The following is a 1153433-nucleotide window of genomic DNA, read 5'->3' as shown; positions in this document are numbered from 1 at the left end:
GGACCCCACATAGTCAGAATGATCGGTAAGCATAAGACAAGGACAGGGCACGAGATGAGGCTTACCGCACAAATAGGAGACTATGAAATGCACCTAGTTATTTTGGATTTGGGGTATGATGTGAACGTATTGCCTAAATAGACCTGGGAGAGAATGGGGATACCTGCACTGCAGTGGTATCTGATTCAACTGAGGATGGTGAACCAGCAGAAGATTATCCCCATGGGACGATTGCTAGGAGTTACCGTAGATATAGAAGGTGCGAATGCACTAGATGATTTTGAAGTGGTAGAAATTTTTGATGACAACAATCCATACCCTGCACTCCTTGGAATAGATTGGGCTATTGATATGAATGGGGTCATCAACTTGAAGAAGTAGACGATGTCATTTGAAAGAAAATCACTCAAAGTTGTAGTACCATTGGACCCTACAGAAGGACCGCGCTATACTGAATCAGTCTGCGACTATGAGGAAAATGATGATGATTTGGATCAAATCTACAAAATTACGGCGCGAGACCAAGACTGGGTGATCCAGGTGGATATTAGTTGCCACCTGCCAAGTCCACTTGGACCGCCACCATTGTTTCTTTCAACTTTTCAGTTTCCTTAATTGTAGCACAGTTTACTATTTTTAGCAGTTTTTTGGGTCCTGAACTTTCGGAGCTGTTTTGAGGCCCTAAATGACATTTTTTGGGAAAACTCGAAGCAACATGGGCCCATCAATTGATGTTTATCTTACAAAAGTTGTAGTTCTTGGATAGATCTTTCTAACAAGATACTGTGCGCGTCAAATGGAGATCGCTTGCCAAAGTTATGACCCCGGGAAGTTGATGTACCAATTTACCCAAACAGGGCCCACATTTTAGCGTTTCATCTTCTAGGGTTAGGTTTTTGGATGTTTAGGGTTTTCCATTGTTTCTCAACAATAAATAGGCCTTTGAGCCTCATTGTAACATAGTTTAGAGGCATGTAGCTACCACATCCCTTCTCAGAGATAAGCTACCATCGCCCTAGCTGGTTTATTTCCATTTTTGTTTGTAAGAATATTTTAGTATTTTACATTAATGAAATGAAGTATTATTTCCGCTGTATCTTTGTGTATATGGTTATCTCTATATTTTGTTGCATTCCTATTTAAATCTAGATCAGTGGTATTAGAGCAGTCTGCTTTTTTTCTCTGTTTTTCTTTGCATGTACCCAATGAGGTCGGGATATAAGGAGCTAGGGCTTCAACTGGTCGAACCTTTGCAACACCAGCCTCGCAAATCCTGACGGCCTCCCATGGTAGATGAAAAGAAAGACGAGAGGGCAGGAGATCCTATCAAAATATTGCTCGAAGAAGCCCTCGAGCGACAAAGGAATGCGATGATGGACAACTTTGCCCAGATCCTTCAGCGGCTACCCAGGGGTGACACATCGACTTCCAATAGCTACTCTGGAAATGCCACACCATTTAAGCTACAATTTAATTTTGATATCCCCATATTCGAGTGCTAGATAGACATAGATGCCATCGATAAATGGTTAAATCTGCTAGAGGGTTATTTTCTGTTCATGATTTTTCCAGTCAGGAAAAGATTATTTTCGCTCTTCTCAAAACATCCCCCCACGTCAAGGACTAGTGGGAAACCTAATACGAGCATAAGGATGAAAGTATAGGCTCACTATTTTCGGCTGCACCCACTTGGAATTCATTTCGGGATGCCATCAAGGAGTAGTACTACCCTATCAGAAGCTGTGAGGATTAATACATAAAGTGGACCATGCTGCGGCAGGGAAGGGACCAAGACGTGCCAGAGTTCACCAATATTTTCCATACCCTTCACAAGGATTCGGAGTAGCATTTGGTACTCAAATACCGTGGTTGTCTACACAAGTACATCCAGGAAGAAATAGAATTCATAAACATCTCCTCGCTCGGCACTGCATACCAATATGCCATCAAGGTCAAGCAAAAGTTTAAACATAAGAAGTGAGACTTTGGATCTGCGAATCCAAAGCAAGGGAAAGGTGTCCCCAAAATGTATAGAAAAGGACAAATCCAAGGCGGGGTGGCCCAAGACAACCCGCCAAAACTGCAAGCAAAGAACAACACCTCGAAGCCGAAAAAGGACACGGGAAAGTGGTGTGAGTTCCATAAGAGCTCCACTCACAACACAAGTGAGTGTCGGGCCAAGCAGTCATTGGTGGTTGAGCTAAAGGTTTCAGAATCAGATGCAGGTTCCGACTTTGAGTTAGAACCCAACAAGGGGAATGATAAAGGGAAGAAGATTATTGATGCAGAGCCCAATTCCACTATTGCCACCACGAAGATCCAGAAGGAGGAACCCAAAGATCCAGAGGAGGAGGAGTGTCTCTTCCAATCCTAGATGAGGGTAAAGGGCTCCCCGCTATAGTTCATTGTTGACAGCAGGAGCCAAAAGAACCTCATTTCAGAAGAGGTCGTGAAGCGGTTGGGCTTACCGACCACAACACATCCACAGCCGCACACCATCGGGTGGCTTCACCATGGACGGGATCTTCGCGTGAGCCAGCAATGTCACCTTCCATACAACAACAAGCCCTTCACAGATGAGGTATTGTGTGACATTTCTCCCCTTGAAGTTTGTGATGTATTACTAGGAAAACCATCCTTATGGAAGTGACATGCTGTGTATGAATCAAGGCCCTGTGCTGTTATTGTTACTTTGGGAACTAAGTTGTACAAGATACCAGAGGTAGCACCACCTACCACCATCTCTTTGATTACTGCAAAACAATGTAGTAAGCTCATTTCCAAAACTGGGAAATTTGTTTTAATGATGATACGCCCTCAAGGAAAGAAGAATATGGTGACCACGACCTCCAAACAAGGCTCCTCTGCACGACAACTACAGATGGACAAGGTCGTGGAGGAGTATGAGGACATCTTCACCTCCCCCGCAGGGGTTCCTCTGCACTGTTAGGTCAAGCACTCCATCAATTTGACCCCAGGTACGGCGGTGCCCAATGGACCAATCTATCAGCGCTCTGTTCTAGAGAATGATGAAATCAAGAGGTAGATTCAGGAGCTATTGCAAAAAGGTCACATCCGTCCAAGTTCATCGCCCTGTGGGAGCCCGATCCTGTTGGTACAGAAGAAGGATGGGACTTGGAGACTCTGTATTGACTATCGGGCGCTGAACAAGATCACTGTCCATAATGGGTACCCAATCCCACGGATTGATGACCTCTTATACCAACTGAAGGGGGGAAAATATTTTAGCAAGATTTATTTTAAGTCAGGATATCACCAGGTACCAATCGAACCCTCCGATGTGTGGAAGATTTCCTTCAAAGCCAAGGAGGGCCTATTCGAATGGTTGGTGATGCCTTTTGGATTGACGTATGCTCCTGAAACCTTCATGAGGCTAATGGATGACATCTTGCGAACATTCACCAACTCATTTGTAGTGGTATACTTGGATGACATCCTGATCTTCAGCCAGAGTTGGGAAGAGCACCTCCACCACATCTGACAAGTTCTCCAAACACTACGGCAACACAAGTTATGTGCCAATTTGGAGAAATGCACTTTTGGCATGATCGAGGTTCAGTATCTGGGATACATTATTGATGAATAGGGGGTTCATGTGGATCCATCCAAGATCCAAGTCATTCGAGATTGGCCATCTCCAACCACTTTGACAGAGCTCCGCATCTTTCTAGGTCTTGCCAACTTCTATCGCAGGTTCATGTTGGGATTTTCCCATATCACTTGGCCCTTGAGTCAAGTCACCAAGGGAGGAGTGAAAGCAAAATTCTTTTGGTCTGAATCTCAACAGAGGGCATTCACAGGGTTGAAATATCGCCTCTACATGACACCCGTGCTCGCATTACCAGACTTGCAACAACCATTTGAGGTCGAGATAGATGCCTTTGACTATGTTATTGGGACAGTCCTTACTCAACACAGGCATCTAGTGGCATATCACAGTGAGACACTTTCAGACACAGTTCAGAAGTATCCCACTTATGACAAAGAGATGTATTCCATTATGCAGGCCTGCCAAGAATGGAAGCATTACATTTTGGGGAAGGAAATAGTCAACCACAAATATCATCGACCCTTGCAGTTCATACATACCCAAGGGAAATTGGAGAATGATCGCCATCAGAAGTGGTCCACATACCTACAACAGTTCCATTTGAATATCAAGTATAAGAAGGGTAGCACCAATAATGTTGTAGATTGCCTCAGTCGACCACCAATCATAGCGTTAACCATTATGCTCAACTCTTGCGGGCACGAGACTTCTGATTGGCCACTTCTCTACAAAAGCGGCCCAAAATTCAGCTACACATACCAGACACTCTTGGAGGGTCAGCATGTTCCAAATTTTCACCTCCAGGATGCCTTGTTATGCCACCTGGGTCACCTTTGTGTTCCTTCAAGCAAGCATGGCAAGATGATTTGGGAAGCACACTACAATTGGGTTACTAGAAATTTTGGGGTTGAGAAAATGGTGGCAGTACTGTAGAAGTAATTCTATTGGCCGAATCTTCGACATGATGTCAGGAAGTACATCAAATCATGCACTACTGCACCATTGCCAAACCAACCATCAAGAAGTAAGGCCTCTATACCCTGCTACCTACCCCCAGTCGACCTTGGGAATCCATCTCCATGGATTACATGTCAGGGCTTCCTTCCACTAAGCATGGAAATGACTATGTTTTTGTGGTCATTGACAGGTTCTCGAAGATGGCCATTATGGCTGCCTACAAGAAGAATATCATAGCAGAAGCCAATACTAAACTCTTCTTTGAACGAGTGTGGGTACACTTTGGGATCCCACAGTCTATCATCTCAGATCGGGATTACAGGTTCCTCAGCACATTTTGGTCCAATCTCTGATCGATGCTCGACACCAAACTCACTAAGTCCATAGATAGAGGTTGCCAACAGGATGATCGTACACATTCTACACATGTACAACTCAAAGCATCCACGCACATGGGACAAGAGCCTCCCCTATTTTCAACACAGCTACAACTGGGCTCTCCACAGCTTGACTGGCCACAGCCCTTTTCAGGTGGGCTTGGGATTCCATCCACTATGTCCCATTGATGTGGCCATGCTAGTTGCAGCTACTCACATAGATTCGGCTCATGTCCAGTCTGAAAAAAATAAGGCAAACAACTTCATTGAGCACATCTAACATATTCGCGAGCAGGTCCATGACATTCTAGAGAAATCAAATGCCAAGTACAAGCAGCGACATGATCAACATCGGGTGCCACACAAGTTTCAGGTGGGTGACAAAGTCTGGTTGCATTTGCAAAAGGAATGCCTTACCGGAGCCTATCGGAAATTCAGACTACTCTGATATGGTCCTTACACCATTAACAAGGCTGTGGGAGACAATGCATTTGAGCTCAGCATTCCCCCATTCCTTGGTGTGCAGCCAATGTTCAATGTGGACCGCCTTCAGCCATACATTCCACCATTACTAGACACATCTGACATTGCAGAACAGCTCACACCCACAGAGTTAAATCCAGATTGCATGGAACAAGCTACAACTAATCGAATCATGGACACATAGATCAAGCACACTCGCCAAAAGAATATTCAATTGTATCGAGTTGTCAAAGCAGGGCAACTCCTTCACCAGGGCAAGTGGCTGACCAGGGACCAAGTTCAGCAGAAGTTTCCTCATCTCATGGAGGAACTCAATGAAATGGGGATTATTTCTTCCTAAGGGGGGAGGAATGATCTAGGTGTATATTGGTGGCCACCTACCAAGTCCACTTGAACCCCCACCATTGTTTCTTTCAGCTTTTCAGTTTCCTTAATTGTAACATAGTTTACTATTTTTAGCAGTTTTTCGGCACCTGAACTTCCAAAGTTGTTTTGAGGCCCTAAACGATGTTTTTTGGGAAAACTGGGAGCAGCATGGGTCCATGGACTGATGTTTCTCTTCCCAAATTTTTAGTTCTCAGATAAATCTTTCTAACGAGATACTATGTGCGTCAAATGGAGATCATATGCCAAAGTTACGACCCCAGGAAGTTGATGTACCAATTTACCCAAACGGGGCCTATAGTTTGGTGTTTCATCTTCTAGGGTTAGGTTTTTGGATGTTTATGGCTTTCCATTGTTTCTCAACAATAAATAGGCCTTTGAGCCTCATTGTAACACAGTTCAGAGGCTTGTAGTCGCCACATCTCTTCTCAGAGATAAGCTACCATCACCCTAGCTGGTTTATTTCCATTTCTGTTTGTAAGCATATTTCAGTATTTTACATTAATGAAATGAAGTATTATTTCCGATGCATCTTTGTGTATATGGTTATATCTATATTTTGTTGCATTGTTATTTAAATTCGAATCACTGGGTTAATCCAATGGCAGATGGACAGATTGCATGGGACCGCGAAAGTTCTTGTACCTTGGATTCAAATGAAGAGTTGGAACATTGGCAAAACAGGTTACATGAATTATCCACACTACGCTGCAACATGATGACCAAATCATTGCGCTGTGTGTCATCGGAGGTAATAAATTTACCTTATTACGATGGTTTAACTGATGTAGATAAGTTTTTGGATTCTTTTGAAAGAGAATTTCCAGGGGATTACTGCTTTTGGGCATTGGATTTGGCACTACACGCTATGCCCGCTCGATGGTGGGGTACGCACAAAGATAGCTTTGATGAGTGGCGCGATTACAGGAGGATGATGAGGATGCAATTTGGTCATCCTAAAGTATGGTTAAATGAGAAATATGATGGGAGGAATGATCTGCGCGATCATTTGGCAAAATGGACTAAAGTGTATGGAATGGAGCCGCAACCAGAATGGGTGCATTTATTCTATCACACTCTGGATATAATCCCTATGAATTGGTATTTTGAAATGGAGCTCCACCATAGCACCACAGAGTGGGACATATTAAGAGAAGGATTCTTCATGACACTCAGCTTTGAAGATGGGTTTGAAAGCATTACTAAAGCGCTGCAGGAGGTTAAGGCAACGTATTCCAAATTCCACAGGATCCTTTGGAATTGGTTCAACTAGATTGGAGCACCCAGCTGCACCATGCGCTAGAATACTATAACATGACTGCTGAAAGGGAGGATGAGGATCCACAAAATATCAATATCCCAGAAGCAGAAGGCCACCACGAGGTTGAAGGTCCATAGATAGAGAACCCGAATATCACCGCGCCGTTGAAAATTAGGGGGGTAAACATTGGTAATGAAGTGGAGCCTAAATTCAGGAAGATCAGAAATTATTAGGATGATGCCATAGTGGATAAAGTTGCCGAGTTACTCTGCGAGTGCCGGGATCTTTTTCCTACAAATGTTTCGAACTTAAAATGCATCATAGGCGATTTGGGAGTGATGAAAATAACCTTGAAATAGGACATGAAGCCCATTAAGCAAATGCCATATTGCCTTAATCCCAAATACAAGGAAAAGGTCCTCTTGGAATTGGACAAGATGCTTGAGGTAGGTATTATTGAACTAGTGGAGGAATCTAATTGGGTGAGCCCAATGGTAGTTTAGGAAAAGAAGCAGAAGGGAGAGATAAGGCTTTGCGTGGATCTGAGAAATCTCAACGATGCCTGCGTCCATGATCCTTTACCGACACCGTTTACTAATGAGGTACTGGACAATGTTGGAGTGCAGGAGTCCTACTCATTTACCGATGGGTTCTCTAGATACCATCAGATGAAGATCGTGCCAGAAGACAGGAGTAAAACAACTTTCGCGATGGAATGGGAGTGTTTTCAGTATACTGTGATGCCCTTTGGACTCAAGAATGTGTCGATGATATTCTCTCGTGTAGTCATTGTGGTATTCAAAGAGTGTATTCACAAATTCTTTGAGGTATATTTTGATGACTGGATAGTGTTTGGGTTGGTAAAGTGACTTGTAGATAGTCTGTGATTAATGTTGGATACTTGCCAAAGATATCATATCGTGTTGAACCTAAAGAAGTGCTTTTTTTATGTCCCCTTTTGGATTTTTCTGGTTCATGTGGTATGCAAGAAAGGACTAATGGTGGGCCCTGCCAAGATCATGATAATAATCAATTTGGAAGCCCCATAGAGTGTCAAACAGTTGCACACAATGCTGGGCCATACTGGATATTATCGAAAGTTCATCAAAGCTTACACTGAGATTATCATGCCCATGGAGAAGTTGTTGAAGAAGGATGCTACATTCTATTGGGATGAAGAATGTTAGTGCAGTTTGGATGTCTTGAAGGAAAAGATGGTCACCAGGCCGATCTTAGTCTTCCCGGACTAGAAGAAAGAATTCCATGTGCACGTTGATAACTCATGTATTAAGCTGGGAGCAGTACTAACACAGGCTGGCGAAGGAGAGATGGATCACCCTATATCTTTTTGCAAGTAGTAAATTATCAAAGGTTGAGAAGAACTACTCAACGACAGAGTGAAAGGGATTGGCTATGGTATATGCACTCCAAAAATTTTGACACTATCTGTTGGGCAGACATTTCAAGATGTACACAGACCACTCCGCCTTGAAGCACTTAGTCGATAAGCCTATGTTGGGGGGGGGGGGAAGATATGTAGATGGTTTTTGTTGTTTCAAGAATATTACTTTGAGGTAATTTCCAAGCTAGGAAGGTTGAATGCAGGACCTGACCATTTGTCACAAATTGAAACGGGGGAGGAGCCTACTAATTTGGAGGAAGGGATGCCTGACGTGCAACTCTTCGCGGTGTGTGTAGCGGACAACAACTTTGCAGATATTATCCATTTTTTGACCACAAAGATAGCTCCAGAAGGCTACACTAGTTAGAAAAATAAAGAATTGGTAGTAGGTGGGGCTGATTTCTTGTTAATTGCAGGACATTTATACAAGATGGGTTCAGACAAAAACACAAACAGTATGTGCCTGATTTCGAAAGAAACAACATCCTTGCAGAGGCTCATGGAGGGGTTGTAGGAGGGAATTATGCAGGAAAGGAAACAACACAGAAGGTTTTGCAAGCTGGGTTGTTGTGGCCTACACTGCATAAAGATTCTAAAGCATATTATAGGGTGTGTGATGCATGTTAAAGAACGGGAAGGCCATTGCGAAGGGATGAGATGCCTCTAAATCCTCAGGTGTCATTACAACCATTTGAGAAATGGGATATTGATTTTGTAGGACCAATCCAACCCCTAAGTAAGAAAACAGGTGCGTACTATATCATCACCACGATAGAATATCTGACCCGATGGGTGGAGGCACAACCTGTGAAGGATTGTACAAGAGCGACAACTGCTAAATTCTTATTTGAATATGTGTTGAATAGGTTTGGATGCCCACAAGTGTTGATGAGTGATCGTGGTACACACTTCCTCAATGAAATGATCAGCGTGCTGAAAAAATAATTTCAAGTTTACCATCAGAAGAGTATGCCATATCACCCCCAGGCTAATGGAATAGTGGAGGCCTTCAATAAGATATTGGAGAATGCACTGACAAAGATTTGCAACGCACAATAGAATGATTGGGACATGCACATACTGAGAGTATTATGGACATACAGGACTACTTGCAAAAAACTAATAGGCCAGACACTTTTCTGATTGGTCTATGGCGTAGAAGTTGTGATGCCTATGGAATATATCATGCCTAGTCTATGCATAACAGCCTTCACAGGGATGGCAAACCGTGGAGCCTTAGAAGAATGGCTTGCGCAATTGATGAATCTCGAAGAGAATAGATTCTTGGCTGGATTTCATCAAGAAGTACAAAAGGAACATGAAAATGCATGGCACGATTGACACATCAAACTGCGCACATTCAAGGTAAACAACTTGGTTTCATTATATGATAGTAAGTTCACTAAATTTCCAAGAAAGTTTCAGATGCACCGGTTGGGACCCATTAGGGGAGTTTTGAGGTCTAAAAATGGGCCTCCTAAGGAAATTATAAAATAATAGTGGAAATAATAAAATAATATTAGGTTACATCATTAGGGAAAAAAGAATAAACTATTTTTTCAACTCATATTTTCAACTTATCTCCCTATGGGTTTACTCAAATTTCAAGTGGAAACACTCGCTAGATGCAAAATTTGATTCCTCACCCAAGGAGTACCCATGTTTCATACTTCTGATGGACCCTACTATATGAAAAATGAGAAATACATCAAAAACGTGATTGCAATCACGTTTTTTCATGTATTTCTCATTTTTGATGTAGCAGGGTCCATCGAAAAAAAGAAACATGGGTGCTCCTTGGATGAGGAATTAAATTTTTCATCCAATGAGTACTCTCTCTTGAAAATTGAGTAAAACCTTAGGGATATAAGTTGAAAATACGTGTTGAAAAAGTAGTTTTATTATTTTTAGACATAGTTAGCGGAGAATCCACAGTAAAACTTCTCCAAAAATGGTGAATCATCCCCCATGGTTGACATCATCATCTTGAATCCTATTGGTTCTTATAAAGTTTATTTTGTTTGTACATTTTTCTTAGGAGACCCATTTTAGACCTCAAAATTCCCCTAATGATATTTCATCAAAGAAATCATAGATGGGGGCGCAGTTCAGCTCGCAAAGTTGAACGGAGAACCTTTCCCAGGAAAAGTGAATGGGAGCTAGTTGAAGTCATATCTAGGGAATCTGGCTCAATGACTACATTATGGAAGGACATTCTTAGTGCTCCATGCAGTTGCAAGGGAGCGTAGGACTATAAACTATACTGCCCAGTTTTTGGAACTATGCGACAAAGGGGCTGCACGAAAAAGGGTGATATCACAGTTCCAGAAGTGGCATGAAGGGAGCTGCACTATGGATGGAGATGCCGTGCAGCGCAGCCAGCAAGTGACCATTACAATCACTGTTCATGATTTAACAGCCAGGAAACATTAAGAGGAGTAGGTGGTGTTGGGCATGGATTCCCCCACAGCATGTTTTGGGGCTCAAAGCCCAAGTTTTGAGTAATATTATTGTAAAGCTCCGCGAATTGCGAGCGCGAATTGTATGTTAGAGTCATAGGGTTTTCTGCCCTAAGTTTTGAATGTAATTTTGGCCTACCCATGGTCCGTGGACCATGGCATTGTATAAATAGAGTGAGGCTCTAAGTTGTAAAGAAAACAAATGAAAGGAATGTAATATGATGGATAGAATAAGATAGCGAGCATAGAGAAAGAGTCTAAGTATCTTGGGTCATAGTAGTAGGAAGAGGCTCTACAGCTGAGTGTGCAGGGTGGAGTTGAGTCTGTAACCGAGGAGGAAGAATAATAAAGAGAAGTTTTATCTAAATTTTGTGTATATGTTCTTGTGTTATTACATGTGTGATATCATTTGCAATTACACTGTTTAGTTATTGCGTGCATTTGTATGAATGGTGAATATTGTTAAGTATAACTGAAAGCATATAGATAAACTAAGTTAATCAACTAATATTGGGTTACTAATAAGGACTTTGGTAATAACACTGTTTGGTCCCTGAGTAGGGCTGTGCGAAGGCAGTATCTCAGGTTGCTAGGTACTGATTAGTGCACATAGTGATGTGCACGCATGATCAAACCGCGGACCACTTGGAACCCATCAGAGATCCCCAGGGTGTGGAAACCTAGTTCTAGCACCCTCCCATACTACTTTGGGTGAGACCTCAATCTGTGCTCCGCAGACTATTGCCGAAAGGGCCAGTAGTACTAGGATTTGTTTGGCTAAATCATCTCCAAACTTGGGTCAGGCCCCAACAAGTCACCAGAGGTAAGGGATCTACCTATGTATGGTGGGTTGACAGTAGTGGATGAATTCTTGAAAAAATTTGAAAGCACAGTACCAAAACAGCAGCAGTTCGATGCTCTAAAATGGGCACTGCACACTGTGCCCGCAAGGTGGTGGGGTACGCATCATAGGAGCTTTGACGACTGACACGAATGTAGAAGGATGATGTGCCTACGATTTGGGAAACTGCAGATGTGGCTAGCAGACAAGTATATGGATGGGATGATCCATGTACACACCTCGCGAAATGGACCAAGGTCTACAGGGAAGAGCCACAACTTGAATGGGTGCATTTGTTCTATCATACCCTAGATGTCATACCCAAGAACTAGTATATTAAGACCGAGCTCCACCATGGTACGAGAAAATGAAATATCTTGCACGAAGGGTTCCTGCTAACCTTCACATTTGAATATCGTTGGTGGGATACTAATGATGATGCACTACAAGTAGTAAAAGAAAATATCTTCAAAATACCCCAGGAGCCAATGGAAGTGCTTCAGCTAGAATGGGTGACATAACTGAGCTGCGCACTGGAGTGTTATAATGTAAATGTTGAGGAGGATGATGAGGACCCATGAAATATTAACATTCCAGAAACAGAATGTTGTCGTGAGGTTCGAGGACCATTGATTGAGGATCCTGACATCACCATGCTGCTAAAAAAGAAGTAGGTAAACATTGGAACGGAGGTGGAGCCAAAGTATGCAATGCTTGGAGACTATTGGGATGATGCCACAGTGGATAAGGCCACTTAGTTACTCCGTGAATACCAATACTTGTTCTCGACCAAAATTACGGATTTAAAAGGGATTGTTGGCAACTTAGGGATGATGAAGATCACCCTAAAACCCAACGTGAAGCCGGTTAAGCAGAGGCCTTACTGCTTGAATCCAAAGTATAAGGAAAAGGTCTACAAAGAATTAGACAAAATGCTCGCAGCCAGAATTATTGAACCAGTGGAAGAATCCGACTGGGTGAGTCCTATGGTAGTGTAGGATAAAAAGCAAAAGGGTGAAATAAGAATATGCGTGGACCTCAGGACGCTGAATGACACCTATGTACAGACCCATTCCCGACACCGTTCATAGATGAGGTATTGGAAAATGTTGGCGGCTAGGAAGCATACTCGTTCATGGATGGGTTCTCAGGATACCATCAGATCAAGATTGCACTGGAAGACAGGAGAAAAATGACCTTTGCAACAGAATGGGCCTGCTTTCAATACACCGTTATGCCGTTTGGATTGAAGAACGCGCCAGCCATATTTTTTCACATCATTGTTGCTGCATTCAAAGAATACATCCACAAGTTCTTGGAGGTCTATTTGGATGATTGGACTATCTTTGGATTAGTTAAGCACCATGTAGCAAGCTTGCGCTTGATGCTGGATACTTGTCGACAACACCAGATTGCGTTGAACATTAAGAAGTGCACATTCTTCGTTCCCTTTGGAAACCTACTGGGACATGTGGTCTGCAAATAAGGACTAATGGTGGACCCTGCAAAGATTGTCGTTATTCTAAATTTGGAAGCACTGCGAAGTGTTAAAAAACTACGCGCTACCTTGGAACACACCAGATACTACAGAAAGCTTATCAAAAGCTATGCCCAAATCACCGCACTGATGGACAAATTATTGAAAGAGGATGTTACATTTTGCTGGAATGACGATTGTATGAAAATTTTGGACGTCCTAAAGGGGAAATTAGGCTTTGCTCCAATCTTGGTCTTCCCAAAATGGGTTGTGGATTTTCATGTCCATGTCGATGCGTCATGTATTGTGCTGGGAGCAGTGTTCACACAGGAGGGCGGGGAAGGCTTGGATCACCCTATTGTATTTTCAAGTTGGAGGTTGTCCAAAGCAGAGAAGAACTATTCCACCACCGAGCATGAGGGGTTGGCGATGGTGTACGCACTCCAAAAATACCGACATTATTTACTCGGAGGACATTTCAAGATGTATACCGACCATTCCGCACTGAAATACCTTGTCAAAAAGCTTGTGTTGGGGGGGCGCATATGCACGTGGCTCTTATTGTTCCAAGAATATGATTTTGAGGTCATAGTAAAGCCAGGGCACCTGAATGGATGACCAGATCACTTGTCATGAATTGAGATGGGAAAGGAACCCACTAATTTGGAGGATGGACTACCTGATGCATAGCTCTTTGCAGTGCACGTCATGAATGGGCACTTCGAAGATATAATACATTTTCTAACAACAGGGACTGTGCCGAAGGAATACTCCATCCAATAGAAGAAGGAATTGGTGGTGCGTGCAATAGACTTTTCTATCATCACGGGGCACCTATACAAAATGGGAAATGATGAGATATTGCGAAGATATGTACCTAAGTTTGAATGAGGTCAGATCCTCACGAAAGCACATGGGGGCACTGCAGGAGGACACTATGTAGGACACACGACCGCACAAAAGATTCTTCATGTAGGGTTATGGTGGCCAACCCTGCACCAGGATATGAAAGCGCCCTGTAAGGCTTGCGAAATATGTCAAAGGATTGGAAAACCATCGCGAAGGGACGAGATGTCATTAAATCCACAAATGACACTACAGTCGTTCGAAAAATGGGCAATCAACTTTGTGGGACCAATCAAACCTCAGGGAAATATAGGCGCATGCTACATCATCACCGTGACGGAGTACTTGACACGATGGGCGGAAGCACAGCTGGTCAAGGACTGCATGACCTCTACAGTTGTGAAGTTTTTGTTCGAAAATGTGTTGACCCGATTTGGCTGTCCAAAAATCTTAATGAGTGATCATGGAACACATTTCCTGAATGAAACAATAAGTGCGCTCATAGAAGAGTTCTAGGTGTACCATCATAAAAGTACACCATACCACCCAAAAGCTAATGGGATAGTAGAGGTATTCAACAAAATACTGGAGACTGTGCTGACCAAAGTGGCAATGCGCAGCGAAATGATTGGGACCTGTGCGTACCTACCTTGCTATGGGCTTACAGGACAACGTGCAAGAAACTGATAGGACAAACACCTTTCTGGTTAGTTTATGGCACAGAATTTGTCATACCGATGGAATATATCGTGCCTAGTCTGTGAATAGCAACATTCACAGGGATGATGGACCACGAAGCTTTGGAGGAAAGGATCACACAAGTGGAAGAACTTGAGGAGGAACAATTTTTGTTGGGATTTCATCAGCATGTACAAAAGTAGTGTGAAAAAGCCTAGCACGACTGCCATATCAAGTTGCGCACCTTCAAGGTAAACAACATAGTGCTGCTGTATGACATTAAGTTTGAAAAATTTCTGGAAAAATTCAAAATTCACTGGCTGGGACCATCCATGGTTAAGGAGGTCACAGACGGAGGTGTGGTCTAGCTAGTCAAACTAAATTGAGAACCCTTCCCAGGCAAAGTAAACGGCAGCCACTTGAAGCCCTACATGGGAGGGCCGACTATCTAACTAACCAGAAAAAGCACAGTCTTCGCAACTCGAGGAGTTGGACAAGTGCGCAGGACTATAAACATATGCAGCAGATGTTGGTACAGATGTAAGGATAGAATTCTGACATGGAGGTCTCAGAATAACGCATGCAGCAGGTTCAGCAAGCAGCAACTCAGTGTGTTGCAGACATCAACACCATATGGGACCAGTTGGAGGGACTCTATGCCAAGATCACCATGCCAACAGAGTGACTCGAGGGCGAGTCACAATGTTTGTGTTGGGGGCTTGTTGGGCATGGAATTCGCCCACAACATTTTTTGGGGCTCAAAGCCCAAGTTTTCAGTAATATTATTGTAAAGCTCTGTGAATTGCAGCCGCGAATTGTATGTTAGAGTCATAGGGCTATCCGCCCTAAGTTTTGAATGTAATTTTGGCCTACCCATGGCCCGCAGACCATGGGATTGTATAAATAGAGTGAGGCTCTAAGTTGTAAAGAAAACAAATGAAAGGAATGTAATCTGATGGATAGAATAAGATAGCAAGCATAGAGCAAGAGTCTAAGTATCTTGGGTCGTAGTAGTAGGAAGAGGCTCTGCAGCTGAGTGCACAGAGGCCTAGTAGAGTTTACAGCTGAGTGCACAGGGTGGAGTCGAGTTTGTAACTGAGGAGGAAGAATAATAAAGAGAAGTTTTATTTGAATTCTGTGTATCTGTTCTTGTGTTATTACATGTGTGATATCATTTGCAATTATACTATTTAGTTACTGCACGCATTTGTATGAATGTTGAATATTGTTAAGTATAACTGAAAGCATACAGATAAACTAAGTTAATTAAATAATATCGGGTTACTAATAAAGACTTGGGTAATAACACTATTCGGTCCCCGAGTAGGGTTGCGCAAAGGAAGTATCTTAGGCTGCGAGGTACTAATAAGTGCGTGTAGCGATGTGTGCACATGATCAAACCGTGGACCACTTGGAACCCATCAGACATCCCCAGGGTGCAGAAACCTGGTTCTAGCATCCTACCATACTACTTTGGGTGAGACCTCAATCCGCACTTTGCGGACTGTTGCCAAAAGGGCTAGTAGTACCGGGATTTTTTGGCTAAATCATCTCCGAACCTGGGTCAGGCCCCAACAAGCCAACAGGTATATGTTGCCATGGATGGATTTTGGGGGGAATGGTTGGATTTGAATTCAAATTCTCCTATAAATTATGTGTGTCGGTCCAGCAGAGAACAATTTTCATCCTTAGAGTTTTCGAGTTGTGTTGTCTGTTGCTCAAGTATCCTCTATTTTTTGAAGATTTGATTGCAAGCTCCATGTTTGATACTCTACTTGAGGAGACCCAGCAATTCATTCGCAGCACTATGTTAGCACCAGGTGAGGCTGCAAGCACTGGAGGAACTGTTGCCTCTGAAGGAGCGGCTCTAGAAGTTGTGAGCATGGAGGCTCCGGCTTCTATGCCTATGGCGCCAAGGTCACCTAGGCCAAAGCCTACACCAATGCGTGAGTCTCGTAAGCCGAATAAAGACAAGAAAAAGAGGTCGGTGCGAGTGCGTGAGTCACCTAGAAAGCACTCTGCTACCCAGGCACAAAAGAAGGACAAGCAACCTGAGAAGGTTGTAGATTTGGGGGCTAAAGAGGGCACTGAAGATATAGACACTGAGGCTGTGGAGCCCATCTCCATGTTGCAGGAGTATATACCTCCATGCAAAGGAATGGTGAAGGTCACCAAGGACCCAGACACAGAGAAATTCGACATTCACATGCCCCTACTACCAGAAAATATAACCTTTGAAGGTTCACGCCTGGAAAGTGTTCCCCTTTTAAAGATGGAGGACTGGGACCTAGATAACAATGAGAGGTTCCCCCACCTCGCGATGGAGAATTACATGAAATGGGTGTTTTTCAAAGAATCTAGTGTTGTTGCATTGGATTCAGTTGAGTGGATTCACAAAGTAAATCAATTGGGGTTGTTGAACCTACTGTGGGTGCCCCACTATCATCGCTCCAACATCAATATAATCTGTATAAAGCAAATAATAAATTTTGTGCATGATGGTTGTTTATGTCTTGGCAGCCTATCCCCATGATGAACATGCTTATCCACTGGATCATGCTCCTGCCAACAAAAGGCTTGAATCTAGCCAAGGAGTTTGGTGGAAAGACAAGCGATCGAGACTTGGCAGAGAAGATGAAGAAGAAATTTGAGCTTGTCAAGAAGCCACACGGTTACTCCATAACATCCATCATCAACCCCACGGTGAAAATTTCCATGCAAATACTAGCTGATAAGGTCATGAGGAAGTGTCACACAGATGAGGTTTCGGTGCCCATGATCGCGTTAGTTGCACAATGCACGGAGGGTGTGTAGTTTAACTAGTCGCATTATCTATGTAGCGAGTTCCTTGCGAATTATCGCGAGGCTCATGACAAGAGAAAGACCTTCCACTATGTGTGGTTGTTGCTCTCTATTGTGTTGGTTTCTTGGGATCTACCAGAGGACAGTCAGCCCCCCCCATTGGAGGCAGGGTTGCCGGAGGCTGCATAGTTTGCCTCCCTTTGGGCCATGAAGGACCCCGTGGGGGTCATAGAAACAAAAATCTGCTGGGTTTTGATGGAGTCAAGTATTTGCATGGCCATCGACTAGTGGCCATGATTGTCCCCAACCATGTATGAGCAGTTTTAAGAGTACATAGAGTTCAGGGCAGAGTTCCACTGCGTGTATATTTGGGCGTGGAAGGATCCAAAGCAAAACTGGTTCGATCTACCATATCTTACCATAGATGATGTGATTCAGGAATTCATCAAGTGGTGGCCAGCAGATTGGCACTCTCTGTCTGACCTGGCCGTGGGTACCAGAAAAGGCATGAGGAGTTCCGCGGAGAAGAACAAGAAGGAGGCAGTGAAACAAGTGGTCCAAAAGTTGGTCACATAGCAAAGCAAGGAGGCTGAAGAGAAGGCTCAATTAGAAAAAGGTCGTGCTACAAAGTAGCAAGATGAACAAGAGCAACGCGAATCTGACTGAAGTGGTACATCTCCTTCGCCCCAGACTAAGGAAGAAGAGTAGTCAACGCAAGGCAGTCACGGTGATTAAGGACATAGCACTCCATTCCGAGTCAAGAGGTACAGAGAACAACAGACAGAGGGGCCTTGAAAGAAGTCAAAGGCGACTAAGCCACTGCTAGATCCCATTACGCTGATAGAGGGCAACCTCAACGAGATCAAGGATAAAGTGCATGACACCACCATTGAATGATTGCATCAATTTGAACAACAACACCTACAGTCATTAGGTACTATTCAGAAGGATATGCACAAACTGCAGATCTAGAACAGCAAGATACAAGTGGGAGTAGGTCAGGTGGATGTTGCATAGACGAGCTTGGCTCCAGGGACAAGTCAGGCTATAGAAATTGTCAGGTTAGTGGACCTCAAGACAATCACACTACCAGAAGGATCCCTGAGTGTGGAATTGGCTGATGAAAAGGTCATCGTGAGCACTTTGAAGAAAATTGGCCTCAATATCGCAGCGCTCCCCAAAGAATATCTTCACGCACTGTAGACAGGTGTGACGATAGAATTAGGGTGCCAGAGTAGTGTGTTCTCAACTTAATAAGCGAGTAAAAGGTGAATAATGAGCAAATGTTCGCCTAAAAGACAAGGGTCCTGAAGGCAAAGGAAATGATCCAGGCATAGAATGTTAGGTCCCTATACTACTAGTGTAACCCCTTATTGTTATTAGTACAACCCCCTTATTATATTGTTGTGCCCATGCAGTTCCCATATTGTTATTGTTGTGCCCCATAGAAGCCGACTATTGTTTTTTTTTTTGGCTAATGCAAGAGTCATGCCTTCTATTCAGAATAACCAAAAGGAATTACTTACATAAATTACAACCAACCAAAGGCTAAACCATTTAGCCTAAGGTATTTCCCCTAACAAAAGGTTAATCCCAAAACCTAAGCTTTATAATCCATTACAACAGAGCGAAAGAAAACCCCACAAGAAGGAACTGTAACCGGACCTGAAAAGGAATTAAACCCCCAGCTAATCAGATTTCAGTTTCGCAAAAATGGAATAAACAATGCGTATGTTGCCTGCCACGAAGCTAGTCATGCATGGACGATAACAGAGAGACATGCCTTAGACCTGAACCCACCAACCTACATGACCCACCAACTTGCATGATGCATTTGGGCCCTTGATCCACCTGGCTAGATCCAACGGTTGAGGACCATATCAGATGGAAAAGAAACCCAGAGAATACCCGCCCTATGAGGGTGGTATTCTCTCTCCAATGATATCCACGTGTTGCATGTTGAGTGGCACTGGGCTATCAGTGAAACCACTCTCGGTATAGAGGGCTTCCGATAAACTGTAAACCACCTTGACAATGGTATTGACACCGTAGGTTGTTATGAGGAAAGTTTTGAGTCCGCTAAGTAAGGACTCTAGCCTGAACCCATCAAACTGCAATTTGACTCTCCACCCTTGAACCTCAGACGCTTAATCCAATAGATGAGAGGAGTCTTCTTAAGAAGAAAACAAGGAGGGATTCCCGCCTTCCAAGCACCCGAAACCCTATAGACCAACCATGCCGGTTCACTGTAACGATTGCCACCAGTTATGTACCTAAGGTGGGACTCTACTGTATCGTCTAATTGAATGCTCTTAATCCCCTCTTTCCACTGAGAAAAATTGAGATGATCTATGTTAAGAGAAGGTTTAGCAAAAAACCACAAGTTGTCAAACAACTTCCACCCAAGAACCCTGTGTTTGAGTTGTACTGGGCTGAAAAAGCTAGCAAAGGCCTGCGTACCATTTGCAAAATTACCTCTATAAAACCATTTCATATTAAATGTGTATCTACTAGACCCAGCCTCTGCAACTATTGACAATATCTGTTCTGATATATCGCTCAGTCCTCATTCACCGGGTTGAGACAATCCTCCCTCAATCTGCCCTGTGGCACCTCTTGCCATCTATACTTGTTGCTGCTTTTAGTGCAGAGAGCCCCTTTATTAGCAAGAATGTCTATGAGTTTATTAGCCATCCTTCACACATGTGTGAAACTTAAGGTTCTCAAGTGCTGAAGGTGGAGATGAATTATTTGATAAACCTAAAGCAGCCTCCAGTGTCTCGAGACCTTTTTCGAAGCCGAACCACAACAGATTCTCTTGACCAAGTTGATGATCAGCTCTGAATCAGCTTCAATTATGATATTTTGAATATTTTTGTGCTTCAGTATTTCTAAACATTGCTCAAGTGCCATTAGCTCCACCATATTGTTTGTGGCTCTTCCCAAATAGAAATGAAAAATGGAATGTATGCAACCCTTTTCATCCCTTAACACCCCACCATAACCAACTATACCTGGATTTCATTTTGAGGCCCCATCTATGTTACATTTCATAAATCCCTGAGGAGGAGGATGCCAAAAGTCTTTATCAGTGACAGGTTTCTTTACCATCCTGATCTTGCCCTGAGGAATAAGCCCCTACATACCCAACTAAAGTATCTGCATATCAACATTTTAAGGGGGATTTTTAGGGGAAGTTTGCACTAAAGTCCTAATCGTCTCCTTAAGCTGTCTTAAGATCTATGCCATGATGCTCTGGGAGGAACTTTTTTTATTTTTCAAGATTCTATTGTTGCACTCTTTCCAGACATTCCATATTAGGAAGCTTGGAGTTAAAGCCCAAGCTTTTCTTATCATTTCATAATCAGAGAAGTTTCTTCTCTAGTTGCTAAGGGTATTGGTAATGCTTCCTCTGTCCCTGTCTATCTGTCTGAAAATTAAGGCAATGCCATCCCACAATGTGGAGGTGAATATGCAGGTATTGAGGAGGTGCTCCATTGTCTCCTCTTGTGACTCACAAAGCTGGCATCTGGATGGGCCCAAAACACCCCTCTTCCGGATGTTCTCCCAAGTCAGAATTTTCTTATGATGTACCAGCCACATGAACAATTTGGTTTTCATCCATCCTTGGTTCTTCCATAGATTCTTCCAAACCCAATATGGTTCTTTAGAATCAAGCTCCAGGACTAAGCACTTTGCCTCTTTAAGGTCAAAGGTTCCTTCATTATTATTGCCCCATCTAAGTTGGTCATGATCAGCTGATGTCAGAATTTTTCTTTGGTCCAACATTGTTAGAAGAGCATCAGCCTTTTCTTTCAAGGGGCTATCATCCCTGTATTCCATTTTCTTCCAGGTTCTCCATTTTCCTTCACTATTTGTCTCGTCCCAGAAATATTTTACCCTTACTAACCATTTGGTGTTAGTATCATTCTTGAGATCCACAAAGTCCTCTCTTAACAGTTTAGGTTCTTGTTTCCATTTATCCTCCCAAAACCATGCTAGGTCTCCCGCTCTAATTTCCTAGAAGCTATTCTTTTGAACTATGCCTCTATTCTCCCATGCTTTATTCCAGATGTGGGAGCCTTTTATGGTGCTAGACATCCTTATGTGGTCATTGTTTTGCCAATTACTAGCATATTTCTCTTTCCAAATACGAGCCCATGGAGCATCAGAATCTTTTACCCATCTCCGCCATAATTTTTCCCCTAAAACTTTGTTTAGCACTTCAGGATCATCCAGTCCAAGACCTCTGTGGTTTTTAGGTTTGAAAATAGTTTCCCAGGCCACCAAGGCCTATTTCTTCCTCTCCTCCCCTTTACCCCAAAGAAAGTCTCTTTGAATATTTCTACATTGTTGCATAACTCCTTTTGGAGCTGGAAGGGCTGAAAACATGAACATGGGGATTGTTTAAAGGAGAGCTTTTGTAAGCACCAGTCGGCTCGCCAAGTTTAGAGATCCGATTGTCCATTTTTGGGCCTTGTCTTGCAGCTTATTAATCACTGGCTCCCAAACAATCTTGTTCAGAGGTTTATTTGTAAGCGGTACTCCAAAATATTTGGAAGGTAGCATATCTCTTTGAAAGCCTAGAATTCTAGAGATCTTCCGCTGAATAGCCATGTTAGTATTAAAAAAGAAAATCCTAGATTTGGAGAGGCTTACCTCTGTACCCGCTGCCATAGCAAAGTCACTCAATATTTGTTTATAAGCTAGTGCTTCTTTGACCGTGGGGATGCCTTGTAGCATGGTATCATCTAAAAATTGTTGATCGTCAAAGCCTGCCCATTCTCGGAGAGTTTGAGGCCCTGGATCTTACCTACTTCTTTAGCGTGCTTTATGGTTCATCCAAGTCCTTCCATCATGAGGATAAAGAGAAAGGGGGAGAGAGGATATCCCTGCGTGAGGCCTCTTGAAGGTTTAAAAGTCTTAGATGGAGAACCATTAACCATAATTGAAAAACTTGATGAAGTCACTAGGGCCATTACCCACCTTACCCAGTTGTGGTCAAATCCAAAGGCTAGAAGGACCTTCCTAATATAGGTCCAATTTAACTTATCATAAGGTTTTTCTAGGTTCAATTGCATGATCATACCCGCCTTCCTATTACTCATCAATGAATGAACCACCTCATGTGCTTGAATGATATTATTGAGAGTTTGTTTGCCTTCCACATATCCTGTTTGCTCCATAGAAACCAGAGTAGGAAGAAGGGGTTTAAGTCTGTTGGAAATTATTTTGGATATTATCTTATACACCACATTGCACAAAGCTATAGGTCTAAATCTATCTGGAGTCATATCATTGTCTTGTTTGGGAATCAAGGAGATGAAGGATGTATTGAGCACCTTCAATATGGTTTTATTATTCTGGGAGTCCTCCACTACATTCAGAATATCTTGCTTGACAATGTTCCAGCATGCATTAAAGAAATCTACATTGAAACCATCAAGGCTTGGCACTTTTCCATTCTGCATTTGTTTGATGACATCACTAACTTCCTCTTCATTCACCGGCCTATTAAGATTGTAATTATCTTCTCTTATTACTAGCTTAGGAATGTGCTTTGTGAAGTCCCTAATAAATTGTGTTCTATCTAAGATGGGTTCCGCTGCTATGCTTTGAAAATGTTGAACCAACACAACCTCTATATCTTTATGGGTGTTGAGTAGTTGTCCTCTGGAGTCCTTGATCGTTGAGATCCTATTGTGAGACCTGTTCTCTATTGTAGATATGTGGAAAAGCCTTGTGTTTCTCTCCCTGTCTTTTAGCCATTGAACTCTTGATTTTTTCCTCCAAAATATTTCCTCTTGTTTACATAAGTCCTCCCAATCCTGTTGATGCGGGATGGCTTGTTCATTTCTTGCCCCATCAAAGCCATCTGTGATAAGGGCTTAATTGAGTTCCTGCATTTTACCTTCAACAACTTTTTTCACTTCAAAAATATTACCAAGCTCATTCTAATTCCAATCTTTGAGCTTGAGCTTGATGTGTTTCAATATTTTGTGTAATAGAAACATTCTCATTCCCTGGATCTGCAAATCTTCTATCCACCATTTTTCAATGTTGCTAATAAATTTTGGATGGGTGAGCCAATATTCTCAAATCTAAAAGGTTTGCTATTTGGAGTTCCAATGCCATTAACCTCAAATTGAATAGGCCAATGGTTCGAGCCTCTAAAGGGGAGAATTCTCACTGTCATATCAAGGCCTGTGAGCATAATGTCCTTGAGATTATGAACCTGTCTAACTTTGAGGCTACTTGAGACTCTCCTCCTCTTTTGTTGTTCTAGGTAAATAGGCCACTACTTGTATCTGTGTCAACTAGCTTCATGTTGTCTATAAAATTCTGAAATGCTATAGAGTCTCTGCTTATAGTTCTGGTCCCACCTTTCTTTTTTTGACAAGGATTTGATCATGTTAAAGTCCTCGCCCAGAATCCATGGTATTCCTAAATGTCTATCTCTTAAATCCTCAAGAGAAGCAAGAAACCTGAGTTTATCATCAGGTCTCTGAGGGCCATAAACATTTGTGATTAAATAAATCTTCTTGTCTCCCACAGGCTGAATAACCACTAATAAATAATTCCTAGATGCCTCTGCATCTACTATGCCAATCTTTTGGGGGTTCCAAAGTGTAAGAATGCCTCCTGTTGTTTTGTCTGCCTTGACTTCCAGAAAATCATATCTATTGAGCCATTTACTATATATTTCTCTTATTTTTTGAATGGAACATTTAGTTTCCTAGATAAATATCATATCAAGAGTTTCTTGTTTCATTCTGTTGTTAAGAATCCTTTGTTTCCTTTTACTTCCTAGACCTCTGATGTGCCAAGATGTGAACTTCATTATGAAAGATTTGTAAAGGAGTAGCTGGTTAGATCTTTCATCTTACCTGAGTCTATCATCAGTTTTCCACATTCCATCAATAGCTCATTTTGTTTTTTCCTACCGGTTTTTCTTCCTGGGTTTCTAGGAGTGAGTCCTAGTGTGGTTTTCATGGTTTTCACCCCTTCATTGTCCTACCTTTCAAGGTTCCTTTTCCCTCTGAGCCCTTTAGCCTGAGTTCTCCATAGGAACAGCTATTATACTCTATTAAACTCCTCTTGAGGTAGTGAGTCCACTCCTCCCATGGTCCCCTGTTTCAAGAATCCTTCCAGATCTAGGTGTTCTCTTTCAAGAATATCCTGCAGTTCATGATCCTCTGTTTCAACCTCACTCGGGGTCATTTCTTGGTCCATTTCCAGTTCCATGTTGCTCAAAATAGTCCCATTTTTTTGGTTAATTTCTTGTGTCTTTTCACTATTTTCTTCCTTTTCCTTCTCCCCAAGGCCGCCCTCCATGACTTGATCTACCTTTGTTGCCTCTTCCTCTTCTTATAGTACTTGGTACCTATTCAGACTTGCCTATTGGCCCTTTGTGTGGTTTTTCTTTTGTAACCTTTTACCCCCCTTTCCTCTATATCCCACTTTATGAAAGCTCTCAGTGTCTTCCACTGAGGTAACTTTACTTTTTCTCTCTATTTTATTGAGAGGGAAATCTCTGAATAGATGCCCATGTTCATGGCACTTGCGACATCTAAAAGGAATATGTTCATAATCCACTGTTTGCATCCATTCTTCATCGAAAACTTCCAGGATTACCTCATCTGATAGAGCTCCAGAGAGATCCATTTCCAAACATATACGGGTGAAGGAGGCATACTTTCCCCTTCTGGTTGCCTCAAATGTTTTAACAAAATGCCCTAATTTATTTCCTATTGCAGATAAAGATTCTAGTTACCAGTAATCTAGAGGTAAGGAGTAGAGTCATACTCAGACCAGGATTGAAGTGAAAGTCTCATGCTCCGGGAAAAAAATCATCATCCAAGGCCGCATATAGAGACCTGCAACTGCATAGAAGTAGGGCCCTCCTTCAAACGCCCTCTCTTTATCCTCGATATTAGTAAAGACTACAGTGAAGAAACCCTTTGACCCAAGATGTAGGTCTATATCCCCTTTAGGCTTCTAGTGATATTTAATCCACGCCTGTAGTGCCTTCTCTGTGGGCCATAACCCCATGAATTTACAAATGCTAGAATAAGTCCTCATGTGATCGCTATGCGCTTGCAGTGCAAGATCATTTAATACCACTCTGGGTGTGACTGCAGTCTTAGGCTTACATGGACCATTTTGCTTTTTGTTTTCTACTTCCTGTTTCTTGTCATCTTCCTCTTTTTCTTTTAATCTGTCTTCCTCTCTTTTATTGGTATGTTCCTGTGCATCATCAATGTTCCTTTTCCCTCTTCTTGAAAGACCTCTTTCAACCTCCAGTGGTTTCTTGCCTTGGCTGGATACTACTTGACTGTAGGAGGGAGTGGAGCTCCCCCCTTTGTGCCCCTCCATGGTTTTCAACTCCTAAATAATTTTTGTAAGCCCTAGCTCTTACCAGTGCTAGCTCTTCCAATGCCCTAGAAGGCCACTATTGTTATTATTATGCCCTTACATTATTATTTTTATGTCGTATCTCATTATATTATGACCCCTTAGATCCTATATATAGAAAGGAGGTCTTGTCATTTGTATCATACAAGAATTGTTCATTTGTGTAATGTAAAGGAGGTTTCCCCCTCTAAGAGGCTTATTTATAAGGCGTTTATCTATCTTTTCTATCTTTTTGTGAGCTGGTTTCATGACATTTGGTATCATAGCTTTGGATTCTAGGGTTTCGCTACTCCAAACAAGTCATTGTGGCTTTTTTGCTATAAAAATTGTTCTGCGATTTTTTAGAAGAAAAAAAAAAAACATTTGAGACACAATTGCACTGAACCTCGGGTCCTAAGTTCAGAGCTTGTCTCGCTATATTTGCGGAGATATTGTATGAGGAATTTATGGTTTTTGCAAGCTCCATAATTTCATCTAAAACAGGTCATCATGGAATTTTCGCTATAACGTTTTTGTTACAAAGTTTCAAAAGCTAAAACAAACCATTTGAGAAGAAATTGGTATGAACCTAGGGTCCAAATTTCAGATCTTGGATCTCTATATTTTCGGACATATGATCTGAGGAAGTTAGGGTTTGTGCAAACTCCCGAATTACATCCTAAACATGTGATCTTGGGAAAATCATCATAACATTCTCTCTGAGCATCAGATTGAAATTTTGTAAGAAGTTACAAAAATAGGATGGACTATATTTTTTTGGGTATAATTTTCAAAACCTAAGGTTGAAACAGTGACACGTGGCACGTCGTACAAGCTTGCTCTACTGAACTAGTCTATAATCATGTCATCGTGGGAGATTTGACATAACTCTTCCTTGTAGAATCCAATCTTGATCAAAATTGCAGGGTTAGAAAGAGGACTCAGAGGGATAATATAGAATGCAATTTTAGAACTTGGAGATCTGAAATTATAAATTTATAGTCATTTCAAGATCGAGCTCCTAAAATCAAGAAAATGTGATATGAGGAAGTTTGATGGAAAGGATCTGGTAAACTAGATACTGCAAATGGAGCAATATTTTGATCTACATGAGGTGCAACTATTACAAAAGGTACGTATTACATCTTCATATTTATAACCGGATCAATTTTTATGGTATAAAGGGCTTTTTTCTCATAAACCACTTGTTACGTGGTCAATTTTCACAGAGGAAATGATAGAATATTATGAGGATACAAAGAGAAAAAACTTGTTTAGCCAATTGATTAATCTCAAACAAAAGTGTTCGATGGAAGAGCACATTGAGGGCTTTCAAAAATTGAATATAAGGGAAAATGATATTCCATAGAAGCAGATGATTGATGTCTCCATAGGGACTTTAAAGGATAACATTCAACATGAGGTTTGTCTTTGGGAACCTGATTCATTGGAGAATGCATTCCGGTTGGCAAGAAAAGTGGAAAGAAAATTATGGCAACAAGTAAGTCTACTCCTCACAACTATAAATATGGAAGTGTTGTTTCTCCTAGTCTTCCACAACCTACAAGGTTGACACCAGAACAATTGAAAGAAAAAATAAAAGAAGGGCTTTGTTACAATTGTGATAAGAAATACATTAAAGGTCACAAGTGTGCTGAGAAGAAATTATTTTACATTGATTGTGAAGAGGAGGAAGAAAAGGATCAAGAAACATCAAAAGAATAGGATATACACCACAAACCAACCCCAGAGAAAGAAGAAATGAATCCGACCATATCTTGTAAAGCATTGACAAGAGTCACCACTCCTCAAACTCTTAATATAGAAGGACATATCAAGAAGAAAAATGTTCAAGAAGTGAAATATCACATCGATCATCAAGAAATGAATCTGACCATATCTTGTAAAGCATTGGCAAGAATTACCACTCCTCAAACTCTCAATATAGAAGGACATATCAAGAAGAAAAAGGTTCAAGAAGTGAAAGATCACATCGAGAAAGAAGAAATGAAGCCGACCATATCTTGTAATGCATTGGCCGGAATTACCACTCCTCAAACTATGAAGATAGAAGGACATATCAAGAAGAAAAATGCTTAAGAAGTGAAAGATCACATCAAGCATCAAGAAATGAATCCGACCATATCTTATAATGCATTGGAAGAAATTACCACTCCTCAAATTCTCAAGATAGAAGTACATATCAAGAAGAAAATATTCAAGCAGTGAAAGATCACATCGAGCATCAACAACAAGTTCTCCAACTTTTAAAGGATAACACCACTTTCGTACAGAATCAAATGAAACAACGGGAAAATCAACATCACAGTGAAAGAATTTTTCATGTAGGCGATTGGGTATTTTTACGGCTACATCTCAAGAAAGATATTTATGAGAAGGAAATGTTGGCAATACTACATGCACTTAAGAAATGGCGACCTTACCTAATGGGAAGACACTTCAAGGTAAAAATAGATCATGATAGTCTTAAATACTTTTTAGAACAAATATTATCTTTAGAAGAACATAAAAAATGGGTCACAAATATGTTGGGTTATGACTTTGAAATCATCTGCAAAAAAGGGAAGCAAAATGTTGTTGTAGATGCACTCTCAAGAAAGGATTAGGATGTGGAAGCATTATTTTGTGCTATTTCTATTATCCAACCAGATTGGATAAACAAAGCAAGGGATGAATGGAAGAAGGACGAAGAAGTGTGGCCACTCATTCAAAAGTTGTAGAAGATCCCAATTCAAAAAATATTGCTAGAACTTGACGAGGAAGGAAAAATCATATTGGAACCTGGAGCAGTCACAGAAACAACAACTCGACAGCTACATAATCAATCAATTTTAGAGTATGTCATCAAGTGGAAGAAATTACCCGCTGAAGATTCCACATGGGAGGACAAGAATTTTATATGAAAGCATCAAGAACTACCCCTATACTACTAGTGTAACCCCTTATTGTTATTAGTACAACCCCCTTATTATATTGTTGTGCCCATGTAGTTCCCATATTGTTATTATTCTGCCCTTACATTATTATTGTTATGTCGGCTCTAATTATATTATGACCCCTTAGACTCCTATATATAGAAAGGAGGTCTTGTCATTTGTATCATCCAAGAATTGTTCATTTGTGTAATGTAAAGGAGGTTTCCCCCTCAAAGAGGCTTATTTATAAGGCATTTATCTATCTTTTCTATATTTTTGTGAGCTGATTTTATAATAGCTCATAGAAGGGTCCCTGAGTGTGAAATCGACTGATGAAAAGGTCATTGTGAGCACTCAACATCGGCCTCAATATCACAGCGCTCCCCAATGAATATCTTCACGCACTGCAGATAGGTGTGACGATGGAATTGAGGGTGCGGGAGCAGCACATTCTCAACTTAATAAGCGAGTATAGGGTGAATAATGAGATAATGTTTGTTGCAAAGACAAAGGCCCTGAAGGCAAAGGAAATGATCCAGGCGCAGAATGCCCAGCTGGCAACCACGATTGCAGAGGCATGTAGGATAGTGCCGGAGTTGCACATACTTGAGGAGGCACTGCTCGAGGTCAATATCCGAAAAATTACTACCATCTTTCGTGATGCTAAGGCAGAGGTGGCCATAGTTCATTTCAAGCTTAATATGAAAATCACAGAACTGGAGCTTAAGTCACAACCTTCAACTCTGCCAGAAGTTAGGGAACAACGCGAAGTTGTTGTCAAGGAAGGGATAGATACTATGGATGATGCAGTTGTTAACTACATGAATTTATTCGAACAGGCCATGGAAGTGGTGACGGCCCTACAGGAAGATCCCACTGTGCAGATTTTGAATACAGAGATCTGCGAACTCCAGCAACAGTACGATGAGGTTAGGGCAACAATGTGCACCATTGCTACAATGCAACACCTCACCAAGTTAAAGGAGGCAAAGAAACTCCTTGCACAGGTGGAAGCAGCGTAGAAAAAGGAAGTAGTCCTTAAGGCCAGGTTGTGTCCTTGGTTGGATGAAGCCTACCTGGTCTCAGCCAACGTAGACGAAAAGTTGGCGAACTTGCAACTTAGATAGCAGAAGATCAAGCAAGCTAGTGAAGGACCAACCACAGAGCAGTTGGTGGAACAAATGAAGCAGGAAACCACACAGAGCACATCTGAAGTAGCAGTTGTGCAAGTAGAGTTGGGGGATCTTCGAAGCAAGATCAACGCTCTAATTGAGTGACTCGAGGGCGAGTCACGACCTTTGTATTGGGGGCCTATTGGGATGGGGTCCACTAGGGTCAGTTTTGGGGGAAAAGCCTAAGTTTTGGGGCAAAAGCCCAAGTTTTGGGGCAAAATCCCAAGTTTTGATGTAAAAAGATGAAAAGTCTCCGAAAATTGTGGTCGCGGAGCACATAGCTAGTTAAGAGTCAATAACGGTTTTTTACCCTCCTTCATGTAAACTTGAGTCAATTTTTGAAGATCTACCCATGGCCTGCGGACCATGGGATTTTATAAATAGGTGTGTCTTAAAGATTCTAAGACAAGTAGAAGATGTTTGTCTATGGGTACGAGCGAAGAATTTTAGAGCAGAGAGAGAGGTTGTAGAGGAGGGAAAGCCTCTGCAGCTGAGTGTGCAAAGGCCCAGAGTATTTTTCGTAGATGAGTGCATTGACCCCTGCAGCTGAGTGTGCAGGGAAGTATTGAGTCTATAAACCTATATTGAAGATCAATAAAGAAGATTATCGCAAAAATTCTTGTGTTTTATCTCTTTACTTATGTTATGTATGATTGCAATATATGTTGTGATGAATGATGTCTTTATAAAATAATGATGCATTGATGCGTGACTTTACTTGATCAGTATAACTAACTAAACGTAATTAATGTTAAGTGATTACGTGAAGGTCCTAAAGATTTATGTTAAATTCATCGAACACTTAGGCAGATCTGAGCAAATACTAATCTAAGAGTAATCTATGGTGCACGTAAGTAGCTAATTCGCATGTTCAGAGTCTGCAAAAGCCAATCATAGACCTTCGCAGAGGTCTAGAGGCCGATTAAAGGAAGTTATAACAGTAAGTCGTAAGGGCTTGGAGATCCGCACAAAGGTAGATATAAGTCATAAGAGGACATCACATTGATCTCTAGGTGCAGAAACTTGGTTCCAGCATCCCCCCATACTGCTTTTGGTGAGACTTCAGTCTGCACACCGTGGATTGATGCCAAAAGGGCTAGTAGTGTAAGTATTTGTTTGGCGCACTTAACTCTGAACCTGGGTCAGGTCCCCTAGGCCAAAAATTACCCAGAGTTGCATTGAGTTGCATGATCTCCTCATATAGACTGTAGCAGCTTCTGAAGGGAAGCTCCACAAGCTGGAAGCTCTGGTAAAGGAGTCCAAAGCGAAGGTTGAATGAGTAAAGTCTGAAATGTAGATGCAGGTCAGCTTCAGATGAAGTTATAGCCAATAACACCTCCAGAAGTTTGAGAGCAACGCGAGGCTACTATTAAGGCAGACGTGGACGTACTAGAAGCTGTAGTTAAGGATTGCAGCCAGATTTTTTAGAACACCATGGAGATGTGGGCCTCACTACAGGAGGACCCACATGTATAAAATATTGAAGCTGACATACAAGAAAAACAACTACTATTCAATGAAATCAGGGCCACATCACGGACCTTAGCACTTGTGCAACAGTTCGCCAGACTCCAGGAGTGGAAGGCTATTCAAACTCAGATAGAAGACCTATGACTCAAAACATCCATCATTTCACCAAGAACACAACCTTGGGCTGACGAAGCTAGTCAAATCTCTCAAGTTGTAGAGAGTAAACTAAAAGGTATGAAACAGATGCAGAGGACCATTGGCTTAGTAGTAGAGGGGCCAACTACTGAGAAGTTGGTCAAGGAGGTTCAGTAGGCCGCCATGCATTGCACACCAAAGGTTCAAGCATTGAAGACAAAGTTCAGCGACCTCAAAGAACGCATCGAGGACGTACTGATAGAGTGATTCAGGATGAATCATGTCTTTATGTTGGGGGCTTGTTGGGATGAGGACCCCCAACTCTAATTTTTCTCTAAATTTTGAATCAATTTTAATGTAATATTATTAGTGAGATCGGAAGTTGCATGAGTTTGTAGCTCAGAAAAATAAAAATCCATATTGGTCAAAAGAAAGGAGGTTACAGAGGTATATCTGTACAGAAGAACACGAGATATTTTCAAATCATTCGTTAACGAATTGCACAAGTGGTTTTCAAAGTTAGCGAACAACGACCCTACCAAAAAACATGACGAACATCTGATGTGGACTTCTGAACTGATCAAGCATCTTAAAGAGTCTGATTATAAGGTTGCAAGGGTTTTCAACTATTGGATCAATAGTATTTTGGGTGGTTTTATCACTGAATTTATAATTGACGCATTTGTATCTTATAGCGAAGCTGAACACCGATTCTTTAAGGGTCTGAGAGGTAAGTACCTGAAATCGCTAAAACCTTGGATTAAAATGTTGTTGTGTGAAAGGGGTTTTACGCCTATGAATTGATGTTTAAAATAGGTCATACTGGATCTACATGAAGAAAAAAAAGATTCAGAACTGATCAGGATAGATATATTGAGGGTGAGTATAGTCCATTATTGGGTGAATCAAATATCGTGAAGAAAGGACCAACCCTAACCCACCTAAAGGTGCACCGTAGATAGAAGGTAAGGGAACTTTTGGGATTCCACATCCATCCACTCCACCTTCACCTCCACCACCACTTTATACACCTACATCTATGCCTACGACTCCACCTCCACATCTGCCTTCATTCTTGAGTATGACAAAGATGATGAAAATGGTTTTATTCAAGGGTCAGGGATCATAGGATCCTGATCAGTTTTGGTTTGTAGCAGAAGCTATGTGGAAGGCACAACATATCAATGATGACGAGATGAAGAAAGCATAACTAGTTACAGTGCTACAGGATAGAGCACTTACATGGTATATTAAATATAGTACAACCAATTTGAATGCTACGTTGGTTGAGACAAAGACTATGCTGAACGAAGAATTTAGAAAGCCAAAATCACAAGCTCAGTGTGTTACTGAAATAAAGGATATCAAGAAGATGGCTAATGAGTCTGTGTGGGATATAGATCATAGGTTGAAGTGCTTACTGAGACAAGCTAATCTTCATATTTCAGACAAATAACATAAGGAATGGTACATAGCTACATTATTTCCACACTTAAGATTTCCTTTGTCTCAACAAAAGATCAGATCTCAAGCCAAAGCATTAGAGATCGCGATGAAACTAGAGGCTTCGCTGATCTAGGACACGGATGTAGGAGTCTAACAGATCCAATCACAGTTAGCAGGCTTGAATATGTAGTTGCAGGATCTGAAGAAGGGAAAGAAGGTTCAATCGGGACTACACCCTAAAGTTTGGTGCGCAAAGTGCAAATATGTAGGCCACTATAAAGACCAATGCCCTATGTACTTGGACTATATAGCTACAGGAGGTCCCAACCCACTGAAACCAAAGTCTCCAGCTGGATCAAGCGTCGGTTCAAGTGTTTGGTGTAGTATCTGCCAAGTGTCAAGACTACATCCAATAAACAATTGTTATCTACTACAAAAGTTTGTACAGTCACCAAAGTAACTATTTTGCAAATTTTGTGAATTGGTTGGCCATGATGAAAGAGATTATCGAAGCTACGACTTGATGATAGACAAAATCCCAATGTATAGGATACAGGTTGAAATCCATGCGTAGAACGATCAAGGCTCACCTGCAGCTCGTGGAGGATTCCAAGGATGGGGAAGAGGATGAGGAGGAGGCACTGGAAGAGGTCGGGGCTAGATCATCTGCTACAACTATGGAGAACTAGGACATTTTGCGTGTGACTGTCAAAATCCAACCCATCCTTCTTGTCAATATTGTAAGCAATTTGATCATGTTATAGAAGATTGTCCTGTATTAATATAAAATATGCAGGAAAAGAAGAACCAATAGCTGACGCAGAAAATTCATATGATGAGATATGATTTGTGCGAAGACAATCCTAGTGTCAATATAGTCACATGAAGTGGTATAGTCACTAGGGAAGACAAGGTAGAAGGTAAGCAGCTAGTGTCGGATACATGGGTTCATAGGGCTGGCGAGAAGAATGTTGGATTTGACTTACAAATATAAAAGGAGATGTTTATGGAGGCAATGATTTTTTTATGGATCCAAGTGCTTCTACATCTAAAAATTAGATACAAATAGTCCCACAAAAGGAGAAATATGAAGAAATTACTGCGATGGAGGACTCTATTCCCATGGTGTTGAAGTCATTTTTGTAGAAATTCATGAAGTTGTTGAGGGATCATAAGGTAGCTAAAGGACTACAAGAACTAATAGATAACTTCACTAGCAAGGACAAGTTGTTACCAGAACAACGTACATTAAATAAGGTGAACCAAAGCAAGAAGAGGACTCATAGGGAGATGTGGTTGACAACACAAATTGGTGATTTTGACATGGACCAGATAATTATAGACTTAGGATCTGACGCTAGTGTACTGCCAAAAAATACTTGGGAACGTACATGGAAACCTAAGTTGCAGTGGTCACCAATCCATCTAAGCATGGCTAACAACCAAAAGATAATTCTGATGGGTCACCTACATGGAGTGACTATAGATATTGAAGGAGCCAGCGTACTTGTAGATTTTGAAGTTATTGAAATCGTAGATGATAGTGATCCATACCCAACATTTCTCAGGATTTATTGGGCTTTCAACATGAATTATATTATTAATTTAAAGAAGAAGCATAGTTAACACCAAAAAATTGATCATCTAGCCTAATTTACTAGATGGATCGAAGTACACCATGTAAAGCCAATTTTACCATAGTAAAATTGCTTTCACTGTGAGAAATTACTTAATAAACCACATTTGTTAAGTAATTTATAGTTAAACCCATGAAGAATAATTAAATAAATCACTATTTATTTGATTTTCTTCTAGGAATAATTAATTAAACCATTGTTCAATTATTATTCCTTGTCATATTTGACCCAATCATGAAAAATAAACAGATAAATCATTAATTATCTTATTTTTCTATAAGAATAATTAATTAATCACTAATTAATTATTATTCTTTGTCAAATTTGACTAAATCCTGTTGTAGCAGCTACAACTACCCTCCAAAATTTTGGCATGCACCAATTTCAGAGCCTCCCTTAAAGAGTTTCACTTAATGGCTACACACACTCAAGTTTTCTCCGTGAGCTCATTTGAGTCGTTACATCCGCCTTGCTTATTCATTGCATTCAAGTTTCTGCACGTTGATGTCTAAGTCAAGCTTGCGACGATGTTCTGGTTATGCTCAAAGTCATCCCTTCGTATGTGCTTGTTGTTTTCACTATGAAAGCATCTAATGCACTCACACATGGAGTCACATTCATTGTCACCTAAGCGTCATCTCGATCAATGAACATTTAATCATGAGTGTCACACTTGTCACTTGCATCATCGATCATTCATGTTGAACATGTGTGTCTGGATGGTTTGGGTTGTTTCCTCATCAAGTAATGTGAGTGTGTGTTTGTATGATCACCTATGCATCTTTCGATGGTTCACACACTTAGTCATTTTTGTTGAAGTTCTAATGACCAGAATCCCCTCTAATAGCTGGACCCTCACCCCACTTTCGATTCGGTCTACTGTCAACCAGAATAGCGTTAAAGCACCAAGCTAGTCTTTTAAAGTTGCACTGCCTGCAAGCAATCAAATCAAATTCCATGTTGACCACCTAGATAGTCGGACCTAGAAGTCACCTTGGAACTGACTCCCTTAAAAATTTCACAGACGCCACAAACCTCACTCGCTCAAATGACTGAGGAAATTATGCAGACAGGCTAGATAGACACCCTGCATCCTTCAGAAAATTGTGCAGTTTTCCTAGTCATTTATTGGGCTACTCATCCAAGAAATTGCGCATTTTTCATGAGCAGGCCCTTTTTTGTCCAGCAATCTGCTTAGCTCAGAAATTGCGTAGAGATGATTAGTAGGCTGACTTCCCAACTTCACTGCAATTTCCCCACTAGTAACTCCTAGTAGCAGATTTCTAATTCCCTCTAGGAATTATGCACTTTCTGTTGCCAGTGACTGAGCAGCCAACTGCCAGTTCCCTCTAGGAATTGCGCAGTTTTGGCTGCCAGTGATTGAACAGCCAACTGCCAATGACTGAGCATCCAACTGCTAGTTCCCTCTAGGAATTGTGTAGTTTTGGCTGCCAGTGACCCCATAATCCATTGCCAGTTCCCTCTTGAAATTGCATAGTTTTGGTTGCCCGTCTCCCAGGCAGTTCCTCCAAAAAATTATGCAATTTCTGCCTGTTGACCCTTCATGCAGCTTGGACCATTCCTCTGGAAAATTGCACAAATCTGGCAGTCCAACCCCACTGCTCGTTCGTTCCGAAAAATGTATAGAGCATGCCTACCTTTCCATCCTACAGCCTAGAGTGTCCCTCCCAAAATTTGCACAATTTTGCTTCCCAGTTGAGCCAGATCTCACAGACAATCATTGTCTATTAGGGTCCAACCCTAACCCATTTATTTATGTAATAGGGTTGAGTCATAGTTATAGTTAGTTAAAGAGTCAATAAAGCCCATATTTATAATTGTAAGTGGTTGACCCGCATTTAAGAAAGGGACCACAGTTAGTTGCAAACGGGCCATGGTATTAGATAGATGGTAATGAGAGAACCACGGTAATGACCCATGGTATTGTATGTATGAATACTATATAAAGGATAGAGACTCCCCATTGTGGAATGTCATGTCTTATTTTGTAATCGAGCTCTCCTCTACGGGAGTTTTCCCCCTCGAAGAGGCAAGTGAACACTGCTTTCATCTCTAAATAATAGAATACTTGTTTTTTTTCTCATTTTGTTTTATGTTCTGGGTTGTATTTTGTGCATATTTGGTATTCTGGAATCTTCTAATAGGTCAAGAGCATAAAAAGTGGTATCATAACGCTTTCCAGGGCTGGTGGTACCTCCATTTTTTGCAGAATTTTTTTTAGGCTAGAGATGTGTTCCGGCGTCTTTAAACCACGGGATTTGTCGTTGAGCGCATAAACCTGCAGATTTGGGGAGGCATGCACATAGGAAATACAAGAGGTGGTAATGCTTGTTGGACTCCCTTGTAACCCATGTGGGTACCCCTTCGAGTAGTAGCACATTAGACAAAACCGCACATGGACTGCCTTCCACATATTCTAGGTTCACTTGAAACCTCGCCTTAGCTAAACCGTCAGCTGTCTTGCTACTACAGTAGAGCGATAACAACACTCGAGGAGATTAGTCACATGTACAATAGGGTAGTCGGGTAGTACAGCTAAGGCTACGGTTGATCCTCCTTAGTTAGTGCCCTAAAAGATTGGGCCGAGTTCTATTGTTGGACCCTTATGTACATTGTGATCTATAGCACCTGACACTCCTTTTGAGACCATAGTTCCCTTAACTCTCTAAAGATCACCCATTATCTTATTCGCTAGATAAGATCTAGTAGTTGGGGTTTTGTCACCGCAACAACAATCAGATCCACCAGTTGAGGTTCTACCACCACATTACCTAGCAGTTGGGGTTCTGTCGTCGCCGCAGTGCAACACACATTCAATAGTTGGGGGTTTCGCAGGTAGATCTAACCATTTGTGCAGTGAGGCTTGTGGCTCCTATAGCCTGGGGCGATTCTCGCAAGACATTGGGTAGGATCAAGTTTTCTGGAATTTGGCCACTGCAGTGTTGAAAAGTGAGGAGTAAAACTTAGCCCATAAGAATCAGGATGACAAGCTGATCGCAGTGGTACCATTCACTTGTCAGCTTCAATTTTCGGGTGGTCCCAAATTTTTTCAAAGTGACGACAAGTGACCAAGATCTGTATATGGTAGAACCCAAAGCTCAATTCATGGCCAATGAGAAGATCGAGTGCCTTGAACATAGGTTGGATACATTCCAAGGCCTAATAGACCATACGCATAAATTCATGGACCAATTAAAACCGAGTGCGTTGGGGTTGCATTGGGAGGCACATGGTAGTGATGACGACCTGGAAGGAGAGTCTAGCCATCATATTCACTTCCATAGAAATAACCAACATTCCCACCCTCAGCCACCCAATTTGGACATGTATAAATTTGATGGCTCTAATCCGGAAGTATGGCTAGCACAAATGGAACAATATTTCATTCTGAATGATATCCAAGATGATCAAACTAAACTACATGTGGGAGCCCTTTACCTAGACCAAGAGAGATGGAAATGGTGGCATTGGCATCAGAAATGTTATCCCAGGAACATAACTTGGCAGGTGTTCACAAAATCTCTTTGTAACTGCTTTGAAAAAGAATCTAATTTTTTGGGTCGTCTTACTAAAATCCCACGGACAGGCATAGTAAAGGAATACATTGCAGCCTTTGAGACATTAGCCTTCCGCACAGACAGTCTAGGAGATGAATTATACCTAGAATGTTTTATAAGTGGCCTCAAAGAAGCCATCCAAGCACATGTCTGGATGCACCACCCTCCTACATGGATCGATTCTTTCAACAAGGCTATTGAAGTGGAGCGTGCTTTAGCTGCTCAGTATCCTCGTCCAAATTTCATAGCCAAGGGACACCCCACCTAGGCTCAGGGCCCTACCCAAACACTTAAGGTTCAAAAGGTGTCTCCAGCAGAAATGGCTAAAAGAAGAAAACAAGGATTGTGCTACTACTACGATGACAAATACTCTCCGATTCATAAATGCAAGGAACCCAAATTCTTTCAAAATGATGTTACTAATCACAGCTCTTCTGAGGAAGCCCCACCCCTTAAGGGACTAGATGGCGAAGTTGAGGAAACCCAGTAGGACAATGAACTCCTAGAGGAACTAGTTATCTCGATACATGCGTTGGCGGGCACTTCTGCGCACCAAACTCTCAAAATCAGAGGATTTATTAAACATCACCTTGTAGTAGTATTGATTGATAGTGGCAACACTCATAACTTTATCCATCATTGAATCGCGGAAGCTGTTCATTGCTTTGTCAGGTAAGTCTCTAATTTCTAGGTCCAGATTGTTGATGGGGGGACAATGAAATGTGAAGGCCGTTGTGAAAATATCAAACTTCATATGGGAGATTACCACCTAAAGACCCACATGTTTGCAATTAACATGGGTGGTTGTGACATTGTCTTGGGTGCTGAATGGCTTCGTACACTAGGCCCAATCACCATAGACTTCTAGGAGTTATATATGAGCTTTAAGTAGAATGAGCACATGCATACCCTTCATGGACTCTAGGCAGGTGCTCCTTCTATCATCAACTCTCACTGCATGGAAAAGTTGTTGAAAAAGGGCCATCATGGAGTTATCACCCAGTTTATTGCCATGCAGGCCATCGAGCCCACTACTCTTCATATTCATCCTGACATGCAACAGGTCTTGAATTGACACTAGTAGGTATTTGAAAAACCTAAAGAGCTTCCACCCTTTAGAGGGGAACATGATCATAGCATCACTTTGGTCCAAGTGGAAAAACCGCTGAATGTGTGGCCATATCGATATCCCTTTGCCCAAAAGAATGAAGTTTAAAAAATCATCAAGGAACTCCTTCTTTGTCATTCATCCTAGCATCAGTCCTTATATGTCACCTGTGGTCATGGTGCTCCAGAAAGATGGGGAATGGTGCATGTGTCCAAACTTCAAGGCCCTCAACAAGTTCAGGGTCAAAGACAAATTCCCTATCTCGGTTGTTGATGATCTGTTGGATGAACTACATGGCGCTCAATTCTTTACTAAAATAGATCTTCACTCTCATTATCACCAAATACACATGAAAGAAGTAGACGTTCCCAAGACTGCTTTTTGAACTCATGAAGGCCATTGTGAATTCTTGGTCATGCTATTTGGTCTCTGTAATGCCCCATCCAATTTTCAAAGCCTCATGAATTACCTGTTGAAACCATATCTCCAAAAATTTGTCCTCATTTTCTTTGATGACATTATCATCTACAGTCTCACCTGGGAAAAACATCTTCAGCATGTAGACTTGCTCTTGCAGCTGCTCCGGAATCATAAATTATTTGTGAAATTGTCCAAGTGTTGTTTTGGCATGGAAGAAGTTGAGTATGTGGGCCACATTGTAGGTCGTGAAGGTGTCTAGGTGGATCCCAAAAAGATGAAGGCAATGCAAGATTGGCCCCAACCAAAAACCTTGAAGAGTTTAAGGGGATTCTTGGGTATCATCGGCTACTATCACAAATTTGTCCGCAATTATGGCTGCATTGCTAGACCCCTCACTAATCCTCTTAAGAAAAAATCATTCCTCTGGAGTGATGGAGCACAATAGGTTTTTATGGCTCTCAAACAGGCCACGTGTTCCACTCTGGTATTGGCACTGCCAGACTTCACCAAATATTTTGTGATTGAATGTGATGCTTCAAGTACTGGTATTGGTGTTGTCTTAATGTAGGAAGGTCGACCCTTGGATTTCACCATCCAACAACTGAGTGGGAAACATTTGGGACAATCTACCTATGAGACAGAGATGATGGCCATCTTACATGCATTCAATACCTGGCAACCATACTTATTGGGGTGGCGTTTCCAAATCCACAAAGACCATCAAAGCCACAAATATATTTTGGAGCAAAGTCTATCCTCGCCCCAACAAAATAAATGGCTGGCAAAATGCTGGGATATGATTATGAGATAATTTGCAAGAAAGGGTGTGACAATGTAGTAGCAGATGCTTTATCACGCCAATTTGATGATGAAAGTACCCTTCTATCAATTGAAGAAGCCCGCAAGGAATGGTTTTCACATCCCTCTATCTCCCAACTCATTAATAACTTGAGAGAAGATCCTCATTCCTCAGTTGACTACTCTTGGAAGGATGAAATTCTTCGCTACAAGGATAAAGTAGTTATATTTTTGACATCCACCCCCAAAACACACATTTTGGCAAAGTTGCACTCGTCTAACACTATAGGTTATGCAGGCTTTTAGAAGGCTTATGCTCACACTCGTTGTTATTTCTTTTGGACTTGCATGAAAAATGAAATTCTTACTTTTGTAGTTGTATGTGATGTGTGTCAACGCCACAAAGGAGAAACAGTCAGGTCACCAGGCACCTTACAACCATTGCCCATCCCTACTTCAATCTGGATGGATGTTTCTATGGATTTCATTACTGGTCTTCCAAAATCAGGCAACAAGTCAGTCATCATGGTGGTTGTGGACAAACTTTCTAAATATGCTCATTTTTGTGCTACAACCCACACATTTACCCCCACTTTGGTGGCTCAAGCTATCATGGACCAAATCTTCGAACTACATGGCATGCCCACTTCCATTATATATGATCGTGACCCAACTTTCACTAGTAACTTTTGGCAAGAAATTTTCAAGCTACAAGGCACCCAACTCCAACTAATCACTTCCTATCATCCCCAAACTGATGGTCAAATTGAAGCAGTCAACAAATGCTTGGAGACATACCTAAGGTGCTTCAATTCAGAAAAGCAACATCAATGGGTACAGTGGCTACCTCTAGCTGAATGGTGGTATAATACTAACTATCATGCAACCACCAAGATGACTCCATATGAAGAAATGTATGGTCAACTCCCACCTTCACCTACTTCTTATATCCCTGGATGCTCTAAGGTGCAAGCAGTGGATCAACTCCTACAGAACCGTGCAACCATGCTAGCCCGTCTTCAAGATAATCTCCATCAAGCTCATAATCGCATGAAGAAATAGGAAGACCAACAACATTTAGAGTGCGCATTTCAAGAAGGGGATCAAGTATTCCTGTGGCTACACCATATAAGAAAAAATCACTCAAAGAAAAGAGCTACCAAAAATTAGCTTCAAATTTCTACGAACCTTATCAAATACTTCAGTGCATTGGAGCAGTCGCCTACAAGCTAGCATTGCCACCAACTTCAAAAATCGATCCAATCTTCCATGTATCGTGCCTCAATAAAGTTGTGGGGAACAATTACAGAATTTAAACCAGTCTACCTGAATTGGATGAAGAAGGTTCATTCTGGCTCCAACCTGAATAGGTCCTCGATACACAAGAATGAAATTTGCGCAGCTGCATGATCAAGGAAGTCCTCGTCAAGTGAAAAGACATCTCTCCAGAAGATACGACCTGGGAACCAACCACTATTCTTCAAGAGTTTCCGCAGCTTTAGCCTTGAGGACAAGGCTGCTTTTTATGTGGGAGGGCATGTTAGGGTCCAACCCTAACCCCTTTATTTAGTAATAGGGTTGAGTCATAGTTATAGTTAGTTAAAGAGTCAATAAAGCACATATTAATAATTGTAAGTGGTTGACCTGCATTTAAGAAAGGGACCATAGTTAGTGTTATGTACCTGGGGGGGTAATATCTTGTTGTAGATCTGACCCAAAGATATATGATAATAGAAATAACCCAAGAATAACAAGATCAAAATAGATAGAAATTCTTCTTTATTATCAAAACCCTTATGGTAGGGCAACACCATAGATTCACTCCTTAAGGAAGGAGAACACTCCACAAGCCGTATGCCTGTTCATACAATAATTATTCACTTCATGTCCCTCCATGTGGAGTCTCTAACCTCTATATAGGCCTCATACATACAATACCATGCATCATTACCATGGTTTCCTCATACCATCAACTAATACCATGGGCCCATTACATTATTATTAACTACTTGTGGTCCCTTACATGACATGGGTTAACCACCTTATTTATTACTATGGCCCATCCCATTATTACATTATTACCTTGGGTACCTCCCTTGGTACCCCATATTACCCCCCCAGGTACATAACATTCCACCCCCCTAAGCATGTTTCATCCCCGAAACATGGGAAGAACATAAATAATAAGATCTACTCAAAAGAGTAATCCACTGATACCATGCACGTGCATCTAGCCATCCAAGAGAAAGGTGAACCCTCGATCTCGTTGGTGCCTCGCTCGCTTGAGATGGAAGTTGACCGTGGCAGCTTTTCTGTGTTGATGTGTAGTAGGTGGATCTTCTCTCCTTGCTATCCTTCATGTGACTACTTGGTTTCCATCTTGATGGTTGTCTTGCGGGGTGATGTGGGTGATGATATGTTGAACTTTTAATCCACGATGGCTTTTTCTTGACTTCACCCTGCTGTGGTGCCTGTTGTGGTGTCTTCGTTTTCAATATGACTTCAACCACTGAGCCCTCCTCTGATGTATCATCACCTGTAACCTTTTCTTCTGCACCCTCTGTTTGTGTTTGATTGTCGATCATCAAGGGCTCATCATCTGATATGTCAGTCCGGTGAACATCTTCTGCTTCAGCCTCCATGTGCTCTACCTGTTTATGGATGGAAATATCCTGTAATGTAATTTTCTTCTTTTTATACCATAGCTTCAGGAATTTCTTCTGCACATTAATATTGATGGTACCCACGGATTCCATCCAAGGATATCCCAAAACAACATCCATATTATCCATATCTGAAGCATAAAAATCACCATGAAACACATACTTATCCATCGAAATCTTCAAATCCTTGTACACTTGAACATCCTCATTATCAACTTGCGCAATTTTTGCTGGAACTTGCAATCTTTTTGCCAAATTAATACTGATAAGATTTTGCTTGCAACTAGGATTTATAGACACAATGATTTTCTCCTTCTGAAGCAATCCATGAACCTGCAATAAGGATATACCAGTAGGAAATAACCCTTTAGGTTCCATGGTTTCCTTCTTTTCTGTAAAAATAAAATCTTTGTTAGGCAATGTGTCTGTCTGTGTGAGCTTATCAACAAGAATAGTTTTTCGGCCAAAGAGGTTCATAATAGCTTCTGTGAACATGTCCCAAGTCCAAAACCTTCTATTGGCACATTGATGGTCTTGCCACCATTGTTTTCTTTCAGTGTCCAAGTACATGCTTCCCACCATAAGTTGAGTCTCATTATCATAGATGTGATTCCGACTGAAACACTACTCCATTTGCACTATCCATCTAGCTGGATGAGAGCCATCAAATTTATACAGGTCCCTCAAACTCCGATCTAGGCCCGCCATCACAAAAATATTGGTGAAAAATTGAAATGGTCACAGATCCATCAATATTGCTCAGAATCCCTATTATAATATGTTTCTAGAAATGGAAAAACCACTCTGCATCTGCCCATGTGATAGAAATCCTGATCCAGGCACTAGAATTCCATATCTGCGCTGCTACTCTCCCGCCGTCACCAAAATTTCTGCAAAAAGAGCTGATTTTAAATCAGCTATATCTCCCTCATCCGGACTCCGATTCGACTGATTTTTTTTTTGAAATTATGTGTTTTTTCACAAAGATTCCAGATCTGCAATTAGATCTTGCAGATCTTGCACCAAGACATCTAGATCTGCGCCGAAAACTCACTGCCCTGAAAAATTGTCTGCAACCCCACTGATTTTTAGATCAGCGATATCTCCTTCATCCGGACTCCGATTCAACTGATTTTTTTTTTGAATTTGGGTATTTTTTCACAAGGAATACAGATCTGCAATTAGATTCTACATATCTGGCACCAAAACGTACAGATCTGATCTGCAAATTCGCCGCCCCAGAAACCCTACAAAAATGAAAAAAAAATCTCCACTTTTGTGCCCAAGAAAGTGCTCTGATACCACTTGTTGTAGATCTGATACCAATTGTTGTAAATCTGATCCAAAGATATATGATAATAGAATAACCCAAGAATAAAAAGATAGAAATAGATAGAAATGATTCTCTTTATTATCAAAACCCTTATGGTAGGGCAACACCATACATTCACTCCTTAAGGAAGGAGAACACTCCACAAGCCATATGCCTGTTCATACAATAATACTTCTCTTCATCTTCATATCCTCCATGTGGAGACTCTAGCCTTTATATAGGCCTCATACATACAATACCATGTATCATTACCATGGTTTCCTCATACCATCAACTAATACCATGGGCCATTACATTATTATTAACTACTTGTGGTCCCTTACATGACATGGGTTAACCACCTTATTTATTACTATGGCCCATCCCATTATTACATTATTACCTTGGGTACCTCCCTTGGTACCCCATATTATCCCCCCTAGGTATATAACAGTTAGTAGAAATGGGCCATGGTATTAAATAGATGGTATTGATAGAACCATGGTATTGTATGTGTGAATCCTATATAAAGGATAGAGATTCCCCATTGTGGAATGTCATGTCTTATTTTGTAATTGAGCTCTACTCTGCTAGAGGTTGCCCCCTTGAAGAGGCAAGTGAACATTGCTTTCATCTATGAATAATAGAATACTTGTTGTTTTTCTCATTTTGTTATGTGTTATGGGTTGTATTTTACGCATATTTTGTATTTTGGAATCTTCTCACAGGTCAAGAGAATAACATTGTCGACTCAGATTGCCCATCTTCATCACTTAGTGACTCTTTCACAGTTTTCATCAACAATGCCCAGAGCCATCATCCTGCTTCACAACCTTGCTACCTCTCCCGATCACCCGCATCCAAAATGATCATGTGTCATGGTAGACTAGGAGGTTTTCGATTTGATGTCATCTCGTCATGAGTGACTGCAAGTACAAGTACACCAACAAACATGGCAAGATAACGAATGGGATGAACAAAGGGAGCACATGCAGTAGGACAGGTTCACCAATGGATGAATGAACGATACATGTGAAATGAACAAACGTGACAAACATGCACCTTCGCAAACAGATGAGCCTATCAATCCTTCCAACATGCAAGCAAGGAATAACATGTTAAAGCTTAATCAAGTGAACCAAGGACCATTGAAGACTCCATGCACTTCACCATGCGAAGGTGAAGCTATGAATACACCGTGAAGACATCCATCACCCAGTAGAACTCTAGCTCGACATGCACTCCAACAGTAGCACAAATGTACCAGCACTATCATGTCAAGTCATGTTGAGTCACGTCATGAGTCATGTCGCCCACATATCCACTATGGGCTTGTTGGCAATCAATGTGATGTAACGTGGAAGACCAAGAGACCCACTTGTTGCACAAAGAGTCATGTAAGTCAAAAAGTCATGGAAGTCAAATGGTCATAAGGGTAGTTGAACAACCACAAGGGTTAGTTTCACCCTTGGCTATAAATACCCCCTCATTTGTACATGTAAAGGACTTTTCACCTCATCTCCTCCCACATAGCCAAGAGAGTTTGTAATCTTTTCTTTGAGGAGTAAGTAGTGGCTCTAGTGCCTCGCACTTGGGGTTAGTGATGTATGGTGTAATGATGTGTCTTGGAACTTTCACTTAATTCAGAAGCCTGCTAATAGGTCAGCACATTTTCACACATGTATTGTATCTGTTGTAAGACTGATCTTTAAAACTTGTAATGCATATTGCTTTAACCTATGTTCTACATCTGAACTATTTCATTTGTTGTAATGCATAATCTATTAATGGAAATGTGTTGTATATGTTGTTAACACTATCTCACCCATGTAGACTACTCTCGTGGACATCAGACAAGCCTTTCACATAAAGCTTGTTGTAACGACTATTGCACTTGTTCATATTGATCCATTGAGTGTTGTATGTCTTATCTTACGTTGTATGTTCTGATTGTCGTATCCATGTGGACTGCTCTTCCAGAAGTTGTGCATGTCATGTTGTGTTGTGTGTTCCTAGCAGTGTTGGGATTGATCTCAATCGCCTTGGAACTCACTCTCACCCTCTCCCTCGACATTAAAAGAACCATTGACACAAGTGACACTTACACTCACTAGGCACACGAAACTCACTTCTCGAAGACAAAGCAAACCACTCTCCTGTGCTGATAAGAAAGAGTTGAGGCAGATCTTTAAGTTAATGACAACAGGGCCATCATATCGGATGGGACTCCTACACCAAATGGTGTGAAGTATAGTTGCGACTTCATACCAAGGAGATCCCCTGAATGTTGGTAGGTCCAGCACCGCCAACATTTCTAGTGCTAGAAAGAGGGCAGCTAGTTGTACATTGCTGAAATTTCCCTCACACTCACTCATCAATCATCTCGTCAAGGAAGCAACTCGCACTCCCTCTCACGCGACTCTACAGTTGGTTACTCCTCACCTCCCTGAATTGAACACAAGATTTCATATCAATACCTTCGCTCCATCCTTCCCATCACCTGCCAGTTCGCGAAAGCAGACAGACTGATCCCAAGTGTACAACATCTTGAGACCCTTAATATTGACGAGGCAAGTGAGGGTCTTAATATTGAGACCCTCACATTCCTCTTCAAGAACTTGACCACCGAAATGTTCAAACTCATGCAACGGAAAATGGACACATTTGCAAGCAGTCATCTGCCCAAATAGAGACAAGCAAGCAGCTCATCAACCAACTCATCAAGCAACAATCGGTTCACTTCCAAAATTGTATAGAATCCTGTGTTCCAACTCAATCAATGAGTTGATCCTAATTTATGTTCCTTCCACGAAGAGTTCCACCCTGAGAACTCTTGTTTGGATTGGAAGTGAGTCATTATCATTGTTTGCAGTCATACACTCGATGCGGAAGGCAATATGCAGGAGCAGCCACAATACATTGATGATGACGAAGAGGTTGCGCCTGAGGAAATACCTAGTTATGGGCATGTGGTTAACGCATAACAATTCTCACAGTAATATCTAAGGTGAGCACTATCAAGAAGCACCAAAATAAAAATGATCGTTACAATATTAGGAGTAAAGGGGCTCCCCCTACACTTCCATGTTGACCACCCGGATAGTCGGACCCGACAGTCACCTCGGGACTGAATCCATTCAAAATTGCACAAAGGCCACTAACCTAACTCACTCAAATGACTGAGGAAATTGCGAAGATAGGCCAGACAGACACCAAGTGCCCATCCTTATCGCCTTCATAAAATTGCACAGTTTTCCCAGTTAGTCATACAGACAGTCGATTGACTTCTCATCCAAGAAATTGAGCAGTTTTCATGAGCAAGTCTTCTGCTGTCCAATAGTCTTCTCAGCTCAAAAATTTTGCAGAGATGATCAGCAGGTCAGCTTCGCAGCTTCAGTGTAATTTCCCTGCCAGCAGATCCTAACAGCAGACTGCCAGTTCCCTCCAGGAATTGTGCAATTTCTGCTACCAGTGACTAACCAACCACCTGCCAGTTCCCTCTAGGAATTGTGCAATTTTGTCTACCAGTGATTGAGCAACCAACTGCTAGTTCCCTCTATAAATTGTGTAGTTTTGGCTTCCAATCTCCAAGGAAGTTCCTCCCAAAAACTGCGCAATTCCTGCCTGCTGACCCTTCATGCAACCCAACCCATTTCTTTGGAATATTTCACAAATTTGGCAGTCCAACCCTGTTTCCTATTCGTTTCAGAAAATGCACAAAGCATGCCTATCTTACCTTTCTGCAGCCCTGACTGTCCCTCCCAAAAGTTGCACAATTTTGCCTCCCAACCGAGGCAGATCTCGCAGACAGTCACTATCGACACAGATTGCCCATCTTCATCATTCAGTGACTCTTGCACAATTTTCATCAGTAGCGACTGGAGCCATCATCCCGCTTCACAACCTTGCTGCCTCTCCCAATCACCTACATCTGAAATGATCATGTGTCATGATAGACTAGGAGGTTTTGAATTTGATGCCGTCTCGTCATGAGTGACTGCAGGTATGGGTACACTAATAAACATGGAAAATGATGAACATGATGAACAAAGGGAGAACATGCAGAAGGACAGGTTCACCAACGGACTAAAAAATGATACATGTGAAACAGATGAACATGACGAACATGCACCTCCGTGAATAGATGAGCCTGTCAAGCCTTCCAACATGTAAGCAAGGAACAACATGTTAAAGCTTCATCAAGCGAACCAAGGACCATCGAAGGCTCTGTGCACTTCACCATGTAGAGGCGAAGCTGTGAATACACCATGAAGACATCCATCACCTAGTAGCACTGTAGCTTGACATGCACTCAAGCAGAAGCACAAATGTACCAAGCTTTCATGTCAAATAATGTCGAGTCACGTCATGATTCATGTTGCCCACATCTCCACTATGGGCTTGTTGTCAATCAATGTGATGTAACATGGAAGTCCAAGAGACCCACTTGTTGAAAAAAGAGTCATGTAAGTCAAAAATTCATGGAAGTCAAATGGTCATGAGGGTAGCTGAACAACCACAAGGGTCAGTTTCACCCTTGGCTATAAATACCCCCTCATTTGTACATGTAAAAGATTGTTTACCTCAGCTCCTTCCACATAGCCAAGAGAGTCTGTAATATTTTCTTTGAGGAGTAAGTAGTGGATCCAATGCCCCACACTTGGGGTTAGTAATGTATGGTGTAACGATGTGTCTTGGAACTTTCACTTAACTCAGAAGCTTACTAATAGGCCAACACATTTTCACACATGTATTGTATCTGTTGTAAGACTGATCTTTAACACTTGTAATGCATGTTTCTTTAAGCTGTGTTCTACATATGAACTATTTCATTTATTGTAATGCATAATCTATTAATGGAAATTTGTTGTATATGTTGTTAACATTGTCTCACCCGTGTAGACTACTCTCTTGGCCATTAGACAGACCTTTAACATGAAGCTTTTTGTAACAACCGTTGCACTCCTTAGAACTGATCCATTGAGTGTAGTATGTGTTATCTTACCTTATATGTTGTGACTGCAGCATTTATGTGGACTGCTCCTCTAGAAGCTGTGCATGTTCTGTTGTGTTGTGTGTTCCTAGTAGTGTTAGGACTTCTCCCAATCAATCTAGAAGTCACTCTCACCCTCTCCCTTGACAAGGAAAGAACCATTGACACAAGTGACACTTACACTAACCACACATGCGAACCTCACTTCTCAAAGAAAAAGCAAACCACTCTCTTGTGTTGGCAAGTAAGAGTTGAGGTAGATCTTTAAGATAATGACAACCAAGCCATTGTATTGGATGGGACTCCTACACCAAAAGGTGTGAGGTCTAGCTGGGACTTCATACCGGGGAGATCCCCTGAATGTGGTAGGGTCTAGCACCATCAACATTTCTGGCACTAGAAGGAGGGCAACCAGTTGTACATGGCTAAAATTCTGTCACACTCACTCATCAATCATTTGGTCAAGGTAGTAACTCACACTCCCTCTCACGCAACTTTGCAGTTGGTTACTCTTCACCTCCCAGAATTGAACATGATATTTCATATCAACACCTTCGCTCCATCCGTACCATCACCTGCTAGTTCACGAAAGTAGTCAGACTAAGCCCAGGCATGCAACATCTTCCACACACATCTAGGAAGCCAAAAGCCACTCCCACAAGAGTTGTTGTGTCATCAGTGAAAGAAGTAGTCCTTGCCCCACTTGAAGGTCTAGAAGAAGTTATTAAAGATGGAGAGGAGCGTCCAATCTTCCTTGAAGATGAACATGGAAACCTTTTTATGTTAGTATCAAAGTCTGGTATAGGAGGCGGAGGGGAAGGCATCGGAGGAGGTGGAGGTAGAGATGAACCAACAGACTCATATCCGAAACCATCAGACTTTGAAGGAGAGGAAGAGGGCAAAGAATATGAAGAGGATGAAGAAGACAAAGATATGGCTAACCCAAATTTTGAATGGATGACTCAGGGACCATTGGCTCTCCTAGTTTTTCTGCACAAGATTTCAAAGTGAGCGGAGAGAATGAACATAAAGTTCAACCCTGACAACACGATGAAGGCATAAGACAACTTAGACAACTTCTACCTAGAGCTGCAGACCCTTGAGGTAAGTTATGACAATGTAGCATGTAGATTGTTCCCATGTACCTTGGACGGCCGTGCAATTGCTTGGTATCACAACCTTCCACCTAACGCCATAAAAAATTGGGGTTCTTTCAAACGTATGTTCCTTGAAACATTTTCTGATGACAAGAACCCAACCATGCTACTAAAAAAATTGGGAAGCCTTAATATGGAGGGAAAAGAGAGAGTGAAAGACTTCAATCAGAGGTTTATGTGTATTTTGAACAAATTTGCACTAGACACTAAACCTCATGACTCCATCATTTTTGACTATTACATGTCTGCACTGCCAACCACCATTGCACAGTTCTTCAAGTGAGCTACGAAGCTGACACTTTTGGAAAGTTGTGAAGAGGTTATTTTTGTTGAAAAGGACTTGCATGCAATCAGAGTCATCAAGGATGATGAATCAATGAAAGACTCCAAGGATGCGAGCAGAAATCCCGAAGGAATGACGAGCAAGGGTAGAGACAAGGAAGCAACTGATATTGATACCCTCACTCACCTCATCAAGAACTTGACAACCGAAATGTCTAAACTCATGCAATGGAAAACGGACACATTCGCAAGCAGTCATATACCCAGATAGAGACAGGCAAGCAGTTCATTAACCATCTCATTAAGAAACAACCGGTTCGCTTCCAAAATTGTGCAGAAGCATGTGTTCCAAATCAATGAGTGCACTGATCCTAATTTATGTTCCTTCCATGAAGAGTTCCACCCTGAGAACTCTTGTTTGGATTGGAAGCAAGTTGTTAACTCTGTATGTAGTCATACACTCAATGCGGAAATGCAGGAACATCTGCAAGACACTGATGATGATGAAGAGGTTTTACTTGATGAAACACCAAGTTCTGAGCATGTGGTTAACACATATCAATGATCACAATTAATATCAAAGGTGAACACAGAGAAGTAGCCCCAAAAGAAAAATGATCGTTACACTCTTAGGATAAAAGGGGCTCCCCCTACACTTGGGGAAATGCAAAAGAAGGTGAGGTAGCTGATAAAGAAGGCTGATCCACTGACCGCCTCAAAGCAACAAACACAAAGAAAGTCCGAGAAGACAGTGGTGGATAAGAGTACATCCATGAGCAGCAAGTTACTAAACACTTCGGCGAACAGCACGAACATCCGTTCCACCCGGACACCTCGGTGAGTCTACTACCTCTGGACTACAACATAGTTGATGACATGAAGAAAACTCGAGCGAACATTAGTTTGTTCGATTTAGAAAAAGTCCAAAGTCAGTGAGATATCCTTCTACGTGTGTTGGGATAGACGGAAATAGACAGTGCAACCTCTACCAGCAAGGGAGCATGCACACCTCGCAGATCATTATCCACTATTCTCAATACACTCCGAATGGAAGAAGCAAACTCAGGTTGCCCCATGTTCCTACTTTAATTTAAAGTTTTCAACTACAATGTTCACAACTTCTTGGTTTATTTTGGCATGGAAACCAGCATCATGTCGCTCTCCATTGCTAAGAAGATCAATGCAAAATGGAGTGAAACATTCGTGGGAATCATCCAACATGATCGAACATCAGTACTAGCCATTGGTGAAATTTGAGACATGATCATCTGACTATCTCATGACAGTCGAGTCCACCAATGCATCAACATAGTTGTTGTGGACATACCCATAGCATATGGCCAGATACTCAGCAGATACTGGTCCAGCAAGCTAGACGGATATTTTGCTATAGACTGTTCTCATATGTGGCTTCCATACAAGGGTATATGCAACCAAATATGGGTGTTATCACAGAGGTATATGAAACAAAATGTCACTTGCCTTCATGATGAGAATGAACTGTTGGCCTTCGTAGAACTCATGTTTGGCAACTACCTCCTGGAAACAACATTGGAGTGTTATACTGCATGACCATCTCTAACCTCATCAGACAAGCAGTTGGGACTCCTTCCTTGCCCAACTGATGGTAATAAAACTTGTACATATTATTTTTCTGATAGTAGCAGTAGTAACAGCAACAACAAAAGTAGTAGTATTAGCATGCCAAATGGTCCATGTACAAATGAGTTGTTGGCCATGAGTCTTGATGAATCTAAAACACATGATGGCTCAAGGACCGAGTGTATCTCATTCGTTCGAAACAACAAACAATGCATGATTTTGAGTTGTTTGAAGTTCAAATTCACAAACAACGATGCTGAGTATGAAGCTATCATGCTGAACATACAAAGGACCATCACTACGAATAAAGAAAACATCTTTGGAACCTATCATGGTCCAAAGATGGCCAATGTTGATGCAAACTACACACCGTGGTAGCAACAAATCTTTGGCTGCTTGACCAAATAGTACCAGGATGGGTCTGCATGGGTAGATGATGACTTGAGTACACACTACACATGAGAAATCCAACATGAGATTCTAGGTAAAGGAGGAGACAAGCCATCACAACAAAGACCAGGTAACACATACATGTTTTTTGCACTCCTTTTATAGAAAAAATTGACTAACATTTAAAGTGATTGGACTACTTCCAAGTTCGTCATCATATTTGGTTTTCTAATTTAAATCTCACACGTAAGAAATATGGTAAAATCCACTTATGCATTGACTTCAGAAACTTGAACCCCTCCTAGAATAAAAACAACTACCCCGTGCCATAATCGAGCCCATGTTGCACACAGTACCTGAAATAGTGGTGTTGTCTTCACTTGAAGGTCTTCTGGAATGCCACCATGTACTAGTAGCGGAACCCGGTGGACTTGCACTGGTCCACGAGAAGCTTGGCCCACACACATATCATTTGCAGTCACTGGGCAGGAGGATGGACAACCTTCCTTCCAACGACCGAGATCTCAAACATTATTTTTAGTAGGCCTGGCCACACCCATTGATGATCCTAGGTACTGCAACAAGAATGTTGCAACTCTCAGGGCTACCAGCTTTACTTATCAACACGGGTTCGTACAAACTTGGAGCTGATAGTGCTATATGCACAAGTCAAAGTGAAGGTACTACCTGTTGTCACTACTCATCTGGCACAAGACCCCACGGGTTCCAAGCCAGACTTCTATAGGGTCAGAAGAAGCTTAACTCTTTGATGGAAGAAGAGAAAATATATCCTAAGTGAGAGTTACTTCTACTACAGTATTGAAGAAAACCACATGTAATTATAAACCATGCCATACCCTAATTAACCAATTAAATAGCTATGATAAGCAGATTTTCTAAATTAATCACTAACCTAATGTTTCTATTTAAGTTACAGAAGAAAAGAGCATTAAACTATACTAAGGTGTAGCAAAGAAACTTAGGCTAAATCGGGTTTCAAGTGGAAAAAGCAGTGGGAGATCAAAATTGGTGAAAGGAGGACGTAAGGACGCAGTAACGTATAGGGACCATTAGATTGAATAATGAACAGAAGATGGACGGTGGAGACCTTATCATGGGGCTTTAAGCAAATAAATGGATGAACAGGGTTAATTAATAGGATGAATGGTGGAGATTGTATCATGAAGAATTAAGTGAATGGATGCACGAACAAGGTAACGAAGCAGATGAACGATGGAGATCGTATCACGAGGGATTAAGTGAATGGATGAATGAACAAGGTTAACAGGAGATGAATGGCCGAGATCTAAACACAGAGATTAAGTCAAGAGATGGATAGATGAGGTTAACAAGAGTGATGAACAGCTGAGATCTTATCACGCGGATGAAGTAAAGAGATGGATGACAGAGATCGTGTCGCGAGAAAAAGAAATGTATGGAAATGATGGAGTGGGTTTCTAAGGCGGTAAGCAGTTTCTCGCGTTCCCTCAAGGCAGTAAGCAGAATTATGAAATTTCATGTGATTAGCCTTACTGCGCGACACGTAGCACGATAAAACCACTTTTCTCATGTGATCTCGAGTAGATAACGTCCGTGCACTAATCTGCACGAGATTGTGCGATAGCTGTTGGATTAGGCGGGGCTGATCAACAGTGGAGATCGCCCAGGCTAGTTGGTAATCGAGTGAAACGATAGCCATCGGATCAAGTGAGGCAGATCGATGGGGAGGGTTTTAAAGTGCATGAAGTGCTGAGGTGATGCGATAGCAATCAAATCAGGTGAGGCAGATCGATGGTGGGGACTTAAAATGCAAAAAGTAAGTGGAAGACTTCACGTGAGGCAACAATTAGAAAAAATAATGAATCAGACAGTGATTGTGAAGGTTTTTTGTGGATTGGACGACGAGGAAGTGATGCATGAAGAACGTGCTAAAGGTGGTTTTTAAATGGAAACGATAGAAAAACCATTGCGGGTGAACAAATAACTGCATCAAACAGTGAACTCCATAGCTCATGCGAGAACTAGAAACCTCTGTTTTTGGGGTTGCTAAAGGGTCTCTTCCTCAAGTCATGGTCCCAGAGGGAGGATATGAGGCCGAGACACTTGCGCACAACCTGATAGTGATATTTTTCACCTAGATAACCTGTAAACTAAAAGAAGGCGCAAATGGAAGTAAACCATAGTAAATGCAGCTATTGAAGCAAATGAACTAAAAAACATGAATAATCTACATTGTACTACTGTAATGAAAATGAAGCTACTTAAGCAAATAAAACAGAAAACCATGAATCTACTTAAGGAAATGAACAAAATCAAAAATCTATGCTAGCATAAATGTACAGTAAAGAGGAGCTTTAACTGCTCGGGTTGGCCCATAACCCAAGAGCTTCAGCCCTCTGAGTTAACTCAGAGTTGGCTTAAACAGAACTCATTCTCATTGTGAAAACCATGGATTACAGAAAAAGTGTCACAAGTCTCTTGTAGCTCGTAAATAAAGTAGAGCTTTACAATAGATGTCTGAATCCTACTAAGGTCCTAAACCTCTCTATTTATACATCTGAAGTTCTTAACAACTTCCTTCCCATTAGGGAGGATTGGCCACTAACTCAAGAAAAACTGGTTTCTATCCTTTTCACTTGCTCAGCTATCTTCTAGTATTCAAAGTGATGGTTGTTTGCACTCCGAGCTGGTGGAGGAATATTCGAATGGAGGGGTAGTAAATGAGGAGGATTTACCTCCTATAATTACTCTTCCTTGTCCCATTCTAGTTTTACCAAGGTCTTTTCCATAGTGCCTTGATTTTATCCTTTATACCTACATTTTCCTTGCTTTTATCCTTTATTCCTGCATTACATGCACATTAGACCACAAAGCCAAATATCCAACTCTAACTCATTTCATAAACAAAATAGAATCAAAAGTATGCAATAAGTTGTTAGAATAGTTGGTTTGACTAAGCTAGGAGGTGAATTACGACCAATGAAGGCCCATATAATTACTCAATGATGAGGCTCATCATCACACCCCTACTAAAAGTGTTGCTCATCCTATGAGCAACTTACTCAATGTCCATGTCCTTCATGGCTCTGGTAGCCTCTCTGACATCCCATGCTTCTTTTGTGGTCTCTTCTTCCTGTTTATAGAAGTCTGCTTTCCTTTCTACTTCTTCCCATTGCCTCTTTTCCTCTTCTTCTTTTCTCCCTTTTAGCATCCCCAGGAGTAGTGATGGAATGAGTTTTAGGCCTATTCAATTGACCTTGAACCTTTGCACTGATTGCTTATACATAGGTGTCCTATTGAGTGCCTCTCTCAAACTTTGAGGGAAGTGATATTCTCTGATCTTCAATATGTGTGGAAGTGTGTCCCATCTCCTTTAGTAGGCATGTATATTATCATCTCTTAGGAGCCTAAACATATCCTCAAAATGTGAAATTGCTTACTCTTGGGCAGCAAGATATCTGGGTGTTAGCTGAGGATCATTTGCAATTAGATTATGGGTGTTGATTAGGGCCATCAGATTTGATTGTTTAGCTCTGATGAAAGAAGGTTCATTTTTCTCTCTGTCCAATATTCTTTCCATCTCTGTAGCCCTTGACTTTTCATGGTTCCTCCATGATGCCAAAGCCATTAATTGTCGATCTCCTAGCTTTGCAATAGGATCAAATATTCATGTCTGTGAGGGCCATGTTATGTAAGTAAAACTTAGCCATTTTGGCCCTATCCTCTAGTACACTTTGATCACAAAGATCAATAAACTGCTTGCAGTCCTGAAATCCCATGGTGCCCCTTTGCGCTAGTGTTTTAATCAGAAATTGCAGCCATTGTTCTCTGAGTTAAAGAGCATAGGATTTAGTTGTAATCTTACACTGGATGGCCTCCAAGGAGAGGTTGACCATACATGCTAGCTAGTTTTCCTTGTCCTGCAGTTGTCCTCTCTGTTTTTCTTATCTTCTTCCTTCTACTACTCTTTCTCATCTCCATCAGTTTCTTCCTCTATTTCAACATCCTCCTCCTTGTGTTCTATAAGTTCCTCTGTATTAGTTTCTTCTTCATCCATCTCATCCTTATCTAGCTCTGTATCTTCTTCTTATTGTTTTTCCTCCTCCTTACTGATAGAAGGATTAACATTATAGGTGAGGGTTTTGATGTCATCCTCTGCTGGTAAGTCTCTGAAGACTGACCATTTTATAGGGATCCTGAGGTTTTAGAGGGCATCCTTAATGAGGATTCTGATCAACACATGGTGGGCCAACTGTTGGGAATTCCCTTCCTTTGCTTTGCTACTAGAGTCTATGAGTGATTGCTTCAACAAATAGGGTATGCTGCATCTTTGGTGAACTGGTGTTTCTACCCCAAATCTTAATTCTTCAAGCATTCTCAAATGGTCACCATAACAATATTGTATCTGTGGACCCTTGCATTCTCTTTTGACTTATTAAAGAATTTCCTTTTTGCCACCTTTTCACTTATAAACCAACTACCTCTTAACCTTTACAACTTTTGATCAAATGATGCATATGAGTGAGTGAGTGGGATACTTCCCTGTGGTCTTGATGCCATGCTGCAGTTTTCAAAGATCAAAGGTGATGTTGATGGCCATTCTTCTTCCTCCTATGCAATCTGTTGATGGTTTATTAGCTTTTGCAAGTGTCAGTGACTGAAGATCTGATGTTTCTGCTGCCATTGTGGAGCTCCTAGATCTGATGCTGCTGCTGTGGAGCTCCTGGATCACAACTTGGCAATGTTCGGTGTCTCCCTTAGAATTTCTTGATCATGTTGTTGGCTGGTGCTATGAGGATGCTGTAATGAATGGACAGAGGGCTTAGGAGTGTGTGTGGATGTAAGGATGATGGTAATTATTGAGATGATTCTAGTAGAAAACACAATTTTCACCTGAATTGAAGCAATGAAGTGAAAAACAATGGGATTGATGGAGGGATGCATGGTAAGGAGTGGAGGAGATGAATATGTGTGAGGTGGGGTTCCCTTTGGATCTTTTCTTTGCTCCTTTCTTGTCTTTCTCACCCACCTGCAAATAACAATTATGTTTTTACTTCTTTTATTATTATTATATATATATATATATATATATATATATATATATATATATATATATATATATATATATATATGTATATATATATATATTTAAAAAAAACACCTAGGCTGCCTCAGAGAGGTTTTCACCCAAGGATCTTCCTATCATTTTCATTTTTGTCATCCTTGAGCCGTCTCATGAGGTTTTCAACCTAAATATGGGACTCATGTGCCTCAGTGACCTGATGAGGGATGAGCTGGAACTTGCTCCACCATCATCACTATCTTATTGATATTGTCAATGAACTCTTGTTTTGATAAAGGCCTATTGTACATTTTCAATCAAAGTCCATTAACTAGAAATGGAATGGCTTCTTCATCAATAGTTCTGATTTGCACTAAACCATTGTCATGGCATCTTTCCACCACATAAGTTTCGAGCCATCTTGTACTTAGCTTTCCCTTGAAGTCTTTATACATAGAATCATATAACAATGCCCAGTCTCCCTCTTGAAATTGCTTCTCCTTGATGTGCTTGTCATACCAGATCTTCCTCTGAAGTTGAACTATCTTTGTATGTAGGAGGGCTTGCATTCTGAATTCATCCAAGCCATTCAAATGGAACAATCTTTCTTTCTGTACATGAATCAGATCCAAATCTAGTTGGGCTGCCATCATCAATGTGTTATATTCAAAATCAATGGACAACAAAGCCTTTTTCCCATAGACCAACTCATAGGGTGTAAATCCAATGGTGGTCTTCCATGTTGTATTATAGGCCTAGGTGGCCTCAACTAGTCTCTCTGCCCAATCCTTCCTGTTGTTTCTCACCACCTTGGTTAAGATGTTCTCCAGTGACCTGTTGGTCACCTCCACTTGCCCATTAGCTTGTGGATGATAAAGAGTGGAGGTCCTATGCTTGATTTTGTGATGGCTGAGCAGTTCTTCAATCATGCTAGAGGTAAACTAGCTGCCTTGGTCTATGACTAGCTCTCTAGGGTACCCAAATTTGTAGAATACATTCTCCCTTAGGAACTAAGCCACGTTCTCTTCTGTTGCTGCCTTAATTGCCTTGGTTTCAGCCCACTTAGTCAAATAATCAGTGCACACAATGATGTGTTTTTTTTGCTTTGAAGGAGGGGTGATAGGCCTAATGAAGTCCATGCCCCACTTATCAAATGACTCGAAAGTCACTTGAGGTTGTAGGGGAATTTCATCTCTTGGAGTAGGATTTCTCATCCTCTGGCACCGATCACACTGACTAATGTATTTTTTTACATCCTGATGAAGAGTAGGCCAATAATAGCTTGATTATAACACTTTGAATGTTTTCCTCTTTGCTGCAAAGTGACCTCCACAAGGCCCATCATGATAGGTTAGAAGGATATCAAAGACTTCCTCTTCCCTTACACACCTTCTCAAGATTTGATTTGGTGGGAACTGTGCTGATACCAAATAGTTTTCTATATTAGCAAACCATGGGGAGAGAACTGAAATAGAAAAAAAATGCTCATCTGGTAACTGGTCATCCACCATTCCTTCTTCACCTACAGGCAGATTCATTCTAGATAGAAAGTCAGCAACAACATTTTCGTTACCAGTCTTATCAACAATAGTTAGATCAAACTGTAAAAAAATTTTCTACAAATCATCTAGCTCTGATACCATGTAGAAATTTTGAATAATTTAACACATATTCAATGGAGATTATCCTGATCATGTACTAATGCGGAAAACATACACAATACATAAGTTCCTCTACGTTGATCAAGAATATAGCAGCATCAATAACAATAAAACATCAAGAGCATTCACACATTAACACAGTATGTATCACGGGGAAAGCATCTCGCTAAAAACCCCACACTATCTGTATATTAATGATTGAGTCATGTAACATTACACAGCATAATACTTCTCACAAGTATCTCCACCTCTGTTACACACAATACAGCTCAGATCTGATCTCCAAATCTCTTCCACTGCTTGCCTGCCTCCACTGCTCAATACCTGCTCAAGAACTGATGAGAATTGCTTCCCAAACTCGATTTTCACCTGCAAAATAGTCACTCACTCTTTGTGGACGTGAGCAAAGGCTAAAATGCGGGCCAAATACGTGAGCAAACTCATTGGCATACTCAATCCTTTGATTGTGCAAGATCTGGTGCACAACTATAGTCACAACTGATAGCAATCTGATTCTCTACCACCTGTCCCTGTTGAACTGAACATGCACTGACATGCAACTGAGTTAACTGATGTATTCTTTAGTTGTATTATGAGTTAATAATTAGTTTAACAACTCATCATTAGTCTATCTGCAGTTAGACTAACTACAACCAGTTTAACTAAGTTAAACTGAACACAACTCCATCAACTGTACCTCCAGTCCACTAAACTCAACTCACTTGAGTTCTAACTAAAGTCATGCATGCAACAACTCAACTGACTCATAAGAAAAACGAATTTCCTTATGACAACTGCATGTGCCACTTCCGTAGCTCAAACTAAAGTGCTCCAAGAGAATAAGATTAAGTTTATAGTCCAAATATTATTGTGAGATAATAATATTTGACTTTTCTATTTTTGACAGCCAGTCTAAAAATAGACTTGATCACTCACACTTTCATCAAAAATAGAAGTCCATCTATTTTCCCAACTTGATCAATCATCCATAAACATAGACATGATCCATATGTCTAAAAATAGACATAGTCTAAAAATAGACTTGCGCCAAAAATAGCCTGCGGGCCCACTTAGTGAAGGCGACTCTTTTCACTAAGCTCCATCATCTTGTTGCAATCTCAACACTCCCTCTCGACAAGATATGGATTATCAGCAACCCCTATCCTGCCTCGGTGGTACTCGAATTTGCTCCTGGTGAGAGCCTTCGTCAGAATATCAGCATCCTGATCCTCCGTTGGAATGTACGAAAGTAACATGATCCTCCGCTGCACACAATCTCTGATATGATGGTACCTGATGTCAATATGTTTAGATCTATCATGAAATACAGGATTAGCCGAGAGTTTAATGCAACTCTGGTTATCACAGTAAATCACAGTAGGATCCAAATGAGAACCGAACAAACCAACCAGGATCTTCCTCATCCATATAGCCTCACATGCAGCCAAACTTGCTGCCATATACTCGGCCTCCGCTGAACTGAGTGCCACAGATCTCTGCTTCCTGCTGTACCAAGAAACTGTTGTCAATCCGATACTGAAGACCCCTCCTGATGTGCTCTTTCTGTCTGTTGGGCTCCCTGCCCAATCTGCATCCGTGAAGCCACATAGCTTCACCTCATCCTCCTGTCTGTACCACAAACCATATCCCGATGTGCCTCTCAAGTAGCGCAATACATGCTTGCCCGCCTTCCAGAAGAGCTTGGTAGGCTTAACCATAGCTTGTGAAAGCTGGTTAACTGCATAGCATATATCAGGTCGTGTATTGACAAAATACATCAGCGACCCCACCAACTGTCGATAAACAATGGCATCCACTTCTTCTCCCGAAGTGGCATCCTCCTTCCTCCAACCTCCAGGAAGAGGAGTATCAACAGGCTTGCAGCCATGCATGTTGAACTTCTCCAGTATCTCCCGAGCATACTTTCCCTGAGAAACAAACAGTCCACCACTGCGCTGCCATATTTCCAATCCTAGGAAATAGTGAAGGAGGCCCAAATCCTTCATCTCAAACTCTGTAGCAAGATCCTTCTTGCATGACAGTATCAACAGCTCATCACCCGTTAGAATCAAATCATCAACATACAGTACAATGATAAGCAACTTACCCTCCACCACAATCTGGTATAGGTTCGGATCCGCCTCGCTCTTGGAGAATCCAAGTCCTGTGAAATAGCTGTCTATCCGTGTGTACCAAGCACGTGGTGCTTGCTTCAACCCATACAGCGCTCTCTTGAGCCTGCACACATGCGACTCGCTGCTGAAGACTTCAAAGCCTTTGGGTTGCTCAATGTACACCTCCTCCTCAATGACTCCGTTGAGGAACGCAGTCTTCACATCCATCTGATGAATGTGCCATCCCATCTGCGCTGAGAGAGCAAGAATCGTCCGTATGGAAGAATACCTTGCGACAGGTGCAAAGGTCTCCTCATAATCGATCCCCTCAATCTGTGAAAAGCCTCGGGCAACAAATCTTGCCTTGTACTTCTCCACACTCCCGTCAGCTGCCTGCTTAACTTTGTAGATCCATCTCGAACCCACCACTGATTTCCCTTCCGGTCTAGGAACAATCTCCCATGCACTGTTTCTGACAATAGAATCATACTCTTCCACCATGGCGTCTACCCATGCGGGATCCTCCACAGCTTCCTCGAAAGAGGATGGCTCAGTCACAACACACTTGCTCATAAGAGCCATGTATCCAGTGTATCGATCAGGTGACTGTCTCTGCCTGCGTTGGGCTGTAGGTGGTCCTACAACTTTCTCTGCATCTTGAGCCAGTCGCTCAGCTTCTGTCAAGCGCTTTCGCCCTCTGATGGTTGGCGCTGCATGAGTGGTCTCTTCCACTCCATGAACCTCGTCCTGTGGCTGATCCACGTCTTGAAGCTCATCCTTAGGAACTAATAGCTCCTCATCTGCATGCAAGTGTAGCTCCCTCTCAAGCGAACACTTCATGGCTTTCTCCTCCTGAAATTTTATATCCCGTCGCACAACAGTTTTACCACTGTCTGGCAAATACACACGATAGTTGTGGGGCGTATCAGTGTACCCCACAAATATCCCAACCTCTGCAGTCGGTTCCAACTTCTTTCTGGCATCCTTCGTCACATGCATGTAAACGTTAGCACCAAAAATCCTCAAATGAGAAAGATCAGGCTTCTTACCAGAATAAGCCTCCTCGGGTGTACTCATGCCAAGTATCCTATGAGGACAACGGTTTTGCACATAAACTGTTGTATTGCATGCTTCCGCCCACAAGTGAAGGGGTAGGCCCTGATCATGCAACATTGCTCGTGCAGCACCCACAATCGTTCTGTTCTTCCGCTCAGCTACCCCGTTCTGCTGTGGGTTATGGGGAGCTATGAGCTCTCTACGAATCCCTTCTGCCTTGCAGAAATCCTTGAACTCGTCCGAGATGTATTCACCACCATTATCGCTCCTAAGAGCCTTCACCTTCTTCCCCGACTCCTTCTCGACCAGTGCTTTGAATTCACAGAACTTTGAATATGTCTCGCTCTTCTTCTGCATGAAGAAGATCCAGCACTTACGAGAGAAATCATCAACAAAAATCACATAATACCTGTGTTTTGCTGTCGAAGCAACTGAGAAAGGTCCACACACGTCTGTGTGAATTCTCTCAAGGATCGTCGTGGCGCGACTATCCTTCTCGTGAAAGGTGGCTTTCACAAACTTCCCCAAAGTACACCCCTTGCATTGATCTGACTGCACAAGTGTGCCTTTAGGAAGCCCTGTAGTGATCTGCTGTAGTATCTTCAAGGCTCCATGGTGAAGGTGACCCAATCTCCTGTGCCACAACTCGCCATCATCCCGGCTCACCAATCCTTCTGCCTTGCCTGCCATTGCTGCGCATCCATCTACATGCAACTGATAAAGGTTCCTCACTCGAACCCCTATCTTCCGGGTCTCACCAGTTGTCTTGCTGCGCAGGAAGGCCTTTCCCTCGCTGAAAACAACATCATACCCCTTGTCTTCTAACATCGCCACTGAGATGAGATTCTTCTTCAATCCTGGAACATGCATGACTTCCTTCAATACAAAGGGTTTACCAGATTCCCTCTCAAAGGAAATGGTACCGATACCGATCGCACTGTATCTACCATCATCGCCCATCTCGATGTGCACTCCAAGATCTTTGTCCTCCAGATCAGAGAACAAATCTCTATCTCCCGTCATGTGAAAAGACGCACCACTGTCCAGGAACCACACTGATCCCATCACACTTGAAACCAAGCATGCGATCAATGAAAAATCAAGCTCAAACTGAGAAGCTAAAACCTCTCCCCCTGCAGATCCAGCAGCTTGCTTGTTCTTCTTCTTCTGCGGACAATTTGTGGCATAGTGTCCATGCTGGTGACAGTGAAAACACTTCACTTTGGACATATCCTGCTTCTTGCCTTTCGCACCAGACTGAGAAGCTTTCTCGTTCTTCCCTTTCTTTGCTTTGGCAGCCAAAGCGCAATTCTCTTCATCAGATACCTTTGATGAAGATCCATTCTCACCTTTATTGTTACTGAGTTTATCCTTGAGCGCCAAGTCGCTCTTGCTTTGGAATAACATTTGCAATCCGTTGAAAGACATTTTCAACAACACTGCTGCAAATTCGAATTCCACCAGCAACCAACTCAACTGCTTCCGATCAACCCTCGCTTGATATCCTGTAAAAATCTCTTCTACAAATCAAGCTGCTCCGATACCATGTAGAAATTTTTTCTACAAATCATCTAGCTCTGATACCATGTAGAAATTTTGAATAATTTAACACATATTCAATGGAGATTATCCTGATCATGTACTAATGCAGAAAACATACACAATACATAAGCTCCTCTACGTTGATCAAGAATATAGCAGCATCAATAACAATAAAACATCAAGAGCATTCACACATTAACACAGTATGTATCACGGGGAAAGCATCTCGCTAAAAACCCCACACTATCTGTATATTAATTATTGAGTCATGTAACATTACACAGCATAATACTTCTCACAAGTCTCTCCACCTCTGTTACACACAATACAGCTCAGATCTGATCTCCAAATCTCTTCCACTGCTTGCCTGCCTCCACTGCTCAATACCTGCTCAAGAACTGATGAGAATTGCTTCCCAAACTCGATTTTCACCTGCAAAATAGTCACTCACTCTTTGTGGACGTGAGCAAAGGCTAAAATGCGGGCCAAATACGTGAGCAAACTCATTGGCATACTCAATCCTTTGATTGTGCAAGATCTGGTGCACAACTATAGTCACAACTGATAGCAATCTGATTCTCTACCACCTGTCCCTGTTGAACTGAACATGCACTGACATGCAACTGAGTTAACTGATGTATTCTTTAGTTGTATTATGAGTTAATAATTAGTTTAACAACTCATCATTAGTCTATCTGCAGTTAGACTAACTACAACCAGTTTAACTAAGTTAAACTGAACACAACTCCATCAACTGTACCTCCAGTCCACTAAACTCAACTCACTTGAGTTCTAACTGAAGTCATGCATGCAACAACTCAACTGACTCATAAGAAAAACGAATTTCCTTCTGACAGCTGCATGTGCCACTTCCGTAGCTCAAACTGAAGTGCTCCAAGAGAATAAGATTAAGTTTATAGTCCAAATATTATTGTGAGATAATAATATTTGACTTTTCTATTTTTGACAGCCAGTCTAAAAATAGACTTGATCACTCACACTGTGATCACTCACACTTTCATCAAAAATAGAAGTCCATCTATTTTCCCAACTTGATCAATCATCCATAAACATAGACATGATCCATATGTCTAAAAATAGACTTGCGCCAAAAATAGCCTGCGGGCCCACTTAGTGAAGGCGACTCTTTTCACTAAGCTCCATCATCTTGTTGCAATCTCAACACAAACTGTTGTAATAAAAGCAACCATATTATAATTCTAGTATTTAGATCTGGCTTGTTCATTAAATATTTGATTACATCATGATCAGTATGCATAAATGTTTTATAGCCTGTAATGTAATGCCTAAATTTATTTAATGAATGCACAATAGCTAGGAGTTCCTTTTCGGTCACAATATAGTTTAGCTCAGTATTTGACAGGTTCTTACAGATAAAATAGATGGCATAGGGCAATTTCTTCTCTTCTTGACCTAAGGCTACTCCTATGGCTTTGTGTGAGACATCAACATGAATATGAAAAGGGAAGGCCTAGTTTGGGCCTCTAAGGATTGGTGTAGTGGTTAACTTACCCTTTAGAATGTCTAAGGCCTCTTGACAACTCTTTGAAAATATAAACTCAGAATCTTTGGCCAAAAGCCCAAACAAAGGAGAGGCCAACTTGCTGAAGTCCTTTATGAGCTTTTGGTAGTATCCAGCTAACCCTAAGAAACTCCTGATATCTCTTTTCTTTTGTGGAGGTGGGGCCCTTTGGATGATTGCTATTTTGTTTGGGTCCACCTGCAGTCCTTACTGAGATATTAAATGACCTAGCACAGTCCCTTCGATCATTAATAATTCACATTTTTTTGGACTAAGAGACAGATTCATTTCAATGCATTTGTGTAATAGTTTGCCTAGGTTAGTCAGGGCTTCTTGAAAATCACATCCATAAGGTGTAAAGTCATCTATATAGATTTCCACAACATCATGTACTAATTAAGAAAAAATACTCAAGACTTCTCTCTGGAAAGTGGCATGAGCATTGCATAGGCCAAAAGGAAGGACCCTATAGGAAAAAACTGTACCCCAAGGACAAGTGAATGTGGTATTATCCTGGTCTTTTGGGAAAATTTGGATTTGGTTGTACCCACTGAATCCACCTAGGAATGAAAAAATCTTCTTCCCTGCCAAGCCATCTAGCACTTGGTCAATGAAGGGTAGGGAGCAATGATCCTTCTTTGTGCCTTTGTTCAACTCCCTATAATCAACACAAATCCCCCACTTACCATTTTTATTGGGAACTTACACTAAAGGAGAGACCTACTCACTGTCTGAGATAGGGTAAATGAATCCTACATCTAGTAGTTTCTGCAGTTCTTCTTTGACTATGTCTTTAAGAGCTGGATTCATCCTCCTTTGTGGTTTCCTAACTGGCTTGCAACCTTATTTGATGTATATGTGGTGAGTACACACTGAGGGGTGTACTCCCTTCATTTCATTATAACTCCAAGTGAAGGCTTCTAGGTTTTCTCTCAACATGTTGCATAACTTGTCCTCTTCCAAAGCAGAAAGAGATGTATTAATTTTCAAAGTTTTCGCTAGGCCAAATTAAATGATTTTGACTGGAGTGGGTTGGAATTGGCCAAGCATAACTCAGTTGGATGATGGTTCTGGGTTTCCCTTACTTCTTCTTCTAATGGTAGTGAACTAGGAGTTGGACTTTGGAGCAATTGTTCAATTAAGTCAACATCATCTTGCTATCCTCCTCCTATGGTTGGTTCCAAAACATAAAGTTGGGTAGAATAAGCCTAATCTTCTTCCTCCACCTCCAACCATAAAGGTAAATCATGCTCTAGAGAAGGTTGAGTAGGAGGGTATAGGACTAACTATTTGGAAATATGCCCATTCTTGATGGTCATATTCCCAGCTCTGCAGCTAATGTAAGCATCAGTTGTGGCCAACCATGGCCTCCCAAGGATGAGAGGGTAACCAATAAGCTTAGGCTTACGCTGGAGAACTAGGAAATCTATAGGGTACTCCCAGGAGTCAATGGAGACCATCACATCCTCCACAATTCCCTCAGGGGTGAATGTGGAATGGTCTGCAAGTTGCAGAGCTATTGTGGTCTTCCTCAATGACCCTTGGAGGTTGAGATTGAGCATGGTGTCCTTGGTCATCACATTAATGGCAGCCCCAAGGTCAGTCAGTGTGTGGGACAATAGTGCCATTGATGTGCACATCTACTACAGGGTACCAAAGGTCCAAATATTTTGGACATATTACCTACCCCAGCATTAAGTCAGACAGTTGCCCAATGATATTAATGGCATGGGAATCCCTTTTTCTTCTTCCTAGATGCTTGAAGCATTTCTCCTTAATCAACTTATTGTAAATAGGAACATCTTTGATTGCCTAGAGAAGGGGGATCTTTACACATAGATTTTTCAATTCTCCCAAAAGTTTAGTTTCTTCTGGGGTAGGTTGGATTGGTTGGGTTAATCTCTTAGGAAAGGGTGGATTTACTTTAAGGTTGTTTTCCTCTCTTTCTTCCTCAACCTACCTATGTGGAGATGGAGGTTGGTTGTCTAGGAGAATCCTCCCAGATCTTAGGTTGATCTCCTTGATTTCTATAGCATAAGCTGGGTATGATGTCTCTCCACTATATGCTTGTTGAGTCTGCCTATTGTTTGGGTTTGGATTTGGTTGGGCAAGCATCTAGGATTTTTTGGGTGGAGCAGTGTGTAGGAGTTGTGGTTGGGTAGGTGGTGGAGGCAATAGGGCTAGAACATTGTTGAGTTAGGGTCTCCACCCTTGGATTAGAGTGGTGTATTCCATTGATGTTGTGGTTGAACATAAGATTGAAATGACTAGTTGGCTGGCTGGGATTGATACTGAGATGCATAGGACCAAGGAGGGGGTGTAGACCAGGAAGGATGAGAAGGGGGTCCCCAAGAAGGTATAGTTGTGGTTTGGTTGGGGTTGTAATATGCATGGGATGAACCTTGCATACCCTGCTGGTATGGTCTAGGCATAGGAGTTCTCCTTTGGTTGATGTAGCAAAGTTGATCAGTGACCCCTTTAGCTCCTTGATATTTGAGTCTGGGTAAAGAATGGCACTTGTCTATGGAGTGTTTTGCTTCACAGACTGAGCAAATCTTAATACAGTTTAATGGACATTCTTTCCTAGGATGCCCCCTAGTGCATCTAGGACAAAAGATGGCCAAGGATCTCTCTGCTTCCTCTTGCTTCCTTTTGATGTTCATGGTGTCCAATTGCAAGGCAAGGGTTTGCAGCATATCACTTTTGAAATCTTACAACATATTTCTAATTTCACCCTTGATGGATAAGTTGGAGGATGATGTACTGGCCATAGTTTGACTACCCCTACCCTTTTTCCTGGCTGCCCTAGAACACTTTCTAAAGACATATTAATATCCTCATAGGGTAATTGGTATAAATATCCTCCTACTATCATATGTAAGGTATCCAAAAGATCCTCCCTTACTCCTCTAAGCAAGACTAGCTTGAGTGACTCAGGGTCAAGTGTGCACCTGGCCCTTTTATAATTGAGCTATAATCTTTCTTCATAGTCTTCTAAGGATTCATCCTGGCCTATGGTCATCCTAAAAATCTCTTCTTTAGTATCCTTTAACCTACAATAGTCCCTATATTTGTTGTTGAAAGTCTGTTGCGTCTGTGCCCAAGTTGTGATGTTATTTCTAGGTAAACCCATGAACCAGCGCAATGTTGCATCCTTGAGGGTAGATGGAAACAATTTTAACTTTTGTCTTATCATCTGCATAGTCATAGGTTCAACATATAACAACAAACTCAAATAGGAAAGTGTTAGGGTCCTCTGTGGTTAGGACATGGAAATGAGGTAGAGCAGAGGGTCTTATATTCTTCATCTTATGTCCCCATTGGTTTCCCTAATGGGGAAGGTACTCTCAATTCTATCTCTATCTCCCCTGTCATTTTGGTTTCCATCCATTGGTTCAGTAGGAATTGGTTCTTCCTCTTCTTCTTCTCTTGTAGGTTCTTCAAATATGTAGGGTTTCTCACCTAAAGGTTCTTCCACTTCACAGTCACCGAAGAAGAGAGAAGGTTGACTGTTGGATGCAGTGGGGGTATTTGTCAAGAATTTCCCTAAATTGTCCCTATTCCTACAAGGCATGAAAGGAAATGCTTTTGGGTTGGTTTTTGTAAGATTTTCTTTAAATCTAGAAAGTACTTACAGAATGGAAAGGAAAGCAGCTAATGACAAACAAAAGAAAGGAAGCTACTAGATTACTTTTGTAGAAATAAACTAATGGAAGAAAATTGAAGACTAGAAGTAGAAAAAAAGAAATTTGGAGACTAGAAAATAGAAGAAAGAAGTAATTACTTCTACTTAGACACCTCCCCGAAAAAGGCGCCAAAAAGTGATGAGCCTAGGTATTCCAACAAGAATGCTGCAACTCCTAGGGCTACCGGCTTTACTTATCAACCCAGGGTTCGTACAAACTTAGAGGTGACAGTGCTATATGCACAAGTAAAAGTGAAGGTACTACCTATTGTCACTGCTTATCTGGCAAGAGACCCCAGGGATTCCAAGCCAGAATTATATAGGGTCAGAAGAAGATTAACTCTTTGAGGGAAGAAGAGCAAATTTATCCTAAGGGAGAGCTACTACTACTGTAGTATTGAAGAAAACTGCATGTAATGATAAACCATACCATACCCTAATTAATCAATTAAACATCTATGTTAAGTAGAATTGCTAAATTAATCACTAACCCAATGTTGCTATCTAAGTTACAGAAGTAAAGAGCATTAAGCTAAACGAAGGTGTAGCAAAGAAACTTAGGCTAAATTTGGTTTCAAGCAGAAAAGGCAGTCGAAGATTGAAATTGGTGAAAGGAGGAAATAAGGATGCAGTAGTGCATAGGGACCATTTGATTGATCAAAGAATAGAAGATGGATGGTGGAGATCTTATCATGGGGCTTTAAGAGAATAAACGGATGAACGAGGTTAATGAACAGGATGAATGGTGGAGCTCATATAGCAAAGAATTAAGTGAATAGATGGACAAACAAGGTAACGAAGCATATGAACGACAGAGATCATATCGTGAGAGATTAAGTGAATGGATGGATGAACAAGGTTAACATGAAATGAATAGTCGAGATATAATCGCGGAGATTAAGTCATGAGATGGATGAACGAGGTTAACACGAGTGATGAATGGCTGAGATCTTATCGCGCAAATGAAGTCAAGAGATGGACGGCGGAGATCATGTCATGGGAAAAATAAACGTGCAAAAATGATGGAGTAGGTTTCTAAGGCGATAAGTAGTTTCTCGCGTGCCCTCAAGGCAGTAAGAGGAATTCTAAAATATCACGCAATTAGCCTTACTGCGCGACACGTAGCACAAGAAAACCCTGTTATCACATTCTCTCGGGCGGATAAAATTCGTGCACTAATCTGCGCAAGATTATGCAATAGCCATTGGATCAGGCAGGGATGATCAATGGTGGAGATTTGCCAAGCTAGTTGGCGATCGGGTGAAGTGATAGTTGTCGAATCAAGTGAGGCAGATTGACAGTGCGGGTTTTAAAGCACATGAAGTGCTAAGGTGACGCAATAGCCATCGGATCAGGTGAGGCAAATCGATGGTGGGTTCTTTAAATGCATAAAGTAAGTGGAAGACTTCACGCGACACAACAATTAGAGAAAATAATGAATCGGGCGGTGATTTTGAAGGTCTGTTATGGATTGGACGACGAGGAAGTGATGCATCAAGAATGTGCTGAAGGCAGTTTTTAAATGAAAACGATAGAAAAACCAGTGCGAGTGAACAAATAACTGCATCAAACAACGAACTCCATAGCTCATGCGAGAACCAAAAACCTCTGTTTTTGGGGTTGATGAAGGGTCCCTTCCTCAAGTCATGGTCCTCAAGTGAGGAGATGAGGTCGAGACACCTGCGCACAACTTGATAGTGATCTTTTTCACCTAGCTAATTTGTAAACTGAAAGAAGACGCAAATGGAAGTAAATTGCAATAAATGTAGCTACTGAAGCAAATGAACATAAAAACCATGAATAATCTACGCTATACTGTTGTAATGAAAATGAAGCTACTTAAGCAAATAAAATAGAAAACCATGAATCTACTTAAGCAAATGAACAAAACAAAAAATCTATGCTAGCATACATGTACAATAAAGAGGAGCTTTGGCTGCTCAGGTTGGGCCCTAACCCAAGAACTTCAACCCTCTGATTTAACTCAGAGCTGGCTTAAACATAACTCATTCTCATTATGAAAACCATGGATTACCGAACATTGTCACAAGTCTTGCAGCTCAACAATAAAGTGGAGTTTTTACAATAGAAGTCTGAATCCTACTGAGGTCCTAAACCTCTCTATTTATACATCTGAAGTCTCTAACAACTTCCTTCCCATTAGGGAGGCTTGGCCTCTAACTCAAGAAAAACTGGTTTCTATCCTTTTCACTTGCTTGGTTGTCTTCTAGTCTTCAAAGTGATGGTTGTTTGCACTTCGAGCTGGTGGAGGAATATTCGAATGGAGGGGTAGTAAATGAGGAGGATTTACCTCCTATAATTACTCTCCCTTGTCCCATTCTAGTTTTACCAAGGTCTTTGCCATAGTTCCTTGATTTTATCCTTTATACCTGCATTTTTCCTTGCTTTTATCCTTTATTCCTGCATTACATGCACATTAGACCACAAAGCCAAATATCCAACTCTAACTCATTTCATAAACAAAATATAATCAAAATTATGAAATAAGTTGTGAGAATAGTTGGTTTGACTAAGCTAGGAGGTGAATTAATGCCAATTAAGGCCCATAGAATTACTCAATGATGAGGCTCATCACCCATGCCTTGAACATAGTCTGCTTGCTGTTTGTTGTTTTCATCATGTTTGCTTTGCTTATTATATTTGTTTTTTCTTTGCTTGATTTTGCTTACTATTTTTGTTCACGTTCATTTTGTTTGTTTAATATATTACTATTTTTGTTTCCAGAAACAAATGTTTTCAACTACTACGTTCTCGATTTTGAATAGAGAATGTGGTTGAAATTGGAAGAAACTTGTGACACTGCAGCACTTGGCCAGTCTTGTGTCCACCTTCTCTTTACTTGGTTGTAACTTTCAGCTGATGAAGTATTGATGGAAAATATAAACCATCTGCAAGGGAATTTTTGGTCCAATCATGAACCTGTGTCCACACTGGGAAGCATCATGCTTGTACTTAGCCTTCTGCTCTGTGTGTTCAAGCTCATCCAACTGGTAGAAATGGAGAAGGGGAAAATTTAATGAGCAAACCTATTTCAAAGGTCTTACATGCTTCTTTGAAGGAAAAACCTATTCTGCTCTCAATAAGTTGGGATCCCTCTTCCACCCCAATAATATATAAGTGCCTATGCGCAGTCCTCTTGAAAAATAGAAAGGTGAAAGAAGAGAAAGGCTTCCTATAGAAAGAGGTGAAGCATGCAACTTCACCGGGGTACTGACCAGGCTAGATGGCAGTGGAGCAATGTGTGTGTTCCTACGTGACTCTATCGAGGAACTGTCCAAGCCTACGAGCAGCGGAGCAACACCAGAGATGAAAACTTATACTCCAAAAATCTTCAACTCATGAGTTAAACTACCCTTCCCGGATTTGAAACACTGAGATATAAGCTGAACTTTTCATTATGTCTATCTGAGTTGGCAAAGGGTGAACCACGTATGTCCATAGGGTAAGTAGGCAAATTGAAGTAACCCACACATCAATTCAATACTCCCTGAAAGACCAAAGTCTTGTGCTAGAAATGAACCAAAACAAAGACGCTGAAGTTCTAACAGTGTGTCGCCAAGTGTTGTAGCAGCTACAACCACCCTCCAAAATTTTGGCCTGCACCAATTTCGGAGCCTCCCTTGAAGAGTTTCACTTGATCACTGCACACACTCGGGTTCACTCTGTGAGCATGTGTGAGTATTTACATCCTCCTTGCTTATTAATTTCATTCAAGTTTTTGCATGATGATGTCTAAGTTATGCTTTCGACCATGTTCTGGTTATGCTCAAAGTCCTTACTTCGTATGTGCTTGTTGTGTTCACTATGAAAGCATCTGATGCACTCACACACAGAGTTACATTTGGTGTAGCGCAAGCGTCATGTCAATAAATGAATTCTTAATCATGAGTGTCGCACTTGTCACTTGCATCATCGGTCAGTCATGTTGAACATGTGTGTTTGGATGGTTTGGGTCATTTCATCATCAAGTTATGTGAGTGTGTGTTTGTATGATCACCTATGCATATTTTGATCATTCACACACTTAGTCATTTTTTATGAAGTTCTGATGACTAGAATCCCCTCTAACATCTGGACCCTCACCCCACTTTTGAATCGATCAACTTTCAGCCAGAATAGTGCGAAAGCACCAAGCTAGTCTTTTCAAACTGTGCTGTCTGCAAGAAATCAAATCAACTTCCATGATGACCACCCGAAAAGTCAGACCTGACAGTCACCCCGGGACTAACTCCCTTCAAAATTGCACAAAGGCCACTGACCTCACTCACTCAAATGACTAAGGAAATTGTGCAAACAAGTTGGACAGACACCAAGTTCCTGTCCCTATCTCCTTCAGAAAATTGCACAGTTTTCCCAGTCAGTCATCCGAACAGTTGACCAACTGCTCATCCAAGAAATTGCGTAGTTTTCATGAGAAGGCCTTCTTCTTTCTAGAAGTCCACTCAGCTCAAAAATTGCATAGAGATGATCAGCAGGCAAACTTCCCAGCTTCAGTGAAATTTCCCAACTAGCAGATCCTAGCAGCAGACTGTCAGTTCCCTCTAGGAATATTGTATTTTATGCTGCCAATAACTGAGCAGCCAACTACCAGTTACCTCTGTGAATTGCGTAGTTTTGGCTGCGAGTGATTAAGTAGCCAATTTCTAGTACCCTCTGGGAATTGCATCGTTTTCATTGCAAGTGACCCTAGCAGCCAACTGCCATTTCCCTCTAGGAATTGCGCAGTTTTGGCTGCCAGTTTCCTGGGCAGTTCCTCACAAAAACTGTGCAATTCCTACCTGCTGACCCTTCATGCAACCTGGCCCATTCCTCTGGAAAATTGCACAAATATTGTAGTCCAACCCTGCTTCCCGTTCATTCCAAAAAATGTGCAGAGCATTCCTTCCTTTCCTTGCTGCAACCCAGACTGTCTCTCCCAAAATTTTCATAATTTTGCCTCCCAGCTGAGCCAGATCTCGTAGACAGTCACTATCAACTCAGATTTCCCGTGTTCTTCAATTAGTGACTCTGGTGTAGTTTTTATCAGTAGCGCATGGAGCCATCATCCCACTTCACAACCTTGCTACCTCTCCTGGTCACCTGCATCTGAAATGATCATGTGTCATGATAGACTAAGAGGTTTTGTATTTGATGTCATCTCATCATGAGTGACTGCAGGTACAGGTACATCAACGAACATGGAAAGATGATGAATGATATGAATGAAGGGAGCACATGCAGAAGGAAAGATTCACCAATAGATGAACAAACGATACATTTGAAATGGATGAAAGTGATGAACATGCCTCTTCATGAACAGATGAGCCTATCAAGCCTTCCAACATGAAAGCAAGGAACAACATGTTAAAGCTTCATGAAGCAAACCGAGGAACATCAAAGACTCCACGCACTTCACCATGCAGAGGTGAGGCTATGAATGCACCATGAAGACATCCATCACCCAGTAGCATTGTAGCTTGACATGCACTCCAGCAGTAGTACGAATGTACCAACATTGTCATGTCCAGTAATGTCGAGTCATGTCATGAGTCATATCACCCACATCTCTACTATGGGCTTGTTGTCAATCAATGTGATGTAACGTGGAAGTCCAAGAGACCCACTTGTTGAACAAAGAGTCATGTAAATTGAAAAGTCATGGAAGTCAAAAGGTCATGAGGGTAGTTTAACAACCACAAGGGTTAGTTTCACCCTTGGCTATAAATACGCCCACATTTGTAAATTTAAAGGACTTTTCACCTTAGCTCCTCCCACATAGCCAAGATAGTCTGTAATATTTTCTTTGAGGAATAAGCAGTGGCTCCAACACCCTGCACTCAGGGTTAGTGATGTATGGTGTAACAATGTGTCTTGGAACTTTCTCTAAATTCATAAGACTATTAATAGGCCAACACATTTTCACACATGTATTGTATATGTTGTAATACTGATCTTTAACACTTGTAATGCATGTTTCTTTAACCTGTGTTCTACATCTAAACTCTTTCATTTGTTGTAATGCATAATCTATTAATGGAAATGTGTTGTATACATTGTTAACGTTGTCTCACCCGTCTAGATTTCTCTCCTAGACATCAAACAAACCTTTCACATGAAGCTTGTTGTAACAACCGTTGCACTCATTTGTACTAATCCTTTGAGTGTTGTACATGTTATCTTACCTTGTATGTTGTGATTTTCGCATCCATGTGGACTGCTCCTCTGGAAGTTGTGCATGTCTTGTTGTGTTGTGTGTTCCTAGCAGTGTCGGGACTGCTCCAAATCGACATGGAACTCACTCTCACCCTCTCCCTAGACAGTGAAAAAACCATTGAAACAAGTGACACTTACACTCACTAGGCATGCAAACCTCACTTCTCGAAGACAAAGAAAACCACTCTCCTGTGCTGACAAGTAAGAGTTAAGGTAGATGTTTAAGAGAATGGCAACCGGGCCATCATACCAGATGGGACTCCTACACCAAACGATATGAGGTATAGTTGGGACTTCATATTGGGGAGATCCCATGAATGTTGGTGGGTACAGCACCATCAACATTTCTGGTGCTAGAACGAGGGTAGCCAGTTGTACATGGCTGAAATTCCCCTCACACTCACTCATCAATCATCTAGTCAAGGCAGTAACTTGCACTCCCTCTCATGCAAATCTGTATTTGGTTACTCCTCACCTCCCATAATTGAACACGAGATTTCATATCAACACCTTCGCTCTGTCCGTCCCATCACCTGCCAGTTCCCGAAAGTAGTCGAACTGATCCCAGGTGTACAACATCTTCCACACACATCTAGGAAGCCAAAATCCACTCCCACAGGAGTTGTTGTGTCATCAGTGGAAGAATCAGTCCTTGCCACACTTGAAGGTTTAGAAGAAGCTATTGAAGACAAAGAGGAACCTCGAATTTTCCTTGAAGATGAAAAAGGTACCCTTGTGATGTTGGGATCAAACTTTGGTATAGGAGGCGGAGGGGAAGATAGCGGAGTAGGTGGAGGTGGAGATGAATCGACAGACTCAGATCCAAAACCATCAAACTTCGAAGAAGAGGAAGAGGATGATGAGGATGAAGAAGATGAAGAGGATTAAGAGGACGAAGAAGATGAAGAGATGGATGACCCAAATCTTGAATGGATGACTGAGGGACCATTGGCTCTCCTGGATGTTCTGCACAAGATGCTGACCTGAGCGGAGAGAATGAACATCAAGTTCAACCATGAAAACATGGTGAAGGCAAAGACCACTTAGAAAACTTCTACCTACAACTGCAGACCTTTGAGGTACATTATGACGACGTAGCATGTAGATTGTTCCCATGTACCTTGGACGGCCGGGAAACTACTTAGTATCACAACCTTCCACCTAACTCCATATAGAACTGGGGTTCTTTCAAATGTATGTTCCTTGAAAATTTTGTTGATGACAAGACCCCAGCCATGCTATTCAAAGAATTGGGAAGCCTCAAGATGGAGGGAAAATATAAAGTGAAAGACTTCAATCAAAGGTTTATGTGTATTTTGAATAAATTTGCAGTAGAAACTAAACATCCTGACTCCATCACTGTTGATTATCACACGTCTGCACTGCCAACCACCATTGTGCAGTTCGTCAAGCGAGCTATGAAGCTAGCACTTTTGGAAAGTTTTGAAGAGGCTATTGTTGTTGAAAAGGACTTGCACATAATCGGAGTCATCAAGGATGAAAAATTTACAGAAGACTCCAAGGATGCAAGCAGAAATCCCCAAGAAACGGCAAGCAAGGGTAGAGACAAGGAAGCAACTCATATTGAGATCCTCACTCACCTCGTCAAGAACATGACCACTGAAATTTCTAAACTCATGTAATGGAAAACAGATACATTCACAAGCAGTCATCCGCCCAAGCAGAGTTATGCAAGCAGCTCATCAACCAGCTCATCAAGCAACAATTGGTTCACTTCCAAAATTTCACTAAAGCCTATTTTCCAACTCGATCAATGCGTTGATCCTAATTTATGTTCCTTCCATGAAGAGTTCCACCTTGAGAACTCTTGTTCGGATTGGAAGTGAGTCATTAGCTATGTCTACAGTCATACACTCGATGCAGAAGGCAATATGCAGGAGCAGCCGCAAGACACTCATGATGACGAAGAGGTTGCACCTGATGAAACACCAAGTTCTGGGCATGTGGTTAATGTATATCAATGCTCGCAAGTAATCTCGAAGGTGAACACTGAGAAGCTGCCCCAAAATAAAAATAATCGTTACAATATTAGGAGTAAAGGGGCTCCCCCTACACTTGGGAAAATGTAAGAGAAGGTGAGGTAGCTGATAAAGAAGGCCGATCCACTGGTTGCCTCAAAGAAACAAACACAAAGCAAGTCTGAGAAGATAGCAATAGATAAGAGTACATCCATGAGCATCAAGTTACAAAACACTTCACTGGACAGCACGAACATCCGTTCTACCCTGGACACATCGACGACTCTACCACCTCTAGACTACAACATAGTTGATGACACGAAGAAAACTTTAGCGAACATTAGTTTGTTTGAGATAGCCAAAGTCCAAATTCAGTGAGATATCCTGCTGCATGCGTTGGGACATACGGAAATATACAACACAACCTCTACCAGCAAGGGAGCATGCACACCTCTTAGATCATTATCCACACTACTCAATACACTCTCGATGGAAGAAGAAAAATCAGGTTGCCCCCCATTCCTGCTTTCATTTGAATTTTTCAACTACAATGTTCACAACTTCTTAGTTGATTCGGGTGTGGCAACCAACGTCATGCTACTCTTCATTGCTAAGAAGATCAATGCATAATGGAGCGAAACATTTGCAAGAATCATCCAACCTGATCGAACATCAGTACCAACCATTGGTGAACTGCAAGACATGATCATCTGACTCTCTCATGACAATCGAGCCCACCAATGCATCAACATAGTTGTTGTGGACATACCAAAAGCATATGGCCTGCTACTTAGTAGAGACTGGTCCAGCAAGCTAGATGGGTATTTTTCTATAGACTGGTCTCACATGAGGCCTCCATACAAGGGCATATGCAACCAAATCCAGGTGTTATCTGAGAGGTATATGAAACACAATGTCACTCCCTTAACGACAAGAATGAACCATTGGCCTTCACAAACTCATGTTGGCAACTGCCTCCTGGAAACAACATTGGAGTGTTATCCTACATGGCTAGCTCTAACTTCATTAGACAAGTAGTTGGGACTCCTTCCTTCCCAACTAATGGTAATGAAACTTGTACAGTTTATTTTTCCAATAGTCGCAGTAACAGTAGCAACAACGGAAGTAGTAGTACTAGCACGCTAAACGTTCCATGTACAGACGAGATGTGGGCAATGAGTCTTGATGAATCTGAAACACATAATGGCTCAAGGACCAAGTGTATCTCAGTTATCCGAAACGACAGGCAATGCATGATTTCGAGTTGTTTGAAGTTTGGATGCACAAACAATGATGAGGAGTATGAATCTATCATGCTGAACATACAAACGACCATCTCTATGAATAAACAAATCTTCTTACGAACCTATCATGGTCTGGAGATGGCCAATCTTGATGAAAATACACACCACAACAGAAAATCTTTGGCCACTTAACCAAACATTACCAAGGTGGGTCTACATGGGTAGATGATGACCTGAGTACACACTACCCATGAGCAATCCAACATGAGATTCTAGGTAGAGGAGGATACAAGCCATTACATCAAAGACCAGGTAACACATACATGTAGTTTGCACACCTTTTATAGAAAAAATTGACTAACATTTTAAGTGATTGGACTACTTGCAAGTTTCATCATCATACTTGGTTTTCTAATTTAAATCCCGCATGTAAGAAATCTGGGAAAATCCGCTTACGCAAATAACTAACTTGTGCCATCATATGAGCCCATGTTGCAAGTAGTACCTAAAACAGTGGTGTTGTCTTCACTTGAAGGTCTTTTGGAATGCCACGAGGTCCCAGTAGTGGAAACCGGTGGACTTGCACTGGTCCACAAGAAGCTTGGACCACACATATATCATTTGCAGTCATTGGGTAAGAGGATTGACAACCTTCTTTCCAACAATCAAGATCTCAAACATTATTTTTAGTAGGTCAGGTTGCGCCTGTGCCTTGTACACAGTCTACTTGTTGTTTTTTGTTTTCATCATGTTTGCTTTTCTTATTATCTTTGTTTTTTCTTTGTTTGATTCTACTTACTATTTTTGTTCATGTTCATTTTCTTTGTCGGGATCCCTCTTCCACCCCAAAAATAAATAAGTGCCTATGCATAGTCCTCTTGTAAAATACAAATGCGAAAGAAGAGAAAGGCTTGCTTTGCAGAGAGGTGAAGCATGCAAATCCACCAGGGCACTGACCAGGTTCGCTGGCAGTGGAGCAATGTGTGTGTTCCTGCGTGACTCCACCAGGGTACTGTCTAGGCCTGCTAACAATAGAGCAACACTAGAGATGAAAACTTATACTCCGAAAATCTTCAACTCGCAAACTAAATTACCCTTCATGAATTCGAAAGACTGAGATCTAATCTGAACTTTTGATTGTGTCTGACTGAGTTGGAAAAGGGTGAACCAGTATGTCCATGGGGTAAGTGGGGAACCTGAAGTAACCCGCATAGTGATTTAATACTCCCTGAAAGACCAAGGCCCTATGCTAGAAATGAACCGAAACAGAGAAGTTGGACTTCTGCCAGTGTGTCGCCAAGTGTTGTAGTGGCTACAACCACCCTTCAAAATTTTGGCCTGTACCAATTTCGGAGCCTCCCTTTAATATTTTCACTTGATGACTACACACACTGAGGTTTTCTCCGTGATCTCGTGTGAGTCTTTACATCCGCCTTGCTTATTCATTGCATTCAAGTTTTTTCTTGTTGATGTCTAAGTCATGCTTGTGACCATGTTTTGGTTATGCTCAAAGTCCTTGCTTCGTATGTGCTTGTTGTGTTCCCTATGAAAGCATATGACACACTCACACACAAAGTCACATTCTCTATCGCGCAAGCGTCATCTCGATCAATGAACGATTAATCACGAGTGTTGCGCTTGTCACTTGCACTATCGGTTAGTCATGTTGAACATGTGTGTCTAGATGGTTTGGGTCATTTCGTCATCAAGTAATGTGAGTGTGTGTTTGTATGATCACCTATGCATCCTTTGATCATTTACACACTTAGTTATGATTGCTAAATTTCTAACGACCAGTCTCCCCTCTGACAGTTGGACCCTCACCCGACAGTCACCCTGGGACTAACTCCCTTCAAAATTGCACAGAGGCCGCTAACCTCACTCGGTCAAATGACAGAGGAAATTGTGCAGACATGCTAGACATACACCAAGTGCCCATCCTAGTCTCCTTCAGAAAATTATGCAGTTTTCCCAGTCAGTCATCCAGACAGTCGACCGACTACTCACCCAAGAAATTGTGCAGTTTTCATGAGCAGGCCTTCTACTGTCCAGCAGTCCGCTCAACTCAGAAATTTTGCAGAGATGATCAACAGGCTAACTTCCCAACTTCAGTGCAATTTTTCCACCAGCAACTCCTAGCAGTAGACCTCCAGTTCCCTCCAGGAATTGCGTAGTTTCTGCTGCCAGTGACTGAGCAGCCAACTACCAGTTCCTTCTGGGAATTTTACAGTTTTGGATACTAGTGACTAAGAAACAAATTGTCAATTACCTCTGGGAATTGCGTAGTTTTGGCCGCTAGTGACCCTAGTAGCCAACTACAAGTTCCCTCTGGGAATTGCATAGTTTTGGATGCTAGTCTCCCGAGCAGTTCCTCCCAAAAACTATGCAACTCCTACCTGCTGACCCTTCATGCAGCCCGACCTATTCCTCTGGAAAATTACACAAATCTGGCAGTCAAACTCACTACCTGTTTGTTCCAAAAAATGTGTAGAGGATGCCTTCCTTGCCTTCCTGTAGCCCGGACTATCCCTCCCAAAATTTTCATAATTTTTCCTCCCAGCCGAGCCAGATCTCACAGACAGTCAATGTCGACTCCAATTGCCCATCTTCATCACTCAGTGACTCTTGCGCAATTTTCATCAGTAGTGCTTGGAGCCATCATCCCGCTTCACAACCTTACTTCCCGTCCTAGTCACCTGCATATTAAATGATCATGTGTCATGGTAGACTAGGAGGTTTTGGATTTGATGACGTCTCGTCATGAGTGACTGTAGGTATAGGTACACCAAAAAACATGGGAAGATGAATAATGGGATGAATGAAGGGAGAACATGCAAAATGAAAGGTTCACCAACGGACGAACAAACGATACATGTGAAATAGACGAACATGACGAACATGCACCTTCGCAAACAAATGAGCCTGTCAAGCCTTCCAACATGCAATCAAGGAACAACATGTTAAAGCTTCATCAAGTGAACCAAGGACCATCAAAGACTCTGCACACTTTGCCATGCGAAGCTGAAGCTATGAATACACCATGGAGACATCCATCACCCAATGGCACTGTAGTCAACATGCACTCCAGTAGCAGCACGAATGTACCAACACTGTCATGTCAAGTCATGTCAAGTCACGTCATGAGTAATAATAGAGTTAAGGCTTCTGTGATCCATATCAAGTTAGAGAGATTTTTTTTTTCGGCGAAAATCACAAGAAATATCATTTATCGATGTGTTTCGAACCAACTAGTGTGGTTCATCGTCATGAGTAATGTCGCACACATGTCCACTATGGGCTTGTTTTCAATCAATGTGATGTAACATGTAAGTCCAAGAGACCCACTTGTTGAACAAAGAGTCATGTAAGTCGAAACGTCATGGAAGTCAAATGATCATGAGGGTAGTTGAACAACCACAAGGGTCAGTTTCACCCTTGGCTATAAATACCCCCTCATTTGTACATGTAAAGAACTTTTCACCTCAGCTCCTCCCACATAGCCAAGAGAGTTTATAATATTTTCTTTGAGTAGTAAGTAGTGGCTCCAATGCCTCGCACTTGACGTTAGTAAATTATGGTGTAATGATGTGTCTTGGAACTTTCGCTTAATTTAGAAGCCTGCTAACAGGCCAGCATGTTTTCACACATGTATTGTATCTGTTGTAAGACTGATATTTAACACTTGTAATGCATGTTGCTTTAACTTGTGTTCTACATATGAACTATTTCATTTTTTGTAATGCATAATATACTAATGGAAATGTGTTTTATATGTAGTTAATGTTGTCTCACCCATGTAGACTAATATCCTGGACATCAGACAGACTTTTCACATGAAGCTTGTTGTAGCAACCGTTGCACTCGTTCGGATTGATCCATTGAGTGTTGTACATGTTATCTTACCTTGTATGTTGTGACTGTTGCATCTGTGTGGATTGCTCCTCCGGAAGCTGTGCATGTCCTGTTGTGTTGTGTGTTCCTAGCAGCGTTGGGACTACTCCCAGTCGACTTGGGACTCACTCTCACCTTCTCCCTCGATAGTGAAAGAACCATTGACACAAGTGACACTTACACTCACCAGGCACGCAAACCTCACTTCTCGAAGACAAAGCAAACTTTCTCTTGTGTTGACAAGCAAGAGTTGAGGCAAATCTTTAAGATAATGGAAACCAGGTCATCGTACCGGAAGGGACTTCTACATCAAATAGTGTGAGGTCTAGTAGGGACTTCATACAGAGGAGATCCCCTAAATGTTGACGGGTCTAGAACCATCAACAATCCCTTAGGAATAATTAAATAAATCATTATTTTTTTATTATTCCTTAACTAATTCCTTGATATGATAAATAAATCATTTATTTATTTATTATTTCTAAATAAAAGTTTAAATACTTTTTCCCTCCTAACCAAATATAATAAAATATTCCAAGTGGTTATTCCAAGAATGGGGTTAATAATATTTTATTATTGCTCATTATTTGAGGATAACTCAATATTTTGTTATAAATAGAAGGGTTTCCCATTCATTATTCACTTTTGATTATTTTCATCATTTCACTCACGGTTGTAACTCAGACTATTTTCATTGTCACACACCATATTTTTGTTGGGTTTACACATTATAAAGGAGAGAGACTCTACATAAGTTGAAGGCGTTTGAGGATAGCCAAGAACCCATCCCATAGAGGGGGACTAGTAACATTTATTTTCTCCCTTCACAGGTGTTATAATAAAAGTATTCTTTGTAAATCTGGTTTCCATTAGATGATTGGATTTATTACTATTTATTTTTGTTGTTTAACTATGATTGTGGCATAGATTAGAATTTTGGCAGGTTTTGTTTCTATCAATTTCTGCAGATCTACAATGTTTAGTAGCCATTTATATTGTTGATATTTTTTGTCATCCACAATCTTAAGTGGGTTCTTTTTGTATATATTTGAGAATAAAACACTACAAAAAGCATGGTGTTTGAAAAGAATGGCCTTAGAGTGGTTGTTCGATTGGATCCAGCTTAAGGTGCGCGATAGACAGAGCTATATCGTGAGGAATATGATTACAAAGAAATTGATCGCATATATAAGCTCATTGCATGAGACAAAGACTGGATTAATCCCACTATGGATGGATAGATCAGTTGGGAGAAGGATAGTTCATGCAAATCAGACTTAGATGAAGAATTAGAAAATTGGCAGAATCGGTTAAATGAGGTCTCTACACTACGATGCAATAGGCTTACAAATTCTCTCCATTTTATATCAATTGAGGTACATAAATTACCTTATTATGATGGGCTAGATGTTGTCAATATTTTTATTGACCATTTTGAAAGAGACATACGAGAGGAGCACAAGTTCTAGGCTCTATATATGGCTTTAAGAGCTATGCCTACATGATGGTGGGGAACCCACAAGGATAATATTTATTATTGGAAGGAAGATCATAGACTGATGAGATTAATATTTGGCTCTGTAAAAATGCAACTCAGTGAAAATTATACAGGTAAGGATGACCTGCGTGAACATCCGGCTCGATGGACTAAATCTTGGTGTGAGGTACCTCAACTAGAGTGGGTACATATCTTTATTCATACCTTGGACGTTGTACCAATGAACTGGTATTTGGAGACAACGCTGCGACACAAGACTGCTAATTGGGATGAAATTAAGGAGAGTTTCCTACTGACATTCAGCTGTGACTATGGGTTTGAATGCATTGATGGGGTGCTTCAAGATATTAAGGCAATGATCTTCTAAACACCATTAGAACCTATAGCTTGGATGCAAACTCGTTGGAATACGTAGCTACAACATGCTTTGGAATGCTACGATGTTACTACGGAATAAGGTGATGAGGATCTGCAAAATATCAATATTCCTGAGTCTAAGGGATTGCGTGAAGTTGCAGGACCTGATGTGGAGATCCATGAAATATCATGGCTGGTAAAAACAAAAAAAAAGTAAATATTGGCTCAGATGTAGAACCAAAGTTCACACATATTGGTGACTATTGGAACGAATATCAGGATTTATTTTCAACAAAGTTCTTTGAATTGAAGGTATAGTAGGTGATTTGGGTATGATGAAGATCAATTTACAGCCAGATGTGAAGCTGGTTAAGCCATGCCCATATCAATTGAAACCCAAGTACAAGTAAAAGGTAAGACAAGAACTGGATAAAATTCTCACGGTGGATATAAATGAGCCAATAGAGGAGTCAGAATGGGTTAGTCAGATGGTGGTCCAAAAAAAGAAAACAAAGGGTGATATAAGGATCTGTGTAGATCTACAGAAATTAAATGATGCATGTGTGTGTTATCACAAAATATGACCCTGATAGGCTGCTGATCAAGTAGACTCTAAGTAACTCTTTCAAACCAATATTTTGGTTGAGGCTTAGCCTCCTCAACCTGAGAGGGTTCTCTCAAAAGGTTTAATATTTTTGATTAATGATTAGATGGATAACTCTAGGAACAAAATGGACAAATGTAAAACTAGTTGACTAGTTGAATCAAAGATAAGCAAACATCTATTGGGCTATGGAGTCAAGATAGTCTTCAACAAAACAACATGATCAACAAAACATGGAAGTCAAGGCACTTAGAGTTTAGGTTTATAAATGAAACAATAACATAGTGAATCAACACAGTTTACAAGCATGTGAAGGAAATTAGAGCATTTTCCAATGAATTCTAAGTATCACAAGCTCATACCACTGCAAATAATTAATTGAAAAGGGCCATAAGAACATCAAACACATAAACTCCTTGTGAATCTTAAGTAGTCAAACTGATTTCTGTATTAAGTTTGAAAAAACCACGGTTTCTTACAATAACACAGCTTTATTTTTGCTAATGAAATTACCAAACTTGAGGAATTCGGTTCTCAATTTTTATATTGATTTTTACAACCTTGGATACTATGATCCATCTTTAGAGGAGTTTGAATTCCTAACACTAACACCTATCTATTCATAAAACAAACTACTTAATTACAACTTGATAGCTAGCTCTCTTTAAGAGTCCTAATACAAATAGGAGTGAAACTCCTAAAACATGCTTTCAACAACCTTATCTATGAATTCAATACATTCTTTAATCAGCTGCCAATCCATGTCTTCGAGCTTGATGATGTTCCCAGTGCTATTGCAAACCCTGCTGAGTCATGACCTAACTGTCCTGAAAACAAGGAGACAAATGTCCTTCTTTTAAGGCCCTCAATCCTTTATGCTTATCTTCGAGCAGTTTTGTTGGTGTACATGTGGCATGTATTAATATTCCATTAAAACTTCATTTTCCACTTGCGCCGAAAGGGAAGCTTGAACATATGTAGGAAAGGATGAAACATGACTGTGCTATGAAAATACTTTGTTTTTGTAGCACAACTTTTATATCACTTATGAAATACTTCTTGGAACTTTGCTTTCTACACCACTGCCATCTGAAACTTCATATATGATCCCATGTCTACCAAAAACCTCAAAACTTGGAATTAATCAGACCTTACCTCCAAAATGCATCTATAAAGTGCTAAATGGTCATCCTCAGTAGTTTTGTAGTGCGCTACGAAACTGTTGTGTATGCTCTTTTTCAACACAGCCTTCAAAAATCTGTAGTTTGGGAGTTTTTCAAAATTCCATGAAGACTGATATGATCAACCAAAAATCAAAACCACTTACCCTTATAAGATGTTCTTCTTCACAACTGTCCTTCTTTTTATATGCCAAAACTATTTTAAGATATATCCTTCACTGCCCTTTTTCATCACCCTGTTTCATTATTGTTGTAGCCTTTTTTCCAGATTTTGTTAACTGTATTTCTAGGTCTTCAATCTGTCTCTTCAATCTCCTATTAGTAGCTCTCAGTTGAGCATTAATCCTCCTTACAAATCTGGCTTCTTTGATTGCAGGAACAGTCCAGGTAAAGTACTGAGTTTCACTGTTGACTATTTCTGGTTTGGAAACATTTTCAACTTCCCAGAGAGCCTTTATCCTTTTGAAATCTATCCTTTCAGCAACATGCCTTCTTGCTCTCACTCTTAGTCTAGCAATTTCATTATTAGCAGCTTTAACCTTTCTTCCATTTCTTCGTAACTGGCTTTTTCTATTTGAGTGGAAAGAACTTTGTTTTTGTCACCTTCAGGTCTTGGAGATGGAAAGTCTATCAACTCTTCTTGAATAGCAGAGGCTTCTTCTATTCTCCCTAACTCAATAATGGACTCTTGCATCTTTTTGGATTGCTTAGTTAAGGGCTTTCTCGGTTTGAAAAAAAATGCTGTAACATCATCCTCAAATTCCAAATTCTTGGAGGGTTTCATTTTCTTCGATTTTCCTTGACCAAATTTTATGACATCTGCCTGCACCAAAGGGGATTCTGCAATATCAATGGCTTTTAAAATATCATTTAAATCACCCTTCAAGCTTGAACCTTCTCCCGAGATTACTAACTTTTCTTTTTGCTTTGCAATTTGACTTCTAGTCAATCTCCTTTGAACTGGTTTGTTAGTTGATTGTTCTTGTGTCATTCCCTTAACCTCAGATATCTTTACCTTTGTAGATTTAGGAGTTTCAAGAATAACTACTGGTGTTTTTCTTACTTTCTCTTTCACCTGCTTCCTAGGTTTCAACTTAACAAATATTTTTGCCCTGGACATTACAGACTTGCTGGTTTCTGCTGATGGAGTTCCTTTAACCCTAGGGCTAATGTCTACACCTTGATTTTCTGCTCCAAAGTCACATAAAAACAAAAACGAAGACCATTCTTTGTTGATCCTTTTGAGTTCATGTAGAACTATCAGTTTAATTAGACCATGATGAAACAGGGAAGTTTCACATCCTTGAGATTTCAACTATACTTTATCTGCCATCTTAGCTACACTTCGATATAAGAAGTAAGGCAAATCTAAAGAAATCATACCAATAAAATGTAACAGGAATTTAAGATGAAATGAATAAACCTTTTGATATCTGCCTTCATAGGTAAAATAACGTTGAATGTTGAAGAGCAAGTTGGCATAGCTGTCCTTGATGTAGTTTCTGGGAACTACCTTGGTTAAGTCTGTTTCTACAAACTATGGCTTTAGAAACACCTTACACGGTTTGTTGTTGGGAAAAGTATCTATTCAGAATGCCCCTATCCCACTCTAAGGTGTGACAGTGCCTTAGCAACAAACAAGGAAAAACTACTTGTGTATTCTTCTTTATGAAATGTAAACGAAGAAGAAGGATAAACTAACCTGTGTCTTGTGCTAGTTTGTTGATCCAATTTCTCTCCTCTTTGTTGGCTTCCAACTACCTGCTCCCTTACCGGCCCAGCTTCACCAAGTTCCTGCAAGATCACACAAGAGAGAAACTACACGAAGATATAGATTTACATTCATAAAAAGCTTAGGATCAGATTAAGCTAAACATGCAAATATAACAAAACATCACTGATACACAAGCATGTAGAAGAAACTCAAATAGTTTTATTAATGCAATAAGAAGATCCAAGAGGAGATACAACCAAGTGAGTCCTGATCCAACATCTACCTCCCAGCAAAGGAATCCCTTCCTCACCTCCAACAAAGCATAAATCACCCAATGCACTAATCTCAATCTCAAACCAATAGCAATTCTCTGCAAAGTACAAAATTCCAGCCTCTGGATCTCTGGGATGAGGGATCCATATATAGATGTAAGCAGAGAGGATGAGTCAGCTTATGTTTTGACTTGTGGCTTCTCTCTATCAGTTCTTGCTTCCACTTGGAGGCTGAGAGCCTCTTACTCATCCTTGGTCGAACTCAGTGAGGCAAGTGTCATTGAGGAAGATTCCGAAAGATTCCATGGTCTGTCCACCTCGCGGAATGACACTGCCATTTGGCATTTCCTACTCAGCGCACCCTGGTAGTGCATTTAGGTGCGTTGCAACGCACCTAGCTAGTGTACTTGGGTGCTATGCAATGCAGGTAGCTAGTGGAGCAGCTGAAATGATCCTGATTTGACTGATTCTGAGTAGTTTCTGGTGGAGAACTTCTGGGAGAAGCTGTAATTGGTTGACCTTGTTCCTCTAGGGGTAGGAACAACACTTTTAGGGACTTTGGATCCCTTGGATTATGGAAATTTCATGCTTAGAGCTGTAAGGCACAAAAATGTCTATAACAGTTGCCCCCTAAAGTATGAGGCCGTTTATCGGGTGAAATGCTTTATTAGGAGGATCTGAAGTTCTTTCAATGCTGGGAGGAGACCTGTAATAAGATACAATACAATACATTATTTTCATACTGTTTTCATGATCTAGCTGAGGCGGGCATTCCCATGCTCAGCTTTATAAATTCATTCTTATGTACATAGGACAGACAATCATCTGATGGCAGACTGATGATTCTGATGAAATCATCATCCTTTTGGTAGGATGATCATCTGTGCTACAATGTTGTACATGTCAATGTTTTTATTTTTCCTGAATATATATCACAGCCCGGATGGATGAAACTAGATCCGGGGTCTTCAATCTCGTCTGATCTTCACTCGAAGTACAAGTCGATCCATGTGAGAAATGTTTTGAAGTCGAACATGGAAAGACATCGCTTGATTACCAGTCAATGATGTAAACTGTTAGCAAGCGCGAGAGGAATCACCGATAAGGATGATGACCCTCAAGGTACTGCAGTACAATTCACGTGGTGTGAATAAAGGACTTGGCGTCGAACACCACGTAAAATCTTTCGGTCGAAGGTCATTGATGTATACCTGTCGCCGGAAGTGAGAAACTTGCCATTGAGGCATGCAAGCTTCAAAGTACTGAATGGGGCGTCCCTAGATCAACTTCTTGGATAATGAGCTGATGTCGACAAGAAGCGATCCATCAAAGGAGGGCCTTGATGAATCCCACATCAATGACATGGAATGGAGAAAATGATTTTGATGGAGGTGAAAACGATCTGATGATATATGGTTCAGGATGGCGGTCATGAAGGAATGAAGTATAATGTATGGTAGTGGATGGAACACGGGTGACTTCTCTGGATGACTTCTCTTGAACATGTCGGCGACACTTATGTGATGGATCGGTAGCATTTACCCCAAATGTGGATGGTATGGCATGACCATGGTGATGTGACCGGTGAATGAAACAACCCAACCCGACTCAGGCACGGAGTGGAAGTGTCATGTTCAAGAGCGACTTGCTACCAGTAAAGATTCTTTGAGTTTCTTCCCAATTTTTCCCCAATCATTGCTGACCAGTACCTCTTTATTTTTGTCAAGCTTGAGGAGGATAACATATGCTTGTTCTATAATTTTCCCTTCGGGCAAACCCATCGCTATGTTTTAACGAGCCTAGTGATAGTGAAACTCGTTCTCGTCTAAAGACAAGTTTGTCGCTATTAATGTTTTTAACGAGTTTAACGACAAAGATAACTCGGTCCTTTTCATTTTTAGAGTCTGAAAAGGTACGTAAAGGTAACTCCGGAATTCCTTTTTCGTCATCTAATCCCTTAAGTCTGAAAAAGTATAAAACAATACAGAAGGGATGAATTTTCGATAGTTTTAACGAGCCGAACAAAACAAGCACTCGATCTTTTTGTGCAATAATACCTCAGGTCCAAAAAGATTAAAATCTAGAGGAGGGATAGCACTTCCAGTCGCTTTAACGAGCTGGAAGGCCAAGACTCAGCAATCTTTTCATATTTTACGAGTCAGATGAAAAGAGCTTAAAGAAGACTCGTCTTTTGAGGAACGAGTGATAAAATGGGTAGCAGCTAATTCCAGGTAAGGGTTGGAATTTTCCAATCACGGCAGTGTCAGAAGGATGGCTAGTGAAATCACTCTTCGCAGCTATTCCTCAAAATGGGTAAACAATCAAATGGAGGTGAATGATCGGCCAATGGAAAAGTGGAGGTGACGGTGCAAACATGACCAAGGCTTTAATGGCTGATAATGTTACATTCACGGTGGTTATTTACCGGAGGATAGTTCATTTTTTAACAAGCTTAAACGGGGATTGAAACACTTGCTCGGTCTTATGTTTATTTTTTAACAAGCATGAACTATGTGCTAAAATTGCTCGATGCAGGTTTATTTTTTAACGAGCTTGAACCCTACAGTAACATTGCTCGTGATAAGTTTGCATGCCCACAGCATAATAACGCAAATCAAGGTGCATGCCCCCCAAGCTTCATTGTATTCAAATTGGTGGTTGGAATGAAGGTTTACCTTTGAGAAAGGGGATTTGTTTCATTTTTTGATGAGGTTGACACAGTAAAAGAACCATCCTCAAGACTCCTTGTTTCATTTTTTAACGAGGTCAACACGAGATAAGAACCGTCCTCGGAGTCCAAATCCATTAGATATAGAAGGTTTCATATTCCACTGTGGCCACTTCTGCCAGATTACTCGGAGGCGGTAGGGCAAAAGTACCCATTAAGGCAGGGTCTTTTAGGAGACCTACTCTGATATTTTGGAGCGAATGATTGCTTCCATGGATCATTGGAATGCTTCCAGTAACTTGAGAACCACTGGGGAGGAAGTTTTGCTGATCGACGATTGTAATCTCTCCTTGAAAGGGAAATGCAATATTTCTGAAATAGGTCGACACAACAGCTACCATGGCATATATCCATGGTCTTCCTAGTAGGATGTTGTAATCAAGATTCCCATCTATGACTTCAACATCTATTTCTATTGTTTTCCCTCCTAGTTCAACTTTCAAGTTATTTAGGATACCATATAGGGTATATGTCCTTCTGTCGAATGCTTTTAACGTCGTCGCAGACCGCGACAAGGTTGGAGATCCTAAAGTTTTCCAGCAACTCATCGACATAATACATGTAGACGCCCCCTCATTAATAATTTTTCGATGAACAGTTTTGTTGAGGGCTTTCACTTGAATAAGGAAAGCTAGTTGAGCTGGTAACTGAGGGTCATATCCTTTATGATTAAAGGCCAGAAGATTGGAATCCATTGGGTCAATCCCACCTATTGCTGATAATAAAGCTTGATCTTGGGAGAGGCAATTTTGTGGTACCTCAAGTGTCGACATAGCAGACGGCGATTGCGCCAGGTCCTCTATTATATTATAATTCTGTGCTATTTTTGCACGAGGATTAAATGTCGATTTGTGCACTACTCCCTTTGGCGACTTTATCATTTGTTCAGGAATGATGGGTGGCACAACTTTGGTCAAAGTTGTTGTCGAACTACTAGGTTGTTCATTAGCCTTGTTATTTGACACCTGTGGATTCCCATAATCTTTATTCCTTGCCAAAGCATCATTTTGCTGCTTTGAGATAGACAACATAAGCACTTGGGATCGGGAAGAATTTTGATTAGCAACCAGTTTGGTTCCCGGGCTTGGAAACGGATCAGTCAATACTGCTGAGGTTTTTGAACTCTTAAAGAGTTTCTTAACTTCAGCTTTATGTGGAAAATCTCTCGTCTGATGATCCTCATCGCATATATGACACCCTGCAGGGGGTTTCCTTTGCCTAGAAGGGTTTGTAGAAGGCTTTTCAGGAGATGACTCATCCTGCTTCCTTTTTCTCCCTTTCTTTTTCTTCTTGCCCCCTGGTTGCTTCAGTTGTTTTCCCTTGTCAGTCAACACGGCATTTACTTCCGAGGCAAGAAGTTCCTCATTTTCATTTTGACTAGAAATCTTACAGGCCTTTTTAGATGTAGCCTTTGTTGATTTCGTGTCTGTCGCACCAATCATGCCATCGATGGCATGAGAGTCATTTTTTGATTTAGGAGGAGGAGGAACTAAGAATTCCGGTCTAGGGGCGTCAGGTATTTTATCGTAGAGCATGCCGGATTGAGTGTAAATCAAGTCCAAATATTGCGCACGAGCGATAACTTGCTCTTCTGTGACGACTCCCCCTTTTGCCACATCTTCCCTGATGGAAGGCAGTAATGACTTAATAAACCATTCAGCTAAAAGCTAATCGGGAACATATGTTTTCACCATTCTACGACAACGTCGCCATTCATGTATATGATTAGATATGTGAGTGGCCGTCATTTGTTTGAAGTTGGTAAGAAGTTCGGTTCCCGTTTCGTACCTTATCGGTAACTGAAAATGGGTTAAAAAGGTTGTGACTAGGGTACTGAAGTTGTCGAATGAAGCTCTAGGCAATTCGATATACCATTTTGCTGCCAGACCAGTTAACGTCCTCTGAAAAAGGCGAAGCCTAATCGAATCATCGTTTAGGGTGTTTGATGAACACCACAGATGAAATGTCATCACATGATTCGACGGATCTTCACCCGGATTTCCATTAAATTTAGGAATATCTGACGGAAGTTTATGCGGAATCGCTGGACAGCAAGGGGCATAAGCAATTGGATCATTCGTCAACCGGTTTAGATCTGGTAATTCTAGAGTTGCTACAAAGGGCAACTGTTGATTCAGGTTAGGCGAAGCATACCCAGGATAAGATGGAATCGCCTGAGCAGTGGGTCTTTGCATACCAGCATAATGTATTTGATGCTGGCAACTTTGACAAGGTTGATGGGCATAACCATTATAGTATGGTTGTTGATAACCGCTTTGGAAATGCAGTTGCCCATTACTTACAAAGACTTGTTGCTCAGGTCCTTGATATGATTGCTGGAATTGCGGTTGTTGAGATTGAACCAGCCCTGGTTGTTGGACCATTTGCTGTTGTCCAATACTGGATGATTGACCAAGATGAGGAGTCATAGTACTTGTTTGAGCCTGAGTCGCTCCAGATAAGGAGGCACTAACCTGAGGTTGTGATTGAGTTGTCGAGACAAGAGGTTGTTGTATTGCAACCTGAGAAACTTGGGGTTGACATACAACAGGTAGCGCTTGTACTTGCGACACAATCACCATACCAGGTATAGTGGGAATATTCGACACAGGGTGGACTGGTTGCATTGAATATGCAACCCTTGGTTGCTGAGGCAGTATTGGTACCCAACCACTGGATGTAATTCCAGTTTGACCTCAACTTTGTTGTAAACTCCCATATGGTTGTTCTCCGGGAGGGAACAATGAAAAGGCATACTGCCCTCCATATGGTGGAAATCCAGTACTTAAAGGGTAGATTGGCCTTTGAAGACACATTGGATCAACTTGTTGAGTTTCAACATAAGAAATACCAGATGATAATCCGGATGAAGAAATAGGAACTGACCATGTCGTCGAAACAGTCCACGATTGGACTCCGGCTTATTGTTGATAGCTTGCCGGGACAGATGATATACCATCGAACATCGTTGGAGTAGCAGCAGGAGGCTCTGCTGCTGCTGCGTCGGATGACACAGTCCTGGATGTCGATGGTTGTTCAGACATATCTAGTCTATCCAAAAGATTTTCTAGCGATTCTACAAGAACTTGCGATAAAAAGAGACTAACTTCGAAGACCAACGAGGGAATGGTGATGATTATTCCATTTAAAATAAATTTTAGACACTTTGACACAACTTGTTATTTCAGTTTTTAAGAGTCGAGAAAAAATAAAAGATGACTCTAGTCTCCTTCGATTTTTAATGAGCCTGAAGTGACAAGTGCTCAGATGGACCTTTTCTATTAAGGAGTCTGAAAAGGAACGAAAGGGACTGCTCTGGAAATCTAGGTAGAGGGTGTGCCAAACCAATCACAAAATTGCAGAATACGTTTTACGGAACGGCAGTCAATCTTCCCGAATGCTGTGTTCGGTGCATTGCAATCAGTAGGGCGGCCGACACGGCTTCTTACGGATAAAAGGTTTTAAGCCTATAGGGGTCTCCCAATATATACTCGACGGTACGTGGGAGCACAATCCGTACTGGCACTTATCGTCTCACAGTGGAGGAATCACCCAACCATCAGTGAGGACAACAGTTGCCAGGCTTTACGACGCCGGAACACGTCTCCAGCCTAGACCTCTATGTTGTAATTTATTTTAAGTTGATCTTTCTTAGAATTTTTCCTTTTTGGATCACCACAAGATGTAGATATAATTCCTAAATGCAATCTAAAGATGATAAGCAAGCATTTATCTCTTCTCAACAATGAAAATCCTAGCTACAAGGGGAAAAGAAAGACACAATCTTTTCTCAGAGAACAAAGAGCACACTGTAAATGCACTTTTCCTAAATCAAACCATACAAACTATCAATATGCAAATGCACAAATGCATGTATTTGTTTTCACTTTCTTAATATTGATGCCTAAAAAGAAAGTTGATGTACAAATTTGAATTTGCTTTCAAGTGAAAAACACAAACAAGCTTCTTTTTTGAAATCAAAAAGGTAGAGAAGATTACGACACTTTATGATTTTGAAGTAAACACTCGTTTCGACACTAGAAAGAGACAAATTCAAACCGAAGCAAAAGTAAAAAGTATAATCAACTGTCAACAGCAAAGAAACTTTCTCCTAAGATCAAAATCGACACTTACGACAGATCTAAATCTAAGGACGACAGTATGACTATTTTATTTTTCAATGGAAAACTGTAAATGATGTAACAAATACACAAAGAACACCTACAGTCTTTTTGTACAAAGGAGGCAGAATTAAGGCAAATAAAAGGGGTTTTCAGATAGGTACACACTGATAACAAGCTGCAAAAATCAGAGATCAAACTGAACAAAATGAAGCAAAGAACCTCAGCTGCACAGGGCAAGGGCTGATCAGCACACTTGTTGCACAGAGAAACTGAATTGCAGCTTAGGTAGCCCTCTCGGGACCTGCGTTGAAATGCAGAACCTCTTCACAGAGCCTGCGTTGGGGCAGAAACGAGACTTCTATCTGGGTTCTGGGTCATGGTTTGCAGTTTAATCTATGGATTTTGGCCGAGTAAAAGCTATCAGTAAGGTACAATTAGAGGGATGATTTAAAGGAGGACTAAGAGCTATCACAAAGGGAAATTACAGCATTTGTGGATCAGCTGTTCAAATCATAAACAAATCCAATGGGAGGATTGAAGCAGCAGCTACTTTGCATTTGATAATGCCAAATGCAGTTCGATTGCTACTTCTGTGTTTATGAAGCAAACAACAAGAGAAACACAAACAAACTAACTAGACATGATCCCCAGCGGAGTCGCCGTTTTGTTGTTGGGAAAAGTATCTATTCAGAACGCCCCTATCCCACTCTAAGGTGTGATAGTGCCTTAGCAACAAACAAGGAAAAACTACTTGTGTATTCTTCTTTATGAAATGTAAACGAAGAGGAAGGATAAACTAACCTGTGTCTTGCACTAGTTTGTTGATCCAATCACTCTCCTCTTTGTTGGCTTCCAACTACCTGCTCCCTTACCGGCCCAGCTTCACCAAGTTCCTGTAAGATCACAGAAGAGAGAAACTACACGAAGATATAGATTTACATTCATAAAAAGCTTAGGATCAGATTAAGCTAAACATGCAAATATAACAAAACATCACTGATACACAAGCATGTAGAAGAAACTCAAATAGTTTTATTAATGCAATAAGAAGATCCAAGAGGAGATACAACCAAGTGAGTCCCGATCCAGCATCTACCTCCCAGCAAAGGAATCCCTTCCTCACCTCCAACAAAGCATAAATCACCCAATGCACTAATCTCAATCTCAAACCAACAGCAATTCTCTGCAAAGTACAAAACTCCAGCCTCTGGATCTCTGGATGAGGGATCCATATATAGATGTAAGCAGAGAGGATGAGTCAGCTTATGTTTTGACTTGTGGCTTCTCTCTATCAGTTCTTGCTTCCACTTGGAGGCTGAGAGCCTCTTACTCATCCTTGGTCGAACTCAGTGAGGCAAGTGTCATTGAGGAATATTCCGGAAGCTTCCATGGTCTGTCCACCTCACGGAATGACACTGCCATTTGGCATTTCCCGCTCAGCGCACCCTGGTAGTGCATTTAGGTGCGTTGCAATGCACCTAGCTAGTGTACTTGGGTGCTATGCAACGCAGGTAGCTAGTGGAGCAGCTGAAATGATCCTGATTTGACTGATTCCGAGTAGTTTCTGGTGGAGAAATTCTGGGAGAAGCTGTAATTGGTTGACCTTGTTCCTCTAGGGGTAGGAACAACACTTTTAGTGACTTTGGATCCCTTGGATTATGGACATTTCATGCTTAGAGCTGTAAGGCACAAAAATGTCTATAACACGGTTCCATGTCGAATCTGGAGTTTTTGAACCATATATATTGCCCCTAGGAATCTCTGTCACCAAAGCTATGACCTCTGGAGAAATTTTCAAGTTCAAGATTTCGACCTTTGTGCTTGAGCCAGTGAAATGTAGTGCAAACTCCTTTGTCACTTGAGTATGTCTTCCCTGAAATGTTTTACAAAACTTCCAGCATCCTGCTTTCTTGAAGGCTTCTACAACTGATTTATCTCTAACTAAGTCCTTGGTGATTTTAGGCTCTATTCTTAAACAATGACCAGACCTATGACTTTTCTTCTCCTCTGTCATCTTTCCTTCTGAATTCCTGTAACAAACTGGCCTCGCTTGAAATTATTTTGATCAGCCTCACTTGCCTATGGTGGTCAACCTCGCCTGAATTATGGATGACGAAAATATTTGTGAAAAATTACCAAAGCTTACCATTCGAAAAACAATTCTATTTGAGGGTTTGCATGCATACTACAATGGGAGACTAGCCAACCCTTTCGAATTTGAAATTACCTTTCATGATGAGCCCTAAATTAAAAATGATGAGTTTGGATGGTGGCATGCTTAAGGACTGACTCCTAACTGACACCTAATAATGAAAATTTTAATGGAATATTAACAGATTGATGTTTGACAAGACTGTTCTACGAATCCATGCTTTCATAGCACATAGGGAAAAGGCGCTATGAAAAGAGCAGCATTTTCATAGCACAAAATAGAGATTTTACATTGTCTGCACTACGAAAATGTGGTTTCGTGGCTAATTCCAAAAATTTTCAAAATGGCTTAATCTATGAGTTTCTAAAAGGAATTCCAGACTCATGAAATGTGGAATAAGGATGTTAGATTTTATTTGGATATGAAAAATGAAACCTTTGAGACTCCTAACCTATCACCTACCCATTAAAACATAGGGTGATTTGACACTTATCTAATACCATTACTAGGAACAATGTAAAACCCTATTTTGGTGATAACAGTGTGCATGACCCCTTTCTTACACATTTTACAGATGAACTTATAAAAAACATTGGTAGACAAGAGGCTTATTCATTCATAGATGGATTTTTGGGATATCACCAAATTAAGATCGTGCTGGAGGATAGAAGCAGGATTGCCTTCAACACAAAGTGGGCTTCTTCCAATATAAAGTTATGCCTTTCAAACTGAAAAATTCTCCTGCAATATTTTCAAGAGTGGTAGTCACAGCATTCAAGGAATTTATTCACAAGTTTCTAGAGGTCTAATTCAACGATTGGACAATACTTTGGCTAGTTAAGAAACATGTTTCTAGTCTGTGCCTAATGTTGGATACATGTAGGAAGTATAGGATTTCCTTGAATTTGAAACAATGTATTTTTTGTCATATGCAAGTAGAGATTGATGGTAGATCCTGCCAAGATCAATGTAATTATCAATTTGGATACACCCAGGAATGTAAAGCAGCTACGCGCAACTTTGGATGATATAGGGTATTATATGAAGTTTATAAAGACATATGCGTAGATTATTGTGCCAATGGAGAAGTTATTGAAAAAGGATGCTACATTTTACTGAGATGATAACTGTAAGAAGAGCTTGGATGTTCTTAATGAGAATATGGTTACTACGCCAATCCTAGTATTCCCTGATTGGAAGAAATAATTTCATGTGCATGTGGATGCATCTTGCATAGCATTGGGAATTGTTTTAACTCAACCAGATGAAGGAGATATTGAACATCTGATTGCCTTTGCAAATAGGAAACTATATAAGGTGGAGAGAAACTATTCAACTGTAAAATGAGAGAGTAAACTAAAAGGTATGTAATAGACACAGAGGACCATTGTCTTAGTAGTAGAGGGGCCAACTACTGATAAGTTGGTTGAGGAGGTTTGACAGGCCGTCACGCAATGCACAACAGAGATTAATTCATTGAAGATAGAGTTTAGTGGCCTCAAAGCACGTGTTGAGGATGTATCGATAGAGTGACTCAAGATGTGTCATGTCTTTATGTTGGGGGCCTGTTGGGATGGGGACCCCCAGGTCTAATTTTGTCTAAAGTTTGAATCAATTTTAATGTAATATTTTAAAGTATCCGCATTTTGAGTTGCGGTGCGCAAATAAAGCAGAACGTTAAGAGTCAAAGGGGATTTTACGTAGGTCAAGGCCCTTATTTTAAAAAGGAATGGGTTGTTTTGATTAAGTAATGAGCTCCACCCATGGTTCACAGACCATGGTAATATAATGTAAAAGCTATAAAAGGAAGTCATCTAGGAGTCATTAGGCAGATTTTGGGAAGAGCATGAGTGAGATCTTGAGTCTATTTTTTCTGTAATTTTGTATTCTAATGAAGGAGAAGGCTCCTGTAGCTGAGTGTGTGGAGACCTTGGTATGTATGCAGCTAACTGCGTGGGCCCCTATAGCTGTGTGCGTAGGGCCAGAAGAAGTGTATTCATTGAAGATCTGAAGTAATAAAGCTTATTTGAAGCAATTATGTGTGTTCTATGTATATTAAATTGCTTCGATGCTTATGCTCAATTATGATTTGATTCATAATAATATTATTTTAATTGCATAGTGTATGGCTAGATCTACTTTTGTGTAATAACTTATGCATGTTAGAACATTTAGGTGAAGCTCATAGATCTATTTAAGTACAAATCACTTTAAGTCTGTAATTATGAAGATAAGGGTTCACGAAGGCCAAATCAAGCCTTATATTGAGGAAATGCCTTGCTGCTACATCACATAGCCTTCTGGATGTAGAAACCTAGTTCTAGCATCCCCCAACCCTACCTCGAGTGATACTACAGTCTATGCTAAGTGGAATGTTTTTGAAAGGGCCGATAGTGTAGGGTTTTGTTGATTAGCGTAGCTAACCATAAACTTGGATCCAAGCCCCCTCAAGCCAACATTCATCAAACACATGAATGTAGATGGAGCATTAGTTAAGCCAAATGGAATAACAAACTCATAATTCCCATACCTAGTCCTGAACGCAGTCTTGAAGTTATCCTCTTCCTTGATGTGTACCTGATGGTATCCCGATCTCAAGTCAGTCTTAGAGAAAAATCTTGCTCCCTTTAGCTGATCAAACAAATCATCAATCCTTGGAAAAGGGTATCTGTTCTTGATCGTTACTGTGTTCAACTACCTATAATCAATGGATAATATAAGAGTACCATCTTTCTTCTTTACAAGCAACACTGGTGCTCCCCAAGATGATACATTGGGTCTGATGTATCCTTTGTCCAGCATTTCCTTTAGCTGCAACTTAAACTCTACCAAATTAGGTGTGATCATCCTGTAAGGTTCTTTCGATGTTGGAGTACCAACTCAATAGAAAAGTCTACCTCCTTGTGAGGTGGAAACTCCAAAATTTCCTCAGAAAATACATCCCAAAACAGCTACAATACTAGGTACCTACTCAACACATATGCTTCCTCAACCTCCTAACCCTTTTCACTAGAAATGTGTACTATAAACATCACACAACCTTTTCTACAACTACTCTTAGTCTACATAGGAGTAACCATCCTCACTGATGTATGCTTCTTATTTCCATACAAGGTCCTCTTTTCCCCACTATCATCCACACACTCAATGGCCTTGTCGAAGCAATCCACTTTGGTTCTGTGAAGGTATAGCCAATCCATACCCAAAATCATACTATACGATCCCAATGGTAATGCATTCAAATGAACTGGTGTAGGAATACCATTTAACTCAAATGCACAAGATCTTACTCAATGGTGAACTCACTTCTTTGTACTAGTAGCCAGTTGTACCAACCAAGATTCTACATGCACTTCTTTTCTCAAACCACACTTATCCACTAGGTTAGGATTAATATAACTATAATTAGATCCAAGATCAATCAAAATAGAAAAAATTTGATCACAAAGCTTACTGTCCATCTCAATGATTGATGCTTGATGATCTTCTTGCTTCTTGTCCACAGCTACATAAATCTGAGGAATGTTATAAACAACATTACCAACTATATGTGCCTCCACAGCATTGTAGATATGGGGTCTACCACCACTCTGATACTATATATAATCCCCCTTATGATGATCCTTACCACATATCCAACATTGTAATGGTTCCTTACCACCGCCTCTAGTATGTTGCTCTCCATGTCCCTTTGCAGCTGTATTGAATTTCTTGTAAGGAGCTACATTATCTTTCTCACTTTCATCTTGAGGTATTCCTTGCTTTGGTGGCCATTTTCCTTTATCTTTGTCATTTCCTTTCAAGTCATTTTTAGGCTCAACTTTGCACTTTGACTTCTCATAACAATGTTTCAACTTTCGGATGCCCTCCTCCAACGATCTAGGCTCATCGAACTCAATCTGGTTTATGTATTCAACTAGTAATCCATTAATGAATCTATTAAACTTATCCTTCTCCTCTCTAAGGTAAGGAACATATCTCAATAGTTCCAAAAATCTGATAGTATACTCCTCATTTTTCATAGAACCCATCCGCAACTCATAAAACTCAGTTTTGTCATCATAATATGTCTTAGACAAGTACTTCTTCTTAAAGAGCCTTTCGAATGCATGTCAAGTCAAGTCATCCTCATGTATTTCCTTGGAATTCTTCACGTCTTCCCACCAAATATCCACTTTACCTTTGAGACTGAAAAGGGTTATCCTTGTTTTCATGTTTTCTAAGTAATCATGCAATCTAAAAAATTTCCGCATGCCAACCAACCAAGCATCTGCATCCTCCAATTTCTTCATCTCTCCCTCAAAGGTAGGTAGCTTTTCCATCTTAATCTCATCCAGATAATATCCACTATCATTCCTCATGTACGGATGATAATGATGATGATCATGATGTCTATTAGAACAAGAACTAGAGTAATACCTGTGTCCAGTACCTCTCCTATCTGGAGTGTCCAACAACCTTCCATCTTTGATAGTTTCATATCTATTTGACCTATGTCTACTATGAGACTTGTTTTCATATGCCCCATTAGTTCTATCCTCATTTCCATGCATGATCCGAAGAGCTCCATATCACTGCAAGTCTTACAAACTCTAAAGTAATATCGCATTCACCTTTGCTTGTTTCTCTTGTGCCTACAATATTTTTTCATTGTCTACATTCCTACTCTTTATTTCTTCTTTCAGGCTTCTCAAAGTGTCTGCTAAATCAGAAGAGTTCCCCACACCAAACTGCCCATTTGATTCATAGGGAGATTCTATGTAGTTTACCACCTTGCTAGCCATCTGATCTCTTTCTTGCAAGGCATACTATGTCAGCTAGATGAAATCACCATAAATCAACGTACGTTAGCATACTTGAGGAGCATACCTTGTCTGCAAGATCATCAAATCAGTGTCATGCATGTACAACATAACCATAATAACATACATACATTTATCAATAAGTGCATCAATGGATAACCATCATACTAGTTAGGTCCAATCATCATTGCAAGGTCATATCAACAATGCATGCTATGACCTCATGCATGACAATAATCCATAATCCAGTATACACATTGCCTCATCCAACTATCCATCTGCATAAGAAATGCCTAATCAACTACACATACACATAATCACATGTAGTCAAGCATAAAAATCAATTCTTGTAATCAACCTACGAGACTAATGCATGTAATCAAATAACCAAGAATGAAACCCAACATACAAGAATGTAATCAAGCTGCATATAATTGTATAACCAGTCATATACTCATGACAAGGCATTCCATAAAATAGACATCAAGTTACTCATGATAACCTTACCTCTACCATGATCAATATGATGCAGTGCAACAAGCGCATGGAACACAAGTGTAAGAGCCACACACGCAACTGACACACATGCACGACCAACACATTCACACATATATGTAGCACCAAATATGACTTGAACAGAGTGTAACCATGCTCTAATACCAATTTGTAACACCCCCTCCCAGGTGTACCCAATGTAACCATGCCAACCGGGTAAACATGAGGAGAGATGCTACTACAATCAGATTCAACCTTCTAAGTCAACTTAAGGAAATGGTATCGACAGAACATCACATACAGTCATCTAACATCATCAACAAACCCCTCAAGAGATAATCCAACCACTCAAATAGCATGTCCTTGGGTCCCACTGCTCTTCTGCATCTTTTAGGCCATAATCGCTCTCATTCTATGGGAAAGGGAGCGACCAACAACCTAAAGTCACTCTAACAGGCCTATCTGCTAGCGACGATGGTCTAGAATTTCCATTTCTATTCCAACGACCCCAGGATTTGAGCCACTTTTCTGGCCCAGAATCATAGCCTCTACCCATAACCTTTTGTAACTTTTAGAGATCATTAAAAACATGATAACAATGTTGGTCAATCAAAATCACCCTCATGACTAGGCCCGAGCATCCCCAGCTGAGACTAACATTTTGTCAAACACTAGGAATCAATGCAACCTATAGGTCTAGGATACAAGACTGAGCATAAATGACTGAAACAACTTATGAAACATAACCAGAAGGATCACCTCTTTCTCCATTGAACTACTACATCATCAATTGGGTCTTTCATCCATCCATTTAATAGTTACAAGTAAATATATGAAATAACCATGACATGAACCAACCATTCAACCATGCTTATAACTATCATAAAAACCATATAAATATTATAGATATGACAGCCATTAAATCCACATATAGATTAGTGCAAAAGTAAGAGCACTTAGCTTTTATTAATCATAGGCAAATCTGACCAAGTTCGAGACTTCCATGTACCACTCGACCATCGACATGGCTAAACCAAATCTCTCTGTTAGCCAGTCACTCCTATTCCACATTCCAAGCATGAATGTGCGATCTCATAGAACAACCAATCCATGCACAATCAAGGGAATCCAGAGGTTAAACCACCTCCACCCTCATCCAACCATGATCACACCAAAACCGGTGCTCCAATCACAACCAAACAGAACTGGGAATGCCATATGGAATCCATCACTATCCTTGAGAAATTTTCCATCTCCTTGTCTCTTAGGCCTTACCAAAATCCAAACTCAGATCACTAGCCCTAAACCTACACTACTCCCTCAGTATTTACCATATATCCCACCAAAACCGGTCAAGGGATTCCTAGGCCTTTGGGAATGAACCTTGAGACCACCTCCACACTAGATTCTGAAATTCATCTGGAAATTCTAGAGTTGCAAAACCGAAATAAATATCCCAACATACCATGGCATCTAGAAAAAGGCTAGGCTAGGCTAAAAACCATTGTCATAAACTGGCAAAACCATGCCACTGACAACAAGAGAACCATACACTAACATGCAAAGCCATGCATGTCCAAACAAGCTAGGAAATGACACATGCAAAAGTTTACCTGCAAGTATTCCTTCTAAAGCTATTTGATCCTGCTTTCCTTTCCTTGTTCCTTGCTTGCTTTTCCTTCCCTTTCCTTTACTCCAAACTAGAGTGCTCTAAGGAAACTCTAAGTGACCAAAGAGAGAATAATGAGATAACTCCAAACTTGAACTTGAAAAATGTCATGAACTGATCCTCAGAAGCCTTTTTATGCATGAGGCCTCTAATTTGTTCATTTTGCATTTATTTTCCTTCAATTTCCTCCTCACATGCAAACTATGACCTTTTACCTTCCTTTTCTCCTAATTTCCTTTATTTTCATAAATAAATGTGCAAAAAATTCATTTTTTCCTTTTAATGCATTTGCCTTAGCCTTTGCCAATTTTCCTTAGACAAAACACACATCCAGTGATGCCCAGTAGGTATATTTTCCCAACATTCAACTTGAAATAAGTGTCCCTTAACCGTGGTCTTATTTTGTCTTTATTAACTTTTATTACATGAAATTTTCGCGAAGGTTGTTATAGCTCCTTTCTGTGTATGTTATTGACCTTATCTTTGCAATTAGGCCTAGTAATTATGCCCAGATTTTTTGTTCTTATTGCCTTCACAATTTCATACTAAGGAAATCACTCTTATTGAGATGACATGGTGCCAATTTGATCTTCCTGTGTTCTCTCACTTCAAAACCTAGCTCTACTACCATGTTGAGAAATCTAGGGTAGATATTTACTTTAAATATTAACTTGATTTCTCTTTAATCTTTCACACCTTCTTGAGATTTAGATCCTTCCATGGCTTTAGTTACATATCAATGTGATGGGTCGTTCATAGATTTATAGCCCAATACAATCATCGTGGATTCATAGTTGATCCATCTTGTTTAGCATAGATAAGTCGGTAGATCATCACTTTGGTCCATACAGATAGAGAGATGGGCCGTGTTAGGCTATACACTAGGGACATGTTATCCCACCTAGGCTTGCTAACCCCCGTTCACTAACATCAAATACAAAGTGGGTGTAGAATATCATATATTTGATAAATTCATTGTTAGTGTGAAATTTCTTGGAAGGTGTACCAAAAACAATTCACTTAATTCACTAACTGACATGTGACCATAACAACAATTTGTGGTTGCTTATGCTTCATATCTATGATAAAACATGGAAAACCTACAACGAAACAACATATACGAGCCAAAAAAATAAACAACATATATATATATATATATATATATATATATATATATAGATAGATAGATAGATAGATAGATAGATATATGTGTGTGTGCGTGTGTGTGTGTGTACCAAAAACACTTCACTTATGTCACTAGGTGACATGTGACCATAACAACAATTTGTGGTTGCTTACACTTCATATCTCTGATAAAACATGGAAAACCTACAACAAAACAACATCTACGATCCAAAAAACAAACAACAATATATATATATCTATAGAGAGAGAGAGAGAGAGAGAGAGAGAGAGAGAGAGAGAGAGAGATTTAAACAAAAGGACTAGGGCTCTAGATCTCTGTAATGGCAATGGCTTTGCTTCGCCTTACCTGTGTCTGCCAATCTTTCGGTGACTCCGTAAGCCAGAAGCCTGAATCCACACGACTGGTACTGGTCATCTTTGCGCGGTCGAGAGTAAGGGTTTCATGCTATTTGCTGCAGTTAGGGGTTATAAGAAGATTCAAGGTGCAAACCCGGCCAGATCTGCTGCACACAGTGGTTTCACAGGCGGCACACAAAGCTGATAAACCCCCAATCAGTTCTAATGGGTTGGATATGCTTATGAAACACCCGCAAATTGGGCACCAGACAATTTTCCCTATGGTAGTAACTGACGAAAATGGAAACACCGGCCTTTTGGGGATAGAGAAGCTACCAGAGAACTTTGTAGAAAAATACCCTGTGCTGATTACTAGTTTTTTCTCTATTTATGGGTTTCTAGAACAGAGATGGGCGCTGCCATAGCACTAATATTGAAACGGGTGATTTAGAAGGTGCGGCACATAGATCTGATGCAAGGCCAGAACCGGGAGCTTACCAACCAGCCGAACATAAGCGCAAAGGCAAGAGATCAGCTATCGTGCTGGAAGGGGACGAGATTGATTGGACACAGGACGAGTGGCCTGCTCACAAATAGCCTCCATTTGACCATGGAGCGTAGTATGCAGCACAGATTTGGGGACATGAAACTTCCAAAATACCCCTTTGGTCTGAGCTTCAGTTCAAATGTGTTGTAGAAGACCAGATCAACAAAAATCTACAACAAACTCAAATCTAGATGCCTAATAACAAAAAGGCTTCTCACAGATCTGGATCACAGTCTCAGATCATATATCAGAGCAGGGAACAGAGAGATGGGATGATTATGATGGATCAGCAAAAGATCCAAACAACACCCATATTGGATATGCTCGAAGGAATAAAAAGTACTCTCTTTATCAGATCCATGGAAGGGAATACAATATGCATCAGGATAGGGAAATGGGAGGCGAAAAAAACACTCAAACAGAAGATACATGAAAGCACTGGAATCCCACCATGCAAGAAACTCCTTCTCTACATAGGAAAAGTATTGCAGGAGGAGTGCAAGCTAATAGAATATGGTATAGGAAATGACTCAACAATCTATCTTAGCACAAGACTCCGTAGAGGTTGTTCCGGCACAAGCTCAAAAGGACCTGCGTCCTTCAAAGATGCAGTAAAAGGGAAGATGGAACCACAAACGAAAACAGAACAGCAAGCTACAACACCAGGGTCCTACATTGTTGAGCAGACAACACAGAACCCTGCACTAACAATCGCCATACCAGAGGTAAATGAAATACATGCTAATTATTTAACTAAAGCAGTGATATGCAGGTTTAATGGTTTTTGGCCCAAACCGGAAGCCCTTCTTCAATGGATTTACTCCATATGGATAGAAAATTGTGATATCCATCTCTGTTCAAAGGGATTCTTTATTGTCAAATTTGACACCATAAAGGACAAGGAATATGCATTGAACAAAGGACCATGGTTCTGGGGAAATGCAGGCCTTTTTGTGAAATCTTGGTTCCCAGATTTCGATCCAAACAGCATGGTAGTCTCCAAAATGCTAGTATGGGTAAAATTATTTAACTTACCTATCCACTTTTGGCATTACAAAGTATTGGAAGAAATCGGCAACACCTTGGGGACTTTCTTAAAAGTGGACAATGAGCGCCTATCCAAGGATATCTACACTTTTGCTAGGATCTGTGTGGAGGTTGATCTCAGTCAAGGCTTACCAGATCACATTCTCTTACTCCATAATGGAAAGCAATGGGCACAGCCACTAGATCATGAAAACAGTGACTTTCGCTGCCGTATATGTAAACAAATTGGTCATCTTCAGAGTGCATGCCCACAAAATAAAAAATATAGGAAAAGAAGACAACCACCAAAGCCAAAAGGATGGCAGTTTACAGCCACATGGGTAGAGGATATAGAAGAGGAAAAGAATGCAGAAACCACCAGTATACCTCAAGAAGCTGAAGATGGAAGAAATAACCCAGAAATCAGCAAAGAAAGCATTCCACAACACCTACAGATTAATGAAAATCTGATTGAATATGCAACAGATCCAAATGCAAGTAACCCACAGCAGCAATATGAGAACCCAGGGCAGGAAATTGGAGGCAGCAAGCGAGCATACTCTACAACAAGCTCAGATTCTGAAAAAGAAATCGTGGCTGCCACAAACGAAGTACAAATGACTATTGTAACAGCCATGCCGAACAATGAAGGTTGGCGGAAAGTGGAAGAAAAGAAAGGTAGGAAAGCATAGGTAGATAGCTACATATTTTTTAGATCATGTTCTTAGCAGGACAAGTTTTGTTACAGCATATGCTATTACAACATCTACAACATGTAATTTTACTCAATATTTGAATAAAATTACGATTTTTCCAGGGGAGAAAATATATATATAAGAACCCAAATGGAAATACTTTTAAAATGAATAAATCTTTTATTGATAACACCTGGTGAAGGAGATCTACAAAAAGGGTCTGCAAATCCCCCTCTGTGGGATGGGTCCTTTGATGTCCTTGATGCTTTAGTAATCGATTCTCTCTCTCAATGTGTGAAAAACCCAAAACAATGTGGAGAACTCAAATGGGAGCTCAAGTGAAAAGAGATGATAATGGTGATGATGATAATGATCATGGTGAAGAATGAATGAAAAACCCTCCTATTTATAACAAAGTATTGAGTTAATCTCGAAAATGGAGAATAATAAAATAATATTGACCAAATCAAGATCTAACTGTTAGGAATACTTTATTATATTTTTTGGAGAGGGAAAAGATATTCAAAATATATTTATTTAGAAATAATTAACAAATAAAATGATTTATTAATTATTTCGTGAGGATTAAGAATGGTGTGAAATTGAAATAATTATTAAATAGTGATTTAACAATTATTCCAATAATAGAAATAAGGAATAATAAATAAATATTGATTTATTTAATTATTCCTATGGGATTTTGTCAAATGTGACAAGGAATAGTTATCAAAAAATTATTTAATAATTATTCCAAGAGAAAATTTAATAAAAATGGTTTACTGGATTATTTCCCATAGTAAAAGTGATTTTACTATGGTAAAATTAATCCTACATTTTGTATTTCAATCCACCTAGTTAGAAATGTCTAGGTGATCATTTTTTGGTATAACAGATTGCCCCCAAATGTATGAGTGTTAGGAGAAAATTGTATGACTAAAATATGTTGTAGGTTATAGTTCCATGAGACACAAAAAGAGAGTCAGAGAGAGAAAAAAAAAATTGAAGCAATGCAAGGAAGGACAAAAATGGATGGGGTGAGACCTGCTAAATTGATAGAAGTATCCTTTTATGTCGGAGTACATGATCTCAAATGAGGCGGGGGAGGCATAACCATAACCATTGAGATAACTGCGTACAAAGAATAATGGTGAGCCTAGAGATGTGGGACTGAGCTACAAAGTACATGATACATGATATTTTGGCATCAATGGACCAAACAACAATACAAAGGATCCCATATACATAATCCGCCTAGAAAGACATAGGCTAGGAATGAATACAGTAACATCTGAGTATATGAGACATAATGCCCCTAAAGATACCATAGTGAGGGGGGATCACAACCAAAGAATTCCTTTTGAACAGAGAAGGGATTTGAAGATTTGAATGGATCGTCTAAACGAGACATGCATGTTGTGGGCACTGCAAGCAGTGGAAACTGAACCCATCAGATCTACGAAACTGCATCTGAGGCTGGATCAATATCGGGAGACAATAGGGCATGTGGGGGGATACCTGAAGAGCCACCCCTTCATGAGGTTTGGAACATCTCACACACCCAAGAATCACTAGGACAATCTCTTGGATCACAGAACCATCAAGTGTATAATTCTCAATCCTGCGATAAGGATTTGGTGTCAAGCACATGAGAAACAATCAATTCAAAGGACAATGATGACTACATTTTCTTGATCTAAGGAACCGAAAAATGATGAAGGTTGGAACCAAGGTACACCACCCTCTAGACCACACTTCTAGAATAAATGTGTTGAAGTCTATAGAAGAGGGCCTGCCACAGTTAAGGTAATAAGAAATCCTTAACAAAGGCACGAGGAATCATAGAAGAGTGACTGATGAACTGACACTAGGGATGATGACTTCCCTTGTCATAACATGATATATATGGTTGACTTGACAACGAATGACTCGATTCTGAAGGTGATGGTCAATGAATCAAATGGGGGGTTTGCAAAGATGGAGTAGTAGAGATGGAGGCCAAATATGAATATAATGGCTTCGATGTGACACAATGATGTATGGAATACTGCAACTGGACTCAAGGGACTCAGGACAGACTCCATAGATATAAGGGAGACTCATCTTGGATGCTCTGAACAATGGTGACTCTATGATTTTTCCACATGGGGGAGATCGGGAGGGGACCATAAAAATATGAGTAAATTATGGTTACTCATGACAAAAATTGACATGGGAGCCAACCAATGCATGGGTAAAGTGGTAACAGAGTACAGGTCTCTCACATGAAATTTGATTTTAATAGGTGATAAAGTGAGACCTCATGTAAAAATGGTTTCCTAGTGACATTTCAAATTACCAAAAATAAAGGGAGACCCATTAGATAACTTAGTGAGAGCCTTCCAATGGTACTGACGGTTCATCAAACAGAGCTACGGTTTGGTCGCAATGGGAAATGGAAAAATTAGTGTTTTTCATATAAAATGGCTTCGAGTCCCCAAATCCAATTCATTTGCATAGTGAGTTGTTTGAGAATTTAGAGAGGAGGAGAAGGACCTAAATCTTGAGGAGAACATAGCAAACAAAAAGATTGTTAGAATTTGGATCTGCGACTTTCAAGTAGGTGACCTTATTGGTCTAAAGATGGACTTAATGCTTCTTGGAAGGATGGTTCCTGGTGAAGAATAAAGGTAATGAATATAGGAATGAACTATTAGAGAAGGTCTAGGATCATCCCTTCCCACCAAGTTGAACATGGGGACTGAGTGGTAATTGTGGTATCACATAGAGCAGAATATTTAAAGAGATGGTATCAAACATCTACGATATGCGATGAGTATATGGCTTGTCGAAGAGGTTAATAGGACAAAATATCCAAGGAATGAAAGGATAATTGACCATACCTAGGTCATTGGGGTCTAGGCTGAGACTTATGTTAATCAACTGAGAAGGTGTCCATAGATCAGCATTCCACCAAGCATGAGATACTGCCTCTAAGCATATGTGATGGAGGGGATTGATCTGGTATGAAAAGGTGGGAATGATGCATATAGCTAGAGGAGTTTGTGGAGCACGATTATGTTCCAAGTGATCAAACAAGGGATTCAAGTAGTTAGCCCCGATGGCATGAGATCCTCCAGATAATGATGTGGACATATAGGGGCATATGTGCCCCCCACTTTTCTATGGATAGATGCAATATGCTATGGGAATACCTGATGTATTTAAAGTAGTGAACTCAAAACACATTTTTATGATGTGGTTCACCATTTGTTTGTGTTATGGATGTCTTCCTATGGAAAGAGTGGATAAATGCAGATAAAGAAAGGAAATGGTGGATTACCAATTCCGTTTTGCACTGCATATATGAATCAAATGGATTGAATTTCTGGGTTCGCATAAATGGTGCCACTATATAAAAGATTGGCTTCAGATATAGTGAAATGGTGGTAACCTAAATGACATTATGGTTGACCAGAAACAATGTCTAGGGGACTAGGTTGCTGATGTAATATAGAGGAATGATTAAGTGGATCATCCCTAAAGTGATTAGAAGTGATAGGATACCCTAGAGGTTCTTCTGAATGGGGAAGAAAAATGGTACTAGATTCAACACTATAAGGTGCACTAGGAGGGTTGGGGAGAATTCATTCTCCTAGACTCTAAAAAATCGATGCCCCTTAGCTAAACATCGAGTGGAAATATAATGCCCACATGGTGTATGTGGTTTCAATTCATGGGTTTGAAGTAAGGGGTTATTGAACCAATCAACCTCACCATGGATGAAAGTTTTGGACTCTACAACATATTGATCATGGGTTTGTTGTGGAAGGAAGTATGCATGATGGTGCATATCATCCCAAGGATAATAAGGGGTCATCATGGCTTCCATGATGTCTTCATTAAGAATGAAATATGGGAGGATTGGAGGGAGAGAGACCACATGATAAAGAGGATATACCTGAGGCATCTTCATGAGAAACAAGGTTCACATGCACATCAACAATGCTAGGAGACAGATGACTCGTAGATGTGACATCTAGTGATGTTCAGACCGAAGTGTTCATTGAATAAGGTTCAACAGAATCATAATACGATACATCTAGGGAGCCTCAATACATCAATCTCATGGATGACGATAGGTAGAGAATAGAAGTGGTAATATTCGTCATCTCGACATTAGGGGGAGGGATTATGATGGGTGGTTGAGAAACCTCTTGCTTTGGTGTAGAAATGGGACTAGAACCTAAAGGTAGAGGAGAGGTGGATTCACTACGAGCAACCAATAATTCATGAATAACTTGAAGTGTGTCATGAAAGTCTTCAAGACAAGGACAATAATGAGAATAATGGCCATAATTGTCTCACAAAGCACAGGGGTGATTCGTGTGTAATGATCTTTTCTTCTTAGATGACTCAAGTAAGGTGACATGGACCTCAGGAATGTTAGAATTAGGGAAGGTATTAGAGACCACATTCTTGATATGAGGGAGTTCAGGACAATTATTGGTGGCATGACCAACAACATCACATAAAGCACATGGAGGAATAGGCTTTGGCAGCTTAGGAGGAGTTGGAGTTGTTGGGGGTGCCTTGTCTTTGGTTCCCTTTTTCTAGGATTTCCCCCACTCACCAGATGCTTTCGATATAGGGGTAGGTTCATGTTCAGGTTGTTGTGGAACTAAAGCAAAGAAAGGGTTAGGAAAAACTAGTTGAATGGGGTCAAAGCAGTGTAAGGTTTAAGTTGATTTGGGGGAGTGTTTGCGGGAGGATCAATGTACCAAATTGGGATCTATAATGTAATGTTAGGTAAACTCAATGTAGCCATAACGAGTGTAGAATAAAATATCGGGGGTGGCAATAAGAATGGTATCTAACCAGAAGGGTAATGGTCGGGGGGGACTTCTCCAAGATGGTTAAGACCTAGGGGAATGGTTTGGGGCTAAAAAGGACTAGGAGAAATACCAACAGTGTTAGGTCCCTATAATACTAGTGTATTCCCTCATTTTTATTATTATTGTAGCCCCTTATTGTTATTATTGTGCCCATGTTGTCCCCATATTGTTATTATTTTTCCCCATAGGAGCCCATTATTGTTATTTTTGTGTCCTTACATTATTATGATTATGTCAGCTCTTATTATATTGTGACCCCTTAGACTGTTATGTATAGAAAGGAGGTTTTGTCATTTGTATCATTCAAGAATTGTTCATTTATGTAATTTAAAGGAGGTTTTCCCCTTAAAGAGGCTAATTTTAGAGTTGATGATCTATCTATTCTTCTATTTTGTGAGATGGTTACATAACATTTGGTATTAGAGCTTTGGATTCTAGGGTTTCAGTGCTTCATATAGGTCATGGTGGTAATTTTACTATAACATTTTTTCTATGAAGTTTCAAAATCTGAAATTAAAAACAATTTGAGTTGAAATATTGATGAACCTTTTGTCAAAATTTTAGATCTTTTTCACTATATTTTTGGAGATATGATCCAATAAAGTTGGGATTTTTGCAGGCTCCTGAATTCCATCCCAAACAAGTGACCTTGGGAAAATTGTCATAAGTTTCTCTCTGAGCATCAGATTTAAATTGTGTAAAAAGTGACAAGAATAATATGAACTATAGTTTTTTTGGTATCATTTTGAGGGTTAAAGGTCGAAATAGTGACACATGGAACTTCGTACAATTTCGCTCTACTGAACTAGTCTATAATCAGGTCATTGTGGGAGATTTGGAAAAACCCTTTCTTTGAAAATCAAATCTCGATAAGACTTGTGGGGTTAGAAATAGGACTTAGAGGGCTACCACAGAACAAAATTTTAGACCTTGGAGATCTGAAATTACAAAGATACAATAGATTTAATATCTAGCTCCTACAAAGCGAAAAAAAAAGGTGTGTATTTTTTTAAATTTTGCATAAGTTTTTTTTTTTAATAGTTTGAAGTGATTCAAAGGGAATGGTGAAGCATAATAATCATTAATTGATGCCCCAAAGAAAGAAAATGGAAACAACTAGTAAGCAACCCTAAATATCTACTATGACACATGAAGAAGAAGAAGAAATGCAACATGATATATCAAAAATGTGAGACCAAGTGCAAAACATTTCGTTCTCACAAAGAGTAACCAAAATGAAATGGAAGCTAAGATGGATGGTATGAAGAATAGCTTAAAATTGGAAATGGAAGGTTTGTAGAATGGCATGAAAACTAATATGGATGGCATGAAATATAATATGGAAGATTTTAAGAATTGTTTAAAAGCAAACATGGATGATTACAAGGAAGGTTTGACAAGGTTGCTACAAGAAATGATTCCTAATTGCGAAAAGGTATTAGATGAAATTGATGATGAGAACAAAAGAAATGTTAATCATGATTTCATATACTCTAACATCAGATCGAAGACCCACCATATTCCAAAGATCGATATGATATAGTTTGATGGCAAGGATCCAGTAACATGGATACTACAAATGGATCAATATTTTGATCTTCATAATGTGCAACACATACAAAAGGTATGCATTGCAAATTTATATTGAGAACCAAATCAATTTATATAAAATCCATGACTTTTTTCTCGTAAACCACTTGTTACTTGGTCAATTTTTACAGAGGAAATGATAGAACATTATGAGGATACAAAGAGCAACACCTTCTTTAGCCAATTGGTAAATCTCAAACAAAAGGGTTAAATGGGTGTTGGGAACGGGTTCCCCCAAGAGCAGTTTTGGGGCTAAAAGCCCATGTTTTGGGATAATTTTGTAATAAAGTTGTGAATTCTCTGCATTTTATGGTCACGGAGCATGAAGGTGTCAAGATTCATAAAGGGTTGTCTGCCCTTAGTTTGTAAAGTGTCAAGTCGGCTATAAAGATCTACTCATGGTCTGCAGACCATGGGATTGTATAAAAGGGAGCTAAGTAAGTAAGCTCTAAGTAGTGAGTAGTGAAGAGTTAGGCATTGGAGTTTTTGTAGAGAAGTCTAAGTGTTTCAGGTCGTAGCACAGGTAGAGACTCTACAGCTGAGTGTGCAGAGGCCTAGGGTGGAAGTCCACAATTGAGTGCATGAACCCCTGCAGCTGTGTGTGCAGGGCAGAGAGAGTCTATATTAAACTGGAAGATATCAATAAAGAAAAGTATTATAAAAATTATGTGTATTTAGTTCCTATTAATGCATATGATTATATTGTGTTTTGGGTTTAATTTACAATGTTTATGTGATGCGCAAATATATGTTATTGTATTGTTTAATTGAATGCAAGTAAGGATATCATCTTATGCGGCGCTAACTATGAGTGATTAGTAAGATAAGTAAAACACTTAATATAACGTGGGAAGTTATACAATACATTATCATAGCTGTGCGAAAGTACCTAGACCATAGTTTAGGGCTGTGCAAAGGTCAATTTCACACCTTCGCGGAGGTACTGAAGGGCAGAATAAAGGTTAGAATAACAGAACCCTAAGGCTTAACAACCTGCGTGAAAGTAGGGGAAGAGGGTATAAACTCACATCACGACCATCTCAGGGTGTGGAAACTTGGCTCTAGCATCCCCCCATACTGCTTTGGGTGAGACTTCGGTCCGCACTCTGCAGGCTGATGCCTAAAGGGCCAATAGTATAGGGATTTTTTTGGCTAACTAACATTGAACCTGGTTTAGGCCCCACAAAGCCAACAAATGGTTCCGTTGCTAGGACCGGAATCTGCATGAGAGATGTGTGATGTCGTATCACTGGAATCCAACTAAGAAAGAGGTCGAAGACTTGTTGGGCAGGAAGATCCATGAATTCATGGCATAGGAGAATAGAAACCTATGGCTAACAAAGGGATAGTGGCTGGACAGGTACCTATATATAGAAATCCATGAGATCTTTTTCTGTTCCTTTCTAGTTGAGTTATACGAGTGGATCGCGAAGCTAACGGATAGCCAAACTGGAGGCTTGACGGTCCTATTGTCTGGACCCCGAAGCTGGTACAAAGACTGGAAGCTTCTGGGGATAAGATAGAACGCATTGTTGATCATTAGCTAAATCATATCATAGCGGGGTTTATGACAGGATTCACAGTCGATACCTGAGTCAGTTACAACGATGTGGAGAGGCACTTTTTCAAAGGTCCACAAGGTAAGTACTTGAAGTCTTTAAATACTTGGATTAAGATGTTATTGTGTGAAAAAATGGTTATGCAGTAGCTAAATTGGTGTTCGAAGCTATGCAAAGTGGAAAGACTTATAGGAATGAAGGAAGAAAGGGTCCTGAATATAGCCCACTGATTTCACCTCCTTTGAGTGACGAAGAGGGAGCAGCGTAGGCTTCTTCGCAAAGTGCAATTTAGTTAATAAAACGAGGGTTCTCACGACTACCACCTCCACCTACACCACCTCCAACTTCACCACCATCGCCCCCTGCGACTTTGCCCACACCACCACCACCTCCACCACAATTCAACCTAGAGAATTTAGTGAAGCTACCTCTGTTTAAGGGCTTTGGAAATGACAACCCAGACTAGTTCTAGTTCGTCGGAAAATCTGTATGGGAAGCCCAAGGCATCACAGACGATCACATGAAAAAGGCAATTTTGGTTAGTGTTTTACAGGATCATGCACTAACTTGGTACATCAAGTAATCTAATGTTAACCCAAATGCTGGGTTGGCAGATATCCTTGGTTGGAAATTGATTGTGGTGTTCAAAGAAATCGCGATGTAACCAGGTGAGACACCTTGGGAATTGGATCAGAGATTGAAGTGTAAAATCCACAAAGCTAATATGAACTTAATAGACAGACAACACCGCGAATGGTTTGTGGCTTCGCTCCTACCTCACCTAAGGCTTGCACTATCACGACAGAAGATTACAACTCAGGCAGAAGCCTTGGAGATTGCAATAAGACTACATGAAACACTGATGCAAGATCTAAATCTGAGGGTTTAGTAAATCCATACGTAGTTGCAAAATCTTTGCCTCGAAATGTAAAGTTTGAAGCAGGACAGAACAATTCGACCAGAGGCACGCGAAGAGATATGGTGCTTGAAATGTAAAGGTCAGGGGCATGACAAAGAGCACCTCCCAGTCTTTGTGAACTATATTAGAGGAGGAGGATCGATGCCTTTGAGGTTGGAAGCCCAAGTAGGACCAAGCGCGGGGTCTACGTTATGTTAGGTAGTAGGGAAACATACAACTGATAACTGTCATTTGCTACAAAAGTTTGTACAAACATTGAAACAACTGTTCTGCAACTTTTGTAGGTCGGTAGGGCATGATGAGCGCAAATACTGAAGTTATGAATTGATGATGGACAAAACACCCACCTATAGAGTTTAGGCAAAAACGTGGCCTCCTGACTAGACTACTGAGATGGCACGAACAGGTTTTTAGGGGCGCGGACGAGGTCGAGGTAGAGGAGGACTTAGCAGAGGTCGGGGACAGCTGATCTGTTACAATTGTGGAGGACCAGGACACTATGCCCGTGAATGCACCAACCCAACGCATCCATCGTTCAAATATTGTACTCATATTGATCATGAGACAGAGGACTGTCCTGCACTGATAGCAAGGATATGCGATAAAGGGGTGCTACCACTACAACTGACTCAAACCTACAGATGATGAGGGTTGAGCCTCACGAAGAGGATCCGAATGTGAATATAGTTCTCTGAAGTGGAATTGCAACGGGCGACAATAAGGGGAAACAACCTAAACACAGCATATGGGTTCACAAAGCTTTGATGAAGGAGGTTGAATTTGATTTGGAGTGTGCACGCGAAACATTCATGGAAGCAAAGACAAGTTTCACTAGGGCCTCTACCTCAGGGAGTTGGGATAAGCCTGTTCAGGAAATGGACCCTTCTATGCTTAGGAACTTTCTAGAGACCTGCATGAAGTTGCTGCATGATAGCAAGGTTGTGAAGGAGTTACAGGAAATTATAAATAGATGTGTCGAAAATGCTCCAAGTGAACCAAGCATGGTATGAAAGATTGGTAAGCATAAATCAAGGACAGGGTCTGAGATGAGACTCACCGCACAGATAGGAGAATATGAAATGGATCAGGTTATTCTGGATCTAGGGTCAAATGCAAATGTTTTTCCAAAGAAAACTTGGGAACAAATGGGGAGACTCACACTATAGTGGTCTTCGATTCAGTTAAGGATGACCAATCAGCAGAATATCATCCCCATGGGACGACTGCAAGGAGTAACTATAGATATTGAAGGTGTGAGCGCATTGGCTGGTTTTGAAGTAATAGAAATTGTGGATGATAGCAACCCCTACCCTGCGCTCCTTGGCATTGATTGGGATACTTACATGAAAAAGGTAATCAAAGAAGCGAAAGAAGATATTTGAAAAGAAATCACTTCCTGTAATAGTACCCATAGATCTTGCTGAAGGATCTCACTATACTGAACCAGTCAGCGATTAAGAGAGCGATGATGATTTGGATTACATATACAAGATAATAGAGCGATACCAAGATTGGGTGAATTCGACAGTGGATGGATGAATTACATGGGATCACGAGAGTTCTTGTAACTCAGACTCAGATGAATAATTAGAGCGCTGGCAGAATCGACTACATGAAGTAACTACCCAGAGCTGTAACATGATGACTCGGTCGTTTTGATGTGTGTCGTCAGAGGTAAGAAATATACCCACTTATGATGGCTTGAATGATGTGTATGTGTTTTTGGATGCATTTGAGAGGGAAGTACTAGAGAAGCAGCGCTTCGAGGCTTTGGACTGGGCACTGTGCGCTACGCCTGCGAGATGGTGGGGTACGCACAAGGGTAGTTTTGAGCATTGGCATGAGTGAAGGAGGATGATGAGAACACACTTTGGGAAGCTGAAGGTACGAGTGACAAACAAGTATGATGGGAAGGATTACCCATGCGAAGACTTGGCCAAATGGGCTAAGGTCTATGGCGCGAAGCTCCAACCTGCATGGGTGCACTTGTTCTGTCACACCCTAGATGTCATCCCAATGAATTAGTACTTGGAGACAGAGCTTCGCCATGGTATAGGTGAATGGGATATTCTACACGAAAGGTTAATAATGACATTTATCTCTGAAGATGTGTTTGAATGTATTGACAAAGTGCTACAAGAAGTTAAAGCAACAATCTTTAGGATACCGCAGGATCCTTTGGATCTGATTCAACTCGATTGGACTACTCAGCTGAGCCACATGCTAGAATTCTATAACGTGACTACTGAGGAAGAAGATGAGGACCCATGAAAGATTAATATACCTAAAACTGAGGGTCAATGCGAGCTCGAGGGATCATAGATAGAGAATCCTGATATAACCGTGCCACTGAAAACAAAACTGGTAAATATAGGCACGGAGGCGGAGCCCAAATTCGCGAAGATTGGAGATTACTGGGATGATGTGACGGTAGATAAGGTCACCGAATTGTTCCGTGAATACCAGGATTTGTTCCCTACCAATTTTACGGAGTTAAAGGGGATAATAGGAGACCTGGGCATTATGAAGATCACGTTAAAACCTGACGCAAAGCCCGTTAAGAAGAGACCTTACCATCTCAATCTGACGTATAAGGAGAAGGTCTGCTTCGAGTTGGACAAGATGCTCACGGTAGGAATCATTAAGCCCATAGAAGAAAGTGTAAAGAGACATCATCAAAGGAAGAAGGAAATCAATCCATGAAGTAGTGAGTCAAAGTATAGAGTTGGGTCATTGGGTTGTAGAGTAGGAGAAGGCTCTGCAGCTGAGTGTGCAAAGGCCTAGTAATCTGCAACTGAGTGCATAGACCCCTATAACTGAGTGCGTGGGGTAGGTCAAGTTTGTAATGGTTAGAAGCATTAATAAAGAGAAGTTTTACCATATTTCTATATCTTTTCCTGTTTTATGCATTGAAGTATACTGGGTATGAACTGCAAGTTTACTGTTTATTTACCATGCAAACTTATATAAATGTGTTGAGTAACTGAATATAATATAAGGTATTTGTTTATGCGAAGATAACTAACTGTTATAAGAAGATAAGTAAGATCCACGGTGTGACTTAGGGAAATAGTGCAGATCGCTGCTCCAGCAGCACAAAAGCGCCACATCCCCTAGTTACGGCTACGCGAAGTTGAATATAACAGGGCACGAAGGCCTTGTAGGCCAGGGAAGTATACGAATTAACCTATGTGAAGGTATTCACAGTTGGACTAAATCAACCCCTCAGAAATCTCAAGGGTGTGGAAACCTACTTCCAGCATCCCCCCTATACTGCTTCGGGTGAGACCTCAGTATACACTCTGCGGACTGTTGCCGAAAGGGCCAGTAGTACAGGGATTTGTTTGGCTAATTAACTCCAAATCTGGGTCAGGCCCCAACAAGCCAACAAATGGTTCCGCTGCTGGGACCAGAATATGCATAAATATGTCTGATGTCATATCATTAGAATCCAACTAAGAAATAAGTTGAAGGTTGGTTGGATAGAAGAATTCACGAGTTCGCGGCACAGGAGAACAGGAATCTGTGGCTATCAAAAGAAGAGTGGTTAGACTGCTACCTGTACATAGAGATTCATGAAATTTTCTTCGCATATTTCCCTAATGAGCTGTACGAGTGGATCACGAAGTTAGCAGATAGCCAAGGAAGGTGCAAGCTCGACAGTCCTATTGTGTGGACCCTAGAGCTGGTGTGCAGATTGGAAGCATCAGAGGATAAGATCGCGCACAATGTTGATCACTCGCTCGATCAAATTATAGGAGGATTCATTACTAAGTTTGCGGTAGATACTTCAGTGAGCTATAGTGAGGCAGAGCGATGCTTCCTTAAAGGACAGCGAGGTAAGTATGTTAAGTCTCTGAACATTTGGATTAAAATGTTATTGTGTGGAAAGAGGATTATGCGAATACATTGATTTTCAAGGCTACGCGAAGTGGGAGAATTTATAGAAACGAAGGTAGTGCAGAACTAGAAACTAGCCCCTTGATTTCACCTTGGTGAGGGGACGAGGAAGAGCTCGCAATGGTCTCACCAAGAAGTGTGATCAATTTGATAAGGGAGAGGATTCTATGCATACCACCTCACCCATGCCACCACCAGTTTCATGACCTTCACCCCCATCTTCGCTTGTACCACCTCTGCCACCACTGCGAATCAATATGGCAAGCGCGATAAAGTTTCCGGTGTTCAAGGGAGTAGGAAATGAAGATCCAAACTAGTTTTGGTTCATGATAAAAGCTGTATGGGAAGTGCAAGGAGTTATAGATGAAAATATAAAAAAATTGACATTGGTCAGCGCTCTGCAGGATCGCACGGTGACTTGGTATATTAAGCATTCTAATGACAATCAGAATGTGGGGATCAGAGATATCCAAATTGCATTCAATAGATAATTTAGTAGGCCGAAGTTAGAGGCGCAGTCGATCATTGGGTTCAAGGATATCACGATGCTACCAGGTGAGATCCCCTAGGAATTAGATCAAATACTAAAGTGGAGGATTCACAAAGCTAATATGACTTTGATGGATGGACAACACCGTGAATGGTATGGAGCATCGCTAACACCGTATTCAAAGAACACGCTATCACAACAAAGGTTAACAACTCAGGCAGAGGACTTAGAGATCGCGATGAGTCTGTATGAGACCTCAATACAGGAGCCTAAACTAGGAGTTCAGAAGATCCACATGCAATTGAAAAACTTGTGCTTTGAGATGTAGTGTCTGAAACAGGACAGGACAGCTCGCACAAAAGTGCGCAACGAGGTATGGTGTGTTAAATGTAAGGGTCAAGGTCATGACAAGGACCACTATCCAGTGTTCGCAAATTACCTACAGGAGGAGGACCGATGCCGTTAAGACCAGAGGCACAAGAAGGACCTAGCGCACGCCTGCTTTGTGGTGCGTGATTTGTCAAATAGGAGGAAAGAATGTTACGGACAACTGCCATTTGTTGCAAAAGTACACACAGAATTTGCAACAGTTGTTCTATAATTTTGTAGATCAATAGTACATGATGAGTGCACCTGTAGAAGCTATGAGCTGATGATGGATAGGACTCCCACCTATAGAGTTCAGGCCAAAACACGACCCCTTGACCAGAATGCAGGAATGACGCAAACCGAATTTCAGCGGCGCAGACAAGGCCGAGGTGGAGGACGAACTGGAAGAGGTCATAGACAGTTGATATTTTACAATTACGAGGGGCTAGGACATTATGCCCATGATTGTATGAATCCAGCACACCCATCATGCTTGTATTGTACATTATTTGATCATGAGACAGAGGATTGTCCCACAGTAATAGTGAGGCTGCGCGACAAGGGATCGCTCCAACCTCCCTTGACTCAGAACCTGCAAATGATGAGGTCTGAGCTGCACGAGGAAGACCCTAACATGAACATTGTGCTCCGAAGTGGAATTACAACAAGGGATGATAAAGGAAAGTAGCTTGAAGATAGTACTTGGGTTCGCAAGGCTCCAATGAAAGAACCAGAGTTTGATTTGGAGCGCACTAAGGAAACCTTCATGGAAGCTAGGAGGAGCTTCACTAATGCCTCCACTTCAGGAAGCAAAGACAGACCAAAGCCAAAAATGAACCCATAAATTCTCACGACATTCCTAGAAACATGCATGAAGCTACTACGTGACAGTAAGGTTGTAAAGGGATTGTAGGAACTCATTAATAGATGTGCTGAGACCGTGCTAGGAGAACCGCACGTAGATCGGAAGATTGGAAAGCATGCGACAAGGACGGGAAGAGAAATGAGATTGACTATGCAGATTGGAGAATATGAGATGGACCAAGTGATTCTAAACCTAGGATCGGATGTGAACATTCTGCCAAAGCAGAAATGGGAGTGCATGGGAAGGCCTAAACTGCAATGGTCTCCTATCCAGCTGCGAATGGCGAACCAACAAAATATCATACCAATGGGGAGATTGCAGGGGATCGCCTTGGATATTGAAGGAGCAAGCACGTTAGCAGAATTTGAAGTGATATATATTGCTGATAACAACAATCCCTACCCCGTGCTATTAGGAATCGATTGGGCCACTGACATGAACAGGGTGATAAATCTGAAGAAGCGCAAGATAATTTTTGAGAAAAAGTCTTTGTGCATAGTTGTACCTTTGGACCTTGGAGAAGGATTGTGCTATACGGAGCCAGTGCATGACTATGAAAGTGATGACGAATTAGACTGCATCTACAAGATAACCACGTGAGAGAAATATTGGGTAAACCCTACCACGGATGGACGAATCTCATGGGAGCACGAAAGCTCCTATACGTTGGATTTTGATGAAGAGATAGAGCGATGGCAGAACCGATTACGTGAGGTAACCACACTGAACTCAAACATGATGAAAAGATCATTGCGCTGCATATCAATAGAAGTAAGGGATCTGCCTACTTATGATGGGTTAAGTGAGGTATGTTGGGCATGGAATCTCCCTACAGTAGGTTTTGGGGCTCAAAGCCCAAGTTTTGGTCAAAGGTGTTGTAAAAATCTGCAAATTATGGGTGCGGAACGTGAATTAGAGGTTAAGTCATAGGGATGTCCACCCTAAAATAATGTAATGTAATGTAAAGTCATGTCGGCCTACCCATGGCCCGTGGACCATGGGATTGTATAAATAGAGCGAGGCTCTAAGTTGTAAAGGTAGTAGAGGATAGAGTGAGTAGCAAAGGAATGGTTCAAGCTTAGAGTAGAATTCTAAGTGTCTTGGGTTGTAGTAGTAGGAAGAGGCTCTGCAGCTGAGTGCACAGAGGCCTAGTAGAGTTTGCAGCTAAGTGCGCGGACCCCTATAGCTGAGTGCATAGGGTGGAGTCGAGTCTATAATCAGGATAGAAAGCTAATAAAGAGAAGCTTATCATAATTCTCTACATCTAATCTTGAATCGTTATTCTTTTGTTATGCATTACTTTTACTTTGTTTATTTACTACGTGCAGTTGAGTAAATGCTTGTATGGTTCAGAATATATATATATGAAAATAATCTAAGTAATCAACTAACAATGCATAATTAGGAAAGACTTGGGTATATAACAAGGATCACGCTGTGAATAGGACTACGTGAAGAGAGCATCACAGGCTGCGAGGTGCCCACTGATGCACGTAGCATAGTGAGCACGAACGTTGGACCACGTACCAATCCCAACATATCAAACATCCCTAGGGTGCAGAAACCTAGCTCTAGCACCCTCCCATACTACTTCAGGTTAGACCTCAGTCTGCGCTTTGCAGATTGTTGCTGAAAGGGCCAGTAGTACCAAGATTTGCTTGGCTAAATCACCTATGAACCTGGGTCAAGCCCCACTAAGCCAACAAATGGCTCCGTTGCTGAGAATGGGATCTACATAGAGGATGTATGATGTTGTGCCATTGGAATCCTACAAAGAAAGAAATTGAAGAGTGGTTGGACAAGAAGATTCACAAATTTGTCGTGCAGGAAAGTAGAAATTTGCGAGTATCTAAGGAACAATGGTTGGATTACTACTTGTACACTGAAATCCACGAAATTTTCTTTGCATCTTTTCCATCTGAGCTGTATGAGTGGATCGCAGAGCTAGCAGACAGCCAGGGAAGGTGTAGGCTCGACAAACCAATAGTGTGGACTCTGGAACTAGTGCGTAGACTAGAAGCATCGGAAGATAACATAGAGCGAGCTATGGACCATTGGCTCGATTGAGTAATAGGAGGATTTATCATTGAGTTCATGCTAGACACAACCGTCAGCTATAGTGAGGCCGAGAAACGTTTTCTCAAGGGAATGCAAGGTAAGTATGTTAAATCTTTGAACATTTGGATTAATATGCTATTGTGTGAAAAGTGGGTTATGTGAACAAATTAATGATTGGGACTACGTGAAGCGGAAAGATCTACAAAAGCTGAAGTAGTGAAGAATTAGAAAATAGTCCCTTAATTTCACCCTCGCAGGAGATCGAGGACGAGCTCGCGAAGGTTTCTCCGAGAAGCATGGTTAGTTTGATAAGGTAGCGAATTCTGCGTTTACCACCTCCACCCACACCACCACCCACTTCACCCCCCTCACCTCCATCTCCACCCTCTCCACCTCTGCAACCTCCACAGTTTAGTATGGCTAGCGCAATCAAACTACCAGTATTCAGACGAGTAGGGAATGAAGATCCGGACCAATTCTGGTTCATAGTAAGAGCAGTATGGGAAGCACAGGGAATTGTGGATGATAATATTAAAAAGGCTATGCTGGTGAGCATGCCACAGGATCGCGCATTAACATGGTATATCAAGCATTCTAATGACCACCCGAATGCAGGAATTACAGAGATCCAGACTGAGTTTAACAGGGAATTTAGCAAGCCAAAATTAGAGACCCAATCAATCATCGGGTTTAAGGAGATCACGATGCTCCCGGGCGAGATACCCTGGGATCTAGACCAAAGGCTAAAGAGTACGATCCACGAAGCCAATATGACGTTAACAGATGCAAAACATCGTGCATGGTTTGTGGCCTCACTTATGCCACACTTAAGGATGACATTGTCACAACAAAAACTTTCCACCCAGGCCAAAGCATTGGAGATGGAAATGAGATTGCATGAGACCCCTATACAAGACCCTAGGTTGGGAGTCCAACAAATCCACGTGCAACTACAGAATCTGTGTCTTGAGATGCAGATTTTGAGATAGGACACGAAAACTTGGTTGGAGGTGCGTGAGGAAGTATGGTTAATAAAATGAAAAGGCCAAGGGCATGACAAGGACCACTGTCTAGTGTTTATGAACTACTTGGCAGGGGGAGGGCCAATTCCATTAAGACCAGAGGCACAGGCGGGGCTGAGCCTGACATTTGCATTATGGTGGGTAATCTACCATATAGGAGGAAAACATATCATGGATAATTGTCATCTATTGCAGAAGTATACACAGACGTCCCAGCAATTGTTTTGTAATTTCTGCAGGACGATAGGCCATGACGAATGCACCAAAGCTATGAACTAATGATGGATCGAACTCCTACCTACAGGGTGCAAACCGAAATAGGAGCCCTCAACCCAAATGCAGGAATGGTGTGCGCTAGGTTTCAAGGGTGCGGTCGGGGTCGAGGTGGAATGGGACCAGGAAGGGGTTGCGGTCAGATAATTCATTACAATTGTGGAGGGCCATGGCATTATGCCCACGATTGTACAAACCTAACTAGGATATCATGTTGGTACTGTAATCAGTATGATCATGAGGTAGAAGATTGACCTTTGTTGATAGCGAAGATGCGTGAAAAGGGGGTACTCTAGCCCCCTCCGACCCAGAATTTACAAATGATGAGGTCTGAACTGCACGAAGAAGACCCAAATGTAAACATGATGCTCAGGAGTGGTATGACAATGGGAGGTGATCAAGGGAAGTAGCCAAAAGAAAGCGCGTGGGTTCGCAAGGCTCCTACAAAGGAACCTGAGTTTGATTTAGAACGTGTGAAGGAGACATTCATGGAGGCTAAGAAGAGCTTCATGGAGGCCTCCACTTCAGATAGTAAGGATAAACTAGAACCAGGGATGGATCCTTCCATGCTCACTACCTTTCTGGAGACATGCATGAAATTGTTGCACGACAGCAAGGTAGTCAAAGGGCTACAGGAACATATCACTAGGTGTGTAGGGTTAGGAGAATCGCTCGTGGTCCGAAAACTTGGAAAGTATGCATTGTGCACAGGAAGGGAGATGAGGTTGACCACACAAATAGGTGAGTACGAAATGGATCAGGTAATCCTAGATCTGGGTTCGCATGCGAATGTACTACCAAAGAAAACATGGGAATGCATGGGCAGACCCACGTTGCAATGGTCTGCTATTCAGTTACGAATGGTGAACCAACAAAAGATTTTTCCCATGGGAAGATTACAAGGGGTAACAGTCGATATTGAAGGCGTGAGTGCGCAGGCGGATTTTGAAGTGATATAGATTATTGATGATAGAAATCCCTATCCCGCGCTACTAGGAATAGACTAGGCTATCGATAATGGAGTCATAAATCTGAAGAAGCACAAAATGACCTTTGAGAAAAAGTCACTACACGTAGTAGTAACACTGGACCCAACCGAGGGAGCGCGATACACTGAACCGGTGTGTGATGCCGATAATGATGATGATCTCAACTTTATCTATAAGATAACTCCATAAGGCAAGTATTAGGTGAATCTAACTACAGATGGAAGGATTTCGTGGGAGCGTGAAAGCTCCTGCACTTCGGATTCAGAGGAAGAGACAGAGTGTGGCATAATCGGCTGCACGAAGTGACAACATTAAGCTGCAACATGATGATCAGATCATTGTGTTGTGTAACAACAGAGGCAAGGGAGCTGCTGACATATGATGGATTGACAGCGGTGGATGAATTTCTAAGAAAATTTGAATATGCAGTACCAAAGCAACAACGGTTTGATGCGCTGAAGTGGGCACTGCACGCAACACCTGCACAATGGTGGGGTATGCATTAGGGAACTTTTGAAGACTGGCATAGATACAGAAGGATGATGTGCCTACGTTTTGGAAAACCCTAGCTTCAAATGAAAGCCAATCAATTGGGCGGAACAACTTGTGTGCCCACCTTTCCTGATGGGTACAGACATATGATCTACAGTCCGCACAAGCACACACCACCCCCAGCCTAGAGAATCGGCACAAACCACAACAGCAGGAAGGGAAACACACATTACTGTAGTGCCCTACTCTAGTTGATTGATAGTGATATGACACTAACATTTATTTAGCCCTAAGGCCCACACATTATTCTTTGAGGATCTCAGGTTAAGGATCTAGGTACATGAATCTATTATTATTGATTAAGATATTAATGGTGTTGATGTTTATGTATGTTCTCCATTGATATTATGATGAAGATAGCATTAATGGTTAGGCTTGTTCTCTATTGATATTATGATGATTGGAGCATAAATGGTTAAGTTTGGTCTCTACTGCATTTATGATGATGATGGTAGTAAAGGATATGCATGCTCTCTATTAAAATCACGATGATGGTAAATTGATGGATAGGTATATTTCTATTGATGTTACGATGTTGATAGATTGATGGATATGTATGTTTCTATTGACGTTTTGATGATGATAGCCATGATGGAGGTGTCCCCTATACTATTTACTTGCATTAGTTTTGGTTCACAATGAACAATGATGCAAATGACTAGGTGATGTTAATGAGGCTATTATGACAATGAATAACACTAAGAAACCTTGTTACTGATGATTATTGAGTATGGAAGGAAACCACAATAGGCACTCACAGGTGACAAGTTGATGACAACTGGTTTGATGAAAAATTACATTATTTTATCTTTGAAATTCAAAGTCAATTTTGAAACCTACTATATATATGTTTATCTATATTCTAATGAGATGTTAGTGGTTGCAGGCACATATTAGTTGCTTGGCTGAATGACTCACATAAGGGTGATGGGGTTGTACAAATTGGATGGAACTACATGGGAGGGGTGGGACAATGTCCCTGATCTCACCCACTAGCACTCCCACCGTGACTTGGGTTGGAAAGGTTTAAACACCTTCACCGTGAAGATCACGATGTCATGAGGGCAGGTCCCAAATTTGGGTCACTCATGAGGATTTTACCGAGGGGCACACATCAAGGCATATTCCTTGAGCCCCAACACCATTAGTCTCACTATAGCTAGCAACATAAGAGATAATAGTGGTCTCTGTCGTTGCACCTATACTTTCCCCTCGTAGCCACTAAATGCTTGAAAGGCAAGTGGCGTGGTACCCTTGGAACTTCAAGGGAATTTCTTGAAGGGCACAACCAACTTGGCACCCTTGGCATCACAAATAAACTATTAGGTGTCGCACCCTTGGAACTTCAAGGGAAGTTCTTGAAGGGCACGACCAAAAACTTGGAACCCTAGGAATCAATAAAAATAAATAAACTAATAAATATAATCAAGATATGAAAACCATGTAAATTCACATCAAATGGTAAATGATGAGTAGAAACGAGGCAATTAAATCAAGAATAAAACTTGGGTTAAGGGAATAATAGGAAGAAATAAAATATTTTACCTTAAAAACTATACTCTAGCCTTAATCTTAAATTAGTTAAAACTAATTAAGAGAAGAGGATGGTGAATTAAAATAGGATTAATAAATTAAATTCTAGAGAAATTTAGAGAACCTCCATGTGGCAAGAACCAACAAAATGATATCCATCTAAGAGATAACTTGAGTTAGATTAGGGAGTATATAGGGGATCAAATCTTGACTTATCAATTGACTTTAGTAATGAACAAAAATTAAGGAGTAAAAAGGAGCGATCAAGAGGAAACTAGGAGAAGAAATAGGAATCTTGTTGAGGTGAGGAAAATATTAGTTTTAAATTAAAATTTAAGTAAATAATTTTGGAGACCCTTGATGAGAGAGTGACACATGGGTGGGTGAATAATCAAACTATTGAATTATAAAAAATAATTAATTATGCATGACATGCCAAGTGTCACCTATGAGGACTCCTATAAAAGAAGGGGCAAGCCATGGGAGAAGGGACTTTTTGGGACCCTATTGTTGGATGGATGAGACTATGTCAGAGTAGTGACTACGAACTATAGTGAGTTTGGTGAGGTAGAGGACTTTAGAGAGGGGACTCTTGAGCCAAGGAGTGCTCTCCTCTACCAGCTATTACATTCCTCCATTGTACAACCCCATTGTAGCTTGGGGGTCCGCGGGGAAGAAGAGTACCCAAGGAGTAGGCTGGGTGGTCAACCGGTGGGTCATTGCATTTAGATCAAGTACGTTGTCATTCACACTTGGAGGTGACCGAAAATGAGGGAAGACAAGTAACAGAAAATCAAGTGGAGTCTCATCTTCTGGTGAATGGTACATATGTGTTACAATATTCTTTTGTATGATTTCTTTAAGGCTTTAGTTAAATATAAGTAATTTTATGATATGTTCAATGAAATGAAATTCAGGGATGTGTTAGATAGTGATGAATAGATTTGAATTCCCAATGTTTTTCTCTTCTGGTTGTATTTAAAAATAAATAAAAATATAGGGTTGGTCCCTACACTTGATATTAGAGCTAAGTTGAACCCTTGAGAGCTATAGGCCCATGCATGCATGACTAGTTTTGTTAAACATGATTGTTGATTTTTCTACTAGTTTTGTTAAACATGATTGTTGATTTTTTTTTTTGCTATAAGGAATGCGTAATGATTTCCTATTGTTTTCTTTTGGTTGGCACTGGAGTCTGAGATTTATATGTGAAGGACTTCACCTGTTCATTTGTAAGTAAGTTCTAAATAAATTAAATGTCATGGAGAAATGATTAGTAGATATTTGTGTATTACCAGCCAGACAATACGCTGCATCTACTGTTAGTATCTAAGCTAGCAACGATAGGACTTATTGTTGACTATACTATAAGCTACGTATCTAAACATTTCTACATTTGATGGTACACATAATAATGTTGTACGCAAACCAAACAGTGCTTTGTGTTGTAAAAAGAGCTTTCGACGAATATACAACAATTAGTAACGTTAAATATCCACAAATATTAGAATGAAAATCAACTACATGCAGAAACTTTAACTACTCCTAAAATAAAGTGAAGTAGATTACAGGATGAAGAAAATTGAATTAACAAAAAGGATTGCAAAATAATGTCAAAACAAATACATAGATAACCAGAAGATGACATTGACCAGATCAAAATCATTGTGATAAACATAATTATATGACAGATAAACAATTAATCTTACCATCTTATCATAAATATATCTAGTAAAAAGATAACAATGGTAATGCTTCATCTACTGTTAGGTGAAGATGATCCACAGAGAATATGTGAATGTTGATCCTTAACTAAAACTGGAGACCAGTAAGTATCCATATCTTCATAAGGATATATGGATCTATCTTTCACCAGAACATCAGATCCGGGTTAGTAGCTTTTTACAACACGTAGCTAAGACTTGAGTCAACAAAGTATCCACGTCATTAGTTAATTACACCAACTCTAGCATATCCTCATACGACAAAGTGGATACGTCACACGTCATCTATCACACCTCATCGATTATCTGTATGAACTAAGCATCTGGTTGTTTTTCACCCAGCCTACTGTATTATGTGATATTTCGGGGTTGTTATTTCTGCCTGAAATGTATTATTCTGTGTTGGGTAGTTGTTAAATATCTATGAAAACATTTCCCATAAAAGCATTGGATTCAAACCCACTTCTGCGTATCTCTTCGTGGATTTCCATCCCCTGTTGCAGAGCTGCCATGTTGGCTCAAGCAGTAAGAACACGACAAATGCCTGGATGTCCGGTTTCACACCTGCACACTGCATTGCTTGAAAATTCTTCAGGGCTTCCTCACTGTGCCCATTCTGTGCATATCTTGAGATCATGGCAGTCCAGGAAACAACATTTGGTTTTGGTATTTTTCGAAAAAGATTTTGGGCTTCGTCCACACGCCCATTCTACACATAGCCTGTAATTATAGCATTCCATGAAACCAAATCTCTCTTGGAAATTTCCTGGAAAAGATTGAAAGCTTTATCAACAAGTCCCTTCTTTCCATACGCAGCTATCATGATGTTCCACAAGACTGTCTCGTTTAGACATTCTGTCAAACAATTCTCGAGCCTTGTCTATTCTCCCACACTTTGCATACAAATCCACTAGGGCACTCTCTACAAAACCATCAATCTGGCACTGGCTTCTAACTATTTCTTGGTGAATCTCGATGCCCTGTTCTAGAGCTCCCAGCTTGGCACAAACCGAGAGAACGCTGGCATAAGTGAAGTGGTCAAGCCGGAAAATCGATCTTTGCATCTGGTGAAAGAGTTTCAACACTTCTTCTGTAGGCCCATGGGGAGAATATGATGTGATTAGCGTATTCCTAGAGCAGACATCTCGATGAAGCATTTCGTTGAACAATTTATGTGCATCTGCCAAGCTCCCCAACTTCGCATACATGTTCATAAGGGTGTTGGTCAGAAATTTGATTAGCACAATTCCATTTTTATTCACATGGGCATGGATTGATTTACCTTAAAATCGCAAAGCCTCTCTAATTTGGCCCTGATTACATAGTTTTTCATGATCTCGGGAATGCCATTAGAAGCAATGGCTCCTCTGGTCACAACGCAACTGTTTTGGTTAGCAGCTCCTCCTTGAAGCTGAAGTGATGGCAATAGCCTCGCTTTGCTCTTGCTTGCATCTTCTGATGGAAAATCAAGCAAAGCGAATGGAAATGGCTAGCCATCACCAAGGCCATTACAATGAGAATTTTATATATCTCATCTTTTTTTTTTTTTTGTAGCCACCATCAAGGGTTTGAAATTTCGTTTTGGTTTCTACTACCCTCCATAATCTTTGTATCTACGCATTAATGAAACTTTAGTTGGAATTGAACGAGGGGCATGTCCATGTCTTCAATTACAGATCCAACTAAGAATCATTTCTTCATTGTTCAGTGTGTTAACACAAGTCATAAGACAACAAGCCTCTCCACGTGTGTCCGTTTGTTATAAAAACAAAAAAAACAAAAATAGAAACAAATACATAAACACAAACATGTGAAGATTTTAAAAGATAGAGTCATGATCCCATCTCAGTCATTTGGTGCAACTAGGAATGCCATTGGAACACGTCCCCGCTATCAACATCATCAAGTTTATTAACTAAAAGTTTAGTGAATAAATAATAATGGCTCATTTTGGCAACATAGCTATAAAATCAATCCTACAATTTATTTTTATTTTTGTGACTCCTAAAAGACACGACAATGATAAAATAGGAAAATTTGGAACTGGGTGTGTAACATAGGAGATCCCTGTTACGCCGCACAAATCGTTGATGGTGTTGTCGAATCTGGTATTAGATCTTATATACTCCATGCTTTTATTATTTAATGAGATTTCCATTTGTAATAAATTATTTAATTATTTAACACACCAATAAAATAATATGAATCAAAAAGTATCATCATGCTTAACGAGATTAATTTTCCATATTAAGATATTTAACATGATTATTAGGGGTAGATTTTCTTGGAAAGAATTTATTCATTCACTTAATAATTCACAGTGAAAAAAAAAAATTGTAACAAATGCATCACCACATTATTGAATTGGGTTTAAAATTATGGTAAGATTAACTAGACTTGAGTCATAAATTTGGTCAAAAATCCATAGCAATAGTCTTCGGTGCATTAACTACATATGCGCTTTTAAAGCTCCACCACTTTCTTGAAGATCATCCTCCACATTCTGATGAGATCTTCCTCCACATAATTCTTTTTATGTGAATTTTTTTGACTCTTAATATTTTTCAAGTAATTTTTTTTAACTTTTAAGATCCTAAAGTCCAGTGAAACCAAACTCAAGAAACCCATCCAACGTTTTTGAATGAATGATGAATGTGAAAAACGAAAAGCATTTTTGGTTTTGGTTTGAATTTAAAGCAGATCATATATAAAAATTTCGACTTTTTGTGACGTGTTTAAAGTTGAAAAATGATGTTGAGTCTAAAAGTTTTTAAAGAATCTATTTTTACTAAATTTTTAATTATGGTCATTCACAAATTATAATATATTGAATTTGAGATATTACAATACGGTAATAATATTTTTTCAGTTATAAAAATATTTTATACTAATGTACAATTTGGTCATACAACAAGATTCTTTTAAATACAACATCAATATTTTTATGATCTAAAATTACTCAACAACTTGCATAAATTTTGGTGGGCATTAACCATAGTAAATGCACTTATTGACATTTTTACTCAAAGTTAAATTATGCAAAAAAAAAAAAATGCATAAATAATGGTGGGCAACAACTCTTGGTAGATATGTTTTTTTTACCTAAATATAAATAATATCTCAATTAACTCTTGCACAATTCTAGTCATTTACTCTTCATGGTTGTGCTATTTTAACATTATCAAAATCATTACATTCTTTTAAAACTTATTCTCTCTCTTTTTACTAAAGACATTCTCATTTTATGTCATGATAATGCTACCAACCACCTCTATCATTTACATGACATAATATAGTCTAAGTCTACTACACTGAGTCAAATTGATTGTATCCGTATGATCAAATCTTATAGGAAGGTTTGAATTGATAGGTGAATTATATCATCAAAAACTTATAAATGCATAAATTTTTCAATTGGAAGTATATAATAATAACAATAAATTATAGAACCACTCACGTGATTATGACTTTTATTTGATTGGTTTTTATCTTATAAGGAAAAATCGTATTAAATTGTGGTAGGTGAACCATGGTTAGAAGAGGTACAAGAAGAAGTGGGGCAACAAAAGGGCCCAACATGGCACCACCACAACAGCCAACTCCAACCATCCCACCCAATGATAGGGAAACCATCTCAACACAAGAACAAATACTAGCTAGAGAAGTGTTGAACTTAATGGGATCATTCCAACACATGTCTAAGGCATTAATATACTATTTGGAACAGGAGCATGGAGGACCTGTCATACAAAACGAAGAACCCCAAAACACGACAAGAAATGATGTATGTCGAGATTTGGAAAAGGTAAAACTTCCAGAGTTTTGGGGGTCCATAGATGGTCAATCTAAAGAGGCATGGTTAGAAAGCATGGCTATGTTCTTTACCCTAAGAGATTACACCTCAAATATGAAGGCCAAGATGGGTATATTCCAGCTAAAGGGAAATGCACTACTTTGGTGGAAGACATTATTAACCAAATTGGGGATGGATATATCAGAAGTAACTTGGGAGCTATTTGAAGACAAATTTAGAGAATGTTACCTTTCAAAGGAGTTCCTTAAGAGGCAACTAATTGAGTTCAATGCATTAAAGCAAGGGAGTTTCTCACTACAATAGTATGAGGCACGTTTCATGGAGTTACTCCGTTATGCCCCTCACTTAAACACAGAAAAGTTCAAGGTGAACAAATTTGTGTATGGATTAAATGTTAACATTAGGAACAAGGTTAGAATCTTGATGCCTTGCACCTTGCATGAGGTAGTTCAGTGGGCAATTATTGCAGAGGAGGAGAACATGAGCAGTGAACCTAGTAAGTCAACAAGGCCCCCAAGATCAGGAGTACCAAGTGGAAACAATATAGAATGTAGAAATTTGCAAGGGGGTCCTGTGCTCAATCATAAAAGGTGGTTAGAAAGAAATCAAAGAACACCATATAGGCATCCAGCTCAGCATTAGCACAGGGTACCTCAACAAACTCATCAACCGCACTGGCCTATGCAACAGAACCAAGTCACACCACCTCAACACCGATCCTCTTTCCAGCAGAGTTCCAGACCAACTCCTGGTTCAGTTGGTAGTAGGAGCCAAGCCCCTAAGATGGGGTGTTGGACTTGTGGAGGTCCTCACTACAAGAGGGATTGCCCTCAAAAGACAGGTAATACCAAATCAAATAAGAATGCAACTACAATGGGGGATCTGGGGAAGGCTCATCGCATCCATGCAACGGTGAACAATCGCTAGGTCGAACACCAGTCCACTGTGTTGGAAACCTCAGGTAATATTGACGGTATGAATTTTGTCATTTTAATAGATCCTGGGGCTACTGATTCATTTATTTCTCTAAATGCATTATCAATGATTAAACATAAGGCAACTGCACAATATGAATTTAGACATGTAGAAATGGCATGGGGTATGAAAAGAAATGTAGGACGAATGGTAAAGGATTGTGAGGTGGACCTGGGTGTATGTAAGACCAAGGTATCCTTGTACTCTACAATTATAGGAGTCTATGACATAGTTATAGGAATGGATTGGTTGGAGCGACATGAGGCACTCCTAGACTACAAAGACAAGATTCTACATTTCACCGATGATGACGGCCAAAGAAAATCATTAAGGGGAAAGAACCGAGGGGTGTCCCTGAGGTTCATCTCCTCCATGCAACTAATGAAATTTAGGCGAAAGGGATGTCAAATGTTCTCGGTGGTAGCTCTAAATGATAAGGGTGACTCTGAAAACCTTGATAAACATCCATTCCTTGTTGAATTTAAGGATGTATTTCTCGAAGAACTACTCGGGCTACCCCCAAAAAGGGAAATTGATTTCACCATCAACCTTAAACCAAGCATTGAGCCTATTGCAAAGGCACCCTATCATATGTCGGCTCCAGATCTAAAGGAACTACAGATCCAATTAAACGAATTGTTGGAATTGGGTTTCATATGACCTAGCATATCTCCATGGGGAGCCCCTGTAATTTTTGTTAAGAAAAAGGATGGGTCTTGGTGACTGTGCATTGATTACCGCCAGTTGAATAAAGTGACAATAAAAAATCATTACCCTTTGCCAAGGATAGATGACTTATTTGCTCAAATGATGGGGGCGACTGTGTTTTCAAAAATATATCTAAGATCAAGATATCATCAGTTGAGAATCAAAGAAGAAGATATTTCGAAGACAGCCTTTAAAAAAAGGTTTGGCCATTATGAATTTGTAGTTTACCCTTTGGACTAACAAATGCCCCAGGTTTTTTGATGAGTTTGATGAACGAAATATTGGGATTACTTAGACAAGTTTGTACAAGTCTTTATCGATGACATTTTGATCTACTCAAAGACCCCAAAAGAGCATGACAAACACTTGAGGATAGTACTACAATGTCTTAGAGAAAACCAATTATACGAGAAGTTATCAAAGTGTTCCTTTTACCCAACCAAGATTCATTATCTTGGACACATTATTTCTAGGGATGGTATCACAGTAGACCCGGTAAAGATTGAGGCCGTCATGGAATGGCCAACACAAACCAATGTTCATGAAATACAGAGTTTCATGGGCATGGAAGGGTATTATCGTAGATTTGTCGAAGGGTTTTCAAAGATAACAAACCCCATTACCGAGCTCCAAAGAAATAATAAGAAATTCATTTGTATTGAAAAATGTGCAAAGGCATTCCAAAGGTTAAAGATGTTATTAATGATAGCACCAATTTTGAAGGTGTCAGATATGGAATAAGAATTTTTGGTTTGCACTGATGCCTCCAAGGAAGGGTTGGGTTGTATGTTGATGCAAGAAGGAAGAGTAATAGCTTATGCATCAAGGAAACTTAGAACCCACGATGAAAACAACGAAACCCATGATTTAGAAATGGCAAGCAATTGTCTATGCACTAAAGATTTGGAGACACTACCTTCTAGGAAGGAAGTTTGATCTTAGGACTGACGATTGTGGGCTACAACACATATTCACTCAAGATCACTTAAATGCAAGACAAAGACGATGGTCTGAAGCTAATTAGTCAATATGATTTTGATATCACTTACATTAAAGGAATGGTAAATAGTGTGGCTGATGCTGTAAGTAGGAGGCCGCAGATATTTTCAGTGATTCCCTTAAAGACAAATTTGAGGGAGAAACTGCTTGAATTACAATTTATAGACACCTAGTATAAGGAGGTTAGCAAAAGTCTAAGGGAGGATGAAATGAGGGTCCAAAAATATGAGGAATACTCCCTTGATAATGATGGGCTACTATGATTTTGGGGAAGGATATATGTGCCACTGAATGAAGATATATGCCAATTAATCTTAAATGAAGCACATCGTGCAGTATACATGGCACACCCTGGTGTTAAGAAGATGAGTGCGGACCTGAAACCACTCTTCTTTTGGAAAGGGATGAAGAAGGACATCGTGAACTTGGTAGCAAGATGCTTAGAGTGTCAGTGAGTAAAAGCTGAACACAGACATCCAGCAGGTTTATTGCAACCCCATGAGATACCAAAATCTAAATGGGAAGTTATATCAATGGACTTCATTGTGGGACTACCAATGACCTCAAGAAGACATGATTCCATATTTGTAGTGGTGGACACGTTGACCAAGAGCGCCCATTTCATACCAATTAAGACTACATATAAGGCACTAGAAATAGCCAATCTTTTTATTAATGAGATTATGAGATTGCATGGAGTGCCTAGGAAGATCATATCTGATAGGGGAGTAGTGTTTACAGGAATATTTTGGACTGGTTTCCAAGACGCTTTTGGAACCCAGTTGAACTTTAGCACTGCTTATCACTCGAAGATAGATGGGCTAATAGAGAGGACTAACCAAATCCTTGAGGACATGCTTTAGATGTATGTGATGGACCAACAAAAGAGATGTGAGGAGTTTTTACCACTTGTGGAATTTTCTTACAATAATAGTTATCAGAGTTCCATCAAGATGGCGCCATTTGAGTTCTTATATGGAAGACCTTGCAGAACACCTCTCAGTTGGGACCGACTAGAGGACCGAGTATTAATAGGACTATAAGTGGTGCAAGAGATGGAAGACCAAATGACTATGATTAGGAGTAGGCTAAAAGAAGCACAAGATCGACAAAAGAGCTATGCTGATGCTCATCGAGTAGACTGAAGTTATGAAGTGGGGGATAGGGTGTTCTTGAGAGTAAGGCCCCAAAAAGGCTCTATAAAATTTGGAAAGGGAGAAAAAATTTCTCCACGATTTGTGGGACCTTTTGAAATCTTAGAAAGGAAAGGGTCGGTGGCATATAGGCTTGCCTTACCTCCATCTTTAGCACGTATGCATGATGTGTTTCATGTTTCTGTTTTACGTCATTATATTTCAAATCCTTCGCATGTTATTGACTTTGGTCATTTGCAGGTTTCGAACGAGGGATAAATGATGACTGAACCAGTTTGCATACTAGACCAGAGAACTTTGCAGCTTAGATGAAGGTTATTGGACTAGGTTAAGGTCCAATGGGACAATTATAGTCCCAGTTTAGCTACTTGGGAGGACGCCGAGGAGATGCGTCACTGTTTTCCTTACCTATTCCAAGGACTTTGAGACGAAGTCTATTATTAAGAGGGGGTGTATGTAGTGCCCCGCTCTATTTGACTAACAGTGATATGACACTAACATTTATTTAGCCCTAAGGCCCACACATTATTATATGAGGACCTCAGGTTGAGGATTCGGGCACATGACTCTATTATCAATGATTGAGATATTAATGGTTGTGATGTTTATGTATGTTCTCCATTGATATTATGACGAAGATAGCATTAATGGTTATGTATGTTATCTATTGGTATTAGGATTGTAACATTAATGGTTAGGCATGTTCTCTATTGATATTATGATGATTGGAGCATAAATGGTTAAGTTTGGTCTCTATTGAATTTATGATGAAGATGGCAGTAAAGGATATGTATGCTCTCTATGAAAATCATGATGATGATAAATTTGATGGATAGGTATATTTCTATTGATGTTACGATTTTGATAGCTTAATGGATATGTATGTTTCCATTGATATTCTGATGATGATAGCCATGATGGAGGTATCCCCTATATTATCTACTTGCATTAGTTCTGGTTCACAATGAACAATGATGTGAACGACTAGGTGATGTTAATGAGGGTATTATGACAATGAATAACACTAAGAAACCTTGTTACTGATGATTATTGAGTATGGAAGGAAACCACCAGAGGCACTCACAGGTGACGAGTTGATGACAACTGGTTTGATGAGAAATTATATTATTTTATCTCTGAAATTCAAAGTCAATTTTGAAACCTACTATATATATGTTTATCTATATTCTGATGAGATGTTAGTGGTTGCAGGCACAGATTAGTTGCTTGGCCGAATGAATCACATAAGGGTTATGGGGTTGTACAAATTGGATGGAACTGCATGGGAGGAGTGGGATAGTGTCCCTGATCTCACCCACTAGCACTCCCACCGTGACTTGGGTTGGAAAGGTTGAAACACCTTGGCCTTGAAGATCACGATGTCATGAGGGCAGGTCCCAAATTTGGGTCGCTCATGAGGATTTTATGGGGGGCCGTGCATCAAGGAAAATTCTTTGATCCCCGACACGATTAGTCTCACTATAGCTAGCAACATATGAGATAATAGTGGTCTCTGTCGTTGCACCTATACTTTCCCCTCGTAGCCACTGAATGATTGAAGGGCAAGTGGCGTGGCACCCTTGGAACTTCAAGGGAATTTCTTGAAGGGCATGACCAAATTGCCACCCTTGGCATCACAAATAAACTATTAGGCATGACACCGTTGGAACTTCAAGGGAAGTTCTTGAAGGCCACAACCAAAAACTTGGCACCCTGGGAATCAATAAAAATAAATAAATAAATAAATATAATCAAGATATGAAAACCATGTAAATTCACATCAAATGGTAAATAATGAGTAGAACCGAGGCAATTAAATCAAGAATAAAACTTGGGTTAAGGGAATCATAGGAAGAAATAAAATATTTTACCTTAAAAACTCTACCCTAACCTTAATCTTAAATTAGTTAAAACTAATTAAGAGAAGAGGATGGTGAATTAAAATAGGATTAATAAATTAAATTCTAGAGAAATTTAGAGAACCTCCATGTGGCAACAACCAACAAAATGATATCCATCTAAGAGATAACTTGAGTTAAATTAGGGAGTAGATAGGGGATCAAATCTTGACTTATCAATTGACTTTAGTAATGAACACAAATTAAGGAGTAAAAAGGGGGGATCAAGAGGCAACTAGGAGAAGAAATAGGAATCTTGTTGAGGTGAGGAAAATATTAGTTTTAAATTAAAATTTAAGTAAATAATTTTGGAGACCCTTGATGAGAGAGTGACACATGGGTGGGTGAATAATCAGACTATTGAATTATCAAAAATAATTAATTATGCATGACATGCGAAGTGTCACCTATGAGGACTCCTATAAAAGAAGAGGCAAGCCATGGGAGAAGGGAATTTTTCAGACCCTATTGTTGGATGGATGAGACTATGTCAGAGTAGTGACTATGAACTATAGTGAGTTTGGTGAGGTAGAGGACTTTAGAGAGGGGACTCTTGAGCCAAGGAGTGCTCCCCTCTACCAGCTATTACATTCCTCCATTGTACAACCCCATTGCATCTCGAGGGTCCACAGGGAAGAAGAGTACCCAAGGAGTAGGTTGGGTGGTCAACCGGTGGGTCATTGCATTCAGATCAAGTACGTCATCATTCACACTCGGAGGTGACCGACAATAAGGGAAGACAAGTAACAACAAATCAAGTGGAATCTCATCTTCTAGTGAACGGTACATATGTGTTACAATATTCTTTTATATGATTTCTTTATGGCTTTAGTTAAATATATGTAATTTTATGATATGTTCAGTGAAATGAAATTCAGGTATGTGTTAGATAGTGCTGAATAGGTTTTAATTTCCAATGTTTTTCTCTTCTAGTTGCATTTTAAAAAAAAATATAGGGTTGGTCACTACAATTACCAATTCTCCACGATGAGGCATTTGATAGGGTGCACAAAGTACTGAACAAGGTTCACCAGACAAGGTGAACTAATTGAGACCTGCGCGTGCCAGCGGTTCGATGGGCCTATAGGACCATGTGCAAAAACCTGAGCGCGGAGATGATTCCAAAGGTGCGAAACAGAGTAGAAACCAAGATTTCTTAAGGGAATACTAAAAGGAATCCACACGTAATAGCTCATGTAGTTATGGAAGCGCGCGAAGACTAGGACGAAGGAATCATACAACGACGACCATATAAGGATTCGAGAAGCCATTCAACGAGGGAACCTTAGACTTCGCGAACTTGAAGAAGATCGGGTACAATTAAGGAACAAAAGAATGTTGATGGACGCTGAGATCAAAAGACTAGAAAACAGGGTCACGCAAGCATGTCCCATTACTAAACCAAGGATGATAAGGCAAGATATGGATGGTCATACCACTGCATTAGAAGATTGTCACCGAGAATTTATGACTCTGCTACCATGGCTAAGACCACACCTTACCAAATGCAATAACAAGGGGAGTGCACCACATAAGGTAGAACACGCGGCCTCCTATGTCACGAGGGCAAGTGAAGGGTGTCCACGGGCTATGGTAGAAGGCGAGTTGAAGTTTTGCACAGGTGATACAACCACCTAACTAGCTGTAGGGAGCACAGTCTCAATGCTCTAGAGAGTTGAAAGAGAGCACAAGACTCTAAAAGAGTCTGTTTGGGAACTGCACGATGAGGGATGTGCGTGAAGAATCAGAATGACACAAGGTTCACACCCATGCACGGTGGGCTGCGTTGCCGCGTGGGTAAATTGGGAGGTAACCGTTGGTGTCACTTTTCATGATAAGATATCCACTTTAAGGCAAAAGGGAGTGGGCAGCAGGAAATTAAGACACTAATTAAGAGCTAGATTTGGGACGATCTGCTGCCAAGAATGCATTAATAACTTGGAAGTGGGGGGAACAGCCAAATTCAAATTCAAAATATGCTATAAAACTCCCAAGGCTAGCCACAAGACAACACTTGTTCGTTTGAGATTTGAGCTATTACGGAGAGCATAGAGTGTTGAGTGCCAAGCAGTATTTGAGCCCCTAAGTTCGCGAACAACCATAGAGAGTTCGAACAAGATGAAAACTACCAAGAGAGGTGTGGGTTTTGTAGAGAGTACCACTGAGGAAGTCATGCAAAACCCTATGGTGCAGGTGGGGGATGCGCCGGAAATTCTGAAATCACCTCGGATGCTGAGGCCCAAGAAGGATAAATAGGCAGCAGGACCAGTCCACATGTCCCCGTAAAATCTGCGGTTTGGTAAACTTTCCATGGAAGAAAAGGGAAAGGATGTCAACCTTGAGATAGATGATGAGGATGAGGACCTCCAAGCTCTTGTAGATGAGATAGAGGTGGAGGAAGAAATGGAAGAAGACATCCAGATGGTGCTTGTTGTAGCAAAACTGCTGGAGTATGTTCCTTCGCAAAAAGGGAAAGCTAAGGTACCCAAGGATTTCGATGACGCTAAGAGTGCATTCCAAACCCGAGTCCTCCTAGATGGAATTCTGTTTGAGGGCTTGGCCCTGGGCCGTGTGCCCACATTGTGTATAAATTTTGAATAATGAACACATATTCAACAGATATTATCCCGATCATGCACTATTGCGGAATACATGCATAATACATAAGCTCCTCTACACTAATCAACAATTTAGCAGCATCAAAAACAATAAAACATCAATAGCATGCACACATTAACATAGTATGTAACTCGAGGAAAGCTTATAGCTGAAAACCCCACACTATCTGTATATTAATGATTGAGAACATGTAACATTACAATAGTCAATACTCCTCACAAGTATCCAGCACTATCTCCACCTGTTACACACAAACCAACTCAGACCCAAACAAGTCACAAGTTCAAATCTTCTCCACTGCTTTGCCTCCCTCTATTGCATAAACCTACTGAGAATCACTCACACTAGAAATCACGTGAGCACAGGCTATTCTACTGGGAAAATCAATGCAATACTCATTGGCATACTCAATACATTGCTTGTGCAAATCCTCATGCACAACTATAGTCACAACTGATAGCAATCTCAACCTCTAACACCTGTCCCTGTTGAACTGTACATGCACTGACATGCAAATGAGTTAAATGATGTATTCTTTAGTTGCTTTATGAGTTAATAATTAGTTTAACAACTCATCATTAGTCTATTTACAGTTAGACTAATTACAACTAGTTTAACCAAGTCAAACTGAACACAACTCCATCAACTCCACAATCAACTCCACCAAACTCAACTGCTTGAGTTCTAACTGAAGTCCTGCATGCAACAACTCAACTGACCCACAAGGAAAGCGTATTTCCTTCTGATAGCTGCATGTGGCACATCTGTAGCTCAAACTGAAGTACTCCAAGAGGATAAGATAAAGTTTATAGTCCAAATATTATTATGAGACAATAATATTAGACTTTTCTATTTTTAGCATAGCGTCTAAAAATAGACTTTGATCACTCCTGCTGTGAACCAGAAAATAGAAGTCCATCTATTTTTCCCAACATGACCAATCATCCATAAACAACATTCTGCAGCTCATAGACATGATCCATATGTCTAAAAATAGACATAGTCTAAAAATAGACTTTGCGCCATAATTTTCCTGTGGGCCCACTTAGGGAAGGCGACTACTTTCCACTAAGCTCCATCATCTTGTTGCATTCTCAACATAATGAAATTTGAAGATTCTAACCTCATAGACAGCAAAAATTTCCCACATTTATAGATTGAGAACCTCATGAAACAGAGCAAGGAGGGGTCAGTTACAACGTTAGAGCCGCAGAAATGGTTGCGCGGTGTGGAGAAGACTGGGCTACTCCACCTACTATGGATTCTACATTTTCACCATGCACCTATCACGATATTTATCATCAGGAAGATGCTTTTCCTGGTGCATGATGGGTACTTATGGCTAGAGGAGCTTATTCCCATCACAGTGGAGCTTATCCACAGGATTTCTCGGCTTCCCTGTAAGGGAAAGGACCCTGCGGAGATCACTGGCAAAAGTAGATATTTGGTGCTTGCAGAGACCATGAAGAAGAAGTACAAATTGGAAAATAAGAAGAGAGGCTACATAATTAGCAGCATTAAAGACAAAGGGGTGTGCATAGCCACCCAACTGCTGGCTGAGAAGGTGATGAGAAAATGCCACGAAGACGAGGTACTGGTGCCGGTCATTGCACTGGCAGAACAATGCGCAAAGGGGGTCCAATTTAACTGGGCTGAATTCCTCTATGAAAAATTCCTAACCAACTGCAAGGAAGCTCAGGAGCAGGGCAAGACCTTCCACTATGCATGGTTTCTCTTGTCTATCTTACTGGTGACAGGGGAACTACCTGAGGACAGTCAGTTCCCTCATATTGAATAGGACTTGCCAGAGGCTGCAAAATATGCATCTCTTTGGGCTATGAAGGTCACCACGCAGATCCACGGGACTAAGATCTTCTGGGTGCTCATGGAGGTGAGTGTCCAAATGTGGATTAACAGAAGGCCGCGCCTATCCCCCATAGTGTATAGCAGTCTACGGAGCTTTGTAGACTTCAAGGCGGATATGCACAATGTGTATATCAAGGCACGTAAGGATCCGGTGCAGAATTGGACCAAGCTTCCTTTCATTGCAATTGATGATGCCATATTCTACGTGCTCGACTCATGGCCTCCCGAGTGGCGTGCCCCAGATCTAGCGAAGCATGATAGAACAATGTCACAAAAGCAGAAGGATGCCACCAAGCTGCGAATCAACTAGTTGTCCCAAGAGAACCGCAACGAATAGTTGCCAGTGGAGGTAAGAGATGCCCGTGAGGCAGGGAAAGTAGTCGCAAAGCAAGCCAAGGCCGCCGAAAAAGCAGCAGCAGCATGGGAAACAGGGGCCACCACGACGCAGGAGGAAGGGGGCCTGAACTTGACCACAGGACACAGCAGAAGGCACAGACACAAGCACAACATCTACACAGTTGAAACGATCGCGCGGTACAAAAAGAGCAGGCCCATGAAAGAAGACCAAGGCTTCCAAACTAGACAGTGAACCAATTACATTGACAGAGGGTGACCTCTACAACATCAGCGACATAGTTTGCGAGGTCACCAGGGAAGCACTCCGGGAAGCTATGATGGAGCAACAGAATGTGTTGGGGGCCCGAGGGCGCAGCTGCGGGAACTTTAGGTCTGGCCCCAACAGGAAGGAACAGTAGCCACCTACGGTGCCCTAGGTACATCAACAATGGAGTAGCTGCTGCGTGAAAAAATGGCCAACACCATAGTACTGTTGGAAGGAGTGCTAATAGTGGAAAGTGAGGAGGATAGAGCTGCGGTGGGTAGGATCAAGGGACTTGGCCTAAACTTGGCTGCCCTTTCGCGGGATACATTATATCAGCTGCAGGACGGAGAGACAACAGAACTTTGTGCTAGGGAAGGACGTGCAGTACAGATGCTCAGCTAATAGAGAATCAACATTGAGCAACTTAGTCTACAATGTGATGAAGTTCTTACACAGAATCAATAACTAGAGCAAATGGTAGAGGAAGCATGTCGTCGTGTTCCAAAGCTAGAAATCGAGATAGACCTACCATTTGGAGTGTGAATCCACAAATTAGCCAGTGGATTCCACAAGGCAAAGGAGGAAGCAATGAGGGTACAGATGGACCTCAACCTTCAGATTACTGAGCTGCGATTAAAGGCACAATACTCTATGCCCATGGAAGTTACGGAACAATGCATTGGCGCTATTAAAAAAGTGTTGGAGGAAATAGGACAGGCAGTACAGAATTGCACCGCTATGTTAGAAGAATCCTTCGCAGTCCTCACTTCATTACAGGTGTACCCTAACATACAGCACCAGGAAACAGAGGCACGAGAACTTCAGGTGCAGTATGACTACAATCGTCACAAAGTTACATGCATGTTCATAAAAAATAACTAACTATCAAAGTAGGAGAAGTAGATTACCTCAAGCCTCCGTGTAGATTTGCTAGAGAGCACAATGCAACTAGGCGGAAGTCCCCTGAGCCAGCTCCAGATCAAGTCCTGCACATAGAAGAGACAACCATATTCATAGCATACAACTCTGATAACTAATACATGAATACATAAAAGAACATTTAATTACACATAACTAAGCTACTCATGCTAAAAGGTATTGGACAAACAACTGAATGAATGATAGTACCAACACCATGGAGTAGATAGTACAACTACAGTTCTATATTAATGTTGGAAGAGTGATTACAACCATCTTTTGTATCAGCCTTCCCTTACCCCTCTAGCTTCTCTCTCTCTCTCCCTTCTTACCAACTTCTTAATATTTGAGACAATGCTCAACAATCAAGTATGCTATCCTTTCAAATGCTCTGACCTCTATCACCATAGCCCTAGCTTTGCTTATGTAGAAATTGAGTTAGGGTTGCCAAGTTCCTTCTTGAGTTCCCTAGGGTAAAAGCAATGAAGTTACCATGCTTTTCAGCTCTTCCCCATTTTCCTCCTTCATTCTGATTAGAAATCCTCCAAATAGGTCGAATCTGGATGTTTCCTTGCTTTTCTTGAGTGATTTTAGGAACAAATATCTAGATATTTATGGGTCAATTCGTTCATTTGACCATTATAACTTCACTAGGATCCACTAACGCTATTCCCTAACTAGCAACTTGAGTTAGTTGGGTCACTAACGCACCCTTAGGCTTGCAGAGAAGCTTTATAAAGCAGGTTGTCAGTGCATAGCCAGCGTTAGTGTGGAAACAAGGCATGTGATCTTGGTCTTTGCTTCAGCTATCATGTCTTTCCCCTCTGAGTTGATGAGGAGGTCAATTTGTTGTATAACAATGATAGTGTGTGTGGAACAGTGTAGACAATTTTCCTGACCCAACGGCTTGTGAAGCTACAACAGGAAAAGGCGTTGAAGGAACAGGTGGATGACGCGCGACAAAAAGAGGTAGTCCTTAAAGCATGCATCTAGCCTTAGATTGATGAGGCCTTCCTCATCACTGCAAACATCAAAGGATATCTCACACAGATGAAGGCAATGCATGCCTTAAGACAGGGATTTTCCCCTGACAGTGACTCTTTGGCCAAAAGAGTGGAGCAGATCCAGCAAACTGTAGAACAGTGTGCTGCGGACCTTCGCACAACGTAGGATCGGTTGGAAGGGCTCTATGCCAAGATCGCCACACCAGCAGAGTGACTCGGGATGAGTCACAATGATTTTTTTGGGGACCTATTAGGCATGGAATCCCCCCACAGCAGGTTTTGGGGCTCAAAGCCCAAGTTTTGGTCAAAGGCGTTGTAAAACTCCGCAAATTGTGGGCACGGAGCGCGAAGCAAAGGTTAAGTCATAGGGCTGTCCACCCTAAAATAATGTAATGTAATGTAAATTCATGTTGGCCTACCCATGGTCCGTGGACCATGGGATTGTATAAATAGAGTGAGGCTCTAAGTTGTAAAGATAGTATAGGATAGAGTGAGTAGCGAAGGAATGGTTCAAGCTTAGAGTAGAATTCTGAGCGTCTTGGGTTGTAGTAGTAGGAAGAGACTCTATAGCTGAGTGTGCAGAGGCCTAGTAGAGTCCACAACTGAGTGCGCGGACCCCTACAGCTAACTGTGTAGGGTGGAGTCGAGTCTGTAATCGGAACAGAAAGCTAATAAAGAGAAGTTTATCCTAATTTTGTGCATCTAATCTTGAATCGTTATTTTGTTGTTATGCATTACTTTTACTCTGTTTATTTACTGCGTGCAGTTGAGTAAATGCTTGTATGGTTCAGAATACTTATATATGAAAATAATCTAAGTAATTAGCTAACAGTGCATAATTAGGAAAGACTTGGGCAAATAACAAGGATCGCGCTGCGAATAGGACTATGCGAAGACAACATCATAGGCCACGAGGTCCCCACTGGTGCGCGTAGAATAGTGAGCATGAAGGTTGAACTGCGTACCAATCCCAACATATCAAACATCCTCGTGGTGCGGAAACCTAGTTCTAGCACCCTCTCATACTACTTCGAGTGGGACCTTAGTCCCTGCTCCACGAACTGTTGCTGAAAGGGCCAGTAGTACCAGGATTTGCTTGGCTAAATCACATCTGAAGCTGGGTCAGGCCCCACTAAGCCAACAAGGTAGATGATTTCCAGAATAGTTTTGAAAGAGAGGTGCCAGAACAACAACGTTTCGAGGCTTTGAAATGGGTACTACGCGCTACGCCCGTGAGGTCATGGGGTACGCACCAAGGAAGCTTTTAGGACTAGCGCGAATGTAGGACAATTATCCACATGCATTCTGGGAATCCTCAAATGTGTCTAAAAGACAAGTATGATGGGCAGAATGATTCGCACACACATCTGTCCAAATGGGTACAAGCATATGCTAAACAACCTGTGCAGATGCACATGGATGTTTCATTCGGGAACATGGTTAATAAGAAAGTGTTAGCAAGGAAATTTTGTGAATGGTCCCTCCAATTGGGACAACGAAGTCTGGAAATAAAGTGTGTGCAGAAGGTTACCCATGCAGAAGCCTTCAACGAAGTGTGTGAAGCACTAAACGGGGTATATAATGTGCAGTGGAGTGATTGGGACTTGCATGTACCAACAATTCTATGGGCTTATAGGACAATGTGCAAGAAAATAATGGGGCAGATGCCTTCTATGGTGCCCTATGGAGCAAACACTATAGTTCCAATAGATCACAGTATGCCTAGTCCACGCATAGCAGCACCAATAGATATGACGGTTTGCAGAGCCTTCGAAGAAGGGATCGTGCAACTGAACAGAACAGAATGCTTGGGACCTGAGGAAGAAATCTGACATGGTGATATTAGGTTCCAAGAACTCATGAAAGAAAGGATGTGATTAAGGGAGAAAAGTGTTGTGGTGGAAGTGGAAGTCAAGAAGCTTCAGGAAGAAATAAAGAAGGATTTTCTCGATAAGAAAACTAGGATGATAAAATAGGGTGTGCACGACTATGGTGACGAATTTGGGGACTACTACCGAAAGTTCATCAGCCTGTTGCCTTGGATGGGACCACATATTACTAAAGGGATCACCCATGGTGGCGCACTGTAGATGGTAATGTGTGCGACGCAGCCAGTAAAAATAAAAGATGGATTTTTTCCAGGGAAAGTGATGGATGACCGGTTGAAACCCTATATAGGTGGTGTGACCACTTGACTAGTCATGTGAAGTATAGTCTTAGCGCTCCCGGCAGTTGAAAGGAGGCACAGGGCTATAAACTAATCTGCCCTAGAGCTACATGATTTCGAGGGTTCATGCAGGAGAAAAGTGTCACAAGGTCCGCGATCACGAAGGGGGGTTGCACTGCCACACGGGTTGGCTCGAAAGTGACCATTGTAGTCACTATTCACGATGTGATTCTTGACTTGAGACCAAATGGAGTAGGTGGCAGGCATTTAAGACGAGATTTATGGGCAAGAATTGGCAAAATATGCCACCAAGGGAGAATTAATGGACCGCATTTAGGGGGAACAGTCGAATTCAAATTCAAAAGGTGCTACAAAATACAAAGGGTTACCCAGCAAACAACACTTGGTCATTTACGAATTGAGTTGTTGTGCACCCGATTATTCCGAACTGAGACCTATTTTTCCTATGGAGAGCATTGGTTGAGCCCCTAGTTGAACGGTTGAGTGTTTTCTAGATGAACAAGATGGCAATGTCTGAAGAAGCTAGGGAAATCGTAGAGATGACCGTCGAAGAAGCCGCGCAGGCCATGACCATAGAAGATGCCCCTGAGAACACCGAGATTGTTCCGGAAATCCCTAAATCACTGCACACGCCGAGACTGAAGAAAGATAAACATCTAATGATTCTAGTGTGTGTGTCCCCCCGAAACCTGCTGCAAACCAGATTAACAATGGAGGAAAAATGGAAAGGGGTTAACATGGAAACCGATGAGGAGGAAGAAGACTTGGAGGATATCATAATTGAATAGGACAAGGATGAGCACATGGAGGAAGAAACCGAGGGTGCGATCCCTCTAGCTAAGTTGCCCACGTATGTCCCTCTACGGAAGGGGAAGGCAAAGGTGCCCAAGGACCTTGATGAGAGCAAGAGCTCTTTGCAGACTCTGCTCCTTCCAGACGATATCATATTTGGAGGAACACACTTGGGAAGGGTGCCAAGCATAAAATTCAAATATTGGGATCTTTCTGACCACGAGAAATACCCTCACTTGGTGACCGCGCACCTCATGAAGCCAAAGAAACACACCATGGCAGGATTCATAGAGCTAGAGATGTGCAAGTGGTTATGTGGTGTCGAAAAGACAGGATTGTTGAACATGCTCTGGGTGTCACATTACCATCGTGCCCCAGTGACTATCTTCGTCATCAAGCAGCCACTTTACCTAGTGCATGGCAGGTGTTTGTGGTTGGAGGAGCCCATCCCCATCACGGACCACCTAATCCATTGAGTTACCTAACTTCCTTGTAAAGGTGAAGACCCCGTAGACATTTTGGAGGGGAAGAGTAGTGATTTGGCCATCGCAGAGGCCATGAAAAAGAAATACAAGCTAGAGAAGAAAAAGAGGGGCTACACGATCTCCAGTATGAAAAACAAAGCAGTTAGAGTGGCAACTCAAATGCTGGTGGGTAAGGTCATGTGGAAGTGCCATGCAGACGAAGTACTGGCGCTGGTGGTGGCACTTGCTGAATAGTGCAGAGAAGGGGTCTAGTTTAACTGATCTGAGTTCTTGTGCAAGGAATTCCTGGAGAATTGCTGCGAGGCACAGGAACAAGGAAAAACTTTCCACTATGCATGGCTTCTATTGTCCATAGTGCTAGTGGATGGGGAATTGCTGGAGGACAGACTGTTCCCCACAATTGCAAGGGATCTCCCAGAGGCCACAAAGAATGCTTCGGTGTGGGCCACTAAGGATGCAAATCGGATCCATGACAGTAAAATATTCTAGGTGTTCATGGAGATGAACATTAGAATGGGGATTAACCGCAAGCTGCGGTTATCACCCACTGCCTACAACAACCTGAAAAGTTTCACAGAGTTTAAAGAAGAAATTCATCACATCTACCTCAGAGTGCACAAAGACCCTGCCACGAAGTGGAACGAACTACCTTATATAGCCACAGATGATGTGATCTTTGACGTACTTAAGATGTGGCTACTGGAGTGGCATGCTCCAGACATCTCTATGCTGGAAAAGCCTGCTGCGTAGAAAAAGAAGGAGGCAGAAAAACTGTGCATGGCACAGTTGGCAGAAAAGAGAAGGAAGGAGGCAGCAATAGCAAAGGTGCAAGAGGCACGGGATGCTATGCAGATAACAACAGAACAAAAAAAGGTCACAGTAGTAGTATAGAAGGCAGTAGAGAAGTAGCATGAGGGCTAGAAGTCACCTTCGCCGGAGCAGGAGAAAGAGATGGAAACAAAGATAGAGAAGGGCAGTGCGGACCCACAGACAGCGTCGACACTATTAAAGCGCCAGTGGCTGAGAGAGTAGATGGGGTCGCATAAGAAGGTGAAAGCATCTAAGCTGTCTATCAACTCGATCACCCTTACTGAGGGGGATCTGCATGATATAGGTGATATGATATGTGATGTCACCATAGAGGCCCTCTAGAACTTTGCGGAGGAGAATTAGATTGTGTTTGGGGGCCTTAGAGCACAGATTCAGGAGTCGCAGGCGCATGCTCCTTAAGATGGTACCCTCTCGACCATCCTCGCAGTAGGAACAGCCATAGCCGAGGAAATGTTGCACATTCGTACAAACAACACAATAGTGCTACTAGAAGGGGCACTGGTTACAGAAAATGAGGTTGACCAGCCTACAGTTAGTACACTGAAGGGGATAGGGACCAACATGGTTGTGCTCCCTCGGGAGACACTCTATGTTCTGCAGGATCGGATTACTGTAGAACTATGGGCTAGGGAGAGCCACACACTACAAGCATTGAGTGAATAGAAGATCAACATGGAGTAGTTGAGCTTGCAGTGCGACGAGGTCATGTCTTAGAATAGGCAGATTGTGTAGGTACTGGAAGAAGCCTACCAGATGGTCCCTGAGCTGGCCATCCCAGCAGAGGCACAAGTAGAGGCACACATCTAGATATTAGTAGTAGGGGTGCGTGAGGCACGAGAAGAAATGGCAAAGGTTCATATGGAGCTAAACCTTCAGATCGCAGAGCTGTAGTTGAAGGTGCAGCCTTCAACTCCTCCAGAGGTAAGGAAATAGCACACCAATGCCAATAAATCATGACTGGAGGAGATCAGTAGTGTAGTAAGGGACTTCACCAAAATGTTGGAAGAATCATTCGAGGTCATCACAAATCTGCAAGAGGACCTAAACATATAGTGCTTAGAAACAGAGGCACGTGAGCTACAACAGTAGTATGACAATGTGAAAGGGACCACACAGATGGTGGCCCTCACTCAAAGGTTCGCGTGAATGCAACAGGCCAAAGCACTTAAAGAGCGAGTAGATGCAGCATGACACAAAGAAGTAGTTTTGAAGTCGCGTGTTAAGCCTTGGATCGATGAGGCCTTCGTAATAACAACAAAAATTGAAGGTAAGCTCGTGTAGATGAAGGGGACACAAGAACAGATGCAGGGGAGCAGTTCTGACACTGTGGTCTCAAAACAATGAGTACGGGAGATTCAGCAGGCAGCCTCTTAGTGCGCCGCCGACATTGCAGCCATCTGAGCAGATTTGGGAGGTCTCCACGTGAAGATCTCCGCACCAACAAAATGTCTCAAGGGTGAGTCACGATGTTCATTTTGGGGGCCTGTTGGGTGTGGGATCACCCCAAGCCAAGTATTGGGGCTTAAAGCCCAAGTTTTGACTAAGTCCATTGTAAAGACTCCATGGTTTGTGGGCGTGAAGAGTGAAGTTGTAATATAGTCACAGGGTTGTCCACCCTTACTTTTGTAAATGTAGTGCCGGTTTGAGAGATCTACCCATGGTCCACGGACCATGGGATTATATAAATAGAGTGACACTCTAAGTGTAAAGAGACATCATTGAAGGAAGAAGGAAATCAATCCATGAAGTAGTGAGTCGAAGTATAGAGTTGGCTTGTTGGGTTGTAGAGTAGGAGAAGGTTCTGCAACTGAGTGCACAGAGGCCTAGTAGTCTGCAGCTTAGTGCGTGGACCCCTGTAGCTAAGTGCACAGGGTAGGTCGAGTCTGTAACTGTTGGATGCATTAATAAAGAGAAGTTTTACCATATTTCTGTATCTTTTCCTATTTTATGCATTGAAGTATACTGGGTATGAACTGCAAGTTTACTGTTTATTTACTACACGAACCTATATAAATGTGTTAAGCAAGTGAATCTAATATAAGGTATCTATTTATGCAAAGATAACTAACTGTTATAAATAGATAAGTAAGATCCAAAGTGTGACTTAGGGAAATAGTGCAGATCGTTATTCCAGCAGCACAAAAGCCCCACAACCCCAGGTTAGGGCTACGCAAAGGTGAATATAATAGGGTGCGATTCCCTCATAGGCCAATGAAGTACGCGAAGTAACCTACGTGAAGGTATTCATAGTTGGACTAAATCAACCCCTCATACATATGAAGGGTGTAGAAACCTAGTTCCAACATCCCCCCATATTACTTCGGGTGAGACCTCAGTCCACGCTTCGTGGACTGTTGTCGAAAGGGCCAGTAGTATATGGATTTGTTTGTCTAATTAACTCCGAACCTGGGTCAGGCCCCAACAAGCTAACACATAAGTTTCTGGAGGTGTACTTTGATTACTGGACTGTGTTTGGGCTGGTAAAATACCATGTAGCAAGTTTTCACTTAATGCTCGATACTTGTCAAAGGTACTAGATTGCACTCAATCTAAAGAAATGTCTGTTTTGTGTCCCTTTTGGGACTTTGTTGGGTCATGTGATATGCAGACAAGGATTGATGGTAGATCCCATGAAGATCGCAGTAATACTTAACTTGGAGGTGCCAAGGAGTGTGAAATAGCTGCATGCAACCTTGGGACATACTAGGTACTACAAGAAGTTTATCAAGGGCTACACCTAGATCACCACACCTATGGAGAAGTTGTTGAAGAAGGATGTCACTTTCTATTGGAATGAGGACTGTCAGAAAAGCCAGGATGTATTGAAAGGAAAAATGGTCACTGCTAATTTTAGTCTTCCTGGATTGGAAAAAGGAGTTACATGTACATGTAGACGCGTCATGTATAGCGCTAGGAGTAGTACTGACACAGGTCGGTGGAGGAGAATTGGACCATCCTATAGCATTTGCAAGCAAGAGGTTATCCAAGGCTGAGAAGAACTATTCCACCACCGAGCACAAAGTATTAGCCATGGTATACGCGCTCCAGAAGTTTAGACACTATTTGCTGGGTGAACATTTTAAGATGTATACGGATCATTCTACATTGAAATACCTGGTCAATAAGCCCATGTTGGGGGGGAGAATATATAGGTGGTTATTACTATTCCAACAGTATGATTTTGAAGTTATTGTGAAGTCTAGATGACTGAATGTGGGATTAGACCATATGTTGCGCATTGAAATAGGGGAAGAGCCCACTAATCTGGAGGAGGGATTGCCTGATGCGTAGCTATTTGCAGTGCACATCGCGGATGGTCACTTCGAAGACATCATACACTTCCTAACGATAGGAACTGCCCCAGAAGGCTACATTGTCTAGCAAAAAAAGAAGCTAGTGGTGCACGTGGCAGACTTTTCTGTCATTGCCAAACATCTGTACAAAATGGGGTCTGATGAAGTATTACAATGATATGTACTGGATTTTGAAAGGAGAAGTATCCTCACGGATGCTCATGGGGGCACCATGGGAGGGAATTATGTAGGAAGGGTGACGACACAGAAGATTCTATGTGTAGGATTGTGGTGGCCAACCCTCCATCAAGATTCAAAATCTTATTGCAAGGCGTGTGATGTGTGTCAAAGGATTGGCAGGCCATTGCGAAGCGATGAGCTCCCTCTGAACCCGTTGATGATGTTACAACCTTTTGAGAAATGGGGGATATATTTTGTGGGACCCATTCAGTCCCAAGGAAGAAGATGGGAGCATGGCACATTATCACCACAACTAAGTATTTAACTCGATGGGCAGAGGTGCAGCCTATGAAGGACTACACAGGTGTGACTGTTGTGAAGTTTCTCTTTGAGTATGTATTGATGCGATTTGGGTGTCCAAATATTTTTATGAGTGATCATGGTACGCACTTTCTGAATGAAACAATTAGCGCGTTGATGGAGGAATTTTGGGTGTATCACCAGAAAATCACGCCTTACCACCCACAGGCTAATGGGATGGTGGAATCTTTCAATAAGGTGCTGGAGAATGTGCTGACCAAGGTTTGCAACACTCAACGAAGTGATTGGGACCTACACATACCCGATGTACTATGGGCCTATCGAACAACATGAAAAAAGTTGACTCGATAGAAACCCTTTAGGTTCGTATATGGTGTTGAAGCAGTGATGCCCATGGAATACATTGTGCCTAGTCTATGCATAGTGGCACTCATGGGTATGACAAATCATGGAGCCCTAGAAGAGAGGCTTGCGCAGCTTGCTGAGCTTGAGGAAGAAATATTTATGGCTAGATTTCACCAACAAGTCCAAAAGCAACGCGAAAAATCATGGCATGATCAACACATTAAGTTGCGCACCTTTAAGGTAAATGATCTGGTTTTGTTAAATGACAACAAGTTTGATAAATTTCCAGGGAAATTCAAAATGCACTGGCTAGGGCCCTATGTCATTAAAGAGATTACTAATGGTGGAGCAGTTTAGTTTGTTAAATTGAACAGAGATCCCTTCTGACGAAAGGTGAATGGCAGCCGATTGAAGCCATACACTAGTGATTCGCCCAAGTGACTATATGAGGGTAGCATAGTCTTAGCACTCCAAGCAGCTGAAAGGAGGCACAAGACTATAAACTACACTTCCCGGGTTGGGGGACTGCACGATTGGAGGATTGTGTGGAATGAGGAAATGTCACAGATTTCGTGACAACGTGAAGAGAGTTGTGCTACCTAGGGAAAAATTGCGTAGGTCAGTTGGAATGTGACCGTTAATGTCACTCTACATGATTTGACGATAAGAATGCGACCAAATGGAGTTGGCGACCAGCATTTAAGACAGAATTTATGGGTAAGATCCTTGGAAATTTTCTGTCAATCTGACAATAATGAATCGAATGTGGGGGAAACGGTTGGATTTGAATTCAAAATGGCCTATAAATTACATGTGGAGGCCCAACAAAAAACACTTGGCATTTTGAACATCAAGTTGGTGAGCTCTCATACGTGCATGATCCACTCATTCCTTGAAGCATTGCTTGGCTACCCAGTGTTTGATTAGTTTCCAAATTCCAACCGCAATTTCATCCGTGATTTTATCCCAGGATCCAAAGGTATGGACGTCGAGGCAGTGACAGCCGAGGGGGCTATGCCGGAGGTTGTTATGGAGGCAAAGGGAGCTACTCCAAAGGTTTCAGATGTATTAGCTGAATTCCCCAAGTCACCACGGATGCCCAAACCAAAGCCTACCCCGACCAAGGAGAGTACAAAGGATAAGAAGGGAAAGCAGGCTGCATTACAGGTGCTCATGTCACCTAGAAGAAACCCACAGAAGGACAAGCCCACCACACAGGAAAAGGCTAAAACCATTAACTAAGTTGCCTGAGTACGTCCCTCTGTGCAAGGGCAAGACCAAGGTGCCAAAGGACATTGACGAAAGAAAGGTCACCCTACGCATACCTCTACTACTGGACAATATTGTCTTTGAAGGACTGCACCTGGGGTGGGTTCTGTTGATGAAATTGGAAGATTGGGACTTAGCTGACCACGAGAAGTCCCCACACTTGGCGACAGAATAGCTAATGCACCGCCTTGTTCATACAACCATCGGGATGATTGTATTGGAACTGTGGAAGTGGCTCAGGGGAGTAGACAAGGCAAGTCTGCTCAACCTGCTATGGGTGTCGCACTACAATCGCACACCCATTACAGTATTGGTCATCAAGCAGTTACTATGCTTGGTGCACAATGGTTGTCTATGGTTGGAGGAGCTAATACCCATCACTGACATGTTGATCCATAGTGTTGTGGAGGTAAATCCTCTCTGCGGACAGAGACGATCCCTACTAGCCCAGACCGGGTCTAGCAACAATCACACAATGCTACCACGCAAGTTCCTAATTGCAAATAAAAAAATATATGGTGAGAACCTACTTGGATTCCAACGCTAGTGTTCGTCGAAGAGATTTCGCCTTCATTCCTTTGCTTTGGCCAGTCACGATCCACACGATCTTCGTGATTAGATACCTGCACAGGCAAAGAACAACACGGAAGCAAGCGTAAAATCTAGTAGATGCAATTATATATCAGTCAGAAAAGATATAACTCAACATCAAACATGAAAAAATGAGAGTGGAACCATAATGATAGTCATCTATTATTGATAAATAACAGAGAAGAGTACAACCAAAGTTTTGACGTCGAATCCTTCTCAAGAGGGTCCAGCCAGCAAGTCTCTTAAGCATTCACCCTTGGAGGTAGATCTCCCAAGACAAAAAACTCTCTCTCACACAAGTTTACACAAGAAAGAAACACTTCACAACCTTCCTTAAGCTCTCTAGCAATCCCACACTTGTCACACCAACTACCTATCAAGTTCACACACTAGCAGCAACACTCTAAGCACTATCAATTCCAAAAACTATCAAAACTAGCTGCTCATGGCAATGGTAGAGGCTTAAATAGGAGAAGGAGTCCCCACAAATGGTGGGAGGATGAGCTTATCTCCAAGGAAGGTGGCTCAAATGACGAAACAAACATGCCAGAGAAGGGAGGGTGACATTTACAAGGCCAACAACTAGGTCTGGAGTCATCTGGAAGGTCGGCTGTTAGAACAAACTCTCCCAAACTGGATCAGCGCGGGTCCATAACTGCACCGGAGCGCTGACATCTCAGCTGAATAACAAAGAAGGTCATGTAAGCGCGACCAGGTATGAATAACAGACGCGCTGGCACATGAAATTCGACCAGTGCGGGAAACCCGTGTGCTTCCGCGCTGGCAGCGCATTCCGTCTGTTATGGAGCGCCCATCAGCGCGTTTATCTTGACAACAGTCGCGCTGATAGCAAAAATTTTGGCAAAGTGGGTAACATTAGAGAGCATGAGCATGATTAACTTCGACTCATGACATAGTAGGAAGACTAACAGGGAGACAGTGACAAATTACTGTGTAACAGATGCCCCCTAAAGCATGAAGCCCGAGAGAGTGGGAGGGGTGAAATGCTTTACGAAACTGGCTGAACTGGGACACCACCGGGAAGAACCTGCACATATGTATGTCTGATAGCTCTGATAATCGATCACATGTAGTCCAGGCATGGGCACAGCCATCCAAAAGACATACAAAGGAGGTCTTTGGTATGGACGCAGCCACCCAGCTAAAAAGACCATGATGATAATAAAGGTATGGTCACAGCCATCCATGAAGACTCAGGTATGGGTGCAGCCATCCATCAATGAGTCATGTAATGATTATGATAATCCACAAAATTGCAACCTGGATTGCAATAGGCAAAATCCAAGGTCTTGCGCTCCATCTAGACCCGAACAAAAGTACAAGTCCAAGCATGTGAATATGGGAGTTGAAGTCGAACATGCAAGAACATCGTCTGATTACCAGTCAATGATGAAAATTGTTAACAGACGCGAGAGGGACCACCAATAATGACAATGGTCCTCAAGGTACTATAGGTACAATCCACGGTGTGCGAATCAATGAGCTGGCGTCGAACACCCGCAGAATCATTCGATCGGAGGCCAATGATGAAAACCTCACGTCGAACACGAAGAACTTGCCATTGAGGCATGCAGGCTCTAAGGCACCGAAGGGAGTCTCTAGATCAGCTTCCTGGATAATGAGCTGAAGTCGGCAAGAAGCGACCTTGATCGAAGCTGGGCCATAATGTTTCCCACATCATCGACACGAGACAGAGAAGGATAAGATATTTTGTGTGAGGTATCAGAGGAGGGTTGTAAGCTTGCAGAGGTCAATTTCTCTTGAACATATCGGCGGCACGACAGTGGACTTGGCAGTATTTGACACCAACGGATCAAAGGTCATGGTGACGAGGCAATGAGTAGATGAGAGGTCAAACAGGATAACCCAAACCCATGGAGGCTAGTGTAGAAACAATATGAGATGTCCCCACCCATACACGAATGCAGACAAGTGCCATGTTCAAGAGTGACATACTGCCAAAACGACAATGATTATGATTCCATTTTCCCCACCATTGCTGGCGAGTACCCCAGTTATTTTGAACAAGCTTGACGGGGATAGCATATGCTTGTAAGGCATCATTGCGACAGAATCCGATGTCATTAAGTTTTAACGAGTCTGACAAAGGAAGAACTCAACGTCTTTTCCTGTTTAGAGAGTCTGAAAAGATAGCAAAAAAGTGAACTCCAGGGGGGTCCTTTTTCGTAAAGTTGTGTCTCTCGAGCCTGAAAAAGCATAAAAAAATGCTCGAAAGAACCGCCCGACCAGTATGATCGAGGAGTACTTTTCATTTATAGTGACATCGATCCGAAAAAGTAAAAAAACGTGATCAACATCACGTCGTTTCGTAACCCTTAACGAACCTAAAACGACAAGGGTCCGATGATCTTTTCATTTTTACACTGTCGAAAAAGGGTTTAAAGACGACTGCCTCTTATTTACGTTTAACGAGTCAAGAGGGAAAACTCGGCAATCTTTTTGTCTTTAAACGGTCGGAAAAGAGCTGAAAGTAGACCTCCATTTTTATTCTCTTTAACGAGTCAAAAAGGGAAAAATACTCGGCAATCTTTTCATATGTTACGAGTCAAAAAAGAGCTTAAAGGAGACTCATCCTAGAGGAACGAGTGGTATAAAGGGTAGCAACTGGTTCCGGCAATGGTGGAACTGCTCAAAACATGTAATGGTCAAGAGGATGGCTAATAAAACCACTCATCGCTGTGGTTCCTCAGGAAAGGATAAACAACCAAGTGAGAGCATATGATCGGCCAAAGAGATGGTGGCGATGGAATGAAAAAACCAAGGTTCATCTAACAGAATTTAGCAGATAAAAGGCAATCACGAGATGTAAATCAGGTATGGGTTCATTTTTACACAAGCTTGAACCATGGAGAACTCTGCTTTGATTCGGTTTCTTGTTTACACAAGCTTGAAACGAAAAACTATGCTTGTTATCAGTTCGCATGCCCCCAGCCTAATAACGCAAATCGAGGTACATGCCCCCCAAGCTTCATTGCATTCAACAAAGTGGATGGAATGAAGGTTCACTCTCGAGATCTATGAAAGGGAGTTGTTTCATTTTTTAATGAGGTTGACACAGTAAAAGAACTATCCTCATAACCCTTGTTTCATTTTTTAACGAGCTTGACACAAGATCAGGAACTATGCTCCAACCAGACCTAGTTTCATTTTTTAAGGAGCTTGACACAGGAAAAGAACTATGCTCCACCAAACCTTCATCATAATGAATAGAAAGTTGGGGCTTCCAAGATTGCCACTCCCGGTGGAAGGGAAACATCTTGGAAGTCAGGGCCCAATGCCCCCAGGACACTATGCACGATGGAGGCATCACTGGATCCAGGCATGGGATAGGTGGCCACGTAGTTGATCTGTGGTGGGGTAGATGCAACTGGTGGATGAAAACTAGGAGGGGATGACAACGGCGCAGGAGGCATTGGGGGACTAACGAATGACACTTGATAGATAGCCACAATTCTTCCATCGTGCGGAAAGAAAACCACACGGAAAAGCGAAGAAACGAGGGCCCCCATGGCGTAAACATAGTCGCGACCAAGGAGAAGACTAAAGTCTAAAACACCTTGGGTAACCAAGACGTCTATATAGACTGTTTTGCCTCCCAAAGTAATAGGGAACTCCGGGAGAACTCCTAGAGATGGACAGGCTCCTCCGTCGAAGGCCAACAGATTCTGAGTGACTGGCACAAGCTGCGGGGAACCTAAGGCTTGCCAAGTAGTGTACGACATAAGACTGACAGACGCCCCTTCATCCAAAACAGTGCCAAGGAATGCCTTAGCACAGGCATGTACCGTGATCTAGAAAGGCATATGGGATGGAAGGCGACCGACGATCAGGTGATTCCAATCAAAGGAAGCAACCAGACTACTTGGTGGGGGAATCGTATGATTGCCCCCATGTGCTAAAGGAACCGAAGGAGAACCTTCGGGAGCAGCTGGGTTAGGAGAGTCATTTCGGGGCTCAGGAGAATCTGAAGAGACGAGAAGAACATGGGCTGGATTCTCTTCCGAAACAGAGTGAGCGAGCGGCGGACTCGAGTCGACACTCTTTCCGACCAATGGTTGGTCTGCAACAGGCTGGGGACAGCCGGGTTCGGGAAGAGGGGCCTGGACAAGAGAAGAATTTGAAGCAATCTCTTTGTCAGCAGGGGGACGATCTGCAGCTGCAGAGAGACGTTGATAACTAGCAGGAAGTTGGGGTGAAGGAGCTGTAAGACTTTCCAAGACAACAGAGGCTTTATCCATGAGTGGACAAAGGTTAAGGGGATGATTGCCTTCACAAAGTCTACAGTGGATTCGAATCTTCCCTTTTCCCTTACCATTCCTGACTGATAAGGTAGCATCACTGTGAGCTTTAGAGGATGATGAGGGGTGGGCCGGATCGCGAGACCATACTTCTAGTACCCTGGGAATTCCAGGACAATCGCGAAGAAGATGGTCCTACTTGCATAATCGACAAGGGAACTTGACCTTCCGCGGAGGAGCGGAAGGGGGCCCGACTTCAGGTATACTTGAGGGGGTAGCTGTACTTGTAACCTCTCCCTTAGGAGCCTTCTTCTTCTTCATCTTCTTCTTCTTCTTAGCCACCTGGTTACTTGAATCGAGACTTTCACCAGGTGAAGTGGAAGATGAGGATGTAGAAGTGGGCGTAGAAGGGGAGAGATCCACCTTAGAATCAACATGATGTTGTTCAGGTGGAGGGACGGATTGACTAGACAGTGGGACGACAGGGACCAAGGAGGTTGAGAACAACCAAACCGGCAACCCAACAGTTAACCCTGGGAGGGACAACATTGCCATATAGGGAGCACCAACATTCCCGAGAGGAGGGAAATGGCCAAGATTCCTGTCAGGAGGGATACTTGGGTTGGTGAACCCCAGAAAAGTTGTCATCGAGAACGAAAAGAAGCCTATGCAAGCTAACACAAACAAGATCTAACCGGGTAATGTTAATCACGGCCAAATAAATTTTAAGACGCAAAGACACAACTTGACCTTTTCATGTTTTAAGAGTCGAGAAAAGGACGAAAAGGTGACTCTAGTCACCTTCGAATGTTTTGTGAGCCCGAAGTGACAAACTGCTCAAGTGAGCCTTTTCTTTTAAGGAGTTCAAAAAGGATCAAAAGTGACTACTCTGGATAGAATAGGCAAAGGGTTTACCAAACAAATCCGTAAAACTACATATACACCTTGGCAATCATATGAAAACCAAGGACTTCCCGTATGGCAGTCAATCTTCCCGAATGTTGTGTTCGGTGCGTTACGGCTTGTAAGGCGGTAGACACGGCTTCTTGTGGATAAAGGATGATAACCTAGTGGGGTCTCCCCTATATACGCGACAGTACGTGGGAGCTCAAATTCATGCTAGACCACTATCGAGTCACAAAAGGAGGAATCACCCAACCGTAGTGTGAAACAACAGTGACTAGGTTTAACGACATCGGAGCACATCTCTAGCCTAGACCTCTAATTAGTGAGCGTTATGTTCCAATGCGTTTTTAAGTTCATTCAGTTCATTTTATGGTTGATCTTCGCTTAAGTTTCAATTTCCAGGTCCTACCGTATGTAATCTCTCACAATTTCTTGAATGCAAACTATATGCCAAAGAATATCATTTCGTTCAATGAATACTAACTACGAGAGAGTTAAGGATTTTTCAAACAAACTGACCACAAACAAACAAGAGCTACTCTAATGTAGCTAATGACAAATAAACGAAACTTTTCTTTGTTTTAAATCGCTTAATCAATGAAAAGCTTCTAATTTCAATTAACTAATTCAACACAAAAGATATTGTTCGTTTTCCTTTCAATGGCAAAGTGCACTAAACAAACTTTTGAGAAATAATAACAAACAAATGTGAAAAGAACCGGTTGACCCCAAACAACTGTAATCCGTGTCCAGGTAGTGAGAATTAATCGAAACAATACAAAGACTGGTTCAATAACAATCACCTAGACAACCAAGAAAAGCAAGCAAAGAGGAAGGTTTTCGCAAAACCAAAAGGCAAGCAGTAAACGAATCTTTGTGAACGAGTAACCAAACAAAACCAATCCAACGAAATTGGGATGATAAAACCAGGTCACAAGACACAAAAACAAGATCCGCCCAACAAGACTTCCCAAGAAAGTGCTTCAATCTTCAGACAATAGAAATCAAGTCATAAACCAAGTGAAAAGAGCAGGGGATAGCAAAACCAACAGGCTCAGGAGGCAGAATTGAAGAAATTCAATTCTACAGGTGTCAGCGCGGGTGATACACAACAACAAAGCGCTGATCAGAAACCACGCGTAGCAACAAAGCATTGTCAGCGCGGAAGTACACGGCTTAACCGCGCTGGTTCGATTTTCAGAACCGTCGCGACTGTTCAGTGTATAAACGCGATGATCACGAAGTCAAAGAAACAGCTATGCGATGGCAGCGCGACTGTTTTATTATAAACTATGCTAAAGCTTAAAAATAGGAACAATCAAGCAAAAAAATCCCAAACTAAGGCAATCAGTCTTTAAACAATCAAGGCACTTCCCAGACTGTGCCAAGAAATCCAAAAACAGAGAACTAATCCCCAACCTTTGAAAAGAGAGAAAAAATCAAACTCAAGGACAAAACATGAACACAAAAAGACAAAAGCCAGCTCCAAGCTGTTCAGTTTGTAAACCAAACCAGAGATGGACTGATGTGGCTTTGATCTACTTCGCTAATGCAGAGAAATAGCGTTTCGAAGGCTACCTGGCCGTGCTTCAGACTCCGTCCAAAGTTTACAAATCAAACAACAAGGTAAAGAAAATCCCCAGCGGAGTCGCCAAATTGTTGTGGAGGTAAATCCTCTCTGCGGACAGAGACGATCCCTACTAGCCCAGACCGGGTCTAGCAACAATCACACAATGCTACCACGCAAGTTCCTAATTGCAAATAAAAAATAGATGGTGAGAACCTACTTGGATTCCAACGCTAGTGTTCGTCGAAGAGATGTCGCCTTCGTTCCTTTGCTTTGGTCGGTCATGATCCACACGATCTCCGTGATTAGATACCTGCACATGCAAAGAACAACACGAAAACAAGCGTAAAATCTAGTAGATGCAATTATATATCAGTAAGAAAAGATATAACTCAACATCAAACATGAAACAATGAGAGTGGAACCATAATGATAGTCATCTATTATTGATAAATAACAGAGAAGAGTACCTGACGTCGAATCCTTCTCAAGAGGGTCCAGCCAGCAAGTCTCTTAAGCATTCACCCTTGGAGGTAGATCTCCCAAGACAAAAATCTCTCTCTCACACAAGTTTGCACAAGAAAGAAACACTTCACAACCTTCCTTAAGCTCTCTAGCAATCCCACACTTGTCACACCAACTACCTATCAAGTTCACACACTAGCAGCAACACTCTAAGCACTATCAATTCCAAAAACTATCAAAACTAGCTGCTCATGGCAATGGTAGAGGCTTAAATAGGAGAAGGAGTCTCCACAAATGGTGGGAGGATGAGCTTATCTCCAAGGAAGGTGGCTCAAAGGACAAAACAGACATGCCAGAGAAGGGAGGGTGACATTTACAAGGCCAACAACCAGGTCTGGAGTCATCTGGAAGGCCGGCTGTTAGAACAAACTCGCCCAAACTGGATCAGCGCGGGTCCATAACTGCACTGGAGCGCTGAAATCGCAGCTGAATAACAAAGAAGGTCATGTCAGCGCGACCAGGTATGAATAACAGACGCACTGGCACCTGAAATTCGACCAGCGCGGGAAACCCGTGTGCTTCCGCGCTGGCAGCGCATTCTGTCTGTTATGGAGCGCCCGTCAGCGCGTTTATCTTGACAACAGTCGCGTTGATAGCAAAAAATTTGGCAAAGTGGGTCATTTGGCAACATTAGAGAGCATGAGCATGATTAACTTGGACTCATGACATAGTAGGAAGACTGACAGGGAGACAGTGACAAATTACTGTGTAACACATAGGATCACACGGCTGCCTTATACAGGGGAGAATCTAGCCATGATGTTTAGTGGAAAAGGTGCTGAATAGGCCCTCGCGGAGGCCATGAAGGAGAAATTCAAGCTCGTGAAGAAGCTACGAGGCTATGCCATCTTGAGTATTTGTGACCCTACCATCAAGGTGGCCACGTAGATCCTGGTTGGAAAAATTATGCAGAAGTGTGGCGTAGATGAAGTGTTAGCTCTCATCATTGCTCTTGTAGCCCAATGCACCGAAGGAGTCCAGTTTAATTGGGCATGCTATCTCTGCCGTGAGATCCTTGTGAACTACCATGATGTACAAGAGCTCAACAAGACCTTCCACTATGCGTGGCTCTTGTTGTTCATTGTGTTGGTAGCCTAGGAGATGCCAGAAGACAATCAATTCCCCTCGATCGTGCCAGACCTTCCATAAAAAACAAAGTACGCTTCGCTGTGGGTGACCAAGGATGCTCAGCGCATCAAGGATAGCAATATCTTCTGGATCTTGATGGAAATGAACATACGCATGGCTATCAATCGCAAACTGCGATTGTCACCTACTATGTTTGCCAAACTGTAAGAGTACACGGAGTTCAAGGCAGACTTTCAGCACATATCAATCAAGGCATGGAAGGACCCGGAGCATAAGTGGCATGACTTGCCTTACTTGGTGACGGATGACGCGATTGGCGTAGTTATTGATTGTTGGCCAACAGAGTGGCACACTGCCTCAGACTTGGGGGTGGGGTCGAGCAAGTCCACCGCATAGCGCAAAAAGGAGGAGGCCAAGCTCAAGATGGCACAACTGGCTGAGAAGAGGAAGAAGGAGGCTGATAACAAGGCCCAGGCAGAGTGTGATGCTGCCAAGCAGGCAGAAAAGTAGACAAGCGAAATATAGCGTGGCTCTGAAAAAGGCACGAGGTCACCTTCGCCCGCAATGGAGGAAGAAATGGACAAGCAAATACAGCAGCATGGAGCAGACCCACAGACACGTCGTACCACATTAAATGTAAAAGGGAACAAGAAAAAGTGGGGCTGCAAAAGAAATCTAAGGCCAGTAAGGCGTCGCCAGACCCAATCACCCTCACAGAGGGGGGTTTGAATGATATTGGAGACATGATGCGAGATGTCACCACGGAGGTACTACAACAATTCGAGCAGCAGAAATAGAAACTATTGGGGGCCATCCATATGGGTCAACATGAGTTGTAGATCTGCGTATCGTAGGCTAGCATGGTGTCTACTAGCCTCATTTTCAGTACTTCAGAAGCTATGAAGATGCTACGTGCGAAGGACTCCCGAGTGATAGTGTTGCCTGATGGAGCACTGACCACAGAAAATGAAGCTGACAAGCCCACTATCAGTGCCCTCAAGGGAGTGGGGTTGAACTTGGCAGCACTTCCTGGTGAGGCACTCCACCTACTGCAAGACGGAGTGATTGCGGAGGTAAGGGCCGGTGAATAACGCGCTGTGTAGGTGATCAGTGAATAGCAGATCAATAATGTACAGTTGGCCCTACAACAAGACTCTGCCATCATCGTCGTGACCAAGGTAACCGACCAAAAGAAGCACATATCTCAGGTCATGGAGGAGGCATGCTGAAGGGTCCCAAGATTGGCCATTCTTGAGGGAGAACTAGTCAAGGTGCACATTCGCAAGCTTGCTACAGGGGTGCGCGACACTCACAAAGAGTTGGTGAAGGTTCAGCTAGAGCTAAACATATAGATTGCAGATTTGTAGTTGAAGGCCTAGCCTTCAACTTAGCCAGAAGTAAAGGAGTAGCATGCAACCGCTGTGCCAGAGGCGATAGCAGCAGTAGACAATGCAGTAGCAAACTGCACATGGATTTTTGAACAGTCATTTGAGGTCTTGACGAGCCTGCAGGAGGATCCTAATGTACAGTGGCTGGAGATAGAGGCACAAGAACCATAGTGGCGCTATGACAAAGTAAAAGGTACAACACGCACTGTTGCTCTCACACAGAGTTTGGCAAAGTTGTTGGAGGCCAAAACATTGAAGGAATAGGTAGATGCAGCGCAACATAAAGAGGTAGTGATGAAGGCATGCTTGAAGCCCTGGTTGGACAAATCTTATTCAGTCATGACCTCTATTGAAGTCAAGCTTGCTAATCTGCAAGCGACTCAACAGAAGCTTCAGGCTGACAACTCAAGACTGGCGACAAAGCAATTGATTGAAGAAGTGAAACAGGCAGCCACACAGTGCACTGCTAAGGTTGCCGTCATACAGGTCGAGCTGGGAGGTCTTCGCACCAAAATCTCCATGCTTGTAGAGTGACTTAAGGATGAGTCACCATGTTTGTGTTGGGGGCTTGTTGGGAACGGGTTCCCCCAAGAGCAGTTTTGGGGCTAAAAGCCCATGTTTTGGGATAATTTTGTAATAAAGTTGTAAATTTTCTGCATTTTGTGGTTGTGGAGTGCGAAGGTGTCAAGAGTCATAAAGGGTTGTCCGCCCTTAGTTTGTAAAGTTTCAAGTCGGCTGTAAAGATCTACCCATGGTCCACAAATCATGGGATTGTATAAAAAGGAGCTAAGTAAGTAAGCTCTAAGTAGTGAGTAGTGAAGAGTTAAGCATTGGAGTTTTGTTAGAGAATTCTAAGTGTTTCGGTCATAGAATAAGTAGAGGCTCTACAGCTGAGTGTGCAGATACCTAGGGTGGAAGTCCGCTGCTGAGTGTGCGGACCCCTGCAACTGTGTGCACATGGCGGGTAGTGTCTGTATTAAACTGGAAGATATCAATAAAGAAAAGTATTCTGCAAATTATGTGTATTTAGTTCCTGTTAATGCATCTGATTATATTGCATTTTGGGTTTAATTTACAATGTTTATGTGATGCATGAATATATGTGATTATATTGTTTAATTGAACGCAAGTAAGGATATCGGCTTGTGCGGCGCTAACTGTGAGTGATTAGTAAGATAAGTAAGACACTTAAGATAACGTGGGAACCTATACAATACATTATCATAGCTGCATGAAAGTACCTGGACCATGGGTTAGGGTTGCACGAAGGTTAATCGTACACCTTCGTGGAGGTACTGAAAGGTGGAATAAAGGGTATATTAACATAGCCCAAAGGCTTAACAACCTGTGCAAAAGTACAGGCAGAGGGTATAAACCGACATCACGACCATCTCAGGGTGCGGAAACTTAGTTCCAACATCATCCCCCCATACTACTTTGAGTGAGACTTCAGTCCGTGCTCCACGGGTTGATGCTGAAAGGACCAGTAGTTTAGGGATTTGTTTGGCTAACTAATGTTGAACCTGGGTTAGGCCCCACAAAGCCAACAATGGTGGAGCACATTGAGGACTTCCAAAAATTCAAAATAAGGGTAAATGATATTCTAGAGGAGCATAGGATTGATGTGTTCATATGAAAATTAAAGGATAACACCCAACATGAGGTTTTCCTTTTGGAACCTGATTCATTGGATAAGGCATTCAGGTTAGCAAGAAAAATTGAAAGAAAAATTATGGCAACAAGGAAGCCTACCACTCACAACTATAAAGATGGAAGTGTTGCTACCCATAGCCTTCCAGAAGCTACAAGGTTGACACCACAACAATTGGAAGAAAAAAGAGCAAAAGGACTTTGTTACAATTGTGATAGAAAATACACTAAATGTCATAAGTGTTTTGAGAAGAAATTATTTTACATATATTGTGAAGAGGAGGAAGAAAATGAACAAGAAACGTCAAAAGAAGAGGATATACACCAAGAACCAACCCGATAGAAAGAAGAAATGAATCTGACCATATCTTGTAATGCATTGGTAGGAATTACCACTCCTCAAACTCTCAAGATAGAAGGACATACCAAGAAGAAAAAGGTAATAGTGTTGATTGATTCGGGTAGTACCCATAATTGTATTCATTGTAAGATAGCCAAGGAATTGAATTTCTTCCTATATCGAACACCAGAGTGTCAAGTGATGGTTGCAAATGGAGGAACCATAAATTGCTCTATAAAGTACCATAATATCAAGCTATCCATGGGAGAATATGTAGTGAATGTTCCAATGTTTTCCATTCCAATGGGTGGTGATGATGTTGTACTAGGAGTCCAATGGCTACAATATTTTGGTACAATAGAATTTAATTTTCAAGAACTTTTCTTGAACTTTTTTTTGGGAAGGAAAGGAAGTTGAATTAAGGGGTATCATAGGGAAACTGGGAAAGATAATAAGCTCTAATGGCATGTCAAATATTCTAAAGAAATAACAACGCGGCGTAATTGCACAATTATGTTCACTAGAGGTTCCCACATTGAAATCATTTTTTCTCCAGATCTCCAAAAAGTCTTGGACAATAATTCCAAGGTATTTGAGACTGCCAAAGGCCTCCCACTTATTTGATATCATGATCATTCTATTCACTTGATTCCATGAAGTGTTCCTCCAAACATTAGGCCTTACATATATTCGTATGCCCAAAAGAGTGAAATTGAACGTATGGTTGCAGAAATGCTAGAGGCCGGTATAATTCAACCTAGACATAATTTGTTCTCTGCTCCAATAGTATTGGTGCACAAGAAGGATGGATCATGGTGCATTTTTTCAAATTATAGGGAGCTCAACAAGCTCACTATTAAAGATAAATTTCCCATTCCTATCATTGATGAATTATTGGATGAATTACATGGAGAAATTTACTTCACCAAGTTGGATCTTCGTTCAGGATATCATCAAATCAGAATGAAGACTCAAGACATTCAGAAAAAAATATTTAGAACTCATGAGGGTTATTATGAATTTTTGGTCATGCCTTTTGGCCTTATCAATACAGCTTCTACATTTCAAGGTTTGATGAATTCCATTTTTAAACCTTTCCTTAGAAAATTTGTGTTAGTATTTTTTGATGATATACTAATCTACAACAAGTCTTGGAAGGATCATGTTCAACATGTTGACAGGGTGCTCAAACTATTGGAGGAGAAACAATTATATGAAAGAAACTCCAAATGTTTCTTTGGATTCCAGGAGGTGGAATATCTGGGTCATATTGTATCTCATGAAGATGTTAAGGTAGACGCTACAAAAATTAAAACCATTAAGGAATGGAAAATCCCCACATCCATAAAGCATTTGTGAGGATTTCTCTGATTCATAGGGTATTATCGCAAGTTTGTTAATAATTATAGGAGAATAGAAACACTCTAACAACATTACTGAAGAAATATGCATTTTCTTGGACTCCATAAGCAACAAAGGCCTTTGAACATCTTAAAGAGACAATGTGCCAAGCACCAGTCTTAGCTATGCCAAACATCACAAAATCCTTTATTGTGGAATATGATGCCTCATGAAATGGAATTGGTGTTGTTTTAATGCAAGAAGGAAAAATCATTGCTTTTGAAATTCGTCTATTCAAAGGGAAGTATTTACAAAAAGCTATTTATGAGAAGGAAATGTTGGAAATACTACATTCACTTAAGAAATCACGACCTTACCTAATGGGAAGACACTTCAAGGTAAAAAAATACCATGAAAGTCTTAAATACATTTTATAACAAATATTATATTCAAAAGAGAAGAAAAAATGGGTCACAAAGATGTTGGATTATGACTTTGAAATCATCTACAAAAAAAGGAAGCAAAATGTTGTTGCGAATGCAATCTCAAGAAAGGATGAGGATGTGGAAGCATTGCTTTGTGTCATTTCTAATATCCAAATAGATTCAATAAATAAAGCAAGGGGTGAATGGAAGAATCATGAAGAAGTGTGGACGCTCATTCAAAATTTGCAACAAGATCCCATTACATCTAATACATTTAGCTGGAAAAATGATTTGTTATGGTACAAATATCACTTAAACCTTTGTAACAATTCCCAACTCAAACAAAGTATTCTTCTGGAATTGCAAACCTCTCCCTTAGGAGGGCATTAAAGATTTTTAAAAACTTACCACACGGTTAAGAAGAATTATTTTTGGGATGGCCTTAAATTTGATATTCAAAAGTTTTGGATGGAATTATTTTCTTGTCTAAGTACTTTGTTAGCTCATAGCTCATCTTATCATCCTCAATCTTATGGGAAAACTAAGATAGTAAACAAATGTTTGGAAGGATATTTTCGTTGCTTTGTATTTGATAAACAGACACAATGGGTCAAGTTCTTGCCTCTGGCTAAATGGTGGTATAACACTTCCTTCCATACTACAACAAAAATGACCCCATTTATGGCACTTTATGGACATCATCCACCATCCATCACATCATCTTTAAGAGAAAATTCTAAGGTTCAAGCAGTGGAAGATCACATCGAGCATCAACAACAAGTTCTCCAACTCTTAAAAGATAACCTCACTTTGGCGCATAATACAATGAAACAACAGGCAGATCAACATCATAGTGAAATAAGTTTTGATGTAGGCGACTAGGTATTTCTACGACTACAACCATATAAACAAATGTCCCTCGAGCAAGCTAAGAAGGATAATAAATTATCACCAAATTATTATGGTCCGTACAAGGTGTTCAAAAAAATTGCTACTATGGCATACAAATTGGAGCTTCCTACATCTTCCCAAGTGCACCCACTTTTCCATGTTTCATGCTTAAAGAAGGTTATAAGTGAAAAGATCCCAGTTCAAATAATATTACCAGAGCTTGAAGACGAAGGAAAAACCATATTGGAACCTAAAGCAGTCACAAAAACAAGAATTCAATAGCTACAAAATTGATCATTTTCAGAGTATCTCATCAAGTGGAAGAACTTACTTGCTAAAGATTCCACATGGGAGTATGATAATTTTATAAAGAAGCATCTAGGACTACTCAAGCATTGAAGAAAACACTTTTTTGAAGGAGAGGGGCATGTTAGGTCCCTATAATACTAGTGTATTCCATCATTGTTATTTTCATTGTAGTCCCTTATTATTGTTGTTGTGCCCATGTTGTCCCCATATTGTCATTATTGTGCCCCATAGGAGCTCACTGTTGTTTTTTTTTCCTAGGAAAAAAGCGTAATTTAATTAGTGAAAACAAAATTACATGTTTCATTTGCTAAGAACGAGAGCCCACTATTGTTATTATTGTGCCGTTACATTATTATGATTATGTCAGCTCTGTTTATATTATGACCCCTTAGACTCCTATATATAGAAAGGAGGTTTTGTCATTTGTACCATCCAAGAATTGTTCATTTGTGTAATTTGAAGGAGGTTGCCCCCTCGAAGAGGCTAATTTTGAAGTCATTGATATATCTATTCTTCTATTTTGTGAGTTGGTTGCATAACAAGAATAAGGGAGGGGATCTTGAGGAGTAGGATCGAAAGGATGAGTTGAGTTAGGAACAATAGGTTGTGGAGGTGCCAGTTATTGTGAAGGCATGCCATACTATTTGTAAGCAGTTTGTGATGCTTGGAGCATGCAAACACTGGATGATCTAGCTCATAAGGAGTAGGTGGTGGACCATAATAAGCACCAAGCAAGGTGGAATATTTGTAGACTCCAGGAGAGACATTAATGAGGGACGAGATAGTCTTATTGTCCCTCACTAATGAGATACTGGACTAAGTTGAAGTCTGAGATTTGGGATCATAGTACGTCAGCTGATCAATAGTGACGATCTTTCCATTATGAGGGAAGCACATCTTACGGTGAACGCAGATGCGACAACTAACATAGCATAGGTATAACTACGACCAAAAATGATTTTGTAATGTAATGGGGATTTGATGACTTTAATGTCAATTGAGAAAGTCTTGTCAACAATAGTGATATGGGAGTTGCGATATAAGCCAAGGGGTTGTGAGGGATGATCATCCCAAGCATAGAGAGTGATGGTGGAAGGAGACAGGTCAAGTGAACCAAGTTGCTTCCAAACACTAGCAGCCATCACACAAGTGGAGGAACCTTCATCTATGATATATCGCTAAAAAGTGGTGTTTCTTATGGAGACTGGTATTTGAAATACAATGGATGAAGGTAGTGGAGGATATTACGACTTGTCAATGTGAAAGACAATCCTATGAACGTCATGGGGATCCACAATGCCCAAAGTATATAGTAGAGCTTTCCGTTGGGATGGGCATGTCTGCAGGACTTCTAGCATTGACATGCCAATAGGAGACTATGCTGAGTCATCTATTATGCTATAGGTATGGGTAGCTTTATTAGAAGCATCATTTCTATGTATTGGACATTTGGGGATCTGTTAGGTCCCTATACTACTAGTGTAGCCCCTTATTGTTATTTATTTAGAAGATTTGTCATGTTGTTAGAGCTAATTATATTTCTCGATTTCCCTACGATACCCCTTAATTCAACCTCTTTTCCCTCCCAAAAAAAATTCAAGAAAACTTCTTGAAAATTAAAACCTATCATACCCAACGATTGTATCCCTTGAACTCCTAGTACAACATCCACACTACCCATTAGAATGGAAAGCATTGAACTATTCAAGACATAGTCTCCCATGGATAGTTTGATATTTTGACACTTTCTAGGGCAATTTATGGTTCCTCCATTTGCAACCATTACTTGACACTCTAGTGCTGCATATAGCAAGCAATTCAATTCCTTGGCTATCTTACAATGAATAAAATTATGGGTACTAACCGAATCAATCAACACTGTTACCTTTTTCTTCTTGATATGCCCTTCTATATTGAGTGTTTGAGGAGTGGTAATTCCTATCAATGCATTACAAGATATGGTCATATTTATTTGTTCTTTCTCTGGGATTGGTTCCTCATGTATATACTCTTCTTATGAAACCAGCTCACAAAAAGATAGAAAAGATAGATCAACGACTTAGAAATCAGCCTCTTTGAGGGGGCAACCTCCTTTACATTACACAAATGAGCACTTATTGGATGATACAAATGACAAGACCTCCTTTCTATATATAGGAGTCTAAGGGGTCCCAATATAATTAGAGCCTACATAACAATAATATTGTAGGGGCACAACAATAATAGTAGTGGGCTTCTATGGGGCATAATAATAACAACATGGGGACGACATGGGCACAAAATACCATAAGGGGGTTGAACTAATAACAATAAGGGGCTACACTAGTAGTATAGGGACCTAACATGCCCCTCTCCTTCAAAAAGTGTTGTCCTTAATGCTTGAGTAGTTTTGGATGATTTTGTATAAACTTCTCGTCCTTCCATGTGGAATCTTCAGGGGGTAAGTTCTTCCACTTGGTAAGATAATCTAACATTGATCAATTTCATAGCTGTCGGGTTCTTGTTTCCGTGAGTGCTTCAGTTTCAAATATGATTTTTCCTTCCTCGTCAAGTTCTGATAATATTGTTTAAACTAGGACCTTGTCACCTATATCCTTCTTTAAGCATGAAACATGGAAAACTGGAGGCACTCAGGAAGATATAGGAAGCTCCAATTTGTATGCCATAGTACCAATATTTTGCATCACTTTATAAGGACCATAGTAATTTGGTGATAATTTATTATCCTTCTTAGATTTCTTGAAGTACATTTGTTTGTATGGTTGTAGTTGTAAAAATACCCAGTCGCCTATGTCAAAACTTCTTTCGTTGTGATGTTGATATGCCTATTGTTTCATTTGATTCTACGTGAAAGTGAGGTTATCTTTTTCCTCTTGGTATGTCCTTCTATCTTGAGAGTTTGAGGAGTGGTAATTCCTACCAATGCATTACAAGATATGGTCAAATTAATTTCTTCTTTCTCTAGGGTTGGTTCCTAGTGTATGTCCTCTTCTTTTGACGTTTCTTGTTCCTTTTCTTCCTCCTTTTCACAATCAATGTAAAATAATTTCTTCTCACCACACCTATGACCTTTAGTGTATTTTCTAACACAACTGTAACAAAGGTCATTTTCTCCTTTTTCTTCCAATTGTTGTGGTGTCAACCTTGTAGGTTGTTGAAGACTAGGAGCAACAACACTTCCATCTTTATATTTGTGAGTAATAGGATTTATTGTTGCCATAATTGTGCTTTCAATTTTTCTTTCCAACCTGAATGCCTTCTCCAATGAATAAGGTTCCCAAAGTCGAACCTCATGTTGAATGTTATCCTTTAAAGTCCCTATGAAGACATCAATCCTCTGCTTCTCTAGAATATCATTTACCCTTATATTCAATTTTTGGAAGTCCTCAATGTGCTCTGCCATTCAACCGTTTTGTTTGAGATTTATCAATTGTCTAAAGAAGGTGTTGCTCTTTGTATCCTCATAATGTGTTATCATTTCCTCCGTGAAAATTGACCAAGTGACAAGTGGTTTACGAGAACAAATCCCATTATACCATAAAAATTGATTTGGTTCTAAATATAAAGATGCAATACATACCTTTTGTAAAGTTGCACATCATGTAGATCAAAATATTTCTCAATCTATAGTATCCATTTTATGGGATCCTTGCCATCAAACTTCCTCATATCAATGTTTAGAATATGGTGGGTCTTTAATCCAATGTTAGATTCTATGAAGTCATGATTAACATTTATTTTTTTCTCATCGTGGGTTTCCTCTACTACATTTTCATCATAAGGAGGCTTTTCTTGTAGCATCTTTGTCACACCTTCCTTCAAACCTTCCATGTCTTTCTTCAAATATTCTATGCCTTTCTTCAAATCTTCTTTCATGGCACATATAAAACTATTTATCTTAGCTGCGATCGCATTATTCAAATCATCCATCCAATTTTTCTTACTAGGTGTTTCTATTTTCTTGATTTGAGTCATTATTTTTATTGATTTTAAGATCTCGATCTTGAATCTATTATATCTTTGAAATTTTGGATCTCCAAGGTCTAAAATTGTGACCTGAGTTAGATATCTACATCCTCTTTCCAATGGCATCAGTCTGAGCAATATTGGATTCTTCAATAAAGAGTTATACCAAATCTCCTACGATGACCTCATTATATACTGATTCAGTAGAGAAAACTTGTACGACCTACCACATGTCACTGTTTCGACCTTCAGACCTAAAAAAATAAACAGAAAATTATAGTCCATCCTATTTTTGTAACTTTTAATGAAATTTCAATCTAATGCTCAGAGAGAAAGTTATGACGATTTTCCCAAGGTCTCATGTTTGGAATGTAATTCGGGAGTCTACAAAAACCATGAATGTCTTGGACCATATCTCCGAAAATATAGTGAAACAAGATCTAAAATTTGGGCATGAGCTTCACAAAGATTTCAGCTCAAATGGGTTTTAATTTCAGAGTCTAAACCTTGGTAGAAAACCAATTATAGTGAAAATTCCATGATGACCTGTTTGAGATGGAATTTTGGAGCTTGCAAAAACCTTAAATTCCATAGATCATATCTCCGAGAATACAACGAGCCAAGATCTGAAATTTAGACCTGAGGTTCAAAATGACTTTGGTTCAAATGGATGTTTTTTTTAGCTTCTAAAACTTCATAGAGAAAAAGTTATAGCCAACATTTCATGATGACCTGTTTGGAGCAGTGAAACCATAGAATCGAAATCTCTGATACCAAATGTTATGAAACCAGCTCACAGAAAGATAGAAAAGATATATCGACGAATTAAAAAACAACCTCTTCAAGGGGGAAACCTCCATTACATTTACACAAATGAAAAATTCTTCAATGATATAAATGACAAGACCACCTTTCTATATATAGGAGTCTAAGGGGTCATAATATAATTAGAGTCGACATAAACATAATAATGTAAGGGCACAACAATAACAATAATGGGCTTCTATGGGGCATAATAATAACAACATGGGGACTAAATGGGCACAACAATACCATAAGGGGGTTGAACTAATAACAATAAGGGGTTACACTAGTAGTATAGGGACCTAACATGATCTTGGGAATAACCTCTACCTTAGATGGAGGGATCTCTAAGGTGCCATTGGATGCCGACAGAGGCTCAGTGGACACTTAGGGTTGGGACTTAGTCTCTTTGACTTAGCGGGTGGCTTGTCATATTGCTATGATCAAGTCTAGAGGTTGACTTGTGTAGTATTGACCTGATCAGAATTCATCATAATAATCTGATAATCATGGTGACCAGATGGTGGAGTTTTTGGAGCCACCTGACCTTGTGTAGGTTGAGCAACAAGATATCCTTGGTGAGGAAAAGTATTGGTAAGCACATCCAATTGAGATGAAGAAGGAGGGGAAGGAGGAGCTATGGGTTGTGGTCCTTTGGAAGCAATTGCTTGAGCTTCCCATACTTGACACATCTGAGGTAAAAGGCAACACTCATGAGTTTAATGTTCATATACACCACAACAGGCACAAGGTTTGTTCATATGAAGACCCTTGTTTTTCTTGGGTTGTGTGCTCGGTTGCTGGGTTGTAGGATTAGGTTGGTGTCCCTTAGGTGCATTGGGTGGTGGACCCTCACTACCTTAATTACCTTTAGATTGCTAGTTCCAGTTACCTTTCCCCTTGTTCCTTTTTTTTGGGTTGGGGGAATTGGATGGTCTCTGCTAAGCATAAAATTGACCTTATGGAGGAGGTTGCTATTGCGACAGAGGTGGAGTAGGCATGGGCATATGGCACACTAGTGTCAGAGGGGATAAAGTGGTAGGTGGTGTATACGAATAATAAGGAGATGGGGCAACATTGGGATAAATAGGTGGAGCAATATTTGGCCCTGGAATTTGTTAATGTAGATGGGGACATGCATATGACGCGCTGGGACTTGGATAAGAGTTTCCATGTGGAATATGGGGGGAGGGATAGGTGTAAGAGGAATTGGTCCCTTCCTGAGGTTGACCATAACTCTTTAGAGGTGGAGAAAATGGGTAAATGGGAGGGTGTGAAATGGTTCCAAGAATACCATTAGCGGCATGAGATGCCCCCGTTGCATTAACAACACCAAGTTGAGGTAGATCAGGGATGAAAGTATAAATATAACTTGAAAGGGCATAGATCAAATCAAATTTCAAGGCTACCTGGAGCACATCTTCCTTAGACTAGGGGAATTATGAAGCAACATCTTTAGCAATGGGGGCCAAAATCAATCTAAATAACCAATCCATATAGATTCAATATTTGAATTCAGGGGCTCTACAAACGCTCCTCCTTCTACGCCATTCCTGAACATGGTGGAATAGGCAAGTGGCAGAAGTTTGATGGAAAGAAGTCAATAGTTTGGTATAAGTGTCATAACAGAGAGGTAACTAGAAATAGGTAAGAAAATTTTTGGCAAGAGTTGCAAAAGTGGAATGAGTGGCTCTGGGTTGATCGACATACCACTTAGTAGCAACTCTAGTAAGAGCACATTGGAATAGACGAAGATGGATGGAGTATTCAGTGCTAGAATAGGATGAACACCGTATATGGAATGAGAGAACATGATTTGTGGGATCTTCTAGAGGATTACCTTCACACTTTGGGATGTTAGAAGGAAGTTTAGTAGGCATAGCTAACTAATTGGGATCATGGAAAAGAGGATCGTTGATGAGTTGCCTGAAATTAGGGAGACTCAAACCAGCCATGAAAGGAAGTAATGGAGGAGGAGTGACCATATCAGTGGAGGTTTTTCTTATGGGGTTAACCTGGTTGGTACCTAGGTTACCACCTTAGTTTCCTACACCCACATTGGTGCTTGACATGGTGACGGTACAGGGTTGAGATGACACAGAATCAATGGAAGAATTGGAAGAATCAGTCGAACTAGAATCAGAATGATGGCTCAATGGAGGACTGGGAGGATGCACTCTGACTTAATGAGGAGGAGTAATATGTCCTAACAGAAAATGAGGGAAAAGGCCTCTAATTCTCTGTGGGAAACACCTAGGCGGCACAATGATGTCAAGAAAATAATGACTCTAATGATGAAAAGGTGATGATAGGATTAAAAGAGAAACAAACAACAAGCAAACACCTAGTGTAGTGGTACACAATGTAAACTAACTATATTAATGGTGTTACTCTAATACAAGAAAACAAATTCTATCAAAGAAAAATATATCTAGCCTATAGGTGGTCTAAATTCATAAAAAATCCTAAATCTACTATTTCAGATGGATTTCCAAAGAACTCCTTATTTAATGGAATCCCATCCCCGCAAGCAGAGTTATTCAGAGAAAGGTAGGATAGAGAACAAATTGCTTCCCACAGCCAGTCGTATAGGGTGTTTTCTTGTTGGGCCATTCGTTTTTATTTTAAAATATTTTGATATTTTGGCTTCCCATAGAACAAAGAGGAAACGGGTGGTGAAAACAACGATTAGGTTGCGGTGAAGACAACTGGGGCAGAAGGCAGGAACAAGCAGTTGCGGGATGGTTGCAGCAAAGTGTCAGCAGAAGGAAGAGGTAGCCTAGAGGAAAAGATGAATGAGAGGCATCCAAGGGAAGGAATAGATGTGCAAGAACTGGCAGTGCAAGCGGCAGAAGGAATACAAAATAAGAAACCCGTAAGGAGAAAGGGGTTGGTTGGTTGTGGTGTGATAGAGCAGGAGCGTCTAGATGCGGACGAGCAGGACCTCTGGGTTGAAGATTGAACCTTTGAGTCTTTCATAGGTAGTTAGAACCTGTAATTGGATATTTCTTGCAGTTACCTATGGCTAAGGCGAATGTATTATGTATTTCTCTTTTGTTGACTTAAGATGAATCAAGATCCAGACTGATTTCTTAGTACGACGTATGTGTTTTCTTATGATGTATGTACCCACTTAAATTTTAAATATACTACAAGTCTATGTATGTGGTAGCCTCATAGTGTTGAATGATCTGTTGTTGTCCCAAATGTGTGTATGATGTTGTTTACATATTGATGGTTGACATACCCTTGACCCCATGACGAACCCTTCTTATTTATAGTTTCATCACGCCTCAGGTGAGACTCCTTACCCTTTAGGTAAGGTGAAAATGTCAACATTTTCCTAGACTACAAAGAGCCATTATTAGCCCTCCACACCTGAACACAAGGTCTCCCCCCTGATGACACTTTTGTGCCAACAGATGGTTCCATTGCCGGGACCTGAAGTTACAAGAACTGGTTTGGAACATGGTGTCGAGGATATTCAAGAAAGAGATTAAATATTGGTGGAATAACATAGTATATCAATATATAGTAGAACAAGATATTCAAAGAGGTTAAACGATTGCCAAAGTTAGCGAAGAGACTCTATATGCTGAGGGTGCTAGTGACCAATACAAGATATTTTGGTGCAAGTTACTAGAAGACTTGTATAATTGGTTAAGAAGGCTGAAACTGCAAAATCGATCGGGGGGAATGACGTCAGCTCATCGCGGCTAGATTTCCTTGGACCTTGTATCACTACAGCAGTTTGAAAGCGATCTGACTAGGGTAGTCAACTTTTGGGTAAAGACTATAGTGGAGGGGTATATAGTTGAGTTTTCCGCAGAAAGTTATCAATCTTTCTCTAGGGCGGAAGCAGTTCTTGGGTCCAGGTTAACAGAAAGGTTGGTGAGGGAAGTGTCATTGTGGATTAAAATGTTCATGGTAGAAGAAGGGCTACTTCCCTCACCTACCATGGATATGGTAGCGTAAACCCCAGTATTGGGGGAAGGACCTAAGGGGATAATTCTATCGGTTGGGGGATAGAGATGTTGCTGAAGGAATGGATGTAGAAGGGTTGCAGAAATCCAAAGACGTTAGGGCACAAATGAGAGAACTATTAGCTAACAAGTGGCAAGAAAGAGTGGCTCAAACTCTAAAGAAAAGGAAAATGGCACCCCACCAAGTAGGAGTGGTGTCAGGAAACCCCCAAGAGGAGGTGAGAGTAAAAGAAGATGCAGGACAAGGCAAGATTGGTGATTGGAAAGATAGGAACCAAAATGATAAAGAGGATCCTTCCTTACAGGTTGCGGGGAGGATAGCAGAGGAACAAATGGCAAGTAGTTGTCAAGAGGAAAGGGAAGAGGAAATGGGAAATGTCATGAGAAGGTTATTTGTTGAAGGAGAAGCATCCATAAGAAGTCAACAGAAATATCCCCAAGGTACAGATAGTATTCCTCCCAACCTTCCCCTGGTGCCTTACTATAATCCGAAGAATTTTTTTATTAAATTAGTGCTATGGGGTAAAATGCACGGGATGAAAACTACCCTCGAAAGTCTTCTTGGGACTTCTAACAGACCGTAAGGTTATCTGCAAAAGGTACCTGTTACACACATGTTCATCTATCTGACATATATTGACAAGATATGGAGAACGGATCACCTTTGGTTCTTTCTAGATTCGCTTGGGGATCTCCGTGCGATAAGAAGAACTCCTCCTGATGGATCCAAGACGATTCTTGCACAAAAGAACAAAGCAAACCAATCACAGCATATAGTTCTGACAATTAATGAAAAAATCCGTAACAAGCATGTATAAATGTGTAACTTATCTACTCAACATAACAAGCATCAAAATGGACAAATAAATGCACAATATCATCGACACTTTGAGTAGTGGAACATGATCACAGTCCCATATTCAGAACAGAAGAGTGATTACAACAACCCTATTGCATCAGTCTTCCTTATCCCTTCTTCCTCTCTCTCTCCTTCTTTCAGCTATCTCCTTCAAGAATATGACAATATCACAACAGCACCATGTACTATCCTTCTAAATGCTCTGACCATTGTGCAATGGCCCTCTCGTTGCTTAAATAGCAATTGAATTAGGGCTTCCCAACTCCACCTGTAGTTCATTTGGGTAAAAACCATGAACCTGCCTCTTTTACCAGCTTTTTCCCATTTGCCTCTGTTTCTGGAATAGAATTTCTCCAAATATCTTGATTTTTGGAGTTTCCCTACTTTTCTTGCACAAATTTAGGGAAATGATATCTAGATATTTTATGGCAGATTCATTGGCATAACCACTTGAGCATCACTAAAGTTCACTAATGCTCCCTCTGGTCTAACAACATGAGTTAGCAGCTTGACTAATGCTCCTTTATGCTTGTAAACAAGCTTTATAAAGCAGGTTATCAATGTACAGAGAGTGTTAGTGTGGATTCTGGGCCTGCAACTGTGGTCAATCTTTCAGTCATCTTGTCCTTCTCCTCTGAGCTGATTATGAGGTCAATTTTTCCTATAACAATTAGCTAAAGAAATATGGGTACACAACGTACACGAGACATATAAGGCCAGTTTCAATACAGTAAATAAAAGGGGAATTAGTGGTATTAGTAATTTGGGACTGCAAGGATCTCAGTAGCCCGTAACCAAGGGATTTTTGTTATTGGCGCATACTCAAATAAACATGGCGGTATCTTTTACCAGATACCTAGAGTTTGTGGGTAGAGGAAGTGAAGATGTAGAAAAACACTGGTATATCTGCGAAGCTATATGGCGAGCACGATAGACACCAGACAATATCAAAATAGTTGAGTTCCAGACCATGCTAAGGGAGAGAGCTTTGTGTTGGTTTATAAAATGGGCGGAACAAAACCAGAATCCCATAGTAGATGAGATCAAGAGGGGGTTCATGCAGGAATTCAAAGTACCTCAAACTGACCAGCAAGGGCTATCGGAGCTATGGGAAATCAAGAAGAAGGAAGGAAAAACTACTTGGGAACTAATGCAAAGATTTAAGGACACCATTGCTAAGTTGAGTTACACCTTAGATCCTAATCACCAGAGAGACTAGTTCATCAAGGCTCTCTTTCCCCTTACAAGGACACCACTGACACAACAGAAGACCAGAACTCTCCAAGATTCTTTAGAGTAAGTGTCAAGTATAGAGGCTATGGCGGGTTATCCTCATGAATATCTGGAAGAATGGGATTCCAGGATCTGTCAATTATGGGCCTTCAAAATCAAATTGCATCTTTAACGGAGAAATTGAAGGATCTCCAACTAGTTTGGTCAGTCAGACCAAATGTATGGTGCACACAGTGCATGGTGGAGGGACATGTCGTGACAGAATGTCCAAGATTGTGAGGGATTAACCACTCAGGGGGGATTGGAGGATCACTAGGAACCCCACCAACTACAAGAATTGCAGCAGTAGGAGCATAAGGAGTTTTCCTGAGACGAAACAATCAAGAATATTGTGAAATATGTAGGTTGTATGGACATCTGCCACAGATGTGCCCAATACTACAGAAGTACTCAAACATTCCTAATAATAGCAATTGTGAGTTTTGTGCATCCACAAGGCATCACACTAACCAGTTCAGGGCATTGGATGTTTTAGTAGAATGGCTAGACAGGTCGACGTTCGGCATCAATGAGTCCAACCAGGGAGGAAGAGGAGGAAATGGGAGACGATGAAGAATCAGAGGAAGAGGTCCCATAAGATGTTACAACTGTGACCAAGAGGGGCACGTCGCTAGGGAATGCATACTCCCTAGGAGACCGTGGTGTCACAATGCAGAATTGATACACATGCCACGGAGGACTGCCTAGAACTGATCATAAAATGGGAAGAAAGGACTAGATAGAGAGGGGCTAACCTTGTTAATGCCAAACCTCGTACAGATGATGGTATTCATGTAACCAATATAAATATAATTACAATAGGAGAAAGAATACAAGGGAAGATGAAGGTATGGTGGACCTACCCTTGATCATTACGGCAACAACCCTAAAGAATTCATACTAGCCTAAGTGACAAAAATAGTATTACCATGAGGTTGTTAAATTGTCTGAAGGGATGACCAAGTTAAGGGAAATCATACACAGAATAACCACGTGCTCAACAATGTTCATCCGATAGAAGAATGGTTTAAGTTGTTCCTGTAGATCGTTGAGGATGAATACATGTTAAAGGAGTTACGCAAGAGTTTAAAAGAGACATTTCCAAAGGAGGAAGGGGAAGCGAAATGACCATTTTCCAACTTATCAGAAAAACATACCAGAAGAGTGCGGTCAAATAAGAAGAGAAGCAGAAAGGAATTCTAAATCAATGCTTAGGTTGTAGGATTCCAAATCAAGGACACAATGCTAGACCTGGGATCAGATGCAAACATCCTTCCTAGGAAAACATGGGAGGCGATGGGGAAGTCGCAACTGAAATATTCGTTGATACAATTGAGAATGGTGAATCAATACTACATCCTACCCATTGGAAGGCTAAAAAACATAGAATTGGATGTGGCGGGAGTAAAGATGTACACTAAATTTGAAGTAATTGACATAATGGGTGATAAGGACCCATATCCAGTACTTCTTGGGATCGACTAGGACTATGAGAACTATGTCATCATCGACCTAAAGAAATAATTAATGATCTTCAAAGCATAAGGAATGAGGGTGATACAACCCTTGGACCCCTATCAAGGACCCAGGTTCACGGAACCTATATATGGCAGGGACGAGCTAGGAATGCTAGACCAGCTATACACACTAACAATAGGTAAAAGAGAAGATTACATAAATCATACAGTAGGAGGATCTATTAGCTGGAGGAGCATTCAAATCTTGGACGCTGATTCAGAAGCTGTGTGGGATGCATGGCAGCAAGGCGGATATGAACTCGATACCAGACCTTGTGCAAAGATAGGCAAGATAAATTGGATAGGGGCTGAGGTAAGAAAATATATGAAATTCCATGGCATTAAACGAGTGGACATCTTCTTGAACAAAGTAGACAGAGAAGTAAGGGACAAAGTCCCCTTTCTAGATATCATGCTCCTTGCCACACCAGTAAGGCGGTGGAGAATGCACCACAACACGTTCCAGGAATGGAGAGCCATAAAGTAAGCCATGAGGGAGAGGTTTAGCCAGGAGGAAGACCACCCTTAAGATAATATGGAATACAAAGGTAATTCGGATCCTAAGAAGCACTTAGAAGCCTACATAAGAAGTTGGGAAAAGGAAAGGATTCTGAAATAATTTTGGGTACATGCATTCATAGATACCCTAGGTACCATTCCCCAAGCTTGGTACGTACAAGAGCAACTCCGTAAATAAACGACGAACTGGGGTACCATGGTGGCTCAGTTCATTAGTAGCTTCTCATTCAGGTATGATGATATATGCATGACTAAGACACTACATGCAATTAAAAGAATCCTGTGCACCCCAAGACAGATGGTTGAAGGTTGCGTTGATGAATATTTCTTACAGTATCCTTATGACACAGGTTCTCCAAAATATGCAACATGCAACAAAGTGGATGCAGAGCTAGACGAGGATGGGTTAGAAGGATTAATACATCTGACCTTTGAGGAAACCGAAGGAGAAAGGGAAATTCAAGAAATTGCCGTAGGAGAAGCCGCACACCTTCTACCAATGAAATTAAGGAAGAAAAATGTTGGAATAGGGGATAAACCCAAGACGGTGTCTATGGGGGATTATTAAGATAAACCCAGGGTGAAGGAAAAGGTTAAGAGGGAGATCGACAAAATTTTGGAAGCAGGGATTATATTTCTAGTAGATGAAGCGGAGTGGATAAGTCTGATTTTCATATAGAACAAGAAGGACGGGACAGAAATCAAGGTCTACATTGATTATATAAGTCTGAACAATGCATGTGTGCACGATCCCTTTCCGACACCCTTCCGTGATGAATTCCTGGAAAATGTAGTGGGCAATGAAGCATATTCATTCACAGATGGATTCTCACGCTACCATCAAGTCTGAATAGCCGAAGAGGACAAAAGGAAGACAACGTTCACCACTGAATGGCAATCATATGCATACAATGTAATGTCATTCGGGTTGAAGAACACACCTGCGGTCTTCTCAAAGATTTTATAGCTACATTCTGAGACTACATTCACAAGTTTCTAGAAGTGCACATGGATGGCTGGAAAGTATATATCCTACTGAAGAAGTAAACAAGCTTACTAAGGGTCATGTTCGAAAGGTGTTGACAATTGAAAATTTCCTTAAACCTAAAGAAGTGCATTTTTTTGGTTCCATTTGGAACACTGTTGGGCCACATTGTCTATAAAGATGGGGTATGCATAGATCTAGCAAAGATTGCAATAATTGTCAACATGGAACCTCAACACAACGTAAAGCAACCGAGGTCCACTATGTGCCATACAAGGTAATACTGGCACTTCTTCCAGAATTATGTATCAACCACAGCCCCGATCGAGAAGTTACTGAAGAGGATGGAAGTATTCACTTAGATGGACGACTGTCAAGCAGCATTGGATAAATTGAAAGAGAAACTGGTAAGCGCTCTGATCCTTGTCTATCCAGGTTAGAACAAGATCTTTCATGTACATATTGATGTGTCAGGATCACGCTAGGAGCAGTCTTAGCGTAGCCAGGGGAGAGAAATATGGATCACCTGATGTACTATGCCAGCAGAAAGTTGTCCACTGCAGAAAGGAACTATACGACAACAAAGAGGGAGGCGTTGGCCATGGTCTACTCTCTGTAGAAATTTAGGCATTACTTGTTGGGGGCACCATTCAAGTTATTCATAAATCATTCAGCACTAAATTATTTAGTGAACAAACCAGTGTTAGAAGGCAGGATATGTTGATGGTTATTACTCTTCCAAGAAATCACTTTCGAGGTGGTCATCGAACCCGGAAGATTGAATGTGGGGCTGAATCATTTGTCACGACTGGAGACTGGAGAGAATGAAGGGGAATTGGATGATCAACTACCTGATGTTGACCCTTTCAGAATAGAAGCAATCTTGGATTACTTAGAAGAGATTGTTGGGCTATTGATAACAGGGCACTGCCCAAAGGGGTACACACCAACAGAGAAGAAGCACTTAGTGGTAAGGGCAGCAGACTGCCAACTAATTACAGGACATCTCTATAAGATGGGCCTAGATCAAGTACTAAGGCATTGCATACTTCAACACTAAAGAGAAGATGTGCTATGAGAATGTCATGCTGGGGTTGTGAGAGGCCACGTAGGAGGAAAAGCCACCGTGAGGAAGAGATTGCATGCAGGATTGTCGTGGCCAACTATCCACAAAGATTCTAAATAATATGCTAAGAATCTTGAAGTTTTTCAGAGGGTTGGAAATCCTTCCCAACGGGATGAACTTCCCTTAAATCCCATTCATACATTACAAATCTTCGAGAAGTGGGCAATAGATTTCATCGGACCCATAACACCACCAGCAAGACATTCACATGCAAGATACATAATAACCACCACTAAATATCTCGCTAGATTATCAGAAGCAACACTTGTTAAAGACTATACGACCGACACTACTACAAGGTTCATTTTCAAGAATATAAATTCAAGATTTGGATGCCTAAAAAGCTTGACAAGTAATCAAGGAACATATTTTATAAATGAAACCGTTGAGTCTCTTCTCAAGAATTTTATGCTTTAGCATCATAAAAGTAGTCCATACCATCCACAGGCCAATGGGTCTATCAAGGCATTCAACAAAATACTAGAAAAGGGTCTCACGAAATTTATATCAGCTAACAAGGATGACTGAGATGAGCGGGTACCAACAACTATATGGGCATATAGAACAATGAAGAAAAGAATTCATAAAAAAACCCCATTTCAACTAGTATATGGGAAGCAAGAAGTGGTGCCAACAAATTTCATAGTACCCAGCATGCTTATTTCTAAGGCAACAAGAATGACAGACAGTGTAGCATTGAGAGAAATAATGAGTCAACTAATAGAACTTGATGAATCCAGGTTCTTGGCAAAATTTCACCAATCAGTAGAGAAGAGGAGGAAAAAGCTTGGCATGACAGGGATATTAGGAGGAAGAATTTCAAGGTTGGAGATCACGTATTATCATAGGACAGCAAGTTCCAAAATTTCCCAGGTAAACTTCAGATTCACTGGCTGGGCCCATTCATAGTTGCGTAAATTAGATATTCTAGAGTGGTAAGGTTGGCACAACTGGATGGATGCATGCTACAAGGTTGGGTAAACAGTGCAAGCCTGAAGCCCTTCCACATGCCAACAAACATCATCTCAAGTTAAGGGGGTCTCATAAACGAGCCCGCAAGTAGGTAGGAGTTAATAAAGGGTAGCCAAGTCATTTCAGCATTCATTTCAAGTTTATGTCTTTTACATCCTTTGAACAAGAATAAGAAGAAGTGTTGATAAGGTTGCAACAACATTGTCATAGTACCGCAACCCATTTGTGGTCGAGGGAGAATAGGTAGAGTTGACAATCACTCGTGGGTGCATGCATTTCCAGCTCTTAAGTTACACATAGGCAGATGCTTTTTCAGTCTTTATGGTCACACGTTGTATCCATCCTTTTCGTCGTACCAGTAGTCATTTCCATAATAAGTAACTGATAATGAAACTATCAAGTGGAAGCTGTAAAATATTTTCTGTTGGGAACAAATTTAGTTAATAAATACCCTCCATCATGACAAAATTAATAAGCCATGCAGCCCACTCTCTCCTTTCCTAGTCCATGTCAGAAATGTCAGGTCTAGGTCAACCGATAGTGACAAATCATGGTTAGGATACATGGGGAAATTTGTCGTAGTAATTAGTTTCCAAAGTCCAGTCAGGAAACTATTGTGTGTGGAGCATAATTTTTTAGAGGTCTTTGTTTCAGCCGGATGTATACCCCAGGAAGTTTGTACACCCCTCCAGGCGGGGGGGGGTGCGAGGGGGATTATCCCCCCCGCGAGGGTCCGAGGGGCCCGATCCCCCCTGGCTGGGGGGTCCGGGGGCCAGTGGTCCCCCAGTGGGGGCTCGGGGGCAGCGCCCCCAAAGCTAAAAATAGATGTAAAATTGCTTTGTAAAAGTCTAGTAATTTCTAGTCAATTTGGGCCATTCATTAGGTGGATGATCTGATGGTAGAACTTATGTTTAGTTTAAGGTTTTTTTTCCCTAGAAGGAACCCCTCTCTTTGTATGAGGGCATTGTATTTGAGGCTGTGTAATAGATGTGTATTTTGTGAGAGAGAAACAGAGACGCTAGACTGTGAGAGAAAACAGAGGATATTACAGCAGATCTACTGTAGGTTGTGTCTATTCATTTTGCTGGATAATAGAAAGGAAGGACTAGTTGTTCGGGGTGGATGTAGCCCAAACTGGGTGAACCACGTATATCTGTGTCTCTCTTGTCTTATGCATTTTTTGTGTTTATTTTTCTGCAATATTTTATGTGTTTCATTGCTCCGTAATATATAATTTTATAACAGAAATGTCATGTCAAGCCCAACTACTTAATTTGCAAAAAAATCCAAGTCTGCTCTGAAGAACACTAGCAGAAACATAGGGGTGTGAAGCCGCAGGTGAGAATTTTTTGTCAGAGAGGCAGAGAAATGGCGAAAGGAATTCTCTTAGTTCCATAGGATAAGCTAGATGAAATAATTGAGATGTTGGAGAATCTATATGGAAAATATGATAAGTTGATCTTAGTCGACAATGACCTTACTAATGGCTTCCATTTTTCGATGCTAAATAGGGAGGTATACACAAAAGAAATTGAGAAGGAAGATGGCACCAGAATAGCCAAAGTCAAGGAGAATTTCAGAGGATTGCAAAGGTCGACGCTAATCAATTTGAGAAGTTTACCAGTCTTCGGCACTCAACTGGCTGCAATGCAGTGTACCAAATTACTGGCCTGTAGAATGCATGGGGGTTCCTTGTGGCTTAACAAGGAGTACCTAATTCACATAGATGATATTCATCATCGTACATGACTATCAGCTGGAAGAAATGTGATAAACACAGCATTCCAAGAAGGTGCCAAAAGACCAAAGAAGTAGGGAGAAGAGAATTATTATGCAAAATATGGAATGGAGTGAGGTGGAAAGGGAGAAAAAATTAATATGATCAGAAAAATTGACATCATTTTTTATTACTACATTATAGCAGGAAAGAACATGAGACACTTCGTCGGAATGAATGCACTCTAGATGAAATTTCGGTTGTGGAGCACTACTGCAATGGAGAAGTACTCAATTGGTTTTCTTTCGTCTTGAACGAGCTCTTCAAAGCATGTGAAGATATTTATAGGCGAAGTACAAATTTCATGTTTGGCTACATAATGACGTCTCTAGCGATGTGGAAATGGCGGACACCCAGACGGAAGGAGATGATGCCTATTGTTGAAGGAAAACCATTAGCACTCTAGTGTGAGCCATGGAGAGCTTCGAGGGATCCAAGTAGTAAAGAGATTAATGAGGTAGCTTTCAAACAATGGTATGAAATGATGTTAATTACAATCAAGTCGACGGAGAGGATACCCAAACCACTGCTCGATGAGTTCTCTGAGAAAATATGGTTTAGAGCCTCGCATGGGCATAATTACCTTCGACCACGGTGTGTCAATCTTGACACTTTCAAGATGAGGCCACAAAAATTTGTTTTGACTGAAGAAGCACTCCATAGTGAGATTGGATCATGGTCGGGGGTCACCTACAAAATTATTGAGGGTAAGTACCATTATCTATTTGGGGGCTTGGAACCATAGTTGCAAGTAGGAGAAGTAGAGGAAAGTAGCAGAAAGAGGCCAGCTGAAGATGATCTTCACTCGATGGTGCTGCGAATGGAAGAGAAAATGTTTGTGATAAGGCAGACGATTGCAAGATTTGACGAGCACTCAATTGAGGCTAACCAACCCTTGCAATTTCAAGGTTCCATTATGTTTTCACCAATTATTACAACTTCGTTGGCTATGGAAATCCCCACTGGGGGCACTCGCACCCCATCCCAGCCAACAGTTCCGAAACCTGAAAAGAAAAGAGTCATTCGGAACTTGATCGTTAAGAAGCCAAGAACTACCCTAGAAATTTAGATTGTCGACCTTACTGATGAGGTTAGACAATTAGTCTTTGCATCCCCAATAGTTGAAGAAATCCCCCCCACTACCTCGAATATCCTACCTTAGTCGTGGGAATCTCCCCCCCAAATGGCCTCCACTTCCGCAACCCTATCGAAAACTCTCCCCTTCGGCACATGACAAGCAACTGTAGAGATAGAAGTTTAGTCAACATAGTGGTTTAGAGGGGCCACCTCTACCAGTGGCACCCATCAGACGTCACTAGTGTCTCTACTTTTTGGGTCAGACCCACTCTAGGAGAAAGGACCAACTATAATTCTTTTGTAGGAAGGGGGGGAGAACCGTACCAGTCACTTTTCCCTATAAGTTTCCTGTTGATACCTAACCCTAATATCATTCCTCCCACTCCCCAGTTCACTCCACAATCATAGCCCATTCATTCGTCCACCTCCCATTCCGAGAAATCAATAGCCAGCGACCCACCAATTCAGCAGAATTTTCCGGAACTAAGCACAATGCAAGTCGACACCCTGAAGCACTAGTCTTTGGCACAATTATTTGCATTTATTCAATAAGTGGGGTAAAGTGCCGAGAAGATACATGATGATCTAGCCAAAGAGCACGAGCAACAAAAACAACACCTACAGGAGGTGAAAGAGGAGAGAGATGAACTGCGACAAGCAAATACATATTTGCAAGCATGGGTTGATCAGGTAACGGATAAGTTTCAGTCATTATGGCTGACGATCACAGATGCCAAAACAAATGATCCAAAGGATATTACATCATGCACACTAGTGAGCTATTGCGACCATATCCAAGCAGCATGTTCAAATATGGTAATAACCAATGCCAATATGAGGAAGAAACTAGACACAGGAAGATCAATGCTACCAAACTCAGTCGAAATATATGTGAGAACAATTGAAATCAATCTCAGTGAGGTAGAAGCCAAGAAGCAAGCACTCCCTGATGAACTAACAAATGGGTATGCCTCAATAGACAGAGTTCACGACTGGCCAGGAAACCTGGCATTGAAAAATAATTTATTTTACCCTATGAGAGAGCAGATACAGGTATTGTTTTTTAGTAGCAGAGACTACATGGATTCCAACTAACTCCAACATATTAATGAGATGATCACTTTCATTCAAGCACAGGTTGATAAGATTTAAGAAGAATCAGCGAGAACTAAAAATATGATCAGAGAACTGCACCCACCGGTCCGTCTATAGGTTATGGCTCTGAAGGAAGTTTGCAACAACAATGGAGAATAATGGGACCATCTGTGAAGTAAAAAAACAACTGGATTAACGTCTAATACGACCAAAGACTTCACTCAACAGGCTGATGCGATCATTGCCAGATGGGAGGCTACCCTACAGAAGTATAATGAATTTAGGTAGCAAATGACCACCGTTGTTCCAGAGTTGGAGCCCTTGTTTGAAAAGGAAGGGTGATAGATAGAGGAAGGTGTAATGAGAGTAGCAACCACCCCAAAAATAATGGTCGAGAGAATGGGAGCATCAACCCATCAGTAGGTAGAACCAAAGAAGCCACCGACAGGAGTACCCACTGAGACACCAAGAGGACTGGCAGAGATCGAAATGAATTCACTCGAGGAAGAGTCAAAGAATTGTGGCTGGGGCTTGCTAGGGCCTTCATTTTTATTTTAAAATATTTTGATTATTTTGGCTTCCCATAGAATGAAGAGGAAACGGGTGGTGGCAACAATGATCAGGTTGTGGTGAAGACAGCAGGGGCGGAAGGTAGGAACAGGCAGTTGCAGGATGGTTGCGACAAAGTGTCAGCAGAAGGTAGAGGCAACCGAGTGCACAAGACGAATGAGAGGTAGCCAAGGGAAGGAACAACTGAGTGGGAACTGGCAGTGCAAGCGGTAGAAGGAATACAAAATAAGAAACCCGTAAGGAGAAAGGGGTTGGTTGGTTGCAGTGTGATAGAGCAAGATCGCTTAGATGCGGATGAGTAGGACCTTTGGGTTGAAGATTGAACCTCTGAGTCTGCCATAGGCAATTAGAACTTGTAATTAGGTATTTCTTGTGGTTACATGTGGCTAAGGTCGATGTATTATGTATTCTTTTTCTATTGACTTAAGATGAATTAAGATCTGGACTAGTTTCTTGGTACGATGTAAACTTGTTTGCTTATGATGTATGGACCCACTTAAATTTTAAATATACTGCAAGTATATGTATGTGGTAGCTTCATAGTGTTGAACAATATGCTGTTGTCCCAAATTTGTATATGATGTTGTTTACATATTGATGGTTAACATACCCTTTAACCCCATGAAAAACCCTTCTTATTTCTGGTTTCGACACACCTCAGGTGAGACTCCTTACCCTTTGGGTAATGTCAAAATGTCAGTGTTGTCCTAGACTACAATGAACCATTGTTGACCCTTTGTCCTGAACCAAGGTCTCCCTAAGAATGGTCACTACAGTTACCTTCGTCTCATGGGGGTGGTCAAGTCTTGAGCTTCCTTGTGATCATCCAACGCACGAGATTCCCTACCACAGGTTAAGTAGTCTCAAGGGGAATCGCTCACGCACTAACCTAGCCTAACCCCCTCTGAATCGGGTTTATGATGCACTATGACTTTGGACCATGGGATGGTGAAGGATTTTAAGCTCCCTGATATGTCAACTTCTATGTCTCAATGTAAGCTATCGATGGGTGCTTTTGAAAACCTATCCCACCGATCCTACACCTAAACTACAAAGATTGTTTGGCCCCTGTGCCCAAGTGGGCTTAATCTATGTAGGTTGAGTTATTAAGGTGATCCAGATTTAAACAGGAATGTAACAAATTAAAGAGAACCATAAATACAGAGATGCAACAGAAATAATACTTCATTTCATTAATGTAAAATACTGAAATATGGTTACAAGCAGAAATGGAAATAAACTAGCTAGGGCGATGATAGCTTATCTATGAGAAGAGATGTGGCGGCTACATGCCTCTAAATTGTGTTACAATGAGGCTCAAAGGCCTATTTATTATTTATAAACAATGGAAAACTCTAAACATCCAAAAACCTAACCGTAGGAGATGAAGCCCCAAACTATGGGCCCTGTTTGGGTAAATTGGTACGTCAACTTCATGGGGTCGTAACTTTGGCATATGATCTCCATTTGATGCGCACAATACCTCGTTAGAAAGATATATCAAAGGACTACAACTTTTGCATGACCAACATCAATCTATAACCCATATTTGTCCCATTTTTCCCCAAAAAACGTCGTTTAGGGCCTCAAAATGTTTTCGGAAGTTCAAGACCCGAAAATTGCCAAAAATAGTAAATTGTGCAACAGTTAAGGAAAGTGAAAAACTCAAGGAGACAGTTTTAGGGGTCCAAGTGGGATAGGCAGGTGGCCACCAACATCCACCTGGATTGTAAGGTGTAGTGTTTCAAATCTTGGCTTGACGGTGTTAATCAATCTCACGTTCGCTTAGGGTGTGAGTGTGTGAAGATGATGTGTCAAGGGTATGACTTAATTGAGAATGTTTTATGATGCCATGTGCTGCTGAAAATAAAGCATTGAAATACTATAAATAATTTTGAAAATGACAGAAAAATAAACAACCAATCAAGCACACAAAACCCCACCGAAAAAGGCTAGCAAGCAACTAAGGAAGAGAAGGAAAACAAGCTACTCAAAGACATATAAAATGCCTAAAATACCTAAAATACCTAATGTTAGAGGAACTGAGATCTAGAGGCACTAACATGCTATAAATGGTGTAGACAACCAACAAAAACTAGAGGTGAAAAATGCTGCAAAGGATAGGTATGAAGCTCTAAAACCTAGGATGCTCAAGGGGATCCTAAGGGGGAAAGGAAAAACCAAAACTCTCAACGGATAAAGGTAAAATAAACCTATCCAAAAGTGTTGTAAAGTAATGGATCAGACATGCAAATCAGTGGCTGAAAATGTTGAAACCCTAGACTCCTCACCTAGCCAATCTCTTCCTAACAATGTCGAGGTGTACTCTAAAACCTAGGGGGGGTTTTCCTTCCTCAAAGAGAAAAAATAAGAGAATTTAGGCCTAAGGGAGGCTGAAACGGAGATACAAAACCCTTCCTAGTCTACACACAACACTCTTGGAAAATTTAAAAAATTCTCAAGAAAATTTTAAAATGCAAGTACTGACCTGGAACAGTGGAAAACACAGTTTTTGGGCCAAAAAGTGCTCTCTGGAATGCAGATATGTGGTTGAAAAGTGTGCTTTTCTCTTGGGACTCTTGGTCGGCAGATCTCACACAGATTTTGGTATATCTTGCTCGGTTGGTACTTGTGACCTGCAGAAAGAACCAGAAAACCACTAGAATCTGAAAATTTAACAAAAAAGAAAATAATACTATAAACAGAAATTGATAGGGTATAAATAGTTGAAGAAAACCTTGAAATTTACTGAAACTTCAATCAACCAATAACTAAATTATCACACCAATGGATTCCCCATTTTTTAGTTCGAAATTTCTTGAAAGGTGTACCTAAAACACTTCACTTAAGTAACTAGGTGACACGTGACCCTAACAACAATGTAGGGCTACTTATGCTTCAGATCTATGATAAAAATTGGAAAACCTACAACAAAACAACATGTACGATCCAAAACAACACACAATATATATATATATATATATATATATCCAATGTAATAAACCCCAAAACAATATGGAGAACTCAAATGGGAGCTCAAGTGAAAAGATACGATAATGGTGACGATGGAAATGATCATGGTGAAAAATGAATGAAAAACCCTCCTATTTATAGCAAAATATTGAGTTAATGTTGAAAATGGAGAATAATGAAATAATATTGACCAAATCGAGATCTAACTATTAGGAATACTTTATTATATTTTTTGGAGAGGGAAAAGATATTCAAAATGGTCAAATATCTTTATTTAGAAATAATTAACAAATAAAATGATTTATTAATTATTTCACGAGGATTAAGAATAGTGTGAAATTGAAATAATTATTAAATAGTAATTTAACAATTATTCCAATAATAGAAATAAGGAATAATAAATAAATAGTGATTTATTTGATTACTCCTATGGAATTTAGTCAAATGTGACAATGAATAATTATCAAACAATTATTTAATAGTTATTCCTAGAGAAAATTATATAAATAATGATTTATTCAATTATTCTCGCAGGGTTTTTTTTATATTTTAATAAGAAAATTATTTGATAAAAATGGTTTACTAAATTATTTCCCATGGTGAAAGTAATTTTAGTATGGTAAAATTAATCCTACATGGTGTATTTTGATCCACCTAGTTAGAAATAGCTAGGTGATCATTTTTTGGTGATAACATTCGTGGTAAAAGTCAATTAATTATGTTAGGAACACCAAGATCCTATAATCAGATTCTCATGTTAAACTAAGCCTTTACACAATCTGTAGCCATGATAAGTCAACCATCTACTACTTTTTATGTTAGGTCCCTATAATACTAGTGTATCCCCCTTATTGTTAGTGTTAGTGTAGCCCCATATTTTTATTGTTGTACCCATATATCCCCCATGTTGTTATTGTTGTGCCCCATAGAAGCCCATTATTGTTATTGTTGTTCCTTTGCATTATTATTGTTATGTAGGCTATGATTATATTTTGACCCCTTAAACTCCTATATATACTAAGGAGGTCTTATCATTTGTATCATACAAGAATTGTTGATTTATGTAATGTAAAGGAGGCCCCCCCATGAAGAGGATAATTTTTAAGTTGTTGATCTATCTTTTCTTCTACTTTGTGAGTTGGTTGCATAACATTTGGTATCAAAGCTTTGAATTCTAGGGTTTCGCTGCTGCAAACAGGTCATCTTGGAATTTTTGCTATAATTGTTTTTATACAAAGGTTCAGAAGTTAAAATTAGAAACATGTGGAGTTGAAATCATGATGAACTTCATGTAAAAATTTTAGATCTTGGTTCACTATATTTTTTGAGATATGATCCGAAGAAGTTAGGGTTTTTGCATGCTCCAAAATTGACAATCTCAAATAAGTGACCTTGGGAAAATTATTAAAACCTCCTCTATGAGCATCAAGTTTGAATTTTCTAAAAAATGATTGAAATTTCACGGATTGTAGTTTTTTTTGTATCATTTTCAGGGTCAAAGTTTGAAACAGTGATACGTGGAATTCCTTACAAGTTCGCTCTACTAAACTAATCCATAATCAAGTCATCATGGGATATTGGGAATAACATTATCTTGAAGAAGAAATTTTTGTCTAAATTGTGGCATTGGAAAGAAGACTCAAAGGGATATCATAAGACAAAATTTTAGACCTCGGATATCCAAAAGTACAAAGTTACAATAGTTTGAATATCAAGCTCCTAAAAAGCAAAAAAAAGGTGTGTATTTTTAAATTTTGCATAACTTTTGTTTGAAAAATTAGTTTGAAGTGATTCAAAGGGCATAGTTCCCAAATGCCTAGAAACAAAAAAATGGACACACCTAGTAAGAAACCAGAAATCTCTTCTATGACGCATGAAGAAGAGTAAGAAATGCAACATGATATATCAAAATTACGAGACCAAGTGCAACAATTTTTTCTCTCGCAAAAAGTAAAAAAATAAATGAATTGGAAGCCATGAAAAATGTTAAGATAGATGGTATAAAAAGGGAAATGGGAGTTTTTAATGATGGTTTAAAATTAAACATGGAAGCTGTTATCTCAAAATCAAGCCCTGGAAGGCTGCAACCCAGGAAGACTTCAAGAAACTATTTCACACCAATCTTTTGACTAAGGATTAGCCTCCCTAGCCTGAGAGGGTTCTCTCAAAAGGTTATTGATTTTGACTATTGATAAGATGGCTAACTCTTGTAAGGTGAATTTAACAAACATGCTGGCTGGACAGACATTACAAAGACTTCCATTGGGCTTATGGAGTTAATCATACTTCAGTAAACTATAACACTACTCATACATAGAAGTCAGGGCATGTGATGTTTAAATACTCAAAACACATCTCATAGAAAACCTCAGCTTACAAATACACACAGGAAATCAGAGCAGCATAAGTGAATTCTGAGTGATTGTGTATTTATACAACTGTAAAAACATTAAGGATAAAGCAAAACCACATATCTTGAGCATTGAAACACTGTATGAATCCTGAGAAGAAAAGCAGCAAATTGTATTACTGAAACTGAGTTTTTACACAAGCCAAAACAATACTCTGTTTTCTCAAATATCCAACCCCCATTACATCAAAGTTTCATCTATATATAGAAACATATCTTTAACTACTTTGAGCTTCCTCCTCCAGCATGAGGGGAGCTCGATGACTGCTACTAATTACCTCTATCTGCTATTTAACTGACTCATTAAATACAATAAGTGCTAAACTGGAATTTTAAAGAGTCCTAATTAAACTAAAACTCTAATTCTATCCTCCTCGTAGAATGATTCTTTCTTGCTCCTTGACACCTGTCTCCTTTCAGTTTGGCCGAGATAGCTGAGAAGAGGATTCAATGTTCCAGGCTAGCTTTGGATGCTGAATGCGTTGATGGTTCAATAATATTAGGATAAAACCCCTATTTTTCCGGTTCCAGTCTTCCACTACCTCTTCGAAAATGTAGCAGCATGTCTCCAGCTCTTTAATATCCCAAGAATATAGAGCATCACCACGTTCCTGACGTGCTGGAGGCTTCTTTGATGAACAGGTGTGCCAACCATAACTCCCCGTATGCAGCTCCTTCCAAACCCTAATGACCGATAATAAAGTGCCTTTACAAGCAAAACTTGAACTTGAACCAAAACATTACACTTTTACAAAGGTACACCTGTCATCATTTGAATGGATATGCTATCTTCATTCGGTCTCCTAAATGTCCCTCAGATGTTTCTTTTGAAAATTTCTGATTATTCCATCGAACTGTTTGCCTGTATTAAAAACAACACCTACAGTAGTTTCGCAGTTTCGTAGTGCGCTACGAAACTGCGAAACTGTTTAAACAGTTTATCTTTTCCTTGAGATTTTCACTGCTCGGACCTTTAAATTTTTAAACCTTCTTTACATGTGGCAGAGATCTATATGTCTTCAAAATAATGGAACTAAACAAAATTTTACAAAACTTAGAACAAGACCTTTCTCACCATCAATGAGCAGCTAATTGACCTAGCTGTGCTTTTAAGTCTGCAACCTCCCTCCTTAGTGCTTTGTTTTCAGCTCTTAGATTCATGTTTATTTTTCTGATGAATTTAGCTTGTTTGAGAGCTAGAACTGTCCATGTATAAACATCAGCTACTGAATCCACCTGACCTACTAGGTTTTCACTTCCTTTTAACACAGCTCTTCGATAATTTGCGTACCTGACTGCAAACTCCCTAGTGGCATTTTCCACCTTAGCAATTTCATTTTTTGCTGCCTCCAACTGGTTCTTTATGGCTATAATATTACCTCCTTGGGAAATAATGACTGTTCTATTCTTGCCTTTTTGCTTAATTCTCTCTGCCTCCTCTGTTCTGGACAATTCTTCTGCTACCTCTGTTCTGGGCAATTTTTCAACTTCCTCTGCTCTAGGCAGTTTCTCAGCTTCCCTTACTTGTTTTCTTGTAACAGGTCTTCTTGGTTTGAAGATAAATTCCTCACCTGGTTCATCAAACCTCAGTCTTTTTGAAGCTTTAGATTTTTTAGTGCTTTCTGGTGAGGATTGAGTCAAATAAATGTGCATTGGTTCAATATGCACCGGTTCAACCTGCTCAAACTCAATGGCCTCAAGCAAATCACTCAAGTTGGCCTTAGATATCGGGCTTTCCTCAACAGCTAATGCTTTGCCTTTTTCTTTGCTTATTTGACTCCTTGTTCTAACTCTTGACACTGTTTCAGATCCACTTGGTCCAGGTGCATCTTTCTTATGCTTAGTTTCTTCTTTTGATAATGGCTGAGGATGCTCTTTAATAACCAAGGGCTTCACTGATTTTCTCAACTGTGACTTGGCCTTCTTTTTATCTGCCTCCTTTCGAAGCTCAGCTATCGTGGGTTCCTCAACTGATTGTTCTTTCTCTCTAACCGGCTGTGGAGTAAGACCTGTTTTACTCTGGAAACCAGCCATGAAGATGAAAGAGTTCCACTCTCTACCAATTTTCTGAAGACCATCCAGCACTAACAGTTTAACCAAACCATGGTGAAATAATGATGTTTCACAATCATCCTTCCTTAATTGCACTTTGTCACACATTTTGCTGAGACTGCGAAACAAGTAAAATGGAATATCTATAGATGCTTTACCCGTAAAATGCAACAGCAACTTAAAGTGATAGGAGTAGACCTTATTATATCTTCCCTCACAGGTTAAGTACTTTTGAATACAGGTGAGAAGAAGGGCATAGTGCTCCTTAACATAGTTTCTAGGCACAGCTTTTGTTAGGTCTTCATTCACATATGCCTCTTTTAAAAACTCTTTGCAGGGGTTCATATCAAATTTAAAGTTCTTAAACCATTCTTGCCCCCCTCTTGGAATCTCAGTTACAGTAGCAATTGCCTCTGGAGACACTTGAACTTCTAACATAGATATTTTAGAATTCAAACCCGTAAAGTTTAAGGCAAAATCCTTTGTTACCTGAGCATGGCCACCCTGCAGCTTCTTACAGAAATTCCAACAGCCAGCATCCTTGAAGGCCTTCTTCACACCTTCATCTCTTAATGCAAGGTCCAAACCTTCAGGCTCTGTTCTCTGACATTTCCCAGACCTATGTTCTTTCCTCTCCATTTCGCTTTTGAAATTTTCGCACAAAGAATGGCCAACAGCTTCAACTCAAATGGTAATTCAATTCCTTTGAACGCGGGCTCGCTTGCAATCAGGCTCACTTGAAAAACTCGGGCTCGCTTGCAAATTCAAATACCTCATCACACATGCTGGTTACTTATGCATCATTTACGATCATCATAAAGAATCTATGCACGGTAAAACCCATTTGAATAATATTTATGTGCATGCCTGGAAATCTATTGGTGGAGTGATGGTTAATGAGTGTTTGGGAGGTACGTCCACTGACATGAACGAACGGAAGTGATGACTCATCAACAGACTTGACCCTTTTAGGAATATACAGGGTACATACAGAGGCGTCTTGTGAAAGCTATGGAGGATATCATAAGTTTAATTTGAAGTATAACCCCTGTGGACAAAGTAGACTCAGAGGAATTTTCCTAAAGCAAGACAATCTCATTCAAGGTCGTTTTCTTGCTGATCTAGAGGCAAGTAAATACCTCAGGGCAAAGACAAGCGGTTTAAACAATTCAGCAGTTTCGTAGTGCGCTACGAAACTGCTGTAGGTGGTGATTTACATCAAACACCTTTAAAACTTCAACCCTAAGTAAGAAACATAGGACAAAAACCATTTGACACCAACTTTTTGACATTAAACTTGGACAAAGGATTATATACATATGTTTATAGTTCCAAGTGATAACAGAAGCAATGATGAATGTCAAGATAGAAGGGTTGAAGGAAGGTTTGGCAAAGTTGCTAGAAGAAAGGCTTCCTAGTGGTGACAAGGTACTCCATGACAATCATGATGAGGACAAAAGTAATTTGAATTATCATTTTAGAGACTCTAATGTTGAGTTTAAGAACTGCCACATTCCAAATATTGATATGAGGAATTTTGATGCTAAGGATCTGGTAACATGGATACTATAGATGGAGCAATATTTTGATCTCCATGATGTGCAAAACACACAAAAGGTACGCATTGCATCTTTATATTTAGAAACCAATCAGTTTGTATGGTATCGATGGATTTTACTGTCATAAACCACTTGTAACTTGGTCATTTTATATGGAGGAAATGATAGCGCATTATGAGGATACAAAGAGAAACACCTTCTTTAGCCAATTGATAAATCTCAAACAAAAGGGTTCAATGGTGTAGCACATTGAGGACTTCCAAAAATTGAATATCATGGTAACTGAAATTCAAGAGGAGCATAGGATTGATGATTCATATGGACTTTAAAGGATAACATCAAAAATTAGGTTTGTCTTTGGGAACCCTATTCATTGGATAAGGCATTAAGTGTGGAAAGAAAAGTTCAAAGAAAAATTATGGCAACAAGAAAGTCTACCACTCACAACTATAAAGATGGAAGTGTTGCTACTCCTAGCCTTCCACAACCTACAAGGTTGACACCACAAAAATTGGAGGAAAAAAGAGAAAAAGGGATTTGTTACAATTATGATAACAAGTACACTAAAGGTCATAAGTGTGTTGAGATTAAATTATTCTACATAGATTGTGAAGTGGAAGAAGAAAAGCAACAAGAAACATCAAAAGAGGAGGACATACACTAGGAACCAACCCCAAAGAAAGAAGAAATGAATCTGACCATATCTTGTAATGCATTGGCAGGAATTACCACTCCTCAAACTCTTAAGATAGAAGTATATATCAAGAAGAAAAGGGTAATAGTGTTGATTGATTCCGGTAGTAGCCATAATTTTATTCATTGTAAGATATCTAAGGAATTAAATTGCTTACTATATCCAACACCAAAGCATCAAGTGATGGTTGCAAATGGAGGAACTATAAACTTCTCTGGAAAGTGCCATAATATAAAGCTAACCATGGAGGAATATGTATTGAATAGTCCAATTCTTTTCATTCCAATGGGTGGTGTTGATGTCATACTAGGAGTCCAATGGTTACAATATTTGGGGACGATAGCTTTTTCAAGAACATTTCTTCAAATTTTTTTGGGAAGGACAGGAAGTTAAATTAAGAGTATCACATGGAAACCAAGAATGATAATTAGTTGTAATTGCATGAAAAAGTTTCTAAGGAAATAAAAATGGAGCGTAATCTCACAATTCAGCCTAGTCAAATTTCTTTATCTACTCTAGTAGTATTGGTGCACAAGAAGGATGGATCATGGTGTATCTGTTTGGATTATAGGGAGATCAACAAGCTCACTATTAAAGATAATTTCCCATTCATAATTTCCCATTGATGTCATTGATAATTTTTTGGATGAATTACATGGAGCAACTTACTTCACCAAGCTGGACCTTCATTCAAGATATCAACAAATTAGAATGAAGATTGAAGACATTATGAAAACAACATTCAGAACTCATGAGGGTCATTATGAATTTTTGGTCATGCCTTTTGGCCTTACTAATGCACCTTCCACATTTCAAGGTTTGATAAATTCCATTGTCAAATCCTTCCTTAGAAAAAATGTGTTAGTATTTTTTGATGATATACTAATCTACAACGAGTCTTAGAAGGACCATGTTCAACATGTTTGTAGGGTACTCAAACTATTGGAGGAGAAACAATTATCTCTAAAAACCTCCAAATGTTACTTTGAAGTACAGGAGGTGGAATATTTAGGTCATATTATATCCCATTAGGGTGTTAAGGTAGACCCTAAAAAAATTAAATCCATTAAGAAATGGAAAATCCCCACATCCATAAAGAATCTTCGAGGATTTCTCATGTTGAAAGGGTATTATTTCAAGTTTGTTAAGAATTATGGGAGAATCTAAGCACCTCCAACAATATTATTGAATAACGATGCATTTCTTAGACTCGAGAAGCAACTAATGCCTTTTAACATATTAAAGAGGAAATGTGCCAAACACCAGTCTTATTGGTGTTGTTTTAATGCAAGAAGAAAGACCCATTGCTTTTGAAAATCATCCAATCAAGGGAAAGTTTTTACACAAACCTATTTATGAGAAGGAAATGTTGGAAATACTACATGCACTAAAGAAATGGTGACCTTACCTAATGGTAAGGCACTTCAAGGTAAAAATGAATCATGATAGTCTTAAATAATTTTTGGAACAAACATTATCTTCAAAAGAGAAACAAAAATTGGTCACAAAGATGTTGGGTTATGGATTTGAAATCATCTACAAAAAGAGGGAAGAAAAATGATGTTGCAGATGCACTCTCAAGAAAGGATGAGAATGTGGAAGCATTTATTTCTATAATTTCTTTTATGCAACCCAATTGGATAACTAAAGCAAGGGATAAATGGAAGAATGACAAAGAGTTATGGGCACTCATTCAAATGTTGCGGCAAGATCTTAATACATATGATACATTTAGCTGGAAAAATGATTCATTATGGTACAAATATCGCTTATATCTTTGTAAGAATTCCCAACTCAAGAAAAATATTCGTTTGGTATTGCAACCTCCCCCTTAAGAGGGCACTCAGAATTTTTAAAAACTTACCATGAGATCAAGAAGGAATTTTTTTTAGATGGCCTTAAATTTGATATTCAAAATTTTGTGGTAGAATGTTTAGTTTTCCAACAAAATAAATTTGAGACAATTAAGACCCCAGCTATTTTACAAGCTTTAGCCATTTCAAGTGAACATTGAGAGGATATATCAATGGATTTTATCACAAGTTCACCCAAGTCAAAAGGAAATATTGTCATCATGGTGGAAATTGATAGAAATACCAAGTATGCACACTTTTTTGCATTATCTCATCCTTTAAAGCTTGTACATTTGCTATTGCATTTATGGAAACAATTCAAAAGCTACATGGAAATCCAAATATTATCGTAAGTGACAGAGATCCCCTTTTCACTAGAAATTTTTCGACAAAATTATTTTCTTGTCTTGGTACTCAATTAGCTCATATATCATCTTATCATCCTCAATATGATGGGAAAACTAAGATAGTGAACAAATGTTTGGAAGGATATCTTTGTTACTTTGTATCTGATAAACAAACAGAATGGATCAAGTGGTTACCTCTAGCTAAATGGTGGTATAACTCCTTCCATACTGCAACAAAAGTGACCGTATTTATGACACTTTATGGATATCATCCACTATCCATCACATCATCTTTAAGAGAAATTCTAAGGTTCAAGTAGTGGAAGATCACATCGAGCATCAACAACAAGTTCTCCAACTCTTAAAGGATAACCTCACTATGGCACAAAATCGAATGAAACAATAGGTAGATCAACATCATAGTGAAAGAAGTTTTGATGTAGGCAACTCGGTATTTTTATGGCTACAGCCATACAAAAAAATGTCCCCCAAGAAAGCTAAGACGATAATATATTATCATCAAAGTACCATGGTGCTTACAATGTGTTGAAAAATATTGGTACTATGGCATACAAATTGGATTTGCCTACATCTTCCTGAGTACACCCAGTTTTCCATGTTTCATGCTTAAATAAGGTTATCGATGACAAGCTCCTAGTTCAAACAGTGTTTCCAGAGCTTAACGAAGAAGGAAAAATCATATTTGAGCCTGAAACAGTCACGAAAATAAGAACCTAACAACTACATAATAGATTAATTTTAGAGTATCTCATTAAGTGGAAGAACTTACCCATTGAAGATTCCACATAGGAGGATGAGAAGTTTATACAGAAGCATCCGGAAATACTCAAGTGTTGAGGACAACACTTTTTGAAGGAGAGGGGCATGTTAGGTCCCTATAATACTAGTGTATCCCCCTTATTATTATTAGTGTAGCCCCATATTGTTATTGTTGTGCCCATGTATCCCCATGTTTTTATTGTTGTGCCCCATATAATCCCACTATTATTATTGTTGTGCCCTTACATTATTATTGTTATGTAGGCTCTAATTATATTATGACCCCTTAGACTCCTATATATACAAAGGAGGTATTATCATTCTTATAATCCAAGAATTGTTAATTTATGTAATATAAAGGAGATTTTCCCCTCCAAGAGGATCATTTTTAAGTCATTGATCTATATTTTATTCTACTTTGTGAGCTAGTTGCATAACATTGTATCCCTATCCCACTCCATTATACACTACCGCACTCCTAATTTAGGTGCTAGCTACTCCCGCTTCAATGCCTAATCACAAAAATTTGTGATTATGATGGAAATTTAAGTACATAAGTTTGTAATGTCTGTGATGGGACGTATGAATTGTCCTCCCCAAATTTCCCATCAATGATTACAACCTTAAATGGGCTAGCACTGGTCTACCTCATCATCTCAAACTGACTAGCAGATGAAAATTTACAATTTATGTCATCATCACTTCACATTATCTCATGTATGACCTTTTGTATAGATTATATGCATGAATTTATGGAAGGCCATCTCCACTACCTATCTTATGATTGATTGTGACATCAAGTGAATAAAGGATATTTGATGGATCTTTGTTGCAAGATCCTCTATGTGTAAATTGCACTTTGTTCACATGTTCTCACAATCAATCATAGGCTAGGTAGAGGGGATGGTTTGCGAGAAATTCATGCATATAATATATATAAGGGGTCATCTATGAGACAGTGTGAAGTGATGATGACAAATATGGTAAATTTTCATCTACCGGATCATTTTGAGATGGTTAGGATACACCAGTGCTAGCCCATTTGGGGTTATAATCATTGATGGGCAACGTGCAGAGGACAATTCATACATCTCATCATGGACATTACACTCATATGTACTTATATTGTCATCATAATCACTAAAAATTATGAATTGAAAGCTAATATATGTTAGAATTTTGTTAGACTAATATAGATTAGAAAATTCAACCAATATATAGATTAGCTACAATAAATATAGTAGAAAATATAATAGTCATTCCAACAGTGTCGATTAGTGCACAAGGTAAAGAAAACTCTAATGTTATTTTTATTAATGAATAATAACAAAAAAATATCAATTTAACATTTCTTTCTTGTTACAGTTGATGATCCACCTCTCTTGCAGTAGCCTCGACAATATCATAAGTACACGACCAGGCCATCAAAACAAAGAAAAAGAAAAAGAAACGTTTGTACTAGTTATATCATTAGAAACATCACATACCATATTATGAAAACACATTTTTGATAATAATTTTTTTTTAGATGAAGTTTTTTATGTTTATGATTAATGAATGAATGAATGAATGTTATATGTTAACGAATAATTTATATATGTCTCTTTATGTACATGACCTTGTTTCATATTATGTGAACATATTTTTTGTGATAAAATTTATTGATATGAAATATTTTGTGGATTTACGAATGAATGAATGAATGTTTTCTATTTGTTTTTTTATGTATATTAATGTCTTTCTTTCAACTATTTCTTACATAGTATATAGATTGGGTACTGGGGAATTGAGAGTTATGTGGGGGGGGGGGGAAGGGGTCATGAGAGCTTCCACCTTCACATGGTTGGCTATGTTTAGTAGAGAATAAAATATGATTTGAATCATATTGAAGCAAAACACCCCCAATCCAACAGAGCAACAACCAATTCAATGTTGAATTTGATGTTGCTTCATTGAGTGGAGGGAGGTTTTCTCCAAGATTAAACTACTCCAACAATTTATTCTCAAAACCAAGAGGAGCTCATTCAGGTATTCATGCATGCAATTCATTTTGATTATTATTTATTCATGCAATTAAATTTAATATTTGGTCAAATTTAATCTAAGTTTGCCTCATTGGTCTCATGAATATGTGTAGGACAACTAGTATTAATTCGGATGTTTAAGTGGAACAAGTATCTAAAGAAAATAGCTTAAAATGGTAAGGATTTAGGTGAGACACCAATTTTTTTTTTATATTTGTGTTGCATGTCTTTGTCGAGTGGGAGTTACATAAAGGTTTATAATAAATAACAAACTTTTCCATGAAAAAAAATCATTTAGTATATGTATTTCTTTGACCATTGTGTTTGTATTTGAGTGAAATACCATAAACTATAATTTTTCATGTAGGGCAGTAGGAAAAACTCTTACTCTATTAATTGGGCATAAGGCAAGGGTAAGATTTTTATTCTATTTTGTTATTTAGTTATCGCATATAACTTCTCGTTCTTGCTTTTTTGTGGGTACTTTCATTTGCATATCTGGATTTGAAAAATTAAGTAGGATTGGAATCATATACGCGAGAAAAACTCATTGAAGTATTGCTCAACTTTAGCCCACCAATCGCTTGGCTACTAGGTGTGTGATTTATTTTTTCATTTCATTTGATTTCAATCACTTTTTTTTCTACATTGCAAATCTTCCAAAACCATAGATGGTGAGAAAAATAGGGAAAATAGAATTAGGGTTTCTTTTATATTGTTTTCTCTTGTTATAATGACAATTCTTGTGATATAATGTTAGTTCATCATCATCATTATTATTTTGTGTTCATCATAAAGACAATGAAAATAAATAAGATCAAAATGAAAACAAGAACAATAGAAATAGGCTCCACACCAGGGTAAAACCCCTCCACAAGGAAAAAACCCAAAAACTTCTCTTCTTATAGAAATTCAAGGAATAATTCCAAGATCTTTGATCAAGACAACTCACCAAGTGATAGGACAACCACCCAAAAAACAATGATTCTCTCTATAACTCGGTCTGCTTCTCTTCTCTAGCTCGAAATTTAAACAAAGATAGTTTTATTCCCATATGTGCAAGCTTGCCAAACAAAGAATTGATGCACAATCTAAACAAATTTATCTTCTTGCTTTCCTAATTATCCTTCTCCTCTTTCGCATTCTTAATTTGCCTTAGACTTCTTGAAGAGAGGGAATTACTTATGTGACTCAAATGAGGTTGAATACCTCTCCTTTATATAGTCTTTTGGTGGGGTTCAAGTTCCTCTTATGGAGCCGACTTAATGGGCTAGCTGACCACACTCAGGGAAAACATTTTTCCCTTAATAGCACTAAGTTATGTGGGATCAACAAAGAAATAGAATAAAAACAACAATAGAATATGAATATAATATGTTTTAGTAGATGGTTTTTCTCACATACTGTACTTTTCATCCTTTGACAAGGGAGTTTAGTTTGAATTACTCAACCTCCATCTAGAGCTAACTAACATAGTGACTCAAAATTCACTATGCTTTAATATAATTTCAATAGTATTTATATATAATTGTATTTCCCAATCCAAAAAAATCCCATGGAGGTCTCATATATATGTAAAATATATAAGTCTAGCAATCTAACCCCTGAGAAAAAATTAAAATAATAAATAATAAATAAATATATATATATATATATATATATATATATATATATATATATATATATATATATATACATGCTATATATACATGCTAATTTTCGAAAATTAGTCATTAGTAACCACCTATGTGGCATCCTTTCCTTTTCTTCAATGTAATTTTTGTAAAAAGGATTACTCAACATCCCTATGTGTCACATTTTGGATATTTCCAAATAAATATTCCTCCTAATTACCAAATTAAAATAATACTATGTTAATTTTCACTCCAAAGAAGGTAATTTTTAAGTGAATTAATATCAACAAGCTCACTTACATTTTTATTAGTTTAAGTAGAATTTGGAAGGATTAGTGTTGGGGAATAAGGATTACACCCATTAATGCATGCCCTATATCATAACTATTAAATAAGGACTCCATCCCCTTACTCCCATTATTCCCAAGGTGGAGGTATTCAACTCACATATTTTACAAAGTGGGACTCCTTTTGTTTTTCAATGCATCCTAATTATGTTCCACACCCATATATTGTCAAGCTATCAAGGCTTTTCCCTATGCCTTGCACATGCATGCACCCACACATATCAAATAGATCGAGGCATAACATATCATCTTTACACTTCAATTTCTTCGGATCACAAATTATGCTTCATGGATATTGTGATCATACTCCCACCTTGGGGTTCTCCCCAACAATTCTAATCACATGATTGGTTCTTGCATCATAAATATTAGTGTAGTTGTATAATAACACTAGTATGTATAAATCATGTACCTCATCAACATGTCATCAAATAAGACTATGGTTATTTAATCATGATTCCACACTATGTATTTAGGCTTCCACAATCTTCCCCTTTATGCAATTAGCTCCACCAAGGAGTTTTATAGGTCTCCTCAACTTGCCATAGCTCACACTTGCTTAACATAATTAGTAATTAGTTCTCACCATGTGATTAAAATGACACCATCTAAGTATCCAAGTCATAAATCGTTAATTCATAAAGTAAAAAATATTGTCATCATCATTACATCGAAATACTTAACTCAATAAGTAGGAATACAAAATACTTCTCATTAACAAATAACATTCCTTGTCATATGTATAGATAAAAAATTAATATGATGACCATAGAACTTATAAACCAACCTTAGATTAACCTCCTAATCTGTTACACTAAAATTTGTCACCATGACTATTTGCAGTTAGTATGGCTCCATCAACTGTCATACTATCCTCCTTGGAAAGCCTCATACCTCTGCTCTCCATGTCAAACTTCAAGAAAGAGAGAAAGTCATTAAAAATCTATATATCTTTGGGTACGCAGTTTCTCTTAGCCTTACCTGCGTGTACGCACTCCAAGTTCACAATACCTGTGTACTTGTACGCTCTATATGTAAAGCAATGGGTGCGTACTCCTGTAAAGGTCAAAAGGCGCAAGTTTCACTCCAAAAAAGTTACTTGTGGTCATTTCTAGAGCCTTCTAGAAGCTTTTTTGACGTGTATGGAGCGCCTCTAGATGGTTCATGTATCCCTACCAAAGAGGAACTTATCCCATCAAGAGGGGAGCTATCCCATCCAAAGAGGGGCTTATCCCATTGATAGTGGACCTGAATAACTTCCTCTAGAGCACTATAAATACAGGCATTGGGCCAAAGGGAGGGAGGTTGAAAGCTGAACATTCCTAAGGGTAGATGCTGCTGGAATTAGGACTCCCTTGTAAAGCTTGAGAGGAGAGATTCCCATCCTTTCCTAGCCTTATTTGAGAGTGGGTGAGCTGATCAAAGTAAAGGAAAACTCTTGCTGGACCCTAGGAGGGACTTGCACAACACCAAGGCTCAGGTTGTAATGGTTCCTTTTGTTACCTTTTAATGCAAATGAGCTTATTTTTCTCAACAGATTGTTATTCATGGTTTGTTTCATATACTCCTTGGTCTATATGATAGATATGTATTGTTTTATGTGTTTATCAGGTGCTATTTAATCTTTTGGCTTGTTAGTGAATGCAGGTTTCGAAGAGAAGGAGGAGCTCATCTGGATCGGCAAGGCTGGACTACTACAAAGCGTTGGACTAGAGGTATGTTAAAGATCCCCAGTGGAGTCGCCATTTTGTCATGCGAAAAGAGTCGTTAGTGCGGACACAACCGACCTCCCTAGAAGCAAAATCTTTCTAGTGACAAACAAGACAAATAAAGCTACTTTTCTCTAAACATGCATTGCAAAAACTGTCTTCAAAGGCGAGAAACCTGCCATTGATGCATGCAGACTTCAAGGTACTGACGATTCCTAGGTCATCTTTCTAGATAATGTGCTGATGTTGATAGAAAGTGACCCGTTACAGGCAAACCCACAACACGAAAACATAGATCAAGTTGAAGAAATGTAGCTGTAAGGACTGACTCAGGGATGGTCAAAATGGATGACGAGTATTTTGCAGATGAACGTTTATTGCAGAGACCTCTTGAACACATAATGACACGACAGATGGCTGCATCCCTACTGTGTCTACAAAAGTCTATGATTATGATGTACTGCAGAATCATTCCTATATCAGAGTAGTAGATAGTCAATTAGTTAAAGTTTTCAATCTGAGTATGGGAATGCCTACCTCAGCGATGATATGATCTTATATATGTATTTTGTGTTGAATACTTGCAGGTTCCGACTGGGCTCTCCACAAGATAATCCTTGAAATGATAAAGTACTTCACCCTTCCTAGATGATATGAAACCCTAATCTACTACAGGCTTCGCACTTTAGGGGCAATCTGTTACACTAAAATTTGTCACCATGACTATTTGCATTTAGTATGGCTCCATCAACTGTCATACTATCCTCCTTGGCAAGCCTCATACCTCTGCTCTCCATGTCAAACTTCAAGAAAGAGAGAAATTCATTAAGAATCTATATATCTCTGGGTACGCAGTTTCTCTTAGCCTTACCTGCGTGTCCGCACTCCAAGTTCACAATACATGCGTACTTGTACGCTCTGTATGTAAAGCAATGGGTGCGTACTCCTGTAAAGGTCAAAAGGCACAAATTTCACTCCAAAAAAGTTACTTGTGGTCATTTCTAGAGCCTTCTAAAAGCTTGTTTGACGTGTATGGAGCGCCTCCAGATGGTTCATGTATCCCTACCAAAGAGGAACTTATCCCATCAAGAGGGGAGCTATCCCATCCAAAGAGGGGCTTATCCCATTGATGGTGGACTTGAATAACTTCCTCTAGAGCACTATAAATACAGGCATTGGGCCAAAGGGAGGGAGGTTGAAAGCTGAACATTCCTAAGGGTAGATGCTGCTGGAATTAGGACTCCCTTGTAAAGCTTGAGAGGAGAGATTCCCATCCTTTCCTAGCCTTATTTGAGAGTGGGTGAGCTGATCAAAGTAAAGGAAAACTCTTGCTGGACCCTAGGAGGGACTTGCACAACACCAAGGCTCAGGTTGTAATGGTTCCTTTTGTTACCTTTTAATGCAAATGAACTTATTTTTCTCAACAGATTGTTATTCATGGTTTGTTTCATATACTTCTTGGTCTATATGATAGATATGTATTGTTTTATGAGTTTATCAGGTGCTATTTAATCTTTTGGCTTGTTAGTGAATGCAGGTTTCGAAGAGAAGGAGGAGCTCATCCGGATCGGCGAGGCTGGACTACTACAAAGCGTTGGACTAGAGGTATGTTAAAGATCCCCTGATTACTTGTATTTGCAATGCATGTTTAGAAAAAAATAGCTTTATTTGTCTTGTTTGTCACTAGAAAGCTTTTGCTTCTAGGGAGGTCGGTTGTGTCCGCACTAACGACTCTTTCCGCATGACATAATCCAATAAAAAAAATACTTAAACAAGAAGAGGCATTATATATATAGTCCAAATGTATGATACATCCAATGACAATATCAACTCCATGTGTCTATGTTGTGTGTGTTGTGGTGTATGTGCATAATAGAAAGCCCTTAGTTATTTGATGAGATAAGGTAGACAAAGAGTGGGTAAAAAAATATTTATGTAGTTATTCCTTTCTCCTTGGCATGTATACTAACTAAATACTAATTGAAACATAAATTCAAATGAAAAAACAACTCAATTGTGTGTGTGTGAGGGGGGGAGGGAAGAAGTTCTTTATTTACCAATGGAAATACAAGAGAATAAAAAATATATCACTCAAGGGGAGTCTTAGAAAAGTGGTCTCTAATATCTCTCTATGGGAGAGTGATTTTCTTCCTCCAATGGGTTCTCTTTGATTTTATAGCAATCCAACAACATCTCCCATTCTAAAAAGAAAACTTGAGGGGAAAATTGGGCATCATGAGACTAAGGTAACTCAAATATGGTAAATGGTGTTAAAATTCCTAGTGGTATTTTGACAAATTTATTCTTCAACAATTCACCATATTGAAAAAAGGTTTATCCCACATGTATCATGGTATTTCCTTTCCTTTCACTCTCTAATATATAATAGAGGTGAAGGAGATTCTATCGTGTGTGTAAGAGTGCAATGTAATGATCTCTAATACTTATGTGGGGGTATAGCCTTTTATGGTTGGGAGTTTACCTAGAGATAAAGAAGCTACTTCTGTGGATGTTTCCCCACTCTGGGGTTTTACCACATGTATTTCACATAGGAGATTAGGCCATGTAGATCTATTATATGTTTATGCATATTTATAAAATCTAACATGGTATCAAAGAAAATTATTGAGCTCTAGCTCCTTGAATAAGTTTGTTATTGAACTTTTTGCATCATACTTTAGTAGATATATGTTTTTTGGCTTCCCCCTCTTATAGATTTGCATTCAAATCTAAACAACCACATAAGTTTTCATTGGATTTGAGAATATTTTTCTATTTTAGGGAATTTTAGCTTTATTGTTGGCATCGAAATAGGGAAATCAAACAAGATCAACTATTCACTCACTAAATTTGTCTTCCATTTGACCAAAATTTAATTAATTTTCCTAGCCTAGCATAGGCACCTTTTTTTAATCCTAACATTTTTTGCACATATTTAGGTTTGGTAATTAACAAGCCTTTTTTTACTAGGTCTATATTTTATTTTGAAACTGTTATAGTGGCTACAACCACCCTCCAAATTTTGCCTATGCTTTGATTTCAGAGCCTTCCTTACTAACCACAACAACTCGTATCGCATTGATCCAAGTATTCATGCTTCAACTGAGACTTATATTTTCATTCTTTCTTGTGTTTGTTCACTTAGCTGATTCATCTAAGTCACAGGTTGATCTCCCAACTTGGTCTCATAGAAGTTCTTGGCTTACCTCCAGAAACTACACAATCCTTGAAAGAAAGAAGCCTTGATGATGGGAATTGCATAGTCCTCACTGCTAGTGAGCCTTGAGCTCAGAAACTGCGCAGTCATGGCAGGAAACTAAATAATGAGCCTAGAAATTTTGCAACCCATATTGAGCTTAGAAATTGCGGAGTGCACTGAGCCGGAAAGTTGTTGAGTTCCCCAGAACTGTGTATTCTTTCCTGGCAATGTTCATGGAAATTTTCCCAAGAAAGAGCAAAAAAAAAAGCAAAAAAAGAGTTAAAAAACGTCCCTAAAAAATAGGGATTTATTTTTAGTATCCCCAAGGAGGCACATGCACTATTTTTAGAAACTTCTGCCAAGTGTCAATTTTTCCTTGATTTTAGGCATGCGCGTCATAAACTCTAGTTTGTCCAAATCTATTTAATCGAAGCTTCTAGATCTCATTTTCACATTCAATCTTGGATCTCTAGCATTCCCAAGGAGATCAAGAAACCTTCAGTGTGATCATTGACACTTTTCTGGGTGAGTTTTGATTTTGTCATCTTTTGCCGCTTTTTATGTCATTTTTTTGTTGTTTGTCTTATGTGAGTAATGTTTCACTTGTTTCTCTTCATGATTGCTTGTGTTTTTACTTGTTTTCACTTGTAGAGGTGTTGTTTTAAATTTTAGATTTCCTTTCCCAAGTGTCGCATTAGTTCTCTTGTTTTTTAACCTATGGCCATTGTTGCGGCGACTCTCCTCACCGACTTGATTATCTTCATATTCATTTAGATTTTTCACTTGATCTATCATGATTCATTCAAATTTAGTTAGATCTGCACTTAATCTTACACCATCGCTTAGTTCTTCTTGTTTTTCACACTTCCCTGGGGTAGATCTGCACTTTCCTCAGTTAGTTTTACCTTTCCCAGCTAGGCCCTGCATAATCTTAACGTTCAAGTGACAAGCTTAGCCTTTGGAACTATGCAATGCACAATATAGGTTTGCTTCCAACTATAGATTTCACAGTTTCAGGGGTCATCATGTCGCCTTGGCCACTGAGACTGCGCAATGCGCAGTCTCTCCCAGTCTCTACCCAAGTTGGGACTTCACATTGCACAATCCAAAGACTCAAGCTTCATCCTTGGTTGCTGGGACTATGCAGTGTGTAGTCCCCATAGGAATCCAATCCCTCTTACCAATAAAAGTTATGCAATCCTTTCCATCAAATGCCCGGTTTTCTTGATCATGCCTTGAAATTTGATTTGTTGAAGCTAATGTTTTTTTTCCGTGAGTGTCCTTTTTGTCCCACAGGTACCACACTTATGGAGCACTTCTTTCCAGTAGTAATTGTTACCATGGCACAAAAGAGAGCTACTTCAAGAGAGACCACTGAAAGAAGTACTGGGGAAGTAGTTGAGGAAGTTCCAATTAAATTTCCAATATGCGAACACTCAACTATTTATAGAAAAGGAGTCAACACTAACATGGCAGCAATTCCAGCAGTAGTAGCAGAAGGGAACAATCTAGTATAAGATTAGGAAAATAGAAAGGTTGTTGACAGAATAAATGGAGAGTAAAGTTGAAGAGTGAAAGCAGATTCAATCATTATGCAAGCATCTTTGGTGGAGGAAGCAAAGGAGACAGATAGCAAGGCAGAGGAAGAGAGAAAGTAGATCTTGCAACAAGAAGAACTAAGGGTGCATAAAGTAGAACAAGAATTGATGAAAGAATGGGAAAAAAAGGAGGAAATAATGGGAGGAGAACAAGAATCAAGAATAAGAAGAAAGGCAAGGTGCAATATCAGGAGAAACAACATCGATTCAAGTTGAAGAGAAAGGAAAGAACCAACCAGCAGCAAAGGGGGAGAGTGAACAGATGCAGGATCGGGAACTTGCACAACAAATTGAAGACTTGGTTGAAATTGCAGACATGGAGTTGGAACCAAAAATGTAGGATGAAGATGTTGACCTAATGACTAGTGCACCATTGGTCAATGTTCAGTCTCCACCACCTCGAGTCGTAGATTTAGCCCTGGGTGAGGAAGAGGACATAGTTCCTCTTAATGATGATCCAATAATGGATGTGTATAATCTGTCATATAATGAACTTCATAAGAGGATTGTACAAGTGTGGAGAGATCATTTTCTGGATGTTCATGCATCACTTGTGTTATGAAACCAACTCAGAAAAAGATAGAAAAGATAGATCAACGACTTAAAAATCAACCTCTTCGAGGGGGAAATCTCCTTTACATTACACAAATGAACAATTCTTCGATGATACAAATGACAAGACCTCCTTTCTATATATACCAGCTCAGAAAAAGATAGAAAAGATAGATCAATGACTTAAAAATCAACCTCTTCGAGGGGGGAACCTTCCTTTACATTGCACAAATGAACAATTCTTCGATGATACAAATGACAAGACCTCCTTTCTATATATAGGAGTCTAAGGGGTCCCAATACAATCAGAGCCTACATAACAATAATATTGTAGGGGTACAACAATAACAATAGTGGGCTTCTATGGGGCATAATAATAACAACATGGGGACTATATGGGCACAATAATACAATAAGGGGGTTGCACTAATAACAATAAGGGGTTACACTAGTAGTATAGGGACCTAACATCCCCCTCTCCTTCAAAAAGTGTTGTCCTCAACACTTGAGTAGTTATGGTTGTTTCTGTATAAAATTCTCATCCTCCCATGTGGAATATTCACTGGGTAAGTTCTTCCACTTGATGAGATACTCTGAAATTGATCGCTTTTGTAACTGTCAATTTCTTTTTTTTGTGATTGCTTTAGGTTCAAATATGATTTTTCCTTTCTTGTCAAGTTCTAGCCATATTGTTTGAACTAGGATCTTCTGACCCATAATCTTGTTTAAGCATGAAACATGGAAAACTGGGTGCACTAGGGAAGATGCAGGAAGCTCCAATCTGTATGCCATAGTACCAATATTTTGTAACACCTTGTACAAACCATAACACTTTGGTGACAATTTATTATCCTTCTTAGCTTTATTGAGGGACATTTTTTTGTATGGTTGTAGTCGTAGAAATGCCCAGTCACCTACATCAAAACTTCTTTCGCTGCGATGTTGATCTGCCTATTGTTTCATTCTATTATGCTCAAAAGTGAGGTTATCCTTTAAGAGTTTGAGAACTTGTTGTTGATGCTTGATGTGATCCTCCATTGCTTGAAATTACAATTTTCTTTTAAATATGATGTGATGGATGGTGGATGATATCCATAAAGTGCCATAAATGGGGTCATTTTGGATGCAGTAAGGAAGGAAGTGTTATACCACCATTCAGCTAGAGGAAAACACTTGACCCATTGTGTCTGTTTATCAGATACAAAGAAAGATATCCTTCCAAACATTTGTTCACTATCGCAGTTTTCCCATTAGATTCAAGATGATAAGATGAGCTATGAGCTAACTGAGTACGCAAATATTCCACCTTTTGTACTCCAAAGAAACAATTGGAGATTTTTGCATATAATTGTTTCACCTCCAATAGTTTGAGCACCATGTCAACATGTTGAACATGACCCTTCCAAGACTTGAAGTAGATTAGTATATCATCAAAAAATACTAACACAAATTTTCTAAGTAAGGGTTTTAAAATGGAATTCATCAAACCTTGAAATGTAGAAGGTGCATTGGTAAGGCCAAAAGGCATGACCAAAAATTCATAATGGCCCTCATGAGTTATAAATGTCTTTTTTGGAATGTCTTCAATCTTCATTCTGATTTGATGATATCCTGAATGAAGATCCAACTTGGTGAAGTAAATTGCTCCATGGAATTCATCCAATAGTTCATCAATGATAGGAATGGGAAATTTATCTTTAACAGTAAGCTTTTTGAGCTCCCTATAATCCGGACACATGTGCCATGATCCATCCTTCTTGTTTACCAATACCACTGGAGCAGAGAAAGAACTTTGACTAGGTTGAATTATAGCAACCTCTAGCATATCTGGAACCATACGTTCAATTTCACTCTTTTGGGCATATCGATATATGGCCTGACGTTTGGGGGAACACTTCCTGGAATCAAATGAATAACATGATCATGATCACGAATAGGTGGGAGGGCTTTGGGAGTCTCAAATACCTTGGAATGATTTTCCAAAATTTTTTGGAGATCTGGAGAAATAAATTCTGCAATTTCGCCCCATTGTTCTTTCTTTAGAAGCTTTGCCATGCTGTTAGAGTTGATTATATTTCCCAACTTCCCCGTGATACCCCTTAATTCAACCTCCTTTCCTTCGCAAAAAAAATTCAAGAAAAGTTCTTGAAAATTTAAAGCTATTGTACCCAAAGATTGTAGCCATTTAACTCCTATTACAACATCCACACCACCCATTTGAATGGAAATAATTGGACTATTAAAGACATATTCTCCCATGGATAGATTGATATTATGACACTTTCCAGAGCAATTTATGGTTCCTCTATTTGCAACCATTACTTGACACTTTGGTGCTGGATATAAGAAGCAATTCAATTCCTTGGCTATCTTACAATGAATAAAATTATGGGTACTACCCGAATCAATCAACACTGCTACCTTTTTCTTCTTGATATGCCCTTCTATCTTGAGAGTTTAAGGAGTGGCAATTCTTTTCAATGAATTACAATGTATGGTCAGATTCATTTCTTCTTTCTCTGGGATTGGTTCCTGGTGTATATCCTCTTCTTTTGACATTTCTTGTTCCTTTTCTTGCTCCTCTTCCCCATCTATGTAAATTAATTTCTTCTCAGCATACTTATGACCTTTAGTGTATTTTCTATCACAATTGTAACAAAACCCTTTTTCTCTTTTTCTTCCAGTTATTGTGGTCTCAATCTTTTAGGTGGTGAAAGGCTAGGAGTAACAACACTTCCATCTTTATAGTTATGAGTGGTAGGCTTCCTTGTTTCCATAATTTTTGCTTTCAAATTTTCTTGCCAACCTGTATGCCTTCTCTAATGAATCAGGTTCCCAAAGGTGAACCTCATGTTGAATTTTATCCTTTAAAGTCCCTATGAAGACATCAATCCTCTGCGTCTCTAGAATATCATTTAAGCTTATATTCAATTTTTGGAAGTCCTCAATGTGTTCTTCCATTGAACCCTTTTGTTTTAGATTTATCAATTGGCTAAAGAAGGTGTTTCTCTTTGTATCCTCATAATGTGCTATCATTTCCTTTGTGAAAATTGACTAGGTGACAAGGGTTTTACAAGAAAAAATCCATTTATACCACAAAAATTGATTCAGTTATAAATATAAAGGTGCAATACGTACCTTTTGTAACAGTTGCACATCACGTATATCAAAATATTTCTCCATCTATAGTATCCATGTTATGGGATCCTTGCCATAAAACCTCCTCATATCAATATTTGGAATATGGTGGGTCTTCAATCCAATGTTAGATTCTATGAAATCATGATTAAAATTTTTTTTTTCTCATCATGAGTTTCCTCTACTATTTTTTCTTCATTAGGAGGTCTTTCTTGTAGCAGCTTTGTCCCACCTTCCTTCAAACCTTCCATGTCTTTCTTTAAATCTTCCATTCCTTTCTTTACTTCCCTACCATCGATATTAGCTTCCATGGCACATATAAAACTATTTATCTTAGTTTTGATTGCATTCTTCAAATCATCCAACCAATTTTTCTTACTAGGTGTTTCTATTTTCTTGATTTGAGTCATTCTTTTTCTTGCTTTTAGCAGCTCGATCTTGAATTTGTTGTATCTATGAAATTTTGGATTTCCAAGGTATGAAATTATAACCTGCAGTAGCCCTATACGTCCTCTTTCGAATGCCACCGGTCTTATTGAAATTGGATTCTCCAAGAAATAGTTATGCCCAATTTCCCCAGATGACCTGATTATATACTCTTTTAGTCGAGCGAACTTGTACGAAGTGCCACGTGTCATTGTTTTGACCTTTGAACTTAAAAAATACACAGAAAATTGAAGTTCATCCTTTTTCTATAAATTCTTACGAAATTTCAATCTGATTCTCAGAGAGAAAGTTTTGACAATTTTCCCCAGATCACCTATTCGTGATGTAATTCAAGAGCTTGCAAAAACCCTAAATGTCTTGGACCATATCTACGAAAATATAGTGAAACAAGATCTGAACTTTTGGTGCAAGCTTCACCATGATTTCGGCTCAAATGGTTTTTAATTTCAAAGTTTAAACCTTCATATAAAAAACATTATAGAAAAAATTCCATGATGACCTATTTGAGATGGAATTCTAGAGCTTTCACAAACTCTATATTCCTCAGATCATATCTCCAAAAATATAGTGAAACAAGATCTGAACTTTGGATCCAAGGTTCAGAAATATTTCGGCTCAAATGGGTTTTTGTTTTAGATTCTGGAACTTTGTAGTGAAACATTTATAGATAAAATGCCACGATGGCCTATTTGGAGCAGCAAACCCTTAGAATCCAAAGCTCTGATACCAAATGTTATGAAACCAGCTCACAAAAAGATAAAAAAAGATAGATCAACGACTTAAAATTAGCCTCTTCGAGGGGGAAACCTCCTTTACATTTCACAATTGAACAATTCTTCAATGATACAAATGAAAAGACCTCCTTTCTATATATAGGAGTCTAATGGGTCCCAATACAATCAGAGCCTACATAACAATAATATTGTAGGGACACAACAATAACAATAGTGGGCTTCTATGGGGCATAATAATAACAACATGGGGACTATATGGGCACAATAATACAATAAGGGGGATGCACTAATAACAATAAGGGGTTACACTAGTAGTATAGGGACCTAACAACTTGCATTCATTAGAGAAAAGGTGATAGTGGCGGACACTAGCAGGAATCCAAATTCCATTGTTGAAGACAACTTGGCCTTTGTTGGTGTGATGAAATAAAACACTCAATATTTGACAGTCAGGAGTAAGAAATTGGTAAAAAATCTATAGGTTATTTGACAAGAGATTGAATGGCTCTGGGAAGTAGCACAAAACACAGTCTCCGCACAGGTCTACTTGGGGCAAATGAGAGCAGTGATACTTGGTGAAGTACCAACACTTGGAGAGACCATGCGGGACCTCTATGAGGAGCTCATGACCATACATAAGGTAATTTTCTGCTTGAATAGCTTGCAACAGTAGAGAAAGGAATTTTCCAAGACTCATAGGAATGTACAAACTACCATCACCGTCGTGCAAGAATGGACAATGTGATACAAAGGGGCACCACTTACTTTGGTAAATAAGATGAAGTCGCAGGAAGAGTTGGAGAAAGAAAGGATTTGAATGTTCATTCGGATCAACAAGTAGCTCGCCTCGTTCATTGAAACATTCAGGCCTCATATGTTTGGTTGTACAACAATTTGGAATCCATGGTGAGGACCCACAAAATCTCCATCAATCAGCTCTCTCACCGAAGCTAAACAGAAACACCAAGTCAGGAAGGAGATTAAAGAGTACTTGGAGCAGTCAAGACAGGTTGCCACTAAGGAAGATTTAGAGCTAAAAAGACAAAACATGGAGAACTACATCAGTGGTCCTGTCTAGGTCAGAACCATGTTGCTCCTACTCGAGAAAGAAGTTAAGCCTAGTTCCAAATCATTGCACTTAGATGCTATGGAGGCTAGAGTCTACTTTCAACCTAATACCATCATGTAGTTTGGGGATGTCATCACACAATACTAAACTTGGAAGCAATACGTGACTGAGAAGCATCAAGTGGAATTTGTCGAGCTAGAGTGTTCCCAAACTCAAGCATCGTAATGTCTTGTCTTGTTAGGTTGTCAAGTTGTCTCTACCCTATTTTTTCCTATATGGTTATGAGTGTAAAATGTTATATTATCTGTACTTATGTTGTAAGTGAAATTCCAAGTGCCAAAATTATAATATGAAGAGTCATGATGTAATGTAATGTGCCATTTTGTAAAGAAGTTGAAGAGTCATGAGGGTAGTCCAAAGGTCACAAAGGGAAGTTGAAGATTCACCCCCTCTTATTATAAATAGAACCTCATAACTCATGTAACTACCATTTGGGAGGCAAGCTTTTGACTAGGCTTAGCCTTAGAAAGATATTGGGAGACTTCGCTTCTCTGTAACATAGAGCAAGTATACTTCTTTGGAGGAGCATGTGTTCTTGACTGTGATGTTCCACTATTGGGGCTAGTTGCCATCAATGGTGTATGTATGAATGGAACTTTCACTTATAATAATAAAATCAGAATCAACGCACTTTCATGCATATGTTTTTAATATGGTAGGACTATTCTTGTTGTAATGGCAATGTATGTTATTTTACTTATTCATATGCTTATGAACTATTTTGTTTGCATTTGTATGAATATCGTTAAATGTGTGTTGTTGTATTAACTCATCACTTTAACTTGTGGAATATTCTTCATCTTAGCTTGTGATGTCATTTCGCTCATGTGTTCCTTTCATGTTGTGTACTATTAAAGGCTTCCAAGGGGCACACTTCCTTCTCCCTTCATGTGTTGGAACCTTCATGCATCGCACTTGACTCTCCACAAGGTCACACATTTTCTCTCAACCAAAGTTATCATACTTCCCTCTGCGCATTTTTGTAGTTGAGGCATAATATTACCACCCACTACACAGACTCCTACTCCAAATGGTGTGAGGTCTAGTTGGGACTTCATATCGGGAAGATCCCCTAAATGTTGGCCGGTCCAACACCATCAACATTTTTGGTGCTAGAAGGAGGGCCAGATGACAAGCTAAGCCCTTAAATTCTATTTTGAGGTTATGTAGTCATCTGATGACTTCTCACCAAATCATAACTCCGACGTGTTTTTCCAGAAAAGAAAACATGAAAGTGTCAGTGAGAATTATTGATGACTTGTCCAATCTTAAATTTAATGGCGAGGGTGAAACGACCTTGTTTGACCACACCGAACAGTTTCTTGATTTATGCACAAAGCACAAAATCCACTGTGAGGATGTTGGTTGTAGGTTGTTCATTCTCATGCTCGAAGGGTGTGTGCGAGACTTTGTAACACATTTCCTAATGACTCTATACACTCTTTCAAACAACTTGTCATAGATTCATGTCATGTTTTCGATATCTATGATCATAAATCTCTTAATAACAAAATTTTGAAATTTTGAAAAGCACTTGATGAATCCATTCAAGATTTTCACAATCATTTTATCCATTACTACTTTGAATTTCCTGAATATGAAGTTTATTGGTCTTTCTTGGTAGACAAATTTCTATATCTTGTTCACATTTCAGAAAAGTCACATGAGTTAGAATATTTTGAACCTCTTCCAACATACCTCAGTATTAGAGCTTCTAAATCTATGACAAACAAGGTTGTTGTTCCAGGTGACACTCTAGCACCCTATCATGAAACAGATCTAGTTCTGCAGGTCAAGGTGGGCAAAGTTGAGAATTAATTTGTTGATCTACCACCATCTCCTCCTACCCCACTTACTCAAAATTTCAACACATATTTCAATTATGACTTTGATGGTTGTGATGAAGTGTTATCTCTCTGTCCTCCATCCTTTGGTCCCTTTGATCCTTCGTATCTTGATGTGTTGTGTTCACCGATTTCAAATTTCTCTTGTGATGTTCACAAGGATCAAGTTCTGGATGGAATTGGTGTTGAACAACCAACTTGTGATTTCATTTTTGATGAGTATGTTTGGGAGTCTGAACAAGAATCTATGGTGAAGGATGACCTCCTTCCGTTTGCATGTCTTCTGCATTATCTTGACATCTTCCACAATTCTTTCATTTCTCTTCAATCTTGTGAAAATTCAATTTCGGATGTTACTATTTTCAATCATTCGTAGAAGCATGCTAGTTTTTCATTTGAATGCGAAGAGGACAAATATTTTCTACCTTATCCTCCCAATATCTCATCTTATCTTTCTGAGAACATAGAGGGTGTTCTCCATCATCCCCTCTTTATGATTCGTCAGATCATGAGGATGCCACTATTTGTAATCTTGAACTTTCTAATCATGGTTGTCATGATATTTTTATTGATTCATTTGACCACGATTCTGACATTTCCACTGTCGATATTTCCAAGCCACCGGTATTCGATGACACATCTTATGGTGAATTGGAGCCTACCCAAGATGTCAAGGCACTTCAGCCTGAGCTTATGGTTATTTAAGATTATCGTAGCCTTGAGGTTAGTTCCACTTTTGATCAGAAATGTGTTGAGTCTTTCCAGGCTCCTCATCACTGTATTATGCACATTGAAAATGTAGTGCCCCTCTCCAATTGATTGACCTTGATATGACATGAGATTAATAGTGATTTAGCCTCAAGGCTCACACATTATTCTTTGGGGACCTCAGGTTGGGGATCCAAACACTTAACTCTACTATTAATGGATGTGATGGATGTGTTTTTTTCCTATTTGATATTATGATGATGATATCTTTGATGTGTATGTATTATTTCTACTGATGTTATTTTGATGATACCTATGATGGACGTGCTCCTTATGTTGGCTACTTATATTAGTTCTAGTTCACCATGAAAAATGATGTGAATGACTAGGAGTTGTTAATGATGCTATTATGATAATGACTAATGTTGAGAAACCTTGTTACTGATGATTATTGAGTATGGCAAGAAACCATCAGAGGCACTCGCATATGACGAGTTGATGACACCTGGTTTGATGAAAATTCATATTACTTTATCTTTGAAATTCTAAGTTGATTTTGAAACCTGCCATATATGTTTAACTATATTCTGATGATATGTTAATGGTTGCAGGCACAGATTAGTTGCTCGACCGAATGACTCACATATGGGTGATGGGGTTGTACAGGTGGATGGAACTACATGGGAGGGGTGGGACATTGTCCCTGATCTCACCCACTAGCACTACCGCCATGACTTGGGGTGGAAGGGTTGAAACACCTTCGCCTTGAAGATCACGATGCCATGAGGGCAGGCCCCAAAGTTGGGTCGCTCATGAGGATTTTACCGAGGGGAATGCATCAAGGCGGATTCCTTGATCCCTGACACCATTAGTCTCACTATAGTAGGAAACATAAGAGATGATAGTGGTCTGTTACGTTGCATCTATACTTTTCCCTCATAGTCACTGAATTCTTGAAGGGAAAGTGGTGTGGCACCCTTGGAACTTCAAGGTAATTTCTTGAAGGGCACGAACAACTTGGCACCCTTGGTATCACAAATAAATTAAATAATAAATATAATCAAGGAATGAAAACTAGGTAAATTTACATCAAGGGTAAATGATGTTAGAAACCGAGGTAATTAAATCAAAAATAAAACTTGGGTTAAGAGGATCATAGGAAGAAATAAAATAGATTACCTTAAAAACTCTACCCTTCCCATGTTGGAAAATACTATGTAGATTATGTGGTTTAATTAGGTAAAAGGGGGAATAGGGACATAATTGTAAGGATAAAGATTAATCCTAAACTAATGAAACCTAATTAAGAAAAGAGGAAGGTGAATTAAAATAAGAATAATAAATTAAATTTAGAGAAATGTAGAGAACCTCCATGTGGAAACAACCAACATAAGAATATCCAACTAAGAGATAACCTGAGTTAAATTAGGGAGTAGATAGGGGATCAAATCTTGACTCATTAATTGACTTTAAGTAATGAACACAAATTAAGGAATAAAAATGGGGGGGATAAAGAGGCAACTAGGAGAAGAAATACGAATCTTGTTGAGGTGAGGAAAATATTAGTTCTAAATAAAAATTAAGTAAATAATTTTGGGAGACCCTTGATGAGAGAGTGACACATGGGTGAGTGAATAATCAAGCTATTGAATTATAAAAAAATAATTAATTATGCATGACATGCCAAGTGTCACCTATGAGGACTCCTATAAAAGAAGGGGCAAGCCATGGGAGAAGGGACTTTTTGGGGAACCCTATTGTTGGATAGATGAGGTTATGTCAGAGCAGTGACTAAAAAACTATAGTGAGTTTGGTGAGGTAGAGGAATTTAGAGAGGGGACTCTTGAGCCAAGGAGTGCTCTCTTCTACCAGCTAGTGCATTCTTCCGTTGTACAACCCCATTGCAGCTCAGGGGTCCGCAGGAAGAAGAGTACCCAAGGAGTAGGTTGGGAGGTTAACCGGTGGGTCTTCGCATTGAGATCAAGTACATCATCATTCACTTGCAAAGGTGACCGGAAACAAGGGAATACCAGTAATAGCAAGGCAAGCAGAGTCTCGCCTTCTGGTGAACGGTACATATGTGTTTCAATGCTATTGATCTTAGTTAAATGTATGTAAATGTTATGATGTGTTTTCTAAAATGGGTTTCAGGAAAGTGTTAGACAGTGCTGAATAAATTTGAATTTCCAATGTGTTTCTCTTCTGGTTGTATTTTGTTGTGATATATATATATATATATATATATATACTGGAAGATTATGGACCTTACACTTGGTATCAGATCCAATTTCAACCTCTAGGACCTATGGACCTTACCTATGGTGCTTGATTACCTCTAAAACTAGTTGCGTCTACATCACTGATTACATATACAGCTGTATGTTGTGATGGTGATCCCACAATCTGCTTTCTAGCATCTCGCTTGCGTGACAATTTTAAGAATGCCCATGGAGAAATTAGAGGCCTTGGCTCATTTGCCTCATCATATGAAGATTCTGCTGCATCTCTGCCTCGCGTATTCACTTTAAATCCTATGAATGCATTTATCATTTTCTCTGTTGCTCTCTATGCAAAAGCTGTAATGGATTTGCTCATTAGAAACCTCATATTCCCCAATACTATTTAGAGCTTCCAACCAGGATTTGCATTTTTTATTTTTGTGCATTGAAATTCAGTCCTAACGTAAAATTTTAATCATAGTGATTCTTAAGATTAATCAATAAATAGCTTCTGCTGAAATATCTTCTTGATTGAAAGAAAAAATTTGGTTAGGCTTTCATGGAGATCCCTTGTTGTGCTTCTTCTTCCTTTCCTTCTTTACTTCGCATGAGAAATCATCTCCTATTTCGGAAAGAATTATGTTGAAGACTTGTGTACTAGCATTGACTATATTCAGGTTGGCTTCAAGCACATTTCTCAAATCCTCTGTCAGAGAATCATCTGTGTCAGAGAATGAAGCCTCAGGATCTCTTTTGTTTTCTACCATGAAATCCATAATGATAGAATGGACTGTGTCCTTTTCCGCATCGTCACTGTAAGCATACTTCAAAGCTGATTCATCATTTTGCTTCCAATCAGCAAACAGGATTTCCTTTCTAAAATCACAATGGGCATGAGAAAGTTCATCCCTTGTCAAATTACTAGATTCATAATATGGCACACCAACCAAGTTCTTATACAGCAATCCTCTTACTTCTAAATTACCTTGCTTTGACATTCTGATCATTGATATGACGAAGTTAGATTGCTCGGATCCACTCCTGCTACTTCTAACAGACACTTCTGAGTAGATCCTCATTATCTAAAGACACCCAATACTAACTTGCCAATAAAATCAGTGGACGGAGAAGAAATTGCTGAAACATCCATTAGTCTTCGGTGAATTAAAAGCTTTTGAAGGCAATCTAACATCTGTTCAAGATTTTCAATGCGTATTAACCGTTTATCATCCTTTTGGGAAGACAATTGTTCAATGGTTTTATAAAACATGTTGAGAACAAAGGATTTAGGTGATTAGCTGGTAGCTTTACGCTTTTCCTGGTAAATTCAAATTCCATTTTAGAAACAGTTAACTAATTTTAAGAGGGAAGAGGGCACAAATGTACTGAAGCAATTAGGTAATTACAAATGCCATCTATATGTGCATTCATCTTTTTAATTCCACTTTCAAGGATACATAGGGTGCAACCCCTACCATGTAACAATTCCTTCTCAACCCATAATAATCGAAAATTGAAATTTCTGAATATAAATAAAGATGAATCTAGTGCAAAAATCCAAATCACTATCAACCTGGATCATCGCAAATTGGAATCAAAAAATACATAAATAAAATAAAATAAATACTTAACCTGAGAAATTAACAGTGGAGAAACTTCAAAAACCCCAAAGCTCAAATCTGATGCACTGAAAAATATAAAATGCAACATTTTGTCAATCATTTATTTAACCCTTTGATAATTAATAGATATTTTGTCAAATATATATTTATCCCTCTGTTATTTCATAGATTCTTTGTCAAGTATTTACTGTGTTGGAAGTCATTTTTCTGGGGTTATAAAGGGTTTTTCCTAGTTGAAGGGTTATGAGGAATCAATACCATAAAGATAACCGGTTCCACTTTTCCCAATGTTTCATATGATGACAGGACGAAGCCCTCACACTGGTAGAGTACACAAGCATTTTCTGCAGAGGTTCCTGGTTCGAATCCCACAACATGCAGACATAATTAAAAACAAATCTTGCATCAAATTGTGAGTGAAAGCATGGATTGCAAGGATGGATGCACACTCCAATATGTCAATCCAGATTTGGAACTAGTTGAAGTTGAATTCACTGATTTGATAGTTGATTCTTTGCAATTATAGCATAGATCCATTGCCACGTTTCGATGGGTAAAAATAACAATAAATAGTGGAAGTCTTCAACTCCAGATTTCACAACTTGCACACTGGAGGATAACACCAAATGGCATAATTACAGCAAATAATGGTAGTGAGTGTCTATAATGAAATGTATACGTCTTACACTGAATGTGATACCTTACAACTGGAAACAACCATAAATACATGGAATCCTCCACAATAATTTCTAATTAAGAAAGCAGCGTTCCACCGGAAACTACGAACTAGTAGAATAACAACATGTACAATAATAACGTGTACTCATCTAGTTGATTTTAATGAAAGATTGAATGTTTATGAAACTCTAATTTTCTTGGGATAGTTTAATTCTAAAAATGATTTTTGAACTCAATTTTTCTTCATAAAATTTAAACTAAATAATTTGGTGAAAACTAAAGACCATACATATCGAAACCAAACAAAACAATCATCTCTGAAACATGGCCTGAAATAATAATAACATGACCACCTTTACCCAAACATTATCTGTCTTTATATTTAGTTACTTCCAAAAATATAAATCATGTCGTATACTCCATCAATTTTCTCCCTAAGGTGATAGAAATTGGGTGGTGCACATTTTGCAACCAGACACATTTTGTCCAATTGAATCAGTCTCAATCTCAGCCACAACCATTTTCTCGTCTTGTTGATAGAAACTAGGTGGTGCACATTTTCTGAGTAACTGTATTTTATCGGATTGAATCAATTTCAATTTCAGCCACAACAGTCTATTTTCTTTGTTCGAAAGGTGTTGTTTTTCTGGTCATTTTTATCTAGATTACAGATTTTGAAATTATTTGGAAATATGAACCAGAATAAAATCAATTATTTTAATTTTATTTTGTCATTCACCACATTTCTGGAGTATTTAGGAATGTATAATTAATTTGATTTTGGGTTAATTTTAAAGGATGAAATTTTATATTACTTGATTTTAATGGAACAAAAAAGTTGAATAACCATATAATTAGGCTAATAAGCATAGCTTATATCATAATAGAGTTTCTAAATTTTTTATTTAAAAATAAACAAATAATTATGAATAGTCTAGAAATGTATTCTTAAGTATGTTTTAGTAAGTGAAAGTTAGCCAAAAAAAAAATGGACTTCAAACATTCAATCAAATATGATTTAATATGACAAAATTCAACTGGAAATGTAAAATGATTGACTGTCTAAAACCTTTAACATTTTTGAAATCTTCTATGTAGCAAAAACCCTTGGCAGCCTCTCACTTTGATCTCTCCCGTGATATTTTTAACAACTTTAAAAACACCAGACCTACGTTAACCTTAATAGTAATAGTAGTAACATATACTTTCTTAATTCCAATTTATCTGAATAGGTATTAATGAGGCAATGACAATGGATTTTTAATTTATAACACAGTATCATGCTCTTTCTTTTCTGGAGAAATAGCGTGTTGTTCTTAAAAACAGAACACCGCTAAAAAAAAAAAAAAACTTAAAGACTGGTGGAGTAACACCTCATATTAGCTTTCAAGTTCAAGTGATGAATAGAGCTTTGATTATAAGTGGAGTTGAATTGGATTCTAGAGAATTCGAATCCCCAGACAATGCATTGGTGGCTCTAACAGAACAAATTGAAGGAGTGATTGTAAACAAGCTTAATATCCTCAACAATGAGATTTTAACGCATAACATCAAACCCAATTCTAATAAAGGACCCTCTCTCCACCAAAACGCTTAAGGTTTGAGATTATTTTCCTACGGATATCAATAATTGGTTAAAACATACCATGAACCATTAATATTCAAAACCTATAATATAGCTATTGACATCACTCGAGGAATAGGTTATAACTGGAGTTCACCAAACCTTTATGCCATTGTATTAATTGTATAACAAGTCACCCTAATACCAAATGGACTCAAGATTTTCACTCGGAGAGCTTTGAAAGCCCTAACGGTAACTTGTATAGTGATGACTAAACCAATCAAGCAATTTTCTTCCCCTACTCATCTAGTAGTTTCTCCACGTGGTGAGTGAAATATTAGTCAATCTAGCCGTGCAAACTTAACTTATCTGTGTTAACTCTTTTGAATAATGGTGTTTCACTTACGATGGTAAATTGCAATCCCCTATATTCCCTCCATTCATTACGGAGTTAGGGTAAGTAATTTACAGAATACCACCTCCAAAGCGGTGATTAATCTAGAGCATCCATTTGCTTGCATCACGAGGGTTCTAGGTACAATAGAAGAGAAATTCACCATGTAATTTGATATTTAATTCATTATGATTTGTTATTTACATACACGAAATGACACTAATAATTTTGCTTTATATGGATATAAATTACTAATTGCACATTTTAAGAATTATAATAATTCTCTCAAAATAATTATAATTCATAATCTTTTATGAATTATGAGATGCCCATCATTTTAATATGGGTGATGTCATTCAGTCGAACAAAAATAATTTGTCGATACACACAAATTTGTATTGTTAAGAAGGAAAACCTTGCAATCCAACTTAGTGATGGGAGGCATAAAAATATTTTGAAAATGAAGAGGAACAAGACAAATATCATCCGATCATTATTTTATTTTGAAATGGCTAAACTTTCAAAAATAACGACTAATTAAAAGGGACAGTAAAAAGATAGTTTGTAAAAGGAGAGTAAAAAGGAAACTGCACAACTTCAAGAATATGCAAGGCCACGTTATATAGATACAAGTAAAATATATAGATACAACTTTTTATATAATTTAACTTTATATAGATACAAGTTACTAATTGTACATTTAAGAATTATAATAAAATTATTAAAGTAAAAGGTTAACAAATAACTATTAATATAATTTTTATAGATATATTGGATATATATTATGTGTCTGTTTAATTAGTGAAATTTAAAGAAAAAAAAAATCTAATGGAAACCATAATTATATGCGTAAATAAATAATATATTTGCATCCCATATATATTAACATGTTAGTATCACATTCATACTCTATGTTTTGCTGAGTTGAACAAATAAGTTCGTTAGTATCACATCTGTACTCTATGTTTTACCGAATTGAATAAATAAGTTTGTTAATACGATTATAAGAAAGAAAAAAAAAGTTGCGGTGTTGTATTATATATTAATAAGAATGGTTTGGGTGAGGGAATGAATAACTTTGTAGAGCTCATTACACTTCGTCATTTATGCATTTTTCATTGGGTCATAACTGCTGGCATTAAACATATATGGTGACTCAAAAATCATAGTAAATTGGTTCAATAATATTACTGTTTGTCACTCACACACACTCAGTAATATTCTGGATGAAGTGAATTTGTTCAAGGATCAGTTTAACACTATTTCATGCAATCACATTTACAGGGAACATAACAACTGTGCTGACAGGCTTTCCAAGGAGGCCACGACACTTCCCCGAGGAAAGTGGATGATACAGGAACAGCGAGGCTCCAACAAATATCGATACTATCATCGGCCCTACAATGATCAAAACTACCACAGGGCAGAGAGCCCTTAGATTACAGTTTTTTTGGCAAATTTTGATGTATATGCTTGGCTCATCCATTGTATATATTGTTCACAGGCTATATATTTAGTGTATTTAAGCTAAGACTTTCAACAAAGACATCACCCTGCGTGGTGTATGTGGATTTCTACTGTAGATGACATACATATTTATAGCTCTTTATTTTACTATTTATTATAGCAGACAGTGACTGAGCACCCTGCGTGGTGATGAATGCACAAAGAACTCAAAGTTTTTGACAAACTGAAACATTTTTGGAAATGTCCATAGTAGCAAAGAATGATACAGCATATGCTGAAAGCATCTACAATATGTAATTTTTCAAATCATAATGAAAGATTACGATTTTTCCAGTGGAAATATATATATATATATATATATATATATATATATATATATATAGATATAGATATAGATATAGATATAGATATAGATATAGATATAGATATAGATATAGATATATATATATATATATATATATATATATATATATATATATATATATATATATATATATATATATATATATATATATATATATATATATATATATATATATATAAGAATGGTATATGTATTATACATATTGAGACACTTAATGTGTTGTGGTAATTTGATAGTAAATAATTTACATTTATTTATAATTTTGAACTTTAATTTAAAGAATTATTTGAAAATAATGTATTACACACAATGTAAGATTGATTGTTGTACAAGAAGGAATGGTAGGCTCCTCATATTTAAAAATAGGTATAGAAATGTATGATCTGTGTATATAGAATTTTGGAATGCTACAAGGTCTTTATACATTAATTACCTAATATCTAATTAAAAAAAAAAACAAATAAATAAAGTAATATGTTATATGTAACTTAAATAAATCCTCTTGTTATATTCACCACTACCTAAGATAAAAATGTAAACTAATACATTGGCATTCAATAAGAGAAATATTAGTCTATAGATTAATATTTGACTAAATTTGAAAGATGGAAGAAAAACATATGATAAAAAATTTACTTTTAGCGAGTGGATAGATGGAATTAATAATTGATTATGGAATGACATAAAATTCTTTCAAATGAATACATAATTTCAGTAATAAATTGAATTAGTAAAACTAGTATTGCCTTTGAGTTGTTTCTTTTACAATCAGCCTTGTTAGCATTATATGGCTAGATTAAACATTATGTGGCTATATTAAACATTACTTGTATAATTGAATGCCATGTTTCTTCTCATGCAATTATGCAATTCCTCGGGAAATAGGTTTATCAAACATTAGTGATGGTATATCACTTATTTTATGACTATGCATAGTAAGAATATCATTTGCTCATGAAATTGGTTGTTGAATTTACTTATTAAGAAAATGAAAATTATTGACTATTAATTCTAAATAATTTGTTAGTAAATTGCCAAGACATATGAGCCACATAAGACATTTTGGCTATTAGTACATTTAAATTAATAAAATATTTACCACCATTTACTACCCACCAAAATGTATATATAAATTTAGGTTGGAGTAAAAATGTCTAAATATAGGTAACAAAAAAAGAAAAGGGGGTAAATATGTTGACTTACCATCATGAGAGCCCATTAAAAATATATGCCAAGCATATTGAATGTATTGGCATAAGACTGTAAGATATGATCAATTTTGATAATTAATTTAGATGTGGCATTATTAGGACCATAATAATGTAAAAAAAAAAGGTCCACGGGGATGGTTATAGTCCTAATATAGCCACTTGGGAGGACAAGGAGGAGATGCATCACCATTATCGTTTTATGTTCTAATTACTTTGGGACAAAGTCCATTATTAAGAGGGGGTGTATGTAGTGCCCCTCTCTAGTTGATTGACCTTGATACGACATGACATTAACAGTGATTTAGCCTCAAGGCTCACACATTATTCTTTGGGGACCTCAGGTTGGGGATCCAAACACTTAACTCTACTATTAGTGGATGTGATGGACGTGTTTATTTCCTATTCGATATTATGATGATGATATCTTTGATGTATATGTATTATTTGTACTGATGTTATGTTGATGATACCTATGATGGATATGCTCCTTATGTTGGCTACATATATTAGTTCTAGTTCACCATGAACAATGATGTGAATGACTAGGAGTTGTTAATGATGCTATTATGACAATGACTAACGTTGAGAAACCTTGTTACTGATGATTATTGTGTATGGTAGGAAACCATCAGAGACACCCACATATGATGAGTTAATGACACCTAGTTTGATGAAAATTCATATTATTTTATCTTTGAAATTCTAAGTCAATTTTGAAACCTGCCATATATGTTTAACTATATTTTGATGATATGTTAATGGTTGCAGGCACAGATTAGTTTCTTGACCGAATGACTCACATATGGGTGATGGGGTTGTACAAGTGGATGGAACTACATTGGAGGGGTGGGACAGTGTCCCTGATATCACCCACTAGCACTCCCGCTGTGACTTGGGCTGGAAGGGTTGAGACACCTTCGCCTTGAAGATCACAATGCCATGAGGGCAGGTCCCAAAGTTGGGTCGCTCATGAGGATTTTACTGTGGGGCATGCATTAAGGTGGATTCCTTGATCCCTGACACCATTAGTCTCACTATAGCAGGCAACATAAGAGATGATAGTGGTCTATGACATTGCATCTATACTTTCCCATCATAGTCACTGAATGCTTGAAGGGCAAGTGATGTGGCACCCTTGGAACTTCAAAGGAATTTCTTGAAGGGTAGGACCAACTTGGCACCCTTGGCATCACAAATAAATTAAATAATAAATATAATCAAGGAATGAAAACTAGGTAATTTTACATCAAGGGTAAATGATGTTAGAAATAGAAGTAATTAAATAAAAAATAAAACTTGGGTTAAGAGGATCATAGGAAGAAATAAAATAGATTACCTTAAAAACTCTACCCTTCCCATGTTGGAAAATACTAGGTAGATTATGTGGTTTAATTAGGTAAAAGGGGAAAGAGGGACATAATTGTAAGGTTAAAGATTAATCCTAAACTAATTAAACCTAATTAAGAAAAGATGAAGGTGAATTAAAATAAGAATAATAAATTAAATGTAGGGAAATGTAGAGAACCTCCATGTGGCAACAACCAACATAAGAATATTCATCTAAGAGGTAACCTGAGTTAAATTAGGGAGTAGATAGGGGATCAAATCTTGACTCATTAATTGAAATTAAGTAATGAACACAAATTAAGGAATAAAAAGGGGGGGATAGGAGAAGAAATAGGAATCTTGTTGAGGTGAGGAAAATATTAGTTTTAAATAAAAATTAAGTAAATAATTTTGGGAGACCCTTGATGAGAGAGTGACACATGAGTGGGTGAATAATAAATCTATTGAATTATAAAAAAAATAACTAATTATGCATGACATGCCAAGTGTCACCTATAAGGACTCCTATAAAAGAAGGGGCAAGCCATGGGAGGAGGACTTTTTGGGGAACCCTATTGTTGGATGGATGAGGTTATGTCAAACCAATGATTACAAAACTATAGTGAATTTGGTGAGGTAGAGGAATTTAGAGAGGGGACTCTTGAGCCAAGGAGTGCTCTCTTCTACCAGCTAGTGCATTCTTCCATTGTACAACCCCATTGCAGCTCGGGGGTCCGCAGGGAAGAAGAGTACCCAAGGAGTAGGCTGGGAGGTTAACTGGTGGGTATTCGCATTCGGATCAAGTATGTCGTCATTCACTCGCGGAGGTGACCAGCAACAAGGGAATAACAATAACATCAAGGCAAGCAATGTCTCACCTTCTGGTGAATGGTACATATGTGTTTCAATACTATTGATCTTAGTTAAATGTATGTAAATGTTATGATATGTTTTCTGAAATGAGTTTCAAGAAAGTGTTAGATAGTGCTAAATAAATTTGAATTTCCAATGTGTTTCTCTTCTGGTTGTATTTTGTTGTGATATATATATATATATATATATATATATATATATATATATATATATATATATATATATATATATATATATATATATATATATATGTACACACACTAGAAGATTATGGACCTTACAGAAAATCAACCTATCTTATAATATTCTCATCGTCCATATGTATAACACAATCCTATCACTCAGCCATTAGAGGAGTCATACATAGTAAGCATTGTTGAAAAATCAAAAACTTCTTTTTTCTTCATGTTTTCTCATTTTTCAAGTTCAAAAGTGTGTACCTACTTATCGTCGACTCATAATCTGTTTGGACACCATGGTACATTCGTAGAGTTCCTTTCATGTTCTTTTTGTTTTTACTTTTCTACAGGTGCATTCAAGCTTTGAACATTCTAGTTTGTATTGTCTTATCTTTCTTATTTATTGATTTTATATATATATTTGTTGACATGCATGCCCTTGTCTACACAAGCCAGCTAATGCGCCAATGGTTGCATTGGAAGTATCACTTTACGTAAGTAGGCCTATGTTCTACTTAGGTTAGGAGTAGGATTAGTTGTTGTATTTTATTTTTTGTTTCCTTGATTTTATTTCATTCGCCTTTACCCTACTTATTTCCTTTAGGTTTTTTTTTCTTTTCAGTGGTAGGTTAGTTTCCGCATGAAACTCTGTTTGGCTTCTAGGCAAGCTAGCCAAGCCCAAGAGGAAGTTGAAATGCTATGAATACATGGTTATCTATCTATTCCCTCTCTTTATGTGAATCTTTCATTTCTTCTATTCGATGATACCTTGATGGAAAATATGTTCCTTTTGGACAAATTCATGGTGAAATAACGATGCTTGCATTTTTAACTAGTACCACCTACTCTAATCGGTCTTCTATTTTTGGTTAACCGTTATCAACTAAGTCAAGTAGAGTAAGAAAGGGGGAAAACCTTAACAAGTATGTCAGAGGTATATATAAATATCCTTCTCTGAAGGGACAACCTCTTCTGCTCTCAATAAGTCGAGATACCTCTTCTGCTCCATGAAATAAATAAGTGCCATGCACAGTTGTTTTAACAAATAAAAGTAAATCTGCCAGAGAGGTGAAGAAAGTAAATCTGCCAGGGTACTTTCCAGGCTCGCTAGCAGCAGAGAAATGCTTGTGTTCCTGAAGTGACTCTGTAGGAGTACTGTCCAGGCCTACTAGCAGCAGAGAAACACTAGAGATGAAACTAAAAATATGACAATCTATTTTACTTGTGCATCTATATACTCCTCATCCCTAATCGAAACAACTTATTTTGACTTGGCTTGGTATGTGTGCTTCCGATGAAGAGAATGGTAGGGACTATATCTTTAACTCAAGCTAAGTGAAGAAGTTATGATGATCAACGAACTGAACAATACTTCCAGAAGAGTTAGACCTGCTTTGCATGAGACAAGGTCCATACAAAGAGTTGGAGTTCGACCAGTGTGTTGCCAATGTTGTAGTGGCTATAACCACCCTCCAAAATTTTTCCTATGCTTCGATTTTAGAGCCTTCCTTACTAATCACAACAACATATCTCACACTGATCCAAGTATTCATGCTTCAATTGAGGCATATCTTTTCATTTTTTCTTGTGTTTTTTCACTTAGATGATTCTTCTAAGTCACAAGTTGATCTCCCAACTTGGTCTCACAGCAGTTCTTGGTGTCCCTCCATATGCTGCACAATCCTTGAGGGTAAGCAGTCTTGATGATGGGAATTGCGTAGTCCTGAATTCCAATGAGCCTTGAGCTAATAAAACATGCAGTCATGGGAGGCATCCCAGCAATGAGCCCAAAAATTTTGTAACCCTCACTAAGCTCAGAAACTACGCAATGCACTGAGCGAGAAAGTTTCCTAGTTACCCAGAACTGTGTAGTCTTTCCCAGTAGTGTGCATGGCAAGTTTTCCTAGAAAAAGAAAAAAAAAAAAAAAAAAAATCCCTAAAAAATAGGGATCTATTTTTAGTATCCTGAAGGAGGCAATTGCGTTATTTTTAGAAACTTCTGCCAAGTGTCACTTTTTCCTTGATTTTAGGCATGTGTGTCATAAAACCTAATTTGTCCAAATATATTTAATTGATGCTTCTAGAGCTCATTTTCACATTTTATCTTGGAGCTCTAGCATTCTCGAGGAGATCAAGGAACCTTCAGTGCGATCGTTGGCACTTTTCTGGGTGAGTTTTTCTTTTTTCATTTTTTGCCACTTTTTATGTCGCTTTTTGTTGTTTGGTTTATGTGAGCATTGTTTCACTTATTTCTCTTCATGTTGCTCAAATTTTTACTTGTTTAACTTGTATAAGTTTTTTTTTTAAGTTTTAGATTTCCTTTCCCAAGTATCGCATAACTTCTCATGTTTTTGCATTGATGGTCATTGTTGCAACTCTCCTCACTGATTTGATTCTCTTCCCATTCCTTTAGTTTCTGCACTTGACCTATCATGATTCATTCACACTTAGTGAGATATTCACTCAAGCTTACACCATCACTTATATATTCTCATTTTTCACACTTCCAAGGGGTAGATCTGCACTTTCCTCGGTCGGTTTTACCTAGCCCACCTAAGCATTGTGTAATCCTATGGTTCAAGCCACAAGCTTGGCCTATAGAAATGCACAGTGTGCAATACATGCTAGCTCCAACTAGTTACTACACACTATGCAGTTCTAGGGTTAAACTTGTCACCATGGACATTGAGTCTGCATAATGCACAATCTCTCCTAGTCTTTTCCTAGGCTAGGACTTCACATTGCGCAGTCCCAAGCTTCAAGCTTCATCCTTAGCTATTAGAACTGCGGAGTGCGTAGTTCCCACATGTAGCCAATCCCTCTTACCAATGAAAATTGTACAATCCTTCCCATCAAATGGTCAGTTTTCTACTTGATCATGGCTTGAAATTTGATTTGCTGAAGCTAATGTTTGCTTGCCATGAGTATACTTTTTGTCCCACAAGTACCACATTTGTGTAGCAGTTCTCTCAAGTAGTCATTGTTCCCATGGCACCAAAGACAAATTCTTCAAGAGAGACCACTGAAATAAGAATTGGGAAGTAGTTGATAAAGTGCTAGTTAACTTTCCAATTGTGGACACTCAATTTCTTATAGAAAAGGAGTCAGCACTAGCATGGCAACAAGTCCAATAGCAATAATAGAAGGAATAAATCCAGTACAAGATCAGGGAAAGAGAAAGGTTACTGAAATAATAGAGGGAGAAAAAAGTTGCAAAGTGAAAGTGGATTCAATCCTCATGCAGGCAGCTTTGGTAGAGGAAGCAGAGGAGACAGAGACCAGAGTGGGGGAAGGGAGAAAACAAGAGATTGTAGGAAGTAGAATGAGTGCACAAAAAGAAGAATAAGAACTGAGGGAAGAATAGGAACAATGGAGGAAATAATAGAAGGAGAAGAAAAGGTAGGAAGAATAAGAAAGGCAATGCGCAACTTCAAGGGAAACAACATCGATTCAATTTGAAGAGAAAGGACAGAACCAATCAGCCGGAGAGGGGGAGAGTGAGTAGATGTAGGATTGGGAGCTTTCTTATCAAATTGAAGACTTGATTGAAGTTTCAGACATGGAGTTGGAACCAGAACTGCAGGATGAAGACGTTGACTTGATGCCCAATGCACCGCAGGTCACCGTTCAGTATCCACCACCTCTAGCTGCAGAGTTAGCCCCAAGCAAGGAAGAGGACATAGTTCCTCTTAATGATGCTCTGGTAACGGATGTGTACTATCTGTCATATAATGAACTTTAAAAAAGGACTGTACAAGCATGAAGAGAGAATTTTCTGGATGGTCATGCATCACCTTCATTCATTAGAGAAAGGATGATTGTGGCGGACACCAGCAAGAATCCAAATGTCGTTTCCAAAGCCAACTTGGCCTTTGAATGTGCAACAAAATCAAACGCTCAGTATTTGATGGCTAAGAGTAAGCAATTGGTACAAAATCTACAGGTTGCCTGACAAGAGAGGGAACAACTCCATGGAATAGCACAGAACACAGTCTCCACACTGGTCTACTTGGGGGAAATGAGAGCAATGATACTTGGTGAAGTATCAACACTTGGAGAGACCATGTGAGACCTCTATGAGGAGCTCATGACCATACATAAGGCAGTTGTCCAATTTCATAGCTTGTAGTATTAGAGCAAGGAATTTGTCAAGACTCTTAGGAATGTGCAAACTGCCATCATTGCCATGCAAGAATGGAGAATGTGATACAAAGGGGCATCGCTTACTTTAGTAAAGAAGATGAAGTCGCATGCAAAGTTGGAGAAATCAAGAGTTTGAATGTTCATTTGGAATACAATGCAAGTCACCTCATTCATTAGAAACATTCAGGCCTCATATGTACGATTGTACAATAGCTTGGACTTCATGGTGAGAACCCACAAAATCCCTTCAATTACCTCACTCACCGAAGCTAAACGCAAACACCAAGTCAGGAAGGAGATTGAAGAGTACTTAGAGCAACTGAGACAAGTTTCCACCAAGGAGGATTTAGATCTGAACAGACAAAATGTGTAAAAGTACATCGGTGGTCCCATCCTGATCAGAACCATCTTTCTCTTACTCGAGAAAGAAGTTAAGGCTGGTTCCAAATCATTGCACCCATATGCTATGTAGTCTAGAGTCCACTTCCATCCTGACACCATCATGTAATTTGGGGATGTCATCACACAATACCAATCTTAGCATCGATATGTGACCAAGAAGCATCAAGTGGAAGTTATCAAGCTAGAGTGCTCCCAAACTCAAGCATCATAGTGTCTTGTTTTGTTAGGCTATCAAGTTGTATCTACCCTATTTTTGTCTATATTTCTACAAGTGTAGAATGTAATATTATTTGTAATTATGTTGTAAGTGAAATTCCAAGTGCCAATATTGGAATATGAAGATTCACATGTAATGTAATGTGTCATTTTTTAAAGAAGTTGAAGAGTCATGAGGGTAGTTCAAAGGTCACAAAGGGGAGTTGACAGGTCACCCCTTCTTCTTATAAGTAGAACCTCATAATTCATGTAGCAGGATTTTGGGAGCCAAGCTTTTGGTTAGGCTTAGGCTTAGAAAGAGCTTGGGAGTATTGTGAAGAGCCTTGGCTTCTCCATAGCATAGAACGAGTATACGTTTTTGGAGGAGCATGTGTTCTTGACTATAATGTTCTGCTATTGGGACTAGTGGTCATCAATAGCATATGTATGAATGGAACTTAGACTTATAATAATAAAATCAGAGCCAACACACTTTGATTTATATGTTGTTAATATAGTAGGACTATTCTTGTTGTATTGGTAATGTATGTTATTTAACTTACGCATATGCTTATGAACTATTTCATTTGCATTTGTATGAATCTTGTTGAATGTGTGTTGTTGTATTAACTCATCACTTTAACTTGTGGACTTGTTGTAGCAGCTACAACCACCCTCCAAAATTTTGCCTACACTTCGTTTTGGAGACTCCCTATTAAAATCCCAACAGCTTATCTCACAATGACCCAAGTACTTCTACTTTCATTTTTTTTTTTCTTTTTCTTTATAGTTTGTGTTTGCTTACTTTCTTTATTGTCTAACCACAAGTTGACCTCTTGAGTTGGTTGCAATCTGATTCTAGGCTTGCCTTAGTGAGTTACATAATCCTAGAGTACAATGAGCCTTTCTCTTGGAAATTGTGCAGTTCAAGCCAAAAATGAGCTCCAACTCCAGAATTTCACAGACTCAGTTGGGAAACTACACAGAGAATGAGAGGCAACTAGAGCCACTCAGCCTAGGAATTGCACAAAAGAATTCCCTCAACATTTGCCTGATGCATGTGCCAGTGAGTTACATAGTTCTCCCCAAAACCGTGTGATCTCTCTGAGCATGCATGACAACCTTTCCCGAAAAAGAAAAAAAATCAAAAAGAGAAAACATATCTAAAGAATAGGGATCTACTTTTAGCAATTGGAGTTACAATTGAGTTATTTTTGGAAACTGTTGCCATATGTCGCTTTTTCCTAAATTTTTGGACTTCACGTCATTAACCCTAAATAAACCAAATATATTTAATGTATGCCACCAGAGCACATTTGTACATTCGATCTTAGAGCTCTGGCATTCCCGAGGAGATATAGGAACCTTTGGCACAGTTGTCACAACTATTAGGGTAAGTCTTGTTTTTCTTGTCTCTTGCTCCTTTTTATGTTGCTTTTGTTTCCTTTGCTTGTGAGAGTGATGTTTGGCCCATTTTATTGAATGACCTCTGGCATTTTTTATTTTTTTTAACTTGTAGAGTGTTGTTTTAAGTTTTGCATTGCCTTTCCCAAGTGTCACATGCATAACCTATTTTTTCCACTAACGGTCGTCGTTGTGGCGACTCTCTCCACAAGCTTCATTGTTCTTCAATTTGATCGATTCCTGCACTTATTTTGATTGCATGCATCATCATCCACTTAGATCTGCACCAAACATCACTTACGCTTTCATATTTTATCGTTTTTACGTTTCCCTTAGGTAGACCTGGGATTCCTTGGCCCAAATCTAGCTCTTCTCGACATGCACTGCGAATTTTTGGACCTCAAGGCTTTGCCTTGGCTCTAGGAATTGCACAAAGTCTTCCAAGGCCTAGCTCAACCTGTGCACTGCACAGTTCTAGGAGCTAATTCCAAAGCCTTGGCCACTCGGATTGTGCAATGCATAGACCCAGCCAGCTCAAGCTAGACTGAACTACACATTGTGCAATTCCAATCGACATCACCTCCCCACTGGTAGTTGGGACTATGCAGTGCACAGATCCAACTGACAGTCAGTCACCCCTGAGAGCCAAAATTTCACAATCCTTCCTAGTTTTTTGCTTTGTCTATTCTTGACGTGATTTTGATTTCAAGCTAACACTTGCATGCTATGAGTGTCCTCTCTATCTCCAAGTACAACATTTTTTTAGCATCTCTTTAGCAGTAAAGGTAACATGGCTTCTAAGAAAGATGCATCAAAGGATATTATCGAGAGAAGCACTTGGGATGTAGCTAAATAGGTGTCAGTGAAATTGCCAGTTGATGCAGACACACAGTTGTTCATAGAGAAGGGCATCAAGATAACATGGTTGGAAATCAAGGATATCTTTGTAGGGAACTTCAAGGAAGATCTAAAGGATCGACAGGTCTATGTCAACATCCACTGGTTAGGCTTATATAAGGTTGCATCTAGGTACCCCACCTTCCCATGTGTGGAAATCATTCACTGGATTGTCTCACATACTGATCCCGAGACGATGACATTGAGTAGTGCCACTGGAACACAACTTTCTACCTTCATGATGAAAAACTATCATCAGATGTATCACTTACCATAGTCAGTGAACCACATGGATGCACTTTTCTATGCCACCCACAACAATGTGAACACTAGAGACATCATAAAGCACTGTGTGAAAGAGATGTCAAAGTTTAGATCGACACCCAATCATGTTTACAAGACTAAATCACTCAGAAAGACCTACCAACTCTTGATCACCTTTGCATGTCAATTGTACAGTCAAGAGAGCACGAAGACCTTTCTGCAGAATTGGTTGGTTGTGTTGGTCTAGTTGGCGAATGATGGAAGGCCATTCTACTGGTCAAATACATTGGCTCTTCAGCTGAAAATGCATGTGACTAATGCCCAAAATCTACCCAAGGATGAGCAAAGAAGAGTCTATATGTCTGTGTACCTACTTGATGCAATATATGCCCAACATCAGTTTCCTGGCATGGGTTGGACATGGACACCATCGGAGACTATCGTGAATATTTATTGCAAGTTTCTTTCTGAGTGCAACTACCAAGGAGTCATGGTGAGGCTATTTTACCATTTCATCATCCCAGTTTACAAGTTGATCTTTGAGCAGGATCCACCTTGCATGTCCCAAGAAGTGACGGAGCCATTACTTAACATTGTAGATTGATATGCCTCACTTGGTGGCACCTTCATCGAGATTTTTGGTAGAGAGAAACCTCCGCATGTGCTACCAAGCTTTGCCATGGATAAGTTGTTCATGCAAGAGGTTTCATATCACATCTCCACATGGTTATTAGCAAGGCAACATAGGAGGAAGAAGGAACCATGGCCTACGCTTCCTTTGCAGATTGGATTGTATGAGATCAGGAGTTTGAAGGATGCGGATGCCCAGGCCAAGGACTAGGAAAAGTTTGAGTTCGACACCAAATACTACAATCCATATGATCCCCACTATATTTTCAAGTGTTTGGATGGGGTTCTCAGTGGTAGAATTGAGTTAAATTAGTCATTTTTTTAAAGAATTTTGTAAAAGACGTAAAGTCTCCGCGAAATGTGGATGTGGAGCGCGCAGCTAGATAGGAGTCAAAGGGTTTTAGCCCCTTGTTTTGGTCGGTTTTGAAGACTCACCCATGAGCGGGGGCTATGGTATCATATTAGAAAAGCTATAAATAGTTGAGTCATAGCGAGTCTTGGAAGTAACTTGGGATAGAGAATTGGGTACATTGAAGAGTTTTAGTTGTCTTGAGCAAGTGCTAAGGCAGGAAGGCTCTGCTTCATGTGCTTAGGTAGAGAAGGGAAGGCTCCTACAACTAAGTGCACAGGAGGCTTGGATAGAGTCCACAACTGATTTCGCAGACAACTGCAGTTGTGTGCATATGCTAGAAGAGTCTGTAATCGATGCATTGAAGATCAATAAAGACAGGTTTTTGAAGAATCACTGAGTATTTCCATTGAATCTGTTTATTTTATATGTTGTCGATTAATGATATGTTTTCTCAAATATTGAGTGAATGCTACGCGAATTCACTAAATATGTCTTAATAATATATGAAATGAATGGTTATCCACTTCCACGAAGTTGGAAGTTATTTCTCTTCTGTTTTCTGACGAATTAAGTAGATCTATGCGATCTCCAATCTATGGTTTCTTTTTGATGCGCAAAAGTAGGTAAATCAACCATTTAAGGTCCGCAAGGACTGATCATGGACCTTCACAAAGCTCTAGAAGCAGCTTTAACTTGGTTATAGTAAAGTCCCCTAGGATTCTATCAATCTGCATAGAAGTAGATCTAAGATGCTGAAAGACATCACACTAGTCTCTGGATGCAGAAACTTGGTTCTTGCATCCCCCACTACTACTTCAATTTAGAATACAGCTTGTGCTACGTGGGTTGTTGCCCAAAGGGCCAATAGTGTAGGGTTTTGTTGGTAATAGGATCCCCCAAGGATAGTTTGGGGCTAAAAGCCCATGTTTTGGAGAAGATAATGTGTCATATTATTGATACAACCACCAGGATGACTGCATTGGAGCCAAGAAACTGGATTAGGGGATTAGACAAGGCAGGTCTGCTCAACCTGCTATGGGTGTCACACTACAACCACACCTTGATTATAGTATTGGTCAGCAGCTGCTATGCTTGGTGCATGATGGGTGTCTGTGGCTAGAGGAGCCAATACCCATCACCGACAGATTTATCCACAAGATCACATGACTGCCCTACACAGGTGAAAATCTGGCCATGATGTTTGGCGGAAAAGGTGGCGAGTAGGCCCTTACGGAGGCCATGAAGGAAAAATTTAAGCTTTTGAAGAAGCCACGAGGCTATGCCATCTCAAGTATCAATAACCATGCAGTCAAGGTGGCCACACAGATCTTGCCTGGAAAGGTGATGAGGAAGTGTCGTGCAGATGAGGTGCCCAAACCTGTCGTCGCGCTAGCAGCCAAGTGTGCCGAAGGAGTCCAGTTCACTTTGGCACACTATCTCTGGGATGAGTTCCTTGCGAACTGCTCCGAGGCATAAGAGCTCAGCAAGATGTTCCACTACACATGGCTCTTTCTATCTATTATGCTAGTAGCATGGGAGCTACCAAAGGACAGTCACTTCCACTCAGTCGCGCCGGACTTACCAGAAGCCACGAAGTAGGCTTCACTATGGGTGACCAAGGATGCGCAGCGAATCAAGGACAGCAAGATCTTATGGATCTCGATGGAGATGAACATCTGCATGGCTATCAATCGCAAACTGCGATTGTCGCCTACTATACTATTTGCCAACCTGCAAGGCTATGTGGAGTTCAAGGCAGATTTTCACCATGTGTCGATCAGGGCGTGGAAGGACCCTGTACAAACATGGTATGACTTGCCTTACTTGGTAATGGATAATGCAATTGATACATTGCTTGATCGTTGGCCGAAAGAATGGCACACTACATTAGACCTTGCGATGGGAGCGAGATGTCCAACGTGTAGCGCAAGAAGGAGGAGGCCAAGCTTAAGATGGCACAACTGGCCAAGAAGAGGAAGAAGGAGGCCGCTAACAAGGCCTAGGCAGAGCATGATGTCGCTCAGCAGACGGAGAAGCAAACAGGTGGAACAGAGCGGGCCTTTGAAAAAGGCACGAGGTCATCTTCGCCTGAGAGAGAGGAAAATATGGATGAGAAAATAGAGCAGCACGACGCGGACCTGCAGGCGACGTATGACCGCATCAAGCGTCTAAGGGAGAAAGAGAAAGGAGGGTCGAGGAAGAAATCCAAGGCCACTAAGACATCACTGGACCCAATCACCCTCACAGAGGGTGACTTGCACGACATTGGAGACACAGTGCTGGATGTCACTGCAGAGGCCCTACAGCAGTTTGAGTAGTAGCAACAACTAATCTTGGGGGCCATCCAGAGAGGTCTGCAGGAGCTGCATACCTGTGCATCACAGGCTGGTACAGTGTCCACTAGCCTTGCTATTGGCACTTCAGAAGTTGCCGAGATGCTACACGTGAAGGTCTCCAGCTTGATAGTGTTGCCGATGGAGTACTGACCATGGAGAATGAAGTAGACAGGCCCACTGTCAGCACACTCAAGAGAGTGGGGCCAAATCTAACAGCGCTACCTGGTGAGGTGCTCCACCTATTTCAAGATGGATTGATCACAGAGCTGAGGGCCCGCGAGCACCATGCCTTACAGGTGATCAGCAAGCAGAGTATTAATAATGAACAGATGGCCCTACAGAGAGACCCTGCCATCGTTGCTGTGACCAAGGTAACTAACGAGAACAAGTGTATAATTTAGGTCATGGAGGAGGCATGCCGAATGGTCCCAAATTTGGCCATTCTGGAGGAAGAACCAGTCGAGGTGCGCATCCGAAAGCTGGCTATAGGGGTGCACAACGATCTCATAGAGATGGCTAGGGTTCAGCTAGAGTTGAACCTACAGATCACCGAACTAGTGTTGAAGGCTCTGCCTTCAACACTGCCAAAAGTAAAGGAGCAGCATGCAACCACTGTCACAGAAGTAATAGCGGCAGTCTACAGTGTAGTAGTAGACTGCACACAATTGTTTGAACAGAAGCGCGAGAATTGCAGTAGCGCTATGACGAGGTCAAAGGCACAGCGTGAATCATCGTGCTCACACAGATATTGGCAAAGCTTCAAGAGTCCAAGTAGTTGAAAGAACTGGTAGATGCAACACAACATAAGGAGGCAGTGCCGAAGGTGCGACTAAAGCACTAGTTGGATGAGGCTTATGTGGTTACGACCTCTATTTAAGGAAATCTTGTGACCCTACAAGAAACTCAGCAAAAGCTTTAGGCCAACAGTTCAGGATCAGTGACCAAGCAGATGGTTGAAGAAGCGAAGCAGGCGGCCACACAATGCACTCCTGAGGTTGCGGTTATATAGGTTGAGATGGGAGGTCTTCACGCTAAGATCTTAGTGACCGCAGAGTGACTCAAGGGTGAGTCACGATGTTTGTGTTGGGGGTCTGTTGGGAACGGGATCCCCCAAGGATAGTCTGGGACTAAAAGCCCATGTTTTGGGTCAAATTTTGTAATAAAGTTGTAAAGTCTTCGCATTTTATGGTTGCAAAGCGCGAAGGTGTCATGAGTCATAAAGGGTTGTCCACCCTTATTTTGTAAAGTCGGCTATAAAGATCTACCTATGGTCCACAAACCATGGGATTGTATAAAAAGAGCTAAGTAAGTAAGCTCTAAGTTGAAGAAGTCATAAGTTTTTGGGAGTAGAAGATAAGGCTTGGAGTCTTGGTAGAGAAGTCTAAGTTTTGTGTCTTAGCGTATGTAGAGGCTCTACAGCTGAGTGCGTAGAGGCCTAGGGTAGAAGTCCACAGCTAAGTGTGTTGACCCCTACAACTGTTTGTGCAGGGCAAATAGAGTCTATAATAATCTGAAGATATCAATAAAGAGAAGTATTCCGTAATTCCTATGTATTTATTTCCTGTTAATGCATCTTGTGATATTGTGTACGGATTTTATTTACAATGCTTATGTGATGCGAAAATGTATGTAATTATGTTGGTTAATTGAATGCAAGTGAGAATCTTAGTTTTATGCAATGTAACTATGATTATTTAGTAAGATAAGTAAAACACTTAACATAACTTGGGAACCTGTACAATACGCTATCATAGTAGATCGAAAGTACCTGGACCACAGGTTATGGTTGCGCGAAGGTCAATCGTACTCCTTTGTGGAGGTACTAAAGGATGAAATAAAGGGCTAGACTAAGAGAGCCCGAGAGATTAGCGACCTATGCGAAAGCAGGAACAGAGGGTATAAACCGACATCACGACCATCTCAGGGTGGAGAAACTTGGTTCCAGCATCCCCCCATACTGCTTTAGGTGAGACTTTAATCTGCGCTCCACGGGCTGATACCGAAAGGGCCAGTAGTGTAGGTATTTGTTTGGCTAACTAATGCTAAAGCTAGGTTAGGCCCCACGCAGCCAACAAATGGTTCTGTTGCTAGGAACGAAATCTGCATAAGAGATGTGTGATGTCGTATCACTGGAATCCAACTAAGAAAGGGATCGAAGATTGGTTGGACAGGAAGATCCATGAATTCGCAGCGCAGGGGAACAGAAATTCTCGACTAGCAAAGGAACAATGGTTGGATAGGTACATATATATATAAATTCATGAGATCTTTTCATGTTCCCTCTTGGTTGAGTTATACAAGTGGATTGCGAAGCTAGTGGATAGCCAAGGAAGGTGGAGACTTTATGGTCCTATTTTCTGGACCCTGGAGTTAGTACAGAGACTGGAAGCCTCTGAGATTAAGATCATCCGTGTTGTTGATCATTGGCTCGATCACATCATAGGAGGATTTGTGACTGAATTCATAGTCGATACTTCAGTTAGCTAGAGCAAGGCGGAGCGACACTTTTTCAAATGCCTGCGAGGTAAGTACTTGAAGTCTTTGAATACCTAGATTAAGATGTTATTGTGTGAAAAACAGGTTATGCAACTACCTTGATGTTCAGAGCTACACGAAGTGGAAAGGCTTATAGGAATGACGGAAGAAAGAGTCCTGAATATAGTCCATTGATTTCAAATCCATTTGGTGACAAAGAGGGAGTAGCGCAGGCTTCTCCACAAAGTGCAATTCAGTTGATAAGATAGGGATTCATGCGACTGCCACCTCCACCTACACCACCTCCAACTTCACCACCATCACTTGTGACTTCACCCATACCACCACCACCTCCACCGCAATTGAGCATGGCAAATTCAATGAAGCTGCCTTTGTTTAAAGGCCTGGGAAATGAGGACCCGAACCAGTTTTTGTTCGTTGTGAAAGCTATATGGGAAGCTCAGGACATTACAGATGATCACATGAAGAAGGAAACATTGGTTAGTGCTCTGTAGGATCGCACGCTAATGTGGTACATCAAGTACTCTAATGATAACCCAAACGCTGCAGTGGCAGACATTCAGACCGCGCTGAATAAGGAATTTAGTAGGCCTAAATATGAGGCAAAATCAATTGTGGGGTTTAAGGAAATCGTGACAAAACTAGGCGAGACACCATGGGAATTGGATCAGATGTTGAAGTGTAAAATCCGTGAAGCTAATATGAACTTAACAAATGGACAGCACCATGAGTGGTTCGTGGCTTTGTTCCTACCACACCTAAGGGTTGCGCTGTCACAATAGAAGATAACGACTCAGGAAAAGGCCTTGGAGAGTGCACTGAGACTGCATCAAACACTGATGCAAGATCCGAATCTGGGGGTTCAATAGATCCATGTTCAATTGAAAAATCTTTGCCTTAAAATGAAAAGTCTGAAGCAGGAAAAAACAGTTCGACCGGAGGTGCGCGAAGAGGTATGGTGCCTGAAATGTAAAGGTTAGGGGTGTTAGTATCCTATAATTATAGGTATCTTGATTCTTCAGGTATTTATTTTCCATTGCTCCTATGATGAAGACATCTGCCTTGATTGGGCTCGATTGATTTCATTTTGCCTAATCCTTCATCGCCTTGTTGCACCCTTCATGCCCTACCCTCCATCATTTTCATCCATTACACATAAATAAGCTTAGGATTAAAAAAAAAAAATAGGTTAAAAATGTTTAGAGGCATTTTTAACCTTAATTGGAATAAATTAGTATAGCTATATTAATAGAACTAGGTTAGAGTTGTTAATAATAAATTAATTAATAATTAATTAAGTTAGTAATTAGGTTAGAATTAAAAAAATAAAAAATAAAATGAGAAACATTAAAGGAAAAATAATAATACAATTATATATACATATATAAACTTACCATTCTCCCTCTCTTCATTTCGGACCCCACCCTGTCTTCATCACTCAAGCCATGGGGGGTGCGAAATAGGTGGTTTTGAGGAGGAGCCCCCCCCCACATGGCACAGCTTCAACAATTCGGACCCCCCCTCCAATACCACTTACCACTCTGGGGGGGGGGGGAATTACCATTTACCCCTTAAAAAACCATTTTTCAGCAGTTTTACCAGTCTGTTTCCGAGAGATATTCCAGGAAAAAAGTAATGAATTTTGAAAAACCGAAAGAGGTTTTTGTTAACCACAGTCTAAAGAAAAATAACCTCTCCCATAATTTACACAGGTATCACAATTTTGGAGAATCGAAGCCATCTTTGAGCCAGATTTTTCAGGTTTCTTGTTCTTCCTATTTTGGTCATGATGTTGCGACAGAGATTTTGGTGAGCTGGAGATGAATAAGAAAAACTGAAAGAGGATTTTGTTTAGCATAGGATGGGGAAATAAATATCCCAAAATTTACACAGGTATCTTCAGTTGGGAGAATCAAATCTCTGAGTTTACCCCTATTTTCAGTAGTTCGGCCCGTTTTTTGTGGCAATCAGTCCAAGATTTTCAGGGATTTGTGTCTATCTTTGGTTGAGGTAGTTGAATTCGACCTCTTGATCCTAGGAGAGGATCTATTCTATATATTGTAAGAATTATAATTATAAAGGTGGAGGCGGAATTCACAAGAGGGAAGAGTCACATTCTTTAATGGTTCTCATTGTGTTTCAAGTGACAGTTTGAAAAGGAATAAAAGATTAACTGTTCAGGATTCAAGAGGTGTACCAAATGGTGAATTTTTATCCTATTGTTATGTGTTTGTTGACTATATTTATTTCTCTGTATTCCTGAATCCTCAATTGTAAAACAAAAAGTGTAGATTAATATTTTCTATTTGAGCACCTTATTTCTGGCTATGTTACAATTTACATGTTTTCTACTGATGCCAAATTCAGGAATTCTTAATTGCTCCTGGGTTTCTACTGACTTTTTTTCTCCTCCTATTTCCTCAATCCATTTTATTCTTAGAGATCCACGCAGTGCACCTATCTTGCCATGTTTCACTCCCATTTGTTGTTTCCGCAAGATGATCACCCTAAGCCTTTAACTCCATTGCCAATGGCCCTCTCCCTTGCTTTCCCCATCAAACCCATTTAAAAAAAAACCTATGCTCATTAACTAGCCTAATATTCATTCAGCCAACAAAGCTAAATCACAAAGAGAGATCCCTCTCTGAAGCTGGCAGGGCTAGATCCCAGCTCCAAAAGCGGTTTTGATGTTACCTCAGTGATTTTGTTTTCAGCCTCGAAATTACAGAGTGCTAACATAGTGGCGACCATACTGGGGAACGAATTAGTTTTATGTTCTTCAGTGACAACTATCAAGTTCAAATCTGGTTGTTGATGGTGGACAAGTAGTCAGACACAAGAAGGTTGAAATCATCCACCTGGTGACTCCACACAGTTCAGTTGATCTAAAGACTCCACTGGTAAAAGAATCCAAAATTGATTCTACTATTGATTGTTTTCAAGATGAATTCAAGAGTACAATGTAGGTATGCTCCTATGGACAGATCAAAGATTCCAGGTTTTCCAAATCCCATGCCCAACATTGATTGGTTAAAATATCTTCCAGTGTTTAAAGATGAAAAAGGAGATGATGCTGCTTTACATTTATTGAGGTTTCATATGCACATCCGAAAGTTTAAAGTCAAATTCCATGAATATTGTCTTATGAAAATACTTATGGCAACTTTGGAGGAAAATGATAGATCTTCGTATGAAAATTTACCAGCCTCTAGCATATGTTCTGTAAAGCATTTTCATACTGTATTTCATGATAAATACAATGAAAGTTATTCATCTCTGTTCCTGATTCAAAACTGTTGTGACAATTGTGAAAGTTTTATTCAATATATGGAAGATTACTATGATGATGATCAGTGCATGGATGATGAAATATTAGAGGCTTTAGAAGAAAATTCTTTTCAAAAAGTAGAATCCTTGCTTGAATTATCTTCTCCTCGGGACGAAAAAGATGATGTATGTTGTTTATAGGTCCATGAAGTTTCATCATAGGAAACAATTCTTGCAGCACAACAAACTAATCGGCCAATGGGTAAAGAAGAAATTTAGCTTCTTGAACTTGCTCAAGTAGAGGACAGCAATGAAAATCAACAGCAGTCCGGTGATCTGGAAATAGAGGCGGTAGAGCTTAAAAGTATTGATCCACAAGAGCATCTTCAACAAGTAGTGGTTTCTTCAAAAATTAAAGACCAGTCAAATTTATTTGATGAAAACCATCTCTCAAATTTTCTCTCCTTGGATGTAAATAAAATAAGACAACATACTTTTATAGATCATGTTCCTTCATCTGAAATTAATGAGAGTTTGCAGCTCCCTTGCAAGCTTCTATGTGACAAAGAGAATGATAAGGACTTCCCTGTTGTATATGATATGGTTGTTATATTTGATGAAGATCAAGAGCATTCAGAGCACTTGGTTACAATGGATAACAAGGAGGAGAAACAATTTGCTTCCTTTCTATTTCAAGAGAATCACTTAAATCAAGCAGTAGTTTGGAATGAGGTTTGTTTTCCTATTACAAATCATCCAGAAGATCTCATGTGGTAGGATTACCATGATCCTTTGGTCAATATATTGCAGTCATCAGTAGAAGAAGAATTTTCCAAGTTCATCAATAGAGCTATTGAATCTAGTGGAAAAGTTAAGATGCCATTTTCTGAATTTACTTTTCTACCTAGAGAAGTAGAATGCAAACTTCTGTTAAGTATCCATTTACTTGACTGGTTGCATTGGAAATTTGTTATTACTTGATATGGCAGTCTTTTTATCAGACTAGAGTAGGTAGATGAGTGAAAATAAGCTCAATACTCTGAGCATCTTTCCAGTTTCAGTTTCAGATTGCTTTTCAGTTTTCAGTTCAAGTATGTTTCAGGCTTCAGTTTGCAGAGAATTCTGATTTCAGCTTCAATATTTTCAGCCACAGATTAGGTTGCAGATTTGGGACCAGCCCAATGGATCAGGCTACTAGTCTATGGTGTTCTTGACACCTAAAGGAGAGTGCCATCCATAATTGGAGCCACTGTTAGTGTCCTATAATTATAGGTAGCTTGATTCTTCAGCCGTTTATTTGGCATTGCTCCTATGATGAAGACATTTGGCTTGATTGGGCTCGGTTGATTTCATTTTGCCTAATCCTTTATCACCCTGCTGCATCCTTCATGCCCTGCCCTCCATTTTTTTACCCCTCCATCATTTTCATCCATTACACACATAAACAAGCTTAGGATTATATATATATATATATATATATATATATATATAGATATAGATATATATATATATATATATATATATATATATATATATATATAGATAGATAGATATTAGGTTTAAAATGTTTAGAGACATTTTTAACCTTAATTAGAATAAATTAGTGTAGTTATATTAATAGAACTAGGTTGGAGTTGTTAATAATAAATTAATTATTTATTAATAGATAATTAATTAAGTTAGTAATTATGTTAGTGTTTAGGTTATAATTTAAAAAATAAATTAAAATGAGAAACATTAAAAGCAAAATAATAATACAATTAAAATATATATATATAAAAACATTATAAAAAAAAAAATTACCATGCTTCCTCTCTTCATTTCGGACCCACCTCCCCCCCTCTTCATCACTCAAGCCATGGGGGGGTGTGAAATATGTGGTTTTGAGGAGGAAGACCCCCACGTGGCACAACCTCAGCAATTCGGACCCACCCCCCCCCCCCAATACCACTTACCACTCTGGGGGGGGGAGGGGGGCGAATTACAATTTACCCCTTAAAAAACCATTTTTCTGCAGTTTTACCAGTTTGTTTCCGAGAGATATTCCAGGCAAAAAATAATGAATTTTGAAAAATGGAAAGAGGTTTTTGTTTATCACAAGCTAAAGAACAATAACCTCTCCCATAATTTACATAGGTGTCATAAGTTGCGAGAATAGAAGCCATATTTGATCCCGATTTTTCAGGTTTCCCATTCTTCCTATTTTGGTCATGATTTTGTGGTTGATATTTTGGCAAGCTGGAGATGAATTAAGAAAAACTGAAAGAGTATTTTGTTCAAAACGGGCTGAGGAACAAAAACTTCTCCCACAATTTACACAAGTTTCTTCATTTGGGAGAATCAAATCTCTGAGTTTACCCCTGTTTTTAGCAATTCAGTCCGATTTTTGTGGCAATCAGTCCAAGATTTTCAAGGATTTGTGTTTATCTTTGGCTGAGGTAGTTGAATTCGAACTCTTGATCCTGGGAGAGGATCTCTTCTATATATTGTAAGAATTATAACTATAAAGGCGGGGGGATTCATAAGATGGAAGAGTCCCATTTTGTAATGGTTCTCACTGTGGTTCAAGTGACGGATTGAAAAGGAATAAAAGATTAATTGTTCAGGATTCAAGAGTTGTACCAAATGGTGAAGTTTTCTCCTATTGTTATGTGTTTATCCACTATATTTATTTCTTTGTATTTCTGGATCCTCAATTGTAAAACAGAAAGTGTAGATTAAGATTTTCTATTTGAGCACCTTATTTTTGGCTGTGTCACAATTTACATGTTTTCTACTAATGCCAAATCGAGGAATTCTTAATTGCTCCTAGGTTTCTGTGGACTTTCTCTCTCCTCCTATTTCCACAAACCATTTTATTCTCAGAGATCCATGTAGTGCACCTAGCTTTCCCTGTTTCACTCCCATTTATTGTTTTTGCAAGCTGATCACCCCAAGCCTTTGACTTCATTGCCCAATGGCCCTCTCCCTTGCTTTCCCCACCAAACCCATTTAAAAAACCAAATCTGTGCTCATTAACTAGCCTAATATTCATTCAGCCAACAAAGCTAAATCTCAAAGAGAGATCCCTCTTTTAAGTTGGCAGGGCTAGATCCTAACTCCAAAAGCGGTTTTGATGTTACCTTAGTGATTTTGTTTTCAGCCTCGTACAGAGTGCTAACAAGGGGCATGAAAAAGACCATTGACCGGTCTTTGTGAACTATATTGCAGGAGGAGGACTAATGCCTTTGAGGCTGGAGGCCCAAGCAGGACCAAGTACAGGGCCTGTGTTGTGGTGTGCTATATTTCAAGTAGCAGGAAAACATACGACGAATAACTGTCATTTGCTGCAGAAGTTGGTACAAACACCACAACAACTGTTTTGCAACTTCTGCAGGTCGGTAGGGCATGATGAGCGCAACTGCAAAAGTTATGAATTGATGATGGAAAAAACACCCACCTATAGGGTTCAAGAAAAAATGTGGCCCCCTGACCAATGCACAGGGATGGCACGAACAGGCTTCCAAGGGCGCGGACGAGGCCAAGGCGGAGGAGGACCTGGAAGAGGTTGGGAACAGCTAATATGCTACAACTGTGGATGTCTAGGACACTATGCCTGTGATTGGACTAACCCAATGTGTCTATCGTGCAAGTATTGCACTCTATTTGATCATGAAATGGAGGACCTTCCTATGCTGATAGTGAGGATACACGACAAAGGGGTGCTACCACCGCAACCGACTCAGAACTTGCGGATGATAAGGTCTGAGCCTCACAAAGAGGATTTGAATGTGAATATAGCTCTTCGAAGTGGAATTGATAAAGGGAAACAACCCGAAGACAAGGCATGGTTTTGCAAAGCTTCGGTGAAGGAGGTTGAATTTGATTTGGAGCGCACATGCGAAACGTTCATGGAAGCAAAGAAGAGCTTCGTTGAGGCCTCCACCTCAAGAAGAAAAGGTAAGCCTGATCAGAAAATTGACCCTTCTATTCTTACGACCTTTCTAGAGACCTACATGACACTGCTGTGCGATAGCAAGCTTATGAAGGGATTATAGGAGCTTATATATAGATGTGCCGGAAAAGCTCAGGGTGAACTACGCGTGGTATGGAAGATTGGTAAGCATAAAGCAAGGATAGGATGAGAGATGAGACTGACCGCGCCGATAGGAGAATATGAACTGGATCAAGTTATTTTGGATATGGGATCAGACATGAACATTCTACCAAAGCAGACTTGGGAGTGGATGGGAAGACCCACGCTGTAGTGGTCTCCAATTCAGTTAAGGATGGAAAATTAGCAAAAGATCATCCTCATGGGATGGCTGAAAGGGGTGACTATAGATATTAAAGGCATGAGCACGTTGGCTGACTTTGAAGTAATAGAAATTGTTGATGACAACAACCCCTACCTTGCGCTCCTTGGCATTGATTGGGCTACTGACATGAACGGGGTAATCAACCAAAAGAAGGAGAAGATGATATTTGAGAAGAAATCGCTTCGCATAATAGTACCCCTAGATCCTGCTGAAGGATCACGCTATATTGAACCAGTCCGCGATTATGAGAGCAATGACGATTTGGACTGCATATACAAGATAAATGCGCGAGACCAAGATTGGGTGAATCCAAAAGTGGATGGATGAATTACATGGGATCGCGAGAGTTCTTGTAACTCAGACTCTGATGAAGGATTAGAGCATTGGCAGAATTGGCTACATGAAGTAACCATGCTAAGTTGTAACATGATGACCCAATCGTTGTGCTGCGTGTCGTCAGAGGTAAGAGATCTGCCCACTTATGATGGCTTGAATGATGTAGATGTATTTTTGGATGCATTTGAGAGGGAGGTACCAGAAAAGAAGCGCTTCCAGGCTTTGGACTGGGCACTGCGTGCTATGCCCGCAAGATGGTGGGGTACGCACAAGGGTAGCTTTGATGATTGGTGTGAGTGTAGGAGGATGATGAGAACATGCTTTGGGAAGCCAAAGGTACAAATGACAGACAAGTATGATAGGAAGGATGATCTGCGCGCACACTTGGCCAAATGGGTTTAGGCTTATGGAGAGAAGCCCCAACCGAAATGGGTGCACTTGTTTTGTCATACCCTAGATGTCAACCCGATGAACTATTACTTGGAAACCGAGCCCCACCATGGTACATGTGAATTGGATATTTTGTGTGAAGGATTCATAATGACGTTTAGCTTTGAAGATGGGTTTGAATGTATTGACAAAGCGCTACAAGAGGTGAAATCAGCAATCTTTAGGATACTGCAAGATCCTTTGGACCTGATTCAACCTGATTTGACCACTCAGCTAAGCCATGTGCTGGAATGCTATAGTGTGATCACTGAGGAAGAAGATTACGATCCGAGAAATATTAACATCCCTAAAACAGAGGGTCTCCGCGAGGTTGAGGGATCGCAGATTGAGAATCCTGATATAACCACACCACTGAAAACGAAGTAGGTGAATATTAGTACAGATGCGGAGCCCAAATTCGCAAAGATTAGAGATTACTGGGATGACACGATGGTGGATAAGGTCACTGAATTGCTCCGTGAATGCTAGGATTTGTTCCCTGCCAAGTTTATAGAGCTAAAAGGGATAATAGGAGACCTGGGCATTATGAATATCACATTAAAACCTGATGTGAATCTAGTTAAGCAAAGACCTTACTGCCTCAATACGAAGTACAAGGAGAAGATCCTCTTAGAGCTAGACAAGATGCTCGCGCCATGCATCATTGAGCCCGTACAAGAATCTGATTGGGTAAACCTAATGGTGGTATTGGAAAAGAAGAAGAAGGATGAAATAAGTATATGCGTAGATCTTAGGAATTTGAATGATGCTTGCGTACATGATCCTTTCCCAACTCCATTCACTGATGAGGTATTGGATAATGTAGGTGGCTAGGAAGTGTATTCCTTCTTTAACATGTTCTCTAGTTACCATCAGGTCAAAATTGTGTCAGAGGATAGAAGCAAGATGACCTTCGCGACTAAGTGGGGATGTTTTTGGTACATTGTAATGCCTTTCGGATTGAATAATGTGCCTGTGATTTTTTCGTGCATAGTCATTGCTACATTCAAGGAATTTATTCATAAGTTTCTGGAGGTGTACTTTGATTACTGGACTATGTTTGGGCTGGTGAAATGCCATGTGGAAAGTTTCTGCCTGATGCTAGATACCTGTCGAAGGTACCAGATCGCGCTAAATCTAAAGAAGTGCTTGTTTTATGTTCCTTTTGGGACTCTGTTGGGTCATGTGGTTTGTAGACAGGGACTAATGGTAGATCTCGTGAAGATTGTGGTGATACTTAACTTGGAAGCGCTAAGGAGTGTGAAACAGTTGCGCACAACCTTAGGACATACTGGGTATTACAGGAAATTTATCAAGGGCTATGCCCAGATCACCACGCCTATGGAGAAGTTGTTGAAAAAGGATGTCACGTTCTGTTGGAACGAGGATTGTAAGAAAAGCTTGGATGTATTGAAAGGAAAGATGGTCACTGCACCAATTTTAGTCTTCCTGGATTGGAAGAAGGAGTTTCATGTACATGTCGACAGGTCATGTATAGTGCTAGGAGTAGCGCTGACACAGGTTGACGGAGGAGAATTGGATCATCCTATAGTGTTCGCAAGTAGAAGGTGTTGGATACCTATACCAATAGGTTTCATATTTCATGATTGGCAAGGGAAAGTCCAAATATGCTCTGCTTTGATATCACAAAGATCCCATATTTCCTAGAGAACAAGAGGTGTGTAAAGTGTTTCTATGTTGATGATCTTATTTCAATTTTGGTGGATGATCCAACAGTTTAACCTGGATCATGCCATGTTTTCAATTTTCAGTTATAGAATAGAGAAAGAAGTATGTCCAAACTGCTTAATCTTGGCAGACAACTAGTTCAGGTAGAGAAGAAAAGGCTCCCAACAGCTTAATCTGGGACCTTGGAAGAGATAAGGGTAGAAGTAGATAGAAAAAGCAAAAGAAAAAAGCCAAAGAAAAGAAAAGGCAAGTAAGGGTTTGCAAGTCCAAGTGCACCCTCCAAGAAGAAATAAAAATGCTAGGCAAGTAGCTGGGTAAGTAGTTGGGGTTGCAGAAAGGTTATCCCTACCATTGCGGAGATGGTAACTGTGGGTATCAAAGCAAAGTCAATTAATGGACAAAGGTGTTCTTTTCATGGAATTGCAGCAGGAAGCATGACTAATTTCCCTCATTCCCCTCCAATTTCATTTCTAACACTCCCCCACTAGCTAAGATTCATGGAAAAGACTAAGCTTTCATGATGGTTCTTAATCTTTGGAAGCCACATTTCTTGTCTAAAAATCTTTTCATTTTGATCTACTCTCAAAACCAAGTTTGTTTCACATAAACTTAAATGGTTTTCCCTCCACTCACCCTCTCATCCATATTAACTCTAATTCTACTATGTAAATCCCCTATATTACCTTTTCCCCTATTATTACTAACACCATGGTGTATAAACCCCAAGCATTATATAAATACCCACCCCTTGGTATTATAGCCAATAATTCTTGAGTCAGGGATCGAATGACACCTGGTCATGTTGATGAACCTAGGCCAAGTACCTCTTCCCCTTCATGAGCTAATTCCTTCATTTTGACCCCTTTTGCACATAAAAACCCCTAAAAAGCCTAATTTCTACCCTCACCCGCTTCAAATGGCCAAAAATCATAAAAAACCGACATATTATCTTTATGCTAAGTCTAAAGGGCGGAGCTATTTTCAAAACGAAACGTGAAAACCCACTTTTGCATAGTCTCCGCCATCGCGCAAATTCCCAGAAAAAGCATTATTTTAATCCTCCCTTTCCCCGTACTTGGTTGTCACTTTACTTGTCCCGACAACCGTCCGATCAAATACCTCCCGTTCCAACGGCCCTGATCGCGTCGGACTCCTTCCGACGTCCGTAAATTAAGTACGCTATCTCCCTGTCACATCAGTATTTCGATCACCGTCCGATTTGGCTCCTCCAGATCTGACGGCCACCATAGCGTCGGAGCTCATCCGATGCCCGAAGGTTACCTCCCGACGGCCGTATAAAGGTTACGTCACGCTGTATCCACGCGTCAGCTCCACAATCCGTCGGAGGTACTACTGCTGCAAACCGCCATCGTACCGTAAGCGGTGCGATATCAAACCGCCACGGTTTCTGGTTTTGCCGTTCCCGCCTATGTGACCTCAGCAACCCGTCATCGCTCCGTCACCCAGGTACGCCGTCTTGTCATTCCCTTGCCCAGCCATTGGTCCACCTGTCCTGCCATCTCACTGCCCCAGTGGACCAACCAGACCCCGCCACCTGGCCCGATGACGTCCTGCTGACGTCATCCGGCCCTGACCCCACTCATGACGTCATGATGACGTCAGCACGAATTCGCGCCAAAATCACCAAAAAGTCTATTTTGGCCGAAAATTCGTGTTTTTTGCCATTTTGAGCGCATTCATCGTCGTTTATCCTGCATGCATAATTACGACCAAACCTGCACCAGCCGCGGAAAAGTGTTTCCTGACCACCAGAACGTCCATTTCTTCAGCGCCAGCAAGCTCTAACCGGTCCAAATCTACAGGTATTCCTCATTTGAGCTCTGAAACTCCATTTTCACTGCATTTCGCGTATCAATAGGTAACAGACCTTAAGACCCGAAATTCACCGTTAAATGCCACTGAATTGACATTTAGACTGAACCAGAGCCGTCACCACACTTCTGTCGAACCACTGTGGGTAATTTGAAAGAAAATTGTCGCTGGTTCGCGCAATCGTGAACCCTTCACCTGCAGGAAACAAATCCACCACAAGAAGCATACTCTGAGCATTTCTGCCACCCACCTAATCACTCAAAGGCAGTATTTCAAACTGCTGCAGCCTTTACCTTCACCCTTCACTCATAAAACCATCATTGTCTGCAAAGAAACTTTGTCAGTGTTACTCTGCATAGTAACAGCAGTCTTCAAAGAGAACCACATCCCAAGAAGAGTCATGGATCCCCCTGTAGCTCCTATAGCCCTAAATGTAGCTCCCCTGAATGCCCCTAATAGAACATTGGACACAAGAGCATTAGCAGACCTGGACTACAAGATATCAGAGGAAATGTTCAGCAAAAGCAGGTTCCATTTACAAATCCTAAATGAAATAAAGATCAAACATGAAAGGGGGACAGACATCCTGGGAATTTGGGATTCATTTCTCCCAATATTCAAGCTTCCTCAGGTTAATCAATTCCCTGAGCTTATCCACTTAGTTGCTGACTACTATGATGCATCCCAGAGGGCAGTGCTGGACTCTTCAGGCTCAATTCTGTTCCTCATTACCCCTGAAGCCATCAGGGAGATGTTGCAGTTCAAGACAGATCAAAAGTTGGTCCCTCTATCATTAGTTGATTTGATAGTACAGGGAGCTGGGATAACAGAGGCACAAATCACAAAGCTTAATCAGATTTTCATCAAAGCTGATACTCTGCAAGCTCCTCCCATCCATTTTGCCTACCTCAACCAGTTGGGCTTAGACCTTGTTGACATGATCAGTCCCATCTTGGGATATGATTCAGTGGAGTATGTGGATGAAACTGCTCTACAAATGATGCTTATGTTTTCCCCAGGAAAGAAACCAATCTACTATGATTATGCCACATACATATCAGATAAGATGCATGAGCAGTTGATGAATCTGTCAAGAGAAAGGGTATTTAAATACACCTCTTACCTATATCATCTGCTCCTATACTTCCAGCATGATAAGTTCTCCTTCCCAAAGAAGAGAGTAGATGCACAGGGCAATCTGAGATCAGTAGTGTATTGGACATCCGTTTTTCACATAGTAAGCTGTTCTCCATACACCTACTGCGAATTTATTGATCTTTTCATCCATCCAGCCTTGACTCTACTGTTGGGTTCACCTCCTCCCAGATTGACAGACGAAATGCAAAGACTCCTGCATTTATCAAAAGCATACAGTATTGGGGATTGGTATTTCTACCAACACCACACCGTTATCAGACTATATGGGTGTGAGTTGCCCCCATTTAAACTACCTAAATTTGTGCCTATGAGGCTACTTGCCTTGGAATACTTCAGGCAGTTTGGTTATGTGGATATGCTCCACTTTTCAGGAAAAGGTAAGAAGGCACAGTTAAAAGTCAGAAATCAACTTGGCCATTTCCTTCTCAATGAAAGGGATGAAGGGTGGAGAGAGGCAGATAGAATGCTTGTGGACCTTGGTCTCAAATACAGCTTCATATGGAAACCCTATGACCCCAACAACTTCATTACAATGAGGAGGCTCAAATACAAATTATCTGCTTATGGTCATTATAGCCTTCCTCACTTAGAAAAATATGCCAACCAAAGCAAGTGGAGAAGAGGAACTTTAGAAGAAAATGTGACCCAAGAAGAGCTTAATCAAAGAGCTCTAAGAAACCTTAAGAAGATGGCTGACCTTGAGTTTTATTCACAGGTCACCTCACTGCCAAGCACAAAAATTGGAGCAGCAGCGTCCTCCTCAACTGCCCAACATCAAGCTACAAGAACAGGTGAAAACATCTCAGAAAAAGGCAAAGGCAAAGAGATGGAGCAGGAACAGCAACAAAAACAACAGCAGCAAGCAGAAGGGCTGCAGCAAGAGCAGCAAGAAGAATCAGAACAGCAAGAGCGACAACATCAAGAAGAACAAAGGCAGGAGCAGTCCGCCCAGCAAAAGGAAACAGTGGAGACTCCTCAGACCACTGAGAGAACGGTGCCTACAAGACAAGACACTACCTTTGATGCCTCGGTCCTCCAAACCCCCCAAAAGGAGGATACATTTGTCTTTAGAAAAAGGGACAGAGAAACTCCCCTAACATCCTCTATAAACCAGGGAGAGAAAAGGCAGAGACTAAATGATTTTCCAGAGGAGGATATAGCAATAAGAGAGGCATTGGGCATAGGCCCACCCAGCAGAGAAGCTTCAACAAGTTCCTTCCAGCAAGAACAGGACAGGACCATGGGAGGGGAGGTCAGCTCCTCCAGCCAGCAGAAAGAAGGACAAGTAAGCATCAAGCAGCAATTTATAGACATCAAGAGGAGGAGTGATCCTATCAAAGTACAACTGTACAATCACCTGCTAAACATGGCTCCTTCCAATCAGCAAAGACTTATGTCTGCTTTTGATGTAAGTGAAGGAAAAATGATAATGAGTCACTTTATGCCTACGGCACTCCAGCCACAATCCACTGCTGACTATCTTAGGACTAACCTGGAGGTCCTCGCCAAGGACATACACCCTATGGACAAAATTGAGCTGCATAAGCAAACTGGCGAAATGGTGTATGCTTCATTGGCCGACAAGACTTTGGAGAATTACAAATTAACAAGCAGTCTGAATGCCATAGCTTCCCAGCTAGAACTGGAGAGGGCCTCTTCTCAGGCCAAAGACAACAGGATAAGATCCCTGGAGGAAATCATTGTAGAAATTGGGCACAATCCCAATGACATCAAAGGGATACAAGAGATCCTGAAACTTAGAGATGCTGACATGGCTGCACTAAGAAAGAAGATCAAAATTCCAGCCACTATCCATCCACAGACTGATGAGGTAGCAAAGCAAAGGTATGAGCAGGATTCTACTGCCCTGCTAGTTTCCATTTACAAAGAGCTTGTGAAGGCACAAGAAAAATTGGGGCAATATGAAGCTACACAAGCACCTCTACAAGCATCATTAAAACAAGCACAAGAAGGGCAGACATCTTAGCCCCCTCCTCAAGTCATCAATCTTGAGGAGACTATTCCTACTACTGTGCCTCCACCTCAGCAGGCTGAACAAACAGCCACATCTACTTCAGCAGCACCCATCAGCACAGATCAGAGCCTAGATATGCAGAAGCTAAAGAATGAAATACAAATTTTGGAAGCCCAGATGACAGAGCTGAATGAAACTAAGGAAAAGCTGGCCAAGGTAAATGAAAGGCATGATAAGACAAAAAAAGAGGTGGGAGAAAAGGCCAGGGAAATCAAAGCCCTTAAAGACAGGATCAAGGAGCTTGAGAATGAGCTCAAGCTAAATAAAATCATATCTGAGATCAGAGCAATGATATGGTCCAATATTGGTCAATCCATCAACAACCAATGGCCATATATCGAGACAATCCATGAGCAACTAGAGCTCATCCCAAAGGCACAGAAGGAAATCCGAACATCAAGGGCCTTATTAGGAAATATGCCTGAAGTTGCTACAAGAATGATCAATGTGCTTAACCACAAAACAAGTTCTCAGTTAGCCACCATTGGAATCACAAATAGAACTGAGACCATTCAAATGATCAAAAGGGTTCTTACTCTTAGAAATCTGGTGCAGACATTGGACAGAAGAACCCAGGATATGCAGACAGAGGTAAATAGGTTCATGGAGAAGTTTCAGGTGTTGCAGAGTAGAGGACTCCCTAGCTTACTGAACAGCGGAGGGAAATTATTCACCCATGAACAGTATGCTAAAAGAGTAAATGTTTTTGCCTCAGCACAGGTCAATGAGAAGGCCAGCACTTCAGAAGACACAGGGCCTATTACAGGACAGATTTTCTATAGTAAGATAGAAAATCTACTTTTTATAATGAATGAAATTAATCACTTGTTTGATGTAGCCCCAAATTTTTTCAAATATACAGAAGCTGAAGAGACAATGGAGGCCATCCTCAAGCATCAGCTCCCTACACAGGAATGGTGGACAGATGCAATACACAGAATTTTGTAATCAGTAAGGCATTCACCAAATTTCTGTTTTATTACAAATTTTTATAAAAAACACAGTTCAGAAAAGTCAGCATGCAGCATAAATCAAAGCTAAGCCAACTCAGCGGATGTAGCGGCCAACAAAGCAGAAAAAGAGAACCACAGCTGGCAAACCCAAGAATGCACTGCGCAGCCAAAAGTAAATGCGTATCTCCAGAATTAAAACAGAGTAATGCAACCGACTCAGTGACTCTCAAAAGTCAAAACAATCCTCTGACAGACATAAAGGGCATTTACCCTGCATTTAAAGTTGTAATAACTCCTTGCCTACTTTCTGAACGTAATAATGTAGATATTTTCTCTCTCAGATGACTCAATGCCTGAGATATTTTGTATACGCATTTCTATAAAGTCCCCTTCGCATAAGATTGCAAGGGTTGTTGTTGATTTCTCCTGAAGAAGTTCTTATGCTGTAATCCTTTTCAGAAGTTAATAGAGCAAAGCAATGGAATTTCTTGGATTTCTGAGGTGTTGGATGCGTTCTGGTGTCTGTTGATAACTACTGGATCCCTGTGTATTTCATCATACAATAAGTCTCTGTATCTCTCTCTGTTAATTAGCTGTTTTTTGTTAAAATCCGTATATGTTATCTGTTTTCAATACTAAGCAACAAGGAAAAAGAATAGCTTTCAGGATTTATTCACTGAGTAACCTGAGTTCAATCTGCGTTGTTTATCAATGTTTTCTTCAGCTGTAATCTAGTTAAGTGTAATTCTTAAATGCTGCACTTTCAGAATACATCTATCACAGTGACCTTTGTCACAGGAATTCAAAGTTTTGCTCCTGTGCAGTGTGCTCACCTTCACCCACCAGCTCAATAGGAAATTCTTAATTGCTTTTCGTTGATCAACATACATCACCATTTGATCTAGTTTGTCTGTTTAAAACACACAATAGGCCCTGCAGTTAGAACAACACCAAACCAGCATATCAGATCATTTCACAACTCCAGACTCCATTGCCCAATGGTATTATACTATCTAAACACTGCCTCATAAGACCTGAAAGAAATCCTTCAACCAAAACACAAAACAAAACCTGAGCACAATAGCTAGCCTAAAACACCATCATAACAGAGACAAATCATAAAGAGAGAGCCCTCTCTGGTTGCAGTTAGGCTAGGAACTGTAACCCAAAGATTGGTTAGTGGTTACCCCGGCCGTATTCCCTTGGGAGTCACAGGGAACAACCTGGGTGTTAACAGAAGGTTATCTAAGGTTGAGAAGAACTATTTAGTCACCGAGCGTGAGGGGTTAGCCATGGTATACGTGCTCCAGAAGTTTAGACACTATTTGTTGGGTGGACATTTTAAGATGTACATGGATCATTCCACGCTGAAATACCTAGTCAATAAGCTTGTGTTGGGGGAGATAATCTGCAGGTGGTTGTTAATGTTCCAGGAGTATGATTTTTAAGTTATTGTGAAGCCTAAATGACTGAACACGGGACCAGACCATCTGTCGCACATCAAAACAAGGGAAGAGCCCAATAATTTGGAGGAGTGATTGCCTGACGTGTAGCTATTTTCTATGCGCATCACAGACGGTCATTTTTAAGATATCACACACTTCCTAACGACAGGAACTGCCCCAGAAGGTTACACCATCCAGCAAAAGGAGGAGTTAGTGGTGCATGCTGCAGAATTTTTTGTCATTGTTGGGCATCTGTAAAAAATCAGGTTTGATGAAATATTGCGACGATATGTACCAGAGTTTGAAAGGAATAGTATCCTCGTGGATGCTCATGGGGGCACCGTGGGAGGTCATTATGTAGGAAGAGTGACCGCGCAGAAGATTCTACATGCAGGGTTTTGGTTTCCAACCCTCCATCAGGATTCAAAAGCTTATTGCAAGGTGTGCGATGTGTGTCAAAGGATGGGCAGGTCATCATGGAGTGATGAGCTGCCTCTGAATCCGCAGATGACATTACAACCCTTTGAGAAATGGGTGATAGATTTTGTGGGACCCATTTAGCCCCAATGGAAGAAGATGGGAACACGATACATTATCACCGCGACTGAGTATTTGACTTGATGGGTAGAGGCACAGCCTATGAAGGATTTCATAGGCATGACTATTGCGAAGTTCCTCTTTGAGTATGTACTGAAGCGATTTGGGTGTCGAAAGATTCTAATGAGTGATCATGGTATGCACTTTCTAAATGAGACGATCAACGCGCTGACAAAGGAATTTCAGGTATATCACTAGAAGAGAATGCCTTATCATCCATAAGCTAATGGGATGGTGGAAGTATGCAATAAGGTGCTGAAAAATGTGTTGATCAAGGTTTGCAATGCTTAGTGAAATGACTTGTACCTACGCATACCCGCAATGCTATGGGCCTATTGGACGACATGCAAAAATTTGATTGGATAGACACCCTTCAGGCTTGTATCCAGTGTTGAAGTAATAATGCCCATGGAATACGTTGTGCCTAGTCTATGCATAGTGGCACTAACGGGTATGACGAATCATGGAGCCATGGCAGAGAGGCTCGCTTAGTTGGCTGAGCTTTGAGGAAGAAAGATTTCTAGCTAGATTTCACCAATAGCTTTATGATGTAGGAAAGTTCCCTCTGAGGACAGAGACAACCCCTCTAGCCCTAAAGTGGGTCTAGTTATAGTAAGAAAAAGACAATAGCTAATCCCTTAAACAGTTATCACTGAAGAGGCCTACCTTATACCAGTGTTTGATGAAGTTTTTGTCATGTCGCTTCAGCTATCGCCTTCTTCTCCTTAATGAATGATTCACCTAAAACAACATATGAAAACGAAAAAACACATAATAGGGCACAACAGCGAACTATCCACTTATAGAGTCAAGGAACCATAAGATATCAACATACATTTCATACATGATATAGGAAATAACCATTGATTGTATTAATATAAACAACAGTAAATCTTACAACCATGCCTTGACATCACAAGCTTCCTTGAAGGGTCTGATCAGTATGTCTCCATAAGCATTCACTCTCAAAGGTCTCCCAAAAGGACTGATGACTCTCTCTCTCACCCAAAAGCACAAGTATGAAACTAAGGCAATCACAACAAGGCTTCCTTCTTATAAAACCATTTCACACTATCAATCCACAACATGAAAGGCTATTCTCATATCTCACAAGCTATTGCTAGGCTACCAGCAATCCAAACTGTAAGCTATCAATCCAACAAACCAAGAACTAGCTAATTTTCTAACTATCAAGAACTTGCTAAGAACTCCAAACCAGCTAATCATAGTCATGGAGGATGCTTTTATAAGAGGAGGAACCTCCATAAATGAGGGGAGAGGAAGCTTATCTTCAAGGGAGGTTACTTAAAAGGTGAAACCACCATCTCAAATGACGAGAAATGAACTTCTTTGACCGAACAACTAGTTGCAGAACCACCCAGAAGCATTATGTTTGAACTAATTTGCCATATCTAGGTCATCGCAGGTCAAACACTGAGACTCAGAGACGACGTCACAACGCATTAGTGCATTCTGGGCTATTGTCGCAGGTAGGATACTAATGACCTACAATGATCCCTAAAATCCGACCATCGCAGAGAACCTGTGTACTCTTGTGATGGTGTTGCGAGGTTCTTGTAAACGTTGGTCCATCGTTGCAGACAAGATATTGATGTCCTGCGACGATCTTGAAACACAGGTAGAAAGAGTCAAATTCAGGATTAATGAGCATGGTTAATCTTCTTGAGTGATATGGAAGATGTGGACACATATTTTGATGTATGACAAAGAGCAAATTCCATTCAGGGACCAACTCTACCTAGGATCAGGGGATGTGGGGTCGGTGACAAAATACTTTGTAACAGATGCCCCCTAAAGCATAAAGGCCAAGAATGGGAGAGGTGAAATGCTTTACGAAACCATAACCGAACTAGAACACCATCGTGGAAAACCTGCAAACGAAAGTACAATTGATATATCTGATAGTGAGAGAAATACATCTAGTCAAGCTATGGGCGCAGCCATCCAAAAGTCAAATAGAACTGGTCTGTGGTATGGACGCAGCCATCCAATCAAAAATACCATATGAAAACATAGGTATGGACGCAGCCATCTAGAAAGACTCAGGTATGGTCGTAGCCATCCAATCAAAAGAGTCATGTATAAATAATCCACGCAACCTAGACTTGTGTGATCTAAGCCCAGGGTCTTGAATCCTGACCTGTCCATTGTATAATTTCTAATATGCAAATAAATGTGCTGAAGTCGAGCATAATAGAAAATCACTTCATTACCGGCTAATGATGTGAACTGTTAACAAGTAGGAGAGGAACCACAATTAATGTCAATGGTTCTCAAGGTACTTCTAGTATAATCCATAAAGTGTGAAGAATGATCTGGAGTCGAACACTTGTGAAATCACTCGATCAAAGACCAGTGATGCAAGCCCGTCGTCGAGTGTGAAGAACTTGCCATTGAGGCATGCAAGATCCAAGGTACCAGAAAAGAGTCTCTAGATCAGTTTCCTAGATAATGAGTTGATGTCGACAGGAAGCGATCCATCGCAGGAGGGCCATAATGTTTCCCACATCAATGACGTGAGACAAAGGAACAAGATGTAGATGGATGAAACAGAGAATCAGAGGAGAATGTAAGGGTGAAAACTGTAGAAGGATTAAGCTCTTGAACATATCAGTGACACGACTCCGGAATGTGGCAGCATTTTGGTACCAAGGGATCGAAGGTCATGCGGAGACAACAGGGATCGAATGGAATGAGGCAAAATGAAGGACCCAAACCCCGGAAGGCCAATGACAAAGTGAGGATATCCCAAACCCGGCGAGAAGCAACAAAGTGTTGATGTTCAAGAGCGACAAGTTGTCGTAGGTAATCAATAGAATATTTCCAAATTTTTCCCCCACCATTGTTGGCGAGTACCCCAATTATTTTTGAAACACAAGCTTGAAGGGAATAGCATATGCTTGCAATATAAGTGTGTCCTTCAAAAAAATCCAACCTAGTGAAATTTTAACAAGCCCTAGGGAGGAGAAGCTCGGGTCTCATCATGGCGATGAGTCCAATGTCTTCAGGGTTATCAAGTGCGACATAGGTAAAACTCATAGTCTTTTTCATATTTAGAGAGTTTGAAAAAAGCACAGAAAAGAAAACTCCAAATGGTCTGTTTTCATATGATCGTGTCTCTCGAGACCGAAAAGGTAGAAAACGATATTGGAGAGAACCGCTTAACCATTTCAGTCAAGGAGTACTTTTCATAAATAGTGCCTCCAGCCTGAAAAAGTAAAAAACTTACTAGGGACATGACGTTTCATAACCGTTAACGAGCTCGAAACAATAAGGGCTTGGAAATCTTTTCACGTTTCAAGAGTTAGAAAAGAGCTTAAAGTTGACTCGAAAAGGATTTTTTCGGTATTGACTGAGTATATAATTCATGCATCGACCATTGCCAGTGCTCGAAACACATGTTGCTACACAAGAAAACACAAGCATAAGATCTGTTTCACAAAAACACGCATATCGGTCAAAACCCTAATTTCAAACCTTAAGAAAAACCCCAAATTTTTTGAAAAAAAGATTACAAAAGAGACATTATGGTGAAAAGCCATTTTACTTGTGTTTTTTATTGTGGTAAAAAACTTCAAACATTGCGTACCTTGTGAAACTAGGCGATCGATTCTGGGAAACTCAATGGTCCATTGCCTCTCGTGCTTCCTCCAGGTAAATACTCTATCCCTACCTTTGTTTTTCCACCAAAATTAAATGCATTTTCATGTTTTAGACCAAGGTTTAAGGGAATTTTTTGTTCAAAAATTTTTCCTCGGTCGTTGCAAGTTTCCCCCTCGGGGTTGCAATGACCGAGGAATTTACAAAGGCTAAAAACAAGATCGTCGCAGGAAAGTGATGTACACTTACGACGACCTGTGAATTTGTGAACTATGCAAATCAGCTCATCGCGGTTGTTTTAAGAACAACTGCGACGAGCACCGGAATCCAAATATCCTCATTTATAATCAGTTCTAAACGGTGAAAATGGTTGGATAGCTTCTAACAACAGGATGTTTATGCATGCAGGGATAAACAATGGCATAGGTATAGCAAGAATGTACCCATGATCATGATAATGAGATGGTAATGGCGGATGCTCAGTGCGTGAACATCTTGTGGAACTGTGGGTTACTACAGTTCTTCCTGACACCACTGCTAAGAGCACAGTTGGATCTCCTAGAGTATCTAATCCGAGCATGGAATCCAAATGAAGGCAAGTTCATATTTCAAGGGTAAGAGATAGAATTTGATGCCACAAACATCTATTTCTTGATTGGGTTGTCAAGCAGAGGAGAGATGCCCCACATGGTGGGAAATCAAGTTACTGGAGACTCGATGGATACACTTATTGCTAGAGTGTGCCCCCCAGAAGCACTAAAATCATCAACAAGTGCCAAGCTGCAAATTGTCACTGTTAATGATTTGTCCCTATGGGTGTTGCTTTTTAACATAACCAGAGCAGCTGGCTCCCAAGCCCAGCATGAGGCAACCAAGACCCAATTACGATTAGCCCAAGATTGCTTGAACCCTACTATGTTTAACTGGGCAGAGGCCGTGTCTCTCAACATGAAGAGACAACTGACAAAGTGCCATCGAGGTGAGGAAAAACAGTTTGGATATGGTTCTACCTTGATACCGCTCATGCTGGAGTGAGTACCAATATTGCAGAGACAGGATGTGACGTTGGGGTGGCCAGGACCACGACAGACATGGATAACTCAATGGGCACTCGTGATGCCATGAGGAGACGGTCACCAGCCTACATCATGGGGTCCAGAATTTGTTGACTGGATGAACCGCCAACAGGTCGTAGTTGAGGATTGGCCGTACACCGTTATGGACTTCAGGGGCAACCCAGACATGCTGCTTCCTCCTAGTGAACAGTGGGATGAGAGAGGTAAAATACTCAGCTTGACCAACAAACTTTTTGTGATTTTTTGTTTTTTTTTTTTTTTTCAATATACATGCCCTAATTATTATGTTCGATTCTTTGCAGATGTTGGACCTGAGAGACTAGTAGATCTCGCTCCTACTGCCCGGAGGGCTGCTAGAGAGATTGACTTACCACCTCCGGGTGGAGATGCTGAGGAGGAGATAGCCCGTAACCTAGAGGGCTTGACTGAGGGGATCCCAGACTACAGAGGATTCGAGGAGATTCCCAGGCAGTACCAGTGACACACTGCGGGTGTGTCGAACAGGATACACCGACTGCTTCGACGTGTGGTTCAAGCAGTAGTCTACTATAGAGAGCATAATGCCTAGTAGACTTCTAGGATTCTTTTTCTGCAGATTTTTGAGAGACATGTGTCTCACGATGTAACCGAACACACATATTTTTTGGACATATATATATATATATATATATATATATATATATATATATATATATATATATATATATCTTAGTGCCACGGTGCACAACACACGATATAGATCTATCTATGTTTTACTATCTCTGCTTATTATGTCTGAATGCTTGTCTATGATTTATAATTTGAGAAAATGTCTACCTAATACATAATTCACTAATGCATCAGTCAATATATTTAACATCTGCATAAAAGACAAAAAGACACAATAAGCAAGAAATCGCTTGACACACCAAACCAAAAAGGGTACATCGGTGCACAAGTTCATTTTTACACAAGCTCGAACCATGAAGAACTATGCTTGGATTCAGTTTCATTGTTTACACAAGCTTGAAATGAAAAACTATGCTTGAATAAGGTTTGCATGCCCCCAACATAATGATCCAATCGAGGTACATGCCCCCCAAGCTTCATTGCATTCAACTGGGTGGATGGAATGAAGGTTCACTCTCAAGATTCAGAAAAGACTCGATTGGGATTTTACGAGATCTTAATTGAAGACTCAGTTTGGAAAAGGGAGTTGTTTCATTTTTAATGAGGTTGACAGAAGGAAAGAACTATCGTCAAGACATTTATTTAATTTTCTAACGAGGTTGACACAAGATCGAGAACTTTCCTCAAAACGCCTTGATTCATTTTTTAACGAGCTTGACACAAGACAAGAAACTATGCTCCATGGCGCTCGTTTCATTTTTAAGACACAAGAGCAAGAACTATCCTCATAACCCTTGTTTCATTTTTTAATGAGGTCAACACAAGAAAAGAACTATCCTTGGCAGAAATTGTTCATGGGCCATAGGAGAACATGACTCCCTAGAGGTCTTCACTAGATGGAAGAACCATGCTCTGGGAGGAATACACGTCATGGGGCACCAACGATAGATTGGGTTCTAATGCCCCCAGTATATGATGTACGAGACCATCTGCATGATCATCAACAGATGTGGAGACGGAATGGGTAGCCACATAATTGACCTATGGCGGGGAAGTTACTACTGGCAAACAAGAGCAATAGGGGATGATGGTTGCATAGGAGGTACCTAGTGACCAAAGAATGACAATTGACCTATAGTCACAATTCTTCCATCATGTGGAAAACAAAACACAAAGAAAAGCAAAAAAAAGAGCCCTGATGACATAAATATAGTCGTGGCCAAGGAGAAGACTGAAATCTAATGCACCTTGGATGACCATCACATCTATATAGACCATTTTACCCCCCAAGGTAATAGGAAACTTTGAAAGGATCCCTAAGGGTTGATTGGTTCCTCCATCGAAAGCCAACATATTATGGGTGATAGGCACAAGCTATGGGGAGACCAAAGCTTGCCAAGTAGTGGAAGACATAAGGCTAACAGATGCACCCTCATCCAATAAAGTGCTAGGTACTACCATATTATAGGTGTACATGGTGATCTGGAAAGGAACATAACATGGGAGGCGGAAAGTAGTCAAGTGACTCCAATCGAAGGAAACAACATAAGTACTTGGTAGGGGTATCATATGATTGCCCCCATGCTCTGTAGGAATCGAAGAAGGACTCTCTTGATCAGCTGGGACAGGAGGGTCATTCTTTGATTCAGGAGAATATGATGAGATGAGAAGAACATGAGCAGTATGATCATGACTCTCTTCTGGAAAAGAGTGAGGAACCGAAGATGGAGCCAAGTCGACACTCGTTTTGACCAATGGTTGGTCGGGAATAGTCATGAGAGAGTCTCACTCAGAGAGAGTAGGACAAGCAAGAGATGAATCCAAGTCAATCTCTTTGTCAACCGAGAGAGGTTCAGAAGAAAGCCTTTGATAACCAACCAGAAGTTGGGGTTGAGGAGCTGTAAGATTTTCCAAAACAATGGAAGCTTTATCCATGAGCAGATAAAGGTGAAGAAGATGTTTACCTTCACATAACCTATACGGTAATCTAATCTTCCCTTTCTTCTTACCACTACTAGTTGAGGGTGTAACATCGACATGATCTTTAGAGGGCGATGAGGATTGATGAGTTAGATCTTGAGACCATAGTTCTAAAATCTTAGGAATACCAGGACAATCATGAAGAAAATGGTCACCCTTGCACAACTTACAAGGAAATTTAACCTTCCATGGATGATCAGAAGGTTTTCCTACCAGAGGTGTACATAGATCAATAGTTGCACAGGTGGCCTCTCACTTATCTAACTTCTTCTTCTTCACCTTCCTCTTCTTCTTCTTAGCCTCCTGGTTACTGGATTTAGAACTTTCACCAGGTGAAGTAGAAGGGGAGGATGAAGAAATAGGGGAAGAAGGTAAAGGCTCAACCCTAGAATCATCATGTTGTGATTCAAATGAAGGAAATGGCAGAATAGGAGTCATGACACTCAGGACCACGGAGGTTGAAAACAACCAAACAGGTAAACCGATGGTTAACCTAGGCAAGGACAACATCTCCCTATACGGAGCACCAGCGTTTCCAAAAGAGGGAAAAGGAACAGGATTCCCATCCAGGGGGAGACCTTGAATGGTAGACTCTTGAAATGTTGCCATGGAATCGACCTTGAAAGGAATGCTAACTTTAACTAGGAATACTTCGTGTGCAGTTAATTTTATGACATTGAAACAAAATTGTGCCTTTTCATATTTTAAGAGTCGAGAAGAGGACAAAAGGTGACTCTATCTCTTTCAAGGTTTAATGAGCCTGAAATGACAAGTGCTCAGATGATCCTTTTCTTTTAAAGAGTCAAAAAGGAATGAAAGTGACTGCTCTGGAAACTATAGATAAGAGGGTTTACCAGAAAAATCGTAAAACTACAATATACACCTAAGTGATAAATGAAAGAGAAATGACCAAGGACTTTCCGTACGGCAGTTAATCTTCCTGAATGCTATGTTCGGTACGTTACGATCTATAAGGTAGCAGAATCATCTTTCTAGGGATAAAAGGATTTCAACCTAATGGGGTCTCCCACCATATACTCGACGGTACAAGGAGCTCAAGTCCGTACTAGCACTTATCGAATCACAGAGGAGGAATCACCCAACCTTAGTGAAAACAACAACCACTAGGTTTAATGACGCTGAAACACGTCTCTAGCCTAGACCTCTAAATATGTGAGCATTAGGTTCCAATGTGTTTTTAAGTCCATTCAATAGATTTTAATAGTTAATCCTGAATTAAGTTTCGATTTCAAGGACTTACTGGATGTATCTTCAACACTCCTAGAATGAAACTAGATGAGCAAAAACCATTCCTTTCAATGAACGACTACCTAAATGAGAGTAAGGAGTTCATTTCCAAGTGAACGAAGACAATAACAAGCAAATGTAAGAACAGCAGTGCAAGAAAGTAATCCAATCAATAGGGAACACAATGCATCGATTTCTGCTTATCTCCCAACTACTATGACGAAAAATGAAAGATTTAAATTTCACTTTTCAATTCCTAATAATAAAGAATCTACTAATGCAAACATGCTTTCATTTTCATATACTATATGAGTGCAATTGTTTTTTATTTTTGGAATAAATAACAAACAAGCTAATGCACAGCCCAACTGATCAAAAGGAAAATGTAATCTATGCTTCAATAGTGAACGGAAATCAAATCAACACAACAAGCGAGTTTGATGACCAATCACTACAGATCAACCAGGAAGATGGGCAAGTGGCAAGAGAATAGCTTCAAACAAGTCAACAAGACTGTTGTGGATGTAGTTTAGAATCTTGAAAGGACAAGCAACCCAAAACCCATGAATTCTTGACGGAACCCTAAAAGACCAAGGTCACACAATCCAAAAAGCCAAATTTCATACAAACGAAACTAAGAAGGATATGCCTTAGCAAACACAATCAAATCAGGCTTAATAAGATGTAAGAGACAACAAAGGACAAGCTACACTGGTCTATTCAAGAGGTAGGACTATAAAAACAACCCTACAGGAATCGTCGCAAGGGTAAGACTGACAACCTGAGACGATCGCGAAATCATCACAAGCACTACACTAGCAACTGAGCGACATCGTCGCAAAGGTACACCTACTCTCAGCAAAATTCTAATTTCAGGAATCGTCGCAGATGTATGACGGGATATCCATGACATACAGCTTGGGTAAAGAGGACAGGAGCGATTCGTCACAGCTGTTAGGAATTAAACAATGACGATCTCAACAGAGAGGGAAAATAAGGCAAATACAACTGAAAGACACCAGGCTTATCACTCAGACAGTGAGGTGGACTACTAGATCTACTCAAGTGATCCAAAACATTGATGGTTCAGTCCCAAACAAGGAGACACTATGTAATTCAATCAAAAACAAATCAAGAGCAAAAACAAGAGACAAAACAAAAATGATCCCCAGCGAAGTCACAAACTTGTGATGTAGGAAAGTTCCCTCTGCAGACAGAGATAACCCCTCTAGCCCTAAAGTGGGTCTAGTCACAGCAAGACAAAGACAATAGCTAATCCCTTAAATAGTTATCGTTGAAGAGGCCTACCTTATACCGGTGTTTGATGAAGTTTTCGTTACGTCACTTCGTCTATCGCTTTCTTCTCCTTAATGAATGATTCACCTGAAACAACATATGAAAACGAAAAAACACATAATAGAGCACATAAATGAACTATCCACTTATAGATTCAAGGAACCATAAGATATCAACATACATTTCATACATGATATAGGAAATAACCATTGATTGTATTAATATAAACAATAGTAAAGCTTACAACCATGCCTTGACGTCGCAAGCTTCCTTGAAGGGTCTGATCAATATGTCTCCATAAGCATTCACTCTCAAAGGTCTCCCAAAAGGACTAATGACTCTCTCTCTCACCCAAAATCACAAGTATGAAACTAAGGCAATCACAACAAGGCTTCCTTCTTATAAAACCATTTCACACTATCAATCCACAACATGAAAGGTTATTCTCATATCTCACAAGCTATTGTTAGGCTACCATCAATCCAAACTGTAAGCTATCAATCCAACAAACCAAGAACTAGCTAATTTGCTAACTATCAAGAACTTGCTAAGAACTCTGAACCAGCTAATCATAGTCATGGAGGATGCTTTGATAAGAGGAGAAGCCTCCATAAATAAGGGGAGAGGAAGCATATCTTCAAGGGAGGTTACTAAAAAGGTAGAACCACCATCTCAAATGAGGAGAGGTGAACTTCCTTGACCCAACAACTAGCTCCAGAACCACCTAGAAGCATTATGTTTGAACTAATTCGCCATATCTGGGTCATCGTAGGTCAAACACTAAGACTCAGAGACGACATCGTAAGGCGTTAGTTCATTCTGGGCTATTGTCGCAGGCAGGATACTGATGACCTGTGACGATCCCTAAAATCTGACCGTCATAGAGAACAGATGTACTCTTGTGATGGTGTCGCAAGGTTCTTGTTCACGTTGGTCCATCATTGCAGACATGATACTGATGTCCTGCGACGATCTTGAAACATAAGTAGAAAGAGTCAATTTCAGGATTAATGAGCATGGTTAATCTTCTTGAGTGATATGGAAGATGTGGACACATATTTTGATGTATGACACAGAGCAGATGCCATTCAGGGACCGACTCTACTTGGGATCAGGGGATGCGGGGTCAATGAAAAAATACTGTGTAACAAGCTCCAAAAGCAGCACGAAAAAGCATGGCATGATCAGCACATTAAGTTGCGCACCTTTAAGGTAAATGACCTAGTTTTGTTATATGACAACAAGTTTGATAAATTTCAAGGGAAATTTAGAATGCACTGGTTAGGGCCAGATGTCATTAAGGATATTATCGAAAATGGAGCAGTTTAGTTGGTTAAATTGAATGGAGATCCCTTCCCAAGAAAGGTAAATGGTAGCCGATTGAAGCCATACATCGGTGGTCCGACCATGTGACTATATGAGGGTAGCACAGTCTTAGCGCTCCAGGTAGCTGAAAGGAGGCACGAGACTATAAACTACACTACCCAGGTTAGGAGCTGCACAATTGGAGGATTGTTAGAAGCAAGGAAGTATCACAGGGTTTTTGATGACGTGAAGGGAGCTGTGCTACCTAGGGAGAAATTGTGCCACCAATCCAGCATTAATGAACCAAATGTGGGGGGGGGGGGGGGGGGGGATGGTCGGATTTGAATTCAAAATGCCCTATAAATTACAGGTGGCTTCCTAGTGAAAAACACTTGCCATTTTGAGAATTGAGTTGTTGAGCTCTCAGGCACACATGAACCGAGAATTCTTCGAAGCTCTAATAGCAAGTTTGGCATTTGAGCAATTACGAGGGGTGACACGAGAACTGTTGAATACCGTTATGTCGACACTTGCCGAAGATATGGACATCGAAGGATTGACAGCCGAAGATGCTATGCCGGAAGTTGTTATGGAGGCAGAAGAAGCTGCTCCAGAGGTTGCCGAAATAATAGAAGAAGTTCCCAAATCGCCACAGATGGTGAGACCAAAACCAACTCCAACCAGGGAGAGTGCGAAGGATAAGAAAGGCAAGAAGCCTGCAATACTAGTGTGTGCCTCGCTGAGAAGAAACCCACCAAAGGACAAGCCCACCGCACAAGAAAAGGGTAAAGCCATCAATCTGGAACTGAAAGAGGAAGAAATTGAAGACATCCCGATGGACAATGAGGATGTGGGGATAGAAGTGAAGGAAGTTGAACTCGAGGGTGCTGACCCTATCACTCGATTTTCTGAGTATGTCCCTCCATGCAAGCGTAAGACCAAGGTGCCAAAAGATATCGATGAAAGCAAGGTCCCCTTGCAAACCCCTCTGCTGTCGGATGAGATTGTTTTTGAAGGACTGTGCTTGGGCCAGGTTCCTCTGTTAAAGATCGAAGATTTGGACTTAGCTGAACATGAGAAGTTTCCACACCCGGAGACCAAGCAGCTAATGCATCGATTTATTGATACAACCACCAAGATGACCACATTGGAGCCGTAGGAGTGGCTCAGGGGATTAGACAAAGCAAGTCTGCTCAACTTAGCATGGGTGACGCATTACAACAGCATCCTGATTACAGTATTGGTCATCAAGAAGCTTCTATTCTTGGTGCATGATGGGTGTCTGTGGCTGGAGGAGCCAATACCCATCACCGACAGATTGATCCACAGGATCACATGGCTGCCCTACACATGTGAAAATTCAGCCATGACGTTTGGCAGAAAAGGTGGTGAGCAGGCCCTTGTTTGGTCAATTTAGTGTCCTAAATTGCTCTACATAAATTATCAATCCGGGTATCATAAACTAATGAAGTGTAGTGCACTATCTGTTCTAGATAACCCTTCTTGCTTCGTTGTTTTTGTGTTTTATGTTGTTTTGGGGGTTTTTGGTCTTTTAATTCCTAATGATTTACAATGTAATTATAAAAAACATAAATCTAACTTTTGTAAAGACTGCTCAAACTCTAAAAATGAAAACAGTGCTTAAGAAAGAAATGAAAACAGATCTAAGAAAGACTTGGAAGCAAAGCTTGAGCAAGAAATGAAAACAAAGTTTCTATTCCTATTTTACCATTATTTTCAAATCATGAATTAAAACTGAAAGTGAAATTTGCAACTGATGTCTAACTCATTACAAAAATAAAACTAAATGAAATACTTAGTTACTCTGCCTCTCAATTGTGGGAGAAAGTCTCCTTGGGATGACATTTGAGGAATTTTGTACTTCATTAATCTAAGAGAAAACAAATATAGAGATGCAGCAAAAACTCATTGCATAAATGAAATGTTCAACCACTTAGTTAAGGATGAATTATTAACTTGAAGGGTTTTTCATAAATATTCATTAACACCATCATTCAATAAACTAAAAATAAAATGGAAAGACAGTAAATGGAACTGATCAGTATAATTAAGAAATTAAACTAGCAAAACAGTGAATGAAGTAAACTAGATTACATTACTGAGTTTCATCTTCTAACTACTGATAAAAACTAAAAAGAGATCAAGAAAATGGAAGCTACTCTAAATTATGAACACTATTAATAATAAAATGATGGAAATTGCATTATAAACATTGTTAGTAAGAAAATGATTATAAACACTGTGAAATAAAATGATGAATTTACAGTTAACAGGAAGAAAAATAAAATGAAATGAAACCTTCTTCAATGTAGGGGCCCTCTGCAACTGATTAGGCTATGCTTTCTCAATCAACTCCAAGAAAACTCCTTCAGATTTCCATAAAAAATGTGGTCTTCATATTAAAAACAAGGACACAAAATGCCTAGGAATTACAGAGTTTAAAACTTCGATTTCACAATAAAACTATCACTATTACTACTAACTTCTTTGGTCCTTTACACAGGTATTTATAAGAAAAACCATACAACTGTTTGTGGAGAAAAACATGCTACAACCAAACACATAGAAGACAAATATGCGGAATTTCTTCCTTGGCTGCTGGAGACATAAATCCAAGACATGGTGGTTGTTGGATTCGGTTGTACAAGTGGCTGTTGGAGTCCGTAGGTATAGGTAGTTGTTCCAGATAATGCTTCCCATCACTATGAAACATGTTAATTAACCACGAAACAGAGTCTTGTTACCTTTGGTCTCTGCGTTTGACTTATCCATTGACCGTAGTCTTATGCCATCTTCTTTGTTGACCTAGGCTAAGTGAATAGGACAGGGTCCATGTCACAATGATTTCCAAGCTGCCCATGTAGCTAGTTTCTCCTTTTGACACCTGGAACCTGTTAGAGCATGAAGGTAGCTGCGGAACAGTCAATTAGCTGCAGAATAGGCTACGTTCCGTAGCTAATATACAAAAATTTATTCAAACAGAAAAACATAAAAGCATAACATGTAAATCACTAAATGTCCTCCTCAAGACAATATATACTAGTCATTGGTGATGAGAATGCATCTTTCTTATGGAAAAACAAAGAAAAGGAATGAGAAGATTTGCTAGGGAAAGAGTAATTTTGAGGCTCAACATAACCCCACTACAAAATCATTGCATGTCCCCATGCAATTTTGCCAAAACTGTGAACTCTTTTTTTCTATTGCATCTGCTCAGATACCTCTACCAATACATCTAACTTTCTTCTTTTGCTCTTCTTTGAAGTGACAACCATCCTTGGTTTCTTCATGAGAAGTCTGTATTTAAGGTTGATCACTGTCTTGTTCAAGTTTCTATTCTTCCTCTTCAACTTCCTATTTTTCTTGTACCATAAGCCTAGGTATAGTATGATACTGTCATGAATGGCTTTATCCAATTTTCTTTGTTCCTTTAGGGCTTCATTTTCTTTCTTAATATGCTTGTTCAATATCTCCAACTCATAGATTTTTTGTTTGAATGAGTCAGTCAGAGGTTATTGTGGATTGACAGGTTATTCTGGATTGGCTGAGGAACCTGGATCCCTTGAGGCATTTTTATTTTCTAGTGATTCTATGTAATCATAAATTTGTTGTTGTATTGGATCTATGCCTGGGGATCCTCTACTGGGGCTGCCTTCAAAATACTGTCTAGGAGAGTTTTGAGGACTGTATGTAAATGGAATATTTTCAGGAGATGATACTGGGGTTTCTCCTTCCAGATTGATGAACTCTGTTTCCTTTGATGATACCTTCTTTACCATTCCTCTGAGCCTAGAGCTTCTTCTAAGGGGTTTTATGTTCTCCTCCTTTGCACCCTTTTTCTCTTTTCCTATCTTTTCCTTCCCCTTGATTTGTCTCTTAATCTCTGTCAATTTTTCAGAGATTGGTTGTTCATCATCTGGTTGTAATGGAGATTCAGGTGTGTTCTCAGTAATTCCACCAGCTTTCTGTTTTATCTTCTTCCTCTACTTGATTTTCTTTCTGATCTCTGTTAATTTTTTAGAGATTGGTTCTTCTTCATCATTTTTCTGTACTGAAGGCTCAAGGTTGCTTTCAATGGTGAGATTATTCTTCTTTCTCCTACTCTTTCTGACACTATCTTTTCCAGGGGATTCTGGTGTCTCTTGGAAATGGTTTCTTATTAGAAAGTTTTCCCAGGTGTCCCCTATTTTCTTTAGATGATATTCAACCAGGATTTTGACCAATCTGTGGTGGTACATGGTTGTTTCCAGAGATTCTATTTTCTTCTGTACATTTGAATCCATTCTCCTTAAACTGTTTAGAAGGAAGAAAGGGAGGTTGATGTTTCCATTGTCTAGAAAGTTCATCAATAAATGTATATGATAAACATACATACATCTGAATCTTCCCTCACAGGTAATAAATTTTTGTAATATCAAAAGCATGCTTCTCCATTTATTTTTGAGTGCTGAAATAAGGATTCCTTTCCTAAACACAGTGACATCCATACCTGGGTTCTTGAAGAATACCTTCCATGATTCACTGTGAAATTATTTGTTTTTTAACCACCTCTAACCAAGTCTTGGCAATTCTGTGGCCTCTGCTATGTAAGATTCTGTTGTAGCAAAATTGATGTCCACAATCTCCACTTATGTACCATCAAATGATCTAGCGAAAGATTTTGTGATCTCCTTGTGATATCCATCAAATTTTTCAATGAACTTGAGCCATCTAGTCTTCTGCAACATCTCCTTGAGTTAGGGGTACCCTTCCATAAATTTTTCCCCTACGGGCTCTGCCCTGACGATGAGTCCCATGGTCTCTGTTTTATGGAATTTACTAACCTCAAAATTACTCTCATTATCTATAAAACGAGTGCTATTTAGGAAATGGAATGACTGTGTATATAGAAAATGGAAAGACTATGTATATGAAATGGCTGCATGAATATGAGAGAAAAACTTAAGAGTTGGTATGTAATAAATAAACAGTAAGGGTTTAGAGAGTCATAGATAGGTAGGTCACATTGTTATCTTGACCGTTAACAGGTGTAGTTGTGGAGGACTGTTTGAGTACAGGTTATGGAGTTTGAAGCAGAGATTTGTTATGAAAGAATCATTGAGACTGTTTGTCATTAAAGATGGAAGATATGGTGGACACATCGTGGCGGTCAAATCAAATGATGGTTGATTAAGGAGACATGTCATTATATATACTATATAAACTTATGTTTTAAAATTGCTTTTTGAAATAAATTTTTGCATTTACCTTTGGAACCTTTACCTTTCGCTTACTAATTTTTTTTTATGTTGATCCACACGTACCTTAAGCATGATTGGTAATTCCCTGCATACATGATTTTATTATGAACTGTACACTTGTGCCTGAACTGATAAACAAATTGTAGTTGCAGAATTAGATTAGCTGCAGAACAGAATCAGCTATAGAATGTGAAACAAAAAGTGAAATATGGCTTATGGATCATGAATGAAATGGAAATGGCTATGTAAGTGAAATGAAATGAGATGTAAGACAAGATGATAAATGAAATGAAGATGGAATGAATACTAAAAAAGGAAAAATTTATTGATGAAATATGACAATGGGATGAAGTGAAACTGTAAAAATAAAATGGAGTGAGGTGAGATGAGATGATGAATTTTGCAAAATCTAAACTAGATAGTGACTATGGCTTTTTGTCACTACTTATTACAGAAAGAAAATGGAAAATATAGGGTATCAGAAACCTCTTATTTTCACCCTATATTTTCTGTAAAATTATGCCAATCAATGATTGGTTTTCAACCTTATACAATTTATTATTATTATTATTATTATTTTTAGGAAAAATAAAGACTAAGTTAGTGGAGAAGAAGAATTCTTCTTCACTAACTTCATTTCAGAATTGTCTTGGAAAATCATGATGAACTCCTAATTTGAAATTGGTTTCTGATATATCTTTAATCTATTACCATTCACAAGAATAGGAGCTTTACTTTCATCTATTGTTCTAACCTTACTGCTCCATTACTAAAGACTTTTTCAATCTCATAAGGGCCAAACCAATGAGTTTGAAACTTCCCGTGAAAATCTTTAAATTTTGTATCAAATAAAAACGCCCAGTATCCCACTTGAAACCTCTTGTCCTTGATATATTTTTCATTCCATTTAGCCCTCTGTTGTTGGACTATACCAGTCCTTTGAACTGCCTCTTTCCTGATTTCATCAAGTTCATTTAATTGCTCCAGCCTATGCTTTTGTGCCTCTGATAAATGTAGTCCCAGTTGGACTACCATCTTGAAAGTTTTGATTTGGAACTCTATAGGGAACAAGACTTGTTTCCCATAAACAAGTTCATACGGTGTACGTCCCGTTGTGTTCCTCCATGTAGTCCTATAGGCCCATAAGCCTTCAGGAAGCCTTTCTGCCCAATCTCTTCTATGTAGATGTATAGTCTTGGTGAGGATTCCTTCAATCACTTTATTTGTAGATTCCACTTGATCATTTTCTTGTGGATGATAGGGAGTAGATTTCCTATGTTTGATCTTGTATCCTTCCACAAGCCCTTCTACCATGTTAGATGTGAATTGAGATCCTTGATCTGTCACAATTTCTCTTGGAACACCAAAATGAGTGAAGATGTCCGCAAAAAAAAAATTAACTACAGATTTTTCATTAGTAAAAGGTAATGCTTTGGCTTCTACCCATTTGGTGACATAATCACTGCATACCAATATATACTTTTTCTGCTTAGGTGGAGGACTAATTGGTCCAACAAAATCTAAGGCCCACTTTTCAAAAGGTTCGATGAGTACCTAAGTTTGTAATGACATTTCATTTGAGGGAGCAGGTTTCCATACCCTTTGGCAGCTGTCACATCTCCTGACATATTCTTTAGCATCTTTGATTATGGATGGCCAATAATATCCTAAAGAAAGGATTTTATAGGTTGTCCTCTTATCAGCAAAGTGTCCACCACATGGCTCATCATGACATGCCTTAAGGATCTCAGGCATTTCATCTTCCCTTACACACCTTCTGATCATAAGATCTGGCCCTGGTTTATACAATTCGTTAGTGATCCATGAATATATTGCAATTTCTTGAATAATTTTTCTTTTCTCTCTAGGAAACAAATGTGAAGGTAACTTTCCTATGACCAAGTAGTTAGCAATATCTGCAAACCAAGGAGTTTGAGTAGTTACTGCAAAAATATATTCATCAGGAAACTCATCTTCAACCAAAGAATCTTCTTTGATATTCCGAATCCTGGACAAGAAATCAGCAACTGTGTTTTGTTTTCCAGGTCTATCGAGCATAGTAATGTTGAATTCTTGCAAAAGTAAAAGCCATCTTGTAACTCTGCCATTAGTAATAGGTTTATTCATCAAATATCTAATAGCATAGTGCTCTGTATGAACAAAGGTTTCATAGCCTATTATATAGTGTCTGAACTTGTTAATTGCATGAACAACAGCTAAAAATTCCTTTTTAGTCAAAGTATAATTCAACTTAGTGGGAGTCAAATTCTTACTTGTATAGTAAATGGAATAAGGAGTCAAACCTTTTTGTCCCAATACAGCTCCCAGAGCTATATCTGAAGCATCTGTTGAAATGTGGAAAGGGAGTTTCCAATTTGGACCTCTTAAAATGGGTGTTTCAGAAATTTTTGTTTTTAAGGTTTCAAATGCCAATTGGCAATCAGAATTCCAATTGAATTCACAATCTTTGGTAAGAAATTTGAAGAGTGGGGATGTTATTTTAGTGAAATTTTCTATAAACCTCCTATAGTATCCTGTAAATCCTAGAAAACTTCTAAAATCCTTTTGGCAATTTGGAATTGATAATTTAGAGATGACTTCAACTTTAGGTTTGACAACTTTAATCCCATCTCCTGAAATGTGATGTCCTCAAACAATACCTTCTGTAAACATCATAAAACATTTTTCATGGCTTAGTGAAAGGTTTGATTCCTTACATCTTTTAAGAACTTTTTCCAAATTTTCCAAAGCTTCTTCAAATGTATTTCCATAGATTGTAAAATCATCCATATATACCTCTACACAATCATGTATCAGATCAAAAACAATTCCTAGTATTGTTCTTTGAAATGTTGCAGGTAAATTACATAATCCAAAAGGAAGTACTTGGTAGGCATAAGTTCCCCATGGACAAGTAAATGTGGTCTTATCCTAATATTCAGGTGCTACCTGAATTTGATTATAACCACTAAAACCATCCAAGAATGAGAAATACTTCTTACCTGCTAATGTATCTAACACTTGATCTATAAAATGCAAAGGAAAATGATCTTTAAGGGTTGCTTTATTCAATTCTCGGTAAGCAATGCACACCCTCCATTTACCATTCTTTATAGGCATAATTACCAAAGGAGAAACCCATCGGCTATCTAAAATTGGGTAAATGAAGTTTACATTTAGTAATTTTGGAGCTCTTCTTTCACAATCTCTCTAAGATTTGGATTCATCCTTCTCTGAGGTTGTCTGATAGGTTTACAATTTTCCTCAATATAGATGTGATGGATACAAATCTTAGGATCAATGCCTTTCATGTCGGTGTATTCCCATGCAAATGCAGCAGAATGCGTTTGTAATGTTTTGATTAGCTCTTCTTGTTGTAGTTTCTCCAAGTTTTTGTTTATGTTCAATGTCCTACCTAGAAAAATTTCAATTTTAGAGCTGCCAAACTCCTCCATAGAATAGAGAGACATTTGCCTAGATGACAAATATTCAACATTAGATTTTTCTTGAAACTGCTCCTGGTTATATTCTGAAGATGATTCAAATTTTCCAATGTATTCAAAATTTGACTATCTTCACTAATTTCTAAAATAGTAAAGAGAGGTTGAATATCATCTTCATCATCAATCCATTCTTTGTCATCTATTTTTGTGATTGCTTTTGCTGGAGGATATAGAGTAAATTTCTTTGTTGAATTACCATCAAAAATATACATGTCACCAAATCTACAGCTAATAAAAGCATCAGTTATGGCCAGCCAAGGTCTTCCTAATATGAGTGGATGTCCTCCTAGGTTTTTCTTGGGAGTTAAGATCATGAAATCAACAGGATATTCCCAAGAATCTAAGGATACTGAAATATCTTCTAGCACACCATTTGGTTTGATTACTTATCTATCTGCTAGCTGCAGTAAGGTAGGTGTGTAGAGAAGGTTAGGAAGTTTAAGTTGCTCCATAGTTTTTTTACTCATGATGTTTATTGCTGCCCCTAAGTCAATCAATGTATTTGGAATTTCAATTCCATTGATATGTGTTTTGCAATTGGACTATCTGGATCCACATATTTTTGTATGGCAATTTTTCCCATCATTATGTCTACTATTTTTCCTGCCAGGTGAATTTTTTTTGTTTCTTTTTCTTGTCTTCCTGGTTTTTTTATGTTCAACTCCTTTATTGTTTTGGCTAGAATTGGAATTTCTCTAATGGCTTGTAGCAAAGGAATTTTGATACAGACATTCTTGAATTCATCTAGAAAATCATAGTTGGGCAACAAGATTTGTTTTTCTACCCCTCTATCAATTTGTAGTCTTTCAGGAAAAGGAGGTGTAGAAGTAGATGTTGGTTTCTCAATCATTGGAGTTGTGTTCACTGATTCTTTTTGTTTTTCTTTTCCAATGTTTTGGTTTTGGAGGGATGTTCCCTCAAAACTTTTATTGACTTTTAGAAAATCTTCCTCAGAACTGTCTTATTCCTGAATAACTACAAAAGGTATTTCCTTTTCTAATATCCTTCCAGATCTTAGTTGAACATCATTAAGATTTAGAGGAGTAATCATGTAAGTTGGAAATTGTTGTCCTTCTACCATGAAAGCATTCTGAGGGTTTTTACTGTTGGGGTTTGGTAATGGTTGGGCAGGTAGTTGATTTGGTTTCTGTTGAAATGGTAGTAAGAGTTGAGGACTTTGGTTTTGTTGTGGAGGTTTTTGTGGAAATTGCAATGAGAGTTGAGGGTTCTAATTTTGAAGTTGTGGCTGCTGATTTTGTTGCTGAATGTGTGGGGGAGGATAATTCTAATATGATGGAGGATATTGGTAATATTGAGAAGATCTCCCATAAGGATTTTGTACTCCTTGTGCCCATGGTTAAGATTGAGATTGAGGTTGAGACCAAGGTTGCTGCCAAGAATTCCAGTTTGGTGGGGGCTGAAGATACATTTGATTGTTAAATCCCTGATTTTGTGGCCCTTGCCAAGGTCTTCTAGCAACAAAACAAAGAGGTTCTGCAGAATTTGGGACTGTTTCCTCTTGAAAGATAACCTTAAGACCTAGGATTGAAGGACAACCCTTGGTCTCATGGCTTTTTGAGCAAATTATACAAGTTTCTACAATTTTTGCATCTAAAGGGAATTCCCTTAGAGCATGTTTCTTTTACATTTTGGACAAAAAATGGCTAAAGCATCAGCCTCGATTTTCTACTTGTTTTGTATTTTAAGGGTGTCTAATTGCTCACTAAGGCTCCCTAGAATGTTAGTTTTAAATTCATCAAGCATATTACCAATTTCTGCCCTACTTATAGATCTTGTTGCATATTTGTTTACTCTAACAAGAGAAGGATCTCTTGGCCCCTTCCCTGTTTTAGATTTCCCTCTTGAGAGATGAACACACAATTCTCCTATATCATTTAATGGAAGTTGAGAGATATCTCCCTTCCCCATCATGTTAAGGATATCAATCCACTCATCTCTAATGGCTTTTAATAAAATAGCTTTCAAGGTTTCTTCATCTAAATTGTTCATCTTTGCTCTTTTCAAATTATAGTTGAATCTCTCAATCAAATCTTCTAAGTTTTCATCCTCTCTTTGCATCATTTTAAACACTTCGTCCTTGTGATTGGTAGGCATGCAATAATCCAAGTACCTATCCAAAAATGCTTTTTTCATGTCATTCCATGTTCTAATGGACTAAGTGACTAACCCCATGAACCATTTCAAAACAGCGCCTTTCAGTGTTGAAGGAAACATTTTAAGTTTTTGAGAGTCTTCTAGATAGTCATAAGTTCTGCATAAGACTTCAAACTCAAACAAAAATGTTTCAGGATCCTCACTTTTCAACCCATAGAAGTTTGGGAGGACAGAAGGTGAGATATTTTTCATTGTGGCATTTGTTTCCTCATCCACTATAGGGAATGGAAAAGAATTACCTATTTCCCTATTTCCTCTACCTCCTCCATTATTCCTCTACCTTCTCCATTATTTCCTCTACCTCCTCCATTATTTCCTCTAATTCTCCCTCTACCCCCTCCTCCAAACAGTGAGAATTTTCCATCGTGTTCTTCTTCTGCCATTATAGTTTCTTCAGAGTCAATGTAAGGTTCAACCTGCAAGGTTACTTCCTCCTCCTTTGGTTCTTCTATTAATGGAATATGGGAGAGAGGTTCTACTTCTTCCTCCTCACCAGGTATTTCTAATTCTTCAACTACAATGTGCTCTCCTGTGGAGGTGAAAAAGCTTATTCCTGATGTTGGAGATTCAAAATTTTTCTCCCCTAAGACTGACTTGGTAGATGAAGTAGGAGATTCTTTTGATTGGATTTCTACCCCTAGAATTCCAGGAGTCCTATGGCTGGAGTATGAGTTTGGGATGTAGGTGTGTCTTTTCTTGTTCTTGGTGGAGTAGGTGTTGGTGTAGGAATTGAACTTCTGCCCCTAGCTATAAATCTACCCCTAGAGTCTCTTTCTCTATGCATGTCATTTTTTTCTTTTTTCTTTTTTTTTGAATGTAATAGATAAGGCTAACTAGTTACACTTCCCCAGCAATGGCGCCAAAATGCTTGGTCAATTTAGTGTCCTAAATTGCTCTACATAAATTATCAATCCAGGTATCGTAAATTGATGAAGTGTAGTGCACTGTTTGTGTTAGATAACCCTTCTTACTTCGTTGTTTTTGTGTTTTATGTTGTTTTGGGGGTTTTTGGTCTTTTAATTCCTAATGATTTACAATGTAATTATCAAAAACTTAAATCTAACTTTCATAAAGACTGCTCAAAATCTAAAAATGAAAACAGAGCTTAAGAAAGAAATGAAAACAGAGATAATAAAGACTTGGAATCAAAGTTTGAGCAAGAAATGAAAACAAAGTTTCTATTCCTGTTTTACCATTATTTCCAAATCATGAATTAAAACTAAAAGTGAAATTTGCAACTGATGTCTAACTAATTACAGAAATAAAACTAAATGAAATACTTAGTTACTCTGCCTCTCAATTTTGGGATAAAGTCTCCTTGGGATGACATTTGAGTAATTTTGTACTTCATTAATCTAAGAGAAAACAAATACAAAGATGCAACAAAAACTCATTGCATAAATGAAATGTTCAACCACTTAGTTAAGGATGAATTATCAACTTGAAGATTTTTTCATATTGATTCATTAACACCATGAGTCAATAAACTAAAAATAAATGGCAAAGACAGTAAATGGCACTGATCAGTCTAATTGAGAATTTAAACTAGAAAAACAGTGAATGAAGTAAACTAGATTACATTACTAAGTTTCATCTTCTAACTACTGATAAAAACTAAAAAGAGATCAAGCAAATGGAAGCTACTCTAAATTATGAACACTATTAATAAGAAAATGATGGAAGTTGCAATATAAACATTGTTAGTAAGAAAGTGATTATAAACACTGTGAAAGAAAATGATGAATTTACAGTTAACAGGAAGAAGAAAAATAAAATGAAATGAAACCTTCTTCAGTGCAAGGGCCCTCTGCAACTAATTAGGATATTCTTGCTCAATCAACTCCAAGAAAACTCCTTCAGATTTCCATAAGACATGCGGTCTTCATATTAAAAACAAGGACACAAAATGCCCAGGAATTACAAAGTTTAAAACTTCGATTTCATAATAAAACTATCACTATTACTACTAAATTCTTTGGTCCTTTACAAAGGTATTTATAAGAAAAACCATACAATTGTTTGTGGAGAAAAACATCTATAGCCAAACATGTAGAAGACAGCTATGCGAAATTTTTTCCTCGGCTGCTGGAGACATAAATCCAAGACATGGTGGTTGTTTGATTTGGTTGTATAGGTTGCTGTTGGAGTCCGTAGGTATAGGTAGCTATTCTGGATAATGCTTTCCATCACTGTGAAACGTGTTAATTAACCACGAAATAGAGTCTTGTTACCTTTGGTCTCTGCGTTTGACTTATCCATTGACCGTAGTCTTATGCCATCTTCTTTCTTGACCTGGGCTAAGTGAATAGGACAGGGTATATGTCACGATGATTTCCAAGCTACCCATGTAGCTAGTTTCTCCTTTTGACACATGGAACCTATTAGAGCATGAAGGTAGTTTCAGAATAGCCAATTAGCTACAGATAGGCTACATTCCGTAGCTAATATACAAAAATTTATTCAAACAGCAAAACATAAAAGCATAACATGTAAATCACTAAATGTCCTCCTCAAGACAGTATATACTGGTCACTGGTGATGAGAATGCATCTTTCTTATGGAAAAAAGAAAGAAAATGAATGAGAAGAGTTGTTAGGGAAAGAGTAATTTTGAGGCTCAACAGCCCTCGCGGAGGCCATGAAGGAAAAATTTAAGCTTGTGAAGAAGTCGTGGGGCTATGCCATCTCAAGTATCATTGACCCTACAGTCAAGGTGGCTATGCAAGTTTTGGCCAGAAAGGTGATGAGGAAGTGTCATGCAGATGAGGTGCCCACACCTCTCGTTGCACTAGCAACCCAGTGCACCAAAGGAGTCCAGTTCAATTGGACATGTTAGAGTCGATCTTGTCAGTCCTCTGTCAAAGATAAAAACTCTTTCTGCATTTCATTTTTAGGTGTCTCACTCCATTCACTCAGCTGCATTCCGCTAGGGGCATGCCATAACCTGATGGAAGGGCCTTACCTTTCACTCCCCTCATGTCTTGTACCTGCTGGCTCAGGTCTTTTCATCAATGTGTATTAAAGTCCATGACAGTCAATGTTTGATCTTTTAGTGGACGAGAGTCATTTTAGCCATTAAGTCTAGGGATTAGTCATTAGGTATTCAAACAATGTCCAATAAAGCTAGCAAGGCTAGAGGGAGGCTCTTATGAAGTTGTGATTCAAAGACTTTCATCGTCATGTTGATAGAATACCATTGTTCTTCAAAACTCTGTTTTGAAGAAAAGTCAACAGTTTGTCATTTGTAAAAAATTTCAAAAGTTTCTCAGTGGATTTATCCAAGCGCAGCCCTGGTCTCCTTAGCCAAATTCCATGTCGGCTAACCCTACAAAAAATCGCCAAAAAAGTCATCATTTTAGTCAAAGAAATCAAAAGGAAGTGTGAAAAGTAGAGTTGTATTAATTATGAAAATGTGTCAAAGTGAAAACATTACAAAATGGGTTTTGGAGGAAGAAAAAATCAAATCCAACTCTTGCAACATATTTCTCCAAGTTATATAAATCATTTTTTTCAAGTTACATTCAAGAAATCTTATTGCAAAGTCGAATTTGGAGGTTGGAGAGCAAACTGTCGTTCGGAAAGGCCGTGACTGTGTTAAGAATTGGAGCGCAGCACACAGGTGGAGTAGCGTGGCACACAGGTGGAGTAGCGCGGTGCACATAGAGCGCGCGGTGCATTGTGGATATCCACCCAGTGTTAATTTGAACGGGCACGATGCACACAGAGAGCGCGGCATACTGGTTTCTTGGTGCGGCGCATATACACAGAAGCCCGATTTTTCTCAGAATTTGCAACCAATCGCCTTCAATCCATTGAATTTTCCAGGTGGGTTCAATCTCTCTGTGTTTCATCCATTTTTATGTTAGTATGATGATAGTAAATGGCGGCTTATGGTTGAACAAAAACTCTTAAACCCTACCACTTAAAATCATCAAAGCAAATGTTGTTAGGGTTACAAAGTCATTGTGTTGGTGCCAAGGTTCTTCCCCCATTTCATTTTTCCTTCTTGCCCTCATTCCCTTCTTCCCTATTCCAATTTTTCCATTTCTCCCTATCCTAAAATGCTACTAAAATCCTATTCCATATCCCCTCCGCACATTTGTCAAAGGTAAAACTCTTAAACCCTACCCCATATAAATTTTCCTAACACCCCAAACCCTACCCTATATAAAATATCCTAAACTCCCTACTCCCTAAATAAAATTCCTCCTCATAGTCCCTAATCCCTTCATATTATTCCCCTTCCTAACAGTCCCTTGTTGCATTTTCCCCTTGGTGGCAGATTTCAACACCTCAAAAAGAGAAGTTCAAGCACAGTTCATACACAGCAATCATCTTGTCTTCAGGGTATTTTGTATATCGGTCATGGGATCTGAGCATTCATCGGACTATGAGGTGGAAACCCAAAGTGAATCTCCCTTGGAAGAACAGGCACCTCGGAGGCCTCATAAAAGTGGCAGACATGTGAGAAAGGAACCAACCACCCTTACAGAATTGCAGACCTGTCCTCTTGCTATGTCATGTTTTCAGCATTAGTCATGTTATGAGTTTTGTCAAAAGGTAGCTAGTGTCCAATTTCATCATGAGTTGGCTCATCTTTTTGTGCTGCACCTGCACGGAGATCAAGCTATCTTGGCTGGTGTCACCTTCACACTTACACCAGAATATGTCTCATTAGCAACCGGTATACTGAACATTGGCGAACCATGGCACAAGAAACAGAAGATTGACTGGCAGCATTATGAGCCATACATCAAAACTAGTTTCTTAAGGCATCTTAAGGGAGTGTTCCCGTTCAGATATCTAAAGGATGAATATGCTCCACTAATGAGATTGATCATGAAATATTTCAACTGTGAAGGATGGTTCTCTCGTCTTTATGCTTACCACATCAGGTTGCTCATGCATTTCACCAGGGTATGGATGATGAACATTCCGGATTTCATTTGCCAGAACATAGAGAGTGTCGCGCGGAATGAGTCGATCTTGCGGACAAGATAGACCTTCCTAGAATCTAAAGAAGACCTAACGACAAGCAGACCAACCAAACACTATCTTTCTCTAAATATTCTTTAATTAACAATAGCAAACAAAGGTTTTTAGGGCCTACCTTTGGTCCAACACAAGCTTGTGGATGCCCTCGCTCCTTTGATCCAAATGAGCTCCTTTTCGCGAATCTGCAAACACAAACAAGGCAAACACATTAAATAGCACCTGAAAAACCAATTGCATAAAACATATTTAACATGAAAGTCAAGGAGTCCATGAAACAAATAACATAAGATACTTGTTGAGAAAAATGAGTTTGATTGTATTAATTCAAAAGAAGAAGAACCTTACAACCTTTTCCTTGACGTTGTACAAGCTCCTCCCAGGCTCCAACAAGATGTCTCCTCTACTTTGACAAGTTTCACTCACTCTCCAATGGAACCAAGAGGTATGTGATCTCTCCTCTGAAGCTCAACCAAAGAGTCTCAATTTCACCAGCATTTACCCTCAAAATGTTCAGCTTCTAACCTCCCTAGTCCTCACCCCAATGCTTGTATTTATAGTGCAATGGAGGGAAGTTACTAGGTCCTCCTTCAAAGGGATAAAGCCCTCCTTCAAAGGGATAGCTCCTTTAGTCAAGGGATTAGCTCCTTCTCTTTTGGGATGCATGAACCACCTCAGAGCGAACAATCCATGTCAAAATTCCTTCTAGAAAACTCTAGAATTAACCCAAAGTGAGTTTTTTAAGATAAAAATTGCGCCTTTTGACTTTCACAGGGGTCTGCACCTGCACCGTTAGGAACAGAGCGGGTAGGTACGCAGCTTTTGTACACAGAAGGTGCGGGACTGCAGGTAACCATGGGAGAAAGTGCGGAACCAGAGTTACATTGAATTTTAATGTCTTTCTCCCACTTCCAAAGCTTGATTTGAAGAGCTGAGGTCTTAGACTTGCTTAGGAGGACAGTACAAGTGATGATAGACCCATACTGACTGCAAATAATCATGGTGACGATATTTTTGTGTAACAGATTGCCCCCTAAAGTGCGAAGTCTGTAGTAGATGATGATTTCATTTATCATATAGGAAGAGTGAAGTACTTTATCATTTCGAGGATTATCTTGTGGAGAGCCCGGTCGAAAATTGTAAAAACATTCAATGCAAGATATATATATGAGACCATATCATCGTTGAGGTAGGCATTCCCATACTCAGATCAAAACTAACTAGAAAACCTATCTATTGTCTGATACAGGAATGATCTTGTAAAACATCATAAGTATAGACTCGTGTGAACACAATATGGACGCAGCCATCTATTTATGAATAGTCCACAACATAATGAATACAAAATTCCTCGCAGCCTGGATGGTGGAAACTAGATCCAGGGTCTTCATTTCTATATCCCGAAATAGTACGATTCTATCCATGCGAATAAATGTGTTGATGTCGAACATGGTAGAAACCACTTGATTACCAGTCAATGATGTAAACTGTTAACAAGTGTGAGAGAAACCACCAGTGATGTCAATGGCTCTCAAAGTACCCAGTACAATCCATGAGATGTGAGTAGATGTGTTGATGTCGAACATGTCACAGAATCCTTCGATCGAAAGTCAATGATGTAAATTGTCGTCAAAGGCGAGAAACCCGCCATTGAGGCATGCAGATTTCAAGGTACTGACGATTCCTAGATCATCTTTCTAGATAATGTGCTGATGTCAGTAGAAAGCGATCCGTCGTAGGCAAGCCCACAACACAAAATCATAGATCAAGTTGAAGAAATTTAGTTGCAAGGACTGACTCAGGGACGGTTAAGATGGATGACAGATATTTTGCAGATGAACGGCTTATTGGCAGTGACCTCTTGAACACATAACGACACAACAGATGGCTTGGTGACAATTGACCCAAAGTTAATACCCATAAACCGGCTAAAGACTTTTAATGTGGTTTGATCAACTGTTAGGCAAAGGATTTCCCAACCCAGGTGAATAAAAGTGTCGTGTTCAAGAGTGGTTACAAAGTATGACAAACAGACTCATTTTCCTCTCTTTTACCCCACCATTTCTGGCAAGTACCTCTTTATTTTTTACAAGCTTGAGGAGGATAACATTTGCTTGATTATAAGCTCATCCTTTGGATGAGTCCAACTTAGTTTAGATTCGAACCCTAAGAAGGAGTGGTTCGTTCCTGTTTGTAATTGAACAGGTCCTTTACTGTGAAATTTTAACGAGTCCAGTATAGGAGAAACTCGGTGTTTTTCAATTTTAGAGAGTCTGAAAAAACTTAAGAAGACTCCAGGGTTGACCTTTTTCGTAAATTTGTGTCTCCCAAGCCCGAAAAAGTATAAAATAATACTTGAGAGAACCGCTTGATCTTTTACGACCAAGGAGTACTTTTCGTTATTAGTGTCACTGATCCGAAAAAGTAAAAAAGCGATCAACGACACGTCGTTTTATAACCAATATCGAATTTGAAACGACAAAAATCCGGCAATCTTTTCATGTTTTTTACGATCGGAAAAGAGTTGTAAGTGGACCGTCTTTTAATTCCGTTTTAACGAGTGTAAAAGAAACGCTCGGCAATCTTTTCATATTTTAGGAGTCAGAAAAGGGCTTAAAAGATGACTCTATTTGTTTTTTCATTGAAAATAATAGATTTCGCCTGAACAATCCTGTATTCTGCACAAAGACACAAACATTACTCATACCTATTTGAAATGGATAAAAATATCGTAAAATACCTTTTCAAAGTGAAACATAAACAAATTTGGAATTCATTTACTCAAAAAACTTATAAAAAGGGGTTTTGACAATTCATTTTTACCGTTCGAGTTTGGGTGAGAAAATAGTGCTTTTGCTTAGAAAACTTCCCGTGAAGATTGTGGAAAATCCAACCGTCGGAATCGAGCGCCGTCTTCTCCAGGTAATCCACATCATCTTACTCTTCATTTTCAACCGTTTAGTTTTTTGATTTAGCCCCTCATTTTGTTTTTTGGGAGGGTTTTTAGGCGCAAAACCCACGCGTGGGGGTCCGCAGGTTTACCATTACGGACCCGTGGACCCCGGCTTTTTCTCCATTGGGAAAAAGCTCGGGGTCTGCACCTTCCGTGTAGACAAAGTGCGTACCCACGCACTGTTTCTAACGTGGAGGGTGCGTACCCTGCCGCAAGGGTTTTGAACCCAAAATTTCTCAAAAATGGACCAACCAAAAGTTTTTCTAGCAATCTAATTAATCTTTATTCTTGATGCAGAGAATATATCATGCTAGATTGGCGCGAATGGGAGCACGAGGATGTGGATACCGCCGCATAGAATCATCAGCCTTCACTTGATGCTTTGAGGGCATGCGGACTGTACAAGTTCTAGACCATTCCTGGCATGAGGGCTCAGGTAGATTTCTTACAGTGGCTGGTTGACAGGTGGAGCATTCAGGACCAGTGTTTCTTCATTGGCGGGCACCGGCTCGAAATCAAGCTGGAGGACATTTATTTCTTGACTGGTTTGCCTAAGAGAGGCGAGGACTTGACTCTATACAGGACTAGACCAGGTGGCCAGTCTGTCGATAGCCTCCGGCTAGAGTACTGCAACAGCCAGGCTAAAGACAAAGGGATAGACATAAAAACCATATCCCGTCCTGAGCTCGTGGTGATTGCGTTTACTGTCACCAGAATTTGCGGAGCTGCCGCATTACATGTTGCCACCGGATCCCAGATGCGTATGGCAGTTGATTGCTTTCAAGGCACCATCTTCAACTGGTGCAATGTTGTGTTGGCCAATGTGAAAGGCCAACTGACCAGGACCAAGAGCGGACGACTAAAGACCTTTGGTTATGGGGCTTTGGTCGTGAGTTTTGGCCTGGAGAGGGTTCCTATGCTGATCCCATAGCATCTTACTATTGGAGCTGGGCTTCCTCGAGAGCCCAAAATGATGCGATGGGTTGCAGTCATGGCCCGTCACCCGGACGAGAGGACAGAGGTTGCTCGGTTCAAACCTGAGTATTTCCAATGGTTGGAAAACCAGGTTTTTGCCATTCAGGACTTCCCTTATGCTGGGATAGATTTCCGTGGTGACCCAGACATGGCTCTTCCACCAGGAGAGCAGTGGGACGAGTCAGGTAAAATCATTTTCAACTTTTCTATTTAAATTTTTTTATTTTTGCATCGTCTCAAAACTGATAGTAAAAATTTAAAATGCAGATGTGGGTCCACAGCGACCAGCCGCTCTCTGGCCTTTCGAGAGGAAACAACCAGTTGCACCCTTGCCAGCCCCATAGGACGAATCATCAGAGGTTTTGGCCGAGTTGGAGGGCCATCTTGAGCGCTTGACAAGGGATATTCCTGAGACCACTATAGACGACATTCCTCGTCGACTTCAGCGCTATGTGATTGGAGTCCCAGGACCTTTTAGGAGGTTCCTTTGCAAGGTGGCCCGGGCAGTGGTTTCTTATAGAGATCATCACCAGTGATAGGATGATCGCCTTTTGTGGGCACATGTGACATTTTTGTTTTTTGTACTTATCATTTTTGCCGATCATAAGGTGTTTTTCAACCTATGATCGAAGACGATGTATTTTTTGACACACTCTTATATATATATATATATATATATATATATCACTCTTACCGGCTTATCTTGTAAATCATGTTATGGAATGATTTTAAATTCACATGTATGATTATTGCAAATGTCTATTTAACATTCGAGAAGCAATTGCATCTGCTAATGTATTTAAAGACCTTGGAATATGCTGATATTCAATGTAATCAAACTCACGTTCCAAGAGACACACTCTCAAAAATAATCTTAATAACACTGGATTTCTAATGGCATACACTCTATTAAGCTGTAATACAACGAGTTCAGAATCTAACCTCACTATCAAACTCCGAATCCCAAATGAAATAGATTCAGACAATAATTCAATCACTGCACTGTACTCTGCAATGTTGTTTGTTGTTTTGACCGAGGCTTACCCCATGCATAGAAACTAACTCGTCAGAGGGTGAATAGATAACCCAAGCTGTGGAAGAGATGTTCCGTGTACTACGACAAGCACCATCCGCAAATCCATAAACTAGTTGGAAAGGAGTGAACCTGTTGATGTTTTTACTGAAGTTCGGTACGCCCAAAGCGCTGAAAATAGCATGTTGTGCCAATTTGACCGATGAATCCCAATGATTCGTCAGATCATGATAACTAAAACTTTGTTGATGGACTCAACCAAACCATTCACTTGTGGATAATAAGGAGTTGAACTATCGTGACGTAAACCAAGATGGCCTGTAAGTTCGGTCATCATAACGTTTCGAAAATGACACCCATGATCAGTGATTATCGCTTGTGGGACACCAAACCTAGCAATTATATGATTGAACACGAAAATTGCAGCTGTCTTGCCATCTGCCTCGAATGTAGGCATCGCCTCGGCCCACTTAGTAAAATAATCTACCGCAAGGATGATATACACATGCCCCCCGGCCGAGTGAGGGTTACATGTAATAAAATCGATACCCCATTTGGCAAAAGGACCAACGACAATTATAGGGTGGAGAGGAGCGGGTGGAGTGCGCATCTTACGATCAAAAATCTGGTAGTTGTGGCATTTTCGTGCCGCCGCAATACAATATTTAAATAAAGATGGCCAGAAGTAGCCAGCGTGCAATATCTTTTGGGCTGTGGCATACCCAGACATATGACCGCCACATGCTCCAGAGTGACAGTCATTCAAAACCCTTTCAGCTTCTTCGTGAGTTAAGCAACGTCGAAAAATAGAATCTACCCCACAACGATAAAGAGTGTCTCCAAGAATTTTGAATTGATGGGACTGGAAGCGAATTTTCCGACGTTCCGACTTTGAAATTTCTGACCGAAAGGATTGGGTCTAGAGATAGACGATGATATCCCCATACCACTGATCTAAAGTGCTGATTAGAAACAAAGATTCTTCCGCAATGGGCTCCTCTGCCACAGTTTCCGTGTCAGCACGTGGGAAGTCACACATTAACTCTGCAAAAACTAAAGATTTCTTAGACTTGGATTTCTCAAACTCCAAGTCGAAATCCTGCAGGATAACGAACCATTTAGAGTACTTGCCCCCTAGAAATTGTTTGGTCAAAATGTAGATCATAGGGTTGCAATCCAAAATGATTGTATTTTTGCGTAGTAAAATGTAGTGACGAAAACGTTGGACAGCCTGAACAGCTGCCAATGCCAATTTCTCCACATGTGAGTATTTTAGCTCAGTTGGATTTAACGTTCGACTAAGGTAATATATCACATCTTCCGTTCTGAATTCATCTTCCTGAACTAAGACCATTCCAATGGTGGAATGGGAGGCAGCGAGATACAAAAAGTAATCCTGGTTGTAGTTGGGAGGATGCAACAATGGTGCATGGGTCAACGCGTGTTTGCGTGCATCAAAAGATTTCTGAGCTATCTCATCCCAAGAAAATTGAGTATTTTGTTTTAACAACCATGTAAAACCCTTTGTAACCTCGGCGTAGTTAGGAATGAATCGTCGTAAAAAGTTTTCTTTCCCCTGCAAACTTTGGAGTTGGCGAAGACTCGAAGGAGGAGGCAAATTGATAATAGCTTTGACCTTCGAGGGATCAACGCGAATGCCAGCTTTCGAAACTGCAAATCCTAGCAATCGACCCGTTTCTATACAGAAGACACATTTGTGTGGGTTCAACCAAATACGATAATGCCTACACCTCATAAAAATTGCACGTAAGTGGACGAGGTGGTCAGCTCGATGTAATGAATGAGCAGGAAAATCATCGAGATACGGTTTCACAATGTGTTTGATGTCATGAAACGCATAAGACATCGCCCTTTGAAAAGTTTCTCCGGCATTCTTGAGCCCAAAAGGTAATTTGCAATAAGCAAATGTCCCCCATGGACAAATGAAAGCCGTTTTTGGTTGATCTGTAGGTAGAATGTTGATTTAATTGTATCCAGAAAAACCGTCCATAAAGGAAAATATTTTGTTGCCGGCATAATCATCAATGATTTGATCGATATAGGGAGTTGGGTAGTTGTCCTTTGGACAAGCTCGATTAATGTCCCTATAGTCGATGCATATTCTTATTGTTCCTTGTTTTTTGTTAACCGGAACAATATTCGATACCCAATCCGTTAACGAGATCGGATAAATGAAACCTGCTTTCAACAGTTTTTCAACTTCTGCTTTAATTGCAACAGCTTTTCGTGGGTGAATCTGACGCAAACGTTGCCGGACGGGTTTAGCATCCGGGTAAGTCTTGATCTCATGAACAACAATCGCGGGATCAATTCCTGGCATTTCATCATAGGACCAGGCAAACACGTCGCGGAATTCTTGAAATAGGGCCTTATATAACTGGATTTCGTCATCTATACACGAGGCGCCTATATGAATGTTCTCAACAATTCCGGGCTTAACCGAAATGTCAATGGAAATAGTTCGAGAGATGTTTCCCAAATTTAACTCTAAATCGGGATGTTTCATTGGATTCTGAGGTTCCTTGACATATTCAGTCGTAAATATTGATGAGAAATCATTTTCAAAACGATCATCCTCAGGTAAAAACGAAGATCTGTGATGGAGTTCTTCCCATGGTAAATCATCTACACATACGATTTCACGAATTTGCTCATCAGAGTGAACAAGTTCAGAAAACGTAGTTAAATCCGAGGTTGATGTGAAAAGTGATTCCTCATGGACCACATTCATTAAGTCATTTTCGGTTGAACACAGGTCGGAAAAAGACTGCACGGCTTCATAGGCAATTTCATATGGACTCAAAGGCATAGAATTACCAAATGAGTCTATTTCAGATTCAGAAGGAATGATCCAAGGATCGTCATAAAAAATAGTGTCTGATGTAATCATATGAATGGTTGCAAATGAAGATGATGCGTTGATTGGAGGAAAAGGAAAAGTTCCCAGTAAACCGGCATCTTTAACTAATCCTACTCTAACATCCTTATATGGGATAGTCGTTTTACCGACATGCTGAATACTCTCCAAAGAGGCTGGGTCGGATGAGAAGTAAGCCAGTTGGTCTATCGTAACGATCTTTCCGTTATGTGGAAACTTTATGACTCTAAAGACTGATGAAACAACCGCTGTCATAGCGTAAGAACAACTTCGACCCAAGAGAAGGTTGTAGTCTAGAGGGGCATCAACCACCTCCACATCTAGACTAACGGTTTTTCCTTCAACCCCTATAGGCAAATCCTATAGAATGTCAAAAGGATGAAACCCACGGCCGTCAAAGGCCTTAAGAATTGTCGGGGATTGATTTAGTGAATGAGAACCAAGCGATCTCCAACACTGTATCGACATAATACACGTTGAGGCTCCCTCATCAATTACAGTCTGATGAATAGGCCTGTTTTTTACTATCACTGGGATCGGGAAAGCCATTTGATGAGGCAACCGCGGTGTACTATTTTCTAGATCAAAGATTATTAGGTTCGGGTCCTGAACATCAACAGCTCCTATAGCCAACAAAAGTAATTTACGTTGTGTTGGGCATGATTGCAGCACTTCCAAAGCCGACATTGCTGAGGGTGAAACAACTAAATCCTCAACAATGTTATAATTCTGAGCCACTCTTGCATGTGGATTGAAAGCTGACTTTCGAAGTATACCCTTGGCGGACAGTTTGATTACTAAGTCTGGATTAGGTTTCTCGATCTGTAGTGGATTGGAACAGGGAGCTGAGGTTGATGGATTAGAATGAGAAGATTCTGCTTCTTTGCCATCAACAGGACTTTTACTACCATAATCTTGCGATCGAGTCGCAATCCTTACATGGGACATCATCAATATGGGTTCTTCATTGGCACTCAAGGAAGAACCTATCATCTTGCTATCTTGATTTGGAAATGGATCCTTCAAAATAGCAGGAGTTTGGGAACCTTTGACGATCTTCGCAACCTCTGCTCGATGAGGGCAGTCTCTTGTAAAATGTTCTTCATCACAAACGAGACATGGATAACGAGGTTTGCGCTTTTCATCATTGGGTTCCGCCTTTTCAGATTTCTCTTTTGAACTTTTGTCCGTTTTATTCTTCTTCTTTCCTTTCTTCTTTCCACCGGATTTTGATTTAGTCGTAGATGATTCTACAACACGAATATCGGTGGAAACCTCTACAGAAGAATCTCTTGTCGGGAAATCAGGCAAGGTTATGATAGGAGAAGAATTCTTGGAAGACTTCTTCTTACTTTTAGTGTTAACCGTACCAATCATACCGTCAGCAGCATGAGATCCCGAAGGAGCTGCGGTGATTTGATTTGACTTGGGAAGATCGGGGATCTTTTCGTGTAACGTACCTAACTGAGTATAGACCAAGTCAAGGTACTGTGCTTGAGCAATCACTTGCTCCTCAGTAAAAACTCCGGCTTTAGCAACATCTTCAGTGATCCTTGGCAACAAAGATTTTACAAACCAGTCAGCCAAGATTTGATCCGGAATAAATACCTTCACTAAATGTCGTCGACGTCTCCACTCATGAATATGATCTGAAATGTACGTGGATGTCGATTGTTTTAGCGAAGTTAATAATTCTGTTCCATTGTCATATCGGACTGGCAACTAGAAATGAGTTAAAAACGAGGTAGCTAACTGACTAAAATTATAAAAAGTGCCTCGCGGTAACTCAATGTACCACTTGGCCGCGAGACCAATTATAGTGCGCTGGAAAAGTCTAAGACGGATCGAATCATCTGTGATGGAGTTAGACGCACACCAGAGGTGGTAAGTCATCACATGGTTCGACGGGTCCTCTCCAGATTTACCTTCGAACTTGGGAATGTCACTGGGCAACTTGCTCGGCATTGGCGACCAAAACGGAAGATAATTAAATGGATCGTTCGTTAGGCGCAACAAGTCTGGTAAGTCCAAAGTTGCAATAAACGGTAGCTGCCGATTAGGATCCATAAAACTCTGGGTCATGAGACCGGTCCCAGGAGGAGGATATCCAGGATAACTAGGAATAGGAATCGCGTTCGGGATATTGTATCCTCCTGGAAAACTAGGATTAACCGGACCGTACTGGGGTTGTTGAGGTTGTTGATAAGTGTACCCAGGATACGGTTGATACTGATAAACTGGCTGCTGGACAGCAGGACCGAATTGGTATTGTCCCTGGTACGGTTGATAAGTGAATTGTGGTTGACTTGTGAAAACTGTACTTAAACCAGGTTGTCCTACAGGCATCTGAACTGTAGTTTGAATCATAGATCCAGACGGTGGTAAAGATGTCTGAGGAGTAGATACATGAACAGTAGAAGCCGGAGCTGTCGATACTCCAGAAGTAGGTGGGGTAGATTGAACAGATGTTGTAGCAGTTGCAGCAGTCGTTTGAGATGGAGTACTAGGCGCAATAGGCCCAGACTGAGAAACTACCGAAGGTACAGAAGTTTGAATATTAAACTGGACTGGTTGCTGGGGTGAACTAGAAACTAAGGGTTGTCCAGTTTGAGATGACGACTGTACATTTGGCTGCAACACCTGTTGAGTTTGTGATGGATCCCACACTATGTTCATTCCGGGGTACTGACCCATAACAGTTTGAGAATATTGAGGACTAGAACCGGGTTGAGGGTAGGTTTGATAATTGAAAGGTACATTTCCCGTCCCTTGAACATAAGATTGACCTTGGGGTGGTTGGAAACCCTGGTTCGAGTACTGACCTTGGGGTAGATACCCCTGAGGCATGTACTGATACTGAGGTTGACCTTGAGGTATAAATTGATACTGGGGTTAACCTTGGGGTACATATTGAGTCTGGGGTTGACCTTGAGGAATGTATTGTACCGTAGGCACGTACTGTCCTTGAGGTTGCCCCCCAGAGGCAAATTGTGTACCTTGAGGTTGCCCCCCAGGTGTTAATTGAGGTTGCCCCCCAGGTGGTAACTGGCCACCTTGAGGTTGAGAATTGGGAATAGAACCTGACATCATAAGAATGTCTTCTACGCTCAACGACTTTGCACCATTGCTTCCAGTGAATAACCCTTTTTCAATGGGTTGAGGAGATGCTCCCGAAAAAGTACCAAAAAGTGACTGATACCCAGAGGGAACAGAAGGACCGCCATACAAAAAAGATTCAGGCGATTGAGTAAACATGGACGACTGACCTGACATATTTATGAGAGTATAAAAACCCCTAGGTTTATAAGGAGCACGAGGTGGTGAAAAACTTAACACTGGGTTTTCCAAATAATTAGTTAAAGAAAGATACCAAGTAGTACTTCTAGGTGGACTATAAAAAATTGATTCACGCTCCTTTAGATCAATAACAGGTTGATTTTCAGGGATAGGGATGCCTATTTCTTTATCTGGAGCAAGCTCTTCAATAGCTATCAAACCAGAAGGAAGATTTTCGGTGATTACTCTTTCTACCCTAGGTGAATTAGGAGCACTAGAAGTTGGAGAGACAAACGCCGATGTTGGAGTAACAGGTTCAGATATCTCAGGTTCTTCGCCTATATCACTAGTAGATGAAAAGCTACCAGCAAGTTCGGAAACCGAAATAGCTTCAGGATTATAACCCGTTTCTAGAGTTTGGTAATCAGGGTGAACAACCAACGAAGACTCTCCTTCTTCAGGTGACCCAACTTTACTGCCACTAGGAGTTACGAGGACTTTCAAGCCTTCAAGATGGCTCGGGACTTCTTTAGGAGGTTGGCCCTGAAGTCTACGGGACTTCCTCAGTAAATCGGCCATGGCTACAAACTCAGGAGACTGGCCCCGAAGTCTACGGGACTGTCTCGGTAATTCAGCCACAGTTAAAAAACTTTTAACTACTTCATATGCAAAAAAAGTAAAATCTCAATTAAAAACACCTAAAGCCTCTAAAGAATCAAACAAATTTGAATCACACGCCTAAAGAATCTAGAGATCAAACACACACAAATAGTAACTTTCCGGACCGAAAACACTAGTTGGTGATGAAATCCAACGTCGCAAAATTCAGTACAGAAATGGTGGTTGGAACAGTTACCCCGGCAACCTACTTAATGAATAGACTGGACCAAGTTCCTCCACTTTAACCGTCTCGAGTGAAGTGAACCCCCCAGAAAATCCAAGTGAGTCTAGCCGACGTCTGCTCCAGGTACAGTGGGATCTTCCCACCACTGTCACCTTAGGAAGAATCCTAAAGAATATAGTCACTAAGGCTACCAACTGAGACAAATACACCTGGGGGAATAGTCTACGATCCGATACGCACGCAGGGGCAGAGTAGCAAGCTCAATCCCCTTGAAGGCTCCTTGACATAATCCAAGGTTTACCAACAAGTGACCCCAGGCTCCTCGACAATGGTTAATCCGAGGTTTACCGTTTTTAATACGTGAATATCTGGCGTCGTTCCCAATGAGGAAGGATTGATTCCCACACTGGTTCGGACACGATCTCGTGCTTCTCCTTTAAGAGGAGCTTTCCCAAAGCATAAATGCAACAATTGGATTTCTTCCTACCACAAGATACAGCTACTTGTTTGTTTTTACTGTCTTGGAGAGTTAATTACTCTCCTACTCCAAGACACTAGCCTAAGCTAAGTTGGCGTATCAGAGCCCTAGAAATAAAATGTTACTAAGTGAATTTTACTTTAAGCATTAATTTTAGTGGTTGTTGTTTAAGTCAAGAGGTGGTGGAGATGAAACTCGTGGTGTAAAGACTCGACTCGAAATCACTAAAAAGATGCACCTAAGATGATTTAAACAATCTTTTCTCTTCGATGAACTTCTAAACTAAGAAAGAGTTTGAGAATGCAAACACTTTGTAAACACAAATCTTTCTCGATTAAACAAATTAAAAGAAGAGCTTTTCCCTTTCCAAAGCACTCAAAAACGAGACAACTAGTTATTTCACACAAATTTCCCTTTTCTTTTCAAAGCACTCAATCACTACAAAAACAAAGTTTTCCAAAAGAGATTTTTTTTTTAATATTTTGTAAATAAAACACTCAAAACTAATGAAAACGACTAACTTTGAGAGCTACAAACTATAAAAAGCTACTTGAAGTCAAAGCCTACTAAAAGTCTTTTTGAGGATGTTTTACTTAGCTAAATGTGAGCTAAGGACTAATTTATGCAGAACCACAATTAGTCAAAAAATAACCAATCTTTTGTTTTCTTTTTGTAAAAATGAAAATTCCAAACTTTCAACTACAAGCTTTTCGAAATTTTGAAATGAGAAAACTCAAAGCGAATTCCTCAACAAGGGGAGATTTCATAAATGGTCAGACTCACAAGAAGACCAGTAGACACCAAGGTAATCTGAGGTCCCTAGGGCTTCTAAGCTCAGAGCCACTACACAACCAAAAACGAAAAACAAACCCAACAAGAAAAATTCCTAGGAATTCCACCTAAAACCCTAATGCTAATGAAATCAAACCAAGGAATGTTTTTGACACGGAACAAGCAGGTCTGGGCAATGGCTAAAACCTATAAACAAATTCTAAACTGATAAAAAGAGGAAAATTTAAAATTTTTCAAGTTTTTGACAAGGTACGCAGGCAACCTGTTTATAAAGGTGCGTTTATGCTCTGTGCACAAAAGAAAAGTGCGTACAGGTACGCACTGTGCCTAACTAAGAGGGTGCGTACCTCTCCCAAAACTATGAAAAATGAAAACTAACTCAAAATTAACTAAATTCACCCAATCCCACAATAATCAAGTCAAAAACAGAAACAGGCAAAACAGTTTCTCACGTCAAAGTATAGACAAAGAAAACAATCAAGTCCCCAGTAGAGTTGCCATTTTGTCGCGCAGAATGAGTCGATCTTGCAGACAAGATAGACCTTCCTAGAATCTAAAGAAGACCTAACGACAAGCAGACCAACCAAACACTATCTTTCTCTAAATATGCTTTAATTAACAATAGCAAACAAAGGTTTTTAGGGCCTACCTTTGGTCCATCGCAAGCTTGTGGATGCCCTCGCTCCTTTGATCCAAATGAGCTCCTTTTCGCGAATCTGCAAACACAAACAAGGCAAACACATTAAATAGCACCTGAAAAACCAATTGCATAAAACATATTTAACATGAAAGTCAAGGAGTCCATGAAACAAATAACATAAGATACTTGTTGAGAAAAATGAGTTTGATTGTATTAATTCAAAAGAAGAAGAACCTTACAACCTTTGCCTTGACGTTGTACAAGCTCCTCCCACGGTCCAACAAGATGTCTCCTCTACTTTGACAAGTTTCACTCACTCTCCAATGGAACCAAGAGGTATGTGATCTCTCCTCTCAAGCTCAACCAAAGAGTCTCAATTTCACCAGCATTTACCCTAAAAATGTTCATCTTCTAACCTCCCTAGTCCTCACCCCAATGCCTGTATTTATAGTGCAATGGAGGGAAGTTACTAGGTCCTCCTTCAAAGGGATAAAGCCCTCCTTCAAAGGGATAGCTCCTTTAGTCAAGGGATTAGCTCCTTCTCTTTTGGGATGCATGAACCACCTCAGAGCGAACAATCCACGTCAAAATTCCTTCTAGAAAACTCTAGAATTAACCCAAAGTGAGTTTTTTAAGATAAAAATTGCGCCTTTTGACTTTCACAAGGGTCCACACCTGCACCGTTAGGAACAAAGCGGGTAGGTACGCAGCTTTTGTACACAGAAGGTGCGGGACCGCAGGTAACCATGGGAGAAAGTGCGGAACCAGAGTTACATTGAATTTTAATGTCTTTCTCCCACTTCCAAAGATTGATTTGAAGAGCTGAGGTCTTAGACTTGCTTAGGAGGACAGTACAAGTGATGATAGACCCATACTGACTGCAAACAATCATGGTGACGATATTTTTGTGTAACAGAGAGGATGACCACCTTTATACAACACAAAACACCTCAGCAGCAACTTAACAATGTCTATCATTTTGCTCTTATCAAGATTTTGGTGGTTCATCATCTTGGATTGTAGGGCATCACTTGGGATGATTTCATCTCGCGTGATTTCTTCAGAGCTTCACGGGGAGTATCATAGGTTAAGAATGAGGGTGAACCTTCTCATCGGTATGAGCGCCATGAGATTGCTAGTGTGCCAGTTTTCATCACATATCAGAAGGGAACCAGACATTTGTTTGCAGTGGCAAAGCGAGTGTTATCTCCACCTGGGGTGGAAGGGGCCTCGCTTCCTCCATCAGCATCACAGGAATAGGACAAAGGCAAGGAGCCAATGCAAGATGAGGGGCCTTCAAGTGAGCCATCAAGTGAACAAGAGACTGAATTCGTTCTCCCTCATGATGATGATACAGATACAGATCCGCCAAGTGCATAGCTTAAAGAGATCATCCAGGCGCAGCAAGCAGAGATTCAAGCCTTGTCCCTTGATTTGGAAAGAGCCAAACGGAACATGAAATATCTGGAGTAGAGGAACAAATAGCTTGAGGATCAGCAAGCGATCATGGAGCTATTAAACATTCGCGAGAATCGCCAAGCCGCGCAAAGGAGAAGAGTTGAGCTCACGTCATTGGAGCAAGAGATTAATGAGGATCGGGAGGCCAATCTCGAGAGATTTAACATGCACTTAGAGAGGCTGCTGGACAAGGCCAAGAAGGACCATGCATTTCTGAGACACATGGCTTTCCACTACATGGTGCGAAACAAAGTGTGCAAGGTCCGAATCAGCAATTTGAAGGCGAAATTGAGGAAGGAAATTAAGAAGCAAAAGAGGCAAAGGGAGCTCGATCCACTTCAGATATTGGCCGAGACCTCTTTAGCCCAGCATAACTCTTGATAAGGAAGCTCCAGGCCAAATTTCAAGAAATTTGGGGCATTTTTGGTGTTTTTGGAAATTTTTGTGCAAAAAACAGGGTTTTTCTCCTTGTGTGTCGCGCCACCTGGCGCGCGCTTACACTAGGGAGCTCCAAATGACAAAAGGTTTGCATTTTTGGATTTTCCATGGAAAATCATGACTTTTTGTGCATGGCCAAGAAATTTGGGGCAATATTGAGTCCTTAGGAGGTCAAAAACACCCAAAAAATGACCTCTCTGCCCCTATTTTGACACACAGGAAGCAGTCTTGGGAGATTGCAGTTTTGGAGGGGCAAATGGCATTCAAATTTAGAAATTCCACTTGGGTTGGAAAGTAGACAGGTAGGGCTTTCCAACAAGCACACTTGGGCTCAATTTGGACTTCAGGAAGTGCCTCAAAACTAGCTCCAAAGTATCACGACGCATACAATTTTTGGCGCGACGCACAGAGACCCAAAGGCCAAAATCGCTCCCACTTCGCGAAATTTCGATTCGCAATTTTCTCCAAGTGGGCCCACTCATTTACAATACATTTTCCTGGCATCAAAGGCAAAGTTTAAAAAGCATTTTTGGCTTCTATCCAAGTGGCAAAATGTTGGCGAACAGCCACCCACAAAATCTATGCTCATATTTTCTTTTTTCTAATTGGTCTTCATAGAAAATTAATTGTAACTGCTGATGGTTGGCTCTTCATTGCCTGGGTTGATCGACCTTCTCATGGAAAAGCTTATTTATTGTATTGAGAGTCATTTTGTAAAGGGTTGGAATTTCTGGGAAACTGTGGAAGAGAAACCCAGTCACTCACTGTACATTTTGACAGAGAATTAATGAAAGATTGCAGCTCTGGATCATGAGATTCCTGTGGCGTGAGTTTAGCAAATGTATCTTCTTTATGTTTCATATGTATTTCGTTATGTTTCATATTTTCATTCATATCCATTTCCAATGAAAGCTTTCTAAGTAAAATGGTAGAATTCAATGTGCTGCTCTGCCTTGGGATAGTTTTCACGTTCTATGTTTTCTTCTGTTGAAAAGGATTCATGTATTTATGCCCTTTTCACACTCTTAAACAATCTCTCCACTTCATGTTATTTCGAATCTAATTGCTAGACCTTACGCCTATCTTGCCTCACAAAATAATCTACATCTTTGAGTTAAATTCTCTGCTCATGTTGTTCCTTGGTCCCACACATCCCAGAAAACTCAGTCATTTGTCAAAATACATCTATCACATCCATTTACCTAGCCTAAAATCAGTATTCATTTTTGAGTCATCTCAAACCCTATTGTTTATTTTCCTAAGTGTGACCTGGAGAGAGCCCTCTCCTGTTCTGGTAGGGCTAGCTACCAGATCGAGCGTGGTTTGTGGTTACCCTGAATGTTGCCTTCCTTCAGCCTAAGGCAAATTTAGGTGCTAACAGGACACATTATCTTTGTGGTGAGTTCCTTGCGAACTACTGCGAGGCACAAGAGCTTAGCAAGACATTCCACTACCCATGGCTCTTGTTGTCTATTGTGCTGGTAGCATGGGAGCTACTAGAGGACAATCAATTCCCCTCGATTGCACCGGACTTTCCAAAAGCCGCGAAGTACGCTTTGTTGTGGGAGACAAAGGATGCGCATCACATCAAGGACATCAAGATCTTATGGATCTTGATGGAGATGAACATCCGCATGGCTATCAATAACAAACCATGGTTGTCTCCTACTGTGTTTGCCAACCTACAGGGCTACGCAAAGTTCAAGGCATATTTTCACCATGTGTCGATCAGGGTGCAGAAGGACCTTGCGTAGACATGGTATGACTTGCCTTACTTGGCAACGAATGATGAAATTGATGTAGTGCTTGATCGTTGGCCGGCAGAATGGTGCACTACATCAGACTTGGTAGTGGGAGTGAGCAATTCCACCACACAGCACAAGAAGGAGGAGGCCAAGCTTAAGATGGAGCAGCTAGATGAGAAGAGGAAGAAGGAAGTTGTTGACAAGGCCTAGGCGAATCGCGATTCCACTCAGCAGACAGAGAAGCAAATAGGTGGAACAAAGCGGGGCTTTGAAAAAGGCACGAGGTCACCTTCACCCGAGACAGAGGAAGAGACGGATGAGCAAATAGAGCAGCAGGGCACAGACCCGTAGGCGACATCCATCCGCATCAAGCGTCCAAGGGAGAAAGAGAAAGGAGGGTCGACAACGAAATCCAAGGCCACTAAGATGAAACTGGACCTAATCACCCTCACAGAGGGAAACTTGCACAACATTGGAGACACAATGTAGGATGTCACTGCAGAGGCCCTACATCAATTTGAGCAACAACAACAACTAATATTGGGGGCCATCCAGACAGTTCTGTAGGAGCTGCAGACCCGCGCATCACAAGCTAGCACGGTGTCCACCAGCCTTGCTATCGACACTTCAGAAGCTGTTGAGATGTCGCACGAAGGTCTCTAGCATGATAGTGCTACCTGATGGAGCACTGACCACGGAGAATGAAGCTGACAGGCCCACTGTCAGCGCCCTCAAGAGAGTGGGCTTGAATTTGGCAACGCTCCCTAGCAAGGCACTCCACCTATTGCAAGATGGAGTGATCGCAGAGCTGAGGGCCCGTGACCACCACGCCCTACAGGTGATCAATGAGAAGATGATTAATAATGCACAGATGGCCCTACATAGATACTCTACCATCGCTGCCATGACTGAGGTAAGCAACTAGAATAAGCGTATAATTCAGGTCGTGGAGGAGGCATGCTGAATGGTCCCAGAGTTGGCCATTCCGAAGGAAGAACCAGTCGAGGTGCACGTTTCCAAGCTGGCTACAGGGGTGCATGACGCTCACACAGAGATAGCTAGGGTTCAACTAAATTTGAACCTATAGATCATTGAACTATAGTTGAAGGTCCACCCTTCAACACCGCCAGAAGTAAAGGAGCGGCATGCAACCGCTGTCACAGAAGAAATAGCGGTGGTTGAAAGTGTAGTAGGAGACTACACACAACTGTTTGAACAGAAGCACAACAACTGCATCAGTGTTATGACGAGCTCAAAGGCACAACATGAACCATCATGCTCACACAGAGACTGGCAAAGCTATAGGAGGCCAAGTAGTTGAAAGAACAGGTAGATGCAATGCAACACAAGGAGGCAGTGCTGAAGGCACGACTGAAGCCTTGGTTGGATGAGGCTTATGCAATTACGACCTCTATTGAAGGAAATCTTGTGACCCTGCAAGCAGCTTAGCAAAAGCTTTAGGCTGACAGTTCAAGATCATTGACTGAGCATATGGTTGAAGAAACGAAGCAGGCAGTCACACAATGCACTATCGAGGTTGCGGTCATACAGGTTGAGCTGGGAGGTCTTCGCACTAAGATCTTCGCACTCGCAGAGTGACTTGAGGGTGAGTCACAATGTTTGTGTTGGGAGCCTATTGGGAGTGGGATCCCCCAAGGACAGTTTGGGGCTAAAAGCCCATGTTTTAGGTCAAATTTTGTAATAAAGTTGTAAAGTCTCCACATTTTGTGGTCGCGAAGCGCGAAGGTGTCATGAGTCATAAAGGGTTGTCCACCCTTATTTTGTAAAGTGTAAATGGATTCTTGTTAGAGAAGTCTAATTTTTGGGTCTTAGCGTAGGTAGAGGCTCTACAGCTGAGTGCATAAAGGCCTAGGGTAGAAGTCCACAGCTAAGTGTGCTGACCCCTACAGCTGTGTGTGTAGGGTAGATAGAGTCTGTAATAATATGAAGATATCAATAAAGAGAAGTATTCCGCAATTCCTATGTATTTATTTCTTGTTAATGCATCTTATCATATTGTGTATGGATTTTATTTACAATGCTTATGTGATGCATGAATGTATGTAATTATGTTGGTTAATTGAACGCAAGCGAGAATCTTAGTTTACACGCCGCTAACTATGATTGTTTCTTAAGATAATTAAAACACTTAAGATAACTTGGGAACCTGTACAATACGCTGTCATAGCAGTGCGAAAGTACCTAGACAATCGGTTATGGTTGCGCAAAGGTCAATCGTACTCCTTCACGGAGGTTTTAAAGGATGGAATAAAGGGCTAGACTGACAAAGCCTGAGAGCTTAGCGACCTAAGTGAAAGCAAGAATAGAGGGTATAAACCAACATCACGACCATCTCAGTGTGGAAACTTGGTTCCAGCATCCCCTCATACTACTTCGAGTGATACTTTGGTCAGTGCTCCATGCGCTGATGCTGAAAGGGCCAGTAGAGTAGGGATTTGTTTGGCTAACTAACGCTGAATCTAGGTCATAACCCCCTAAGCCAACAAATGGTTTTGTTGTCGGGACCGAGTTCTTCTCAAAGAAAACAGGAATTCACATCTGTCGAAGGAGGATTGGTTGAATAGGTATCTGTATACAAAGGTATAGGAAATCTTCTTTTGCACTTTCCCAATTGAACTATATGAATTGTTAGCTAAATTGATAGATAGTCAAGGGAGGTTGAAACTTGATAGTCCTATAATGTGGACCCCAGAATTGGTACAACGACTAGAGGGATCTGAAAACAAGATCATGTGGGTTGTCGATCATTGGCTTGATCGAATTGTGGGAGAGTTTGTTACTGAATTTGCAATTGATACCTCAATTAGCTATGGTGAGGCAGAGAGAAAAGTATTCAAAGCACCACGAGGTAAGTATTTAAGGTCATTGAATACTTGGATTAAAATGCTATTATGTGAAAAGCGGGCAATGTCGTTACCTTAATTTTTGGAGCTACCCAAAGTGGTAGACTCTTTAGAAATCACAGAACGGGTACGGAATAAGTCCATTGATTGAACCCCCTTCAAGTGACGATGAAGGGGCGGTGTTGACTACCTGTGAAGCACTATTCACTTAATAACTCAGGGTATTCCGAGGACATCTCATCTATCCACTCCACCTCCACCACATACACCTTCACCTACACCTTTGCCTCCACCTCCACCATTCATCATGGCAAACACAATGAAGATGCCAATCTTCAAGGGAATAGGAAGTGAAGATACAAAGAAATTTTGGTTTGTTACAAACGTTGTATGGACAACACAACAAATCACCAATGATAATATAAAGAAGGCACAATTGGTTACCGCCTTGCAGGATCACGTGCTAACCTGGTACATTAAGTATTACGCTGATAATCCTCAGGCATCATTAGCAGAGACTCAGATAGCTTTGAACAAAGAATTTAGTAAGCCTAAATCTGAGGCGTAGTCGGTTATTGAATTTAAGGAGATCCTAATGAGAGTCGATGAGACACCTTGGGACTTTGATTAGAGGTTGAAGTGCTAGATCAGACAGGCTAACATGCAAATATCAGATACCCAGCATCACAACTGGTTTATCACATCGCTTTTGCCGCACTTAAGAATCCCTCTGTCACAGTAGAAGATAGCAACACAAGCAAAAGCTTTGGAGATCTCGATGAGGGTGCATGAATCACCTATTCAGGATACAAACCTAGGGGTTGATCTGAAAATGAGATCTTAAATCAATATAAAGGTATTACAGACTCATGTGCAAGAATGCCTATATTACTTAGTGAAATGGATCGAAAAGATTGTGAATAATATAGACAATGAGTGGTTAGAAAACATAACAGACACACACATCAACACAACAAATAATCAAGGAGTTCACCAAAATTCTTGGCTACATCTCCTGGTCTAGCTTTCAGTGTCGACCTCTATATTATGTCTTCAAGAGCAGATTATTACAAGTGTAAGCTCAAACCGAGTCTCAACACAACAGTGACAAAACAACAGGGATTTACTTGAAGTCCTCAAGTCTAAAAGAGTACATAGGCTCTCCCTCTTGCTCTCTATCTTCTACTTTCCCTCTGTCTCAGCAACTACTTCCTCTATCTCTGCCATTTAATGGCTTTTAAGCCTATTGGCACTTGTCTGTTCGTCTCCTCTTTCGGGCTCTTTGGCTCCTGGCCACTGTCCCTTCATCAAGTCATGTGGGCATCCATGAAAATTGCCATATAAGTGGTTTTAGGCATTTTTAAGAATTCCCATGACTGACCTAATGAGCTAAACACCCTAAGGTATGGTGGCCACCTATTTGTAATGGAAAGGACCACTAACATGGGTGAAATCCCAAAAAGTTGTTTCTCTGTTTACATAAAGAAATACACAGAAAACATGGAAAAATATGACAAAACACTTTCTATCGGACTTCAAATAATATTGAATCCACCCTATAATCCTATTGGGTCCTCCATTTATGGATGTCGCAAGCCCCTTTATATTTCACATTGTTGATTTGCCTTATCTCTGATCAAACGATGACATCCATTTGGGGTGGCTTACGTGCATGGAGATTACCCACCCGAAAAGGTGGTTTTCTCTCTCCTACACCATGCTGCATGTTCGCCAGTGTATGGGATCGGGGGGAGCCCATCCAATACCACTTATCACCTAAGGCCCACCCGAAACCCCACTTACTACAGAACTCAAATAACATACAGCCATATCTATAAACCTTTCGGGTCCAGCTTTATTGCTTTGAGTCATTTCCTTTTGTATTTCGGTTTTATAACGAAAATGCATAAATACATAGAAAAACCTGACAAATACTTTTATATCAGAACTCAAAACTTATAGAGCTGCATATATAACCCCCATCGGGTCTGGCTATCGCAAGTCACATGTTGTATCGGCCCCACTCCTTTGTATCGCTACGATGCGATATATCGCAATCGCATATCGCATGGTCTTCAGGCCTTCGGTAAGTCTTCCCTTTGTGTTATAGTGATGTGATATCACGAGTTGATTTGGGCCATTGATCTGCGCGCTCGATCAATGGTCCTCATTAAATCGTACTGATCGCTATCGCGATTTCCATAGGGTTGCCTCTGATGTACTCCACTGATTGCGATATCGCTGATCCCTCCGATGCAATCCGCCGATTTGATCTAGACTGTTGATCAGTCTAATCCGATGGCTCCTGTGCAACGTTACTTCCACCTTCACTTAGCTTTGTTTTCTGCCATTATTTCACTGTTTTCCCTTGCGATAGTGTTTCTGATAGTCAATATACATGAAGACTTAGAGGTTTTAGGATCCATTTTGGATCACGCCTTCCCACTGAAAAGCTTTTGGACCACCAAAAGTTGGTTTTTAGGCATCGACTAAGTGAGGATACAACTCCCTCACTTGTCCAATTTCTATCCATCATGCCTTGCTTGTATTTGAACCTTTGAGCCCTATTCTCAGGTACTCAACATCCCCTCCATGCATAGTTCTCACCTTCCTGTCCAAAACTGTATCTTCCTATAACTCATTGAGATATTCAGGAAACATTTCCTCAATAGAAGGCAACTAACTTTTCTCTTCAGGATCTTCAATCAGTGAAGGTTCATACAATCTCAAGTTTTCTGCATTAACAATGGAATAGATCTGAATATAAGCTGGAAAATCAAGGTGAAAATCATTTTCACCAATTTTATCAAGTATCTTGAAGGGTCCATACCTTATTGGTTTTAGCTTCTTACCTTCACCTTGCATTATGTCTTTGCTGATGTACAGCCAGACTTGATCACCAACTTGGAAACTATGCTCAACCTGATGCTTGTCATGTCTTGCCTTGTACTTGGCTTGACTTCATTCCAGTTGTTCCTGTACTGCCTGGTGAGTTTACTAGATTTTTTCAATGAACTTGGTTTCTTTGTCCACATCATTGTGTCCATCAACTGCTATGTCTTTACCAAAGACAAAATCCAAGGGAGACTTTGGTATAAAACCAAAACAAGTCTCAAAAGGAGATCTCTGAGTAGAAGAGTGCTTGGCACGGTTGTAAGCATGCTTCACATAACACAAATTCTCATCCCAAAGATTTGGATGCTTGCTGCAATAGCCTCTCAACAACCGGATCACTGTCCTGTTGACCACCTCTATCTGATCATCTATCTGTGGATGAAATCTTGTTCTCTTCTTTAACCTGGTGTCCATTAACTACCATAGTTTTGACCAAAACTTCCCAACAAATCAAGAATCTCGATCAGATATAATAGAAGTGGGTAAACCAAAACAAACCCATACATTCTGAAAGAACAAATTTGCTATCTGTTCAGTTGTAATTTTCTTGTTACAAAGTATCAAAATACACATTTTACTGAACCTATGCACAACAACATACAAATAATCATGACCTTTTCTAGATTTTGGCAATCCCCCAACAAAGTCCATGGAAACACTTTCCCAAGGATGAGAAGGAATTGGAAGTGGAGTGTACAAGCCTAATTTTCTATTACTGGGCTTGCTTGTAGCGCACATAGTACACCCTTTGATATATCTAGAAAATGTCTCATGCATTTTGGGCCAATAACAAAACCTCTGCAATTGTGAAACTATTTTACTTACACCAAAATGACCTGATATAAGAGAAGTATGTGCTTCTCGAATTATGTTAACTCTTTCAATTTGTGGAATGAATAACTTTCCCAAATGATATAAGAGTTGTTCCTTTACATAATAATCAAATTTGTCTACTTGCTTTCCATGACTTAAAGTTGCATATACATCTTTAAAATCTACAGCTTGAGCATATTGTTCAATGTAACTTTCATGCATTATTGAGTTATGCTTAAGTATAGTAGATGCATTTATGATTGGTGTTGATGACATGTCTGCAACCTTATTGTGTATGCCCTTCCTATATCTAATGACAAGATGAAATTGCTATAGAAAACCCATCCACCTATAATGTCTTGATTGCTGCAATTTAGTTTGTGAGTGAAAATATTGAAGTGGTTGATGATCTATGTGTATGATTGTTTCCTTACCCATTAGGTAATGTTTCCACTTTTTCACACTTTGTACTAATGCATACAATTATTTATCATATGTGGGATAATTAACTACTGCAGAAGTAAATGTCTCAGAATGATAACATATGGGTTTTCTGTGTTGCATCAACACTGCTCCCATGGCATAGTCACTGGCATCTGTCTCAATCTCAAATGGATGTTGAAGATTCGGCAGTGCTAATAATGGTGTTGTACTAATTTTCTCTTTTAAGGTGTCGAAGGCTTTCTATTGTTTGCCTCCCCACTGAAACACTTGTTTCAATCCTGTTAAAGCATGTAATGGAGCTGCAATCAAAGAAAAGTTAGCAACAAACTTTCTCCAGTATTGTGCTGCCCCTAGGAAACTCCTATTCTCTGTAGCAGATTTGGGTTTAGGCCAGTTCACAATGACTTCAAACTTAGAGGGATCTATCTTCAATTCACCACCCCCTACAATATGACCCAAATAATTTAAATATGTTTTGCCAAATTCACATTCTGACAATTTTACATAGAAATTTTCTCTTTTTAAAACATCGAAAGTATACTTTACATGCTTTACATGGTCTTCCCATGTATTACTAAAAATAAGAATGGCATCTAAATAAACAATTACAAAATCATCAATAAAAGGTCTGAGTACATCATTCATAACTCTCATAAATGTAGTAGGAGCGTTAGTTAAGCCAAAAGGCATAACGAACCATTCATACAGTCCTTTCTTTGTCTTGAAAGAAGTCTTCCATGCATCCTGTTCTACAACTTTGACCTGATTATAACCACTTCGCAAGTATAACCTAGAAAAGTAAACTGCTTCTTTCAATTGATCTAATAGATCATCAATACGAGGAAGAGGATAACGATTCTTGATCGTTATTTTATTTAGTGCTATATAAGCAATGCACATTCTCCACAATCTATATTTATTTCTCACCAACACGATTGGAGATCCACATGGTGATGTGCTTGGTCGTATAAACCATTTATCGAGCAACTCCTGTACCTTATTCTTTATCTCTGCATTCTCTAAAGCTAACAACCTTTAATACCTGTGGTTGTAACTGTTGTTTCATCGCCTGAATCTAATCCCAAGTCTTGATGAATAGCTGCAGCATTCTATTTCACCTACCACCGAACTTCTTAGGTCTCTGTTCTGGATGCAAAGACCAACAATGTGCCTCATCATGTCCTTCTTTCTTGCAATGAGTGCATGAAGGTTTATCCTTCTTTACAGTGTTTCCTTTCCTCTCCTTCCATTTCAGTTTCTTCTTTTCCTTCTTCTTGCTTACAGAATATTCAAATGTTCCACCAATCTTTGGGTTTACCTTCTTACCTCTAGCTTCTAGATGTGTTGCTTGAACTAATACATCATCTAGGTTAGCGGGATTAAACATGAGTATAGTATGCTTTAAATAACCATGCAGACCACCTATATACATCAATAAAGTCTCAGGTGAGTCCAAGGATATACCTAGAGTTAAAGCTATTTTCCTAAATTCCTGAGTATAACTTTGTACACTCTGACCCTTCAACTAGCGAAGAGTTTTCCAACTCATCATTGCCTACTGCATGTAAGCTAAAGGATAGAATTTCTTTTTGATAGCAGAAACAAATTCATTCTAAGTAGAAAGGATTTTACCATGTTTTTGTAGATCGACTTGTGTCCTGCCTTCCCACCATACTAGTGCAATTCCTCCAAGTCGAAGGCTAGCCAGCTGAATCTTTCTCCTATCTGAATCAATGTTCTGCACGCTGCAATATGCATCAATATGTCTTATCCAATTATCTAGCTTCTCTAAATTTAGTTCTCCATCATAAATTGGCAAATCAAACTTCACATCCAATTTAATCAAAGAAGTTTTCTTTTATTTCTTATCAGGGCTAGTTTTATGTGAAGAAGATGATGAGGATGATGAAGGTGATGATGGAGGAGTTGGTGGAGGAGGCATTTCTCCTTCTCCTTTGCCTTCTGGAGAGGCAACTAGAAAAGGTTTCTCTGCTCCTTTGTCTGGTTTAGGTGTTGAGGGGCTTTCACCTCGACCCTTCTTAAATTCCAAATACATCCCTTCCAACATGGCTTGGAGTGCCTTAAAACCTTCCATAAATTGAGATTCTAATCCCAGTGGAGTTTCTTCTGCCATTCTCCTCTGAGAATAGATTCCAATCTCTGGATTAGCCATAAAAAGTTCTCCTTCTCCTAATCTGAGCTTTAATCTAGTTAGCATTCAAAATCTAGCACAAGCTTGTCTAACCTTAACAAAACCAAAAGCTCTGATACCACTTGATCTGAAAATGAGATCTTAAATCAATATAAAGGTATTACAAACTCATGTGCAAGAATGCCTATATTACTTAGTGCAATGGATCGAAAATATTGCGAATAATATAGATAATGAGCAGTTAGAAAACATAACAGACACACACATCAACATAGCAAATAATCAAGGAGTTCACTAGACTTCCTGGCTATGTCTCCTGGTCCAGCTTTCAGTGTCGACCTCTATATTATGTCTTCAAGAGCATATTATTACAAGTGTGAGCTCAAACTGAGTCTCAACACAACAATGACAAAACAACAGGGATTTACTTGAAATCCTCAAGTCTACAAGAGTACACAGACTCTCCCTCTTGCTCTCTGTCTTCTGCTTTCTCTTTGTCTCAGCAACTGCTTCCTCTGTCTCTGCCATTGAATGGCTTTTAAGCCTATCAGTGCTTGTCTGTTCGTCTCCTCTTTCAGGCTCTTTGGCTCCCAGCTGTTGTCCCTTCATCTCCTTCTGGAGCGTTTAACAATCATTGCTAAACACCCTAAGGTATGGTGGCCACCTGTTTGTAACGGAAAGGACCACTGGCATGGGTGAAGTCCCAAAAAGTAATTTCTATGTTTACACAGAGAAATACACAGAAAACATGGAAAAATCTGACAAAACACTTTCTATCGGACTTCAAATAATATTGAATCTACCCTATAATCCTATCGAGTCCACCTTTTATGGCTGTCGCAAGCCCCTTTGTATTTCACACCATTGATCTACCTGATCTCTGATCCAATGATTGACATCCATTTCGGGTGGCTTATGTGCACAAAGATTACCCACCCGAAAAGGTGGTTTTCTCTCTCCTACACCATGCCACGTGTTGGCCAGTGTATGGGATCGGGCAGAGCCCATCCAATACCACTTACCACTTGAGGCCCGCCCGAAATCCCACTTACTACAGAACTCAAATAACATACAGCCGCATCTATAAACCTTTCAGGTCTGACTTTATCGCTTCATGTCATTTCCTTTTGTATTTCGGTTTTATAATGGAAATTCATAAATACATAGAAAAACCTGAAAAATACTTTTATATCGAAACTCAAAACTTATAGAGCCGCATTTATAACCCCCGTCGGGTCCAGCTATCGCAAGTCACATGTTGTATCAGCCCCGCTCCTTTGTATCGATGTGATGCCATATTGTGATGCGATATATCGCAATCACATATTGCATGGTCTTCGGGCCTTCAGTAAGTCTTCCCTTTGTGTTATAGCGATGCGATATTGCGAATTTATCTGGGTCGTTGATCTACGCACTTGATAAATAGTCCTCATTAAATCGCATTGATCGCTATTTCGATTTCCATTGGGCTGCCTCCAATGTACTCTGCTAACTGCGATATTGCCGATCCCTCTGATGTGATCCACCGATTTGATCTGGACCATTGATTGGTCTGATCCAACGACTCCTGTGCAACGTTACTTCCACCTTTGCTTAGCTCTAATTTTGCCATTCTTTCACTGTTTTCCCTTGCAATAGTGTTTCTAATAGTCAATATACATGAAGACATAGAGGTTTTAGGATCTATTTTGGTCACTCGCAGTTAGCGAGCCTACACCTATAATTACAGAGTCTAAAAAAACAAAAGGAGACTAAGCCAGAAGTACGTGTGGAGGTTTGGTGTTTGAAGTGCAAGGGCCATGGGAACAATAAAGATCATTTTCCAGTATACGCTAACTATCTTATAGGGGGACAGCCAGGCCCCCTAAATTCAAAAGCCCCAGTTGGGCCGAGAACAGGAACTACACTATGGTGCGGCATTTTTCAAGTCATTGGGCAACATGCGACGGATAACTACCACTTACTTCAGAAGTTCATTCAGACACCCCAGCAACTATTTTTCAATTTCTGTAAACCTGTGGGCCATGATGGGTGCCATTGTTGAAGTTATGAGCTAATGATGGAAAGAACCCCTACTTATCGCATGCAAGTAGAAACTCGGCCTCCAGATCAAGGCGCAGGAGGAGCATGTGGGGGTTTTCAAGTTCGAGGATGAGGACGAGGAGGAGGACCTAGTAGAGGTCATGGTCAGATTATCTGCTACAACTGCAGGCAATCAGGCACTTCGCGCGAGACTGCCCAAATCCTACACACCCTTCATGTCAATACTGTAGGAAATTTGACCATGCCATAGAAGAATGTCCGGTGCTAATAGCTAAAATGCAAGAGAAGAAAACGCATTCTTAGCAACCTACGCATAATTTACAAATGATGAGGGTTGAGCCTCGCGAGGAGGATCAAAGCATTAATATTGTACTACGAAGCGATATGACGACTAGCGCAGATAAGGGTAAGAAATCTGACGAAGACGGATGGGTCTGCAAAGCTCCTATGAAAGAAGCCGCCTTTGACCTTAATCATGCTAAGGAAACATTTGTGGAAGCAAAAAAGAGCTTCAATGAGGCCTCCACCTCAGGAAGCCGAGACAAGCCACCAGAGACTGGTGCGACGCAAGAAGTTGATCCTTTCGTGCTCACTACTTTTTTGGAGACCTGCATGAAGTTACTACACAATAGAAAGGTTGTGGAAGGATTACAAGACTTAATAGACAAGTGCACCAACAAGGAAAAGACATCTACGAAGTAGCGCACCATTAGAAATATTGGTAATCATAAGCCACGAACAGGAAGTGAGATGTGGATAACAGCGTAGATAAGTGATTATGAAATGGACCAGGTCATTTTGGATCTCGTGTCTGTTGCTAATGTTCTACTGAAATAGACATGGGAAAGGATGGGGAGACCTGCACTACAGTGGTCTCTGATTCATCTTAGGATGGTGAATCAGAGGAAAATCATCCCCATGGGATGATTATATGGAGTAACGGTTGATATTGAAGGTGTGAGTGCATTAGCGGACTTTCAAGTTATAGAAATTGTTGATGAAATTAATCCCTACCCAGTGCTCCTGGGAATCGACTAGGTTATTGATATGAATGGGTTAATTAATTTGGAGAAGAGGACAATGTCATTTGAAAGGAAGTCGCTAAGGGTTATAGTGTCACTAGATTCTATAGAAGGGGCGTGCTATACTTAACCAGTCCGCGATTACGTAGAAAGTGACGATGAGATAAATCAAATATACAAGATAACAACGCGAGATCGGGATTGGATCAATCCAATGGTGGATGGATGGATCACATGGGATCGGGATAGTTCCTGCACTTCTGACTCAGATGAGGAATTAGAGCATTGGCAAAACCGCTTACATGAAGTATCTACACTGCGATGCAATATGATGACGAAGTCACTATGCTGCATTTCGTCGAAGGTAAGAAAGCTTCCTTATTATGATGGTTTGACTGATGTAGATATGTTTTTAGATGAATTTGAGTGTGAAGTCCCTAAAGACCACCATTGTAAAGCCTTGGAGTTGGCACTGCATGCTATGCCCACACGATGGTGGGGTACAGATAAGGATACTTTTGTTGGATGGCAAGATTGTAGACGAATGATGACGTTATGATTTGGGCATGCTAATACAAGAATGAATGAGAAGTATAATGGAAGGGTGTTGGACACGGATTTTCATTGATGTTAATATGGAAATATTCAAGGAGTAGACAGAGCCACTAGAGGAGAAGATGGAGACGAGAGAAGCAGACAGAGTTATAATAGAGTTCCTCGTTTGTTAGGAGTTGAACTGAAACAATCGAGCGGAGGGTTTCATCTTTTACATTGAGTGGTTTGCTAGGTCGAGCTAGCTCTGCAATATCACCTGCTATAACGAATTCTTCAGATCAAATGGAGTTTTGGGGTGTGGAGGTAAAACCTGGGCAGGTTCAGAGCTGTGATCTTGGAGATTGTAAATATCTCCACTTATCGTAGGCAGCCCTGGGTGAGATTCAAAATGCAAAGGAAAGTGAGAGAGCTCTCCTCAATGTTCATGTTGATAACAAGAAAGTTGTGCTTGGTGCGCTTACATATGGGAAATGCGACCAGTTTTCATTGGATATTATGTTTTCTAAACCTTTCAAGCTTTCACACAGTTGCACCATAGGAAGCGTCTTCTTCATTGGTTATACCACAGTTGTAGAAGAAACAGACGGTGGAATGGGAGGATATGATGACTCAGACTCTGATTCTAATGATGATCAACAAGCTCAGGCTTTGATGCATTGTGTTAAGGAAAATGGCCAAAGAGAAGCGAGGCTTGCCAAGCCTGAGTTAATGAAAGATGGTGTGAAACAAGTGAAGCCTGAACCTATGATAATTGATAAAGCAGCTGCAAAGGCTAAGCCGGGGGAAAGAAAATCACTTCCTAGCAAGAAACTGGTGGAAAAAGAAGAATCCACTGATGATGATGTGGGCCATCGAATCAGGGCGCGGTGGATCCAACAGTGATCGAGAGCGAAATTCGATCGGAGGTTAACGGCCGGGGGATAGGCGGTTTCGCGGGTGGGCGGTATTCCCCGCATCGCCTACGGAGCAACAGCGGTATCCATATATGACTGCGTGATCCAGTTGTTTCGCAACACATGGCGAACAAAAACCACTGCCCCCGCGGGTTAACGCGCGCGCAAGTCGCGAATGGGGCTTGCGACTATCGTTAGATTTCACGATGGATTCAATCAACGGTGGGAAAGAGAACAAGATTTAACGCGCGTGAAGAAAGCTGCAGAGACCAACGGATCGTGATGCGATGAACGAATGATGTGGGTTCAATCGCACGAGTTTCCAATTGATATGACAGGAGAACGGCGTAGTAGTTTAACATCGTCAGATCGCCTGATGAATGATCGGACGGCAGTGAACTCGAACAGCTCAGAGGAAGCCACAACGACTGTGGAGGGAAGCCAAAGGATCAAGCGAGGCAGAGGAATCTACAATGACCAAGGAGGAAGCCAAAAAGGCGGTGGAAAGTGGAAACGATCAGTCAGAGGTGCCTGAAACACATAAAAACATAAACACAAGGTGAAGTGTTGCGAATGTATGCATAATCTGTAAGAGAGGAAGCCGAAGAACAGGCAAGAGGCAGGAGAGACCAGAGAAGCAGGAGAACTAGAGAAAGGCAGAAGCTCAGTAGGGTTGGGTGCAGAAAACTGCAGCAAAACAGTTGATACTAAGATTGGGTTGGAGCCCAAGAGGTTGGAGCCTCACTAAAGTCCAAGTTGGAGCTTGGCAACTATTCACAGTCAAATATATATTTATATTGTATTTATTTCATTGTATTGTCTTGAGTTTTTTAATAAAAGCATTTATTCCAGCTGCTGGTTTCTGTGTTCTGTGTATACATATACATATCTATATATGCTTTTGGCAATCACTAGAATAAAAATTGTAAGAAATACTGATTCACCCCCCCTCTCAGTATTTCCAACAATTGGTATCAGAGCAGGCTTCTTCATACTAGCCTAATAGCTTGAAGAAGGATCCACAGCCATGATGAGAAACCACGAAGCATCGGGAATACCTCCTTTGTTTGATGGCACTAACTTTGGTTTTTGGAAGAAAAGAATGACTGACTACTTAATGTCCCTTGGACCTGAAGTCTGGCATTTTGTTCAAAATGAATACAAAACTACTTCCACTCTTCCAATAGACCAAGACGATAGGAAAGCCTACATCGCAAATGCAAAGGCCATGAACTCCATCATTAGTGGAATCACTGATTCTGAGTTTACAAAAATCATGCATTGTACCTCGACCAAAGAAATGTGGGAGAAGCTAGTTGGCTTGTACGATGGAGACTCAAAAGTTCAAAAAGGAAAAGCTTCAAACTCACAGAAGACAATTTGAAAAGTTTGAGGATGGAAGATGAAGAAGATATTGTAGCATACCTCCTCTGATGTAGCTAAAGTGGTAAATTCCCTGAAAGGATTGGATGAAAAAGTTGAAGAAAGTACCATTGTTCAAAAGGTATTAAGGTCTCTTCCAGACAGGTTTGACTCCAAAATAAGCACTATATAAGAAGCAAAGGATCTAGACACCCTCAAAATGGATGAACTCCATGGAATTCTCACTGCCTATGAAATGAGGAAAGGTGGCCCAAGCTCCAAAGATGTAGCGTTCAAGGCCTCAAGGTCAAAGAAGGGGAAAGAAAGGAATGACTGGAGTGATGAGTCAAATGTGGAATCCGAATTGGCTCAATTTGTACGAAAGCTGAAGAAAGGATATAAGATTAAAGGAAAGTATCCTCTTATCTGTTTTAAATGTGGTAAAATAGGTCATTATGCAGCAAAATGTCCTCATAAACATGATAGTGATGATGAAGGAAACACTAGAAGAATGGCACATAAAAAGAAAGGGTTCAATAAGAAAAACTTCTTCTCCAAGAAAGATGAGTCTGATGAGGATGAGTTTATGGACATCAAAAGGAAATCAGATGAGGAAAGAGATCATGATGAAAGCCAAGAAGCATTATTCATGGCACTCGCAAATGATGATGACTCAGGGCTGGAAGGAAATGTAGATGAACTGTTAATAAGTGCCATTCAAGAAAATGAGAAACTATGGAACAAAATCATTTCTCTCAAAGTGGAAAATGAGGAAATAAGAAGGAGAGAAGATCTCTTGGAAGAAAAGCTTAAAGAAAAGGAAGAGACTTGTGAAGAACGCGAGACCGAAACAGTGTCTTTGAGAAAGGAGTTGGAGCAAATTAAAAAGGGCTGTAAAAGCTCTCAAATACTTCAAACTATTCTGAAAAATCAAAAACCTCAACATGACAAGTCTGGAATAGGTTTCAAAGGAGAATCCTCAAGCACTAAGAATAATGCGAAAAGCTATGCCGATGCACTTTCCTGCAATCCAAAAGATGAAAAGTGCACCCCAGATCCCAAGAATGAAGAGAGAATTACTCCAAAGAAGAATGTGGAGTTGAATCATGGACACTACAACAAATACAAGCATGCACTCCACCAAGGGCCCATCGCAAATCCAAAGAACGAGGGAGGAGTAATTCCCAGGAAGGAAATCGACTCAAACCATGGTTGCTTCAACAAGTACAAAACCATCTTTTTTGACACTACTTTCACTGTAAAAACTTTGGTCATCAAGCCAGACATTGTATGGCTCGCAAAAGTGAAAATAAAAAGCTAAAGGATAGAATAATCAACTCATATGCCCCCAAAAGGTAGGGAAAAATCAAAACCTTTAATTCATTTGATCCCTTGACCAAATTTGACCTGATTTTCTCTTTCTGCTACAATAATGGACACTATGAACAAGACTTCCCACTCAAAGGAAGAAAGACGAGTAGCAAGAACTCTAGCATGGACAAATGTGGCCTGGCTCTATATGCTCAAAATAATGGAAACCAGTGGTTTATAGATAGTGGGTGCTCCAGACACATGACAAGAGACAGAAGGAAGTTTGTCTCACTGAGCAAAAAGGAAGGGAATGTGTCCTTTGGAAGCGGATCTGGCAGAATTGCAAGAAGAGGAATAGTTACTATGATCAATGGAAAAGGAAAAGCTCAAGATGCTCTGCTGGAAGATGGACTCAAACACAACCTCTTGAGTGTCAGCCAAATCTGTGATCAAGGACATAAGGTTGTTTTCAGCACCAAAGACTGTGAAATAAGGAACTCTTCCTCAGGGAAACTTGTGTCAAAAGGGGTGAGGACACCAAACACCATTTACATTCTGAACAAGATTCAAGAAAATAAATGCTACCTGAGTTAGACATATGACAATTGGCTGTGGCACAAGCGACTTGGACATACAAGCTTTGAAAATCTAATCAATATCAGCAAGATCAAAGCTATACGAGACATCCCAAGGCTGTTCAACCCAAATCAAGTAGTATGTGGTCCATGTCAACATGGATAGTAAACCAGAATCAGCCACAAGACAAAGGAACACTCTACATCGAAGCCCTTAGAGATCATACATGCTGATGTGTGTGGGCCAAATAGAAATCAAGCACTCCAAAGAGAAAGGTACTTTGTATTTGTTGATGATTATACTAGAATGATGTGCATATATTTCATAAAGTATAAATCTGAAACTTTTGAGTATTTTAAGAATCTAAAAGCCCTTGTAGAAAATGAAAACAATTCAAAAATTAAGTGCCTCAGACTAGACAGATGAGGAGAATTCACATCAAATGAGTTTAGTGAGTTCTGTAATATTCATGGAATTAAAAGGGAATTCTCGGCTGCCAAAACACCTCAGAAAAATGGGGTAGTTGAAAGAAGAAACCGAACAGTCCAAGAAATGGAAAGAACTATGCTATTAGCAGCAGATTTACAAGCTAAATTCTGGAGATAAGCAATAGGAACAGCTGTCTATACACTGAATCGAACTCAATTAAGACCAAATTGTGAAAAAACTCCTTATGAGCTATGGAAAGGAAGACCTGCTTCAGTAAAGTACTTCAAGATATTTGGAAGCAAGTGCTTCATAAAAATAAATGATGGCTCACCCGGAAAGTTTGATTCTCGGGTTGATGAAGGAATATTTCATGGATACTCTACACAGAGAAAGGCTTACAAGTGCTACAATTATCAACTGAAGAAAATAGTGGAAAGAATTGATGTAAAAATTGATGAAGATCTTCCAGAAAACGAAATTGAAGAACATGAAGATGACTCTTTCATTGAAGAAGAAGAACCTAAAGAGGAAGAAATAGAAGAGGAAGAAGAAGAAGAAGAAGAGGAAAGAGAACCACCTAATACCCCTTCAAAGATGAAGTATGTCCGATGCCATCATCCAGAAGATCAGATCATTGGTGATAGAGATGAAGGTGTGCAAACCCGAAGAAGGATAACAATCACGCCCAAGAGAAAAGTCATTGCCCTCCTATCTATGATAGAACCATAAACATTTGCAGAAGCAAGGATCCTCATTGGGTAAAAGCCATGGAAGAATAAATGTCCCAAGTTGAGAAGAACAAGACATGGAAGCAGGTACCTCGTTCAAAGGAAAAAAACATAATAGGAACCAAATGGGTATTCAAAAATAAAATGAATGAGGAAGGACAGGTTATCAGAAACAAGGCAAGACCTGTCTGCAAAGGCTATTCACAAATTGAAGGAGTTGACTTTGAAGATACATTTGCACCAGTGGCCCGTATGGAAGCTATTAGGATGTTCTTAGCATTTTCTTTCTCAAAAGGATTCAAAATCTATCAAATGGACGTGAAATTAGCATTTCTAAATGGGGAACTCAAGGAGGAAGTCTACATGGAGCAACCAGAAGGTTTTGATCTAACAACAGGAAAGGACTTAGTTTGTAAGTTGAAAAAGGCTTTATATGGGTTGAAACAAGCTCCTAGAGCTTGGTATGCAAGACTGGATCACTAAAAACAACAATAAGGCTTCAAAAAGGGAGTGGCTGGAAGCAATCTATGCATAAAGATAGATCAAGGTAAGTTACTAATTGTTCTTGTTTATGTCGATGATCTTATTTTTGCTAGTAATAATGATGAAATGAGCCATGAATTTTCTCAAAACATGTCAAAAGAGTTTGAGATGTCAATGATAGGAGAGTTGTCCCACTTCCTTGGACTTCAAATATCTCAAACTAGAGCAAGATTGTGTATATCTCAAACCAAATATCTAAAAGACATGCTCAAAAATATGGAATGGAGGATTGTGCACCCATGAGCACACCTATGACCACAAACTGCAAACTGAGCAAAGATGATGACTCCCCTCTAGTAGATGCAACTCATTATAGGTCAATAATTGGAGCTCTTCTATACTTAACAGCTAGACGACCAGACATAATGCAAGTAGTAGGAATGGTGAGAAGATTTCAATCTGCTCCCAAGCAAATCCCATTTATTAGCTGTAAAAAGAATTCTTAGATATCTGAAGGGAACTTTTGATTTCGGTCTTTGGTACCCAAAGAACTCAACACTGACTATAACTGCATACACCGATGTTGATTGGGCTGGAAGTATAGATGATTGGAAAAGCACTAGTGGAAATGCATTCTTCTTAGGAGACTGTTTGGTATCCTGGCTCAGCAAAAAACAATCATCCATATCATTATCCATAGCTGAAGGTGAGTATATTGTTGTAGCAGTCTGTTTTTCTCAGATACTATGGATGAAGGAAGCTCTAAAAGATCTCGACATATGTACATATCAACCAATTTCAGTCTATTGTGACAACACAAGTGCTATCAGTCTCAGTAAAAATCCTGTGATGCACTCAAGAACCAAACACATACCAATCAAGTATCATTTCCTCTGTGAATAAGTAGCTGAACAAAACATCATCCTGGAATATATTAGTACTAAGGAGCAGATAGCTGATATTTTCACAAAACTTCTTCCTCGAGAAGCATTCCAACATCTGCGTCAAAAGATGGGGGTTATTTCTTTATCAACACTCAAGTTCATTCATAAAGATGTAGCAGGACAGGGGGAGCAGTTTGACAGGGGGAGTCCGTATGCATTCCTTTGCCATTGATGTCAAAGGGGGAGAGAGCAGAAGAATATTGTCATCAATAATAAAGGGGGAGATTGTTGGACATGGATTGTCATTGATGTCAATATGGCAATATTCAAGGAGTGGATAGGGCCACCAGAGGAGTAGATGGAGACAAGAGAAGCAGACAAAGTTATAATAGAGTTCCTCATTTGTTAGGAGTTGAACCGAAACAATCGAGCGAAGGGTTTCATATTTTACATTGAGTGGTTTGCTAGGTCGAGCTAGCTCTGCAATATCACCTACTGCAACGAATTCTTCAGACCAAATGGAGTTTTGGGGTGTGGAGGTAAAACCTGGGGAGGTTCAGAGCTGTGATCCTGGAGATGGTAAATATCTCCACTTATCGCAGGCAGCCCTGGGTGAGATTCAAAATGCAAAGGAAAGTGAGAGAGCTCTCCTCAATGTTCATGTTGATAACAAGAAAGTTGTGCTTGGTGTGCTTACATATGGGAAATGTGACCAGTTTTCATTGGATATTATGTTTTCTAAACCTTTCAAGCTTTCACACAGTTGCACCACAGGAAGTGTCTTCTTCATTGGTTATACCACAATTGTAGAAGAAACAGATGGTGGAATGGGAGGATATGATGACTCAGACTCTGATTCTGATGATGATCGACAAGCTCAGGCACTGATGCATCATGTTAAGGAAAATGGCCAAAGAGAAGTGAGGCTTGCCAAGACTGAGTTAATGAAATATGGTGCGAAACAAGTGAAGCCTGAACATGTGATAATTGATAAAGCAGCTGCAAAGGCTAAGCCGGGGAAAAGAAAATCACTTCCTGGCAAGAAACTAGTGGAAAAGGAAGAATCCACTGATGATGATGCGGGCCGTCAGATCAGGGCGCAGTGGATCCAACGGTGATTCGGAGTGGAAGTCGCGTGGAGGTTAACGTCTGGGGGACAGGCGGTTTCGCGGGCGGGCGGTATTCCTCGCACCTCCTGTTAGCACCTAAATCTGCCTTAAGCTGAAGGAAGGAAAAATTCAGGGTAACCACAAACCACGCTCAGTCTAGTAGCTAGCCCTACCAGAACAAGAGAGGGCTCTCTCTAAGTCACGCTCAATGAAGAATAAACAAATAGGGTCTAAGAATGACTTAAAATGGATACTGATTTTAGGCTACGTAAATAAATATGAAAGAGTTATTTTGATGAATGACTGAGTTTTCTGGGATGTAACTCAAAGACGCAGATTATTTCGTGAGGCAAGACAGGCCGAAAGTCTAGCAATTAAATTTGAAATAACATGAAGTGGAGAGACTGTTTAAGAGGGTGAAAAGGGCATAAATACATGAATCCTTTTCAACAGAAGAAAGCATCCAACGTGAAAACTTTCCCACGGCAGAGCAGTAAACTGAATTGTACCTTTTCTTACTTAGAATCTTTCACTAGAAATGAATATGAATGAACTGTGAAACATAACGACATACATATGAAACAGAAATAAAATACATTTGCTAAACTCACGCCACAGGAATCTCAAGAGCCAGAGCTACAACCTTTCATTAATTCTCTGTCAAAATGTACAGCGAGTAACTGAGTTTCTCTCCCACTGCTTCCCAAAAATTTCAACCAACTACAAATGACTCTCAATACAATAAATAAACTTTACCATGAGGAAATGGATCGACCCAGAATAGGGGGTGGTTTAAGCATTATTAACTGAAGATGGAAAGCCAACCATCTGGACAGGGGTAGTGTTACAATCTATGCTTAAATCTGCTGATGACCAACGAGGAGGCACACATGTAGCGTAGATCTGGTAACTGAAGACAAACATAGGAAATCGCATCTTATTCTTCTGCCACTATGGATATCTACGTTTAAAAATTTAAGCGTTTTGGTTTTTGACTTTTCATCTTCCCTCTGGGAGCCTCTTCCATATACTCTGCCTTTTCTATTTCATAAACTTCTCCCAACGCCACTTCACTAAGCAGCAATAACCCCATGGCACATTCGTTGCTGGCGTTACATTATTTGAACTCCTGTTACCAAGGTCTGCCAAGTGAATACCTTTTCCAAACCTATATCCAGTTGGTGGAGCCTCGGGAGGAGGTATTCAAAGTCTTGTACTAATGATACCAAGAAAGTTTGTCACACGTGAACCATGCCAAAACAACAAGCAGTTTTTAAGATTTCCTTTACGAGCAATGTATGCATCACGTTCTCCGTCCTTATCAATTCTATAGCTGTCCTCCATTTCAAGCCCCTAATCATGTGTTGGAGCATCAGTCCTTTTGAGGTATCTTTCAATACATTGATAATCAGAGCTGTTGCGAGGTAATGGAGAAATATCGCAGTTTAGCTTCTTACAGTTAGCATAAAAGGGATCGTCATCTTTAATTCCAAACCTCATGAATTTAGCAACTTTTTCCATCTCCAAAAGGATCTCCAACATGTGATTCTTTAATTTAAGGTAATCCACATCTCGAATAACATGGGGATTCATGGTTGGAATAAGTGTGAAAAAAAATGACTGCTGGCATCAACGAGCTGGCTCTCTTTGAAACGAACATCATGTTCATTCAGTTTGATCATGTCTTCCACTTGTCTCAACACCTCAAATCCTGGCAAATTCGTTTGAGTTATTGGAGAAATTGTGAGCAGTTTCGGGCCTTTTACTGTGTGTGCCGCACGGGAGGCCCAATGCGCCGTGCGATGTGGGTGTGTTGTGCCCGTGTAAAAACACACTGCGTGGAGGTGCCCAGTGCGCCGCGCTTGCTCAGTGCGCTGTGCGGCCCTTCAACAGAGAAAAGGTGGAGGATTTCTAATTGTTGTAATAAGCAAGGGTTTGTTCGACATCAAGATGCTTTCCCACGAATATTAGAGGTTGTTGGTCGAAGAGAATCCATCATTTGGCCTAGATCTAAGATGAAACTTGAATATAACGATTAGATATACCAGTAGTTAAATGTTTAACCATTCAAGCATTTAGGCCATGCCTTAAGAGTACTGCCAAAGAGATCATAACTAAGCAGTAACCAAGCATTGTAGAACCTCAAAATAGTCATGAATGTGGACATAGCCAACAGGCAGTTCAGAAAATTGGCAAAGAAGGATCAATACTCGTAAAGGCATCTCCAACGACCTTGTCATCGAAGCAGTTGTTCTGCAATGTCGCCCAAGAGCCAACTCCAGAGAACAAGGAGCCACGATACCACTACTAAAAATACTCCAATATCCTCATCATGACATGCTCTGGATATGCAGTGGAATGCTCAACTGACCTTCGGCTATTAGTATTTTTTTTGAAAGTGATAATCAGCATGCATCTTCTGTCATAGTTCGAATCCCATCTTTTGGATGAAAGGCTGAAAGTTCATGGAATTGATGATATTTGGTGGTTGAAATGCCATTCCCATATGGTAGATTATAATCACTACCTGTGTGACTTGGTTCACTCCCTTGTATCATTCTCTATTGAATCAGATAATGCTGTCTGACTTTCAAAAAGATTAATTTTGAAAATCTTTGCAACTCTTTCAAGGATATAATGAGAAGTGGAATCATCAGGTATCCAGAGGGCTCAAGGTGAGGTGGGAGGCACCCACGTCCTATTTTCATTATCCAAAATATTACTGTTATAAGCCCGGAGGAGCCAATGGATATAGCACTGATCTGCACCTCTTACAGGGGGGTAGATATGATGGTGTCTGCAGTCTACCGAGCCGCTGAAGGGATTCGGGTAGACTATAATACATGATAAAAAATACATGATAAAGGGGAAAATCCTATAAACCCTTAGCATTATGCAAATACCAGTAAAAAGAAAAATACGCTTCTTCAACTATCTTGCAGAAGCTCTGGTACTCATTTTAGAGTGTCTGCCTTTTTTAGGCTTGGTATATACCACCCTTCAAACATCCTAATTTCTTGCGATGACCCCCTTTATTATGTTTAGCTGGAAGAAGTTATCCTCCCATATCTTCTTTGATTTTGAAAACAGCATTCCTGTTATCTCGAACAGAACTTGGACTGTTTGCAATCTTAGGCCTAAATGCATTATGATTACGCTCAACTATCGCATCCACAGCTTCTCTTCTCACAGTTTCATGGTCGACATTGTTATAACAATTCACACGATTACATCCATCACAATATATCCCAGATGCGAAGCATTCACAATATAATCTCAAGCAGCGAGAATTTTTGCAATTACACTGTCTTGATTTCTTTGGAGTTTCCTTCCTTTGAATCAGTTAGTGGTCTTGAGAAGGACCCTCTTGGAGGTCCTTGCTTTCTGCCAATGCTACAGAACCTTTAACACTTTGTCATTTTGAAATGGCTCTATTTTACATGTCTTTCAATTTTTGGAGTGAATGATGAGTCTCGTCTATCTGTTGCAGGGTTGCTGAAGATGCTGAAGATAATAAGGTGACCAAGGCCTATATTTGAAATTCTTCATGAAGGAAAACTTTAAAAATACACTTATTACTAACCATTGATTTGACGATTCCCTCTTCAAAACAGAGTTTTGAAGAGGAATCAACCTTGAGCATTATTGGTGATGGCAATCTTGAAATGAAAACTTATTGATCCTCCCTCTGGCCTGCTGGCATTATTGCAACATTCTGAAGACAAATCCTAGACCTAGAAACTGAAAAGACTCTTTTTGACCAAAATAGCATCTATGACTGTAAATGACGTGAACTGAATTTTGATGAATTGGAGAAATTTTGACCAACCCAGTAGGTACAAACATGAGGGAAATGAGAAAACCAAGTCCTTCCGTCAGTCAATGGCATGCCCCTAACAGAATGCAACTGAATGAATCGAGTGAGACACCAAAAAATGAAATGCAAAAAGAGTTTTGATCTCTGACGGAGGACTGATAAGACCAATTCTAACATTGGCTCCAATGGGGGATGGTAGCTCCCTGGAGGTGCCAAAAACTGCAGATCTCTGGAAGAGCTAGACAGTGCCTTCGTCCATTGGGCTATGGAGTCCATTATTTCGACAAACCAACTTGACTTAGTTTATTGACTGAAACTTGACTCAAACCGACTTAATTATGGAACCAGCATTACTGAAAAAACTGACTCGATGCAAAAGGAAATGACTCATGACTGACTTAACTAAAACAAGAACTTACAAAACTTGTTCAATGGCAGCAGTCCATCAAGATTCGAGGGTTTCAAATCATGATGACAGCCACCTACGTACTAATGCAATATGTACAATCATGTGTAATGTGTCTTCCAATGTAACCAATCAAGTAGATGCCTCCTTGATTGATTCTCCTGATCAAATCTTCTAGTCAACAACAGATACTGGTAACTGGGCATCCAAAAACATAATTGACCATGATCTCCTTCATCACTGAATACTGCAATAATCACCTTCACTGTCGACTGCAACAAATCTGCCATTAGATCTTGAAAAACATGGAGATTGACCTCTTGCTAGAAAAACAATGTATCTTTTTTCTCTTGATTTTGGTCTTTCTTCGTAAATAAGAGTATGTTCCTGGTCTTAAAAAAATTCTGAACAAATAGATGAGCAGATTTTATCTTCAAAAAACATTTCAAAACATGAGACATATGAGGAAGGATCTGAAAGGGAATCGTGAATGGTCTAGTCTGCTGAAGTTTGAATATATTGTAGATCATATTCATATGATATGATAGCCAGATTGTCTTTGCACTCATCAATCATGAGAAAAGAAACTTCAAATGATTCTTGAAACCCAACACTATCATTTATATCATCTACCACAAATTCATTTAGAGAAAATTTTTCACTTGCTTGAGCAAAGATCTCATCTTGCTATTCATGAGCTGACTGGATTACCTCTTCATAAAGACTGTGTTCTGATGGCATTGAACATTTGGATCCATAACTCTATCTTCTTCTATGGACAAATCTGAAACGACACTTTATCTTTCATCACTTTTAGCCATATGGAAATCTTCAACCTGCTGATCTATAAAGCTTCTTACAGGACTGTCACCCTTTTTAGAATAGGAAGAAGTTCCACCCTCACCTTCTTGACCATGTGCACACTACAAATTTGCATTAACTGGAGCTGTAACATGACCGTTCAAGAGTTGATCTATCTCATCTTCAAACAGAGGAGATAATATCTTTTGTTTTCTTCTGCTCAAACATTGATTGTCTTCATTAATTTCAACTGAAGGAGTATACAAATTTTCCTCATATTGCTGATTCATTTCATGTAATTCCCGTTGACTGTTAAGATGCAAAATTCCTTCATCTTCCACTGTACTAAGATCTTGAGCGTATTGCAAATTTTCATGATTGTCTTTATGCTGCTGAAATGAATTTTCATACAATGCTTCCATGATTTCTCTGTCCATCAAGTCATCACGCCCATAAAAATTCTCAAGATCTTCAAAAAACTATGAACATGGCTACAACAGTCCTGAACTAAAGCCAAGGACGGAAATGATTCTTTATACCTTTCAAAGAATATTGTATGAAAATATTTTAAACAATGAACAGAAGAAGGTGGCAAACTTTCATACCAAGATCAGGCTTCATCTTCCAGAGTAGCCATAAAAATTTTCATCAAACAGTCTTCAGGAAAATTGATCTTTAGTTTATGCACATGAATGTGAAATTTCACCAGATGAAGAGCAACGTCATTACCATCCACATTTTTGAACATAGGCAAATTCTGAAGCCAATCCACCTTGGGCATTTTATGCGGAAAACCTGGGATGTGATCTCGGCTCATGGGAGCGTATCTTCTTGCAACCCGTTCCATCTTGAAAATCTCGAAGCTACTGATCTCTCTGCAGTGGAGTCACCATGAAGCACCGATTACTGGATTCTTCAGTGAATGGAGTCGCTAGATGAATGATTTCAACCTTCTTATGTCTGATCGCTATTCACCATCAACAATCAGCTCTGAACTTGAGATATGTACTCGGGCAAAACAATTTTCAAGCAAACCATTTCTTCCCCAGTACGGTCACCACTATGTTAGCACCTAAATCTGCCTTAGGCTAAAGGAAGGAAAAATTCAGGGTAACCACAAACCACGCTTTGTCTAGTAGCTAGCCCTACCAGAACAGGATAGGGCTCTCTCGGGGTCACGCTCAGTGAAGAATAAACAAATAGGGTTTGAGAATGACTTAAAATGGATACTGATTTTAGGCTAGGTAAATAAATATGAAAGAGGTATTTTGATGAATGACTAAGTTTTCTAGGATGTATGGGACCAAGGAATAGCATGAGCAAAGAATTTAACTCAAAGACGCAGATTATTTCGTGAGGCAAGACAGGCCGAAAGAAGTGGAGAGACTGTTTAAGAGGGTGAAAAGGGCATAAATACATGAATCCTTTTCAATAGAAGAAAACATAGAACGTGAAAACTTTCCCAAGGCAGAGCAGTAAACTGAATTCTACCTTTTCTTACTTAGAAGCTTTCACTAGAAATGAATATGAATGAACTGTGAAACATAACGACATACATATGAAACAAAAAGAAAATACATTTGCTAAACTCATGCCACAGGAATCTAAAGAACCAGAGCTGCAACCTTTCATTAATTCTCTGTCAAAATGTACAGCGAGTAACTGAGTTTCTCTCCCACCGCTTCCCATAAATTTAAACCAACTACAAATGACTCTCAATACAATAAATAAACTTTACCATGAGGAAACGGATCGACCCAGAATAGGGGGTGGTTTAATCATTATTAACTGAAGATTGAAAGCCAACCATCTGGATAGGAGCAGCTTTACAATCTATGCTTAAATCTGTTGATGACCAACAAGGAGGCACACCTGTAGCGTAGATCTAGTAACTGAAGATAGACATAGGCAATCACATCTTATTTTTATGCCACTGTGGATATCTACGTTTAAAAATTTAAGCATTTTGGTTTTTGACTTTTCGTCTTCCCTTTGGGAGCCTCTTCCATATACTCTGCCTTTTCTATTTCATAAACTTCTCCCAACGCCACTTCACTAAGCAGCAATAACCCCATGGCACATTCGTTGATGGCGTTACGTTATTTGAACTCCTGTTACCAAGGTCTACCAAGTGAATACCTTTTCCAAACCTATATCCAGTTGGTGGAGCCTCGGGAGGAGCTATTCGAAGTCCTGTACTAAGGATACCAAGAAAGTTTGTCACACGTGAACCATGCCAAAACAACATGCAGTTTTTAAGATTGCCTTTACGAGCAATGTATGCATCACGTTCTCCGTCCTTATCAATTCTATAGGCATCCTCCATTTCAAGCCCCCAATCGTGTGTTGGAGCATGAGTCCTTTTGAGGTATCTTTCAATACGTTGATAATCAGAGTTGTTGCGAGGTAATGGAGAAATATCGTAGTTTAGCTTCTTACAGTTAGCATAAAAGGGATCGTCATCTTTAATTCCGAACCTCATGAATTTAGCAACTTTTTCCATCTCCAAAAGGCTCTCCAACATGCGATTCTTTAATTTAAGGTAATCCACATCTCGAATAACATGGGGATTCATGGTTGGAATAAGTGTGAAAAAATGACTGTTGGCATCAACGAGCTGGCTCTCTTTGAAACGAACATCGGGTTCATTCAGTTTGATCATGTCTTCCACTTGTCTCAATGCCTCAAATCCTGGCAAATCCATTTGAGTTATTGGAGAAATTGTGAGCAGTTTCGGGCCTTTTACTGTGTGTGCCACGCGGGAGGCCCAATGTGCCGCGCGCTGTGGGTGCGTCGTGCCCGTGTAAAAACACACTGCGTGGAGGCACCCAGTGCGCCACACGGCCCTTCAACAGAGAAAAAGGTGGAGGATTTCTGATTGTTGTAATAAGCAAGGGTTTGTCTGACATCAAGATGCTTTCCCACGAAGATCAGAGGTTGTTGGTCGAAGAGAATCCATTATTTGGCCTGGATCTAAGATGAAACTGGAATATAACGATTAGATATACCAGTAGTTAAATGTTTAACCATTCAAGTATTTAGGCCATGCCTTAAGAGTACTGCCAAAGAGATCATAACTAAGCAGTAACCAAGCGCTGTAGAACCTCAAAACAGTCATGAATCTGGACATAGCCAACAGGCAGTTCAGAAAATTGGCAGAGAAGGATCAATACTCGTAAAGGCATCTCCAACGACCTTATCATCGAAGCAGTTGTTCTGCAATGTCGCCCAAGAGCCAACTCCAGAGAACAAGGAGCCACGATACCACTGCTAAAAATACTCCAATATCCTCATCATGACATGCTCTGGATTTGCAGTGGAATGCTCAACTGACCTTCGGCTATTAGTATTTTTGTTGAAAGCGATAATCAGCATGCATCTTCTGTCATAGTTCGAATCCCATCTTTTGGATGAAAGGCTGAAAGTTCATGGAATTGATGATATTTGGTGGTTGAAATGCCATTCCCATATGGTATACTATAATCACTACATGTGTGACTTGGTTCACTCCCTTGTATCATTCTCTATTGAATCAGATAATGATGTCTGACTTTCGAAAAGATTAATTTTGAAAATCTTTGCAACTCTTTCAAGGATATAATGACAAGTGGAATCATCGGGTATCCAGAGGGCTCAGGGTGAGGTGGGAGGCACCCACATCCTATTTTCATTATCCAAAATATTATTGTTATAAGCCTGAAGGAGCCAATGGATATAGCACCGATTTGCACCTCTTATAGGGGGTAGATATGATGGTGTATGCAGTCTATCGAGCCGCTGAAGGGATTTGGGTAGACTATAAAACATGATAAAAAATACATGATAAAGGGGAAAATCCTATAAACCCTTAGCATTATGCAAATACCAGTAAAAATAAAAATACGCTTCTTCAACTATATTGCAGAAGCTCTAGTACTCATTTTAGAGTGTCTGCCATTTTTAGGCTTGGTATATACCACCCTTCAAGCATCCTGATTTCTTCCGATGACCCCCTTTATTATGTTTAGTTGGAAGAAGTTATCCTCCCATATCTTCTTTGATTTCGAAAACAGCGTTACTATTATCTCGAACAGAACTTGGACTGTTTGCAATCTTAGGCCTAAATGCATTATGATTATGCTCAACTATCGCATCCACAGCTTCTCTTCTCACAGTTTCATGGTCGACATTGTTATAAAAATTCACACGATTACATCCATCACAATATATCCCAGATGCGAAGCATTCACAATATAATCTCAGGCAGCGAGAATTTTTGCAATTACACTGTCTTGATTTCTTTGGAGTTTCCTTCCTTTGAATCAGTTAGTGGTCCTAAGAAGGACCTTCTTGGAGGTCCTTGCTTTCTTCCAATGCTGTAGAACCTTTAGCGTTTTCTCATTTTGAAATGGCTTTGTTTTACCTGTCTTTGACTTTTTGGAGTGAATGATGAGTCTCGTCTATCTGTTGCAGGGTTGTTGAAGCTGCTGAAGATAATAAGGTGACCAAGGCCTGTATTTGAAATTCTTCATGACGGAAAACTTTAAAAATACACTTATTACTAACCATTGATTTGGCGATTCCCTCTTCAAAACAGAGTTTTGAAGAGGAATCAACCTTGAGAATTATTGGTGATGGCAGCCTTGAAATGAAAACTTATTGATCCTCCCTCTGGACTGCTGGCATTATTGCAACATTCTGAAGACAAATCCTAGACCTAGAAACTGAAAATACTCTTTTTGACCAAAATAGCATCTCTGACTGTAAATGACGTGAACTGAATTTTTATGAATTGGAGAAATTTTGACCAACCCAGCAGGTACAAACATGAGGGAAACAAGAAAACCAAGTCCTTCTGTCAGTCAATGGCATGCCCCTAATGGAATGCAACTGAATGAATCAAGTGAGACACCAAAAAATGAAATGCAAAAAGAGTTTTGATCTCTGACGAAGGACTGACAAGATCAACTCTAACGCCTCCTACAGAGCAATGGCGGTATCCGTATATGACTGCGTGATCCAGTTGTTTCGCGACACATGGCAAACAAAAACCACTGCCCCCGCGGGTTAACGTGCGTGCAAGTCACACAGTCGAGGCTTGCGACTACCGTTAGATTTCGCGATGGACACGATCAACAGTGGGAAAGAGAATGACATTTAACACGCGTGAAGAAAGATGTGGAGACCGTCGGATCGTGATGTGATGATCGAAGGGTGCGGGTTCAGTCGCACGGGTTTCCGATTGATGTGATAGGAGAATGGTGGAGTAGTTTAACGTCGTCGGATCGCCTAATGAATGATCGGATGGCAGTGAACTCGAACAGCTCAGAGGAAGCCACAACAACTATGGAGGGAAGCCGAAGGATCAAGCGAGGCAGAGGAATCTACAACGATCAAGGAGAAAGCCAAAAAGGTGATGGAAAGTAGAAATGATCAGTCAGAGGTGCCTAAAACACATAAAAACAAAAACACAAGGTGAAGTGTTGCGAATGTATGCATAATCTGTAAGAGAGGAAGCCAAAGAATAGGCAAAAGGCAGGAGAGACCAGAGAAGCAAGAGAACTGGAGAAAGGCAGAAGCTCAGTAGGGTTGGGTGCAGAAAACTGCAGCAAAATAGTTGATACTAAGATTGGGTTGGAGCCCAAGAGGTTGGAGCCTTAGAACTGAATAGGACTAAAGTCATTAGGGGTAGGTGCTCCTAAGTGCAGAACCACTACAAAATAGAGTTGGTGCTTTGGAGGTTGGAGCCTCACTGAAGTCCAAGTTGGAGCTTGGCAACTATTCACAGTCAGATATATATTTATATTGTATTTATTTTTGTACTATCTTGAGTTTTTTAATAAAAGAATTTATTCCAGCTGTTGGTTTCTGTGTTCTGTGTATACATATACATATCTATATATGATTTTGGCAATCACTAGAATAAAAATTATAAGAAATACTGATTGACCCCCCTCTTAGTATTTCCAACAAAGGGATGATCCACAAGATCACATGGAAAAGTGGACTAAGGCGTGGGCGACGGAACCGCAGCCAGAATGGGTACATATATTTTTTCATACCTTGGATACAGTCCCCATGAACTGATACATAGAAACTAAGCTTTGTCATGACACCGCGGAATGGGATGTGTTGAAGGAAGGAATCTTATTACTTTCATCTTCAAGGACGGGTTTGCAAGCATTGATGAATCACTTCAAGAAATTAAAGTGGTTATCTTTAGGACACCAAAGGAACTAATGGAATGGACCCAACCAGACTGGAGCACCCAGCTGTGCCATGAATTGGAATGATATAATGTGACCACTGAAGAGGAGGATTGTGGTGAAGTAAAATTATGAGTGCAAACACAAAGAACTCCTCTAGCCTGATAACGGGTCTAGCCACAACTGATACATTCTATGAAAGATCTCCTTAGGTTAGAACCAATTAAGAGGGCCTACCTCTTAGTATGCTTATCCCTTTTGGTGATGACCTTGCTTGCTCGCTCCAGCTATCTCCCATTTCCTTCTTCGAACACCTAAAACAAGTAAACAACTGTAAACAAAAACCGTGATAATAGAAAAATTGTAATTCAACCTACTTAACAAGTCAAGAAGCATTCAACCATAAAAATGTAAGATGACACATTATGTAGGAAATCAATCAATCATTACATATATATTAAATCAAGAAGAGATTACAACCATTGTCTTGACGTTGTTGTTCTCCTCCGACAAAACCAGGTTCCAACACACTTCTGTTAGCATTCCATGATGGCCTCAATAATGATGGTTTTAAGGCCCTTCCCTTTAGGCTTCACATTAAAAAAAATTCACACTTCTCCCTCACACACAACTAGAGAGCTACAACTATGAATATCTTGTTGTTTACTCCAAATTTAATTAGCACTAGCACACCAACATTAACACTTCAACACTAGCTTGTGCTTGGGAAGAATGGAGGTTTATATAGCATGAATGGATGGGAGATGGATCCTCTTCTCATGGGAGAAGGTATTATCTCTTAAATTAGTTCCATCCTTATAGGAAAGGATCCCAAACTGACATCCTCGAGCAAATCCAGCCAAACCATATACCATACTTCTGTTACGAAGCTTCTAGAGATGGAAGCTTCGGCTCCTTATTTAAAAAACTTTCCATAAGAGGAGCGGCGCAACTGGATCAAAGCTCAGTTACTCCAGACAGCACTAGGGATAGTGTTAATCCTTTTACATCGGTGTGAGGAGGACAAGGGTCATTAGTGTTGGTCTTGTAAACTGGGAAAAATAGAAGATTTTGGCGAAATGGTGCAAAAGGGAATTGATTTGCTCATGAAGAGGGACACAATGGGAGTTTCTTCATGAAGGGAAAGCATGTAAAGTTCACTATAGAGGTCCTCAGGGATCAAGGAATAGGGAGTACAGGGACAGTGACATAATGTTTGTAACAGATTCCCCCTAAAGCGTGAAGGCCGAACTAGAGTGAGGGATGAAATGCTTTATGAATCAGTGCGGGGAACTAGAGTCTGTCATCGGAAAACTTGCAAGAAAGTACAGATACATATACAAAACTGAAAAATTTGTCAAATGATACATGAATCATGGCATGGACACAGCCATCCATAGAATGATCATGTAAATGGATCCAGGTATGGGTGCAGCCATCCTATAAACAGGATCATATCGAAACCAAGGTATAGTCGCAGCCATCCTATAATGTGAAAGATCACATATGAGAACTCATGGTATGGTTGCAGCCATCCATCTGAAAGAGACATGTATATCAACATAATCATGTCACATCACTGTGTAACCTAGAATTTTGTGATCTGAGCCTAGGGTCTTGCTCTCCAACACGACACGATTAGAGTACAAATTCTAACATGTGAATAGATGTGTTGACGTCAAACATGCTAGAAAGTCGCTTGATTACCAATCAATGATGTCAACCATTAACAAGCGCGAGAGAAACCACCAATAATGAAAATGGTCCTCAAGGTACTATCAACACAAGCCATGGAATGTGAATAGAGGAACTGAAGTCGAAAACCCATGAAATCACTCGATCGAAAGCCAATGATGTGAACTTGTTGTCGAGTGCAAAGAACTTGCCATTAAGGCATGCAAGCTCTAAGGTACTAGAAGGGAGTCTCTCCGTCAACTTCCTGGATAATCAGTTGAAGTCGACAGGAAGCAACCGTGTTGAAGGAGGGCCATAATGTATCCCACATCATCAACACAAGACAAAGGGATGCAAAATGATTTTGGATGATACAGAAAATCAGAGGTAAGTGTAACTTCAAAAGGACAACTCTTGAACATATCAGCGACACAACTGGAAGTTTGGAAACTTTTGGATCCATAGGATCGGTGGTCATGACGACGTGGCAGAGATCAAATGGAAGGCAAAAATGAGTGGCCCAACCTAGGAAGATCAACGATAAAAAGGAGGATATCCCAACCCGACACGAAGCAGAAAGTGTCATGTTCAAGAGTGAGTTTCCAACACAACTGATTAGATTTCCAAATTTTCCCCCACCAATTTTGGCAGGCACCCCAATTATCTTTTAATTGCAAGCTTGAAGAGGATAGCATATGCTTTCACTGTAAGTTCATCCTTCAGACGAATCCGACCTAGTAAGTTTAACGAGCCTTAGGAAGGAGAAGCTCATGTTCGTCATGGTGATGAATCCGATGTCGTTTAATATTTTAACGAGTCTGACAAAGGTGTAACTCAATATATTTTTCATGTTTAGAGAATTTAAAAAATAAATGGAAAAGAAAACTCCACATGGTCCCTTTTCATACATTTGTGTCTCTTGAGCCCGAAAAGGTAGAAATCGATACTCGAGAGAACTCCTTGACCATTTCAGTCAAGGAGTACCTTTTTCATAAATAGTGCACCGCAACCCGAAAAATGGGTAAACTTACACTGGGTGCATGATGTTTCGCATCCATTAATGAGTTCAAAATGACAAGGGCTCTGCTATCTTTTCGCTTTTAAAGGGTCGAATGAGAGCTTGAAAGTAGACCCCCCGTTTTAATTTCTTTTACGAGTCAAAAGGGAAAAATACTCAGCAATATTTTCATATGAGTTTACGAGTCGAGAAAAGAGTTGAAACATGACTCAGCATCATCGTCGAACATCCATCATCGTTGCACAAAAAGGTAAATTGCACTATCCAATTCTTGAGGAAAAATAGGTCAAAATATTTTAAAAACCTAATATTTCATGAAAAACTGAATGAAAGGGAGGAAAAGTAAATATTTTTTACCATTTACTATTTTACCTTGTTGTGAAAGACTTTTTACTCACTTTTTCCCTAATTGTTCTGAAGCGGATTATGGGAGATCCGGGAGACCATTCGCCAAGTCGCTAGTTATAGGTAAGAGGCAAAACCCTAAGCTTTATTTTCATACCATTTATTCATGTTTTTAACCATTTTTTGGATTTTTTAGGGAGGATTTATCAAGAAAAATTTGCCCTCGGTCCGCGGGACTTCCGGGCACGAAATCATGCTGGCTGAGGGTAATAAAAACGGTCTATCGTGCCATCGGCGCAACTGTTTTTAAAATAGGCACACTGGCACTGTGAATAGGGAAAAAACTAATTTCCCCTCAAAACCACTGTTAGAATTTGAAATTTATGGGCCAAAAATGATTATTGACTTAAATCTATGTTTTTTGCAGGAAAGAATCGTCGAAAATGGTAGAATAAAAATAACGTGAGCACGAGGACGTGGACACCCAGGCACTGAATGATCTAAATTGCCTGAACACTTTGAGGGAGTGTGTGCTCCTCAAATTCTTTCTCACACCAGGAATGCAGGCCCAGTCTGAGCTACTTTGGTACCTGATTAGTCTCTGGTACATAAATCGGGAACTATTCATCATTGGTGACCAAGAGCTAGAGTTAGAAACTTCAGACATATATGTCATCACAAGACTGTCCCAGAGAGGGGAACCAGTAAACTTATATGGGCCATGACTGATTGGGGCAAGCATATCCATGTTGCTTGCCGAACATTGCCATGAAGCCCTCAAATCCAAGAGTGGCAAGATTGAGATTGCCACCATCTGAGATCTAACACTGGGAGTGGTACTATTGACTATCAACAGAGTGGTGAGGTCCCAGGCAGTGAATGAGACTAACAAGTCGAAATTCTTATATGCCATCGACTGCACAGCATCGGCGATCTTCAATTGGGTGGAAGCCATGAAGATCAACATAAAATGCCAACTGACCAAAGCTAAGGCAGGGAATCTAAACCAATTTTGCTTTAGATCTGTACTAGTGACCTTTTTCTTGGAATGGGTGTCATTGTTCTAGTACCAGTTGACTAAGGTAGATCCTCCCATGCCACGCGACCCGCGGATGGCCCACTGGAGTCGTTTGATGCCCAGGATCACTGGGGGCTAGCACATGTCATACAGGCCCGCCTTCTTTTCATGGCTGCGATGACAGTTGATCATTGTGGAGGACTATCCATACAGTGGTACCAACTTTCGTTGAGATCTGGACGTGCCGCTACCAAATGGAGAGGATTTTGACGATGAAGGTAAAAATCAATTTTTTAATTTTGTTGTTTTTTAATTGTTTTTTAATTGCTTTTTATATATGTGTTTATAACATATCGCTTTGTTAATGCAGATGTTGGACCAGAGCATCCTGCTGGGATGTCCCCAATAGCCAGGCACGTCGCCTACTAGTTCTATGCTATGACTCCTTATCAGGAGGGGAGTGATAACGAGGAGGATATCACGAGGAACCTTGAGGGGTTGACTCAAGGTATCCAAGAGTATGCTCGGGAGGGAGGCATTCCTCGCCAGTACTAGAGACACATGGTGGGAGTATTAGATCGGATTCACCGATTGCTGACTTGTGTTGCACGAGCCATGTCATGCTACCACGATCACCATGTTGATTAGTTCCTAGGTCCAGCATTTTCATTTCTTAGGCCTGCATGCCACGGATATATGAGGCCTGCAAGCCACCGATGTTATTTTGGACACACATATTATTTTTTGGGGTTTCGATGTATCAAACATTATCACCATATATATATACATATATATATATATATATATATATATATATATATATATATATATATATATATATACATATATATATATGTGTGTGTGTGTGTGTGTGTGTGTGTGTGTGTGTGTGTGTGTGTGTGTGTTGTATTTTCTTGCTTACTATGGTACAAATGATTTGTTTTATCTCTTCACATGTTTCGTAAATGTCTATCCAACACATAATTAGCTAACGCATCTGTCAATGTATTCGTGTGTCTATGAATATGATGATATGTAATATAATCAAAATGTCTTTCCAGTAGATGAATACGAAGATAAATTCTCAATATCTGAGGGATTCTTATGGAATATTTCCTATTGAGTTGAAGGATGACAAACTGTGAATCCAGGTTGACAACCAACTCTCGAATATCAAGAGAAATGGCTTCTAAAAATAGTTCGATGACCACATTGTATTCATCAATGTTTTTATTTATGGGACCTAAACAGATACGTTGAATATCAATCAACTCACCGTGAGGTTCATAAATAACCCTTGCCGCGGATGATAGGTTTTGGGTACTACGGCAAGCACCGTCAGCGAAACCATTGTGGGTAGTCACAGACATCTGTAAAGCAAGGAAAACATAGAAAATAGGAAAGTTGTTTGAAAACTAACACACCAAACCACACTGCATAAAAAATGAATGACACACTAATGTACACAAGTAACCATGCAAGATTACCTAAGCATATTACCTCTTGAGGTAAAGCCCATTTCAAGGCTTGTCCAGAGGATTGCCTTCATAATCAATAAGCTCATAGGCCCCTTTTTGCAAAACATGTTTCACAATGTAGGGCCCATGCCACATGGGCTCGAACTTTCCTGCCCCCAGCTTATCATTAGATTAGTCATATAGTAAAACCAAATCACCCTCAGAGAATGCGCGGGGGGAGACCAACCGATCAAAATGGGACTTGACTCATTTCTTTTGTGCTTCGATAACCAAAGTGGCGAGACGGCGAGTCTCATCCAATCGTTATAAATATAAGAGGCATTCTTCCTGAGGTGATGTTTCAGGGAGAAGTTCGACAGCTAGCTTGAGCGAAGGAATCTTGCATTCAATTGGCAACGTTGCTTCCAGACTGTAGACAAGCTGGAATGGTGTGAAACTAGTTGCGTCTTTGGTCAAGGTTCGGTAAGCCCACAGAGCTGAAAAGAGAATGAGATGCCAATTTGACTTGTGCATCCCAATAGTATGTTGAAGCATTGTAACCAAAACTGTGTTCACAGCTTCAACTTGGTCATTGGCCTCAGGGTAATACGGGGTTGAACCATCGTGATGCAAACCCAACGCGGAAGTCAGCTAAGCCATGATGTAATCTCTGAAATGGGAGCCATGGTATGTGGCAATGGCTTCAGGTATGCCAAACCTAGAAATAACATGACTGAAAAGGAACTGAGCCATCGTTTTACCATCTGCAGAGTATGTAGGTAGCGCTTCGGCCCATTTGGTGAAATAATCCACAGCAACGATAATATAGCCATGCACCCTAGTCAAATGAGGGTTACATGTCATATAGTCAATGCCCCCTTTGGCAAAAGGACCAATGATAATGACGGGGTGTAGGTGTCTGTAGTGCCCGCTCTAGTTGACTGACAGGGATATGACACAAACATTTATTTAGCCATAAGGCCCACACTTTATTCTTTGAGGACCTCGGGTTGAGGATCCGGGAACTTGACACTATTATTAGTGATTGAGATATTCATGGTTGTGATGTTTATGAATGCTTTCCATTGATATTATGATAGCATGAATGGTTATGTATCTTATCTATTGGTGTTCTGATGATTGCAACATTAAATAGTTTATATATCTTATCTATTGGTGTTCTGATGATTGCAACATTAAATAGTTAAGTTTGGTCTCTAGTTGAATTTATGATGATGAGGGTAGTAAATAATATGTATGCTCTCTACTAAAAGCATGATGATGATAAATTTGATGGATAGGTATATTTCTATTTGCTGTTACGATGTGGATAGATTAATAAATATGTATTTTTTCCATTGATTTTTAATGATGATAGCCATGATGGATGTGTACCTACTTCCTTTAGTTCAGGCTTACAATGGACAATGATGTGAATGACTAGGAATTGTCAATGATGTTATTATGACAATGACTAACATTGAGAAACCTTGTTACTGATGATTATTGAGTATGGCAGGAAACCATCAGAGGCACTCACATATGACGAGTTGATGACACCTGGTTTGATGAAAATTCCTATTATTTTTATATATTTGAAAGTCTAAGTCGATCTTGAAATCTGCCATATATGTTTAACTATATTCTGATGATATGTTAATGGTTGTAGGCACAGATTAGTTGCTTGACCGAATGACTCACATATGGGTGATGGGGTTGTACAAGTGGATGGAACTACATGGGAGGGGTGGGCCAGAGTCCCTGATCTCACCCAGTAGCACTCCCACCATGACTTGGGTTGGCAGGGTTGAAACACCTTCGCCTTGAAGATCACGATGCCATGAGGGCAGGTCCCAAAGTTGGGTCGCTCATGAGGACTTTACCGGGGGGCGCGCATCAAGGCGGATTCCTTGATCCCCGACACCATTAGTCTCACTATAGCAGGCAACATAAGAGATGATAGTAGTTTATGACGTTGCACTATACTTTCCCCTCGTAGTCACTGAATGCTTGAAGGGCAAGTGGTGTGGCACCCTTGGAACTTCAGGGGAATTTCTTGAAGGGCACGACCAACTTGGCACCCTTGGCATCACAAATAAACTATTAGGTGTGGCACCCTTGGAACTTCTAAGGAAGTTCTTGAAGGGCACAACCAAACTAGCACCCTTGACATCACAAATAAACTATTAGGTGTGGCACCCTTGGAACTTCTAGGGAAGTTCTTGAAGGGCACAACCAAACTTGGCACCCTTGGAATCTTTAAAAATGAATAATAATAAATAAATATAAGCAAGGAATGAAAACTAGGTAAATTTACATCAAGGGTAAATGATGATTAGAAACCAATGTAATTAAATCAAAAATAAAACTTGGAATAAGGAGGATCATAGGAAGAATTAAAATAGAGTACCTTAAAAACTCTACCCTTCCCATGTTGGAAAGTACTAGGAAGATTATGTGGTTTAATTAGGAAAAAGGGGAAAGACAAACATAATTGTAAGGATAAAGATTAATCCTAAAACTAATTTAAACCTAATTAAGAAAAGAGGAAGGTGAATTAAAATGAGAATAATAAATTAAATTTAGAGAAATGTAGAGAAGCTCCATGTGTCAACAACCAACATAAGAATACCCATCTAAGAGATAACCTGAGTTAAATTAGGGAGTAGATTGGGGATAAAATCTTGACTCATTAATTGACTTCAAGTAATGAACACAAATTAAGGAATAAAAGGGGGGAATAAAGAGACAACTAGGAGAAGAAATAGGAATCTTGTTGAGGTGAGGAAAATATTAGTCTAAATAAAAAGTTAAGTAAATAATTTTGGGGTGACCCTTGATGAGAGAGTGACACATGGGTAGGTGAATAATCAAACTATTAAATTATAAAAAAAATATATAATTATGCATGACATGCCAAATGTCATCTAGGAGGACTCTTATAAAAGAAGGGGCAAGCCATAGGAGAAAGGAATTTTGGGAACCCTATTGTTGGATGGATGAGATGATGTCAGAGCAGTGATTACGAAGCTATAGTGAGTTTGGTGAGGTAGAGGATTTTAGAGAGGGGGCTCGGGAGCCAAGGTGTGCTCTCCTCTACCAGCTAGTGCTTTCCACCATTGTACAACCCCATTGGAGCTCGGGGGTCCGCGGGGAAGAAGAGTACCCAAGGAATAGGCTAGGAGGTTAACCGGTGGGTCTTCGCATTCGGATCAAGTGCATCATCATTCACTCGCGGAGGTGACCAGCTACAAGGGAATACCAGCAACAGCAGAGCAAGTGGAGTCTCGCCTTCTGGTGAACGGTGAACCATGGTTAGGAGAGGTACCAGAAGGAGTGGGGCAGCTAAAGGGCACAACATGGTGCCACCACAACAGCCAACTCCTACCACCCCACCTAATGAGGGGGAAAACATCTCCACACAAGAGCAGATACCCGCGAGAGAAGTGTTGAACTTAATGAGATCATTCCAACACATGTCTGAGGCATTAATAAACCATTTGGAACGGGAGCATGGAGGACCGATCATACAAAATGAAACACCCCAAAACACCACCAGAAATGATGTATGTCAAGACTTGGAAAAGGTAAAATTTCCAGAGTTTTTGGGTTCCACTGATGGTCAATCTGCAGAGGCATGGTTGGAAAACATGGCTATGTGTTTTACCCTTAGAAATTACACCTCAAACATGAAGGCCAAGATGGGTATATTCCAGCTAAAGGGAAACGCACTACTTTGGTCACACCACCTCAGCACCGATCTTCTTTCCAGCAAAGTTCTAGACCAACTCACAGTTCAGTTGGTAGTAGGAGCCAAGTCCCTAGGAAGGGGTGTTGGAATTGTGGGGGTCCTCACTACGAGAGGGATTGCCCTCAAAAGACAGGTAATATCAACTCAACTAAGAATGCAACTACAGTGGGGGATCTAGGGAAGGCTCATCGCATCCATGCAGCGGTGAACAATCACCAGGTCGAACACCAGTCCACTGTGTTAGAAACCTCAGGTAATATTGATGATATGATTTTTGTCATTTTAATAGATCCAGGGGCTACTGATTCATTTATTTCTATAAATGCTTTATCAATGATTAAACATAAAGCAACTCCACAGTATGAATTTAAACATGTAGAAATGGCATGTGGTATGAAAAGAACTGTAGGAAAAATGGTAAAGGATTGTGAGGTGGACCTGGGTGTATGTAAGACCAAGATATCCCTGTACTCGACAATTCTAGGAGTTTATGACGTAGTTATAGGAATGGATTGGTTGGAGCGACATGAGGCACTCCTAGACTGCAAGGACAAGATTCTACATTTCACGGACGATGACGGCCAACGAAAATCATTAAGGGGAAAGAACCGAGGGGTGTCCTTGAGGTTCATCTCCTCCTTGCAACTAATGAAATTTAGGCGAAAGGGGTGTCAATTGTTCTCAGTGGTAACTCTAAACGAAAAGAGTGACTCTGAAGGTCTTGATAAACACCCAATTCTTGTTGAATTTAAGGATGTATTTCCCGAAGAACTACCCGGGCTACCCCCAAGGAGGGAAATTGATTTCACCATCGACCTTAAACCAGGCTCGGAGCCTATTGCAAAGGCACCCTATCGGATGTCGGCTCCAGAGCTAAAGGAATTGCAGTTCCAATTAAAGGAACTACTAGACTTGGGGTTCATATGACCTAGCACATCTCCATGGGGAGCCTCAGTGATTTTTGTTAAAAAAATGGATGGGTCTTGGCGACTGTGCATTGATTACCGCCAGTTGAATAAAGTGACTATAAGAATCAATACCCTTTGCCTAAGATAGATGACTTATTTAATCAAATGAAAGGGGCAACGGTGTTTTCAAAAATAGATCTGAGGTCGGGATATCATCAGTTGAGAATCAAAGAAGAAGATATTTCGAAGACAACCTTTAAAACAAGATTTGGGCATTATGAATTTGTAGTCTTACCCTTTGGACTGACAAATGCCCCGGGTGTTTTCATGAGTTTGATGAACGAAATATTTCAGGATTACTTAGACAAGTTTGTACAAGTCTTTATCGATGACATTTTGATCTACTCAAAGACCCCAGAAGAGCATGATGAACACTTGAGGATAGTTCTTCAATGTCTTAGAGAAAACCAATTGTACGGGAAGTTGTCAAAGTGTTCCTTTTACCAAACCAAGATTCATTATCTTGGACACATTATCTCTGGGGAGGGTATTGCAGTAGACCCAGTAAAGATCGAGGCCATCATGGAATGGCCAACACCAACCAATGTTCATGAAATATGAAGTTTCATGAGCATGGCAGGATACTATCGTAGATTTGTCGAAGGGTTTTCAAAGATAGCAAACCCCATTACTGAGCTCCAAAGAAAGAACAAGAAATTCATCTGGACTGAAAAATGTGAAGAGGCATTACAAAGGTTAAAGGTGTTATTAACGACAACACCAATTTTGAAGGTGCCGGATATGGAACAAGAATTTTTGGTTTGCACTGATGCCTCCGAAGAAGGATTGGGTTGTGTGTTGATGCAAGAAGGAAGAGTAATAGCCTATGCATCAAGGAAACTCAGAACCCACGAAGAAAAATATGCAACCCATGATCTAGAAATGGCAGCAATTGTTTATGCACTAAAGATTTGGAGACACTACCTTCTAGGAAGGAAGTTTGATCTTAGGACTGACCATTGTGGGTTACAACACATATTCACTCAAGATCACTTAAATGCAAGGCAAAGACGATGGTCTGAGCTAATTAGTGAATATGATTTCGATATCACTTACATCAAAGGAACAGTAAATAGGGTGGCTGATGCTTTAAGTAGGAGGCCGCGGATATTTTCAGTCATTCCCTTGAAGACAAATTTGAGGGAGAAACTGCTTGAATTACAAATTAAAGACGCCTGGTATCAGGAGGTTAGAAAAAGTTTGAGGGAGGATGACATGGGGGTCCCAAAATATGAGGAATACTCCCTTGATAATGACGAGCTACTACAATTTCGAGGAAGGATATATGTACCACCAAATGAAGATATTCGCCAATTAATCTTAAATGAAGCACATCGTGCTGTATACATGGCACACCCTGGTGTTAAGAAAATGAGTGCGGATCTAAAGCCACTCTTCTTTTGGAAAGGGATGAAGAAGGACATCGTGAACTTGGTAGCTAGATGCTTAGAGTGTCAGCGAGTAAAAGCCGAGCACAGGCATCCGGCAGGCTTATTGCAGCCCCATGAGATACCAAAATCTAAATGGGAAGTTATATCAATGGACTTCATTTTGGGACTACCAATGACCTCAAGAAGACATTATTCCATATTTGTGGTAGTGGACACGTTGAGAAAAAGCGCCCATTTCATACCAGTTAAGACTACATATAAGGCACTACAAATTGCGAGGGTTTTTATTAATGGGATTATGAGATTACATGGAGTGCCTAGAAAGATCATATCCAATATGGGAGCAGTGTTTATTGGAAGATTTTGGACCAGTTTCCAAGAAGCTTTGGGAACCCAGTTGAACTTCAGCACTGCTTATCACCCAGAAACAAATGGGCAGTCTGAGAGGACAAACCAAATCCTTGAAGACATGCTTCGGATGTATGTGATGGACCAACAAAAGAGATGGGAGGAGTTTTTACCACTCGTAGAATTTGCTTACAATAATAGTTATCAGAGTTCCATAAAGATGGTGCCATTTGAGTTCTTATATGGAAGACCTTGCAGAACACCTCTCAGTTGGGACCGACTAGAGGACCGAGTATTAATAGGACCTGAAGTGGTGCAAGAGATGGAAGAACAAATGACCATGTTTAGGAGGAGGCTAAAGGAAGTGCAAGATCGACAAAAGAGCTATGCTGATGCTCATCGAGTAGACCGAAGTTATGAAGTGGGGGATAGGGTGTTCCTGAGAGTGAGGCCCCAAAAAAGCTCTATAAAATTTGGAAAAGGAGAAAAATTGTCTCCACGGTTTGTGGGACCTTTTGAAATCTTAGAAAGGAAAAGTCCAGTGGCATATAGGCTTGCCTTACCTCCATCTTTAGCACGTATGCATGATGTGTTTCATGTTTTTGTTTTACGTCATTATATTTCAGATCCTTCGCATATTATTGATTTTGGTCATTTGCAGGTTTCGGACGAGGGAGCAGTGATGACTGAACTAGTTTGCATACTGGACCAGAGAAATTTGCAGCTTAGACGACGGTTGGTGGACCAGGTCAAGGTCCAGTGGGACAATTATAGTCCTAGTTCAGCTACTTGGGAGGACGCCGAGGAGATGCGTCACCGTTTTCCTTACCTATTCCAGTGACTTCGAGACGAAGTCTATTATTAAGAGGGGGTGTATGTAGTGCCCGCTCTAGTTGACTGACAGGGATATGACACAAACATTTATTTAGCCATAACGCCCACACTTTATTCTTTGAGGACCTTAGGTTGAGGATCCGGGCACTTGACACTATTATTAGTGATTGACATATTCATGGTTGTGATGTTTATGAATGCTTTCCATTGATATTATGATAGCATGAATGGTTATGTATCTTATCTATTGGTGTTCTGATGATTGCAACATTAAATAGTTAAGTTTTGTCTCTAGTTGAATTTATGATGATGAGGGTAGTAAAGAATATGTATGCTCTCTACTAAAAGCATGATGATGATAAATTTGATGGATAGGTATATTTCTATTTGCTGTTACGATGTGGATAGATTAATAAATATGTATTTTTTCCATTGATGTTTAATGATGATAGCCATGATGGATGTGTACCTACTTCCTTTAGTTCAGGCTTACAATGGACAATGATGTGAATGACTAGGAATTGTCAATGATGCTATTATGACAATGACTAACATTGAGAAACCTTGTTACTGATGATTATTGAGTATGGCAGGAAACCATCAGAGGCACTCGCATATGACGAGTTGATGACACCTGGTTTGATGAAAATTCATATTATTTTTATATATTTGAAAGTCTAAGTCGATCTTGAAATCTGCCATATATGTTTAACTATATTCTGATGATATGTTAATGGTTGCACGCACAGATTAGTTGCTTGACCGAATGACTCACATATGGGTGATGGGGTTGTACAAGTGGATGGAACTACATGGGAGGGGTGGGACAGAGTCCCTGATCTCACCCACTAGCATTCCCGCCGTGACTTGGGTTGGAAGGGTTGAAACACCTTCGCCTTGAAGATCACGATGCCATGAGGCCAGGTCCCAAAGTTGGGTCGCTCATGAGGACTTTACTGGGGGCGCGCATCAAGGCGGATTCCTTGATCCCTGACACCATTAGTCTCACTATAGCAGGCAACATAAGAGATGATAGTAGTCTATGACGTTGCACTATACCTTCCCCTCGTAGTCACTGGATGCTTGAAGGGCAAGTGGTGTGGCACCCTTGGAACTTCAGGGGAATTTCTTGAAGGGCACGACCAACTTGGCACCCTTGGCATTACAAATAAACTATTAGGTGTGGCACCCTTGGAACTTCTAGGGAAGTTCTTGAAGGGAACAACCAAACTGGCACCCTTGACATCACAAATAAACTATTAGGTGTGGCACCCTTGGAACTTCTAGGGAAGTTCTTGAAGGGCACAACCAAACTTGGCACCCTTGGAATCTTTAAAAATAAATAATAATAAATAAATATAAGCAAGGAATGAAAACTAGGTAAATTTACATCAAGGGTAAATGATGATTAGAAACCAATGTAATTAAATCAAAAATAAAACTTGGAATAAGGAGGATCATAGGAAGAATTAAAATAGAGTACCTTAAAAACTCTACCCTTCCCATGTTGGAAAGTACTAGGAAGATTATGTGGTTTAATTAGGAAAAATGGGAAAGACAAACATAATTGTAAGGATAAAGATTAACCCTAAAACTAATTTAAACCTAATTAATAAAAGAGGAAGGTGAATTAAAATGAGAATAATAAATTAAATTTAGAGAAATGTAGAGAAGCTCCATGTGTCAACAACCAACATAAGAATACCCATCTAAGAGATAACCTGAGTTAAATTAGGGAGTAGATTGGGGATAAAATCTTGACTCATTAATTGACTTCAAGTAATGAACACAAATTAAGGAATAAAAGGGGGGAATAAAGAGACAACTAGGAGAAGAAATAGGAATCTTGTTGAGGTGAGGAAAATATTAGTTTTAAATAAAAAGTTAAGTAAATAATTTTGGGTGACCCTTGATGAGAGAGTGACACATGGGTAGGTGAATAATCAAACTATTAAATTATAAAAAAAATATAATTATGCATGACATGCCAAGTGTCATCTAGGAGGACTCTTATAAAAGAAGGGGCAAGCCATAGGAGAAGGGACTTTTTTGGGGAACCCTATTGTTGGATGGATGAGATGATGTCAAAGTAGTGATTACGATCCTATAGTGAGTTTGGTGAGGTAGAGGATTTTAGAGAGGGGGCTCGGGAGCCAAGGTGTGCTCTCCTCTACCAGCTAGTGCTTTCCACCATTGTACAACCCCATTGCAGCTTGGGGGTCCGCGGGGAAGAAGATTACCCAAGGAATAGGCTGGGAGGTTAACCGATGGGTCTTCGCATTCGGATCAAGTGCGTCATCATTCACTCGCGGAGGTGACCAGCTACAAGGGAATACCAGCAACAGCAGAGTAAGTGGAGTCTTGCCTTCTGGTGAACGGTACATATGTATTTCATTACTATTGATCTTAGTTAAAAGTATGAAATGTTATGATATGTTTCCTGAAATGAGTGGCAGGAATGTGTGTGCTAAATAAATTTGAATTTCAATGCGTTTCTTTTCTAGTTGTATTTGCTGTTTAGGAAAAAAAAAAAATGTATGTAGTCTGAATTTGGTCCTTACATGTAGTCTGAATTTGGTCCTTACAGTGTCCGAGTGGGGTGCACATCTTGCGTTGGTAAATTTGGAATTCATGGCACTTGCAAACAATAAGGATGTAGTCCTTAAAAATGGACGGCCATAAATAACCAGCGCGAAGAATTTTTGGAGCGGTAGCATAGCCAGACATATGACCACCACATGCCCCAAAGTGGCAGTCATTGAGAACTCTCTCAGCCTCCTCGAGAGTAATGCATCGGTGAAGAACTGAATTGACACCAACATGGTATAAATTATCGCCAATAATACGGTAGGGTTGGTAGTGATTTAAAATCCGTTGATGATCATCCTTAGTCAACACGAACCAGAACGTGGACGTCTACAGATACACGATGATATCACCGTACCATGGATCAAGAGTGTTGATCAGGAAAAGAGTCTCATCCGGAAGCTGTTCATCTGCACCAATCGGGAGAGATGTAGAAGGAAGGGAACAAATGAACTCAGCAAAAACTAGTGACTTCTTAGATTTGGTAGTAGTAAATACCAAATCAAATTCTTGCAAGATGACAATCTCTCTAGAATACTTGCCCCCCAGCAACTGATGAGTTAGGATGTAGTTCATGGCGTTGCATTCATAAGACACAGTGGTAGTGCGTAAGAGAATGTAGTTCCAAAAGCATTGAATAGCCTGGACAACAGCCAAAGCTAACTTCTCAACATGGGCATAACGTGTTTTGGTGTCGAGGAGATTACGACTAAGGTAGTAGATAACATGTTCATTGCCTTCGTCGTCATCTTGGACCAATACCATAGCAATGGTTCTACGGGTTGCAACTAGGTAAAGGAAGTAATCTTGGTGATAATCCGAGGGATGCAGCAAAGGAGCATTTAAAAGGACAACCTTGAGATCATTGAAACATTTTTTGGCAACCTCATCTCAGGAAAAGGGCATTCCTTGTTTGAGCAACTGGGTAAATCCTATAGCTAGCCCAGCATAATTGGGTATAAAACAACGGAGAAAATTTGCCTTTCCTTGTAGGCTCTGGAGTTGGTGCAATGAAGATGGAGGGGGTAAATTTACAATGGCCTCGACTTTAAGCGGATCAAGGCAAATACCGTCCTTGGAAATGATAAAGCCGAGGAGTCATCCGGATTCTACGCAGAAAACACATTTATGTGGGTTTAACCGAATGTTGTAGTGTCTACAACGAAGAAAAATCTGTCGAAGATGGTCAGGGTGATCTTGGTGCTTACGAGAATGAGCAGGAAGGTCATCCAAGTAAGGTTGGACGATGTTGTGAATATCGTGAAATGCATAGGACATCGCCCGCTGAAATGTAGCCCCAACATTTTTTAGGCCAAAAGGGAGCTTTTTGTACATGAATGTACCCCATGGACAGATAAAAGATGTCTTTTCTTGATTGGTCAGTGCAATGTTAATCTGGTTGTAACCAGAAAAACCGTCCATAAAGGAAAAAATTTCACTCCCAGCACATTCATCAATGATCTGATCAATGAAGGGAGTAGGGTAGTTATCCTTAGGACAGGCACGATTGAGATCATGATAATCAATGCAAACGTGGATCATGCCTTGTTTTTTTGTCACCGGGACAATATTTGACACCCAATCTGTAAGAGGGATGGGATAGATGAATCCAGCTTTGAGAAGTTTTTCAACTTCACCCTTGATAGTGGCGGCCTTCCTAGGGTGCACTGGGCAGAGCCATTAGCGAATGGGCTTCACGTGAGGATAAGTTGGTATTTCATGTACAACAATGCTAATATCAATGGTAGGCATTTCTTTGTAGGACCACACAAACAGATCACAAAATTTTTAAAACAGACGAGTATAGGTCTTGATCTCATCCGAAGAAAAAGTTACCCTAATATGGACATGTTCAATGGTACCAGGCTTGATAGAAATATCAATCGGCATTGTTTGGGTAATATTACCTAGATTTCCTTCTGACCATACTTCATGAGTCATGATTGATGGTGGAAGTGGGAGGGAAGGAAACGTAGAAGAGAACTCTTCGAGATTGGTAGATGTGACCACCAAGCGAGGCAGGAATGAGGAAAGATGATGAGTATCATTCCAAGGTGGTTCCTCGAGAGACATTACTTCCATGATACCTTTGTCAGCAAGAAAAGTCTCAGCTAAGGGATCAAAAGATTCCAAAGCGCCAAGCCATGGGGATTAAGAATATGTATTGAGAGAGGTCTTCGAAATAGAAGAACCAAAGAATGCAGAACTTGAGGCCGAAACAATTTCCACGTAATTGATTTCGGCAAGATTAAGTGGCATAACCTCACCCCAGGTATGAACAAGATCTGGTGAAGGTATGACCCAAGGGTCAGATTTGACTGAGATCATGTTGACAGAGGCAACATGAGGAGGTGGGAGTGGAAAATTTCCCATTAAGGTAGAATCTTTAAAAAGACCTACCCCCACACTCTCATAGGGAGCACCAGTGTGCTTGACGTATGAAACATTACCATCCGAGGAGGAAGAGGCAAAGAAGGATAGTTGGTCGACAGTGACAATCTTCCCTTGATGGGGAAAATGAATCACGCGGAATAGGGAGGAGGCTACAACATGCATGGCATGGGTCCAGCTCTAGCCGAGTAGAAGATTATAATTGAGATTAGTGTCAACAATCTCTACCTCGACTTGTACTGTCTTGCCCTCCAGAGTAATGGCAAGGTTAGGTAAGACACTAAAAGTTCACAAGTCGTGCCCATCGAAAGCTTACAAAGTGTTCGAGGATTGGTTCAAAGAAGGAGAACCAATGGCCTTCCAGCATGTGATTGACATGATGCGGGTGGAAGCACCTTCATCGATGACAGTCTTATGGATGTTCTTCTCAATGATGATTACCTGAATCAGAAAGGAAAACTGATGAGGCAGGCACGGAACATGGTTCTCTAGATCAAAACATATGAAATTGGAATCGGTAGTATCAATACCCCCAATAGCCGACAGCAAAGATTTTTGCTATGATGGGCAGCTTTAGAGCACCTCGAGAGCCGACATAGCTGACGACACCCGAGCCAAATCCTCAAAAATATTATAGTGTTGATCGGCTCGAGCATTGGGATTATACGATGATTTCCTTAGCACACCTTGAGAGGGTGGCCGTATAGCGGAATCAGGGTTAGGGCACTTGATATGAAGAGGGCCAAAACTCGGGGCAGAAGAAGAAGGGGTGGCTTCTTTCTCTTTCCCGGCTGTCGGAGTAGGAGTTTGGTAATCTTTTGATCTATTAGCCACATTAATAGGCGTACTCATCATGAACACCTGAGATCCCGAGGAAGCAGAGGATTGAGGTTGGTCTACCATTTGGGTTTGCTGAGACGGAAATGGCTCTTTTAGGAAAGCTGGGTCCCTTTGAGCAAACGACTAACTTCGAATCATTGGGGGAAATCCTTCGTATAGTGATCCTCCTCACAAATAAGGTAGGGATACTTAGGTTTCTGTTGTGAAGACTCACCAGTAGACGGTTTAGGAGGACCTTGTTTTGGGGCATCGACTTTACCTTTGCCTTTGCCTTTCTTCTTACCTTTCAAGGATTTGTCCACTGTGGTAGACTGGACAGCGTGGACCTTTGAGGTTTTACCAGGGCCAGGTGGATTTTGGGAGGAACTATTGGACAGAGTGTTTGAGACTGACTTCTATTTTGGAAGAAGATTTAGTAGGGGTCTGGGACACTGAACCAATGACTCCATCAACAGGAGGTGTAGCCTGCAGCTTTTATGTCGTGGGATCGGATGATAGCTGCAGAGCATTGGGTAATAACTCATACAAAGTGCCAGACTGAGAGTAAACTAGATCTAAGTACTGGGCACGAGAAATGTTTTGTTCTTCAGTAACACACCCACCCATAGCTATATCGTGAGCAATTGGAGCCATGAATGACTTAGTGAACCATTCAGTGAGCAAATGATTAGCAATATCGAATTTGATCAGGTGACGTCTACGTCTCCACTCATGGATGTGATCGGAGATGTGTGTCATAGTATCTTGCTTAAGCGATGTGAGCAAATAGGTGTTAGTTTCATAGTGAACTAATAGCTGGAAATGCGTGAGGAAAGCCATGGCTAAAGAGTTAAATTCATGGTAAGTACTTCGAGGAAGTTCGATGTACCACATGGCTACAGCACCTGTGAGTGTTCATTGGAAAAGACGGAGACGAATGGAATCATCAACATATGAATTCGAAGAGCACGAGAGGTGATATGTCATCACGTGGGCTTGAGGATCTTATTTTGCTTTCTGATCAAACTTAGGATAATTTCTCGGGATCTTGGACTGAACCAGAGGCTAGTATGGCGAATGAAGAATTGGATCATTCGTAAGGTGAGACACATCTTGCAACTCTAGTGTGACTGAGAATGACAATTGAGTATTAAAAGGCATTGGAGGTTAGTAAGTGGGTCCAACTCGAGGAGCCCATCCCTGCTGGTAAGAATTTTGGCCCCATAGTGGGGGATTTTGGCCATATGGCATTTGATTATGCCCCCATAGTGGGTTACCTTAGCCATAGGGAGGATTTTAACCTTAAATACCTTGGAACTGTCTAGTCATAGGTTGCTGATAAGAAACGTACGGGTTAAGAGACTGTTGAGCCTATTGACCTTGGACATATGGGTATTGTACCTATTGTCCCTGAACATACAGGTGGTGAACCTATTGCCCCTGGACAAGAGGATTTTTGACCTGTTGCCCTTGCAAGGGTTGACCCTACTAATATGTCTATAAGGGTTTCTACTACCCAAGTTGGTTTTGCTACTGCAAGGGTTGGCCCTGTGGCTGCAAAAGCTATCCCTGGGGCTGCAGAGATTGGTCCTGTGAAGACAAAGGCTGGGAGGTTTGCAGAGCATACTACATCTGTTGTTGCATGGTTCACTACAACTATTATGAGGTTTTGCCTGCGATTGCTGCAATTGAGCTTATTGCGGGGTCATTTTCCCTTATTGCATGGATGGCCCTTATTGTTGCAAGGGTACTTGAACAGTGCCCAGAAAATTTCCGAACTGTATTTGGCCATAGCCACCCTGGAAAGTGGATGAGCCAGGCTGAACGTACTGCCCAAACTGAAGGGCGTAAGGTGGATTAACCATTCCTTGGGAACCATATGGAATGTAAGGAGTTTGGTATTGGACCTGAGTCTCAGAAGGCTACTAATACTATAAATTGCTCGACCTAGATGGACCAACGATATTTTGAACCTATTGGTACTAGACATTGCTCGATCCAGTAGGACCAATAGGGTTTTGAATAACGCCAAAAGAAGGCTGGTTCATACAAAGCATGTGAGCCTGTGAGCTACTCACATTGGTGGCGCCTGACACCATAGAAACATTCATATTTTGCCCCCCAGGCGGTGGCACAGCTTGGCCACTGATTGAAGGGATTTAGGAACTGACAGAGACCACCGATTGAACTAGACGGGTAACTGGGACGGATGATACAAGAGGGTTTGGAATGGTGGGTTGCACCGGGACTGAGGTAACAACCTATAGGGAGGTCGAGTTTGTAATGAATGGACCTGTAGTAGGCATGGCATCGAATGCCCAAATAGGGTTATGGTAAAGTGATGAGGCACTAGGTGTACCTGAAACCAATTGTGCCAAGGATACATAATTAGGCGGCAATTCCCGATGCACACTGATGGGAATGCTCCCCGTATAAGGGAAACCTTCAGGAGGAAAAGAATTTTCTTCCTCCTTAATAGTGTGTGGAGTAGAAACTTCCAACTCATCCAGAGAGGTGACTAGATCATTGCCTTTGGGTTCCATATCTGGGAACAAATGATGGCGAACGACCAAAGAGATACGAGGTGATAATTCCAAAGGAACATCTAGTTGATTGTACAGACTGTACAGACGCTGCGATGATATCACAACAGGGTCGAATAAAGGATTCGAAGGATAGATAACCAATCCAAGTTGACCGTTAGTGGTCGATGAACTCTCAGGAGTTTGAACGGGATTGTCCAGAGATTCTGGGCCAAAATCAGCAGGTGACCCAGTATCTGAAGTAGGTGGAGGACAAGATGACAAAGGTTGAATGCTCAGAACAATTCCAAGTTCAACGCCTTGGTCCTCGAGTGACTCTAGTGATTTAGGAAATGGCTCCTCAGGCAATCTTTCAGATGGAGGATAGGAAGAGGAACTAGGTGAACCATATGGTTCAGCCATGATGACCTTGTCTTAGTTAACAAGAAAAGATAGAGATAAACTTCAAGGCTTTAAAATATTCTTTAAGGGAAACTCATGATTTGGTCTAGAAAGACTAATAGGATGTTATAAGAACATGGGAAATCAACTTATTAAGACACATAAATAGACTAGTGTTCTTTCATGTTTTAAGAGTCGAGAAAGAACAAAGATGACTCTATCACTTTCGATTGGATACGAGCTCGAAAGGACAAGCGCTAGAATGATCTTTTAAGTTTAATGAGTCAAAAATATCAAACGACTTCTCTGGATCGTTTAGGTAAAAAGGATTACCAGCCAACCATGAACTGCATAATACCTCCCTACGAACCAAGAAGTATGGGAAGATAGTCTCCCCAAATTCTGTGTTCAGTGCATCATGTTTGCAGGGCAGCTGACTTGGCTTCCTATAGATAAAGGATTGCATGCTAGAGGGGTCTCTTGTTATATATTCGATGGTACGGTGAGAACAAATCCGTACTAGCGTTGTCTAGTGCCAAAGCTAACGACAGCTGCTATGTTTAAAGAAGTCGGAACACATCTCTAGCCTAGACCTTCTAGATGTGATAGTTATATTTCAAATGCACCTTAGGTTAATTGAGTTCATTTTAAAGTTTATCTTGAGTTACGTCTCAGTTTTCAGGCCTTAGTGATGTGACTCAGAAAACCCTAAATGCAGCTAAATGAGCCAATACCCTTTCAATTCGATGAAGTCTACACTAGAGAGGGTAGAAAACACAATCAAATGCAAACAACCAAGCAACAGTCCTTTCAAAAGAAAAGAGAGTTATTTTTCTTTTCAAATTCCAATGCAATCCTAGTCTTCAATGATGTTAACTACCATAGCATACCAATGTAGAAAACTAGAATGTTATACTTTTCATGAAAGGACGAAATTAATTTTTTTCATACAACACTTCAATGAAAAAGTTTTCGACACAATTAGCTCTTCAAGCAAATAAAAACATGAAAAGAGAATCTCTTTCAGACTAATGAAACACTGAATTTACCAAAAGAAAGACAAGCAATGTGATCCATGCCGGAAAAGAAACATTTAGATAAGCAAACAAAAACTTTTCAAACTTGTGTAATTGGGGTCAAAGCTGTAGCAAGACCGCAAACGAAATGTAAGGAGTAAAAGCACCAACAACTCGACTCATTGAGTTCACAATCAATTGAATGGATGACAATCTAGATGGCCTAGTGCCACTAACCATCCAATGACCCAAGAAATCAAGCGGAAATATGGCAAATCAACAAGCAAACAAACCAAATGAAAAGCAGCTTTCTAGTCAGGGAGAAAACGGTCTAAAAGGCTTACAGGCTTGAAATCATGAGACCAAAACACACTAGCCAAGATTTGGGACAAACCCTAACATTTACTTACAGGCATCGGCGCGACTGCCTAACTGACAACAAGCGCCAGAAGGGGGTCGGCGCGAATGTTTGATTGGCACAATTGTCAGCAAATTAAGTGCATTGAGTGAGGAAGCCAAGAAAATAAATAAATAAATAAAATTAGGAGTATACTTGCTACTATGAATTTCAAACTCATACCAGTAAGCAAAGGAAAATAAACAAAACCAAAGGGAAAAAGTGGAACTAGAAAAGTTCACACAAAACCATGAAATCCCAAACAAACAAACAAACAGAAGGATTGGCATCCCCAATATGGTCGCCAATTTGTGGTGAAGTAAAATTATGAGTGCGGACACAAACAATTCCTCTAGCCCGATAATGGGTCTAGCCACAACCGATACATTCTATGGAATATTTCCTTAGGTTAGAACCAATTAAGAGGCCCTACCTCTTAGTACGCTTATCCCGTTTGGTGATGACCTTGCTTGGTCGCTCTAGCTATCTCCCATTTCCTTCTTCAAACACCTAAAAAAAGTAAACAACAGAAAACAACAACCATGATAATAGACAAATTGTAATTCAACCTACTTAACAAGTCAAGAATCATTAAGCCATAAAAATGTAATATGACACATTATGTAGGAAATCAATTGATAGTTGCATATATATTAAATCAAGAAGAGATTACAACCATTGTCTTGACGTTGTTGTTCTCCTCCGATAAAACCAAGTTCCCACACACTTCCGTTAGCATTCCATGATGGCCTCAACAATGACAGTTTTAAGGCTCTTCCCTTTAGGCTTCACACTAAACTAAATTCGCACTTCTCCCTCACACAAAACTAGAGAGCTACAACTATGAATAGCTTGTTGTTTAATCCAAATTTAATTAGCACTAGCACACTAACATTAACACTTCAAGACTAGCTTGTGCTTGGGAAAATTGGAGGCTTATATAGCATGAATGGATGGGAGATGGATACTCTTCTCATGCGATAAGGTCTTATCTCTTGAGGTAGTTCCATCCTTATTTGGAAAGGAGCCCAAACTAACATCCTCGACCCCATCCAGCCAAACCATATACCAGACTTTCGTTACGAAGCTTCTACAGCTGGAAGCTTTGGCTCCTTATTTAAAAAACTTTCCATAAGAGGATCGGTGCGACTGGAACAAATCTCAATCGCTCCGGTTGGCGTTAGGGATAGTGTTAATCCCTTCATATCGGTGCGTGGAGGACAAGGGTCATTAGTGCCAGTCTTGTAAACTGGGAAAAACATAAGATTTTGGGGAAATGGTGCAAAATGGAATTGATTTGCTCATGAAGAGGGACACAATGGGAGTTTCTTCATGAAGGGAAAGCATGTAGGGTTCACTATAGAGGTCTTCCAGGATCAAGTAACAGGGAGTACAAGGACAGTTACAAAATGTTGAGTAACAAGGATGAAGACCCGAGGAATATCAGTATTCCAAAGACAGAAGGGCATCGCGAAGTAGAAGGACTGCAAGTAGAAAACCCTAACATCTCTGCACCTTTGAAAACAAGAGAAGTAAACATTGGAATCGAAGAAGAACTGAAGTTCGCGAAGATTGGAGACTATTGGGACGATGCTACAGTAGACAAAGTTGTCGAACTACTTTGCAAGTAATAGGATCTCTTCCCCACTAAGTTTTCATATTTGAAGGGCATGCTTGGTGATTTGGGAGTTATGAGGATCACATTGAAGCTGAGCGTGAAGCATGTCAAACAGAGGCCTTATTGTCTTAATCTTAAGTATAAGGAGAATGTTCGCCAAGGGCTAGATAAAATGCTAGAGGTAGGCATTATCGAACATGTTGAAGAGTCTGATCGGGTGAGCCCGATGGTAGTCCTAAAGAAGAAACAAAAGGGCAAAATAAGGATCTATCTGCGAAAGCTTAATGATGCATGTGTTCATGAACCATTTCCAACGTTGTTTACATATGAAGTGTTAGACAATGTTGGAGGGCAAGAAGCCTATTCCTTTACTGATGGATTTTCAAGTTATCATCAAATTAAGATTTTCCCAGAGGATAGAAGCAAAACCACCTTCGCGATAGAATTGGGGTGCTTTCAGTACACTATTATGTCATTTGGATTGAAGAACGTGCCTACAATATTTTCCTACGTCATCATAGAAGCATTCAAAGAGTTCATTCATAATTTTCTTGAAGTACACTTTGATGACTGGACTGCATTTGGCTTGGTGAAGTGCCATGTAGCAAGTTTGTGCCTTATGTTGGATACATGTTGAAGATACCAGATCATGCTGAATTTGAAAAAATGTATATTCTGTTTTCCTTTTGGAATCTTGCTGGGTCATGTCATGTGTAAGCAAGGATTGATTGTGGACCCTACAAAGATTGTGGTGATTGTGAACTTGGAGGCCCCTAGGAACGTCAAGAAGTTGCGCATGACACTGGGACACATGAGATACTACTAGAAAAGGATGTGACATTCTGCTAGGATGAAGAATTTCAGTGCAACTAGGATGTGTTAAAACAAAAGATGGTAATTGCGCCAATCCTGGTATTCCCCGATCGGAAAAAGGAGTTTCATGTACATGTGGATGTTTCTTGCATTGCGCTAGGTGTAGTACTAACATAGGCAAGCGAAGGAAAATTGGACCATCCTATAGCCTTCACAAGTAGTAATTTATCAAAGGCTGAGAAAAATTATTCAACAACAGAACATGAGGGGTTGGCCATGGTCTACGGGCTACAAAAATTCAGGCATTATCTGTTCGGGGGTATTTCAAGATGTATACAGATCATTCTACCTTAAAGTACCTGGTCAACAAGCCTATGTTAGGGGGGAATATTTGTAGGCAGTTGTTATTATTTCAAGAGTACGATTTTGAAGTAATTGTGAAGTCGAGAAAGTTGAATTCTGGACCTGACCATCTGTTGAGAATTGAAATAAGTGAAGAAATCAATAATTTGGAGGAAGGGTTGCCCAATGTGCATCTCTTTGCGGTATGTGTATCTGATGACCATTTTACTGACATTATTCACTTCTTAACTACAGGGCTGGTGCCTGAAGGATATACAAATCGGTAGAAGAAGGAACTAGTAGTTCATGCAGCTGATTTTTCGATCATTGTGGGACATTTGTACAAAATGGGGGCAGATTAAATACTGCGGAAATATGTGCCAGATTTTGACCGTGATAGTATTCTTGCTGAAGATCATGGGGGAGCTATGGGAGGCCACTATGCAGGGAAAGCAACTCCACAGAAGATTTTGCATGCAGGACTATGGTGGCCAACATTGCACAAGGATTCCAAAGAATATTGTAAGTCGTGTGATGCATGTCAAAGGACTGGCAGACTGTCGCAAAGGGATGAACTACCGCTCCATCCCCAGGTAACTTTACAGGCATTTGAGAAGTCGGCGATCTATTTTATTGGGCCAATTTAGCCACTTAGAAAGAAGATGGGTGCATGCTAAATGATCACTGCGACAGAATATTTAACCAGATGGGCAAAAGCACAGCCAGTCAAGGATTTTACACGGGATACGATAGAAAAATTCTTGTTTGAACATGTCTTAACATGGTTCGAATTCCTGAAAATCTTAATGAGTGATAAGGGAATGCACTTTTTGAATGAAACAATTAGCATGTTGACAGATGAATTCCAAGTCTACCACCAGAAAAGTACACCATACCACCCGCAGGAAAATGGGACAATCGAAGATTTTAACAAAATTTTGGAGAAAACATTGACAAATATCTGTAACGTGCAGTGAAATGATTGGGATGTGCACCTACCTGAAGTGTTATGGGCCCATAGGACAACCTGTAAGAAGTTGACAGGACAAACACTGTTCATATTAGTCTATGGGATCAAAGCAGTAATGCCTATGGAGTGATACATAGATCAAAGTGACCAAGGATCCCGATTCTAGAAAATTTGGGGTATCCACTCCGTTGTTGCATGAACATGTCACATTTGAAGGACCTAAGCTCACGTGCATCCTAGTATTGAAAATGGAGGACTGGAACCTCACGAATCATGATAAATTTTTGCATATGGCAACCCACAAGTACATGACGAAGATAAATTATGCTGAGAAAGGGGTTCCACAGTTGGATCCAATGAATTGGGTTTGCAGCGTTGAGCAGTCGAGGCTACTGAACATGCTTTTAGTACTGCACTACCACCTCTCACCTATCAATACACTCTAGGTGCACCAGCTCCTCACGCTAATGGATGATGGGATTCTATGGCTGAGGTAGCCTATTCCAATAATCGATATGTTGATCCATAGGATAACAAAGTTTCCCTACAAAAGAGCAGACCCTACCAAGGAGTTTACAGGGAAAACCGGGGAAAAGGACATTGCTAATAAGATGAAGGAGTACGGTCTGGTGAAAAGGTCACGTGGATACTCAATTCTGTCAATTCAAGGCAGGGAAATACAGTTCGCTGCCTAGATCCTCGCTGGAAAGATCATGAGGAAGTGTCGTGCGGATGAAGTTCTAGCATCAGTTGTGTCACTTGTTGCACAGTGTGTGAAGGGCATGCAGTATAGTTGGGTGAAGTATCTCTACAATGAGTTCCTTATGAACTGTAGAGAAGCCCGAGATGAAAGCAATCCTTTTCACTATGCTTGGCTTCTGCTATATATTGTATTAGTTGCATGGAGGTTACTGAAGGGTAGCCAATTTCCTCTGCAGAAGGACGATTTTCCCGAGGTCGCGAGGTCCGCCTTGCACTAGGCCACAAAGGATGCAACACACATCAAGGAAACGAAGATTTTATGGGTCTTGATGGAGATGTACCTTCAAATGGTGGTTAACCAGAGGCCAAGTTTTTCCCCAAACTTGTTTGAAAACTGGAAATCCTACGCAGAGTTCAAGGCTGACTTTCACAACGTCTCAATCCGTGTGCGAAAGGACCCAGAGGGAACTTGGAATCTATTGCATTATCTACTGACAAAGAAAATTGTACAAGAAGTTTTTGGGTATTGGCCACCAGAGTGGCGCGAACTTACAACGCTGGATGTGGGAACCAGTAAAGGTGCAGAGAGCTCTGCTGCGCAGAAGCAGAAGGAAGTCGCTAAGAAAGTTGTGTGCACATTGAACGAACAAAATAAGAAGGAAGTCACTAAGGCAACTAAAGAGAAGGCATGCATGGAGAAAGAGTGCACTGCCAAACAGCAGATATAGCTTGAACAAAAGGATGCCAAGGAGAGTGGGAAGTCTTCTTCCCACCACATTGACGAACAAGAATTGTCCGCACAGGGAGGAGGTGACGATGAGGAGAAAATCACTCTTTTCATCCTGAAGAAGCGCGGACAGGAACAGACAGGTGGCCTACAAAAGAAGCATAATTCTGAAAAACAAACACATCTTGATCCCATGGTACTAACAGAAGGTGATCTTGATGAGATCAGGGACAAGATACGAGACACAATGACAGAGGTGCTGCAACAATTTGAGTAGCAATACATGCAGATGTTGGGGAGCATCCAGAAGGATCTGCGCGAACTGCAAATCTAGGCAAACAAGATCTAGGTGGGTGTCGGGCATGCAAGCAGAGCACAAGCGAGCCTGACACAGTGAAATGGTGCAGTAACAGAGATTGAACGGACTCTAGATCTTAGAGTTATTTCTTTGCTAGAGGGGTCAGTCCACATTGAATCGGACGAGGATTGTGTTGTGATCAACACGGTGAAGGATATGGGATTGAACCTTGCCATGCTGCCACTCCAGAGACCCTTCATGCACTGCATCAGGGGGTATTAGATGATTTGAATATCAGAGAAAAATGCACACTCACCGTCTTCAGTGAGTTTAAAATCAACAACAGGTAGCTTTTCGCAGAAAACGCTCAAGCACTGAAGGAACAGGAGGAATTGCGGACATAGCGCCAGAACCTAGTAACAACAATTGAGTAGGCCTGCAAGTTTGTGCCTGAGCTAAATATACCAGAGGATGTAGAGGCCTCAGCCAAAGTGAGGAAATTGGCTACTACAGTACGTGCTTCAAAGGAGAAAGTTGATAAGGTGACTTTCGATTTTTGGATACAAATAGTTGAGCTATAGTTGAAGTTGCAACTGACCACACCACCAGAAGTTCAGGAACAAAGAGGCGCAACTATAAAAGAGTCCATGGGTCAACTAGATGTCGCAGTTCAGGGTTGTGACCAGCTATTCACTCAGGCAATGGGCCTATGGGATACACTGCAGGAGGATCCTACGCTGCAACAATTGAACACAAAGATCAAGGAAGCGCAACAACAATATGATGAGATCAGTACGATGGCATAGACATTGGCACTAGTCCAGTGCTTCGCATGCTTGCAGGAAGGCAAGGAAAAGTTGATACAAATCCAGGAGTTGTAGAAAAAGCAGTCCTTGCTAAGAGACCAACTTTAGCCTTGGACAGAGGAAGCCAACCAACTTTCATAGAACATTCATGAGAAGCTAAAGGCCATGCAGCAGACCCAGAGGACTATGCAACTTGTAGTAGAGGGGCAAACCATAGAGAAACTAGTCCATGAGGTACAACAAGTAGCAGAATAGAGTACTGTGGAGCTTCAAACATTGACAAAGGCATTCAACAATGTCCTCCAGAAAGTGGAACAACCAGTCAAATGACTCGAGGGCAAGTCACAATATTTGTGTTGGGGACCTATTGGGATGGATTCCCTAGGGCTAGAATTGAGTTAACTTAGTCATTTTTGTAAAGAATTTTGTAAAGTATGTAAATCCTCCATGAATTATGGATGCGGAGCGCACAAATAGATAGGAGTCAAAGGGGTTTTAGCCCCTTTTTTTGGTGGGTTTTGAAGACTCACCCATGAGCCGGGGGCCATGGTATTATATTAAAAAATCTATAAATAGCTGAGTCATAGCGAGTCTTGGAAGTAACTTGGGATAGAGAATTGGGTACATTGAAGAGTTTTAGTTGTCTTGAGCAAGTGTTAATGCAGGAATGCTCTGCTTCATGTGCACAGGTAGAGAAGGTAAGGCTCCTCCAGCTGAGTGCATAGGAGGCCTAGGAAGAGTATTCAGTTGAGTGCGTAGACCCCTGCAGCTGTGTTCACAGGGTAGAAGAGCCTGTAATCAGTGAATTAAAGATAAATAAAGACAACCTTTTAAAGAATTACTGAGTATTTCCATTGAATCTGTTGATGTTATATGTTGTTTATTAATGATATGTTTTCTGAAATATTGAATGAATGCTATGTGAATTCAATGAATCTATCTTAATAATATAGGAAATGAATGGTTATCCACTTCCACGAAGTTAGAAGTTATTTATCTTGTGTTTTCTGATGAATTAAGTAGATCTACGTGAACTCCGATCTAGGATTTCTTTTTGATGCGCGAAAGTAGGTAAATCAACTGTTTAAGGTCTGCAAGGACTGATCGTGGACCTTCGCGAAGGTATGGAAGAAGCTTTAACTTGGTTATAGTAAAGAGCCCTAGGAGTCTATCGATCTATGTTGAAGCATATCTAAGGTGTTGAAAGACATCACACTAGTCTCTGGATGCAGAAACTTGGTTCTTGCATCCCCCAATACTACTTCGGGTGAGACTGCAGCCTGTGCTACGCGGGTTGTTGCCGAAAGGGCTAGCAGTGTAGGGTTTTGGTGGTTGGCGCAATTAACTTTGAACCTAGGTCAGGACCTCCTAAGCCAATAGCAAGAACCACTTGTGTGAAGGTGTATTATCCATGGATCCACAAGACATTTCATTGGGCCAAGGAAGATCCTTGGAGGTGTTGTTACAACTCCTCCAAGCTCAATGAACCGGTCAACATGGCTATAGAATTGAAAGTTTCTCTACAAGCAGCAGCAGCACAGGAAGAAACAACAAAAACAGTAGTGAGAAGCAAATTGACATAGGACAAAGGCAAGAGGAATATTGTCGAGAACATAGAGGTTGAGAAAAGCTACAAGTTTAAAGAAGATCCCCTCCTTCAGAAAGCAACTTTGGTAGTGGAGGAAAAGAGGCAATAGCGCATAAAGAGCACTGAGCGAAGGAAGAGAGAAAAGAAAAGGTTGGAGGAAGCAGAAAGAAAGTTGTAGGAAACAGAGAAGAAGTTGAAAGAAGATTAGGATCTAATAAGGAGAGAGAGGGAAGAGAAGCAGAAATAGGAACAAGAAGAAGGGAAAGGTGCAATCATAGAGCAAACTGCACCAATACAGGTTGAGGAGTTAGAACAACCAACAGATGAAGAAGAGGGTGAGCAGTTGCAGGATCAGGAACTTTCTCAACAGATTGAGCAAATGGTTAAAGAGACGGAAACAGATTTGGCACAGGAGCCACAAGAACAAGATACCAACCTCATGCCGAGAGCATCTGAGGTCGCCCAGCACTCTCCATGGCCTCCAGTATCATAACCAGTCCCATGCGAGCAAGGAGAAGTTCTTCTCCTTGATGATGATCTAGTGATGGATGTGTACAATATATCCTTTGATGAGTTGCAGAAAAATATTGTACAGGTGCGGAGAAAGAATTTCCCAGATGATCACGCATCACCTACATTTATGAAGGAAAGGGTGATAGTGTCATATGTTAGAAAGCATCCAGCTGCCATGGCCGATGCCACTAAGTCTTATGTAGAAGCCACGAGCTCAAATTTCAAGTTCTTGTTATGAAATAATGATCATATGGCAAAGGATCTGCAAGCGTCCAGGCAGAGAGAAGAAAAATTCGCAGGATATGCTATGGAAAAGATGAGTAAGGTGATGCATGTTGAAGTATCAATTCTTGATACCATCATGCAGAAAATTTATGACGAAGTTGTCACCGTGCACAAGGCAGTTGTCCATCTATAAGGTTTTCAGCAATGATGCATAAAGATCGTCCAAACTCTCAAGGACATACATGTTGCTATTGCAAACATACAGGAATGAAAATGAGATACAAGGGAGCCCCTCTTTACTTACATAAGATAATGAATATGTAGGTACAGCTAGATAAAGCACAGATCTAGATGTTGATCTGGAACTACGAGCACCTCCCTCTGCTCATCAGTAGCATTGAGGCTACCTATGCAATGTGAACACTAGAGACATCATAAAGTGTTGGGCGAAAGATCCATCGAAGTTCAGATCGACACCCAATCATGTTTACAATACTAAGTCACTCAGAAAGGCCTACCAATTCTTGATCATCTTTGCATGCCAATTGTATGGTCAAGAGAGCACAGAGACCTTTCTGCAGAATTGGTTGGTTGTGTTGGACCAGTTGGTGAATGACAGAAGGACATTCAACTAGATGGATTTTTTGGCTCTTCAGCTGAAAGTGCATGTGACTAATGCCCAAAATTGCCCAAGGATGAGCAAGCGGCATTCTATATGTCTACATACCTAATTAATGCAATCTATGCCCAACATCAGTTTCCTGGCATGGGTTGGACATGAACACCATCAGAGACTGTCGTGAATATCTATTTCAAGTTTTTTTCTGAGTGCAGCTACTGAGGAGTCATGGCAATTCTATTTGACCATTTCATCGTCCTAGTTTACAAGTTGATATTTGAGCAAGATCCACCTTGCATGTCCCAAGAAGCCATGGAGCCATTACTTAACATTGTATATTGGTATGCCTCACCCGGTGGCACCTTCATCAGGATGTTTTGAGGAGAGAAACCTCTACATGTGCTACCAAGGTTTTCCACAGATAAGTTGGTAATGCAAGAGGTTGCATATCACATCTCCACAAGGTTCTCAGTAGGGTTGCATAGAAGGAAGAAGGCATTATGTCCTTCTCTTCCTTTGTAGATTAGATTGTATGAGATCAGGAGTTTGAATGATGTGGATGCTGAGGCCAAGGACTTAGAAAAGTTTGAGTTCTGCACTAAAGACTACAATCCATATGATCCCCACTATATTTGCAAGAACCATTATGCGAAGGTGTATTATCCATGGATCCATGAGACATTTCCTTGGGTCGAGGAAGAATCTTGGAGGTACTGTTACAACTCCTCCAATCTTAATGAACCAGTCAGCATGGCTATAGAATGGAAAGCTATTCTGCAGGCAGCAACACCGTAGGAAGAAAAAACAATAACAGCAGTGAGCAGGGAACCAACACAGAACAAAGGTAAGCGGAAGATTATCGAGAACCCAAAGGCAAAAAAAAGATAGAAGTTTAAAGAAGATCCTCTTGTTAAGAAAGCAACTTTGGTAGTGGAGTCAAAGAGGCAGTGATGCATAAAGAGAGCAGAGTAAAGGAAGAGAGAAAAGCAAAGGTTGGAGGAAGCAGAAAGAAAGTTGCAAGAAATAGAGAATAATTAGAAAGAAGAGAAGGAGCTAAGAAGGAGAGAGAGGGAAGGGAAGCAGAAATAGGAGAAAGAAGAAGGTCAACATGTGATCATAAAGAAAACTGCACCAATACAGGTTGAGGAGTCAAAAAAACCAAAAGATGAAGAAGAGGGTGAGCAAGTACAGGATCAGGAACTTGCTTAGTAGATTGAGAAAATGATTGAAGATATGGACAAGGAGTTGGCACAAGAACCACAAGACCAAGATACTGACTTCATGCCTAGAGCATCCGAGGTCACCCCACAATATTGACCACCTCTAGTATCAGAACTAGTCCTGAGGGAGAAATGAGAAGTTGTTCTCCTTGATGATGATCCGATGATGGATGTGTGGAATATATCCTTTGATGAGTTGCAGCAAAATATTATACAGGAGCAGAGAAATAATTTCCTGAATGATCACACATCACCTTCATTTATGAAGGAAAGGGTGATAGCATTAGATGTTATAAAGAATCCAGTTGCCATGGTCGATGCCACTAAGGATTATGCAGAAGCCACAAGCTCAAATGTTAAGTTCTTGCTAGTAGAGAATAATCAAATGGAAAAGGACTTGCAAGCAACCAGGCATAGGGCAGAACAATCCGTAGGATCCACTATGGCAAAGATGAGGAAGGTGATACTTTCTGAAGTATCAACACTTGAGACCACCATTCGAAAACTTTATGATGGATTTGTCACTGTGCACAAGGCAGTTGTCTGTCTATATGGTTTCAGCAGTGGTGCATAAAGATTGTCCAAACTCTCAAGGACATACATGCTTCTATTGTGCATGTACAAGAATTGAAAATGAGATACAAGGGAGCCCCACTTTACTTGCATAAGATAATTAAGCCATAGGGAGAGCTAGACAAAGAACGGATCTAGATGTTGATCTGGAACTTTGTGTAGCTCCCTATGCTCATCAGTAGCATTGAGGCTTCCTATGCATGGTTGTTCAAGAGTCCATATGTCATGGTGAGGACACACAGGATCCCTTCAAATGGTTCTCTCACCCAAGCAATTGAGAAGAGCCAAGTCTAGCTGGAGGTCAGTAGGTACATGGAGCAGTTAATGCGAGAGGCCACCAACGATGACTTGTAGTTGAGCATAGAAAACATGTAGAAGTACATTTGTGGTCTCTTCGTACTCAGGACAATGTTACGCATGCTTCAAGATGAGTTGGACAAAGGTTCCAGGACCATATACCAGAAGCCATAGAGGTAAGAGTCTATTTCCATAAAGACATCACCAAATAGTATGGGGACACCTTAGCACAATACCAACCTTGGTATCAGTTTTTCACCGAAGATCATCAAGAGGATGTTGCCGAGTTGGTCTTTCCCCAAGCTTCTCAATCATAGTGTTTGTCTTGTTAGGTTGACTCTAGCTTATTTTATTCCACATGGGCATATGTGGAAAATGTATATTATTTGTAAATTTATTGTAAGTGAAATTCCAAGTGTCATTATTGGAATGTGAACAGTCATTATGTAATGTAGAGAGTTATTTGTAAAGGAGTTGAAGAGTCATGAGGGTATTCAAAGAGTCAAAGGGGAATGTCAAGGGTCACCCCACCCTTTGTTATAAATAGAATTGCATAACTCATAGAAGAGTCTTTTGGGAGCCAAGCTTTTGGCTAAGCTTAGGCTTAGAGAAGGCTTGGGAGTCTTGTGATGAGCCTTGGCTTCTCCACATCATAGAGCGAGTACACTTCTTTCGAGGAGTAGGAGGTGTTGACTGTAATGTTCCACTATTATGGCTAGTGCTTGTCAGTGGTGTATGTATGGATGGAACTTTCACTTATTAATAATATAACTGAGCTAGAACGTTTTCATGCATATCTTGTTATTGTAGTTTGATTATTTTGGTTACTTTAGCAATGTATGTTTTTTAACTTACACATTTGATTATGGACTATTTTATATGCAATTGTATGAATCTTGTTGAAGGTGTGTGGTTGGATTAACCTGTCACTTCGGTTTGTGGACTATTCCTCTTCCATCTTGTGATGCCATTTTGCTCGTGTGTTCCTTTCAGGCTGCATACTATTAGAGGGTTCTAAGGGACACACTTCCTTTTCCCTTCTCTGTGTTAGAACCCCCATGCATCTCCCTTGACTCGCTGCAAGGTCACACACTTTCTTCTAACCAAAGTCACCATACTTACTTCTGCGCACTACCGCGGTCAAGGCACTACATTACCACCCACTTCTGGGACTCCTACTCCAAATGGTATGATGTCTAGTTAGGACTTCTTACCGGGGAGATCCCCTTGAATGTAGATGGGTCCAGCACCGTCAATAGGTTTATTCTGCATCTTAGCTTGTGATGTCATTTCACTTATGTGTTACTTCAAGCTGCTTACTATTATAGGCTTCGAAGGGGTTCATTGCCTTTTCCCTTCATGTGTTGGAACCTTCATGCATCACACTTGACTCTTCGCAGGGCCACACACTTGATTTCACCCAAAGTTATCATACTTCCCTCTACATGTTTCCACAATCAAGGCATAACATTACCACCAACTGTTGGGGCTCATACTCTAAATGGTGTGCGGTCTAGTTGGGACTTCATATCGGGGAGATCCTCTGAATATTGGTAGGTCCAACACTGTCAATAGAACCTCATAACTTTTGAACTCGGAGACCATTTTGGGTGATTTTTTTTCTTGGGTTCATTTTCTATTGATCTAATTTCTCAGCCATTTACCACTCATATCCTAACATTGTATGGACCTGTATGAATATGTGCAACCTCATACAACTAGGTATGGCCACCATTTCTTTGCAAACAATTTTTTTCTCAACAATTTCAAAGTTTTCTCTACAATCTCACTCATTTTTTTCTCAAATCTAAGGTTGATTTTCTCTTGGGGGTGAATTTCTCTTTGCTTGAACCATGTATGGACTATATGGACTCTAATTTGTAGTGTAAAACCCCATTTTTTATTTTTTGGACTCATTTTTCTATTGTATGACTAGTTTCCTTGCTATTGGGTTAACTCATCTACTTTATGGATGCAATTTCTCAATGTATAGATCATATTTGCGATGTGAAAATTAGATTTGTAGTATTTGTAATTATACAATTGTGGGTTCTCTTAGATCAACTGTGTATAGTAAATTTATCTTTTTGTGATGTTGGTACCCAAATGAAAATTTATCTCTATCTACTAGCATGTAATAAGACAAATTGTAGAGATTCAATAGCATTGTATTAATATGGAAATTTCTCTTTGACTATATGGCCACCTTCATTCAAGTCTATGGCCTACCACCTCTGATTGGCCTTTTCCAAAACATACAGACTTAGATATGGGAATATTTTGTTGCTAGGAATTTGCATTTGGGGATTTTTTACCATCGTTGGACCATTTTTTATGATCTCTCCAATTCTTTGTAGATGGGGTGTGTGTTTGCAGTGATCTCTTCAATTATTTGTAGATAGAGAGGAGTTATTTTGTCATGATATCTCATATGATTTGCAAATATAGCTTATTGGGCATTCTTTATTGCTAAGCACTTGAATTACTTCATAGAAGTTTCTTGAGATCTAATAGATGACTGGTATATTTTTTTCCCTAGAGCCACGGGGCTTTACTTTCTCACCTTCTTATTGCAAATCTAACAACTCATTAGATGCATCCTTCATTGGATTGTGGCATTGTTTTAGTGGATCCATGCATAATGCTTCATCCTTGATAATTTGTTTGGTTACCAACACTGTGTGGGGTATTTCACTTACATATTGTAGATCAAATACAAATTGTTGAACATGAGCACATTTATGAGTGTTTTTAGCACTAGTATTGGTACTTCTCTCATATTTATTCAACTATGTATGATGGTGACAATGTTCAAACTTATTTAGGAGTGTTTCTTATTGCTGGTGATTGTGTTTATATTTATTTAGAAGTGTTTTTTTGTTACTAGCGATAACATTCAGACTTCTTTAAGAGTGTTGCTTGCTACTAGTGATGATGTTCAAACTTCTTCAAGAGTGTTGTTGTACCATGGTTGGTTAGCCTTTGTAGTCATAACGACTTAAGGGGAAATTTTGTGCTATTTGTTTTCCTCCAAGCTAAGTTTACATAGGGGTGTTGGAACCAAAGGTTCCTTGAGTAGCTAAAGAAGTAGTGTGGCTCTAGATGCTTCAGAATTTTTCCACTAAGCTAAGATGTGGAAATTAATGTGCTTGCTTACAATTTATTATATCACTCCAAGACCAAACACATTGATCTTGATACTCATTTGAGATCTAGTAGTTGATGGTGTTTTTTATTGCTAATGCCATGTAGAAATTAGGTTGTAGATTCAAAACTACTTAAGAAATTTACTAAATCACAAGACTCAAAGATACTCTACTACTCGATGGAATTCAATTCACAATCTAGAACACAAATCATAAACATGAATAAGGAAACATCACACATGCACAAAGATCTATCTATGGGGAAAGCAACTGCTCAAAATTCCTTCCTATTTGTTTTGTATTAATTAAATAATATAGATGAATACATATGCTTGCTCAAGCCTAAGCATAACCTGCAAGTGTATAGTCTATCTCTTTGCCTGACTAACTGACCCTGGTCAACACTTAGCCAATTTTCAATCCCTCCAAGCTCCTATTTCCTTTCATTGTTACTTAAAGAATTAACCCCTATTTTTAAGGGAAATTCCTCAATTGCATTAGATAATTCCTCTGGGTTCATTCTCTGACTACATGCACCACTTGTACACATTGGAATAGTTTACAACTGATAGTACACTGCCTTGGAATCTCCATCTCAATTGGGTAACTCAAATTAGCTTCATACAACAGTTAATTTGGGTTGATTGATAAGTTAAGTTAACTAGATGACCATTGAGTGCGACTGAAGTCACACTGCACAAATTGACCTTCCACTAGTTCCTCCAACAGTTAGAACTAGTTTAACTGACAATAACTAAATTTAACTTAAATAAATTGCTACAAATTAGCAATAAATCATATTGAACTGACCTCAAGCTTCCCAAAATAAAATTAACTAAGTGACAAGTGCCATGTCACCTCAGTTATCTACGTCCAATATTTCTATTGAAATGGAAATTTGAATTTTCTCTATTTTGACCAAGGCAAGGTCAAACTCAGACTTTCTTGCTACATTTTCAACACTCCCTCTCAGTGTGAAAGTTATTATCAACCACCCCAATCCTATTCCCATGGAACTCGAACTTCCCTCTTAACAAAACCTTTGTCAAAATGTCAGCATATTGTTCCTTTGTCAGAATGTACTACAACAACATTATCTGCCTCCATACATAATCTCGTAAATGGTGATACCAGATATCTATATGCTTGGATCAATCATGAAAAACATGATTTTCAATGAGCTTTATGCAACTTTGATTATCACAGTACATCACTGTCACGCGGAATGGGTCGATCTTGCGGACAAGATGGACCTTCCTAGAATCTAAAGAAGACCTAACGACAAGCAGACCAACCAGACACTATCTTTCTCTAAATATGCTTTAATTAACAATAGCAAACAAAGGTTTTTAGGGCCTACCTTTGGTCCAACGCAAGCTTGTGGATGCCCTCGCTCCTTTGATCCAAATGAGCTCCTTTTTGCGAATCTGCAAACATATTAAATAGCACCTGAAAAACCAATTGCATAAAACATATTTAACATGAAAGTCAAGGAGTCCATGAAACAAATAACATAAGATACTTGTTGAGAAAAATGAGTTTGATTGTATTAATTCAAAAGAAGAAGAACCTTACAACCTTTGCCTTGATGCTGTACAAGCTCCTCCCAGGGTCCAACAAGATGTCTCCTCTACTTTGACAAGTTTCACTCACTCTCCAATGGAACTAAGAGGTATGTGATCTCTCCTCTCAAGCTCAACCAAAGAGTCTCAATTTCACCAGCATTTACCCTCAAAATGTTCAGCTTCTAACCTCCCTAGTCCTCACCCCAATGCCTGTATTTATAGTGCAATGGAGGGAAGTTACTAGGTCCTCCTTCAAAGGGATAAAGCCCTCCTTCAAAGGGATAGCTCCTTTAGTCAAGGGATTAGCTCCTTCTCTTTTGGGATGCATGAACCACCTCAGAGCGAACAAGCCACGTCAAAATTCCTTCTAGAAAACTCTAGAATTAACCCAAAGTGAGTTTTTTAAGATAAAAATTGCGCCTTTTGACTTTCACAGGGGTCCGCACCTGCACCGTTAGGAACAGAGCGGGCATGAACGCAGCTTTTGTACACAAAAGGTGCGGGACCGCAGGTGACCATGAGAGAAAGTGTGGAACCAGAGTTACATTGATTTTTATTGTCTTTCTCCCACTTCCAAAGCTTGATTTGAAGAGCTGAGGTCCTAGACTTGCTTAGGAGGACAGTACAAGTGATGATAGACCCATACTGACTACAAATAATCATGGTGACAATATTTTTGTGTAACAGATTTCCCCCTAAAGTGCGAAGTCTATAGTAGATGAGGATTTAATTTATCATATAGGAAGAGTGAAGTACTTTATCATTTCGAGGATTATCTTGTGGAGAGCCCGGTCGGAACCTGTAAAAACATTCAATGCAAGATATATATATGAGATCATATCATCGCTGAGGTAGGCATTCCCATACTCAGATCAAAACTAACTAGAAACCCTATCTATTGTATGATACAGGAATGATCTTGTAAAACATCATAAGTATAGACTCGTGTGAACATAGTATGGACACAGCCATCTGTTTATGAATAGTCCACAACACAATGAATACAAAATTCCTCACAACCTGGATGGTGGAAACTAGATCCAGGGTCTTCATTTCTATATCCCGAAATAGTACGATTCTATCCATGCGAATAAATGTGTTGATGTCGAACATGGTAGAAACCACTTGATTACCAGTCAATGATGTAAACTGTTAACAAGTGTGAGAGAAACCACCAGTGATGTCAATGGCTCTCAAAGTACCCAGTACAATCCATGAGATGTGAGTAGATGTGTTAATGTCGAACATGTCACGGAATCCTTCGATCGAAATTCAATGATGTAAACTGTCATCAAAGGCGAGAAACATGCCATTGAGGCATGCAGATTTCAAGGTACTGATGATTCCTAGATCATCTTCCTAGATAATGTGCTGATGTCGATAGAAAGCGATCTGTCGTAGGCAAGCCCACAACACGAAATCATAGATCAAGTTGAAGAAAGTTAGTTGCAAGGACTGACTCAGGGATGGTCAAGATGGATGACAAATATTTTGCAGATGAATGGCTTATTGGCAGTGACCTCTTGAACACATAACGACACAACAGATGGCTTGGTGACAATTGACCCAAAGTTAATACCTAGAAACCGGCTGAAGACTTTCAATGTGGTTTGATCAACTGTTAGGCAAAGGATTTCCCAACCCAGGTGAATAAAAGTGTCGTGTTCAAGAGTGGTTACAAAGTATGAAAAACTGACTCATTTTCCTCTCTTTTCCCCCACCATTTCTGGCAAGTACCTCTTTATTTTTTACAAGCTTGAGGAGGATAACATTTTCTTGATTATAAGCTCACCCTTTGGATGAGTCCAACTTAGTTTAGATTCGAACCCTAAGAAGGAGTGGTTCGTTCCTGTTTGTAATTGAACAGGTCCTTTACTGTGAAATTTTAACGAGTCCAGTATAGGAGAAACTCGGTGTTTTTCAATTTTAAAGAGTCTGAAAAAACTTAAGAAGACTCCAGGGTTGACCTTTTTCGTAAATTTGTGTCTCCCAAGCCCGAAAAAGTATAAAATAATACTTGAGAGAACCGCTTGATCTTTTACGACCAAGGAGTACATTTCGTTATTAGTGTCACTGACCCAAAAAAGTAAAAAAGCGATCAATGACACGTCGTTTTATAACCCATATCGAATTTGAAACGACAAAAATCCGGCAATCTTTTCATGTTTTTTACGGTCGGAAAAGAGCTGTAAGTGGACCGTCTTTTAATTCCATTTTAACGAGTGTAAAAGAAACGCTCGGCAATCTTTTCATGGTTTAGGAGTCAGAAAAGGGCTTAAAGATTACTCTACTTGTTTTTTCGTTGAAAATAATAGATTTCGCCTGAACAATCCTGTATTCTGTACAAAGACACAAACATTACTCATACCTGTTTGAAATGGATAAAAATGTTGTAAAGTACCTTTTCAAAGTGAAACATAAACAAATTTGGAATTCATTTACTCAAAAAACTTATAAAAAGGGGGTTTGACAATTCATTTTTACCGTTCGAGTTTGGGTGAGAAAATAGTGCTTTTGCTTAGAAAACTTCTCGTGGAGATTGTGGAAAATCCAACCGTCGGAATCGAGCGTCGTCTTCTCCAGGTAATCCACATCATCTTACTCTTCATTTTCAACCGTTTATTTTTTTGATTTATCCCCTCATTTTATTTTTTGGGAGGGTTTTTAGGCGCAAAACACGCGCACGGGGGTCCGCAGGTTTACCATTGCGGACCCGCGGACCCCGACTTTTTCTCCATTGGGAAAAAGCTCGGGGTCCGCACCTTCCGTGTAGACAAAGTGCGTACCCACGCACTGTGTCTAACGTGGAGGGTGCATACCCCGCTGCAAGGGTTTTGAACCCAAAAATTCTCAAAAATGGACAACCAAAAGTTTTTCTAGCAATCTAATTAATCTTTATTCTTGATGCAGAGAATATATCATGCTAGATTGGCGCGAACGGGAGCACGAGGACGTGGATACCGCCGCATGGAATCATCAGCCTTCACTTGATGCTTTGAGGGCATGCGGACTGTACAAGTTCTGGACCATTCCTGGCATGAGGGCTCAGGTAGATTTCTTACAGTGGCTGGTTGACAGGTGGAGCATTCAGGACCAGTGTTTCTTCATTGGCGGGCACCGGCTCGAAATCAAGCCAGAGGACATTTATTTCTTGAGTAGTTTGCCTAAGAGAGGCGAGGACTTGACTCTATACGGGACTAGGCCAGGTGGCCAGTCTATTGATAGCCTCCAGCTAGAGTACTGCAACAGCCAGGCTAAAGACAAAGGGATAGACATAAAAACCATATCCCGTCCTGAGCTCATGGTGATTGCGTTTACTGTCACCAGACTTTGCGGAGCTGCTGCATTACATGTTGCCACCGGATCCCAGATGCTTATGGCAGTTGATTGCTTTCAAGGCACCATCTTCAACTGGTGCAATGCTGTGCTGGCCAATGTGAAAGGCCAACTGACTAGGACCAAGAGCGGACGACTAAAGACCTTTGGTTATGGGGCTTTAGTCGTGAGTTTTGGCCTGGAGAGGGTTCCTATGCTGATCCCACAGCATCTTACTGTTGGAGCTGGGCTTCCTCGAGAGCCCAAACTAATGCGATGGGTCGCAGTCATGGCCCGTCACCCGGACGAGAGGACAAAGGTTGTTCGGTTCAAACCTGAGTATTTCCAATGGTTGGAAAACCAGGTTTTTGCCATTCAGGGCTTCCCTTACACTGGGATAGATTTCTGTGGTGACCCAGACATGGCTCTTCCACCAGGAGAGCAGTGGGACGAGTCAGGTAAAATCCTTCTCAACTTTTCTATTAATTTTTTTTTTTTTTTTTTTTTTTTTGCATCGTCTCAAAACTGATAGTAAAAATTTAAAATGCAGATGTGGGTCCACAGTGACTAGCCGTTCTCCGGCCTTTCGAGAGGAAACAACCAGTTGCACTCTTGCTAGCCCCATAGGACGAATCAGCAGAGGTTTTGGCCAAGTTGGAGGGCCATCTTGAGCGCTTGACAGGGGATATTCCTGAGACCACTATAGACGACATTCCTCGTCGACTTCAGCGCTATGTGATTGGAGTCCCGGGACCTTTTAGGAGGTTCCTTTGCAAGGTGGCCCGGGCAGTGGTTTCTTATAGAGATCATCACCAGTGATAGGATGATCGCCTTTTATGGGCACATGTGACATTTTTGTTTTTTGTACTTATCATTTTTGCCGATCATAAGGTGTTTTTCAACCTATGATCGAAGACGATGTATTTTTTGACACACTCTTATATATATATATCACTCTTACCGGCTTATCTTGTAAATCATGTTATGGAATGATTTTAAATTCACATGTATGATTATTGCAAATGTCTATTTAACATTCGAGAAGCAATTGCATCTACTAATGTATTTAAAGACCTTGGAATATGCTGATATTCAATGTAATCAAACTCACGTTCCAAGAGACGCACTCTCAAAAATAATCTTAATAACACTGGATTTCTAATGGCATACACTCTATTAAGCTGTAATACAACGAGTTCATAATCTAACCTCACTATCAAACTCCGAATCCCAAATGAAATAGATTCAGACAATAATTCAATCACTGCACTGTACTATGCAATGTTGTTTGTTGTTTGACCGAGGCTTACCCCATGCATAGAAACTAACTCGTTAGAGGGTGAATAGATAACCCAAGCTACGGAAGAGATGTTCCATGTACTACGAAAAGCACCATCCGTAAATCCAATGTATGTTTGGAGAGGCATCGACATCTGCAATATCAAGAGTAAAACTAAGATAAGCAGGAGTAACGACGAAAAACACTCTCTAAGCTAAGCACACTTTTCAACTAAAACACACTTGCTAGAAAGAAAAACTAATCTAACTAAAAATCTCCATACCCATTCTTTTAAGCATAATACCTCTTCAAGTAAAGACCATTTATGGGTTTACCTAAAGAGTCCCCGTCAAAGTCTACCAACTCATAGGCCCCTTTTGCTAGCTTTCGCTTGAAAATATAGGGCCCATGCCACATAGGAACAAATTTTCCAGCACCTAATTTATCATTAGCTTGATCATACAATAACACTAGGTCTCCTTCCGAAAAATTTCGAGGGGTCACATTCCGATCATACTGAGCTTTCATACGTTTTGCGTGAGTCTCGATTGCCAATGCAGCATCACGTCGATTCTCATCTAATTGAGCTAAGTATAACAAACGCTTTTCCTCTTCGAAAGTAGCTGGAATTAACTCGATGGCCATTTGCAGTGACGGGATTTCACACTCAATGGATAACACGGCTTCCAAACCATAAACTAGTTGGAAAGGAGTGAACCCTGTTGATGTTTTTACTGAAGTTCAGTATCCCCAAAGCACTGAAAATAGCATGTTCTGCCAATTCGACCGATGAATCCCAATGATTCGTCGGATCATGATAACTAAAACTTTGTTGATGGACTTAACCAGACCATTCGCTTGTGGATAATAAGGAGTTGAACTATCGTGACGTAAACCAACCTGGCCTGTAAGTTCGGTCATCATAACATTTCGAAAATGACGCCCATGATCAGTGATTATCACTTATGGGACACCAAACCTAGAAATTATATGATTGAACACGAAAATTGCAGTTGTCTTGACATCTGCCTCGAATGCAGGCATCGCCTCGGCCCATTTAGTAAAATAATCTACCGCAAGGATGATATACCCATGCCCCCCGACCGAGTGAGGGTTACATGTAATAAAATCAATACCCCATTTGGCAAAAGGACCAACGGCAATTATAGGGTGGAGAGGAGTAGGTGGAGCACGCATCTTTCGATCAAACACTTGACAGTTGTGGCATTTTCGAACCGCCGTAATACAATCTTTAAATAAAGACGGCCAGAAGTAGCCAGTGCGCAATATCTTTTGGGTTGTGGCATACCCAGACATATGACCGCCACACGCTCCAGAGTGACAGTCATTTAAAACCCTTTCAGCTTCCTCATGAGTTAAGCAACGTCGAAAAACCAAGTCCGCCCCACGGCGATAAAGAGTATCTCCAATAATTCTGTATTGTTGGGACTGGAATCGAATTTTCCGACGTTCCGACCTTGAAATTTCTGGCCGAAAGGATTGGGTCTGGAGATAGACGATGATATCCCCATACCATGGATCTAAAGTGCTAATCAGAAACAAGGATTCGTCCGCAATGGGCTCCTCCGCCACAGTTTCCGTGTCAGCACGCGGGAAGTCACACATTAACTCTGCAAAAACTAAAGATTTCTTAGACTTAGATTTCTCAAATTCTAAGTCGAACTCTTGCAGGATAACAATCCATTTAGAGTACTTACCCCCTAGCAATTGCTTTGTCAAAATGTATATCTTAGGGTTGCAATCCGAAATTATAGTAATTTTACAAAGTAAAATGTAGTGACGAAAACGTTGGACAGCTTGAATGGCTGCCAATGCCAATTTCTCCACATGTGAGTATTTTAGCTCAGTTGGATTTAACGTTCGACTAAGGTAATATATCACATGTTCCGTTCTGAATTCATCTTCCTGAACTAAGACCATTCCAATGGTGGAATGGGAGGCGGCGAGATACAAAAAGTAATCCTGGTTGTAGTTGTGAGGATGCAACAACGGTGCATGGGTCAACGCGTGTTTGAGTGCATCAAAAGATTTCTGAGCTATCTCATCCCAAGAAAATTGAGTATTTTGTTTTAACAACCGTGTAAAAACCTTTTTAACCTCGGCGTAGTTAGGAATGAATCGTCGTAAAAAGTTTGCTTTCCCCTGCAAACTTTGGAGTTGGCGAAGACTCGAAGGAGGAGGCAAATTGATAATAGCTTTGACCTTCGAGGGATCAACGCGAATGCCGGCTTTCGAAACTACAAATCCCAGCAATCGACCCGTTTCTATACAGAAGACACATTTGTGTGGGTTCAACCGAATACGATAATGCCTACACCTCATAAAAATTGCATGTAAGTGGACGAGGTGGTCAGCTCGATGTAATGAATGAGCAGGCAAATCATCGAGATACGGTTGCACAATGTGTTTGATGTCATGAAATGCATAAGACATCGCCCTTTCAAAAGTTGCTCCGGCATTCTTGAGCCCAAAAGGTAATTTGCAATAAGCAAATGTCCCTCATGGGCAAATGAAAGCCATTTTTGGTTGATCGGCGGGTAGAATGTTGATTTGATTGTATCCGGAAAAACCGTCCATAAGGGAAAATATTTCACTGCCGGCACAATCATCAATGATTTTATCGATATAGGGAGTTGGGTAGTTTTCCTTTGGGCAAGCTCGATTAATGTCCCTATAGTTGATGCATATTCTTATTGTTCCCTGTTTTTTGTTAACCGGAACAATATTCGATACCCAATCTGTTAACGGGATCGGATAAATGAAACCTGCTTTCAACAGTTTTTCAACTTCTGCTTTAATTGTAGCAACTTTTCGTGGGTGAATCTGATGCAAACGTTGCCGGACGGGTTTAGCATCCGGGTAAGTCTTGATCTCATGAACAACAATCGCGGGATCAATTCCTGGCATTTCCTCATAGGACCGGGCAAACACGTCGCGGAATTCTTGAAATAGGGCCTTATATAATTGGATTTCTTCATCTGTACACGAGGCACCTATATGAATGTTCTCAACAATTCCGGGCTTAACCAAAATGTCAATAGGAATGGTTCGAGAGATGTTTCCCAAATTTAACTCTGAATCGGGATGTTTCATTGGATTCTGAGGTTCCTTGACATATTCAATCATAAAGATTGATGAGAAATCATTTTCAAAACGATCATCCTCAGGTAAAAACGAAGATCTGTGATGGATATCTTCCCATGGTAAATCATCTACACATAGGATTTCACGAATTTTCTCATCAGAGTGAACAAGTTCAGAAAATGTAGTTAAATCCAAGGTTGATGTGAAAAGTGATTCCTCATGGACCACATTCATTAAGTCATTTTCGGTTGAACATAGGTCGGCAAAAGACTGCACGGCTTCATAGGAAATTTCATATGGACTCAAAGGCATAGAATTACCAAATGAGTCTATTTCAGATTCAGAAGGAACGATCCAAGGATCGTCATAAAAAATAGTGTCTGATGTAATCATATGAATGGTTGCAAATGAAAATGATGCGTTGATTGGAGGAAAAGGAAAAGTTCCCAGTAAACCGGCATCTTTAATTAATCCTACTCCAACATCCTTATATGGGATAGTCGTTTTACCGACATGCTGAATACTCTCCGAAGAGGCTGGGTCGGATGAAAAGTAAGCCAGCTGGTCTATTGTTATGATCTTTCCATTATGTGGAAACTTTATGACTCTAAAGACCGATGAAATGACCGCTGTCATAGCGTAAGACCAACTTCCACCCAAGAGAAGGTTGTAGTCTAGAGGGGCATCAACCACCTCCACATCTAGACTAACAGCTTTTCCTTCAACCCCTATAGGCAAATCCTGTAGAATGCCAAAAGGATGAAACCCACGGCCATCAAAGGCCTTAAGAATTGTCAGGGATTGATTTAGTGAAGGAGAACCAAGCGATCTCCAACACTGTATCGACATAATACACGTTGAGGCTCCCTCATCAATTACAGTCCGATGAATAGGCCTGTTTTTTGCTATCACTGGGATCTGGAAAGCCATTTGATGAGGCAACTGCTGTGTACTATTTTCTAGATCAAAGACTATTAGGTTCGGGTCCTGAACATCAACAGCTCCTATAGCCGACAAAAGTAATTTACGCTGTGCTGGGCATGATTGCAGCACTTCCAAAGCCGACATTGCTGAGGGTGAAACAGCTAAATCCTCAACAATGTTATAATTCTGAGCCGCTCTTGCATGTTGATTGAAAGATGACTTTCGAAGTATACCCTTGGCGGGTGATTTGATTACTAAGTCTGGATTAGGTTTCTCGATCTGTAGTGGATCGGAACCGAGAGCTGAGGTTGATGGATTAGAATGAGAAGATTCTGCTTCTTTGCCATCAACAGGACTTTTACTACCATAATCTTGCGATCGAGTCACAATCCTTACATGGGACATCATCAATATGGTTTCTTCATTGGCACTCAAGGAAGAACCTATCATCTTGCTATCTTGATTTGGAAATGGATCCTTCAAAACAGTAGGAGTTTGGGAACCTTTGACGATCTTCGCAACCTCTACTCGATGAGGGCAGTCTCTTGTAAAATGTTCTTTGTCACAAATGAGACATGGATAATGAGTTTTGCGCTTTTCATCATTGGGTTCCACCTTTTCAGATTTCTCTTTTGAACTTTTGTCCGTTTTATTCTTCTTCTTTCCTTTCTTCTTTCCACCGGATTTTGATTTAGTCGTAGATGATTCTACAACGTGAATATCGGCGGAAACCTCTGCAAAAGAATCTCCTGTCGGGGAATCAGGCAAGGTTATGATAGGAGAAGAATTCTTGGAAGACTTCTTCTTACTTTTAGTGTTAACCGTACCAATCATACCGTCAGCGGCATGAGATCCCGAAGGAGCTACGGTGATTTGATTTGACTTGGGAAGATCGGGGATCTTTTCGTGTAACGTACCTGACTGAGTATAGACCAAGTCAAGGTACTGTGCTTGAGCAATCACTTGCTCCTCAGTAACAACTCCGGCTTTAGCAACATCTTCAGTGATCCTTGGCAACAAAGATTTTACAAACCACTCAGCCAAGATTTGATCTGGAATAAATACCTTCACTAAACTTCATCGACGTCTCCACTCATGAATATGATCTGAAATGTACGTGGATGTCGATTGTTTTAGAGAAGTTAATAATTTCGTGCCATTGTCATATCGGACTGGCAACTGGAAATGAGTTAAAAACGAGGTAGCTAACTGACTAAAATTATAAAAAGTGCCTCGCGGTAACTCAATGTACCACTTGGCCGCGAGACCAATTAGAGTGTGCTGGAAAAGTCTAAGACGGATCGAATCATCTGTGATGGAGTTAGATGCACACCAGAGGTGGTAAGTCATCACATGGTTCGACGGGTCCTCTCCAAATTTACCTTCGAACTTGGGAATGTCACTAGGCAACTTGTTCGGCATTAGCGGCCAAAACGGAAGATAATTAATTGGATCGTTCGTTAGGCGCGACAAGTCTGGTAAGTCCAAAGTTGCGATAAACGGTAGCTGTCGATTAGGATCCCTAAAACTCTGGGTCATGAGACCAGCCCCAGGAGGAGGATATCCAGGATAACTAGGAATAGGAATCACGTTCTGGATATTGTATCCTCCTGGAAAACTAGGATTAACCGGACCGTACTGGGGTTGTTGAGGTTGTTGATAAGTGTACCCAGGATACGGTTGATATTGATAAACTGGATGCTGGACAGCAGGACCGAATTGGTACTGTCCCTGGTACGGTTGATAAGTGAATTGTGGTTGACTTGTGACAACCGTACTTAAACCAGGTTGTCCTATAGGCATCTGAACTATAGTTTGAATCGTAGATCCAGACGGTGGTAAAGATGTCTGAGGAGTAGATACAGGAATAGTAGAAACCGGAGCTGTCGATACTCCAGAAGTAGGTGGGGTAGATTGAACAGATGTTGCGGCAGTTGCAGCAGTCGTTTGAGATGGAGTACTAGGCGCAATAGGCCCAGACTGAGAAACTACCGAAGGTACAGAAGTTTGAATATTAGACTGGACTGGTTGCTAGGGTGAACCAGAAACTAAGGGTTGTCCAGTTTGAGATGACAACTGTACATTTGGCTGCAACACCTGTTGAGTTTGCGATGGATCCCACACTATGTTCATTCCGGGGTACTGACCCATAACAGTTTGAGAATATTGAGGACCATAACTGGGTTGAGGGTAGGTTTGATAATTGAAAGGTACATTTCCCGTCCCTTGAACATAAGATTGACCTTGGGGTGGTTGGAAACCTTGGTTCGAGTACTGACCTTGGGGTAGATACCCCTGAGGCATGTACTGATACTGAGGTTGACCTTGAGGTATAAATTGATACTGGGGTTGACCTTGGGGTACATATTGAGTCTGGTGTTGACCTTGAGGAATGTATTGTACCGTAGGCATGTACTGTCCTTGAGGTTGCCCCCCAGGCGTTAATTGAGGTTTCCCCCCAGGCGGTAACTGGCCACCTTGAGGTTGAGAATTGGGAATAGAACCTGACATCATAAGAATGTCTTCTACGCTCAACGGCTTTGCACCATTGCTTCTAGTGAATAACCCTTGTTCAATGGGTTGAGGAGATGCTCCCGAAAAAGTACCAGAAAGTGACTGATACCGAGAGGGAACAGAAGGACCGCCGTACAAAAAAGATTCAGGCGATTGAGTAAACATGGACGACTTACCTGACATATTTACGGGAGTATAAAAATCCCTAGGTTGATAAGGAGTACGAGGTGGTGAAAAACTTAACACTGGGTTTTCCAAATTATTAGTTAAAGAAAGATACCAAGTAGTACTTCTAGGTGGACTGTAAAAAATTGATTCACGCTCCCTTAGATCAATAACAGGTTGATTTTCTGGGATAGGGATGCCTACTTCTTCTTCCGGAGCAAGTTCTTCAATAGCTATCAAACCAGAAGGAAGATTTTCGGTGATTACTCTTTCTACCCTAGGTGAATCAGGACCACTAAAAGTTGGAGAGACAAACCCCGATGTTGGAGTAACAGGTTCAGATATCTCAGGTTCGTCGCCTATATCACTAGTAGATGAAAAGCTACCAGCAAGTTCGGAAACCGAAATAGCTTCAGGATTATAACCTATTTCTAGAGTTTGGTAATCAGGATGAACAACCAACGAAGACTCTCCTTCTTCAGGTGACCCAAATTTACTGCCACTAGGAGTTACGAGGACTTTCAAGCCTTCAAGATGGCTCGAGACTTCTTCAGGAGGTTGGCCCGAAAGTCTACGGGACTTCCTCAGTAAATCAGCCACGGCTACAAACTCAAGAGACTGGCCCCAAAGTCTACGGGACTGTCTCGGTAATTCAGCCACAGTTAAAAACTTTTAACTACTTCACACGCAAACAAAGTAAAATCTCAATGAAAAACACCTAAAACCTCTAAAGAATCAAACAAATTTGAATCACACGCCTAAAGAATCTAGAGATCAAACACACACAAACAGTAACTTTCCGGACCGAAAACACTAGTTGGTGATGAAATCCAACGTCGCAGAATTCAGTACAGAAATGGCGGTTGGAACAGTTACCCCGGCAACCTACTTAATGAATAGACTGGACCAAGTTCCTCCACTTTAACCGTCTCGAGTGAAGTGAACCCCCCAGAAAATCCAAGTGAGTCTAGCCGACGTCTGCTCCAGGTACAGTGGGATCTTCCCACCACTGTCACCTTAGGAAGAATCCTAAAGAATATGGTCACTAAGGCTACCAACTGAGACAAATACACCTGGGGGAAAAGTCTACGATCCGATACGCACGCAAGGGCAGAGTAGCAAGCTCAATCCCCTTGAAGGCTCCTTGACATAATCCAAGGTTTACCAACAAGTGACCCCAGGCTCCTCGACAATGGTTAATCCGAGGTTTACCGTTTTTAATACATGAATATCTGGCGTCGTTCCCAATGAGGAAGGATTGATTCCCACACTGGTTCGAACACGATCTCGTGCTTCTCCTTTAAGAGGAGCTTTCCCAGAGCATAATTGCAACAATTGGATTTCTTCCTACCACAAGATACAGCTACTTGTTTGTTTTTACTGTCTTGGAGAGTTAATTACTTTCCTACTCCAAGACACTAGCCTAAGCTAAGTTGGTGTATCAGAGCCCTAGAAATAAAAAGTTACTAAGTGAATTTTACTTTAAGCGTTAATTTTAGTGGTTGTTGTTTAAGTCAAGAGGTGGTGGAGATGAAACTCGTGGTGTAAAGACTCAACTCGAAATCACTAAAAAGATGCACCTAAGATGATTTAAACAATCTTTCTCTTTGATGAACTTCTAAACTAAGAAAGAGTTTGAGAATGCAAATATTTTGTAAACACAAATCTTTCTCAATTAAACAAATTAAAAGAAGATCTTTTCCCTTTCCAAAGCACTCAAAAACGAGACAACTAGTTATTTCACACAAATTTCCCTTTTCTTTTCAAAGCACTCAATCACTACAAAAACAAACTTTTCCAAAAGAGATTTTTTTTTATATTTTGTAAATAAACACTCAAAACTAATGAAAACGACTAACTTTGAGAGCTACAAACTATAAAAAGCTACTTGAAGTCAAAGCCTACTAAAAGTCTTTTTGAGGATGTTTTACATAGCTAAATGTGAGCTAAGGACTAATTTATGCAGAATCACAATTAGTCAAAAAACAACCAATCTTTCATTTTTTTTTTGTAAAAATGAAAATTCCAAACTTTCAACTACAAGCTTTTCGAAATTTTGAAATGAGAAAACTCAAAGTGAATTCCTCAACAAGGGGAGATTTCATAAATGGTCAGACTCACAAGAAGACCAGTACACACCAAGGTAATCTGAGGTCCCTAGGGCTTCTAAGCTTAGAGCCACTACACAACCAAAAACGAAAAACAAACCCAACAAGCAAAATTCCTAGGAATTCCAGCTAAAACCCTAATGCTAATGAAATCAAACTAAGGAAAGTTTTTGACAGGGAACAAGCAGGTCTGGGCAATGGCTAAAACCTATTAACAAATTCTAAACTGATAAAAAGAGGAAAATTTAAAATTTTTCAAGTTTTTGACAGGGTATGCAGGCAACCTTTTTATACAAGTGCATCTACGCTCTGTGCACAAATGAAAAGTGCATACAGGTAGGCACTGTGCCTAACTCAGAGGGTGCGTACCTCTCCCAAAACTATGAAAAATGAAAACTAACTCAAAATTAACTAAATTCACCCAATCCCACAATCATCAAGTCAAAAACAGAAACAGGAAAAATAGTTTCTCAGGTCAAAGTATAGACAAAGAAAACAATCAAGTCCCCATTATGGTCGCCATTTTGTCGTGCGGAATGGGTCGATCTTGCGGACAAGATGGACCTTCCTAGAATCTAAAGAAGACCTAACGACAAGCAGACCAACCAGACACTATCTTTCTCTAAATATGCTTTAATTAACAATAGCAAACAAAGGTTTTTAGGGCCTACCTTTGGTCCAACGCAAGCTTGTGGATGCCCTCGCTCCTTTGATCCAAATGAGCTCCTTTTCATGAATCTGCAAACACAAACAAGGCAAACATATTAAATAGCACCTAAAAAACCAATTGCATAAAACATATTTAACATGAAAGTCAAGGAGTCCATGAAACAAATAACATAAGATACTTGTTGAGAAAAATGAGTTTGATTGTATTAATTCAAAAGAAGAAGAACCTTACAACCTTTGCCTTGACGCTGTACAAGCTCCTCCCAGGGTCCAACAAGATGTCTCCTCTACTTTGACAAGTTTCACTCACTCTCCAATGGAACCAAGAGGTATGTGATCTCTCCTCTCAAGCTCAACCAAAGAGTCTCAATTTCACCAGCATTTACCCTCAAAATGTTCAGCTTCTAACCTCCCTAGTCCTCACCCCAATGCCTGTATTTATAGTGCAATGGAGGGAAGTTACTAGGTCCTCCTTCAAAGGGATAAAGCCCTCCTTCAAAGGGATAGCTCCTTTAGTCAAGGGATTAGCTCCTTCTCTTTTGGGATGCATGAACCACCTCAGAGCGAACAATCCACGTCAAAATTCCTTCTAGAAAACTCTAGAATTAACCCAAAGTGAGTTTTTTAAGATAAAAATTGCGCCTTTTGACTTTCACAGGGGTCTGCACCTGCACCGTTAGGAACAGAGCGGGCAGGTACGCAGCTTTTGTACACAGAAGGTGCGGGACCGCAGGTGACCATGAGAGAAAGTGCAGAACTAGAGTTACATTGATTTTTATTGTCTTTCTCCCACTTCCAAAGCTTGATTTGAAGAGCCGAGGTCCTAGACTTGCTTAGGAGGATAGTACAAGTGATGATAGACCCATACTGACTGCAAATAATCATGGTGACGATATTTTTGTGTAACAATCACAATTGGATCAATCATCTGACCAAACAATCCAGTAAATATCTTTCTCATCCATATCGCCTCACATGCTACTTGACTTACAGCCATATATTTTGCTTCTACCGAACTGAGTGCCATAGATTTTTTCTTCATGTTGTACTAAGAAATTGTTACAGACCCAACACTGAAAATTCCACCTAATTTACTCTTTTGGTCTGATGGAGTCCTCGCCCAATTTGCATTTGTGAAGCCACGCATACTCACTCTCTCTATCCATCTGTACCAAAGTCCATACTAAGTAGTGCCTCTGACGTACCATAGAACATGCTTAGCTACCCTCCAAAATAAGTTGGTTGGCCTAACCATAGCTTGGATTAGTTGGTTGACTGCATAGAACATATATGGTCGTGTTAACAAGATACATTAGTGAACACACCAATTGTCAGTAAATAGTAGCATCCACTTCCTCACCTAAAGTAACATCCTCTTTCCTCTAGTTTGTCGCTAGAGGAGTCTCCATGAGTTTGCAACTGTCCATGCAGAACCTCTGAAGTATCTCGTTGGCATTCTTGACCTGAGAGACAAACAATTCCCCATTTCCTTTTCATGCTTCCAATCTGAGGAAATAGTGCATGAGACCCATGTCCTCCATTTCAAACTCTCTTGCAAGGTCCTCCTTGCAGTGGAGTACTAAAAAGATATGTTTTTGATGATCATTTCAGTGGCTTTTCAGTAGAACTTGTAAACCTTTTTGCATCATGAACTTGGAAAACAATAAAGAATTATAACAAAACATGTGAGATTAATATGCAAGACTTAAACCGCTAATAATTGTCATTCTCCCGTGCAGGAAAGGGTGAAAACGAGGAGTTTCTGTTCCAAAGAAAAAGACAAGGACAAGGTAATTGTTGTCCCTTTGACGAGAGACCGAGTGCAAACAAGGCTAAGAAGATCAAAGCAAATCGGCCCTGAAAAGGAGGAGAAGACACCAGCTCGGCGCAGGAGAAAAGAGATGATTAAGAATTAATGGTTTGGCGAATCCCTCAGGATCCTTGATCCTGAGGGATCGCTGCTTTATCTATATTGTTACTTAGACATCTCCACCGTCACCTTTATATAAAGGGACAACACTGTTAGCTTTGGGGGGATTATGCTTTTATGTAATTTTTGTTAAGATCAAAACTTTGATCATTGAGTCTCTATAAGAACTGGTTCATTGTACTTTTGTTTCATGCATTAATACAAACTTGGTGATTATTTTATCTTTGCGTCTGGATTAACCTAAAGTGGTGTACCCTTGGAGGCTAAGGGCCCGGCCCCGGAGGACACTTGCTTCTGTATTACTACGATTTGATTTCTGCGTGATTTGCTTATCGTTGTTATTTGGTAATCTGATATGCTTTATAAGTTTACATCACATGCTCTGTTAAGATTAATTCATTAAGATTTTTACAGACAAAATTGTTGTATTGACTCTGCATTATATTACTGATCCTTTCAGAGTTGATTGAATATTATTAGTCTTGACCGAATATTGTTACTATTTTGTTACAGAGCTTTTGTGTTGTACATTCATGTTATAGAATTCATCTGAAAGTTGTGTTCTTTACGATTGTTGGATTCAGAAGTAATGCTGTTCTATTTTGAAACGCAGTCGTATTCCTTTTAATTAAGATTGATGCTAGATCAGATTACTATTCAAGCGTGTTGTGTGCGTATATGATTTCCAAGCGTTGTTCCATAACTTATCAGTAATTAGTGTTGTTCTATTAGTGTGTGCTGCTTGATTTGCCTTAAGAGTGAAAGATTGTTGTTTGATTACGATGAGTGCATTTGAGTTAGTAGATTAAGCTTGGTTACTGCTCGCGAGACTTAGTTGTTTAATTGCCGTTCCATTTCAGAATTGTTGTTCCATTTTAGAATTGTTGTTCCATTCCAGATTTGCTGTTCGATTTCTTATTTGCTGTTCCATTTTTCTATCTGTCGTTCCATTTACTCGCATTTGTTGTTTTGGTGTGAGAGACGATCTAAGGCTGTAGTGAGCCTCGACATTTACTGTCTAGCTCCCAGACCCGTGGTCTGTTCTCTAATTTCCTTTCCATCAGTTTCCAAAGGGATGGGTTATCGCTGCTGAACCCTTGACTGATAAGTTGCCTAGTTTTCCAAGTGTGTGATTTATGCTTTTAAAGTACCTTAGTTATAGACAAGCATCCATTTACTCTTGTATTTTTAAACATTGTACTACTAGCATTACTCTAACAAATGATAGCCTCAAACTGAGACACTCTTTGAAATAACAAAATGCTCCCGAATTGACATATTAATGTGAGGTAATTAGATGTGAAAGAGACCCTTTTTATAGCTCTACATTTTGGCGCCATTGCTGGGGAAAGAGTGTAGCCATTTGTCTTTTTCAGAGTAGTGTACGAACCTGCTAGGGAAGAGTTGGATCTTAAAAACGGAAGGTAAGAACCTGCGTACGGAGCATGTAAAAGCCCTGCTCCACTGTCCGCTTTCCTAACAGATTTGTTGTTGCTTTGTTTGAATAGAATTTAGTAGTTCATTTGAGTACATGACTAAGCAGAAAAAACCAGAAAAGAATATCCAACCTCCACCCAAACCTGAAAAAGCTAAGGGGCCGGTGACCCTTGGCCGAACGACCTTCATAGACGAAATCTATAAGAAAACATAATCTCAGCGATCAGTAGGCCCCAAGAAAATCATTTCTAAATAGCCTACTAGTTCCCTTCAGGCCACAGGATCACCATCTGTAGCCTTTGCTGAGGTGCATAGTCAAACTGAAGAGCGGGACTTTCAAGAAATTGAAAATTCTACTCCAGAATTATTGCAGGAAGGGAATTTTAGCAACCTTTGTGAAGGAGAAGGAGAAACAGGGGAAACTGAGGAACCAAGATCTTCTATTGGAACAAATCAGCCATTAAATAGCCTAGATAAGGGGAGCGCTACAAAAATCATTGTTGAAGGAACCCAATCTCCTCAGACATCAGGTATTCTCATTATCCCAGATAAAGGAAGTGTTATTAAAACTATCCCTGTCAAAGCCATTCCCTCTCAACCTAGGAATACCCTCCTAGATATCCCAGAAGGTTACTGGCATATATTCGATCCTATGGCTCAAAACTAGCCAAACACTCAAACCTCTACATTACAATACCCTATAGTGGATTCTGCAGCAAATGCGCCCATGAAAGCTATCCCTCTTCAACATAACCCTACATTTCACGGTCTCACATCAGAAGATCCGGATTCATTTTTATTCGAATTTGATTTGTTGTGCAGGGGATATGATTACACCACCGATCCCCAGAAATTGAAATTATTTCCCTCTACTTTAAAAGGGGCTGCTTTAAGATGGTTTATGGGATTAGGTGGTGGGGTCATAAACAATTGGGATCAAATGAAAGAATCTTTCTTAAAAAAATATCAGGATTATTGTAGGTCTAGAGAATTAAAGGATGAAATATTCCAAACGACAGCCAAACTGAATGAAACATTAGAGGAGTATGTGGAACGTTTTCAGTACAATCTACAAAGATCTCCTTATGCATCACTACCTTTACCTAATAATGTGTTAAAAACTGCATTGATAAGGGGCATGAAGGAACAATGGATTGAAACATTAAACATCATGGGAAAAGGGGATATTTATCAAGAGAATTTTGCTGACATCATTGATTTATGTATCAGGAGTTCGAGAGGCAGCACAAGAGTAAAACCGGCAGAACATGATCGGTTTGTAAGGGATAACAAAATATCAACAGAAGGAGTAACATGTGTAGAAATTGGAAATTTATTAGAAAATTTTAAAACTAATATTCTGGGGACACTAACTACACAACTTGATATTATGCAGGCTAAACAGAAGCAGATGGAGGCAGAACAGAATTTGGCGATCTTCTGTCCTCGATGTAGGAAAAAGCATAGTCACAAGGAATGTCCACTGGATACAGTCCAAACATGCGCCATCTGTACAAAAGATCACCTTACGGAGAGCTGCCCCTCACTTCCTGGATTGAAAGTGGTATATAAGGAAGCGGAAGAAGAACCAGAATCGGTGTACTTGATCAACCAGCGCCGCCAGTGGCAGCCGAGACAATCTGGTATGTTTCCAGACCCAACTTATTCTTTTCAACCTCCATAGTATAATGCTCAACAATATAGTATGTGCCAAAGTCAGTCCCAACCCCCATTTTCAAACTGGTCACCACAGTCGTTTCCTTCTTCAAACCCATGGCTGAATCAGGTAAGCCAATCTGGTTGGCCGAATTTCCCTTACACTCCACCATATTAGCAAAATAGCCCATATCCTCCACAATGGACTCCCCCTACTTCACAAAGTTTAGCCTGGCAGACAAACTGGCAGAGACCGATGCACCAGCCAGTAGGAACTATTCCGCTCCCTCAACCTACTCTGCCAGCCTTACAACAAAATCCCCAGTCTAATCTGAGACCGCAACTCCTAGCCCAACCCAACCCCAATCCAAATAACAAATCGGTCCAATATCTCCAAATCATAGAATCACCATAAATAGGACCTGACCTGAGGGAGTGTAATGATCTTCAGTTACGATCTGGACATATTATTGAAACTGAGGGAGATAAAACAGTTCATATTGAAGATCAGTTACCAAGAGAACATATGTTGCAACAAGAGGATGTGAATAAGCAGCAGACTCATAATCAAGCAACCACATCCTCTCCTCCGTTGCTAGAACGATTGGTCATACCTCGACCTTTACAGTATCCTGACTTCGACATTCTAGGAGAATTACAAAATCTGTACATAAAAATTCCATTCCTCCAAGCCATTCAAGACATTCCTATATACACAAAAACTATCAAAGAATTGTGCATAAAGAAACCTAGGAGGAATATAACAAATAATCCAAGAGTCCAAGTAGTCGGAACTTTATCTGATTTACTATCAGGGAAAGAAACACCCATTAAATATGAAGACCCAGGAAATCCAATTGTAACTGTTCAAATTTATTGTCAGACCCTGTCTAATGCCTTGGTTGATCTAGGAGCTGCAATTAATATTTTAACAACCACTACTTTCCAAAAGCTCGGCATTACATCTGTAGAACCCACTTCTACTTTGTTAGAATTGGCTGACCGATCTGTGGTTAGGCTAGAGGATACTCTACATGATGTCATGGTCTCCGTAGATTCCTGGGAATCCAACCGATTTCCTGATAATTAATCCAAAAACCCGACTTGATGGACACCCGCTAATTCTAGGTAGACCTTGGCTTGCCACTGCCGATGCTTACATTGGTTTTCGGCAAAGAAATATGAACATAAACAAAGGACCAAATATCAAGAATTTAGTTCTATATCCTCCATCGTAGCCAAGTGTCACAATAATTAAAACTAACAAGCACCCTGTATCATTCCTTACTGATAACATTAGATCTCCATTAACTATACAAGAGGCACTTGATTTTAAAGATCAAATAGAAGATGATGCCATTAATAACTTCATTAGTCAAACTGAATCCGGATCCTGCACACAGTGTCACATGATAGAAGCAGCATTTGATAATGAATTAGAAGAAGATCCTCTGAAAGATACACATGATCAAGCAATACTTGTCACTTCTGTTGCAAATAGTAAAATTGTGGAAATTGAACCGGGAAAAACCTTAAATATTAATGCCAACCTCACACCTGAACAAGAAACGAAGCTCATCCATTTGTTAAGAAAATATCAAGAAGCATTCGCATGGGATTACCCTGATATGAAAGGAATTGATCCTCAATTATGTACACACCACATTTACATAGAAAAAGATGCCAGACCTGTTCGTCAACCGCAAAGGAGACTTAATCCTCATCTAAAAGATGTGGTAAAAGTTGAACTTCAAAAACTTTTAGATGTCAATTTTATCTCTCCTACCTCCGATAGCAAATGGGTCTCTCCGCTTGTGGCGGTACCAAAAAAGAATGGGAAATGGAGAATCTATGTGGATTACAAGGAACTAAATAAAGCAACACAAAAAGACCACTTTCCTCTCCCATTCATAGACCAAGTATTAGATACTTTAGGAGGAAAGAAATTCTTTTCTTTCCTGGATGGTTTCAGTGGATACAATCAGATTCAGATTGCCCCTGAAGACCAGGACAAAACTACTTTTACTTGTCCTTGGGGAACATTTGCTTATCAAGTTCTACCTTTTGGCTTATGTAATGCTCCTGCCACATTCCAAAGGGCTATCCTTAGCATTTTTGCAGATTTAATAAATGATGGACTTGAAGTATACATGGATGACTTTACACCATATGGAGATGATTTTGATCCAGCACTAGACACCCTAGAAAAAGTCCTACAATGCTGCATCGCTACCAGGCTTTGCTTAAGCCACGAAAAATGTTACATGATGATGACTGAAGGACTTATCCTAGGACACTATATTTCAGCAGCCGGCATTCAGGTAGACCCAGCCAAAATCCAAATACTTTTGCTTATTCCCACTCCTACTACTCAAACAGAGGTACGCAGCTTTCTTGGATTTTCTGGTTATTATAGACAATTTATAGAACATTATTCGCACATTGCTGCACCTTTATATGCACTAACTGGTAACGTTGATTTTCTTTGGACAGAAAAATGTGAGCGTGCTTTCAAGGATTTAAAGAAGCTCGTATCCACAGCCCCAGTCCTTTGAGGACCAAACTGGGATTTTCCATTCCATATATCATCTGATGCCTTAGATACAACCATTGGTGCAGTCCTTGGGCAGGAAGAGGATAAAAAACCATATGCTATCTATTACATCAGCAAAATTTATCCCCTGCTGAATTAAATTACATTGTTACTGAAAAAGAATTTCTAGCTGTAATACATGCTGTCAATAAGTTTAGACATTATATTACAGGATATCATGTTATCTTGTATACAGATCATTCTGCCATAAAATATTTAGCAAATAATCCTGTCACAAATGCCAGAATAACTAGATGGCTGATTTTATTGCAGGAATTCGATATCACAATCAAGGATCGGCCTGGAAAAGAAAACCTTGTAGCCAATTTTATCTCAAGAATGCCAAAGCCAATCGATGCAGCAGCAGTTGAAGATCAATTTCCGGACGAACATCTGTTTGTTGTTGCCGTTCAAACACCCTAGTATGCAGATGTTACCAATTACCTCGCAGTAGGTAAACTACCAAAACACCTAACCCCTAATGAGCGCAAACAGATTGTTCAGAAAAGTGCTCGATTCTCATGGATTGGGGGCTATTTATTTCACAGGGGCAGACATGCATATCAGGAGATGTGTTCGAGAAGATGAAATCTTTGACATCCTAAAAGCCTGTCATGATGGACCATGTGGTGGACACTTTGCTGAGCGCAGAACTGGACATAAAGTACTGCAGACATGATATTATTGGCTCACGATTTTCAGAGATGCAAAGAAATTTGTCCAAGCCTGTGACAGCTGCCAACGAGCAGGACATCCTGGTCAATCTGACGAGATGCCTCTGAAACCACAGTTAGTCATTGAACCATTCGAGCGATGGGCTATTGATTTCGTTGGACCCATCAACCCATCATCAAATCATAAAACATATATCTTGGTGGCAACAGAATATGTCACCAAATGGGTTGAAGCAGAAGCATTGCCAAGAGCCATAGAGGACTCTGTCATACAGTTCCTGTTCCATCTATTTGTACGTTATGGCCTTCCAAGGGAAATAATTACAGATGGAGGACCACAATTTGCTGGGAATAGATTAGCTGCAACACTCAACAATTATCACATCCAGCATAAAATCACTACTCCATACCACCCACAGGCGAATGGACAAGTAGAAAGCAGCAATAAGGTAATAGAATCAATCCTAACGAAAACCATTGCGTCACATAGGCATGATTAGGCTGCTAGACTACTTGAAGCACTCTGGGCCTATAGAACAACTTGGAGAAGCACCACTGGTTACTCACCTTATCAATTAGTGTTTGGAAAACAACCCATTTTTCCCATAGAATTCGAAATCCAAACATTACGAACAGCACAGGAAGTTGGCTTAGATCTAAGCGAGGCACAAATCAATCGACTACAGCAGATCAATGAGTTGGATGAAATTAGGCTCTCTACACTACAAAATACAGCACTGATTCAACAGCAGCGAGCTAAATGGCATGATGCACTCATTAAAAACAAAGTCTTCCATGAGGGAGACTGGGCTCTGTTGTACGACTCTAGGTTTCAGGACTTCCCTGGGAAACTCCAGACTCGTTGGTTGGGACCATACAAAATCCAGAAGGTACATGACAATGGAACCCTTACTCTAATCACCATTGATGGTTCTGGATATGCCTTCAAAGTAAATGGCCACCGAGTTCGTCTCTATCGCAAACCACTCACTCGGGAATCCTTCTGCCAGCAGCTATGTCGAGACACTGATATGGAGATTTTAGGAGAGGAAGAGAAGTCTTCCTCACCTATAATTCATTAAGGAATTCATTTCTTTTTACAATTTGTACATAAGTTCTTTTCTTTGAGTCATTCTTGCACATATGTTTGAACTAATGTTTTCCTGTCATTTTTGTTGTTCCTTTTTTTTTTCAAAAGAATAGCATTTCGATTTTTGTCGTTCCTTTTCCAAAAGGATGGCATTTGTGTGTTTCTGCTGTTCATTTCCTAAAGGAACAGCATTCTCGATTTTCTGTTGTTCCTTTTCAAAAGGAACAGCATTCTCGATTTTCTGTTGTTCCTTTTCGAAAGGAACAACATTCTTGATTTTATGTTGTTCCTTTTCAAAAAGGAATAGTATTCTTGATTTTCTAATATTCCTTTTTCAAAAGGAACGACATTTGCTTGTTCTGCTGTTCCTTTTCTAAAGGAACAACATTTCGATTTTTGTTGTTCCTTTTTCAAAAGGAACGACACTGCTGTGTGTTTGCTGTCCCTTTTCCAAAGGAACAGCATATTTTTTATTTCTGTTGTTCCTTTTCCAAAGGAACGACATTTTTGCGTCTTTTGTTGTTCCTTTTTCAAAGGAACAACATTTTTGGTGGTTGCTGTTCCTTTTTCAAAAGGAATGACATTTCGAGTGTTTTGTTGTCCTTTTCCAAGAGAATAGCATTTTTTTTTAATTTTTGCTATTCCTTTTTCAAAGGAACGGCATTGGTGTGTTCTGTTGTTCCTTTTTCAAAGGAACGGCATTTGCTCTTTTGATATCTATGCTCCTTTGTTGTTCCTCTTTCCAAAAGGAACACCACTAGCATACTTTTTCTCTCCTTGTGAAACAGCTTATTCCTTTTGCTGATCTAAATTGAGGATGCTTCTTGCTCTTGTTCTTTCAAAGTCTTTAAGATATAGCTATGAACTTATGCAATGAACACAAAATCACAACATACCGAAATCTGCAAATCATAAATCGTTATCTTTATAAGGCTCTTTATTGGTAAGAGGACAAAAGGAAGGACACACCTATTCATCATCTTTTGCTGTCATTGTCTTACTAATTTTGCTCTGATTGGCTATCTTTATCATGACGATCCCTTTAATCCTCTTTGATTATTGTTTAGGAATAAGAGCAAAGGGTTTATATCTTCCTATTGAGATGATAAGACTTCTTCCACCATTCCTACTCTTAAGGAGTGTTGAACAACCCTTTGTGTATAAATAAGGAAAAGTGCTTTATGAAAAAGAAAAAAGTAAATATGAATTATAAGTTGTCAAATGCAGGATAGGGGGTCTCATCAAGAGCCAGCCTATCATGATCATGAGGATGGAAGTGAAGTGGCATTCCCACTATGGCCACCACACCAGGGATATGGTCCAAAAGGTATATCAAATAAACAAACCTTGGAATAGGAGGTCTCATCACGAGCCGGCCTGTCCACTTTTCGCTCCTTCCTCATGAATGGCATTATGGTTAACTGGTTACCAAGCCAGCATAATGGCCTACACTTTGACATTACACTCCTTAATATACACATAAAGGATCATGGTTCCAGGGGTGAAATAAACAACCCTGCCAAGGTTATGGACATCTGTCGGCAGCAGAGCACTGTTAATGGTATTGAAGTCACATTGGTTACACCAATAGGTAAGATACTAATACTCTTTTGTTTCTTATATCCTAGGAACTAATCATATATTATTTCCTGACTTATATATCGCATGAAAATTTATTACCACCAATCATGGCAAAGTAAGTGACAATGACCACTTGAGATTTGGTAAGTACGACAAACGTCCTATCCCCCCAGCCTCGCATCATATCACAGCAGCCTCTTACGTAATACGCGATCCAACTTTACGCCTCGATTTCGGTAATTTGTTGTTTTTCTAAACATGGCATATTTTCATACGCTGTTCCTTTATGACTCTGTTGCAAATCGGGTGCTGCTCCTTTATTTGATGGCTGGGACAACCTATCACATTGTGGGGGGGGAGGTTAACCTCATTATTCCCTGGATTATGTGTCAGCTCACTATTTGGGAAAGGTTGTGTACTAGGGTATGGCACGGCTTAACAGCATGTTGTTTCTATTTTTGTTACACAAGTTGCTGTTCATAAGCCATTTCTGTTGCATACTCTGTTTTTTTCAAAATCTCGCGACTATTACCCTCTCTGTGTTTCAAACAGCACAAACAGTTGCTGTTCCATTGAGAATCCACAGTGAAACCATGGGAGGAAGGGCGATTCGAAGGGAACCACAGGTGTTGACAGTCTCCGCTGCTGCCCGGGAGATCCTGGAAAGAGCAGGGTGGCTGACTTATCTCAACCACTTGCAGGAGTCTAATGAAACAGTGGCGATTGAATTCCTGCAGAATCTGTAGGAGGATTACTCCATAGTAAGGGGGAGACAGATAGCAGTCACTAATGATATAATCGCAGAAGTCTCGGGACTACCAGCCACCGGACCTGTATGGACACTAAAAAAGGAAAGACTACAGAAGATTATAGAAATCTTCCAGGACGAAGGCTAGAGCTTGACGATTAAAGGGAAGGGAGTTCTGCCAGCAACGCTAGGAGAGCCCTGGGCAGAATTAGCAAGAACCGTGCAAAGCTACATCACCTGCGAGGGTAGAACAGACGTGGTAAGACCACGACATCTTAAACTCTTAGTTGTTTTAAAGCAGAAATTATCTGTAAATCTACCTGCACTTTTGAATTCGTTACTTCATGACGTTGCACGAAGCTTAAAAAAGGCACAGCATGTAGATTCAGTTTTCAGTCACCATGGGTTAATTCGATTAATTGTTAGTCATAGCCTCACCCAGCAGCAAAGCAGCTGGGAAGAGCTAATTGCAATAATTGAGGGAAGGGTGACAGCACCATCCCCAAAACGTAAGCATACTACCAGCACACCAGAACGTCCAGAAAAACGCAGAGAATTAGTAAAACAAAAGCATGTCACTAGTACATCCGAACGTCCAGAAACACGCCAGGAATCGGAAAAGCATAAGCATGCCACCGGTACACCCGAATAGCCAGAGAAACGCAGGAAATCGGTCCGGTTAGCTTGGATACGAGGAAGGCTGGAAAAGCTCCAGGAAAGCACCAGCCAGCCAGTAGAAATTGAGGACAAGCAATCCTCACGACCAGAAGAAGAAGTAGAGCAAGCTGAAGGAGAAGAGAAAGGAGAGGCCGAGCAATCTGAAGAGGAGGCCAAGCAATCGGAAGAAGAGGTCGAGCAATCCAAAGAAGAAAATGAGGAAGAAGCTGAGCATTCTGAAACAGAAGCTGAGCATTCTGAGGCAGAAGCTGAACAAACCAAACAGGAGGGGGAAATGGGACAGGAGGAAGGTAGCCCACCACAGGACCCAGTGGGAGAAGATGAATTGGTCGCAGTTTTGGCCAATATGGGTGAGTATGGCCAACCTTCCAGTCCAACAGACCTCCACGACAAACCCCAAGAGGAAAATGCATCTGAAAAACCACATGCAAAAGAGACAGAAGAAGGAAATCTGCCGGTTCATGATGAAGAAGAGATAAGAGATACTGAACAGGAACAATCCATTCCTAAGGCACCAGAAGAAATTCCGGAGGAAGTAGGGGCAGAAAAAGAAGTTGCCCAGGAATTGACAAAACCAGATAAGGTTCCTACCCCAGAACAGCCAGAGCGGAACAATGAAGAAACGCCCCAGGAGGAAGATCCAGGGACTAGTCACGGCCCAAACCGCAAAAAACAGCCTATTGTTCCTTCTAACGAAACTTTGGAAATTAAAGAATTGCGAAAGGAACAGTAGAGATTATTGAGCATAATAGCCCAGCTCCACCAACAGATCAGGATCCTGAAAGCAAGGCAGAGGGTAAGAAAGACTGCAGGGAAGAAAAAGGTGACACTCCAGTAAAACTCTTCAAGGCAAAAAGGTGGAGGACCAAAAATTTCCCTGTTGTCCAAAACCCTGTTGAAAATCCAGTTGCTGTTCCAAATGATGTTGAAGAACAGACTGTTGTTCCATTTGAAAAGGAACAGCAGCAAACTGATATTCATGTTAAAATAGAAATGGATGATATGATGACTTGTGACAAGGAAATCCAGACGGAGGCACCACCCTCAGGGGTGATAAGGGTTCTGAACTCAAAGCAACGCAATAAGAAAGTTCAGGTAAAACTCCCGGCCTCCACTGCTGCATGGAGAAGAGATCCAAAGACAGTAACCTTGCGCAAGGGGTTGAAACAGGCTCAGCAAGAAGCAGAAAAGCTTAGAGAGCAAACGGTCCCTCGCGAGAAGTATGAAGAACTACAGCAGCAACTTAGGAACGTCAATCAATCCGAAATCCAGGCCTTTGAAGGTTGGCGGAAGGAACAAGAAAAAGTTGCAAAGGTAACTCGTAGGCTAGATACTGTTATCAAGCAGATGGATACCTTGTGTTCTTTATACAATGACGTTTTAGCATGTAGGGCCCCTGCCAAAAATTATGCCATGTTTTTACTGGAACGGTATTTACAATTAAAAATAAAAGTTGTTAAAGCAGGTGCCCCCATACAAATTAACACTATCAATGACTTTATAGACTGCTGTAAACACTACGGGGTGAAGGTCCAGAGATTGTTGTGCGAATTCTATTTGCATAACCTTGTGCTAGATCAGGAGACTGAGCTGAACTCTGGCCCTTTTGTTGGAGACATCCAATTGCAAGCATTCATCTCATTCGGGGTTAATCAGATTAAATGGCTCAAAGCCTATAATACTTTCCACAGGCAGGAAAATGGCCTAGATTTGTGGGTAAGGGCTGAGCCTAGGAACCTAGTGTAGTTGTGGAAAGCACATAGAAACCTCATGAGGACTCCAAGTGTCATTGAAACATTAGGACCCATGCATGAGGCACTCATTCGACAAGGTTTAGAATATTTTCTTTCTATCAAAGACCTCGCCATTGATGCAGCCAAATTTTGGTACCAAACTCTAATTCGAATATCCAGCTCAGGGAACCGTTTAAGTATGAGAATTTTGAATTAGCTGCCAACTGTTTGAACCTCTATGGCGAAAGCAGTTTGAGAGCAGGGCCATCCTGGTTAGGATATAGGTTCCGCAGTCCAATTATTTGGTACCCTGCACCCGAATACCAAGCCCTTTATGAGATGCCCGAGGGTCAAACAGGCCAGTTCTTTGACTACCTAGTTACTCATCACGGTTGTAGGCCTCCGCATGAGATTCCTTCTCCAGCCTATTCTCTCACTGCCTTGCATGTCAACTACAACGTTTTCATGAGGGCATGAAACATGGTAAGCAGGGGGATGTGTGGAGTACTAAAAAGGTATGTTTTTGATGATCATTTCAGTGGCTTTTTAGTAGAACTTGTAAACATTTTTGCATCATGAACTTGGAAAATAATAAAGAATTATAAAAAAACATGTGAGATTAATATGCAAGACTTAAACCGCTAATAATTGTCATTCTCCCGTGCAAGAAAGGGTGAAAACTAGGAGTTGTTGTTCCAAAGAAAAAGACAAGGACAAGGTAACTACTGTCCCTTTGACGGGAGACCGAGTGCAAACAAGGCTAAACAGATCAAAGCAAATCAGCCCTGAAAAGGAGGAGAAGACACCAGCTCGGCGCAGGAGAAAAGAGATGATTAAGAATTAACGGTTTGGTGAATCCCTCAGGATCCTTTATCCTGAGGGATCACTTCTTTATCTATATTGTTACTTAGACATCTCCACCATCACCTTTATATAAAGGGACAACATTGTTAGCTTTGGGGGGATTATGCTTTTATGTAATTTTTGTTAAGATCAAAACTTTGATCATCAAGTCTCTATAAGAACTGGTTCATTGTACTTTTGTTTCATGCATTAATACAAACTTGGTGATTATTTTATCTCTGTGTTTGGATTAACCTAAAGCAGTGTACCCTTGGAGGCTAAGGGCCTGACCCCGGAGGAAACTTGCTTCTGTATTACTACGATTTGATTTCTGCGTGATTTGCTTATCGTCGTTATTTGGTAATCTGATATGCTTTATAAGTTTACATCACATGCTCTGTTAAGATTAATTCATTAAGATTTTTACAGACAGAACTGTTGTATTGACTCTGCATTATATTACTAATCCTTTCAGAGCTGATTGAATATTATTAGTCTTGACCAAATATTGTTACTATTTTGTCAGAGATTTTGTGTTGTACATTCATGTTATAGAATTCATCTGAAAGTTGTGTTCTTTACGATTATTAGATTCAGAAGTAATGTTGTTCTATTTTGAAACGCAGTCGTAGTCCTTTTAATTAAGATTGATGCTAGATCATATTACTATTCAAGCGTGTTGTGTGCGTATATGATTTTTTCCAAGCGTTGTTCCATAACTTATCAGTAATTAGTGTTGTTCTATTAGTGTGTGCTGCTTGATTTTCCTTAAGAGTGAAAGATTGTTGTTTGATTACGATGAGTGCATTTGAGTTAGTAGATTAAGCTTGGTTACTGCTCGCAAGACTCAGTTGTTTAATTGCCATTCCATTTCAGAATTGTTGTTCCATTTTAGAATTGATGTTCCATTCCAGATTTGTTGTTCGATTTCTTATTTGTTGTTCCATTTTTCTATCTGTCGTTCCATTTACTCGCATTTATTGTTTTGGTGTGAGAGATAATCTAAGGCTGTGGTGAGCCTCGGCATTTACTCTCTAGCTCCCAGACCCGTGGTCTGTTCTCTAATTTCCTTTCCATCAGTTTCCAAAGGGATGGGTTATCGCTGCCGAAACCTTGACTGATAAGTTGCCTAGTTTTCCGAGTGTGTGATTTATGCTTTTAAAGTAACTTAGTTATAAACAAGCATCCGTTTACTCTTGTATTTTTAAATGCTGTACCACTAGCATTACTCTGACAAATGGTAGCCTCAGACTGAGACACTCTTTGAAATAACAAAATGCTCCAGGATTGACATATTAATGTGAGGTAATTAGAGGTGAAAGAGACCCTTTTTATAGCTCTACACTTGCAAGATCTGATTAGCTACTCATCACTAGTTAAAATCAAATCATCAGCATATAATACAATAATAAAAAATTACCTTCTACAAAAATATGATAGAGGTTTTCATCCACTTCATTTTTGGTGAAGCCCAACCCGGTAATATAGTTATCGACTTGTTGTACCAAGCACAAGATGCTTGCCTGAGACCATACAACACTCAATTGAATCTGCACACATGAGACTCTCAATTAAAATTATTGAAACCTTCTTGTTGCTCGATATACACCTCCTCCTCACTAACTCCATTGAGGGATGTTGTTTTCACATCCATCTAGTGGATCTTCCACCCCATCTATCCAACCAGAGTAAGGATTGATCTGATGGATGAGTACCTTGCTACAAGAGCGAAGGTATCCTCATATTCAATCCCTTCAACCTGAGAGTACCTCTTGGCCACAAATCTAGCCTTGTACTTTTCTATACTTCCACCTACAACATGTTTTACCTTGAAGATCCATCTCGAACCTACAATGGATTTGTCTATTGGTCTTGGGACCACTTCCCAAACACTTTGTTTACAATGTTTTCATACTCCTCCACCATTGCATCAATCCATATATGTTTCTCTACTTCTTCCTCGAAAGAGGATCACTCAGTCTCTACAAGCTCAGTCATTAGATCCATGTAGCAAGTGTACTAATCTGGTGACCTTCTCTACCTATGCTAATTTGAAGGAGCACCCACATTATCCCTCCCATCCTACACAAGTCTCTCATGGTAATGTTTCTACCTTCTCTAGATGCATCTGTTTATGTGGTTGTGTCCACTCTTTGCTCCTCAATTTATGGTTGCTCGACAACTTCCTGAGGTTCCTCCTTTGGAGCTAAGAGCTCCTCTTCTACTGGGATTTGAAGCTCCCTCTCAAGAGAGCACCACATCAATTTTTCTTCATCAAATTTTACATTCCTTCGCACAACTCTCATTTTGAGGGATGGAAAATACACACGGTAGTTGTGGGGATTTTCTGTGTAACCAACAAATACCCATAATTCTATTGTTGGCTCTAGTTTCTTCCTCACATCTTTGGAGACATGGTAGTAAATAGAGGCTCCAAAAATCTTGTAGTGTGACACATCCAACTTCCTCCCCAAGAAATCCTCCTCTAGTATATTCATGCCCAGAATTCGATGAGGGCACTTGGTTTTGCAAATAGACTATTGTGTACCATGCCTCGACCCACAAGTTCATAGGTAGGATTTGGTCATGCAACATCACCCTCACTATTCTCACAATGCTATGGTTCTTTCTCTCAACCACCCCATTCTGATGTGGGTAGTGGAGTGTTGTCAATTCCTGTTGAATGCCTTCTTTTGAACATAAATTTCTAAATTCATTAGACATGTACTCACCTCCATTATCGCTCCTGAGAGCCTTCACCTTCTTGCCCATTCCTTTCTCAACTAGTGCCTTGAATTCTACGAACTTGGAGAATGTCTCATCCTTCTTCCGCATGAATAAGATCCAACACTTCCATGAAAAGTTGTCAATAAAAATAAAAAAATATTTGTGCCTGGTAGTGGTGGCTATCAAGAATGTTCCATAGACATTAGAGTGGACCCTTTCCAGGACTACATGTGCTTTGTTGTCCCAATCATGGAAAGTGGATTTTGTGTACTTCCCCAAAGTACATCCTTTGCATACATCCTTCTTTTCAAGTGCTCCTTTGGGAAGGCATATGGTTATCTATTGCATGATCTTCAGGGCGCCATGATGCAAATGGACAAGTATTCTATGTAAAAGTTCACTAACATAACATCTCTACACTTTCTCTGTCTTTGTGCTCAATGCAACACAATCCTCCACATATAGCTTGTATAGGTTCTACACGTGAACCCTAATCTCCTTGTTGTGGAGGTAAATCCTCTCTGCGGACAGAGACGATCCCTACTAGCCCAGACCGGGTCTAGCAACAATCACACAATGCTATCACGCAAGTTCCTAATTGCAAATACAAAGTGGATGGTGAGAACCTACTTGGATTCCAACGCTAATGTTCGTCGAAGAGATGTCGCCTTCGTTCCTTTGCCTTGGCCAGTCACAATCCGCACGATCTCCATGATAGGATACCTGCACACGCAAAGAACAACACGAAAACAAGCGTAAAATCTAGTGGATGCAATTATATATCAGTCAGAAAAGATATAACTCAACATCAAACATGAGACAATGAGAGTGGAACCATAATGATAGTCATCTATTATTGATAAATAACAAAGAAGAATACAACCATTGTTCTAACGTCAAATCCTCCTTTGGCTGGGTGATCAGCTACACAAGTCTTGCAAAGCTTGTTGGGATGGGAAACAAGCCTCTCTCTCTTTGGGTGACAAGAATCTCCTTACTTAGATTTGGCCTTATGGGTGCAAAGAAGGCTCTTGCAGCTTCAAACTCTTAAACTCCTGGAACTATTGTAATTCTAACTAGCTTGCTCAAGACATAGAGGCAAGCTTTTATAGATAGAGAGGGAAAGAGATAGGATCAACCACATTATTCATGGGATTGGCTTTATCACTTGGAAACTTCCATGAAAGGTGGCAAACCACTTTCCCTTCTATGGAGATTCGAAGCCAAACCATCCTGGCTCAACATAGATTCAGTTGGTGAATGGGTTGAAAAGAACCCTCGGGAGTTTGGTCGTTGAAAACTTTACTCAATTCGGTTGGCGCGAGTGTGACTCTGGGACAGAGCGCCAATGGCGCGCGCTTTATAGAGCATTTCCCTCATTGGCGCGGGCAGTGAACTGTGAACCCACGCTAATGTAAAAAGAGCTATTTTCATGAGGATTTTGCAGGAGATGTCTTCAGGGCAAATGAAGCACATACTAAGAGGAATATGATGCAAGTGATTTCAGGTCATGTCACTTCTCACAGGTCCCGGAATGAGTCCTCCAATGTACGGGTGAGGGGTAACAGGGACGGTGACAAATGGTGACAAATTGTTGTGTAACAGATGCCCCCTAAAGCATGAGGCCCGAGAGAGAGAGGGGTGAAATGCTTTACAAGAACATGTGTGACTGAAAACACGGCCGCCGGAGAACCTGCGTAAAGAAGTACAACTGATATCTCAAGTACATGATATATGTGTGGTATGGGCGCAGCCATCCGTAACAGAGTACATAATAATCTAGATCCAAGGTATGGACGCAGCCATCCAGAAAGGATCGATAAATAGACTCAGGCATGGTCGCAGCCATCCAATAAATGAGTCATGTAATCATAATAATCCACAAATCACAACCTGGATCCTAATAGACAAAATCCAGGGTCTTGCGCTCCATCTCGACCCGAACAAAGTACAAGTTCAAACATGCGAATACAAGAGTTGAATTCGAACATGTATGAACATCGTCTGATTACCAGTCAATGATGAAAACTGTTAATAGACGCGAGAGGTACCACCAATAATGACAATGGTCCTCAAGGTACTATAGGTACAATCTACGGCGTGTGAATGAATGAGCTGGCGTCGACCACCCGTAGAATCATTCGATCGGAGGCCAATGATGAAAACCTCTCGTCGAACACGAAGAACCTGCCATTGAGGCATGCAGGCTCCAAGGCACCAAAGGGAGTCTCTAGACCAGCTTCCCAGATAATGAGCTGAAGTCGACAGGAAGTGACCTTGATCAAAGGTGGGCCATAATGTTTCCCACATCATTGACACAAGATAGAGGAAGAATGTTGTGGTGAATCAAAATTATGTGAGGTATCAGAGGGAGGTTGTAATTCTAGCAGAAGTCAACTTCTCTTGAACATATCGGCAGCACGACAGCGGACTTGGCAGTATTTGACATCATATGAGCAGAGGTCATGGTGACAAGGCAATGAGCAGATGAGAGGTCAAAATAGGATAACCCAAACCCACGGAGGCTAATGTGAAACAAGATGAGATGTCCCAACCCAGACACGAATGCACACTAGTGCCATGTTCAAGAGTGACATACTGCCGACACGACGATGATTATGGATCCATTTTCCCCACCATTTCTGGTGAGTACCCCAATTATTTTTCACAAGCTTGATGGGGATAGCATATGCTTGTAGGCGTCATTACGACGGAATCCGATGTCATTGAGTTTTAACAAGTCTGACAAAGGAGGAACTCGGCGTCTTTTCCTATTTAGAGATTCTGAAAAGACAGCAAAAAAGTAAACTCCAGGGGGGTCCTTTTTCGTAAAGTTGTGTCTCTCGAGCCCGAAAAAGTATAAAACAATGCTCGAAAGAACCGCCCGACCATTACGATCGAGGAGTACTTTTCATGAGTAGTGATATCGATTTGAAAAAGTAAAAAAGCGATCAACATCACGTCGTTTCGTAACCATTAACGAACCTGAAATGACAAGGGTCCGACAATCTTTTCGTTTTTACACGGTCGGAAAAGGGTTTAAAGACGACCGCCTCTTATTTACGTTTAACGAGTCAAGAGGGAAAACTCGGCAATCTTTTCGTCTTTAAACGGTCGGAAAAGAGTTGAAAGCAGACCTCCATTTTTATTCTCTTTAACGAGTCAGAAAGGGAAAATGCTCGGCAATCTTTTCATTTTTTACGAGTCAAAAAAGAGCTTAAAAGGAGACTCGTCCTAGAGGAACGAGTGGTATAAAGGGTAGCAACTGGTTCTGGCAATGGTGGAACTGCTCAAAACATGGAATGGTCAAGAGGCTGGCTAATAAAACCACTCATCGCTGCGGTTCCTCAGGAAAGGATAAACAACCAAGTGAAAGCATATGATCGGCCAAAGAGATGGTGGCGATGGAATGAAACGACCAAGGCTCATCTAGCAGAATTCAGCGGATAAAAATGGCAGTCACGAGATGTAAATCGGGTATGGGTTCATTTTTACACAAGCTTGAACCATGGAGAACTTTGCTTGGATTCAGTTTCATGTTTACACAAGCTTGAAACGAAAAACTATGCTTGTTATAATCTCGCATGCCCCCAGCATAATGACGCAAAACAAGGTACATGCCCCCCAAGCTTCATTGCATTCAACAAAGTGGATGGAATGAAGGTTCACTCTCGAGATCTATGAAAGACTCGACTGGGATTTTACGAGATCTTAATCAAGAGACTCGATTTGGAAAGGGGAGTTGTTTCATTTTTTAATGAGGTTGACACAGTAAAAGAACTATCCTCATAACCCTTGTTGCATTTTTGAACGAAGTCGCCACAAGATCAAAACTATCCTCGGAACTCTAGTTTCATTTTTTAAGGAGCTTGACACAGGAAAACGAACTATGCTCCGACCAAGCCTAGTTTCATTTTTTAAGGAGCTTGACATAGGAAAGGAACTATGCTCCGCCCGAACCTCATCATAATGAATAGAAGGTCAAGGCTTCCAAGATTGTCACTCCTGGTGGAAGGGAAACATCTTGGAAGTCAGGACCCAATGCCCCCAGGACACTATGCACGATGGCGGCATCACTGGATCCAGGCATGGGATAGGTGGCCATGTAGTTGATCTGTGGTGGGGGAGATGCAACTGGTGGATGAAAACTAGGAGGGGACGACAACGGCGCAGGAGGCATCGGGGGACTAACGAATGACATTTGATAGATAGTCACAATTCTTCCATCGTGCGGAAAGCAAACCACACGGAAAAGTGAAGAAACGAGGGCCCCCATGGCGTAAACATAGTCGCGACCAAGGAGAAGACTAAAGTCTAAAACACCTTGGGTAACCAAGACGTCTATATAGACGGTTTTGCCCCCCAAAGTAATAGGGAACTTCGGGAGAACTCCTAGAGATGGACAGGCTCCTCCGTCGAAGGCTAACAGATTCTGAGTGACTGGCCCAAGCTGCGGGGAACCTAAAGCTTGCCAAGTAGTGTACTGCATAAGACTAACAGACGCCCCTTCATCCAAAATAGTGCCAGGTACTGCCTTAGCACAGGCATGTACTGTGATCTGGAAAGGCATATGGGATGGAAGACGACCGGCGATCAGGTGATTCCAATCAAAGGAAGCGACTAGAATACTTGGTGGGGGAATTGTATAATTGCCCCCATGTGCTAAAGGAACCGAAGGAGAACCTTCAGGAGCAGCTGGGTTAGGAGAGTCATTTCGGGACTCAGGAGAATCTGAAGAGACGAGAAGAACATGGGCGTGATGCTCTTCCGAAACAGAGTGAGTGAGCGGTGGACTCGAGTCGACACTCTTTCTGACCAATGGTTGGTCTGGGACAGGCTGGGGACAGCCGGGTTCGAGAAGAGGAGGCTGGACAAGAGAAGAATATGAATCAATCTCTTTGTCAGCAGGGGAATGATCTGCGGCTACAGAGAGACGTTGATAACCAACGGGAAGTTGGGGTGAAGGAGCTGTAAGACTTTCCAAGAAAACGGAGGCTTTATCCATGAGTGGACAAAGGTGAAGGGGATGATTGCCTTCACAAAGTCTACAGGGGATTCGAATCTTCCCTTTTCCCTTACCATTCCCGATTGATAAGGTAGCATCGCCGTGAGCTTCAAAGGACGATGAGGGGCGGGCCGAATCGCGAGACCACACTTCTAAGACCCTGGGTATGCCAGGACAATCACGAAGAAGATGGTCCCCCTTGCATAATCTACAAGGAAATTTGACCTTCCGCGGAGGAGCAGAAGGTGGCCCGACTTCAGGTGTACTCGGAGTAAGAGCTGTACTTCTAGCCTCTCCCTTGGGAGCCTTCCTCTTCTTTGTCTTCTTCTTCTTCTTCTTAGCCACCGAGTTACTCGAATCGAGACTTTCACCAGGCGAAGTAGAAGATGAGGACGTAGAAGTGGGCGTAGAAGGGGAGAGATCCACCTTAGAATCAACATGATGTTGTTCAGGTGCAGGGACAGATTGACTAGACGGTGAGACGGCAGGGACCAAAGAGGTTGAGAACAACAAAATCGGCAATCCAACAGTTAACCCTGGGAGGGACAACGTCGCCATATAAGGAGCACCAACATTTCCAAAAGGAGCGAAATGACCAGGGTTCCCATCAGAGGGGATCCCTGGGTTGGTGAACCCTGGAAAAGTTGCCATCGAGAATGAAAAGAAGCCTACTCAAGCTAACGCAAACAAGATCTAACCGGGTAAATGTGAACGCGGCCGAATAAATTTTAAGACAAAGGAACTGAACTTGACCTTTTCATGTTTTAAGAGTCGAGAAAAGGACAAAAAGGTGACTCTAGTCACCTTCGAATGTTTTGTGAGCCCGAAGTGACAAACTGCTCAAGTGAGCCTTTTCTTTTAAGGAGTCCAAAAAGGATCAAAAGTGACTACTCTGGAGAAACTAGGCAAAGGGTTTACTAGACAATCCGTAAAACTGCTTATACACCTTGGCAATCATATGAAAACCAAGGACTTTCCGTACTGCAGTCAATCTTCCCGAATGCTGTGTTCGGTGCGTTACGGCTTGTAAGGCGGCAGACACGGCTTCCTATGGATCAAGGATGATAACCTAGTGGAGTCTCCCCTATATACGCGACGGTACGTGGGAGCTCAAGTCCGTGCTAGACCACTATCGAGTCACAAAAGGAGGAATCACCCAACCATAGTGTGAAACAACAGTGACTAGGTTTAACGACGCCGGAGCACATCTCTAGCCTAGACCTCTAATTAGTGAGCGTTATGTTCCAATGTGTTTTTAAGTTCATTCAGTTCATTTTATGGTTGATCTTTAGTTAAGTTCCGATTTCCAGGTCCTACCGTATGTGATCTCTCACACTTCCCTAAATGCAAGCTATATGCCAAAGAATGTCATTTCGTTCGATGAATACTAACTACGAGAGAGTTGAGAATTTTTCAAACAAAATGACCACAATCAAGAAGCACTCTAATGCAGCTAATGATAAATAAACGAAACTTTTCTTTGTTTTAGATCACTTAATCAATGAAAAGCTTCTAAATTTCAATTAACAACGCAAAAGAGATTATTCGTTTTTCTTTTTCAATGACAACGTGCACTAAACCAATTTTGAGAGATAGTAACACCAAGCAAAAGATCAATTTCACTAAATGAGAACACAATTGAATCCCCAAAACACCAAAACAGTCCTTCAAACCAAAAAGAAAATACAAAGACCTCTTACGAGCTATGTGATCCAAGCTCAAATGAAGCCAATTGAAACCCAAGCGATAAAGAAACAAATCACTTGAAAAAAGCTTTAACAACTACCGAGCAAACGCAAAAGTGATCGCAAAGTAGACTGGACGATCAAAGAACCCAAGACTCCTACGGAAGGCTCGATGCACCAAGCCACTAGATGCCCTAGGGCTGAAAAGTGTAATCGATAGAAAAAGGCAAACACCCGAAGGATGAAGGTCTAAAACCAGTCAAACCAGGATCAAATACACTCCAGTAATTGAAAAAGACACAAAATCCAAGCTCAGAGGGCTTAAGGACAAGCAAACTGAAAAGTTGACAGGCCTGGCGCGACTGTCAGGCTGCAACTCGCGCTTTTATAGGATTGGCGCGGGTTGTCTTTGAGCAACTTGCGCCAATTGGCGCGACTGTAAGGCTAAAAAGCGCGCTAATCGAGTTGGCTTAGTCAAAAACAAAAACAAGCGACTCAGGGCTTGAAGACAGTATCTAGGCAAACCAGGAAGCAAGAAACAGCAAGAAATCCAACCCAGAAAGCTATCTAAGCAATCAAAGCAAGAAAAACCAAAGAGACAAGACAAACTCCAAGTTGTTTAGTCCGTAAACCAAACCGGAGATTGACTGAAGTGGCGTTGATCTACTTCGCTAATGCAAAGCAATAGCGTTTCGAAGGCTACCTGGCCGTGCTTCAGGCTCCGTCTAAAGTTTACAAATCAAACAACAAGATCTCCCCAGCGGAGTCACCAAATTGTTGTGGAGGTAAATCCTCTCTGCGGACAAAGACGATCCCTACTAGCCCAGACCGGGTCTAGCAACAATCACACAATGCTATCACGCAAGTTCCTAATTGCAAATACAAAGTGGATGGTGAGAACCTACTTGGATTCCAACGCTAATGTTCGTCGAAGAGATGTTGCCTTCGTTCCTTTGCCTTGGCCAGTCACAATCCGCACGATCTCCATGATAGGATACCTACACACGTAAAGAACAACCCGAAAACAAGCGTAAAATCTAGTAGATGCAATTATATATCAGTCAGAAAAGATATAACTCAACATCAAACATGAGACAATGAGAGTGGAACCATAATGGTAGTCATCTATTATTGATAAATAACAAAGAAGAATACAACCATTGTTCTGACGTCAAATCCTCCTTTGGCTGGGTGATTAGCTACACAAGTCTTGCAAAGCTTGTTGGGATGGGAAACAAGCCTCTCTCTCTTTGGGTGACAAGAATCTCCTTACTTAGATTTGGCCTTATGGGTGCAAAGAAGGCTCTTGCAGCTTCAAACTCTTAAACTCCTGGAACTATTGTAATTCTAACTAGCTTGCTCAAGACATAGAGGCAAGCTTTTATAGATAGAGAGGGAAAGAGATAGGATCAACCACATTATTCATGGGATTGGCTTTATCACTTGGAAACTTCCATGAAAGGTGGCAAACCACTTTCCCTTCTGTTAGTGTCAGTCTTCCCAGCCTTCCTCCAGTGATCAAATATGCTCTTACAAAGTGGTCTCAGAGTTTCCAAGTCAAATTTTGTCATTTCAAAGAGTTTTCAAGCAAAATTTGGTCACTAGGCATTAGGTCTAGGGTTTGCCTTAACTCCTTCTAAAGTTGTCAAAATGTTGGTCCATGTCACCATTCATCTGAGTCTATCATCATTCATAGGGTTTTCATTGTCATGTCAGTGTCTAATGAGTCATTTTACATCTTGTTCATGCTTCAGTTGTGCCTTGGCAAGCTCATTTCCCTCTCCTAGGGTTTTGAAGGCAATTTCTCTTGGATGGTCAAATCACCGGCAAAACTTGTTTCCTGATGTTCGTACACCTTCCCCTATCCTTAAAATACCCTATCAAATGCTTCCCATCCCTTAGATCCCCCAAATTCTTCATTTTTGCACAAACCCTAGTTTCTAGCTACAACCTGGCAATTTTCTAGGTTGGGCCTGTGTTTTTCCCTTTTGGACCCCTTCCCCTCGCTCAATCTCTAAGATTCCACTTTCCCCTGCTTCCTAACATCCCTCCCCACTCCCAAAAATTTCCCCAATAATTTAGAATCCCCCTATTCCCTTCATTTCGCTCCATTTCGACAAAATTCCTTGTTTCACACATCGGGACAAGTCGCACTCAAATGATATTCCAGAGCAATAAAAGATGAAATTTGGAAAATTGAGAGAGATTTTTGTCCACAACATGCCAAAGAAGAAAAACCTCCTTCACTTTTTTCACAGGTGTCATGGTTTTAGAGAAATGTCAAAATTACAATCGCCGGATCCAAGGCGGTTAACCGAGGCTCTAAAACGGAGAAAGAAGCCAAATCCCCTCCGTATCTTGGTTGAGGCTTCACTCAAAGATCATAGCACTCAATAGCCTAGCCACAGCTCAAATCCCAAAAAATTTTGAGAATTTTGGGTAATTTTGGCATTTTTTGGAAATTTACAGGTTTTGGCTCCTCAACGGGTCTCACCCCCGGTGAGACCCTTTGTCATGGCAACTCCTTTTCACAAAAACTCATCATTTCATGATTTTTCATGCAAAATTACATATGCCTATGGATGGACTTGAGTTTTTATGGAGTTTTGGGCCTCCAGAAGGTCAAAATACATGAAAAAATTGACTTTCTACCACGTTTTTGAACTGCAGAAAGCTGTCTTGGGAGAATTGGTTTTTGATAGGGAAAATCAACTCCAAATTCAAAAATTCTAGTTTGGTTGGAAATTAGACTCAAATACCTTTCCAACGAGCTATCCTGCACCTGATTCTGATACCGGGAAGTGCCTCAAAAAGAGCTCCAAAGGGGCGCGACCCGTTGAGCAGATTTTGCCAGATTGCATTGTACAGCCCAGAAAACGCAGATTTGACTCTTTTCGACTTTCTGAGGTTAATGATGGTCTTCATGGATGTAATTGTGACACTTTTTGGATACTTTTACTCTTTTTTAATACTTCTAGAAGATTCATTCATGTCAAGGGTAAATCTTTAATGAATGGATTGGTTTCCTAGCTTATAGAGGCAAGTTGTTTTGACTGCCTAGATTTTAGTGCTCAATTTAGAATTAGTTGAAACAACTCCTAGAAGGATGAGCTCGACCCCTAAAGGCAAGGAAAGAGTTTGGCTTTCCTATATTATATATTTTCTTAATCATTTTCAGAGGTTGGAAGGTTGGACTCTTGAGGGAGAAGCTATCATTGTATTATTTCACTGTATCTCTGCAATTTTTGGCTAAGGAAGACCAGGGTTTTGCAGTCCTCCTTGGGATTCTTGTGGAATCATGTGTTGATGGTGTGTTTCTCAATGTTCTTGTAAGTGTGTTTATGTGAATCATTTCCTTTCCTTTACTGCTGCACATTAAACAAATGAAGTATTAAAGTAAGAATTCATGCTTGCCATGCTCTGCTTTTAAATTTGTTTAATTTCTATGTTTTCTACTGTTTAAGGAGAATTCAAAGTATTATTTTCTCTCCTTAGCTCCTCACCGGTCTTTTCCATCCACTCACCTCAGTCATAGGCATCAATACGGTCTCCTACCTCGCCCCAAAGAACCCCCTGCAGAAACTGTGTCAAATCCCCGCACCCAAAATTTCAATTCCTCAATTTGCCACCAAAAACCCAAAAAACCCCAAATCAACCTTTTTAATCAGTTTACTAGCCTAATATCAGTGTTACCTAGTTGGTCATCTCATCCCATTGAAGATCTGCCGAGATTGACCGGAGAGAGCCTTCTCCTGCCCCGTAGGGCTAGCTACGAGGCTAAATAGTTTGATGTAGCCTTGAGGTTTACCTTTCTCAGCCTGAGGTGAAATTTCAAGCGCTAACACCTTCTATGGAGATTCGAAGCCAAACCATCCTGGCTCAACATAGATTCAGTTGGTGAATGGGTTGAAAAGAACCTTCGGGAGTTTGGTCGTTGAAAATTTTACTCAATTCGGTTGGCGCGAGTGCGACTCTGGGACAGAGCGCCAATGGCGCGCCCTTTATAGAGCATTTACCTCATTGGCGCGGGCAGTGAACTGTGAACCCGCGCTAATGTAAAAAGAGTTGTTTTCATGGGGATTTTGCAGGAGATGTCTTCAGGGCAAATGAAGCTCATACTAAGAGGAATATGATGCAAGTGATTTCAGGTCATGTCACTTCTCACAGGTCCCGGAATGAGTCCTCCAATGTACGGGTGAGGGGTAACAGGGACGGTGACAAATGGTGACAAATTGTTGTGTAACACTCCTTCACCTATCTCATGGCTATGTGTCTCAAGAATGCCTTTCCTTTCCTGAAGATCACAGCATACACGCGGTATTCCAAAACTGCAACAAAGATGAGATTTTTCTTTACGCCCAGAACGAACATGACATCCTTGATCCTGAGGGGGGAGCCTGACTCCCTCTAAAAGGTGACTGTAGCAATCCTGGTCACAATGTACCTTCCATCATCCCCCATCTCAATGTGCATCTGCAAGTCCTTTTCCTCCAGGTCACTGAAAATTTCTTTATTCCCCATCATGTGGAACAAGGCACATGAGTCCAAGTATCACACATTCCCCATCATTATGTTGGTCGTGCATGCAATGAGGGTAAAGTCAAGCTCGAACTATGAAGCAAAGGCTTCACCTACTACTCCTCCTAAGGTATTCTTGCTTTTCTTCTTGTGTGGACACTTCATGGCAAAGTTCCTAAATTCATGACAATGGAAGCATTTGATTTTTGAAAAATCTTTCTTCTTTCCACCTTGACTGGATTTTGGTTTCGATTGGGATTTCTTCTCTCTTCCATTATTTTCCTTTATAGCCAATGCAAATTTTTCTTCATCCTAGCCCTTGGATGAAGTCTCATCTCTATTACTATACCTTATTCCCTCATGTACCAAATTGGACAATAAACACTCCCAATTCGGTAGTTTCTCCCTCCCATTCACTGAATATTGATAGTTTCGCCAGCTCTTGGGAAGGCTCAGAAAGGCTAGGCTTACCAAGTCTTCTTTAGGGGCATTAACTCTGATCCCACCAATTTCATCATGATACTCTGTAAACTTGCTCTGATACTATGAAATTGTGCCATTCTTTTGCATCTTGATACTTCGAAGTTTATCCTTGAGCACCAACTTCCAGTGGTCACTATTATTCTGGAACAAATCTATAATTGCTTGCCACATTGCATACAAAGTCTCTTTATCATGGATATCCAAGACAATGTGGTCTTGAACTCCCTCCAATAAGAATCTCCTCACCTTGGCTACACACTTCTTCCATTCTCCTAGATTCTGAGTATCAGTTGATGCTGCTTTTGGGATGTCATTATCAAGAAATTCCTTCAATCCATTATTTTCTAGAACTACCTCAATGTGGTCCTTCCAAGCAACATAATTTGAGCTTCCCTCAAGGGCATACTCGAGTCTTAGTCCATTCAAATCCATCTTCTCAATCCTAAATAAAACCTACAATATTGATCTCCAAAATCGAACCTCTGAGAACCAACTTCGAATTTCCTACTCTACTGTGAATCTTGCTCTGATACCATGTAGAAATTAGGCTGTAGATTCAAAATTGCTCATGAAATTTACTAAATCATGAGACTCAAAGCTACTCTACTGCTTTGTGGAATTCAATTCACAATCTATAACAAAAATCATAGACATGCAAAATGGAACATCATGCATGCATAAATATTTATTTAGGGGAAAGCAACTGCTCAAAACCCCTTACTATATATATTGCATTAATCAAAGAATAGAGATGAATACATATGCTTTCTCAAGCCTGAGCACAACCTGCAAGTGTATAGTCTATCTCTCTACCTGACTGACTGACCCTGGCCAACACTTAGCCAATTTTCAAGCCCTCCAAGCTCCTATTTCCTTGTGTTGTTCCTTGAGGAATTAGCCCCTATTGTTTAGGGAAATTTCTCAATTGGATTGTGCAATACCTCTAGGCTCATTCTCTGACTGCATGCACCACCTATACACATTGGAATAGTCTACAACTGATAGTACATTACCTTGGAATCTCCATCTAAACTGGGTAACTCAAATTCTCTACATGCAATGGTTATTTTGGGTTGTTTGATAAGTTAACTAGATTACCACTAAGAGCGATTGAAGTCACACTACATAACTTGACCTTCCACTAGTTCCTCCAATAGTTAGAACTAGTTTAATTGATAATAACTCAATTTAACTAAAATAGATTTCTACAAATTAGTAATCAATCATACTGAACTAAACTCAAGCTTCCCCAACTCGAATTAACTATGTTAACTAAGTGAAAAGTTCCATTTCACCTTAGTTAACTACCTCCAATATTTCTGCTAAAATAGAAATTCAAATTTTCTCTAGTTTGACCAAGGTAAGGTCAAAGTAAGATTTTATTATTGCATTTTTAACATACCAAACACATTGATCTTGAAATTTATTCAAGATATGGTAGATGATGGTGTTTTTGTCTCTAAGACCAAACATATTGATCTTGATACTCATTCAATATCTGATAGTTGCTGGTATTTTTTTGTCTTTAAGACCAAACACACACGCAACTATATATATATATATATATATATATATATATTGAGTATTGTCCTATTGAATAGAAAGTTGTAGATATCTTCACCAAATCCATCACAATGATGAAGTTTCTCTGACTTCATAATTTCTTGAGGATGCAAAAAGTTGTCATCAAGGGGGAATATTAGTTAATGGCATCTTCCTCCTATGATTATAGCCCTCTAGTTATCATTAAGGGGAATGTTAGAATGTGAACATATTAATGATTTCCTAGTGGTATTTTGACCAAGTTATTCTTCAACAACTCACCATATTGTAAAAAGGTTTTATCCCACATATATCATGGGATTTTTTTTCCTTTCACTCTCTAATATATAATAGAGGTGAAGGAGACTCTATTGAGTGTGTGAGGTAAGCAAACATGCACTAATGGAGTGTGATGTCTACATATGTAATGTGGTCCAATGCTTATATGGGGGTGTAGCCTTGTATGATTTGAAGTTTATCTACAAAATAAAGGAGCTACTTACATGAATGTTTCTCCAAACTAGGGTTTTACCATGTAAATTCCTTTGTCCCTCTTTTTTCTTTCTTGTTTGATTTCCTACATTTTCTTATGCTTTCTTAGGAGATTATACCAAGTAGATATTTGTTATATGTTTATGCATATTTATCAAATATAACATGGTATCAATGTTTATCTACAAAATAAAGAAGCAATGTGGTTCTAGTTGGTTCACAAAGCTAAGATATAGAAATCATGGGGCTTGCTTACAATTCAGTATATCACTCCAAGACCAAACACATTTATCTTGATACTCATTCAAGATCTAGCTGATGGTGTTTTTTGTCTTGAGTATTGTCTTACTAAATAGCAAGCTTGTATATATTCACCAAATCCAGCATAGTGACAAAGTTTCTCTAACTTTTTAACTTGTTGGGGATATGTGAAGTGGATGAAAGTGACATGATAACCTATGCTCTATGATGTGTTATGGTTAGGAGAATGTTTTATAGCTAAAATGGATCATTTATTTATGGAAAAGGGGTTGAGGGAGAGATTAGAAATGAGGATAACCATTACTAGAAGAGAGGAGGCCACCTATAGGAAAACCATGGAGCTTGCAAGGTGGACTTATAACCAAGCTTGTTGTATTGATTGAAGCAATAAAAAGCCTAAAAGTAACAATGATTGAGATAAAAAAAAGTCATGATTTTTTTTAATACGTAGACTTTTGTCGAATATTAGACAACATAGGCTAGCTTTCAAATATTCAACTCCTATCGGTCAGCATAATCGTCAGAAAATTGACGCCAAAAATGATGGATAGTAGTGTTGGTCGTTTGACACTCCCGTTAGACATAAATCTTATCCATCGAATATCTGACGCATCATCATCTGCCTGTGTGCCCCAATCTGACAAAATGACATGTCTGATATTCAAAACTCTCGTCGAACTAATTATACTTGACATCAGTTATCTGACGATTATATGTCGAATGGGTCGCTCAAGGTTAACAGAAGGGAGCATCATAGTGATAACACTCCCATCGCATAATTTAATTAGACCCAGCATCTAATCGTCAATTTTTCCCATCGGACCAAACTAACTAATTATTGAATATCCGATGACCAACTGTCGTAATTTTTCATTTCTTGGGCGATGGAACACAACATGAGAACTGTCGGATATTCGACATTTCATACGTCAGATATTTGACGAGTTATAGTGTCGTAAAACCGAATTCAAAATGTCATTTTTTATGAAAATTTCAGCCTTTTTTTTTCAAATAATCGACATCTATACTGTCAAATATCTTATGTTAACTAAACTATCGATTATTCGATAGAATGTCAATGACGAGTTGATGAGCACCTATATGTCAGATAGTCAAAGCCACTAAGTCACATATTTGACTAATAGCCATCATATTTTGGCCCCATTTGTACACTCTAACTAGCTCTTACTCGAAGGAATCTACCAGAGCCCTTCTCTCCTCAACCATCACTTTTCTACTCTAAGCACTCTCTTCCTTGTTGCACCTGTCTCTACCTAGAACTTGTAGAGATTATTCATCCTTATACTTATAAGCTTCTTACATCTAGAAGCTAAGTGTTTAAGGTAGGCCTCACCTCTGTTGAAGATGGCAGCATAGCCCTTGTCCTTAAGTGTAGCTACTGAAATAATATTCTGGTTTAGGCCTAGAACATAGATAACATATTTGAGATAGAGAGGATTACTTGACTCCCTCTTAAAACTTACAGTGCCAATTCCTCTAGTTGCATACATGCCATTATCTCCTAGCTCAACCTAAAATTGTGTCCTTCTCCTTCAGGTGGTTGAAATACTTATTTTTCTTGGCCATGTGGAAGGATGCTCCTGAATCAATATACCATACATTGTTGTTTGTTTATATTTCCATGAAATCTATCAATAAGAAATATTTCTTAAACTAGGAAAAAAATTATCTACCTTCTCTGGTGCAACTATATTATCCTTACTCAACTCCTTCTTTCAATTAGAACACTTATTGGCATGGTGTTTGAACTCATGGAAATGGAAGAACTTGATCTTTCTCAGATCCTTCTTCTTCTTCTCACCCTTCTGACTAGACTTAACCTCTCCTTTCCCCCTCTAGCCCTTGGCTTTGCTACCTTTTCCTACCAAGGAAAAGTTCTCATCATCCTCTGCTGGAGATTCTCTACCAACTCTCATGCTTCTCTGTATTTCTTCTTAAATGCAGTCACTCCATAACCTTTCCCAACTGGGAATATTGTGTCTGCCACTTATTGCATCCTCAAAACTATACCAAGACTTATGAAGTCCCAAAAGCACAATACTCATAAGGCCTTTTTCCACTACCATATCTCCCACACCACCTAGCTCATCCCGAACTTGAGTGAAAATTGAAATATGTGTGATGATGGGCTCTACTTTTCTCATTTGGATACTTCTTAGCTTCTCCTTAAGATCAATCTACCTAGAATCACTGGAACCCTTATACAAATCTAATATATATTTAAACATCTCATAAGTTGTCTTCTTTTCATGGAGATGAGGGAGAATAAGGTCTTTGATCCCCTCAAGAATGATCCTCCTCACCTTGGTGTCATTCTTGTATGTTTGGCTAGTTGTTGAGTATATGTAGGTGACACTATTTGCTACTTCACAAACTCTAGCACCCCACTATATTCTAACACCACTGGTATCCTCTCTTTCCATGCATAGAAATTTGAGTTTCCTTATAAACTATGATATGACCGTAGTCCTTGGAACACCATACTATTATCCAAAGAATTTCTCTACTCTTAAGACTCTTGTGAAAACCTTCTACTTGATCTGCATTGTCCAGTAGCTAGTCAATATAGTGTTGGTATTTATACTAGTCTCTGCTTTGATACCATGTTAAATTTCCATGAAACCCTACAACTACTTAGATGAATATCTGAAAACTAAAGTCTAGTTTACTTGCACCAAGATACAAAGTCTCTTAGCAATTCATAAGCATCAAAATAAAAATATAGAGATAAAAACACATCCACAAATTGAAACATGTGTTTTATTAGGAAACCTAACAGGAAAAATCCTACTTGCTTGATGTGGTATTTTATTGATTGTCTTGGAGAAATTGATCCTAATACAAAGCAATCTATCTCTCTTGAGAAAGTGTTCTTCTTCCCTTACAAATATCAACTAATATATTTGATCTCAACCTACCTTAATCACTACTTGATCTTGGCCCTCTAACTCGTAACCAATCCTCTGTTGCTTCCTTCACTTGCTCTGCAAACCCTACTTCCTTACTCAATTATTCTCCACCTTCCTTGGTCACTTGGGATCCTTATTCCTTGTGTAGATTACCAATTTCCTAATGCCCTTTAGGTCCTATTTTATAGTGCACTATTTACCTATTTCTTAGCCCATTTGCCTCTTATTTCTTAGGACCCCAACTCCTCTTCTCTGCGCACAACCAACTCCTAACTCCTTGCACACTTGTTCCTCCTATTTCTTAGGAAACAATTCTTGCACTCTCCACAAACAAGGCTCTCCCACACTAATGTATGAGCTCTATCTTGTCACAATCCTTTGTGCACAAAACAAATTGTATTCTTTGTAGCTTCGTCCTCCTATTTATAGGCCCAATTTGAACATGCAAGGAGGCTCAGTTCAAATTTAGAACTTGAGTTCTGATTGATAAGTTAACTAAGAGTGACATTCTTTCCTTTTCCAATCAACACTGGATTTCTTAATTCATCCTTCCTTAAATCAAGGCTAAAGACTAACTCACTCTAACTGAACTTGTAATTACCACCTCATTCTGTAGTCAAACTGATGAAGACTACACTTAAATGAAGCTCCAACTCTTTGCATATTAACTTGATTATTATTCTAGTACACTGGAAATAAATCATCCTCTAACTCATGAGGAAAAATTGAGGTCTTCATTGGCTAAGGCACAAGCTAAAAGACCTTTCTCACTACATCTTCAACATAAAAAATTATGGTGAATTGTTTGGTTTTCCAATGGAAAAACTTAGAGATGTTGAAGACCTTTAGTCTTCTAGAACTATTAGTTGTACCAAGTTGTCAATGGGAACATGTATTAATGGATCTTATCATAGGTCTACGAAAATTTGAAGGGAAGAATTTCATCATGGTGGTGGTGGATTGACTCACAAAGTAAGCCCATTTTACTCATTCTCATCCTTTTTAAGAATCTATGGTAGTCATGCCATTCATGGAAACAACTCATGAGCTATATGGAAACAAAAATATTATTATAAGTGACAAAGATATCATTTCCCATGGTAGCTATTACACTCGTTTCTTTTTTCTTTTTTTGGTACCCAATTGGCATGGAAATCCTCTTGCCATTCCCTATCTGATGGGAAAGTTGATATTGTGAATAAATACATATAAGATGATATTTACTATTTTACATGAAAAAAATAGTCATAATGGATCAAGTAGTTTATGTTGGAAAAATAGTGGTGCAACACTTTCTTCCATGCTCCATCCAAAATGTTCCTATGTATAACACTATATAGGTATCACTCTCTATCTTTCACATCACTAATGAGAGGGAAACATAAGGTGCAAGTAGTGAAGGATCACATCTAGCACCAATAAGTGGTTATCCAACTATTAAACAAAAACTTGGCTATAGCACAATTTGGGAGTTTATGAGCTTCCAATCATTACAAATAGATGTCCCTAAACAAATAAAATAATGATAATAAATTAGCTCCCAAGTAGTATGGTCCCTCTCTAAAGTGTAGAAAATGGGAACTATGGATTACAAATTGGAGTTTTCGCCTTCTTGTGTACATCTAGTATTCCAAATTTCATGTTAAAATAAGGAAACCAATGAAAATATCCAAGCTCAAACTACTTTTAAAAAGCTTCATGAAGAGTGGGAAATCATATTAGAACCTAAAATAGTCATTGGCACATAGATCAAGAATATAAGGATCCAAGCAATTACTAAGAACCTTATCAATTGAAAGAAATTACCAACAAAGATGTGGCTTGGAAACATGAGTTATTCATATAAAATGACCCATGAGTGATCAACATTGATAGTAACACTTGTTTGAAGGGGAGGGGCATTTAATCCCCTAACCATAAATTCATTGATTATCCTTATATTATTTATAGTTATAAGTTGCCTTATTAGAGCTTAAGGGTGATCTCTATCCCTTTTTTCTCTTATGTATGCACATCAAGGAGACTCGTTTGAAGGATTATAATATTGTGTAATTTTACATCTTGTAATAGGATGTTTCCCCTTCGAGAGGCTTCTTATTCATTCACTCTTTCACTTGATTTACAAATGGGATTATTGGGTTCAATATTTATATGCTTATTTCGCTATTTGATCCATAACATGATTCACCCACTACACATGCCTTACAATCTTAGTCTCTTTATTCTTATGAGGAGTATAGAGATAATACCTCCACTTAACACTTGGCCATAATTCTACATCCTCAATACTCAACCATTCAGAGGACATACTTCCACCAATAAATGAAACCAATAGGGCTGTGCATGGACCTATAAAGAAACTTTAATAAAGGGTTGTGCCCATTAAACCTATAAATTTGATGACTTCTAAAATTTGAACTCAACCTTACGTTCATAATGAATACAAGTCCAAGAACCATTTATAGTCACACCTCCCTATTTAAACTCTTTTAATTTCCACCAAAGCTTTGAAACCATTAATCCCTTCTCCAAGTGTTATCAAACTCAAGCTCCAATACAAAATGTGTTCCCTTATATGTTTGAACTTAGCCTTCATACCCATGACTATTTATAATCACTCAACCCATGGTTAAGATAATGCATTAGCATATACATTAATGAATTGTGGAAAAATAAAATGATGATATTTATTCACTAATTCATTCTGTATTAATTATAATGATGTAATACTCGAAAATGTTAGTTAAAATGAAGAAAAATGGTGCTTCAAAAATTGATGACTTACACAATAAGAACACAAAGACTTTACTTTGAACACCCATTTGGCAAAACCAACTTAAAATGGTTTCTTCACCTCTTTCTCAATAAGAATATTTAAGTGTATGTATGGGACCATGCTCTAAGTGATTTTCTTACTCACCTTCTTCATTCTTGTAGACAATATGTTATTTCTTAAGGATATTTTGTGTTCCACCTATGACAATATTGTAAGGTTCTTTTAAAATGGTTTTGTTGGGTAGCGGATCCCCCATAGCATGTTTTTGGGACTTAAAGCCCGATTTTGGTCAATGTAATGTAAAGACGCTGCAAAATGTGGGCACAAAGTGCGAGAGTCTACGGTTGCCTGCCCTAAAATAATGTAGTTTAATGTAGAATGTGTCGGCCTACCCATGGTCCACGAACCATGGGAGTGTATAAATAGAGTGAGGCTCTAAGTGTAAAGGGGAGTCTTAGTCTTAGCTTTGAGAAGTATTATGGGCTTTTAAGTAAGGAACTCGCTCTGAGTCTATAAGTCCGAGTCTTGGGTCGTAGTAGTAGTAAGAGGCTCTGCAGTTGAGTGCACAGAGGCCTGGTAGAGTCCGCAGCTGTGTGCATGGACCCCTGCAGCTGAGTGCGCAGGGCAAAGTTGGGATTGTACTTGAGCAGAAGATTAATAAAAGATAAGTTGATTCGGGAATACTATGTGTTTATTGTTTCTGTGATATTTATGCATCTCTTTACAGTTTATGATTGCGCGCACTGGTTATAAATGTTGAATGATTAATAAGAATATTGGGCCCACATAATTAAGTTAAGATCTATAATAAAGGCACAATAAGGATAAAGGATCTAGACAGCATCTCTTCGCGCCTTTACAGAGCTACGCGGAAGCAGTTGCATAAGTCGCGAAGGACAGATGGCTGCGCGAAACAGCGCAAGTGCGCAAGATCAGTTCGCGAACTTCCCAGACTTCATCAAGACATCCCTAGGGTGCAGAAACTTGGTTCCAGCACCCTCCCATACTACCTCGGGTGAGACCTCAGTCCATGCACCACGGACTGTTGCCGAAAGGGCCAGTAGTACCAGGATTTGCTTGGCTAAACTCACTGCTGAACCTGGGTCAGGCCCCAAGTAGCCAACAAATGGTTCCATTGTCGGGACTAGGATCTGCCTAAGGGATGTCTGATGTCATGCCATTGGAACCCTACAAAGGAGGAAATTGAAGAGTGGTTGGACAAGAAGCTTCACGAGTTCGTGACATAGGAAAACAAAACTCCATAGATATCCGAGAAGAGGTGGCTGGATCGTTGCGTATATATAGAAATCCACGAGATCTTCTTCACATATTTCTCTTCTAAACTGTATGAGTGGATCACGAGGTTAGCCGACAGCCAGGGAAGATACAACCTCGATCAACCAATAGTGTGGACTCCAGAATTAGTGTGCAGACTAGAAACATCAAAAGATAAGATCGCGTGGGTTGTGGAACATTGGCTCGGCCGGATAATAGGGGGATTTATCACTAAGTTTGCGATAGACACGACCGTGAACTACAGTGAAGCAGAGCGACGTTTTCTCAAGGGACTGTGAGGTAGGTACATTAAATCCCTGAATATCTGGTTAAGATGCCCTTATGTGAAAAACGGGTGATGCGAACACATTAATGTTTGGAACAATGTGGAGCAGAAGGATCTACAAAGGTAGCAGGGACTTAGAAAATAGTCCCTTAATTTCACCCTCGTGAGAGAGTGAGGAAGAGCTCACTCGGGTCTCTCCGAGAAGTGCGGTCAGTTTGATAAGGCAGCACATTCCGCAGTTACCACCTCCACTTACGCCACCACCCACGTCACCTCCTTCACCTCCATCTCCACCCACTCCACCTCCACCACCCCCACAGTTCAGCATGGCAAGCGCGATCAAGCTACCCATAGTCAAAGGAGTAGGAAATGAGGATCCAGATCAGTTATGGTTCGTGGTAAGAGCAGCGTGGGAAGCACAAGGGGTCACAAATGAAAACATTAAGAAGGATACCTTGGTGAGTGCACTGTAGGATCACACGTTGACATGGTATATCAAGCACTCAAATGATCAACCAAATGCAGGAATAGAGGATATCCAAAATGTGTTGAACATAGAATTTAGCCGGCCGAAATCAGAGACGCAGTCAATCATCAGATTTAAAGAGATCGCAATGCTTCGAGGCAAGACCCCTTGGGATTTGGATCAATGGCTGAAGAGTACGATCTGCGAGGATAATATGACACTAATGGATACGCAGCACCGCGCATGCTTTGTGGCATCTTTGACACCACACCTGAGGATGGCATTGACACAGCAGAAGCTTTCAACTCAGGCCGAAGCGTTGGAGATGGCGATGAGGCTACATGAAACGCCGATATAGGATCTGGGGCTAGGAGTTCAACAAATCCACGTGCAGCTACAAAATCTTTGCCTGGAAATGTAGAGCTTGAAGCAGGATAGGGCACCATGGTTAGAGGCACACGAGGAAGTGTGGTGCATAAAATGCAAAGGCCAGGGCCATGACAAGGATCACTGTCCAATATTCGCGAACTACTTGGCAGGAAGGGGACCAATGCCATTGAGGCTAGAAGCACAGGCAGGGCCGAGTACGACCCCTGCATTATGGTACGTGATCTATCAGGTAGGAGGAAAACACATGATGGACAATTATCATCTGTTGCAGAAGTATACATAGACTCTGCAGCAGTTGTTTTGTAATTTTTGTAGGTCGTTGGGCCACAACAAGCATACTTATCGTAGCTACGAGTTAATGATGGAGTAGACCCCAGCTTATATAATGCAGACAGAAATGTAAGGCCTCGACCCAGCCGCAGGGATGGCGCGCACTAGATTTCAGGGCCGAGGTCGAGGACAAGGAGGAATGGGGACAGGAAGGGGCCGCGGACAGTTAATCTGTTACAATTGCGGAGGACTAGGATACTACGCTCGCGATTGTACCAACCCAACGAGAATATCTTGTTTGTACTATGCTCAGTTTGATCATGAACCCATGGATTGTCGTACATTAATCACACAAATGTGTGAGAAAGGAGTACTCCAACCTCCTCTGACTCAGAATATCCAAATGATGATATCTGAACCTCGCAAAGAAGACCCCAACGTGAACATGATGCTCCGAAGTGGCGCGACCACAAGGGAAGATAAGGGGAAGCATTCTGACGAAGATACATGGGTTCACAAGGCTCCCGTAAAGGAACCTGAGTTCGACTTGGAACGCGCAAAGGAGATGTTTATGGAAGCTAAGAAGAGCTTCACGAAGGCCTCTACTTCAGGTAGTAAGGATCAAACAGAGCCAGGAATGGATCCTTCTATGCTTACTACCTTTTTAGAGACATTCATGAAGCTGTTGCACAATAATAGGGCAGTTAAAGGACTACAAGATCTTATCACTAGGTGCACAGGGTCGGGTGAACCGCACGTAGTTAGGAAACTAAGAAAGCATACATTGCGCACTGGAAGGGAGATGAGGTTGACGGTGCAGATTGGTGAATATGAAATGGATCAGGTAATCTTGGACCTGGGGTCCGATGCGAATGTGTTACCTAAACAAACCTGGGAACGCATGGGCAGGCTCGCATTGCAGTGGTCCCCTATTCAATTATGAATGGAAAACCAAAAGAAGATTTTTCCCATGGGAAGGTTGCAAGGGGTAACTGTCGATATCGAAGTGCGAGCACACAAACGGACTTTGAAGTAATAGACATTTTCGATGACAACAACCCTTATCCCACATTGCTAGGAGTAGATTGGGCCACTGATATGAATCCATTCATTAACCTAAAGAAGCGGAAGATGATATTCGAGAAAAAGTCCCTACGCGTAGTGGCCCCGCTAGATCCAGCCGAAGGAGCACACTACACTGAACCCATGCGCAACAATGGAAGCGGCAATGTGCTGGATTGTATCTACAAGATAACTGTGCGAGATCAAGTTTGGGTGAACCCAACTACAGATGGAAGGATCCTGTGGTAGCATGCAAGTTCCTGCACCTTGGATTTAGATGAAGAAGATGAACATTGGCACAATCGGTTGAACGAAGTGACAACGCTGAATTGTAATGTGATGACTAGATCACTGCATTGTATAACAACCGAGGCCTGGGATCTGCCAACATATGATGGATTGACAATGGTGGATGAATTCTTGAGCAAGTTTGAAAGTGAAGTATTGGAGCAACAGTGGTTCAATGCACTGAAGTGGGTGTTGCACATGACACCTGCGCGCTGGTGGGGAACACATCAAGGAAATTTTGAAAACTGGCGCGGATGTAGAAGGATGATGCACCTACGATTTGGGAAACTACAACTACAGATAGAAGATAAATACAATGGATGAGATGACCCACGCACGAACCTCACGAAATGGACCGAGGCCTATGGGGAAGAACCGCAGCCTGAATGGGTACACTTACTCTACCATACCTTGGATGTCATACCCATGAATTGGTATACAGATATGGAACTCTGACATGGTACGAGCGAATGGGATGTTTTGTGCGAGGGATTTTTGTTAACTTTCATATTTGAAGACCGATGGTCGGATACTGTTGACGACGCGCTGCAAGCCGTAAAAGCCGCCATCTTCAAAATACCACAGGAACCCCAGGAAGAAGTTCAACCAGCATGGGCAACACAACTAAGCAGTGCCCTAGAATGTTATAACATACAAGTAGAGGAGGATGATGACGACCACCAAAATATTAATATTCCAGAAACTGAAGGGTGTCGCGAAGTTCGAGGACCATCAATTGAGGATCTCAACATCACTGCGCCGCTAAAAACAAAATAGGTAAACATTGATACAGATGCGGAGCCGAAGTATGTGATGCTTGGGGACTATTGGGACAATGCCATGGTAGATAAGGTCGCCGAGTTACTCCACAAATATCAAGATTTGTTCCCGACCAAAATCACGGACTTAAAGGGGATCATTGGTGACTTAAGAATGATGAAGATCACTCTAAAACCAGACACAAAGCCAGTTAAGCAGTGACCTTACCATTTGAATCCAAAGTATAAAGAAAAGGTCCACAAAGAATTAGACAAAATGCTTGCAGCCGGAATTATTGAACCAGTGGAAGAATCCGACTGGGTGAGTCCTATGGTAGTACAGGAGAAAAAACAGAAGGGTGAAATAAGAATCTGTGTGGACCTCAGAAAGCTTAACGATGCCTGTGTTGGAAATAATACTGAGAGGGGGGGTGAATCAGTATTATCTAATCAATATAACTTTTTCATTTCCAAATTCAGTTTCATATACGCTACTTCAGTTAAGGAAAATCGCATGTATACGCAACTGTGTGTAATGCAACAAGCATATATCTAGTAAAATTATAACTCAGTTAGCTGCTTCTTAATGAGTGCATTAGAACATTATTAACCATATGAACAGTAAACAGGAGCAGAACAAATCACAACACACATGAACACCAGGATGTAAGGTGGAAACCCAATGTGGGTGAAAACCACCTACTGCAATTCGTCTCTATCTTCTTTTAATTAGAAACTTCTTTTTACAATGATTTTGTACTGGTGCAATCTTATACCAGTATGTAGGCTGCTACCTATAGAAGGCTACAACCTTCTCTCGTTCTCCAGCTTCTCCTGGAAGGGAGCTACAACCCCCTTAGCTCTTGTACTAGCTGAGGTACTAGTACGTAGGTGCTGACCTACAGAATGCTACAACCTTCTCTTTTCTTCCAGGGACCATGTTTCATAAATTTTCAGACTGGATCCATGAATAACATCAATCAAACATCAAGTATATCTGCATCAACCAATCTCTTTTGCACCAAACAAACTAAATCAAATAATCACTTCTCTGAATGTTGTACCCAGAAAAATAGTAATAGTAACCAAACACCAATTCTGAACCCAGAACCCTGTAGCAATAAATAGAAGTAGCTAAAACATATTTGAAGAGACGTACGCTACTTCAATGTGTATAACCTGCGTGCATACGCATCTGAATTAAGTCCCACCAATGTATACGCCGTTTTTACTTACTGAACCAGCGTGTATACGCGCCTCTGATGTGTCGAACCTACGTACAGATCTATAAAATAGAGTTCACTCTTTCAAATATTCAGACATCAGTTATACCCAGATTATCATATTTGTAGATCAAGTCATGCGCCAAATATAACAGATCAAAACCACACAAATATACTACTATTCAAGTCTTGAGTTTTGACCCATCAATAGAACATATCCATCTTCTTGCACTTAGGTTCCTCCTTGATTCAGATTCAGCTATGCACCATAAACCAATCACCAGTATTCTAGATCTTGCTCTTCATAAGATATTCAATCCTTCAGTCAATCCTTTGCCAAATGATCTCCTCCTTCTATAGTCTTAGGGCTTACTCAAACCATGGTCCAAAACCATAGAGAACCAATATTAGGGAGCCAAAACTTGGGTTCAATACTTCGGACGCAATGCCAAGGTCCAAATACCATGGTCCTAAAAATAAGCTTTCCCACTTGTACATGCTTTTCCGTGCATGAAAGTGCGTGCATATGCATACACAACTTTCGATCGGCAATCTCGCGTGTATACGAGACTTTGTCAAAGGAAACCTGCGTATACCTCTTTTTCTTTTATTCTGAGAGCCTGAACAGTGATCTGCCATCTGAGTGAGTTGCCATCAACGACAACACCTATGCCATAGTTCCAAACTTGTGTCATAATGCCAACAATCTCCCCCTTTGGACTTGATGGCAACCCCAAATCATTCAAAGTCATTCTCCCCCTTTGACATCAAGGGTAAAGGGTTATGCTCCCCCTGAGTACATGCTAAAATCTCTACTCTGTTGTGTTGTCCATGCTCCCCCTAATAGTAGGCAAGGTCTGTAGAAAAGTGATCTATAAGAAAGACCATGATTCTATACATCATAAGCAACCTTCCTATCACCAAAGACTCATACATACATACATCTCCCAACCAAGTGGAGATATACCAATATTGACTCATCCACCCAACCAAGTGGGGATACACCAAAGGTTTAAACATGAACATTACATCAACCATCCCAAGCGTAGTGGGGAAATTAAAGAAGGCCATTACATGACCTTGATAAGAAAGGAAATACATGGCATAGAGACGAAATATCTATAACCAAACTAAGATAATTATCAACAACTATCATTAGCAGCATCCGTCAATCATCATTCAGACCAGCAACCATGTTCTCCTTCTGCACTTGTTCCCCCTGAAACCAAAACACTGTGATCTTGAACCAAGATCTTCTTGTATAATGTCAACAATGAATTATTAGAAGAATATATATGCTGCCCTTGGACCTATGCCAGATGGTCTCTGTCAGACCCATATCAGACTCCTTTCATCCTGAGCCTGGCCCACCGTTTGTCTTCAAACCAACATATACGCGATTGTACCCACATAAACTGGGGTATGTATGCGGATCCTCCTCATGAAACTTGCATACACCCACTTTTCTCTGAAACAGACAAGTTTCAACAGCAAGATGATGCATCGACTACTCCGAGCTTTTGTCTGAGGTATTCAAATGTTTCACTAGGTAGTGGTTTGGTGAGTATATCAGCAACTTGTTCCTTGGAGGGAACATACTCTAATTTGACCTTTTGTTCAAGCACTTGTTCCCAGAGAAAATGATATTTGATAGGTATGTGCTTGGTCTTTGAATGCATGACAGGATTCTTTGAAATACTGATTGCACTTGTATTATCACAAAAAATGGAGATAGGTGGAGTACAAGTGATTTGCATGTCTTGCAATGTTTGCATCATCCAAAGGAGTTGTGTGTAGCAAGATGCAGCAGCTCCATATTCTGTTTTAGCTGTTGTTAACACCCAGGTTGTTCCCTATGACTCCCAAGGGAATACGGCCGGGGTAACCACTAACCAATCTTTGGATCACCGTTTCTAGCCAAACTGTGATCAGAGAGGGCTCTCTCTTTATGATTTGTATCTGTTATGATAGTGTTTTAGGCTAGGTATTATGCACAGGTTTTGTTTATGTTTTGGTTGAAGATTTTCTTTCAGGTCTTTGTGATGTAATGTTCAAAGAGTCGAATATCATTGGGCAATGGAGTCTATGGCTGTAGGTGTCTACAAACCTTGAGGTGAATTGGTGAAACTTACAGGGCCATTTGGATACTTCATAGAACAAAATTTTTGATTTATAACATGGACAGATGAATCAAGCAGTGAAAGCATTTAAGAATTTTCACTAAAGTATTTAGGTATTTCCACCAAACTAGTTATGAGAAACGGATAGATGTCTCAGGAGCAAACTTGAATCCCTGGGAATGTCTATCACTGTAAAAGATATAGTTTTAAAGTGCAGCAATTAAGAATTACACTTCATTCACTGTATCTGAAGAAAACATGGATAATAGCTCAGATTGAGTTCAGGGTAATCAGTGATTAAATCCTGGAACTATTCTTCTACTTTGTTATTAAGTGTAAAACATTTAAACAATAAAAGAGAACAAAAGACTCGAAAACATGTAACGCAGAGATTTAAGAAAGACTTATTGTTTTATGAAACACTCTGGAATCCTGCAACATTCACCATTCATCACAATGCATCAAGGTACGCCAAGCTTTGGAAATTCCATTCACCCTTTGTATTATTTCTCTGAGAATTTTACAGCAAGTGAGATCTCCAAAATGAAAATAACAACAACCCCTTAAGCTTCTGTGAGGGGTGAATATATACATACGATTTTACAAAAATATCTGAGTTCTAAGTTATCTCAGACTTAATGTTCTCACCAACTTTTGAGATATTATTATCAGAAATTTATTACAGCATTGAATTCAAAATAAAGGCGTCTTGATGTTCTGTCAGAAGATATTTTGGCCTTGGGGAGCTGCTGAGTCGGTCGAGATACTTTGATCAAATGCTGGAGAACCCGACTTTATGGCTCGTGCGCTGTATTTTTGGGTCTGCCACCTGTGATTATGATTGCTGCTGTGGTGACTAAATAGCCATGCTGAGTTGGCTCAGCATCTGTCTCTTCCTTGTAGATTTATCCACCAAAATTCTGCCTGTGCATGACTGCTCATAAACTGGAGAAAATTAACGCTACAGGTTCTGGTTTGATAAGATTATCTGTGTCAAATTCCTCCAGACTTCCTGTGTAGGCAATTGGTGCTTCATGATTGCCTCCATAGTTTCATCTGCTTCAGTATACTTAAAGAAATTTGGTGGTGTATCAAACAGGTGATCAATTTCATTCATAATAAAAAACAGGTTGTCCACCCTATCATACAAATTCTGCCCTGATGCTGGCCCTGTTTCTGCTGAGGTACTAGGTTGTTTTGCAATTTGTGCTGCAGCATGGGCATCAACCCTTTTGATGTAGTTTTCCAGGGTAAGCAGTCTTCCTACACTGCTTAATATGCTGGGGAGGCCTCTGTTCTGTAATGCCAGGAATCTGTCCAGGAATTTGTTGATCTCGGTCTGCATATCCTGTGTTCTCCTCTCCAGCGTTCCAACTAGACTTCGTAGTGTCAGGACTCTTTTAACTACTGAGATTGTCTCAGTCCTGTTAGTAATTCCCATGGTAGCTAGTTGAGAGCTAGTTTTGTTATTTAAAATATTGATCATTCTGCTGGCAGCATCTGGCATGTGGCCAAGGCTTGCTCTAGCTCTGTGTATTTCCCTGTTTGCCTTTGTAATGAGTACTATTTGCTCATCCATAGTCTCAATATACTGCCACTGATTGGTGATGGATCGACCAATGTTGCCCCAGAGGACTGCTTTTAATTCTGCTGTTACTTTTTCTAGTGCAAGCTCCTTTTCTAGTTCAGCTATTCTCTTTTTTAGAGCTTTTACCTCTCTTTCCTTTGCTGCCTCATTCTGCTTGCTTTTGTCAAATCTTTCATTCACCTTAGTCAAAGACCTTTTGACTTCATCAAGCTCTTTCATTTGGGATTCAAGAACTTGGATCTCAGCTTGCAGCTTCTGCATATCCAGACTAGGAGTCTGCTCTGTTGTTGGCGTAGTTGTTGCTGTAGATGGTGCTGTAGATGGTGCTGTAGTTCCTGTCTGCTGAGGAGGAAGAGTAGTTGTTGGAGGAGCTTCTTCAAGATTGATTACTTCTGGAGGGGGCTGGGAAGTTTGGCCCTCTTCTCTCTATTTCAATGCTGTCTGTAATGCTGCCTTTGCAGCTTCTGATTGTCCTAGCTGGTCTTGAGTCCGAACCAGCTCCTTGTATAAGGATATCGTCAAATCCGTAGCATCCTTTTCTAGCCTTTGCTGAGCAACTTCATCTGTTTGAGGATGGATGGTGGCTGGGAGCTTGATTTTCCTCCTTAAGGCAGCCATGTCTTGATCCCTTATCTTCAACAGTTCTTGGATACCTTTAACATCTTTAGGATCATGTCCTATTTCTATAATTACATCCTCCAAGGACTTGATTCTGTTGTCCTTGGCTTGTGATGAAGCCCTCTCCAATTCTAGCTGAGAGGCTGTATTATCCAGGCTGCTCTTCAATTTATAATTTTCCAATGTCTCATCTGCCAAGGAGGCATAGACCATCTCACCGGTTTGTTTATGTAGCTCTATTTTATCCATAGGGTGGATGTCTTTGGATAGAACCTCCATGTTGGTCCTGAGGTAATCCGAGGCAGATTGGGGATGCAGAGCTGTGGGCATGAAATGACTCATGATCATTTTGCCTTCACTTACATCAAAGGCAGACATGAGTCTTTGCTGATTGGTGGGAGCCAGGTTCAGCAAATGATTGTACAGCTGTATTTTAATAGGATCACTCCTCCTTTTAATGTCGATAAATTGCTGTTTGATGCTTACTTGTCCTTCTTGGTGCTGGCTGGAGGAACTGACCTCTCCTCCCATAGCTCTATCATGTTCATGCTGGAATGAACTGGCTGACACTTCTCGGCTGGGTGGGCCCATGCCCATTGCTTGTCTTATTGCTATGTCATCCTCTGGAAAGTCATTTAATCTTTGTCTTTTCTCTCCCTGATTGATGGATGAAGTCAGGGGAGTCTCTCTATCTCTTTTCCTGGTTAAGTCCTCCTTTTGTGGGGTTTGGAGGACCGAGGCATCAAAAGTAGTTTCTGCCCTAGGAGGCACTATATTCTGAGCCTGTTGCTCAGTGGAACTAGGAGTGTCAATCACCCTTTCTTGCTGCAAGGGTTGCTGTTCCTTAAGTGGCACTTCTTCTTGCTGTTGCCCTTCTTGTTGCTGCTCCATCTCTTCTTGCTGTTGCACCAATGTTTCAACTTGCTCTTCTGTCAATGGAGGTGGCTGTTCCACCTGTTTCCCTTTATCTTTACTGGCTGTTTGTGGTGTTTTCCCGGCAGCTTGCTGCTGTGTTGTTGATGATGAAGCGGCTGATCCAAGCTGTCTTCTGTATGAATGAGGAACCTGTCCACAATTTTCCAAGTCAGCTTGCTTTTGTATATTTCTAGCTTCTCTTTCTAGAAGCTCTTCAGCAGTTATTTCTTCTTCTAAGGTACCCTCTTTCTAGCTTAAAGCATTGGCATACTTTTCAATTTCAGGTCGCCTTACATGTGAATAGCTACCCAATTTGTACCTTATTCTCCTGAGGGAGACAAAATGATTGGGGTCATAGGGAAACCATTCAAAACTAGTTTGAAGTTTGAGGCCTTCCAGGATAGTGTTTGCCTCTTTCCATCCCTCTTCTTTCTTATTGTAAAGGAAAGGACCCAGCTGGCTTCTCACCTTTAGCTGTGACTTCTTGTTCTTGCTCTGAAAATGCAGGTAGTCTGAGTTGCCAAACTGTCTGAAATATTCCAAGGCAAAAAGCCTCATGGGTACATACCTTGGCAATCTAAAAGGTGTCAACTCACAGCCATATATTCTGATGACTGTGTGGTTTTGGTAGAGGTACCAATTACCAATGCTGTAGGTTTTGTTTAGGTGAAGAACTCTCTTCATATCATCAGTTAGCCTTGGAGGAGGAACACCATGCAATACTGTCAAGGCTGGATAAATGAATAAGTCAATGAACTCATTGTATGTGTAAGGTGACATAGATGTATATTGAAAGACAGAGGTCCAGAACACCACTAATCTTGGATTTCCTTGGGCATTGAGTTGCTTCAAAGGAAAAGAGAAGGTAGCTGGTTGATAAAACAAGAAGAGGTGGTATATGTATGAGGTATACCTGAATAGTCTTTCCCTCTTCAAGTTCATAAACTGGTCATGGATTTTATCTGCAATGTATGTAGCATAATCATAATGCACAGCTGGGGGCTTACCAGGAGAGAATAGAGACAGCAATGCCATTATGGTTTCATCCACATCCTCCATTCCCTTGAATCCTAGGGCATAGCTGATCAAATCCACTAACATCCTGCCCAATTCATTCAAGTACTGATATCCAATAGGAGGAGTTCTGAAGGATTCAGAGCCTGGTTTCACAAACAGCTGATTAATCTTAATGACTTGGTCGGTTGTCAGCCTGCTTCCTTTCTTTATCAAATTCTTCATATTTAGGGGGGTCAATTGCTTGGCAGTATGGAAGTGCAGCATCTCATTAATACTCTCTGAGGTGATCTGGAACAAAACTAAGCCTGAGGGGCTAATGACAGCTCTTCGGCTTGGGTCATAGCATTCCTGGCAGCTGTATATCAACTCTGGCATATGATTTACCTGGGGGAGGTTATAGATTGGCAGGTTTGAGTCCCAGATTCCCAAAATGTCTGCTCCACTAAGATGCTGGGCTTTCAACTCATTCAGCATCTGAATATTATATTTGGAGCCCATAAGAAACCAGTCCAGCATTTGGTAATCCATATCTCCCAGGGCTTTCCACTCCAATTCCTGGTGAGGGGCATTGAGGGGCTTGATGTTGAGAGAAATGGGAGTCTCCATGATCTTCTTCAAAGTTCAACAATTGTAGGTGGATGGTTTAATTGGAAGCAACACAGAGTAGAAGTGATTTTCTGTAAAAACAGTTTGTATCTCAGATACCAGAGGAGGAATTTACACAACAGCAGTTGAAATACTGTTTGTTTCAGGAGCAGGGCTTCTCTATGGTCTCACTATGTCCTCTTTTAGCGGGTGAATTGAGTTTAACAAGAAATTTGCCGGGAATACGCAGTGAATGTTGTTTTTGAGCGAAATTACAGGTATTAAGGCTCGGCTGGTGTTTTTGGACTTCACAGTTGCAAATGTGGACGTGCAGAGGGAAATGGCCGGTGAAAATATAATTTTTAAGGTCTCCTTAGCCCTCTGAGTAACTTTAATTTCAATAACAGGCGTATGGAGGGCAGCAAACGGTAAATACCTATTAATTGATGAACAGAGGTCGCATAGGCGTGCACGGTTGGAGCTCTGGAGGTCGCCTTGGTTAACTGAGCAGGTTGGCGAAAATTTGGACGTAAACAGCCATGCAGAGCCAAAGTAGCGACAGGAGTAAAAAGTGAGAAAAACACGGTTTTTTGGGTTAATATGGACCTTTTTACCATTTTGGCGCTTTTTAGTGATGACGTCAGCATGACGTCATTGGTGGGTCAAGGTGAGGTGACGTCAGCTGACGTCATCGGGTGACGTGGCGGTAAGCTATTGGTCCATGGGGGCGATGAGGTGGCAGCCATGTCATCAGCGAGGTGGACCAATCAACGGCAAAAGGATGAGCAGAAATGACGTGGCGATATGACATAGGAGGGCAGCTGGTGGTTAGGACCGTAGCGGTTATGGTTAAGGCTAGCCGCTCTCTCTCGGGGGTCTGGGTACGGCGCTGAAAGTGTCAGGCCTGGCTCCGAGAGCCCTTATTGTTTGACGCGTGGCCTGCCCGTGACGTGACGCAACGTCACTTTCTCGGGCGGTAAAGGACCACCATGGGGGCCGCTCCGATATTGCTGTGGATCGTCGGATCCTTAAGATCTGATCCGACGGTGGGTGAGGTAAAAAGGTGCTTGATTTATAAGCGTAGGCGGAAAACTTTGTAATATGGTTTTTTTAATGGTTTTTCAATGTTTTCCATTAAAACAAACTGCGCGCTAACCTTTTGGAAATGTGCCAGAGGCGGGTTTTTTAGACTTTGGGTAATTTTTGCAAAGGATTTAAGGGTAAAAGAGGGTTTATAAGGGTTTTTTCAATGCAAATGGTGGTTTGAGGAGCAAGTTGGCTTGTAGCAAGGGGGAATGGGACGTGATAGGTTCACCAAGGTGACCAGAGGTCACTTTGGTTCCTTTTGAAGAACATATGGCTATAATGCCAAGGGGAGGAGTATTTATAGAATTTGGGGCTTTATACACCATAGTGTTAATATTATTAGGGGAAAAGGTAAGATAGGGGAGCTATATAGTAGAATTAGAGGTTAATATGAATGAGGGAGCAAATGAAGGGGATCTCACTGAGTTTATCTGAAATTGATTTAGTTTAGAGACTAGATCAAAATGAAAAAGATTTTAGACAAGAAATGTGGCTTCTGAATGAACAAGAACCACCATAAGATCATGATCTCTCTCTTGAAAAGGAAATGTTAGTAATGAAATGAAGGGGAAAAGGGAGGTCAGTCATGCTCCTTGCTGCAATTTGATGGAATTAGCCACATTGTCCGTTGATAGATTTTTCCTTGGCAAAACAGCTTTTGACATATGTGCAATGGTGAAAATGCCCTTTCTGCAACCACAACTGCTTACCCAGCTATTTTCCTAGCATTTTTTATTTCTCCTTGGAGGGTGCATTTGGACTTGCAAACCCTTACTTGCCTTTTCTTTTCTTTGGCTTTTTCTTTATTCTTTTCTATCTACTTCTACCCTTATCTCTTCCAAGGTCCCAGATTGAGCTGTTGGGAACCTTTTCTTCTCTACCTGAACTACTTGTCTGCCAAGATTAAGCAGTTTGGACAGACTTCTTTCTCTATTCTATAACTCAAAATTGAAACATGGCATGATCCAGGTTAAACTGTTGGATCATCCATCAAAATTTGAAATAAGGTCATCAACATTTGAAACACTTTACACACCTCTTGTTCTCTAGGAAATATGGGATCTTTGTGATATCAAAGCAGAGCATATTTGGATTTTCCCTTGCCAATCATGAAATATGAAACCTATTGGTATAGGTATCCAACAGTGGCTCCACATGGGGATGGTTTTTCTTTTGAAAGACCAAGAACAACAGGTCAGATTGCCTTGTTCTTTGACTGCCCATCTCAATCTTGATTTTCCGCTGCTTTGATGTGTCAAAACTGTGTGCTTTCTCTTTGAAAGACCTCTGATTCTATTTGCCTTTTGCTGTTTGGTGAATCACTTAGAAAACTGTATTTTTACAATCTAAATAGAAAGTAATATGTACATCTGCATATATACAATGAATCCTTAGTTTCCACTCATGTGGAATAGTCAAAGTAGTGCTTCAGCATCCTGCCATTGACAGGACCTTCATCCAAGTCAGTTTCAGTCAGACTTTTAAGGAAGTAAGTGTTGTTACCTTGTACTGCTTGGACAGCAAATGGTCCTCTCCATAAAGAGTCAAACTTTCCATGTTTTCCTTTCTCTTCTCTTCTTGCATCCCACTTTAAGACTTTATCCCCCACATTGAAATCTTCTGCTTTGGTTCTCCTATCAAAGGCCTTTTTCAATTTTTCTTGTAATATCTGCACTCTGCTGAAAACTTGTTCTCTAGTTTGCTGTAAACAGATTATCTGATTGATCCTCCTGTGCATATCATTTGGCTCTCTTGCAGAAGCTTCATAACCGGCACTCCTAGTGATGAAGGAAATTTGGCTTCTAATCCATAGACTAACTCATATGGGCTGGTCCCAATAGATCTTTTTGTTGTTAGTCTATCTGCCCATAAAGCATTTACTAGTTTCTTATGCCAGTGCTTTTTGTTCTCTTCCAGCACTTTCTTTATGATATTTATTAAACTTTTGTTCGATGATTCAGCAAGGCCATTTCCTTGAGGATAGTAAGCAGTAGAATGGCCCAAAGTTATGTGAAACTTATGGCAGAAGTTCACCATTTTCTTGGATCTGAAGGCAGCAGCGTTGTCTGTTATTATCTTGTCCGGACAGCCAAATCTAGCCAGTATATTGTTTTCCAAAAACTGAATAATTACTGAATCATTTGCTTGTCTGCATGGGGCAGCTTCAATCCACTTGGTGAAGTAGTCTGTTGCTGTTAAAATCCATCTGTGTTGCCCTGAAGATGAGGGATGAATTTCCCCAATGAAATCCAAGCCCCATTGTTGGAAAGGTCTCTCTGTTGCAATGGGCTTCAAAGGAAGTGGCAGCAACTGTCTTTTGCCTTCAAACAGTTGGCATTTGTGGCATGAGGTTGTGAATTTCTTAACATCTGTGAACATGGTGGGCCAGTAATAACCAGCCCTCAATATCTTGTCCACAGTGGACTTCCAGTACAAATGTCCACCACAGTCTCCAGCATGGAAATCTTGCATGATATTGTTAGTTTCATTCTCTATTAGACAGTGCAGCAATATACCTTCATGGTTTTTCCAAAGTAAATTTCCATCTATCACACAAAATCTAGATGTTTTCATTTTTAGGAACCTACACTTAGTTCTGGACAGTCCTGGGGGAGCACACAGGTTTTGTAACACATAGCAGATATCAGAGTACCAAGGAGATTGTTCAAAGGCTACATTGATCTTTGGAGTCGCCAGCTCTGTTTCACTGTCCAGTTGGTTGATATCTAAGGCTTGGAAATTTGCTTCTGTCATTAATTTGGCCAAACCTTGCCCTTTTATCAGCTTTGTAGGCTTTATTTCAATGTCAAATTCTAGTATATTGGCAATCCATTTTCCTCTCCTACCCTCTAAGTTTTCTTGGGTGAGAATGTCTTTGACAATAGGACTTGGTACATAAGCCACAACATGGGAGTAAAGGATGTAAATCCTAAAGTCTTTAATAGCTTTGATCAAAGCATAGGCTTGTTTCTCCATTATTTGGTACTTTAGAGGGGCATCTCTAAGAGCTCTGCTGAAAAAGGCAATAGGCTTCTCATTCCCTTGGTCATCTTTCTGTAATAAAACAGCAGCAATAGTATGCTGGGAGGCAAAAGAGAAAATGATAAAGTCTCTGTCAAACTGGGGATTAGTTAACACTGGGGTTCGAGTTAAGGCCAATTTTATACTTTCAAAGGCTTGTTTTGCTTCAACAGTCCATTTGACCTTTGAATCTTTCTTTAGCATATTGTTTAGTAATCTGATTAATTCTGCTAAATTCGGGATAAACCTTCTTAAAAAGTTGATTTTCCCTAAAAATCCTTGCAACTCCTTGACATTCCTTGGGTGAGGCATTTGTAGGATAGCTTGTATCCTATCTGGATCAATTCTTATGCCATCTTTTGAAATAATGTGTCCTAAGAGTTTCCCTTCTTCCAAGCCAAATAATGATTTCTTGGGGTTTAAGGAAATACCATATTTCCTGCATGTCATGAAAATCTGTCTCAAATGTTTCAAATGTTCTTGGTCAGATTTTGAAAAGGGTGTAAGATCATCTAAGTAAATGACCAAGAAGTCATGAATCTCTTTTGCAAAAGCAATGTCCATCGCTCTTTGAAACGTTGCCCCTGCGTTTTTCAATCCAAAGGGCATTTTCACATACTTGAAAGTTCCCCATGGGGTTGTAAATGCAGTCTTGTCTTGATCATCAGGGTGTACTAGGATTTGATTGAAGCCTGAGAATCCATCAAGCAATGATATCCTTGAAGCCCCTACTACTCTTTGAAGAATGTGATCCATTTTGGGTAAAGGGTAGTTATCTTTGAGTGATACTTGATTCAAATTCCTTAAGTCTACACAAAGTCTAATCTCACCTGTTTTCTTTCTTGTAGGGACCAAATTTGAAATCCACTCAGAGAACCTGATTGGCGCTATGATACCAGCTTTGAACATTTTATGTAATTCTTTTTCAATGGAAGGAAGGAGCATAGGATTGATCCTTCTCAATTTCTGTTTGAATGGTTTTTGATTAGGCTTGAGGGGAATGGTATGCTGGATGACAGAAGTATCATAAGACTTTAAATCCTCATAACCCCAAGCAAAAACATCTTGAAATTCTTTAAAGAGATCAATGTATTTGGGCTTTTGATCAGGGGGCAAAGAGGCAGATAGCTTTATTATTTTAGGCTTGTCAATAGTACCAATGTTGCATTCTTCAACTGTTGCATCTAATGGCTGCATCTTTGGCTTCCTAGGGATGTCATTTGAGTCAAAAATATCCTCTAGTGGGGTAAGGCCTACTGGAAGGAAATTGTCTTTGAGTTGTATGATTTCAGCTTCAGCGTTGCTCATCTCTTCACAGTCAATTTGGTGAATTTGCTGAATGTTTTCATTGCTGAAAATGGTTGGACTCAGTAATTGTTTTGCTGTTCTAGGTGACATTGGGTGAGCAGACTGTTGAAACTGTATTTGTGATGGACTTGCTCCATCAAGTATTTGTGATTGACTTGCTGATTCAAGTATTTGTGATTGACTTGCTGATTCAAGTATTTGTGATTGACTTGCTGATTCAAGTATTTGTGATTGACTTGCTCCATCAATATCAATATTTAATCCTGTGAACTCTTGTTGCAAGGTTAAAAAATTGTTTATTTGCATGTCATCCTCAAATACTTGCCATTCTTTGACATTGTTTGGAATAGAGGGTCTGTATTTGACCTCGGCTGTGAAACAGTTATTGGGTTCTAATGGGAATTTGAAGGTGTTGGCAAACGTTGCCAAGCTGTGTGCATGGAGATTGTGGCCCCTTGGAATTTTTGTGATAACACACTCAGAGAAGGTCTCTAATATTTCAATTACAGCAGATCTGTAGGACCTCAATCTTTTGTCATTGGTGACAAAACTTCCTTTTACTTGTTGAATTACTAGATCAGAGTCTCCCATGATGGAGAGCCTAGGTGCTTGTAATAACCTTGCTAGTTTGAGACCTAGTAACAGAGCTTCGTATTCTGCCATGTTGTTAGTGCATCTAAAATTCAATCTATAAGCCCTGCCTTCTGCATAGTCTTTCTCTTTGTTATGTATCCATACTCCAGCTCCTGCCCCTAACTTGTTAACTGAGCCATCAAATTCTAGGACCCACAGGGTATCTTGCTGAACAGGAGATTTAAAATTCTGTCCATGAGATGGCAATGTGAGCAGGAGTTGGGGTTTCTTCCCCCATTTGTTTTCTAGGACAGCTTTATCACTTGTTTGACAATCTTTAACAACTAGAGGAGGGGAAAGGTGTATTGTTGGGCTGATTGATGTTTCGCCGGTGTTACTTGTTTGATCAATGTTTTGTTCTTGTATGAGTGTTTCGGTCCTAATATCATTGCTTGAGAGGTCTGCGCTGTCATTGAAGAGGATGAAGGAGTCTATGTCCGAATGGACAGCATATATTGGAAAATTTTGAGGCTTTTCTTCACTGCTGACCATGTACTTCATGAGTGTTTCCCTGTAAAGTCTTTTTGGTTGCCCAAAGACAGAGATAGTGGCATATGACATGTCTAATTGCAGCGAACCTTGGAGCTTGGCTCCCCATGATCTTGATAACAGCATCCCATACTTGGGTGGGATATCAGCGACTACAACATCCATTAGAATGGTTTTGTTGGGATATTGAACCAGAGACACACATAAATCTTTTATTAGGCCTAAACATTTGACTTGGCTAGAATCAAAAGAAAACAGGTCTTTGTATGGTCTTGTTATATCCAAGTTCAATCTTTCCATGACTGCTTTTGGCATAAGGTTGTGCGAGGCGCCTGAGTCAAACATTGCATTATGCAGTATTTTATCATGAACATGCAGGCTGACATAAAAAGGTAAGACCCCTGTGACTATTGTTTTTCCATCTACCTCTGGGCCAAACAGTAATTCTGGAGTGTCATCTAGCACATTTACATCATCTTTGCTAGTAGTGAGTTGAAGGGATTTCTTGATCTGTTGTTTGTATATGTCATGCTTGGCTAGCTCTGAGAGGGGAATAGCTATCTTTAGCTTGCCAATCTCTGTGCCTAGGTCAAAGGGTTTGTCAATTTGGGTTTTAGAGTCACGGATAGCAGTCTTTTCTTTATTCATTAAATCTTCTTGTTGGATTTCATCTTGATTTTGAGACCTGCCCCTTGTACTCATGTCTTGAGGGGTAATGTTTGGATTAGGGTGAGAGGACGAAGTTGCCATGGGCTGTTGTAGTGGGGACAGTAGTTCAGTAACCTCCTCAACTACAATTTCTTCTGCAGGCAAGTTTATTTTGTCATTAGGTTCTGTGACCATGGTTTCTTTAGACCTCTGTTTATCCTTTATCTTGTCGGGCTGGTTTACATTCACAGTCCTACTCCTCAGTTTATACTGTTTATGGACTTCATAGACAGCAGTATCATATCCTTGTTTGAAGTCAAAAGATTCTCCTGATTTAGTTTGGAATGTTTTGCTTTCATCCTCCTCATGGTCTTCTTGCGTTAAGAACACATGGCTTTTACCATCCAGACCCATTAAGTTAATTTCAGGATCTTCATTGAGCTGATTGGCTGTGGAAGTTTCTGCATAGTTTTCTTGAAAAGGGGGTATAATGTCTTGGTCAGCACTTGTCTTTCCTATATTTGGGTTCTGAGTTCTCCTAAAATTCGGATTTCTAGGAGGGTTGCTTTGTAATGCCTCGCATGATGATTTTCTTTCAACTGATTCCACTCTTTCACCCAATCTCTTCATGCTGTTTAGTATTGCATCCAGCTTTTGATCAAAACCCGAGGGCTCTTCTCTGAAGCCAGTCTTCTTTTCCAACTTTGCCCTGTTTCTTTTGGCAATTAGGTTAGCCTCTACAGTGACTGCAACCCTTTGAGCTTCTGCAAGGGTTGGAGGATCTCTTTCTTTCAACTGATAGGCCATATCAGAATCAAAACTGTCAGGGAAGTTATACAGCGCCAAATCAGGAGGGGGCCTTAAGTTCTGGGGGATAGCATTATATACATTGTTAAACCTAGCACAATATTCCAAAACTGTTTCTTGGGGACCTCTTTTAATAGTGTTATATTCACCAAGTATGTGGAGAGGATCTTTCTTCTTCTCCCATCTCTCAGTAAAAGCTTCGTAAAGCTGATCAGGTGTTGCAATGGAGTTTGCATTGAGGGATCTGAACCAAGTTCTAACATCCCCAGTTAAGCTTTGAACAAAAAATCTCATCCTGACGCTGTTATCATCTATTTCATAGGTCTCAAAGTGGTCTTGCATCTTCTTAGCATGCTGGACAGCTGTCAAAGGGCCATGGGAGTCAAAAAATGAGATTTTGGTTTGGTAGTCTTGGGGTAGAGCTGGAGCATTAGCTGGTATCTGCAGAGGTGCATACCTGTTGGCCATGTTTATGGGATTTACAGGGTTGACAGGAATAAATGGGACAGCAGGGATTACTGGTGTAACAGGGTTAATGGGATGGGTAACAAATGGGGAACTGGTTGAAAGAGTATGTGCAGATGGTGAAGATGGGAGAGGAGGGCTTTGAGGTGTTGATGATGAACTAGGGGAACCAGGGGTGGACCGGAAAAGAACTTTGCAAGGAGTGGGAATGAGGATAGGTCGATCTGAACTTATATCTGAATCAGCAGGCTTCTCCTGCTTTTGCTGTCTCCTTATGTTCTTTGGAATGATATTTGGGTTATCAACAATGATGGGTTGATTAGGGTCAGGGTTTGCCCTAGTGTGCCTTGGGTTTCTTTTGGGAGCCAGCTTCTAACTTCTCTCCGGAACTTGTACAGGAAGCTGCTATATATGCAAGGACTGGATGTGAATTTTGGAATGGCTATATATGTTCCAAAGCTAGGATGAAGATTCCCTATTTAGCTCTTCCCTAAAGCTGTCCCTGTATTACAGAAACAGTTCTAAGGCCTCTTGGCTAGTTTCAAGCTTGATGGTAGCTTTGGAAGATAGATAGTAATTGGAAAAATTTTAAGAAGTCCCCAGTGGAGTCGCCAATTATGTTAACACCCAGGTTGTTCCCTATGACTCCCAAGGGAATACGGCCGGGGTAACCACTAACCAATCTTTGGATCACCGTTTCTAGCCAAACTGTGATCAGAGAGGGCTCTCTCTTTATGATTTGTATCTGTTATGATAGTGTTTTAGGCTAGGTATTATGCACAGGTTTTGTTTATGTTTTGGTTGAAGATTTTCTTTCAGGTCTTTGTGATGTAATGTTCAAAGAGTCGAATATCATTGGGCAATGGAGTCTATGGCTGTAGGTGTCTAGAAACCTTGAGGTGAATTGGTGAAACTTACAGGGCCATTTGGATACTTCATAGAACAAAATTTTTGATTTATAACATGAACAGATGAATCAAGCAGTGAAAGCATTTAAGAATTTTCACTAAAGTATTTAGGTATTTCCACCAAACTAGTTATGAGAAATGGATAGATGTCTCAGGAGCAAACTTGAATCCCTGGGAATGTCTATCACTGTAAAAGATATAGTTTTAAAGTGCAGCAATTAAGAATTACACTTCATTCACTGTATCTGAAGAAAACATGGATAATAGCTCAGATTGAGTTCAGGGTAATCAGTGATTAAATCCTGGAACTATTCTTCTACTTTGTTATTAAGTGTAAAACATTTAAACAATAAAAGAGAACAAAAGACCCGAAAACATGTAACGCAGAGATTTAAGAAAGACTTATTGTTTTATGAAACACTCTGGAATCCTGCAACATTCACCATTCATCACAATGCATCAAGGTACGCCAAGCTTTGGAAATTCCATTCACCCTTTGTATTATTTCTCTGAGAATTTTACAGCAAGTGAGATCTCCAAAATGAAAATAACAACAACCCCTTAAGCTTCTGTGAGGGGTGAATATATACATACGATTTTACAAAAATATCTGAGTTCTAAGTTATCTCAGACTTAATGTTCTCACCAACTTTTGAGATATTATTATCAGAAATTTATTACAGCATTGAATTCAAAATAAAGGCGTCTTGATGTTCTGTCAGAAGATATTTTGGCCTTGGGGAGCTGCTGAGTCGGTCGAGATACTTTGATCAAATGCTGGAGAACCCGACTTTATGGCTCGTGCACTGTATTTTTGGGTCTGCCACCTGTGATTATGATTGTTGTTGTGGTGACTAAATAGCCATGCTGAGTTGGCTCAGCATCTGTCTCTTCCTTGTAGATTTATCCACCAAAATTCTGCCTGTGCATGACTGCTCATAAACTGGAGAAAATTAACGCTACAGGTTCTGGTTTGATAAGATTATCTGTGTCAAATTCCTCCAGACTTCCTGTGTAGGCAATTGGTGCTTCATGATTGCCTCCATAGTTTCATCTGCTTCAGTATACTTAAAGAAATTTGGTGGTGTATCAAACAGGTGATCAATTTCATTCATAATAAAAAACAGGTTGTCCACCCTATCATACAAATTCTGCCCTGATGCTGGCCCTGTTTCTGCTGAGGTACTAGGTTGTTTTGCAATTTGTGCTGCAGCATGGGCATCAACCCTTTTGATGTAGTTTTCCAGGGTAAGCAGTCTTCCTACACTGCTTAATATGCTGGGGAGGCCTCTGTTCTGTAATGCCAGGAATCTGTCCAGGAATTTGTTGATCTCGGTCTGCATATCCTGTGTTCTCCTCTCCAGCGTTCCAACTAGACTTCGTAGTGTCAGGACTCTTTTAACTACTGAGATTGTCTCAGTCCTGTTAGTAATTCCCATGGTAGCTAGTTGAGAGCTAGTTTTGTTATTTAAAATATTGATCATTCTGCTGGCAGCATCTGGCATGTGGCCAAGGCTTGCTCTAGCTCTGTTTATTTCCCTGTTTGCCTTTGTAATGAGTACTATTTGCTCATCCATAGTCTCAATATACTGCCACTGATTGGTGATGGATCGACCAATGTTGCCCCAGAGGACTGCTTTTAATTCTGTTGTTACTTTTTCTAGTGCAAGCTCCTTTTCTAGTTCAGCTATTCTCTTTTTTAGAGCTTTTACCTCTCTTTCCTTTGCTGCCTCATTCTGCTTGCTTTTGTCAAATCTTTCATTCACCTTAGTCAAAGACCTTTTGACTTCATCAAGCTCTTTCATTTGGGATTCAAGAACTTGGATCTCAGCTTGCAGCTTCTGCATATCCAGACTAGGAGTCTGCTCTGTTGTTGGCGTAGTTGTTGCTGTAGATGGTGTTGTAGATGGTGCTGTAGTTCCTGTCTGCTGAGGAGGAAGAGTAGTTGTTGGAGGAGCTTCTTCAAGATTGATTACTTCCGGAGGGGGCTGGGAAGTTTGGCCCTCTTCTCTCTGTTTCAATGCTGTCTGTAATGCTGCCTTTGCAGCTTCTGATTGTCCTAGCTGGTCTTGAGTCCGAACCAGCTCCTTGTATAAGGATATCATCAAATCCGTAGCATCCTTTTCTAGCCTTTGCTGAGCAACTTCATCTGTTTGAGGATGGATGGTGGCTGGGAGCTTGATTTTCCTCCTTAAGGCAGCCATGTCTTGATCCCTTATCTTCAACAGTTCTTGGATACCTTTAACATCTTTAGGATCATGTCCTATTTCTATAATTACATCCTCCAAGGACTTGATTCTGTTGTCCTTGGCTTGTGATGAAGCCCTCTCCAATTCTAGCTGAGAGGCTGTATTATCCAGGCTGCTCTTCAATTTATAATTTTCCAATGTCTCATCTGCCAAGGAGGCATAGACCATCTCACCGGTTTGTTTATGTAGCTCTATTTTATCCATAGGGTGGATGTCTTTGGCTAGAACCTCCATGTTGGTCCTGAGGTAATCCGAGGCAGATTGGGGATGCAGAGCTGTGGGCATGAAATGACTCATGATCATTTTGCCTTCACTTACATCAAAGGCAGACATGAGTCTTTGCTGATTGGTGGGAGCCAGGTTCATCAAATGATTGTACAGCTGTATTTTAATAGGATCACTCCTCCTTTTAATGTCGATAAATTGTTGTTTGATGCTTACTTGTCCTTCTTGGTGCTGGCTGGAGGAACTGACCTCTCCTCCCACAGCTCTATCATGTTCATGCTGGAATGAACTGGCTGACACTTCTCGGCTGGGTGGGCCCATGCCCATTGCTTGTCTTATTGCTATGTCATCCTCTGGAAAGTCATTTAATCTTTGTCTTTTCTCTCCCTGATTGATGGATGAAGTCAGGGGAGTCTCTCTATCTCTTTTCCTGGTTAAGTCCTCCTTCTGTGGGGTTTGGAGGACCGAGGCATCAAAAGTAGTTTCTGCCCTAGGAGGCACTATATTCTGAGCCTGTTGCTCAGTGGAACTAGGAGTGTCAATCACCCTTTCTTGCTGCAAGGGTTGCTGTTCCTTAAGTGGCACTTCTTCTTGCTGTTGCCCTTCTTGCTGCTGCTCCATCTCTTCTTGCTGTTGCACCAATGTTTCAACTTGCTCTTCTGTCAATGGAGGTGGTTGTTCCACCTGTTTCCCTTTATCTTTACTGGCTGTTTGTGGTGTTTTCCCGGCAGCTTGCTGCTGTGTTGTTGATGATGAAGCGGCTGATCCAAGCTGTCTTCTGTATGAATGAGGAACCTGTCCACAATTTTCCAAGTCAGCTTGCTTTTGTATATTTCTAGCTTCTCTTTCTAGAAGCTCTTCAGCAGTTATTTCTTCTTCTAAGGTACCCTCTTTCCAGCTTAAAGCATTGGCATACTTTTCAATTTCAGGTCGCCTTACATGTGAATAGCTACCCAATTTGTACCTTATTCTCCTGAGGGAGACAAAATGATTGGGGTCATAGGGAAACCATTCAAAACTAGTTTGAAGTTTGAGGCCTTCCAGGATAGTGTTTGCCTCTTTCCATCCCTCTTCTTTCTTATTGTAAAGGAAAGGACCCAGCTGGCTTCTCACCTTTAGCTGTGACTTCTTGTTCTTGCTCTGAAAATGCAGGTAGTCTGAGTTGCCAAACTGTCTGAAATATTCCAAGGCAAAAAGCCTCATGGGTACATACCTTGGCAATCTAAAAGGTGTCAACTCACAGCCATATATTCTGATGACTGTGTGGTTTTGGTAGAGGTACCAATTACCAATGCTGTAGGTTTTGTTTAGGTGAAGAACTCTCTTCATATCATCAGTTAGCCTTGGAGGAGGAACACCATGCAATACTGTCAAGGCTGGATAAATGAATAAGTCAATGAACTCATTGTATGTGTAAGGTGACACAGATGTATAGTGAAAGACAGAGGTCCAGAACACCACTGATCTTGGATTTCCTTGGGCATTGAGTTGCTTCAAAGGAAAAGAGAAGGTAGCTGGTTGATAAAACAAGAAGAGGTGGTATATGTATGAGGTATACCTGAATAGTCTTTCCCTCTTCAAGTTCATAAACTGGTCATGGATTTTATCTGCAATGTATGTAGCATAATCATAATGCACAGCTGGGGGCTTACCAGGAGAGAATAGAGATAGCAATGCCATTATGGTTTCATCCACATCCTCCATTCCCTTGAATCCTAGGGCATAGCTGATCAAATCCACTAACATCCTGCCCAATTCATTCAAGTACTGATATCCAATAGGAGGAGTTCTGAAGGATTCAGAGCCTGGTTTCACAAACAGCTGATTAATCTTAATGACTTGGTCGGTTGTCAGCCTGCTTCCTTTCTTTATCAAATTCTTCATATTGAGGGGGGTCAATTGCTTGGCAGTATGGAAGTGCAGCATCTCATTAATACTCTCTGAGGTGATCTGGAACAAAACTAAGCCTGAGGGGCTAATGACAGCTCTTCAGCTTGGGTCATAGCATTCCTGGCAGCTGTATATCAACTCTGGCATAGGATTTACCTGGGGGAGGTTATAGATTGGCAGGTTTGAGTCCCAGATTCCCAAAATGTCTGCTCCACTAAGATGCTGGGCTTTCAACTCATTCAGCATCTGAATATTATATTTGGAGCCCATAAGAAACCAGTCCAGCATTTGGTAATCCATATCTCCCAGGGCTTTCCACTCCAATTCCTGGTGAGGGGCATTGAGGGGCTTGATGTTGAGAGCAATGGGAGTCTCCATGATCTTCTTCAAAGTTCAACAATTGTAGGTGGATGGTTTAATTGGAAGCAACACAGAGTAGAAGTGATTTTCTGTAAAAACAGTTTGTATCTCAGATACCAGAGGAGGAATTTACACAACAGCAGTTGAAATACTGTTTGTTTCAGGAGCAGGGCTTCTCTATGGTCTCACTATGTCCTCTTTTAGCGGGTGAATTGAGTTTAACAAGAAATTTGCCGGGAATACACAGTGAATGTTGTTTTTGAGCGAAATTACAGGTATTAAGGCTCGGCTGGTGTTTTTGGACTTCACAGTTGCAAATGTGGACGTGCAGAGGGAAATGGCCGGTGAAAATATAATTTTTAAGGTCTCCTTAGCCCTCTGAGTAACTTTAATTTCAATAACAGGCGTATGGAGGGCAGCAAACGGTAAATACCTGTTAATTGACGAACAGAGGTCGCATAGGCGTGCACGGTTGGAGCTCTGGAGGTCGCCTTGGTTAACTGAGCAGGTTGGCGAAAATTTGGACGTAAAAAGCCATGCAAAGCCGAAGTAGCGACAGGAGTAAAAAGTGAGAAAAACACGGTTTTTTCGGTTAATATGGACCTTTTTACCATTTTGGCGCTTTTTAGTGATGACGTCAGCATGACATCATTGGTGGGTCAAGGTGAGGTGACGTCAGCTGACGTCATCGGGTGACGTGGCGGTAAGCTATTGGTCCATGGGGGCGATGAGGTGGCAGCCATGTGATCAGCGAGGTGGACCAATCAACGGCAAAAGGATGAGCAGAAATGACGTGGCGATATGACATAGGAGGGCAGCTGGTGGTCAGGACCGTAGCGGTTATGGTTAAGGCTAGCCGCTACGGTCTCTCGGGGCGGTCTGGGTACGGCGCTGAAAGTGTCAGGCCTGGCTCCGAGAGCCCTTATTGTTTGACGCGTGGCCTGCCCGTGACGTGACGCAACGTCACTTTCTCGGGCGGTCAAGGACCACCATGGGGGCCGCTCCGATATTGCTGTGGATCGTCGGATCCTTAAGATCTGATCCGACGGTGGGTGAGGTAAAAAGGTGCTTGATTTATAAGCGTAGGCGGAAAACTTTGTAATATGGTTTTTTTAATGGTTTTTCAATGTTTTCCATTAAAACAAACTGCGCGCTAACCTTTTGGAAATGTGCCAGAGGCGGGTTTTTTAGACTTTGGGTAATTTTTGCAAAGGATTTAAGGGTAAAAGAGGGTTTATAAGGGTTTTTTCAATGCAAATGGTGGTTTGAGGAGCAAGTTGGCTTGTAGCAAGGGGGAATGGGACGTGATAGGTTCACCAAGGTGACCAGAGGTCACTTTGGTTCCTTTTGAAGAACATATGGCTATAATGCCAAGGGGAGGAGTATTTATAGAATTTGGGGCTTTATACACCATAGTGTTAATATTATTAGGGGAAAAGGTAAGATAGGGGAGCTATATAGTAGAATTAGAGGTTAATATGAATGAGGGAGCAAATGAAGGGGATCTCACTGAGTTTATCTGAAATTGATTTAGTTTAGAGACTAGATCAAAATGAAAAAGATTTTAGACAAGAAATGTGGCTTCTGAATGAACAAGAACCACCATAAGATCATGATCTCTCTCCTGAAAAGGAAATGTTAGTAATGAAATGAAGGGGAAAAGGGAGGTCAGTCATGCTCCTTGCTGCAATTTGATGGAATTAACCACTTTGTCCATTGATAGATTTTTCCTTGGCAAAACAGCTTTTGACATATGTGCAATGGTGAAAATGCCCTTTCTGCAACCACAACTGCTTACCCAGCTATTTTCCTAGCATTTTTTATTTCTCCTTGGAGGGTGCATTTGGACTTGCAAACCCTTACTTGCCTTTTCTTTTCTTTGGCTTTTTCTTTATTCTTTTCTATCTACTTCTACCCTTATCTCTTCCAAGGTCCCAGATTGAGCTGTTGGGAACCTTTTCTTCTCTACCTGAACTACTGGTCTGCCAAGATTAAGCAGTTTGGACAGACTTCTTTCTCTATTCTATAACTCAAAATTGAAACATGGCATGATCCAGGTTAAACTGTTGGATCATCCATCAAAATTTGAAATAAGGTCATCAACATTTGAAACACTTTACACACCTCTTGTTCTCTAGGAAATATGGGATCTTTGTGATATCAAAGCAGAGCATATTTGGATTTTCCCTTGACAATCATGAAATATGAAACCTATTGGTATAGGTATCCAACAGCTGTAGATAATGCAATTGAACTCTATTTCTTGCTGAACCAAGATACTAATCTAGGACCCATGAAGAATGCACCACCACTAGTGCTTTTTCTGTCATCCACGCTTCTTGCCCAATCTACATCTGTATATGCATGAAGTGTGAGATCTATACTTCTAGGATACCATAAGCTATAGTTTTGAGTTCCTTGAAGACACTTGAAGATTCTCTTAATTGCCTGAAGATGAGTTTCCTTTGGATTTTCCTGAAACCTTCCAACTATTCCCACTACATGCATAATGTCTGGTCGGGTACCTGTTAGATAGAGTAGACTACCAATCATTGATCTATGGGTTGGTTGATGCACTGTTGTTGATTCATCATTTGTGCTGAGGCTGCATCCTGTTACCATAGGGGTACATACTAGTTTCGAGTCCTCCATCCCATATTTCTTCAAGATCTGCTTGAGATACTTGGCTTGCGATAGAAAAATACCGTCTTTGTTTTGTTGGACTTGTAAACCAAGAAAATATGTGAGCTCACCAAGCAGGGACATTTCAAATTCTTTTTGTATCACCAAGGCAAAGTTTTGGCTGATATCTTCTTCATTGCTACCAAAGATGATATTATCAACATATACAACAAGTATTAGCAACTTATCATTGTCAATTTTTATATATAGATTGTTGTATGTTGATCCTTTTGTAAAACCTTGTTGATGAAGATACTTATCCAAATGATAATACCAAGCCCTTAGAGCCTGTTTAAGGCCATAGAGAGCATTTTTTAGTCTACATACAAGTTTTGGATCATTTCCAAGGATAAACCCATCTGGTTGCTCAATATACACTTCTTCATCCAAGTCTCCATTTAGAAAAGCAGACTTCACGTCCATTTGAAATACTTTGAACTTCTAAAAGCTAGAAAGAGCAAGGAACATTATTATGGCCTCAAGTCTAGCAATTGGTGCAAAAGTTTCTTCAAAGTCTATGCATTCTTGTTGAGCATACCCTTTACAAGCAAGTTTTGCCTTGTTTCTAATAACATCTCCATTTTCATTCAGTTTGTTTTTGAATATCCATTTTGTGCCTATTACATTTTTATCGTTTGGTCTAGGAACCAACTCCCAAGTGTTATTATTTTCAATCTGCTCCAGTTCTTCATTCATGGCCTTGACCCAACATTCATCTTTACATGCTTCACTTATATTTTATGGTTCAGTGGAGGAGAGCAATGCTAGGTAGCTTGAAGCTTCTGAAATAGTTCTTCTTGTTTGTACACCTGCCTCTTTCTGCCCCAAAATTTGAGTTTCTGGATGATTCTTCTGAACGTACCTGGATGGAGTCTTTTCTTCTATCCTTATCTGTTCTTCTGGTGCCTCATGGGTTTCTTCTTCATCATGAGTCTGATTTGTTGTTGAAGGATAGTCCTCATCATCTTCGAAATCTTCAGATTTTACTTGCCTTGGAATGTTTCCTTCTTCATCAACCACTACATCAATACTTTCAACAATTTTTCCAAGTCTTTTATTGTAACACTTATATGCTTTGTTGTGGGGAGAGTAACCAAGAAGAATGCCTTCATCTGCTCTAGGTTCAAACTTACCAAGGTTTTCATCAGTCTTTTTGATGTAACATTTGCTTCCAAAAATTTTGAAGTATTTTACTGTGGGAGTCTTACCATACCAAAGTTCATGAGGAGTTTGAGTGCTATTCACCCAGACGTTTGTCTTGTTGAGAATAGTGATGGCAGCAAATGTAGCTTCACCCCAGAAGGTTGCAAGAGTCCCAGACTCATCAAGCATTGCTCGAGCCATTTGTTGAACTGTTCTGTTCATCCTTTCTACTACTCCATTTTGCTGAGGAGTCCTAGCAGTAGAGAATTCCCTTCTTATTCCATGTTCTTCACAAAAATTGAAAAATTCATTCGAGGTAAATTCCCCACCTCTATCAGACCTAAGGCATTTGATTCTGTGATCTGATTCGTTTTCAACCAAGGCTTTGAATGCTTTGAACTTTTCGAAAGCTTCGTCTTTATGCTTCATAAGTCCTATCCAACACATCCTGGAAAAGTCATCAATGAACAGTATAAAGTATTCTTCTCCTCGAGGTGACCTTTTCCTAGATGGACCACATACATCAGTATGGACAAGTTCAAGTGGCCTACTAGCAGATCCTTCCTTCTCAGAGAAATTAGTTCTGGTTTGCTTCCCAAACTGACATGATTTACATATTGTGTTGTCTGGAATTCTGATGTCAGGGAGATCATGAATCCCCTAATATTTACATGCTTTCCTTATTTGAGAGAAGCTTAGATGCCCCAATCTTCTGTGCCATAGCTAGTGTTCATCATTCTTGCTAGAATAGCATTACTTTGTCCTCCCTTGAGTATGTATAAATTATTTGGAGTTCTTATGCCTTTAATCATGGTTTCTCATGTATCAAGCCCACGAACAATACATCCATTTGATCGAAATATTACCTCATTTCCTTGATCACACATTTGATTGACACTTAATAGATTATGCTTTAAGCCATCAACATACATAACATTCCCAGCTTTGACCTTTTCTTTCAAAAGAACAAAACCTTTACCTTTTATGAATGCAGGGGTGTCATTTCCAAATGAGACCTTCTTTTCCTTTTCTAAGGCACTATATGATTGAAGTTTTTCTTTATCACCTGTCATATGTTTCAAGCATCCACTGTCGATGTACCATTGATTTTCCTGCCCTTCCACATATAAGGCTATGCCACATCTTTCTGGTTGCGGTTCTTTCTTCCTCCATGTTTTGGGGCTCAATGAAGCTTACTCCTTCTGAGTTGTTTGCCAAAACCTACTCCTGCATTCAGAATCTTCATGACCAAAGTTGTTACAGATAGAACATTCTATTTCATTTTCAAGAGCAGAAAAGTTATTGTAGGTTCTTTTCATGATTCCAGTCACACTCCTTTGATTTTGTGCTTCTCTGGTCATGATGGTCTTGTAGGCAACACATTGAGCTACTTTATGTCCAAAGTTATGACAAGAGAAACATTGGCCATTGAAGAAATTCCTGTGATCATCAAACCTTCCATTGTAATAGCCATTCGTTCTTGAGGTAAATTGAGAATGATTTACCTGTGGTTGGTTGTAGCTTCTGTTCATCCTTGAAGTAGATGTCCTCGATTTACTTGGTGATTTCTGTTCATTCTTGAAGTAAATTGTCCCTGATTTACCTGGTGATCTTCATTGTGCCTTTGTTGTCGATTGTCAACCTGTTCACTTCTCCTTGCAGCTTCAAGATAACTTTTGGAGGTAGATGGATTTTGTGCTTGAGATGTTTCTTCAGTATACCCAAGACCTGTCTTGATTAGAGGAGAACACTGCACTTTGATAATATCATCTAAAGTTTCAGATCCTTTAAAAAAACTAAGATTAAGAGCTTTTGTTTTCTTAATGTCCTTTCTAAGTCCCACAATTTCACATTCTAACTTTTCATTGTGTTTCTCCATTTCAGCAAGTTGGAATGTCAGAGTATCTATAATCATATTCTTTTCTTCTAAGCAAATTTTGAGTTTAGAAATTTCTTCATAAAGACCTTCTTCATCTATAGCATCCAAGAAATCATCATCTTCAAAATCCATCAAAAGTCTATAATCATTACCTTGTTCATATTCATCACTATTTGAAAATCCATCACTGTCTTCATGTGTGTAATAGCTCTTCTTACTTACATTCTGTTTTCTGTTCCATCTAAATGATTCCTTACCTTTGTCAAGCTTATCTTTATGAGGACACTTGGCAGCATAGTGACCAACTCTTCCACAAGCAAAACATTTGAAAGGTAGTTTACCTCTGAATCTTCCAGAACCCTGTTGAAGGTTCTTGACAAAATTTGATTCTTCCTCTTCTTCCAACATATGTCTTGAGTCATTGTAATCTCCTTTTCCTGAGGCTTTGAATGTGGCTTCTCTCTTGTTTGATGGTCCCCCTTTTCTCATTTCGTAAGCGGTTAGGATTTTGTGTAGCTGTGACATGGTAAGGCTTTGTAGATTCTGTTTTTCTTCTATGGTAGAAACTTTTGATTCAAACTTAGAAGACAAAGATCTTAGAATCTTTTCAAACAGAACAACTTCTTTTATTTCATCACCCAAATTTTTCATACAATTAACAATCTCATCTATACGTAGGAAATAGTTAGCCACACTTTCATCATTGTACATTCTGAGATTTTCATATTGAATTTTGAGAGTTTGTAGTTTTGCTCGTTTTACTTGATCATCTCCTTCATAGCTCAGAATGATCTTGTCCCATATTTCTTTTGTGGTTTTGAGCTGCATAACCTTGACAAATTCTAGTTGAGGTAGTCTCCCTAATAGAGTATTGACAGCCTTTGAATTTGTTTCATACTGCTTCTTACCAGCCGTATCTGTAGGAGTTGCTGATGGAAATGTGTATCATGTTTCCACGATATCCCAGACTTTTGTAACAAGAGATTGAAGATATGTTGTGATTCTTACCCTCCAATAGACGAAGTTGCTCCCATCAAAAATTGGTGGCTTGATCAATGCTTCTTTCTCGTAATTGCTCATGATGATAGATCTTCCTTCAAGTGATCAAGCTTCTTCTAAAGGCCCTGCTCTGATACCAATTGTTGGAAATAATACTGAGAGGGGGGGTGAATCAGTATTATCTAATCAATATAATTTTTTCATTTCCAAATTCAGTTTCATATACGCTACTTCAGTTAAGGAAAATCGCGTGTATACGCAACTGTGTGTAATGAAACAAGCATATATCTAGTAAAATTATAACTCAGTTAGCTGCTTCTTAATGAGTGCATTAGAACATTATTAACCATATGAATAGTAAACAGGAGCAGAACAAATCACAACACACATGAACACCAAGATGTAAGGTGGAAACCCAATGTGGGTGAAAACCACCTACTGCAATTCGTCTCTATCTTCTTTTAATTAGAAACTTCTTTTTACAATGATTATGTACTGGTGCAATCTTATACCAGTATGTAGGCTGCTACCTATAGAAGGCTACAACCTTCTCTCGTTCTCCAGCTTCTCCTGGAAGGGAGCTACAACCCCCTTAGCTCTTGTACTAGCTGAGGTACTAGTACGTAGGTGCTGACCTACAGAATGCTACAACCTTCTTTTTTCTTCCAGGGACCATGTTTCATAAATTTTCAGACTGGATCCATGAATAACATCAATCAAACATCAAGTATATCTGCATCAACCAATCTCTTTTGCACCAAAAAAACTAAATCAAATAATCACTTCTCTGAATGTTGTACCCAGAAAAATAGTAATAGTAACCAAACACCAATTCTGAACCCAGAACCCTGTAGCAATAAACAAAAGTAGCTAAAACATATTGCAAGAGACGTATGATACTTCAATGTGTACAACCTGCGTGCATACGCATCTGAATTAATTCCAACCAGCGTATACGCCGTTTTTACTTACTGAACCAGCGTGTATACGTGCCTCTGATGTGCCGAACCTGCGTACAGATCTATAAAAGATAGTTCACTCTTTCAAATATTCAGACATCAGTTATACCCAAATTATCATATTTATAGATCAAGTCATGTGCCAAATAGAACAAATCAAAACCACACAAAGATACTACTATTCAAGTCTTGAGTTTTGACCCATCAATAGAACATATCCATCTTCTTGCGCTTAGGTTCCTGCTTGATTTAGATTCAGCTATGCACCATAAACCAATCACCAGTATTCTAGATCTTGCTCTTCATAAGATATTCAATCCTTCAGTCAATCCTTTTCCAAATGTTCTCCTCCTTTTATAGTCTTAGGCCTTAGTCAAACCATGGTCCAAAACCATAGAGAACCAATACTAGGGACCCAAAACCTGGGTTCAATACTTCGGACACAATGCCAAGGTCCAAATACCATGGTCCTAAAAATAAGCTTTCCCACATGTACATGTTTTTTCGTCCATGAAAGTGCATGCATACACATACGTGACTTTTGATCGGCAATCCCACGTGTATACGTGACTTCGTCAAAGGAAACCTGCGTATACCTCTTTTTCTTTCATTCTGAAAGCCTGAACAGTGATCTGCCATCTAAGTGAGTTGCCATCAAGGACAACACCTGTGCCATAGTGCCAAACCTATGTCATAATGCCAACAACCTGTGTTCATGATCCATTCCTGACACCGCTTATAGATGAAGTATTGGAGAATGTTGGCAGTCAGGAAGCTTACTCATTCATGGATGGATTCTCAAGGTACCATCAGATCAAGATCGCGCCGGAAGATAGAAGCAAAACAACCTTCACAACCGAATGGGGCTGTTTTCAATACACCGTTATGCCCTTTGGAGTGAAGAACATGCCAACAACATTTTCGCGCGTAGTAGTGGCCACATTCAAGGAATACATCCACAAGTTCTTGGAGATCTATCTGGATGATTGGAATGTATTTGGGTTATTTAAACACCATATAGCAAGCTTACGTTTGATGCTAGATACTTGTCGATGACACCAGATTGTGCTGAATCTTAAAAGGTGCAGCTTCCTCGTCCCCTTTGGCAACCTGCTTGGCCATGTGGCCTGCAAACAAGGAGTGATGGTGGATCCTATGAACATTGTTGTTATTCTCAATCTGGAAGTGCCACGAAGTGTCAAACAACTACGCGCTACGTTGGGGCACACTGGTTACTATAGAAAGTTTATCAACAGCTATGCACAAATAATCGCACCAATGGAACAACTATTGAAAAAGGACGCTACATATTGTTGGAATGATGATTGTAGGAAAAGTTTGGATGTTCTCAAGGAGAAAATGGCATCCACGCCCATCTTGGTCTTCCCAAAATGGCATGTAGAATTTCATGTACATGTTGATGCATCGTGTATCACGCTGGGAGTTGTACTCATGCAGGAAGGCGCGGAAGGCGTGGATCACCTGATCGCATTCGCGAGCCGGAAACTATCCAAAGCCAAAAAGAACTACTCTACCACTGAGCGCAAAGGGTTGGCAATGGTATATGTGCTCTAGAAATACTAACATTATTTACTTGGTGGGCACTTCAAGATGTATATTGATCATTCTGCGTTGAAATCCCTGTCTGAACAAGTCTGTGTTGGGGGGGCACATATGTAGATGGCTGTTACTATTTCAAGAATATGACTTTGAGGTCATCATAAAGCCGAGATTCCTAAATTCAAGACCAGATCACTTATCACGAATTGAGATAGGCGAGGAGCCAACGAATTTGGAAGAAGGACTACCTGATGCACAACTCTTTGTAGTGTGCATTGCGGATGGCCACTTCAAAGATATAATCCATTTTTTAACCACAGGGACTGCGTCGAAGGAATATTCAGTCCAACAGAAGAAGGAATTGGTGGTATGTGCGGCAAACTTTTCTGTCATCATGAGGTACTTCTACAAAATGGGAAACGATGATATATTGTGCAGATATGTACCTGAATTTGAATGAGGATAGATCCTCATGGAAGCACATGGGGAGGCTACAGGAGGACAGTACGCAGGACGTGCGATGACAGAAAAGGTTCTTCGCGCTGGGCTATGGTGGCCAACCTTACATCAAGATTCAAAAGCATACTGTCGAGCCTGCAACATATGTCAAAGGACTAGGAAACCATCACGAAGGGATGAGATGCCACTCAATCCATAAATGACATTGCATCCATTCGAAAAATAGGCAATCGATTTTTTGGGGCCAATCAAACCTCAGGGAAAGACGAGTGCGCGCTACAGAGTACCTAACTCGACGGGTGGAAGCACATTCAGTTAAGAACTGCACGGCTGCCACAACTGCAAAAATTTTTTGTTTGACCACGTGTTAACATGGTTTGGATGCCCAAAAGTTTTAATGAGTGACCGCGGAACGCACTTCCTGAATGAAACTATCAGCGCACTCACCGAGGAGTTCCAGGTGTATCATCAGCAAAGTACACCGTACCATCTGCAAGCTAATGGGACAGTAGAAGCATTCAACAAGATTTTGGAGACCGCATTGACCAAGGTATGTAACACGCAGGGAAATGACTAGGACCTGCACATACCTGCAGTATTATGGGCATACAGGACCACGTGCAAGGAATTGACGGGTCAGACACCTTTCAGGTTAGTCTATGGCACAGAAGCAGTCATGCCAATGGAATACATCGTACCCAATTTGTGGATAGCAGCACTTATAGGTATGTCAGACTGCGAAGCCTTGGAAGAGAGACTAGAGCAATTGGAAGAACTCGAGGAATAATAGTTTCTAGCGGGATTCCATCAGCAGGTCCAGAAACAGCACGAGAAAACCTGGCACAATCACCATATCAAGTTGCGCACATTCAAGGTAAAAGATTTAGTGTTACTGTATGACAACAAGTTTGAAAAATTTCTGGGAAAATTCAGAATGCATTGGCTGGGACCGTATGTGGTAAAGGAGGTCACAGACGGAGGCGCAGTCCAGCTAGTCAAACTTAATGGAGAACCCTTCCCAGGAAGAGTAAATGACAGTCACCTAAAGCCCTACACAGGTGGGTCGGCTGTCTGACTAACCGACCAAAGCACAGTTTTCACGACCCCACAAGCTGGACAGAGGTGCGGGACTATAAACACAGGTACTAGAAGCCAGCATCAAAGCAGAGAATCAAATCAGAAACAGACGAGTCAGAAGTAGAAATGTAGCAGATCCAGACCACGGCAGCATGGTGAGTTCCGGAACTTTGCACCATACTAGCACAATTGGATGGAAATCGTGCTAGGATCATCGCACCAGTCGAGTGACTCAGGATGCATCACGATGATTGTGTTGGGGGCCGTTTAGGTAGCAGATCCCCCATAGCATGTTTTTGGGGCTTAAAACCTGAGTTTGGTCAATGTAATGTAAATACCCCGCAAAAATCAAGCGTGGAGCGCGAGAGTCTAGGGTTGTCCGCCCTAAAATAATGTAGTTTAATGTAGAATGTGTCTGCCTACCCATGGTATGCGGACCATGGAATTGTACAAATAGAGCGAGGCTCTAAGTGTAAAGGGGAGTCTTAGTCTTAGCTTTGAGAACTATTATGGTTTTTAAGTAAGGAACTCACTCTGAGTCTGTAACTCTGAGTCTTGGATCGTAGTAGTAGTAAGAGGCTCTGTAGCTGAGTGCGCAGAGGCTTGATAGAGTCTGCAGCTATGTGTGCGGACCCCTACAGCTGAGTGCATAGGGCAGAGTTGGGATTGTACTTGAGCAGAAGATTAGTAAAGGATAATTTGATTCGAGAATACTATGTGTTTATTGTTTCTATGATAGTTATGCATCTCTTTACAGTTTATGATTGTGTGCACTGGTTATAAATGTTGAATTATTAATAATAATATTGGGCCCACATGATTAAGTTAAGATCTATAATAAAGGCACAGTAAGGATAAAGAATCTAGACAGCATCTCCTCATGCCTTTACAGAGCTACGCAGAAGCAGTTGCATAAGTCGCGAAGGACAAACAGCTGCATGTAATAGTGCAAGCACGTAGGATCGGTTTGTGAACTTCCCAGACGTCATCCAGACATCCCTCGGTTGTGAAAACCTGGTTCCAACACCATCCCATACTACCTCGGGTGAGACCTCAATCCGTGCACCACGGACTATTGTCGAAAGGGCCAGTAGTACCAAGATTTGCTTGGCTAAACTCATTGTTGAACCTAGGTTAGGCCCCAAGTAGCCAACAGGTTTCTTCACCTCTTTCTCAATAAGAATATTTAAGTGTATGTATGGGACCATGCTCTAAGTGATTTTCTTACTCACCTTCTTCATTCTTGTAGACAATATGTTATTTCTTAAGGATATTTTGTGTTCCACCTATGACAATATTGTAAGTTTCCTTTTGTCCTTTTGGTCTTTGGAACAATGCTCTATTGCTATCATCTTTCCTCTTTAGAATCGTATTATGCTTTGGAAAATTAGAACTAAATATGAGTATTGATAACAACAAGGATAGAAAGAATAGTTATAACCTACCTTTGACAATAACATTTTCATATTCTTCACTGTCCTTTCTGATATTTTTTTTTAACTCCATCACTCCTCTTACACAATTCTTCTAAATAAAAAACATATTTTCTATCCAACTCACACTCTCATTCTAATATCATCACATGCCCATTTGGAGCTCATGTATGTTCTTGTTCTAAATGTGGATAGATTTAATGTTTGAGTATTCTTCTCATCATATTTAGCACTATCCTCTAACTACTCATGAATAGTGTTTCTCTATATATGTGTGGATAAAGTCAATTCTTGAGGCTTCTTCTCAACATATTTAGAGCTATCCTCACTTTATGCAGATGGGTTTTCTAGGTTATAGAACCCTTGAGCTTGATACTCTTTCTTACCTTTTGACATGAACATTAATGGACCATCCAAACAACCTATACTACCTTCCAATTTTCTTTGGATTGTCTCCTAACCCTTTTTCTCCATATCGGCTCTCATCTTCTCCTATATTTTCAATAGAGCTCTTTATTACCTTTCCTCTAATGGTTCTCTCACCCTTAATAATCCAAGAGACCCCTAAGAATTCATTACCAGTCCCTCCTCATCTTATTAGTACACACCTTGAAAGTTACTGGTGAAACTCCCTAGTGTATTGCATCTTATAATCTATTTTATGCATTACAATTCTTCTTCATGGTTATTTTTTCCTGTGGATGTCACATGGCATTTCCTAGTTCATAAAACTATACACATGTTGCTAACCTACATGGCCACATTGTTTAGAAAGTAGGCCTTGATTTTATTTAGAACAATGTAAAGTTATTCTTCTTTACCATCCTAATACTAGGCTATGTTTCCCCATACTCTGCATTAATACTTAAGAAAATTGTAGAGGGTGAACCTCTCAACCTTCACCTCCTTCCTCTTTATAATTTTCTCCTCATTCTATTTGCATCCTAACCTACACATGCCCAAATATATGCATCCTCATCCACACCTCTACACTCATACCTCTCTCTACATTATGAAGGCTTCATCTTTAGTAATAACAACCTATGACCACTAACATTAAAATGGTCTATATTGACTCTAAACCCCAATATATTTCCATTTGATAAATATATTCACCTTTAATAATAACAACCTACAACCAATAATATTTTTAAAGTGTATATTATATAAATAGGAGAAGACATATGTTAATTAAGAATATAGATAAACATATAAAAGATCCCCATCCTCATCTCAATCCATGGTGATAAGAAGTTGAGCATGAAATCTAGTGTAAACATGTTTTTTTGTCTCTTATTATGCAAGAAATTTTTGTGGCTTTCCTCATGCAAGAAAGTTTGGAATGTAGTTTTTCTAGGAATTTGGAAAAATTGGAAGTTTCCTGTAGATGGCCACTATAGAACAAATATATTTGGCCTTTTAAATTTCTTTACTATCAAGAAATTGTTTTTTGTATTTCTTAGTTGTATACCTTTGCTACAAAAATTTTACTAATATAAATCTCCCAGTTCTAGTTAAATAAAACCAATATGTCATAGAAAATATGCTCATGCATCAAAATTTTCAACCATCCATGGGTAAAATGAATTAAGGCTTTGACAATTTATAATAGACTTCAAAATCAACTAATGTGAATGATCCAATAATCCTTCACGAATCATTTATAATTATCCTTGTACTTACCTCTCTGTGTTGAATCACATACCTAATTACTTCTCCATAAGGTATCATTGTAGATGTGTTTGCTACATGGTACAAAGGATTGTTTTAAACATTGTGCTACAAAGAGATTTTCTTCATCCATTTCACCCACGTTCTTGTCATCCTTAAGCCATTCCCCATTTTTTAATAGACAAAATAGGTCATTGTATTTGTGGGCTCTATCAAACACAATAATGTATGATGTGTCTACATAAATGAAAATTTTAGCATCCCTGGTGGTCTGACCTTCCATGATTGGATACTTGCCTCTAACAGACTCATTTCCCCTCATAGCTAATGACTTTGTAGTTGTGCCATTATGTTCTCTTAGTGGTGTTGACTCCTTTAAAAACTTCATTTGATTCTTTTGTTTTCCTACAATCGATCCCTTCTATTCACCTTCCCTTTCTCATCATACCCTTTAGTATCCCTATGGACATCCATATAGCTTAGTGCAACACAAAAGAAAGGCGTGATAGTTTAGCTCAAAATTCACATTAAATGCATGAATAGATAACTTCTAGAAATTGAAACTGGAAATTAGTTTTAAGGATGGTGGTGTTGATCCTAACTTAATGTGAATTCCATCATAGTAGGGATTTTAAGTTAGGTAGTAATTATAGTTTGAACTCATCTTTCTTAATAATCAATGTTTAGAGAAAATGTAAAGAAAGAATGGCTAATGTAAATATATCACTATGCTTGAACTAGGGCAAGCCTAGATTCACATATATGTCATCACTAGATAAAATAATGAAACAACCACCTATCTCATTTAAATTTATAAAAAAAAAGAAAAATAAAATGTTGATTGAACAGAAGCATTTCAAATTCAAATACCTAGTTAGCAAAGACAAAAGAAATATGGCCTTTCTTAGGCCATAGCATTCTTAAGTTTTGTTGGAAATTTTGAGTGTAACAAGAGGAGTATGATCATTACTTCAACACATAAACTATTCAAATAAAAAAACCTTGGATCCAACTTAAAACTTTTAAATCAAAATACTAAAGGAAAGTTCATATTTATTTGTAGATTCAAAAGGGTCATAATTCAAGGTGTGGCACCATCAATTAAACTAAGATAAGACTAGTCTTAATGTTGTGTTAATGCATAGTGAACTATGTATTTTAAGTATTGAATTCAATTTTTGAAAATGAGGTCGTGCATGCGAGAACTCAACTGGATCATCATTTGTAAAGAGAAACCTTATTTACTGAGCTAGATCTCTATTGAGGATATCATCATTTTATAATGAAAGAAGTAGACACCCCCAAAATAAAATTAAGAACACATGAAGATCATTTTTTATTTCTAGAGATTCCTTTTAGGGTTATAATGCACCAATACATTTCAAAGCTTAATAAATTCTATTTTAAAGACTTCCTTAAAAGAATGATTTCTATTTTTTTATGATATACTATTTTAAAATAAATCTTGAGAAGATAATGTACAAAATATTGACAATGAATTAGAACTATTGGAGGAGAAACAACTATATGTGAAACCTTCCAAGTGTGTCTAGGGTTTTGGAAGTGGAATATGTGGGAATATTGCATCTCATGAGGGCATTAATGTGGATCCTAACAAAAACTAAATCTATAATGGAATGACCAGAATCCAAACCTCTAAAATATCTTACATAATCCTTAAGATTTACAAGATTTGGCATAAATTCTTGAAGAAATATGGTCAAATAAAAAGTCCTATAACAATATTGCTTAATAACAATGGTTTATTTAACCTCATGAAGAAACCCAAAACTTTGAGAAACTTAATATAATCATGTGTAGCACTCCTATATTAGCCACATTTAACTTCACCAAACCCCATATTGTGAAGTATGATGCCTTGGGGCATGGCATTGGTGTATTTTTAAGGCAAGAAGGAAGGCCCATTTCCTTTGAAATATTTTACCTTAAAGGGAAGAAATTAAATCCATTTATGACAAAATGAATGTTGGCCATACTATGTGTAGTTGAGAAATGGTCTCATTATTTAATAGGGAGATATGTCAAGATAAATAAATTGGAAAGTCTAAACTAATTCTTAGAACAACATCTAGCATAAGCATAGCAACAAAAATGGGTCACAAAGACACTACATAATAACATTGAAATTATCTAGAAAAATATGAAAGATAATGTGGTGGTGGAGGAAATTTCAAGGGAAGAAGAGGACACTATGGCCTTACTTTGTGTTACCGTTCTATAAGATGATTGGATAGAAGCAAAGATATTAGGGAAACAATTCCATAACACATGGAAATTTTCTTGGAAACTACAACATGGTCGTAGTGCATCAAATTTATGTGAAATAATAATTCTCTCTAGTATAAGGATCACTAGTATTTACATAAGAAATCCTAACTCAGATAGAAGGTACCTTTTTAACTACACACTTCTTCTATTAGTGGAAACTATGAATTTCTAAAAACTTCTCATGGATTCAAGAAGGAATGTTTTTATGAAAGTTAGAAAGCTAATGTTTAAATATTTATAGTGGATTGTTATGTTCTCCAATAGAACAAATGAGAGATGCCCAAGAACTCAAGTATTCTATAACTATTAGGTATACCAAGTTAACATCAATATGATGACTCCGTGAATTTTATCATAGGTCTACCCAAATATGAACGGAATAATGCATCATGATGGCATTGAATCAACTCACAAAGTAAGCCCATTTTTATTCACAATGTCATCCTTTTTAATATATTATGGTAGTCACAAATTCATGGAAATAACTTGTTACAACCCCATTTCAACCCCCAATGATATTGTAATTAAATTATATTAATGTTTCATGTGTGGGTGTGTATATGTGAAATGGTTTAAACTTGAAATACCATGCATTGTATTTTAATTTTTAGGAAGGTGCCAAACAAATGATGAAAGGGGTGAGAAACTATATTGACCATGATCCATGAGTGGGAGATGGCAAGGAGAATGGTAGAAATTGTTCCTGTTGAAATAATCCTTGCCAATTTTTTTTGCTAAGTTGAAAATCTAAAGACCCAATTTCCAAGAAACCAAATGTTAAGGAAATTGGTAGTTGAACTACCAACTCCCCACAATTATGAAAGTATATGGTACATGTACCCACCTGTCTCACCAAGGTATGGAAAAATTAACCATCTAAAGACTTCTAATTTGACCCACGAATTTGTGGATATGACCTACGAAATTACATGCCAGAGGGCATAGAAGGAAGTGTTCTCATGTCCAATGAGAAAGGGGATGCTCATAGATGGGTATGAGGACAAAGTATGGATGATAAATTGTGCCAAAAATGTTGTTGGTTGATGGTAAAATGAACAAGGATCCTCTGATCCATTTTCTAGTTGAGAAAATTGAGCACAAGTGCCCAAAATATGAGATATAAGGAAGAGTTGCATTTTTGTGTGCTTGTTGGGTAGAGAAATAACGCATTGAAAGGGGAGGCCATTGAGGGAATACTAGGGTAGCCAAAGGAATTCCTTGTGTTATGAGAGCCATCTAAGAAACCACCCATATTCATGTGCAAGTTCTCGACTCAAAGGTTTTAAAGCGAACTTGCTAATTTCCTATTGGTATAGGAGAGTGGCCTTCGTTTTTTTTCCACCTTTTATTAACTCACAACAGAGAGAGAGAGTTCACTTGATGGTTTCATGGTCTACCGAGGGGGTATCCTTCACAAGATTAGTATAAACATTTCAGTATATGGTTAGGTGTAAAATGGCTCATCCTTCAATAGTTCCAAGAAACTTCTGAAGTAAATCAAATAAGTGCTTTTGAAGGAACATTTTGTAATGTAAATTTATTTACATATAATGGAAATGACATTTGTGGTCATGCAATTCTCAAGGTTTTCCTACTAAAAACTTTGATTATAATCTTATGATGATTAGATATGGATGTATGCTCAAATATAATGGATATAGTGAGCATAGGACTCATAGAAATTTCTAATCCTAGTTATCATTGATGTTATGATTGTAACAAGATTATTGATGGTTGGTTTGCAAAGAGATTCATCTCCCTTAGGGCCTCAAATAGAAGGTTAAGTTTTCACTAGAAATGCGAGAAAGGATTCCCTAGTATGATATTCAATTCTAGGTTGTCTAAAAAAATTAGTAAATCTGATGTGGATTTAAATCATAGTTTTATAGTGAAGACTCAATGAGGGGAATTGTTGGCTCTCGATTTTGACTCTTTTTACCACACCTATTACATCACTTTTTCCATCCTTATCATACATTTTCTATCATTTTCATCATGTTTTATACCTTCTAATGCATACCAAGGTAACTAAACTATGTCTTTTGATTTTTAAGTGTTTGAGTAAAAATTGAGCATTAAAGTTAATTTTAGGCAGAATAAAAAAAGCTCGTAATGGCTCATTTAAAGTCATGTTTGCAGGACACTTGGGCTCAAACCAAAAAGATATCTAGAAACTATGGGAACCGTAGATGGAAGAACACATATTGTATCAGATCAAATCAGCTAGATTAGTGCCAGTCAACGCTGGTCAAACTTGACCAGTCGCGCAAAAAAATCCCTTGAAAAATGGGAAGTTTTATGATTTTATGGGATTCACCCATATTTTGTATAACTAACTGATGAATTCGGCCTTGTGAGGTGGATTAAGATAATTATTAGTTGTTACAGCCCTTTTAGCTTTTCTTGTTATGATTTGGCCTATTTAAACGAGGCTTTCATAGTTAGAAAGGACCTTGAAGATTTTGGAGATTGTTACTTTTTGAAGATAATTGAAGATTGAAACCTGCTCTATCAATTTTTTGTGCATATTGTATGATTTGAATGGAATGTTGTAGTTGATTGTTTTAAGGGTGTACCAGGCAAAGGTGGAGGGCCCCCATTCCAAGCTAAGTACACTTTGTTGTAGAGTAATGTTCATAGTTGTGAATATACTAGTTTTAATTCTGGATGTTCATCTTATTTCTTTGTTATAAATACTTGTAGATAATTTCAGTACGAATTCATGTTATGTATATATTTTGTTGCGTGAAGATTGATCTCCTTTTAGTAGTTTGGATATGGAAGGACAACTAGGACTCTTAGAAAAGAGCCTCTTCTCCATGAACTAGGACTGGACAAAATCAAGATTCACTTTCTTATATGATTTCCTAGACTAAATTTATATGCTTTCATAGTTACATTTCATCATCCTTTCTTAGATTTTTGGCAATGTTATCATAGAAGGAATGTGGAAGGACAACCAGGACTCTTAGAGAAGAGCCTCTTCTTAGTCTTCTAAAATAGACTAATCTCATTGACCAATCATTTATATGCTTTCATAGAGTAGATTTGAATGTTTTCTTTACTTTCTTTTTAGAATAGTTGTTTTGTTATCTTTAAGATATCAACATGCATTCAACTTTTCAAATCCTAAATAATGGCTTCCTAAGTTAATTAAATCTAAGATCCATATATTTTGGCATGTTTCTAAGTTTACTAATCCGGTTGATAATTAAATATACGTTCTAATTTAGTTTCATAAATTAGACCTACATTTCGTAACTGAAGACTTAATCTTAGATTTGTTACAAGGATTCTTAATGCGAAAATTTGTGTTTGTAATATGTCAACAAAGGGTTTTATTGTGCAAATCTCGTGGATTTGGAAAATCAATTAGCGAGCAACCCACAAGTAAGAACCCGATTTTTTAGTTTGACAAGTAAATGAGAGGAAACACCTAGCACAATAGTTGAGTGGTATTAAGAAACTCATGGAAGTCAAGTAGTTGTAAAATTCAAGGCAGCACATGGATTTTTATTTTTATTTTTTTTTGAAATCGGTTTTCATTGGCATGATAGCATGAGAATAAAGAAAACATAGTGTTTAGCAGGTGGTTTCGTTGACTGATAACAGGGGTGTAACAACAATGTTTGCGACAGTAACAACATTAAATCATTTCCAGCATCAAGCAGATTGGTATGTACATGGCACATTTTCTTCAAACTCAAAGCATTCTCGAATATTCCTGAAATTTATACAAAGAAGGATTTTTAAGAAATGATTTTAGGATACAGGGAAGGAAGAAGTTAAAAAAAAAGGTCTATATATTTTCTACCAGTGGATATAAGGGGCAGTGATCATTTTTTATATATTTAGTTTCTATGGATTCAATTCATTATTTTTTTTGAATTGTTTGAAGAAATTCCTACAAACTTCTCTTTAATCCTGAGAAATTTGAAATTTGTATGATGGACAGAGTTTTCTTTTAGACACTCCAAAGAACTCTTATGATCAAAATTTTGGGAGCAAGTAAGCAAATAGTTGCATTTTAAAAATTGCTCACTACTTTTAAACCGTATATCTATTTGATGCAAAATTTTGAGGGAAGATGCATTGATATAATATGAATAAACCCAGAAAATTTCAAGCCAAAAGAACTATCATTTTTCCAGAACTCAACCATCATCACCTACAACCATTTCCCATTTTTCTTAAATTTTGTGCATCGGATTATCATGAAATTTAGCAGGGGGATGCATCATTGTCAAATCAATGGATACAGTAAATTTCAAGTTAAACCAATTTGTATTTTTGAAGAAATCAATAAATGTCACCTAAAACCAATTTGTCTTTTTCTCAAAATTAGTGATGAGGTTATTTCCAAATTTTGGTGAAGAGGAGCAATCAAGTGGTAGAAATATTTTTGCAAAATTTAAGAAACCCAGTTTGTAGTTTATGAGAAAATGGTTAATAAATTTTGTTACTAGTTGTACAATGTTTTTAAATAATGAACCCATACAAGTGAGGAGAATTTAGATAGTGGAGGAATAACCTGTTATAGAGTTTTATGAACCTAACATTTCAGACTTCCAAGTGAGTCAATCCTCAAGGGATACATCAATAGATTAAGAAGATATTAATGATATATCCAAGAGCTAATCTTGAGAGTATATATATGGACTATGAAGAGGATTAATGTTAGAGATTTAATTGGCCATAATCTAAATAGTTTAGTAATATATTGATAAATTGGAAATTTAAAACATTAGGGATTTAATTAATTAATTCACTATAATCTATTTTTATATAAATTCTAGTGTTAATTAGTTATGATTTATTTTCCTTATTTGAATTATGAAAGCTTTATTACCCTCTTTTGATTTAAATTCATAGATTACTTATAAGATTATAATTAATAAAATATAATTAGAATGTAAAATTTTCTTTAAGTATTCTTTATATTAGATTAATACAAAAAAATAGCATCTATGAATAGTTATAAGAGATTTAATTAAACCTGAGAATTGTTTTATTATAAGAAGTATTTTGATTAGATTTAATGTAATGATTTCCATATCAAATTAAGGTTAATTAGTTATTAGGTTTTTTTCATGCTTATTATTCCAATTGTTTAAATTGAGGATCTATTACAATCACGTGATTTTTTAGCTTAGATGAATAGAGAAGTTAATTTAAAAGTATTATGATGGAATTATATATTTAAAAGGATGAGCACTTTTTAGAAGAGGATGCTAGATTAATTTCAACTTCACCGGCATTGCTAGAATAGAATGACCATTGCTTTGGAAAGATTTTGGGAAAGAAGATTCATGTCCTATCAATATCATAAATTGGGCAAGAATAATGGTTTTGGTTACTAGGCATTGAGAGATGGAAATTATAGTTTGGTTGATACAAAAGTATGGGTTGCATAAGGACACTAATATTGTTCAAATAAAGGATAAAAATACCATCTTTCAACATCGAAGAAGGCTTTGAGACACACCTTCAAAAGTATGGTAATGGACATGATTCACATGGCAAAGAGTTCAGTTAATCCTTGGATGTGCTCAAATTCAAGATCCTTTGAGTAGGAAAATAAAGGGCAGCTCCAATTGAATTGACAGAGGAGGAAATGGAGAGGATTGGTATACTTCTTCAAGCAGCACAAGAAAAGGCCACTACATCAGTCAGTAAGGGAAGAATGAGGTCCAGAAAGATCAGAAAAGCATGAGGACATGCTTCAAGATCAGCAAGGGGGAGTGTTAGCTCTCGATTTTGACTCTTTTTACCACACCTATTACATCATTTTTTCCAACATTATCATCCATTTTCTATCATTTTCATCATGTTTTATACCTTCTAATGCATACCAAGGTAGCTAAACTATGTCTTTTGATTTTTAAGTGTTTGAGTAAAAATTGAGCATTAAAGTTAATTTTAGGCAGAATCAGAAAAGCTCGTAATGACTCATTTAAAGTCATGTTTGTAGGACACTTGGGCTCAAACCAAAGACATATCTAGAAACTATGGGAACCACAGATGGAAAAACACCTATTGGATCGAATCAAATCAGCTAGATTAGTGTCAGTCAATGCTAGTCAAACTTGACCAGTCGCTCAGAAAATCCCCTAAAAAATGGGCAGTTTTATGATTTTATAGGATTCACCCATATTTTGTGTAACTAACTAATGAATTCAACCTTGTGAGGTGGATTAAGATAATTATTAGTTGTTACAGCATTTTTATCTTTTCTTGTTTTGATTTGGCCTATCTAAACAAGGCTTTCATGGTTAGAAAGGACCCTGAAGATTTTGGAGATTGTTAATTTTTGAAGATAATTTAAGACTGAAAATTACTTTATCAATTTCTTGTGCATACTATATGAATTGAACGGAGTGTTGTAGATGATTATTTTAAGGGTGTACCAGGAAAAGGTGGAGGGCCCCATTCAAAGCTAAGTACACTTTATTGTAGAGTAATGTTCATAGTTGTGAATATACTAGTTTTAATTCTAGATGTTCATCTTATTTCTTTGTTGTAAATACTTGTAGATAATTTTAGTATGAATTCATGTTATGGCCATGTTTTGTTGCGTGAAGATTGGTCTCCTTCCAGTAATTAGTTTGGATGTGGAAGGACAACCAAGACTCTTAGAAAAGAGCCTCTTCTCCATGAACTAGGACTGGATGGAATCAAGATTCACTTTCTTATATGCTTTCCTAGACTAAATTTATATGCTTTCATAGTTACATTTCATCATGCTTTCTTAGATGTTTGGAAATGTTATTATAGAAGGAATGTGGAAGGATGAGCTGGACTCTTAGAGAAGAGTCTCTTCTCCGTCTTCTAAAATAGACTAATCTCATTAACCAATCATTTATATGCTTTCATAGAGTACATATGAATGTTTTCTTTACTTTCTTTGTAGAATAGTTGTTTCATTATCTTTAAGATACCAACATGCATTCAACTTTTCAAATTATAAACAATGCCTTCTTAAGTTAATTAGATCTAAGATCCATATATTTTGGCATGTTTCTAAGTTTAATAATCTAGGTTAATACTCCCGGATGCGGGTGATGAAGTGGCGTGATGAGCAGGTGTCGGGTGTGGCTCGTCACATGGGCAGGTGTAAGCCCGGACGAGCCACGACATACCAGAACGCAAAGGAATTAAATGCGATGGGAGGCTCAGTTAATTTGGTTTTATTGCTGGTTAAGAGGGCATTCATTGTGCAGCTGCGATCGAGGCAAATGGCGCTCAATATCTTTGCTCCCCAGGTCGCCTGGATTCATTCCTGCAAGAAATCCGAGCAGACGTTGGCAGAGGCAGAACATTCTCTGGCTCAGTTCACAATTACTCAGAGGAATTCTTGTCCGAAGGGTAATTTGACAATGCAAAGGGAGAGGCTCAGGATGAGCAGTCGCCGGGGAGGTTCCAGGGGCCGCTTTGCTACTCAGCGACCAGTCAATTCGCCTTCCTCCTCGGTGGAAATTACTTCTGAGCATAACAGAGGCTCGAACAGACTTGTCGGACACGGCACTGTGCGTGGGTGGGGAGAAATTCTGGATTGTGGTCATTTGGAGCATCTGGCTGTTCGCTACCGGATCCCCTGCACTCTGGAGAACAACACTCTTATCGTCTCCGTCATGGTGGAACACTGTAGCACTCTCAGAGGGCCTATGGACAACCTGGGTGTGCCAGTGGCTGATATGCAGGTTCCCACGGTCGATATGCGGAGGCCAACCAAAGCAGACTCTCCCCAAGCCACTCAAGCTGAGGAAGCTGGCCCCAGTGAGCCGGTTCAGAGGTCGCTGCGCTCGGATATGGAGGTCTCACAGAAGCTCAAAGGACCGGCGAAGGATGAGCCCCATACAACCGATGAGGACTAGCACTTCCGTCACTCTGTCTTCCGCTGCCAGGAAAGCAACTCTCTGTTTGTCTTTCATGCTCTTTTTCGATTTACTGCTCTCTCTGTCGGTCTGTCTATGTGTCATCCATGTCGGATTATATGTCCACCGTGTCAGTCTATGTGTCCATCGTGTCGGTTTGTCTGTCCATCGTGTCGGTTCACATGTCCATTGTGGCGGTTTACATGTTTATTGTGTCGATTCAAACGCTGGCTATGTCGATTCAGATGTCCCAATTTTGTAATGATGCTACTCTGAAAGGTCTATCATGGGGAAAAAATCTCTCTGGAGATGCAGGGCCATGGCCCTGGTGTAATTTTGCTGTAACTTTTGATTTTTTGTAATATAATTAGCCTAGTCTTACAGAGAAAAAAAAAAATCTAGGTTGATACTTAAATATATGTTCTAATATAGTTTCATAAATTAGACCTACAAGAATCTTCATACAACATCTAAAATGATTAATTAAAAAGTTCACTAAAGAACTCATGAATTATGAAATCTATTACAGAGACATGAATTTGGTTTTGAGAGCCCCTAAACTAATATTTATCATTAACATCCTCATTGAGATAGTTGTGTTTGAATAACTAAAATTTGATCCTGATATGGAACAAAAAGACTTGGAGGTATTATTTTGTTTAGGCTTAAAGATAGTCATGGTGGTTGTCCCAATATTTGGGCTACTGTGAAGCATAGCCCAAGATCAATTGGGGGAAGCCTAAGAGTCCCTTTAGTTTTCATAAATATGAAAATGTATGAAACAATTTATTTTCAAAAGAAAATAAATCCATGAGGGTGTTGATCTCTCACAAAATATACCTATAATTTGGCTAAAATGGAATTGTGTATGTAAATGCAACTAAGTGATAGGCCTCGCTCAAATTCTTCTAAACGTAGAGTACATGGGCCCTTATGATTTCAATTTGAAATTGATTGTTGATATACCCATGAATGCATAATTATGAAGTTTGCATGCTTATTTGGATACCCATTAGAAATCTATTTGATCTTAGCCCTACAACTCTAAGAGGATTTTATATAGAAGGGAAACTTGTGTAATTAAATCCCTAAATGTAAATGGAATACTCTTAATATGAGACCATTAGTTTTATAACTATGCAAATGATCCAAATTTGGTACTTATATTGTTTTCCATCCATCTCGATGCTTTCTGAGTGGAAAAAGTGGAAGAATCAACTCACAAGACTATTTTTACGAATGGGGCCCAATTTGGCAAATTGGGGACTCAAACCTTTTGGGATAATTTGAGGCATAAAATGGCATTTTTTAGGGGTAAAAATATTCTTCTTTGGCATGGAACTTTTTTTTCCTGGTCTACACATAAAAACATTTTTAATAGTGCAATAATAGCCTCAATCGGAGCCTGTACAAAAAAGTTATGCTACTCAAAAGCTGACCTTTCGATTTCGACCACCATAATACAAGAGGATGCCACATTAGCCCCATTATTCATAGAAAAGGGGCTAGCCACATGATGATGATGAAGAAGACTCTAAAAGAGTTCATATTATAACTCTAATTAAAAGTTGGAGTCAAAGCTAACCACTGGTAGGATATTGCGTTGTGTTATAACCATGTGCCTAGAAGGAAAAGGGGTTCCATTCCTTTCAAGTGCATTTTGTACCATAGAAAATCAAAGTAGGCAAGACAAATAAGGAGAGAGCACATAGAGTGTATATGTGCACTGTAGTAATCCACGGCCACAGGAATTACTTCTTTGTACTTGCATCCATTTTTTATTCAGAGAAAGAGAGCAGAGCGACCTTATCTTCCACCTAGGTTTTCTTCTGAATGGGTTTCGTAGGATATATAGTGTGTCAATTGTGGTTTTTGGGTTTTTTTTCTCTTATTTATACATAATTATAATTTGTATGCATATGTAATAAACAATAATTAACATATTCATGAATTTAAGGAGAAATGAACCCTCGTAATGTATATTTTGAATTTTCTAATATATTTTAGTAGATCTATTGTGACAAACTTTTCGTTGGAATATACATGGCAATTTATGAATCAACAAAAGTAAAATTGTGTAAATGGCATGCTTTTTCTTGCAACAAGAAACTCCATTTGATCTTTTCTTCTATTTGATAAGAGGAATTTGATAATGAAAGGAAGACCTGTAAAGTAAATCTTAAGTGGTTATACATTTAAGAAGAAAAATGACACTTTCCTTTCCTTTTGTATTTTCTTGCGTAAATGTAAAATTTCCAAGGAATAGGATTGGATGGGCCTATGGATAAATTAATAGGGTGTCAATAATAAATGGGAAAATGTGTTAAATCTAACTCCCAATCGGGCATAATGAAAATGAGATATATGAATATCTCAAGATTATCTACATGAAATAGGAAATTTGTTCCAAGAATCCTAGGCTTGGGAATGGCCTTCAATTAACGGTGTTTGAATATTAAAAAGGATTTTTTTGTAAATTAATTTTGAAAATGCAAATGGAATTAAGAGGAGGGGACAAGTTTGGATTTCTTCCCTCAATTTTTGGCAAATCCCATAACTCCTTAAAATAGGGGAAATCTTCCTTTTCCTTCCTAAATATTTGGAGGGCTAATAAACCCCTTCATAATAGGAGAAATTTTCATGTCTAGACGTAAATTTAATGTTATATCTTGGTTAATTGTTGTAAATATTTATATATTATAACAAAGGATCAAATTGGAAATAATGGCACTATAAGAATGAAAATATGGAAGGGTGGTGTCCTCTCCTAACTTAGAAGCTTCATATATATATATATATATATATATATATATATATATATATATGAAGGTGTAAAAATTATAAATGGAGAAAAATTACATCAATTCCCATGGTTTCAAACTAGAATTTGAATACTGTCATAATGGAGATTTTAAATATGGTGGAGTTCTCTCATAACCTAGGTGTAAAACGTATAAATAGACAAGAGTTACATAAATTCCCATGGTTGAAAAAGAGAATCCAAATATTTTCCTTAATGTAGATTTAAATATATTTTAATATGCATGTGACATCATGTAGAATGTGAAAGAAAATGGTCGACGTTGAGAATAAGTAAGTCTAAAATTTCGCAGAGTGTTTTATTAATATATTTATTTTACAGCTTGAGTGGAATTAATGGTTAAGCACATGTTTCCTCATAAAAGGACACAAGTTCAAGTACATATGGGGATAGACTATATACACCTATGTAGACTTTAATAGGGGTAGGTTCCTTATCCTACAAACAAGGGAATCTCATACACCAATTTGGTATTTGGCTTGGCTGCAACCTTACAAATAGATTATGGGAAAAAATGTTATAATTAATGTTAATAAAATGATATTTATTGAGATATTAATGGTAGCAAGGATGATAATTTAATTTAATATATGATTTATTGTATTAATAATATAATGGGTTAAGTAATTATAATCATGGGCACGTGGAAAATATAAAATTAATTTTATAACCAAACTAAGAAATGACATTGAAAGGCTAAGTCACCTTGGTTCCAATGAGACACAAGCCCCATTATGACACATGGACTGAAGGTGCCACAAAGTATGCCATATATCAAAATATAGATGTATTGATGTGGCATTAGAACAAAACCTTCTAAGGGCTATAACTTTATGCCCAGAGCTCATATTAAGGTGACACTCACATTGTTGAAAATGTCTTGACAAAAAAAACGCAATGTTGACATTAGTTATGGGGTTTGAAGCGAATAAGAAAAGTGAAAAATTATAACTCCAACCTCCTTAAGGTGACTTAGGGGGTTGGGTGTGTTAAACAACTCATGAGCTACATGGAAACCACATGATTGTTGTAAGTGATGAAGATCTCATTTTCATTGGTAAGTATTACACTAATTTGTTTTATTATTTGGATACTCAATTTACAACTCCTCTTGCCATCCCTAATTTTATGGGTAAGTTGATATTGTGTTAAATGTCTAGAAGGTTATCTCTATTGTTTTAGATTAAAAAAATAGTCATAACAGATCAAGTGGTTCCTTTGGAAGAATGGAAGTGCAACACTTCCTTCCATGTTCCATCTATGATGTCCCTACTTATGACACTCTATGGGTGTCATCCTTTATTTATCACATTTCGAGTGAGAGGGAAACTTAAGGTGAAAGTAGTGAAGGATCACATCTAACACCAATAAGAGGTTCTCCAACTATTAAAGGACAATTTGGCTATAGCATAATAGATGATGGAACAACAGGGACATCAACATCATAGTGAAAGGAAGTTTCATTAGAGGAAATTTCGGCGTAAAAGTGTCCATGAAATTTTCATGTAATTTCCATGTCATACTATGAAAACCAATCAAAATCCTTTAAATTTAAAAAGAGGTACATGCAAATATTTTGGAGGGAAAAGAAGAAAAAATTATTTTTTTAATTGTATTTTTGGTTTATCTCCTTATAGGTTTACTCAAATTTCAAGTGTACACACTTGCTGGATGCATAATTAAATTCCACATCCAACGAGTTCCCATTATACATACTTTTGAGAAGACCCACATTGATAAAAATTGAACATACATTTAAAAAATAAAAATTGAACACATTGTTTAATGTATCTTCATTTTTTATCAATATGGGTCTTCTCAAAAGTATGCATAATGAGTACTTGTTGGATGTGGAATTTAGTTCCGCATCCAACGAGTTTCTACACTTGACATTTGAGTAAATTTATAATGATATAAGCCAAAAATACAATTAAAAAAATTAGCCTTCTTATTTTTCCTCTAACATTCATAACTCTTATTTTATTATTTTATTATTTTTCCTTAGGAGGCCACTTTTAGGCTGAAATTTACTCTAATGGAAGTGGGAGATCGAGTATTTTCGAGGTTGCAACCATTACAACCAGTTGTCCCTCAACCACCAACAGTATAAAAAATTAGCACTCAATTAATATAGTCCCTATCTAGAGTTGCAAAGAATGAGTGGTATGGTCCCTATCTAGAGTTGCAGTTAATGCGAAATATGGGTTACAAATCGAAATTTTTCTCCATATGTACATCTATTATTCTGTGTTTCTTGTTAAAATAGGAAATTAATGATAAGACCCAAGTTCAAACTATTTTACCAAAACTTGATAAAGAAAGGAAAATCATATCAAAACTTAAATAGTGATTGGAACATAGATCAAGCAAATAAGGATCTAAGGAATTACTAAGGACCTCATCAAGTGGAAGAAATTCCCAAAAAAAAATGTGAATTTGAAAGATGATTTCTTCATATAAAATTATCAATGCATGATTAACATTGGCGAAAACACCTATTTGAAGGGGAGGGGAATTTAATCCCCTAACCATAACTTCATTGTTTATCATTATATTATTTATATTTATATGTTGACTTATTTAGATTTAGGCATGGAATTATTGAATTAGATATTTGTTATGCTTATTTTCCTATTTGGGCCATAACCTCATTCACCCACTACACATGCCATTTGAAGTTCTAGTCTCTTTACTTTTATGAGTACAGAGATAACACCTCCACTATACACTAGCCCATCATTTCACATTCTCAATATTCGACCATTCAAAGGTTTTGAACTAATAATTCCATCAAGACATGAATATGTCTTTGACCAAACTAATTAAAAATGTTTAAGAAAGGGTTGTGTTCATTAAACCTACAAATTTAGTGAATTTTTGGTGTTGAGCTCACTTGTGTTTTCAGAGTGAAATACAAATCCAACACCACCAAGATATTCTCCAATTGTTTTCAAGCTCAAGTTTAAATCCAATGGGTAATACTTGCAAACTTTAGTTGAAGTGAGAAAAATTGTTTTAAGAAAAAATGATATACACGATGATAACACAAAGATTTTACCTTGAAAATCCATTTGGAAAAACCAATTTAAAATGACTTCTTCATCTCTTTCTTAATAAGAGGATTTAAATGTACATAAGGGACTACTCTCTTCTAAGTGAATGTTCATAGTCACCTTCTTCATTCTCGGAGACAATATGCTATTGCTTAAGGACATTTTTTGTTCTACTTAGGACAAGTTTGTAATATTCCTTTTTTCCTCTTAGCCTTTGGAATAGTGCTTTATTGCTACCATCTATTCCTCCTGAAAATAGTATCATGCTTTGGAAAATCAAAACCAAATTTGAGTATAGATAATAATAAAGGTGGCAGGAATTGTTGGCCCTACCTTAAAAGGTTTTAATCTTCTATGCACTTGTTTATATTGCTTCCTCTAACTCCATCACTCTTTCTCTAGCCCAATTCTTCTAAATCAAATCTATATAATTTGTCCTCAAATCACATTCTCATTCTAAGATTGTTTCATGCACGTTTGAAACTCATGGATGTTCTTGTTCCAAATGTGGATAAGCTTGGTGTTTGAAACCTCATCTGACCATCTTTGGAACTATTCTCTAACTACTCATATATAGTGTTTCTCTAGAAAGATGTGGATAAACTCAATTCTTGAGCAAGCCTCTTTTTACCATCTTCAAAGTTATCCTCAGTTCATGCAAATGGGTCACTGGATTATGGAACTCTTGGACTTAGCACTCCTTCTTACCTTTTGACATGAAGGCCAATGGACATCCCAAACCGACCCATATTACCTTCCAGTTGTCTCCAACTCCTTTTTCTTCCATCTCATCTCTTTCCTCCTCCTTTCTTTTCAGTGAGCCTTCTTATTACCTTTCCTCTAAAAACCTCATCACCCTTAGAAATCTAAGAGACACCCAAGAAGTCATTGCCACTACTCCCCATATTTTTAGTAAACACCCTAAAGCTATTAGTGAATCCCCCCAATGTATGGCCTCTTATAATAGATTTTAGGCATTACAATGCTTCTTTATGGTTATTGTTTCCTATGTGGATGTCATATGGCATTTCGTATTACATCACATTTAACATATATTGCCATCCTACATAGCGACATTGTTCAGTAGATAGGCCTTGATATCCCTTAACATAATGCAAATATCTTATTCTTTACTATAATGTTGAGAGTAAAACTTCATCGTAATGAAGAGGGAACCTAATACTAGGAAAAGTGAACCTCTTTACCTTCATCTCCTTCTTCTATATAAATTTATCCTCATTCTGTCACATCCAAACCTACACATGTCCAAAGTTATGCATCCTCTACACTCATGCATCTCTCCACATTATCACGACTTCACCTTTCAAAGGTTTTTAAGACTTATAACAAAATGTGCAAAATGGAGATCAAAGTTATAAAAAAGGTTTTAAAAAAAAGATGTGGCCACTAAACCCACAAATTTGATAACTGCTACACAATGAATATATTATCTAAACACATTTCAAAACAATCAATGGTTCAAAGTTCAACTCTATGTTCAAAACCTATTCTAGAACCCTAAAATCAAGGTATACTCATTCCATTAAAATTACCACTAATTTTCCTTTTTAGTCAAAATATTTATCTTAATAATAACAACTTACAACCACAAACATTTATGAAATATAAATTTTATAATTAAAATAAGATATATAAAATTCAACAATTTTCACTTTAAATAATTTTTTTAATGAATAAATACATGCATTCCTTCATTAATTAAAACAAGCCAATTACAAAATAATCTAAATATAATATAATATAATTTTTAATTAATTAAATAATTTTTATTATTACACAAATAACATTCTATAAATTATTATTTATAATAATAACATTAATGAAAAACATATACATACGATAATACACAAATATACTTGCACTCATCAACACTCATATGTCATTATATTGATATAATGTTCACTCATATACTATCATAATATATTACTTAAACTCAATAATAAAAATATTAACAAAACAAAATAAAAACAACCTATAAAATTATAATCAACTACAACTACTAAACAAACTTCCACACAATTATAATTAAAACTACAACTCTCAAACTTCCGTGGCCTCTCAAAGCCTCTCATATTTAATAATGTAAGGATCCTCCAATATCCAATTGCCATATGTCATTATATCATATGTCATTATATGGATATAATGTTCATTCATATACTATCATAATATATTGCTTAAACGCAATAATAAAAATATCAACAAAACAAAATAAAAACAATCTATAAAATTATAATTAACTACAACTACTAAACAAACTTCCACACAATTATAATTGAAGCTACAGCTCTTAAACTTCCATGGCCTCTCAAAACCTCTCATATTTAATAATGTAAAGATCCTCCAATATCCAATTGTCATATGTCATTATATCATATGCTATTATATTGATATAATGTTCACTCATATACTATCATAATATATTACTTAAACGCAATAATAAAAATATTAAAAAAACAAAATAAAAACAACTTATAAAATTATAATCAACTACAACTACTAAACAAGCTTCCACACAATTATAATTGAAACTACAGCTCTCAAACTTCCATGGCCTCTCATATTTAATAATGTAAGGATCCTTCAATATCCAATTTCAATGTTTAAGAAAATCTAGTAAACAGACTATTATTAAAAAAACAACACTTTTTATAATAATAATCAAAACGAAAATTCAATAAAATTCTATAGCCTAATAATCAAAACCACTATTCAATAAAAATAATCTCTAACCTAATAAACGACTTAGAAGTAGAACAAAGCATATTATAAAACACTATTTCAATTCTACATAATTATTTTTACATTCTGTAGCTATTCAAGTGAAAGAATAAGAATAATGTAAAATAATAATTATAATTTAGGTGAAATAATAATTTAGAATATTAGGAAATAATAATTATAATTTATGTGAAATAATAATTATAATAAAAATCGTAAGTGGTGATTTGAAATTTCGAAATTTCGAATTTTTCAATAAATTACATATTATTTTATTATCAATATATTAAATATTTTTATTAAATTATTTTTACTAAGTACTTATATTATTGGGTGTTTGATTTATCACTAATTTTACAAGGCAAATAAAAAGAGATAATATATTTTCTAATGATAATATATGTTTATAACTAATAACCATTATAAAGATAAATAATTTTTAATTATAGAAATTTATAATTAGGTTGGTTTCATATTTATATGGTTAATAGATTTTGTATTTTTTTGACACAAGGTTAATTAGTATTCTAGTGGGTATTGTGATTTCGTACTTGTTTGACACAGAGTTGATCTCATAGTTGTTTTTTTAAATACTAGTGGTAACGGGTTTGAGTAATCTAGGAGAGGTTTAAGATCAAACATATAGTATATCCAATAGTTGTAAACAGATATACCGAAATTTATGACTTAGTAAGAGTTGAGACTCCCAAATGTATGGCGAAAAATTAGGATAACATCTTGTTGTACCAATCAATAGACAATGATACAAGGAAACCCCACAACTACTATTATGACCTCTACTTAAAATATAATAGATTAAACACCTTATACTTTAAATTCATAATCATTACATAAAAGATAATTACACAATAAATATTAATATACATATACATATAGTGTAATTTTCAATTTATCAAATTGTGAAATAACTGAAAAAAAAAAAAAATATTCAAAAAAATTATATTTGTTTATTTTATTATCGATGTTATTTTCTTAGTTACGTTTTTAAATTTTCTCATGTAAAACTACCTCATACATGATGAAAAGGTTAGAATTTCAAACCCTATCCATAAGTACGTATTTGGCCTATCTCGCACTTGTCTGTGCTTAATGAATCCGTTGAATGTATTCAAAATCTAATTAAAATATCTGTGCCTATCTACGTACGCCATAATGAAACACAAACATGAAGTAATATCTGTTTGATTGTCAAAGTTTACGAGAATCAAGACAAACGGCGCCAATAATACGACTACCTGTTCTTCGATCCATCCTGTTGCGCTCACGTGACTTGCTCTCGAATCTATTCCGTGGACTTCTCATTAAATATATATATACACACATTCATTCATTGAATATATTCATTCAAGGAAACTCAAATGTACACTGTCTCCCACGTTACATTTCTGTGTGATTGAAACCTTATTATTATACATCAGCGTTACGACGTGCACGGAACCCACCTTAGATTTACGCGTCCTTCCACAAAATCCGTTAAACGGCGGAAGACTTTACCACAACTCCCCACTACTCTTCCACTAACCTCGTTCACTGGAAACTAATTAATATCTGTACATATATTGAATATATATTCATTACATATATGTCCGGGTTTAGATGGAGAAGGGTATGTTGACCAGTACCATGTGAGCTGTAGTCTAATGAGGTGGAGGAGTTGTTCGTAAAGTTATAGAAATTCTGATTATATTTAGAGAATATCCGGCAAGGATTTTTGCAAATCCAAGTTATAGTTGTGAAACTTCAAAATTTTAGTTGTCCTCAACGTTTTTGATGGTGCTAAATCCATTTCCACCATCAAAAAAGCTATTCAAACACTGCTTTTATAAAAAAAAAAATATTTTTTTTTGTTTCCGACCACTTTTGATCGTCCAAACAATTCCTCTACCTCATTAAACGACTCCCCATGTGAGAGTTGACGGGAGTTAATTAAATTGCTCCCTCACGCCAAATAGTCGGTGGTAGAATTAAATATCATATTTGGGAATTGGCGTTTGCATGAAGCGTAAGCAAAAACGATGCTTTACATCTCCAAATGCAAAAAATTCAAACCAGGAGTGTAGTTATATTGTATTTGTGATAGTACTTCAAGGCTAGAAATTATATTAAAATTCCGCAGTTTCGGAAATTGTCGCTGGTAACGAATTCCGTGCAGGTAGCCAGCCCAGTTCAGAATTTACAAATGTGGACTGAGAAAACAAAACGCTGAAAGATTCCCACGAGAAAACACGTGTATCCCAGAAGGGATGAGTTTGATTTTTTTATTGATTTACCCTTGCTTAGGGTAAAATAGAGGCAAGGTATTATTTCTCTAGGATAGTAAATTTCTCTTAAAAAAAATTTGGGTGGAAATAGAATGCATCCAAAGTTCTGAAGCTTAACAACCTTAACCCTAAACTAACGTAAACTGTAAAACCCTCAATTGGGAAACTAACGTGTGTAATGGCTTGCATGGTGTGAAATGGAAAACCCTAACGTACATTTGAAAATTCTTTTGCCCGCGAATTTGATGAATTCACTGGTGTGAACTGTGTAAACTGTAAAGCCCTAAATTGGGAATTAACGTATGTAAATTTTTTTGGGTGGAAAAAGGATTTTTCCTTGGAAATAGAATGCATCCAAAATTCTGAAGCTTAACCACCTCAACCCTAAACTAACCTAAACTGTAAAACCCTAAATTGGGAAACTAACGTGTGTAATGGCTTGCATGGTGTAAAATGGAAAACCCTAACGTACATTTGAAAATTCTTTTCCCCGCGAAATTGATGAATTCACTGGTGTAAACTGTAAAGCCCTAAATTGGGAACTAACGTATGTAATTTGAGAGTTGATACACTAGGGTTGTTTTTGTCAAGTAAAGCAAACTAACGGAATGAGAGATAAAATCGAAATGACTACATAGCAGGCACGTCTCCCACTCCATGGTACTTGCGAATCCCAACAATTCATGATCGGGCAAGCAACTGGGGCCCTAACGATCATTCAAGTTTTAGTATTTCTCTCGGTACTGCATACCAACTAGGGGTTTTGATATGCGTTACGAATCCGGCGCAATAAATTCGCTAGATTTTGCTCAATCCTACATCTTTTTGAGGTGACAGATTGATTTGCAGAGGATTACCACCCAGGAGGAATTATACAGCGTGGGCAGCCAATCGTATTTCAGATAATCAACCACCGTTATTTTTATTTGATCTAGTTTTCGTATTTCAGATAATCAACTACCCTTATTTTTATTTGATTTCTTTTTCCGGGGGAATGGTGAGAAATGGCGTTTCTTTTTCATTATAAATGAGATGATCCCCGTCAAATCTTGCTATCGTGATTAGATTTCCATGGTATCCCTCTCTAATGCAGTTAAGATTCGAAACTAATAAGGAATTAAGATTTGAAACTGGTCATAGTGAGATGGAAACATCTAAAAAAAATTCCAACCCCTTTAAAATTAATGTTATCTTATTCAGGTAGTGGTAATTTTGAGTGGTATTACAGTGACAATTAAATTAGATTACTCTAACTAATTAAATTGATCACTCATGTTACGGTGATAATTAGTAAATTAGATTACTCTAACTAATTATAAATTTAATGTAATTTAAAATAAAAATAAGTGTATAGATCGATCAAAAAATTATAATTTAAAATAAAAATAAGTATATACATTGATAAAATTATTTTAGGATTAATCATATTAATGATTGGTCTACATTTTGAACTATTCAATGTGGTTGAAATAAAGGGAAGAAAAAATTAATCTATCTATAAGTTTAAATAGTAAAGATGTATCAATGTCCAGAATTAGTAGTTAAAAGAGATATTTTCATATCAATATAAAACACAAAAATTTAAGATGTAGCAGTATACAGATCATTAAAATAAACAGTGACGAATCATAAAAAGGGATAATTACTTCCAAATACATAGATAGTTGGTGGTTCTTTACTTTTTAATATGTGAGTAGTGAATTTTACTTACAATTTTAGAGTTGAATGATTAAGTGCTTTTGTCATTTCAAGTTTTTAAAGTTTACCTTTAATTTGGGAATTAAATTATTTTAAGGGGTGTTTAAGTTTTATTGAGTATTAAAGAATTTTGATGACAACATCTCATTGTCTATTGATAATTCTTCCTCTATCTAATAAAAGAGATGAGCCCAACCTAAACTTAAAAACATAAAAAAAACAGTTCGCACTCAACCATCACACAAACACACACATGCCCATATATATATATAAACACAGATACATCTATGAAATATTTTAAAAACAAATTAATATTTACTATATTTACTTGGTAAGCTGGTTTGAGTACTTCATTCCATGTATTTACTAAATTAGTCTTTGATAAATTTACACTAAATTAATAATTTTTTATTTATGCATTGTTTTTTGCTTATTCTTATGGAGTAGCTGCTGATAATTACAGATAGTATAGTTTTCCTTGAATAATAATAATGATAATTATAGATAGTATAGTTTTCCTTAAATAATAATAATGAGTCAACCTGCATTAACTAATAGCAGCCAATCATAACTGTTTCACTCCTAATTTAACAAAAACTTCTTTTTTTTTCAAGAAAAAAAACACATACTCAACAATATCAGCCTACCATGATTAAATAAATTCTGAAACCAGAGTTATAATAAGGTTTACCCTTGTTTAGCCCAACACAAAATTTGATAAATTTACCCTTGTTTAGCCCAACACAAAATTTGAAAAATTCACCGTTGTTTACCCAACACAAAATTTGCAAAATTCACGCCAAAGTTTTTTGAACGGTATCTACCTTGAAATAGTTTCCGAAAACAATTATTTTTCAAACCTATTAGAAAAATAATCTCAATATAAACACAGCCTTGACCTAGTATCCGAAATCAACGTAAACCCACCTTTTAAATATTAATAGAAAATAGCATCGCTGCTCAATATAAACCTTGTATTATTTAGATTCTTTAGAATGATGGCAAACATATTAATATTAACGACGTTGCCGACCGAACTGCTAATCATCTCATTGTTTGAAACAAAACGTTTATAAAAATAATACGATTGTGATTCATCGAGAAGACACAGGTCTTAGAAATGAAACACTTCACCATATTATTAGTTTCAATACAGACAAAAATGCACACTGTTCTGTTCTTAAAAATGGAATACTTCACCGTATTATTAGTTTCAGTCCAGACAGAAAAGCACACAGTTCCTAAAAATGAAATACTGTTCACCGTATTATTAGTTTCAGTCCAGCCAGAAAAGCGCGTTTGAAAAAACTTTCTCCCTACGCGCCCAAGTACGATCAAAATGGGCTCTGGGACAGCAACAGTAGAGTTGACTAGACAGTGCACCTGGTCTTGCGTTAAGCCGCGTGAAAGAAAGATACTAAAACCCGGGGATGACAGCATAACTGTCGAGCATACAGCAAACACGCAGCTGTATTCGATGCGCGATTCCCGCTTACGATTATCAAAGCCCACCCATTTACGTTATACGATATATATATAAACTAACTACACGCAACGCAAGTAGTAGTAGCTACAAAACAATTTACATTATATTTATATTAATCCAGTGACAGCACGTAGTGGAAGCTTCCGGTCTGTGCTCCGATAATGGGTATGATAATTAATTAGAGATGCGCATATGAAAATTTGGGAGGCCTAACAAAAGATCCCAAGAAAATTATGCATTTTTTCAATTAAATGAAGTACGGAGGAATCGATTCACAGAGCACTGCATGAGTCTTGACACTACACTATTCATAATATTATGCAGATATTAATTAAACCTTTTTTTTGGCAGTAGATTACAGTATAATTAATATGGACATTAGTCCATATTGGCAGCAGATTTATCAAACTACGAAGCCCACAAGGGAATTCTTACTTTCTTTCTCTGGAATAAAAAGCATACAAAACAAAGGGAAATATCAGAGTAAATATTCATCACTCCAAAACACCAAGCTGTGCTGTCCATGTGGATAAAGAGCTTAAACGGCAAGTAAACATAGCTTTATAATCTTTGAAACTAAACTCTGGACATTAAATTTTAGAAAAAGCAATTGCCCAAGATCTTATTCGCTTGCAGGTGCCACCTCTTGCTGAACGAAATACAAATAAATGTAAGAGAATAGATACATTTTGTGGAACATAAATAGAAATAAATGTAAGAGAATAGATACATTTTAAGAGAATAGATACATTTTGTGGAACAGAAATTCCATTAAGGAAAACATCTGTCATCATATAGAATTCGTTCTTCTCTAAATATGGTAAAAATACCTTTGCTGTAAAAGCACAAAGTTACCTTGAAATGAAATCTGGATGAGAATGCCAGATTTTATTTGAAGTTTCCAGTTATATTTACGAGGAGTTTTTTTTGCCATAATCAAGAGAATAATCAAGCTAGAGAATCTTTTAACAATAATTAAAAACTTGAGCATTAGCTAATACTACAAAGCTTATGCCATGTGAGCTTGGCACTGATGCAATGAACAGAAGCCATGTATATATAAGCATGTGCAGCATGTTCCTCTTTATATTTTTAATCGTTCTAAATTATTGGCTATATTATATTTTATATGATTAGTAATGAATATATAATATTCAATATACGAAATTATATTGAGTTAAAAAATAAAATAAAAATAATCGGTTAATCATAAAACTATTATATTTATATTTATTTATAACAGATTTTTAAATATTATATTTAGAATATTGGCACTGGTGAAGAATGGCTTCGAAGAAACTTGAAACTGGATTATATGGTTTTGTTAGGAAGAGTTTGTCTCCATATTTTGTATCAGACATGGTCATAATTAAGAATATATTTAGAATATATTTAAACTCCTATTATCAGTTTGGAAAAATGGATATACTAATAGAAGAAAGCTTGGTTTGGCTTGAGGAGTCCTGCATGGTTATGATTTCGGAATACACAATGAGGCCTCTTCAAAATGAGGTGTATTTCCTTAATTATTTATCATTAGATGAACCCTTAATTATTTATCATTGCATGAACCCATCTCTGATTGAACATTTGTTAAAAATTAATTTAATTTAAAATATAACTTATATATTATAAGAATTAAGAAAGTTTCCAATCTTATGATTTTTTTATTATATATTTTTAACATAAAATAATTAATATGAATATTTTATTAAAAATGTTTGTTTTTAGATTTAATATATATAAATGGGATTAAAATGTTTACATTTCACTATATTTTAATTTATTATTTATATATATACTATTATTTATAAAATAAATTATTTATTATAAAATTTAATTTTTTAAATATATAAATGGAAGAAAAATATATTATAAAAATTTAATTTATTAACTATATAGAAGAGATATCTTAATTTTTATGAGATTTATATTTTTAATATAGTATGATTACAAATAGATTAATAATTTAATTGTAAATGAATAGTTCTGATTATTTTTAAAACTAGTATTTATTGTATTCTGAATTTTGAGAGTTTGAAATAAATATGAAATATTTTTAATTTGTTAGCAATTATTATAAGATTTTGGAAGCTTCAAAATAAAGGAAATATAAGCTTGAAAATGTTGTAGATAAAATTTCTGGTATAGGAAGTTTCTATAAGCTTTTTGTATGATAGGAAACTTCTAAAAGCTTTTGACCTCCAAATTGATGCATCTTTAACAAGTTTTCTCATTGTTTTGGTATTCAATATCATGACATTCTCAAACAACCATAAAATGATTTTAAGAATCATAATTTCTACTTATGAAATACTCACCCTATTATGAAGAATACACATCATTTGGAATTTGGATCATGCTTAAAGTTGTTGTGTGAGAGAGCAACATTATGAATCTTGTTTGAGGAGGGTAAAGGTACATTGAGTTGTCACCTATGAGAAGGAGAAGGATTAAGTTGTATTGGAGTAAATCATAAGGCACTAGTTAGTGAAGTGCATTTAGGATTATTGTGAGAAATAATAAAAGGTGTTTTATTAGAATTTGGACAACTAAACAATGTGAGTAACACTCTCTATTGTGTGATTTCCTACACTATTATAAATTGAAGTGTATGGTTTTTTAAATTTTTCTATTTGATTTTACTATTTTAATTGCCTATGCTGTATACTAAGGCTTAATAATAATATCTTATGACATGGTTATTTTCACGATTCTAGTTATAGCGACCACTTTGTGAGTTTTGTTGCTTGTAGCTTTTTAAACAATCAAATATATTAAAATAATAAAATATAATATATACTATATAGCAAATTTTTATTATTTATAAGTTGTAAAATAACTAAATACATTAAAGTAGTAATATATAATATAATATAGGACATACTATATATGTTTGATGCATTTCTTCCTATGGAGTAATCCCATCCATAATACAACATTCACTCTATGCATTACTTATGGCAGGGAAAGGCCAAGAAGTGCAGCCTTTATGAAGCATACCTAGCTAGCCCAACTCAAGTGAAGTCTTTAGCTAGCTAGTTCCATGAGCACATCCTAATAGAAATCCAATAGAAACTCCAGGTTGTCAAATAGAAACTCCAGGTTGTCAAACATGAAGAAGTAGTGGGAGAGAGGGTGTCTTTAAAATTTTTACATTGTAGGGTGGAAAAATTGGATCTCATATCTAAGACAAACAAAAAAAGTTAGAATGGGTATATGTACAACATAGATCTAGAGACTAGTAAGATGAAAATGTTACTTTTTAAAGTACTTCTAGATTGCAATGACGCTAAAGACGAAATTCTACTCATGCTAAATAAGCTTCATTTATAAATGAAGGACTTGGCTCAAAAAAGAAGAGCATTAAATCTCAACTTTCTCACTCTTAATCATCATAGAATTTATGTTAATCTCATGATTTATTAGGTTTTTTTTCATTTCTTTTGGAATTTATCATCCTGAGTATGTTAGCTAGACTAATTAGTATTGAGCAAAAAAAATATATAATTTTATTTAAATTTTAAATATAAACCTTTCTTGGTTAAGACCCTCATGAATTGCTACCATTATGATCTCCTGGTGGCCGGACATGCCGAAAAATGACAATTTAGATATATATTCTGATGAATTATTAATTAAAAAAATTAATTTAAAAAAAATAACATATATTATATAGTAAAGTTGTATTTTTTTGTTACTTGTTGAACAAAAGAATATGTTAAACTAATAAAAGCTAATATAATATAATATAAGATATACTATATAGCAATTTTTGTAGATAGTAGTAGGTAAAGTTGTACAATATTAGTCACTAGTTTGGTTAAAAAAAATATTTTATACTAAAATATGAGGTATTGTTAGTTTGAAAAATAGTTGAAGAATAACTAAAACTAAATATTAAAATCAAGATATTGTTAAGAGATAGAACATTCTAATAATGACATTATATTATAGTTCTCAATTCTTAGTTTAATAATGACATTATATTATAGTTCTCCATTCTTAGTTTGGTAAAATAAGTGTATGCGGCCAATATAATATACATATAATGTGAATATTGATAAATAATACTTTCAAAAAAGTTATAAATTAAAATATGATATATATCATCACACCATTCCCCATAATTTTATAATTGGTGTATTGGTTTTATTTTTAATAATTATTTTAAATTTAGATAAAATTTAGAATATTTTTAAATACTTGTCTAAATTATATATATATATATATATATATATATATATATATATATATATATATATATATATATAATAATATAATAATATTAAAAAATATTAATTTACATTATAATTATATATATATATATATTAATAATATTTTTATGATTTAATAAATTTATTAATAATATTTTATAATTTAAATATTAAATAAAAAATTACTAATAAAAAAATAATAATTCTATTTTATAAAAGATAAAAAATAATATAATTATATAAATTTAAGAACGTAGCAAATAATATATATATATATATATATATATATATATATATATATATATTATACAATTAATATTATTTAATTATAATTTTAAAATTATAAAATCTATATAAAATAAAATAATATCAATAAAAAATGTTTATTTATATAAATATATATAAGAAACGTACTATTATAAATATTAATTGTATTTAAAATACAAATCACCTCGTAATTAAAAAAAAAAAAAAAAATCCAACTTACCTAATAACTATATCTAAATTGTGAATATTTTTCAATATAAATAATTTCCTATCAAAAAGATTTCATTTAGATTGTAGGATTTTTCTTAAAAAAAATTTCATTTAGATGGTATGATTTTTCTTTTATTTACATGTCTTTGATAGATGTTGTTTGATTAAACGAAATTTTAGATTTTTTAGTTTGTATTTTTTTATACTTATATTTTACAAATAAATCGAAGTAATAGGGAAAAATATAAATCTCAAAATATCAATCAAATTATAAACTTTAATCTAACCATCTTAAACTTTAAAAATTTAATACATTTACATTGACATACACATGCCTTGGAGTGACTTTCATAAACCCTTGCGTTAAGATGACTGCCCCAAGGTAGGAGAGAGGAGAGAATTTGCAAGAGAAAATATGTCACACTTCATATATTTAAAGGTACAATGCTTTTATCTCTGAATCTATGTTAAGAGAAATGTATATCTTTTATCTCTGAATCTATGTCAAGAGAAATGTATATTTTTTTTATTTTTTAGCATTACTAAAAATATGTTATGATTGTGGTACATATAAAGGTTTGGTTGATTTTACATATAAAGCGTTTTTATATTTAAGTTTTCTTAACCCTGTGTTTAAAGTGTTTAGAATTTAAAGTGTTTAAAATTTTTTGAAGGCATTTCTTACGTATTTTATTTATATTTTCAAAAATAATATCTTTTACAACATTAAAAATAAATAAATAATAATTTATAATTTTATTGGAAAAAAATATCTTACATTATTTGCCCAAATAATGTTTATTCTTTAATTATTTATTATTTTTGTCATTAATATATATAAATATAATTTTAAATTAAATTTATCGAATCATAATCATTATAAAAATAATATTTCTTTAAATAAAAATAAGTGTATCAATAACTTTACATAGAATATCATAGACTATCATGTATTTTATATATACTCTTACCACATTTTTAAAGACTTTCTGTAATTATTAAAAATAAGTGTATCAATAGTTTTACATAGAATATCATAGACTATCATGTATTTTATATATACTCTTACCACCTTTTTAAAGACTATGAACCTATTATTCTGTAATTATTGACTATTTTTTTATTAATATATATAAAGATAATTTTAAATTAAATTTATAGAATCATAATCATTATAAAATTAATATTTCTTTAAATAAAAAATAAGTGTAACAATACCCTTACATATATTAGACTATCACGTATTTTATATATACTCTTACCACCCTTTTAAAGCCTATAAATAGGTTCATAGGTTTACAAATTCTAAAAGTTAGACTAAATTTAAAAAATATAAATATATATATATATATATTATGAAATAGATAAATTTATAAAATAAAAAATAAAAAATATTAAAATATTTATTAACCAATAGAAATTTAATAATAAATATGGAAATTATATATAAAAGTGGAATTCAAATAAAAAAATATGTATTTTATTTTTCAAAGTTATAAAAAATTATTATCCTTTTACATCAATTAAGAAAATCATCAATAAATAGATATATTTGTATTAAAATAATTTAATTTTAATACGAACAAAGTTTATAAAAAACTTAATATGGAATTATTATTTAGTTATTTATGAGAAAAAAACATAAATGAATTCATATCAAATAAAATCAAGTATTTAGATTTGGTATGTAATATCAAGCTTCTATTTTGGCTTCATTCATTAAAAATGAATTTGAAAGTTTTATACTTGTTTCCTTTTTTTTCATTTTTTACCAGTTTTTATATTTATTATTTTTATATATTTGATTTGAAATTTTATTTTAATATTTTAATATTATTTATTATTTTTTTCTACATTAATATAATATATTTATTTTTCATTTTATTATATTATATAAATAAAACAAATCAATAATTATATTTATTGCATTATAATTTAATTATATTATATTTATACTATATAAATAATAATTATTATTAAAAAATAAATACAAAAAATTAAGTTCAATATAAGTTTTTTAACATATTATGTAGAAAGTTTTATTAGCACAACTAGTTAACGATGGGCTTAGTTAGCAAAGGCTAACCATGATCAAACCTCATGGGTGGTTGTGCCTTGTGCTATGGGGAGGAGACATGCTAAAAAAATCTACTCAACTTAAGGGTTGGATCCCAAGTGCTTTTGACAACTTAGATACCACTGGGTACTACTCAAATCACAAATCAAACCTGAAAAATCATATCATATTACTTATATTAAATAATATTATACTTTATAGATAAAGTATGTTATCTTAGTTATTATTTAAATTTTAAAAATATTTATTACATTTTTATATTTTAAAAAATATTTATAAGATATAATTAATAATAAATCTAAATAAAATACATTTAAAAATAAATAAAAATGAATTTAGAAGAGCATTTTATTTGAATAAATAATAAATTAATTATTATATTTAAAAAAATAATAATTTTATTAAACATCAACCATTATATAATATGGAGTATTTTGTTTTATATGCTTTTTAAATATTAAAGTATTTTTAATTTAAAATTTTGTGGGTTAGAAATGGCTCAGGAAATATAATTCCTCCCAACTTGCTCATCACACCTTTTTTAAAATTAAATATATAATACAGGTAGTCGTCTTTTTATATAATCATGAATGAGTTATTTAATTATATAATAGTAATAAAATATATACACAATAATTGCTTTTAAATGAACTTACTATAATTAGTGTCTTTATTCTTGGAAAAAAAATACATTTATAAATATTAATATTAATATTAATTATTAAAATAATTTAATCTATTTAAAGATTTATGAGAGATTTTTCAGTGTAAATCACAAGATCTATCATTTGTCAATGTGTTTCGAAACAGCAAGTGTGGTTCATCGTCAGGACAAGTTGAAGAACCAGCTTTGCATGTTAAATAGCTTGAGAAGAGCCTCCAACGGCTAGCTAGGCCAACGGTTAAAATGGACTAGGGTCCTAACGTCGAACATAAATATATAAATACTATAAATAATTTAATTTAATAGGAATTTAGTTGTAATAAAGGACTAAAATAAATATATAGGAAGTTATTTATATATTTATTTTAGTCCCTTATTACAACTAACTTCCTATTAAATTAAATTATTTATAGTATTTATATATTTATGTTCAAGGTTAGGACCTAGTCCATTTTAGCTATTGGCCTAGCTAGCCGTTGGAGGCTCTACTCAAGCTATTTAACATGTAAAGTTGGATCTGGTTCTTCAACATGAACCACACTCTCTGGTTCGAAATGCGTCGACAAATGATAGATCTTGTGATTTACGCCGAAAAATCTCTCATAAACCTCACCTCAATTAGACTATTTAAAGATGACAACTTTTTAATATTTAATATTTTTATCATTATTATTTTAGAAATTCATTTATAATTTCAAGAAAAAATCCATAATAATTAAGCTTAATGATATCAATTATTTAACACCCAAAAAATCACAATTATTCATTTTAATAGTGAGCATGTGATATTTAAAGAGTATTTATAATATTAATTATAATTATTAAAATAATTTAAACTATTTAAAGATGACAATTTTTTAATATTTGATAATTTTGACCATATAAGAATGATCATTATTTTAGAAATTCACCTCTAACTCCCAGGAAAAAATTCCATGGCTATTGGGTCTAATGAGATCAATCATTTAACGCCCAAAAAAATCACAATTATTCATTTTACTAGTGAGCATGTGATATTTAGGGAAGAATTTCCATTTGGAAGTTTCACATTTTCACATCAATTGCAACATTTCGTACATCCCCGACTATCAATCATAATATTTTTTTTTTATCGATAATACTACTCTAGGAAATTATATTATGTACATAGAGAAATTACATGCAGTGAAACAAGTTTTCCAGGCCAGCGATGGCACTATGACATTGCAGCCAACAGAGGCGTGCATTGAGCGCTGGATACCCCAAAACCTCAACAAAAAGCCCTTGTTTTAACATAGACAGTGCCCACGCAGGGGCTGAGACACTGAAACACTACCCACGCAGGGGCTGAGATCCAAAAACACTACCCACGCAGGGGCGACCCTGTAAGTTACCAGACTTCCATAATAAACTTGATGATGAAATTTAAAACAGAGCAGGATCAAAATTGAAAACAGAGCAGGACCATACATAATCAGCGTCCAGAACGAGACCAAGCTAACATGCGACCAAGACATAAGACCAAGTGACCAAGACAGAAGACCAAACATGATCAGACAACCAAGACCGGGTGCATCAAAAAAGGACCTGAAGGGCGGGCAGATGATAGAGTTATTCGTCTGGCTCCAAGTCGGCCAGGTCCATCTCCACGATCGGGTAGCCTTCAAAGGTGTCATCCTGGTCCTTGTTCGCGCCCGCTCTGGACGATGACGCCTCCTGCGTCTGAGTCTGGATAGGCGCCTTCCCTCTTGCATCTTCTGCTTGAGCCACGCCTTGGTCCAGCGGATTCACGGGAGGCAATTCCTGATTGCTTGCCCCCTCGAGGTCCGGCTCTGCCTCTCTGACAAAGAGGATGGAAACATGGGCATTGAAGTTGCCCAACTTGAATACCGCAGTGCCGATTGCTGGGATTTCAGGCTGCCTTGGCGGTCTCTCATTCGGGTCGGAGGTATCCACGAATTGAGATACTTGCAGGTGGGGGATTCCAGCCCGACGTAAACTACAACAGCAACAGCACTGGTGATACCCTTCTGCCACTGCTTGAGGGCGAGAAGGTGCCCCACGACCAGGCCCTCTTCGACATGGCTGTCTTTCTCTAGTTCTTGCCATATGAACAGAGAAGCTGCCCAGAATGTCCGCTCTACAAAACAAATGCCAAATCTCCAGAAGCGTCCAAGTGCAGAGAATGTTCTCACTCGTCTGCAGAACCAGAACTCGCCAAGAATGTCGCTGCAACATTCTTGCTCCATCCTTAACCTCCGCGGCCTTCCCTCGGAACCAGAGCGCCATGAATGCGCTTCTCCCTCGCCGTCAGCCAGCATTAATGCGCATTAAGGTGTTTTGGAGCGGAGGCTTATGGTATTAAAGCCTTCGTCCTCTTCACGTGGCATCGTCCTCTTGGCATGTGGCACCATGCCATCTACCACCTCTTCACCCGCATCCGGGGCTATCAATCATAATATTAAACTTGTTAACATAGATATAATAGTGCATTTCTTGAGAAATGTGGAGATGAATGAAATTATGAGTGTTGTTACTATTAGTCAATATAATTACCTTTGATGCTTGATATAGCTAACTAACTTTAATTTCTAAGGAGATGAAATATCAATAAGTCATGAAGAGAGATTTGAGATTTAAGGTTCTTCACTTGTCTAGGAAGAGGAAGACCTTGGTTGGTAGAAGTGGAATCCTCCTATGTAACTCCATGAACTTCATCATTAGAAATGTCCTTACTCCTATATAGCTCCATGAACTTCATCGTTAGAAAACTCCTTAGGTATGGACATGAATACTTTACGTTCCTTACATCTATGCCCTAGAGAATGATTTTCATCATAGTTATAATAGGAAACCTTGAGTTGGCATTCTACCATTTCTACTAACAAGACTCAAGTTGGGTAGATCATCACTCAGTCCACTAACAAGAGAGATGCATCACTCCTCTAGGGGTGATGATTTCTTATTGCACCATAGTGGGAAGTCAAGTTGAGTAGATCATTACTCAGTCCACTAACAAGAGAGATGCATCACTCTTCGCACTTTGTAGGGGCGATGATTTCTTATTGCACCATAGTGGCAAGTGATGATCCATGAAAGTTTCTAGGTTTAGTATTTTCTAAGGAGATTAGTTTGAGAGAGTTGGGCTACTTCATGCAATCGAATTTGGAGCTCATAATAGACTTTTAATTCACTTGGACTTAGGCTTCTAGATTCACCCTCTCACATCCTCACCAAGTCTATTTAAAGAAGCCATTCCTATGAGAGAAGGCAAAGAAAGAATTCATATAAATATATGTTGTCAAAATCTCAGAGAGACCCCTTCTTGAGTTCATACCTACATTATATGTTGCCAAAACTTAGAAAGACACCTTCTTGAGTTCATACCTACATTTAGAAGTTTTCTTGCTATAGATATAAGCCATGAAAGAATATAGATATAAAAACACATCACTATATATTTATAATATTAAGTATAATTATAATTATTAAAATAATTTAAATTTAATATTCATATTAAAAATTTATTCAATCATACTCATAAATATATGTATTATAAATCTTTATCTTGTGAAAATAGATATTTAATATCCTATTACATATAAACACAAATATAAAATAAAATAAAATAAAATATTATATCTATATATATATATATATATATATAAATAATAAATATGTTAAAATTATTTCATAATAATTTTATTTGATTATTTAAATATAAATTTAAAAAAAATTACTCCTTTTGAAAAGTGTATCTCTTTTTCACTTTTCATCTTATCAATCCATTTATACTTATGTATATTTATTCATTTTTTAATATAGTGTTTATTATAATATAAGTATTAACCAAACTTATTTTTATTTATATAAATTTATTTTCTAAAAATAAATATTAAATATCCTATTATATATAAACATATATATAAAATTTGTATTCATATAAAAAAATTAACTTATATACTAAATATTATTAATATATATAATTTACAAATTATTTCATAACAATTTTATTTTATTATTTAAATATAAATTTCGAATAAAAAAATTACCGCTTTTTCAGATAAATCCATTTATACTCATTTACATTTACTCATTTTTTAATATGGTATTTAATATAAGAATTTTTTACACATAATTTTTTTTCCAAATATAAAAAGAATATTATATTAAAAAGAAATAGTATAGTGTAATTATTAGTTTTGGATATAAATTATATAAATTTACATTTAAAGATCAATTTTTAGATGGTTATCCAATACATTATTAAGGATGGTAAAAAGTTACATAAAAAAAAATCATTATCCAGTTTCTTAAGTTTTCGATGATGAATAAATTTTATCGTCCAACTTATCCAACTTCTTAAGCCTTTGATGATGGATAAAAGGACCACCCTAAAAGTTGAATATTTCTTAAAATTATATATAATTTATATCAAAAATAATAATTACAAATAATCCCTAATTTTTATTTTATATATTTATATTTAATTTTAAGTATTTTATAATAAAATTTAAATTTATATAAATGTTTAAAAACCACTTTGACACTGGACACCTTTGAAATATTTAAATGAGGAACGTACCTGTCTTCTCTTATAATGATGAAAGTAAACTTCAAAAAAGAGTTGACAAATGAACCTAATGTTTGTTATAGATTTCATAAGGAAACCTAAAAACAGTTGGGGAATAAGGCTATGTGTTTGTTATAGGTTTCAACACAAAAAGAAACTTCAAAAAAGATGATTGGACCAAAAAGAGTTGACAAATGAACCTAATGTTTGTTATAGATTTCATAAGGAAACCTAAAAACAGTTGGGGAATAAGGCTGTGTGTTTGTTATAGGTTTCAACAGAAAAAGAAACCTCAAAAAAAGATGATTGGAAGGTAAAATTTACCAAAAAGCTTTGAAAGGTCCTGGCCTTTTAATCTATGATCCAGAAACTGAAGTATGAAACACAAGCAAATGTCGTAGTTATTTATTCATATGAGAGTTAGTGAGAACCGCTGTTCTGCCCTTTCAATGACCTAAAAGCTACAATCGGTACCTAAGCAGATATCGTATTGATTCTATTTATCCCAAAAGTCTGCTGAACTGCATGCAAAAGCTGTGCTCACTATCTTTCTTTTTGTTAGGTTTGTATTATGCAGACCCAAATGTCAAAGTTGCCAGTGGTCACCATCTATATTTCGTTGTGTATTGAAGACTTTTTGGTTTTATAGTCCCTATCAATTTTGCCAAACTCTTGTTCTTTTCAATTCCAATGGACCTACAAAGACATAAGTGCCTTCCAGAAAGGTTATGTGGTACTTACCCGGTATCATATTTTGATGCTGCAGCTTGTTATCCACGATGTCGACCTCAGGTCCTCATTCTGTGGACACCAGCCAGCGCCAATCCTTCCAAAATGACACGGATCAATCTAAAACCATTGTGAATATCATCAGAATTTTCACTTGATTCAAAAACAACTGCAACCCAATCCTTAGAATATGACAGGGATCAAACTAACATGATTGCTCAAGAAAACGAAAACGAGCAGAATGTTCACTTGATTCAGAAACAACTGCAACCCAATGATTCATATTGGAATTTCATCATTTGGAACTGAGAAGAAACTTGGTAAGCAACAACATAATCAACACTTACTGTTCGAAGTTTGAACATGGACCAATACAGATTTTCGCATGCAAATGGCATGCCTTAACATAACACCAGAATATATGGAGAAGAATTGTCACATTTATTTTACAATGTTTATGGGCTAAACTAATCTCTAGTTCATGAATTCAAGGAATATAACTGAACTGCTCCTCAGCACTAGGCAATAAGTTGTGATCGACTCTGAGAACAACATCTAGCGTATGGATGTTACCTTTGATCTTCCACAAAGGTAAGTAATGCCTATCTCCATTGCACGAACCAAGTGCTAATATGGACGAGATGTCCATATGGAACTTGAAACTGCATAAAGCTTAATAGACAAGTATTATTACTTCCCATGCATTTCAAGATGTATTAAGAGGAAGAAGAAGAAGAGTACTGGCTTAAATTTTGGTGTAACTTCTGAGACATGAATGTACGGTGAAGTGAAGAAATTCTATTCCTCCCTCTTCTCCTGCAAATAAATTGGGTACCAAGAAAAAAACGAAAAAATTTAAGTGCCTGACAGAGAAATAAATAGATAGATACTAAAGGTTGGTGACATAGTTGAAAGCGATGGCATTACCGGATGCAAGTAAGGGGGGCTGATGCAGGTGCGTTCGTCGCTTGAGCTTCCTGTTCTAGGATATGGGTTGAAAACCTGAGCTTGAACCTGGGCTTGAGCCTGAGCTAGGCTCCCGGAAATGGCTAGATAGTTTGGATCATAGCCGGGTCCGCTGAGCCTAACAATGTCAGTCTGGTCATAATTAGTGGCGCGGAGTATATGGTCCCTTGGAATATGCGACTCCATGATATTCTGATCCCTGAAAATTTGGTCCCTCGAAGATCCTGCCAATCCCATTCCCATCCCCATCGGAGGAATTGCAATCCCTGCATTTATATACTTGGAAAGCTCGGAGCGCGCATGATGCAGCTCTGTCTGCAACTGTTTCACCTGGTGCTGCAGGATCGAAATTGCTCCCACGCACCCGTAGACCGGATCCTTCACCCTCGCGTCCGCCTCGTAGGCCAGTGAATTCACCGCGTCTTCCCGCTGGTGGGGATGCAATTCATTCAGCAGCTTTGTCACGTTGCTTGCTCCAAATATCTTGTGAACATTGGCGAACTTCTGCGGTTGGTCCGGGGGAAAATATGGAGCAAACACGCATTCCAGAGTGCACTTCCTTCGAAGAAATTTGCAAGCAGCGCAAGGAGAATTGGATGAAGACGCCATTTCTGTCCAAACACAACCAGACAAGCCATGAAAATGGTCAACCGATAATCCCGGAGGCGTCAGAAACCCATCTAAATGAACAATAAGCCAAAAAAAACAGATTATGCCGTGTCGTTTTCCCTTAATCTTTGCCCGACTTTGTCCCTTGCCATGGTTATTTTCTTTGGAAGCTTGGTCAAGATAATAGCACTGACAGAGCTTTTCATCGGCAGCAGAATTGTAGCTAGCTTTGGTGTAGCAATAGTTTACAAAATTCGAGAAGCAATCAATCAATCAAGTAACCCTAGAAAGTTTGTCCCGAGGATTACAATATCGAAACAGATCTCCAAATATTGTACAGAAATTTAGGCAATCACTTAAAAATTACAGACCACACAGTGTCCCCGGGTCGAAACCAGAAACTTGCAATGCATCGTTATGCCTAGGTTTAGGTTTTTAGGGTCTTCTATCTATCTATCTAGTACGTTGTACTTTGTAATTTTGCATGACCACTGTCAAGAACATAAGCCAAGAACGAAGCGACACGGTTTTATAATGTGAATAAAGTGGTGACCCCAGTTTCTCTGAGATAGCAAAGATTAAAATTCTATCATAGGTTTCCTAGAAAACATTCCTTTTGTAGGAATCAGCAGACCCCTAGGGTTTATTACTTCGACTGCCTGCCTGAAATGAAAAATTAGGTTATTTTTCCAAGATTGCAACATCGAGATGAAAGCAGGAATTGAATTCAGCTTTAATAAGCCCCGCAGAAGAGGCATTGACTGAAATGAATTAGAAAAAGGAGCAGCAGCTGAGGTGGAGTTGTTTTTTCTTACACTGAGGACTTAAAGAGCCGAGCTTGAGAGTTGGAACGGTACACTAGCAGTGTTGTTGTCTCGTGTGAAGCAAAGAATTGTTGTTGTTGTGATTGTAATGAGGTGGAAGCTGGTCTCCATGCTCTCTTTTTCTTTTCCTTTTTTTTTCCTGAAGGCAAATCTAGTCAAGATCTGTCTGCAAAAGATCTGAAGAAAACCCTCTTGAATCCGCCGTGGGCAATCATTTGAATTGAGTGGTCAATCCAGTCTGCCCCTGCCCTTACCCCTCTCTCTCTCATTCCCCACACCCCACACAGAAAACCAGCAGCAGGAGGGCAGCAGGCAGCGCACCTGTGACGCAACAGTACTTTCTCTGCTCTGCACTGCCAGACGATTTGCCAGAAGATTCATTCATTCATAGCGCCTAAGACACAAAGAAAGTAGAAGGGAAATAAAGAACCCCCTCCCCCTGCAAGAGCCACAGTATAATAATGCCCACAATGCTTACGGATTTAGAGATTTAGTAAAATGGGCATTATAAATTACACAGTTCTAGTGATGCAAGTGGGCACGAGAAGAGACTTAAGCAAAGCGGCCCTGGCGCTGTGCTGGTACTACTGGCCGCTGCCTCTGCTGCTGTTTCTGCTGCTGCTACTAGCGCTGACGACGACGACGACCACCCACCACTCCCACCCTTCAGTTTTCCGAAGTCGGGAAATTGAAATTGAGGAAATTGAGTTCCCTCACCACAACACCACCTGTGTGTAATCTGGACACGTAACAGAACCCGTTGGGCATTGGATCCAATTTTGCAAACCTCCCTCGAGCCACGCCCCCTTCTTTCCAACGGAAGGCTCGGGGCACGCGTACCTGTTCACCCCTTACCTCTTTGACTCTCATCCCTTTTCCCACTCTAATCCTCTAATCCACTCGACAGATGTCGGCCATTCCACCTGACCTCAGGCGGTGTTCCGGTCATCCTGGGAAGACAGAAAACAAGAATCCAAGAGCGGTGGATGATGATGATAATGGATGTTGATGATCATCATCATGATGGTGGTGGATGATGTTGATGTGATTCATTCATTGCATGGATGTGTCCATATCTATTGTGCACGTCCTTATCTTGGGGTTTGGGAAGGTTCTTCTCCTCTCCTCTCTGCCCCCTCCCTGCCCAGTGAATACGAGTGTTCTCAGGTGGGGACAAAATGGAAGTAAGTACTCACCCCGCCCATTACGTTATTTATGTTGGTTGCGTGATCTCTCGATCGCCAACAGCTCCTTTGCATTTAATACTTTTCTCCCTCGGTTACAGCAAATTTATATTTTTGTTCGTCCATAAAAAGTTAGAAGAGAGAGTTTGGCTAAGTTTGAAAGTTTCGGAGAATCTGGGCACTCATATAAATTAAATCACGGTTAAATGTAGATAAACATCAATCGCTTTCCATTAATAAAAAAATTCTTATTCATAAAAAGTTAAAAATGAAACTATTAATTCTTATTCATAAAAAGTTAAAAATGAAACTTTACTTATTATTTGAACATAAATTTGATGGTTTCAATTAATTAATTATTTATTTTATAATCATATAAATTAAATGACGAATGAATATCAGTGCAGTTATATAAATTAAATAATTGGTAAATATAGAAAAACATTCATTTATGCAGTGTATATAATATCGTTGAAATATTCTTGATTTTTAGAAATATCATGATATTTTTGGGGAGATATCATCAAGAAAATATCGCGATATTTTGTCTCCCCAAAAATATCGCTATATTTCTGAAATATCCGCAATATCTCGGGGAAATATCGTGCTACGACCTAAAATATCGTCGGGAGACAGCAAAAATTGCCGCCGTGGCTATAAAAGTCCAATTTTGTTTTTTTTTTTCAATCATTTTTCATTTCTGATTGCTAGAGAAGGAAGGGGAGAGCTATGTGCTTGATGAAGGAGGGTTTGAGTATTGAATACCTATTATCGCCACCAACAACGAAGATTTTGTTGATCTAAGCTTGAAGAACAGTGAGACAATTTCATTTCTTCCATTAACAGGATGTTCAAATAAACCCCTATGTTAATGAATTTTTTGATAGTTTTAGGATTATTCTTGCTTGCCTATTTGCCTACAATCATTTTGCTTGTTTTTTTTTCCATTTGCTATCATTTTCATGCCCATAAAGCAAATGCATGGGTTTTCTCCATATTTGGAGAGAAAACTCCATTTTTTTTTTTAACTTTCAAAGGCACCCTCTTATTGTCATTTATGGTTTTTCATTGAATTTACATTGCAAAAAATGTAGCAAAAAAATCATTTTGTAAAATGATGTGGTTATTATTTATTAATTCCAATTTTTTTTTTTGTTCCCTAGGTTTGAGTTAGCTCACTACAAAATTCAAATATGCCAAAAGCCTTAGACCCATTTTGGGAGTATGGGAGCCCTGATGGTGGGACAAATCAGGCATATCTTACATGCAAATTGTGTGTGACCAGGATGATAGGAGGGGTTACACGACTGAAATACCATCTTGCTAGACTCACTAGACATGATGTTGGGATTTGTACAGTTTCTAGTCCGGAGCTTATACAAAAAGCTCTTGAGGCAATTGATGAAAAAGACAGAAAGAAACAAGGTTGAACGTGCAGGTAGATCTTTCGAGATACCTTCTCTTGATTTTGATGTTGAGGGTAGTGGGAGGGGCTCCACATCATCACCTGCTACTGCTAGTGCGAGGTCATCATTTTTTGTTCCACGAACAAGACATGGATCACAACCTGGCATAAAATTGCTTGTTAAAAAAAAGGAGAAGAAAGAAGCGGATAGAGCCATAGGGAGGTGTCTTTTCTGGAGCGACTTACCTCTCAGCATCACTAAAACCAATCCATTTTGGCAGCCAATGTGTGATGCTATTGTTGTTGTGGGCCCAGGGTACAAAAGTGCTATATATGAGGAGTTGTGGGGGCCAATTCTTCAAGCAGAAAAGCAGGACATCAACTCTAGATTGGCGGAGTTAAAAAAAAAACATGGGAAGTTACTGGATGCACAGTGATGTTTGATCGTTGGACAGATAGGAAGGGTAGGACCCTTCTAAATTTCTTGGTACATTGTCCTAAAGGTGCCATGTTTATTAAATCGGTGGATGCATCAAAACATATCAAAGATGCAACAACGATATGTGAGTTGTTAGATGGGTTCATTCAAGAGATTGGTGTGCAGAATGTGGTGCAAGTCATAACAGACAATGCAACTAATTATGTGTCTGCCGACAAGATGCTTATGGAGAGGCATCACACATTGTTCTGGACTCCGTGTGCAGCACATTGTCTTGATTTGTTGCTTAAGGATATGGGGAAACTCTCCTTCATTAAGGAGGCAGTTGATATGGCTAGGAGCATCCCCAAGTTTATTTATAACCATGCTTTTGTTCTTAGCCTCATGAGGAAGTTCACTAGAAACAAGGAGTTGCGGCATCCTGCGATCACACGTTTTGCCACAAACTTTATTACTCTTCAGTCTTTGCTTCGATGTCAGTTCGAGTTGAAGCAAATGTTTGTGTCTGATGACTGGCGTAATTGTAGATACAGCAGGAGACAGGACGGGAAAGCCATTGCAAAAATGGTGTACTCTGAGACATTTTGGCATGGACTAGAAGAATCATAAGCCTGCAATGGCTTATTTGTATGAGGCCATGGATAGGGCCAAGGAGGCCATTTGTTCTTATTATGCAGACAAGGGTTCTGTTGGCCTTGATAGGCATATGATGTTATGGGATGTGATTGATAGTCGGTGGATAGGGATGTTTCATCGACCCATTCATGCAGCAACACTCTTCCTCAACCCCGCATTTTCATACAAATGCGGCTTTGATTTTGATGGCGAGGTGATGGAAGGGCTCCATTCCTGTATTCATAGGATGGTACCTGATCCTGAGCTTCGTAGCAAAATCAATCGCGAGATACAGTATTATCAGGATTGTGTTGGCCTATTTGGCTTTGATGATGCTATTAGGGAAAGGACCCTCTTCATGCCACGTAAGTGACAAGTCATCACTCATTAGAAATTAGAATTTTCAATTTAGAATTTCCTTACTTATAATTCTATTTTTTTAAATTCAATTATGTAACTTTTATTTTAAAGTTTAATTATGTTTTAAGTTTTTGAATTTTTTATTTCTTTATTTTGTTGTAGATATTTGGTGGCGAAGCTATGGTGCAAGGGCACTAAATTTGCAGAAATTAGCCATAAGAATCTTGAGTCAAACATGTAGCTCTTCAGGGTGTGAGTGCAATTGGAGTGTATTTGAAAAAATACATGCAAAAAAACACAACAGATATAACTTTGAGCTCCAGCCTTCAATTGAGCAATTACACTTATTGTAATTTTTTATTTTTTATTTATGACTTTCAAGTGTCAAGAGTCAAGACTCATTAGTTTTTTTTTACACTCTTACAGGTTGGAGTTCGCATGCCTCAATGATTTAGTGTATGTGCATTACAACATCCGACTTCAAGTGAGGCAAATAGAAGCACCAATGGATCCAGATGCCATTTCCTTAGACAATATTGATGTATTGTCTCAGTGGGGGGTGGAGTATGAGGAGCCCATCTTGGAGGAGTCACCTTCATGGTTAGAGCCAGATGATCCATTAGAACAGGGGCAACGAGAGGAGGAGAACTCGGAGGAGGAGCAACATTGGGAGGAGTAGGAGGAGGAGGAGGACACTGTGGGAGCATCAACATCAACACCATCTGTTATAGATATAGGAGAGCACAGCTCCATACCTAGCACTCATTATTTGAAATTAGGTGCAGAGGCAGGGTCAGGGCCTTCTACTACTAGGGGCAGGCCTGGCAAACAATGCATCATGTTTTCCTGTAAAAGGGGGAGAGGGCAATGATTTCAGATAGATAGCTGCTAGTTTTCTTTGTTATGCTACATATAACTCATGATGATGAGATACTTTTATATATGTGATGTTATTTTGTATTGGTTCTCCACATTTGAGTCCTTGAATGGACAATTATCAGAGATCAACTGGATTTTGGTATCACCTTTGATGTATCATTCTTTTTGACATCATATATATCAGTGTTTTCGTCATATTTATGTGCCAATGTGTTTATTTCATGTTGTTATTGCTTTATATGTTTAAGAATCTGAAGAAAAAAATGAATATATTATGCATTTTTTATGCTTGCCGATATTTGCCGATATTTTCGCTGATATTGCCGATAAGATATTTTCTGGATCCTCGCTGATATTTTGTCGATACCGATATTTTCAACACTGCATTTATGTGAAGTTTTCTATTAATTATTCATTAATGATTTAGTTGAAACTTTTGTTAGTTCAAATTTAGCAACATAAAAAGTTAAAAGCTAGAATTTGGTTATTTGAATATAAGTTTGGCAGTTACTATTAATGATTTAGTTGAGAATAGTAATATAAATTAAATAACTAGTGAATATAGATAAGCATCAATCTATGTAACACTTTTCAATAATTATTTTACTTAGTTGAGAATTTGCATTGTCATATAAATTAAATCACTACTTAATATAGATAAGCATTAATCAATGATACAGATAATATTGAATGACTAATGAATGTGGATAAGCATCAATCAATTATATAAATCATAGACTCAAAACAATAACATAAAATGCACAAAAAACCATGTTTGTCATGAATGTCTAGTAAACAATGTAGAACTCTGTAGCTTTTTGGCATTCCAAATAGCTCATTATTAAATAGGGGTAGTTTAACTAACTAAAAAAATGACATTTTTTTAGCGAAACTGACACTATAATTTTCAAGAAGATTGTAAATTTTTATTGTTTAAAATGCACTTTTGAATGCATAAATGGATTCAACACCTTAAAAAGACTTTAAAACATTTGAAGTTTGTAGTTTAAAAAATATAAACTTATCATATTTATAAATCTATCCCAAATTTTGAACAGAAATTCATTTCCTCGAATTCAGTACATAATAGACTTGCACAATCTTAATTTTCTTTCTTCCTTAAAAATAAAGCAAATACAGTAACAAAATCACTGCTATATAATAGAAGTTCATAATTTTGATTGTTTTTCTTTCTTTAAAGATAAAATAAATACACTAACAGAAATCTATAAAGGAAGTTCACCATTTTGATTTTCCTTCTTCCTTTAAAAATAACTAATAAATATATATATAAATATTAATTTTTGAATTATCTCAATTACCTAGCTTACTCCTATGAAAATGAAAAAAAAAAACAAATAGAGTCAAATCTAAATTTTGTCAAATTTATCGATTTCCAATGTATTTGGGATCGAAATTTATATCAAATTTTCACCACAAAAGGAACATTTTGCTTACCCGCTCTTCAGGTCACGTCACTCTGGGCTGCCCCCACGTGACCGCAGCTCTAACAACACACCCAACCCTGAGGCACTGAAAACATTAATAATGAAGCAAATCCCACAGCCAGAGACTCCGACACAGACACCCCGTCAGCTCCTGCCTGCATGCAGTCTGTTGGCGTATGGGCTCTAGGCCACGGCCCGCCCAAACCTGCGTGTCTATCTATCGATGTCGGCACATACATAGGCGATAGGAACTGACACCACGAGCCCCATCCCGTCCCATGTGGGCAACATGCACTTCATTTCTACCTGACTCAGACTTTAAAGTCTGATCTGATCCACTATCTGTATATCTGTGTTCGGCCTTAATTGTAAGTTTAGATTACATCGTGACGCCTTTCTGTTTCTCCGTTCTTGTTCTTTGGTCGGCCTGGTGGAATGTAATGGAAAAATGGCAGCTTTCATCATTTCAGGTTAGGTAACGGCTTGTCCGAGCCGGAGTCGGAGCCGGTCTGTTTGTATTGTCGTGGTTTATATCCTCCGCCTGCTAATTTCCTTTTCCAGGAATGGAGCACAGTATCGGACCCACTTTACACTGTTCCTTTCTCTGCTGACGACATACTTTCGTCGTGGGCTGGAAGGCTAAACAAAACGTCCCTATATTTTTTTTTGCTTTCGGCGGGCGATTCTTCACTGATGGAAATTATCTGAAACCTGAAACCCTAATTTAGAATTTGAAATTTCAACCATGCCATTTTCAATAAGTGACCGAATTTATTGATAATAGCATTCCACATGTGAGTAAATCATTCTTCCAATGACCCCCCAAAAAAAAAACTCCAATTTATATCACCAACCTACATTAATTACCATACATCAATTACCAACCAATTACCTAGTTGAACTCATCTCTGCATCCAATATTTGGATTTCTGCAATGAGCGCACCTACATCAATTACCAACCAATTACCTCGTTGAACTCATCTCTGCATCCAATATTTGGATTTCTGCAATTTGCTCATTTGCCAATTTTATATTAGTATGGATTCCTACAGTTTGCTTATTCTTCGTTCTTAAGAGTTTTGAAATCAAAATCAAAACTGTGCTTCCCATACATCAATTATCAACCAATTATCTAGTTGAACTCATCTCTACATCCAATATTTGGACTTCTGCAATTTGCTCATTTGCCAATTTTCTATTGGTATGGATTCCTACAGTTTGCTCGTTCTTCTCGTTCTTCATTTTTAATAGTTTTGACATATTGTTTACTACTTGAAATCAAAATCAAAACTGTGCCTCCTGCATGAAGCAAGACATTTGAAATTAATGGCCCACTTCTTCCGTAAGGGCTACTTCATTGAATTTATAATGAATATAAATATTCGTAATACAATATAGTAAAGTGGAGAACAATGAGGTTGGTCCTACAAAACTAGATTTTTCTTCTTTGGTACAATAGTTGGTCCTACAGAGCTATAACTTATCTCAAGGTACAATGTCTACCCATTGGTTCATTTTAAAAAGACTTTATTTTCGCATTATCTTCTCCAGCTTGCTAGTCAACACAATGGTACTATACTTTGAGTATGTGCTTTCCATTGAAATATAAAATCATGAGTTAATTGGTCAAATATATATGTGCGTGGCTTTTTCATACTATATTAAAGTTGAGTAGTTCTTGATGGGGATGTCACAACAAGTTGGTAATAATCAATCAATTAAAAATAGAATATAAAAATGTTAGTTATTTAGTCAAATGAGATGGTTTTGTTATATTAAATTAAAGTGATTGATAAAGATAGTCTGAACAATGTAGGTAAAGTTAAGGTTAATTAATATGTTATATTTTTTTTAATTAATAGACAAGTTGCAAAGAATGCAAACTAGAATATTAAAGATTGTTTAATTATGTATGGTATTATCATTATAAAGAGTGATATATAAAATTGGCCAGGAGTGAGATAAAGATGGTATTGTAATCATGTAAAGGAATCATTACATGAGTTAAATTTTGTAAACAATATAAAAACATTTGGAATTAAATGTGTGAATATTCACAAATGAAATGATATACATATACAAAATTGGAGGATCAAATGCATTAATGGAGATGATACTAAAAATTACCTCATATATAATTCTTATGGATGATTACTCCCTTGATCCCTAGAATCAAACTGATCGGGGCATTCACTAACTTAGCCCAATTTGATTTCTACATGGAACCCACATATTGTTGGAAATAATACTGAGAGGGGGGGAGGGGAAGGTGAATCAGTATTATCAAATCAAACGCTTTTTCATTTCCATACTCAGATTCATATACGCTACTTCAGTGAAGGGAACCTGCGTGTACACGCAACTGTGTCTAATGCAACTAGCGTATATCCAGTAAACTTATGATTCAGTTAATCCATTAAATGTTGATCTTTAGTTAGTGCATCAGAACTTTTATTAACCATATGAACAGTAAACAGATGCAGTGAAACAGAACAGATCATCACACACAAGAAGCACACATGAACACCATGATGTAAGGTGGAAACCCAATGTGGGTGAAAACCACCTGCTGCAAGTTGTCTCTATCTTCTTTTAATAAGAAACTTCTTTTTACAATATTTCTGTATTAGTGCAGTCTTATACCAGTACACAGGCTTCTACCTGCAAAAGGCTACAACCTTGTCTCATTCTCTAGCTTCTCCTGGAAGGGAGCTGCAACCCCCTTTGCTCTTGTACTAGCCGATCCTTTTACTAGTACGTAGGTGCCGGCCTACTGAATGCTCCAACTTTCACTCGTTTTCCAGCTGCTACTGGAAGGGAGCTACCACCCCCTTAGCTCTTGTACTAGCTAATGTACTAGTACATAGGTGCCGACCTATAGAAGGCTACAACCTTCTCTTTCTTCCTCGAGGTACCATGTTTCATAAATTTTCAAACTGGATACTCATGGAACACAACATCATAATCCGAAGGCCACGTTTCATCCAATTTTCATACTAGACCCATCAATATCATTGAAGCACATAATCAATCAACACTAGCATCATCAATCTCTGAATCACCCAACACTGAATCACTGAAACCCTGTAAACAAACTGCAGTCAACAGAACACAAAGCAGAACACAGAACTCTGCAACAATATTCAGAACCAACTATATCATCATAAACCATGCATCAGAGTGCATACGCTACTTGGAAAAGCCGAACCAACGTGTGTACACAACTTCAACAAAGTGAACCAGTGTATATGTCATTAATTACTTACTTATGTCTTTGTTGCACTTCCTGACTTCAGATATAACCAGATCATTACATATACAAGGATAATACGCATGTTAGCAACCAGATCTAGTCCATCAGATCACATAAAGATAATTCATTATGATCCTGATCAATTATAGATCTCATCCAACACACTAAAGCTAAACACAATCAACCAATCTGAATATGCAGAATACTGACACCAGTAAACAGTCATTAGAACTCATCAACAACCAGAACCACCTGTAACTTCAAACATCATAGTTCATATGGTATACGCTACTTAGATGTATCTAACCTGCGTATGTATGTGCTTTTATCGTAGTCAACCAGCGTATACATCTATACATATTCATATTCATGATTTGCAGCTATTCCCAAACTTGAGTTATACCCAAATCATAATATTTACAGAACATTACATGCGTCAATATACAGATCTTGAATAAGCGTGATCAAACCGTATAGAGATGATTCATTCCAAGCCATTAGATCCCAATCTATCCTTAGATCTTGTTCTCCATCAGCCGCTGATATTTCTCCTTAGCAAAGCATCATGAACCCATAACCTACATACTGGATCTCATACTTCATCAGATATTCAAGACTTTTTCAATGCTTTTGCCTAATGATCTTCTCCTCCTTTTATAGTCTTAGGCCTTACTCAATACCATGGTCCAAAACCATTTAGACCTAATACTATGGACCCAATACCTGGGTTTAATACTTCGGACGCAATACCAAGGTCCAAAACCATAGGTCCAAATACCATAGACCCAAAATTTAGTTTTCTGACATGTACGCGCCTTTCCTTGCGTGAAAGTGCGTGTGTACGATATACTCTTCTTTATATATAGTGAAACTGCTTGTATACACTACTTTGTATATAGTGAACCTACGTATATACGAGACTTGGTATATAGTGAACCTGCGTGTGTACACAACTTGGTATATAGTGAACCTGCGTATGTACACGACTTGGTATATAGTGAATCTACGTATATACTTTTCTTTCTTCATTCTTTGTAGTCTGATCATCAATTCTTTGCTACTGACCTGCTGCACTATGATTTGTCATCTGTGTGAGTTGCCATCAAGGACAACACTTGTATCATAATGCCAACAATCTCCCCCTTTGGACTTGATGGCAAAGCTAACTTGCCATACTGAGAACTGTCATCTTAATGAGTTGTCAATGTTCATTACATCTGAACTGATTCCTTCGAGCTGTCTTGCATCCCATGTATTCTGTCGCATCTTATATCTCTTTTGTAGATTCATCTAGTTATATATAAGTGAGTTGTTCTTCTACAAGGGGTTTCCATCAAGTACAACACATGCATCATAATGCCAACAATCTCCCCCTTTGGACTTGATGGCAACAACCATACCAAGTCACTCTCCCCCTTTGACATCAAGGGCAAAGGGCGAACCAAGATATTCTCTTCCTTGATATACATTCCGTTGTCCATACTCCCCCTGAGTACCTGCTAAAATCTCTGATTGAGCTCCCCCTTTGTATATGCCAAGGTGTACCAATCTGTCCATGCTCCCTCTGAGTACATGCTAAAATCTCTGCTCTGCTGAAGTGTGTTGTTCATGCTCCCCCTGACTGTAAGCAAGGTCTGCAAAAATATGTTCTACAAGAAGAACATGACTCTATACATCATAAATGACCTTCCTATCACCAAAGACTCATACATACATCCATCTCCCAACCAAGTGGGGATATACCAATATTGACTCATCCACCCAACCAAGTGGGGATACACCAGATACCAATAGTTTATACATGACTGAAATATTACATCATCCTTCCCATGCACAATGGGGGTACAAATTACATCATATGACCAAAAGGGATTCATATAGAGACAAACTATTACATCATGAGTCTTGATATGACCTTTACATTGATATATATGACATTTGTAACAAAGACCAAATATCTAAACAGGACCATGATAGTCATCAGCGACTATACACACTGTATGATCTGCTCCATTCTATCAACAACCTCCAGACCAACAACCTGTATATGTCCATTAGTGTATCAGTCATCAACCTGTAACAAGGTATGTCTGCATATAGATATCAACTCATCCTTTGGAACATTATCATAGCCTTCCATGAATGAATTTTGCATATGACATACAAAATCATTCACATTATATCATATGTGAAAAACACCATAGCCATCTCATCAACATCAAGATCTGCATGATCTTATATATCATCCAAGTATCATCACTTGGGAACATATGCATCAATCAACATATGTAAGTATCAACCTATCATCATATAGGTAAGAAATCATCATCATCATGTCTGGAAATTTGAGTAATCATCCATGTATCCAGCATACCGTATATAGCACTATGTAACAGCAACAATCCTCATCCATGTGAGCACCAAGAACTATAGGAATCCTGCATCATAGCAGCATATGAGTGACTCATCATCAAGTAATGAAATTGTGTATTCAAGCTTTGTACTTTTCCTTATCCTTATGAGGATCACCATGTAAGTACCATATATGCATCATCAACCACAAATCTGATCTGAACACCAACTATGTAACCCCAAGAATCATATGAGATTTTATCATGGAAAACTCATAACCATATCATAGCAAGATGTATCATTTAGCCATATAAGCATCATCACCAAGGACTACTAACCATAATGCCAACAATGCATTATTAAAAGTATATGCTCCCCCTGAACGTGTACCATCTTGTTTACTGTCAGATCTGATCATGCACATATCAGCAAGAAGTATCAAGGCATCATCATCAACAAGTTAGGATCAAAACACTTCTAAACATCTTAAAAGTATCAAGACATTTCCACACATCATCAGCAGATTGTAACCATTATCAAATAGAGCAAGTAATGGACTGAATCATATCAGACCCTTTTCCTGAGCCTGTCCCACTGCTTTTCTCAAACTGACATATACGCGACTGTGCATTGTCTAACTCGCGTATATACGCGACTTCTCTTTATGAAACTTGCGTATGAGATTGAGAACACTGAAGTTTTACACTTTTAGCTTCCTCAAAGTCTGTTAGGTCTGTACATTGTGTTGTGCCACATCTTTCTAACAGTACTTCCTTCTTCTTCCATATCTTCAAGCGTGATGATGTTTTCTCCTTTTGGTATGGTGCCCATACTTTGTTCCTACATTCCTTTGCTATATGTCCAAGCTTGTTACATGCATAACATCTTACATGTTTCATATTCCTTCTGTAGCAATCAATAGCTTTGTGACCAAACATATTGCAAGAAAAACAATATCCCTTAAATTACCTGGAACGTGATGATCTTTCTGTGTGATAGTCTTGAACCATTATACTTCTGCATCTGGCTCGAACATGTCCAAGATTATGACATACATAACATTCAAAATTATTCATCGGAGGAGTAAAAGATTTTCTTTGAAGATTTTCTTTCCTTGGTTGTTGATGGGATTGACCTCTCATCTCCTTGTTGAATATTTCAGATTGTGCATTAGAGTTCCTTGTCTTATTTTGTGAACTAGATTCACCTTCAACAGATTCATGAAAACTAAGACCAATTTTGATAGCAGGAGACCTTTGACTACTAAGAATATCATCCAAGATTTTAGTACTATCTTGAAATCGTGAGAGCTTATCCTTTTCTTCTAAGTTATCTTTTAGAATATTTACCTCAACCTGAAGTTGCTCTTCCTTTTCATGATACTGCTTCTTCATGTTTTCTTCAGCTTTTCTTCCTTCTTCCAATTGATGTTTTAATTCATGAACTTTGTTTTCTTGTTTTTCAAGAGCTTGGAGTAGTTCTTTATTTTGTTTATTTGATTCAAGATCTTCTTTTAGCGAGAGGATCGTAGCTTCAAGACTTTCATAGTAACAGGATCTTTCTCTGAGTTTCTTGATTGTTGTGCTCCTTTCATTTACTTCATTTCTTAATGATGTCACTTCATCCTGCAACTTTTGACATTTTTCCTTGAATAGCTTCCTTACCTTGTTTCCTTCCTCTAGTTGAGATTTTAGTTTGGTAACTTATTCTTTGGAGATACATTCCCTTTTGTGCAATAGATCTTGTTGATCTCTAATTTTGTCTGTAAGCCTTTTAAATTCTACCTCTATTTGATATCTTTCATTCTCACCCATAAGAGCAAATTCAGTTGTTTCACTATCACTTTCATCATCTTCAAATGGATGGAGAAATGTATCACCAGAGGATAAAAAATTCATACCTGATAGTTCTTTTGCTTGTTCATCTTCATTCTGAAGTGATTCTGAATCTGAAGTGCTTCTTCCACATATTCCCCAATCGATTCTCCCGCTGTCATAGTTCTTCTGAGATGTCTTCTTCTTCCTAGGCACTTTCTTCTTAAGCTTCTTTCCCATTGTTCTACGAATCTCCTTCAAGTGATCAAGCTTCTACCAAAGGACTTGCTCTGATACCAATTGTTGGAAATAATACTGAGAGGGGGGGGGTGAATCAATATTATCAAATCAAACACTTTTTCATTTCCATACTCAGATTCATATACACTACTTCAGTGAAGGGAACCTGCGTGTACATGCAACTGTGTCTAATGCAACTAGCGTATATCCAGTAAACTTATGATTCAGTTAATCCATTAAATGTTGATCTTTAGTTAGTGCATCAGAACTTTTATTAACCATATGAACAGTAAATAGATGCAGTAAAACAGAACAGATCATCACATACAAGAAGCACACATGAACACCATGATGTAAGGTGGAAACCCAATGTGGGTGAAAACCATCTGCTACAAGTCGTCTCTATCTTCTTTTAATAAGAAACTTCTTTTTACAATATTTCTGTACTGGTGCAGTCTTATACCAGTACACAGGCTTCTACCTGCAAAAGGCTACAACCTTCTCTCGTTCTCCAGCTTCTACTAGAAGGGAGCTGTAACCTCCTTTGCTCTTGTACTAGCTTATCCTTTTACTAGTACGTAGGTGCCGGCCTACTAAATGCTCCAACCTTCACTCGTTTTCCAGCTGCTACTGGAAGGGAGCTACCACCTGTTAGCTCTTGTACTAGCTGATTTACTAGTACGTAGGTGCCAACCTACAGAAGGCTACAACCTTCTCTTTCTTCCTCCAAGTACCACGTTTCATAAATTTTCAGACTGGATACTCATGGAACACAACATCATAATCTAAAGGCCACGTTTCATCCAATTTTCATACTGGACCCATCAATATCATTGAAGCACATAATCAATCAACACTAGCATCATCAATCTCTGAATCACCAAACACTAAATCACTGAAACCCTGTCAACAAATAGTCAACAGAACATAGAGCAGAACACAGAACTCTGCAACAATATTCAGAACCAACTATATCATCAGAAACCATGCATCAGAGTGCATACGCTACTTGGAAGAGTCGAACCAGCGTGTGTACGCAACTTCACCAAAGTGAACTAGCGTATATGTCATTAATTACTTACTTATGTCTTTGCTGCACTTCCTGACTTCAGACATAACTAGATCATTACATATACAAGGATAATACGCATGTTAGCGACCAGATCTGGTCCATCAGATCACATAAAGATAATTCATTATGATCCTGATCCATTATAGATCTCATCCAACAACACTGAAGCTAAACATAATCAACCAATCTGAATATGCAGAATACTGACACCAGTAAACAGTCATCAGAACTCATCAACAACCAGAACCACCTGTAACTTCAAACATCATAGTTCATATGGTATACACTACTTAGATGTATCTAACCTGCATATGTACGCACTTTTATCATAGTCAACCAGCGTATACATCTGTACATATTCATTCATGATTTGCAGCTATTCCAAAACTTGAGTTATAGCCATATCATAATATTTACAGAACATTACATGCATCAGTATATAGATCTTGAATAAGCGTGATCAAACCGTATAGAGATGATTCATTCCAAGCCATTAGATCCCAATCTATCTTTAGATCTTGTTCTCCATTAACTGCTAAGATTCCTCCTTAGCAAAGCATCATGAACCCATAACCTACATACTGGATCTCATACTTCATCAGATATTCAATACTTTTTCAGTGTCTTTGCCTAATGATCTTCTCCTCCTTTTATAGTCTTAGGCCTTACTCAATACCATGGTCCAAAACCATTTAGACCCAATACTAGGGACCCAATACCTGGGTTCAGTACTTCGGATGCGATACCAAGGTCCAAAACCATAGGTCCAAATACCACGGACCCAAAACTTAGTTTTCCGACATGTACGCACCTTTCCTTGCATGAAAGTGCGTGTGTACGATATATGCTCCTTTGTATATAGTGAAACTGCGTGTATACACTACTTTGTATATAACGAACCTGTGTATATATGCGACTTGGTATATAGTGAACCTGCATGTGTAGATGACTTGGTATATAGTGAACTTGCATATGTACATGACTTGGTCTATAGTGAACCTACGTATATACTTTTCTTTCTTCATTCTTTGTAGTCTGATCATCAATTCTTTGCTACTGACCTACTGCACTATGATCTGTCATCTGTGTGAGTTGTCATCAAGGACAACACTTGTATCATAATGCCAACACATATACACCATCAATTTTGATCATCTGACTAGTTGAGCCTACCAATCCTCTAAGTTGTAATATGTTACTCACATGAACTAATTGGTTATCATTGAGGTGGCAAGATATGTCATCTTTTGATATATAAATTGCATTGGTATCATGTGTATCAAGCGATGTAGATAGATTAAAGGTGCATTGAAGATTCATTTGTGGCCACACATGAAGGTTCAAGCATGACCACAAATAAGCATTAGGCGCACAAAAGGGAGTATGATGAGTCCTAGAAGTCTAGTACACTAAAATATAAAAGAAGCATGACATGAGTTGGAAGCACTTTGATGCATAGATCAATACTTCCCTTTGAGTAACAATGGCCCCCATTGCATATGATATGGAAGTAGAGGCCTCCATCACATCAAAATTATCTACTAAAGAAGAAAGTGTAGAAATTTTGAATAATATGACACTTATTCACAAAGATTATCCTGATTATACACTATTGCGGAATGCATGCATAATACATAACCTCCTCAACGTTGATCATCAATTTTGCAGAATTAAAAACAATGAAACATCAATCGCATGCGCACATTAACACAATATGTAATGGGGAAAGCATACAGCTGGAAACCCTGCACTATCTGTATATTATAATGATAGAGAACATGTAACAATACATAGTACAATACTCCTCACAACTACCTCAGTACTATCTCCACCTGTTACACACAAACTAGCTCAGATCTGAATCAAGTCACAGGTTCAAATCTCCTCCGCTGTCTGCCTGCCTCTACTGCGCAATCCAATGTGAGAATATATCTGATCCAAACTCGTTTTCCCTTGACTTGTACCATGCAATCCTCATTGGCAATCTCAATCATTGATTGTGCAAATCTCATGCACAGCTATAGTCACAACTGATAGCAGTCTTACTCTTTCACCCACCTCTAACACTTGTCTCCACTGAACTGTCCATGCACTGAGTTAATTGATGTATTCTTTAGTTGCTTTATGAGTTAATAATTAGTGAATTAATTAAAAATTAATTCACATCACTCATCACTAGTGTATTTGCAGTTAAACTAAATACAACTAGTTCAACCAAGTCAAACTGAACACAACTCCATCAACTCCTCAATCAACTCCACCAAACTCAATCACTTGAGTTCTAACTGAAGTCCATCATGTAATAGCTCAACTAACCCATAAGAAAAGCGTATTTCCTTCTGGCAGTTGCATGTGCCACATCCGTAGCTCGAACTGAAGTGCTCCAGGAGGATAAGATAATGTTTATAGTCCAAATATTATTAAGAGCTAATAATATTCGACTGTTCTATTTTTAGCCTGGTAGTCTAAAAATAGACTCCACCCATATGTCTAAAAATAGAAGTCCATCTATTTTTACCAACATGACCAATCATCCATAAATAGCATCCTGCAACTCATAGACCATGATCCATATGTCTAAAAATAGACATAGTCTAAAAAATAGACTTTGCGCCAAAAATAGCCTGCGAGCCCACTCAGTGAAGGCGACTCCTTTCCACTAAGCTCCATCATCTTGTTGCATTTTCAACGCTCCCTCTCAACAAGATATGGATTATCTGCAACCCCTATCCTGCAACTCTGGAATGTTCTGCATGCAACACATTTGCACTTGCTCCAACAACACTTGGAACAAAAACACTCCCAACTGACTACTCTGTTGGGCTAGGAACATACTCTGGTCTGAAGCTCTACCTGCTATTGATAAGTGCTCCCTCTCTGACATATGCGCTACTGCAACATCTCCATGCATCTCGCACCATTTCACACCTCTCTATGTCACCTAGCACTGTGCAAAACACTTGTGCCTCTCGCATTGCTGCAGCCTGCTAGCTATGCACTGTCTTGGGATTCCCTACACTATCGCTCTCTCTGCTGCTCCATTCACATTTGTCTCTACCTAATTAGTCAGTTCCTACTACTCCACATCGGGGCTCCCGTAGCAAGGTCTCATCCAAGAGGTTGGGTACCTCAAGGATCCTGCCCCTCCTCCTTGGGACGATCACTCTATATCGCCCCACCTCCTACCTGGAGGTATGGCTGCATGTGATCCCTCAGCCCACCTAGCTCAAAGTTTCCCCCTACTGGAGGTATCTGCATGAGTAGATGTCTCTACTCGATCTCCTCTCAGCTTCCCTTGTTGTGGCTGCTCCACAACCTCCTGAAGCTACTGCACCAATCGTGGCTCCTCCACAATCGTCTGAGACTTCTTCTGGCTCTGCATGTTGAGAGGTAATATAATCTCCCTCTCAACCACCAAGTCTCCATCAGTTGCCTCGCTGCTCAAGGCTTTGCATGCATCTTGAACCTCAAGAGCATACAGGTTCTTGACCCGTGAACCAATCTGCTTCACCTGTCTAGTGATGATGTGTCTAAGGAAAACCTTTCCCTTACTGAAGACTACATCACAGCCTCTGTCTTCCAGCATCGCAATCGACACCAAGTTTCTCTCCATTCCTGGTACATACTTGACATCGGTCAAGGTAAGGCGAGCTCCATGCTCCCTCTGAAAAATAACCGTGCCTACACCTGAAACACTATACTTCTCATCATTACCCATTGCTATGAGTATCTGGAGATCTTTCTCCTCCAAAGTATTGAACAAACTCTTGTCACCGGTCATGTGGAAAGAAGCTCCACTGTCAAGAAACCAACCACTTCCCACCATGGATGAAATCATGCATGCAAAGAGTGTGAAATCCAACTCAAACTGTGAAGCAAGTGCCTCACCTTCAGATCCTTCCCTAGATCCCTTCTTGGATTTCCTCCGTGGAAAATTTACAACATAATGGCCCACCTCATGACAATGAAAGCATCGCACTTTCGATTTGTCAACCTTCTACCCATCATTGGAAGAATTGGATTCGGAAAGAGAACCCTTCTCCTTCCCCTTCTTTGCTTTAGCAGCCAAAGCGCAATTTTCTTCATCAGATGCCTTTGATGAAGATCCGTCCTTGGTATTCCGCCTGATCTCCTCTTGCACAAGATCCGACCAAAGTCTCTCCCATCCTGGCAATTTCTCTTGACCATTAACAGAGTCCTGATAGGAATGCCAACTCTTCGAAAGACCAAGGAGAGCCAAGCTCACCAAGTCCTCATCATCGACAGTCACCCCCACACTTCCCAGCTCATCCCGGCATTGGGTGAACTTCGTGAGATACTTAGGCATACTGTCTCCATTCTCACACTTAATGTTTCTGAGTTTATCCTTGAGCGCCAACTTCCTCTGATCGCTCTTGCTTTGGAATAGATCTGTCAACGCTTTCCACATCAAGTATGGAGAAGCCTTTCCATGCAGGCTGGATACAATGTGATCCTTCACGCCCTCCAACAGAATCCTTCGACACTTTGCTGTCTTCTTTTTCCAAACCTCAACGTGAGCAGCATCAGTAGGCTTTGGGACCTCAGCCTCTATGAAATCCTTCAGCCCATTTTCATCTAACACCGCCTCCATCCTGTCTTTCCATGCAATATAATTTGAGCTGCCTTCAAGAGCATACTCCAATCGCAATCCATTGAAAGACATTTCAAATTTGACACCAAGAAAACACTGCTGCAAATTCGAATTCCACCAGCTCAAAACTCAACCGCTTCTGATCTAAAATTCGTGAGAACAAAGTATTTCTCGTACAGAGATTGTCTGTATGGGATTTTACTGGATATATCACCTTCCAAAAGAAGGATGAATCCATAGGCTACCTGGCCCGATTACAGAATCTGCCTGAAGAAATAAAATGTAAACACTTTCTGAATAATAGATCTGATGATCAACTCTGCTCTGATACCATGTAGAAATTTTGAATAATATGACACTTATTCACAGAGATTATCCTGATTATACACTATTGCGGAATGCATGCATAATACATAACCTCCTCTACGTTGATCATCAATTTTGCGGAATTAAAAACAATGAAACATCAATCGCATGCGCACATTAACACAATATGTAATGGGGAAAGCATACAGCTGAAAACCCCGCACTATCTGTATATTATAATGATAGAGAAAATGTAACAATACATAGTACAATACTCCTCACAAGTACTTAGTACTATCTCCACCTGTTACACACAAACTAGCTCAGATCTGAATCAAGTCACAGGTTCAAATCTCCTCCGCTGTTTTCCTGCCTCTACTGCGCAATCCAATGTGAGAATATATTTGATCCAAACTCGTTTTCCCTTGACTTGTACCACGCAATCCTCATTGGCAATCTCAATCATTTATTGTGCAAATCTCATGCACAGCTATAGTCACAACTGATAGCAGTCTCACTCTTTCACCCACCTCTAACACTTGTCTCCATTGAACTATCCATGCACTGAGTTAACTGATGTATTCTTTAGTTGCTTTATGAGTTAATAATTAGTGAATTAATTAACAATTAATTCACATCACCAATCACTAGTGTATTTGCAGTTAAATTAAATACAACTAGTTCAACCAAGTCAAAATGAACACAACTCCATCAACTCCTCAATCAACTCCACCAAACTCAATCACTTGAGTTCTAACTGAAGTCCATCATGCAATAGCTCAACTAACCCATAAGAAAAGCGTCTTTCCTTCTGGCAGTTGCATGTGCCACATCCGTAGCTCGAACTGAAGTGCTCCAAGAGGATAAGATAATGTTTATAGTCCAAATATTATTAAGAGCTAATAATATTCGATTGTTCTATTTTTAGCCTGGCAGTCTAAAAATAGACTCCGCCCATATGTCTAAAAATAGAAGTCCATCTATTTTTACCAACATGACCAATCGTCCACAAATAGCATCCTGCAACTCATATACCATGATCCATATGTCTAAAAATAGACAGTCTAAAAAATAAACTTTGCGCCAAAAATAGCCTGCGGGCCCACTTAGTGAAGGCGACTCCTTTCCACTAAGCTCCATCATCTTGTTGCATTTTCAACAGAAAGCCCCATTATAGCATTATCCAACATATGAGGAATCCTTTTATAGCCCCTACTAAGTATGAAATACTTGGCTTGTATGAGGAATTGACTACCTCAACAATTTTTATGAATGTTATAACCTTATAGCAAGTGTATGACATCAATCATAACATAACTTGATAAGAAGGTACTAAACCTCTCAAGAACTACTCTGATGTGATGGACCACACACTCTTATTTCTGGGTCAATGTCAAAAGGAGGCTCTTGCTACACAATGAAATAATGCTCTTCTCAAGAATTGGAGAAATACAAGGGCATAAAAACTCAATATTCAAAATTGGATGTATCCCACAATGAAGTGCAAATTAAGCCTGAAGACATTGTTGTTACGCTAATAAATGATGGTGTATGGATTATATTGTAATGACATGTTATTGCAACATGGACCCTGAAATTTTTCATTCTAGATATGGAACAAGTCTTATCACCAACTAAAATGTCAAGTAGAGCACAATCCTTATGATGACATTATTTTTAAACTTCGTTAAGGTTTGTCATGGAATGTCATTGAATTGGCACCGAACATTATGGATTTTTCAATCAAGTGAACTACTTTATCAACTTGTTTGTGTGTAGAGAAAAAAGTGCCTACATTTAGGGGAGAGGCATAGGAATCATCCATTTGGTGTTGCATGTTGAAATTCAAAGTTGACTTTGAATGGGTTTTATTGTGTCATGTTTTGTCGAGTGTGGTTGTATGAAAGCCAAATTTCATCCAAAGATGGTATGGGTTTATGTTTGTGCATGCAAAGAAAATCTGTAAGTGTCTCTAATTAACAAATTTTGTCTATCCACAAGAATAAGGATAAAGCATTGATTTAAATTAAGTAGGTATGTATAAGACATGTGAAGAGAAAAAAATGATCTTCAATTCTTCAAAGTTTTTTCATTGTACTATCTTCCTTCAAAATATGATCCTTTCATTTATGCACAAGAGATGTTATGGAGGGTGTGTAACTTGAGAGAGTCCCAACATAAATCTTTTATAGGAATTTCCTAATCCTAACAAACTTTGAAACTCAAAGATGTTAAGTAAGGTAGTCAAATCATGGAGGATAAATTGTACCTTCTCTAGATTAATGTGCACACTTAAGTCTCAAAATCTAGGGTACCTAATATGCCTCTAGGGAAATTTCCATTCTCCAAGTTTAAATCCATCTTGTGGTCGTTCAAGCACTTGAAGAGTAGTTAAAGGTATTCATCCCATGTCCCCTTAAAAACTGACACATCATATAGATAGGCCAAAAAAGTTTCTTATAAATAGTCATAACACATTGTTTGTAAGGCACATCAATGTTACAAGAGAATTAGTTAAGCTAAATGGCATCACCAAGCCCTATAACATGTACTTATCTGTGAACCCAATTTTCCTAACTTAGATCTAAGTTAAACTAACCCTTGCATCTATGTTTTAGACTTTTCTATTTAATTTCTTATCCATTTTCAATCATGTTGCATCTCATTTATTACTCAATATCAAACCTTGCTTCCCACATGGATCCAGAAATCGAAAATGAATGCCCACTAGTCCACTACTTCTTGTGAATTTATAAATATATATAAATTTATATACAATATTATCTTGCAAAGGGTGTAATGTTGAATTTTTTCCTATACCAATAATAAAAGTGAAACTTATATCTTGGTACAAATAGTTGATCCTACAAAAATATAAGTTATCTATTTGTACAATACTTAACCATTGGCACATTTTAAAAAAAAATCATTCGCATAACGTCCTCCTTAATCTTCTAGTTCACATAATTGTATTATACTTCTATATGCTTGGTATTTTCACATAATATATAAATGTTGTTTTTTTTTAATCAAATTATGTTGCTTTCTTATGCTACATTAAAGAGCTAATTAAGTCACATGGAGATAGTGCAACAAGGTGACAACAACCCTTGAAACAAAGAAATGAAATAAGAAAAAATTGGTTGTCAAGTAGGTTTATCTCGAGTGGTAGAGAGGAGAAGTTGGTATTCTCTTTTCCTAGGTTTAGATCCTATTTGTGATAGGTTTTCTCATTGTGAATTGATTGTTGATTGGAGCTCTTCATGAGATAACTATTCATTGGAGTTAGTAAGGTACCAACAACTTCAGTCCCAAGGATGTGTCCAACAATTAAGTGGGGAGGTTTGGTCCCCATAAGTCTTGTGGTTCAGTCCAAGGCAGGACTATGTACACTTGAGAGTTACTCCAGGTGCAATTTCTTTAGGTGAAAAATGGTTCCAATAACTTCATTCTCACCTAAAGGCCAAAGGGTCGGTCTATGGTGACATTAAAAAATGTCATTATTTGGTCAAATTATGGAGGTTATTCATAATGTTAAATTAAATACATATTTATTCAGGATAACATGATAAGGTTTTAAAAGTTATTCAAGAAAAAAAAATTGTTTAATAGTGAAAGAACATATGAAATTTAAAAGTGTAAGTGAATAATACTAAAAAACATCACAATATAATAATATCAAATTAATATATGCATGTGTTAATTAACTTAAGAGATTAAGTGTAAACATATAAATAGACAATTTCTTAATAATAAGCCAATAAAAAATAAACAATCAAATAAGAGAAGCAAAACCAAAAATACCAAATATTATTTAATTATACACATTAACATTGTTACAAAGAGTGCGATACAAAATTGGCAAGGATCAAATCATTAGGAGATAACAATAGAACTATAATAATGTAAAGGAAATATTATATGAGTTTGGCCTTGCAAAGAATATAAAAATGTTTGGAATTGAATGTGGAACCCTTTAGAAATGAAATGGAACACACATAATTGGAGGACCAAAGGAACTAATGTGGATGGTGCTTAAAAATTAATGTTGTATATAGTGCTCAAGAATGATTTCCCTTGAGTCCTAGTATTAGGTAAATAAGGGCATGCACTAACTTGGTCTAGTTTGAATGCTAGCATGGAACCAAGAATTGCCTCATCAATTTTGATCACCCAACTAAATGAGCATTCCAATCCTCTAAGCTATAATATGTCACCCACATGGTTGACAAGTATTCATTAATGTGGCAATCCATGCCATATTTTAATCTACAATTTGCATGGATTCAATGTGGATCAAGAAATGGAGCTATATTAATAGTGCATTGAAGATTGGGTAGCAGTAAAACATGAAGGGTCAAGCATGATAATGGATAGGTATTGGTGGCACAATAAGGGAGTATGATGGGTTGTAAAATTATAGTGTGCTAAAAGTTGGAGGAAGAATGAAGTATTCATACATTTCCTACTTAAAATCAATACACCATATGGATAAAACACAACAATTTTATTGGAAATGGGCATATATAAATATTCATTAGGTAGATAAATGTTATACGATAAATTATTACTGAATGGAGGCATCAACTAGTCATAAAGTATGCTATTATATTTTAATTCAATCTTCCAAAGATCTTCAAGGTCAATAAGGAGCTAGCAATATCCATAACTCAAATCAATTCTAGTGAAGAAATTATCTCTCTCTGGTGTGTCTTTAATGGCATTAATATAAGGAATCATGTGTATGATCTTCAACTAATATTATCTAAGGTGTGACAATGTACTTAGAGGCACCAAAAACCATGTTTTTGTTGTAAAATAATGACCAAACTTCCACATGGTGATATAATTTTCCTAATGTGTCCCTTGTATGACATATCTTAGATATGTAAGTGAATTTCCTCATTTTATGGAAAGGATATCTAGTATAACAATACATTGGGAAACAAAATTCTAAGAACAATATCAACGTGATGTTTAACATGGAAATAGAGTGAGACTAATCTACAATCATTGAAAACATAAGTGCATTATTTTAGAAGGGATGTCAATTATTTTTGTTATACATGCTACACAACAAAGGAAAGTTGTATAGGTAATATTGTGTGCAATCATTAGTTGAAGATTCAATAGATTAAAACTGTGTATTAAAATTTCATAAATCTATGAATGAGAAAAAATCTCCTTTATGTTTGGGATAATGCTATGAGGGTGCCAATCATAAACCAAGATATGCACTGACTTGATTCAATTTGATCATTGGAACGAAAATCAGATTAATATGGTAAGTTTTTCTCACCCGTTTGGTCAAATGTGACAATCCTCTAAGTTTTATAATGTCACTGAGAAGGACCAATGTATTGCCATTAAAGGTGGAAAAAGATCGTGTCTAGTTATTTTAGAGTATGAATTGATTCCATGTGGATTCGACATGTATTAGTGTAGAAATTTTGAATAATATAACACTTATTCACAGAGATTATCCTGATTATACACTATTTGTGGAATGCATGCATAATACATAACCTCCTCTACATTGATCATCAATTTGCGGAATTAAAAACAATTGCATGCGCACATTGAAACATTAATCACACATATCAACACAGTATGTAATGGGGAAAGCATACAGCTGAAAACCCCGAACTATTTGTATATTATAATGATAGAGAACATGTAACAATACATAGTACAATACTCCTCACAAGTAATCAGTACTATCTCCACCTACTACACACAAACTAGCTCAGATGTGAACAAGTCACAGGGTCAAATCTCCTCCACTATTTGCCTACCTCTACTGCACAATCCAAGTTGAGAATAGATCTGATCCAAGTTCAAATTCCGTTTGGCTGTACTGCACAATCCTCATTGGCAATCTCCATCAATGATTGTGCAAATCTCATGCACAACTATAGTCACAACTGATAGTAGTCTCACCCTTTCACCCACCTCTAACACTTGTCTCCACTGAATTGTCCATGCACTGAGTTAACTGATGTATTCTTTAGTTGATTTACGAGTTAATAATTAGTCAATTAATTAATAATTAATTCACATCACTCATCACTAGTTTATTTGGAAGTTAGACTAAATACAACTAGTTCAACTAAGTCAAACTGAACACAACTCCATCAACTCCTCAATCAACTCCACCAAACTCAATAACTTGAGTTCTAACTGAAGTCCATCATGCAATAGCTCAACTAACCCATAGGAAAAGCATATTTACTTCTGGCAGTTGCATGTGCCACATTCGTAGCTCGAACTGAAGTGTTGCAAGAGGATAAGATAATGTTTATAGTCCAAATATTTTTAAGAGCTAATAATATTCGACTGTTCTATTTTTAGACTGGCAGTCTAAAAATAGACTCCGCCAATATGTCTAAAAATAGAAGTCCATCTATGTTCACCAACATGACCAATCATCCATAAATAGCATCTTGCAACTCATAGACCATGATCCATATGTCTAAAAATAGACATAGTCTAAAAATAGACTTTGTGCCAAAAATAGCCTGCAGGTCCACTTAGTGAAGCCGACTTCTTTTCACTAAGCTCCATCATCTTGTTGCATTTTCAACACTCCCTCTCAACAAGATATGGATTATCTGCAACCCCTATCTTACCTCTGTGGTATTCGAATTTGCTCTTGGTGAGCGCCTTCGTAAAGATATCAGCATCCTGATCCTCCATGGGAATGTATGAAAGTAACATGATTCTCCGCTGCACACAATCTATGATATGATGGTACCTAATGTTGATGTGCTTGGATCTATCATGAAATACTGGATTAGCCAAGATTTTAATGCAACTCTGGTTATCACAATAAATCACAGTAGGCTCCAAGTGTGACCCGAACAACCTGACCAGGATCTTCCTCATCCATATAGCCTCGCATGCAGCCAAACTTGCTGCCATATACTCGGCCTCTGCTGAACTGAGTGCCACGGATATCTGCTTCCTGCTGTACCAAGAAACTGCTGTCGACCCAATACTGAAGATCCCTCTAGATGTGCTCTTTCTGTCCGTTGGGCTCCCTGCCCAATCTGCATCCGTGAAGCCACATAGCTTCACCTCATCCTCCTGTCTGTACCACAATCCATATCCTGATGTGCCTCTGAGATAACGCAATACATGCTTGCCTGCCTTCCAGAAGAGCTTGGTTGGCTTAACCATAGCTTGTGAAAGCTGGTTAACAGCATAACATATATCGGGTCGTGTATTGACCAGATACATAAGCGACCCCACCAACTGTCGATAAACAGTGGCATCCACTACTTCTGCTGAAGTAGCATCCTCCTTCCTCCAACCTCCAGGAAGAGGAGTATCAACAGGCTTGCAGCCATGCATGTTGAACTTCTCCAGTATCTCCCGAGCATACTTACCCTGAGAAACAAATAGTCCATCATTGCACTGCCAAATTTCCAATCCCAGGAAATAATGAAGGAGGCCCAAGTCCTTCATCTCAAACTCTCTAGCAAGATCCTCCTTGCATGAAAGTATTAACAACTCATCTCCCATCAAAATCAAATCATCTACATAAAGTATAATGATCAGCAAATTACCCTCCACCACAATCTAGTATAGGTTAGGATCCGCCTCACTCTTGGAGAATCCAAGTCCAGTGAAATAACTGTCTATCTATGTGTACCAAGCACGAGGTGCTTGTTTCAACCCATACAGCGCTCTCTTGAGCCTGCACATATGCGACTCACTGCTGAAGATCTCGAAACCTTCGATCTGTTCTATGTACACCTCCTCCTCAATGACTCCATTGAGGAACACAGTCTTCACATCCATCTGATGGATGTGCCACCCCATCTGCGCTGAGAGAGCAAGAATCATCCGTATGGAAGAATACCTTGCGACAGGTGCAAAGGTCTCCTCATAATCGGTCCCCTCTATCTGTGAGAAGCCTCGGGCAACAAATCTTGCCTTGTACTTCTCCACACTCCTGTCAGCTGCCTGCTTCACTTTGTAGATCCATCTCGAACCCACCACTGATTTCCCCTCCAGTCTTGGGACAATCTCCCATGCACTGTTTCTGACAATCGAATCATACTCTTCCACCATGGCATCTACCCATGAGGGATCCTCCACAGCTTCCTCGAAAGAGGATGGCTCAGTCACGACACATTTGCTCACAAGAGCCATGTATCCAGTGTACCGATCAGGTGACTGTCTTTGTCTGCGCTATCCTTAGGTGGTCCTACAACCTTCTCTGCATCTTGATCCAGTCGCTTAGCTTCTGTAGTGTGCTTTTTCCCTCTGATGGTTGGCGCTGCATGAGTGGTCTCTTCCACTCCATGAACTTCATCTTGTGGCTGATCCACATCCTAAAGCTCATCCTTAGGAACTAATAGCTCCTCATCTGCTTGCAAGTGTGGCTCCCTCTCAAGTGAACACTTCATGGCTTTCTCCTCCTGAAATTTGATATCCCGTCGCACAACAGTCTTGCGACTGTCTAGAAAATACACACGATATTTATGGGGCGTATTAGTGTACCCCACAAATATCCCAACCTCTACGGTCGGCTCCAGCTTCTTCTTGGCATCCTTCGTCACATGCATGTAAACAGGAGAACCAAAAATCCTCAAATGGGAAATATCAAGCCTCTTACCAGAATAAGCCTCCTCGGGTGTACTCATGCCAAGTATCTTGTGAGGACAACGGTTCTACACATATACTGTAGTATTGCATGCCTTCGCCCACAAGTGAAGGGGTAGGCCCTGATCATGCAACATCACCCGTGCAGCACCCACGATCGTTTTGTTCTTCCGCTCAACAACCCCGTTCTGTTGTGGGTTATGGGGAGCTATGAGCTCTCTTCGAATCCCTTCTGCGTTGCAGAAGTCCTTGAACTTGCCAGAGATGAATTCACCACCATTATTGCTCCTAAGAGCCTTCACCTTCTTCCCCGATTCCTTCTCGACCAGTGCTTTGAACTCACAAAACTTTGAGTATGTCTCGCTCTTCTTCTGCATGAAGAATATCCAACACTTTCGAGAGAAATCATCAACAAAGATCACATAGTACTTGTGCTTTGCTGTCAAAGCTACTGAGAAAGGTCCACACACGTCTGTGTGAATTCTCTCAAGGATCGTTGTGGCACAACTATCCTTCTCGTGAAAGGTGGCTTTCACAAATTTTCCCAAAGTACACCCCTTGCACTGATCTGACTGCGCAAGAGTACCTTTAGGAAGCCCAGTAGAAATCGGTTGCAGTATCTTCAAGGCTCCATGGTGAAGGTGGCCCAATCTCCGGTGCCACAGTTCCCCATCATCTCGGCTGACCAATCCTCCTGCCTTGCATGCCATTGCTGCGCAGCCATCTACATGCAATTGATAAAGGTTCTTGACTCGAACCCCTATCTTCTGGATTTCTCCAGTTGTCTTACTACGCAAGAAAGCCTTTCCCTCGCTGGAAACAACATCATATCCCTTGTCTTCTAACATCACCACAAAGATAAGATTCTTGTTCAATCCTGGAACATGCGTCACTTCCTTCAATACAAAGGGTTTACCAGACTCCCTCTCAAAGGAAATGGTACCGATACTGGTTGCACTGTATCTACCATCATCGCCCATCTCGATGTGCACTCCAAGATCTTTCTCATCCAGATCAGAAAACAAATCTCGATCTCCTGTCATGTGAAAAGACGCACCACTGTCCAAGAACCATACTGATCCCATCACACTTGATACCAAGCATGCGATTAGTGAAAAATCCAGCTCAAACTGCGAGGCTAAGGCCTCTCCCGCTGCAGATCCAGCAGCTTGCTTATTTTTATTTTTCTGCGAACAATTTGTGGCATAATGTTGATGCTGGTGACAGTGAAAGCACTTCACCCTGGACATGTCCTACTTCTTGCCTTTCGCACCGAAATGAGAAGCTTTCTTGTTCTTCCCCTTCTTTGCTTTGGCAGCCAAAGCGCAATTTTCTTCATCAGATGCCTTTGATGAAGATCCGTCCCTGGTATTCCGCCTGATCTCTTCTTGCACAAGATTAGACCAAAGTCTCTCCCATCCTGGCAATTTCTCTTGACCATTGATAGAGTCCTGATAGGAATGCCAACTCTTCGAAAGACCAAGGAGAGCCAAGCTCACCAAGTCCTCATCATCGACAGTCACCCCCACACTTCCTAGCTCATCTCGGCATTGGGTGAACTTCGTGAGATACTTGGGCATACTGTCTCCTTTCTCACACTTAATGTTTCTGAGTTTATCCTTGAGCACCAACTTCCTCTGGTCGCTCTTGCTTTGGAATAAATCTATCAACGCTTTCCACATCAAGTATGGAGAAGCCTTTCCATGCAAGCTGGATACAATGTGATCCTTCATTCTATCCAATAGAATCCTTTGACACTTTGCTGTCTTCTTTTGCGAAGCCTCAACGTGAGCAACATCAGTAGGCTTTGGGACCTCAGCCTCTATGAACTCCTTCAACCCATTGTCATCTAACACCGCCTCCATCCTGTCTTTCCATGCAATATAATTCGAGCTGCCTTCAAGGGCATACTCAAATCGCAATCCGTTGAAAGACATTTCAACTTTGACACCAAGAAAACACTGCTGCAAATTCGAATTCCACCAGCTCAAAACTCAACCGCTTCTGATCTAAAATTCGTGAGAACAAAGTATTTCTTGTACAGAGATTGACTGTATGGGCATTTACTGGATATCTCACCTTCTAAAAGAAGGATGAATCCAGAGGCTACCTGGCTTGATTACAGACTCTGCCTAAAGAAATAAAACGTAATCACTTTCTGAATAATAGATCTGATGATCAACTTCGCTCCGATACCATGTAGAAATTTTGAATAATAAAACACTTATTCACAGAGATTATCCTGATTATACACTATTTGTGGAATGCATGCATAATACATAACCTCCTCTACGTTGATCATCAATTTGCGGAATTAAAAACAATTGCATGCGCACATTGAAACATCAATCACACATATCAACAAAGTATGTAATGGGGAAAGCATACAGCTAAAAACACCAAACTATTTGTATATTATAATGATAGAGAACATGTAACAATACATAGTACAATACTCCTCACAAGTACTCAGTACTATCTCCACCTGCTACACACAAACTAGCTCAGATCTGAACAAGTCACAGGTTCAAATCTCCTCCACTGTTTGCCTGCCTCTACTGCGCAATCCAAGTTGAGAATAGATCTGATCCAAGTTCAAATTCCCTTTGGCTGTACTGCACAATCCTCATTGTAAATCTCCATCAATGATTGTGCAAATCTCATGCACAACTATAGTCACAACTGATAGTAGTCTCACCCTTTCACCCACCTCTAACACTTGTCTCCACTGAACTGTCCATGCACTGAGTTAACTGATGTATTCTTTAGTTGATTTATGAGTTAATAATTAGTGAATTAATTAATAATTAATTCACATCACTCATCACTAGTGTATTTGGTAGTTAGACTAAATACAACTAGTTCAACTAAGTCAAACTGAACACAACTCCATCAACTCCTCAATCAACTCCACCAAACTCAATCACTTGAGTTCTAACTGAAGTCCATCATGCAATAGCTCAACTAACCCATAGGAAAAGCGTATTTCCTTTTGGCAGTTGCATGTGCCACATCCGTAGCTCGAACTGAAGTGCTGCAAGAGGATAAGATAATGTTTATAGTCCAAATATTTTTAAGAGCTAATAATATTCGACTGTTCTATTTTTAGATTGGCAGTCTAAAAATAGACTCCGCCCATATGTCAAAAAATAGAAGTCCATCTATTTTCACCAACATAACCAATCATCCATAAATAGCATCCTGCAACTCATAGACCATGATCCATATGTCTAAAAATAGACATAGTCTAAAAATAGACTTTGTGCCAAAAATAGCCTGCGGGCCCACTTAGTGAAGGTGACTTCTTTTCACTAAGCTCCATCATCTTGTTGCATTTTCCACAATTAGAGTTGGATTGATGGCACATTCAAAAGCTGGCCATGATTTTCATAGAGTGTTGAACATGATGAGGATAATGTATTTATTGTGTATCAATAGTAATATAACGTGTCTTAAAATTTTGATACACAATTATTTTAGTGCACTAAAAATTACAAAAGGCTTGGCACATGCTTAAAGAATTTGGATGCACACATCATTATTGCAAGTATTTACTTATTTCAATACTATTAAATCACAATCATGTGATCCCAATATCATCCAACAATATCCTTAACCAAAATATACTATTATAGTAAAGCTTGTTACATTGTACTCCAAAATTTTATAACTAAAAAAGGTTATTCTACAGTGCTTTTTTTGCTAGTCAATAAATTTCATTATACACTATGTTGATGTTGACTTGCATTTATCCATATCACAATTAGGAACACATTATAATGCAATCCATGCACTTCAACTTATTGTTATAATAAATGAAAAGTTCCTTTGAGATGCTTAAGCTAACTTGTTGTAATACTAAAATAAGTCTAAGTTTTTTTTTTAAGATAGCTAAACTAAATAATTTTGAAACTTATGCCAATTTTTGCAATCTAGACAATGACATGTATTATATTAAGTATCATACATATCATTACATGCATAACACTAGTAACAACACATTAATATTATGCCTTATTCATGTTAGAAAATTTTCATATATATTTGTTAACATGAACAACCCATTATTATATAATTTTTATTAAGGTGTTTATTAAATTATATTTATCTATTTTAAACTTAAAAAATATTTTATTTTTTCTCTTTTATGAATGTTGTGATTAAAATAATTAAAATAATAAAAATTAAATGAATAGATAATACTTTATCTTGATAATGATAAAATGTAAATTAAATAATAACATTGTTTGGAAGGGACTACCTACTTTACACTTTATGTTAATAAATAACTCTTAAGAATCCTTAATAATATGTTTCTTCTATTTATATAAGTGATAAAAAGTGAAATGGTAAATAATAGGCTAATCAATAATGATAGTAATAATATAATAATAATTATGTAATTTCTCAAGGTCTAGTAACTTAACTAAAATAATAAATTTGTAAAACCCTTAATTGGGGCCCACTAAATTGGTTGACTTGCAATTTAATACAAATTTATTAACACTAATATTCTATGATTAAAACTTTTATTACATGTACTTTGATGTGTCCTCTATAGGATTCTACTAACCCCCTACTATTTATACCTTGCAAGATAAAATTATGGTGGAATTACAAAAGCATATAATTTTTTATCTATTTGGAAAGAGTGAACTCGTGCAACCTAACACTACATATATGTAATAACTCAATATATGAGATTTAGACTTCTAATACCAAGACCTTACTCATTTCTAATGGTGTTATTATTATTTCAAGTAGACCACTCTATTTCTAGATATGATTGTTTTAATGAAACAACATATTTAATCCTAGTTTGAGAATTATATAAAAGTTTTAGATTTTACAATATGTAACTCAAAAATATGACAAAACTAGATTCTATTTTTTTTTACCAATGCACTTTTCTATTTTCTTTTCCAATCTTTATATTTTTCTACATTTCTAACAAGAAATAATTAAAAAATAGAAAATAGAAAACCTAAAACAAAAATGATAATGTGACTATCTTAAAATACCCAAACGAAAAATCATTCATGTTATAGTCAAAATAACTAAATAATTTAAAAATAGAAAAAAAATGTTAAATCTTGAGAATAATAAAAATTGAATCAATAATCATGCTTAAAAAATAGAAAATAGAAAACCTAAAACAAAAATGATAATGTGACTATCTTAAAATACCCAAACCAAAAATCATTCATGTTATAGTCAAAATAACTAAATAATTTAAAAATAGAAAAAAAAATGTTAAATCTTGAGAATAATAAAAATTGAATCAATAATCATGCTTGCATATAACTCTTGATGATCCTTAAAAGTACATGTCCTTTATTTATATATATATATATATATAGACAAAATGTATAATAACAAATGATAGTAATCTAGTGAATAGTACTAACAACAATATAAGAAAATTAATATAATGAGCCAAAAAGAAACTCAACAATTGATAAACATTTGTTTTTTTCACATATCTTAATAATTTAATATTTAAATAATAAAACATTTCATCGTCATTAATAATAAATCTAATTTAATTACAAATTTATATATATAACTAAATATCATGTCATCACTAATAAATTACACCATCAACTAAATAAATTATAATTAATTCATACATATATATAAATCATATTTTAAAAATAATCTCATTATATTTTAAAATCTTTGTTTAAATATATATAACTTATATATAAAAAAACTAAACACCATATCATCACTAATAAAAATTACACCATCAATTATATAAAATAAATTATAATTGGGTCATGGATATACTCAATGTCAACATCTAAATAAACAATGAGAATAAAAATTCATATTTTTGAAAAAATCACATTATGTTTTAAAGTCTTTGAAGACTTAAATATAAAATACTTTGAAATTTATTTATATTTACTTCTATTTAAATCTTTTCCTTCAATTTATTATATTAATTATTTAAAATATTTTAAGTAAATTAAAAATATATATATTATTAATATATAATTTCAATTTAACTAAATTTATTTCATTTTTGTTAATTAAAATCTGTAATAATTTGAACTATTTAAGTTTATATTTCTGCTTAAATACTTATTAATAAATAATACTATTTTTAATATCTCATTTGCTTTTTAACTATTTTGTATTTATCCTTAATTTACTCACAAAGTACATTGTTTATAGTTTAAAATTATATGTACAAAACTCTAAATAATTTTCCACACCTTCGACGTGGACTAATATATCTCCACACCTTCCATGTGGACTTATAAATCCTAACTTTTTTAATATTACAAGTGGTTATATAAGGCTTGTATATCAAATTCTTTCATGCTTTCTTTCTTTGGTGAATTTTCATAAAAGTACATTTGCACTTGTGCCCTTTATTTACTGTTCGAAAACATGGTGTACTTTAAGAAAGTACCACCCTCAGATGTTATTTCACTCAAAAAAATTTAGCTTTCCAAACGAATATTTAGTTTTTTAATATTGGGATATTGTAATTTTCTAAAAAAATATTTTTTTCCCAAAATATTCAAGATTATATCTCAATTACCAATCACAATAATAGTTCATAATCTTTAAAATTCAATCAAATTTAAATCAATAATTTATAGTTTATCAACAAAATTATTTAACATTTTTAAAATTAACTTTTTATTTTAATTTATATAAAACTAATTTAGACTTATCTTAATTTCTGATCTATCAATGCTAGAAGGATCAAATCATTTTTGCATCGTAAGATATTCATATATTAAGAGATTTGATCTCTCTTTATTGGTAGATCTGAAGTTAAGATGGATCTAGGTTGGTTTAATTCCATCTTTTAAGTAGGCTAAATTCCACATGAATACCATGGGCAATATCACAGGTTCTCATAAACCTGGAGGTTAAAACTCACCAGTAACTTGACCAAGTCAAGTTTACCTTAACTACTGAATAAAAAATAATTAAAAAAAATAATAACGTGGAATTTTTGTTTTTTTTATTTTGTGTAAGCTTGGCAGGACCTTTTCATTCAATGGTTGGGTGACCTTAATCTGCCCAGAGGAAAAACAGATTTGTTCGCCACTTAACAACATTATAAGTCATCCAAAAACAGAAAAGTTTAGGACTTTCTAACAAACCTATATATGTTTGGGTATTTTTAAGCCCTCTAAAATCTAAATAACTAAAACAAGATCACATAATTTGCAGATCTTCATCTACGTAGAATTTTTATTTTAACGTGGGGTTATTTTTATTTTTATTTCAAATTTACTTTAATTACCCAACAAAACCTCACTAAAAACAAATAATAATGTAGAAATTTTATTTTAACTTAAGGTTTTTTTTATTTTATTTTACTTTGACCGAGTCAAAATGTTTACATAACATAACAAGATAGGACAACATCTCTTACATACTAGACAACTCCTCTTAGGAGCAATAAATATATCATTTAAAACTATATCACCAAGCACGGAGAGAGATCAAATCTCTTTTCACTCTAAAAGAAGTTTGCACCTCAACATATTTGGTCCCTACTTGATAGATCTAGTCAAAATGTTTTAATTAATAATTATAATTATTAATTCTATTTTATATTTTATTTATTGTATTCTACTTATAGTTTTATTGTTATCTAATTTAACCCAATCAAAATGTTTACATAATATAACATAACCTTACAACATCTCCTCCATACTAGGTTAGAGAGCTTTGCTTGACACAATAAATTATTATAATCTCATGTTTTAAATGATACATTCACATAATTTTAAATTTAAATTTAAGTTTAGTTTTTTTATTTTTTTTATTTCATTTTTAAAACAGGAAAAATTTTAGTTTTCATCTTTTCTTTACAGATTCGAGGGTTTTTTTGCATAATCGTTTATGGTTGGCTTTAAGAGAGGGGGTCTTCCCCCCTCCTTTAGTATATTGGTTTTGGTGTTCACAATGAGTTTGGATCTACTGGTATTCCCCCTCAATATCTCATCTTTGACATCCTTTTCATAGAGTAGATGGACGAAGTAGGATCTACTGGTATTCCCCCTCAATATCTCATCTTTGACATCCTTTTCATAGAGTAGATGGACGAAGTAGGATTTCTAGTTTTGCAACAAACTCTCCGCTAGGTGCATCATGGCAAGCTAGAAATTGATAGCGTTACTTGCTAAAATCAATGTAAGATCCAAAATATGAGGTTAAATCTAGTAAGATCAAAGAATATATTCAATATATGCATGATCACACTCTTATATGCAAATCTATTGGTCATGGCCCTCTAAAAAGGATTTGATTGGTTGGATCTAAAATAGATGGAGCCCCCAAGGTCAAATAGAATTGGAGTTAGGGGCTAAGAGCTTTTTACAGTTATTTTCTCCAGCTTAGAAGATAGATCAAGGGTTTATAAAGGAGAACCATTTTTTTCAACAATGCACAACTTTTCATGTGATTGTGGAAGGAGCAGTATAATCCAAGAAAGAGGATATCTTTGCAACGTTGGTGTGGGTCTCTCTGCTTTCTCTTCCCAAGGAATTTTGGGAGGAGGCAGCCCTTCAAGGAATTGGTAATTCCATTTATTTTTTCAAAATATCATAGGCTGCCAAGAGAGGGCGGTAGACTTCATATGCACATATCCGTGTTTACATGAATATCTCCCAATCTCTTCTAACCTCTGTAAAATATTTACTATCAGGATATCACTTGGAAGCAATGTTTAAATTATGAAAAAGTCCCCTTTAGATGTAGATGTTATCATCAACACAAGCATGTTATTAGGACTATATGATGAATACTGAGGAGTTGTTTGAAGAAAACCATTCTCAGAAAGAGCTAGTTGATTCAAGAAAAATCCCTAAAGTAGCAAAAATTTGACTCCTTGGGGCACCTCAAATACCGACCGGATCCTTAGACCTGAAGATAGGTTTGATTCTCTCTCATCTCCAAAGGAGTGTCCAAAGTCAAAATTCAATCAAGCATCCAATCAATAGAAGGTGAATCATAGAACCCTTTAAAGGTCATGCAAAAGTCTCTTTAAGAGCATCTGTAAAATCCATTATCACAAGAGATGATTAGCGCCCCTTTGGAAGAAGATGAAGCAAAATCCCTACCAGAAGATATGGATATGGATGACCCACGACTGATTGGCCTTGTGGAAGAATGGCATGGACAATATGTGAAGAACACGCCAACTCATGAGGCTATGATTTTGTATAAGGCCTATCTTCTAAGCTAGCAATTGGGATTAAGTTCCTAACAATCTAGTCTTGGGGTTCAGATAATGGATTTCAAGGTGGTATATCAGCAAGACAAAGAAGCCAAAAAAAATATGGTAAGAGAAATAAGGCATGGATCCAAGAAGACAATGAGCTATTAGTCAACAGGAGGAACGTGATACAAATGCCAAAAACATTCCCCCTTGAAATCTTGAATCCTCAAGAAGTTTACTATATTGTTATGATTATCTTAACTTTTAAATTTTCCATTTAGTCTTAAGTATCTCTTAAATTTTAGTTCTATTTTAGAAATTCAAATTATCCATAATTTTTGTTATTAATGAAAAGATCCTTTTACCCTAAAAAAAATTAAAAATCTAAATTAATTTTTTATTTATTTATAGCATATTAACTTAATAACTTTTACTAATATAAAGAGTGGAAATAATAATAATATTTATTACTATATTTTAAATTTTGTAAAATTTTAAATTTTAAAAAATTTCTAATTTAATTTATAAAATGTTTTTTTATTTGGTTTTTTACCACCATAAAAACTTTGTTAAGAAAATTTCAAAGAAAACTGTATAGAAGGTTTAAAATTAAATCTTCCATATAAATAAAAATAGACGAAATAGATTTTTTGACAAAATAATTTCAAGAAAAAATGTGATTTTTGTTGTTGTTTAAAATGCATTTTTGAATACATAGATAGATTCAGTGTCCTAAAAAACTCGAAGACATTTATTTCTACAGATTAAACAACTTAAACTCAAGTTTTTAAAAATCTCATATTTAAAAAAAACAAAAAACACATATAAAATTATAAAAATAATTTTTCCATACAAATAAATAATAAAGTGAATTAAAAAATTCACCGTGTTATGCCACGATAAATACATCAATTTCATGAGAGAAAGGAAGTTAGGTTAGTTTACTAAGTTAAAGCATTAATAAAATCCCATGTTGATTAGGGAATGCAAGTTCAAATTTTATTGAAGATAATTGTTCGTATCAATGATATTTATGATTGGAATTGTAATAATTATTATTTTTACATAGGGTGTCTTTTTCAAGTGTCAAAGAAAAAAATTATTATAATTCAAGTGTCAAACAAAATTATTATAATTCAAGTGTCAAAGAAATAGTTATTATTACTTATTATCTTTGAATGAGTTTATATAGATTTATATATTATTTTTATTTAAAAAAAATTATGTCACTTAGAATTAGAATTGGAATCAGTTGTTGGTTCTTAGCTAAGTATAAATAGTTTTAGAGCATATCCCAAACTTATGATATAATTACTTTTACAATGCCAAATTTTAATATTTATAATTTTTAATATTTTTGATAATTAATTATTTTTTTAATAATATATTTGATAATAAAGTGAACCAAACTTATGATATAATTACTTTTACAATGCCAAACTTTAATATTTATAATTTTTAATATTTTTGGTAATTAATTATTTTTTTAATAATATATTTGATAAAAAAGTGAACTAAATGGTGGATAATTTCAATTTTTAATGAAGCAAATTAAGTGGTTTAGTATTTACAACATATGATATTTATTTAATAATTTAATAATTATTTTTATATTTATTTACTAATTCATTATTATTAAAAATGAATTAAAGGGTGGATAATTTCAATTTTTAATAATTATTAAAAATTATAATATCATAATTTTATAATTTTCATGCATATCAGCCACATGAAAAAAAAAATATATAAAATGTTTAACATAACTTCCAACCCTTGGTACAATAAGGATTGTAAAGTGATTAGAGACACTCCTAACAAAATTGTAAAGTTCAAAAATATAAGTATATACAAATCTTTTATCAAAAGGAAGAAGAGGTTTGATACTAATAAGAGACAAGATCATTTTCTTCACCTTTCTAAAGTTGCACCATAAAGTTTTGGTGGAATGTGCTTGTTTGTAAAACAAAAAATAATCATTCAATCCCCTTAGAGAATTGGGACATCTATCTTAATAAGTTGTATGACTCACTGGACACCATGGGCATTAGCTTAAACACTCCTCTAAAGGAGGATATATTTTCTTTAAAATACATGGGGATAAGAAGCTCACTAATGGGAAAGCTAAACATATTGAAAGATACCAAGCTAAAATCTTCAAAATGGAAAGGTCTATCCTCATCCTCATATCCACAAGCTTCTTAATTTGGCGGTAAAGCATGGATTTCCTAAGATATGGACTCAAAGTCTTATTGTGCCTATATTTAAAAGTGGGGACAATTTTTTTTCCCCCTAACTATAGGACCATTATGATTAGCCACATTTTATCGAAGCTATATGGGCTCATTTTGGAAAAGAAGATGAGCCTCTAGCTTGAAAGCCATGGTAAAAGAGCTAAAGGTCAAGCTTGTTTTAGGAAACATCACTCGACTATCGACCATATTGTCACTCTTAGGATCATTTCCAAGGAGTGTCTCAATAGTAAAAATGATCTCTTCTATTGTTTTGTTGACTTTAGAAAATCTTTCGACACTGTTCCTTAGGATAAGCTATAGAAAAGGCTTGAATAGATAATGGTTCTTCCTGAGTTGATGATTGTTTTGGTTCATCTTTATGGGAATGTTGTTTCCAAGCTTAAGACCAACGAAGGGTGGTCTAAAGAAATTAAATGCAATATTGGGGTTAAGAAAGGGTGTCCCCTATCCCTTACCATTTTTGGCATTTAGATCGATAAGCTAGAGGAGTATTTGGAAACTTCCACTACAGGGAAAAGACCTTCTAGCAAATGTTTTTGCGGAAGCCCCTATAAAAATAGCCCAAAAATCCATTTGTAGTGGAGGTCACTAGCGGAGGTGGGCGAACATATGTTTTTTGGAAGGTGTGTCTACAATCTACAAACGCACTGGTGCTTTTACCATTTTATAGACTGACAACTCCTTTACCAACAATATTACTAGGTGCATTAGTTTGAAAGGTTACATTGCATTTATCAACTGTTTTCCATGATAATAAATTACTTTAATCTCCTGACATGTGTTTGGAACAACCACTATCAACATACAAATGACTACCTACATTCTAAGCATATAGAACAATATTATGTTGCTCTCTATTTTCCTTTTCCTTCCATACTTTGGGTTCCTGCCTTGTTTTCTTAATAACTAGATCAATATTTTTATTTCTAAGTCTACAATTAGTTGCTCTACGGAAAACATTATGACAATTGTGGCATTGCATCAAATTATTCAAAGGATTAAATGGATTGTTATACCTCGGTCTATTCATCATCTATCTGATTGAATGATTATTTGGCTAATAATTTCTTCTTCGTGTCTCGAGTTGCCAGTATGATAAATTCACTCTACAATTCGCTACTTGTGCCCATAATTTGTGCATATAAAACAATATCCTAGAAATATTCCTTCATACCTGGGAGAAAATTGAATTTTCAACATTGGCTAAGCTGCTCTATATTATATTTGATTTGCCTCTTGAATGTTCTTTGACTTTTGTTGATTTAAATTCCTCCTTTTCATTTGTTGTTGATGATTAATCTTTGATTGCATATTGGGATGTGTGCTTCCTTTGCTTCTTTGTTGTTGTGTTGGATTTTGTTTTACTGTTGTGTTGTCTCCAATTTTGACTGCTTGCACAAGCACCGACGCCACATAGAACATGGTGCACCGTAGAAAAATTATTTTTATAAAATAAGAAACATGGTGCGCTAAATAATACAACACACCAGTGCTTGAATAATTGATAACACTGAAAAATGTTACTTTTAAAAATTTTCAGTTCTATATACACCTGCAACATTGCTACCCTTCATGTAGTAAAAAGCTCGGTGCATACCAAGAAGGAGCATCGCTATAGTTTCTAAATTTCAAAAAAATGTGGTGTTATTTTCCAACGATGCACTGGTGCAGTAAATGTACTAAAATTCCCCGGGGCATCTTCTAAAGAGCATAGCTAGGAAACTTTTAATAAAAAAAAAGAGCGGTGCTATACTCAAACAAAGTACCAGTGTGGTACCTGTATCAAAACACCCTGGTGTGTCTTAAAAAAATCACCGCAATGGATTTTTTAATTTAGAAAAAATCGGAGCTCTTTGATATCTTCCGCATCTGTGCAGTTATAGTAATGCACCGGAGGAGGGTTAAATAAAAAAACCCCTCCCAACTGTAAATTTCATTTTTACCATCTATATTGCTAGAGAGATTTGAAGCAATAATGCCACTCTTGCCTCATTCAAGCGGCTTAATGTCAGTTCTTCACTTTCTTACCAACCTTCTATACCATGCTCACTTCCTGACTTTCCAATTTTTTCACACTGTGGTAAAATTTGTTTTTCTCCATTACATGTCAACAATGCCTCCCTGACGACCAAATGTATAGGTAATCTCTACATTTCTTAGTAATTTTATTTTTTAGTGGATTAGAATTGCAAATTAGCTTAAAATTTCCATCATTTTTGAAAAAAAATATCCCTTCTTAGTGCACTCGATATGTTCCGCTCACACAAATAGTGGTGCACCCTATAAATTTATAGGATGCACCATAGTTCTATGTGTGAACGTAACACACTGTTATTGTTGCAATGTGTTTCGAAAATGAAAACACACCAGGAATGGTAAAAATTGTACGTCGGTGTGTTAAACCTGATGCATTTATATTTTTCCGACACACCGCAAAAATAATATTTAAAAATATAGATATAGATCAATGCGTTCAATAACCTAAAAGTTTTGTACCGATACAAAAAGGTTATATGTGTGCACTGGTGCATAAGTGTGATGCACAGTGATGAAAATTTAAATTTGTGAACCAAGATTTGTGCATCATACATATGTGTGCATTGATGTTGGTGTAATTTTGTTTGATAGCACACCCGACACTCTACATCACTGTGTTTTAGGCGCAACGATGATTTTCTTTTTAATCGAAAGTTATGTTTCTATATTTATAAATACATTTTTCATTTAATAAAAAAAATGTTTTTTATATATATGAGGTTGATGTATTTTATATTTCAATCATGTAGTAGAGACATCAACAAAGAGAGGAGTAGTAGGAGCAGGAGCAAATGGTAGACCCATAAAATATGGTATGACCATGGGAGGCCAGAGAGAGGGAGAAGGATTTATACCCTCACCCTATTACTGTAGAAACCTGAGTGCTATTAATGAATGTAGGCCTCCTCAAGTACTATGAGAAGGCTACATCCTTGAAGGGGCACTCTATCTTATTGGTGCATCTGATCTGCCGATGGAGCGCCTAGGAGCAAGGTTTTCATGTCAGTCCTGGGGCAGGGTATAGGCCCTCTGAGGAGGACATATAATTTATCACTAGCTTATCCAGGAGAGGGAAGAGTTTTCCCTATTTCCCTGATGTCCCCCATGGGGTTGCAGCTGAGACTCATCTTGCCTACACTTAGAGATATGTCAAGCCTCATGCAATATGTCCATCAAATTTTCAGGTGCATGGTGGACAACTACGAATTTCTTCTTTTGTTGCACAGGAGGTTAGGTTCCTCTCATTATTAGTCACCACCATGGCACACTCTAGTAGTTATGGGAAGTGCATTAGCTACCCTATTTTGCGTTATGTCAATTCTTTAATTCAGGTGCCACGTTGTATCAGATGGTCTGCCTTTTTTTTGAGGCAGTTTTGTATGGCTTTAGATAGACTTCGCGTATTGAGACATGAGAGGGTGACCTTCCCTTTCAATTTAGATATTTTTTTGTTTATTCTTTTATAGGTTTCGAGAGATGAGGCTTAAATTTGATTGTCACCCTCTTAGGCTGATAAATGAGGTCCAAATGCACACTTGGGGGAAGATGATGCCCAAGAGGGGCCTACCAGAGTATTCAGCTAGGATTTCCCTTGAGGCACTAGTGCTACTGGCCAGTTAGGATGACCATGCGTTTGTTGTGTTGACATTTTTATACACAAGGATTGATTGGAGACATTGTCCCAACATCCTCTTCACACTAGCTAAGCCTCCAGATGATAGAGACGATATTAGTTTTTTATTTAAATTAATCTAGTTTCATTTTATTATTTTAATTAATTAGAAGAAAAATTATTCTAGCACGTTCTTTAACTTGTTTTATTAATTTTTTTAATGAAATTGTCTAATTATTGTTGTGTGCTATAAATTTTATAGACATCAACACATTCAATGGGACATGCCTCCTCCCCCACTAGATGGAGGAGATGAGGAGATGGGTGAGGCCCAAGAGGGTGGTGATCATGATGCTGAGGACAATGATCATGATGATGAGGATGATGATCATGATCATGATGATGGGAGTGGTGATCATGATCACAATGATGTGCATGGTGATCATGATTATTCTAGTAGTACTACCCCATCGGATCATGACCGTTAGTCGCATGATCATGAGATCCTAAATCTAGAGGATGTGCCTCATGTTTCCCTTGACAGAGCATACCAACCACTCCTCCTCCACCTTATAGTTTTCCAGACCATGTTGATGTAGTAGTTGACCATCCATTGTCTTTTGTTGCAAACCAACCACCTCCTCCTCCACCTCAGTTTTCGATAGATGTTGAGGTAGTAGTTGACTATCCATTGTCTTCTACTGCAGACTAGGCATCAGACACTACTATGTTTTTTGTATTAGATAGTTGATTACAATTATTTGACTTATATATATATATATATATATATATATATATATATATATATATATATATATGGTGCATTTTTTTGTTCATGTTTATGTACTTAATTTATATGTTGGTGTTGATGTGTTTATTGTTAGGTCATGTTAGATATGCTTACTGATAGATGTGTATGTAATAAAATTTATTTTACATGAGACATATATTAATTTGAGGATGTGTGTGGTGATGATGTTAGATTACAATGTTTGTGTTTTTGTAGATGTGATCATGATGATGATGCCCTATTAGATTATTATATTTGTGTGCTAGCTAATGATGTTTATGTGTGCTAGAGGTGTATATAATTAGATGATGGTAGTGAATTCAAATGTTAATCTTAGATGATGTTTATTTTTGTTAGATGGTTATCAACATAATGTTTATTTTTATGAAATAATATTTATTATAGATTATGTATTGAACTTATATCAAACTTTTATATATGAAATTGCATGCAAAATGACTTAAAAAAAAATGCAAAGATACTTTTATAAATTTAAAGTTTGGTATGGTTGAAACTATGATTGTAAAATTATGATAAGTATTATTCTATTTCTTAGATAGTTCATTGATATTCAATCTAACTTAATTAGTAAAATATTTCAATACTTACAAGGAAAAATGAATTAAAGGTAAAATAATTTAGTTAGTTCTTAATAAAACGAAAATGTTTAACTCATTCATTTTTTAATATAAAATATTAATAATAATAAATTATCAAAATACAATTTAACCAATTCAATATTGATTTATAAAATTCAATCTATTGTTAAATTTAAAAAACTTAAGTATTTTTTTATAATTATTTTAGATTTAATATAACCTTAAAAATTCTATTTTAATAAAATTTATTTTATTACTAAAATTATGAGATTTTCAAGAAATTTAAATTTAATATTTATAGCAACTCTTACCAATTTAAATTAGAAATTTCTCTCTATAAATATGAGGATCAAGAAATGTGGAATAAGTCTTGTGAAGTTACTTTTAGTTGGGGATTTGCTCAGTTAGAAGTTCTCCCTTAAAGAGGCTAGTGAACCTTTTTTTTCTAGTAATAAAGATATAACATTTTTGTGCTACTTTGATTCTTTATTTTCTATTGTACTAGTTTAAATTAACTTTTTTTAATTATAAATATGAGTTAAATAATACAAAAATGAAACTATATTAAATTTAAACTTTTAACAAATAATATATTTGATTATTTCTTAATGAACAACTCAAAAAATATTAATTTTACCACATACTTATCATGAGATAATCACTAAAATTCATGTTTTCACATTTCTCCTATCTAATATTACATCCCACAATGACAAAGACATGTCTACTTTAAGTAATTTACTTATAAATACATTAAAATAGATATTTATTTTACATAATCTAAGTAGGAAAGAAAAATACATCACCAAGTCTATTTGGAAGTCAAACAAGTGCCTCTTAATCACCATCACATAATTTATCATTTAATTCTTAGCCACAAAAATTTATTAATTTAATTTTTATTGATAATTACTATTGAAAAGAAAAGTCAAAACTCTTCCATTATCCATGAAGAAAAAATTAAAACCTCTCATGCATCCATGTAAGCCCATTTATTTTCTTATGGTCCATACAAAAATGTAATAAGCATTTTATACATGCATAAGACATCCTTTTAGTTTACATAATGTTGCAAGAACTATAATTTAAATACAATAAACATGACTTTACCTATCATGTCAAGAATTTAATCTTACATATTAATACACAATTTTTTCATTGTTAAAGTCCTTATAGAGTTATCACTACATGATGATTTATATTGATTTTGAACTAAACAAGAAGAAAACACATGTGAATTGATTAATAAACTAATAAATATCTAAATCGAGACTAAATCTTCAATGTTATTTCTAAATTCACGATTTTCTTCTCATTTTCCAATTTGAGAACGATTGTGACCTTGAATCATTATTATCATAGATATTGTAAAGAATTGGAAATACATAGTTTTAAGTGTGAAAATATTTCCCCTACAGAAAAATGTGTAAAAATGTTTGTGATTGTTACCAATTATATTATAAAATGGCAAAAAAACGAATAAAAAACAATATAATTAGCGAAATAAAGAAAACAAAAACATACAACAATAGTATAAATGATGAAATAACACAAGCAAATATCACTCTCCATTGTCATCACTCTGATTATCTTCCTCACTTGGCATGATAACACTTTTTTTCTCAAAAATATGTTTTGATCTAGGGTCGTGTCTTAATGACAAACCACCAATCCATATCCAACACATCTAGGTAAAAAACACATGGTTGTAGTGCTTTGGGAAAACATAAGGCTCCCTAGATTCATGCCACATCTTTCTAGAGTTGATAGATGTCAACCCATTATCGCAATATTCCTTTACATTATTCTGATCAAAGGTGTCCCACCACTTGCCCCTAAAAATAAGACATTGGAATGAAGAGAAGTCCAATTGAATGCTCTCTTGTATCTTTCAAACATAACCTAACATCCCCTACATTAGGTTTTGATCGCCGTTGATAGCACGACTAGATTGGTTGAACTCGATTTCCACTCCACAATCTTGTGTCATGCACCCATATTTGGTAGCCTCTGTGCGAAAATTATTTCCATATGCCCACATAGATGGGAAGAAATGCACCTATAAAAAGTGAAAAAGTCACAGTGTCATGTGTCTAATAATCTGAACATAATTAAAAATATAAAATATATATAGATGTTACAATTCAAAGGTGAAGTATGAAGTTAAAATTGTATAGAAAGAGATTATAATGACCGAGTTACTGCACCGAATCCCTATGTTTAGCGCATCCTCTTTAGAACATGGGTAACGACCAAATGCACTATATTTCTCTATGACTTGATGAGTAACCCAACTAGCAGGGCATGTCATTGGCATATTTTCTTTTATATGATTAGGATAAGGCACACTTCTACCATTCAACTATTTGAATTCTTTCTTGTCATTATCCCATTTCCTCCTCTTCTATTAATATAATGCAACCCACGGTTGTGTCACTTCCATATTGTAAATAATGAATTTTTTGATGGCTTTAATTTATGAATTAGTTGATGAAATCAAACCAAGATATATATATATATATATATATATATATATATATATATATATATATATATATATATATATATATATATATATATATATATATATATATATATATATATATATATATATATATATATATATATATATATATATATTGTTGGGAACAGGATCCCCAAAGGATAGTTTTGGGGCTAAAAGCCCATGTTTTGTCCAAATTTTGTAATAAACTTGTAAAGACTCTGCATTTTGTGGTCGCAAAGCTCAAACGTGTCGTGAGTCATAAAGGGTTGTTTGCCCTTACTTTTGTAAATTAAAGTCGGATGTAAGAGATCTACCCATGGTCCACGGACCATGGGATTGTATAAAAATAAATAAGCTCTAAGTAGTTTTAGCGTGGAAGTAATGAGTCAGATAGTCATAGCTCAGAAGTAAGTAGTCTAAGTCTCGGGTCGTATCGTAGGTAGAGGCTTTGTAGTTGAGTGCATAGAGGCCTAGGGTGGAAGTCCACAGCTGAGTGCGCAGACCCCTACAGCTATGTGCGCAGGGCGGATAGAGTCTGTAATTACTTGAAAATATCAATAAAGAGAAGAATTCTACAATTATGTGTCTTTGTTTCCGGTTACTGCATCTTGATATGTTATGTATGAATTTCATTTATAATACTTATATGATGCACGAATATATGCAATTACGTTGGTTAAGTGAACACAAGTAAGAACATCTGTTTACGCAGTGCTAACTATGATTGTCTAATAAGATAAGTAAGACACTTAAACTAGATTGGGAATTTACACGGTATGTTTCCACAGCAACATGAAAGCACCTGAGTCGCAGGTTAGGACTGTTAGTGTCAGTCTTTCCAGCCTTCCTCCAGTGATCAAATATGCTCTTACAAAGTGGTCTCAGAGTGTCAAGGTCAAATTTTGTCATTTCAGTGAGTCTTCAAGCAAAATTTGGTCACTAGGCATTAGGTCTAGGGTTTGCTTTCACTCCTTTCAAAATTACCCAAATGTCAGTCTATTCCACTATTCAGCTGAGTCTATCATCATTCATAGGGTTTTCATCATCATGTCAAGTTCCATTGGGTCATTTTACACCTTGTTCATGCTTCAGTTGCGCCTAGGCAAGGTTCATTTCCCTCTCCTAGGGTTTTGAAGGCAATTTCTCTTGGATGGTCAAATCATTAGAAAAATTTGTATCCAGATGTTCATACACCTTCCCCTATCCTTCATGTACCTTATCAAACACTTACCATCTCTGAGATCCCCCAAATTCCTTATTTTTGCACAAACCCTAGTTTCTTGCCACAACTTGGCAATTTTCTAGGCTAGGCCTGTGTTTTGTCCTTTTGGACCCCTTCCCCTCACTCGATCTCTGAGATTCCACTTTCCCCTACTTCCTAACATCCCTCCCTACTTCCAAAAATTCCCCAAGAATTTAGAAGCCCCTCATCCCCTTCATTTCGCTTCATTTCCACAAAATTCCTTGTTTCACACATCGGGATAAGTTTCACTCAAAAGATGTTTCAGAGCAATAAAAGATGAATTTTGGAAAAATGAGAGAGGTTTTTGTTCACAATATTCCAAGGAAGAAAAACCTCCTTCAATTTTTACACAGGTGTCATGGTTTTAGATAAATGTAAAAAATACAGTTGCCTCAGGAGAATCGAATGCACCTATGAAGTGACCTTGGGAAAACCAAGTTTTCTCCTCGCTTGGTTGGCCAAATGACTTTCTTGATGAGTCAAATTTTAACTAGACACAAGGCGCTTTCCAATGAGCTATCATGAACTCAATTTGGAGTTGAGGAAGACATTCAAAAGTTGACTGCAACAACACTCTACCTTGAGGCAGCCTCATTTGGCACATTTTGACCAGTCTTGGGAGATTTGATTTTTGACAAGGCAAATGAACTCCAAATTGAAAAATTCCAGTTTTTTTGGAAAGTAGACTAAAATAACTTTCCAACGATCTATCCTGCGTCCAATTTCAATACTGGGAAGGCCTCCAAAAGCCTCCTGAAAAATGCACTATGTAGCTAGGTGCGCGCTACGCATCAGGTTGGGCGCGCTACGCACCCAGGGCGCGCTACGCATCAGCACACTTTTCTCAGTGTAAATTTACTCGTGTGCTATGCACCAGGGGCACACTACGCGTTGGGAATTCTGCCCAGAAATTCGCCAGCAAGTATTCAACTCCTCTCCTAACTCAAGCAAACCACAGGTAGGCTTCATTTCCATGGCTGGTTCTTGGTTTTGCAAGATTAATGAGAAAAATATATGATAGATGTGCCATGAAAATTAAATGTAAAAACCCTAAAGTTGTTGTGTGGATTCAAAGGCCTAATTTGCTAGGGTTTCAAAATTACATGCTGCCAAGGTTTTCCCACTTTTGTGTTTCTTACCCCTCCCATATTCACCAACATTTTCCTCAAAAATTCTTCATAAAACCCTACACTATCCCCCTACAAAATTCTAACCCCTCCCTTCTATTACAACCATAATATTCCCTCCTTCATCCTACACTATAATCCCTCAAATCCTAGTTCCTCACCTCTATTACCAAAACAAATTATCCTTACCTAACATCCCAAAACCCTAAAATCCAAGATTTTCATTTCCCTTCTCTAAATCCCTTGTTGTTATTTCCAAATTCCCTAATTCCCTAATGTTTCCCCTTTTCTAATATTCCCTTGTGCATTTGTGTCCCCTTGGTCACAGCATTGTTAGAGCAAAAAAGCAGTTCACATTCAATTGCACACCACAGTTTCATTCAAGGCAGTTTGTATATCAGCAGTCATGTCATCTGGTCACTCATCTGAATATGAGGCAGAGATCGAAAGTGATTATCCCTTGAGAGAACAGGAATCCCGGAGGTCTCGGAAAAGTGGCAAACATGTCAGGGAAGAACCAATCAACCTTAGAGAATTGCATGCTTGTCCTCTTGCTATGCAGTGTTTTGAGCATCATGAGACCAGGCCTATTTTCATTACATATCAGAGAGGTACTAGACCTTTGTTTGCAGCAGCAAAGCGAGTATTATCTCCACATCATGTGGAAAGGGGCCTCGCTTTCGACAGCAGCACCGCAGGTATAGGATAAGGGCAAGAAGCTCAAGCATGAGGAGAGGTTTTCAGGTGAGCCATCGGGATTTGTTATCATTCATGATGATGAGACAGTTGCAACGAATATGTGAAGACCGTAGGTTGGCCCGTAAAAGACCAGGTGATTTGACACCTGTGGCGCGGCAATTTGTGCTTGAGAAGGTCAACCGACACTTGGAGGGGTTGTTGGCGAAACCCAATAGAGACAAAGACTTGCTTCGGCACATGAAGAATCATTACTGGGCCCGCATGCATGTTTGTAAAGTGAAAATGAAGAACCTTAAGAGGCGATTGAGCAAGGCACTAAAACGGCGGAAAAGGCCGATCCACTCCAAATTTTGGCTGAAGCCTCTTTGACTGAGCACAATACTTGATTGGGGACCCCCAGCCCAAATTTCAAAAAATTTGGGAAATTTTTTTCAATTTTGAAATTTTTATGTAAAAACAGGTTTTTAGGCTCAACGCGTAGCGCGCCGTGCGCTACCCTGAAGATGGGGAGGTCCAAATCACGAAAGGTTTGCATTTTTGGATTTTTCATGATGAAATACACTTGCTCAGCCACTGCCAAGACATTTCATCAAGGTTTGGGTCCCCAAAAGGTCAAAAAACATGCAAAAAATGACCTCACTGCCCCTTTTTGGACACACAGGTAGCAGCCTTGGGAGAATGCACTTTTGGAGGGGAAAATGAACATCAAATTGGAAAATTCCACTTGGGTTGGAAATTAAACATCCAGGGCTTTCCAACAAGCCAACCTGAGCTCAATTTGGATGCCGGAAAGTGCCTCAAAAGTAGGTGGAAAGGCGTGCTATGCGTAGGGCTCAGGCGCGCTAAGCATCAGGATTTTTTGCACATTTTGCACCTTCCAGCTCAGGAATTCGCCCAGTTTTGACCAGTTTTGACTTGTGATGGGATTTTTCACCCTCCTTGATGTAATTAATGTAATTTTAAGTTGACTTGACACTTATTTACCTATTCTAGATGATTCATTCATAAAATAGCAAACATTTAATGAATGAATTGGTTTCCTAGCTTATAGAGGCAAGTTGTTTTGACTGCCTAGATTGTAGTGCTTTGTTTAGAATTGGTTGAAATAGCTCCTAGGATGATGAGCTCGACCCCTAGAGGCTAGGGAATGGGTTGGCATGGTCTATATTATGTATTTTCTAAATCATTTTCATGGTTAGAGAGGTTGGACTCTTTGGGAAGAGGTTTTGAGACTTTATTGTACATTTTACTTCAGCATTTTGGCAAAGGGAAGACCAGGGATTTGCAGCACTATTTGGAATTCTTGTGCCTTTATGTCTTGATGGTGTGTTTCTTTCAGTACTTGTAAGTTTGTTATGTGTATCATTTTCCCTCTCTCATCTTCTGCAATTGAACAAATGAAGTGTTAAGGTAGAATCCATAAATTTGCTATGACTGCCTTTAAATTTGTTTAATTTTCCATGTTTTCTTCAGTTTAAGGAGAACCCTTGTGCTTACTTGCTCTCCTTACCTCCTCACCTGTCTGATCTATTCACCTCATCTATTTAAAGGCATCAAAACAATTTCCTACCTTGCTCCAATCAGACCTCTGCAGAAACTGTGTCTCATCCTTGCACCCAAAATTGCTTTTCCCTTTGATTCAACAAAAATTCCAAAAAATCACCTTTAAACCTCTGCACTTAATATCTAGCCTAAGATCAGTATTCCTTATTGGTCATCTCAGCCCCTTTGAAAACCTTTTGCCGAGATAGACCCAGAGAGAGCCCTCTCCTGTCCTCGTAGTGCTAGCTACGAGGCTGAGCGTGGTATGATGTTGCCTCGAGTTTTGCCTTCCTTAGCCCGAGGCAGATTTGAGCGCTAACATAGTGGCGACCATACTGGGGAATGAAAATGGTTTGCTTGTTTATGTCATTTGTTTTATAAGCTACAGACGGAGCCTGAAGTTATGCCAGGTAGCCTTCGAAACGCTTTTTATTTGCATTAGTGGAAGTAGATAAACGCTGCTTCAGTCAATCTCCGGTCTAGCTTGTAATCATGACATCTAACTTGTTAATTGCCCCAGTACAAGTATCAAGTTCAGATCTGATGGTTGATGGTGGACAACGATCAGACACTGGCAAGGCTGAAATCATTCACCTGGTGACTCTAAATCATTTTCGAGATCAGATCCAAAGACTCCACTGGAGGATGATCCCAACCAGCAAAAACATGAAAGGACAACATGGACAGATCAGGTACTCAAGTTGGAATTTCATCCAAGACATTTTGTTCTTTGTCATAAATTATTTCTTCTCTTTTCCCAAGAATGTCAAGAAGGCTTTGCAAAGTATACTGTATTTGAGAAGAGATCCTCGGCCTGCAGTTGATTCTTTCCCTTTGAAGATTGTGAATACCAAAGATTTGCATACCTTTGAGCTTGATCAAGACCTTTCTTCTAAATTTTGTGATGACCATCTTCAGATTGATGAACCTCAAAAGACCAAGACCGATTCTATACCTGCTGTACATACCCCTACACCTTGTAAAATTCCAGATCGGTATAAACCTCTTGTTTTACCTTCTGTTCTTCATGCTTTCCCCAAAAATTATGATCTATACTTGCCGAGGTTTGATGGTGAAAGTAAGAATGTCAACGCTGAGCAACATGTGCAGAATTTTGAGTCTTTTCTAGACCTTTTTGAAGTTGATAGCGAAGATGTTAGTATAAGGCTTTTTGCTCTTTCTTTGCAAGCCAAAGTGAAGAGTTGGTTCAAAGCCCTGCCTGGTGCGAGCATCTCAGATTTCCGGCAGTTCGTCAAAGTTCTTCTTGACAGGTGGATGATCGGACAGAACCTTTTCTTGATTGTAGAAGAGTATAACCAGCTGAAAAGACTACCAGGGGAGACAGTACAACAGTTTTCGGCTAGATTTAACCAAGTTTATTATTCAATGCCAGTTGATATAAGGCCTCCTCCTAGATCTGCTCTCTTGCACTATCCGGGTGCCTTTGATCCGGAGATGGAGTTTCAGCTGAGAGAAAGGAATATTGCAACACTTCACGAGATGCAGAACAGTGCAGTAAATGTAGAGGCTCATCTGCTGATCCGAAGGGCAAGGATGAAGGAAGAAGAGATGAAAAACATAGATCTGGCCGAATCAACATCTCTAGAGGTGAAGCTTGACATTTTGGTAAGTACAGTGGAAAAGATGATGGACAGGATCACCACAAGGAATGATTATGATGTTCAAGCTCATGGCTCGTTGATTGAAGAAGAACAAGTTGCTGATCCAAAACATCTTCTTTCTTATCCCAGTTGTCATAGATCTGATAATGATTGTTTTATAGATCATTGTGAAGAAGAGAGAGCTGTTGATATGATGTGTATGTTTGATGATGAATTGCCTCAGTTTGATCAGTATGATGATGATTATGTTCTCCAAAAAGAAGCTAATCTTGCAGACGAATCGGCAGCTAGTTTGTGCGAGGAGGAAGTTCACTTTCAGCAGCTCGAATACAGTGATCAACTAATGCATATGAGCTATGACAATGATGAGGAAAGTTCATCAAAGTTTGAAGTAAGTGAAGGATATTTACCTTTTTGCTTTGATTCATGTCAGTTCATCAGAGACAACTTCCATGTAATCAGAAATCAACTGTCAACAAGTCTTGATTTAAATCATATTGAGAGCAATGAAAACCTTGTTCAGATTTGCAACCCCCGAAAGCCATTGATTGTCAAGTTGCAGCTGAAGACTTGGAAGTGGACACACATGATTTAATGATTCAAGGTGACTCCGTACCATTCTGTTTTGAATCATTTCAGTTTTTGAAGGGTAGATTGCATAGTAAATCTTCAAATGAACAGCCTATAACAAATCAACAATCTCTCAGTGTTAATGTTGAGGATGAGACAGATAACAAAATTCTTGAGCAGCCTGTAGCATCAGATTTGCAGTCACCAAATGAAATTGAAGGGCAAATTACAGATGAAGCTGTGGAAGACGAAATACATGATTTGATGATGCAGGAAGATTCTATACCCTTTTGTTTCGAAGCATTTTAGTTTATAAGGCAGAATCTTTGTAAAATCTCTCAAGAAAAAGATGAACAGCTAGAAGGATGTCATACATTTTCAATGGATACATTACAGCAGTCTTTTCAAGTTTTTCATGATCCAATAGCTGATGTTTTGGATGAGGTTTGCAGTCAAATTCTTTCTCCATTGACTACATGTGAGCTTGAAACATATGCTGATATGAATTTGATCCGGCAGTCGGTTTCTTTCTCATTCTCAGCAGAGGTCTCGTCACAAGGCTCAGATCAAAGTTTGCATTCATGGTATGAGGAAAAGAGAAGTAATCCATTGGATGAGCTAAGTTCCAGTGTGCTTGAATTTCAAGATCCTTATGCAGTGTTTTTGGAGGCGGATAGAGAATCCATATCATTCAACAGATCTGTCTCTAAGTTGTCATGGGAGTTGCCTTTCAGTAGTTCTCTCTTTTTGTTCATAAGTGAGCACTTGCGGAGAATTCGAACAGAAAACGGGATACTTACTTGGTTGCACTGGTTGTTTCATTTCACTTGATCAGGTGATGAATGAAACTGTTAGAGTAGGTTGTGATGAATAAGCTCCCTTTTGAGCATCATTTTCAGTTGGTCGATTGTGTTTAAGTATGGAGTCAGTTTTTAGTTGAGTCATGAGTCCTTTGTGAGTCAATTTTCAGTCTTGTTGTTAAGTTAGTTTGTGTCGGTTTTCAGTCATGCATTTTAGTTTGAGTTTTTGACTCCATTGCCCAATGGATAAGGCACTGGTCTGCTATCCCAAAGATCTGCCGTTCTTGGCACCTCCAAGGAGCTTCCATCCCCATTGGAGCTAATGTTAGTGTCATTCTTTCCAGCCTTCCTCCAGTGATCAAATATGCTCTTACAAAGTGGTCTCAGAGTGTCAAGGTCAAATTTTGTCATTTCAGTGAGTCTTCAAGCAAAATTTGGTCACTATGCATTAGGTCTAGGGTTTTCTTTCACTCCTTTCAAAATTGCCCAAATGTCAGTCTATTCCACTATTCAGCTGATTCTATCATCATTCATAGGGTTTTCATCATCATGTCAAGTTCCATTGGGTCATTTTACACCTTGTTCATGCTTCAGTTGCGCCTAGGCAAGGTTCATTTCCCTCTCCTAGGGTTTTGAAGGCAATTTCTCTTGTATGGTTAAATCATTAGAAAAACTTGTATCCAGATGTTCATACACCTTCCCCTATCCTTCATGTACCTTATCAAACACTTCCCATCTCTGAGATCCCCCAAATTCCTTATTTTTGCACAAACCCTAGTTTCTTGCCACAACTTGGCAATTTTCTAGGCTAGGCCTGTGTTTTGTCCTTTTGGACCCCTTCCCCTCACTCGATCTCTGGGATTCCACTTTCCCCTACTTCCTAACATCCCTCCCTACTTCCAAAAATTTCCCCAAGAATTTAGAAGCCCCTCATCCCCTTCATTTCGCTTCATTTCCACAAAATTCCTTGTTTCACACATCGGGATAAGTTTCACTCAAAAGATGTTTCAGAGCAATCAAAGATGAATTTTGGAAAACTGAGAGAGGTTTTTGTTCAAAACATTCCAAGGAAGAAAACCTCCTTCAATTTTTACACAGACGTCATGGTTTTAGAGAAATGTCAAAAATACCGTTGCCTCAGGAGAACCGAATGCACCTATGAAGTGACCTTGAGAAAACCAAGTTTTCTCCTAGCTTGGTTGGCCAAATGACTTTCTTGATGAGTCAAATATTAACTAGACACAAGGAGATTTCCAATGAACTATCATGAGCTCAATTTGGAGTTGAGGAAGGCATTCCAAAGTTGACTGCAACAACACTCTACCTTGAGGCAGCCTCATTTGGCACATTTTGACCAGTCTTGGGAGATTTGATTTTTGACAAGGCAAATGAACTCCAAATTGAAAAATTCTAGTTGGGTTGGAAAGTAAACTCAAATAAATTTCCAACGAGCTATCCTACGCCTGATTTCGATACCGAGAAGGCCTCCAAAAACCTCTTGCAAAATGAACTATGTAGCTGGGTGCGCGCTACGCATCAGGTTGGGCGCGCTACGCACCCAGGGCGCGCTACGCATCAGCACACTTTTCTCAGTGTAAATTTACTCGTGCACTATGCACCAGGGGCGCGCTACACATTGGGTGAGGCGTGCTACGCGTTGGGAATTCTTCCCAGAAATTCACCAGCAAGTATTCAACTCCTCTCCTAACTCAAGCAAACCACAGGTAGGCTTCATTTCCATGGCTGGTTCTTGGTTTTGCAAGATTAATGAGAAAAAATTATGATAGATGTGCCATGAAAATTAAATGTAAAAACCCTAAAGTTGTTGTGTGGATTCAAAGGCCTAGTTTGCTAGGGTTTCAAAATTACATGCTGCCAAGGTTTTCCCACTTTTGTGTTTCTTACCCCTCTCATATTCACCAACATTTTCCTCAAAAATTCTTCATAAAACCCTACACTATCCCCCTACAAAATTCTAACCCCTCCCTTCTATTACAACCATAATATTCCCTCCTTCATCCTACACTATAATCCCTCAAATCCTAGTTCTTCACCTCTATTACCAAAACACATTATCCTTACCTAACATCCCAAAACCCTAAAATCCAAGATTTTCATTTCCCTTCTCTAAATCCCTTGTTGTTATTTCCAAATTCCCTAATTCCCTAATGTTTCCCCTTTCCTAATATTCCCTTGTGCATTTGTGTCCCCTTGGTCACAACATTGTTAGAGCAAAAAAGCAGTTCACATTCAATTGCACACCACAGTTTCATTCAAGGCAGTTTGTATATCAGCAGTCATGTCATCTAGTCACTCATCTGAATATGAGGCAGAGATCGAAAGTGATTCTCCCTTGAGAGAATAGGAATCCCGGAGGCCTCGGAAAAGTGGCAAACATGTCAGGGAAGAACCAATCAACCTTAGAGAATTGCATGCTTGTCCTCTTGCTATGCAGTGTTTTGAGCATCATGAGACCAGGCCTATTTTCATTACATATCAGAGAGGCACTAGACCTTTGTTCGCAGCAGCAAAGCGAGTATTATCTCCACATCATGTGGAAAGGGGCCTTGCTTTCGACAGCAGCACCGCAGGTACAGGATAAGGGCAAGAAGCTCAAGCATGAGGAGAGGTTTTCAGGTGAGCCATCGGGATTTATTATCATTCATGATGATGAGACAGCTGCAACGAATCCGTGAAGACCGTAGGTTGGCCCGTAAAAGACCGGGTGACTTGACACCTGTGGCGCGGAAATTTGTGCTTGAGAAGGTCAACCGACACTTGGAGGGTTTGTTGGCGAAGGCTAATAGAGACAAAGACTTGTTTCGGCACATGAAGAATCATTACTGGGCCCGCATGCATGTTTGTAAAGCGAAAATGAAGATCCTTAAGAGGCGATTGATTAAGGCACTAAAACGGCGGAAAAGGCCCGATCCACTCCAAATTTTGGCCGAAGCCTCTTTGACTGAGCATAATACTTGATTGGGGACCCCCAGCCCAAATTTCAAAAAATTTGGGAAAAATTTTGTCAATTTTGAAATTTTTATGTAAAAACAGGTTTTTGGGCTCAACGCGTAGCGCGCTGCGCGCTACCCTGAAGATGGGGAGGTCCAAATCATGAAAGGTTTGCATTTTTGGATTTTTCATGATGAAATACACCTGCTCAGCCACTGCCAAGACATTTCATCAAGGTTTGGGTCCCCAAAAGGTCAAAAAACATGCAAAAAATGACCTCACTACCCCTTTTTGGACACACAGGTAGTAGCCTTGGGAGAATGCACTTTTGGAGGGGAAAATGAACATCAAATTGGAAAATCCCACTTGGGTTGGAAAGTAGACATCCAGGGCTTTCCAACAAGCCAACCTAAGCTCAATTTGGATGCCAGGAAGTACCTCAAAAGTAGGTGGAAAGGCGCACTACACGTAGGGCTCAGGCGCGCTACGCATCAGGATTTTTTGCACATTTTGCACCTTCCAGCTCAGGAATTCGCCCAGTTTTGACCAATTTTGACTTGTGATGGGATTTTCCACCCTCCTTGATGTAATTAATGTAATTTTATGTTGACTTGACACTTATTTACCTATTCTAGATGATTCATTCATAAAATAGCAAACATTTAATGAATGAATTGGTTTCCTAGCTTATAGAGGCAAGTTGTTTTGACTGCCTAGATTGTAGTGCTTTGTTTAGAATTGGTTGAAACAGCTCCTAGGATGATGAGCTCGACCCCTAGAGGCTAGGGAATGGGTTGGCATGGTCTATATTATGTATTTTCTAAGTCATTTTCATGGTTGGAGAGGTTGGACCATTTCAGTACTTGTAAGTTTGTTATGTGTATCATTTTCCCTCTCTCATCTTCTGCAATTGAACAAATGAAGTGTTAAGGTAGAATCCATAAATTTTCTATGACTGCCTTTAAATTTGTTTAATTTTCCATGTTTTCTTCAGTTTAAGGAGAACCCTTGTGCTTGCTTGCTCTCCTTAGCTCCTCACCTGTCTGATCTATTCACCTCATCACTTTGAAGGCATCAAAACAATTGCCTACCTTGCTCGAATCAGACCTCTGCAAAAACTGTGTCTCATCCCTGCACCCAAAATTGCTTTTCCCTTTGATTCAACAAAAATTCCAAAAAATCACCTTTAAACCTCTGCACTTAATATCTAGCCTAAGATCAGTATTCCTTATTGGTCATCTCAGCCCCTTTGAAAACCTTTTGCCGAGATAGACCCAGAGAGAGCCCTCTCCTGTCCTCGTAGGGCTAGCTACGAGGCTGAGCGTGGTATGATGTTGCCTCGAGTTTTGCCTTCCTCAGCCTGAGGCAGATTTGAGCGCTAACAAGGACTACGAAGGTCAATCGTACCCTTTTGCAGAGGTATTGAAGGGCAGAATAAAAGGCTAGTCTGGAAAGCCCTAGAGCTAAGTGACTTGCGCGAAGGCAGGAATAAAAGGAATAAACCGACATCACAACCATCTCAGGGTGCGGAAACTTGGTTCCAGCATCCGCCCATACTGTTCCGGGTGAGAATTCGGTCCGCCCTCCGCAGGCTGATGCCGAAAGGTCCAATAGTGTAGGGATTTGTTTAGCTAACTAACATTGATCCTGGGTCAAACCTCCACAAGCCAACAAATGGTTCCGTTGCTGGGACCAGAATCTACATAAGAGATGTGTGATGTCGTATCACTAAAATCCAAATAAGAAAGGGATCAGAGACTGGTTGGATAGGAAGATCCACAAATTCGTGGCGCAGGAGAATAGAAAACCACGATTGATAAAGGAACAGTGGTTGGACAATTACCTATATACAGAGATCCATGAGATCTTTTTCTGCTCCTTTCTGGTTGAGCTATATGCGTGGATCACAAAGCTAGTAGACCACAAAGTAGATGGAAACTTGACGGTCTTATTGTTTGGACCCCAGAGCTAGTACAAAAATTGGAAGCATCTGAGGACAAGATTGCTCACGCTATCGATCATTGGCTCGATTGCATCATAGGAGGATTTGTGACTGAATTCGCAGTTGATACCTTATTCAGCTACAGTGAAGCAGAGCGATGTTTTTTCAAAGGACCGCAAGGTAAGCACATGAAATCTTTGAATACCTAGATTAAAATGTTATTGTGTGAAAAACAGGTTATGCAGCTACCTTGATGTTTGGGGCTACATGAAGCGAAAGAATTACAGGAACAAAGGAAAAAAGGGTCTTGAATATAGTCCATTGATTTCACCTCCGCGAGGTGACGAAGAGGGGATAGTGTAGGTTTCTTCGTGAAGTGCTATTTAGATATAAGACAAGGATTCTTGTGACTGCCACCTCCACCCACACCACCTCCAACTTCACCACCATCACCTGCTACTTCACCCGTACCACCTCCACCGTAATTTAGTATGGAAAATTCAGTGAAGCTACCTTTGTTCAAAGGCTTGGGAAATGAGGACCCGGACCAATTCTGGTTCATTGTGAAAGTTGTATGGAAGCTTAGGGTGTTACAGATGATCATATGAAGAAGGCGATATTCGTTATTACTCTACAGGATCACATGCTAACCTGGTATATCAAGTAATCTAATGATAACCCGAATGCTAGAGTGGCAGACATCCAGACCGCGCTGAACAAAGAATTCAGTAGGCCTAAATCTGAGGCACAGTCGATTGTGCGGTTCAAGGAAATCGTGATGCAGCCAGGTGAGATGCCTTAGGAATTAGATCAGAGGTTGAAATGTAAAATCCGCGAAGCTAATATGAACTTGACAGATGGGAAACATCGCGAGTGGTTTGTGGCTTCGTTACTACCACAATTAAGGGTTGCGTTGTCACAACAAAAGATAACGACTTAGGCGGAGGCCTTGGAGATTGCAATGAGACTGCATGAAACACCGATGCAAGATCCAAATCTGGGGGTCCAACAGATCCATGTGCAGTTGAAAAATATTTTCCTCAAGATGCAAAGCTTGAAGCAGGACATAACAGTTTGACCAGAGGTGCGCGAAGAGGTATGGTGCCTGAAATGCAAGGGTCAAGGGAATGAAAAAGACCATTTCCCAGTCTTTACGAACTATATTGCAGTAGGAGGACCGATGCCTTTGAGGCCAGAAGCTCAAGCAGGACCGAGAATGGGACCTACATTATGGTGCACTATATGTCATGTAGCAGGGAAACATGCTACGAATAACTGTCATTTGCTGCAGAAGTTTGTACAAATGCCACAAAAATTGTTCTGTAACTTCTGTAGGTCGATAGGACATAATGAGCATAATTGCAAGAGTTATGAATTGATGATGGATAGAACTCCCGCCTATAGGGTTCAGGAAAAAACGCGATCCCTTGACCAGAGCGCGGGAATGGCACTGATAGGATTTCAGGGGCACGGATGAGGCCGAGTCGGAGGAGGACCTCACAGAGGTCGGGGACAGTTGATCTACTACAATTGCGGAGGACCAGGACACTATGCCCATGATTGCACTAACCTAACACATCTGTCATGCATGTATTGCACTCTGTTTGATCATGAAACAAAAGACTGTCTTACGCTGATAGCAAGGCGACGTGACAAAGGGACACTACCACCTCAACCGACTCAGAACCTGTAGCACGAAGAGGATATGAATGTGAATATAATGCTCTGAAGTGGAATCACAACAGGAGATGAAAAGGGGAAACAACTCGAAGACAGTACATGGGTTCACAAAACCCCGATGAAGGAGGCTGAGTTCGATTTGGAGCACACACGTGAAAGCTTCATGGAAGAAAAGAAGAGCTTCACTGAGGCTTCCACCTAAGGTAGAAAGGATAAGCTTGATCAAGAGATGGACCCTTCTATGCTTACAACCTTCCTAGAGACCTGTATGAAGTTACTGCGTGATAGTAAGGTTGTCAAGGGGTTACAAGAGCTCATAAACAGATGTGTCAGAACCGCTCTGGGTGAGCTGCGCATAGTATGAAAGATTGGTAAGCATAAAACAAGGATGGGACGAGAGATGAGGCTGACCACACAGATAGGAGAGAATGAAATGGATCAGGTTATTTTGGACCTGGGATCAGATTCGAATGTCCTGCCAAAGCAGACTTGGGAACAGATGGGGAGACCTACGCTGCAATGGTCTCCGATCTAGCTAAGGATGGCGAACCATCAAAATATCATCCCCATGGGGCAGATATAGGGGGTGACTGTAGATATTGAAGGTGCAAGAACACTGACTGACTTTGAAGTAATAGAAATTGTGGATGACAACAAACCCTATCCTGTGCTCCTGGGAATTGACTGGGTTACTGATATGAACAGGGTAATCAATCTAAAGAAGCGAAAAATGACATTTGAGAAGAAATTTCTATGCGTAATAGTACCCCTAGATCCTGCTGAAGGATCGCGCTATACTGAACCAGTTTGTGATTATGAGAGCGCTGACGATCTGGAATGTATCTATAAGATAATAGCGCGAGACCAAGATTGGGTGAATCCCACCACAGATGGATGAATTACATGGGATCGCGAGAGTTCCTACACCTCGGACTCAGATGAAGAGTTAGAGCATTAGCAGAATCGGTTACATGAGGTGACTGCACTGAACTGCAACATGATGACCCGGTCACTACGCTATGTGTCGTTGGAGGTAAGAGATATGCCTACTTATGATAACAATGTAAACTTTGAAATGGGAGCTATAAACTCAAAACGGGAACTCTGGCCAAAAAACCCCAGAAAAACATCAAAACCAGTGCTAAAAACGAAAAATGTGTATACTGGAATGATGGTTTTTTTTTTAGGGTCAATTTTGAACATGTTTTGAAAATGGTAGTGAAAACAAAATTTTCATGCAAAAAACACCCTGAAAATGAAAAGTGTTGATACTGGAACGATGGTTTTTTTTTAGGGTCAATTTTCAACATTTTAAAAAAATGCTAGTGAAACCGAATTTTTATGTGCAAAAGAACAACTGTTTATGAGGAAAAAAACACACTAATGTTTTTGGTAGAATAAGATTTTTCTTTCTTAAGTATAAATTCAACATGTTTTAGTAATGACCATAAAGATAAAATAATGGGATCTGAAATACATTAAGATTCTATTACCCCGGAATCACCATGCCACACTGCGGGCTGTTGGGCCACTGTGGTGGGGCGGAGGCTGTCTGTAGCCCTCCGCCCCACCCTTGGTGGCCCAACAGCTCGCAGGGGTGGCGGGGTGATTTTGGGAATCACCCTTCCACCCCTAGCCTCTGCCCCACCCCGGTGGCCCAATGGATCGCAGGGTGATTCTGGGAATCACCTCGCCACCCTCGCGGGCCGTTGGGCTGCCGGGGTGGGTCGGAGGTTGTTCACAGCCCTTCGCCCAACCCTGGTAGTCCAATGACCCGTGGGGGTGGCAGGGTGATTCCCAGAATCACCCCGCAACCCCTGCGGGCCACCTTCGCCCCATCCGAGAGGCCCAACAACCCGCAGGGGTGGCGGGGAGATTTCGGGGATCACCCCGCCACCCCCACGGGCTGTTGGGCCGCTGGGGTGGGGTAGAGGCTGCGAGAATCACCTCGCCACCCTGCAAGGGCTAAAGACAACCTCTGCCCCACCCAGACAACCCAATAGCCTGCGGGGATGGTAGGGCGATTACGAGAATCACCCTGCCACCCCCACGGGCCGTTGGGCTGCCGGGCTGGGGCAGAGGTTGGGGGTGGCGGGGTGATTCTAGGAATCACCCCACCCTCCACCCCACCTCGGTGGCCCAACTGCCTGCGGGGATGGTGGGGTGATTCCTGGGGCAGAGGTTGGGGGTGGTGGGGTGATTCTGGGAATCACCCCACCCTCCACCCCACCTCAGTGGCCCAACTGCCTGCGGGGATGGCGGGGCGATTCCCGGAATCGCCCCACCATCCCTGCAAGCCGTTGAGCTGCCGGGGTTATTGTTATTGTCAAGCTTCAAGGGGAAAACAAATTCAAGGATGCAACTTACATGGTAAGACGTTTAAAATGTATATTTGATTAATGTTAAAAAATTCATTTATGTACAAGTTAATTGAACTTCTAATATTTCATGTTACAAGCAAAAGTCAAATCTTCTTAACTGTGAAGATCAACTATTTATAAATGATTGTGAGTTCATCCATATTGATAGTTGGGCAAAAGATGATAGCTATATGTCTTTCATTTCTAATCGGGTAGATGGAAAGAGTCATAGTTAAATACCGAATTATGATGCTGTTGTGAGAAAAATAACATATGAAGACAAAGAAGCAAAAGGAGAGATACTTAACATTTATAAAAAACCACAGTTATTGATTAACTATTTTATAGACATAAGTTCAAATGAAGGAGATTAGGTTCTGAATTTATTTTCTGGCTCCAGTAAGTTTTATTATATGGAATTGAATTTCGATATGTTATTTCTTAATTTATATGTCATTGTACTAATTTACTTCATTATTTATTTTGTGCTTGATAATTAGGTATAACACTAGCATGTTGCCTTCAAAAGGGAAGAAATTGCATTGCCATTGAAAAAGATCCAACATAGTGCAATTTTATTCAGCAAAGAATTAATGCTCTTTAATTTCTTGCAGAAGTAATGCAAGAAATTGGGTTGAAGAAAGCAGACTTTAGTGAATCACGTGTGGCAAAAAATGCAAAGGAACCCCAACCACCATTACATGGAATGATTGGAATGGCATACATTGGGAGATTCTCAGACATCAAAGATCCATTAGAAGAGGAAAATGAGCAAAATGACGTAAAAAATATTGTGGAAGAAGACAATGATGAAACACTATAGGATGAAGAGTTTGGATTACATGACATTGTTGATTAAATTTAAGTTATGCTTGGAAATCAAGCTCATTTTTGTAACTATTAATTAGTTATACTTGTAATGTTTTGACTTTGACATTTTATGAGAAGAATAAGCACTCAATTAAGGTTGTTATGTGTTCAATATTTGTATTATGTGATTTTCGCATTAATTTTTATGTTAATCATTATTTTTTGAAAAAAACAATGATTATTATTATTTTTTTGACATGAAATTCATAAAAAAAACTATTATTTAACCATTTTTAGTTAAAATTTTCCTATAAAAATTGTGATTTTGACATGTCATTTCTAGCAAAAAATTACAAAAAATTATCAAAACGTGTAGTTTTTTAGTTATATTTATGTTAAAAATGGTTATTTTTATGTCAATTGTTAAAAAATATTGTTTTTTAGAGACAATTATTTCATGTGGATTGAAAAATTAATTAACGATATATAAATATGTAGAATATCGAAAATTCAAAATATCGACGTGCTTTTTTAAATATGCAAAGCAATAAAAACCTCACTACAAAAAAAAATTAATAAAATAAAAACAAGAAAATATGAAGAATAAGACCACTTTAAAAATTATTAAATTTAGAAAATAATTATTTACATTTCATACATTAGAAAATTTAAAGTCAAAAAATAGGTCTTTTAAAAAAAGGGCCTGATGCATAATTACCACTTTTTTAAATCAACATGAAAATCACTACCATTCTAAAATGCAATGTACATAAAAAAATTTAAAGTGCCAAAAACTATGCTCTAAAAAAACATGTGTGTTCTGCATCACCCCTTTTCAAAATCGGGTCACTTTTTTGCTATCTCTACGAAACATGTAATATTATTAGTTCCCATTTCAAAGTTTACATTATTTGATGGCCTGGATGATGTAGATATCTTTTTGGATGCATTTGAGAGGGAGGTACCAGAAAAACAGTGCTTCCAGGCATTGGACTGGGCACTGTGTGCTACACCCGCAAGATGGTGGGGTATGCACAAGGGAAGTTTTGATGATTGGCGCGAATGTAGGAGGATGATGAGAACATGCTTTGGGAAGCCAAAGGTGCAAATGACAGACAAGTATGATGGGCAAGATGATATGCATGAAAATTTGGCCAAGTGGGCTCAGGCTTATGGAGAGAAGCCCCAACCTCAATGGGTGGAGTTGTTCTGTTACACCCTAGACGTTGTCCCGAAGAACTGGTACGTAGATACAGAGCTTCGCCATGGTACATGTGAATGGGATATTTTGTGCAATGGATTCATAATGACATTCAGTTTTGAAGATGGGTTTAACTGTATTGATGAGGTGCTACAAGAGGTAAAAGCAACAATATTTAGGATACCGCATGATACTTTGGCCCTGATTAAGCCTGAGTGGGCTACTCAACTGAGTCACGCGCTGGAATGCTATAATGTAACCGTTGAAGAGAAGGATGAGGATCCACAAAATATTAACATCCCTAAAACAAAAGGTCACCGCGAGGTTGAAGGACCGCAAATTGAGAATCCTGATATAACCACACCGCTGAAAACAAAGCAAGTAAACATTGGTATGGAAGAAGAACTAAAATTTGTGAAGATTGGAGATTACTGGGATGACGCGATGGTGGATAAGGTCACTGAATTGCTCCGCGAATACCAGGATTTATTCCCTACCAAGTTTACAGATCTAAAACGGATAATCAGAGACCTAACTGTTATGAAGATCACGTTGAAGCATGACGCGAAGTTGGTTAAGCAAAGACCTTACCATTTCAATCCAAAGTATAAAGAGAAGGTCTGCTTAGAGCTAGACAAGATGCTCGCGATATGCATTATTGAGAGAATCTGACTGGGTAAGCCCAATGGTGGTATAGGAGAAGAAGCAGAAGGATGAAATAAGGATATGCATGGATCTCATAAAGTTAAATGACGCTTGTGTACATGATCCTTTTCTAACTCCATTCACCGATGAAGTGTTGGACAATGTAGGTTCCCAAGAAGCATATTCCTTCACTGATGGGTTCTTGGGGTACCACTAGATCAAAATTGTGCCAGAGGATAGGAGCAAGACAACCTTCGCGACTGAGTGGGGTTGTTTTCAATACACTGTAATGCCGTTTGGATTGAAGAATGCGCCTACAATCTTCTCGCGCATAGTCATTACTGCATTCAAGGAATTTATTCATAAGTTCTTGGAAGTATATTTTGATGATTGGGCTGTGTTTGGGCTGGTGAAATGCCATGTTTCCAGTTTACGCCTAATGTTAGATACTTGTCGAAGATACCAAATTGCACTCAATCTGAAGAAGTTTATGTTTTTTGTTCCTTTTGGGACCCTGCTGGGTCATGTGATTTGCAGAGAGGGGTTGATGGTAGATCCCGCAAATATCGCAGTAATACTGAACTTGGAAGCAACATGGAGTGTGAAACAGCTACGCGCTACCTTAGGAAATACGAGATATTACAAAAAGTTTATCAAAGGCTATGCCCAAATCACCGTGCCTATGTAGAAATTGTTGAACAAGGATGTCACATTTTGCTGGAACCAGGATTGTAAGAGGAGCTTGGATGTCTTGTAAGAGAAGATGTTCACGTGCCAATTTTAGTCTTCCCGGATTGGAAGAAGGAGTTTCATGTACATGTCGACGTGTCTTTTATAGCACTAGGAGCAGTACTAACATAGGCTGGCAGAGGAGACTTGGACCATCCTATCACATTTACAAGCAGAAGGTTATCCAAGGGAGAGAAGAACTATTCCATCACCGAGCGTGAAGGGTTAGCCATGGTGTATGTGCTCTAGAAGTTTAGACACTACTTGTTGGCAAGAATTTTAAGATGTATACAGATCACTCCGCGTTGAAGTACCTGGTCAATAAGCTTGTGTTGGGGGCGAGAATCTGGAGATGGCTGTTATTCTTCCAGGAGTATGATTTTGAAGTGATTGTGAAGCCTAGGCAACTGAACGTGGGACTAGACCATCTATCGCACATTGAAACAGGGGAAGAGACCACTAATTTCAAGGAGGGATTTCCTGACGCGCAACTATTTGCAGTTCATGTCGTGGATGGTCATTTTGAGGATATAATAAACTTCCTAATGATAGGAACTGCCCCAGAAGGATACATTGTCCAGTAGAAGAAGGAATTAGTGGTGCACGCGACAAATTTCTCTGTCATTGCTGGGCATCTGTACAAAATTGGGTCTAATGAGATATTGCGACATTATGTACCCGAGGTTGAAAGAAGTAGCATCCTTGCAGACTCTTAAGGGGGTGCCGCTGGAGGACATTATGCAGGGAGAGTGACAACACAAAAGATTCTACGCGCAGGGTTGTGGTGGCCAACCCTCCATCAGGATTCAAAAGCGTATTACAAAGCGTGTGATGTGTGTCAAAGGAATGACAGGCCATCACGGAGGGATGAGATGCCTTTGAATCCATAGATGACGTTGCAACCCTTTGAGAAATGGGTGATAGATTTTGTGGGACCCATTCAGCCCTAAGGAAAGATAGGAGCGAGGTACATTATCACCGCAATGGAGTATTTGACTTGTTGGGCAGAGGCATAGCTTGTGAAGGATTTCATAGGTGCGACCACTGCAAAGTTCCTCTTTGAGCATGTGCTAACGTGATTTGGCTATCCAAAGATCTTGATGAGTGATTGCAGTATGCACTTTCTGAATGAGACGATCAGTGCATTGACGGAGGAATTTCAGGTATATCACAAGAAGAGCATGCCTTATCACTCGCAGGCTAATGGGATAGTGGAAGCATTCAATAAAGTGCTGGAAAACATGCTGACCAAGTTTTGAAATGCTCAATGAAGTGATTGGGACCTACACATACCTGCAGTACTATGGGCTTATCAGATGACGTGCAAGAAGTTGACTAGACAAACTCCCTTTAGGATTGTCTATGGTGTTGAAGCGGTAATGGCTATGGAATATATTGTGCCTAGTCTGCGCATAGTGACGCTCATGGGTATAACAAATCATGGAGCCCTGGAGGAGAGGCTTGCGTAGTTGGATGAGCTTAAGGAAGAAAGATTTATAGCTGTATTTCAGCAACAGGTCCAAAAGCAGTATGAAAAAGCATGGCATGATCGACACATTAAGCTGTGCACCTTTAAGGTAAATGACCTGGTTTTGTTATATGACAGTAAGTTTGATAAATTTCTAGGGAAATTCAGAATGCATTGGTTAGGGCCCTATGGCATTAAGGAAATTACCAACGGAGGAGTGGTACAGCTGGTCAAATTGAATGGAGAGCCCTTCCCAGGAAAGGTGAATGGCAGTTAGTTGAAGCCATACACCGGCAGTCCGGCCATGTGACTAGAAGAAGGTAGCATAGTCTTAGTGCTCCAGGCAGCTGAAAGGAGGCATGGGACTATAAAATACATTGCTCGAGTTGGGGAGCTGTGTGATTGGAGGATTGTGTGAAGCAAGGAAGTGTCACAGGTTTCGCGGCAGCGCGAAGGGAGTTGCGCTACCCATGGAGAAATCGCACAGGTTGGTTGGAAAGTGACTGTTAAAGTCATTGTTCATGATTTGACGGCAGAAGTGCGGCCAAATGGAGTGGGTAGCCATCATTTAAGACAAAATTTATGGCTCAGATCCTTGAAATTTTTCCACCAATCTAGCATTTATGAACCAAATTTGGGGGGAACAGTTGGATTTGAATTCAAAATGCCCTATAAATTACTAGTGGTTGTCCAGCGAAAAACACTTGGCATTTTGAGAATTGAGTTGTTGAGATCTCAGGCACCCATGAACTGAGAATTATTCAAGGCTTTGAAAGAGACTCCAGGATTTGCAAACTTGCCAAAGATGTCACGAGCACTGTTAGAAAGCGTTGTGTCATCACCCATAGAAGTTAGAGATACTGAAGTAGAAGAATCGGTGTCGGAAGTTGAGATGGAGGCAGAAGTAGCTGCTCCAGATGTCACAGAGTGCTAGCCGAAGTCCCTAAATCACCGATAATGCCGAGACCGAAGCCGACCCCAACCAAAGAGATTGTGAAGGATAAAAAGGGCAAGCAACCTGCCATACCGGTGTGTGCATCACCAAGGAGAAATCCACCAAAACCCATCACGCAGGAGAAAGGCAAGGCCATAAACTTAGAGCAGGAGGAGGAAGACATTGAAGACATCCCGATGGATGATGAGGATGTGGGAGCTGAAATGGAGGAGGTCGAAGCCTAGGGTTCGGACCCTATTACTCAGTTGCCAAAGTATGTCCCTCCACACAAGCCCAAGACCAAGGTACCAAAGGACATCAATGAAAGCAAGACCCCCTTGCAAACCCCTTTGCTACCAGATGAAATTTTTTACAGACCGTGCTTGGCATGAGTGCCGTTGTTGAAACTTGAAGACTGGGACTTGGCCAATCACGAGAAGTTCCCACACCTGGAAACCCAATAGCTGATGTGCCACATCATTGATACGAATACTGGAATGACCGAATTGGAGCCCCAGAGGTGGCTCAAGGGAGTAGACAAGGCAGGTTTTCTCAACCTTCTTTGGGTGCCGCACTATGACCGCACCTCGATGATATTTTTGATCATCAAGTAGTTGCTATGTTTGGTGCATGATCAGTTTCTGTGGCTGGAGGAGCCGATACCCATCACGGATAGATTGATTCACCAGATAATTTGATTTCCATATACAAGAGAGAATCCGGCCATGATATTTGGTGGAAAAGGTGGTAAGAAGGCTCTCACAGAATCCATGAAAGAAAAATTTAAACTGGTGAAGAAGCCACTCGTATACACTATATCCAGCATCTGCGACCCTGCTATGAAGGTAGCCACACAAATCTTAGCAGGGAAGGTGATGAGGAAGTGTCGCACCGATGAGGTGCCGGTGCCTATTATCACACTAGCATCCCTGTGCGTTGAAGGGGTCTAGTTCAACTGGTTAGACTACCTTCACGAAGAGTTCCTAGAAAATTGTTGTGAAGCACAAGAGCTCAGCAAGACATTCCACTACGTGTGGCTCTTGATGTCAATTGTGCTCGTAGCATGGGAGCTGCTAGAGGACAGCTAATTCCCTTCGTTTGCGCCAAACCTCCTAGAAGCAGTGGAGTATGCTTTGTTGTGGGTGACCAAGGATGCATAATGAGTTAGGGACAACAAGATTTTTTGGATCTTGATTGAGATGAACATCCAGATGGCCGTCAACCGCAAGCCGCAGTTGTCACCTACGATGTACGCCAACTTGCAGGGCTATGCTGAGTTTAAAGCAGACTTCCATCGTGTATCCATCAGGGCATGGAAGGACCCTGTGCAGAAATGGTATGACTTGCCTTATCTGGCAATGGATGATTCCATTGATGCAGTGCTTGATCAATGGCCAACAGAGTGGCGCGCTACCACAGACTTAGTGGTGGGAGGGAGCAAGTCCGCCACACAGAAGAAGAAGGAGGAGGCCAAGCTTAAGATGATACAACTCGCCGAAAAGAGGAAAAAGGAGGCTGCTGATAAGGTCCAGGTGGAATGCGAGGTCGTGCAGAAGACAAGGAAGCAGACAAGTGGGACAGAGCGGGGATCTGACAAAGGCGTGAGGTTTCCTTCACCTGAGACAGATGAGGAGACTGAACAACATGGTGCAGACCCTTAGGAGTCGTTCACCCGCATCAAGTGCCCAAGGGAACTGGAGAAGGGAGGGTCCAGAAGGAAATCAAAGGCTACCAAGACATCATTGGATTCCATTACGCTAAAAGAGGGAAACTTGCATGATATCGGTGACATAATGAGGGATGTCATTGCATAGGCCCTGCAACAATTTGAACAACAGTAATAGATCATCATGGGGGCTATCCAGATAGGATTGCAGGAGCTATAGACTTGCACATCGCAGGCTGGCACCGTGTCTACCAACCTGGCTATCAGCACTTCAGAGGTTGTCGATATGCTGCAAGTGAAGGCCTCCAGTGCAATAGTGCTGCTTGATGGAGCACTGACCACAGAGAATGAGGCTGATAGGCCCACTGTCAGCGTCCTAAAGGGAGTAGGGTTGAACCTAGTAGCACTCCCGCGAGAAGCGCTCCACCTCTTATAGGATGGAGTGATTGCAAAGCTGAGGGCCCATGAGCACCGTGCCCTCCAAGTGATCAATGAATAGGGGATTAACAACGAGTAGATGGCACCATAGAGAGATTCTGGCATTTTCACTGAGATTAAGGTGACTAATCAGAGCAAGTTCATTATGCAAGTCATTGAGGAGGCATGCCGAATGGTCCTAGAGTTAGCCATTCCGGAGTAGGAGCCAATCGAGGTACAAATCTGCAAGTTGGCCACAAGGGTGAGTGACACTTGTACTGAGATGCCGCGGGTTTAGTTGGAGTTGAACCTACAAATTACAGAGTTATAGTTGAAGGCCCAACCTTCAACTCTGCCAGAAGTAAAGGAGCAACGAGCGACCGCTATCACATAAGCAGTAGCGACAGTGGAAAGTGCAGTAGTAGACTGCACGCAATTGTTTGAACATTCATTTGAGGACATCACCAGCTTACAGGAGGACCCAAATGTACAATGGCTAGATATGGAAGTGCGCTAGCTACAACAACGCTATGATGAGGTTAAGGGCACAACGTGAATCATCGTGTTGACACAGAGACTAGTCAAGCTGCAGGAGGCCAAGTAGCTGAAGGAACAGGTGGACGCAGTGCTACATAAGGAAGCAATGCTGAAGGCAAGAATGAAGCCCTGGCTGGATGAGGTTTACATAGTGACAGGATCTATTGAAGGAAAGCTTGTGACTATGCAAGTGACGTAGTAAAAGCTTCAGGTTGACAGCACAGGAATAGTGACCGAGCAAATGGTCGAAGATGCGAAGCAGGTCGCAGCTCAGTGCACTGCTGAGGTTGTGGTCATATGGGTCGAGCTGGAAGGGCTTCGCGTAAAGATCTTCATGCCTACTAAGTGACTCGAGGGCGAGTCATGATGTTTGTGTTGGGGACTTGTTGGGAGTGGGATCCCCCAAAGACAGTTTTTGGGCTAAAAGCCCATGTTTTGGTCAAATTTTGTAATAAACTTTTAAAGACTCCACATTTTGTGGTCATGGAGCGCGAAAGTGTCGTGTGTCATAAAGGGTTGTCCACCCTTATTTTTGTAAAGTAAAGTCATTGTAAGAGATCTACCCATGGTCCCCGGACCATGGGATTGTATAAAAATAGCTAAGCTCTAAGTAGTTTTAGAGTGGAAGTAATGAGTCAGATAGTCATAGCTTGGAAGTAAGAATTCTAAGTCTCGAGCCATAGCTTAGGTAGAGACTCTGCAACTAAGTGCACAGAGGCCTAGGGTGGAAGTCCACAACTGAGTGCGCAGACCCCTGCAACTGTGTGCATAGGGCAGATAGAGTCTGTAATTACTTGAAAATATCAATAAAGAGAAGTATTCTACAATTCTGTGTCCTTGTTTCTGGTTACTGCATCTTGACATGTTATGTATGAATTTCATTTATAATACTTATATGATGCACAAATATATGTAATTACGTTGGTTAAGTGAATGCAAGTAAGAACATCTATTTACATGGTGCTAACTATGATTGTCTAATAAGATAAGTAAGACAATTAAACTAGATTGGGAATCTACACGGTACGCTGCCATAGCAGTGCAAAAGCACCTGAGCCGCAAGTTAGGGTTGTGTGAAGGTCAACCATAGCCTTTCGCAGAGGTACTGAAGGGTGGAATAAAGGGCTAGGCTGGTGAGCCCTAGAGCTAAGTGACCTGTGCGAAGGCAGGAATAGAAGGAATAAACCAACATCAAAACCATCTCAGGGTGCGGAAACTTGGTTCTAGCATCTCCTGATACTACTTTGGGTGAGACTTCAGTCCGCGCTCCACGAGTTGATTTCGAAAGGGTCAGTAGTGTAGGGATTTGTTTGGCTAACTAACATTGAACCTAGGTTAGGCCCCCACAAGCCAACAGATATATATATATATATATATATATATATATATATATATATATATATATATATATATATATATATATATATATATATATATATATATATATATATATATATATATATATATATATATATATATATATATAGATATAAGCATTAATATAAAGTTTAGCGTGAATAATTATTGTGTAGTAATTTGACAAATGATAAGTCTGCACTTACTATTTATCATGTACCTCTTTCCATTCGTTTTGAGAAGCTCCCCTTATCTTTTGTCTTCATCCCTTTCGTCATCCCAAATCGTCACACTTGGTGTGTGGTCAAATATCTTGATGAACTCACTAGCATAATAGAAATACTCATATGATATATACCCCTTTTCCATAGACCCCTTAGGTTTTTCCCTTTGTCAAACAAAACCTTTCAATTTATTCATGTACCTCTCTACGAAAAACATCCAATGACAAGAAAACACCCCAACTAATTCAACCTCATCTACTAGGTGAATTAGAAGATGAATTTGCAAGTCCATGAAATTCGTTAATAGTTCCTTCTCAAACATACAAACAATCTCATCTATCTCTTGACGCCACTATGGAATGCTAGCCATATGAATATCCTTTTATGTGATCCAACGTACAAATGCAGATAATATAGATATGGCATGTCGTTGGCCTTGGGGGCAGTCGTGGTTCACACACCTACGCATGAGCAAAGGATAATGACACTGCATGGTAAATAACACATTATACAAAAATTAATTATAAAAGATCCCATTACATAAAAATAAAAATAATTAATAAATTCATGTTTTTGACATACGTACTCTTAGAAGGTTCAAATAGTCATGCGATTTCAACCCCAACAAACGGCCTTCCACAGTGAAGCAACATCGTACTGAAGACCCATATAAAGAAGGCACCCTCACACTAATTGTAACTTCATTTTCCAAAGAAAGATCATCTTTCTTTAAAATCCATGGGACATCACCTTCTTTGAAAGACCAAGAGGGACCAATCTCTCTTCTAGTTTCTTGTCTTGGCCAACATTTCCTTTTAGTTTTTGAAGAAGATCTCTCCTAACAACCAATGTGTCACTTTCTTTCGATGATATGTGCCACCATGAAGAAGATGAAACATTTTTAAATATATGCATGGGATCTAGTAAGTGAGAAAACTTAATATGCTCCCAATATGGGAGCTCATAAAAGACAACTTTCATTTTCGTCCCAATGGGAAATTTCTCAACATAGGTGTTGTAGAATTCTTGGTCTTGAACATAGGCTCCCCATTTGAATCGAACATTTCTGCAAACTCCTTCTCCTTCTCTCTCTCATATTCTCTAAGCCATTCATTTGGTGTCATTATTGAAGTCCTTTGGGTTCTTTCTAGTTTACCATTGAAAGAAGATTTTTCTCTTCTATAAGGGTCTTCTTTTGGGAGGAATACCCTGGAGCAGTCATACACTGACTTTCGTAGTTGGTTGGATCACCTAGCCTTCAGATAAGGTCCACAACATTTACATCCATGATACCCTTTTGTTACAAGACCTGTGAAATTATTGTATGCATGCCAACACATTAGTGACCATGAAGATTAGAACAATTGCAGTGAATTAAATTAATATGTGAAGCAATATTGTTACGTATATAAGAAAATGAATAAAAATGTAATTTTCTAGAGAAAACTCCTAAGCCTGGATAATCATGTATGGTGTAAGCACATATTCCATACAACATAAAAATCCCCTTTGTTGCAATGGGTATTGATACATTGTACACATGTATCCCTTCCCTTAATTCCTTCAATTTATCTACCAATGGTTGTAAGTAGAAATCCATATTCTTTGCTTGTCTTTTACTAGGGACTATGAGAGTCAACATAAGGTGTTCATACTTCACCGCCAACCGTGGGGGGATATTGCTATTGATCACTAATACAGGCCAACATAATAGTTAGTGTTTTGTAGGGAATATGAATTGATGCCATCCATGGCTATGCTGAGTCATAGACCTCGTACTTCATCCTTGAATTTTTCATACCATTTATCCTTTATACGCTTCATGGATATTGAATATGTTGGGATTCACATAACTCCTAACTCACTTCTGTGTGACACATGTCATCCCTGCAACATAGCTAATTCTTTGCAATGAAGGAGCCTTTGAATTCTTGGGATTAAAGGCATGCGCCTCAATATCTTACGAGGAGGACCATGTAATTTAACCATTTTTTTTTAATTATGGTACCTGTCTTGCCCACATTTTTGACATGTCTCTTTTTCTGCATATTCCCCTCTATATAAAATACAATCATTCAGACATGCATGATGTTAGGTCCCTATACTATTAGTGTAACCCCTTATTGTTATTAGTACAACCCCCTTATTATATTGTTGTGCCCATGTAGTCCCCATATTGTTATTATTGTGCCCCATAGAATCCCACTATTGTTGTTATTGTGCCCTTACATTATTATTGTTATGTTGGCTCTGATTATATTATGACCCCTTAGAATCCTATATATAGAAAGGAGGTCTTGTCATTTGTATCATCCAAGAATTGTTCATTTGTGTAATGTAAAGGAGGTTTCCCGCTTAAAGAGGCTTATTTTGAAGGTGTTTATCTATCTTTTCTATCTTTCTGTGAGTTGGTTTCATAACATTTGGTATCAGAGCTTTGGATTCTAGGGTTTCGCTGCTCCAAACAGGTTATTGTGGAATTTTCGCTATAATGTTTTTTCAGCGATATTTTAGAAGAAAAAAAAAAACCATTTTTGACAACATCTCGCTGAACCTTGGGTCCGAATTTCAGATCTTTTATCTCTATATCGGAGACATGATTTGAGGAAGTTAGGGTTTTTGCAAACTCCAGAATTCCATCTCAAACAGGTCATCATGGAATTTTCACTATAATTGTTTTTCTACAAAGTTTCAGACTCTGAAATTAAAACCCATTTGAGCCGAAAACTTGATGAAGCTCGGGCCCAAATTTCAGATCTTGTTTTGTTATATTTTTGGAGATACAGTCCAAGACATTTAGGGTTTCTGCAGGCTCCCGAATTACATCCCAAATAGGTGACCTTGGGAAAATCCTCATAACTCTCTTTGAGTATCAGATTGAAATTTTGTAAGAAGTTACAGAAAGAGGATAGATTGTAGTTTTTTTTTTGTATTGAATTTAGGTCCTAAGGTTGAAATAGTGACATGTGGCACTTCGTACAAGTTCGCTCTACTGAACTAGTCTATAATCAGGTCATCGTGGGAGATTTGACATAACTCTTCCTTACAGAATCCAATCTTGATCAGACTTACGGGGTTAGAAAGAGAACTCAGAGGGATATTGCAGGATGAAATTTCAGAAGTTGGAGATATGAAATTACAGAATTACAATCATTTCAATATCGAGCTCCTAAAACCAAGAAAAAGCGATATGAGGAAGTTTGATGGCAAGGCTTTGTTAAATTGGATACTACAGATGGAGCAATATTTTGATCTACATGAGGTGCAACTATTACAAAAGGTACGTATTGCATCTTTATATTTAGAACCGAATCAATTTTTATGGTATGAAGGGCTTTTTTCTTGTAAACCACTTGTCACGTGGTCAATTTTCACAGAGGAAATGATAGCACATTATGAGGATACAAAGAGAAACACCTTCTTTAGCCAGTTGATAAATCTCAAACAAAAGGGTTCAATGGAAGAGCACATTGAGGACTTTCAAAAATTGAATATAAGGGTAAATTATATTACAGAGAAGCAAAGGATTGATGTCTTCATAGGGACTTTAAAGGATAACATTCAACATGAGGTTTGTCTTTGGGAACCTGATTCATTGGAGAAGGCATTCAGGTTGGCAAGAAAATTTCAAAGATAAATTATGGAAACAAGGAATCCCACCACTCACGACTATAATTATGGAAGCGTTTTTTCTCCTAGTCTTCCATAACCTACAAGGTTTACACCACAACAATTGGAAGAAAAAAGAGAAAAAGGTCTTTGTTACAATTGTGATAGCAAATACACTAAATATCATAAGTGTGTTGAGAAGAAATTATTTTACATAGATTATAAAGAGGAGGAAGAAAAGGATCAAGAAACATCAAAAGAAGAGGATATGAACCAGGAACAAACCCCAGAGAAAGAAAAAATGAATCTGACCATATCTTGTAAAGCATTGGCAAGAATTACCACTCCTCAAACTCTCAAGATAGAAGGACATATCAAGAAGAAAAAGGTTCAAGAAGTGAAATATCACATCGAGAAAGAAGAAATGAATCCGATCATATCTTTTAATGCATTGACTGGAATTTCCACTCCTCAAACTATCAAGATAGAAGGACATATCATGATGAAAAAGATTCAAGCAGTGAAAGATCACATTGAGCATCAACAACAAGTTCCCCAATTTTTAAAGGATAACTCCACTTTGGTGTAGAATCAAATGAAACAACAGGCATATCAACGTCACAGTGAAAGAAGTTTTGATGTAGGCGATTGGGTATTTTTATGTCTACATCTCAAATAAGCTATTTATGAGAAGGAAATGTTGGCAATACTACATGAAATTAAGAAATGGCGACCTTACCTAATGGGAAGACACTTCAAGGTAAAAATGGATCATGATGGCCTTAAATACTTTTTAGAACAAATATTATCTTTAGAAGAACATAAAAAATGGGTCACAAATATGTTGGGTTATGACTTTTAAATCATCTACAAAAAGGGGAAGAAAAATATTGTTACTCTTAAGACAGGATGAGGATGTGGAAGCATTGTTTTGTGCTATTTCTATTATCCAACCAGATTGGATAAACGAAGCAAGGGATGAATGGAAGAAGGACAAAGAAGTGTGGGAACTCATTCAAAAGTTGCAGAGGATCCCACTTCAAACAATATTTCCAGAACTTGATGAGGAAGGAAAAATCGTATTGGAACCTGGAGCTGTCATAGAAACAAGAACCCAACAGCTAAGAAATCAATCAATTTCAAAGTAACTCATCAAGTGGAAGAACTTACCGCTAAAGATTCCACATGGGAGGACAAGAATTTTATACAGAAGCATCAAGAACTACTGAAGCATTGAGGACAACACTTTTTGAAGGAGAGGGGCATGTTAGGTTCCTATACTACTAGTGTAACCCCTTATTGTTATTAGCACAACCCCCTTATTATATTTTTGTGCCCATGTAGTCCCCATATTGTTATTATTGTGCTCTTACATTATTATTGTTATGTTGGCTTTGATTATATTATGACCCCTTAGACTCCTATATATAGAAAGGAGGTCTTGTCATTTGTATCATACAAGAATTGTTCATTTGTGTAATGCAGAGGAGGTTGCCCCTGTTATCACTCCAATATTTCTCAGGAGTTGATTAGAAAGAAATGATTAGAGGTAACCACAAACCTACTTTGGAGATTAGGATCTAGCCTTCCTAATTCTCAGATAGGGCTCTCTCTTTATGATTTAACTTTATTTAGTTATTTGATTTTAGGCTAGTTATGATTGTACTTGGGTTTTGATTTGGATTTGGTGGTGGGATCACTTAGATGAAAAGGGGGTGTCTTTTAACATTGGGCTATGGGGTCAAAAGTCAAGAAAACAGGACTGGATCAAGTTCTAAAAACAATGTCTACAGGACAAGATAGCAGAGTTACTTCAGATCTCAAGGCTGTATGGTGAAGTGGTTTTCAATCAGATCCAAAGAGAAATTAAAGGTTCGTTAAGACAAATTATGAATAAATTGAAAGAGGTCAACCGAGATGGGAGAGAAATCAAGGATTCTTAGATCCGGACATCAGAAGAAAACTTGGAAATGATCAACTGTTCAAAACATAGTGTACTTAAACAAATTCTGAGATAAATTTCTAGTTAATTCATTCAACTTTAGATAACATTCAAAATTGTGAAAAACATAAGAAAATAACAAATTTGACAAAGAAAAAACTTCACTGTAATAGCTCAAAAAATGAATCCTGTAATGCAATCTCTTTATTACTTGGTCCAGTTTGCTGACTTGAAAAATTGGTACAATAACCCTTAGGTCTATGATCAAAATAACTCTACAAATGTATATCAATCCCCCCTAAATACTTCGAATTATGAAGTATTTATACAAAAATAATTTACAAAATATCCCAACTGTCTTGGGAATTAATCTAGGAGAAAGAAATATCTTCATGCAAGAAGATAGAGACAACTATTGAACTGTTGTTTGTTGTCCTTATTTATTAGGTTGTGTTGTCTTTAAGCTTTGATATTTTGCCTTTTAATCTTTGTTTTGTTGTTGGTTTTCATGTTGGATGTTCTTTTCATTCTGGCCTTTCAACTGATATACTTTCACCTAATACTCTTTTACCTGGTTGGCCTGTCATTATCCTTTTACTGTGCTTTTTACCCTTACTGTACATTTTTACATTTTGATTGTGTATTTATATAGTAAGTCATTCAATTTCTCCCATGTTTCTGCATCTGGTAATTGGATATTTATAATTTTCCTATAAATCTCATCTGCCTCCATGTACTTGGTAAAAGTGGGCTTATTCACAAAAAGGTGTTTTACCTCATGATGGAGGTAAAACACGTTCTCAAAGGTTTGGTATAGGACCTTGCTAGATGGCATCCCCTTCATAGATGAAGTGTTCACTTGATCCCTAAACACTTCTCTAATTCTTCTATTGTAGTCCTCTTGTGGCATTAACTTATCATTTATTACCAAGGGATTGGGTAGACCCTTTTGCCTCAAAACTTAAAATTTACTCATGAATTTGTCTATAGCCAATTTCATGGTTTGGCACTTATCTTCAAGGTTTAGAATTAAATTCCTCTTGGTGAGGACCCTTTTTACTTCCATTATTGTACCTATCCTGTCACGTATCTCTATTTTCCTGCAATTCATACTTATTTTTGGAGTTAAGGAAGTGAATGATCCTTGTTGTTTCCTCTGGAATTTCTCCCAATTCTGTTTTCACTCTTTGTATGGCTTCTGTAGCTTTCTTTACTAAGTCAATTTGCTCAAAAATTACTTGGATGGATGACAAAATATCATTAACAGAGTCAATGATATTGGTCCATAATTGTTCCTTAGCCGGGTCAAGGGGTTCCTTTAAAGTCAATTCCTTCTCCAATTTTTTTATTCTTTCATTCATCCTGGTTTATTTCTACACTTCTTCTTTGTGCATAATTTGTGCAAGCTTATAGTCAGTCTCTAGACTGGTCACCTTTTCTTTGAGCTTGTTCATTTCGGTGGTCTAAATGGACATGTCTTCCATTTCCTTGACCAATCTACTAGCCTCATCACCTGTTGACCCTGTTGCTAATGTAGACATTGCAGAAGCTGGCAGTGATGTAGCCACTGGAGTTGTAGGAGCTAAGGATGTTGCCAAAGTGGAAGGTTCTCCTGTAGTAACTGTTGGGATAACAATGGTAGGGGCAGTCTCTAGACTATCTTGTTTTACTTGTATCAAGCTATCTAACTCCTTTTCCATTTCCTTTAGTTGATCATTCAGTTGTAAAACCAGGTCCATCATCTCCTCCTTATGTGTTTGGCTCTCTAGGACCTCTTTTGTCTGTGGGTGCTATGAATGAGTAAGTTTTAGTTGTTTTTTGAGAGCTGCAATGTCCTCATTCTTCTTCTTGATCAACTTTTTAGCAACCTTGATGTATATTTCTCTATCTACTGGCCTGTGAAAGAAGAAACCTCAACACTAAGTTGTCTCTCAATCAGTTGAGTGTTAGATGTTGAAGGCTGTTGTGTTTCTCTTGAAGCAGTTGTGCCTTTTCTTATTTCCACCATTATATCAGTGTCAGTGATTTCCACTGATTCAATGGTTTCTTCCTTTTCAGTTATAGGATTCAGCTTGGCCTTTTCCTGAGCTCAAATTACTCATCTGTGGTTTCCATAGCAGAACTAGAACCCTCCTCCCTATTTATCTTTGGGTTTCTCTCCTCATTTGCTGGGGTCTGTAAAACAGGAGGAATATTCATGGGTTCCCCTAGTTCTGGAACCTGCAGGAAAGAACTTTCATCAATTTGTTTCTCTACATCAATCAGTGTATTTTCTACATCCACTACTAGGTTATCTATTTCAATTAGAGTGTTTTCACACCATTTTAATTGGTTGGAAAACCTCTCAATATCCGGTCTAGGATGGTGGATGAAAGGTCCCAATTTGACCTTGATTCTCAGCTTATTTATGACTACATAAGGGTCATACTGCCACATAATGTTGTTTTTGAAATTCATTTGCTGTAACATCTTGTCTGCCTCTGGTCCAGCTTCTCTGTTATTACAAATGAAGGGGCCCAGTTAGTTTTTCATTTTGAATTGGGTTTTCTTCCTAGCTGCTAGGAAGTTGACTTCATCAGAATTGATGATCTGCCTAAAATATTCTAGTGCAAATATCCTCATTGGGAGGTATTTGGGTAGTTTGTAAGGGGCAAGTTGGCATCCATAAATTCTAATCTTTGTGTGGTTCTCGTACAGATACCAGTATCCCACCTTGTTGTTCTTTGCCAACTGTAAGACCCTCTTGATCTCTTGGTTGATTCTGGGCTGAGGACTACTGGTTAGCATGTTCATGACTGGATGGACAAATGAATCAATGAAGTCCTTATAGGTGAATGCAGTGAAGTATTTCTGGATCAAGGGTGTCTAATAAATAACTGACCTCGTATTTCCTTTTGTATCCAGCTTTTGGATGTTGACAGGGAATTTATCTGATTGATAATATAAAAAAATGTGAAATAATACAGATGAATAATTGAAAACTCTCTCAGTTAGTAGTCTGATGAACTATTCATGCATCCTGTTTGCAATGAATTGAGCATAGTTATAAATAACAACAGGAGGCTTTCCTAGGCTAAAGATGGAAAGAAAGGCCAGGATAACCTCATCCACATCCTCATCTATGGTATATCCTAAGATGTAAGAGAGCATAGTAACAATATGTCTGCCCCTTTCTGAAAAAATGGTGGAAGCATAAGGGGGACTATCTGTGGGAGTATGGCATTCCTCTATAATGAAAGTTTTGAAAATTTAGGCCATTTTGGCCAGGTCTAACTTGACATATAGGTCCAACAAGTATCCAATAGACAATGGGGTCTCATTATGGCTTGGTTGGACCTGAAGCATTTGGTTGATAGATTCTGCAGTGACGGTAAATAACACTTGCTGGTTAGGGGTGACAATAGCTCTTTGGCTAGGAATGTAGCAAGCATGATAGAAATGGATGATGTCTGGGAATGGGTTTACTTTTGGAAACAAATATTTGGGCAAATTAGATTCCCAAAGGTGGATGCCATTGTTCTGATTTAAGAATCTATCCTTACTCTAGCAGTGGAGATTTAGAAGGTAAGAAGGGCAAGAAGTATCCTTTATTTGAAAATATTTGTCTGCTAATGCAAGGTGGTCGATGTCCAGGTGAGGAGATTGTAGAGGTCTCACATCCAGGGAGGTTTGGGAAGCCATAACTAGGTTTAGAGATAATAATTAGGTTTGTAGAGGTTGTAGAAGTGAGGTTTTAGGAGTTTCCGGTACAGTGAGTGAGCAATTACAAACGGTAAAAGGAGGGTTTGGGTTATAAAAATAAGCTTGTCCTCAATTTAGGCAAATTTCTTAATTTATTTCAATTAGTCAAGCTTTCAATTAGATTGTGCATTTTCTAATTAAAGGGTCGTTCTGGTTTTCCCAATAATACTTGGAAATTGGCAGTCTAGCTTGCAAATTGGGTTCATTGGTGATTGTAGAGGGTACGGTGGCTTCAACTAAGAATTGGTTGCTTCAATTAGGTGTTCGGAGCTTCTTTAGGTAGCAGACAGTGGTCAATTTGGTCACAAAGGTCTCAGGGTGTCGCAGTGGCTAAGCAGCAGTTGTAGTGAAAAATGAGCGAAAAGAGTTAATTGGTGATTTTTTGGCCTTTTAATGGGTAACAGTCACATTTTGGCGCAGAAATTATGAATGAACAGTGGGCAGTTTTCGGCTTTGGCGGGGAGGTGGTTTTCTGGGCCATCACACCACTTTTGGAGGGCGAGCGGTATTTTTTGCGAGCACGCGATCTCACCTGGTGCCGCCATGTAGTAGAACAGGGCCCAGGAAAAACCTTGAATCTCGCATGATCTCGGGCTGTTATCGGGTGGGTAATAAACCCGTGCGATATGGATGCACATCGTTGGATCTGGGGTAGGAGATCAGACAACTGTTGTGTGTTTAAGCTGTATGGAGGGAATCGAGAAAGGGTTTTGTAGGGCCCGGGGTTTAATTACAAAAAATTGTAATTAATTAGCATATAAGGTCGGGATTAAATATAAGCAGCGGGTTAATAAAGTGGGACCAGGGGTTATGTGGCAAGGTTTTTTAACCATACCAAGGGTTGGTGGGTTAAAAAAGGGTTTGTCAGGGAAATATAAAGTGGGGAAATTAATTAGATAATGTGAGGGGATAAAAAATTAGGATAAGGGGGTTTTTATGGGTTTTTCAAGGGAAATAGGGAAATTAATAAGGGGGGAAGGTAATATTTGCAATGGGAAATGGGTTTCACACTATGGAAAAGAGGTTTTGGGTAGGGGGATGATTTTTGAAGGGTAATTACTAAGGAAATATGTGAAACCAAGGGGTAAGGGTCAAAATGAAAGGAAAATGGGATTTATAATTGATAAAGGGATAATGGTGAAATTAGCAAATAAGCATGTGGGGGCATAGTGAAATTAGGGGAAATTAGTTAAACCAACTTGTGAACATATTTTCTGTTAGAAAAATATTATATATGACAGGGAAATGCAAGACATATAATATGCAAAAAAACAAAAACACATAAAACCAGAGAGACATAGATATATGTGGTTCACCCAGTTTGGGCTATGTCCACCTCGAACAGCCAATCCTTCCTTTCTGTTATCCAGCAAAATGAAGAGACACAACCTAGAACAGATCCACTGTAATATCCTCTGTTTTCTCTCACAGTCTCACCTCTATGTTTCTCGCTTGGAGAATACGCATCTATTACACATCCTTAATACAATGCCCTCATACAAAGAGCGAGGTTGCCTTCTAGGGAAAAAGACCCTAAACTAAAAATAAATTCTACCATTAGACCATCCACCTAATGAACAGCCCAGATTGACCAGAAATTACTATACTTTTACATGGAAATTTCACATTTGTTTTTAGCTTCAGGGGCACTACCCACGAAACCCTCGCCAAGGGACCGCTGGCCCCCAGACCCCCCAAGCAGGGGGGATCACACCACCGTGGGGGGGACAAGTCCCCCCCACACCCCCCTAAGTGGAGGGGCGTACAATCTTCCTAGGGTATACATCCAGCTGAAAACAAAGACCTCTAAATAATCATGCTTCACAGCCAACAATCTCCCACTTGGAGAATGATTGTAGCAACTCCACCACTGCTTCATTTGCTGGACAATGACTCCTCTTTGGACCTGGTTTCTTCTCATCTTCATCGTCATCCTTGAAGACCAATTGAAATTGAGCATATTCTCAGTTTCTCCTTGGTTACAACTTTTGTTGGCATATATGTAGGATTCTGGCTAGTGTGTATCTTTTCCAGCTTCAACTCTTCATCTTCCAACACTGATTGTATGAAATGGTACTTGAGATGTATGTGTTTAGTCCTAGAATGAAATGTTGAATTCTTTGTAAGATGAATGGCACTTTGGCTATCACTGTATAATGTGCCCATATCATGCTTCTTACCCAATTTATCCATAAACCTTTGTAACCAAATCACAACATACTCTGCTTTTGTTGTTGAAAGTGCAACAACACTTTGGATTTTTGAAACCCAACTAACAACTATTCCACCTACAGTAAATACATATCCTGTAGTGCTCCTCTTGTTATCTCTGTCACCTACCATATCTGCATCAACATATACCTGTAGAGAAATGTTTGAACCACCAAAGCATAATGCTTGATTTATGGTACCTCTCAAATATCTGAGAATCCATTTCACTGCCATCCAATGTTCTTTTCCTGGATTGTTCATGTACCTGCTTACAACTCCCATTGCATGTGCAATATCAGGCCTTGTGCAGACCATTGCATACATTAAGCTTCCAACTGCTGATGCATATGGAACTTTAGACATATAATCCATGTCTTCATGAGTCTTTGGGCACATCTCCTTACTAAGTTTGAAATGGCTAGCAAAAGGTGTACTAACTAGTTTTGCAATGTGCATATTAAATCTTTTCAATACCTTTTGTTTGTACTCATTCTGAGACAATGTTAATTTGTGATTTTTCTTGTCTCTAGTTATTCTCATACCAAGGATTTTTTTTTGCAACTCCCAAATCCTTCATCGCAAATGAATTTGCCAATTTTATTTTGAACACATTTATTTTCTACATGTTAGACCTTGCAACAAGTATGTCATCTACATACAATAACAATATAATATAACTGCCATCATTTTGCTTTTTCAGATAAACACAATGATCAGAGTGACATCTATTATAACCTTGTTCAAACATAAACATGTCAAATTTTAGATACCTCTGCTTTGGAGCCTGTTTTAAGCCATACAAGCTCTTCTTCAACCTGCACACTAGTTTCCCCTTCCCTTTTACCTCATATCCTTGTGGCTGCTGCATATATATCTCTTCCTCCAAATCCCCATGGAGAAAGGTTGTCTTTACATCTAACTGCTCAAGATGCAAATATTAAACTGCTACTAGACTTAAAATAGTTCTGATTGAAGTCATTTTAACAACAGGAGAAAACATTTCATCAAAATCAATACCTTTCTTTTGTGCAAACCCCTTCACCACAAGTCTAGCTTTGTACCTCTGTTTTCCTCCATCTTCTTCCTTCAGCCTGTAAACCCATTTATTCTGCAATGTAGTTTACCTGTAGGCAGCCTGACTAAGTCCCAAGTCTGGTTATGCATTAAGGAGTCCATCTCTTCTTCCATGGCTAGCTCCCACTTCTTCTTTCTTTCAACCTGCATTACTTCTTCATAACATTTGGGTTCACCAGAATCAGTCAACAATAAATAATATAATGAAGGAGAGTATCGTTCAGGGGGTATACTTGTCCTGGTAGATCTTCTAACACCACTTTCAGGTGTTTGGGGTGCATGTTGCTATTGTGGTGGTTGCTGTTATTGTGGTTGTTGATTATTATTATTTTCAGGCGCCTTTACTTTTTAAGTGATCTCATCAAGAACTTTTTATTCCTTGTTTTCTTTTTCTTGTTTCTTTTCCTGCAACTGATTCTTGTACAAGACCTTTTCATTGAATATTACATCTCTGCTCCTAATGATTTTGTGATTTTCATAATCATATAAGCGATAACCAAAATCATTAACACCATATCCATTAAAGGTACATTTATTTGATTTTGCCTCAAGCTTTGTTCTATTTTCTTTATTAATATGGACAAAGGTCTCACAACCAAAAGGCTTTAAAAAAGAATAGTTTACCTTTTTAGCTATCCATGCTTCCTTTGGAACACCACCATCCAAGTAACTTGAAGGCCCTCTGTTTATTAGATAAACAACAATATCTACAACATCTGCCCAAAATTGTAAAGGCAATCCTGCATGCAATTTCATGCACCTTGCATGCTCCATGATTGTTCTGTTCATCCTTTCTAACACACCATTTTCTTGTGGTGTTCTTGGAATTGTCTGCTCTTTGTGAATTCCATGCTCTGAATAGTACCTATCAAACTCTTTTTTGCAATATTCACATCCATTGTCTGATCTGAGACACTTCAATTTCTTTCCTGTCTCAATCTCAACCAAAGATTTCCATTTCTTGAAAGTATCAAATACATCAGATTTATTTTGAATAAAATAAATCCAAGTTTTTCTAGTTGCATCATCAATAAAAGTAACATAATAATGAGAGCCACCGAGAGATGATACCTGAGCAAGTCCCCATACATCTGTATGCACAAGCTCTAATTTTTTGCTCTTCTTTTTTTTCCCAACTCTAAGAAATCTGACTCTCTTCTATTTTCCATAAATGCAATTCTCACAGAAGTCCAAATCAACATTCTTCAAACCTGGCAACAAATTCCTTGAGTGAAGAATCTTCATCCCCTTCTCACTCATGTGTCCAAGCCTATGATGCCATAATGCTGCATCTGCTCCTTTGGAAGTTAAAGCATTAACAGAGTTAGAAATACCATTGCATAAATACAATGTACCAACCTTTTCACCTCTTGCTATTACCAGGGCTCCTTTGGTGACCTTCCAAGCTTTATCTGTGAAAGTTGTCACACAACCTTCACTGCCTAACTGCCCTGTTGAAATCAATTTTTTCTTCAGATCTAGAACATGCCTTACCTCCTTTAGTAGCCATTGGTTTCCATTCTGTTGTTTTACAAGAACCTTACCCATTCCAACAATTTTACAAGGTTTATCATCACCCAAACAGACTTGTCCAAAATCTCCTTGAACATAGTCATGAAAATATTTCTTATTAGGTGTGGTATGGAATGAGGCCCTTGAATCTACCACCCAGGAATCAGTAATATTTTCTAAAGAAAGAATCAAAGCATCTTGTAACACCTCACCTGTCACATTTTCTTCATGATTGTTTTCTTGTTGTGCATCTCCTTCTTTTCCCTTTTGAGATCTACAGTCTTTCCTTAGGTGTCCTTTATTTTTGCATTTCCAACACACTATCACCAATTTGGACTTGGATCTGCCTTTCCTTGATTTACTGTGATATCCTGAGCTCTTTCCTCTTTCCATTCTTCTTCCCCTAGACTCTGCACTCAAAGCATTACCTAATGTCTCACTGGAGTTTTTCTGTCACATTTCCTCGCTAAGGATAGCACTGACAACATCATCAAACTTTAAAGTACTAGATCTAGAAACAGAGTTACTAATGGCCATTACTAAACCATTCCAACTTTCTGGAAATGAGCACAAGAATAACAGAGCTCTAACTTCATCATCAAAGTTTACCCCTACAGAACTTAACTGACTTGTAACTATATGAAAATACTTTAAATGGTCTGCAACAGATCCACCTTCCAACATCTTCATATTAAATAATCGTTTCATAAGAAATACCTTGTTTGAGGCTGAGGGTTTTTCATATAGATTCACCAATGCTTGAATCAAACCCTCTGTCATTGTTTCCTTCGAAATGTTGAAGGCGAACGATGCTGCGAGGCACAACCGTACTGTTGCGAGTGCCTTTCTATCGAAAATGTGCCATTCTGCATCTATCATAGCCGTCGGCTTCTTTGCTTTTCTGCTCAATGGTAGGTATAGATCTTTCTGATACAGATAATCTTCCATCTTCATCTTCCACAGCGGGAAGTTTTGGCCATTAAATTTCTCGACCCTGGACTTACCATCTTTCACCATTTCTCCCACTTGAATGAGGAACCCTTCTTTCCTGTGAGTTTATCAGCCAAATAGACCTTTGACTTTGATACCAGTTGTTAGAAAAATATTATATATGACAGAGAAATGCAAGACATATAATATGCACAAAAACACAAGCACGTAAACCAGAGAGACATAGATATATGTGGTTCACCCAGTTTTAGCTACGTCCACCTTGAATAGCCAATCCTTCATTTCTATTATTCAACAAAATGAAGAGACACAACCTACAGTAGATCCGCTGTAATATCCTCTATTTTCTCTCATAGTCTCACCTCTCTATTTCTCGCTCGGAGAATAAAAATCTATTACACAGCCTCAATACATACCCTCATACAAAGAGAGGGGTTGCCTTCTAGGGAAAAAAACCCTAAACTAAACATAAATTCTACCGTCAGATCATCCGCTTAATGAACGGCCTAGATTGACTAGAAATTACTATACTTTTACGAGGAAATTTTACATCTGTTTTTAGCTTCAGGGGCACTGCCCCCAAACCCTCGCCGAAGGACTGTTGGCCCTCAAACCCCCCAGCTGGGGGGTTGGGGGGGATTAGCTCCCCCGGACCCCCACGGGGGGGACAAGTCCCCCCCGCACCCCCCCACGTGGAGGGGTGTACAATATTCCTGGGGTATACATCCAACTGAAAACAAAGACCTCTAAATAATCATGCTCCACACCCAACATTTTCTTTCTCATAAATGCCTCTACACATGAAACATATGATTAAGCATGATAAATATTCTTTTGACTCAGCAACCTTGTACATTTGCAACCTTTTTTCTACCTACCCTTTATTTATCCTAACATTTTTTTTTTCATTTTATTTGGTGCATTTGAGCTTGCTGACCCATTATTTGCTTTTCTTTTGACAAGCAAACTATCTAATTCAAACCTTATAACTTCCAATGGCTCAGATTAAGCTGATGAGATCATTTTTATTCTCTACCTAACTAGTGACCTGCCAAGGTTAAACAATTTGGCTAGATCTTTATTCTCTATCTATCAACATAAAATTTAAAGCATGAATAAATCAAGATTAAGCTATTTGACCATCATGGATTGTTGCATTTCTAACAACCTGCACACAACCTTATTTTACAAAGTAAAGTAAAAAGTACTGGCATTTGAATTTGCACACTTTCATGATCAATTTTATTTCTTTTTGGGGTTCATATTTTTCACTTTTTTTTTTCATTTTTTTTCTTTTTTATTTTTATTTTTTATTTTTATTTTTTGTCATTTGATTATTCTTTTAGCATATACCCTCTTTACATTTTTTAATTTTTAATATGGAAAACATTTTGCAAAAAACAAAATTATGTACAATATTACAAGACTAACCATAGTTAATTCAAAATTATGAATCCTATTATTATAGGACCCTAACAGTCCCCTCGAAGAGGTTTATTTTGAAGGCGTTTATCTATCTTTTCTATCTTTTTGTGAGTTGGTTTCATAACATATGATATGATATGTACTCCACACCCAACGTTTTCAATAACTACTTTGCCTCTTCACAACTACCCGGAAGTACATTATCACTCAGAAGAACCTTATCTTTGAATAACCTACTACTAGTGGAGAATATAATTGTACAATTTCAATATTTAACGTTCATAAAATAACCATTTTAAATGTTGATTGTGTGACAATATTTCTCAAAATATAAGGGACTTGATTGATCATCCAGGTGAATTACCTTAACATTGCTGAGAAACGTGCATTCGACATTCCAAACTTTTCTTTCAAATTGTACAAGAACATCATTGTCCCCAGCTGAGTAGTGACTTGCCGCTAAGTCCAAAGAGAGGGGTGGTGGAAGCATATTTTATGATTTCGAATAAGGTATCATTGATATGAGACTCATACCCTAGCTCATCGTTCTAGAATGCATATAAAAACATTGGCTCCATGGCAATCGTATACTGTAAGTAATCATCTTTACCAACCTCTATTCCTCCATTGCCAACTTGTGATGAAGAACTACTATTGTTGTATGCATTCCTAATTGGTGAATCTGAACGTAGTGGGAATTAAATAGGTGCTTGATTCAACCATTATTTGTATGCTTCCTCTCCAAGTCTTGCTCTTAATGCAACCTTCTCTCGAGTTGACATTATAGTGGGGTGCATCGGAAGATGGTAGGTGGGTCGCTCATCATCACTAGAATCCTAATTTAAAAAAATATTGAACATCATTAGTACAATATCAATGATATTAGTAAGCATGTCATTGCAATTGGTTTGTTGAAATTACATTATACCAAACAATTATTACCATCATTGATTGACGATTGCAGCTGGAAGATGCCATGTTCCAACTGGTAGGGTGAAGAGGCTGTCCATTTTCATCTACCAACTGCTAGCGATATGCTACTCCTAATAAGAGCTTGTAGTAATTTTGAAATGGAGGAATATTTTATGTGTCTGAACATGATTCTGAATCAAGATTCTGCAAATTTGGATACATTTTTATTCAAATTGACACGAAATAAAAATAAATAAATTCAATTAGATAATCAAAATATAAATAAAATCTGAACTTAATGGAGATGGAATGGGAGAACTTTGTGAAGGAAATTGACCAACAATATGCAATGAGTTAGAATTTAAAGAATTGACCATTTGATATTATTGAGATTTTGTCCATACATTTGAGAAATCAGAAATAAATTTTTGTGTGTATATCTAAAATTAATCTCGAGAACCATATAACCACAATATGAATTTCAATATAGTTTTCAAACCATTTTTCAAGAATAAGGTGACTTTAGGTGAAAGAGGTATACTATGAACTACTGTAATTCATGCGGATGCATGCTAAAGGATAATGTGAGATTAATATTCCATTTTCTGTGAAAATAAAATTTCAGATAGCTTTAAAACCCGACTAGTGCTCTTATCAGAACAAAACACACTGACGTGTTTAAATAATACCAACATCGGGGCATTTAAATAATACCCGCACCGATTTTTGACTTTCCAAAAAAAATATGTTATCATATCAATTCTCTTGTACAAAAACACACCGATGTGTTTAAAAAAAATAGCAATGGTACGCCCTTGTTTCCAGATTTTACAAAATAAAAATGAATTCAACCATATCGGTGCTCTTATAACAAGTACAACACTAATGCTTTTAAATACAAACCACATTGTTGCGTTAAAAAAAATTATCGCACCATTTCAAGATTTCAAAAATAATAAAAAAAAGAGTTGTATCATGTCGGCGTGTTGAAAAAATTTGATGCCTCAGCAATGCTGGTGCACTTTTCTTATAAATGCACAGGTGCACTTGACTAATGGATGCACCGATGTTCCGATAAATTGAAAAAAAAATGGGATTTTTTTTCCTTTTTTTTTAATTAAAAAATGAGCAGAAATTGATTTTTTAAAATCTAATTTCATAAAGTCTTTTAAATAGAAAAATGTTATTCACTATTTATTTTTTCTCCAAAATTTCAAGGGAGTGATTTGCAAGAGAGACATACCAGGAGTACTATGCAGTAGCATAATACTTTGGAGTAGAAGAACTATTTAGTAGATCAAAAGCTGAAAGATATTGTGATTCACTCAATACTGTGCATAGTAAAATTTTAAAATTTTATTGTTTATTTTACTAATAAAAAGTTTTACAATTTATGTTAGAGTTTAATTAAAAGAAATATCATTCAAGAGAGACATATTGGGAGCATTGTGGAGCAGAAAAAATATTTTGAAACCATAGACAGATCAGAATTTGAAAGGCATGGTGATTCACTCAAAACCTTGGATAATAAAATTTTAAAATTTTATTGTTAATTTTTTTACAATTTATGTTACATTTATTCACAATTTAGAAAAAAAAAAACCCTGTATAGTAAAAAATTTACCATTGATTTTACTATTAATTTTTTTTACGATCTTTGTTTATATTCACATTTAATTTAAATTAAAAAAACGAAAAAAAAAACTTACCTTAAATCCTTGCTTCTTCCTGCAAAATCACTCCTTAGGGTTTAACTTCATCTACCATTTCACAATTAGGATTTCCCATTTTAGGAATTTTAGATTTAATGAGTTTGTGTACATATTATATATAGGGCGTTTGACATGTAAATTAGGCGAATCACTTATTGCATTAGATTCAAATCCTGTCGGCCATGTTTGTATTAAAAAAAGGGATATATGTTTCGTGGTGTGCCATGTATAATGTAACACACCGATGTGCCATTTATAATACAATGCACCGATATATTATAACATTTTTTATTCTATTTAGTCTGTTCATCGTTGCTCTTGGTGTAATATAACACACCGACGCGCCTCTTCCAAATAGCACTGTTAAATCATTGCGGTGTGTTTAGCCTTACAAATCACACCGTCATAATTTAAATTTATTTAAAAATAATAATTTTCCATGAAGGTGTTGAACAATTAAACACCTGATACGTTTAATGGGATAAACACACCAGTGTGTTTATTCAGATAAATGCACTAATTACCATAGCTCTTTTTGGCTAAAGATGATTTGATATATTTGTAAAATATATTTAATGGGTTTTGTATTGAACGGTACTGGTTGTATATAGATAAAAAATGTTTGAGAATGTGTCAAGTAACAAAAACATTGATCGACACAATGATAGCACATCAAAAAAATCAGAGAAGGAAGGTTCTTTGTAAATTCTTTATAAAATTAATATGTTTGAACTATATGTAAGTTTAACTAATATGTATTGGTTGGTGTGCATCATTTAGAGACGCAAAATGAAGAAGGTCGATAACATTATTTATAATCTTAGTGCAGAAGAGTGTAAAAGTCTAATAGAAAAATTGTTGAAGGAAGAATCAGGTGAATGAAAAATACTATTCAATATAATTTTTTTTTTTCATTAATAATATACTTAAGAATATTAGATAACATATTTCAAACAATCTATTAATTCATATATGATTAATGTTCTACAGGGAGCAATAATAAAAGAAAATATATGTGTCATTCTAAGAAAAAAATATAGAACATGTAAATGATGATGAATTAGTTCTTAGCTCATCTAGAGTGGTACCAGAGGTTAATGAAAGGGGGGGATTTTTTTACAAAACTATGAGGATCTAGTGGAATGAACATATAGATGTACTTTACACTTACAATACAAAAAAAAATCCAATGATTTTAAGAACCCAATTATATCTAAACTACAGGAAGCATTTCCATAACAATCGTCAATAGGACATATCAAACATGCAATAGAAAAAACATACAACAACAAGAAATAATCATTTAGAAGGTAATATTCCTAGTTAAAATAATCTTATAGAGTAATATGTATATATTACTACAAACCGTTGATTTAATAAAATCAATTTTGTTATATTTAGTTTTCATGTATCAATATAAAAATAGTTTATTACTTTCTTCAGGAAGATTATGAAAATCCCAAATGATCAACGAGCTGATATGTGAAACATGACAGTAAGAATGTCCAAAAAAATGTACAAGGAAATGATCAAAGAAATGGACACAATTGCATAATAGGAGGAGCCATATAAAAAACAACGTACTTCAAATGTATGTAATCATGATTGAATTTGTACATATAAAAAATAATTTAGCATTAATATTAATTTTCAAGTATTTTCTTGTAGAAAAGAAAACAAAATGGAAGCCATTCAACACACAAAACAAGACAACAAGGAAGAAAATGTTTGATTTCAAGGTTTGTGATTAATTGTTAATGTTTCCTTATAAAAACTCAAGGTTTCATTTTTGTATATTTTAATTTTTTTTTACAATAACCATCCTCGAATGTCTTAAAATAGGTGCTAAAATACAAAGAAGAGCCATCAGAAGAATTTGTTGACATTGGGTTAATAAGGGCTCTGAGTATATGTTGGGATATCAAAAATTAATTATGGAATTTGTAAGTATCTATGTTGTTTTACTTCTCTAAGTTTATAATTAATAGAACAAAAAAAATCTTTATATTAAATTTGTGATTTATAATGGGGTTTAAAATATGTAGGAAACAAAGTATGGAACTACGCCAGAAGAAGACGTTTTGAAACAAGGAATGAGACTTGGTTTTGAAACCATGTGCACAGTTTATGAGTCACTTCTTGCTATGGTACATTTCTATTCGATTTACATTGATGTATATTATTTATTTCAATTTTTATTATTCTCACTAACGTAGATAGGCTCATTACACTTTATTTTTATGTTTGTAGATGGAAAAAGATCAAGAAGATGAAAAAAATTGATGCAATCAATAAAACATTCCTCCAAATAACCCAAGTTATTGAAGCAGCTCAAGCACTTACAACAATTCCAACGAAGAATGATGATCTATTTCGATATTAATGCAACCTGTTGTATTTTATGAAACAATTGTCTATGAAAGTCAGACATTTTGTTTAATGTAATGGACATAGTGTCCCAATTGAAAGACAACAGGTTACCAATACCAATCCCATTTTTATGACAAAGAGCCTCTTATTGATATATAATAAAATACATCTTAATTTATTCTATTGTGTTATCCAATGTCGCTATAAAATGTCACACCATTGATTAAATATATGGAAGATTAAATATTATACTGAAGAGATACGAAATCTGATTATATAATAAATTAATCCAAACATCATATACAAATGCGCTAATCAAATTTTAATTTATATGAATATGTTTATTTTTCGATGAATAACAAATTTTAAAAATTACAATATGTTGGGCATAGCCCAACTTGGTCCAGTTTTGGTCAAAGACTCCGCATTTTGAGGAGAAGAGTGCACGAAGGCCATGAAGTTCTATTCATCGCGCAGTGTCTAGGGGCTTCGGAGTGGGTCAAAGCCCCTTATTTTGTAACGGGCATGGGGTATTAGTTCATTGTTTTATCAGATCCATAGCATGTGGACCATAGTTTTGTAGTAATGGAGTATATATAAGGAGATGTAACACTTTGTCGAGGTTAGGAGAAGTCAGATCTGATGTTGATGAATTAGTCATATTTTTTTTTTACTCTATAGTTTGGGCCTAAAGGGAAGGCTCCTTAGCTGAGTGCACAAACCACCTACGACTGGGTGCATAGGTCAAAGAAGTTGTATGTATTGAAGATCTATCTTAATAAAGAATAAGAAGTTTGGAAAATTCTTGTGTATTTGTGTTCATTGTCTATGTTTATACACACTGTTATGCATGTTTTGTACTGAATTATGTGAAATAATATATGTTATACTATTTTTTGATATGTGATAAGTGAAAATCTGTGAATTAAATCATCAACACGGAGTTATTTATGTATGCAAAGTTGTACATAGGTATAAAACATAAGTAAACACATGGGTGCCACAACACGCATATCCCTCTAGCTGCACAAACTTGGTTTTGCAACCTCCCATAACTACTTCAGGTGACACTATGATTTGCTTGTAGGTCGTTGCCAAAAGGGCCAATGGTTGAGGGTTTTGTTTGTGCACAGTACACTTTGAAGCTGGGTCCAAGCCCCTTAAGCCAACAAATGGTTTCGTTTCCAGGACTAGGATATGTTTGAGGGATATGTTTTTGCGCCCATCGAAGAAGGAAATCCAGGAGTGGGTTGAATAAAAAGAGAGAGAATTTTCCTGAGAATGTGGGGGATGAATGTCATCCTCACTGATATCATCTGAAGTAGAAATATTTTCAGAAGTAGAAGGGGTAGAGAGAGGTGGCACATCCACCGAACTAGGCTCGTAGACTGATATATTTTCATCAAACTTTACATCTCTTCTAATGAAAATAGAAATTTGCGATTGTCGACTGAAGCTTGGTTGTAGAAGTATCTCTATACAGAACAACATGAGATATTCTTCGCGATGTTTTCTAATGAACTATATGAATGCGTATCAAAGTTGACCAAGCATAATACTTGTTTCAAAAACGATGATCCTACCACTTGGAGCCTTGAATTGATACAACAACTCAGTAATACTAACAATAAGATCTCAAGAGCGGTTGATTTTTGGATTAATAGTATCATGGGAGAATTTTTTTACTAAATTCACAATAGACATGAATGTCTTTTACAGTGAAGCTGAGCGAATATTTTTCAAGGGTCCGCAAGGTAAGTACCTGAACTCTTTGAAGTTGTGGATTAAAATGCTTTTATGTGAAAAGGGCGTACTACGAATACCATCAGATTAATGTTTGGATGAAGAGGGAATAAGTCTGAACCAAGACCGATACCTATGCGAAGTGGTAAGAAATATAGAGTAGAGCACGCACCAAAGAACTTTAGTGAGACAGACTATAGTCCCTTGTTAGGTGGTTCTGAGACTAAAGAAGAAGGATGTAACCCCGCAACCCCGTGATATCCCCCCTCCCATCCTGAAGGTGCATCGAAGTTAGGAGTTGAGAAAAATCAGGGCATCTTTGGGATTCCCCATTCATCTACTACCCTTACCCCCTATCCCCCTCCCCATAATTCCCTTACACCCCCTCCCCCCCCCCTTCCACCTAGCCCCCCGAGAAGAAAAATGATCAATGACATTAAGATACCTATCTTTAAAGGGTTTGGATCAGAGGATCCTGACCAGTTCTAGTTCATAGCTGATTCAGTATGGAAAACAAGACAGATCACTGACAAATATGTAAAAACAGCGTAGCTCATTATGACATTGTGAGAAATAGCAATGAGATGGTACATGAAGTACTCTATGACTAATCTAGCAACTTCATTGGATGATATTAAGAAAATGCTGGTATGAGAATTCGAGAAGCTGAAATCAGAATCATAGTGCATTATGGAGCGAAAGGAAATCAAATAGTCGGCTACTGAGTCTGTGTGGGAGTTGGATCAACGATTCAAGGTATTAATGGGACAAGTAATATTTAACATATCTCTATAACATCATAAGGAGTGGTTTATAGCCGCGCTACTATCACATATCAAGTTACCCTTAACGCAACAAAAGATTGCAACTCAAGTTGAAGCATTGGAGATTGCAATGAAGCGGGAAGCTTTGTCGATCGAAGATACTCATGCAGGAGTACAACAGATTCAGAGTCAGCTAGCAAATTTGACCTTGGAATTGCAAGATATCAAGAAAGGTAAAGAAACCAGATATGGTGTACAAAATGCAAAGCAGAGGGCCATTATAAGGATCAATGCCCTGTGTTCAGAGATTACTTGGCAAGTGGAGCACCTAACCTAGTGAACCCAAGATCAAGTTTGTGGTACGATATTTGTAGAACAAGAGGCCAACATCACTATGAAGATTGTTATTTATTACATAAGCACATACAAACCCAAAAGAAATTGTTTTGCAACTTTTGTAAATCAATAGGCCATGATGAGAGAAATTGTTGAAGTTATGACTTGATGATGGAGCATAATGTCTATGCTTATAAAATGCAAGCTGAAGGACATATACATGAGGAGCTAGGCTAGCATGTTGTTCGAGGAGGTTTCCAAGGATGAGGATGAGGACGAGGAGCTGGTTGAGGACGCGACCAGATTATCTATTATAATCGTGGACATGCAAGACACTTCACAAGAGACTATCAGAACCCTACGATAACTTGTAACTAATGTAAGTCTTTTGATCATGTGATAGAAGAATGTCCCGTCATTATTGTGAAGATGCAGGAGAAAAGGAACCAGCAGCCCACAATGAATTTTAAAATGATGACCACTGAGTCAAGGGAGGATGAACTACACATCAACATTGTAACAAGAACTGAGCTGTGACTGGATATGATAAAGCCATTGGGAAAAAGTAATCTGAAGCTACATGGGTAAGAAAAACTACTGAAAAATATTTTTCATTTGATATTCAGAAGGAAAATAAATTATTCATGGAGGTGGGGCGAAGCTTTAGGGATGATGGGGCTTCGACCTCTACTGTGTAACCAACACAGAAGAATGACTACAAGACAGTACCAACTACAACACAAGATGTGGATCCAGATATTTTGAAGTATTTTCTACAAACTTGCATGAAATTGTTAAGAAACCAGAAAGATGTAGAAGGATTGAAGGAATTGATAGACTCTTGTGCTTCTAAGGAAGCACCACAGAGTGAGATGCACGTAGTAAAAAACCTACATCGAGACAAGAAGATGACTAGAAAAGAAATGAGGCTTACTGCATAGATTGGATAATATAACATGGATCAGGTTATCCTGGATCTAGGATCTGATGCTGATGTCTTGCTGAAGCAGACTTGGGAATCGATGAGTAAGTAAAAGTTTCAATGGTCACCAATCCAGCTAATGATGGCGAACTAACAGAAGATTGTTCATCTAGGAAGGTTGTCAGGTATCATGGTAGACATTCAAGGAGGTCACACTACTACTGACTTTGAAGTGATTGAAATTATGGAAGATAGTAATCCCTATCCCACGTTTGTTGGATTGGATTGGGAATTTTCTAACATGGCTATATTTAAATTCAAGAAAAGGAAAATGATATTTAAAAACAAAAGATCCATCAAAAGGAGCGAGGTATACTGAACTTGTTAAAGAGGAGTGCAACACAAATGACATTGGCAACATTTACTAGATAACAACAAAAGGAGAAGAATGGATCAACCCTATTGTAGATGAAAAATTGGGTTGGGAGCAAGACAATTCCTGCACTTCAGATTCAGAAGAGGAATTAGAAAATTGGCACAACAGGTTACATGAAGTATCGATAAGAGAATGTGCAAGGATCACTAAAGCAGTATGGTGTATGATAACAAAGGTAAGTGATTTACCTTTTCATGATGGTTTGGTTAATGTTGATACTTTCTTTAGAAATTATGAAATACATGTGCCAGAATGTCATAGGTTGTTAGCTCTGGATATAGCCCTAAGAGTTACTCCTACTAGATGGTGGGGTACACATAAGAAGAATATAGGAGATTGGCAACAATGTCGAATATTGATGTTGGTAAGGTTTGGTCAAGTAGAATAGAACTCACAGATAAGTATGATGGTCAAACTAATCCTAGAGAACACATACAAATATGTATGCTAGCATGGAAAGAAATTATGCGAGAAGAATGGGTTCATGGCTTCATCCATACCTTAGAGACAATTCCTCATAATTGGTATTTGGAAACAAAACTACAACATGGTACTGCAAGCTGGTCAGGGATGGTTGATGAATCTATAATGTAATTTAGTTTTGAAGATGATTGCCCACATATAGATGCAACCTCTCATATAGTTAAGAACAATATTTTTGAAAACAAAGTTCCACGTACATGGAAACCTGATTAGGCAGTGAAATTACATAATGTAATGGAATGCTACAATATCACTACAGAAGAGGAGGAAGATCCTCGCAATATCGACATCGCAGAATTTGAAGGTCACCACGAAGTAAATGGACCTAAAATAGAGATGCCTGATATAACGAAGCCATTAAAGATGAAGAAGGTGAATATAGGGTCAGAAGATGAGCCAAATTTTGCAACAATAAGAGATTACTAGGATGAAGACAAAGTTAGCAAGATAATACATCTTTTGCATGAGTACTAGGAGTTGTTTCCCACTAAGTTCTCAGATATGAAGGGCATAGTAGGAGTCTTAGGAGTTATGAAGATTTCTCTGAAGCCTGATGTGAAACCTGTCAATAAGAGAGCTTATAGACTGAATCCAAAATATAAGGAAAATGTGAAGGAATAATTAGACAATATGATAGCAGTCGGGATCATCGAACTTGTGGAAGAGTCTGAATAGGTGAGCCCCTTTGTGGTTTAGGAAAATAAGGAAAAAGGGGAAATCATAATTTGTGTGGACTTGAGGAAATTGAATGATGCATGTCTGCATGACCCCTTCCCTACACCATTTACAGATGAAGTATTGGATAATGTAGGAGGATTAGAGGCCTATTCTTTCACATATGGCTTTTCGAGTTACCTTCAGCTCAAAATTGCGCCAGAGGATAGAAATAAGAAAACCTTTGCTATAAAATGGGGCTCTTACCAGTACAAAGTGATTCCTTTTGGTTTGAATAATTCTCGTACCATCTTTTCCAGTGTTATAGTTGCAGCCTTCAAAGAATATATAAACAAATTTTTGGAAGTTTACTTCGACAATCGGACAATCTTTGGGATGTTTAAGAATCATGTCGTGAGCTTGAGGTCGATGCTGGATACATGTAGACAATACCAGATATCATCGAACTTAAAAAAAGTGTATCTTTTGTGCACCATTTGGTATATTGTTGGGACATGTAGTTTGTTGGGTCCCTATAATACTAGTGATTACCCCATTACTATTGTAGTTATACCCCTTATTAATATTGTTGTGCCCCTATTACCCCCATATTGTTATTACTGTGCCCCATAGAATCCCTCTATTGTTATTTTTGTGGCTTTATATTATTATTGTTAGGTCAGCTGGGTTATATTATGACTCCTTAGACTCTTATATATAGAAAGGAGGTTTTGTCATTTGAATCATCCAAGATTTGTTCATTTATGTAATGTGAAGGAGGTTACCCCCTCGAAGAGGCTAAATTCTAAGGCGTTGATCTATCTTTTCTATCCTTTCTTGAGTTGGTTTCATATCATTTGGTATCAAAGGTTTGGATTCTAGGGTTTCGCTGCTCCAAACAGGTCATCGTGGCATTTTCGCTATAACTTTTTTTCTGCGACGTTTCAGAAGCTAAAAAAAAACCCATTTGAGAAGACATCGCGCTGAATCTCGGGTCTGAATTTCAGAGATTTTTGCACTATATTTGCGGAGATATGATCTGAGGAAGTTGGTCTTTTTGCAGACTCCTGAATTACATTCCAAATAGGTGACCTGGGGAAAATCATCATAACTTTTTCCCTGAGCATTGGATTGAAATTTCGTAAGAAGGTGCAGAAAGATGACGGACTGTAGTTTCTTGTATATATTTTTCAGAGCCAAAGGATGAAACAGTGACTCGTGGCACGTCATACAAGTTCATCTACATTCAACTGTGCCCCGGAGACACGGTCGAAGCACGCCCAGTGTGCTCCTTTCGCGACATGCTCTGGTCCCCCACCCAAATGAATGGACCAAAAAGAAATGAAAGGTTATCCCAACCCCGGTTCAAATTAGAAGGGCCCTCTACTGAACTAGTCTATAATCAGGTCACTGTGGGATATTTCACATAACTCTTCCTGGGAGAATCCAAAGTGGATCAGACTGGTGGCATTAAAAAGAGGAGACAGAGGGCTACCATAGGCTGCAATTTCAGAACTGGATGATATGAAAGTACAGAGATACATCAGAGGCAATATCAAGCTCCAACAAAGAGAAAAAAAGGTGTGTAGATTCTTTTAAATTTTTGCTTAAGAGTGGTTTGAAAATTTATTTTGAAGGAATTCAAAGGGCTAGTAGAGCATTATTATCGGTAACTGATGCCCCGAGGAAAGAAAATGAAAACACCTAGTAAGGAACCTGAAAGCTCTAGCATGACTCATGAAGAAGAAGAAGAAGAAGAAATGCTATATGATATATCAAAATTACAAGAACAAGTGCAACAAGTGTCACTTGCTCAAAAAGAAACAGAATCTAAGATGGATGGTTTAAGGAAAGATGTAGAAGCTAATATGGATGGTTTAAAGAAAGGTGTAGAAGCTAAGATGGATTGTTTAAAGAAAGGCATAGAAGCTAAGATGGATAGCATGGAAGCTAAGGTGAATGGCATGGACGCTAAAATTGATGGCATGGATGATAAGATGGAAGAATTGAAGATAAATATGAATAAGTTGCTACAAGAAATGGTCACTAATGGTGAAAGGGTACTAAAGGAAACTCATGATGAGAACAAAAGAAATGTTAATCATGATTCCATAGACTCTAATGTTGGATCGAAGATTCACCATATTCCAAAAATTGATATGAGGAAGTTTGATGGCAAGGATCCCGCCACATGGATATTACAGATGGAGCAATTATTCGATCTCAATAATGTGCAAAACACAGAAAAGGTACGAATGACAAATTTATATTTGGAACCAAATCAGTTTGCATGGTATCAATGGCTTTGCTCTCGTAAACAATTTATCACTTGGGCAATTTTTACGGAAGAATTGATAGCACATTATGAGGATACAAAAAGCAACACTTTTTTTAGCCAATTGATAAGTCTCAAACAAAAGGGTTCAATAATGGAGCACATTGAGGAGTTCCAAAAATTGAACATAAGGGTAAAATATATTCTAGAGGAGCATAGCATTTATGTGTTCATAGGGTCTTTAAAGGATAATATCCAACATGATGTTCGCCTTTGGGAACCTGATTCATTAGAGAAGGCATTCAGGTTAGCAAGAAAAATGGAAAGCAAAATTATGGCAACTAGGAAGCATACCACTCACAACTATAAAGACGGAAGTGTTGTTGCCCCTAGTCTTCCACAACCTATAAGGTTGACACCACAACAATTGGAAGAAAAAAGAGCAAAAGGGATTTGTTACAGTTGTGATACCAAATACACTAAAGGTCACAAGTGTGCTGAGAATAAATTATTCTACATAGATTGTGAAGAGGAAGAAGAAAAGGAGCAAGAAAGGTTAAATGAAGAGGATATACTCCAGGAACAAAGCCTAGATGAAGAACAAATAAATTCGACCATATCTTGTAATGTATTGGTGGGAAAATCAAGAAGAAAAAGGTAATAGTGTTGATTGATTCAGGAAGCACCCACAATTTTATTCATTGTAAGGTAGCAAAAGAATTGAATTGCTTCCTATATCCAGCACCAGAATGTCAAGTGATGATTGCAAATGGAGGAACAATAAATTGCTCTGGAAAGTGCCATAATATCAAGCTATCCAAGGGAGAATATGTATTGACTAGCCCAATGCTTTCCATTCCAATGGGAGGTGCTGTTGTTGTACTAGCTACAATCCTTGGGTACAATAGCTTTTAATTTTCAAGAATTTTTCATCAAAATTTCTACGGAAGGAAAGGAAGTTGAATTAAGGGGTATTGCAGGGAAACCAGGAACGATAATCAACTCTAATGGTATGACAAAGCTTCTAAAAAAAGGAACAAAGAGGTGTAATTGCACAATTATGTTCGCTAGATGTTACCACATCGGAATCATCTATTTCTCCATATCTCCAAAAAGTCCTGGACAATCATTCCAATGTATTTGAGACTCCCAAATGTCTCCCACCTATGCGTGATCATGATCATGCTATTCATCTGATTCCAGGAATTGTTCCTCCAAACATCAGGCCGTACAGATATCCCTATGTCCAAAAGAGTGAAATCGAACGTATGGTTGCAGAAATGCTAGAGGCTGGTGTAATTCAACCGAGTCAAAGTTCTTTCTCTGCTCCAGTAGTATTGGTGCACAAGAAGGATGGATCATGGCGCATGTGTCCGGATTATGGGGAGCTCAACAAGCTCACTATTAAAGATAAGTTCCCCATTCATGTCATTGATGAATTGCTGGATGAATTACATGGGTCAATTTAATTCACCAAGTTGGATCTTCGTTCAGGATATCATCAAATCAGAATGAAGGCTGAAGACATTCTGAAAATAGCATTTAGAACTCATGAGGGTCATTATGAATTTTTGGTCATGCCTTTTGGCCTTACCAATGCACCTTCAACATTTCAAGGTTTGATGAATTCAATTTTAAAACCATTCCTTAGAAAATTTGTGTTAGTATTTTTTGATGATATAATAATCTACAACAATTCTTGGAAGGATCATGTTGAACATGTTGACACGGAGCTACAACTATTGGAGGATAAACAATTATATTCAAAAAGATCCAAATGTTTCTTTGGAGTCCAGGAGGTGGAATATCTGGGTCATATTGTATCTCATGAAGGAGTTAAGGTAGACCCTAGCAAAATTAAATCCATTAAGGAATGGAAAATCCCCACATCCATAAAGCATCTGCAAGGATTTCTCGGGTTGACAGGGTATTATCGCAAGTTTGTTAAGAATTATGGGAGAATAGCAGCACCTCTAACAACATTATTGAAGAAAGATGCATTTTCATGGACTCCGGAAGCAACAAAGGCCTTTGAACATCTTAAAGAGGCAATGTGCCAAGCACCGGTCTTAGCTACACTGGACTTCACAAAAACCTTTATTGTGGAATGTGATGCTTCAGGAAATGGAATTGGTGCTGTTCTAATGCAAGATGAAAGACCCATTGCTTTTGAAAGTCGTCCAATCAAGGGAAAGTTTTTAAGCAAAGCTATTTATGAGAAGGAAATGTTGGCAATACTCCATGCACTTAAGAAATGGCGACCCTACCTAATTGGAAGACACTTCAAGGTAAAAACGGATCATGATAGCGTTAAATACTTTTTAGAACAAAGGTTATCCTTTGAAGAGAAACAAAAGTGGGTCACATACATGTTGGGTTATGACTTTGAAATCATCTACAAAAAAGGGAAGCAAAATGTGGTGGCAGATGCACTCTCTAGAAAGGATGAGGATGTGGAAGCATTGTTGTGCGCCATTTCTATTATCCAACTAGATTGGATAAACGAAGCAAGGGAGGAATGGAAGAATGACGAAGAAGTGTGGGCACTTATTCGAAAGTTACAACAAGATTCCAGTACATCTGATACATTTAGCTGGAAAAATGATTCATTATGGTACAAAGATCACTTATACCTCTGTAAGAATTCCTAGCTAAAACAAAAGATTCTTATGGAATTGCACACTTCTCCCTTAGGAGGGCACTCAGGATTTTTAAAAACTTACCACAGTGTTAAGAAGGAATTTTTTTGGGATGGCCTTAAATCAGATATTCAAAAGTTTTTGGCGGAATCTTTGGTTTGACAACAAAATAAAGTTGAAACAATTAAGACACTGGGTCTATTACAACCTTTATCCATTCCAAGCCAACGTTGGGAGGAGGTTTCAATGGATTTTATCATAGTTTTACCCAAGTGTGAGGGAAAGAGTGTCATCATGGTGGTAGTTGATAGACTTACCAAGTATGCACAATTTTGTGCATTATCACATCCATTTAAAGCCAGTACAATTTCTGCTGAATTTATGGAAACAATTCAAAAGCTACATGGAAACCCAAAGATTATTGTAAGTGACAGAGATCCCATTTTCACTGGAAATTTTCGGACAAAATTATTTTCTTGTCTTGGTACTCAGTTAGCTCATAGCTCATCTTATCATCCTCAATCTGATGGGCAAACTGAGATAGTAAACACATGTTTGGAAGGATATCTTTGTTGCTTTGTATCTGATAAATAGACACAATGGGTCAAATGGTTGCCTCTGGCTGAATGGTGGTATAACACTTCCTTCCATACAGCAACAAAAATGACCCCATTTATGGCACTTTATGGGTATCAACCACCATCCATCACATCATATCTAAGAGAAAATTCTAAGGTTTGGGTAGTGGAACATCACATCGAACATCAACAACAAGTCCTCCAACTCTTAAAGGATAACCTTGTGTTGGCACAGAATAGAATGAAACAACAGGCAGATCAACATCATAGTGAAAGAAGTTTTGATGTAGGTGATTGGGTATTCCTATGGCTACAACCATATAAGCAAATGTCCCTCAAGCAAGCTAAGAAGGATAATAAATTATCACCAAAGTATTATGGTCCGTACAAGGTGTTGCAAAAGATTGGTACTATGGCATACAAATTGGAGCTTCCTGCAGCTTCTCGATTGCACCCAGTTTTCCATGTTTCATGTTTAAAGAAGGTTATAGGTGACAAGCTCCCAGTTCAAACAATATTGCTAGAACTTGATGAGGAAGGAAAAATTATATTGGAACCGGAAGTAGTCACAGAAACAAGAACTCGACAGCTACGAAATCGATCAATTTCGAAGTATATTATCAAGTGGAAGAACTTTTCCACTGAAGATTCCACATGGGAGGATGAGAATTTTATACGGAAGTATCCAGAACTACTCAAGCGTTGAGTACAACACTTTTTTTAAGGAGAAGGGCATGTTGGGTCCCTATAATACTAATGATTACCCCATTACTATTGTAGTTATACCCCTTATTAATATTGTTGTGCCCCTATTACCCCCATATTGTTATTACTGTGCCCCATAGAATCCCTCTATTGTTATTTTTTTGGCTTTATATTATTATTGTTAGTTCAGCTGGGTTATATTGTGACTCCTTAGAATCCTATATATAGAAAGGAGGTTTTGTCATTTGAATCATCCAAGAATTGTTCATTTATGTAATGTAAAGGAGGTTGCCCCCTCGAAGAGGCTGAATTCTAAGGCATTGATCTATCTTTTCTATCTTTTCTTGCGCTGGTTTCATATCATAGTTTGTAAGCACGGATCAATGGTGGATCCCACAGAGATCATAGTTATTGTGAACTTTCCAGCATCGAAAATAGTGAGACAACTACGCACGACACGGGGACACACTATCTATTACAAAAAGTTTATAAGGGGTAATGCGCAGATAACTTCACTAATGGAGAAATTGCTAAAGAAAGACGTGACCTTTTAGTGGAGCGAAGAGTTCCAGAAAATTTTGGATGTACTAAAAGAGAAGATGGTGACTGTGCCTATTCTGGTTTTCCCAAACCGGAATAAGGAGTTTCATGTACATGTTAATGCATCTTGCATAGTGTTCGGTATAGTACTAGCGCAATTAGGAGCAGGAGAAATTGATCACCCCGTAACATTTGCAAGTAGAAAACTGTCAAAGGAAAAAAAGAACTATAGCAAAAAAAAAAGAGAGGGATTAGTTATGGTGTATGTATTACAGAAGTTTAGGCACTATTTTTTGGGTGCACATTTCAAGATGTTCACCAATCACTCTACACTGAAATATTTGGTGAATAAGCCTGTTTTAGGAGGAAAAATTTGTTGATGGTTGTTATTGTTCCAGGAGTATGAATTTGAGGTTGTAGTGAAGCCATAAATATTTAATGTCGGGCCTGATCATCTATCAAGGATAAATATAGGAGAAGAACCCACAAGTATTGAAGATAACCTACTTTATGCGAAGTTATTCACAATCAATCACATATGATCACTTCAAGGATATTATTTAGTTTTTGGCTACAAAAATGGCACTCATGAAGTACACTATGAAGCAAAAGAAGGATTTGGTAGTCAGAGCAACTGATTTCTTGTTGATTGTTGGACACTTGTACAAAATGGGGTTGGATGAAATACTACACAGATACATCCCTAAACACAAAAGACATAGGATTCTAATAGAAGTTCATGGAGTAGTCACACGTGGACATTATGCAGGAAAGGCCACCACACAAAAAATCTTGAGATTTGGGTTATGGTGGCCCATAGTTCATAAGGATGCAAAATAATTCTACCAAGTATGTGATGTATGTCAAAGAATTGGGAAGCTATCTAGGAGAGATGAGTTGCACTAGTACCATAGGTAACTTTGCATGCTTTTAACAAAGGGGCTATTAAATTTTTCGGACCTATCAGTCCACTAGGGAAAAGGACTGGTGCGAGGTATATAATCACTGCAATTGATTATTTGATAAGATGGGACGAAGCACAACCAGTGAAGGATTGAAATGAAAAAATGGTTGCGAAGTTCATCTTTGAATATCTACTATCCATATTTAGCTGCCTAAGGATTCTGATTAGTGACCAAGGGACACACTTCTTGAATAAGACCATTGAACCATTAACTGAGGAATTTCAGGTTTACCACCAGAAGAGCACTCCTTATCAACCTTGGGAAAATGGAACAATGGAATATTTCAATAATATTTTGGAGAATGCACTGAACAAGATATGCAATGTGAATAGAGATGACTGGGATCTAAGGATTCCAACGATGTTGTGGGCATATAGGACAACATGAAAAAAATTGACAGGGCAGACACCTTTTAGGTTGGTATATAGAAAAGAGGAAATTATACCTATGGAGTACATTGTGCCTAGTTTGAGGATTGCAAGGTTCAAAGGTATGGCAGACCTTGACATTATGAAGGAAAGGATGTCATAGTTACAGGCTCTAGAAGAAGATATGTTCATAGCAGGGTTCCATCAGCAAGTGCAAAAAGCAAGGGAGAAAGCCTGGAATGATAGGCACATCAAGAAGAAGACATTCCAGGAAGGAGATCTTGTACTATTATATGACAACAAATTCGCGAAGTTCCCAGAAAAATTTAAGACTCATTAGTTAGGACCATATATCATTAAGCACATCTCTAATGGTGTTGTAGTTTAGCTTGTGAAGTTAAATGGTTAGTTGATTCCAGGATGAGTGAATGGTAACATATTGAAAGTATATAGGGATGATTCTGTCCTTAGAAATTCGCATTGAAAATCGAAGGGAAGAAATTCTTAGTGCCACCTATAGTTGAAAGTGGGCATGAGACTATAAACTACTATGTAGAAAGGGACTTCGCTGAAGGGAGATTACTACGTGTTGGCTTGTTGGGGCCTGACCCAGGTTTAGAGTTAATTAGCCAAACAAATCCTTGTACTACTGGCCCTTTCGGCAACAGTCTGTGAAGCGCACACTGAGGTCTCACCTGAGTAGTATGGGGGGGTGCTGGAACCAGGTTTCCACACCTTTGATATGTCTGAGGGGTTGATTTGGTCCAACTGTTAGTCCCTGCACGCAGGTTACTTCACGCACTTCCCTAGCCTTCGCGCCCTGATATATTCACCTTTGCACATCCCTTACCAGTGGCTGTGGGGCTTCCACACTACTACAGTAATGCTCTGCACTATTTCCCTAAGTCACACTCGAGATGTTACTTATCTTCTTACACCGGTTAATTATCTTCACATAAATGGATGCCTTATGTTATATTTATTTATACAGCACATTCATATGAGTTCACACAGTAAATAAATAGTAAACTTGCAATTTATACCTAATAATACATAAAACAGGAAAATATACACAGAAATATGATAAAACTTCTATTTATTAATGCTTCCAATGGTTACAGACTCGACCTGCCCTGTGCACTCAGCTGCAGGGGTCTGCGCACTCAGCTGCGGACTACTAGGCCTTTGTGCACTTAGCTGTAGAGCCTTCTCCTACTCTACGACCCAAAGACACACTTTACACTTTGACTCAATCACTTCCTTAGACTCATCATGCTTCGATCTTCTTCACTTAGAGCCTCACTCTTTTTATACAATCCCATGGTCCGCGGACCATGGGTAGATCTTTCAATCCAACATTACATTACAAAAACAAGGGTAGAAAACCCTGTGACTCAATTTTGACTTCACGCTCCGCGCCCACAAATCACGGAGTCTTTACAATGGACTTGGTAAAAACTTGGGCTTTAAGCCCAAAAACATGACTTGGGGGGGCATTCCATGCCCAACAGGCCCCCAACACAAAAATCATGACTCGCCCTCGAGTAAATTTGTTGGTGTAGAGATCTTCGCATGGAGTCCCTCCAACTCTGCTCAAACCGCTGCAAGGTCGGAAGCGCACTGAATGGCTGCCTGCTTAATCTCTTGTACCCGTTGTTTCAAGACCGTGATGTTGGAACTGCTTCCCTACATCTATTCCTGCATCCCCTACCTCCATTTATAGTCCCGTGCATTTTCTAGTTGCTTGGAGCGCGAAGACTGTGCTTCTGGCGGCTAGTCAAATAGTTGGTCCACCCATGTAGGGCTTCAATCAACTCCCATTCACTTTGCCTGGGAAAAGTTCTCCATTTAGCTTTACCAGTTGCATCGCGCCTTTTTTTGTGACCTCCTTAACAACGTATGGTCCCAGCCAATGCATTCTAAACTTTCCCAGGAATTTATCAAACTTACTATCATACAGTAACACTAAATCATCTATCTTGAAGGTGCGCAACTTAATATGGCGATCGTGTCAGGCCCTTTCACGCTACTTTTGTACCTACTGATGGAAGCCATCCAGGAACTGTTCCTCTTCAAGTACTTCCAATTGCGTGTGCCTCTCTTCTAGGGCTTTGTGGTCCATCATACCTATGAGCACTACTATGTGTAGACTAGGAACAATATACTCCATTGGCATGACAACTTCCATGCCATAAACCAACCAAAAAGGTGTCTATCCCGTTAGTTATTTGCACGTTGTCCTATAAGCCCATAGTACTGTAGGTACGCGTAGGTCCCAATCACTTTGCTGCACGTTGCATACTTTGGTTAGCCCAGTCTCTAGTATTTTTTTAAATGCTTCTATTATCCCATTGGCTTGGGGGTGATATGGTGTCCTTTTCTGATGATACACATGAAACTCTTCTATCAACGTGCTAATTGTTTTATTCAAGAAATGTGTACTGCAATTTCTCATCAAGATCTTTGGACATCCAATTTGAGTCAATACGTGTTTGAACAGAAACTTTGCAGCCATGGCGGCCGTGCAATCTTTTACTTGCTGCATTTTGGCCCAACGAGTCAGGTACTCTATCGCGGTGATAAGGTATCTTGCGCCCATCTTTCCTCAAGGTTTGATAGGTCCTACAAATTCGATTGCCCAGTTTTCAAAGGGTTGCATCATCATTTGCGGATTGAGAGACATCTTGTCCCTCCGCGATTGTTTACCTGTTCTTTAACATATATCACAGGCCTTACAGTGTGCTTTTGAATCCTAATGAAGGGTTGGCCACCACAACCCTGTGCGGAGAATATTCTGCGTGGTCGCTCACCCTGCATAATGTCCTCCTGCAGCACCCCCATGTGCTTCCATAAGGATCTGACTTCGTTCGAATTCAGGTACATACCTTCACAGTATCTTGTCGTTGCCCATCTTATATAGTTGCCTGCGATGACAGAGAAATTTATCGCGCGCACCACTAGTTCCTTCTTCTGCTGGACGAAGTATTCTTTCGATGCATTTAGTATCGTCAAAAAGTGGATTATATCTTCAAAGCGTCCATCTGCTATGTGTACCACAAAGAGTTGTGCGTTAAGTAATCCTTTCTCCAAATTAGTAGGTTCCTCTCTCGTCTCAATGTGCGACATGTGATCCGGCCTTGCGTTAAGGCATCCAAGCTTCACAATGATCTCAAAATCATATTCTTGGAATAATAAGAGCCACCTACATATTCATGCCCCCAACGAAGGCTTATTAACCAAGCATTTCAGCACAGAGTGATTTGTATAAATCTTGAAGTGTCCCCCTAGAAAATAGTGCCGATATATTTGGAGCACGTACACCATAGTCAATCCCTCGCATTCAGTTGTGGAATAGTTCTTTTCGTCTTTAGAAAACCTACGGCTCGCTAATGCGATAGGGTGATCCAAGCCCTCTCCACCCTCCTGTGTTAGTACCACTCCCAGTGCTATACACGATGCATCAACATGGACATGAAACTCCACATCCCATTTTCGGAAGACCAGGATTGGTGTAGAGGCTAATTTCTCTTTTATTACATCCAGGCTCTTCATACAATCATGCAATTTCTCCATTGGTGTGGTGATCTGGGCATAGATTTTGATGAACTTCCTGTAGTACCCCATATGTCCCAGGGTAGTGCGCAACTATTTGACACTTCGTGGCACTTCCAAATTCATAATCATTCCAATCTTCGCAGGGTCTACCATCTATTATAGCTCCAAATCTCACTCTTGATGTTTGTGATGCTGCACTCATGGCCTAGGGCATCCCCTCCTTCTAAACATGATCCAAATACTTAAAAACAATGTTTTAATCCCTATACATGACATTGCCCTGAGCTAAACGCATGTGTACGCGTGTCTGTGTATACCCAACCCACGTATATGTCTTAAAACACTTAAAAAAGTTAAATCTACTTAATTTCGGGTGGAGATCATGGGTTTTACCTGCTGATTACCTATTAGTGCCCGTGGCCCAACTGTTCCCAATGAATTCCCAACTAAAAAAATACTTTGGGAGAAGTATAAAAAGGCTTCAATGGAAAGGCCTAAAGGAGGAGAGAATAGAGAGAAAAATCACTCTGTTGAGATTATTCTAGATTAGGTCTGAAGATCCTTGTGCTTCCAGCACTTCCCCCATTATAGGAAACCCTTAATTCCTTGAGTTATGATGTCTTTCCATTTGTTGAGATATCCTTGAGTGAGTTATGGAAGGAGCTTGTTGAAGGCTTGAGATTGGACAAATCCGGAGGATAGTTCCGCTTGGAGCCTGCGAAAGGAAGACTCAGGTGAAATCATTCCTTTCTGTACTTTAGTTATCTATAATAAAAGAAACACTTGTCTTGTTCCTGATATGAATCTTCTTCATGTTTATGATAACAATGTTATGATTTACAAATTAATGATTCTTTCAATTGCATAACAAACTTTCAATATAATATGAACTTGATTTCTTTATGATGTTTAGTCCATATACTGCTATGCTTTCTTGAATTGATTGTTTTGCAGGTTGAAGGAGCAAAAGGAACTCCAAGAGGGTTTGGACCCTAGCTGGATCTTCCCAAACAAAGGACCCCCAGGTGCACCCCTCTTCACGTAGTTTGTTTATACTAGCATCATGGTTGTGTGGAATGCTTGTTTTTCCTTATAGATAACCCCCGCTTTGCTAGGGTATTAATCCAAGACCCAAGGGGACATTCTCCCTTAACACCATCAATCCCTGTTTGCAAAGCACATGTCCCAACAGGTTCCCAAAGGGAACGAGGAATGTACACTTCTTGAGGTTCAGCGTGATTTAGTTTCATCAGCAGGTATCTAGCATCAAGCGTAAGCTTGCTACATGGTGCTTAACCAATCCATATACAGTCCAATCATCTAGATAAACCTCCAGGAAATTGTGGATATATTCTTTGAATGCTGCAACAACTATGTGTGAAAAGATGTCTAGTGCATTCTTCAACCCAAATGACATAACTATGTATTGAAAGTAGCCCCATTTAGTCACGAAGGTTTTTTTACTCCTATCTTCTGGTGTGATTTTGATTTGGTAGTACCCTGAGAATCCGTCAGTGAAAAAATATGCTTCTCGCCCCCCGACATTTTCCAGTACTTCATCTGTGAACAGAGTTGGGAATGGGTCATGCACACATGCGTCATTCAGCTTTTTGAGGTCCACGCATATTCTTATCTTTCCCTTCTGCTTCTTTTCCTGCACTACTATAGGGCTTACCCAGTCGGATTCTTCCACTGGCTCAATGACTCCAGCTGTGAGCATTTTGTCTAGTTCTACGTGGACCTTTTCCTTGTACTTCAGATTCAAGCGGTAAGGCCTCTGCTTAACTCACTTCACGTCCGGTTTTACAGTGATCTTCAACATCCCTAAATCGCCAACGATACCCTTTAAATCCGTGATCTTGGTCAGGAATAAGTCCTAGTACTCGCAGAGTAAATCAGCGACCTTATCCACCGTCAGATCATCCCAATAGTTGCCAAGCATTGCATACTCAGGTTTGGCTTCCGTGCCAATGTTCACCTGCTTTTTTTTTACCAGCGTGGTTATGTCAAGGTCTTCAATCAATGGCCCTTGTACCTTGCGATAGCCTTCAATTTCTGGAATGTTAAATTTTCACAGATCTTCATTTTCTTTGTCAGTATTCACGTTGTAACACTCCAGCACATAGCTCAGCTGGATTTCCCATTCAGGATGAATCAGTTCTATTGGCTCCTGAGGTATTTTAAAGATAGTCATTTTTACTGCTTGTAGCGCATCATCAACAGTATCCCACCAACGATCCTCAAATGTGAAGGTTAATAGGAACCCTTCGTACAAGATATCCAATTCACTCGTCCCATGGCAAAGCTCCATATCTATATACCAGTTCATGGGTATAACATCTAAGGTATGATAAAACAGGTGCACCCACTCAGGTTGTGGCTCTTCCCCATAGATCTTTGTCCACTTGGCGAGGTGTGCGTGCGGATCATCCCGTTCGTCATATTTGTCTTTCAGTTGCATCTAGGGCTTCCCAAACCATATGCACATCATTCTCTTGAATTTATGCCACTGCCCGAAGCTTCCTTGGTGCATACCCCACCACCTCGCGAGCGTAGCATGCAATACCCATTTCAAAGCTTCGAAACGTTGTTGTTACTTAAATTAAGGAGATTATCCCTTAATTAAGGAGATAATATTGAGTTATATTTGAGTTGAAATTAGTTAGCTTTGTTTACTGAGTTAAGTCCAGTTAAATTAGTTCCAAATTGTTTGAGGAACTAATTGTGAGTTATAAATTAGTTGATGCATGCATGCACTCAACTAGTGTACTCCAGATAACTGAAGATTCCCTCATCAGAAACTCATGCATGTCTATTCTGAGAAAGATCCAATTGAGATTAAAGTCAAGGATAGTGTACTATAAGTTGCATGTTTTCTCTTATAAAGGAAACTCATTCATGCAGAAGGAATAAGTTTCCTTGAGGATTGAGGAGTTCTGACAATGTGTTAGAGCAGTGTGTGTGAGAAGTGTTACACTGGGTGAAGGTGATCATCCCATAGGTAACTGCGCAAGGAAATAGGAGCTTGGAGGGCAGAGGAGAAGGCTTGTGAGAAGCTTTGATTGCCTGTGAGCATCCGGGAGGATTATACTGAGAGCTGGATAGCTGTGAGAGCTAAGGCCTTATATAATTCTAATGTATTTCCACCTTGTATGATAATACAGATAGTGGGGTTTTTAGCTGAGGCTTTCCCCTGAGTATTTTATGTGTTTCATGTGTATTGATTCTTATTCTTATGGTTATATGTGTTTAGCTCTGATTCAGCTCGATCTTTAAGCTTCCGCTAGTTTGATAGTAGAAGTAGATTATAGTATTTTGCTTTGGTATATTTCATTATCGAGTTAATCTACAGTCAGATTTTCTACATAGATCTCAGAGGTAGATTTGTAGAGAATTTGCAGGAAATTCTACATGTTATCGGAGCTGAGTTTATCAGAGCTGTGAATAGTATATGGAGAAGAGAATTTGAAGTTTGAAGCTTGGGGTTGCAGGTGCAAATCAAATTATTATCATACTTCAAGGCCGGCCAACGACGTTCTATGGCTTGAGACTTGAGTATGCCTTGGAAGGTAGCTCGAATTACATAGCATGGAAAGGTCGCATGGAGGTTGTATTAGAAGACAATGGCTTGAAGGATTTCATTGATAAAGAAATCCCAAAGCCAGGTTCAACAAATGCACAAGAGTTGGTTGAATGGAAGAAGTGTGTGGCGAGGGTGAGACAGATCATCCTTGAGGGAGTTCGAGACCATATTTTCTCGAATATCCATGGGGAGGATACTCCATATTCAATGTGGAAAACATTAAAGGATTTGTACTAGAACAGTAGCGACCAGAGGAAATTGGTTCTTAAGGATAAGCTTCGAAGAATCAAGATGGAGAACGACGATACTATTTCCACATATCTGAACAAGCTCACCACCTATAGAGATGAGCTTGGAAGTGTGGGAATAACTACTGTCGATGATGATATGGTGAGCCTAGCTCTCCTTGGCCTTCCAAAGAGCTGGAATAGCTACTAGGACTCTGTGAATGGAAGGGAGAAGCTGCTGGATTGGGAACGACTGTGGTCGGATCTCATGTAGGAGGAGATCAGGAGGAGCACACGAGATGGTTCTTCATCCAAGGATGATGATGAAGAAAATATGGCCTTAGCGAGTAAGGCAAGGAAAGGGAAGGGGAATCCTTCCCATTCCAAATCGAATTCTTCTCATGGAGGGAAGAAGATTGACAATTCTAAAGTGAGATGCTTTAATTTTCATGAGATGGGACATTATGTGACTAATTACCCATCGAATAAGTCTAAGAAGGGATCCTCGGAAGGATCAGAAGGTGAGGCATTAGCCTCTCAGTTGGAAATGGACTTTACCCTCATCGCATGCATGGTGTCATCAATGATGGGTTGTGGTTGGTATCTTGACATTGGAGCCTCATTCCACATGACCGGTGATAAAATTTTATTCATTACCTTGGAGGAGAAAAACCTCAAGATGCGCATAGAGATGGGTGACGATGAAAGGTATAGTGTTTCAAGAGTGGGCACGGTTTCTTTTTAGAGGGAGCATGGAGATCTTATCACCTTGACATATGTGAAGTATGTGCCTAGACTGAAGAAGAATTTTGTATCGATCGTGATGTTGGAGGACAATGGCTACAATGTTTTCTTTAGTGAGGGAAAGATTTTCCTTAGACACATCACCATAGAAAAGTGAAACAGATCGGTTCACGAGTTAAGAACCTGTATGCTCTTGAGGTTAAAGATTCATGTAAAGCCTTGAGGATCAAGGCAAATGTTAGAGACTTGGTGGTTGAGAGGGAGAGTAAATTACCTCTCAACATGTAGCCCTGGAAGAAGTCTAAGACAATTGTGGAGGAGCCACAATTGGAGAAGCTGAGAGGAGACCGAGTGGAGGAACCCACTCATGCTAAGACCTCTAGTAGGGGGGAATTTGGAGCCAAGTGGGCAGAGGGATCACATGCAGCCATACCTCCAGGTGTGAGGTGGGGCTATGTGAAGTGATAGTTCCAAGAAGGCTGAAATTGGGCAGGGTCCATTGAGAGGTTTATCTCATGGATCGTACCTTGTTACGGGAGCCCAAAGTACAGAGTAGCGGGAGGAATAAGTGGGATTGATGCACTCAGAGATCAAAGTGATAGAGGCTAGGGCAGTTAGATACTGAAGAGTGTAGAGAAGGATTGAAAACAGTGAAGAAAAGGAGAGTCTGCCGAAGCGCAAAGTTTTCAGTTGAGAGAGGCAATAAAAGTCAGAGACTTTGATGACAAATGCATCACACTGATTTAGGTTGGATGTTTTTTTGTTTCTGGTGTTGTTGGAGCAACAACACTAGAGAGTAGTGTTGCATGCATAACATTCCAAAGGTTCAGGATCATGATCGAGTTGAATTCCTTTCTTATTGAGAGGGAGTGTTGCAAATAGCAATAAGAAATGATAAAAATAGAATCCAAAATATTCCAATTTTAATTTGTCCTTGAATAAAAATCGCGCATTAAAATTCAAATTTAGTCTCACTAGTTGCTTGAAAAATAATTAATTAATTCATCTTGAGTTAATTAGTTGGAGAAATTCAAGTTAGAAGTCTTTGTGAAGTCATGCAACAGTTATCCCTTAATTAAGGAGATAAGATTGAATTATATTTGAGTTGTCATTAGTTAGCTCTGTTTACTGAGTTAAGTCTAGTTAAATTAGTTCCAAACTATTTGAGGAACTGATTGTGAGTTATGAGTCAGTTGATGCATGCATGCACTCAACTAGTGTACTCCCGATAATTAAAGATTCCCTCATCAGGAACTCATGCATGTCTATTATGAGAAAGACCTAGTTGAGATTAAAGTCAATACAGTGTACTATTAGTTGCATGTTTTCTCTTATAAAGGAAACTCATGGATGTAGAAGGAATAAGGTTCCTTAAGGATTGCGCAGTTCTGACAGTGTGTTAGAGGAGTGTGCGAGAGAATTGTTACACTGAGTGAAGGAGATCATCCCAGAGGTAACTGCACAAGGAAATAGGAGCTTAGAGGGTAGAGGAGAAGGCTTGTGAGAAGCTTTGATTGCATGTGAGCATCCAGGAGGATTGTACTAAGAGCTGGCTAGCTGTAAGAGCCAAGGCTTTGTATAATTTTGATGTATTTCCACCTTGTATGATAATACAGATAGTGGGGTTTCTAGTTAAGGCTTTCCCCTGAGTATTTTCTGTGTTTCATGTGTATTGATTCTTCTTCTTATGGTTATATGTGTTCAACTCTGATTCAGCTCGATCTTTAAGCTTCTGCTAGTTTGATAGTAGAAGTAGATTATAGTATTTTTCTTTGGTATATTGCATTATCGAGTTAATCTGCAGTCAGATTTTCTACATAGATCTCAAAGGTAGATTTTTAGAGAATTTGCAGGAAATTCTACACCTCTCTTTCAAATCTGTTCAAGAAGTCATCTACCTCGCTTAACCCATCATACGTAGGTAGATCCCTTACCTCTGTTGATACGCAGCGCAAGAATCTCGTCATCATGTTACAGTTTAGCATAGTTACCTCATGTAACCAGTTCTGCCATCGTTCTATCTCCTCGTCAAAATACGAGGTGCACGAGCTTTCACTCTCCCATGAGATTCGTCCATCAGTGGTTGGATTTACCCAGTCTTGTTCTTACGCGATTATCTTGTAGATACAGTCCAAGTCGTCGTTGCTTTCATAGTTGCGCACTGGCTCTGTGTAGCGTGATCCTTTTGCAGGCTCTAAAGGCACAACTATGTACAGACCTTTTCTCAAAATTCATCTTGCGCTTCTTCAGATTTATCAACCCATTCATGTTAGTGGCCCAATCTATTCCGAATAGCACAGGGTAGGGATTGTTGTCATCAACAATCTCTATCACTTCAAAGTCTTCTAGCATGTTTGCTCCTTCGATATCCACTATGATTCCCTACAATCTTCCCATAGGTAGGATATTTTGCTGATTCGCCATTCACAGTTAGATAGGAGACCATTGCAACGTAGGCCTTCCCATGTGCTCCCATGTCTGCTTCGACAGAACTTTCATGTCTGATCTTAGGTCTAGAATCACTTCATCCATCTCATGTTCTTCAATTTGTGCGGTCAATCTCATCTCCCTTCCTGTCCTCTTCGCGTGATTTCCGAGGTTTCAGACTACGCGCAGTTCTCCTAGTGCAGTCCCTGCGCATCTATTTATGAGTTCCTGCAACCCATTTACAGCCTTGCTATCGCGTAGCAGCTTCATGCATGTTTCCAGGAATGTTTTGAGCATTGATGGGTCCATTTCTAGCTCCAGTCTGTCTTTTCTTCATGAAGTGGAGGCATCAACGAAGCTCTTCCTGGCTTCCATGAAGGTTTCCTTAGCGCGCTCCAAATAAAACTCTAGTTCTTTTGCTGGAGCCTTGTGAATCCAAGTACTATCTTCAGGCTGCTTGCCTTTGTCATCCCCTATCATAATTCCACTTTAGAGCACAATATTCACATTAGGGTCTTCCTCGCGTGGCTCACACCTCATCATTTGCAAGTTCTGGGTCGAGGGAGGTTGGAGCGCTCCTTTATCACACAACCGCGCTATTAGTGTGGGACAATCCTCTGCCTCATGATCAAAAAAATGTATAATACAAGCATGATCGATGCGTCAGATTCATACAATTGCGGGAATAATGTCCTGGCCCTCCGCAATTGTAACATATCAGTTGTCTACGACCTCTTCCAGGTCCTCCTCCACCTCGGCCTCGTCTGCACCCTTGAAATTCGGTTCGCGCTATCCCTGCATTTTGGTCAAGGGGTCGCGTTTCGGCTAGAACTCTATAGCTAGGAGTCCTATCCATCATCAACTCATAACTTCTATAGGTGCACTCATCATGTCCCACTAATCTACAGAAATTATAGAACAACTACTGTGAATTCTGCTTGTACTTCTGCAATAAATGATAGTTATATGTAGCATGCTTTCATCCTATTTGACAAATCATGCACGACAACACAGGTGTTGCGCTAGGTCCTGCCTATGCCTCCGGTCTCAATGGCATTGGTCCTCCTCCTGCAAGGTAATTCGCAAACACCAGGCAGTGGTCCTTGTCATGTCCTTGACCCTTTCACTTTACGCACCATACCTCGTCGTGTACTTCTGGGCGAGATGTCTTGTCTTGTTTTAGACTCTGCATGTCAAGGCACAAGTTTTTCAACTACGTGTGAATCTGCTGAACTCCCAGGTTGGGATCCTGTATTAGGGTCTCGTGTAGTATCATCATGATCTCCAAGGCCTCGACCTAAGTTGTTATCCTCTATTGTTACAAAAAGTTCCTTAGATGTGGCGTTAACGATGCTACAAACCATTCGTGGTGTTGTCCATCTGTCAACGTCATATTAGCTTTGCGAATTATGCAGTTTAGTCTATGATCCAACTCCTAAGGGGTATTGCCTAGTAGCATTGTGATTTCCTTGAACCTAATGATTGAATAAGCTTCTGACTTTTGCCTGCTAAATTCTTTGTTTAGGGCAGTTTGGATATCCATGATCCTTGGATTTCGATTGTCATTGGAATGCTTAATGTACCAGGTTAGCGCGTGATCCTACAAAGTGCTAACTAACATTTCTTTCTTTATATTGTCATCTGTAACTCCCTACACTTCTTATACAACTTTTATCACGAAACAAAACTGGTCTGGATCTTCATTTCTTATTCCCTTGAATAGTGGCAACTTTATCGCGCTTTCCATATTTACTCACGGTGGTGGCGGAGGTGGTATGGGCGAACATGGGGGTGAAGACAGTAAAAGTAGTGGTGGTGTAGGTGCGGGTGGTATGCGAGGAATCCTCTGCCTTATCAAATTGATCACACTTCTTGGTGAGACCTTCGCGAGATCTTCCTTGTCCCCTCACAGATGTGAAATCAAGGGGCTAGTTTCTAGTTCTACACTACCTTCGTTTCTGTAGATTCTCCCACTTCGCGTAGCCCCAAACCTCAATTTATTTGCATAACCCACTTTTCACACAGTAGCATTTTAATCAAAGTGTTCAAAGACTTAATGTACTTACCTCACTGTCCTTTCAGGAAGCATCACTCTGCCTCGCTATAGCTGACTGAAGTATCTACCGAAAACTTAGTGATGAATCCTCGTATAATTCGATCAAGCCAGTGATCAACAACGCACACGATCTTATCCTCCGATGCTTCCAATCTGTGCATGTTGGGTAGCGGATCCCCCCATAGCATGTTTTTGGGGCTTGAAGCCTGAGGTTTTGGTCAATGTAATGTAAAGACCCGCAAAATGTGGGCGCGGAGTGCGAGAGTCTAGGGTTATTTTCCCTAAAATAATGTAATTTAATATAGAATGTGTCAGCCTACCCATGGTCCACGGACCATGGGATTGTATAAATAGAGCGAGGCTCTAAGTGTAAAAGGCAGTCTTGATCTTAAGTCATATATTCTTTTGGATGAGGAATTCGCTCTGAGTCTGTAAGTTCAAGTCTTCAGTTGTAGTAGTAGGGAGAGGCTCTGCAACTATGTGCACAGAGGCCTGGTAGAGTCCGCAGCTGTGTGCGCGGACCCCTGCAGCTGAGTACGAAGGGCTGAGTTGGGATTATACTTGGGCAGAGAATTAATAAACGATAAGTTGATCTTGAAATACTGTGTGCTTATACTCCTGTTATGTTTATGCATCTCTTTACGGTTTTATGATTGCATGACCTTGCTACGAAAAATGAATAATTAATAAGAATATTGGGTATATGCAATTGAGTTAATATCTATAATAATAACACAGTAAGGATAAAGGATCTAGATAGTACCTCTTCGCGCTCTTTATAGAGTTGTACAGAAGCAGTTGCATAAGCTGCAAAGGACAGACGACTACACGGAACAACACAAGTGCACAGGATCGATCCACGAACTTCCCAGACTTCATCAAGACATCCCTAGGGTGCGGAAACATGGTTCCAATACCCTCCCATACTACCTCTGGTGAGACCTCAGTATGTGCACCGCGGAATGTTGCCAAAAGGGTAGGTAGTACCAGGGTTTGCTTGGCTAAACTCATTGCTGAACCTGGGTCAGGCCGCACGTAGCCAACAAATGGTTCTGTTGCCAGGACTAGGATCTGCCTAAGGGATGTTTGATGTTGTGCCACTAGAACCCAACAAAGAAGGAAATTGAAGAGTGGTTGGACAAGAAGCTTCACGAGTTCGTGACACAGGAAAACAGAACTCTGCAGGTATCTGAGAAAAGGTTGCTAGATCGATACGTGTATATGGAAATCCACAGATCTTCTTCGCATCCTTTCCTTCCGAACTATACGAGTGGATCGCGCGGTTAGCTGATAGCTAGGGAAGGTGTAAGCTCAACCAACCGATAGTGTGGACTCCGGAGTTAGTACATAGACTAGAGGCATTAGAAGATAAGATCGCGTGAGCTGTGGACCATTGGCTCAACTAGATTATAGGGGGATTTATCACTGAGTTCACGGTAGACATGACCATGAGCTATAGCGAAGAAGAATGACATTTTCTCAAGGGACCATGAGGTAAGTACATTAAATCATTGAATACTTGGATTAAGATGTTGTTATGTGAAAAGCGGGTTATGCGAATACATTAATGTTTAGAACGACACGGAGTGGAAAGATCTACAAAATTACTGAGGGATTAGGAAACAGTCCCTTAATTTCACCTTCACGAGAGAGTGAGGAAGAGCTCGCTTGGGTTTCTCCGAGAAGTGTGGTCAGTTTGATAAGGTAGCGCATTCCACAGTTATCACCTCCACTTACACCATCACCCACTTCACCTACTTCACCTCCATCTTCACCCACCCCACCTCCACCAAATCCACAGCTCAGCATGGTGAGCACAATCAAGATACCCGTATTCAGAGGAGTAGGGAATGAGGATCTGGATCATTTCTGGTTCATGGTAAGAGTAGTGTGGGAAGCACAAGGGGTCACGAATGACAACATTAAGAAGGCCATATTGGTAAGCGCACTTCAGGATCGCGCACTGACATGGTATATCAAGAACTCTAATGATCACCCAAATGCATGAATAGCGGAGATCCAAAATGCGCTGAAGAGAGAATTTGTTGGTCGAAATCAGAGACACAATCAATCATCGGATTTAAATAAATCATGTTGCTTCCAGGTGAGAACCCCTGGGATCTGGATCAGAGGTTGAAGCGTATGATCCGCGAGGCTAATATGATGCTAATGGATGTGCAACATTGTGCATGGTTTGTGGCGTCTTTGACACCACACCTAAGGATGACGTTGTCATAGCAAAAGCTTTCAACCCAGGCTGAAGCATTGGAAATGGTGATGAGGTTGCATGAAACACCGATACAAGATTCAGGATTGGGAGTCCAACAAATCCACGCACAACTACAGAATCTATGCTTGGAGATGCAGAGTTTGTAGTAGGATAGGGCACCACGGCCAGAGGCGCATGAATAAGTGTGGTGCATAAAATGCAAAGGCCAGGGCCATGACAAAGACCACTGTCTAGTATTCGCGAACTACTTGGCAGGAGGGGGACCAATTCCGTTGAGACCAGAGGCACAGGCAGGGCTAAGTGCGGCACCCACGAGATGGTGTGTAATCTGTGAGATAGGAGGAAAGCACACGATGGATAACTGTCACTTGTTGCAAAAATATACACAGAATCCCCAACAACTATTTTGCAATTTTTGTAAACCAGTGGGCCACGATGAGTGTACTTGCCGCAACTACGAGTTAATGATGAAGCAGACCCCAGCATATAGAATGCAGATAGAAATTAGAGGCCTCGACCCAGCCGTGGGGATTGTGCGCACTGGATTTTAGGGCCGAGGTCAAGGACGACGAGGAATGGGATGAGGAAGGGGCCGCGGATAGTTAATCTATTACAATTGCGGAGGACCAGGGCACTACACTTGCAATTGTACCAATCCAACAAGAAAATCTTGTTCGTACTGTGCTCAGTTTGATCATGAAATGGTAGATTGTCCTACGTTGATCACATAGATGCGCGAGAAAGGGGTACTATAGCCTACTCTGACTCAGAATATCCAAATGATGAGGTTTGAACTACGTGAAGAAGGCCCCAACATGAACATGATGCTTAGAAGTGGCGCAACCACAGGGGAAGATAAGGGGAAGCAGCTCGAGGAAGATACATGGGTTCACAAGGCTCCTACAAAGGAACTGAGTTTGACTTGGAACGCGCAAAGGAGAAGTTTATGGAAGCTAAGAAGAGGTTTGCAGAGGCCTCTACTTCAGGTAGTAAGGATCAACCAGAGCCAGAAATGGATCCTTCTATGCTTACTACCTTTTTAGAGACATGCATGAAGCTACTGTGCGACAATAAGGCAGTTAAAGGATTACAAGAGTTGATAACTAGGTGCGCAGTGTCAAGGGAACTGCACGTAGTCTGGAAACTAGGAAAGCATGCATTACGCATGGGGAGGGAAATGAGATTCACGGTGCAGATTGGTGAGTATGAAATGGATCAGGTAATCCTAGACCTGGGTTCAAATGCAAATGTGTTACCAAAGCAGACATGGGAATGCATGGGTAGGCTTGCATTACAGTGGTCCCCTATTCAATTACAAATGGTGAACCAATAAAAGATTTTACCCATGGGGAGATTGCAAGGGTTAACAGTTGATATCGAAGGTGTGAGAACACAGACAAAATTTGAAGTAATAGAGATTGTTGATGATAGCAATCCTTATCTCGCATTGTTAGGAATAGATTGGGCCACTGATATGAATGGAGTCATCAACCTAAAAAAGTGGAAGATGATATTCGAGAAAAAGTCCCTTCGTGTAGTTGTTCTGCTAGACCCAGCTGAAGGAGAGCGCTACACTAAACCTGTGTGTGATGATGGAAGCGATGATGAGCTGGATTGTATCTACAGGATAACTGCACGAGATCAGGATTGGGTGAATCCGACTGCGAATGGAAGGATCTCGTGGGAGCGCGTAGGTTCCTGCACCTTAGATTCAGACGAAGAAGATGAACGTTGCTACAATTGGTTGAACAAAGTGACAATGATAAATTGCAACATGATGACTAGATCACTGTGTTGCGTAACAACCTAGGCACGAGATCTACCAACATATGATGGATTGACAGTGGTAGATGAATTCTTGAGCAAGTTTGAGAGCATAGTACCAGAAGAATAGCGGTTTGATGCATTGAAGTGGGCACTGTGTGCGACACCTGTGTGTTGGTGGGGAACACATCAAGGAAATTTTGAAAAATGGCACGGCTGTAGGAGGATGATTCAGCTACGATTTGGAAAACTGCAACTATGGATACCAGATAAATACAATGGATGTGCTGACCCACGCATGCACCTCGCAAAATGGACCGAGGCCTATGGAGAAGAACCTCAACCTGAATGGGTACACTTATTCTACCATACCCTGGATGTCATGCCCATGAATTGGTATACCGAGATGAAACTCTGACATGGTATGGGCGAATGGGATGTCTTGCACAAGGGATTTTTGTTAACATTCACATTTGAAGACCGCTGGTTGGATACTATTGATGACGCACTGCAAGCCGTAAAAGCTACCATCTTCAAACTACCACAGGAACCACGGGAAGTAGTTCAACTAGCATGGACAACCCAGTTAAGCAGTGCCCTAGAATGTTAAAACGTACAAGTAGAGGATGATGATGATGACCCTCGAAATATTAATATTCCAGAAACTGAAGGGTGTCGCGAAGTTCGAGGATCATCAATTGAGTACCTCGACATCACTGCACCACTAAAAACAAAGCAGGTAAACATTGGTATAGATGCGAAGCCGAAGTACACGACACTTGGGAACTATTCGGATGATGCTACGGTGGATAAGGTCGCCGAGTTACTCTGTGAATCAAGATTTGTTCCTGACCAAAATCACGAACTTAAAGGGGATCATTGGCGACTTAGGGATGATGAAGATCACTTTGAAACTGGACACAAAGCCAGCTAAGCAGCGACCTTACCATTTGAATCCGAAGTATAAAGAAAAGGTCCGCAAAGAATTAAACAAAATTCTTGCAGCCAGAATTATTGAACCAGCAGAGGAATCCTACTGGGTGAGTACTATGGTAGTATAGGAGAAAAAATAGAAGGGAAAAATTGGAATCTGCGTGGACCTCAGGAAGCTTAATGATGTCTGTGTTCACGATCCATTCTCGACACCGTTTACAGATGAAAAATTGGAGAATGTTGGCGGACAGGAAGCTTACTCAATCACCCCTGGCTTCTAAGGGTACCATCAGATCAAGATCGTGCCGAAAGATAGGAGCAAGACAACCTTCGCAACAAAATGGGGCTGTTTTTAATACACCGTTATGCCCTTTGGACTCAAGAATGTGCCAATGATATTTTTGTGTGTAGTGGTGGCCACATTCAAGGAATACATCCACAAGTTCTTGGAGTTCTATCTAGATGATTGAACTGTATTTGGGTTAGTTAAACACCATATAACGAGCTTACGTTTGATGCTGGATACTTGCTGATAACACCATATTGTGCTGAATCTGAAAAAGTGCACCTTCCTCATCCCCTTTGGAAATATGCTCAACCATGTGGTCTACAAACAAGGCCTGAGGTGGAGCCTGTGAAGATTGTCATTATTCGCAATCTGGAAGCACCCCGAAGTGTTAAACAACTACGTGCCACTTTGGGGCACACGGGTTACTATAGAAAGCTTATTAAGATCTATGCACAAATAATAGCACCAATGGAACAATTATTGAAAAAGGACGCTACATATTGTTGGAATGATGATTGTAAGAAAAGTTTGGATGTTCTCAAGGAAAAAATGGCATCCGATCCCATCTTGGTCTTCCCAAAATGGGACATCGAATTTCATGTACATGTTGATGCGTCATGTATTGCGCTGGGCACTGTACTTACGCAGGAAGGTGCGAAAGGCTTGGATCACCCAATCACATTCGCGAGTCGGTGGCTATCCAAAGCTGAAAAGAACTATTCTAGTACTGAGCGCAAAGGCTTGGCAATGGTATACGTGCTCCAGAAATACCACCACTATTTACTTGGTGGGCACTTCAAGATGTATACCGATCATTCCGCGTTGAAATACTTGGTGAACAAGCTTGTGTTGGGGGGGTGCAAATGCAGATGGTTGTTACTATTTCAAGAATATGATGTCAATGTCATCGTAAAGCTGGGATGCCTAAATGCAGGACTAGATCACCTATCACGAATTGAGACTGGTGTGGAGCAAAAAATTTGGAGGAAGGACTACCTGATGCACAACTCTATGCAATGCATGTCACGGATGGCCACTTCATAGATATAATCCATTTCTTAACCACAGGGATTGCGCCATAGGAATATTTAGTCCAGCGGAAGAAGGAATTGGTGGTACGCACGATGGACTTTTTTGTCATCGTGGGCCACCTCTACAAAATGGGAAATGATGAGATATTATGAAGATTTGTACCTGAATTTGAACGAGAATAGATCCTCGCAAAAGCACATGGGGGGGCTACAGGAGGACACTATGTAGGATGGGTGACAACATAGAATATTCTTCGCGCTGGGCTATGGTGGCCAACCCTACATCAAGGTTCGAAAGCATACTATTGGGCCTGTGACATATGTCAAAGGACTAGGAAACCATCACGAAGGGATGAGATGCCACTCAATCCACAGATGACGCTGCAGCCATTCGAAAAATGGGCAATAGTCTTTGTGGGGCTAATCAAGCCTTAGGGGAAGATGGGTGCGTGCTACCTCATCACCGCGACTGAGTACCTAACTCGATGGACGGAAGCACAGCTGGTTAAGGACTGCATGGCCACCACAGCTACGAAATTGTTGTTCGACAACATGTTGATATGGTTTGGATGCCTGAAAATTTTAATGAGTGACCGCGTAACGCACTTCCTAAATTAAACTATCAATGCACTCATCGAGGAGTTATAGGTATATCATCAACAAAGTACGTCATACCATCCACAAGCTAATGGGATGGTAGAAGCAATTAAGAAGATTCTGGAGACTACACTGACCAAAATATGTAATTCCCAACGAAACGATTGGGACCTGTGCATACCTACCATATTATGGGCATACAGTACTACGTGCAAGAAATTGATAGGCCAGATGCCTTTTAGGATAGTCTATGGCACGGAAGCAGTCATGCCAATGGAATACATCGTACCTAGTTTGCGGATAATAGCAATGACAGGCATGTCGAACTATGAAGCCTTGGAAGAGAGGATCGCACAATTGGAAGAACTCGAGGAAGAATGGTTTCTAGCGGGATTCCATCAGCAAGTATAGAAACAACGTGAGAAAGCTTGGCACGATCGACATATCAAGTTGTGCACATTCAAGGTAAACAATTTAGTGCCACTGTATGACAACAAGTTTGAAAAATTTCCTGGAAAATTCATAATGCATTGGTTGGGACCATATGTGGTAAAGGAGGTCACGGATGGAGGTGCAGTCCAGCTAGTCAAACTTAATGGAGAGGCCTTCCAAGGAAAAGTAAATAGTAGCCGCCTGAAGCCCTACACAGGTGGGCCACTGTCTGACTAACCAACCAAAACATAGTCTTCTCGACCCGACAAGCCGGACAGAGGTGTGGGACTATAAACACAGGTACTAGAAGCTGGCATCAAGTCAGATGTAGATGATTCTGAAGCAGAAATGGAGCAGATCTAGACAACGACAGCATGGTGAGTTCTAGACCTTCAAGCCACACAAGCATAGTTGGATGGACTTCACGCAAGGATCGCCGCACTAGCCGAGTGACTCGTGACGAGTCATGATGATTGTGTTTGGGGCTTGTTGGGCAGCGGATCCCCACATAGCATGCTTTTTGGGCTTGAAGCCTGAGGTTTTGGTCAATGTAATGTAAAGACCCCGGAAAATGTGGCCGCAGAGCACGAGAGTTTCACGTTGTCCACCCTAAAATAATGTAATTTAATATAGAATGTGTCAGCCTACCCATGGTCTGCGAACCATGGGATTCTATAAATAGAGTGAGGCTCTAAGTGTAAAATGCAATCTTGGTCTTAAGTCATATATTCGTTTGGATGAGGAATTCTCTCTGAGTCTATAAGTCTGAGTCTTGGGTTGTATTAGTAGGGAGAGGCTCTATAGTTGTGTGCGCAGAGGCTTGGTAGAGTCCGCAGTTGTGTACGCAGACCCCTGCAACTAAGTGCGCAGGGCGGAGTTGGGATTGTACTTGGGCAGAGAATTAATAAAAGATAAGTTGATCTTGAAATACTGTGTGCTCATACTCCTGTTATGTTTATGCATCTCTTTACGGTTTTATGATTGCGTGCAACTTCTATGAAAATTGAATGATTAATAAGCAGATTGGGTATATGGAATTGAGTTAATATCTATAATAATAACACAGTAAGGATAAAGGATCTAGACTGTACCTATTCGAGCTCTTTATAGAGTTGCATGGAAGCAAGCGCATAAGATGCAAAGGACAGATGGCTGCGTAGAATAGTGCAAGCGTGCATGATCGATCTGCAAACTTCCCAGAGTTCATGAAGACATCCCTAGGGTGCGGAAACTTGGTTCTAGCACCCTCCCATACTACCTCGGGTGAGACCATAGTCCGTACACCGCATACTATTGCCGAAAGGGCCGGTAGTACTAGGATTTGCTTGGCTAAACTCACTGTTGAACCTGGGTCAGGCCCCACGTAGCCAACAACATACCAATTCTGGAGTCCACACAATAAGTATGTCGAGCTTGCACCTTCCTTAGCTATCTGCTAGCTTCGCGATCCACTGATATAGCTTAGTAAGGAAGGATGCGAAGAAAATTTCGTGGATCTCTGCATATAAGTAGCAGTCTAACCACTCTTCTTTTGATAGTCGCAGATTCTTGTTCTTCTGCACTCCGAACTCGTGAATCTTCCTATCCAACCAATCCTCAATTCCTCTCTTAGTTTGATTCTAGTGATATGACATTAGACATCTCTATGCAGATCCCGGTCCCGTCAACAGAACCATTTGTTGGCTTGTTGGGGCCTGACCTAGGTTCGTAGTTAATTAGCCAAACAAATCCCCGTACTACTGGCCCTTTCGGCAACGGTCCACGGAGCACGAACTGAGGTCTCACCCGAAGTAGTATAGGGGGGTGCTGGAACCAGGTTTCCGCACCCTTGAGATGTCTAAGGGGTTGATTCGGTCCAACTGTTAGTCCCTGAACATAGGTTACTTCACACACTTCCCTGGCCTTTGCGTCTTGATATATTCACCTTCGCGCAATCCTAACTAGGGGATATGGGGCTTCTGCGCTACTGGAGCAGTGCTCTGCACTATTTCCCTAAGTCACACTTGAGATCTTACTTATCTTTTGTTGGGCATTGAGTCCCCCCAAGGTAGGTTTTGGGGCTTCAAGCCCAAGTTTGACTGAATCTTTTTGTAAAAGCTTCGCCAATTGCGGGCACAGAGCGCGAAATCATAATAGAGTCACAAGATTGTCCGCCCTAATTTTTGTAATGTAATGTCAGCTGGATAGACCTACCCATGGTCCATGGACCATGGGATTGTATAAATAGAGCGAGGCTCTAAGTGTATAAGATAAAAAAAAAATAGCTAAGATGGAATAGAAGGGAGTAAGAGAAGTCTAAGTGATTACGCTTAAGTGTAAAGTGTGTTTGTGGGTCGTAGGGTAGGGAAATGCTCTGCAGTTGAGTGCGCAGAGGCCTAGTAGTCCACAACTAAGTGCGTGGACCCCTGCAGCTGAGTGCGCAGGGTAGTTCGAGTCTATAACTGTTGAAAGAATCAATAAAGAGAAAAGTTTACTATATGTCTGTGTATCTTTTCCTGATTTAATGCATGGTTGGATATAATTTTCAAGTATATTGTTTATTTACTACGCACACTTATATGAATGTTGTGTATAAATAATTATAACATGAGACATCCAAGTATGCAAAGGTAATTAACTGGTATAGGAAGATAAGTAAGATCTTAGGTAATAGCGCAGATTGTGACTCTAGTAGCGTGGAATCTCCACAATCCCTGGTTAGGGCTGCGCGAAGGCATCGTATCAGGGCATGAGGAACAGGGAAGTGTGCGAAGCGACTTGCACGCAGGGACAAACAGTGAGACATGTCGAACCTCTCAGACATCTCAAGGGTGCAGAAACCTAGTTCTAGCACCCTCCCATACTACTTCGGGTGAGACTTCAATCTGCGCTCTACGGACTCTTGCTGAAAGGGCCAGTAGTACAAGGATTTGTTTGGCTAATTAACTCTGAACGTGGGTCAAGCCCCAACAAGCCAACAAATGGTTCTGTTGTCAGGACTAGGATCTACATAGATATGTTTGATGTTGTATCACTCGAATCTGACAAAGAAAGGAATTGAAGATTGGTTGGATAAGAAGATTCACGATTTCGCGGCGCAGGAAAACAGGAATCCACAACTATCAAAGGAATAGTGGTTAGAATGCTACTTATATACAGAGATCCAAGAAATTTTCTTTGCATCCTTCCCACTGAGTTGTACGAGTGGATCGCGAAGCTAGCAGATAGCCAAGAAAGGTGTAAAATCGACAAACCTATTGTGTGGACTCCAGAATTGGTGCGGAGACTAGAAGCATCGGAAGATAAGATCACGTGCATTGTCAATCACTGGCTCGATCGAATCATAGGAGGATTCATCACTGAATTCACGGTAGAAACTTAGGTCAGTTATAGCAAGGCAGAATGACACTTCCTCAAGGGATCACAAGGTAAGTATGTTAAATCTTTGAACACTTGGATTAAAATGCTACTGTGTGAAAAACATGTTATGCGAATAAATTGATGTCTGGGGCTATGCGAAGTGAGAGAATCTACAGAAATGAAGGTAGCACAAAACTAGAGACTATCCCCTTGATTTCACCTCCACGAGGGGGCAAGGAAGAGCTCGCGAAGGTCTCAGAAAGAAGTGCGATCAATTGGATAAGGTAGAGAATTCCGCGCATACCACCTCGAACCACACCACCGCTAGTTTCACGTCTTCACCCCTGTCTTCACCCATACCACCTCCAAGTGGCATTAAACAAAGAATTTAGCAGGCCAAATTGGAGGCATAGCCGATCATTTGGTTCAAGAAAATCACAATGCTACTAGGTGAGACCCCGTGGGAATTGGATCAAAGACTGAAGTGCACAATTCACAAAGCGAACATGAAGTTGACAAATGGGCAACACCGTGAATGGTTTTTAGCATCGTTAACTCTGCATCTACGAAACGTGCTGTTGCAACAAAAGATAAGCACTCAGGCTGAGGCTTTGGTAGTTGAAAAACTTGTGCTGGAGATGCAAAGTTTGAAACAAGACATGACAACCTGCCCAGAGATGCGCGATGAGGTATGGTGCATAAAATGCAAGGGCCAGGGGCATGATAAGGACCACTTCCCAGTGTTTGCGAATTACCTTGCAGGAGGAGGGCCAATGCCACTAAGACTGAAGGCACAAACAGGACCAAGCATGGTGCTTGCACTATGGTGCACAATTTGTCAGATAGGAGGAAATCATGCTACAGATAACTGCCATCTATTACAAAAGTATACAAAAAATTCACAGTAGTTCTTCTGTAATTTCTGTAGGTCAGTAGGACATGGTGAGCGCACCTTTAGAAGTTATGAGCTGATGATGGATTGAACTCCTACCTACAGAGTTCAAGCCAAAACATGGCCCCTCGATCAAAATGTAGGAAAGGCACCATATTTCAGGGGCGGGGATGATGCTGAGGTGGAGGGGGACTAGGAAGGGTTTGTGGATAGCTAATATGTTACAATTGCTAAGGGCCAGGGAATTATGCCGTGATTGTATGAATCCAACACAACCATCATGCTTGTATTGTACATTGTTTGATCGTGAGACGAAGGACTATCCCACACTGATAGCAAGGTTGTGTGATAAAGGAGCACTCCAACCTCCCTCGACTTAGAACCTGCAAGATGCTAACGTAAACATCGTGATCCGGAGTGGAATTACAACAGAGGATGACAAAGGCAAGCATCATGAAGAAAATACCTGGGTTTGCAAGGCTCCAACGAAGGAACCAAAATTTGATTTGGAGTACGCGAAGGAGACTTTCATGGAAGCTAAGAAGAGCTTCACTGATGCCTCCACGTCAAGAAGTAAAGATAGACTGGAGAAAAAAATGGACCCCTTGATGCTCACTACGTTCTTGGAGACATGCATGAAGCTACTGCGCAATGGCAAGGATGTAAAGAGGCTGCAAGAACTCATCACTAGATCTGCTAGGACCATGCTAGGAGAACCGCGTGTAGTCTAGAAGCTTGGGAAGCAAACGATGTGAACAGGAAGGGAGATGAGATTGACCGCACAGATTGGGGAACATGAGATGGACCAAGTGATTCTGGATCTAGGATCGGACGTGAACGTCCTGCCAAAACAGACATGGGAGCGCATGGGCAGGCCTACATTTTAATGGTCTCCTATCCAACTATGAGTGGCAAACTAGAAAAATATCCTACCAATGGGGATATTTGAGGGAATCATATTAGATATTGAAGGAGCAAGTGCGCTAGTAGATTTTGAAGTGATAGAGATTATTGATGATAACAATCCCTACCCCGTGCTATTAGGAATCGATTAGGCCACTGACATGAATGGAGTAATAAATCTAAAGAAGCGCAAGATTATCTTTGAGAAAAAATATCTACACATAGTGGTACCTTTAGACCCTGCAGAAGGATCACGCTACACGGAGCCAGTGCACGACTATGACAACAATGATGATCTAGACTGCATCTACAAGATAACCGCATGGGAGAAAGACTGTATAAATCCAACCGTGGATAGATGAATCTCATGAGAGAACAACAACTCCTGCACATTAGATTCTGACGAGGAGATAGAATGATCGCAAAACCGGTTACACGAGGTAGCCACGCTCAACTGTAACATGATGACGAGGTCACTACATTACATAGCAACAGAGGTAAGAGATCTTCCTACGTATGATGGGTTAAGCGATGTGGGTGACTCTCAGAACGAATTTGAAAGATAAGTTCCAAAACAGTAGCATTTCGACGATTTGAAATGGTTATTGCGAGCTACGCTCGCAAGATGGTGGGGTACGCACCAAAGAAGTTTTGAGGAATGGCGCAACTACTGAACGATGATGCGCATGTCTTTTGGGAAGCCTCAGATGCACTTAAAAGAAAAGTATGACGAATGGGATGATCCACGTATACACCTCGCAAAATGGAAAAGGATCTATGGAGAAAAGCCACAACCTGAGTGGGTGCACTTGTTCTATCATACCCTGGATATTATACCCATGAAATGGTATGTAGAGATAGAGCTCTGCCATGGCAAGAATGAATGGGATATCCTGCATGAAGGATTCTTGTTAACCTTCACGTTTGAGGATCATTGGTGGGATACTATTGATGATGCTACAAGAAGTAAAAGCAGCTATCTTTAAAATACCTTAGGAACCAATGGACGTACTTCAACCTGAATGGGCGACCTAGCTGAGCTGTGTGCTGGAGTGTTACAATGTAAATATTGAAGAAGACAACAAGGTTCAAGGGCCATTGATTGAAGACCTTGACATAACCGCACTGGTAAAGACAAAGTAGGTAAACATTGGTATGAAGGCCGAACCGAAGTATGCAATGCCCGACAACTACTGGGATGATGCGACGATGGATAAGGTCGTTGAGATACTCCGCGAGTACCAAGACTTATTCTCGACCAAGATCACAAACTTAAAAGGGATTGTTCTCAATTTAGGGATGATGAAGATCACCCTAAAACCCGACGTGAAGCTGGTTAAGCATAGGCCTTACCGCTTGAATCCAAAGTACAAGGAAAAGGTCCATGTAGAACTAGACAAAATGCTCGCAGCCAGAATCATTGAGCCCGTGGAAGAATCTAACTGGGTAAGCCCTATGGTAGTGCAGGAGAAAAAGTAGAAGGGCGAGATAATAATATGCGTGGACCTCAGGAAATTGAATGATGATTGTGTGCAATACCCATTCCTGACTCCGTTCACAGATGAAGTATTAGAAAATGTCGGTGGGCAAGAAGCATATTATTTTACTGATGGGTTCTTAGGATACCACCAGATCAAAATCACGCCGGAAGACAGGGGTAAGACCACCTTCGAGACTAAGTGGGGTTGCTTTCAATACACCATTATGCCATTTGGGTTGAAGAACGCGCCGACCATCTTTTCACACATAGTTGTTGCAGCCTTCAAAGAGTATATCCAGAAATTCTTGGAGGTCTATTTGGATGATTGGACTGTATTTGGATTAGTTAAGCACCATGTAGCGAGCTTACGCTTGATGCTGGATACTTGCCAATGACACCAAATCGCACTGAACCTCAAAAAGTGTACGTTCCTCATTCCCTTTGGGAACTTGTTGGGACATGTGGTTTGCAAACAGGGACTAATGGTAGACCCCACGAAGATTGCAGTAATTCTAAATTTAGAAGCACCGCGAAGTGTTAAATAGTTGTGCACTACCTTGGGACATACGGGGTACTACAAGAAGTTCACTGTGCTAATGGAAAAGATGTTGAAAAAGGATGTCACGTTTTACTGGAATGATGATTGCATGAAGAGCCTAGATGTAATAAAAGAGAAATTGACCTCTACCCTAATCCTGGTCTTCCCAAAATGGGATGTGGAGTTTCATGTCCATGTTGACGCATCATGTATAGCGCTGGGAGTGGTTCTAACTCAAGAAGGTGGAGAGGGCTTGGACCACCCTATCACATTTGCAGGTCACAGATTGTCTAAAGTAGAAAAGAACTATTCCACAACTAAACACGAGAGGTTGGCTATGGTATATGTGCTTCAAAAATACCGACATTATTTGCTAGGGGGACATTTCAGGATGTATACAGACCATTTTGCGCTAAAATACTTGGTCAACAAGCCTTTGTTGGGGGGGCGCATATGTAGGTGGCTCCTATTGTTCCAAGAATATGACTTTGAGGTCATGGTGAAGCCGAGATGCCTGAACGTGGGACCGGATCACTTGTCACGTATTGAGATGGGAGAGGAACCTACTAGTTTGGAGGAAGGATTACCTGATGCACAACTCTTTGCTGTGTGTGTAGCGGACGAACACTTTGAAGATATAATCCACTTTCTGAAAAGGGGAACTATGCCGAAGGAATACTCCATCCAACAGAAGAAGGAACTAGTGGTGTGCGCGGCTAATTTTTCTGTCATCATGAGGCACCTATACAAAATGGGAAATGATGAGATACTGCAAAGGTACATACTTAAATTTGAATGAAGTCAGATCCTCGTGGAAGCACATGGAGGTGCTATAGGAGGACACTATGCAGGATGAGCGACCACGCAAAAGATTCTCCGCCCAGGGTTATGGTGGCCAACCCTTCACCATGATTCAAAAGTACACTGTAAGGCCTATGATATATGTCAAAGGATAGGTAAACCATCACAGAGGGATGAGATGCCTTTGAATCCACAAATGATGCTGCAACCCTTCAAAAAATAGGCAATCACCTTTGTAGGACCTATCAAACCTCAAGGAAAAACGAGCACGAGATACATTATCACCGCGACAGAGTACCTAAATCATTGGGTAGAATTGTAGCCGATCAAAGACTGCATAGCTGCCACAGCTGCAAAGTTTTTGTTTGAACATGTGTTGACTTGATTTGGATGCCCAAAAATCTTGATGAGCGATTGGAGTACACATTTCTTGAACGAAACCATCATCGCGCTAATAGAAGAGTTTTAAGTGTATCATCAAAAAAGCACACCGTATCACCCACAAGCCAATGGGACAGTAGAAGCATTTAATAAAATACTAGGGACTATGCTAACCAAAGTCTCTAATGCATAGTAGAGCAATTGGGACCTTCATGTGCCCGTAGTACTATGGGTTTATAGGACAACGTGCAAGAAACTGATGAGACAAACACCTTTCCAGTTGGTTTATGGCATGGAAGCTGTCATGCCAATAGAGTATATTGTACCTAGTCTGTGCATAGCAGTGCTCACAGGTATGACGGACCGTGAAGCGCTAGAAGAAAGGATCGTGTAGTTGGAAGAACTTGAGGAGGAACAATTCCTGGCTGGCTTTCATCAGCAGGTGCAAAAGCAAAGTGAGAAGGCTTGGCACAATCGCCATATTAAGTTGCGCACCTTCAAGGTAAATGATTTAGTGCTACTGTATGATAGTAAGTTTGATAAATTCCAGGAAAAGTTCAGAATGCATTGGTTGGGACCATACATTTTTAAGGAGGTCACCGACGGAGGCATGATACAGTTAGTCAAACTAAATGGAGAGCCTTTCCCAGGCAAAGTGAATGGCAAGCGATTAAAGCCCTACACGGGTGGCTCGACTATTTGACTAGCCGGCAGAAGCACAATCTTCGCGCTCCAGGGATCCGGAAGAAGCGCAGGACTATAAACACATACAGGGGATACATGCACATATGTAGAGAAGCACTTTCGACATAGCGGTCTCAGAACAACGCATGTAGTAGATCTAGCAGGCAATAGCTTAGTGCGTTGCCGACATTGCAGCAGTTCGAGCAGAGTGGGAAGGCCTCCACGCAAAGATCTTTGTGCTGACAGAGTGACTCGAGGGTGAGTCATGATGTTTGTGTTGGGGGATTGTTGGGCATGGAATCCCCCCAAGGTAGGTTTTGGGGCTTCAAGACCAAGTTTGACCAAATCCTTTTGTAAAAGCTCTGCAAATTGCGGGTGCGGGCGCAAAATCATAATAGAGTCATGGGATTGTCTACCCTAGTTTTTGTAATGTAATGTCAGCTGGATAGACCTAACCATGGTCCACGGACCATGGGATTGTATAAATAGAGCGAGGCTCTAAGTGTATAAGATAAAAAAAAAATAGCTAAGATGGAATAGAAGGGAGTAAGAGTGATTACGCTTAAGTGTAAAGTGTTTCTGTGGGTCGTAGGGTAGGGAAAGCCTCTGTAGCTGAGTGCGCAGAGGCCTAGTTGTCCACAGCTGAGTGCGTGAACCCCTGCAGCTGAGTGCGCAGGGTAGGTTTAGTCTGTAACCATTGAAAGAATCAATAAAGAGAAAAGTGTACTATATTGTTGTGTATCTTTTCCTGATTTAATACATGATTGGATATAATTTGCAAGTATACTATTTATTTACTGTGCAAACTTATATGAATTTTGTGTATAACTAACTATCTATAAGATCTTGGGTAATAGGTCAAAGCGTAGCTCTAGCAGCACAGAAGCTCCACAATCCCTAGTTAGGGCTGTGCGAAGGTAGTGTATCAGGGTGTGAGGAACATGGAAGAGCATGAAGTGACCTATGTGCAGGGACAAACAGTGAGACTAGTCGAACCTCTTAGACATCTCAAGGGTGCAGAAACCTGGTTCTAGCACCCTCCCATACTACTTCGTGTGAGACCTTAGTCCTGTAGAGGTCTCACACCCAGAAAACTAAGACTGAGTCCTTTAGATTGCAGCATACAATTAGCCATTTCCTTTAAGGTGCGATTTTTCCTTTCAGCTACACCATTTTGTTGTGGAGTGTATGGAACAGTATGTTGCATTTGAATTCCATTTTCGGTGCAAAAGTTGATGAATGTGTTTTTAACATATTCTCCACCATTATCAGTTCTTAGCTTAAGAATTTGATGTCCAGATTGTTTTTCAACAAAGGCTTTGAAGGCCAAAAAAGTGTTAAATACTTCGCTCTTGAGTTTTAAGAAGTATACCCAAGTGCGTCTGGAGAAATCATCAATGAAAGTTAAGAAGTACTTGCAGCCAGAGAATGAAGCAACAGGAAGAGGACCACATAAATCACTGTGCACAAGCTGTAAAGGGGCTGAGGCGTGCCAAGAGGCACGTTTGTCAAAACTGTCCCGATGATGTTTTCCGAGTACACATCTGGAACAAACACCATCTCTGCAAGATACCATAGGAAGACCTGTCACCATATTTTCTTTACATAGATGCTGAAGGGAGCGATAGTTTAAGTGACCAAATCGCTCATGCCAAAGTTTGCTCACTTCATCATTATGAGCAATAAATACCGAGGGAAGATTTGATGACCCAAAGTTGTGAAACTTATACAACCTTTTGGAATCATCAGCAAGACCAGTAGCTAGAATCTGTTTAGGATCTTTTAGATCCTTGATTACAACATCATGAGGTGAAAATTCAACAATTTTACCTTCACCTGAATGAGTTATCTGATAGACAGATAGAAGGTTGCAGGATAAGGTTGGAACACATAATACATCATTAAACTGACCATTGTCTAGATGAACAATTCCAGTCCCTACAACATTAAGAGATCTATCATCACCAATATATATATTTTTGGTGTTACAATCATTTAAAGAAGAAAACATGGCTTGGTTTTTGGCCATGTGACAAGAGGCTCCAGAATCAATGAGCCACTCATGAGAATGAGAAGAAGAAGAAGATACATTTAATGCATAACCAGACTGAGATGATTGACAATGACATGCAGAAAGTGCCATTCCGGAAGTTGAAGTTGAAGTAGGCTCCACATGGATGTTATGTTTCTTCATTGCAGCTTCCAAGGCTTCCATATTCTTAAAGCATTTAGATTCTAAGTGGCCATCTCGATTACAAAAGTTACAATGTCTATCAGTCTTCTTCCATTTGTTTTTATTGGTCTTATCATTTTGCTGAAATGATCTTTCATTTTGAGGCTGAGATGGTTTAGGACCATTCTTTTGAGGATATGACTTCTTAGGATTCTTTGAATTTGGTTGCTGCTGGGCGGCTAACGCTTTCGTGGAAGAGTTTCCAAGATTAAGAAGACCAAGGTGTAAGAGTTTTTCTTGTTCTCTTATTAAGGAATCACAAAAGGAGTCAAAGGAAGGGGCCTTGTATTCTTGTCCTTGACAAATGAAAGCTTCCCTTATAGAATGGAAAGTGGAAACAAATACAGAGTAGGCTGGTCCCAACTTAGTAAGGATGGAATAAATAAGGTTACCATCTTCTTTCTTAACTTTAACACCTTCCAAGAGATATCTAAGGGTCTTGAATTTGGACAAGAAATCTTCAATGCAAGAAAAATTATTAGGATCCAAAGTAAGCAGCTCATTTTCAAGTTGATGGGCTCTAATTTCATTTTTAATCCCAAAAACTTTAGCAAGTTTTTCTAATGCTTCATGAGGAGTCTCAAGGTCTGCAATGTGGAATCTAAGATCAGGAGAAATAGACATCCCTATCAAACCACGTGCTTGATCTTGTCTATTTTCCCATTTTGCCGCCTTGTCTTCATCTTTCGGTTTCTTCTCTTGGTCTGTGGCTATTCTGAAGAGACCTTTACTTCTAAGTAAATCTTCCATGTAGGCTACCCATTGGAAGTAGTTAGTGCTGTCAAGAATGACTTGGCATGGACTTTCCATTTTTTTAAAAAAAACTGAAGCTGAAGATGCTGAAAGTAAGTGTTCCAATGGATAGATCTCAAAAAAATAGGCGGTTTTAAAAAAAACGGCTCTGAAAAAGGCTTCCGGATGAAGAAGTTATGGCTTTTTGAAAACAAAATTGTTGAAGTTGCCGGCAAAGTGCGCGAATGTGCGGGAATGAAAAAATCCGCCCCCACAAAATGGAGACTTGAACCCAAGACCTCTACTCTCTTAAAATAGCTTTGAACCAATTCATCTATACAAAAAATTTGAGAGAGAGAGAGAGAGAGAGAGAGGGGGGGGGCCTTGGTTTGCGTGCTTGCCTTGAGAAAGCTCTTTTTCCCTACAAAACACAAAACACAAAACCCAACACGAATATGCAAAGAAAAACGAACCTTGCGGCTCGAAGTTAGCTTTAGCCAAAAAAACTAAAATTAAAAAAAAAAAAAAAAATCTCAAAGTTAGCTTTAGCCGAAAAACTATATATTTTTCTCAATGTTTCTGATTTTCCGAGATCACACTAAGGTGCAGGGAAAAGAGCATACGCATGAGAAAAATCCTTCCTTTCTGTTTCTGATTTGCCCAGATCGCACAGAGTCGCAGGGCAAAGAGCATACGCAGAAATGAAAGGTATAGATCCGGTAAAAAAAAAGGCTAAATAAACCGAAACCGAAATAAGCAGAGAGAAAATAACAGTAAACTGCAAAAAACACTGTATACCTCCCGATCTGAAAAATGACGCAGCTAGGGCTACCGAAAACCTTTTCGCGTGAAACGAAAGGGGTTCCTCACTGGAACAGATGCTCCGAACGCAACAGAGCAGTCCTCTCGGCTCGAAAGCAGTCAGAAACAGCAGATCTAGGAAACGACAGCCGCATGCAGTTCTACCGGCTTCAGATTTGGATCACCAACGGACGCGGCCCTCAAATAGCTCTGATACCATGTAGAAATTTACAGGGTAAGTTCCTAAGAAAGAATACCAAAAGGACACCGCTCACAACCAGATCTCAAATCAATACACCAGTATTTTTGACGTGGTTAAAACCCTCAAAGTGCAAGGAGGGAAAAAGTCCACGGCCTGCCCCAACGTGGGTACTACAGGAAATTTATTAATCAAAGAATGAAAATTTACATAAGCTTCTCTCATGCACGGATTACCCGAACAATGACCCTCCATGCGCTTTAAATAGAACTCATGGACCAATCGGGTGTCAAGCCACGGATCAAGTGTCGGTAATACCGAGGTGAGAGTGAACCGTCGGATCACTACATATCGTGACCGTCGGATTGTAAGTTACAAAATGTACAACGGTAAAGAAACACACTTTACCTAACTCTAACCTAACTCTATACTAGACCAAGTTGAACTTAACTATATCCTATGTGTCGGAATATCCTAACAAGTCCGCGCTCCGTGGACTGTTGTCAAAAAGGCTAGCAGTACTGGGATTTGTTTGGCTAATTAGCTCTAAACCTAGGTCAGGCCCCAACAAGCCAATATCTTCTTACACCAATTAATTATCTTCACGTAGATGGATGCCTTATGTTATATTTATTTATACAACACATTCATATGAGTTTGCATAGCAAATAAACAGTAAACTTGCAATTTATACCCAATAATGCATAAAACAGGAAAATATACATAGAAATATGATAAAACTTCTCTTTATTAATGCTTCCAATGGTTACAGACTCGACCTGCCCTGCGCACTCAGCTACAGGGGTTTGCGCACTCAACTACATACTACGAGGCCTCTGTGCACTCAGTTGCAGAGCCTTGTCCTACTCTACGACCCAAAGACACACTTTACATTTTGACTCAATCACTTCCTTAGACTCATCATGCTTCGATCTTCTTCACTTAGAGCCTTGCTCTATTTATACAATCCCATGGTCCACAGACCATGGGTAGATCTTTCAAGTCGACATTACATTACAAAAACAAGGGCGGACAACCCTGTGACTCTATTATGACTTCACGCTCTGTGCCCACAAATCGCGGAGTCTTTACAATGGACTGGGTCAAAACTTGGGCTTTAAGCCACAAAACATGCTTTGGGGGGGATTCCATGCCCAACACTATGTGATACTCAAGAGTATGATAATCTGAAGGAACTACAATGAAGAAAGAATGGCTATGCCACAAGGGAAGTTTCGTCAAAGTTGGCCAAAAATATGACTGTTGGAAGGAAAAATCTACCGTTAAAAGGAAGTTGTCGTTAAAGGGCACGGAAGAAATGCATTTATGAAGGATAGCTGGCCAAATATAGCACCATACCTGTATTAAATGAGTAAGATAATAGCCAATCATGGAGTCTGAAATTCAAATTCATTATAAAAACCATATCCCGTGCCACATTTTACAGTTTAGTGTCTGGAGAATTTAGTTTGAGAAATTGCAACTAAGTGTGAGAAAACTTAGCCACTGTATGTCTGAGAGAATCTTTGAAGAACTTGCCAGAGTGTTTGTAGAGAAAGGAGGCTGAATTACATTGGATGGAGGCAGAGGGCACATTAATTTCCTCTGTGCTCCCACCTTACATGCCATTGAGAAACCAAGCGCCAAGGTGGTCAAAGACCCAAAGATAAGAAGTTTGGCACATTCACTCTATTTCTACTAGAGGAAGTGTCGTTTGATGATGAAGCGTTGGGGAAGATCTCATAAGTAAAGATGGAGGATTGGTATTTCGATGATCAGAGAAAATACCCATAGTTGGATCTAAGCAGATACCTGTAGAAAAATATATTACCCAGAAAGTGGAATTACAAGGTCAAATCTACACCAGTGGGTTGCAGGATTGTAGAGAGTAGGCCTGTTAAATATGCTAAATGTGCCACACTTCTATAGAAGCATATCTAGTATAGCCTGTGTATGACAACTTATCACATTATTACATGATGGATGCCTCTAGTTGGGGATGAGAATCCCGATCAATGAAATGTTGATCAAAAGGATTACATGATTGCCTCACCAAGGAAAAGACCCCGTAGAAGAGTTTGTGGGCAAGAATGAGGACAAGGTGATGACACAGACAATGAAGGATAAATTTGGAATAATGAAGAAATCACGCAAGTATGAAATTAACTCCATCGATGACCAAGGGGTGCACTTCGCCATGCACATCTTAGTAGGGAAGATCATGCAGAAGAGCAGAGAAAATTAGGTCCTTGCAGCCGTGGTTTTTTTGGATGCGCAGTGTAGCATTAGGGTCCATTTTAACTGGGTCGCCTATTTGTGTAAGGAGTTTTTGGTAAACTATAGGGAAGCGTAGGAGGAAGGGAATATGTTTCATTATTCATGGTTAATCATCATCATTGTGTTAATTGCACGGAAGGAGCTTGAGGACTCGTAGTTTCCTCCTGTCGAAGTAGATGTTTGTGAAGCAGCGAGGTATGCCTCCCTCTAGCATACTAAGGAGCCATCGCACGTGATGGAAAATAGGATTTTCTTCATACCGTTGTCAATGAATTTACACATGGTGGTGAATCAACACCCAAGGTTGTCACCTAGTCTGTATAGGAAATACTACAATATCGCGGACTTTAATTCATATCTCCATCGAGTTTATGTGAAGGAAAGGAGGGACCCGACAAGGACATGGCACCCATTGCCATATTTAGTGACCAAGGATGGCTTATTCACAGTAGTACAACACTGGTTAGCAGAGTGGATGACTCCTCCAGACGAAGAGATTGGAACAGAAAAGGCTACTCTACGGGATGTAGGTTCGAGTGGAAAGGATAAAGAAAAAAGCAAGGCATGGAAGAGATAGATCCAAAACAGGAACATGCTACTCAGGAACCCCTCAGCGATGAAGGAGTATTGGAGGAGTCATCATTCATCATTAAAAATAGGGTACCTATAACAACCACACCGGGAATGAGGAAAAATAAGAAGGCAGATAAATCTAGGGGTGTTATACCACTTGTCCTTACTGAGGGGACATCGATGAGGTCGGGGTGAAGGTTCAGGAGTTAACAACAGAGACTGGGGATAGAATTGATGATCACTATAGAGTGATCTGGGCTAAGGTTCAGTATGGTATCACAGAATTGAAAGCACTGCTGAAGGCAGTGAGACAACAAAGTAGATGAATCAACCACTGCAGGAAGAGAAATGAATAGAGACAACATTCGGTGTTAGGATTTTGCAGGTGCTAGCTGGAGCACTAAATTTCGAAGCACTAGAGGACAAGGAACGAGCTAAACCCTAGAGCAACATCAACATGAAAATTTTCATGCTATCGATTCATGTACTGCATGAATTCCACCAGATCATAACAACTGAGCTGCAGGAGCGGGAACAACGAACTTCATTGTTGACCAGTTAGGTGGAAAAGGAGAAATCTTCGTGGAAAAAGGAGTTGTAGCAGCTAGCTAAGAAAAGTGATGAGGTGTGGATGCAACAACAACCACTGGAAATATGCATTGCAGACACTTGTAGCACAATTCCGAACGTGAAGGTTTGTGAAGAGGAGCCATGAGTAGAAAAGGTCACGAAGCTCGCCCTCGCGATAAAGGAATCAAAGAATAAGCCCGCAAAGATGAAATTTGAATATGAAGTGGAGATTTTTGAGCTAAAAATAAGGCTGCAGCCAGTCACACCGCCAGAAGAGTGGGAGCAGAGGGATAAGGATTTAAATTATGCATTGAAAGGAATCTCCGATACAATGGAAAAATGTGGGAAGCTACTGGATGAAACTATGCAAATTTGGACCTCACTGTAGGAGAATCCAAATATTCAGAAGACCGAGGAGGAGTTACAGGTGAAGCAGAAGGGACAGGAAGAGATCCTGGCAGCTACAAATATCCTACCAGTCTCGTAGAGGCTTCTTAGCATTACTGAAGGAAAGAACCTCTAGAAATAGATAGAATATCTTCAGACGAAGGAAAAGACCTTGCAAGAGAGGACTCAACCATGGTAGGATGAGGCCCTCCAACTTTCACAAGTAGTGGATGGAAGGCTCAAGGAGTTAAATAAAAGGGAGAAATAAGAACTGCATAACATTGCTGGTCCAATTACGGAGGCATTCCTGGAGGAGGTGTGCCAAGAGGAGAAACAAGTAGCAGAAATACTACAGCAGTATAATGCTGTCTACAATGGTATTGCAGCAAATATCAAGGGCACCATATCTAAGTGACTCAGGATGAGTCATATGTGAGCGTTGGGGGCCTGTTGGGCACTAACCAACTTGTTCTCGTTTTGGTTAAAGACTCCGCATTTTGAGGAGCAAAGCTTGCATCAAATCACCTCAAAACTTCTAAATTCCTCAATTGCAAGTACGTAACACCATTATTCTTGGTGAAAAGAATTATTGCATCAGTCTTGGGTTGTTTTGTTTCCCAAAATATCAAACCCTAGTTTCACTAAACTATTTCCTATATTTTGGTTATGGCTGTCCTATATCATATATTTTATTTTCCCTAAACCCCGTTCCCCTCATATATAACTCTCTAGACATCATTCCCTAAACTTTTACCTAATCCCCAAAACCTATACACATACATCCCAAACCCTATACACATATACCCCAATCCTTACACTATTCACTAACCCTACTCACTCCCTACATCCCTTTCCCACTGTTGTTCACCCTTACCTCTTGTCCTATTCAAATCTCTTCGTACTCATCTTATATCAATTCACCCTATCTCTTCATTCACCACACTTCATTCACCACAAGAGAAACAGTTGTAAAACAATGGAGGGGGACAATGAGTATGAATTGGAAGATGAAACCCTTAGTGACAGTTCTAGGGAGAGAGACACACAAGGTAGGAAGCCTCATAAGGGAGGAAAACATATCAAAGAGGAGCCCACCAGTTTGAGGGAGCTACAAGCCTGCCCATTTGCCATTTTTTGTTTTAGACATCAGTCATGTTTCAGTTTCTATGAAATGGTTGAAAGGTCAAATCTGATCATGAATTAGCGAGGTTGTTTGTGACATATTTGGACAACAATGAGGTAAACCTTGCTGGAGTTACATTCACTTTGTCACCAGCTGTTATTTCAGAGGCGACAGGTATTCCAAATGTGGGTGAAAAGTGGAACAAAGGTCAGGACATTGATAGGGAGTACTATGAGCCTTACATCAAGGCTAAATATCATAAAAAACTCAAGAAAGTATTCCCCTTTAAATTCTTGGAGGACAGGTTTGCTCCATTGATGAAGATCATCATCAAGTACTTTACTTGTGAAGGTAGGTTCTCCTGACTGTATCCCTACCACATTAGACTGCTGATGCATTTCACTAGGGTGGGAATGATGAATATCCCCTACTTCATGTTCATAAACATTGAGAAGATGTAACTCATTATAAAGAAGAAATCATAACCCCAGTAGTTAACCAGCATCGACCACTACTCTTTGATTAAAATCATTATTTTACATCAACTGAACCTTCTTAACATGCCATGGGAGACCTTCATTTCTCATGAAATCTTCAAAGGCCCTCAAGTCTTTTCATCAGTGGCTCATGAAGAAGGTGGACCTTTAGGACATGAAAAGGTCAAAGAGACTGAAACTGTTAGAGTGCCAGTATTTGTGACATATGGGAGTGGCACTAGCAAAATGTTTGTAGCTGATAGGTGAGTATTATCTCCACAAGGTGTGGAAGGGGTCTCGCCTTCATCATCAGGCTACAAGAAAATGCTATCTCCATAAGGAATGGAAGGGGATTTTCCTTCTTCTTTAGCTAAATAGGTACAGGTAGGGAAGAAAAACAAGGGCAAAGGTAAAGGCAAGAAAAATATGTATGAGAAGGATCCTAGTGATGAGCAAGAGAGAGATTTTGACCTTGTTGATCATGAGAAGACACAAGGAGTTGTTGTCATTGACTTGGATGCTCAAGACCCAAGGACTATCAAAGACATGATCATAAAGGAACAAGAGGCTAAGATACAAGCCTTATTAGACAATTTAGAGAGGGCTAAATGGGTCATCAAATATCTAGAGCAAGAAAACAAACAATTGACCGACAAGCAAGTCCTCATGGAGTTGCAAATGATCAAGGAGAACATGCAAAAGGCTAAGAAGGCAAAGGTCAAGTTGACCTCCATTGAGCAAGAGATTGAGAATGACTGGGAAACTTGGCTTGAAAGGGTCAACATACACCTTGAGAGGCTACTTGAGAAGGCCAATAGAGACAAGAAGATGCTTTGCCACATGACCTACCACTATATGACCCAGAACAAAATATGCAACATAAGGATGAAGAAGCTTAAGGCTAGTTTGAGGAAGGCCTTAAGGAGAAAAAAGGAGCAAGACAAGCTTAAAACCTTGGCTGGAGCTTCACTAGCCCATTAAAGCAATTAATGATAGTTCCTTGTGCCAAATATGGGCAAGTTTTGACAAATTTTGGTCATGTTCAATTTTTAGAATTTTGCAACACAGAAATTTGCCCTAGGTGCATAGCACCACCGACACTACACTTTTCACTAGAAGACTTTTTGGAGAAATGGTTTGCATATTTCAATTCATCATGATGAGAGCATCAATCCCTAAAATTTTCAGCAATTTTGGAGCAAAAATTGGTCAACTAAGGGTCAAGAAACCATCAAAAAAATGACCTCTCTGCCTCTTTTTGGACACACAGAAGCAGCCTTGGGAGATTCTACCTTTGAGAGGAAAAACGACCTCTAAATGAAAAAATTCAAGATGTTGTAGAAACTAGACAGGAATACCTTTCCAATGAGCTATCTTGGGCTCAATTTTTCTAAGGGGAAGGCCTCCAAAATCAGCTGTGAAGTGGCACTGCGCACCTAGCCAGTGGCGCTACGCATAAAGCCAGTTTGCTAAAAAATCCAAATTTCGCCTAGTTTTTCTACAAATTGAATTTTTCTCTCATCTTGGATGAATTTATGATTGTAAATGATGCTATGCTATGTAAATGTACTTGTAAAATGACCTTAGATGGTAGGTTCATCATTTTGAGGTGTTTTGGGGGTAAATGAATTAGTTTCCATGGTTTTAGTGGCAAGTTGTTCCACTACCTATATTCCTGTTCCTTGTTGGGAAATGATTGTAATAGTCCCTTATCTCTTAGATTCAACCCCTGATGTCTAGCATAGGTGGTTTTGATGTCTATATTATGTATTTTTTCAGCCATTAGCAGAGGTTGGACTCTCTTGGATGCTCTGAGCTACATTTTACATCTCTACAGCAGTTTGGCAAGGAAATAAACCAGGATTAGCAGCTATTTTTGTGGGATTCTTGTGGTAATGTGTTTTTGCATAGTTTCTCCTTCTGTCATTAGTTTTTCTCATGTGTTATGTGTGCCAAAATCTAATTTATTCTTCTAAACTAAATGAAATCAAGATAGATAGGTAGAATACATTGGTGATAGTGCTCTGCCTTGGGAATACATTTAGTTTTTGATGTTTCCTACAGTTTGAAGAGGATATATGATCTCTCTGTGCCCTCCTCAGCTCGTCATCAGTCTTAGACCTGCCATCTCACTCAATTACAAGTGCTTAAACACCTGCCTACCTCACCCCATAGAACACCCTGCATTCCTGACTTGATTTTCCGGACCTAAAGCTGCCTGCTCCATTTGATCTAGCAACAAAACCATCAAAATCAACCAAAAAACCCTAAAGTTACTATACCTAGCCTAAAATATATATTTGATTCAGTCATATCAACTGATATTGACAAGGAGAGAGCCCTCTCCCGACCTGGTAGGGCTAGCTGCCAGGTTAAGCTTGGTTTGTGGTTATCCTAAGATTACTTCCATTCAGCCTGAGGTCAATCTAGGCTCTAACATAGTGGCGACCATACTGGGGAACATAGTTTTATGTTCCTTGTAAAATGTTTCAAGTTCAGATCTAATTGTTGATGGTGGACAATGATCAGACACCAGAGGGCTGAAATCATTCACCTGGCGACTCCAGTGTCGAAAAATCCCAAGCTTCAAAATTTTTATGGCAACTCCACTCTTCCAGAACTAGTAGCTTGAAGAATTTCTTGGTGAATTCATTGTTGTGAAAATGGATTTGTCTTCTCGAAGGTATGCTCCCATGAGCCGAGATCACGTTCCAGGTTTCCTAAATAAAATTCCTAAGGTAGATTGGCAAAGGAATTTTCCTACATTTAAAGATGATGATAGGAATGTTGTTGCTTTACATCTGGTTAGATTTCACATGCATATTCACAAGTTGAAGGTTGATTTTCCTAAAGATTTATTGAATAAGATATTCATGGCCACTCTGGAATGTGAAGCCTGATCTTGGTATGAAAGTTTGCCACCTGCTTGTATTTACTATTTAAAAGACTTTCATACCACGTTCTTTGAAAGGTATAAAGAATCTTGTCCATCCTTAATATTAGTTTAGAACTGTTGTAAACATGTTTATAGTTTTATTGAAAATATTGAGAGAATTTATGAAGATGATGACTTCATGGATGATGAGATCATGGAAGCCTTGTATGAAAATCCATTTCAGCAGCATAAAGAAAGCTTAGGGGATACTTGTCAAGATGCTCAAGAAAATTTGCAGCAGGTTCAAGATCTTGGTACAATTGAAAATGATGGGGGACAAGGTCTTATTTCAGATCTGCTCATAGAAAAAGATACTATGTAGGGAAATCAAGTTTCAATTTCAGATTGTGATAAAGTATAGTTGGCTATTACAGAACTAGATTCAGATCGTGATGATGAAGAAATCATTGAAGCCTTCTTTGGTTTTTCCCTTCAACAACAGTCTCAAAAAGCTAGTCACTTCGTTACACAAGATCATAATCAGCATACAATAGCTTCTTCTTTGCTTGAAGATGAAGGAATTTTGCATCTTGATAGTAAACAGGAATCATATGAAATGAATCAGCAGTATGAGGAAAAATTATATACTCCTTTGCTTGATATTAATGAAGATATTCAACAACCTTATGAGTCTTTAGCAGGGAAAGAAGACAATTAATGTTTTAGAAAAAGAAAACAAAAAGTACCCTCTCCTCTATCTGAAGATGAGATAGATCAACTCCTAAAGGGTCATGTTATAGCCCAAGGTAATGCAAATTGCAGTGTTCACATAGTCAAGAAGGTGTTAGTGAAATTTCTTCCACTTTTGAAAATGAAAATATGAGTTTAAATGAGGATAGTCTTGAAATTAGAATACCAGATATTGTTTTCTTTCATGAGGATGATAGGGGTGTCATGTTTGATCATCTTGAAGAATTTTTTCTGTTTAAGAATGGCTTAGACTATGAAATTGAGGAATATGAGCCTGAGAGAGATAATATGCCATAAATCGAGTCAGAATTTCTCATGCTCGAGGAATTTACAGCCAACACTCAGATAGTGGAAGCTTATACTTCTCGATGCCTTCATATCAATCAGCAACCCACTGTTCTTTTAGATCAGAATGAAGAGAGTACTTGTATTTTTGCTACTGGATCTTGAGACATGCTAGTGCTTCAGGATTTTCAAGATCCCTTTCGTATTCTTTTGCAAGCATTGGAGAAGATGAATGTTGTTTGGTTTGTTAGCATAAGCCTTGGTTTCAGTTGTTATTGTGAGTTGCCTACATATACATCGTTCTACCTGCTCGGGGAAAGTGAGAGCAGGATTTCAGTAAGTAGCCATCTGCTGGATTAGTTACATTGGAAGGCCCGCTTCACATGATTGTACATTTTTATCGGTAGGTAGGTGGTTGTCATCATGATTTGAAGCCCTCAAATCTCGATGGTCTACTTCCATTAAAAAGCTTAGTAAGTACTTGTTTAAGTTAAGTATGTCTTGAGGCAATTTTAAGTTAGTTCCAATAATTTCAAGTTAGTTTCAGAGTCAGTTTGTGTCATCAAGTCATTAGTTTTGAGTCATGCATTTCAGTTTGAGTTTTGACTCCATTGCCCAATGGATAATGCTACTAGGTCTACAATGTTCTTGGCACCTTTAAGGAGCTACCATCCCCTTGGGAGCCAATATTAGTGTCAGTGTCTTCACATTGCCATCAGTGATCAAAGTTTACTCATTTGCATTCATATTAGGAGTCCCATTCTAATGAGTTGCATTCCATAGGTCATGGACCAACTGATGGTAGGGTACATTTCATTTTTTCCCTCATGACACATATCTGCTGACCTCTTTTCATGCGTGATTCAGTCAATGGTTCAGGTTCAGGTTCATTTTTAGTTTATTTCATCAAATAGGTCCTAGGTCTTAGGGTTAAGTATTATTAGGTATTAGGGTTTTACCATGACAAATTTTCAGTAACCATTGACTAATAATGTTCACCAGACACATGAGGATGACAATAATCATAAGAAAGTTTTAATCTCATAATTTGTAAACTTAATAATTTTTTCACCTCAAAACCAGTTTGAGGTGAAAATAGAGCATTGGTATATTTTGTGAATTTCATGTAATTTTATTATTTCTCATATGTAAGTAATAGTCTCATGCTGCTCTTGGTCACCTACTGATATTTCCAAGTACATGCCACTGTAAAAGTCAAAGAAATGAAAGCATCAGTTCTCCTATTCAAGCAAAAGATCAAGCATCCAAAAAACAGAGTATTTAAAAGGAAAATAGACATTATAAAGTGGGTTTTGAAGAATGAAAAATCAAAAGTTGCCAAGCCATATAAAGGTCATACCTCTCTTAAGTTATTTTATTGTTTGACTTGAGGTCTATGAGAAAAAAACGTGATTTTGAAGTGTTATTGAGCAAAGGGAGTGAAATCACTGTGTTTGTGGAGAAAACTGAGTGTCGCTATGCACCAAAGTCTGGCACTACACATAGGAGCGGCGCTACGTACCTGGGTTTTTCTTGCAGTGTAATTTTGAACTAGTGCTACACACCTAGGAGAGTGTGCTACACACCTAGCAGTTGAGCTCCAGATCATTGGAAATTGCATCAAATCACCTCAAAACTCCCAAATTCCTTAATTGCAAGTAAGTAACAACTTTATTCTTGCAGAAAATAATTGTTGCATTAGGCTTGGGTTGTTTTGTTTCTCAAAATATCAAACCCTAGTTTCACTAAACTATCTCCTATATTTTGGTTATGGTTGTCCTATATCATATATTTGCTTTTCCCTAAACCCCATTCCCCTCATATATAACTCCCTAGACATCATTCCCTAAACTTTTCCCTAATCCCCAAACCCTATACACATACATCCCAAACCCTATACACATATACCCCAAACCCTACACTATTCACTAACCCTACTCACTCCCTACATCCCTTTCCCACTCCTGTTCACCCTCACCTATTTTCCTATTCAAATCTCTTCATACTCATCTTATATCCATTCACCCAATCTCTTCATTCACCACAAGAGAAACAACTGTAAAACAATGGAGAGGGATAGTGAGTGTGAATTGGAAGATGAAACCCTTAGAGATAGTTCTAGGGAGAGAGACACATAGGGCAAGAAGCTTCATAAGGGAGGAAAACATATTAGAGAGGAGCCCACCAATTTGAGGGAGCTGCAAGCCTACCCATTTTCCATTTCTTGTTTTAGACATCAATCATGTTTCAGTTTCTGTGAAATGGTGGAAAGGGTCAAATCTCATCATGAATTAGTGAGGTTGTTTGTGACACATTTGGATAACAATGAGGTAAAACTTGCTGGAGTTACATTCACTTTGTCACCAGTTGTTATTTCAGAGGCTACAGGTATTCCAAATGTGGGTGAAAAGTGGAACAAAGGCCAGGACATTGACAGGGAGTACTATGAGCCTTACATCAAGGCTAAATATCATAACAAACTCAAGAGAGTATTCCCCTTTAAATTCTTGGAGGACAGGTTTGCTCCATTGATGAAGATCATCATCAAGTACTTTACTTGTGAAGGTAGGTTCTCCCGACTGTATGCCTACCACATTAGACTGCTGATGCATTTCACTAGGGTGAGAATGATGAATATCCCCTACTTCATGTTCAAACATTGAGAAGATGGCACTCATTATAAAGAAGAAATCATACCCCCAGCCGTTAACCTCCATCTACCACTACTCTTTGATTAAAATCATTATTTTACATCAGTTGAACCTTCTTAACATGCCATGGGAGACCTTCATTTCTCATGAAATTTTCAAAGTCCCTCAAGTCTTTTCATCAATGCCTCATGAAGAAGGTGGACCTTCAGGATATGAAAATGTCAAAGAGACTGAAACTGTTGGAGTGCCAGTGTTTGTGACATAGGGAAGTGGCACTAGGAAACTTTTTGCAACTGCCAAGTGAGTATTATCCCCACAAGGTGTGGAAGGGGTCTCACCTTCATCGTTAGGCTATAGGCAAATGCTATCTCCACAAGGAGTGGAAGGGGTTTTGCCTTCTTCTTTAGATAAACAGGTACAGGTAGGGTAGCAACACAAGGGCAAAGGTAAAGACAAGAAAAAGATATATGAGAAGAATCCTAGTGATGGGAAAGAGAGAGATTTTGACCTTGTTGATCATGAGGAGACACAAGGAGTTGATGTCAATGAATTGGATGCTCAAGATCCAAGTATTTTCAAAGACATGATCATAAAGGAACAAGAGGTTAAGATACAAGCCTTGTTGGACAATTTAGTGAGGTCTAAATGGGTCATCAAATATCTAGAGCAAGAAAACAAACAATTGACCAATAAGAAAATCCTCATGGAGTTGCAAATGATCAAGGAGAACAGGCAAAAGGCTAAGAAGGAAAAGCTCAAGTTGACCTCCATTGATCAAGAGATTGAGAATGGCTGGGAAACTTGGCTTCAAAGGGTCAACATACACCTTGAGAGGCTACTTGACCTTTCATATTCAACAATTGACACTTTGACTTCCACTTACAAATTTATATGAAATATAATATTAAAAATACCCACATGAGACAAAAATGGGTAGTGCCTAATAAAACAAGTGTAATAAGACAAAATAACATATAAGGCTTGAGTTTGAGGAAACTCTAGCTCAATGGATTCCACTCGCAAATCGTCAGTCACATAGTGATGCCAATCTTTGTATTGTGTGATGGTTCCCTCAAACTTTGCAATGGGATTAGGCTGAAAACAAACTCTAGCCTCCATTGCATTTGGGTATATAGTTTTGGAGCTAGTTTGTGTTTCCTTCTTTAATAAAAACAACATGGTGTTCATCTTGGCAGGGCCACCAATATACTTTTGCATGTTATGTCTACTGACTTCCAGTTCCCCTTTGGTAGCAATCTGCCTAAACTGGTCCAAGTATTCTAAGACTTCCTTTCTAACTGCATTTCTACCTTTTTCTTCTGAGAGTGTGTCGACTTGAGGGATTTTATGAGATTTCACCATAGAATCCACATTGTTTTACAACTGTGCATAAGAGGACAAGAAGTTTTCTATGAAAATGTTGAGTTGTTTTTTGCTTTGCATAAGCATCCAGGCTTCAGCTTTTTCCAACTGAATTTGTTGTCTTGTTTTCTTAACCAACTCAAGATGTGGACCTCTTTACTTAATTCCCCCTTCTTGCACTACAGTGATAGCTACGTGAACAAATTTGAGATATTTTTCATTCTTCCTTGATTTCTACTACATGTCATGGAAGGGGACAACTGATTTATGCATGGTGACAAAATCCTCAAAGAGGTTCCTCTGTTTCTCCAAATGCTAGTAGGTCACCAAGTGTAGCTGCCTGAATATTTTCCAAATACACCTGTGTGGGAGCTATGTTTTGAACCTTTTCCTAGATTTATTCTATCTATTTCCTTGAAACTTCCAAATTCTTTTCCATTAGATATTTTTTTTACTTAGAACCTCCTGCAAAGGCTAAGGTGGTTGCGGCAATAAATTCAGGATTATTTCTAGTGTCCATTACAATCACCTTCTCCTTAATGAAGGCACGATGTCTGAGGTCATTTGGAAATTGCTTCTTCCATTATTGCACAATTTTCTTCTGAATTTCATTGAAAGTCAAGCTGTAAATATCCATAACCGGACCTTCATCAAGAGGAGAAATTTTCTCTTCATCATCTGGAACTTTCCCTTCTACAGGAGGAGGGTGAGACTGGGTGACGATATGTTCTATACAATGCATGAGATCAAAATCATGATTCTACTACTCCGACTCTACCTCCACGTCTTGAATCACTATCAAGTCTTCAACCTCTTGGGAATGTTCTTTATCCCGCCGTTGTTTAATTTCTTCTTCCAGTAGACAATTTTTCTCTACTTCTTCAACTTGCTTCAACATTTCTTCTTCTTCTTCTTTTCTCCTCATTTCTTCTTCTTGAATCTACCTTTCCCGTTGTTCTTTATTCTCTTGTTCTTCCTTCTATATTTTCTCCTCCTCTTTCCTATTTTGATTCAACTTTCTCTCTACTTCCATAGCTGATTTTGACATAGATGGATCTGTTTTGTATTTGCGTATTTTCTCCTCTGTTGGACTCTATGCAACCTTCCTTTTATACTTATGCTCACTAGGTTTCGTTTCTCTAATGGACCTGATTCTAGAGTAGATTGCCATTCTAGAGTCACATGTGATGGACCTATTGGTTGACTAGTGCATGAGGCCTAGAGGAATTATAACAATTGAAATGTGTCTTAGCATAGTGTTGTTTACAAAAATTTCTGGGATCATATGGGTGGTAGTCCATAAGACCGAATCTAAATTTCTTCAACTCATTACATTAAGCTTTTGCAACCTTCATATTCTTAATCTCATAGGATCCCACATGAAAAGGGAGAATGGGCCAAGGTTCTTTCTTCTTCCTTTGATAGACTAATGATAAGCCTATGGAAAGATGACATGCAGTCTCATGTATGACCAATTTATTAGTTGCATACCTCGGTAATAGATGTGATGACTTATGACAACCAAACCCCTGGGGTAAGTGCCATCAAGTGAGGAAAACCAATCAACAAGTTTTGCAACTGCATCCATAGCCTCAAGGGACATTCAAGGTGGCTCTTCCCTAAAGATCATTTGGTACAATACTATGAGGAAGTGATAAACCGACTTCTCCATGAATCCTCTATAAATAAACTCTGAAAGCAACTCGCAATAATTATGAACAACAAGCTCTTTGGGTGTCCAAGTCTAGCTCATGGCATGAAAATAATTCTAAGCACATATCCCATGCAATAGGTATGAAAACATATAGAATCTAGCTTGTTTTACCTTAGGAGGATTCATTGCATTAGACACATTGATCAAAATATTTTAAGCCAAGAAATACAACAAGTTGAATATCTTTCTTTCGTTGACAATCTGATGCAAAATTTACACCCAACCTTTGGGAAATCTTTTAGTAATCTTCTAACCGTAGATCCGACACCACAATAAAATTAGCTACTAGAACACTTTCCTAAGATATTTAGTCTTGTATGTGTTGTTGGGTGTCTGGAGGAACTTTAATGGCCTTTTCACCCAAGATTTTATAACATCCTTGGTGCTCAAAAAACTGATGACTGCATAAAACTAAGAATCCATGTATGCCTCCAGCTTGGCCAAATGATACATGAGATGAATATCATGGGCCATATACGAAGTAATATAATGGCCGCTAACATTGTTGACATACACTTGATGATACTTTCATAATGGAAGACTGGGTACCTCCATGCAACTTTGTGAAATCCTGACCTCCGAACATTTATGTATACATGTCTATCCTCCAAATCTTATTTGAAACTGGTAGTTGTGAATGCACATTTAACTTTATGCCATGTGATATCTAAATATTTTTCAATGAAGAGTTGAGTATCAAACAAAATCAGAATTTTTACTAGGGTACTCTCAACTACTTAATCGACGTTGCTTTCTGTACTGTCTTTTGATGTTGATCTCTATAGAGGCATGATGATGACAACTAGTAAAAAAGAGATGAGCTCAAAACCTACAATACCTGTATAACAAGATGAAGTCATGACAAAGAAAAATTATATCAAGTATACCAATTCAGTCATCAATATCAATGCAGCAACTCACTTACTAGAGAGAAGGATTGCAGAGTTTTTGGACTCATGAATTGCGCATTGCGCAGTCTTGGAAGGCAAGGGAGGAGCTTGAAGCTTGAGACTACACAATCCATAGTCTCAACTGGGTAGACTGAGTGAAGAGACTGAACATTGCACAGTCTCCATGGCCAAGGTTGAGGCTTGAGGCCTAGCATTGTGTAATTCATAGTTGGGTGAGTCAGTGATTGCGCATTGCGCCATCTTATATGCCAAGGATAAGTCCTGAGCCTTGATGTTGTGAATTGCACAACTGGAAGAGGAAATAATTACTCAAGATTATGCATATATGCTTGGGAAGGAGAGAGAAAATATTCAGATCTAAGTGTCGAGGTAGGAAGAAGTATATATCATTCTCAAGGTAAGTTACATTAGTGAATAACATGTGCTAGAAAAAAGCATGCAAACGAAAAAGCATACATACAGAAAAAGACCTAGCAAGGGAAACTGTTGGTTCGAAGAAGACAAGAAGTCGATGCAACACTTGTTAAAAGTGAACAATGGACCGAAACAACACTTGTACAACTAATAAAAAATGAAAACACCAACTACTATGAAAATAAATGGGAAAAATAACTCTCATAAAAGCAAAAGCGACAAAAAGTGACACATGCAAAACTCACATCGAAAAGCGCTGCAAAAGAAGTTGATAGCTCCTTGATCTTGTTGGGAAGGCTACAGTTCCAATGTTGAATGTGAAAATGAGCTCTAAGAGTGTTTATTATATAGATCTAGGTTAGGTTAGGGTTTATGACGCGCATGCCTAAAATAAAGTAAAAGAGACACTTGACTTAAGATCGAAAAAAGCAACTTTTTTCCACTTGTCAGACATTAATTATGCACTCCCTATTATCTCGGGATGAGCACTTAGATTTTTCCGAGAAACTACACATTCACACTAGTAGAAGGGATTGCGTAATTCCCAACAACAAGGGATTTCACAGTTCACTATCTCAGTGAATTGCATAGTTTCTGACTATGAGAGAGGGCCAATGCAATTTGTGTGTTCAGTGACTGCCTATCTTCAAGGATTGCACAGTTTTGATTCTCAAGGCATAGTGTAGTTTCTAGAGATAGAGGATTGCACAGTTCCAAGAGGGAATACCTATAGTAAGTGCAGGATTAGGGTAGGAGATGGCTTGTGTTATAAATTTCTTAGTTATTGTTGATAAGACTTAATCATAATCATGACAATCCAATAAAGTCATAACAAGATCTGCACACAAAGGTAGATCTTCAAAATCAAACAAATACTTGACGACATTGAAAGATAGGTTCTTATTCATAGAAGGTAGGCTCCAAAATCAAGGAATGGGTAAAATTTTGGAGGGGGTTGTAGTAGCTACAACAATTGGTTTATTACTATATTTTTGTTTATTTTAAATTAGATAAATAATTGTTTAAAAGTTTTAAAATATTGATTTACCCCGCTCTCTTTATTTTCTTGGTTTCCAACAATTGGTGTAAGCATAGGTTCCTTTGACAATGATCTATGAACTCAAAGGTAGATCCAAGAAAATGTCTAACTAGGACTGAAATTTCACAAACAAGGCTCCTATGTTCATGGGAGCGAGTTATACATTTTGGAAGTTAAGAATGAAAACTTAGATAATGTATCTTGGTGTAAATGTCTATGAAATAATGCAAAGTAGCTATAAAAAGGCACATATATTGATTGACAGAGATGATAAGTTTTAATTCACTTAAAATGCTAAAGCGATGAATGAAATCAAAGGCAGTCTACATAAATCTAAGTTAGTTAAAGTCATGCACTACACAACATCCAAAGATATATGGGATAAGTTAAAGAGTGGTTATGAAGGAAATAGTAAGGTAAACAAATTCAAACTCCAAGGATATAGATTGCAATTTGAATCATTAAATATGAAAGAGGATTATGACATTGCCAAATTATTTATTCAAGTCAATGAAATATTCAATACAATAAGAGGTCTTGATGAAAGTGTGGAAGACTCATTTGCAGTCCAAAAGATGCTAATATTTCTATTAACTAGTTTCATTGCAAAAGTGTCATATATAAAAGATATGCATGATCTCAAAACGATAACATTGGATCAATTACATGGAAGTTTGGTAGCCTACGAAATATATACTTCAAAAGGAAAATCAACATCAAAGGAGGCTACCTTCAAAGTTTATAAAAAGAGAAAAGAAGATAAAGAAGATAAAGAAGACTTGAGCTATGGATCTAATGAAGAAGAGGCATGTTAATTTTTTGAAACTCAATGAAAAATTCCATCCTTTGGACAATCTTTCTCATCAAGGAAGACCCCTCCTTTCCCTTGGAAGAATTTAATTTGGCTAAGGAAAAATATAATTTTATTATGGTAACCCTCATGTGCACAAAAAGAAAGGTCAGTCCAAAAGGAAATCACACACACATGGATGGATATAAATACAAGTCAAGTGATCCTCATTTGGATCATCATCATCATTCTTCTTTCTTTGGTTTGGCTTGCACAAGTCTGAGGTGGTTCGCAGAGAATGGTTTGTATAGGTCCGAAATTGCAGGGTCTGGAGCTCGCACTTGTGATTAGGGTTTTTGGTTCTCAGCTACAGGCGTGCCACAATAAATTTTCAGTTGTAATCTTAAGAACCAAAACCAATGAGTATGATTGGAAGGTTTCAATTGCATGCCCCTCTAACCACGCAGTTGGAAACTAGGGTTTGATTCTGACAGTTGATCGGAGTTGGTTGTAGATTTCAACAATTGATGATAGTTGACCACAAGCTTCTGAATCAGAGTTTTGTTTATTAACATTGTTGGGTTCATCTCTTAGATGTTGTTTAGTTGATTTTGATGGATAATTTTGTGATTCAAGATATGGATCATTTTACTCTCTCTTTCCAGAAACATTAAATGGAAATCTAATAAGAAGAATATTTTTAAATGTTTTCCCCCCTTGTGGGGTTTTTCCCTGGCCTCCGACCAATCGTGGTGTCTCTATGTGTGAATGTTTTTATTCTATTGTTCCTTTATGTTCCATTGCATTTATGATGATACTTTTCTTTCTATTTAATTGCATATGTTGTTGAATATTGTTATGATGTTATGGGGTGAATTCAATGTGTAAATAATGAAACATAATTATCTAAATCAAAGAACAATATAGCCCTAAGAAAAAATAACATGGAATCAGAGTTGGGCTAAATAAAATTCACTGAGATCACCCATGTGGAGACAAATTTGATAGAAGCAAGAGAAGATGGAGGAGACCTAAAAGAATGTTATGGTTTGAAGGAAACCCTATAGAATTTGGTCATTAGGGTTTTATGGATATCATGAGGTTAGTGTTTCAAAGAAACCCTGAGATAAGAGAAAGACTTGAGTTTAGCAGTTTTGAATCCCTAACATGATCAATGAAAAGTTGTTCTAGCACTTGTGTCAAATCTAGCATAAGCCTAGTTTGGCTAGTTTCAATTAGGCTTGGTTGCTAATAAAGTCAATGAAAATATTGAAGGGAAGGTTGGTTAAACATAAATATGATGACCTCTCATTAAATATAAGTACCTCTTATATTCATGTTATTTCTTTGTGGCACTATTCTTGTCTTGATTTATTGTTTCGATTATTTATTATACTTCCTGCATGAATATTTGAGTATATGTATACTTCTAACCTCTAGATGTGATGTGAAATCCGATCCTTTTGAGGATCATCTATGTTGCAGGAAAAGAAAGCTAATACAGGAAGTGAATATCTAGTGCTACAATTTCCTATGTCAAATAAAAGGTACAAGGTCACTACATATTACAAGGTATGTTATTAGCTGCAATATCGGATGGCAAGGTAAGCCTTGAGGTACGACAAGAGTATCACCCTCATGCGTGTATATGAAAGTAAGCTTGATTTCTGGTACATTTGATATATTGGTGCTCTTGATATTTGACAAGCATCTTACATCTTATACATGGTGGACTTTCTGATCCCATAAAGAAGGTTAGATACATTGATTTTGATTTATGGAAACTTGATACTATTGTTAATGCTTGTGATAAGCATGATGAAAGTGTGACAATAAGATTGATTTTCTTGTTGATCTTGGTAAGGTTTTGTTAAGATTAGTAAATACGACAAGTGTTAAAATTGGATGCCCTGACTTGATGTTGTGATCATGTTCCTTGAAGTATGAAGATACACTTATATGACATTAACCCTTGGTGAATGTTTGATGACATGTTTACGTGTGATGATGAAGAAATTGATGATGATTTTTTATGATATATGTCTGATAAACCGATATAGTTTTTGATCTAATAGTTTTTTGTAGCATGACAATATTATGATAGACAGCTTGATGTTGTGAATAATGATGATTGAAGAGGCTTCCAATTTAGAGGGAGAGAATCTTTATGAGATACCAACACCTATCATTATTTGAAAAGAAGACACTTGACTGTTGAAGGAAATAATTCTAGTCATGAATAAAAATTTTATGTCGTTAAACAAGTTGCAAGTTTTGATTTGTATAAGAGAAGGTTTCTCCTAGTCAGGGCCCCAACCAATGGGAGAAAGGCTTAAGGGTGTGGTTATAAGCCTCCCAACCAAACAGAATGAGACCTATGGCTGCAGTTGAGCCTGTAAGATACAAATCTAAAATATTTTTCACATGACTAGGAGAGCACTAGGAATATGACAAACCTACATACATAAAGAAAATTATAGAGAGTTTTATGAGCAGGGAAATTTGAGGAACAATGTGATCTACATAATGTTTGACTTATTATAGAAAATCTGAATGTCTTGACTTATCTTGTGTTTGAAGGGTTCTGTAGTATACAATTATTTTTATTCTGAATGTATGGAAGAAATATATTACTTACCCATGGTGTATGCATCATGTATGAATTTAAATTTAGTAACAAAATAATTCATATTATGATCATGTGGATGGATTGATGAAAATTGATATTGCTTGGTAAACGAAATTTGTTGACGTGACGATAGGTAAGGTTTGGTTTATTTGATTGCACAATATTGATTTTTTTGTGGTCAAGTATATTGATTTAGTTATCTTGTTGTAGCTCCTAGAGACAACCTTGGATTGCTTCACGACCAGTGCCTGGGCACACATCTAAAATGGTGTGTCTCAAAATATTTGGATATGCTGGAGACAACACCTATGGTTCTATAGGTTTATATGTATATAAGAAATACGTTGGTTCATTAATCCAAAGAAATGAAACATGGATTTCAAATACTTCTTCACAAATTCAAACCTCAGAAATATTCATCAAAAGGGTGGAGGCCGAGAGATTCAAGGTCTTACAGCTTAATAATCTTTTACAGAGTGAGCGAAATAGGATACTAGAGGAGAGAAACTCATCAAACAGATCTTAAGACCTCAAGAATTCAATGTTGAACACAAATAGCTCAAGGCCGTAAGAATTTCTATGCTATTTGGGTTACAAGAGGAAACAAGGTCTAAAGGGAGGACTAAAGGCTATGATTCATATGTTGCACATTTAAATATATAATTGCAATGATCCTCACAGGTGTATACATAAACAATGTCAAAACAAATGAATTCGTGGGATGGTAACAAGAATTTGCATTAACATACAACTTACCAATGAATCTATAAGAGAACTTAAAACATATCTAGCAACAATAACTACATAAATCACCGAAACAAGCATGAAAATTTAATGAGTAAAATAGAGGGGAACACATATTGTAATCCGTTGAAGATGGAATCACCATAGTTTCATTGATATTCCGAAAGACCTATATTACAAAGGAAATACAGTCTGAAATTATACATGTAGTGATTTTCCTAGAATTTTTGAACCCTACCTGAGTCTTGCATTGCTCTATTTATCTGGGAAGAGGGGCAGGAGCATTAATTACATAAAATATCTAATGTCCCTATTCATTGGTCTAATAGAATAGTTGTATCAACCATAAATGGCGATATGGCCCAAAAATATTACAGAGTTGAATGCATACAGTAAAAATAAATGGCCTGAAGGAAAATGAACCAGGGAGTTTCTAGCCCATCCCGTGATCATATTAGTATGATGGTGTTTTCATGGCATAGATTATGGCTCCGCTTGCATCGAATTACATCCCTTTTTATTTTATGTCACTGCTTTCTTCTTCACTGGCTCCCAAATTCGTGTGTCAGCATCCTTCTTTTGCATGGGCCCATTCTTCATCTTGAAGGTCCACCTACTCATAAGGACCCATTGGATGCTAACCTGCATCACCTTTAAAACTCTGTATAGTGTCTTCAATGACCCGATGTGGTGGTTGAGCAACCCTGTTTATTCATCAGTGTAGTTGCATAGCCGCGGGCCTTTTCCTCTCCAACGGATGAAATGAGGCTTTTCAATTTTCCCATTAACTAGTGGAGCGAGCCTCTAGTTCGAGTGCGGGGTCTTTATAAACCCAGTTTTAATCCATTATAACGTCTGGTGGGAAATCTCGCATATCGCAATCGGTTGATGGAACCGCCGACATCTCTTAAGTGGGAACCCTTTGCCTTCATTGATGGCTAATGTGTGATATTTCTTGCATCTCAACATGTGTACCCCATGGATGAGAGAGAGAAGGGCCCTCCTGACCGTGTTTTGCAAGAATTTCCTATTTTAGGCCTTTATCGACCCTCTCAACGATTTTGGTTTATATCGCAAATTAGTCCCTCGCCATAGTCCTTGTCCTTTTTAACTCACCAGCGGCCGATGTGTGAGATGCGATATCACAAATCACAATCGTCCTCCCCAAACCGTTGATAAGTCTTAAGCTTTTGGCCATTTTCCTTGCCGATAGACGATATGTGATGGGTTGCTTTTGTCCTGATTGTGATTACTTCCCAACACTTAGCTAATACTTCATTCGCTAGGGGCCTTCATAGGGGTCCTTTCATGTGCTCTAACTTTAGCTCTAGAAGTCCACTTTTAGACTTCTATATAATATTGGAAAGCTCCTTGTTGGGCCTTGAAATTGTCATTCACTCCCATTACATTTTCACTTATATTTCCATATTGTCACGTTCACTCCACCTCCATTTCATTACATTTACTTTACCATTATCATTATTGGTTCACATTTATGTTTTTCCAAACTTTATTAATTCTTAGCATTTTTAAGTGAATTTATGGTTAAAAATCAGAAAATAATGTGCATATGCTTATATCTAACAAGTAGGATGATATTGTTGACATGTGTAGGTCAAAAGGAAGCTTCTAAAAGACCCTTATGTGGCCTCCCAAAACCAAATTCGAATTTGAGTGGAGAAGATCATGGGATCATGAGGATATGTGTCTCATTTCCTATTTGTATTGAAACTCTAAGAAAACATGTGTCTTATCATTTCCTATTTTGATTGTAACTCTAGAGATATGGGGAGAGATTCATGGACTCTCATTAATGAGATAGCTTCTCATCTTTTTGTATAAATAGGGGAAGTTTTCTCCTATCATTTTCATGTGTAAAATTGGAGTTATGCTCAAGCTTTGAATACATAATTAGATTGTAGCACCTTACTCATGAATGTTCCTTCATTTTGACTTGGTTTTGCTTACATATGGAGCATATCAATTTACCATCTCTCACACTTTTAGATCAGCTACCTAAAACATGTGAGATTTAATTGCTTTTATAGATTAAAGTTCATTTTCTTTCTTAGTATTAGTTTTAGAAGGATTGTGTATTCTTTGCTTTTCTAAAAACATTTCAATAGGAAAGATTTATGTATTTTCCAATTGGATTAAGTTTGAGGTAATAGCTCATAGTTATTTAGTTTACTTTCATGTTTTGTTATTTACTTTCTTAGATCAAACTATCAATTCATTGTATAATTGAATAAAAGATCAGGCCAAGAAGGTGACTTGAAATTAGGTGATTAAATGTTCAACCTATACAATCATTTAGCTTTACTTTTTCGTGCTTTTATATTTGCTTTTAAGGTCCTCATTTAATTGCATTAACTGATATTCCTAAAGATAATTCTAAGAAATTGATTTAATCATATTTCAAGATTGAATGGTCGAATATTTAATACATGCAATTACTGAGTTGTTTTCTGCACAGTTTATTTGCTTTTCTAGGACATTAGAAGTTAAAGTATAAATAGTTGCTTACGCATCATCTCAAGAAGGTAACACTTCATAACTGAATGCTGGAGAAACTAGGTATACATTAGTTGTTTTTTATTTCGCAGGTTAGTTGAATTTCATTTTCATTATTTGATTTCATAGATTAAATGAATTGTTTTTCGTTATTTTGTAGTTAGATTGATCTAAACTGAAAGACAATTTCTAGAACATACAGTGCACGCATGTTTCACAAGTTTACAAAACCCCCAGGCTGACAAATTAAATGACATGCAATCACTTTGCCCCAACATTTTGGCGTTGTTGCCGGGGAAGTGTGCATAGGAACTAGCTTTCAATTTAGAGTGTATTTTATTTGTTTTTGTTTTTACTAACCATTTATGGACAAAGGGTCTAAAATGAAGCCCAAAGACTACATTGAGGAATGGTATCAAAAAGCGGATATGCCACAATATTCATCAATTTTTCAAGAGATCCTTGCGGCAAATTGAAAGGTCAAATCGATTTTACATATCCTTACAAACAATCAGGTACATTATTCAAGTTTGGATATGAGCATTTCAAAAATTCTAATCCGCAAATGGCTTCATTGGAAGCATGAATATACTTAAAAAAAAATAAAAAAATTAGATAGATAGGAAAAACAAAAATATTTTTTTTATAGTTTTTAGGATAAATTTTATGTTTTATGGTGCAGTAAGAAGCACCCATCTACTAACCCTTGGTAGGAAAAAATTGCAATAAAACAAATGGTTGAGAACAAGGAGCACAAGAAAAGATCACAAATGATAATTTAAGGTATGAGATCAAGCCTTTTCATTTTATTTTTGCAAAATTTATAGAGGAATCGATTGATAAAATCTTGACTATGCTAACAAAATAAATCTCTCAAGTATGCTCTCCTTCTGCACTTCGTGTGACTTGGAGGATCAGAAAAAGAAATAGTTTTGTTAGTATATCATAAAAAATTATTTAGCTACTGCAAGACTTTCAAATCCATTTGCAAAAATCCTTACCTCTGTAATGCAATATTTTTCTGTGGGATTACAAAAATGATGCGGTTAGATTTCTTCAAAGCGTTGTCCCATCTTTTATCTCATTCCAAATTTCGAGTCCCCCATAATTGTCTATAGGATGATCAATATAGTTAGATCTTCCCTTTTCCTTTAATGGAAGACATCCACGCAACGACAAGCCCAACCGTCGAAACCTACAAATAAAAAATCACTGGAACATTTCTATAAAACGCAGCAGCATAAACACATGATTTTAAAATTCAAATTCTGAGCTAACCAGGGCGAATCTGAAAAAAATGAGGCATGGGTTTTCTCTAGAACAATGAAATTTAGGTAACCTATGAGCTACTTTGTGGATTTTGCAACCGTTCAGGAGAAATCCAAAATTGATTTTTGCAGAAAACATAATTTCCAAAAAGCGTAAACTGTCTTGACACTTGATTTTAAAACAAATTCCCTGAGGAAACCGGGGAAAATATGAAAAAACTAGGACATGGGTTTTTTTTAAAACAGGATGAGTTTGATAACCTAGAAACCATTTCCTCGGATTCCTAACCATTTGGGAGAAAACATAGTTCTTCGAGACCCTGTTTGGGTATTGCGTGAGGAAAACAGATTTTTTTTTATGCATGAGGTTTTGCTGGCAATAACAAATTTAATTCACTAAGACTTCTAATCAAACAATGAATCTTGCTCCTCTTCAACAAATTTACCCTCATATCTTTGAACACTTGGAAGAAATTGCTAACTTAATGTTGCACCCATGTGTATACTCGTTTTGTCACGTGTTAGTGTAGTTAGGGAGTAATTCTGTTTTGAATGCTATGAAGCGTGAATACACAATCAATGAATTTAGATTTGTGGTTGATGCAACAAACAACAGTAAATTTCAAAGATTGAATGAAAGAAATCATTTTATTTGCGAAAAAAAATAAAAATGTGATGATTAATATATATGCAATCAATTTATTGAAGCAATTTATAAAGCGAAAAATATTTGCAAAATTTGATTGAAATATATATATATTTTTTTGTACAAGTACTTTTTCATATTTTTTCCACTTCAAATATTTTTTACAACAGTTATTTTTGCAGCACAAATGATGATTCAATAATGGCTTGCAAAACAATTGGAAAATTATTTATATGATTTATGAACATTTGGCATTAATATTGTTGCTATGTATTTTTCTATGAAGTTTTAACTTGTAGATTACAAAAAATCTGTGTGATGTCAATTGTTTTACTGAGCACAGTGCATGAAGTGATCCAACAACAAGGAGTTAATTTAATTTTCATGGTTATTTATAAAAAATGGATTGTTATCAATATCATGAATTGGACTTAATATAACACTTTTGATTTTCCTTAATCTGTTTTATTTAACATTTACATTTTTCATAAGAATCAGAAAGTAATTTGGCCATTTCTTTTTTAACACACTTATGTTCTTTATGTCAAGTTATTTTTGCAAGTTTGGGATGATCGAATGATCATAGAAGACAACTAATTGCGTGCACAATTGGTCTTCAAATGACCGATTCCATGAGAAACATAAGAACAAGTCCATGTCCATATCCACCAAAACCATTACCTTTCCTCCCTTTTGAATTATAAATCCAACCAAGTAATTCAAAGCAAGCCACAATCATTTTTCTCAGCAAGAGTCAGTTGTTCATTTTCCTTTATTCACATACAATTTCCGCCTGACCCACAAATAAAAGCAAGAATCTCACTTACATGCTTATTGCCCATTGTCATTATTATTTTCCATTGCCATCTTCCATTTTCATTTTTCCTTTCCTATCCTTTTTTATTTTGCAAATAAACCCTACTTCAATGCAAATTATTGAGTCCATAGTCCTTTGAGTCTAAAATCCTTGCAAAAACACCTTGAGGCTTGTATGCCTTAATGGTAAGTCCTCATGCCGATGAACAATGGGAATACATCAATGTCCCTTGTTCATTGGATCTTCTAGGTACTCGACAAGAACAAAATTATTTGTACTTAGCAAAATGTGTTCGGGCATCTTGATTCCCATTCTCATCAGTGGTAAGAGTTCTCGTGTTGACTAGTGGCATCCATTAATGGTCATTAATTCAATAATTTCCTGCTATGTTCGTAATCAGAACATTTAGTTACATTGTAGGAATTGTGCCAATGAGTTTTGAAGACATGAAGACTATCATTTTCAGCATTTTGGAGCAAAAGTAGAATATATGCAGCTACAGAAACAGATGGAAGCTGCGAAATTAGACAGCAACTACAGAACCAGATAGCAGCTGTGGAATCGGACAACAATTGTGAAATCAGACAACAACTGTAGAATCAGATGACAACTGTGGAATCAAATGGCAGCAACAAAATCAACACTATTCCACAACAGATTCAACAAGTTTTAATAAAAGCAAATAAAAAGTCATCTTGGCTCTTTTCTCCATGACTTGTCCAACCACTTGAAGGAGATTATGATTAGAATTTTGTAGCCACCACACGTGCAGCTCATCCATTTCTAAAAGGTAAGTTAAGGTATGTCATTTTCTAACTTTTTACCATAAAATTCCATGAAAATCTAGAATGATAATTTTTGGAAAAAAAAACATTTCTCTTCCTCATCTCATAAAATTGTCAATATCATCAATTGGGGGGGATACATTTATATTCATATTTTGCCATATTCATATCACATTCAAAAGGCAACATACTTTCAAAAGATATTAACTATTACATTATTGTTATGAGCATACAAAGGCATGTCAAAAGTAGTAAAAAAGATAATTGGATACAAACACAATCATGGTTGTGTTGAAGCCCCGAAAATTGGGTCGACAACAAGGGGGATACCTGCCCGGTCCAGACCTTGGTTGGCAGCTCCTTATCTGTTTGGTATAGTGGGTCCGACTGTGGATAATGGGACCATTTTCCCAATCTATGAGTGTGTGTGTGTAGAATTTGATGTTGCTGATCTAACAGTTCCTATTTAAGATATTCTAATTCAAACTTTAATCTAATTCTATGCTATTGTAATCTAATAAATAGTAACATCTAAATCTATACTAACCCGGGATGTAATTCTTCTATTATGCGATCTAAAGAGATTTCAAATAACAAATGGTAATAAAGATCATTCAGTGATTATAAGAAGGGAAATCAATAGAGATGAACCACTTCGCATAAAAATTTATACGAAACAGCTGTGAAAAACATATCGCATAATGAGCTGTTCATACATTAAGCATAAATAAATAGCTATAACCATACAAAAGTGCCGAATGATAACTTGGGAATTCATGCAATAATACATAAACAACTAAAAACTGTATATCACTTTAACATATAAGTAGAAATGGTCAAGAGATAAAAGTACCATTTATGACTAGTCCTACTCATAAGCTTCAAGCAAAAATAATTTATCTCTCCTTGCTCTAACATCCACTAAGAGTATAGAAGTGCAACATGAGTAGTAGATATCAAATGCTAACATCAACAAATCTTGATCCATTCATTCACCAAAACCTTCTCTGAGGGTGCAAAAGTGCATGTTCTGAGGACAAGTTTTTGATAAATTTTTGCACCCTTCTCTAAATGCATGAGAAGGGTTTAAATACTACTAACTATATAACTTAATTACACAGATTCATGATACGGTTTAAATGACCACCCTTTTTCTAAGCAAAACTATTTCTAAAAACTACATCTAATATCTAACTATTTCTGCATTTTCTCCTTAATGTTGCAAGCATTCAGTATTTTCCTGGGAGAGTTGGCTGACTGTCTTCCGCTTTTGATTGAGCTAAGCAAACAGAAATGGTAAGATCTGGCACCATTTTTTAGCAACATCGATGATATACTCGAGAGTCATCCTATGACTATGTGGATTTACTGTGTATGCCCAATAATAATCCAAGTTGAACTTTGGTTAACCCTTGAATTGCTTTCGCCTTTTCTTTAGCTTTCTGTTTCCAGTTTGTTCTTTGCCATTGCTTTCCTACACTTTTAGGGCTTACAAGTGATTGAGTAGTTAGATGCTTTCCTTCTCGCACAATTTTCTCAACGTCGCCTCGGAAACTGCCTCCGTTCTTTGATCCAGGCCTCTCTGATGCGTTTTTTTTCCTTTTGCGCCTTTTTCTTTACTGGGTATAAAGCTTCAAAATTTGCAAAAATAATGCTTTCGTGAGCTCTTGACCTTGATTCATTAAAATGCCTATTGATATTAGCATCATTCAATACTCATTCAACCATGGTTGTAAATGAAAGATCTGTAATGGATAGCTCAGCAGCGTTTTGTGAATCTGCGGCTCTGTTGCACGCGGTATCTGTTTATGAGGGCGTCTTTTCTCTGTCTTTGAACATTGGAGCGTTACCCTTTTTCCCTCATAGCTTCCTGCACATTTCTTTGCGTAAATTCTATTTTTTGTTCCTGCAGTTCACAAGCGAGGAAAGAGTAATGACAATAAAAATCGACAGGAAAGCTTTAAACTCTACGGACGTACAAAAACATGCCGCCTGACGTAACTTGGCTCTTTGAAAAACACAAAACCATCTTTTATTAACAACTAGCGTATAATTCATTAATTATCATTAAAGTGCATATCCAGTTCTTGGTTTATGGAAAACTTTTCTTGAACATTGAGCCAGGAAAATTTGCAATGGACTGTTTCTGCGATTTGCATTGCAGCATCGCATTTCGTAGTGTCGCATTATCGTAATTTCATTGTGCTGTGTTATCGCAAGGTTGCTTGATCGCGCTATCACAAGATCGCGGATCGCAGTATCGCAAAATCGCAGATCGCTGTAATCGTTATGTGTTTTTCATGCAACTTTGCGATATGCGATATTGCGATATCGCATATCGGTGATTTTTTAAGGTTTTCCAATGTGAGCGTTTCTTAATGCATGCGATGCGATGGAGTTCGCGTTGCAATCTCGCAGTTTATCATTTTTACTCATAAGGAAATGTCCTATCATTCTTTGCGCAATGCGATGTTTCTTAAGGAGTAAAAATACATGAGCCTTAATTGATTTTTTGAATTTTTTACTAAGGGTCCCCACTTACCTAGTGTTATTGCTAATACTAAATAAGGAGGGGGGTTGTTGGTGGCCACAACAATTGGCGATTCACTTGGAAGAACCAGTTATCTTTGTTTTTCTATTGAATTTTCTAAACTTCCAAAACATAAATTTTTTTAGAAAATTAAACTTTATTATGGAAAGATAAAGTACATTATGCTCTAAACTGTCAATGATATTTTGTTTCAACCATTTTCCGCTTTTATTATTTGCTTCCTCAGGCTAGTCCTTGTATTTACATCAGCCATTACTTGGTCTTGTAAAGATAAAACACAGTCTCCTCTGTAAACTAGTTTTAAATATGGTCATTTGTCGTAGGTAGAGTGTTACCAGGAATAGTGTCTATGCAGAGCTGCTAATCCCACTAAGGCTGGTAGCTACCTTAGAAACAAACAAACTTAAAACTACTTTCATTTTCCTTTATGAAAGATAGATGAGAGAAGAATAAAGGAGACCAACCTCTGTCTTGCGCTTGGTTCCATCCTTGATTCCTCTCTCTTTTGATAGTCCTTTGCTGCTTGCTTCCTTGTATACCCAGCTTCATAGAGTACCTGTAGAATCAAAGTAGCATAACACTATACGAGAACATAGATCTATTATCATAAGCAATATAGGATCAAATGTATATTAAACATACAAATGCATAAAACATAAATCACACAAGAGTATGGAGGAAAACTTGAATAGCTTTATTGATAATCAAGAAAGAGCCAAGAGAATTACAACCAATTGTTCTGACCCAGCATCATCCTCTCAGCAAGAAGCCCTTCTTCACCTCATGAAAAGCTTAGATCATTCAACACTATGATATTGCACCAATAAACCAGCAACACTTCCTTACAAGATACAAAATTCCAGCCTCTGGATCTCTGGGATGAGGGATCCATATATAGATGTCTGCAAGGGAGGTGAGTCAGCTTTTGAGATTTGATTAGTGTCTCCCTTCTGATAGTTCTTGATTCCACTTGGAGATTGATGATCTCTTACTCATCCCTGGTCGAATTCAGAGAGGCAAGTGTCATAGGAGAAGTTTCTGGAAGATTCCATGCTTTTCCACCTCGCGGATTGACCCTGCCATTTGTCCCTTCTCGCCCATCGCACCCCATAGAAGGGCTTTTTGACATGCAACGCACCTACTGAGTGGTCTAATTTTGACCAGTTCTGAGTGGTTTTTCATGGAGAACTTCTGGGAGATGCTGTAATCAGTTGACCTTGTTCTTTTAAGGGTTGGAACAACACCTTTAGGGACTTAGGAGCCCTTGGTTTATGGACATTTATGCTTGGGGTTGTAGTGCCCAAAAATGTCTATAACAGTTTCCCCCTAAAGCATGAGCTCGTTAATCTTTTTGATGGCGGGTGAAATGCTTTATCATGAGGATCCGAAGTTCTTTCAAGCTGGAAGGAGACCTGTAATAAGATACAATACAATACATTATCTTCATAATATTTTCATGATCTAGCTGAGGCGGACATTCCCATGCTCAGCTTTATAAATTCATTTTTCATGTACATGAGACAGACAATCGTCTGAGTGTAGATTGATGATTCTGGTGGAGCCATCATCCCTTAGATTGGATGATTATCTGTGCAGCAATGATGTACATTTGATGTCTTTATTTTCCTGAATATATATCGCAGCCCGGATGGATGAAACTAGATCCGGGGTCTTCAATCTCTTTCGATCTTCACTCAAAGTACAAGTCGATCCATGTGAGAGATGTTCTAGAGTTGAACATGGAAAGACATCGCCTGATTACCAGCCAATGATGTAAGCTGTTAACAGGTGCGAGAGGAATCACCGATAATGATAATGATCCTCAAGGTACTGCAGTACAATTCACGTGGTGTGAATAAGGGACTTGGCGTCGAACACCACGCAAAGTCTTTCAGTCGAAGGCCATTGATGTAAACCTGTTGCCGAAAGTGAGAAACTTGCCATTGAGGCATGCAAGCTTCAAAGTACTGAAAGGGTTGTTCCTAGATCGACTTCTTGGATAATGAGCTGATGTAGACAAGAAGCGATCCATCATAGGAGGGCCTTGATGAATCCCACATCAATGACACGGAATAGAGAAAATGATTTTAATGGAGGTGAAAACTATCTGGTGATATAAGGTTCAGGGTGGCCATCATGAAAGAATGGAGTGTAAATGTATTGCAGTGGGTGAGACACAGGTGAATTATCTGAGTGATTTCTCTTGAACATATCGGCGACACTGACATGATGGATCAGTAGCATTAACCCCAAATGTGGATGGTGTGATGGAACCATGGTGATGTGACCAATGAACGGAACAACCCAACCCGACTTGGATGCGGCGTGAAAGTGTCATGTTCAAGAGCGACTTGCTACCAACAAAGTTTCTTCAAGTTTTCTTCCCAATTTTTCCCCAGTCATTGCTGACCAATACCTCTTTATTTTTGTCAAGCTTGAGGAGGATAACATATGCTTGTTCTATAATTTGCCCTTCAGGAAAACCCATCGCTATGTTTTAACGAGCCTAGCGATAGTGAAACTCGTTCTTGTCTGTTATGGACAAGTTTGTCGCTATTAGGTTTTAACTAGTTTAAAGACAAAAGATAACTCGGTCCTTTTCAATTTTAGAGAGTCTGAAAAGGGACGTAAAGGAAACTCCAAAAAATCCTTTTTTGTCATCTAATCCCTTAAGTCCAAAAAAGTATAAAACGATACAGAAGGGATGAATTTTCAGTACTTTTAACGAGCCGAACAAAACAAGCGCTCGATCTTTTTGTGTAATAATCCCTCAGGTCCAGAAAGATTAAAATTTAAGGGAGGGATAGAACTTCCGGTCACTTTAACAAGCTGGAGAGGCCAATGGCTCGAAAATCTTTTCATATTTTACGAGCCAGTTGAAAAGAGCTTAAAGGAGACTCGTCTTTGAGGAACGAGTGATAAATTCGGGTAGCAGCTGATTCCAGGTAAGGTTTGGAATTTTCCAATCATGGCAGTGTTACAAGGATGGCTAACAGGATCACTCTTCACAGCTGTTCCTCAAAAGGGGTAAACAATCAAGTGGAGGTGAATGATCGGCCAATATAGAGTGGAGGTGATGATGAGAACACGACCAAGGCTTCAAAGGCTGAAGTACTACATTCACAATGGTTATTTACCGGAAATTGGTTTATTTTAAAATGAGCTTAAACGCTGGGGGAAACACTTGCTCATTGCTTATGTTTATTTTTTAATGAGCATGAAGTCCACGTTAAAATTGCTCGATCCAGTCATTTAATAAGAATGTCTCATCTAAAAACGACATTTTTTCAAAGCTTTGCCCCGCATCCTTTCTTTATGCAAGTTAGGAAACGACCAATCCAAAAAAAAAAGATAAATGGTCGCTCTTTGCTTGCATGCCAAAAGGTTTGCATGCCCCCAGGTATAGTGAAACAGAGTTTCGAGGTTACCCCTCAATTTACAGACAAAACATTTGTTTTATCAGGAAAGGCCTACCTTTTTTAGGTTACCAGAGATTGTTCTATTCGTACCACAAACAAAACACTTCTTCGGCGATGTCTACCGAAATAGACAAAGGTGAGTGGCGCAGACGCCTCCACTCACATAACTTTGACGAGGGAATCTTATTCTAGTCTAATCCCCTTTTCCTAAATTGACGGGAGTGTCAGGCCAATCATATATCCTTCGCGGAAATCCACCCTATACTTGAAGTTTTCCTACTGAAGCAGACCAGGGTGCATGCCCCCTTGCTTTCAGTCATGTCCCCCGAATCACTCACGCTCACCAGGTGGACGGACTGGGGATTGACGAGACATTCCTTGTGTGAAAAGACCATTCAGGGATGGTATATGACTATTTTCTATGCGTGAACCGGGGAATGAAAGCTGGTCTACGAGCTTGACCACTCTTCCTTCGTGCGGAAAACACATTACTCTAAAGAGTGAGGAGACAATGGCTCCCATGCAATAAATATAGTCTCGTCCAAGGAGTAGATTATAATCCAGGGGTCCTTGGACTACCATTACGTTCATGGGAATGGTTTTCCCTCTCAATGTTATGAGCACATCGGGAAGGATCCCTAATGGTTGACTGGTTCCTTTGTCAAAGCCTGTTAGATTTCTCATTTCAGGAAAAAGTGATGGCGAACCAAGCGCTTTCCAAGCAGTTGAGGAAAGGATACTCACAGAAGCCCCTTCATCTATGATGGTACCGGCCATGACCATTCTATATATTTGAGCAATGATTCGAAATGGTACACTAGCCAGTAAACGGGGTCTGCCTATCAGATTCCAGTCAAAGGAAACAACTAGGTTGCTTGGAGGTGGGACCGAATAGATGGCCAGGTACGACTCTGACGAACTTCCTTCCTGCGATAAAGGAATGGGTAAGTTGCTCCCATGTTCATCGGAGTCTGTGCTTACGGAAAGAATTTGGACGGTGTCGTCTTTGTTCTCTTCGGTGACTGTATCATTTGAAGATGGAACCTCTGAAGGCAAGACCGGGCCAACTGCCGCCTCGACCTTTTGAATTTTGTCTGGTATGGATTCAGATGGTTTATCTTCAATGATAGACGCTTTGACCGACCACGAGGGCAGGTCAGGCGGATTTTCAACTAGTAACGGACTCGACAAGAGTTTCTTATATCCAGGAGGAAACCATAACGGTGAAACCGGACGGTCGTCCAAAACTCTTTTAGCCTTGTCTAAGAAGGGACAAAGGTGTACGGCGTGATCGCCTTCACACAGTTTACAAGGAAATTTGCATTTTCCTTTTTGTCCAGGGGCTTCACTTTCACTAGTTGACGGTGTATTTTCAACATGATCATCAGAGGTTGATGACACCGGGTTGTGCAAACGAGGAGACCAGTCCCTTAAGATCCGAGGGATGCAAGGAAAATCTCGATGATAGTGGTCTCCTTTGCAAATGACACAAGGCGATTTAGGCCTGGTCGGTGCAGTGTGTGGATTTTCGCTAGACAATGCTTGGTTGCCCCTTTTCTCCTTTGGCTCCTTCTTCTTCTCATGTACTTGATTTTTGGCTTTACCAGCTTCATCAAGCAAAGAGGAAGGAGGAGAGGAAGAATTGGACGAAGTAGAGGGTTGGGGGGGTAACTCTGGTATCATTTAGTTGCTGACTCGATTGTTCAGGAATCGTAGTGTTCTGAACGACAGAGGTTGAGAAGAGCCATAAGGGCAAGCCAATTTTCAATCCTGGAAGTGACAATGTGGCCATATGGGGTGCACCAACATCTCCCCAAGAGGAGAAGGGACTAGGATTTCCTCCAAGGGGCACTCCTTGGTTGGTGGACTCCATTTTCCTCAACCCAAGACCAACGTAGGAAAGGTGATGATTATTCCGTTTAAAATAAATTTTAGACGCTTTGACACAACTTGTTTTTTCAATTTTAAAGAGTTGAGAAAAAACAAAAGATGACTCTAGTCGCCTTCGATTTTTAATGAGCCTGAAGTGACAAGTGCTTAGATGGACCTTTTCCGTTAAGAAGTCTGAAAAGGAACGAAAGGGACTGCTCTGGAAATCTAGACATAGGGATTACCAAACCAATCGCAAAACTGCAGAATACTTTTTACGGTACGACAGTAAATCTTCCTGAATACTGTGTTCAGTGCATTATGATCGATAGGGCAGCAGACACAGCTTCCTATGGATAAACGATTAAGCCTATTGTGGTCTCCTAAATTATACTCATCGGTATGTGGGAGCACAAGTCCGTACTGGCACTTATCGTCTCAAAGTGGAGGAATCACCCAACCAATAGTGAAAGGAACAGTTACCAAGCTTTACGACGCTGGAATACGTTTCTAGCCTAGACTTCTAGATGTTGTGCGTTAGGTTCCAAAGCATTTTTAGATTCATTAAATTTATTTTATAGTTGATCTTCCTTAAGAAATTTTCCTTTCAGGTTCACCGCGTGATGTAGATGTACAATTCCTAAAATGCAGTCTAAGATGATAAACAGTCGTTTAGTCTTATTTTTGCAAATGAAAATCCTAGCTACTAAGGAAAGAGAGCTAGCGTTCTTTCAACAAAGAGCAAAGAGCACACACTAAATGCACTGTCCTAAATCAAACTGAAAATCAGTCTAAATGCAAATGCACATGCATGTATTTGTTTTCAGCCTTCTTAATGTGTGAATGATAAAAAGAAAGCTAATGCGCAAATCTGAATTATTTTTCAAAGCGACAATTACTAACAAGTTTCTTTTCAAGAAAAAATGAGGACAATGACAACACTTTACAATTTGGAATTGAAAGCTTGCTTTCGACACTAGAAAAACTACTAATTCAGATCAAATACAAGAGTAACAGGGTGATCGACTATCAAGAACAATCAGATTCTCTTCTATGACTGAAAACGACACTTGCGACACTTTCAAATCAAGAAACGACAGTACAATTACACTACTTCTTTGTAAAGGAGAACTGAAAATGACTCAAAAAATACATAAAAACATTTACAGTTCTTTTCATAATGGAGGCGAAATATCAGCAAGGAAATGGGTTTCAAATAGAGGTGTACTGACTACAGGTAGAAAAACTCCTGAATAGAAATGAAAAGAGTGAATACAGAAACCAAAATTTAGGAACAAGGCCTTGTCTGATCAGCGCACCTGTAACACAGTGAAACTGAAATGCAATGCACCGACTACACTCGGGAAGTGCGCTGCATTTGAAGTTCACAGAACAGATAGTGCGCTAGACCAGGGACGAGACTTTGATTGGGTTCCGGGTCACAGTTTGCAGTTCAGTTCAGGGATTTTGGCCGAGCAAGTGGTAATCAGTAAATCAATCACAGGGGTAGATCTAAGGAGGTTACTAGAGCCACCACAAGGGCAATTAGAGAGCTTGTAGATCAATTGTTTAATTCATAAAAAAAACCCGAAGATTGACTGAAGCAACATTGATCTACTTTGCACTTGCATAACAAATGCAGTTTGAAGGCTAGCTGGCTTGACTTCAGGCTACGTCTGTAAGTTTATAAAGTAAACAAATGTAGATGAACAAACAATCTACTCGCTCCCCAGCGGAGTCGCCATTTTGTTACCGGGAATAGTTTCTATGCAGAGCTGCTAATCCCATTAAGGCTGGTAGCTACCTTAGAAACAAACAAACTTAAAACTACTTTCGTTTTCCTTTATGAAAGATAGATGAGAGAAGAATAAAGGAGACCAACCTCTGTCTTGCGCTTGGTTCCTTGCTTGATTCCTCTCTTTTCTGATAGTCCTTTGCTACTTGCTTCCTTGTATACCCCGCTTCACAGAGTACCTGTAGAATCAAAGCAGCATAACACTATATGAGAACATAGATCTATTATCATAAGCAATATAGGTTCAGATGTATATTAACCATACAAATGCATAAAACATAAATCTCACAAGAGTATGGAGGAAAACTTGAATAGCTTTATTGATAATCAAGAAAGAGCCAAGAGAATTACAACCAATTATTCTGACCCACCATCATCCTCTCAGCAAGAAGCCCTTCTTCACCTCATGAAAAGCTTAGATCACCCAACACTATGATATTGCACCAATAAACCAGCGGCACTTCCTTACAAGATACAAAATTCCAGCCTCTGGATCTCTGGGATGAGGGATCCATATATAGATGTCTGCAAGGGAGGTGAGTCAACTTTTGAGATTTGATTAGTGTCTCCCTTCTGATAGTTCTTGATTCCACTTGGAGATTGATGATCTCTTACTCATCCCTGGTCGAATTCAGAGAGGCAAGTGTCACAGGAGAAGTTTCTGGAAGATTCCATGCTTGTCCACCTCGCGGATTGACCCTGCCATTTGTCCCTTCTCGCCCGTCGCACCCTATAGAAGGGCTTTTTGACATGCAACGCACCTACTGTGTGTATTTAGGTGGGATGCAACGCACTTTGCCTATGGAGCAGGTGAAATGGTCCAGTTTTGACCAGTTCTTAGTGGTTTTTCATGGAGAACTTTTGGGAGATGCTGTAATCAGTTGACCTTGTTCTTTTAGGGGTTGGAACAACACCTTTAGGGACTTAGGAGCCCTTGGTTTATGGACATTTATGCTTGGGGTTGTAGTGCCCAAAAATTTCTATAACATAGAGCCTCTACTGCCAGCAGGCGTTTATAGCCTCGACAGGGTTACCTGTTACCCAGCAATGATCCTATATCCTACTTAAGGCAGCCTACAACTTTCAAAGGAAAATCCATATCCACACTTATTGCTTTGATTTTATTTTTATTCTTAAAGAATAGTGTCTTGGTTTGGTAGCCAAATTATGACACAGTCATTCACTTGATTTATAACTTTGCTGAACAAGCTGGCTCCTGATGAGATCCCTTGTCTTTTGATTGCAACAATCTTGAGTCATTGGCTGTTGTGGTGTACAGTATTGGCAAAGTCAGCAAGTTATAATATCTGTGATAATGATAAGCCGGCTCGTGATGAGAGCTCTTATTCTTCAAGATAAAGTGTATCCTTGGGTTGTTCCTCTGAAAGCTGTGATTTCCTTAGCAGGGAGGAAGTCATTGTTTCCTTAAGATAGCTCTGGACAACAATAATAGAGTTTTTGGAAGCAACTGTTCTACAGAGAATCTTTATTTTGTTATTGATACCTTTCATTGTACTGAGATAAAACAATTTCTTCACTAAAGGTTGTTTTCATCAAACTTTTTGAAGTTGAAACTAGTATCATATCTAGGCTAGAGTTTTTAACTGTATCTATCAATAATAAAGGTCAGTTTTCCAAAAGATTTGCTATTTATACAAGCGAAAAGTTCAAAATCTGAAAGAGAATTGGTGTCTTTTTCGTAAATGCCTAATGTAACCACTCACAACTGGTTTTATTATGAAAAAGAAAAACAACTATTCTACAAAATTTAGAAGAATAATCTTCTATGGAAAATATTTCTTGAGAATTTGTCCATTAACAGGCAAAGGATCCCTCTTACCTACTAAATCTTGTAACACAAATGTTGATGGACCTATGACTTCTACAATTTGAAAAGGACCAAGCCACATTCTTTGAAATTTTGTATGTTTTCCCTTTTCTTCATGTGCCTTGTCCCACTTTAAAACTAAATCTCCAATCTGAAAATCTTTTCTGGTCATTATGTTTGAATCAAAAGAGGAATTTATGAGTGCTTGATGATGAGCATGCATTTTCCTAGCCTGTTCTCGTTGTTCTTATAATTTGATTATTTCCATTTGTCTTAGCTTTAAGGAGGAGGTGGGTACTTCACCAATGTATTGAACTAAAGACAAAGAGGGAATTGCTAAGTGCGTTAGAAGAACCACTTATTTCCCATAAACTAAATTAAAGGGAGAAGCGCCGATAGAAGCTTTTTGCGTTATTTGGTCTGCCCATAAAGCATATATCAAAGCCTTGTGCCAATTCTTATGATTTTGGTCAATTGTTCTTTTAATAATCCTTATTAGGTTTTTATTTGTGGGCTCAGCTAACCCATTGCCTTGTGGGTAATAATTGGCCGAATATTTAAGTTTGAATCCTCTTTTAAGTGTGAATTCAGTCATTGCATTTCCAGAAAAGTATGATGCATTATCAAACATTAAAGCAGATTGCAATCCAAACCTGGTGATTATAAATTGATCTATGAATTCAATGATATTTTCAGAATTAGCCGTCTTGAGTGGAACTGCTTCTACCCACTTAGTAAAATAATCTGTTGCTGTGAGGATGTATCTATGCTCCTTAGAAGAGTGAGGAACGATCTCACCTATTATGTCCAATCCCCACTGACTGAAAGGTTGCTCGATTTTTATCGGCTGTAGTGGCAAGGATGGCTTCTTTTGTCTTCCAGCAGTAGTTTGGCAGATTTGACATCTCCTCACGTAACTGTGCAAGTCTTTAAATAACGTGGGCCAGTAATATTCTGCACGTAAGATTTTATGTGTAGTAGCATCTCCAGCATAGTGTCCGCCTGCTGGCCCATCGTGGAGTTCCTGCAAAACTTTTTCAGCTTCAACTTTCTCAAGACACCTAAGAAGAACATAATCATAATTTTTTCTAAAAAGAATATCATTTATGAGCTGATATTGTTTGGCTTTCAACCTAAGAGCTCTTTTCTTAGTATGATCGAGGTGTGAAGGAGCATACCCATTCTTAAGATAATAATTAATATCAGAGTATAATGACTCTGTATTGTTTAGGCATACCTTGCACATTTGTACCTCTCCAGATGGAATTTCAGAAATTTGCGATGCTCCGGCCAGCATTTTGCAGAAGCCTTGACCTCTTACAATGTTTGCTGGTTTAATTTCAATGTCATATTCTTGTAAGGTAGTAACCCAATTGGCCCTTTTCTCACCCACATCCTTCTATACTAGGAGATTCCTTACCGCTGGAAACGGTACTATAATCTTAGTATGGGTTTTGAGTAAGAAAGGTCTGAAGTATTTGACCGCTTTGAAAACAGCATAAGCCTGTTTCCCCATGTCTAAATAATTTAGTTCAGCACCCTGTAAATTTGAACTGAAAAACGCAATTGGAGCTTCCACTTTTTCTTGATTTGCTTGAGTTAGAATCGCAGCATATGACTTATCTGAGGCAAATGTGTATAAAATAAAAGGCTCTGAAAAATTCAGAGTTGCTAACGATGGAGCATTAATAATAGCTTGTTTGATCAGGTTGATTGCTTCATGTTCATCTTGGTCCCATTTAAAATTTGAATTCTTTTTAATCATGGTTTGCAAAGGATACACGATTCGTGAAAAATCTAGAACGAATCTCTTTATAAATTTGATCTGACCAAGGAAAGATTGCATGGCTTTTTTGTTGTGAGGTAGGGATATTTCAGAAATTTCTTTGATTATGTTGGGATCAATGTGAATACCAGATTTTGACACTATGAATCCTAGAACTTTCCCTTCACTTAGTGCGAAAAAAGATTTCTTTGGGTTAAGTGAAATTCCATACCTTAAACACCATTGAAATATTTGTTTCAAGTCTTTGAGATGGTCGCTTCGCTTCTTTGAATACACTGTTATATCATCCAAATAAATTACTACAAATTTATTGACTAAACCTTTGAATGCAATGTCCATGGCTCTCTGAAATGTGGCACCAACATTAATCAAACCAAATGGCATCTTTCGGTATGCGTATGTGCCCCATTTAGTTCTAAATGTGGTTTTCAATTGATCATCAGGATGTACCAACACTTGATTGTACCTAAAAATCCATCCATGAAAGACATTAATTCTGAGCCCGCCACTGCCTACAGTATTTGTTCCATAGGTGGTAAAGGAAAATTATCTTTTTGACAGGCTTTGTTAAGGTTTCGAAAGTCAATGCAAATCCTAATATCTCCGTTTTTCTTTCTAACAGGTACCATATTGGAGACCCATTTGGAATGTCTAACGGGAAAGATTATTCTGGCTTTCAATAACTTATTGAGCTCAGTTTTTATCTGATTTTCTAAATTTGGGTGGATCTTTCTCAACTTTTGTTGGACAGGTTTTTCATTATCGATCATGGGAATAGTATGTTGGATGATGGTAGTGTCGTATGTTTTTAGCTCATCATAATTCCAGGCAAAAACATTTTTATATTGTCTCAAAAGACGAATATGCGCTAGTTTCTCTTCAGGGGCTAGGTCGAGGCCTAGATTAATGTTTTGTGGTTTAGCATCGGTCCCTAGGTTTACTAATTCATAGTTCAAGGTTGAACTTTGGAGTTTTGAATTGGTAGACCTTTTAAACCGATCTTTCAAATCGTACAAGTCTTCTAACTTGACCACTGACTTAGGTATAGCATTGTTAGTGCTATCTTGTTGCAATTGTCGATCGTGCTGGTCTTCGTCAATTATTTGATTGGAGTAGGATCCTTCAGATGTGAGGAAATTTACAATATTAGGATCATCATTGAATACTCTCCAATTTGTGATGTTATCAGGAATGGATGGTCTAAAGATTAATTCTATTGAGAATCTATCTGGACTAAAATCTTCGGAAGGAATAAGCTTAGAAGCTACATTAGCCAAAAGGTCTGCACTTGCGTTTTGGAGTCTGGGGATTGAAGAAATATTAAACGCTATGAAATGCTCAGTCGGATCTTGAACTAAGGATTGATAATGTTTTAAATGACTTGATAAGCAATGTATTGTGTTACGTACCTATTTAACCACAATCTCAGAGTCTCCGAAAACTTGAAGATACTTGACGTCTAACCCGATTGCTTTGTACAAGCCTTGGACTAAAGCCTCATATTCTGTTGTATTGTTGGTGCAATCGAATTCGAGTCTGCACGTGAGCATGATTTTATCTCCTGGACTAATCAGAAAGCATCCTGCTCTTGCTCCTTCGTTAGATCTAGAACCATCAAAAAGTAATTTCCAAAACAAATATTTATTTATAGGTTTATCTAAAAAATTGATACATTTCGAACTATCAGTTCGAGAAAAAATTTCGACTTGGGACAAAATAGAGTGTTCTAAATAGGGTGACGCATGATCATTGAAATTGCCGAGGAAAGAATCTACCGAGTAATTGCCAATAATGCTGTTGTTATACGCTACTGGTTCATTCTCCCCCTCTAGCTCCGTTACTATGTACTTCTGATGTAACTCTCGTTCAACTTTTATTTGATTCGGTTTACCATTGTAGGGCAGCCACATGTGCGACCAGTCGGTTGCGAAGTACCCATGAAGTTTTTCTGACCAATCCCTGCTAAGAATTAAGCCATAGAATTCTGGGATATCAGCAACTAGAATGTCAATAACTTGACATACCTTTGGGTTGGATGACAACCTTATGGTTGCTTGATTTAGTTCGCCAATCACCTCGACTTGAGATCGATCTAGCTGAACTATGCACACAGAGGATTTATGTGGTTGAACGTTTAACTTGGCACATATGGATTTGGGTAAAATATTCAATGAAGCACCAAAATCTACCAAACAATTGTGCACATTTTTATTGAAGATTTCATAAGTAAGGAGAAACGGGGGAGTGTGAGATCTTGATCTTCCTCCAATTAGAGCAATGTCATTTGGATCAATCTTATTGATCACGTTAGTTGGAGGTCTTCCCATGTTATGGGAAGCTTGAGAAAGTACAGCAGTAGGCAAAGGTGAAACTGGCACGGCATGTAATTCTTTCATCATTATCTTCAGTTGATGCTTTAACTTGCTCAGTTCGTAAAGGGTGATGTTGGCCCTAGTCTTCTTCATGTCTTCTATAATATTGTACTCCATTTCATCCGACACTATTAATGTTTTAGATGGAGTTGTTTCATCTATTTGGACTGGGCTGGTTTGAGTCGCTTTAGATGTCGTTTTATTTGTTGTGACTTTATCCTTTATTGTAGAGCTTGCGCTCTTTGGATTAGGGATAGTTTGGGGAGGATCAAGCTGATTTTTGCTTCGTGTGCTAACTGGGAATACTTCTTGATCTTCTTCTTGTGGGAGGATGAAATCCCACATTCCTTGTAATTCCACAACTTCTTCGTCATAAGTATACCCTTCAGTGGCAATTTCCTCTTCCTCTTCCTCGGATTCAGCATTTGAAATGGCATTGGGTGGCTTTGGATCCGTTTAAGGACCTCTTTTAAAATCTCTGTAGGGCTTTTTTGAAGAAGTTTCTGCTACTTGCTTTTTTATGTCGACCATTTCGTTGGACATGGTCTTTAGAACTTTCTGCAATCCTTCCAAATCAAATGGATCTTTTGCTTGTTTCTTCTTGGAGTCTTCCTTGAAGGTGACTTTTTTGGATTTACGTTCCTCTATCGCGGATTTCTTTTCCAGGGCTATTATTTGTTTCTCTACTGCTATTGCTTTTTTCATGTTATCGGTTAAGGTTGTTTTATTGGCCCTGTCCACGAAGATTTCTATGTTCGATGGTAGAGCAGTGATATACCATTCACATCGTACTTCTTTGCTGGGCTGGGAAGCACTAGGAATTTTGTTGAAGATTTTATTAAAATGAAAATTAAAATCCTTGATAGGCTCTCTAGTTTCGGCTCTAAGGTTGGATAAGTCGTTGATTAACGTTGCCGTAGATCTGTCATCACCAAACATGGTCAGGAATTGCTCCTGGAAGATGTCCCAACTTGTGATGGATTCAGAGGGTAATGAAAAATACCATGACCCAGCTGTTCCTTACAGAGTATAAGGAAAACGTCGAACAACAAGATCTTCATTAGTAACCACATTGAGATTAATGGAAAGCATGAAGTTGTTTATGTGCTCTTCTGCTAGCATCCGTGCCTTGGGATTAAATTTAGGCAGCCATTTCTCAGGATGGGCCGGTATTTGACTCAAGGGTGCAGGCATTAATACTGCCCCAGGGTTATTCCATGGAGACTAGGCCATTGTAGAACTGCTAACAGAGGAAAGTGCAGAAGATGATCCCTGTGGCTAGGAGGATGAGGATACTACGATTGTAGATGATTGAAGAGGGGTTGTGGGGGTCCCTGTGGATGGATGGATGATGATCTGGAGTGGTGGAGTGGATGGTTGACTTCGCGGTGAAGAAGTTGAGATGGACGATGTTGACGAAAGAGTCTCGCTGTCGGACTCTTTAGGTGATTTCCTCGCTCTTTTCCTGGTGGGAAGAGGTAATTCGGTTGGCTGAACGCCAAACTTTTCACTCTTTAGCCTGGTCAGGGGATGAGCAGGGTTATACTGCGAAGTCACTCTACCTTGAGATTTATCAGACCTTTGAGGAGAAACGGAAAATTGCTGAAGTTTGTGAATCAGAGATTCGACTTCAGGAAGTTCAACGGTAGTTTGTTCTGAAATATTAGGGTGTGTAGTAGCGGTTGATACTCGAGCGACTTCCGAGTCTGGATTTAAGTGTAATGGAGAAGTCAGGGGAGATGATGAGGGCGATTTACTCTGAGAATGGTATTCAGATTTGGATTTACTTGCCATTCATAGTTCAGGGCCTCCTTCTAGCGCCAAATATGTTGAAGCCCCAAAAATCGGGTCGACAACAAGGGGGATACCCGCCCGGTCCGGGCCTTGGTTGGCAGCTCCTTATTTGTTTAGTATAGAGGGTCCGACTGGGGATAATGGGACCAGTTTCCCAATGTATGAGTGTGTGTGTGTAGAATTTGATGTTGCTGCTCTAACAGTTCCTATTTAAGATATTCTAATTCAAACTTTAATCTAATTCTATGCTATTGTAATCTAATAAACAGTAACATCTAAATCTATACTAACCCGAGATGTAATTATTCTATTATGCGATCTAAAGGGATTTCAAATAAAAATTGGTAATAAAGATCATTCAGCGATTATAAGAAGGGAAATCAATAGAGATGAACCACTTCACATAAAAAGTTATACGAAACAGTTGTGAAAAACATATCGCATAATAAGCTGTTCATAAATTAAGCATAAATAAATAGCTATCACCGTACAAAAGTGCCAAATGATAACTCGGGCATTCATGCAATAATACATAAACAACTAAAAACTGTATATCACTTTAACATATAAGCAGAAATGGTCAAGAGATAAAAGTACCATTTATCTCTCCTTTCTGTAACATCCACTAAGAGTATAGAAGTGCAACATCAGTAGCAGATATCAAATGCAAACATCAACAAATCTTGATCCATTCATTCACCAAAACCTCCTCTGAGGGTGCAAAAGTGCATGTTCCGAGGACAAGTTTTTGATAAATTTCTGGACCCTTCTCTAAATGCATGAGAAGGGTTTAAATACTACTAACTACATAGATTAATTACACAGATTCAGGATACGGTTTAAATGACCGCCCTTTTTCTAAGCAAAACTATTTCTAAAAACTACATCTAATATCTAACTATTTCTGCATTTGCTCCTTAATGTTGCAAGCATTCAGTATTTGCCTGGGAGAGTCGGCTGACTGTCTTCCGCTTTTGATTGAGCTAAGAAAATAGAAATGGTAAGAGTTGGCACCATTTTTTCAGCAACATCGATGATATACTCGAGAGTCATCCTCTGACTATGTGGATTTACTGCGTATGCCCAGTAATAATCCAAGTTGAACTTGGTTAACCCTTGAATTGCTTCTGCCTTTTCTTTAGCTTTATGTTTCCAGTTTGTTCTTTACCATTGCTTTCTTGCATTTTTCGGGCTTACAAGTGACTGAGTAGTTAGAGGCTTTCCTTCTCGCACAATTTTCTCAACGGCGCCTCGGAAACTGCCTCCGTTCTTTGATTTGGGCCTCTCTGATGCATTTTTTTGCCTTTTGCACCTTTTTCTTTACTGGGTATAAAGCTTCAAAATTTGCAAAAATAATGCTTTCGTGAGCTCTTGACCTTGAGTCATTAAACTGCCTGTTGATATCAGCATCATTCAATACTCATTCAACCATGGCTGTAAATGAAAGATCTGTAATGGATAGCTCAGCAGCGTTCTGTGAATCTGCGGCTCTGTTGCACGTGGTATTCGTTTATGAGGGCGTCTTTTCTCTGTCTTTGAACATTGGAGCGTTACCCTTTTTCCCTCATAGCTTCCTGCACATTGCTTTGCGTAACTTCTGTTTTTCGTTCCTGCAGTTCACAAGTGAGGAAAGAGTAATGACAATAAAAATCGATAGGAAAGCTTTAAACTCTACAGATGTACAAAAACATGCCACCTAACGTAACCTGGCTCTTTGAAAAACACAAAACCGTCTTTCATTAAAAACTGGCGTATAATTCATTAATTATCATTAAAGCGCGTATCTAGTTCTTGGTTTATGGAAAACTTTTCTTGAACATTGAGCCAGGAAAATTTGCGATGGATTGTTTCTGCGATTCGCATCGTAGCATCGCATTTCGCAGCGCCACATTATCGTAATTTCATTGTGCTGTGTTATCGCAAGGTCGCTTGATCACGCTATCGCAAGATCGCGGATCGCAGTATCGTAGTATCGCAAAATCGCAGATCGTTGTAATCATTGTGTGTTTTTCATGCAACTTTGCGATATGCGATATTGCGATATCGCATATCGGTGATTTTTTAAGGTTTTCCAATGTGAGTGTTTCTTAATGCATGCGATGCGATGGAGTTCGCGTTGCAATCTCGCAGTTTATCATTTTTACTCATAAGGAAATGTCCTATCATTCTTTGCGCGATGCGATGTTTCTTAAGGAGTAAAAATACATGAGACTTAATTGATCTTTTGAATTTTTTTACTAAGGGTCCCCACTTACCTAGTGTTATTTCTAATACTAAATAAGGAGGGGGGTTGTTGGTGGCCACAACAGGTTGTCACACAAGAACCAACTATGATGCAATCCAATAAAGATATAATTTGCACCAATAATCAAATTATCAGTATGCAAAGTTCAAAGATAAAAAATGAATGTAACAAAAAAATATGGTTGTAACACAAGAACCAACTATGTTGCAATTCAACTAAAAGATTTTGTAGAAGTATGAAGTTATCAAATGATATCATGCAAAGTTAAGCCAAAGCTTAAGGATAAAAAAGAATTAATGTAATAGATTGCATGAGGACATGCAATAGCTTCAATTGGGGGGTATGTTGGATCTTGAAATTGTCATTCACTTCCATTACATTCTCACTTATATTTCCATATTGTCACCTTCACTCCTCCTCCATTTCATTACATTTACTTTACCATTATATTATTGGGTCATGTTAGCCTTGGAAAGATTTGGCCAAAGATGGACCCAAAACACTCCCAAAGTCTTCGAAGTTTGCTTAAAATCATGCCAAAGGATCCATGCCCCAAAATCTTCAAATATTTCTTAAGATCATTTAAAAATCCCAATAATCGCATGCCAAGAGCCCTTAGAAGGGTGGATAATCACTATCGGGAGGCAAAAAATGCTTGAAAACCATGAAAAACCATCATCGCAGGTTTACACAGTCCAATGCACAACAACTGTTAGATCTGGTTGATCAATGACCTAGATCTAAGTGGCAAATCACAAATCTGCAAGCAGAGAGGACTTCAGGCTGGGCGGAAGGCACCGCTGATCAGCATCTCAGATGATCGGATCAGCGGGTTGAAATCGACGGAGGTGAGTCAGTGGTTATCAGCACAGACCAGGGGGAATGAGCAATTGCGATCGATGATTAGACGTGGACTGTCGATTGTGCGTGCAGATCGATGGCCCACGTTACATCACCAGATCACTATTGGAAGAAACCTTAAGGGGTGGGGCCTTTACATATATATGTATGTGACCCGATGAGCCGAACTAGACGACATTATAAGTATAAAATACATAATATTTCAATTCCGCGGAAAGCCAGTTTTCAATGCATTTGTCACGTATTTCGTTATTGAACGGAATACAAAGGGAAGCTGGGTTTTGTGATATGCAATAAGGTTCGGACCCGAAAGGGTCTGGGAAGGGAAATACATAATTTTTCATGTCCAGGGAAAGCCATTTTCCATGTATTTTCAGTGTTTTATGTATTTCATAATACAAAGGAAATATGCAGGGAACATGTTGAATGCGACTTAAGATAACCCTAAGGGCAGACCCGATAGGTGAGTAAACCATTTTTAGGGACTTTTGAAGTCTAAAATACATAGAAATGGGCGGGATTTTTATAGTACTACTGTGTTTTCTGTATTAAATAGAAAATAGTAAATTTCTGCATTTTAGAGGGATTTCATAGGCCCGAAGAGCCATTCCACCACAGAGCAGAAGCCAGAAAGTGATCTAGGAGCATAGACAGTCCAACACAACCAAATCAACCAGAAACAAACAGAATGATTATGGGGCATCTATGGCATGGGAGAGCTCCTAGACAGCACAACAACTACCCAAAATATCTGAATGCAGTTATTCTTCTATCAGAAGAAGAAACCCCCAAGCCATGCGTGCCTAGTCATGGCATCAAGTTGTTGAAAAGACAAGAAGGATAGATTGAGACTTCGAGCCTCAGAAGCCTCAGAATCATTGTAGAGGGCCCATAAAAGGCTGAAAAATAAATGTAACAGGGGTTCAACTTCTGGAGATTGTTCCTCCTCTATTCCCTCAAGCTTCTCATCTTCATTCTAGCAATATAAGCTTCTTTTTCTATTATATGCTCAATGTCCATTCTCTTTGCTATTCTATGCTTGCACTTGAATAGGTTATTCATGTTTTTTGCTGTATCTAATGCTAGATAAATATCATCTTATCTCTGCATTGATAAATTAGATATGCAAGTTCCATTTACTTCCTATAGCTAGCCATTCCTATGTGGTTATGTATGTAATCTGTTGGTATAGTTAGTATTCTCCATCTATTCATTGAATCTATAAACTATTGAGCATTAGTGGTCTAAAACCTTGTGTTTTTGAGGGTGTTCATGCATATCTTGAGTGAGAATAAAGTTGAAATGGTTATCTAACTTGATCCAAACCATTATCCATTCCAATAGTTCCGAGAACAATATTGAATATTATATGTTACCAGACATCTTCGAGCTGCAACGTAGGAGAGTTTCCTGGAGTGATAACATAATTAGCGTTGTTGCCGGGGAGAGGAAACTGAAGCTCAGCTTCCCTGGGAAATGACATAGATCCAACTTTGATGATAGACAAAGTCTAGGCACTTTTTTGGTTGTAATCATCTATCTGGTGACTCTACTGGAGGCTAAACCTCTTGGTGACTCCACTTCATAGTTCTGGCTCAGTTTGTGAGGCATACTCGGAGAAATCCTCAGAATTCACAAGCTGACCCAATACCTGACCCTAAAAATACCATCAAAGAAAGAAAGGTATTGCAGAGAGGAGCTTCAGGTTTAGGTAAACCTAAACAATCTCCTATATCTCTTCAAGAAAGACCTATAATAGAACAAATACATGTTGATAGTATAACATCTAATACTAGCAGTGAAGAAAAACTCTCAGAGATTCATAAAGCTCCTTATTCCATAGGTTCTCATTTTGTTGTAAGCCCAAAGGAAACGCACCTCCTATCCATCATACTCCTTTAGTATTATCAGTCACTCCTCAGCCTCTATCATTTAGACTGTCAGTACTCTTTTAGCCACCACAGCTATGGTAGGTCCACAAGCACCTACCAAAATGGAAAGAATCTTAGCTGTTAGGTATGGACCTCTAATACTGCCCAATCCTTTGAATGCCATGCCTACTAGAGAATATCAGAAATACAGGCCTAAGTTCACTGGGACTGAAGGTGTCACAGCTGAAGAACATCTTGAATCATTCTATAGCTATGCTGATAACCTAGACATTAGTGAAGATTATGTGTGGATGAGAGTATTTGTCCAAAGCCTAGATGGAGAGGCTAGAAAATGGTTCAGAGAACTAACCCCAAGATCTATAACAGATATTGAGGCTTTAGATGATGCACTCCTAAAGCATTGAGGTGACAAGAAGGATCTCCTCTACTACCACACTGAGTTTGGTAACTTAAAGAGGGAAAATGGTGAGTTGCTGTCTGATTTTAATAAGAGGTTTAACCATATGTACAATAAGATACTAGCTGAAGTAAAACCCACTACTACCTCTGCTAAACTCACCTATGCCAGTGCTTTTGATTCTGAATTTTGCCTACTATTGAGGGAGAGGCGATGTGCTACTTTGGCTAATATGCAGGATGCAACCTTGGAAGTGGAATAAAATATCATGGATGCAGAGAACCTCAAGGGAAATGTTGATAGAAGGAGACAGAGGGGCGAGTATTCATCATCCTCTAATCCTAAGATAGATAAAATGACAAAAATGATCGAGTCATTAGCCTATGAAATATCCAAATTAAAAGCTGAGAAGCACCCTGGGAATGGAAGAGTTCCTAATACCTTTGGTTCCTAGAAATCCAAATCCAAATCCATATAGAAGAACTAATGAGCAGTTGCAGATTTTGCAAAGAAACAAAGACGCTAATGAAGACCAAAGGGTGAAGGTTCCTTTTCAAAATGCAATCATGGAAGAAGAGTAGTTTGAAGAAGATGATGAAATCCATTTTTTGGAAGACAAAGGCAATGATTCCTTTTTGACCTCAGCTGCCTATGAAAAGTCATTATTCAATGACCAGATCAGCCAAGAATGGGATGGTGAAGCTATTCTACAAACTGTAGATCAGCAAAGATATAATTTGAGGTCAAAGATAAATAATGCCAAGGAAACGCTTGTTCAAATAGTCTATGTCCCTACAGTACAACAAGCTAATAAGCAAAAGCAACCGGCAATTGATCCCATCATCCTCAAAGCTCCAGCTCATGAGGTAAGAGGCCTTGACAAGTCTCCCTCTCCTTTCAGTTTTCAATCAGAAATTCAGAAGCTAAGAGTACCTATGCCTCTGATTAAACTAGTGAAGAATGAGTCCTTCAAAAGATCCATCCTTGAGCCTAAAGCCATCCAAGCCTCCATTGACTATGTAAATATGCAAGATGACAAGCCAACTATTATTCTCAGCCCAATGATTGAAAATTGTGAAGACGGCTCCCCATCATTCTATGTCTCTCTGGCTATTCATGATAAAACCCTTCACAACTACCTTCTGGAAACTGGAGCCAACCATAATCTAATGCCTAAGGCTATCATGGATGAGCTGGGTCTTGACATTACCAAGCCTTATCATGACCTGTTCTCTTTTTGACTCTAGGAAAGTGAAATGCCTGGGATTAATCAAGGACCTAGCCATCACTTTGTCTCAGCTGCCCATGAAAAGAATGATGATGGATATTGTGGTAGCAGATGCACCCCCAAAGTTTGGCATGTTACTTTCCAGAGGTTGGATCAAGATATTAGGTGGATCATTACAAAATGATCTGTCTTATGCTACTGTCCTAGTTTTCGGAGGTGAAAGCAAGACATTATACAGAGAATCTCAGTTGGCTTATATCATCAGCGATGAGAAGAACCCCACTAATCATCCCATCTATGTTTTTGATACTAATTTTGGAGCATATATTCTTCATATTGAAGAATCCTAGTTAGCCTCCATGCAGCTTAAAAAACCAGTTTTCCAAATCGCTAAGGAAGAAGGTCATTAGAGTTGGGACATGTTCTTTGATGGAGCTTGCTCTAAGGAAGTTGCAGGGGCAGGTGTAGTACTTGTGTCCCCCACACAGGAATACATTCATTTATCTTTTAAGTTAACCTTTCAGGTCACGAATAACATAGCAGCGTACGAAGCTTTGATTTTGGGCTTAAGCGCTGCTAAAGAAATGGGTATCAAAGGCCTGAAAGTGTTTGGAGATGCAGACCTCATCATTTAGCAGGTCAATAAAGTCTTCCAAGCAAAGCATCAAAGGCTGAAAGCATACAGAGATGAGGTATGGAGGCTCAAGGATTCTTTTAATGATTTCAGCGTTTCTTATATTCCGAGAATGAAGAACCAGCTTGCCGACTCCCTTGCTATGTTTGCTATCATGTTTATTCCTCCTTTGCTTCTTAAATTGACATATGAAGTTCAGGTAAAATATAGATCGTCTCTGCCTGACAATGTCAAATATTGGAGAGTTTTTGAAGATGATGAGGAAATTAATAGGTTTTTACAAGTCGTTGAGGAATTTGTTGAAATGCACATCGACCAAGAAAATGAAACCATGGAAGAATGTGGCCAGTCTAAGCTAAAAAATGAGGTCGACCGAGGAAGCATCGTCTAGCTACCTAGTAATCATATACCAAAAGGATTGGTGCCTCTAGAGAAACTGTTCGATCATAACGATGTGCCTTATAAGCCTACCAAAACAGAAAATGATTCTGCTGTTTGTAAACATAATATAGGGAGCCCAACCCATCCAAAATTCATCAATCTATCCACTCATTTGTCTTCTGCCCAGAATTCCGAGTATTGCACCCTCATGAAGAAATTCACTGATATTTTTGCCTGGGAATACAGTGATCTTAAACCTATGATACAAACATCATTCAGCATAAGATTCCACTAGAAAACAACACCACCCCTTTTAAGCAGAAATTAAGATGTAGCAGCCCTCTCTTATTGCCTTTGATTGAGAAAGATATCAAGAAGCTGTAAGATGCCAAAATCATAGTTCCCCTAAGGTATTTAAAGTGGATAGCTAACCTTGTGGTAGTAAGAAAGAAAAATGGAGAAATTAGACTTTGTGTTGACTTCAGAAATCTGAACAAGTGCTCTAAAAAAGTTAACTACCCCTACCTAAGATGGAACACTTGCTACAAAAAGTTTCAAGGGCCAGAGTCATGTCCTTCTTAGATGGATTTTTAGGTTACAATCAGGTTGTTGTACATCCAGAAGATCAGGAAAATACCGCCTTCACTAATCCTTGGGGCACTTTCATGTACTCCAAGATGCCTTTTGGACTGATGAATGCTGGGGCTACTTTTTAGAGAACCATGGACATAGCTTTTGTGGGAGAGAAGGAAAATTTTTTCCTTGTTTATCTTGATGACATAACAATCTTCTCCAGCAGTCACAAAGACCATTTATAGCATTTGAAGAAGGTCTTCCTAAAGTGCAGACAGTTTGGAATTTTAGTGAACCCAAAGAAGTCACAGTTTGCTCTAGAAGAAGGCAAACTTCTGGAACATATTATTTTTGTAGAAGGTGTGAAGATTGATCCAGCAAGGGTTCAAGCAATTCAGACATTTTCCATCCCAAGGTCAAAAAGGGACATTCAATCCTTCTTGGGTAAGATTAACTTTGTAAGGAGGTTCATTCCAAACTTTGCAGAGCTAGTAAAACACATCACTTCCATGCTGAAGAAAGGATTAGAAATAAAATGGACAGATGCTTCAAGAAGCTCTTTTGAAGCCATCAAGAAAGCTATCATGGAAGCTCCCACTATAATCAATCCAGATTACACTAAGGAGTTTTGTATCTTCTCTTTTGCCTCTTATGATACACTTGCAGCAGTTCTGTTGCAGAAAAATGATGAAGGCATAGAGCACCCTGTGGCCTTTTTCAGAAAAACTTTAAGGGATGCTGAACTAAGATAAGACCTTATTGAAAAACAAGCTTATGCTCTCATAAAATATTTAAAGGCATTCAGAATTTATATTCTGCATTCCAAAGTAGTTTCATATGTACCTTCAGCCTCAGTAAAGGATATCTTAACTCAGCTAGATATTGATGGAAAGAGAGCTAAATGGATTGCAAAATTCATAGAGTTTAACATAAAGGTGAAGCCCACTAAGCTTGTCAATGGTCAGGGTTTGGCTAAACTTATGGCTGAAGAAAATTGCAACTTGTTAGACATAAATTCCATGGGTCTAAATTCATATGGTGAGCGAATAGAGGGAGCAGCAGAAGAAAAAAATCAAAATCAGCCTCTGGTTGAAAATCTAGCCACCTGTGAATTGTATTCCAGCATAGTTCATTTCTTGCAGAAGCTAGAAGTCCCTCCAGGGCTTAGCTCAAGTCAAGCCAGGGCCATTAAAATCAGATCAACCAAATTCTGCATTAATAAAAATCTGCTTTATTGTAAAGACCGATCAGGAATCCTCTTGAGATGTCTAGATAAAGAACAATCTATGGAAGTCATACACCAGTTCCATTCTAGCATTTGTGGAGGGCATCATTATTGGAAAGCAACAACCCACAAAGTCCTGAGGGTTGGGTATTATTGGCCTACTCTTTTCCCTGATGTGTTTTCTTTTATGAAAGCTTGTGACAAGTGTCAGAGGTTTGCAGGAAGACAGTAGCTAAAACCTTTGCCTTTGAAGCCAGTACATGTCAATGGTCCCTTCCAGCAGTAGGGCTTGGATTTTATAGGAGAGATCAACCCACATTCCCGTGGCCAACAAAAATGCATCTTAGAAGCCACTGATTATTTCACCAAGTGGATTGAGGCTGTACCCACTAAGAATTCCAATCATCAAGTTGTCATAAAGTTATTGAATGAGAATATTTTCACTAGATTTGGTTGCCCAACCAAACTAGTCACTGATAATGTAGCAGCTTTCAAGGCAAAAGAATTGGTGGACATGATTGAATCCATGGGCATTCAAGTGGTGCATTCTGCCTCATATTATCCTCAAGGCAATGGCATGGTAGAATCATCTAACAAGAGTCTGGTAAGGGTAATCAAAAACCTATTAGAGGGCAACAAAAATAGCTGGGATTCCAAGTTGAAGTTTGCACTATGGGCTGACAGAGTTACCATAAAAAATTCCATAGCGAATTCTCCATTTAAACTACTTTATGGTGCTAATGTTGTTTTCCATATCCAGTTGATTCTCCCTGTGGCTAAATTCTTGCAAGAAGAACAAGATGAAGAGAATGACATGGTAAGAAGAATGAATAACCTGGTTGAACTACAACAGATCAGAGAGTAGCTGGTTGAGAAGTCAAAGGCTCATCAAAAGAAAATCAAAGAAACCTTTGACAGGAAGGCAAAGGTGGACAATTTCCAAGTTGGCAATTGGGTGCTTAAATGGGATGCATTTACGAAAAAGAAAGGTAATCATGGCAAGTTTGACTCCTTATGGACAGGTCCGTTTGTCATCACCCAAATTCAGTAGAACAATAAATAAATTCTGCATAGTCTGGAAGGAGGAGATACTTTTGGTAGCCCAATAAATGGGCAGTTCTTTAAACTTTATTTCGTTTAAGGCTTTAAAGCCTTGTCATTGTAAATATGTTTTTCTAGTTTTTATTTCATTACAAAATAGACTCCATGCCCAATGGAACACTAGAAGGGAGATTTGATATTTGTTTTACAGGAAAGGCATTGAGCTATGATCCTTGAAACCTCACAGGGAGGATTTCATCCCCAAAAGGAGCCAGTGTTAGCCTTGGAAGCATTTGGCCCAAAAATGGACCCAAAACACTCCCAAAGTCTCCGAAGTTTGCTTAAAATCATGCCAAAGGATCCAAGTATGCCCCAAAGTCTTCAAATATTGCTTAAGATCATTTAAAAATCCCAACAGTCGCATGCCAAGAGCCCTTGGAAGGGTGGAAAATCACTATCGAGAGGCAAAAAAAGCTTGAAAACCATGAAAAACCATTATCGCAGGCTTACATAGTGTAATACACATTAGCTGTTAGATCTGGCTGATAAACATCCCAGATCTAAGTGGAAAATCACAAATCGGCAAGCAGAGGGGACTTCAGGCTAGGTGGAAGGCACCACCGATCAGCGATCTCTGACGATCGGATCAACAGGTTGCAATAGGCGGAGGCGAGTCGGTAGTTATCGACACAAACAAGGGGGAATGAGCAATTGTGATCAGCGATTAAACGTGGACCATCGATCACGCGCACGGATTGACGACCCACGTTACATCGCCGGATCACTATCAGTGGAAACCTTAAGGGGTGGGGCCTTTACATATATATGTATACAACCCGATGAGTCAAACCTGATGGCATTATAAGTATGAAATACATAATATTTCAAGTCCGCAGAAATCCAGTTTTCAATGCATTTGTCGGGTATTTCATTATTTAATGAAATACAAAGGGAAGCTAGGTTTTGCAATATGCGATAAGGTCTGGACCTAAAAGGGTCCGGGAAGGGAAATACATAATTTTTCAAGTTTGGGGAAAGCCGTTTTCCATGTATTTTTAGTGTTTTACATATTTCATAATACAAAGGAAATATGTAGGGAATGGGATGAATGCGACTTGCGATAACCCTAAGGGCGGACCTGATAGGTGAATAAACCTTTTTTAGGGACTTTTGAAGTCCAAAATACACAGAAATGGGCGGTATTTTTACAGTATTGTTGTGTTTTTTGTATTAAACAGAAAACAATCATTGTCCACATTTTAGAGGGAGTTCATAGACCCGAAGAGCCATTCCACCATGAGCAGAAGCTGGAAAGTGATTAGGGAGCATAGATAGCACAACACAACCAAATCAACTAGAAACAATCATGGAACCACAAAAAAACACAGCTAAAACAAACATAATGATTGTGGGGCATCTCTGGCATGGGAGAGCTCCCAAACAGTGCAACAACTACCCAAAATATTTGAATGTGGTTATTCTTCTATCATAAGAACAAACCCCCGAGCCATGCGTGCCTAGTCATGGCATCAGGTTGTTGAAAAGACAAGAAGGATAGATTGAGACTTTGAGCCTCAGAAGCCTCAAAATCATTGTAAAGGACCTATAAAAGGCTGAAAAATAAATGTAACAGGGGTTAAACTTCTGGAGATTGTTCCTCCTCTATTCCTTCAAGCTTCTCATCTTCATTTTAGCAATATAAGCTTCTTTTGCTATTATATGCTCAATGTCCATTCTCTTTGCTGTTCTATGCTTGCACTTGAATAGGTTATTCATGTTTTCTGCTGTGTCTAATGCTAGATAACTGCCATCTTATCTCTACATTGATAAATTAGATCTGCAAGTCTCATTTACTTCCTATAGTTGGCCATTCATATGTGTTTATGTATGTAATCTGCTAGTACGGTCAGTATTCTCCATGTATTCATTGAATCTATAAACTATTGAGCATTAGTGGTCTAAACCCTTGTGTTGTTGAGGGTGTTCATGCATGTCTTGAGTGAGAATAGAGTTGAGATGGTTATCTGACTTGATCCAAACCATCATCCATTCCAATAGTTCCGAGAACAATATCGAAGATTATATGTTACTAGGCATCTCTGAGCTACAACCTAGGAGAGTTTCCTGGAGTGATAACAGGTCACATTTATGTTCTTCCAAACTTTACTAATTCTTAGCATTTTAAAGTGAATTTATGGTTAAAAATTAGAAAATAATTTGCATATTTTTATACCTAACAAGTGGGATGAGATTGTTGACATGTGTAGGTCAAAATGAATCTTCTAAAAGACCCTTATGTGGCCTCCCTAAACCAAATTCGAATTTGAGTGGAGAAGATCATGGGATCATGAGGATATGTGTCTCATTTCCTATTTGTATTGAAACTCTAAGAAGACATGTGCCTTATCATTTTATATTTTGATTGTAACTCTAGAGATATGGGGAGAGATTCATGGACTCTCATTAATGAGATAACATCTCATGTTTTTGTATAAATAGGGGAAGTTTTCTCCTATCATTTTCATGTGTAAAATTGGAGTTATGCTCAAGATTTGAATACATAATTAGATTGTGGCACCTTACTCGTGAATGTTCCTTCATTTTGACTTGGTTTTTCTTACATGTGGAGCATCTCAATTTACCATCTCTCACACTTTTAGATTAGCTACCTAAAATGTGTGATATTTAATTGCTTTTATAGATTAAAATTCATTTGCTTTCTTAGTATTAGTTTTAGAATGACTGTGTAGTCTTTGCTTTTCTAGAAACATTTCAATAGTAAAGATTTATATATTTTCCAATTTGATTAAGTTTGAGGCAAGAGCTCATAGTTATTTAGTTTCCTTTCATGTTATGTTATTTAATTTCTTAGATCAAACTATCAATTCATTGTATAATTGAATAAAAGATCAGGCCAAGAAGGTCAAATTGGATGATTGAATGTTTAACCTATGCAATCATTGAGATTTACTTTTTCGTGCTTTTGTACTTTCTTTTAAGATCCTCATTTAATTGCATTAACTGATATTCCTAAAGATCATTCTAAGAAATTGATTTAATCATATTTCAAGATTGAATGGTTGAATATTTAATACATGCAATTACTGAGTTATTTTTTGCACACTTTACTTGCTTTTCTAGGACATTAGAAGTTACAGTATAAATAGTTGCTTACACATCGTCTTAAGAAGGTAACATTTCATAATTGAATGTTGGAGTAACTAAGTATACGTTAGTTGTTTTTTATTTCACAGGTGAGTTGAATTTCATTTTCATTATTTGATTTCATAGATTAGATGAATTGGTTTTCGTTATTTTGTAGTTATATTGATCTAAACTGAAAGACAATTTCTAGCACATACAGTGCACGCATTCTTCACAAGTTTATGAAACCCCCAGGTTGAAAAATTAAATGATAGAAAATCACTTTGCCCAACACTCCTCTTGAGCACTAGGCATTGGAGACAGTCTAATTTGGCTCTGGCAGCTTCTATGGCTTAGAATTTGGCCCCAAAGATCACTACTATTTGGATTTAAGCAACTGGTGACTGAAAAAGAAGTGAGAGACAACATTGGCTCCAACTAGGGACAGTGCCTTGCAAGCAAGGTGCTGAGAACTTGTAGCTCAGCAACCTTTCCTTCCATTAGGCATGGGGTTATTCTTAAAAAAATATCATTTTGTGAAAGGACTTCTTTGGCAATAAACTGAAAATTCAAATAACATTTTTCACAACACAAACCGAATATTTACAATGAACCAAAGAAAGTTATATCTAGTTTTGAAAATAAAATTTTAGGAATTAACCATTTATCGACTATTCCAACAGTTCACCATCCAGGTTTTCAAGCATGTATGTGTTGTTTCCCCTTTCTTGTGTAACCTTGAAGGGGCCTAACCAAAGTGAATCAAATTTTCCATGTTTCCTTTGTCTTCTCACCTCACATACCACCTAAGAACTAAATCTCCCTTCTTAAAAGGTATATCCTTAGCTTTTATGTTGAACATTAGCTTCATCTTCTGCTAATAATCGTATAGTTTGGTCTCCATCTACTTTCTACTCTCCTGAAGTTCCACGGGCTGATTTATTCTTCTTGTTGGTGCACTTGGCTCCTCTTCAACTTCTTGTAACAACTTTTCCACATGAATTGATAATTGTATAGGGAAAACATCAACCTTTCCATATAGCAACTCAAAAGGTGTTACCCCAGTGGAGCTCTTGGTTGTTACCCTGTTGGCCCATAAAGAAAATTTCAACTTAGAATCTCAGTTCCTTTTGTTTTCAGCAATGATTTTCTTCAATATCCTTATCACTGTTTTATTAGAGGATTCAACCAAGCTATTCCATTGAGGGTAATAGATGGTGGAATGCTCGATAGTAATGTTATATTTGTTGCAGAAAGCATTGAACTTGGCAGACTTAAAGGCTTGGGCATTATCATTGATGATTTTGGAGGGGCAACCAAAGCGGGATAGTATATTTTCTTCCATCAACTTCATAACCACCGCATCTGTAGCATTCATGGTTGGAATAGCCTCAACCCACTTGGTAAAGTAGTCAGTAGCTATTAATATCCACTTGTGTTGGCCACTATATGGTGGGTTGATCTCTCCTATAAAATCCAAGCCCCATTTTCTGAAGGGCTCTTCCACCTGTACAAGAATCAAAGGGAGAGGAGCGAGTTTCTGTCTCTCAATGAACATCTGGCACTTCTAGAAGCTCTTGACTTTGTTATAAAAATATTTGAACAGCGTAGGCAACTAAAATCCATCCTTGAGGATTTTGTGTGTGGTGGCTTTCCAGTTATAATGACCCCCACAAGCTCCTTCATGAAATTCTTCTATCACCTTATTGCTCTCTATTTCTACTAAACACAGCAACAATACACCCGTTGGTTCCTTCAAATATAATAAGACATTTGATATAACATACTTCTGGGCATGTAATCTCAAGCTTCAATATTTAGAGGAACATAGACCCAATGGGAATCTCAAAACCAAGAGATAATGGACAACATTTTTATACCACTAAGACCTCTCATACTTGGCATGAATTTTCTGCTCAGATGTTTTGACGCTACTCTGGTGCTATTCAACCCTACTATTTTCCATGACTAAATTTATCCCAAGAGCTTGGAAGATAGGTTCAGATAAGATCTTAGCTAACCCTTGGCCTTTGATAAGTTTGGTAGGCTTGATTTCTAGCTCATATTCATGTATTTTGGCTATCCATCGACCTCTCTTCCCTTCACTATCTCCCTGCCCGAGAATGTCTTTGACTGTAGTTGTTAGGAAAAATGTTTTGACCTTGGAGCAGTACATACATACAAAATGATTTGAGTGCCTTAACTAGTGCATATGCCTATTTTTCCAATATGTCATACTTTAGCTCAACGTCCCTTAGGACTTAGATAAAAAAGGTGATAGGCTACTCGTGACCCTCATCTTTCTGTAATAAAATTGCAACAATGGTATGTAGAGAGGTGAAAGAAAGTATATAGAAGGGAATTGAATAATCAAGGCTGACTAGCACTAGGGCCTCAGCTTGAGCTTCTTTGATCCTAGTGAAAGAATCACGGGAGGTAGTATGCCACTTAACTTCGTTCTCCTTCCTTAGCATATCAGTGATACTTTTAACCATCTCAACATAGTTAGGTATGAACCACCTTAAGAAATTTATCCTCCCCAGAAAGGCTTGGACTGATTTTTTATTTCTTGGCAGGGAATAAGATCGATGGCTTTGACCCATTCAAGATCAATATTCACCCCTTCCTGTCCTACTCTATGTCCAAGAAAATTTCCTTCACTCAGTGCGAACTAAGATTTATTTGGTTTGAGAGAAAGACAATACCTCCCGCACTTCTCAAAGGTAAGTTTTAGGTGGAGGATATGTTCTTCATCTGTCTTGGAAAAGACTATGATATCATCCAAGTATACTACCACAAACTTATCTTGCTCGCCCATGAAGTTAATGTTCATTTGTCTTTGAAACATTGCTCTTGCATTCATCAACCCAAAGAGCATGCAGGCGTACATGAACATCTCCCACATGGGTGGTGAAAGAAGTATTTCTCTGATCTTCATGATGAACTAGCACTTGGTTATATCCTAAGAATTCATCCATCATTGACATCCTGGCTGCACCCACTACCTTCTGTAGTATATAATCCATCTTGGGCAGCAGGTAGTTGTCTTTTAGGGATTCCTGGTTGAGGTTTCAGAAGTCTACGCATAACCTTATTTCCCCACTCCTCTTCCAGACAAGGACCAAATTAGTCACCCACACAGAATACATTAGAGGGGCTATGATCTTGGCCTTCAACATCTTTCTTACCTCCCTTTCAATGGAGGAGAGTAAGAATGGGTTTATTGGTTTGAGTTTTTGTTTGCAGGGCTTTATCCCACGCTTCAAAGGGATCTTATGCTGAATAACATTAGTATAAAATGATTTCAAATCGACATATGACCAAGAAAATACATATTTGTAAGTTTTGAATAGATTTAAATCCATCTATTTGTAATGTATGGGGATTAGTCTGGAAAGCTTGATCGTCTGAGGCTCCTCCTCGAACCTAATGTTGAAGTCTTCGACCTGCTTGTCCTTCTCAGGGGCCAATGGTTTGGATGCTATGTCATCTTTAATGAAAATTCTTTCTAGTGGAACAAGTCCATGAGGGATGGTGTTCCCTTTACGTTGCAAAATTCTTTGCCCAATCATCATGTCTTTCCATGAGGTGGCTCCTTGTTCAGCTTCTTCTTCTTCTTGGTCGATAGTAGAGAGGGAAAACTTCCCAACGAATTCTATGAACCTTTTTACCTACTCATCATCTTCAAACACCTACTAGTGCTTGACATTGTCAGGTATTAAATTCCTATACCTAACTTCTATCTCACTTCTGAGGAGTGGATTTTATGGGGGCCTAAATGTACTTGAAACTACTGCAAGAGAGTCAACCATTCTGTTCTCTTCTCTGGGCAGAATCTGGATGTTAAAATCTAGGAAGAAATTGTTGATTAAGTCCCACACTTCATTTCGGTATGTCCTCAGCCTAGGATGTTTCGATCAGCATTAATTTATGACCTGCCTCACGACAAGTTCAGAATCTTCGTAGACTTCTAGGCATTCGATGTTCATCTTTTTCACTGTTTGTAGTTCAGAAGAAATGCCTCATATTCTGCTACATTATTGGTCACCTCAAATTCAAGCTTGAAAGAGAGTGATATCATGCTGCCTTTAGGAGATACCAACAATGTTCCAACTCCATTTCCCTTCTTTGAGTTTGCTACATCGAAGTATAACTTCCATACCTCGTTTTCATTTAAATGCTGGTACTTGGACTGCCTTGTCAAGTTCCCTGATATTTATTATAAGAGGTTCTCATCTTCCTCCAAGAATAGGTAGGAAATTTCATTGTCTCTCCCATGTACTGGGGAGTTCTCTGATTCTTTAGCTGGGGTCATGGTCTTTACAAACCATTATTCTTTCTATAGCCTCCTTTTCTCACCTCCGAAAGTGGGGATGGTAGCATAAGTCAAATCCAGCTTGATGGAACCACCCACCCTTGACCCCCACACTCTAGATAAGAGAATTCCAAACCAACGAGGCATGTCGGTGACCATTATATCCATAACAACACTCTTAATTGGGATCTAGGCCAAGTTGACCACTAGATCCTTTATAATGCCCAAGCACTTGACTCTCTTTGAGTCAAAGGAGTACAAGTCTTTGTATGGCCTACTGATCTCTAAGCCTAGTTGTTCCATTACCGATAGTGGCATGAGGTTGTGTGAAGCTCTCGAATCCAACATGCGGTTATGAAGCAAAAGGTCATGGACCAACAACGTCACATAAAAATGTGTAGTAGAGGGATCTGATTCTCCCACATGTGGCTTGAAAACAACCATGGGCCTCTCCTCCAGTAGATTCAAACTGTCATGGGGTGGTGGAGAGTTAGATGGGTGCATAAAGTGGGAGACTTGAGCTTGGTAATGAGGCTTCTTTAGGATCTCAGTAAGGGGAACAAGAATTTTTACCTTTTCTAGCTCCTTTTGGAGATTGAACACCTTTTGATCATTTTCTGCATCTCTCAGTTTTGTTTTTTCTCCCTTCCCGCTACTAGCTATCACTTGCACTGGTGTTTCTTTTCTTTCGTGTCCCTTAGGTTCATCTCTCTCTTTGTTTGCATAGACTCCTGCCTTGGGTGGGTCAAGATGCAACTTACCCTTCCCTTTGTTTGGTGCTGGAGGAAGCACTTGGGGAGCAACTTCCCCTTGCTATTTTGACTCCCTCGTTCTCTTCTTGGAAGATCTTAGATTGTACTTACATTGTGGCTAAGTCTACATGAATTCTATAAACTATTTGAAATAATAATCTAGATCTTCATCTTCTACGCTTTCTTCTCTGTAATGAGTGGCGTGCGCGTGAGCCATACTCTCATGTTCCTCTTCAGAAAAACTGACATATCATTGCCTTGCATATCTTGAGTATCCAATGATTTTTCATCAGGACTATCTTCCAGGTTTAAGGGATGTGGAATTTGATCAAGCTGCTCCTTTCTTTACCTTGGGAGTAGTTGCAGTGGAGATCTTATATATTGTTGGTTATAGCCCCGATTTTTGATTTGAGCATTTTTCCTAGAGAGGTTCTTGTTCTCGATTTCGAGTTTCCCAAACTTCTGTGATAAAATTTTGATGAGTTTATCCAAATCATCTATCTTCAGGTTTGATTATTCTCTGTTCGAACCAGAGGAGGATGTCTCTTGTTTCCCTCTCTCAGGTTCCATGGGCTCTTGCTTTACCCTTGTCTTTCCTACTGAGGCCATATTTGATTCTACTTTGAGGGCATCAATCTGAAGTTGGTCCAGAGTGGTAGATTTCTTTTCTCTCAGGGTAAAACCAACATCAGAGTCAAAGGCTCCAAATAAAACCACTCGAGCTGTAGCCGAGGGAGGATTTATGTCCGCTGGTAGGTTATTGAACCGCTTATTGAATCTTTTGATAAATTATGTAGTGTCATCCTTTGGCTTTTTCCTTATTGCGTTGAACTCAGTAAGGAGGTAATCATGGTTCCACTTTTATCCCCATTTCTAGCTGAAAGAGCTTTCAATCTATTCCCATGTAATGATGGAGGAATTAGGGAAGTATTTGAACCATTTTCTAGCCTCTCCATCAAGGGATTGTACAAATAGTCTCATAACCACACCCAACTATTCGACATTTATGTTCTTGGCAAAAGCACTGAAGGTTTTAATGTTGTTTTGTGTTGTGTTATCATCTTCCCCATTGAACTTAGGTAGATGCTCTAGGTAGTATTGGGGCATTTCACTCAGAGGTTGGGGAAGATCAAGAGGCACATATTTATGTAGCATAAAGTCTGGGAGAGCCATCTAGGCTAGTGGAGGGGGATTCAAATTTTCTTTAGGGACTGGGGTTAAGGCCACAGGGATTGTAGGGGAAGGAGGGTATGTCAGGGCCTTAGGAGTAAGTCTTTAATACTGAATAGTAGCAGGCTGAGAACTGGAAGAGGGAACTTCAAAGGTTGATGATATGATGGCACAGTCTCGGGGAGTTTTCTATTTCCATACTTTCTTAAAAATAAAATTTCTAGGTTCATATACAAATGGGGCTTTCTGCTGTGATGTATTTGAGCGAGTATGAGGCCATTTAAAATCTAGGGAAATGAATGATAATGAGGAGAGGGTGTCGAGTCGCCAAGGTGATTTGAGTGCAATCAAAATAGACTTTGATCACCTATTCAAAGAGTCCTTCAGTTTTTGGTATCCCAGGGGAAACATACTTCAATAATTCCCCAGCAATGGTGCCAAAAGATGTTTTATCTCCCAGAGACAACCTTGGATTGCTTCAAGACCAGTGCTTGGGCACATATAAAATGGCGTGTCTCAAAATATTTGGATATGCTAGAAACATCAACTATGGTTCTATAGGTTTATATGTATATAAGAAATAGGTTGGTTCATTAATCCAAAGAAATGAAACATGGATTTCAAATACTTCTTCACAAATTCAGATCTCATAAATAATCATCAAAGGAGTGGAGGCCGAGAGCTTCAAGGTCTTACAACTTAATAATCTTTTAGAGAGTGAGCGAAAGAGGATACTAGAGGAGAGAACCTCATCACACAGAGCTTACGACCTCAAGAATTCAATGTTGAACACAAAGAGCTCGAGGCTGTAAGAATTCTATGCTATTTGGGTTACAAGAGGAAACGAGATCTAAAGGGAGGAATGAAGGATATGATTCATATGTTGCACATTTAAAGATATAATTGCAATGATCCTCATGGGTGTATACATAAATAATGTCAAGACAAATGAATCTGTGGGACGGTAACAGGAATTTGCATTAACATAAAACTTACCAACAAATCTATAAGAGAGCTTAAAACATATCTACCAATAATAACTACATAAATTAGCTAAAGAAGAATGAACATTTAATGAGTAAAACAGAGGGGAACACATACTATAATCCTTTGAAGATGGAATTATCGTAGTTTCATTGATATTCCGAAAGACCTGTATTACAAAGGAAACACAGTTTGAAAATATACATGTAGTGCTTTTCCTAGAATTTCTAAACCCTATCTGAGTCTTGCAATCCTCTATTTATCTGGGAAGAGGGGCAAGAGCATTAATCACATAAAATATCTCATGTCCCTATTCCTTGGTCTAATAGAATAGTTGTATCAACCTTAAATGGTGCTATGGCCCAAAAATATTACAGAGTTGAATGCTTTAGGATGAGCGGCACGTTTCAATATAGTAAAAAATAAATGGACATAAAGGAAAAAGAACCAGGGATTTTCTATCTCATCTCATGATCATATCAGTATGCTGGTGTTGTCACGACATAGAGTACGCCCCCCCTGCACTGCCTTAAATCCCTCTGTCTTTTCTGGAACTACTTTCTTCATCACTGGTTCCTAGATCTATGTGTCAGCATCCTTCCTCTGAATCGACCCATTCTTCATCTTGAAGGTCTGCCTACTCATAATGACCCACTGGATGCTAACCCACCTCACCTTTAAAAATCTATACTATGTCTTCAATGCCCCAGTGTAGTGGTTGAGACCCCCTATTTATTCATCAGTGTAGTTTCACATCCATAGGCCTTTTCCACTACAACGGATGAAACGGGCCTTTTCAATTTTCTGCTTAACTAGTGGAGTGGGCCTCTAGTCCAAGCGCAGGGTCTTTACAAACCTAGTTTTAATACTTTATAGCGTTTGACAGAAAATCTCGCATATTGCAATCGGCTGATGGAACCACCGACATCTTTTAAGTGTGAACCTTTTGCCTTCATCTATGGTTGATGTCTGATATTTCTTGCAACTCAACTTGTGTACCCCATAGAGGAGAGAGAGAAGGGCCCACCTGGCCCTGTTTTGCAAGAATTTCCCGTGTTAGGCCTTATCGGCCCTCTCTGTGATTTTTGTTTATATTGCAAATCTACTGCTTGCCATAGTCCTTGTCCTTTGTAACTCGCTGATGGCCAATGTGTGAGATGCGATACCACAAATTGCAATCGGTCTCCCCGAACCGCTGATAAGTCTTAAGCCTTTGGAACTTTTCCTTGTCGATGGCCAATATGCGACGGGCTCCTTCTGTCCTAATTGTGATTATTTCCCGACATTTAGTGAATATTTCATTTGATGGGGGACTTCATAGGGGTCCTTTCATGGGCTCTAACTTTAGCTCTAGAAGTCTGCTTTTAGACTTTTATATACCGTTGGAAAGCTCCTCCTAGGAAATAGGCAATGGAGATCATATGAACTAGCTCTGGTAGCTTCTATGGCTCAGAATTTGGCCCCAAACATCACTTCTATTTGGATTTTGAAGCAACTAATGAATGAAAAAGAAGTGAGTGACAAAAAATTCTATGATTGAAGAAAGCATTGTATGGTTTGTAACAAGCTTCCTGAGCCTAGCATGTCCATATTGATAGTTAATTGGTGAAGTTTGGAAGTAGTTTCGTTCCAAAACACTATGATGGTTGAAGGTATGCCTTTTTTTTTTTATATGCTGACAATATATTCTTGACAGGTAATGAGCCTCTAATGATCGAGCATAAGAGGGAGCTAGCCTTTGAGTTCGAGATGAAATACTATGAGATATACTTCCAAAGATATGAGTTTGCATGGATACGCTGATCATTGGGTTGGAGACAGAAAGAGCAAATTTGGTTTGGGATCTACAATGATATCATGGATGTGCATGAGATAGAAATCTGTAGTTCTATGCATGTCCAAGGTTGAGTATGTTGTTGTTAGCATGGCTAGTTGTGAGGAAGTTTAGTTAAGATATTTGGAGAGTTGTTTGAGCAAGTTCTAGATATGACAATGATACATTGCAACTACAAGAGTGGGATCTGATTGGCATAGAATCATGTATATTACTGGGACTGAGATATCTCCTTGTGTTGAGACAATGCTATTGGATGGTACAAGTTTAGGCTTGTGGTTGTTGCCTCCATGAGCGGGAGGATGAATAAGGTATCCTTTTGTGACATGTATTTATCTAACATAATTTTTGATGTAATGTCCTCCATGAACAAGAATTCATTGGATTGCTTCTCTTGATGATATTTGAGGCAACTCTTTAGTGAGTTGGTTAAGTTTGTACCAAATGTGAGCATGTTGATATGTTTCTGACCTTCAGAGGGAGTAGATGGATTGATGGATGTGACCCTACAAAGTAAGGGTCTAGGCTGATTGAGGACACTGAGAAAGTTATTCCCCATTATCTGAGCTCCTACGGTGAGGAATTTAGATGTAGGGCTCCTGGGATTGAGGGATCTCTGGACAATAATGTATCAGCCTTATTTATTACTCATATGGTGGAAGATGTAGCTCACCTATCTTGGTCTATACAGAGTATACCCCAGATGACATTTATCTTTCCTACCCATATGCTTAAATGGTGCTAGTTGTTTGAGTTAGGTGTGATACTTACTATTTATGATAAGTGGCATCCTGCTCAATTTAGATATGTAGGTATTCTACCATTTGATTCTTCAGGGTCCTATTGGGAAGATCAGTAGCTAATATGATATGTGTGATCCTTACCATTTATTGTAAGTGGCATCCCTTCTATCATCATCAAGAAGTGGGATATGCATGATCCTTACCTCATAAGGTAAGTGGAATCCCTCCTATTGTCTATGGTTTCCTGGTTCATAGAATCGGCTCCCCGATGGTAGGGTTTCCCAGGTGGTAGCATTGGCTCCTCACTGGAACAATTTCCTAGGTCATAGAATTGGCTCCCCGCTGGTAGAATTTCCAGGGTCATAGCATTGGCTGCCCACTGGAGGAGTTTCCCAGAACGTAGCATTGGCTCACCACTAGCATATGTTCTCAAGTCATAGCATTAGCTCCCCACTAGTAGAGTTTTTTGGGTGGTAGCATTGGCTCCTGTTGGGCACAGGATCCCCCAAGGGCAGTTTTCACGCTAAGAGCACATATTTTGGTTTAATTTTGTAATACAAATGTAAAGACTCTGCATTTTGTGGGCACGAAGGGCGTAGATGTTAAAGAGTCATAGGTTTGTTGTTATCAGGAAAACTAGTGTCTATGCATAGCTGCTAGTCCCATTAAGACTGGTAGCTACCTTAGAAACAAACAAACTAAAACTAATTTCGTTTTCCTTTATGAGAAATAGATAAGATGGGAATAAGGAGACCAACCTCTTTCTTGCGCTTGGTTCCTTGCTCGATTGCTCTCCCTTTTGATAGATCTTTGCTACTCGCTTCCTTGTCTACCCAGCTTCACAGAGCACCTGTAGAATCAAAGAAGCATAACACTATCCAAGAACATAGATCTATTATCATAAACAATATAGGACCAGATATATATTGACCACACAAATGCACATAACATCAATCGTACAAGAATGTGGAGGAAAACTTGAATAGCTTTATTGATAATCAAGAAAGAGCAAAGAGGATTACAACCAATTGTTATGACCAAGCATCATCCTCTCAGAAAGAAAGCCCTTCTTCACCTCATGAAAAGCTTAGATCACCCAACACTCTGATATTGCACCAAGAAACTAGCAGCACTTCCTTACAAGATACAAAATTCGATCCATGTGAGAGATGTTCTGGAGTCGAACATGGAAAGACATTGCCTGATTACCAGCCAATGATGTAAGCTGTTAACAGGCGTGAGAGGAATCACCAATAATGATGATGACCCTCAAGGTACTGTAGTACAATTCACATGGTGTGAATAAGGGACTTGGCGTCGAACACCACGTAAAATCTTTTGGTCGAAGGCCATTGATGTAAACGTGTCGCCGGAAGTGAGAAACTTTCCATTGAGGCATGCAAGCTTCAAAGTACTGAAAGGGTTGTTCCTAGATCGACTTCTTGGATAATGCGCTGATGTCGACAAGAAGTGGTCCGTCATAGGAGGGCCTTAATGAATCCCACATCAATGACACGGAACGAAGCAAATGATTTTAATGGAGGTGAAAACAATCTGGTGATATAAGGTTCAGTGCGGTCATGAAAGAATGGAGTGTGAATGTATTGCAGTGGGTGAGACACAGGTGAATTCTCTGAGCAACATCTCTTGAACATATCGGCGACACTGACAAGATGGATCAGTAGCACTAACCCCAAATATGGATGGTGTGATGGAACCATGGTGATGTGACCAGTGAATGGAACAACCCAACCTGACTCGGATGCGGAGTGAAAGTGTCATGTTCAAGAGCGACTTGTTACCGATAAAGTTTCTTCAAGTTTTCTTCCCAATTTTCCCCAGTCATTGCTGACCAGTACCTCTTTATTTTTGTCAAGCTTGAGGAGGATAACATATGCTTGTTCTATAATTTTCCCTTCGGGCAAACCCATCACTATGTTTTAACGAACCTAGCGATAGTGAAACTCGTTCTTGTCTGTACGGACAAGTTTGTCGCAATTCAGTTTTAACGAGTTTAACAACAAGGATAACTCAGTCCTTTTCAATTTTAGAGAGTCTAAAAAGGGATGTAAAGAAAACTCCAATAATCCTTTTTCGTCATATAATCCCTCGAGTCCGAAAAAGTATTAAACAATACAAAAGGGATGAATTTTTGGTACTTTTAACGAGCCGAACAAAACAAGCTCTCGATCTTTTTGTGTAATAATCCCTCAAATCCAAAAAGATTAAAATCTAAAGGAGGGATAGCACTTCCGGTCCCTTTAACGAGCTGGAGAGGCCAATTTCTCGGCAATATTTTCATTTTTTACGAGTCAGTTGAAAAGAGCTTAAAGGAGACTCGGTTTTTGAGGAACGAGTGATAAATATGGGTAGCAGCTAATTCCAGGTAAGGTTTGGAATTTTCCAATCACAACAGTGTCACAAGGATGGCTAACAGGATCACTTTTCGCAGCTGTTCCTCAAAAGGGTAAACAATCCAATGGAGGTAAATGATCGGCCAAAACAAAGTGGAGGTGATGATGAGAACACGACCAAGGCTTCAAAGGGTGATGGTAATACATTCACAATGGTTATTTACCGGAGAATGGTTCATTTTTTAATGAGCTTAAACTCTGGGGGAACATTTGCTCATTGGTTATGTTTATTTTTTAACGAGCTTGAATTCCGCGTTAAAACTGCTCGATACAGTGGTCATTGATTGTCTTGATTTTACCATTGACAACTTTGTTCTTTCAAAGGTTGCACTGCCTGCTTAATTGCTTCATCAAACTAGTTAGAAACGAACAATACATGTTTAAAAAATGAGTTAAAACACTAATATTTTACTTGAATTACGCGAAAAGTAATTTAAAAGTGCTTTTCACCTCTCATTTTACCATTTCATTTGAACTTTGGTTTGTTGGAGCTTTGGAGGTGCTTTCCCCCTTGATTTTCACTAGCTGATTCTAGGAGATTCTGTGGACGATTCTCGGTGCCGTTTGGACCAGGTAGGAGGTAAACCTGAGCTCTTTAATTTAATCCTTTCCATTTTGCATTCTGAGCATGTTTTCTGGTTTTTATGAGCCTCTAGGGTTTGAAAAACTCACCCTGGCTCCATCGCACCTCTTCTACATCGAAAGGTGCGATGCATGCTGGCTTGGCCATTGGGTAGTCAGCATGCATCCCACCTAGAACACTGCTGGGGGTGCGATGGGCGCAAATCAGGATCTTGACTCTTCTCTTGTTTGTTTCAGAGATTCATTGGAGCAAAATTCCTGTTACATGGTGAGAACGTGAGCATGAAGAAGAGGACATGCTTGCTTTACATGATCCGGTTACGGTAAATGCACTGCGGAACTGTGGCCTGTTCAAGTTTTTCTGCATCTCTTGCATGAGGCAACAAATCAACTTGTTGCAATATTTTCTTGATGCATGGGATCCTACCACCCAGGTGTTCCAGATTAGGGGAAAGTCCATCCCCTTAACTGTCGTGGACATCTATTTTTTGACCGGCTTATCGAGGCGGGGTGCCCCTATCTCATTATTAGGTTCAGCCCATGGGGGTGAATCTGTGAGAGATTACATTTGCAGGTATTGCAGAGAGGTATCTTAGCCGAGTAAGGACGACAAGATCATTATCCGAGATGTCACTGATAGGTCCATGAGGACCATTCTGTTCACTTTTGCTAGACTGGCTGGTAGTGTGGCACTTCACGTGGCCAACAGGTCTTATATGCAGTACGCCTTGGAATGCCTTGAACCAAAGGTGTTCAACTGGTGTGATGTAGTACTCTCTGTGATGAAAGAACAACTGAACAAGGTGAAAAATGGAAGATTGAAGAACTTTGGATATGGTTCTATCTTGACAGCTTTCACCTTGGAAAAGATCCCGCTGATGTAGCCGCAGTATCTTTCACTTGGTTTACCTCCACCGATTGAGCCACAGATGCAGAGATGGGTCGACCTTATGGCTAGACATGTTGGTCAGTCCCAGATTTCCTTCTCTGATACCTTTTTCGAGTGGTTCAACCGTCAGGAGATGGTTTTTTCCGAGTATCCATATGCCGGTATGGATTTCTGGGGTGATCTGGATTTGGTACTGCTTGTTGGTGAGTAGTGGGGTGTCATCGGTAAATTCTCTGACCATATCTCTGTTTATCATTTCTCTTTATAATGTTCTTGTGTTTTCTTCTATCAGGACTAATCAAAACTCATGTGCTCATGTAGATGTTGGACCAGTTTGACTAGTAGTGCGCCTGAGAGTGCCAGCTGCCGCTCCAGCAGGAGAGGGTGCGGGAAGGGCTATCCTTCGCGACCTTGACGTGGTCGAGACTCTTTCAGCATTGCAGGATCAGGTTGAGGGCCTTACTCTTGGTATTCCGAACATGAGGACCGACGAGCTGCCCCTGAGGTTGCAGCGACATACTACTGGTGTGCCGAGTCGGTGGACTAGGCTTTTACGCATGATTGCACAGGCGGTGACTTGTTATCACCAGCATCATTAGACTAGGGTGCCCCCTAGCATTTTGAGTTTTGGGTCATTTGACCAATTTTGTCTTGGTTACAGAACATTATGTGTAAACCATAAACAGTTATATATATAATTTTGATTTTCGGAGTTTTATTTTGGTTAAGTTACATGATCCTGATGCAAATACTGATGAAATGCTTCTTCTTATAAATGTTGCAAATGTCTATCTAACACATAATTTGCCAATGAGTCTGTTAACGTGTTTAAGTTTCTGGAAATATGCTGATATTGAATAAAATCAAATTGCCTTTCCAAAATCTTGACCCTTAGGAACATGCGATAGATAGCTGGATTTCGGGCGGAGTAGATACCAGCGAGTTGTAGTATGACGAGCTGTGAGTCTAGCCTGACGACAAGACGGCTTATGCCATGTGTGATGGCATCAGAGAGAAGTTCTATATAAGCACTATATTCAGCGATGTTATTTGTTGATCGACCAATACATACCCCTCTGAAACTTACTAACTCGCCGCTTGGATCAAAAATGGCCCAAGCTGCAGAAGATAGATTCCGCGAACTACGACTCGCTCCGTCGGCATATCCAAAAAAAGATTCCAATAGGTTTGACATCTGTGACAAATGTAAAAAGTGGATTACTTGACCAAAACAATTACTCTTAGTGAAAACAAAAATGTAACAAAAGCATATAGGTTACCACACTGAATCATGCATAGTAATGCTTAAGGTACAACCCATTACGGGGTTGCGCCAGTGGAACCCGTCATAATCCATTAACTCGTAGGCTCCTTTTGCTAACAATTTCTTAACAATATAGGGGCCCATCCATAAACACTTGAACTTACCTACTCCCAATTTATCGAATTCCTGGTCATAAAGTAAGACGCAGTCACCTTTTGAGAAGACATGGGGTTTGACATTCTTGTCGAACTATGCCTTGACTCATTTCTTATGGGCTTCGTTAGCCAAAGCGGCATCACGACGGGTTTCATCCAATTGGATTAGTTCCAAGAAACGAGCCTCCTCTTTTGAAGTTCCGGGGAGAAGGTCGACTGCGAGTTTGAGGGACGAGATTTCACACAGAACTGGTAAGATTGCTTCTAGGCCATACACCAGTTGAAAAGGTGTAAACCCGGTTGCATTTCTTACCGATGTTTGGTATGCCCACAAGGCTGAGCACAGGATTAGGTGCCAACTCCTTTTGTGGACTCCAATCATCCTTTGTAGCATCTGTTTTAGGACTTTTTTGATTGCTTCAACTTGTCCATTGGCCTGCGGGTAATATGGAGTAGAGCTGTCGTGGGACAACCCTAATTTGGCAGCCAATTCAACCATCATGTGATTGCGAAAATGTGATCCATGATCTGTGACTATACCTATGGAATGTCGAATCTAGTGACTACATGATTAAAAAAGAAAAGGGCAGCGGTTTTGCTTTCGCTAGTGTTATCTAATGTAGGCATCGCCTCGGCCCATTTGGTAAAATAGTCTACGGTGACTATGATATACCCATGCCCCTCGGTCGAGGTGGGGTTACATGTCATGAAATCAATGCCGCATTTGGTGAATGGCCCAACAGCAACTATCGGTTGCAAAGGAGCAGGTGGTTTTCTGGTTTTGCTATCGAAAATTTGACATGCATGGCAACTTCTAACTGCGGTTATGCAAGCTTTGAACATTGTTGGCGAGAAGTATCCTGCTCGTAAATTTTTTTGTGTTGTAGCATAACCAGATTGATGCCCCCCACACGTGCCTGAATGGCAATCATTCGGGACTTTTTCGACCTCCTCGTGGGTGAGGCACCTCCTTAGAATTGTATCGACACCATGACGGTAGAGCGTATCACAGACGATCATGTAGTCTTTTGATTGGTATCAAATACATTTTTGTTCCGAGCGGGAGGTATTAGACCTATATTTTTGAGTTTGGAGATAGATGATTATATCTCCATACCACAGATTGCTTGAAGATATCAGAAACAATGATTCATCCACAATGGTTTCTTCGGATGTTTCATCGTTGGACGACGATGGGAGATCGCATAGTAATTCTGCGAAAACCAGGGATTTCTTTGATTTGGATTTTACGAATTCCAGATCAAACTCTTGGAGAATTGCTATCCATTTCGAATATTTGCCCCCTAGCAACTGTCGCGACAATATATAAGTCATGGGGTTGCAATCTGACAAAATGGTAGTTTTTCGAAAAAGGACATAGTGTCGAAATATCTGTATCACTTGAACAGCTGCGAGAGCCAGCTTTTCAACATAGGAATACTTGCTTTCTGTATCATTTAAGTTCCTACTCAAATAATATATAGGATGTTCAATTCCGTTGTCTTCTTGAACTAAAACCATTGCGATGGTTGTATCCGCTGCAACTAGATACAAGTTAAAGTCTTTTTGATAATCAGGAGCGTACATTAATGATGCCTTCGTTAGGGATTCTTTTAAAGCATCAAAGGAATCTTGCGCGACCTAATCCCAGATGAAGGGTACTTCCTTTTTCAATAGACGTGTATAACCTTTAGCAAGTTCGGCATAATTTGGAACGAACCTCCTCAGAAAGTTTGCTTTCCCTTGGAGTTTCTGAATCTGAAGCAAATTTGAAGGTGGAGGAAAATTTATGATTGCCTGAACCTTACATGGGTCAAGATGAATCCTATCTTTTGAGACTAAAAAGCCAAGCAAACACCCAGAACTAACACAGAACACACATTTGTGTGGATTGAGTCGTATCTTGTAGTGTCAGCAACGTAGAAATATCGCTCTCAAATGCTGCGGATGATCGGTCCGCTTTCGCGAATGAGCCGGAAGGTTGTCGAGATATGGTTGAACGATGTTTTTGATTTCATGGAAAGCATAATTCATTGCCCTCTGAAATGTTTCCCCTACGTTTTTTAAACCAAAGGGTAATTTGCGATATGAAAATGTGCCCCATGGACAAATAAATGCAGTCTTTGACTGGTCTTGTGGGTGGATATTTATTTGATTATACCCGGAGAATCCATCCATAAATGAAAAGACTTAACATCCGGCGCATTCATCAATTATCTGGTCAATAAAGGGTGTAGAGTAGTTGTCTTTCGGACGAGCTTGATTTACATCCCTATAATCGATGCACACTCTAATCGTTCCTTGTTTTTTCATCACAGGAACAATGTTCGATACCCGATCGGTTAGAGGAACCGGGTATATAAAACCAGCATGGAGAAGTTTTTCAACTTCTGCCTTGATGGCAGTGGCTTTCTTGGGGTGCACCTGCTGTAGCCATTGTCGTACCGGTTTGACATCTGGATACATCTTGATTTCGTGTTCAACTATACTCGAGTCAATGCCTGGCATTTCATCATATGACCAAGCAAAGACATCTCTGAATTTGTTAAAGAGAGCGTTATATATTTCCAGTTTTGAAGGAGAACAATATTTACCAACATAAATATTCTCTACAACATCCGTTTTGTTCGAGATATTTATGGCGATAGTCTCTTCAATATTGGACAAGTTTCGCTCGGAATCCACCGTGTTTACAGTATTTGATAGGAAATAAAAAACTGAAGGATGATGAAGGTTATCAGGAGTATCTTCTTGATAATGCGGAAGACGGGAACGATGGTGGTAATCTTCCCATGGCGCCCCTTCAATTGTCATTGACTTAACAATTCCTTCGTCGGTGTAATGCACTTGCGACCAAGGATCTGAAGGGGTGCCATATTCCTTAGACCTATCTATCGAAATGCTCGATGAGTGTTGATTTGGGTTTGCCTCCCATGCCAAAAACATTGATTGCTACAATATTTTTATTGGGCTTGGAGGCAATACCTGCGGATGATCCATGTTAATATCGTTTTCTGAGATCTTTTAAGTCGAAGATATCATATTGCAGGTTGCTACCGTTGCCACTTCCGCTAGATTGATTGGAGGCGGGAGGGAAAAAGTCCCCATTAATATAGGGTCTTTTAGTAGGCCTACTCCGATATTTTGAAGCGAATGGGGGCTTCCATGGATCATCGGGATGCTTCCCGTAACTTGGGAACTATTGGGGAGAAATGTTTGTTTTTCGACGATTGTAATTCCTCCTTGAAAAGGAAATGCAATCTTTCTAAAGTAGCTCGACACAACCGCAACCATAGCATATATCCATGGTCTTCCTAGTAGGATGTTGTAATCGAGGTTTCCGTCGATAACTTCGACATATATTTCTACTGTTTTCCCCCCTAGTTCGACTTGCAAGTTATTTAGAATACCATACAGGGTATATGTTCGTCCGTCAAATGCTTTTAATGTCGTCGAAGATCGTGACAAGGTTGGAGATCCTAAAGTTTTCCAGCAACTCATCGACATAATACATGTAGATGCCCCCTCATCAATAATTGTTCGATGAACAGTTTTGTTGAGGGCTTTCACCTGAATGAGGAAAGCTAGTTGAGCTGGTAACTGAGGATCGTATCCTTTGTGATTAAAGGACACAAGATTAGAATCCTTTGGGTCTATCCCACCTATAGCTGATAATAAAGCCTACTTTTGGGATGGGAAATTTTGTAGTACTTCAAGTGTCGACATAGTAGATGGCGTTTGGGCCAGATCTTGCACTATGTTATAATGTTGTGCTGCTCTGGCACGAGGAGTAAATGTCGACTTGTGTACTACTCCCTTTGGCCGTTTTATTGTTAGCTTTGGAATGATGGGCGGCGCAACTTCTGTCGAAGTCATTGTCGAACTACTAGGTTGATCCTTATCCTTGTTGTTTGACAGCTGTGGATCCCATAATATTTATTCCTTGTCGATATCAAAGAATCATTTTTCTATTTTGAAACCGACAACATCAGCACTTGGGACGGGGAAGCATTTTCACTAGCAACCAGATTTGTCCCTAGATTTGGAAACAGATTAGTCAATACTGCCGAGGTTTTTGAATTCTTGAAGAATCTTTTAAGCTCAGCTTTATGCGGACAATCTCTTGTCCAATGATCCTCATCACATATTAAGCATGGGCTTTTTGGTTTCCTATCTCCAGGAGGGTTTGCAGAAGAATTTTCGGGTGATGATTCCTCCTGTTTCTTCTTCTTCCCTTTGTTTTTCTTCTTGCCTCCTGGTTGCTTGGTTTCTTTTCCTTTGTCAGTCGAGATGACATTTACTTTTGAGGCGAGAAGTTATTCTTTTGCATTTTGACTGGAAATCTTACGGGCCTTTTTAGATGTAGCCTTTGTCGATTTCGTGTTTGTCGTACCAATCACACCATCGCTGGCATGAGAGTCATTGTTCGATTTAGGAGGAGGAGGGACGGAAAATTCCGTCTGGGAGCGTCAGGGATTTTATCGTAGAGTGTGCCAGACTGAGTATAAATCAATTCTAAATATTGCGCACGAGCAATAACTTGCTCTTCAGTGATGACTCCTCCCTTTGCCACATCTTCTGTAATGGAAGGTAATAATGACTTAATAAACCATTCAGCTAAAAGCTGATCAGGAACATACATTTTTTCCATTCTACGATGATGTCGCCACTCATGAATATGAGCAGATATGTGAGTGGCCATTGTTTGCTTGAAATTGGTAAGAAGTTCTGTTCCCATTTCATACCTTATCGGTAACTAAAAATGGGTTAAAAAGGTTGTGGCTAGGGTACTGAAGTTGTCAAACAAAGCTCTGGGTAACTCGATATACCACTTTGTTGTCGGTCCAGTTAACATCCTCTGTAAAAGGTGAAGTCTAATCAAATCATCATTTAGGGTGTTTGATGAACACCACTGATGAAACGTCATCACATGATTCGACGGGTCTTCACCCAGATTTCCATTAAATTTAGGAATATCTGGCGGGAGTTTATGCGAAATTGCCGGCCACCAAGGGGCGTAAGCAATTGGATCGTTTGTTAGCCAATTTAGATCTGGTAACTCTAAAGTTGCCACGAGGGGTAACTGTTGATTCAGGTTTGGTGAAGCATACCCAGGATATGACGGAATTGCCTGAGCAGTTGTTCTTTGCATACCAGCATAATGCATTTGATGCTGGTAACTTTGGTAACGTTAATGGGCATAACCATTATACAATGGTTGACTTTGAGCATTTTGAATATATGGATGCCCACTATTTGTAAATATTTGTTGCTCAGATCCTTGGTATACTTGTTGGAATTGCGGCTGTTGGTATTGCACCAGCCATGGTTGTGAAGCCATGTGCTGTTGTCCAATACTAACCGTTTGACCAAGATGAGGGGTAATTGTACCCGTTTGGGCCTGTGTCATTCCACTAGTTGGTGATTGTGGTTGAGTCGCAGGGACAAGAGGCTGTTGCATTACAACTTGAGAAACCTGAGGTTGGCATACAACAGGCAACACTTGTACTTGCGACACCGTCACGATAGCCGGCGTAGTTGGTATATTTGACATAGGTAAACATTGTTGCATCGAATATACAACTCTTGGTTGTTGAGGCAGTATTGGTACCCAACCGCTAGATGTAATTCTAGCATAACCTGAATTTTGTTGTGAACTCACGTATGGTTGTCCTCCCGGAGGTGAAAATGAAAGGGTATATTGTCCCCCATACGGCGGTAATCTGGTACTCAAAGGAATTGTTTGTCCTTGAGAACCGGACTGCCCAAATTGACACCCTGGAGGATCAATTTGCTGAGACTCAACATAAGAGTTCCTAGATACTATTCCGGATGAACAAGCAGGAACAGACCATACTGTCGAAATAGCCCCTAAGTGGGCCCCTTCTAGCAATTGAGAGCTAGTTGGGACAGATGGTATGCCGGCGAACATTGTTGGAGTGACAGCAGGAAGTTCTGCTGTCGCTGTGTCGGATGACACAGTCCTAGATGTCGACGGTTGTTCAGACATTTCTAGTCTATCCAAAAGATTGCCTATCGATTCTACAGGAGCTTCCGATAATGGTAGACTAATTTTTGATGAAGAAGGATATAGGGTGATCCCGACTCCAAACTGCGATGGAGTACTAGATGGAGGATCCTCCACAATCTCTTCTATAGAAATCAGACTAGGTGGAAGAGGCAGACCGTCAGGTCCGTAGAATATTTCTGGTGCCGAAGAAGGTATAGAATCTATAGCGACAGATGTTTGGGGAATAACACCTTTCGAATCAGCTGTAGATGGATCTGGTTCACTAATACAAGCATTTACCTTCACACTAGGATCAATTCTACTGACCTTTGGTGGCTGCTGAACTTCTTCTGTAAAGGTAGGGATACCAGAAATGTTTGGAGTAACCGAAGTCTCCGATGGTGTTGGAACACTTGTTCTAACTTTACCAGGGGATTTGGAACTGGTTAAACGAGTTCGCTTTGTCCGTAACAGTTTCAATTCTGGAGACAAAGACGGTTGACTCGTAAGCTCCACGAACGATGGGGTTTCAATTGAATTTCTTCCACGATTGTAGATTACTCGATCAACTAAAAATCAAGGGGAAGTATGTTTCTGAATTAGATGAATTTTAGACGCTTTGACACAACTTATTTTTTCAATTTTTAAGAGTCGAGAAAAAACAAAAGATGACTCTAATTGCCTTCGATTTTTAATGAGCCTGAAGTGAAAATTGCTCAAATGGACCTTTTCCTATAAGGAGTCTGAAAAGGAACGAAAGGGACTGCTTTGGAAATATAGACAGAGGGATTACCAAACCAATCGCAAAACTGCAGAATACTTTTTACGGTACGGCAGTCAATCTTCGCGAATGCTGTGTTCAGTGCATTGCGATCGATAGGGTGGCAGACACGGCTTCCTATGGATAAAGGATAAAGCCTATTGTCGTCTCCCAATATATACTCGACGGTACATGGGAGCACAAGTCCGTACTGGCACTTATCGTCTCAAGGTGGAGGAATCACCCAACCAACAATGAGAACAACAGTTACTGGGCTTTACGACGTCGGAATACGTCTCTAGCCTAGACTTCTAGATGTTGTGCGTTAGGTTCCAAAGCATTTTTAGATTCATTAAATTTATTTTACAGTTGATCTTGCTTAAGAAATTTGGCTTTCAGGTTCACCACGTGATGTATATGTACAATTCCTAAAATGCAATATAAGATGACAAACAGTCGTTTAATCTTCTTTTGCAATGAAAATCCTATCTACTAAGGAAAGAGAGATGGCGTTCTCTCAACATAGAGCAGAGAGCACACACTGTATGCACTGTCCTAAATCAAACCAACAAACAGTCTAAATGCAAATGCACGTGCATGTATTTGTTTTCAGCCTTCTTAATGTGTGAATGATAAAAAGAAAGCTAAGCGCAAATCTGAATTATTTTTCAAAGCGATGTTACTAACAAGTTTCTTTTCAAGACAAAATGAGGACAATGACGACACTTTGCGATTTGGAAATGAAAACTTGCTTCCGACACTTGAAAACTACTAATTCAAATCAAATACAAGAGTAACAGTGTAATCGACAATCAAGAACAATCAGATTCTTTTCTATGACTGAAAACGACACTTGCGACACTTTCAAATCAAGAAACGACAGTACAATTACACTACTTCTTTGTAAAAGAGAGCTGAAAATGGCTCAAAATACATAAAAACATTTACAGTCCTTTGAAAAATGGAGGTGGAATAATGGCAAGGAAGGGGGTTTCAACAGAGGTGTACTGACTACAGGCAGCAAAACTCTTGAATAGAGCTGAAAAGAGTGAACACAGAAACCAAATCTAGGAGCAGGAAAGGCCTTGTCTGATCAGCGCACCTGTAACACAGTGAACTGGAGATGCAGCGCACCTACTACACTCGGGAAGTGCGATGCATCTGGAATTCACAGAAGAGACAGTGCGTTGGACCAGGGACGAGACTTTAACTGGGTTCTAGGTCATAGTTTGCAGCTCAGTTCAGGGATTTAGGCCGAGCAAGTGGTAATCAGTAAATCAATCACAGGGGTAGATCTAAAGAGGTTACTAGAGCCACCACAAGGGAAATTAGAGAGCTTGTAAATCAATTTTTCAGTTCATAAACAAAACCCGGAGATAGACTGAAGCAACATTGATCTACTTTGCACTTGCATAGCAAATGCAGTTCGAAGGCTAGCTGGCTTAACTTCAGGCTCCGTCTGTAAGTTTATAAAGTAAACAAATGCAGATAAACAAACAATCTATTCGCTCCCCAGTGGAGTCGCCATTTTGTTATCAGGAAAACTAGTGTCTATGCAGAGCTGCTAGTCCCACTAAGGCTGGTAGCTACCTTAGAAATAAACAAACTAAAACTACTTTCGTTTTCCTTTATGAGAAATAGATAAGAGGGGAATAAGGAGACCAACCTCTGTCTTGTGCTTGGTTCCTTGCTCGATTCCTCTCCCTTCTGATAGATATTTGCTACTCGCTTCCTTGTCTACCTAGCTTCACAGAGCACCTGTAGAATCAAAGCATCATAACACTATCCAAGAACATAGATCTATTATCATAAACAATATAGGACCAGATATATATTGACCACACAAATGCAGATAACATCAATCATACAAGAATGTGGAGGAAAACTTGAATAGCTTTATTGATAATAAAGAAAGAGAAAAGAGGATTACAACCAATTGTTCTGACCCAGCATCATCCTCTCAGCAAGAAAGCCCTTCTTCACCTCATGGAAAGCTTAGATCACCCAACACTAAGATATTGCACCAAGAAACCAGCAACACTTCCTTACAAGATACAATATTCCAGCCCCCGGATCTCTGGGATGAGGGATCCATATATAGATGTTTGCAAGGGGGGTGAGTTAGCTTTTGAGAGTTGCTTAGTGTCCTCTCTTTGATAGTTCTTGAAACCACTTGGAGATTGATGATTTCTTACTCATCCCTGGGCGAATGCAGAGAGGCAAGTGTCACAGGAGAAGTTTCTAGAAGATTCCTTGCTCCTCCACCTTGCAGATTGACCCTGCCATTTGTCCACTCTCGCCCATCGCACCCCATAGAAGGGCTTTTCAAGATGCATCTCACCTCCCGTGAGTATTTAGGTGGGATGCAGTGCACTTTGACCATGGAGCTGGTGAGATGGTCTAGCTTTGACAGTTTCTGAGCAGTTTTTCATGGAGAACTTCTGGGAGAAGATGTAATCAGTTGACCTTGTTCTTTTGGAGGTTGGAACAACACTTTTAGGGACTTAAGAGCCCTTGGTTTATGGACATTTATGATTGGGGTTTCAGTGACCAAAAATGTCTATAACATTTTTCCACACTTATTTTGATAATGTAATGTCAGTTGTAAGAAATGTACCCATGGTCCGCAGAACATGGATTGTATAAATAGAGCTAAGCTCTAAGTAGTTAGAGGCGTGGAATCACATACTAATTAATAATGATGTATGAGAGATAACTTTGAAGTATAAGTCTAAGTCTTGGGTTGTAGCATAGGTAGAGGCTCTGGAGCTAAGTGCATAGAGGCCTAGAATTCCGCAGCTGAGTGCACGGACCGCTGCAACTACGTGCGCAAGGTGAGTTAAGTCTCTTATAATTATATGGAATTATCAATAAAGAAGAGTATTATATCTATTATGTGTCTTTATTTCTTGTTTATGCATATGATATATTGGGTATGAATTTCACTTCTAATGCTTATATGATGCGCGAATGTGTATAACTATATTGGTTAAGTGAACGCAAGTAAGAACATTTGTTTACGCAAAGCTAACTAAGCTATGTTAATAAGATAAGTAAGATACTTAGCTCAGTTTGGGAGATATCGCAGTTCACTGCCCTAACAACGCGAAAGGACTTCAACCCCTGGTTAGGGCTACCTGGAAGTCGATTGTAATAGTTTGCGAAGGTACTGAAAGGTAGAGAAGAGGGATAAGAAACCTGCATGAAGGCAGGTATAGTTGGAATAAAATGACATCGCAACCATCTCAAGGGTGCGGAAACTTGGTTCCAGCATCTCCCCATACTGCTTCAGGTCAAACTTCAGTCCGCACTCAGCAGGCTGATGCCGAAAGGGCCAGTAGTGTAGGAATTTGTTTGGCTAACTAACGTTGAACCTAGGTCAGCCCCCCTCAAGCCAACAAATGGTTCCATTGATGGGACCGAAATATGCATAAGAGATGTGTAATTCCATATCATTGGAATCCAACTAAGAAAGAAATTGAAGGCTGGTTGGACAGAAGGATTCACGAGTTTGTGGCACATGAAAATAGAAACCATCGACTGTCAAAAGAACAATGGCTAGACAGGTACCTGTATACAGAGATCCATGAAATATTTTTTGTGTCCTTCCCTACTGAGCTATACGAGTGGATCGCGGAGCTAGTAGATAGCCAAGGAAAGTGGAAACTTGACGGTCCTATTGTGTCGACCCCAGAGCTAGTACGAAGGTTGGAAGCATCAGAGGATAAGATCGCGCATGTCATCGATCATTGGCTCAATCGAGTTATAGGAGGATTTGTTACTGAGTTCGTGGTTGACACCTTAGTCAGCTATAGCGAGGTAGAGCAATGTTTTTTCAAAGGACAATGAAGTAAGTACGTAAAATATTTGCATACTTGGATTAAAATGTTGTTGTGCAAAAAGCGGGTTATGCAGCTACCTTGATGTTCAGGTCTACGCGAAGCAGAATAATTTACATAAAAGAAGGAAATAAAGGTCTAGAGTATAGCCCCCTGATTTCACCTCCACGAGGGGATGAAGAAGGGATTGCGAATGTCTCTTCGTGAAGTGCTATTCAGTTGATAAGACAAGGATTTCTGTGAATTCCACCTCCACCCACACCACCACCGGCTTCACCTCCATCACCTCCAACATCACCCGTACCACCTTCACCACCACCGCGATTCATTATGGTGAACACAATGAAGTCGCCTTTGTTCAAGGGCTTGAGAAATGAGGACCCAAACCAATTCTAGTTCATTTTAAGGGTTGTATGGGAAGCTCAATGTGTTACAGATGACCATATAAGTAAGGAAACACTGGTTATTGCTTTGCAAGATCATGCGCTAACCTGGTATATCGGTTGTAAGGAATGTACTCATGGTCCGCAGACCATGGATTGTATAAATAGAGTTAAGCTCTAAGTAGTTAGAGGCATGGAATCATGGACTAATTAATAATGATGTATGAGAGATAGCTCCGAAGTAGAGTATAAGTCTTGGGTCATAACGTAGGTAGAGGCTTTGCAGCTGAGTGTGCAGAGGCCTAGAATTCCGCAGCTGAGCATGCAGACCCTTGAAGCTGAGTGTGTAGGACAACTCGAGTCTGTAATTATATGGAATTATCAATAAAGAAGAGTATTATATCAATTCTGCGTCTTTATTTCTTGTTTATGCATATGATATATTCGGTATGAATTTCACTTCTAAAGCTTATATGATGCGTGAATATGTATAACTATATTGGTTAAGTAAACGCAAGTAAGAACATTTGTTTACACGAAGCTAACTAAGCTCAGTTAATAAGATAAGTAAGATACTTAGCTTAGTTTGGGAGATGCTGCCCTAGCATCATGAAAGGACTTCAGCCCCTGGTTAGGTCTGTGTGGAAGTCGACTGTAATAGTTCGGGAAGGTACTGAAGGGTAGAGAAGAGGGATAAGAAACTTGCATGAAGGTAGGTATAGTTGGAATAAACCGACAGCACAACCATCTGAAGGGTGTGAAAACTTGGTTCCAGCATCCCCCCATACTGCTTCAGGTCAAACTTCAGTCAGCACTCAGTAGGCTGATGCCGAAAGGGCTAGTAGTGTAGGGATTTGTTTGGCTAACTAACGTTGAACCTGGGTTAGGCCCTCTCAAGCCAACAAATGGTTCTGTTGACGGGACCAAAATCTGCATAAGATATGTGTGATGTCGTATCTTTGGAATCCAACTAAGAAATAAATCAAAGGTTGGTTGGATAGAAGGATTCACGAGTTCACGGCACAAGAAAACATAAACCAATGACTGTTAAAAGAATAGTGGCTAAATAGGTATCAGGATATGGAGATCCATGAAATCTTTTTCATGTCCTTCCCTATTGAGCTATATGAGTGGATCGCTGAGCTAGTAAATAGCCAAGGAAGGTGGAAACTTGACGGCCCTATTATGTCGACCCCAAAGCTAGTACGAAGGTAGGAAGAATCAGAGGATAAGATCACACGTGTCATCGATCATTGGATCGATCGCATTATAGGAGGATTTGTTACTGAGTTCGTGGTTGATACCTCAGTCAGCTATAGTGATGCATAGAGATACTTTTTCAAAGGACCATGAGGTAAGTACGTAAAATCTTTGAATACTTGGATTAAAAAGCTGTTGTACAAAAAGTGGGTTATGCAGCTACCTTCATGATTGGGTCTACGCGAAGCGGAAGAATTTACAGAAATGAAGGAAATAAAGGTCCAGAGCATAGCCCCTTGATTTCACCCCCATGAGGGGATGAAGAAGGGATCCCGAAGGTCTCTCCACTAAGTGCTATTCAGTTGATAATAGAAGTATTTCTGCGAATTGCACCTCTGCCCACACGACCACCGACTTCACCTCCATCGCCTCCAACTTCACTTATACCACCTTCACCACCATCATGATTTAGTATGGAAAACCCAGTGAAGTTTCCTTTGTCCAAATGCTTGGGAAATGAGGACCTAGACCAATTCTGGTTCATTTTAAGGGCTGTATGGGAAGCTCAAGGTGTTACAGATGACCATATAAATAAGTCAACACTAGTTAGTGCTCTACAAGACTGCGCACTAACCTGGTATGTCGGTTGTAAGAAATGTACCCATGGTCTGTGGACCATGGATTGTATAAATAGAGCTAAGCTCTAAGTAGTTAGAGGCACAAAATCTTGGACTAATTAATAATGATGTATGAGAGATAGCTCCAAAGTACAAGTCTAAGTCTTGGGTCGTAGCATAGGTAGAGGCTCTGCAGCTGAGTGCGGAGAGGCCTAGAATTCCGTAGCTGAGTGCACGGACCCCTGTAGCTGAGTGCACAAGGCGATTCAAGTCTGTAATTATATGGAATTATCAATAAAGAAGAGTATTATATCAATCCTGTGTCCTTATTTCTTATTTATGCATATGATATATTGGGTATGAATTTCACTTCTAATGCTTATGTGATGAGTGAATGTGTATAACTCTATTGGTTAAGTGAACGCAAGTAAGAACATTTGTTTACACGAAGCTAACTAAGCTCTGTTAATATGATAAGTAAGATACTTAGCTTAATTTGGGGGATATCACAGTTCACTACCCTAGCAATGTGAAAGGACTTCAGCCCCTGGTTAGGGCTGCGCAAAAGCTGATTGTAACAGTTCATGAAGGTACTAAAGGATAGAGAAGAGGGATAAGAAACCTACATGAAGGTAGTTATAGTTGGAATAAACCAACATCACGACCATCTCAAGGGTGTGGAAACTTGGTTCCAACATCCCCCCATACTACTTCAGGTGAGACTTCAGTCCGCGCTCAGCGGGCTGATGCCGAAAGGGCTAGTAGTGTAGGGATTTATTTGGCTAACTAACGCTGAACCTGGGTCAGTCCCCCTCAAGCCAACAAATGGTTCCATTGATGGGACAAGAATCTGCATAAGAGATGTGTGATATCGTATCATTAGAATCCAACTAAGGAAGAAATCGAAGGCTGGTTGGATAGAAGGATTCACGAGTTCGCGGCACAAGAAAACAGAAACCAACAACTGTCAAAAGAACAATGGCTAGACAGGTACCAGTATATGAAGATCCTGGAAATATTTTCACGTCCTTCCCTACTGAGCTATATGAGTGGATCATGGAGCTAGTAGATAGCCAAGGAAGGTGGAAACTTGACGGTCCTATTGTGTCAACCCCAAAGCTAGTACAAAGTTTGGAAGCATCAAAGGATAAGATTGTGTGTGTCATCGATCATTGGCTTGATCGCATTATAAGAGGATTTGTTACTGAGTTCGCGGTTGACATCTCAGTTAGCTATAGCGAGGAAGAGCGACGTTTTTCAAAAGGACCACGAGGTAAGTACGTAAAATCTTTGAATACTTGGATTAAAATGTTGTTGTGCAAAAATCAGGTTATGCAGCTACCTTGATGTTTGAGTCTTCGCGAAGCGGAAGAATTTACATAAACAAAAGAAATAAAGGACTAGAGCATAGCCCCTTGATTTCACCTCTGTGAGGGGATGAAGAAGGGATCGCGAAGGTCTCTCTGCGAAGTGCTATTTAGTTGATAATATAAGGATTTCTCCGAATTCCACCTCCGCCCACACCACCATAGGCTTCACCTCCATCACCTCCAACTTCACCCATACCACCTTCACCACCATCATGATTCAGTATGGCGAACACAGTGAAGTTGTCTTTGTCCAAAGGCTTGGGAAATGAGGACCCAGATCAATTCTGGTTCGTTTTATGGGGTATATGGGAAGCTCAAGGTGTTATAGATGACCATATAAATAAGGCAAAACTAGCTAGTGCTCTGCAAGATCACACGCTAACATGGTATGTTAGTTGTAAGAAATGTACCCATGGTCCACAGACCATGGATTGTACAAATAGAGCTAAGCTCTAAGTAGTTAGAGGCATGGAATCATGGACTAATTAATAATGATGTATGAGAGATAGCTCCGAAGTAGAAGTCTAAGTCTTGGGTCATAGTGTAGGTAGAGGCTCTGCAGCTGAGTGCGTAGAGGCCTAGAATTACGCAACTGAGTGCGTGGACCTCTACAACTGAGTGCACAGGGCAAGTCAAGTTTATAATTATATGGAATTATCAATAAAGAAGAGTATTATATCAATTCTGTGTCTTTATTTCTTGTTTATGAATATGGTATATTGGGTATGAATTTCACTTCTAATGCTTATATGTTGCGCGGATGTGTATAACTATATTGGTTAAGTGAACGCAAGTAAGAATATTTGTTCACGCGAAGCTAACTAAGCTCTGTTAATAAGATAAGTAAGATACTTAGCTTAGTTTGGGAGAAATTGTAGTTCATTGTCCTAGCAGCGTGAAAGGACTTCAGCCCCTGTTTAGGGCTACGTGGAAGTCGATTTTAATAGTTCGCAAAGGAACTGAAGGGTAGAGAAGAGGGATAAGAAAACTGTACAAATGCAGGTATAGTTGGAATAAACTGATATCACAACCATTTCAAGGTTGCGGAAACTTGGTTCTAGCATCCCCCCATATTGCTTCGTGTGAGACTTTAGTCTGCGCTCAGTTGGCTGATGCCGAAAGGGGCAGTAATGTAGGGATTTCTTTGGCTAACTACCGCTGAACCTGGGTCAGACCCCCTCAAGCCAACAAATGGTTCCGTTGACGGTACCAGAATCTGCATAAGAGATGTGTGATGTCGTATCATTGGAATCCAATTAAGAAAGAAATTGAAGGCTGGTTGGATAGAAGGATTCACGAGTTTGTGGAACAAGAAAACAGAAACCAACATCTGTCAAAAGAACAGTGGCTAGACAGGTACTTGTATAAGGAGATCCACAAAATATTTTTCATGTCCTTCCCTATTGAGCTATACGAGTGGATCACAGAGCTAGTAGATAGCCAAGGAAGGTCGAAACTTGACAGTCCTATTGTGTCAACCCCATAGCTAGTATGAAGGTTGGAAGCATAAGAGGATAAGATCATGTGTGTCATCGATCATTGGTTGGATCGCATTATAGGAGGATTTGTTACTGAGTTCACCGTTGACACCTCAGTTAGCTATAATGAGGAAGAGTGATGCTTTTTCAAAGGACCATGTGGTAAGTACATAAAATATTTGAATACTTGGATTAAAATTTTGCTGTGCGAAATGCGGGTTATGAAGCTACCTTGATTTTCGGGTCTACGGGAAGTGGAAGAATTTACAGAAATGAAGGAAATAAAGGTCCAGAGCATAGCCCCTTGATTTCACCTTCGTGAGGGGAAAAAGAAGGAATCACGAAGGTCTCTTCATGAAGTGATATTCAGTTGAAAGACAAGGATTTCCGTGAATTCCATCTCCACCCACACCACCACTGGCTTCACCTCCATCACCTCCAACTTCACCCGTACCACCTTCACCACCACTGCGATTCAATATGGCGAACACAGTGAAGTTTCCTTTGTTCAAATTCTTGAGAAATGAGGACATGGACCAATTCTGGTTCGTTTTAATTGCTGTATGCGAAGCTCAAGGTGTTACAGATGACCATATAAATAAGGCAACACTGGTTAGTGCTCTGCAAGATCGCACACTAACCTGGTATATTAAGTACTCCAGCGATAACCCAAATGCTAGAGTAGTGGACATCCAAGCAACATTGAATATGGAATTTAGTAGTCCTAAATCTGAAGTGCAGTTGATTGTTTGATTCAAAGAGATCACGATGCTACCAGGTGAGATGCCTTGGGAACTAGATCAGAGGCTGAAATGTACGATCCGTGAGGCCAACATGAATTTGACAAATGGACAACACCGCGAGTGGTTTGTGGCTTCGCTACTACCACACCTAAGAAGTGCATTGTCGCATCAGAAGGTAACAACTTAGGAAGAGACCTTAAAGATTGCCATGAGACTACATGAGACTCTGATGTAAGATCCTAATATAGGAGTTCAGCAGATCCACACACAATTGAAGAACCTGTGCCTTGAGATGCAAAGCTTGAAGCAAGATAGAACTGTTAGGCCAGAGGTACACGAAGAGGTATGGTGCATGAAATGTAAGAGTCAGGGTCATGACAAAGACCACTTCCCAGTATTTACAAATTACCTTGCAGGAGGACCGATGCCTTTAAGGTCAGAAGATCAAGAAAGACCTAGCGCGGTGCCTACTTTGTGGTGTTCTATCTGTCAAATAGTCAGAAAGCATGCCATGGATAACTACCACTTATTACAGAAGTATACACAAACTATGCAACAGTTGTTCTGTAACTTTTGTAGGTTGGTGGGATATGATGAGCATATTTGCAGGAGCTATGAATTGATGATGGATAGAACACCCGCCTATAGGTTTCAGGCCAAAATGCGGCCCCTTGACCATAATATAGGGATGGCGCAGAGAGGATTTCAGGGGCACAGATGAAGCAGAGGCAAAGGAGGACTTGGTAGAGGTCGAGGACAATTGATTTTCTACAATTGCGGAGGAAAAGGACACTATGCCTCTGATTTCACTCATCCAATGTGTCTGTCGTGAAAGTATTGCACACTATTTGATCATGAAATAGAAGATTGTCCTACGTTGATAGCTAGAATACGTGACAAAGGGGTGCTACTACCTCCCTGACTCAAAACCTGTAGATGATGAGGTATGAGCCACGTGAGGAAGATCTGAAAGTAAATATAGTGCTCCAAAGAGGAATTGTGATGGGTGATGACAAGGGGAAATAACTAGAATACAATACCTAGGTTCGCAAAGCCCCGGTGAAGGAAGTTGAGTTTGATTTGGAGCACACTCGAGAAACGTTTATGGAAGCTTAGAAGAGCTTTGTTGAAGCCTCCACTCCAAGAAGCAAAGATAAGCCTGAGCCAGAGATGGACCCCTCTATGCTCATTACCTTCCATGAAACCTGTATGAAGTTACTGCACGACATTAAGGCTATGAAAGGGTTGCAGGAACTCATCAACAAATGTGCTGGGACTGCAGTAGGAGAACTGCGCATAGTCCAGAAGTTCAGAAAGAATAAAACAAGGATGGGGCATGGAATGAGACTGACCACACAGATCAGAGAATATGAGACGGATCAATTCATTCTGGATTTGGGATCAGATACGAATGTTTTATTGAAACAGACATGGGAGCAAATGGGGTGACCTACACTTCAATGGTCTCCGATTTAGCTAGGGATGGTGAATCAGAAGAAAATCATACCCATGGGGCGATTTCAACGAGTAACCATGGATATTGAGGGAGCGAGTGCGCTGGCAGATTTTGAAGTAATAGAGATTGTTGATGACAACAATCCCTATCATGTGCTCCTGGGAATTGACTGGGCTACTGATATGAATGGGGTAATCAATCTGAAGAAGAAAAAGATGATCTTTGAGAAAAATTCACTACGCGTAATAATACCCTTGGATCCTGCTGAAGGATCACACTATATGGAACTAGTATGCGACTATGAAAGTGATGATGATCTAGACTACATGTATAAGATAACACCGTAACACCAAATTGGGTGAATCCCACCTTGGATGGGTAGATTACATGGGAGCACAAGAGTTCCTGCACTTCGAACTCTGTAAAAGAAATAGAATGCTAGCAAAATCAACTACATAAAGTTACTACATTGAATTGCAATATGGTGACCCGATCATTGCGTTGTGTGTCATCAGAAGAAAGAACTCTGCCTACTTATGATGGTCTAAATGTGGTAGATGCCTTCTTGGATGCATTTGAGAGGGAGGTGCCGGAAAAGCAACGCTCCCAGGCCTTAGACTGGGTACTGCATGCTACGCCTACAAGATGGTGGGGTACGCAGAAAGGAAGTTTTGATGATTGGCGTGAATGTAGGATAATGATGTGAGCATGATTTGGGAAGCCTAAGATGCGACTAACAGACAAGTATGATGGGCAGGATGATCCACGTGCGCATCTGGCCAAATGGACACAGGCCTATGGAGAAAATCCCCAACCTGAGCAGGTGCACATGTACTTCACGTTGAAGTACCTAGTTAATAAGCCTATGTTGGGGGGAGAATTTTCAAATGGCTCATATTGTTCTAGGAGTACGATTTTGAAGTTGTTGTAAAGCCTAGACGATTGAACGTGGGACCAGATCACCTGTTGTGCATCGAGATAGGGGAGGAACCTACTCGTTTGGAGGAAAGATTACCTGACGCGCAACTCTTTTCTGTGCACATCACAGATGGACATTTCGAGGACATAATACAATTTCAAGCAATTGGAACTGTAGCGGAAGGATACTCTATGTAGTAAAAGAAGGAATAAGTGGTGCGCACAACAAATTTCTCTGTCATTGTTGCGCATCGATATAAGATGGGGAATGATGAAGTACTATGAAGGTATGTACCTGATTTTGAATGAAGCAGCATCCTCGCGGATGCTCATGGGGGTGCTACGGGAGGACATAATGCAGGAAGAGCAACCACGCGGAAGATTCTACGCACAGGGTTGTGGTGGCCAATCCTTCATCAGGATTCAAAAGCACATTACAAGGCATGTGATGTATGTCAAAGAATAGGCAGGCCATCGTGAAGGGATGAAATGCCTTTGAATCCATAAATGACTTTGCAACCTTTCGAAAAGTGGGCAATAGATTTTGTAAGACCAATTAAACCTTAAAGAAAGATAGGCGCAAGGTATATTATCACTGCGATGGAATATTTGACTCGTTGGGAAGAAGTGCAGCTGGTGAAGGATTGCATGAGCATGACTTCCGTGAAGTTTCTATTTGAACATGTACTGACGTGATTTGGATGTCCAAAGATTTTGATGAGAGATCACGTACACTCTTCCGAACAAGATGATCAACGCACTAACAGATAAATTTCAGGTGTAACATAAAAGAGCACACCTTATCACCCACAAGCTAACGGGACAGTGGAGGCATTCAAAAAAGTGCTTGAAAACGTGCTGACCAAGGTATGTAATGCTCAGCGAAGTGATTGGGACCTATGCATACCTGCAGCGTTATGGGTTTATCAGACGACATGTAAGAAGTTGACGGGACAAACACCTTTTAGGCTTGTTTATGGAGTGGAAGCCATAATTCCTATGGAATACACCATGCCTAGTCTATGCATAGTAGCGATCATAGGTATGATGGATCGCGGAGCCCTAGAAGAGAGGCTCACACAGCTGGATGATCTTGAAGAAGAATGATTTTTGGCACGATTTCAACATCATGTCCAAAAGCAGCGTGAAATGGCATGGCACGACCGACACATCAAGCTACACACATTCAAGGTAAATGATCTGGTTTTGTTGCATGATAGTAAGTTTAATAAAATCCATAGAATTTTTGGGATGCACTGGTTAGGGCCGTATATTATTAAGGAGATTACCGATGGAGGCGCGGTACAGTTGGTCAAGTTAAATGGAGAACCCTTCCCAGGAAAGGTGAATGGCAGTCGCTTGAGGCCATACACTGGTGATCCGACGATGTGACTATATGAAAGTGTCATAGTCTTAACACTCTAGGTAGCTAAAATGACGCACCGAACTGTAAACCACATTGTCCAGGAGCTGCGCAATGTCAAGACTACGTGAAGCAGTGAAGCGTCATAGGGTCCACGACAGTTCGAAGATTTCTGCGCTGGTGCGCAGGTCTGCTGGAAAGTGACTGTTAAAGTCACTATTCATGATTTGATGGTTGGTTTCAGGTGAAATGGAGCAGGTGACATGCATTTAAGGCCAACTTTATGGGTTAGATTCTTGAAAATTTGCTGCCAATCTAGCATTACTGGACCGAATGTGGGGGGAACGATTGAATTCAAATTCAAAAGGTCCTATAAATTACAAGTGGATGTCTAGCAAAAAACGCTTGGCATTTTGAGAACTTAGTTGTTGCGCTATCAAGTGTATATGGACCTTTCGAACTTTGAGGCTTTGAGAGAAAGTTCAGTATTTGAAACATTTCCAAAGGAGATGCAAGACCTTCTAACTAGACTGATGTCAACAGCCGAGGAAGACACGCAAGAAATTGCGGAAGTAGAAACCCCAGAGAGCGCCGGAGTGATATTTGAGGTCCCTAAATCACCCCCAACACTGAGACCTAAGAAGGATAAGCAGGATATGATCACGATGCACGTCTCACCCAGAAACCCACAAAGGACTAAACTCACCTTGTAGGAAAAGGGGAAGGCCATTAATCTGGAGGCTGAAGAGGAGGAATAATTTGAAGAAATCTTGGTAGATGAGGAGGATGTAGAGATGGAAGTTGAAACCCAGGGTGCAAACCCTATTACCTGGTTACTTGAATATGTTCCTCCGCGCAAGGGTAAAGCCAAGGTGCCGAAGGATATAGATGAGAGCAAGATCTCTCTACAAACTCCGTTGCTTCGAGACGATATTATTTTTGAGGGACCGCACTTGGGGTGGGTTCCTGTGTTGAAATTTGAATAACGGGACTTTGAAGACCGCAAGAAGTTCCTGCATTTAGTGACTGAGAAGTTGATGCACCAAAGGATTGACGAGACCATTGGAACAATTGAATTGGAGCCATGGACATGGCTTAGAGGTGTACAGAAGGTTGGGTTTCTAAACCTGCTCTGTGTGCCACATTACCACCATGCCCTAGTGGCCATCTTCATCATCAGGAAGCTGCTCTACTTGGTGCATGATGGGTGCTTGTGGATGGAGAAGCCCATCCCCATCACAGACCATCTAATTAACAAGATTACATGGCTACCTTACTAAGAAGAGGGTCTAGCCAACATTTCAGAAGGAAAAGCTAGCGAGATGGACCTCACAGAAGCGATGAAGAAGAATTTCAAGCTAGAGAAGAAGAAGTGAGGGTATGCCATCTCCAACATTAACAACCCTACAGTCAAGGTCGCAACACAAATATTGGTAGGGAAGGTGATGTGGAAGTGTCAGGCAGATGAGGTGCTCTTGCTAGTGGTTGCACTAGCGCCCAATGCGCAAAAGGAGTCCAGTTCAACTGGGCAAACTATCTATGCGGCGAGTTCCTTGCGAACTCTCGCGAGGTATAGGAGTAGGGAAAAATGTTTCATTACATATGGTTTCTATTATCGATTGTACTAGTGGCATGGGAGATGCCCAAAGATAGCCAATTCCCTTTTGTCACTTCGGACCTTCCAGAGGAAGTGAAGTAAGCTTTGCTATGGGTGATGAAGGACGTGCATTGTATCAGAGAAAGTAAGACCTTTTGGGTCCTAATGGAGATGAATATCCAGATGGGGATCAATCGCAAGCCACGGTTGTCACCCATAGTCTATGCCAGTTTTTAGAGCTTTGTAGAGTCAAATCATATTTCCACCATGTACTCATCAGGGCATGGAAGGACCTTATGAAGACATGGCATGGTTTACCATACCCAGTGACCGACGATGTGATATTTGCAGTCCTTGAGTCTTGGCTACTGGAGTGGCATGCTCTAGCTGGCTCTGCGGTGGACACCGACAAGTCCGATGCGCAACATAAGAAGGAAGAGACAAATCTTTGACTGGCGCAACTGGTAGAAAAGTGCAAAAAAGAGGAAGCAAAGGCTAAGGCCTAGGCAGCACGCGACGCTGCGTAGTTGGCGAAACAACAGAAAATAGGAAAGGAAGAGAGACACATAATAAGGTGGCATGGACCCACAGACGACGTCCACCCAACTCAAATGTCTGCGACCACGAGATCAGATAGTACCACGAAAGAAAACAAAGGCATCAAAGACTTCTTTTGACCCAATCACTCACACTGAGTGGGATATACATGATATCGGTGAACGGTGAGGGATGTCACTACAGAGGCCCTTCAACAATTTGAAGAAAAATAACAGTTGGTATTGGAGGCTCTCTAAATAGAAATATAGGAGTTGTAGGTTTTCACTCCACAGGCTGGCGTAGTGTCCACTAGCCTTGCAGTTGACACTTCAGCTGCCGAAGAGATGTTGTGCACAAGGGTTACCAAAATGATAGCGCTACTAGATGGGGAACTTACTATAGAGCAGGAGTCCGACAGACCCGTGGTGAGCAATTTGAAAAGGGTAGGGTTGAACATCGTTGCATCCCTCGGGAGACGCTCTGTTATATACCTATGGGGGATAATATGGGGTACTAAGGGAGGTACCCAAGGGAGTAATGTAATAATGGGATGGGCCATAGAAATAAATAAGGTGGTTAACCCGTATCATGTAAGGGACCACAAGTAGTTAGTAATAAGGTATTGGGCCCATGGTATTAGATAGATGTTATTGACCCATGGTATTGTATGTATGAGGCCTATATAGAGGTTAGAGACTCCCCATTGAGGGATGTCAAGGTGTTATAAAATTATATATTATGGAGCAATGGAACACATAAAGTATTGCAGAAATATAAACACAAAAAATGCATAAAACAAGAGAGACACAGATATACGTGGTTCACCTAGTTTGGGTTATGTCCACCTCGAATAGCCAGTCCTTCCTTTCTATTATCCAGAAAAATGAAGAGACACAACCTACAACAGATCCACTGTAATATCCTCTGTTTTCTTTCACAGTCTCACCTCTCTCTTTCTCACTCACAGAATACACACCTATTACATAGCCTCAAATACAATGCCCTCATACAAAGAGAGGGGTTGCCTTCTAGGGAAAAAAACCCTAAACTAAACATAAGTTCTACTGTCAGATCATCTGCCTAATGAATGGCCCAGATTGACTAGAAATTAGTATACTTTTACAAGGCAATTTTACATCTGTTTTTAGCTTCAGGGGCACTACCCCTTGGCCCCTGGACCCCCCAGCCGAAGGGGATCGGCCCCCTTGGACACCCACGGGGGGGGGGGGGGACAAGTCCCCCCCGCACCCCCCCACTTGGAGGGGTGTACAAACATCCTGGGGTATACATCCAGCTGAAACAAAGACCTCTGAACAATCATGCTCCACACACAAAAATAGGATTATTGTATGAACAAGCATATGGCTTGTGGAGTGTTCTCCTTCCTTAAGGAGTGAATGTATGGTGTTGCCCTACCTTAAGGGTTTGATATCAATAAAGAATCATTTCTATCTATATTCAGATCTTGTTATTTCTGGTGTTATTTATTGGGTTTATTTCTATTATCATATATTTTCGGGTTAGATCTATAACAAGTGGTATCTTGTTATGGATGTGACCTGAAAATATATGAGAATACAAATATACCCAAAAATAACAATATAGAAATAGAAAGAAATTCTTCTTTATTGATTCAACCCTTAAGTTAGGGCAACACCATACATTCACTCCTTAAGGAAGGAGAACACTCCACAAGCCCTATGCCTGTTCATACAATATTCCTTAACATCCCTCAATGGGGAGTCTCTAGCCTTTATATAGGCCTCATACATACAATACCATGGGTCAATAACATCTATCTAATACCATGGGCCCAATACATTATTACTAACTACTTGTGGTCCCTTACATGATACGGGTTAACCACCTTGTTTATTGCTATGGCCCATCCCATGGGTACCTCCCTTTGTACCCCATATTATCCCCCCTACGTATATAACATTCCACCCCCCTTAGCATGTTTCATCCTCAAAACATGGGAAGAACACAAATAATAAGATCTACTCAAAAGAGTAGTCCACTGGTACCATGCATGTGCATCTAGCCATCCAAGAGAAAGGTGAACCCTTGATCTCGTTGGTGCCTCGCTCCCTTGAGAAGGAAGTTGACTATGGCATCTCTTCTGTGTTGATGCGTAGTAGGTGGATCTTCGCTCCTCTCTATCTGTCCTGCGGGGGTTGTTGTCCTTGTGGCTAATTGGTTTCCATCTTGTTGGTTGTTGTCTTGCGGGGTGATGTGGGTGATGATATGTTGAAGTTTCAACCCATGTTGTATTTTTCTTTAATGCACCCTTTACTGTAGCCTAACTATTATCTGGTGCGTGTTGTGGTGCCTGCTGTGGTGTCTTATCTTCCAATATTACTTCAACCACTGAGCCCTCATCTGATGTATCAGCACTTGTAGCCTTTTCTACTTCAGCCTCTATTTGTGTTTGATTGTCGATCATCACTGGCTCATCATCTGATATGTCAGTCCCTGGAACATCTTCTGCTTCAGCCTCCTTGGACTCTACCTGTTTATTAATGGAAATATCCTGTAATGTAATTTTCTTCTTTTTATACCAGAGCTTCGGGAATTCTTGTGCACATTAATATTGATAGTACCCACTGATTGCATCTAAGGGTATCTTAAAACAACATCCATATTATCCATATCTGAAGTATAAAAATCACCTTGCAACACATACTTATCCATAGAAAGCTTCAAATCCTTATAAACTTGAACATCCTCATCATCAACCTGTGTGTTTTCAATGTGTTTGGCTAGAACTTACATTTTTTTTGCCAAATTAATATTAATAAAATTATGCTTGCAACTAGGATTTATAGGCACTATGATCTTCTCCTTCTGAATCAATCCATGAACCTGCAATAAGGAGACACCTGTAGAAAATAACCCCTTACATGTCTCATTCTCCTTTTCTTTAGCCTGAGACCGTTTGCCTAAAAGGACTCTTTCAAATTTTGCATCTGAAAGTTTGGTCAACTTCTTGTTGTCAATTGAGAACCACCATTTGTGAGCCTCATCTTTGAAACCAAACCACACTAAATCCTTCCAAGCTTTCGCATATATGATCTTTCTTTGTTTTATGACTTCTTCAATAGTAGGACTATTATCTTTCCCTGTGAAATATAACATATCCATGAAGAGGGTTTGAGAAAAATTCACTTACTTGGTGAAAATTTGAAATGGCCACAATTCCGTCAATATTGTTTAGAATCTCTATTAAGACCTGTTTTCGGAAATGGAACAACCATTCTGCATCTTCCCATGTGGTAGAAATTCCAATCTAGGCACTGGAATTTTAGATCTGTGCTGCAACTCTCCCGCCGTCACCAAAAATTCTGGAAAAAGAGCTGATTTTAAATCAACGATATCTCCCTCATCTGGACTCCGATTTGTTACACAAAAATATCGTCACCATGATTATTTGTAGTCAGTATGGGTCTATCATCACTTGTACTGTCCTCCTCAGTAAGTCTAAGACCTCAGCTCTTCAAATCAAGCTTTGGAAATGAGAGAAAGACATTAAAAATCAATGTAACTCTGGTTCTGCACTTTCTCTCATGGTCACCTGTGGTCCCGCACCTTCTGTGTACAAAAGTTGCGTACCTACCCGCTCTGTCCCTAACGGTGTAGGTGCGGACCCCTGTGAAAGTCAAAAGGCGCAAGTTTTATCTTTAAAAACTCACTTTGGGTTAATTCTAGAGTTTTCTAGAAGGAATTTTGACGTGGATTGTTCGCTGTGAGGTGGTTCATGCATCCCAAAAGAGAAGGAGCTAATCCTTTAACTAAAGGAGCTATCCCTTTGAAGGAGGGCTTTATCCCTTTGAAGGAGGTCCTAGTAACTTCCCTCCATTGCACTATAAATACAGGCATTGGGGTGAGGACTAGAGAGGTTAGAAGCTGAACATTTTGAGGGTAAATGCTGGTGAAATTAAGACTCTTTGGTTGAGCTTGAGAGGAGAGATCACATACCTCTTGGTTCTATTGGAGAGTGAGTGAAACTTGTCAAAGTAGAGAAGACATCTTGTTGGACCCTGGGAGGAGCTTGTACAACGTCAAGGCAAAGGTTGTAAGGTTCTTCTTCTTTTGAATTAATACAATCAAACTCATTTTTCTCAACAAGTATCTTATGTTATTTGTTTCATGGACTCCTTGACTTTCATGTGGGTTTTAGGTGGAATTCCTAGGAATTTTGCTTGTTGGGTTTGTTTTTCGTTTTTGGTTGTGTAGTGGCTCTGAGCTTAGAAGTCGTAGGGACCTCAGATTACCTTGGTGTCTACTAGTCTTCTTATGAGTCTGACCATTTATGAAATCTCCCCTTGTTGAGGAATCCGCATTGAGTTTTCTCATTTCAAAATTTCGAAAAGCTTGTAGTTGGAAATTTGAAATTTTCATTTAAAAAAAAAAACGAAAGATTGGTTGTTTTTTGACTACTTGTGATTCTGCATAAATTAGTCCTTAGCTCACATTTAGTAAAGTAAAACATCCTCAAAAAGACTTTTAGTAGGCTTTGACTTCAAGTAGCTTTTTATAGTTTGTAGCTCTCAAAGTTAGTCATTTTCATTAGTTTTGAGTGTTTTATTTACAAAATATAAAAAATCTCTTTTGGAAAAGTTTTTTTTTTGTAGTGATTGAGTGCTTTGAAAAGAAAAGGGAAATTTGTGTGTAATAGCTAGTTGACTCATTTTGAGTGCTTTGGAAAAGAAAAGCTCTTCTTTTAATTTGTTTAATTGAGAAAGATTTGTGTTTACAAAGTATTTGCATTCTCAAACTCTTTCTTAGTTTAGAAGTTCATCAAAGAGAAAAGATTGTTTAAATCATCTTAGGTGCATCTTTTTAGTGATTTTGAGTCGATTCTTTACACCACGAGTTTCATCTCCGCCACCTCTTGACTTAAACAACAACCACTAAAATTAACGCTTAAAGTAAAATTCACCTAGTAACATTTTATTTCTAGGGCTCTGATACATCAACTTAGCTTAGGCTAGTGTCTTGGAGTAGGAGAGTAATTAACTCTCCAAGATAGTAAAAACAAACAAGTAGTTGTATCTTGTGGTAGGAAGAAATCCAATTGTTGCATTTATGTTCTGGGAAAGCTGCTCTTAAAGGAGAAGCATGAGATCATGTCCGAACCAGTGTGGGAATCAATCCTTCCTCATTGGGAACGATGCCAGATATTCACGTATTAAAAATGGTAACCTCGGATTAACCATTGTCGAGGAGCCTAGGGTCACTTGTTGGTAAACCTTGGATTATGTCAAGGAGCCTTCAAGGGGATTGAGCTTGCTACTCTGCCCTTGCGTGCGTATCGGATCATAGACTGTTCCCCCAGGTGTATTTGTCTCAGTTGGTAGCCTTAGTGACCATATTCTTTAGGATTCTTCCTAAGGTGACAGTGGTGGGAAGATCCCACTGTACCTGGAGCAGACGTCGGCTAGACTCACTTGGATTTTCTGGGGGGTTCACTTCACTCGAGATGGTTAAGTGGAGGAACTTGGTCCAGTCTATTCATTAAGTAGGTTGTCGGGGTAACTGTTCCACCCGCCATTTCTGTACTGAATTCTGCGACGTTGGATTTCATCACCAACTAGTGTTTTCGGTCCGGAAAGTTACTGTTTTTGTGTGTTTGATCTCTAGATTATTTAGGCGTGTGATTCAAATTTGTTTGGTTCTTTAGAGGTTTTAGGTGGTTTTCATTGAGATTTTACTTTGTTTGCGTGTGAAGTAGTTAAAAGTTTTTAACTGTGGCTGAATTACCAAGACAGTCCCGTAGACTTCGGGGCTAGTCTCCTGAGTTTGTAACCGTGGCTGATTTACTGAGGAAGTCCCGTAGACTTCGGGGCCAACCTCCTGAAGAAGTCCCGAGCCAGCTTGAAGGCTTGAAAGTCCTTGTAACTCCTAGTGGTAGTAAATTTGGGTCACCTGAGGAAGGAGAGTCTTCATTGGTTGTACATCCTGATTACCAAACTCTAGTAACAGGCTATAATCCTGAATCTATTTCAGTTTCCGAACTTGCTGGTAGCTTTTCATCTACTAGTGATATAGGTGAAGAACCTGAGATATTTGAACATGTTACTCCAACATCGGGGTTTGTCTCTCCAACTTGTAGTGCTCCTAATTCACCTAGGGTAGAAAGAGTAATCACCGAAAATCTTCCTTCTGGTTTGATAGCTATTGAAGAACTTGCTCCGGAAGAAGAGGTAGGCATCCCTATCCCTGAAAATCAACCTATTATTGATCTAAGGGAGCGTGAATCAATTTTTTACAGTCCACCTAGAAGTACTACTTGGTATCTTTCTTTGACTAATTATTTGGAAAACCCAGCGTTAAGTTTTTCACCACCTCGTGCTCCTTATCATCCTAGAGGTTTTTATACTCTCGTAAATATGTCAGGTTAGTCGTCCATGTTTACTCAATCGTCTGAATCTTTTTTGTACGGCGGTCCTTCTGTTCCCTCTGGGTATCAGTCACTTTTTGGTACTTTTTCGGGAGCATCTCCTCAACCCATTGAACAAGGGTTATTCATTGGAAGCAATGGTGCAAAGCCGTTGAGCGTAGAAGACATTCTTATGATGTCAGGTTCTATTCCCAATTCTCAACCTCAAGGTGGCCAGTTACCGCCTGGGGGGCAGCCTTAATTAACGCCTGGGGGGCAACCTCAAGGTACACAATTTGCATCTGGGGGGCAACCTCAAGGACAGTACGTACCTACGGTACAATATGTTCCTCAAGGTCAACCCCAGAATAAATTTGTACCCCAAGGTCAACCCCAGTATCAATTTATACCTCAAGGTCAACCCCAGTATTAGTATGTGCCTCAGGGGTATCTACCCCAAGGTCAGTACTTGAACCAAGGTTTCCAACCACCCCAAGGTCAATCTTATGTTCAAGGAACGGGAAATGTACCTTTCAATTATCAATCCTACCCTCAACCTGGTTATGGTCTTCAATATTCTCAACCTGTTATGGGTCAGTACCCGGGAATGAACATAGTGTGGGATCCATCGCAAACTCAATAGGTGTTGCAGCCAAGTGTACAGTTGTCATCTAAAACTGGACAACCCTTAGTTTCTGGTTCACCCCAGCAACCAGTCCAGTCTAACATTCAAACTTCTGTACCCTCGGTAGTTTCTCAGTCTGGGCCTACTGCGCCTCGTACTCCATCTCAAACGACTGCTGCAACTGCCGCAACATCTGTTCAATCTACCCCACCTACTTCTGGAGTATCGACAGCTCCGGTTTCTACTGTTCCTGTATCTACTCCTCAGACATCTTTACCACCGTCTGGATCCATGATTCAAACTATGGTTCAAATGCCTGTAGGACAACCTGGTTTAAATACGGTTGTCACAAGTCAACCACAATTCACTTATCAACCATACCAGGGACAGTACCAATTCGGTCCTGCTATCCAGCAGCCAGTTTATCAGTATCAACCGTATCCTGGGTACACTTATCAACATCCTCAACAACCCCAGTACGGTCTGGTTAATCCTGGTTTTCCGGGAGGATACAATATCCCGAACGCGATTCCTATTCCTAGTTATCCTGGATATCCTCCTCCTGGGGCTGGTCTCATGACCCAGAGTTTTAGGGATCCTAATCGGCAGTTACCATTTATCGCAACTTTGGACTTACCAGACTTGTCGCGCCTAACGAACGATCGGATTAATTATCTTCCGTTTTGGCCACCGATGCCGAATAAGTTGCCCAGTGACATTCCCAAGTTCAAAGGTAAATCTGGAGAGGACCCATCGAACCGTGTGATGACTTACCACCTCTGGTGTGCGTCTAACTCCATCACAGATGATTCGATCCGTCTTAGACTTTTCCAGCGCACTCTAATTGGTCTCGCAGCCAAGTGGTACATTGAGTTACCACGAGGCACTTTTTATAATTTTAGTCAGTTAGCTACCTCGTTTTCAACTCATTTCCAGTTGCGAGTCCGATATGACAATGGCACGGAATTGTTAACTTCGCTAAAACAATCGACATCCACGTATTTCAGATCATATTCATGAGTGGAGACATCGACGACGTTTAGTGAAGGTATTTATTCCGGATCAAATCTTGGCTGAGTGGTTTTAAAATCTTTGTTGCCAAGGATCACTGAAGATGTTGCTAAATCTGGAGTTGTTACTGAGGAGCAAGTGATTTCTCAAGCACAGTACCTTGAATTGGTCTATACTCAGTCAGGTACGTTACATGAAAAGATCCCCGATCTTCCCAAGTCAAATCAAATCACTGTAGCTCCTTCGGGATCTCATGCCGCTGACGGTATGATTGGTACGGTTAACACTAAAAGTAACAAGAAGTCTTCCAAGAATTCTTCTCCTATCATAACCTTGCCTGATTCCCCGACAGGAGATTCTTCTGTAGAGGTTTCTGCCGATATTCACATTGTAGAGTCATCTACAGCTAAATCAAAATCCGGTGGGAAGAAGAAAGGAAAGAAGAAGAATAAAACGAACAAAAGTTCAAAGGAGAAACCTGAAAAGGCGGAATCCAATGATGAAAAGCGCAAACCTCGTTATCCATGTCTCATTTGTGACGAAGAACATTTTACAAGAGACTGCCCTCATCGAGCAGAGGTTGCGAAGATCGTCAAAGGTTCCCAAACTCCTGCTGTCTTGAAGGATCCATTTCCAAGTCAAGACAGTAAGATGATAGGTTCTTCCTCGAGTGCCAATGAAGAACCCATATTGATGATGTCCCATGTAAGGATTGCGACTCGATCACAAGTTTATGGTAGTAAAAGTCCTGTTGATGGCAAAGAAGCAGAATCTTCTCATTCTAATCCGTCAACCTCAGCTCCCAGTTCCGATCCACTACAGATCGAGAAACCTAATCCAGATTTAGTAATCAAACTGCTCGCCAAGGGTATACTTCGAAAGTCAGCTTTCAATCCACATGTGAGAGCGGCTCAGAATTATAACATTGTTGAGGATTTAGCTGTTTCACCCTCAGCAATGTCGGATTTGGAGGTGCTCCAATCATGCCCAGCACAGCGTAAATTACTTTTGTCGACTATAGGAGCTGTTGATGTTCAGGACCCGAACCTAATAATCTTTGATCTAGAAAATAGTACACCGCGTTTGCCTCATCAAATGGCTTTCTAGATCCCAGTGATAGTAAAAAACAGGCCTATTCATCGGACTGTAATTGATGAGGGAGCTTCAACGTGTATTATGTTGATACAATGTTGGAGATCACTTGGTTCTCCTTCACTGAATCAATCCTCGACAATTCTTAAGGCCTTTGATGGCCGTGGGTTTCATCCTTTTGGCATTCTACAGGATTTGCCTATAGGGGTTGAAGGAAAAACTGTTAGTCTAGATGTGGAGGTGGTTGATGCCCCTCTAGACTACAACCTTCTCTTGGGTCGAAGTTGGTATTATGCTATGACAACGATCGTTTCATCGGTCTTTAGAGTAATAAAGTTTCCACATAATGGAAAGATCGTAACAATAGACCAGCTGGCTTACTTTTCATCCGACCCAGCCTCTTCGGAGAGTATTCAGCATGTCATTAAACGACTATCCCGTATAAGGATGTTGGAGTAAGATTAGTTAAAGATGCCGGTTTACTGGGAACTTTTCCTTTTCCTCCAATCAACGCATCATCTTCATTTGCAACCATTCATATGTTTACATCAGATACTATTTTTTATGACGATCCTTGGATCGTTCCTTCTGAATCTGAAATAGACTCATTTGGTAATTCCATGCCTTTGAGTCCATATGAAATTGCCTATGAAGCCGTGTAGTCTTTTTCCGACCCGCGTTCAACCGAAAATGACTTAATGAATGTGGTCCGTGAGGAATCACTTTTCACATCAACCTCGGATTTAACTACGTTTTCTGAACTTGTTCACTCTGATGAGCAAATTCGTGGAATCCTATGTGTAGATGATTTACCATGGGAAGATCTCCATCACAGATCTTCATTTTTACCTGAGGATGATCATTTTGAAAATGATTTCTCATCAATCTTTACGACTGAATATGTCAAGGAACCTCAGAATCCAATGAAACATCCCGATTCAGAGTTAAATTTGGGAAACATCTCTCGAACTATTCCCATTGACATTTCGTTTAACCCCGGAATTGTTGAGAACATTCATATAGGTGCCTCGTGTACAGATGATGAAATTCAATTATATAAGGCCCTATTTCAAGAATTCTGTGACGTGTTTGCCTGGTCCTATGAGGAAATGCCAAGAATTGATCCTGCGATTTTTGTTCATGAGATCAAGACTTACCCGGATGCTAAACCCGTCCGACAACGTTTGCCTCAGATTCACCCACGAAAAGCTGCTGCAATTAAAGCAGAATTTAAAAAACTGTTGAAAGCCAGTTTCATTTATCCGATCCCGCTAACGGATTGGGTATCGAATATTGTTCCGGTTAACAAAAAACAGGGAACAATAAGAATATGCATCGACTATAGGGACATTAATTGAGCCTGTCCAAAGGACAACTAACCAACTCCCTATATCGATGAAATCATTGATGATTGTGCCGGCAGCGAAATATTTTCCTTTATGGACGATTTTTCCGGATACAATCAAATCAACATTCTACCTGCCGATCAACCAAAAATGGCTTTCATTTCTCCATGGGGGACATTTGATTATTGCAAATTACCTTTTGGGCTTAAGAATGTCGGAGCAACTTTTCAGAGGGCGATGTCTTATGCGTTTCATGACATCAAGCACATTGTGCAACCCTACCTCGATGACTTGCCTGCTCATTCATTACATCGAGCTGATCACCTCGTCCATTTACGAGCAATCTTTATGAGGTGTAGGCATTATCGTATTCGGTTGAACCCACACAAATGTGTCTTCTGTATAGAAACGGGTCGATTGCTGGGATTTGTAGTTTCGAAAGCCGGCATTCGCGTTGATCCCTTGAAGGTCGAAGCTATCATCAATTTGCCTCCTCCTTCGAGTCTTCGCCAACTCCAAAGTTTGCAGGGGAAAGCAAACTTTTTACGATGATTCATTCCTAACTACGCCGAGGTTATAAAGGGTTTTACACGGTTGTTGAAACAGAACACTCAATTCTCTTGGGATGAGATAGCTCAGAAATATTTTGATGCACTTAAACACACGTTGACCCATGCACCGTTGTTGCATCCTCCCAACTACAACCAGGATTACTTTTTGTATCTCGCCACCTCCCATTCCACGATTGGAATGGTCTTAGTTCAGGAAGATGAATTCAGAACGGAACATGTGATATATTACCTTAGTCGAACATTAAATCCAACTGAGCTAAAATACTCACATGTGGAGAAATTGGCATTGGCAGCCGTTCAAGCAGTCCAACGTTTTCGTCACTACATTTTACTACGTAAAACTACGGTAATTTCGGATTGCAACCCTATGATTTACATTTTGACCAAACAATTGCTAGGGGGAAAGTACTCTAAATGGATCGTTATCCTGCAGGAGTTCGACTTGGAGTTTGAGAAATCTAAGTCTAAGAAATCTTTAGTTTTTGCAGAGTTAATGTGTGACTTCCCGCGTGCTGACACGGAAACTATGGCAGAGGAGCCCATTGCAGACGAATCTTTGTTTCTAATCAGCACTTTAGATCCGTGGTATGGAGATATCATCGTCTATCTCCAGACCCAATCCTTTCGGCCAGAAATTTCAAGCTTAGAACGTCGGAAAATTCGCTTCCAGTCCCAACAATTCAAAATTATTGGAGATACTCTTTATCGCCGAGGGGCGGACTCTATTTTTTGACGTTGCTTAACTCACGAAGAAGCTGAAAGGGTTCTAAATGACTGTCACTATGGAGCATGTGGCGGTCATATGTCTGGGTATGCCACAACCCAAAAGATATTGCGTGCTGGCTATTTCTGGCCGTCCTTGTTTAAAGATCGTATTACGGCAGTTCGAAAATGCCACAACTGCCAGATTTTTTATCGTAAGATGCGCGCTCCACCTGCTCCTCTCCACCCTATAATTTCCGTTGGTCCTTTTGCCAAATGGGGTATCGATTTTATTACATGTAACCCTCACTTGGCCGGGGGGCATGCATATATCATCCTTGTGGTAGATTATTTTACTAAGTGGGCCGAGGCGATGCCTACATTCGAGGCAGACGGCAAGACAGCTGCAATTTTTGTGTTCAATCATATAATTGCTAGGTTTGGTGTCCCACAAGCGATAATCACTGATCATGGGCGTCATTTTTGAAACGTTATGATGACCGAACTTACAGGCTAGCTGGGTTTATGTCACTATAGTTCAACTCCTTATTATCCACAAGCGAATGGTCTGGTTGAGTCCATCAACAAAGTTTTAGTTATCATGATCCGACGAATCATTGGGATTCATCGGTCGAATTGGCACAACATGCTATTTTGAGCGCTTTGGGCGTACCGAACTTCAGTAAAAACATCAACAGGGTTCACTCCTTTCCAACTAGTCTATGGTTTGGAAGCTGTGTTACCCATTGAGTGCGAAATCCCGTCACTGCAAATGGCCATCGAGTTACTTCCAGCTACTTCCGAAGAGGCAAAGCGTTTGTTATACTTAGCTCAATTAGATGAGAATCTACGTGATGCTGCATTGGCGATCGAGACTCACGCAAAATGTATGAAAGCTCAGTATGATCGAAATGTGACCCCTCGAAATTTTTCGGAAGGAGACCTAGTGTTATTGTATGATCAAGCTAATGATAAATTAGGCGCTCGGAAATTCGTTCCTATGTGGCATGGTCCCTATATTGTTAAGCGAAAGCTAGCAAAAGGGGCCAATGAATTGGTAGACTTTGATGGGGACTCTTTGGGTAAACCCAGAAATGGCCTTTACTTGAAGAGGTACTATGCTTAAAAGAATGGGGTATGGAGATTTTTAGTTAGGATAGTTTTTTCTTTCTAGCTGGTGTGTTTTAGTTTAAAACAAAAAGTGTGCTTAGCTTAGAGAGTGTTTTTTTCGTCATTATTCCTGCTTATCTTGGTTTTACTCTTGATATTGCAGATGTCGATGCCTCTCCAAACATACATTGGATTTGCTGATGGTGCTTGTCGTAATACACGAAACATCTCTTCCGCAGCTTGGGTTATCTATTCGCCCTCTGACGAGTTAGTTTCTATGCATGGGGTAAGCCTCCGTCAAACAACAAACATAATTGCAGAGTATAGTGCAGTGATTGAGTTATTATCTGAATCTATTTCATTTGAGATTCGGAGTTTGATAGTGAGGTTGGATTCTGAACTCATTGTATTACAGCTTAATAGAGTGTATGCCATTAGAAATCCAGTGTTATTAAGATTATTTTTGAGAGTGTGTCTCTTGGAACGTGAGTTTGATTACATTGAATATCAGCATATTCCAAGGTCTTTAAATACATTAGCAGATGCAATTGCTTCTCGAATGTTAAATAGACATTTGCAATAATCATAAATGTAAATTTAAAACCATTCCATAACATGATTTACAAGATAAGCCGGTAATAAGGAGTGTGTCAAAAAATACATCATCTTCGATCATAGGTTGAAAAACACCTTATGATCGACAACAATGATAAGTACAAAAAACAAAAATGTCACATGTGCCCACAAAAGGCAATCATCCTATCACTGGTGATGATCTCTATAAGAAACCTCTGCCTGGGCCACCTTGCAAAGTGTTGTGGGGAAAAATGCCTATGCAGGACGATCCTATCCACCTAAGGTGCGACAGTGCCTTAGCAACAAACAGAAACAGCTATTCTAGTATTCTTCCTTTATGAATTAAGAATGAAGAGAGATGGATGGACTAACCGGTGTCTTCCGTTTGTCCCTCGATCCGGTTTCTCTTCTCTTTGAGAGTTCCCAGCTACTTGCCTTCTTGCTCGCCCAGCTTCAACAGGTTCCTGTAAGATCACAAGAAGGGAACACTACACAAAGACATAGATTCATATTCATAACTAGTTCAGGATTAGAAATAAACTAAACATACTAATGCAATCATACATCAAAGACACATCAGTATATAGGAGAAACCAAGATAGCTTTATTGATGAATAACAAGGTTCAGGAGGAGATACAACCAAGAGGGTTCCAATCCAGCATCTACCTCCCAGCGAATGAAATCCTTTCTTCACCTCCCTTAAAAGCATTAAGCACCCAATGATTCCAATCTCAAACCAACAACAATTCTTTGCAATAACAAAATTCCAGCCTCCTGGATGTCATGGAGGAGAGATCCATATATAGATGTTTGGAGAGAGGATGAGTCAGCTTGAGATCTGACTAGTGTCCTCTCCCTCTGTCAGTTCTTGCTTCCACTTGGAGACTAAGAGCCTCTTACTCATCACTTAGTCGAACTCATCAAGGCAAGTTTCATGGAGGAAGATTCTGGAAGTTTCCATAGTCTTTACACCTCGCACAAAGGAACCTGCCATTTGTCATTTCCCGCTCAGCGCACCCTGGTAGTGCTTCCACCTGCGTTGCAATGCAACCAGCCAGTGTAGCCTCTGCATTTCAACGTAGGCAACTAGTGGAGCCTCTGAATTGATCCTGAATTGACTTGTTTTTGAGCAGTTTCTGGTGGAGAACTTCTGTGAATTGCTGTGGTTTGTTAGCCTTGTTCCTCTAGGGGTAGGAACAACATGTTTAGGGACTTTGGATCCCTTGGATTATGGACATTTCATGCTTATAGCTGTAAGGCACAAAAATGTCTATAACAGTTGCCCCCTAAAGTATGAGGTCGTTTATCAGGCGAAATGCTTTATTAGGAGGATCCGAAGTTCTTTCAATGCTGGGAGGAGACCTGTAATACAATACAATACAATACATTATTTTCATACTTTTTTCACGATCTAGCTGAGGCGGGTATTCCCATGCTCAACTTTATAAATTCATTTTCATGTACATATAGCAGACAATCGTCTGATGATAGACTGATGATTCCAATAGAGCCATCATCCTTTTGGTAGGATGATTATCTGTGCTGTAAAGCTGTACATTTCTATGTCTTTATTTTCTAAATATATATCGCAGCCCGGATGGATGAAACTAGATCCGGGGTCTTCAATCTCGTCCGATCTTCACTCTAAGTACAAGTCGATCCATGTGAGAATTGTTCCGAAGTCGAACATGGAAAGACATCGCTTGATTACCAGTCAATGATGTAAACTGTTAACAAGCGCGAGAGGAATCACCGATAATGAAGATGACCCTCAAGGTACTGCAGTACAATTCACGTGGTGTGAATAGAGGACTTGGCGTCGAACACCACGCAAAATCTTTCGGTCGAAGGTCATTGATGTGTACCTGTCGCCGGAAGTGAGAAACTTGCCATTGAGGCATGCAAGCTTCAAAGTACTGAAGGGGGTGTTCCTAGATCAACTTCTTGGATAATGAGCTGATGTCGATAAGAAGTGATCCGTCAAAGGAGGGCCTTAATGAATCCCACATCAATGACACGGAACGGAGCTAATGATTTTGATGGAGGTGAAAACGATCTGATGACATATGATTCAGGGTGGCGGTCATGAAAGAGTATAATGTATGGTAGTGGATGGGACACAGGTGACTTCTCTGAACGACTTCTCTTGAACATATGGTGACACTTATGCGATGGATCGGTAGCATTACCCAAAATATGGATGGTATGGCGAGACCATGGCGAGGTGACCAGTGAATGAAACAACCCAACCCGATTGTGGTACGGAGGAAAAGTGTCATGTTCAAGAGCGACTTGCTACCATCAAAGTTTTCTTGAGTTTCTCCCAATTTTTCCCCAGTCATTGCTGACCAGTACCTCTTTATTTTTGTCAAGCTTGAGGAGGATAACATATGCTTGTTCTATAATTTGCCCTTCGGGCAAACCCATCGCTATGTTTTAACGAGCCTAGCGATAGTGAAACTCGTTCTCGTCTGAAGACAAGTTTGTCGCTATTTAATGCTTTTAACGAGTCTAACGATAAAGATAACTCGGTACTTTTAATTTTTAGAGAGTCTGAAAAGGTACGTAAAGTCAACTTCGAAAGTCCTTTTTCATCATCTAATCCCTTAAGTCCGAAAAATTATAAAACAATACAGAAGGGATGAGTTTTCGATAGTTTTAACGAGCCGAACAAAACAAGCGCTTGATATTTTTATGCAATAATCCCTCAGGTCCAAAAAGATTAAAATCTAGAGGAGGGATAGCACTTCCGGTTGCTTTAACGAGCTGGAAGGCCGAAACTCGGTAATCTTTTCATATTTTACGAGTCAGATGAAAAGAGCTTAAAGAAGACTCGTCTTTTGAGGAACGAGTGATAAAACAGGTTAGCAGATGATTCCAGGTACGGGTTGGAATTTTCCAATCACAGCAGTGTCACAAGGATGGCTAGTGAAATCACTCTTCGCAGCTGTTCCTCAAAATGGGTAAACAATCATATGGAGGTGAACGATCGGCCAATGGAAATGTGGAGGTGACGGTGCAAACATGACCAAGGCTTTAATGGCTGATGATATTACATTCACGGTGGTTATTTACCGGAATAGTTCATTTTTTAACGAGCTTAAACGCGGGCGGAAACATTTGCTCGATCTTATGTTTATTTTTTAACGAGCATGAACTATGCGCTAAAACTGCTCGGATCTTGCGTTTATTTTTTAACGAGCATGAACTGTGTGCTAAAACTGCTCGATTTTCCCGTCATATGATAAGAATGTCTCATGTAAGATTCCATTTTTTATGGAGCTTGCGCCTCACAAAGCTATGCTCCTGGAATCCTTTCTTTATGCAAGTTCGGAAACGACTAATCCTACGAGTTTAAAGGGTTAGAGGTCCTAAAAATTTAAAAAATAAATAGCCGCCCCTTGCTTGCACTCCAAAAGGTTTGCATGCCCCCAGGTATAAAACAGAGTTTCAAGGTTACCTCTACTTCACTTCCGCCAAAACAATTGTTTTACCGAGAGAGGCCTACCTCTTTCAGGTTACCCAAAGATTGTCCTGTTAATCTTTCAAACAAAACACTTCTTCGGCGATGTCCACCGAGATGAACAAAGGTGAGTGACTCTGTTCTGTCACACACATAACTTTGACAAAAGAATCTTATTCTAGAACAACCCCTGTCTCAATCACGGATGGGGTACGGACTAGTCATATTCTCCCGCGGAAACCTACTCTATACCCAAAGTTTTCCTGCCGAAGCAGACTAGGACGCATGCCGCCTGGGTTCCAGTCATATCCCTCCGAATTACTCGCGCTCATCGGGAGGACGGACCGTGGGTTGAGACATTTCTTGCGTGAAGAGACCATTTAGGGATGGTATATGACTATTTGCGATGTGTGATCCGGGGAATGAAAGCTGGTCCACGAGCTTGACCACTCTTCCTTCGTGCGGAAAACACATTACTCTAAAGAGTGAGGAGACGATGGCTCCCATGCAATATATATAGTCTCGTCCAAGGAGTAGGTTATAATCCAAGGGTCCTTGAACGACCATCACGTTCATTTGAATGGTCTCCCCTCTCAATGTTATGGGCACATTGGGGAGGATCCCTAAAGGTCGACTGGTTCCTTTATCAAAGCCTGTCAGATTTCTCATTTCAGGCAAAAGCGCTGGTGAACCAAGCGCTTTCCAAGCAGTGGAGGAAAGGATACTCACAGATGCCCCTTCATCAATGATGGTGCCAGCCATGACCATTCTGTATATTTGGACGATAATTCTGAATGGTATGCCTGCTGGCAAACGGGGTCTGCCTAGTTTTTTCCAGTCGAAGGAGACAACTAGGTTGCTTGGTGGTGGGACCGAGTAAATGGCTGGGTATCGCTCTGAAGAACTTCCTTCCTGCGATAAAGGAATGGGGGGAGTGCCCCCGTGTTCATCGGAGTCTGTGTTGATGAAGAGAATTTGGACGGTGTCGTCTTTATTCTCTTCTTAGATGGTATCATTCGAAGATAGAACCTCTGAAGGCAAGACTGGGTCAACTGCCGCCTCGACCTTTTGACTTTCGTCAGGTATGGATTCGGACGGTTCATCCTCAATGATAGGTGTTTCGGCTGACCACCTGAGCGGGCCAGCCGGGTTCTCAACTGGTGAAGGACTTGGCAGGAGTTTTTGATATCCAGGAGGAAGTCGCGCTGGTAAAACCGGGCGATCTTCCAAAAATCTTTTAGCCTCGTCTAAGAAGGGACAACGGTGGATGGCATGGTCGCCTTCCCACTGTTTGCAGGGAAATCTAGCTCTCCCTTTCTGTCCTGTGGCTTCATTTTCACTAGTTGACGGTGTGCTGTCAACATGGCTATCAGAGGTTGACGCCACCGAATTGTGCAAATGGGGAGACCAGTCCCTTAGTATCCGAGGGATGCAGGGACAATCCCTGTGGAAGTGGTCTCCCTTGCATAGGACACATGGCGATTTAGGCCTAGTCAGTGCTGTGTGTGGATTTTTGTCAGACGACACTTGTTTGCCCCCAGTCGCTTTTGGCTCCTTCTTCTTCTTCTCTTTCTTCTTCTTTTCCTTCTTCTCCTTAGGAACTTGGTTTTTTGTTTTACCAGTTCCGTCAAGCGAAGAGGAAGGAGGAGAGGAAGAATTAGATGAAGTAGAAGGCTGGTGGGCAACTCTGGTCTGGTCTAACTGTTGATTCGACTGTTCAGGAATAGTGGTGTTCTAAACGACATTGGTTGAGAAGAGCCAGACCGGCAAGCCAATTGTTAGTCCTGGAAGCGACAATGTGGCCATATGGGGCGCACCAACATCTCCCCAAGAGGAGAAGGGACTAGGACTTCCACCAAGGGGAATTCCTTGGTTGGTGTGCTCCATTTCCTCAACCTAAAGATCAACGCAGGAAAAAGGGGTGATTGTTCCGTTTAAAATAAATTTTAACGACGCTTTATACACAACTTGCTTTTTCAATTTTAAAGAGTCGAGAAAAAGCTAAAGATGACTCTAGTCTCCTTCGATGTTTTAACGAAACCGAAGTGACAAATGCTCAGATGGACTTTTTCCGTTATAGAGTCTGAAAAAGGCCAAAAGGAACTACTCTGGAGTTCTAGGTAGAGGGTGTGCCAAACTTTTCGCAAAACCGCAAAATACCTTTTAAGGTACGGGCGGTCAATCTTCCTGAATGCTGTGTTCAGTGCATTGCGATCAGTAGGGCGGCTGACACGGCTTCCTAAGGATAAAGGTTTTATGCCTATAGGGGTCTCCCAATATATACTCGACGGTACGTGGGAGCACAATCCGTACTGGCGCTATCGTCTCTCAGGAGGAATCACCCACCATCAGCGAGATCGACAGTCACTAGGTTTTACGACGCCGGAACACGTCTCTAGCCTAGACCTCTATGTTGTGCGTTAAGTTACAAAGCGTTGTTAAGTTCATTCAATTTATTTTAGGTTGATCTTTCTTAGAAGTTTGCCTTTTGAGGTTCACCACGAGATGTAGATACAACTTCTAAATGCAATCTAAAAGATGATAAGCAAATTTTATCTCTTTTTCAACAATGAAAATCCTAGCTACAAAGGGAAAAGAAAGACACCATCTTTTCTCAAAGAGCAATCAGCACACTCTAAATGCACTTTTCCTAAATCAAGCATGCAAACTATCAAGATGCAAATGCACAATGCAGGTGTTTGTTTTCTACTCTCTTAATCTTGATGCCTAAAAAGAAAGCTTTTTGTACAACTTTGAATTTGCTTTTAAATGACAAATACAAACAAGTTTACTTTTTCGAAATCAGAAAGGGTAGAAGAGAATACAACACTTTACGACTTTCGAAATGAACACTTGTTTTGACACTTAAAAGAGACAAACTCAAACCAAAAGCAAAAGTAAACGTATAATCAACTGTCAATCAGCCAATGAACTCTCTCCTAAGATCAAAATCAACAGATCTGAATCAAGGGCTACAGGTTGACTATTTCACTCATGCAAAGGAAAACTGTAAATGACGCCACAAACACATAAAAACACTCACAGTATTTTTGTACAAAAGGAGGCGGAATTTAAGCAGAGAAAAGGAGTTTCAGATAGGTATACTGATTGATAACAGGCTGCAAAAAACAGAGATAAAACTGAGCTAAAAGAAATAGAGAACCACAGCTAACACAGAGGTTTTGACATTCAGCGCAGGTAGCCTTCACGGGACCTGCGTTGAAATGCAGAACGTCTTCACAGAGTCTGCGCTGAAGCAGAAACGAGAGTTGTTTCTGGGTTCTGGGTTACGGTTTGCAGTTAAATCAACAGTTTTTGGCCAGATCAAAGCTATCAATTAGGTACAATCAAAGGGATGATTTAAAGGAGGGCTAAGATCTATCACAAAGGATCATCAAATCATTTGTGCGTCCATTGTTCAGATCATAGATAAATCCAGTGATTGGATCAAAGCAGCAGTTGTCTACTTTGCGTCTGAAAATAGCAGATGCAGTTCGATTGCTGCTCTTGAGTCTATGAAACAAACAATGATAGAGACACAAATAAAATGACTAAATAGATCTCCCCAGTGGAGTCGCCAATTTGTTGTGGGGAAAAATGCCTATGCAGGACGATCCTATCCACCTAAGGTGTGACAGTGCCTTAGCAACAAACAGAAACAGCTATTCTAGTATTATTCCTTTATGAATTAAGAATGAAGAGTGATGGATGGACTAACCGGTGTCTTCCGTTTGTCCCTCGATCTAGTTTCTCTTCTCTTTGAGAGTTCCCAGCTACTTGCCTTCTCGCTCGCCCAGCTTCAACAGGTTCCTATAAGATCACAAGAAGGGAACACTACACAAAGACATAGATTCATATTCATAACTAGTTCAGGATTAGAAATAAACTAAACATACTAATGCAATCATACATCAAAGACACATCAGTATATAGGAGAAACCAAGATAGATTTATTGATGAATAACAAGGTTCAGGAGGAGATACAACCAAGAGGGTTCCAATCCAGCATCTACCTCCCAGTAATGAAATCCTTTCTTCACCTCCCTTCAAAGCATTAAGCACCCAATGATTCCAATCTCAAACCAACAACAATTCTTTGAAATAACAAAATTCCAACCTCCTGGATCTCATGGAGGAGAGATCCATATATAGATGTTTGGAGAGAGGATGAGTCAGCTTGAGATTTGACTAGTGTCCTCTCCCTCTGTCAGTTCTTGCTTCCACTTGGAGACTAAGAGCCTCTTACTCATCACTTAGTCGAACTCATCAAGGCAAGTGTCATGGAGGAAGATTCTGGAAGCTTCCACAGTCTTTACACCTCGCACAAAGGAACCTGCCATTTGTCATTTCCCGCTCAGCGCACCCTGGTAGTGCTTCCACCTGCGTTGCAATGCAACCAGCCAGTGTAGCCTCTGCATTTCAACGCAGGCAGCTAGTGGAGCCTCTGAATTGATCCTGAATTGACTTGTTTTTGAGTAGTTTCTGGTGGAGAACTTCTGTGAATTGCTGTGGTTTGTTAGCCTTGTTCCTCTAGGGGTAGGAACAACATGTTTAGGAACTTTGGATCCCTTCGATTATGGACATTTCATGCTTATAGCTGTAAGGCACAAAAATTTCTATAACACAAAGGAACCTCTTAAAAGGTCCCGGGACTCTAATCACATAGCGCTGAAGTCGACGAGGAATGTCGTCTATAGTGGTCTCAGGAATATCCCCTGTCAAGCGCTCAAGATGACCCTCCAACTCAGCCAAAACCTCTACTGATTCGTCCTGTGGGGCTGGCGCGGGTGCAACTGGTTGCCTCCTCTCGAAAGGCCGGAGAGCGGCTGGTCGTTGTGGACCCACATCTGCATTTGTAATTTTTACTATCAGTTTTGAGACGATGAAAAAAAAAAAAAAAAAAATTAAAATAGGAAAAGTTGAAAAGGATTTTACTTGACTCGTCCCACTACTCTCCTAGTGGAAGAGCCATGTCTGGGTCACTACAGAAATCTATCCCAGCATAAGGGAAATCCTGAATGGAAAAGACCTGGTTTTCCAACCATTGGAAATACTCAGGTTTGAACCGAGCAACTTCTGTCCTCTCGTCCGGGTGACGGGCCATGACTGCAACCCATCGCATCAGTTTGGGCTCTCGAGGAAGCCCAACTCCAATAGTAAGTTGCTGTGGGATCAGCATAGGAACCCTCTCCAGGCCAAAACTCATGAACAAAGCCCCATAACCAAAGGTCTTTAGTCGTCCGCTCTTGGCCCTAGTCAGTTGGCCTTTCACATTGGCCAGCACAGCATTACACCAGTTGAAGATGGTGCCTCGAAAGCAATCAACTGCCATACGCATCTGGGAACCGGTGGCAACATGTAATGCGGTAGCTCCGCAAAGTCTGGTGATAGTAAACGCAATCACCATGAGCTCAGGACAGGATATGGTCTTTATGTCTATCCCTTTGTCTTTAGCCTGGTTGTTGCAGTACTCTAGCCGGAGGCTATCGACAGACTAGCCACCTGGCCTAGTCCCGAATAGAGTCAAGTCTTCGCCTTTCTTAGGCAAACCAGTCAAGAAATAAATGTCCTCCGGCTCGATTTCGAGCCGGTTCCCGCCAATGAAGAAACACTGGTCCTGTATGCTCCATCTATCAACCAGCCACTGTAAGAATCCACCTCAGCCCTCATGCCAGGAATGGTCCAGAATTTGTACAGTCCGCATGCCCTCAAAGCATCAATTGAAGGCTGATGATTCCATGCGGCAGTGTCCACATCCTCATGCTCTCGTTCACGCCAATTTAGCTTGATATACTCTCTGCATCAAGTATAAAGATTAATTAAATTTCTAGAAAACATTTTGATTGGTCCATTTTTAAGAAATTTTGGGTTCAAAACCCTTGCGGCGGGGTACGCACCCTCCGAGTTAGACACAGTGCGTGGGTACGCACTTTATCTACATGGAAGGTACGGCCCTGAGCTTTTTCCCAATGGAGAAAAAGTCGGGGTCCGCGGGTCCGCAATGGTAAACCTGCAGACCCCCGCGCGCGAGTTTTGCACCTAAAAACCCTCCCAAAAAATGAAATGAAGGACTAAATCAAAAAACTAAACGGTTGAAATGAAGAGTAGGATGATGTGGGTTACCTGGAGAAGACGACGCTCGATTCTGACGGTTGGATTTTCCACAATCTTCACGGGAAGTTTTCTAAGCAAAAGCACTATTTTCTCACCTAAACTCAAACGGTAAAAATGAATTGACAAAGGCCCTTTTTATAAGTTTTTTGAGTAAATAAATCGCAAATTTGTTTATGTTTCACTTTGAAAAGGTATTTTGCAATGCTTTTATCCATTTCAAACATGTATGAGTAATGTTTGTGTTTTTGTGCAAAATAAAGGATTATTCAGGCGAAATCTATCATTTTCAACGAAAAAACAAGTAGAGTCATCTTTAAGCCCTTTTCTGACTCCTAAAATATGAAAATACTGCCGAGCGTTTCTTTTACACTCGTTAAAACGGAATTAAAAGACGGTCCACTTACAGCTCTTTTCTGACCGTAAAAACATGAAAAGATTGCCGGATTTTTGTCATTTCGAATTCGATATTGGTTATAAAACGACGTGTCGTTGATCACTTTTTTACTTTTTCGGATCAGTGACACTAATAACGAAAAGTACTCCTTGGTCGTAAAAGATCAAGCGGTTCTCTCAAGTATTATTTTATACTTTTTTGGACTTGGGAGACACAAATTTATGAAAAAGGTCAACCCTGGAGTCTTCTTAAGTTTTTTCAGACTCTCTAAAATTGAAAAATGCCGAGTTTCTCCTATACTAGACTCATTAAAATTTCACAGTAAAGGACCTGTTCAATTACAAACAAGAACGAACCACTCCTTCTTAGGGTTCGAATCTAAACTAAGTTGAACTCATCCGAAGGATGAGCTTATAATCAAGCAAATGTTATCCTCCTCAAGCTTGTCAAAAATAAAGAGGTACTTGCCAGAAATGGTGGGGGAAAAGAGAGGAAAATGAGTCTGTTTGTCATACTTTGTAACCACTCTTGAACACGACACTTTTATTCACCTGGGTTGGGAAATCCTTTGCCTAACAGTTGATCAAACCACATTGAAAGTCTTCAACCGGTTTCTGGGTATTAACTTTGGGTCAATTGTCACCAAGCCATCTGTCGTGTCGTTATGTGTTCAAGAGGTCACTGCCAATAAGCCATTCATCTGCAAAATATCTGTCATCCATCTTGACCATCCCTGATTCAGTCCTTGCAACTAAATTTCTTCAGCTTGATCTATGATTTCGTGTTGTGGGCTTGCCTACGACGGATCGCTTTCTATTGACATCAGCTCATTATCTAGAAAGATGATCTAGAAATCGTCAGTACCTTGAGATCTGAATGCCTCAATGGCAGGTTTCTCGCCTTTGATGATAGTTTACATCATTGACTTTCGATCGAAGGATTCCATGATATGTTCGACATCAACACATTTACTCACATCTCATGGATTGTACTGGGTACTTTGAGAGCCATTGACATCACTGGTGGTTTCTCTCACACTTGTTAACAGTTTACATCATTGACTGGTAATCAAGTGGTTTCTACCATGTTCGACATCAACACATTTATTCGCATGGATAGAATCGTACTATTTCAGGAAGTAGAAATGAAGACCCTGGATCTAGTTTCCACCATCCAGGCTGCGAGGAATTTTGTATTCATTATGTTGTGGACTACTCATAAACAGATGGCTGCGTCCATACTGTGTTCACACTAGTCTATACTTATGATGTTTTACAAGATCATTCCTATATCAGAGCAGTAGATAGTTTTCTAGTTAGTTTTGATCTGAGTATGGGAATGCCTACCTCAGTGATGATAAGATCTCATATATATATCTTGCATTGAATGTTTTTACAGGTTCCAACCGGGCTCTCCACAAGATGATCCTCAAAATGATAAAGTACTTCACTCTTCCTATATGATAAATGAAATCCTCATCTACTACAGACTTCGCACTTTAGGGGGCAATCTGTTACACAAAAATATCATCACCATGATTATTTGCAGTCAGTATGGGTCTATCATCACTTGTACTGTCCTCCTGAGTAAGTCTAAGACCTCAACTCTTCAAATCAAGCTTTGGAAATGAGAGAAAGACATTAAAAATCAATGTAACTCTGGTTCTGCACTTTCTCTCATGGTCACCTACGGTCCCACACCTTCTGTGTACAAAAGCTGCGTACCTACCCGCTCTGTCCCTAATGGTGTAGGTGCGGACCCCTGTGAAAGTCAAAAGGCGCAAGTTTTATCTTTAAAAACTCACTTTGGGTTAATTCTAGAGTTTTCTAGAAGGAATTTTGACGTGGATTGTTCGCTCTGAGGTGGTTCATGCATCCCAAAAGAGAAGGAGCTAATCCCTTGACTAAAGGAGCTATCCCTTTGAAGGAGGGCTTTATCCCTTTGAAGGAGGACCTAGTAACTTCCCTCCATTGCACTATAAATACAAGCACTGGGGTGAGGACTAGAGAGGTTTGAAGCTGAACATTTTGAGGGTAAATGCTGGTGAAATTAAGACTCTTTGGTTGAGCTTGAGAGGAGAGATCACATACCTCTTGGTTCTATTGGAGAGTGATTGAAACTTGTCAAAGTAGAGAAGACATCTTGTTGGACCCTGGGAGGAGCTTGTACAGCGTCAAGGCAAAGGTTGTAAGGTTCTTCTTCTTTTGAATTAATACAATCAAACTCATTTTTCTCAACAAGTATCTTATGTTATTTGTTTCATGGACTCCTTGACTTTCATGTTAAATATGTTTTATGCAATTGGTTTTTCAGGTGCTATTTAATGTGTTTGCCTTGTTTGTGTTTGCAGATTCGCGAAAAGGAGCTCATTTGGATCAAAGGAGCGAGGGCATCCACAAGCTTGCGTTGGACCAAAGGTAGGCCCTAAAAACACTTGTTTACTATTGTTTATTAAAGCATATTTAGAGAAAGATAGTGTCTGGTTGGTTTGCTTGTCGTTAGGTCTTCTTTAGATTCTAGGAAGGTCTATCTTGTCCGCAAGATTGACACATTTCGTGCGACACGATTCGACTGATTTTTTTTTTGAAATTGGGTATTTTTTCACAAAGAATCCAGATATACAATTTGTTACACTAAAATTTGTCACCATGACTATTTGCAGTTAGTATGGCTCCATCAACTGTCATACTATCCTCCTTGGCAAGTCTCATACCTCTGCTCTTCATGTCAAACTCCAAGAAAGAGAGAAAGTCTTTAAAAAATCTATATATCTCTGGGTACGCAGTTTCTCTTAGCCTTACCTGCATGTACGCACCTCAAGTTTACAATACCTGCGTACTTGTACGCTCTGTCTGTAAAGGTCTGGGTGCGTACTCCTGTAAAGGTCAAAAGGCGCAAGTTTCACTCCAAAAAAGTTACTTGTGGTCATTTCTAGAGCATTCTAGAAGCTTGTTTGACGTGTATTGAGCGCCTCCAGATGGTTCATGTATCCCTATGAAAGAGGAACTTATCCCATCAAGAGGGAAGCTATCCCATCCAAAGAGGGGCTTATCCCATTGATGGTGGACCTGATTAACTTCCTCTAGAGCACTATAAATACAGGCATTGGGCCAGAGGGAGGGGAGGTTGAAAGCTGAACATTCCTAAGGGTAGATGCTGCTAGAATTAGGACTCCCTTATAGAGCTTGAGAGGAGAGATTCCCATCCTTTGCTAGCCTTATTTGGAAGTGGGTGAGCTGATCAAAGTAAAGGAAAACTCTTGCTGCACCCTAGGAGGGACCTGCACAACACCAAGGCTCAGGTTGTAATGGTTCCTTTTGTTTCCACTTAATGCAAATAAACTCATTTTTCTCAATAGATTGTTATTCATGATTTGTTTCATATACTCCTTGGTATGTATGATGAATATGTGTTATTTTATAAGTTTATCAGGTGCTATTTAATCTTTTGGCTTGTTAGTGAATGCAGGTTTCGAAGAGAAGGAGGAGCTCATCCGGATCGGCGAGGCTGGACTACTACAAAGCGTTGGACTAAAGGTATGTTATAATCACTTGATTACTTGTATTCTAAATGCATATTTAGAGAAAGGTAGTGTTTATTTGTCTTGTTTGTCACTAGAAAGCCTTAGCTTCTAGGGAGGTCGGTTTTGTTCTTTCGAAGAGAAACCTCCAAGTAATGACCAATGGAAAACAAATCAAGAATTTCCCAAAAAGAGACTCAAAACACCCAATTGATGAAAGTTTAGAGTAGGAATGCCAATGAAATTAGCCAAGATGAGAGCTTCTGACACGTGAACAATCGATCTGGGTAGCAAAAACAAGCTATAAACAAAATCTAAAAGGTAAAAAAGAAGAAATTGAAATTTTCTAGGCTTTTGACAGGGGTACGCAGGCAGCCTGTTTGCACAGGTGCGTGTACGCTCTATGTACAAAGCTGCAGTGCGTACAGGTACGCACTGTGCTCAACGCAGAGGCTGCGTACTTCTAGCAAAACCAAGAAAAACTAAAATATAATTTAACCCTAAGCTATCCCACCCAAATGCACAGTCAAACAACCAAAAACCAGAAAAGAAACGACTTTTCTCAAATCAAAGTTTCACGCAAAGGAAAAATCATTCACATCAATGGATTCCCCAGTGGAGTCGCCATTTTTCATGCGGAAAGAGTCAATTTTGCGGACAAAACCGACCTCCCTAGAAGCTAAGGCTTTCTAGTGACAAACAAGACAAATAAACACTACCTTTCTCTAAATATGCATTTAGAATACAAGTAATCAAGTGATTATAACATACCTTTAGTCCAACGCTTTGTAGTAGTCCAGCCTCGCCAATCCGGATGAGCTCCTCCTTCTCTTCGAAACCTGCATTCACTAACAGGCCAAAAGATTAAATAGCACCTGATAAACTTATAAAATAACACATATTCATCATACAGACCAAGGAGTATATGAAACAAATCATGAATAACAATCTGTTGAGAAAAATGAGTTTATTTGCATTAAGTGGAAACAAAAGGAACCATTACAACCTGAGCCTTGGTGTTGTGCAGGTCCCTCCTAGGGTCCAACAAGAGTTTTCCTTTACTTTGATCAGCTCACCCACTTCCAAATAAGGCTAGGAAAGGATGGGAATCTCTCCTCTCAAGCTCTATAAGGGATTCCTAATTCCAGTAGCATCTACCCTTAGGAATGTTCAGCTTTCAACCTCCCCTCCCTCTGGCCCAATGCCTGTATTTATAGTTCTCTAGAGGAAGTTAATCAGGTCCACCATCAATGGGATAAGCCCCTCTTTGGATGGGATAGCTCCCCTCTTGATGGGATAAGTTTCTCTTTCATATGGATACATGAACCATCTGGAGGCGCTCAATACACGTCAAACAAGCTTCTAGAATGCTCTAGAAATGACCACAAGTAACTTTTTTGGAGTGAAACTTGCACCTTTTGACCTTTACAGGAGTACGCACCCAGACCTTTACAGACAGAGCGTACAAGTACGCAGGTATTGTAAACTTAAGGTGCGTACACGCAGGTAAGGCTAAGAGAAACTGCGTACCCAGAGATATATAGATTTTTTAAAGACTTTCTCTCTTTCTTGGAGTTTGACTTGAAGAGCAGAGGTATGAGACTTGCCAAGGAGGATAGTATGACAGTTGATGGAGCCATACTAACTGGAAATAGTCATGGTGACAAATTTTAGTGTAACAAAATTATATTTTGTAGATCTTGCACTAGGATGTCCAGAGCTGCGCCACAAACTCGCGGCCCCAAAAAATTTTCTGCAACACCACTGATTTTTAGATCAATGATATCTCCTTCATCTGGACACCGATTCGACCTATTTTTTTTTTTAAATCAGGTATTTTTTTCACAAAGAATTCAGATTTGTAATTAGATTTTGTAGATTTTTCCCCAAAACATATAGATATGATCTGCAAACTCATCGCCATAGAAAGTTATTGCAAAAAATAAGAAATAAAAGTTTTCCACTTTTGCCCAAGAAAGTGCTCCGATACCACTTGTTATGGATCTGACCTGAAAATATATGAGAATACAAATATACCCAGAAATAACAAGATAGAAATAGATAGGAATGCTTCTTTATTGATTCAACCCTTAAGGTAGGGCAACACCATACATTCACTCCTTAAGGAAGGAGAACACTCTACAAGCCATATGCCTGTTCATACAATATTCTTTGACATCCCTCAATGGGGAGTCTCTAGCCTCTATATAGGCCTCATACATACAATACCATGGGTCAATAACATCTATCTAATACCATGGGCTCAATACATTATTACTAACTACTTGTGGTCCCTTACATGATACGGGTTAACCACCTTATTTATTACTATGGCTCATCCCATGCGTACCTCCCTTTGTACCCCATGTCATCCCCCCTAGGTATATAACATGCTCTACCTCTTATAGGATGGAGTCACCGTAGAACTTCGGGCCAGGGAGAATCACGCTCTACAGGTAGTGAGAGAGAAACACATAAACATTGAACAGTTGGGCTTACAGCGCAACGAGACAGTGGAGCAGAAACAACAGATAATGTAGATTGTGGAGAAAGCCTACCAGATGGTCTCGAAGTTGAACATTTAGGCAGAAGAATCGGTGGAGTCGCACGTTCATAAATTAGCTACAAGGGTGTGCGACCCAAGAGGAGAGATGGCCAGGGTTCAGCTGGAGCTGAAACTGCAGATCACAGAGTTGCAGTTGAGGGCTCGGCCTTCAACTCCGCTACAGATCAGAGAATAGCGTGCCACCGCAGCCACAACAACAATAGCAGTGATTGACAGTGTAGTGGCAAACTGCATGCAGCTCTTTGAACAGTCATTCGAGATCCTAACCACCTTGTAGGAGGACCCGAATATAGAGCGCCTAGAAATAGAGGCACGTGATCTACAACAGAGGTATGATGAGGTAAAAGGGACCACACAAATGGTTACTCTTACATAAAGGCTTGCATGGATGCAACAAGCAAAGGTGCTCAAGGAACAGGTGGATGCCACTCGGCACAAAGAAGTGGGCTTAAAAGTGCGCCTACAACCATGGATCGATGAGGCTTATACAATTACAACCTCCCTTGAAGCAAAGATCGTGCAACTGCAAGTAACTCAACAGAGGATTCAGGGTAGCAGTTCAGTAGTAGCAATCACCGAACAATGCATGGAAGAAGTCCGGCAGGTGGCCGCTCAGTGCCCTGCCAAAGTTGCAGCAATTCAAACAGAGCTGGGAGGTCTTCGCGCTAATATCTCCACACCTGCAGAGTGACTCGGGGGAAATTAATGATGTTTGTGTTGGGGTCCTGTTGGGTGCGGGTTCCCCCAAGGGTTGTTTTGGGGCTAAGAGCCCATATTTTGGTCCAATTTTGTAATACATGTGTAAGGACTCTGCATTTTGTGGGTGCAGAGTGTGTAGATGTTAAAGAGTCATAGGGTTGTCCACCCTTATTTTTATAATGTAATGTTGGTTGTAAGAAATGTACCCATGATCCACAGACCATGGATTGTATAAATAGAGCTAAGCTATAAGTAGTTAGAGGCATGGAATCATGGACTAATTAATAATGATGTATGAGAGATAGCTCTGAAGTAGAAGTCTAAGTCTTGGGTCGTATCATAGGTAGAGGCTCTACAGTTGAGTGTGCAAAGGCCTAGAATTCTGCAGCTAAGTGCGCGGACCCTTGCAGCTGAGTGTGCAAGGCGAGTTGAATCTGTAATTATCAATAAAGAAGAGTATTCTATCAATTTTATGTCTTTATTTCATGTTTATGCATCTGATATATTGGGTATGAATTTCACTTCTAATGCTTATATGATGCACAAATGTGTATAACTGTATTGGTTAAGTGAACACAAGTAAGAACATCTGTTTACGTGAAGCTAACTAAGCTCTGTTAATAGGATAGGTAAGATACTTAGCTTAGTTTGGGAGATATCACAGTTCGCTGTCCTAACAATGAGAAAGGACTTCAGCCCCTAGTTAGGGCTGCATAGATGCTGATTATAACATTTCACAAAGGTACTGAAGGGTAGAGAAGAGGTATAAGAAACCTGCGCGAAGGTAGGTATAGTTGGAATAAACTGACATCACATCCATCTCAAGGTGCGGAAACTTGGTTCCAGCATCCCCCCATACAGCTTCAAGTGAGACTTCAGTCCACGCTCTACGGGTTGAAGCCGAAAGGGCTAGTAGTGTAGGGATTTGTTTGGCTAACTAACGTTGAACCTGGGTCAGGCCCCCTCAAGCCAACAGCTCCCCACTGGCAGACATTCCTAGGTAGAAACATTGGCTTCCTGCTGGTAGTGATTCTAGGTGGTAGAAGTGGCACTCTGATGGATAGAGGGTAGTAGATTGAGCTCCCCTCTGATGTAAAATTCTTCTTCTTTTAGATTCGAGAGTGTTCAACGTATGAGTAGAGCAAAGATGAGAAAAGATGGGTTGGGATGAACAAAGATGAACATGGATGAGTAGAGATGATCAAAGATGACATTTGAATATAACAAGATATTTGTGATAAGACATATGTTACAACCGGTAATTTATCCCTAGATGAGAGGGAGTGTTAATTTTCTGTAGCCCAGGGTCAAATTCCCTCCTTTAGACAATCTTCCTCATCAAGGAAGACCCCTCCTAGCCCTTGGAAGAATTTAATTTGGTTGAGGAAAAATATTCTTTTCTTATGGAAACCCTCATGTGCACCAAAGGACAGGTTATCCCAAATGGAAATTGGACACCCATGGATGGCTATAAATACAAGTCAAGTGACCCTCATTTGGATCATCATTATCATTCTTCTTTCTTTGGTTTGGCTCGCACAGGCCTGAGGTGGTTCACAGAGAATGGTTTCTATAGGTCCAAGATTGTATAGTTTGAAGCTCACACATGGGATGAGGATTTTTGCTTCTCACCCGCAGGCATGGTACATGAAATTTTGGTTGTAACTGCAAGAATTCAATCTTATGAGTCTGTTTGGAAGGTTTCAGTTGCACATACATCTCTCTCTCCATGCACTTGGAACCTAGGGTTTGATTTTGACTGTTGACCACATATTCTGATAGTTGATGATGGTTAACTGTAGACTTTTGAATTAGAGTTTTGATTATTAGAATTATTGGGTTCTATTGTCACTCCTAGGGACAACCTCTGGGTTCATAGGAGACCAACGACTAGGACATCTTAATTAGTGTTGTAAAATTTGTCTTAAGTACTTGTAGCACCATAGTTTTTCACAAGTAATTCAAATAGGATTGATATTAGAACCATTCATAAAGAAACAATGTATGAACCAACGTTCATGCAGGAATACACAAGAAATAATCCTCGATCAATGGTGGTCAAATTAGTTTGAGAGTTTGCAGAAAATTAGTTGTTAAGAAAGATGTAATGGTAGAAGACAACAGAGGATAAATCCATCATACAAAGCTTAAACTTTAAGAATTCTATATATCTGGATTTAGAGAGAAATGAGAGAAAGGGAATGTCTATGGAATGCTAAGATGTATGGAGCAATTTTTAAAGACTTAATTTCCAAATCAATATAGGAATTATCTATCAATAACTTGATCAAAATGAATTTTATACATGAATTTCCATCAATAACTTGATTTAAATAAGTCTGCATCTAATGAGAAATATGTCTAGCAGCTACATGACATGAAACCTGAGAAAAAATATTTACCATATATGAAAACACAAAGGGAAATGAACAATACGACAATCCAATAAGTTGGAATCACCAGAAATATTGTATTAATCTTCTGAGAAATGTGCATACATCAAGATTTATAACACTGCCTTCATGAAAATAGGAATAGGTCATTACCAAGAGTTCTTTCCAAAAATTATGAACCTTCTTTAAGTGTTTCTTCCCTACTTTTATAAGGAGAGGGAGAGCTTGAAAAGCAGTTGCAAAAATATCTTATCCGAGTTCCAGTTGTTTGATTAACTAGCTGTCTCGGCGCGCGAAGGCTCTACCGCCAAAATCATTTCAAAATATTTTATTCCTTTCTTTAAAATAAAAAAATTACAGAATAACAAAACATGGGAAACTGAATGATGATCATAGAAAAATATCTCCATGCCACTCCCTATTATCACCTCTAATCAGGCCACATCTTTTCCATGATCAACTGTTTCTGCTACTCCGTCGGGTCACCTATAATTTTCACCTTAACTGCTTGAATTCCCCATCTTATTGAGCTGGGAGTGATCACCCGTGATGGCCTTAGTGGTGTTCTATTACATAGTTGTTGGCTTATCCATCTTTTAAAACTTCCTTGTTACACCATTAGAGCCCATTATGTCTTGTAACATTGCCATAATTCCACTTCGGAGCTGCAACTCATCAAAATTTTTCAAGCACCCACTGTTCTAAAGTTCCAACGTCCTCGACCTCCGATATGTCAAGCTACGCTATGACAAGCTCCTTCTTCTTAGCCCTCAGGGTGCTTCGCATCATAGGACCATTGCCTGTGACCTTCCACTTAGCATTAAGATGCTAAGCCTTCAGACTCCTGCCAGGGGCCATTCTCCCTTTGTTAACAATTCTCCACCCTTGGTTCTTTAAGTTCTTCTCGACCATGTGCCAACCCAATATTGGAGCCTCATTATAGAAGTTTCCAATTAGAAACTGTTATAAAGTGCTGACATCCTCAACCTCTTATATGTGATCTCCGATATGATGTCATCACTCCATGTGGCACCACATGAGTGATGACACGTGTCACCTAGATTTGTCCCCTTAGGCCTCCTCAAAATGCCTAAACTGACTGCCACATGTCCTTCCATACCACCATATCCTGCTGACATTAGATGCCATTATAGGTTATTGGAACCAATTATATTAGACCACTTGTCATTATTGAAGCCAATCCTATGCCACCATGTGTCTTGCTAGAGGAAAGAGAAAAGGCCCCATCCACCTTTGGTTTTGCAGTGAAAGCCTTTATTAATCTTTATCGGTGTTCCCCAACAATTTTTAACACTATTGGCATATGCATATTGCAACTTTTAAAAGATTGTGACCTTAAGAAGTTCTGATTCTCTGACTTGCCGACCTTTTGATGTGGTGATGCTCTAATATGTAGGACCTCTGATATGCAATCGCCGATATGTTGGACCTTTGACATCCTAACCTCTGATGTGTGCTTTATTATATCTTGATGCTTTGATGTTGTGATGAGCTAGTATGCTCGACCTTCGATATGCGATTGCCGATATCTTGATGCTTTGATGTTGCGATCGCTGATATCTTGGGACCTCCAATGTGCAATCACTGATATTATGAACCTTCCTAAGGCTTCAATCCTTGAAACTTCAACAAACCATATCGTTTGATCCAAGAGTCCATTTTTGGATTTCCACATATCGTTGGAAATCTTGTTCATAGAACTTTGTATTGGAGAGGGTTTGATGTAGGCATTGAGTCCTTTCGTGACTTGTAAGATGTAGAAATTTTGAATAATTTAACACATATTCAATGGAGATTATCCTGATCATGTACTAATGCGGAAAACATACACAATACATAAGCTCCTCTACGTTGATCAAGAATATAGCAGCATCAATAACAATAAAACATCAAGAGCATTCACACATTAACACAGTATGTATCACGGGGAAAGCATCTCGCTAAAAACCCCACATTATCTGTATATTAATGATTGAGTCATGTAAAATTACACAGCATAATACTTCTCACAAGTATCTCCACCTCTGTTACACACAATACAGCTCAGATCTGATCTCCAAATCTCTTCCACTGCTTGCCTGCCTCCACTGCTCAATACCTGCTCAAGAATTGATGAGAATTGCTTCCCAAACTCGATTTTCACCTGCAAAATAGTCACTCACTCTTTGTGGACGTGAGAAAAGGCTAAAATGCGGGCCAAATACGTGAGCAAACTCATTGGCATACTCAATCCTTTGATTGTGCAAGATCTGGTGCACAACTATAGTCACAACTGATAGCAATCTGATTCTCTACCACCTGTCCCTGTTGAACTGAACATGCACTGACATGCAACTGAGTTAACTGATGTATTCTTTAGTTGTATTATGAGTTAATAATTATTTTAACAACTCATCATTAGTCTATCTGCAGTTAGACTAACTACAACCAGTTTAACTAAGTTAAACTGAACACAACTCCATCAACTGTACCTCCAGTCCACTAAACTCAACTCACTTGAGTTCTAACTGAAGTCATGCATGCAACAACTCAACTGACTCATAAGAAAAACGAATTTCCTTCTGACAGCTGCATGTGCCACTTCCGTAGCTCAAACTGAAGTGCTCCAAGAGAATAAGATTAAGTTTATAGTCCAAATATTATTGTGAGATAATAATATTTGACTTTTCTATTTTTGACATCCAGTCTAAAAATAGACTTGATCACTCACACTGTGATCACTCACACTTTCATCAAAAATAGAAGTCCATCTATTTTCCCAACTTGATCAATCATCCATAAACATAGACATGATCCATATGTCTAAAAATAGACATAGTCTAAAAATAGACTTGCGCCAAAAATAGCCTGCGGGCCCACTTAGTGAAGGCGACTCTTTTCACTAAGCTCCATCATCTTGTTGCAATCTCAACACTCCCTCTCGACAAGATATGGATTATCAGCAACCCCTATCCTGCCTCGGTGGTATTCGAATTTGCTCCTGGTGAGAGCCTTCGTCAGAATATCAGCATCCTGTTCCTCCGTTGGAATGTACGAAAGTAACATGATCCTCCGCTGCACACAATCTCTGATATGATGGTACCTGATGTGCTTGGACCCGAAAAACCCGACCAAGATCATCCTCATCCACACAGATCTCTGCTTCCTGCTGTACCAAGAAACTACTGTCGATCCGATACTGAAGACCCCTCCTGATGTGCTCTTTCTGTCCGTTGGGCTCCCTACCCACTCTGCATCCTCCTGCCTGTACCAAGATCCATATCCCGATGTGCCTCTCAAGTGGCTCAATACATGCTTGCCCGCCTTCCAGAAGAGCTTGGTAGGCTTAACTATAGCTTGTGAAAGCTGGTTAACTGCATAGCATATATCAGGTCGTGTATTGACCAAATACATCAGCGACCCCACCAACTGTCGATAAACAGTGGCATCCACTTCTTCTCCCGAAGTGGCATCCTCCTTCCTCCAACCTCCAGGAAGAGGAGTATCAACAGGCTTGCACCCATGCATGTTGAACTTCTCCAGTATCTCCCGAGCATACTTGCCCTGAGAAACAAACAGTCCACCACTGCGCTGCCATATTTCCAATCCTAGGAAATAGTGAAGGAGGCCCAAATCCTTCATCTCAAACTCTGTAGCAAGATCCTTCTTGCATGACAGTATCAACAGCTCATCACCCGTTAGAATCAAATCATCAACATACAGTACAATGATAAGCAACTTACCCTCCACCACAATCTGGTATAGGTTCGGATCCGCCTCGCTCTTCGAGAATCCAAGTCCTGTGAAATAGCTGTCTATCCGTGTGTACCAAGCACGTGGTGCTTGCTTCAACCCATACAGCACTCTCTTGAGCCTGCACACATGCGACTCGCTGCTGAAGACTTCAAAGCCTTCGGGTTGCTCAATGTACACCTCCTCCTCAATGACTCCGTTGAGGAACGCAGTCTTCACATCCATCTGATGAATGTGCCATCCCATCTGCGCTGAGAGAGCAAGAATCGTCCGTATGGAAGAATACCTTGCGACAGGTGCAAAGGTCTCCTCATAATCGATCCCCTCAATCTGTGAAAAGCCTCGGGCAACAAATCTTGCCTTGTACTTCTCCACACTCCCGTCAGCTGCCTGCTTAACTTTGTAGATCCATCTCGAACCCACCACTGATTTCCCTTCCAGTCTAGGAACAATCTCCCATGCACTGTTTCTGACAATAGAATCATACTCTTCCACCATGGCGTCTACCCATGCAGGATCCTCCACAGCTTCCTCGAAAGAGGATGGCTCAGTCACAACACACTTGCTCATAAGAGCCATGTATCCAGTGTACCGATCAGGTGACTGTCTCTGCCTGCGTTGGGCTGTAGGTGGTCCTACAACTTTCTCTGCATCTTGAGCCAGTCGCTCAGCTTCTGTCAAGCGCTTTCGCCCTCTGATGGTTGGCGCTGCATGAGTGGTCTCTTCCACTCCATGAACCTCGTCCTGTGGCTGATCCACGTCCTGAAGCTCATCCTTAGGAACTAATAGCTCCTCATCTGCATGCAAGTGTAGCTCCCTCAAGCGAACACTTCATGGCTTTCTCCTCCTGAAATTTTATATCCCGTCGCACAACAGTTTTACCACTGTCTGGAAAATATACACGATAGTTGTGGGGCGTATCAGTGTACCCCACAAATATCCCAACCTCTGCAGTCGGCTCCAACTTCTTTCTGGCATCCTTCGTCACATGCATGTAAACGTTAGCACCAAAAATCCTCAAATGAGAAAGATCAGGCTTCTTTCCAGAATAAGCCTCCTCGGGTGTACTCATGCCAAGTATCCTATGAGGACAACGGTTCTGCACATAAACTGTTGTATTGCATGCTTCCGCCCACAAGTGAAGGGGTAGGCCCTGATCATGCAACATTGCCCGTGCAGCACCCACAATCGTTCTGTTCTTCCGCTCAGCTACCCCGTTCTGCTGTGGGTTATGGGGAGCTATGAGCTCTCTACGAATCCCTTCTGCCTTGCAGAAATCCTTGAACTCGTCCGAGATGTATTCACCACCATTATCGCTCCTAAGAGCCTTCACCTTCTTCCCCGACTCCTTCTCGACCAGTGCTTTGAATTCACAGAACTTTGAATATGTCTCGCTCTTCTTCTGCATGAAGAAGATCTAGCACTTACGAGAGAAATCATCAACAAAAATCACATAATACCTGTGTTTTGCTGTCGAAGCAACTGAGAAAGGTCCACACACGTCTGTGTGAATTCTCTCAAGGATCGTCGTGGTGCGACTATCCTTCTCGTGAAAGGTGGCTTTCACAAACTTCCCCAAAGTACACCCCTTGCATTGATCTGACTGCGCAAGTGTGCCTTTAGGAAGCCCTGTAGTGATCTGCTGCAGTATCTTCAAGGCTCCATGGTGAAGGTGACCCAATCTCCTGTGCCACAACTCGCCATCATCCCGGCTCACCAATCCTTCTGCCTTGCCTGCCATTGCTGCGCATCCATCTACATGCAACTAATAAAGGTTCCTCACTCGAACCCCTATCTTCCGGGTCTCACCAGTTGTCTTGCTGCGCAGGAAGGCCTTTCCCTCGTTGAAAACAACATCATACCCCTTGTCTTCTAACATCGCCACTGAGATGAGATTCTTCTTCAATCCTGGAACATGCATGACTTCCTTCAATACAAAGGGTTTACCAGACTCCCTCTCAAAGGAAATGGTACCGATACCGGTCGCACTGTATCTACCATCATCGCCCATCTCGATGTGCACTCCAAGATCTTTGTCCTCCAGATCAGAGAACAAATCTCTATCTCCCGTCATGTGAAAAGACGCACCACTGTCCAGAAACCACACTGATCCCATCACACTTGAAACCAAGCATGCGATCAATGAAAAATCAAGCTCAAACTGAGAAGCTAAAGCCTCTCCCCCTGCAGATCCAGCAGCTTGCTTGTTCTTCTTCTTCTGCGGACAATTTGTGGCATAGTGTCCATGCTGGTGACAGTGAAAACACTTCACCTTGGACATATCCTGCTTCTTGCCTTTCGCACCGGAATGAGAAGCTTTCTTGCTCTTCCCTTTCTTTGCTTTGGCAGCCAAAGCACAATTCTCTTCATCAGATACCTTTGATGAAGATCCATTCTCACCTTTATTGTTTCTGAGTTTATATTTGAGCGCCAGGTCGCTCTTGCTTTGGAATAACATTCGCAATCCGTTGAAAGACATTTCAACAACACTGTTGCAAAATTCGAATTCCACCAGCACCAACTCAACTGCTTCCGATCAACCCTCGCTTGATATCCTGTAAAAATCTCTTCTACAAATCAAGCTGCTCCGATACCATGTAGAAACTTTTTCTACAATTATCTAGCTCTGATACCATGTAGAAATTTTGAATAATTTAACACATATTCAATGGAGATTATCCTGATCATGTACTAATGCGGAAAACATACACAATACATAAGCTCCTCTACGTTGATCAAGAATATAGCAGCATCAATAACAATAAAACATCAAGAGCATTCACACATTAACACAGTATGTATCACGGGGAAAGCATCTCGCTAAAAACCCCACACTATCTGTATATTAATGATTGATTCATGTAAAATTACACAGCATAATACTTCTCACAAGTATCTCCACCTCTGTTACACACAATACAGCTCAGATCTGATCTCCAAATCTCTTCCACTGCTTGCCTGCCTCCATTGCTCAATACCTGCTCAAGAACTGATGAGAATTGCTTCCCAAACTCGATTTTCACTTGCAAAATAGTCACTCACTCTTTGTGGACGTGAGCAAAGGCTAAAATGCGGGCCAAATACGTGAGCAAACTCATTGGCATACTCAATCCTTTGATTGTGCAAGATCTGGTGCACAACTATAGTCACAACTGATAGCAATCTGATTCTCTACCACCTGTCCCTGTTGAACTGAACATGCACTGACATGCAACTGAGTTAACTGATGTATTCTTTAGTTGTATTATGAGTTAATAATTAGTTTAACAACTCATCATTAGTCTATCTGCAGTTAGACTAACTACAACCAGTTTAACTAAGTTAAACTGAACACAACTCCATCAACTGTACCTCCAGTCCACTAAACTCAACTCACTTGAGTTCTAACTGAAGTCATGCATGCAACAACTCAACTGACTCATAAGAAAAACGAATTTCCTTCTGATAGCTGCATGTGCCACTTCCATAGCTCAAACTGAAGTGCTCCAAGAGAATAAGATTAAGTTTATAGTCCAAATATTATTGTGAGATAATAATATTTGACTTTTCTATTTTTGACAGCCAGTCTAAAAATAGACTTGATCACTCACACTGTGATCACTCACACTTTCATCAAAAATAGAAGTCCATCTATTTTCCCAACTTGATCAATCATCCATAAACATAGACATGATCCATATGTCTAAAAATAGACATAGTCTAAAAATAGACTTGCGCCAAAAATAGCCTGCGGGCCCACTTAGTGAAGGCGACTCTTTTCACTAAGATCCATCATCTTGTTGCAATCTCAACATAAGATGACTGCAAGCTTCTCTACTCTTTTTCATTATTTTGACATCATTTGGCACCATTCCAACAATTTTACAGTAAGTGGTAACATTAGCTCCAATTGGGGACAATGCCTTGCTAGAAAGGTGTCGAGAACCTGTAGACTAGTAGCCTTCTATCCATTGGGTATGGAGTCATTTTATTCAAGTATATAAAAACAAAAACAGAAAGATAAAGAACTTAAAGTGTTAATGATATTTTATAGTGTCTCACCGGTATGTATAATGGGTGAGAAATGGACCTCTTAGTGCTGGAAGTAAAGCTTGAGGAATTTCCCATTTACAGGCAGCTTAAGCATTTCACCCTCCAATTTATCCAACAAGAAATTATTTTTTCTATTTTCCTTAGTAATCTTGAAGGGTCCAAACCATAAGGGATCAAATTTACCATTTTTACCTTTGTCTTCTCTTCTAACATCCCACCTCAAAACTATATCTCTTGGTTGGAGAGGTCTATATTTAGCCTTCTTATCGAACAAAGATTTAATTTTCTATTGGTAGTTGATTAACCTGTTGTTTACTTTCTCTGTTCTCCTGGAGCTCCACTAGTTGATTTATCCTTTGAGTCAGGGAGTTCGATTATTCTTCCACATCTTGTAATATCTTGGCAACTGGAATAATGAGATGTATATGGAATATAGCTTACTTCCCATAGACCAATTCGAAAGGAGATTTCCTCGTGGATCTTTTAGGAGTGACCATGTTAGGCCATAGGGAACATTTTAGTCGGGAGTCCCAATTTCTCTATTTTTCTGCAATTGTTTTCTTTAGGATCCTCACTACCATTTTGTTGGAAGACTTAGTTAGTCTGTTTCCCTAAGGATAGTAGGTAGTAGAGTGGCCAACTATAATTTTGAATTTCTAAGAAAAGTTGATAAATTTTGCAGACTTAAAAACCTTAGCGTTATCAATCACAACTTTCACAGGACACCCAAACCTCGCTAGGATATTTTCCTCCAAAAGTTTTATGACCATAGTGTCAGTTTCATTTTGGGCTGGGATTGGTTCCACCTATTTTGTGAAATATTCCATGGCTTTGAGTATCCACTTGCGTTGTTTACTAGAAGGGGGGTGTATCTCTCTAATAAAGTTCATTCCCCATTGCATGAAAGCATTTTCTATACAAATAGGGATTAATGGGAGTGGGGCTAATTTCTTCTTCTCAATGAACATTTGACACTATTGACAGTCCTGAACATAAGAGTGAACTTCTCCAAATAGTTTAGGCCAATAGGATCCTGCATTCAATATCTTATGCATGGTGGTCTTTCAGATATAGCGTCCCCCACAAATGCCACTATGGAAATAAACAATTACCATTTGAGTTTATGTTTCTACCAAACACGAAAGTAGAATTCCAACTGGGTCTTTCTAGGATAATTGCCCATTGGATATAATAAACTTTTGGGATTGTAATGTTAAAGCTCTGTACTTGGATTTATCCATCTTCACTGGGCATGTCAAGAATAATAGATAGTGGATGACATTGTTATACCAGGAAGATGTTTCATATTTGATATGAATTTTTTAGATCGATGTCTTGATCATTGGTTGATGCATCCCTTCTTTATCTTCTTTTGTTAATAGGTTAATATGCAAGTCCTGGAAATTAGAATCCAATAAGATTTTGGCTAATCCTTGTCATTTGTTGAGTTCAGTGGGCTTGATATCCATGTCGTACTCTTGGATTTTGGAAATCCACTTACCTATTTTTCCATCACTGTCCCCTTGCACCACGATGTCTTTAACAATCGCTGTTGGAACATAAGCTACAATGTTAGAGTGTAAAACATAAAATATGAAGGCCTTCAAAGCTTTGAAAAAGGCATAAGCCTTTTTTTCCAAGATCTTATATTTCAATTCAACCTCACTCAGCACATGGCTGAAGAAGGCTATAGGTTGCTCGTGACCATTATTATTATCTTGCAATAACACAACAACTATAGTATGAAGGGAGGTGAAAGAAAATATGTAAAATGGTATTGAATAATCTGTGTTGACTAACAGAGGAGCCTCTGCAAAATATCTATTGATCATAGAGAAGGATTCTGGGTTCCACTGTACTTTGTTCTCCTTCTTCAACATCTCTATGATACCTTTCACTATCTCTACATAATTTGGTATAATTCTCCTCAAGAATTTAATCCTTCCCAAGAACACTCGGACCTCATTTTTATTTCTAGGCAGGGAAATGTGGCTAATGGCTTCCACATGCTTAGGATTTATCTTCACCCCTTCCTATGCTACGATATGCCCCAATAAATTCCCTTCGCTCAAAGCAAACTATGATTTCTTTGGATTTAGAGAAATACAATACTTCCTGCATTCCATAAAAGTGAGTTTCAAATGTTCAATATGCTCCTCATTTGTTTTAGAAAAAACCGTGATATCATCCAAGTATACCACTATGAATTTGTCTTGTTCTCCCATAAATTCTATATCCATTTCCCTCTAGAAGGTTGCTTCTGCATTTATAAGGCCAAATGGCATTCTTGCATACATGAAGGTCCCCCAAGGTGTACTGAATCTGGTTTTCTTCTGATCATCAGGATGCACTGCTACCTATTTATACCCTGAAAATCCATCCATCATGGACATATGAGCTGAACCAACTACCTTATGTAATATATGTTGGAAATAATACTGATAGGGGGGGTGAATCAATATTATCAAGACAAATATTCCCTTTTTCAAATTCAGATGATATACGCTACTTCAACTAATTAAACCCGCGTATATACACAATTATGTCGAAATAAAACCGCGTATAGAATGCAAACTTATAATTTACTTTATCTGTCAGATGTTGATTGTTAATCTGTGTATCAGAATCAATTAACCAGTAAACAGGAACAGTAAAAACAGAGTAGAAGACAATCATACATAGGAACACAAGATATAAGGTGGAAACCCAATGTGGGTGAAAACCACCTGCTGCAATTCGTCTCTATCTTCTCTTTAATTAGAAACTTCTTTTTACAATTGTATTGGTGCAGTCCTTTACCAGTACGCAGGATGCAACCTGCAGAGAGCTACAACCCTCTCTCATTTTCCAGCTTCTCCTGGAAGGGAGCTACAACCCCCTTAGCTCTTGCACTAGCCAAGATACTAGTACGTAGGTGTTGGCCTACAGAAGGCTACAACCTTCTCTTTCTTTCAGGGACCATGTTTCATAAATTTTCAGACTGGATCCACAAATAACATCAATCAAACATCAAGAATTTCTGCATTAACCAATCACCTTCTCACCAATCAAAAACTGAATCAAAATAAAGACTTCTCTGACAAATGTACCCAGATCACAGTAACAGTAACCACACACCAAATCTGAACCCAGAACACTACAACAATAAACAGAAGCAACAAGATCACAACTCAAAATATATACGCGACTTTAATAGCCTGAAACCTGCGTGTATACACTTCTGAATATGGAACAACCTGCGTATATGTTGTTTTCCTTCACTGAACCTGCGTATATATGTGCCTTAGCTGAACTGAACCTGCGTATAGATCTACAAAAGATATTCACTCTTTCAAACATTCAGGCACTGATTAACCCAGATTATCCGATTTATAGATCACGCATGCGCCATATATAACAGATCAAAATCATGCAAAGATATTATCATTCAAGCCAAGAGATTATGACCCATCAATAGAACTTATCCTTCTTTGCGCTAAGGTTCCTCCTTCATTCTGATCCAGATCTGCTCCACAACGTTAATCACCAATATTTCAGATCTTGCACTTTTTCAGATATTCCATAATAATTCAGATGATACCTTGCCACATGATCTCCTTCCTCTTTTATAGTTTTAGGCCTTCCACAATACCACAGTCCAAAACCATAATAAACCAATACCACAGACCCAATACTTGGGATCAACACGTTTGACGAGGTACCATGGTCCAAAACCATAGGTTCAAATACCAAGGACTAACTACCATGGACCAAAGGTAATTTCTCCAACATATACGTGCTTTTCCTTGCATGAAAGTGCGTGTATACTCATACGCGCCTTTGAAACGTATAACCTACGTGTATACGCGCCTTCGTCTAGATGAACTTGTGTATGTGACTTTTCCTTCATTCTGAAAGCCTGAACTGAGATCTGTTACCAAAGAGAGTTGCCATTAAGGACAACACCTATGCCATAGCTCCAATCCTGTGCCATAATGCCAACAATCTCCCCCTTTGGACTTGATGGCAACCCAAAATCCTCAAAGTCATTCTCCCCCTTTGAAATCAAGGGCAAAGGGTTGTGCTCCCCCTGAGTACATGCTAAAAGTTCTGCCCTGCTGTGCTGACGATGCTCCCCCTGACTGTAGGCAAGATCTGCAAAAAATGTTCTTCAAGAAGAACCAAGACACATACATTATGAAAGACCTTCCTATCACCAAAAGACTCAATACATACATCCATCACCCAACCAAGTGGGGATACATAAAAAATTTACATATGACAACCAAGTTCATTACATATTCATCCCAAGGATAGTGGGGAAACCAAAATAGGCCGTTACATGACCTTGACACCATAAAAGAGATACCACAAAAGAGATACATGTCATAGAGACGAAATATCTAGAACAAGACTTATGAAAGTCACCAATAACCGATAGCATCAGCATCTGTCAATCACCATTAGCAACCAAGATTTCCTTTTGTTCTCCCTCTGCCTCTATTCCACCTAAAACCAACAACAACTGTGAACTAGAACCAAAAGCTTCTAGGATAATGCCAACAATGCATTATTAGAAGATTATTTGCTCCCCCCGAACCTGTGCCAGATGGTCTCTGTCAAATCCATATGAGAATATCTTCAACCAGAGCCTGTCCCTACTGATATCCATCAAACCTCCATATACGCGACTGTCTCTGCACAAACAGGTGTATGTACGCGGATCCTCCTCAGGAAACTCGCGTACACCCATTTTTCTCTGAGATAGACAGGTTTTAACAACAATATGATGCATCAACTACTCCCAGCTTTTTTTTGAGGTATTCAAATGTCTCCCTGGGTAGTGGTTTGGTGAGAATATCAACAACTTGTTCCTTAGAAGGAACATACTCCAATTTGACCTTTTGTTCCAACACTTGTTCCCGGAGAAAGTGATACTTGATCAGTATGTGCTTGGTCTTTGAATGCATGACTGGGTTCTTTGAAATGTTGATTGCACTTGTATTATCACATAAGATGGAGATAGGTGGTGTACAGGTGATTTGAAAGTCCTACAAGGTTTGCATCATCCAAAGAAGTTGAGTGCAGCAAGATGCAGTAGCCACATATTCCGCTTCAGCTGTAAATAAAGAAATCGAACTTTGTTTCTTGTTGAACCAAGATACTAATCTGGAACCCATAAAGGATGCACCACCACTTGTGCTCTTCCTGTCATCCACGCTTCCGGCCCAATCTACATCTGTATAAGCATGAAGTGTGAGATCTGTATCTCTAGGATACCATAAGCCATAGTTTTGAGTTCCTTGAAGGTACTTGAAGATTCTCTTCATTGCCTGAAGATGAGTTTCCTTTGGATTTTCCTGAAATCTCCCAACTATTCCCACTGCATGCATGATGTCTGGTCGGGTACCTGTCAAATAAAGTAGACTTCCAATCATAGATCTATAGGTTGGTTGATTTACTGCTGCTGATTCATCATTTGTACTGAGATTGCATCCTGTAACCATAGGGGTACATACTGGTTTCGAATCTTCCATGCCATACTTCTTCAGAATCTGCTTGAGGTACATGGTTTGAGACAAGAAGATACCACCTTCATTTTGTTGGATTTGCAATCCAAGAAAGTATGTCAGTTCTCCAAGCAAGGACATTTCGAATTCTTTCTGCATCACCAAGGCAAAGCTTTGACTCATAGCTTCTTCATTGCTTCCAAAGATAATATCATCTACATACACAACAAGTATTAGCAATTTGTCATTTTCAATTTTTATATAGAGATTGCTATCTGCTGATCCTCTTGAAAAACCTTGTTAATGAAGATATTTGTCCAAACGGTAGTACCAAGCCCTTGGAGCCTGTTTAAGACCATAGAGAGCCTTTTTTAGTCTGCATACAAGATTTGGATCATTCCCAAGAATGAAACCATCTGGTTGCTCAATGTACACTTCTTCTTCTAAGTCTCCATTCAGAAAGGCTGATTTCAAGTCCATTTGAAATACTTTGAACTTTGAAAGCTTGAGAGAGCAAGGAACATTCGGATGGCCTCAAGTCTAGCAATGGGAGAAAAAGTTTCTTCAAAGTCTATTCCTTCTTGTTGAGCATACCCTTTACACACAAGTCTGGCCTTGTTTCTGATTAGTTCTCCATTTTCATTCAACTTATTTTTAAAGATCCATTTTGTCCCTATGACATTCTTATCTTTTGGTCTAGGAACCAACTCCCAAGTGTTGTTCTTTTCGATCTGCTCAAGTTCTTCATCCATCGCCTTGACCCAGCATTCATCTTTGCATGCCTCTCTTACATTTTGTGGTTCAGTGGAGGAGAGCAATGCAAAATAGCTTGAGGCTTCTGCAATTGTTCTTCTTATTTGTACACCTTCTTCTTTCTGCCCCAAAATCTAAGATTCTGGATGATTCTTCTGAATGTACCTGGATGGATTCTTCTCTTCTATCCTTATTTGCTCCTCAGGTGCCTCTTGAGGTTCTTCTTCATCATCTGCCTGATTTGGAGAGTAGTCTTCATCCTCTTCGATATTTTCATGATTTACTTGCCTAGGGATGTATCCTTTTTCATCAACCACTACATTAATGCTGTCAACAATTCTTCCAAGTTTTTTATTGTAACACTTATATGCTTTGTTGTGGGGAGAATAACCAAGGAGAATGCCTTCATCTGCTCTAGGTTCAAGTTTGCCAAGCTATTCATCAGTGTTCTTAATATAGCATTTGCTCCCAAAAATTTTGAAATGCTTTACCGAAGGAGTCTCACCATACCAGAGCTCATGAGAAGTTTGAGTGTTGTTCACTCGGACATTTGTTTTGTTGAGAATAACAATCGCAGCAAATGCAGCTTCACCCCAAAAGGTTGCGGGAGTCCCAGACTCATCAAGCATATCACGAGCCATTTGTTGGACCGTTCTGTTCATCCTTTCCACCACTCCATTTTGCTGAGGAGTCCTAGCTGTAGAGAATTCCCTTCTTATTCCATGTTCTTCACAGAAATCGAAAAATTCCTTTGAGGTAAACTCCCCACCTCTGTCGGACCTGAGGCACTTAATTTTGTGACCTGATTCGTTTTCAACCAAGGCTTTGAAAGATTTGAATTTTTCGAATGCTTCGTCCTTGTGTTTCATAAGTCCCAACCAAACCATCCTGGAGAAGTCGTTAATGAATAATATAAAGTATTCTTCTCCTCGAGGTGACCTTGTCCTGAATGGACCACATACATCTGTATGGACTAGTTCAAGAGGCCTGTTGGCTGATCCTTCCTTCTCAGGGAAGTTAGTTCTGGTTTGCTTACCAAACTGACATGATTTACATGTGGTGTTGTCTGGAATTTTGATATCTGGAAGACCACGAACTGCCTGGTATTTGCATGCTTTCCTTATTTGTGAAAATCTTAGATGCCCAATCTCCGGTGCCATAACCAATGTTCATCATCCTTGCTCAAATAGCATTGTTGTTGTCCTTCTTCAAATATGTATAGATTATTTGGAGTTCTTCTGCCTTTGATCACTGTTTTTCCTGTACCAATATCACGAATGCTACATCCATTTGATCAAAATATTACCTCGGTTCCTTGATCGCACATCTGCTTGACACTCAGTATATTATGCTTCAAGCCATCAACATACAAAACATTTCCAGCTTTTACCTTTTCTTTCAACTGAGCAGTGCCTTTTCATTTTATGGCTGTAGGGGTATCATTTCCAAAAGAAACTTTCTTACCCTTTTCTAAAGCAGTATATGATTCAAGTTTTTCTTTATCACCTGTCATATGCTTCAAACATCCGCTGTCGATGTACCATAGATTTTCTTGTCCTTCTGCATAAAAAGCTATCCCACATCTTTTTGGCTGTGGTTCCTTTATTCTCCATGTTTGGGTGCTTGAGGCTTATTCCTTTGTCTGCCGAAACCTGCTCCTGCATTCAGAATCTTCATGACCGAAGTTATTACAAATAGAACATTCAATTTCATTTTCAAGGGCCGAAAAGTTGTTATAGGTCCTTTTCGTAGTCCCAGTCATACTTCTTTGTTTTTGAGCTTCTCTAGTCATGATTGTCTTATAGGCAACACATTGAGCTGCTTTGTGACCAAAGTTATGGCAAGAGAAACATTGGCCATTGAAGAAACTTCTGCGATTATCAAATCTACCAGCCAAATGATTGTAATTTCTATTGTCATCCATTCTTGAGGTAAATTGAGAAGTTTTTACCTGTGGCTGGTTGTAGCTTTTGTTCACCCTTAAGATGGATTGCCCCTAGTTTACCTGGTAGTCTCTGTTTGTTCTTGATGTAATTCGTCCCTACTTTACCTGATGATCTCCATTGGGCTTTTGCTCATTCCTCTTTGCTGCATCAAGATAACTCATTGAGGTGGATGCTTGAGATGTTTCTCCATTATAACCCAGACCTGTCTTGATTAGTGGAGAACGTTGTACATTGATAATCTCATCCAGAGTTTCAGATCCTTTAACAAACTTAAGATTAAGAACCTTTGTTTTCTCAATTTCTTTTCTAAGGCCAACAATTTCACATTCTAACTTCTCAGGAGATTTTTCTTTTTCATCAAGTTGAAATTGCAGAGTATCAATGATCACATTATTTTCTTCTAAACATCTCTTGAGTCTAGAAATCTCTTCATAAAGGTCATCATCTATAGCATCCATGTAATCATCATCTTCAAAAGCCATTAAAATTTTATAATCATTACCTAGTTCATCATTGTCACTATTTGATAGGCCATCACTGTCTTCATGAGTGTAGTAACTTTTCTTAGTTGCATTCTGTTTCTTGTTCCATATAATAGGTTCCTTCCCTTTGTCAATCTTATCCTTGTGAGGACATTTGGCAGCATATGTTGGAAATAATACTGAGAGGGGGGTGAATAAGTATTATCAGATCAATAAAACTTTTTCAATACTCAGAAACATATACGCTACTTCAGTTAAGTGAACCAGCGTGTACACGCTACTGTGTCTAAAGCAACCAGCGTATAACCAGAAATCTTATGATTCAGTTAGTTTATCTTCAGTAAATGCATCAGGACATTATTAACCATATTAAAAGTAAACAGGGGCAGTATAACAGAACAGATCATCACACAAAAGCCACACACATGAACATCATGATATAAGGTGGAAACCCAATGTGGGTGAAAACCACCTGCTGCAAGTCGTCTCTATCCTTCTTTAATAAGAAGCTTTAGTTTACAATCTTTTGTACTGGTGCAGCCTTATACCAGTACGCAGGCTACAACCTTCTCTCATTTTCCAAACTCTCCTGGAAGGGAGCTCCAACCCCCCTTTGCTCTTGTACTAGCTAAGATACTAGTACGTAGGTGCTGGCCTACAATCTTCTTTCCTTCAGGTACCACTTTTCATCAATTTTCAGACTGGATACTCCTGAAGCACACCATTAAAATCTGAAGACCACGATTCATTCACTCTTCATAACAAATCATTGAAGCACAAAACAACCAATACTAGCATGATCAATTTTTGAATCACTGAACCACTGAAAACCTGTCAACACCCAGTCACCAGAACACAGAGCAGACTACAGAACTCTGCAATAACAGTTAGACCCAACTGCAACCCCAAAAATTAAGCTTCAAAAGATATACGCTACTTCAATGAAACCAACCCACGTATACGCGCGCTTTTACCAAAGACAACCTGCGTACAGATCTAAAAATAATTTCTCATAACTTGCAGCTGTACCAGACATCAGTCATACCCAGAACATAAAATTGCGTCAGTATGCAGATCTAAAAATACGCATAATCAACCATATAAAGATAGTTCATTTCAACCAATTTGATCCCGATCTATCCTTAGATCTAGTCTTCCATCAACCGGTGTGATCTCTCCTTAGCTCAGATCAAGCAATGTATCATCAACCCAGAACCTGCATACTAGATCTCTTTCTTCATTAGATATTCAAGGCTTTTTCAATACAATGGCCTAATGATCTTCTTCTCCTTATATAGTCTTAGGCCCTTCTCAATACCACGGTCCAAAACCATAGTAATACAATACCATCAACTTCAAAACTCGGGATCAACACGACTGTCGAGATACCTTGGCCCAAAAACATAGGCTCAAGTACCGAGGACTAACTACCATGGACCAAAGGGAAGCTTCTCGACATGTACGCTCTTTTCTGTTCATGAAACTGCGTGTATACGTGACTTCGTATATAGCGAGACTGTGTATCCGCGACTTAGTATATAGCGTACCAGCGTGTATACGCAACTTGGGCTTAATGAACGTGCGTATATGAAATTTCTCTTCATTCTTGTAGTCTGGACTGAGATCTGTCATCAAAGAGAGTTGCCATCAAGGACAACACCTGTACCGTAGCGCCACACCTGTGCCAAAATGCCAACAGCATAGTGACCGAATCTTCCACAAGCAAAGCATTTGAAAGGTAACTTACCTCGGAACCGTCCAGTACCCTGTTGAATATTTCTGACAAAATTTGATTCTTCTTCTTCTTCTGACACGTGTCCTGACTCATAGTACTCTCCTTTGCCTGAAGCCTTGAAGGCAGCTTCTCTCCTATCTGATGGACGTCCTTTCCTCATTCCATAAGCAGTTAGAATTCCGTGCAGCTATGACATTTTAAGGCTTTATAGATTCTCTTTTTCTTCTATTGCAGAAACTTTAGATTCAAACCTAGGGGACAAAGATCTTAGAACTTTTTCAACCACAATAGCCTCTTTTATTTCTTCACCCAAATTTTTCATACAATTAACAATCTCATCTACACAAAGAAAATAGTTGGCCACACTTTCATCATTATACATCCTGAGATTTTCATACTGAATCCTGAGGGTTTGAAGTTTTGCTCGTTTTACCTGATCATCTCCTTCATAGCTCAGAAAAATCTTGTCCCATATCTCTTTTGTAGATTTAAACTGCATTACCTTGACAAATTCTGATTGAGATAGGCATCCTAATAGAGTATTGACCACCTTTGCGTTTGTTTCATATTTCTTCTTCTCAGTCGGATTTGTAGGAGTTGTTGATGGAAAAGTATACCCTGTATCTATGATATCCTAGACTTCTGTACCAAGAGACTGAAGATAGGCAGTAACTCTTACCTTCCAGTAAATGAAGTTTGTTCCATCAAAAATCGGTGGCCTGATTGATGCTTCACTCTCGTAGTTGATCATGATGCAAGATCTTTCTTCAAGCGATCAAGCTTCTTCTGAAGAACCTGCTCTAATACCAATTGTTGGAAATAATATTGAGGGGGGGGGGGGGGGGGGGGGTGAATCAGTGTTATCAAGAAAAATATTCCCTTTTTCAAATTCAGATGATATACGCTACTTCAACTAATTAAACCCACGTATATACGCAATTATGTTGAAATAAAACCATGTATACAATGCAAACTTATAATTTACTTTATTTGTCAGATGTTGATTGTTAATCTGTGTATCAGAATCAATTAACCAGTAACCAGGAACAGTAAAAATAGAGCAGAAGACAATCATACATAGGAACACAAGATATAAGGTGGAAACCCAATGTGGGTGAAAACCACCTGCTGCAATTCGTCTCTATCATCTCTTTAATTAGAAACTTCTTTTTACAATTGTACTGGTGCAGTCCTTTACCAGTACGCAGGCTGCAACCTGCAAAGAGCTACAACCCTCTCTCGTTTTCCAGCTTCTCCTGGAAGGGAGCTACATCCCCCTTAGCTCTTGCACTAGCCAAGATACTAGTACATAGGTGCTGGCCTATAGAAGGCTACAACCTTCTCTTTCTTTCAGGGACCACGTTTCATAAATTTTCAGACTCGATCCACAAATAACATCAATCAAACATCAAGAATTTCTACATTAACCAATCACCTTCTCACCAATCAAAAAGTAAATCAAAATAAACACTTCTCTGACAACTGTACCGAGATCACAGTAATAGTAACCACACACCAAATCTGAACCTAGAACACTACAACAATAAGCAGAAGTAGCAAGATCACAACTCAAAATATATACGTGACTTTAATAGCCTGAAACCTGTGTGTATACGCTTATGAATATGGAAAAACCTACGTATACGCTGTTTTCCTTCACTGAACCTACGTATATACGCGCCTTAGCTGAACTGAACCTGCGTACAGATCTACAAAAGATAATTCACTCTTTCAAATATTCAGGCATTGATTAACCCAGATTATCAGATTTATAGATCACGCATGCGCCATATATAACAGATCAAAATCACGCAAAGATATTATCATTCAAGCCAAGAGATTATGACCCATCAATAGAACTTATCCTTCTTTGCGCTAAGGTTCCTCCTTCATTCTGATCCAGATCTGCTCCACAACGCTAATCACCAATATTTCAGATCTCGCACTTTTTCAGATGATCTCCTTGCCACATGATCTCCTTCCTCTTTTATAGTTTTAGGCCTTCCACAATACCACGGTCCAAAACCATAATAAACCAAGACAATGGACCCAATACTTGGGATCAACACGTTTGACGAGGTACCATGGTCCAAAACCATAGGTTCAAATACCAAGGACTAACAACCACAGACCAAAGGTAAGTTCTCCAACATATACGCGCTTTTCCTTGCATGAAAGTGCGTGTATACTCATACGTGCCTTTGAAACGTATAACCCACGTGTATACACGCCTTCGTCTAGATGAACCTACGTATGTGACTTTTCCTTCATTCTGAAAGCCTGAACTGAGATCTGTTACCAAAGAGAGTTGTCATCAAGGACAACACCTATGCCATAGCTCCAATCCTGTGCCATAATGCCAACAATATATAATCCATTTTTGGCAATGGGTAATTGTCTTTTAATGAAGATATTTTGAGGTTTCTGAAATCCACACGTATACTTATCTCTCCATTCTTTTTCCTGACAAGAAATAGGTTTTCCACCCACTGTGAGTACCTAATTGGTACAATGATCTTGGTTAGAAGTAACTTCCTCACTTCCTTCTTCATTGAAGGGAGTAAAAGGGGATTGATTTGTTTGAGTTTTTTCTTTCAAGGCTTCATTCCATTCTTTAAGGGAATCTTATGTTGAATAATATTTGTATCAAAAGTCTTTAAATCATCATATGACCATGCAAATGCATCTTTATAAGTTTTAAAGAGATTTAAGCACCTTTTGTTTATATTGATGGGTGATCCATTTTGACAACTTGATCATCTGAGGTTCCTATTCCGAGCTGATAATGCAATCCTCCACCTATTCATCAACTCCCTGTTTAGTAGGTTTTGAGGCCACGTCGTTGGATTTTAATACTCTGTCCAAAGGAAATAGGCCATTAGGAATGGTGATTCCCTTTAGCTAAATAAATCTATGCCCTATGATAGTTTCCTCCCAAGTGTTTGGCTCTTCCTCTACCACTTCTTCTTCTTCTCATTCTATTATAGAATTCAAGAATTTCCTAATGACTTCCATGAAATGCTTGATTTGTTTGTTATCTTTGAACACCTGCCAATGTCTCACATTATTAGGTACTGAAGGTCTGTACCTAACTTGAACTTCATATTTGAGAATTGGATTTTCTGTGGCTTAAAATTGCCTGCATCTATAGCCAAGGAATCAACCATTCGATTTCCTTCCCTAGGTAAGAATTAGACATTAAAATCTAGGAAGAAATTTTCCATTAAATCCAAAACCTCATTTTTGTAAGACCTTGGCCTGGTGTGCTTAGTTTAACATTGGTTCTTGAATTTTTTTACCACCAATTCCAAGTCTCCAAACACAATCAGACATTCAATGTTCAAATTCCTTGTTGCTTGCAGGCCTAGTAGTAATGCCTCATACTCTTCCACATTATTGGTTGCCTCAAATTCCAATTTGAATGAGAGGGGAATCAAACTACCCTCTGGATATATCAACAACACTCCTACTCAATTTCCTTCCCTAGAATTTGCACCATTAAAATACAACTTCTAGGTTTTTCTACAATCTCTAAGCTATTGACCTAATTTGGTTGTTGGTTGTACCTATGTTCCTTCTAAAATAAGATCGTGTTATTCTAGCATTAAGTAGGAGATATCCCTTTTTTTCCCATACACGGGAGCATTATTTGGGCAATTTTATTTCGTAACTATTTTAACGAACCTTGATTACCTATATAGCCACCTTTCTTCTCCACCAAATATAGGGATGGTAGCATAGGTAAGATCCAGCGTGATGAAACCTCCAATATTTGATCCCCAAGATTTTGACAAAAGCATACTGAACCTTGTAGGGATATCAACTACTACAATGTCCATCACTACACTTTTTATAGGGATTTGGGCCAAATTCACCACTAAGTCCTTTATCATTCCCAAGAACTTTACCCTCTTCGAGTCAAAAGAGTATAAATATTTGTATGTTTAGGTTATCTATAGACCTAGCTTCTCCATTATTGACAATGGCATAAAATTATGAGAAGTGCCCAAGTCCACCATGCAGTTATGGAGGAGGAGTTCATGTACTACTAGAGTAACGTAAGAGTGTGTTGTGGATGGAACTTGTTCTTCAACGCAAGGTCCAAAGACGACCACTGGCCTTTCTTCTTGGAGGTTTAAACTATCAAGTGATTGGACTAAAGCAGATGGAAACATGAACTGGGAAACATGGGCCTTATAGGTGGGTTGTTTCAAGAGCTCAGATAACGAGACAAGGATTTTGACTTTCTCAAGCTATTTTTGGATATTAAATATTGCAAGGCCTTTTTTTTGCAGTGCTAACCTCTACCAACTCTTTTTATTTTTCACAGATGGGCCTACAAGGGGGAGGCGATGTCTATTATTTAAGGACTCCGGTCTTATGGAAATTTGGATCTAAGGACTCCTTATTTTTTTGAATAATTGGATATAAAGGCTCATTCCCCTTGTCATCTAGCTTAGGAGGCTCCTCGGAGGAAGTGCCTTCATTTTGGTCTTGTCCCCTCGATCTCTTTATAGATGACCGAAGATTGTATTTCTTATGCAGTGGAGGTTGCATGAAATCAGTGAACTACTTGCACTAATCATCAATCTCACCATGGTTTAGTGTTGCATCAATATCATCCCCCTCTTATTCATACGTTCTGACTCCTTGTTATTCATCTGAGAAAGAGGAATACAGGTTCCCTTGAACTTCATTGGAATATTGTATCTTCTCCTCCAGATCATCTTTTATATAAAATGGAGGATGGATGTGGTCTTGCTATTATTTCCTTTGCCTTTGCAATATTTGTAGGGGATGCCTTCGGTATTGGGGATTGAAACCTTGATTAGCAGCTTGGAAGTTCTGTCATTGAAGGTTTTTATTTTTTAGCTCCATTTTTGTCAGTTTATTTGATAATTTCTTTATCAACTCATCCATCTTCTCTATCTTCTGTCTTTTGGATTCTCTTCCATGAATTGAGGAAGATTCCTTTTCTTTCCCGATTTTCTTCTCTTTAGGGTCAATTATGCATCTTGACTTCATTGTTGATGTAAAATTTTCTTCTACCTCGAGAGCATCAGTTTGAATTTGATCCAAGGTATGAGAGTTCCTCTCTCTGAGTGTGAAGCTGAACTCTGATTCAAAGGCCCCAACAAAAACTACTTAGGCATTGACCTATGGAGGTTTAATCTCAGCAGGTAGACTGTTGTACAATTTATTAAACCATTTTATAAAATCTGAGATATCCTTATTATTTTTCTTCTTCATAGCATTCAACTTAGTAAGGATGTATCCATGATCTCTCTTCTCTCCCCATTTCTGCATAAAAGAATTTTCCATCTCTTCCCAAGTGGAAATGGAAGCATTCGATAAGGATTTAAACCATTTCCTAGATTCCCCATTCAGATATTAGATGAATAGACTCAACGCTACATCCAGGTGCTCGACATTAAAATTTTCTACAAAGACATAGAAAGATTCTATGTGTCTCTACACTGATGTGTCATCTTCTCCATTGAAACAGGGCAGGAGTTTGAGATAGTCATGTGGCATAACATTTAAAGGTTGAGGCAGGTCTAAGGGAGTGTATTTGTTTAACAGGAAATCTAGGACAACCATCTGGAGTAGAGGTGGTGGTGCTTGATTTATTAAGGGTCTTTGAGCTATGACCAATTGTGAGACAACTGATTGACCATGGAATGAGAAACTGTCTACATTGTGGGTAAGGCTGCTCTGGAGGATATATTTTACCTCTATAACTTCAGGGAGGGGAGGAAATGAGAGAGAAGGGGTGTTGACTGAAACTTATTCTTCCTTGACCTCTACGGAGGCGATACTGAGTATCTAACCACTTTCTAAGGATAACTAGGACTCTAGAAGGAAATCAGAGCAATGAATTATGGCATTTTGTGAGCTGGATGAGGATGTTTTAGGAAATAAAGAGAAAATAACATCAATATTGGGGGTTTTTTCCTTCTAAATCATTATGGATATCAGTCTTTCTAGGTTAGATACAAATGGCATTCTTTGCTCAGAGGTATCTGAGTGGGTATAGGACCTCTTAAAATCCAGGGTGATGAACTTATGATTTAACAATGGATTCACCAAGGTGATAAATCTACAACCCACACATATTTTCTCCCCTTATCAAAGAGTGTATGAATTTCATACCCAGGGAAAAAATTCTCTAATTCCTTCCCGGCAAAGACACCAAAATGATGTTGTCACTCCTAGAGACACCTCTGGGTTGATAGGAGACCAGTGTCTAGGAAATTTTAATTAGTGTTGTCAAATTTGTCTTAAGGAATTGTAGCACCATAGTTTTTCACAAGTAATTCAAATAGGATTGATTCAAAACCATTCATAAAGATACAAGGTATGAACCAGCGTACACGTAGGAATACACAAGAAAAAATCCTTATTCAGTGGTAGCCAAATCAGATTGAGAGTTTAAGAAAATCATTTCTTAAGATAGATGTAATGGTAGAATATAGTAGAGGAGAAATCCATCATACAGAGCTTAAACTTTAAGAATTATATATGTTTGAATTTAGAGAGAAACAAGAGAAAGGGAATATTTATGGAATGCTAAGATAAATTGAGTTCTTTTTAAATTCTTAATTTCCACATCAATACATGACTTATCCATCAATAACTTGATCGAAATGAATCTTACACAGACATTTTCCATCACTAACTTGATCAAAATGAATCTGCATCTAATGAGAAATATGTCTAGTAGCTATGTGACATGAAATAGGAGAAGAATATTTAACATATATGAAAAAACAAAGGGATATGGACATATTACAATCCAATAAGTCGAAATCACCATAAATCTCATATTAATCTTCTGAGAAATGTGTATACATCAAGATTTATAACACTGCCTTCATGAAAATAGGAAAATTCCCTTTCCAAGAGTTCTTTCCAAAAATTATGAACCTTCTCTAAGTGTTTCTTCCCTCCTTTTCTAAGGAGAGGGAGAGCTTGAAAAACAGTGATAAAAATATCTTAACCGAGTTCGAGCTATTTGATCGACTAGTTGTCTCAACGTGCGAAGGCTCTGCCGCCCAAATCATTGCAACAAATTTGATTCCTTTCTTTAAAATTCAAAAATTACAAAATAAAAAAACATGAGAAAAATTAATGATGATCATAGAAAAATATCTCCATTCCACTTCCTGTGATCTCCTCTGATCAAGCCATGTCTTTTCCATGATATTCTACTTCATCTACTCAGTTGGTTCACTTGTCATTTTCACCTTAACTGCTTGACTTCCCAATTTTCTAGGCCTAGGAGTGATCACCCGTTATGGAATTAGTGTTGTTATATAACATAATTGCGGACTCATCCATATTTTAACACTTCTACATTGCGATATCGGATCCCACTATGTCTTGTAACATTTCCATAATGCCACTTCGGAGCTGCAACTCATCGGAACTTTTTAAGCACCCATTGTTCTAAAGTTTCGACATCCTCAACCTTCGATATGTCAACCTCTGATATGACGAGATCCTTATGCATAACCCTCAAGGTGCTTCTCATCATAACACTGCTACCTGTGGCTTGTCACTTAGCATGAGGGTACTAAGCTTTCAGACTCCTGCTAGGGGCCATTCTCCCTTTGTTAACAACCCTCCATCCTTGGTTCTTTAATTTCTTCTCAACCATGTGCCAGCTCAATATCAGAGCCCCCTTATCAGAAGTTTCCAATTTCTAACCATTATAAAGTGCTGACATCCTCAACATTCATTATGTGATCTCTTATATGATGACATCACTCCACATGGCACGTCATGACTGGTGACATGTGTCACCCATATTTGTCCCCTTAGGCCCCCTCAACACGCCAAAACTGACTACTGCGTGTCCTTCCGTACCACCATGTCATGCTGACATCAGATGCCACTATAGCTTATCAAAACCAATCATATGACACCACATGTCATTTTCGGAGCCAATCCTATGCCACCACGTGTCCTACTAGAGGAGAGAGAAAAGGGCCCATCCACCTTTTATTTTACAATGAAATCCTTTGTTAATCTTTCTCAGCCTTCCTCGGTGGTTTTTAACACTATCGATAGATATGCATATCGAAAATTTTATAAGGTTGTTACCTTAAGAAGTTTTGATTCTCTGACTCGGCGACCTTCTGATATTTCAATGCTCCGATATGTAGGACCTCTGATACATGATCGCCGATATGTTGGACCTGTGAAATCCTAACCTCGAATGTGCGACTATCGGTATCTTTATGTTGGGATGTCACGATGCGTTGGTATGCACGACCTCTGATATGTGATCATAAGTATCTTGATGCTTTGACGTTGCGATCATTGATATCTCTGGACCTCCGATGTGCAATCACCAATATTCTAGACCTTCCTAAGGCTTCAATCCTTGAAACTTCAACAGACGATATCTTTTGATCCAAGAATCCATTTTTGGACTTCCACATATCGTTAGAAAGCTTGTTCAGAGAACTTTCTACTGGATAGGGTCTAATGTAGGTGTTTAGTCCTTTTATGACTTGGAATATGACTAAAATCTTCTATGCTCTTTTGTATTCTTTTGACATCATTTGGCACCATTCGAACAATTTTAGAGTAAGTGATAACAAGTTCATCTCTTGGATGTTGTTTAGTTGATTTTGTTGGATCATTTTGTGGTTGAAGATATTGATGATTGTACTCTCTCTTTTTTGAAATATTCAATGAAAATATAATAAGAAGAATAATTTAAAATGTTTTTTCCCTTTGTGGGGTTTTTCCCTAGTCTCGGACCAATCTTGGTGTCTCTATGTGTGAATGCTTTTATTCTGTTGTTCCTTTATGTTCCACTGCATTGATGATGATGTTGTTATTTCTATATAATTTCATATGTTGCTAAATAATGTTATGATGCTATGGGGTGAATTCAATGTCTAAATAATGAAATGTTGTTATTTAAAGCAAAGAAAAATATAGCCCTAAGAAAAATTAACAAGGCAAAGTTTGTCAAAAGATTGAATAGAGGAATTGGAAAGTACAGAGGTAAGTTACCCTTCAAATTCATTAATTTTGGAAAAGTAGGTCATTATGCATTTAAATGTATGAATAAGGAAGAAAATAATGAATATGGTCATAAAGAGAAAAGTAAATATAGTAAAATAGTGAAAAATAAAGGTTCAAGATGAAGAGTTTCTATACCCAAGAAAAAAAAAAACTTTGTTATAAGATAAAGATGAACAATCATTTTATGAAGACAGAATGAAAGAAATAATGAAGGATTTCATGCTCATGGAATTAGAAACTCCAGATGTAAAAAAGGTTGAGTTTGATGAAGAGGTTGAAGTAGATCTAGAAGGTGAACTTATCAGTGCATTAAAATAAATTCAAAGGCTTAGGAAAAATAAAAAGCAACAGAAAGAGATGTTGGAAAATTTGGAAAAAGAAACAGATAACTATAAAGACTCTTCACTCCTTCCTTCGGAATTTAAGTTGGAAGAATAAAAGAAAATTGAAAATGGTTTGTTACAACAACTGAAAGAGAAGAGAAAGGAGTGTGAAAAGTTCGAGGAGGATATAGTCACCCTTAGAAAAGAGTTAGAAAAGACTCAGGAAAATCCCAACCTAAATCTAAAGTTTATCAAAGGATCTAGTAAGCTAGATGAAATTCTTAGTGTCCAAACATCCCCTCACATCATGACTAGTTTGGCTATAAGGAGAGACAAGCTTAAAGACACTTGACGACAAAGAACCCATCAGATTTGTTGATGTATTCAAGGGACAAGAAACCATAGAAACCATAGAAAATGATCTCAAACAACAACAAAAAGGTAAAGAAAAAGACAACAATATGACTCAACTAAAGTAAAGAGAATAAAAAAACAACAATCTGATTCAACAACAACATAAGGAAAACAATTTGAATGACTATAAAGAGTGAGTGAAGAATCAATAGAAATTCCATCTCCATTGAAGACAAATTTTCAAAGGTTTAGAAACTTCCGTTCTCAAAGGCAAAGGACTCCTAGGTGTCAATTTTTTTCAATGGCTACTAATTTTCTTGCTACAATTTTAGGCACAAGGAAATATGTTATATATATATAATGCAAGAAATCATAATATGTTGAGCAGCGACAACAAGAGAGAATATAAGATCTCAAGGAATGGACATGTAGGTTGCAATAAAGGTTATGGTAAGAATGTTTTTAGAAATCAAAATTATTTTCCCCCCATATTATAACTTGTTGAATGAAACATATATAAAAATTATGTGCATAAATAAGTTGAGTGTAGATATATAAAATTCAAATCATATCCTTAGATCAAGCACACTCAAGACAAATAAGACATTGAAAAGAAAGAGGAAGAAAATAATGAAGAATGTGGAATTGTGTTAAATTTTCCAAAACCAAGGTAGTCATTGGTATGTAGATAGCAGATTCTCCAAGCACATGACTAATGATAGGAATAAGTTCTTGGCATTAAGAGAAGACAACAAAGGCAGTGTTACTTTTGGCAATGATGCTCCAGGTAAGATCATGGGAAAACGCATAGGTAGCTTGGTAAATGGAAGATGGAAAATGAAGAATGTTCTCTTTGTAGAAGAACTCAAGAACAACATAGTGAGTGTAAGTCAAATGTGTAACGAGGAATAAGATGTCCTTTTCCACTCCAATGGTTGTGAAATAAAAACATCAGACACGAGAAAAGTAGTGGCCACATCTACAAGAACATAAATCAATGTATACATTTGAAATGAAGAAAATGAGAAATGTTGTTTGGGGATGTATGATAAGAGTCAGTTATGGCTTACAAGGTTAGGAAACTTGAACTTTCACCATATTGTGAAGCTTGGTAAAAAGGAAGTTGTTAGGGACTTGCCGAAAATATCTAAACCAAGTAACACGGTTTGTAAGTCGTGCCAAAATGAGAAGAAAGTTTGAGTGCCCTTCAAGACCAAATAAAACTCAACCACCAGGTCTTTACAACTAGTCCATATGGATTTATGTCATCCCACAAGAATTCAGACTCCAAGTGGTGAACTATACTTCATGTTGATTGATGATTACTCTAGGGTTACTTGGGTTGCATTCGTAAAAGAAAAGTATAAAGAAGCTGAAAATTTCAAGATCTTCAAAGAATTAGAAAAATTTTGAGGTCTAAAATGGGCCTTCTAAGGAATATTAAAAAATATTAGTGGAAATAATAAAATAAGATTAGATTACATCATAAAATTTTAGAGGAAAACAAAGAAAAACTATTTTTTCAGCTTGTATTTTCAACCTATCTCCCTACGGTTTTACTCAAATTTCAAGCGGGAGCATTTGTTAGATGAAAAGTTTAATTCCCCATCCAATAAGTACCCACGTTTCATACTTTCCATGGCCTCTTCTACACGAAAAATGAGAAAAACATTAAAAACATGATCATTTTTGGAGTAAAAAAGTAAAAATATTAATAAATAAATACATAAATAAACTACTTTTTCGATCCATATTGTCAACTTACTTCCCTATAGTTTTACTCGAATTTTGAGTGAGGACACTCATTGGATGCATAATTTAACTCCTCATCCAAGGATTACCCATGTTGCATACTTTTGATGGGCCCTGGTACATGAAAAACATGATTACAATCATGTTTTCCATGTATTTCTCCTTTTTGGTGTAGCAGGGTCTATCAAAAGTATCCAACATGGGTACCCCTTAGATGAAGAATTAAATTATGCATCCAACGAGTGCTCCGGCTCAAAATTTGAGTAAAACCATAGGGAGATAAGGTTAACATACGAGTTGAATTTTTATTTTTATTTTTTTAATCTTTTTAATTTTTTTACTCCAAAAATGGTGAATCATCCCCATGGTTGGCATCATCAACTTGAATCCTGTTGGTTATTATAAAGTTGATTTTATTTGTACATTTTTTTTGAGGCCCACTATTTACCTCAAAAATTCTCTAATGGGTATGGTTGAAAATGAAACTGAGTGCAAATTAAAGTGTGTAAGATCATATGGAGGTGGAGGTTTTACATCAAACGAGTTTGATGATTATTCGAAGGAGCATGGTGTTGTGGGGAAAAATGCCTATGCAGGACGATCCTATCCACCTAAGGTGTGACAGCGCCTTAGCAATAAACGAATATAGCTATCATGATTTCTTCCTTTATGAAATGTGAAAGAGGGGAGATCGGCAGACTTACCATTGTCTTCCGGTTGTCCCTCGAACTAGATCCTCTTCTCTTTGCGTGTCCACAGCTACTTGCCTCCTCTCTTGATCAAGAGAACAGCTACTTGAATCCCACGAGATCACAAGAGAACAGCTACCTGTGATAAGAGAACAGCTACTTGCGACAAGAGAAGAACACAATACAAAGGCAAATATACATATTCATAAATGATTCAAGATTAGAAGTAAATCAAATATACTAATGCAATCATACAAAATACACCAGCATATAGGAAAGAATCAAGATAGCTTTATTGAAAGTAACAGGATTCAGGAAGAGATACAACCCATAGGGCTCCAATCTAGCATCTCCTTCCCAGCAGAATGCAATTCCTTCTTCAGCTCCCTTCAAAGCATAACACACCCAATGTTTCTAGCCACAAACCAACAGCAATTATTTGCAAATACCAAATTCCAGCCTCCCTTGACCTCATGGAGAGAGATCTATATATAGGAGTTTTGGAGAGAGGATGAGTCAGCTTGAGGCTGGTATAAAACTGACTAGTGTCCTCTCCCACTTCAGTTCTTGAGTCCACTTGGAGGTTCTTGCTTCCACTTGGAGATTTGGAACCTCTTACTCATCACCAGTCGAATTCCCTGATCCAAGTGTCATTTTGGAAGCTTCCTGGGCATTGACACCTTGAGAAATGAGCCTGCCACTTGTCCAGTTACGCTCAGCGCAGGTAGCCTTCTTTGCAGTTGACATTCAACGCAGGTAGACAGTGGAGCAGTTGACATTCAGCGCAGATGCTCAGTGGAGCAGTTGACATGATCTAGAATTGGCCTGTTTTTGAGTGTTTTCAGGTGGAGAACTTCTGTGAATTGCTGTGGTTTGCTGGCCTTGTTCCTCTAGGGGTAGGAACAACATGTTTAGGGACTTTGGATCCCTTGATTATTGACATTTCATGCTCAGTGGTGCAAGGTACAAAAATGTCTATAACAGTTGCCCCCTAAAGTATGAGGCCGTTTATCGGGTGAAATGCTTTATCCAGGAGGGTCCGAAGTTCATCCATCTGCTGGGAGGAGACCTGTAATAAACTACAATACAATACATTATGATTCATACTGTTTTCATGATCTAGCTGAGGCGGGCATTCCCATGCTCAGCTTTATAAATTCATTTTTGTACATAGAACAGACGATCGTCTGATGGTAGACTGATAATTTTGGTGAAATTATCATCCTTTGAGTAGGATGATCATCTGCTGCAATGATGTACATGTCAAATGTCTTTCTCTTTCCTGAATATATATCGCAGCCCGAATGGATGAAACTAGATCCGGGGTCTTCAAACTCGTTCGATCTTCACTCTAAGTACAAGTCGATCCATGTGAGAATTGCGCTGAAGTCGAACATGGAAAGACATCGCTTGATTACCGGTCAATGATGTAAACCGTTAACAAGCGCGAGAGGAATCACCGATAATGATAATGACCCTCAAGGTACTGCAGTACAATTCACGTGGCGTGAATAAAGGACTTGGCGTCAAACACCACGCAAAATCTTTTGGTCGAAGGTCATTGATGTATACCTGTCGCCGGAAGTGAGAAACTTGCCATTGAGGCATGCAAGCTTCAAAGTACTGAAGGGGTTGTTCCTAGATCAACTCCTTGGATAATGAGCTGATGTCGACAAGGAGCGATCCGTCAAAGGAGGGCCTTGATGAATCCCACATCAGTGACACGGAACGGAGCTAATGATTTTAATGGAGGTGAAAACAATCTGTGACATATGATTCAGGGTGGCGGTCATGAATGGATGAAGGATAATGTATGGCAGTGGATGGGACCCGGTTGACTCTTTCTGAATGACTTCTCTTGAACATATGGCGACACTGATGTGATGGATCGGTAGCATTACCCCAAATACGAATGGTATGGCGAGACCATGGTGATGTGACCGGTGAATGAAACAACCCAACCCGATTGTGGTACGGAGGAAAAGTGTCATGTTCAAGAGCGACCTGCTACCATCAAAGTTTTCTTGATTTTTTCCCAATTTTTCCCCAGTCATTGCTGACCAGTACCTCTTTATTTTTGTCAAGCTTGAGGAGGATAACATATGCTTGTTCTATAACCTGCCCTTCGGGCAAGCCCATCGCTATGTTTTAACGAGCCTAGCGATAGGGAAACTCGTTCTCGTCTAAAGACAAGTTTGTCGCTATTTATCATTTTAACGAGTCTAACGACAAAGATAACTCGGTCCTTTTCATTTTTAGAGAGTCTGAAAAGGTACATAAAGTTAACTCCAAAATTCCTTTTTCGTCATCTAATCCCTTAAGTCCGAAAAAGTATAAAACAATACAAAAGGGATGAGTTTTCGATATCTTTAACGAGCCGAACAAAACAAGCGCTCGATCTTTTTGTGCAATAATCCCTCAGGTCCAAAAAGATTAAAATCTAGAGGAGGGATAGGTCTTCCTGTCCTTTAACGAGCTGGAAGGCCAAAACTCGGCAATCTTTTCATATTTTACGATTCAATTGAAAAGAACTTAAAGAAGACTCGTCTTTTGAGGAACGAGTGATAAACAGGGATAGCAACTAATTCCAGGTACAGGTTGAAATTTTCCAATCACGGCAGTGTCACAAGGATGGCTAGGTGAAATCACTCTTCGCAGGTGTTCCTCAAAATGGGTAAACAATCATATGGAGGTGAACGATCGGCCAAATGGAAAGTGGAGGTGGCAGGTGAAAACACGACCAAGGCTTTTATGGCTGATAAATTTACGATCACAGTGGTTATTTACCGTGATAGGTTCATTTTTTAGTTAAAAATGAGCTTAAACTCTGGAGGAAACATTTCTCACTGCTTATATTTATTTTTTAATGAGCATGAAGACCGCGTTAAAACTGCTCGGATCTTGCGTTTATTTTTTAACGAGAATGAACTTTATGCTAAAACTGCTCGATTATATAGTCAAAATTTTGATTTTTACCATAAATAGCTTTTCTCTTTTCAAGGATAGTACTGCATTCTCAATTGCTGCAACAAACTTTGTTAGAAATGAATAATATTTGCATGAAAATGAGATTATAACCCTAATATTTCACTTTGAACCACGTAAAAAGCCATTAAAAGGTGTTTTTACCTCTCATTTTACCATTTCATTTGAATTTGGTTTGTTGGAGCTCTGGAGGTGCCTCTTCCCCCTTGATTTTCACCAGCTGATTTCGGGAGATTCTGCGGACGATTTTCAGCGCCGTTTGGACCAGGTAGGAGCTAAACTCTAGCTCTTTCTTTTCATGGTTTATTTTTCCCATTTTGTGCCTGTTTTCCTGCCCCCATGAGCCCCTGGGGTTTCACCAGGGCGCTTTGGCATCAGCGCAGGCAGTCCATTCGAAACCTCTGCTGAATGTCAAGCTGCCTTAAGGCAGTTTGACCTTCAACGCAGGTAGGACACTTGCCAACTGCGTTGATCTCAGAAAGCAGTTTCATGCACAGTTTTTGATGAAATTTAGGAACTTACTCTTCCTCGAGAACGAGAACATGAAGAGGAGGACATGATTTCCCTCCATGACCCTGTCACGGTGAACGCGCTACGGAACTGTGGCCTACTGAAGTTTTTCCGTATCTCTAGCATGAGAGCACAGATCTCTTTACTGCAGTATATGCTTGATGCTTGGGATCCCATTAACCAAGTATTACAGATTAGGGGAAAATCCATCCCCTTGACCATAGAGGACATTTACTTCTTGACTAGATTGTCAAGGCGGGGTGCCCCCATTTCCTTGTCAGGTTCGGCCCGGGGGAATGACTCCGTGAGAGATTATGTCCGTCAGTATTGCAGGGAAGGTTCCCAGCCGAGCAGAGATGGCAAGGTTGTTATCCGTGAGATCACTGACAGGTCTCTCAGGTCCATTCTGTATACCATTGGTAGGATGGCCGGTAGCGCATCTCTACATGTTGCCAACAGATCATATGTGCAGCACGCCTTGGAGTGTCTCCAACCGAAAGTATTCAACTGGTGTGATGCAGTACTTGCTCAGATGAAAAGTCAATTGACCAAGGTAAAGGATGGGAAGCTGAAGAACTTTGGGTATGGTTCTATTCTGACTGCCTTTGCCTTGGAGAAAATACCACTGATGCAGCCTCAGTATATCGCTCTCGACTTGCCTTCTCCTACCGAGCCACGCATGCAGAGATGGGTTGATCACATGTCTAGGCATGCCGGTCAATCTCAGATTACTTTCACTGATACCTTCTTCAGGTGGTTCGAGCGCCAGGAGATGGTCTATTCCGAGTACCCATATGTTGGCATGGATTTCCGAGGTGATCCGGATTTGGTGCTACCGGATGGCGAACAGTGGGGCGCTATTGGTAAAACTTTTGACCATATCACTGTTTACTGTTCTTACTTATAATGTCCTTGTGCTTTATTCTATCAAGACTTTAATCAAACTCATGTGTGCGTGCAGATGTTGGTCCTGTTCGTCCAGCAGCTCGCACAAAAGCGCCAGTTGCTGCCCCAACAGGGGAGACTGCTGGGAGGGTTATTCTCTGCGACCTTGATGTGGCAGAGACTCTTACAGCTGTGCAGGAACAGGTTGAGAGCCTTACACTCAGCATTTCCGATGTGAGGATTGACGAGTTACCTTTACAGTTGCAGCGACATACTACTGGTGTGTCTAGACGATGGACTCGTCTCTTGCGCATGATTGCACAGGCCGTGACGTGCTATCATGAGCATCACTAGACTAGGGTACCCCCTAGCATTTTGAGTTTTTGGGTCTTATGACCGATTTTGTCTTGGTTACAGAACATTATGTATGAACTATGAACAGCTTAAATATATTTTGATTTTCGAGTTTTCTTCTGGTTGATTTATATGATCCATATGTACAATCATTGATGATGTGTCCCTTTTATAAATGTTGCAAATGTCTATCTAACACATAATTTGCTAATGAGTCGGTTAATGTGTTTAAGTTTCTGGAAATATGCTGGTATTGAATTAAATCAAACTGTCTTTCCAAAATCTTAACCCTTAGGAACATGCGATAAATAGCTGGATTGCGAACGGAATATATACCATTGAGCTGTAGTATTACGAGCTGTGAGTCTAGCCTGACAATTAGTCGGCGTATGCCACAGGTGATGGCATCAGAGAGTAGTTCTATCAACCCGCTATACTCAGCGATGTTATTCGTTGATTGCCCAATACACACACCTCTGAAACTTACTAACTCGCCGCTTGGATCAAAAATGGCCCAGGCTGCGGAGGATAGGTTCCGCGAACTACGACTCGCTCCGTCGGCATATCCAACACATGTCTCCAGAAGGCTTGACATCTGCAACAAATGAAAAAGGTGGATCACTTGACCAGAACAAATACTTTAGCGAAAACAAAATACAACAAAAGCATACAGGTTACTATTAAGCATAGTAACGCTTGAGGTACAACCCGTTGCGGGGTTGCGCCAGTGGAATTCCGTCATAATCCATTAACTCGTAGGCTCCTTTTGCTAACACCCTTTTAACAATATAGGGGCCCATCCATAAGGAATTGAATTTACCTGCTCCCAATTTATCAGATTCTTGGTCATAAAGCAAGACCAAGTCACCTTCTGAGAAGACACGGGGTTTGACATTTTTGTCGAACTGCGCCTTGACTCGTTTCTTATGGGCTTCGTTAGCCAAAGTGGTGTCACGACGGGTTTCATCCAACTGGATTAATTCCAAGAAACGAGCCTCTTCTTCCGAAGTTCCGGGGAGGAGATCAATTGCGAGTTTAAGCGACAAAATTTCGCACTGGATTGGCAAGACTGCTTCCAGGCCATACACCAGTTGGAAAGGTGTGAACCCGGTTGCGTTCTTTACCGACGTTTGGTAAGCCCACAAGGCTGAGTATAGGATTAGGTGCCACCTTCTTTTATGAACCCCGATCATCCTTTGCAACATACGCTTCAGGACCTTGTTGATTGCTTCAACTTGTCCGTTGGCTTGCGGATAATACGGGGTAGAGCTGTCGTGAGATAGCCCTAGTTTGGCAGCTAATTCGACCATCATGTGATTACGAAAATGCGATCCATGATCTGTAACTATAGCCTGTGGTATGCCGAACCTGGCGACTACATGATTGAAAAAGAAAAGGGCAGCTGTTTCACCAGTGTTATCCAATGTAGGCATCGCCTCGGCCCATTTGGTAAAATAGTCAACAGCGACTATAATATACCCATGCCCCCCTGTCGAGGTGGGGTTACATTGCATGAAATCGATGCCCCATTTGGTGAAAGGACCAACAGCAACTATTGGCTGTAAAGGTGCGGGCGGTCTTCTGGTTTTGCTATCAAAAATTTGACAAGCATGGCAACTTCTGACTGCGATTATGCAATCTTTGAACATTGTTGGCCAGAAGTATCCTGCTCGTAAGATTTTTTGTGCTGTTGCATATCTAGATTGATGTCCCCCACATGCGCCTGAATGACACTCATTCAGGGCTTTTTCGGCCTCCTCATGGGTAAGGCACCTCCTCAGAACTGTATCGATACCACGATGGTAAAGTGTATCACCGACGATCATGTAGTCTTTTGCTTGGTATCGTATACGTTTCTGTTCAGAGTGAGAGGTGTTAGGCCTGAATTTTTGGGTTTGGAGATAAACTATGATATCTCCATACCACTCATTGCTTGTAGATATCAGAAACAAATTTTCGTCCACGATTGATTCTTCTGATGTTTCATCGTTGGACGACGATGGGAGATCGCACAATAATTCTGCGAAAACTAGAGCTTTCTTTGATTTGGATTTTACAAATTCCAGATCAAACTCTTGAAGGATCGCTATCCATTTTGAATATTTGCCCCCCAGCAATTGTCGCGACAGTATATAAGTCATGGGGTTGCAATCTGACAAAATGGTAGTTTTCCGAAAGAGGACATAATGTCGAAATCTTTGAATCGCTTGAACAGCTGCAAGCGCTAGTTTTTCAACATAAGAATATTTACTTTCTGTATCATTTAAGTTCTTACTTAAATAATATATAGGATGTTCAATTCCATCGACTTCTTGAACTAAAACCATTGCAATGGTCGTATCCGCTGCAGCTAGATACAGGTTAAAATCTCTTTGATAGTCTGGGGTGTATATTAATGATGCTTTTACTAGACAATCTTTCAGAGCATCAAAGGAATCTTGTGCCACCTGGTCCCAGACGAAAGGTACATCCTTTTTCAAAAGACGAGTATAACCTTTAGCAAGTTCTGCGTAATTTGGAATGAACCTCCTCAAATAGTTTGCTTTCCCTTGGAGTTTCTGAATCTGAAGCAAATTTGAAGGTGGAGGCAAATTAATGATTGCCTGAACCTTGCAAGGGTCGAGACGAATCCCATCCTTAGAGACTACAAAGCCAAGTAAACGACCAGAAGCGACGCAAAACACACATTTGTGTGGATTGAGTCTTATCTTGTAGTGTCGACAACGTAGAAATATCGCTCTTAAATGCTGCGGATGATCAGTCCGCTTTCGCGAATGAGCCGGAAGGTTGTCGAGATAAGGTTGAATGATGTTTTTGATGTCATGGAAGGCATAATTCATTGCCCTCTGAAACGTCGCCCCTGCGTTCTTTAAACCAAAGGGTAATTTTCGATAAGCGAATGTGCCCCACGGACAAATAAATGCAGTCTTTGACTGGTCCTGTTGGCGGATATTTATTTGATTGTACCTGGAAAATCCATCCATAAATGAAAAGATTTCACATCCGGTGCATTCATCAATTATCTGGTCGATGGAGGGTGTAGGGTAGTTGTCTTTCGGACAAGCTTGATTTACATCCCTATAATCGACACACACTCTAATTGTCCCTTGTTTCTTCATAACAGGGACAATATTCGATACCCAATCGGTTAGAGGAACCGGGTAGATGAATCCAGCATGGAGAAGTTTTTCAACTTCTGCTTTAATGGCAGCGGCTTTCTTGGGGTGCACCTGCCGAAGCTGTTGTCTTACCGGTTTGACATCAGGATATATTTTAATTTCATGTTCAACGATACTCGAGTCTATGCCTGGCATTTCATCATATGACCAAGCAAAGACATCTCTGAATTCGCGAAAAAGAGCGTTATATATTTCCAGTTCTGAAGGGGAACAACCTTTGCCGACATAAATATTTTCTACAACATTTGTTTTAGTCAAGATATTTATGGCTATAGTCTCTTCAATATTGGATAAGTCTCGCTCGGAATCCACCGTATTTACAGTATTTGATAGGAATTCAAAAACTGAAGGGTGATAAAGGTCATGTTGAGTATCTTCTTCATATTCTGGAAGAAGGGAACGATGGTGGTGATCATTCCATGGTGCCCCCTCAATCAACATTGATTGTAGAATTCCTTCGTCAGTCCCATGTACCTTCGACCAAGGATCTAATGGGGTACCATATTCTTTAGACCTATCTACCCAAACGCTTGATGAGCGTTGATTTGGGTTCGCCTCCCATGCCCGAAACATTGATTGCTACAATATTTCTATAGGGCTTGGGGGCAAAACCATTGCATGATCCATGTCGACACTGTCTTTTGCGACCTTCGTGGAAGATATCATGTTGCAGGTTGCTACAAATGGTATATTCCCTATGTAAATAGGAGGTGGTAGCGCGAAAGTTCCCATCATTGTGGGGTCTTTCAATAGTCCTGCTCCGATATCTTGAAGCGAATGGTTGCTCTCATGGATCATGGGAATGTTTCCTGTAACTTGTGAACCATTAGGGAGGAAGTTCTGTTGGTCGACGACCGTAATCCCTCCTTCAAACGGGAATGCGATCTTCCTAATATAAGTCGACACAACAACTGCCATGGCATAGATCCATGGTCTACCCAGTAGGATGTTGTAGTCAAGATTTCCATCGATGACCTCAACATCAATTTCTACTGTTTTTCCTCCTAGTTCAACCTTCAAGTTGTTAAGGATACCGTATGGGGTATAAGTCCTTCCGTCGAAAGCTTTTAATGTCGTCGAAGATCGCGACAAGGTTGGAGATCCTAAAGTTTTCCAGCAACTCATCGACATAATACATGTAGATTCCCCCTCATCAATAATTGTTCTGTGAACAGTCTTGTTGAGGGCTTTCACTTGAATAAGGAAAGCTAGTTGAGCTGGTAACTGAGGATCGTATCCTTTGTGATCAAAGGATACAAGATTGGAATCCTTAGGATCAACCCCACCAATAGCCGATAACAAAACCTCCCTTTGGGATGGGCAATTTTGTAATACTTCAAGAGTCGACATAGCGGATGGCGATTGGGCCAAATCTTCCACTATGTTATAATGCTGCGCCGCCCTGGCGCGAGGATTAAATGTCGACTTGTGTACTACTCCCTTTGGCGGTTTTATTGTTAATTCAAGAATGATGGGCGGTACAACTTCTGTCGAAGTTGTTGTCGAACTACTTGGTTGATCTTTACCTTTGTCGTTCGACAGCTGAGGATTCCCGTAATCTTTGTTCCTTGTCGAAATCAAAGCATCATTCTGCTGTTTTGAAACCGACAACATAAGCACTTGCGACGGGGAAGCATTTCCACTATCAACCAGATTTTGACCTGGGTTGGGAAATGGATCAGTTAACACAGCTGAGGTTTGGGAACTTTTAAAGAACCTCTTTAATTCAGCTTTGAATGAACAATTCTTTGTGTAATGATCCTCTTCATCACATATTTTACATGGATAATTTGGTTTCCCTTTCCCAGGAGGGTTTGAAGAATTTTTTCCAGGGGATGACTCACCCTGTTTCTTCTTCTTCCCTTTGTTTTGCTTCTTCTTGCTTCCTGGTTGATTGGTTTCTTTTCCTTTATCTGTTGATACGGCATTTACTTCCGAAGCAAGAATTTCTTCTTTTGCATTTTGATCCGAATTCTTACGGGCTTTCTTAGACGAAGCCTTTATCGATTTCACGTTTGCCGTGCCAATCATGCCATCACCGGCATGAGAGTCACTATTGGATTTTGGAGGAGGAGGAATTGAAAATTCTGGTCTAGGGGCGTCAGGTATTTTGTCGTAGAGCGTTCCAGACTGAGTATAAACTAAGTCTAGATATTGTGCATGAGCAATAACTTGCTCCTCTGTTACGACTCCCCCCTTCGCCACATCTTCCGTTATAGCAGGAAGTAATGACTTTATAAACCATTCAGCTAACAGCTGATCGGGAACGTATGTTTTCACCATCCTATGACGACGACGCCACTCATGTATATGATCAGATATATGAGTGGTAGTTGTCTGCTTGAAGTTGGTTAATATTTCTGTTCCCGTTTCATACCTTATCGGTAATTGAAAATGGGTTAAGAAAGTCGTGGCTAGGGAACTAAAATTGTTGAACGAGGCTCTAGGTAATTCAATATACCATTTAGCCGTTGGACCTGTCAATGTCCTCTGAAAAAGGCGAAGCCTTATCGAATCGTCGTTCAGGGTGTTGGACGAACACCACAGATGAAAAGTCATCACGTGATTCGATGGGTCTTCACCTGGATTTCCATTGAATTTAGGAATGTCAGATGGAAGTTTGTGAGGAATCGCTGGCCACCAAGGGGCATAAGCAATCGGATCGTTGGTTAGCCGGTGTAAATCGGGTAACTCTAAAGTTGCCATGAATGGTAACTGTTGGTTCAGGTTAGGCGAAGCATAACCAGGGTACGATGGAATCGCTTGAGCAGTGGGTCTTTGCATACCAGCATAATGTAATTGATGTTGGTATGACTGATACGGTTGGTGGATTTGACCACTGTAAAGTGGTTGGTTTTGACCGTTTTGGATATACGGTTGTCCACTGTTTGCAAAAATCTGCTGCTCAGAACCTTGGTACGCTTGCTGGAATTGTGGTTGTTGGTATTGCACTAGCCATGGTTGTGAAGCCATGTTCTGTTGCGCTATGCTAACCATTGGACCAAGGTGTGGGGTAATTGTACCCGTTTGGACCTGTGTCGCCCCACCAGTTGGCGATTGTGGTTGTGACCCATGGTCAAGGGGCTGTTGCATTACAACCTGAGAAATCTGAGGTTGACATGCAACAGGCATCGCTTGAACTTGTGACACTGTTACAATAGCCAGTGTGGTTGGGATGTTCGTCATAGGTACACACTGTTGCATAGAATATACAACCCTTGGTTGTTGAGGTAGCATCGGTACCCAACCACTTGATGTAATTCCAGTATAACCTGAATACTGTTGTGAACTCCCGTACGGGTACCCTCCCGGAGGGGGTAATGAAAGGGCATACTGCCCCCCATACGGTAGCAACCCGGAACTCAAGGGGATTGATTGTCCTTGGGGACTGGATTGCCCAAATTGACCTCCAAATGGGTCAATCTGGTGAGACTCAACATAAGAGTTGCCGGATATTATTCCGGATGAATAAACTGGAACAGACCATACTGTCGAAATAGTCCCTTGGTGGACTCCTTCTAACTGTTGCGAGCTAGTCGGGACAGATGGTATGCCGGCAAACATTGTCGGAGTGACAGCAGGGGCTTCTGCTGTCGCTGTGTCGTTTGACACAGTCTTAGATGTTGACGGTTTCTCAGACATTTTAAGTCTATCCAATAGATTGCCTAGCGATTCTACAGGAACTTCTACTTGTGGTGGGTTAACTTCTGATGAAGGAAATAGAGTGACCCCGACTCCAAAATGGGTTGGAGTACTTGCTTGCGGATCCTCTGCAATTTCCTCTATCGCAATCAAACCAGGTGGAAGAGGAAGACCGTCAGGTCCGTAAAATATTTCTGGTGCCGAAGAAGGGGTTGTTTCGACAGCGACAGTTGTTTGAGGAACAAAACTCTCTGGATCGGTTACAGATGGAACTGGTTCAGTTACACAAGTATTTGCCCCCAGACTAGGATTAGTATTACCGTCCCTCTGTGGCTGTTGAACTTCTTCTATAGAGGCAAGGTTTCCAGAAATGTTTGGAGTAACCGGAATCTCAGATGTAGTTGGAACACTTGTTCTAACTTTTATAGGAGATTTTGAACCGGTTAAACGAGTTCGCTTTGTCCGTACTGTTTTCGATTCCGGAGACAAAGACGGTTGACTCGTAAGTCTCCGCGAATGACGGGGTTTCAATTGACTTTCTTCCACGATTGCGGATTACTCGATCAACCAAAATATTAAAAGGGGGAATTTGTGTTTCCGAACTGAATGAATTTTATTAGACGCTTTAGACACAACTTGCTTTTTCACTTTTAAAGAGTCGAGAAAAAGCTAAAGATGACTCTAGTATCCTTCGATGTTTTAATGAGCCCGAAGTGACAAATGCTCAGATGGACTTTTTCTGTTATAGAGTCTAAAAAAGGCCAAAAGAAACTGCTCTGGAGATCTAGGCAGAGGGTGTGCCAAACTTTTCACAAAACCACAGAATACTTTTTACGGTACGGCTGGTCGATCTTCGTGAATGCTGTGTTCACTGCATTGCGATCGGTAGGGCGGCCGACACGGCTTCCTAAGGATAAAGGATATATGCCTATAGGGGTCTCCCAATATATACGCGACGGTACGTGGGAGCACAAATCCGTACTAGCGCTACCGTCTCTCAGGAGGAATCACCCACCTTCTTAGAGATCGACAGTCACTAGGCTTAACGATGCCGGAACACGTCTCTAGCCTAGACCTCTATGTTGTGCGTTATGTTACAAAGCGTTGTTAGGTTCATTCAGTTTATTTTAGGTTGATCTTTTTAAAGTTTGCCTTTCAAGGTTCACCACGAGATGTATGATACAACTTCCTAAATGCAGTCTAAGATGATAAGCAAGCTTTATTATCTTTCAACTTTGAAAATCCTAGCTACTAAGGGAAAAGAGAGCGACTATCTTTTCTCAAAGAGCAATCAGCACACTCTAATGCACTTTCCTTAAATGCAACATGCAAACTATCAAATGCAAAATGCACAATGCAGGTGTTTGTTTTCCACTTTCTTAGTATAAATGCCTACAAAGAAAGCTTTTTGCACAACTTTGAATTTGCTTTTACAATGTGTTATCACTCAGAACTATAGTTCATGTATATAAGGTTGTCCATAAGTTTCATATAAAGGTTTTAAGTCTTGTGAATAGGTTTATTGGTGTATGTCAATTTGAAATTTGAATTTCAAAAGGTATTGATGTGAATTCGTGTAAAGAAAAGATCATTAGATAGCCTCCATCATTGTTAGTTAAAGCCTGTCATGTCATTAGTACTTTGCGCAGTTTCGCAGCGCATGTTTGTTTGGTCCATTTAGCTGCGCAATGATGATTCTGTCTTTTCGCAGCGTACTGTCAGCACCCATTTCGTAGCGCGTTTTGTTAAATTTGAACTGTCCGCGCTACGAAATCGGGGTTTCAGGGTGTTTGTAGCGTTTTCTCTTGCAATGTCAAATCCGGGACGGGTGAGTCATAGGTCCGGTCATGTTTGTTAGTTTACGTCCTCTCCAGGTCTTGATAAACCATCATTCCGCCATAAGGTCCAGAGTCATGCATTTGAGTGTCAGTTTAAGGGATTTTACAAGGGATGGTTATATCATAATGGGTTTTTCATAATGTGTAAACATGATTGCTGTATGAGAAGCCCAAGTTCTTATTTAAAGGGATCATTGCAAGCGAGCCTGCACTCCAAAGTCGAGTTTGTTTTCGCGCTACAACTACCATTAGTTCCCTGTGTGAAAATATTCAAAGCAAGATGGAAAAGAGGGAACACCGATCCGGTAAGTGTGTGAGGACAGAGCCGGAGGGGTTAGATGTTACTCTCAGGGATGAAGGTGTAGCAAGAGCCTTTCGAAATGCTGGTTGCTGGAGGTTTTGCGAAAAATTGAAGGGAGGACATGCAGAGGTGACGAAGGCTTTCGCATTAAATTTCACTGGACTGAATTCGAAGGTTTCAATGTTGGAGTTTCCTGTGTCTCCTGAAGTTATTTCCACTGTCACTGAAATTCCGAGAGGTGGCCAAGAATGGTTCAAAAACTTCAAGTTCGACATGAGTCCCTGTAAAGAGTTTTTGAAGGAGTCTTATGTAGATGAAGACCTCACCAAAGCGGTGCCAAGGAGTTACATAAAGGAACATTATGCTACGCTCCTCACATGCATCCAGAAATACCTGACATGCGAGGGTAGGTACAATAAAGTTTACTCCTACCACTTCAAACTTTTGTTACATTTCACAGGTAAGGTTTCAATAGACATACCTTTCTATTTGTTCAGGAGCATTAGCAAAATGTGTGATAAAATTCAGTTAAAGAAAGATGGTTGTGAAACATCCCTGTTTCATCATGGTCTAGTAAAGTTGTTGGTGTTGGATAGTTTACAAAAAATTGGCAGAGATTGGGATTCATTTGTGTTTATGGCCGGTTTCCCAAGCAAAACAGGCCTCACTCCATTGCCTGTGAGAGAAAGGGAAGAAAGGAGTGAAGAACCCACTTTGGCTGAACTTAGAAGAGAAGTGATAGACCATAAGAAGCCTAAAACTAAATCAAGGAAATCAGAGAAGTCTGTGGCAGCTAAAGAGACACCTGAATCATCAGTGAAGAAAACTCCTAAGTTATCATCTAAGGAAACACCTCAGTCATCAAAGCAGAAGATTCAGAAAAAGAAGGATGAAGTTAAATCAAGTGAAGTTGAAAAGATTTCAAGGGTGAGAACCAGAGGTCAACTAAACAAGGAGAAAGGTAAGTCAGTTACTGTGGAAGAAAGTCCTGTTTCAAAAGGTAGTTTAAATGACTTACTTGAGGCCATTGAACTAGAGCAAGATCAGCCAATACAAATTGAACCACTGGAATTTGAGCAAGATCATTCGGTGCAGCCAATGCATATTGACCTCACTCAGTCCTCACCTGAAAGTTCTAAAAAATCAAGGGCTTCTAAAAGGTTGAAATTTGAAGAGCCTAGTAAAGAATATGCTTTTAAGCCACGCAGACCAGTCACAAGAAGGCAAATCAAAGAAGTGGAGAAAGCGCAGAAAGGGAAGGCACCTTTAGAAGTGCCTAGGACAGAGGTACTTGAGGTTTTCATCGGAATAGTTCAAGCAGCCAAAAGCAAGAACAAGAATAATAGGGTAATCATCAGTCAGAGTGGAAATGTTATTGCTATCAAGAAACAAGCTGGAGCAACAAAGGAAGAAATACCTCAGATTAAAAATGTTTCTAAGGAAAGGGCAGTAAGATATGCAAATTATAAAAAGGCTGTAATGAAAGGCAGAACAAGTTTGATCAGCCAAACTGACTCAGTGTCTGATGCATATGTGTGGACGGTGCCAGCTCTGAAGCAGGAAAAAGTCATGAAACAAATGAATACAAGCTTAAGAGCAGAAAACAAAGTTTTAAAGGAAGAAGTTAGTAATTTGAAGAGGAAGCTAGGCAAACTAGCTAATTGATCCAAGGGGATATTGGCCTTCCAAATTTTGGTAAATTTTGGCTGTCATCGTTTTGAAACTTTTTGAAGTCCTTACACCTGTGTAAAATAGCTGAAGAAATCACAGAGTTAAGTCATTGTTGCTTTAAGGTTCATATGCTTAGTTTTGATTACCTACAGCAGTTTCGTAGCGCGCTACGAAACTGCTGTAGATGACTGTTTATGTGAAAAATTTGAGATTGATGCTGAGGTCAGCGAATCTTAAAGGGATGACTCGAGGTTAGCATGGATATTATATAAGCCATTCAGATGTTTAAAAAGGTGACAGGTGTGAGTATTTAAGGAAAAGGTGAAATTTTGTCTTTTGTTAAAGTTTTCACTTTATATCCGAATTTTTAGGGTTCTGGTAGGGTTGCCAAGATGTTGAGTGGTACACCTGTTCAGTTTAAGAGATGGCCAGATCATAAGGTTTCTTCCATCATACGTGACTATTAGAGGATTAAATGGCTTGAAACATAATCTTAAATGCATGAACACTAATGGGAGGCAGAGACCGTGGACATAGGGCAAAGATTCTTATCAGTTGATGAATCATCCACATATCAGGCATCCGAAGCTGCTCATTCAGTGAATGTTCTTCCAGCTTGGCTTGGCTATTATTGAAGTGCTACAGGTGTCAAATTTCAAGAACGCATCAATGCACACGAGGAGATAGACTTGAAGTTTCAATGGGAATGGAACCCTCTGTTTTCGCAGCACAATACCTTTGTAATTAATTAGTTTGTTTAAGATATAGATAAGATAATTAATGATAGAACTCCGAGCTCCCTTCATGCTTGTTGAGGAGTCTCAGGTAGTAGTATTTTGGTTTGCTATATATAGAAATGACTCTGATGTAAAAAAGGTTGGAAATTTTATACAAAAACAGAGTTATTTGGGCCAATGTGAGACTTGTTACAGTAATAGTAAAACAGTGTTGATTTCTTCTCAAGATTCTCGATGGATTATGTTGTTCAAATATAATGGTGGTGTTTATATTATATGTTCTTTTACAGCCTTGTTATAGCACAATCACTCAGAATTCATATCTTATGCTTTGACTTCCTGTGTGTTTGGCAAGCTGTGGTTTTTGTGGAGTATGTTTGAACATTTAATGCAAAGAGCCTTGACTTCCATGAAATGACTATGTTTTTCTTGTTTACTTAGTGTATGAGACTCCATAGCCCAATGAGGACCAGTTTGATATGTATCCAACCAGCTTTTGTTTTCATGAATGAGTGAAGAGTTAGCCATCTGTTGTAGTGAAGGATTTTTATCAAGAGTCTGTGAGAGAGCCCTCTCTGACCAAAGAGGCTAATCTTTGGTCTAAAGTCTGGTTGAAAGAGTTACATGAAATCTTGCTTGGTTGCAGCCCTTAGTAGTGATTTTGTGATAACACAATGATCAATACAAAAAAGTTCAATTTCTTCGAAATTAACAAGGGTAGAAGAGATTACAATCACTTTGCGATTTTCGAAATAAAGACTTGTTTTGATACTTTGAAAGAGACAAATTCAAACCGATAAGCAAAAGTAAAACTATAATCAATCTGAACAAACAGCCAATGAACTCTCTTCTAAGATCACTATCAATCAGATCTGAATCAAAGGCTACAGAAAGACTAATTTACTCATGCAAAGGAAGACTGTAAATGACGCCACAAACACATAAAAACATTCACAATCTTTTTGTACAAAAATGGGGCGGAATTCAAGCAAAGAAAAGGTTTATCAGACTGGCACCTATGCTGGTTAAAGGCTACAAAGACAGAGATCAAAACAGGGCAAAAGAGGACAAAGAACCCCAGCTGCACAAGGCCACACTGGTTCAGCGCAGGTCTAACACTGTCAGTTTGACATTCAGCGCAGGTAGCCCCTTCGGGACCTGCGTTGAAATGCAGACTGCCTTCACAGTGCCTGCGCTGAAGAGAGAAACTCTCGTTTCCCTTGGTTTCTGGGTCACAAAATGCTCAAAAATCAACTGTTTCGGGCCAAATCAGAAACACAAGCAAGGTATAAACAGAGGGATGCTTTGATAGGGTACTAAAGACTATCACAAGGATCATCAAATCATTTGTGGATCTAGTTTAGATCATAGACAAGTCCAACACACTGGATCAAAGCAACAACTTTTACTTTGCATCCGGGAAAGATGCAGTTCAATAGTAGCTGTCAAGTCTATGAAGTAAACAAATGATGGAAACACAAATGAAATGAATAAACAAGTTCTCCCCAGTGGAGTCGCCAATTTGTTGTGGGGAAAAATGCCTATGCAGGACGATCCTATCCACCTAAGGTGTGACAGCGCCTTAGCAACAAACGAATACAGCTATCATGATTTCTTCCTTTATGAAATGTGAAAGAGGGGAGATCGGCAGACTTACCGTTGTCTTCCGGTTGTCCCTCGAACTAGATCCTCTTCTCTTTGCGTGTCCACAGCTACTTGCCTCCTCGCTTGATCAAGAGAACAGCTACTTGAATCCCACGAGATCACAAGAGAACAGCTACCTGTGACAAGAGAACAGCTACTTGCGACAAGAGAAGAACACAATACAAAGGCAAATATACATATTCATAAATGATTCAAGATTAGAAGTAAATCAAATATACTAATGCAATCATACAAAATACACCAGCATATAGGAAAGAATCAAGATAGCTTTATTGAAAGTAACAGGATTCAGGAAGAGATACAACCCATAGGGCTCCAATCCATCATCTCCTTCCCAGCAGAATGGAATTCCTTCTTCAACTCCTTTCAAAGCATAACACACCCAATGTTTCTAGCCACAAACCAACAACAATTCTTTGCAAATACCAAATTCCAGCCTCCCTAGACCTCATGGAGAGAGATCTATATATAGGAGTTTTGGAGAGAGGATGAGTCAGCTTGAGGCTGGTATAAAACTGACTAGTGTCCTCTCCCACTTCAGTTCTTGAGTCCACTTGGAGGTTCTTGCTTCCACTTGGAGATTTGGAACCTCTTACTCATCACCAGTCGAATTCCCTGATCCAAGTGTCATTTTGGAAGCTTCCTGGGCATTGACACCTTAAGAAATGAGCCTGCCACTTGTCCAGTTACGCTCAACCCAGGTAGCCTTCTTTGCAGTTGAGATTCAATGCAGGTAGACAATGGAGCAGTTGACATTCAGCGCAGATGCTCAGTGGAGCAGTTGACATGATCCAGAATTGGCCTGTTTTTGAGTGTTTTCAGGTGGAGAACTTCTGTGAATTGCTGTGGTTTGCTGGCCTTGTTCCTCTAGGGGTAGGAACAACATGTTTAGGGACTTTGGATCCCTTGATTATTGACATTTCATGCTCAGTGGTGCAAGGCACAAAAATGTCTATAACACATGGCATAAAACACTAATTTCCAATCACAAATATTCCACAAAAAATGGTGTGGTTGAAAGGTAGAATAGATCATTATAGCAATTGGAAAGAGAAATGTTGGATGAGAGAAAAATGCCAAATATGTTTTGGGATGAATATATTCATACAACAATCCATATTTTAAATAAATCTCACTTAAAGCCAAACAATGACAAGACCCCATACGAACTATGGTATGGAAAACTGACCAAATTGAAGCACTTCAAAGACTTTAGTAGCAAGTGCTACATCAAGAACAATGATGAAAATCTTGGTAAGTGTGATGCCAAAGCTGATGAAGGAATAATTTTAGGGTATTCAAATAAGAGAAAGGGTTACGTATGTTAGAATAAAACATCAACTAAAATAGTTGACAACATTGGTGTAAGAGTGGATGAGTATTTTCCTCTCAAATACAAGTAACCAAGATATATCAACCCACCTATTCAAACCGAAGATGAAGATGATGTTGAACAACTTCAGGAAAAAGAAGAAAATGAAGAAGAGTGCACTTTCCCAAAGACTGGCTCAAGGTATGTACAAAAGAATCACCATTCAAATCAGATTCTTGGAAATAAAGATACAAGAGTCCAAACTCAAACAAGAATAAGGAGTACATTTAGTTAAGCACATACTACTGTTGGAAATAATACTTAGAGGGGGGGTGAATCAGTATTAGTCAAATCAATAATCTTTTTCTTTTCATACTCAAATTTATATACACTACTTCAGTGAAGGTAACTCGCATGTACTCGTAACTGTATTTAAGGCAACCAGTGTATATTCAACAAACTTATGATTCAGTTAATTCATCATATGTTGATCTTTAATCAATACATCAGTACTTCATCAACCATATAAATAGTAACCATGTGAAGTAATATTATAACAAACCATCACACATAAGAAACACACATGAACACCAAGATTTAAGGTAGAAACCCAATGCGGGACAAAAACTACCTATTGTTGTCTTCTTTTAATATAAGAAAAACCTGTATACAATATTTTACTGGTGCAAACTCATACCAATATGCAGGCACCCACTTGCAAAAGGCTACAACCTTCTCTCATTATCCAGCTTCTACTAGAAGGGAGCTACAACCCCCTAGCCCTTGTAGTAGCCGATCCGTTTACTAGTACGTAGGCAACGGCCTACTGAAGGCTACAACCTTCACTCATTTTCCAACTGTTACTGGAAGGGAGCTCCAACCCCGTGGCTCTTGTATTGTCTGATATGTTTACTAGTATGTAGGCACTGACCTACAGAAGACTATGACCTTCTCTCTTCCTCCAGGGATCACGTTTCATAAATTTTCAGACTGGATACTCCTTGAACACAACACCATAATTTGAAGGCCACATTTCATCCAATTTTCATACTGGACCCATTAACAACATTGAAGCTCAAAATCAATAACCACTGTAATACAACCATCAAATACATCTACATTAACCAATCATTGAAGCTCAATCATTAATCTCTGAATCACCCACAATTGAATCACTGAAGGCCCATCATCACTGAAGCAAATCACAATCAACCAATCTGAACATTCAGAATATTGTCATCAAAACACAGAACTCTGCAACAACCACTAGAACCAAATGAAAATTCAAATATCATATTTCATAATGTATACACTTCTCTGATACGCTGAACCAATGTGTATACGCGCTTTTACCAAATCGAACTAATGTACGGATCTGCAAATACTAACTTAAAAATTTCGCAGCTATTTTAGAATCCATTCATACCCAAATCATAACATTTGCAGAATAAAACATGTGTCAGTATTCAGATCTAGAGTATCCATGATCAAACCACATAATGATAATACATTTCAGGTCTTATGATCCTGATCCATCATCCATCATCAAGCACATAGGTGCATCCTTAGTTCAGATCAAGCAAAGCATCAGAAATCCATAACCTGCATACTTGATCTCACACTTCATCAGATATTCTATACATGCACACCTGGCATAATGATCTTCTCCTCCTTATATACTCTTAGGCCTTTCTCAATACCTTCGACCAAAACTACTTAGGACCAATACCTTGGACCAAATACCTAGGGTTAATACCTTGGAGCAAATACCTCGGACCAAATACTTTGGACCAATACCTTGGATCAAAATACCTTGGACCAAATACCTCAGACCAAAAACTTGGTTTTCCAACATGTACACACTTTTCCTCTTGTGAAAGTGCGTGTATACGTTATATGCTCATTTTGTTCTATTAACCTGCATGTATAATATTCTTGGACAAATTGAACCTGAATATACCTCTCTTTATTCATTCTTTGGAGTTTGATCTGTAATCCTTTGCTACTGCACTATGAACTGTCATCTAAGTGAGTTTCCATCAAGGACAACACTTGTATCATAATGCAAACAATCTCCCCCTTTGGACTTGATGGAAACAACAACACCAAGACACTCTCCCCCTTTGACATCAAGGGCAAAGAGTGGACCAAGATATCCTCCCCCTTTGATATACATTATGTTGTCCATGCTCCCCCTGAGTACATGCTAAATTCTCTAATTGAGCTCCTGCTGAGATGCACTAAAACTCTCCATGCTCTCCCTGAGCACATTCAGGGTCTGCAAAAATATTCTCTAAAAGAATAACATGACTCTATAACTCAACTATGTGAGTATGACCTTCCTATCACCAATGATTCATACATACATTCATCTCTCAACCAAGTGGGGATATACCAATTTTTTATACATGACTGAAATGGAAATTATTACATTATCCTTCCCATGCATAGTGGGGTTACAAATTAGGTCTTTTCGTGACCTTTACATCAAATGATGACATTTATAACAAGGACCAACAATCTAAACATGACCATGATACTCATCAGCAACTATCATACACCATATATGATTTGCACCATCAACATCTGTCAACAACATCAAGATCAATAGCATGTATGTGTACATCATCAAAACAACTATGTGGTTCAAGCAATATAAGCATCTTCAAGTACCAAGATCTTCTAACATAATGCTAACAATGCATTATTAGAAGCATATTCTCCCCCTGAACATATTATCAGTAGACTGGAATCATCATTAGAACAAAACTGGTATTTGACAATTGATTGAACCATATTAGACCCCTTATTTTTGAGTCTGTCCCACTGCTTTTTCCTCAAAAACCCCATATACGTGACTATGCAACTTCGAACTCACATATATACGCAACTTGTCCTCATGCTAACTATGTATGAGAATTGAAATTCTGAAGTTTCACACTTTTAGCTCCCTCTAAGTCTGTTATGTCTGTATACTTTGCTATGCCACATATTTTTGACTGTACTTCCTTCTTCTTCCATATCTTCGAGTGTGGTGATGTTTTCTCCCTTTGGTATGGTGGCCGAAATTTGCTAATGCATTCCTTTGCTATATGTCAAAAATTATTACAAGCATAACATCTTACATGTTTCATATTCCTTCTACAACAGTCAATGGCTTTGTGAACAAACATATTGTAGGAAAAACAATATCCCTTAAAGTACCTAGAAGCTGATGATCTTTCTTTGTGATGGTCTTGAACCATTCTACTTTTGCATCTCACTGCAACATGTCCAAAATTATGACATATAAAACATTCAACATTATTCATCGGAGGAAATAACCAACTATCACTTCCACAGTTAGGAGTACAAGATTTTTGAATTTAAGCTTCTGTGATCCAGAATATGAATTTATAGAAATATTTTTGGAAAAAATCACATCATAAAATGTTTGTCGATGCATTTCGAACCAACGAGTGTGGTTCATCATCAGGACAAGTTGAAAAAATCAGATCATGGCTCCATGTTAAATAGGGATGGTAGGTCTTCCAACTATTAGGTTTGACTGGAAAAACGGCTATATAGGACTCAATTGGACCAAGGTCATAATTGATAAAGAAATGGTTAGATTGGTCAAAATTATTACTTATAATATTATTATAAAAAAACATTAATATTTTATAACCCCATTTAATAATTTTTTGGTTTAGAACCTTTTTTGAGTTAAAAGTTATAAATTAAAATTGTGGATATAATACTATCATTAAAGTTAATAATACTAAATATTATTAAATTATTATCATTATATAATAGCGGTAATATTTTTATCATTATTAATTTAAATAATAATCTTATAATATGTAATATTAATTCATTTTAGTTAGTTAAGCCGATGGTAATCTTAAATGTATAATACTAATATAATTGTTAATCTGAGTCAATATTAATAGTATTACAATAGTATTATCCTTAAAACATAACTAAACATTGTTAAATTATTATTATAATATTATAATAGTAATATTTTATCAATAATGGTTTTGGGAAACATTTTAATGTAACTTATTCAATAAGTTATCTAAAGAGAACCAAAACTTATTATTTAAAAGGGGGTGGGGGAGGGGAAATATTCTCCAGTAGAGTTAGTTAAGACAAGGGTAATCTTAAAGAAAAGGAAAGGGGGAAAATATTTTAGTTCAATTCATTAATAGAGGGGGGAGGAATTGAAGAGGGGAGATATGAATGGGAAGAAAGGGAAGGGATCCAGCAACTACTGATCTTCCAGCCATCGTCCCTATTGAGATTACTAGGCCTTCTTTCAATCTCAATAGCTTCCCTAAATTTTAGATGATGAAATTGTGCAACCTTAGCAATCACTCGGGCTTCCTCAATGCAGACATGATGTTTAGTCTTCTGTTCTGCCAATGCAGAGGACTTGTTTCTCCCATGTTTTAGGTCAGATGCGTGCTCATTAATCCTTTGGTTAATAGATTGTCCAGTCTCACTAATGTAGGGGGTTCCGCAGGAACAATGAATCATATAGACACCCTTCATGTCCTTGGGGTGGATGGGATCTTTTACTGAATGGAGGGAATTTCAAATGGTTTTAAGGGGTCTCAAGGTCGAGGGGATATTATGCTTCTTAATAATCCTAGCTTTGGAAGAGATTTGTAGATGACACTAATATCATCTGGTCTCATGGCCAAGAGGAGTTGAGTCTCTTCTTCACCCAAGCTTTGGAAGAGATTTGTAGATGACACTAATGTCATGTGGTCTCATGGACAAGAGGAGTTGAATCTCTTCTTCACCCAAGCTTTGGAAGAGATTTGTAGATGACACTAATGTCATCTAGTCTCATGGCCAAGAGGAGTTGAATCTCTTCTTCACCCAAGCTTTGGAAGAGATTTGTAGATGACACTAATGTCATCTGGTCTCATGGCCAAGAGAGAGTTGAAATTCTTCTTCTCCCAAGCTTTGGAAGAGATTTGTAGATGACACTAATGTCCTCTGGTCTCATGGCCAAGAGGAGTTGAATCTCTTCTTCACCCAAGCTTTGGAAGAGATTTGTAGATGACACTAATGTCCTCTGGTCTCATGGCCAAGGGGAGTTGAATCTCTTCTTCACACAAGCTTTGGAAGAGATTTTTAGATGACACTAATATCATCTGGTCTCATGGCCAAGAGGAGTTGAATCTCTTCTTCACCCAAGCTTTGGAAGAGGTTTGTAGATGACACTAATGTCATCTGGTCTCATGGCCAAGAGGAGTTGAATCTCTTCTTCACCCAAGCTTTGGAAATAGGAAGAGATTTTTAGATGACACTAATATCATCTAGTCTCATCGCCAAGAGGAGTTGAATCTCTTCTTCACCCAAGCTTTGGGAGAGATTTGTAGATGACACTAATGTCATCTAGTCTCATGGCCAAGAGGAGTTGAATCTCTTCTTCACCCAAGATTTGGAAGAGATTTGTAGATGACACTAATGTCATCTGGTCTCATGGCCAAGAGGAGTTGAATCTCTTCTTCACCCAAGCTTTGGAAGAGATTTGTAGATGACACTAATGTCATCTGGTCTCATGACCAAGAGGAGCTGAATCTATTCTTCAATCATATCAACAGTAAATCCTCCACCATTAAGTTCACCATGGAACAAGAGGTTAATGGTTGCCTCCCTTTCCTTGATATTCTTATTTCGAAGAATTCTGATGGTTCCCTCTCCCACCAGGTGTTTCGGAAGAAAAATCACACTGAGCAATATCTTCATGCCAGTTCCTATCATTTCCCAGCTTAGAAGTTGGTGTTCTCAACACCCTCGCTATTCGTGCCCTAAGAATCTCTAATGAAAAGAGCTTTGATAGAGAGAAATCCAATCTCCTTAATGTCTTTGTTGGAAACAGTTATAGCAGACACCTTGGTCAAAAATCCTTCCTTAAAGCCTTCAAGAACTTAGTGGTAAAAAAAAGAACCTAAAAGTCGAGTCCCAGGGGTCCATATGCCTTTTATCCAAGGGACCACTGATAAGATTGCTAGGATTCTTAAGAAGCATAATATCACCTCAACCTTTAGACCCCTTAAAACCATTCGAAATTCCCTCCTATTAGTAAAAGATCCCATCCACCCCAAGGACATGAAGGGTGTCTATATGATTCCTTGTTCCTGCGGAACCCCCTACATTGGTGAGACTGGACGCTCTATTAATTAAAGGATTAATGAGTATGCAGCTAACCTAAAACATGGGAGAACCAAGTCCTCTGCACTGAAGGAACATGTGGAGAAGACTAAACATCATGTCTGCATTGAGGAAGCCCGAGTGATTGCTATGTTTGCGCAATTCCATTATCGAAAAATTAGGGAAGCTATTGAGATTGAAAAAAGGCCTAGTAATCTCAATAGGGACAACCACTGGAAGATCAGTACTTGCTGGATCCCTGCACTTTCTTCCCAACCATATCTCCCCTCTTCAACACCTCCCCCCTCTATTATTGAATTGAACTAAAATCTTTCCCCCTTTCCTTTTCTTTAAGATTACCCTTTCCTTAACTAACTCTATTGGTGAATATTTCTACTCCCCCAACCCATTTTAAATAATAATTTTTGGTTCTCTTTAGATAACTTATTGAATAAGTTACGTTAAAATGTTTCCCAAAACCATTATTGATAAAATATTACTATTATAATATTAAAATAATAATTTAAAAATGTTTAGTTATGATTTAAGGATAATATTATTGTAATATTATTAATATTGACTCGGATTAACAATTATATTAGTATTATACATTTAAGATTACCATTGGATTAACTAACTAAAATGAATTAATATTACATATTATAAGATTATTATTTAAATAGTAATTTTATTACTACTATAATATCATGATATTTTAATAATATTTAAGATTATTATAATATTAATATTATTTTGTATTAAAGAATACTATAAAACATTATTGATATACTTTAATAATATTATTATAATTCAAATTGCCTTTGTTATAACTAACTAAATGGGTTAATACTACCCATTATAATATTATTATTTAAATTTATAATGATTAAAATATTACCACTATTATATAATGATAATAATTTAATAATATTTAGTATTATAATTTTAATGATAGTATTATATCCATACTTTTAATTTATAACTTTTAACTCAAAAAAGTTTTTAAACCAAAAAATTATTAAATGGCATTATAAAATATTAATGTTGTTTGATAATAATATTATAACTAATAATTTTGACCAATCTAACCGTTTCTTTATCAATTATGACCTTGGTCCAATTGAGTCCTACATAGCCGTTTTTCTAGTTAAACCTAACCATTGGAAGATCTGCCATCCCTATTTAACATGGAGCCATGATCTGATTTTTTCAGCTTGTCCTGACGATGAACCACACTCGTTGGTTCGAAACACATCGACAAACATTTTATGATGTGATTATTTCCAAAAATATTTCTATAAAGTACAAGATTTTCTTTCCTTAGTTGTTGATGGGGTTGACCTCTCATCTCCTTGTTGAGCATTTCAGATTTTACATTAGATTTCCTTGCCTCACCTTGTGAGCTAGATTCACCTTCACAAATTCATGAAAACCAAGACCAGTTTTGATGGTAGGAGACCTTTGACTACTAAGAATATTATCCAAAATCTTAGTACTGTCTTGAAATCGTAACAATTTATCCTTTTCTTCTAATTTATCATTTAAGATATTTACCTCAACCTGATATTGCTCTTCCTTTTCCAGATATTGCTTCTTCAAGATTTCTTCAGGCTTTCTTCCTTCTTCCACTTGTTGCCTTAATTTGAGAATCTCATTTTCTTGTTCTTCATCTGCTTGAGGTAGTTCTTCATTCTGCTTATTTTCTAGATCTTCTTTTAGAGAGAGGATCTTAGCTTCAAGACTTACATAGTAACTGGATCTGTCTTTAAGTCTCTTGATTGTTATACTCTAATCATTTATTTCATTTCTTAATGATGTCACTTCATCCTGTAGCTTTTGACATTGATCTTCCTTTTCCTTGTACTGCTTCCTTACTTTGTTTCCTTCCTCTAGCTGAGCTTTTAATCTAGTAACTTCTTCTTTGAAGGCACACTCCCTTTTTTTAAATAGATGTTGTTGATCTCTGATTTTATCTATGAGTCTTTTAACTTTTGTCTCTATGTTTCTTTCACGATCACTTCCAATATCTCAAATATTAGATGAACAAAAAAAAGTATCACTAGAAGACCAAAAATTTGTACCTAATTCTTCATTTGCTTATTCATCTTCAATCTAAGGTGATTCGGAATCTGAATACTTGCTTCCACTTGACGACCAATTGTCTCTCCTGCTGTCACTGTTCCTTTGGGTTGTGTTATTCTTCTGAGGCGCTTTCTTCTTTAGCTTCTTTCCCATTGTTCTACGGATCTCCTTCAAGCAATCAAGCTTCTACCAAAGTACCTGCTCTGATATCAATTGTTGGAAATAATACTGAGAGGGGGGATGAATCAATATTAGTCAAATCAATAATATTTTTCTTTTCATACTCAAATTTATATACGCCACTTCAATGAAGGTAACTTGCGTGTACACGCAACTGTATTTAAGGCAACCATCGTATATCCAGGAAACTTATGATTCAGTTAATTCATCATATGTTTATCTTTAATCAGTACATCAGTACTTCATTACCATATAAATAGTAACCATGTGTAGTAATATCAGAACAAACCATCACACATAAGAAACACACATGAACACCAAGATTTAAGGTGGAAAGCCAATGAAGTACAAAAACCACCTGTTGTTGTCTTCTTTTAATATAAGAAAAACTTGTTTAAAATCTTGTACTAGTGCAGACTCAAACCAGTACGCAGGCACCCACCTGCAGAAGGCTACAACCTTTTCTCATTATCCAGTTTCTACTGGAAGGGAGCTACAACCCCCTAACTCTTGTACTAGCCAATCTATTTACTAGTACATAGGCGCTAGCCTACTGAAGGCTCCAACCTTCACTTTTTTTCCAACTGTTACTGGAAGGGAGCTCTAACCCCCTGGCTCTTGTACTGGACGATATGTTTACCAATACATAGGCGCTGACCTATAGAAGGCTACAACCTTCTCTCTTCCTCCAGGGACCACGTTTCATAAATTTTTAGACTGGATACTCCTCGAACACAACACCATAATCTGAAGGCCACATTTCATCCAATTTTCATACTAGACCCATCAACAACATTGAAGCTCAAAATCAATCACCACTGCAATTAAACCATCAAATACATCTACATTAACCAATAATTGAAACTCAATCATCAATCTCTGAATCACCCACAACTGAATCACTGAAGGCCCATCATCACTGAAGCAAATCACAATCAACCAATCTAAACATTTAGAATACTGTCATAAAAACACAGTCACCAAAACACAGAGGAGAACCAAGAGCTCTGCAACAACCACTAGAACCAACTACAAATTCAAATATCATATTTCATAATGTATACGCTTCTCTCATGAGCCGAACCAGCAGGTATACATGATTTTACCAAAGCGAACTAGCGTATAGATTTGGAAATACTAACTTAAAAACTTCACAGCTATTTCAGAATCCATTCATACCCAGATCATAACAATTGCACAATAAAACATGCGTCAGTATTGAGATCTACACTATCCATGATCAAACCACATAATGATATTACATTTCAGATCTTATGATCTCGATCCATCATCCATCATCAACCACATAGGTGCATCCTTAGTTCAGACCAAGAAAAGAAGCAGAAACCCATTACCTGCATACTTGATCTCACACTTCATCTGATATTGAATACATGCACACCTGGCCTAATGAGCTTCTCCTCCTTATATACTCTTAGGCCTTTCTCAATACCTTGGACAAAAACTACTTGGGACCAATACCTTGGACCAAATACCTAGGGTCAATACCTCAGACCAAATACCTCAGACCAAATACGTTCGACCAATACCTTGGATCAAAATACCTTGGACCAAATACTTTGGACCAAAAACTTGGTTTCCAACATGTACGCGCTTTTCCTCCTATGAAAGTGCATGTATACGTTATACGCTCATTTTGTTCTGTTAACTCGCGTGTATACGCTTCTTTGACAAAGTGAACCTACGTATACCTCTCTTTCTTCATTCGTTGGAGTTTTATCTATAATCCTTTACTGTTGCACTGTGAACTTTCATTTGAGTGAGTTGCCATCAAGGACAACACTAGTATCATAATGCCAACAATCTCCCCGTTTAGACTTCATGGCAACAACAACACCAAGACACTCTCCCCCTTTGACATCAAGGGCAAAGGGTGGACCAAGATATCCTCCCCCTTTGATATACATTATGCTATCTATGCTCCCCCTGAGTACATGCTCAATTCTCTGATTGAGCTCCTGCTGGGATGCACTAAAACTCTCCATGCTCCCCATAAGCACATTTAGAGTTTGCAAAAATATTCTCTAAAAGAATAACATGACTCTATAACTCAACTATGTGAGTATGACCTTCCTATCACCAATGATTCATACATACATTCATCTCCCAACCAAGTGGGGATATACCAAATTTGACTCATCCACCCAACCAAGTGGTGATATACCAATTGTTTATACATGACTGAAATAGAAATTATTACATCATCTTTCCCATGCATAGTGGGGTTAAAAATTAGGTCTTTCCATGACCTTTACATCAAATGATGACATTTATGACAAGGACCAACAATCTAAACAAGACCAGGACAGTCATCAACAACTATCATACACCATATATGATCTGCACCATCAGCATCTATCAGCAGCATCAAGATCAACAACATGTATGTGTACATCATCAAAATAACTATGTGTATCAAGCAATACAAGCATCTTCCAGTACAAAGATCTTCTAAAATAATGCTAACAATGCATTATTAGAAGCATATGCTGCCCCTGAACATATTATCAACAGACTGGAATCATCATCGGACCAGAACATATATTTGATTATTGACTAAACCATATCAGACCCCTTTTTTTTAGTCTGTCCCACTGCTTTTTCCTCAAAACCTGATATACGTGACTATGCAGCTTCGAACTCGCGTATATACACAACTTTTCCTCATGCTAATTGCATATGAGAATTGAAATTATGAAGTTTCACACTTTCAGCTCCATCTGAGTCTGTTATGTCTATATACTCTGCTATGCCATATCTTTCTAACAATACTTCCTTTTTCTTTCATATCTTCGAGTGTGATGATGTTTTCTCCCTTTGGTATGGTGGCCAAAATTTGCTCATGCATTCCTTTGCTATATGTCCAAACTTGTTACAAGAATAACATCTTACATGTTTCATATTCCTTCTATAATAGTCAATGGCTTTGTGACCTCGGGTTCTATTACTTCCCCTGATGTTGTGACTCCTTGGGTGATGTTACCACCCCCAATGATGTTACTCCTCTACTTTTGTTACTCTGACAAGTTAAGTTGCTAGGTACATCCCCGATTGACTTTGTGGATTTGATCAATAAGTTATTTGACATGAATCGACATGACCGTTGACAATCATCCCTTAGTTGGGGAGAGGTAGTATAACAAATGAAAAATATCCCATAATTAAATTGCAATAATGACTTGTCATTATCAGCGTTGAACCTTGTGCCAATGCATACACTCCACGATCCCCACCATACTTTGCACAATTATCCATAAGCCTTGGAACTTGAAATAAATACGAGCACATTAATCGAAAATCCTTTCCAACACTACATAATAATTTCCATAATTACTACTCATTTTTACCATAATATGCTAAGGATTTTCCCCATAATACCTTCCCGGATTGCACTATCACCGCATCCTTCACCACCACAACCATGTCATCACAAACTTACCAGCTGACACTATCCTCAATGGTATTACTGTTACTCCAAGTTCTACTATAGAGAAACTACAGAATGGCACGAACCTAAAAATATAGTGTAGGTTTGATGCCATCCAAACGTATGGCAGGTTTTTCTAGATGCAGGATGACATACTTATTTTGAGAGGTTCTAGGGATTCGACGAAGCTATCATAGTCAAATTCACATTGAATTTAGATGGAAATTTTTCTAGAGTTCATGGGATGGATATTTCCATCACTGAAGAAGTTATTTTAACTGTTAGCATATTGCCAGAGGGAGGGCAGAAATGGTTTTCTCAGAAATATCCTTTGCTAGAATTCTCGAAGTTATTTTTATAGGTAGCAATTGTTGTATTTAAATCTTGCACCTGCAACATAAGTGATACAGGAGACAAAAAAATCTCCCTAGAGACAGCCTCGGGGTTGATTATAGACCAGTGCCTAGGACATATTAAATAGAGGAGTTCTTGTAAGGTTATATGTGAGGGGTTTGCAAAACTCCAATTGTCACATAAAAGACAATAGGAGGGGCTTGGTTCAATTAGCTTTCAATGGGGTAGATTTAAGCCAACTCATGGATCCACATGTTGGGAGTATATGGGGCAATCTCATATAGAAATGATTTCTCCTTCTGGTGGTCGACACATGAAAATGGGTCAGCTTAAACTGAAGTTGTATTGATTGTGGAGAGGAGGAAAGGAGGGAGATAAATAAATGCATAGGGTTGTAACAAATAGAATCCTAGGAAGCAATGTTCTAGCAGAAAGGGGAATTCAATGGATAGGGTTGTAAGCAAGATAAAATCCTAAACCATGGTTTTCCAATGAGATGATAAAAATAGAGGAGCAAAAGAAGGTTTCAGATCAAACATAACATGGGTATCATTCTCTCCCAAAGTAGTTAAGATAAATCGATAGATTTAAGAGCAACCAACTGCGTTCATTACACTATTTCAAAGAAATAAAAACACTGGTGAAATGATATTATTAGTGTGTCTTCTGGATTAATCACATGTTATAGATTACCAAGAGGAAATCGCTGCACATTAATCATGCTTGGAATCAATAAGGAAACACCATTTATCTCAAAGGGCCCAATAACTAGTCCATACACTCAGCCATGATATCAGTGAAGTCCCATAAAAACATATTGAACCAAAATGGCAACACAGAGTTCAGCCCTCCTGGGTCTGAGAATCCAAAACCTTTGTATTATGTTTTATCCCCCAATTTATAAGAAGAGGGGGAGAGATTTGTATTACAATCAAAATATCTGAGCCTGAGCCCTAGCTATCATGCTAGACTAGTTGTCTCAACTTTGTTAGGCTTTGCTACCACCTACCTAATATTACAACAGGGATTGAATCCCTTTCTTGGAAAAATACAAAAATAAATGCACATTGAAAGAATATTGAGATAGGAAGGAGGAGGTGTCCCCTTGCTGCTTCAGTGGAGGCCTTGGATGGAGGCATCACTCTGCCATTGTCATGCTTCTCTCTGTTGTTGGGGTGGTTTACTGCTGCATCGACCAGCTTCTATCAACTCTCCTTTCACTGCTTTCGACACCGACTTATGGAGGTGTGTTACAAGTTGAGTCCTTCCATGAATGCACCCATACCTTCATTAAACTCCCCAACTGCCAACCCATCCAACCATTTAAAGCTCTATCTAGTCCTTTCGGTGCCTAGCTATAGTGTAACAACCAAATTTCTCAGCCATGAGCCTTTGTACCTATAAATAGGTGAAACAAGAATTTTGATTTCCCCTTAGCCCCATTTATTTCAGATCCCTATGTGACATTATTCATTATGACTGGGGCTTGAACTAGGGCCTTAGTATTTGAGTGCCAAGGCTTCAAACAACTGTGCGAGGGATAATTTTCCCTTTATAACTTTGATTGTCTCCAACTGCCTCTTATACCACACTAGCCGATATCCTAGACGCGAAATACCTATTCAATACAACACATAACCTATCGCATATGGGGGCCCCTTTCCTTATTGCACTCGCAACTAGGGAGGAAGCACAACTGAAGAGAAATATTTACATTGAATGATCGCCAATCAGTGATTGCGATGGGTGATGTCATCACTACCATGTGTAACCCTATGAGTGGTGACATATGGCACCCAGAAATGGCCCCATAGGACCCCTGAAAATCCAAAAATGACTGACACATGTCCACCCTCCACATCATCATCCATGCGTGCCACGTCATTGGTGGTGATTGCTACCATGTCAGCTTGGTGGACCATTCAAAGGTCACCACATGGCCCCATAGAGGAGAGTAAAGGCCTACCCGACCCTATTTTTTCAAGCATTTCCTTTGTAAATGAAATTCGTCCCTCCCTGACGATTTTTCACTACATTACAATATCAACGATTTTCAATGATTTGGAGTAGTGACCACCCACTGATCGTCGATAGCCAATAACCCAAAGCCACCTATTGTCGATCGACGTACTATCGTATTGCCACCTGGAGGAGAGATAATGGGGCGGCTCGACCTTTGCTTTGTCGAGCATATTCTTTGTGTTTGGTTTTTCGGCCCTCTCAATGCTTTAACACTAAAGCTTAATTCTTCAGCGATTCTCATGATATCGACGTATGGTGATAGTTCTGGCCCTACGCTAGTGTGCTATATACCATTGGAAAGCTCTTTCCGAGCACTACGCAATGGAGAGGGTCTGATTTGGCCCTGATAGATTTCGCGACTTGGAAAATGTCTTCAACATTTCTACTGTTTGGCACTTGAGGCAGCTGATAACTTGTGAAGTAGTGAGTGAAAACACTAGCTCCTACTGGGGATAATGCCTTGCTGACAAGGTGCTGAGAACCTGCAAACCAGTATCCTTCACCATTGGGCATGGAGTTAGTAATAATTGAATCTTTGTAACTAGCAAAATCTCCATGGGACTTTCCTCTTGAATCTAAAATGTAGAAAAATAAAAAACTCTAACTGGAAAGTAAATGCTGAGCTAGTGAGCTTATTTATGTACCATCCTACTTATGCTCAAGGCTCAATTCACCTAAGTGAGTTCAACCCTCCAATGGAGCTAGGTCATCATTAGAGTGTTGGGCCTTATTGTTATAGTGTTTCCTTCTCAAAGATGTACATAAAGAAATCACCTAAGACTGTGGATGACAAACAGTCCCAACAATATAAATGGCTGCTAAACATTGTAGATCTAAAGCAAATGATAGAAACAAAACCTGCCAAAGTCCTGATCTATGCCACAATCATACTTAAATAATAAAATGAAATAGTAATAATAACTTCAATAATCCAATGGAAACCAGATATACAAAGAATAGATTTTATTATAACACATGTGAAGGGAACAAATAAATGTTACCAGTCCCCCTCTATGGGATGGGTTCTTGGCTATCCTCAAATGCCTTTAGCTTGTGTAGAGTCTCTGTCCTATATAATGTGTAAACCCAACAAATAAAATGTTTGAGCTCAATGGGATATCAAATAGAAGAAAAATGGTGTGTGACAGTGACAATAAGCAGAGCTACAACACTGAGTGCAACAATGAAAATAATAAAAAGTGAATAGTGAATGGAAAACCCTTCTATTTATAACAAAATATTGAGTTATCCTCAAATAATGAGCAATAATAAAATATTATTAACCCCATTCTAGGAATAACCACTTGGATAAATAGATTTCATCCCCCTAAGAGTGGTAGATGTGGAGTTAAGATGGATATAGGTTGGTTTTTATGATAATGAAGATATTAAATAGACTTAGGAAATTATATTGTAAAAACATCTTAAGGTGAATGGTTAAAGCATAGACATTGGACAAGTATATTTGTATACTTCTGTTTTAAACTGAAACAAATCTAGGGCTAAAAGGAATGGATTGATTGCACTATTCATCCTTCTATAACTTTCCAACATATACTGGAGTAAACAGATTGTAATTTGGGTAATTTTTCTAACTACAAATAGGAACATACTTGTGTATTGGCAGGGTGGTTACGAGGTCCCTAGAAGTGATGAATTTGAATTTTTCTTGGTTTTATATATAGTATTAGGTTTTTTCTCATGCTTTCTGTGAATGACATGGGTGAATTTTATCCTACACCACTAGGTTATCGATATGTAATTTCAGTAATTTTGATTTCAAAAGATATTTTAAAGAAATGCAATGATTTCATTTGTGTATTCAATAAACACAATATTCTAATGGAATTCTGCATTTGTGGTTTACCTATATAGATTCCATGGAGAAGTGTTACTGGTGTGACATCAATTGTCCTCAAGCAGAGGCTTTAGTTTTACTCTTTTTGGAACCAAATACTTTCTTCCAACAATTTTGAGTTCCATGAAAAATTTGAAAGTCCTAATAGTATTAAATTATGGGTTTAAGAGAGACATAGTATTCAATTATGGGTTAAAGATATCCACACTGAATGATCTATCGGCCTTATCTTCACTTAGTTTAAGACTATTCACTTGGAGAGCCTGCATGTGCCCCCACTTCAAGAGCATAGTAAAGTCATGTAGAACTTAGAGAAGCTATCTTTAAGCTTTTAGTGAAGAATGGAAAAATGTCTGGGTTCAATAACAACTAGTCGAGCATTAAGCTTCCAATAATGCTAGATTTTAACCTGGAGCACTTTTGTGATTTGGAGGAGATGCCCCCTCATATTTGTGACACATCTTCAATTGTGAATTGGACTATTACTAACTGTTATTTCCTTCGAAAGTTACCTGATGACTTGGGGAGCCTCAACTCTTTAACAATGTTAAGGAAGGAAAGAAAGTACATTATACTAAGTTCTCTTATGCTTTTCAAGTTTTTCTTGGATATCTACAACGTTTCAGGTAGGAAAGTACATTCTGTTAATGAAAATTTGTCTTGATAGAAAGGCCCAATTTCAAATTCTAATGCTTTCAAAAAACATTGTATAACTGTAATGTTTCTAAAAGGAAAGCATATTTTTTCAATTTAAGTATCATGATCCCGTATTCCAACTTATTTTTCAATAACCCATTAGGCTTTGTAGCTTTGAATAAATCCATGTCTTTTGATAAGATCCTCTTCCAAATTAGAACACAGTTTCCTTTTGGCAATAACCACATACAATGTCTTGATTTTGTTATTGAGAAAACAGAGGTTGTAAAACAAGCTTGTGCCATACAAGGACTTGATTCATTGATTATGTATCAATTGTGGCTCTTGATGTAACAATGTCTTGATTTTGTTGCTTGAAAATAGAGGTTACGCTTTACTATTTCATAGAATTTCTTACAATCTTTCCATAAGTATTGATTTGTAATCTCAGTCACTGAGGGATGACAGTAATGAAAAAGGTAATATTCCATGGTTTTAAGTTACCCTCTTACTAAATAGTTAAATATATCACCACAATTTAACTGTTTTAGTTAAAGGAATTATATTTGATTTGTAACCAATTCATTGCTTAATTTATAGATTTTGATTTTTTCCCTTTTTTATTTTTTTCTCAAATTTGGTATGAGATATCTTCCAATATTTGGGTTCCCTAGTTTCCCCACCATAGCTATGAGGTTCAGATGCTATGATTAAATATTCTCAGAATGTTACAACTTTTCCAGTAAGTCTACTTTGAAACATTGTTGTTGCTTTTCCATGGTGTTAATGCAAATAAGCACTACAACTAGTGCCATTATTTAGATTAAGTGCCGAAATCTAGGTGGTCTTGTAATGATGGAGTGATTGTTTTCTAGCTACTAAGGCCATATGCGTTTTTATCTCTTATGTTGTCCTGAGATATTCAAATTCATAATAAGAATTGAGGTCTCGTTTCCATTGTAGATTGCAGTCAGTTTCTTGAACATAATATATATTAGATTATATTTTACTAATCAACTGTGGATGTGATCCCTCGTAGGAAAGGAAATTCAAAGTGACTTTGATTTCACATTGATTTGTCAAAACATCCACATAGGAAAGGAGATTCAAAGTGACACTGATTTCACACTGATTTGTCAAAATGGAGGCAAGAGAAAAGGAAACTTTGTATTTAACAATGCTCTTAATTTCATTTGTACATGCACAGAGATATTAGTAGAAAATATTGAAGGGTTTCCTAAGTAATATTTTCCATTCCACTACATTATTTACATGTTGTAAATAAATAACTCAAAACAATTCATTACACTACTTGTTATTCTTTATTAATCAGTGGTTAAGATTTTGATATTGAACTGGCTAAGATTTTTCTTCCTTCTATGAAATTGTGTGTTCTATAATGCTTCTTTTCCATTCACTATGTAAAGCATATAAAGTGTGTCTAATGGAGTAGGAAGATTGTAAAGTCTTGTGATCCTTGAACTATGTTACAAGGCAGAAACCCAATGGGACAGGGTAGATGCATCCCCACAAAGGGGTCACAAATACCAAAGTTGGTATTGGCTAGTGCCTTGAGCTAGAAAATTTCCTTTACCCTTGTATTAACAGTGAATCCGGAGAGGATTCTAATATGATCTTTATAAGATTTATATTAGTTAAGATTTATGAATAAATTCATGAGACATGAGCTAGGATGTCCTTGCAAGGTGGTTGTTGATTATTGGAAGCTATGATGGCCATTATGTCAGGCTATTTGGTCGCACTCCCTTGATCGTGAGCACGATTGTGATCAAGATGGAAGACTTCATAGTCTGGATTGATTGTTTAGCAGTGATAATTAGTGGGCTCATTCACAAAAGCTTCTATTTCACTAATCCTTTTTATAGAGTTGTCAGATTCAATTTCCAAAGGTTTTAATTACACTATAGAGTTGAGTTCTGAGAGAGTTGTGATTCACAGTGTTAAGTATAGCAGCTATGACACTTGAATGAAGACAAGCATAGTAGATGTATCAGACTCTGTTATAAGCTTACCTGCATATTATAAGGGACTTGGTTGGCTTTTTTATAATTTTATAAACAAGTTCCATTTCGCGGAAATGTGAAAAAAACAGTGATATTGCCACCATGTGGCTCTTGTCATATATGGTTTTATACTTTTTCAAAAAATTCTCTAAGAGTTCACAATTCTAAGATTCACTAGGACCTTACAAAATTTTATTATTTAGTGAAAGAGTCACCAAGATCTTACAAAATTTTATAATTGAGTAAAATATTCACCACGCCTGGTGAGAGATTCGCCAAAAAATTATATATACATATTATATTATTGATAAAATCACCTTCCATTTTTCCTATATACCATGGAGATTCTCCCATTTATTATACATATAAAATTAGGGGGGGTTCTTAAAATTTTCCTTGATAACAGATTTACCCCCAATGTCTGAGTGTTAGTAGAAAAACTTATGACCGAAGTACATTGTAAAGACATAACCACTAGACAATAAAGTGGAGTTAGAGAGAGAGAGAGAGTGAGACCAATAGAGCTGAAGCGAAACAGGATAGGGACGGAGGGGCCGAGACCAATGCAGGTATCCTTTTATGTTGTGGTATCAGATCTCAGTGAGGTGGGGGAGGCATACCTATACCTGCTGAGATAACTTAGTAAAAAAATAATGATTTGCACAGAAACATAAAATTGAGCAATGAAGTACATGCTAAATGGTACATGACATGCTAGCATAACTGAGCCAAAAAATAATACAATGTGTCCCATATACATAATTCACCTGGAAAAAACATGAGTCAGGATTGAATACAATATCATCTATGTACATGAGATAATGGCCCTTTCCTAAAAAAATCGGTGGGAGGGAGGGTAGAACAACCGAAGAAGCCCTGATGAAAAGGGAAGGGCTCTGAAAAATTGAATGGATCATGCTATGAACACTGTGATCGGTAGGAACCAAACCCATCAAATCTATGAAACTGCATCTGAGGCTGTAGCATAATATGAAGGCATCCGGCCATGTGAAGGGCTACCTGAAGGGCTACCCCCTCATGAGGCATGAAACATCTCACACAAACCGAAGAATCACTGGTACAATCTACTGCACCACTGGACCATCAAGTGTATGAATCACGGGTATGAAACAACCAAGTCAAAGGGAAATAATGAGTCCCTCTACTCAATCCGGGGCACTGAACGAGAACGGAAGCTAGAAACAAGATACACTACGCTCTAGGATGTTGTTCTGGAATAAATGAGCTAATGTCGACAGAATATGGCCCATGATAGGTGAGGCAATGAGGATCCTCAACTAAGGCATGAGGGAAAATAGTAATGTGACTGATGGAATGATGTCAGGGACAATGAGGAAATGGGACTAAGGGAAAAACAGATAACTTCCCTTGTTAGAGTATAAAGTGCATAGTTGACCTAGAGGGGATGGGGAACAGTATGATTGGAGGCCAAAATGGAAAACATAGGATGAAAGATATGAAAAAATGGATGGAATACTGTGACATAACATAATGGGATGTGCAAATGACTCCATGGATGCAAAGGTGACTCATCATGGATGCTCTAAACAGGGATGACTCGATGATGCTGCCACACAGAATATGCCCGGTGGGGGCCATGAAGGCATGAGTAAATGATGGTTACTCATGAAGAAAATCAACACGTGAGATGAAAAGTATTAAGAGGAGGTGGACCTCAAATTACGAGTGTCACTTTATGAAGAAATTCAATTTTGAGAGGCGATGAAGTGACCCTTCTTGGAAAAATGGCTTCCCGATGAAGTGTCAAATCATCAAAAGATAAAAAAGACCGATTATAATAATTGGTGAGAGATTTCCAATGGTGTTAACGGTTCATCAAACTGAGCTACGGTTTGGTCGCAATGGGCCACTGAAAAAATGTGGATTTTTCTATGAAAGGACATTTTCCCTCCTATTTGAATTCATTTTCTAAGTGAGCTGTGGTGAATTTGGAGAGGAGGAAGAGGCCATAAACCTTGTGGAGATCATAGCAGACAAACTAACCATTGGAATTAGGATCTATGACTTTCAGGTAGGTGGCCTTACTCATCTCTTCAATTTCAGTGGTTTATTTCCTGATTTTTCACACCTTGTGGCTCCTCGGAGACCCCTGCTCCTCTTCACAGTCACATCACACTTTTTGTGTCTAGAAATGCGATTTGGCTAATAGGAAATAGGTGGAAACCTATGAGCTCACATTTTCTGGGCAGAAAACTACGATTTGGGGCTGGAAAGAGGCCGTAAATCTTGTGGAGATCATAGCAGACAAACTAACCATTGGAATTAGGATCTATGACTTTCAGGTAGGTGGCCTTACTCATCTCTTCAATTTCAGTGGTTTATTTCCTGATTTTTCATACCTTGTGGCTCCTCGGAGACCCCTGCTCCTCTTCATAGTCACATCACACTTTTTGGGTCCAGAAATGCAATTTGGCTAATAGGAAATAGGTGAAAACCTAAGAGCTCACATTTTCTGGGCAGAAAACTACGATTTGGGGCTGGAAAGAGGGATGGTATGTTGGCCTGGTGGAGGCTGTAGGTTGATCAGTGTAGACCAGTGTTTTCTTCTCTAAACTGACAGTACATGTGGTGTTTTTTAGGCACGACGGAGCTAAAAATCAACTGGCATGAGCGAGACTTAGATACCATTCGATGTGAGATTTAGAGGGATCAGGGGGTTCGAGTGGCGTTAGCTCACTATGGGGTTCTCAAGCTGGTAGAGAACCCATTGATGAGGGCAAGTGAGCCCTTGCTATCGATAATTGTGAACTATTGGGATCCATACCAAGAGGTATTTTTCATGTAAGGGCATAATATTGAGCTCACATTACAGGATATTTATTTCTTGACTCAACTCCCTCCCCTAGGGGTGGTGGGGGATATACATCCGGTGTTGTCTCATGGGAGGAACATTACAGAGTTTGTAGAGTGCCATTGTCCATGGGATGTGGGTGTGAAGGGCACGACCATACCGATTGGTGATCTAGAGAGGGTAGAGACATGGGTTGTTGTCGCAACAGTGCTACAGGTCTTAGGCAGCCAGGAATTCCACCACATCACTAGTGGGTAGATGATGGTGGTTGAGAGTGTTTTGGTCGGGACCTATTATGGGTGGTCCCAAATGATGCTATTGTCGGTGAAAAAACAGTTAAGTTTATGCAAGAGGTAGGTGAACCGTGACTGTGATTTTGGTATAGTGTTGTGTGCATTCCACCTTGAGAAGATACCCACCATCCGTCCTCATGTAGAGATTCGATATGGGGGCCCACAGGAGCCCAGTATGCGCTGTTGGGGGCATTTACTACGGAGAGGATGAGGGGGAGCCAGATGAGTGTGATGAGCTGAATTTTTTGCACATTGGGATCATATGCCCCTCTATATTGACGATTATCCTTATAGCGGGATGAATTCATCAAGGTGATCCTGACTTACCACTTCCACCTGGGTGAGCATGGGGACCAGATGGTAAGTGTTAAGTTGTTATTCTTATGGTGCATTTCATATTTTTATCACATGTATATGGTACTGAGTATAAAAAATGTGGTATGCAGACTCACTGGTAAAACTGGTAGGATATGCAGGATGAGCCATAGCGCCAGGGGCTGCAGATCAGGGAACATTATCATCACGTCAGGGTCCAAAGGATAGTGTACTACTTGTTGATCTATACCATAGGTATGAGGTACTCTTGACTAAATTTTCTTAGTGGCATGGCATGAGTTTGACGATCAATACATAGATGAGTGTACCGGCCTTCCCTCAGAGTGGCGAGGTATCATGCGGCGCATGGTGATGGCTGGTCAGGAAACCCATGATCTACGTACAGGTGGAGTAGAGCCTTTGGCACGAGATCCGCTAGACAGTGACTAAATATGGGGAAATGTGGGTCCCTTTGATTTTGATTTTTGGAACATGCTATGGGAATGTTTGATTTATTTAGAGCCATGGGCTCAAAACACTTGTATGTTTTATGTGATACATAATATGATTATGCATTTTATATGACGATGATGGTTCACCATATGTTGTGTTTTATGGTTGTATTCTGTTGTATACATGTGATAAATGCCAATCTAGAATGTTATTTGCAATGATAACTACATAGTTATTTTGGGCTCTAAGAACATGACTGAAAGTAATGGTTTCAAATTCATGTACCAACAACTTAACTCGTAGGTATTTTCTAAATACAACTTGGTTATGCACATGATACACACCATTCAATTGCATGACAAGTTGCAACGAATCTAAATGAACATGAAGATGAAGGATGTGATGAGTAAGGGAATCAACTAACGAACTTATCATTGCATCATATTCGGCCTGGTTATTGGTCACAGATATAATGCACACATCATTCAAAAGGACTAAAGTACGCAAGGGGGTAAAAATGGCCCAGGATGCCGAGGCTAGATTCCTAGAGAAGCGACTCACACCGTCGGCATGACCAATATATGGTGTGGATGATGGATCCATCTAAAAGGTGCAAAATACAATGGATGAGATGATGTGGCCTACATAACTTCATGAAAGAAATAAGGACATGAAAATCAAAGGGATATGCTATGAGAAAAATTTCTTGAGGTGGAATACATTGGGAGAATTAGGAAGGAAATGGCCTTTAGAATCCTCCAAAAAATATGCCCCCTTGCCTAAGTGAAAGGGTTATCGGGGATGGACATAGCTTCCATGATGTCCTCATAAGAATGGAAGATGGGCAAATGGGAGGAAAACTGACTACATGATGCAGAGATAGTACCTGGTGCATCAATCTGAGTAAGAAGGTTCCATTCACATCATCTGAAATGGTAGACAACGAGCTAGTAGATGGAGGATCTACAGATGTTGAGACATGGGATTTTGTTGAAAGAGGTTTGATAGAATCTCATGCAAAAACCTCAGAAAGGTTTACCTGTGAGGAACTCAAGGATGATGACAAGTAAAGGATATGGCCCATGGAGTCCGTCATCTCGACATCGGGGGGATGGATCATGATGGTGGGACCAGAATCCCCCTATTTTGGTTTACTAGTGGTACTAGAATCCATGGGTAGAGGAGTAGGTGATCCACTATGAGTGGTCTCTTATTCGCGAAGCGCCTTAAGGCAATCACGAAATTCGTCAAGACAAGGGAAATAATGGGAATAGTGACTATGATGATCACACAAGGCACAAGGGTAATTTGTGCATAATGCTCTGAGTTTCTTAGTTGGACCTCGTAAGTTAACATGGAATTCAGGGATACTTGAATCAGGGAATGTTTCATGAACCAAACGTTTGACATGAGTGAATTTAGGACAATTTTTGGTGGCGTTCCCAACAACTTTACACAAAGCACACAGAGGTGACAGCTTTGGGGCCTTGGGGGCTAGAAGAGCTTAGGCAGCCTTGTCCTTAGGTTCTTTCCTCTTGGCTTTGCCCCCCCTATCTGGATTCTTTCGCAACAGGGTTGTGTTCCTGTTGAGGTTGTGATGGAATTGGAGCAACGGAAAGGGTCGTAGGGACTAGTTGAACCAGGGTTAAAGCGTGATAAGGTCTTAGCTGACTAGGCGAAGTGCTTGCAGGGGATCAATGTACCATAATGGGATCCCCAAAGTCATATTAGGGACGACCAGCGAAGCCATGACAGGGACATAAAAGGTTACCAGAGGAGGAAACAAGAAAGGTATCTGGCCCGTAGGGTAATGTCCCGACGGAACAACTCCTAGATGTTTGAGACCTGGAGGAATTGTTCCTGGTGGGAACATAGGAGAGGCACCAACAAATGGAGGAGGTCTTGGGGGGGGGGGTGGATATCTGAATGGCTCAGCAGAGAGGGTAACAACAAGGTGTTGAGGAACCGGTTGTTGATCGGATGTACCAGACTGCTTGGGAACAACTCGTGATGCTTGTAACATGCAAACACTCAAAGAGTTAGGCTCTAAGATGAGAGGGGGAGGACCCGGGAAAGCACCCAAGAATGAGGAATCTTTGCAGACTCTGTGTAAAACACTAGTGAGAGGATTTGAAGGTTGCTTATATGACATTGACGAGATAATGGACTTGAGAGAGGTCACCGATGTCAGTTCGTAGTATGTTAATTGATTGATGGGGATGATCTTCCCTTTACAGGGGAAGCACATCTTACAAAAAAACGCAGATGCGACGGCTAACATAGAATATGTGTAACTAGACCCAAGAGAATGTTGTAATCTAAAGGGGCATCAATAACTTTGATGTCTACATGAACAATCTCGCTCGCAAGAGTCACTGGAAAATTGTGATACATGCCAAGAGGTTGGGAGGAGTGACCATCCCAAGCATGCAAAGTGATGGTTGATGGGAACAACTTAGTTGACTTCAGTTGTTTCCAAAGAGTAGTGGACATCACACAGGTGGATGCACCTTCGTCAATAATGCATCGGGAGATGATGGCATTATAGACTCGGACTGGTATCTGGAAAGAAACAGATGAAGGTAATGGGGGATGTTATGATGTATCAATTAGGAAGACAATCAAATGATCATTGGAAGGATCTACTGTGCCCAAAGCAGTTAGTAAAGCTTTCTTTTGAGATGGGCATGACTAGAGTACGTCCAGTGTCAACATGGAAGTAGGTGATTGTGCCAAGTCATCTACTATACTGTATGTATGGGCAGCTCAGTTAGAAGTCGTGTTACAGTGTAATGGACCCTCTGGGATATTGGGAATTTCCTCAACTTTTGGTTGAGGGATCTATAATAGACCATTTGGTGTTGTAAGAGGCTCATTAGATGCTTTGATTTTGGACTCGGTGGCGGACAAAGTCGACGGCTTGTCATATTGAGGTGACCGATTTTATAAGTTGACATCAGAAGTATTAACCTCATCAGAATTCATCATGAGGATCTGGTAGTCACCAGGACTAGAAGGTTGGGGGGATGAGCTACTTGACCTGGTTGAGGTTGAGAAACAACAAATCCTTGCTGAGGGAAAGGATTTGTAAGCACTGCTAGTTGAGATGATGTAGGATTTTGAGGTGATTATTGACCTCTAGAAGCTACTTGAGCTTCCCACATTAGGCACATCTGGGGTAAGAGAGGACACTCATTTGTATAATGGCCATGTACACCACAACATGCATAAGGCTTGTTCATATCAATAACCTTGTTCTGCTTGGGTTGGATGTGTTGTTTCTAGTTGTTGGTGCTAGACTGGTTCCCCTAGGGCTCACTAGGTTGATTATCTTGATTACCCTGGTTACCTTTGTTACCCTTCCCTTTATTCTTTTTCTTCGAATTTTGTGGATTGGTCACACTCTTCTGTGCAAACACTTGACCCTAAGGGGGCGGTGGCTGTTGGGGCTGAGGATTCATGGGAGGTTGCAGTGTTAATGCTGGAGGGGCTAGAGCGCTCGATTGTGCATAGGGATAATATGGTGGAGGAGCAATGGTTTGGTAGATAGGTTGAGCACTAGCTAGCCCTGAAAACATGTTGCTAGAAGGAGGAGCATAAGTGTTGGAGGAACTGGTGCCCCCCGGAAAATAGCCATAAATTTGCTGAGTATATGGCGAAGGATGTGAAAGGGTTCCAATGATACCGTCGGCGGCATGAGATGCCCCTGGTGCAGTGGCACCTCCAGGATAGGGGAGGTCTGGAATGACAATATAGACATAACCAGATTGTGCATAAATCAAGTCATATCTCTGAGTGATTTGGAGAGATTCTTCCTCTGTTTGAGGAAAATGGGACACAACATCTTTGGAAATGGGTAATAAAAGGCTCCTAAGAAATCAATCAAGGTAGACATGGTCTTTGAAGGGCGAGGCATGGCATGTCATCTTCCTTATACGCCATTCCTCAACATGATCGGAAATGTGGGTGGTAGAGGAATGAAAGAATGCGGTCAAGAGCTCTGTACCTATGTCATATCAGAGAGGTAACTTAAAATATGAGAGGAACACTTTAGAAAGCATCGTGAAAATGGAATGAGATGGAGGGCTAGTCTACATCCCATTTTGCAACATCTCCAATGAGCGTATCTTAGAACAATTGAAGACATATGGACCATCAATGATGGAATTGGATGAAAACCACATGTGGAAGGAGAGGACATGATTGGTAGGGTCCTCTCTAGAATTACCCTCAAACTTTGGGATGTCGGAGGGAAGCTTAGTCGGCATAGTAGGCCAACCAACATCATGGTGTATAGGATCATTTATGAACTGGCTAAAATCTGGGAGACTTAACCCAACCATAAAAGGGAGCATGGGTGACGCTGGAATAGTTCATGAGACTCTTCCATTAGATGTGACCACTGGAGTAGAACCAGAGCCAACACCGGGTTGGGTTCTTGCACCAGTTGTGTGTCCAAACATTGTGACGGTATGTGGTGAAGGAGGCTCGGAATCTGATGAGGAATCAAATGAACCATGAGAAGAGTCGGTATGGGGACTCGGAGGACTATGAAATCGAACCTTGTGAGGAGGAGTAATATGCCAAAGTGGAAACTGGGGATGAAGGCCTAAGAGTCTCCATGACAAATGCCTTGGTGGCGTAATGGTGGTAAGACACAAGTGAGACAGAAATGGTGAAGGGAGATCAAAAATATTATCTTTTTCTCTATGTGGGGAGATAAATTAATTATGTTATGTCTTGGCTTAGCTGTGTAAACCAAGCACCCTTCGCTTAAGGTGTGCTTGTGTGTGCAAGTGTGTCTATTAATTAAGCCCAGATCATGTTTGAAAAAAGAAAAAAGAGTGCTAAAAACGAACTGAAATTAACAACAAAAAATGAATAGTAAATCAATTAACTAAACCCCATCCAAACTGGGTTTACAAACACTATGCTGGTTGGTGGCGAAATGAACTAAAAAAACACTAAAAAGGTCAATATATCTAAGTGTCAGTGTGACTGGGATCAAATGACACTAGGTTGTTGGAAAGTGGTGCAACAACAACAAAAAACCAGTGGTACCCTAAGGTGAATGAACAAACAAGGTTTAAAATGAAACTTTGGATGGAAAAATCCTATCTTTGAAGATATGAAACAAAAGGGTACAAATCTGGAAAATATGGCTAAAATTGCTACAAGAACTCAAACTTCTTACTCAGGTAAAATCCTCCTATCAAGGTAGAAGTGTACTAGAAGCCCTAAGTCGCTAAATTCCACTTTGACGAGTAAATTATAGTAGATCAAGGCCTCAGAGGGGCCAGGACAGTGGTCAACCAACCCAGCAGACAAATGTCAGCAAAACCGAGAAGCAGATCTGAAAAAATCTTGGAAACCATAAAAATCGTAAGTACTAACCTAATTCTAGGAAGATCACACCTTTTGGGCAGAAATGTGCGATTTCTGCTCCTTGATTCCTGCTCAGCAAGTCTCAAAAAAAATTGTTGTCTTTGTCGTGGCTCGTTCCCGTGACCTGTAGAAAAGACTAGAAAACTTCCAAAAGTTAGAAATTTGACAAATCTAGGGTTAGAAAGCTAGTAAACAACATTAAGAGATTGAAAAAAGAAGAAACCCTAAGCTAAAAGCTGAAGGTCACCTAGGTTTCTGGATTTGAAGTGAAAACCCAGTGGGGTTGGCACTTTTGTTATAGTGTTTTCTTGTCAAAGATGTATGGAAAGAAATCACCTAAGACTGTGGATGACAAACAGTCTCAACAATATGAATGGATGCTAAACATTATATATATGTATCAAATGATAGAAGCAAAACCTAGCAAAGTCCTGATCTATGCCACAATCATAGTTAAACAACAAAATGAAATAGTAATAATAACTCCAATAATCCAATGGAAACCAGATATACAAAGAATATATTTTATTATAACACCTGTGAAGGGAACAAATAAATGTTACCAGTCCCCCTCTATGGGATGGGTTCTTGGCTATCCTCAAACGTCTTCAGCTTGTGTAGAGTCTCTCTCCTCTATAATGTGTAAACCCAGCAAATAAAATGTTTGAGCTCAATGGGAACTCAAATGGAAGAAAAATGGTGTGTGATAGTGATAATAATTAGAGTTACAATAGTGAGTGCAACAATGAAAATAATCAAAAGTGAATAATGAATGGAAAACCATTCTATTTATAAAAAAATATTGAGTTATCCTTGAATAATGAGCAATAATAAAATATTATTAACCCCATTCTAGGAATAACCTGTTGGGCATGGAATCCCCCCCACAACAGGTTTTGGGGCTCAAAGCCCAAGTTTTCGTCAAAGATGTTGTAAAACTCTGTGAATTGTGGGCACGGAGTGTGAAGTGTACAATTGAGTCATAGGGTTATCCGCCCTAAACATTGTATTATAAATTAGTGTAAAGTCGGCCTACCCATGGTCCGCCGACCATGGGATTGTATAAATAGAGCAAGGCTCTAAGTTGTAAATTTAGTTAAGTCAGTATGAATAGATGAATAGCAAAGGAATGGTTCGAGCTTAGAGTAGAGTTTAAGTGTCTTGGGTTGTAGTAGTAGGAAGAGGCTCTATAGCGTAGTGCACAGAGGCCTAGTAGAGTCTGCAGTTGAGTGCGCGGACCCCTGCAGCTGTGTGCGCAGGGCGGTGTTGCATTTGTAAGCAATATTGAAGATTAATAAAAGAAAAGTTGATTTCTATTCCTGTGTATTTGTTGTGCATTATCTTATTTATGCTTGTATTCAGTTATGTATTGCGTGCACAGATATAATTGATATATATGTTGTAATAACCATAAATCTTATGCACAAAAGTTAAGCAATCAGTTAATTAACAAGAATCATGGCTATTAAATGGGTCGCGCTCTGAGTAGGGCTACATGGAAGTCGCACCATAGGTTGCAAAGGGATCGCAAGTGCGCACAACGACTGGTCAAACCTCAAACCTACAAAAGTCCATCAAACATCCCTAGGGTGAAAAAACCTGGTTCTAGCACCCTCCCATACTAATTCGGGTGAGACTTCAGTCCATGCTCCACGGACTGTTGCCAAAAGGGCTAGTAGTACCAGTATTTGCTTGGTTAAATCACCTCTGAACCTAGGTCAGGCCCCACTATGCCAACAAATGGTTCTATTGCCAGGACTAGGATCTGCATAAAGGATGTCTAATGTCATGCCACTGGAACCCTACAAAGAAAGAAATTGAAGAGTGGTTGGACAAGAATATTCACGAGTTTGTGGCATAGGAAAACAGAAACCCACGAGTATCTAAGGAGCAGTGGTTGGATTGCTACTTGTACACTGAAATCCATGAAATTTTCTTTGCATCTTTTCCATATGAGCTGTATGAGTGGATCACAAAGTTAGCAGATAGCCAGGGAAGGTGTAGGCTCGATAAACCAATAGTGTGGACTTCAGAACTAGTGTGCAGACTAGAAGCCTCAGAAGATAAGATAGCACGAGCTGTGGACCACTGGCTCGACCGAATAATAGGAGGATTTATCATTGAGTTCGAAGTAGACATGACTGTTAGTTACAGTGAGCAGAGTGAAGTTTTCTCAAGGGACCCGAGGTAGGTATATTAAACCTTTGAACACTTGGATTAAGATGTTGTTATGTGAAAAGCAGGTTATACAAATAAATTAATGTTTGGGACTACACAAAGTGAAAAGATCTACAGAAGTGAAAGTAGTGAAGAATTAGAAAACATTCCCTTAATTTCACCTTCACGGGAGAGTGAGGATGAGCTTGTGAAGGTTTCTCCGAGAAGCGTGGTCAGTTTGATAAGGTAGGGTATTTTGCATTTACCACCTCCACCCACACCACCACTCGCTTCACCCCTCTCACCTCCATCTCCACCCACTCCACCTCCGCCACCTCCACAGTTCAGTATGGTGAGTGCGATCAAACTACCAGTATTTAGAGGAGTAGGGAATGAAGATCCGGACCAATTTTGGTTCGTAGTAAGAGCAGTATGGGAAGCATAGAGCATCGTGGATGATAATATAAAAAAGGCTACATTGGTGAGCACACTATAGGATCGCACATTAACGTGGTATATCAAGCATTCTAATGACCACCCGAACATCAGAATTACAGAGATCCAGAATGCATTGAATAGGGAATTTAGCAAGCCAAAATCATAGACACAGTCAATCATCAGGTTTAAAGAGATCACGATGCTTCTAGGTGAGACCCCTTGGGATCTGGACCAAAGGCTGAAGAGTACGATCTGTGAAGCCAATATGACGTTAATGGATGCACAACATCATGCATGGTTTGTGGCCTCACTTATGCCACACTTAAGGATGGCGCTGTCACAGCAAAAACTTTCCACCCAGGCTAAAGCGTTGGAGATGGAAATGAGGTTGCATGAGACCCCTATACAATACCCTGGATTGGGAGTCCAACAGATCCACGCATAGCTACATAATCTATGTCTGGAAATGCAGAGTTTGAAACAGGATAGGACACCTCGGTCAGAGGCGCGCAAAGAAGTATGGTGCATAAAATGCAAAGGCCAGGGCCACAACAAAGATCACTGTCCAGTGTTTGCGAACTACTTGGCAGGAGGAGGGCCAATGCCATTAAGACCAGAGGCACAGGTGGGGCCGAGCACAGCATCTGCATTATGGTGCGCGATCTGCCAGATAGGAGGAAAACATACCACGGATAATTGTCATTTGTTGCAAAAGTATACACAGACATCCCAGCAGTTGTTTTTTAATTTCTAGAGGTTAGTAGTCCATGAAGAATGCACCTATTGAAGCTATGAATTAATGATGGATCGAACTCCTGCCTACAGGGTGCAGGCGAAAACGCGAACCCTTGACCCAAAAGCAGGGATGGCACATGCTGGGTTTCAGGGGCATGGTCAGGGTCGAGGTGGAATGGGACCAGGGAAGGATCACAGACAGACAATCTATTACAATTGTAGAGGGCCAAGGCATTATGCCCGTGATTGTATGAACCCGACTAGGATATCATGTTGGTACTGTACTTAGTTTGATCACGAGGTAGAATATTTCCCTTCGCTGATAGCAAATATGCACGAAAAAGGGGTACTCCAGCCCCCACTGACCCAGAATTTACAAATGATGAGGTATGAACCGCGCGAAGAAGACCCAAATGTAAACATAATGCACAGGAGTAGTATGACGATGGATAGTATAAAGGGAAGCAGCTAGAAGAAAGCACGTGGGTTCACAAGGCTCCTACAAAGGAACCTGAGTTTGATTTATAATGCGCGAAGGAGACATTCATGGAAGCTAAGAAGAGCTTAACGGAGACCTCCACTTCAGGTAGTAAGGATCAACTAAAACTAGGGATGGATCCTTCAATGCTTACTACCTTTCTGGAGACATGCATGAAACTACTGCGTGAAAGCAAGGCAGGTAAAGGGATACAAGAACTTATCACTAGGTGCATGGGGTTAGGAGAACTGCACGTGGTTCGGAAACTGGGAAAGCATGCATTGAGCACATTAAGGGAGATGAGGTTGACTGTGCAAATAGGTGAGTACGAAATGGATCAGGTAATCTTGGACCTAGGTTCATACATGAATGTACTACCAAAGAAAACATGGGAATGCATGGGCAGACCCACATTGCAATGGTCCCCTATTCAGTTACAGATGGCGAACCAACAAAAGATTTTTCCCATGGGAAGGTTGCTAGGGGTGACAGTCAATATTGAAGGCTCGAGCACACAGGAGGATTTTGAAGTGATAGAGATTGTCAATGACAACAATCCCTATCCCTCACTACTAGGAATAGATTAGGCTATCGATATGAAAGGGGTAATTAATATGAAAAAGTGCAAAATGACCTTTGATAAAAAATCACTACGCATAGTAGTACCACTAGACCCAGCTGAGTGAATGCGATACACTGAACCAGTGTGGGATGATGATGGTGATGATGATCTCGAATGTATCTATAAGATAATAGCACAAGGAGAGGATTGGGTGAATCTGACTACAGATGGAAGGATTTCATGGGAGCACAAAAGCTCCTGCACTTCGGATTTAGATGATGAGATAGAGCGTTGGCAGAATCGGCTCCACGAAGTAACAATGCTGAACTACAACATGATGATTAGGTCATTGCGTTGTGTAAAAATAGAGGTTAGGGAGCTAGCAACATATGATGGATTGTCAACGGTGGATGAATTTCTGAGCAAATTTGAAAATGCAGTACCAGAGTAGTAGCGGTTTGATGGTTTGAAGTGGGCACTACGCGCAGCACCTGCACGATGGTGGGGTATGCATCAAGTAACTTTTGAAGACTGGGGCGGATGTAGAAGGATGATGCGCCTATGTTTTGGAAAACCCCAGCTTCGAATGAAAGCCAATCAGATGGGGCGGAACGACTTGCTCGCCCACCTTTCCCAATGTGTATAGGCATACGTTGTACAGTCCACACAAATGCACAACCTAGAGAATCAGAACAAACCACAACAACAGGAATGGCGATGCACGTTACTAATTTTCCATGACAAAGCATTTGATAGGGCGCGTGGAGTACTGAACAAGGTTTACCAGACGAGACGAACTGATTGGGACCTGCACGTGCAAGTGGTTCAGTGGGCCTATAGGACCATATGCAAAACCCTGAGCATGGAAATGATTCCAAAGGTGAAAAACAGAGTAGAACCCGAGATTTTTGAGGGGAATACCAAAAGGAATCTACACATAATAGCCCCCGCAGTAAGGACAGCGTGCGAAGACCAAGATGAAGAAATCACACAGCTAAACGAGGATGACCACATAAGGATTTGGGAAGCCATTCAATGAGGCAACCTTAGACTTCGCGAACTTGAAGAAGATCGGGTACGATTAAGGAAGAAAAGCATGTGGATGGACACTAAAATCAGAAGACTAGAAAACGAGGTCACACAAACATGTCTCGTTCATAAACCAAGGATGACAAGGTGAGATACGGATGATCATACCATTGTGTTAGACGATTGTTGCTAAGAATTTATGACTCTGCTACCATGGTTGAGACTGCACCTTACCAAACGCAGTAATAAAAGGAGCACACCACATGAGGTAGAACGTGCTGCGCTGGCCGTCGCAAGGGAAATTGAGGAGTGTCCACGAACTAGACTAGAAGGTGAATTGGAGTCTCGCACAGATGGTGCGACCACTTGACTAGCCGTGCGGAGCACAGTCTTAGTGCTCTAGACAGTTGAGAGAGAGTGCGGGACTCTAAAAGAGTCTATTTGGGAACTATGCGATGAGGAAGGTGCACACATAATCAACATGGTACAAGGTGTGTGCCCACACACGGGGGGCTACACTGCTGCACAGGTCAACCAGGGCGTAACAGTTGACATCACTATTCATGAAAAGATGTCCAATTTAAGGCAAAAAGGAGCGGGCGGCCAACAATTAAGGCATGAATTAAAAGCTAGATTTGGGACGATCTGCCACTAAGAATGCATTAATGACTCAGAAATGGGGGGAACAGTCAAATTCAAATTCAAAAGACACTATAAAACTCCAAGGACTGACCACGAGACAACACTTGGTTGTTTGGGATTTGAGCAGTTGCAGAGTATTGAGCACCGAGCAATCTTACCATCTTTGAGTATGTGATAGAACATATCCCGTGCAAACACTATGATTGCTACTAAGCCAGGTGTGAAATTTTCCAAAGATACCACTGAGGGGCCCACAGATGCGGCAGTTGCGCCAAAAGTTCCAAAGTCACCATGGATGCCACGGTCGAAGAAAGATAAATAGACTATGGGACCAGTCCGCATGTCCCCAAGAAACCTATGATTCGGCAAGATATCAATGGAAGAAAAAGGCAAGGTCATCACCATTGAATCAGACGTAGAGGAGGAGGACATACAGGATCTAATCAATCAAATAGAGGAGCAAGACGATGTGGAGGAGGACATCCCACCAATTCCTTCTGCAGCAAAGTTACCCACAAGCATCCCTCCGTGGAAAGGGAAAGTTAGGGTGCCCAAAGACCTGGAGGCCACGAAGAGTGCACTCCAAACCCCTCTCCTCCCTGATGGAATTACTTTTGAAGGTCCGCCCCTAGGCCAGGTGCCTACCTTGAAATTTGAAGATTGGGACCTCATGGATAATGAGAAGTTCCCACACCTAGCGATGGAGAGCTTGATGAAGAAAAATTCAGAGGGGCCAGTAATTACGCTAGAGCCGTGAAAATGGCTGCGTGGTGTGGAGAAGGTCGGGTTACTTCACCTACGATAGATACCCCACTTTCATTGCATGCCCATCACCATTTTCATCATTAGGAAACTAATGTTCTTGGTGCATGATAGGTATCTATGGCTGGAGGAGCCTATTCCCATCATGGCGGAGCTTATTCACCATATTTCTCGACTTCCCTCTAAGGGAAAGGACCCCGCGATGACGGTGGGCAAGAGCAGCGATTTGGCTCTCACAGAAGCGATGAAAACTAAATACAAGCTAGAAAAGAAGAAGCAAGGCTATGCAACTGCAAGTATCAAGGACAAAGGTTTGTGCATAGGCACCCAGCTCCTGGCCAGCAAATTAATGTGGAAGTGTTGCACCGATGAAGTACCATCACATGTGGTTGCATTAGCTAAATAGTGTGCAGAGGGGGTCCAATTCGACTGGTCCGTGTTCCTTTGTGAGGAATTTTTGATGAACTGTAAGGAGGCCCAAGAGTGGGGTAGGACCTTCCACTATGCGTGGTTGCTCTTATCCATTTTATTGGTAGCGGGAAAACTACTAGAAGAGAGCTAATTCCTGAATATTGACCAGGACCTACCTGAGGCCATGAAGTATGCTTCGCTCCGGGCCACTAAGGATGCGAAGCGGATTCGCACAACCAAGGTCTTTTGGGTACTGATGGAGGTGAGCATACGAATGTGGATAAATAGAAGACCACGGTTGTCTCCCACAGTGTACACCACTCTGTAGAGCTTTGCATAGTTTAAAGCAAACATGCATAACATTTATGTCCAGGAACAGAAGGATCCAACAAAAGAATGGATGAAGCTCCCATTCATTACAACTGACCACACCATCTTCATAGCATTGGAAACATGGCCTCTGGAGTGGCATGCCCTGGACCTGGCAGGAATGGAAAGGGCTGCAGCTCAACAAAGGAAGAAGGACACCAAGTTGTGCATCATGCCGCTGTCCAAAAAGAGGCACTAGGAAAAAGTAGCAATGGAGGCAGCCACATAGCAAAAGCCGGCCAATGAAGTAGCAGCCGTGTAGATAGCAGAAACGACAACAATGCCAATAGAGGGGACCGAGGTGGTCGTGAGATGTCCATAGGGCAAGGGGCTGAGGAAATAGACCTGGCTGAAGAATGTGTAGAAACCAACTCGCAACAGTTGAAACGGCCACGCATCCCTGAGAGATTGGTCCCTAGAATAAGGCTAAGTCATCAAAGACATCCATCAACCCGATCATGCTTATAGAAGGTGGTCATTTTGACATCAACGAAATGGTTCATGATGTCACTAAGGACACGCTCCAAGAGGTTTTGATGGAGCAGAACACTGTGCTGGGGGTGCTAAGCACGCAGCTACAAGAACTATAAGTGCAAACCCCACAAACAGGAACAATGGTCCCATATGTCACAACAGGGACATCAAACGCGGAATAGATGTTGCATGCCCAAATGACCAACACTTTTGTGTTCCCCGAGGGCACGTTAGCAGCAGCGAACAAAGTTGACCGAAATGTGGTGGGAAGGATTAAGGGACTAGGCTTAAACTTGGCTACCCTTCCACGAGAAACCCTATACCAATTATAGGATGGGATCATAGCCGAGCTCAGTGCTAGAGAAGGCCGCGCGCTACAAGTATTGAGTGAACAAAAGATCAATATGGAATAGCTTAGCCACCAGCATGATGAACTGGTTGCACAGACTTAAGGACTCGAGTAGGCAGTAGACAATGCTTATAGTACTGTCCCGGAATTGGTCGTCATGACAGATCTACTAGTAGCGGAGCGGATCCACCGATTGGTGACTAGAATCCGCGAGGCAAAGGAGGAAGCAACAAGGGTACAATTGGACCTCAACCTTCATATTGTTGAACTACGATTAAAGGCACGGTCCTCTACGCCCCCAAAAGTTAGGCAATAGTGCGCTGGCACTATTCAGAAAGGACTGGAGGAAATAGGACAAGCAATATAGAAATACACCACTATGTTGGAAGAATCCTTCGCAGTCCTCACCTCATTACAAGAGGACCCCAACATACAACACCTAGAAATGGAGGCACGGGAGCTTCAAGTGTAGTATGACAGTGTGCACAGAACGACACAGACGATTGTCCTGACCCAGTGGCTTTCAAAGCTACAATAGGCAAAGGCATTGAAGGAACAGGTGGATGCCACGTGGCAGAAAGAGGAAGTCCTTAAAGTTCGCATCCAGCCATGGATTAGTGAGGCCTTCCTCATCATTATAGACATCAAAAGAAAGCTCGCACAGATGAAGGCAATGCATGACTTAAGACAGGGATTTTCACCTAACAGCAAGCATTCGGCCAAGAGAGTGGAGCAGATCCAACAGACTATATATTAGTGCACTGCGAACCTCTGGGAAGTGCAAGAACGGTTGGAGGGGCTCCATGCCAAGATCACTACACCAGCAGAGTGACTCAGGATGAGTCACGATGATTGTGTTGGGGGTCTGTTGGGCATGGAATCCCCCCCACAGCAGGTTTTGGGGCTCAAAACCCAAGTTTTGGTCAAAGATGTTGTAAAACTATGCAAATTACGGGCGAGGAGTGTGAAGTGTATAATTGAGTCATAGGATTGTCCACCCTAAACATTGTATTGTAAATTAGTGTAGAGTCAGCCTACCCATGGTCCGCGGACCATGGGATTGTATAAATAGAGCGAGTCTCTAAGTTGTAAAGTTAGTTAAGTCAGGATGATTAGATGAATAGCGAAGGAAAGGTTTGAGCTTAGAGTAGAGTTCTAAGTTTCTTGGGTTGTAGTAGTAGGAAGAGGCTCTGTAGTTGAGTGCCCAAACCCCTGCAACTAAATGCGCAGGGCGGTGTTGGCTTTGTAAGCAGGATTGAAGATTAATAAAAGAGAAGTTGATTTCTATTCTTGTGTATTTGTTGTGCATTATCTTCTTTATGTTTTAATTTTGTTATGTATTGCGCGCACTGATATAATTGATATATATGTTGTAATAACCGTAAATCTTACCCACACAAGTTAAGTAATCGGTTAATTAACAAGGATCGTGGGTATTAAACGGGTCGCGCACCGAGTAGGGTTGCACAGAAGCCACACCACAGGTCGTGAAGGGATTGTAAGTGCGCGAAGCGACCAGTCAGACCGTGAACCTACAGAAGCCCATTAGACATCCCTAGGGTGTGGAAACCTGGTTCTAGCACCCTCCCATACTACTTCGGGTGAGACCTCATTCCATGCTCCATGGAATGTTGCCAAAAGGGCCATTAGTACCGAGATTTTCTTGGCTAAATCACCTTGGAACCTGGGTCAAGCCTCACTAAGCCAACATAACCACTTGGAATATTTTATTATATTTGGTTAGGAGGGAAAAAGTATTTAAACTTTTATTTAGAATAATAAATAAATAAATGATTTATTTATCATCTCAAGAAATATGGTTAAGGAATAATAAACAAATAATGATTTATTTAAATATTCCTAAGGGACTTAGTCAAATTTGACAAGGAATAATAATTAATTAGAAATTAATAATTATTCCTAGAGATAAATAAGATAATTAATAATTTATCTATTGATTTTTCATAACTAGGTCAAATATGAAAAGGAATATTAATTAAACGATGGTTTAATTAATTATTCCTAGAATAAAATTAAATAAATAGTGATTTATTTAATTATTCTTCATGGGTTTAATTATAAATTACTTAACAAAGGTGATTTATTAAGTAATTTTTCATAGTGAAATCGATTTTACTATGGTAAAATTGGACTTACATGGTGTACTTCGATCCATCTATTAATAGATGAACAATTTTTTGGTGATGTTGGCTTAGGGGGTCCTGACCCAGGTTTGGAATTAGTTGTGCCAACCAACAAAACCCTACGTCACTGGCCCTTTCGGCAACAACACTGTTGGACCTTTGCGGCAACAACCCACGTAGCGCATGCTGCAGTCTCACCCAAAGCAGTATTGGGGGATGCCCTAACCAAGTTTCTACATCTAGAGACTAGTGTGATGTCTTCCAGTGCCTTAGATCTGCTTTGGTGCAGATCAGTAGACTCCTAGGGCTCTTTACTGTAACTAAGTTGAAGTTGCTTCCAGACATTTATGAGTTCCATGATCAGTCCTTGCGGATCTTAAACATTTGATTCACCTAATTTCATGCATAAAAAAGAAACACTAGATTGGAGTTCGTGTAGATCTATTTAATTCATTAGAAAACATAAGAGAAATAGCTTCTAACTTCACAGAAGTGGATAATCATTCATTTCATATATTATTAAGGCACACTTAGTGAATTCATGTAACATTCATTCAATATTTTAGAAAACATATAATTAATCGACAACATAAAACATAAACAGATTGAATGGAAATACTTAGTAATTCTTCAAAAAATTGTCTTTATTGATCCTCAATTCACCGATTAGAAACTCATCTTACCCTGCACACACAGATACATGGGTCTGTGCAATTAGCTTCGGACCCTACCCAGGCCTCATGTGCAATTAACTGTTGGAGCCTCCCTTTCTCTACCTAAGCACTGGAATCAGAGCCTTCTTGCCTTAGCTCTTGCCCAAGACAACAAAAACTCTTCAACGTACCTGTTAGCTACCTATACCAATAGGTTTCATATTTCATGATTGGCAAAGAAAGTTCCAAATATGCTTTGCTTTGATGATGCAAAGATCCCATATTTCCAAGAGAACACACTGTGTGTATATAGCTTTATCTTGACTCAATTTTGATCGATGGTCCAAAAGCCTAATCTGGACCATGCCATGTTTCAATTTTTTGTTGTAGAATAGAGAAAGAAGTCTGTCCAAACTGTTTAATCTTGGCAGGCCAGTAGCTTAGGTAGAGAATTAAGGTTCCCAACTGCTTAATCTGGGACCTTGGAAGTAATAAGGGCAGTTCTAGATAGGAAATCAAAAGAAAAGGCCAAGAGAAAAGAAAAGGAAAATAAGGGTCTACAAGTCTAAGTGCACCCTCCATGAAGAAACAAAAAATGCTAGGCAAATAGATGGGTAAGCAGATGGGGTTGCAGAAATGTCATTCCTTACAATTGAAAATGTGATAACCTATTCACCAAGGAGCATCAATGGATTGAGAAGCTCTTCTTCTCCATCAGGTGGCAGCAAAGCAAAGGAGCATGTCTAACATTCCATTTTCCCTTTTCCCATTCATAACTAACATCCCTTCATCAGTTGTGTTCATAACAGAACTTGAGGTTTTATGCTGGTGCTTATTCCTTTAAAAGCCACATTTCTTGTCTAAAATTATTTTCATTTTCATCTACTCCCTAAAACTAAGTGGTTTTCAAATAAACTTAGTGATTTCACTCCTCATTCACCTCTTTTATCCATATTAACCCTTAACTTTACTATATAAATCCCCTATGTCCCCCTTTCCCTACTATAATAACACTATGGTGTATAAATCCCAGCATTGTATAAATATCCTCCCTTTAGCACTATAGCTAAATAAGTTTGTTAAGGGAGACATTAGTCCACCAGGGACTATGGTCAACCCTGTCATGGGATTGCTCTGACCTCAGGTTGGAGTGACAGCCTCCCCCTAAGCCATCACCTCACCTCTGTCCAATAAATTCCATAAGAACCCCTTCCCTCTGCTCAAAACCCACTCTTAAACCTTTTTCCCCCCTTGGATTAACCTTGCCCCCAAAAAACCCACAAAAAGCACTAAACCTAAAGTTCTCTACCCAAATATTAAATCAAATATTTTAATATGCTGGCGAGTCCCTCCCCAACATGCACGATCCGTTGGAAGGCCCGCCAGCCGTCCATCATCTGCCACCCCCGATCCAATGATGGGCGGGCATTTTCAGTGTCGGATCTGCCGACCTTTAGCGTCCGGGGAACGGTGGTTTTCCGCCCCGTATAAGGGACGCGTGGCAGGCGGCGGGGTTGTTCGGAGGCCCCCTCCCCGATACCGCCTTTGCCCAAAGGTGGTGCGGGGAAACCGCTTACCACCATCCTCGTTTCCGCCTTCCCTCCCGCGTCACCTACACGTCATCATGACGTCGGACTACCTCCCGCCCCCACGCCCGTGGCCCTCCACGTGGTCGGCCACCGCATCGGTCGGCCACCACATCTGTCTGCCACCGCGTCTGCCACTCTGGCCGCCACCTCACCATCCACGTCACCTTCGTACCCGAGCCCGCCGTGACGTCATGCTGACGTCATTGGCAGAAAAGCGCCAATAACCCATTTTTGCCAAAATTGCCGTTATTAACACCCGAAATAGCCATTTTGTGTCATTTTCGAGCGAAAATACACAGAGCTCTTGTTGCTGCTTCCACGCCAGATTGTTCCTGAACCTCCAAAATTCGAATTTGTGCCGCCCGAGCTTATCAACTCAGCTACCTTGTGCCTCCACAGTTCGGCCCGCAGGCTTTTCAAGCATTTTATCCAGGTATTCACCGTAATTATTCCATTTGACCCATGCATACCATTTCTCTGTAAAATTCACCATTAAAGCGCTTGTCAAAATTCTGTACAAGCTCTGTCTACTACCTAAAAGTGAGCTAAGGTAACCTGCATTACCCCGGAACCATAATTCAACACTAAAACAGTTAAAACGCGGACCAAAATTCTAAATTTGTCCTCGAGGGGCCCGGCATTGTTCCCTTTTGCCGGGTGTAAACCAGCTGCAGCTACTTTCCTAAGTAGACCTCACATACCCTCTGCAATTTACCCCTAGCAATTCACAATCCCTGTGAATCTACTAAAAACTGCAGAAGCAAGCTTGCCAAGCCTGCCTTTTCCACTGTGAAGAACATTTCAGACATTGTCTACAGTTGGCCTATCATTTGAGCTCTTAAGAGGCTTACAAACCATTGCATTCATCTTATTCAAAATCAAATCATACAATGGCTGCCCCTGCACCCACAGCTCTCAGTGTTGCTCCATTAAATCCACCCAATAAAGACCTGCAGTCCTTGCCTCTTGCTGACCAGGACTACCTTATTGAAGACTATGTGGGAAACAGGGACTTTCTGTAGACCTTCAGACAGTTGAGAGAGGACTACCTGAATGGTCATGATACATATGGCATATGGGAGTCCAACCTGCCATACTATTGTCTCCCCTCTGTAAATGTGTTTCCTGAAATCATTCGCCTATGTGCTGAAAACTATGATGTGCAGCACAGAGCCATTAGCACTCCATCTGGGAGGATCCTCTTCTACATTAATCCTAAGTCCATCAACAAAATGCTACATTTTGATCAGACAGAGCTGCTAATCCCATTCTCCATGAACTATCTGTTGGACACTGGTGCTAAGATGACCAGTGAGGAGATTCAAAAGGTCACTAGGACATTCATGAGACCTGAGTGCCAGCCTGCAGGGCCACCTCCTTATTTAGATGTCCACTTCAACGAAGTAGGCAGATTACTCCTGGACATGATTGCTTATGTGCTGGGATACAGAACCAGCGAACATGTGGATGAGACAATGCTAGTATTACTAGCTGTTTACAGCCCAGGCCAACCCCCTGCCCGCAAATATAACTTTGCCAAGTTCATTGCTAACAAAATCCATGATCAGTTGGGTGCAGTGGATAGGCAGGGGGTCTTCAAGTACTCGGCCTATATCTATCACCTCTTTATGTACTATCAGTCTGAGGCTTTTCCATGCTATATCAAAAAGCTGGATTATAGAGGGGAAAGAAGATCTGTCATCTTTTGGACCTCTGTCTACCACAAAGTCACAAACTCACCCTATTCCTATTGTGAGTTTATTGACAAATTTGTGTATCCAGTCTCTTGCCTATTGATGAGGTCCCCTCCTCCCAGAATGTCAACTGAGATACAGAAGGCTCTGCAGCTTTCCAAAAAATGTAAAATAGGTGATTGGTACCTATATGAGGATCACACAGTCATCAGAGTCTATGGCTGTGAGCTCTGTCCTTACAGACTCCCAAAGTATGTGCCCATGAGGATATTTGCCTTGGAATATTATAGGCAGTTGATTCAGTCTGACCTCACCCATTTCCACAGCTCCAGAAAGAAGGCCCACCTCAAGTTCAAAAACCAGTTGGGCCCCTTCACCATGAATAAAAAAGAAGGATGGGAAGATGCTGACCTCATCCTCAAGGACAAATATAAACTATCATATAGTTTTCGGTGGGTCCCTTATGACCCTGAGGGCTTCATTACTGCCAGAAGAAACAAATACAGGCTTCTAGGTTATAGGCATTGTCAATACCCACACATTGAAAGATATGCCAACCAGCAAGAATGGCAGCAGGGTACTCTAGTTGAAAAGCTAACTGAAGAAGAGATAATGCTAAAGAATATGAAGGAGCTTGAAAAAACCATTGACCTAGACTCTGTGCAGCAGGTACCTTTCAAGCGACCTTATTCAACAGGAGAAGGGACCTCGGCCTCAAGGACTGCACCAGTCACACAAGCACCTTCCACAGCAGCACCAGCTGCAGACAAAGGCAAAGGGATAATGGGTGCAGAGGAGGAAACAGTGAAAGAAAAGCCTGCCCCTGCAAATGAGCAGCATCAAGAGCCCCAACAAGGGCAGAAAACAGAACAACAGCAAGAGGAGACTGCCCCTCAACAAACGGAGCTACCAGCAGCTCCAGTAATGCAAACTCCACCTCCACAGACTGAGCCATTGACTGCTCCTAGTTTGCAGACCCCAGCACATGAAGAAAGGGGTATGAAAAGAGATAGAGAAGACAAGGATTGCAACTTGGTTTGGAGGTGTCTTCCTCCTCCCAGCAGAGCAAGAAGCCCAAGAGCACTAAGGCTTCTTTCAAACAAATAAAAGCTCAGAATGATCTGCTGAGGGCTGAGGTCTACAAGCAATTTATAGATGCAACACCAGCCCAGCAAGAAAGGCTAATGTCTGTGTATGACATTAAAGAGGAAAAAATAATCCTCAGTCACTTTAAGCCTACAATACCGCAGCCTAAGTCGGCTGCAGATTTTGTAAAGACAAGGGTGGAGGTCATGGCCAAAGACATCCATCCCATGGACCAAATAGAACTCCACAAGAAAGCTGGAGAAATGGTTTATGCAACCTTGGTGGAGAGGGCAACCATGGCCCATGAGCTGAAAGAGTCCCTGAAAAACACCAATACACAGTTGGACTTTGAGAGAATGTCCTCCTTGGCCAAAGACAATAGAATAAAGTCTCTTGAGGACATCATCATTGATCTAGGACATGATCCTAGTGATCCAAAGGGTGTGAAGGCCCTTATGAAGAAGAAAGATGATGACCTGAATGCATTAAAGAAGAGGTTGAAGCTGCAGCCCACAGAGCACCCTCAAACCGCAGAACTTCAAAAGCAAAAACAGGTTGATGACCAATTAGACCTCATAATGCAGCAAGACCAGAGGATCAAGGATTTGGAGAAAGAGCTCGAAGGAGCATTACAAGATAAACAGGGAGAATCCACTTCCCAAGCTCCTCCAACTACTTCAACAACAGCAACAACTTCAGGGGCAGCATTGGCCCCCACAACAGAAGCAACAGGAACAACAGCAGCTCCAGATGCCAGCACAAGTGTAGAAGAATTGACTAAGGCCATCAAGGAAATGGAGCTCCAGGCAAATGAAATAAAGAAGGCCAAGGAAAAATTGGCAGAATTGGATGCCAAATATGACAAGTCAAAAGTAACTGTAGCGGAGCAGGGCAGAGAAATAAAGGCCCTAAAAGACAAGATCAAGGCCTTAGAGAAGGAACTGAATCTAGAGACTGCCATGGCCAACATAAAGAGGATTCTATGGGCCAAAATTGGCCATTCCATCAATCAACAATGGAGGTCAATCAAAACAATACATGAACAGATGGACTTAATGGGCCAAGCACAAGCAGAAATCCATAAGGCCAAGACAACACTGGGAGACAAGCCAGAACAGGCCAACAGGATGATAGACTTCCTGAACAGGCAAGAAAAGGAGGAACTGGCAGCAATAGGCATTGCCAATAGAACCGAGGTTGTCCTCACTGCTAAGAAGGTACTAACTCTCAGGAACTATGTACAAACTGTGGAGAGGAAGTGCTATGAGATACAAGCTGAGGTGGAGGAATATAAAGTCAAGATGGCAGTGTTGCAATCAAAGGGACTGCCCAGCCTCCTAAGTGGTGCAGGAAGACTGATCTCTCGAGATCAATTTGCCAACAGAATGGCAACCACTATTGAAAATCAGATTATTGCATCTGGCAGTACATCTGAGCAAACAGGGCCCCCCACAGGACAGAGCTTGTATGAAAAACTTGAAGGCCTGTTCTTCATTGAAAATGAGGTAAATCATCTGTTTGAAACTCCTCCTAACTTTTATAGGTATACAGAGGCAGATGAGACCTTGATTAAAATTCGGAGACATCAAATGCCTAAGGAGGATTGGTGGCAAGCGATGCTTCAGATTTTGCCACGGTAGCCTCAGTTGTTCGGCCACTGCCAGCTCCAGATCACTACAAGACAAACAGCATGACAAAGTCAGAAATAAAGGCAGCTGAAAAGATGACTCAGCACAAGAACAATGACATCTGGCCTAAAGGATAAGCAAATGCGCATATTTGGACAGCTTAGCCTCAGCCGACTTCAACACCCACCAAGTCATCAATTTCTGACTATTTTTGACAGCTAAAGCAATAAAAAGTTACTACAGCTTTTACTTTTCAGCTACCAAGCTCCAGAAGTTGGCATAACATTTATGAGCCATTAACTCCTTTTCTTGATATTTTTACATGTAAATTTTGTATAAATACTCCCCTTAGTAACACATAAGGGGTTGGTGATTTTTGACTCCAAGGAGAATCTATTGTATACTTTCAGTTTTATCTAATACAAAGGGCTGGACCAGCTCAGTGATTTCCTGAAGTATTTGATGTCTGGATGGTGCTAGATGTGCTGATGCAGAATTCCTGTGCTGTCTGATGAAATAACAAGTTTTCCTCAATCTCTGTTTCTTGTCTTCTTATGTTTATCAAACCATACTCATGTTGTACTAAGCTAGCAGTAAAGAAAAAGAATAGTACAGGATTTGTTTCATTACACCTTGTGCTCAATTTTTACTGCTGTGAATGTTTGTCTTCAGGATTAACGATGTACATGAATTCTTAACTGCTCATGTGTCTATTAATTCTATATGTGTCAATGTTAACTAGAAATTCTTCATTGCTTCTAGATTGATATTCTTACGGTCTTTTCTTTAGCAGTTTTCTGTGAGATTCTTAAGTGCCTTACATAAACTGGATACACCCCATTTAATAACTATTATGAACGTTTTTCCTCAGACAAAAATCTGGCTCTGCAGCATCACTAAGGTATCACACAGTATCAGGCAAACTAAAGGACCACTGACCCCATTCCCAATGGACTAAGACATGCTAGTAAGTACCAATATATATTGACTGGAATCATCACCAAACATACTTCAAAAACAAAACCTTGAACATCATAGCTAGCCTAAAATACTATCAAAATAGAGCTAAAATTTAAAGAGAGAGCCCTCTCTGATTACAGCTTGGCTAGAGGCTGCAATCCAAAGACTGGTTAGTGGTTACCCCGGCCGTATTCCCTTGGGAGTCATAGGGAACAACCTGGGTGTTAACATAAATGGCGACTCCGCTGGGGAATTGAGCATATTGTTTTTCAACTGTTGTCTGCCAAGACAGTGGTTTTAAAAGCTTGAGCAGTCCCTTAAAACAGTCCTAAAAAATATCTTAAAAATACCAAAAAGAAGTTCAGAAGCTAGCTCCTAAAAGGGAAACCAGGCACACTAGGTCAAACCCTGACCCAAATCCACCAGCAGTTTTTGAAAATCCAAATACAATTCCCAAAATAATTAGGAAGCAGCAAAGGCAGGAAAATCCTAGTGATTTGAGTCCTGAGACAGCTCACCCTGAACCAGTTCCAACTCCTATCAAGGTTCTGTTTCGGTCAACTCCTGTCTCCCCCAGTTCACCATCAACATCTCAAAGCCCTCCTTTCACATCTTCACCCACTGCACAAATCCCCTTGACCAACACTCTAGGTGCTGCTACACCTGTTACCCCAGTGGTACACATCGTTCCTTTTATCCCAGTTGCTCCTGTGAATCCCCCAAACCTTGTGAATATGGCTAACAGATATGCACCCTTGCAGTTACCAGCTAATGCTGCAGCTCTACCCCAATACTACCAAACTAAAATCTCATATTTTGACTCCACTGGCCCTTTTACAGCTATTCAGCATGCCAAAAGGATGCAAGACCATTTTGAGACCTATGAAATAGATGATGACAGTGTGAGAATGAGGATGTTTGTTCAAAGTCTGACTGGGGATGTAAGAACTTGGTTCAGATCCCTGAATGCAAATTCCATCACAACTCCTGATGAGTTGTATCAAGCCTTTACTAACATATGGGAGAAAAAGAAAGATCCTCTGCACATACTTGGAAAATATGACACTATCAAAAGAGGTCCCCAAGAGACTGTTTTGGAGTATTGTGCAAGATTCAACAATGTATATAACGCAATCCCACAAAATTTAAGACCTCCCCCTGATTTGGCCTTATACAAATTTCCTGATGGTTTTGATCCTGATATGGCCTACCAGTTGAAGGAGAGAGCTCCTGAAACCCTCGCAGATGCCCAAAAGGTTGCTGTCACAGTGGAAGCTAACCTGATTGCCAAAAGAAACAAAGCAAGGTTGGAAAAGAGAACCACCTACAAAGAAGAACCCTCAGCCTTTGATCAAAAACTGGATGCAATACTCACTGGTATGAAGAGATTGGGAGATAGAGTGGAATCAGTTGAGAGAAAGTCATCATGGGAAGCACCACAAAACAACCCTCCTAGGAATCCAAATTTTAGGAGAACTCAAAATCCAAACGTTGGCAAGGCCAATTCTGACCCAGACATAAGACCCCCTTTCCAAGAGAATTATGCTGAGACTTCCATAGTAAGTGAACCCAATGAAGATCCCCACATTAATCAAATGGGTTTGGATGGTGAAAGTCAAGTCTTTTTAACACAAGAAGATCATGAGAATGATGAAATCAAGCTGTTCCAAACCAAATCAGGTGAGTCATTTGACTTTAAGCAAGGCTATGACACAGTTGTTTATGAAGTCCATAAACAATACAAGCTAAGGAGTAGAACTGTGAATGTAACTCAGCCTGAAAAGACAAAGGACAACCAGCAGCCCAAAAGATCCATTGGCACAGAACCAAGTAACAAAACTGGTCCAAATACAGATGAGGTAACCGTTGAGGAAATATCTGAAACCTTTTCCTCAAAACAGTAGCCAGTAGATCCCTCATCCTTGCAGCCTAACCCAAGTATTATTCCCCTAGAGATAAGCAACAAGGATAGGTCTCAAGCTCAAGATCAAGACAACAATCAAGAAGAAGACCTAGTGAACAAGGAAAAGCCTGTCATCCACAACACAAAGACTCAACCTGATAAACCTTTTGACTTAGAGGCTGAAATTGGGAAATTAAAGATAGCAATTCCTCTCTCAGAATTGGCCAAACACAACATCTACAAACAACAAATCAGGAAATCCCTCCAACTTACTAGCAACAAAGATGATGTTAATGTGTTGGATGATACCCCAGAGCTACTTTTCGGTCCAGAGGTGGATGGAAAGACAGCAGGTGTAGGCATTTTACCTTTCTATGTCAGCCTGCATGTTCATGACAAGATATTACACAATGCAATGTTTGACTCGGGTGCCTCTCACAACATGATGCCCAAATCAGTCATGGAAAGACTAAACCTGGATATTACAAGACCATACAAGGACCTGTTCTCCTTTGATTCCAGCCAAGTCAAGTGCTTAGGCCTAATAAAAGATCTATGTGTGTCTCTTGTTCAGTACCCAAACAAAACAATTCTAATGGATGTTGTAGTTGTTGACATCCCACCCAAGTATGGGATGTTGTTATCAAGGTCATGGGGGGCTAAACTTCAAGGTTCCCTGCAGTTAGATATGTCATATGCCACCATCACTGTTTTTGGGCAACCAAAGAGATTATACAGAGAAACATTAATGAAATACATGGTTAGCAGTGAAGAAAAGCTTCAAAACTTTCCCATATATGCTGTCCATTCAGACATAGACTCATACATTCTCTTCAATGATAATACAACCCTCTCAGATAATGAGGTTGAACCCAAGACACTCATACAAGAGGAAGACACTAATGAGCAAACTGCTACCCAAGAAACAATGATTAAGCAAACATTAAACACAGTTGCTGCTCAAGAAAGCGAACAGGTTCCATCAAGTGAGGAGACTGCCCTAGAAAACAAACCAGATGGCAAACCAGAGCTTCAACTTACAATTCCATCACACAAGGAGGTCATTAAGTTCTCCCTGGAACAAGAGATCCTATGGTTCCTTGAATTCGATGGGTCAGTCAACAAATTAGGGGCAGGAGCTGGAGTTTGGATACACAATAAACAAGACAGTCATGCAGAAGGCCGAGCCTATAGACTGAATTTCAAGTGTACTAATAATATGGCAGAATATGAAGCTCTTTTACTAGGCCTCAAGCTAGTAAAGTTCTTACAAGCCACAAAAGTCTCAATTATGGGGGATTCAGATTTAGTCATCCAACAAGTAAAGGGAAATTTTGTCACCAATGACAAGAGACTGAGGTCTTATAGGTCTATTGTGGCTGAAATACTAAGCTTCTTCTCTGAATTCCAAATCACCAAAATTTCTAGGACCCATAATCTTCACGCTCATAGTTTAGCCACATTTGCAAGTACCTGCAAGCTGCCTTTTGAGCCCCATCATTGCTTTACAGCTGAGGTAAAGCACAGACCTTCTGTCCCAAACAATGTCAAAGACTGGCAGGTATTTGAAGATGATGCACAAATAAACAACTTCTTGACTTTGCAACAAGAATTTGCAGGAGTAAATATTGACACTGAAAGAGCAAGTCAATCACAAATACTTGAAAGAGCAAGTCAATCACAAATACAGTTTGAACAGACTAACCACTCAATATCACCCAAAACAGCAAAACAAATGCTAAATCCAACCATTTTCAACAAGGAGAACATACAAGAAATTCAACAAATTAGCTATGAGGAGACAGTCGAAGATGAGGCTGAAGTGATACAATTGAAGGACAATTTTCTTCCAACAGGCTTATCTCCTTTAGAAGACATTTTCGACTCCAATGATGTTCCCAACAAACCAAAAATGCAGCCCCTCAACACTGCCATAGAAGAATGTAACATTAGGACTGCTGAACAACGAAAATAATAAAATTGTCTACATCCTTACCTCCTGACCAAAATCCTAAATACATTGACCTCTTCAAAGAGTTTCAAGATGTCTTTGCATGGGGTTATGAGGATTTAAAATCCTATGACACCTCTATTATCCAGCATACTATCCCTCTCAAGCCCAATCAAAAGCCATTCAAACAGAAATTGAGAAGGATCAATCCCATGCTTCTCCCTTCAATTGAAAAGGAACTGCAAAAGATGTTCAAAGCTGGCATCATAGCACCAATCAGGTTTTCTGATTGGATTTCAAATTTGGTACCCACAAGAAAGAAAACTGGTGAAATAAGGCTTTGTGTGGATCTTAGGAACTTGAATCAAGTATCCCTCAAAGATAACTATCCCTTACCTAAGATGGATCACATCCTCCAAAGAGTGGTAGGTGCCTCAAGGATCTCATTACTTGATGGATTCTCAGGTTTTAATCAAATCTTAGTACACCCTGATGATCAAGACAAAACTGCATTTACAACCCCATGGGGAACTTTCAAATATGTAAAAATGCCTTTTGGATTGAAAAATGCAGGGGCAACATTTCAAAGAGCAATGGACATTGCTTTTGCCAAGGAGATTCATGACTTTTTAGTCATTTACTTGGATTGTTACACAGTAATTTGTCACTGCCTTCCTGTCAGTCACCCTGCTGTGTCAATCACTAAGCTTCATGCCTTCTGAACTAGCCCTAAAACCCCTTTTTTCCAAAGTTTTATGCATCAGCGCGTCTGTTAGAAAAATACCCGCGATGACTGGCGCTCCATAGTGTATTCCGTGCGCTGCCAGCGCGGAAGAACATCCCTTTCCCGCGCTGGTAGACATCGCACCTTTCCCGTGTGCTTCCGCGCTGACACGACTGTCCCAGTTATTGAGATGCGCCGACAGTGCGGCAGTTTCCTCATTATCCGCACTGATCCAGTTTGGGCGAATTCGTTCAAACAACCAGCCTTCCAGATAACTCCAGGCTTGGTTGTTAGCTTTGTGAATATCGACTCCCTTCTATGGCATGACTGTTCGACCTTTTGCAACCACTTCCCTTGAAGATAAGCTCATCCTTCCACCCTTTTAGGAGGCTCCTTCTCCTATATAAACTCTCACCATTACCATGAGCAGCGGGTTTTTTTTGGATAGTTAGACTTAGCTTGGAATAGCTTGGATTGTGCAGAGCTTGTAGTGCTCAGATTGCTGCTATAGGTGTGGTGTGCTAGGTGTGGAAGTGATTGATTGCTTAGGGAAGGTTGTTTTGTGTTATTTGTGTGAGAGAGAGAGTTGTTTGTCTTGGGAGAATCATCCTCAAAGGTGAATGCTTGAGATACATGCTGACTGGCCCCTCCCGAGAAGGTTACCGACGTCAGAACATTTGGTTGTACTCTTCTCTATTCTGATTAATAATAGATGAATGCTATTATTGTTCCATTCTCATTTGTCTATGCCATGATTAAATGTGAATTACATCTTTTCTGACTGATGTATGGTTGCTTTTACTAGATTTTACGCTTGTGTTTGTTTCCCCTTCGTGTGTGCAGGTATCTATTCGCGGAGATCGCGGAGGATTGTGACCAGCCGAAGCGGAGGAGCGAAGGCAACATCTCTTCGCCAAACGACAAGCGCAGGAATCCAAGTAGGTGCTCTTTACCTCTTGTTCAATTGTAACTAGGAACATGCGTAGCAGCATTGTGTGATTGTTGCTAGACCCTTGCTGGGCTAGTAGGGATCACCTCTATCCGTAGAGGGGATTTACCTCTCCAACAATTTGGCGACTCCGCTGGGGATCAGCCTTTTTGTCTCTTGAGTCCATCTTTGTGTTTGAATTTGATTGCTCTCTTTTTGAAATTGGGGATTAATTATCAGTCTTTTGCGTTTCCTGGGTTGATCTGGGAGATGCCCCTGTTTGATTGAAAGATTGGCTGTTTTGATTTGGGAGTTTTGATTTGCCTGTCACTATTTTTGAGCTCCATCGCGGATTTAATTTTAACAGTCGCGCTGAAATCGCGCTCACCCTTTTGCAACATCCTGTTCATCGCGTAAATACGCCTAACAGTTGCGACGATCCTGGAAAATCGGATCAGCGCGGAAAAGACGTGTATAGTCGCGATGTCAGCGCCACTTGCTAGCTTTCTACCCGCGCTGACCTTGGGTTTCTAGCTTAATTCCGCGACGACTGTGTTTTTTTCAGCTCTGAGTCGCGCTGACAGCTCGGGTGGTCAGTTGCGCTCATGGGTTTTTAGTGTAAAACTTGCGCTGACTCCTGAAAAGTTGTTTTTATAACATTATCTCCTGAATTCATCAATCTTTCTTATCCCCTGTGGTTTCTTGTCCCTCATTAGCTTGTTTTGATTGCTTTTTGGTTAAGGGATGCTCTCTCTTTGATTTCATTCGAGTGACTCTTGTGTTTTTAGACCATGTGACCTAGCCCTTTAGAAGTTTCATCGAGAAACCGTTTGCTTGGGTTACTTGTCTATTCAACATTCATCCACAACCCTCTTATTGATTTGCTTGAGGCTTTTTCACTGCTTGTTGCTGGTTGATTTTTAGTGTCGATTATTGAACCACCTTTTTTATGTTGATTCGATTTCTTCACTACCAAGCATAGATTACGATTGTTTGGATCGATCAGTTCACATTCGCTTCCTCCTTGCTTGCAATCCTTGCTTGTCTTGCCGAGCTTAGATCACATAGCTCGTGCGGAACTTAGTTTTCCTTTTGATTTGGAAGCCTTCGTTGGATGTTTTGGGAACTTTGTGTGCTTTCATTAAGTGATTTGCTTGGTGTTCCGGTTCCTCCAAATTCATTTAGATGCTTTGTGCCATTGGAAGAAAATCAAACTAGTAGCTTTGCTTTGAGAATTGAAAAGGAAAAGAACATTTCGTTGATTTGCATTTTCAAAAGAAAAAGTTTCCTTTCCTTGCTTTTAGCTGCATTAGGTTGCTTGTTTGCTTGTATTTGTTTTGTTTGATCAAAATTCTTTACCCTCTCATAGCTAGAATTCATCGAACAAAATGAAATTCTTTGGCATGTAGTTGGCATCTAGGTAATTGTGAGAGAACATACGATAGAGCCTGAAATCGAAAACTTAATCTCAAGATCAACTATAAAATGAACCGAATGAATCTAAAAACGCATTGGAACTAAATGCAAGCATCTAGAGGTCTAGGTTAGAGACGTGTTCCGGCGTCTTTAAACATAGTCACTGTTGTTTCACATTAGGTTGGGTGATTCCTCCTTCTGTGACTCGATAGTGGTCTAACACGGACTGCGCTCCCACGTACCGTCGTGTATATAGGGAGACCCCACTAGGCTTTTATCCTTTATCCATAGGAAGCCGAGTCTGCCGCCTTACGAAATTGTTGGAGAAGTAAATCCCCTCTACGGATAGAGGCGATCCCTACTAGCCCAGCAGGGGTCTAGCAACAATCACACAATGCTGCTACGCATGTTCCTAATTACAATTAAACAAGAGGTAAAGAACACCTACTTGGATTCCAACGCTGTCGTTTGACAAAGAGATGTTGCCTTCGCTCCTCCGCTTCGGCTGGTCACAATCCTCCGCGATCTCCGCGAATAGATACCTGCACACACGAAGAGGAAACAAACACAAACGTGAAATCTAGTAAAAGTAACCATACATCAGTCAGAAAAGATGTAATTCACATTTAACCATTGCATAGACAAATGAGAATGGAACAATAATAGCAGTCATCTATTATTAATCGGAATAGAGAAGAGTACAACCAAATGTTCTGACGTCGGTAACCTTCTCAGGAGGGGCCAGTCAGCATGTATCTCAAGCATTCACCTTTGAGGATGATTCTCCCAAGACAAACAACTCTCTCTCTCACACAAATAGCACAAAACAACCTTCCCTAAGAAATCAATCACTTCCACACCTAGCACACCACACCTATAGCAGCAATCTGAGCACTACAAGCTCTGTACAATCCAAGCTATTCCGAGCTAAGTCTAACTAGCTGCTCATGGTAATGGTGGAAGTTTATATAGGAGAAGGAGTCTCCTAAAAGGGTGGAAGGATGAGCTTATCCTTGAGGGAAACGGTTGCAAAGGGTCGAACAGTCATGCCATAGAAGGGAGTCGACATTCACAAAGCTAACAACCAAGCCTGGAGTTATCTGGAAGGCTGGTTGTTTGAACAAATTCGCCCAAACTGGATCAGCGCGGATAATGAGGAAACTGATGCGATGTCGCCGCGTCTACATAACTGGGACAGTCATGTCAGCGCGGAAGCACATGGGAAAGGCGCGCTGGCGACCAGCGCGGAAAAGTGATGTCCTTCCGAGCTGTCAGCGCATTGAATACACTATGGAGCGCCAATAATCGCGGATATTTTTCAAACAGACGCGCTGATGCATAAAACTTTAGAAAAATGGGTTTCTGGGCTAGTTCAGAAGGCATGAAGCTTAGTGATTGACACAGCAGGGTGACTGACAGGAAGGAAGTGACAAATTACTGTGTAACAGATGCCCCCTAAAGCATGAAGACCGAGAGAGTAGGAGGGGTGAAATGCTTTACAACACACGCCGAACTGGAACACCACTAGGAAGGACCGAAATATCTCTGATAATCAAGTACATGCAGTCTAGGCATGGGCGCAACCATCCACAAAGACATGCGAAAAGGTCTGTGGAATGGACGCAGCCACCCAGCTAAAGAGACCATAATAATGATAAGGTATGGTCACAGCCATCCATGAAGACTCAGGTATGGGCGCAGCCATCCATCAATGAGTCATGTAATGATCATCCACAAAATCGCAACCTGGCCCACAACAGACAGGGATCCAGGGTCTTGCGCTCCGTCCCGATCCGAACAAAGTACAAGTTCAAGCATGTGAATATATGAGTTGAAGTCGAACATGCATGAACATCGTCTGATTACCAGTCAATGATGAAAACTGTTAACAGACGCGAGAGGTACCACCAATAATGACAATGGCTCTCAAGGTACTATAGGTACAATCCGCGGCATGTGAATCAATGAGCTGTTGTCGAACATCCACGGAATCATTCGATCGGAGGCCAATAATGAAAACGTCTCGTCGAACACGAAGAACCTGCCATTGAGGTATGCAGGCTCTAAGGCACCTGAAGGGAGTTTCTAAGTCACCTTCCCGGATAATGAGCTGAAGTCGACAGGAAGTGACCTTGATCGAAGGTGGGCCATAATGTTTCCCACATCATCGACGCGAGACAGAGAAAAAATGATTTGTGTGAGATAGCAGATGAGGTTTTATTATTGCAGAGGTCAACTTCTCTTGAACATATCGGCGACACTATAACGGATTTGGCAGTATTTGACATCAAATGGGCAGAGGTCATGGTGACAGGGCAATGAGCAGATGAGAGGTCAAAACAAGGTAACCCAAACCCACGGAGGCTAATGTGAAATGAGATGAGATATCCCCACCCAGACACGAATGCAGGCTAGTGCCATGTTCAAGAGCGACATACTACCGACACGAAAATTATTACAGTTCCATTTTCCCCACCATTTCTGGCAGGTACCCCGGTTATTTTTGGATGACAAGCTTGACGGGGATAGCATATGCTTGAAGAGTGTCATTTCGGCGATATCCGATGTCATCAAGTGTTTAACGAGCCTGACAAAGGAAAAACTCGGCGTCTTTTCTTGTTTAGAGAGCCTGAAAAGACAGCAGAAAAGAAGACTCCAGGGGGGTCCTTTTTCGTACAGTTGTGTCTCTCGAGCCCGAAAAAGTATAAAACAATGCTCGAAAGAACCGCCCGACCATTACGATCGAGGAGTACTTTTCGTAAATAGTGACTTCGACCCGAAAAAGTAAAAAAGCGGTCAGAAGTACGTCGTTTTAGAGCCAATAACGAGTGCGAAACGACAAAAACCCGGCAATCTTTTTTAGTTTAAACGGTCGAAAAAAGAGCTTTAAAGGCGACCGCCTCTCATTTCTTTAACGAGTCGAGAGGGGGACTCGACAATCTTTTCATCTTTAAACGGTCAGAAAAGAGCTGAAAGCAGACCTCCATTTTTATTCTCTTTAACGAGTCAAAAAGGGAAAAATACTCGGCAATCTTTTCATATTTTACGAGTCAGAAAAGAGCTTAAAGGCGACTCGTCCTAGAGGAACGAGTGGTATAAAGGGTAGCAACTGGTTCCGGTAATGGTGGAACTGCTCAAAACATGTAATGGTCAAGAGGTTGGCTAATCAAAACCACTCATCACTGCGGTTCCTCAGGAAAGGATAAACAACCAAGTGAGAGCATATGATCGGCCAAAGAGATGGTAGCAATGGAATGAAACAACCAAGGCTCATCTAGCAGAATTCAGCGGATAAAAATGGCAATCACGAGATGTAAATCGGGTATGGGTTCATTTTTACACAAGCTTGAACCGTGGAGAACTTTGCTTGGATTCGGTTTCATGTTTACACAAGCTTGAAACGAAAAACTATGCTTGTTATAAGTTCGCATGCCCCCAGCATAATAATGCAAATCGAGGTACATGCCCCCCAAGCTTCATTGCATTCGACAAAGTGGATGGAATGAAGGTTCACTTTCGAGATCTTGGAAAGACTCGACTGGGATTTTACGAGATCTTAATCAAAGACTCGATCTGAAAAGGGAGTTGTTTCATTTTTTTTAATGAGGTTGACACAGTAAAAGAACTATCCTCATAACCCTTGTTTCATGTTTTAACGAGCTTGACACAAGATCAGGAACTATGCTCGACCAAGCCTAGTTTCATTTTTTAAGGAGCTTGACACCGGAAAGGAACTATGCTCCGACCAAACCCAGTTTCATTTTTTAAGGAGCTTGACATAGGAAAAGAACTATGCTCCATCCAGACTTCATCATAATGAACGGGAAGTGGAGGCCCCCAAAAAAGTGGCTCCGGAGGAAAGGCCGACATCTTGGAAATCAGGACCTAATGCCCCCAGGACACTATGCACGATGGTGTCATCACTGGGTACGGGCACGGGGTAGGTGGCCACATAGTTTATTTGCGGCGAGGCAGATGCAACTTGTGGATGAAAGCCAGGAGGGAAGGACGAGTGCGCCGGAGGGGCTTGTGGACGAACGAACGATAATTGATCGAACGTCACGATTCTTCCATCGTGTGGAAAACAAACCACACGGAAAAGTGAGGAAACAAGGGCTCCCATGGCATACACATAATCGCGACCAAGGAGAAGACTGAAGTCTAAAGAACCTTGGGTAACCGAGACGTCTATATAGACGGTCTTTCCTCCCAAAGTAATAGGAAAATTCGGGAGGATCCCTAATGGCTGACTCGTTCCTCCATCAAACGCGGTGAGATGTGGTGCGACAGGTACAAGCGATGGGGAACCCAAAGCTCGCCAAGTAGTAACGGGCATGAGACTAACCGATGCTCCTTCGTCTAACATAGTGCCGGGCAGCGCCTTATTGCAAGCATAGGCAGTGACCCAGAAAGGCACGTGGGATGGAAGGGGAGGGGTAGTCAAACGACTCCAATCAAAGGAAATGACCGAACTACTTGGTGGGGGAACCATATGGTTACCCCCCTGCTCGGAAAGAACCGACTCTGAATCCTCGGGAGAGGTTGGGGTAGGAACACCATTATCAGGCTCCGGAGGATTTGCCGAGACGAGAAGAACATGAGAATTTTTCTCTTCCGAAATAGAGTGCTCGAGAGGAAGGGAAGCTTCGAATCCCCTGTCGACTTTGTGAAGGAAAACATCCCCTTCACCTTTGTCCACTCATGGATAAAGCCTCTGCTGTGTTGGAAAGTCTTGCTGCTCCCCCGAATCCATTTCCCGCCGGTTATCAACGTCTTTCTACAACTGTAGATCGTGCCCTTGTTGACAAAGAGATTGCTTCAGATTCCTCTCTTGTCCAGGCTGCTCTTCCCGCACCTGGCTATCCCCAGCCTATTCCAGACCCGCCGTTGGTCGGAAAGAGTGTGGCCACGATAAAATCACCTGGTTAGATCTTGTGTGCGTTAGCTTGAGTAGGTTTCGTTTTCGTTTGCTATGGCAACTTTTCCAGGATTCACTAACCCAGGTTCCCCCTCTGATGGGAACCCAGGACAATTCCCTCCTCTTGGGAATGTTGGTGCTCCGTATATGGCGACGTTGTCCCTACCAGGGTTAACTGTCGGGTTGCCTGTGTGGTTGTTTTCAACCTCTTTGGTCCCTACCGTATCGGCTGTTAGTCCATCAGTCCCTCCACCTGAACGACATCATGTTGATCCTAAGGTGGATCTCTCCCCCTCGACGCCTACTTCTACGTCATCCTCTTGTACTTCGCCTGGTGAAATTCTCGATGTGAGTAACCAGGTGGCTAAGAAGAAGAAGAGGAAGACCAAGAAGAAGAAGTCCCCTCAGGGAGAGCCTACACGCACAGTCCCCCTCTCAAGTCCAGCTATCCACTCTAGTACACCTGAAGTCGGGTCACCTTCTGCTCCTCCGCGGAAGGTTAAGTTTCCTTGTCGATTATGCAAGGAGGACCATCTGCTTCGTGATTGTCCTGGCATTCCCAGGGTATTAGAAGTTTGGTCTCATGATCCGACCCGCCCTTCATCGTCCACTAATGATCATGGCGATGCTACCTCATCAGTTGGGAATGGTAAGGAGAAAGGGAAGTTTCGAATCCCCTGTCGACTTTGTGAAGGCAAACATCCCCTTCACCTTTGTCCCCTCATGGATAAAGCCTCTGCTGTGTTGGAAAGTCTTGCTGCTCCTCCGAATCCATTTCCCGCCGGTTATCAACGTCTTTCTACAACTGTAGATCGCGCCCCTGTTGACAAAGAGATCGCTTCAGATTCCCCTTTTGTCCAGGCCCCTCTTCCCGAACCTGGCTGTTCCCAGTCTGTTCCAGACCCGTCGTTGGTCGGAAAGGGTGTTGATTCGAGTTCACCTCCTCTCAAGCACTCTGTTTCGGAAGAGCAAAATTCTCATGTTCTTCTCGTCTCCTCAGATTCTCCTGAGCTTGATAAAGGTTCTCCTGAAACCTCTCCGGAGAATTTAGATTCAGTTCTTTCCGAGCAGGGGGGCAACCATATGGTTCCCCCACCAAGTAGTTCGGTCATTTCCTTTGATTGGAGTCGTTTGACTACCCCTCCCCTCCCATCCCACGTGCCTTTCTGGGTCACCGCCTATGCTTGCAATAAGGCGCTGCCCGGCACTGTGTTAGACGAAGGAGCATCGGTTAGTCTTATGCCCGTTACTACTTGGCGAGCTTTGGGTTCCCCATCGCTTGTACCTGTCGCACCGCATCTCACTGCGTTTGACGGAGGAACGAGTTAGCCATTAGGGATCCTCCCGAAGTTTCCTATTACTTTGGGAGGCAAGACCGTCTATATAGACGTCTCGGTTACCCAAGGTTCTTTAGACTTCAGTCTTCTCCTTGGTCGTGATTATGTGTATGCCATGGGAGCCCTTGTTTCTTCACTTTTCCGTGTGGTTTGTTTTCCACACGATGGAAGAATCGTGACGTTCGATCAATTATCGTTCGTTCGTCCACAAGCCCCTCCGGCGCACTCGTCCTTCCCTCCTGGCTTTCATCCACAAGTTGCATCTGCCTCGCCGCAAATCAACTATGTGGCCACCTCCCCCGTGCCTATATCCAGCAATGTCGCCGTCGTGCATACTGTCCTGGGGGCATTGGGTCCTGACTTCCGAGATATTGACCTCCCACCAGGAGCGCCACTCTTGGAAGCCCCGACTTCCTGTTCATTATGATGAAGTTCGGGCGGAGCATAGTTCACTTTCCTATGTCAAGCTCCCTAAAAAATGAAATTGGGTCTGGTCCGAGGATAGTTCTGATCTTGTGTCGACCTCGTTAAAAAACGAAACAAGGAGTGGAGCATAGTTCTTTTCCGGTGTCAAGCTCCTTAAAAAATGAATCTGGGTCTGGTCGGAGCATAGTTCGCTTTCCTGTGTCAAGCTCCTTAAAAAATGCAACTAGGTGTTCGAGCATAGTTCCTGATCTTGTGTCGAGCTCGTTAAAACATGAAACAAGGGTTATGAGGATAGTTCTTTTACTGTGTCAACCTCATTAAAAAATGAAACAACTCCCTTTTTCCAAATCGAGTCTTTCGATTAAGATCTCGTAAAATACAAGTCGAGTCTTTCATCGATCTCGAGAGTGAACCTTCATTCCATCCACTTTGTCGAATGCAATGAAGCTTAGGGGGCATGCACCTCGATTTGCGTCATTATGCTGGGGGCATGCGAACTTATAACAAGCATAGTTTTTCGTTTCAAGCTTGTGTAAACATGAAACCGAATCCAAGCAAAGTTCTCCATGGTTCAAGCTTGTGTAAAAATGAACCCATACCCGATTTCCAAGCAAAGTTCTCCATGGTTCAAGCTTGTGTAAAAATGAACCCATACCCGATTTACATCTCGTGATTGCCATTTTTATCCGCTGAATTCTGCTAGATGAGCCTTGGTTGTTTCATTCCATCGCCACCATCTCTTTGGCCGATTATATGCTCTCACTTGGTTGTTTATCCTTTCCTGAGGAACCGCAGCGATGAGTGGTTTTATTAGCCAGCCTCTTGACCACTACATGTTTTGAGCAGTTCCACCATTGCCGGAACCAATTGCTACCTTTGATACCACTCGTTCCTCTAGGACGAGTCACCTTTAAGCCCTTTTCTGACTCGTAAAATATGAAAAGATTGCCGAGTATTTTTCCCTTTTTGACTCGTTAAAGGGAATAAAAATGGAGGTCTGCTTTCAGCTCTTTTCTGACCGTTTAAAGATGGAAAGATTGCCGAGTTATCCCTCTTGACTCGTTAAAAGTAAAAAAGAGGCGGTCGTCTTTAAACCCTTTTCCGACCGTGTAAAAACGAAAAGATTGTCGGACCCTTGTCGTTTCTGGTTCGTTAATGGTTACGAAACGACGTGATACCGATTACTTTTTTACTTTTTCAGATTGATATCACTACTCATGAAAAGTACTCCTCGATCGTAATGATCGGGCGGTTCTTTCGAGCATAGTTTTATACTTTTTCGGGCTCGAGAGACACAACTGTACGAAAAAGGACCCCCCTGGAGTCTCCTTTTCCGCATTCTTTTCAGACTCTCGAAACAAGAAAAGAGGCCGAGTTTTTCCTTTGTCAGGCTCGTTAAACACTCAATGACATCGGATATTGTCGAAATGACACACATCAAGCATATGCTATCCCCGTCAAGCTTGTCATCCAAAAATAATCGAGGTACCTGCCAGAAATGGTGGGGAAAATGGAACTATGATTACAGTCGTGTCGGCAGTACGTCACTCTTGAACATGGCACTCTGTTGTTTCGTGTCTGGGTGGGGTCATCTCATCTTGTTTTCACTAGCCTCCATGGGTTTGGGATATCCTATTTGGCCTCTCATTTGCTCATTGCCATCATTACCATATCCTCTGCTCATTTGATGTCAAGTACTGCCAAACCCGTTATAGTGCCGCCACATGTTCAAGAGAAGTTGTCTTCTGCCACCATGCAACCTTGTTCGCTATCTCACACAAATTATTATACCTCTGTCTCGTGTCGATGATGTGGGAACCATTATGGCCCACCTTCGATCAAGGTCCCTTCCCGTCGACTCCAGCTCATTATCCGGGAAGGTGACTTAGAGACTCCTTTCAGGTGCCTTAGAGCCTGCACGCCCTAATGGCAGGTTCTTCGTGTTCGACGAGAGGTTTTCATCATTGGCCTCCGATCGGATGATTCCGTGGATGTTCAACACCAGCTCATTGATTCACATACCGCGGATTGTACCTATAGTACCTTGAGGGCCATTGTCATTATTGGTGGTACCTCTCGCGTCTGTTAACAGTTTTCACCATTGACTGGTAATCAGACGATGTTCATGCATGTTCGACTTCGACTCATATATTCACATGTTTGAACTTGTACTTTGTTCGGATCGGGACGGAGCGCAAGACCCTGGATCCGTGTCTGTTGTGGGCCAGGTTGCGATTTTGTGGATGATCATTACATGACTCATTGATGGATGGCTGCGACCATACCTTATCATTATTATGGTCTCTTTAGCTGGGTGGCTGCGTCCATTCCACAGACCTTTTCGCATGTCTTTTGGATGGCTGCGCCCATGCCTCGACTGCATGTACTCGATTATCAGAGATGTTTTGGTCCTTCCTGGTGGTTTTCCAGTTCGGCGTGTGTTGTAAAGCATTTCACCCCTCCCACTCTCTCGGTCTTCATGCTTTAGGGGGCATCTGTTACACAGTAATTTGTCACTGCCTTCCTGTCAGTCACCCTGCTGTGTCAATCACTAAGCTTCATGCCTTCTGAACTAGCCCTAAAACCCCTTTTTTCCAAAGTTTTATGCATCAGCGCGTCTGTTAGAAAAATACCCGCGATGACTGGCGCTCCATAGTGTATTCCGTGCGCTGCCAGCGTGGAAGAACATCCCTTTCCCGCGCTGGTAGACATCGCACCTTTCCCGTGTGCTTCCGCGCTGACACGACTGTCCCAGTTATTGAGATGCGCCGACAGCGCGGCAGTTTCCTCATTATCCGCGCTGATCCAGTTTGGGCGAATTCGTTCAAACAACCAGCCTTCCAGATAACTCCAGGCTTGGTTGTTAGCTTTGTGAATATCGACTCCCTTCTATGGCATGACTGTTCGACCTTTTGCAACCACTTCCCTTGAAGATAAGCTCATCCTTCCACCCTTTTAGGAGGCTCCTTCTCCTATATAAACTCTCACCATTACCATGAGCAGCGGGTTTTTTTTGGATAGTTAGACTTAGCTTGGAATAGCTTGGATTGTGCAGAGCTTGTAGTGCTCAGATTGCTGCTATAGGTGTGGTGTGCTAGGTGTGGAAGTGATTGATTGCTTAGGGAAGGTTGTTTTGTGTTATTTGTGTGAGAGAGAGAGTTGTTTGTCTTGGGAGAATCATCCTCAAAGGTGAATGCTTGAGATACATGCTGACTGGCCCCTCCCGAGAAGGTTACCGACGTCAGAACATTTGGTTGTACTCTTCTCTATTCTGATTAATAATAGATGACTGCTATTATTGTTCCATTCTCATTTGTCTATGCCATGATTAAATGTGAATTACATCTTTTCTGACTGCTGTATGGTTGCTTTTACTAGATTTTACGCTTGTGTTTGTTTCCCCTTCGTGTGTGCAGGTATCTATTCGCGGAGATCGCGGAGGATTGTGACCAGCCGAAGCGGAGGAGCGAAGGCAACATCTCTTCGCCAAACGACAAGCGCAGGAATCCATGTAGGTGCTCTTTACCTCTTGTTCAATTGTAACTAGGAACATGCGTAGCAGCATTGTGTGATTGTTGCTAGACCCTTGCTGGGCTAGTAGGGATCGCCTCTATCCATAGAGGGGATTTACCTCTCCAACATGGATGACCTCACACCTTTCTCAAAATCAGATCAAGAAAATTTGAAACATCTAAGGCAGATCTTCTTAACATGCAGGAAATATGGAATTTCCTTGAATCCCAAGAAATCCCCGTTTGGTTTGGAAGAAGGTAAGCTGTTAGGACACATCATTTCAAAGGATGGCATAAGAATTGACCCAGATAGAATCCATGCCATCTTACAAATGCCTCACCCAAGAAATATAAAGGAATTACAAGCCTTTTTGGGTAAAATCAACTTCCTGAGGAGATTTATCCCAAATCTGGCCGAATTGAGCAGGTTACTGAATAACATGTTAAAAAAGGATTCAAAAGTAAAATGGACGACAGAGGCAAGTCAAGCCTTTGAAGGAATAAAATTGGCCCTCACCCAAACTCCAGTCCTAACAAATCCACAATTTGATAGGGAATTTATCATATTTTCGTTTTCTTCCCAACACACAATTGCTGCTGTCTTATTACAGAAAGATGACCAAGGAAATGAGAAACCCATTGCTTTCTTTAGTAAAGCTCTTAGAGATGCACCCCTGAAATACCAGATTATGGAAAAGCAAGCATATGCCTTGGTCAAAGCTATTAAAGACTTTAGGATCTACATCCTATACTCCCATGTTATAGCCTATGTACCAAGCCCAATTGTCAAAGACATACTTACTCAAGAGAATTTAGAGGGCAGAAGAGGAAAATGGATTGCAAATATTTTAGAATTTGACATTGAAATAAAACCTACCAAACTGATAAAAGGACAAGGTCTGGCTAAATTAATGACTGAAACAAATTTCCAAGCCTTGGACATCAACCAACTGGACAGTGAACCGGAGCTGGCGACTCCAAAGATCAATGTAGCCTTTGAACAATCCCCCTGGTATTCGGATATCTGTTATGTGTTACAAAACCTGTGTGCTCCCCCAGGGCTGTCCAGAACTAAATGTAGGTTCCTAAAAATGAAAGCTTCAAAGTTTTGTGTTATGAATGGAAATTTGCTTTGGAAAAACCATGAGGGTATATTGTTAAACTGCTTAACTGACAATGAGACTAACAAAATCATGGAAGAATTTCATGCAGGCAATTGTGGTGGACATTTGTATTGGAAGTCCACTGTGGATAAAATATTGAGAGCTGGTTACTACTGGTCCACCATGTTCTCTGATGTCAAGAAATTCACCACCTCATGTCATAAATGTCAAGTGTTTGAGGGAAAGAGAAAATTACTGCCACTCCCTTTGAGGCCTATTGCAACAGAGAGACCTTTTCAACAATGGGGCTTGGATTTCATTGGGGAAATTCACCCTTCATCTTCAGGCCAACACAGATGGATTCTAACAGCTACAGACTACTTCACTAAGTGGATTGAAGCTGTTCCATGCAGACAAGCAAATGATTCAACAATCATTCAGTTTTTGGAGAATAACATATTGGCTAGATTTGGTTGTCCTGACAAGATAATAACAGACAATGCTGCTGCTTTCAGATCCAAGAAGATGGTGAATTTCTGCCACAAATTTCACATTACCTTGGGTCATTCTACTGCATACTATCCCCAAGGAAATGGCCTTGCTGAATCATCAAATAAAAGCCTGGTAAACATCATAAAGAAAGTGCTAGAAGAAAACAAAAAGAATTGGCATAAGAAGCTTGTGAATGCCTTATGGGCAGATAGACTAACAACCAAGAGATCAATTGGGACCAGCCCATATGAGTTAGTCTATGGATTAGAAGCTAAATTCCCTTCATCACTAGGGATTCCTGTCATGAAACTTCTTCAAGAAAGTCAAGCTGAACCAAATGATATGCAGAGAAGGATAAATCAAATAATATGTTTACAACAAACTAGAGATCAAGTGTACAGCAGAGTTCAAGTTTTACAAGAAAAGCTAAAGAAAGCTTTTGACAGAAGAACTAAGGCAGAAGACTTTAATGTTGGAGACAAAGTCCTCAAGTGGGACTCAAGAAGAGAGGATAGGGGAAAACATGGAAAATTCGATTCCCTGTGGACAGGACCATTTGCTGTTCAAGCAGTGCAAGGAAACAATACTTATTTCCTCAAAAGTCTTGATGAAACTGATTTGAATGAAGGTCCTGTAAATGGCAGGATGTTGAAGCACTATTTTGACTACTATCCATGAAGGCAGTTGTGTTTCCATTGTACATATCCAGGTGTATATATTGTTGTCTTTAAAAATATGTAAAAATGCAGTTTCTCAAGTATTATAAGGTATCAGCAAAAGGCAAATAAGTTCAGACATTTACCATGATGGGAAGAGCACAATTTTGGCATTTCAAAGCAGCATACTTCAAGTTTTGGTAAAAGCAGTCAAGGGCCAAGGCATTCTGACCTGCTGTTCTTGGTCTTTCAAATGGAAAAACCATCCCCATGTGGAGCCACTGTTAGCTACCTATACCAATAGGTTTCATATTTCATGATTGGCAAAGAAAGTTCCAAATATGCTTTGCTTTGATGATGCAAAGATCCCATATTTCCAAGAGAACACACTGTGTGTATATAGCTTTATGTTGACTCAATTTTGATGGATGGTCCAAAAGCCTAATCTGGACCATGCCATGTTTCAATTTTTTGTTGTAGAATAGAGAAAGAAGTCTGTCCAAACTGTTTAATCTTGGCAGGCCAGTAGCTTAGGTAGAGAATTAAGGTTCCCAACTGCTTAATCTGGGACCTTGGAAGTAATAAGGGCAGTTCTAGATAGGAAATCAAAAGAAAAGGCCAAGAGAAAAGAAAAGGAAAATAAGGGTCTGCAAGTCTAAGTGCACCCTCCATGAAGAAACAAAAAATTCTAGGCAAATAGATGGGTAAGCAGATGGGGTTGCAGAAATGTCATTCCTTACAATTGAAAATGTGCTAACCTATTCACCAAGGAGCATCAATGGATTGAGAAGCTCTTCTTCTCCATCAGGTGGCAGCAAAGCAAAGGAGCATGTCTAACATTCCATTTTCCCTTTTCCCATTCATAACTAACATCCCTTCATCAGTTGTGTTCATAAGAGAACTTGAGGTTTTATGCTGGTGCTTATTCATTTAAAAGCCACATTTCTTGTCTAAAATTCTTTTCATTTTGATCTACTCCCTAAAACTAAGTGGTTTTCAAATAAACTTAGTGATTTCACTCCTCATTCACCTCTTTTATCCATATTAACCCTTAACTTTACTATCTAAATCCCCTATGTCCCCCTTTCCCTACTATAATAACACTATGGTGTATAAATCCCAGCATTGTATAAATATCCTCCCTTTAGCACTATAGCTAAATAAGTTTGTTAAGGGAGACATTAGTCCACCAGGGACTATGGTCAACCCTGTCATGGGATTGCTCTGACCTCAGGTTGGAGTGACAGCCTCCCCCTAAGCCATCACCTCACCTCTGTCCAATAAATTCCACAAGAACCCCTTCCCTCTGCTCAAAACCCACTTTTAAACCTTTTCCCCCCCTTGGATTAACCTTGCCCCGAAAAAACCCACAAAAAGCACTAAACCTAAAGTTCTCCGCCCAAATATTAAATCAAATATTTTAATATGCTGGCGGGTCCCTCCCCAACATGCACGATCCGTCGGAAGGCCCGCCAGCCGTCCATCATCTGCCACCCCCGATCCAACGATGGGCAGGCATTTTCAGTGTCGGATCTGCCGACCTTTAGCGTCCGGGGAACGGTGGTTTTCCGCCCCGTACAAGGGACGCGTGGTAGGCGGCGGGGTTGTTCGGAGCCCCCCTCCCTGATACCGCCTTTGCCCAAAGGTGGTGCGGGGAAACCGCTTACCACCATCCCCGTTTCCGCCTTCCCTCCTGCGTCACCTACACGTCATCATGACGTCGGACAACCTCCCGCCCCTGCGCCCGTGGCCCTCCACGTGGTCGGCCACCGCATCGGTCGGCCACTGCATCTGTCTGCCACCGCGTCTTCCACTCTGGCCACCACCTCACCGTCCACGTCACCTCCGTACCCAGGCCCGGCGTGACGTCATGCTGACGTCATTGGCAGAAAAGCGCCAATAACCCATTTTTGCCAAAATTGCCGTTATTAACGCCCGAAATAGCCGTTTTGTGTCATTTTCGAGCGAAAATACACAGAGATCTTGTTGCTGCTTCCACGCCAGATTGTTCCTGAACCTCCAAAATTCGAATTTGTGCCGCCCGAGCTTATCAACTCAGCTACCTTGTGCCTCCACAGTTTGGCCCGCAGGCTTTTCAAGCGTTTTATCCAGGTATTCACCGTAATTCTTCCATTTGGCCCATGCATACCATTTCTCTGTAAAATTCACCATTAAAGCACTTGTCAAAATTCCGTACAAGCTCTGTCTACTACCTAAAAGTGAGCTAAGGTAACCTGCATTACCCCGGAACCATAATTCAACACTAAAACAGTTAAAACGCGGACCAAAATTCTAAATTTGTCCTCGAGGGGCCCGGCATTGTTCCCTTTTGCCGGGTGTAAACCAGCTGCAGCTGCTTTCCTAAGTAGACCTCACATACCCTCTGCAATTTACCCCTAGCAATTCACAATCCCTGTGAATCTACTAAAAACTGCAGAAGCAAGCTTGCCAAGCCTGCCTTTTCCACTGTGAAGAACATTTCAGACATTGTCTACAGTTGGCCTATCATTTGAGCTCTTAAGAGGTTTGCAAACCATTGCATTCATCTTATTCAAAATCAAATCATACAATGGCTACCCCTGCACCCACAGCTCTCAGTGTTGCTCCATTAAATCCACCCAATAAAGACCTGCAGTCCTTGCCTCTTGCTGACCAGGACTACCTTATTGAAGACTATGTGGGAAACAGGGACTTTCTGCAGACCTTCAGGCAGTTGAGAGAGGACTACCTGAATGGTCATGATACATATGGCATATGGGAGTCCAACCTGCCATACTATTGTCTCCCCTCTGTAAATGTGTTTCCTGAAATCATTCGCCTATGTGCTGAAAACTATGATGTGCAGCACAGAGCCATTAGCACTCCATCTGGGAGGATCCTCTTCTACATTAATCCTGAGTCCATCAACAAAATGCTACATTTTGATCAGACAGAGCTGCTAATCCCATTCTCCATGAACTATCTGCTGGACACTGGTGCCAAGATGACCAGTGAGGAGATTCAAAAGGTCACCAGGACATTCATGAGACCTGAGTGCCAGCCTGCAGGGCCACCTCCTTATTTAGATGTCCACTTCACCGAAGTAGGCAGATTACTCCTGGACATGATTGCTTATGTGCTGGGATACAGAACCAGCGAACATGTGGATGAGACAATGCTAGTATTACTATCTGTTTACAGCCCAGGCCAACCCCCTGCCCGCAAATATAACTTTGCCAAGTTCATTGCTAACAAAATCCATGATCAGTTGGGTGCAGTGGGTAGGCAGGGGGTCTTCAAGTACTCGGCCTATATCTATCACCTCTTTATGTACTATCAGTCTGAGGCTTTTCCATGCTATATCAAAAGCTGGATTATAGAGGGGAAAGAAGATCTGTCATCTTCTGGACCTCTGTCTACCACAAAGTCACAAACTCACCCTATTCCTATTGTGAGTTTGTTGACCAATTTGTGTATCCAGTCTCTTGCCTATTGATGAGGTCCCCTCCTCCCAGAATGTCAACTGAGATAAAGAAGGCTCTGAAGCTTTCCAAAAAATGTAAAATAGGTGATTGGTACCTATATGAGGATCACACAGTCATCAGAGTCTATGGCTGTGAGCTCTGTCCTTACAGACTCCCAAAGTATGTGCCCATGAGGATATTTTCCTTGGAATATTATAGGCAGTTGATTCAGTCTGACCTCACCCATTTCCACAGCTCCAGAAAGAAGGCCCACCTCAAGTTCAAACACCAGTTGGGCCCCTTCATCATGAATAAAAAAGAAGGATGGGAAGATGCTGACCTCATCCTCAAGGACAAATATAAACTATCATATAGTTTTCGGTGGGTCCCTTATGACCCTGAGGGCTTCATTACTGCCAGAAGAAACAAATACAGGCTTCTAGGTTATAGGCATTGTCAATACCCACACATTGAAAGATATGCCAGCCAGCAAGAATGGCAGCAGGGTACTCTAGTTGAAAAGCTAACTGAAGAAGAGATAATGCTAAAGAATATGAAGGAGCTTGAAAAAACCATTGACCTAGACTCTGTGCAGCAGGTATCTTTCAAGCGGCCTTATTCAACAGGAGAAGGGACCTCGGCCTCAAGGACTGCACTAGTCACACAAACACCTTCCACAGCAGCACCAGCTGCAGACAAAGGCAAAGGGATAATGGGTGCAGAGGAGGAAACAGTGAAAGAAAATTCTGCCCCTGCAAATGAGCAGCATCAAGAGCCCCAACAGGGGCAGCAAACAGAACAGCAGCAAGAGCATACTGCCCCTCAACAAACGGAGCTACCAGCAGCTCCAATAATGCAAACTCCACCTCCACAGACTGAGCCATTGACTGCTCCTAGTTTGCAAACCCCAGCACATGAAGAAAGGGGTATGAAAAGAGATAGAGAAGAGTCCACTCTAATTAGTGGATCCTCCCAACAACCAGGAGCCAAAAGGCAAAGGCTAGACTCCCCAGAGGTAGAAGACATCACTGAAGAATTCCTTGACAACTCAAGGAAAAACAGGGAGGGCAGCCAGCACACAAGGACAAGCTCCTTTCAGCAGGAGCAAGGATTGCAACTTGGTTTGGAGGTGTCTTCCTCCTCCCAGCAGAGCAAGAAGCCCAAGAGCACTAAGGCTTCTTTCAAACAAATAAAAGCTCAGAATGATCTGCTGAGGGCTGAGGTCTACAAGCAATTTATAGATGCAACACCAGCCCAGCAATAAAGGCTAATGTCTGTGTATGACATTAAAGAGGAAAAAATAATCCTCAGTCACTTTAAGCCTACAATACCGCAGCCGAAGTCGGCTGCAGATTTTGTAAAGACAAGGGTGGAGGTCATGGCCAAAGACATCCATCCCATGGACCAAATAGAACTCCACAAGCAAGCTGGAGAAATGGTTTATGCAACCTTGGTGGAGAGGGCAACCATGGCCCATGAGCTGAAAGAGTCCCTGAAAAACACCAATACACAGTTGGACTTTGAGAGAATGTCCTCCTTGGCCAAAGACAATAGAATAAAGTCTCTTGAGGACATCATCATTGATCTAGGACATGATCCTAGTGATCCAAAGGGTGTGAAGGCCCTTATGAAGAAGAAAGATGATGACCTGAATGCATTAAAGAAGAGGTTGAAGCTGCAGCCCACAGAGCACCCTCAAACCGCAGAACTTCAAAAGCAAAAACAGGTTGATGACCAATTAGACCTCATAATGCAGCAAGACCAGAGGATCAAGGATTTGGAGAAAGAGCTGGAAGGAGCATTACAAGATAAACAGGGAGAATCCACTTCCCAAGCTCCTCCAACTACTTCAACAACAGCAACAACTTCAGGGGCAACAGTGGCCCCGACAACAGAAGCAGCAGGAACAACAGTAGCTCCAGATGCCAGCACAAGTGTAGAAGAATTGACTAAGGCCATCAAGGAAATGGAGCTCCAAGCAAATGAAATAAAGAAGGCCAAGGAAAAATTGGGAGAACTGGATGCCAAATATGACAAGTCAAAAGTAACTGTAGCGGAGCAGGGCAGAGAAATAAAGGCCCTAAAAGACAAGATCAAGGCCTTAGAGAAGGAACTGAATCTAGAGACTGCCATGGCCGACATAAAGAGGATTCTATGGGCCAAAATTGGCCATTCCATCAATCAACAATGGAGGTCAATCAAAACAATACATGAACAGATGGACTTAATGGGCCAAGCACAAGCAGAAATCCATAAGGCCAAGACAACACTGGGAGACAAGCCAGAACAGGCCAACAGGATGATAGACTTCCTGAACAGGCAAGAAAAGGAGGAACTGGCAGCAATAGGCATTGCCAACAGAACCGAGGCTGTCCTCACTGCTAAGAAGGTACTAACTCTCAGGAACTATGTACAAACTGTGGAGAGGAAGTGCTATGAGATACAAGCTGAGGTGGAGGAATATAAAGTCAAGATGGAAGTGCTGCAATCAAAGGGACTGCCCAGCCTCCTAAGTGGTGCAGGAAGACTGATCTCTCGAGATCAATTTTCCAACAGAATGGCAACCACTATTGAAAATCAGATTATTGCATCTGGCAGTACATCTTAGCAAACAGGGCCCCCCACAGGACAGAGCTTGTATGAAAAACTTGAAGGCCTGTTCTTCATTGAAAATGAGGTAAATCATCTGTTTGAAACTCCTCCTAACTTTTATAGATATACAGAGGCAGATGAGACCTTGATTAAAATTCGGAGACATCAAATGCCTAAGGAGGATTGGTGGCAAGCGATGCTTTAGATTTTGCCACGGTAGCCTCAGTTGTTCGGCCACTGCCAGCTCCAGATCACTACAAGACAAACAGCATGACAAAGTCAGAAATAAAGGCAGCTGAAAAGATGACTCAGCACAAGAACAATGACATCTGGCCTAAAGGATAAGCAAATGCGCATATTTGGACAGCTTAGCCTCAGCCGACTTCGACACCCACCAAGTCATCAATTTCTGACTATTTTTGACAGCTAAAGCAATAAAAAGTTACTACAGCTTTTACTTTTCAGCTACCAAGCTCCATAAGTTGGCATAACATTTATGAGCCATTAACTCCTTTTCTTGATATTTTTACATGTAAATTTTGTATAAATACTCCCCTTAGTAACGCATAAGGGGTTGGTGATTTTTGACTCCAAGGAGAATCTATTGTATACTTTCAGTTTTATCTAATACAGAGGGCTGGACCAACTCAGTGATTTCCTGAAGTATTTGATGTCTGGATGGTGCTAGATGTGCTGATGCAGAATTCCTGTGCTGTCTAATGAAATAACAAGTTTTCGTCAATCTCTGTTTCTTGTCTTCTTATGTTTATCAAACCATACTCATGTTGTACTAAGCTAACAGTAAAGAAAAAGAATAGTACAGGATTTGTTTCATTACACCTTGTGCTCAATTTTTACTGCTGTGAATGTTTGTCTTCAGGATTAACGATGTACATGAATTCTTAACTGCTCATGTGTCTATTAATTCTATATGTGTCAATGTTAACTAGAAATTCTTCATTGCTTCTAGATTGATATTCTTACCATCTTTTCTTTAGCAGTTTTCTGTGAGATTCTTAAGTGCCTTACATAAACTGGATACACCCCATTTAATAACTATTATGAACGTTTTTCCTCAGACACAAATCTGGCTCTGCAGCATCACTAAGGTATCACACAGTATCAGGCAAACTAAAGGACCACTGACCCCATTCCCAATGGACTAAGACATGCTAGTAAGTACCAATATATATTGACTGGAATCATCACCAAACATACTTCAAAAACAAAACCTTGAACATCATAGCTAGCCTAAAATACTATCAAAACAGAGCTAAACTTTAAAGAGAGAGCCCTCTCTGATTACAGCTTGGCTAGAGGCTGCAATCCAAAGACTTGTTAGTGGTTACCCCGGCCGTATTCCCTTGGGAGTCATAGGGAACAACCTGGGTGTTAACAGTACCCAAATCTCTATCCAAAGTTATCTCTAAGACTCATTAAGACTCAACTATTTATAGCTTTCCTAATACAATACCATGGTCCCCAACTCATGGGTGAGTCTTCAAAACCAACCAAAAACAAGGGGCTAAGTTCCCTTTGACTCTATCTATATGCACGCTCCACATCCACATTTTGTGGACACTTTACATATTTTACAAAATTCTTTACAAAAAATGACTAAGTTAATTCAATTCCACCCCGAGGGACCCCATCCCAACAGGTGATAACACTTATGCCTTCATACTGCTGAAAAAGAAAAATTAGAACAGGCGTGCAACATGAAAAATTTGAAAATATGGGACTTGCTACATGCTCTCGAAATGACCTTTGGTCTTGGCTGAAGACTATGCTTATGTACTCAACCACGAGGCCCTAGAATAGAAAAGGAATGTTTGCAACAACCTATTCTTTACATACAGTCTGCTAGCCAATGACTTTTTGGTCATGGCAGCCGCATACATTATCCAGCTCTTCAACTTTGGCCTTTTTAAGAAAATCCTGCTGATGGGAGATTTTTCTCCACTTGCTAGCAAATAGCTCCTTCTGAACTTCCATAATCATCTCTTCCTCCTCTAAATATTTTGAATCACAAATTGGAGGACGGTCTTGGTCTTGTTCTCCATGTGAAGGGTGTGCATTGTGAACTGGAGCCTCTTTACTGACCTCCTGATCAGGCTCCTCTTCTTTTACAACTTACCCTGACTGGAGGAATTGCGGATATGCATCACTTGACTCTCTAGCCGAGTCGTATTCATCGCAAGAAGGAGAAACATCCATTTCAGCCAAATTAGACCGCTGAGGGTTTGTTCGTAGCTCAGTGATATTCCTTTCTTCACTTTCTAGCTTGATGGGTGATGCTTCTTGATGCAAGTAAATGTTTTTATGGAGTGGATCTCTACAAACATCTTCAATAGGGTCATCAACCTTGGGACTCATTTCATCATTACAAAAATTGTAGCAATCTTCAAAAATAGCGCTCGGAAATAAAACATCATGTAATATTGATGGAATGTTTATGAAAAGATTTCAAGGAAGATATGCTGCCCTGAGGTAGTGTTTTGAACGAAACCCTAGTGTCTCCCTCTAAAGACAATTTGAACAACTTAATGTGTACATCTTCAAGAAGAATACCTCATTTCTCCATGCATTCATGAAAGTATTTGAGGTGTTGGTCAGGTCATTTCTCTAAGTTCCCACTATATTTAGGTAAATAGCTATCCCACTCATGAAATGAAGGAACAAGGTTAGGATAACTAGTAATAGAATAGAAATCCAGTGGGGAAAATTGGTTGTCTAGGAATGCATGAAGGGCCATCTTGAAAACCTCCCTATGTTGTTGATTTCATCTTCGAAATCATGGAGAGTTTTCAACTGTTGTAGAATCAGAATGAGTATGGAGCTACTTAAGAGCCAAGATGATCAAAACAGAGATCTGGACGATGGATTCACGAGGATGTTTACCATAAAATTGACAGTCAAGTCGCCAAGGTGAGATATCTTCAACCTACACTTCCTATGCTCACCTAACAGAGGAAACAAAATGTTTTGTCATACCCAGGGAGAATTATTCTAATCCATTCCCCAGCAATGGTGCCAAAAAGATGTTTTAGCTAAATCTTGCACCTAGAGCACAAGTGCAGCAGGAGACAAAGAAATCTCACTAGAGAGAGCCTCTAGGTTAATTGTAGACCAGTGCCTAGGAAATCTTAAATAAGTGAGTGCTTGTAAGGTTATATGTGAGGCCTTTTCAACACTCCAATTGTCACGTAAAAGGTAATAGGAGGGGCTTGGTTCAATTAGCTTTCAAATAGGTAGATTCAAGCCAACTCATGGATCCAAATGTTGGGGGTATATGGGGCAATCTAAAAGAGAAGTGACTTCTCCTTCTGGTGGTTGACACAAAAAAATGAGACAACTTAAACTAAATTTGTATTGATGGTGGAGAGGAGGAAAGGAGGGAGAGAAATAGATGCATAGGGTTGTAACAAACAGAATCCTAGGTAATAATGTTCTAGGAGAAAGGAGAATTCAATGGATAGGGATGTAAGCAAGAGAGAATCCTAAACCATGGTTTTCTAATGAGATGATAGAAATAAAGGAGAAAAAGAAGGTTTCAGATTAAACATAACATGGGTATCATTCTTTGCCAAAGTAGTTAAGATAAATCCATAGATTGAAGAGGAACCAACTGCGTTCATTACACTATTTCAAAGAAAGAAAAACACAGGTGAAATGAGATTACCAAGAGGAACTTGCTGCACATTAATCATGCTTGGAATCAATAGGGAAACACCATTTATCTCAAAGGGCCCAATAACCATTCCATACACTCAACCATGATATTAGTGGAATCCCATAAAAACATATTGAACCAAAATGGCAACACAGAGTTCAGCCCTCGCGGGTCTGAGAATCTGGAACCTTTGTAACATGTTTCATCCCCCCATTTATAATAAGAGGGGGATAGTTTTGAATTACAATCAAAATATCCGAGCCTAAGCCCCAACTATGATTCTAGAATAATTGTCTCGCTCTGTCAGCCTCTGCTACCACCTACCTAAGATTACAATAGGGATCAAGTCCCTTTCTTGGAAAAATTCAGAAATAAATGCACAGAGAAAGAATATTGAGAGAGGAAGGAGGAGTTGTCCCCTTGCTGCTTCAGTGGAGGCCTTGGATGGAGCCATGTACCTACCATTGTCTTTCTTATCTCTGCTGTTGAGGTGGTTTACTGCTACATCGGTCGACTTCTATTAACTCTCCTTTGACTGCTTTTGGCACTGGCTTATGGAGGCATGTTACAGGATGAGTCCTTCCATGAATGTGCCCATACCTTCTTTAAACTCTCCAGTTGCCAACCCATTCACCCATTTAAAGGTTTTTCCAGTCCTTTCAGTACCTCACGGTAGTGTAACATCCAAATTTCTTAGCCGCGGCCTTTGTGCCTCTAAACAGGTGAAACAGGCATCTTGATTTCCCCTTAGCCCCCTTTATTTCATATCCTTGTGTGGCGTTATTTAATGTGACTGGGGCTGGGACCATGGGCTTAGTCTTTGAGAGTGAAGGCTTCAAACAATCATGTGCGAGGGCCTTTTCCTTTTATAACTTGGATTTCCTCTGACTGCCTCTTACACCACACTGACCACTATCCCGGATGTGAATTCCCTGTTCAATACAACACATAACCTATTACATCCGAGGGCCCCTTTCCTTATCGCAATCATAGTCAGGGAGGAAGCACAACTGAAGACAAATATTTACATTGAATCATCACTGATCACCTATTACGATGGGTGACGTCATCACTACCATGTGTCACCTTGTGAGTGGTGACATGTGGCACCCAAAAATGGCCCCATAGGACCCCTGAAAATGGGAAAAATGAATGACACATGTCCACCCTCCATGTCATCATCGTATGTGCCATGTTGTTGGTGGCGTCAGCCTCCATGTCAGCTCGATGGACCAATCAGAGGTCGCCACGTGGTCCCATGGAGGAGAGAGAAAAATTCCTACCTAACCCTATTTTTTCAAGCATTTCCTTTGTAAATGAAATTTGGCCCTCCTCGACAATTTTGCACTACATTGCAATATCGGGGATTTTCAATGATTTGGAGCAGTGACCCCCCGCCAATCGTCGATAGTTGATAACCCAAAGCCACCAATCACCGATTGTTGTACCAACGTATTTCCACCTAGAGGAGAGAGAAGGGGGCAGCTTGACATTTGTTTTGTCGAGCATGTTCTTTGTGTTTGGTTTTCCAGCCCTCTCGACACTTTAACACTAAAGTCTAGTTATGCGGTGATTCCCGTGATATCGGTGTTCAACGAGAGTTTTGTCCCTGTGTTGGTGTGCACCCCTTGGCACTTGCGATCGCCAATCTGCGATATCGGTGGTCAGCCTTGAACCCCGCTGATAAACATGAGTATGTGTCCCAAGACCCACCGAATGCTGACATGCGATATCAACAATCGATAGATCATTTCTTTTCCATTCCACCAGTGGTCCTTGCTTTTTAGGCTCTGCCAATTTGTGATTGTGATTTGTCTCATGCCTTCGATTGTGATTTGTTCTTCATCCCTTAGTATTTTTTTCTTCATTTTCTGTGTCTTCCAAAGGTTTAAAAATATTTTAAGTTATACTCCAGGAGTCCATTTTTGGACTTCTATATACCATTGGAAAGATATTTCCGAGAACTACACAATGAAGAGGGTCTGATTTGGCCTTGATAGCTTATGTGGAATGAAAATGTCTTCAACCTTGATGTTGTTTGGCACTTGAAGCCATTGATAACTTGTGAAGCGGTGAGTGACAACAGGAGAAACAATGGTCCAGAAGGGTAGGGGGTATGATTGAAATTTTTTGCCACATCCATGGGTCAATGTTGCATATTTTGTTATAAGGTATATTACTTGAGAAGTCTGTTCTACTACCCTATTTAAATATCAATTGAAGCCTCATATGTGCCTTCGGTTCCTTCATGTTTATTCTTTGGATATGCCACACTTTCTATGGAATAGTCTTCAGTTAATGGCACAGTCTACTCATCGGTCTCGACAAGCATTGGTGGTTATCACCAACCATGGGCTTGTTAGACTATTGGTGATGCATTCCATTTCACAACCTTTTGTGGCTTGGCCATAATTCACTGAGCTAGTGGAGGAAGAACTTGCAGCTATGATGCCTGGAAGGAAGGAGGAAGAAGAATTAGTGGTGGAAGAAGAGACCGTAGATGATGCTGCTGCACAAGAACCAACATTGACTTTTGGCCCAATGGAAGAATAAAATGTAGGTTCATCAATAGAGAAAGGGACAATAGATGATGTTTTTACACAAGAACTAGCATCGACTACCAATTTTATGGAAGAATTGCCACCCTTGGATGAAATTGTAGGTGGTGCTGATACACAAGAACCAACATCACCTTCCCAAATAAATGAGGAACCCTTGGAGGGAACAGGGGTCATAGTCAACACTGCTCCACAAGAGCTAGAATCAATTGCTGAGTAGGAGGACAATTTGGAAGAAGCATAGGCAGAAAAAGAAAAAGGGAGAAAAAACTAGCCAATCGACAAAGGGGAAGGAGAAGGAATTGAGGGTCATAAAGGAGAAGGCACTAGAAGAATGGAAATTGAAGAAAATATTCTTTGTTTTCCACTTTTTCTTCTTTTCTGAGATGGGTAAGGAAATTTTGTTCCCCTAGATGCCTAGTGAAAGAAAAAGTCTCTCCTTCAATATTAAAATTTTTCAGGACAACTAAAAGAACCATTTTCGACGTTGTTATGCAAGAACCAATGTACACTAGTGAAAAAAATGGACAAATTGAAGAATCGGTGGCTGACATTGTCACACAAGAACTAGTTTTGAACAAAGGACAAACTGGAGAAATTGTGGTCGATATTGTCTCCACAGGGCCATTAGAGGAGGATGCTGTTGTTGGAACTAACTGGCAAGGGCTAGAACCAATTTCCGAGCACATGGAAGAGGATGATTGGGTAGCAGAGAAACTACAAGAAAAGGGTGTTGAAGACACTACCACACAAGGGCCTGCAGTGACTCTAGAGCCAACGAGGGAAGATATGGGGGTCCCGAGACCCAAAGGAGAGAATATTGAGGCTGTTACCTGAGCTAAGGAACAAACATAGGAGATCAAGGTAAAGTAGGAGCCAGTTGATGAATTTATTTAAGTCAATCTGCCAAACCCCACACCTACCCCAAGACCAATGGAGGAGGTCACTGTCAAACAATGATTTCTTAAGCAACATGCGAATTAGAAAACTAGTCACTGTTCATAGAAAACATGCAATTAGAAATGGAAATCATCAAGCTAAGAAACCAGGTGCTGTGCTTATGGAAGTTAGTGAGGAAGCACAATAAAAATTCCATGAAATCTGGGGCCAAAATCACTTCAGCAGTAGTGCAGACTGAAGACAGGCCCACAACTTCAGCGACTACACAAACTAAGTCATTTTTGCATTTAATCAAGTCACGAGAATTTCTGTTGACTGCAAATATTCAGAAGTGGCAGGCTACTGCAACTCGTCTTCAATGGGGGTTGATTTATTTGGAAGCCCACCAGGAAGGAGTTAGAGGGGTTTGTGAGCAAGCTACAAAAGTAGTTAGTGATTACATGGACTAGATAGAGAAAGAAAAGTGGAAGTAGGGGAAACATCAGAAGAATATCGAGGAACTAGAAGAGCAGGTGCAACTACTAAAGGCTAACAAGGATGAAATGTTCGCTCTAATGCAGCAGGTAATGTCTTGCCAACCTCCTGCTCACAGTTATTCTTTGTTCCTCCATGAACGATATTTATTATTTTGTTTGGAAAACATTCATCAGGAAATAAGCCATGTGATAGAAGATCTAATACATTTTTTTCGTATCCTGAAGGGCCACAATACCATGAATGAATACGTGATGTGTGAACTCTACATGCATGATTACTTTCTAGGTGATGATTAGTCATTTAACCTGGTGCCATATGTGGGGGATATTCATCTAAGAGCCTTCACCTCTTACACGGTTAATTAGGTTAAGTGGAAGAAAGCTTTTGACATGTTCAAAGAGAACCAAGCAAACATGCTACTTGTCCTTCGCAGGGAGCATTATCAGTCTGTGAACATCTATAATAGAAACCGTACCTTCTTGGACATCGAAGGATGGAAGGGATAGATGCTAGTAACCCAGAAGTAGTGTGCTTACAAGTTTACAAAGAAAATTTTTATTTGTTGGTAGGAAGCCTGGGACAGCTGCCATAAATGGTGGATGTTATCGTCACTAGCAGTCAGGACATGTGAAACTTTTAGGGCCCCCAATTTTGCTTGGGCTTTAGACAGAATACCTCAGTATATTTCATGTATATAACATCGTGGGACCCAATGGATGGGACTGAGATTTTGGTTCCCCATTATTTGGCTGCCATTCGATCAGTATACCCTAGCTTACATGGTAGATGAGGATGGGTATAAGCTTCCGGGTATAGAAATTGAGGCAAAGTATGATCTTGCATAGCTTCATGTTGATCAAAACAACTCAAACCCATATATATGTAGGTGATGAGCTGCATGAGGACATGCAGAAAGGCTGGTTGCGGGAAGATGTTGGTTGCTGAATTTGCATACTTTTTACCTTCCTTTTTACCCCTTTCCTATACCATTTCATACCATTGTTGGTCGATTTATATTCTAAATAACACAAGTATTCCTGTTGTTGTGTCTTTGCGAATTATTAATCAATGATGCATAGTCATAGGGGATTATTACCTAAGTGGCTTACAAACTCGATTATTCTTGCAGATTTGGAGGAATGATGACTAAAAATGTGGTTCAACGAATGGTTACCATTGAGTTAGCAACTCTATCCTTGGACTGTGGGTTTTAAACTTGTACATAAATTACCTGCATACAAATTATAAAATCAAAAAATAAACAATGGCGAGAGCATAAAACATAAAAGAGATATACACAGATATTTTCTCCTGTATTCCAAAACCGAGACTACCAAATTGAGTTTTCATTATCTTCCTTTCAATGTTACAATACATATATATACATGTCGAAGCATCCATAAACCCCAATCCATTAACCCTGGATTAGAACATAACCATAGTTCCCTTGACCAGATCTAAAAAATACCATGGACAGAAAACCATCATGCCCAAAACCACGTGCGAAATCCATGCACAAAACCATAGGTAGGTCCGCCCACCTAATATAGGATCCAAAATTTCCCACCATGGACATTAGCTGCAACTATGGATGAATCTCTCAACTAGCACAATGTTATCTTTATATTTGGTTTCACCTTGGAAACCATTATGTAATTGTTGGCAGACAACTATCGTAATTTTAGTGGTTGTTAGTGCTTGATCAATTGTATAAGTAGATTTACAGGGTTATGAAAGCCAACCATTAAGATCTCAAGAGAAATACGCTAACTCTGAGTTTGTAACAACATACTTTTGTAATTTCCTTTCTATTAATGAAATTATAATCTTCTGAGCATTTCGTGACTTCTTGATCTTGCCACAGCCCTAATCAGGGAGTTGGGCCCACTCTTCTAACTAGGTGTTGTTGGATTAGATGTGTGCATAGGTTCATTTATGTTGAGTTATTTATTTTTGTGAATGATTTATCAGTGTGTTTTTTTGAGTCTTAACTTGTTGTTACTCTTAATGATGTTACAGTTATTGCTTGTTACACATGTTAATTTTATAATTGAAAGTTCAATGTTGGGTAGGGAAATTGTGGCCTGCATATACCTTGCATGATTGGCTTGAAATAACTAGTCGAGCCCCAGGTTGATAATTAATGTGAAATTTGGTGAATTTCATGATTCATATATAAATACCAACACATAGCAGTTATAACAAGTTACACTCAGATTTTGTGGATGAAGCACACAACACAAGACATGAAGGTAACTTACGATGAACCTATTCCAATTATCTGTGATAACACAAACATGATCAGTATATCCAAAAATCGTATTCTTTATTCAAAAGTAAGCATATCCCCATAAAATACCATTTTCTTAGAGAGAAAATGGTTGATCATATTATGAATTTGGAATATATTCCAATAAAGGAATTAGTTGTTTATATTTTTAATGTCTTTCAAGATAATATTTTGAGTATTTAAGGCCAAAGTTGGGAGTGATGTCTCACTCTTATCTTCATTATTTTTATTTACAAGAAAAGAGGGTATCTATCCAAACATGTGCATTAAGGATGGTTGTAGTGATTTAAGACAAGATAGAAAATCACATTTAGGAGAAGCTTTCATATCATCAAAAGGAATACATGTTTAGGGGTTGTAGTTCACCAAAAAACACAATTGAAATCATGATTCACAATTGTGATGGTGCGTTCGTCATAATCATGTTAGAAGAATCTTGATAGGAATCTCAGATTAGCCACATCATAATCCATAACTTGGTTTACAGTTCAAGGGGAGACTGGCCACAAGGGGAGTATCTAAACCCCCTGATATTGATATAAAAAAGGGTAGAATATGTGAAAACATTGTAGACCTTGCTGATGGAGAATGCTCAGTCAATAATAAGGGGAGAATGAGCAAATAATAATAAGAAGGTAGTAGTGAGCCAATTTTTAGAATGACAAGGAGTGTTTCCAAGAAATGGTGCTGCCATTAATGACGAAAAATGTTTAGAAGTGTTGAAATCAATGTCAAATGGAGATATTGTTGAGTAAAGTGTTTTCATTGATGTCAAAGGCTAGTCATTGATGACAAGCCTAAGGAGATTATTCACAGTTGGTTTTCATTGATGTCAAGTATAGTCATTAATGTAAAGTGAATACAAGTTCAGGGGGAGCTTGTTGATGTTATTACTACCCGATGGATGTGTGGCATATCTTTGAAGGAAATTGTTCTTTTGTTCCTTAACATCAATGAAAAATCTAAATTTTCAGCCAGATATCCCTCTTTGATACCTTTCCAATGGTATATGGCACTTGGTATAACTCCTAAAGGATAAGGAGTTATCACACTTTGAAATTTGAACAAGGTTCCAAGGCTCCAAGTTCTAACACAAGCTAATTGTCCCAAAGATTAGTATAATTAAGGGTTTAGTGTTAACACATGGCCTCATGGACCTAGTGCCTTAATAGTTTGCAAAGGTTTGATGAAATGGATTTTCTTAGGGACCTAGGGATATGATGATGTGGAAGTCATTAACTCAGGGTAAACATTCCTAATATTAAGTGGGATTAGCATTAATATGTGGCATGGACATTGTGGCCCCAACTGATTTACAAAGTGTAGACATAATAAATAGAATAGGGATGAAGTGATGTAGTAACCTTGTGATGTGGCAGCAATGATAGGTGATAGAGATTGATTGATGGAAAAAGAGGACGTGGCAACGTGCGTTGGCATACTAGGTGGCATGCCCCCAACAAAGTTTACAAAGGTATGGCTAAAATATTCACCTAGGGATGATGGACTATGGGGATGTGGCAACATGATGTAGCAAATTGGTGGCAATGATGTGGTAGGACTACGATGGTGGCACAATCATAGTGTGACATGTGGCAGGTGGATATGGCCCTTTTGGTTGTCCAAGTAGCCTATTTCTGGGTGACACATGGCACCAAGAAAAGGATGCCACATGACAATATGACATCAACAATGATGTGGTAGGTGAGGTGGTAGAACCTCAACTAGCTTAAAATGTTTGTTTAATGAGTGGGCCAGGGACCTCAGGACGCGACGAAAAACTTGTCAATAGGCAACGTGAATATCACAAAAAAATTCACTGAAATCCTGTTTGCATAACCCTACAAGGTTTAAGTTGTGGCTTAAACAACTCGACCAGGAACTATGACTCAGATGATGTAATCAGGGGACCAAAAATATGATCTCGAACATAGATATGTATCTTCAAAATTATAATGAATTGAAATATAGAATTTTGACATTTGTACTATTTATTTGTAAATATCCACAAAGTTTCACTATCTATAACTTCCTAGAAAAATGTTATAGATAAATAAAAGGATGACTCATTTGAGACTTATTTTAGGAATAAACACAAACCCTAACTTACATCGGCTATATCTCCAAAATCATAAGAAATAGAACTTGAAATATTTATTACTTATATTTAGATATTTCTCCTCAAACTCCTTAAAATTTCCTATTTTAATCTTTCTAGAAAAAAAAATATGGTGAAAAGCCCATTATATCTTGATTGAAGGAGAAAAACCCTAGGATCATCAACCTTGATACCAAATATAATGGTTCAAGTGCCTTAAAAACAATAAAAGGTAAATGAATACAATCCACTTTGATGGAGAAACCTCCTTTTATAATGAATATAATACAAAAGACAAGATGAGATGAGTGTAAGACTAAGTCTCCTTGGGGTGTGTGTGTGCGTGTGAGACAAAGGGTATAATGAAAGTTTTTGGATGACCTAATAATATAACACTAGAAATGTATATATATATATATATATATATATATATATATATATATATATATATATATATATATATATATATATATATATATATAAGGATTAATAAAGGGTTTTATGCTTAACATTATGCCACCACCACTTTGGTTTTCTTTGGTTGTTATGATTTAACATACTCTTTCTATGGTATGACTAGGACTGACACACCTTTGATAGGTTAAAAAGTGTTATTACATCAACACCTTTAACTAGTCCTCTTAACTTTAATAAGGATTTAAATTTTTCATTTTTTCTTCACCCTTCATTGTCATTGGAGTGTTAGTTTAGTATGGGCTCAATGGATGTGAGCATGTCATCTATTATGTGAGTAAGGACCTATATATGATCTTTTTCCCCACATCCATGAGGAGAAATAATACTCAGTGGTTGTTTTCTCTATTGAGAATGATATCACCATATTTTAATGTGTAAAACTAAGGTATTCATGATTTTTAACCCTATGTCCCTTATATTGAGTCTATAGGTTAACAATACAAAGTATGCTCATTGAGTTGTTATCATTTAGGAGTTTGACTTAGAGTCCTCACACTCAAGAGTTAGAAATCCTTAACACTTGGTAAATTAATTTTAGACCTCCTAATTGGTGCATTGAACCCACCATTGAATGATTACCTTTTAGTTGAGCACTTATTTTATTTATTTATTTATGAACTATAGTACGGTGAAATTTTAACTGTCAGTGTATCCAAATGTCTGATCTTGATTTGGCACATGATGGTTGAAGGTGTATTTTTCGATAACCTCCTTGTTATATCCTCATTAGGGATGATAATTATTATTTACAACTTGATATCTTGTTTCATCATAGACTCATGATAAGGTGGATAAGGTCTTGAATTCCTATGATAGTGGTGCTTGTGGTGGCCACCTTTTTGGGATCTTTACTACTTAGAAGATTAGGCATGTAGGATAATTTTGGCACACTCCTTTGAAGGAATGTATTTAGGAAGTTAAGTATTGTAATAGATACTAAATTCATGCCAATAATCTATGGGATGCTCAATCCCTATTACACATGGTTATCTTATTTTACCAATGGGTTATTGATTTCATTAAGCGTAACCCTCCCTCTTCTAGTAATTATAAATATATTGTTATGGCCTTCTTTTATTTCATAAAATAGGATGAATCTATGAAAACATTCAACAATACCATGGATATGTATCCTATTTATTTTTAAACCATGTCATCACTTAGTCTGGTGCCCCAAAATAGTTGTGTAATTACCATGGATAACGTTTCAAATATGAAAAATAGTGAGAAATAGATTCACTATTAGGTTGTGTGCACCAAAGTTTCATCCTTACATTATCCATAAGAAGAATTTTCATGTCTATGAGATTAATAAATTCCTTAAAACCACCTTCTACTATATTGTGGATAACCACAAGAGTAATTAACATCACATGCTCGTCATATCCTTATGCGTCTATAGGACATCTACTAAAATTGTTGTTAGGGTAACAAACTTTCATCTTAGAGTTCAGGCTTCTGTGATCCATATCCAGTTTACAAAAGATTTTTCGACGAAGATCACATGAGACATCATTTGTCAAGATTCCCTAGATCCAGATGTAAACCCAAAAGAAACCGAGAAATCAGATTCAGAGATTTCCTAACCCTACTGATTTTTGCCCTTATTAACGCCAAACTCGCCTTAAGGAAAACCTGATGGTTTTGGGGAGTGTTAAGGCGATGATTAATCCGGGCAAAGACCGGGATGGTAGAGGAGTCTCTGCATCTTTTAAGAAAAGCTAGATCTGTCTTCAACCTTGAAACCTGCATAATAAAAGGATGTCTCATGTGATCTTCGCCGAAAAATCTTTTGTAAACTTTCATCTTATCCATGGTAAGGCAATTGACTTACCAATTTAGTAAAACCCTCGATTTATGTATAAAACTCCTCCCTAATGCATTCCATTAGATCATATATTAATGAATTTAAAACATGCTAATGAATATTGTCATATTAATTTGCAAACCATTGAAGTAGCCCAGAAGTATAACGGATCCCAATATAAGTAGAAAATGCACCCTCATGTCTTCTGTGAAGAGGATTTGGTCATTGTTTCTAACCAAACCCACAATATCTTAGGTTTACGAAATATTTATATCTTAGGTTTACGAAAGATTTATATGCTATATAAGGGCCCTTTATATGCTATGAAAGGTTTAGATATATTTTGACATCCTTTTTTGTAAATTTTGTATCTCATACATTGTATTCTTTCTCCTTCTAAACGAGTTTCTCATCTAGTTTCTATATTGATCATGCTAATGGTATGCGTTATTCATGAAATATTTCATTAGCATCTTGGGACATATTTACCCCTCTAGTGTCCTTTGGATTGGACCTACCATGAATAATTAATATAAATATGTTGTTATTATTAGTTTATTAGTTGATTCCCTTTAACGTCACATCCATAATCGTTATCTTTGTTTTGAATCTCAATTTGTCATAATGCAGTTAAACAATGTTTATCATGTGCATAACCGTTAACTCTTTATAAAGTACTTATGATCTAAAATTTTGGTGTGGCCATTTGAATCAATTTTGTTTATCCATGTTTTCAAACGAAAAATAATTTCATAGATATAGTTGAAAATAACATTCTAGATTGGAATTTCACACATCCATACATAAGAAGATAACATTTTTTAATTCAAAAGTAATCTAGAATGCATCGTCATTTGTAAATGTAAACATATAGATTGGTGATCCATATTTTCATTTCAAAGACAACATCCATAAATATTGGTAATTTGTGTGTGCAATCACACATGCACATGTGTGTATGTAACATACTACATAGAGGCCACTACTCTAAATCTAGGGCATGCAAGTAGCATGCTACATACAAAAAATTAGGGGGTGTAATGCCCATCAAATTTCTATTCTTCCTCATCTACATCACATGGAGGTTCATGACATAAGCATCCTATATCCTTCCCCTAAATAATTCCAAGCCCCTCCCAAAGTGTAATTTTAGATTTTACTACTTTGATACCTTGTTTACAAAACAAATTCCCTTGAATAAGTAAAATAAGTGCAATTTCTCATTCAAATTTATATGCATCTCTTTTCATGAGGACCTTTATGCTTTGGTATTAGTTGAGTTATGTGCAATAACTTGCTATATAATCCCTTGTATAATTATGGAATGTGGTCCTCTTTAGGAAACCATTTTTAACTAGCATTTAACATAACATACATTTCTTAGGAATGTTGCATTTACCTTTGTTTTCCCTTGGAATCATCTGTAGGACCAACCTTTCTTGGGTAGATAGATTATTTGATCCATATTTTTCATTTATCATATACCTAGTGATAGAGACTTCCCTCTATGGTTGCCTTAGTTTTGTGACCCTTGTTGAATTTCGGTACCAACACCATTTACTAATTCGTAGGGTTGGGAGTTCAATTAATCTATATCTTAGAGTTTAGATTCATGTATATCTACTCATCATGTTGAAAAGTTTATCCATAGAATCCTTCACTCTTTCTTTGATTTTTTTTGGATTATCATAATCCCTCCACTTCATCCATATTGTGATGATTCTTTATTTTTATAGCACCATTCACCCACCCCATAGTATAATCCTACTTATACGTACCCTTGTTTTCTACCATTCACAGTTTTCACCTTCAACATTACAATTATTTCGTTTTTTAATAAGGAATTTATCTCAATTTATCCCCATTTATCTTCCCATTTAGATTTTATTTAAGGTACCTTTTGGATATTGCGTCTCTTGACACAATGGTTGGATTATTAAGTGGGATACTTGTCCCTTCACCATGATTTTTCTCATCACCTTGAAACCCCTTTGGAAATAATAAGAGGGTTTGGTGCTTCTTCATCACATATTTCATTAATGGAAACATCCCTATGTTTCCATTGTTCATAGCATCTATGACGAATCACACTTGTGTGCTATCAATTCTATTCCATTCCTCAAATATTGTTACAATTTTCCCTTGTATCCATGATTTTTATCCAGGCAGTGTCTAGTTGTATACTTGGTTTATTGATTTGTCATTCAATATCCTATTGTTGAGTAATTGACCATTCCTTTTGGAATGTTTTAAGTCATTGTTGGGTAATCCTTTCTTTTATGCTATAAACAAGGGAGGTCTTAAGCCCATCTCTCTTTTTAAAGGATCCCTTAGTCCCTTGACTCTAGAAGTCCTTTCCTAATCAAATTCAATAACTATATTGAAATAAGGGTTTTTTTTAAGTGATAATGCACCTTGGGAACATATTCCTCATTGGTGCATGCCCCATACCCAGCAAGGATAATCCTTATTACTCTTTGACTTGGTTATCTCTCATGTGATCAACTCTAGCTCATTATTACATCATTCAGATTCATACACTTGATGGTTCATTGACCTTGTTGATTGTTCTATATTATCAAACATATGTGACTTGTATCATCCCTAAAGAGGGAGTGTCCCTTCATACAGATCCCCACATATTTTAGAAATAACACTTATCCTTATAGATATGGATGAAATTTTTGTACTTTGGATGTTGGGCCTTAGGAGTTCCTCCTGTTCCTAGGCATGGTGTACATACCCATCTTGACACTATCACCTTGATTCTAGGGGATGGTCTTATGTGCCTTAGTCCCATTTTCCTCATTGATGGGTACCTTGGAACAAGTTGAGAGAGTCCTCATTTCTCTCATACTTGGTGGGATTTCATGTGCTTAACTTCCACTCATTCTCACACCATTAAGATTATTACATATATTTGATTGCTACAACGTCAATTGTAGTTCCTTAGATTTGATTGGATCAATTTTATTGATCTTAAAGCCCACTATTTGAGAATACTACTTGCTATATCATTTCATATTTTTAGAGATAATTTCCTATCCAACATGGCTTATTAGGTTGATTCCTACGTCCTTGGGAGAAATCATTAGTCCCTATGTATTTGTGTTGGGTGTGGAGCCTAATTATCTTCTGTATTCAAGGGTATCGCCACATTGGACCCCAGTTCGTAATGGGAAGGCAACACCGTCCGTAAAATATTCATTGCAGGGGGGGTCTAGGGGGCAGGGGGGGGGGGGGGGGGGGGGGGCAGCTGCAAAGGTCCCCCCCTTGGCAGGGGTATCGGGGGCACTACCCCCGAAACTAAAAATAGATGTAAAATTGCCTTGTAAAATGTTGTAATTTCGTAGTCAATCTGGGCTGTTCATTAGGTGAAGATTTGACGGTAGAAGTTATGTTTAATTTAGGGTTTTTTTCCCTAGAAGGTAACCCCTCACTGTATATGATGGAATTGTATTGCGTCTATGTAGATCTGTGTTCTGTGTGAGGAAGAGAGAGGATATTGAGAGCGAAGAGGGAATTACAACAGATTTGTTGTAGGTTGTATCTCTTTAGTTTGTTGGATAATATAAAAGGAAAGACTGGCTGTTTCTCCGTGGACATAGCCCAAACTGGGTGAACCACATGTATCTGTGTCTCTCTTGTTTTATGCATTTTCTATGTTTATATTTTTGCAATATTTTATGTGTTCCATTGCTCTGTAATATATAATTTTCTAACAACTGGTAACAAAGCTGAAGGTCTATTTGGCTAATGAACTCGTAGGAGAAAAGGGTTCCTCGTTCCAGTGGGAGCAATGTGGAAGATGGTAGGTTTAGGGTCGAAAAATTTAACAACCAAAACTACCAGCTGTGGAAGATGCAAATGGAAGATTATCTGTATCAAAGAGATTTGTACCAACCATTGAGCGGAAAGGCAAAGAAGCCGACGAGTATGACAGACACAAAATGGGATATTCTCGACAGAAAGGCACTTGGAACAATATGGTTGTGCCTAGCGGTGTCAGTATCATCTAATATTTCAGAGGAAACGACAACAGAGGGTTTAATGTCGACATTTGCCAAACTATATGAAAAACCCTTGGCCTCAAATAAGGTATTCCTTATGAAGCGTTTATTTAATATGAATATTTCAGAAGGTGGATCTGTTGCTGATCATTTAAATGAATTTAATATAGTTACCAGTCAGTTAAGTTCTGTAGGGGTAACTTTTGATGATGAAGTTAGGGCTCTGTTATTTCTGTGCTCATTGCTAGAAAGGTGAAAAGGTTTAGTTATGGCCATTAGTAACTCTATCTCTGGATCTAGTACTTTAAAGTTTGATGATGTTGTCAGTGTAATCCTTAGCAAGGAAATGCGACGGAAAAGCTCCGATGAGACATCAAGTAATGCTTTGACTAAAGATACCAGGGGAAGAAAAATGGAAAGAGGAAAGAGCCTTGGATATGATAGTAAGTCAAGAAAATATAGATCTAAGTCCATATAGGGGATAGTGTGTTGGAAATGTGGGAAGAAAGGACACTTGAAGAAAGACTACAAGTCTTGGAAGGGAAAAGAAGGAGATGCGCAGCAAGTAAATAATCATGAAGCGAATGTAATAGGTGATGTGTTGCAAGATGATTTAATTGTTTCTTTAGAAAATATTATTGATGCCTGGGTGGTAGATTCAGGGGCCTCATTCCATGCCACACCTGATAGGAAAAATTTTCATGATTATGTTCAAGGATATTTTGGACAGGTTCGATTGGGTGATGATAAACCCTGTAAAATCATTAGAATGGGTACAGTTTTCATAAAACAGTGGAATGGAAATCAATGGCTATTGAAGGAGGTAAGGCATGTTCCAGATTTGAAGCAAAATCTTATTTCAACAGGGCAGTTGGGAGGTGAAGGCTATGTGGCTACTTTTACAGATAAAACGTGGAAGGTCACTAAAGGATCCCTGGTAATAGCAAAAGGAGAAAAGGTTGGTACATTGTATTTATGCAATAGTATTTCTAATTCTGGTAGTGCTTTAACCTCTACAGGAGAAGATACTGCATTGTGGCATCATAGGCTCGGGCACATGAGTGAGAAGGGGATGTAGATTCTTCACTCAAGAATTTTTTTGCCAGGTTTGAAGCATGTTGATTTAAAATTCTGTGAGAATTGTGTTTATGGAAAAGAGAAGAGAGTCAGATTCCTCAGAGTTGAGAAAGAAAAGAAGAGCGAAAAAATAGAGCTTGTGCATACAGATGTATGGGGACCTGCTCAGGGATCATATCTTGGTGGCTCTCATTATTATCTTACTTTTATTGATGATGCAACCAGAAAAATATGGGTTTATTGTATTCAAAATAAATCTGATGTATTTGATACTTTCAAGAAATGGAAATATTTGGTTGAAAATGAGACAGGAAAAAGGTTGAAGTGTCTCAGATCAAACAATGGAGGTGAATATTGTAGAAAAGAGTTTGATAGGTACTATTCAGAGAATGGAATTCGTAAAGAGAAGACAGTTCCAGGAACACCACAAGAAAATGGTGCGTCAGAAAGGATGAACAGGACAATCATGGAGCATGCAAGGTGCATGAGATTGCATGCATGATTGCCTTTACAATTTTTGGTAGATGTTGTAGATACTATTGTTTATCTAATAAACATAGGGGCTTCAAGTTCCTTGGATGGTGGTATTCCAGAGGAGGCATGGATAGTTAAAAAGGTAAACTACTCTTTTTTAAAGACTTTTTTTTGTGAAGCCTTTGTCCACATTAATAAAGAAAATAGAACAAATCTTGAGGTAAAATCAAAGAAATTTACCTTTACTGGATATGGTGTTAATGATTTTGGTTATCACTTTTATGATTATGAAAAACACAAAATCATTAGGAGCAGAGATGTCATATTCAATGAAAAGGTTTTGTATAAGGATCAGTTGCAGGAAAAGAAACAGGAAAAAGAAAATAGAGAATACACAGTGCTTGACGAGATCATAGAAAAAGTGATGGTGCCTAAAAATCATAATGATAAACATCCAGAACAACAACCACAACAACAACAAGCACCTCAAACACCTGAAATTGGTGTTGGAAGATCTACCAAGATAAGTAGACCCCCTGAACGATACTCTCCTTCATTATATTATGTATTGTTGACTAATTCTGGTGAACTAGAATGTTATGAAGAAGCAGTACATGTAGAAACCAGGAGGAAGTGGGATCAATCCATGAAAGAAGAGATGGAATCCTTAGCATATAACCAGACTTGGGACTTAGTTAGGTTTCCTGCAGGTAAAAAAACATTGCAGAATAAATGGGTTTACAGGCTGAAGGAAGAAGATGGAGGTAGAAAAAGGTATAAAGTTAGATTTGTGGTGAAAGGGTTTGCACAGAAAAAGGGTATAGACTTTGATGAGATATTTTCTCCTGTTGTTAAAATGAATTCAATTAGAACTATTTTAAGTCTAGTAGCAGCTGAAGATTTTCATCTTGAGCAGTTAGACATAAAGCCAACCTTTCTCCATGGGTATTTGGAGGAAGAGATATATATGCAACAGCCACAAGGATATGAGGTGAAAGGAAAGGAGAAACTAGTGTGTAGGTTGAAGAAGAGCTTGTATGGATTGAAATAAGCTCCAAGGCAGTGGTATCTAAAATTTGACAGGTTTATGTCTGAACAAGGTTATACTGGATTTCACTTTGATCATTGTGTTTATCTCAAAAGGAAAAAAGATGGCATCTATATTATATTGTTATTGTATATAGATGACATGCTTGTTGTAGGTTCTAACATGCAGGAAATAAATGTTCTCAAAAGAAAATTGGCGAACTCATTTGCAATGAAGGATTTGGGTGTTGCAAAACAAATCCTTGGTATGAAAATAACTAGAGATAGGAAGAATCACAAATTAACATTGTCTCAAAGTGAGTACATAGAAAAGGTGTTGAAAAGGTTTAATATGCAGAATGAAAAACCAGTTAGTATACCTTTGGCTAGCCATTTCAAATTAAGGAGGAGTGTCCCTAGACTTAAGAAGAAATGGCTAATATGTCTAAAGTTCCACATGCATCATCATTTGGAAGCTTAATGTATGCAATGGTCTACACAAGGCCTGATACTGCACATGTAGTGGGAGTTGTAAGCAGGTAGATGAACAATCTAGGAAAAGAACATTGGATGGCAGTGAAGTGGATTCTCAGGTATTTGAGAGGTACCACAAATCAAGCATTATGATTTGGTGGTTCAAACATTACCCTACAGGGATATGTTGATGCAGATATGGTGGGTGATAGAGATAACAAGAGGAGAACAATAGGGTATGTGTTTGCTGTAGGTGGAACAACTATTAGTTGGTTCTCAAAACTGCAAAGTGTTGTTGCACTTTCAACAATAGAAGCAGAGTATGTTGCTGCTATAGAGGCTAGTAAAGAAATGATTTTGATAGAGATAACAGGAGGAGCACAATAGGGTATGTATTTACTATAGGTGGAATAGATATCAGTTGGGTCTCAAAACTACAAAGTGTTGTTGCACTCTCAACAATAGAAGCAGAGTATGTTTCTGCTACGAGGCTAGTAAAGAAATGATTTGGTTACAAAGGTTTTTGGATGAATTGAGTAAGAAGTAGGAGTTGGGCAGGTTATACAGTGATAGCAAAAGTTCCATACATCTTGCAAAGAACTCTGCATTTCATTCCAAGACTAAACATATACAGCTCAAGTACCATTTCATATGGTTAGCATTGGATGATGGACAGTTGAAGTTGGAAAAGATACACACTAGCCAGTATTCCGTAGATATGTTAACAAAAGTTGTAACCAAGGAGAAATTGAGAATCTACTCAATTTCAGTTGGTATTCAAGTATGATGAAGAAGATGAGAAACAACCAGGTACAAAGTGGAGTCATTGTCCAGCAAATGAAGCAGCGGTGGAGTTGCTATAATCACTCTCCAAGTGGGGGATTGTTGGGTGTGGAGCTTGATTATCTTTTGTATTCAAAGGTATTGCCACATTGGACCCCAGTTCGTAATGGGGAGGCAATGTCACTCGTAAAATATTCACTGCAGGGGGGGTCCAGGGGGGGCGGCTGCGACCTTTGGGAGTCCCCCCAAGAGGGGCGACTGGGGGCAGTGCCCCTGAAGCTAAAAATAGATGTAAAATTTCCTTGTAAAATGTTGTAATTTCATAGTCAATTTGAGCCATTCATTAGGTAGAGATATGATGGTAGAAGTTATGTTTAATTTAGGGTTTTTTTCCCTAGAAGGCAACCCCTCGCTATATATAAGGGAATTGTATTGCGTCTATGTAAATCTGTATTTTGAGTGAGGAAGAGAGAGGATATTGAGAGAGAAGTGGGAATTACAATGGATATATTGTAGGTTGTATCTCTTCAGTTTGTTGGATAATATAAAAGGAAGGACTGGTTGTTTCTCCGTGGATGTAGCCCAAACTAGGTGAATCACATATATCTGTCTCTCTCTTGTTTTATGCATTTTCTGTGTTTATATTTTTGCAATATTTTATGTGTTCCATTGCTTTGTAATATATAATTTTCTAACAATCTAGATGATCTAAAATCAGGATTCTTATTTGTTGGAATAACCTTTTGTTATAGGAATATGTATGTAGGACTATTCGTCCCATTTCACTTTCCTCTAGTGCCTCTTTGTAGGGAGCTTCCCTATGATGCTAATTAAAATATATGCATTAATTTTTATCTTTTTTCACATACAAACTCTACATGATAACAACAAGTGATTGGATGCAGGAAACCATACTCACATTTTTATTAATGAAATAAGAGGAAAAAATATAAGTTATTGTAATACAAGTATTGACACAATATAAAGATTTCCTTTTAAAAACCATTCATCCGTCAACAACATCCAATATGAGAATCACATAAAAGTCAAGACATATCAAACATGAGAAGCACATAATAATGTTAAGGCACATACATCAATACTCCATAGATTTACAACTCAAACATCATATGCTTCACCTTTACATTATAATAATTATATACAACAAATAAGCATGTATTATATATTTACAGAAAACCAAAGATGTTTTGCACCAAGAGTGGAATCTTGATCTCAACTTCATTGATTCTTGCACTTCCTTATTGTTGTCCACATAATTGTGTGAATTATATTGTGTCCTAATTGAACGTCACTCACTCACCATTGACCTACTGTTGGCTTATTGGGGCCTGACCCAGGGTCAGCAATGTTTAGCCAAACAAATCCCGACACTAGCAGCCCTTTCAGCAACAGTCCACGGAGCGCGAACTGAAGTCTCACCTGAGGTAGTATGGGAGGGTGCTGGAACCAAGTTTCTGCACCCTGGGGATGTCTTGATGTGGTCTGGGGGGTTCGCGGATCGATCCTACATGCTGTGTTAGTTCCGCGCAACTTTCTTTTCAGAGTAACTACCTTAGACAAGCGTGATTGCAATTTACCATTTTCTATGCTTAATATTATATTAGATCTTGTGTTGACTTACGAAGGAACAATACTTTCAGTTACCATTTAACATAAACAGACATGCATGTAATCATAAATCATGAACAAATGCATAAACCAGAATATAGAAAAAGATACTCAATACTCCAAAATAAACTTATCTTTATTAATGCCTTTGTCAGTTATAATCCACTTCCTATCCTGTGAACACAGCTATAGGGGTCCGCGCACATGGCCACAGACTCTACCAAGTCTCTGCACACAAAGCTGCGGAGCCTCTATCTCCTACCACAACCCTTGCCTTAGACTTATAGATTCAGAGCGAATATTGTTGCTAGCAACCCATACACTTTCTATCTTCTTCATTGCTTTTCTAAAAACTATCTTCTACACCTAGAGACTTGATTTAGTTATACATTCTCATGGTCCGTAGACCATGGGTAGGCCGACTCAATTTCTATTATTTTACCTTATTTTCAGGCAGACTACCCTTTGACTTGAGTCATTACAACTCACGCTCCATGCACTTTGCGGAGCCTTTACAATACCAATACCCCCAAAATTGTGGGCTTTAAGCTCAAAACCCGTTACGTGGGGGACTCGCTGCCCAACAAGCCCCCAACACAAACATCGTGATTCATCCCAAGTCACTTGGCCGGCGTGGTGATCTTTGCTCGGAGACCATCCAACAACCTCTACGCTTCGCGGATGTCGGCAACACATTCCTCTATGGTTTGCTGTATCAAATGTGCACAACGTTCTGATGCATCATTGTTAGCGGCGTTCACTTGCCTTTTCGCATATGTGTCCTGCATCTGGGTCAGCATGCTCTCTATTGTGGCAGTGACCATGAACATGTCCTCGAGCCAAGGCTGGATGCGTGCTTTAACCCTGCTTCTTTCTGTCGTGCAACATCCACTCATTCTTTCAGATCCTGGGCCTTCCTTATCTTGGCCAATCATTAGGTGAGATCGACTGTCTGCGCGGTTCCTCGAACATCGTCATAAGCCTGCTACAATTCCCACGCTTTCGTCTCTAACTGCCATAGCGTTGGGTCCTCCTGGAGTGAAGTGAGCATTACAAGGGACTGGTCCAACAAGCTAGTGCAGTCTTGTACATCATGCTCTATCTCTTTCAAACCTAATTGAATGTTTTGGTGGTGTTACTCTCTGACTTCCGTGGGTATAGAGGACTACACCTTAAATCGCAGCTCTGTTATCTGCAAGTTCAGCTCTAACTACACCTTTGCATCCTCCTCGTGGGTCTTGCAAAATCCAGCTGCCAGTTGGAAAATCTTTTATGCTGTGGGGAGTTGTACTGGTATGACCAACTCCACAATACTACTACAAGCTTCCTCCACTGCCTATTCTATTCCCTGGTTTTGGGAAACCATGCTATCGCACTACAGGCTGAGTTGTTCTAGTTTTTCCTTTTCCTCACTCAAGATTTGAAGAATGCGGCCCTCCTTGGCATGAATCTCAGTAGTTACCCCTTCCTATAGCTGGTGTATGGTTTCTCTGGGAAGGGTGGCCAAATTCAATGCCCAACCCCTTATGTCACCTTCGACTGCTACTAAGACGGCTCCATTTGGTAAAACCAAAGTGTTCATTGTGCATGCGCGCAACATCTGTTCAATCTCGGATATACCTTATGCAAGGTGTGGTGTCATCATTCCTGGGGGTTGCACCTATAATGCCTGCAACTGCGCTTTGAGAATCCCCAACACATTCGTCTACTCTGTCATCAACTCTGCCAGAGCATCCTTGTCAATAAGGGTTCCTCCCACGGACTCTATTGCGTTTGTCCTCTTTCGTGCGGAAGGCTGCTCTTAGACGCGCAGCCTCTTTAGTTGGGTCACATTTGTCATAAGGTTCGTGCATTCCTGTGTCCCCACCTCCCCCGGTATATTCATCTCCATGGGAATTTCTTGGCCTTCCTCGGCCTCCTCAGCGGGTGCGGTTATGGTTTATGTCATTTGTTCTAGTGCGGCTGCCTCAGCCATCATCTACTGTATTGCCGCTTCCTATTCCTAACACTTTCTTTCCGCTAGCTTCGCGAGGCACAGCTTGGTATCCTTCTTCTGTTGTGCCACGATTTTTTCCAATGCCGCCAAGTCCGAGGCGTGCCACTCCGGATACCATGACTCCATTACTTCAAATATTGCATCATATATGGCAATGAATGATAACTTTTCCCATGCTCGAGCTAGATCCTTGCGCGCCCGGATATACAAGTTATCCATATCTGCCTTGAATTCTGCCACACTCTGTAAAGTGTTATATACCATCAGGGAAAAGTGCGGCGTATGGTTAATCCATGTTCATAAACTCGCCTCTACAAATGTCCAAAATACCTTTATCTCCTAGATCCTTGCTGCGTCTTTGGTCGCCTAGAGCAAGGTATACCTCACGGCCTCGAGTATGTTCTGCTCCATGGCAGGAAACTAGCTGTCTGCTGGCAGCTCCCCGACAATCAACAGGATGGATAAGATCACCCACGCGTAGTGGAAGGTCTTACCTTGGTCCTATGCTTCCCTGCAGTTCATCAAAAATTCATCACAAAGAAACTACGCCCAATTGAATTGGACCCCTTCTGCACACTGCTCTACCAACGCAATTATAGATGCTGGTACTTCGTTTGTGTTGAGCCCTGAAACTACATCTCTCCTACACACTTTCCTAGACTTTTTCCCCTCACTAGTACCTCATAAGCTATCAAACATCATTGCATATTGATTCTAAAAGAGCATTTAAGTGGTTTTCTAACTATGTTTTTTTGTTTGCTATTTGAATTAGGTTTTGCTCATTAGCTAAGGAATGCAACCACTTTCCGCAGCTGATTCAACTTTCTGCAGCTATTTTTGTTAAACTCTAGGTTGCAGGTGTCATCAAGCAAAACAAGGCACGTGGGCAAGTTAGGAATGACCTGGACATGGATCAGGTCCTATTGGTTTAGCCAGATTCATTAAGGGAAGCCGTGGTCAATAGTGGTCAAACGGTGGTCCAACGAAGGAGTCCTACGACAATAGGACTCTGTTTTCAAACACGTGAAGGATTCATGGCCGTTCCTAGATCCCTAGGGACATGTTGATAGCTGTAGACTGCCCCACGATGCGAATCCAATAGCCACTTTTGATAGATCGAATAATCTTGGCAACCATTACGCTAAACTCATGGACGCTGTCCTTTTACGTGTCCTCTGTTGAAGTAGTTTCATAAGAAAATAGTTATGTAATTTTCCCTATAAATAATGCATTTGCATACACATAGAAATAGTTAGTTTTTGTTGTCGTCTTGCTGTTAATATTTGTACTGTGCCATGGACTTGTCTTGCTGCTATAACGAGAGGAATCTTCCTCTGTTTTGAAATATAATCAGACTTTGTTTTATATGACTATGTGAGCATAATTCTAGACGGATAGCTGGTTGACCAAGGCTGTGCAAAGGGCCCCTGCACACTGAGGTTTTGTTTCCTTCTTTTTGTAAAAGTTCTTATGTGTTGTTTCCTTATTTCCATTGCACATATTTCATAGTTATCCACCTGTGTATATTTCATTTGTTATGCTATTAAAATTTCATTCCTGTACATGATTTTTCAAGCTTTGTATATTACTGCTAACACTGATCAGTGTGTGTGTTTCAAGACATAGTAGGCCCAGGAATTTTCATACTATTTTTGCAATAACTAGTGACATGAGATTAGCCTCTCTGTTGACTTTGCTTTTCTTGGTTCTTTTAATTCTAGTTATGCTTTGATTTCAGTATTATTCACTTGCTTTGTTAGCTAGTTTAGATATCAAACTACTCATATCATTGACATTATCTCCTAAAGCCATAACTTAGACTACTTGGCGAGCTATCGAACTATGAATGATGTGATTTGATTTTAGTTTTACTTTTCTGCAATTACATATCAAACTACTCATATCATTGACGTTATCTCCTAAAGCCATAGCTTAGACTACTTGGCGAGCTATCGGACTATGAATGATGTGATTTGATTTTAGTTTTACTTTTCTGCAATTAGATATCAAACTACTCATATCATTGACGTTATCTCCTAAAGTCATAGCTTAGACTACTTGGCAAGCTATCGAACTATGAATGATGTTATTTGATTTTACTTTTATTAGTTTGCAATTTTTTATTTGCTGGGAGCAGTAGCTTAACTCATTTTTCTTTCTGTATTTAGATAAGAAGCAGAGATAATGATTTCATGATCAGTAGTTCATTATTTGTTTGATTTGAGCAACACATTTTCATTCTTGTTCAAGTATTAATTTCATCACTAGTATGTTCTAAGACCTTCTGAAGTGTTAAGTTCTGGAAATCATTATATAGGACATAATTTCCTTAAAATCTATACCCAAAATTGCCTTCTAAAGTATTCTTAAAACATAGGAATAGGATTATCATTTGCATTAGGAGACAAACCAAGATAAAACCCCCAAAAACAAGATAAAATTGATAAAAAGTAAGAAAGAGGCTGTCTTGCACATATAGTGCGCCACACTTCATTAGTTTATGAATCCCGGATTGATAATTAATGTAGCAATTTAGGACATACTAAATTGAATAAACATTTTGGCGCCGTTGCTGGGGATGTGTAACTAGGTAGCCAATCTCTTAAAAAAAAAGGGAAAAATTGATAACTTCTTGAAGTATCCTCTCCTCTTGCACCTCGCATGATCTGGAGGATCAGAAAAGAGAGTTGTTAGTTCAATAATTTCTTGATTATGCTATCATCTTGCACCTAGTGTGATATGGAAGATAAAAAAGAGAATTATTAGCCCCACCCAAAAAAATAAAAAAATAAAAAAATGACATGCATAGAGCAAGAGATTCTAGGGGAAGGTTTATAGCTAGGGCCAAGAGTTCGATTTTCACAACTCCAGCTACTTCAAGGCATAGACAAGATTCACCTCCATCTACTCCCAACCTTAGGATTCCTGGAATTCAAGGAGCAACAGCTGAATTAGAGGATTCTCCTACACTATCTACTAAATCTGATCTAGGAGAAGAACCTTTCTTCACTTCTATAGGGGAACATATTGTAATCAAAGAAGTAGAATCACCTGAAGAAGAGGAGGAAGAAACTCTCTCTCGTCCACCCTTGATAGAAGAACCAGAAGACTCTGAGGAAACTATCATGACGGAGGAAGTAGTAGATGGATTTGGAGGAGGGGGTAGAGGTAGAGGAAGAGGAAATAATGGAGGCAACAATGGTGGAGGTAGAGGTAATAATGGAGGAAATAGGGAAGGAGATAACTCATTTGGATTCCCTATAGTTGATGAGGAAACCCATGCAACAATGAAAAACATCTCACCATCTGTCCTCCCAAACTTTTATGGGTTGCGAAGTGAGGATCCTAAAACATTTCTATTTGAGTTTGAAGTCTTGTGCCGAACCTATGACTATATGGAAGACTCTCAAAAACTCAAGTTGTTTCCTTCAACATTGAAAGGAGCTACTTTGAAATGGTTCATGGGATTGGTCACTCAATCTATTAGGACATGGAATGATATGAAACAAACATTTTTGGATAGATACCTAGACTATTGTATGCCCACCAATCATAAGGATGAGGTATTCAAAATGATGCAAAAAGAAGATGAAAACTTGGAGGATTTACTTGAAAGGTTTCAATACAACTTAAAGAGAGCAAAAATGAGTAATTTAGATGAGGAAACCTTGAAAGCCCTTTTATTGAAAGCCATTAGAGATGAATGGATAGATATTAAACATGATGGGGAAAGAAGATATTTCTCAACTTCCACTTCGTGACATAGCAGAACTATGTGTCCATCTCTCGAGGGGAAAATCTAAAATGGGAAAAGGACCTAGAGATCCTTCTCTTATTAGAGCAAACAAATCTGCAACTAGATCAGTAAGTAGGGAAGAGATTGCCAATATGCTTGATGAATTCAAAATTGATATTCTAGGGAGCCTTAGTGAACAACTAGACACCCTTAAAATACAAAACAAGCAGAAAACAGAAGTTGATGCCTTGGCCATATTTTGTCCAAAATGTAGGAAGAAACATGCTCTAAGGGAATGCCCCTTGGATGCAAAAGTTGTAGAAACGTGTATGATTTGCTCAGAAAGTCATGAGACCAAGGATTGTCCTTCAATCCATGGGCTCAAAGTTGTCTTTCAAGAAGATCCAAATTCAGTAGAGTCCCTTTGTTTTGTTTCAATAAGACCTTGGCAGGGGCAACAAAATCAAGGATTTAACAACCCTATGAACTTTTAGCCCCTACCAAATTGGAATTCTTGGCAACAACCTTGGCCCCAACCTCAAAATCCATATCAATCATGGGCATAAGGGATGCAAAATCCTTATGGGAGATTTACTCAATTTTATCAATATCCTCCATCTTTTCAAAATCAACAAAATCCACAACCTTCAAATCAAAACCCACAACTTTCATTACCATTTCCACAACAACAACCTTCTCAACAAAATCCAAATCCTCGACTCTTGCTTCCATTTCAACAAAAGACAAATCAACTACCAGCTCAGCCATTGCCAAATCCCAATAACAAAAATCCTTAGAATGCTTACATGGTAGAAGGACAACAATTTCCTACCTATATGATTGTTCCTCTTAATAATGTTCAACTCCGATTTGGTAGAGTTTTAGAAAAACCTTCTATAGATGTTCAAGAGCAAGGTACTTCTGAGGAGGATTCTCTTAATAAAGGTTCTGTGGAAGCATTTCTTCAAAACCCAAACACTCAAAAAGAGAAAGAAAAAGAGTCAACCCCCACAACTCCTATAGTTGAGCAACATGCATCTTCATCCACACCTCCTTTCCCTGAAATATTACAAATTGACAAAGGAGTGGAAAAACAAATCTTGTTGCCTGAATATGATTTTATAGATGAATTAAAGAATGTCTATATTAAGATTCCCTTTCTACAAGCCATTAGAGAGATTCCTATTCTAGTAAAAACAATAAAGGAGTTGAGTCTCAAAAGACTAGGAAGGAAACCAAGAGACACAAGAAAAATCCACCTGGTAGGAAAAATTGCAGATATCATGATGGGAAAAATTACCATGCAGAAGTATGTAGATCCAGGAAGTCCAATTGTCAAGACACATATAAATGGGATAGAAATTCCAAACACTTTGATTGACTTAGGGGTTGCTATCAACATTATGAGTAGACAGACTATGGAACAGCTTAAACTTCCTAATCTTCTTTTTACACCTACCTTACTACAACTTGTAGACAGATCAATAATCAAACTAGATGGTGTACTAGAAGATATTTCATTCTCCTTAGATTCTTGGGAATATCCAGCAGATTTCATGATTTTGACTCCCAAGAGTAATTTAGGAGGGCACCCACTCATCTTAGGAAGACCTTAGCTAGCCATGACTGATGCTTTCATTAGTTGTAGATCTGGGGATATGTACATTTCTGATGGTAGTTCAACAAAGAAATTCAATTTGTATCCTCCAGCAAAAGAAATTACAGAAGTAGGAGACAATGAATGGGTCGATGATGAGGACACTATACAACCTGTCTTTACCATTTTTGAAACTAGTGAAGATAGTCAAATTTTGAACACATTACAAAATTTTGAAACATCTTCAGAATATGACCACACACAATTTCAATTAGATTCTAATATTGAGTATTTATCATCAAGACAAATGTCTCTTTACTCTATGGAAGAGTTCGGTAGTTCTACCATTGAGATTTTTCCAGGTAAAACATTGAATATCAACAAAAATTTGGAAAAGTCACAACAGGAAGAACTGACCAAAATCTTGCAAAAACATTCTACTGAATTTGCATGGGAGTATACTGATATGAAAGGTATTGACCCTAAGACTTGCATCCATCATATCTATATCGAGGAAAATAGTAGACCAATCAGACAACCTCAGAGAAAGATGAATCCAAATCTTAGGGAGATAGTGAAAGAAGAGCTCCAAAAACTACTCAATGTAAACTTCATTTATCCAATTTCAGATAGCCGATGGGTTTCTCCTTTGGTTATAGTACCCAAAAAGAATGGTAAATGGAGGGTATGCATTGATTACAAGGAATTGAATAAAGCAACTTTGAAGGATCACTTTCCTTTGCCCTTTATTGATCAAGTATTAGATACATTAGCAGGCAAAAAGTACTTTTCATTTCTGGATGGTTTTAGTGGGTATAATCAAATTCAGGTAGCACTTAAGATCAAGATAAGACCAATTCACCTGTGCATGGGTAACTTTTGCTTATTGAGTGCTTCCTTTTGGGTTATGTAATGCGCCTGCAACATTCCAAAGAGCAGTACTAGGAATTTTTTCTGATCTAATCCATGATTGTGTAGAGGTTTATATGGATGATTTTACAGTTTATGGTGATTCGTTTTAAGAGGCATTAGAAAATTTGGAAAAAGTCCTTATAAGATGTAAAGAAACAAACCTTTCATTAAGCTATGAAAAATGCTTTATGATGTTTACTGAAGGAATAGTTTTAGGTCATCATATTTCAGGGGATGGGATTAAAGTTGATAGATCAAAGTTGAAGTCATCTCCAAGTTACCTATTCCAAATTGTCAAAAAGATGTTAGAAATTTTCTGGGTTTTATTGGATATTACAGGAGATTTATAGAAAACTTCACCAAAATAGCATCTCCACTCTTCAAACTGCTTACAAAATACTGTGAATTCAAATGGGATCCTGATCGCCAATAAGCATTTGAAACTTTGAAAACAAGAATATCTGAAGCGCCTATCTTGAGAGGACCAAATTGGAAACTTCCTTTCCATATTTCTATAGATGCTTCAGATACAGCTCTAGGAGCTGTGTTGGGTCAAAAAGATTTAGTTCCTTATGCTATTTACTATACCAGTAAAAATTTAACTCCCACTGATTTGAACTATACTGTGACTAAAAAAGAGTTCTTAGCTGTCGTTCATGCAATCAATAAGTTCAGACATTATATAATATGCTATGAAACTTTTATTCATACTGATCATTCTACAATTAGATATCTAATGAATAAACCTATTACTAATGGCAGAGTTACAAGGTGGCTCTTACTTTTAGAAAAATTCAATATTACTGTGTTAGATAGACCAGGGAAACAAAATACAATAGCTGATTTCTTGTCTAGGATTCAGAATACTAAAGAAGATTCTTCTATAGAGGACAAGTTTCCTAATGAATATTTATTTGCAGTAACTACTAAGACCCCTTGGTATGCAGATATAGCTAACTATTTGGTTACAGGGAAACTACCTCCACATTTATTTCTTGGTGAAAGAAGAAAGATTATTCAGGAGAGTTCAAAATATTCATGGATTTCTAACGAATTGTTTAAAACAGGGCCAGATCTTGTGATCAGAAGATGTGCTAGAGAAGATGAAATGCCTAATATCCTCAAAGCATGTCATGATGAACCATGTGGCGGGCACTTTGCTGACAAAAGGACAACCTATAAAATCCCCTCTTTAAGATATTATTGGTCATCCCTCTTCAAAGATGCAAAGCAATATGTCAAAAGGTGTGACAGCTGCCAAAGAATAGGGAAACCTACCCTTTTAAATGAAATGCCATTGCAGCCACAGGTACTCATAGAACCCTTTGAAAAATGGGTTTTAGAATTCATTGGACCTATTAACCCACCATCTAAACAAAGAAAGTATATATTGGTATGTACTGATTATGTCACTAAGTGGGTAGAAGCCAAAGCATTATTTTCTGCTACTGAGCATTCAGTTATTAGTTTTCTTTATGAGGATATTTTTACTCACTTTGGTGTTCCAAGAGAAATTGTGACAGATCAGGGAGGCCAATTCACATTCAACCTGGTGGAGAAGCTGATGAAAGAATACAAAGTCAAGCATAGAAAATCTACTCCTTACCATCCGCAAGCAAATGGTCAAGTGGAGTCTACAAACAAAGTTCTTGAAGGTATCATTACTAAGACTGTTCATCTGCATAGAAGAGATTGGGCAGATAAGCTTCATGAAGCCTTATGGGCCTATAGAACTACATGGAGGAATACAACAGGACATTCTCCCTATGAACTTGTTTATGGGAAAGAAGTCCTGCTCCCCATTGAGTTCCAAGTTAAAACTTTCAAGATGGCAGTTCAGTTGGGAATGGATCTATCAGAAGCCCAAAAGCATAGAATGGAGCAGTTGAATGAACTAGACGAGATCAGACAAGAGCCTATCCTAAGAACTGATCTAGTTCAATATCAAAGAGCTAAGTGGCATGACAAATACATCAAAGAGAAAAAGATTCAAGAAGGAGATTGGGCATTGCTATTTGATTCCAAGTTCAAATATTTCAAAGGTAAATTTCAGACTCATTGGCTTGGGCCATATGAGATTGACAAAGTCTTTAGCAATGGAGCAGTAAGAATCAAAACCATTGATGAATATCAAACCCCTCTTATTGTGAATGGTCATAGATTAAAGCTCTATCATAAGCCACTCTCAAAGGAGGAATTTGTCAAAAACTTTCAGGATAATTTTGCAATAAGGCTGGTGAAGAAGAATCCTTCTTCTCCACTAGCATAGTCCTTGTTATTTTTCTGTTTAAAAAAAAAAGATATAAAAAAAACCTTTGTATAAGCCTAAAAACCAATCACTGATTGGCAGTCTTATGCAGAAAATACAGGGCGAAAATCAGAAGCTTTTGACGCCCTATATTTTCCAAAAAAAAAAAAAATCTCTCTCTCATTTCATAGCTTCATGTCACTTCACTTCATTTTACTCCACTTCACTCCATTTCACTTCATTTCATTCCACCAATAAAAGTCTTTTCATGACCAGTTTTCATTCACTCAGTCATCATTCATCCATCTCCATTCAGTCATATGCTCACTATGTCAATTTCCGTAGTTGAATCCTGTTTCTGCAGCTACAAACTGATTCCGTGGCTAGCACTCTATTATTCAACAATGACAGTCAGATGTTAGCCAAATAATAAAAAGAACCAAATGCAGGTATGACAAAGGAAATTTGTTGAAGATATGAAGCACCTAAAAGCATCAACAGGGAGAAGCAGCTAATCAAAGGATAATGGATGAAAGTGGCAAAAATTCCAAGGTATGAGTAAGATTCAGTTCAAATAGCATTTTAAAGCACATTTTATATAGTTATGAAACCATGGCTCCATTATATGTAATGATTGGCATTGATAGCCTCCATAACCGCTCCACGACCTTTACACGATTCCTCCACGAACCTTGCATTAATTTTTAAATGGCCTTATGATCAGCCTCCGGATTTAACTCGTGTTTGATTGTACTTTGACACTCCACCTGTTAGACCGAGTAATTATGGGGACATAATCGATTTGATCACGGCTCTTCCCCGCCGCACAAATCTGCAGCCATTTTGAAAACATACTCACGCCTATTCCGCAGCCTTCTATCTCAAAAGCCGAGTTCATTCTACTCCCATACTATTCCATTGTCATCTCTGGCATGTTTACATCCCTGAGAACTCATTCCCGCTACCTGTTCTCTGTTTTTCCATTTACAATCACTGGTTTTTCTCCATAAACCTTGTCCATTCCCCGCTAACCCAGCCGTCTCACCTCCGTCAATCCATTACTCACGCAGACGTATTTTAAGGCAGGAGGAAGGAATGGGTCTTTTGTTGAGAGCAGAACCGGAAGGGCCCAAATTCATGGAGGGGTATCCGCAATTGAAAAGCATACTAAGGAAGGCACGGTGGCTACAGTTCATCCAAAAATTCAGAGGCTACAATAAAGAAATTACGAAGACTTTTGCGAGGTCTTTTGATGGCGTGGAAGTTGAGGTTGGAGACCTTAAATTTTCTGTCACAGAGGCATCTATAGCAGCCGCAACGGAACTCCCACAGGAGGGGGAACGGTGGTTCAAAAATAAAAGCTTTGACGAGAGGGCCTGGAGGGTTATCCTACGCAATCCAGGTATGGATATAACCATTTTCAAACGTGGAATCCCTATCTCTACTTTAGAAGAAAAATGGGCCAGTCTATTATTGATAATCCAAAAGTTTATTACATGTGAAGGACGATTTGGATCCATGTATATGTACCACACCCGGTTGCTGATGAATTTTCTAGAAAATCAAACCATTAATTTGCCTTACTTTTTATTGAATAGCCTGAAAAATATGTCCATAACTGTCCAAAAGAATCTGGAGGACATAGAACCCCACCTGTACCATCACGGGCTTGTGAAAATTTTGATTGAAAAATAGTTGAAGGAAAAGAAGGACACCTGGGAACAGTTTTTGGTTAGAAACTTCTTTCAAGATCCACCTGAAACACCAGAGAGCAGCTCAGCTAGGAAAAGTAGGAGAAAGAAAACAAGTGTGAGAATTCAAGACACTCCTACTAACATAGTTAAAGAAATTAATCAAGAAGAGAAGTTGTCTGAAAGTAGGAGGGAAAGAACTGAGGATAGGAAGCAAAGAAAATTAAAGGGGAAAAGAAACATTGAAGCTGTCTATCAAACCCCAGAACCTTCCTCAGAAGAGGACCACCAAATACTTTCTAAAAGACTAGTTTATCTTCAGGAACAATTAGCTATAGCAAAGAAGAAAGGGAAAGAAAAACATAGTGTGGAGAAAGAGGACACTAGCTCACAAAATTTAAGGAGGAGCTCCAGACTTAAAGGAAAATTGAGGAAAGTACAAACTAAAGGGCACCACTTCATTGATTTAGGAGGGGAAACACCGGAACAACTTTCAGCAATCCCTCCTGACTGTGACCCACACCATACTCCTATTCCTCAGCCAAATTTTGAAAATAATCCTTCTCGACCAGATTTTGAGATCAGTCCTTCTCAACCAGACAGCCCAAGGAAGACTACACCTGAGATAGATCTAACCCAGCAAGAAATGTATGATTATATTGAGATGTTGGAGAAAGCTACCACAGACCAAGGCACTTCATCTGCCCAGCCTAATACAGCCCAGGAAGCTCAAATCCAATCACTAAAACAGGAAGTTTTTGCGCTGGAGGTCCTAAATAGACACATTAAAAGAGAAAATGAAACATTGAAAGAACAAGGCGGGTTAGATAAGATTATTCACGACAACAACATGTTGCATCTTGGGCTATGGTAGAAGAAAAATAGAAAATTGAAGAAAAAGAATAGGAGGTTGAGCAGGGCTCTCATCAACCTCAAATTCAAGTGCCTAATGAGGAAGCCGAGGATGACAGTGGTCCTAAGAAAGAAGTGAAGAAGGCTGGATGTGCTAGCAGAGGTCTCAGAAAATATGAACTGAAGGGAGGATGGTCAAAGTTTTGGTTGCATGGGGACATGCAACACCTTCACAGTGGGGGTATGTTGAGCCCTGAAACTACATCTCTCCTACACACTTTCCTAGACTTTTTCCCCTCACTAGTACCTCATAAGCTATCAAACATCATTGCATATTGATTCCAAAAGAGCATTTAAGTGGTTTTCTAACTATGTTTTTGTGTTTTCTGTTTAAATTAGATTTTTCTCATTAGTTACAGAATGCAACCACTTTCCGCAGCTGATTCAACTTTCCGCAGCTGTTTTTGTTAAACTCTAGGTTGCAGGTGTCATCAAGCAAAACAAGGCACGTTGGCAAGTTAGGAATGACCTGGAAATGGATCAGGTCCTATTGGTTTATCTGGATTCATTGAGGGAAGCCATGGTCAACAGTGGTCCAATGAAGGATTCCTACGGCAACAGGACTCTGTTTTCAAACACGTGAAGGATTCGTGGCCATTCCTAGATCCCTAGGGACATGTTGATAGCTGTAGACTGCCCCACAATGCGAATCCAACAACCACTTTTGATAGATTGAATAATCTTGGTAACCATTACGCTAAACTCATGGACGTTGTCCTTTTACGTGTCCTCTGTTGAAGTAGTTTCATAAGAAAACATTTATGTAATTTTCCCTATAAATAATGCATTTGCATATGCATAGAACTAGTTAGTTTTTGTTGTCGTCTTGCTGTTAATCTTTGTACTGTGCCATGGACTGGTCTTGCTGTTGTAACGAGAGGATTCTTCCTCTATTTTGCAATATAATCAGACTTTGTTTTATATGACTGCATGAGCATAATTCTAGACTGATAGCCGGTTGACCAAGGCCGTGCAGAGGGCCCCTACATGCTGAGGTTTTGTTTCCTTCTTTTTGTAAAAGTTCTTATGTGTCATTTCCTTATTTCCGTTGCACATATTTCATAGCTATCCACCTGTGTATATTTCATTTTTTTATGGTATTAACATTTCATTCCTATACATGATTTTTCAAGCTTTGTATATTACTGCTAACACTGATTAGTGTGTGTGTTTCAGGACAGAGTAGGCCCCGACATTTTCATACAATTTTTGCAGTAACTAATGACATGAGATTAGCCTCTCTGCTAACATTGCTTTTCTTGGCTTTTTTTAATTCCAGTTATGCTCTGATTTCAGTCTTATTCACTTGCTTTGTTAGCTAGTTTAGATATCAAACTACTCATATCATTGATGTTATCTCCTAAAGCCATAGCTTAGACTACTTGGCGAGCTATCAGACTATGAATGATGTGATTTGATTTTAGTTTTACTTTTCCACAATTAGATATCAAACTACTCATATCATTGACGTTATCTCCTAAAGCCATAGCTTAGACTACTTGGCAAGCTATCGGACTATGAATGATGTGATTTGATTTTACTTTTATTAGTTTGCAGTTTTTGATTTTCTAGGAGCAGTAGCTTAACTCATTTTTCTTTTTGTATTTAGATAAGCAGCAGAGATAATGATTTCATGATCAGTAGTTCATTATTTGTTTGATTTTAATAGCAACACATTTTCATTCTTGTTCAAGTATTAATTTCATCACTAGTAGGTTCTAATACCTTTTGAAGTGTTAAGTTCTGGAAATCATTATAGAGGACATAATTGCCTTAAACTGTATACCCAAACTTGCCTTCTAAAGTATTCTTAAAACTTAGGAATAGGATTATCATTTGCATTAGGAGACAAACCAAGATAAAACCCCCAAGAACAAGATAAAATTGATAAAAATTAAGAAAGAGGTTGTCTTGCACATATAGTGCGCCACACTTCATCAGTTTACGAATCCCGAATTGATAATTAATGTAGCAATCTAGGACATACTAAGTTGACTAAACAGTTTGCACGACATTTCCTCATGAGCTTGCTAGCCAGCAACTGGGTGGAAACGCACACCTGTCGATCTTTGATACTTGCTATTACATAACCTCACTTCTTTTTCTCTAGCTTATATTTGGCCTTCATAGCTTCCGCGAGGCCCAAGTCACTACTCTTTCTGGCTATGTCTGCGAGATTGCTTCCTTTAATCGATAGCCATGAAATTCTGTGAATCAAGTCAGCTGTGATGGGAATCGGCTCTTCCAGCCACAGATACCCGTCATGTACTAGACACAGTAGCTGCCAGATGAAAAATATAGTGATAGGCACGCGATGGTAGTGGGGTATCCACGACAGATGTAGTAACCCTGCCTTCTCCACACCTTGCAACCATTTCTGTTATCGTAGTTTTTCCGTGGCCAACTGTAGGAACTTCTCACTATCTGTAAGGTTCCAGTTTTCGAATTTTATATTCGGTACTCATCCCAGTGGTAGACCGTCAAACTTGATATCATCCAGAAGAAGCGGGGTCTGGAGCGCACTCTTCGTGGCCTCTAGGTCCTTTGGTATCTTGGTTGTCCCTTTCCATGGGGGAATGTAGGAGGGTAACTCTATCATTGAAGGTGCTTGGGAGACATTTTCCACCTCATCGTCCTATGCCTCAATTTGAGCTATTAGGTCTTGCAGATCTTCCTCCTCCTCTTTTGTTTTAATAGTGACAGCTTTTCCCTTCTCGACCAACAAGATTTTACTAACTCTTGGGTGTCGTGGCAATATCCAGATGGGCCCCATTGGCTGTTCTTCTCTACGGTCACGGCGTGTGTGGGGACTTCGATACCTCTAGTGCGCCTGTTGTCTCTCCAGGCTCCTCCTGGGTCACCCGGGGTTCTTGGCTACCTCCCATAATTTGCACTATGGTTCTCAACATTATGTTTATACTGTATTCGGTCAGTCGCACATTCACGGGTGGCAAGGTAGCTTGGGGCTTATTGCTCTGTACTACCTCAATTCTCAAAAACACTAGAGCTACTTGAAAGCTACCCCGTGGAATTTTATAATAACATTTGGATTTGAATTTAGCCAATCCCCCCATTTTTGAGTCCTTACAACCTGCTTGGAGGCAGATCTCCCCGAATCTAGCTTGTAATTCATGTCTTAATGATCCGCCACCTAATCCTTTTTGCATTAAATTAGCCTTCTTGTCATGAACAGTGTCATCAATGGTCATCCCCTAGCCTATCCGCGTGACAGCACATCCCCTTAAGCGTGACTGCGAGCCTTGTGACAGATGGGCTCTACGCGGAAACCCCTTTACGTGCAGATTTCTTATAGCCTTGTTTATAGTCCTGCGCCTTCTTTTAATTGCCTGGAGCACTGAGACTGTACCTTCTACAGATAGTCAAGTGGTCGCACCCCTGGTGCGAGGCTTCACTTTTCCTGCTAGCCTAGGCTGCAGGCACCTTCCCCATGCCTTTGCGTCACGTCCCTTTTTGTATGGTACCTTCCCTTGTTTGGTAATATGTGGTTGCTGCCATGATAGCAGGGTCGCAATTTCTTCTAACGCAGTAGTAGGGCTGGCTGGACTCAGTCTCCTCATTCTCAATTTTTTGCAGCCCACTTGCATGACTTTGGTTTCCAGTTTGTGATCTCTTCATCCAAATTCATACTTCTCTTCCACAGTCATGCCCACTCATCATTGAGTTCACGAAGTTTCATGCTTCCACACTGAAGGTTTTCTTGCAACTGCCTAATTCCTTTAACCAGGTCCTCGCATCCTATCCCTATTGCGGGAGTCGTAGTCCAAGGATTCTTCTCTGCCCTCTTGATTTCCTCTCTTCTTGTCGTCATTGAAATCATTTCCGCACTCTAGTTTTTGCTTATGGTCCTATCAGCCCATCGAACCACTGGGACGTACAGGTCCCAATCCGATCATCCCACTTGGTAAAATCTCTTCATGATCCCGCATAGCCTTGTGAATTCTCCGTCGTGGGGTATTTGCAGTGTGCGTCGCTCTTTCTACTACCATGTCGGGTCCTGATTTTTTATCCTTAGCCTGAGTTGTGCCTCCCCAGCACTCGAATGCACCCATCGAAACAAGTGGGCATGCAAACTGCTTTTCCCTGGCTGCCCGACCTACATTTGATGCTGGGGATTTTGAAACCGCAAGTGCATCCTTCTTCTGCATTCACACCAGCTCCCAATATTCTTCTGGTGCTTCTGCCACCCTTGTGTGGGCACCGTGCACAATGCCCAATCCATCGCATCGTACCGCTGCTGTTTTGGTACTGACCTTCCAATTTTGTCTAAGAGTTCATCCCCACCTTTGTCCCCATCATATGTTGGCAGTTCCCTGGCTTCGGTTGTCACGTACCATAGTGATCTAATCATCATGTTGCAATTTAGTGTTGATACTTCATGCAACTGGTTCTGCCAATGTTCTATTTCTTCGTCAGAATCTAAAGTACAGGAACTGTCGCGCTCCCATGAGATTCTCCCATCTTTAGTTGGGTTTACCCTATCCTGGTATTGCACTGTTATCTAGTAAATGTAGTCCAGCTCATCATCACTGTCATCTTCACGCACAAGTTCAGTGTAGTGCACTCCTTCAGCTAGATCCAGTATAACTACTGCGCATAGAGACTTTTTTCTCGAAAGTCATTTTTCACTTCTTCAAGTTGATGACTCCATTCATATCCGTAGCCCAATCTATCCCTAATAATGCAGGGTAAGGTTTATTTTCATCCAAAATCTCTATTACCTCAAAGTCCATCTGCGTGCTCGCACCTTGAATATCCACGGTTACCCCTTGCAGTCTTCCCATGGCCACGATATTTTGTTGCTTCGCCATCCGTAATTGAATAGGAGACCACTGTAACATGGGCCAGCCCATTCACTCCCAAGTCGTTTTTGGTAACATGTTCACATCCGAGCCTAGGTTGAGGACTACCTAATCCATCTCATATTCACCAATTTGTGTCATCAGCCACATTTCCCTCCCAATACATAAAGTATGCTTCCCCATATTTCAAACTACACGCGGTTCCCCTGATCCTACGCACCTAGTGATCAGCTTTTGGAGTCCTTTAACTGCCTTATTTTCTCGTAGCAGCTTCATGCATCTCTCTAGAAAGGTAGTAAGCATAGATAGATCCATTCCTGATTCTAGTTGATCCTTACTACCTGAAGTAGAGGCCTCCTTGAAGCTCTTCTTAGCTTCCACAACTATTTCCTTTGCGCATTCTGAGTCAAGTTCAGATTCCTTCGTAGGGGCCTTGCGAACCCATGTATCATCCCTAGGTTACTTTCCCTTATCTTCCCCTGTAGTCGTGCCACTTCTAAGCACCATATTCACGTTGGGGCCTTCTTCACATGGTTCTGACCTCATCATTTGGATATTTTGAGTTGGAGTAGGCTATAGTACTCCTTTCTTGCACATTTGTGCAATCAACGTCAAAAAATCTACTGCTTCATGGTCAGACTAATAACAATACAGATAACATATTCTAGTCGGATTCGAATAGTTGCGCACGTAGTGCCCAGGTCCTTCGTAGTTGAAGCAAATTAACTATCAATGCCCTCATCCTGGTCCCATTCCTCCTCGTCCTTGACCTCGTTCTTGAAATCCCCCCCGCGCGATTGCTGCAGCTGGATAAAGGCCTCACATTTTTGTCTACATTCAATAAGTTGGGGTCCTATCCATCATTAGTTCATAGCTCTGACATGTCCGCTCATCGTGACCCACTGACCTACAGAAATTACAGTACAGTTGTTGTGGAGTCTAGGTATATTTCTGCAACAGGTGACAGTTGTCTGTCGTGTCCTTTCCTCCCACCTGAAAAATCACGCACCAGAGTGTAGTTGGCACACTTGGACCTGTTTGTGCCTCCAGTCTCAACAGCATTGGTCCCCCTCCCACCAAATAGTTCGCGAATACAAGACAGTGATCCTTGTCGTGACCTTGACCTTTACATTTTATACACCACACTTCTTCGCATGCCTCTAGCCGGGGCACCCTATCCTACTTCAAACTTTGCATCTCTAAGCATAGGTTTTATAGTTGTGCGTGAATTTGTTGGACTACCAACCCCGGATCCTGTATCAATGTTTCGTGCAACCTCATCGCCATTTCCAATGCCTCTGCCTGGGTTGAGAGCTTTTGTTGTGACAGTGTCGTCCTCAGGTGTGGTGTCAAAGACACCACAAACCATGCGCGGTGTTGCGCATCTGTCAGTGTCATATTAGCCTCACGGATCATACTTTTCAGCCTCTAATCTAGATCCCAGGGGGTTTCACCTGGAAGCATCGCGATCTCATTGAATCCAATGATCGACTACGTCTTTGGTTTCGGTTGGTTAAATTCTCTATTCAATGCAATTTGAATCTCTATTATTCTGACATTTGGGTGATCATTCGAGTGCTTGATATACCAATTCAGCACGCGATCCTGCAACACACTTACCAATGTGGCCTTTTTAATGTTATCATCCATAACCCCGTGCGCTTCCCACACTGCTCTTACTAGGAACCAAAACTGATCTGGGTCTTCATTTCCTACTCCTCTGAATACAGGCAACTTGATCATTCTCGCCATGCTAAACTACTAGTTTGGTGGAGGTGGAGTGGGCGAACTTGGAGGTGATGAAGGTGATGGGAGTGGTGGCGTTAGCGGAGATGATAACTGCGGAATGCGCTGCCTAATCAAACTGACCACACTCTTCAGAGAAACCCAAGCGCGCTCTTCCTCAGTTGCTCGCAGTGGTGAAATTAAAGGACTATTTCCTAACCCTTCAATCCCTTTGTAGACCCTTCTGCTCCGTGTCGTTCCACTCATTGATGTATGTGCATCACCTGTTTTTCACATAACAGCGTCTTAATCTAGGTATTGATAGACTTGATGTACTTACCTCGCGGTCCTTTGAGAAAATGTCTTTCTGCTTCGCTATAGCTAACATTCATGTTTATAAAAAATTTAGTGATAAACCCTCCTATTATCCGATCCAGCCAATGATCTATGATCCGCGTAATATTATCTTCAGATGCCTCTAGCCTGCGCACCAACTCCAAAATCCACACTATCGGTTGATCAAGCTTGCACCTTCCCTAGCTATCTGCTAGCCTTGCGATCCAATCGTATAGTTCTGAAGAGAAGGTTGCAAAGAAGACCTCGTGGATTTTTGTATATATGAAGCGACCCAACCACCTCTTCTTGGATATCTGCGGAGTTTTGTTTTCCTGTATTATGAACTCGTGCAGCTTCTGATCCAACCAATCTTCAATTTCTTTCTTCGTAGGGTTCCAGTTTTCCGATGTTAGACATCCCTTAGGTAGATCCCTGTCCTGGAAATGAAACCATTTGTTGGCTTATTAGGGCCTGACCCAGGTTCAAAAATGTTTAGCCAAACAAATCTTAACACTATCAGCCCTTTCAGCAACAGTCCACGAAGCACGGACTGAAGTCTCACCTGAGGTAGTATGGGAGGGTGCTGGAACCATGTTTCTGCACCCTGGGGATGTCTTGATGTGGTCTGGGGGGTGCATGGATTGATCCTACGCGCTCCGTTACTTCCACGTAGCTATCTTTTCAGAGTAACTACCTTAGACAAGTGCGAATGCAATTTACCCTTTTCTGTGCTTAATATTATTATAGACCTTGTGTAAACTTACGAAGGCAAAATACTTTCAGTTACCATTTAACATAAACTGACATGCACGTAATCATAAATCATGAACAGATGCATAAACCAAAATATAGAAATAGATACTCGATACTCCAAAATTAACTTATATTTATTAATGCCTTTGTCAGTTACAATCCACTTCCTATCCTGCGAACACAGGTGCAGGGGTCTGCGCACACAGCTTGGACTCTAATAGGCCTCCACGCACACAACTGTGGAGCCTCTATCTCCTACTACAACCCTTGCCTTGAACCTACAGATTCAGAGTGAATATTGCTATTAGCAACCCATACACTTTCTATCTTCTTCAATGCTTTTTTAAAAACTGCCTTCTACACCTAGAGCCTTGCTTTATTTATACATTCTCATGATCCGCGGACCATGGGCAGGCTAACTCACTTTCTATTATTTTACCTTATTTTCGGGTGGACTACCCTTTGACTTGACTCATTACAACTCACACTCTGTGCACTTTGTGGAGCCTTTACAATACCAGTATCCCCAAAATTGTGGGCTTTAAGCCCAAAACCCGTTACGCAGGGGACCCGCTGCCCAACACCTACCAACCTACTCCTTGGGTACTTTCTTCACCATGGACCCCTAAGTTTCAAAGGGGTTATAAAGTAGACGAATAATACTATCCATTTGAGGAGAGCAGTCCTAACTCAAGAGTTCCCTCTTTAGTGACTTCCACTACACTAAAATAACTATAGACATTGTAGTCACTATCACAATAGTAGTATGTAACTAATTCAATCAAAGGGAAAAATGTAGAAATTTTGAATAATATGACACATATTCACAGATATTATCCTGATTATACACTTATAAGTGGAACATGCATAATACATAACCTCCTCTACGTTGATCATCAATTTACAGAAGCAGAAACATTCACAGGCACACATAGAAGCATCAATCAAACTCATTAACACAGTATGTATCCCGGGGAAAGCATCTCGCTAAAAACCCCACACTATCTATATATTATATTGATTGAATCATGTAACATTACAAAGTACAATGCTTATCACAAGCAATCCAGTACCAGCTCCACCTGTTACACACAATACAGCTCAGATCTGATCTCCAAATCTATTCCACTGCTTGCCTGCCTCTCCAGCTCAATACCTGCTCAAGAACTAATGAGAATGGCTTAGAAAACTCGTATTTGACCTGCAAATAAACACTCACACTCTGTTGGACGTGAGCATAGGCTACAATTCTTGGTATTGGCCAATTCATTGGCATACTCAATCCCTCTGGTTGTGCAAATCATCATGCACAACTATAGTCACAACTGATAGCAATCTGATCCTCTAGTACCTGTCCCTGCTGAACTGAACATGCATTGACATGCAACTGAGTTAACTGATGTATTCTATAGTTTCATTATGAGTTAATAACTTGTGAATTAATTAATAACTAATTCACCCAACTCATCTCTAGTCTATTTGCCAGTTAGACTAAATACAACCAGTTTAACAAAGCTAAACTGAACACAACTCCATCAACTGCACCTCCAGTCCACTAAACTCAACTCACTAGAGTTCTAACTGAAGTCCTGCATGCAAATATTAGTCATCCCATAGGTAACCACGTAGTTCCTTCTGGGATCTGCATGTACCACATCCGTAGCTCATCCTGAATTGCTCCAAGAGAATAAGATCAAGTTTATAGTCCAAATATTATTTTGATACAATAATATTTGACTTTTCTATTTTTGACAGCCAGTCTAAAAATAGACTTTGATCACTCACACTGTGATCACTCACACTGTGGTCACCCACACTCTGATCACCCACACTGTGATCAAAAATAGAACTTGCGCCATAATTTGCCTGCGGGCCCACTTAGTGAAGGCGACTCTTTTCACTAAGCTCCATCATCTTGTTGCATTCTCAACAAGCATTTCTTGTTGCACACTTTTCAACAAAAAATTCCCCTTTTCCCATAGCTTTCTTCTCCTTTTATAGGATGTTTCATAGGTGACACTTGTCACTCCATGAAAAAATAATTATTTTTATAAATATAAAAGTTTGATTATTCACTCATCCATGTGTCAACCTCTCACCAAGGCTCTTTTAAATTATTTATTTTAAATTATTATTAAAAAACATAATTTCCCTCACCCTGACATGAACCCCCTTTTCTTCTCATATTTGTCTCCTAATCCCCTTTTTTATGTTCCTTACTTTTTGTTTGTTATTGAAGTCAACTTGTAGGTCTCATATTTGGTTCCCCAACTAAATATAGTTTATCGCAAGTTGAACTCCTAGATATAGATCTTTGTGTTGTTCTCTTTCCACATGGAGGTTATGTCATGAGACTAAATTTCTCTAATTTTAAATTATTAGTATTTAATATCATTCACCACCCTTTTTTGGAAAATTTAATTAATATCAAAGTTTCCTATGTTAACCTGGTTCGTAGAACTTATGAACTGTAAACACAATGAGTACAGGTAAAGGGTATAAACCTAAAACTAGAAATCTAATTCAAGAACTACTCTAAGGGAGTCATAGGATAGACATCATCTATTAACAATAAAAATAAAGGATTAACATAACAACAAGAACAACAAGCAATCAATTTAAATATTAATTGATTCCCCTATGTTCTGATTCCCTACTCTGTAAATTTTTCTTGGGGCTATATTATTCTTTTCTTTAGATAATTGCATATATTCATTTGCATATTAAATTCACCCCACAAAATCATATCATTATTCAGTTTTACAACATTATTAAGTAACATATGCAATTATGTAGAGAAATAACAATATCATCATCAATGCAGCAGAACATAAAGGAAAAATAATATAGAAGAATTCACACATAAAGACACTAGGATTGGTCAGAGACCAGGAAAAAACCCACTATGGGGAAAACCCTTCCAAATTATTATTCTTATTAGATTTCCATTGGATGATTTAGAAAAAGAGAGTACAATGATCCATATCTTCAATCATAATCCTATCCAACAAAATCAACTAAAGAACACCCATGAGATGAACCCAACAATGATAATAATCAAAACCTTGATTCAAAATCCTACAGTCAACTTCCACTGTCCATTGTCAACTGTAAAACTCAAACCCTAGCTTCTAACCACACATAGAGAGTGTACGTGTGTGTAGTTGAAGCCCTCTAACCATACGCATGAGCCTGCAAGCTTACGGTTGTGACCAAAAACTACTTGTGTCATCCCTGCAGCTGGAAACCAAAACCATAGATCTCATGTGTGAGCCTAAGACGTTACAATTTTGGACCTATATGAACCCACATCTACGAAACACCTCAGACCTGTGTGATATAAACCAACAAAAGAAGAATGATCATGATGATGACCAAATGAGGGTCACTTGACTGGTATTTATAGCCATCCATGGCTGTCCAATTTCTCTTTTGGGCTGACCTGTCTTTTTGTGCACATGTGGGATTTTCTTCAAAAAAATACACTTTCCTTTGTCCAAATAGAGATATTTGATAGTAAAAATTGGTCCTCTCAAAAGGAGGAACCTATTCTCGTGATTAGAAATTTTCATTAAGCTTCCAAATTAACACTCCCTCTCATCTAGTTAGAAATTCCAACAGAATCATGTAATCATTGCAAGTATCATGTTATCAAAGCATGTCCTCTCTCAAGTATCTCATCATCAAATTTTGTCACTGCTCATCTCGGATCATCTATACGTATCCATTATTATATCTTATTTGTCTCTACTCATATGTTGAACATTATTGAATCTAAAAGAAGAAGATTTTGACATCAAAGGGGAGCCCAATGCTACTAACTGGAAAACATAAGAGAGATTATCATTAGGGAGCCTTGCTTAAGCTGGAACCACATCAAGGAGCACATCTCAAACTAGAATCACCTCATGTTTATGACAGTGGGGAAGGTCCTATGGGAAACTCTCACCCCAATTCATCTCATCGAGCAATACGAAAGATACGACTTACCAAGCAAGGATCACAACCATCCCATTGTGAAATCAATGGGTAAGATACCACTTGTTATATGAGGTGATGGTCACAACCATCCAATTGCTTGACGATATTCCCAACAATGACCCTCAGGAGTTATGTGGTAGAACACCTACATAATAATCATCTCAAGTCAAATACCCAACTTACCAAAGGTAAGGATCACACACCCCCAGTCTCTCTCTCAACCCATTTCCCAGACGGGGATCGATAATCCCAACAAGCCCGACTTGTGGGTATGATTCCAAATGGGGTATACTCTGCATAAACCAAGATAGGGGAGAAACATCTTCCAACCTATGGGTAACAAATAGGGGCGATACCCTCTTTCCCTGAGATCCCTCAACCCCAGGAACCCTACATCTCAATTCCTCACCCTAGGAGCTTAGATAAGGGGGAAGAGTTTGCTCAATGTCCTCGATCAATGTTGCTCTCTGTATATCAAAAACATAAAAATGTGCTCATATCTGGTATCGACTTAAACAACTCACTAAATATTTCTTCAATAACAACATTTTCTTATTCATACATAACATAAAATCGAACATTATATTAGAACAAATATGTATTGCGAAAGGATACCTTATTCATCCTCCCTCTCACAGAGGAAGTAACCACAAGCCTAAGCTTGTCTCGTACAACAACAATGTTTTAGTATATGAAGATATCTCAGTCTCAGGTATATATGAGATTCTCTAAAAAATTGGATGCCATTGTTTATTATCGTAATGTATCACTATCACATCCAAAACATGTTCCAAAGAATTTATTCAACCTACTTCATAGCTATCCATGTTAGAAACATCATACTCAAGCTCAGTTGTGCTTAAAGCTACATACTTCTCATCCAAAATATCATGGAAGATCTCATACTAAAGCAACAACCATATGTGCTCATCTCATCAATAACGATCCCAAACAACATCACTACATCCATGTAGTCATCTATCATATGAATAATATCTCAACCAAAAATTGATCATCCCATGTGAATATCTCCAAATGTTCTTATTGACAACCCAATGTGTATGAAGTGAATTAATCATGAATTGACTGAGATCGTTCTCTATAAAAAATATATATAGATTGATATTACAAGGAATATCAATGCTTCAGTCAATTTTTAGTTTCCAAGTCAGGTCTAGTAATATCTCTGCATAACTTCTTGAAATTAAATTCCATTGGGGTGTCCAACGATATACATTACCACTTTCCAAAATTTCTTTAATAGCTTCGCGATATATTTCTCTTTTCCAAATTTAATAATGCCAAGTTCTTCATTTCAAACTTCATAGGTCATCTCCCTCTTCCTTTAATCATCAAAGGCTCGTTACCTGCCAATAATATATCTTCAACATATAAAACCAAAATCAAATACATACCTTTAACCATTTTGAAGTATAGGTTTGGATCGACACATATTCCTAACTTTTCCACGTAACCATGCTTGGGAAGCTTACTTGAAACCATACAATTCTATTTGAAAACATTATACTTATCAAACCAATATACTTAGCCCTACACATATTAATATTGTGCAATAAAATCAACTAAGTTAGCTTATCAAGCCTTAGATGCCAAATCAAAACTAATATCAAAGTCATAAAATTTTCTTCCAATGTCACTATGATGAACTCCTCCGACCAGGTGTCAGGTAGAGCTCACATCCAAATACAAAGTTATGACTTTATCTATTCCGTGTCAACAAATTGTTACTAAGAAATATCAAACTCCGTAAGGCCATACACATAATCATAATATGAATTATTTTTTTCATTATGCATCTAGGATAAGTCATATAAGTTGCATGCATTCATTGTCAGATCATGACATACTGAATCACAAATATTTATACTTCAACCAATGTACCAAATCCAATGATGCCAATACATAATGTGACTATTGAATACCAATATTAGTTATTGAAAGTCACTATTCCCACCTAGCACTATTATTTCACATCAAGAAAAATCGCCATTTTCAAATTAAAACCCTAATTTTTTGTCACTGTGAATTAAATCAATCCATAAACCAAAACATATATATGAGCTATCAAGCATCATGTCAAAATTCTAGTATTTCTCATCTATATTAAACCAATAAGACAAATCTTGTCAAACCCTTGCAACTCTTGTCAATTACTGTCGTATTCTAGCTCTAATGATTAAATCAAAATAACATACTGATATGCATTGTCTGCCCCCCTACAAACACAATTTTAGTCAACACATTCACATTATCTATAGTAAGTAAAACATTCAAACTTCCATGGTCATAGGTCTTTCTATTGTCTGTTCCATATTTGTGGGATTGTCATACTCTTGGAGTTCTCCTGGTGTTATGCATATGGATTTAGTTTTTGAGTCCTACAAGCACAACCGAACCCATAGGCCTTCTTCCATGTGGTTGGGACTTAGACAAGGAGAAACCTTATATTCTTAGAGTAGAACTTGTTGCAAACTAAAAACATCAAATGTTTGTATATTCATTTCTAAAAATATTAATTCAACAATAAATAATATTTTATACAATTAATGCAAATGATAATAGGTGTAGGGATCTTATGGAGAGTTTCTTCCTCTTAATGAGAAGCCACTTCAATTGATCAAGACATAAACCTGTCTATGATAATACTATCATGCATCAACAAAACTCTTAAGTCATGAAATTAAACTGTATCAGATTCTTAGACATATAGTCATGAAAAATAAACATCAGCTACTTCATCGTCACATATGAAAGCTTTCATCATGGGTTAGAGTCATATAATTAGGGAAGTTGACTAGTGCTTCATCATATTTCAAGGATCATAATCACTAAATTACTTATTTCAAAGTATTCAATCATCAAGTTAGGACATTCCATTTTTTCATACTGTAAAAATTACTAAACCTATCAAAACCTAATCAAGGCCGACACAAAGATCCTAAATATCAATTTCATATCAAGTTACCATATATAAAAAATCAATGTTTCTAAGTAGCTTTACCATGACTTAATAGAATGTAAGATACTTTTCCATATACGAGTCATTCATGAAGGTGATATTCGCATCATACCTTAGGGATTACCTTGCCATCTAATATTGTAGTTGAAACAATATAACATACATACCATATAAAATTCACATACCTTTGGACTTTGTATCACATACTTGCCATGGGAAATTGTTTATATTCTCTTCCTGCACTAGCTATGTTTTCCCGCACCTTAGATGATCCTTAAGAAGGATCCACTTATCACATCTCATCATGAGGTTATAAGCATCCAGATACTCAAAGATACATGAAAAAAGTATAATCAATGATCAAATCAATAAACCTAAAGAAAAAGTAAAGACATAAAGAAGTAACATAAATAAAAAAAAAAATACTTATCTTCAATTAGAGGTGATCATCTCCCTTCTGAACTAACCTTCAAGAGTCATGATTTCCATTGTCCATATAACATTGTTTCTTTCATTATATTTCAACCAACTTCATCAACAACCATGCGTTATTGAGGCTATCCCATCTAGTGCTACATCAAATCTATCACAAGTGCTTGAACATCTTCACAGTGATCATGCTAGGGTTTATAGATTGCATATCTCAAATTTTTATCATAGTCCAGAGTTTCTTCTAATCCCTAACCTCACAATATCCATCAAACCCTAATAACCATATTTCCTAGGGTTTTCTTCAAACCATAGCCTTATTTTAGGTCTCCTCCATATTTTGTTGCTTCCATGAAAGGTGTCTTCTCAGGGGTGATCTCAATGACTTTTCTTCATCGTGACTCTGATACCATGTTAAATTTTCTTAGGGCTATATTTTTATTTTCTTTAGATAATTGAATTTCTTCATTTGCATATTAAATTCACCCCAAAACGTCATATCATTATTTAATTTTAAAACATTATTAAGTAATATATGTAATTATATATAGAAATAACAATATCATCATCAATGTAGAGGAACATAAAAGAACAATAGAAGAGAAGCATTCACACATAGAGACACCAGGATTGATAGGAGACTACAGAAAAACCCACTACTTGGAAAACCCTCTCAAATTCTTCTTCTTATTAGATTTTCATTAAATGATTCAACAAAGTATAGTACAATGATCCATGTCTACAACCATAATCCTATCCAACAAAATAAACCAAACAACATCCATGAGATGAACGAAATAATTCTAATAATCAAAGAAGCATGTGGTCAATTGTCACTATCTACAATCAATTGTCAAACTCTACGATCAACTAACGAATTTTGCGGTCAACTGTAAATCTCAAACCCTAGCTTCCAACCACATGAAAATAGTGTATGTGCATGCAGTTGAATCCCTCCAACCATACACATGAGCCTGTGAGCTTTCAGTTGTGATGGAAAACTACCCATGTCATCCTTGTGGCTAGAAACCAAAACCCTAGATCTCACGTGTGAGCATCAGACCCTGCATTTTCGAACCTGTACGAACCCATCTCTACGAACCACCTCAAACCCATGCAAACCAAACCAAAGAAAGAAGAATGATCATGATGATGTCCAAATCCGGGTCACTTTAATTGTATTTATAGCCATCCATGGATGTCTAATTTCTCATTTGGTTCGACCTGTTTTTTTGTACACATGTGGGTTTTTCTTCAAAAAAATACACTTTCCCTTGTCCAAACTGAGCGCGTCAATAGTCAAAATTGGTCCTCTCGAAAAAAGGAATTTAGTACAATTATTGGAATTTATCACTGAGCTTCTAAATTAACATACTCACACTCCAGAAGAAAACTTTCACTGTATAAAATCAGTGTTCATGCTAGTCACTTAGAAAGGGATTGAATACTAATGTAGGGTTGTGTGGTAACATAAAACGTACATTGAAAAGAGGATAGATCTATCAAGCTTTTACCAGAGTTGGTTTCCTATCTATTTGCTACAGGACTATTCAAAGGCTATATAAATTCCACAGATATAAAGGGGATGGTTCCAACAAGAGAAAAACAAGGAATCTTCCTGAATGAATGGATGTGTTGTATAGGAACGTTGTGGAGGATCTACACTTTTTCACTAATAGACACTGTCTCTATGAAATTGTGTTTCTGCTAGGATTTTGTCTCATTTTGCAGACACACATCCAATTTCACATTCAGAAACTAGGTAGTCAGTCATGATGGAGACTTTTACATATTGTAAGTGTTCTCAAATCCTTCAACATTTGGTTTTTTTTTTACTAGTATTAGATAATTCAACTTTTTCGATTATGTTACCATGACCTTAACTAATTCCTATATACAATTTTTTATTTATTTATTGTAGATGCGTTTTTCATATTACGGTTCATGAGAGCCCAATCCTAGTTCCCATTGGTGTTATAGACATTTTTGGGCACTACAACCCCAAGCATGAAATGTCCATAAACCAAGGGCTCCTAAGTCCCTAAAAGTGTTGTTCTAACCCCTAAAGGAACAAGGTCAACTGATTACAGCTTCTCCCAGAAGTTCTCCATGAAAAACTGCTCAGAATTGGTCAAAACAGGATCATTTCAGCTACTCCACAGGCAAAGTGCATTGCATCTCACCTAAATACATTGTGTGGGTGCATAGCATTTCAAAAAGCCCTTCTATGGGGTGCGATGGGCGAGAAATGACAAATGGCAGTGTCATTCTGCGAGGTGGAGAGGCAATGGAAGCTTCCAGAAACTTCTCCTGTGACACTTGCCTCTCTAAATTCGACCAAGGATGAGTAAGAGATCATCAATCTCCAAGTGGAAGCAAGAACTATTAGAGGGAAGACACTAATCAAATCACAAGCTGACTCATCTCCCTTACAGATATCTATATATGGATCCCTCATCCCAGAGATCCAGAGGCTGGAATTTTGCATATTGTAAGGAATTGTTGTTGGTTTCTTGAGACAAAACATCAGATTGTTGGGTGATCTAAGCTTTGTATGAGGTGAAGAGGGGCTTCCTTACTGAGAGGATGATGCTGGGTGAGAACATCTGGTTGTAACTCCCCTTGGCTCTTTATTATTTTTCAATAAAAGCTATTCAATTTTTCCTCCATACTCTTGTGTAATTTATGTTTGCTGCATTTGTATGGTCAATTTACATCTGATCCTAGATTGTTTATGATTATAGATCCATGTTCTTGTATAGTGCTATGCTACTGTGATCTTACAGGTACTTTGTGAAGCTGGGCGTGCAAGGGAACAAGTAGCCAAAGACTATCAAGAAAGAGAGGAATCGAACCAGGAGATTAGCGCAAGACAGAGGTTGGTCTTCTTTGTTCTTCTCTATCTATACTTCATAAAGGAAAAATGAAAGTAGCTTTACTTTCTCTGTTTCTAAGGCAGCTATCACACCTTAGTGGGATAAGCAGTTCTGAGTAGACACTTTTCCCTGTAACAAAATGGCGACTCCGTTGGGGACGAATTAGTTTGTTTGTTTATCTTCCTTGTTGTCTATTTCATAAACTTACAGACGGAGTCTGAAGTCGTGCCAGGTAGCTTTCGAACTGCATTTGCTATGCAAATGCAAAGTAGATAAATGCTGCTTCAGTCAATCTCCAGGATCTGTTTATGATTTAAACAATTGATTCACAAATTCTCTGATTGCCCCTTGTGGTAACTCTTAGATACTCCTTAGATCTACCCCTGATTGTTGCATGACTGATTACCATTTTCTCGGCAAAAACCCATGAACTGAACTGCAAACTATGACCCGGAACCCAAGCAAAGTCTCGTCTCTGGCCCAGCGTAGGTACTGTTCTGAGAATCTGAAATTCAGCACACTTCCCTAGTGTAGTAGGTGCATTGCATTTCAAATTCCCTGTGTTACAGGTGCGCTGATCAGACTAGGCATTGTGCAATATTGGTTTCTGTGATTCATTCTTTCTAGTTCTATTCATGAATTTTGCTGCCTGTGATCAGTATATCTCTGTTTGAAACCCCTTTTCCTTGCTGTTATTCCGCCTCCTTTGTACAAAAGAACTGTAAATGTTTTTGTGTGTTTGTTGAGTCATTTTCAATTCTCCTTTGCAAAAAGTAACATAATCGCACTGTCGTCCTTTGATTTGAAAATGTCGCAAGCGTTGTTTTCAATCATAGGAAAGAGTTTGATTGCTGTAGATAGTTGATTATCCTCTTACTATTGTTTTTGGTCTGAATTTGTAATTTTTCTAGTGTCAAAAACAAGTATTCATTTCCAAATCGTAAGATGTTGTGATTGTCTCCATTTTTTATTTCGAAAAGAAACTTGTTGATAACTGTCGCTTGAAAAGTAATTCAGATTTGTGCATCAACTTTGTTTTTATCATTTGCATACTAAGAAAGTCGAAAACAAATACATGCATGTGCATTTGCATTTAGACAGTCTGATTGGTTTGATTTAGGAAAGTGCATTTAGAGTGTTCTTTTTGCTCTTTGTGAAAGGATTATGTCCTTCTTTCCTTAGTAGCTAGGATTTTCATTGCACAAAGAAGATGAGAAGATTGTTTATCATCTTAGATTGCATTTTAGGAATTATACTACATCTCGCGGTGAACCTGAAAGGAAAACTTCATAAACAAGATCAACTATAAAATAAATTCAATGAATCTAACAACGCTTTGGAACCTAACGCACAACATTTAGAAGTCTAGGCTAGAGACGTATTCCGGCATCGTAAAGCCTGGTAACTGTTGTTCTCACTGATGGTTGGGTGATTCCTCCACTTTGAGACGATAAGTGCCAGACAGACTTGTGCTCCCACGTACCGTGGGAGACCATAATAGGCTTAATCCTTTATCCATATGAAGCCGTGTCTGCCATCCTATCGATCGCAATGCACTGAACACAACATTCTGGAAGATTGATTGTCGTACCGTAAAAAGTATTCTGTAGTTTTGCGATTGGTTTGGTAATCCCTCTACCTAGATTTCCAGAGCAGTCCCTTTTGTTCCTTTTTAGACTCTTTAACGGAAAAGGTCCATCTGAGCACTTGTCACTTCAGGCTCATTAAAAATCTAAGGCAACTAGAGTCATCTTTTGTTTTTTCTCGACTCTTAAAAATTGAAAAAACAAGTTGTGTCAAAGCGTCTAAAATTTATTTTAAATGGAATAATCATCACCTTTTCCTACGTTGATCTTAGGTTGAAGAAAATGGAGTCCACCAACCAAGGAGTTCCCCTTGGAGGAAATCCTAGTCCCTTCTCCTCTTGGGGAGATGTTGGTGCACCCCATATGGCCACATTGTCGCTTCCAGGACTGATAATTGGCTTTCCCGTATGGCTCTTCTCAACCTCTGTCGTTCAGAACACCGCAATTCCTGAACAGTCGAGTCAGCAACTAGACGAATCTAGAGTTACCCACCAACCTTCTACTTCCTCCAATTCTTCCTCTCCTCCTTCTTCTTCGCTTGATGGGGTTGGTAAAGCCAAAAATCAAGTACCTGAGAAGAAGAAAGAAAAGAAGAAGAAAGAGAAGAAGAAGAAGGAGCCAAAAGCGAAAGGGGGCAATCGAGCGTCGTCTAGCGAAAATCTACACACTGCACCGACCAGGCCTAAATCGCCATGTGTCATTTGAAAAGGAGACCACTATCATAGAGATTGTCCTTGCATCCCTCGGATCTTAAGGGACTGGTCTCCTCGTTTGCACAACCTGGTGTCGTCAACCTCTGATGATCATGTTGAAAACACACCGTCGACTATTGAAAGTGAAGCCCCAGGACAAAAAGGAAAATATAGATTTCCTTGTAAATTGTGCGAAGGCGACCATGCCGTCCACCATTATCCCTTCTTAGACGAGGCAAAAAGAGTTTTGGACGATCGTCCGGTTTCACCGTTACGACTTCCTCCTAGATATAAAAAACTCTTTCCGAGTCCGTCACTAGTTGAAAAACCCGCTGAACCGCCCAGATGGTCAGTTGAAGCATCTATCATTGAAGACAAACCATCTGAACCCATACCAGAAAAAAGTCAAAAGTTCGAGGCGGCAGTTGACCCAGTCTTGCCTTCAGAGGTTCCATCTTCAGATGATACAGTCACCGAAGAGAACAAGGATGACACCGTCCAAATTCTTTTCGTAAGCACAGACTCCGATGAACATGGGGGCAATTTACCCGTTCCTTGACCGCAGGAAGGAAGTTCATCAGAGTCATACCCGACCGTCTATTCGATCCCACCTCCAAGCAACCTAGTTGTCTCCTTCGATTGGAACCAACTAGGCAGACCCCATTTACCGACTAGTGTACCATTCCGCATCATTATTCAAATATATAGGATGGTTATGACCGGTACCATCATAGATGAAGGGGTTTCTGTGAGTATCCTTTCCTCGACTGCTTGGAAAGCGCTTGGTTCACCATCGCTTTTGCCTGAGATAAGAAATCTAACAGGCTTTGACAAAGGAACCAGACGACCGTTAGGGATCCTTCCCAATGTGCCCATAACATTGAGAGGGAAAACCGTTCAAATGAACGTAATGGTAGTTCAAGGACCCCTGGATTATAATCTACTCCTTGGACGAGACTATATTTATTGCATGGGAGCGATTGTCTCCTCACTCTTTAGAGTAATGTGTTTTCCGCACGAAGGAAGAGTGGTCAAGCTCGTAGACCAGCTTTCATTTCCCGGATCACACAGATCAAATAGTCATATGCCATCACTGAATGGTCTTTTTACACAAAGAATGTCTCATCAATCTCCAATCTGCCCGCCTGATGAGCGCGAGTGATTCGGGGGACATGACTGAAACCCACGGGCATGCACCCTGGTCTGCTTCGACAAGAAAACTTCGGGTATAGGGTAGGTTTCTGCGAGAGAATATGACTAGTCTGTACTCCCGTCCGTGATTGGAAGAGGGGGTTATTCTGGAATAAGATTCTCTTGTCAAAGTTATGTGGGTTGGCAAGCATAGCCACTTACCTTTGTTTATTTCGATAAACATCGCCGAAGAGGTGTTTTGTTTACGCCGTGAATAGAACAATCTTTGGTAACCTGTAAGAGGTAGACCTCTCTCGGTAAAACAAATGTTTTAACAGAAAGAAGAAGGGGTAACCTTGAAATTCTGTTTTATACCTGGGGGCATGCAAACCTTTTGGCTTGCAAGCGAAGAGCGACTATTTATTTTTTAAATTTGTAGGTCCTCTAACCCTTTAAACTCGTAGGATTGGTCGTTTCCTAACTTGCATAAAGGAAGGATGTGGGGCAAAACTCTAAAAATTGCCATTTTTATATATGAGACATTCTTATTATACGACTGGATTAATCGAGCAGTTTTAGGACATATTTCAATCTCGTTAAAAAATAAACATAAGTCATGAGAAAATGTTTCCCCCCAGTGTTTAAGCTCAATAAAAAAAAATGAACGGATTTCCCGGTAAATAACCATCGTGAATGTAGTATTTCAGCCTTTAAAAGCCTTGGTCATGTTCTCATCATCACCTCCACTCTGTATTGGCCGATCATTCACCTCCATTTTATTGTTTACCCCTTTTTGAGGAACAACTGCGAAGAGTGATCTCACTAGCCATCCTTGTAACACTGTCATGATTGAAAAATTCAAAACCTAACATGGAATCAGCTGCTACCCATTTTTATCACTCGTTCCTCAAAAGACGAGTCTCCTTTAAGCTCTTTTTAATTGACTCGTAAAATATGAAAAGATTGTCGAGTCATCGACCTTTCCAGCTCGTTAAAGGGACCGGAAGTGCTATCCCTCCTCTAAATTTTAATATTTTTGGACCTGAGGGATTATTACACAAAAATATCGAGCGCTTGTTTTGTTTGGCTCGTTAAAAGTATCGAAAATTCATCCCTTCTGTATTGTTTTATAATTTTTCAGACTTAAGGGATTATATGACGAAAAATGAATTTTGGAGTCTCCTTTACGTTCCTTTTCAGACTCTCTAAAATTGAAAAGGACCGAGTTATCTTTGTCGTTAAACTCGTTAAAATTTTAATAGCGACAAACTTGTCTATAGACGAGAACGAGTTTCACTATCACTAGGCTCGTTAAAACATAGCGATGGGTTTGCCCGAAGGGAAAATTATAGAACAAGCATATGTTATCCTCCTCAAGCTTGACAAAAATAAAGAGGTACTGGTCAGCAATGACGGGGGAAAATTGGGAAGAAAACTTGAAGAAAATTTGTTGGTAGCAAGTCGCTCTTGAACATGACACTTTCACTCCGCATCCAAGTCGGGTTGGGTTGTTTCATTCACCGGCCACATCACCATGTTCCCATCACACCATCCACATTTGGGGTTAATGCTACCAATCCATCATGTCAGTGTCGTCGATATGTTCAAGAGAAGTCATTTAGAGATTTCGCCTGTGTCTCACCCGCTACAACACATTCATACTCCATTCTTTCATGACTGCCACCCTGAACCGTATGTCATCAGATCGTTTTCACCTCCATTAAAATCATTTGCTCCGTTCCGTGTCACTGATGTGGGATTCATTAAGGCCCTCCTTTGACGGACCGCTTCTTGTCGACATCAGCTCATTATCCAAGAAGTTGATCTAGGAACACCCCATTCAGTACTTTGAAGCTTGCATGCCTCAATGGCAAGTTTCTCACTTCCAACGACATGTTTACATCAATGACCTTCGACCGAAAGATTTTGCGTGGTGTTCGACGCCAAGTCCTTTATTCACACCACCTGAATTGTACTGCAGTACCTTGAGGGTCATTATCATTATCGGTGATTCCTCTCACGCCTGTTAATAGCTTACATCATTGGCTGGTGATCAGGCGATGTCTTTCCATGTTCGACTCCAGAACATCTCTCACATGGATTGACTTGTACTTCGAGTGAAGATCGAATGAGATTGAAGACCCCATATCTATTTTCATCCATCCGGGCTGCGATAGATATTCATGGAAATAAAGACATCAAATGTACATCATGGCTGCACAGATAATCATCCAATCAAAGGGATGATGGCTCTACCAGAATCATCAGTCTACACTCAGACGATTGTCTGTCCTATGTACATGAAAATGAATTTATAAAGTTGAGCATGGGAATGCCCGCCTCAGCTAGATCATGAAAATATTATGAAGATAATGTATTGTATTGTATCTTATTACAGGTCTCCTCCCAGCTTGAAAGAACTTCAGATCCTCATAATAAAGCATTTCTCCCGACATCAAAAGATTAACAACCTCATGCTTTAGGGGGCAACTGTTATAGACATTTTTGGGCACTACAACCCCAAGCATGAAATGTCCATAAACCAAGGGCTCCTAAGTCCCTAAAAGTGTTGTTCTAACCCCTAAAGGAACAAGGTCAACTGATTACTGCTTCTCCCAGAAGTTCTCCATGAAAAACTGCTCAGAATTGGTCAAAACAGGATCATTTCAGCTGCTCCATAGGCAAAGTGCGTTGCATCTCACCTAAATACACTGTGTGGGTGTTTTGCATTTCAAAAAACCCTTCTATGGGGTGCGATGGGTGAGAAATGACAAATGGCAGTGTCATTCTGCGAGGTGGAGAGGCAATGGAAGCTTCCAGAAACTTCTCCTGTGACACTTGTCTCTCTGAATTCGACCAAGGATGAGTAAGAGATCATCAATCTCCAAGTGGAAGCAAGAACTATTAGAGGGAAGACACTAATCAAATCACAAGCTGACTCATCTCCCTTACAGATATCTATATATGGATCCCTCATCCCAGAGATCCAGAGGCTGGAATTTTGCATATTGTAAGAAATTGATGTTGGTTTCTTGAGACAAAACATCAGATTGTTGGGTGATCTAAGCTTTGTATGAGGTGAAGAGGGGCTTCCTTGCTGAGAGGATGATGCTGGGTCAGAACATCTGGTTGTAACTCCCCTTGGCTCTTTCTTGTTTATCAATAAAAGCTATTCAAGTTTTCCTCCATACTCTTGTGTAATTTATGTTTGCTGTATTTGTATGGTCAATTTACATCTGATCCTAGATTTTTTATGATTATAGATCCATGTTCTTGTATAGTGTTATGCTACTGTGATCTTACAGGTACTTTGTGAAGCTGGGCGTGCAAGGGAACAAGTAGCCAAAGACTATCAAGAAAGAGAGGAATCGAACCAGGAGATTAGCATAAGACAGAGGTTGGTCTTCTTTGTTCTTCTCTATCTATACTTCATAAATAAAAAACGAAAGTAGATTTACTTTGTTTGTTTCTAAGGCAGCTATCACACCTTAGTGGGATAAGCAGTTCTGAGTAGACACTTTTCCCTATAACAATTGGGACAAATGCATTTAGTTTTACGATTTTGTATCAAGCTTTTCTTTAGGTCCCTATACTACTAGTGTAACCCATTATTATTATTAGTACAACCCCCTTATTATATTGTTGTGCCCATGTAGTCCCAATATTTTTATTATTGTGCCTTTACATCATTATTGTTATGTAGGCTCTGATTATATTATGACCCCTTAGACTCCTATATATAGAAAGGAGGTATTGTCATTTGTATCATCGAAGAATTGTTCATTTGTGAAATGTAAAGGAGGTTTCCTCCTCAAAGAGGCTGAATTCTAAGGCGTTTATCTTTCTTTTCTATCTTTTTATGAGTTGATTTCATAACATTTCGTATCAGAGCTTTGGAGTCTAGGGTTTCGCTACTCCAAACAGGTCATCGTGGAATTTTCGCTATAACTTGTTTTATGCGATGTTTTAGAAGCTAAAACAAAAGAACATTTGATATGAAATCTCATTGAACCCGGATCCAAATTTCAGATCTTGTCTCACTCTATTTTCAAAGATATAATATGAGGAAGTTAGGGTTTTTACAGACTCCCAAATTACATTCTAAACAAGTGACCTTGGGAAAATCATCATAACTTTCTCTCTGAGCATAAGATTGAAATTTAGTAAGAATTTACATAAAGATGACATATTGTAGTTTTCTGTGTATATCTTTCAGATCCTAAGGTTGAAACAGTGACACATGGCACTTCGTACAAGTGAGATTTACTGAACTAGTCTATAATCAGGTCATCGTGGGAGATTTGACATAACTCTTTCTTGGTGAACCCAATCTTGATCAAACTTGCAGGGTTAGAAAAAGAATGTAGAGGGCTACTGCAAGATGCAATTTCAGAACTTGGAGATCTAAAATTACAAAGGTACAGTCATTTTAGGATCGAGCTCCTAAAATAAAATAAAAAGGCAATATGAGGAAGTTTGATGGCGAGGATCCGGTAAATTGGATACTACAAATCGAGCAATATTTTGATCTACATGAGGTGCAACTATTAAAAAAGGTATCTATTGCATCTTCATATTTAGAACTAGATAAATTTTTATGGTATAAAGGGCTTTGTTCTCATAAACCACTTGTTACATGGTCAATTTTCACGAAGGAAATGATAGCACATTAAGAGGATACAAAGAGCAACGCCTTCTTTAGCCAATTTATAAATCTCAAACAAAATTGTTCAATAGCAGAGCACATTGAGGACTTTCAAAATTGAATATAAGGGAAAATGATTTTCCATAGAAGTAGAGGATTGATGTCTCCATAGGGACTTTAAAGGACAACATTCAACATGAGGTTCATCTTTGGGAACCTGATTCATTGGAGAAGGCATTCAGGTTGGCAGGAAAAGTGGAAAGCAAAATTATGGCAACGAGTAAGTCTACCCCTCACAACTATAAATATGGAAGTGTTGTTTCTCCTAACCTTCCACAACCTACAAGGTTGACACCACAACAATTGGAAGAAGAAAGAGAAAAAGGGCTTTGTTACAATTGTGATAACAAATACATTAAAGGTCATAAGTGTGCTGAGAAGAAATTATTTTACATAGATTGTGAAGAGGAGGAATAAAAGGATCAAGAAACATCAAAAGAAGAGGATATACACCAGGAACCAACCCCGGAGAAAGAAGAAATGAATCTGACCATATCTTGTAAAGCGTTGGAAAGAATTACCACTCCTCAAACTCTCAAGATAGAAGGACATATCAAGAAGAAAAAGGTTCAAGAAGTGAATGATGACATTGAGAAAGAAGAAATGAATCCGACCATATCTTGTAATGCATTGGCAAGAAGTACCACTCCTCAAACTATCATGATAGTTGGACAGATCAAGAAGAAAAATGTTCAAGAAGTGAAACATCAGATCGAGCATCAAGAAATGAATATGACCATATCTTGTAATGCATCGGAAGAAATTACCACTCCTCAAGCTCTCAAGATAGAAGGACATATCAAGAAGAAAAAGATTCAAGCAGTGAAAGATCACATCGAGCATCAAAAACAAGTTATCTAACTTTTAAAGGATAACGCCACTTTGGTGTAGAATCGAATGAAGCAACAGGAATATCAACATCGCAGTGAAAGAAGTTTTGATATAGGCGATTGGGTATTTTTACAGCTACATCTCAAGCAATCTATTTATGAGAAGGAAATTTTGGCAATACTACATGCACTTAAGAAATGGTGACCTTACCTAATGGGAAGACACTTCAAGGTAAAAATGGATCATGATAGTCTTAAATACTTTTTAGAACAAAGATTACCTTTAGAAGAACACAAAAAATGGCTCACAAATATGTTGGGTTATAACTTTGAAATCATCTACAAAACATGGAAGCAAAATGTTGTTGCGAATGCACTCTCAAGAAAGGATAAGGATGTGGAAGCATTGTTTTATGCTATTTCTATTATCCACCCAGATTGGATAAATGAAGCAAGGGATGAATAGAAGAAGGAAGAAGAAGTGTGGCCACTCATTCAAAAGTTGCAAAAGATCCTAGTTCAAACAATATTTTCAGAACTTGAAGAGGAAGGAAAATTCATATTGGAACCTAGAGCAATCATAGAAACAAGAACCCAATAGCTACGAAATCGATCAATTTCAGAGTATCTCATCAAGTGGAAGAACTTATTTACTGAAGATTCCACATGGGAGGACAAGAATTTTATACATAAGCATCAAGAACTACTCAAGTGTTGTGCACAAAACTTTTTGAAGGAGAGTGTTGGGCATGGAATCCCCCCCAAGGCATGGTTTTGGGCTCAAAGCCCAAGTTTTGACCCAATCTTGTTGTAAAGCTCCGCGAATTGCAGGCGTGGAGCACGAAAATTATGATAGAGTCACAGGGTTGTCCACCCTAGTTTTGTAGTGTAATGTCGGTTGGATATACCTACCCATGCTCCACGGACCATGAGATTGTATAAATAGAGCAAGGCTCTAAGTGTAAAAGATAGACAATGGTATAAAATAATAACAAGTCAAAAGGATTGAGTCGCAAGTGTAAAGTAAGTCTTTGGGTCGTAGAGTAGGAGAAGGCTCTGTAGCTGAGTGCGCAGAGGCCTAGTAGTCCGCAGCTGAGTGTGCGGACCCCTGCAGCTAGGTGCACAGGGAGGAGTCAAGTCTGTAACCAGAAAAGAAATTAATAAAGAGAAGTTTTATCATAATTCTGTGTATCTGTTCTTGGGTTAATGCATGTTTGATATGATTTTCAAATACACTATTTATTTACTGCGTGCACCTTTATGAATGGTTTATATTGTTAAGTATACTTAAAGCACTCAAGTAGGCAAAGTTAATTAACTAACGTTGGAATACCATTTAGGTCTTGGGTAATAACATAGAGCATGATGCTCAGCCCCTAAGTAGGGCTGTGATGAGACAGTATATCTGGTTGCGAAGTATGAGAAAGTGTGCAAAGCAACCTGCATGCAGGGTCGAACCGTGAACCACTTGAACTCATGAGACAACTCTAGGGTGCGGAAACCTAGTTCTAACACCCTCCCATACTACTTCGGTGAGACCTCAATCTGAGCTCCATGGACTGTTGCTGAGAGGGCCAATAGTACTGGGATTTTTTGGCTAACTTAAATTTGAACTTGGGTCAGGCCCCTATAAGCCAAAAAATGGTTCTGTTGCTAGGACCGGGATCTACATAAGAGATGTCTGATGTCGTGTCATTGGAATCCGACAAACAAATAAATGGAAGAGTGGTTGGATAGAAATATTCATGAGTTCGTGATGCAAGAAAACGAGAATCCGCATTTATCAAAGGAAGAGTGGTTAGATTGTTATTTACATACGAAAATCCACAAAAATTTCTTTGCATCCTTCCCGTCTAAGCTGTACGAGTGGATCGTGAAGCTAGCAGATAGTCAAGGAAGGTGTAGGCTCGAAAAACCTATTGTGTGGACTCCAGAGTTGGTGCGCAGACTGGAAGCATCAAAAGATAAGATCACGCGCACTGTGGACCATTGGCTCGATTGAATTATAGGAGGGTTTATCACCGAGTTTGCAGTAGATTCTTCAGTCAGCTATAGCAAGGTGGAACGACCCTTCCTCAAAGTTCCACGACATAAGTACGTTAAATATTTGAACACTTGGATTAAAATGCTACTGTGTGAAAAGTGGGTTATGTGAATAAATTGATGTTTGGGGCTATACAGAGTGGGAGGATCTACAGAAATGAAGGTAGGGAAGAACTAGAGTCTAGCCCTTTGATTTCACCTCTGCGAGAAAGCAAGGAAGAACTTGTGAAGGTCTCACCAAGAAATGCACTCAATTTGATAAAACAATGAATTCCACGCATACCACCCCCACCTACACTACCGCTAGTTTCACCATCTTCACCCCCTTCTTCACCCGCACGACCTCCGCCACCACCAAAGTTCAATATGGTGAGCACAATAAAGTTGCTGATGTTCAAAGGAGTAGGGAATGAAGATCCGAACCAGTTTTGGTTCGTGGTAAAGGCTATATGGGAAGCGCAAGGAGTCACGGATGATAATATAAATAAAGAAATGCTGGTTAGTGCTTTGCAGGATCACGCACTAACGTGGTACATTAACCATTCTAATGACAATCCAAACGCAGGGATCATAGATATCCAACCTGTGCTAAACAAGGAATTTAGCAGGCCAAAATGAGAGACACAGTTGATTATTGGATTTAAGGAAATCACGATGCTTCTAGGGGAGACCCCCTGGGAGTTAGATGAGAGACTGAAGTGTATGATTCGTGAAGCCAACATGACCTTGACGGATGGGCAACACTGTGCATGGTTTGTAGCATCGCTAACCCCACATCTAAGGAACCTGTTGTCACAACATAAGCTATCCACTTAGGCCGAGGCCTTGGAAATCGCAATGAGACTGCATGAGACCCCGATATAAGATCCTAACCTAGGATTCCAATAGATCCATAGGTAGTTGAAAAACTTGTGCCTTGAAATGCAGAGTTTGAAACAAGATAATACGACTCACCCAGAAGCACGCGAGGTGGTATGGTGCGTAAAGTGCAAAGGCCAGGGACATGACAAGGACCATTGTCTAGTATTCACAAACTACCTGGCAACAGGAGGACCAATGCCATTGAAACTAGAGGCCCAAGCAGGACTGAGCACAGTGCCTTCATTATGTTGAACGATTTGTCAGATAGGAGGAAAGCATGCTACATATAACTTCCATCTATTACAGAAATATACATAGAGTTCCCAGCAGTTGTTTTGTAATTTCTACAGGTCGGTAGGTCACGATGAGTGTACCTATAGAAGTTATGAACTAATGATCGATCAGACTCCTACCTACAGAGTTTAGACCAAAACATGGGCCCTCGACCAAAATGTTGGGATGGTGTGTGCTGGATTTCAGGGGTGCGGATGCGGTCGAGGTGGAATGGGACCAGGAAGAGGTTGCAGATGACTAATCTGTTACAATTGGGGAGGCCCAGGTTATTATGTCCATGATTGTACAAGTCCGACGAGACCTTCGTGCTTATATTGTACCCAGTTTGATCATGAGACGGAGGACTATCCCATGCTGATAGCAAGGTTGCGCAATAAAGGAGCACTCCAACCTCCCTCAACTCAGAACCTACAAATGATGAGGTCTAAGCCACGCAAGGAAGACCCGAATGTAAATATCGTGCTCCGAAGTGGTGTCATGACAGGAGATGACAGAGGCAAGTAGCCCGAAGGGAGTTCTTGGGTTTGCAAGGCTCCAACAAGGGAACCAGAATTTGATTTGGAGTGCGATAAGGAGACATTCATGGAAGCTAAGAAGAGTTTCACGGAGGCCTCCACTTCAGGTAGTAAAGACAAACTAGAACCAAAAATGGACCCATCAATGCTCACTACCTTTCTAGAGACATGCATGAAGTTGCTATGTGACAACAAGGCTATGAAGGGGTTACAAGAACTCATAACTAGATGTGCTAGGACCGTGCCAGGAGAATCACACGAAATCTGGAAGCTTGGGAAGCACACAACGTGAACATGAAGAGAGATGAGATTGACTGCACAGATCAGGGAATATGAAATGGATCAAGTGATTTTGGATCTAGGATCAGACGCGAACGTCTTGCCAAAGCAGACATGGGAGTGCAAGGCCAGGCCTACATTGCAATGGTCTCCTATTCAATTGCGAATGGCGAACCAGCAAAAGATCCTACCCATGGGAAGATTGCAGGGAATAATGGTGGATATCAAAGGTGCGAGCGCCCTTTCAAATTTTGAAGTGATAGAGATTATTGATGACAAAAATCCCTATCCCGTGCTATTGGGAATAGATTGGGGCACTGACATGAATGGAGTGATAAATCTAAAGAAGTGCAAGATGATTTTCGAGAAAAAGTCACTACGCGTAGTGGAACCTTTAGACCCTGCAGAAGGATCATGCTACCTAGAGCCAGTGCGCGACTGCGAGAGAGACAACGATCTAGACTGTATCTATAAGATAACCACGTGGGAGTAGGACTGGGTCAATCCAACAACATATGGCAGGATTTTGTGGGAGCGTGAAAGCTCCTGCACCTCAGATTCGGATGAGGAGATAGAATGATGGTAGAATCGGTTACATGAGATAACCACGCTCAATTGCAACATGATGATAAGGTCACTACGTTGCATGACAACAGAGGTAAGAGATCTGCCTATGTATGACAGATTGACCGAGGTGGATGATTTCCTAAACCGATTTGAAAGAGAATTATTGGAACAACAATGGTTCGATGCTCTAAAATGGGTACTATGCGCTACGCCTGCAAGGTGATGGGGTACACATCAAAGAAGTTTTGAAGACTAGTGGGAATGCAGAAGGATGATGTGCATATGGTTTGGGATGCCTCAGATGTGGCTAACAACAAATATGATGGATGGGGAAGAACCTCAACCTGAGTGGGTGCACCTATTCTGTCATACCTTGGATATCATACCCATGAATTGGTATACTAAGACGGAGCTCCGCCATGGTACGAGTGAATGGGATATCTTGCATGAAGGATTCCTGTTGACCTTCATGTTTGAGGATTGTTGGTAGGATAATGTTGATGATGTGTTGCAAGCAGTAAAAGCAGCTATCTTCAAAATACCTCAGGAGCCAATGGAAGTGCTACAGCCGGAATGGGCGACCCAACTGAGCTGCACATTAGAGTGTTACAATGTAAACATTGAGGAGGATGATGAAGACCCATGAAAAATTAAAATTTCAGAAACTGAAGGATATCGCGAGGTTCAAGGACCATTTATTGAAGATCTTGACATCACCGTGCTAGTAAAAAAGAAGTAGGTAACATTGGGACAGAGGTTGAGCCAAAGTATGCAATCCTCAGTGACTATTGGGATGATGCCACGGTGGATAAGGTTACTGAGTTACTCCGTGAGTACCAAGACTTATTCCCTACCAAGATTACGGACTTAAAGGGGATCATTGACAATTTAGGGATGATTAATATCACCCTAAAACCCGACGCGAAGCCAGTTAAGCAAAGGCCTTACTGCTTGAATCTGAAGTACAAGGACAAGGTCCACGTAGAACTAGACAAAATGCTCGCAGTGGGAATTATTGAGCTAGTGGAAGAATCTGACTAGGTGAGCCCCATGGTAGTGCAAGAGAAAAAGAAGAAGGGCAAGATAGGAATATGCATGGACCTCAGGAAGTTGAATGACGCTTGCGTACACAACCCATTCTCGACTCCATTCACAGATGAAGTATTGGAAAATTTGGCGGACAAGAAGTATACTCTTTCATGGACGGGTTCTCAGGGTATCACTAGATCAAAATTGTGCTAGAAGATAGGAGCAAGACCACCTTCGCAACTAAATGGGGTTGCTTTCAATACACCGTTATGTTGTTTGTGTTGAAGAACGTGCCAGCCATATTTTCGCGAATAGTTGTTTCCACATTCAAAGAATACATCCACAAGTTCTTGGAGGTCTATCTGGATGATTGGATTGTCTTTGGATTAGTTAAGCACCACGTAGCAAGCTTACGCTTGATGCTGGATACTTGCTGACGACACCAGATTGCATTGAACCTTAAGAAGTGTACGTTCCTCGTTCCCTTTGGGAACCTACTGGGACATGTGGTCTACAAACAAGGACTAATGTTAGACCCTGTGAAGATTGCAGTCATTCTGAATTTGGAAGCACCATAAAGTGTTAAACAGTTGTGCGCTACATTGGGACACATAGGGTACTATAGGAAGTTCATCAAAAGTTATGCCTAGATCACCGTGTAAATGGAGAAACTATTGAAAAAGGATGTCACATTCTGCTAGAATGATGATTGCATGAAGAGCCTAGATGTCATTAAATGGAAATTGGCTTCTGCTCCAATTCTGGTCTTCCTAAAATGGGATGTAGAGTTTCATGTCCATATTGATGCATCATGTATCGCATTGGGAGTGATGCTCACACAAGAAGGTGGAGAAGGCCTAGATCACCCTATCGTATTTGCAAGTCACAGGTTGTCCAAAGCCGAAAAGAACTATTCCACAACCGAGTGCGAGGGATTAGATATGGTGTACATGCTCCAAAAATACTGTCACTATTTGCTAGGAGGACATTTCAAGATGTATACAGACCATTCCACACTAAAATACTTGGTCAATAAGCCTATCTTGGGGGGGCACATCTATAGGTGGCTATTATTGTTCCAAGAATATGACTTTGAGGTTGTGGTAAAGCCTGAATGACTAAACATAGGATTGAATCACTTGTTGCGTATTGAGACGGGCGAGGAACCTACTAGTTTGGAGGAAGGATTACCTAACGCACATCTCTTTGATGTGCATGTCACAGACGAACACTTCGAAGATATAATCCACTTTCTGACAACAGGGACTGCGCCGAATGAATACTTCGTCCAACAGAAGAAGGAATTGGTGGTGCGCACAACAAATTTTTCTAGCATCACGGGGCACCTATACAAAATGGGAAACAATGTGATATTGTGAAGATACGTACCTGAATTTGGATGAAGTCAGATCCTTGCGGAAGCACATGGGGGCACTGTAGGAGTAAACTATGTAGGATGAGCAACCACACAAAAGATTCTCCGCGCAGGGTTGTGGTGGCCAACCCTTCATCAGGATTCAAAAGCACACTGTAAGGCTTGTGATATATGTCAAGGGACCGGTAAACCATCGCGAAGGGATGAAATGCCTTTAAATCAACAAATTACGCTACAGCCCTTTGAAAAGTGGGCAATCGACTTTGTGGGACCTATCAAACCCCAGGGAAAAATGGGCGCACGATACATCATCACCGTGATGGAGTACCTGACGTGTTGGGTGGAAGCACAGCCAGTCAAAGACTGCACGGCCGCCATAGCTGCGAACTTTTTGTTTGAACACGTGTTGACTCAATTTAGCTGTCCAAAAATATTAATGAGTGATTGTAGTACACATTTCCTGAACGAAACCATCAACGTGCTCATAGAAGAGTTCCAGATGTATCATCATTAAAGCACACCATATCACCCTCAAGCCAATGGGAGAGTAGAAGCATTCAACAAAATATTGGAGGCTGCGCTAATGAAAGTGTGCAATGCGCAGTGAAGTGATTGGGGCCTACGCATACCTGGAGTACTATGGGATTATAGGACAACGTGCAAGAAGCTAATGGGACACACACCTTTCCGGTTAGTTTATGGCATGGAAGCTATCATGCCAATGGAATATATTGTACCTAGTCTGCGCATAGCAACGCTCACAAGTATGATAGATCGCAAAGCTCTGGAAGAAAGGCTCGCGCAATTGGAATAACTTGAGGAGGAACAGTTCTTGGCTAGTTTCCATCAGCAAGTACAAAAGAAGCGTGAAAAGGCTTGGCACGATCACCATATTAAGTTGTGCACCTTCAAGGTAAATGACTTAGCGCTGTTGTATGACAGTAAGTTTGAAAAATTTCTGGGAAAGTTAAAAATGCATTGGCTCGGACGATACGTGGTTAAGGAGGTCATAGACGAAGTTGAAGTCCAGCTACTCAAACTAAATGGAGAACCCTTCCTAGGAAAAATGAATGGCAGTCGCTTGAAGCCCTACACGGATGGGCTAGCTATCTAACTAGTCGGCAGAAGCACAATCTTCGCTCCAATGATCCAGACAAAGGCGTGCGACTATAAACATATGCAGCAGATACCGGTATAGATGTATGGAAGTAGTTCAGACACAGAGGTCTTGGGATAGCGTATGCAGCATATCCAGCAAGCAACAACTTAGTGCGGTGCCGACCTCCGTGTAGTTCGGGAACAATTGGAGGGACTTCGCGCAAATATCGTCGTGCCAATAGAGTGACTTGAGGGTGAGTCACGATGTTTGTGTTGGGGGCTTTTTGGGCATGGAATCCCCCCCAAGGCATGGTTTGGGGCTCAAAGCCCAAGTTTTGACCCAATCTTGTTGTAAAGCTTTGCGAATTGCGGGCATGGAGTGCGAAAAGTATGATAGAGTCATAGGGTTGTCTGCCCTAGTTTTGTAGTGTAATGTTGGCTGAATAGACCTACCCATGGTCCACGGACCATGGGATTGTATAAATAGAGCGAGGCTCTAAGTGTAAAACTATAGACGATGGTAGAAAATAATAACAAGTCAAAAGGATTGAGTCACAAGTGTAAAGTGTGTCTTTGGGTTGTAGAGTAAGAGAAGGCTCTGTAGCTGAGTGCGCAGAGGCCTAGTAGTCTGCAGCTGAGTGTGTGGACCCCTGCAGCTGAGTGCGTAGGGTGGATTCGAGTTTATAACTAAGGAAGAAATTAATAAAGAGAATTTTTATCATAATTCTTTATATATGTTCTTGGGTTAACGCATGTTTGATATGATTTGAAAATATACTATTTATTTACTATGTGCACTTGTATGAATGGTTTATATTGTTAAGTATACTTAAAGCACTCAAGTAGGCAAAGTTAATTAACTAACATTGGAATACCATTGAGGTCTTAGATAATAATGCAAAGCACGACGCTCAGCCCCTAAGTGGGGTTGCGATAAGATAGTATATCGGGTTGTGAAGTACAGGAAAGTGCACAAAGCATTCTGTGTGCAAGGTTGAACCATAGACCACTTGAACTCATTAGACATATTGAGGGTGCAGAAACCTAGTTCTAGCACCCTCCCATACTACTTTGAGTGAGACCTCAGTCCACGCTCCGCCGACTGTTGCCGAAAGGTCCAGTAGTATCTGGATTTGTTTGGCTAACTTAACTCTGAACTTGGGTCAAGCCACTATAAGCCAAAAAATAGTTTCATGTTAGGTCCCTATACAACTAGTGTAACCCCTTATTGTTATTAGTACAACCCCCTTATTATATTGTTGTGCCCATGTAGTCACCGTATTGTTATTATTGTGCCCCATAGAAGCCCACTATTGTTATTATTGTGCCCTTACATCATTATTGTTATGTCAGCTCTGATTATATTATGACCCCTTAAACTCCTATCTATAGAAAGGAGGTATTTTCATTTGTGTCATTGAATAATTGTTCATTTGTGTAATGTAAAGGAGGTTCCCCCCATGAAGAGGCTGAATTCTAAGGCGTTTATCCTTCTTTTCTATATTTTTGTGAGCTAGTTTCATAACAATTTTCAATTCTTGTTTTTCCAATTTTGACTCTGATCAAGAATTTTGTCAATAATCCTAACATAATGTTTTGAATATTATCTTGCATATATTTGAAATATAGATATGGTGATTGGAATTTCAATTTGGATACAATTGTTGAAACTGTAACTGTATTTCTTACTCTTCAATTCTTATCAAGCACAAATCTGAGTCTGTACCAATTTTGTGGTAACTTTTTGTATACTTTTTCAAACATATTCTTTAAGAATTTTTATTATATCTAATGTTGTTGTTATAGAAATTTTTGGGCACTGCAACCCCAATGCATAAATGTCCATAAACCAAGGGCTCCTAAGTCCCTAAAGGTGTTGTTCCAACCCCTAAAATAACAAGGTCAACTGATTACAGCATCTCCCAGAAGTTCTCCATGAAAAACTACTCAGAATTGGTCAAAACTGGGCCATTTCACTTGCTCCATAGGCAAAGTGCATTGCATCCCACCTGAATACACACAGTAGGTGCGATGCATGTCAAAAAGCCCTTCTATGGGGTGTGATGGGCGAGAATGGACAAATGGCAGGGTCAATCCACAAGGTGGAGGAGCATGGAATCTTCCAAAAACCTCTCCTGTGACACTTGCCTCTCTGAATTCGACCAGGGATGAGTAAGAGATCATCAATCTCCAAGTGGAATCAAGAACTATCAGAGAGAAGACACTAATCAAATCTCAAAAGCTGACTCACCTCCCTTGCAGACATCTATATATGGATCCCTCATCCCAGAGATCCGAAGGCTGGAATTCTGTATCTTGTAATGAAGTGTTGTTGGTTTCTTGGTGCAATATCATAGTGTTGGGTGATCTAAGCTTTTCATGAGGTGAAGAAGGGCTTTCTTGCTAAGAGGATGATGATGGGTTAGAACAATTGGTTGTAATCCTCTTTTCTCTTTCTTGATTATCAATAAAGCTATTCAAGTTTTCCTCCACATTCTTGTATGATTGATGATTTATGCATTTGTGTGGTCAATGTGCATCTGATCCTATATTGTTTATGATAATAGATTTATGTTCTTGGATAGTGTTATGCTGCTTTGATTCTACAGGTACTCTTCGAAGCTGGGTAGACAAGGAAGCGAGTGGCAAAGACCTACCAGAAGAGATAGGAATCATGCAAGGAACCAAGCGCAAGACAGAGGTTGGTCTCTTTATTCTTCTCTTATCTATTTCTCATAAAGGAAAACAAAAGTAGTTTTTAGCGTGTTTGTTTATAAGGTAGCTACCAGCCTTAGTGGGACTAGCGGCTCTGCATAGACACTAGTTTTCCTGATAACAAAATGGCGATTCCGCTGAGGAGCGAGTAGATTGTTTGTTCATCTACATTTGTTTACTTTATAAACATACAGACGGAGCCTGAAGTCAATCCAGCTATCCTTCGAACTGCATTTGCTATGCAAGTACAAAGTAGATCAACGTTGCTTCAGTCAATCTCCGGGTCTTGTTTATGAATTAAAAAATTGATTCACAAGCTTTCTAATTGCCCTTGTGGTGGCTCTAGTAACCTCCTTAGATCCACTCATGTGATTGATTTACTGATTACTACTTGCTCGGCCCAAATCCCTGAATTGAACTGCAAACTGTGACCCAGAACCTAATCAAAGTCTCGTCCCTGGTCCAGCGCACTATCTGTTCTATGAACTTCAAATGCATCGCACTTCCCGAGTGTAGTAGGTGCGTTGCATTTCAGTTTCACTGTGTTACAGGTGCGCTGATCAGACAAGGCCTTATTCCTAAATTTTGGTTTCTGTATTCACTCTTTTCAATTTTATTCAGGAGTTTTGCTGCCTGTAGTCAGTACACCTCTGTTTGGAACCCATTTCCTTGCTATTATTCTGCCTCCATTGTGCAAAGAATTGTAAATTTTTTTATGTATTTTTGAGTCATTTTCAGTTCTCCTTTACAAAGAAGTAGCGTAATTGTACTGTCGTTTCTTGATTTGAAAGTGTCGCAAGTGTCGTTTTCAGTCATAGAAGAGAATTTGGTTGTTCTTGACAGTCGATTACCTTGTTACTCTTGTATTTGATTTGAGTTAGTAGTTTTCCAAGTGTCGAAAGCAAGTTTTCAATTCCAAATAACAAAGTGTCGTCATTGTCCTCATTTTGTTTTGAAAAGAAACTTGTTAGTAAGTGTCGCTTTGGAAAATAATCCAGATTTGCGCTTAGCTTTCTTTTTATCATTCACACATTAAGAAGGATGAAAACAAATACATGCATGTGCATTTGCATTTAGAATGTTTGTTGGTTTGATTTAGGACAGTGCATATAGTGTGTGCTCTCTGCTCTTTGTTGAAAGAACGCCATCTCTCTTTCCTTAGTAGCTAGGATTTTCATTGCAAAAAGAAGATTAAACGACTGTTTATCATCTTAGATTGCATTTTAGGAATTGTACATCTACATCACGCGGTGAACTTGAAAGGCAAATTTCTTAAGCAAGATCAACCTTAAAATAAATTTAATGAATCTAAAAAAGCTTTGGAACCTAACGCACAACATCTAGAAGTCTAGGCTAGAGACGTATTTCGGCGTCGTAAAGCTTGGTAACTATTGTTTTCACTGTTGGTTGGGTGATTCCTCCACTTTGAGACGATAAGTGCTAGTACGGACTTGTGCTCCCACGTACCGTCGAGTATGTTTTGGGAGACCATAATAGGCTTTATCCTTTATCCATAGGAAGCCGTGTCTGCCGCCCTATCGATCGCAATGCACTGAACACAGCATTCGGGAAGATTGACTCTCGTACCGTAAAAAGTATTCTGCAGTTTTGTGATTGGTTTGGTAATCCCTCTGTCTAGAGTTCCCGAGCAGTCCCTTTCGTTCCTTTTCAAACTCCTTAATGGAAAAGGTCCATCTGAGCACTTGTCACTTCAGGCTCATTAAAAATCGAAGGCGACTAGAGTCATCTTTTGTTTTTTCTTGACTCTTAAAAATTGAAGAAACAAGTTGTGTCAAAGCGTCTAAAATTCATCTAATTCGGAAACATACTTCCCCTTTGATTTTTAGTTGATCGAGTAATCTGCAACGGTGGAAGAAAGTTAATTCAAACCCCATCGTTCGCGGAGGCTTACAAGTCAAGCGTCTTTGTCTCCAAACTCGAAACTGTTACGGACAAAGCAAACTCATTTAACCGGTTCCAAATCCCCTGGTAAAGTTAGAACAAGTGTTCCAACACCATTGGAGACTCCGGTTACTCCAAAAATTTCTGGTATCCCTGCCTTTACAGAAGAAGTTCAACAGCCACCAAAGGACAGTAGAACTGATCCTAGTGTGAAGGTAAACACTTGTGTCACTGAACTAGCTCCATCTACAGCTTATTCGGAGGGTGTTATTCCCCAAACATCTATCGCTACAGATTCTATACCTTCTTCAGCACCAGAAATATTTTACGGACCTGACGGTCTACCTCTTCCACCTGGTCTGATTGTTAAAGAAGAGATTGTGGAGGATACTCCATCTAGTACTCCATCACGATTTGGAGTCGGGATCACTCTATATCCTTCTTCGTCAGAAATTAGTCTACCGCCATCGGAAGCTCCTGTAGAATCGCTAGGAAATCTTTTGGATAGACTAGAAATGTCTGAATAACCGTCGACATCTAGAACTGTGTCATCCGACACAGCGAAGGCAGAACTCCCTGCTGTCACTCCAACAATGTTCGTCAGCATACCATCTGTCCCAACTAGCTCTCAATCACTAGACGGGGCCCTCTCAGGGGCTATTTCGACAGTATGGTCTGTTCCTGTTTGTTCATCCAGAATAGTATCCGGGAACTCTTATGTTGAGTCTCAGCAAATTTATCCTTCAGGGTGTCAATTTGGGTAGTCCGGTCCTCAAGGGCAAACAATTCCTTTAAGTACCAGATTACCACCATATGGGGGTAGTATACCCTTTCATTGTCTCCTCCGGGAGGACAACCATACAAGAGTTCACAACAAAATTCAGGTTATGCTGGAATTATATCTAGCGGTTGGGTGCCGATACTCCCTCAACAACCAAGAGTTGTATATTCGATGCAACAATGCTTACCTATGTCAAATATACCGACTACGCCAACTATTGTGACAGTGTCGCAAGTACAAGCGCTGCCTGTTGTATGCCAACCTCAGGTTTCTCAGGTGGTAATGCAACAGCCTCTTGTCCCTACGACTCAACCACAATTGCCAACTATTGGAATGACATAGGCCCAAACGGGTACAATTACCCCTCATCTTGGTCAAACAGTTAGTATTGGACAACAGCACATGGCTTCGCAACCATGGCTGGTGCAATACCAACAACCGCAATTACAACAAGTATACCAAGGATTTGAGCAACAAATCTTTGCAAATAGTGGGCAGCCGTATATTCAAAACGGTCAAAATCAACTGTTCTACAATGGTTATGCCCATCAACCTTACCAAAGTTACCAGCATCAAATGCATTATGCTGGTATGCAAAGACCAACTGCTCAGGCAATTTCATCATATCCTGGGTATGCTTCGCCAAACCTGAATCAACAGTTACCCTTCGTGGAAACTTTGGAGTTATGGGATCTAAATAGGTTAACAAACGATCCAATTGTTTACGCCCCTTGGTGGCCACCGATTCTGCATAAACTTCCATCAGATATTCCTAAATTTAATGGAAATCCAGGTGAAGACCCATCGAATCATGTGATGACATTTCATCTGTGGTGTTCATCAAACACCCTAAACGATGATTCGATTAGACTTCACCTTTTCCAGAGGATGTTAACTAGTCCGGCAACAAAATGGTATATCGAGTTACCCAGAGCTTCGTTTGACAACTTCAGTACCCTAGCCACAACCTTTTTAACCTATTTTCAGTTACCGATAAGGTACGAAATGGGAACAAAACTTCTTACCAATTTCAAGCAAACAACGGCCACTCACATATCTGATCATATTCATGAGTGGCAACGTCGTCGTAGAATGGTAAAAACGTATGTTCTTGATTAGCTTTTAGTTGAATGTTTATTAAGTCTTTACTACCTTCCATTACAGAAGATGTGGCAAAAGGAGGAGTCGTCACTGAAGAGCAAGTTATTACTTGTACGCAATATTTAGACTTGATTTATACTCAGTCTGGCACGCTCTACGATAAAATCCCTGACGCTCCCAGACCGGAATTTTCCATCCCCCCTCCTCCTAAATCGAACAATGACTCTCATGCCGGCGATGGCGTGATTGGTAAGACAGACACGAAATCGACAAATGCTACATCTAAAAAGGCCCGTAAGATTTCCAGTCAAAATGAAAAAGAAGAACTTCTCGCCTCGGAAGTAAATGTCGTCTCGACAGATAAAGGCAAAGAAACCAAGCAACCAGGAGGCAAGAAGAAAAACAAAGGGAAGAAGAAGAAACAGGAGGAATCATCACCTAAAAAATCTTATGCAAACCCTCCTGGAGATAGGAAACCAAAAAATCCATGCATAATATGTGATGAGGATCATTGGACAAGAGATTGTCCACATAAGGCTGAGCTTAAAAGATTCATCAAGAATTCAAAAACCTCGGCAGTATTGACTGATCCATTTCCAAATCCAGGAACAAATCTGGTTGCTAGTGAAAATGCTTCCCCGTCCCAAGTACTGATGTTGTCGGTTTCGAAACAACAAAATGATGCTTTGATATCGACAAGGAACAAAGATTACGAGAATCCACAGATGTCAAACAACAAGGATAAAGATCAACCTAGTAGTTCGACAACAACTTCGATAGAAGTTGCGCCGCCCATCATTCCAGAGCTAACAATAAAACCACCAAAGGGAGTAGTACACAAGTCGACATTTAATCCTCGTGCCAGAGCAGCACAACATTATAATATAGTGGAAGATCTGGCCCAATCACCATCCGCTATGTCGACACTTGAGGTACTGCAAAATTGCCCATCCCAAAAGCAGGCTTTATTATCAGCTATCGGTGGGATAGACCCAAAGGATTATAATCTTGTGTCCTTTAATCATAAAAGATACAATCCTCAGTTACCAGCTCAACTAACTTTCCTCATTCAAGTGAAAGCCCTCAACAAAATTGTTCATCGAACAATTATTGATGGGGGGGCATCTACATGTATTATGTCGATGAGTTGCTGGAAAACTTTAGGATCTCCAACCTTGTCGTGATCTTCAACAACATTAAAAGCATTTGACGGATGAACATATACCCCATACGGTATTCTAAGTAACTTGCAAGTTGAACTAGGAGGGAAAATAGTAGAAATAGATGTCGAAGTAATCGACGGAAACCTCGATTACAACATCCTACTGGGAAGACCATGGATATATGTTATGGCTGCAGTTGTGTCGACCTACTTTAGGAAGATTGCATTTCCTTTCCAAGGAGGAATTACGATCATCGACCAACAAACATTTCTCCGGAATAGTTCCCAAGTTACGGGAAGCATTCCGATGATCCATGGAAGCCCCCATACGCTTCAAAATATCGGAGTAGGCCTACTAAAAGACCCTATATTAATGGGGACTTTTTCCCTTCCGCCTCCAATCAATATGGCGGAAGTAGCGTTGGTAGGAACCTGCAATATGATATCTTCGATTCAAAAGATCTCAGAAAATGATATAAACATGGATCATACTCAGGTATTGCCTCCAAGCCCAATAGAAATATTGTAGCAATCAATGTTTTTGACATGGGAGGCAAACCCGAATCAATGCTCATCAAGCGTTTGGATAGATAGGTCTAAGGAATATGGCACCCCTTCAGATCCTTGGTCACAAGTGCATTACACCGACGAAGGAATTGTTCAAGCAATAGTAATTGAAGGGGCGCCATGGGAAGATTACCACCATCGTTTCCATCTTCCGAATTGTAAAGAAGATACTCCTAATGACCTTCATCATCCTTCAGTTTTTGATTTCCTATCAAATACTGTAAACACGGTGGATTCCGAGCGAAACTTGTCCAACATTGAAGAGACTATCGCCATAAATATCTCAACCAAAACAGATGTTGTAGAGAATATTTATGTTGGCAAATGTTGTTCTCCTTCAGAACTTGAAATATATAACACTTTTTTTCGCAAATTCAGAGATGTCTTTGCTTGGTCATATGATGAAATGCCAAGCATTGACTTGAGTATAGTTGAACACGAAATCAAGATGTATCCAGATGTCAAACCAGTACGACAACGGCTACGGCAGGTGCACCCCAAGAAAGCCGCTGCCATCAAGGCAAAAGTTGAAAAGCTTCTCCATTCTGGTTTCATTTACCCAGTTCCTCTAACCGATTGGGTATCGAACATTGTTCCTGTTATGAAAAAACAAGGAATGATCAGAGTGTGCGTCGATTATAGGGATGTAAATCAAGCTTGTCAAAAAGAAAACTACCCTACACCCTTTATTGACCAGATAATTGATGAATGCGCTGGATGCGAAATCTTTTCATTCATGGATGGATTCTCCGGGTATAATCAAATAGATATCTGCCCACAGGACCAGTCAAAGACTGCATTTATTTCCCGTGGGGCACATTCGCATATCACAAATTACCCTTTGGTTTAAAGAACGGAGGGGCAACGTTTCAGAGGGCAATGAATTATGCCTTCCATGACATCAAAAACATCGTTCAACCATATCTCGATGACCTTCCGGCTCATTCGCGAAAGCGGACAGATCATCCGCAGCATTTGAGAGCGATATTCCTACGTTGCTGACACTACAAGATACGACTCAATCCACACAAATGTGTGTTCTATGTCAGTTTTGGTCATTTACTTGGCTTTGTAGTCTCAAAGGACGGGATTCGTCTCGACCCATGTAAGGTTCAGGCAATCATAAATTTGCCTCCACCTTCAAATTTGCTTCAGATACAGAAACTCCAAGGGAAAACAAACTTTCTGACGAGGTTCATTCCAAATTACGCCGAACTTGCTAAAGGTTATACACGTCTATTGAAAGAGGAAGTGCCCTTCATCTGGGATCAAGTCGCGCAAGCCTCCTTTTATGCGTTAAAATAATCCATAATGAAAGCATCATTAATGTACGCTCCTGATTATCAAAAAGACTTTAACTTGTATCTGGCTGCAGCGGATACAACCATCGCAATGGTTTTAGTTCAAGAAGACAACGGAATTGAACATCCTATATATTATTTAAGTAGGAACTTAAATGATACAAAAAGCAAATATTCCTATGTTGAAAAGATGGCGCTCGCAGTTGTTCAAGCGATACAGAGATTTTGACAATATGTCCTCTTTCGAAAAACTACCATTATGTCAGATTGCAACCCCATGACTTATATATTGTCGCGACAGTTGTTGAGGGGAAAATATTCAAAATCGATAGCAATTATACAAGAGTTTGATCTGGAATTTGTAAAATCCAAATCAAATAAAGTCCTGGTCTTCGCAGAATTACTATGCGATCTCCCATCGTCGTCCAACGATGAAACAATCGTGGATGAATCTTTGGTTCTGATATCTTCAAGCAATCCATGGTATGGAGATATAATCATCTATCTCCAAACCCAGAAATATAGGCCTAATACCTCCCCCTCCGAACAAAAACGTATTCGATACCAATCAAAAGACTACATGATCGTCGGTGATACACTTTACTGTCATGGTGTCGATACGGTTCTGAGGAGGTGCCTGACCCATGAGGAAGCCAAAAAGTCCTGAATGATTGCCATTCAGGCGCGTGTGGGGGGCATCAATCTAGTTACGCTACGGCGCAAAAATTTTTACGAGCAGGATACTTCTAGCCAACAATGTTCAAAGATTGCATAACCGCAGTCAGAAGTTGCCATGCCTGTCAAATTTTGGATAACAAAACCAGAAGACCACCCGCACCTCTGCAGCCAATAGTTGCTATTGGGCCATTCGCCAAATGGGTCATTGATTTCATGACATGTAACCCCATCTCGACCGGGGGGCATGGATATATCATAGTCGCAGTGGACTATTTTACCAAATGGGCCGAGGCGATGCCTACATTAGATAACACTGGTGAAACAGCTGCCCTTTTCTTTTTCAATCATGTAGTTGCCAGATTCGGCGTTCCACAGGCTATAGTCATAGATCATGGATCGCATTTTCGCAATCACATGATGGCCGAATTAGCTAACAAATTAGGGTTGTCTCACGATAGCTCTACTCCATATTACCCACAGGCCAACGAACAGGTTTAAGCAATCAACAAAGTCTTGAAGCGCATGCTGCAAAGGATGATTGGAGTCCACAAAAGCAGTTGGCACCTGATCCTCTACTCAGCCTTGTGCGCATACAGAACATCGGTAAGGAACGCAACCGGGTTTACACCCTTCCAACTGGTGTATGGCCTAGAAGCAATCTTACCAGTTCAGTGTGAAATCTCGTCCCTCAAACTCATGATCGACCTTCTCCCGGAACTTCAGAAGAGGAGGCTCGTTTCTTGGAACTAATCCAATTGGATGAAACCTGTCATGATGCCGCTTTGGCTAATGAAGCCCATTAGAAATGAGTCAAGGCGAAGTTCGACAAGAATGTCAAACCTCGTGTCTTCTCAGAAGGTGACCTGGTCTTACTTTATGACCAAGAATCCGATAAATTGGGAGCAGGTAAATTCGAGTCTTTATGGATGGGCCCCTATATTGTTAAATGTGTATTGGCAAAAGGAGCCTACGAGTTAATGGATTACGACGGAATTCCACTGGCGCAACCCCGTAACGGGTTGTACCTTAAGCGTTACTATGCATGATTCAGTGTGGTAACCTATATGATTTTGTTACATTTTTGTTTTCACTAAGGGTAATCGTTTTGGTCAAGTAAATCCACCTTTTACATTTGTCGTATATGTTGAACCTATTGGAATCTTTTGTTGGATATGCCGATGGAGCAAGTCGTAGTTCGCGGAACCTATCTTTTGTGGCCTAGGCCATTTTTGATCCAAGCGGCGAGTTAGTAAGTTTCAGAGGGGTATGTATTGGACGATCAACGAATAATATCGCTGAATATAGTGCGTTTATAGAACTTCTCTCTGATGCCATCACACATGGCATACGCCAACTTGTCGTCAGGCTAGACTCATAGCTCATCATACTACAACTCACTGGTATCTACTCTGTCCGAAATCCAGCTATCTATCGCATGTTCCTAAAGGTCAAGATTTTGGAAAGGCAATTTGATTTTATTCAATATCAACATATTTCCATAAGCTTAAACACATTAACTGGCTCATTGGCAAATTATGTGTTAGATAGACATTTGCAACATTTATAAAAAGAAGCATTCATCAAAATTGCATTCGGATCATGTAACTTAACCAAAATAAAACTCCGAAAATAAAAAATATATATATAACTGTTTATGGTTTACACATAATGTTCTGTAACCAAGACAAAATTGGTCAAATGACCCAAAACTCAAAACGCTAGGGGGCACCCTAGTCTAATGATGTTGGTGATAACAAGTCACCGCCTGTGCAATCATGCGTAAAAGCCTAGTCCATTGACTTGGCATGCCAGTAGTATGTCACTGCAACCTCAGAGGTAGCTCATCGGTCCTCACATCTAGAATACCGAGAGTGAGGCCCTCGACCTGATCCTGTAATGCTGAAAGAGTCTCGACCACATCGAGGTCGTGAAGGATAGCCCTTCCCACAGCCTCTCCTGCTGGAGCGGCAGCTGGCACTCTCAGGCGTACTACTGGCCGAACGGGACCAACATCTGCATGAGCACATGAGTTCTGATTAGTCTTGACAGAATAAAGCACAAGGACATTGTGAAGAGAAACGATAAACATAAATATGGTCAAAGAATTTACCAATGGCACCCCACTGCTCACCAGCCAGCAATACCAAATCCGGGTCACCCCGGAAGTCCATACCAACATATGGATACTCGGAAAAAACCATCTCTTGACGATCGAACCACCCGAAGAAGGTATCAAAAAAAGGAAATCTGAGACTGACCAGCATGTCTGGACATATGGACGACCCATCTCTGCATCTGTGGTTCAGTCGGTGGAGGTAAACCAAGTGAAATATACTGCAACTGCATCAGCGAGATCTTTTCCAAGGCGAAGGCGGTCAAAATAGAACCATATCCAAAGTTCTTCAATATTTCGTTTTTCACCTTGGTCAACTGTTATTTCATCACAAAGAGTACTGCATCACACCAATTGAACACCTTCGGTTTGAGACATTCTAAGGCATACTGCATATAAGACCGGTTGGCCACATGAAGAGTCGCACCACCAGCCATCCTACCAAAGGTGAACAGAATGGTCCTCAGGGACCTGTCAGTGACATCTCGGATGATGATCTTTCCGTCTTTACTTGGCTGAGATCCCTCTCTGCAATACCTGCGAATGTAATCTCTCACAGATTCACCCCTGCGGGTCGAACCTGATAAGGAGATAGGGGCACCCCGCCTCGATAAGCTGGTCAAAAAATAGATGTCCACGATAGTTAAGGGGATGGATTTTCCCCTAATCTAGAACACCTAGCTGGTAGGGTCCCAAGCATCGAGCAAATACTGCAACAAGTTTATTTGTTGCCTCATGCTAGAGATGCGGAAAAACTTGAACAGGCCACAGTTCCGTAGTGCATTTACCGTAACCGGATCATGTAAAGCAAGCATGTCCTCTTCTTCATGCTCACATTATTGCCATGTAATAGGCATTTTGCTCCAATAAATCTTTGAAAACAAACAAGAGAAGAGTTAGATCCTGATTTGGTGAGAAACAGGCAAAAATTTCCATTGAAAACTGCGCACAAATTTCCCTCCTTGCGCCCATCGCACCCCCAGCAGTGTCCTGGGTGCGTTGCATGCTAACTATCTAGTGGGTAGGCCAAAATGCAATGCACCTTTCAATATAGAAAGGGTGCGATGGAGCCAGAGCGAGTTTTTCAAACCCCAGAGGCTCAGAGAAACCAGAAATTAGGCTCAGAATGTAAAATGGAAAGGATGAAATGGAAGAGCTCAGTTTTAGCTCCTACCTGGTCTAGACGGCGCCAAAAATCATCCACATAATCTCTTGGAATCAACTGGTGAAAATCAGGGGGGAAAGCACCTCCAAGGCTCCAACAAACCAAAGTTCAAATGAAATGGTAAAATGAGGGGTAAAAGCACCTTTAAATTACTTTTTATGTAATTCAAGTAAAATATTAGTGTCTTAACTCATTTTCCAAACATGTATTGTTCATTTCTAACTAGTTTGATGAAGCAATTAAGCATGCAGCACAACCTTTGAAGGAACAAAGTCATTAATGGTAAAGTCAAGAAATGACCATTATATCGAGCAGTTTTAACGCGCACTTCAAGCTCGTTAAAAGATAAACATAAGCAATGAGCAAGTGTTTCCCCTAGCATTTAAGCTCATTTTAAATTAAAAAATGAACCAATTTCTGGTAAATAACCATCATGAATGTAGTACTTCAGCCTTTGAAGCCTTGGTCGTGTTCTCATCATCACCTCCACTCTGTATTGGTCGATCATTTACCTCCACTTGATTGTTTACCCCTTTTTGAGGAGCAGCTGCGAAGAGTGAGCTTGTTAGCCATCCTTGTGACACTGCCGTGATTGGAAAATTCCAAACCTTACCTGGAATCAGCTGCTACCCGAATCTATCACTTGTTCCTCAAAAAACGAGTCTCCTTTAAGCTCTTTTCAACTGACTCGTAAAATATGAAAAGATTGCCGAGCCATTGGCCTCTCCAGCTTGTTAAAGTGACCGGAAGTGCTATCCCTCATTTAGATTTTAATCTTTTTGGACCTGAGGGATTATTACACAAAAAGATCGAGCGCTTGTTTTGTTCAGCTCGTTAAAATTACCGAAAATTCATCCCTTTCGTATTATTTTATACTTTTTCGGACTTAAGGGATTAGATTACGAAAAATGATTTTTGGAGTTTCCTTTACGTCTCTTTTCAGACTCTCTAAAATTGAAAAGGACTGAGTTATCTTTGTCGTTAAACTCGTTAAAACCCAATAGCGACAAACTTGTCCATAACAGATAAGAACGATTTTCACTATCGCTAGGCTCGTTAAAACATAGCGATGGGTTTGCCCGAAGGGAAAATTATAGAACAAGCATATGTTATCCTCCTCAAGCTTGAAAAAAATAAAGAGGTACTGGTCAGCAATGACTGGGGAAAAATTGGGAAGAAAACTTGAAGAAACTTTGTTGGTAGCAAGTCGCTCTTGAACATGACACTTTCACTCCGCATCCGAGTCGAGTTGGGTTGTTCCATTCAATGGTCACATCACCATGGTTCCATCACACCATCCACATTTGGGGTTAATGCTACCAATACATCATGTTAGTGTCACCGATATCTTCAAGAGAAGTCGCTCAGAGAATTCACCTGTGTCTCACCCACTATAATACATTTTCGCTCCATTCTTTCATGACCACCACCCTAAACCGTATATCACCAGATCGTTTTCACCTCCATTAAAATCATTTTCTTTGTTCCATGTCATTGATTTGGGATTCACTAAGGCCCTCCTATGACAAATTTCTTCTTGTTGACATCATCTCATTATCCAAGAAGTCGATCTAGGAACAACCCTTTCAGTACTTTGAAGCTCGCATGCCTCAATGGCAAGTTTCTCACTTCCGGCGACAGGTTTACATCAATGGCCTTCGACCGAAAGATTTTGCATGGTGTTCGATGCCAAGTCCCTTATTCACACCACGTGAATTGTATTGTAGTACCTTGAGGATCATTATCATTATCGGTGATTCCTCTCGCGCCTGTTAATAGCTTACATCATTGGCTAGTAATCAGGCGATGTCTTTCCATGTTCGACTCCAGAACATCTCTCACATGGATTGACTTGTACTTTGAGTGAAGATCGAATGAGATTGAAGACCCCGGATCTAGTTTCATCCATCCAGGCTGTGATATATATTTAGGAAAATAAAGACATCAAATGTACATCATTGCTGCACGGATAATCATCCAATCTAAGGGATGATGGCTCTACCAGAATCATCAGTCTACACTCAGAGGATTGTCTGTCCTATGTACATGAAAATGAATTTATAAAGCTAAGCATGGGAATGCCCGCCTCAGCTAGATCATGAAAATAATATGAAGATAAGGTATTGTATTGTATCTTATTACTGGTCGCCTTCCAACTCGAAAAAACTTCAGATCCTCATGATAAAGCATTTCACCCGACATCAAAAGAATAACGACCTCATGCTTTAGGGGGCAACCGTTATATAAATTTTTGGGCACTGCAACCCCAATGCATAAATGTCCATAAACCAAGGGCTCCTAAGTCCCTAAAGGTGTTGTTCCAACCCCTAAAAGAACAAGGTCAAATGATTACAGCATCTCCCAGAAGTTCTCCATGAAAACCTACTCAGAACTGGTCAAAACTGGGCCATTTCACTTGCTCCATAGGCAAAGTGCGTTGCATCCCACCTGAATACACACAGTAGGTGTGATGCATGTCAAAAATCCCTTCTATGGGGTGCGATGGGCGAGAATGGACAAATGGCAGGGTCAATCCGCAAGGTGGAGGAGCATGGAATCTTCCACAAACCTCTCCTATGACACTTGCCTCTCTGAATTCGACCAGGGATGAGTAAGAGATCATCAATCTCCAAGTGGAATCAAGAACTATCAGAGAGAAGACACTAATCAAATCTCAAAATCTGACTCACCTCCCTTGCAGACATCTATATATGGATCCCTCATCCCAGAGATCCAGAGGCTGGAATTTTGTATCTTGTAAGGAAGTGTTGTTGGTTTCTTTGTGCAATATCATAGTGTTAGGTGATCTAAGCTTTTCATGAGGTGAAGAAGGGCTTTCTTGCTGAGAGGATGATGCTGGGTCAGAACAATTGGTTGTAATCCTCTTTGCTCTTTTTTGATTATCAATAAAGCTATTCAAGTTTTCCTCCACATTCTTGTATGATTGATGATTTATGCATTTGTATGGTCAATGTGCATCTGATCCTATATTGTTTATGATAATAGATCTATGTTCTTGGATAGTGTTATGCTGCTTTGATTCTACAGGTACTCTTTGAAGCTGGGTAGACAAGGAAGCGAGTGGCAAAGACCTACCAGAAGAGAGAGGAATCAAGCAAGGAACCAAGCGCAAGATAGAGGTTGGTCTCCTTATTCTTCTCTTATCTATTTCTCATAAAGGAAAATGAAAGTAGTTTTTAGTGTGTTTGTTTCTAAGGTAGCTACCAGCCTTAGTGGGACTAGTAGCTCTGCATAGACACTAGTTTTCCCGATAACAGTTGTGCTATTGATTAAAACGAAAATGAAAACTTGAAAACTGTTTTGGACCTTAGGTATATATCTCTCAAGAATATAATGTTAACACAATAAATATGTTATGTGTTTTAATCTCTTATTATGTCTTTAGTATTGAATTAATTTCATTGTGCAGAATACGGAAGTGTGGAGGAAGCTTTCATTGTGCTTCCTCCACACTCCTGCATTCTGCACAATAAAAGCTCCCTCCCATGTACATGATGCTAATTTGAAATATAGTAAATTAGTAAGGATACATTATACAATTAGCAGTACCATATGAAAAGGGAAAATAGAGAGTGGCATTATGAACCTATGGAATAAATAGTACAAGAGAGAAAAAATTTACTTTTCATTGAAGCAATTAATGAAGAGCCATAGCCACATGCATTATTTCTGAATATTTTTCTAATCCTAATTGTCTAAGTGTATTTATTGTTTTCAATTGTTTCAATTAAGAATTGTTTCCAAGTTCAAGGCTCATGTAATTTTTAGCAAATATTTCCTACAAATCAATCTCGTAATTTCTTTTTGTCTTTTAGAAACATTAGCAATGTTTTCTTCCAGAAAAAGATTTCTTGATTTATAACTCTACTAAATGATGTCATGGAATAAATGAGATATCAATAACTTGATATAGTGACATCTTTAGGGTTGAAAGGCTACCTATATTATTGCACTTTTTCATCTCCGCACTTTCTACAAATAAATACTTTTCCATATGTTAGAGTGAATCGATCTATTAATTTTGTTGTTTTCGATATCTAGTTTTTATTCTACATTTACTTGAGAATGGTTAACCTTTCATTGTGCCATATGTAAAGATGTGGATAAAGACTTTTGTCTCTGGTCAAAGGAAGGGAGTTCAAGGGTAGGCCACACTTTCAAAGATATATTATTGCCGAGGATCATCACAACAAGGAGAAATGAACAAAGGCTTTCTTCTGCAATTTTTCAGTCCTCCTTCCGCACATGTCTATCTTGCACAAAAATACATATTATTAATCAATTAATAATGTGAGGTAATGTTTCAGAGGGAACTTTATTCTATAGACATGCAATTATTTAAACTTTAAGCATAAACTTAGTATCCAATATGAAAAGAAGTTTATTTTTTATGCATGTGAGAAGGGAGTGCTATGCAGGAGAACGAGTGTGTGGAGAAAGGAATATAAAATTTAATTCATAATGTGACAAAAAATTCCATTCGAAATAATGTGGTCCTCCACATAAATATCCCGTGGGAAAATTATTCTACACACTCATTCTACCAGATGCTTTCAAATATTATTAATTAAATACTTAGTATCAAAAATTCAATTAAGTGTTCTTTTAATACAGATATTTAAACATAACTTAGTTTCCAATGTTAAATGAAGTGTCTTTTTTATGCATGTGAAATGAGAGTGTTGTATGGGAGAACAAGTGTGTAGAGCAAGGAAAAAAAACTTCAGTTCGTAATGTGACATAACCTTTCATCCGCAATGTTGCAGTCCTACACATAAATTTCTCGTTGAAAATTTTATTTAACATACTCATTCTGTCAAATACTTCTAAATACTATTAAGTAAATACTTATTATTGAATATTTAAATAAGTGTCTTTTTAATGTGGGTGAGGAATAGTTGTTGTGTAGGTGAACAAGTGTGTGAAGCAAGGAATATAATATATTTCTGCATAATGCTCTGTGTCTTTGTAAGCTTCATTGCAAGAGAGACTTTTACTATGCAGAATTCATGTTTCCCCTCTGCAAACAAAAAAACAACAGAGTGGAGTCACGAGGCCAAAAAGAGATGAGTAATGAACCAAAGGAAGGGGTGTACAGGTGAAACCAAAAAAAGCTAATCATTTGGTTGGATGGAGATGGTGTCAGGATAAATATATGTATCCACCTATTGATTTTGGGGGATTATAAAGATGGTGGGGAACAACTTCTACGGAGGAATATTTCATTGCACCAATGAAGTAAAATATTTTATTGTGCCCAATGTCAATAAGATTTCATTGTGCAAAAATATCTCAATAAACCTTTCATTATGTCCATAATGAATTTTATCGCGGGTATGGAATTTTCATTGTACAAAGAAGAAATTTATTTTGGAACTGATATATAATATTACTCAAAATTTGCTTCATATGAATCTTGAGACTCCACACAATGTATCAATCCGCACAAGGAAGATTGTAATTTTCTAGGCTTAGTATTCCTCAGTATATGCTTAATATCAATTTATGAGCTCCACACAATGGAGGAACCTACACCTCCACATAAATTCCCCTCTACACAAATAAAATGATATATAATATTGCTTAGTATTTGCTCAATATGAATTTCTAGACTTTGAGCAATGTATGAATTCGCATCTCCACACTTTGAACAATGTATCAAAAATTCTAATACATATTATTGACTAGCCACATGTGCGGAACGCAAAGGTGTGTAGAAAGTTTCTCCGAGTCACCTTTTGTTGTGCACAATGTGGAAGTGTGGATGTGACAATAACAACAGATAGCTAAAATGATCACTGAAATGAAGAATTATCAAATAATGACAAAATGCATATCCCGCATTTTGCGTGCAGTGCATATGTGCGAATAATGACAAACCACATATCCTGAATTTCCTTAATCAATTAATTAGTGATAAGCTAATTTAGTATGTAGAATCGAGGCATGGAAAAAAAAAGCTAATTTTGTGAGTGGAAATTTTGTTAGTGATTGATCTAACACTCTTGTGCCTAAGATAATGTGGATAAGATTTCATTTTGCGGAAGTAGGTCAGTAAACCCTTCATTGTGTTGACAATGATTTTTATTGCGGGTATAAAATTTTCACTGTGCATAATACAGACATGGGTTTTATTGTACGCAGAAAAAATTCATTGTGGAACTGTTATGTAATATATTTCTTAGTATTTTCTTCATATGAATCTCGAGACTCTGCACAATGTATCAATCTGCATAAGGAATCTATATTTTTTGGGCTTAGTATTCCTCATTATATGCTTAATATGAATTTTTGAGCTCTACATAATTGACGAACCTGCACCTCCGCATACATTCTTCTCTGCATAAATAAAATAATAGAAAATATTGCTCAACATTTTCTCAATATAAATTTCTAGACTTCGCATAATGTATGAATCTATAGCCCCGCACTTTGAACATTGTATTAAAATTCTAAGATGTATTGTTTATTGGCCACATGTGTGGAATGCAGAAGTGCAAAGAAAATTATGCAGTCACCTTTCATTATGTGCAGTGTGGAAATGCAGATACAAAAATAACAACAGATAGCTGAAAGAATTGTTGAAACAAAAAATTCTTAAATAATGACAAAATGCATATCCCACATTTTGTGTGTAGTGCGAAAGTGTGAATAACAACAAAACATGTACCCCACATTGCCTTATTCAATTAATTAGTGATATAGGCAAGAATTATGTTGCATTGCAACAATTAGCCTTATTCAAATTAAATGTAAATGTTAAATTGTATGAATAAGTACTATACACATGGTAAATAAACTAGTTTCTTTACAGTTTTCATCAAAAAGTAACATTACAATCACTTATAGCTAGTTATATAGTAATGCATGATTTTATGTCTTGGTCAACTAACATACAAGTTAAATGTGCTAAATGATAACCAGATAAATGTGATAGTAAGGTGATGCATATGTCATGGACATTGAAAAATTAATAGTATGCTTTGAAGGATTTATTTAATTCATTTATGATGATGTTAGTGTGATGTTCAATTCTAATGCAAGAGCATCTTGCTTGGAAAAATCATTGCATTTTAGTAACCATAGGGTCTTGTGTTTCAAGGTACCTGATTCTCTAAAGAGTGATTAATTATTTATTATCCCATGTTTTTATGAGGGTTGTATAATAGTGAGGATATTGTAATGAAATCTTCTCATTAAGAGAGATTTCAAGAATAGTGTGTGAGTTAGAGGAACTAGGAGTTAGTTTCATGATTTTAGGGATTAGATTAGGATATTTAGGATTCAGGTGGAATTATTCAGGATCTGAACCAAAATTGGTTAATAGAATCCTTTTGTGTATAATTTGTAAGCCTTGAAGGCTTAAAAGAGAGAGTTAGCGGACAAGAGGGTTGGATTGTAAGCCTACGAGCATTGAAACGAGAAAGGACAATTGAGTGATAATCAGGCCATTGAGTTTATGTATATACAAATTTTAACTAGCAAATAGAAGTTTCATATCTTCTGAGTTAATATTAGTTGAGGGTTTGTATATGATATGTCTATATGTATGGTTATCCGAAGGATTTGCCCGTGTATTTGTGAATAATGAGGAAATCCCATAATGACTGTGTGTATATATCACAATGCTTCTGACTATGCTTGAATATGGTTCTGTAATAGTGGATGTGAAAGTTTTGACATATAAATGAATGTGTATGCAATAATCAGAATGGTGGATAATCGATTAATAATTTATTAGGTTTGGTTCAGGAAGTAATGTGAACTTGATTCTGTAGGAAGGGCTATTTGAGATCGGTGTGATCCCATTGGAAGGAGTTCAAAAACTAAAAGAGGAGTGGATTCAAAGATCCGTATGCACTGTCAAATGTCAGATAATCAGGTATAGTGGCAAGGCAGAGTAAAGAAATTAGAGAAGCCTCGGCACACTATTTCTAAGCGGAGAAAGGAGTTGGCAGAGTTGAGCTTGGTAACAAGTCAATTTGGAGGTGAGAAGGAAATTTAGTGGCAGCTATAAGTTTGGTGGAAGAGTGGAACCACAACAAAGTGAAATTGTGATTAAGTGGATTTCAGAGTATGCAGAATCTTGAATAGTGGAATGGTGAGTTGGTGATGGAACTGGGTGATCAATAATTGCGAAGGTTAGGAGTGTATGGGCTGAAGACCCGCACTAAATCCTAGTCGTCGATCACATTTTCAAATGCTTACAACATAGTCAACTACGGGGTTAAGCTGTTTGGTAATCTGTGTGCCAGTTGAATACCCACATGCCATAGATCTGATGACCTCGTATATCCAATGGATATTAGGTCATAAGGTGATCAGACGTTAATATGAGAACGGACCTGAAAATTTATAGATTAAGGATTTATAATCCTTATCAGCTCCATAAGGGTAGTTAAACGTCATGCAAGTGGTCCGTGCAATATCGCTACTGACCATTGGATCAAACGTGCCTTGATCAAATGGTGGAGGATCGGAGATTAGTTTCATTGATCGAGTGAAACATCAACCGTCAAATTAATGATGAGATCAACGATGGATAATTAACCATTGGATCAAGCGTGCCTTGATCAAATGGTGGAGGATCGGTGATTAGTTTCATTGATCGGGTGAACCATCAACCATTGGATTAATGATGAGACAACGACGGAGAATTAATCTAATAATATTTGTGGGAAAGGCGGAACCAAGAAGTTTATGGACGCAGGTTTATTTTATTTGGGGTCTAGTGTTGCGCGTTCGGAGTGGGACCAACATTCATTGGCAGATTATGTGTTATATCGTTGTTTGGTGATTGGTTAGGTTTTGTTTAAAACCCACCAATGTAAATGCTTCTAATTTGTATAGGTGGACCATAACCCATAGGTTCATGTAAGGTTACTATGAAAATCAGGGAAATTGCCTTTAGGCGGTGTTTTTCTTGCATCAAGTGGTATTAGAGCAGGGAAAGGTTTCCTGCGAGTAGAAAGAAGACTTTGCATGCAAAGGGAACATGTAAATTCTTTTGAATAAAACTCAAACCAAGAACGAAACAGTGAAAGAAAACTCAGCGAAGGAGTAATTGTTACTGACAGTTAGGCTTCACCAAGATAAAGCTGGGAGATTGAAAGAAAGAATCATATTCTAAATCTGATTGACAGTAGCTGAATGTTGAAAATTTGCGCAATGGAAGTATGAAGATCTACTGAAACATATTTGCAGGAGTGGTGAGATCCTGAAGATAGGTGATCGTATGAAAGTTTGTTTAATGATTAGAAAAAATTGAATGAGTGAAAGTTTGGAGTAGGGTTACAATAGTTAAATTGTAAGAGGGACTTTTACAAGTTCTTGAAGAGTGGTAGAGTTTGGAGATATAGCTGAAGGCTAGATAAAAGAACAGTCCATTCAAAGCTCAAGTGAATGGGGGGCCAAGATCAGACAGAGATCTTGAAGATGAGATGATATGTTTTTATTTTAATTTTATTTGAAGATTGGAGAGTTTGTGATCATTATATTGATGCACAGGTAGCAGCATAAGAAGGTGAGAAGATTACAGCAACCTAGAAGCAAGGAGTGCTCAATTGGTTCCAGAGGAAAGAACCAGAGAAATGGTAACAGACTAAGCTCAGAGGAGAGAAGCTTAGTGAGGCATATGTAGCAAGAAGGAGACTTGTTACTATAGAGGTATTGTTGCAACGAATAAGAAGATCATAAGGGAAATTCCACAGAGGATGTGGGTAAAATTGCTAGGGAATGAAGGAAGCTGGCAAGAGTTTCTAAGTGAAAGAAGAGGTGGTCAGAACCAAGTATTTCATTGTGAGAGGACAGTTTTGTTCTTAGAAGAGAAGATGAGTTGAACCCTAGAAGGAGTAGAGAGAAGCGCTCAAAAGAGGTTCCAGACAGAGGACCAAGTACTTGCCAAAAGACCAAGTCTAGAGGAAAGCTTGGTGAGGTAAGTGGCAGTAGGGAAGACTTGTTGTTGCAGAGGCTTGCGCAACTCATAGTGAAGTGAGTAAGGAAATCATAGAGATGGAAAGGATGATGACTAGTGATAGTCATAATAGAGGTTTTGAAAGAGATCACAACAGAGGACAAAAGAAGAGAGATTCCAAGGCAAATGGCATGAGAATGAGTGACGAAAAATATGTAAATAAATGGCTGAGATAGCAGTTCAGCTTGAAGTATTAATGGAGATGTTGCAAATAAATGAGAAGGACCGGAAATATGGCTATGTCATGAGAAAGAAAGTAAAGTGGCAGAGGCTACAAGAGAAGAAGAATCAACAAGAAAATATGCAGTTAATAAAGGAGTTGAGGGAGCTTGAACAAATTATAGATGTCAAATTGAAGATAGAGAAGCTCAAAGGAGTTGAGCTATAGCAAAAGGAAAATGTTGGAGAAGGTGTTGAAGTTTTGGTATGTGAACCAGAACATGGACCATTACTTTTTGAAAGTAATGAAGAGACAGAGGAGTTGAATCATATGAATGATTCAGAGCAGCCAGAAGACTTGATGGCTAAAGCATCAAATGAGACCATAAGGTCTTTTGTTTTTAAAACTGATAATTTGTGTATGGTTGTAGGTTTGGAAAAAGATAAGCAGTCTTTTAAAGTTATCAAAAACATGGAAGAATACGTTCCAAAAGATGAAAGTTTTGAAGCAGAGTATGACAATGAGACTGGAGAAGAAACAGTTCACTACAATGAACAAGTGCAAAGAGGCATCACTAAAATAGATGGTGTGGAAAAGAGACTTGTTGATATAGTCTCAAGAATTCTTTGAGTTTGAATCAACATACTAATGTGCTAACAGAGGAGTAAAAGGAAATATTAGAGCAACATACTAAAAGGTTGCCAAAGGAAGAAAAGGCACAAAGGCCTTATATTTTTTATTTTGATAATTGTCTTATGATTGTAGACTTTGTTGCAGAAACTGGAACATATTTGGCACGGGTGGATAGCCAAATGAAAGAAGAAGAGAAAGAACATCTAATGAAAGATGTTAAGGAAGATTTAGCAGAGGAAGAAGGACCATCTGATGAATGGTCAATAGCAGATGAAGAAATGAGATATTGCATAAAATTTCCAAATTTTACTCCAAGTAAAATCATTCAGTTATACAAAGAGTTAGACCTTCCAAGGAGAAAGCTAGAATGATAGAGGATAAATATCCAAAGTAAATTGTTGATGAAGGATGACAAAGAAATTGTCATAAATGACAGTCAAGAAGAAGTTGACAGGTACAGTAAACAAAAGTAGAAAATTGTCTTGAAGGACAATATGGAAGTAGCTGAAAAGGAGCAAGACAATAGTGACCAAGAGAGTAAGGATGTAAGGGTGGCAGTAAAAAATGAAAATTTAACAATTAAGAGTTGAAGGCAATCAACAAACAGAGGATATATTGGACAAAGAAATTGAGTTGGTAAGAAGGTTAATGATGAAAGTGTCTCAGAAGAAGACAACAACAAGAAAGAAAAGAAGCAACAACAAGAGGAAGACAACAGTAGACTATGAAAGCATGACAAATGGAGAATTGCAGCGTAAGGTATGGAGACCTGGACAACAACGGCAGACAGCAGCAACAATAGAACAACTGACAAACAAAGATAGATTACAAAATAAAGTTTGGGATCCAGGAGGAATAAATTATCCAGACTTATGACCAAGAGGTCATAAATTTTCTTACCTGGGGAGTCTGATGCAGGGGCATCCTGCTCAAAAAAACCATTGCATTTTAGTAAGCATAGGGTCTTGTGTTTTAAGGAACCTAATTCCCTAAAGAGTGATTAATTATTTATTTTCCCATGTTTTTATGAGGGTTGTATAATAGTGAGGATATTGTAATGAAATATTCTTTTTAAGGGAGATTTCAAGAATAGTGTGTGAGTTAGAGGAACTAGGAGTTAGTTTCATGATTTTAGGGATTAGACTAGGATATTTAGGATTTAGGTGGAATTATTAAGGATCTGAACCGAAATTGGTTAACTGAATCCTTTTTTGTATAATTTGTAAGCCTCGAAGGCTTAAAAGAGAGACTTAGTGAGAGAGTTAGCAGATAGGAAGGTTGGATTGTGAGCCTACGGGCATTGAAATGAGAAAGGCCAACTAAGTGTAAATAAGGCCATTGAGTTTATGTATATATATGTTTTAAGTAGCAAACAGAAGTTTCATATCTTTTGAGTTAATATTGGTTGAGGGTCTATATATGATCTGTCTGTATGTATGGTTATCCAAAGTATTTGTCCATGTATTTGTGAATAAGGAGGAAATCCCATAATGAATGTGTGTATATATCACAACACTTGTGACTATGCTTGAATATGGTTTTGTAACAGTGGATGTGAGAGATTTGAAATATAAATGAATGTGTATGTAACAATGATAATGGTGGAGAATCAATTAAGAGTTTATTGGGTTTCGTTCAGGAAGTAATGTGAACTTGATTCTATAGGAAGGGCTATTCGAGATCAGTGTGATCTCATTTGAAGGAGTTCGAAAACTAAAAGCAGAGCGGATTCAAAGATCCGTATGCACTGTCAAATGTCAGATAATCAGGTATACTGGCAAGGCAAAGTAAAGAAATTAGAGAAGTCTCAGCACACTGTTTCCAAGCGAAGAAAGGAGTTGGCAGAGTTGAACTTGGTAACAATTTGATCTGTAGGTGAGAAGGAAATTTAGTGGAAGTGCCAAGTTTGGTGGAAGAGAGGAACCATGACAAAGTGAAATTGTGATTAATTGGATTTCAGAGTAAGCAGAATATTGAACAGTGGAATGGTGAGTTGGTGATGGAACTGGGTGATCAGTAACTGTGGAGGTTAGGAGTGTACGGATGTCTTGATCGTGGCTAAAGACCTGCACTAAATCCTAGTCGTCGTTCTCATTTTCAAACGCTTATGACACAGTCAGCTGCGAGGTTAAGCTATTTGGTAATCTGTGTGCTAGTTGAATACCCGCAAGCTGTAGATATGATGACCTTGTATTTCCAACAGATATCGGGTCATAAAGTGATCGGACATTAATCTCAGAACAGACCCGAACATTTATAGATTAAGGATTTATAATCCTTATTGGCACTGTAAGGGCGATTAAATGTCATGCAAGTGGTTCGTGCGATATCGCTGCTGACCGTTGGATCAAACGTGCCTTAATCAAATAGTGGAGTATCAATGATTAGTTTCATTGATCAAGTGAACCTTCAACCATCAGATTAATGATGAGATCAATGGCAGAGAATTAATCTGATAAGATTTCTTGGAAAGGTGGAATGCGAAGTTTATGGACGTAGGTTTATTTTATTTGGGGTCTGGTCTTGTGCATTTGGAGTGGGACCGACATTCGTTGGCGTATTATGTGTTATATCGTTGTTTGGTGATTGGTCGGGTTTTGTTTAAAACTCACCAATGTAAATGCTTCTAATTTGTATAGGTGGGCCATAACCCTCAGGTTCACGTAAGGTTATTATGAAAATCAGGGAAATTTCCTTTAGGCAGTTTTCCTTGCATCAAATTCATATTGGGATATTTTGACTTAGTAATATTTATGATTAAAGGAATACAACCTTGGATTCTTGGATGACAACATAGAGGAAGTATGCATTATAGGCAGTGATTGTTATCGTTAGCACTATGTTGTGCTAGGCATATCTATATATATATATATATACCTTGTACACTAATATCATTAAAATAATATTATTAATGGTTGATGCAAGGTGAGTTTATTATGATTTAACCTTCATTCAAATTTATTATTTTTCATAAAAAAGAATTGTTATGTTTTTATCAAAAGAGAGGAAAATTAATTTTAGCAATAATCTAATTTCATTCACTAACACTTAGGATTTCATAATCCACACACAAGTTAAAATATTTATTTAATTTTATGTTAATATTATTAATGTGGGTGGTTTGGGAAATATTTTACCTTCTTAGGACTTTTCTTGTGAGGTGGGAAAAGAGGAGAATAGAGGGGAAACTTTGGGATAAGAGAAGGTGGATGGATTATTGTCGAGGAAATGAAGAAGAGGGAATGAAAAAGAAGATTATAGTTGGAATAGAGTTTGAGAACCTTGAATTGAATTTTAGTGGAATTAAATATGGACCAATATTGGTGGTTGTTAGAGATAAAATCGTGGAGGATTAGGATATCCAAGTTCTTTATAATTAGTAGCTGTATAAGTTCTTGTTGGTTGGAAGGAATAATCTTAGTTTTAGAAATATTTGGGAAATACTTCATCTGTAATTTGCTAAACAAATATAGGTTGTTAAATAAATATTGTTACATGCACTTTAATAATTCTTATCTATTTACATTAATTACACTATTTTAATATAAATTTTAAATTAAATTATTATATTAGGAAAAAATAATATATATATATATTTTGAAGTGATGTAAAGAAAATAATTCAAAATGTAAATTTAAATTCACATAAAATAAAATACTTTGTTTTAAAGAAAAGCTAGTTAAATTCTTAACATATCTCAAAATATTGTATAATATAAAACTTAAAAACCTAATTCCATAATGTTTATATAATTTTTTTGAAAACCAAATAAAAAATGTACATAGCCTATGGGAATTATCTAAAAGCTTGAGAAGGCATAGGGTAGATCTCAGAATTATGGGAAGGCACAGGGTAGATCTCAGAATTATGGGAATTTCCTTGAAGGGAGAAATTTATTCATGTACAAAAACCAAAGAAAGGAGATAAATAAAATCAAGAGTTAGGATATATATATACTTACTTAATTTCAATTTATCTTTATCTCAATTTAGACTTAATTTTAGTTTATTTCTATCTCTCTCTCTATATATATATATATATATATATATATATAGGCACACACACTAGAGATAAATCATAATTAAGTCCAAACTCATATGGAGAATGATATGACGATAATTGAGGCATATATGGGGTTGAACATATATGATATGACCCTAAGAGAAAGGTGCCATCAAGCCAAGCTATAATTCTCTTACTAAGATGGTTTCATATTTTAATAAACTTAGAAGTTGCTACTAAGGATTTCCATAAAGTTTGTTTAAATGAGATTTACACCCAATGGAAACTATTAACACAGGAATAATGCTTGAATTGTGCTAAAATCCTTACTAATTTTCAAGCGAGTAACTAATTAAGGTGATTAACATTTATCTCTTAAATATGTAGCAATGGAAATATCGAATCAATTTCTTGAACTTTGATCTCACTACCAAATTTTCATTTTGAAAAGGGTACTTTAGATAAATCTTCAATTGGCATCTTAAACCCTCTTTTTCTTAACAATGTAAAGATTCCCCTGTTGATGATATGAAACTCACTCATATATAATATCTACTTAGACCAGTAATGAGTTTGGTGTCTAGGTCATACTTATCACCACCAATTGGAGAAATGTATCTCATCAATAACGGGATTAGCTTATCCAATCAATACCCTCCAACTTTTACCCATGTTAGTAATAAACTTAACTTATTCTATGATTATCAACCAATTTTTTCATTGCTTCTCAACCAATTTTTGTTATCATAAAAAAATTATCACCGAGCCATTTCAAACTAGGGAGATTGAAATGCACCATGTAGGATTAATTTTACCATAGTAAAATCACCTTCGTTGCGGAAAATAATTTAGTAAATCACTTTTATTAAATTATTTTCTAATTTAAATAAAAAAACCCATGAGAATAATTAGATAAATCATTATTTATTTAATTTTCTCTATGAATAATTATTAAATCATGGTTTAAATAATTATTCCTTGTCACGTTTGACTAAATCCCCTAGGAATAATTAAGTAAATCAGTATTTGTTTATTATTCCTTATTTCCATTATTGGAATAATTGTTAAACGAATATTTAATAATTATTTCAATTTCACACCATTCTTAATCATTGTGAAATAATTAATAAATCATTTTATTTATTAATTATTTCTAAATAAAGATATTTAACCATTTTAAATATCTTTTCCCTCTCCAATAAATATAATAAAGTATTCAAAGCAATTGGATCTGGATTTGGTAAATGTTATTTTATTATTCTCCATTTTCGAGATTAACTCAATACTTTGTTAAAAGCAGGAGGACTTTCCATTCATTCTTCGCCATGATCATTATCATTGTCACCATTATCGTCTCTTTTCTTTTGAGCTCCCATTTGAGTTCTTCACATTGTTTGGGTTTTTCACATATTGAGAGAGAAGATCAATTACTGAAGCATTAAGGACATCAAAGGAACCATCCCATGGAGGTCGATTTGTAGAACCCTTTTGTAGATCTCCTTCAACAGGTGTTATCAATAAAAAAATTTATTCAATTAAAGTCTTTCCATTTGGGTTATTGCATTGGATATATTTATTGTTGTTTGTTATTATGGATTGTATATGTTTTCCATTTTTACTGCATATCTAAATTGTAAGCAGCAATAAAATTGTTGTTACGTTCATTTTTCAGCTAGTGACTTAAGTGAAGTGTTTTTGGTTCACCTTCCAAGAAATTTCACACTAAAAAATGGTGACTCCACTGGTACATAGTGACGATCAATTAACTCCTCCTGTCAGGGGCATCATTCTCACCTTTGCATACCAGATGAGTCCCCTTCATCACATATGTTTGGGGAATTATCCCATGCTTGGGGGCATGATGGCCCCTAGCCACATTCTCACTTTATTAACATATATCTCGGCCTAGACCCCAATGATCTAGGTATGGTCAGTTATCCTTTCATTCCTTGGATAGTTTTCCCTACCAGCCTCTCTGACGAGCCATATACATATCGTCAATGCTTGTTACCATATATTCTACTTTATGTGATACCACAGTTACCACCTAATCCTTATGTTTGACTTGGTGGGTGGGGATGATCCTAGACCTTCTCTAATATTCATTCCTGCATTCCTTTCTTACCTTGATTCTTCATCATGAACCATTCTTCCAAGAATCATTTTAGACAAGTATGGTCACCTACCTAAAAATCATAGATCCTGATTCTGACAGTCGGTTTTCCCACTACGATCTCCACAAGATTTAGGGCCTTCCCCTCCTCTCCAAATTCTCCATAGTTAACTATCAAAATGAATTGGATTTGGGGGCAAAAAGCCTTTTTATAGGAAAAACCCTACTTTTTTCTGTTACCCATTGTGACTAAACAGTAGCTTCGTTTGACGAACCGTTAGTACCATTGGAAATCTCTCACCAGGTTCTATAATGGGTGTCTCTTTGTTTTTGTTAATTTGACACTTCATAAGGAAGCCATTTTTTCCATGAGGTCTCACTTTGTCGCCTATTAAAACCGAATTTATTCATTTGAGCCACCTGTACTCTGATACCACTTTACCTTTTCAATGGTTGGTTCACATGTCAATTTCTTTTCATGAGTAACCATAATCTACTCATGTTTTGATGGTCCCCTTTGGCGCTTCCTCCCCGTGGAAGTATCATCGAGTCTGTTATCACTCAGGTTTTTCCTTAGAAGTTATCAAAGAAGGAATAGCTTGAGGTAACCACAAACCAATCTTTTAGACCTATGTTCTAGCCAACCTAAGTCTAGAGAGGGCTCTCTCTTTATGATTTAACTTTGTTTGAATAATATTTTAGGCTAGTTCTTAATGTTCACGGTTGTTTATTTTGATTGGGTGGTGGAATTAAGAAGTCAGATGGGTAGAGAAAATATTTAGGCCATTGGGCTATGGATTCAATCAAGAAAGGGTTAACTGGATTTGATTTATCACTGAGGTAAGAGTTCACAGGGCAGGCTAACACAACAAGAATAAATCTGAAGGTTTCAATGAATGGAAAGTCCTAACCAAGGTCAAGGGCAATGAAGAATCCTTAACCAGGATTGGGATGAAGAAAGGAAGGATGGCCAGTAGCAAGGGGAAATGAAGAATACTGTACTATGGGCCAAAGGGGGATAAACTACGGAAGTAAGGGGACAATTAAGAATCCCCAAACCAAGACAGTTCAGTAGAAAACATAAATAAAGCAAACAGTTAAAACATAGAGCACTTAAGCTAATTCTGATGATATCATTCCTTGTTTGCTTTTAAGATTTTATAAGAAATACATATGAATATTTCATAACATAAAGAGAATACAATATCTAAACATGAGAAAGTGATACTTATTTGTTCCAACTGTGCACAAGAATCGAGTGAAATGTCCTCAGCTTTATTTCATAATCCAGTAAACCAGTCCAGTCTTGAGTACAATAGCTCCTTGGCTTACAACCAAATGTCTCTAGAAATGCTTTTTAATCCACACTAATTACTTCAACTTGTGAAGTATTTATACAAAATTTAATACAAAATATCTCATAACTATATGAGATTTTTTCTAGGAAACAAAAAATATCTTCAACGCAAAGATAGAGACGGATGGAAAACCGATTGCTTGCTGTCCCTTTATTTGTGAAATGTGTTGGCTGCTAGAATTAGGATTTGGCTCTTGCAGTTGCCTTAGTAGTTATGTGTTGGATTTCACTCTTATCTTTGACCTACTGATACTCTTTACCTATGTTGATTAATCCTGTATTACCTATTTTTACCTGACAGACATATTTTACCCCACAAATTTACTATAGTAACTTTATAGTAAATCTGTTAAACTGGTCCACCAATCACTATCTGGTAATTTTATTCTGATCATTTTCCTGCAGACTTTATCAGCTTCTGTATATTTGGAAAAAATTGGTTTGTTGGTGAACAAGTGCTTCACTTCATGTTCTATATAGAATAAATTCTCTAGGCCATAATAAAGTACTTTTCCTGTAGGCAATGCTTTTACTCCTGAAGAACTAGCTTGGATTCTGGATTGTTTACTCAATTTTTCAATTTAATCTTCCTGTGTCATTAATTTTTCATGTATGACCAGAGGACTAGGAAGTCCTTTTTCTTTCAAAATGTCATATTTTAACATGAAGTTGTCAATGTCTGCTTGAATGCTTTGGCATCTTTTCTCCAAATTAAGCATCAGGTTCCTTTTAGTAAGAACCTTCTTTATCTCAATAATAGTAGTTGTTTTGTCTTGAATCTCTAATTCATCCAGTTGGTACCTATTTCTACTGTTCAAAAAATCTATGAACTGATTCTCTTCCTCATGCTTGTCTCCCAGTTCTTTCTTTGTCTTTTGTATGGCTTCCATGGCTATTTTGACTAATTCAATCTGCTAAAAAATAACTTGAATGGAAGACCAAATATCATTAATGGAATCAATGATAATGGTCCATAATATATCCTTGATGTCTCCCAATGGCTTTTCTAGAGTCAAATAATTTTCAAGGATCCTTATTCTTTCTACCATCCTTTGGTTTTTTAGAGTCTCTTCTTTGTGCTGTATTTATGCAAGTGAACAACTAGTTTCTAGGCTTGTGACTTGCTCTATGAGTTTCTTGAGCTATGGCCTAGATGCTCATTTGTTCCATAGCCTTAACCAATTCATCCGCCTCTTCAGTTGTTATCCACGTACTAGTTGATGTACCTGTGGATGAAGTAGTGCCTACTACTAGCAATGTTGTTACTGTTGGAATTGTTCGTACCAAGGAAGTTGCCAGGGTGGAGGGTACTGTGGTGGAAACCATAGGTATTACAATTTGAGGAGTGGTGGCCAGCTCACTCTACTTGGACTGCATTAAATTCTCCAATTCTTTCTTAGTTTCCTTTAATTGATCATTCAACTCAAGGACTAGGTCCATAAGTTCTTCCTCCTTCTGTTTTTCTAAAACTCCAGCAGTTAGAGGATGGTGGAGAGGAGGAACCTTGAGTTGCTTCTTCGGTACAACTATGTCATCATTTTTCTTCTTTATCAACTGCTCTGTTTCTTTGACATCCTTGGAATCATGTCCCAGTCGTATGAACAAGTCTTCCAAAGTTTTTATTCTAGTGTCTTTGGCCTGAGAAGAGGCCTTTTCCAATTGAAGCTGTGCAGATGTGTTATTCAGTGAGTTTTGTAGTTGATGAGTTGTTATTTCTTTGTTGGTTAATATATAGTAAACCATTTCACCTGTTTGTTTATGTAGCTCTATTTGATCAATTGGGTGAATGTATTTTGCCAAAACTTCAAAATCAATTTTCAAATAGTCAGCCATAGATTTTGGTTGTTGCACAGTTGGCTTAAGAAATCTCATCTGCATCTTGCCCTCCTTTATGTCAAAGGCTGACATTAGCCTTGTTTGGTTTGTTGGAGCCATTCTGAGATAATGAGCATAGGTTTGAGCCTTTAATTTTTCGTTCCTTGCCTTGATTTCTTTGTACTTTTCTTTGATATCTTGGCTCTTACCAGAAGGAGCCCTGAAGAAAGATACCTCTGTGCTCTGTTTCCTTTGTAATACCTAGAACTATGAGGTAGATGGTGTACGTCCTGAAGGGATAGTATGCACACTATCAATTCTTTCTACCACTGTGTTTCCTGATGTTTCCTCGGTGTATTCATGTTTAGAAAATGGATTTAACCTTTGCCTCTTAGCATAGCTTTGATTAACAGGTATGGTGGAAGGAGTGGCCTCCTCTCTATTTCTTTTTGGATTTTTCTCCTCATTTAGAGGAGTCTACAAAATGGGGGAATTGCTCATATTTTGTTCTGTTTGATTGAGCTCCTCTGAAATCTCAGGTAGTTCTGACTCTTCTGCCTGCTTTGATGATCTTGGTTGGCCTTATGGCCCTACTTACTCTGATGATCCTGGTTGTCCTAATGGCCCTGCTTTCTCTGAAGTCTGTCCACTATGTTCCTATGAATGCCTTTGAGATGAAGTTTCTCCAAGCACCTGCAAAAATAAATCTTCATCAAACCTCATATCTAAATCTGTCAATACATTGTCAACGACAACCTCTATACTATCTTGATCTACTAATGTGTTTTCCACCCATTCAGATTTATTGGCAACTTTTCAATTTCTGGGATCCTATGGTGAATGTAAGGAGATAGCTTATTTTTCTGCCTTCTATTACAAATAAAGCTGTGGGGATAATAAATCCACATGAAACTTTGTTTTAATCTCAACCTTTGGAGGATTTCATCTGCCTCCTTTCCTACTTGTCTACTATTACAAATGAAAGGGCCGAGATGATCTTTTATTCTTAGTTGGGGCTTTTTCTTGGTTCTAACAAAATGAACCTCATCTCAATTGATTATTTGTCTGTAGTACTTGAGAGAAAATAATCGCATGGGGAGGTACTTTGGCATTTTGTAAGGTGGTAACTCACATCCATATATTTTGATTTCTGTATGGTTTTGGTACAAGTACCAATCCCCTACATTATATTGCTTTGAAAATTGCAGGATCCTCCTAATGTCTCCACTGATTCTGGGAGGAGGGCTTCCTAGCAACATGGCAGCCACTGGGTGTACAAATCGATCAATGAAATCTGTATATGAGTAGGGAGATTTAGACCTGTGGAACAGAGGGGTCCAGAAGATGACAAATCTAGGATTCCCTTTGGTATCAAGTTTTTAGACAGAGAAGGGAAACCTATCAGTCTGATAGTAAAGAAATAAATGGTACAGGACTGATGAATATTTGAACTCTTTCATTTTCCAATCTCAGAAATTGATCATGCATCTTATCTGAGATGAATTTTGCATAATCAAATTTGACTGCAGGAGGCTGGCCAAGGGTAAAATTAGACATGTAGGCAAAAATGATATCATCTACATATTCACTAGTGGTAAAACCTAAAATGCATGATATCATTGATGTGATATCTTTGCCTAAACCAGAAAAGAAGGATGACATGTAAGGAGGGGGGTCTTTTGGCATGTATTTTTCTTCAGCAATCAAAGTTTGGAGCATTTGAGTTTTTCTGGAACTAGATAGCTTGGAGAATCTGTCAAGCAAATCAGCAATGGTAAGGGGGTTTAGGTTCTCACCAGGTTGCAACTATAACATCTCGTTTATGGAATCAACAGTGATAGTGAATAGGAATTTCTGGTCTGGGGACATTACAGCTCTCATGATTGGGTCATAGTTTGCATGACAGTAGTGAATAATCTTTGGGAAAACGTGAACACTAGGAAATTGATCTTTGGGTAGGTTTGATTCCCAGAGGCCTATCTTATCTACATGGTTCAAGTAGTTATCTTGGTGTCTACAATGCAATTTCAAAGGGGATTCTTCAAAGATGACGTCTTTAATCTAAAAATCTTTGTCAGCCAGGGAAAAATGGTCTAAATCTTTGTGGGGGGAAGTAACTGGAATGAAATTCAAAGCAATTGGGGTATCCATCCTTGGTTCTTGTCGATTCAAGGACGGGGGCAAAGGATTTCAGGGAAATATGGAAAAATTGGCTTATCAAAGAGTATCTTAGGACTATCAGACAGCTTAACTTACCAAATTACTTAACTTTTTAAAGCAGTTAGCTCTGGCTTGGCACGAAAATAGGGTTTCTCAGTCGAAAATAGGGTAAATACCTGGTTTTGGTTGTCTGAATGGATTAATGGTACTGGTGCACTGTTCGCAGGGAGTGCACGGGTCTGCAATGGTAATCTGGAGCTCAACAGCTTCGGGAAGTTGACGGTTGGTAGCAGGTTGATAGTTCGAACGTACTCTGCATTTGCATGGAGAACAAAAGGTTTCTTTCTTGGTAAAAAGAAAAAATAATGAGTATTTTTTCTTTATCAGCAAAGTCAATGATTTTGGCAAGTATAATGGAAAAACGATAGTTGGCGTCAACTGACGGAGGTGACGCTTTGTCGTGTAGTGAAAGTGGTAAGTAGAGGTAGTAAGCGGAATATATCGTACTGCTTTTGGGGACTTGGTGGTATTGGGAGAGGTCCGCCCGATGCCATCCATTGGGTGACACGTAGCGGAGGGGTGAGTAGTAAAATTGCTCACATCGAGCAAGTAAAGGTCAGTCGGAGGCCGCCCGATATGAGTGACAACTGTTAGATTTGAAGGGGTTAGATCGTATAGTGATCGGGACGCGATTTGGTCAAGGATTTAATGGAGGGGCTCGACGGGATTTTAATTGTGGGTTAGGGTGACTTAATGACGTTGGGGGCGGGCTGATTGAAGGAAGGTTATTAATTAATCACGGTTTTAGTTAATCCCTTTTTGTAATGGCGGAGAGTTATGGCTCTTAATTAGTTGCAAATCGACTAATTAATCCATCTATTTTATTTACTTAATATAGTTTATATTTCAACCATCGAGGTGAGATATTTATATAGAGGTTTTATTTATAATTATATATGGGAAAGCGGTTTATTTTTCGGGAGTTAAATATAATAAAGTTAAAGTTAATATGAAATGGAAAAGGGAACAAATTGCGCTAAGTATAATGTCTTGACACATTTGTTCATGCATTTAAATTTACGCATTATAACTTAGGCTTAATGCTTTTTGTGGGTTTTTATGTAAATAAAGGGGGTTTTAGGTAAGATTTATTACTTTTCTTAGGTAAATGTTAATTTCACCTTAGGAAAAGGGATTTTTCAAATGAAATGAATGAATTATGGAGGGAGTGAATATTTGTAAAGGGGTTGTAGTACTTAAACCTTATAAGTTATTGGGTTGAGGCTCCGGTCCCTCCAAAAGTCATAGAAATGCTCTCAGCCCCTTTAACTTAAGGTTTTAGGTACTTTGATTTTTGCTTGTGGGAAATTAGTGAAAAGGTGAAATGAATGGGGAAATTAATCAATTGACTTTGTAACTGTCCCATTTTCATCCATGCTTTAAGAAATTTCATGATGTAAGTAAATGACATGATTTTATCTAATAAATCACCATAATTCTGCAACCATTCACCTACTTACCCATCTGCACATCCTACCATTTTTTTCTATTCTTTATTAGAGTGCACTTAAACTAGAAAACCCTCATCAAAACTTTTTTGCTTTTCTTTTACAAAATTAATCTATCTAAGTCTAACCTTATTACATCCAAGGGCTCAGATTAAACTGTTGAGCTCCTTTTTTATTTACTCTACCTATCTACTTATTTGCCAAGATTAAAAATTTTGGTCAGATTTTATTCTCTATCTATAAACATGAAATTTAAAACATGAAGTAGCCAAGTTTAAACATTTTGACTATCCATGGATTGTGGCAAAGGTAACAAGCTGCACACAATCTTTTTATTCTACATCAGAGTAAATGGTAGTGTCATTTTGACTTGTGCACTTTCATGGTCTTTTTCTTTCTTCTTGGGGTTCATTTTTCATCTTTTTTTACCTTTTTCATTCTTTTTGTCGTTTGATTTTTCCTTTAGGACATATCCTCTTTACATTTTTTAATTTTTTTGAGTTTTTGAATATGGAAAAAATTTGCAAAAAGCAATGGTATGTGCATATTACAGGTTTAATCTCAGCCATTCACAAAGTATGAGTCTTATTGGTATAGGAACCTAATAGTGGCTCCACTTGGGGATGGCATTTCCTGGTGAAATGTCAAGAACTAGTAGATCAATGGCCTTCTGAATTTTTGTGGTTTTACTTTGCAACTTTCCTTTTTACTTTACTACTTTATTGATATTTATTGATAGTAAAACTTTAAAGCTTAGGGCCTTCTCTTCGGGCTTCAACTCCAAAGTTTACCATCCAATCCACACTAAACTTTATGAAGGATATAGTATGTACAAGTTATTAGTAAAATCAGTGACTGGGATCTATATAATGCTTAAGAATTTGACCATTAACTGGTCCTCCTTCTACTTCTACACCATCCAATTCTTTGAGAAAATAAGCATTATTACCTCTAAAAGCATAAATAATGTAAGGACCATTCCACAGGAAATCAAACTTCCCATGTTTCCCTTCGGACTTCAACTCCAAAGTTTACCATCCAATCCACACTAAACTTTATGAAGGATATAGTATGTACAAGTTATTAGTAAAATCAGTGACTGGGATCTATATAATGCTTAAGCATTTGACCATTAACTGGTCCTCCTTCTACTTCTACACCATCCAATTCTTTGAGAAAATAAGCATTATTACCTCTAAAAGCATAAATAATGTAAGGACCATTCCACAGGAAATCAAACTTCCCATGTTTCCCTTTGTCTTCCCTTCTTGAGTCCCATTTCAGTACTTTGTCTCCTAGATAGAAAACTTCTGCCTTGTTTCTTTTGTCAAATGCTTTCTTGATTTTCTCCTACACAACTTGGGACCTGATGTAGACTTGTTCTCTGGTTTGCTGCAAATGAATAGTCTGATTGATCCTTATCATTGGGCTCAACTTGTGCTTCTTGGAGTAATTTCATCACTGGAGTTCCCAAAGAAGATGGGAAGACAGCCTCCATTCCATAGACTAGCTAATAGGGACTGGTGCCAATAGATTTCTTTGTGGTCAGTCTGTCTGCCCACAAAACATTCACTAGTTTTATTCTAGGTCTTCTTATTGTCTTCCAATAGTTTTTTGATGATGTTTACTAAGCTTTTATTGGAAGACTCTGCAAGTCCATTTCCTTGGGGATATTAGGTTGTGGAATGACCAAGTGTTATGTGATATCTGTTGCAAAAATAAATCATCCTTTTTTATTTGAAGGCTACAGCATTGTCTGTGATGATGTTGGTGGGACAACCAAATCTAGATAGAATGTTGGCCTCAAGAAAACCTATTATGACAGTATCGGTGGCTTGTCTCGAGGGTATGGCTTCTATCCACTTTGTAAAATAATCTATGGCAGTTAAGATCCATCTATGCTGGGCAGAGGAGGGAGGGTGAATTTCATCAATGAAGTCAAGACCCCACTACTGAAATGGTGTTTCAGTTGCTATAGGTTTCAAAGGTAATGGCAGTAGTTTTCTTTTCCCTTCAAAAATTTGACATTTGTGGCATGAGGTTACAAATTTTTTCACATCAACAAATAGAGTGGGCCAGTAAAAACCAGCCCTTAATATCTTATCAGCTGTTGTCTTCCAATAGAGATGTCCCCCACAGTCACTTGCATGAAACTCTTGCAAAATTTTATCAAATTCCTCCTTTAATAAATAATTCAACAATATGCTTTCATGATTTTTCCAAAATAAGGCATTATCGATTATGTAAAACTTTAAACATTTCATCTTTACGAACCTAATTTTAGTCCTGGATAACTCTGGAAGAGCTTGAAGGTTTTGTAGAACATATATTATGTCAGCATACCATGGTGAGTCTGTAAAGGCTTGGCTAATCTGTGGAGTCGCCATCTCCTCTTTGTTATCCAGTTCTGTAATGAAGTTTATGTCTAGGGCCTGACAGTTTGTTTCAGCGATGAGCTTAGCCAAACCTTGGCCTTTAATCAATTTTGTGGGTTTTATTTCTAAATCATACTCTAATATTGTAGCTATCAAATTTCCTCTCTTTCCACCAGGTCCATCCTGTGTCAGAATGTCCTTGACTACAACAATGGGGACATATGCTACTATATGGGAGTACAAAATATAAACTCTGAAATCTTTTATTGCTCTAACTAAAGCAAAATCCTACTTCTCATTATGTTATACTTTAAAGGTGCATCTCTCAGGGCTTTACTAAAGAAGGCTATTGGTTTTTCAAAACCCTGATTATTTTCTGCAAAAGGACTGCAACAATGGTGTGTTCAGAAGCAAAAGAAAATATGATAAATTCCCTATCAAACATTGGGTTGATGAGGACTGGAGTTTGTGTTAAGGGTAGCTTTATATCTTCAAATGACTTTTTTGCCTCTATAGTCCATTTAATATTTGAATCTTTCTTTAACATGTTATTCAGTAATCTAATTAATTTAGCTAGATTAGAGATAAATCTCCTCAAAAAGTTTATTTTACCTAAAAATGCTTGAATTTCTTTGATGTTCTTGAGATGTGGTATCTGCAAAATGGCTTCAATTCTTGTTGGGTCAATCCTGATACCATCTTTGGAGATAATGTGGCCTAACAATTTCCCTTCTTCCAACCCAAATAATTTTTTTTTAGGATTCAGAGAGATTCCATATTTCCTGCATTTAATAAAGATCTGCCTAAGATGATCTAGGTGTTGTTGATCTGATTTAGAGAATACTATGAGGTCATCAAGGTAAATTACTAGGAAGTCATGGATTTCTTTGTCAAAGGCTATGTCCATTGCTCTTTGAAAGGTGACTCCTGCATTTCTTAATCCAAATGGCATTTTCACATACATGAAAGCGCCCCATGGAGTTGTGAATGCAATCTTTGCCTGATCATCTGGGTGGACTAGGATTTGGTTATAACCAGAGAACCCATCTAGCAGTGAGATCCTGGAGTAACCTATTAGTTTCAGCCTTTGAAACCTTCCACCAGTGATCAAATATGCTCTTACAAAGTGGTCTTAGGGTGTCAAAGTCAAAAATTTTCATTTCAGTGAGTCTTCAAGTAAAATTTGGTCACTAGGTATTAGGTCTAGGGTTTGTTTTCACTCCTTCCAAAGTTTTCGAAGTGCCAGTCCATGTCACCATTTAGATGATTTTACCAACATTCAAAGAGTTTTTATCATCATTTCAAGTTCCAATGGGTCATTTTACACCTTGTTCGTGTTTCAGTTGTGCTTGGGTAAGACTCATTCCCCTCTCTTAGGGTTTTGAAGGTAATTTCTCTTGTATGGTCAAATCATCAACAAATCTTGCATATTGATGCTCATAGACCTTCCCCTATCCTTAATGTACCTTATTAAACACTTCCCATCATTGATATCCCTCAAATTTCTCATTTTCCCACAAACCCTAGTTTCTTGCTACAATTTGACAATTTTCTAGGCTAAGCCCGTGTTTTTCCCTTTTGGACCCCCTCCCCTCACTCAATATTTGAAATTCCACTTTCCCCTATTTCATAACATCCCTCCCTACTTCCAAAAATTTTCTCAAGAATTTAGAATGCCCTTATCCCCTTCATTTCACTTCATTTCGACAAATCCCCTATTCCACACATCGGGATAGGTTTTCCTCAAATCATATTTCTGTGCATGAAAAAATGAATTTGGAAAAAGTGAGAGATTTTTTTTTCCATAATAGGCCAAGGAATAAAAACCTCCTTCACTTTTTACACAGGTGTCATGGTTTTAGAGAAATGTCAAAAATACAATTGCCTCAGGAGGATTGCTGCACCTCTGGAGTGACCTTGGTAAAATCGAGATTTATCTTAGCTTGGTTGGAAAACTGACTTTCTTGATGAGTCAAATGATAACTAGACGCAAATATATTTCCAATGAGCTATCATGAGCTCAATTTGGAGTTGAGGAAGACCTTAAAACGTTCACTGCAACAGCACTCTACATTTAGGTAGCCTCATTTTGCACATTTTGAACAGTCTTGGGAGATTTGATTTTTGATAGGGCAAATGGCCTCCAAATTGGAAAATTCAAGATGTTTTGGAAAGTAGACTCGACACGATTTCCAACGAGCTATCCTGTGCCCAATTTGGACACCAGGAAAGCCTCCAAAAGTAGTCTTCAAAAAGGCATTGCGCACCTGGGAGCTTCTTGCATTGTAAAATTACAATGGCTTTGCGCACCTGTGTGAGGGCGCTGTGCACCTGTCAAACTCTTCCAAATCACTCCAATTTTCCTCAATTCTCCAAATTTTCATCTTGACAAGTAAGTAACACAATTATTCTTGTTGAAAAAGGGTTTTTTGCATCAGTCTATGGTAATTGTGTTTATCAAAAACCAAACCCTAGTTTTCACCAAACCCTCTCATATACTTTAAAGCTCATTCATAGATTGTTGTCATATCTCATCAATTGGTTGTCCCACTAAAACCCTATTCCCTCATATAAATTTCCCTAGATCTCATCCCTTCATACAAATTTCCCAAACCCTACACTATCCCTAAACCCTACTTTCTACATCAAACCCTAGCCCTATACACTATTCCCAAACCCTAACTCCCAAATCCTACATCTTCACTACTCCTACTTCCCTATAAAACCCTTATCCTACATTATAAAATCCTATTCACTCCCCTCATTCCCCTCATTCCCTAAAACCTCAAAACCTCCACTCCCTCAAGCACTCACCATTCCCATACACCTCACTCATCTTGTCCCAACCTCATCCCTTCATTCCTCATCAACTACTACATCATTAAAACCCATGGAGAGTGACATAAACTATGAGAGGCAGAAGGAAACTTTCAATGACACTTCCAGAGAAGCACATGTGCCAAGAAAGCCACACAAATGGGGAAATATCATCTGGGAGGAACCTATCAGTCTCACAGAGTTGCTTGCTTGTCCTCTTGCTATATCTTATTTTAGACAACATTCTTGCTATGAGTTTTGTGAAATGGTGGAGAGGGTAAAGTTTCATCATGAACTTTCCCAGTTGTTTGTTACTCATCTACATAATGGCTTAGTGAACCTTGCTGGTGTTTCCTTCGCCTTTTCGCCTACCACCATCTCAGAAGCAACAGGAATTCCAAATGTTGGTGAACAGTGGAACAAAGGACAGTATGTTGACAGTATGATGAAGAGGCTTAAGGCTAAGTTGGAAAACGCCTTAAGAAGCAAAAAAGAGCATGATAAACTCAAAATCTTAGTTGAAGCATCATTGGCTCATCAAAGCACTTAACAAGGGTCAATCATTCCAAATTTCAATAAATTTGGAGAAATTTTTGTCAATTTTGAAATTTTTAATGTAAAAAATAGGCTTTTTTGCTTTTGTTGGGGACACTTGTTTGCAAATTTTTTTATATTTTTGGAATCAAAATGGAAAAATATGAAAGCTCAGAAATGGCGAGGAATTTTGGACAAGTTCTAAGTCTTGTCGTGGCGGAAAAAGTCGTTTGTGCGGACACAACTGACCTCCCTAGGAGTCTAAACTCTCTAGCGACAAACAAGACAAAATGGAGTGATCTTTCTCTAAATATACCTTTTAAAACATGAAAACTACAAGTGTTTAGGCTTACCTTATTCCAAAACGCGGTTGTTGTAGTCCGTCCTTGCCGATCCGGATGAGCTCCTCCTTCAAGTCAATTCCTGCAACCACAAACAATCAAACAATTACCAAGCACTTGCATTTCATATAATAAAACATATATTCAACATGCAGACCAAGGAACACATGAAATAACTCATTAACACAAGCTATTGAGAAAAATAAACCAGTTTGTATTAATAACGAAACAAAGAAACTCTTACAACCTGGCCTTGGTGTTGTGCAAGTTCCTCCCAGGGTCCATCAAGGGTTTTCCTCTACTTTGACAAAGCTCACCCACTTCCAAGTAGAATCAAGCAAAGACAATCTCTCCTCACAAGGTTCTAAATGGGAGTCCTAATTCCTGCAGCATTTACCCAAAGAAAATGTATAGCTCCAACCTCCTCTCCCTCTGGCTCAATGTCTTTATTTATAGTGCTGTAAAGAGGTTATTCAGGTCCACCATCAATGGGATAATCCCCCTCTTTGGGTGGGATAGCTCCCTTATTGATGGGATAAGTTCCCCCTTAATAGAGATACATGAACCAACTGGAGGCGCATCCAATTCATCAAACCGACCTCTAGAAAGTTCTAGAAGTAACCACAAGTAACTTTTTTAAGATGAAACTCGCGCATTTTGCCTTTTACAGGAGGACGCACCTGTCCCTTAACATACAGAGCGTCCAAAGACGCACCTTTTGTGAACATGGTCAGCGTCCCCGCAGGTGAGGCTAGAGAGAACCTGCGACCCCAGAGATAAACATATTTTTTACAAGACTTTCTCTCTTCTTTGAGTTTGAGATGGATAACAGAGGCATAAGACTTGCCTAAGAGGGTAGCATGACTGTTGATTTGAGCCATACTAACTATAAGTGGTCATGGTGACATTTTTTAGTGTAACAGATTGCCCCCTAAAGTGCGAAGCCTGGAATAGATTTAGGGTTTTGTAATTCTAGGAAGGGTGAAGCGCTTTATCATTTCAAGGATTGTCTTGTGGATGGCCTGGTTGGAACCTGCAATTTTCAACACAAAATACATGGATAAGATTATATCATCACTGAGGTAGGCATTCCCATACTCAGATTCAAAACTTTAACTAATGGACTAACTATTCTGATACAGGAATGATCTTGCAGTACATCATTTTTTATAGACTTTTGTAGACACAGTATGGACGCAGCCATCTGTTTATGATTAGTCTACATAGATAATGAATACAAAACTCCTCGCAGCCTGGATGGTAGAAACTAGATCCAGGGTCTTCACTTCTACTTCCCGAATTGGTACGATCCTAGCCATGTGATTAAATGATTCGATGTTGAACATGTTAGAAACCACTTGATTACCAGTCGATGATGTAAACTGTTAACAAGCGTGAGAGAAACCACCAGTAATGTCAATGGTTCTCAAAGTACCAAGCACAACCCGTGAAATGTGAATAGATGTTTTGATGTCGAACACTTCACGGAATCCTTTGATCGAAAGTCAATGATGTAAACTGACGTCAAAGGCGAGAAACCTGCCATTGATGCATGCAGACTTCAAGGTGCTGTCGATTCCTAAGTCATCTTTCTTGATAATGTGTCGATGTCGATAGAAAGCGACCCGTTGCAGGCAAGCCCGCAACACGAAATCATTGTCCAAGTTGAAGAAATGTTGCTGTAAGGACTGACTCAGGGATGGTCAAATGGATGACAAGTATTTTGCAGATGAAAGTTTTTGCTTGCAGACCTCTTGAACACATAACGACACGACAGATGGCTTGGTGACGAATAACTCAAAGTTAATCCCCGAAACCCGGTTAAAGACTTTCAAAGTGGTTTGGTCAACTATGAGGTAAAAGATTTCCCAACCCAGGTGAATGAAAAGTGTCGTGCTCAAGAGTGGTAATAAAGTTTCTTTTGAGACAAAAGGTAACAAACAGGTTCATTCTTCTCTCTTTTCCCCCACCATTTCTGGCAAGTACCTCTTTATTTTTAACAAGCTTGAGGAGGATAACATATGCTTGATTATAAGCTCATCCTTCGGACGAGTCCAACCTAGTTTAAATTCGAACCCTAGGAAGGAGTGGTTCGTTCCTGTTTGTAATTGAACAGGTCCTTTACTGTAAAAGTTTAACGAGCCCAGTATAGGAGAAACTCGGCGTTTTTCATTTTTAGAGAGTCTGAAAAAACAAAAGGAGACTCCACGTTGAACTTTTTCGTATATTTGTGTCCCTCAAGCCCGAAAAAGTATAAAATAATACCTGGGGGAACCGCTTGATCTTGCGACCAAGGAGTACTTTCATAATAGTGTCGTTGACCTGAAAAGTAAAAAGCGATCAAGGACACGTCGTTTTATTTCCTTATCGAGTTTGAAACGACAAAAACCCGGCAATCTTTTCCTGATTTTGCGGTCAGAAAAGAGCTAAAAAGGGGACCGTCTTTTAATTCCGTTTTAACGAGTGTAAAAGAAACGCTCGGCAATCTTTTCATGTTTTAGGAGTCTGAAAAGGGCTTAAAAGAGAACTCCAAGGTTTCACTTTTTCGTAAGTTTTAACGAGTTCGAAAAAGGGATAAAAATGTACTCATGGTTTTCACTTTTTCGTAAGTTTTAACGAGTTCGAAAAAAATGATAAAAATGTACTCATATGGCCGACTTTCAATTTAATTTACGAGTAGGAAAAGACGGAAAGAACTCGGCATTTTCATTTGTTTTACGAGAATGAAAGATAAAATAGCAAAATAATCTCGAGATTTTCGTGAGTTTAACGAGTCTTGAAAATAACTGAAATTGACTCGAGCTAGGTTTCATTTTTACAAAAGCTTGAAACAGAGTAAAACTATGCTTCATAGTAGTTTCATTTTTACACAAGCTTGAAACAGAGAGAAAACTGTGCTTGATGCCCCCTAAGCATGATTGCTAGAGCGCATGCCCCCCAGCTTCATTTCATTCAACCAAGTACAAGCTGGATGGAATGAAGGTTCATGAACGAGATCATTTGAAATACTCGACCGAAAACTACGTAAAAAACTGAAATAACTAACCTAAATATACAACTTAACATTTATGAGATCTAGTCAATCTCTCGACTCAAGTAGAGGAGGATTTGTTTCATTTTTTAACGAGCTTGACACAGGAAAAGAACTATGCTCAGATTCGGTTTCATGTTTACACAAGCTTGAAACGAAAAACTATGCTTGTTACAAGTTCACATGCCCCCGGCATAATGATGCAAATCAAGGTACATGCCCCCCAAGCTTCATTGCATTCAATGAGGTGGATGGAATGAAGCTTTACTTTCAAGATCTTGGAAAGACTCGTGGGAGTTGTTTCATTTTTTAGTGAGCTTGACACAAGACAAGGAACTATGCTCATGACTACTCTCTACAATCTACCTACTTAACCTACCCTTGTTTCATTTTTTAACGAGCTTGACACAAGACAAGGAACTATGCTCTAAAAAACCTTGATTCATTTTTTAACGAGCTTGACACAAGACAAGGAACTGTGCTCTAAAAACCTTGATTCATTTTTTAATGAGCTTGACACAAGACAAGGAACTATGCTCTAAAATCCTTGTTTCATTTTTTAACGAGCTTGACACAAGACAAAGAACTATGCTCATAACTACTTTCTACAATCTACTTAACAAAAAACTTTACTCTAAAAAGCTTGATTCATTTTTTAACGAGCTTGACACAAGACAAGGAACTATGCTCATGATCCTTGTTTCATTTTTTAATGAGCTTGACACAAGACAAGGAACTATGCTCATGACTACTCTCTAAAATCTACCTATCTAACCTATCCTTGTTTCATTTTTTAACGAGCTTGACACAAGATAATGAACTATGCTCAAAAAAGTTCGCATGCCCCCAACATAATGATGCAAAGTGAGGTACATGCCCCCCAGGCTTCATTGCATTCAACCGGCTGGATGAAATGAAGGTTTACTTTCAATATTTAACTTGAAAAGGGAGTTGTTTCATTTTTAAAGAGGTTGACACAAGAAAAGAACTATCCTCATACCTGATTCATTTTTTAACGAGGTTGACTCAGTAACAGGAACTATCCTCAAACCTGATTCATTTTTTAATGAGGTTGACTCAGTAACAGGAACTGTCCTCAAACCCGATTCATTTTTTAATGAGGTTGACTCAAGAAAAGAACTATCCTCATACCTGATTCATTTTTTAACGAGGTTGACTCAGTAACAGGAACTATCCTCAAACCTGATTTTCTACAATCTACCTACATATCCTAAAATCTAGCTGATTCATTTTTTAATGAGGTTGACTCAGTAAAAGAACAGTCCTCATGTCAGCCTGTTTCATTTTTTAACAAGGTTGATACAAGAAAAAAAAAACTATCCTCGTAACATTGATCATGGCTTCCAACTGGAGGAAAGACATGTCAATGGACACACCTTGATCATGGCTTCCAAGAGGTCTTCATCAGAAGGAAGAGTAGTTCTCGGAAAGGAACACATGTCAAGAGACTCAAAAGGGATAAGAACATCATGTTCATATAATCCCATAGAGTTCTCCATGTCAATTACCGGATCTAAATCAACAGTGAGAGGCTCACTTACATCGGTAACTGAAAACATGGGACCAGTTGCCACATAATTAACCCGTGGCATCCGGTTGAGGTGGAACAATTGGAGTACTTTGGGCCAACGAAGTTGAAAATAACCATATTGGTAATCCTATTGTAAATCCAGGTAATGACAAAGTAGCCATATAAGGAGGACCAACATTTCCAAAGTAAGGAAAAGTACTAGGATTCTCATTAGGAGGGGTTCCTAGGTTGATAAATTCTGGAACATTTGCCATTATATTCAACTTCAGTGAATTTTATTAACAATTTAAAACTAAAATTAACAATTCACAATTCACACTTAACAACTAAAATTCACAATTCACACCTATGGTCTCTAAAAGTAAAAACAAACAAATTAACACGCGCTATCAAATCTAGGAGTCAAACCACACACAAACAGTAAGCTCTCCGGACCGAAAACACTAGTTGGTGATGAAGCCCAACCTCGCAGAATTCAGTACAGAAATGGCGGGTGGAACAGTTACCCCGGCAACCTGCTTAATGAGTAGACTGGACCAAGTTCCTCCACTTATGTTAAACAAGATAAGCCGGTAATAGTGATATATATAGATAGAAGTGTGTCAAAAAATATATACATCGTCTTCGATCATAGGTTGAAAACACCTTATGATCGGCAAAATGATAGTACAAAAAGTCAAAATGTCAAAAACGGCACTGGGATGGATAGTTCTTGGAAGTCTATAGTTGAGGAACTTGGAGGAACTTGTCAGGTGGAGGAACGGTTAAAGCTCACCCATGCGCTCTAACAGTTATGCTTAGGGGGCATCAAGCACAGTTTTATCTCTGTTTCAAGCTTGTGTAAAAATGAAACTAATTTGAAGCATAGTTTTTATCTGTTTCAAGCTTTTGTAAAAATGAAACCTATCTCGAGTCAATTTCAGTTATTTTCAAGACTCGTTAAACTCATGAAAATCCCGAGATTATTTTGCTATTTTTCATTCTCGTAAAACAAATGAAAATGCCGAGTTCTTTCCGTCTTTTCCTGCTCGTAAATTAAATTGAAAGTCGGCCATATGAGTACATTTTTATCCCTTTTTCGAACTCATTAAAACTTACGAAAAAGTGAAAACCATGAGTACATTTTTATCCCTTTTTCGAACTCGTTAAAACTTACGAAAAAGTGAAACCTGTTATCACTGAAAATAGTGTAGTCAAAAATTTTTAGCCTGGCTTAAAGAGTGGGTGTTTTCGCAGCGCCAGAATTATTTTTAGCAGTTTCGCAGCGCTACCTGTTTGCGTGGTTTCGTAGCGTGCTACGAAATTGGGAATTGGTTCGAGTTTTCAGCGAAGGTCCAAATCCTAGCATGCTTATTGTATAGAGTTTTGCTTCCCTCCAGGAATGTTGATGAGAGCAATGACAGTATGTCCAAGGAGGACACAATTCACACACAGGTTGATGCTATGCCAGACACTCCAAGGATGCAATGTGAATATGTTTTTCTTTATATGATAGTCTTGTCTTTATGTGGCTCGAACTGATATTTGAAGTGGACTATTGATTTCTTTGTGCACCTGTAACAAAAAGGATAAAGCATGCCGTTATTGGCTTGCAGGCAATTGCAAGTATGCAAAAGACAACTGCAGATATCTGCACTCCCATTTTATTGGAGGTTCCGATGTCACTTTCATGACTAAGCTGGTTGGCCACGATAACAAGCCTATTCGAGGAATTGCTTTTCTTTCGCATTTAGGCTCTGCCAAACTCTATTCTGTTGGCCGACATAATAAGCTTATAGCCTGGGACTGCCATACAGGACAGGGAACAAATATCCCCTTAGGCGACGACAGTGGAGTTGGATGCCTTCTAAGTGAAGGTCCGTGGCTTTTTGTCGGCCTTCGTAATGCTGTCAAGGCTTTGAATACCGTCAACTTGACAGAGCTATTATTAGACAGCCCTAATGGACAAGTGCATGCTCTGGCGATCGCTGATCAAATGATTTTGGCTGGAACACATGATGGCACCATTTTAGCATGGAAGTTTAATCCTACAACCAATACATTTGACCCTGCAACTTCCCTCACAGGGCATATGTTGCCTGTTGTCTCATTAGTCTCACAGAAAGACAAACTTTACTCTGCCTCTATGGACCACACAATAAAAGTTTGGGACCTGGAAACTTTTCAATGTATCCAAACCTTGAGAAATCACACATCAGTTGTAATGTCTCTTCTTTGTTGGGACCAATTTCTCTTGTCGTGTTCTTTGGATGGCACAGTGAAGGTTTGGGCTGCTACATCAACTATAGCTCTTGAAGAGATTTACACTCGTATTGAAGAACATGGTGTTCTTGCGCTGTGCATAATGAATGATGAACAAGACAAACCTATTTTGCTTTGTTCATGCAATGATAAGAGTGTGTGCCTTTATGACTTGCCATCGTTTCATGAACGAGGTAGAGTATTCTCAAGAAATGAAGTGCGAGCACTTCGGATTGGACCTGGTGGATTATTTTTCACTGGTAATGGAATGGAGCATATCATGGTACCGGTGAATGAGGGAGGTCGAGAGCACCATAAGACGGTTATTGAAGTTGGAGCCCGAATCAAATCCAGTTTGGCATTATTGTCGATATTCAGAAATACAGAATTCGTGGTCTCTTAGAAGGCGGCGCATTTGATCATGAGGTGCTGTTGGATGCTCTATATTGCCACGGGGAATGCGCATTAACTGTTTGACAATTTCAGTCTTAGAGTTTTCTTTATCGAAATGTAGTGATTAACCGCCAAATGTCAAGTGGCTTTTATGAGGGTTTGATTGCCACAAGGTCGCCACTATTATTGACACCCGGATTGAGATGTGGCGCTTCAGATGGCCATATACATTAGCAAAATCACCAGAATCACAACGACAACTGGAAAGGGAGATTATAAAGTAGATTTTAATAGCGGATGGAGTGAAAGGAGACATTCAAGGGCTAGTATTTATGCGTGATTCGAAAACAACGGGGGATATGAAGATTTCTGTTTCCATTATCATGTTTCGGTTTCTGTTATTGTGTTTTTGGGTTGCCTGAGGCGCGCAGAGAGCATCAATGTCAGATTTGCATAATAGTGCCCGGAAGGAGAAGGTTCAGAGTATATCTCAGAGTTCAAATTACAACAGCAAGGGTTTCAATTGTAGATTGAATTGCGCAGAAGATGTGAATTTAAAAGTATCCTGAACATGTTGGCGGTACTGAGGAGGATCCAGAATGTATTATATGTTGATATTTTTACATCTTTCTGTTGTTGTGTACAGTTAACACCAGGTGCTTTTGTCTGTCTACAACATGCAAAAATGACTTTGTGAATGCAATCCAGATTAGCAATATTCTCTGTATCGTTATACCATGGCAGAGCTAGAAGACTTGTTTTGTATGGAAGATGAAAATTTTGCTGAATGAGACAGCGTTTTGAAGGATAGAAGGGTTCGAAGCAGAAAGATGCCTGCAAGGCAGTCCACATGGTCTCAAGGAACACATCAAGTTAAGAAAGAGCATGGTGTACTCTCAGTGGCACTTCTCTTCAAAATCCTGTGGGAGAATTATGTTCTTTTGCTCGGTTCTTAGGGATCGATCTTTATTCCTATTACTTCTGAAAGAAATGCGCGCGGCCTCATTTAGAATACTGGCATAATTCAAATGCTCTGTTCAGTTTTGGTTTATAGCTTTTCAAAAAACTCAAAGGATTTCCTTGTATGTCTCAACTAACATTTACTGGTGAGGCAAATATTCAGAGTTACTCAAATGTGTTGCAAATGATGATCTCCAAGAAGTATAGGCGATTTAAGGACTGTGTCAAGATTGTCCAGGATCTAAATTTTACATTGGAGCAGGTTCTGAGGGTATCTCATGAGGAAATAGGAAAGCTCGACTATTGCATAAAGAGGCAATAAAGCCTTATGATCCTGGGGATGGAATGCAAACAAGTATCAATAGTCAACGGGTTAGTCCTTTGAAGAGAAAGAGTCTTTCTCAGGAGGACACTTCTAAATTTGATAATATGGAAGTTCAATTGAAAAAACCATCCGCTCAGAAGGATAGTTTTTGTGAAGGTGTTGGAAAAGATTTGGATTTCTATAAGAAAAACCAAGCTGTGAGAGAAGAGCAAAATAATTACAAGAAACCTCATTGTGAGAGAAGCATGGTGAGAATTAGGAATGATCATGTGGAGCTGCTATACAGACTTTTCCAAGGTTTTATATTTGAGGAATGCGTATTATTGATATAGTGAAAAGATTTCAGAAATTAAGTTTGGAGGCATTCATCAAGGTTGTTTGAGTCATTTAATTAGCAAGTTTTTGTTTTTCTTGGGTCACAAGTACTTTCAGGAAAACAGATAGCTCTAGTTATAATGCTGCAGTGACAAGCACATCTAGTTGGGGCAGAGTGAAGACCAGAAATGTGAACAGAAGAATGATGGCATTGAATGGAGACAGCCATTGAAGCTTCAAGGATTCTGAATCTTTCAAACAGTAAACACTTTAGTGAATCTTTTGGGAAAGATTTTGTCTTCATTACCAATAATTGGTATACATCTTTTCTTCCTGGTTAATCAAAGACAGCTAAATTTATTGATGGAGATTGTGTTTTCTTTTAATCACACAGCAGTTTCGTAGCGCGCTACGAAACTGCTGTAGGTGATGATTTTAAAAGCGCAGAGCAGCTAGTGTGACACGGTGAGCGGGGGTTTGAGGAAAAGGAACAGATGTCTATCAAAGACCACCTACAGCACATCAGAAACCTGGCATCACTCCATACTTGGGGTCATTAAAGGATTTGGGAGCAGGCTGCTATATTTTAGGAGAATGTTGGGAGACAAAAGGCCGACAAACAGGAACAGCTCCCTATATTTCAGGGCGATGGAAAACATATTATGTTAAGGGCCAACAAACAACTGCAGACACCTTTTCAGCTCATAAAGTTTCCAGCTCATTTGAAAGGTGTGGTGATATGCGGTGTTTGGGAAGAATTAAAGAACAGCAGACTTGTTTTTAAATGATGAAGAGGAATGGAAGACAGGGGACCGTGGATATAGGATGATTAATTTTATCAATTAATAGGCTGTCTTACAGCTAGCATCCGAGACCAACTTGCTTGGTGAATGCTCCCTTAACATATCTTAGCCATAATGGAAATCATACAGCTGTCCAGCATCCAAGAAAGCATCAAGCCTGCGAGGAGAATGAAATTAGTATTTTAGTTTGATTAGGATTGTGTGTAATTATAGTTCAGCATGTTTGTAATTAATGCATTAGTTAGTAGCATATAGGAATAGTTAATAGCCACCTTCGAGGCTCCCCTCATGCTGGAGGAGGAAGCTCGAGGTGTTTTAGTTTGCTTGCCTATATATGGGCCAAGGTTAGATGTAGAAAGGGTTGGATACTTAATAGAAAAACAGTGTTGTTTTGGGCCATTGTAAGACCTTTTTTGACAGTAATAGTAAAACAGAGTTATTCTCTTCTCAAGATTCTCGAAGGATTGTCATGATCAAATGTAGTGATGATGTGTGGTACTTTATGTTATTTTATGGTTTTGTTGTATGCAATCACTCAGAATTCATAAATATATGCTCTGACTTCCTGTGTATACAGCAAGCTATGTTTTGGTGAAATATGTTTGACATGTAATGCTAAGAGCCTTGATTTCTATGAGGTCACTGTGTTTTTCCTTGTTTACTTGATATTATAGACTCCATAGCCCAATGAGAGCTAGTTTGATGTGTTTCCAACCAGTTATGCTTTCGTAAGTAAATAAAGAGTTAGCCCTCTAGTGTTTGAAGGATTTTGTCAAGAGTCGTGAGAGAGCCCTCTCTGATTAGGAAGGCTAATTCCTAATCTAAAGTATGGTCTGAAACAGTTACATGAGACCTTGCTTGGTTGCAGTCCCTAGTACTGGTTTTGTGATAACATTTTGGTGCGTCTGCCGAGAGCTTAAGATTGAATTTCTGAAGGTAGCAGGAGTTCAAATGATTTTCAAGGCTGCAAAACTACCTTGGCGACTCCATTGTTGAAGAATTCAAAGTTCATACATTCATGGTGATTCCACTGGAGCTATGAAAGACCCAGAAGCTGCCATTATTTGTTCAAGGTATGCATGCATAGATTTCTCAGGACTACATGGTTTCCCAAACCATTTTCCCAAGGATGTTTATTTTCTAAGGAATGGTCCAAAATTTAACGGTGAAGATTTGAGTTTAACCTTGGATCATATTTCAGATTTCTGTCATTTTGCTGAGCTTCTTAGAGTTAAACATGAGGATGTTTGCATAAGGTTATTTTATGATTCACTCCAAGGGAAATGCAAACAGTGGGTTGAATGCTTGCCTGCCAAGTCCATTAAGTCATTGCCAGACTTTTGGCTTATGTTCTTGGAGGAATGGATAGATAGGACAGAGGTGGTGGCAGAATCTCCCTCAGTTGAAGGTTTTAAACAATGGAATAGTGATCATAGTACAGAAGAAACTAATGAATCTTTTTCTTTGTCCTTATCCTCATATCTGAAATCCTTTGACTGCAAGTCAGAGGATAAGATGAAATTTTTTGATGAATTTGCCAAAGATATTGAGAAAGAAATTGAAGGTTTAGAAGGACAAATTCAGGCATACAATTTTCATGATCATGATTATTATTCTCAAAAGTTTCCTGTGACAGAGCGCAAGGAGCTGCTTCCTCTCTCTTTCATGATTGAGGAACTGAACACTGAGATTGAAGATCAGTTTGCACAGCTTGAAAGTTTCAAGGAAGGACAAGCTGATCATGTGTTTTGGGATCCTATAGCTGATTACATGGAAGAGTTTTACTCTCCAGTGTTTCAGCTTACCTATGAAGATCAGAGACAGTTTCAGTGGCAGCGGTCATTACATTATCACATTGGCTCTGAAATCCGATGCAGTCAAAGACATTTTCAGTGGCAGCTGTCATCTCTCTATCACATTGGCGCTGAACTTCGGGACAGGCAAAGAAGTCAAATGTCAGATAAAGCAAATGACTGGCTGCATTGGAAGTTTCATATTGATTGAGCTGAGGAAAGTTTAAATGGTTAGGGTAGGTAGGTAGGTAAATTGCAAATAAGCTCAAGGTTGGCTGAGCATTTATTTTTCAGTAGCATTAGTTTTTTTCTCCTACAGTCATGTTGGTCAAGCAAATTTCTGTTTGTTACAAATGGACGAGGCACTGGAGCTGCATGTTCTTAGCGCACCACAAGGGCACACTATCCCAAGTGGAGCCACTGTTATCACTGAAAATAGTGTAGTCAAAAATTTTTAGCCTGGCTTAAAGAGTGGGTGTTTTCGCAGCGCCAGAATTATTTTTAGCAGTTTCGCAGCGCTACCTGTTTGCGTGGTTTCGTAGCGTGCTACGAAATTGGGAATTGGTTCGAGTTTTCAGCGAAGGTCCAAATCCTAGCATGCTTATTGTATAGAGTTTTGCTTCCCTCCAGGAATGTTGATGAGAGCAATGACAGTATGTCCAAGGAGGACACAATTCACACACAGGTTGATGCTATGCCAGACACTCCAAGGATGCAATGTGAATCTGTTTTTCTTTATATGATAGTCTTGTCTTTATGTGGCTCGAACTGATATTTGAAGTGGACTATTGATTTCTTTGTGCACCTGTAACAAAAAGGATAAAGCATGCCGTTATTGGCTTGCAGGCAATTGCAAGTATGCAAAAGACAACTGCAGATATCTGCACTCCCATTTTATTGGAGGTTCCGATGTCACTTTCATGACTAAGCTGGTTGGCCACGATAACAAGCCTATTCGAGGAATTGCTTTTCTTTCGCATTTAGGCTCTGCCAAACTCTATTCTGTTGGCCGACATAATAAGCTTATAGCCTGGGACTGCCATACAGGACAGGGAACAAATATCCCCTTAGGCGACGACAGTGGAGTTGGATGCCTTCTAAGTGAAGGTCCGTGGCTTTTTGTCGGCCTTCGTAATGCTGTCAAGGCTTTGAATACCGTCAACTTGACAGAGCTATTATTAGACAGCCCTAATGGACAAGTGCATGCTCTGGCGATCGCTGATCAAATGATTTTGGCTGGAACACATGATGGCACCATTTTAGCATGGAAGTTTAATCCTACAACCAATACATTTGACCCTGCAACTTCCCTCACAGGGCATATGTTGCCTGTTGTCTCATTAGTCTCACAGAAAGACAAACTTTACTCTGCCTCTATGGACCACACAATAAAAGTTTGGGACCTGGAAACTTTTCAATGTATCCAAACCTTGAGAAATCACACATCAGTTGTAATGTCTCTTCTTTGTTGGGACCAATTTCTCTTGTCGTGTTCTTTGGATGGCACAGTGAAGGTTTGGGCTGCTACATCAACTATAGCTCTTGAAGAGATTTACACTCGTATTGAAGAACATGGTGTTCTTGCGCTGTGCATAATGAATGATGAACAAGCCAAACCTATTTTGCTTTGTTCATGCAATGATAAGAGTGTGCGCCTTTATGACTTGCCATCGTTTCATGAACGAGGTAGAGTATTCTCAAGAAATGAAGTGCGAGCACTTCGGATTGGACCTGGTGGATTATTTTTCACTGGTAATGGAATGGAGCATATCATGGTACCAGTGAATGAGGGAGGTCGAGAGCACCATAAGACGGTTATTGAAGTTGGAGCCCGAATCAAATCCAGTTTGGCATTATTGTCGATATTCAGAAATACAGAATTCGTGGTCTCTTAGAAGGCGGCGCATTTGATCATGAGGTGCTGTTGGATGCTCTATATTGCCACGGGGAATGCGCATTAACTGTTTGACAATTTCAGTCTTAGAGTTTTCTTTATCGAAATGTAGTGATTAACCGCCAAATGTCAAGTGGCTTTTATGAGGGTTTGATTGCCACAAGGTCGCCACTATTATTGACACCCGGATTGAGATGTGGCGCTTCAGATGGCCATATACATTAGCAAAATCACCAGAATCACAACGACAACTGGAAAGGGAGATTATAAAGTAGATTTTAATAGCGGATGGAGTGAAAGGAGACATTCAAGGGCTAGTATTTATGCGTGATTCGAAAACAACGGGGGATATGAAGATTTCTGTTTCCATTATCATGTTTCGGTTTCTGTTATTGTGTTTTTGGGTTGCCTGAGGCGCGCAGAGAGCATCAATGTCAGATTTGCATAATAGTGCCCGGAAGGAGAAGGTTCAGAGTATATCTCAGAGTTCAAATTACAACAGCAAGGGTTTCAATTGTAGATTGAATTGCGCAGAAGATGTGAATTTAAAAGTATCCTGAACATGTTGGCGGTACTGAGGAGGACCCAGAATGTATTATATGTTGATATTTTTACATCTTTCTGTTGTTGTGTACAGTTAACACCAGGTGCTTTTGTCTGTCTACAACATGCAAAAATGACTTTGTGAATGCAATCCAGATTAGCAATATTCTCTGTATCGTTATACCATGGCAGAGCTAGAAGACTTGTTTTGTATGGAAGATGAAAATTTTGCTGAATGAGACAGCGTTTTGAAGGATAGAAGGGTTCGAAGCAGAAAGATGTCTGCAAGGCAGTCCACATGGTCTCAAGGAACACATCAAGTTAAGAAAGAGCATGGTGTACTCTCAGTGGCACTTCTCTTCAAAATCCTGTGGGAGAATTATGTTCTTTTGCTCGGTTCTTAGGGATCGATCTTTATTCCTATTACTTCTGAAAGAAATGCGCGCGGCCTCATTTAGAATACTTGCATAATTCAAATGCTCTGTTCAGTTTTGGTTTATAGCTTTTCAAAAAACTCAAAGGATTTCCTTGTATGTCTCAACTAACATTTACTGGTGAGGCAAATATTCAGAGTTACTCAAATGTGTTGCAAATGATGATCTCCAAGAAGTATAGGCGGTTTAAGGACTGTGTCAAGATTGTCCAGGATCTAAATTTTACATTGGAGCAGGTTCTGAGGGTATCTCATGAGGAAATAGGAAAGCTCGACTATTGCATAAAGAGGCAATAAAGCCTTATGATCCTGGGGATGGAATGCAAACAAGTATCAATAGTTAACGGGTTAGTCCTTTGAAGAGAAAGAGTCTTTCTCAGGAGGACACTTCTAAATTTGATAATATGGAAGTTCAATTGAAAAAACCATCCGCTCAGAAGGATAGTTTTTGTGAAGGTGCTGGAAAAGATTTGGATTTCTATAAGAAAAACCAAGCTGTGAGAGAAGAGCAAAATAATTACAAGAAACCTCATTGTGAGAGAAGCATGGTGAGAATTAGGAATGATCATGTGGAGCTGCTATACAGACTTTTCCAAGGTTTTATATTTGAGGAATGCGTATTATTGATATAGTGAAAAGATTTCAGAAATTAAGTTTGGAGGCATTCATCAAGGTTGTTTGAGTCATTTAATTAGCAAGTTTTTGTTTTTCTTGGGTCACAAGTACTTTCAGGAAAACAGATAGCTCTAGTTATAATGCTGCAGTGACAAGCACATCTAGTTGGGGCAGAGTGAAGACCAGAAATGTGAACAGAAGAATGATGGCATTGAATGGAGACAGCCATTGAAGCTTCAAGGATTCTGAATCTTTCAAACAGTAAACACTTTAGTGAATCTTTTGGGAAAGATTTTGTCTTCATTACCAATAATTGGTATACATCTTTTCTTCCTGGTTAATCAAAGACAGCTAAATTTATTGATGGAGATTGTGTTTTCTTTTAATCACACAGCAGTTTCGTAGCGCGCTACGAAACTGCTGTAGGTGATGATTTTAAAAGCGCAGAGCAGCTAGTGTGACACGGTGAGCGGGGGTTTGAGGAAAAGGAACAGATGTCTATCAAAGACCACCTACAGCACATCAGAAACCTGGCATCACTCCATACTTGGGGTCATTAAAGGATTTGGGAGCAGGCTGCTATATTTTAGGAGAATGTTGGGAGACAAAAGGCCGACAAACAGGAACAGCTCCCTATATTTCAGGGCGATGGAAAACATATTATGTTAAGGGCTAACAAACAACTGCAGACACCTTTTCAGCTCATAAAGTTTCCAGCTCATTTGAAAGGTGTGGTGATATGCGGTGTTTGGGAAGAATTAAAGAACAGCAGACTTGTTTTTAAATGATTAAGAGGAATGGAAGATAGGGGACCGTGGATATAGGATGATTAATTTTATCAATTAATAGGCTGTCTTACAGCTAGCATCCGAGACCAGCTTGCTCGGTGAATGCTCCCTTAACATATCTTAGCCATAATGGAAATCATACAGCTGTCCAGCATCCAAGAAAGCATCAAGCCTGCGAGGAGAATGAAATTAGTATTTTAGTTTGATTAGGATTGTGTGTAATTATAGTTCAGCATGTTTGTAATTAATGCATTAGTTAGTAGCATATAGGAATAGTTAATAGCCACCTTCGAGGCTCCCCTCATGCTGGAGGAGGAAGCTCGAGGTGTTTTAGTTTGCTTGCCTATATATGGGCCAAGGTTAGATGTAGAAAGGGTTGGATACTTAATAGAAAAACAGTGTTGTTTTGGGCCATTGTAAGACCTTTTTTGACAGTAATAGTAAAACAGAGTTATTCTCTTCTCAAGATTCTCGAAGGATTGTCATGATCAAATGTAGTGATGATGTGTGGTACTTTATGTTATTTTATGGTTTTGTTGTATGCAATCACTCAGAATTCATAAATATATGCTCTGACTTCCTGTGTATACAGCAAGCTATGTTTTGGTGAAATATGTTTGACATGTAATGCTAAGAGCCTTGATTTCTATGAGGTCACTGTGTTTTTCCTTGTTTACTTGATATTATAGACTCCATAGCCCAATGAGAGCTAGTTTGATGTGTTTCCAACCAGTTATGCTTTCGTAAGTAAATAAAGAGTTAGCCCTCTAGTGTTTGAAGGATTTTGTCAAGAGTCGTGAGAGAGCCCTCTCTGATTAGGAAGGCTAATTCCTAATCTAAAGTATGGTCTGAAACAGTTACATGAGACCTTGCTTGGTTGCAGTCCCTAGTACTGGTTTTGTGATAACAAAACCTTAGAGTCATCTTTTAAGCCCTTTTTTGACTCCTAAAACATGAAAAGATTGCCGAGCGTTTCTTTTACACTCGTTAAAACGGAATTAAAAGACGGTCCTCTTACAGCCCTTTTTTGACCGTAAAATCAGGAAAAGATTGCCGGGTTTTTGTCGTTTCAAACTCGATAAGGAAATAAAACGACGTGTCCTTGATCGCTTTTTACTTTTCAGGTCAACGACACTATTATGAAAGTACTCCTTGGTCGCAAGATCAAGCGGTTCCCCCAGGTATTATTTTATACTTTTTCGGGCTTGAGGGACACAAATTTACGAAAAAGTTCAACGTGGAGTTTCCTTAAGTTTTTCAGACTCTCTAAAATTGAAAAACGCCGAGTTTCTCCTATACTGGGCTCGTTAAACTTTTACAGTAAAGGACCTGTTCAATTACAAACAGGAACGAACCACTCCTTCCTAGGGTTCGAATTTAAACTAGGTTGGACCCGTTTGAAGGATGAGCTTATAATCAAGCATATGTTATCCTCCTCAAGCTTGTTAAAAATAAAGAGGTACTTGCCAGAAATGGTGGGGGAAAAGAGAGAAGAATGAACCTGTTTGTTACCTTTTGTCTCAAAAGAAACTTTATTACCACTCTTGAACACGACACTTTTCATTCACCTGGGTTGGGAAATCTTTTACCTCACAGTTGATCAAACCACTTTGAAAGTCTTTAACCGGGTTCCGGGGATTAACTTTGAGTTATTCGTCACCAAGCCATCTGTCGTGTCATTATGTGTTCAAGAGGTTTGCAAAAACTTTCATCTGCAAAATACTTGTCATCCATTTGACCATCCCTGAGTCAGTCCTTACAGCAACATTTCTTCAACTTGAACAATGATTTCGTGTTGCGGGCTTGCCTACAACGGGTCGCTTTCTATCGACATCGACACATTATCTAGAAAGATGACTTAGGAATCGACAGCACCTTGAAGTCTGCATGCATCAATGGCAGGTTTCTCGCCTTTGACGTCAGTTTACATCATTGACTTTCGATCAAAGGATTCCGTGAAGTGTTCGACATCAAAACATCTATTCACATTTCACGGGTTGTGCTTGGTACTTTGAGAACCATTGACATTACTGGTGGTTTCTCTCACGCTTGTTAACAGTTTACATCATCGACTGGTAATCAAGTGGTTTCTAACATGTTTGACATCGAATCATTTAATCACATGGCTAGAATCGTACCAATTCGGGAAGTAGAAGTGAAGACCCTGGATCTAGTTTCTACCATCCAGGCTGCGAGGAGTTTTGTATTCATTATCTATGTAGACTAATCATAAACAGATGGCTGCGTCCATACTGTGTCTACAAAAGTCTATAAAAATGATGTACTGCAAGATCATTCCTGTATCAGAATAGTTTTAATATATGTTTTATTATATGAATATATGTTTTATTATATGTTTCCTTGGGCTCGTTAAACTTTTACAGTAAAGGACCTGTTCAATTACAAACAGGAACGAACCACTCCTTCCTAGGGTTCGAATTTAAACTAGGTTGGACTCGTCTGAAGGATGAGCTTATAATCAAGCATATGTTATCCTCCTCAACCTCGTTAAAAAATGAATCAGGTATGAGGACAGTTCCTGTTACTGAGTCAACCTCGTTAAAAAATGAATCAGGTATGAGGATAGTTCTTTTCTTGTGTCAACCTCCTTAAAAAATGAATCAGTGAGCATGAGGATAGTTCTTTTAACCGAGTCAACCTCGTTAAAAAAATGAATCAGGAACGAGGATAGTTCTTTTCCTGTGCCAACCTCGTTAAAAAATGAAACAGGCTAGTATGAGGATAGGTTAGATAGGTAGATTTTAGAGAGTAGTCATGAGCATAGTTCCTTGTCTTGTGTCAAGCTCATTAAAAAATGAAACAAGGATCATGAGCATAGTTCCTTGTCTTGTGTCAAGCTCGTTAAAAAATGAATCAAGCTTTTTAGAGTAGAGTTTTTTGTTAGGTAGATTGTAGAGAATAGTTATGAGCATAGTTCCTTATCTTGTGTCAAGCTCGTTTAAAAAATGAAACAAGGGTTTGAGGATAGTTCTTTTCCTGTGTCAACCTCATTAAAAAATGAAACAACTCCCTCGAGTCTTTCCAAGATTTTGAAAGTAAAGCTTCATTCCATCCACCTCATTGAATGCAATGAAGCTTGGGGGGCATGTACCTTGATTTGCATCATTATGCTGGGGGCATGTGAACTTATAACAAGCATAGTTTTTCGTTTCAAGCTTGCATAAACATGAAACTGAATCCGAGCATAGTTCTTTTCCTGTGTCAAGCTCGTTAAAAAATGAAACAAATCCTCCTCTAATTGAGTCGAGAGTTTGACTAGACCTCATAGATGTTAGGTTGTACGTTTAGGTTAGTTATTTCAGTTTTTGCATAATTTTCTTACAGTTTTAGGTCGAGTCTTTCAAATGATCTCGTTCTTGAACCTTCATTTCATCCACCTTAGTTGAATGAAATGAAGCTGGGGGGCATGCGCTCTAACAGTTATGCTTAGGGGGCATCAAGCACAGTTTTATCTCTGTTTCAAGCTTGTGTAAAAATGAAACTAATTTGAAGCATAGTTTTTATCTGTTTCAAGCTTTTGTAAAAATGAAACCTATCTCGAGTCAATTTCAGTTATTTTCAAGACTCGTTAAACTCATGAAAATCCCGAGATTATTTTGCTATTTTTCATTCTCGTAAAACAAATGAAAATGCCGAGTTCTTTCCGTCTTTTCCTGCTCGTAAATTAAATTGAAAGTCGGCCATATGAGTACATTTTTATCCCTTTTTCGAACTCATTAAAACTTACGAAAAAGTGAAAACCATGAGTACATTTTTATCCCTTTTTCGAACTCGTTAAAACTTACGAAAAAGTGAAACCTTAGAGTCATCTTTTAAGCCCTTTTTTGACTCCTAAAACATGAAAAGATTGCCGAGCGTTTCTTTTACACTCGTTAAAACGGAATTAAAAGACGGTCCTCTTACAGCCCTTTTTTGACCGTAAAATCAGGAAAAGATTGCCGGGTTTTTGTCGTTTCAAACTCGATAAGGAAATAAAACGACGTGTCCTTGATCGCATTTTACTTTTCAGGTCGACGACACTATTATGAAAGTACTCCTTGGTCGCAAGATCAAGCGGTTCCCCCAGGTATTATTTTATACTTTTTCGGGCTTGAGGGACACAAATTTACGAAAAAGTTCAACGTGGAGTTTCCTTAAGTTTTTCAGACTCTCTAAAATTGAAAAACGCCGAGTTTCTCCTATACTGGGCTCGTTAAACTTTTACAGTAAAGGACCTGTTCAATTACAAACAGGAACGAACCACTCCTTCCTAGGGTTCGAATTTAAACTAGGTTGGACTCGTCTGAAGGATGAGCTTATAATCAAGCATATGTTATCCTCCTCAAGCTTGTTAAAAATAAAGAGGTACTTGCCAGAAATGGTGGGGGAAAAGAGAGAAGAATGAACCTGTTTGTTACCTTTTGTCTCAAAAGAAACTTTATTACCACTCTTGAACACGACACTTTTCATTCACCTGGGTTGGGAAATCTTTTACCTCACAGTTTATCAAACCACTTTGAAAGTCTTTAACCGGGTTCCGGGGATTAACTTTGAGTTATTCGTCACCAAGCCATCTGTCGTGTCGTTATGTGTTCAAGAGGTCTGCAAGAAAAACTTTCATCTGCAAAATACTTGTCATCCAGTTGACCATCCCTGAGTCAGTCCTTACAGCAACATTTCTTCAACTTGAACAATGATTTCGTGGTGCGGGCTTGCCTGCAACGGGTCGCTTTCTATCGACATCGACACATTATCTAGAAAGATGACTTAGGAATCGACAGCACCTTGAAGTCTGCATACATCAATGGCAGGTTTCTCGCCTTTGACGTCAGTTTACATCATTGACTTTCGATCAAAGGATTCCGTGAAGTGTTCGACATCAAAACATCTATTCACATTTCATGGGTTGTGCTTGGTACTTTGAGAACCATTGACATTACTGGTGGTCTCTCTCACGCTTGTTAACAGTTTAGATCATCGACTGGTAATCAAGTGGTTTCTAACATGTTCGACATCAAATCATTTAATCACATGGCTAGAATCGTACCAATTCGGGAAGTAGAAGTGAAGACCCTGGATCTAGTTTCTACCATTCAGGCTGCGAGGAGTTTTGTATTCATTATCTATGTAGACTAATCATAAACAGATGGCTGCGTCCATACTGTGTCTACAAAAGTCTATAAAAATGATGTACTGCAAGATCATTCCTGTATCAGAATAGTTAGTCCATTAGTTAAAGTTTTGAATCTGAGTATGGGAATGCCTACCTCAGTGATGATATAATCTTATACATGTATTTTGTGTTGAAAATTGCAGGTTCCAACCAGGTCATCCACAAGACAATCCTTGAAATGATAAAGCGCTTCACCCTTCCTAGAATTACAAAACCCTAATCTATTCCAGGCTTCACACTTTAGGGGGCAATCTGTTACACTAAAAAATGTCACCATGACTATTTACAGTTAGTATGGCTCAATCAACAGTCATGCTACCCTCTTAGGCAAGTCTTATGCCTCTGCTATCCATCTCAAACTCAAAAAAGAGAGAAAGTCTTGTAAAAAATGTGTTTATCTCTAGGGACGCAGGTTCTCTCAAGCCTTACCTGCGGGGACGCTCACAATGTTCACAAAGGCTGCGTCCTTGGACGCTCTGTATGTTAAGGGACAGGTGCGTCCTTCTGTAAAAGGCAAAATGCGCAAGTTTCATCTTAAAAAAGTTACTTGTGGTTACTTCTAGAACTTTCTAGAGGTCGGTTTGATGAAATGGATGCGCCTCCAGTTGGTTCATGTATCCCTATTAAGGAGGAACTTATCCCATCAATAAGGGAGCTATCCCACCCAAAGAGGGGGATTATCCCATTGATGGTGGACCTGAATAACCTCTTTACAGCACTATAAATAAAGGCATTGAGCCAGAGGGAGGGGAGGTTGGAGCTATACATTTTCTTTGGGTAAATGCTGCAGGAATTAGGACTCCCATTTAGAACCTTGTGAGGAGAGATTGTCTTTGCTTGATTCTACTTGGAAGTGGGTGAGCTTTGTCAAAGTAGAGGAAAACCCTTGATGGACCCTGGGAGGAACTTGCACAACACCAAGGCCAGGTTGTAAGAGTTTCTTTGTTTCGTTATTAATACAAACTGGTTTATTTTTCTCAATAGCTTGTGTTAATGAGTTATTTCATGTGTTCCTTGGTCTGCATGTTGAATATATGTTTTATTATATGAAATGCAAGTGCTTGGTAATTGTTTGACTGTTTGTGGTTGCAGGAATTGATGTGAAGGAGGAGCTCATCTGGATCGGCAAGGACGGACTACAACAACCGCGTTTTGGAATAAGGTAAGCCTAAACACTTGTAGTTTTCATGTTTTAAAAGGTATATTTAGAGAAAGATCACTCCATTTTGTCTTGTTTGTCGCTAGAGAGTTTAGGCTCCTAGGGAGGATGTGAACTTATAACAAGCATAGTTTTTCGTTTCAAGCTTGCATAAACATGAAACTGAATCCGAGCATAGTTCTTTTCCTGTGTCAAGCTCGTTAAAAAATGAAACAAATCCTCCTCTAATTGAGTCAAGAGATTGACTAGATCTCGTAAATGTTAAGTGTTTAGGTTAGTTATTTCAGTTTTTTGCATAATTTTCTTACAGTTTTAGGTCAAGTCTTTCAAATGATCTCGTACTTGAACCTTCATTTCATCCTAATGGTTGAATGAAATGAAGCTAGGGGGGCATGCACTCTAGCAGTTATGCTTAGGGGGCATCAAGCACAGTTTTATCTCTGTTTCAAGCTTGTGTAAAAATGAAACTACTCTGAAGCATAGTTTTTCTCTGTTTCAAGCTTTTGTAAAAATGAAACCTATCTCGAGTCAATTTCAGCTATTTTCAAGACTCGTTAAACTCATGAAAATACCGAGATTATTTTGCTATCTTTCATTCTCGTAAAACAAATGAAAATGCCGAGATCTTTCCGTCTTTTCCTACTCGTAAATTAAATTGAAAGTCGGCCATATGAGTACATTTTTATCATTTTTTCGAACTCGTTAAAACTTACGAAAAAGTGAAAACCATGAGTACATTTTTATCCCTTTTTCGAACTCGTTAAAACTTACGAAAAAGTGAAACCTTGGAGTTCTCTTTTAAGCCCTTTTCAGACTCTTAAAACATGAAAAGATTGCTGAGCGTTTCTTTTACACTCGTTAAAACGGAATTAAAATACGGTCCCCTTTTAGCTCTTTTCTGACCGCAAAATCAGGAAAAGATTGCCGGGTTTTTGTCGTTTCAAACTCGATAAGGAAATAAAACGACGTGTCCTTGATCGCTTTTTACTTTTCAGGTCAACGACACTATTATGAAAGTACTCCTTGGTCGCAAGATCAAGCGGTTCCCCCAGGTATTATTTTATACTTTTTCAGGCTTGAGGGACACAAATGTACGAAAAAGTTCAACTTGGAGTCTTCTTAAGTTTTTCAGACTCTCTAAAATTGAAAAACGCCGAGTTTCTCCTATACTGGGCTCGTTAAACATTTCACAGTAAAGGACCTGTTCAATTACAAACGGGAACGAACCACTCCTTCCTAGGGTTCGAATCAAAACTAGGTTGGACTCATCCGAAGGATGAGCTTATAATCAATCATATGTTATCCTCCTCAAGCTTGTTAAAAATAAAGAGGTACTTGCTAGAAATGGTGGGGGAAAAGAGAGAAGAATGAACCTGTTTGTTACCTTTTGTCTCAGAAGAAACTTTATTACCACTCTTGAACACGACACTTTTCATTCACCTGGGTTGGGAAATCTTTTACCTCACAGTTGATCAAACCACTTTGAAAGTCTTTAGCCGGGTTCCGGGGATTAACTTTGAGTTATTCGTCACCAAGCCATCTGTCGTGTCGTTATGTGTTCAAGAGGTCTGCAAGCAAAACTTTCATCTGCAAAATACTTGTCATCCATTTGACCATCCCTAAGTCAGTCCTTACAGCAACATTTCTTCAACTTGAACAATGATTTCATGTTGCGGGCTTGCCTGCAACGGGTCACTTTCTATCGACATCAGCACATTATCTAGAAAGATGACTTAGGAATCGACAGTACCTTGAAGTCTGCATGCATCAATGGCAGGTTTCTCGCCTTTGACGTCAGTTTACATCATTGACTTTCGATCAAAGGATTCCGTGAAGTGTTCGACATCAAAACATCTATTCACATTTCATGGGTTGTGCTTGGTACTTTGAGAACCATTGACATTACTGGTGGTCTCTCTCACGCTTGTTAACAGTTTACATCATCGACTGGTAATCAAGTGGTTTCTAACATATTCGACATCAAATCATTTAATCACATGGCTAGAATCGTACCAATTCAGGAAGTAGAAGTGAAGACCCTAGATCTAGTTTCTACCATCCAGGCTGCGAGGAGTTTTGCATTCATTATCTATGTAGACTAATCATAAACAGATGGCTGCGTGCATACTGTGTCTACAAAATTCTATAAAAATGATGTACTGCAAGATCATTCCTGTATCAGAGTAGTTAGTCCATTAGTTAAAGTTTTGAATCTGAGTATGGGAATGCCTACCTCAGTGATGATATAATCTTATACATGTACTTTGTGTTGAAAATTGAAGGTTCCAACCAGGTCATCCACAAGATAATCCTTGAAATGATAAAGCGCTTCACCCTTCCTAGAATTACAAAACCCTAATCTATTCCAGGCTTCGCACTTTAGGGGGCAATCTGTTACACTAAAAAATGTCACCATGACTATTTACAGTTATTATGGCTCAATCAACAGTCATGCTACCCTCTTAGGCAAGTCTTATGCCTCTGCTATCCATCTCAAACTCAAAAAAGAGAGAAAGTCTTGTAAAAAATGTGTTTATCTCTGGGGACGCAGGTTCTCTCAAGCCTTACCTGCGGGGACGCTCACAATGTTCACAAAAGGTGCGTCCTTGGACGCTCTGTATGTTAAGGGACAGGTGCGTCCTTCTGTAAAAGGCAAAATGCGCGAGTTTCATCTTAAAAAAGTTACTTGTGGTTACTTCTAGAACTTTCTAGAGGTCGGTTTGATGAATTGGATGCGCCTCCAGTTGGTTCATGTATCTCTATTAAGGAGGAACTTATCCCATCAATAAGGGAGCTATCCCACCCAAAGAGGGGGATTATCCCATTGATGGTGGACCTGAATAACCTCTTTACAGCACTATAAATAAAGACATTGAGCCAGAGGGAGGGGAGGTTGGAGCTATACATTTTCTTTGGGTAAATGCTGCAGGAATTAGGACTCCCATTTAGAACCTTGTGAGGAGAGATTGTCTTTGCTTGATTCTACTTGGAAGTGGGTGAGCTTTGTCAAAGTAGAGGAAAACCCTTGATGGACCCTGGGAGGAACTTGCACAACACCAAGGCCAGGTTGTAAGATCTTGATAGCAAAATAATCTCGGTATTTTCATGAGTTTAACGAGTCTTGAAAATAGCTGAAATTGACTCGAGATAGGTTTCATTTTTACAAAAGCTTGAAACAGAGAAAAACTATGCTTCAGAGTAGTTTCATTTTTACACAAGCTTGAAACAGAGATAAAACTGTGCTTGATGCCCCCTAAGCATAACTGCTAGAGTGCATGCCCCCCTAGCTTCATTTCATTCAACCATTAGGATGAAATGAAGGTTCAAGTACGAGATCATTTGAAAGACTTGACCTAAAACTGTAAGAAAATTATGCAAAAAACTGAAATAACTAACCTAAACACTTAACATTTACGAGATCTAGTCAATCTCTAGACTCAATTAGAGGAGGATTTGTTTCATTTTTTAACGAGCTTGACACAGGAAAAGAACTATGCTCGGATTCAGTTTCATGTTTGTGAACGGCTATCCAAGAACTATCATAACTTTTTCCGCATACTCAGGTTCAATGTAATCTATGCATTCATAAACATCTGTTCAATTAAAGGCCCTTTTCTGACTCCTAAAAAATGAAAAGATTGCCGAGCGTTTCTTTTACACTCGTTAAAACGGAATTAAAAGACGGTCCCCTTATAGCTCTTTTCTGACCATAAAATCAGGAAAAGATTGCCGGGTTTTTGTCGTTTCAAACTCGATACGGAAATAAAACGACGTGTCCTTGATCGCTTTTTACTTTTCAGGTCAGTGGCACTAATTATGAAAGTACTCCTTGGTCGCAAGATCAAGCGGTTCCCCCAGTTATTATTTTATACTTTTTCGGGCTTGAGGGACACAAATCTACGAAAAAGTTCAACTTGGAGTCTTCTTAAGTTTTTCAGACTCTCTAAAATTGAAAAACACCGAGTTTCTCCTATACTGGGCTCGTTAAACATTTCACAGTAAAGGACCTGTTCAATTACAAACAGGAAGGAACCACTCCTTCCTAGGGTTCGAATCAAAACTAGGTTGGACTCATCCGAAGGATGAGCTTATAATCAAGCACATGTTATCCTCCTCAAGCTTGTTAAAAATAAAGAGGTACTTGCCAGAAATGGTGGGGGAAAAGAGAGAAGAATGAGCCTATTTGTTACCTTTTATCTCAAAAGAAACTTTATTACCACTCTTGAACACGACACTTTTCATTCACCTGGGTTGGGAAATCTTTTACCTCACAGTTGACCAAACCACTTTGAAAGTCTTTAACCGGGTTTCGGGGATTAACTTTGAGTTATTCGTCACCAAGCCATATGTCGTGTCGTTATGTACCTCCCCAGCGGAGTCGCCAATTTGTCGTGGCGGAAAAAGTCGTTTGTGCAGACACAACTGACCTCCTTAGAAGTCTAAGACATTCTAATGACAAACAAAACAAACTAGAACTATCCTTCTCTAAACATGCATTATAATATGAGAAATCAAGTGTTTTGTTCTTACCTTTGTCCAAACGCTGTTGTAGAAGTCCAAGCTTTGTTGATCTGGATGAGCTCCTCCTTTTCTCCAAAACCTGCAATCACCAACAGTCAAACAATTAAATAGCACCTGATTATAACATAAAACAAAGCATATTCAACATATAGACCAAGGAGTACATGAAATAACCCATAAACAATAAGTTATTGAGAAGAATGGACCAATTTGCATTAAAGGTAATCAAAAGGAACCATTACAACCTGAGCCTTGGTGTTGTGCAAGCTCCTTCCAGGGTCCACAAGAGTCTTCCTTTACTTTGACAAAGCTCACCCACTTCCAAATAGAACAAGCAAAGATGGCAATCTCTCCTCACAAGCTTCTAAATGGGAGTCCTAATTCCTGCAGCATTTACCCTTAGAAAATGTATAGCTTCAACCTCTCCTCCCTCTGGCTCAATGTCTTTATTTATAGTGCTGTAAAGAGGTTATTCAGGTCCACCATCAATGGGATAATCCCCTCTTTGGGTGGGATAGCTCCCTTATTGATGGGATAAGTTCCCCCTTAATAGAGATACATGAACCAACTGGAGGCGCATCCAAATCATCAAACCGACCTCTAGAAAGTTCTAGAAGTAACCACAAGTAACTTTTTTAAGATGAAACTCGCGCATTTTGCCTTTTACAGAAGGACGCACCTGTCCCTTAACATACAGAGCGTCCAAGGACGCACCTTTTGTGAACATGGTCAGCGTCCCCGCAGGTGAGGCTAGAGAGAACCTGCGACCCCAGAGATAAACATATTTTTTACAAGACTTTCTCTCTTCTTTGAGTTTGAGATGGATAACAGAGGCATAAGACTTGCCTAAGAGGGTAGCATGACTGTTGATTTGAGCCATACTAACTGTAAGTAGTCATGGTGACATTTTTTAGTGTAACAGATTGCCCCCTAAAGTGCGAAGCCTGGAATAGATTAGGGTTTTGTAATTCTAGGAAGGGTGAAGCGCTTTATCATTTCAAGGATTGTCTTGTGGATGGCCTGGTTGGAACCTGCAATTTTCAACACAAAATACATGGATAAGATTATATCATCACTGAGGTAGGCATTCCCATACTCAGATTCAAAACTTTAACTAATGGACTAACTATTCGGATACAGGAATGATCTTGCAGTACATCATTTTTATAGACTTTTGTAGACACAGTATGGACGCAGCCATCTGTTTATGATTAGTCTACATAGATAATGAATACAAAACTCCTCGCAGCCTGGATGGTAGAAACTAGATCCAGGGTCTTCACTTCTACTTCCCGAATTGGTACGATTCTAGCCATGTGATTAAATGATTCGATGTCGAACATGTTAGAAACCACTTGATTACCAGTCGATGATGTAAACTGTTAACAAGCGTGAGAGAAACCACCAGTAATGTCAATGGTTCTCAAAGTACCAAGCACAACCCGTGAAATGTGAATAGATGTTTTGATGTCGAACACTTCACGGAATCCTTTGATCGAAAGTCAATGATGTAAACTGACGTCAAAGGCGAGAAACCTGCCATTGATGCATGCAGACTTCAAGGTGCTGTCGATTCCTAAGTCATCTTTCTAGATAATGTGTCGATGTCGATAGAAAGCGACCCGTTGCAGGCAAGCCCGCAACACGAAATCATTGTTCAAGTTGAAGAAATGTTGCTGTAAGGACTGACTCAGGGATGGTCAAATGGATGACAAGTATTTTGCAGATGAAAGTTTTTGCTTGCAGACCTCTTGAACACATAACGACACGACAGATGGCTTGGTGACGAATAACTCAAAGTTAATCCCCGAAACCCGGTTAAAGACTTTCAAAGTGGTTTGGTCAACTGTGAGGTAAAAGATTTCCCAACCCAGGTGAATGAAAAGTGTCGTGTTCAAGAGTGGTAATAAAGTTTCTTTTGAGATAAAAGGTAACAAATAGGCTCATTCTTCTCTCTTTTCCCCCACCATTTCTGGCAAGTACCTCTTTATTTTTAACAAGCTTGAGGAGGATAACATGTGCTTGATTATAAGCTCATCCTTCGGATGAGTCCAACCTAGTTTTGATTCGAACCCTAGGAAGGAGTGGTTCCTTCCTGTTTGTAATTGAACAGGTCCTTTACTGTGAAATGTTTAACGAGCCCAGTATAGGAGAAACTCGGTGTTTTTCAATTTTAGAGAGTCTGAAAAACTTAAGAAGACTCCAAGTTGAACTTTTTCGTAGATTTGTGTCCCTCAAGCCCGAAAAAGTATAAAATAATACCTGGGGGAACCGCTTGATCTTGCGACCAAGGAGTACTTTCATAATTAGTGCCACTGACCTGAAAAGTAAAAAGCGATCAAGGACACGTCGTTTTATTTCCGTATCGAGTTTGAAACGACAAAAACCCGGCAATCTTTTCCTGATTTTACGGTCAGAAAAGAGCTATAAGGGGACCGTCTTTTAATTCCGTTTTAACGAGTGTAAAAGAAATGCTCGGCAATCTTTTCATTTTTTAGGAGTCAGAAAAGGGCTTAAAAGATGACTCTAAGGTGTCACATTTTCGTAAGTTTTAACGAGTTCGAAAAAATGATAAAAATGTACTCATGGTTTTCACTTTTTCGTATGTTTTAATGAGTTCGAAAAAATGATAAAAATGTACTCATATGGCCAACTTTCAATTTAATTTACGAGCAGGAAAAGACGGAAAGAACTCGGCATTTTCATTTGTTTTACGAGAATGAAAGATAGCAAAATAATCTCGGTATTTTCATGAGTTTAACGAGTCTTGAAAATAACTGAAATTGACTCGAGATAGGTTTCATTTTTACAAAAGCTTGAAACAGACAAAAACTATGCTTCAAAGTAGTTTCATTTTTACACAAGCTTGAAACAGAGAGAAAACTGTGCTTGATGCCCCCTAAGCGTAACTGCTAGAGCACATGCCCCCCCATCTTCATTTCATTCAACTAAGTACAAGCTGGATGGAATGAAGGTTCATGTTACGAGATCATTTGAAAGACTCGACCTAAAACTATGAGAAAATTATGCAAAAAACTGAAATAACTAACCTAAATACTTAACATTTATGAGATCTAGTCAATCTCTCGACTCAAGTAGAGGAGGATTTGTTTCATTTTTTAACGAGCTTGACACAGGAAAAGAACTATGCTCGGATTCGGTTTCATGTTTATGCAAGCTTGAAACAAAAAACTATGCTTGTTATAAGTTCGCGTGCCCCCAGCATAATGACGCAAAACGAGGTACATGCGTCAGGGGGAACAGTCTAAACTCCGACAGCATGCAAGGGCAGAGTAACAAGCTCAATCCCCTTACCGGCTCCTTGACAGTAATTATGCAAAAACTGAAATAACTAACCTAAACGTACAACCTAACATCTATGAGGTCCTAAAGAGGAAAATGTTAATGTAAGCAATGTGTAAATTGGTTCGTTTGGGGGAACAGTCTAAACTCCGACAGCACGCAAGGGCAGAGTAACAAGCTCAATCCCCTTACCGGCTCCTTGACAGTAATTATGCAAAAACTGAAATAACTAACCTAAACGTACAACCTAACATCTATGAGGTCTAGTCAAACTCTCGACTCAATTAGAGGAGGATTTGTTTCATTTTTTAACGAGCTTGACACAAGACAAGGAACTATGCTCAAAAAGTTCGCATGCCCCCAGCATAATGATGCAAAATGAGGTACATGCCCCCCAGGCTTCATTGCATTCAACCGGCTGGATGAAATGAAGGTTTACTTTCAATATTTAACTTGAAAAGGGAGTTGTTTCATTTTTAAAGAGGTTGACACAAGAAAAGAACTATCCTCATACCTGATTCATTTTTTAACGAGGTTGACTCAGTAACAGGAACTATCCTCGAACCTAATTCATTTTTTAACGAGCTTGACACAAGACAAGGAACTGTGCTCTAAAAACCTTGATTCATTTTTTAATGAGCTTGACACAAGACAAGGAACTATTCTCTAAAATCCTTGTTTCATTTTTTAACGAGCTTGACACAAGACAAAGAACTATGCTCTAAAATCCTTGTTTCATTTTTTAACGAGCTTGACACAAGACAAAGAACTATGCTCATGACTACTCTCTACAATCTACCTACTTAACCTACCCTTGTTTCATTTTTTAACGAGCTTGACACAAGACAAGGAACTATGCTCAAAAAGTTCGCATGCTCCCAGCATAATGATGCGAAATGAGGTACATGCCCCCCAGGCTTCATTGCATTCAACCGGCTGGATGAAATGAAGGTTTACTTTCAATATGTAACTTGAAAAGGGAGTTGTTTCATTTTTAAGGAGGTTGACACAAGAAAAGAACTTTCCTCGTACCATCCAATTTCATTTTTTAACGAGGTTGAGAGAGGAACAAACTATCCTCGTACCATTGATCATGGCTTCCAACTAGAAGAAAGACATGTCAATGGACACACCTTGATCATGGCTTCCAAAAGGTCTTCATCTGAGGGAAGAATAGTTTTTTGGAAGGCACACACATCAAGGGAAGGCATGTACCTTGATTTGCATCATTATGCCGGGGGCATGTGAACTTATAACAAGCATAGTTTTTCGTTTCAAGCTTGCATAAACATGAAACTGAATCCGAGCATAGTTCTTTTCCTGTGTCAAGCTCGTTAAAAAATGAAACAAATCCTCCTCTAATTGAGTCAAGAGATTGACTAGATCTCGTAAATGTTAAGTGTTTAGGTTAGTTATTTCAGTTTTTTGCATAATTTTCTTACAGTTTTAGGTCAAGTCTTTCAAATGATCTCGTACTTGAACCTTCATTTCATCCTACTGGTTGAATGAAATGAAGCTGGGGGGGCATGCGCTCTAGCAGTTACGCTTAGGGGGCATAAAGCATAGTTTTTATCTGTTTCAAGCTTTTGTAAAAATGAAACCTATCTCGAGTCAATTTCAGTTATTTTCAAGACTCGTTAAACTCATGAAAATCCCGAGATTATTTTGCTATCTTTCATTCTCGTAAAACAAACGAAAATGTCGAGTTCTTTCCGTCTTTTCCTGCTCGTAAATTAAATTGAAAGTCGGCCATATGAGTACATTTTTATCATTTTTTCGAACTCATTAAAATTTATGAAAAAGTGAAAACCATGAGTACATTTTTTATCATTTTTTTGAACTCGTTAAAACTTACGAAAAAGTGAAACCTCAGAGTCATCTTTTAAGCCCTTTTCTGACTCCTAAAACATGAAAAGATCGCCGAGCGTTTCTTTTACACTCGTTAAAACGGAATTAAAAGACGGTCCCCTTTTAGCTCTTTTCTGACCGCAAAATCAGGAAAAGATTGCCGGGTTTTTGTCGTTTCAAACTCGATAAGGAAATAAAACGACGTGTCCTTGATCGCTTTTTACTTTTCAGGTCAACGACACTATTATGAAAGTACTCCTTGGTCGCAAGATCAAGCGGTTCCCCCAGGTATTATTTTATACTTTTTCGGGCTTGAGGGACACAAATATACGAAAAAGTTGAACATGGAGTCTCCTTTTGTTTTTTCAGACTCTCTAAAAATGAAAAACGCCGAGTTTCTCCTATACTGGGCTCGTTAAACTTTTACAGTAAAGGACCTGTTCAATTACAAACAGGAACGAACCACTCCTTCCTAGGGTGGTTCTTTACTAACTAGTTCTAGAAGTAACCACAAGTAACTTTTTTAAGATGAAACTCGCGCATTTTGCCTTTTACAGAAGGACGCACCTGTCCCTTAACATACAGAGCGTCCAAGGACGCACCTTTTGTGAACATGGTCAGCGTCCCCGCAGGTGAGGCTAGAGAGAACCTGCGACCCCAGAGATAAACATATTTTTTACAAGACTTTCTCTCTTCTTTGAGTTTGAGATGGATAACAGAGGCATAATACTTGCCTAAGAGGGTAGCATGACTGTTGATTTGAGCCATACTAACTGTAAGTAGTCATGGTGACATTTTTTAGTGTAACAGATTGCCCCCTAAAGTGCGAAGCCTGGAATAGATTAGGGTTTTGTAATTCTAGGAAGGGTGAAGCGCTTTATCATTTCAAGGATTGTCTTGTGGATGGCCTGGTTGGAACCTGCAATTTTCAACACAAAATACATGTATAAGATTATATCATCACTGAGATAGGCATTCCCATACTCAGATTCAAAACTTTAACTAATGGACTAACTATTCTGATACAGGAATGATCTTGCAGTACATCATTTTTATAGACTTTTGTAGACACAGTATGGACGCAGCCATCTGTTTATGATTAGTCTACATAGATAATGAATACAAAACTCCTCGCAGCCTGGATGGTAGAAACTAGATCCAGGGTCTTCACTTCTACTTCCCGAATTGGTACGATTCTAGCCATGTGATTAAATGATTCGATGTCGAACATGTTAGAAACCACTTGATTACCAGTCGATGATGTAAATTGTTAACAAGCGTGAGAGAAACCACCAGTAATGTCAATGGTTCTCAAAGTACCAAGCACAACCCGTGAAATGTGAATAGATGTTTTGATGTCGAACACTTCACGGAATCCTTTGATCGAAAGTCAATGATGTAAACTGACGTCAAAGGCGAGAAACCTGCCATTGATGCATCCAGACTTCAAGGTGTTGTCGATTCCTAAGTCATCTTTCTAGATAATGTGTCGATGTCGATAGAAAGCGACCCGTTGCAGGCAAGCCCACAACACGAAATCATTGTTCAAGTTGAAGAAATGTTGCTGTAAGGACTGACTCAGGGATGGTCAAATGGATGACAAGTATTTTGCAGATGAAAGTTTTTGCTTGCAGACCTCTTGAACACATAATGACACGACAGATGGCTTGGTGACGAATAACTCAAAGTTAATCCCCGGAACCCGGTTAAAGACTTTCAAAGTGGTTTGGTCAACTGTGAGGTAAAAGATTTCCCAACCCAGGTGAATGAAAAAGTGTCGTGTTCAAGAGTGGTAATAAAGTTTCTTTTGAGACAAAAGGTAACAAACAGGTTCATTCTTCTCTCTTTTCCCCCACCATTTCTGGCAAGTACCTCTTTATTTTTAACAAGCTTGAGGAGGATAACATATGCTTGATTATAAGCTCATCCTTCGGACGAGTCCAACCTAGTTTAAATTCGAACCCTAGGAAGGAGTGGTTCGTTCCTGTTTGTAATTGAACAGGTCCTTTACTGTAAAAGTTTAACGAGCCCAGTATAGGAGAAACTCGGCGTTTTCCAATTTTAGAGAGTCTGAAAAAATAAAAGGAGACTCCACGTTGAACTTTTTCGTATATTTGTGTCCCTCAAGCCCGAAAAAGTATAAAATAATACCTGGGGGAACCGCTTGATCTTGCGACCAAGGAGTACTTTCATAATTAGTGCCACTGACCTGAAAAGTAAAAAGCGATCAAGGACACGTCGTTTTATTTCCGTATCGAGTTTGAAACGACAAAAACCCGACAATCTTTTCCTGATTTTACGGTCAGAAAAGAGCTATAAGGGGACCGTCTTTTAATTCCGTTTTAACGAGTGTAAAAGAAACGCTCGGCAATCTTTTCATGTTTTAGGAGTCTGAAAAGGGCTTAAAAGAGAACTCCAAGGTTTCACTTTTTCGTAAGTTTTAACGAGTTCGAAAAAGGGATAAAAATGTACTCATGGTTTTCACTTTTTCGTAAGTTTTAACGAGTTCGAAAAAAATGATAAAAATGTACTCATATGGCCGACTTTCAATTTAATTTACGAGCAGGAAAAGACGGAAAGAACTCGGCATTTTCATTTGTTTTACGAGAATGAAAGATAGCAAAATAATCTCGGGATTTTCATGAGTTTAACGAGTCTTGAAAATAACTGAAATTGACTCGAGATAGGTTTCATTTTTACAAAAGCTTGAAACGAAGAAAAACTATGCTTCAAAGTAGTTTCATTTTAACACAAGCTTGAAACAGAGAGAAAACTGTGCTTGATGCCCCCTAAGCATAACTGCTAGAGCGCATGCCCCCCAGCTTCATTTCATTCAATCAGTTGGATGAAATGAAGGTTGAGTTACGAGATCATTTAAAAGACTTTGACCTAAAACTGTAAGAAAATTATGCAAAACACCGAAACAACTAACCTAAATATACAACTTAACATTTACGAGATCTAGTCAATCTCTCGACTCAAGTAGAGGAGGATTTGTTTCATTTTTTAACGAGCTTGACACAGGAAAAGAACTATGCTCGGATTCAGTTTCATGTTTATGCAAGCTTGAAACGAAAAACTATGCTTGTTATAAGTTCACATGCCCCCAGCATAAAGATGCAAACCAAGGTACCTGCCCCCCAAGCTTCATTGCATTCAATGAGGTGGATGGAATGAAGCTTTACTTTCAAGATCTTGGAAAGAATTGTGGGAGTTGTTTCATTTTTTAGTGAGCTTGACACAAGACAAGGAACTATGCTCATAACTACTCTCTACAATCTACCTAACAAAAACTTAACTCTAAAAACCTTGATTCATTTTTTAACGAGCTTGACACAAGACAAGGAACTATGCTCTAAAATCCTTGATTCATTTTTTAATGAGCTTGACACAAGACAAGGAACTATCCTCAAACTCACTGATTCATTTTTTAACGAGGTTGACACAGTAAAAGGAACTTTCCTCACACTATCCAATTTCATTTTTTAACGAGGTTGAGAGAGGAACAAACTATCCTCGTACACACTGATTCATTTTTTAATGAGGTTGACACAGTAAAAGGAACTGTCCTCATGACAACCTGTTTCATTTTTTAACGAGGTTGATACAAGAAAAAACTATCCTCGTACCTGATTCATTTTTTAACGAGGTTGACTCAGTAACAGGAAGAAGTAACCACAAGTAACTTTTGGTTCTTTGCATGGGGTAAGCCTCGGTCAAACAACGAACAACATTGCAGAATACAGTGCAGTGATTGAATTATTATCCGAATCTATTTCATTTGGAATTCGACGTTTGACAGTGAGGTTAGATTCTGAACTTGTTGTATTACAGCTTAATAGAGTTTATGCCATTAGGAATCCTGTGTTATTAAGGTTGTTTTTGAGAATGCGTCTCTTGGAACGTGAATTTGATTACATTGAATATCAACATATTCCAAGGTCTTTGAATACATTAGCAGATGCAATTGCTTCTCGAATGTTGGACAGACATTTACGATAATCATGCAAGTAAATTTAAAAAACATTTCATCACATATGTTAAACAAAATAAGCCGGTAATAGTGATATATATAGATAGAAGTGTGTCAAAAAATATATACATCGTCTTCGATCATAGGTTGAAAACACCTTATGATCGGCAAAATGATAGTACAAAAAGTCAAAATGTCAAAAACGGCACTGGGATGGATAGTTCTTGGAAGTCTATAGTGGATTCTCGTTAAAAAATGAAATTGGATGTCGTGAGGAAAGTTCCTTTTACTGTGTCAACCTCATTAAAAAATGAATCAGTGTGTGTGAGGAAAGTTCCTTTTACTGTGTCAACCTCATTAAAAAATGAATCAGTGTGTGTGAGGAAAGTTCCTTTTACTGAGTCAACCTCGTTAAAAAATGAATCAGTGTGTACGAGGATAGTTTTTTCCTGTATCAACCTCGTTAAAAAATGAAATAGGCTAGCATGAGGACAGTTCTTTTACTGAGTCAACCTCATTAAAAAATGAATCAGCTAGATTTTAGGATATGTAGGTAGATTGTAGAAAGTCGGGTTTGAGGACAGTTCCTGTTACTGAGTCAACCTCATTAAAAAATGAATCAGGTTTGAGGACAGTTCCTGTTACTGAGTCAACCTCGTTAAAAAATGAATCAGGTATGAGGATAGTTCTTTTCTTGTGTCAACCTCCTTAAAAATGAAACAACTCCCTTTTCAAGTTAAATATTGAAAGTAAACCTTCATTTCATCCAGCCGGTTGAATGCAATGAAGCCTGGGGGGCATGTACCTCGCTTTGCATCATTATGCTGGGGGCATGCGAACTTTTTGAGCATAGTTCCTTGTCTTGTGTCAAGCTCGTTTAAAAATGAAACAAGGGTAGGTTAAGTAGGTAGATTGTAGAGAGTAGTCATGAGCATAGTTCCTTGTCTTGTGTCAAGCTCATTAAAAAATGAATCAAGGATTTTAGAGCACAGTTCCTTGTCTTGTGTCAAGCTCGTTAAAAAATGAATCAAGGTTTTTTAGAGTAGAGTTTTTGTTAGGTAGATTGTAGAGAATAGTTACGAGCATAGTTCCTTATCTTGTGTCAAGCTCATTTTAAAAAATGAAACAACTCCCACAAGTCTTTCCAAGATCTTGAAAGTAAAGCTTCATTCCATCCACCTCATTGAATGCAATGAAGCTTGGGGGGCATGTACCTCGTTTTGCGTCATTATGCTGGGGGCACGCGAACTTATAACAAGCATAGTTTTTCGTTTCAAGCTTGCATAAACATGAAACCGAATCCGAGCATAGTTCTTTTCCTGTGTCAAGCTCGTTAAAAAATGAAACAAATCCTCCTCTACTTGAGTCGAGAGATTGACTAGATCTCATAAATGTTAAGTATTTAGGTTAGTTATTTCAGTTTTTTGCATAATTTTCTCATAGTTTTAGGTCGAGTCTTTCAAATGATCTCGTAACATGAACCTTCATTCCATCCAGCTTGTACTTAGTTGAATGAAATGAAGATGGGGGGGCATGTGCTCTAGCAGTTACGCTTAGGGGGCATCAAGCACAGTTTTCTCTCTGTTTCAAGCTTGTGTAAAAATGAAACTACTTTGAAGCATAGTTTTTGTCTGTTTCAAGCTTTTGTAAAAATGAAACCTATCTCGAGTCAATTTCAGTTATTTTCAAGACTCGTTAAACTCATGAAAATACCGAGATTATTTTGCTATCTTTCATTCTCGTAAAACAAATGAAAATGCCGAGTTCTTTCCGTCTTTTCCTGCTCGTAAATTAAATTGAAAGTCGGCCATATGAGTACATTTTTATCATTTTTTCGAACTCATTAAAACATATGAAAAAGTGAAAACCATGAGTACATTTTTATCATTTTTTCGAACTCGTTAAAACTTACGAAAATGTGACACCTTAGAGTCATCTTTTAAGCCATTTTCTGACTCCTAAAAAATGAAAAGATTGCCGAGCGTTTCTTTTACACTCGTTAAAACGGAATTAAAAGACGGTCCCCTTATAGCTCTTTTCTGACCGTAAAATCAGGAAAAGATTGCCGGGTTTTTGTCGTTTCAAACTCGATACGGAAATAAAACGACGTGTCCTTGATCGCTTTTTACTTTTCAGGTCAGTGGCACTAATTATGAAAGTACTCCTTGGTCGCAAGATCAAGCGGTTCCCCCAGTATTATTTTATACTTTTTCGGGCTTGAGGGACACAAATCTACGAAAAAGTTCAACTTGGAGTCTTCTTAAGTTTTTCAGACTCTCTAAAATTGAAAAACACCGAGTTTCTCCTATACTGGGCTCGTTAAACATTTCACAGTAAAGGACCTGTTCAATTACAAACAGGAAGGAACCACTCCTTCCTAGGGTTCGAATCAAAACTAGGTTGGACTCATCCGAAGGATGAGCTTATAATCAAGCACATGTTATCCTCCTCAAGCTTGTTAAAAATAAAGAGGTACTTGCCAGAAATGGTGGGGGAAAAGAGAGAAGAATGAGCCTATTTGTTACCTTTTATCTCAAAAGAAACTTTATTACCACTCTTGAACACGACACTTTTCATTCACCTGGGTTGGGAAATCTTTTACCTCACAGTTGACCAAACCACTTTGAAAGTCTTTAACCGGGTTTCGGGGATTAACTTTGAGTTATTCGTCACCAAGCCATCTGTCGTGTCGTTATGTGTTCAAGAGGTCTGCAAGCAAAAACTTTCATCTGCAAAATACTTGTCATCCATTTGACCATCCCTGAGTCAGTCCTTACAGCAACATTTCTTCAACTTGAACAATGATTTCGTGTTGCGGGCTTGCCTGCAACGGGTCGCTTTTTATCGACATCGACACATTATCTAGAAAGATGACTTAGGAATCGACAACACCTTGAAGTCTGCATGCATCAATGGCAGGTTTCTCGCCTTTGACGTCAGTTTACATCATTGACTTTCGATCAAAGGATTCCGTGAAGTGTTCGACATCAAAACATCTATTCACATTTCACGGGTTGTGCTTGGTACTTTGAGAACCATTGACATTACTGGTGGTTTCTCTCACGCTTGTTAACAGTTTACATCATCGACTGGTAATCAAGTGGTTTCTAACATGTTCGACATCGAATCATTTAATCACATGGCTAGAATCGTACCAATTCGGGAAGTAGAAGTGAAGACCCTGGATCTAGTTTCTACCATCCAGGCTGCGAGGAGTTTTGTATTCATTATCTATGTAGACTAATCATAAACAGATGGCTGCGTCCATACTGTGTCTACAAAAGTCTATAAAAATGATGTACTGCAAGATCATTCCTGTATCAGAATAGTTAGTCCATTAGTTAAAGTTTTGAATCTGAGTATGGGAATGCCTACCTCAGTGATGATATAATCTTATCCATGTATTTTGTGTTGAAAATTGCAGGTTCCAACCAGGCCATCCACAAGACAATCCTTGAAATGATAAAGCGCTTCACCCTTCCTAGAATTACAAAACCCTAATCTATTCCAGGCTTCGCACTTTAGGGGGCAATCTGTTACACTAAAAAATGTCACCATGACTACTTACAGTTAGTATGGCTCAAATCAACAGTCATGCTACCCTCTTAGGCAAGTCTTATGCCTCTGTTATCCATCTCAAACTCAAAGAAGAGAGAAAGTCTTGTAAAAAATATGTTTATCTCTGGGGTCGCAGGTTCTCTCTAGCCTCACCTGCGGGGACGCTGACCATGTTCACAAAAGGTGCGTCCTTGGACGCTCTGTATGTTAAGGGACAGGTGCGTCCTTCTGTAAAAGGCAAAATGCGCGAGTTTCATCTTAAAAAAGTTACTTGTGGTTACTTCTAGAACTTTCTAGAGGTCGGTTTGATGATTTGGATGCGCCTCCAGTTGGTTCATGTATCTCTATTAAGGGGGAACTTATCCCATCAATAAGGGAGCTATCCCACCCAAAGAGGGGGATTATCCCATTGATGGTGGACCTGAATAACCTTTTTACAGCACTATAAATAAAGACATTGAGCCAGAGGGAGGAGAGGTTGAAGCTATACATTTTCTAAGGGTAAATGCTGCAGGAATTAGGACTCCCATTTAGAAGCTTGTGAGGAGAGATTGCCATCTTTGCTTGTTCTATTTGGAAGTGGGTGAGCTTTGTCAAAGTAAAGGAAGACTCTTGTGGACCCTGGAAGGAGCTTGCACAACACCAAGGCTCAGGTTGTAATGGTTCCTTTTGATTACCTTTAATGCAAATTGGTCCATTCTTCTCAATAACTTATTGTTTATGGGTTATTTCATGTACTCCTTGGTCTATATGTTGAATATGCTTTGTTTTATGTTATAATCAGGTGCTATTTAATTGTTTGACTGTTGGTGATTGCAGGTTTTGGAGAAAAGGAGGAGCTCATCCAGATCAACAAAGCTTGGACTTCTACAACAGCGTTTGGACAAAGGTAAGAACAAAACACTTGATTTCTCATATTATAATGCATGTTTAGAGAAGGATAGTTCTAGTTTGTTTTGTTTGTCATTAGAATGTCTTAGACTTCTAGGAAGGTCGGTTGTGTCCGCACTCTTGACTGAAAAGGGCTTAAAAGATTACAATCTACCTACTTAACCTACCCTTGTTTCATTTTTTAACGAGCTTGACACAAGACAAGGAACTATGCTCAAAAAGTTCGCATGCCCCCAGCATAATGATGCGAAATGAGGTACATGCCCCCCAGGCTTCATTGCATTCAACCGGCTGGATGAAATGAAGGTTTACTTTCAATATTTAACTTGAAAAGGGAGTTGTTTCATTTTTAAAGAGGTTGACACAAGAAAAGAACTATCCTGCTTAGGGGGCATCAAGCACAGTTTTAACTGTTAGAGCTTATGAACGGCTATTATGATTTTACGGTAACTGGATGCATAGATTACAATTGCATAGTTTACATTCTGAAAAATCAATCGTAGATTTAGATCAGCTTTCTTTGATTTGAATTTACACAAAAATAAAAATAAAAATTGGTTTGGAATTGATTTGCATTAGTTTTTCTTGATGAAATTAGTGCATTAGAGAATTTGTTAAATTTTCTCTTAATGATCAATTTTTTGCATTGTTGGAAGTGAATGGAAACTCTCTCCTTACTCTAGTTAGGATTCATCGAATTGAAAGGATTGCATTATCATATTCGATTGCATTCAGTTGAGTCGGGTCATAACACCATTGGTTTCATCTCCATTTACCCATTTGAGTAATAACAGCCTTAATAACACAGCGCTTAATTAAAATTCATCTAGTAATTTTTACATTTCTAGGGCTCTGAAACACCAACATAGCTTAGGCTAGGGTCTTGGAGTAGGTGAGTACTTAACTCTCCAAGACTACAAAACCAAACAGATAGTTTATCTTGAGTAGAATAAATCCAATTGTTTCAATTGCACTCTAGGAAAGCTCCTCTTAAAGGAGAAGCACGAGCTCGTGTCCGAACCAGTGAGGGGATCATTCCCCTCTCGTTGGGAACGACGCCAGACAGTACGTATTACAAACGGTAAACCTCGGATTAACCATTGTCGAGGAGCCAGGGGTCACTTATCGGTAAACCTTGGATTACTATCAAGGAGCCGGTAAGGGGATTGAGCTTGCTACTCTGCCCTTGCGTGCTGTCGGAGTTTAGACTGTTCCCCCAGGTGTACTTGTGGCCGTTGGTAACCTTAGTGACCATAATCTTTAGGATTCTACCCAAGGTGACGGTGGAGGGAAGGTCCCACTGTACCTGGAGCAGACGTCGGCTATACTCACTTGGATTTTCTGGGGGGTTCACTTCACTCGAGACGGTTAAAGTGGAGGAACTTGGTCCAGTCTAGAACCTGGGTGAGCTTTGTCAAAGTAGAGGAAAACCCTTGATGGACCCTGGGAGGAACTTGCACAACACCAAGGCCAGGTTGTAAGAGTTTCTTTGTTTCGTTATTAATACAAACTGGTTTATTTTTCTCAATAGCTTGTGTTAATGAGTTATTTCATGTGTTCCTTGGTCTGCATGTTGAATATATGTTTTATTATATGAAATGCAAGTGCTTGGTAATTGTTTGATTGTTTGTGGTTGCAGGAATTGACTTGAAGGAGGAGCTCATCCGGATCGGCAAGGACGGACTACAACAACCGCGTTTTGGAATAAGGTAAGCCTAAACACTTGTAGTTTTCATGTTTTAAAAGGTATATTTAGAGAAAGATCACTCCATTTTGTCTTGTTTGTCGCTAGAGAGTTTAGACTCCTAGGGAGGTCAGTTGTGTCCGCACAAACGACTTTTTCCGCCACGACAAATTGGCGACTCCACTGGGGAGTAGAATCAAGCAAAGACAATCTCTCCTCACAAGGTTCTAAATGGGAGTCCTAATTCCTGCAGCATTTACCCAAAGAAAATGTATAGCTCCAACCTCCTCTCCCTCTGGCTCAATGTCTTTATTTATAGTGCTATAAAGAGGTTATTCAGGTCCACCATCAATGGGATAATTCCCCTCTTTGGGTGGGATAGCTCCCTTATTAATGGGATAAGTTCCCCCTTAATAGAGATACATGAACCAACTGGAGGCGCATCCAATTCATCAAACCGACCTCTAGAAAGTTCTAGAAGTAACCACAAGTAACTTTTTTAAGATGAAACTCGCGCATTTTGCCTTTTACAGGAGGACGCACCTGTCCCTTAACATACAGAGCGTCCAAAGACGCACCTTTTGTGAACATGGTCAGCGTCCCCGCAGGTGAGGCTAGAGAGAACCTGCGACCCCAGAGATAAACATATTTTTTACAAGACTTTCTCTCTTCTTTGAGTTTGAGATGGATAACAGAGGCATAAGACTTGCCTAAGAGGGTAGCATGACTGTTGATTTGAGCCATACTAACTGTAAGTGGTCATGGTGACATTTTTTAGTGTAACAGGTCTCCAAAAGGGCAAAAAACACCCAAAAAGTGCCCTCTCTGCCACTTTTTTGCCACACAAGAAGTAGTCTTGGGAGAATCAATTTTTGGAGGGGAAAATGGACTCCAAATTTAGAAACTCAAGTTGTTCCAGAAAGTAGACTCATCAAGCTTTCCAACGAGCTATTCTTCACTTGATTTGGACTCCAAGAAGCCTTCCAAAATTTTCCTAGAAAAAGTTTCGCACATAGGATCAGTGGTGCTGCGCATAAGATGAATTTTGCCACTTTTGCCTGATTTTCCAGATTTCGCCTAGTTTTCTCTACAGTTGACCTTTTCTTGCTCTCTTGGTGAAATTAGCATGGTAAATGATGTAACTTGATGTAATTATGGATGTAAAACACTTAATATGGTAGATACATCAAGTCAAAGGTGGTTTTGAGCTGAATGAATTGGTTTCCTTGGTTTTAGAGGCAAGTTGTTCCACTGCCTATATTCCTGTTCTTAGTTTAGATATGCTTGAAACCACCCCTTTTCTCATGGATTCAACCCTGATAGCTATCTTGAGTAGTTCCCTTGCCTATATCATTTACTTTTTGATTCATTTGTAAAGGTTTGACTTTGGCAGAAGTGTTGGACTCACTGAAGATTTTGTTTCAGCAGTTTGGCAAGGAATAAAACTAGGTTTCACAGCTATTTTTGTGGGATTCTTGTGACAGTGAGCTTATGTATTGTTTTTTATTTGTAATGAGTTTTTTATGATGTTTTATATGTATCCACATCTCTCTCTCTCTCTTCTAAACTAAATGAATCAAGGTGAATAAACAAAATACACTAGATTGATAGTGCTTTGTCTTGGGAATGCATTTAGTTTTCAATGTTTTCACTGTTTGAAGAGGATTCATAGTTTCTTGTGCCCTTCTCAACTCCTCAGCTATCTTACTCTACCATATCAATCCATTGCTAGTACATAAATGCTTGTCTACCTTGCCCCACTAAACATGCCTGTATCCCTGAGTTGATTTCCTGGACCCAAGCTGCCTTCTCCAATTGATCCAGCAACCAAAACCTAAAATAAAACCAGAAACCCTAATCTACTATACCTAGCCTAAAATCCGCATTCATTTTAGTCATATCAAGCCCTAGTTGCCATATTCTAATTGAGATTGACAAGGAGAGAGCCCTCTTCCGACTTGGTAGGACTAGCTACCAAGTTAAGCATGGTTTGATGTTACCCTAGAACTACCTTCCTTCAGCCTGAGGTAGCTTTAGGCACAAACATAATGGCGACTGTACTGGGGAACATAGTGTTATGTTCCTCAGCAAAATGTATTAAGTTCAGATCTGATTATTTATGGTGAACAACGATCAGACACAGCAAGGCTGAAATCATTCACTTGGCAACTCTAAATCAGTTTCAAGATCAGATCCAAGGACTCCTCTGGAGGATGAACCTGACCAGTAGAAACATGAAAGGACAATATGGAAAGATTAGGTATTCAAGTTGGAATTTCATCCAAGACATTTTGTTCTTTGTTATAAATTATTTCTTCTCTTTTCTTGAGAATGTCAAGAAGTTTTTGCAAAGTATATTGTATTTGAGAAAAGATCCTCAGCCTGCATTTGATTCCTTCCCTTTGAATATTGTGAATACCAAAGATTTGCATTCCTTTAAGCTTAATCAAGACCTTTCTTCTGAATCGTATGATGACCATCTTCAAATTGATGAGCCTCAAGAGACCAAGACTGATTCTGCACTGTCTGTACATACTCCTATACCTTGTAAAATTCTAGATCGATATAAGCCTCTGATTTTACCTTCTATAACCCATGCTTTCCCTAAAAATCATTACCTATATCTACCAAGATTTGATGGTGAATGTGACAACATCATTGCTGGGAGACATGTAATGAATTTTGAGTCCTTTCTTGACCTTTTTGAAGTTGATGAAGAGGATATCAGTATTAGGCTTTTTGCTCTTTCTTTGCAAGGCAAAGTCAAGAGTTGGTTCAAAACCTTGCCTGATGCAAGCATCTCAGATTTCCAGTAGTTTGTCAAAGTTTTCCTCGACAAGTCGGTGGTCAAACAGAACCCTTTCTTGATTCTAGAAGAGTATAACCAGTTGAAAAGACAACCAGGGGAGACGGTGCAACAATTTTCTACCAAGTTTAACCAAGTCTATTTTTTCATGCCGGTTAATATAAGGCCTCCTCCTGGATCCACTCTCTTGCACTACTCGGAAGCCTTTGATCCAGAAATGGAGTTTCAGCTGAGGGAAAGGAACCTTGCAACCCTTGAAGAGATGCAAAACAATGCAGTAGATGTAGAGGCTCATTTGCTGATCAGAAGGGAAAAGTTGAAGGAAGAAGAGAGGAAGAACATAGATCCAGAGGAATTGTCTTCTTTAGAGGTAAGGCTTGACATTTTGGTAAGTGCAGTGGAAGAGATGATGCAGAAGATCACTACAAGGAATGAGTATGATGTTCAAGACCATGGCTCACTGATTGAAGAAGAAGAAGTGGCTGATCCAAAACATTTTCTTTCTTATCTCAATTATCATAGATCAGATAATGATTGTTTTATAGATCATCTTGGAGAAGAGAGATCTGTTGATATGACATGTATGCTTGATGATGTGTTTTATACTGATGATTTGCCTCAGTTTGATCAGTATGATGATGATTGTGTTCTCCAAACAGAAGCTAGTCTTGCAGACAAATCAACAGCTAGTTTGTGGAAGGAGGAAGTTCACTTTCAGCAGTTCGAGTACAGTGATTAGCTGATACCTATTAGCTATGGAAGTGAGGAGGAAAGTGCGGCAAATTTTGAAGTAAGTGAAGGATCTTTTCCTTTTTGTTTTTCTTCATTTCAGTTTATCAGAGACAACTTTCACGCAATCAAAAATCAACTGTCGACAAGTTTTGATCTAGATCATCTTGAGGGCAATGAAATCCTTGTCCAAGACTTTTCATATCGAGATTTGCAGCCACCAAATGACATTGATTTTCAAGTTGTAGATGAAGACTTAGAAGCTGGAACATATGATCAAATGATGCCAGATGATTCCATACCATTTTGTTTTGAATCATTTCAGTTTTTGAAGGGAAAATTGCATAGTATATCTTCAAATGAGCAGCCTCTATGGGATCATGTAATCTCGTCGGAACCAATAGAAAATTGGTTGCAGTCCTATTTTCAAGTTTTTCATGATCCAATAGCTGATGTGTTGGATGATGTCTACAGTCAAAGTCCTTCTCCATTAGCTAACTGTGAGATTGAAACAAGTATTGATACAAACTTGATTTGACAGTTGGTTTCTTTGTCATTTTCAGTAGGAGTCTCGTCACAAAGCTAAAATGAAAGTTTGCATTCATGGTACAAGGAGAAGAAAAGTAATCCATTGGATGAGCTAAGTCCCAATGCACATGAATTTCAAGATCGTTATGCAGTATTTTCAGAGTAAGATAGAGAATCCATATTATTCAATGGATCTGTTTACAAGTTTTCATGGGAGTTTCCTTTCAGTAGTTCTCTCTTGTTGTTCATAAGAAAGCACTTGCAGAGAATTCAAACAGTAGCCAGAATACTTACGTGGTTGCATTGGTTGCTTCATTTCACTTGATCAGGTGATGAATGGAATAGTTAGACTAGATTTTATTGAATAAACTCCATTTTGAGCATCTTTTCCAGCTTGTTAGTTGTGTTTTAGTATTGAGTCAGTTTCAAGTCAGTTTGTGTCTTTAAGTCATCAGTATTCAGTAATGTAATTTTAGCTTGAGTTTTTGGCTCCACGCCCAATGGATGAGGCACTAGTCTACTCTCCCAGAGATCTATGGTTCTTGGCACCTCCAAGGAGCTACCATCCCAATTGGAGCCAATGTTAGTGTCAGCCTTTGAAACCTTCCACCAGTGATCAAATATGGTCTTACAAAGTGGTCTTAGGGTGTCAAAGTCAAATTTTGTCATTTCAGTGAGTCTTCAAGTAAAATTTGGTCACTAGGTATCAAGTGTAGGGTTTGTTTTCACTCCTTCCAAAGTTTTCCAAGTGTCATTCCATGTCACCATTCAGATGAGTGTACCATCATTCAGATACTTGTCATCATCATTTCAGGTTCCAATGGGTCATTTTACACCTTGTTCGTTTGTGCTTGGGTAAGACTCATTCCCCTCTCCTAGGGTTTTGAAGGTAATTTCTCTTGTATGGTCAAATCATCAACAAAGCTTGCATCCTGATGCTCATACACCTTCCCCTATCCTTAATGTACCCTATTGAACACTTGCCATCACTGATATCCCTCAAATTCCCAATTTTCCCACAAACCCCAGTTTCTTGCTACAATTTGACAATTTTCTAGGCTAAGCCTGTGTTTTTCCCTTTTGGACCCCTTCCCCTCACTAAATCTTTGAAATTCAAATTTATCCTATTTCCTAACATCCTTCCATAATTCCCAAAATTTTCTCAAGAATTTAGAAGCCCCTTATCCCCTTCATTTCACTTCATTTCGACAAATCCCCTATTCCACACATCAGGATAGGTTTTACTCAAATGATTTTTCTGAGCACGAGAAAATGAATTTGGAAAAAGTGAGAGAAGTTTTTGTCCATAATAGGCCAAGTAAGAAAAACCTCCTTCACTTTTTACACAGGTGTCATGGTTTTAGAGAAATGTCAAAAATATAGTTGCCTCAGGGGGATTGCTGCACCTCTGGAGTAACCTTGGTAAAATCGAGATTTCTCCTTGCTTGGTTGGCAAAATGACTTGCTTGATGAGTCAATAGATACCTAGACACAAAGAGATTTCCAATGAGATATCATGAGCTCAATTTCGAGTTGAGGAAGATCTTCAAAAGTTGACTACAACAACACTCCACATTTAGGGAGCCTCATTTTTCACATTTTGACCAATCTTAGGAGATTTGACTTTTGATAGGGAAAATTACCTCCAAGTTAGAAAATTCAAGATGTTTTGTAAATTAGACTCGACAAGATTTCCAACAAGCTATCCCGCACCCAATTTGGACACCGCGAAGGCCTCCAAAAGTGGTCTTAAAAAGGCACTGCGCACCTGGCAACTGGCATTGCGCACAGAAAAGGTGTTGCGCACCTGGGAGCTTCTTGCAATGTAAAATTACACTGGCGCTGTGCATACAAAAGGTGTTGTGCACCTATGTGAGGGTGCTACGCACCTGTCAAACTCTTCCAAATCACTCCAATTTTCCTCAATTCTCCAAATTGTCCTCTTGACAAGTAAGTAACACAATTATTCTTGATGAAAAAGGGTTTTTTGCATCAGTCTATGGTAATTGTGTTTATCAAAAATCAAACCCTAGTTTTCACCAAACCATCTCATATACTTTAAATATCATTCATATATTGTTGTCATATCTCATCCATTGGTTGTCCCCCTAAAAACCTATTCCCTCATATAAATTTCCGTAGATCTCATCCCTTCATACAAATTTCCCAAACCCTACACTATCCCTAAACCCTACTTTCTACATCAAACCCTAGCCCTATACGTTATTCCAAAACCCTAACTCCAAAATCCTACATCTTCACTACTCCTACTTCCCTATCAAACCCTTATCCTACATTCTAAAACCCTATTCACTCCCCTCATTCCCCTCATTCCCTAAAACCTCAAAACCTCCACTCCCTCAAGCACTCACCATCCCCATACACCTCACTCATCTTATCTTTTAAAATCTCTTCATACTCATCTTGTCCCCACCTCATCCCTTCATTCCTCATCAACTACTACATCATTAAAACCCATGGAGAGAGACATAGACTATGAGAGGAAGGAGGAAACTTTCAGTGACACTTCCAGAGAAGCACATGTGCTAAGAAAGCCACACAAAGGGGGAAAGATCATTTGGGAGGAACCTATCATTCTCATAGAGTTGCTTGCTTGTCCACTTTCTATATCTTGTTTTAGACATCATTCTTGCTATGAGTTTTGTGAAATGGTGGAGAGCATAAAGTTTCATCATGAGCTTGCCTGGTTGTTTGTTACTCATCTACATAATGGCTTAGTGAACCTTGCTCGGTTGTTGGTGTCTCCTTCACCTTGTTGCCTACCACCATCTTAGAAGCAACAGGCATTCCAAATGTTGGTGAACAATGGAACAAAGGATAGTATGTTGACAGTATGATGAAGACGCTTAAGGCTAAGTTGGAAAAGGCCTTAAGAAGAAAAAAAGAGCATGATAAACTCAAAATCTTAGTTGAAGCATCATTGGCTCATCGAAGGACTTAACAAGGGTCAATCATGCCAAATTTCAAGAAATTTGGAGAAATGTTTGTCAATTTTGAAATTTTTTTATGTAAAAAGCAGGGTTTTTTTGGTGGCGCTACGCTTTTGTTGGGGACATTTGCTTTCAAAAAAGTTTATATTTTTGGAATTAGCATGGAAAAATATGAAATCTCAGAAATTTCGAGGAGTTTTGGACAAGTTCTAGGTCTCCAAAAGAGCAAAAAACACCCAAAAAGTGCCCTCTCTGCCACATTTTTGCCACACAAGAAGCAATCTTGGGAGAATCAATTTTTGGAGGGGAAAATGGACTCCAAATTTAGAAATTCAAGTTGTTCCAGAAAGTAGACTCATAAAGATTTCCAACGAGCTATCCTGCACTTGATTTGGACTTCGGGAAGACTTCCAAAATTGGCCTAGAAAAAGAATTGCGCATAGGATCAGTGGCATTGCGCATAGGATGAATTTTGCCAGTTTTGCCTGATTTTCCAGATTTCGCCTAGTTTTCTTTATAGTTGACCTTTTCTTTCTCTCTTGGTGAAATTAGCATGGTAAATGATGTAACTTGATGTAATTATGGATGTAAAACACTTAATAGGGTAGATAAATCAAGTCAAAGGTGGTTTTGAGCTAAATGAATTGGTTTCCTTGGTTTTAGAGGCAAGCTCTTCCACTGCCTATATTCTTGTTCTTAGTTTAGATATGGTTGAAACCCCCCCTTTTCTCATGGATTTGACCCTGATAGCTAGCTTGAGTAGTTTCCTTGCCTATATCATGTACTTTTGATTCATTTGTAAAGGTTGGACTTTGGCAGAAGTGTTGGACTCACTGAAGATTTTGTATCAGCAGTTTGGCAAGGAATAAAACTAGGTTTCACAACTATTTTTGTGGGATTCTTGTGACAGTGAGCTTATGTATTTTTTTTCTTTGTAATGAGTTTTTTCTAATGTTTTATATGTATCTAAATCTCTCTTTCTCTTCTAAACTAAATGAATCAAGGTGAATAGACAAAATACACTAGATTTACAGTGCTTTGCCTTGGGAATGAATTTTGTTTTCCCTGTTTGAAGAGGATTCATAGTTTCTTGTGCCCTCCTCAACTCCTCATTTGTCTTACTCTACCATCTCAAACCATTGCTAGTACATAAACGCTTGTCTACCTCGCCCCATAGAACATGATTTTATCCGTAAGTCGATTTCCTAGACCCAAGCTGCCTTCTCCAATTGATCCAGAAACCAAAACCTAAAATCAAACTAGAAACCCTAATCTGCTATACCTAGCCTAAAATTAGCATTCATTTTAGTCATCTCAAGCCCTAGTTTCCATATTCTAATTGAGATTGACAAGGAGAGAACCCTCTCCTGACCTGGTAGGGCTAGCTACCAGGTTAAGCTTGGTTTGATGTTACCCTAGAACTGCCTTCCTTTAGCCTAAGGTAGATTTAGGTACTAACAGAACCTACTCCCCCCTGTAGTATGTGATCCATTTTCAGAAGAGGATAGTTATCCTTAAGTGAAACTTTATTCAAATTCCTAAGGTCAACACACAGCCTAATTTCGCCAGTCTTCTTTCCAGTGGGTACCAAATTGGAAACCAAGTCTGAGAACCTGATAGGTGCTATAATTCCAGCTTCATACATTCTCTTAATCTCATTTTCAATAGAAGGCAACAAAACAGGTTTGATTCTTCTAAGTTTCTGTCTAAAAGGCTTTTGATCTTCTTTTAATGCAATAGTGTGTTGTATTATGCTAGTATCATAGGATTTCAGGTTCTCATAATTCCAGGCAAAAACATCCTGGAATTCTTTCAACGGTTCCATATATTTCATTTTTTCATTGGGAGGTAATGATTTTGACAGTTTTATCAATTTAGGATTTTCTTCAGATCCTATATTTCATTCCTGAATGTCTGATTTCAAGGGTTACATTTTATGCTTTTTTGGGAATATCGTTTGAATCGAATAAGTCCTCCAAAGGAGTTAATCCTTTGGGTAGAAAATTATATTTAAGGTTTATGACTTCAGTTTCTTCATCAAAGGCTTCATCAATTTCCATTTGTTTTAAGTTTCGAATATCATATTTTGTAAACTTTGTGGGATGCAATCTATCTATCTAATCTTCTTCTAGTTTGTTAATTTCTACTTCATCAGAACAATCAAAATCTACTGTTATGTCTATGTCTATGTTACTATTCATAAATTCCTCATTTAAAGTTAGAAAATGGTTAATTTGCTAATCATTATCAAACACTTGCCAGTTCTTTAAATTTTCAGGAATCACAGGTCTATGCCTAACCTCAGCAGTGTACTGATGGTTGGGCTGAAAGGGAAACTTACAAGTACTAGCAAACATGGCTAAGCTATGAGCTTGCATGTTGTGTTTTCTTGGAATAATAGCAAGTTTGGTTTCTAAAAAGGTATTTAGTATTTCTATCACCATTCCTCTATAAAATCCTAGCCTAGGATCCTTAGTCATATAAACAGCTTTAATTTTTTTGATTACCAACTCAGAATCTCCCATGATAGAGACTCTAATGGATCCTAACCTTTTGACTAGCTTCAGACCTAACAAAAGTGCTTCATATTCGGCCATGTTGTTTGTACATTTAAAGTTCAATCTGTAGGCATGGCCTTCTACATGATCGTTTTCTAAGTTATAAATCCATACACCTGCTCCTGCACCTAGTTTGTTGACTGACCCATCAAATTCAAAATGTCACAGGTTTTCATGCTCATAATTTTCATCTGGGATAGTGGAATCTTTCTTGACTAAGGTATCTAGGTCATATTTTTTATCTGATGTTTCATGAATTTGGACATTTTGATTTTCCTTTAATATTGCAATTTCTTTTGGTTCTGTTGTTATACTACTTGAAGTGTCTTCTTAAGTATTTTCATCATTGTAAAGTATGAAGGAATCAATATCGGAATGTACTGAATATATGGGAAAATTCTAAGGAGTCTCCCAGGAACTCACTACATACTTCATCAAAGTCTCTCTATACAGCTTCTTGGGGTGTCCAAATACTGAAATGGTAGCATAGGACATGTCCATTTGAAGAGACCCCTGGAGTTTGGCACCCCAGGATCTAGACAACAACATACCATACTTGGGTGGTATGTCATCAACACCAATGTCCATAAGTATGGTCTTGGCAGGGTATTGAAGTAGGGAGACACACAAATATTTTATGAGACCTAAGCATTATCCTTATAAGGCCTAGCGATATCCAAGTTAAGCTTTTCCATTACATATTTTGGCATGAGATTATGTGAGGCCCCAGAGTCAAGCATGGCATTATGTAGGATTTTATCATGGATGTTAAGACTGATGTAGAAGGGTGGTATCCCTCCTTCAACTATCTTTCCATTAACATTTGGTTCGAAAATTAAATCACGTTGATCATCAAATATATTCACAGAGTCTTCATTCTCACAAAAGTTTAAAGATTTATTGATTTGAGATCTGTAACTCTCATGTTTAACCAATTTTGTCAAAGGTACTGAGATTTTAAGCTTGGCCACCTCTGCTCCCAAATTGAAAGGCAGAGGGGATTTATCTGTTTGAACATTTGAAATTTTAGAGCCAAAGTTCTGAGTAGTCTTTTCTTCTTTTTCATTGGATTTTCTAATATGATTTCTAGGGGTTGTTTCACTGTTCCTTTGAGGGGAACTGAAGTGGAAGGTTGTTCATTAGAAGGATGGTTATTTGTTACATATTCAATGGTGGGACTAGGAGGATTTTGAAGTGGTCCAGAAAGGATTTGTAAGGTTTTTGTAACTTGAGGATTCTTATTTGTAGCTTTTACTTTCTTAGGCTGGTTAGGTATTGCTTTTTTATTCTGATCAGGAACATCAGTGTTCTTCTTGCTTCTTAAGTTGTACTATTTATGAACTTCGAAAATAGAAGAGTCATACCCTTGCTTATAGTCGAAAGATTCTCCTGTTTGGGTCTACAACTATTGAAGCTTGTATAATTCTTGATCATCCTGAGTTAGGAAAACAATTTCTTCATTATCCAAACCCATAAGGTTGATCTGAGTGTCTATCTTAGGGTCTTCTTGGTGGGAAGTCTTAGCATAATTTTCTTGGAAAGGTGACCTAATGTTCTGATCAGGTCCATTTTTACCAATGTTTTGGTTCTGGCTTTTCCTAAAGTTTGGGTTCCTTACTGGATTGGCCTGTTGGTTATCCCAGTGAGGTTCCTTTCAATGAATTCTATTCTATCCATCAACCTTTCCATTCCTTTAGCTAAAGCATCCATTTTCTAATCAAAGGGTGAAGGTTCATCTTTCAAAGGTGTTCTTCTCTTATTTCTAACTCTAGCCCTTTTGGATAGCAGATTAGCCTCTACACTAACCACTACACTTTGCATATCTTCAAGTGTGGGGGGATTCCTTTCTCTAAGTTGAAAATCCATATCTGTGTCAAATCCGTCTAGAAATTTAATCAAGGCTAAACCAGGTGGAGGTCTAAGGTCAAGTGGGATTCCATTATACACGTTGTTATACCTGGTACAATAGTCCTGAACAGTTTTGTTTGGTCCCCTTTTAAGGTTTTCATATTCAAATAGAATTTGAAGGGGATTCTTCTTTTTCTCCCACCTATTTAAGAACTGTTGGTAAAGGACTTCTAAACTATCTATGCTCTAAAAGGGAAAAAATTTTAAACCATGTTCTTACTTCTCCAGCTAAAATTTGGACAAAGATTATCATTTGGACATCTCCTATGTCAATCTCATGCAGTTCAAAATAATCTATCATTTTCTTAGTGTGTTGTTGTGCTGTGTATGTTCCAGTGCCATCAAATGAGGTTATTTTACTTTGATAATATGTTGGTAATGCACCTTGAGGGGCAGGAATTACAAGGGGGGAATATCTGAGTGCCATAGCTCTAAGCTGTACAGGATTGAGAATAGGTTTTGAGGTAACTGGGGGATTTGGGACAACAAGGGGAGTTGGTGTAACATGGGTAATAGGTGTTTGAGGGGTAGTGATAGGCTGATAGGGGAGTGAAGGTATGAATGGAGATGAGGGATTATATTTAGAGATGTGGGGAAATGATAATGAGCTAAAAGATGTTGAAACTGTTTTAGAAAGTTCAGGGAGTCTATCAGTGGTAAGGGATGACTGAGGGGAGTTCAGAAGATTCTGGTTAATTAACAAGTTGGCTCACTGAATTTCAAGTTCTTTGATGAATTCTGGATCTGGGACTATGTCTAGCAGTTCACTATGAGACGTGGTTCTAAATAGAGAGAGGCCAAAATACTCATCAAAAGGGATGTCTTCAAGGAATAACCACTCAGCAGGGCATGAATTGGATCTAAAAACAGGTCTAGGGCTTACCGAACTTTCTTATCTTCTGATTATCCTTGGAATAAGGTTGGGATTTTCAAATACAGGGGGAGGATTTGGATCAGGGTTGGCCCTAGTATAATGAGTCCTCCCTAAAGCTAGATTTCAAGCTTTTTGTGATTGTTTTAAATTTTTATGAACTTTTGGGAATAACTTCTAATAACCCTTTAAGATGCTTATGAATAAAAATTTGAATTCCTCAAAGGTTTATTGAAACTGATGGTTTTGAATTCCCAGTATGGTCGCCACTATGTTATCACGCAGCTTTTTTCCTAAGAAGTTATAAAAGAAGGAATAGCCCGAGGTAACCACAAACCAATGTTTTAGACCTAGGTTCTAGCCAACCTATGTCTAGAGAGGGCTCTCTCTTTATGATTTAACTTTGTTTGAATAATATTTTAGGCTAGTTCTTAATGTTCACGGTTGTTTGTTTTTATTGGGTGGTGGAATTAAGAAGACAAATGGGTAGAGAAAATATTTAGGCCATTGGGCTATGGAGTCAATCAAGAAAGGCTTAACTGGATTCGATTTGTCACTGAGGTAAGAGGTCACAGGGTAGGCTAACACAACAAGAATAAATCTGAAGGTTTCAGTAAATGTAAAGTCCTAACCAAGTCCAAGGGAAATGAAGAATCCTTAACCAAGATTGGGATGAAGAAAGGAAGGATGGCTAGTAGCAAGGGGCAATGAAGAATCTTGTACTATAGGCAAAAGGGGTATAAACTACGGAAGTAAGGGGGCAATTAAGAATCCCCAGACCAAGTCAGTTCAGTAGAAAACATAAATAAAGCAAACAGTTAAAACATAGAGCACTTAAGCTAATTCTGATGATATAATTCCTTGTTTTCTTTTAAGATTTTATAAGAAATACATATGAATATTTCATAACATAAAGAGAATACAATATCTAAACATGAGAAAGTGATACTTATTTTGTTCCAACTGTGCACAAGAATCGAGTGAAATGTCCTAAGCTTTATTTCATAATCTAGTAAACCAGTCCAGTCTTGAGTACAACAGCCCCTTGGCTTACAACAAAATGTCTCCAAAAATGCTTTTTAATCCACACTAATTACTTCAACTTGTGAATTATTTATACAAAATTGAATACAAAATATTTCATAACTATATGAGATTTATTCTAGGAAACAAAAAATATCTTCAACACGTAGATAGAGGCAGATGTAAAATTGATTGCTCGCTGTCCCTTTATTTGTGAAATGTGTTGGCTGCTGGAATTTAGATTTGGCTCTTGCAGTTACCTTGGTAGTTATGTGATGGATTTCACTCTTATCTTTGACCTACTGATACTCTTTACCTGTGCTGATTAATCCTGTATTACCTGTTTTTACCTGACATACATATTTTACCCCACAGATTTACTATAGTAACTTTATAGTAAATCTGTCAAATTGGTCTACCAATCACTATCTGGTAACTTTATTCTGATAATTTTCCTGTAGACTTTATAAGCTTCTGTATATTTGGTGAAATTTCATTTGCTGGTGAACAATTGCTTCACTTCGTGTTCTATATAGAATAGATTCTCTAGACCATCATAAAGTACTTTTACTATAGCCAATGCTTTTACTCCTGAAGAACTAGCTTGGTTTCTGGACTGTTTACTCAATTTTTCAATGTAATCTTCTCGTGTCATTAATTTTTCATGTATGACTGGAGGACTAGGAAGTCCCTTTTCTTTAAAAAGGTCATATTTTAACATGAAGCTGTCAATGTCTGCTTGAATTATTTGGCATCTTTTCTCCAAATTAAGCATCAGGTTCCTTTTAGTAAGAACCTTCTTTATCTCAATAATAATAGTTGTTTTGTCCTGAATCTCTAATTCATCCAGCTGGTACCTGTTTCTACTGTTCAAAAAATCTATCAACTGATTTTCTTTCTCCGGCTTGTCTCCCAGTTCTTCCTTTGTCTTTTGTATGGCTTCCATGGCTATTTTGACTAATTCAATCTGCTCAAAAATAACTTGAATGTAAGACCGAATATCATTGATGGAATCAATGATATTGGTCCATAATATAGCCTTGATGTCTCCCAATGGCTTTTCTGGAGTCAAATCATTTTCAAGGATCCTTATTCTTTCTACCATCCTTTGGTTTCTCCAAGTCTCTTCTTTGCATTGTATTTCTACAAGTGAACAATTAGTTTCTAGGCTTGTGACTTGCTCTATGAGTTTCTTAAGTTTTGTGGCCTGGATGCTCATTTGTTCCATAGCCTTAACCAATTCATATGCCTTTTCAGTTGTTATCCCTGTAATGGTTGATGTACTTGTGGCTGAAGTAGTACCTACTACTGGCAATGCTGTTATTGTTGGAATTGTTGGTACTAAGGAAGCTTCCAGGGTGGAGGGTACTGCAGTGGAAACCGTAGGTATTATAGTCTGAGGAGTGGTGGCCAGTTCACTCTGCTTGGACTGCATTAAACTCTCCAATTCTTTCTCAGTTTCCTTTAACAACTTAAGGACTAGGTCCATAAGTTCTTCCTCCTTTTTTTTTCTAAAACTTCAGCAGTTTTAGGATGGTGGAGAGGAGGAATCTTGAGCTGCTTCTTTAGTGCAGCTATGTCATCGTTTTTCTTCTTTATCAACTGCTCTGCTGCTTTGACATCCTTGGGATCATGTCCCAGTTCTATGACTAAGTCTTCCAAAGTTTTTATTCTGGTGTCTTTGGCCTGAGAAGAGACCTTTTCCAATTGAAGCTGTGCCGATGTGTTATTTAGTGAGTTCTGTAGTTGATGAGATGTGATTGCTTTGTTGGTTAATGTAGAGTAGACCATTTGACATGTTTGTTTATGTAGCTCTATTTGATCAATTGGGTGAATTTATTTTGCCAAAACATCAAAATCAGTTTTCAAATAGTTAGCCATTGATTTTGGTTTTTGCACAGTTGGCTTAAGAAATCTCATCTACATCTTACCCTCCTTTATGTCAAAGGTTGACATCAACCTTGTTTGGTTTGTTAGAGCCATTCTGAGATAATGAGCATAAGTTTGAGCATTTATTTTTTTGTTCCTTGCCTTCATTTCTTTGTACTTTTCTTTGATATCCTGGCTCTGACCAGAGGGAGCCCTGAAGGAAGATACCTCTGTGCTCTTTTGCCTTTGTAATACCTGGAACTGTGAGGTAGATGGTGTACCTCTTGAAGGGATAGTATGAAAACTATCAGTTCTTTCTACCACTGTGTTGCATGTTGTTTCCTTAGTGTATTCCTGTTCAGAAAATGGATTTAACCTTTGCCTCTTAGCATAGGTTTGATTAACAGGTATGGTGGAAGGAATTACCTCCTCTCTATTTCTTTTTGGATTTTTCTCCTCATTTAGAGGAGTTTTCAAAATGGGGGGATTTCTCATATCTTTTTTTGTTTGATTGAGCTCCTCTGAAATCTCAGGTAGTTCTGACTCTTCTGCATGCTCTGATGATCCTGGTTGACCTGATGGCCCTGTTTGTCTGATGATCCCGGTTGGCCTGATGGTGCTACTTGCTCTAATGTCTATCCACTGTGTTCTTGTGACTACCTTTGAGATGAAGTTTCTCTAGGCACCTGTACAAATAATCTTCATCAAGCCTCCTATCTAAATCCATCAATACATTGTCAACGACAACCTCTATACTATCTTGATCTATTAATGTGTTTTCCACCCATTCAGATTTATTGGCATACTTTTCAATTTCTGGGATCCTTGGTGGATGTAAGGAGATAGCTTATTTTTCTACCTTCTATTACAAATAAAGCTGTGGGGATCATAGATCCACATGAAACTCTGTTTTAATCTCAACCTTTGGAGAATTTCATTTGCCTCCTTTCCTAATTCTCGACTATTACAAATGAAAGGGCCAAGATGATCTTTTATTCTTAGTTGGGCCTTTTTCTTGGTTCTAACAAAATGCACCTCATTTGAATTGATTATTATCTATAGTACTCCAGAGCAAATAATCTCATGGGGAGGTACTTTGGCATTTTGTAAGGTGGTAACTCACATCCATAGATTCTGATTTCTATATGGTTTTGGTACAAGTACCAATCCCCTACTTTGTATTGCTTTGATAATTGTAGGATCCTCCTGATGTCTACACTGATTCTGGGAGGAGGGCTTCCTAGAAACATGGTAGCCACTCGGTGTACAAATAGATAAATGAAATCTATATATGAGTAGGGAGATTTAGACCTGTGGAATAGAGGGTCCAGAAGATGACAGATCTAGGATTCCCTTTGGTATCAAGTTTTTGGATAGAGAAGGGAAACTTATTAGTCTGATAGTAAAGAAATAAATGGTACAGAACTAATGAATATTTGAACACTCTTTCATTTTCCAATCTCATAAACTGATCATGCATCTTATCTAAGATGAATTTTGCATAATCAAATTTGACTGCAGGAGGCTGGCCACGGGTAAAAATAGTCATGTAGGAAAAAATGATATCATCTACATATTCACTAGTGGTAAAACCTAAAATGCATGATATCATTGATGTGATATCTTTGCCTAGACCAGAAAAGAAGGATGACGTGTAGGGAGGGGGGTCTTTTGTCATGTATTTTTCTTCAGCAATGAAATTTTGGAGGATTTGAGTTTTTCTAGAACTAGATAGCTTGGAGAATCAGTTAAGAAAATCAGCAATGGTAAGGGGGGTTAGTTTTTCACCAGGTTGCAACTGTATCATCTCGTTTATGGATTCTGCAGTGATAGTGAATAGAACTTTCTAGTCTGGGGACATTAAATCTCTCATGATGGAGTCATAGTTTGCATGACAGTAGTGAATAATCTCTGGGAAAACATGAACACTGGGAAATTTATATTTGGGCAAGTTTGATTCCCAAAGGCCTATCTTATCTACATGGTTCAAGTAGTTATCTCGGTGTCTAGAATGCAATTTCAAAGGGGATTCTTCAAAGATAAGGTATTTAATCTGAAAATATTTGTTAGCCAAGGGAATATGCTCTAAATATTTGTGGGGAGTAGTAGCTAGCATGAAATTTAAAAAGAAATTGGGGCATCCATCCTTGGTTCTTATAGATTCAAGGACGAGGGCAAAGGATTTCAGGGAAATATGGAAAAATTGTCTTATCACAGAGTATCTTAGGACTATCAAACAACTTAACTTACCAAATTACTTAACTTTTTAAAGCAGTTAGCTCTGGCTTAGCACAAAAACAGGGTTTCTCAGTCGAAAATAGGGTAAATACATGGTTTCGGTTGTCTAAATGGATTGATGGTATTGGTGCACTGTTCCTAGGGAGCACACGGGTCTGTAATGGTAATCTGGAGTTCAGCAGCTTCAGGAGGTTGACGGTTGGTAGCGGGTTGATAGTTCGAACGTACTCTGTGTTTGCATGGAGAACAGAAGGTTTCTTTCTTGGTAAAAGACAAAAATAATGAGTATTTTTGGTTTATCTGCAAAGTCAATGATTTTGGCGGGTATAATGGAAAAGCAACAGTTGGCGCCAACTGACGGAGGTGATGCTTTGTCGTGTAGTGAAAGTAGTAAGTGGAGGTGGTAAGCGGAATATATCGCACTGCTTTTGGGGACTTGGTGGTATTGGGAGAGCTTCGCCCAATGCCATCCATCAGGCGACACATAGCAGAGGGGTGAATAGTAAAACCGCTCACATCAGGCGAGTAAAGGTCGGCATCGAAGGTCGCTCGATATGGGCGACAACCGTTAGATCTGAAGGGTTCAGATTGTATGGTGATCGAGATGTGATTTGGTCGCGGAGTTAATGGAGGGGCCCGATGGGATTTTAATTGTGGGTTAGGGCGGCTTAATGACGTCGGGGGCGGGCTGATTGGAGGAAGGTTATTAATTAATCATGGTTTAATTAATTGATCCCTTTTTGTAATGGCGGAGGGTTATGGCTCTTAATTAATCATAAATCGACCAATTAATCCATCTATTTTATTTGCTTAATATGGCTTATATTTCAACCATCGGGGCAGGATATTTACATAGGGGTTTTATTTATAATTATATATGGGAAAGGGGTTTATTTTTCGGGAGTTAAATATAATCAAGTTAAAGTTAATATGAAATGGAAAAGGGAACAAATTGCACTAAGTATAATGTCTTGACACATTTTTTCATGCATTTAAATTTACGCATTATAACTTAGGCTTAATGCTTTTGTGGGTTTTTATGTAAACAAAGCAGGTTTTAGGTAAGATTTATTACTTTCCTTAGGTAAATGGTAATTTCACCTTAGGAAAAGGGATTTTTCAAATGAAATGAATGAATTATGGAGGGATTGAATATTTGTAAAGGGGTTGTAGTACTTAAACCTTATAAGTTATTGGGCTGAGGGTCTGGTCCCTTAGAAGTCAGAGAATTGCTCTGAGCCCCTTTAACTTAAGGTTTTAGGTACTTTGATTTTTTCTTGTGGGAAATTAGTGAAAAGGTGAAATGAATGGGGAAATTAATCAATTGACTTTGTAACTATCCCATTGTCATCCATGCTTTAAGCAATTTTATGATGTAAGTAAATGACATGATTTTATCTAATAAATCACAATAATTTTGCAACCATTCACCTACTTACCCATCTACACATCCTACCATTTTTTTTATTCTTTATTAGGGTGAACTTAAACTAGAAAACCCTCATCAAAACTTTTTTTCTTTTCTTTTACAAAAGTAATCTATCTAAGTCTAACCTTATTACATCCAAGGGCTCAGATTAAACTCTTGAGCTCCTTTTTTATTTACTCTACCTATCTACTTATCTTCCAAGATTAAACAGTTTGGTCAGATTTTATTCTCTATCTATAAACATGAAATTTAAAACATGAAGTAGCCATGTTTAAACATTTTGACTATCCATGGATTTTGGAAAACGTAACAAGCTGCACACAATCTTTTTATTCTACATCAAAGTAAATGGTGGTGGCATTTTGACTTTCACACTTTCATGGTCTTTTTCTTTCTTCTTGGGGTTCATTTTTCATCTTTTTTTACCTTTTTCATTCTTTTTGTCCTTTGATTTTTCTTTTAGGACATACCCTCTTTACATTTTTTAATTTTTTTGAGTTTTTGAATATTGAAAACATTTGCAAAAATCAAAGGTATGTACATATTATAGGTTTAATTTCATCCATTCAAAAATTATGACTCCTACTGGTATAGGAACTTAACAGTGTCACCCTTGTTCAAAGCATCCGAGATGAGTCACCTTTGTATCCATGGAGTCTATTTCGAGTCCCATTGAGTTCAGTTACAATGTTCCATACATCTCCGTGTCACATCCCTCCCCTTTTATCCATATTTGGCCTCTAGCACTTTTGCTTCGTCTTTGCTGAACCCCCATTTGAGTCATTGACCCTCCCCTCCAGAATTGAGTTAGTCACTACCAGGTCAGCCATCCTTATTATGCTCTGACAAGTGAAGTCATCCATCCACCACCCATATTGTTTCCCTTCATCATCATCCCTGGTATCAGTCTATAAGTCACTCTACTATGCTTCCTCGTGCCTTTGTTAAGGATTTCTTATTGCTTTAACTCTCTTGGGCTCTCTTCTATTGACCTCAACACATTTATTCCAAAAGAGTGGTCTAGAGGGTGGTGTACCTTTTTTCCAGCTTCCATCTTTGTTTAGTGCCTTGGATCAAGAAAAGGGAATCATAATTTCCCTTTGAGTTGGTTGTTTCTCATGTGCTCGACACCAGATCCTTATCGCACAATTGAGATTCGTACACTTGACAGTTTAGTGATCCAGACGATTGTCCCAATGATTGTCAAGTATGTGTGAGATGTTTCAGACCTCATGAGGTGGTAGCCCTTCTGGTAGCCCCCCACATGCCCGAATGACCACAGATGTTGATCCAGCCTTAGATGTAGTTCTGCAAATGTGATGGGTTCAGTTTCCGCTGCTTGCGGCGCCCATAACATACATTTTTTCTTCAGATGATCCATTAAGATCTTTAGAGCCCTTTCCTGTTTAGAAGGGCTTCTTTGGTCGTGATCCTCCCTCACCATGTCAGCTTGAGGAGTATTATGTCTCATATAATCAGATGTTATTGTATTCAAGCCTAGCTTATGTTTTTCCAGGTGCATTATGTATATGGTATCCATTGTATTATTTTCTGGCCCATTAATGCCAGTGTATCATGTATCATATACTTTGTAGCTCAGTCCCACGTTGTTGGGCTCATCATTATTCTTTTTACGTAGTTATTTCGGCGAGTATGGGTATGCCTCCCCCGCCTCATTTGAGATTATGTACTCCCACATAAAAGGATACTTCTATCAGTTTAGTAGGTCTTGCCCCCTCCATTATTTATCCATCCTTGCATTGCTTTAGTTTGTTCTCTCTCTCTTTGAATCTCCTTTGGTGTCTCGTGGAAGTGTAACCTACAACATATTTCGATCATATGATTTTCTCCTAACACTCATACGTTGGGGGGAAATCTATTATCACCAAAAAATGATCACCTAGCCATTTCTAACTAGGTGGATCAAAATACACCATGTAGGATTAATTTTACCATAGTAAAATCACTTTTGCTATGGAAAATAGTTTAGTAAACCACTTTTATTAAATTATTTTCCTATTTAAATAAAAAAAAAACCATGAGAATAATTAGATAAATCATTATTTACTTAATTTTCTCTAGGAATAATTATTAAATCATTGTTTAAATAATTATTCCTTGTCACATTTGGCTAAATCCCTTGGGAATAAATAAATAAATCACCATTTATTTGTTATTCCTTATTTCCATTATTGGAATAATTGTTAAATCATTATTTAATAATTATTTCAATTTCACACCATTCTTAATCCTCATGAAATAATTAATAAATCATTTTATTTGTTAATTATTTCTAAATAAATATATTTAACCATTTTAAATATCTTTTCCCTCTCCAATAAATATAATAAAGTATTGTAAGGAGTTAGATCTTGATTTGGTCAATATTATTTTATTATTCTCCATTTTGAGATTAACTCAATCCTTTGTTATAAATATGAGGGTTTTCCACTCATTCTTCACCATGATCGTTATCATCGTCACCATTATCATCTCTTTTCTTTTGAGCTCCTATTTAAGTTCTTCATATTGTTTGGGTTTTTCACATATAGAGAGAGAAGATCGATTATTGAAGCATCAAGGACATCAAAGGACCCATCCCATGGAGGGGGATTTGTAGAAGCTTATTTTAGATCTCCTTCACCAAGTGTTATCAATAAAGAATTTATTCAATTAAAGTATTTCCATTTGGGTTATTGCATTGGATAACTTTACTGTTGTTTGCTATTCTGGACCGTATATGTTTTCCATTTTTATTGCATATATGAATCATAAGCAACCATCAAATTGTTGTTAGGGTCACTTGTCACCTATTGACTTAATTGAAGTTTTTTTGGTTTACCTTCCAATAAATTTCACACTAACAATTTTATTCATCAACACTTCATAAAATTTATTCGTTAGTGCTTACCAAGTTTCATTCATTAGTGGTTGATAAAACTCTTCCATAAAAAATTTCCATGTTTTTTCCATCAACACTTGATAAAATTTATCTATTAGTGCTTTATAATTTTTTCCCATCAATTCTTTATCTAATTCTTTCAATTGATGCTTTGATACCAATTTTCCAATAGTGCATGAAGAAAAATTTCCTAGAGGAATGGCATATCAACTGGCACCTATCATGCCATATAAATTCGAGTTTCATGTAGGCATTATGATGTCAACTAGTGGGAAATGTACAAGAACTTTAGTAGGCCATAACTTCTCACTACAACTTCAAATTTGAGAAAACATAGCTATTGAAAATCCCTTGAGGAGTAGAATTGATCCATGAAAATAGACTAGGATTTCAAGCTATCCTCGAGGAATAGTAATTTAGAAGGAAATCATGAATATTTCATACATCCCACCAGCCTAATGAGGATTAGTGTTTCTTGAAAGAATGGCTTCAACACACATTTGATTAGGGACTACATCTTTCCAGGAACATCAAGAATACACACATACTCAATAAGGAAGAAAATAACTATTTGGGAAGGATATCCAACCACTTTATTTTTCATTCTCCATGAGTATTTATACATTGAAAGGTGTTGACAAGAAAAAAAATCCCACCTCTAACAAGGGAGATATCACCTAATGAGGGTCCCAATTAGACCCATATTTTTTGGTACATTGATACTCACCGAAATATAGGCCCGATTGTCTATAATAATCTAACCTATGAAAATGATTAAAATGCATAAAAAATGGAAAATATATGACCTAAAATTAATCTAATATAATTATTCTAAATATTTAATAAGAATTATTAGCTAATTATATCCAGCTGTTGGTATTTGATGGGGATTGCTGGATGAGTAGTAAGAAGGAAAAGACCACCCAAATGTAGGCTTATAAGAGAGATACAATTGTTTGGGTAGTAGTCTTTTTGACTAATATGTGGGTTCACTCACCACTTGAAAAACACCATTTGTTTTTTCTTTATTGGAGTTTATTTGCATGCTATCTTAGTCTAGTTTGTAGAAATTGAAACTATCTCAAAAGCATATGAAAGCCTTACCACTATCAGGATGAATATCATATCTCAAAAGTTTAATATATATAAAGGCTCAAAACTATCCGAAAATATTTAGTTAACTCAATAAAATATATGCATATATTGTTTTAAAGAAAAGACACATGCATTCCAATACTCAATCACAAGAAGTAATTCAATGAATAAAAGCTTGCGGAAATGGAAAACAAAGATGCATATAAGAAAATTATATCACATCTACTACATGCATAGAGAAATTCACCAAATGACTCGTAGGTCTTCAAAAGTTAAACTCGACTTCTTATTAAAAATATCAATCTTAATTAGTGTACAATGATTTCCAACCCCTTCCCCATTGAAAAGAGTTGAATAAATAATAAAAAGTAGGAAATAACAAGAAATATATTCTTTTTATTTTTCTCAAACTAATTTTTAAATATAAGAATCCATTAACTTTTGTGAAGATTTTCTTGCAAATAAATCTTGACATACAATCTTATCATGTATTTGCTTGTTCATGTTACTTATTTTCCTGTTGATTTATTTCCATTTTATTTTCATAACTACTCATAATTTAGAGGTTCTTGTCGCATAAAAAATTTGAATTTGTTAGTTTGATAATTTAAAGGTTTTTTTACTTTATTTGATCATTTCCTTTATCTTCTCACTTTTTTCTATTTCTTTGGATTTTCCAAATCATGACCTATACATTTAATAAAACCAAACTGAAAATTACAAATTGAATAGAATAATAACAAAACATGAAAAATAAATTACATGACATTCATTGATTTGTTTCAATTTTTTCAATCATTTCCACTATCAATTTAATAAAACCAATTCTTCCAACATATTCCTTATACTCTTATCTTTTAAGCTAGCTATTTCTAGCTCAATTTGACCTTCAAAATGGTCATTGAAAAAGATTGCTCAATAGCTATTGATTTAATTCGTGGGTTGATCTTGACCCTTGATTTACAATTTTTATTCATTATCCCATATGCATTGTGGGAAGGAAATACAAAGAGTTTATAAGGTTTTATACTTCCAATTGTAATTTGTATAAGAGTTGTGGAAAGTATGGAATGTGGAGTCACATAAATTAAAGTAAATCTTACCCTTGTAAAAATAAACATATTCATGTAACAACAAATGTTCAACTAAAAATGAAATGGGTAAAATTAAACATATTCTTGTACCAACAAATTTTCAAATAAAAATGAAATGGGTAAAATTATGAAATGGGTAAAATTAAACAATGTATGAAATGGTTAAATTAAACATATTAATGGGTAAAATTAAACATATTCTTGTAACAACAAATGTATGAAATGGTTAAATTAAACATATTAATGGGTACAATTAAACATATTCTAAAAATGAAATGGGTAAAATTAAACATATTCTTGTAACAACAAAGGTATGAAATGGTTAAATTAAACATATTCTTGTAACAACAAATGTTCAACTAAAAACGAATGTATGAAATGGGTAAATTAAACATATTCTTGTAACAACAAATGTTCAACTAAAAACGAAAGAAGTTAAACATCATGACAACAATCATGGGGGTAGATGACATAAAAATTAAAACAAAAGAAGTTAAACATATTCAGATGACAACAATCATGGGGTAGATGAGCAAAACTAAAATTAAAATATAATAAGCATAAAAATTAAAATATAATAAACTAAAGTAAATTAAAAGAAATTAAATTAAAAATGAAAGAGTTAAACATATTCAAATGACAACAATCATGGGCGTAGATGAGCAAAACTAAAATTAAAATATAATAAACATAAAAATTAAAATATGATAAAACAATTACCAAAAGTAGAATCTCTCTAAAAAAAATTGATATTCCACTGAAATTGAAAACCATTAAATGCCCTTAATTCTTCAAGTATATTTTCTCAAGAGGGATTAAATTAAAAATAAATAGGTCTTAATCATTTTCTTTCATCTTGCGAAAAAGTGAAAATTAAGAAAATAGAATTAAGTTTAATGCTCATATAATTAATGTGTTCTCCTAAATCCAAATCCATTTGCTTGTATTCATAGTTTTATATACATCCTTCTAAGGGAAAATAGAAATTATTATTAATGTATTTCAATTAAATTATTTCAATATGTGAAAATGCTCATTTAATTCATTAATTCATTGAAAATAAGCTTTGTTGAAATTCTTGAAAAGTCATCCAATAATCCAATTCAAGCAAATCAAGGAATGGAATTAATTTACATAAGCTAATATGAGCATGCATACAAATGACGAATATTTAGATAACATAAATATTTCAAAAGACACAATAATTACTTATGCAATGAAACAAGTTTATGTGACCCAACAATCCCATCACCAAAATCATAATCATTAAGCTATATGCATGAGTGGGATTTTGTTGATGATTTTTGTTCTAACAATATAAAATCACTTAAACTCCCATCCCATGAAAGATAAGCAAATGAATCAACAATAACAATTGAAGAAAACCAAACATCTACGAAAAGGAACCATCAAATCATTCCCCTGATTCAATCAAGAGAAAATCAAATGCAAATGAAAGCTATGTTTTCCAAAATGAAATGACAAGCGCTTAATTTTACCAAAAATTAAGGGGAGTTGTTGAGACCTCAACAAAAGTATTGTTGGAGAAGTTGTGCTTGCTTCCAACTAATCACTTGTTAAATTTACTTTATACATTTACCCCTTATTACATAGATTTACTTAATGTCTTATATTCAAGTATGATAACTCTTACATAATCTTAAGATGCCTCTAAACATCTCCTCCCACCTCAATGATTTGTTTTTCCTAATCAGAGGTACAACAATTTCCTAGGTCTTTAATCTTGCAAAAGTATCCTTAATGTACATCAAGTATACATACTAATCTATATAAATAACTTAGCTGTAATAGTTGTTAGTCGAATAGGAATAAACATGTATACAAGATTTATTATGACTTATGACCCTCCAAGCGACCATGTATTACATATTTTGACTAGTTAATCATTATCTATCTTTCAAGGGGGCCTTAGGCTATCTCTACCATTACACATTGTCACTCTACCTAGGAACCATTAGGATTTCCCTCTCCAATCTGGTTTATTGTTTCCAAACACAGTTGAGTCCAATTCTCCAACAGTTTTCCACTCTTAAGATTTATTTATATGGGATCAATGAGGGTCTACAACATCAACCAACCTACTCATTTTTTTCCATCACAAACTAAGGTATTGCTCTACTCCTCTCCTATGAAGGGGCTCAATCAATTTAATTTTTTGTTGTCATATTCTTATATGCTCATCTCTTTGTGTGTGTTCATGTCATTTGGTGCATCATTCTTTAATGCATTTTTTGCTTAACTCATTCGTTGCAAATTGTTCATGATCAATGCTCATGTTGCAATAATTTTTATCTGTTGTACAATGAAATATTCTTAATCTATTTTATCAATCATAGATAGTTACACTAGATACCCTGTTATTCCACAATCTTCCTTCTACTATACTATACTATACTACCACTTGTTATCTCATGCAATGTGTTGAGTCTATAATTCAAATTTACATTTGTTAGTAGACTAAACTAACCTCTAACTTATGCTATGCTTTACTTCACACTGTAAACTAGGAATCAACTAACGTTGGATAAACATTGATCTTACCAATGAGAAATTGAAATAGATTATAAAGGTGGAGGAAATCATCTTTCATTTGAGACTCACGTGTAACTCATTACTTTTTTTTGGACACAAACTTGATTTTCAAAATCAGTCGATATAATTTTTAATTAACAATTTAAATAAAAATATTATCTTTGATATGCAATTTACAATTCTCATGACTCCATTCGAATTTTATAATCATTAACTTTAAAACTAAACTCTGTAATATGAGATAATTCTTACCATTATCTTTGAACAACTTAAAGGGATATAAATCAACCCATGTTAGCCATCAAGTTGATTATATATTTGGTGTAAGATGAGCATGTCAATCGACTCTACGTATCATGGAAAAAAAGAGTAACCAGATGATAGCACTATACTAGATGCATTATCGATATTTATCATAGACAACATCCAACATGTTGAACAGTTTCCATAAGAGTGTGAAGGCAGCACACCCAAACCATTGAACAACATCGAATCAATCATTACAGGTTGAACAACATCAATAACTCTCAATAAAGTCAATTGGATAAAAGTAGCATATAGTGTTGTCAACATATACCATGGTTACGAAATGAATTACAACACACTTGTTATTTTTTCCCCTAAGGAAAAATCATAATTTCCATTAATATTTGAAAATTACATGTTGTAGATGCTTAAGGAAGCATATGTTGTAGGTTGGGGTGACTCACCCTTCAAAAATACAAGTACAAAAAACCCCCATAGGGGGTGCTAATAATGATAGCATATTTACATGTCAAAATATAGACAACATAGTGTTCAGTCAAGATATATACAAGATAGAGATCAAATAAACCAAAAAACACAGGCCCTTCAGGCCCCTATACTCTGATGTCAATATATGGCCTGTGGTAGTACTAGTAATGTTCCCTGTCCATTTGCTCCAGAATCATCCATGTACCCTGAGGCTTGACCGCAACTTGCTTGGAAAGCTAGGTGGAAACTTGATTGTGTTCCCTGTAAATATGGTGAAAATCAATGGTATCAAATTGGGCCTTTAAACAAAGTGCATCATCTAATATGTGTCTCAGAGAGAATGCATGACAGATAGATATGTTGTTGAACCAATTTATAATGATTTTGGAGTCCCCAAATATTTGCAGATGCCTACACTGTTTCTCTAATGAAAATTGTAGAAGATGTCTGAGGGTGATCAGTTCAACAAAATTATTTGTCCCATTGCCCAATCCCATCTGGATTTTGAAGAGGTGAGTGTCAGAAAGATATAATATGCCCCCCCCCCCCCCCCCCCACAACCCATATCTTGTGTAGAGCCATCAAAATAGGCCCAGGGAATACTTTTATCAATAACTTCAGGGGAGATAGTACGCTCGATGACAGGTTTATCCTTGTTTGGAATTAAGGAGTAGATGGAAAGTGTAGAAAATTTGATGGTATGTTAACCCGATAATGCAATATAAATCAAAGTAGAATACTATAATCTACTTCTACTATCAATTTACGGAAGCTTAAAGATCGAGCTGAACAATATAACAAGAAGAAGAAGAATCAATTGCACAATACACATGAAAATACTTTTGGGAAAGCCTCAGCTAAAAACCCCACACTATTGTATTATCATACAGGGTGGAAATACGTAGGAATTATACAAAGCCTTAGCTCTCACAACTAGATAGCTCTCAGTACAATCCTCACAGATGCTCACATGCAATCTTGGCTTCTCTCCAACCTTCCTATCTGCCCTCCAAGCTCCTATTTCCTTGCGTTGTTCCTTGTGGATGATTTTCCTTCTACCAAGTGGATGATCTCTTCCAAAACTGTGCAATTGTTGGGCATGGAATCCCCCCCAAGGAATTTTTTGGGGCTTAAAGTCCAAGTTTTGACCAAATCTTGTTGTAAAAGCTCTGCAAATTGCGGGCGGAGGGTGTGCAAGTATGATAGAGTCACAGAGTTGTCCACCCTAGTTTTGTAATGTAATGTTGACTAGATAGACCTACCCATGGTCCGTGGACCATGGGATTGTATAAATAGAGCGAGGTTCTAAGTGTAAAAGGTAACTAACTAATAATGAAGGAATAAGGAATTCTAAGTGATTGAGTCAAAGTGTAAAGTGTGCCTGTGGGTCATAAAGTAGGAGAAGGCTTTGCGGCTGAGTGCACAGAGGCCTAGTAGTCGCAGCTGAGTGCGCGGACCCCTGCAGCTGAGTGTGCAGGGCAGGTTGAATCTGTAACTAGTGGAAAATCAATAAAGAGAAGATTGGTTATCATTCTGTGTATATGTTCTTGGGTTAATGCATGATAGATATAATTTGTAAATATATTGTTTATTTATTGTGCACACCTGTATGAATGTTTTGTATTGTTAAGTATAACTTAAGACATTTAAGTAGGCAAAGGTGCTTAACTAATGCTAAAGGATAAATAAGTTCTCGAGTAATAATGCAGAACATGACATAGCCCCTATTTAGGGCTGCGCAAGGGTAGGGTATCAGGCCGCGATGCACAGAAAGTGCATGAAGCAACCTACGTGCAGGGACAAATCACGGACTAGTCAAACTCATCAGACATCGCCAGGGTGCAGAAACCTAGTTCTAGCACCCTCCCGTACTACTTCAGGTGAGACCTCAGTCTGCACTACGTGGATTTTTGCCAAAAGGGCTAGTATTACCGAGATTTATTTGGCTAATTAACTGTGAACCTGGATCAGGCCCCAACAAGCCAACAAATGGTTCCATTGCTAGCACCAGGATTTGCATAGAGATGTCTGATGTCGTATCACTGGAATCCAACCAAGAAAGGAATTGAAGAGTGGTTGGACAGAAAGATTCACAAGTTCACAACGCAGGAAAATACGAATTTATGACTATCAAAGGAAGAGTGGTTAGATTGCTAATTGTATATAGAGATCGACGAAATTTTCTTTGCATCCTTCCCTACTAAGTTGTACGAGTGGATTGCGAAGCTAGCAGATAGCCAAGGAAGGTGTAAACTCGACAAACCTATTGTGTGGACTCTAAAATTGGTGTGCAGACTAGAAGCATTGGAAGGTAAGATCGCATGCGCTATCAATCACTAGCTGGATCGAATCATAGGAGGATTCATCACTGAATTCGCGGTAGATACTTCAGTCAGCTATAGTGAGGTAGAACGATGCTTCCTCAAGGGACCACGAGGTAAGTACGTTAAATCTTTGAACACTTGGATTAAAATGCTGCTGTGTGAAAAGTGGGTTATGCGAATAAATTGATGTTTGGGGCTACGTGGAGTGGGAGGATCTATAGAAATGAAGATAGCACAAAACTAAAAACTAGCCCCTTGATTTCACCTCCACAAGGAGGTGAAGAGGAGCTCGTGAAGGTTTCACCCAGAAGTGTGATCAATATAATAAAGCAGAGCATTCTGCGCATACCACCCCCACCCACACCACCACCAGTTTCACCATCTTCACCCGTGACTTCACCCATAACACCTCTGCCACCATCGCAAAGTAGTATAGCCAGCATGATAAAGCTACCAGTGTTCAAGGGAGTAGGGAATGAAGATCCAGATTAGTTTTGGTTTGTGATAAAAGTTGTATGGGAAGCACAGGGTGTCACGGACGACTATATAAGGAAGGCAACATTGGTCAGTGCTCTGCAGGATCACGTGTTGACTTGGTACATTAAGCATTCCAATGACAATCCGAATTCCAGGATAGCGGATATCCAAGCTACGCTAAATAAAGAATTTAATAGGCGAAAGTCGAAGGCTCAGTCGATCATTGGATTCAAGGAAATCTCAGTGCTACCAGGCGAAACCTTGTGGGAGTTGGATCAAAGACTGAAGTGCACAATTTGTGAAGCAAACATGACCTTAACAGATGGGCAACACTGCGAATGGTTTGTAGCCTCATTAACACTGCATCTACAAAACGCGTTGTCGCAACAAAGGCTAACCACTCAGGCTGAGACTTTGGAGGTTGCGATGAGATTGCATGAGACTCTGATACAAGATCCTAACCTGGGAGTCTAGCAGATTCACACGCAGTTGAAAAAATTGTGCCTTGAGATGCAGAGTTTGAGACAATATAGGACGGCTCGTCCATAAGTGCGTGAAAAGGTATGGTGCGCAAAGTGCAAGGACCATGGGAATGACAAGGACCACTGCCCGGTGTTTGCGAATTACCTCGCGGGAGGAGGACCAATGCCATTGAGACCAAAGGCACAAGTAGGACCAAGCGCAGTGCCTACATTGTGGTGTGCGATTTGTCAAATAGGAGGGAAGCATGCTACAGATAACTGCCATCTATTACAGAAATATACGCAGAATTCCCAATAGTTGTTATGTAATCTCTGCAGGTTAGTAGGACATGATGAGCACACTTATAGAAGTTATGAACTGATGATGGATCAGAGTCCTACCTACAGAGTTCAGGCCAAAACATAGGCCCTCGATCAAAATGCAGGAATGGTGTGCACTGGATTTCAGGGGCCCGAATGAGGCCAAGGTGGAATGGGGCCAGGAAAAGGTCACGGACAACTGATATGTTACAATTGCGGAGGAACAGGGCATTATGCCCGCGATTGTACAAATCCAACGAGACCATCATGCTTATAGTGTACGCCATTTTATCATGAGACAGAGGACTGTCCAACACTGATAGAGAGGTTGCATGACAAAGGAGCACTCCTGCCTCCCCCGACTCAGAGCCTACAAATGATGAGGTCTGAGCTGCACGAGGAAGACCCTAATGTAAATATCATGCTCCGAAGTGGTATTACGATAGGGGATGACAAAGGTAAGAAGCCTGAAGAAAGTACATGAGTTTGCAAGGATCCAACGAAGGAACCAGAATTTGATTTGGATCGCACTAAGGATACCTTCATGGAATCTAAGAGTAGCTTCACTGGTGCCTCCACTTCAAGAAGTAAAGACAGACTGGAGCCGAAAATGGACCCATCAATGCTCACCACATTCTTGGAGACATGCATGAAGCTGCTACGTGACAGCAAGGCTGTAAAGGGGCTACAAGAACTCATAACTAGATCTGCGGGGACCATGCCAGGAGAAACACACGTAGTCTGGAAGCTCAGGAAGCACATGATACGAATAGGAAGGGAGATGAGATTGACATGGAGATCATGGAATATGAGATTGCCAAGTGATTCAGGGCCTAGTATCGGACACGAACGTCCTACCAAAGTAGACATGGGAGTGCATGGGCATGCCTGCGCTGTAATGGTCTCCTATCTAACTGCAAATGGTGAACCAACAAAATATCCTACCTATGGGGAGATTTCAAGGAATCACAATAGACATCGAAGGAGCGAGCGTGGTAGCAAATTTCGAAGTGATAGAGATTGTGGATGACAGTAATCCCTATCCTATGTTATTGGGAATAGATTGGGCCACTAACATAAATGGAGTATTACATCTAAAGAAGCGCAAGATGATCTTTGAGAAAAAGTCACTGCACGTAGTGTTGCCTTTAGACCCTGCAGAAGGCTTGTGCTTCACTGAACGAGTGCACGACAATGACAACAATGACGATCTAGACTACATCTACAAGATAACCACGTGGGAGCAAGATTGGGTAAATCCAACCACGGATGGCCGAATCTCTTGGGAGCACGAAAGCTCCTGCACATTAGATTTTGACGAGGAGATAGAATGATGGAAGAACCAGTTACACGAGGTAACCATGCTCAACTGTAACATGATGACAAGGTCGTTGCACTGTGTAGTAACAGAGGTAAGAAACCTGCTTATGTGTGACACGTTAAGCGAGGTGGATGACTTCCTGAACAAATTTGAAAGAGAAGTACTGGAACAACAGTGTTTCGACACTCTGAAATGGGTACTAAGCGCTACACCCACAAGATGGTGGGGTACGCACCAAATAAGTTTTGAGGACTGGCTCGAATGCAAAAGGATGATGCTCATGCGGTTTGGGAAGCCTTAGGTGCAATTAAAATATAAGTATGACAGATGAACTAGCTCGCGCACCCACCTATCCCGGCAGATACAGTCATATGGTGTGAAACGCGCACAAAGGCCTACCATCCTCGTCGTAGGAGACACGATTAGTAAGCAGGAACGAGTAAGGCAATGGCGCAAACGGTTGGGACCATGAAGTATAGAAAGACCAAGTGCACAAAAGAATATCTACACAGAAGCATTTAGAAAAGTATGCGATGCGTTGAACAAGGTCCACCATGTGAAGCGAACTGACTAGGACTTGCGTGTACCAATGGTTCTCTAGGCTTATAGGATCGCGTGTAAAATCCTGGTCATGCAGGAACTACCAAGGTTGGAGTATGAAGAAACTATAGTAACCCAGATAGTACTTAAGGAACTTAGACTGTTCCCGACAACATTGATAGATACGTTGGTTCGTGGAACCTTAGAAGTAGAAATCCAATAGCGAAATCTTAGACTCTAAGAACTTGAAGAAGAAAGGGTACGAATAAGGAAGAAAAGTGCTCTGGTGGACACAGAATTCAACAAGATAGTGGATGAGATAAAGGAAGATTTTCTTGGCAAAAAGACTAGGGTGGAAAGGCCAAATGTGATGATCGCAATGACAAGTTTAAGGCATATTGCCGCTGTCTGATTCCTTGGCTTGGACCACACCTTTCTAAGCATAGTGACCAGGGTACCGCATTGCAAATGGTAAAGTGCGCGATGATGACTGTAACAATAAAATATGGGGATTCTCCAGGAGACATGAAGGATGATAGGATGGAACTTTTCACGTGTGGTGTGACCACCTGACTAGCTGAAGGAAGGACAATCTTAGCACTCTAGGCAGTTGAAAGGGAGTTTGGGACTATAAACTATTCTGCCCGGGAGCTACCTGAGGTTGGAGTTGCGCACAAAAGCAAAGAGTCACAAGGTTTGTGACTGTGCACGGGGGGCTATGCTGTCATGCGATTTGACTCGAAAATGACCATTGAAGTCACTATTCACAATGGGATGCTCGACTTGAGGCCAAATGGAGTGGGCGGAAGGCATTTAAGACATGATTTATGGGCAAGATTTGGGAAAATCTATCGCCAAGGGAGCATTAATGAACTGGATTTGGGGGGAACAGTCGAATTCAATTTCAAAATGCATTATAAATTACAAAGGGCTGCCCAGCAAACAACACTTGGTCATTTGCGAATTGAGGCATTGAGCAAAGCCCTGATTGTTAAGTGCCGAGCATTGATTGAGCCCCTGAGATCACAAGTGATAGATTTCTACACAGATACAATGGAAGAAACAAAGGATGTTGTGGAGATAATAGAAATAACCATCGAGGAGGCTGCGCAGGCCTTGACTGTGGGGGATGCTCCAAAAGGTGCTGGGATTATGGTAGAAATCCCAAAATCACTGCACACACCAAGACCTAAGAAGGACAAACAAGCAATGGTTCCCGTACATGTGTCCCCATGAACCCGTTGTGCACCAAGCTATCTATGGAGGAGAAGGAAAAAGCCGTCACCATAGAAACATATGAAGAAGAAGATTTGGAGGATCTTATCATTGCCTAGGACGAGGATGAAGGCATGGAGGAGGACACTTAGCCTGTGCACCCTATGGCAAAATTTCCCGCCTATGTCCCCCCGTGAAAAGGGAAGGCTAAAGTGCCTAAGGACCTAGACGAGACCAAGAGCTCGCTCCAGACCCCACTCCTGCCCAACAACCTTATGTTTGAGGGAACGCACTTGGGATGCGTGCTGAGCCTGAAATTCGAAGATTGGGACCTCGTTGACCATAAGGAGTTCCCTCAACTTGAGACTAGAAACCTTACGAAGCCCAAGTAGAACACCGCAGCGGGGGTTACAGAGCTAGAACCACGAAAGTAGTTGCGTGGAGTGGAAAAGGCTAGGCTACTGATTCTGCTATGGGTTTCACATTTCCACCGCACCCCAATAACCATTTTTGTCATCAAGCAGCTGCTCTGCCTGGTGCATGATGGGTGTTTGTGGCTGGAGGAGCCCATCCCCATCACGGTAGACTTGATTCACCATGTCTCCTAGATTCCATGCAAAAAAGAGGATCCCACGAACATCTCGGAAGGGAAGGGAGGTGACTTGGCCATCGCTAAGGACATGAAGAAAAAGTACAATCTAGAAAAGAAGAAGAGGGGCTACGCCACCTCTAGCATCAAGGAGAAAGCATTACGTGTGGCAACCCAAATCCTGGCAGGAAAGGTTATGCACAAGTGCCGCGGGGACAAAGTACCCGCGCTGGTGGTAGCACTGGCTGAGCAGAGCGCGAAGGGGGTCTAGTTTAACTGGTCTAAGTTCCTCTGCAAGGAGTTTTTAGAAAAATTCCGCGAAGCTCAAGAACAGGGAAAAAAATTCCACTATGCATGGCTTTTGCTATCCATAGTGCTCGTGGTTGGAGGATTGCCATAGGATAGTCAATTCCCCATAATTGATAGGGATTTACCAGAGGCCATGTAGTACACTTTGCTTTGGGCCACAAAGGATGCTAAGAGGATCTGCGAAAGTAAAATCTTCTGGGTGTTCATGGAGATGAACCTCAGAATGGGGATCAACCGTAAGCCGCAGTTGTCACCCATTGTTTATAATAGTCTGCAGAGTTTTGCAGAATTCAAAGAGGACATGCATAACATTTATATAAGAGTGCACAAGGACCTGACTAAACAGTGGACAAATCTACCCTTCGTGGTCACATACGATGTCATTTTCAATGTACTGGAGGCATGACCATTGGAGTGGTGCACCCAGACATTACAGAGATTGAGAAGGCGACAGTGCAAAGAAAGAAAGATGAGGCCAAGCTATGCATCGCATAGTTGGCCGAAAAGTGAAGGAAGGAAGTAGCGGTAGTAGAAGTACAGGCAGCACGGGATGTTGCACAAAAAGAAATTGAGAAGGAAAGGGCCGCAACAACACAGGAGGCAACCGTGAAGGCGGGCAAGGGCCAAACAATGCCTTCGCACTGGCAGGAAGTAGAGGAAGCATAGACAGAAGAGGGAGGCATGGACCCATGAACCGCATCAACATTGCTAAAGCACCAACACCCGACAAAGTGGGCAAGGTCGCATAATAAGGTCAAGGAATAAAAATTTCTATTGACTCGATCACCCTAACCGAATGTGATCTGTATGACATCGGTTAGATAGTGCACGATGTCACCTATGAGGCTCTCCAAGATTTCATGCAAGAGAAATAGATTGTGTTGGGGGCCCTTAGAGCACAGTTGCAGGAATTACAGGCGCCCCCTCCTATGGTTGGTACCCTTTCGACCAGCCTCGCCGTCGGCTCAATAGTAGTAGAGCAGATGTTGCACACGTGGATGACGAATACCATAGTGCTGCCAGAAGGGGCACTAGTGACATCAAATGAGGCCGATGGTCCTACGGTTAACGCATTGAAAGGTCTCGGTCTCAATATTTCTGCACTTTCGCGAGAGACCTTATATGTTTTGGAGGATGCAATAACTACAGAACTACGCGCTAGGGAGATCCGTGCATTGCAAGTCCTCAATGAGTAGAAAATCAATTTGGAACAACTAAGCTTGTAGTGCGACGAAGTGGTGTAGCAGAATCAACAGCTGGTATAGGTAATAGACGATGCTTGCCAAAGCGTACTGGAGCTGGACATCCCAACAGAGGCGCAGATCCACAAGTTAGAAGCAGGGGTCTGCGAGGCAAGGGAAGAAATGACAAAGGTTCAACTAAAGTTGAACCTTCAGATCGCTAAGCTACAGTTCAAGGCACAACTGTCCACCCCCCCAGAAATCATAGAACATCGCATTAACGCTATCACAACGAGACTGGAGGAGATTGGCGGTGCAGTACGAGACTGCACTAGTATGTTGGAAGTATCACTTGAGGTCCTCACAAATCTGCAGGAGGACCCCAGCATCTAGTGTTTAGAGACAGAGGTGTGAGAACTCCAACAACAGTATGACATCATCTAAGGAACTGCGTAGATGGTGATCCTCACTCAGAGGCTCATGCGGATGCAACAGGCTAAAGCGCTGAAAGAGCAGGTGGGCCTGACACGACACAAGGAAGCAGTCCTGAATGCGCATTTTCAGCCTTGGATCGACGAGACCTTCACCATCACGGAAAAAATTGAAAGAAATATTTCACACATGCAGGGGATGCACACCTTAATGTAGAGAAGCACTCCTAACACAGAGGTTTTGGAACAACGTATGCAGCAGATCCAACAAGAAGTAGCTCAGTGTGATGCTAACCTTGTCGCAGTTTGAGAACAGTTGGAGGGACTTCGCGCAAAGATCTTCGTGCCGACAAAGTGACTCGAGGGCGAGTCACGATGTTTGTGTTGGGGGCCTTTTGGGCATGGGATTCCCCCCAAAATATGTTTTGGGGCTTAAAGCCCAAGTTTTGACCAAATCTTGTTGTAAAAGCTCCGCAAATTGCGGGCGCGAGGCACGAAAGTATGATAGAGTCACAGGGTTGTCCGCCCTAGTTTTGTAATGTAATGTCAGCTAGATAGACCTACCCATGGTCTGTGGACCATGGGATTGTATAAATAGAGCAAGGCTCTAAGTGTAAAAGATAACTAACTAATAATGAAGGAATAAGGAAGTCTAAGTGATTGAGTCGAAGTGTAAAATGTGTCTGTGGGTCGTAAAGTAGGAGAAGGCTCTGCAGCTGAGTGCGCAAAGGCCTAGCAGTGGAAAGTCAATAAAGAGAAGTTTGGTTATCATTCTGTGTATCTATTATTGGGTTAATTCATGAGAGATATAATTTGTAAATATACTATATATTTACTACGTGCAACTGTATGAATGTTTTGTATTGTTAAGTATAACTTAAGACATTTAAGTAGGCAAACCTTCTTAACTAACGCTGAAGGATAAATAATTTCTCAGGTAATAACACAGAGCGTGGCATAACCCCTGGTTAGGGCTGCGCAATGGCATGGTATCAGGCCATGAGGCATGGGAAAGTGCGCGACGCAGCTTGCGCGCAGGGATAAACCATGGACCAGTCGAACTCATCAGACATCTCCAGGGTGTGGAAACCTAGTTCTAGCACCCTCCCATACTACTTCGGGTGAGACATCAGTCTGCGCTTCACGAATTGTTGTCGAAAGAGCCAGTAGTACCGGGATTTGTTTAGCTAATTAACTCTAAACCTGGGTTAGGCCCCAACAAGTCGAAAGTAATCCTCAAGGATTAAATCCTTGACTGCATGCATGATTTTTCTCCATGATAAAACACATGCAACTGATAGCACATTGTCCTTGAACATTAGTCTCAACTGTGTCTTTCTCAAAATAGACATGCATGAGTTTTTGATGAGGAAATCTTCAGTTAACTGGAGTAGCACTAGATTAGTGCATTCATGCATCAACTAACTGTTAACTCACTATTAGTTCCTCAAACAATTTGGAACTAATTTAATTGGACTTAACTCAGTAAACTGAGTTAACTAATTACAACTCAAATATAACTCAATCTTATCTCCTTAATTTAAGGGATAACTCTTACATGACTTCAGAAAGACTTCTAACTTGAATTTCTCCAACTAATTAATTTAAAATTAATTAATTAATTATTTCCAAGTAGCTATTAAGACTAAATTTGATTTTAATTCATAATTTAATTCAAGGACAAATTAAATTGGAATATTCTTGTTGCCATATTTCAACACCCCCTCTCAACAAGAAAGGGATTATCTGCCACCCCGATCCTATCTCTATGGAACTCGAATTTACACTTTGACAATGCCTTTGTCAAAATGTCAACATCTTGCTCCTCTATCGAAATATATTGCAACAACATGATCCTCTCAACCTGTGAAAAGACATGGGCAACAAATCTTGCCTTATGCTTCTCCACGCTACCATCAACAGCTTGCTTTACCTTGTAAAGCCAACGGGAACTCCCAACTGACTTATTCTCCAGTCTCGGAACCACGTCCCAAACACTGTTACGAACTATGGGGTCATACTCCTCCACCATAGCATCAACCCAAATCGGCTGCTACACTACTTCCTCAAAGGAAGATGGCTTGGTATCATCACATTCCCCAAAAAGGGCCATGTATCCAATGTACCTCTCAAGTGACCTCCTCTGTCTACACTGAGAAGATGGTGCTCCCACATTCTCTCTCACATCCTCCAACAATCCGTTAGCTTCTCTTGTGCACTTTCGTCCATCTCTGGAAGCCTCTGCTTGAGTGGATATCTCCACTCCTAGAAGCTCTGCATGTAGATGCTTCACATCAGTCTGAGGCTCCTCCTCCTTAGGAACCAACAATTTATCTACAGCCTGTAGCTGGAGCTCCCTCTCAAGGGAAACTCACATGGCCTTTTTCTCATCAAACTTGATATCTCTGTGAATCACTATATTTCGATTGGTAGGCAAGTACACTTGATAGTTGTGAGGTGTATCAGTGTACCCCACAAATATCCCCAACTCTGTTGTCAGCTCAAGCTTCTTCCGTGCATCCTTTGTCACATGGTAATATATCGATGAGTCAAAGATCCTAAAGTGACCCACATCTGGTCCTTACCAAAGAAAGCTTCCTTTGGTGTCTTCAACCCAAGTATGCGATGTGGGCTTCTATTATACAAATAGACCATTGTGTTGCATGCCTCAGCCCACAAGTGAAGTGGTAGGCCTTGGTCATGTAGCATTTCCCGTGTTCACCCTACAATAGCTCTATTCTTCCTCTCAGCCACCCCATTCTACTGTGGGTTATGACGTGTCGTCAACTCTTGTTTAATTCCTTCCACTGCATAGAAGTCCTTAAACTCTTGAGAGACATATTCTCTACCGTTGTTGCTTCTCAAGGCCTTGATATTCTTCCCTAACTCTTTCTTGACCAAAACTTTGAACTCACAAAACTTTGTCGAAGTTTGGTCCTTCTTCTGCATGAAATAAATCCAGCGTTTATGAGAGTAGTCATCAATGGAAATCACATAATACCTTTGCTTCGCTGTGGATGCCATAGAGAATGGTCGACAAAAATAAGTATGAAATTTCTTTAACATAGCCTCTGCTCAACTATCTCAATCATGAAAGGAAGACTTGGTGTAGTTTCCCAAGGTACAACCTTTGAATGTGTCAACTTGCTCAAGTTTACCTTTGGGAAGTCCTGTAGATATCTGATGCATTATCTTCAAAGCCCCATGTTGCAAATGGCCCAACTGCCTATGCCACAACTCACCAATGTCTTGGCTTGTTGGGCATGGAATCCCCCCACAATAGGTTTTTGGGGCTCAAAGCCCAAGTTTTGGTCAAATATGTTGTAAAACTCTGCGAATTGCGGGCACGGAGTGCAAAGTGTACAATTGAGTCATAGGGTTGTCTGTCCTAAAAATTATATTGTAAATTAGTGTAAAGTCGGCCTACCCATGGTCCGCAGAGTAAGGGATTGTATAAATAGAGTGAGGCTCTACGTTGTAAAGTTAGTTAAATTAGGAAGGATAGAAAAAATAGCAAAGGCATGGTTCGAGGCTAGAGTTGGATTTGAAGTGTACTCGGTCATAGTAGTAGTAAGAGGCTTTGCAGCTGAGTGCACAGAGGCCTAGTAGAGTCCGCAGCTGAGTGCGCAGGCCCATGTAGTTAAGTGTGTAGGGCAGGATCGAGTCTATAATTGGGATTGAAAGCTAATAAAGAGAAGTTTACTTTGTGCATCTATTCTTGAATCAGTATTTTTGTTAGAAAATTATATATTACGGAGAAATGGAACACATTAAATATTGCATAAATATAAACACAGAAAACACATAAAAAAAGAGAGACATAGATATACATGGTTCGCCCAGTTTGGGCTACATCCATGGAGAAACAACCAACCCTTCCTTTTATATTATCCAGCAAACTGAAGAGATACAACCTACAGCAGATTTGCTGTAACACCCTCTTTGCTCTCAATCTCCTCTCTCTTCCTCACTCAGAATATAGATATGCATAGACATAATACAATCCCCTCATATATAGTGAGTGGTTTCCTTCTGGGAAAAACACCCTAAATTAAACATAACTTCTACCATCAAATCATCCACCCAATGAACAACCCAGATTGACTAGAAATTACTAGACTTTTACAAGGAAATTTTACATCTATTTTTAGCTTCGGGGGCGCTGCCCCCGAACCCCCATTGAGGGACTGCTGGCCCCCGAACCCCCCAACCGGGGGGGTTAGCCCCCCTAGACCCTCGTTGGGGGGAGAAGTCCCCCCCCCACAGGGAGGGGTGTGCAGTCTTCCTGGGGTATACATCCGGCTGAAACCTTTGAATACAGAAGATAATCAGGCTCCACACCTAATAATCTCCCACTTGGAGACTGATTATAGCAACTCCACTGCTGCTTCATTTGCTAGACAATAAATCCACTTTGGACCTGGTTGTTTCTCATCTTCTTCATCATACTTGAAGACCAATGGAAACTGACCAGATTCTCAGTTTCTCCCTGGTTACAACTTTTGTTAACATATCTGCAGGATTCTAGCTAGTGTGTATCTTTTCTAGCTTCAACTGTCCATCTTCCAATGCTGACCATATGAAATGGTACTTGAGCTGTATATATTTAGTCTTGGAATGAAATTCAGAGTTATTTTCAAGATGTATGGCACTCTGGCTATCACTGTATAACCTGCCCAACTCCTGCTTCTTGCTCAATTCATCTAGAAACCTTTGTAACCAAATCATTTCTTGACTAGCCTCTGTAGCAGCAACATACTCTGCTTATGTTGTTGAAAGTGCAACAACACTTTGGATTTTTGAAACCCAATTGGTAGTTATTCCACCTACAATAAACACATACCTTGTTGTGCTCCTCTTGTTATCTCTATCACCTACCATATCTGCATCAACATACCCTTGTAGAGCAATGTTTGAACCACCAAAGCATAATGCTTGATTTGTGGTACCTCTCAAATACCTGAGAATCCACTTCACTACCATCCAATGTTATTTTCCTATATTGTTCATGTACCTGCTTACAACTCCCACTACATGTGCAATATCAAGCCTTATGCAGACCATTGCATACATTAAGCTTCCAACTACTGATGCATATGGAACTTTAGACATATGATCCATTTCTTCCTGAGTCTTGGGACACGCCTCCTTACTTAATTTGAAATGGCTAGCCAAAGGTATACTAACTGGTTTTACATTCTACATATTAAACCTTTTCAACACCTTTTCTATGTACTCACTTTGAGACAATGTTAATTTGCGATTCTTCCTGTCTCTAGTTATTCTCATACTAAGGATTTGTTTTTCAGCACCCAAATCCTTCATTGCAAATGAGTTTTCCAATTTCCTTTTGAGCACATTTATTTCTTGCATGTTATAACCTACAACAAGCATGTCATTTATATACAATAACAATATAATATAGCTGCCATCATTTTTCCTTTTGATATAAACACAATGATCAGAGTGACATCTAGTATAACCTTGTTCAGACATAAACCTGTCAAATTTTAGATACCACTACCTTGAAGCCTGTTTTAAGCCATACAAGCTCTTCTCCAACCTACACACTAGTTTCTCCTTCCCTTTTACCTCATATCCTTGTGGCTGTTGCATATATATCTCTTCCTCCAAATCCCCATGGAGAAAGGTTGTCTTTACATCTAACTACTCAAGATGCAAATCTTCTGCTGCTACTAGACTTAAAATAGTTTTGATTGAAGTCATTTTAACAATAGGAGAAAATATTTCATCAAAATCAATACCTTTCTTTTGTGCAAACCCCTTCACCACAAGTCTAGCTTTGTACCTCTGTTTTCCTCCATCTTCTTCCTTCAGCCTGTAAACCCATTTATTTTGCAATGTTGTTTTACCTACAGGAAACCTAACTAAGTCCCAAGTGTAGTTATGTGCTAAGGAGTCCATCTCTTCTTTCATGGCTTGCTCCCACTTCTTCCTGGTTTCTACCTGCACTACTTCTTCATAACATTCTGGTTCACCAGAATCAGTCAACAGTACATAATATAATGAAGGAGAGTATCGTTCAGGGGGTCTACTTATCCTGGTAGATCTTCTAACACCACTTTCAGGTGTTTGAAGTGCTTGTTGTTGTTCTAGTTGTTGATCATTATGATTTTCAGGCACCATCACTTTTCCTGTGATATCGTCAAGCATTGTGTATTCTCTATTTTCTTTTTCTTGTTTCTTTTCCTGCAACTAATTCTTATACAAGACCTTTTCATTGAATATTACATCTCTGCTCCTAATTATTTTGTGATTTTCATAATCATATAAGTGATAACCAAAATCATTAACACCATATCCAATAAAGGTACATTTCTTTGATTTTGCCTCAAGCTTTGTTCTATTTTCTTTGTTAATGTGGACAAAGGATTCACAACCAAAATTCTTTAAAAATGAGTAGTTTACCTTTTTACCTGTCCATGCCTCCTCTGGAATACCACCATCCAAGGAACTTGAAGGCCTTCTGTTTATTAAATAAATAGTAGTATCTACAGCATCTGCCCAAAATTGTAAAGGCAATCCTGCATGCAATCGCATGCACCTTACACACTCCATGATTATCCTGTTCATCCTTTCTGTGACACCATTTTCTTATGGTGTTCCTGGAACTGTCTTCTCTCTATAAATTCCATTCTCTAAACAGTATCTATCAAACTTTTTGCTACAATATTCACCTCCATTATCTGATCTGAGATACTTCAGCCTTTTCCCTGTCTCATTTTCAACCAAAGCTTTCCATTTCTTGAAAGTATCAAATACATCAGATTTATTTCGAATACAATAAATCCAGATTTTTCTAGTTGCATCATCAATAAAATTAACATAATAATGAGAGCCACCAAGAGATGATACCTAAGCAGGTCCCCATACATCTGTATGCACAAGCTCTAATTTTTCACTCTTCTTTTCTTTCCCAAATCTAAGGAATCTGACTCTCTTTTGTTTTCCATAAACAAAATTCTCACGGAATTTTAAATCAACATGCTTCAAACCTGGTAACAAATTTCTTGAGTGAAGAATCTGCATCCCCTTCTCACTCATGTCCCCGAGCCTATGATGCCACAATGTCATATCTTCTCATGTGGAGGTTAAAGCATTAATAGAATTAGAAATACCATTGCATAAATACAATGTACCAACCTTTTCTCCTTTTGCTATTACCAGGGATCCTTTAGTGACCTTCCAAGTTTTATCTGTGAAAGTAGTTATGCAACCTTCACCTCCCAACTGCCCTATTGAAATCAGATTTTTGTTCAGATCTGGGACATGCCTTACCTTCTTCAATAGCCACTGATTTCCATTTTTCTGTTTTATGAAAACCATACCCATTCTAATGATTTTACAGGGTTTATCATCACCCAATCGAACTTGTCCAAAATCTCCTTGAACACAATCATGAAAATGTTTCTTATTAGGTGTGGCATGGAATGAGGCCCCTGAACCTATCACCAAGACATCAATATATTTTCTAATGAAAGAATCAAAGCATCTTTCAACACATCACCTGTTACATTCGCTTCATGATTAGTTTCTTGTTGTGCATCTCCTTCTTTTCCCTTCCGAGATTTGCAGTCTTTCTTTAGGTGTCCTTTATTCCTGCATTTCTAGCACACTATCCCCGATCTGGACTTGGATATGCCTTTTCTTGACATACTATGATATCATGGGCTCTTTCCTCTTTCCATTTTTCTTCCCCTAGTCTCTGCAGTCAAAGCATTACCTGATGTCTCACCAGAGATTTTCTGTCGCATTTCCTCACTAAGGATTGCACCAACAACATCATCAAACTTTAAAGTACTAGATCTAGAGACAGAGTTACTAACAACCATAACTAAACCATTCCAACTTTCTGGCAATGAGCACAGAAATAACAGAGCCCTAACTTCATTATCAAAATTTACCCCTACAGAACTTAATTGACTTGTAACTGTATTAAAATCATTTAAATGATCTGCAAGAGATCCACCTTCTAACATCTTCATATTAAATAAATGCTTCATAAGAAATACCTTATTTGAGGTTGAGGGTTTTTCATACAGTTTGGCCAATGTTGACATTAAACCCTGTGTTGTCGTTTCCTTTGAAATATTAAATGCCACTGACGCCGCTAGGCACAACCGTATTGTTCCAAGTGCCTTTCTGTCCAGAATATCCCATTCTGTGTCTGTCATACTCGTTGACTTCTTTGTCTTTCCGCTCAATGCTAGGTAAAAATCTCTCTGATACAGATAATCTTCCATCTACATCTTCCATAGCTGGTAGTTTTGGCCATTGAATTTTTCAACCCTAAACCTACCATCTTCTGCCATTGCTCCCACTCGAACCAGGAACCCTTCTCTCCTGCGAGTTTATTAGCCAAATAGACCTTCATATTTGATACCAGTTGTTAGAAAATTATATATTACGGAGAAATGGAACACATGAAATATTGCAGAAATATAAACACAGAAAACGCATAAAACAAGAGAGACACAAATATACGTGGTTCACCCAGTTTGGGCTACATCCACGAAGAAACAACCAGTCCTTCCTTTTATATTATCCAGCAAAATGAAGAGATACAACCTACAACAGATCCACTGTAACACCCTCTTTGCTCTCAGTCTCCTCTCTCTTCCTCACTTAGAATACAGATATGCATAGATGCAATACAATTCCCTCATATATAGTGAGGGGTTTCCTTCTAGGGAAAAAAACCCTAAATTAAACATAAATTCTACCATTAGATCATCTGCCTAATGAACGGCCCAGATTGACTAGAAATTACTAGACTTTTACAAGGGAATTTTACATCTATTTTTAGCTTCAGGGGCGCTGCCCCCGAACCCTCGTCGGGGGACCGCTGGCCCTCGGACCTCCCATCCGAGGGGGATTAACCCCCCCTGGACCCCCACGAGGGGGACAAGTTCCCCCCGCATGGAGGGGTGTACAATCTTCCTAGGGTATACATCCGACTGAAACCTTTGAATAAAGAAGATAATCAGGCTCCACACCCAACAATTTTGAGGTTATGCATTACTTTTAATCTGTCTATTTACTACACGCAATTGAATAAATACTTGTATGAATGATGATATATGAAAATAATATAAGTAATCAGCTAACAATGCATAAGTAAGGAAGACTTGGGTAAATAAAACAAGTGGCGCTGCGACTCGAACTGCGCAAAGGCAATATCGCAGGACGCGGGGTGCCTGCTGGTGGGCATAGCACAATAAGTGTGAAGGTTGGACCGCGTACCAATTCCATCATATTAGACATACCCAGGGTATAGAAACTAGGTTCTATCACCCTCCCATACTACTTTGGGTGATACCTTAGTCCGCGCTTCACGGGTTGTTACCGAAAGGGCCAGTAGTATCAGGATTTGCTTGGCTAAATCATTTCTGAACCTGGGTCAGGCCCCACTAAGCCAACAAATGGTTCCATTGCTGGGATTGGGATCTGCATAAGGGATGTTTGATGCCATGCCACTAGAACCCAACAGAGAAGGAAATTGAATAGTGATTGGATGAGAAGATTCACGAGTTCGCGACACAGGAAAATAGAACTCCGCGAGTATCTAAGGAACAGTGGTTGGAGCACTACGTGTATACAGAAATCCACAAAATTTTCTTTGCATCCTTTCCTTCTGAGTTGTATGAGTGGATCGCGAAGTTAGCTGACAACAAAAGAAGGTGTAGGCTTGACAAACCAATAGTGGGGACTCTAGAATTAGTGCACAGACTAGAAGCATCAAAAGATAAGATCACATGAGTTGTGGACCATTAGCTCTATCAGATAATAGGCGGATTTATCATTGAGTTTGCGGTAGACATGGTCATGAGCTACAGTGAGGCAGAATGAAATTTTCTCAAAGGACGACGAGGTAAGTATATTAAATCTTTGAATACTTGGATTAAGATGCTATTGTGTAAAAAAGGGTCATGCGAATACATTAATGTTTGGGACTACACGGAGCAGAAAGATCTACAAAAGTAGCGAATAATTAGAAAACAGTCCCTTAATTTCATCCTCGCGAGAGAGTGAGGAAGAGCTCACTAAGGTTTCTTCGAGAAGTGCAGTCAGTTTGATAAGGCAGTGAATTCCCCGGTTACCACCTCCACCCACATCGCCACTTGTTTTGTCCCCCTCACCTCCATCTCCACCCACTCCACCTCCACCACCTCCACAGTTTAGTATGGTGAGTGCGATCAAACTACCAGTATTCATAGGGGTAGGGAATGAAGATCTGGACCAATTCTGGTTCATGGTAAGAGTAGTATGGGAAGCACAAGGTATCATGGACAATAATATTAAGAAGGCTACATTGGTGAGCGTGCTACAGGATCACACACTAGTGTGGTATATCGAGCACTCTAAGGACCACCCAAACGTAGGGATAACAGAGATCTAGGCCACACTGAATAAAGAATTTAGCAGGCCAAAGTCAGAAACATAATCAATCATCGGTTTTAAAGAAATCATGATGCTCCTGGGTGAGACTCCCTGGGATCTAGATCAACGGCTGAAGAGTACGATCCGCGAAGCCAATATGATGTTGACAGATGGACAGCATCGCACATGGTTTGTATCATCTCTAACACCACACTTGAGGATGACGTTGTCAAAATAAAAACTTTCCACACAGGCCAAAGTGTTGGAAATGGCAATGAGATTACATGAGACCCTGATACAAGACCCTCAGTTGGGAGTCCAAAAAATCCACACGCAACTATAGAATTCATGCTTGGAAATGCAAAGTTTGAAGCAGGATAGGGAACCACAGACAGAGGTGCACGAGGAAGTATGGTGCATAAAATGCAAAGGCCAGGGCCACGACAAAGATCATTATCCAGTTCTTGCGAACTACTTGGTAGGAGGAGGGCCAATGCCGTTGAGACCGGAGGCATGGGCAGGGTTGAGCGTAACACCTGCTCTATGGTGTGTGATCTATCAGATAGGAGGGAAACACACGACGGATAATTGTCATTTGTTGCAAAAGTATACACAGACACCCTAGCAATTGTTTTGTAATTTCTGCAGGTCGATAGGCCATGATGAGCGCACTTGCCATAGTTACAGCTAATGATGGATCAAACCTCTGCCTATAGGATGCGGACTAAAACATGAGCCCTCAACCCCAATTCGGGGATCGCGCGCGCTAGATTTCAGGGGTGCGGTTGAGGACGAGGTGGGATGGGACCAAGAAGGGGCCACAGACAATTAATTTGTTACAATTGCAGAGGGCCAGGGCACTATGCCTGCAATTGTACCAACCCGACGAGGATATCCTATTCGTATTGTGCTCAGTTTGATCATGAAACAATAGACTATCCTACATTGATCACAAGGATGCGCGAAAAAGGTGTATTCAAGCCTCCTTCGACTCAGAATATACAAATGGTGAGGTCTAAGTCACGTGAAGAAGACCCAAATGTAACATGATGCTCAGGAGCGGTATGACAATGGGAGATGATAAACGGAAGTAGGAAGAAGAAAGCGTGTGGGTTCGAAAGGCTCCTATAAAGGAACCCAAGTTTGATTTAGAACGTGTGAAGGAGGCATTCATGGAAGCTAAGAAGAGCTTCATAGAGGCCTCCACTACAGGTACTAAGGATCAACTAGAACCAGGGATGGATCCTTCAATGCTCACTACCTTTCTAGAGAAATGCATGAAAATGTTGCACATCAACAAGGTAGTTAAAGGACTATAGGAACTTATCACTAGGTGCGTGGGGTCAGGTCAACCGCATGTGGTCTAGAAACTGGGAAAGCATGCATTGCACATAGGAAGGGAGATGAGGTTGACTATGCGGATTGGCGAATATGAAATGGATCAGGTAATTCTAGATGTGGGTTTGAATGTGAATGTACTACCAAAGAAAACCTAGGAATGCATGGGAAATCTGTCCTATTCAGTTACGAATGGCAAAACAACAGAAGATTTTTCCCATGTGAAGATTGCAAGGGGTGGCAGTTGATATTGAGGGCGCAAGCATGCAAGTGGATTTTGAAGTGATAGAGATTGTCGATGATAGCAATCCCTATCCCGCGCTACTAGGAATAGACTGGGCTATCGATATGAATGGAGTCATAAATCTGAAGAAGCGCAAAATGATCTTTGAGAAAAAGTCACTACGCGTAGTAGTACCACTGGACCCAGCCGAAGGAGCGTGATATACTAAACCAATGCACGACGATGATAGTGAAGACGATCTCGACTGTATTTACAAGATAACTGTGCAAGGAGATGATTGGGTGAATCCAACTGCAGATGGAAGGATTTCGTGGGAGTGCAAAAGCTCATGCACTTCGGATTCAGATGAAGAGATAGAGCGATGGCAGAATTGGCTGCATGAAGTAACAACCCTAAACTACAACATGATGATCAGGTCATTGCATTGCGTAACAACAGAGGCCAGGGAGCTGCCGGCATATGATAGATTATCAGCGGTGGATGAATTTCTAAGAAAATTCAAAGGTACAATACCAAAATAGTAGCGGCTTGATGTGCTAAAGTGGGCATTGCGTGCAACACCCACATGATGGTGACGTATGCATCAAGGAACTTTTGAAGACTAGTGTGGATGCAGAAGGATGATGCACCTGCATTTCAAAAAACCACAATTATGGCTAGTAGATAAATATGACGGATGAGATGATCCACACACGCACCTCGCGAAATAGACCAAGGTCTACGGGGAAGAGCCAAAGCCTGAATGGGTGCATTTATTCTACCATACCCTGGACGTCATACCCATGAACTGGTATACTGAGACAGAACTACGCCATGGTACGGGCGAATGGGATGCCTTGCACGAGGGATTTTTTCTAGCATTCACATTCGAAGATCGTGGTCAGATACTATTGACGATGCGCTACAAGCAGTAAAAGTCGCTATCTTCAAAACACTACAGAAGCCAATGGGAGTACTCAGCCAGACTGGGTGACAGTTAAGAAGTGCACTGGAGTGTTATAACATAAATGTTGAAGAGGATGATGAGGACCCATGAAACGTTAACATTTCAGAAATGGAAGGCTCTCGCGAGGTTCACGAACCATCACTTGAAGACCCCGACATCACCGCGCTGCTAAAGACAAAATAGGTCAACATTGGAATGGAGGCAAAGCTGAAGTACACAATGCTTGGGGACTATTGGGACGATGCCATGGTCGATAAATTTGTTGAGTTACTCTGCGAATACCAAGACTTTTTCCCAACAAAAATTACAGACTTGAAATGGATCGTGGGCGACTTAGGGATGATGAAGATTTCCCTGAAACTCGATGTGAAGTCAGTCAAGCAGCGACCATACCGCTTGAACCCAAAGTACAAAGAAAAGGTCCGCGACAAATTAGACAAAATGCTCGTACCGGGAATTATTGAACCAGTGGAAGAATCCGATTAGGTGAGTCCTATGGTAGTATAGGAGAAAAAATAAAAGGGTGAAATAAGAATATGCATGGACCTCAGGAAGCTTAACAATGCATGTGTACACAATCCATTCCCGACACCATTCATAGATGAAGTATTGGAGAATTATGGTGGTCAAGAAGCTTACTCATTCACGGATGGCTTCTCAGGGTACCATCAGATCAAGATCTCACCGGAAGATAGCAACAAAACAACCTTCGCAATAGAATGGGGCTGCTTTCAGTACACCGTTATGCCCTTTGGACTGAAGAATGCACCAGCTATATTTTCACACATCACGGTGGCCGTGTTCAAGGAATACATCCCCAAGTTCTTGGAGATCTATCTGGATGATTGGATTGTCTTTGGATTAGTTAAACACCATGTAGCGAGCTTATGTTTGATGGTGGATACTTGCCGCCAACACCAAATCACGCTGAACCTTAAGAAGTGCACCTTCCTCATTCCCTTTGGGAACCTGCTGGGAGATGTGGTCTGCAAACAAGGTCTGGTGGTGGACCCTGTGAAGATTGTTTTTATTCTGAATTTGGAAGCACCACAAAGTGTTAAAAAACTATGCTACCTTGGGACACACTGGATACTATGGGAAGTTCATCAAAATTTATGCCCAAATAACCACACTGATGGAAAAGCTATTGAAAAAATATGTTACATATTGTTGGGATGACGATTGCATGAAGAGTTTGGATGCCCTAAAGGGGAAACTGGCCTCCGCGCCAATCTTGATCTTCCTGAAATGGGACGTGGAATTTCATGTACATGTTGATGCGTCGTGTATTGCGTTGGGAGCCGTACTCACACAAGAGGGCACAGAGGGTGTGGATCACTCGATCACGTCTGCAAGTCAAATATTGTCCAAAGCAGAAAAGAACTACTCTACCAGTAAACATGAGGGGTTGGCAATGATGTAAGCACTCCAAATGTACTGACACTATTTACTTGGAGGAAATTTCAAGATGTATACCAACCATTCCACGTTGAAATACCTAGTGAACAAGCCTGTGTTAGGGGGGTGCATATGTATATGGCTTTTACTGTTTCAAGAAAATGATTTTGAGGTCATAGTCAAGCCAGGACGCTTAAACGTAGGACCAGATCACTTGTCACGAATTGAGATGAGCGAGGAACCAACAAATTTGGAGGAGGGACTACTTGATGCACAACTCTTCTCAGTGTGCGTCGCGGATGGCCACTTCAAAGATATAATCCATTTTTTAACCACAGGGACTACGCCGAAGGAGTACTCAATCTAGTAGAAGAAGGAATTGGTGGTGCATGCGACGGACTTTTATGTCATCGCGGGGCACCTCTACAAGATGAGAAATGATGAGATATTACAAAGATACATACACAAATTTGAACGAGGTCAGATCCTCGTAGAAGCACATGGGGGCGCTATAGGAGGACACTATGCAAGACACATGACCGCACAGAAGATTCTTTGTGCAGATTTATGGGGGCTGACCCTGCACTAGGATTCGAAAGCACACTGTAAGGCCTGCGCTATATGTCAAAGGACCGGGAAACCATCATGAAGGGATGAGATGCCATTAAATCCACAAATGACACTGCAGTCATTCAAAAAATGGGCAATTGACTTTGTGGGACCAATCAAACCTTAGGGAAAGATAGGGGCGTGCTAAATCATCACCGTTACGGAGTACCTGACACGATGAGCGGAAGCATAGCCGGTCAAGGACTGCACAGCCACTACGACTACGAAGTTTTTATTCGAAAATGTGTTGAAACGACTTGGTTGTCTGAAAATGTTAATGAGTGACCACGGAATGCATTTCCTGAATGAAACCCTCAGAACGCTCACATAGGAGTTCCAGGTGTATCATCAGCAAAGTACACCATACCACCCGCAAGCTAATGGAACAGTCGAGGCATTTAACAAAATACATGAGATTGTGCTGACCAAAGTATGTAACATGCAGCGAAACGACTGGGACCTGTGTGTACATATGGTGTTATGGGTGTACAGGACAACGTGCAAGAAATTGATGGGACAGACACCCTTCCGGTTGGTCTGTGGTACAGAAGCTATCATGCCGATGGAATACATCGGACCTAGTCTATGAATAGTAGTTCTCACAGGCATGACAGACTGTGAAACTCCAGAAGAAAGGCTCATGAAACTAGAAGAACTCGAGGAAGAACTATTTTTGGTTGGATTTCATCAACAAGCACAAAAGCAGCGTGAAAAGGCCTCGCATGACCATCATATCAAGTTGCGCACCTTCAAGGTAAATGACTTAGTGCTACTGTATGACAGCAAGTTTGAAAAATTCCCAGGAAAATTAAGGATGCATTGGTTGGGACCATATATGGTAAAAGAGGTCATAGACGGAGGCGCGGTCTAGTTAGTCAAACTCAATGGAGAACCCTTCCCAGGAAAAGTTAACGGCAGTCACCTGAAGCCTTACACAGGTGGGTTGGCTATCTGACTAACTGGCCAACGCATAGTCTTCGTGACCCAAGGAGCCAGAAAAAGGCACGGGAATGTAAAAACATGATCCAGAAGCCAGTACCAAAGAAAGGACAAGATTCAGATGTGGATGATTCGAAAGCACGAATGCAGCAGGTTCAACAGACTGTAGATCAGTGTGCCACAGACCTTCGAGAAGCACGAGAACGGTTGGAGGGCCTCCGTACCAAGATCACTGCACCAGCAGAGTGACTCAAGATGAGTCACGATGATTGTGTTGGGGCCTATTGGGCATGGAATCCACCCCCACAGCAGGTTTTTGGGGCTCAAAGCCCAAGTTTTGGTCAAAGATGTTGTAAAACTCCGTGAATTGCGGGCGCGGAGCACAAAGTGTACGATTGAGTCATAGGGTTGTCTGCCCTAAACATTGTATTGTAAATTAGTGTAAACTCAGCCTACCCATGGTCCACGGAACATGGGATTGTATAAATAGAGCGAGGCTCTAAGTTGTAAAGTTAGTTAAGTTAGGAAGGATAGAAAATATAGCAAAGACATGGTTCGAGGCTAGAGTTGGATCTAAACTGTACGGGGTCGTAGTAGTAGTAAGAGGCTTTGTAGCTGAGTGCGCAGAGGCCTAGTAGAGTCCATAGCTGAGTGCGCAGACCCTTATAGCTGAGTACGCAGGGCAAGATCGAGTCTGTAATTGGGATTGAAAGCTAATAGAGAGAAGTTTACTCTATGCATCTATTCTTGAATCAGTATTTTGAGGTTATGCATTACTTTTACTCTATCTATTTACTGCGCACAATTAAATAAATACTTGTATGAATGCTGATATATGAAAATAATCTAAGTAAGTAGCTAACAATGCATATTTAAGGAAGACTTGGGTAAATAACATGGGTCGCATTGCAACTAGAACTGCGCGAAGACAATATCACAGGGCGCGGGGTGTCTGCTGGTGCACGTAGCATAGTAAGTGCGAAGGTTGGACTGTGTACCAATTCCATCATATTGGACATCCCCAGGGTATGAAAACCGGGTTCTATCACCCTCCCATACTACTTCAGGTGAGACATCAGTCCGTGCTCCGCGGACTGTTGCTGAAAGGGCTAGTAGTACCGGGATTTGCTTGGCTAAATTATTTCTAAACCTGGGTCGGGCCCCACTAAGCCAACATGGCTTTGCACCGATTCTACTTTCATACTCAATGCTACATAATCATTTACCTCTAGTTTATAGAGATTCTTCACCCAAATCCCTATCCTCTTGGTCTGACCCGTGTCTATGTGTCTTAGGAATGCCTTTCCTTTACTGAAGACAACATCGTAGCCTTTGTCCTCCAACATCACGACCGATACCAAGTTCTTCTTCAGTATATGCACATACATCACATCTGTCAAGGTGAGAAGAGCTCCATGCTCCCTCTGAAAAGAAACCCTACCCACTCCTGAAACACTATACCTTCCATCGCTACCCATCTCTATGCGCATCTTGAGGTCTTTCTCCTCCAAGGCACTGAATAAATTTTTATCACCGGTCATGTGTAATGAGGCTCCACTGTCAAGATACCAAACACAACCCATCATCGATGACACTATGCATGCGATGAGGGTAAAGTCCATTTCGAACTGAGAGGCTAATGCCTCACCTGCTAATACTTCCGAGGATCTCTTCTTGGACTTCTTCAATGGGAAATTAGTCACATAGTGTCCCATATTGTGAAAATTAAAGCATCTTACCTTAGACATGTCACCCTTCTTACCTCCATGAGGAGAATTCGATTTGAAATGGGAAGCCTTCCCCATCCCTTTCCTTTCCTTACTTGCTAAGGCTAGATTTTCTTCATCATCATTCTTGGATGAAGAACCATCTCATGTGCTCCTCTTGATCTCCTGCATAAGATCCGACTACAGTCATTCCCAATCCGGCAATTTCTCCCTTCCATTCACAGAGTCCTAGTAGCTATTCCAACTCTTTGGAAGGCCAAGGAGAGCGAGGCTCACCATATCATCATTGACAGTAATTATTCCAACACTGCCAAGCTCATCTCTACAAGTGGTAAGCTTGTTCAGATATGTCGAAATAGTATCACCCTTCTCCATCTTAATTCTTCAAAGCTTATCCTTGAGTGCCAATTTCCTCTGGTCGTTATTGTTCTGGTAGAGGTCCTTCAATGTCTTCCACATTGAAAATGTAGTATCCTTCCCATGGAGACTCGAGACAATATGGTCTCGAACTCCCTCAAGGATGATTCGTCTCACCTTTGCCACACACTTCTTCCACTGAGCCAACTCTTGTGCATTGGTTGAAGTTGGCTTTGGGATTTCTTGATCAATGAATTCCTTCAAGCCATTGTCTTATAATATAGCCTCCATTCTATCTTTCCATGCTATGTAATTTGAGCTACCTTCCAAGGAATAATTGAGTATCAAGCCATAGAATGCCATTGGCTACCCTTGAAGTATGATATGAATTTGATTTACACTTTCAACCCTGAAATTCAAACTTCAAATTCTCTTCTCAATATACTGTTCACAACTCTGATACCATGTAGAGAATCTCTACAAATCTAGCTCTGATACCATGTATAAAATCTGATGGTAGGTTAACTCAATAATACAATATAAATCAAATCAGAATACTATAACCTACTTCCACTATCAATTTTCGGAAGCTTAAAGATCAAGCTGAACAATATAACCAGAAGAAGAAGAATCAATTGCACAATACACATGAAAATACTTTGGGGAAAGCCTCAGCTAAAAACCCCACACTATTGTATTATCATAAATGGTGGAGATACATAGGGATTATAGAAAGCCTTAGCTCTCACAGCTAGCCAGCTCTCAGTACAATCCTCACAGATGCTCACAGGAAATCTTGTCTCCTCTCTAGATTTCCTCTCTACCCTCCAAGATCCTATTTCCTTGTGTTGTTCCTTGTGGATGATTTTCCTTCTACCAAGTGGATGATCTCTTCCAAAACTATGCAATACTCAAGGATTAAATCCTTGATTGCATGCATGAGTTTTCTCCATGAGAAAACACATGCAACTGATAGTACACTACCCTTGAACATTAATCTCAACTGGGTCTTTCTTAGAATAGACATGCATGAGTTTCAGATGAGGGAGTCTTCAGTTAACTGGAGTAGCACTAGTTGAGTGCATTAATGCATCAACTAACTATTAACTCACTATTAGTTCCTCAAACAGTTTGGAACTAATTTAACTAGACTTAAATCAGTAAACTGAGTTAACTAATTACAACTCAAATATAACTCAATATTATCTCCTTAATTTAAGGGATAACTCTTGCATGACTTTAGAAAGACTTCTAACTTGAATTTCTCCAACTAATTAATTTAAAATTAATTAATTAATTATTTCCAAGTAGATGTTAAGACTAACTTCGATTTTAATTCACAATTTAATTCAAGAACAAATTAAATTGGAATATTATTGTTGCCATATTTCAATAGATAGAACACGGGTAGATACAAGATTCCAGAGCGGAGGTATGTTACTAAATATGAATTTATTCCTAGCAAGCCAAATAGCCCAGCAGACTAGAATAGGAAGATTTTGAGCCTTAAGTGGCCTCACCAAAGACCACCAAGATTGCCAAGCCTCCTAGATAGAGTTTCCTTGCCAATAGGTAGGTAAGGGGAGAGAGGAAAGGATCAACCCTCAGAAATCCTTAGTAATAAGACAATGCAGAAAGAGATGATCAATGGTTTCATAGTCTTGATGGCATAAACAACACCATGAAGGTCCATTGAAAGATTGCTTCATGAGGTTGTCTCCTATGGGTGCTTTGTTTTGGAGAACAGTCCACATGAATAGTCTAGAGTGAGGGGGAGCTTTCATCTTCCACAGGCTGCTCCACCACCACTCTATTACAGGTGGTCGATGAGCAGAAAAAATAATAAGGTATCCATCCTTGGGGGTGTATATTCCATGCTTTGCCATAGCCCATATCAATTCATCATCCCCATCAATGATTCTGACATGAGATTCAGTAAGTGCATTGATATAGTTAAGCCAATCATGATGCCATATATTCGGTATTCCAATTTGGGTAGCAGATTTCCAAGCTTGTGAGAAAAGGTTGGTGTTCCCAGGATCTGCGATATGATCAAGATGAGAGATGCCCGCGTTTGATAAGAAGGTGATCAGATCTTGTGGAAGATGATATGCATTTCCACTGCCTATCCAAGGGTCCAGTCCCACTCGAACAGAGGTGCCTAACCTAATCCTCCAGGTCAGTCCATCATGTATAAATGAAATAGAATTTATAACTACTTTTCAGATCACTATGATGGATGTCGTGTTCCATGAGGGTAACTGAATCTAGTCCAAGGTACGATTGGGCCAAATGTATTTATGAAATACAACATCAGTCCATAGACTATGTGAAATTAGGATCTACCACCGCATTTTGGCTACCAAGGGTGTGGAGAAATGAACCACGCTTTTTAATCCCCACCCTCCCCATTTCTTTGGGAGCGCTATGAATTCCCATCAAACCCAGGCATATATTCGTCCATCCTGTCTTCCCTTTTAAAGAAATTTGCAGCATAATTTTTGAATTCTCATTACAATTCCCCTAAGTATCCAGGCCATGCACATCCAATAGACTGGGGTTGCCTCCAAAAATGATTTAATGAGTACAAGGCGATCGACCCTAGAGAGGTATTTATGATGCCAGATATTGAGTTTGAGCTCAATCTTTGCGACTAGTCAGGTCCAATCTTCTATTCTATAATGTAAGGGCTTAAGTCTAAATCTGAGGTACTTGAGGCCATTGTCTAAAGATAGGATAGTAAAGAGAAATATGTGGAGAGAAAATTAGATCTCGTAGGGTGAGCATCTTGTAATGGTGGACCTTTAGTCATTAGTCTCCATGCTTGTAGTTGTACAGAAAAGTAGCATAACTGAGTATAAATCAGTCAGATCCCTAATACTTCCATTGAGAAATATAAGGACATCATCTACAAATAATAAATGTGTTAATGTGAAATTATTGGTAATCTTGATGCCCTGTATGCATCCCAAGTGACACTATTTTGAGATGAGGCAACTAAGGACTTCCATAATAAGAAGAAATAACAGAGGATAGAGAGGACATCCTTGTCTAAGACCCTTTTCAGCATGAAAAAAAGGTGATGTGGAGCCATTTATGAGTACAATGAAAGAAACCTTAGTGATACAACACATTATCCAGTTAATGAACTCCAGAGGAAATCCCAAATGTGTTAATAGCATTCTTAGATATAGCCAGCTATCACGATCAAAAGCTTTTGTAAGATCAATAGTAAGAATCATACCTTTCAATCTCTTTGTATTGATAGAATGGAGAACCTCTTGGATAGTACCGATAGCATCATGTATCTCACAATTATTGAGGAATTCAAATTGCTCAGGTGAGAGGATGGGGTAGAGACGATTGGCAATGATTTTGGCCATTATTTTGTGGATAAAATTTCAGAGGGATATAGTCTGAAATTCATTGAAGGATTTAGGACAATCTATCTTCAGAATGAGAGTAAAAATGGCGGAGTTGAATTATTCATACATGCACCCCAAAGTGTGGCAATCCTTAATAATGCTTAGAAGGTCCTCCCCTAGAATGTCAAAGAAAGAAATATAGAACTAAATAGGCCATCCATATGGTCTTGGGCTTTTATCCTTCTTAAACCATTTAAGAGTGTTCTCCAGCTCCCCCATTGAGACAGGCTTAAGTAGATCCTCGGTGTCCTCTATTCCACATAGCGAGGAAATAAACCAACCACTCTTATAACTTCAGCCAACTATGCTTCACGAGGAGCCCTGTAAATATTCTTGAAGTGAGATGAGCCTAGGGAAACCAATTGCTGAAATGATTGGACTCGTTGTCCATGATCATTAGTCATCTGCCAAATAGTATTGATAGAATGATGGTTGTTGGAAAATTTATGATAGAATTTAGTATTATCATCACCCTCTTTCAGCCAAATAGCTATACTCCAGAGTCTCCAAGATTCCTCCCTATCCTTCAAGATTCTATCCCATTCAGATTCAAGGTGTATGAGATGAGACTTAGAGTCATCACACAGATAGCCTCTGCCATGCTCATCCTCTAAGCTAGCAATCTCAGTCTCAATAGAATGAAGAGAGTTATCATCATGAAATATTTTGGTATGGGCCCATTTCATGGAAATATGCTTGAGGTTAATGAGGTTATGAGAGAACCCCTTTGAGATAGATCGACCCATATTGGGAGGATTAGCCTTCCAAAAGTCAGATATGATACGAAGATACTTAGGATCCTTCAACCATGTTGTATTGAATTTGAAAGGTGCTTTGGGTTTATGATCGAGGCCATAGATTTCAAGAAAAATGGGAGAGTGATATGATAAATCCCTCGATCCAACTCAATGTTTGTGGTTATGAATGTTCCCTAAGAGTCTCTCCTTGATGAGGAAATGATCTAATCTGTGAGCCAACATTGCTTCCCTAGTCCTCTGGTTCCTCCAAGTCAGTTGTAGATGAGCCATGGGTATATCAATGAACCCATGCTCCTCAAGGAGTGTTTCAAATGTATCAAATAGGGAGTCAATCTGGGCATTGTGACCCCAAGATTCAACATGTCCAATTGAAAAATTAAGGTCACCACCCAAAATGATGTTATCATCTTTAAGGGGACCAGAACTGAGGAGATGTTCGCAAAAAATAACACTATTGTGGCAAGGGCCATATATCTTGATCATCCAAATATCTAATTAGAGATAAGAAGAATATATGTCCGCTCCAATGTATCCATACCCTCCCTAGATATTGGATAGCTTGACCAATCTAGGATTATATCCAAAGGCGATGCCCCCAATCTCCCACACACATCCAGAGTGGAAAATTCCATCCGGGAACCAGTGATTCAAGTGCAGGAATAATATGATCAATAAGCCCGAGTGTCTCCTGTAGGAAAATGATATCCACCCTCTTTGAATGCAAAAGTATTTAAAAGCTAGTTTTTAGTAGGACTAGCTAACCCTCGACAGTTAAGGGAGAGCCACTTCATGGGGGAGAAGACACCAAGGTATTCTATGCTCTAAGAACCCGATCAATAGCTAGTTGTTGACTAGCAACCACATCAATACCAATTTGTATAATAGCCTTCGAGATAGAGGATGGGCAACCCCAAGGAGGCTTAGGAGGCAGTGGGGGAGATAACTCCAATTCCAATTCCAATTCCAGAGGGGTCCTGAACCAGAGGGTGATCCAAGGAGCAAAGGTTGTAGGAATGGGAAAGGAGAGAGGAGTCAGAATCCTCCAAGGGAGTGGCCGTCGGGTTGAGCTCCGGGATAGGTGGGGTACAAGAGAAGATAGGGGAGGGTTGATTCAATGGACATGTCAAAGGGGTGGGGGCATACGAAAATGCAAAGCTACTATGAGATGAAGTGGAAAAAAATATAGATGCAGAAGAAGTAAGGGAATTGAAAAAGGAGGAAAGATTAGAATTACCTGAAGAAAGCACAACAATAGCCGCCACCCGAGCCCTTATGAGAGGTGGTGATGGAGGTCGAGTTTGAGAGGTGTTGTGCTTGTTCTCATGTACCTTTGTAGAAGAGATGGGAACAAAGCTCGTAGGAGTAAGACAAGATTGTGCTTCCGATTCAATCTCCTATTCCACAAATGGATGCTCAGCCATAGTGGAGTTCTTTACTAGGGGACATTCCTTAAAAAGATGCCCAAGTTTGTGGCAATGTCTCCATCGGAAGGGTACCCCTTCATAGTCCAAAATCTAAATGCCAGTGAAGTGTTTCTAGTAGCGAGTAATTTTCCCCTCTAACCCTTCCTGCATGTCGAGGTGAACCATTATATGAGTCAGAGACATGTTGACAGATGAAATATAATATTTTTCATGATCCAGATTAGTTCCCATTGCATTGCTAATGCACTTGAATATGTCCTCAGAATAGAAATGTAAAGGCGGGCCAAGAAGTCTCACCTAGAGGGGACTGTATCCCAGTTGCTCCCGCTCCGGATCAAACAAAGGGCTCCATCTCTTTAGCAGGACCAGAGTGAGTTCGATGTGCCAGTACTTGGAGAGCACCCATGATGTGTAATCAGCCCGTTGAAAGTGAAGAGCAAACCAACCTCACACCAGAGTGGTAACAATTGGTAGCTCAGTCAGTATGTGCCCCTAGGTCTCCGAGATCCATTATTGAAGCCTAGAATATGAGTAGGTATGCCCCTATACACGCCCAACCAAGACCCGTTCTGCTATGTCAACAACCTCCCCCATCTAGATACCTTCCCCGAAATGAAGAGATACATCCTGATTCTTAGCCTTAACACACTTTGCTTTTTTCCCTTGCTTCGCTTCGTTGCCATTTTGAGCACCCAAGGAGGGTTTAGGAGGATGCTCTGGCTCTTCCGCCCACTGTTTAGAATCTCCTTCCAATGGAAAAAGCAGAGTCCCTTAAAAAACCCCAAAGAAGGTGGGAGAGATACAAAGATATGTGGATGAATAGAGGATGGTCCAGAGGGATTAACTAGAGGGTTTGGTGCCAGAACAAAGGAAGAGGGGAGGGAAGAAACACTAACTAGTGGGGAAATGGAATAACCCGGTAGGTAAAACTGGGAAGTAGGGTCTATGCATGATTCTAGGTAGTGTAGGGATGCCAGAGAGGGAGGAGGGGTAACAGAATCCAGCCAGGGGAGGGAGACATTGGGCAGATGATCCACCAAACATGAGTGGCCAGGGTCTAAAGGAAATGACAAGGAAACTGCCAAGGGGAAATCGTGAAGGGAAGTTGGAGGTGAGGGCAAAGACACATCTGATATTAAGGGGGGCTTATGGTCGTCCAGATGGGGACCGATGCGAAGGGATCCTCCAAATAAACCACGAGATCCATCTCCATGCTGTCGTCAGCTAACAAACCATGAGGAAACCTCACCAGCTACTGGGTTAGTAAAAAGTGTTCAACGAAATCCCCTGGGAGACTATGGAAAGGGCGTCAATGTCATCTGGTTGTAGGGGAGAGGGTGTGACCGGAGCTGATGGTATGCAGTGTAACCATGAAGAAAACCCAATGTGCCTCTATGTAGGATCGAGTCTTATGCAGTCGCTCCATCTCAATGCTCTCTTAGGTGTCCACACTTCAAGTGAGAAACAACAAACTTTTTATTGGTCAAGTTCCAAAAAGATACTGCATAAGAAGTTACGACTGCAATTTATAAACCTATGTAGCAAGAACTATGTCGATACTTCCTCAAATACAATGATGGAAAATAGTTTCTCATAATGTTGCAACTAAGGAAAACATATTTTTTTTACATAGAGGATTTGAATTTTGAATCTCATGTTTTTATATCATACTTTATAATATGACAATCACCAATTGAATTTCCTTTGATCATGATGGACAACCATTATTCATGAATCCATATAGATATTTTCTACACGTGATGTAGGGCAAGAACCCATGTGCAAAGGTTGAAGTCAATTGGGATCTTTGCTATATTCTTTTCATTCCATTATTCATTCTTATTTTTCTACCTTCAACAATCCTGGGACATTTTACTCTCCTCCCCGACTACCTGCCCCAACTCATGAACACTTTCAAGAGATTTAATCATAGAAGTGGAGTCTGTATCATCAATTTCCAAAACATTTATAGGACATACATGATGGTTTTCTACACCTCACATTAGGTGAAGGAACTCTAGCCCAGGATAAATGGCTTCTTCCTAGGAACCTAGGTTAAATTTTTGATGAGTTTCACCAGACTTAGGAACCCAGTCTTGGGAGATGTGTGGGAAAAGGGTGGAATTATAAAGTTGTGGAGGTGAGACTAGAAGACCTTATATATAATTATGTAAAGATTCCACACTATAGGATCCCATTAATCAAACAATATTCCTCATTTTGAATGATTACAGTACAGATTCATGTTGAATTCATCTCAAGGGAAGTGTTAGTGGGGACCAAGTTAGAGTTGGCATTCTTACACTTGTGTCTCCAAAAGTGCCAATGAGAGGAATTGGTCAAATTAGACACTGGAGATGGGTCAGTTTCATATTGTCAAAGATGGGAAATTTCTTGAAATCACTAAGCAAAAAAGGGTATATGATTGATCAGTCCACACAATGTAGATCATAACATCCATTCTGTATAGTTCAACAATTTACCTTTTTTTCTTAAAAAAAAATGAATTTTTGATTTTTTGTAGTTAAATGTGAATTATTTGAAGTTGTAACTTAAATATGTATATGTAACATTAAGGGTGTGTACTTTATATGCCCAACCCCCAATGTCACTATATGGAGGTGGAGTATCCAAATCTCCACTTAATTTAACCAAAAAAAGCTTCTTGTTTAGGTTGTCATCATCTTCTTCTCATTGAGAGATTTCCAACGATATAAGTTTCATCCAATTTTGAATTCTTGACACAAATTTATGACCCTAAGAAGTTTTACCTTCTTAGAGCCAAGTCAACACAATATCATTCACATGTGAAGCTTCTATTCCACACATCATAACCATACTATGCCATGTAAATGATCTAAAACTTGGCTAAAATGTGGTTGACCTCTTCCCACATGTTGCCACCATGTAGCACCATGTCTATAGTTGGACACCTTGGCCTATGATGTCATATATTGATCTAAGTAAACTAATAGTTCCCGTTATAAAAAGAGATAGATCTTTGAATGTTTGGATTTCTAGATATCCGAATGATTCCATTGAATCTCATAAATGGAAGTGCATGATATGATTAAATGGATTCCTAAATATCCATAATATTCTTATTTGAGAGATCTAATAAATAATTTTAAATAAAAGATCCATATGTAGATATATAGATTCCCATATATCTAGAATTTTCTCATCCAAAAAAATCCCAAAATGATCATTTTAGTAAAATGCTAGATCTTTGGATTTTCAAATCACTCACTATCAAATATTTCATATCATCTTCCACAATGAGTACCATCTATCCTTCCACATAAACATGCATTTGCAAACATATCATCATCCTTGTTAGCGTACATCAATATCTAGATCTCTGTATATTTGGAAAATCCTAAAATGCCACTTTCTAAGATTTCAAGATCTCAGACCCCTGATATCCACATCGTCCATTGTGTTGACAACCACATTATTTATGGAATCAATTCCATTTAGCCATTATTCCATATTAACATTCCACCTCAGTACCACTTCAACATGCTACATCATCTTAACATTTCCACATTGCCACAACAATATGACATATTAGGATGCCATGTTAAAAAAGACTTGTTAGCATGCCACTTCACATATGGTTCCCTATATCATGTAGAGTTGGATCATGTGGGCTCAACATGTCTCCCACATGCTCTTGCTTCATTGGCATTAAAATTAGGTTATATTTTTTGGAGAAACACTGAATTTTTAAGTCCTAGATTCCTGTACCTTTGCACAACCCTATCATATACATTCCTCCAGTGTTGAATTACATTATTGCAATGTTCTACCTATCCAAGCCTCAAACTTGTGAGTGTTTAATTAAACTCCATTTATTTAAAATTTTGGATATCCATATATCCAAATGTCCAGGACATTTGATCTTCGTTGACTCACCATGATCAAAAGAACTCCATATCCCTAGATATCCACGTATCTGGTACATCTTGACTCTATAGGACTTCTACCATTTAGCCACTAATTTTTATCTAGGCCCATGGCCATGCCCCCCACCAAACCATATGAATAGGGGATAGGGATGAAACTTCAAACCCACATTTTCAATCCCCAAATTTCCAAAAATTGATAGTTTTTACCAAAATTTCTGAAGTGAATTATGATTTTTTCAATAGTTGTGTCCAACTTCATAAATGTGAATGATTGCTGCATATTAATTCTTAAGGATATAGGAAATCACGATCAACCTATAAGGGCATCCATAGGATTCCAATTTACTATTAATAGCTAGGAATACTCTCAAATATAGTCAAAGGAGACCCTTTCGCCAAATCACAATTTTGGTCCAACTGAGTGAGATCTCACTCCTTTGAACATGAAAACCTCAAACTTCATCCTAATATACTTATTCTAAAAGAGGCCAATATTATGGTTTATATTTTGGGAAAAAATTATTCATAACCTCTTGTTAGTGTTTGTGTGTGTATATAAGATAGCCCAAGACTCCTATAAGCCTTACAATATAAATTAATCTAAATTGCATAGCTATCCAAACCAAGGCATTTACCATAACCATTATAGGGTCTCCAATCAAGGAATAGCACCAAGTCTTGTCATCCCCAAGAAAGGATGAGAGGACTTGGTGGTATTCCTTGATTGGAAACCCAAGAATGGTTATGGTAAATGCCTAGTTTGGATACCTACAAAATTTAGTTTAAATTCTATTGTAGGTCTCATAGGAGTCCTAAGCTATATTAAATATTCTTATGTGATATATATATATATATATATATATATATATATATATATATAACATCACCAAGTCTTCTCATCCCCAAGAAAGGATATAAGTCAATTACTCAATCCCATAGTTGGTCTATTAAAGACTATCCATAATAGTAGATACTTAATGGGCTTTAAAGTCCAATTCAACATGTTGATTTCTATCTCATGAGACAATATACCTCAATAATATTACAAGTAACATACTTTAATGACTACCTTTGTATACAACGTTCATTCTTATGGGAAATACCTCTAGTGACCAAGAACAAATAAACAATGCTTCGATTCATCGTCACATACATGCTCATCAAGCCAGCATAACAATGCTCATGGAACTTTGAACAAATAATGCCATTTCATTGAAGATAAATAAATAAACTTACTTGAGTCACATTAATATTTGTTGGAACTAAAAAAGGGAGAGATACTCTCCTCTAAATCATAGACTCAACTACACTACAATTTTATTGTAGTTGGCTGCCCCTAAGATAGATTCAATGGCACAAGAGAAGACTCACTTAGAAATTTACAGGGTCCATTTTAGGGTAGAGATATGAATGAAACTCTTCCTTATACACATAAATAAATATTTTTTCTTTAGACCCATTGAGCCAAGGATTATTACTATTCATTAGGTTTCCACAATTGACTTACAGATCACAAAGGGATACCTTTTGTGCTCATGTATTCCCTCTACACCTCCCCTTTATTAGTTCTTCTCATGCTTAAATAAATTACCAAATAAATTCTGGCCCTCTATTTTTCTAACTCAAGTTGAAGATTTCAACATTAATTTATCTAACAAAATTAGGTAATTCATAGTTCCACACAGTTTTGTCACTGAGATGGTTTTCTACTACCTTCTACTCTAAACCATAGTCTTAAAACCCCTTGTATGTCTTTGTTTCTTTCCCTGTGTTTGTAACTATCATCACACATGCTCTTCTCTATTCCCCCAGACCAACTTAACTGCTACCTGCCATTAGAATTTCAAGTCCAATACCTAGATTACATGGCCAATTCAAAAATATCAATAAGGGTACATTTCCCATACCTCTAGAGTTGTTTTATACCACTTCCATCCCTTCTCATAAATGCAAGTAGTTGGTATTTCAACTAATAATATGTTTTATGGGAATAAAACAAGCTAGACATTTAATTCAAGGTAAGACAAGGAATTTCCCAACTGCCCCTCACAACCTCCTCTTAGGGATCAAGACATATGTAGGTTTTTCCCTTTTTCATCTTTTGTCAATATATTAAAATAAATTGCATTACTTCAAATAAAATTTTATCAAGATATCCATGTTGGTAATTTCCAACAATACAAGTCATAATTACAATTACAAAAGTGGGATTCAAAATCGGGTGTTGTTGTCACCTCCCCTCGCCAAGGAACATCGTCCTCAATGTTATACTATCCATGGCAAGGAATATGTATGTGAAAAAAAGGGTATGCCATTTTCATGGCATCATCCAGTTCGCATGTGGTCGTATCTACTCAATAGTACTTCCAGCACACCTTGGCCAACATGATGACTTGGTTCCAAAGCAAGGTCTCCTCCCTGTCTATTATGCATTGAGCATTTTGCTAGAATTCTCCTTCATGTTCCACTTGTATCGTATTCAAATTAATGATGTGATTAGTATCATTTACATATTTCTTAAGAAAAGATACATGGAATACATTCTGTTCTTTCATAGTAGGAGGTAAGGCAAGAATGCATGTGATTGGCCCCACTCTCTATAATATCTTGAATGGTCCACAATAATAAGGTGCAAACTTAACAAAAGTTCCCATTCTCAAAGAATTTCTTTTGGAATTTATCTTGAGATACACGTGCTCTCCTATATTTAACTAATTTTGAGTTATGTTCGTATATGCATAATGTTTCTGTCAATCTTATGTTTATTTTAAGTTCTACCTGATTTTTTCCACTTCTTTTTCCATTTCCTTTAACATGTTTGGTTGAAGTGTGATATTGTCCACTAGATTATCCCAACTAATTGGGATATTTCATTTTCTACCATAAAATCCCTTAAAAGGACTCATTATTAATGATTTCTTATTGTCCATGTTGTAGGAAAATTCTACTACTGGCAAGTAGCCTTCCCCCTTCCTAAGATAGTGCATAACATACACCCTTAACATATCTTCCAACAACCTATTCAACCTCTATGTTTTTCCATTAGTTTAAGGATTGCAGGATGTTCTGAAACCCAATTGTATCCCAAAACCTACAACTAAATATTTCTATAAATTTTAACTAAATTTAGCATCCCATTATGATATGATGTTCTTGGGCATGCCATGTATTCTGAAAATTTCTTTCATGAGAATAGTGGCAACGTTGATTTATTTATAGGTGGATTTCAAGGGGCTAAAGTGATATTTCTTGCTCAACCTATCTATTACTACCATGATTGCATCATGTTGTTTGGTAGTTTTCTGTAAACCAATGATGAAATCTGTTAGGTTCCTATACCAATAGGTTTCATTTTTCATGATTGACCAAGGAAGTGCCAAATATGTTCATCCTTGCATTCTGTAAAGATTCCATATTGTGTATACAGAAAAAGAAAATTAAAAAATGTAAAGAGGGTATGCCCTAAAAGAATAATCAAAGGGAAAAAAGAGTAAAATGGTCAGAAAAAAGAAAAGAAAATGAACCCCAAACCAAAAGACCAGGAAAGTGGCCAGCCAAAATGCCACTGCTATCTTGTTTGCAAGTTAACAATGTGCAAGTGCTGATGTTTATCACATTTGATGGATGGCCCAACAGTTCAATCTGGACCACTCCATATTTGAATTTGTTGTTGTAGAATAGAGAAAGAATATCTGTCCAAACAGTTTAAGCTTGGCAGATGAGTAGATATGTAGAGAAATTAAAGAGCCCAACTGCTTAATCTGGGCCCTTGGAAGAAATAGGGCTAGATTTAGATAGGAGGACAGTCAAAAGAAAAGAGGACAATCGGGGTTTGCTAGTCCAAGTGCACCCAATCCAAAGGAAGAAAATATGTTAGGTGAATTGGGCTGGGTAGGTGGTTTAAGGTTGCAGAAGCAGGTGGGTGCTCACTATTTGTCTTGTCAAGAAAGACTCATATCATCAGTGACATAAGTACCAAGGCAGTTGTTTGGTTGCATAACAATGGAAGCATGACTAATTCCCCTCATCCCCCCATTTACTAACATCCCCTCAAGGACCTTGGGATCTGCCCAATAGTCCAGTTTCACCTCATTTTATGAGAAATGCTAAGTTAATCTCTGAGTTTACTTAGTGAAAAGAAGCCACATTTCTTGTGTAAAAGTCATCACTCCATACTCCTTTCATCTTCCTATGTCTAATTTTTCACTCCACAAACTTAGCATTTGCTCATATAGTTTCATTCCATAAAGTCATATTAACATTTAACCCTATGATATAGCTCCCTAAATCATTTTCCTATCCCTATCATACAAAAAACTATACAAAAACCCCAAAAAATACTAAATATCCCTACCCCTTGGCACTATAGCCATATAACCCTAGTTTGGGAAATACTAAAGTCCATTTGGGACTTGTATTAGCCCTTCCGCATCCAATTTCTTAAGATTAATCTAACATTTGGTTAGATTAATAACTATATTAATGCCCCGTCTAAACGCTTTCTGCCTGTTCAAAACATAAAACCCATTTTTCCAAAGTATTGAAACTCGCCACATTAACAAACAATATTATAATGTTCTGCGGGTCCCACGCTAAAGCTGCTTGCCATCCATCGTCACCCGACCACCGTCTGATCCCGCACCCAACATCCAACGGTTGGCGGCCATATCGGAGCCCCTTATCTGCCGGAGATTAGCGTCCGGGGGATGGGCGGTATTGCTGTCGTACCCCCTTCGTGCGTCAATCTCCCGGCGTGATCGGAGCCCCCCTCTACAATACCACCCCGGGCCAAAAGCAATGCAGGGAAAACTGCAAACAGCCCGCCTCCTGCCCCCTAACGTCAAGTCCACGTCACCTTGTGATGTCACCCCATATCACCCGCTGCTGCTCTGCTCCGCTGACATCAGCGCCCCGCCACCGTGTCACATGCCACGTCACCTTACACGTCGACTGCCGCGTCATGTTCCGTACCCACTGCGCGCTAGAATTACATCATGCTGACGTCATCCCCGAAAAGCACCAAAAGCGCTAAAATGCCCAAAATTCAATAAAAAGTCGTGAAAACGACTATTTTGGCTTATTTTCTATTGTTATGCTAGCCAAGAACGTGCATGCAGTTTATGAATAATCTACCACCAAACGTGCATAGTCCATCAACTAGCGAATTTGGCTCCATAGCCCGACCCTGCAGCTCAAGTTGTACCCGCTAATTTCCCTCGGCACCATTAAAACAGGTATTTACCCGTCTGTTTGCCTCCAAACCCTGTTTTTTCGCAGTTTATCCATTAAATTTGTTTGAACATCTGCAAATTCAAACCAAAAAGCACTCCAGCAGCCTTGAACATCACTCCTCTCAATGCACCTCACAAGGAACTTGAAGCCTTGCCTTTGGCTGATAGGGACCACCTAATTCAAGACCTGGTTGGGGACAGAAATCACTTGCAGACCTTCTGTCAGCTAAGAAACAGTTACCTGAACAACAGTGACATTTATGGCATTTGGGAATCAAACTTGCCCATCTACTTCCTCCCTTCTGTCAATATTTTCCCTGAAATTATTCACCTCTGCTGTGAAAACTATGACCCAACACAAAGAGCAGTCAAGTCTCCATCTGGGAGCACCCTCTTCCATATAACTCCTGACTCAACCAACCAAATGCTAAAATTCAAGCAAACTCAGCTTCTGGTCCCTCTCTTTATGAAATTCCTGCTTGATGAAGGTCCAAAACTCTCCAGCTCTGAGATAGCCAGAATTGCCAAAGTATTTATGAGAGCAGACTGCCAGCCAACAGGGCCACCTCCTTTTCTCTATGTGTGCTTTAATGAAGTGGGCAAACTACTGGTAGACATGATATCCTATGTTCTAGGTTTCAAAACAAGTGAGCACATTGATGAAACTATATTAGTCATGTTGTCAGCATTTACTCCAGGACAACCCCCTGCTATCAAATACAACTATGCCAAATTTATTGCCAATAAGATACATGACCAACTGCTGAAACTGGATAGGGAGGGAGTCTTCAAATATTCATCCTACATCTACCATTTATTCATGTATTATTAGCCAGACTGCTTCCAATGCCCCATCAAAAGATTGGACTCTAAAGGAGAAAAGAGGTCTGTGATTTTCTGGACCTCAGTCTTTCATGAAGTCCACAACTCCCCCTACTCTTACTGTGAGTTTATTGACCTGTTTGTCTATCCAGTCTCTTGTCTCCTGAAGAGAACTCCTCCTGCTAGGTTATCCTATGGCATGCAGAAAATATTGCAGCTTTCAAAGAACTACAAAATAGGTGACTGGTACCTTTACCAGAATCACACTGTCATTAGGATATATGGTTGTGAGGTTTGTCCCTACAAGCTCCCAAGATATGTGTCAATGAGGCTGTTTGCCTTGGAGTATTACAGGAAACTCATCAATTCAGATTTAACTCATTTTCACAGTGCTAAGAAAAAAGCTCACCTAAAATTCAAAGATCAACTAGGCCCCTTTGTCATGAACAAGAAAGAAGGTTAGCAAGATGTTGATCAAATATTGGGGGAGAAACTCAAGTTGAAAAGGAGTTTCTGGTGGGTCCCTTATGACCCAGATGGCTTTATTAATGCCAGAAAAATAAAATATAGGCTGTCAGCCTATGAAGACTGCAAAATCCCACAAATTGAACAATTTTCCAACCAAGATGAGTGGGTGGTAGGGACACTAGTTGAAGAGTTCACTCAGGAAGAAATTATGGAGCAAAATGTCAAAAATTTGGAAAAAACTCTTGACTTGGATTCTTTGGAGCAGGTAATATTCAAACTGCCACAACAAGTCGGAGAAGGCACATCTACTGCTGCAGCTTCACAAGCTGCCCAAGAAGATCTACACCAGCAACAGGTATAGAAAAAGGCAAGGAGGTGATGGATGCAGAGCAGGAAATAGTGATAGAACAGCCTACCACCTCAAAGGAGTAGAGTCAAGGGCAGGCCCCTCCACAGCAAACTGAGGCACTGCAGGTGCCAGCTTTACAGACTCCTCTTAATGAAAAGAGAGGAAAAAAGCAGGATAAAGAAGAGACCACACCTCCAAGTGGGTCAATCCAGCAACCAGAAGCCAAAAGACAGAGAGTTGATCCTCAAGTTGAGGAGGAAATAAGTGAAGAACCCATAGAGAGTCCGAGGAGGGAGAGAGAAACTAGCCAACAAACACCTACTAGCTCATTTCAGCAAGAACAAGAGAGGCAGCATGGTATGGAGGTCTCTTCCTCAAGGGAGCAAAGCAAGCAACCACCTGGCATTAAAGGAACTTTCATGGAAATCAAGGCTCAAAATGAATTGCTAAGAGTACAACTGTATGACCAGTTTCTCAAGGAGACACCCTCCAAACAGCAGAGATTAATGGCAGCCTATGACTTTAAGGAAGAGAAAATGATCTTAAGTCATTTCAAGCCAAAGATACCACAGCCACAAACAACTGCAGATTACATAAAGACCAACCTGGAGGTCCTTGCCAAGGACATACACCCAATGGACCAAATAGAGTTGCATAAGCAAACAGGTGAAATGGTCTATGCCACTCTAGCAGACAAGGCCATGCTGGCTCATCAACTGAAAGAATCATTGAAAAACACCAACACTCAATTAGATTTGGAGAGAATGTCTTCCTCGGCCAAAGATAACAGAATAAAAACATTGGAGGAAATCATTGTGGAACTAGGACATGATCCTAAGAAGGATGCTAAAGGCATCCAAGCCCTTATAAAGAAAAAATAGGAAGATATTGCTGCACTAAAAAAGCAATTGAGGATACCTACAACTATGCACCCTCAAATTGCAGAACTTGTGCAAGAGAAAGAAGGGGAAGATACAATGGATTTACTCATGAGGATGAATCAAAGGATAATTCAGATGGAGGAAGAATTGGAGAGAGCATTGCAAGGCAAGCAGGGAGAGTCAACCTCCCAACCACCTCAAACAACTCCAACTGTTGCCACTGTTCCTCCCACACAAGCAACAACAATTCCTCCTATTATACCAGCATCCACCACAACTACATCAACTACAGATGCTACAGCAGCAACAACAACAGCACCAGAATCTAGCATGAGCATGGAAGAAATGATGAAAGCAGTCAAAGAGTTAGAAGTTTAGGTGACAGAGGTGAAAGAGGCCAAAGAAAAGTTGGCCAAGCTGGAGGCAAGCTATGACAAGTCTGAGATGACAGTGGCTGAGAAGAAAAGAGAAATAAAAGCCTTGGAAAACAAAATAAAAGCCTTAGAGAAGGAGCTTACTTTAGAAAAAACTCTAGCTGAAATCAAGAAGATTTTGTGGGCCAAAATTGGCCAGTCAATCACTGACCAATGGAGATCATTTCAGGCCATACATGAACAAATAGAATTGATAGTCCTAGCTCAATTTGAGACTCAAAGGGCTAGAATAGCATTGGGAAATATTCCTAAGCAGGCCAATAAAATGATTCACTTCCTGAACACTCATACTAAAGAGGAGTTGGCAGCATTAGACATCAGTAGCAGGACAGATACTATTCTGACAGCAAAAAAGGTGTTGACTCTAAGAAATTTTGTGCAAACTCTAGAAAGAAAGTGCCAGGAAATGCAGGCAGAAATAGATGATTTCAAGCTAAAGCTTGCAGCATTACAAAGCAGAGGATTGCCCAGCCTATTAACCAGCACTGGAATTCTGCTGACTCGTGAGCAGTATACTACCAGGATGAATAACAATGTTTCAAATCAAATTACAGCATCCTCAAGTACCTCAGAAGAAACAGGGCCTCCCTCTGGACATAATCTTTATGACAAGCTAGAGAATCTGTTCTACATTGAACATGAGATAAATCACCTGTTTGAGGTTTAGTCCAACTTTTACAGATACACTGAAGCTGATGAAACACTCATAAAGATACAAAGACATCAGCTGCCTACAGAGGATTGGTGGCAGGCAATGCTAGAAATTCCCAGGTAATTCAATTTCTATTCCCTTTTAATCAACTTCAGATTTTTTAACCAGCTATAGATCAACAAATTTGGATACACGGGCCACCTATCAAAGAGTAAAAAAAGCAGAAAGAAAGGGTCAAATTATGACTGCAGCTCATTAATAAAAGGCCAGGTATGGATGCCAAGGCCAGGATAGCAAAGCAGTGATGCAGCAAAGCACCAGGACAACAAACATAGGAACCACAGATTAAAGACGCAACTTCAGCCAACTTAGTTAGTCCAAAAAGTTAAATATCTCTGACAAAGTAGACAACTAGCACACTAACACTTACTACAGCATTTATTTCTTTCATTTACTTCTTTGAAGAGTTGGTAAAGAAATTTATTGCATGAAGACTTATCTGCAAGATATTTTGTATCTCATTTTTGTATAAATACTTCCCCATAGAATGTATTAGGGGTTGGTGATTTTCTCTCTAGACTGCACTGTAATTTTTGAGACTTTCTAATACGAATGGTTGTTGAAGTTCATGGTTTCTGCACCGTCTGAAAGTGCAAATGATGTTTTGGGACCTGCTACAAAATCCCTGTGTCATTCTAGGGAACAATAAGTTATTCTAAACTCTGTTTTATGTTTTCTGTGTTTGCAAATGTCATATATGTTCCATAATCTTAGTAACAGAGAAGAAGAATAGCCCAAGATTTGTTTAAATGCACCCTGTGCTTAATCTCTACTATTAATTATGTTTTCTTCAGGATTAGTCATAAATATGAATTCTTAACTGCTCATGTTTGCACTAATTCCTTCATTTTGAATATTGTTTAGGAATTCTTAATTGCTCCTGAATAACATTCATACACTTTCCCTCTGCCAGCATGATGAAAGATTCTTGATTGCCTTTCATTTCCTGACTTCATTCCACCAATTTCCAGATTTGAAAATTGTTCCTAGACTGCCTATCTTGCTCTATAGCATTACTATTCACCCAAGAAACACTTCTAGCAGTACACCATCATGGACTCCATCTGCCCAATGGAACAGGCTGTATTGGACTTGCACCTCAGCTCTATCTGAAATCACCATCCAACAAATTTAAAACAAAACCCTGTGCCTCATAACTAGCCTAAAATACACCAAAACAAAGCTAAATTACAAAGAGAGAGCCCTCTCTGGTTGCAGGTAGGCTAGGACCTGCAGCTAAAATATTGGTTAGTGGTTACCTCAGCCGTATTCCCTTCAGGAGGCAGGGAACAACCTGAGTGATAACAAAATCCATGGATATGAATTCCCACTTTCATTTCGTAATTTGTATTGGTTGCAAAAATCTTGCTAGGTCCTTATGATCAACCTTAACATTGACATTCTTAACATTTAGAAGTGTCATTGGGAATTTATTTCTTCACCCTAAGGCAATAATGTCATTTTCTTGTGGCTATTATCATTTTTTGATAACCGAGGTGACATGAATAAGGCATATTATGGAATTCATCCATTATGCACCTCTTTAAGTTTGTTGAATTTAGTATGGATGATTTTCCCTTGTACATTAATATGTTATCCTTTTTTAACTGATATTTTGTGCACCTTGGTATTTTAGGATTTTACTCCAAGCATCCTTTTACATATTGAAAGTTTTCATCACTTATTAGGGCATCTGCATTAGGGGAATTTTGAGGTCTAAAATGGGTCTCCTGAGAAAATTATAAAATAATAGTGGAAATAATAAAATAAGGTTATAATACATCATCAAATTTTAGAGGGAAGAAAGAAAAAACTATTTTTCAACTCGTATTTTGAACTTATCTCCCTATGGGTTTACTCAAATTTTTATCCTTTTTTAATTGATATTTTTTGCACCTTGGTATTTTAGGATTTTACTCCAAGCATCCTTTTACATATTGAAAGTTTTCATCACTTATTAGGCATCTCCATTAGGGGATTTTGAGGTCTAAAATGGGTCTCCTAAGAAAATTATAAAATAATAGTGGAAATAATAAAATAAGGTTATAATACATCATCAAATTTTAGAGGGAAGAAAGAAAAAACTATTTTTTCAACTTGCATTTTGAACTTATCTCCCTATGGGTTTACTCAAATTTCGAGTGACAACACTCGTTGGATGCATAATTTGATTCCTCAACCAAGGAATACCCATGTTTCATACTTTCGATGGACCCTGCTATATGAAAAATGAGAAATACATGAAAAAATGTGATTGCAATAATGTTTTTTCATGTATTTCTCATTTTTCAAATAGCAGGGTCGATCAAAAGTATGAAATATGGGTACTCTTTGGATGAGGATTCAAATTTTGTATCCAACAATTACTCCCACTCGAAATTTGAGTAAAAGCTTAGGGAGATATGTTGAAAATACAAGTTGAAAAAATAGTTTTATTATTTTATTACTTTTAATCTTTTTACTTTTTTAGTCCAAAAATGGTGAATCATCTCCCATGGTTGACATCATCATCTTGAATCCTATTGGTTCTTATAAAGTTTATTTTGGTTGTTCATTTTTCTTAGGAGACCCATTTCAGACCTCAAAATTTCTCTAATGGAAATTATTTCTTTCATATCTCGTTCACATATGCTAACTACTGCCATGTGTGTTGTTTCCATGTGTTGGTTGAGTCCATCTAATACTCAATTCTCATTTTCCTTTATGTGTTGTATGTTAAAATAAAACTCTCTAATGAGATCCATCCACCTAGCTTGTGTGACATTAAAATGATGTCAATCAAACAAATAGTTCAATCCATTGTGGTTTGTCTTTAATACAAATATTATTTTCAACAAGCAACATATTGACATATTCAAGGCATTTGGAATCATTGTATGCTCTAGATCATGTGTCACATAATGATTTTCATGCTCATTTAGTTTCCTACATTCATAACTAATCACATATCCTTCTTGTAGGAGAACTCCTCTGAGTCCTTCCTTACAAGAATCTATATAAACTAAGAATTGTTTTTTTGGTATGTAATCCTTAGAATTAGTGCATTAGTCAAAATATGCTTCAGCCATTTAAAGATTACTTCACATTCTACTGATGATATAGATCTATCCCCTTTCTTTTGAAATGAAGTGATTGAATGGCCAATATTTGAAAATCCTTGGATGAATATTAGATAGTACCCAACCAAGCCCATAAATGGTCTAACCTATCACACATTTCATGGTGTTGAGAAATCCATGATTGCTTTGATTTTTGTAGGGTCCATTGCATCTCCTTCTCCTAAAACTACATGACCCAAATAGTGCACTTGTTTTTTAGATATATCACACTTATTGAACCTGGAATATTGTTAATGCTCTCTTAGTACTCACAATACCATTTTGAGGCTTTCCTAATGCCCCTACTTAGTCTTTGAATAAATTATGATGTCATAAATATAAACCAACAAAAACTTATCTAAACATTTGCTAAGAATATTATTCATTAGGCACACAAATGTGGCTAGTGCATTAGTAAACCCAAATGGCACCACCACATAGCAACACTTTTTTAGTCAAACAAAGTGGTCTGCCACATCATATTTGGATTTGGGTAATCTCAATAATTCCTTTTATAAAAGGATTAAAATATATGCATACCTAAAATTTTGTATATTTGAATGATCACATTAAATCATAAAAGAGTTGTATATGAATATCCGAGTTTCCATATATTTTGATTCCTATATATCTAGAATCCACTTATATAAGAGATTTGATAAATACATTTAATTAAAATATCCAAATCAAGATAGAATATTCCTAAAAAGATTGAATTTTATAATCCGAAAAAATTCCCAAAATGCCATTTTTGTAAAACATTAGATCTCCATATTTCCATATCACTCACTTCCAAAGATTCCATGTCGGCTTCCATGGTGAATGCCATATGGACTTCCACATTAGTGCAAACATTCCTCTATAGCCATGCCATCATATTTCTCAACATACATCATTATCTAGATCTATGGATATCTAGAAAATCCTAATATGGACATTTTCTAAACTTTTGGTTCCCAAACCCTTAGCCTCCTTGTCATCCATTGTGTTGATAGACACATAAACTATCATGTTGTTTCTCTTTGTCCATTGTACCTTATTATCATGACATATCAATGTGCCACATCATCTCGACTTATCCACATTGCGATAATATCATGTCACATTGGCAAAGGTTTGTTAGCATTCCATGACATAGCCAATTCCCTATATAGTGTGGGGTTGGCTCACATGGAATTGATGTATCCCCCAGGTGCTTTTGGTTTACTAGAATATAGACCCAAGTTATATTTTTTGGAAAAGAACTAAATATTTAAAATTCTTGGATCACAAAACCTTTCCATAACACTATTATCAAGATTCCTTCATCACTAGATTATATCGTTGCAATGTTCTACCCATTTATGCCTCCACCATTTAGGTGTTTAATTATGCTACATTTATATAAATTTATGGATATCTATATATCCATATATATGAGACATTTTACCTTTTCTAATTCCCCATTCTAAAAATAACTCCAAATGCCTAAATATCTAGATAATTAGATATGCAAGACATCTCAACTCCTATATATCTCTTCCTTTTTTATCTAGATTGGATTATTATATTATTTTTCGTCCATATTAATGCTATAAGAGTGGAAAAGTTCAGGAATAAGATCACAAGAACATTTTTACTAATGGGTCCCAATTTGACAAATTAGGGTTTGAAACCATCCAAAAGCAACTTGAGGCAAAAAATGAAATTTTTTGGGGTAAAAATTTTCGACTTAATAATAGAACATTTTTGTGCCTTTATACACAAAATACCTTTCCAATGGTTAAAGAATCAAACTCAAAAAGAGTCTGTATGCAAAATTTAAGCCACTTCAATGCTGACCTTCTTGTTTTGACCACCATAATTCAAGAGGATGCCAAGTTAGCCCTCATTATTCATAGAAAATGGGCTATCCATGTGATCATGACAAGGAACACTCTAGAAAAGTCCATATTTTAACTTTAGTTAAGAGTTGAAGGAATCAAGCCTAACCACTAGTAGGCTATCGAGTTGTGTTGTAATTGAGCCTCCAAGAGGAAAAGGGGTTCCATTCTAGTCAAGCTTATTTTGTTTGATAGATGAGTAGAGAAGATGAGAGTGGATAGGAGAAATAAAATAGAGAGGAGTTGTGAATTCTAGTAGCCAATGAGCCACAGGTCTCACTTCTTTGTACTTGCATCCATTTTCCATTTAAAGAAAGAGAGTAGGCCAACCTCACCTTCCAGTTGGGTTTTCTACTAAAGGGGTTTCCCAGGTTGTATCTTGTGGCAATTGTGGTTTGCATTTTTTATTTCAATGTGTTGATTTAGGGGGTCCTGACCCAGGTTCCGAGTTAGTTGTGCCAACCAACAAATCCCTACACTTCTAGCCCTTTCGGCAACAACCCGTGTAGCGCAGGCTGTAGTCTCACTTGAAGTAGTAGGGGTAGATGCAAAAACCAAGTTTCTACACCCAGAGATGAGTGTGATGTCTTTTAGTGCCTCATATCTGCATTCATGCAGATCGATAAGCCCTTAGGGATTGGTACTATAACTCTATTAAAATGGCCTCTAGACCTTCACAAAGGTCTACGATCGGCCCTTGTGGACTCTTAACAGTTGATTTATTCACTTACGCACATTAGAGAACAATCCTAGATTAATGTTCGTGCAGATCTACTTAATTTATTTAGAAAACATAACAGAATTCATCATAGTCTTCGTGAAAGTACTTAACATGCATTGCATACATCTATTAAAGCTTATTCAAGAGAACCGCACATCATTAGATCAATATTTCATAAACACATTATTCATCAACAACATATATCGTAAACAAAAGTAAACAGAGATAAACAGATATACATGGGAATTCTTCAATAATCTTCTTTATTGATCTTCGGTTTTCGTTTACAGACTCAAAACTACCCTGCGCACTCAGCTGCAGGGGTCCACACACTCAGGTGTGGACTCCACCTAGGCCTCCGTGAACTCAGTTGCAGAGCGTTTCTCCCCTACCTGACCCACCTCTATGCGCTCTCACTTCTAAGGCTCCATCCCTCATTCACATAGATTATGCCTTAGACTCTCTAAGACACACCTATTTATATCCTTTTACATACAATCCCATGGTCCATGGACTATGGATGGATCTCAAAACCAACTCAAATTTTCATAAACAAGGGGCTAAAACCCACATAATGTCCTCCCGCAACCCCTCCATGAGCTTCAACAAGAATGTTATTTCTCTCAAAATTTGGCACATATCTTCATAATATTTCATTAACACCCATCTTATACAAATGTCCCGCAATCACTGAAAATTCTTCCGCACGCACTACGAGTTCCTTCTTTTGCTGACTTGTATACCCTTTCGGTGGCATCCTCGTAGTAAAAAAGTGAATAATATTGGCAAAGTGATTATCCGCTATGCGCACTGCGAAGAGCACCTTTGGCAACCATTCCTCCAAATTATTGGGCTCATCTCCTATTTTGATTTGTGACAGATGGTTAGGTCCTACATTCAACCTCCTCGGCTTCACAATCACCTCAAATTCATACTCCTGGAATAGTAGCAACCACCTGTAGATCATCCCCGCGAAAACAGGCTTATTGACTAGGTATTTCAAAGCAGAATGATCTGTGTACATTTTTAAATTCCCTCCTAATAGATAGTGCCTGAATTTTTGCAGTGCGTACACTATGGCCAATCCTTAGAGTTTGGTTGTTGAGTAATTCTTCTCAGCCTTCGATAATTTCCTACTCGTTAATTCTATAGGATGGTCCATTTCTCCTTCACCATTTTTTGTTAACACTGCACCCAATGCAATGCAAGAGGCATCCACATGTACATGAAATTCTTTCTTCTAATCATGGAATACCAAGATCCATGCGGTGACCATCTTTTCTTTCAAGACATCTAAGTTGTGCTGACATTCTTCATCCCAACAAAATTTTGCATCCTTCTTCAGTAGTTTCTCCATAGACGTGGTAATCTGAGCATATGCTTTGATAAATTTTCTGCAATATCCTATATTTGCTAATGTCACGTGCAACTGCTTAACATTTCTCAGTGGCCTCTAGATTCACTATCACAGCAATCTTTGCAGGGTCCACCATCAAACCTTTCCTGCACACTACGTGACCCAGAAAGATTTGAAAGGGAACACATAAGATGCATTTCTTCAAGTTCAACATGATCTGGTATCTGCAACATGTCTCCAACATCAAGCGCATACCTACTACATGGCACTTTAATAGTCCGAACACTATCCAGTCATCAAAGTATACTTCCAAGAACTTATGAAGTAACTCCTTGAATGCTGCGATGACTACCCGAGAAAATATCACAGGTGCATTCTTGAGTCCAAATGGAATCATAGTGTACTGAAAACCAACCCACTCTGTTGCAAAGGTTATTTTTCTCCTATCCTCAGGCACGATCTTGATCTGATGGTACCCTAAAAACCCATCAGTGAATGAGTAGGCCTCCTACCCTCCAACTTTGTCTAATACTTCATTGTTGAACAACGTCAGGAATGGATCATGGACACATGCATCATTAAGCTTTCGCAGATCTACGCAAATCCTTATTTTTCCCTTCTACTTCTTCTCCTGAACCACCATTCGGCTCACCCAATCAGATTCTTCAACGGGTTCTATGATGCCTGCATCCAACATCTTATCGAACTCTAAGAAAACCTTTTCCTTGTATTTTAGGATTAAGGCGATACGGCCTATGTTTAACAGGATTTGTGTCCAACTTTAGAGTGATTTGCATAATGCCCAAATCTCCTACTGTGCCCTTCAAATTCAAAAACTTGGTGGGGAACAGGTCCTGATATTTGCAAAGTAACTCAGCAACCTTATCCATAGTAGCATCATCCCTTAAGTCTCCAATCTCTACAAACTTCGGTTCTGCTTCAATCCCAATGTTTACTTGCTTTGTCTTCAACAGTGCGGTGATGTCTGGGTTGTCTATTTGCAGTCCCTCGACTTCGCAATGTCATTTTGCCTCTGGAATATTAATATTTCTTGGATCGTCGTCCTCCTCTTCAGTGGTCACATTATAACATTCCAACGCATGGCACAACTGGGTGTTCGAATCTAGTTGGACCCATTCCAGAGGTTCTTGTAGCGTTTTGAAGATAATTGCATTAATCTCCTATAGGGATTCATCGATGCTCGTGAAGCCATATTCAAAACTAAAGGTGAATAAGAATCCTTCCCTCAATATATCCCACTCCGCGGTGCCATGGTGGAGCTCCATTTCCAAATACAAGTTTATGGGAATTGTATCCAAAGTATGGAAAAATAAGTGTACTCACTTCGGTTGCGGCTCCATTCCATAAGCTTTATTCCATTTCGCTAGGTGATTGTGTGGATCATCCTTCCCGCTGTACTTATAATTTAATCTAGTGTTAGGATGCCCAAATCATAATCTCATCCTTCTTCTATAATCCTACCATCCATCAAAGCTATCCTTATGCATACCCCACCATCGTGCAGGCATAGTGCTCAGTGCCAAATCTAATGCTTGGAAGCGGTGATGCTCAAGGACTTCATGCTCAAATGCACCCAAAAACTTATCCACACTAGTTAAACCATCATAATAAGGTAAGTTCCTTACCTCCGATGAAACACGTGCAACGATTTAGTCATCATGTTAATTTAGATACTTCATCGAGCCGATTCTGCCAATGTTCTGATTCTTCATCTGAATTAGAGGTGCAGGTGCTCTCCCAATCCCGTGCAATCCATCCATCTATCATTGAATTGATCCAGTCCTAGTCTCGCACTATTATTTTGTATATTTTATCCAAATCATCCTCACTTTCTTCATAATCATGGACTGGTGCAGTGTAGCGTGCCCCTTTTGCAGGGTCCAACAACACTACAACTTGAAGTGATTTCCTTTCAAACAACATTGTCCTCTTTTTCAAGTTGATGACCCCATTCATGTCAATGTCCCAGTCAATTCCTAGGAGCATAGGGTATGGATTACTGTCATCAACGATATCTATCACTTCAAATTCAACCATCACGCTTGCACCTTCAATATCAACAGTTACTAGATGATCTTCTACTGGTTCGTCATTTTGAGTTGGATTGGAGACCACTGCAGCGTAGGTCTCCCCATTCCTTCCCATGTTTGCTTTGGCACCACCTTTGCATCAGACCCCAAATCCAAAATGACCTGGCCCATCTCATACTCTCCTATCTACACGGTGAGCATCATCTTGCACCCCATTCTACCCTTATGTTTGCCAATTTTTTGAACTACGCGGTGTCCATCAAGGACGTTCTCTTTGTTGGAACATTTGTTTATTAACTCCTGCAAGCCTTTGACAGTTTTTCTGTCATGCAACAATTTCATGCAGGTCTCCAAGAACATGGTAAGGATAGAGGGATCAACCTCTACAAGCACACTGGTGTCTTGCATCTTGTCCTAACTTCCTAAGGTGGATGCTTCAATGAAGCTTTTCTTGGCTGCCATAAATGTTTCCTTCACACACTCTAGATCAAAACCAACTTCCTTTTCCAGGACCTTGTAGACCCATCCATCCTCTTCAGGTTGTTTTCCTTTATCATCGCCAGTTGTTAATCCACTCTACAGCACTATATTCATGCTCTGATCCTCTTCACGAGGGTTAGCTCTCATAATTTGTAAGTTCTGCATAAATTGCTAAGACTATGCCTTCTTCTCCTGAATCTTAGCTATTGGCACTGGGCATTCTTATATAGTGTGGTCAAATTGGCTGCAGTATTGACAAGATGGGTGTGTCTAATTTTGACACTCCCATGCATAGTGCCCTGGTGTTCCGCAATTGCAAAAGATAACCTGTCCCCAACCTCTACTAGGCCCTTCTCCTCAGCCTCAGCCTCGTCCATGATAACCTCTGTGCACTCCTCTGGTGCCCTTCTCTAGAGGCCAATTTTTTGCTTGCATCCGGTATGTAGGTGTTCTTTCCATCATCAGCTCATAGCTGCAACAGTGGCGCTCATTGTGGGCACTGATTTGTAGAAGTTACAGAACAATTGATGAGGTGTTTGGATGAAATTTTGAATCAAATGACAGTTATCTACCACATGTTGTCCAACAACTTGACAAATAGCACACCATAACACAGCCCCCACACTCAGTGCTACTGGAGCTTCTAGCCTCAAGGGAATCGGCCCTCCTCTCGTAATATAATTTGTGAATACAGGGTAGTGGTCTTTATCATGCCTCTGGCTCTTACACTTCAGACACCATACTTCTGCGTGCACCTTTGGTTTAGTCTCCTTGTCTTTCTTCAAGCTCTGCAACTCTGAGCAGAGGTTTTGTAACTGAGAATTAATCTGTTGTACCCCCAAGGTTGCATCGTGAATGGGCGTTGAATGCAACCTCATCATGATTTCCAGGGCTTCTTCCTAAGTTCCTATCTTCTATTGCAACATCAAAATCCTCAGGTGGGGTAGAAGCAAAGCTATAAACCATTCGTGGTGTTGACCATCTACGAGCTGCATGTTAGCTTCTCTAATTACGCATTTAAACCTTTGATCTAATTCCCAAGGCCTCTCATCGACCCTCATCATGATTTGCTTGAATCCAACTATTGACTCTGATTCAGACTTAGGCTTACTAAACTCCTTGTCTAAAGTAGCCTTAGTCTCTGCTAGTGTTGTCGGACGATTATTAGAACAATACTTAATATACCAAGTCGGTGCGCGATCCTGCCGAGCGGTAACCAATTGTGCCTTCTTTATATTCTCATCAGTGATCTACTGTGTTGTCCACACAACATTCACAACAAACTAGAACTGATATGTATCTTCACTCCTTATGCCCTTGAAAATCGACAGCTTCATTATGTTTGACATATTGAATGGTGGTGGTGGTGGTGGAGTGGGAGAAGGTGTATGTGACAGAGGTGGAGGTGGAGTCGATGGATGATGTGTTCGCGGAAAACCCTATGTTATCAACTGGACAACACTCTACAATGAGGCCTGTACCACTCCCTCATCGTTGCTCGAAGGAGGTCCAATCAATGGGCTATATTCAGGTCCTAATCTCTCTCAATATCAGAAGAGTTTTCCACTTCACGTAGCTCCAAACATCAAGGAAATGACATAACTCGTTTTTCACATAAAAACATTTTACACCAGGTATTCAAATATCTTAGATAGTTACCTCGTGGTCCCTTGAAAAATCATTGCTCTGCTTCGCTGTACCTGACTTAGGTGTCAACAATGATTTTTGTAACAAATCCTCATATAATTCGATCGAGCCAATGATCAACAGCTCGCGAAATCTTGTCTTCAGAGGCTTCTAATTGTCGTACCAGTTCTGGAGTCCACACTATTGGACTATCAAGCTTCCATCTCCCTTGACTGTCTACCAAATCAACTATCCACTCATATAATTCGATTAGGAAGGTGCAGAAGAAAATTGTGTATCTCTGTATACAAATACCTATCCAACCACTACTCCTTTAACAGGCACGGATTCTTGTTTTTCTGCGCCGCGAATTCCTGAATTTTTCTATCTATCCACTTTTCAATTTCTTTCTTCGTCGAGTTCCAGTTATGCGACATCACACATCTCCTTCAAGCAAATCCCGATCCCGACAACAGAACGATTTTTTGGCTTAGGGTGTCGTGACCCAGGTTCAGAGTTAGTTGCACCAACCAACAAATCCCTACAATACTGGCCCTTTCGGCAACAACCCACATAGTGTAGGTTGCAGTCTCACCCGAATCAGTATGGGGGGATGCAAGAACCAAGTTTCTTCTTCCAGAGACAAGTGTGATGTCTTTTAGCGCCTCAGATCTACCTTCACACAAATCAATAAGCCCTTAGGGCTTGTACCGAAACTATATTAAATCAACCTCCAGACCTTTGCGAAGGTCTACGATCAACCCTTGTGGACTCTTAACAGTTGATTTATTTAGTTACGCTCATTAGAGAAAAATCCTAGATTAGTGTTTGCACATATCTACTTAAGTTATTTAGAAAAAATAACAGAATTCATCATAGTCTTCGCAAAAGTACTTAACATGCATTGCGTACATCTATTAATTCTTATTCAAGAAAATCACACATCATTAGATCAATATTTTGTAAACACATTATTCATCAACAACATATATCGTAAATAGAAGTAAACATATATATACATGAATTCTTCAATAATCTTCTTTATTGGTCTTTAGTTCAGGTTTACATACTCAAAACTACCTTGTGCACTCAGCTGCAAGGGTCCATGCACTCAGTTGCGAACTCTACCTAGGCCTCTGTGCACTCAGATGCAAAGCCTCTCTCTCCTATTTGACCCACTTCTATGTGCTCTCACTTCTAAGGATCCATCCCTCATTCACATAGATTATGCATTAGACTCTCTAAGACACACCTATTTATAGCCTTTTACATACAATCCCATGGTCCGCGGACCATGGGTGGATCTCAAAACCGACTCCACTTTTCATAAACAAGGGGCTAAAACCCCTTTGACTCCTAATCCTCTACGAGCTCCACATCCACAAATCATGGAGACTTTACATTACTTACAAAAAATACATCAAACTTGGGTTATTTTGACCCCGAAACTAACCGAGGGGACCCCATCGCAAACAATGTTCTCTATTTTTTATATATTTTATCTATTACATGTATAAGCATAACACAGTATTTAACAAATCCATAAGTTAGGAAAAATTAACCCTCATAATGTAGATTTTGGGTGTTAATTACATTTCATTAGACATATTGTGAAAACCTGTCCAACTGAATATCCACGATAGTTTATGGATAATATTGATTAGAGTAGGTTCCTTTAGTTGTATTATAGGGATCTTTAGGGGATCTAGATTCACTAAGCCAAAAGTTATAAAACATGAGTCATGGCTGATAAATTTGTCAATAACCCTAAATATCCCATAGAGGAGAGGTTTGCGCAGATCAAAGCATAAGTCATAGATATAAACCTAATGTGAGTCTCCTCATGTAAGCCCTTACCAATAAGCTCTACCTATTTGGAGAAGATGGAGGTTCTAACAGAAAGGTTATATTGAAGGGGAAACCAATAAATTAGGAAGACACAAAGATGGATTCTAATAAAGAAACTAAAAAGGATTAACAAAGTCGAAGTGCCATGAACCATTCATAGTCCTTATTCAAAATGAAAGTGAAGGTTGAAATCAATTTGTATTAAGGTGAAATTGACCCTTTAAAGCTAAAACACTAGTTGCAACAATAATAATTTTATTTTAGTGTTCATCATATAGAGGAAGAAAAAAATATTTCATTTACTCGGCTAAAATTAGAGGGACATTCCTTGAATTGGTGGTAAATCCACACAAAGACCTTAAGGTTGGAGGGTGATCCTATAGTGACTAAGCGCGACAATTTCAAGACACTCATCACGACACAATTATACCTTATTAGGTATATAGAGGACTAATGGATGTAGTGCCATTACTTCAGGAAGAAGTAGGGGCAGAGTGTACAGGAGTACACCACAAAATTTATAAAGATGGTTGTAATGTTGGATATGTCCCCAAAGAACCTAGATGTACTCTTGAATTATCTAGGGGTTCTACACAGCCATTTGCAGAAGAAAGTATTTTTTTCAAGCCTAGATCGATGGACAAGGATTTTATAATACCTAGAGAACAAAGGCTAGAATAAAGGGAAATCAAGTGGGTTAAAGCCAAAAGAGCATCAAGAAGCTTCCAAGGAGGGGAATAAGAAGTGGAAAGGGGGAAAGGAAAAAAATAAAACAACCACAAAACATTAGAGAAAATATCCCAACAACCTTTACAACCATTGTAACATTGATGATTATATAGAGGAGAAGTGTTGGAAGTTGAATCTATATCTTAACATGAAGAACATAAATAAAAGATCCTAAGAAGAAAAATATCATGGCCATTGATTCGAGAAATAAGGTAGAAATTAACTTAGACATGGATGAGAATATTTTCTTTACATCAATGCAACATGAGGTGAATTTGAGTGGAATTCAACAATAGGAAGAGAACAAAAAGACCAAACTCTTCCATATAAATATACAGGTTAAGAATACAAAGATTGATGTTATGTTAAACTTAGGATCATAAGAAAAACTCGTTGTAATAAAGCTAGTCAAAAAATTGAGATTGGAATTTTGTGATCATCCAAGCCCATATCCTTTGGGATGAGAAAATAAGGATGTGAAAATAAACGTAACCAAATAGTCAAAAATCATATTTTCTATCAGTGCTAATTTTGTTGATGAAGTAGAACTAAATGTAGTTCCTCTTGATCTATGTGGAGTGGTGTTTGGAAGTCCCTATATGTACATGAAAGATACAAGATTCATGTTGAGATAAAACTAATACCACCTCATCAGGGATGGAAATCCTTCACCATCAACATGCATAAAGGTAAGTCCAAAATTTCACTGGTAAGTGATAATTAAGCTAAGAAACTCATTAGTTTTAGAAAGATGTATGTTTTATTCTTTTTAAGAGAAAACCAATCCATAGAATAGTTAGTGAGAGAAAATTCATCCCTAGAGGGATGTTGTAAGAAACATAAATAGTAACTCGAATATTTTCTACAGACATATAGTGGTGTGTTCTGGAAGCCTAAATAGGCACCAGCTAAGAGGGAAGTACTTGAGGTGGAGATTCAACTATTTCCATCCTCCCCATTACCAAACATTGGGCTATACAACTAGTTCACTATAGAAGCAAGTGAGGTGAAGAAGAAATTGCAGTAGCTATTGAAACATGGTGCCATTCGACCAAGTGCCTCACAATGTGGGTCACCCATCATAGTTGTGACAAAGAAGGATGTGAATTTGTATATGTGTATTGATTACAAGGAATTATATAAAATTATGCTCAAGAATAGATACCCCCTGCCTAGGGTATATGATATGCTATATCAGTTATAGCAAGCCAAATACTTCACCAAGATGAACTTAAAGTCTGGATATCAACAAGTTCAAGTAAGAGAAGAAGATACATGGAACACTGCTTTCAAAACGAGGCAAGGTTTGAACGAGTAGTTAGTCATTTCATTTGGGCAGTGTAATGCACCAACTACATTTATGAGGTTAATGAATGATATATTGTGCCTTTTCATTGACTCCGCACCATGTTATACCATAAACTATGTTTAATACATAGTTTTAACATTATATCCTTTGTAGCGTTAACATATGCATATATTATATGGTTCTCAACCATATGTAATGTACCCACCATATATTATATGCGTTCAACATTTTTTAATATATATATACTTGTGCTAGGAAACTTTACTAGCATAACATATGTTTTAATATATGGTTTTTACACCACATATTATATATGTTTCATAAGCCATATGTTTGTGCTATGAGACTTATACCTTCACCATGTAATGAAAATTTTCACCCAAACTAGAGTTGACTTTGACTTGTTGACTACCACGTCAAACTGTGGAGATACCACTTGGCCTGCATGGCCTCATTTACCTGCTGACCCACAAACTTCAACAAATTGTTTCTCTTTCATCCGAAGTCCAAATGCGCATGTTCAAGTTGTGTTAGGATCATTTTTATGAGATCTTCGTGACAATGTTGTTTTCTCTTGCATCCAACAACTTTGATTTTTTGGCCTTTTTGGATCCTTAACCACCCATTGATCAATTTCGGATCATTTCCTCCACGCTGAGACCTTTTGGACCAACAAAAGGCTTAAGTTCCATAAGAAAAATGTGGGTTCCATTTTCCCACTTGGTTGGTATCTTTCCACCCTGTTTTGAACCTATACAATTTACTCATCCATATAATTGTCAGCGAAACACACAAACTGTAGAATATATCAAGTCCCTTTTCACCCACATCTACATTCATATTTTCTACTAATATCCAGGCACCACTAAACAATAATAAATCCATTAACAACATTGAAAGTATTGTCATAGCCAAAACCATACCCTGCTTTCCTTTCATAGCTGAAACAAAACTCAAATTATCATGCTGCAACTCTTGTTGATGTACAATTTTAAATCACTCAAGCATGTCCTTCTGTTTGTGATTAATTTTAATGATCTCTTGTTTAGGTTCTTTATATTGTACAACAACATCTTTTCTAGCATAAACTACTTGTTTTAACTGCTCAACTATAAAAACAGATTTATCTTCTTTTGTGTGATGAAAATGTACAACATATTCAATTATTTTTTTGAACAAGTGATATTGATTTTGTTCCCTATAAAAGATCACTTTTCTATCATATAAATATGGGCTACCCAAGACCATACCACATATATCTAGTTTTACCACATCACACATCACCTTATCCTTAAATTGAGAAGTTATTACAAATGGTAACATGCATTTCTCAGTCACTCGTTATTTATGATTTCTTCTCATCCAAATTAAAGTATATAGTTGACGATGCTTTAAGGTTTCCAATCCCAATTGCTTAACTACTTTTTTTGAAATTAGGTTATCTTGATATCCACTATCTAGTAATGTGTTGATCTCTGTATGTTTCATAACAACCCTTATATGAAATAACTTGTGTCTGGAATTGTTAGAATCATTACCTTCATCAAATTTACCGGTCATAACCAATGATGCAACCTGTGTCTTGTTGCCTGAATTTGACCCTAGGTCTATCGATTTTGTTGTTGCCACAACCTTTTTCTTCCCTTTTCTAGTCCACTTCAGTTTCATTTCGGGATGAAATTACCAAAAGTGATCCTCATCATGGCCCTCTTTCTTGCAATGCTTACAAGAGAGATTTTCAACCTCCTTCTTGGTGATGTTTGTTTTCTTCACTTTCCCTTTTCCCTTGCTCTCCATTCTGGCTATCGATTATGATGATACCCCAACTCCCAACTTACCTGCTTCGATGTAAGTTTCTTGTACTACCACTTCATCCAGGTTAGTTGGACTAAACATAAATACAATATTGTAAACATACTCAGGTAATCCTCCTATGTATTTCATTAGAGTTTCTTGAGTATACAAAGGAATATCTAACATCAACGCCTTCTTACAAAACTCATATATATATTCCTGCACTGAATGACCTTTCTTAACTTATAGTCCTTTCCATTCTATTAAAGATTTTTCCTTATATCCCATTGGATAGAATTTCTTTCTAAGTGCAGTAATAAAATCAAAACATGATGGAAAAATCTTACCGATATGTTGAGTACCTTTCTGTAACGTACTTTACCGCCAAATCAATGTTTTGCTTGCTAAACGAAGCAATGTTAGTCTGATTTTGACTTCATCTTCAGTGATCCATTGCACACTAAAATATACCTCCATTTGCTTGACCCAGTTGTCAATCTTCTCGGCATCAACTTCTCCATTGTACATGGGTAACTCGAACTTAACATCAAGTTTC

At 39.4% G+C, this 1153433-nt stretch overlaps 3 protein-coding genes and 3 pseudogenes across 3 annotated transcripts; 3 read left to right on the top strand and 3 right to left on the bottom strand.

Annotated features, from left to right (window-relative positions):
* Positions 1-131502: 131502 nt before the first annotated feature.
* Positions 131503-132289, bottom strand: LOC149151408 (pentatricopeptide repeat-containing protein At3g24000, mitochondrial-like). The gene is made up of 2 exons (XM_089443147.1): positions 131894-132289; positions 131503-131790 (listed from the first exon to the last, which is right to left on the bottom strand). Exons 1-2 carry the CDS (start codon positions 132287-132289, stop codon positions 131503-131505), a joined length of 684 nt encoding a protein of 227 aa, XP_089299273.1.
* Positions 132290-325564: 193275 nt separating this feature from the next.
* Positions 325565-326218, top strand: LOC149151407 (histone deacetylase HDT2-like; annotated as a pseudogene).
* Positions 326219-332460: 6242 nt separating this feature from the next.
* LOC149151406 (histone deacetylase HDT1-like) lies at positions 332461-333120 on the top strand. The gene has a single exon (XM_089443146.1). The coding sequence runs from the start codon at positions 332521-332523 to the stop codon at positions 333118-333120; it is 600 nt and encodes a 199-aa protein (XP_089299272.1). The 5' UTR covers positions 332461-332520.
* Positions 333121-340158: 7038 nt separating this feature from the next.
* LOC149151405 (poly [ADP-ribose] polymerase 1 pseudogene) lies at positions 340159-340839 on the bottom strand (annotated as a pseudogene).
* A 171927-nt stretch (positions 340840-512766) lies between these two features.
* LOC149151404 (LOB domain-containing protein 25-like) lies at positions 512767-515781 on the bottom strand. The gene is made up of 3 exons (XM_089438867.1): positions 514904-515781; positions 513441-514090; positions 512767-513329 (listed from the first exon to the last, which is right to left on the bottom strand). Exons 2-3 carry the CDS (start codon positions 514086-514088, stop codon positions 513312-513314), a joined length of 666 nt encoding a protein of 221 aa, XP_089294993.1. The 5' UTR covers positions 514089-514090; positions 514904-515781; the 3' UTR covers positions 512767-513311.
* Positions 515782-1033442: 517661 nt separating this feature from the next.
* On the top strand, positions 1033443-1034682 carry LOC149151403 (zinc finger CCCH domain-containing protein 17 pseudogene; annotated as a pseudogene).
* The last annotated feature ends 118751 nt before the right edge of the window (positions 1034683-1153433 follow it).

The sequence above is a fragment of the Pinus tabuliformis genome, chromosome 9 (assembly GCF_031772625.1).
Source record: "Pinus tabuliformis cultivar Carrire ecotype Pingquan chromosome 9, CPIR1, whole genome shotgun sequence".
NCBI lineage: Eukaryota > Viridiplantae > Streptophyta > Pinopsida > Pinales > Pinaceae > Pinus > Pinus tabuliformis.
This window is presented reverse-complemented; position numbering and strand designations above follow the sequence as displayed.

Coding starts and splice junctions, on each gene's coding strand:
- LOC149151408 (XM_089443147.1), bottom strand. CDS start 132,289: ATGTATGCGAAGTTGGGGAGCTTGGCAGATGCACATAAATTGTTCAAC. Junction 131,791..131,893: donor TGGAACATCATGATAGCTGC/GTATGGAAAGAA, acceptor GGCTATGTGTAG/AATGGGCGTGTGGACGAAGC.
- LOC149151406 (XM_089443146.1), top strand. CDS start 332,521: ATGGAGTTTTGGGGTGTGGAGGTAAAACCTGGGGAGGTTCAGAGCTGT.
- LOC149151404 (XM_089438867.1), bottom strand. CDS start 514,088: ATGGCGTCTTCATCCAATTCTCCTTGCGCTGCTTGCAAATTTCTTCGA.